The following is a 1,153,433-nucleotide window of genomic DNA, read 5'->3' as shown; positions in this document are numbered from 1 at the left end:
CTTTGCTGTATTCTTCAGTTGGCACTCTGCTCTGGTTTTGTTTTGGGGCTTTTTGTTTCTGTTAGTTTTGTTTTTAATTGTTTGATTTCGTTTTCAGGTTCTTTTGTTTGTCTGGTTGTTCTCTTCCTTTTTGTTTTATTTTGTTCTGTTTTTGTTTCTTTTGTATGTGTGTGTTTCCCTGTTTCTCCTTGTTTGATTTTGCTTTTACCACATGTCTGGGGTTTCATTTGTCTTTTATGTCTTTTTTTTTTTTTTTAAATCCCCTTTATTGCCATAATGAGCAACTTGCACGGTCTTAGTTCCCTGGCTGGAAGTCGGCCTGAGCCTCTGGGGAGGGAGCGCTGAGTCCAGGATGCTGGACCACCAGAGAATTCCCAGTCCCAGGGAATGTTAAGCAGTGAGAGCTCTCCAGGAGGCCTCTGTCTGAATACAAGACTCCATTCTACTGCCTGCAGTTCCCAGTGCTGGACACCTCAGACCAAACAACAAACAAGACAGAGACACAAACCCACCCATCAGCAGACAGGCTACCTAAAGTCATACTAAGTTCACAGACACCCCAAAACACACCACCTGACAGGGCCCTGCCCATCAGAGGGAAAAGACTCAGCTCCACCCACCAGAACGCAGGCACCAGTCCCTCCCATCAGGAAGCCTACACAAGCTACCGGACCAACATCAGCATCAGGGTCAGAGAACAGAAGCAAGAGGAACTACAGTCCTGCAGCCTAGGGAAAGAAGACCTCAAACACAGTAAATTAGACAAAATGAGAAGACAGAGAATTATCTTGCAGACAAAGGAGCAAGATAAAAACCCACAAGACCAAAAAAATAAAGAGGAAATAGGCAAACTACCTGAAAAACAATTCAGAGTAATGATAGTAAAGATGATCCAAAATCTTGGAAAGAGAATGAAGGCATGGATCAAGAAGATACAAGAAATGTTTAACAGGGACCTAAAAGAACTAAAGAACAGACAATCAATGGTGAAATGAAAAATACCCTAGAAGGAATCAATAACAGAATAACAGAGGCAGAAGAAGGGATAAGGGAGCTGGAAGATAGAATGGTGGAAATAACTGCAGCAGAGCAGAATAAAGAAAAAAGAATGAAAAGAAATGAGGACAGTCTCAGAGACCTCTGGGACATTAAGCACACCAATATTTGAATTATAGGGCTCCCAAAAGAAGACGAGAAAAAGAAAGGGGCTGAGAAAATATTTGAAGAGATTATGGTTGAAAACTTCCATAACATGGGAAAAGAAATGGTCAGTCAAGTCCAGGAAGCCTAGAAAGTCCCATATAGGATAAATCCAAGGAGAAACACACCAAGACACATATTAATCAAACTATCAAAAATTAAACAAAAAGAAAAAATATTAAAGCATCAAGGGAAAAACAACATACAAGTTAATCCCCATAAGGTTAACAGCTGATCTTTCAGCAGAAACTGCAAGCCAGAGGGAGTGGCAAGACATATTTAAAGCGATGAAAGGGAAAAACCTACAACCAAGATTACTCTACCCAGCAAGGATCTCATTCAGATTCGACAGAGAAATCAAAAGATTTAGAGACAAGCAAAAGTTAAGAGAATTCAGCACCACCAAACCAGCTTTATAACAAATGCTAAACAACTCCTCTAGGCACGAAACAGAAGAGAAGGAAAAGACCTACAAAAACAAATCCAAAACATTTAAGAAAATGGTTATAGGAACATACATATCAATAATCACCTTAAATGTAAATGGATTAGGGACTTCCCTGGTGGCGCAGTGGTTAAGAATCCGCCTGCCAATGCAGGGGACACGGGTTCGATCCCTGGTCTGGGAAGATCCTACATGCCACAGAGCAACTAAGTCTATGTGCCACAACAACTGAGCCTGCGCTCTAGAGCCCGTGAGCCACAACTACTGAGCCCACATGCAACAACTACTGAAGCCCATGTGCTGAAGCCTGTGCTCCACAACAAGAGAAGCCACTGCAATGAGAAGCCCATGCACCACAATGAAGATCCAATGTGGCCAAAAATAATTAAATAAATAAATTTTTTAAAAATGTAAATGGATTAAATGCCCCAACCAAAGGACACAGACTGGCTGAATGGATACAAAAATAAGACCCATATATATGCTGTCTACAAGAGACCCACTTCAGACCTAGGGACACATACAGACTGAAAGTGAGGGGATAGAAAAAGATATTCCATGCAAAGGGAAATCAAAAGAAAGCTGGAGTAAGCAATACTCATATCAGACAAAATAGACTTTAAAATAAAGACTATTATAAGAGACAAGGAAGGACACTACATAATGATCAAGGGATCAATCCAAGAGCAAGATATAACAATTGTAAATATTTATGCACCCAACATAGGAGCACCTCAATACATAAAGCAGAGGCTAACAGCCACAAAAGGGGAAATCAACACTAACACAATAACAGAGGGAGACTTTAATGCCTCACTTACACCAATGGACAGATCATCCAGACAGAAAATTAATAAGGAAACACAAGCCTTAAATGACACATTAGACCAGATGGACTTAATTGATACTTATAGGACATTCCATCCAAAAACAGAATACACTTTCTTCTCAACTGCTCATGGAACATTCTCCAGGATAGATCACATCTTGGGTCACAAATCAAGGGCTTGGTAATTTAAGAAAATTGAAATCATATCAAGTATCTTTTCCGACTACAACACTATGAGACTAGATATCAAATACAGGAAAAAAACTGTAAAAGAAAAAAAAAACATGGAGGCTAAACAATATGCTACTAAACAACCAAGAGATCACTGAGGAAATCAAAAAATACCTAAAAGCAAATGACAATGAAAACATGATGACCCAAAACCTATGGGATGTAGAAAAGCAGTTCTAAGAGGAAAGTTTATAGCAATACAATCCTACGTCAAGAAACAAGAAAAATCTCAAATAAACAACCTAACCTTACACCTAAAGCAATTAGAGAAATAAGAAAAAAAAACCCAAAATTAGTAGAAGGAAAGAAATCATAAAAATCAGATCAGAAATAAATGAAAAAGAAATGAAGGAAACAATAGCAAAAATCAATAAAACGAAAAGCTGAACCTTTGAGAAGATAAACAAAACTGATAAACCATTAGCCAGACTCATCAAGAAAAAAAGGGAGAAGACTCAAATCAACAGATTTAGAAATGAACAAGAAGTAACAACTGACACTGCAGAAATACAAAGAATCATGAGAGATTACTACAAGCAACTCTATGCCAATAAAATGGACAACCTGGAAGAAATGGACAAATTCTTAGGAAAGTACAATCTTCCAAGCCTGAACCAAGAAGAGACAGAAACTATGAACAGACCAATCACAAGCACTGAAATTGAAACTGTGATTAAATATCTTCCAACAAACAAAAGCCCAGGCCCAGACGGCTTCACAGGCGAATTCTATCAAACATTTAGAGAAGAGCTAACACCTATCCTTCTCAAACTCTTCCAAAATATAGCAGAGGAAGGAACACTCCCAAACTCATTCAACAAGGCTACCATCACCCTGATAACAAAACCAGACAAAGATAACACAAAAAAAGAAAATTACAGACCAATATCACTGTTGAACATAGATGCAAAAAGCCTCAACAAAATACTAGCAAACAGAATCAACAACACATTAAATGGATCATACACCATGATCAAGTGGGGTTTATCCCAGGAATGCAAGGATTCTTCAATATATGCAAATCAATCAATGTGATACACCATATTAACAAACTGACAGATAAAAACCATAGAATAATCTCAATAGATGCAGAAAAAGTTTCCGACAAAATTCAACACCCATCTATGATAAAAACTTTCCAGAAAGTGGGCATAGAAGCAACCTACCTCAACATAACAAAGGCCATATATGACAAACCGACAGCAAACAAAATTCTCAGTGGTGAAAAACTGAAACCATTTCCTCTAAGATCAGGAACAAGACAAGGGTGCCCACTCTCACCACTATTTTTCAACATAGTTTTGGAAATCATAGCCACGGCAATCGGAGAATAAAAAGATATAAAAGGAATCCAAATGTCAAAAGAAGAACTAAAACTGGCACTGTTTGCAGATGACACGATACTATACATAGAAAATCCTAAAGGTGCCACCAGAAAACTACTAGAGCTAATCAACAAATTTAGTAAAGTCGTAGGATACAAAATTAATACACAGAAATCTCTTGCATTCCTGTACACTAACAATGAAATTTCAGAAATAGAAATTAAGGAAACAATCCCATTTATTATTGAAACAAAAAGAATAAAATACCTAGGAATAAACTTACCTATGGAGACAAAAGACCTGTATACAGAAAACTGTAAGACACTGATGAAAGTAATCAAAGATGATATAAATAGATGGAGAGATATACCATGTTCTTGGGTTGGAAGAATCAACATTGTGGAAATGACTATACTACCCAAAGCAGTCTACAAATTCAGTGCAATCCCTATCAAATCACCTATGGTATTTATCACAGACCTAGAACAAAAAATTTTACAATATGTATGGAAACACAAAAGACCCCGAATAGCCAAAGCAATCTTAAGAAAGAAAAACGGAGCTGGAGGAATCAGGCTCCCTGACTTCAGACTATACCACAAAGCTGCAGTAATCAAGACAGTATGGTACAGGCAGAAAAACAGAAATGTATATCAATGGAACAGGATAGAAAGCCCAGAGATAAACCCATGCACCTATGGTCACCTTATCTTTGACAAAGGAGGCAAGAATATACAATGGAGAAAAGACAGCCTCTTCACTAGTGGTGCTGGGAAAACTGGACAGCTACATGTAAAAGAATGAAATTAGAACACTTCCCAACACCATACACAAAAATAAACTCAAAATGGATTTAAAGACCTAAATCTAAGGACAGACTCTATAAAACTCTTAGAGGAAAACAGAGGTGGCACACTCCTTGACATCACAGCAAGATCCTTTTTGGCCCACCTCCTAAAGAAATGGAAATAAAAGCAAAAATAAATAAATGGGACCTAATGAAACTTAAAAGCTTTTGCACAGCAAAGGAAACCATAAACTAGACGAAAAGACAGCCCTCAGAATGGGAGAAAATATTTGCAAATGAAGCAACTGACAGAGGATTAATCTCCAAAATATTCAAGCAGCTCATGCAGCTTAATATCAATAAAAACAAACAACTCAATCCAAAAATGGGCAGAAGACCTAAATAGACATTTCTCCAAAGAAGACATACAGATGGCCAACAAGCACTTGAAAAGATGCTCAACATCACTAATCATTAGAGAAATGCAAATCAAAACCACAATGAGGTATCACCTCACACCAGTCAGAATGGCCATCATCAAAAAATCTACAAACAATAAATGCTGGAGAGAGCATGGAGAAAAGGGAACCCTCCTGCACTGTTGGTGGGAATGTAAATTGATACAGCCACTATGGAGAACAGTATGGAGGTTCCTTACAAAACTAAAAATACAACTACCATATGACCCAGCCATCCCACTACCGGGCATATACCCTGAAAAAACCATAATTCAAAAAGAGTCATGTACCACAATGTTCAGCGCCGCACTATTTACAATAGCCAGGACATGGAGGCAACCTAAATGTCCATCAACAGATGAATGGACAGAGATGATGTGGTACATATATACAGTGGAATATCAGCCATAAAAAGGAATGAAATTGAGTCATTGTTAGTGATGTGGATGGACCTAGAGTCCGTCATGCAGAGTGAAGTAAGTCAGAAAGAAAAACCAAATACCGTATATTAACACATATATATGGAATCTAGAAAAATGGTACTGATGAACCTACTAGCAGGGCAGGAATAGAGATGCAGACATAGAGAACAGACTTGTGGACACAGAGGAGGAAGGGGAGAGTGGGACGAACTGAGAAAGTAACACTGACATATATACATTACCATGTGTGAAATAGATAGCTAGTGGGAAGCTGCTGTATAGCACAGGGAGATCAGCTCGGTACTTTGTGATGACCTAGAGGGGTGGGATGGGGAGGGTGGGAGGGAGGCCCAAGAAGGAGGGGGTATGCAGGTATATGTATACATATAACTGACTCACTTTGTTGTACAGCATAAACTAACACAACACTGTATAGTAATTATAATCTAATAATGATGAGAAAAATAAAATGACTACCCTAAGTCACCAAGAAAAGCTTAAATTATGTTTTTCACTAGGTTTAAGAAGGCAGCAGACTTCACAGGGAAAACTGGAGGATGTTTCATTACAATAAAAAATAAAATAAGAATGCTCATTCTCATCAATATTATTTGATGCTTATAATAAGCATATTAAAAAATACTGAAAGGGACCACATGGAAATATTAAGTCATCATTTCCAAGTGGTGGAAAAATGGGAAATTTTTATTTTCACTTTCATATTCTTCAAGTTTTCCCCAATTTTTGCAACAAGGATCCATTGTGTTCATAATCTTAAAAACGTGTTTCAGAAGAAAACAGAGGTGAAATTTTAAACAATTTTAGATAAAAAATTAACATTGTATAATAGGCAAATTTATTTGGGAAACCTGCTTTATAAAATGCAATTTAGGGACTTCCCTGGTGGCACAGTGGTTAAGAATCCGCCTGCCAATGCACAGGACACAGGTTTGATCCCTGGTCCAGGAAGATCCCACATGCCATGCAGCAACAAAGCTCATGTGCCACAACTACTGAGCCTGAGTCCTAGAGCCCGTGAGCCACAACTACTGAGCCTGTGTGCCACAGCTACTGAAGCCCGCGCGCCTAGAGCCTGTGCTCCGCAACAAAAGAAGCCACCACAATGCGAAGTCCACGCACAGCAATGAAGAATAGTCCCTGCTCGCTGCAACTAGAGAAAGCCCGCACGCAGCAACCAAGACCCAACACAGCCAAAAATAAACAAATAAATAAATAAATTTATTTATTTTAAAAATAAATGAAATAAAATACAATTTAAAGAGTAATATATATATTGAATGAATATATTGAATGACTATATATTGAATGAATATAGAATGAATATATTTATATATTCATTACTCTTTAAAGCAATTTTTCCAGAAAACTGAAATTTGCCCACTACAATATTAAGATTTTTATCTAAAAATCTTTGTGTGTGTGTGTGTGTATATATATATATATATACACACATTAAATAAAGTCCTAAAAGTTAGTCAACTTTCCTACTATATTCTGTTCAACTTCACTGCTACTTTAAATTTGCTTTTCAACTTTTCCAACTTTAATCCTGTATCTCCTTCAGCGTATAAAGGGTGATCAAGCTTTCCTGAGAGAGAGAAAGTATGTTGATTTAGTCTAAGGAGCTATTTTTCTCAGCTTATCAAATAAGTATTTTATAAAGCTTTATCGCAAATGCTAATAAGAATATTAAAGTTTACCAAGGATATTATACAAAACAAAAACAATATTAAAATATTCTCTCCAGTGAAGGTTGATTTTATGTCTGTACTTCTGTCATTTGAATAATTTCATATCATTTCAGCTGCCTCCACTGTGTGTGCAGTAACATAGGATTTGGAGTTCAGGTTGGGAGGAGCAGCTGGGGAAGTAAAACCTGCCTATATTTTCCTTGGATAGCTCTTGCCTTCTATCCCACACTATCTCTGACCTAGATCACAAACCATCACTTTTCATTTATCTTGGCTGAAAATGTAATGGAACTGTTAGCTCTTCATTTTCTGTGCCCCATTTTAATAATACCTGGCACCTGACAATGCACTTCTAAGAGCCAAAGGGCAGGAGAGTTGTTCAAGAGAACACCTGCTCCGGCCTCTTCAAGGTCTTCTCTCTTTAAAACTTCGTCACATTTAACGTGGGACTTCCCTGGTGGTCCATTGGTTAAGAATCTGCCTTCCAAAGCAGGGGACGCAGGTTTGATCCTTGGTCGGGGAGCTAAGATCCCACATGCCACGGGGCAACTAAGCCCGTGCACCACAAGTAGAGACTGAGCCCACGCACTCTGGAGCCTGTGCACCACAAGTAGAGAGAAGCCAGCGTGCCACAATGAAAAATCCCACATGCCGCAACGAAGATCCCACGTGCCGCAACTTAGACCCGACACAGCCAAATAAATTAATTAATTTAATTAAATATTAAAAAGGAACTTAGTCGTATTTAACAAATTATGCCAATTTTTAATTATTTGAAGGCAAAATAAACAAAAGGCAAGGTGGATTTCATTTCAGAAAAAGATATGCTCCTTCCTTTCATATATGTCCATATCCATATCTATATCTGTGTCTATATTTATGTATGAATAGATATAGATAGACGGTTTTTATACATAGATAGGTGTCGCTTATACATAAGATGAAATTTCTCGTTAGTGCTTTAGTCTCAGTGTATATCCTCAATGATGGAAGAACAGTGGCAAATCCTCTTCTCAGGAATGGGATGGGTTGGCCTAGAATGGTGTAGGTGGACAAGCAAGTGGTCAAGCAGGTGGTTGGGGGCTGAGGGTGGGTGGGCCTCTCTAACTAGTTCTAAGCTTGAACAGCCTCCACATCATCAGGCTAACTGCCTCCTGCATATCTTTCCCCCTTATTTCGCTATTTAAATGTCATGTATTCTCACCTGTGCTGGAAAGTGATTGAGGAAAGGTAAGAGCTGAAATCCTGAATCACTGATTTGATAGAATGCAGATCTAATTATATTATGTAAGGACGACATCTGCATTTTTAACATGTCCAGAAGCCAAATCTCCACGGGACCTTTGGCCATAACAGGATTATCCAACTAAAAGATATATTACAAATACATTATAAATTGATAATAATCTGGTATTTTTACAAATGTCATAAATCAAAGTACCTCAGGCAAAGCAAACAATTTCATATAAAATATTTAAAACGTGAGTAAAATCAACTAATACTATACGTGGAAAGAACTATAAAGATCATCTGGTCTAAAACTTTCATTGTATAGATAATAAAATGAGCCTCAGAGAAGTTAAATGAGTTATCCAAACTAGTCTGTTACAAAGCCAGGGCTACAGAACTAAAACCCGACACCACTCCCCTCCCTTTCTTTCATAAGAGAATTGCATTCTCCTCAAATCTAAATTTTTAAAGAAATCCTAATAAAATTTTAACCAAGTTAAATTACAATAATTTTTTCTCCTTCTCTTGATATGACAGCCATGATACGATCATAGTCTTTTGCGTGAAAGGTCACCTCATTTATGTTGTCAGACACTGCAGGGAGATGTGGCTATAAGAAAGCACAAGACAGAGCAAACACATCATACATGACGTTAAACACAAAAGTCACTGAGATGTTTTTAAAAGCTTTACTATTTTTTATATTTGTAAGAGATTAAGAATTTACTTCATTGTCTCAAAAAAAAAAAGACTCTTCTTTGACCCTTGACTGACTTGGAAGCCCACTTTTAAAAATCCAGCCCTACAGAACGTTTCCTCCAAGACCTACAAATGCACCTCTTACATTATGGAGATTCGACTAGTAACTGTCATCTTCCTCCCGATGGACACTGAACCACATGGTTCCTGCCCTCTTCCCTCCCAGGGACAGCTCAGTCCTTCTCTCTTGGCTCTATGTCTGCCTTACACAGCTTCTACTTCCCTCCTTTCCTTTCTCATCCCCTCCACTCCCTGGAAACCAACAAGGAAGGTATTACTAGCTGTTTCCCAAATTCCCAAACCAGAAATGTCCCTGGGATGGGTGTTCCAGTGCCTCTCACACCCAGTTCTCTGTAGTTTTTCTCTTCCTCCTGGAAGTATTGCCCTTGGAAATGGCAATAAAAGCATTTGAGAAGCACTTGGGACAAAAAAAGGACAAATCCAAACCACAATCCCTATTTGATCTAAGAATATTTAGATTAAAATACTCATAACAATGAATTACATTTAGTGAGCACATACTGTGTGTCCAGAACTTTTCAATGAATTATCTCGTGTAATCCTTATGACTATCCCATGAGGTGGAAATGATTAATATCCTGATTTTACAGACGAGGAAACTGAGGCACAGGAAAATTAAGAAGCTGGCCAAGGTCACCCAGCTGGTGAGTTGCATAATCGGTGACTCTTGCCTCAGGCTGATGGGCTCCGAATACAAAGAAAATAAGACAGTTTATAACCAACATAATTTTTAATACTCTTCTTTCCTGACTGCACTTTTAAGACATTAACTTCATTTTTATTTTTTATCACATAGGCTGTGGAAAAAAAGGATTTAGGCAACAGATAATTAGATTACATACTTGTATGGTATGGGAATCGCTGGCTTGTCCAAGAATTTCCAGGAGAACTGGATCAGATACAAAGAAGAATCTTGGAAATAGTAATCGCTTCTTCTCCAAATACCTTTAAATAAAGTCACGTTACCAAATAATTTTTTCTGATTTATTAATTTTGGGGTTTTTTTTAGCCAAGACGCAATCACTAACATCAATAAGATAGTAGCAAACACCTACAGTCATTTCCCATTTGCCTCTGAAATGTTTGGTTAGAAAGAAAGTCCTGCTGCACCATGGATGGCACTTGGGAAAACAAGTGGAAATAAGAAAGTGACCCAGAGCAAGCCTGCTCCATCCTATCTTCTTTCTCATCACGAGCCCTCCTGCAACCTTTCTAAGAGTCCTGTGAACCTCGCGGCTTAAACCCAGGGGGAACACATAATTTACCTCCAAACCAGGACATTTTGAGAGAGGGGGGGGACAAATAGCCATTCAGCCAGGACACAGGCATAAATTTGGACAAACTAAGATATATCGTTACCCTGTTTCAAATAGAAATTGAGAATGAACTGCCTTTTAAGAAAACTATCTGTGAGTTTGTCTGGTTAATTGTTCTCTGAATGCACATCTCTACTCTATGCCTGTAGTGTGTTGACCGGTAGCCCCAAAAAGATATGTCCACGTCCTATTCCCTGGAATCTGTGAATGTGGCCTCATTTGCAAAAAGGGTCTTTGCAAATGTACCGACGTTAAGGATCTCGAGAAGAGATAATCTTGGATTATTCAGATGAGCCCTAAATCCAATGACAAGTGTCCTCATAAGAGACACACAGGAAGAGGAGAAGGACATATAAAGACAGAGACAGAGATTGGAGTTATACAGGCACAAGCCAAGAGCCACCAGAACCTGGAAGAGGCAAGGAAAGATTCTCCCTAGAGCCCTCAGAAGGTGCTGCTAACTTGATTTCAGACTTCTGGCCTCCAGAACGGTGAGAAAATAAATTTCAGTTGTCTTAAGCCACCCAGTTTGTGGTAATTTGTTACAGCAGCCCTACAAAACTAATACAATGCTGTAACTCACCCACCCTCAACTTGAAGGTGTCTTTTTTTGCAGAGAAATTAAATTTATGTGACATGTTAAATTCCTAACACCACCTCAACCATCACTACCAAACCAAAAATGCAGTCAATTCTACGAACTTGTTTGGGATAAAACACCATCACATATAAAAGGATAGGTAATTTAAAAATTAAACTCTTACCCTGTAAGTGACTTCTGACATACTTCTAATTGTTCATGTAAATGAGGTAAAAGCTGCCCCATCGTTTCATCTCCAACACAGCAACCAATCACATTGGGATTCTCATGAGCTCGCTGCATTATCTTTACCCATGACTTGTCAATATTCTGAAAACGTTTTGCTTCCTAAAAACAAAAGTAAAAGTTGGCATGTGGATAACTGAATGAAGCCAGGTCTTCACTTTGGCATCTCCTATAGTTCCTCAAACCAGCCTATTAGTCTCAGGCTACATAATTTAAAGGGGCAATTTTTTTTCATCTGAATTAACTCTGGAACAAGAGAACTGCTTATTGAAATGCTGCTCTATCACAATGAGGTTTATCGCTGATATTTTTCCTTACATTTAATACATTTTTCAAAGTGCCACATGATTAATGTGCAGAGCTATCATCTTAAATCGCAAATCTAGTCTTTCAGTATCCCAGGTGTTTTGGTTTGATGAGCAAACTGAAGAAGCATGAAAATAATTTGATCTCAGTATTTTGGAATAATTAAAGCTTAACAGTACCCCAGGAAAAAGAAAAAGAAAACAGTAAAAATCCAAAACAAGGCATTTTTGCAAATGAAAACTGTTTACCATGGATGATATTAAGCTTTGCATTCAATTTTTTAAAATGCTTTTAGAAACTGGCATAATCTTGCCTCTGTTAAAACTTTTAAGTGCACTTTTAAAAAATAAAACTTTCTGATTAAAAATGATTTATGTTTTTAAAATGTGTTACAAAGGGAAACCAGCTATTTTCAAAATGCTTTATCCTTGATTTTTAATCTATAGTCATGCCATAGGTATGGAAATTCAAAAGAGTAGGCTTAGGGGACTTCCCTTGTGGTCCAGTGATAAAGAATCCACCTTCCAATGCATGGGACACAGGTTTGGTCCCTGGTCGGGGAAATAAGATCCCACATGCCGCGGGGCAACTAAGCCCACGCGCCACAACTACTGCGCTCACACACGTCAACGAGGGAGCCCGCGTGCCGCAAACTACAGAGCCCACACACCCTGGAGTCCCTATGCCACAACTAAAGAGAAGCCCTGCGCCGCAACAGAGAGGCCCCGCGCCGGCAACGAAAGATCCCGCACGCCTCAACAAAGACCCCGCGTGCTGCAACTTAAGACCAGATGCAGCCAAAAAAAATTTTTTTAAATAAGTGTTTAAAAAAAGAAAGAGTAGGCCTAATTTTATAAGAGGAAAATTACCTTCATAGAATAATTATTAGTAAGTTACTGGCATTCATTTAAAAGGTCCCATAAAGCTGTTTTAAAGAATTTGTTACAGGCTTCTAAGGCTAAGTTTCCTTGCCTCATGTTTCTGATCTACTATTAGTTAACAACTTACTAATAGTTAATTTGTGTTTACAGAATACAGATTATTTTAACTTTTACTCTCAGAGGAATAAGTCTAATTCTAAGAAGAGATGAACTATTATAATTTAATAGTACCATATTCAAATGTACCTCTTCAGACAACCTGAGATTTGAAAATTATGTGAGTTTCTTGTTTCTACTAATGTAAATCAAAGGTCAGCACTTTTTAAAAAAAACTTCTTTGTAAAGGGCAAGATGCTAAATATTTTAGGCTTTGTAGGCCATATGGTCTCTGTTACAACTATTCAACTCTGCCATTGTAATGCTAAAGAAGCCATAGACAGAACATAAATGAATGCACATGGCTGTATTCCAATAAAACTGTACTTACAGAAACAGGTGGGACTTCCCTGGTGGCACAGTGGTTAAGAATCTGCCTGCCAATGCAGGAAACACGGGTTTGATCCGTGGTCCGGGAAGATCCCACATGCCACGGAGCAAATAAGCCCGTGCTCCACAACTACTGAGCCTGTGCCCGAGAGCCCGTGCTCCACAACAAGAGAAGCCACAGCAATGAGAAGCCCATGCACCTCATCAAAGAGTAGCCCCAGCTTGCCGCAACTAGAGAAAGCCCGCGCGCAGCAATGAAGATCCAACGCAGCCAAAAATAAAATTAAAAAACAAAACAGGTGAGTTGGCCATAGTTTGCAAACCCCTGGTGCAAATAATCAAGACATGACTTATGTCTTTCTGAAGACTTTTACAGAGACATATAAACAACATACACTAAATTATTCTATCAGCAGTTACAAAAACCATATTTACCTGAGGTAGCTGTTTGGCAATATCCCCACCTACAAAGACAGCTTCAAGATAAACCCAAAGGTTCTGGACTACTAGCCACTCTTCAATTATATCTGAGGAAGTGGACAATTTATACACCCAATTCTGGATATTTTTTTTAAATGGAGCATTATATCTAAAAAGTAAGAATGGAAAGATATTACATTTTAAGGAAGATTCAGAAAATAGTATGGCTTATAACAAATAATAGGAGAAAAATTCCTTTGACACTGAACATTTTTTCCTAAAAAAAAAGCAGCTCCTATTAAATTTCATACAGTTAATAAGATGTTTGCATTTTTATGAATGAAACATATAATTATAGTGATTTCACTTAATGGTCCCATGTATCAGTGATAAACTAAGAAGTTCACCAAGTTTTAAGCCACAGAGGTCCAGTAAAGGAATTGTGCCGGTTGTTCCTCTGAGTAAAGGGAAAACAAGGAATAAGATGGCTTTCCGAGTCTTTTGTGAACCAAATCCAAGTGGAAAAATCACACAGAGGGTACTGTTGTTACTTGTCTATGGAACTACTACCACAAGGCCAGGGTCAAGCTTGAGGTCTGATGTCTACTACAGATGTGCTCTTCCCACCCATAGACTGCTAATTCCACCAGGCACTACGCCTAGATTCTGCAGCGTTAACGATACAGAATTGCTATCCCCCAAAAGCCTGGTTCCTGTTTTTTCACCATCAGGGCTAGCTGAAGTGTTCATGAGAACACAAGGTGTCCAGAAAGCTGGGCACAACTAAGAAAGACAAGAAACAGAGTGGATGCCATGAGGAAGTGATGGGAAGATACTGGGGAAAGACCTAATTAACAACAGTTGAATTAAGAAGCTGACTTCAGTTTGTGGCCATGGCAAGTAGCTTTGAAGTTGTGTAGTGGAATTTCCCGGTGAGTGGCATTTGTTGAGTACAGTCTTAAAACTTTACTTGATCCAGGACAGGATGACTTGAAGGGGCTCACATGAAGAATGGGGTTCTTCTGGGAATGGTCTGATGCCTAAGCGTAACCCTTCACTTCTATGGAAGACTATGTTATACATGGAGGTATAAAGGGGTTGTACAAAAACTGTCCCAAGGAGGTAGATGAGTTGATCTGGCAGTAAGAGGCATTTTTCTCAACTCCCAATTTATAGTGTTCATCTGGCCATCAGGCTAGAGCTGAAAGGCAGTCAATATACCAAAAAAACCCTTCAAGATCAATACACACAGACCAAGACGGTAAGGAAGGGCATTTCAGGGAGTTGAAGGACTTAGATATTTGGAGCCAAAAATAATTTTGCACGGAATAAAAAAAAAACCCATCTTTGATGGCATGTAACTTCCCAACAAGAAAAAGGGAGATTTGAAATAAAATCACTAATGATCAGTTTTTGTCGTTTGGCCAGGTACCTGCATTGCACAGCTTTGTGTGGTGGAACCTGTTCACAACAGGTAGGAAGGCCCTTGGAATGCCAGGGAATCAGGGACCCACCAGGAAAGTGTCACCATCCAGGGAATCCAGGTGAGTGAAGCCTCATCCATGAAGATACACAATTTCCTTCTCACATCCAGGTAGCCCTAGAGATCCAGCTGGTACTGCCTTCTATGAGATCAGTCTGTGGTTGGCTCTAGGAGAGGTTTTCTGGATCCACTTGATGCTGCAAAGTTCTCTAGGAGGAGAATCTACTGAAGTGTTGTGACTTCTTAGATATCCTTATACTCCTTCTAGCAGGGCCTCAACATTGAATTTACTAGTATCATAAATAAGTACTATAATATTCAGGTTATATGCAAGTTAAGAATGAAATTAAGAAAGCCTTCAAGTCCTGAATTCTTGGGCTACACACCAGGTTCAGGTGAATCTACAGCCTTTCCTCAAGAGGTCATCATTAAGGAAATCAAGATGGAAAAATTTGCAATGAACCATGGGGAAGTAGCAGCCTGTGAAGTCTAGGAACCACTGAATGGCCTATGGTCACCTTTGCCAGGTTATTCAGATTCCCTGAAAGCAGAGGACATACCCTAGGAGTTTAACCCCAGCAACTTCAACCCAGAATTAGGAGCTTTGTGAGTTAGTACATTATCCAAATACAAGACTGCCTCTGAGCCAGAGGTAATGCAGGATGTCATTCATGAAACAGCAGTCCCAACCTGGAGGTAGGGTATTAGAATCCCCATGGACACTGACCTCTGTTAATGACCTCTGAGATAATGTGACATATTTCTTAGGTGTGTTAGGGTGAAGACCAGTTAAGAATTACTGGATAGTCAGCTAGGGGATTAGAGGTTGCTAATGCCAAGACAGTGTACTTAATCTGGGTCCCATTTCCTAAAGCTGCGCTTGAGATAAGAGTCACCTTCAAGCGGTTCAGTAGTCCAGTGATGGACATGTTGCCTCGTTTAGGCTGCAGTGGACCCAGCACAGATATGGCCACTTTTCACCATAAAAATTCCAAGTGTGTAAGTGTCAAGCCCTTCATTATATTCCTTCATGTGTTGACAGCATACTTTTCCTGGGCTATTGGTTAAACACTTGAGCAGGTTTAGCCAAGGAGGGCAATGATGAAAAATCAGAGAATGAAAAGAGAAAGGAGATAAAATGAAGGTGTCATCTTCGTGGGGAGTCCAGATGTTTAGGAGGTAAGCTGCCAATCTGAGGGAGAATAATTATGATGGGGCCCATCAGGAAACACAGGAAGGAGAGGTGAGTACCATAGAAGAGATGTAGGCCATGATTAGTAGGGAAAATAGGTAGTTCATTTAAGGACAGACAAGAGTCAACACTTTAGGTCAGAATCTTGTGTTGTGCCACAGCTACAAAACTGGGCTTTTATCTAAAATTATATAACCCTAAATACCAAATCAAAACCCTCCCCTGAAAATTATAAAATTACCTGTTGCTTAGTAAGGAACCTAAGACCATTAAACTATCCTCCATCAAGGTGATAATCTCTCCCGATTCAGTTCCTTTGAGCAGCAGCTCTCCCTTTCCCTTAAATGCTGCAAAACTCAGGTTCTGGTTGGTCCAATTCTCAATCACCTGAGTCAGCTTGGCTTCAATATCCTTCTCCTTAATGGCAGATATGCAAACATCCTTCAGAAGGAAATCAAAGAATATGTCGTGACATTTTCAATTACAAATTAAGTGCATTTAAAATCAGAATGTTTTAGCTTGGCCCTAGAAGTCATTGGGTTATTTTACGGCCAAGAAAACCAAGGCCCAAGATAATTGTGTTGCAAGTTCAAACCAGAACCTTCTGACACTCTGACTACTAATTATTTTATTGTACCACCTACATGAGATAATGGAACTTAAATCATCATGTTCTTATTTATATTTTTAGTTGGTGTTTTTCAGCCAAAATGGATATAATCACAGCTGCTCTATCTCAGCAGCTTGCTATGAGAAGCAAATGAGAATATATATGAGACTCTTTTGAACTCTTTAAAGTAACATATAAACATTGCTATATTCCTGCCTGTTCTGGCCCAAATATGAATATCTCACTTGATTAAAAGTTAATTCTATTTTTAATGGGTTTTTCTGTTTTTCTGAGAATCTTTGATATGAAAGTTTCACAAAGGAAAATAAAAGTAAGGTCTTTTCTGCAACATGCCTCAATTAATTTTCATACTTAGAGTCACAGAAGCTCAGAGAGGGGAAGGAATATAAAGGTTCAAGGAATTTCCACAAATGGTTATATTACAAATTAGTGTGTAGTAAGTGTAATAAGAGTGGTGTGAACTGTTGTGAGTTCTGAGGAGGAGAAATGACTTTCGCCTGCAGCAAGGAGGAAAGGCTTCATTGAGGAGGGAGCATCTGAGAATAAGTGGGATTCCAAAAGGAGGAGGGAGAAGACATTTTACAGGAAGGGAAAAGCCTTCCTTTAGAGGCCATGAATGAAGTAACAGTAAGAATCCAGCTTGGCTAACAGCAGGGCATATGGGGTAAAGAAAACAGAATATACCAGTGTAGACAACACTGAGAGTCTGTTTGGGGGTAAGAATAGTTAATAACTGAATCCCAGAATTCCTTGGACTTGCAAAATCAAGTTTTCAAAGCACAGCCTATGAATAGCTATACTCTTAAGTGTAAAAATCTACTTATATAAGAATGAGGTGGTCACCAAAGGTTTCTTAAACTCTTTATTTCCCTCAGTAGTATCTGAATGGCATTTATAAATAGGACAAAAATGCTTTGAAAACAAAACTTGTGGCGTGCATGTTGCTGAAAAGAGGCAAGGAGGCGGCAGAAAACTCAAAACCATATATTTAGGGGATATTTCTGGTCATGGGGTGCAGTTTTCGCCTCCAAAAACATAGAATAATGTAAAAAACACAAAAAGAGAAGGTAAAAAACAAACACATTAGGACTTAAAAACAAGGTAAACATCTCCATGAACTAGAAGTGAAAAAGACATGCAAGCCAGGAGGTGGAGCTGAAGCCCAGGCCTGAGGGCTCTGGTCAGTGGGTGCCAACTCCTTGGCACCTGCAGGACAGAGGAGACTAAAAGTGGCCTGTCTGAAAGGGACCATCAGGACTATGGTCTAGATCCCTCCACTGTGGAAGGAGGCTGTGTGTAGCTGCAATCTGTTCATCTAGATTAAATGAACCTAGGGATGTGGCGGATGGGGTGACAGATCCAGGTCCACAACCAAGACCTGAGACAGGTCAGCTCTGCCTGGGTCTGCCCCACCACAGCAGAATAGGGGATGTAAACCACTATTGTAACAGCTGGCTCTGGGCTTGAGGAGATGGGGGATGCAGGAAGAAGCCACAAAACCACTAGACTCCTAAGGAAGGCTAAAATGCAGAAGGAGAAAAACAATTTTAACAAATCATAAAAGCCACATTTTTTAAAGCTTGCCACTCAAAATGAGTCCTCTAAAAAATAAAAATTGCAAAACCCTTGGGAATTCTCTGGCAGTCCTGTGGTTAGGACTCCACGCTTTCACTGCCAAGGGCCCAGGTTCAATCCCTGGTTGGGGAACTAAGATCTTGCAAGCCACGTGGTGCAGCCGAAAAAAAAAAGTGAAAAAAAAAATTGCAAAACCCATGAAAAGGAATCCGATACTCAGAGAGATAGCCAACATAAAAAACAATCAGAGTAAAAACTCAGTCCAGGTGAAATTAATTTTATAGAACAATCTGAAAAATAATCTTTAATTATGGTTAATCTGGGGGCCTTGGAGTATGGGAGGTAGAGATGAACTTATATTGGCCATGAGGTGATAATTTTGGAAGCAAGAGGATCCCTACTTTTCTTTGAAATTTTCCATAATAAAAAATTTAAAAATAATTATGTTTAGGACGCTCAAAGAGATAAATGAAGAACTCTAAAAATTTGAGATTTATAGGCTTGAGAATATATAAAATACTTGAGAATATATGTAGATTTAATAATCTATAAATCTAAGAATCTATAAAAAGGACAGAAAAAATGTAGAAATGAAAATAGAACAGGTGGTCACAAAAGAAAAAGAACTAAGTTCTAGATCAAGATGGTGACATAGGACGATACTGAACTCACCTCCTCCCATGGACACACCAAACCTACAGCTACATATGGAACTCAAAGAAACCCAAAAACTAGTTGAGCAACTCTAACACATTAGGTGAACAAGGAAAAACTCACATCAAAACTGGCAGGAGAAGCTGAGACAGAATCTCATGTTCAGCCCCACTCCTGGCACAGAGACCCACAATCGGGAAGGAACCCACAGACCAGAGGTTCTCCCTGAGGAGCAAATGATTTGAACTCCACATCAGGCACCCCAACTTTTAAGACCTGTACCTGAGAGGTGAGCACCCCAAAATTCAGGGCTTATGTCCATGAGACCCACAAGGCCATAGTAAACTGAGAAACAGTTCTTAAATGGCTTGTTTGTACTCAACCAACCCAGGGCCCAGCACAGAGACAACTGACTAAAAAGCACCTAGTCCTTCTGTGAAAAAAAAAAGGCCTATTTGTTTAACATGCAGATATACCCAAAGAGACTCACAACAAAACACGTAATTAAAGTGTCAAAAGTTAAAGACAAGGAGAGATCTTAAAAACAGCAAGAGAAAGACAACTTGTTACATACAAGGGCACCCCATGAGACTATCAGCAGATTTTTCAGCAGGAACTTTGCAGGACAAAAGGGAGGGGCACAATATACTCAAAGTGCTAAAAGAAAAAACCTGCCACCAAGAATACTGTACATGGTGAAGTTGTCCTTCAGAACTGAAGGAGAGATCAAGAGTTTTTCAGACAAGCAAAAGCCTAAAGGAGTTCATCACCACTACATGAGTCTTCCAAGAAATGTTAAAGGGACTTCTTTAGGCTAAAATGAAAGGATGCTAATTGGTAACAGGAAAATATATGAAAGTATAACTCTCACTGGTAAAGGGAAATAAATAGTAAAGTTCAGAATAGTCTAGCCTCAGGCCGGCAGGTTGGAAGGCTCCAGGAATGGGCAGCCAGTGTGTGCAGGAGTGAATCTGCGAGTTTGCCAAGCTGATTGAAAAAGCAAGCCTGCACCCTCCAAGCTGCACTATTCCAACTGGGAGCCAAGCCTCAACCAGAAGTCCCTGAAGAAATTCTACAAAAGCTGTGTGGCTGACAGGGTCTTGGTACTCCGGCTGGGTGCCAGGCCTGAGCCTCTGAGATGGGAGACCCCAGTTCAGGACATTAGTCCACCAGAGACTTCCCAGCTCCACATGATATCAAATGGTGAAAGCTCTCCCAGAGATCTCCATCTCAACGCTAAGACCCAGCTCCACTCAATGACCAGCAAGCTACAGTTTTGGACACCCTATGCCAAACAACTAGCAAGACAGGAACGCAACCCTACCCATTAGCAGAGAGGCTGCCTAAATCATAGTAAGGTCACAGACACCCCAAAACACACCACCAGATGTGGTGCTGGCCACCAGAAAGACAAGATCCAGCCTCATCCACGAGAACACAAGCACTAGTCCCCTCCACCAGGGAACCTACACAAGCCACTGAACTAAGCTTAGTCACTGGGGGCAGACACCAAACAAATGGGAACTACGAACCTGCAGCCTGTGAAAAGGAGACCCCCAAACACGGTAAGTTAAGCAAAATGAGAAGACAGAAAAACACACAGCAGATGAAGGAGCAGGGTAAAAACACACCAGACCAAACAAATGAAGAGGAAATAGGCAGTCTACCTAAAAAAGAATTCAGAGTAATGATAGTAAAGATGATCCAAATCTTGGAAAAAGAATGCAGAAACTACAAAAAACTTTCAACAAGGACCTAGAAGAACTAAAGAGCAAACAAACAATGATGAACAACACAATTACTGAAACTAAAAATTCTCTAGAAGGAATCAATAGCAGAATAACTGAGGCAGAGAATGGATAAGTGACCTGGAAGATAAAATAGTGGAAATAACTACTGCAGAGGAGAATAAAGAAAAAAGAATGAAAAACAATTGAGCACAGTCTCAGAGATCTCTGGGACAACATTAAATGCACCAACATTCGAATTATAGGGGTCCCAGAGAAGAAGAGAAAAAGAAAGGGACTGAGAAAATATTTGAAGAGATTATAGTTGAAAACTTCCCTAATATGGGAAAGGAAATAGTCAATCAAATCCAGGAAGCACAGAGAGTCCCATACAGGATAAATCCAAGGAGAAACACGCCAAGACACATATTAATCAAACTATCAAAAATTAAACACAAAGAAAAAATATTAAAAGCAGCAAGAGAAAAGCAACAAATAACATACAAGGGAATCCCCATAAGGTTAACAGCTGATCTTTCAGGAGAAACTCTGCAAGCCAGAAGGGAGTGGCAGGACATATTTAAAGTGATGAAAGGGAAAAACCTACAACCAAGATTACTCTACTCAGCAAGGATCTCATTCAGATTCAATGAAGAAATTAAAGCCTTTAGAAAAAAGCAAAAGCTAAGAGAACTCAACACCACCAAACCAGCTTTACAACAAATGCTAAAGGAACTACTCTAGGCAGGAAACACAAGAGATGGAAAAGACCTACAATAAAAAACCCAAAACAATTAAGGAAATGGTAATAGGAACATACATTTTGATAATTACCTTAAATGTAAATGGATTCAATGATCCAACCAAAAGACACAGACTGGTTGAATGGATACAAAAACAAGACCCATATATATGCTGTTCTACAAGAGACCCACTTCAGACCTAGGGACACATACAGACTGAAAGTGAGGGGATGGAAAAAGATATTCCATGCAAAGGGAAATCGAAAGAAAGCTGGAGTAGCAATTCTCATATCAGAAAAAATAGACTTTAAAATAAAGACTATTGCAAGACACACAGAAGGACACTACATAATGATCAACAGACCAATCCAAGAAGAAGATATAACAATTGTAAATATTAACACACCAAACACAGGAGCACCTCAATACATGAGGCAAATGCTAACTGCCATAAAAGGGGAAATCGACAGTAACACAATCATACACCCCACTCTCACCAATGGACAGATCATCCAAAATGAAAATAAATAAGGAAACACAAGCTTTAAATCATACATTAAACAAGATGGACTTAATTGATATTTATAAGACATTCCATCCAAAAAGAACAGAAGACACTTTCTTCTCAAGTGCTCATGGAACATTCTCCAGGATAGATCATATCTTGGGTCACAAATCAAGCCTTGGTAAATTTAAGAAAATTGAAATCGTATCAAGTATCTTTTCTGGCCACAACACTATGAGACTAGATATCAATTACAGGAAAAATATCTCTAAAAAATACAAACACAGGGAGGCTAAACAATACACTACTTAATAACCAAGAGATCACTGAGAATCAAAGAGGAAATCAAAAAATACCTAGAAACAAATGACAATGATAACACGACAACCCAAAACCTATGGGATGCAGCAAAATCAGTTCTAAGAGGGAAATTTATAGCAATACAATCCTACCTCAAGAAACAAGAAACATTTCAAATAAACAACCTAACCTTACACCTAAAGCAATTACAGATAGAAGCACAAAAAAACCCCAAAGCTAGCAGAAGGAAAGAAATCATAAACATCAGATCAGAAATAAACAAAAGAGAAATGAAGGAAACAATAGCATACATCAATAAAACCAAAAGCTGGTTCTTTGAGAAGATAAACAAAATTGATAAACCATTAATTAGCCAGACTCATCAAGAAAAAAAAGGAGAAGATGCAAATCAGTAGAATTAGAAATAAACAGAGAAATAACAACTGACACTGCAGAAATACAAAGGATTATGAGAGATTACTACAAGCAACTCTATGCCAATAAAATGGACAACCTGGAAGAAATGGACAAATTCTTAGAAATGCACAACCTTCTGAGCCTGAACCAGGAAGAAATAGAAAATATCAACAGACCAATCACAAGCAGTGAAATTGAGACTGTGATTAAAAATATTCCAACAACAAAAGCCCAGGCCCAGACGGCTTCACGACAAATTCTATCAAACATTTAGAGAAGAGCTAACATCTATCCTTCTCAAACTCTTCCAAAATATAGCAGAGGGAGGGGAGAAACACTCGCAAACTCATTCTATGAGACCACCATCACCCTGATGAAAAACCAGACAAAGATGTCACAAAGAAAGAAAACTACAGGCTAATATCACTGATGAACATAGATGCAAAAATCCCCAACAAAATGCTAGCAAACAGAATCCAACAGCACATTAAAAGGATCATACACCATGATCAAGTGGGGTTTATCCCAGGAATGCAAGGATTCTTCAGTATACACAGATCAATCAATGTGATACACCATATTAACAAACTGAAGGATAACAACCATATATCATCACATTAGATGCAGAAAAAGCTTGCAACAAAATTCAACACCTATTTATGATAAAAACCCTCCATTAAGTAGGCATAGAGGAAACTTACCTCAACATAATAAAGGCCATATATGACAAACCCACAGCCAACATCATTCTCAATGGTGAAAAACTGAAACCATTTCCACTAAGATCAGGAACAAGACAAGGTTGCCCACTCTCACCACTCTTATTCAACATAGTTTTAGAAGTTTTAGCCACAGCAATCAGAGAAGAAAAAGAAATAAAAGGAATCCAAATCGGATAAGAAGAAGGAAAGCTGTCACTGTTTGCAGATGACATGATACTATACATAGAGTATCCTAAAGATGCTACCAGAAAACTACTAGAACTAACCAATAAAGTTGGTAATGTAGCATGATACAAAATTAATGCACAGAAATCTTGCATTCCTAAATACTAATGATGAAAAACCTGAAAGAGAATTTAAGGAAACATTCCCATTTACCACTGCAAACAAAAGAATAAAATACCTAGGAATAAACCTACCTAAGGAGACCAAAGACCTGTATGCAGAAAACTGTAAGACACTGATGAAAGAAATTAAAGATGATACAAACAGATGGAGAGATATACCATGTACTTGAATTGGAAGAATCAACATTGTGAAAATGACTATACTACCCAAAGCAATCTACAGATTCAATGCAATCTCTATCAAACTACCAATGGCATTTTTCACAGAACTAGAACAAAAAAATTGCACAATTTGTAGGGAAACACAAAAGACCCCGAATAGCCAAAGCAATCTTGAGAAAGAAGAACGGAGCTGGAGGATTCAGGTTCTTTGACTTCAGACTATACTACAAAGCTACAGTAATCAAGACAGTATGGTACTGGCACAAAAATAGAAATATAGGGCTTCCCTGGTGGCGCAGTGGTTGAGAGTCCACCTGCCGATGCAGGGGATACGGGTTCACACCCAGTCCGGGAGGATCCCACATGCCGTGGAGTGGCTGGGCCTGTGAGCCATGGCCGCTGAGCCTGCACATCTGGAGCCTGTGCTCTGCAACGGGAGAGGCCACAATAGTGAGAGGCCCGCATAACGCAAAAAAAACAAAAACAAAACGAACAAACAAAAAAAGAAATATAGATCAATGGAAAAGGATAGAAAACCCAGAGATAAACCCACGCACCTACTGTCACCTTATCTTTAACAAAGGAGGCAAGGATATACAGTGGAGAAAAGACAGGCTCTTCACTAAGTGGTGCTGGGAAACCTGGAAAGCTACATGTAAAAGAATTAAATTAGAACACTCCCTAACACCATACACAAAAATAAACTAGAATGGATTAAAGACCTAAATATAAGGTCAGACACCCTAAAACTCCTAGAGGAAAACATAGGCAGAACACTCTATGACATAAGTCACAGCAAGATCCTTTTTGACCCACCTCCTAGAGAAATGAAAAGAAAAACAAAAATAAATAAATGGGACCTAATGAAACTTAAAAGCTTTTGCATGGCAAAGGAAACCATAAACAAGACGAAAAGACAACCCTCAGAACGGGAGAAAATATTTGCAAATGAAGTAACTGACAAAGGATTAATCTCCAAAATATATAAGTAGCTCATGCAGCTCAGTATCAAAAAAACAAACAACCCAATCCAAAAATGCGCAGAGGACCTAAATAGACATTTCTCTAAAGAAGATATACAGACTGCCAACAAACACATGAAAGAATGCTCAATGTCACTAATCATTAGAGAAATGCAAATCAAAACTCCCATGAGGTATCACCTCATACCAGTCAGAATGGCCATCGTCAAAAAATCTAGAAACAATAAATGCTGGAGAGGGTGTGGAGAAAAGGGAACCCTCCTGCACTGTTGGTGGGAATGTAAATTGATACAGCCACTATAGAGAACAGTATGGAGGTTCCTTACAAAACTAAAAATAGAACTACCATACAACCCAGCAATCCCACTACTGGGCATATATCCTGAGAAAACCATACTTCAAAAAGAGTCATGTACCACAATGTTCATTGCAGCTCTATTTACAATAGCCAGGACACGGAGGCAACCTAAGTGTCCATCGACAGATGAATGGATAAAGAAGATGTGGCACATATATACAATGGAATACTACTCAGCCATAAAAAGAAATGAAATTGAACTATTTGTAGTGAACTATGAACTAGAGTCTGTCATACAGAGGGAAGTAAGTCAGAAAGAGAAAAACAAATGCCATATGCTAACACATATATATAGAATCTAAAAAAATAAATGGTTCTGAAGAACCCTGGGGCAGGACAGGAATAAAGACGCAGACGTAGAGAATGGACTTGAGGACACGAGGAGGGGGAAGGGTAAGCTGGGACGAAGTGAGAGAGTGGCATGGACTTAAATATACACTACCAAATGTAAAATAGATAGCTAGTGGGAAGCAGCCGCACAGGACAGGAAGATCAGCTCAGTGCTCTGTGACCACCTAGAGGGGTGAGATAGGGAGTGGGGGAGGGAGATGCAAGAGGGAGTAGATATGGGGATATATGTATATGTATAGCTGATTCACTTTGTTATATAGCAGAAACTAACACACCATTGTAAAGCAATTATACTCCAATAAAGATGTTAAGAAAAAAAAAAAGAATAGTCTAATGTTGTAAAACGTGGTGGGTTCATCACTTATAAATCTAGTGTGAAGGTTAAAAGACCAAATTAGTAAACATAACTAAAACTAGAGTAATTTGTTAATGGATACATAAGATAAAAAGATGTAAACTGTGACACCAAAAACAAACTGTGGTGGGGGGAGTAAAAATGTAGAGCTTTAGAATGCATTCCAACTTCAGTACTTAGCAACTTAAAAGAGACTGTTATAGGAACTTCCCTTGTGGCACAGTGGTTAAGAATCCACCTGCCAATGCAGGGGACACGGGTTCTATTCCTGGTCCGGGAAGATCCCACCTGCTGCAGAGCAACTAAGCCCGTGCACCACAACTACTGAGCCTGCGATCTAGAGCCCGTGCTCGACAACAAGAGAAGTCACCACAATGAGAAGCTCGCGCACCACAATGAAGAGTAGCCCCCGCTCGCCGCAACTAGAGAAAGCCCACGCACAGCAACGAAGACCCAATGCAGCCAAATAAATAAATATATATTTTAAAAAATAAACTGTTATAAATATAAATTTTTTTATGTAAGCCTTATGGTAACCACAAAGCAAACACCTATAGTAGATAGTAGATACCCAAAAGATGAATAGAAAGGGGTCTAAGCATACCACTACGGAAAAATCATCAAATAACAAAGGAAGAGCACAAGAGAAGAAGAAAGAAACAAAGGAATTACAAACAGCCAGAAAACAATTAGCAAAATGACAAGTACATAACTATAATAATTATTGTGTATGTAAATTGACTAAATTGTCCAATCAAAAGACAGAGAGTGGCTAAATGGATAAAAAGCATGACTCATCTATCTGCTGCCTACAAGGGACTCACTTCAGATGTGTAGGGCACACATAGACTGAAAGGGAAGGGATGGCAAGGGATATACCACACAAATGGAAACCAAAAGAAAGCTGGAGTAACTATACTTATATCAGACAAAACAGACTTTAAGACAAAAACTACAATAAGAGACAAAGAAGATCATTATGTAACAATAAAAGGTCAATCCAAGAAGAGGCTATAACGTTTGTATACATTTGTAAACGTTTGTATAACGTTTGTAAACATTTATGCACCCAACATAGGAGAACTCAAATATATAAAACAAATATTAACAGACCTAAAGGAAGAAATAGGTAGCAATGTAATAACAGTAGGGGATTTTAATGCCCCACTTTCATCAATGGATAGATCACCCAGACAGAAAATCAATATGGAAACATTGGCCTTAAACAAGTTAGATCTGATGAGCTTAACAGACATATACAAAACAGTCCATTGAAATGCAACAGAATACATATTCTTCTCAAGTGCACATTAAGCATTCTCCAGACAGAGCATGTTAGGCCACAAAACAAGTGCTAATAAATTTAAGAAAACTGAAGTCACGTCAAGTATCTTTTCTGACCACAGTGGTATGAAACTAGAAATCAATTACAAGAAGAAAACTGACATATTCACAAATATGTAAAGATTAACCACATATTTGGTTATAAACAACCAAAGAGTTGTTCATATCGAACAGCCAATGGTTCAAACAAGAAATCAAAAGAGAAATCAAAAAATACCTTGGGACAGATAAAAATGGAAATACAGCATACCAAAACTTAAAGGGATGCAGCAAGAGCAGTTCTAAAAAGGAAGTTCATAAAGATAAACCCTACATTAAAAAAATAAGAGGGATCTCAAATAAACAACCTAACTTTACACTTCAAAGAATTAGAAAAAGAAGAACAAACAAAGCCCAAAGTTAGTAGATGGAAGGAAATAACAAAGACCAGAGTGGAAATAGATGGAGTACAGACTAAAAAGACAATAGAAAAGATCAAGGAAACTAAGAGGTGGTATTTTAAAAGATAAAACAGACAAAACTTTAGCCAGACTCACCAAGAAAAAGTGAGGGAGAACTCAACTAAATAAAATCAGAAACCAAAGAGGAGGCATTACAATTGATACCATACAAATACGAAGGATCATAAAAGACTACTATGATCAATTATACACACACGAATTTGACAATCTAGAAGAAATGAATAAGTTCCTAGAAACATGCTACCCACCAAGACTGAATTATGAAAAAACAGAAAATCTGAACAGACTGATTAGTAGTAAGGAGATTGAATCAGTAACCAAAAACCTCCCCCCAAAACAAAAGACCAGGATCAGATGGCTTCACTGGTGAATTCTACCAAACATTTAAAGAAGAATTACTACCAGTCTCCTCAAACTCTTCCAAAAAAAGAGAGAGAACACTTCTTATTTTATGAGGCCAGCATTATCCTCATACTAAAACCAGACAAGGACACCACAAGAAAAGAAAATTACAGGTCAGTATCCCTGATGAACATAGATGCAAAGATTCTCAACAAAATATTAGCAAGCTGAATTCAACAATACATTAAAATCATACACCATGATCAAGTGCGATTTATTCCATGAATGCAAGTATAGTTCAATATCCACAAACTAATCAATGTGATGTACCACATTAACACAATGAAGCATAAAAATCATATGATCATCTCAATAGATGCAGAAAAAGCTTTTGACAAAATTCAACATCCACTCATGATAAAACCTCTCAACAAAGCAGATGTAGAAGAAACATACCTCAACATAGTAAAGGTCATATCTGACAAACCTACGGCTAACATCATACTCAATGGTGAAAAGCTGAAAGCTTTTCCTCAAGATCAGGAACAAGACAAGGATGCCCACTCTCACCACCTTTATTCAACATGGTATCTAAAGACCTAACCAGAGCAATTAGGCAAGAAAGAAATAAAAGGCATCCAATTGGAAAGGAAGAAGTAAAACTGTCCGTATTGGCAGATGACATGATATTACATATAGAAAACCCTAAAGATGCAACCCAAAACCGTTAGAACTAATAATTCAGTAAAGTTTCAGGATATAAAATCAATATACAAATATCAGTTGCTTTTTTTTTTTTTTTTTTTTGCGGTACGTGGGCCTCTCACTGTTGTGGCCTCTCCCGTTGCGGAGCACAGGCTCCGGATGCGCAGGCTCAGCGGCCACGGTTCACGGGCCCAGCCGCTCTGCGGCATGTGGGATCTTCCCGGACCGGGGCACGAACCCGTGTCCCCTGCATCGGCAGGCGGACTCTCAACCACTGCGCCACCAGGGAAGCCCCAAAAATCAGTTGCATTTTTATGCACTAATAATGAACTACCAGAAAGAGAAATTAAGAAAACTATCCCATTTACAATTGCACCAAAAAGAATAAAATACCTAGGAATAAATTTAACAAAAAGGTAAAAGACCTGTACACTGAAAACTATGATACATTGATGAAATAGACTGAAGAAGGCACAAGTAAATGGAAAGATAGTCCATGTTCATGGGTTGCAAGAATTAATATCATTAAAATGTCTACATTACCCAAAGCAATCTACAGTTTCAAAGCAATACCTATCAAAATTCCAATGGCATTTTTCAAGAAATAGAACTAAAACTCCTAAAAATTTTATGAAATCACAAAAGACCTCATAGAGCCAAAGAAATCTTGAGAAAAAGGAACAAAGCCGGAGGCATAATGCTTCCTGATTTCAAACTATATCAAAGTTATAGTAATCAAAAATGTATGGTATTGGCATAAAAACGGAGACAATGAAACAGAATAAACCCACATATGTATTTACTTAATTCATGAGAAAGGAGCTGGGAATATACAATGAGGGAAGGACAGTCTCTTCAACATATGATGCTGGGAAAACTGGATAACCACATGCAAAAGAATGAAACTGGACCACTATCTTATACCATACAAAAAATTAACTCAAAATGGACTAAAGACTTGAACATAAGACCTGAAACCATAAAACTCCCGGAAGACAACAGAGTTGGTAAGTTCCTTGAAATCAGTCTTGGCAACGAGATTTTTGGGCTTGACACCAAAAGCCAAGGTAACAAAAGCAAAAATAAACAAGTGGGACAGCATCAAACTAAAAAGCTTCTTACAGCAAAGGAAACCATATACAAAATGAAAAGGTAACCTACTAAACAGGAGAAAATATTTTCAAATCACAACTCTGATAAGGGGTTAATATCTACTATATATAAAGAACTCTTACAACTCAATAGCAAAAACGACCGATTTGATTTTAAAATGAGCAGAGAATCTGAATAGGCATTTTTCCAAAAAAAGACATACAAATAGCCAACAGGTATATGAAAAGGTGCTCAACATCACTTATCACCAGGGAAATGCAAATCAAAACCACAATTAAATACCACCTCACGTCTGTTGGAATACCTATCATCACAAAGACAAAACTTAGTGTTGGTGAGGATGTGGAGAAAAAGGAACCCTTCCATGGAAATGTAAATTGGTGCAGCCACTATGGAAGACAGTATGGAGGATCCTCAAAAAATTAAAAATAAAACTACCATGTGACCTAGTAATTCCACTTCTGGATACTTATCTGAAGAAAACAAAAATGCTAACTTGAAAAGATATATACATACCCATGTTCATTGTAGCCTTATTTGCAAGAGCTAAGATGTGAAAACAACCTAAGTATTCATCAATGGGTGAATGGATAAAGAAAATGTGGTATATTTATATAAAATGGAATGTTATGTAGATGTAAAAAGAAGGAAATCCTGCCATTTGTGACAACATGGATGAATGGACTTTGAGGGCACTATGCTAAGTGAAATGAGTCAGACAGAAAAAGACAAATACCATATGATCTCATTTATATGCAGAATCTAAACAAAAACAGAACACCAGAAACACAGATATATAGAACAGATTGGTCATTGCCAAACAGAGTGGGTAAAATGGGTGAAGGTGATTAAGGAGTACAAACATCCAGTTATAAAATGAATAAGTTCTTGGGATGAAATGTATAGCATAGTGACTATAGTTAATAATACTGTATTGTATTTAAAAGCTGCTACGAGAGTAGATCCTAAAATTTCTCATCATAGGAAAAAAACTGTAACTATATGTGGTGATGGATGTTAATTAGACATATTTTAGTGATCATTTCACAATGTATACATATATTGAGTCATTACGTTGTACACCTGAAACTAATGTGGTATAGATTATACCTCATTTAAAAGAAAGGATTTGATGCAAACACTAAGCATAGAAAAAGGAAAAGAACCAATTAAAAATCTTAAAAAGGAAAGATATAATAATTTAAAATATTTAATAGACTAATAGTAAAAAAGCATAGAATTAGAAGTTTGAAAAATGTCCTGAGAAATTCACCAAGAGCACAATACAGAAATAAACAGAATTTTTTAAATGGCGGTTTAGTTAAGGGACAAGGAGGATAAACTGAGGAGCTCCAAAACTAAAATATTTCAAATAATCATATTATTTCCTTGAGTTACAGCATTATTTTGCAAAATCAAGGAATGTTCAGGATCATTTCAAGTTTTGAGAGTGCATTATATAGGGCAATCAATACATCCTCGAATAACATGTTTATTTGTACAGTTTTCAGAAAAGAAAAAGGAAAGATTCTTTAATAGATCATTTGTAAGACCTTATAATCTTATGTACCTCAATGTCATCCTTATTTTTAAGGAGTGGTGCTTCCATAATATTTCTAAGACAAAAAGAATCCAATTCCACATCAAATGCGGTTCCAGTTAACTCAGAGAGTCGATCCCAGTGTCTCTGTTTCATTGCCTTATTGGTCATCATTTCTAGTAGAGGACATGACTCACTGAAATCATCAATTCTTTTCTTCAGATCCAAAAAAGCTTGCCAATCTTTAAGTCCTTTTGGCAGTTTATGACATCTTTCAGAAAAAAAAAGAAAAAATTATTTCATGTACACATTTCTTTGAAGAAGGTGTTATGAATATACAGCAATATATCAGAGGATAAATTCATTTGTGAAATACCTATGGGATCCTAAGATAGGCACTATAAACAGTTAAGTTTAATTCAATTGAAACTCACCTGTTTTGAAACTCCTGCAGTTCTGCATTAATTTTTTCAATGTCTACATCTCCCCAGAGTATTTCATAATAACCACTAATATTGCCCATTACAGTATCATATAGTCCATACAGCTTCTGCAGCAAGTTGAGTTCCTTTCTGGAAACCAAATAATTAAGTCATTACATAACATATATTTAAAAAATAAATTCCATTATTGGATAGGAAGAATTCGTCTAATCAAATTATTTCACATATTATGTGTATCATATCTTATGTACACCAACACGCATACACTCCTGTCGGTTTCCAAACAAAGACTTTATTAAAAGCTCCATCAATTAAAGTTTATATCTTTCAAATATTCCAAATTATACTATGACATGACATTAACAAATGGTTTGATTATTACAACCATACCAATCATTGCAAACAATCTGACCAAAATTTGTTAACGTGATCAAAGATAAGGCTAAGGTTTTATTTGACTTTTTTCTTTCAAACGCAAGCTAGATTTTTATGATTATGTCTGCCTTTTAAGTCTGACTTTAAACATCACTTTCCTATCAAAAGCTTTCCCTCATGTGCTCAGATGGAGTTATATCCAAAACAAGAATAAAAGGAGGGATTCTGGGTCCAAGTAAAGGAAAATTTCTTCAGTGTGTAAAACACCAAAAATTGACCACTCAACAGAGTTTGTGGATTCTCCCAGGAATTCCTCAACCCTTAGCATACCATGAGGGTCCACTGAATCCAATTTTAGTTTTTTTATTTTATTTCTTGAGTAGTTCTAATTTTTTGTAAGGATTGAGAGTTATGTTTATTATTTATTATAGATAATCAGCAACCAAAGATAAATTTGCTTATATTTTTGATGGAGTAAAACTCATTCTATCTTGTGTTGACCTAAAACAAATAGACTGCCAGTTATTTCTCCAGAAAAAATGTGTTACTCAGGATCAGTAGAAAATTGCAATTCTGGGTCTGCAACCATGGTGAGCCATGTGCAAGTCCCCAAATGGCAAGGGAAGGAGAATAGGAAGTTGGAGGGCTAGAGTAAACAGAGTCCATGGGTTTTCATTGGCTGAGTTGTTGCCAGGAAGGAAGAGGAGTCTTTCCTCTTGTTGGGCTCTGCTAATGTTGCAGAGCATGAAAGCTCCCCCTTCTTGTCTCCTGACTCTATTTAATTGAGGTTTCTGTTTATTAATTTTTTACTCTTGCAATTACCAAGGTGCACAGGACCTTTTTATAAATCTAAGATACATTCTGGAATCTTAGCTATTTTTTTTCAGTTCTTGTTTCATTTTTCTAATTCATCATCCTAGAAATTATTTCATTATTAATCACTGATTATTCCCAATTAAACTAAAAATGACTAAAATAATAAGAAAAATGAATGATGAAATCTCTTATAAAGAGATGATGCAACAGTGAAAAAATAATCACTACTGCATCGTCCTTCAAATTTCTAATTGTGTTGCTAAAACACTGCATCATCTTTCAAGAAAGTATAAAAAAGAACTCTGGAGACACCATTTTTGTAGTCTTTTGATTTTTGTTTATTTAACTTTCACTTAATACAGTTAAGAATTCAGTACTTTTCATTTTCTATCTAAAAACAGCAAAAGAATAAAATTGACAAAGGAAGGTGCTTCCCAAGTATTAAACAGAAAAGAGACAGAAAGCAATGCTCTAGACTCTAATTTTGATAGTGAAACTGATTGTGTAAGTGAAATCTCAGACTTTTGTGTCTTTACATGATAACCTAGATGGATTTTTTTAAATTCAATAATGTATGAGTGAAAGATATATTTCAATAGGGGCAAGGGCTGTATCACACAGTATTTTGCAACAAGAACCTAGAGCATCCCATTTTGTGAAAAAGGTAAGTGACAGTGTTCTTTCATTATTTATGTGTTTACATAAATTTTATTTGATATATTCCACAAGAAGAAAAATGTTGAAAGGAGATATGTATTCAAAGGAAATAGATGATGCAGAAATGAAAAGTTAACTGATCATTCAAAGTTAAAAGTAAAGATTTTTGTATTTATAGTGCAAAAAAGATGGTGAACAAAATTATGACTGAGTTTTCAACAGTTTTGAGTTTTAACAATGCAAGTGCAAGAAAAAACATAAGTAATGAGAAGCTAGAAGTTATTGAAGATGGATTCGAAACCTGGGGTCACTGTTTACAGGATGGATATGCTCCAGGTTCATACATGACAGCTGATGAGCTGCATTCAAAAGTTGGTCTCCATTTCGTGTACATACGTCTCTAAACCAGGACATTATGGAGTAAAAGTTTGGCTTTTCTCTGCTTAAATTCTCATTAAATTTCCTAATAAAAGTGCTTTTCACCATTCCTTTATTCTTACTTCTGAAAAGTATTCATAATTACTTAAAAACATAAAAAATTAAAAGGGTCCATTGGTCCAGAAGGTAAATGAGAAAGATTAGTTTTCCTAGAATCCCCCAGGTCAAAATAAAACACTGATTCTCAGACTGGGTGTGCAAAAGAATTAATTAGAGAGTTTATAAAAATGCAGAATTGCTAGGATCCCATCCCAGAGATTCTGATTGAATGTCAGGGGAAAGGACCAGACATCGGCAATTCTAACACAATTAGTAATTGGGTTAAGCTTAGCAAATGCCTATTTTTAGAAAAAAAAAATACAAACCATCTCCCCTAAATGGCTGAGGAATTCATTTCTCTTCAGACAATTTTAGGTACTTCGTGCCATGACATTTTCATGCTGGGATTTTGAAACAAGTCAACATAAAGTTCTAAAGCCAAGATCCTAATAAGCTAATACCACTGTTTTAATTTTGCCTTTGAAGAAAGTTATATTTAACATTCTACCAAAATATACTTGGTGAAATCCTAGAGCCACTGTTTAAAAGCAACTGTTACTCTTTAAAATCAATTAAGTTCCTTGGCCTTCAATCTCAATGAATTCTATGCCTACCCAATAGGGAAAAGCACTTAGCATAAATGCAGTAAGGAAGCAAGAGCCGAGCACGGCTATTCCTCTAAGTAAACAAAAGTTATCCGAAGTTGCAGTGCTTCTGTACAATTATTGACACTATTCAAAATCACGAAAAGAAAAAAAATAAAGCACAGGCTAAATATAGGCCATTAACGCCCAGAATTTTTGCCATGTATTTTCTACTCCCCTAGAACATTTATTTTGTATATGGAGACTGTGCATCCAATGAGTCAGGAATAGCCAGGAATGAGGGAACTATTTAGGAGTTTCCAAGCCAGACTCTTCTCTGCATGATGAAGGATTTAATGATGACATGATTCTTCTAACGGACAGTTAATTATTTATAATAAACTTGTTCAATTTCTAAACTTACCTAATTTTGTGTAAAACCTCATAGTCAGTCACAGGCAACCCAAAAAGTTGTTCACCAGATGAATATGTAACGAATTTCCTCCACAGATCATCAAAATTGGCCTATAAAAGGTTTTTAAATTATAGTAAGATGTAATAAATTCAGAGCCCATTAAAGTAGAATTCATTATAATCAGAATAAAAGCTACATTGAAGTTTATTTATCTATGAAACAAGGATTTGTGAAGCAAATTTATGCTGATACAAAGCTATCAGAGGAAAAGTTAAGCGTTTAGGAAATTAACTTTCAAGCATTCTGAAAGTAATCATTTTATGTAAAATTATTTCCTTAATAAATTAAGTGGTCCCCAGACTTACATTTTCAAGTTCCCATAAATACACCTGAAAGTAATGAAACTGCATTTTTAAAATTCTATAATTCAGACTTTTCTATTATTTTAGCCTGGTCATCTCTCCTACACGGTTCAAATGAGTGAAGCATTGGTATAATCCATTCAACCTTGCTTTCTCTACAAGCAAGTCTATAAAATAAAGAATTCCATTTTAACACCATTTGAAATAACTCAATTTAAATCAGCAAAGTTAATGTTCAGGTCTTTTGAACTGGAATTTGAATCTCCTATACTTAGAATGGTAAGTACTAACAGTGTTAAAAGCACAAAAGCAAACAGAAATTATTCACTTGTGACAAGATATGTGTGATCTACATAAATGGTATAACATATCAATAAGGATCCTAAATTCCCAGTCCTGGAAACTGTCTGTCATCAGACCTCACAGTGCTCAGATAATGATACAGATCTGACAGATACAGTAGCACATATTACAGGAGCCAAATCAGGAAGGTGTGAAGATGCAGGAAGAACTCCAACGAATTCTTCGTTCCTAGAGAGGAAGAGCCATTTTGCACTTTTTATATTCCTTGGTGGTTAGTATGGTGGTTACTCAATAAATGTACTGAATGAAAAGTCCATGGGACTATGTGGACATTAGGAAAGGAGAAACGAAAACTTCAAAGTTAGCATACACTTAAAGGACGACATTTAAAATCTTGGGGTTTTCTTTGTGGGTTTTTTAAAATTAATTTATTTATTTTTGGCTGCATTGTGTCTTCGTTGCTGCATGCGGGCTTTCCCTAGTTGCAGTGAGCGGGGGCTACTCTTCGTTGCGGTGCGCAGGCTTCTCATTGCGGTGGTTTCTCTTGTTGCGGAACATAGGTTCTAGTCGCATGGACTTCAGTAGTTGTGGCACGCGGGCTCAGTAGTCGTGGCGCACGGGCTTAGTTGCTCCGTGGCATGTGGGATCTTCCCGGACCAGGACTTGAACCCATGTCCCCCGCACTGGCAGGCAGATTCCTAACCACTGTGCCACCAGGGAAGTCCCTAAAATCTTGTTAATGTGATGAAGACTCCTGATGAATGCCAATCCCTCACCCCTTTTTCCACTCAGGTCCAAAATAATGTAAAAAGCACCAGCCAAACAGGAAACAAAATGTCAGCTTTGTCAGCAGCCAAGTACCCAGTAACTCCCCAAATCAGAGTAAAGTTGCATCAGAAAACACCACTGGGACCTGAGATGAGGCTCCTGCTTCTTCCCCAGATCTAGATCTTGGGTACCTGCTTTGGAGGGGGGAGGGAGAACACCTGCTTTTGAGAAGCGTTAGGTCTGCAAATCTGACCCCCAGCCATATATCCAGCCAGTTGCTCAGCAAACAGGCTGCTCAGCTGACAAGCCCAGGCACAGGCAGAAAGAAGGTACAAGGAGGCAAAAGACGGGCCCTACATTGCCTTTTCAATGAAGTGAACACACCCCTAGTAAAAGGGTGGCTCATTCAAGTCCCAGTTGTTGACTGATACATTGATAACTCCCAAGGGAAAGACAAGGAAGGGAGGCGTCTATCTTCATAATATACCCAGGCTCCAACCACTTTTCATCAACTCCAACGTCACCACTCTGGTCCAAGTTACTATCACCCCTCCCCTGGAATACTGCAATAGCCTCTTAATCAGTCTCCCCGCTTTTAGCCTTGACTCCTAATAATCTATTCTCAACGCAGTAGACAGGCTGGCCCATGAAATCATAAGATCATATCACTCATCTCACTCAGAGTCAAAGCCAGTGCCCCTCAGGGGCTGGCAAGGCTGCCAACAGTCTGTCCTCTCCTTAGCTCTCTGGACTTATTGCTACAAGCATCTCCTTGCTCATTCTGTTCCAGCCATACTAATCTCCTGTTGCTTCTCTTACGTGCTCTTACTCAGGGCTTTTGTACTGCTCTTCCCCTGCCTGGAAAGCTGCTCCTCCAGATAAACTGCCTGGCTCATTCTCTCACTTCCCCAGGTCTCTACTCAAATGTCACCTCTCAAGGAGGCCTTCCCTGGAGACTATTTTAAATTTCACCTCCACTTTACATACACACGGCCTAGCACTTGATGCCCCTTCCCTGCCTTTTTCTTCCCTTGGCACTTATCACCATCCAACATTACTACCTACTGCTTTTATTGCTGAGAGGTTCCTGTTGGCTCAGCAGGCAGCCACCACATCAGCCTTAGTCCTGGCTCCTCCAGAGAGGAAGGCCTCTCCCTGGGACCCTGGCTCCAAATCTGAGGACTTCAGGTAGTAAAGGATCAGAGTTTCCTCCAGGGTACAGCATAAAGAGCTGGCAAGGGTGATGGGAGGAGCTGGTTTTAGTCCAAGAGTGATGGCCACAGTTCTGGAGAACCCCAACAATAACATGGGACTAGCCTTTTTATCTGAGGAGAACATATTTAGGTGAAAGGCTTGTGCCTGCTGCATCCCACGAAAACCCTTGCCGGCACAAGGGTTATCTTACAGAAATCTACTGGGCCAGACCTACCCTCCTGCAATCAGGCAGCAGAGACATTGGGCTCAGGACAGATGATCTTGTCTACTTTGCATAAGTTTATTCCACTAGGGACCAGCTGCAATTCCTGCTTGCTCCAATGATCCTGAAGAAACACTTTTCTTATCAGGGTATGGCTTTCCTATTTTAAAACACTCAAATCAAGGGAGATACTTGAAAATTAGATGTCATATGAAAAATTCCAGTTGGTTATGATGGAAAAAGCCTGAACTACCCCTACCAATCTCAGGAGAAGCTGCAGTTTAAGAGGTTCCATCCAAACTGATTGAACCTTTCTGGCAAAAGTGTGCATGGAACCAACCTGAACCATCCATGGAACCTACATATAAAGCAACAAAAACAAGGTTACTGACTACTCCATTTATTTGGTTTGGGGTGAAAAACCCAATCATCAAGAGATATGAAGTAACCTCCAACATAGGTAAAGGAATATTTAGAAATACCTACCCAGTATGTGGCAAAACTAAAGCATAAATTACAGAAAGCCTTCATATGGCTAGATTTGCTGCAAAACTTGGGTATTTCTAGTAAAGAAAACACTGGTTTTTGGACAACAGCTCTATATTTCCTGGTGGGATGACTGTGGAAGCCACCTAAGTATAAATGCAGGGAATGTAAATGTAACCAAAAAAATGTAGTTTTACCTGAAATATCTGTAACCTGTCGCTAGCTTCTTGGGGTGGTATATTTGGAACCATGGGTCCTTCCTGTAATGAATAATATAATCTGCATTTTAATTCCTAATCACATGTATTTATCTATTTATTAGGTTTATCTATTATCTCCTTTTAAACAAAAACCATGATTTTTAATTTATATGATCTAATTTTGTCCTGTACATGAAGTTTTCATTTATTTTTTGCGACAGTTTTATTGAGATATAATTCACATATTATACAATCAACTCATTTAAAATGTACAATTCAACTGTTTTTATTATATTCACAGACTATGATAACACTCAATTTTAGTATATTTGCATCACTGTAACTTCCATTCATTTTTTAAAGGACCTTGATACAGCTAATAAAAAATGTGATTAAATTACATCCTATATGAAGTTCGTAACACAAGAGCTCTGTTTCATTTCATTTATGATTATAAATGAGGATGCTGTGGCTGTGCATTAGAATAACTGAGATAGGGCTCTGAGAACAACCTTCTTTCAAGAATAGTCCAGCCCAATATGGAAACAGAGACACACATAAGGTTGAATACTTGGAAGAAGCAGAAGGCGGTCTCTGGTGGCCATGAGCCAGAAAACAGTTGCAAAAATGATCCCAAATGGTCTGTACAATCATGAATATTATGGATATGCTAAATAATATGCAAGACTGCCAGTGTAATAGAATAATAGAGCAATAAAATGTTGACTAATCAAACCTAAAAGAGATGTTTAGTACACATTAAAAAGAAGTGTTATATAAAAGTATGAAATTAGAACACTCCCTAACACCATACACAAAAATAAACTCAAAATGGATTAAAGACCTAATGTAAGGCCAGACACTATCAAACTCTTAGAGGAAAACATAGGCAGAACACTCTATGACATCAATCACGGCAAGATCCTTTTTGACCCACCTCCTAGAGAAATGGAAATAAAAACAAAAATAAACAAATGGGACCTAATGAAACTTAAAAGCTTTTGCACAGCAAAGGAAACCATAAACAAGACCAAAAGACAACCCTCAGAATGGGAGAAAATATTTGCTAATGAAGCAACTGACAAAGGATTAATCTCCAAAATTTACAAGCAGCTCATGCAGCTCAATAACAAAAAAACAAACAACCCAATCCAAAAATGGGCAGAAGACCTAAATAGACATTTCTCCAAAGAAGATATACAGATTGCCAACAAACACAGGAAAGGATGCTCAACATCATTAATCATTAGAGAAATGCAAATCAAAACTACAATGAGATATCATCTCACACCAGTCAGAATGGCCATCATCAAAAAATCTAGAAACAATAAATGCTGAAGAGGATGTGGAGAAAAGGGAACACTCTTGCACTGTTGGCGGGAATGTAGATTGATACAGCCACTATGGAGAACAGTATGGAGGTTCCTTACAAAACTAAACATAGAACTACCATACGACCCAGCAATCCCACTACTGGGCATATACCCTGAGAAAACCATAATTCAAAAAGGGTCATGTACCAAAATGTTCATTGCAGCTCTATTTACAATAGCCAGGACATGGAAGCAACCTAAGTGTCCATCATCGGATGAATGGATAAAGAAGATGTGGCACATATATACAATGGAATATTACTCAGCCATAAAAAGAAACGAAATTAAGTTATTTGTAGTGAGGTGGATGGACCTACAGTCTGTCATACAGAGTGAAGTAAGTCAGAAAGAGAAAAACAAATACCGTATGCTAACACATATATATGGAATCTAAGGAAAAAAAAAAAAGGTCTTGAAGAACCTAGGGGTAAGACGGGAATAAAGACACAGACCTACTAGCAAATGGACTTGAGGATATGAGGAGGGGAAGGGTAAGCTATGACAAAGTGAGCGAGTGGCATGGACATATATACACTACCAAGTGTAAAATAGATAGCTAGTGGGAAGCAGCCGCATAGCACAGGGAGATCAGCTCGGTGGTTTGTGACCACCTAGAGGGGTGGGATAGGGAGGGTGGGAGGGAGGGAGATGCAAGAGGGAAGAGATATGGGAACATATGTATATGTATAACTGATTCACTTTGTTATAAAGCAGAAACTAACACACCATTGTAAAGCAATTATACTCCAATAAAGATGTTAAAAAAAATGTTAAAAAAGTAGCGCCAAGGGCTTAAATTATCTTATGATGTCAGATCAACTGTGACCACTAAAAGAAAGTAGAATATTTTAGGGGACTATATCCAACTTCTGAGTTTAACTTCAAAGAGGTCGACCATTAATCAGTCATTATACCAGATTGAATAGTCTGTGGGACTGACCAAGGATGACATTTATTTTTTATGTTCAGTGACCCTATTGGTTCTCTAAGAGTTAGTGGGAAAAAAATCAGTTGCATAACCCTGGCATTAAGGCATTTATAGTTTCTTACAGCCTTCCAACAACTGTATTACATTTTAATTATGAGTATTCTGGTCTTGAGAAAGGACAAAAGCAGACTTTGTTCCTTCCACAATTTCCAAAGTTGTTGCTCCTTTTAGCAGTTAAATCTTCTCTGTTTCTACATGAAACATGCTTAAAGGACGAGCTATCCCCCCTTTTTAATAGCTGCAAATATGCAAAGATAGCCTCTTACATACAATGTACAAATCACAGTGTATTTCTCAGGGTTCATTACTTTGACCTCATATAAACATACCACCAAACATCTTAACACACAGCACGCAACACTTAAATTACCGTCTCATATGCTTCTGCAAAATTCATTACATCCTCACGAAAAACTTCCACGGATTCAAGTAGACTACTTTTAAACTTTACCTGCAGATGAACTAGTTCATCTTGTACAGAAACCTGGAATAAAAAAGAATATTCAATGTGAGAGTGAAAGTAATGTATTTAAATGAAAACTACAATTTTGCTCCAGCAAGTTTGTTATCTCACAGATGTACTGTACGAACAAGGATGTCTCTGCAATGTTATTTGTTAAAAAAAAAAAAAAACACAGAAATAAACAATCCAAATGGACCATCAAGAGACTCAGATCATTCTAGTTCATGACCCAAGAGGCAAAGCTATCTAACTGCAGGTAGGAAAACATTTTCTGGCTGACCCAGTTCAGGCCAAGGAAACAGTTACTACCGTGGGCCCAGTCTGAGTCACATGCTGTCTCTGGGACGAGGCCACAGTCTGGGATTAACAATTTCTAGTAGGTTCACATGGTTCCAATAATTGGAGCAGTTTCCTCTAAGAAAATGATATTACTCTTGGTTTAAAAAAATAGCAAATATGTCTTCCACAATCGTCTTCAAAGCTTCTGCTTAAACCTGCATTCATAATAGTTAACACTTAACTCATGTTTTCTCTCTGCCAGGCTCTTTACATATGTTAACTCATTTAGTGCTCACAACCATCCTGCGTGGTAAATACTAATATTATACCCATTTTACAAGTGAGAAAACCGAGGCCCACAGAGACTAACTTCCTCAACGTCCTAGCACCAGTATGAGACAAGGTCAAGATTCAAAACCTAGCAGTGTGGTTCCAGGGCTCTTGCTCTTAACTGCTCTCAACAATAGCATCCTTCTGGGTTGGCACATATACTGCTTTAAGCTTAATGGTGACTGTAGTAAAGACTGGGTCAGTAGGTTTAACACTAACAGAGAAATGGCAGAAAAACCCAAGTGAATCTGTTAAATTGAACAATAATAGAAAACTGGGCTTCACTAAATCTCAACAGAGGGCTCCCCATTTCCTTGCTAAGACTCACTGTCTAGACTAACCAGCAAGCACTTTTCAAATTAAGTGATTAGTCAATATTGAACTTAAATAGAAATAAGCATTGAAAAAGTATTTTATGTACATCATCTCAAGCCTCATAACTGCATTTTTAAAAGCTTCTAAAATATTCCTAAAGGGCCACATGAAGAAACTGAGAAACAAAGGTTATTAACTTGCATAAGATCACCCAACTGGCTGGTGGCAGAGCCAGAATCACAAGTCATGACCCCAAATTCAGCTCTGTGTCCTTGCTACTGTGCCTTGCTTCAATCTCAGTGACAAATCTTTCCATAAACAGGAAATTTTAAGCCAACATTAATTAATTAATATTCAATAAAATTTTTTAGTATAATTAAAGAATCTGGACCCTCCCTTGGGGTTCACTTTTTTTTTTTTTTTTGCGGTAGGCGGGCCTCTCACTGTTGTGGCCTCTCCCGTTGCGGAGCACAGGCTCCGGACGCGCAGGCTCAGCGGCCATGGCTCACGGGCCCAGCCGCTCCGCGGCACGTGGGATCTTCCCGGACCGGGGCACGAACCCGTGTCCCCTGCACCGGCAGGCGGACTCTCAACCACTGCGCCACCAGGGAAGCCCCTTGGGGTTCACTTTTAATGGCTAAATATTTACCAACTTCAAAAATGTTTAGAGAGAGATTTATAGCTATAAACGCCAACATTAAAAGAAAAAGACCTCAAATCAGTAACCTAACCATCCACCTTAACAAACTAGACAAAGAAGAACAAACTAAACCCAAAGCAAGCAAAAGGAAGAAAATAATTTAAAAAGAGCACAAATAAATGATATAGAGAATAAAAAACAATAGAGAAAATCAACAAACTAAAAGTTTCTTCCTTGAAAAGAGCAACAGAAGTGACAAAACTTTACCTAGTCTAACCTAGAATAAAGGAGAAAGGACTCAAATTACTAAAATTAGGAGAGAAAGAAGGGACATCACTACTTACTTTACAGAAATAAAAAGGATTATAAAGACACAATCAACAGAGTAAACAGGCACCCTATAGAATGGGAGAAAATATTTGCTAATCATATGTCTGATAAGAAGTTAATATCCAGAATATATAAAGAACTTCCACCACCCAACAACAAACAACCCAACTTAAAACTAGGCAAAAGGGCTTCCCTGGTGGCACAGTGGTTGGGAATCTGCCTGCCGATGCAGGGGACACGGGTTCGTGCCCTGGTCCGGGGGGATCCCACGTGCCGCGGAGCGGCTGGGCCTGTGAGCCATGGCCGCTGGGCCTGCGCGTCCGGAGCCTGTGCTCCACAGCGGGAGAGGCCACAGCGGTGAGAGGTCCGTGCACCACAAAAAACCAAAAAGCTAGGCAAGACATACAAATGGCCAACAAGCATATGAAAAGATGCTCAACATCACTTTTCATCCGGGAAATGCAAATCAAAACCACAATGAGATACCACCTCACCCATTAGGATGCCTACTATCAAGGACACAGAAAATAACAAGTGTTGGTGAGCATGTGGAGAAATTGGAACCCTTGTGCACTGTTGCTGGGAATGTAAAATGGTGCAGCTGCTATGAAACACAGTACGGCAGTTCTAAAAAACTGAAAATAGAATTACTATATGATCCATCAATTCTATTCCTGGGTGTATCCAAAAGAACTGAAAGCAGGTCTCAAAGAGATACCTGTACACCCATGTCCATAGTAGCATTATTCACAACAGCCAAAAGGTGGGAGAAACACAAGTGCCCATTGATGGATGAATGAATAAACAAAATGTGGTATATGCTGCATATGAGGGAATATTATTCAGCATTGTAAAGGAAGGAAATTCTGACATATGCTACAACATGGATGAATCTTGAGGACATTATGCTAACTGAAATAAGTCAGTTACATAAAGAAAAATATTGTAGGATTTCACTTATATGAGGAAACTGAAGTAGTCAAATTCATAAAGACAAAGTAGAATGGTAGTTTCCAGGAACTGAGGAAAGGGTGAAATGGGGAATTGTTGTTTAATGGGTAGATTCAGTTTTGCAATATGAAAAAGTTCTGGAGATTGGATGCACAACAATGGGAACACACTTAACACTACTGAACTCCACACTTAAAAATGATTAAGATGGTAAATTTTAGGTTATGTGTATTTTACCACAATTTTTTTAACCTTAGTACAGAGCTACTATAATCAAGACTGGCATAGGAGTAGACATATGGATCAACAGAATAGAATTGAGAGTCCAGATATAAACCCTTACATTTATGGTTAATTGATTTTCTCCAGGGTGCCAAGACAATTCATTGGTGAAAGGATAGTCTTTACAACAAACGGCACTGAGACATCAGGATATCCACATGCTTTTACATGATGTTGGACCCCTAACTCACATCATATACAAAAATTAACTCAAAATGTATCAAAGACCTAAATGCAAGGGTAAAATTATAAAACTCTCATAAGAAAACACAGTAGTGACTCTTCATGACCCTGGATTAGGCAATGGTTTCCTACATACAATACCAAAACACAAACAACGAAAGAAAAAATAGACAAATTGGACTTTATCAAAATTTAAAATTTTTGTACTTCAAAGGACACCATCAAGAAAGTGAAAAAACCCAACAAATGAGAGAAAATGTTTGCAAATCCTTTGATTAAGGGACTTACATCCAGAATATATAAAGAACTCTTACAACTCAAAGAGACAACCCAATTTAAAAAACAAGGAAAGGATTTAAATTCACCTTTCTTCAAAGAAGATATACAAATGGCCAGTAAGTACATGTAAAGATGCTAGGAATTATTGGACATTAGGAAAATGAAGTACTGGTACGTGAGACAATATGGATAAACCTTGACAACATTACTGTAAGTTAAAGAAGCCAGTCACAAGAGACTACATATTATATGATTCTATCTGTATTAAGTGTCCAGAAAAGGCAAATCCATAGAGACAAAAAAGTAGTGGTTGCCAGGGGCTGGGGTAAGGAGGAAAATGAGGAGTGATTACTAATGGGTATGGGGTTGCTTTGGGGGTGAAGAAAATATTCTAAAATTAGATAATGATGGTTGTCATGCAACTCTGTGCATATATTAACAATCACAGAATTGTATACTTTGAAATGGTAAATGTTACAGTACGTGGATTATATCTCAATAAAGCTTTTAAGATAATATATATTGAGCTTTTTAAAGGTTTGAAATGTATTTTTTTCTGGAGATAGTGACTTAATAAAAAAGTAAGAATTGGGACTTCCCTGGTGGTCCAGTGGTAAAGAACCGCCTTCCAATGCAGGGGACGCGGGTTCGATCCCTGGTCAGGGAACTAAGATCCCACATGCTGCGGGGCAACCAAGTCCACACACCACAACTACTCAGCTCGCCCGCCTCAGCAAGAGAGCCTGCATGCCGCAAACTACAGAGCTCACGTGCTCTGGAGCCCACATGCCACAACTAGAGAAGAGAAAACCCGCACGCACGCCACAACTAGAGAGAAGCCCATGTGCCACAGTAAAGAGCCAGTGTACCGTAACTAAGACCCAACACAGCAATAAAAAAAAAAAGTAAGAATTAAATTTGTACTTACAGCTTTACTCTGCAATTTGTTGAAAGAATATCTCAAGGTATCAACTGCTTCTGATTCTTCTTTGGTTACTTCAACTTCAAATCTGTTTAAAATAGCATAGGCTTCCTGTGGGGTGGGGGTAGAGTTCAGAAACATCACAAGGAATATAACTGCCAAATGACTTAGATGCCTTCTAAAGACACATTCCTATGTCTTCAAAGACTAGAAGAATGGGTCCCAAAATTAAATGTGTATAAAAAGGTCCTTTAGATTATCACTTACATCAGATATTGACTCTAGATCCCAGGCCCTGAAATCTGAATTTAATAAGCACCAAGGTGATTCTGGTGGAGAGTAGGCAAATCGCTTTGAGATACTATCCTAGGAAAAACTCCCTGGAATAATTTTCTGCCTCTCTCCTCCTTGATCTTGTGACAACACCGTGCAAAATGTTTTCTCATACGCTATTAAGATATGGGTTGGCTATATAAGGAATGGAATGAAATGACGATGTGGGAGATATTCTGAAGAACAGAAACTAACGAACAAACAAAACAAAAACAAATTCATAGATACAGAGAACAGATTGGTGGGTAACTAGAGAGGAAGGAGATTGGAGGACGGTGAAATGGGTGAAGGGGATCAACTGTATGGTGATAGATGGTGACAAGACTTACAGTGGTGATCACTTTATAGTGCATACAAATATTGAATTACAATGTTGTACACCTGAAATCTGTATAATGTTATATACCAACTTTGCCTAAATTTTTTAAAGTGATGAGCTGGCAACTGGCTTTACCAAAAGAACTTATGCTGAAAAACTAAGCTTCGGCAGTCAGGAAAAAATGATATGATAATTTGTTAAATCTTGAGAAGCGAGTGGTCAGCATTCAAAATACCCAAATACTAAGATTTAAAGAAGTAGTAAAGGTATGAATTTCATTAGCTCCCAAAGTGTATAAACTCTAAATGGGTTCAAGAAAGCAATGCCCAGTCGTGAACACTGGGTACCAAAAGGAGGCAGGGGGAGTGCCAATTCCCCAGGTTTGCAGGCAATAAGGGAGTGCATTGTCCACAGAGAATTTAAAAAACAGTAATAAAATGAACTGAGTCTGATTTTTATTATCACCATGAGCCAGAAATTCTAAACATTAGTCATAAGTACTTGTGAGAGACAGAATAACAGCCTCCCCAATGTTATCCACACCCTAATCTCCAGAATCTGTGAATGTGTCACCTTATGTGGCAAAAGGGACTTTGCAGATGTGATTAGTAAAAATATTTGAGATGGGGAGATTATCCTGTATTAGCCATGTGGGCCCAATGTAATCACAGAGGTCCATTTAAGGGAAAGAGGGAGGCAGGAGATTCAGAGTTAGAGATGTGATGACAGCAGCAGGGGTAGGAGTGATGGCACTGCTGGAAGGGAGCCAGGAGCCACCAAGGAATGCAAGCAGCCTCTAGAAGCTGGACAAAGCAAGGAAAGGATTCTTCCCTAGAGCCCCTGCTGACAAGTTGATTTTAGCCCCATAAGACCCATTTTCATACTTCTGACCTCTACAACTATAAAACAATTTGTTTTAAGCCATTAAGTTGACGGTAATTTGTTATAGGAGCAATAGGAACTAAAACAGTACTCTTCCCTAAAAACATCTCTTGTTGATATAAATTCCAACAATTTACTATTGAGCCTCAGTGGACCACTCCCACCATCTGTCCATGGTATGCCGCTGGTCATAGGTGAGACACATAACTGGTTTCTAAGAAAAGCCAAAGATATTTGGGGAACTTGCCTAACATGTCAGGACTGAAGTGAGAGAATACAACCATTCTTTTCTGTAAAATGTAAGCGCCAGCTTAAAAAAATGAACCCTGTCTAGACCAGCACAGCATTATGAATATATTAACATTCCTTCGTATACTGTTCACTGTTGATAATTGTCAGTCCCTCCAAGGACATCAACATCAGAGAGGAAAAATAGGCAGACTGTGCAATAAAATAGATGAAGAAATCTACTTTTTAGTGTTTCTCTATTTTTTAAAAAAAATACCATTTCAAGAAAGAAAAATGCAATCATTTCTTACTTCAATTGGTCCCAAAGTCATGTCCATTTGAATTTCATTATCACGGATACAAGACAAGGCTTCCATTGCAAACCTGACATCATCTAAATCACGAATAGGTCTAGATAACTTTTTCAAGTATTCATTGATAAATGCTATCATGTCTGACATTTTCTTTTTGTATTCTTCATTCAAATATCGACAGAGTAGCAACTTCCATGCCTTAGCCTCAACTGATAAGGCCAATTTCATTGGCTCTGGTGAAGACAAGAAAAGGTCAAAATAAAATACAACTGACATTCTGAAACAATTCATTTTATGTGTAATCTGAGCATCTATAACTGCACTGTCCATTTGATGACCACTAGCCACACTGAGCACTTGAAATGTAGTCAGTCTGTAGTTCATCTGAATTAAATGTTCTGTAAGGATTCTGAAGACTTAATTCCTATCCTGGTGGAGTATATTAAGCCATTCATGAGAAGGACACAAGTCTATGGAGAAGAATTTTGGAAATTAGTTCTAGCACTATCCAATGTGAGCCTTGCTCTGTTTCTGGCCATCCCATTAGAAGCCTTCATTCATTTCCCCAATTTCCTCTAGGTAACCCCTATATGAGACCAGCAGCCTACACTGTTGAGAACACTGTGCCTGTCTAATACAGCTCTCCCTCACTACAGTTAGCAGTAGAGTCAGCTTGGGCTTTTGATTTCAGACATTAAGTGGTTGTCTCATAATCCTCTGATACTCTAACCCCAATTGGACTAACTTCTCAGGCGACCTCAAACTGTTTGACTCTTATCCCATGTACACAATCCCCTCCTCGCAGTAACCTGTAGTTCCCCCTGTAGTTTTAGTTGTTTGAGTGCCAATTTAGTATCAAGTACATTAAGTCACTTTGGTATAATATTATATATACATAATATATGATAATATATAATATATATAGCATATATATGAACAATATGGGTGGTCCAGAAATACTTAATATATATAATATTGTACCAAGGTAGCTTAATAACTGCTTTCTAAATGAAGTAACATTTCATGTGAAAATACAGACACTTTACATAATATTTATAAAATACCTGTATGCAATTCAAGTGCTCCTACAACTATAACAGGCTTCAACTCATCAATCTCCTGCTCAAAAGTAGCATAGTGTAGAATTTCGGATCTGATTTCAGTCAGAGAGGGGTTGTTAGCCAAAAACTCCTGTAGCAAGGAAAGAATCAACATTTTCTTCGGCTTTTTGACAATGTAAATCTTACGCCTCTAATAGTTGAATTAGAAAACTGCATCTGCTTATATATTTTTCCTCTTGTATGTGCTATCAGGCCAGTGGCTCAGTAGAGAAAGGGATGAACAGTTAGCACTGAAAGAGGAAGTTATGTGAGGGAATTTTACATTTCTGAATGGTTATTCAGAGTTCTAAAGTTTCCTTGAGTCTCCAACCAAATATACAGCTGAGCCTACGTAAGCTGGACACACCCTTGAATACCCGACCTCTGGCCATGTCTGGAACATAATTAGTACTCAACTGTTTAACCAAATTAAACAAAATCTGACTGAACCTCATTATTATCAACTGCCCCAGTGTCAATGTGAGAATTATGCAAGACATGATGTGTTAGGTGTGTGGCATTTACAGGTTCTCAGCCTCTGCTCTTGAGTTCTCATCATTATCACTGATGTTTTCTTGGTCCTCCCACAGGAGTTAGAGATAAACAATACAGAGTGAAGTAAGTCAGAAAGAGAAAAACAAATACCATATGCTAACACATATATATGGAATCTAAAAAAAAAAAAAACTTCTGATGAACCTAGGGGCAGGACAGGAATAAAGACAGAGACATAGAGAACAGACTTGAGGACACGGGGAGGGGGAAGGGTAAGCTGGGACGAAGTGAGCGAGTGGCATGGACATATATACACTACCAAATGTAAAATAGATAGCTAGTGGGAAGCAGCTGCATAGCACAGGGAGTTCAGTTTGGTGCTTTGTGACCACCTAGAGGGGTGGGATTAGGGAGGGTGGGAGGGAGATGCAATAGGGAGGGGATATGGGGATATATGTATACATATAGCTGATTCACTTTGTTATACAGCAGAAACTAACACAACATTGTAGTGCAATTATACTCCAATAAAGGTGTTAAAAAAAAACCAAACTGCATCACAAGTAGCAGAAACATACCTTCACTTTCACGTCTCGGTCCTCTGTCCAGAGCGTCTTGAACTTTTCAAAGTCCTGCAGGGCCTCATGAGCCACCTTTCTGAGAGAATTCACAGAGGAAGAAAGGAGGAGGACCAGCTTGGAAACATCTTTGTGCTCTGCCACACCTAGATAAAAATTCTTCAGCTTCCGTGTGGGGATAATTTCTTCAAAAGATTCTGAAAACAGACATTTTTATCCTATAGATAACTCCTATATTCAACTTTAAATACTATCAATTGTAATATTTATAGACTTTTTAAACTTTATTTTCTTAAAGACCCCCCCATCCCGTTCCAAGTAATTAACAGCTATTCTCTCGCTAGCTTCACTTATTCTTATTAAACTACTGTGTCAGATTTTGAGGTCTAGGTTTCTTTAAAGTGGGGAAACTGTTATTCAGAGGAGAGAACTGAAAGACGCCGATTAACCACTCCCCCCAAAACAAAACGTCCTCCAAGGAAAGATCAGAAGAGTTGAAATTGCTACCCTACAGAACAGGCTTGTGGGTAAAGGAGAGCCACTACGTTTACTACCCAAATGACCTTAAGCCAATTATTTAATCTTCATGGAAATACTTGTGAGGATTAAATGAGACAACATATGCTTGTCTTCAACTCAGCATCTGGTATATAAAGATCACACAACCACCATGATAAACATCTCTTGCTGAAACCTAGTCATGTCACAGCCTTGACTGAAACTCTCAAGTTTTCTCCATCAAGCAGAGACCATACGGATACTTTTGTTTGGCCCAAACAGTTCCTTACTTTTTTAAAGCAGTTGTTAACAATTAAAAAATCATGAGGGCTTCCCTGGTGGCGCAGTGGTTGAGAGTCCGCCTGCCAATGCAGGGGACACGGGTTCGTGCCCCGGTCCGGGAAGATCCCACATGCCGCAGAGCGGCTGGGCCCGTGAGCCATGGCCGCTGAGCCTGCGCATCCGGAGCCTGTGCTCCGCAACGGGAGAGGCCACAACAGTGAGAGGCCCGCGTACCGCAAAAAAAAAAAAAAAAATCATGAGATTTCATGAAAATTTCCAGATTGCAGGTATTCCTGCATGGCAACAGTTTAACCTGGTATTCCTGCATGGCAACAGTTAGCTGAAGTATCTATAAATGATACTTGGGGTGGTGTGGAAGAAAAGCGGAGATGTTGATCAAAGGGTACAAACTTTCACTAATATGATGACTAAATTCTGGAAACATAATGTGTAGTATGGTGATTATAGTTAATAATAATGTATACTTGAAATGTGCTAAGAGAGTAGATCTCAAGTGTTCTCACCACACACACAAAAAATGGTTAACTATGGGAGGTGATGAATATGTTATTTACTTTGTGGTAACCACTTCACAAAGGTATACATATATCAGAACATCATGTATATGTATAATTTTTGTCAAAAATAAATAAATAAAAATGTTAATGTGGCAGAACAGCAAAAAAGAAAAAAAGAATTTGGCTTTCTATACAAGAAAGTATCCAAAAATGTCTATGGAATTTTGGGTCAGTGTCATATCACACTAATAATTATTTAAGGGAATAGCTTATATATATTTTAATGTACAAAGAACACATGACCCAGATTTTCTAAGCACTATGTTCTAGCAAACTAAGTTTATCAGATCAAATACAATGCTGAAAATAGAATTAGTTCTAAGGTTTATTTTCATTTTTAACTTTGAATCTGAGACTACGGTAGTAGAACAGTGATAAATATACTTGTTCACCCATGATCAAAATCTGAAATGTCTGCATGCTATGTTTAAGATGGAAGATGGAGAACACTAGTTTTTTTTTAATGTAAAATTTAACCAATACACATATAAATATGAGTGTAAAAATATCTATAGGCTGTCATACCCAGGAAGAATCAGAAAGACCATTTACTAACTGTTATAGTTCTAAGACTCTATTCATCTAAGATTTGTTTTAACATTCTTACTGTCTTCCTTCTTCAACTGCTTTCCTGTGCTCGGATGGGTCCCGTCAGTAGCGGTATGGGAGGGGCTGCTAATGACAGTCTTCATGGGACGGGTCTGCTGTTGCCCCCAGTGAGCCACTCCTCTGCTGACCTCCAGGGTTAATTGGATCATACGGTTAATGGCTTGTTGAATGTCATCCAAACTGGGAACCATTACCTGTGGAAAGAAGAAATAAGTTCCTGGTACTGCCAACACATACAAATCCATCCCTCTGATTCTCACCACACCTGTTCCCCACTGAGCAGGGAGAGCCTCCGCTGGCCCAGTGGAAGGCTGCTTCGAGGAGAGGGATGGTAGAGGAAGGTAGGCTGCAGACTTTACCGATCTTCAAGCTTTCCTATTCTACCAATTCCTGCAGGCAGAAAGGTCAAACATAGTACTTGTCATCCTTTCCCTGGGAGGGTGGCTGGCTGCAGCCAAACACTGTGGGCAGGTGTTGGATGTCCATGAAGCAGAGTAACTGAAGAAACTATACTGCCAAGATTTTGACCTCAGTTCTTTGAAATGCACCAAATAAGCAAAGAAGCTGTCCTCCAGGAGGCCAGACTGTGTAGATGTGGTGTCAGGTGAGCCATAGATTGTTCCTGCCTGGCCTTAACCCTTGGCTTGTCACAGAATGCACCTCAGTCATCCTGTATGGCTTGGTGTTCCAGATGTCAATAAGCAGCCGGAGGGGTGGTAGAGGAAAGTGCCCTAAGAAGGCACAAGGGACCCATGAATTCAGGGCACAGGCTCTCTCTTTCTTTCTTTGTTTCTATTCTGCCATGGGTTGTCTTACAGTTGGGTGTTCAGTATAGGGATTTGGACTTCTGAGATGGCCTTATTTAGATAATTTAATGTCTGAAGTAAGAAAAACCAAGATGGTTTGTAGGGTACTTGCTAACTGATGGCCCAACAGATACTTAACTCTTACACCAACCTTTAATACACCATGAGCTCTGCAGAAGTAAGTTTTACAACAGATATAAATGATACACTTTGATTTTTGTTAAATACGGCGGTGAAGTCAAAAAGCACAGAGGACCAAGAGATTAAATAAAAGTTCAGTTCTAATGCTATACTTCTTAAATACATTACCAAAATATCACTGTATTAACTTGAATATTTAATAATACTTACCACATTAGGAATCACAAGATGTACTTCAGATTTTAGAAGGGAAATAACATCTTCTGACCGCTTTCGTCCATAAGGGCTGTAATAAGATGGACATTTAGCTTATAAACCTTAACCTAAAATTTCATAAATAGCTTGGTTATGCTACAAGTTTCAATCCTAAAAAAATAAAGACAATTTTCAAAATACTGAATTAATGAAGAGAACGTTATTTACAATGGAACCACAAATTTCATGAACTAGTTCATAAATTAAGAACACTGAATGATTTAATATTCTTTGAAGTGAAAAACTTGTCTCCTACCCATTTTCTAGTATTTTAACGTTGCTTTCTCTCAGCAAAGTACCACCTAATAATGTTTACTAAAAGCACTCCTTTTCCCAGCCCCAGAACAGATGCTGAAAATCACCAACAAAAAGCGTATGCCTTCATATACTTTATTTTTGTGTGTGTACAAGATTAAACAGGAGGTTTCTAGTCAAAACCTTCCCAAAACTGCCTTTGTAAACAATATCAGTTATGCTCAGACAGAAGTACAGACACACACACAGACACATGAGTGCAATTAATGAATGACACATACCAGCACTGCAAATTACTTTGGTTATCTCCCTCTGCCTGATCTCTGTCCCCATCCCAGACAAAATTATAATAAATGTAAACTTTCCACAGCAAGAAATGTTATCATTACTGAAAACTACACCTCCATTCATAACTACAAGCAGACTGGGGGAGAAAAAAATCACAAGAAACAAAGCCTCCACATTCACAGTGGAGACCCACCTTTAGTATTCAGGGTCAATGGTTCCCAGATAAGGAACTCTTTGAACTAAAAGCAAGCAAGCAAAGAAACAACAGAAAAAACCTCTAATTCATAGTCTCACTGTGAAATCAAGATGCAGCAATAAAACAAGTGTAGACTGTGTTTGAAAGGGCACAACCTGAGAACAAGAGTTTCATAAAGTATAATCAAACAGCTGAACTAACAGAAGCGGTGAACAGCGCAGCTGATCCTTTGGTGACTTATTTGACAAACTAGAGGATTAGCTTAAGGAATTCTCCAAGCTTTCAGATGCAAAATACAAGAGAAGGAAATTACTTAAGGAAAAGGTAAGTGAAATAATAAAGAAAAGATAAGTAATGTTTATCGAACGCTTAGTGTATGACAGGCGCTTTTCCAAGCACTTTCCATGAATCAACACATTTCATGCTCATGTTAACTCTTGATGTGGATCCCATGATTATTATTTCCATTTTGTAGATGAGGAAACCAAGACACAGAGAGTTTAAGTAACTTAACAGTGGGTCACTCAGCTCAGAGACGCTCTACGACCTAGATCCAACGTGGGAACCCTACATAAAATAAATTTAAGCATAGCCCTTCTCAAATCTTAAGAATAGACTTGTTTTTTCACCTTGAAATGATTCTCTGTGTGCCTGATGGGATTAATGGGTGAAAAATGACTTACAGCTAAACACATAATTTGTTAATTTCCAGAATAAAGGGGGAAATCCTGTAAACAGCAAGAAACAGTTTGTTACTTAGAAAAGAAAATCAGATTAGCAGCAAAACCCGCCTCTGAAAATGGAAACAAAAGAAGCCAGTGATTGTGCTTTGTGAGTGGCATTTAGCTACAAAATAACGGTTCTGTCTTGACCTCGTGAATGATAACACCTTTTATCTGGATGTTCTCTGTCTGCATCCCACCTGAGGAAAAAATCAAATTGGGTTTGCATTTCAGTTGAGGCAAGATATATTAATAATACCCTTCATTACTAAAAGAGATCTCTACTGTTTATGCGGATGGAGTGTGCAGGGCTTGCCCAGATGAAGGTTGGCAAGCCAAGTGCCACAAATAAAAATGAAAAAGGAAGCATTAAAAAAAAAAAAAGAAGAAGCCAGTGAAATAGTATCTGTGGAGTGTGAGAGAAAGTGGTTGTGATCCAAGTTGACCTACTAGCCTTCATGGGTGAGGGTAAGAGAAAGACATTTTAGACAAGGGAGGATTCTGCAATATTATACTCATGTATACCTCTTCAAAACTCACATCAGTACTGTTGTAAATTAACATGGCATAGTGAGTTCAGACTTCAAAAATGCCTCTTTGTGCCAAACATCACAATCACGGATAGACTCTGAAGGACTTGAGAATGCTCGAACACAAGATTAGGATCTCCACAAATCAGGAACGCATCAGAAACACACAACAGCCTGGCCAGGGCTCTGGTCAGGAAATAGGCAGTGAGAGTGGGAGGTTGGCCCCTGTGGACTCTGAGGGACTGAAGTAGTCCGTGTTAGAGGGGACTCATCCAGGCTTGCTACCCGAAGCCAGACATCGAAGTGATGTTCCCCTACTTGTAAAGAGAGACAAAACAACAGCAAGATAAAGTTTGTCAACCTACTGCCTGCAGCTGCAGCTTTTCCAAAAGCTGTGGCCCTGGGGTGAGAGAAGCAAGTCCACAGCATGCCCAAGAAGCCACTAAGCCGGCTCACTTCTGTGCTCCCTGCTTAAACCTGCCATTTCCCAGCATCTCTTCAGGGGATATGTAACTGTGAACAAATAGGACCCAGTTCTGCACTTAAGGTACCAAGAGTCACGTGGAGGCAAAAGTGAAACTCCTAGAAAGGAAGGGAAGGAGAGAGAAACACACAAAAACAAAAAAAACTTCTCACTCAAGGAGAGTCTACAAACTAAAATCCCAATATGCATGCAGACGTCTAACAGCAAGAAAGAGGACTAAAGATATCAATAATTGAAACAAAAACTCACTCCAGACAAAGTTCAATGTGTAGAAGTATGACAAACTCTAAAATAAATATATTGAGAATGTTCAAAGAGATAAATGAAAGCAATCTTCCAAAAAATAATAAATTGCTAAACTAAAAAGGCAGGAATGATACAGTATCTGGAGGATAAGGAAAAAAGTACTAACTGAAATATTTAAGATGCAGTAGATGAGATCGCCTTTAGGCTAGATACAGAGATATTTGCCCATAACATAACCCAGAAAGGCAAAAAGACAAAAATATATGACAGACTAGTTAGGAGACAGGAAAGAGAGACTGAGATGCTGCAACATCTGAGACGGTCACGTGTCCATGGTGCACAGGACAGTTCTGGTTTAAGTCCATCCTAACACTTCATCTGGACAGTGCTTCTTCACTCAAAAGAGTGTCCTAGATGGAACAATTATGTGATCAACTTACTCAACATTCAACTACAGGAGTTCCATAAAAAGAGGATGTCTCAGAAGCAATAACTGAAAAAGGAAATTGCTGATGATTTTCCAGGATTAAGGAACCCTATAAGCCCTCAAATAGAAAGTGTACTCTGAGAACAAAGCATGATTAAATAAAGACAAATCCACACCAGGAAAGGAAGCTACAGAACATCAAGGATAAAATACAATTTTTAGTTAGACTCACTGCAGACTTCTCATCAACAAGAATACAGGTCAGGAAAAAACTGAAGAAATACTTTGAAAGTGCTGAGAGACAAACAAAAGTTTTTTATCCAGCCAAATCGTTTCAGACTTAAAATGAAGAATAACGGAGTTTACACCTCACACTCCCTGAGAAACCAGGGGTATAAAATAAATACACAAGAACCTGGAGACTTTAATAAAATATACCAGTAAATAAATTATTTTTGAGTGCTCAAAAAAAAGGTAAAAAGTAAAACAGCAAACAACAATGATGGGGAGACCTTCAAGATGGTGGAGGAGTAAGTCGTGGAGATTACCTTCCTCCCCACAAATACATCTACATGTGGAACAACTCCTACAGAACACCTACAGAATGCTGGTAGAAGACCTCAGACTTCCCAAAAGGCAAGAAACTCCCTACGTACCTGGGTAGGGCAAAAAAAAAAAGGAAAAACAGAGACAAAAGAATAGGGACAGGACGTGCACCACTGGGAGGGAGCTGTGAAGGGGGAAAAGTTTCCACACACTAGGAAGCTCCTTCACTGGCAGAGACGGGGGGTGGCAGGGGGGAAGCTTCAGAGCCACGGAGGACAGTGCAGCAACAGGGGTGCAGAGGGCAAAGCAGAGAGATTCCCACACAGAGGACTGGTGCCAACCAGCACTCACCAGTCCAAGAGGCTTGTCTGCTCACCCGCCAGGGCGAGTGGGGGCTGGGAGCTGAGGCTCGGGCTTCGGAGGTCAGATCCCAGGGAGAGGACTGGGGTTGGCTGCGTGAACACAGCCTGAAGGAGCTAGTGTGCTACAGCTAGCCGGGAGGGAGTCCGTGAAAAAGTCTGGACCTGCCTAAGAGGCAAGAGACCATTGTTTCAGGGTGCACAAAGAAAGGGGATTCAGAGCACCGCCTAAACGAGCTCCAGAGACAGGCTAAAGCCGCGGCTATCAGCGCAGACCCCAGAGACAAGCGTGAAACGCTAACACTGCTGCTGCAGCCACCAAGAATCCTATGTGCAAGCACAGGTCACTACCCACACCTCCCCTCCACTCCCCAGGAACCTGCACAGCCTGCCATTGCCAGGGCCCCTTGATCCAGGGACAACTTCCCCAGGAGAACACATGATGCCTCAGGCTGTTGCAGCATCACGCTGCCCTCTGCCTCCACAAGCTCGCCCCACATTCCCATTATAATTACCATACCCCTCCCTCTCCCTGGCCTGAGTGAGCCAGAGCCCCCTAATCAGCTGCTACTTTAACCCCATCCTGTCTGGTGGGAACAGATGCCAGAGGGTGACCTACATGCAGAGGTGGGGCCAAAACCAAAGCTGAACCCCGGGAGCTGTGAGAACAAAGAAGAGAAAGGGAAATCTCTCCCAGCAGACTCAGGAGCAGCGGATTAAATCCCCACAATCAACGTGATGTACCCTGCGTCTCTGGAATACCTGAACAGACAACGAATCATCACAAAATTGAGGCAGTGGACTTTGGGAGCAACTGTAGACTTGGGGTTTGCTGTCTGTGACTGATTTGTTTCTGACTTTTATGTTTATCTCAGTATAGTTTTTAGTGCTGTTATCATTGGTGGATTTGTTTATTGTATCTTCTCTCTCTTCTTTTTTTTTTTTTTTTTTTTTTTTTTTGCGGTACACGGGCCTCTCACTGTTGTGGCCTCTCCCGTTGTGGAGCACAGGCTCCGGACGCGCAGGCTCAGCGGCCATGGCTCACGGGCCCAGCCGCTCCGCGGCATGTGGGATCTTCCCGGACCGGGGCACGAACCCGTGTCCCCTGCATCGGCAGGCGGACTCTCAACCACTGCGTCACCAGGGAAGCCCCACTCTCTTCTTTTTTATTATTATTATTACTTTAAAAATTTCTTATTCTAATTATTTTTTTTATTTATTATGTTTTTTTCTTTCTTTTCTTTCTCCCTTTTCTTCTGAGCCATGTGGCTGAGAGGGTCTTGGTGCTCAGGCCTGGTGTCAGGCCTGAGCTTCTGAGGTGGGAGAGCTGAGTGCAGGACATGGGACCACCAGAGACCTACCAGTTCCATGTAATATCAATTGGCGAGAGCTCTCCCAGAAATCTCTGTCTCAACGCTAAGAACCAGCTCCAGCCAACAGCCAGCAAGCTCCAGTGCTGGACACTCCATGCCAAACAACTAGCAAGACAGGAACAAAACCACATCCATTCACAGAGAGGCTGCCTAAAATCATGCTAAGTTCACAGTCACCCCAAAACGCACCACCGGACGTGGCCCTGCCCTCCAGAAAGACAAGATCCAGCCTCATCCACCAGAACACAGGCACCAGTCCCCTCCACCAGGAAGCCTACACAACCCACTGAACCAACCTTACCCGCTGGGGGCAGACACCCAAAACAATAGGAACTATGAACCTGCAGCCAGCAAAAAGAAGACCCCAAACACAGTAAGTTAAACAAAATGAGAAGACAGAGAAATATGCATCAGATGAAGGAGCAAGGTAAAAACCCACCAGACCAAACAAATGAAGAGGAAATAGGCAGTCCACCTGAAAAAGAATTCAGAGTAATGATAGTAAAGATGAACCAAAATCTTGGAAATAGAATGGAGAAAATACAAGAAACGTTTAACAAGGACCTAGAAAAACTAAAGAGCAAAAAAAAATGATGAACAACACAATAAATGAAATTAAAAATTCTCTAGAAGGAATCAATAGCAGAATAACTGAGGCAGAAGAACGGATAAGAGACCTGGAAGATAAAATAGTGGAAATAACTACTGCAGAGCAGAATAAAGAAACAAGAATGAAAAGAACTGAGGACAGTCTCAGAGACCACTGGGACAACATTAAACACATGAACATTTGAATTACGGGGTCCCAGAAGAAGAGGAGAAAAAGAAAGGGTCTGAGGAAATATTTGAAGAGATTACAGTTGAAAACTTCCCTAACATGGGAAAGGAAATAGTCAATCAAGTCCAGGAAGCGCAGAGAGTCCCATACAGGATAAATCCAAGGGGAAACACACCAAGACACATATTAATCAAACTATCAAAAATTAAGTACAAAGAAAAAATATGAAAAGCAGCAAGGGAACAGCAACAAATAACATACAAAAGGATCCCCATAAGGTTTCTTCTTTCAGCAGAAATTCTGCAGGCCAAAAGGGAGTGGCTTTAAAGTGATGAAAGGGAAAAACCTACAACCAAGATTACTCTACCCAGCAAGGATCTCATTCAGATTCAAAGGAGAAATTAAAATCTATACAGACAAGCAAAAGTTAAGAGAATTCAGCACCACCAAACCAGCTTTTCAACAAATGCTAAAGGATCTTCCCTAGGCAGTAAACACAAGAGAAGGAAAAGACCTACAATAACAAACCCAAAACAATTAAGAAAATGGTAATAGGAACAGACATATCGATAATTACCTTAAATGTAAATGGATTAAATGATCCAACCAAAAGAATGGACTATCTGAATGGATACAAAAATAAGACCTGTATATATGCTGTCTACAAGAGACCCACTTCAGACGTAGGGACAAATACAGACTGAAAGTGAGGGGATGGAAAAAGATATTCCATGCAAATGGAAATCAAAAGAAAGCTGGAGTAGCAATTCTCATATCAGACAAAATAGACTTTAAAATAAAGACTATTACAAGAGACAAAGAAGGACACTACATAATGATCAAGGGATCAATCCAAGAAGAAGATATAACAATTGTAAATATTTATGCACCCAACATAGGAGCACCTCAATACATAATGCAAATGCTAAGAGCCATAAAAGGGGAAATCGACAGTGACACAATCATAGTAGGGGACTTTAACACCCCACTTTCACCAAAGGACAGATCATCCAAAATGAAAATAAATAAAGAAACACAAGCTTTAAATGGCACATTAATCTTGAGAAAGAAAAACAGAGCTGGAGACATCAGGCTCCCTGACTTCAGACTATACTACAAAGCTACAGTAATCAAGACAGTATGGTGCTGGCACAAAAACAGAAATATAGATCAATGGAACAGGATAAATAGCCCAGAGATAAACCCACGCACATATGGTCACCTTATCTTTGATAAAGGAGGCAAGAATATACAGTGAAGAAAAGACAGCCTCTTCAGTAAGTGGTGCTGGGAAAACTGGACAGCTCATGTAAAAGAATGAAATTAGAACACTTCCTAACACCATACACAAAAATAAACTCAAAATGGATTAAAGACCTAAATGTAAGGGCTGACACTATAAAGCTCTTAGGAGGAAAACATAGGAAGAACACTCTTTGACATAATTCACAGCAAGATCCTTTTTGATCCATCTGCTAGAGAAATGGAAATAAAAATAAGCAAATGGGACCTAATGAAACTTACAAAGGAAAGGAAACCATAAACAAGACGAAAAGACAACCCTCAGAATGGGAGAAAATATTTGCTAATGAAGCAACTGACAAAGGATTAATCTCCAAAATATACAAGCAGCTCATGCAGCCCAATATCAAAAAAACAAACAACCCAATGGGCAGAAGACCTAAATAGACATTTCTCCAAAGAAGATATACAGATTGCCAACAAACACATGAAAGGATGCTCAACATCACTAATCATTAGAGAAATGCAAATCAAAACTACAATGAGGTATCACCTCACACCGGTCAGAATGGCCATCATCAAAAAATCTACAAACAGGGCTTCCCTGGTGGCACAGTGGTTGAGAGTCCGCCTGCCGTTGCAGGGAACATGGGTTCGTGCCCCAGTCCGGGAAGATCCCACATGCTGTGGAGCGGCTGGGCCCGTGAGCCATGGCCGCTGAGCCTGAGCGTCTGGAGCCTGTGCTCCGCAACAGGAGAGGCCACAACAGTGAGAGGCCCGCATACCGAAAAAAAAAAAAATCTACAAACAATAAATGCTGGAGAGGGTGTGGAGAAAAGGGAACTCTCTTGCTCTGTTGGTGGGAATGTAAATTGATACAGTCACTATGGAGAACAGTATGGAGCTTACTTAAAAAGCTAAAAATAGAACTACCATATGACCCAGCAATTCCACTACTGGGCATATACACTGAGAAAACCATAATTCAAAAAGAGTCATGTACCACAATGTTCATTGCAGTACTGTTTACAATAGCCAGGAAATGGAAGCAACCTAAGTGTCCATCGACAGATGAATGGATAAAGAAGATGTGGCACATATATACAATGGAATATTACTCAGCCATAAAAAGAAATGAAATTGAGTTATTTGTAGTGAGGTGGATGGGCATAGAGTCTGTCATACAGAGTGAAGTAAGTCAGAAAGAGAAAAACAAATACCATATGCTAACACATATATATGGAATCTAAAAAAAAAAAATACTTCTGATGAACCTAGGGGCAGGACAGGAATAAAGATGCAGACATAGAGAATGGACTTGAGGACACAGGAAGGGAGAAGAGTAAGCTGGGATGAAGTGAGAGAGTAGCATTGACATATATACACTGCCAAATGTAAAATAGACAGCTAGTGGGAAGCAGCTGCATAGCACAGGGAGATCAGCTCAGTGCTTTGTGACCACCTAGAAGGGTGGGATAGGGAGGGTGGGAGGGAGACGCAAGAGGGAGGGTATATGGGGATATATGTATACATATAACTGATTCACTTTGTGATACAGCAGAAAGTAACACAACATTGTAAAGCAATTATACTCCAATAAAGATGTTAAAATAAATAAATAAATAAAAGAATGAGAAAGTAGATAGACTTCATGCCAAGGCCCTTGTAGTTAGAAATGAGAAAATTGAAAAAACTATACACAATACTTTTTTAAAAATATAGCTAAATATATGTATTCTAAATTTGAAGGTAACTACTGAAAGAACTTAAGTATAGGAAAGAGAATAAAAGGGAAAAATTATCCATTCCAAAGGGAACAGATAATAAATGAACCAGACAAAGGATAGTAAGAAACCACAAAATAAAATGTCATAAATTAAGTGTAACTATATTAAAAAATCACAAAAATGTAAGCAGATTAAACTCTTTAAAAGGCAGAAATAATCAGATTAAATAAAAATATCAGGTATAAGACTCCTAGACATAGAGAACAGACTTGTGGTTGCCAAGGGTGAGGGAGGGAGGGAGAGGGATGGACTGGGAGTTTGGGGTTGGTAGATGCAAACTACTACATTTAGAATGGATAAACAACAGGTCCTAATGTATAGCACAGAGAACTATACTCAACATCCTGTGATAAACCATAATAGAAAAGAACATAAAAGAAGAATGTATCTATATATATGTATATAACTGAGTCACTTTGCTGTACAGCAGAGACTGGCACAACATTGTAAATCAACTCTATGTCAATATTAAAATATATCAGGTATATTATGCTTTTAAAAGGTAAAACAAAAAAGCTTCACAGAAAAAATTAAATGAAGGGATAGAAAAGGTATACCAAAAAATCTGGGAAAGTAAAATTAATGACAGACTAAAAATAATTTGAGAAATCAAGATTAATATGGATAAAGAGGCTCATCAAATAAAAATAAAATAAACAGTGTTCTAGGCAGACTTAACTATATGACATCACATGCACCTAACAACACAGCCTTAAAAGATATAAAACAACGACTGAAACAGAAGGAAAATTTGACAACTTCACTATCACATTGGGAGATTTTAATAGTGCAAGTAAATTAAAATTCAGCAATGAATAACCAAGGAATAAACCTAACAAAAATGTAGAAGACTTTTACACAGGGAATTACAAAACTTCATTGAGAAGTAATAAAAAAGACAAATAAATGGAGAGATAATCCATGACTCTGAATGGAAGACTCAATATTGTAAGGATGCTAATTCTCTCCAAATCTACCTATAGATTCAGTGTAATTTAAATAACCATTCCAAAAGAAAAATTAATTTTCTTTTAACTAATTAACCATATGGGAAAAAATATACTGGTCTCCTACCTCACACTAAACACAAAATAAATACCATGTGGATTAAACCCCTAACTGCAAAAGATAAAACTTTAAAACTTTTAGAAGATATTATGAAGTACAGAAAGATTTCTTTTAAAAGACATAAAAATCACAAACTACTTAGGAAAAGACTGATAGATTTGAATATTTTAAACTCAGCAAAGAATATCATAAATAGGAGTTTAAAAGTATCATCAACAAAATAATATATTGAGACCACCCATGAATAAATCCAATCCAATAGAAAAACAGGCAGAAGGAAGGAAGAAACAAGGGAGGGAAAGAGGAGGAGGGAGGGAGGGAGGAAGAGAGGGGGAAAGAAAGGGAAGGGAAGGAAGGGAAGGGAAGGGAAGGCAAATTTTTAAAAAGAGAAAGCACAAATGGCTCATAAACATGAAAATATGTTTAACCTCATCAGTAACCAGGAAAATGATTTAAATGATTTAAATCCCAGTGAGACGCCATTTCACACCCTATATGCTGGCAACAATTTTTTAATTGCATGACACCAACTGTGTGCAAGGATGAGGATCCATAGGCACTCTCATGCTAGGCACTGCCTGGTAAATTGAGGCATGCACACAGCCCAGGGCCCAGCCATTCCACTCTGAGCAGGTGCAGCAGGAGACAGGCACAAGAATGTTCACAATAGCCCAAACTGGAAACAACCCAATCTATCAGCATAGATGCATCTCAAAAGCAATACTGAACACAGTTCAAATACAGGCAAATTAAATGATACAAACATGGGGTAAACTGTCAGGCAAACCAAGACAATGATAAACATCAAGTTCAGGATAGTGGTTACCTTTGGGTGAGCAGAGGAAGGACCAGTAAGGGTACTGGTAGTGTTCAGTGTTCTTTGTCTTGGCCTGGGTGCTAGGAACACGGCTGTTCATTTATCAGTGTTCTTGCAGTATTACACGCTTGTTTTCATACAGTCTTTTCATAAATGCCGTGTTTTAAATTTTACAATTATTAAAATTAATTAATAAAAATAAAAAGTGCTTTAGTGTTATGTTGTGATAGTTTTACCAGACATATTTAGCATATTTTCAACTTGCCTGGCAACAAATATTCTTCTTTTCATTGTGTCCAAAGATAACCGTGTAGCTTTTTGAAGACTGTCTAGTAATTGATGAGAGAAAAAAGCGTAGACCTCTTTACATTCCTGTAATGAGAAATCATATTAAATTTGGTACAAAAAATAAAAACTCTAACACCTCCAAAGCAATAATACAATATTAGAAGTGACATGCGAAAGATGAAAAATAATAAACTATACAATTTCAATTATATTGTAGAAATAAATTCAATCTTAAATTACTTGTTTTTTTAAACAAGTAAGAATACGTGAAAGGTGTGCTTTCATAAACACCCTAGCAAATTATAAGGCATTACTCAAAAGCCAAAATTCAAAAACAGCTAATTGAAAATAATCCTGGTTTGCTCAATATTCAATAATTCACTCAACAAAACTGAAGCACTTAAGTGTGGTGCACTTTTCAATGCTTAGAGGTATGGGCACAAGAGGATATGTAGTCTCCAACCTCAAAAATCTCAGCTTGGTGGATAAACATATTTTAAAATGTATGATACCAAAATACATAGGATGAAACTTCCACCGTCCTGGCACCATGGTTTGTCCCTCTCTGCAAGCCCTTCTTTCCCACCAGAGAAGAAGTAGCCACATTTATTGGTCAGAGCACAGAATAAATATTGAGCCTGGGCAGGAATCTGGGCACTACGTCTTGCTTGCACAGTGATTCACACATCCGGAGCCAGGCTCTGGCCACACTGTTCCTCTCCACCCTACACCCTGACCCTCTGAGTCTGGGTGGGCCAGTCAGGTTGAGTTGAGTCAGAAGGGAGGCTTATCAGGTGTGAACAAAGAGGAATATGATTGGGTTGGTCAACTACCAGGCTAAAGAGCAGGCATGACATAATCAGATGTTTACGTTAGACCACTGTGGAAGCGATGTGGAAGGTGGATTTGAGAGGCAGAGGCTGTTTAGGAGATGTCTGCACTGATGCAGCTCTAAGTGATCTCCCATCTTGAGAGGCTCTGATGGTACTCAGTCTTGCTCTAAGGACCCCAGCCAGTGTCAAAGGGAATGCAGCTGGAAGCGAAGAACTCTCCTGCTGACCCCCACCAACTGATAGTGGCTGCCTGGTGCATGGTATTGAGAAGCAATCTACAGCTAAAATCTAGAATCAGCGGGAAAGTGTTTCCCGATCAATTAGTGGTAGCATCCTTGAGTCAGAAGGTGAAAGTGAAACAAACGTGTGCTGTTTATTTCCAAGACTGTGTTAGGGTAGGGGTTAGAGAGTGTAAAAGAATGTAAGATGGAGAAAGAATGAAAAGATGAGTACGGGGCTTCCCTGGTGGCGCAGTGGTTGAGAGTCTGCCTGCCGATGCAGGGGACACGGGTTCGAGCCCTGGTCTGGGAGGATCCCACATGCCGCGGAGCATCTGGGCCTGTGAGCCACAACTACTGAGCCTGCGCATCTGGAGCCTGTGCTCCGCAACGAGAGGCTGTGATAGTGAGAGGACCTTGCACCGCGATGAAGAGTGGCCCCCGCTCGCTGCAACTGGAGAAAGCCCTCGCACAGAAACTAAGACCAACACAGCCAAAAATAAATTAAAAATTAAAAATTAAAAAAAAAAAAAAAGATGAGTACGGAGGATTAAAAGAAAACTGACGGGAGCAGGAGAAAGCACGAATTGGTACAAATGTGAGAGTGGCATTTAGAGTTGATGCACGACCAGAAGGCCTAAGAAGGCCTAAGAAGGATGAAGAATCCCCATGTCTCCTCCTCAACTTTCATTCTCAACACAGCTCAGCATAATGTGAGAATCTGCCCACCTGGGGTTTCTCCTGCGGGAGAATCCACAGTGTTAATAAAAAATGCAGATCCCTGGACCCCAAGAGAATCAAAACCCGGTCTTGCAATACAGGTAATTCTATCAAAAACAATAACTGAGAACAAAGTTCTCCACTTTGAGTCAAATGGATTGGCACTACAATCCCAGATGTGACATTTACTACATAAGAAAACACGGTCAGTCACAATAGGGGAGACAACTATATAAACTGTAATTGATAGAATAGCATTAAAAGTTGACAGTGCTGGGGAAAACTGTAAGGATTGCTGTGTCTTGTCAGATGCTACAGTGTAGAACTGAAAATTATATTTTCTGGATTTTGTTATAAATCCACACAGACTGCTTGCAGAACTGCCTGGAAAAAAAAAAACCCACCATTTGGGGTTATCTACAATCCTATAAGTCATAATTCTGTGAAATTGCATAAGGTTGCTTTACAATAAATACCTTTTTAAATTCATCTTCTTTATGATTAACATCAACCTCAGGCACAATATTAGTCTCATAATCAACACTTTCACCCTCTTCTGTTTCACTTCCAAAAACAACATGTTTTCTCTGTTCTATAGATAAAAGATAAAACAAAAATATAACAGTTAATACTTGGCATTTGGTTTATTCTATGCAACCAAACCTTCTTAGGAAGGTCCTTCTTAAAAGAATTCTTAATTTAAAAATTAAAAATTTGTTGCTGGGAGAAATCACCCTTGAATTCAATTTAAATCACCCATCTCAACAGAATTAACATTCTATTAAGAAATACACTCTTTAAATATACTGTACTCTGTATTAGTATCTAGAATTAAGAAACATTTAAAGAGGGATTATTTTACAGGCTCTCTTTCTAAAATACCTGTTTACCTTTTGGGTTTGCCATCTTAAACTGACATGTTCGTGTTTTTGATACTTCTGATGAAAACTACTTAAACTAAGTGGAAAACCTCTCAGAGAAAGAAGAGATGCGGCGAATACTTGTTTAAGCTGGAGTTTCTCAACCTCAGCGCTACTGACAGGCTTTGTTGTTGCAGCTGTCCTATGCCATAGAGGATATTCAGCAGCGTCCCTGGCCTCTACTCACTAGATGCCATCCCCACTCAGTGTGACAGCCAGCATAGTGGAATGCTGTACCAAAAAAAAAAAGTTAACATAGCAGGCCAGAGACTGCTATCCATGGAAGGGCCTGCTTGCAAGGTTGGTCCCCAGTAAGTATCTATGAACTTGGATTTCAGAGGGGTGCCCACCATTCCCTAATTCATAAAAAGGGCTCACTGTGCCTAAACTGCAAACGGTGTGGTTTATGCTGAACATCTGCTCTCCTTCTGGGAGTCTGGAATTTTGGTGCCTGCTAGGCACAAGGTGCCTACTTGAGAACGTATCTGTAACACTTGTGATTCAAACATTGTAACCAGCCACATTACCTGGTAACTGTTTTGCTGTTTTCCCACTGTATTTAACTTCATAAATAGTCTCAAATATTGATATAAGTTCTTTGACAGCTTCTTCCACGTGCTTACTTTTGTGGTTTAGAACCTCAGCCCATTCTTTTGTGTATGTCTATTAAGTAAAGAAATGACTATTAATTTCCAGATACTTAAAACTACTGTGAAATTTATTAATACGACTTCAACTTATCAAACTCTAATGCCATTTGAAAATATCTAGAGATAGTGGCCAATAGCATAATGTTTCAGACCCCAAAGCGTCAATGGCTAAAAGCAGCTTGAGACAGCTGCTAAATCTCAAGCGAAGAAAAGGAGAAAGAAGAAAAATTCAAAGTTTTTTTTTTTTTTTTGGCCGCACCACGTGGCATGCGGGATCTTAGCTCCCCGACCAGGGATCGAACCTGCGCCCCTGTAGTGGAAGCGTGGAGTTTTAACCACTGGACTGCCAGAGAAGTTGCAAATTCAAAGTCTTTGACCTTACCTGACTCATTCACACACAGAGATCTACAGTCCTTTTCATATGGGTAAAAAGAAAGAAGCCTGAAGGCCTAGGAGATGAAGATGTCAAAGTCGAAAATGAGAAATGGTTTTTAAAAAGGACAACCCAGGGACTTCCCTGGTGGCACAGTGGTTAAGAATCCACCTGCCAATGCAGGGGACATGGGTTCGAGCCCTGGTCCGGGAAGATCCCACATGCCACGGAGTAACGAAACCTGTGCGCCACAACTACTGAGCCTGCGCTCTAGAGCCCGTGAGCCACAACTACTGAGCCTGCGTGCCACAACTACCGAAGCCTGCACACCTAGAGCCCGTGCTCTGACACAAGAGAAGCCACCACAATGAGAAACCTGTGCACCAAAACAAAGAGTAGCCCCCACTCGCCACAACTAGAGAAAGCCCCAACGCAGCTAAATAAATAACTAAATAAACTTATTAAAAAAAAGAAAAGAAAAAGAATGAAAAGGACAATCCAAAGTGTTGTTTTGAGATTCAAATGTGATAAGGTTTTTCAATGAGCATGATGTTGTATGCCAGGCATCAAATTAAGAGCTTTATGTGTATGAACTCATTTAACTAAATGACAACCTCCTGGGATAGGTAATATTACTGTACCCATTTCACAGATGAGAAAACTGACTCTCAGAAAGAATTAAAAATTTGCCCAAGGTCACACAGTAGGTGGTAAGAATAGGGGTTTGAAACCAGCTTTGTGTGATTCTAAAAGCCTGTGCTTTTTGCCTTTTGAACTTTTCTAATAGTCAGCAAAGGCTTTAGGAAGAAGTGCAGAACTAAATTCAGAAAAGAAAACTGGATTATAAAATTGAATAGGCCCTTTAACATACAATGTCCATGCGTCTTAGGAAAGAGAAAAGTAAATGGTAGCAGCCAACTTGGGCCTTCAAAATCACCTCTGCAAAGGAACCCGAGCCTATCTATGCAACCTCTCCCCAGATAAGTCTTGGGAGATCCCATATTCCCTCTGTACTGCCTTCATGTGTTCCTTTCTTGGCTACTAGATTGAGAGAGAGAGACTTGCAAGTTTGTCCCCCCGATTTACACCGCCTCATCTGCATCTGAACCCACCTTCATCTTTTCTCAGTCTCAGGGGAAACGGTATTCCTCCTCCCACCTGAAGACACTCTCTGATCCTCCCCACCCCCACGAACTCTTCAGATTTTGCTCCATCATTCGCTCATTCCACCCTTTCTAATTTATTTAGAAATATTTCTAATTAATTTATTTCTAATTTAACACAGTGTTAAACTTTGGAATGACAATGGTGGTTGAGAGCCACTTCAGTCTAGCAAGGATAACAAGTGTTAAGCAACTGGACACTCACAGCTGATCATGGAAGATTGGACACACGTGTTTATTTACACACCCCCTCCACTTGCTTTGAAATCCCTAAGAAAGAAACCAGACTACTAGTCAAACATGACAGATTAAACACATGTGTTTATCTTGGTACTCCCATGATATCTCTGGAAACCTAGACAAAATAACATAAAGTCAGCTTTTATGTTAAAAGAACAGGGTCACAGGAATAAGTGGGAAGATGCCACATAAATTCTTCTGTATGTTTCCAATACTATATAATAATAAAGTTAATGGAATTTGATAATTGGTGCTAGGACCACTGAATATCCACTTGCAAAATAATGAAAGTAGATCCTTGGACCGTACACAAAAACTAACTTAAAATGAAGCATAGATCTAAATGTAAGGGCGAGGGACTTCCCTGGTGGCACAGTGGTTAAGATTCCGCCTGCCAATGCAGGGGACACGGGTTCGATCCCTGGTCCAGGAAGATCCCACATGCCGCGGAGCAACTAAGCCCTTGCTCCACAGCTACTGAGCCTGTGCTCTAGAGTCTGCGAGCCGCAACTCCTGAAGTCCGTGCACCTATAGCCTGTGCTCCACAACAGGAGAACTCACTGCAATGAGAAGCCCACGCACCGCAACGAAGAGTAGCCCCCACTCGCCACAACTAGAGAAAGCCCGGGTGCAGCAATGAAGACCCAAAGCAGCCAAAAATAAATAAATAATTTTTAAAGTAAATAAATGTAAGGGCAAAAACTATAAAACTCTTTAAAAAAACATAAGCATGGATCTTCATGATCTTGGATTAGACAAATTTTTCTTAGATATGACACCAAAGCAAAGCAACAGCAAAAAAATATATAGATGAATTAGACATCACCAAAATTTAAAACTTTGGGCCTTCAAAGGACACCATCAAGAAAGTGAAAAGACAACCCACAGACTGGGAGAAAAATGTTGCAATCTGATACGGGACTAGTATCTAGAACATACAAAGAACTATCACAACTAAAACATAAAAAGACAGATCATCCAATTTTAAAATGAGCAAAGGATTTGAATAGACATTACTAAAAGAAGGCACATAAAAGGTTAATAAGCACATGAAAAAGTGTTCGACATCACTAGCAATTAGGGAAATACAAATTTAAGGCACAATGAGATACCACTTTACTCCATTAGGAAGGCTATAATCAAAACCACAAATAGGGCTTCCCTGGTGGCGCAGTGGTTGAGAGTCTGCCTGCCGATGCAGGGGACACGGGTTCATGCCCCGGTCTGGGAAGATCCCACATGCCACAGAGCGGCTAGGCCCGTGACCCATGGCCGCTAAGCCTGCGCATCCGGAGCCTGTGCTCTGCAACGGGAGAGGCCACAGCAGTGAGAGGCCCGCGTACCGCAAAAAAAAAAAAAAAAACACTAATAATAAGTGTTGGCAAGGATGCAGAGAACTTGGAACCCTCACACACTGCTGGTGGGAATGTAAAACAATGCAGCTACTTTGGAGAAGTCTGCCAGTTCTTCAAAGGGTTAAACTTGGAGTTAACATATGACCCAACAATTCCACTCCTAAATATACACCCAAGAGAAATGAAAACGTGTCCCTGCAAAACTTGTACATTTATGTTCACAGCAGCATTATTCATAATGGCCAAAAAGAGGAAACAACCTACATGTCCATCAACTGATGAATGGATAACTAAAACGTGGTCCATCCATACAATGCACTATTATTCAGCAGTAAAAAGAAATGTAGTACAGATACATGGGACAATATGAATGAACTTTGAAGACACTGTGCTAAGTGACAAAAGCGCCAGTCACAAAATACCACATACTATATGATTCCCTTTGTATGAAATGCCTACAATAAGCCAATCTGTAGAGGCAGAAAGTAGAATAGAGGCTGCCCAGGGCTAGGAGGGTTGAGAGGAAATTGGTAATGACTGCTAATGAGTATGGTATTTCTTTGGGGGTGATGAACAGTTCTAAAACTGACTGTGGTGATAGCTGCACAACTCTGTGAGTATACTAAAACCACTGAATTGTACACTTTAAATGGGTGAATTATATGGTATGTGAATTATATCTCAATAAAGTTGTCAAAAATAATAGCTAGTACCAGAAATAATTTGAAGCAGGAACTGGGGGGAAAATGGAGCGGGGAAATGAGAGATGGGAAAGTGAAAGCAGCATGTGTGAGCATTTGGAGAAGTTTAGTTGTGAATAAGAAATGAAGAAGATATGCAAATGTTTTTGTTTGTTGGCGAGGAAAAGGGGAGAGTATATTAGACTACTGGTGGGAGGGGTCCCGTAGAGAGGACAAAGCTGAAGACCTAGAAGAGGAAGAAAGACTGGTGGAGTAAGGTTGCCAAGAAGGCAAAAAGGCATGGAATCTACAGCCTGTGTGTGGAGAACCTCAATTTTGAAAAGAGGTGGGAACTTTCTCCATGGAACCAGAAGGAAAGAAGAGTTGGATGCAGAAGCAGTCAGCAATGTACCAAGAGCTCTGGCTGTGCAAACTATTTACATGACTTTAATTCAGAAAACTATAAATAATCCCTGCAACTCTGTCAAGGCCATCTTGCCAGGCACTCCAGGTGCTGGTTATTCTCCGTTTGCCCCCTGCAACCCATTCTCAGCTCTTCTCTGCCCTGCTCTGTGCAGAGGGAAGCTGCCTCCTGGGGCTCCCTTATTCTCTGACTTGCAGTTGGGCTTGACCCAACGGGAAGCACTAGCAGAAGATAAGAGAGCTGCAGGGCGGGTAACTCTCACCCCCTCCTTGGTAGAAGACGGTAGGGCTGCATCTCTGGTAGAGGCTGTGTCTCTTCACAAACTCAGCTCCTACGCGATGAGCCCTCCCATATGGTTCCCACTTTTACTGGATTCTGAAAGCACTGTTTCCTTCTTTGGTACCTTCAGCCCCAGCAGTGCTGATGACTCTCTCCCTTGCAACTCCTGAGGTGTTTCACCTTGCTGGGATCTTCACTGGCACTGTCCCATACACAATATTCCCAGCTCCATCCTAGTACCTGAACCCTGATCAAAGAACTCACATTTGGGGCTTCCCTGGTGGCACAGTGGTTGGGAGTCCGCCTGCCGATGCAGGGGACACGGGTTTGTGCCCCGGTCTGGGAAGATCCCACATGCTGCGGAGCGGCTGGGCCCGTGAGCCATGGCCGCTGAGCCTGCGCGTCCGGAGCCTGCGCTCCGCAACGGGAGAGGCCACGACGGTGAGAGGCCCGCATACCGCAAAAAAAAAAAAAAAAAAAAAAGAACTCACATTTGGTCCTTGGTGAATTAGATCATCCCAGATAACCATGACAACTCACACTGCCATAAAAGCCAGGAGTAAGAAACTTAGATGTACACATTCCACTGCAAAGAAATTTCCTGTCTCAGTTGGTGACCCAGTGGCCCAGCCATCCTCTTTTGTTTAACAAGTGGCAAAATAATGCCATGGCACAATAGACTGCACAAACTGCCTCTATATGGTGTCACTACCAGCTGGGGCCACACAAAGTAAAGCATCTCTTCTTGGGAAGACTAACTAGTCACTGAAGAGTAATAAGACCATTCTTACAAGTCAGTGGAGAACAGACTGCAACGCCGAGGAGTGGGCCGGGGATGGACCGGAAGGCAGCCAAACTGATTTTATGGGTGGGGAGGGGGGTGTTCCTATTTTTAAAAATTGAGATATAATTCATATAACACAGATATACCCTTGTCAAGTGCACAATTCATTGGTTTTTAGTATCTTCACAGAGCTGGGCAACCATCACTGCTATCTAATTCCAGAACATTTTCATCACCCCAAAAGAATCCCCATTCCCATTAGTCAGGCCTCACTCCCCCATCTCCACCGCCCTGGCAACCACTCATCTACTTTCTGTCTCCATGGAGCCAGGGTGAATTTGCTGATAGAAGTTTTAATACCCTTTCATGTATTTCCTGGTGTTTTCCTATCATAACTTGGATCATAATATTTCCCTGAATTTTCTATTCCATTTGTCTATCTACCAATATACAGGTATGTTAATCAGGGTCCAACAAGGAAAACAGATGCCACACCAGCTATTTTAACAGACAGAACGAGAAAATTTAATATAAAAAATTGGTTAAACAGCTATTAAATGACCAAAAAGGCAAAAAGGGACACAGAGGTCACAGAGAGACAGTAACCACAGGAAGCAGTGCCCGTTCCGGGGTGCGGGGGAGCCCACGGAGGGAGGTACAGTTATTGGAACCTGGAACTGGGAAGTGAGGGAGGTGCCTGGCTAGCACTGCTGGCTCAGAAGCTCAGAGAGGGACCTCCTGAAGCTGGTACATCTGAGAGGCACACAAGGCTGATTCCGGAAAGGCTGGAAAAAGCTAGGGCCTGGAACTAGTGGCCACTGCCAGGGTGAAGAGCTATAGCTCATGTAAAGGCGTCAGCAACAAGAGGCAAAACAGGAACGAGCAAGCCCATTCTCTCTTGTCCAGCCTCCTATCGCCCCCACTGCAAAGCCTAAAAGGGAGCCAGCTGGCCAAGGATAAATGTGATTTGCAGAGTCATAGAGTAGAAGGACAGATTTGAAGCTAACACAAGGTAGCTTTTTAATAATTAACATAATCTGTCCTACAACCACAATTAGGTGCTCCAAGATAAGGAGGACTTGTCATTACTGCAAATAGCCCTGGTTCCCAGTATTGTCTGAAACCACTGGTTAGTGCAAACTAAATTTGTCCCCAAAAATTAGCATTATATATAGCATGTTTCCAAAACTGATTTCTGCCCAAAGTGTTATCCAACTTGCTTTGTCATTACATATGTTATTCTGTCTTCAATGTAATGGTCCACCTAGTGATAGGCTTGTGGGAAGGCAGCCCATGTGTTACTAGATCTTAGATCCCTCTAGGGCAAGTGACTGCGGCATACTGATTGACAAAGGTGCTCTTCAAAGTTCCACTTCCTGTATTTTGACTTGTGCCATCAATGTAACCAGCACATTCACACTCAGTCACCTTTAATCGATCCTAATTTGCCTCGTTTGTGTGATTTATTTCTTTTTCTATGCACATGAAAGTTTTTTGTTCGTATGTTCAAAGTAAATTTTCTTTGGTAGTGTGAATTTCACCCCACTGAGCAGTGGATAGTGTCAGAACAGTTATGTGCACATACCAACAGAAATGATTTTCGTTGTAAAGGAGACAAAATGAAGGAAACCAATGTAGAAATTTCCCTACTCCTTCATATGCTGTTCGTTTATCAGTAAGACCTGGTATGAAGTATATACAGTCAGGTTCTAGAATGAGTGAGAAGAAAATGACAAGGAGGAAATTACCCCTCATCCCCAGGCAGGAAACCGGAGACTTTTTTGGAAAATTTCAATTGGTGAAAAAAGACCCACACAGCATTTGAAGGGCTCTCCATCCTAAAATAACACGGAGCCCAGGAAATAGGGCAGACTCTATTTGCCAACTCAAGAAATAGTACCCCAAGTATATTAGTTAAAGATGCAGAAATAATACTATAAGAATAGCTAAAAGTTAACAATGAGTGCCTTTCCTAGCACCTAGGTTGTGATCTCCAAATACCATTTTCCACAAGTAACACTGAAAGGAATGAGGGCTGACTGGAAAAATGAGTAATCAGGGCAGGAAATGTGCAAGATAAGCCTAAGATTTCCTACGGTTCCAGGAAGCAGGAAAGCTTTCAAAGACTACTGGAGTCACATCAAAAACATAGAAGCCAGCCTGTAGAATTCCACTGGACAAAGATGAGAAAATTTAAACATAAAAAAGAATAATGACTGCAATGGACTGAATCCCTCAAATATATAATAATCCATATATTCATAATGATCTTTAAATAATTTAAACCACAATGGGTATGTTAGCCAACTCATTATTTTGAAAACTGGTATATAAAAGAAAAACTGAAGCACTGAACCTGACTTTTCTGTACAAACATTATTTCACAGTAACCCACCAGATAATGAGGGAAATTTCTTCTTTATAGAAATATTTTATCCATAAATGCTAAAATTAGAAAATCAACATTTTGCAATCTCTAGGCAACAATAATGGCTCTAGGCAATAATAATCAAAGGCTGCTAAACTCTTCAGGTGAAAGGTTGGTGGGAAACTTTATGATAATGGATAAAGCTGACTGCACCTCAGCCCACTAATTAACCTTAATATCACGAAAAGGGAAACAGCACGATAAAATGTGCCTCCTGATGTAATGCAATAGGAAGTACACAGTATCACCTGTGGACTATTCAGTCAGGAAAAGAAAAAGTAATTGAACCTGAACTGAATCAATCCTCCAGAGCTAATTAAAATATACAGGAAACTCAGGGGATAGAAGAATATGTTAAACCATACTACTAGGATATGATTAGCAAAATTTAGAACATGGAAAATTCTATAGGACAAATGATCCCATTTCTTCAACAAATGAAGAGCATTAAAAGAAAGAAGATGGCAAAAAAAAAAAAAACTTGAATAGACATTTCCCCAAAGAAATATACAAATGGCCAATAAACACATGAAAAGATGTTCAGCATCAGTAGTCATCAGGAAAAGGCAAATCAAAACCACAATGAGACTTCGTACCCATTCAGATTATTACAAAAAATGCTTTAATCTTTAAAAGTGGAAAATAACAACTGTCAGCAAGCAGGTAGAGAAATTGGAACCCTTGTTGTACATTGCTGGTGGGAAGGTAAAATGGTATGGCCACCGTGGAAAAATATCTGGTGATTTCTCAAAAGCTAAACAGAATTAACATGTGATCCAGTAATTCCACTCTGAGTATATACCCAAAAGAATTGAAAGTAGGGACTCAGATAATTATACACTAGTGCTCATACTAGCTTAATTCACAATAGCTAACCCAAACATCTACCAACAGATGAATGGATAAACACAATGTGGCATATCTATACAATGGAATATTATCCGGCTCTAAAAAGGAATCAAATTCTGATACATGCTACAATATGGATTAACCTTGTGCTAAGTGAAATGAGGCAGATACAAAAGGACAATGTTGTATGATTTCACTTACATGACATACATAGAACAGGCAAATTCATAAAGATAGAAAGTAGAATAGAGGTTACCACGGTCTGGGGTGGAGGGGAGGGAAATGGGAAATTATTGTTTAATAGGTACAGAGTTCCTGTGTAGATGATAATAAAAAGTTCTGGAAGCAGATGGTGGTAATGGTTACAGAACACTGTGAATGTACTTAATGCCACTGAACTGTACACTAAAAAAATGGTTAAAATTATAAATTTTGTGTTATGTATATTTTACTGCAATAAAAAAGATACAAGCAAAGAAAGGGGAGATGATAAAAAGAAACTTAAGAGGTATATGAATCAAATGCAATGTGTGAACCTGTTTAGTTCCTAATTCAAACACATCAACTCTAAAAAGAAAGTTTCTACGAAAGATAAATATATTCATGATCTATGACTATGACCCAGCAATTTCACGTATGGGAATATACCCACCAAAATAGGTGCTTAGGTTCACACAAAAAAAACCATGCACAAGAATGCTCAGTGTATAATCAAACGCTATGAACTACCCAAATGCCTTCAACAGTAGAACAGATACATAAATTGTAATAAACTCAGAAATTTAAATACTAGTCAGCAATGAATGAGAATGAAAGAACCCACTATCGCACACAACTACACAGATGAATCTCACAGACCCTGAGCAAAATAAGCCAGACAAAAAGAATATGTGTGGGACTTCCCTGGCAGTCCCGTAGTAAAGACTTTGCCTTCCAATGCAGGGGGCGCGGGTTAGATCACTGGTCAGGGAAGCTAAGATCCCACATGCCTCATGGGCAAAACACCAAAACATAAAATAGAAGCAATATTACAACATATTCAATAAAGGCTTTAAAAATGGTCCACATCAAAAAAAAAAAAAAACTTTGAAAAAAAGAATATATGCTGCATGATTCCATCTATGTGAAGTTCAAAAACAGGTAAAGCTAATATACAGTGACAGAAGCCAAAATGGTAATTACTTTGGGGTGGAGGATGTTTGTTGCCTGGAATGGAGCAGGAGGGAATCACTTGCAGTGAAGGAAATGTTCAATATCTTGCTCTTGGATTGGGACTTCCCTGGGGTCCAGTGGCAAAGAATCCACCTTACAATGCAGGGAATGCGGGTTCGAACCCTGGTCAGGGAACTAGGATCCCACACACCATGGGGCAACTAAGCCCACGCACCACAACTACTGAGCTCGTGTGCCTCAACTAGAGAAGAGAAAACCCACATGCCACAACTAGAGAGAAGCCTGCACACCGCATGCCTCAACGAAGATCCTGTGTGCCACAACTAAGACCTGACGCAGCCAAAAATAAATAAATTAATAATAAATAAATCTTTAAAAAAAAATCTTGCTCTTGGAGAAGGTTACAAGGGTGTGTCATATGTAAACATTCACTGAATAGTGCACTTAAGATTTGTGCAATCTGCTGTATACACATTATATCTCACACACACACAAAAAGACATAGGCCTAAAATGAAAAGTAAGCTGAAGCTACAACTTTTGTAGGTTTTTTTCCCATAACCAAAAAACTACATGAGGCCTTGGATCCCTTCACAAGGGTAGGAGGTTGGAACCCTTCCCCTTCCCCCACATGTCACCAGGCTAATCAAGGGCTGCGGTCTCAAGCACAGTTAGCGACCTTGGTTGAGGCTCTGGGGTAGACAGATAACGTCTCCCTTGGAAATTTACAACCACTATCTCACCTCACACAGGTTTAGGACTTGAGATTATATCTATACTACCTTGGAGTTTTGGAAATTCTATCATGTGAGAAACTAACTCAAACTATCGACTGAGTTGGTAAACCTCCTAGGTACCACACAGGAGCAAATAAAAAGAGACAGGCTCTCAACTAAACAGACATGTGCAAATTAGCTCACAATCCAAAATATTAAAAACATGAAGACACAAGCCACCCTGAGCAAGATTTGACAGAGACAGCAAAGAGCAGAATTAGACCTCCAATTTCTTCAGATAATGGGACTGTTATAAAATATATTTTAAATATCTAAATGAAGAAGTAGAATTTAAAAAAGAGAAAGGAAGAAGATTATATAAAAGACCACATATATTTGAAAAAGAATAAAAAGTAACTTCAAGAAACAGGTAAGTAAATTTGGGTAAATAGAAAATTCAAAGTAAGAGGGTAGAGAGTAGAAGTATACCCAAATATACTGATAGGATAAATGTGAATAGACTAAAATTACCGATTTTTAAAAAACAGAGATTTTTCAGAGTAGATTAAAAACAAAATCCAGCTAAATGTTCTTTACAAGAGAAAACCTAAAATAGGAGAACCCAGAAAGGTTGAAAATAACAGAACACAGAAAGATATATCTGGATAATAATAACCAAAAAGAGCTGGTGTAACTACACTGATAGCAAACAAAATAGACTTTAAGGATAAAAAGCTTAACAATGATAAAAGAGAAAAATGTCCAGGAAGACATAATCATTTCAAAACTTGCATACTCTGAACACAGGATGTTATAATTGGTCATTTAGTGCTGTCTCCGTTACAGCCAAGGCCCCAACGCTGAGAACAAATGCTTTTAAGATCCTACACATTATGAAAAAGGCAGTTTATCCAAAGGTAGCAGGGGAGGTAACCCTCAGCACATTGCCCACCTTGAGGTTATAGAAGGGAAGTTTGATCATTGATAGAGATTTGGTAGAAATAAATGAAGGGAATTTCAAAAGAGCTACTCAGAGACCTTGATCCATGACCTCTACAATCTGGGAATAGAGGGGCTTCCCCATGCCTAAGTAGTCCTGAAACAAGAGGCTGGCTGGCTGCCCAAAAGGCACAGAAAGGTGTCCTGGGAAGAAGAAGCTGCATTTCCATAGAAAGAGAGGCAAAGGCACCTGTTTCCCATGGGTCAGGTTAGATCCCTTGAGATGGAGCCATCCTTGGTTGTCTTGAAAAGGACATTAGCAAGGTGACCCAAACCAGCAAGGTGGGGGTATAGCTGAAGCACAAGGCAGGCAAGAAAGAAAAATGCCTTCACTTTAAGTTTTGAACAAAACATAAAGTGAGTGCTTTTGAGAAAGACTGTGTTATATGCCAGGCCTCAAAAATGATTAGACAGGGTTCCTGTCTTTGTGCTTTTGAGCCAATGGAGGATAAATAGGTAATCAAATAAGATCACTATAATGTGATGCTGAGGAGGTTAGGTGGGTGCCACCGCCATTGAAGGATTTAAGCTGGGGAGTTTCCACAATCAGCTTTGGTGGCAAGGTGGAGGATGATGGATATGATGGGGCCAAATATGGCGGCAGAGAAACCAGTTAGATCACAACATCACATGCTCAACTCAAATGAGCATTAAAAGCCTGATCTGGAGTTCAGGCTTTTTGAGCATGAGCTTACACGTTCTCCTCGCATGGCCCTTGCGATAAACCTTTCTCTGCTCAAAAATTAAATAAATAAAAGCGTGACCTAAGAAAAGGGTAGTAGGTATGGAAAAGAAGAGGCAATTCAAGCAGAATCTTAGTAAGAGGCAAAACCTGGCTAAGCCCTAAAAGACTGACTGGGTTTTGGGGTGGAAGTGAGGAGAGGAGGCTGGATGACGCCCAGGTGTATGGATGACTTAAGGGGAAAGGATGTGGTAGTTAAAACCATGAGTGTAGATGATATTGCCCTGGGAGCATGCACAGAGGAAGAAGAGCAGTGAGCACTGACAGGACCCAAGGGGACTCCAGCATGAGGCTGAGGACATTTTTAAGATAATGTCTAAGGTGTGACCCTGGGCTTGAGCTGTTGATACCTTATAAGTCTTTGGAGCTGAGGATGTCCAAAAAGACCCCAGAATGTCTAAATGCCATGGACAGAGATTTCTACGTTTAGATTGCAAATTCACATTTTAGGTTTATGAGCCAATATTTCTATGAATAAAATATAATACATAAATGCATACCTCATTGAGTGTCAACATATCTTCTACTTTGGTAGCACCGCTTTCCGGCAGGGAAATTAACACTGTTTTGGCTATCTCCTTTAGAACTGTATCAATATGCATTTCACACAAGTCACTGATCTACCAATGAGAAAACACACATAGAAGAAAAATCCTCTTTCATCCAAAATGCCCTTGAGTTACAAATTGATTTAGAGGGCTATATCTGGAAACTTGCAGCCTGAGACAAGCATAATTTGGTGGGAATTTTAGGAGTACATCTGTGCTTGACATGGAACTGAAGTTTAATTGAGCAGCAACATGTGCCATAACCTCATATGCGTTATCTCCTTCAGTCTTCATTCCAGCCCATGAATCATTACCATCCCAGTTTTACAGCTAGAGAAACCAAGGCTCAGATAAGTCAAGTAACCCAGGGAGGAACACACAGCTGGTGAAAGTCAAAGAATCCTACCTCGGTTTATCTGACTCCCAAGCCTCTGGGTTTTGTCTATAACACTATGCTGCCACCACAGACAGACTAGCACATCTAAAAAGATTTACATGTTTCATGTAGCAAACATATCAGAAATCAACAGACAGTCTCCAACTGGATGACTACCTCATCTAATTAACATTAGATGCCTTAAAATGTAAGCACTCCATCCTGCCATCTTGCACAGTCTACAACTATTCCATTTTCTAAACTACGCTGTGGTGTTGAACCATCGTTTTAACATATTAAAGGCAAGGTAATTTGGGGACAAGAACAAGGCAACCCTAAATAAAAAGGCCACAAATCAGTTAAAGAAACATAAAGCTTTTTTTTTTTTAACGTAATGGATGTTCTTTTAGTTAAAAGTCACACCCTTTAAAGAGCTTTCATAGGTAATCAAACCATTACTTACAGCCTGAGTATTAATGTATGTAGTTTTTAAAAATGTATCCATCATACCTTCTTTAAGAGTTGATTGAACATATCCAAAACTGAGTCAACTTCTTGAAAAAAGCTTTCTAGTGTTAAAGATGACCATGTCAATATTGTGAGCCCTTGTCTCAACACAGATTCCACCTAGAAAAAGAGAAAAACAGTTTCCATTATTAAAAAGGAGCATCTGCATTTATAAAAAAGGCTGCCTTTTATTACCTGGAAATATTATAGGCTGTATTTCCTTAATTCTATTTCCCCTCCATTATACCTAGTAAAGGTGACATTTTGTTTTTAATCATCTTTGGCTGTCCATAAAGCAATCATGGATTCTTAGAAAGTGCTCATTATTTAGATTTATTTGTTTTTCAAAGGCAACAAAACTTAAGACAAGAAATCATCCTGTAGGGAAAATAGAGCTATAAAGTTGAAGTAGAAAGAGGGTTTTGGCAAGAATAGATGTTCTAAAATCCATTATCTGTAGAACTGGAATCTAATTTTAAACGACAGGGAAGTCAATATAAGCCTTCAATATTACCAACCTTTTTCACTTTAGGGGTCATCAGATTGACAAACACAGGAGGCACTTCCTGACATAACTCATCATAATACTGCAGAAGACCCTGTTAAAAGTCAAAATGGCATGTTTTACGTTATTTGAAAGCAACAGTCATATTTTGATTCATACCCGGAAGGTTTCATTTTACCTGTTTTCTCATAGCCCTGAAAGATGGAGGCTGACTATTTATACTAATTTGCTATACTTTTTCCTCACCTGTAAATTACCTGAGCATCCCCTTTAAACAGTAAGTCATTGGAGATTCCTAGATTTACATTTTTCATAATTATAATCTTTCTAGATTTATGCCATTTTAAATGGCTTGGACAATTCTTCTTTCATTATGTCTGTCATCACACATTTTCACCCTTTCTGTTCCCTGTCTTCTGACATATTACAGCATACTTATCACTGATGCCACACTTGTTTTCTTGAATCAGAATAAATGTACACACAAAGCTATTCTATTTTCTTTTAGATATTTCTTACAGATGAACCATGATGATCAATTTTTTACCATTTTGTAACTTATTGCACTGTGATGGGAGACGTGGTTTCAAGTTAATTCTTCCCCAAATTAATAATATTAAACTGTTGCAATGTTTGCTTAATAGTTTCAAAGTTATTAATTCCTTTCCTCCTTTTCTCTTACTTGCAGTTGAACTTTTATTCACACTTGACACTTGGCAAAGGACTTTGACTTTCATAATATTATTCAATACTAACTAAAATCCTGTAAGAGTCAGTGCATGTGATATTAACCTCAATTTATAAACAGTACTTTGACATTTAGTCATGTAAAGTTGCAACTAACCAGTACGAAAACCTAGGGGTTTTGATGCTGAAGCCAAGTTTTCACAATGCCAACGTTCCTCTGAGGTTTTTTAAAGGACCATTTATTTATCTATTTACTGGCTGCATTGGGTCTTCCTTGCTGCATGTGGGCTTTCTCTAGCTGTGGTGAGCGGGGGCTACTCTTCGTTACGGTGCACAGGCTTCTCATTGTGGTGGCTTCTCTTGTTGCGGAGCATAGGCTCTAGGTGCGCGGGTTTCAGTAGTTGTGGCTCGCGAGCTCTAGAGTGCAGGCTCAGTAGTTATGGTGCACGGGCTTAGTTGCTCCGCAGCATGTGGGATCTTCCTGGACCAGGGATCGAACCCATGTCCCCTGCATTGGCAGGCGGATTCTTAACCACTACACCACCAGGGAAGTCCAGGTTTTTAAATATATATATGTGTGTGTGTATATATATGTATATAATATTTTGGTAAGAGCTAAAACTATTAAACTCCTAGAACAAAGCATATGCATACATCTTTGTGACCTTGGATTCAGCAATGATTTCTTAGAAATGACACTAAAGTCACAAGGGACAAAAGATAAAGTAGATAAATTGGACTTCATCAAAATTTTAAAATGCTTGTGCTTCAAAGGATACTATCAAGAAAATGAAAAGAGGGGACTTCCCTGGTAGCGCAGTGGATAAGACTCTGCACTCCCAATGCAGGGGGCCCGGGTTTGATCCCTGGTCAGAGAACTAGATCCCACATGTAGGCCGCAACTAAGAGTTTGCATGCCACAACTAAGGAGTCTGCATACCACAGCTAAGAAGCTGGCAAGCTGCAACTAAGGAGCCAGTGAGCCGCAACTAAGAAGCCCTGGAGCCGCAACTAAGGAGCCCGCCTGTAAGCCCGCCCAGTGTAACCAAATAAATAAATAAATATTTTTTAAAAAAACCCATTCTTAATTTGCTTGGCTTATAAAAAAAAAAAGAAATGAAAAAACCCACAGAACAGAAGAAAATATCTGCAAATCATATATCTCATAAAGGATTTGAATGTATAATGAATTCTCACAACTCGATAATAAAAAAGACAAATAACAAATAAATGGGTAGCAATTCGAATAGACACTCCGCCAAAGATCTACAAATGGCCAATATGCACATGAAAACATCCTCAACATCAACAGCCATGAAGAAATGCAAATCAAAACGCATGGAAATACCACTTCACATCCAAATGATGTTTAAATGAAAAAGACAGACAGTAACAAGTGTTGGCAAGGATGTGGAGAAAGTGGAACCATCATCCACTGCTGGTGCACATATAAAATAATGCATGCAGCCTTTTTGGAAAACAGAGTGTGTCAGTTATTCAAAAGGTTAAACATAGAGTTACGAAGTTAATGAAACTCAGCAATTTCACACCTAGTTCATATTCCTAAGAGAATGAAAACATACGTCCACCCAAAAGCTTGTATACAAATGTTCACAGCAGCATAACTCATAATGCAAAAAAGTGAAAATAACCCAGATGTCCATCAACTGATGAATGGATGCCTAAAATGTGGTATAACCACACAATGGAATATTATTTAGCCATAAAAAAGAATAAGGTACTGATCCATGGAATAATATGAATGAACTTTGAAAATATTGTGCTAGGTTAAAGAAGCGAATCACAAAACACCACATATTGAATGATTCCATTTGTATGAAATGCCCAGAATAGGCAAATCCACAGAGACAGTAAGTAGATTAGTGGTTGCCAGGGGAAGATGTAGAAAGACTTGGGGGAACATGGGAAGTGACTGCTAACGGATATGGGGTTTCTTTTGGGAATGATGAAAATGTTCTAAAATTGATGGTGATTGTGCAAGTGTGTGAATATACTAACACCATTAAATTGTACACTTAAAATGGATAAATTGTATGGTATGTGAATTATATCTCAATAAGCTTGTTATTTTTTAAAAATGGTTTTGAGAATCTCTATTCTAATACTCTGATCTTTTTTGTTGTTGCTCCATTTTACACCACAATGTTGAAAATCACTTTCCACTCATGTCATTTTACAGTCATACTACTTCATTAATTTATATCTTACTAGTATCATTAAACATATTATAAAATATAATGCACTTAACCTATAAAATTATAATATTAAGAATTTTTTAAACTCACTCTTCATCATTGTCATTATCCAGAAGTCTAAATCTGATTCCTGATAATCCTTTCACTTCCTTCCCTTTTGTTTGCATGTCAGTATTTTAATGCTATCAAGAATCGACAATGGAACAGAATAGAGCCCAGAAATAAACCCATGCATATATGGTCAATTCATTTACAAACAACCAAGAGTATACTAAGTCAAAAATATTCAATGGTGAAAGGACAATCTCTTCAGTAAATGATATTGGGAAAACTGGACAGCCACATGCAAAAGAATGAAACTGGACCTCTACCTTATACTGTACACAAAAATAAACTCAAAATGGATTAAAGCCTTAAATTTAAGACCCAAAACCATAAAACTCCTAGAAGTAAACATAGGGGGTAAACTTCTTGACATCAGTATTGGCCATGAGTTTTTTGGATTTAACACCAAAAGCACAAGGAGCAAAAGCAAAAATAAGTAAGTGAGACTACATCAAACTAAAAAACTTCCTCATTTTGTTTTCGTCAACTAAATGAAAAGACAACCTATGGTAAAATACTTACAAATCATATATGTGATAAGGGATTAATATCCAAATACACAAAGAACTCACAAAACTCAATAGCAAACAATCCAGTTAAAACATGGACAAAGGAACTGAATAGACATTTTTCTGAAGAAGACATAAAAATGGCCAATAGGAACATTAAAAATTGTTCACCTTCACTAATCAAAACCATAGTGAGATATCACCTCACAACTATCAGAATAGCTATTATCAAAAAGAAGATAACAAATAACAAATGCTGGTGAGGATGTGGAGAGTAAGGAACCCTCAGGCACTGTTGGCGGGAATGTAAATTGGTGCAACCATTATGGAAGACAGTATGGAGGTTCCTCAAAAAACTAAAGTAGAACTACCATATGATCCAGCAATTCCACTTCTGGGATTTTATCCAAAGAATATAAAAATACTAATTTGAAAATATATATGCACTCCAATGTTCATTGCAGCATTATTCACAATAGCCAAAATATGGAAACAACCATCCATCAGTGGATGAAGGGATAAAGAGGTGATATATACACAATGGAATATTATTCAACCATGAGAAAGAAGGACATCCTGCCATTTGTGACAACATGGATGGACCTTGAGGGCATTGTGCTAAGTGAAATAAGTCAGACAGAGGAAGACAAACTGTATAATATCACTTATATGTGGAATCTAAAAAATCCAACACAGAGTAGAAAAGTAGTTGTCAGGGGTAGGGGAAATAGGGAGGTATTAGTAAAAAGGTACAAACTTTCAGCTATAAGACAAATAAGATATGAGAAGCTAATGTATAACATGGTGACTAGTTGATAACACCGTTATCGTACAATTGAAATCTGCTAAGAGAGTAGAACTTAAATGTTCTCATCAATATATATATATAGTGATGGATGTGTTAGTTAACTGACTAGATGGAAGGAATCCTTTCACAATATATATGTATATCAAATCATCACAATGTACACTTTAATTATCTTACAATTTTATTTGTCAATTAACCCTCAATAAAGCTGAAAAAATTAAAAGAATCAACATAATAACAAATTTCTCCCCAATGCTGCATTAGCACAACTGCAAAGGTATCTTTTTCTTTAAAAAAAAAAAATACAAAAAAAAAAAACTCTTTCAAAATAACTAGAAAATAGCATCCATCTTACCTGCAAGTACAATTTATCTCCTTTCAATTTACTTTCCAATTTTAGCAATCTCTTTGCCTGTTCTGGTACATCCAGCTTCATTTTTATCATGCATTTAGTTTCCCGAACAACTTCCAGAATTTTGGGATCAAAATTAACCAGCAACTTCCCCGTTTCTGGATGTCGCACAAAAAGTGTGGCTTGCAAAGCTACAAATAAACAATTACTGACATAACTTATTCTAGATTTCTGTTATTCTAGATTTCTGCTTCCAGCCCTGTTTACATGCCTGTCTTCACCATTGAACTACTGACTTCTTAAGAACAGAACAATAGTTTTGGATATCCCAGGTGCTAAGGCACAGTATCTGATACACAGTCAGTGCTCAAAACTTAGATAAACGAATGCAGAGTATCTGCAAACTATAAAATCAGATCCAGAGAGGTATAAAAATGGACCAAGAATGGTTAGCCTTTGTGCTATGAACTGCGATACTTTTCTGAGTGGGTCTAAAAGGGCTGTAATACAATGTCAGTTTATTTTTAGGGATTGTGATTTAACCCCTGGGAGAGAGAACTGGAAGATGTGTCCAACTACAAAATATGACACACTTCATAGATTTCAAACCCTTTTCTACACCTAACTCCAAAGTGGCTTCTTTAAGGAGGTTTATCTGACTTAAATCGATAACTAGGCTCAGTATCAGTAAGAAATATTTATTAAACACCATTGAGTCGTGAACTCCTAGAATGTAGAGGAAGATATTTTTTAGCCTACACCTGAGTTACTACATGAACATCATTCATATAAATAGGCACTTTCAGATATGTTTTTTTTTTTTGTGGTTCGCGGGCCTCTCACTGTTGTGGCCTCTCCCGTTGCGGAGCACAGGCTCCGGACACGCAGGCTCAGTGGCCATGGCTCACGGGCCCAGCCGCTCTGCAGCATGTGGGATCTTCCCGGACCAGGGCACGAACCCGTGTCCCCTGCATCGGCAGGCGGACTCTCAACCACTGCGCCACTAGGGAAGCCCTCAGATATGTTTTTTATTGAGAATTGAAATACATAATCCCAAATGGTTCATGCTGAATAGCCTTAGATCATTTGTTATCCTAACATGAATTACTTCTAGAGGCATAATAATAACACACTTATAGACTAGTATGTGCCAGCTTGAGTTGCATTTTATATTAACAAACACTGATAACATGAGAATTGGACATGTATCTTCCAAGCCTCACATTACTTCACAGACTATGGACGCATCAAATTTCTAGTAAAGCAAAATAGACTGTATCTCTCTTTGAAGTTAGTTGACTTTTACTCAACAAATAAAATTAGTCTTGATATGATTCTTAATGATGCTGGTTTCATGAAGATTTCAACTAAAAACTTTACCCAATTCATTTGGAATCTTTTTAAAATTTGGCTAGAAATCATTTATCCTCCCAAGTAAATTCCAAAATAACGTTGGGACATTCCAGTAATGAAATTTGTGTTCCTCAAGACAGTTCTGAGCTTCCTTGACAGGACAAAATGATCAGCAAGACCACTAATAATAATGACAGCCAGAGCTTCCCTGGTGGTGCAGTGGTTGAGAATCTGCCTGGTAATGCAGGGGACACGGGTTCGAGCCCTGGTCTGAGAGGATCCCACATGCCACAGAGCAACTAGGCCCGTGAGCCACAATTACTGAGCCTGCGCGTCTGCAGCCTGTGCTCCGCAACAAGAGAGGCCGCGATAGTGAGAGGCTCGCGCACCGCGATGAAGACACTGCCCCCGCTTGCCACAACTAGAGAAAGCCCTCGCACAGAAACGAAGACCCAACACAGCAAAAATAAATTAATTAATTAATAAACTCCTACCCCCAATATCTTCCAAAAAAAAAAAAAAAAATGACAGCCAGGAAGTCTGCTCCAGGACTGAGTGAACATTCTATGTGAATCATCATTAGAGAAACTTTATACAGCAAATCAAAAGGAGGCCAATACTAGTTCTCCAATTATTATTCCAAGTTTCTATATGGTTAAGTATAGTTACATCAATATAACAACAAGAAGCCTTCCAGAGCAATTCATTTCCCCTAGCCTGTATTCACATGAAAGGCATGTTTGAATCCTGGCCCTGCCACTTCCTAGCTCTGTGATCTTGGGCAAGTTACTTAACTTCTCAGTACCTCAGTTTCCTCATCTGTAAAATGAAGATAATAATAATTCCTCAGAGGGTTGCCATGAGAATCAAAGGAGGTTGTATATGTAAAGTGCTTAGACACAGCCTGGCATATGATAAATATTATATAAATGTTAACTATGACTGTTATTGAAAGGACACAAAGATGAAACAGACACAGAGAGTATTCCTGGAATGTGTAGGGGAGATAAGACAGATCTATAAAGCAAAAAATGTCATGATAAAGTGTGGGGGGGCCTCTGGAGGAGGAAGACATTATTATCGGCCAGGAAGAATAAATCAGGGGATTGTTGAACTTTTTATGGAATGTGTGCAGATAAGAGGAAAAATCAGCAGGACAAAAACAATTTAGAAAAGTGCATAGTATTGTAGAAGCAAAACAGTACCTGCTCCATATTTCAATTGCTAAAAATGCTCTTTGCTCTCTTCTATAATGTGAATTATAACCTTCTTTTAATGCTCTTTTGAGACCGTTGCTCCATTAGCAGGTTTTCATTAGGATCCATAGGGCCCTACCATGTGCATTACCCAGAAACAGCTCGCCTGATAGAAGTGGTGTATTTAAGGCTTAGCTAAGGTGCCAGGTGGGAAGACATCCTGCAGGGTTGAAGCCCTGTCCTCCAGGATGCAATCATGCAGTGGATCAATGGCCTGTATATAGTGCTGTGTCCCCAACAACTAAAGTACATGGGTCTGGACCCAAGAGTCAGAACTAGGAGTGGCCCCTCTCACCATCACTCCCAGTGAGCCGACCTCCGAATTTGTGCTTCCTATGCCTGCAATTCTGTGCTCTGCTGAAGTGGAGATCCTGGTGTGGGAGGGAGAAACTTTCCTACCAGGGGACACAGTCAGGGTTCCACCAGGGTTACGAATAAGAGATTAAGGTAAATATGAGACAAAGCAGGAACCTGAACTGACCAACGACTGAGCCCACACAATAACAACAACATCCTAGGTGATGCCAGCATAGATGGATGATGGCTTAAAACCATCCACACCCGCACCTCACACTTAACTCTTCCCAACACCTTGGCACCCCTCAGAGGTACTTGAACACAGCCCTAATACTCTTAATTTAATGGAGATCAGAACTGAAGTTAAATTCAGTTACAGGAATAGAAAGAAAGGGAGGGAGGGAGGAAGAGAGGAGGGGAAAAAAGGAAGGGAGGGAGGAAGGAAGGAAGGGAGGAAAGGAGGAGAGAGGGAGAAAGGAAGGAAGACAAGCAAGCTGCAATTCCTCTTCCTCTGATTAGGACTGTGATTTGAATCTATAGCATGATAAAACTGGATATAAAACCTTCCCAAATAGATGGAGAAATATCAATAAGGAGTCTTGTTATTTACTTTTAAATACTGTTTTTCAGGATAAAGTCATAATCTTAGTATATCAACTTTAAGCTCATGACAATTTCTGCTTATAAAATGAGTATTATTAACTGTAAAGAAATAAATAATTGTATCCTCTCCAAATCTAAATTCAACCATCATACAGTTATATAAAAAAGATGTAAAAATTCTCCGGAACCACAAACTCATTCAAAATCTCCTAACACCCGCTCTGTAGTGTCACTGCAGTCTTACACACACCATACTGTAACTGCGAGATTTCTTTGATCCAGGCTGTATGATAGACCACCTCAAATTCCACCAGAACGTAGGAAATTTTATTATACTGACGAATGACAGCTTTGCCTTCCGCACTTGACAAAATTTCCGAGTTTTTCTGTTTTTTAAGGGAAAAACAAAGATTTATTTTTAAAAGTCTGCTGATTGTTTTCTTACCCAAACCATAAAGCTATTTACATTTTAAATGACATCAAATAATGATACTACCCATTTAGATTTTACCTCAGACAAAAATCAGAGATGAGGAAGGCCAGACAAGCTACAGATGGAAGTAGGGAAACCTGATCAGTAGAAAGGGGAAACTGGAAAAGGAAATATAGGATTTAAAAAGAGAGGTCTCTAGGCCTACAGCCGGTCCCAGGCACTGAAAGTCTCCACCTCCAATGCTCTGTTCCCTCCCTACTTTTCTGGGCAAGATACAATGAACTGATTTTCCTTGAACTGTGACTATCAGGGCAAATTCCTAAATTCAGCACCAAAAAAAGAAGTAAGTATAGATTCCCTCCCTCCCTCCCTCTCCCTCCCTCCTCTCCAAATTAAAAAAAAAAAAAAAAGTAAATGTACATCAAAGAACAGAAACCAAATTTCTTTATGAAGAAATTGAACATTTTTTTGTTTTGATTCACACATTACCAAAAACAGGACATTCTCTGCTCTGTCACTATAAAGTCAATAAACAATTCAGTCCCCATCCTGGCCTCTTGTCTAAGGTCATCGTTTTAATTTTTTTTTAATATTGATAACAATAAAATAAATGATAGCAGCCAAACGGAAACAACAAAAACTTAATATTTGATAATGCTTAAATAATAAAATTATTTGCAGGACTGTTGTTTTGTAGCTATTTTGTTCCACGTTTAGGCCTAAGACATAACACCAGGCAAACCAACTCTGCTTTGCTACTCTGTCTTTTTAAAAAACAAAGCAAATAAAGCAAAACAAACAGAAAACAAAAAAAAAAAAAAGAGAGAGAAAGAGAAAACAAACTGGCAATTTCAGAATGCCAACAAGGCTTAAGACTATCCCGGTGTTTTTCAGAAATCTAATAGTCTTAAGGACACAGAGGATGAATGTACTCTATTATACTCTGCTCTTGGTCTCAGTCCAATACACAGGAATATACTCTGAGTGCATCCTAACCTTCACTAATGTGTATCAGTGACCTATTCGTCCGCATATAGAAGTAAGTTTCAGTACTAGGTCTGTGTTCTATTATTTTCAAAACAATTATTTTACAAAAGAGAGTGTCCTGTTTATTAAGCGTCATAAGTTTTTAAGATTCATCCCCTTAGAGATTAACTATAATTAAATGGGATTATCTACCAAACATGAAAGAAATGGCTTAGTCTCTCTCAAGCATATTTGTAAACTAAATTTCCTTTGCCCAGTAAAAGAATTAGCTCTAGCTACTTTACTGGACACAAATGTTACAGGATAAAATATATTTCTTGTATTAAAAACCACCATGATCCACATACTGTAAATTTAACTATTGGCTTACAAAAAAATAGTTGATGGGCTCACTTATCCGGTGATAGAGCTGCCTCACCCAAAGGATCTTTCCTGCTATAGGGGGCATGTTGCGAGCAAGAGGTGGGTCATCTTTTTGAGAATGATAAAGCTGTAATTAAAGGTCTGGCATTAATGTTTGAAATTCAATACAATGGAAAAGGCAAAAATATATACAGCTATATTTGTATTGATGTTTTACCATTATTCACATGTTTTATACACAAGAGGTAGTCAATAAATACGTAAATGCACTCCAGAGATATCAACCTGAGGCTCAAAAACTATGATGATTACAATATACGACACTTAATTCTCTCTTAACCCTTACTTCCCATTACATGTATACTTTATTTCTGCCTTTTATCCCCAATTTTAAGGAGGTATTCAAAAGCTGGAGCTTGGGGTTGACATATACACACCACTATACATAAAATACATAACTAATAAGAACCTGCTGTATAGCACAGGGAACTCTACTCAGTACTCTGTAGTGGCCTATATGGGAAGAGAATCAAGAAAAAAAAAGAGTGGATATATGTATATGTATAACTGTTTCACTTTGCTGTACACCTGAAACTAATACAACATTGTAAATCAACTATACCCCAATAAAAAAAAATTTTTTTTAATAAAATTTAAAAAAAATGAGGAAGAAGGTGGTCTTCTCCCCCTCCCAACTTTTCCTTTAATTATAAAATTGTTGCCCACTAAGTTCTCTGTGCGCAGCACCCTCTGGCCCGCCCACTTGTAAGCCTCACAAGCGTCCTATTCTAATAAATCACTTCTTTTATTTTTTATAAATTTATTTATTTTATTTTTGGCTGTTGGGTCTTCGTTGCTGCGTGCGGGCTTTCTCTAGTGGCGGTGAGCGGGGGCTACTCTTCGTTGTGGTGTGCGGGCTTCTCATTGCAGTGGCTTCTCTTGTTGCGGAGCACAGGCTCTAGGCGCGCAGGCTTCAGTAGTTGTGGCACGTGGGCTCAGTAGTTGTGGTTCACGGACTCTAGAGCATAGGCTCAGTAGCTGTGGCACACAGGCTTAGTTGCATGCATGGTCCATGGCATGTGGGATCTTCCCGGACCAGGGCTCGAACCCGTGTCCCCTGCACTGGCAGGCGGATTCTTAGCCACCACACCACAAGGGATGCTCTAATAAATCACTTCTTATCTTAAAAAAAATTAAAAAATAAAGCAGGAGCACACAGCTACATTATATCTGTCATAATATTCTCCAGAGCCCATATTTTGATACCCAAAAATATTAACTTAAACGGGCTTTCCCATGCATACATGAATGCTGTCATCATAAAAAGACAGTTCTTAAGAGCAAAGGAGTGTGATCTGGCTGTCCAGGGACACACACTGTCAGCACCTTCTCCCATAGAGAGAGGAGCATCAAAGATACTCAGCAGGGCTTTCCTGGTGGCGTAGTGGTTGAGAGTCCGCCTCCCGATGCAGGGGACATGGGTTCGTGCCCCGGTCCAGGAGGATCCCGCATGCCGCGGAGCGGCTGGGCCCGTGAGCCATGGCCGCTGAGCCTGCGCGTCCGGAGCCTGTGCTCCGCAGCGGGAGAGGTCACAACAGAGAGAGGCCCGCGTACCGCCAAAAAAAAAAAGATACTCAGCAGTGAGAGGATTTGTCTGATAAGCTTGGCACAAGATAATGATGGCAAATACTTCCAGAATATTTTTGTACTGAGTACCATTCTATTTATAAATATGATACTTGCCTTCTTAATAGCTTCAAGTTCAGCCACATAATACTGAAGAATAAGCTCAATGGTGTGGTTTATTTCTAATTGAAGACAGGGAATGTTCAGTTTTTGGAATCTAAAAGCAATTGAGGGTGAATAATGTAAAAATAAATGAGAAACACACTTAATTGTTGCAATCCTAAAAATCCATTCACTCATTTGACAGATATTCACACCAGGCCTCATGCATTGCCCTAGGTTACAGTGATGGACAAGACAGGTGTGGTTCCAGCCCTCTTGGAGCCAATGATTACCTTACGGAAAAGGCAGAGATCAGTCAGGAGTGACATAAATAATTATTTAAATTACAAGGGTGCCAGAAATGCATGTAACAGGGGAACCCAGCCAAGTCTGGGTAGTCAAGAAAGACTTCCTTGAAAAAGTGACATCTGAACTGAGATTAAAAAGATGAGTGGGGAGCTGGCTTAGCAAAGATGGAGGGGAGCTCAATGAATGTCCCCTTGCCAATATTACTGCTCATGTCATCCCAAATAGGCATAATGATATCATGATTTTGTCAGCCAAATGTCACTTCCACTAAGAGACTAAGTTATGCATAGGAAGTACTAGAACCATAACTTTCTGATAATAAAATGAGTTGACACCAGCATACCATAGGTAAAAAGAGAGAGACAGAGACAGAGAAATTGCCAAGAAAATGGTACTGTCATCTGTTTGTACAGTACTGTCACTCATCAAAATCATTATATGTCTGTTTCAACTCTTATGATGGTCTCATGAGGTAAGGTTTCACAGGTATGATCCAGCATTAGAGAGATGGGAAAGTCAGATCCAAACCCAAAGTCAGACCCAAACCCAGATCCACTGGCTCTCAGGGAAGAATTTCAAAACGGTCCCTAACATGGGTAGTGAGCCCTTCCTGAGCTGCAAGAAAACGGCTTCTGGTCCAGCCCATCCTTCTAATCCAGGCTTTCCTGCCCTTTAGGGGAGCACCGCTGTCAGGACTAGAAGGAAAGGCAGCTACAGAAGCACTCAGGAGGAAAAACAGAAAGTTTGGGGACCTACTATTCTTAGATAATTTCACTGTTAGAAATCCTTTCAGTATGCAGAATTAAACATTATTTGTTCCCTTTCCAATAACACTTACGAAATTAACCTTAACATATTACATAGCTGGGGGAAAATGTGAAATCACTTCCTTATTGAAAGATTTTCCGCTACCAAAAAATGCAATGAAAATTGAAAATGAAAAATATCATACTATATTTCAATTTTCACCAGTCTATTTAATGGTAATTGGGAGATTACTGTTTATAAGTTTTAAAGTTTACATAGGAGAGATTTCCAAAATTTTTTTCAAATTGTTATTTTCAGCTATAAAGTTATCCCACCTAGAAACTATACTGCTTAATGCATTATAAATACCTCTGAAGCAGCTGAAGAGCCTGCTGAGAAGACAAAATTTTTCCAAAAGTACTGTTCATAAATGCCTGTATTTGTACCTGAAATGCAATATTAATGTTTGAATGATTTTTTGAGTTAAGGAAAAGATTAGTTTTGTTTAACAACAATGAATGATTCTCCTACAGAATCAAAATACGAGCCTTAAATACATCTACCATCTAAGCATCTAGAACTGCACTGTCTGGTATGGTGGCCACTGGCCACATGTTTCTACTGAGCACTTAAAAATGTCACTACTTCTAAGTGAGATGTGCTATAAATGTAAAATACACACAAAACTTCAAAGACAGTATGAAAAAAGAATATCTCATAATGGTTTTTATTAGTGACATGTTAAAATGATAATATTTTGAATATGTTGGGTTGAATAAAGTATATCATTAAAATTAACATCACCTACTTTTTTTACTTTTATGCACGTGGCTACTAAAAAATTAAAATCATATATGTGGTTTGCATTTGCCGCTCATTATTTATTGGATGTTGACCTAGAGAATTTATGAAAGGAGTGTAAGTCCCTTACAAAGTACATTTTTTGGGGAGATTTAGGATTTCTTAGCATGTCGGTAGAGCAGTGTAATGACACTATAGACACCCAACGTGAACAGGTGTCATTTTCTAACACTGCTGCTCTCAGAAACCTCTTTGCCACGCTAAGGAGGAATAAGAAGCCAAAAATGTTCTTCCAAGACTCCCACCATCCCGAGCAGTGAACTCCAAACTCCTGGTGCCCAACTGACGGAACTGAAGCACTCCACAAATTACTTTCACTTATAGATTATATTGGTACTGTCTACAAATACATACTACACCCATTAATCAAACATTGGAAAAGGAAGAAAAGTTAAAACACTGACATATCTTTTTAGATACTAAAAACTTAATATGGCCTCTAAATTTACTGAAAGCTAAACTTGTATCTAAGACCACAGTTAAGGCTTTATAACATATAATCTTATTAATGAATCATAAAAATAATTTAAGTAATAAGTTTTTTAAAAAACCCAAATTCTCACTGCTATCAAGATATAACTCCCAAAACCAAACATTAAAAGTAAAAAGTAAAATATATCTTCCTATCAGAGTCTAACTTTCAAAAACTGAAAGGAAATTTGTGTCAAAAAGAAAAAGTGTTGTTGCTAGAATTTTAGGATCTTTTAAATTTATATTGCACAAATTACATGTAATATAGTTTTTAGAGAGTCTTGAGAAAAAATATATCATCTTCCTCACCTTCTTGGCAAGGATTTAAGACTCAGGAAGTGGGCAGGGTATATTCTTGTCCCTCTCTGTGTCTCCAAGACATTCTGCAGCAAAGAGGAGACCATTCCCTGGGGCTACACCTGGGTTAACAGTTTTCAGTAAGAGAGTAACTGAAGTCATATTAGCCCAAAAGGTGAGAAAGAAACCTGTTACAGTCTCATCCCTCTGGTGTCCCTTCAGCTACGACAGACAGGAGGAGGGTCTCTTCAGAGTCATCCTCTAAGCTGCAGAGAGAATGTGGCCATAAAGCGCAGTGCCAAGGGAAGAGTGTTCCATTGTCCTAATCTGCTCTCAAATCTTCTCACACTGAACAAAGAACAAGGCCTACGAATTCTTACACAGGACAAGTGACACTAGTCCTTGGCACAACAAAAATCAAATATATTTTTTAATGCACATTAAAAATAAACCCAGCTACAATAAGCCCTTTGGGCTTCTGGTTAGTTACTGATATCTTTTATTGAATAAGCTCATTTTTCATTTAAAAAAAAAAAGAAAACATTTTGTGGGCTGGTTAGAAAATTATTCATGCTGGCAAATATTTTTGATCAATTTGCAAGAGTAATTTGTAATAAATAGTAAATATGTGAATTTCAGTACTATTGATTACATTTCAGCTTTACTAAATCAAAAGTATGTATAATTACTTACCTCTAAAGCCTTGATTTTTGCCGTGAAATCTAAGTAATCCATGTCAAATTCTGTCCTTCTTGGATCCAAAATATCATACTGCTTTGTCTTAACCCCTTGATATATATTTTTGAATTTTATTGCCATAATGTCTATTCCCTCTATGGGAGAATTGCTCAAGGCTGAATATGTTTGCACAGTAGTTATCATTTCTGTAATCTTAAAAAGAAAAGTGTTACTTTAGTTTAAAAGTTAGAAATTAGCACCCTTCCCTAGAATTAACTCTTAATGAATTAATGATTTTTAGAAAACAAGCCAATAAACAGGCTTTAGAATCATTTAAGGTAAAACCAACCAGAGGAGATAAAACAGAAGACAAATTTCTGTTCCAGTCATTACTACCCTTAGACTATTTAAGACGGAGGATGTTCTGCCATAAGTAGAGAGAGTTTAGAGCCTTTCTCAGAATCTGATCACCTTGTCTTCCAAGAGGAGGTGGGGTGGTGAGGGACAGTGAGTAAAAGCCCTTGCAGATGTCTAAATAGTTTCAGCATTTTGTTCTGGAGAATGTTCTGAAAATCGTTTCACTGGATCACTGGATTCAAAAGTGTTACCATTTTTCTGGCCCTCACCATAGTTCTGATATGTAACACTAGCATAATTCCACATTCAGGCAAAGGAAAGGTCACACAATCCTGAAAGACGACCGTAGTCACTTCTGACCCCTAAAGAACCCTGGAAAATCCTCACAATGAACTTTATTTCAGAAACAGCTGGCTCCATCTCAACGTACCAACACCACCTACTTCACCAAAAAAAAAAAAGTCTTTCATGTCCACAGGCTACTCAGTTCCTTAATATTCATCAAAATGATTCCCCATTTTGATTCCTGCTCTGGAAAACAATCCTCAAAGCTTCCCACTCCTTCGCTTCTCTCCCACAAGTGTTCAGGGTGAGAAGAAAACTAAAGACAGAGCTCTGGGAAACCAAATTCATCAATATTGGGAAACCAATATTCACCAAAATTTACATGGCAGGAACAGGAAGAAGAAACAAGGGATATTATACACAATTCTGGTTCTTTAGGGCAGACTAACACTCAATGCACCAAGTCTCCATCTACCAAAAAAGATGCATTTCAGGCACCCTAAGCTGACACACTAGCACTTTCCTCCTCACTTGTTCCTTAAAGATCCCCAACATCTCTGCCCAACTCTGAGGTCTTGGTTCTCCAACCCCAAGCTCAATCCTATCTGTCCTTTGACTTTCGTACCTGGTCATCCTGACATCTGGATCTGAGCTTTCCCTAACAGGCTCTGGCTTAGCCTGCCCTTCTGTCTCTCCTCTTCAACTATTTAAGAGCTCATAGGGGTAGTCCCACAGTGGTCCCTGCTGTGCCCCACTCAGCAGGGGAAGCCCACCAAGGCAGTTCAGTAACCACCTCTAGAGGATTATAAAAATTCTGGCCACATTTCAGGGTAACTATTATGCCCCACCTTTAAGAATCTGGACACCAACATCCACCAATTACACCTGGGAGAGATGCCAGTCAGCCAAGGAATTCTTAGCACAGGGGAGTTGGAATAACCTAGTAACCAGGATGCACTTCAAGTAAGGCCCCTAGGGAGTGCTGCGTTGGCTCTGACTGCTGAGCCTTTGTGGCATGAAGTTGTATCCTTAAGACTACAGGCAGGGCTTCTCCAGAGGTAAGGCAGGAGGAGTAGCTAATGTAGCTGGCCATTATTACCCACTCCCTCTAGCATCAGGAATGCTTGGGCTGCTGCTCTACAGATGGATGTTCATTATGCCCAGCATTATACCTGCCACCAAAGATCTTTACTGCACATGGGCTAATAATTAAGGTCCAGCCAGGAAACTCTACCAAATGTAAAACTGCACCCAAGTTAGCAAGGGCCCCCGCTCCTGGAAAAATGAACAGTAACCAGGACTCACCTCCAGGTTTACATCCTAATGGTTTCAGAAATGTTAAACATTTCTGTAGAACAGGTCCTGACCAACGGGGCTTATTATTCATTTGCCCCATGCCAATATCATTCTAAATTGGACACTTGTCCCCAAGAAATCCTCACTGTTCACAAAACAGCCTCACACAACATATTCCCAGATGCGGCACCAAAAGCACAAGCAACAGAAGAAATACTTGATAAATTGGACTTCATCAAAATTTAAAACTTCCTGCTTCAAGGAATTCCCTGGCGGTCCAGTGGGCAAGACTCCACCCTCCCAATGCAGGGGGCCCAGGTTCGATCCCTGGTCGGGGAACTAGATCCCGCATGCATGCCACTAAGAAGTCCATATGCTGCAACTAAGAGCCAGCATGCTGCAACGAAGATCCCACGGGCCGCAACTAAGACTCAGTGCAGCCAAAATAAATAAATAAATATTAAAGCAAAACAAAACAAAACGTCCTGCTTCAAAGAACACAATCAAGAAAGTGAAAAGATAACCTGTAGAAAGAGAGAAAATATTTGAAAACCATATCTGATAAGGGACTTAAGACCCAGAATATATAAAGAACTCTTATAAACTGAACTACGAAAACACAAATAACTAAATTTAAAACGTGCAAATAATTTAAATAGAAATTTCTCCAAAGAAGAAATACAGATGGACAATAAGCATTTAAAAAGATGCTCAACACGGGCTTCCCTGGTGGCACAGTGGTTGAGAGTCCGCCTGCCGATGCAGGGGACACGGGTTCGTGCCCGGGTCCGGGAAGATCCCACATGCCATGGAGCGGCTGGGCCCGTGAGCCATGGCTGCTGAGCCTGCGCGTCCGGAGCCTGTGCTCCGCAACGGGAGAGGCCACGACAGTGAGAGGCCCGCGTACCGCAAAAAAAAAAAAAAAAAAAAAAAAAAAAAAAAGATGCTCAACACCATTAGTCATCAGGGAAATGCAAATCAAAACTACAATGAGATGTCACTTCACACCCACTAGGATGGCTAAATTCAAAAAGACAGACAATAAGTGTTACAAGGATGCAGAGAAATTGGAACCCTCATACATTGTTTATGAGACTATAAAATGATGCAACTACTTGGAAAAACAGTTTGGCACTTCCTCCATAAAGGTAAACATGGAGTTATTATCTGACCCAGCAATTCCACTCCTACACATATACTCAAAAGAAATGACAACATATGTTCACACAAAAACACATACATATATATTCATAGCAGCATTAGTCGTAATAGCCAAAAAGTAGAAAAACCCAAATGTCCACCAACAAATGAATGGATAAGTAAAATATGGTATATCCAAATGATGGAATATTATTCAGCAATAAAAAGGAATACTACAACATAGATGAACCTTGAAAATATTATACTAAGTGAAAGAAGCCAGTCACAAAAGACCACATATTATATGATTCCATTTATATGAAATGTCGAGAATAGGCAAATCTATAGAAACAGAAAGTAGATTAGCAGGTGCTTAGGGCTGGGTAGAGGGGAGAATGGGGTATCACTGCTAATGGGCACAGGGTTTCTTTTAGTGGGAATGAAAATATTCTAAAATTAGATGGTGGTATGGTTGCACAATCCTGTGAATATATTGGAAAATATTGACTTGTACACTTTAAATGAATACATTATATGGTATGTGAATTATATCTCAGTTAAGCTGCTAAAGAAACAAACAAAAAACAGCCCCACTCAGTAACTTGGTTTTGTTCATCACCCATATTTTCCTATCCTGGCATGTATAGGAAATGCCCTTCAACTTGTGAAATGCCCCCCACCAATTTCCAACAAATGACGAGCAGACTCCTGTTATTAGGACCTAGGGAGTTGGCAGAATGGTAGGGCCATGGGGAGGGTGGTACCTAGATGATATCTTTGTAGGCTTTGCAAAGGTTGATTCGAAGAAGCCTCTGATATGGGCTGCCCTGTATCCCCTGGAAAAACATCACTCCTCTCCAGCCAGTCCTAATCAATGAATGAATCAAAGGTGCTGAAGGGCTTCCCTGGTGGCGCAGTGGTTGGGAGTCCGCCTGCCAATGCAGGGGACACGGGTTCGTGCTCCTGTCCAGAAAGATCCCATATGCCGCGGAGCGGCTGGGCCCATGAGCCATGGCTGCTGAGCCTGCGCGTCCAGAGCCTGTGCTCCGCAACGGGAGAGGCCACAGCAGTGAGAGGCCCGCGTACCGCAAAAAAAAAAAAAAGGGTGCTGAAGTTTCTAACCCATATCCGCCCAGCAAAGACATTGCCCATACAATCTCTATGTTTAGACCATATATATGGCCTAGTAAGAGAAGGTGCTCACACATCCAGATATGACACAACTACTGGGTTCTGCCAGATATTGCAGATATGTCACCTCACACCTTTTCTCAGCCTGATAAAATGGTTAAGAGCAGAGGCTTTAAGTTCAAGCTCTATAGGTAAAGATAGAATTGAGGTCTCAAGAGAAGTGAAAGTCTGCAATAGCTTTTGTGAGACAGGCAGAAGATAGTAATTAGGAATGAAAAAATAAGTTATAAAAAATGCAGTAGGGCTTCCCTGGTGGCGCAGTGGTTGAGAGTCCGCCTGCCGATGCAGGGGATGTGGGTTCGTGCCCCGGTCCGGGAAGATTCCACATGCCACGGAGCAGCTGGGCCCGCGAGCCACGGCCGCTGAGCCTGCGTGTCTGGAGCCTGTGCTCCGCAACGGGAGGGGCCACAACAGTGAGAGGCCCGCGTAACGCAAAAAAATTAAAAAATAAAATAAATAAAATAAAATGCAGTAATCTATGAGTGATAGTGGATGAGTCAGATCAATAGTAAGACAAGAGATCTGGAAAAATAATTCTCAGTGATGCTACATAAAGTATGAAATAACTGGAAAGGTACGGTTGGTAGTGGCAACTGTGGCTGCACGACGCTTACCTTCTCCAGTCTTTTGCAGAAAGCTTCAAATTTTCCAAATATATACATTTCTGAAACCTCAAAAGATTTTTCCCCTGAGGATTCTAAAATCTGTTTCCTTGTTTTGTGAAAAGATGTCTGATATTCCTTGAATAGAAAAATGCAGTCCTATGAGAGATTTAAAAGGGGTATAATACATAGTGAGACACTTGTTTATGAGTGAAATATTCAAAAATTCTATCCTCACACAAAACTGATCACATCAACCCCTCAATAGGGGCTGCCGCTGTTAACATTGAAAATTCAAGTTCTCTGCCCACACATTGAAAGGCCTATGAAAATCAATACAGTTTTTTTTCTATTTTACAATATAGTCTCATCTTCTTTATCCTCATTATTTCCCCTTAACTCTTATCCTTATCAAAGTTACTACATACACTATTTGTTGTCATGTTTTCATGGCTAATCAGAGCTCCCAGGAGGCCAAAAATTATGTATCAATTCTGTCTATTTTCAATTATCTATCTAGTCAGTTGGCATCTTTTAATCAGCATTATTCACATACAGGTATAAAAAACATTAAGACTGTGCAATACTGATTTATCATCCAACTGTCAGTTCTCCATGAGGAGATCATAAAGTCTTTGATGGGTGCATTGCTGAAATCCTAATATTTGACTACAGCTATACCAGGTCAGTTCAACCAGGCTAAAAAAGGAGGACATTGTCACTAGGCTCCAGTAGGAACTTACTGTCATGTTCAGCTAACCAAACCATCTTAAAAAAAAAATAATGTTAAACTTTTTCAAAGCCACCAATGGCCAGTCAAATCTTTAACATAATGCCAGCTCCCTGGTTCTGACTCTTCCATCTCCCTCTTCACTCTATAAGGACCTTTGTGCTTACGTTGGTCCCACTTAGATAATCCAGGATAATCTCTCCAACCTTAATTCCTCCTGTAACCTTAATTCCCCTTGACATTTAATATAACATAGTCACAAATTCCAGGGATCAGGATGTGGACATCTTTATTCTGCCTGCCTCAGCCACTAAGTCAGAATCTCTGAGAGTCAGACTCAGGAAGCCATACTTTCAACCAGTTGCCCAGGTGATTCTATAAACATTCAAGCTCATATAACTAGTCTCATACCTACTTCTAGCTATGATACGCCTCCCCACCTCTCAATCTCTAAAACAGAATCATTACTCTCTTCGAGGTCACTGATTATTTTTCCACTTATTAAACAAAAGTTTAAGGACTTCCCTGGTGGTCCAGTGGTTAAGACTCCAGGCTCCCAATGCAGGGGACCCGGGTTTGATCCCTGGTCAAGGAACTAGATCCTGCATGCTGCAACTAAAAAAATCCAGCATGCCACAATGAAGATCTCGCATGTGCCAATAAAGATGCCAGCGCAGCCAAATAAATATTTTAAAAAAAGAAAGTTTCTTGGTGCCTACCATATGTTAGGAACTCCTTGAGATGCTAGGAGTACAGATAAGATCCCTACCCTCCTGGAATATGCCATCTAATAGGAATTACTTTCTATTACTTCTTCTTCACCAACCAATTCCTTCCTGTTGGACAGATAACATCCTAAATAACAATTCTTCTCATTGCTTCCTCCAACTCATCTGAAAATTATTCCCCAAAACTATACAATAAAAGTTTCCTGAAAAAATTTCAGATGTAGTAGAAAGCAAGTTAAACTAGAATGCAGAAAACCAAGCTTTCATTTCTAATTCAGTAAGTAAATGGCTACTGACTTGAAGCATATTAAAACAATTATGAGAATAAATTGCTAAGTTCTATGTCAAGAGTCCTGGTTTCTGCCAATTGGACAATTTGGGGGGAATGATTTCTCACTCCCACTCCCAAAATTAACCCTGGAGAAACTATAGAGGGAAACATGGAATCCAGCAAATAACAATAACAACGAAAACAGAACTGATAAACTCCTGGGAGGAGGATGGGTTGTTCTGAATCTGAGGATTGAGTGAGCAAGAATGATTAAGAAAACAGAGAAGATAAGTAATATTGTTAATGAATAAGGGGACATATTACATAACAAGGCAAAGATTAGTAAGAGAATATTGTCAACATTATGCCAATAAATTACAAATTTTAGAAAAACTGAAGAAATTCCTCAAAAATATAAACTTACAAAAACTGTCTCAAGAAGAAATAGAAAGAATAGTCAAAAAACTAGTTTTTTTAAATGAAGCAATATGTATTCATAAAACATATATATAAGGGATTAATATCTAGAATATATAAAGAACTCCTCCAACTCAACAAAAACAGAACCCACTTCAAAAATGAGTAAAGGATTTGAATAGCCATGTCTCCAAAGAAGATATACAAATGGCCAATAAGCACATGAAAAGATGCTCAACCATCACTAGCCATTAGGGACATGCAAATCAAAACACAATAAGATACCATTTCATATGCATTAGGATACCTATTACCAAAAAAAAGAGAAAATAACAAGTATTGGCACAGTGTGGAGAAACTGGAACTCTTGTGCATTGCTGGTGAGAATGTGAAATGGAAGAGCTGCTAGGGAAAACAGTATGGTGGTTCCACAAAAAGTTAAAAACAGAACTGCCATATGATCCAGCAATTTCACTTCTAGGTATATACCCAAAATAATTGAAAGCATAGACTCAAAGAGATCATTAAACAGCAGTGTTCATAGCAGCATTATTCACAATAGTCGGAAGGTGGTAACAATCCAAATGTCTATCAAAAGACGAATGAATAAACAAAATGTGGTCTATCCATACAATGGGATATTACTCAGCCATAACGAAATGAAATTCTGATACACGCTACATCTTTCAGGTATATTTACTGGATACATTTTCAAAGCTCATTCCAAAAGCTTCTGTGCTTCTGTTGTCAAGAGGTGAAATCTGCACATGGATTTCCAAATTGTTCTGAGGTGTTATATTGACAGTCTGAGGCTCTACTCCACACAGTATGTCATCTTTCTGATGAGGGCCAAGTTTTGGGAGACGGTTCTTTGCCCATAAAATCTTTGGCAGTTCTTTTGACTTCCAGAAGTAGAATGCGTGTTCATGTACTTGGCAATAACTTCCCATCTTGAATTTGTCCCAGCAAGAAAGAGGCTCACAGTTTTAATTAGCAATTGCAGATCAATTCTCTTCTGACAAATTTTTACTGCCATTTCCACCTTCAACAGTTGATGTCTCTGCATTCTTAGATACTTGGCACACACAAGCCTCAATTTCCTCTTTCTCTTTTCTAATTTGCTCATTAATTTCTTCTGTTTTGGCAGAGCAGCAATTCCTATTTCTTTTGTAGGTGATGTGAACGTTTCATTTAAATACAGTAAGCTTGCAAGTTCGAGCCTATCGCAAAGTTTTTCCACTTCTTCCATCATTTTAACCGGCTTTGTCTCATCATCAGGAAAGTAATTCCAGGTCTTCCATGAATTTTGAAGTTTTTGCTACCTTTCTCTTTTCTTATATAATTGACATATAACATTATATTAGTTTCAGGCATACAACATAATGATTTGATATTGCCTTTCCCTCTTAATGGCTTTTTTTCCTGGTTATCCTTTTTCTTCTTTGCCAGTAATGCCTTTTGTCTAACTTCCTCTTTCTCCTTACCTACCCAAGCAGCTCCTAATTCACCTCATCTCTGCTTTTCTTTAGCTTCTTCCTTCTTCAATTTTCCTTCAGATTTTGCTTTTTCCTCTGCTTCTTTCTTGGCTTTTTCTTTTTCTTTGAATTTTTAAAATCCTTGCATCACAGTTATATGCATTATCATCTAACATTCAATTCATTTCTTCTTTTTCCTTTGTGCCCTTGCTGCTCTGTTCTGCTTTTCAATCTCTCTCCTTTCATCATGACATTCTGCTTTTTTTCCTTCATTTAAATAAGAAAAATTCTCTCCAATAATAAAAATTATGCCAGCAGGAATAAAATGCCTCTGCATCATCAAATGATGAATTCATATCACCAAGTTTAGGAACTTTTTCTTTTTTACCACCTGTAATGCATTTCAAACACTTGGGAAAACACTTGGAAGAAATTGTCCTTTGCTTCACTTTTCTAAGGAACTGAGTTATCAAAAGTAAGACCTACACTGTTAATTTCTCCTCTTTTCACTGACTCAGACATTTCATAAGTTTTAGTTATGCAAGTGAAGTTGTCATTATCTCCTTCTTTAACGGATTCACCAGCTGCTTTTGGTATTGTTTAGAACCACTGCTTTATGTGCTGCTTTGGTCTCTCTCTGCATAACTTTGTATTTTACATGAACAAATCCAAGAACTGCATAATGATTCTGGTTCTTCCAGTCGTTGAGATCAAGTGTTTTCAGGAAGAGAAACTATCCTAACTGCAATTCCTCATCTTCTGTTTCATTTAAGTACATCTTATGTTTCCTCTGACAACTCTTTCTTATCCTCCAGTTCCAGAGGTCAGAGAGTGGTGATGAGAGTGCTCAGGGCCAACCCTGCAAGCACAGCAGTTCACGTCCTAGGTGGAGGGCACTGAGCATCCTTTCTTGCTCTACCGCAACAGTCCCAGCCTCCCACCTAGGCTCTACGAAGCCCAGGAACCAGCACATGAAGAAAGCCAATAACCACTTCCAGATGGAGACTTGCTGGTATGGCCATTTCTTTCAGACTTTCAAAATAACAGATCGCTTTGATTTTCTACAAACTCTTCTAGAGGCTAGAAAAGAGGGGAGTACTTCCTTCCCCTCCTCCAGTCGTACTTATTCTGAGACCTTAGTGCCAGAAACACTAACAAGGACACTATGAGAAAGGAAAAATTCCAGGCTATCTCTCTCATGAATATAGTTGCAAAAAGCCCTAAAGAAAATTGTAGCAAAGTGAAGTTAAGAATGTTTTTAAAAAGATAATTACACCATGACTAAGTCGAGTTTATCCTAGGGATATTAGAATAGTTTCATTTTAGAAAACCTAAAAATGTCATCTATAACATTAATAGATTGAGGAGAAAAATCTTATAAGCTCCTCAAAAATATGTGCTGAAAAATTTTTTCAAAACCCATTCATAACTTTTAATAATATCTCCTAGTACTAAAACTAGGAATAAAACTTCCTTGAATCTAATCAATGATGTATTAAAGCATCAAACTAAATGGGGAAATGTTAGAAGCATTTTCTTCTAAAAGAAGATCAGAATTAGATGCCAACTATTACCAGGTCCATTTAAGGATGCATGGCAATCCTAACCAATGCAAAAAGGCAAGAAAATGAAACTAACAGGGGCTGGAGTAAAAGATGGGGGCCAGAGCATATGAAATGGCACATGCGAGGTGTCTGATACAGGCAGCCATGGACAAGATGAGGATTAAATTATGCCCTAACAGGAGGACTAAGCATAAAGGGAAGTAGATAATTTTAATGAAGTTCTTCTTATATGCTCATGCTACCCTGTACAATGTTTTTTCAAAGTTAACATGCTTTGTCAATGAAAAAAGTAAGCAAAAGTGGGCCAGATGGTAAAAGCTTTACTTTATGAAAATAAAAATACTTATACAAACCTGAATTTTCTTTAGTACAACTGGTATTTCCTGATCCCATACGTGGTTAGTTCCCCCATCAGAAATATATGCTTTACATGCTGTCACCATTTGATTTGTTACCTAAAATAAATATAAGTCCAGAATAACTATAGGTAGAGAAAGAAATAAAATTTAAGTTTTTTAAATCGCAAGCATAAAAATATGATAAATAGAAACCTTATGGAATGAATTAATTACAGAATATAAAAAACAAAGAAATATACATTCCAGGTAAAACAAAGAAAACCCAAAGTCACATTTACCTACTGTATTTAAGTCTACGTCACTGAGGCCATCAATTTCAAAGTCAACTATATTTTCTCTTTGTCTAGTTCTCCTCTAATTAGGTCTTGATCCAGTCCAACTGTGATTCTTCTCCATCCTTCAACATGCAAACTAAATATTAAGTTAACCACCTCTCACATCCCCCAAAATAAAGAAGGAAAAAAAAAAAAGAAAGACAGCCATTTAAATGGTCTGGAAGTTTAACCAAGATGGCAGGCTGACACACAGAAATTTTGGAGAATTCCTAAAATATGGAAATCACACAGTACCAAATCTACAGAGAAAAAAAAAAAAGACTAGAGAAAGTCAGAACCCGGTTCTGGAGAAGGTTACTTGAAGGTAGAACAGTTATGGAAATTTTTCAAGATGGGAGACAATGTGAGGTAACCCTCAGTTGTAACCCTGAACGCCGAATTTAGAGCAACTTGTACAGCAGGAAACAGCGACATATGCTAAAAGGACAAAGGTATGAGTGTGGACCACAGTCTTTGAGAAGTGTGGCCCAGGTAGCTACTGCACTCCCAGGAGGACATATCAGAGAAAAAGCTATTCTCACTCCCCTCCAAACAGTAAGTTATACTCCTTACTCACAAGAGACAGACAAAATAAACAGAACAGGGAGGCAAATCAGCAGTCTCAAACACAAAGATGGGCAGACAACCAAGAATCACCAAGCAACTGAAGAAAACAAACATGGTAACAGAAGCATTAAGTTCAACAAAGAGAGAAAATACAGAAAAGATATATGTAAAATCTTTTAAAATATTTTTTATTAACTAAGTTTATAAGAAAGATATGAGAGGATTTTTACATCATGAAAGAAAAGAACTCGGAAATTGAATTTTTTTTTGATGCACCGACCAGCAATTGGGACACAAATGAACAGTCAATGAGCGAGCTGAAAGATCAAAGGACAAAGATGGACCCCCCCCCAAAAAAAGTTAAGGAACATGGATTTTAGATTCAAGGGGAGAGAATAAATTGAATAGGTGGATAAGGAATAATCAGAGGTAAACAGGAAAACTTCCCAGGAATGAAGAGAGAGGAAAGTCTTGGGAATGAAACAACCCAGCAAGTATAGAACAAGATAAAGGTAAAAAGAACCACATCACTGTGAAATTTCAGAAGTTCAAGAATGAAGAAAAAATCCTACAAGCTTCCTAGGAGAATAAAATAGGTTTCCCACAAAGGAAAAAAAATCAGATTAGCATCAAATTTCTTATCAACAATTGTAGATAGTATACAACAGTATCTTTACAGTTCCAGGAAAAAATTATATTGAACTTAAGAATCTCAAACTAACATTTGAGTGCTAAGACAAAATGAAGTGATTTTCAGACATGCAGGAATTCAGGGGGTTCACCACAGAACTACTGAAGAATTTTTTTCAGCAAAAGAAATAATAAATCCAAGGCAGAGGAAGATGTGGAAATCACAAAACAGAGGTGATCAAAAATGCTAGCAATACTTAGATTTTAGTCTGATCACTTGTTGATTCATACACTGAAAACACAGTAACAATAATATGGAACTAGAAATCTCAATGTGGAACATGTAGCAAGGAGGAAGACAAGTGACAGGGAAGAATCCTAAGGTTCTTGCCTTGCTTGGGACATAGACAATGATTAAATCTATTCTTTGATCTAAAAGAAAGTTGAAATGTGACTGTTATGTTCTGCTTGAATCATTTATAAGTAAATTCTACTCCTGTGTTTCTTGGATGATTTTTCCAATTATTTAAAATAATTAATCATATGGCACTAAATGGGAAGATTTTTACATAAACCACAGTGTGGGTGGGAGTAGCTAAAGAAGCATTATTTTTCCCTTGATCATTATGTAGAGTCCTTCTTTGTTTCTTGTAACAGTCTAGGCACAATTCTTAGCTCTTATGCAAAACTATTTGGAACAAATAAATTAGAAAATCATCAGTTACTTTTAAACAAAAAACCTGGGGGTTTACCTCTGACAAGCAGAAAGGTCCCCCTTCAATTAAGTACAACTGACTCCAGGCATGCCTTTCTTTTCTTTTCCACACAGTATGAAAATCCAGAACTCTGAGAGGCACCCGAAGTTCCCAATTCCCTTCCCTGGCTCAGAGGGAAAGCACTGTTAACCTTTTCACAGGGTTACAATGTGATTTCTTCCCTTGGAAACTTACCTTGATAAACAATGAGGTCATTCTCTCCGAAGTATTGTAATACCTTGACACACTGTGAATCATTTTGATGGCGTTTATCAAATTTTGTATCCCATGTGCCATGGAAACCTAAAATTGAAATATATTAAGCATACATTTATATTTTTAATAACCCCCAACCTATAATATTCAAAACTCTAAACATACATAAAACAGTGTAACATTTTAATCTTAAAAGTCAAATTTTACTAAAAGCAACATGGTATCCTTGACTGGATACTGAAACAGAGAAAGGACGTGAGTTTTGACAAAGGTACCAAGGTATTGCAAGATGTTAACAGGAGAAATTAGATGAAAAGAATTCTGTACTATCACGGCAACTTTTCTGTGCATGTAAACTTAAAATTTTATTTAAAGATAAAATATTGGAGGTGAAAGTGATTTTAAGTATTAATAGCTCAACTTGCTCTTTTTAAGGATGAAGAAACTGACATCTTAAAGGGTAAAGTGACTAATGTATGGCCAGAAAGCTAATTAGAAACAGAGATCAGACTAGAACTCATTTCCTCATTATTCAACTCAATTCACCTTTCAGCAAACCTACTAAGTACCACGAAGTCCTGAGAATATTGAGAGAATTCCAAATATAAAGAAACTATCCTGGAGGAGGTCAAGGCAGGGTGGAAACGACACACACAAAGAAGTGAAATAAGTAGAACAGCAAAGAGCAAAGCAGAGCAAGTGCATCTGAGATATCAAACTATTGCTAATGTATATTGAATGACTACTATGCGCCAGGCACTAGGTGAAGAGCTTCACATATTATCTTAATTTATGTTGACAACGACCATTTTTAAAATTATTTATTTATTTATTTGGTTGCACTGGGTCTTAGTTGCGGCATGCGAACTCTCAGTTGCAGCACGCATGTGGGATCTAGTTCCCTGACCAGGCATCGAACCCCAGCCCCCTGCATTGGGAGCATGGAGTCTTATCCACTGCACCACCAGGGAAGTCCCAACAATGACCATTTAAGGCAGGTTTGATTTCATCAGATCTAAAACATCACTGATTGTAAGACTGTACCACTGCTTTACAGTCTACTGAAGAAGGGGAAAAAAATGCTCTAGATGGGGAGTCTAACTCCTACAAAAATCTAAGCCACCAAACGATGCATGAAATTAACAAGCCACGGAGAAAAAGACAGGAATAAAGCCTACCTGTCCCAATCCTGCTCCTTGGGGGAGGGGTGGAAAATAAACTATCCTGAGAACTTGTTCCACAAGCTGGGGCTCGCTCACTGTAGTCTGAATTCACACCCATGGTACCAAAAACAAAACAAACATTAGTTCTTTCCTTCCCCCGCAAGGAAAGAACTAATAATCTCAGATGGTGTCAAGTCACCTTCACAATGATTCATAAAACCTGACTGACTGTAAGTTGTGCTCTGAATACAGAGAGGTTAAAATGTGAAAGAAAAGTCTTAGAATCTATAAAATAAAGTGTTATGATTATTCCCATTTTGCAAATGAGAAAATAGAGATGTAGAGTACCTTGTCCAAGGTCCTAGAGCTGTAGCATAACCACAGTTATGTGCCCGAGATTCTGAGATCCTGCTTTTAACCTTGCTGTAAATCATAAATCACTATGGAAGGACAAGGGAAGGTCAGTGGCCTTCCCACCCTCAAGGAGCTGGACTTTTAATTGCAAGAACAATTTAAAATATATAAAAAGATTTTTTAATAGTGGTGGAATAAATAAGCCAGGAAGAACAACTACTTCTGAGTGTACTGTATGTCCTAGTTATGAGGTGTAACCATGACATAATGAAATCAATTTTATGTGGCTTATGGAAATTAGTATCGTCACTTTGTAGTTAACCCTGTATGTCAGAATTCATATTATACGTGTTATCTGTAGACCAAAAAGATTCTAATTAAAATATGCCTAGGAGTCCCTTCCATCCTCAATAAGGCAACTCCACAAAGAATAAAAAAGGCCTGGAGACAGTATCAAATGGGCCAACCGGGGAAATACCCTTCATCTGAATTTTAAACATCATTATTTATAATAGTAGCTCCTGGAGTGCACAGTTCTTATCTATACATAGTGTTCGCACATTTTATGCATAAAATATATTAGTCGATATGCCAATAGCACAATACCAAGATGATAAAATGAAACACAAAATTCATAAAATTTTATCAACAAGAAATGGAAGCATGAGTCCTCTACACTTTTCCTGCTCAACTGACAGTTACAAACTAAACAGCAGCTTCTGGTTTATTTTAAGGAGAATAAAGAAAATGAGAAAAAAAGAATTTTTGAATCTACAGAAATAGTTGGTATATGAGGGGGAAGAAATTATAAGACTTAATACTAACAGTACTTCTCTAATTTCAAAAGATAATGTTAGAAATATTCTTACATCAGAGAATGTAAAAAGCTCAATGATAACAATAATAATAAAGTACATGCATCGCTAGAGGAATTGAACAAAGTTTTTTAAATTACTAGGATGAAAAAAAATACTAGGATGAAAAGAACTAAAACCAAAACTAAAAGATTTGAAAATTATATGAATTTAAATAAGTCTTTTGAATCAAGAAGTTGAAATTAGTATACCTTAAAATTTACAGGTCTTGGTAACAGCAAAAAGCATTATATCTTTCTTCCAAGTTTACTTTTTATAGTGAAAAGCTTTAAATATATTTTAAAAAGTACAGAGATGTTATAATATTCATATACATTATTTTTGCATGTTTATTTTATTTATACAATTTTTAAAGGATATGTATTCTTTTATTATGTTGAGGTACATTCCTTCTATACTCTATTGAGAGCTTTTATCATGAAAGGGTGTTGTATTTTGTCAAATGCTTTTTCTGCATCTGTTGAAATAATCATGATTTTTATCTTTCATTCTATTAATGTGGTGTATCACATTTATCCATTTGCATATGTTGAACCATCTTTGCATCCCAGGAATAAATCCCCCTTGATCTTAGTGTGTGATCCTTTTAATGTGCCGCGGAATTTGGTTTGCCACTGTTTTGTTGACAATTTCTGCATCTATATTCATCAGGAATATTGACCTGTAATTTTATTTTCTTGAGGTGTTCTTATCTCGCTTTGGTATCAGCGTAATGCTAGTTGGGCACTTTCTCTTGCTCACTCCTGGGTCACTCACTCTAGGGGAAGCGAGTTGTCCTGTGCAAAGGCCCATGTGGTGTGCAATAGAAGTGGACCCTCCCCAGTCAGCCTCCCCTTCAGAAGAGACCACATCCCAAGACAGCAGCTTGACTGCAGCCTCATGAGAGACCCTGAAGCAGAGGTACTCAGCTATGCTGTCCCTGAATTCCTGACCTACAAAAACTGTGATATAATAAATGTTTATTGTCTTAAGCCACTCGGTTCTGGGGTAATTTCTTATGAAGCAATGAATAACTAATATATTTGTCTTTCTCAATTCACAAATCAGGTCATAGTTATGATAATGCTATATATTTAAATGTAGGTTAAAATAATAAATATAGTTTATAATTCGTTACAGATATATAATAGGAAAAGGTATCTTTTAAGTAACTTTTCTGCAATATGTTTTTCCCAATACACACATATTAAATCGATCTTATGTGCTAATTTTTATTTTATTTTATTTAACATCTTTATTGGAGTATAATTGCTTTACAATGGTGTGTTAGTTTCTGCTTTATAACAAAGTGTATGCGCTAATTTTTTAAACTGCACTTTAAAAAGAATACTTACTAGATCACAGTTATAGAGAGGCTGACATACTTTTTCTAGAGTGTACAAATATCTGACATTATCTTTTGATTCATTTGCTGTATCTGTGATTCTTGCATCCAAATCACGCCAATTCTAAGAAAAGAAAGTACAAGAGTCCTATGAAACATCCAAATATACCACTGTGCTAAGGTTTAATCATGAAATTCAAGCTGTCTTCCCTAATCATTCATATACTAAAAGAGTAGATACTTAAATGTGATTGATATATCTTTTTCTTATATTATTTAAGACTTAAAGTTATTATAAAAACCTTAAGTGACTTACTAAAACTGAAGGCTCATTCTGTTTGTAATTAACATTCTGTCTGTTGGCTTAAACCAGACCTGCTTCTACCTGGAGTGACTTTTCTAGGTTAGAAAAGTGACATTACATTATTCTGGGTCTTCAGGAAAGAAAACATTCCCATCAGCAAAGTGTATTTTTCATATCCAGAAGTCTCAGGGACCATGGCCGTTTGCCTCATCCACCATATATAACAATTGATTAATAGCCATAGTAATAAAGGACTACTAGAATCAGAACAAAACAATACCTGAAACTTTCTGAGTGAGGGAAAGATAGAAACAAACAATTCTCAGGAGAATAAATGCAAATAGCAAATAAACTTTAAAAGATGCTCAACTTCATTATTAATAAGGAAAAGGCAAAATACAACAAGCCATTTTCCACATGTTGGACAGGCAAACAAAAATTTTTAACTGATAATAAGTATTAACAAAGTTGTGGAGTATACACCCTAGGGAAATGCTTGCTTGTAGGCATGTAGAGGCTTTAACTGTAGTAATGTTTGTGAACACATAGAAAAGGAACAATGTTCCTCAAAAAGTTAAACACATTGAGCCAGAAATTCCACTCCCAGGTATATACAAGAAAAATGACAACATATGTCCACACAAGAAAGTGTACCAGGGACTTCCCTGGTGGTGCAGTGGTTGAGAGTCCGCCTGCCGATGCAGGGGACACGGGTTCGTGCCCCGGTCCGGGAAGATCCCACATGCCGTGGAGCGGCTGCGCCCGTGAGCCATGGCCGCTGGGCCTGCGCGTCTGGAGCCTGTGCTCCGCGGCGGGAGAGGCCACGGCAGTGAGAGGCCCGCATACCGCAAAAAAAAAAAAAAAGAACGTGTACAAGAATGTTCACAGCAGCATTATTCATAATAGCCAAAAAATAGAGATAATGCAAATATCCATAAACTGATAAACAAAATGTGGTGTTATCTATAAAATGGAACATTATTCATCTGTGAAAAGGAATAATTACTGATACATACTACAACATGGATAAACCTTGAAAACATTATGCCAAGTGAAAGAAACCAGTAACAAAAGACCACATATTATATGATTCCATTTATATGAAATGTCCAAAACAAGCAAATCTACAGAGATAAAAAGTGGATTGGTGGTTACTTAGGGCTAGAATGAGGGGAAGGAGACAGATGGAGATGGGAGGTGATAGCTAAAGAGTACAGGGTTTCTTTTTGAGGTGATAAAATGTTCTAAAATTGATTGTGGTGATGGTTGCACAACTCTGTGAATGTACTAAAAACCATTGAATTTTGCTCCTTAAATGGCAGAAATGAGTAATATGTGAATTATATCTCAAGACTGTTGAAAAAAAGAAAGGAAACAATTTGTCTAAAAACAAGAAAATGATTAAATAAAACCTGATGCATTAACATTATGGAAAACGAAATAGCCTGATCTGATAGGTATAACTCTCCAAGATATGCTGTTGGGGGGACCACGGAGTTAAAGAAAAACAGAGTATGATGATGCCATGTAATTTTAAAAATTTAGAAACACAAAACAAATATATATATATATATATATTTTTTTTTTTTTTAAGGAAGAAACAGAAAAGGACCTGGAGAGAATCAAGCTAAACTGTTAATAAATATGACCTCTAGGAAAGGAGATGGAATAGCGGGGATGAGATGTAAGATAGAGGACATTTTTGCTTTTGACTTTCTATATAGTCCTCTAATTCAATAAGCCTCTATTGATTTACAATTTCAAAAACAATTTAAAAATAAATAGCAATCACCCCATAGTAGTACTGTCAAAATTGGTGTGTGAAATATTGAGAAATAAATTTTCATTTCTATACTTCCTTTTCCTCTTCTGGAAGTAACGATGGTACAAGAGAAAGCCTTACTCAAAGTTTTAACACTTCTAAATACATGGTGCAAAGTATATGATGCGAAGAAGCAGTTCAAGAAGGGTAATTTTCCAGTTGGTTGCTCTGAAGTAAACTTTAAAATACAAGGCCTTTTACCTTTAAGAGTTTGGAGCGTGCAACATTAAGCACATTTATAACAGCCTTACAACTTGGCCCTTTAATCTGTTCAATGATATAACTGAATTTGGCTGACATGCGTTTCCAGTGTTCCAGTTCAGTGAGAGGACCTGAGTCATCAGCTTCTCTTCTCATCTGCACACTTTCAATAAGTACCTGCAATCAGAAAAGTTCACAGAGTATAGAAACGTTACTTTCTGCTTTTAGAACCTCATTATTTGCACCTTTTCAAAGAAAGTTAAAAGTACAAATAACATTCAACACTGAATAATATTAAGAACTCTTAGCAAACTAAGACTAGAAGAGAATTTCTTTACCATGATAATTAGTACCTGTCAAAAGTCTGCAGCAAATATCATACTTTGTTTTACATGTATATTATAATTTTTAAACATCTTTATGGGAGTATAATTGCTTTACAGTGGTGTGCTGGTTTCTGCTGTATAACAAAGTGAATCAGCTATACATATACATATGTTCCCATATCTCCTCCTGCTTGTGTCTCCCTCCCACCCTCCCTATCCCACCCCTCTAGGTGGTCACAATGCACCAAGCTGATCCCCCTGTGCTATGTGGCTGCTTCCCACCAGCTATTTTACATTTGGTAGTGTATATATAAGTCCATGCCACTCTCTCACTTCGTCCCAGCTTACCCTTCCCCCTCCCCGTGTCCTCAAGTCCATTCTCTACGTCTGCATCTTTATTCCTGTCCTGCTTGTAGGTTCTTCAGAACCTTTTTTTTTTTGGATTCCACATATATGTGTTAGCATACGGTATTTGTTTTTCTCTTTCTGACTTACTTCACTCTGTATGACAGACTCTAGGTCCATCCACCTCACTACAAATAACTCAATTTCGTTTCTTTTTATGGCTGAGTAATATTCCATTGTATATATGTACCACATCTTCTTTATCCATTCATCTGTCGATGGACACTTAGGTTGCTACCATGTCCTAGCTATTGTAAACAGAGCTACAATGAACATTGTGGTACATGACTCTTTTTGAATTATGGTTTTCTCAGGGTATATGCCCAGTAGTGGGATGGCTGGGTCATATGACAGTTCTATTTTTAGTTTTGTAAGGAACCTCCATACTTTTCTCCAGAGTGGCTGTATCAATTTACATTCCCACCAACAGTGCAAGAGGGTTCCCTTTTCTCCACACCCTCTCCAGCATTTATTGTTTCTAGATTTTTTGATGATGGCCATTCTGACTAGTGTGAGGTGATACCTCATTGTAATTTTGATTTGCATTTCTCTAATGATTAGTGATGTTGAGCATCCTTTCATGTGTTTGTTGGCAATCTGTATATCTTCTTGGGAGAAATGTCTATTTAGGTCTTCTGCCCATTTTTGGATTGAGTTGTTTGTTTTTTTGATATTGAGCTGCTTATAAATTTTGGAGATTAATCCTTTGTCGGTTGCTTCATTTGCAAATATTTTCTCCCATTCTGAGGATTGTCTTTTCATCTTGTTTATGGTTTCCTTTGCTGTGCAAAAGCTTCTAAGTTTCATTAGGTCCCATTTGTTTATTTTTGTTTTTATTTCCATTTCTCTAGGAGATGGGTCAAAAAGGATCTTGCTGTGATTTAAAACATCATACTTAAAGATGAAATTTTAGAAAATACCACCTTAAAACCAAAGACAAGACAATTTTGCCACTATCACCACCCAGGTCATGGAGATCATAGCACAGGATAAGGAAAGTAAACAAAAGGTATAAGAATTGGAAATAAAAAAACAATGGCATTATCATGGAGGGAATGGTTGGCCACATTTTAAAAATTCAAGAATATCTAAAGACAAACTTTTACAATTAATAAAAGTGAATAATTCAGTAAGGTTTGGGGCTGTATATATAAATATCAGTAGCATTTCTTTACAAGTCATCTAGCAATATGAAAATGTAATTTCTAAAATGACAGTATTTGCTATAACAAATAATAACAATGTAAGATATCTAGAGATTAACAAAAAATGTACAAGACCTTTTTGGAGAAAATTAGAAAACTTACTTTCAGCACACAAAAGAAGGCCTAAATCAGTGGAGAAATATACCGTGTTCATGGATGGAAAAATTCAACATATAAAGATGGAAATTTTCTCTAAATTAATGAAATGAAATTTATTTCATTCAATGAAATTTCCAGTCAAAATCTCAACAAGGTTTTCTTTTCATGATACTTAGCGAACTAGTCTTTTTTTTTTTTTTTTTTTTTTTTTTTGCGGTATGCGGGCCTCTCACTGTTGTGGCCCCTCCTGTTGTGGAGCACAGGCTCCGGACGCGCAGGCTCAGCGGCCATGGCTCATGGGCCCAGCCGCTCCGCGGCATGTGGGATCTTCCCGGACCGGGGCACGAACCTGCGTCCCCTGCATCGGCAGGCAGACTCTCAACCACTGCGCCACCAGGGAAGCCCCAGGAAACTAGTCTTAAAATTAATTTGGAAGAACAATCAACCAGAAATAATCAATGCAATTTTGAAGAAAAATAATGAAAGGGACTTGCCATACCAAACGCTGATTCAGTAAAAAGCAACATAAATTAAAGCAGTATGGTATGAGTACAAAAAACAAATAAGTAGACAGGTGGGATAGATAAAGGGGTCTAGAGACTTGATAGATATTACAAATTTGCTGGTAAAGAATGGACTACTAAATACACTTCTGAGACAATTGACTAACCATATGGAAAAAGACAAAATTAGATTCCTACCTCACATTATACACACACAAAAATAATTCCAGAAAGATTAAAAACCTAAATGGTAAAACATTTAAAGAAAATACAGGAGATGGGGGTAAAACTATAAAGAAAAGCATGGAACTGAACAACATAATTGCCAAGAAAATGGTTACCACTAGGGAGAAGAAAAGGGAGTTAAAATTTGGAAGAAAAATGCATGGAGATTGCAAGGTGCTGGTAATGCTCTATGTCTTGTGCAAAAGTTACACAGGTGTTAATTTTACAATAATTTGTTTATTTTATTTTTATTCATTTGTTGTTCATTTCTGTATATTTCAGTATTTAAAATAAATAAATAATTTAGGAGAATATCTTCACAACACTGGAGTAGGAAAGTGTTTCCAAAATACAAAAAGCACAAAGGTTCTAGTCACTGGAGGTAGCTAAATTGAGGCTGGATTACCATTTTTAAAGATATTTACATTAAAATGTAAAACTTCCACATGACTAAAGACACCAATACCAAACGAAAATGCAGGACACAATGGGGACCAACAAAAGATTAACAGGCGGAAAATATTATTCAAACTCCAACAATTCAGTTAAGATATCATCAAGCAATCTGAAAGAAAACTAGGTAAAGGATATGAACAGGCAATTCAACAAGGAGGAAATCTAAATAGTCATTAAACGTCCACAGCCTCAACAGTGTTCAGGGTAATGCAAAATAAATCAAGATACCATTTCACATCCAACATACTGGCATCCATTAAAAATCCAACAGTCCCAAGTGTAACGAAAGATATGAAGACATGGGAGCTCCCATTTACTTCTGTAAAAAAATATAAGTTAATATAACCACTATTTGGAGGGCCTTGTAGTACCCAATAAAAAATCTATACTACTTCTCTCAGCCATTCCCTGGGAAACTCTTGAACATGTGCAAACGAGACCAGAATAAAGATATTTATTGAAGATGTATTATTATTGTTTGTAACAGGAAAAAAAGTAGAAACAACTGCTTTCTGAGGGAACAGGTGAGTTCTCTACCTCCTTAAACAGAGGATACTAGACATAATTTGAATGTCTCCTAAATGTCTGGAAATCTACAGAATAAACGGATTCTCTCATAGAGGAATACCAGACAATAGTTAAGTGAATGAAATAAATTTACTTGTACCAACATGGATGAAAGAGAATGTTAAATAAAAAAAAAAACTGTAAAAGGATACCATTTATGTAAAGATTTTAAACACAAATATATATTCTGTATTTTCATATATATAATTTATTTATATATAATATAAAGCTTATAAATATGCAAATGCAATAAAAGTATAAAACTTTCAGGGGAATGGAGGAGACAATAACATCAGAATGGTGGTAATATACAGGGAGGGAGAGGAAAGGGTTGGAGGATTTAGTGAAAATAAGAGATCTGAAGCAAAAATAGCAAATGGTTAGTATCTGTTTAATCTCAGTGGTACTTACAGGGGTGTTTCTTATTTTCTGTACATTTTTTATGCTTATAACTTTCCATAACTACAATCATGATGGAATTAAGAATACAAATGAGTCAAAATACACAGTTGATTTTTCAAACCTATGAAGCTTCTCTCTTTAATCCATGAAATGCTTATAATTTTAACCATGGTTTATGGAACTCTTTCCTAATCTTATTATAAGTTTCTCCACCTCCTTAAATAAAGGATACTAGACATAATTTAAACTTTTCTTAGTGGCTGAAAGTCTATATAATTTGAATCACTGAATTAAAGAATGAAAATGGACCTTAAAATTAACTAAATCAAGCAACACTTTTGATGTTTAATTCCTGCTACAACATTATTCATAGATGATAATCCAACCTCAAATCGGATACTTTCAGGGATACAAAACATTCCATTTTCGGGTGGGGGGGGAAATTCTGTGAGAAAGTGATCCTAATAAAATCTCCCTCCTTATAACCATCACACTCCACTCTTAATTCTGCCTGTTAGGGCCATTACAGTACAAGTTTAAGTCCACATGAAATACCATCAAATATTTGAAGACATCACGTCACTCCTAGGTCCCCTTCTTTTCCCAGGTCAAATATGTCCACGTACTTTCTTTGAATGACATTGTTCATATCCTTGGCCAAGTTTTCTCTGAAATGCCCATTTCTTAATGATTTATAGCCGTTCTTTACATATTATGTATACTAACTCTGTTACATATGCTGATAATATTTTCTCCCAGAAGGTCAATTATCTTCTAATGTTGCTTACAGTGATTTCTGCCATATGGATCTTACATTAATTTGTTTATATAGTCATATATGTCAGGGTTTTCCTTTCATGGCTTCTGGGGTTTGTATCTTAATAAGATATTAATATAGTTCTGCATTATGTTCTGATTCAAGTATATTTTTTGTTCTATTTTTCACATTACTTTTTTAAGGCTGGATTCGTTCACTCAACATGTTTTTGAGATTCATCCATGTTGTTGCATGTATCTCTTTTTTTAGTTTTAGCTTTCATATTTATGTCTATGATCCATCTTGAATTAATTTTTGTGTATGACAAGAGGTCAAGGTTTATTTTAGATGTAATATTTTTTAAAGAAGTCTCCCATTTCTTGCACTGATTCTGCTTAACTGGAGACCATTTGCTACAATTGCCCAACATGATTTTCCTTTTTTTTTTTTTTTTGGCTGTGCGGCTTACAGGATTGTGGGATCTTAGTTCTTAGTTCCCCAACCAATGTGAAAGCGCAGAGTCCTAATCACTGGACCACCAGGGAATTCCGCCCAACTTTTCTTATTTCAAGTTGCCTAATCTCCTTATGTTAAGCTATTTCTTTTGCTTGCTCATTTTTATAAAAGAAGATCTATTTTGATTGATCATGATAATTGGAGGAGATCTCCTCAGCCACTGTGTAGGACACAGCTTGAATTCCACAATGGCTTACAACTCCCTCTTCCTATGCCAACTGGCATAGTAGGCAGCTGCAGGAGTCCTTGGTGGACAATTACTTCGAGTACCTAGGGACACCTGGGAGCAAATTTTGTGGCCGGCACTCCAGGCCTTGATGGAGTTTCCAAAGTCCTCCAACTTTTCCACTCCAACTACACCTCCCTCCTTCTAACAGTTCTAAGAGAGGTAAAATCAGAAATGTTTTTCTCTAACTCTTGCTTGCTCAAGATTTTCCTCCCCTAGTCCTCATTCAACTGAAGATTTTCTTCTCCAGTTTCACTGTCCTGTGCTCATGAACTAGAGATCTGTGAGTTGGCTTCTAGAGTCCTCTTTCTGTTTAGAGCAATTACCTAATATTTGGTTGTGGTCAACGTTTGTAGTGTAAGTTGGCACCTCTCAGAATGTTGACATATACCCCATTCCTATCACTGCTTTTCTTACTGCCAGAAAGAAAATGTATTTGGCCAGAGAGCTGCAGACTTGCCACTGCAGTACTGATAGGAATGAGCCTAGTTTGAACCTCTCTGTCAACACAGACAATTCCATTGATCAACCAAGAGGTATTTATTAAGTGTCTAGCATTGTGGCTATAGTCTCTTCACTGTGTACTTTTCCTCTCTCTCTAATGAAGAGCATAAACAATACATAAGATATTGGAGATAAATGCTGGCTATTTCTGTTTCTTCATTATTCCATTCTCAAGCCATAATGTTATGGTTTCCTCCTTAAAGTGGGAAATATCTTAAAGTTGATATTAAGTGGTCCAAAGAGAACAATGATTTTGCACTAGAATCAAAAATAGGCTGAATTTCATAGTAGAATCTGGAAGGCTCCTCTTCCCTTTACTTTTAGGGACAAAATGCAGTGACTAGGACACAGATATGAACTATGACTCATATCTGGTGAAATCACTCAGGTCGGCTCACCTGTTCAATCTGTCTGTACCATATCATCAGCACGTCCTCTAGCTGACGAACAGTTTCTGAATTGCTAGCTGCGAGTGTCACTTCTTCAAAGGTATGCAGTTTGGAAAAATCAACATTGTCTATCTTCTTTAACTTAACTGTTCCCTCAATACTTATTCTAGCACCTAAAAGGGAAAAAATAATATTGACAAGAGGTGTTTAATGTCAATGCATTAAATGCCAATGTGTGGTTTCAAGCTGTAATTACTAAAATGTTAGAGATCTAACACTTTATAGAAATATAATTCTAGTTGATCATTAGATTGTGACTATGATTTATTAATAAAATTGCATATTTTAACAATATGAAATAATATAATTTATATTTTAAAAAGAGTTCATCGTAATGTATATATTTTTAAATATGGTAAAAATTTTCTCAAATAATATAGGAAGAGAATCCTCCTTCTACAATGGGAGATATAAAAGAAAATGTATCTTATGCCTTCAGAGATCCGTGGAAAGAGAAGTTCTAATGATTTGATATCTTATCTCTAGGTCTCATAATTGCTTTGATTTACATCTTTTAAGATGGAAATGTTTTCTCTAATGCTTATTTTTAATAACTTATAGTTAATTTGCTCATTTGTAGTAACTGATTAAACATTAAATACTATACTTACCATCTAAAGATGAAAGGTATCTGCTGATGGTTTCAGTGAAAATGTGTTTTTCAGATTCTCCTTGCTGGGACTGGTTTAAAGCACCCCAATTATTTGTCGCAAGAATAGCTGGTAGAAATATATTTGCCAGCATATTCCTAATCCCAACTAGGAGTCCTTCTGATACGTCCAGAAAAGTAAATAGCACTTCCTAAAAGGGTAGTGTTCAAATGTTATTTTACATGCTGATCCCATTAAAGAACTGAAAATCATAACCAATTTTACATTACAATAAGTATAGACAATATATCTTATAAACTATTAGGAAAACTTAAGTGGTGAATATTAAGGTTCTAAAATCAACAAACTTATATTCTGCCCGCATTTAACCATTCACATACTTGCTCATCAAGTAAACACTTTCCCTGGTGCTTTAATTTCTGCATAGGGAAGGAGGTATGGCCTGGAGTCCATACAATGTGAGGGAAATGAAACTGAGCCTCCTACATAAAGAAAGTTCTAGGTGGACAGTTGCCCTGTCCATGAAAAGGGGACGAGAAAAACTCTGTCAGTTGATGTAAAAAGCAATTAAACTAGCCCCTCTGCCCAGAAATTTGGATGGAAAAAACATTGGTCAAAGGGTACTAACTTCCAGTTATAAGATGAATAAGTTCTGGGGATCTAACGTACAGCATGGTGACTGTAGTTAACGATACTGTATTGTATACTTAAAAGTTGCTAAGGGAGTAGATCTTAAATGTCATTACCAAAAAAGGAGAAAAAAGGTAATTATGTGAGGCAATGGAGGTGTTAGCTAATGCTATGGTGGTAATCATTTCACAATGTGTTAAATCAATTCTTTGTATACCTTAAACTTACATAATGCTATATGTCAATTATATCTCAATAAAGCTGGCAAAAATGCTTAACCATATATTTGAAAAAAGTGTAAACATACTTCATGAATATTTTTAGTATTTATAGGGACATCATTGCGACAGCGAACAAAAACTACACACACTCCTTTTAGTTTCTCTGGGGCTGCGCTGTCTATATACAATCTCATCATTTTTGCCCCTTTGGTTGCTCCAGGAATAGTTCGACCACATTCTGAAAACAAAAGTCAAGAACTTAGCATACGATCACATGACTGATCAAATGTGATAAATTACTGTGGATCTTACACCCTTGTTCCTTGCTTTAGTTTGAGAAGTTTTCAATATAATTATGGAATAAAATTTTTTATCTACAAAAAAATGTAATTGCAAATCTTAAATTGCAGCCTCCTTGGGTGCCTTTCACTGAGTTCTGCACTTTGCTCCTTTTGGCCTGGCCTCAGGCAGGACTTTCATGGAAACCCTTCACTTATCCCATTCTCAACCCTTTGCCTCCTTAATCCTTGCTAATCTTTCGTATCTCAGCCAAAATGCCACCTCTCAGGTAAACTTTCACTGACTCCCCCAAGAAGATCCTGTCCCCCACTAAATACTCTCATAGCACCCGACTTATATTAAATCCTTCCTTGAACTAATTTCAATGAAAATGTATCATTAGAAATCTTTCTTTGATGTTTAAAAACTATTTAAAATATGAGAATTCTGTTAGATAGCTAGTTGCAATATTTTTTTCTTTACTTTTTTTGGCTGCGTCGGGTCCTAGTTGCGGCACACAGGATCTTCATTGAGGCATGTGGGATCTTTTCTTTGTGGCGTGTGGGCTTCTCTCTAGTAGTGGACTGCAGGTTTCCTCTCTCTAGTTGTGGCATGCGGACTCCAGAGCACGTGGGCTCTGTAGTTTGCAGCACGCAGGCTCTCACGTTGAGGCGTGTGAGCTCAGTAGTTGTGGCATGCGGGCTTAGTTGTGGGATCTTAGTTCCCCAACCAGGGATCGAACCTGCATTCCCTGCATTGGAAGGTGGGCTCTTTACCACTGGTACCATCAGGGAATTCCTTGGTTGCAATATTAATAAGCAAAAAATCAACAGTCTTCCTGTTCACAACCATAACCAATTTGAAGTATGATCTAAGAAAATTTTACATCTCTATCACAAAACCATAAACATCTTTTGTCTGCCCAGCCCTCCTTCCTTTGGGTTTGGGGAATTTCTCCCATCCTGGGATTCTGGAGGACACCAGTCTCAGAGCCCTGCAGGGGTACACATGTGAAAACTATACTAATTAGACTCTCTGCAAGACTGTAAATCTTGAATGCAGAGACACAAAGATAAAAGGGTATCTGAGCAAGGTCAATCTACTGATGAATCCAAAGAAACTGCCCTGAAATCCATGGAAATGCTCTATTCCTATTTTTCCCAAGGCCTGATTGTTCAGCTAGTTCTAAATTTTGTGAACTACCCAAATGTTTTAATTTTTTTGCTTACCTAAGCCAGAGTCTGCACCTTGCTTGCAGCCAAAGAACCCTGAGACATGGTATGCAGCAATGTAGAGCTCAAATGCTCATTCATGGAGGTTGGCAGAATTACCTTTACCCTTAATATTCTCCCTTTTTTCCTTGATAAGTGAACCTGAATTTGTCCCATTTAGCAATCTGTACATTCTCAGGGAGACAACTGCTTTCTCAGCCTCCCTAGCCCCTAGGGTAGTCATATGACATTAAGAATCTTGGGCTTTCCTGATAAAGGGGAGAGGTGTGACTAGTAGGCCCCTTTCCTACATGATGAAAACCTGTACGTAATGTCTAGACTTCATCTTGCAACCATGTGGAACAAATATGAACACAAAGCAATGTGTTAAGAATGGCAGAATAGGGGACTTGCCTTGTGGCGCAGTGGTTAAAAATCCACCTGCCAATGCAGGGGACACCGGTTCAATCCCTGGTCCGGGAAGATCCCACATGCTGTGGAGCAACTAAGCCCGCGCTCTAGAGCCAGTGCTCTAAAGCAAGAGAGGCCACCGCAATGAGAAGCCTGCGCACCACAACGAAAAGTAGCTCCCACTCGCGGCAACTAGAGAAAAGCCCGCACACAGCAACGAAGACCCAATGCAGCCGAATAAATAAATTAATTAAATTAAAAAAAAAAAGAATGGCAGAACAGAAATAAAATAAGAATCTGGGTTTCTGATGGCGTTACTGAGCACTTGAACCACTGCTAGCCACTGCCTGCCCAGTTATGAGAGAAAAATAGACTCCCTATTTGTTTAAGCTACTATTAGGTTTTCCATTACTCACAGCTGAACATATTCCTGGCTTCTAAAAATTCAAATGCAGCTACACTAAAGAATATTATACAGCATCTTTTAAATTAGATAAATCTATATTTAATAACATAAAAAATGTCTAGGTTATACTGTCAAGTCCAAAAAGTAAGTCAAGAATAAAACGTGTTACATGATCATATTTTTAAAATGATACTAAGTGTCTACGTGTTAGCACATGCATATAAGAAAGACATGTAGAGGAATACTCACCAAGCTGATAAGTATATTATTTTTGGAAATAGCAAAAATAATAATTAAAAGTATGTTTACCCTTTCTTCTGGCAGTTCTCCTGAGAATTCTTCCTAAAAAGTCTTCCTAATCCACGTAGAATTAGCTTCAATGATATTCATTGAGGCATTGTTTAAAGGAGAAAAAAGTTGTGAACAACCTAAATTCTAATAATAAGTTTTGAACCTAATAGTTGTCTCAGCCTAATGAAGTACAATGCAACTGTTTGAAATTTAATTGTGGAAATGTATCAGTGGCATGGAGAAGACAATATTATCAATTTTTAAAAGCTACCATAGAATAATATATAGAGTTGGATTACATTTTTATAAAGCATCTATAAATTGTTTTTTCTTAGTTCAATTAAATTGAAAAAAAAAAAAAGGAAGCATATCTTGGGTGACATGGTCCCCAAACAGGAAATGCAATGTTTTTGAAAATAATTAAGAGAAGGCTGAACTAACTCTCATGGCTACTGAGTTCCTTTTTCTTTCTGAGACTGGACTATAATCTTGGAGGACAAGACATTTTTAGGGAGTGAGGCAAAGTTTACATGGCACTTGCCCTGAGCCCAGCATAACCACGGTCCTCCCAATCCCATGAGGTGAGTTCCATTACTGTTCCCATTTTACAGATGAGAAAACCAAGGCTCGGAGAGGTGAAATAACTTTCCCAGTGTGACCCAGCGAGTAAAGAGTGGAGCTTGTCTTCACCACCTCACTTCTGACCCTCTCCAGGATCGAGCTTTAAACCAGTGTGTCAAACAGTGTCTATCTGTGATCTCCTCCTCCCTGCAGGCCCAGGGGTCTGCACACTGTCAATGGAGGGTGTGATAAGCTCTGCAGTTTAAGAAAACAACATCTGGTCTGGGATACTCTCACCCATATACCAGGATACACAGGATAACCTGTCTAGAAGAAAAGGAAAGTTTCACACTGTTGACACTGACTTGAAATCCACCCTGAGCTCCAAAGTTTGGACCAAGGCTATTTAGAAAGATAATTGTTAGGGTAGAGGGTTCTTAGAATCTAGCAGGGCACTGAGTATGGGGAAAGTGGCTTCCTTCGCAGTCCTACCTTGGCCCCTTACACTCTCATCCAGTACCCGCCTGCTCCCCATCAAGCTTTGCCTCCTCAGGACCCACAGGGCTGGTGGTCTGGGTGAACAAGGCATAGGCACAGTCGCTGTCTGGAGGAACAAGTCATTGGGCTGCTGAAGTTTGCAGTGACCAGCACGATCACAGGAGGGGCAGCAGTTTGTAGTTACTTGGTCACTCTTCCAGCTGAAGAATGCACGTCCCCCTTCTCATCTGTCTTGTACTTTCATAAATTTTGACAAAGAATGACCCAAAGCACCAGAGTGGGTACAAGGTCAGCAAATCACAAAGCATTCCCAGCCTCCAGCACATTTGGCATAAGTGAGATGCTACTTGTGAGCCATAAAAGAGGTGATTACTTTCCTGGTTAAAGGCAGCAAGAATGCCGTAGGCTGTGGAAAGGTGGAGGCACAGAGAGCCCGTCTCAAACTTACCTTGTCATCCAGAAGCATCCTGGAGAGCTCTGTCTGTCTGGTGTTGTAATCTTGGCACAAAAGGAATATTCTCACTAGCTCTACATTCTTGTTTTGGCCCAATAAGTTTGAAAATGATACTTTTTTTTTTTTTCGGCTGAAAACTTGAGAGTTTCATTATTATTATTTATACTATACTCTTCCAAAGAAGGTTTGAGGCAATATAGGATAACAATAAACGCTATGGACTGAATGTGTCCCCCCAAATATATATATGTATAGCAGTATATATATATATATATATATATATATATACTGCAAAATAGGATCCAACTCTACATATTATATATGCAACTCTGGATGTCAAGGAGTCAATGAACCGTGAATATGTCTTAGACTTGCAGCCATACTTATAATTTGGGTCATTACAAACATCTAAATTAGTGATCAGAAGATAAAACTAGCAGAAGATCAAACTATATACATAGTGGTATATATACTGTGTATATATATGTACATATCTCATACATACTGTACATATACATATCAAAATACATAGAGAAAGGGAAACACACACACACACACACACACACACATATATATATATATATATATATATACACCAGAGAAGTTACAGAAGGATACTCATCAAGGAGTTAACTTGATTATTCCAAGTGAGTGGGAATGTGGGTGGTAGTTTTAATTTTTCTTCTAATTGTAGATATTTTCTCCCCTTTCTATATTTTCAGCTATTGTTTTATTTATTTATTTTATTTTTATTTTTATTTTTTTTGCGGTACACGGGCCTCTCTCTGTTGTGGCCTCTCCCATTGCAGAGCACAGGCTCCGGACGCGCAGGCTCAGCGGCCATGGCCCACGGGCCCAGCCGCTCCGCGGCATGTGGGATCTTCCCAGACTGGGGCACAAACCCGTGTCCCCTGAATCAGCAGGTGGACTCTCAACCGCTGCGCCACCAGGGAAGCCCCTATTGTTTTAATTTTTAATGAATTATGAAAATTTGGACCTTACAATAATGTCCCAGCATAAGAATTGTGAGACAGAAGATCAATAGAGCAGACATAGTCACTAATCATGAGTCTACATATTTTGTTGGTGAAGAAAGACATATATATTAAACAATTAGATGAAAACAGAAGAACATGATCAAGTGGTGTATTTTACAATGCAAACTTTAAAAGAGACAGGCGTTTGGAGGATAGTGATGGATGTGGTTTGGAACACTCTGAGAAAGCTCTGAAATAAAGAGAATGCCTGAGGCAATCCCGAGGAGGGGTAGGATTTGGCTGGGTGGAGACACTTAGGAGGGTGGAGAAAAGGGCACAGAAATGACTGGTGTGGACAGACAACCATGAAGACTGGCTTAGAGAGAGCAGCAAGTTCATGTTTGGCAGAATAGGAGATCAGACTAAACAAGTACTGTGTGTCCAGGTTATGACAGGCCTTAGTAGAATAAATGAAGAGTTTGGACTCAATCCAACAACAGGACAATGAAAGATTTACTTGGCAGGAATAAGTAGTATGGATTTCAGAGAGGAAATCTGGTAACAGAGATACTGGTTTTCAATCTGGAAAACTGGGGCAGGCATGAGATAGGAGCCTAAGCTTAAAGGCAGCACAGGAGGGGGCTTCCCTGGTGGCACAGTGGTTGAGAGTCCGCCTGCCCATGCAGGGGAGGCAGGTTCGTGCCCCGGTCCGCGAAGATCCCACATGCTGCGGCGCGGCTGGGCCTGTGAGCCATGGCCGCTGAGCCTGCACGTCCGGAGCCTGTGCTCCGCAACGGGAGAGGCCACAGCAGTGAGAGGCCCGCGTACCGCAAAAAAAAAAAAAAAAAAAAAAAGGCAGCAGAGGAGGAAAGCAAGAAAGAACCAACAGAGGGGACACGGTAAAATCCACAAGATTTATAAGATAAGTAGTCTAAAACCAAAGGATGATCTGTGTACCTAGTTATTAAGACAAAAGTTCAATGACCTGGTAAAGTATCAATTCTTTTTGGAATAACGTGAAAAGTAGAGAAAGCCAGATATTCCCCTGCCAGCTGCAGCAAACACAAGATGCTGACCCAGGACCACAGGGAGTGACTGCTGTGCTTTCGGGTGGTTTCATGACTATTTCTAGTCATCTGACAACACGTGTACAAAATAGCTCTACCTGTTTCAAGGAAAAGGCAATTAAATTCTAGTGAAAATGTGTATTCCCAGGATAGGTCAATGACTTCTATAAGGATGCTTTCTTCTTCAATCATTATAGCAATCTTGTAAGCTCCTGGTAAATTTTCTTTATAAATATAGGATTGTCTATGTATAAGAGAAAAGATATGCTGCACTTTAACATTCATTCATGAATAGCTGGCACATTACCCTTGCAAAACATCCTTACCAAGACCAGGTACATCTCCTTCTTGGTACAAAAACTTCAATGTCTTACAACCATCTTTCATAAAAAAAAGAGTAAATGCTTCCAGCTGTTAAACAAAAGAGAAAATGATAATCAATAAAATGACTAAGAAACTACAATAAAATGAACCAAGCCCTGTGCTAGGCATTTTACATACCTTAGTCCTCATAGTTTTGTAAATAAAGAAAATGAAGCTAAAAGAGTTTATTCAAGGTACACAGAAGCAGGTACATCAGAGGCAGCATTAGAATCCGAACTAATTTAACTCCAAAATTATCATGGAATATAGGGTGAATTCTATTTCCAAACCTCCATTACTTATCTACATATATAAGTGGTCCTCCACTTACCTAACCCTGCCTCACAGCATCTTATAGGGGTAAATAGGTGAGTCCAACTGGAGGTAAACGTAAAGAATTATAGTTAAGAGAAACTACTCTTTTTTTTTGGCTGCACTGGGTGGCTTGCAGGATCTTAGTTCCCTGACCAGGGATTGAACCTGCGCCCTTGGCAGTGAAAGCACGGAGTCCTAACCAGGGAATTCCCAAGAGAAACTATTCTTAAAAGTTGATTTGTGGGACAGTAAAACTTATTAACTGTTTTGTTTGACCAATTATTTGAGTAATTATATTTTCAGCAATTATAATTTGACCTATATTGTAGCCAAACTAATATAAAAACAAATTAATATAATGTCTTCCATATTTATGAGCATGAATTTAATTACTTATGAGTCAGTATAATTATCTTAGTAAGTAGACATCTAAGTCACATAAACAAAAACTCTCACACATCATTAGGGAAACACAAAAGTTTACTGACCCCCCTTCACCTAGTCCCACTGATTTCATACATAAGTGTCTTTCCTGGGCAGTGGGTTTCTCTTCACTTACTGACCTATTCCTGTAGGAAGTATCTCAGGTCTGGCAAAGCCTCTCACCCTTGGACAATGGTTCTCAAACTTTTGTGTGCATCAGAGAAGCAACGAGGGGACGTCTTAAAAATAAAGAACGCTGGACCCAAGGATTTGCATTTTTAAAAAGTTCCAGGTGATGCTGCTGCTGGTCCTGGGACCACGTTTGGGAACCACCACCCTGGGAGATGAAATGGAGCCACGGAGATGAGCAAAATTCTAGCCCTTCATTTTCTACTCTTCCATCTCACACGTAAACTTGGCTCTCTTGCATAATTACCATCTAAAAGATACAGAAGCTGTCAGCATAGCTATTCTTGCCCAGTTCCACACTTTCATGCTGTATGTGACTTCTATGACCCATCAGCTTTGAATGCAACCAAACTCTCAAAAGTAGACCGCATGACTGTGATTAAAAAATAAATTCAATATCAAACGTAATGAATTCTTGTCTTTTAGACATGTTGTACTCTTGAGGCCAGCAGAGTGAAAACCGTCGTGGGCCAAAATCATGACTGCGGTTAAAAATTCACTTATGATACGTAATACTTTACAAATGCTTCATCTGAGTTTCACCACAACGTTGCACTAGGTAAGGTGGCATTATTATGCCCCTCTTGCAGAAAAGAAAATTAAAGCTAAAAAGAATTTGAGGGGACTTCCCTGGTGGTGCAATGGTTAAGAATCTGCTTCTCAATGCAGGGGACACGGTTTCGAGCCCTGGTCCAGGAAGACCCCCACATGCCGTGGAGCAACTAAGCCCATACGCCACAACTACTGAGCCTGTGCTCTAGAGCCTGTGAGCCACAACCACTGAGCCCACGTGCCACAACTACGGAAGCCCGCGTGCCGAGAGCCTGTGATCTGCAAGAAGAGAAGCCACTGCAATGAGAAGCCCGCACCACAACGAAGAGTAACCCCCACTCGCTGCAACTAGAGAAAGCCCACGCAGCAACGAAGACCCAACACAGCCATAAATAAATAAATAAATAAAAAGAATTTGAGGACTTCCCTGGTGGTCCAGTGGTTAAGACTCTGCGCTTCCATTGCAGGGAGGGGGCACAGGTTTGATCCCTGGTCAGGGAACTAAGATCCCATGTGCTGTGCAGCCCAGCCAAAATAATAATAATAATAATAAATTAAAAATAAATAAAAATAAAAAGAATTTGAGTGAAGGACCCAAAGACACATACCCACAAGTGCAGAACCTGGAACTCCAGATCTGCTCTCTTTCCACAGAACTGTGCTGCTGCTGTCTTGACTTTGGAAAACACTATCATGTAAGCCAGGAAAGTAATGTCTGTGACTATCATGAGCAGCACTGAATGAAAGTAGCAGGAACACACGAAGTAGCAAAAGCTTGAATGCCAATGCGGCAGAAACCTCTGTATTGGTTAGGGTCCTGGCAAGCAAAGGAGTCGTAACAAAGAGGCTCTGAAGAAACCTAAAGAGGCTACTTCTAGAGGCCAGAACAGGGTAAGGGAAGCTGTGGCACTAGCAGCAACACAGGACTAGCAACAGAGGAAAACCAGTACCACCTCGAGGCCTGGAAGGGAGGGCGTTGGGGGGAATGGGGTAGCGGGAAGCAGGCTGAGAGCTGGAGCTGGGGGAAAGGGACTGTTCATGAGGACACTGGCAGAAACGTGGCCAAGTGGGGAGGGATCAGGCTTCTTTCTCTTCTGCCCTCCAATCTCCTGCTGGTGGCTCCCAGAAGCCGAGCCACGTGGAAACCAGAGGATAAGGGAGCCCATGTGGTAGATTCCAGAGAGGTCAGCCTTCCAGGCCACAGAGCAGGGTGGAGCACAGTCGGGAATGGATCTGAAGGCAAACAAAATAACCACCACCTCTGCTGCTGTCTACCCTTTTGCGGAGCCTTTAATGAACTGTTTTCACTCTGGATTGCGCAACAGGCCTCACATAAAAGAAAAACTTTTCCATACACCCAGTTACCTAAACAACCACAACAAAACATACCACCTCTTGCTCCAACTTCTTACTCACCCATCCACTAATCGCGATGCCAATTTACTACATGTTCTTGCTCTGTCCATGTAATCAAATGAGCACTCTAATCTCTCCCAGATTTTGACATTGGTTTCCATCCTAGATGTACTTACTATCTTCCCTCCACTGTGGCTTTGCAATTCACCAGCAACTCTTAAGGAAACACCTTTCCTGGCTTGACTCTTCCCTTAAACCTAGATTTCCCATTCCTTGCAGTCTAAGCAGTGTCTGGCCTGGTCTATGAGAGCCTTAAAGGAAGAAGCTAACCACAAAGACCCAAAGTCCAAGACACGCCCCAGGAATGACAAATGGAAGGGTTTGCAAGCATTGGGCACTCCCACTTCCTGGGCAGCATGTTAGCCAGTGAGAGAGACTTCCTCCAAGTAGAGAATGCCAGCCCAGAAAACCAGGTGGCAAATACTTAAGGGTGATAATATCACCTCTGTAGATACTCATCTCCCCAACTTAGTCCTGGCAGCAGTCTTCCTCTGAAGGCACTGCCCAGTCCCCACGTCTATGTCTAAATCTTTTGCAGAGCTAGTGGGATTCCAGTTGTGAAGTTAGCCAAATATGTGGCCTTGAAATTTTCAGGTGCAACAATGTTGATTACCTATATAGTTTCTTCCCTAACCAAGCACAGGAATGGTCCTTGGGACAGGCTTGAAGCCTGCCTGGGCCTACTGAGAATCACATTTTTTAGAAATTGGCCTTCCCTTCCTCTCTTGGTCATCTGCTCAGTGATGTGTGCAAGGTTGTTTTGCATCACTTTCTTCTACCTAGAGAATAGGCAGACACATAACCAGAGTCACCAGAGGAGCCAAAATAGAGAAGGGAGGCCAGGAGAGATGAAAACAAATGAAAAAACAATACAAACAAACAAAAACAATTGAGAGTGGCAAAGAGAATCCTGCTGCCATTGGGTGGTACCATCCATAGCCCGGGAAGGTTACAGAATTCGTGAGGCCCAGTGAAAACTGAAAATTCAGAACCACTTGTTTAGAAATTATTAATAATTTTAAGATGGCAACAGGAGATCATTTATCCAAGGGTAGGGCCCTTCAGCACAAGGGCCTACTCAACTAACAGCCCGCATGCCCGTGAAGCCCTCCTTAGCCACACGCACACTCCCACAGGGAACTCTGGTGACCCGGGAAACCATCCTACTTCCAGTCGCTTGCTGTGGCACCTCTTGTTTTATGTACACATCTCCAAGGTTGTCTATCCTTTGCCATTAAAATAGCTCAGAGCTATTGATCTCTCTGCATCAATCACATGCCCATGTCACTGTAACACACTAAGGGAACAAGAAAATGATCAATCCCATTCAACTGTCAGGGGCCTGCCAGTTCTAAAGCTTTATAAGGGTCCTGGAAGAAATGAAGGGCAGACAACTTCCAGAACTTGGTAACATACTGCATCGAGCAAGGGAGAGGCTCTTTTAGGAAACATTCCACAGACTCTTCGCTCCTAGAGCAAGCTAAAGAGTTTTGCCCAAGTTCACTGGGCAAGAACAGGGAGTATGGACCCTGATAATGGCAACCTCACCACAATGCCGCCCCCATTGCAACTCTCTCACCCTTGCATTCAGTGGGACAATCAGCTCACCACCAGCATGTACCTGCTCACAGGTCTTGTAGAAGCTCCAGCCCAGGTCACTCCTAGACTTGACAAAAACTCAAGCAGCTAAGAGTAATTTTGTTGAAAATTTAGAACCTGAGCTATAAGGAAGCTATGACAGTGCTTCCAGGAGCTGCTATCAAAGTCACAGTTTATCATATATTACTATAATTAAGGTGACCATATAAATTCATCATCCAAATCTGGGACCCTTTTAGGAGTGAAAGGAGGAACTGTTAATAATTATGCTAGAAAAGTAGGCATAATCCAGGGCTCTCCCTGGCACGCAGAGACGCACGATAATCACCTCGTTGTTTTCGACTATATTCATGCAGTAGTCACTGTTCCCTAGCTCTATTTCTGCAGAATAGAAATATTTTCTCTATTTGTTTTTCTATCCAAATGATTTGCACGCGTAGTTTATATAACCCGTACTTTTAAAATATCACTCTACCTGTGCTTGACTATCCCTCTAACTTCTGAAGCCATTTTGAGTTAGAATCTTAGCTCAATTCTAGTTGCCAACTCTTTTTTTCCCTTCCTCCACAATAGTAGGCCAAACTAGAAATATCATCCAACTGGCTATAACTATGTAAAATAAAGCTTCTTCTCTATTCAGTTAAATCCCAACCTTCTCTTTCTAAATGTTTTGTTGTTCACAACGATTCAAGTTTCTTCAACCAATCACTTCTCAAAGAGTAATTAAAAAATAATAAGACTTAAACTTACAGATGGGCAATCCAAAATTAATTCTTCAACAGTTGTTATGTCCAGGCCAAGCTTTGCTGATAGAATTTCAAATATATATTTGTATGAAGGGTCAATTTTCATTTTTCGGTTTTCCCTTGCATCTCTGAATCTTGCCTAAAGAATGAAAACCATGTGTAAAAATTGTAATTATGAAGAAAAATCACCAAAATATTTCATTTCAGATAAAAGCGACACTTAATAAAAATGGTATTATAAGCAAAACCTGTCTCTCTTTTAATGTTTCCTGTAGATTTGTAACGCCACTCATACTTCGGAGATATTTGGATGATCTGCGGGAAGACTGAGAGAGCACCTCAGAAGGCACTGGTTGAACCAATCGTGGCGCAGGCCTAGGTCGAACCCTTCTCAGATCTGGGTCATCTTCATCTGGCATAACTATCCTTTCATCAGAAGGAATGTGATTCACATAATCACTTAAAGAGGAAGTAGGACCTTTTTCGGAAAGAGAGACAGTATCTTCTGCAGATGCCTCTACTGGGAGGGGAGGGGCCTCTTCACTGGAAGGAGGAGGAGCCTCTTCTTCCGGAGGCGGGGGAGCCTCATCTCCTGGGGCCTCTTCACTGGAAGGAGGAGGAGCCTCTTCTTCCGGAGGCGGGGGAGCCTCATCTCCTGGATCCGGAGGGGCAACGTCTTCTGAGCTAGGAGGCGCTGCCTCTCCCGAAGAGGACGGGGCTTCTTCTTCCGGAGGGGGTGGGTCACCTTCTTCAGCGCTCATGTTATCCACTCCTTCCACCTGCAGAGCACCTTAAAACTTCAAAACCTAGGATTATAAAAATTTTTTTTAAATTGTTCAATAAATTGAGTATGATGTATTAATTTATCCCTCCCATTGAAGCTAGACAGGTAGCAAAATTATCTGTTTCTCTCATACTGCATTATCTAAAGAAACTAAGTTTATAGGGCTAGAGAGAGAATTTTTTTTAAAGTGGGACAGCGCGTGCACGCGTGCACGTGCGCACGCGCGCGCACACACACACACACACACACACACACACACCTACACCTACACACCTCTAGGGTCTTTTTCAAACTATAAGTAACCACTGCAATTGATGGGAGGACACCTGTCCTCAGGTATGGAAAAAGGGCTGAAAAAAGATTGAGAGCGACTGTACTCCAGGACCAACTGGTGATCAACACCAGGATACTTATCCAAGAGATCAAGCAAAGAACTACATGGACTGAAATGTTCCTTGCTTGGGGGAACTCTGCTACTCTACAATTCACCAATCAGACACTCAACTGTCCAGCCATCTCATCTATATGAGCATAACCAGGACCACCCAAAAAGCATAAAACATACTCTTGGAAGCCAAAATGAATATCCCAAGTCCAAACATAAAATTCATGCTAAAATGTGATTGTGACTATTTACTGAAGCAATGGTATCATATAAAGTATAAATCCAACCTACCCAATCAGAAAAGCTCCAATTATAAAGGAGTGTGGAAGTTATCATGAGCACATAACAAGGAAAATTAGGGGGCACCAGCGGAATGGGACAAAATGTTACTTACAGAAAAAAAAATCATATTTAGGACAGTAATCAAGCCTCCATCAAAATAAATAGGAGTTTGGGATATGGCTAAGATCCAGAAACCAGTATAACAGTAAATACCTGAAGAACAAAAGAACAAATTCCAAAGCAGACAGTCCAAAAGAAGAAGATAAAGAGGCTTTCTAGTGAGAAATTCTGAGGACACTGGTGCAGACCTGGCCTAAGTAAGACGGTGCTTCGTATGAAAGGGACACCAGCAGCCCTCCATCAGACAGAGATAGCCTGTAACCTGCACCTGACACCTGCCCTCACCAGGTTTTCCAAAGGACCCATAAACAGCTGAAATTGTTTTCTTTGATATGTTAAGGTTGGCCTATTCAAGAACAGAAAGACCCAAACTGACCTTTTAGCTGCCAGCTAACCAGTTTACCTACCCACACCCAAGATGTCAAACAAGGACCAATGTTCTCAAACTGTCTGAAGTATTTATTTTCTCATCCCTCTCTCCTCTGTCTTTTATAGATCCTGGTTTTTGTCTTTGACTCTTGGCCACAATCTAATGTCTAGCTTTTTCACACAAGAGAAAATTTGCTTGGATAGTAACTAATTAAATGTCTCTTGAGTTATTATTGGGCACAATAAAGATCTACAATACCCAGGAGTTGTGTGTGCGTTACATTCTTACACTTGAAACTGGCCTAGAGGAGTTGGTTGTGCCATCTATAGTAACTCAAGAACAATTATGATGATACACATTAGTGAAGTCCTATCAACTACCTGTCACTCTGCTAAATTTATGCTTTTGAATTCTGCCAAACAATTTACTTTACTCCGTAAGAGAATCGTGCCTTCTCTCAAAGGATATCAACAGGCATTGTTGTCTGGTTTCTGAAACGAAAGCAAAATTTACTTTAATTTCAATAAATGGTGAAACACATGTACTGACTGAGCTCAGTAGGGCCGGAGAGCTTCTCCATAGGCAATAAATGCTCTTTCTAGAGACACACAGTTATTTAAGCCAGTATAGAGCCACTATTATTTAAGCCATCAAGGAAAGACTAAAGTTGAATCATGACATTTTGTTTAAGAAATCAAGAAAGTATACAATAAATCTTAATGAGTTTTCCATCTAAAAATGACAACTATTTCTTAAGTACTGGCACAGATTAAATTTTCAGAAAATGTTATTACCCAACACAATTAATTCCCTGGAGATTCCAGATAGTTAAGATTCATGGCACATCATTTCAGAACTAGAAAATAAACCTCAGAAATCACCTAGCTTAACTCTCCCTTTTTACTGATAATGAAACTAAGATCCAGCAGAGTCACAGATCTTATCCAACTGCACACCCAATTGATCTTTCTAAACTTCAGAGCATGTCACATCACGGCCCTATTTAGTTTTTCCCCCTTGTTCACCTAGCTCTTTGTAATCTTGCAATGAAAGGATATTAAAAGCTAAAAAAGCTTAAGGTAGTCCTGAATAACATCAGTTAGGTTAAACAAAATCTATGACTAAGGTCAGGCTGAATCGATAGGCTTAAAGAAGGAAAATTGAAAGCAAGTAAAAAGGAATGGGAAAAAGAAGGAAAGAAAGCTGAATATAAGACAAATACAGTGTAAAGAGAAGAAAAAAAACCCGGAAATCCTCTCCCTCCTAATCAAGAATTCCCCAAGTTTATAATAAAATACACTGAAAGAGGTCATTGTGAGTTACTCTGCTCCCATGGTGATATAATAAACATAGTCGATAGCCTCAATTCAGGTAAACATATTTAAATATAATATACATATACCTTCCACCTCTATGTGTGTCTCCTTACCTCAGTTTCCTTGGGATTTATGTGAAGCTGTATAAGGGGGTGGTGGTGGGGGAAACAGCATTTAATTTCTAAAACTTATTAGAATACTCCTCTCGGAATATATGTTTTATGTAAAGAGTTCAATTTGTGCTCTGTGAATTGAGTGCTGACATATATATCTCACGCTAAGGACAGGATAAGCTCTTATTTTGTGAACATAAAGAGTCTTTATGGTCAGTAGTCTGTACACACCGACAATACGGAAAATGATAAGGTTTTAATTGCTATCATGACTGAGAAACAAGTAATTTCTAAATAATTTGTTACAGTTTACATTTTTAAAGTAAATCATATACCTCAGACTCTCAAAATAAATAAATTACTACTGCCATTTTGGGGAGATTTTGCTTAAGGAAGCTATAGAATTCTTCCTCTGATGAAATCATTTGAGATGCTTTTCCTACATTGTTTTCAAATGTCAAATCATAGTTGGCATGTAATGAACTCTAAATATAAAATGTCAGTTTACCACTCCCAAAGACTGATGCAATTATTTAACTGTAACTTAGAAAATGTACACAGCTGTTTTATATAGAAGAATTCCTAAAAACTGTAGCAAAAATTTTAATAGATTACATAGTTGAAATGGAAAAATTTTTAGTAAATATAAATTAGCTTACTATATATACACATTCACATGTTTGCATATATGCAACATGTTTGCAACAGCAAAAAGAAGCAAGTAAACAAATACACTTCCTGGAAACAACCAAAATGTTCCTTAATAAAGGATGCATTAATTGTACCGTAGTACACTGTTCAATAAAATTTTAATTTAACATTAGCAATAAAAATAATGAGGTAAAGCTATATATACAGATATAGAAACGTCTCAATCACATATTGTTACATGGAGAAAAAACCAAGGTAGTACAGTGCATTGTATATCAAGCTGTATAAATTTTTTAAAGTGTATGTAGGCATATACATGGTATTTCACCTATTCTAAGATGCACACTTTTAAGAAGGTTTAACTGGCAACCTTTTTTCCTTTCCTCACATCTTTTTCTTTATGCTGTTACATATAATATGTAGTTTCCATCTATGTAATTGTATAAAATTATAATCAGTAACAGTTTAGATTTAATAAAATGCATTAGAAGCTTTCCAGGAAAGATACACAATGAATTATGAACAATGATTACCTTGAGTAAAAAAGGCCAGATAAGAGAAGCAGAGGAAGAGCTGTACTTTTCAATTTGATAACTTTATGGTTTTTAAAAAATTATAATCATGTGCATGTTTTACTCGTATAATATGTGTTTATACAATAACACACAATATGTGTTTATATTTTTCTCCTATGTATCTTAGGACTTAAAATTTAGAAGCTAAATTTCCCTCTGAATTTTAGAATTTAACAAGATTACTTCGGCAACGAAGGGGCGGGTCTTTACTCCAAGTATTCACGCTTTGCTGGCTATAAGAGCACAGAGGGGATGCAGGATAAACACCTTTTCGTCTTCTCCTCCTCCCCGTGTCCTCCCCAGACAACTTGCTGCCAAATACAATCATTTTAAATTCCCACCACCCCTTCTCTTTAAGTTCAATTTTGGAGGTTCATTGGACGTCCACAAAATCATTCCTAGTCATTTCCAGGAGCAAGTTGCCATTTCAACCACACCCCTTTCTCTTGTGCCCATCTCTGTACCCCTATCCCTTCATGATGACTAAGGGGTCTCTGCGTGCTTGGCCGCTGTGATGACATACACAACCGAGAAGCCCCTCCAAAGCAAAACGCACAAACGGAGCGGGGGAGAGGGCAGACTGTTAAACACACACAGGGTGGTCAACGTCAAGAAAAGGTGAATGAACAAAGGGCTGAAAGAGACTAGAAGGGAAAGAAACTTCTGGAAAAAAACGACAGAGATGATGACATTTGACTTGGGTCTGAAGAGCTGTCAGGAGAGGACGGGAGAGGGGACTCTCCTAGCAAGAAAGCAGGGAAAGGCTTAGATTGCTTAGAAGAAGTGGCAAATTTAGTGATGAGATTTCGGGGTGTAGGGGAGTGAGGAGGAGCGAGGAGCAGAAGATAAGCCTGAATGGCTAGGCCTTCTGTTTGTCTTACTTTTGAATCCTTAAAAGGGGGAGCGGGGTGTGGAGTCTGTCAGACGTCCAACGAAGAGACTGGGATTCACCAAGGGCAGGGGCTGGCTGCGGGTTGTAGTCGGGTGGGAACTGGACAGCTTGGGGGCATTAGCGGGGAGCTGGGGGGCAGAGGGAGGCAAGTAGGCCGGACCTCAGCGGGGCTGGGAATCCGGCTCTGCGCGGGTCTCCGAGGCGCACTCACCAGCCACTCAGCTCAGCCTGGCGACCCCGAGCGGCCGCGCAGCCCCGGGAGCTGCTCCTGCTTGGTCTCCGCGGCCACCGAGGCTCGGCCGTTGGGAGTCCGAGGCCAGCTCGCTCCCCGGCGCGTAGCGCGGGCTCCGCCGGGCTCTGCTCCCTGCGGGGCGCGGGGCGCTGGGACGCGGGCTTTCCCCACCTCGTGCCGCCCCCCGCGCGCTCGCGGGCCGGGACAATCACCCCACGAGCCTGAGAAGTGAAACACTGTTTAGGGGCCCCGCGGAAGGAGCAGCTGCCTAGAGATGGAATATTTCAGGGGGTGGGGACTTGGGAGGATTCCAAGGTAGGCTTTGAGGGGATTGGTACGGAAATGTGTTGATATATAAAATAGCGTTTTCTATAACCTTTACGTTTTCTGAAGTTACTTCGTGTCTCACTAGAGAACATTAAATGTTTTCTTTTGAATTTGTTTGCTCAGAAACCTATGACTGGTAATATAGAGAGTAGAAGGACGGAAAAAAATGGACTACTTTTCAAAGTTTACAATCCCCCTCCGCCCTTTCCAGCACTTTTTTTTTTGCGGTACGCAGGTCTCTCACTGTTGTGGCTTCTCCCGTTGCGGAGCACAGGCTCCGGACGCGCAGGCTCAGCGGCCATGGTTCACGGGCGTAGCCGCTCCGTGGAATGTGGGATCTTCCCAGATCGGGGCACGAAGCGTGTCGCCTGCATTGGCAGGCCGACTCTCAACCCCTGCGCCACCAGGGAAGCCCTCCAGTACATTTCTGCGTTTACCCCTGACGAGGCGTGATGGGTCTCCATTTTAATTAGGTGTTTATATATATACATATATATATATATATATATATATTCTGCGCTACCCAGTATCTCAATTAGTTCTGAAACTCAGATTGTGAACATGCTGTAGTCCTGGGTGCCCTCATTTATAAAATAAAATGCAGGAGATAAGATGATCTCTAAGTTTCCTTCTTGTTCCAAAAATCTATAACTCCGTGATGTTTGGTTTCAAGACTCATTGACTGAAAGATGATACTATGGACAGAAATAAAAACATCAAGACAACCCACTGGAAATGTCTAAATGTTGTAGGGAATGTGCAATTAAAGTACACAGATTATCAATATTTGTTGTTATAATTGTCCTAACATAGCCACATGATCTTATTATCAAATAACAATTTAAGTAGCCAGCCATTCAAGTAAAATATATATGAAATATATATAAATATTGAGTAACTACCCACAGTTCATTCTTTGAGCTTTTTTTTATGGCTGAAACAGCATACCTATACCCTGTTTAGTTGTCCATCCTATTTAGTTTGAAAAAAAAAAACCTGACAATAGAGACCTAAGCAACTAATAAAACAAAGTTCATTAAGGAAAATTAACTCTACCATAAAAGTATTTTAAACATACTCTGAGTAGATTTCCTAATCTTAATTTTACTAACATACAAAACAGAACAAAAAACAGAACAGGTATGTTCACCTTGCAGTGGGTTGAATTGTGTCCCCCTAAAATAAGTCCAAGTCTGTTGTTTCCTGGTACCTGTCTGTGAATGTGACATTATTTGGAAATAGTGTCTTTGCAGGTAAACTTAAGGATCTCAAGGTGAGATCACCCTGGATCTACAGTGGGCCCTTAATCCTATGACTGGTGTCCTTAGAAGAGAAAGAGGAGAGAGATTTCAGACACAGGGAAGGAGGCCATGTGAAGACCCAGGCAGAGATTGCAGTTATACTGCCACAAACCAAGGAACACATGGAGCCAACAAAAGATGGAAGAGGCAAGGAAGGATTCTCCCCTAGAGCCTTTAGAGAGAGTATAGTCCTGCCAACAACTTGATCTCACACTTCTAGCTTCCAGAATTGTGAGAGAATAAATTTTTGTTGTTTTAAACCACCAAGTTTTTGATGATTTGTTACATCAGCTCAAGGAAACTAATATCCCTTCTACCAAAAAGGAAACAATTCTAAACTCTATTTGGAATTTGTGTCTTCTAAAATAGTGACTATTCTAAACTATTCCTTCCCGACTATTGCTTCCTTTTCTTTTGTTTCTCTATGTGGTGCTTATTACTTTTAAGCTTTTAAAAAGTATATTATATATATTTGAGAGATACAGAAAGGTATAAAGAATAATACAACTATCCATTTACTCAACATCCAGCTTAAGTTATGAAACGTCAAAACATTTAAATCCCCAGTATATCCCTCCCCTTTGGCTTTTTCCATTGTTGCTTCGAGCAAATCATGTTCTTGAATTTGGGGTTGTTTTTCCCAGGTACTTCCTGATGCCATTACTGGATGTATATTTAGCCCTAAGCAATACATTATATTCTTACAGAGTTTAAAACTTTTTTAAAAGTTGTATTGGTCATATGAATTCTTCTGCAACTTTTAATTATTTCATTTCTATTTGTGAGGTTTATCACTGTTGGAATATGTTCCTCAGATTCATTCATTTTCACTTATGTATATTAGTCCACTGTGAAAATAACACAATTTATTTTCTCACAGTTGGACATTTAGGTTTTATCAATTTTTTTTTCTATTCAAACTTTGTCTCTTATACTTAGAGTGTAGGCATAATAGTCCTCTGGATATGTACTTAGTAGGATGTACTGTATTTAACCTTACTTAAATACTGTCAAATTATTTTCCAAAGTGTTTATAATAATTTAGGTTTCCACCAGCAAACACTGTTCCTCATTCACACCAACACTTGATACTGATACACTATGGATTTAAAAATTTTTGTCAGTCTGAAGGGTATGAAGGGAACCTCATTTTTATCATATTAAATTGCATTTCCCTGTTTTCCAGTAAGTTAGAGCATTTTTTCATGTGCCTATTAGTTACTTGTGTTTCCTCTTTTGTAAACTGCCTATTTTTCTCTTTTGCCATTTTTTCTATTGAGTTACCTTTTCCTCATTGATTTGTAAGGGTTTTTACATATTATAGATACTGATCCTTCGTTGGCTATGTGTGTTGCCCATACCTTCTCCCACTTTGTGGTTTGTCTTTTTACTTTTTTATGCTGTGTTTTAGTTAAGATATTTTTTCTTTTATATTTTGTGCTTTTACATCTCACTAAGAAATTCCTACCATGAATTCATAAAGATATTCTCTGATATTTTATTCTTTACATGTTTAAGTTTTACCTTTTCACTTTTATATCTTTAATACACACTTGGACTTCTGTTTTTCTTTATGGTATGAAATGGAGAAATCTGCTTTTTTTTTTCATATAGATAAATGATGGCATCCTAGCACCATTCATTGAAAAAGTCATCCTTTCCCCAATGATCTGCAGTACCAGCTCTGATCTAAATCAAGTTTTCATGTGTGTACATGTGTGTGATAGTTGTGTATTGCTGCACAACAAATTACCCCAAAACTTAGCAGTTAAAAATAACAAACATTTATTATCTCATAGTTTCTGTGGGTTAGGAATCTGGGAGAGGTCTAGCTGGGTAGTTCTGGCTCAAGGTTCTCACAAGATCAACTTGTTAAGGGGTCAACTGGGGCAGCAGTCATCTCAAAGTTCTCCTAGGAGAGGACCCACTTCCAAGCTCACTCATGTGGCTGTTGGCAAGCCTCAGATCCTCACTGGCTGTTGACAGGGGACATCAGTTCCTTGCTACATGAGTCTCTCCATATGTTGCTCACAACGTTTTAGCTTGCTTACCCTCTGAGTGAGAGATTGGAGAAAAAGAAAGTAAGAGAGACATCCCAAGACAAGAATCACAGCCTCTACATAGTCTAACTCAGAAGTGACATCCCATCACTTCTGCCATATTCTATTCCTTAGAAGTGAGTCACTAAATCCATATTCATGGGGAGAGAATAACACAAGAGCATAAATACCAGGGGGTGGCGATCATTGGGGCTATTTTAGAGCTGCTTGCCGCAGTTCCCATTTATTGATCTATACCAGTGCCATTGCCACATTGTCTTACTGTAGATTTATACTGTCTTGGATGGGTAGGTTCCCCTACTTTTTTTCTTTTTTTTTTTTGGCCTTGCTGTGCAGTTTGCGGGATCTCAGTTCCCCAACCAGGGATTGAACTGGGGCCACAGCAGTGAAAGTGCCAAATTCTAACCACTAGATCACCAGGGAACTCCCCTCATTTATTCTTCAAATGTGTCTTGTCTATTTGGGGCTCTAAAATTAGAATCTACAATCAGCTTATTCAGTTCATTGAAAAACCCATCGGGATTTTTATTGGAATTGCACTACATTAATGTATTAATTTGTAAATGAATCAGTATTTTATGATATTGAGTCTTCCTATCCATTTACATGGTTTATCTCATATATTCTGGGAAGTTCACCAGAGGGGTTAGAGGAAAAACACAGCTTGGCATGGCTTTTCAATAAAATGTTTCAGACAAATTTCTTTTGTCTGGGCTTCCTATGCAAAAATTCAGTGGTAATGCACAGTGCATTGAGGGTTAGTGTATTGCCTCAATTCCTTGGTTTAGCAGCTTTAAGGTCTATCTCCATGTCCAAGTTCTGTAGTTGTAGTACATTGAGTTTTGACAAGATACCCCTCAATAAGTTAGCACCAGGTATGCACAAAATTTCTGTTGAAACTCTATACTTCAGTTTGCACAGGAACTCTCTTCTTATAAGAACAGCATCCCTCTTCTTTTGGGGAACTGCTTTGCCACCCGATTCCAAGCAGGTGGCTCTAATCCAGGCTGTCAATTACTGTGCTCTGACCACAGGAGTAAGCACAGGTCCTAGTCTAGGCCAACAGAGGCTCCTCCCTGGATTTTATCAAAATTGGAATTCAGGGAAGAGGTTCACTCTTTCTCTGGTGAGAGGCTGAGAGGCTGAGAGCTCCAGGTTTCTAGACTAGAGGAGCAGTTATGTCTGACAAAATGAAGCTGAGATGAAGAAAGAAGCTGAGATGAGAGATGGAGACATCTTGGTGGTGGCCAGGTGCCTGGTGCTAGATGCCTGGTGCGAGATGCCTCCCTGCCCTGCTTCAGTTTGATTGGGTGAGCCAATAAATTCCCATTTTGCCCAACTCCCTGAAACCCAAATTCCTGACATCCATCCATCTTTTTGCTAATTTATATAGACCATTCTATTCACTTAAAAACATTGTCAAATCTCATTCCCCATTCATTTATTAATATAAAGTCCTTTCCTAAATTATGGTTACAGTGATCATGATCATTTAGTCTTTCAACAACAGGAAGTATTTATTGAGAATCTACTATGTGCCCGTCATCAAAGAACACAGTGATGACTAAGTTTTCCAATGAACACAATTAAAATATGTGCCTTAGCAAAATTAACGTAAAACTCACTGTAAGTTATGGACATTTAGATAAGCTGTGAAACCATAATTTAAATCTCGTTTGATCCTCACCAAAATCCTGCAAGGAAGCACAGAGAAGGTTCAGTAATTACTCCAAGCTTCTACAGCTAATAAACAGTGGAACCAAAACTTGAACCTAGGTTTCTGGCTAAGTCAGAGTTGTTTTAATTATCCTGTGCTGCTTAAAGTGAGAAAATAGTTTTGGATCCTTATATATTAAAAATCATAACTCCCAATTCTCTTTCCATCAGATTCGTATTTCCTACCACGTTGCAGCCCTGAGGTAGTGGGTGGTTACTGAACTTTAACAGTTAAACAGAAACAAAATTAGGTCATCAAGCAACAGCGAGAAACGCGCTTTCAAGCTCGCCTGTTTGGATTTTTTTTTTTAACCTCAAGGTGCCCTCCATCATACGCAAGGCACCTTGGGAATTGTAGTCTTGGGTGTTGAGCGCTGTGGCCCGAGGCGCTGACTCACTGGGACCCAATCAGCAGACAGCCAACTTGCACTCCGCGTAGCAATTGGCTGGAATTCAGCGGCTGCCCACCCCGTGGTGCCGTCTTGCGGGCGCTGGTGAAGGGAGCTTCACGGCCGGCAGAGTGAGAGTAGCTGCTGCGTTCCTGGCCACCTTCGTCCGCGTTACAACAGTGCGGCCATGGCAGAACCGCAGCCCGCGTCCGGCGGCCTCACCGATGAGGCCGCCCTCGGCTGCTGCAAAGACCCGGACCCCAGCACCAAGGTGGGCGCAGAACCTAATTCTCCAGAGTCGGGGCCCGCCGTGCGTGGCGCGACTGGGACCCCAAGGAGGGAGCAGTCCCTCGGGCTCAACCAGGCCTCGCTTGGGCTGGATGATTCGAACTCTGGATTTGAACCCCATCCTACCACCACTGCAGCTCTGCCCGCCTTGGGCGGATCGGAGTGGGCTGGGAAGAGGGCCAGTGGTGTCCAGTGGGGGATCTGGAGAGGGTCCGTTTCTTCAAGTTGTTTGAAAGACTGCGATCCTGCTTGCTTTAACTTGCTTGATTTGGGACGGTAACAGGAAACCATGGCTAACCCAGGGTCAGAGCTCATGTCTGTGGGTGTGCGTGTTCCCCAGGGCAATAGAGGTGGAGGGTAAGAAAAGAGGTTTCTGAACTCCAGTCTACGTTCGAAGGTCTACGGGCCGGCTTTTCCCAGCCGGGATCATTTTCTGTAACTGTCCTGGCTCCGCGTTTAACTCCTCCAAACCAATCTGATAGCTCCTGACTTTAGCCGCGCCCAGAATTTCCCTTTGGGTTGGCCTTTCCGGTTGCTCACGGCCGCACTTTGCTCGGTGGCCCCAGGAGAGATTGGCAGAATCATGGAGCTTAGATCCGAAGGGAATCTTGGAAATTCCTTCACAGACCATCTCCTTGCAGCTGAGACCCAGTAAGAGGAATGACCAGTTGCATATGAAGACTCTCATCCCTTCAGCTTGCTTAACAGGTCTATACTGAGAGTCATTGTAACTCACTCAGGTGTGGTGCCTCCGGGCGTTGTCAAGATCAGACCGGGCAGCCGCTCCGGGGGTTTACTCCAGTGTACTCATCACTGTCAGAAAACGCCTTTGTATGTATTCATTTGACTGGGGAAGTTCTAAAATCCCTGAAGTCTGAGTATGTGCTTCGTACAGACCTCTAAGACCGGTTGGTGACTTTAGTCCCTTCTTGGCTCTTTGCCTTTAGGGTGAAGAGTCAGATACTTCTAATTGCTAAATCCTTTGACTAGCACCTGGTAGTACTTAGCTTATGAAAAATGTTAGTCACTGCAAAATTAAGAGGGAAGAGGTAAATATATACATTTCCTCTCACACTTAATCTTACTTTTTATACTCTTTAATGTTAATACCTTGTTATTTCACATAATATAGATTGAGTTATTCAGTGTAAATTAATTTCCCAGGTAACTGGGCATTTTATATACAGGACTATTAAAAAAAATATTTGAAGGAGAGCTTGATAAAATTGATTGAGTACAGTTCTTTGCATTCTTAATTTACACTTTTTTTTTGGCTGCGTTGGGTCTTCGTTGCTGCAAGTGGGCTTTCTCTGGTTGCGGAGAGCGGGGGGCTACTCTTCGTTGCGGTGCACGGGCTTCTCATTGCGGTAGCTTCTCTTGTTGCCGAGCACGGGCTCTAGGCGTGCGAGCTTCAGTAGTTGTGGCTCGCAGGCTCAGTAGTTGTGGCTCGCCAGCTCTAGAGCAGAGGCTCAGTAGTTGTGACTCACGGGCTTAGTTGCTCCACGGCACGTGGGATCTTCCGGACCAGGGCTCAAACCCATGTCCCCTGTATTGGCAGACGGATTCTTGCCACCAGGGAAGTCCTACACACTCTTAATTTATGTCAATTTCTCTTGATTAGAAGGTTTTTTTGTTTTTTTTTTGTTTTTGGCCATGCCATGTGGTATGCATGATCTTAGTTCCCTGACCAGGGATCGAACCTGTGCCCCTGCATTGAGAGCATGGAGTCTTAACCACTGGACCTCCAGGGAAGTCCCAGTAATTATTTTTTGAGATTAGTTGTTTTGCACCCTAGAAGCACCATATGGGGGACATAAAATGGAGTATATAATAGCAGCTGGGATATACTGAGTGTGCCAGGCCCCGGTTTGTTATTTTAAGTACATTACTTAATTTAATCCTCACAACAACCCTGTGAGGAAGGCAAAATTATCTCCGTTTTATATATAAGTAGACAATGGCACAGAGGTGTTGAGTAATTTGCCTAGCGAGGAACCCACACTCCCTATTGTGCTTCTAGAGTACTGACTACAGCAGTAATTTTGGAACTTGACATGAAGGAAAGTAGAAAACCTAAATGAATTAATTCAGTCTGATCACTGATCATCTGCTATATGTAAAGAGCATGGTAGATACCTTGGGGGACATTCAAATGAACAAGATGAAGTTCCTCCCTTCACCAAACATACACCAACTCTAACATAAGATGGAACTGGGATTATGTGCTTTTGAAATTATAAAGCACTGTGGGAGCGCAGAAAGTAGAGATTTTCAAAGGTGGCATCTGTGGTATACACAGGGTATTTGGAGGCTGAAGACCTACGTTTGAATCCCCAATTCTGTCATTGGCTATAGTGATCTTAGCAGGGTGTAAACAAAGCTGCTATAAGGATAAAATGTATCTATGATCTTTAAACTATGAAAAGCAATACAATTCAAGGTTGTATTTCAACTGTGGATATCAGGGAATGCGTCAAGCAGAAGGTGGGCGTGAGTCTAGGCCTTGAAAGATGGATGGGGTCCCAACATCACATGGGAGACGGTTACATGGGAGGGCATTCTAGGTGGAGGAAACATCTGAGCAAAAATGTGGTGAGATGGCAGAAAGATGCAATGTGGAGCATGTTCTGGAGAAATGAGTTACCTTGTTTTTGGTTCACGTTCAAGTTATCTAAGTGGTGGAGCAGTGGTGGAGAAGACTAGAATTGTAGGTTGGGGCCAGATCATGGAGAGAGCTTAGAATGTTACTTCTAGGAAAATCGAATTTTATATAGTTAGTGGGGAATCACTGAGGGATTCAAATCATTCTACAGAATAGATTGGAGGGATCCAAGCCTGGAGGTGATGAGAACACCTAAAAGGCTCTTCCAGAAGGTGAGAAAAGTGATGGGGGCCTGGTTTGGAAAGAAGAGAGAACAGCAGTGATAGAAAGTCAACTTGTTTGTTGATTATTTGCATCTTTGTCATAAAGGCAGACCAAAGAATGTACGGCTGCACCACCTTCTGGGCTGTCTTACTTAGCTAACTTTCTTCAAAGGCCAAGTGCTTCTTTTCCCAAGTAGTGATCTCCTGAAATACATTCCTTTTACTGTCTATCAGTGTCCTTTGTTAAATTTTTTGGAGTCCCTTCCCATCTGAGTGGTAAATGATGAGGTCAGGGAAAACTTTCAGTGTTGGCGACGCTTAAGCTGGGTTTTACCAAATCAAAGGAGGTAGCTAGGCAGAGTTGCGGGTAGGGGTTGAGGGGAGAAAGAATGGCAAGGAAGGAAGAAGGACAATGGCCAGATGGATGAATGACTGTTCTCGGCAGAGAGAACTGTAGTATATATAAAAGCACGGTGACATCAGAGAGCTGATGCAGGGACCTACAGGTATACAATGAGACTGAAGTTACAGGCAATAGGAATTAAGGGGAAGGTACATAAAACAGTCATTGGGATGCTCAAAGAAAATACGAACATTCTCACTTGGTTCATTTGTTTTTCTCATCCTATGAAGATTTCTGTTTGGTAAATGTGTTTTTTTTAACATATGCTTTATTATTATTATTTTATTATTATTTATGTATATTTCTCTGTGTATACAATTAAAATATATATACATTTATGATGGGGCATACTCTTTTTTTTTTAACTGCTAAAGGTATGAAGTCAACACCATTTAAGGTGACCAGTTTAGTGGAGTGGTAATAAAAGATGAAGTTAGAGAAGTATGCAGCAACTGCATGTGTGTCCTTTGGGGACTTTCTTCTAAAAGTTGTGAGGTACTACTGAAGGACTGATTTTTTTTTTTAACATCTTTTTTTTTTAAATAGATTTTATTTATTTATTTGTTTATTTTTGGCTGCATTGGGTCTTCATTGCTGTGTGCGGGCCCTCTCCAGCTGTGGCGAGCAGGGACCACTCTTCGCCGTGGCACACGGGCCTCTCACTGCGGCGGCCTCTCCCATTGTGGCTCCTGGACTCCAGAGCGCAGGATCAGCAGTTGTGGTGCACGGGCCCAGCCACTCCGTGGCATGTGGGATCTTCCTGAACCAGGGCTTGAACCTGTGTCCCCTGCATTGGCAGGCGTACTCTTAACCACTGAGCCACCAGAGAAGCGCCTGAAGGATTGATTTTTAACCTAGAAATGACACAGTTGGCCTTTTGTTATAGAAAGATCAGTCTGGTACCATTATAGGAAGATCACTCTGGATTGCATTTGGGTTAGCCTGCAAGAAGCAGAGAGACCAGGCAGGCTTTGACAGTCGTCTAGGCAGGAAGTAGAGAGGACATGAGCAAGGTAGAAGTGATCTTTGGAAAGGCAAGGAGAAAGATTCCAGAGGGACTTGAGCAGTCAGGTTAATGGGACACTTGGATTGGATTACAGAGGGAGTGGCGAGGAAGGAATCTGAGAAGACTTCAGGGGTCTGACTTGGGCTGACACCCAAGTCAGATTCTAGAGGCATTCCCTGTTGGTGATGTAGGAGGGAATATTTATTTGGGCTGTAATTAATTTGATATTTTGACTCAGGTGGAAATGTTGAGTAGACTGGATGGAGATGTAAAACCAGAGCTGAGGTTAGAGGTATGGCTGCAAGATTGAAACTTCCCTTTTCTGAAGATGGAAGGTGGTAGAGGCAATGGAGATTTTGATTTTGATTCTGAGTAAGATTTAATATGTAAAGCTCCTTAGTAACAGTTCTAGAGAAATGAGTGTCTTCATCACTAGAAAGAGAATTTGAAAGGTAGGACACAAAGTCAAGAAACTTTTTTGCCACTGCTGTAGCTTTTTTTAAAAAATATATTATTTATTTATTTATTTATTTTTGGCTGTGGTGTGTCTTCGTTGCTGTATGCAGGCTTTCTCTAGTTGCAGTCAGCAGGGCTACTCTTCATTGCGGTGCACAGGGTTCTCATTGCGGTGGCTTCTCTTGTTGCAGAGCACGGGCTCTAGGCGTGTGGGCTTCAGTAGTTGTGGCATGCAGGCTCAGCAGTTGTGGCTCGCAGTCTCTAGAGCACAGGCTCAGTAGTTGTGGCGCACGGGCTTAGTTGCTCCGCGACATGTGGGACCTTCCCGGACCAGGGATCAAACCCGTATCCCCTGCATTGGCAGGAGGATTCTTAACCACTGCGCCACCAGGGAAGTTCCCAGCATAATTCTTAAAAACCCTAGGATTTTCAGAATGGTTATGAGCATTGGCTTCAACTTCAAGTCACCAGCGTATTAGCTCCTAACAAGAGAATCAGCCTGTCCTTGGAAGCTTTGAAGGCCTTGACTTCTCTCTAACTATGAAAGTCCTAGGTGATATCTTCTTCTAATATAAAGCTATTTCATCCACACTGAAAATCTTTTGTTTAGTGTTGCCACCTTCATTCATTATCTTAGCTATTTGGATAACTTGCTGCAGCTTCTACATCAGCACTTGCTGCTTTACCTTGTATTTTTATGTTATGGAGCTGGCTTCTTTCCTTAAACCTCATGAACCAACCACTGCTAACTTCAAACTTTTCTTCTGCAGCTTCCTCACTTCTCACAGCCTTCTAGAATTGAAGAGAGTTAGGGCCCTGCTCTGGATCAGGCTTTGCCTTGAGGGAATGGTGTGGCTGGCTTGCTCTTCTATCCAGACCACTAAAACTTTCTCCATAGCAGCAATAAGGCTGTTTTGCTTTCTTATCATTTGTGTGTTCACTGGAAGAGCACTTTTCATTTCCTTCAAGAACTTTTCCTCTGCTTTCACAGTTTGGCTAACTGGTGCAAGAGGCCTAGCTTTCAGCGTGTCTCAGCTTTTGACACACCTTTCTCACTAAGCTTAATCATTTCTAGCATTTGATGTAAAGTGAGAGACATGCAACTCTTCCTTTAACTTGAACACTTAGAGGCCATTGTAGGGTTATTAATTGACCTAATTTCAATATTGTGTCTCAGGGAATAGAGAGGTCCGAGGAGAGGGAGAGAGATGGGGCAATGGTCTATCAGTGGAGCAGTCAGAACACACACAATTATCAATTAAGTTTGTCATCTTATGTGGGCATGGTTCATGGCACCCCAAAAGGATTACAATAGTATCATCAGAGATCACTGATCACATATCACCATAACAAGTACAATGAAAAAGTTTGAAATATTGTGAGAATTACCAAAATGTGGCACAGAGACATAAAGTGAGCAAATGCTCTTGGAAAAATGGCACTGACAGACTTGCTGGACACAGGGTTGCCACAAACCTTCACTTTGTAAAAAAACAAAAAACAAAAAACAAAAAAAACAATGTCTGTGAACTGCAACAAAGTGAAATGCAATAAAACAAGATGTGCTTAGATAGAACAAAAACAGGAGGACTCTGAAAAGCAGAGAGAATGGCAGACTGGCTAGGGACCTTGAGACCCTAGGAATAACATGGTGGTATACACACACACACACACACACACACACAAGCTATGCAAAGAGTGTATGCAGAAACACTATAGATAAATCAAAATGGAATTATAGAAAAAAATTCCAGTGACCCACAAGAAGGCAAAGATAAAAAGAAAGGACAAACAGAAAACAAAAATAAAATGGCCAATTTAAGCCCTAATAGTTCAATAATTACATTAGATGTAAATATACCAATTAAGACAGATATTGGTGGAGTGGATTTAAAAGCATGCCTCAAGTTATCTATTTGTGAGGTGATGGGTGTTAACTAAATTTGTGGTAATCATTTCTCAACATATGTAAGTTGAAGTCATGCTGTATACCTTAACCTTATATAATACTGTATGTCAATTATATCTTAATAAAACTGAAAGAAAAATAAAAATAAAAACATGCCCCACCTATATGCTGTCTACACGAAACTCACTTCAAATGTGATGACAGAGGCAACAAAAAGGATGGAAAAAGATATATAAACGTTAATCAGAAGAAAGCAGGAGTGGCTATATTGTTTCAAATGCAGTAGACTCTAGAGCAAAGACAGTTATAGAGAAGTACATTATATGATGATAATAGGGTCCATTGACTAAGAAGACATAGCGATCCTAAATGTGTGTGCCTCAAACAATAGAACTGCAAAAAATATGTGAAGCAAAGACTGATATATGGAAGGAAAAAGAAAAATCCACAGTTTTAGTTGGAGACTATACTCCTCTCTCAACAATTGATTGAACTAGACAGAAAATTAGCAAGGATATAGACAAACTCAGCAACGCCATCAATAAACAAGATCTAATCAAGATTTATAGAACATTACAGCCAGTAACAGCTGAATACGAGCATACCTTGTTTGTATTGCACTTTGTAGATACTAGGTTTTTTTTACAAATTGAAAGTTTGTTGCAACCCTGCATGAAACAAGCGTGTTGGTGCTATTTTTCCAACAGCATTTGCTTGATTCTCTCTGTGTCACATTTTAGTAATTCTTGCAATATTTCAAACTTCCACTGTTATATTTGTTATGGTGATCTGTGATCAGTAACCTTTACAACTCACTGAAGGCTCACATGATGGTTAGCATTTTTTAGCAATAAAGTATTTTTAATTGAGGTATGTACATTTTTTTAGACATAGTACTATTGCACACTTAATAGACTACAGTATAGAGTAAACATACATGCACTGGGAAACCAAAAAATTTGTGACTTTTTTTTTAATATTTATTTATTTGGCTGCGCCGGGTCTTAATTGTGGCACATAGGATCTTCGTTGCAACATGCGGGATCTTTTAGTTGCAGCATGTGGGCTCCTTTAGTTGCATCATGCAGGCTCTTAGTTGCAGCATGCAGAATCTAGTTCCCTGACCAGGGATTGAACCCCCTGCACTGGGAACGTGGAGTCTTAACTACTGGACCACAAAGTCCCTGTGTGACTCTTCATTGTGATCTTTGCTTTGTTGCAGTGGTGGCAAACCCATGATATTACCGAGGTATGCCTGTATAGTTTTTTTTCAAGTGCACACAGAAGAGATACCAAGGTAGACCATATCATGGGCCCTAAAACTAACTTCAACAAACTTGAAATAATTGAAATTATATAGAGCATGTTCAACCACAGTAGAATCAAACTAGACATCAGTAGCAGAAACATAACAGGAAAATCTCTAAAAACTTGGAAACTAAATAACACATTTCTAAATAATCCGTGGATCAAGAGGAAGTCTCAAGGGAAATTTTAAAAATTACATTGAACTGGATGAAAATGAAAAGAGCATCTCAGCTAAGACAGTGCTAAGAGGGAAATTTATAGTATTAAATGCATATATTAGGAAATAGGAAATGTCTTAAATCAAGAATTTGTTTCCTCCTCAAGAACCTAGAAAAAGAAGAGCAGAATAACGCAAAGCAAACAGAAGGAAGGAAATAATAAAGAGCAGAAATCAATGAAATTTAAAACAAATTAGAAAAAAATCAGTGAAACAGCTGATTCTTTGAAAAAAACCAACAGAATTAACAAACTTGTATCAAGACTGACAAGAAAAGAGAGAAGACATGAATTACCAATATCAGGAATGAAATAGGGGATACCACTACAGACTGCAGACAAGAGAAGGGTGATAAGGGAATACTGAAAACAGTTCTACATACATAAATTTGACAACTTACATGAAATACACCGATTCCTTGAAAAACACCAACTACCATAACTTACCCATATGAAATAAATAATTTGAATAGCTCTATAACATAAGGAAATTGAATTCATAATAATCTTTTTAAAAAAATATCTTCAGTTCCAGATGATTTCACTGGAGCATTCTTCCAAACATTAAGGAAGAATTAGCATCAATTCTACACAATCCCTTCAAGAAAATTGAAGAGGAAGGAACACTTTTATTCATTTTATAAAGCTGTCATACCACCCTGATATCAAAACTAGGTGAAGACAGTACAAAAAAAAAGAGATATTACAGACCAATATCTTTCATAAGTATGGATGTAAAAATCCTTAACAAAATATTAGCAAATAGAATTCAGTGGTATATAAAAAGAATCGCATACCATGATCAAGTGAGGTTTACTCCAGGTATGCAAGGCTGGTTCAGTATTAAAAAAAATCACAGTAACTCACCATATTAGGAAGCTAAAGAAGAAATATCACATGACAAAATTCAACACCATGATTTAAACACTTTTGTTTTTTCAGAAAAAATAGGAATGGGAGGGAACTTCCCAACTTGATAAAGAGCATCTATGAAAAACTTAAGAGCTAACATTATACTAAATGGTGATGCATTCTCCTTAATTTGGGGGAACAAGGCAAGTTTGCTCTCACCACTCTTATTTGACATAGTGCTGGAAGTTCCAGCTGGTACAGTAAAGCAAAAAAGGAAATAACAGTCAGGCAGATTGGAAGAAAGAAATAAAACTGTCCCTATTTGCAGATGACACGATTGTCTACATAGGAATCTTAAGGAGTCTAAAAACCCTGGAACTAGTAAGTGAGTTCAGCAAGGTTGCAGAATACAAGATAAACATACAAAAATCAATTGGATTTCTATATATTAGCAAAGAACACATGAGCACCAAGATTAAAAATACAATACCATTTACAATTGCTCAACAAAATTAAATATCTAGGTATAAATCTATCAAACATGTACAGAATTTGTATGCTGAAAATTACACATCGTTGATAAAGGGAATCAAAATCTAAATAATGGAGAGACATACTGTGTTCATGATTGGAAGACTCAGCATAGCAAAGATGTCAGTTCTCCACAAATTGGTATACATGTTTAACACAGTCCCTATCAAACCTTTTCTCTTTAGATATAGTCAAGGTTATTCTAAAATTTATGTGGAAGGCAAAGAGAGTAGAATAACTAAATCTTGAAAAGAATAGGGTGGAAGGAATCAGTCTACCTGATTTTAAGACTCACTATATAGCTGCAGTAATCATTACTCCATGGTATTGTCAGAGAGATAGATATAGATCAGTGGAAAAGAGTAGAGAACCCAGAAATAGACTCACACTAATAAACCCAACAGATTTTTCACAAAGATGCAAAAGCAATTCAGTGGAGAAAGGACAGATTTTTTCAACAAATGGTGCTGTAGCAATTGGCCATCCATAGGTAAAAAATGAAGCTTTACCTGAGTTCACATCTTATACCAGAAAATCCATTTAGAGGTGCTCAAAGGGACCTTCACTTTGACCCTTTGGTTCACTCCCTGCTCCACTTTTTATAGTTTTGTCAGGATTACATTGTAGGCACGTAGTACATGTACTAGAAATATCCCTGATTGTACCTTTAAAGTTTTTTCACAGTAGTTTTAAATTAATTAGATTTGGAGATTGCCCACCCCGACCCTCACAAAAGACTGATTATTTCTATCATTCTTCCTTTTTATAAGGCAAAGGAGCAAATCTTTGTTACCTTGTAATCATCCCAGAAAACCCAAAGATAGTTTGAGCATAAAAGACATCTTTTATTATTCTGAATTTAGAGCATAATAAGGAAAAGACAAAGTTAAGAACTGTCTCATGAGACAAGACATCAACTTTAGTCTTTTTTAAATGCAAGATATATTTATTTCAAACAATATTTTAGAACCATAGCAATAAACAGTGATTTTTAGAAACTTTTAAAGAAAGGAACATTTTTCCAAGATCATTCAAGTGTTTATCAAAAGTAGCAGAGGTATTCTGTTACAGAGAGTTAGCAGAATATCTTGGTGATAAAAAGAAAACTGTTATCTGAGCATAGAATAACTTGATCATCTTATAAAAAGCAAGCCCTGCTTGTTTTTTTATATCGTCCAAATAATACTTTGGCAACAAAGGATTTACACACCTCTATTTTTTATGAATAACTCCACTAACATTGAATATACTTTTAATCTTTTTGGCATGTATAGACTCCTTTTTACAAGTTAAAAATGATTTTAGAGTTTATATTTGTGTTTTCTTAGAAATAATCTATCATGTTAAATCTTCTCAGTCAGAAAAATGGTGTATCTTTCCATTTTTTAAACTATTTTTTCCAGCTTTATTGAGATAAAATTGACATATAACGTGTATGTCATATACCATGGGCATGTCCAAGTGCTTCTAAAGCAGCGTTTTAAATGTCTTCATATATTCTACTATGCCTGTGTCATAATTTATCTATTTCTTCATTGTTAGAGGTAGGTTAGCAAGGTGGTTGAAAGCAAGGACTTTGGAACCAAACTGTTTGCACTGCAGTTTTTTCTCTGCCACTTACTTTCTTAGCAGTAAAATGGGGATGGTATAATACTTATCTCAGAGAGTAGTTGTGAAGATTATATAAGTTAATTTCTGTAAATCATTTAGAACAGTGTCTGGACCATAGTTACTGTGTAAATGTTGTGATGAATGTCTTTATACATAAATCTTTGTCCAAGTTTCTAATTATTTCCTTACATAGATTTTTAGAAGGGCAACATTTTGATTGATGAGTATGAACTCTTTAAGACTTTTAAAGACTCTTCAGATCCAAATTGCTTCTTAGAAAGATTGTAGGATAGGTATAGGGTTAGGATAGGATAAGGATAGGGATAGGATAAACACGGTTGTTGAACTTGTTTTACAGCACTTGGCACAGAGTCTACAGAAAAGAAAAACAAACAAACAAAACAACAACAAAAAAATCCTCTCTGACTAAGGTACCTGGATTTGAACATAGCCTTTATGGACTGAACACAGGTATTTAATAATAATAAAGCCATGATGGACTGAGGGGACAAAATTTCTTTCTTCTTAAACAGTGTGTTGCAATGGTGGACTGTTGGTATTTTGTTACAGGAAGCAAAATTAGTGTTGATAACAAGTAGTAAAAGTTAAAGGTGTTTAATATATACTGTTTCCCTTTAGGATTTTCTCTTGCAGCAGACCATGCTGCGAATTAAGGATCCTAAGAAGTCATTGGACTTTTATACTAGAATTCTTGGAATGACGTAAGTAAACTGTTTATTGGTGCCTATAATGTTTAAATACATAGCTTTGCAAATATAGGGAATGTTTTCAGATTCATTGTAAAAATGGATTAAAGTTTGCTTCAAAGGTCACAAAAGTCCTTTTGGCCAGGAGTCTGGGACTAGGCTTGACTGACTAGGGGTTCTGTCAGGTTCCTCTCCTCTATCCCAGCCAGGCTCACTGGGCAACATGACACCAATACTTGCATTTTCTCTGACTCCCTTCTCTCTAAGAGCTGCCAGTTAAATCCTTAATGTGTCCAGACTGTTTTGATGTTATGGCCACTTTTAGCCTCTTGTTTACTTCAGAAAAGATATAGCTATTAAGACACAATACTTAGAAAATGAATGAGTTTTAGGTAAACTCATTCATTTTCTAAGTTTTAGGTAAACTGGCCGTCTATTCCATTTTTATAGGATGTGTTCTCTTTTTTGCTGAATAGGTAATATTCACTGATCTTATAATCTTTAAGACATATTTCTTTTTCTTGATTTGTTTCCCAAAATAACATGAGGGTTTTTATTTGTTTTGGGTAATATAGATACATAAAGAATAAAACAATCTTTAATTTACTGCCTAGATAACCTCCATTGACATTGAGAGAAAACTTCAAGTAATACAGTATATGTCTATGTTAGAAAATCTGACCAATTCTGAGAAATACAAAGTGAAAAGTGACAGCTTCCGTCCCCCAGTCCTCTTCAAAGATAACTGCTGTTAACAGTTTCTTATAATTCTTTGCAGAAAAAGTAGTTTTGTATGTATTTATGACATATTTAAAGGGCAGAATGAAACCAGATTTACTGAACACGTGCTGTTTGCCAGGCACTTTATATCTCATTTCGTTGTTTATGGTTTATGAGATAGCTTATATCCCTATTTTACATGGAAGGAAGAAACCAAAGCTTAAGGACATTAACTTAATGACCCCAGATTCCACAGTGGGCACATGGCAGAGCTGGAATTTGAATCCAGGTTTGATCAACTCCAATGTTGACCTTGTTTTTAAAGAGCCCCCAACTAGGGTACAACTTGACATTATATTGAAAGATATGCTGAGCTGAGAAAAGCAAGTTAAAACAGGTTCAAGTGTTCCATTTCCCATCTGATTGGTCCGTCTGCTTTGGTAGGTGCAGTTTTCAGAATTGGAGTGCAGTTTTCAGAATTGGAGTATTTGAGGTGTTTGATACATCGTTATAAACAAGTTAGAGTAAATCTTATTTGTGATGAGTCAGTACATAGCTCTTAGTGGGCCAAGGCATATAACATGACAGTAATAAGTAAAAGATTTGGAACAGAACTCTAGAAACTTTCCATTTGCTATGCTGCAACGATTCCCTCTCGTTGATTTTGAATGAGGTCGTGTTTGAGCATTTAATCCTCCCTAATCTAAAGAAAATTGTATTGTGTGTATCCTCATTCTACCCTACTCCTTGCAAAATAATCTTACCCTCTTTAAACTCAGTTGAGAGGCCACGACTTCAGTGAATCTTCTCAGAACCTCAGGATGAGTAATTCATCACGCACTCTCATGATCAGTCTCTCCTTTTCCACTGCTCTTTCCCCTCAACCTACAGAAAAGCTTAAGTCTTCTCTATTCTAGGATAATTCTTGCCCTCCGCTCTCTTGCTGTCCTTCCCGTCATCATGACCATCTGTACAGGTAGACCAGCACTTAACTGTGTCACTTGCTCACCTCCCATTCTCCAGCTTCTGCTGTCGCATGCTGCTGAAACTGCCCTCACAGGACCTTTCCATATTTGCTCACCTCTTCTCAGACCTAATCCTGTCTGACCTTTCTGCAGTATTTGATACTGTAACCACTTCATTGTTGACATTCATGTCTTTTGTGATATTAATCTGTCCTTCTCTCTTAACACCTATCCTCAGTTTCCTAGGAGTTTTGGCATAGTAAGAACTCAATAAATTTATTTTTCTTTAACTCAGTGTCGTATAGCTGAAAGAACAATAAGGTGTGATGTGTTATATTTTTCACTAAAAATAAATAAAATTTTCTTTTGAAGATACCTTTTGCCATTTATAAGCAAGTACCATAAATCCAACTAAGTTTCATTATATTTGAAGAATTGATGAATTACAAAAGTTTCCATTTTTATTTTTATTTTTTATTTTTTTTGCGGTCCGCGGGCCTCTCACTGTTGTGGCCTCTCCCGTTGCGGAGCAACAGGCTCCGGACGCACAGGCTCAGCGTCCGTGGCTCACAGGCCTAGCTGCTCCACAGCATGTGGGATCTTCCCGGACTGGGTCACGAACCCGCATCCCTTGTATTGGCAGGCGGACTCTCAACCACTGCGCCACCAGGGAAGCCCAAAAATTTCCATTTTAAAAAAAATTTTATTTCACTGATATATATAGATGAATAAATATTTTTAAATTAGACTTTTTAAAATTGATTTTCCTTGCTTTTTCTATTAAAACAGCCTCACCAGGCTTCCCTGGTGGCGCAGTGGTTGAGAGTCCGCCTGCCGATGCAGGGGACGCGGGTTCGTGCCCCGGTCCAGGAAGATCCCACATGCCGCGGAGCGGCTACACCCGTGAGCCATGGCCGCTGAGCCTGCGCGTCCTGAGCCTGTGCTCCGCAACGCGAGAGGCCACAGCAGTGAGAGGCCCGCGTACCGCAAAAAACAAAACAAAACAAAAAACCCCAGCCTCACCACATACAGCTCTTATTCTTAGTAGAACTTGAATATTGTTATGTTGATTTTAGTATGAATCAGCTTTTCCTATTGTTAATTGATTCAGACTTGTTGTTTAATTTCAGACTACTCCAAAAATTAGATTTTCCCACTATGAAATTTTCACTCTATTTCCTGGCTTATGAGGATAAAAATGACATCCCAAAAGATAAAGATGAAAGAGTAGCATGGGCATTCTCCAGAAAAGCTACACTTGAACTGACACAGTGAGTATGAGTTTTTATTTTGTTTATATACTCTACATTTTTTTGAAGCTTATTTTTTTTTAACTTTTTTTCCTTTCTTATCAGCTTAATTCAAATCAGGTCTACCTAATCACTTTCAACTTATAACAGTATGTTTGAGTATTTTATATGGATCTTACGGTCTTTGTATTGTTCTTGTGGCATGGATAGGGCAAGTGAGATCATTTGCCTTTTAGATAGAGAATATAAGACTGAAATGGCAAGATATTTTTCAAACGGTAGCTAATGAATGTTTAGGTACTGTAAGTAAGGTCTTCATAATTTCAGCATTTTTGTTGAAATTGGCATTCCCCTTCTTTCTTTTTTATTCTTTATGTTGTTTCTGTGCACCCGCTAAAAACTATCAAAAGAGGATTTGTAAAAAAAAAAAAGAGCATTTGTTTCAGGGTGTGTGATTTAATGTGTCCCCTGATTCAAAACAGCCCTGGAATCAGAAAGACCTAGACATGAGTCTCGGCTCTGACAATACCTCTGTGACCCTAAACAAGTTATATCACCTCCCTAAGTGGCAGTCTCATTTGTAAAATGGAGATACTCAGATCTAGCCCTTGGAGCTGTTCTGAGGACTTAAAGAAGTATAAAGTACTTAGCACAAGAAATGGTAGTTGCTATTATTATAATTATTGTTCTTATCCAGATGCCTAGTTTTATTGTCTCCTTAGTCATTCTTTGCCCATTTGCTCTTTCTATAGTTGAAAACTTAATATTTACAGTAACAGAGATTAGACCAAGTATATTAAGTAGCATATATACATTGTAAGATTTCAAAGATTGTTGCAGCTTTCTTTTCAGAATATCTGTTCTCCAGGTCACTTGTAATTATGTTTTCCCTCCTTTTGTAGCAATTGGGGCACTGAAGATGATGAGGCCCAGAGTTACCACAGTGGCAATTCAGACCCTCGGGGATTTGGTATGTTTGCCTATTTGTGTGTAATAAACATGGATTTGTGTGATTTTTCCACTGTGTACCTATTTATGATTGTAAGCAATCTAAAACATTAAGTATAATCAATTTGTTAGGAGTATGGTTATTTTTATTTTCCACAAATAATTTTATTTAGGAGTTGTTTAATTTCATCATCTCAGTCTAAACTTTTTACATTTACTCTCTCACAATGATTTTACTTTTCAGTTTCAGTATTATATTTCCAGTAGATGTTTTAATTTAAAAAACAGAAAAACAAAAATGATGGTTAATAATAATCCCGATTTCTGCCAGCATACACTTCTGCCTTGATCTCAAATCTCTCAACCAAAACAAGAGTATTACCAATTTAAATTGGCTGCTGTGTAGTCAGTATCAATAATAAGCCCATTAAGCATGAGTAAATGGTTACTCTTTTGTGCTGTAGGTTATTCTTAACAGATCAAACTATTTATGAGCCAGTATTGGGCTATGTTAAATAATGTATAATTCAGAGCAACTAATTAATTTATTATACCCAGCCAGTTAGATTCTTGTTCTTTAATGTATTATAGGTTTTGAACCAGCTTGATTCAGTCTGTTTTCAGATGCCTTATGTTTTGAAATAAACTAGTTTTGGAAGCCACTTGTGGCACATAGGTACCCTGTTGTAATTTTTCCTTCTTTCTCTCTGCCTTGTTTTGGGGGTGATTGCCTAAGGTCACATTGGAATTGCTGTTCCTGATGTTCACGGTGCTTGTAAAAGATTTGAAGAACTGGGAGTCAAATTTGTGAAGAAACCTGATGATGGTGAGTCTGCTACTTGTTTTCTTCAGGCCTATGTTTAGTTATATAACATTTACTAAGTGCCCACAGAGGGTACTGTTGTAATAAAATCATTTTGGTTGCAAGTAACTTGGAATTCTACTCCAGCCAGCTTAAGGAAAGAAGGGAAATGATTGGAAGAATACCTAGTTATCTCAGGGAACTGAAAGGCAGCACCTAGGGTGGCTTCACATGGGACTAGTCACAGGATCTAGAGAGCTGTCAAGGACCTAGGCTCTCTCTCCACCCCTTGACCCTACCATTCTCTCAGTGACCACCAGCTTTCGCTCTCTCGAGTATATCTAACCACCTAAAAAAGTAAGTTCCTTAAAGTCTGTTTCATCTGCTGTTAATGTAACTACACCAAGTCTCTTCAGTTAATAATTTCCTGAATTTTTTTTTCATCCTTTTTCAACCTTTGCGTGTCCTTCAGTTTTAGATATATCGCTTGACATAGTATATATCTGGATTTTGTTGGATTTACATGTATTATAATTATTTTATTTAGATCTGTTTTTGCCACCATAATTTATTATTTAATTTTCATTTGAAATACTTCACTGTTTCATTTCAATCCTTTTTTTTTTTTCAATTAGGAGATTTGATATCCAAATATCCTCCTCCCTAGTAAGGAAAGAACTTGCTTCCCTCTACCTCCATTATGTTGCTGTTACTCAGGCTGGGATATTATTGGTCTATTTTTCCTTTTTCTTTGGCTTTGGCTTTTTATTTTAAGGTAATAAATATATCAAGGTATATATTTTTTCTCCATAGATCTCTTGCAGCATCTTTCAGATTTTTCCATTCCTTTATTAAGTACCTCAACCAAAACTGTTTTTAAAGGGTTTGTGAGGCAAAACTCTTGAAGCTCTGTATGTCCCAGAACCATGCCTTTATACATATGAATGACAGTTTTGTTGACTGTAAAATCTTAGGTTTATTTTCCTTCAGTCTTGAAAGTACATCTATATTGTCTTATTTTTGCCATCCAGTGTTGCTGCTGAAAAATCTGATTTGTGTTCCTTCATATAGTTTCTTCTGTTTTGTTCTAGAGGCTTTTTATATTTGTTATTTCTTTGTCCTTGCCTTCCTTCTGGGAGATTTCTTCAAACTGGCATACCAGTTAGCTAATTTTTCCTCAGATGTATCTGTTCTTATATTTATCTTCTGTATTCTCACCTATTATGTAATTAATTTCAGCTATTATGATATTGATCTTGAATTTTTGCTGGGCTCCTTTAATATTTTCTTGTTCTTGTTTCGTATTGGTCGTATTGAATATTCCCCGTTGCTTTTACATGTCTTAATAGTTCTTGGTCCCCATTGATCTAATATTTGTTCTTCTGTTTGAATGTATAATCCATTGTTATTTTTTTTGTTTTTTGTTTTTTTTTTTTGCGGTACGCGGGCCTCTCACTGTTGTGGCCTCTCCCGTTGCGGAGCACAGGCTCCGGATGCGCAGGCTCAGAAGCCATGGCTCACGGGCCTAGCCGCTCCACGGCATGTGGGATCTTCCCAGACCGGGGCACGAACCCGTGTCCCCTGCATCGGCAGGCGGACTCTCAACCACTGCGCCACCAGGGAAGCCCTCATTGTTTGTTTTATAGTTATATTCCTCAAATTCTTATTATTTTGGTCTCAGAGGTTTTTTGTTTTTTGTTTTGAAACTGAAACCATTAGCTATTCCAAACATCAGGCAGTGTGAATGGGGGAAGGCCAGACCTCAGTCCTTAAAAATCCACATGTTCTCAGGGAGATGTGCTGAGCAGAGAGAGAAAATAAGAGTTAAACAAATACTTCACATTCTGTAATCAGATCCTTTTCCCCCACTTTGTCCCTGATGGAGTAGTAGTATTAGTAGGAGACACTTCTGGGATTGTCTTTCCCTCACCCTGGTTGTGGGGAAAGTGAGATCAGTTGGTACCCACCTGTCTTTCTGCCCTTATCTACTCCCGAGGACATTTGAACCAGTAGTTTCAACCCCCCCACCCCCACCCCGTGGGAGTAGGTGCTAATGCGCAAGGCACTGGGAGAAGCAAGAGCCAAACTAACAAAACTCCTGTTTATTCTCCCACAGCCTTGTGGTCCAGCCAAAAGTACCCCCTTCCACACAAAGCAGGTTAAAACAGTCACTACCCCACCCCCACCATTCCTCTCCCCAACTATCACCTCAGGGGCATTGTACTTTTTTTTTTTTCCCCCTATTTTTTTAATCTGTGTTCCTCTGGGGTTGATCTTGAAGAAAGGAGCCAGAGATAGGAGTCAACTACTTCAGCATCTCGGTACCAAAATAAATTTCCGAGGTCACACTTTTCCATTTAAGCAAAGAACTCTACTACTAGACCTACTAACCTCTCAATCCCAGTTTTGAATTCCTGGGAGAAAGAATCTGATTGGCAGAGCTTGGGTTACACAGAATAGTGTATGACCTAAGCATCTCGGTCCTTTGGCTGTGTAGATAAGCCATGCTACCTCCTCCCTTGAGCACCTATCTATTTCCTTTATCCTCTTTAAAATAAGACAATTTCTTTGACTACTCAACTAGTAGCATGAATTGATAATGTGCAGGTGAAATAAATACCTGATACTTACAAGATGCAGCCAGTCCCACAGTTTATTTCAGGAGAGTTGGTTTACAGCTATGTGTAGAAGATAAAATATGTCATTCTGAAAATCGTGCATCTGGGCAACACCGACAATAGAATTTTTTTAAGTTAAAACTATAAACAAAACAATGTAATTAACTAAAATGCAAATTAAAAATTGAATTAATAAAAAATGTATTTAAAATTTTTAAGGTTTTTTTTTTAAAGTCTTTTCACTAATGAAAATCATTTTGTTTTACAGGTAAAATGAAAGGCCTGGCATTTATTCAAGATCCTGATGGCTACTGGATTGAAATTTTGAATCCTAACAAAATGATAACTATTATTTAGTTCTGTGAGAATGCTGCTTTGAGATTTCAGTGAAGACATTGTGGAAGGTAAAAAAGGAGACAATGTGATTCAAGATATTCATTTAACAGAAGCAACTAGGACTGATGGATTATTGTCTCAATTCAAATTGTTCTTAAGTCTATTTCCCTTTCCTATTTCAGCTATGTTTTTCACCTAACTGTTCAGTCATTCTAGTTTTAAAGTAGTGCTTTGTCTTATGTCCTTGAATGTAGTTGTATAACTACTTTTTTAGGCAATAATTAGAACAATTCCGTTCAGAGGCTGCATTTTGCCTTCTATCTTCTGACGAGATACAAGTCTACAAGTCTGCCTTTGAATCATCATTTAAAAAAAAAAAACCACTTAATATGTTTTGTTGTGATTACCTTCTGAGGTTTCAGTTCCTCAGAAGTAACTTAATGGGAAGTAAAGAACCCCAAACAAAAATGAAGCTTCATGTATATTTCAAATAGTATAAAGTTTATTTTACAAAAGAAAAGTTACTCTTGGGAGAAATTCAGAATTATACTGACAAGGATGTGGATAGAAAAACTAATTTCTTCTTCATTACAAAGTACTTTGAAAGTTGAAGGACTAACCTCTTTATTTTGGGATGGGGAAGAGGATGGGAATATTACATACTGGGTACGCAGACACGGACTAGGCTGTCACATACTTTATCTCCCTTAATCCTCCACAGTATCCTGTGAGATAGGAAGTAGGCTGGACATGCAAAATAACTTTAATGAATCCAAGGCAATATAAATAGGCTAAGGACTCAAGATCTCATCATCATTTTTAGTATTTAGATTATACCTCAAAAATTAGTACCTTGGGGTTTCCCTGGTAGCGCTGTGGTTGAGAATCTGCCTGCCAATGCTGGGGACACGGGTTCAAGCCCTGGTTCGGGAAGATCCTACATGCCACGGAGCAACTAAGACCGTGTGCCACAGCTACTGAGCCTGCGCTCTACAACCCGTGAGTCACAGCTACTGAAGCCTGCGTGCCTAGAGCCCGTGCTCTGCAACAAGAGAAGCCACCGCAATGAGAAACCCGTGCACAGCAACGAAGAGTAGCCCCTGCTCACAACTAGAGAAAGCCCGCGTGCAGCAACAAAGACCCAATGCAGCCAAAAATAAAATAAATAAAATAAATAAATTAAAAAAAAAATTAGTACCTCACAGTACCTCCTTCACTAGTGTTCTTTGTAAAAACCTTCAAAGAGTTTGAGCATTGTCCTCTCAGCTTTCGAGCCTGAGTACCACGGTGAGGAAGAAGCAGTGGAGGAAGTCTGGAGCATGCGGCTGCTCTGGGGATGCCTGGTTGTCCCTGTGCAAGTGGTGCTTGTGTTTCTTGTGAAGAGCCCCTACCCCAAGGTCTTCCAGATGCCAGTAATCATTTAGGATAAATTATGTTCAGTGATAACATAACTTAGTTATCACAAATCAGCTCAGTGGTCTTCCCTACCATGATTGACATTTTTTTTTTTAATTTTTAAAATTTATTTATTTATGGCTGTGTTGGGTCTTCGTTTCTGTGCGAGCGCTTTCTCTAGTTGTGGCAAGCAGGGGCCACTCTTCATCGCGGTGTGCAGGCCTCTCACTATTGCGGCCTCTCTTGTTGCGGAGCACAGGCTCCAGATGCGCAGGCTCAGTAATTGTGGCTCACAGGCCCAGTTGCTCCGCGGCACGTGGGATCTTCCCACACCAGGGCTTGGACCCGTGTCCCCTGCATTAGCAGGCAGATTCTCAACCACTGCGCCACCAGGAAAGCCCCATGATTGACATTTGATAGGTTTTAAAAAACAAACTGATTTTGAAAATCTCTTATGGCACAGATAATAAGAACATCCAGTTTGTGGTTTAACTACATCTGGATTTTTTGTGGACTCTAGTGGAAGACCTTTGGATAGGCCTTGCCAACTGTGCTTACACTGCTAGAAACACTTTCATTTCCTTTTTGGATGGAATGGATTTATGCGAGCAGTTCAAACAAAAAGCAGTACTTATAGACTGAAGTAAAATAAAATTTTAGAAAAGACTGTGTTTAATTTGTAAACTTCTATCCAGCATGTTCTTTTAAAAAAAAAAAAAATCTGCCCTTGGGGAGTACTGCAAGGATTTTTGAAGGGGCTTGCAGACTCATTGAGAACTGGGAATAGTTGTAATTCTATACATCAGGCAAAGCACATAATTTCTATGGATAAGGAAGGGTCGGGAAGATGAGAAGAGGAAAGTAAATGGATAAAGGATTTTGGTGGAAAAAGTGCAGAGAAGAAAAGACAAATATCAAAAATGAGTCATGGAAACCAGTGCTGGTACATTTTGGGTACTAGCATTACCAAGTGGGAGGGTTATTAGATTCATAAATTTAGTCATTTAAACCTTTTTTCCTCAGAAAGAAGCCTTCTCTACTTGCTAAGGAAAACTTGCCAAAAGATAGCCCTTGCTACTCTTTAAATCTGATCCCTGTATGCATTGAAAAAATATGTATTGTATCACTGGGCCTTGCTAGGGATTAGAACAATTCACTTCTAAATTAATTTATCTGAGCAGCAGTGACATGAAAGGGTGAGTAGAGCACAAGAAGTTTTCTTCTTTTGCATTATTGGACAGCCAGACTGTATAGCTTACTGTTAATGTAAAATAAATCAGTTGCTCATGAACCCTACATGAGACTCAGTTATAATACATATGGTCTGAATAGGAGCTGATGACTGTGAGAGAATCGCTACGGCTTCCCCATATAGCATTCTGACCAGGATTGCGTACAGTGTATATAAATATTCCTTGGCAACACAACTGCCTGTGAAGAGGGTTATATTGGTAAAGATGCATGCTGCTGACAATAAGAAAAGACCTGGGCTTCTCTGGTGGCGCAGTGGTTGAGAGTCTGCCTGCCGATGCAGGGGACACGGGTTCGTGCCCCGGTCCAGGAAGATCCCACATGCTGCGGAGCGGCTGGGCCCGTGAGCCATGGCCGCTGAGCCTGCGCGTCCGGAGCCTGTGCTCTGCAATGGGAGAGGCCACAACGGTGAGAGGCCCGCGTACTGCAAAAAAAAAAAAAAAAAAAAAAAAGAAAAGTCCTAACTCTATCAGATGTAACAAGCACTTCAGAAGTTCTGGAATTAGTTGATAGAGGGTTCAGAACTATCAGGCACTCTGGTTTCCTTCTATCTTTGCCAAACTGTCATTCTCAGCAGTTGTTTGGGGGGCTAATAATACCTGTGATCAAAAACACCTACTATGAGGACTTCCCTGGTGGCGCTAATGGTTAAGAATCTGCCTGCCAATGCAGGGGACACGGGTTCGAGCCCTGGTCCGGAAAGATCCCACATGCCGCAGAGCAACTAAGCCCGTGTGCCACAACTACTGAGCCTGCGCTCTAGAGCCCGTGAGCCACAACAAAGAGTAGCCCCGGCTCACTGCAACTAGAGAAAGCCTGTGCACAGCAACGAAGACCCAACGCAGCCAACAATAAATAAATTAATTAATTAAAAAAAAAACAAAACGCCTACTATGATTCCAGGTGTCACTGTACAATGTCCAGTGAAAGAAAATAACCTGTTTTTCCTTTTGTGTCTTTAATGAGTGTAAAACCTTTCTCAAAGCTCATCAGCAGAATTCTCCTTATGTCTCAAACCAGAATTGGGTCACTCGCTTGGCTCTAATCATTGACAGAGGGACTGAGACCACTCTGACTTAGATCGTATTTACTGCAGTTACCTACATGAGGGTAGACACCGCATCCAAATTGAAACTGCCAGAATGGAGGAGCAAATAAGGGCTTCTGAAAAGGCGAAACAGAAACTGCAACAGGGTGAAATTAAATATTGAGAACTTAGTGGGTGCAAGCGTGCTGTAAGAAATCAGAACACATTTCCTGCCCTCAAAGAACTTGTTCTGAGATTGTGGTTCTCAACTATACCAGACTTAGCAAACCCTCCTTATTATAACATGGGAACGTTTATAACATCTATCACACCCACTATCCTAAAACAAAATTCATATAACTTACCTATATACACAGTTTCAAAAAGGATCAGTCCAATGCCTTTATTGTAATAAAAAGGAGAAATAAATCAATTTTTAATAAAATATGCATTTCAATATGTAAATGCCCAGATACGACTACACTAGAAAACAATGAAGTAGTCAGGTGCTTTCTCTTATATATGGAAGAAGTAAAACTGTTCAATAGCGTACTGATAACTCTATTTGGTATTTTAAAATAGAGACTAAATTCATGATTCCTGAAGAGCTATAATGTTACAACTTTATTTACTTATTTATTTTTTTGGCCACGCCACGTGGCATGGGGAAATCTTAGTTCCCCAACCAGGGATCAAACCCATGCCCCCTGCAGTGCCCTCGAAGTCTTAACCACTGAACCGCCAGGGAAGTACCAGTGTTACAACTTTAAATGCATACTGATAACAGGTGTGTTTTATTGGTCACTCAAAGAAATTGAATGATGTTACTGTTGGAAGCATCATTTTCCAAAATGGTGATCAATTCTCATGGAGGTTTTGAATAAAAGAATAATATTCCTTTTGTTTATAGGGTAGTTTTGTCCCCAGTGAATATTAAAATTATACATACAAATAAGTAAAATGGAAGTTCTAGGCTCAGAAGATAAAAGCAGATGTTATAATTTTTTAATTGACGTAACATTGTGTAAGTTTAAGGTGTGCAGTATGTTGATTTGATACCACCATAGGGTTAGTAACACCTCTATCACGTCACATAATAATCAATTCTTTATTGTGATGGGAATGATTAAGATCTAGTCTCTTAGCCTAGAAATCAACTACAAGGAAAAAACTGCAAAAAACACAAACATGGAGACTAAACAATATGCTACTCAATAACCAGTGGGTCACTGAAGAAATCAAAGAGGAAATTAAAAAATATCTGGTGACAAATGAAAATGGAAACACAATGATCCAAAATCTATGGGTTACAGCAAAAGCAGTTCTAAGCGGGAAGTTTATGGTTATACAGGCCTACCTCAGGAAATAAGAAATCTCAATCTAACCTTACACCTAAAGGAAAAGAACAAACAAAACCATCCTTGGCTAGCACTTCTGCTAGTATATAGGTGGTGACCCTGGTGGAGTGACCCAGACTGTCATCTCTGAGGGGTCTGAGCCCCTGGATGACATGTCCTTTTCAGACCAGCCAGGGTTGCTGCACTTGTCCATTTGCCTTTAAAACTGGGCATGAGCATACCAACAGGCACGTAAGGGGGTCACATGGATGCTAAGCATACTCCTGGCTGCCCCCATTGTGTAGCAGCAGCCCCACTTCTTCCTAATGATAAGGGTCACTTGCTACTGCCGGAATGGTGATTCTTCTTGTCCAAAGTAACAGGGCAGCAACCAAAGCTTAAAAGTAATGGGATTAATCCCAAAGCAACCTACAGATTCAATTAAAAACCTATCCAAATCTTAATGACTTTTTTTCAGAAATGGAAAAATTCAAACTAAAATTCACATGGAATCTCAAGGGACCCCAAATAGCCAAAACAATCTTGAAAAAGAAGAATAAAGTTGGAGGATTCACACTTTCTGATTTCAGAACTTACCACAAGCCTTCAGTAATCAAAACAGCATGATACTGGCATAAAGACAGACATATAGACCAATGGGATAGCATAGAGCCCAGAAACAAACCCTCACACATATGTCAAATGATTTTTGACAAGGATACCAAGAGCATTCAGTGTGGAAAGGACAATGTTTTCAACAAATAGTTCTGGAAAAACTGGATATCCACACACAAAAGAATGAAGTTGGACCTTTATCTTATACCATCTGTAAAAATTAGCTCAGAATGGATCAAACAAATGTAAAAGCTAAAAGTATAAAACTCTTAGAAGAAAACATGGGGGAAAGCTGCATGACATTGGACTTGGCAGTAATTTCTTGGATATGATACCAAAACAAACAGGCAACAAAAGAAAAAAATAGACAAATTGGACTTCACTAAAATTTAAAACAAATTTAAATTTAAATTAAAGGGCACTATCAACAGAGTGAAAAGGTAACCCACAGAATGGGAAAACATACTTGAAAATCACATCTGATAAGGAGTTAATATCCAGAATATATAAAGAACTCCTCCAATACAACAACAAAAACAACCCAGTTAAAAAATGAGCAGAGGATTGAAAATCAAAACCACAATGAGATACCATTTGCACCTATTCAGGTAGCTATTATATATAAATGAAAACAAAAACAGAAAATAACAAGTGTTGACAAAGATGTGAAGAAATTAGACCCCTTGTTCACTGCTGGCAGGAATGTAAAACAGTGCAGCTGCTGTAGAAAACAGTATGGCAGTTCTTCAAAAAATTAAACATAGAATAACCATATGTTCAGCAATTCCACTTCTGGATATATACCCAAAAGAAAACAGAGACTCAAACTGATATTTGTACACCAGTGTTTGTTAGCAGCATTATTCACAATAGCCAAAAGGTGGAAACAACCCAAATGTCCATTGATGGATGAGTGGATAAATAAAATGTGATATATACATACGATGGAACGTTATTCAGCCTTAAAAAGGAATGAAATCCTGAAACATGCTACAACATAGATGAACCTTGAAGACGCTGGGCTAACTGAAATAAATCAAACACAAAAAGATAAATACTGTGTGATTCCATTTATATGAGATACCTAGAATAGTCAAATTCATAGAGACTGAAAGAATGGTGGTTTCCAAGGATTGGAGGGAAAAGGAAATGGGGAGTGATTGTTGAATAGGTACAGAGTTTCAGATGGGGAAGATGAAAAAGTTCTGGAGATGGATGATGGTGATGGTTTCACAACAATGTAAAGGTACTTAATGCCATTGAGTTGTATACTTAAAAATGGTTAAAATGGTAAACTTCGTTTTGCATATTTTACCACAGTAAAAGAATTAATGGGACTCATATTGTGTGCCCTGGTGAAAGTGTCTCACTTTCTAGAAGGACCTCTAGACAAGCAGAACCTGGAGTTGTGGGGATAGGAAGCACAAATTCTCCAAGAAGATAACTGGAGCAATGGTGGTAAGAGGGGCTGCTTATATTTTCCACCGTAGTTGCTGAACCCATATGATACCTATTGGGAGTATAGTACTAATCATGATAATTGATTTTGGGTATATAATGTGTCCCTTCGGTTTTTAAGTAAAAATAAAAGACACGTTTTTCATTTTCACCAAGAACTTTATTGAACAACATATCCACCCTTTTGTTCCACTACCTTCTGCCATTTTTCAGGCAACTTCATAATTCCATCTTCCCAAAACTTTTAATCTTTTTGAGCAAAGAACTGTTGCAGCTGCCTTTTACAGTCTTCCAGGGAATTGAAATTTTTTCCATTAAGAGAATTTTGTAAAGACCAAAATAAATGGAAATCCGAAGGTGCAATGTCTGGTGAATACAGTGGATGAATCAGAACTTCCCAGCCAAGCTGTAACAGTTTTTGCCTGGTCATCAAAGAAATATGTGGGCTTGCGTTATCCTGATGGAAGATTATGCGTTTTCTGCTGACTAATTCTGCACGCTTTTTGTCGAGTGCCGCTTTCAGTTGGTCTAATTGGGAGCAGTACTTGTTGGAATTAATCATTTGGTTTTCTGGAAGGAGCTCATAATAGAGGACTCCCTTCCAATCTCACTATATACACGACATCACCTTCTTTGGATGAAGACTGGCCTTTGGTGTGGTTGGTGGTGGTTCATTTCACTTGCCCCATGATCTCTTCCATTCCACACTGTTGTACAGTATCCACTTTTCATTGCCCATCACAATTTGTTTAGAAACAGAACGTTTTTATTATGTTTCAGTAGAGAATCACATGTGGAAATATGGTCAAGAGGGTTTTTTTGGCTTAACCTATGCGGAACCCAAACATCAAAGCAATTCACATAACCAAGCTGGTGCAAATGATTTTCAATGCTTGGTCTGGATATTTTGAGTATGTCCGCTATCTCCCGTGTGGTATAACGTTGATCGTTCTCAATTATTGTTTCAATTTGATTGCTATCAACTTCAACGGGTCTACCCAACTGTGGAGCATCGTCCAGCGAGAATCTCCAGCACGAAACTTCACAAACCACTTTTGACACCTTCGATCCATCACGGCATCTTCTCCATACACTGCACAAATCTTTTTTGTGTGTTTCAGTTGCGTTTTTACCTTTCTTGAAATAATAAAGCATAATATACCAAAATTGTTGCTTTCTTCTTCCATATTCAATATTAAAATGGCTACACCAAAATTCACCGATTTTGATGTCTTTTTTTAAATGCATGCTGATATGACAGCTGTCACATACAAACAAAATTGTTTTGAATGAAGTTAAAGACGACTAAGTGCTACTAGAGCCATCTTATGGAAAAAACCGAACCTTTGGCCCACCCAATAGTATTTTTGAACAGATATTCTCCCGTATCTCCCATTTTTAATTCATCATTGCCTGCCTGATGAATCTCAGTGGCTTCATCTGCATAGATACTAAAAGAATAAGCATAGTATCAGTTAGTGTGGGTGAGGTTATATTGCAGTAACAAATGATCCCCCAAATCTCAGTGGCTTACAAGAAAGGTTTATTTCTCCCTCACACTGCATGTCCACTGATTATCTCAGCTACAGCTAATGATGCAGTTGCAGAACAGGCAACTCCTGGTGTCAGTGGAATAAATGGCTTCTCCAAGAGCTGCCTTTATTGAGGTATAGAAAGGGCCTTTCAGGCAGCCACTGGACTGAACATTCTTCACCCCAGGTTCAGAAAGAGGCAGGACTCCTCCAAGGCTGCTGGCTCCTTAGTCCTTCTCTGGCATAGTCATATTAGCACACAGATGTGTCCTGTGCCTCTGTCATGATGCTCTACACTAGCTTCTCAAGAAAGAACCGGAAGCATCAGATAAGATCCCTTTCAGGATCAAGGCTCTGTAGAAGAGGTAATCAAGGATGTTTATTCAGAAAACACTAACTCAGCATTCTGTTCTTGGTCATTGTATCTTGGCTTCTTTCTCCAAGCCAAGAATTTTTCTGAAAGTTCATTCTAGTCCTTTATGTCTTTGCCATTCACCACCCTGCTGTGTGCTTCTGGAGGTCTCATCTCTCTTGCAGCTTGATCACCATGTTTCCTTTACCATCACAGGGGTAATCATTAGTGCTACACACTGATATCTGGTTCTCCTCTCTTCTGGTCACATAGTAGGATGCATTTCCAGACTTCCTTAAGATTGGTTCTGTGACTAATGCTGGCATGAATTGTGAGTAGAAATGGTGTCTGTCCCTTTTGAGCTGAAGAATTTGTTAGTGTGAGGCTTCCAGAGTTTTCTCTTTTCCTTCTGGAAAAAGCCACTGATATTTTGTGGTTATTTTTTTTACTGTTGCATAGCCTAGCCTATCTTGACTGAAACTATCGCATACCTTTTTTCAGGTATTTAAAGTATACATGACAAATTAAAGGCTCTTATAATAATATAAGTCTTCAGACACATAATGGGTTTAAAATGCTCCATAACTCTTAAGGTACAAATGTAGTTCCACGACTCTTGTCTCTCTAAATCAAATTTAAATTGGCTCAAGCACCCAGATGCTATTTAGGTAGAAAGTTTAGAATCACTCTATTGAGTTATTCCCACTTACCCTACATTGTTTTTTCTCAATGTAGTTTATACACCCTCTGCATCACAATCACCTGGGGGTATTTGTTAAAAACAGACTCCCACAGTATTCCTCAAATCAGAATCTCTGGCAGGACTCAACGTGCCCCCAAGTCATTCTTACGCTCACTTCACACATGATCTTTCTTAGTCTGAAATCACCTTGCTCTACCTTGTGATTCCCACATGATTTCTAGACCAGCATTATCCAACAGAACTTTCTGCATTGATAGAAAGGTACTCTCCATGTATACTCCAATACACTAGCCACATGTGGATACTGAGCTCTTGAAGTGTGACTAGTATGACTGAAGAACTGAATTTTTAATTTATTTGAATAGCCACACATGGCTAGAGGCTCCCATGTTAGACAGCACAGTTCTAGACTGTTAGTCCTTGAGAGCAAGAACTGTATCTTCAATCTCTGTATCCCCTTTGTGCCTGACACAGAGTAGCCCAGTAAATAAAAACTTAAATAGGAAATAGGCCTGCACTACTTCCATTTTTGAGGTTCCTGGTATATTAAGAAAAGAAGAAATGCCAAAACAGGATTACAAAAAGTGTTTTCTGGACAAACATTTTAAATCTTTACACTTACAAAGCAGCTTTATTGTCCTATTCTCAAGATACAGGATTAAAATATTAAATCATAGACATATAGTGTCTAAGAGCAATACCTAATAGCCATGGCGGTACTCAGTTATCTTTCTACCTTTGATTTAGCAAATATAAAAGGTGCATTAAGACAATGAATCTTGCTTAAGATCTTTCCATGTAACTTCAGTTAAAGTGTATATGTGCAAATATCACCAGTGTATACAAATCAGATCACTAATACATGAGGTATAAAAGGGTTTAAAACAAAATAATCATAGATTAGATATAGGAAAGCTACTTCTTCATATTGTGACCTACTGGAAGAATATACTAAGAGAGGCTGTGAGAATAGTGTTTGGAGAATTTGGGACATGACGTTTCGCACTTATGCTTGCCAGCCGTTACTTTACCTATCTACTTTCCTCAGAAGAGTAAAAGCAAAGTTAAAAGTGGCATTCTTTAGATTTGCAATAATATTAAAACTTCTTTGAAAATAATTCATTGTTCTGTTGGTTTAGCTGATGTAAAACCCTAGAGAACTTGTAAACAAAACATTCTTACCAGCATGGAAGGATCAATAAGTTTTAACTCTTGCCTGAAGTAAGGGTAAGGGACTATAAGGTAGTCATCATTAGCATAATTATCACTTATTTCCCTAGCTTTTCCATGATCAACCTGAGTGCAACAATACACATAATGTAGAAAATTATAAATAAATCTGAGCAAGAGAAAACCCAAATTTAAATAGAAGGTCAGCAACAAGGACCTACTTACTGTATAGCACAGGGAACTCTGCCCAATATTATGTAACAACCTAAATGGGAAAAGAGTTTGAAAAAGAATAGATACGTGTATATATATAACTGAATCACTTTGCTGTACACCTGAAACTGCAAAAATATTGTTAATCAACTGTACTCCAATATAAAATAAAAAGTTTAAAAAGTACAATAGTGAAAATATAATAAATACATAGATAGATAGATGATAGAGAGATAGATCAGGACCAGGGAATAAGAACGCAGATTCACAGGCCGCAGTTCCTATGTAAGCACTAAAGCTGAGCTAAAACTTGACTTGGAGCTTCATGACGATGAAAGTGAAAAGGGAAACACATAAACTGGTTACATTATTTGTCTGTAAGGAAGACACATCACTTACTCAAAGGTAGTCAAGCATTTCCTGACACTTGGCTCTGAAAGAAAATTCTCTCATGGGATTTTCCATAAGAAACATAAAATGACCAAGTGCACAATAGCTCTACAGCAAATGCACTAGTGGGCTCTGTGGAACTGTCTCTTCTAGAATCCCTTAATGTATGTAGAAGCCACAATATTCAAAAGACAAGTCAGTAAAACACTCCTGGTAGAGGGTGAGAAATGTTTCTGTGTGGACGAGCTCAGGACAATGTGGTCAGGGATGCAGTTTTCTGATGGACCAGCTAATACCCTGGCTGACTAAAAGCAGATACATATTGTTCAGAACTCAGTAATCTCATCAGCAGATGGTGGGTGGTTGACAGCCTTTTGTGAAGAGTGAGTCATCCCATTGAGATTCTCACCTAAATAGGAACATTTCTCTCTTCATGGGGGTGGACAGAGGGAGGCTGCAGGCAGTGCAGGTTTTTCCTTAAGAAAACCAATTCTTCAAAATAAGAACGAAGTATTCAAGTTTGTAAAGTTCTATTCAATAGAGAAGAGGGTCTGCAAACTCACAGACAAGTCATGTTTTTTTTTAAACAAAGTTCACATTAGTTACCAATGTTAAGAGATGAACAGATTTCAAATCTGGCAAGCCCAGATGCTCGCACACCACTTGGCAACAATCTGCTGGCTGGGTGTGGGGCATTTGCCCACCCTTTAGGCAACTGAATGTCCTGTTGGAGGATGAAGATTTGGATGGAAAAATTTTCAAAGAAGAAATTATCAGTTGCTGACTCTCGCTGAGAAAAATCTGAATAAAGCTCCCATGAAATGTGTGGCTTTTAGCAAAGTGACTGCTCAGTAAATCTACCTGGAAGAATTCCTTGCAAAACATACCCTTAAGTAAAGAAATGAATCTGATACTGAGTTACTGGATCTAAACCAGTTAAATTTCAGGACATGTACCAAAATAATTATTTTAGTTTTAGAACAGGTGATCTTCACCCACTTCTGACAAATGCTAAACCACAAAATCAACCGTACGTTAAAGTTAATTATAATAAAATATCATCAGCATTAAGGAAGATTGACTTTCTTATCTCCAAAGCAAGACAGCATATGTTCAAATAATACAAAAGTGGTTTCAAATTATTTAGTTTAAAAATAAGGAGGGCCACAACTTGCCTGTTTTATGCTACTTGAAATACTTTCTGATCTGTCTGAACACCAATTCTATTGATCTGGACTTTCAAGGTCACAGAAGTCCTGGTTTTATATGATTCTATACTGAACTCATGGAGCTCAACCTGAAACTAGTCCTTGTCCACAGACTCAAAGCCTGAGAAATCATGCAAAGCTGCAACCTTTCTTTTAAAAGCAAAGTTTACTTTTTCTAATTATAAAATAAATGCACAATATCAATAATTTAGAAAATAAAGAAGAATTTAGACTGTTTTCCCTCAGGTTTTTATTTTGAAAAATTTCAAACCAACAGAATGCAGATATGCAGGCCAAGGGTCCTCCCAGTTACTAAGGCTGAGCCACAGATTTCTCAGAGCTTCTTGGCAGCCAGAGTGAAAGGAGAAAACAGCCAGTTATGTAATTCACATCACATATAAGGAGAAAACATATCAGTTACTTAAGAGTAGCCAAGTGTTTCATGGCATTTGGCTGAGAGAGAAAAATTCTCTTATTAAAAATTATTTTTTAATTTTTAATTTATTTTTTAATTGGGGTATAGTTGCTTTACAATGTTTTGTTAGTTTCTGCTGTACAATGAAGTGTACAGCTATATGTATACAGCTATATGTATACATATATCCCCTCCCTCTTGGACCTCCCTCCCACCCCCCCATCCCACTCATCTAGGTCACCACAGAGCACTGAGCTGATCTCCCTGTGCTATACAGCAGGTTTCCACTAGCTGTCTATTTTACACATGATAGTGTATATATGTCAGTCCTAATCTCCCAATTCATCCCACCCCCCCTTCCCCCCATGAGAGAAAAATTCTCTTGTGTTCACTTCATAAAGAATACAAAGTGATATCATACACAATAACTGCACTGGTGAGTTCTGTAAACTATTTCATCTAGAATCTCTCAATGTTAGCAGAGCATGCATTGTATGAAGGAAGGCAGCAGCCTGGGGGTTAAGAGCGTGGATTCTAGAACCTAACTACTTGGGTTTGAATCCTGGTTCCATGACTATTAATTGTGTGACCTTGAGTAAATTACTTAACTTTTCTAGGTCTTAGTTTCCTGAATTATAAAGTACTGTGATTAATGATATTACCTCTCTCAAAGGGGTATGAAGCTTAAATGAGTTAATGCCCAGAACATACTTAAAACAGTACCTGGCACATAGTAAGCATCATCATTATTTCAGTAAATGCTAAAATAAAGGTGTACACATGATGTAATAGTACAGAGGATGGGCACTTAGACCAAATGAGGGCTGGAGGGAAGGTTTCCTAAAGAGAGGATGCCTGGTTTACTACTTAACTGCTGTTAGCGTGAACTTGGCCCAATTACTTAAACTTTGTATCCCCACCTGCTAAAACAGAGATATAATATCAGATACTGATACAATAAACTGATGTTTGTGAAATTAAATGAGATAATATATGAGGATTAGATGAGCAAATGGAAGAGAGCATGGCATGTAAAACAAATGTTTCCACTTGGATCTGGTGGAAAAGTAAATAAACTACCCTTGCATTCAAATTTTACATGTGTCCATTTTTCCAATTAAAGGGTGTACTTAAGTTCACAAGTAGCTGTACAAAACTATTAATTCATATCACAACAAAGCTACCTAGAAGTAATGTTAAACGATCAGTGGTGGATTAGCACAACTCTCCTGTTTTTTTTATCACCACGGAAATGCCTTATGGTTACGTCATTTTTGAGGCACATTGTGTCCACCTGAGAGAGTAGGTAAATATAACACCTTGATTTCCATTTGGCAAAAATGACTACTCTCTCATCTGCATTACTTTATATATCCCTCATGTCACTTCATATAGAATTCTATTATACTATGTAGAATACTGTGTTATATTCACAGTTCATTCGATTTATACCTTGCTTTGTTTAAAAATGAGCTATGGCGATTAGTTACATACTTATATGTTTATCTCCCTTCCAAAACTGTGAGTTTCTCAACTAACTGTGTCATATCCACATCCATAGTATCTGGACATAAGCTGGAACATAATATACTGATTCTCACTGTTTGGTGAAATGAGTAGGATTTGAAGTGTGCTGTTATAAGCAAATGAGCCTAATATAAAGTTAAGGGGGAGAGAGACCTTCAGGATGGCGGAGGAGTAAGACATGGAGATTACTTACCTTCCTCTCCACAAATACATCAGAAATACATCTACATTTGGAACAACTCCTACAGAACACCTACTGAATGCCGGCAGAAGACCTCAGACTTCCCAAAAGGCAAGAAACTCCCCACATACCTGGGTAGGGCAAAAGAAAAAAGAAAAACCAGAGACAAAAGAATAGGGACGGGACCTGCACCAGTGGGAGGGAGCTGTGAAGGAGGAAAAGTTTCCACACACTAGGAAGCCCCTTCACTGGCGGAGACAGGGTGTGGCAGTGGGGAAGCTTCGGAGCCACGGAGGAGAGCACAGCAACAGGGGTGCAGAGGGCAAAGTGGAGAGATTCCCGCACAGAGGATCGGTGCTGACCAGCACTCACCAGCCTGAGAGGCTTGTTTGCTCACCCGCCAGGGCGAGTGGGGGCTGGGAGCTGAGGCTCGGCTTCGGAGGTCAGACCCCAGGGAGAAGACTGGGGTTGGCTGCATGAACACAGCCTGAAGGGGGCTAGTGCACCACAGCTACCCGGGAGGGTGTCCGGAAAAAAGTCTGGACCTGCCTAAGAGTCAAGAGACCATTGTTTTGGGATGCACGAGGAGAGGGGATTCAGAGCACCACCTAAACGAGCTCCAGAGACAGGCGCGAGTCGTAGCTATCAGCGTGGACACCACAGACAAGCATGAAATGCTAAGGCTGCTGCAGCAGCCACCAAGAAGCCTGTGTGCAAGCACAGGTCACTATCCACACCTCCTACCCCGGGAGCCTGTGTCGCCCGCGACTGCCAGGGTCCCGTGATCCAGGGACAACCTCCCCAGGAGAACATATGGCGTGCCTCAGGCTGCTGCAACGTCACGCCGGCCTCTGCTCTGGCAGGCTCACTCCACATTCCATACCCCTCCCTCGCCCCGGCCTGAGTGAGCCAGAGCCCCCTAATCAGCTGCTACTTTAATCCCGTCCTGTCTGAGCGAAGAACAGAAGACTTCAGGCGACCTACACGCAGCGGTGGGGCCAAATCCAAAGCTGAACCCTGGGAGCTGTGCGAACAAAGAGAAAGGGAAATCTCTTCCAGCAGCCTCGGGAGCAGCGGATTAAATCTCCACAATGAACGTGAATATCTGAATATCTCTGGAATATCTGAACAGACAACGAATCATCCCAAAACTGAGGCAGTGGACTTTAGGAGCAACTGTAGACTTGGGGTTTGCTTTCTGCATCTAATTTGTTTCTGGTTTTATGTTTGTCTTAGTTTAGTAATTAGAGTTTCTTATCATTGGTAGATTTGTTTATTGATTTGATTGCTCTCTTCCTTTTTTATATATATATAGATATATATATTTTTTTCCTTTTTTCCTTTTTGTGAGTATGTGTATGCTTCTTTGTGTGATTTTGTCTGTATAGCTTTGCTTTTACCATTTGTCCTAGGGTTCTGTCTGTCCATTTTTTATTGTTTGGTTGTTTTAGTATAGTTTTTAGCACTTGTTATCACTGGTGGATTTGTTTTTTGGTTTGGTTGCTCTTTTCTTTCTTTCTTTTTTCCATTTTTTATTACTTTTTAATTTCTTTTAATTTTTAATATTTTTTTGTTATTTTAATAACTTTATTTTATTTTATTATTTTCTTTCTTTCTTTATTTTTTTCTCCCTTTTCTTCTGAGCCATGTGGCTGACAGGGTCTTCATGCTATGGCTGGGTGTCAGGCCTGTGCCTCTGAAGTGGGAGAGCCAACTTCTGGACACTGGTCCACCAGAGACCTCTTGGCTCCATGTAATATCAAACAGTGAAAGCTCTCCAAGAGATCTCCATCTCAACACTAAGACCCAGCTCCACTCAATGACCAGCAAGCTACAGTGCTGGACACCCTATGCCAAACAACTATCAAGAAGGGAACACAACCCCACCCATTAGCAGAGAGGCTGTCTAAAATCATAATAAGGTCCCAGACACCCCAAAACACACCACCAGACGTGGTCCTGGCCACCAGAAAGACAAGATCCAGCCTCATCCACCAGAACACAGGCACCAGTCTGCTCCACCAGGAAGGCTACACAACCCACTAAACCAACCTTAGCCACTGGGGACAGACACCAAAAACAATGGGAACTACGAACCTGCAGCCTGCAAAAAGGAGACCCCAAACACAGTAAGTTAAGCAAAATGAGAAGACATAGAAACACACAGCAGATGAAGGAGCAAGGTAAAAACCCACCAGACCAAACAAATGAAGAGGGAATAGGCAGTCTACCTGAAAAAGAAGTCAGTGTAATGATAGTAAAGATGATCCAAAATCTTGGAAGTAGAATGGAGAAAATACAAAATATGTTTAACAAGGACCTAGAAGAACTAAAGAACAAACAAACAATGATGAACAACACAATAAATGAAATTAAAAATTCTCTAGAAGGAATCAGTAGCAGAATAACTGAGGCAGAAGAACAGATAAATGACCTGGAAGATAAAATAGTGGAAATAATTACCACAGAGTAGAATAAAGAAAAAAGAATGAAAAGAATTGAGGACAGTCTCAGAGACCTCTGGGACAACATTAAACACACCAACATTCGAATTATAGGGGTCCCAGAAGAAGAAGAGAAAAAGAAAGGGACTGAGAAAATATTTGAAGAGATTATAGTGGAAAACTTCCCTAATATGGGAAAGGAAATAGTCAATCAAGTCCAGGAAGTGCAGAGAGTCCCATACAGTATAATTCCAAGGAGAAACATGCCAAGACACAAATTAGTCAAACTATCAAAAATGAAATACAAAGAAAAAATATTAAAAGCAGCAAGGGAAAAACAACAAATAACACACAAGGGAATGCCCATAAGGTTAACAGCTGATCTTTCAACAGAAACTCTGCAAGCTAGAAGGGAGTGGCAGGACATATTTAAAGTGATCAAAGGGAAAAACCTACAGCCAAGATTACTCTATCTAGCAAGGATCTCATTCACATTCAACAGAGAAATTAAAACCTTTACAGACAAGCAAAAGCTGAGAGAATTCAGCACCATCAAACCACCTTTACAACAAATGCTAAAGGAACTTCTCTAGGGAGGAAACACAAGAGAAGGAAAAGACCTACAATAACAAACCCAAAACAATTAAGAAAATGGTAATAGGAACATACATATCAATAACTACCTTAAATGTAAATGGTTTAAATACTCCCCACAGAAGACACAGACAGGCTGAATGGATACAAAAACAAGACCCGTATATATGCTGTCTACAAGAGACCCACCTCAGACTTAGGGACACATAGAGACTGAAAGTGAGGGAATGGAAAAAGATATTCCATGCAAATGGGAATCAAAAGAAAGCTGGAGTAGCAATTCTCATATCAGACAAAATAGACTTTAAAATAAAGACTATTACAAGACACAAAGAAGGACACTATATAATGATCAAGGGATCAATTCAAGAAGAAGATATAACAATTGTAAATATTTATGCACCCAACATAGGAGCACCTCAATACATAAGGCAAATGCTAACAGCCATAAAAGGGGAAATTGACAGTAACACAAGCATAGTAGGGCACTATAACACCCCACTTTCACCAATGGACAGATCATCCAAAACGAAAATAAATAAGGAAACCCAAGCTTAAAATGATACATTAAACAAGATGGACTTAATTGATATTTATAGGACATTCCATCCAAAAACAACAGAATACACTTTCTTCTCAAGTGCTCATGGAACATTCTTCGGTCACAAATCAAGTGTTGGTAAATTTAAGAAAACTGAAATGTATCAAGTATCTTTTCTGACCACAATGCTATGAGACTAGATATCCATTACAGGAAAAATATCTGTAAAAAATACAAACACATGGAGGCTAAACAATACACTACTAAATAACCAAGAGATCACTGAAGAAATCAAAGGGTAAATTAAAAATACCTAGAAACAAATGACAATGAAAACCCGACAACGCAAAACCTATGGGATGCAGCAAAAGCAGTTCTAAGAGGGAAGTTTATAGCAATACAATCCTACCTCAAGAAACAAAAAACATCTCAAATAAACAACCTAATCTTACACCTAAAGAAATTAGAGAAAGAAGAACCAAAAAACCCCAAAGTTAGCAGAAGGAAAGAAATCATAAAGATCAGATCAGAAATAAATGAAAAAGAAATGAAGGAAACAATAACAAAGATCAATAAAACTAAAAGCTGGGTCTTTGAGAAGATAAACAAAATTGATAAACCATTAGCCAGACTCATCAAGTAAAACAGGGAGAAGACCCAAATCAATAGAAATGAAAAAGGAGAAGTAACAACTGACATTGCAGAAATACAAAGGATCATGAGACATTACTACAAGCAAGTATATGCCAATAAAATGGACAACCTGGAAGAAATGGACAAATTCTTAGAAAAGCACAACCTTCTGAGACTGAACCAGGAAGAAATAGAAAATATAAACAGACCAATCACAAGCACTGAAATTGAAACTGTGATTAAAAATCTTCCAACAAAAAAAAGCCCAGGACCAGATGGCTTCACAGGCGAATTCTATCAAACATTTAGAGAAGAGCTAACACCTATCCTTCTCAAACTCTTCCAAAATATAGTAGAGGGAGAAACACTCCCAAACTCATTCTACGAGGCCACCATCACCCTGATACCAAAACCAGACAAAGTTGTCACAAAGAAAGAAAACTACAGGCCAATATCACTGATGAACATAGATGCAAACATCCTCAACAAAATACTAGCAAACAGAATCCAACAGCACATTAAAAGGATGATACACCATGATCAAGTGGGGTTTATCCCAGGGATGCAAGGATTCTTCGATATACACAAATCAATGAATCTGATAAAACATACTAATAAATTGAAGGAGAAAAACCATATGATTATCTCAGTAGATGCAGAAAAAGTTGGACAAAATTCAACACCCATTTATGATAAAAACCCTCCAGAAAGTAGGCATAGAGGGAACTTACCTCAACATAATAAAGGCCATATATGACAAACCCACAGCCAACATCATTCTCAATGGTGAAAAACTGAAACCATTTCCGCTGAGATCAGGAACAAGACAAGGTTGTCCACTGTCACCACTATTGTTCAGCATAGTTTTGGAAGTTTAAGCCACAGCAATCAGAGAAGAAAAAGAAATAAAAGGAATCCAAATCAGAAAAGAAGAAGTAAAGCTGTCACTGTTTGCAGATGACATGATGCTCTACATAGAGTATCCTAAAGATGCTACCAGAAAACTACTAGAGGTAATCAATGAATTTGGTAAAGTAGCAGGATACAAAATTAATGCACCAGAAATCTCTTGCATTCCTATACATTAATGATGAAAAATGAGAAAAAGAAATTAAGGAAACACTCTCACTTACCACTGCAACAAAAGGAATAAAATACCTAGGAATAAACCTACCTAAGGAGATAAAAGACCTGTATGCAGAAAGCTATAAGACACTGATGAAAGAAATTAAAGATGGTACAAACAGATGGAGAGATATACCATGCTCTTGGAACGGAAGAATCAACAGTGTGAAAATGACTATACTACCCAAAGCAATCTACAGATTCAATGCAATCCCTATCAAACTACCAATGGCAATTTTCACAGAACTGGAACAAAAAATTTCACATTTTGTATGGAAACACAAAAGACCCCGAAGAGCCAAAGCAATCTTGAGAAAGAAAAACAGGGCTGGAGGAATCATGCTTCTGGACTTCAGACTATACTACAAAGCTACAGTAATCAAGACAGTATGGTACTGGCACAAAAAGGGAAATATAGATCAATGGAACAGGATAGAAAGCCCAGAGATAAACCCATGCACATATGGTCACCTTATTTTTGATAAAGAAGGCAAGACTATACAATGGAGAAAAGACAACCTCTTCAAAAAAATATACAAATCAATTTTCACTGCAAAGTAAAGGAGCTGTTACAGTGGAGGATTACTGGACTGAATGTCAACATTATGACATAGTATGAGTGTGTTTCCAGTTTGGTAATTGCAATCATTGTTGCTTTTGTTGTGGTCATCTATTTACAATGCTTGGTGTCAGTTTAGTTATCTCTTGTAAAAATAAAATACAGTGTGTGTGTGAAAAAAAAAAAAAAGAACCTATTGTATAGCACAGGTAACTCCACTCAGTACTCTCTGTAATGACCTGTATGGGAATAGAACCTAAAAAAGAGTGGATATAACTGATTCACTTTGCTGTACAGCAGAAAGTAACACAACATTGTAAATCAACTATACTCCAATAAAAATTAATTTAATTTAATTAACACAATAAAATGAACAAAGAGCCATAAAAAAAAAAGACAGCCTCTTCAGTAAGTGGTGCTGGGAAAACTGGACAGCTACATGTAAAATAATTAAATTAGAACACTCCTTAACACCATACACAAAAATAAACTCAAAATGGATTAAAGACCTAAATGTAAGACCAGACACTATAAAACCCTTAGAGGAAAACACAGGCAGAACACTCTGTGACATAAATCACAGCAAGATCCTTTTTGACCCACCTTCTAGAGAAATGGAAATAAAAAGAAAAATTAACAAATGGGACCTAATGAAACTTAAAAGCTTTTGCACAGCAAAGGAAACCATAAACAAGACGAAAAGACAACCCTCAGAATGGGAGAAAATATTTGCAATGAAGCAATTGACAAAGGATTAATCTCCAAAATTTACAAGCAGCTCATGCAGCTCAATATCAATAAAACAACCCAATCCAAAAATGGGCAGAAGACCTAAACAGACATTTCTTCAAAGAAGACATACAGACTGCCAACAAACACATGAAAGAATGCTCAACATCATTAATCATTAGAGAAATGCAAATCAAAACTACAATGAGATATCATCTCACACCAGTCAGAATAGCCATCATCAAAAAATCTAGAAACAATAAATGCTGGAGAGGGTGTGGAGAAAAGGGAACCCTCTTGCACTGTTGGTGGGAATGTAAATTGATACAGCCACTATGGAGAACATTATGGAGGTTCCTTAAAAAACTAAAAATAGAACTAACATAAGACCCAGCAATCCCACTACTGGGCATATACCCTGAGAAAACCATAATTCAAAAAGAGTCATGTACCTCAATTTTCATTGCAGCTCTATTTACAATAGCCAGGACGTGGAAGCAACCTAAGTGTCCATCGACAGATGAATGGGTAAAGAAGATGTGGCACATATATACAATGGAATATTACTCAGCCATAAGAAGAAATGAAATTGAGTTATTTGTAATGAGGTGGATGGACCTAGAGTCTGTCATACAGTGTGAAGTAAGTCAGAAAGAGAAAAACAAATACTGTATGCTAACACATATATATGGAATTTGAAAAAAAAAGGTTCTGATGAATGTAGGGGCAGGACAGGAATAAAGACGCAGATGTGGAGAATGGACTTGAGGACATGGGGAGGGGGAAGGGTAAGCTGGGATGAAGTGAGAGAGTGGCATGGACATATATACACTGCCAAATGTAAAACAGACAGCTAGTGGGAAGCAGCCGCATAGCACAGGGAGATCAGCTCGGTGGTTTGTGTCCACCTAGAGGGGTGGGATAGGGAGGATGGGAGGGAGGTGCAAGAGGAAGGAGATATGGGGATATATGTATATGTATAGCTGATTCACTTTGTTATACCGAAAAAACTAACACACCATTGTAAAGCAATTATACTTCAATAAAGATGTTAAAAAAAATAAAGTTAAGGGGACTCTCTAGGAATTTATGTGAAATCAGTCAGTCTGATCTTCTCCTTTGTTAGATGAGAAACCAAAGCATGGAATAGTTAAGTGATTTGCCAAAGGTTACTTAGCTAGTTAATGGCCAGAACTAAGAGTAGAATCTCAAACTGCCATCAACTAGTCCAGATGGCAATCCAGTATACTGACCTGCCTTTCTGACCCAGGTAATTTGGTGTTTATCTCTACTACCTCACTAAAGCTGCTATTGTTGGTCATCAATCACTTTTGTGTTGCTAAATCCAGTCAGTGCTTTTCAGCCCTTGATATACTTGCCCTATTTGTGGTCTCTGACTCTGCTTGAGACCATATTGCAATTCTTTCCCACCTTGGTTTCAGAGGCATTACACTCACCTAGTTCTTTTATCTCTCTGGCCATTGTTCCTCACACCTTGTGGGCTTCCGTTCATCTGCCACTGCCTTTTAAACTGAGTGCTTCCGGGGGATCTATCTTTGGTCCTCTTTATCGTTTCTTCTATATTTTCTGATTGATCTCATCCATGACTAGGACTTAAATTACCAATTATTGATATAAGTTAATGTCCTCTAAATCTAGTTTAACTCAACTTCTCTCCTCATGCGCAGACTTGTGTAATTCGACTGTTTATTGGATATTTCCCTCTGGATGTGAAGGTTCCCTTCAAGTCACAGTCACCTTGCAGTAGTCTTTGAGGGAGCCTAATAAATTGCACCCTTTTTTCTAGATAAAAGAGAATGCAGCAGGGGACCACCTATCATCTTTGTTACTGAATGTATTCATTTTGATTGCTGTTGTAACAAATTACCACAAAATTAGTGGCTTAAAACAACACAGATTTATTAGCTTACAGTTCTGGAGGTCAGACATTCTAAAATCAAGGCATTGGCAGGGCTGCGTTCTCTCTTGGGGCTCTAGGGGAGAATCTGCTTCCTTGCCTTTTCCAGCTTCTAAAAGCTGCCTGCATTCCTTGGCTCCATCTTCAAAGCCAGCAGCACAGATTCTTAAAATCTTTCTCTCTGACCTCTGCTTCCATCATCATATCTCATTCTCTGACCCTCCTGCCTCCAGTCCAGCCAGATAATCCAAGACAATCTCCCCACCTCAAGATCCTTAATTTAACACACCTGCAAAGTCCCTCGTGCCCTGTAAGGTAACATTCACAGGTTTTGGAGATTAGGACATGAAAATCTTTCAGGAGCCATAATTCTGTATACTACAATTGACAAAATTAGTATTGGATATTACCTGTGGACAGAGAGCTTCCTAATGCGAAACTCTGGTATCAAATAGGCTTACTAACTTTGTAGCCCTGGACCAGGCACCCTCAATCCCACCCATAGGCCCTGCTCCTGGTGAATCAGAAAAGAACACAAAGATAGTTCCCTGACAGAAGCTTTCCTTTAAGAGGAAAGTGATGGGATGGGCTACACCTGTCCCGTTTCTCCTTTTAAATTCACCAATTAGGAAGTCACTGCTCTAGGGAGGAGTGAGCTGGGGCAGGTGCAGTGAGAGGCCAATATCATATTATATATATTATATATTTTATTAACAGATGTTACTCTGTGTGGGAGGAAACATCATGAGTGGAGAATAAGTGTTTCCCCAACAAACATATCCATTTTTGAACACACCATCATTTTCTAGAAATCCAATCATCCTCCTGGGACTGTCACCAGCACTATCTAATACGCTGGATCAGAAACTTGTGGATAACCCAGACTCATTTTCATTCACATTTTGTTAAATGTTTCCACCACCTACCCCAGCACCCGTGCTGGAAACTTGGCTTACTCATTTATCCCTCACTCAGCGCTGTCAATTCTACCACCTTGACAGCACTCACATCTATCCCTTCCTCTACACTCCCACTGCCAAAGCTTTGGTTAAGGCTCTGATCTCTTCTTACCTGGGGTACAGCAATGGCCTCATAACTGATCTCTCTGCCTCAAGTTTTGTTCTTCCTATTTTCACTTCCATACCTTTACTCATGAAGCTTCCTTTGGCTGGAATTACGTCCTTTCCAGTCACTCTCTCCAAATCCCCACACCCCAGTGGACCTCCAGTTCGCCCAAGCGTCAAGCAGAATTGACTGTCCAACATCCAGGATCAGACTTGAACCTAGGTTTCCCTGACTCCAAAGTCCATGCTCTTAACTGCTCTTGCTCGACTGCCTTCTCTTATAATAAAGATATTTTAAAGTCTAGTGAGCTTTATACTTTAAAAAGCACCTTTGCATATATTATTTCCTTTTAGCGGTACAATTCTTCAACGTAGTAAAGATGGGTATTGTTATCCTCGTTTATAAAATGAGGAAACAGAGGAATTCAAGGCCCGGTCCATCACACGCTGCTGCTGAGTTAACGAGTGTCATTCAGCAGCCTTACACATTAACCGCGCGCTCAGCCCCTTCTGGTCCCAGTCCCTGGAGAACCTTCCTGCACTTCGCAGAAGTAGCCGATGGGGTCCGCGCGAGTCTGGACTAGGCCACTGCTGCCTCCACCACAGGCGCCCGGGCGATCACGGCGGGGAGCTTCCCATTTTCAGTGACGCGATCGGTGAGGCCATACAGTGACGTAGAGTGACGTAACTTACCCGGAGCTAGGTGCCGGCAGGGCAGCCACACCCTGGGGCCCCCTGCTCAGGAGGGCAGCGGATCGGGCGGGTGGGGGAAAGCCGCAAAACCCGCGGGACCCGACCTCCCGGCCCTAAATCCGCGGTTCCCGCTTGCCCGCCACTGATCGGTTGCTACGTGACGCCAGCGCGCAGAGGCGCGTGCGCGGCCACGGCGGTGTGCGTGAGAGCGGACGCGCGCCGCGGCGGCGGCGGCGGCGGCGGCGGCGGCGAGGACGGCGGCGACGGCAGGGGCCGAGGGGGCGGTCGCTACGAGGCGGGTGCGGAGCGGGCGGAAGAGGGTCTGTGCGGGCGGTGAGGTCGCAGAGGAACATCGTGGGGGTGAGTAGCCGCGGCCTCGCCAGGGAGGTGGGGCCTGGCCGCACCTGCTGCGCGGGCCCGGGGCGCGGGGACGCGCGCCCCTTCACGCTCCTCATCTGCTTTTTCCCGGGGCGGGGAAGGAGCGGGGACGGGGGCTGACGAGGGTCAGTTCCTGGGCTAGGTGGCTGTGAGAAGCGGCAGCAGCTGGCCGGCGAAGACTCTAGTCCTGGAATGTGTTGTAGGCAGGAGGTGTTTGGGGACCTCGGGGTGGCTCTGCCAGGCTCCCGGGCCGAGGAGTCGGAATCCCGAGAAGCCCGGTTCCTAGAGCAGCCTCGCATCCTGCCTGACACGAGCTGGCGCGAGACCGAGACGAGGCGGAACCAGGGACGCCGAGGTTGGGGTCCGGAAAGTTTGGCACTGCTGGGGCCCTCAACTCCCCTGCCTTGGCTGGGCTCTGAGGCGGGGCTGGTTGTTATGGAGGGAGTTGTGAATCAGTGCCTGCGTGCGGCGTCAGACACACCCACGACCTGGAGAAGGCGATCTGTCAGTGTACAGAGGGGGCGGCCCACCTGTTGCCTAGTGTTTCCAACTTCGTGTGTGTGCGCACGTGCTTAATGCACGCCCCAAACTTTGTCGGCCCTAAGCATTTTATCACATTGTTGCTACAGGTTTTGCGGCCAAGGGGCGGCTAGCCATCCTCAGTTCTTCCTCATAGACTCACATCAGCTGTTTTGTTTCCCTAAGCCATGTTGTGCTTCTGTCGTTATTAGGGCCGAGGAAGCGTGGAGGCACCGGTTTTTCTTTTTCTTAAAAGTAGCGCGGGCTTGTTATTTACTAAGCAGAAAATACAGATTTTGTTCAGCGTGTGAGCTGGAAAAATGTCGATGGTCAGACAAGCCTGATTGGGTGCAGCTGATCATCAGCCCAGTGCTTTCTTCTCAGTGCGCTGGGCTCTCTAGTGGGTAGATGTGTGGCTGCAGTAGTGACCGTGCTCGGGAGAAAGGAGTATTAGAGGTAGGAAGGAAGTCAGTCTTTTCTGACCGTTGATGAAGGCAGTGCGGTAGAAAGACAGGCTATACCGAAATTTAATCATGATTTGTGCAAGAAAATTGAAGAAAATAACTTGTAACTTCTCATTCGGATCTAAAATTCTGTGATTCAGTTTCATAACTGAGGATCTGTAAAGTATGTTGTTTGAGGTTCTTACGTGTTGGAACCAGTGATAACCTTGCTCTGTAGCACTTAGGGTACTCGGAATTCAGTATCTTTTGCGTTCTGGACTATAATAGCTTTTAGGACAGGAATCACGTTTGTTTTCTTCAGGGCCATATCTCCAGTACCTACAAAAGTGCCTGCCACAGAGTAGGCACGGAATAGATATTTATTGTATGTGACACCGTGGATAAGTCATAACACGCAGTTAGCTCAGTCCTTCAAGTAGTTAATACATGTGCCCCCTATTCCTAGTATTATGCTGCATATGAGAGGAGGACTGTGGGATTACAAATGACATAAAAGACCTGCCCTTTTAAGGGCAAACAGTCTAGCTAGGAAGATAAAGCATATTATATAAAATAATTATGAAACCAAATAGTATGTAAACAGGTGCTATGTGAAGTCCTATACTTTAAGTGCAGTAGAAATTTAGAAAAGATAAGACTTGTGGGCTGAATTAGTGAACTCTTCAGAAGAGGTAAGATTTCGTCTCATCTTTGAAAGAAGTATAAAATTTCTGTTAGAGAAGAGATAAGTCATATGTTGAGAAAATAGTGTGAATTTGGTCATTGGGGGATATATTGCGGCAACTTACATGTACCATGAGAGGGGAAAATTGGAGAGATAAGGTTTAGTAGGTTGGGGAGGGAAAGTGTTAAGACTAAGGCAGGCTCATCAGCATCCCACTGATAGCAAGATGGAGCCTACTTTCCTGGAGGGATGGGAGTTGTGTTACTCAGAGTAGAGTCTTAAACAATCATAAGTGTTATCCTTACTTAAAATGAAAGGATATTATCGTTGAACCAAAATCAGGTTGTTGTATACCTCTGATTTCAGTACTAATTTGAATTAATGCCTCACTAATGTGCATGTATCTTATGTATTTAGTCAGCAGCGCATGTCCTCATTTCTAAAATCTACCTATGTGCTTGGGCCGTTCCATTGGAAATTTACTGAAATGATGTACCCAAAGCAATTATCGAGCTACTCTCAGTGACACAGTTTTGCTTGGGATTATCTCTTATAGTGGTCTGAGGTTTGTAATTACTGCTGATCCTGTAAAAAATAAAAATAATGTTAGCTGGGAAAGGAGTCTATTTGAAAAAGGATACTCAAAAATGTTGACAAAAAGATTTGAGAAAATTAAAGATGCTGCTCTTAAATATTGAACCGTTAGTCTTTATCTTTTGTTGTTATGTGAGCTTTCTTTTGAGTGTTGCATAAACCTGAACTTGAATTGCTAACCTGTGTAATGTTGCAACAGCAAATGTTAGTTAACAACTCAGCAAATATTTATTGGGTTCTGGCTATGGCTAGGCACTGTGTTGGGTGCCAGCAAGACAAAGAATAAAACACAGTGTAGCTGAGATACCAGGTGTTCATCAGGGGGGACAAACACTAACCGTGATGTGCAGTGATAAGAGTTCACCACTTTTGGAATGAATAAAATGCTGAAGGAATAGATCAGTTTGGCTGGGGAAATAAATTGATAGAGTCAGGGAAACTTTAAAGAGAAGACGTGGAACTTAGCCCTGAAGGTTAAGTAGCATTTTGCTACATGGAAAAAGGAAAACAATCATTCCCGCCAGAGGGGAGAGTATAAGCAAAATTGCTGAAGATTAAAATTGAATGGGAAAACCTTGAGTTTTTTGTAGGCTTCTTGTATGGCAGAAGTGATGAGACAGGAAAGGTATGGTTGGAGCCAAATTACAAGGAGGTCTTCCATTCTAAAAAACCTAGTCTCCCTCCTTCCAACACTACCCCCGTGTTGGTGATAGAGAACCTTGAAAGGTAGAATAATCAGATCAGAAAGTTAACAGGCAGTTCATATGCAGAACTGCATTAGAGCCGAGAGGGCGGGAGACCAGTTAGGATGTAGGTGAGAGATGCTGGGACCCTGAAGAGGGACAGTGGGAATGGATGGCTTGTAAAGATATTTTAGATGTTAAAAGTCTCTAAATGTTATGAACAGCTAGAGGTGAGAGAGAGTGAGAAGTCAAAGGTGACATGTCCAGCTCGAGTAACTGGGCATTAGGAGGACATTAAATTAGAAAACACAGGAGGAGGAATAGATTTACAGTGGAGGGAAGAAATGATGGCATGTTAATTTTAAGGCCCATGTGTGGAGTTTAGAGAGGCCCATTAGGTAACTAGAAATTCTACTCCAGAGTTTATGAGACAGTTTAGGAATAATTGTAATGTAACTGACAGCCTCCAAGGCTATGGAACTAGTACCATTCTAGGACTTAGTATAGTAATTAATGCTGTGGACTTTGGAGTCAGGAAAACCTGAAGTCAAATCTCTGTTATGCCACTATTGATTGGGATGGGTAACCTCGGGCAAGTAATTTAGCATCTCTGAACCTAAGTTTCTTCTGAAAAGTGGGGTTAATAATATTTTAAAGAATTCTTGTGGAGATTAAGATGGTATGTACACAGCAGTTAGCACAATGCCTAGCTGATACATGCTTAATAAATGACAGCTGTTGCTATCAGTAGTTACAGTCGCAGAGGTAGTAGAAGAAAAGATATTCCTATGCAGAAAAGTTGAGAGCGAGAACTGGAAAGGGCAAGGAGTGGAATTTTTGGAAATCAACACTTAAATCAAACTTAGATGGTTTCTCAAGCTTGAGCATGCATCAGAAATACCTGGAGGCTTTGGTAAAACACAGATTTCTGAGTCCCACCCCCGAAGTTTCTGATTCCGTAGGTCTGGGTGTGGCTCCTGAATTTGCATTTTGAACAAGTTCTCAGGTGATGCTGATGTTGTTATTCCCAGGACCACGCTTTGAGAACCACTGATTTAGAGGGTTAGTGAAAGAGGAACCAGCATAGAGGCTAACAACGAGATTGAGTTTGTTGGAGAACCCAGAGAGACTTTAGAGAAGGATAAGGAAATAACAGCCTGCAGACTGTCTAGATCCACCAGTCTGCTTTCCAGTTCGATGAACCTCATCTCCTTCTTATTTCTGTTTTCTCCAGAATTTGGTGTAATGCTTGGCACATAGCATTGTTTGAATGAGCCTTTGAAGCTGTTTAATACTTTTCTTGTGCATGATTGCACATACTCAAACACAGATTTCATTCATCCTCTTATATCTCTGTTGGGTCTCAGACAAGGTACTTTTTCTAATTTTACAGACACACACACACACACACACAAACACAATAACTACAGAAAATTTCTTTCAAATACCTGATGCATAGCTAGATGCTTTTGACTTTGTATTAGATTCGCCCCCTCCCCGCCCACTTTTTTTAAATGGCAGAAAGTCCAGTTTGCAAAATAATTGTCAGTAACAAGTGTCAAGATTACAATCTGTATCTTGTATTAGGCACTTTGCAGGTTTATAGGGTAAGCAAATAATATACTCACTGTACCTGGGATGTTTACAATAGGATGGGCAAAACTTAAAGGAAAGAAACAGGGTGAGATATAATCACAGAAATGTGGAAGGAGAGGAACCAGAATATAAGGACTTATTTCTTGTATGCCGATATACTTTGGATCTTACATGTCTCATATACTCATATAGCACAAAAGTTAGTCCTAATCTATGATTGGAAGTTATAAGAGAGTTCTGCTGTATAAGGAAATCAAACAGTTGTGCAAAGATATAAACACATTGAAAAGAGATTTCAGGAGTTAAATTGTAGCTAGATCAGTTAGCTACTCACCACGCTTCCTGGGTTCTTGTTCTCTTTCATTTATTCTTTCTGCTAACAGTCATTAAGTATTTACTGTGTGCCAGAAACTGTGCAGAGTGCTGCACATAGAGGGATGCTCATTGCTCTGGGTATCCAACACTGGCTTTAGTTAGGGGGTATGATACTGTGTGAATGAGTGTGCACACACTTTGTCAGGGGAAGATCTGATGCCTAAATTTTATAATCTTGAGAATATATTGATATGAGTAGACATCAAGGACTCGAAGTTAAATTCATTCAGCCGTATGTATGTATGCAAGGGGCCATGAGAAAATATAGAGATATATGGAAATTTTTTAAAGCAATCAAAGAATATATAATTTGGTAGAGCAGAAAAACATATTTACAATACTACATAGAATATGGTAAGTGCTATATAAGTATTGATCACAGACTAGGTTCTCCAGTACTTGTTGAGCACCTGAGTGTTCAGTTTTGATTTCAACTCATAAGCTATTATAATGTTCCAGAAATTATAACATGTCATAAATCCACATTAATCTCCTGGGCTGCCTTTTGGATCTTTATATGATGCAAAAAATATTCTGGCATTTTGTGTCCTTGTTTTCTTGGTTTGGGAAATATAGTATATAAGTAACAAGATCATTAACTACTAGCTACTGTTTATCAAGTGGCTGTAGTATGCTAGGCCTTTTCGCTAAGTCATTTAATTCTTATAATAACAACCTTGTAAGCTGGATATTATCCTCATTTTACTAGTAAGGCAACCAAGTTTCAGAATGGGGAGAACAGTTTGCCTGTGTTCGTGGCCAGCGAGGTGGGACAGGGCTTCAGCCCCACGCTTGGTCTCCAGAGCCAGTGCTCTTCACGCATGTCAGCATGGGGCCCTAGCATGCAAACCTCCAGGTGAAGAAATCCAATCTTGTTTCTGCTGATTCGGGCAAAGTTGTTTGAGAAGTTAGAATTTTAATAACTGCCTGAATGATTGGAAACAGTTTGATAATATTGTTAGGAATGGAGGGGGAAAGGAGGTAGACAATTAAAGGTCCTGAAGCTGATTTTCCAGTGAAGACATGCTATATTTGACCCAAAACTTTTTAGTCAACTGACCGGTTATTCTACATAAACATTCAGATTTTCCATTCTCTATGTATAGGTGCAGTCTTCTGGAGGAAGAATTGTACTTTTCCATGCTAATGACATTTAAAGTAAATTCACAACTACTTTTTTGACACTTAGGGAAAAATATCTTGCTGCTCACCTCAAACAATGTATACTTGAGATTTCTCAGCTAATCTTCTTTGTCTCTGCACCACTTATTCCTTTCACCCACCCAAGTGTTTATTTTTAAATCTATTTACAAGCTAAATACTTGTCTGTATATCCTACTTCTGGTTTAATGTTCTTATTCTGATTAGATTTATCCCTTTTGGGTCCTATTTTGTACATTCCTGGAAATATCGATTATAATTATCTTTGTAAAGCATAGGTGATTTCCACTAATTTCATAATAAATTTTTAAATAAAATTATAGTGATACAAATGGTTAAATATTAAACCCTGTATTTGTTATCTATTGCTGTTTAACAAGTTACCTCTAAATTTTGCTGCTTAAAACAACAGACATTTCTTATCCAACAGTATCTTTGGGTCAGAAATTCAGTTGAAGCTTAGCTGGGTGGACTCTGACTCGGTTGCAGTCGAGCTGTGACCAGCCTTGCAGCAGTCATCTGAAGGCTTGACTGGGGCTGGAGGATCTGTCTCCAAGATGGCTGCAGCCTTAGGTCTTTCTAGGGCTGCTTGAGTATCCTCACAACATGTCAACTGGCTTTACCCAGAGCAAGTGATAAAAGAGAAGAACAAGGAGGGAACCACAGGCCTTGTATATCCTATCTTGATGACACACACTGCCACTTCTGTTATATTCTGTTTGTTAAAAATGAGTCACTAAGTCCAGCCCACACTCAAGGGAAGCCAGTTAGGCTCCACCTTTTGGGGAGGGATGTCAAAGGATTTGTAGACATATTTTAAAACACCCATAAGTACTTTGTCATATGAAGCCATTTCCTCAGCTGAAATTGATTGTCTCTGTTGTAGCACATGCTGTAACCTTTCTGACTTGTGTATTCACAGTATTTTCTGGAATGCTTTGGAGAAAAGGTAGTGGTTTTTTTGAAAATCTAAAGCAAGTTTTTACTTTTTAATTTTTTTCTGGCCATGGCATGCAGCTTGCAGGATCTTAGTTCCCCAACCAGGGATTGAACCCAGGCCATTGTCAGTGAAAGCACAGAGTCCTAACCACTGGACCGCCAGGGAATTTCCACAAGTTTTCATAAATTAAGATTTCTTGGGGACTTCCCTGGTGGTCCAGTGGTAAAGAATTCGCCTTCCAATGTGGGGGACATGTGTTCCATCCCTGGTTGGGGAACTAAGATCCCACATGCCAAGGGGCAACTAAGCCCGTGCGCCACAACTACTGAGCCTGCGTGCCTCAACGAGAGATCCCACGTGCCGCAAAACTACAGAACCTGCACGCCACAACTGGAGAGAAGCTCGCATACTGCAATGAAAGATCCTGCATGGGGGCTTCCCTGGTGGCACAGTGCTTGAGAGTCCGCCTGCCGATGCAGGGGACACGGGTTCGTGCCCCAGTCCGGGAAGATCCCACATGCTGCAGAGTGGCTGAGCCTGCGCGTCTGGAGCCTGTGCTCCGCAACAGGAGAGGCCACAACAGCAAAAAGATCCTGCATGCCTCAGTGAAGATCTTGCGTGCCCCAACTAAGACCCGATGTAGCCAAAAAAATAAAGAAAATAAATAAATTAAATAAATATTTTAAAAAAAGGTTTGTTGGTGACTTTTTTAAAGTTTTGCATCTGTCTCATTAGCTTTATTTTCAATACATCTGGAATCTTTTCATTTTTATCCTATTTTATGCATTTATTCTTATGTAATTTCATTTATACTTATTTAGTAGTTTTCATAATTAATCTTAAATAGAACCAAACATTTCTAGATAAATTAATTTACCTTCCAACCTTTCAGAAGAGTACTTCCCTAACCAGTGTCTGAAGGCACACATTGTAGTTTCCATAGAACACAGACTTTGGGTTACATGATGAGCAATAAATGAGTCTATTAACTTATATTAAAGTCCTTTGGGTACTTTAGAAACTTCGTGAATAGGTCCTAAAGTAGGTCCATTAAATTCCAAATCTCATTCTTTAGAAGGTGTATGTATATAGAATATAATGGATTTAGTCAGGAAACCTTTTCAAAATGTGCCACAGTTTGGTTTATATTTTGGGACTATTTCTTTCTTTTTTTTTTAAGTGTCAATCTTTACCAATTTATTTTATACAAAACAGTAGCAATGTAGAATATGGGAATTATCTTCCGCTGCCACACACGCAAGTTGTGAACATTCCAAGCCAATGTATACACTTTGGAGGGGAAGGCTAAACAATAGCATCAACCATGCTACTGAACATAGGAATTTTTTATCTAAAAAGACTAAAAATTAGATAGCAATGTCTTCTTAATATTGCTCTCATCATTGAAGACGGAAGAAACATAAAAAGTGACTGTTTTTTAAGATTAAAAGGGACTTTATTTCTTTAGATGGTAACCAAATCTTGACGTCATCACCCCTACCCTCTACAAGTATCAATTACCTGCTTGCTTTTTCTTCTAATTTTAACCTAATTTTAGATAGACAGAAAATGATTCTCATATAACCTTCACCACCTTCCCCCAAATGTTAACATTCCTGTATATCTTTTCAGAAATATTTGATGTATATTTTTATATTTATTCTTAAACATAAATGTCACCTACCATATTACTGTACTGCATCTTGCTTATTTTTCATTATATCCTGGAGGCTATTCCATGTCAGTACATGAAAAGGCTGCCTCATTCTCTATAGCCAGCTGCATAATATTCCATTGTATGGATGTTGTCAGGAAAAATTGTGAGAGACTATGAAATGGACATAAAAGATTACCGACTGTCCTATCTAGTGCACTCTTCTTTGTTATCTGAACCTGTCATTGTCTTTGAGCTATTTCAGAACTCTGTAAATTGTAGGAAACTGAGAGTAATGCAGATGATTCTTGTCCATAGAAATGCAAGTGGATTTTGTTGAGTGGAATGCAACTGAACGTTGTCCTGGGGATATCGAGCAGTTTTGCAGCATTTATTTGTAAAGCAATTTCAGCATTCCAGACAGCCTATATATACGTATGTGTGTTCTTTGACTTCTCCTTGGGACTGATTTTATTTTCTTCCTGGCTGCTTCATTAATTAATGAGTTAAATAAAATCTTTGACATGTTTTATATTTGCATGATTTTACTTTTTTAAAAAGCCCTTTTAACAGATGTACTATAACAAGTCCTTTTTTTTTTTTTTTTTTTTTTCTGTACGCGGGCCTCTCACTGTTGTGGCCTCTCCCGCTGCGGAGCACAGGCTCCGGATGCGCAGGCTCAGCAGCCATGGCTCACGGGCCCAGCCGCTCCGCGGCATGTGGGATCCTCCCAGACCGGGGCACGAACCCGCGTCCCCTGCATCGGCAGGCGGACCCCCAACCACTGCGCCACCAGGGAAGCCCACAAGTCCTTTTTTGATGGACATTTTATTTGCTCATGCTTGTTTTCAATAGTTTTAATCTCTAGAAAAGTCTGTGCTAGCCTGAAGCAGTACTTTTTGATTACTTGCCAATGAGATTAGTGGATGAGACAGTTTTGATAATTTTTCCATCAAACATTATGACCTGGTCCTTGTCCTCAAGGAGTTTATGGCCTAGTGGAGAAGGAGTAGAAATGATATCAGATGAAGAGTAGCAGGGTATTGGGTAATTTCCTAAAGGAGAGCTAAGTTTAAGTTCCCCTAAGGGAACTTGCATTGGCTTGCTTTCCTCACCGCATGTGATTTTCTCATAGGGCCCTCATCTGTGCTAGCTGGAGCAGAACTAGACAGCCCTCTCCTTGGAAAGCTGGGTGCCAGTGTTCCTGTTTTTAATGCTGGCTGTGGAACTAGTTAAGTTGGGGAGTCAAATGGAAACCCATGGCTCCAGTTACCAGCAGAATGGGTTATTTGTTCTTACAGACAGTGGCATTAGCAAGAGACTATAGTGGAGTCATATAGTTGGGGGTCAGAGTGGGGTTAGTGGTTATATTCTAAAGTCAAAACAATGCAAAAATCAAGTAATGTCATGGGCTTCCCTGGTGGCGCAGTGGTTGGGAGTCCGCCTGCCGATGCAGGGGGCACGGGTTCATGCCCGGGTCCGGGAAGATTCCACATGCCGCGGAGCGGCTGGGCCCGTGAGCCATGGCCGTTGAGCCTGCGCGTCCGGAGCCTGTGCTCCGCAACGGGAGAGGCCACAGCGGTGAGAGGCCCGCATTCTGCAAAAAAAAAAAAAAAAAATCAAGTAATGTCAAAATATTCTTTAGGAGATCCTTTACTGCCTACAAAGTGCCATGTCATGGTTTTCTTAATACATGCACACCCCAACATAAGCTAATTTGGATTAAGAGAATTTAATTTTACTAGAAGTTTTATTCGACACCCCTAATTTGGCTAAACACCTCACTTCATGAGTGCCACCATTACTAAGCATTTCCTGACCTGCCTCAGTAGCCTCTACTATGAAGCTATGTCTGCAGTTATGTAATCGGTGGTTTGGTAAAGTTCTTTCAGACACTTTTTTTGCTTTTGTGTAGTAGTAATAATCTTGTGTGCATTTGCATTGTTATCATTGATTTCTTTGCTCTCTCTATGTTCTGTCATACCTCCATTAAAGGTTTAATCATCTAAACCTTAACAAATTTACACTTTGTTAACTACTGAAGTAAGTATGTACTATTTATTTCAGTGGTTATTAAACTCTTTTGACATGTGGAAATCACCTATTGGGAGTTTTTAAAGGAAGGGTTAATGGTTAATTCTCCTAAGGCAGGATAACTGTTCTACCACCTCTCTACCTCTCTGTTATCAGTGCTTCTCTAGAGCCTTCAGTTAATTCTTTGCTGCCTCCATTTATCTGTCAGTGGTTGAGCAGTGTATGAAATCACTCGTACCTTCTGTTTCAGGCTTGATTATAGCAAGGAGCATATAGTCATATGAGTGGAGTGACGGCGAGCTCTCACTATTTCTAACTCCTTCTATATACATAGTTGAATTCATAAGTTAAATTTGAATATGTTGTGACTCCTTTGTGGTAAGAATTGACCTAATTCAGGTGAAGTTGGGGAGGAGATTCCCAGGGAGCTTCCTTTCATCTATCTATCTATCTAATACTTCTGAGGAGACACCTTAATAAGCACTGATGTTCAAAGAAGGCTTCCTGGTGAGGGTGACACCTCATTAGGCCTAAAGAAAGAGACCTTACTTATGCAAGGAAAATGTATTTTGGGCAGAGAGATGGCTAAGTGTGTCACAGTAAGTGGTTACGAAGTTTGATGTTGCTGAAGCACAAAGTGAGAGGCAGGGCGTCCTTAGGGAGGAGGCTAGAGTGTAAGCACGGGTCAATTCAAGAAGGGCTGTGTGTGCTCCACGAACTTGTATACCAGCCCAATGACCATAATACAATCAGTGTGATTTTATTAATAATGTGATCACTAATAACTACCATTTGTTGAGCACTTACTATATGCCAGGAACTGTATTAAGTGCTTTATAGTTATTATCTCATTTAATCCTCTGGGATATTCACAAGTAAAAATATGGAGGTGCAGAGAAGTTAAGTAACTTGTTCAAGGCCATGTCTAATGAGTGCAGAGAGTGGATTCCAAATTGCAGAGATCTGACTCCAGAGCCTTTTAATTGGGAGTATTATTTTAAAAGTGTTAAGCAGGGGAGTAGTGTGATTATATATTTATTAGATTGATTATTCTGTAAGCTGAGTGGAGATGGAATTGAGGGGGACAGAAGCTGTTGAAGTATTTCAGGTAAGAGATGATTGAAACCTGAACAAGAATAGGAGTTACTAGATAGGCATAGGAGGGATGAATTAGAGGAATATTTAGGAGGTAAAATTAGGAGATCTAACCAATTGATTAGATATGGTGGGATCAGGGAGAGGAAGGAGTCAAGGAAGTCTTACAGGTTTTTAGCATGGATTGCTGTGTGATGATACCACATATTAAGATAAAGGACAGTGGAGGAGGATATGCATTAAGAGATTAGTTCGGTGTTGAGTATGTTGATTTGAGTTGCCAGTAGGGACATGCAGTAGAATCATATTGCAGGCATATGAATCTCTTCAAATGAATCTGAGATTCACGGGAGTGGCCTGGGCTAGAGATAGAGATTTGGAAGTTAGTAGGAGGTAGCTGAAACTGGGAGGATAGATAAATAAACTCACCAGGAAGTCACAGCCCTGGGAAACACAACTCTTAAAGAGACATTAGTGAAAGAATAGACACATGGTGGTAAAAGGAGAACCAGGAGAGTACACTGTCGCAGAGACTAAGGGAGTAGAGTTTCAAGAAGGGTGTGTCCATATTTCAGAGAGATCCAGGAAGGTAAGGATGGAAAAGCGAACCTTGGATATTCCAATCAAGAGGTTATTGATGACCTTGGTAAGAGTGGTTTCAGTGGAGTGGTGGGCTGATAGTGAGACTTCAGTGGGTTCAGGAGTGAATTGGAGGTTAGAAAGAGGAGGCCAGGGGTATAGATAATCTTATGAAAAATTTGAATAAATACTAGAGAGGTATTAGAAAGTATGTGTGAAGCACAGCGTTGAAAAACTGGCCCTAAACTCTGCATACTGTCAACCTTGGCAAAGCTGATGTGGGCTCAGTCCAACAAACTGAAAGTCTTTGAACCCTTTGGGGGGTGTAGACTTAACTCCTGAGAGTCGGAGTCAACTGCTTCCTCTGTAGCCTCCCAGTGAGTCCTTCAGTTTGCTCTAATTTGTATGTCAATGCAGTATACCTCAGGAAATCATCACCAGTGCACATCATCCTGAACGATATTTTGGTTAAAAAAAAAAGTGATGGGAGAAGTTGGTGGAGGAAACCCTCGGGAGGAAAATGATAGTTATGGAGTAGCTGTTAAGTGTCAAGCATGTACTATGTCCTGTTATTTCATTGCATTTTCATAACCACCCTACCAGGGGTGTGGCTATCCCCATTTTCTGAATGAGGAGATTGAGAACCCGTAGCCTTATCTCCCCTTATCCTAGGTTCTGCCACCGATGTCTGTAAGCTTGGACAAGTTTCTCAGTTTCCTCATTTGTAAAAAAGCGTGGTTATTATCCTTAAGTCCTTCCCGGCTCTAGGGTTCTAGAATCTGTAAATAGTTACCAATAGTGTTGCTGTTTGAACATGAAAAAAGGCTGTTAGGGGAATTTCCCTTTCTCAGTGAATTAGTAACTTAACAGTAACACTGTCAGGTTGTCCACACTAAATAATTTATTTTCCCGTCACACAGTGAGTACCCATTACGTACGTGGCCTTAGAAGGCTACTGTAAAATAAATCAAGTAAATGGGCTCGGTGACATGCTCTCCATCAGTTGTTACTAGCCCCGGGCACATGGGCACATAGCTACCTGCAAGACTGTGTGATGATTTTAAAGTGTGTTATAGGTTAAGTGCTAAGTATTTTTATTAATTTAGGAGGTACTCTGGCATGTGGCCTTTAAAAATTACATTATTATCTTATCATAAATCTTGATTAAGGCAACAAAACATATTTACTGTGGCCAGCTTCACAGCTGGGGTGAAATGTTTTATAGTGTGTATAATGAGCCGCTAGATGATGGTGATTATCTGTTCACATCTGAAAACGAGAGTTGGGAAATTAATTAGAAGCTTTAAAAGTCTATTTAATTGTGAAAATTAATTTCAAGTAACAGTATCACATGCCCAGTGAGCACTAAATAATTGAGGAGGAGGAGGGAAAAAAGGAAATTATGAGGCTTTCAAACCTTCTTAAGTCCATTTTGGAAAATGGTTAGAACAAAAATGTAATGCTAGTGTGATTTTCAGAGACATCCTTTACAACATGATGTATAAAGAAACAAGATTAGCAAGTAATAAGCATTTTTAAATTAAATATTCTCCCAATTTCAAGCCAGTGTGTTCTAGGTACACTGATCCTGGCAAGCAGAGGTTATGGTTATGGACTCCCTCCTCAGAGGGCGTTATGGAAATTTATAGGAGCAATTTTATTTTCTAATTTGGTTGAGATGCATATTAGTTTATTATAAATTATTTTAAAATTTCTCCCTCATAGCTAATGTATTTTTATAAGTGATTAGTAGGTTCTAAATCTATGAATTTTATTAAAGAACAGTAGGTAGCATAACACAATTTTTGTTATAAAAAGTGAGCATTGGGACTGATAGCGTTGATGGCCACTGCATTAGTCTTCTGTTGATGTGCCACAAACTTACAGCTTAAAACAACAGCCCTTCGTGATCATTTCTGTAGGTCAGAAGTCCAGCATGATATAGCGGTATTCTTTGCTCTGGGTCTTACTAGGCTGAAGTCAAGGGGTTTGCAGGGGCTGTGATCTCATCTGAGGCTTGGGGTCCTCTACCAAGCTCATTAGTTGTTGGTAGAATTCGATTCCTTGTGATCATGTAACTGAGGTCCTCATTTTCTTGCTGGCTGTCAGCTGGGGGTCCCTCTCAGCTCCTAGAGGCCACCCTGAGGTTCTAACTACATGGCCCTACTCACAACCTGGCATCTTACTTCTTCAAAGGCAGCAGGAGAATCTCTCCAGTTGACTATAACAGTGTCTCATATAAGGTAGCCTAATCACATGATTGACTATCCCATATTCACAGGTGCTGCCTATACTCAAGAGGAGGGGATTATACAGGGCACGTACACAGGGGAGAGGGAGGAGAATGGGGGGTGGGGGCGTCCTAGAATTCTGCCTACCACAACCACTAGTATCACATCTTCATACCTGCATCTCTTGTATATGTCAGTGGAGTTCAGTTATTTGAAACAGGACCACACTAGCTACTTTAACCATTCATACAGATATCGAGTACCTACTGTGTGCCAGGTACTTTTCTAGGCACTGAGATGAACTGCCCATGGAGCTTATCTTCTAATGATAAATACCTAATGATGAAGATAATAAAATGGAGTAGCAGGTGAGAAGTGTGTGTGGGGGGTATTCTTTTAGGTAGGGTGGTGAGGGAGCAGAGACCTGAATGATGAGTAGCCAGTAGTGGGGACTCTGAGAACAAGATATTCTAAAAGGCAGAGGGAAGGTAATTATAAGGACCCGAGTTCAGGTAAGCTCGTCTGTGTTTAAGGAACAGCAAGGCCAGCGTGGCTGGAGCAGAATGTGAAGAGAGGAGTAGGATATGAGTTCGGGGAGGTGATTTGGTGACAGCTCATACAGAGCCCTGTAGGCCTTGGAAAGGGTATGATTTTTTTTTATATTACATATTTTTATATAATTTTTTATTGAAGTATAGTTGATTTACAGTGTTGTGCCAGTCTCTGCTATACAACAAAGGGACTCAGTTATGTACATATAGACATTCTTTTTTTTATATTCTTTTCCATTATGGTTTATCACAGGATATTGAATATAGTTCCTTGTGCTATACAGTAGGACCTTTTTGTTTATCCATCCTATATATAATAGTTTACATCTGCTCATCCCAAACTCCCAGTCCTTCCCTCCTCCAACCCCCTCCCCCTTGGCAACCACAAGTCTGTTCTCTATGTCTGTGAGTCTGTTTCTGTTTCATAGATAGGTTGATTTGTGTCATGTTTTAGATTCCACATATAAGTGATATCGTATGGTATTTGTCTTTCTCTTTCTGACTTACTTCTCTTAGTATCATAATATCTAGTTGCATCCATGTTGCTGCAAATGGCATTATTTTGTTCTTTTTTATGGCTGAGTAGTATTCCATTGTATATATGTACCATATCTTTATTCATCTGTCAGTGGACATTTAGGTTGTTTCCATGTGTTGGCTATTGTGAATAGTGCTGCTATGAACATAGAGGTGCATGTATTCTTTTGAATTATAGTTTTGTCCAGGTATATGCCCAGGAGTTGCTGGATCATATGCTAATTTTTTTTTCTTTTTTTTTTGGCTGCACCCTGTGGCATGTGGGATCTTAGTTCCCCGACCAGGGATCGAACCTGTGCACCCTGCAGTGGAAGTGCAGTCTTAACCACTGGACTGCCAGGGAAGTCCCTTTTTTTTCCAAATGGTAATTCTATTTTTAGTTTTCTGAGGAACCTCTACACTGTTCTCCATAGAGACTGCACCAACTTACTTTCCCACCAACAGTGTAGGAGGGTTTGGAAAGGGTATGATTTTTATTCAAAGATAGGAAGGCATTAAAGGGTTTTAAGCAATGGAGTGACTGATCTGATTTACATTTTCAAAATATTTGTATTGAGAAGGGGCCTCTGGGGGTGGGGGAGATGTATAAATACAAATAGATAAATTCTGTGAAGGAAATGAATACAGTCACATGAGTGCAGATGATAAGGTATCCTGGCGAGCCTGAGGTCAAGGAAGGCTGCCTTAGGAAATGGTACCTGAATTGCACCTGGAGGATGGAAGGTGAAAAGAGGAAGGGGTCCCAGCAAGGGAACAAATTATGTCAAAACCCTGTGGCATGAGAGAGCTTGTCATGTGCCAGGGAACATTAGGGGAAATGGAGTCAGATAGGAGCCAGATTCCACAAGCCTCGAAGGCCTAGTTAAATGTTTTTCCTGTTCTCTTACGTTAAGAGGCTTGGGAAGCCACTGAAGATATTTAAGTGGGGGTGAGAGTCATGGAGGGGTTGAGGGAAAGAGTTCATAATCAGTCTTATAATGTGACATTCAGTCTGGCTGCTGTGTGGAGGACAGCTTGGGGTAACAAAAGGGAGATGGGTTAGGAGCTAAGAGATGGTCCAAATGAGAGACAAGGGTGGTGAGGACTAGAATGGTAGCATAGAAGTTGCCAAGAAGTAAATTGATTTGAGAGCTCATTTAGGATGTAACATTAAAAGACTTGCTGATGAATTAGGTATGGGTGTAAGGTTGAAGCAGGTGTCATTCTGGTTTCCATAATTGGATTCACTGAGCTGAGGAACATTGTAGGAGGGCAGGCTTTTTAGTGGCAGAGAGGACGTAGAGAGTACGAAGTGAGTTTTGAAGTACCTTTGAGGTAACCAAGTAGAGATATAAAGTAGGCAGTGGGATATAGAGGTCTGGAATTCAGAGAAGAGAGCCATTAATATCTATATGGCCTTTTTTGGTTAATTTTGAGGGCTTAAATATGCTAGAAACTGTATTAGGTTCTGGGAGTGTAAAGATGATTAAGACATTCATTCAGTACTTGTTGAATGAATTTATGTTATTGCTTTCTGGAAGTTTGCTTACCAACAAGACAAATCAATAACAAAATCACAGGGCATTGTTGATGGGGGCAGTGATAGAGGGAAACAGAAGCTGATTCCAAATCGTATAAAAGGGGCACCTGGCGTAGAATGGCAGTGTCTGTGAAGGCTCTTGCTGAAGGGTGTGAGGTCTGTTCCGAGCCTTGAAAGAGCAGGGAAATTTAGCCAGACGAGGGGAATATAAGAAATTCCAGTAGTAAAAGCTTGTTCATATTAGAGAAGACGATGAAATCTCAGAAGAGCCAACAATTCCAAATCCCTGGCTTTCTCTACAGGCTGGACAAGTGGTGGTAAGGCAGCGTCTGTGCTTAAATTGGGTGTTTTTATGGTGATGATGGTGGACCTCTGATGTAGCCATTCTTGCTCTGCAGCCATTTTAGAAAGAGAGAAGAGTATTCATAGCTGGCAGGGACTTCAGAGAACTTTAGCCCTTTCTTCTCATTTACAAATGAGGTTACCAGTAGCCAAAGAGGATACCTTGCTGATACCTTGTCAGCAAGTCTGTCTCCGGGCGTCCAAGGTAAGGTTCTTCACACTGCTACAGGAGGCCCAGTGCCCTTTAACTATGTATTTCCACATTCTCTGACATATTTATATGGAAAGAGAGTGTACTGGAAATCCTCAGATGCTGCCATTGAGTATTGCAGGTCTCCACGTGGGCTGTGTCTTTGGAAGAGAAACTGAGAATTCTCTCTAGACTGTGTTTGTACCCTCTTTCTTTTTTTCTACCCACTGTATCTTTGTCCTTTTCTTCATCATGTACTAGCAACGAATAATAACAACAGTATAGTTGTGCAGTGATAGTAGTGGTTAATATTTATTGAATATTATGTGCTGGGCACCATAGTAATTGTTCTACCTCATTTAATTCTACCAACAGTCCTCTGAGGTAGCATTTTAGTACTACCAGAAGAGAACATGGAGGCTTAGAAAAAAGGTTAATGTGTCAAGGATTACACAGTAATAAATGGTGGTGCCAAGATTTGAATTCAAGCAGTGTGACTTTGGATACTCTTTACTGCCTTTCCTAAGACAATTTATAAGCAGTGCTGTCCGATAGAAATATAATGTGAGCTACAAATGCAAGCCATGTTTGTAATTCAAAATTTTCTGGTAGCTATGATGAAGGAAAGAAAAACAGGTAAAATTAATTTAGAAATATTTTTATTAAGCCCTATATATCTAAAATGTTGTCATTTAAACATCTCAGTGTGAAAAAATAAATGAGATATTTTCATAAGTCTTTGAAATACAATGTGTATTTTATAGCATGTCTCAATTTGGACTAGCCTCATTTTCAAGGGCTCAATAGCCACATATGATGACTGGCTACCGTTTTGGCCCATGCAACTCCAAAGGGGCAGGAGAGTGAACGAAAATTCTGACTGTTCTGCTTAGTGGAGCCAGAGAGAGAAAAAACCTGCTGAAAATCCACAGATGAGGCAAACTGAAGAAGGCAGAGTGGTAATTCCTGGGTCTGATCCAGTGAGCAGGGGCGAGGGGAGTTTTCTCTCCCATTGCCCTGAAGCTAAGTGAGGTAACCTTTTTTTCTTCCCACATTGAGACTCAGCATTTTTCTGTAGTGTTACTCATCATGGTTAGTTTTCATAGTAGTCCAGTCCTTAAGCGCTTTTGGAAATAAAGAGGCATTTGTGGCTGGCCACCAGATATTGCAACATTCTTTCTGTGGGAAAGAGGTAAGAATTCTAAGACTTATACATTACTTGCTTTTGGAATGTCATCTTTTGTTCGTTGGGGAGGGGGTGAGATTGGAAACTGTAGTGATCATTTGCTGTGTGATCTCTAAGTTATAGCTGTTACAGCAGAAGGAGAAGAGTAATTAACTTTTTAAGTTTATATTTATGGGTAATGCTCATCACCTGTTACTTTCTTTGCCCTGTAGCTAGGCTCATAGTAAGCCTTCATTCACCCAATTGTTTGTTCAGTTGAATATTAGCTGAGAAGCAAATATACCTAGAACTGAGCTATTTGAATCGTTTCCTTCATGAACTTCCATTCTTAGACACTTGCTTTCCCTGGGTCCTTCCCCTCAGAAAAAGCAACACAGGCTTATCCTAACAAGCTAAATAACATTGGCGTGTAGAAAGAATGAACAGCCCTGTCCTTCCTCCGTTCTGAAAATGCAGACCTGTGTACTGTCTAAAAGCACATCAGGAGTGTTATATTTTTGTGAATGGAAAAATAGAATAAGGCTATATCAGAGATTTTTACCAGAATGTTGACTCTCGGGATTATACTGTTGTTAATGTTTGTTTACATTTCCGAAGTATCTGCAGAATTTACAGTTGAAAAACCTTAATAAATCACTAGACACTTAGCAAGAGAACACCAAGAAAGGGGCCTCATAATAATTAAGTGGTATTGTAAGTTTAAAAATATTTGGAAAATGTGAGAAACATCATGCAAAGTGTGATACAGGGATATAACCTTGATTAGTACAGTGGAAATTTGGAAACCAAATACCTGCTGAATATTACGGGGAGGGAGAAGTTCTTAATGAAAACATTTGGTTATAAGCAGTTGAGAGATATTTTTAAGATGAGCACATGTTATTTATTTATTTATTTCTGCATCAGGTCTTAGTTGTGGCATGTGGGATCTTTCACTACGGCGCGTGGGCTTCTCTCTAGTTGTGGCGTGTGGGGTTTTTTTTCCCTCTCTGTAGTTCTGGGGCGCAGGCTCCAGAGCGTGTGGGCTCTGTAGTTTGCAGCACTCAGGCTCCCTAGTTGAGGAGCGCGGGTTCAGTAGTTGTGGCACACGGGCTTAGTTGCCCCATGGCATGTGGGGTCTTAGTTCCCTGACCAGGGATTGAACCCACGTCCCCTGCATTGGAAGGCGGTTTCTTCACCACTGGACCACCCGGGAAATCCCTGAGCACATGTATTTTTATAATCAATTCCTGAGAGTGACATGGAGTCCCACGTTTGTGTCTCCAACCTATACTTAGATCATTTCATTTCAATGTATTATTTGTTTATTGAATACTGTCCTTGTGGGACACCAGGGAGAAAGACCTAGTAACCACCCTCCAGGAATTTGTTTTGGCTATTTTTAACTATTAAAAATCTGTTTTTTACTAAAACTCTATTCCCATCAATAGTTTCTCATTTCTTCTCAAATTGCTTCTCAGGAAAGTACAGCAAGTCAGAGATCATCTGTATCAGTGTATTCATCCTTTTGTTTGAAAAAAAAAAAAAAGGCCTCCTTTAGATAAACAAATATTTCAGCACTTTTTAAAGTTTCCACTTCTTAAAATTTTTTAAAATATCATTTAAATAAAAGATAAGTCAATTCTTGTTTTAAAAGAAGGAAACACTTCAGAAGTACATTGAGTTTAAACATAAACCTTCCCATTCACTCCCTTCTATCCCCTCACTCCCACCCCCCTCCCTGGAAGTTACTACTGTTAACAGTGGGTGTGTGGCCTTGCAGTCCTTTTTTCCATGTATGTATTTACTTAATTAGTTCAGTAGATATTTAAGTGCCTTCTTAAATATAGAAACACATATATTTATATTTACATAGTTGGATCCTATTGAACTGAGGCCTGCTCTCTGCAGTTAACTGTGTTTTGGAGCTTAAGTCAGAACTTTCAGATCTATTCCGTTCTTATTAACGGCTGCCGCGTTGTAGGGATGCACTGTAATTTATTTTCCACCCCCCCCCCACTTTCTGCTATTACAAGCAATGCTGAATTAATAATCCTAGAAGCAGAATTACTGGGTTATAGGAAATGTATATTTAAAAATTTGACAGATTCTGCTAAATTAACCTCTAAAAAGCTGAACCAGTTTATATTTCCAACAGCAACATGAGATCATTGTTTTCCTACATATATGATTTAGTTATAGAGATTTAGAACTTGAGGGGACCACAGAATGTGGCCCAACCCCTTCTACCCCTTTTCTAAGGTAGAAAATGAATCTCAGAGACTTGAAATGATTTGTCCAGATCTTACCCAGCAGAACTATGAGTACTTCCCAGTTTCTGATTCTGTGTTCTCTTGGAGGCATCTTAGTTTAGACACATTTTATAGTGCAAGGTTCTGCCATACTGTTTGTTTCTGTTTCTTTTCTGTTGTTACTCGAAACAAACTTCCTTTTCAGTTTCACATTTTCTGATAGTGCCCTGAGACTCCTGCCTTTGCCATCTTGTCTACATGGAACATCTTTCACTTAATATCCTTAAAAAGCTACCTCCTTCCATTATTTAAAGCCCTCCTTATCCACAGGGTGTATGCATTACTTTAGATTTCCCCATAGGTACAGCACAGCAAAGGAAGTATTTTATGAATCTTCCTCATCAGCAGCTGACCCTACCCTGTTGGCCAAGTAAAACATAAGCTGCTTCTTTTATAAGCTTGGAGAAGGAAATAGACTGCAGGCATTGGTCTATTATAGCATTTCTGCTACATTTGATCATTTTATGTCAAATAATGTGATGACATTTAAACTAAATGAACTCCAACTTAACATTAAAAATTTTATTAATTACAGTTTATTTTTTTCTCTTAAAAATAACAAAGAATGTAGTCTACTTATAAAGTGTAAGTGGAATCTCCTCCTCTTGTGTTAATATATTTATTGCTAAGGTATCTGCATTGGAGGCTTGTTTCTCTTATAAAGGCATGGTCCTGGTATCTTTTCTTGATGGGCTATGAGAATTTGTGTCAGTGACATCCCAAATTGATGCTCTAGCTGAGCTGGTCACATATCAAGATGATAACTTTAGGTAAAGAATCAACTTATGAAATTCTAAGGAACAGAGATCAGCCTTGATGCATGGTTTGATCGTGATAAAAGAGATAGAATTCAGTATTAGATTTGAATTAAATTTGGTCCATGAATGTTGTTCGGAACTGAGGATAGCAGTCTAATCATAAGCTTATCAATTATTCAGTAGCATCTTGGGGATATTAGTGCACAAAATACAGAAAGCCCATCCGTTACCCTTTAGAGTTTTTGTTCTAAAACAGAAGGAAAAAAATGTACATTATTCTCTTTTTTAATGGATTTTATTCTTCCACCGTGTCAGTGAAGCTTATATGTGCACTGGAAGAGTGCACATATAGGCAGGCCACATATTTGCATATTCATGGGGGTTTATGGAAGATTTGGGGTAAGATTAAGTTTGGAATATGAAGGATGACAGTTTTACAGGAAAAGTCCATTTTCCTAGTCTTAAGAGACGTGGACTTCTTGAACTTTTTGCCTAAGATTTTGTTCCTGAAATGAAAGTTATTTGCTTGACACATGCTGTTCATCCCCTTATTCTACATACACACTATAGATTTGGATTTGGCTGTAGATTTGGCCTTGGCCATAAATTTGGGTCAGTGGCTCTCAGTTTGAACTGTTAAGTGCTAGACTACATGAGGATAATTATCTCTGAGTTTTATTCTTTCTTTTCATTGCAGTAGAGAATGGTATGTTGGAGGAATAAAGACAATGCTCATAAAACCAAGGGAAGGGATTATATAGGGGAAAAAAAAGAACAAAAGGAAGACTAGTATAATATGTGAACATTTCCTTTAGATTATATGCTAGAATGGCAACAAATAAATTTATAAATCAGGATTTTAGGTGGACTAATTTCTCAGAACTGATCTTCTTTTAAATTTCACAGAAGATAGCCAAGATAGCAGGGTTTAACAAACTGCATCAAAGTATGCACAGTAGAACATTTTTATAACATCTACAAATGAAAAGCCAATTTCCTTTATGCAGACAATAATGCAAATGTTCACAGTAGCTTTGCTACAAAGAAATTAAATTGTTGCAATTGATGATTCCACTGCGTTAATGGGAGTTCACGCTATAATAACCTTTATTAATTAGGAAAATATCCTATAATTTAAATCTGGGCAAGAATATTACAGACCCATAAGTTGCCACTGAAGAAATTAAAAAGAAATGGCTGTCCTGTATTTTCAAATATTATTATAACTAATAACCTCTGTACTCATCTTGACTTTTTCATTGTTTTTTGGCTCTTGGGGCATATATTTTTCTGTTCCCAGTGTACAGTTCATATAATTTTCAATAGACTTGGGACCAGTAAGGCTGATAACCCAAAAAAGGATAGTTATATAAACTCTAAGATCTATAAGTGATAGCCATTCTTAGAGTTGCAGTCTGTGACTTGTCATTTACAAAAGTGATCCCATTGTATAGAGGGTTGACTTATAGGGAGTTACACAGTGGCACAAACAAGAGCTGAGAGACTGAGGGAAGGTTGTGGCTGGATAACGTAGGTCTTTGGGAAATGGGTTAATAAAATCTGGTGATAGGTTTCTGTACCTTATCCCTTTCTGAAGCATAAGCTCAAGAAGGTACTCTAGGGAAGAAAGAAGCAAGCTTCAATATTTGGGGAAACTTTAAAATAGAATGAAACTCTCTTGGGTCATTTGATACTTATTTTGTTCTAGCATACCTGATTTGAACGCTGTTGTTTGTTTGCCGGTGTTTGGGAAAGATTGTTTTTTTTGTTTGTTTGCTTTTATTTTTGTTTTTTTTGCGGTACGCGGGCCTCTCACTGTTGTGGCCTCTCCCGTTGCAGAGCACAGGCTCCGGACGCGCGGGCTCAGTGGCCATAGCTCACGGGCCCAGCCGCTCCGCGGCATGTGGGATCTTCCCGGACCGGGGCACAAACCCGTGTCCCCTGCATCGGCAGGCAGACTCTCAACCACTGCGCCACCAGGGAGGCCCAAGATTGTTTTAATTAGAGATTGGATCCAGAGAAACTGAAGAAGTAATGAATAGAAAATAAAAATAATACTACAAATTATATATTGGGCTGTTTTTGCCTTGGGAGTCTCAGATATTTTGTGATTGAATAATAGAATAGCTTTTCCCAGCCACCCCAGAATTAGATGTCATTGCCAAACTAAGCCAGGAGCATTGCCTAGTCTAGGAAAACACTTCTCACAAGATGGCCCAGGGCTTCCCTGGTGGCGCAGTGGTTGAGAATCTGCCTGCTAATGCAGGTGACACGGGTTCGAGCCCTGGTCTGGGAGGATCCCACATGCCGCGGAGCAACTGGGCCAGTGACCCACAACTACTGAGCCTGCGCGTCTGGAGCCTGTGCTCCGCAGCAAGAGAGGCCGCGATAGTGAGAGGCCCGCGCACCGCGATGAAGAGTGGCCCCCGCTTGCCACAACTAGAGAAAGCCCTCGCACAGAAACGAAGACCCAACACAGTCAAAATAAATAAATTAATAAACTCCTACCCGCAACATCTAAAAAAAAAAAGATGGCCCAAGGTCACTGGTAGGCCCTGATCAAAAAATAATGGCAAATGTCAGGTGATCTCATAGTCTTTCATTTATATATATCCTTTGGCAACTTGCTAATAACCATACAAGTGAAGCATTAAGAATATGTAAGACGTGGCATTCATAAATCCATGTTTGCATAATACTAGAGTTTATAAAGGATTCTGATTTAGTGTTCTACTAAGAAGTCTGGCTACTAAGCAGTCTGATGCAGCATTGCAAAACTCCTATTCCACATATGAACATGCGTAAGTTAGAATTAGTTTATGTTTTTGGAAAGATACATATCACTGTTATGTTGAGTTGTGTTTTTCAGTTGTTTCTGTTTTTTTTTTATTATAAATTGCCGTTTAGCCTTATCATTATCAATTTAATTTGTTACAGGTTGTTCAGCTAACCCTATAGTGTATATTGATGCATATTTGTATTAATAATATTCTTGGTCTGTAATTTTTCAGTAACTAGAGTTTTAACTACATTGTAGTTAAAATGTGAATTATTCTCCCCATATTAGTAAAGCAGATATATATGTAATCTCCAAAAGTTGGATTGAAAAGTGACACCTCCTTTTTTTTTTTATCACCCATGGCATATTTACCGGGTCTGAATAGGGTATTTAAAAAAAAGTTTGAGAACTACTGGTGTGAGGAGCTAGTTGGCAAGTCTAGGAGTCAGAGTGAGACTCATTTCTGACTTCTTCCATAGCATAACTCTTATAAGTTCAGGACCTTGACAGACGTTGGTTTAAATCTGCTATTTATTGTCTGTGTCCTTGGACTAGTTGCCTAATCTTATCTGTCCCTCAATTTCCTATTTGTTAAATAGGATAAAAAAAGTACCTACCTAATCCACTTGTTAGAATTCTAGGTAAGGTGGTGTGTGTAAAATGCTTAGTACTCTGCCTAGCTTATAATTAAGTCTTCAATAATAGTAACCATTATTATTAGGTGAGAAGTACTTTCTGTGTCCCTATTGCAAAATGGTTAATTTGCTACTAGATTGTTACTTTGTTTTAAGCTTCTGCCTTAAAAAAAAAATTTATAGGAGTATAGTTGATTTACAATGTTGTGTTAGTTTCAGGTGTACAGCAAAGTGCTTTAATTATACATATACATATATTGATTCTCTTTCAGATTCTTTACCCATATAGGTTATTACAGAATATTGAGTAGAGTTCCCTGTGCTATACAGTAGGTCCTTGCTGGTTATCTATTTTATATATAGTAGTGTGTGTATGTTAATCCCAAGCTCCTAATTTATCCCCACTCCCACATGTTTCCCCTTTGATAACCGTAAGTTTGTTTTCAAAATCTGTGAGTCTGTTTCTGTTTTGTAAATAAGCTCATTTGTATCATTTTTTAAAAAAGTAGATTCCACATATGAGTGATATCATATATTTGTCTTTCACTGTCTGATTTACTTCACTTAGTATGATAATCTCTAGGTCCATCAATGTTGCTGCAAATGACATTATTTTGTTCTTTTTTAAGGCTGAGTAATATTCCATTTTACAATATGTATGTGCCACATCTTCTTTATCCATCTCTCTGTTGATGGACATTTAGGTTTCTTCCATGTCTTGGTTATTGTAAATAGTGCTGCAGTGAACATTGGGGTGCATGTATCTTTTTGAAGTATGGTTTTCTCCAGATATATGCCCAGGAGTGGGATTGCTGGATCATATAGTAGTTCTATTTTTAGTTTTTTAAGGAACCTCCATACTGCTCTCCATAGTGGTTGTACCAATTTACATTCCCACCAACAGTGTAGGAGGGTTCCCTTTTCTCCACACCCTCTCCAGCATTTATTGTTTGTAGACTTTTTGATTATGGCCATTCTGATTGTAGTTTTGATTTGTATTTCTCTGATAATTAGTGATGTTGAGCATCTTTTCATGTGCTTTTTGGCCATCTGTATGTCTTCTTTGGAGAAATGTCTACTTAGGTCTTCTGCCCATTTTTGGATTGAGCTGTTTTTTTGACATAGAGCTGCATGAGCTGTTTGTGTATTTTGGAGATAAATCCCTTGTCGGTTGCTTCATTTGCAAATATTTTCTCCTATTCTGTAGGTTGTCTTATTTTTTTTATGGTTTCCTTTGCTGTGCAAAAGCTTTTAAGTTTCATTAGGTCCCATTTGTTTATTTTTGGTTTTATTTTCATTACTGTAGGAGGTGGATCAAAAAAGATATTGGTGCGATTTATGTCAAAGAGTGTTCTGCCTATTTTTTCCTCTAAGAGTTTTATAGTGTCTGGCCTTACATTTAGGTCTTTGATCCATTTTGAGTTTATTTTTGTGTATGGTGTTAGAGAATGTTCTAATTTCATTCTTTTACAGGTAGCTGTCCAATTTTCTCAGAACCACTTATTGAAGGGACTGTCTTTTCTTTGTTGAATAGTTTTGCTTCCTGTGTCGTAGATTAATTGACCATAGGTGCGTGGGTTTATTTCTGGGCTTTCTATCCTGTTTCATTGATCTATATTTCTATTTTTGTGCCAGTACTGTACTGTTTTGATTACTGTAGTTCTGTACTATAGTCTTGTCATTTTAATGCCTTTAATATGGAGGTTCATTGTTAATAATAGTGTATGTTTCAAATGACCTTGATAATTGCAAATTTGGGGGTCAGTTTTTTACTGAAATATATTTGACATATAACTGTGTAAATTCACGGTGTACAACATGTTAATTTGCTACATTTATATATTATAATATCATTGCCATTGTACAATAATTAGGACCTCTATCATGTTACATAATTATTTCTTTTTAGTAGTTGGAATAATCAAGTTCTAGTCTCTTAGCAAGTTTGATTATAATACAGTACTGCTGTCTGTAGTCACTATGCTGTGTATTAGATCTCTAGGACTTATTGGGGGAGGGGTCACCTTCTTGTAAAATCAGATTACTAGGGGTAGAGTTGTCATAGTGGCCATTTTCTTGTTGTCTGCTTGTGTTGGCAATGTTACATTATCTTCAATCAGTGGTTTCCTTGCAGGAAACTTTTTAAATTCACTTGTCATTTTGTGAGCAATAATTTAATTTAAACTATATAACCTTTGGTAAATTCAAGTAAGCAGTCCCAGGTAAACCTGATATTTCCCTTGAACAAAGGAGGACACTGCCTTTTTTCTCATTTTGCTAGGTTAAAAATATATATCAATATAAGTGTTAAGATTTTCTTCCCAAATTCCTATGGTTTGTATTCAACTCTCCCTAGGATGTGAGTACCCCATTTTAGAGAGCAATTTGCTAATTATTTGAATATTAACTCTTATTCTGACACATGAGTATAACAGATAATTTTTTATAGTTGTTTTGGTACGGTACTTATGGAAGATTACTGTATTTGACTTTCTACAAATCATAAAATCATGGCCTGTTAGTTCTAGAGTTGACATTATTTGTCATCTAGCCCTACCTTCCTCAGTGGACAGTGAGCAACTTTATCTTTCACTAGTCTTTGTGTTTCTGTCACCTAGCACTGGGCCTGTATCGTAGAGAGAGCTCAATAAATCTCTTATTGAATGAATTATATATAGATTCAGAAACTAGTTTGTCCTTTGGCCAAGAAATGTAGAATCAATGTGGCAATTGGTAAATGGAGTTACATACAGTCTTCATAAAATAATCTCATCAAGTATTTTTATGGTACAGTTCCTTAGCGTTCCAAGTTGAGTATATCTATAAACATTTGTTTACAAACATATAAAATCATAGAACGACAAGAATTTGGAGCTGGACTGGATGTTAGAAATCATTTAATCTTTCTCAGAGAAAAGGGATCTCAGGAATCCCAAGATGAGAAAATGCCCGTGAACTCTTCTTACCATAGCACTTTACTGCCTGGTGATACTACTCTTCTGCAAGGTTTAGAATTGGATTTGCAAAATATCAGAATCAAGGTTACACCTGCTAGTATGGTCAGTCTACACCTGTTTATTCAGACTTTTGGATGACAAGGGTAGAGTATATATCAAAAGAAGTGAGGCATCCTTCCAATGAGAAAGTAGAATGTGATTTTTTGTGAGTGTTTAAGATGCAGACAGGACATCATTTATTTCCCCAAGCAATATTAATTTAAAGTTTAAGGATTACTACTTCAAATTACACACCACATGGGTACTAAGAGCAGAAAGAAATTGCTAAACCATATGCTTATAAATGCCATCTCTTTCCTCAAGAGAAAGATCATTTATATTTTGCAATTAAAGAGCAGAAGGTCTTTTTTCCCATAAAGTTCTTTCAGTCAGGAAATATGGGGGGGGGGGGTGGAGAGGGTTTCCCAGGGGAGATTTATACAGCATTCAAGGACTCTTTCGCATCTCCACCTGATGGAACTTTGCCTTTTGTCTATTTCCTGATTAAGCTCTGGAGAGTAAGCTTTAATTCTAAAAAATATAGTAAGCGCTTGTTAAAGAAAAGTTTGTAAACAGTTCTGCTGGAAGTGAGCTTTAAGTAAAGAAATTGATATTTAGGTCAGCTTGGTTTTTTGAATAAGAGGCAATTATAGCATTACAACATTGTGAACTACATACGGCATTCTCACTTTATTGATGGACATTGTTTACTATTTTGGTTAGAACAAATGGGTGTGGGTTTCTTATAGCATAGTAAATAGTCAATAACCCTGAGAATTTTAGTACTGCGGCTTTAGTCTTTTTTGGTTTTTTCTGATGCATTTGAATCCAGGAGAGTTAACCAACCACAAAAAAAAGTGTAGTTTCTGTACCACCATCCCTGGTAAATAAATTCATAGGAAGTCTCAGAACCCTCAACTAATAATTGTATATGGTATCATGAATGGTACCATTTCCTCTCTCAGAGTAAGTCCCTGCTCCCCCTGCCTTCCTACCCTTCTCTTTCCTCTTACCTTGAAGGAGCAGCTTGAATAAATAGATTGCCCTTGCCCTCTGGGACTGTCAGCAGGAGCAAATCTCAGAGCACTTTGTTTGCATCTGAGAAAATCTGTAAATTTAGAAAAAGTCATACTGAAAATCTCATAAGGTGAAGATCTTTAGTTGGGATGTATCAGACAGACTGTCCTAGGCCATGCTACCCAGGTATCTGATATTCATTACTTTTTGCCTGTCTTAGTGTAATGAACTTTTTGTCCTTGACTTCAAGTTGTTAATTAATTTTTAACTGTGGACGTAATATATAGTCCTTCTGCTTACCATTCTGTCTTAGTCATTAAATCAGGTACTACTGGATGTGGCAAATTAAAACACTTGCTGTCTCATTCAAAAGCTAATTTAATTTGTAATTTTAGTAGCCAAAGTTATTGAAATATTTGTGTATAGTTTTATTACAATAAAACATTCTTATTATAAAAATTTTAAACATTACAGGAATATGTAGTACACTATGTAAAATTTTTCCCACAGCCCTAATCCATTGGGTTAACCCTTGTTAACAATTTGATGTTTGGGGCTTCCCTGGTGGCGCAGTGGTTGAGAGTCCGCCTGCCGAGGCAGGGGACACGGGTTCGTGCCCCGGTTGGGGAGGATCCCACATGCCGCGGAGCGGCTGGTCCCGTGGGCCATGGCCGCTGAGCCTGCGTGTCCGGAGCCTGTGCTCCACAATGGGAGAGGCCACAGCGGTGAGAGGCCCGCGTACCGCAAAAAACAAAAAAACAAAACAAAACAAAAAAATTTGATGTTTGCTTTCTATGTATTTAACAAAATAAGATTTTATTATAATATTGTTTTGCAGCTTGCCTTTTTGCATGTAAATACATATATTTAAAATTTTTTCAATGTCAATAAAGTATTTAACTTTATTCTTTTAAACTCATTGTATAATATTCCATTGTAGGGGCTTACCATTATTTGTTTATCCAATTCCCATTAAATGGACCTTTAAGTTTTTTCGATTTTTTACTGTTACAGAAAGTGCTGAAGTTGACATTCTTGTGTATTTATTTTTGTGCTCTTGTGTGAATATCCAGCTTACTTCTTTCAGAATGGCCAGCCAACATTTTTTATTGAAAAAATGCATATTTTCTCCCACTGAATTGAAATGCTACATTTATATATACTATACTGAATTCTTATGTATACTTGGGTTTATATCTGGACTAATGTTTCAGTGATATATCTCTCTAATATGACATTGTTTTAATTGTTCTAATTTATGATTTGCTTTCTCATCCAGTAAACTGGCCTCTTCTCATTGTTCTTTTTTTAGAATGTATATGAAATCACATATTTATTCTTTCAGATGAACTTCTTTACCTCAATTTACTTTAAAAACTCTGTTGTGATTCTCATCAGGATTACTTTTAATTCCTGTGTTAATTAGAACTGTGTCTCTCAGCTTTACAAACTTATTGGTAAATATAAAATTCTCATTTTTCCTTCTCAGTGTTCTAATATGTGTGCCCATTTGTCAAATTACTGTGTTTAACTGTGTATCCCTACCAAGAATGTTTTGTTGAATTTTGCTTTCTGTTGCTAAAGCATTTTTTGTTTTTGTTTTTTTAATATTTATTTATTTATTTGGCTGCACCGGGTCTTAGTTGTGGCATGCGGGATCTTCGTTGCCACATGCGGGATATTTAGTTGTGGCATGGGAACTTTTAGTTGTGGCATGTGGGATCTAGTTCCCTGACCAGGGATCGACCCCAGTCCCCCTGCATTGGGAGTGCAGAGCCTTAGCCACTGGACCACCACGGAAGTCCCTAAAGCATTATTTTTGTTTACAATATAAAGTACAATAAAATACCAAATATGCTTTTTTCACATGGTGATTTAGAGATGATTGGTCTCTTTACAACATCTCCAAACAGGGTATGTCTCTTCATTTGTTTTTCTTAAGTCCCTCAGAAGAGTTTTATAACTTCCTTTACATGTTCTCTGAGTTTATTCCTAGGTATTGCTTATGTTTTGCAATTATAGATTGCAGGTCATTTCCCTCATATTTTCTAGCTGGTTGTTTTGGGCATGAAAGGTTACTATATATTTTCATATACAGTTGACCCTTGAACAACTCAATGGTTGGGGGGCCTACCCTCTGCACAGTTGAAAATTTGAATGTAATAGTCGGCCTTCCGTGTGAGGTTCCTCTGTATCTGCATTTCCTCCGCATGTGAGGATCCACAGTTGTGGATCGTGTAATACTGTAGCATTTACTATTGAAAAAATCCGAGTATAAGTGGACTCTGCAGTTCAAACCCATGTTCAAGGGTCAACTGTAATAATTTTATGTGGTCACCTTAGTGAACCTTCCTTGTTTTCTCATATTTTTTCAGTTGATTCTCATGGATTTTTCATGTGGGCAATGAGATTATCAGCAAATAGTGATTATTTTGCCTGTTTGTTTCCTAAGCCATTTACCTTTAACTTGGTTTTCTTAATTGTATTATCTTTTGTTCCTGAAAAATGTTAATAGTGATGAATAGACATCCTTATCTTATTTCTGAACTTTCTAGGGATGTTTCTACTGTTTTATTATTAACTAGATGCTTATATCTGTTGTAGTTAGGCTGTGTATATGTGTATAAATTTTAGGAAGTATTCTTTTATTCCTATTCAATTAAAACTTTTAAAATAAAAGGAATTTTAGCTTTTATTGAGCTAATTATATGAGTTTTTTCTCCTTTAACCTTTTAATTTGATGATAGTTATTTTTCCTAATATTCAAATTTCTTTCTTGGAATTGACCAACTTTGTCATGAATCCTTCTGCTTAATTCTGTTTTCCAATATTATACACAGGCTTTTTTTTTCATGTGTACTGATTTTTGAGTGTGTGAATGTGGTCACATCTTTGTGTCAGGCTTATACTGACTTCATAGGAAGAAGCAGAAAACTTCTCATGTGCACAGGAATAGTTTAAATAACATTCTAATTATCTGATCCTTGAAGTTTTGAAGAAACCTGTCCATGAAACTGTTTGGATCTGGCATGTTAGGAGGTCAGGGGTTAGGAATACATTTAGGCAGGTGGGGTAGGTTATTTTCTTAGTATCCCTTTCTCCTATCCAAATCTAAGTTTAAATAAGTGTATTGGATAGGTTTTTAGGCTCCATGTCTTCAGTCCTATCTATATGAACAGCCCTCATTAAACACCCTGGGTATTGAGTCTCTAAAAAGCTTCCTGGTTGGCATCGTGCTTTCACAGCTTCCTGGGGGAATTTAGCACGTTCGATGTAAGTCCATTGAGAGAGGAGTCTTGAAAGCTTGTGTCTGGTTTCTCCCAGACTTTGCCCCATGTGCTTTTTCAAAACCTTTGCTGATCTTCCTTTGATGCTTTTGTGTAATAAATTACAGTCATGAGTCCAGACATTTGCTGAGTTATGAGAGTCCATTTCATATGACAGGACAAAACAGTGGTATTAAAAGGCAGTGGCAGAGTTTTAAGACATAACTTTAAAAATGTACTATAACTTTGTCATTACAGGTATGGAAATAATCGCATGGAAGTTAGAACATTTGTCAAAGACCACATATGTCATTAGTAGCAGAATAATAAGTATGAAAGCATAAGAAACATGTCAGTAAATAGTTTTACTCCATGAGCTTTAATTTTTTTCTCAATTTTATTTATCAAATTAAACTTGATGGTTTAAAATGTTAAAGTTTTAAATGTTAAACTTTATTTAACATAAATGTAGTATTTAACATAAATGTAGTATTAAAGTTTATTATGTATCAGTTGAAGATTATTATTATTATTAAAGTTATTAATTATTAATTTTATTGATGTATAGTTTCTAAAACATGGTTTTTTTAAATGCAAGTGGATGGATGCAAACTGTCACTTCACAGATAAGCTAGGGCATTGGGCGAAAATATTTTCTGCATATAAGCTATAGCATTGGTACCTTTGTTAGCATCATTTGCATCTTTGCAGTAAGATTAAAAATGGAATCATATCCTAAATAAATATTCTTAGCAGATATTTTGTATATTTATGCACCTGAGAAGGGATGTGAACCTAGAACAGCAGAGTCTAAATCAGTGGCTATTTTGTAGGCTGCTCATAAGAATGGCTTCAGAATAGGGATTCCACATTCCAGACCAATTAAATCAGAATTTCTGGTGGGTGGGGCTCAAGCATCTTTTTTCCTTTTTTAAGCTCCCTATGTGATTCCAATGTGTGGCAAGCTCATTGAGAATCACTGGTCTAATTAAAATTATTTCTATATGCCAATACAGATTGTGTTTATTCCATACTAAGTGTCTGTTTTCTATACCCGGAAATATTTGCTTTATGTCTCCAGTTGGAAAAGCATAATTAGAATGTAAACTTAGCAAAATGAAATTGTATGTATTAAGAAGTTCAGATCTGGAGAACTTAAGATAGATATTTATATATGTAGTATTAAAGTTTATTATGTATCAGTTGAAGAATTATAAATTTACCTTTGAGCTAGTTAACCAAAATCTATCATTGTCCATCAAGAGTTATTAGTTAATCATTTGAGTCTCACTCATGACTTAGATAAAATTTTAAGATAATATGATACCAGAGAACATATTCAGTGGGTGTATGCGTGGCGTCCTTTCAGCTAGGGAAAGCATCTATTTTGTTTAGAGTCATGCACTGTCATTGAACTATTGGATAGTGATAATGAGAGTTCATGTTGAAGGAAAATGGGATTTTGAAATCAGGTACCAGTAGCTTTCAGAATTTCATGGCTGATATAGGAAATGACCATGCTCTTTTGAACATCGTTTGGATAACCCAGCCAGAAACCAAAACAAAAAGCAAAAGCAGTCTTATCCTTTGCCTAGAGTACAGTCAGTCCTTGATCATTTGTTAGAGCAGGGATGGCAAACTATAGCCTGAGGGTTAAATCTGGTCCTTTTCTGTAAATAGTTTTATTGGAACAAAGCCATGCTCATTAATTTACTTATTGTCTCTGGCTGCTTTTAGGCTCCCAATGACAGAGTTGAATGGTAGTGACAGAGGCTGTATAGCTTGCAAAACCTAAAATATTTACTATCTGACCCTTTGCAGCAAGTTTGCCGACTTCTGTGTTAGACTGTTGTGTCGCATGTTTAGATGATTGAATTTCACATGATCTGCTGACACTCCTAATTGGATCCTCTTAAGCTGAATTTGGTCTTTCACACACAAGTGACTGGAGATGATTCAGTTTTTAGGGCTTTTGAATGCAGGTTGCAGTTGAAGGAGAGGGATTTGCGTTGAGAATGAGGGGAGTATGCTGATAGCCCTCTGATGTTCCTACTATAGGGAGCCAGGAGCTTATTTACTTACCTGGGGTGGGTGTCTCCTTGCCTAACTCATCCTCCATGTTCCTCTGCATCACATTCCTTGCTGTTGCTTCCTCAGTTGGGGGTGGGCATGGAGTAACAAGTAGCTGGGGAAACTGGGTTGTGAGGATCTTCCACTACAGTCTCGGGGGATAACGACAATTTCTCACATACCTTGTTGATAATGGACCTGGATGTGGAGGTTTAAAGATTAGGAGTGGCTTAATCTTTAATCGTGGTACAAGTGGAGAGTTCAAGAAGGTGTGGAGGTCTTGGGAGATTGGGATTGACATATATACACTAATATGTATAAAATGGATAACTAATAACCTGCTGTATAAGAAAATAAATAAAATTCTAAAATTAAAAAAAAAAAGAAAATGTGGAGGTCTAGTGGAGAGAGCATATCTGGCTCATTTCTTCTATTTTCTGGTGCAACAGAGGGGTAGCTGGCTCACCTCTGAGTTGTCAGCCACATCTTCACTTCAGGTACCTGCATGCTAGTGAGGGCTCTCATCCACTTGCTGGGTTACTTACACCTGGAAAAGTACTACCTGCAAATACAGTAGAGATTTAAGAATATAAAAATTTTTAGCTTTTGAAGAAAATAACTCCCCTTCTAATATGTAAAGCTGTTAATCAAGTTTTAGCCCTTTGATTTTCGGTTACATTTGTAGAAAGGCATTGCATACAAAAGCAAGGAAGTGAGATTAAATATAATGATGTTCTGGTAAACACAGGCTACCTGATTATCAGGGGTGCAAGTTTGGACTGGAAGTTACAGTCTTCAGAAAAATATTGGAGTTATTCTTTTTTTGAGGGAGGTTAGGATGCTTACTATAAGCTTCTATTAATAAATGTCAAGTTATTTTTCTGTGACTTAAGAAGATTATAATTTTTTATAAAATATTTAAGAGGGTTTCAGACCAAAACCTCTGTAATCATTTGAAATCTTACGATTTGGTTTATTCTTTTTGTGATTTAGGCCTAGATCTGTGCCTGAACAAGTTTTCCACTGGGTCTAGTTAGTTATACCCACCTTAGTAAATATATCTGTGCTAAAAGAGGAGCTCTTCTGGTTGTTGATTTTCCTTTTCCTGAGATACTGAGAAATAAGGGACTTGTAGTTTGAACACAGTTTTCTAGATTGTGATGGCTCCAAGTGCTGTTAGTGTTTGAAGATCCTGACTTTTAGTGTGATAAGGCAGTGAGAATAGTGGAGTTAATGGAAGTAGGCTGAATTGCTTCCCAGAATAGATGGGTTAATATAGATACCAATGATGATGAAATTGCTCTCTTTTGTGATTTTTTTAGATATACATTTTTACTTATCTGTGTTTGTGGTATGTGATTTTCGAAGTGTACTCCCCTCTCCTCACTAACTGTCATCCCTTCTTTATATAATAGATCAACGACTATCATCTGTTCTACAAGATGAGTAACAGCCACCCTCTTCGCCCCTTTACTGCAGTGGGGGAAATTGATCATGTGCACATTTTGTCTGAACATATTGGTGCCTTGTTGATTGGGGAAGAATATGGCGACGTAACATTTGTTGTGGAAAAGAAACGTTTTCCTGCCCACAGGGTAATTTTAGCAGCAAGGTGCCAATATTTTCGGTAAGTGTATATTACTTTTTGAAGATTGAAGTCACTTGTAGAAAACACTGGTGTTTTCCATTCTGTGAAAAATATGTAACAAAACAACAATAAATTCTAGCAGTCATTCAATTCAACATCTGTAAGAATTTAATCTTTGTCAACTTTTTGTTATGTTTTGAAAATCACCTTTTCCTTTCAGGAGTCATCTTAGAATCATAGGGTTAGGAGGCTTCTTAGTCTAGACTGTACCCGATCAACCATTTTTCAGGGTCTCAACAATATTTCTCAGGCTGAGTCTTTGTTGCCTTCGCCCTCTCCTCACAGTTGATGGCTAATGGAACTTAAACTGATTTATTGGCAGATAGGCCTCTTGTTGTACGAGTAGACTGACCTCTGGACTCGCCAGTGAACACGTATACATCTTAGTTTCAGACTACCCAACAGATCTCTAAGACATGCCGTTTGACAACCCCAAAGCAAAGGAAACTTAAATATTTACTGAGACTCAGTTTTGTAGTTATATTAGAGCCAAAACTAAACAAAATATGTGTTTAATTAATGTAAAAATCATACTTGTGCATATATGTAGCTATTGTTTGTTACTTAGACCCCTAATTTCCAGGGTTATAAATGTTAAACTGAGGTCTAATTACTCTACATTTTTTTTTTTTTTTTTTTTTTTTTGTCCGGTACGCGGGCCTCTCACTGCTGTGGCCTCTCCCATTGCGGAGCACAGGCTCCGGACGCGCAGGCCCAGCGGCCATGGCTCACGGGCGCAGCCGCTCTGCGGCATGTGGGATCCTCCCGGACCGGGGCACGAGCCCGTGTCCCCTGCATCGGCAGGCGGACTCTCAACCACTGCGCCACCAGGGAAGCCCTAATTACTCTACATTTTACCTAATCTTAGTTAAAAGGGAATCATCACTGAATTATTGACTGATGTATCCTTGACAGATCCATCGAGTCCATATCCAAAAAGTCATGGATTTGCCTGTGAAACTTGATATCGAGAAATTGAGATGCTGAAGGCATGGATAAAATTTCAGTTATCTTCTACTGAAAACTGCATTCTGATTTTTACAATCAGAATTAACCGAGACAGCAAAACCAACCTAGAGTCACACATATTGTAGTAAAATGTGTTTCTTGGAAATATTTATTGTTTAGCTATAATTCTTACAGTGCTTTATAAACATTTTTAGAACGTTTCATCTCGTAAATATAAAATGCCACTGTAAATACAGCCAGGAGCTTAGAAAAGAGAGGAGTCTATTAAGAGTTCTAGCTAACATGCTCCTATCAAGGCAAGGCAGCTGGCCTTGGTCTTGTCATTATTTGATACCAGCCTCTGTCCTCTGTCCACTTTTGTGCTTCTTTCCCTTTTCATTCTTCCATTCATTATATTAAAGTGTCTTGTAAAAGTCCACTCTTCACTAGTTTAGAACTTTGCAGCCTTATGTTTAGTATTTGTTACTATTATATATCTTCCCTCTTTCAAAAATAATTTGAGACAACTGTAGGTGGGTATCTTTTAGGTGATCAGTATATTCTTAAAAGAAACTCAAGTACTTTTAGAAATTTGAAGATCGTATTGAATGAATGGAATACGCTCCCTTCATTTATTGTTCTTGCTGTCTCTTTGTGGGTATTGAACCTTTATAATATCTGATGGCTCAACAGGCTAAACTCAGTCATTACCAATGCTATCTTAGACTGATTCTCATTGCTGACACTGTTCATGTGCAAAGGAAAGTTAACTGTCAGCAGTCAGGAGAGACCTTATGAGTGTGGTCATAGAGCCTATCAGTTCCCAGATAAGGACAAGCTAACTGTACCGGAGGGAACCTTCCACAAGTTGGGGGTTCATATTTAGGCTTCCTAGGGGTCCTTATCAAAACCACTTTTAAAGCATCGAGAATCCAGGTAAGTACCATGGATCAGACTGGAGTGGGAATAGGTCTTGGCAAGATCTCCCTAGGAAGGTATCCTTTAATCTAGCAATTTTAAGGTTATGATTGGATGCTCTCTGGATTCATGGAAACCTTCACAGGTGTTTTTAGGCATACTATAACCCAGTGAGGAAGTATGCTCAGAATATTCATGAATCTTTTGCTGGGTAGTTGCAACTATTTCTGTGAGGCAAGCAAGAATGTCCTGTCTTGCTTTTCCGGGGGACGGTGGGAGGAGTTCTAGGCGAGCATGGAGGGAAACTTTGAAATGCTAGTCCTGCTCTGAGAATCTTAGGAGCATGGGAGTCTCTTTTTGTCCCCTTATTTTCTTGCTCTCACTTTTACACATTTTCTTTCTCACTCATTACTCTTCCTTTTCTGCACTCCTCCCTAGTCCTCCTCTGGCCACCCTTTCTTTCTTGATGGATTGGAAACTTTAACTGGTTCATATTATTTCTCCTAGAGTAATAGACGTAGAAATGTAAATTTACTACCTGACTGGATTATCTAGTTTTCATTATTTAGATGAGCAGATAAGCAATAATGTGGGGATTTTTTTTTAATCTGAAAAATACTGGAAGACAAAATAGAAAAGTCAAATTATCCATAATCCCATCATGAATTTCATTTTTAATTTATAAACTGACAAATGAAGACCCTTCCCTTTCAGCCATCTAATCCTATTCCCTAGAGACAACCACTGTTAACAGTTTAATATGTATTTCCCCTCAATATAAATAGATATATCTATATATACCTGTGTGCATACAAATGTAAGTGTGTGTTATACACTCTTTTCCATGCAACACATAGGGATCTGCAAACTGACTTACTAACTATATCCTGGACATCTTTCCAAGACAGTATATTTTGATCTCCCTTGATCTTTCTAATGGCTGCATAGAATGTGTATATCATAGTTTTTTCAACCATGTGCCTCTTGATGGACATTTAAGATTTTTTCCATTGTTTCAATATATCTTCTTATACATTTATCTTTATCTTGCTGTATTATCTTATACATTTATCTTTATCCTAAAAGTGAGATTACTGAGTTGAAGGGTATGCACATTTTAGATTTGAATAAATATTACTTAAATTCCTTTCCAAAAAGGGATACCCATTTATACTCTCAAAGCAGTGCATGAGAAAACCTGTTTTTCCATTGTTTTTGCAGTGCTGAATATTAACAGGTTTTTAATTTCTGCCAGCCTGACAGGGAGAATGGCGCCTGCTTGTGTTTAATTGTTTTCATCTGATTATCTTTTCCTCTGGAGCTTTACTTTTTAAACTACTTTCTTGACCTTTAACAGGTTTATATTGATTTCACTGTTCCTCTCAAAAGAGCACTTTCATCTTTCTAATTAATGAATGTCTATTATGTATCTTGAGCTCTCAGGATTATTCGTTAGTTCAACTTATAGAATTAATTCAAAATAGTTTTTAAATTATGTCTTTCTTTAGAGAACTATTTTAAGTTATTATTATGCATTTCTTCACCTGAATCTTTGTGTCATTAAACACATGTATGTTTTTTATAATGTTGATAACCTTTATTTCATAATTTTGTAGCACATCCTATTTGAAGTTTTTCTCATGTGTTTCTTCTCTGATGTGCAGAGCATTACTGTATGGTGGAATGCGAGAATCTCAGCCTGAAGCCGAAATCCCTCTCCAAGACACCACTGCAGAAGCATTCACAATGCTACTTAAATACATCTACACTGGGCGGGCAACGCTGACAGATGAGAAGGAGGAGGTGCTGCTGGACTTTTTGAGCCTGGCTCATAAATATGGATTTCCAGAGCTGGAGGATTCTACCTCTGAGTACCTCTGCACCATACTTAACATTCAGAATGTCTGTATGACTTTTGATGTTGCCAGTCTCTACTCCCTTCCCAAGTTAACGTCCATGTGCTGCATGTTTATGGACAGAAATGCTCAGGAGGTGCTCTCAAGCGAAGGCTTCCTCTCCCTTTCTAAGGTGTGTCATTGTCTACAAGTAATTTACAGGCATGCACTGTTTTATTTATATCTGTAAGTTAGAAATATGGCAGTGAACTAAGAATAAAAAAATAAAAACCATTAGTGTGGAAGAGGTTGTCTAGCCACCTGCCTCTGGCTACTGAGACTCTAGATCATATAAGAGAGAGGCAGATTGCTGCTGTTTTCTTTTAAGGTTCTTCAGATAAGTTCTATGTGCAAAAGAGACTGTGCTGCTGGTGGTTGTTTTCAATGTGATGGCATCAAATAAGTTCCTTTGTGGTGTTGCATCCTGTTTTTTGGTTTTGTATTTCTCTGACAGAGTGTTACTAATAATTCCTTATCGAGGGGGAAGATTCATAAAGAAGATCTTATGTTTCATTGGATGTCTTTAAGTCATTGTCGTTTTTTATTTTCTGGCCCAGAATTCACTATTGTACAATGTTTTATACCATATAATAGCTAGAATAAAACTGTTTTTCCCAAATCTTCCTCTCAACCCTGGTGATTGTCTTTCCTTTCCCTTTCTGTGTTCCTCCTAGGACCTGACTTCTTCGAATGAAAAAACCTCTTTAAAAAGCTACAAGTCTTGATTTGAGTGTAACTTTGATTTTTATTGTCCTAGTTAATTATCAAAGGCAAGGATCTTGTAGGGTCGCACAGTGTTGCTGGCAGTCAGTTTAGAAATCTGAGAACCAAAAGTGTGGTGGTGCAGTAATACTGTGGAACAAAAGGTTTGAATTTTAAATGCTAGATGCATCTTACCGGCTCATAAATGCAAACTCTGCTGAAGAACCTGTATGGGGTGACAGCGTCTCACACTGCTGTTTTTCTTGTTATTTTACTAAAGATGGGTGCAAATGTGCTGGAAAGACTAGGTACAAGATGCCTACGGCTATTCACACAGCCATAATAGGCAAGAGAGTACATGGCAGAAAGAATAAGGAAGAAGATGGTCAAGAAGAGTTAACTGCTTAAATATAAGTGATACTTGCAGTTCAGTAAAGTTTTACTGATTGATCATGCACATGGTTGAGCTCCATAATAACTGGAATTTTTCCTTTTTATCCTTTTCAGGCAGCACTTTTAAACATCGTATTAAGAGATTCATTTGCCGCTCCCGAAAAAGATATCTTCCTAGCCTTGTTAAACTGGTGTAAGCATAATTCAAAGGAGAATCATGCTGAAATCATGCAGGCTGTCCGTTTGCCTCTGATGAGCCTCACTGAACTTCTGAATGTCGTGAGGCCTTCGGGACTATTGTCTCCTGATGCCATTCTGGATGCTATTAAAGTTCGATCAGAGAGCCGGGACATGGACCTCAATTACAGAGGCATGCTTAGTAAGTACCTATTTATGCTAATCTCACCAAGAAGTTTTGTTTGCATCCTGTGACAGGCCCAGCTACAAAACTCTAGCTACAAAACTGTAGTTCAGGTAAACATGGTATGTGTCAATCTGAGAACATAGAGCTCTGCTTCCTGTGGAATGCCTTTCCGACTCCTTCTCCTGCTAATTCCTCCTGAGATTGCTTAGCCTCTGTAGACCACAAAATAGGTATTTCTTGCCATTTCTGGACAAATTTCTCCAGCCACTCCCTAGAATGTCAAAAGTTAGATACTTTCTCATGTTAAGACCTTTCCTCCTTTCCTCCATCAAATCAGTACTGAGTACATGCTATATGCTTATTATTATTTTAGGTGCCATGAACACGGAGATTCTAAATAAAAATAATAATGGGTAACACTTGCATAGCATTTCCAATACTTATATGGTATTTTTCTTATTAATAAAACTAATAGCAATGAACACTTATGAAGTGCTTATATATATCAGTAACAGTCCTACATGATGATTTAATTCTCACAATAACCCTTTGAGATAAAAACCTATTTTTTTTCCTATTTATTTATTTATTTTAAGTGAAGATAATACAATTCTTTTTATTTAATTTTTTAATTTAATTTTTATTTTTTTATACAGCAGGTTCTTATTAGTTATCCATTTTATACATATTAATGTATATATGTCAATCCTAATCTCCCAATTCATCACACACACACACACACCCTGCCACTTTCCCCACTTGGTGTCCATACGTTTGTTCTCTACATCTGTGTCTCTATTTCTACCCTGCAAACCGGTTCATCTGTACCAGTTTTCTAGGTTCCACATACATGCGTTAATATACAATTTTTGTTTTTCTCTTTCTGACTTACTTCACTCTGTATGAGAGTCTCTAGATCCATACACGTCTCTACAAATGACCCAATTTCGTTCCGATTTATGGGTGAGTAATACTCCATTGTATACATTTACCACATCTTCTTTATCTGTTAGTCTGTCGATGGTCTTTTAGGTTGCTTCCATGACCTGGCTATTGTAAATAGTGCTGCAATGAACATTGGGGTGGATGTGTCTTTTTGAATTATGGTTTTCTCTGGGTGTATGCCCAGTAGTGGGATTGCTGGGTCATATGGTAGTTCTATTTGTAGTTTTTTTAAGGAACCTCCATACTGTTCTCCACAGTGGCTGTATCAATTTACATTCCCACCAACAGTGCAAGAGGATTCCCTTTTCTCCACACCCTCTCCAGGATTTGTTGTTTGTAGATTTTCTGATGATGCCCATTCTAACTGGTGTGAGGTGATACCTCATTGTAGTTTTGATTTGCATTTCTATAATAATTAGTGATGTTGAGCAGCTTTTCATGTGCTTCTTGGCCATCTGTATGTCTTCTTTGGAGAAATGTCTATTTACATCTTCTGCCCATTTTTGGATTGGGTTGTTTGTTTTTTTAATATTGAGCTGCATGAGCTGTTTATATATTTTTGAGATTAATCCTTTGTCCATTGATTCGTTTGCAAATATTTTCTCCCATTCTGAGGGTTGTCTTTTCATCTTGTAGTTTCCTTTGCTTTGCAAAAGCTTTCAAGTTTCATTAGGTCCCATTTGTTTTTCTTTTTATTTCTGTTACTCTAGAAGGTGGATCAAAAAAGATCTTGCTGTGATTTATGTCAGAGTGTTCTATGTTTTCCTCTAAGAGTTTTATAGTGTCCAGTCTTACATTTAGGTCTCTAATCCATTTTGAGTTTATTTTTGTGTATGGTGTTAGGGAGCACTCTAATTTCATTCTTTTACATGTAGCTGTCCAGTTTTCCCAGCACCAGTTTTTGAAGAGATTGTCCTTTCTCCATTGTATATCCTTGCCTCCTTTGTCATAGATTAGTTGACCATAGGTGCGTGGGTTTATCTCTTGAGCTTTCTATCTTTGTTCCATTGATCTATGTTTCTGTTTTTGTGCCAGTACCATATTGTCTTGATTACTGTAGCTTTGTAGTATAGTCTGAAGTGAGGAAGTCTGATTCCTCCAGCTCCATTTTTTCCCCTCAAGACTGCTTTGGCTATTCGGGGTCTTTTGTGTCTCCATACAAATTTTAAGATTTTTTGTTCTAGTTCTGGAAAAAAATGCCATTGGTAATTTGATAGGGATTGCATTGAATCTGTAGATTGCTTTGGGTAGTATAGTCATTTTCACAATATTGATTCTTCCAATCCAAGAACATGGTATTTCTCTCCATCTGTTGGTATCATCTTTAATTTCTTTCATCAGTGTCTTATAGCTTTCTGCATACAGGTCTTTTGTCTCCTTAGGTAGGTTTATTCCTAGGTATTTTATTCTTTTTGTTGCAGTGGTAAATATGACTGTTTCCTTAATTTCTCTTTCAGATTTTTCATCATTAATGTATAGGAATGCAAGAGATTGCTGGTGCGTTAATTTTGTATCCTGCAACTTTACCAAATTCATTGATTAGCTCTAGTAGTTTTCTGGTGGCATCTTTAGGATTCTCTATGTATAGTATCATGTCAGCTGCAAACACTGACAGATTTACTTCTTCTTTTCTAATTTGTATTCCTTTTATTTCCTTTTCTTCTCTGATTGCCATGGCTAGGCCTTCCAAAACTGTGTTGAATAATAGTGGCGAGAGTGGACATCCTTGTCTTGTTCCTGATCTTAGTGGAATTGCTTTCAGGTTTTCACCATTGAGAATGATGTTTGCTGTGGGTTTGTTGTATATGGCCTTTATTATGTTGAGGTAGGTTTCCCTCTATTCCCACTTTCTGGAGAGTTTTTATCATAAGTGGGTGTTGAATTTTGTCAAAAGCTTTGTATTCATCTATTGTCCTATGGTTTTTCTCCTTCAGTTTGTTAATATGGGGTATCACATTGATGGATTTGTGTATATTGAAGAATCCTTGCATCCCTGGGATAAATCCCACATTGTCATGGTGTATGATCCTTTTAATGTGTTGTTGGATTCTGTTTGCTGATATTTTGTTGAGGATTTTTGCATCTATATTCACCAGTAATAATGGTCTGTGATTTTCTTTTTTTGTAGTATCTTTGTCTGGTTTTGGTATCAGGGTGATGGTGGCCTTGTAGAATGAGTTTGGGAGTTTTCCTTCCTCTGCAATTTTTGGAAGAGTTTGAGAAGGATAGGTGTTAGCTCTTCTCTAAATGTTTGATATAATTCACCTGTGAAGCCATCTAGTCCTGGACTTTCGTTTGTTGGAAGATTTTAAATCACAGTTTCAATTTCAGTGCTTGTGATTGGTCTGTTCATATATTCTATTTCTTCCTGGTTCAGTCTTGGAAGGTTATACCTTTCTAAGAATTTGTCCATTTCTTCCAGGTTGTCCATTTTATTGGCATAGAGTTGCTTGTAGTAATCTCTCATGATCCTTTGTATTTCTGCAGTGTCAGTTGTTACTTCTCCTTTTTCATTTCTAATTCTATTGATTTGAGTCGTCTCCCTGTTTTTCTTGATGAGTCTGGCTAATGGTTTTTCAATTTTGTTTATCTTCTCAAAGACCCAGCTTTTAGTTTTATTGATCTTCGCTCTTGTTTTCTTTGTTTCTTTTTCATTTATTTCTGCTCTGATCTTTATGATTTCTTTCCTTCTGCTAACTTTGGGGTTGTTTTTGTTCTTTTTTCTCTAATTGCTTTAGGTGTAAGGTTAGGTTGTTTATTTGAGATATTTCTTGTTTCTTAAGGTAAGATTGTATTGCTTATTATAAACTTCCCTCTTAGAACTGCTTTTGCTGCATCCCATAGGCTTTGGTCATCGTGTTTTCATTGTCATTTGTTTCTAGGTATTTTTTGATTTCCTCTTTAATTTCTTCAGTGATCTCTTGGTTATTAAGTAGTGTATTGTTTAGCCTCCATGTGCTTGTATTTTTTACAGATTTTTTCCTGTAATTGATATCTAGTCTCATAGCATTGTGGTCAGAAAAGATACTTGATATGATTTCAATTTTCTTAAATTTACCAGGGCTTGATTTGTGACCCAAGATATGATCTATCCTGGAGAATGTTCCATGAGCACTTGAGAAGAATTTGTATTCTGTTGTTTTTGTATGGAATGTCCTATAAATATCAAGTCCATCTTGTTTAATGTATGATTTAAAGCTTGTGTTTCCTTGTTTATTTTCATTTTGGATGATCTGTCCATTGGTGAAAGTGGGGTGTTAAAGTCCCCTACTATGATTGTGTTACTGTCGATTTCCCCTTTTATGGCTGTTAGTATTTGCCGTATGTATTGAGGTGCTCCTATGTTGGGTGCATAAATATTTACATTTGTTATATCTTCTTCTTGGATTGATCCCTTGATCATTATGTAGTGTCCTTCTTTGTCTCTTGTAACAGTCTTTAAAGTCTATTTTGTCTGTTATGAGAATTGCTACTCCATCTTTCTTTTGATTTCCATTTGCATGGAATATCTTTTTCCATCTCCTCACTTTCAGTCAGTGTGTGTCCCTAGGTCTGAAGTGTGTCTCTTGTAGACAGCATATATATGGGTCTTGTTTTTGTATCCATTCAGCCAGTCTGTGTCTTTTGATTAGAGCTTTTAATCCATTTACATTTAAGGTAATTATCGATATGTATGTTCCTATTCCCATTTTCTTAATTGTTTTGGGTTGTTATTGTAGGTCTTTTCCTTCTCTTGTGTTTCCTGCCTAGAGAAGTTCCTTTAGCATTTGTTGTAAAGCTGGTTTGGTGGTGGTGAATTCTTTCAGCTTTTGCTTGTCTGTAAGGGTTTTAATTTCTCCGTCAAATCTGAATGACATCTCTGCTGGGTAGAGTAATCTTTGTTGTAGGTTTTTCTCCGTCATCACTTTAAATTATGTCCTGCCACTCCTTCTGGCTTGCAGAGTTTCTGCTGAAAGATCAGCTGTTAACCTTATGGGGGTTCCCTTGTGTGTTATTTGTTGTTTTTCCATTGCTGCTTTTAATATTGTTTCTTTGTATTTAATTTTTGATAGTTTGCTTATTATGTGTCTTGGCGTGTTTCTCCTTGGATTTATCCTGTATGGCACTCTCTGTGCTTCCTGGACTTGATTAATTATTTCCTTTCCCATATTAGGGAAGTTTTCAACTATAATCTCTTCAAATATTTTCTCAGTCCCTTTCTTTTTCTCTTCTTCTCCTGAGACCCCTACAATTCGCATGTTGGTGCGTTTAATGTTGTCCCAGAAGTCTCTGAGACTGTCCTCAGTTCTTTTCATTCTGTTTTCTTTATTCTGCTCTGCAGTAGTTATTTCCACTATTTTATCTTACAGGTCCCTTATCCGTTCTTCTGCCTCAGTTATCCTGCTATTGATTCCTTCTAGAGAATTTTTAATTTCATTTATTGTGTTGTTCATCATTGTTTCTTTGCTCTTTAGTTCTTCTAGGTCCTTGTTAAACGTTCCTTGTATTTCCTCTATTCTATTTCCAAGATTTTGTATCATCTTTACTATCACTATTCTGAATTCTTTTTCAGGTAGACTGCCTATTTCCTCTTCATTTGTTTGGTCTGGTGGGTTTTTACCTTGCTCCTTCATCTGCTGTGTGTTTTTCTGTCTTCTCATTTTGCTTAACTTACTGTGTTTGGGGTCTTCTTTTCTCAGGCTGCAGGTTCATATTTCTTGTTGTTTTTGGTGTCTGTCCCCACTGGCTTAGGTTGGTTCAGTGGGTTGTGTAGGCTTCCTGGTGGAGGGGACTTGTGCCTGTGTTCTGGTGGATGAGGCTGGATCTTGTCTTTCTGGTGGGCAGGTCCACGTCTGGTGGTGTTTTTTGGGGTGTCTGTGGCCTTATTATGATTTTAAGTAGCCACTCTGCTAATGGAATAGGTTGTGTTCCTGTTTTGCTAGTTGTCTGGCATAGGGTGTCCAGCACTGTAGCTTGATGGTAGTTGAGTGAAGGTGGGTCTTGGCATTGAGATGGAGATCTCTGGGAGATTTTCGCTGTTTAATTTTACATGGAGCTGGGAGGTCTCTTGTGGACCAGTGTCCTGAAATTGGCTCTCCCACCTCAGAGGCACAGCCCTCACGCCTGGCTGGAGCACCAAGAACCTTTCATCCACATGGCTCAGAAGAAAAGGGAGAAATAATAGAAAAAAAGAAGGAAGGTAAAATAAAATAAAATAAAGTTATTAAAATAAAAACTATTTATTAAGGAAAAAATTTTAAAAAGTAAAAAAAAAAACTGAGAAAAACCGGACGTACAGAACCCTAGGACAAATGGTAAAAGCAAAGCGTATACAGACAAAATCACACACAGAAGCATACATATACACACTCACAAAAAGAGAAAAAGGGAAAATATATATATATCTTTGCTCCCAAAGTCCACCTCCTCAATTTGGGATGATTTGTTGTTTATTCAGGTATTGCACAGATGCAGGGTTCATCAAGTTGACTGTGGAGATTTAATCCGCTGCTTCTGAGGCTGCTGGGAGAAATTTCCCTTTCTCTTCTTTGTTCGCACAGCTCCCGAGGTTCAGCTTTGGATTTGGACCCACCTCTGTGTGTAGGTCTCCTGAGGGCGTCTGTTCTTCACTCAGACAGGACAGGGTTAAGGGAGCAGCTGATTCGGGGCCTCTGGCTCACTCAGGCTGCGGGGAGTGGGGGATACAGATGCGGGAGAGCCTGCGGCGGCAGAGGCCAGTGTGACGTTGCAACAGCCTGAGGCGCACCGTGTGTTCTCCCGGGGAAGTTGTCCTTGGATCACGGGACCCTGGCAGTGGCGGGCTGCACAGGGGAGGTGTGGAGAGTGACCTGTGCGTGCACACAGGCTTCTTGGTGGTGGCAGCAGCAGCCTTAGCGTCCCATGCCCGTCTCTGGGGTCCGCGCTGATAGCCACGGCTCGTGCTCTTCTCTGGAGCTCCTTTAAGCGGCGCTCTTAATCCCTTCTCGTGCACCAGGAAACAAAGAGGGAAGAAAAAGTCTCTTGCCTCTTTGGCAGCTCCAGACTTTTTCCTGGACTCCCTCCCGGCTAGCTGTGGTGCACTAGTCCCTTCAGGCTGTGTTCACGCAGCCAGCCCCAGTCCTCTCCCTGGTATCTGACCGAAGCCTGAGCCTCGGCTTCCAGCCCCCGCCCGCCCCGGCGGGTGAGCAGACAGGCCTCTCGGGCTGGTGAATGCGTGTCGGCACCGATCCTCTGTGCGGGAATCTCTCCGCTTTGCCCTCCGCACCCCTGTTGCTGCGCTCTCCTCCGTGGCTCCGAAGCTCCCCCCTTCCGCCACCCACAGTCTCCGGCCACGAAGGGGCTTCCTAGTGTGTGGAAACCTTTGCTCCTTCACAGCTCCCTCCCACTGGTGCAGGTCCCGTCCCTATTCTTTTGTCTCTGCTTTTTTCTTTTTTCTTTTGCCCTACCCAGGTACGTGGGGGAGTTTCTTGACTTTTGGGAGGTCTGAGGTCTTCTGCCAGCATTCAGTAGGTGTTCTATAGGAGCTGTTCCACATGTAGATGTATTTCTTATGTATTTGTGGAGAGGAAGGTGATCTCCGCGTCTTACTCTTCCACCATCTTGAAGCTCCTCCCCTAATTCTTCTAGGTCTTTGTTAAAGATTTCTTGCAACTTCTCGATCTTTGCCTCCATTCTTTTTCCAAGGTCCTGGATCATCTTCACTATCATTATTCTGAATTCTTTTTGTGGAAGGTTGCTTATCTCCACTTCATTTAGTTGTTTTTCTGGGGTTTTATCTTGTTTCTTCATCTGGTACATAGCCCTCTTCCTTTTCATCTTGTCTTCCATTCTGTGAATGTGGTTTTTGTTCCACAGGCTGCAGGATTGTAGTTGTTCTTGTTTCTGCTGTCTGCCCTCTGGTGGATGAGGCTATCTAAGAGGCTTGTGCAAGTTTCCTGATGGGAGGGACTGGTGGTGGGTAGAGCTGGGTATTACTCTGGTGGTCAGACCTCAGTAAACTTTAATCTGCTTGCCTGCTGATGGGTGAGGCTGGGTTCCCTCCCTGTTGGTTGTTTGGCCTGAGGCAACCCAATACTAGAGCCTACCCAGGCTCTTTGGTGGGGCTAATGGCAGACTCTCGGAGAGCTCATGCCAAGGAGTGCTTCCCACAACTTCTTCTGCCAGTGTCCTTGTCCCCACGGTGAGCCACAGCCACCCTCTGCCTCTGCAGGAGACCCTCCAACCCTAGCAGGTAGGTCTGGTTCAGTCTCCTATGGGGTCACTGCTCCTTTCCCTTGGTCCCGATGCACACACTACTTGGTGTGTGCCCTCCAAGAGTGGAGTCTCTGTTTCCCCCAGTCTTGTCGAAGTCCTGCAATCAAATCCCGCTAGCCTTCAAAGTCTGATTCTCTAGGAATTCCTCCCTCTGTTGCCAGACCCACAGGTTGGGACGCCTGCCGTGGGGCTCAGAACCTTCACTGCAGTGGGTGGACTTCTGTGGTGTAAGTGTTCTCCAGTTTGTGAGACACCCACCCAGCAGTTATGGGATTTGATTTTATTGTGATTGCGCCCCTCCTACCGTCTCATTGTGGCTTCTCCTTTGTCTTTGGATGTGGGGTATCTTTTTTGGTGAGCTCCAGTGTCTTCCTGTCGATGATTATTCAGCAGTTAGTTGTGATTTCGGTGCTCTCGCAAGAGGGAGTGAGACACGTCCTTTTACTCCGCCATCTTGAACGAATCTCTGAACTTGTTTTAGACTTACTGAGTTTGAGAGTTTCTGGGGTATCTAAATTCTAAGTTCTGTCTCATGTTAGTCATTTCCCTGAGTGATCTTTTCCTTGTCCATGACTTCAGACACTCTTTTGAAATACTGATTGATCTTAAATAGGTGTCCTTAGCCTGGACTTCTCTCCTGACTCATCAGATTTAGATTTCTTTTCATTGGGCATAGAAGAAAAAGCATAGGTTTTGGAGCGAGACAAATTTGACTTCAAGTCCTGAATTAGTCACTTACTAGTTGCATGACCTGGTGTTAAATCACATAAGGAATTTTACCTTTAGTTTTATACCTTTGCATATTGTTATGAGAATTACTCGAAGTAATGTGTGCAAATAATGTGTGTAAGCTCAATACTGTAGGAAACCATTGTTATATTATTATTTTGTGTTCTTCCTCATCTCTGTATGTCTGTGTAGGAGGTATCACATTGATCACATTTTTTAAACCTTTTTATTTACTTGTTTTAGATCCTTGAAGGCACACTGATCTTTGTATCCTCAACATTCAACACACTGGGTAGTCTGTAGATGATACTTGATGAATGAATACAATGAGAATTGTCTGAAAGCAGTGGAAGCATATTACTGGTGTTCAGGAAGCAGTCAAAGCTGGTGGTAAAAGAACTGAAACCTGGGCTAGAGTATAGAGAAAGAAGTGAAAATCAAAGTCTGAGACTTGGAGGAGACTTATGACCAGGGGCTGAAGGTAGAGAAGGAAGAATTAGAGGTAGGAAGAAAATTGGGATAGGGTTACGGAAGCCAACAGAGGAGAGAGCATTGCTATGGAGTGGGTGGTCAGTGGTATCTGGTGATGCTGGGAGGGCAAGAAGAATGAGAATGGAGAGAAAAAGTTTGGATATAAATTGTGGTGAGTTGGTTAGTAGTCTGGACAGAAGCTTCACTAAACAGGGAATTAGGCCATGGGTTTGAAAATTATAGTAAATACAATGTGTTGACTATCTGATGTGTGAATTGGAATAAAGGTAGTAGAGAAATAGTATGGTAGCTAGAGGGAATGGGTCAGGAGAGGTTGGAGAAGAGATTAGAGATGCTAGAGGGTGATGCTGGTTGAGGGTCAGCCTTCGGTAAAGGTAGGAGGGTAGAGAGGGGAGAAGTAACAAGATGAGTAATATAGTTTTAGCCTTTGTAAATCTTAATTGTTGGATCCTTTCTTATATAAGCTCCTTTTTTCCCCTTCTTGCCCTAGTTTTGATTCGAGGTGTTGATAGGGCCTCAGAACTGGTTTAGTTATAAGGATAAGTTTGGGACATTGCAGCAGAACTGAGGAGAAGCTTTGGACATTTCATGTAGTTACTGGTAGCTTGGAATTGATCAGCTGGTCAGTATAGGTGTCAGACCTGGGTTACTATAGACCCATGAAATTACCGTGAAAGGGAGTAATTAACCAGTTGAGGACCCCTCAGTTCTGGAATGATATGCTGCTCATAAATGTTAAATTCTTCATTTTGGAATAATTTAGTGGAAGCTCAAGGAGGAGATTATACAAATGCTTGAGAATCTTTTATGTAACTTATAAACTCGAGAAATGATTAAGTAGCAGACTGTTTTTCTACCTTTTTAATTATATGAATAGTAAAACTAATAATAGAAATAACTAAGGAAGCATATCACTTTCCTCTCAGACCCTAAAAAATATTTATTCAGACATTCATGCCATTTTTAAAAAATCAGATTTCTTCACAGTTAGGGAAAAAGGGGTCTAAAATTTCAGAACTGTTCCTTAGCTGATGGTCTGGAAGGATAGTTCTGCTTATTTTGAAATTATTGATGAGATTTATCTGTTTCTTTGTTCTTCCCTGGGTATAGGTTCTGAGTCTTTGGGGACTTTTCATGAAACATTGAGAGGTTCTATCTTGGGACTAGGGAATTAGTATCTAGGGGCATAAATACTAAATCTTTTTTTTTTTTTTTTTTTTTTTGTGGTACGCAGGCCTCTCACTGCTGTGGCCTCTCCCGTTGCGGAGCATAGGCTCCGGACGCGCAGGCTCAGTGGCCATGGCTTACGGGCCCAGCCTCTCTGCCACAACTACTGAGCCCACGTGCCACAACTACTGAAACCCATGCGCCTAGAGCCCATGCTCCGCAACAAGAGAAGCCACCGCAATGAGAAGCCTGCATACCACAGCAAAGAGTAGCCCCTGCTCGCCACATCTAGAGAAAGCCTGTGCGCAGCAGTGAAGACCCAATGCAGCCATAAACAAACAAACAAATAAATAATAAATAAGTAAATAAAATTTGTCTCATCTATCACATAAAGACAGTAATAGCAGTGAACCGTTAATACTTTGAAAACTCTTTGACTCTATTAGTATTCTGTCTTCCCAGTTGTAGTTTTTAGTATCTTTTAGTATCTTCATCTGTAAACTAGGGGGTTCACAAGTCATCTCTGCTGAGGATTCACAAATCACAAATTTGAAGCTTTTCTTTGCTTGCTTATAAAGTGCTTCATCTCTAGATTGGAGGCACCAGGAGGGCACAGCCTATCTCTCTCACAGGGTACCTGGTACAGAATGGGTCTTCAGTAAATGTTTTTTGACTAATTTAATTCTTATAGAGTACTTTGTAGACTTTATTTTTTTATTTTTTTATTTGGTTGCGCTGGGTATTAGTTGTGGCTCACCATCTCCCTAGTTGCAGTAGGTGGGCCCCTTAGCTGTGGCATGCATGTGGGATCTAGTTACCTGACCAGGGTTCAGAGACCTGGGCCCCCTGCGTTGGGAGCGCAGAGTCTTAAATACTGCACCACCAGGGAAGTCCCATGGTAGTTTAGCATATATTATTTATAGTGTAATTTTTACAGTAGCCCCGTGGGTGGGTTGGGTAAAATATTATTATTTTTAGATGAGAAAACAGATTCATAGAGACCAAGAGGCCTCATCAGGGATAATAAGTGGTAGAGCCTGAGTCTCAAACTTAGGTTTTCTCATTTTAAGTCCAACTTTCTAAAAAAAAAGCTATAATAGACTGTTTCTTTCTTTTGGGTCCTAAGTAACCTTAGAGGGAAGGGACTAGTAAGAGGGAAAAAGTATGGTCTTCCCATCAGAAACCCTTTATGAAGGTAGTAGCAGGGCAGGGCCCCTGGAAACAGATTGCATGTGTTCTGATAGCACCTCAGCTCCTTGCTGGCTGTATGGCCTTGGGCAACAAAGTCCATTTAACCTTTCTCTGCCCCCACTTTCCCATCTGTGAAATGGATATAATAGTAGTCCTACACTCAAAGGATTATTATGAGGAGTAAGTCAAAGGAATTAATAAAGTTTGTTAAATAAATATGAAGAATATGTGTGATTTTCATGAGCTAATAGAACGTAGAACGTTATAAACTGAGCACTTAGGCCTCTGGTGGTAAGAAGTTGATCATGACTAGGTTTTGTTTTCATTTGGTTTGGTTATCTCAGTTGCCCTAGTCTTTTGAAGGTTAATTAAACTTACCCAACCCCCACTTTTCAGCTTCATTTTTAAATCATCTTTCCCTGTCTTCATTTGAAAAAAAGTTTCTAAACCCACATTTGCCAAGAAATCTACGATGATGAATTACTTACTCCTTTTCCCTAAGAGCCTAATTATAGCTCATACTTTCCCCTATTCAAATCACACAGCCAAGATGTACATATTCTGTGAAAATTCAGCATTTATTTACAGTCTGTAAACTTGCTTAGTTTTATGTGTGCTTTTATACATATTTTGTAATAATACTGGCAATCTTTTTTTTAGAGCTTACTCTGTGCTTTGCAAAGATCATCTCATTTAATCCTTAAACAAAAACACCTGGGAGATGTTGCCCTATTGAGAAATTGACGTTCAGAGAAAGTGACTTCCCCAAATTGATACCATCTGGTTAAAGGTGGCACCATTATTTAAACTCTGACTTTGAATCTCAGGCTCTTAACATCTACTTTATGCTGCCTGTTGTCTCTCCATGGAGAGTGTCAGTTTTAGAATGTTAGTACCTGGAAGACAGGTTCTAGATCTGTGAAGCAAAATTTGCAGAGGACTTCAGAGTCCCAGGAACAATTGACTCTTAGTACATCTAGTGTTGGAGAGGGGAGGGGGGTTAATTATAATCATAGTATTAATTTTTTTTTTTTTTTTTTTTTTGCGGTACGCGGGCCTCTCACTGTTGTGGCCTCTCCCATTGCAGAGCACAGGCTCCGGACGCGCAGGCTCAGCAGCCATGGCTCACGAGCCTAGCCGCTCCGCGGCATGTGGGATCCTCCCGGACCGGGGCACGAACCCGTGTCCCCTGCATCGGCAGGCGGACTCTCAACCACTGCGCCACCAGGGAAGCCCCATAGTATTACTTTTGATGACAGACTGAATTTTTTTTTTGAATTTTTATTTTTAAAAATATTCAAGTGAAGTAAAAATATATCTTCTTTTAAACATATTCTTGGTTTTTAACTAATTGTTTCAGCACATCCTTGTATGACCAACAGCTCCGCTGTATTGGGGTCTTTCTCTTTCTGTTTTATAAGATGTATGACCTGTTTGCTTTGCTTTTATACTTCGTGCTTAGTCCAGATGGCAGGTACAGGTCATTTTACATGCTAGTTTTGTCCAGTAGATATTAAATTAAAGCTACTAATAGAATTAACTCAGTAGAGCTGGTTTGTTTGTCCTAGAACATGTTTTTTTCTAGTATTTACAACTTTTTCTTAGTAGTCTTAGTCCCAGGTACTTTGTGGCTGTGATGATGTCATTAAATTTCAACTGTGGTGGTATCTTAATCCTCACAGACACTCCATATCTCGTCTCTCTTGTTAAATTAAATGCATATACTAGCATCAACTAAAATGCTAGAATTTTATCTTTTTTCCCAAAATGCGGAAAATTTCATAAGTAACCATTAACCTTACTTCTTCTATTTTTAACTGTAGTACCAGAAGAAAACATTGCAACTATGAAATATGGAGCCCAGGTGGTAAAAGGGGAGCTGAAGTCTGCCTTATTAGATGGTGACACTCAAAATTATGATTTGGATCATGGATTTTCTAGGCACCCAATTGATGATGACTGCCGTTCTGGCATCGAGATTAAGCTAGGTCAGCCGTCCATTATCAATCATATACGGATACTCCTGTGGGACCGAGATAGCCGGTGAGTCATTAGCATGACTTGGAGAGAAACTGACATGTCTGATTGAGATGGCCTAACTTTGTGGTCATCTGCTTTGGCTTAAGAGATTTGCTGGTTTATATCTTTGTCATCACTTTGCTATTTCTCTTGAAGTTTAGTTTTGGGGGAAGAATTAAAGGGTGCGTTTCTTTAAAAAATAACATTTTTTGCTTTTTTCTGCTTATAAAAGTAATGAATATGTGTTTATTGTGGAAAACAGAAAATGTAGAAAAGCACAAAGAAGAAAATAAATATTGCTAGTAACCTCACTGCCTATTATTAATTTTTATATTTGTCTAACCAGTACTTTTTTAAAATTAATTGATTTTATTTTTGGCTGTGTTGGGTCTTCGTTGCTGAGTGCGGGCTTTCTCTAATTGTGGCTTGCGGGGGCTACTCTTTGTTGCGGTGCGTGGGCTTCTCATTGTGGTGGCTTCTCTTGTTGTGGAGCATGGTCTCTAGCTGCGCGGGCTTCAGTAGTTGTGGCACGTGAGCTCAGTAGTTGTGGCTCGTGGGCTCTAGAGTGCAGGCTCAGTAGTTGTGGCTCATGGGCTTGGTTGCTCCACGGCATGTGGGATCTTCCCAGACCAGGACTCGAACCCCTGCCCTGTGCATTGGCAGGTGTATTATTACCCTCTGCACCACCAGGGAAGTCCCTAACCAGTATTTTTTTGTTATGCATAGTCACACACACACACACACACACACACACACACCAGAAACCTGTAAAACCACACATAGTTTTACAAAATAAAGGTTAGATGTACAAAAAGTAACTTCACTTTTCAATTAATACACTGTGAATATTCTACTCTTTTAAAAATATTCCTGTAAAATGTTACTTTTAAAAAATTTTTTTGAAATATAGTTTACTTATAATATGTTTAAGTTCTGTACATATATATATACAAATATGTTTTACATATATATTCTTTTTCATATTTTCCATTATGGTTTATTACATGATATTGAATATAGTTCCCTGTGTTATATAGTAGGGCCTTGTCATTTATCCATGTAAAATGTTACTTTTAATAGTTGTTTGGTATTCCACTATATGAGTTACCATGGTTTATTTACTTGATTCCTTACTTTTGGATATTATGATAACTTTTAAAATATACTTTATACTGTGGACAAAGAAAAAAAATTGTCTTTTGGTGTGAATAAATATCATTATCAAAACAAAAGAAATATGTGAAAAAAACTTGATGGGCTCCAGCCTAGGAACCCACCAGTTTCACAGTGCTTTCAAGATTCTGCCTTCCTTTCTAGCCACTCTGATGTTTTCACCCACTGAGTTCAGCCATGGCAGAAGTACCAGAGCAGTAGGATGACCAAGAACTGAACAGTCTCCCTCATTGCTGCTCGTCATTAACCTAAACCTGTACACCCAGTCTCTCTCTGGTGTACAGTCTCCTAGGCCCTACTCATGCCTCTTTGAGCCTGGGCATGAAGGGCTTAACAGTAAGGGTGATGAGACCCTGCAGATCTTGCTGGTTAGTTCATTTCTCTTGTTAGCACCACTGACCGCCACCCTGGCCTTTCAGGCCATTTGAGCCAAGTGTGAGGGAAGCTTTATGAAGTGAGAGTCAGCATTTCCCATGTGCGTGGGTATTGGAGGTTATCTCCAGGTTATCTCATTCTTTTTAATTAAGAATATGTTTCCTGATATGTATCGTTGGATATAATATGATGTTTAGTTGGCAAAGTGGAGCAAATTTCACGTATTATTTACAAGAGTCTCTGATTAATAATAGTAGTAGGCACTGTTCTAAAAGGTTTACATATATTAACTCATTTAGTTAATAATGCAATTAGTATAAAAATAATAAAGAAAAGGTTAGTACATTTGAAACTGTAAGTACTTATCATCATTTCCAGGATGTTAAATATTTATAGGCCACTTTGTTTTATTTTTTTATTTTTAATTAATTAATTTATTTTATTTATTTATTTTTGGCTGCGTTGGGTCTTCGTTGCCGCGCACGGGCTTTCTCTAGTTGTGGCTACTCTTTGTTGTGGTGCGCCAGCTTCTCATTGTGGTGGCTTGTCTTGTTGTGGAGCGTGGGCTCTAGGCACGCGGGCTTCCGTAGTTGTGGCGCGCAGGCTCAGTAGTTGTGGCGCATGGGCTTCGTTGCTCTGCGGCACGTGGGATCTTCCCGGACCAGGGCTTGAACCCGTGTCCCCTGCATTGGCAGGCGGATTCTTAACCATTGCGCCACCAGGGAAGCCCCAGTTTGTTTTAGTATGTGCGTTTCATTCACAGGGGACTTAACTTTACCATGTACTAGTTCCTTTCTCACAGAAGTTATCATTCTAAGCAAAGGTGAAAAATTCAGAATCTTAAGCCAAAAAGATTCTCACATGTGTTGTAAAATTATATCCTGCATTGCTGATAACCCAGAGAGGTTCAATAAAAGGTTATAACCAGTTTGAGACTGAGCCATAAAATGGATGGGAGTGAGGGGACAGCAGAAAATGAGGGGATGACACAAAATAAGCTGACCTTTTCTGGTCACAACTGTTGGTTGCAGGCTGACATTTATGGTCACCTAAATCTTCTGAGATTGTTCCTGTTGATATTACAGTACAAGTAATAACTGCATCTCAAATTTAAATTTGGCTTATGACAGGGGAATATAGATTTGTTCAGTATGGAACCAGCATGTAATGGTCCAGGGTAGCTGACCAGGGGAGGATGATAGGCTGTTTTCATTACTGCTAGATTATTAGCTGCCAAATTTTAAGTTGTACCGAAGAGGAATACATACGATCTCTTCACCCATGTCATTAATTTTTCTGCAGGCTGTATCTGTGTGTGGGATGGTAGGAGACTGGGAGGAAGCAGGAGATAAGCTGGCCTCTGTGAGGAACCATTCTGAGTTGGCTTCCCTCCTGAGACAGGAGGGCTGGGTGCTCAGGCCAGTGAAGGTAGAGGGAGAAGGCACACTTCTCTGTTTTCTGTCCTCTCTCTGTCATGGCTTTATTAACCTGTTAATACGGTATATGCAAGGCATCCTGGTCCTGTTATATCTTATATGCCTGATATGTGACAAGCACCGTGCTAGACCCCGGATATATGCAGATAAATATGGCATGGTCTGTGTTCTTAACCAGCTTGAGACCTTATAAGGCAGACAGACATGCAAAGAGATAATTTCAATACATTGTGGCGAATGCTATGTTAGGGGGATCTATACACATTTCGTCATCATCAGAATTTGGTCATTATGCAGAAAATGTAATTCATGAATAGTGCATTTTTTGTACCTTTTAACATTTTATTAAAATATAACTTCGGGGGGCTTCCCTGGTGACGCACTGGTTAAGAATCCTCCCGCCAATGCAGGGGACATGGGTTCATGCCCTAGTCTGGGAAGATCCTACATGGTGCGGCGCAACTAAGCCTGTGTCACAACGACTGAGCCTGCACTCTAGAGCCCGCAAGCCACAGCTACTGAAGCCCGCACGCCTAGAGCCCGTGCTCCACAACAAGAGAATCCACCACAATGAGAAGCCCGCGCACCGCAAAGAAGAGTAGCCCCCGCTCGCCACAACTAGAGAAAGCCCAAGCACAGCAATGAAGACCCAACGTAGCCAAAAAAAAAAAAAAAAAAACTGCTAAAAAAATATAGCTTTGTATTGTTATTTTAATATGATACTTTTTTTCTGCCTTTTTCCTTTTGATTCATAGGTCTTATTCATACTTCATTGAAGTCTCAATGGATGAACTTGATTGGATCAGAGTGATTGATCATTCGCAATATCTGTGTCGTTCTTGGCAGAAGCTGTATTTTCCAGCCCGTGTCTGCAGGTTAGTTCTCATGGCTTATAAATGCTTTTGATGTTTGTTTAAAGAGATCTGGATGTTGAGAAACAGATTTCATTTTTCTGTCTCATAGAGGAAAAGTTTTCCAGGAGGATATCAGTTACTAAATGCGTCCCAACTAAAAAACTTAGGGATACTATGGAAAATTAAGCATCTTAATATTTAGAGTGTACTGTGGAACTGTTTTGTACCATATTTATGTAAAGGCATGTAAATGAATAAGAAGGGACGACACACTGAGAAGTGGAAATGCTTTTTAAATTCCATGCTATACCTTGAAAGCAGAGTTATTGTTAGGGGGTGCGTTCTTTTCACAAAAACCATGAGAGATATTTCTGGAGGCTTCCCTGGCAGTCCTCAGGGCCAGGAGGAGATTTTTGGATGCCATTGTGCATGTTCTTTTTCTAGGTCAGTGGATATCAGTGGAGTTTGAAAGAGCAGGTGTTTCTAGTGGGGTTGGGTTTGGGGCAAGGGAGGCTGAGCTGGTGGGGCTCCAGGCTCACACCTTCCCTTCAACCAGAGCACCTTAACTTTTATTGTCATTATGTATTTTAGCTCCATGTAAGTTTGTTTTTTAAAAAGTACTGATAAGCTATTCTAACATTTCATATTCTTACTTTAGATGTAAGCCATCTTTTAAGCTTTCTTTCTGAAATTCTGCAAAACCAGTATGAATAATGAATTTGGGAGTCGGGAAAGGTGGTTAAAGGCCCCTGAAATTCTGTTGTGTTTTTTCTATTGTGATTTTCCCCTTGGAAATTTCCCTCAGATATTCTTTACCCTAAACTCAAGAGATTGAAGGCAGAAAGTGATTGGTTCGTTTAATGAAGTGTGTCAAGAAGGGATATGGTGGGTGTAAGCCAGGGAGCACGTGGAGCTGGCCCCTTACCCACTCTGCTCCACACCTGTACTCGTGACCCCAGCTGACATCCCTGTGTGGCTGAGTTGGAGCAGATGGGGATGCCCCACAGCACTTACTCTCTCAGTCAGAAGGCACCCTTATACTTATTAAATGCATGATCTGACAGCATCAGGCTGAATTCTTACTTCTACCACAGGAACTCCACAAAACCTTTCAGCCTCTGGTACAGTAAAGAATGTCGCCTACATTTTTTTTTATTATGGGTATGACTGGACACAATATTGTTACCCAAGGATACTCTTGTGTGGAAATGAAGAAAATCAATTTCATTTCCCCAAAGAGGGACTAAAGTGTCTCAGGTCTAGCAGTTGCTCTTTTATCAGAGGAGTTTTGAATGGATTAAAATGAGAGGGACAAGAAATTGAGTGAAGATTCTGTATCTCAGAACTGCCTAGGGATACGTTGAGAGTGACAGAGGGGCCCCGAGGTAGAGGAGGGGATTGAGTCTGCATCGACTGACATTATTATGGCTGTATCAGATTAAAAAATAAGCAGCATAACAACCAAAGTGTCTGACGTGGACCAAAGGACTGTGTGTTTGTATTTAATTTGAAACACTAGGAGCACGACTCCCAGAACAAATCATCGTGACTGTAATACCAGCTATGATAGAGGCTGTGTGCTTTACCCATCTGAAAACTCCTACTCTGTGGAGGGAGACGTGTACCCTCAGTCGTGATCTCTGGCTTTTAGAAAATATAATTCCTCTCATTTATTAATGGGTATTATTTATACTCTCTTTTCCTTATTTTGTCTCTCCTGTGTGGCCTTGCCTTTGTTGATGTTGCTTTTATGTGTTGTAGAGCCTGGCTGTTTTCATGATTCTAGTTTTTGTCTTGGTATAGCCAGCACCCACGCTCGTTGAGAAAAACTGAGCAAAGGTGATGTTAGAGACAGTGATAACAAGAAAAGGAAGGAGTCTTGATATGCATTTTAGTGAGAAAACATTTTAATATTTATAACCACTTTAACTTACTATGTTACTACATTCCTTCATAAACTCTGCCTTTTGTAATAGTTTGGAATTTTGGAAGTATTTTAAAATGAACTTAAGAATAAGTCCCTATTGATTATCCAAGGATGTTTCATGCTTGGTGTTTCTTATCTTCACAATCATTTATTGACTTCCTAAACAATGTTCTAAATACACTTCTTTCAGGGACTTCACTGGGCACATATAAATTCTTTATTTCCTTAGCACGTAAGTGTTCACTTTGCATTGTGTTAGTTAATTTGCACATTTGTATGTCACTCTTGTTCTTCAGTGTCCTTTGCGTGTTTGTCTTGCCTCTCATACTAAAATTACAAGCTCTTGGAAGCAAGGAGTATGGATTCTAATCTTTCAGTATTCTTGTGCAGTTCTCAAGTTATGACCTTGTATGCAGTAGGTACTCTATAAATGTTAGCACAGGTTTGGGGTCAAGGCACTGACCAGGTAATGAAGAGAGACTGATTCAATATTAATATGTACATATATTCATTGGTGCTTTTTATCCAAGTATTTGTTAAAATGTATATCTGTGCTGGAAAACTCTGGAGTGGTAAATGGTTCTGTACTCTTTGCAAAGTCTACTTTCTGTTTTTTCTTCAGGAAACTGAATTTCGAGGTTAATTCTGAAGGATGCAAGTGTTGTATATTGATGAAAGATTTCATTTAATATATTCACTAAAGAAGAGATACTCTGTGAATTGTGAGATTACCCAGCCCTCTCTCTTGAGTCTAGGTTGAACTAGACTCAAGTTCAAGTTTATTCATGTAAATCAGCATCGGGTAGTAGGAAAATCATGGGCTGCAGAGTTAGAGCTCTTCTCAAATCCTGGTTTCATCTAATATTGGCATTGTGATCTTAGTAAAGTTGTGCCTCTCCAAGCCCTCATTTCTACACCAGTGAAACAGGAATAACAGCACCCTTCCTGGGGTCTGCTGTGGAGGGTTAGATGACAGAGCATATGTACAAGTACTGAGCACAATGCCTGGCCCAAAGTTAGAGGCTCAGTAAATAGTTGTTTTTATTACCTTTTCTACTTTCTGCGACTCTGAACTGGTGTTTGGCCTTCAGAGAAAGAGAGCCATCCTGCCATTCTCTGTAGCCATGGTGGCTCTCAGTGGTGGCTCTCAGTATGAGGAAACTGTTCCTTATCTCAGGAGTGTGGTCCTTTCAGCACTTTTCCATATTGCCAGTCCACACACATGCCTTCCATGGTTCTCTTTATCTTAGTAATCTTCCCATTTGTATGTTTCCAACAGTTTTCATACATTTTGGTTTTGGTAAAGCATTTTTTAATTGTGGTAAAATATATATAACATAAAATTTGCCATTTATATATCCTGTGGAATGTAATTTAGTCAGCATTTCCCCTCACCGAGATAGTGGTGATAAGGATAATGTCAGGCTTCAAAGCTGGAGTGATGGTTACAACCACAACAGTGAATGGAGAGAAATGGTCTGCTCTTTCTTTCTGGGTCCTTTTTAGGAATGCATTGTGGGTCAAGTGGGGACTGCTCAATGTAGCCAAAAGCTTAGACTAATAACAACCCCCTAGCCCCCAGCTGGAAATGAAGAAAAATGATGTCAATTTTGGTACAGTTTTTCATATGATACTCAGAACCATCTTATATCTTATCAGCTTTGCCTTTTTCAGGAAAAGGAAATTTCTGCTTTATCCATAAAGTCCCCAACCTTCAAACTGTCTTCTTGGCTATCTAGTAAGCTCTCTTCAAGTCCTTCCACAGCTTTCTTAGTTGGTAGAGCCTAGGACTGAACAAAAAACACTAACAAGGAGTGGAAATATTGAGTGCCCTGGGATGCTTTAAATTTTTTTTCTGGCTTTTTCTCAACACGATGCTGGTAATTTGGCAGCTGCAAAATGTTGCTGAAATATGAGAAGACTTGAAAACATGGATGTGAATGCGTACAGAGGTAGCCCGCATAAGGCTGGTAGCTGGAATTACAAAAGTGAACTTGGTATAAAACCTGGGAGTTGAGGGAGAGGAATAGTGGGCCTAAAAGCACAGTCCTTAAGAATATAGCTATTGAGAGAGGGAAGGAAAGAGTAGGTGGCAGACAGGTGTACTGCAGGGGCTGGTCAGAGAGTTAGAGGAGAATCCGGGGGAGCACAGAGGCCAGAAAGGGTGTTGAGAAGGGTGCATCTTGATGGTTCAGAACATGGCACAGGATGGATGAACTCACTTAACACAAAACTGAGCTTCTTTCTTCCTTTCCTTTTGTTTTTAATTATCAAAATGGAAATGTCTTTTTATGACATTTTAATTATAAAATTATGATGTAGTACACATTTTAAATATTGATAAAGCTTGCCCTCTGATACGGCTGTACTCAGTCTCTACCAATAGCACATAGAAATGCCCCTTCTCCAAACCCTCACCAATGCAGGCGTTGTCAGCATTTTGCCAATGTGATTTATGATCTGTAAAAAATTGTCTTACTTTAAGTTGGATTTCTTTTATCGTCTGTGAAGTGTAGGGTATCTTATAATACTTGACATTTGTTATTTCTCATTTATAAAAGCCTATTTTTGTCTTTTGCATATTTTTCTTCTGGGGTGATTATCTTTTTGGTTTTGGCTTGTGAGAACTTTATGTTGGTATGTACACCTTGATACATATACACATATATATCGTATATATGCGGTGTATGTATACATGTAGACGTATATTTGTGTATGTATGATTATACTTTTGCCTATCATGTACTGTGCAATTTGTTATTAGTTTTTAGTGTTTTATTAGTACTTTTTACCATATAGAATTTTATGTTTAAAAAAATGTAGTCAAATCTGTCAGTCCTTTTTATGGTTTCTGGTGGTCTGATATCATGTCTAGAAAGGTGTTCCTCACTCCAACGTTAAAGAGTGTTACATTTTTATAAATTTTTTCTGCTACTTGTTATTTTTATCTTTGTATCTAAATATTTAATCCAGCCAGAATATTTTTCATGTATCTTTTCAGATTAGGGATAGTCAGTTGACCAAGACCATTTATTTAATAATCGTTCCTTACCATACTAGTATAAACAGCCATATTTATCATGTGCTAAATTCTCGTATATACTCCACTCTGTTCATTGATTTCTTTGACTGTTAATGAAAGTGTTTTAATCATTGTAGTTTTCCCTTCCCTCCTTTTTCTTCCTTTCTTCGAGTGAGAGATTATAATGTGCCAAATGTGTCATGGACAAAAGGGTGCTGTAGAGCATCTGCTGGCCTGTCTTCTAGTCTCAGTGGTCACAGTAGAGGTCATAAATGATGAAAAACATCTCACTAGAACGGTTCTACTTTCACTTACAACAAGAAATTTAGGCATGCTTCACCAGCTAAGAAAACAGATTTTTCTTCATTTATTCATCTGTTTATTCATCCATTACTCACTCATTTCACAAATAAGCTCCTACTTTGTGCTATGCATTGTACTGGATACTGAGGCCATAACACTGAAGAAGACTGCCAAGATCTCTGCTCTCATAGAATTTGGGAGGAACAGATATAAACAAGAAGAGCACAACAGGTAATTGTAAATGTTGTGAAAATGATACTGTGATAGTGACCCAGGGTCAAGAGGAGGAGAGTAGTTATTTAAAATAGGTGATCATGGGAAGCCCGAGAGGGGAGCTGGGTGTTTTAAATTGAGATTAAGGAGGTGATATTCTCTGGTCATTGTTGTAGATATTTAGACTTTCTTTGGTGTACATCGAATGTTATTCAAGAGTAACTGGTCTACTCTAGGAGGCCTCATTAAATGAATACTAAAACTGTACTGTTTTTTGGTTTAGGGCACTTTTATTGCACTTTTAATCTCTTTTATTGCTACCATACATTCCAAGTCCCCTCTCATCCCGGCCATCAGTAGATGCAGCATAATTTTTTTACCCATTTTCATTAGATTATAGTACCTTACAGTGCTATAGATATACAAGACATAAAACAAATGAGAAAATAAACATTGCTATTTATGGAAGCATTCTTTCCCTACCGTATTAACCTTGTACAAAAGCGTGTGTGTCTTCCACCTTTTCTCTTTTGTTCTCCCCCTGACCCCCTGGGCATTGATATATTTATTTACTTTTAAAGGTAGACAGTTTTACATTAATCAGTGGTTCACCAGGATGCTTTATAATCATAGCTAGAATTATGCCGAGCCTTTACTTTCTTTATATGATTGGTGTCTTCAGAAGTCAAGAAATGCCTTATTCTGTTGTAAAGGAAGAAGGAACAGTTTCACTTTTTAAAAGTAATCATTTTAGTTCACACTTAGTTTGAATTGTACCTCCACCTATAACTTTGATACCATAATTGAATTAGTATAGAGCAACCTGTAGACAGAACAGTCTCTTCTAAGAGTGCAAAGCAAAATGTAGCCACATGGTGTCACTAAATCGTAACAATTTTACTTGGGGCTAAAGAGAGATTAAAATTGCTTTTTTAAAAATAAAACCATATTTAAATATAAATTTTCTGAAGTCTGTGATTTGTGAAATAGCATGTAAAACTATTTGTACTATTGAAGTCTTTCTACTCATGTGGAGCATTAATTATGCCTGAAGTCCACAGAGGTACATTCAGGTGCTAGCCAGCCCTTGACTCGTAGTCTGCCAAGTATAGTGGGCTTCTGTAGTAGAGCTATTCAGTTTTATACAAATAAGTTCTTTTTTTCGCTTAATTTTCTTTTATCAAGTAAGTTCTTTTTTTTATCAAGTAAGTTCTTTTTTTTAATCTTTCTTTGGAATTTTGAAATAAATAGAAGAGTAACCCAAAGGAGAGAGATCCATTAAATATTTATAAGGAATCAGGGAGCAGAAGAAAGGAGGAGTGAGGAAAAGAGAGTGAGGGTTACAGGACCTCAGAGGAGAGACAGGAAGAGAACAGTCTAACATTTATTGAGTATCTATTGTGGGCCAGACACACATTGCTTCCGTGTATGATTCTCATGATAGCTCTAGGAGAGAAACACCACTAACTACCTTCATTTTACAAATGAGGAAACTGAGCCTCAGAGAAGTTAAATATGCAGGTCTGTGACTACACAGTTAACGTCACAATCCTACGTTGCCTCTGCAGACTGTGAGGTGAAGAAATAGCTCTGCTTAAGAGTAGGGGGAGACATGGAGCCCTAGAGAAGCTCTTGCCGCCTTTTTGGCGGGGACAGTTTCCAGGAATGCTGAAACAGAGGGCCTGGGGTGGCCACACTCTGCTCGTGCTGGCCATAGCCACCTGCATGACAAGGATACTGATGACGGGGAGGAGGAGAATGAACAGTTGGGGAAGTTTTCTCTTTTAAAATGCCCCAAAGGGAGTGTAGCAATCCTTTATGTATGTTTTGTCAGTTTGTCAATAGAACTTTGAATTTTCCTGCCCCTTTATTCGCCATAAGATCATTTTAGACTTTATTATTCCAGAGTGAACCTGGTGTTCTTAACTCCTGATTTGTTTTGCTTCAGCTATATTTATTTATTTTTTAATAAATTTATTTATTTTATTTATTTTTGGCTGCATTGGGTCTTCATTGCTGCTTGCGGGGTTTTCTCTAGTTGCGGAGAGTGGGGGCTACTCTTCATTGCGGTGCGCGGGCTTCTCATTGTGGTGGCTTCTGTTGTTGCAGAGCATGGGCTCTAGGTGCACAGGCTTCAGTGGTTGCGGCTTGCGGGCTCTAGAGTACAGGCTCAGTAGTTGTGGCGCATGGGCTTAGTTGTTCTGCAGCATGTGTGATCTTCCTGGACCAGGGCTCAAACCCGTGTCCCCTGCATTGGCAGACGGATTCTTAACCACTGTGCCACCAGCTGTATTTAGAAACAAGTTTCATATATTATGGAATTTCTCTTCACAAGATCTCTTTACATCTTGAACTGCTTTTTTTTTTTTTTTTTTAGTTGAGGAATTTCCTATTTATTATTTTCACTTAGGATCCTCTTATTAGACCAAAAATATTTTTCACTGTGTTTTTTTGTGTGTGTGGTACGCGGGCCTGTCACTGTTGTGGCCTCTCCCGTTACGGAGCACAGGCTCTGGAGGCGCAGGCTCAGCGGCCATGGCTCACGGGCGCAGCCGCTTCGCGGCATGTGGGATCTTCCCGGACCGGGGCACGAACCCGTGTCCCCTGCATCGGCAGGCGGACTCTCAACCACTGCGCCACCAGGGAAGCCCTCCACTGTATTTTATATTCCGTAAGACCTTTGAGACATGGCTGTTTGTACTTAAGTTTTTCAGCTGAATCTAGACTTTTTGTTTTTGTTTCATTTTTGTTTAAAGGATAATAACATGTTGAGCTTCTTTTGTGTGTAGTGGAGGACTTGAAACGTGAGAAAATAGAACAGGGTTGTCCTTTTTCTTTGCACTTTATTTTATAATTTTAGAATATAAATTAGTATCTCTTAATAAATGTGAGGTGATGTTAATAACACCAATGACCTGTTATTACTACCACAAACAGCCGTTGTGTGTTTTTCATTCTGGAAGGGCAAGAGCTATGTATGGTAGTGGTACAGTTGCTTCCCAAGCAGTCAGGTTCAGGATTAAGCTGAGATAGTACCCCCCTAGTTGATCATCAAACATCTTTTTTTTCCTGCTTTCCCTCTCCTCAATTCTACTCTATTACTTATAAGACTTATTCATTCATACATTTATTCAACAAACAGGTATTTATTGAATACCTGTTATATTGCAGGCACTTAGTTTAGGTGCCACCATAAAAGGGTGGACAAGACACAGTTGCTGCTCTTAAGAATTTCATGATATAATAGGAGTGACAACTTTCTAAAGATTGATAAAGTAAGATATGATCAGTGCAATAATAGAGATATTTATATATATATAATATATATATATGCATATATATATATGGTATGCTGGAGCATAGTTATGGGTGATCCTACTGAAGAAAGAATTTGGACAAAGGGACCAAGGGATTGAGCAGGAAAAAATAAGGGAAAAGGATGCTCTTTGTTCTCTTGCCAAAGGCAGAGTATGCAGTGGACTTGGTCAAATCTAAACTCTTCACCCAAAACTCTCCATCATTGGGCCCTTCTGCTTCTTTAGCTTCATCTTTGGTTCTTATTAGAAATTCCCTGCTTGGTCTCAGCAGTCAGAATCATCTATTTAACGGGAATTCCCTGGCTGTCCAGTGGTTAGGACTCCATGCCTTCACTACCGAGGACCTGGGTTCAATCCCTGGTTGGGGAACTAAGATCCCACAAGCTATGTGGCGTGGCCAAAAAAACCAAAAATTCCCTATTTACCATCTACCTGCTCATGCCTTCTACCTATGTCCCTAAGCTCAGAGAAAGTATGTGACTGACAGTTCTCTCTTCATGTGACCCTGAATAACTGTTTCAGATATCTGGGACTTGGTTTCATTTAAAGTTTTTTTTAAACTTCTTTCAACAAGACTAGAGGAGTCCCTGTGAAGAACCATGAATTAGGTTAATTTTCACAAGTAATATTCAGAGAATAGTAAAAATACCCAAGAAGTGAAGGCAAAAAAAAATCCCTCTGCTGGAGCCAGGATTTGAGCCAGTGTGTCTTTTGCTTAGAAAAATAATGCATTTTTGTAGGTACTTTGTTGTTGGGTACATGCTGTCTGTAAGGAAGTTAACATGGTTGTGTCAGTTTTCCAATTCGAGATCTCCTTTTGGAATCTCTTTTGGCACTGTGGCTCTCCCAGCACTTACTTATGGAACTTAGGAAATCCTGACCCAGGAAGCCATACACTGAACTATTGGGCATGGGACTGTGGGTCTGTCAAGTAGAAAGCAAGGAAGGAATAGAAGACAAACCCATCTGGGACTTCAGGGTCCTTCATATGACCCAGGGGCCTCCAGCATAGGAAACAGAGGCAAAGGTGAGCTATAGAAATGGGAGCAGAAAGCCAGTGATATGGAAATGGTGGGGAAGAGCTTCCAGGACCTCCATCCCAGCTTCGGGACTGAATGAGGAAATAATATCAGATGAGTGAAGCTTCACTAACTTTTCTTTTTGGAAGGTCAAGAAGAAGGACTGCTAGATCTTAGAGGTAAAAACAAATAAACTTGGACACAGATTTATTTGTGAATTACATAGTCATTTTCCGGGGGCTTCCCTGGTGGCACAGTGGTTGAGAGTCCACCTGCTGATGCAGGGGACGTGGGTTCGTGCCCCGGTCCGGGAAGATCCCACATGCTGCAGAGCGGCTGGGCCCGTGAGCCATGGACGCTGAGCCTGCGCGTCCGAAGCCTGTGCTCTGCAACGGGAGAGGCCACAACAGTGAGAGGCCCGCGCACTGCCAAAAAAAAAAAAAAAAAAAACTGCTACATAGTCATTTTCCAATCCTGTTTACTTTGGAAATGGTAATCTCAAGAAGATACTGGTTAAGTAGTTAATAATTCTCTCAGTGGAGAGTTAGGGCTACGTATATATATTTTTAATTAATTAATTAATTAATTTTGTGCTGCATTGGGTGTTTGTTGCTGCACGCGGGCTTTCTTTAGTTGCAGCGACCGTGGGCTACTCTTTGTTGTGGTGTGTGGGCTTCTGATTGTGGTGGCTTCTCTTGTTGTGGAGCACGGGCTCTAGGCGTGCAGGCTTCAGTAGTTGTGGCACGCAGGCTCAGTAGTTTTGGCTTAAGGGCTCTAGAGCACAGGCTCAGTAGTTGTGGCTTAGTTTCTCCGCAGTATGTAGGGTCTTCCTGGACCAGGGCTCGAACCCATATCCCCTGCCTTGGCAGGCGGATTCTTAACCACTACACCACCAGGGAAGCCCCCTAGGCCTACGTATATTTAAATTTCACCCCACACTGCCTAGCATTTATTGCTCTGTCCTTTCATAACATTTATAGCTTGAATCATCCAATTTAGCCATTAATTACATAATATATCTTGTATATCTTGTAATTATTTTGTGGTTCCTGGACCTCACTGTATATTCCTTTGATAGTAGTTGCTCATCAGATATCTTGTTGAATCCCTTTATGCCTCTAACATTCTTGAATGCAGGTGGTTGGATAATAATCATTTTTTTTTCTGGAAAAATCCTTTTAACACTGCTGTTTTTTCCAGTGTTAAAAGGAGATACTAAGAAACGAGACTATTTTATTCTTTCCATAGAAAATATGCTTAAAGAGAACTGTATGTACAAGTCCCATGGTTAATGGAATCATCAGAGCTTTCTCAGTCATCATTATAAATGGTACACGTTCTCTAGATCAGGATGCTTTCTGTGGATACAAGGTTAGCTCAAGAGACAGTGGACCAGAAGTGAAACCAGATTGCTTGTCAGCTGCCAGCAATTCTGGGCAGAGTGCCAGACTTGGTTCACCTTTAAAAATTCATCATCCAGTATGAAAATAGAGGACTCGATCCCTGCAGGGAATGGTGGTAGCATGAACACTGGGACTTCCTTTGGCCCAGAGTACTTTTATTGATGCTAGGAAAGGGGGGGGGAACTGATCAGTGTGGACCAGCAGCTTTGACCTCATTTAAGAGCTGTAATATTTTCTCTAGTAGCCTTACTTCATTATGTTTCAAATTATAATTTCATAAGTTAATAATTGTACTTCCAAATAATGTGGGTCATATATACACATGAATATGTTTTCCCTGATAGGAAGGTTTAATTTCTAATAGTCATAGAAATTCTGTGCACATTATGAAGCTATTAGGATGTAACAGCTGTTTTAGTTCATTTCACCCTGCAAAAGAAATGTGATGCAGGCTAAAATGATCAGTAATTATGTATTTTGAAAGCTAAACCTCCAGTTATAGAAAGAGCTAATTTACACATTAGATACTGATAAAACTACAGTAAGCTATGAGTTTCAAAGTTAGTGTTATCTCCTACCTAAGACTATGAAAGAGAATTTGTACCAAAAGACAATCTTTTCCTCTTTGAAATGCTCTTTTGCATTGCCTATTGTAATTTTGAGGTTGGAAATCAACAGTAATGAAGAACTGCTTGATATCTTTCTGAAGAAAAAAATTAGAGGGTTGTTAGAGGGAGTAGGATTTAGAAGGATTTCACTTTATTTCTGTTGATCAGTGCCTACCATCTGCCTTCCATTTAATATTATAGAAGCATGCATGCATTTCCCAGTTCTGAACAGATGATGTGCATGGTTTGTTGAGATATATGTATATTCTGGATGTGTGTGTGTATATATACCTACGGTGCTTAAAACCACAGTTGAAGAGTAAAACAGATAATGAGTCTCCATTTGGGGCTAATTTGCATATTCAGTTCTTGTACACAAAGTAAAAGTCTACAATGACACTGATTTTCTTTTCTACTTTAGAATTGGCACTAACCAGCTGTCAACAAATATTTTGATTAAACACTTTTCTTTATTGGAGAATTTTGGGGCACATTCTTTGTATAAACATATTGTTTTCTTTGATTTCAAGGGACATATTTTCAGTATGATTCACAGATGCATCACACCGGTAAGCTGTCATGCACAAAAATATATTTTTCTCTGTAAACTTCCTTTTTACCATTGATTTCTCTAGGGCGAAAATACGGCTCAGAACAGGGTATTCCAACTCAGGATATTTGCCTGAAATAAAGGTGGTAAATAAATGTATAAGCCTGCTTTAAGTAAACCGAAAAATTTAAAGTTATAGATTCATAAGCTAGACTTTTCCAAGAGATTTTTAAAGATGATTTAACAGTTCCTTTTATACATCTAAAATGTGATTGGACTACAGAGATTATGTTAGAATTTTGACATATATTCATCTAGTCTGTCTTCTGTGTGTAACCATACATAAACATGTTATTTATATAAATGACATCATGTAGTACATATAATTTTGAAACGTTGCACATATGTATAGTCATTGTGGCTGTCGTTCCATGTCAGTTCACAAATATCTGCTTTATCCTTTTTTAACAGTAGCACAGTATTCTAAATGTACTGTTGTTTACCTAACTGGTCCCCTCTTGTGGGGACTATAAGGATGTTTCCGGTTTTACCTTTATAGGACAGTATAGTCTTTGCTCACATATCTGATTATCTCTTCACATAAGTAGAGTCAGAAGATACGACCATCTTAAAATGTGAAACATATTGGTAAATGCCATACAAAGCATTATACCAGGTTATTCCCACCAGCAGTTTATGATAGTACCTATTTCCCTACATCCTTGTCACCAATAGGTATTATCATTATTTTAAATTTTTTCGTCAAACTGATAAGTAAACCATAGTCTCTCATTTGTTTTATTGTGCAGATTTTTGATTATTTGTAGAGTTAAACAACTGTGCATCTGTTTGTTGATAAGCAGACATATTTTCATAGAAAAGATGAAATTTGAGTTGACCTGAAAGGATGGGTTGAGTTTTGATTGGGTAATTTTAGACGGCTTTTCCCATGAGGTCATCTGGGAAAGTGGTTCTCAACCAGGGGTGATTCTTCCCCCACCGCAGAAGACATTTGGCGATGTCTGGAGACATTTTTGGCAGTCACAATTAAGAGTGCTGCTGGCATATAGTGGGTAAACCCAAGGATGCTGCCAAACATCCTACAATGTACAGGACAGCCTCCTACGACAAAGAATTATCCAGCTGAAAATGTCAGTAGCGCCAAAGGTGAGAAACCCTGATTTAGGAGAAGCTTGTAGTAATTCCATATGTGAAGAGGGCTCGAATTAGGTTGTTTTTGGTTAAAATAGAGAAAAAGAATCACTGAGAAAGACATTTCAAAGAAAAAAACAGTCAAATTTGATGCCTGATTGAATATGGAGGGGGAAAAAAAGAAATTGGGTCAGAGAGCTTCAACGTTTAGAACCTAGGTGGCTGGGAAGTGGGATGACATTGGTGGAGAGAAGTTGTGAGGGAACCAGTTTGAGCTAGGTGCAGAGTTGTCACTTTTATATAGTGAGATTTTTATTTTACACTTGGTGCCAGGATTGTTTTGGATTTTGAATTAAAAAATCGCTAACTAGTACCAAACATTTGGTTGCAAACAATTTCCTCTTTCTGAAATGTGCTTCTTTCATCTCTGCTACTGAAATCTGGTCCCTTTATTTAGTAAGCTAAAATGCCGTTTCCTCCAGGAAATCTTCCTTGATCTCTCCAAATGAAGTAAAAGTTTTTTTTTTAATTATTATTCAACAAATACTTACCAAGTGACAGGCACTGTGCTAGGTACTGGAGCTGCAGTGGAGAGCTTTAAACACACATCCCCTCCCCTTATGGAATTTAAAGCTTAGTAGGAGAGTCAGATATTAAACAAAATAACTACAAGTAAAGGAAGAATCATAGGCTATGATAAATGCAAAGAAGGAAAAATACAAGTGAGTATTAGTGCCAAAGCAGAAGAATACAGCTTCAACTGGACAAGACAGGGGAGATCTTTTAGGGAAGTGATGTTTAAGTAGAGACCTAAGTGATGACTAGGAATTAATTAGGCAAAGGCACGAGGGGAAAGTGTTTGGAGCAGAGACAAATAGGAAACCCTTGAGGAGGGGAATAACTTGGTCTGAATAAGAAAGTGAAAAGAAGTTAGTATGGCTGGAGAGTAGTAGTGAGGTAGAGGGGGAGGTGGGTAATGACCAGGTTGTTTAGAACTGGAGGGCCACGTTAAAGAGGTTGTAGTTTATTGAAAGTGCAGTCCCTGGGAAGGGTGCTAAGCAAGGATGTGACATGATCTGACTTAAATTTGTTAAAGACCTTGTCTCCTTTGTGGGGAATGGTTGAGGTGGGTGATAAATGGGTTGAGGTTTGTAAATTTAAAAAGCTGGGACTTCCCTGTCAGTCCAGTGGTTAAGACTTCACCTTCAGATGCAGGGGGTGCGGGTTCTTTCCCTGGTCAGGAAGCTAAGATCCCACGTGCCTCGCACCCAAAAAACCAAAACATAAAACAGAAGCAATATTGTAACAAATTCAATAAAGACTTTTTTTTAAAAAAAAACTGTAAACTACCAAAATGCCCATGAAAAGGGGAATTCATTAAAATTAAAAAGAATTAATTGTATCCATGTGAATTAACCTAGAAGGGTTTCCTTAAAAATTGTTAGATGAAAAACACATGATGCAGATAATGCTTCTTTTGTCAACCAACTACCATATATACATATATATGTATATATATAATATAAACGTTTAAATGGATTTGTATGAGTATAGAGAATGGTGTGGAAAGATGTACATCAAATTTTAATATTGATTATTCAGGAAAATGAAGATGGAGTAAGGAAAGTAGAAAGATATTCAACTTTTATTTATCTTTTGTTATATTTGCTGTAACATCTTTTTTTTTAATTGAAAAGGGGTTGAACTTTTTAAAGAAGAGCTCTAGGAGGTGAGGAAATGTAGAAAGAAAAAATGAATAACTTATGGAACTTTGCTGGGAAGGTGAATAAAGATACAGGAAGGAAGCTGGAAGCAGATGTGTTTTTAAGAATGAGAGGTACTAAAGCATGTTTAAATGCTGAATAAAAGGCTCCAGGAGAGAGAAATTGAAGAGGGAGAGAAAAAGATAGTCAATGAAATGAGTCACCTTAATTTTGTGTGACAGGAGGAAAGAAAGAGAAGACTACTCTGGTTTCATACTGCAAGTGCCAGTGTGATGGCTTCTGTTTTCTTTAGGATGAATGGAACAGAGTCATCAGCTGAGAGTGAGAGGGAAGGTGAAGGTCTGAGTAGAGTGGAGAAAAGTAGGAACTAGGTGGTTCAGACAGTGGGAGAATAAACTTTGTAGGGAAATTCTGTATCATGTGAGGTCAGGTTGACTGTCTTGAGATGGGTCAGCATGGTCTGCCAATAGTGGTTCCATTTGCATTGTTGTGTGGTTTTCTCTGGTTCAGTTCAGTTTCTTAGGTTCAGAGAAGTAAATGGTTGAGGGGTGGGTGGGAATTTGTCTAGTCCAGTGCATTAGAAGATGGGAGGGTCAAGAAAGTGGAGTATTTGCAAAGACCCAAAAGAAAAGTCTAGAGATAATTGCCCCTGGGACAATAATAATAATTGCCCACATCCAGGTACTGTTTTCAGCTTTCTATTTTTGTCTTATATGACATCACTGCCTTGACCACCAGTGCCATTTTTAAATGTATGTAAAAACAGCTCGTTTGACATGACTATTAAGTATGAACAAGATGTTGCTATTTTCTAGCTTTCTTGTAGCTCTTGAAAACGGATCCTGGGGCTTATCTTTAAATATAAAACTTATGTAAACCTGTGTGTGTGCCCAGAATCTGGACAGAAAGCAAACTAAGAAAAAGCAGTAGGTTTAATTGAAACTGAGAATATGGCCCAGATGGTGCCTATTGCCATCGCCCACATCGTACCTAGAAGGATGGTGCAATGTTTGCAAACTTTTCAATTGCTTGGTCAATTGAGAGATTATTTTGAACATTGTCATTGAACAGTACTCATTATTTGACCATTATCCCATTGGTTTTATCAGTTTGTTATTTATGTTGTCGTCTTAGAGAAGACATGACCAATAGATACGACATCTTAGGAACAGATCTTAGGAATGTGTATTATTGCTGTCATAATGTGTTTTAAAATATACCCTGCAGAATCTGGATCTGAAGGACTCTAACTCACATATTGATCTTTGGAGGTTTGGGGTTTGTTTTTTTCAAGTACAAATTGTAGATGTCTTATTTTAAAAATGACATTATCTGAGAAGTGTTGGTGATAAAATGGATGCTTTCTGTGTACTAAGTGCTTTTACATAAATTATTTCATGTTCTTAAACAACTTAAAGAACAAAACTAAGTTCTTAAAACAGCTCTTCGAGGCAGGTGGGATTATTCTTGTTTTACAGAGCCTCAGAAAGGTTACGTGCTTTTTCAAAGATCTCAAAACCAGAAAGGCCTAGGATTCTAACCCAGATATGTCTAGCTTCAAAGACAGTTATATAATGTCACTGGGAAAGAACCCATTCATATATCTAAATAATGTTTTCCCTCTTACTTGTAAGGCTTATCAGGTATGTGCTTGGGTCTGGGACCTCATTGTTTCTTAGAAGTTTTGTTTATAATACTGCCTTTATCAGGGGATTCTGACAAAGTCCACATAATGATATCCTAACCTTGTCTTTACAGACAGCGCCTCATCGGAGACTTTTTGGAGGCTATATACTGTCATGCCTCCAAATGCCTGGAAGAAGGAGGAAAGTTACTGTTTGTTAGCTTAGATATGGTTTATAGCACAGGTAATACCCACAATTTTCCAGACACTTTAAGTATTTCATTTGATCTTACCTGGGAGCTAAGCATTATTGTCCAACTATTGTATTTCACAAATGAGGAATGTGAGACTTGGGCAGCATAATGAATATACAATTACACAGCTAGATTACAACATCTGGGATTGAAGCCCAGGTCTGTTTGACTGTAAAGATTTTTTTTTTTATGCACAATGCTGTCTTTTCTATCTCTGCTTATCATCTTATGGCATTATCTTTGTTTTTTGTGAGGCTTCAAAGATATTTAAAAAATTGTTTTATTCTGGACTTCAGGGTTCTGAAATAATAGCTTTTACTGCAGGGTGATAAAAACACACACACATACACACGCACTTTATAGGATAAGGATAATATCCATATGCTACGTATTTTTTAATCTTCTAAAAGCACTTAGTACCCTCAGTAGATCCAGATTCTGGCAGCTACCAGATATACATTTGGATGCTTAAATTAATAAGTCAAGATTTTAATTTTGCTGCTATGGTTAGTGAATGGTGCCAGATTAAACTCATTTCCAAAGAGTGAGATGCAGACTAGGTATCATTTTATTCAGTCTGTTTATTTATACTGTGATGATAGGGTATGCAGACAGGCAGTATTAAAATGTTAGGATGTGCTTCTGGGATGTATTTCTAGTCCCCTGAGAAACTTCTCCAGTTTCCAAAGACAGCAGCATTTCTATGATGACTGTGGCCCTTCCTATATGGGGTTCTCTTGTTATCTGAATATTTATTATTTCATGCCATGTGGTCGCAAAGGTTGCGTAGGGAAATAGAAGTTACCATGATGTAAAAATGTTTACTGATTAACTGTCCACGTAAAATTAGCTCCCACTCAAACATTCATTTCTTGCCCATCCTGTTAGTTATAATGTTTCACTGATTGTTACAAAGATGTAAAATCATTGTACTCTATTGCAAAGTCAAATAGCAGATTTTGCAAAAATACTGGAGATAAAAATTTAATGAAAGCAAGGAAAGTGATGTTGAAGAACTGCTGCCAGACTTGCATGCAGAGCCATTGGCAGCGAAATTCTGGCAACGTTAGGCTAGTGAACATCTGAAGAAGAGAAAATCCACCAGAATAATGACATGTTAGGCATTTCAAAAGAAGGATCTGACTATTAAAAATTAAGGGAAATTTGGTGATGTCCAGGTATTTTTGGAAGAAACTCTCTCACTGTATTTGTGCTATTTATATAAATATTGTCTGATAATTGTTTACTGCTGCTGCTACTACTGCTACTTTGGTTAGTACATAGTTGCATTTATTATTAAAATTTTATTAAATAGAAGATAAAATACACTAATATTTGGTATTTCAATTTTTTACCTTAAAACCTTTTTTTTTTCCACATTCACTATGAAATTTTGGTCCCTACTTTAAAAGTCCTTTTCAGATAATTGTTGTCCTCGAATAATGAGAACCGCCTGTAATGGTTATATACTTCATGTATTTATTTGTCATTCCTCTCCATTTATGCTGTTAATGAACAGCAGCAACAAAAACTTGTTTACACGTGGGGTTGACTCATCCTGAGTAATATTGTTTTAACCAGTGATGCAAAGAAACAGATTTTCATGAGCAATAGTTTCTTCTAGAAGAATGGCTAACTAGCAGATTACACTTATATCCTGGAGAAAGGACTTCAGGTCACTCATTAAATCCAAAGGCATTACATAGATAAAAATTTCCAGCTTGGGATGGTTGAGGGGAATGCAGTAGTATTGTTTTTGAAGTCTTTGTTTCTATTCAGTAACATTGCCCATAGCTTTAACGTTACTCAGACCCCAAGATGAATATATTTTGGAGCTTCCTATCCATTTGAAAAGAAAAATGTGTTTGTAATTCACCAGACTTAATTTGGCCCACTGGTAGACTTGGCAGGCTCAGCTGCAACAGCAAGAGTGGAATCTAATATCCCCTCTGGCTTCTTTCACTGCAGCCAAGGTTCTGGATGCCCATTATTTCTAGAGATGATGTTCCTTCATGGATTTTTTTTTTATCTTGGAGTCTGTGGAATACCCCAGGGTAGTGTCAGTGGCAGAGGATTAAGTATTTTCTGGGTTCTGAAACATATGTAAAAAACATATATCAGTTGAAATTATAATGCATAGTTGATTTTCTGGTAACTTCCAACAACATGCAGGCTCTGTTCTAAGCAAAATCAGAAGATCTTTTTTTTTTTTGGAGACCTGCAAAGTAATGTATACCTTAAAGTCATTCTCCAAATAGAGCTCATTCATTATGACCCGCATTTACATTCATGCTTCCCTTGAACTTAGGCCAGAATATTCATCTGTGCAATTTAATAGCAACACGTTAGTTAATGCTTGATTTCAAGTAGCTAGCATTTCAATTTATTTTTCCTTTATTAGGAAAGTTCTTCCCTTTGAGGGGGTTGAATTAGTCATTGTGTGGTTTAGTTAAGTTCCTTGTTCTGAGGACAAAACATTGCAGGATTTGTGGAGTTGTCTATAGTACCTGTGTGAGAGACATGTCATGAATCTCTTAATAGTTGGGAGATTGCTTTTCACTGAAGATTCTGACGTATGACTGGCTCCTTCTCCTTTTTATGGCAAACCATGTAGCTCATGTATCATGCTAACTATAAATCATAACTCATATTTGTCCAAGGATTTTACTGAGATTCACCTTCTTAGAGCTGAAAAGGTTCAATACCATATGGTTTCTTTTTATTAGTATGATTAAGAATGTATTTTCATCAAACTATACCATCTGTTATAAAGAGAAAACAGGTAGATAGATTGATATACTTTCCTTGTTTTTTTTTTTTAACCTCCATCCAAATAGCTTATAAGTATAAATCTCTTAGATTGGATTATTTAGAAAATTTAAAAAGTTATGTATTGAAGGACGAGCTCCTTCAGGGCAGAACTTAGCCATCTTTTTGTCCCACATGTACCTTGCATTATGTCACATATATAGTAAAATTTCAGAAAATATGTTGAAGTGAAGTTACCTGTAAATACCATGTTTTATGTAATATTATAAAATTACAGAAATATATTAACTGGTTGGAATTACATATAGCAGGCTGAATAAATTGATGGTTTCTCATTTTTGGTCCAGTGCCTGGTCCAGAGTTGGCATTCAGTGACTGTTTCTTGACTTAGCTCATTAATTAATTGATTGATTCTTGAGATAATTTGGTCTGATGACTAAAAGAGAGTTATGAACAGTCATGTAACCTTTATTATAATAATGTATTTTAATAATCCTGCAAGAACAGAATTTGGAAAAAGTTTCCTTTGTCGTAAGTTTACAGTATTTATAAGGGCATGAAACACTCTTTTTTAAAAAAATTTATTTTATTTAATTTATTTTTGGCTGTGTTGGGTCTTCGTTGCTGCACGCAGGCTTTCTCTAGTTGCGGCAAGCAAGGGCTACTCTTTGTTGAGGTGCGCGGGTTTCTCATTGTGGTGGCTTCTCTTATTGCAGAACACAGGCTGTAGGTGTGCAGGCTTCCGTAGTTGTGGTATGTGGGCTCAGTAGTTGTGGCTCACGGGCTCTAGAGCGCAGGCTCAGTAGTTATGGCACACGGGCTTAGTTGCTCCGTGGCATGTGGGATCTTCCCAGACCAGGGCTCGAACCCATGTTCCCTGCATTGGTAGGCGGATTCTTAACCACTGCGCCACCAGGGAAGTCCTGAAACATTCTTAAAAACATAATTTTTAAAAATTTACTATTTAAACTGTTATTGAGTTTTGCTTTTATTGTTATTCTTTCCATTGAAGCTCATAGGTAATATTCTTCCTGGCTAGATCTCTGTGTTTTTAAGTGAGCCTTAAAGGGTCCAGTTTATATATGTATTGGGTGGGCCAAAAGGTTAGTTCGTTTTTTTCTGTAAGATGGCTCTAGTAGCACTTAGTTGTCTTTAACTTCATTCGAAACAGTTTTGTTAGGTTTTATGTGACAGCTGTCATATCAGCGTGCATTTAAAGAAAGACTTATCAAAATTGGTGAATTTTTGTGTAGCCATTTTAATATTGAATATGGAAGAAAAAAAGCAACATTTTTGGCATATTATGCTTTATTATTTCAAGAAAGGTAAAAATGCAACTGAAACGCAAAAAGAGATTTGTGCAGTGTACGGAGAAGGTGCCGTGATGGATCGAAGGTGTCAAAAGTGGTTTGCGAAGTTTCGTGCTGGAAATTTCTCGCTGGACGATGCCCCATGGTCGGGTAGACCAGTTGAACTTGATAGCGATCAAATCGAAACAATAGTTGAGAACAACCAATGTTACAGCACGTGGGAGATAGCCAATATACTCAAAATATCCAAACCAAGCATTGAAAGTCATTTGCACCAGCTTGGTTATGTGAATCTCTTTGATGTTTGGGTTCCAAAAAGGTAAGTCAAAAAAACTTCTTGACCACATTTCCACATGCGATTCTCTACAGAAAAGTAATGAAAACGTTTCATTTTTAAAACAAATTGTGACAGGCAATGAAAAATGGATACTGTACAACAGTGTGGAATGGAAGAGATCATGGGGCAAGTGAAACGAACCACCACCGACCACACCAAAGGCAAGTCTTCATCCAAAGAAGGTGATGTTGTGTATATGGTGAGATTGGAAGGGAATCCTCTATTATGAGCTCCTTCCAGAAAACCGAACGATTAATTCCAACAAGTACTGCTCCCAGTTAGGCCAACTGAAAGCGGCACTTGACAAAAAGCGTGCAGAATTAGTCAACAGAAAACACGTAATCTTCCATCAGGATAACACAAGCCCTCGTGTTTCTTTGATGACCAGGCAAAAACAATTACAACTTGGCTGGGAAGTTCTGATTCATCCACCGTATTCACCAGACATTGCACCTTCGGATTTCCATTTATTTTGGTCTTTACAAAATTCTCTTAATGGAAAAAATTTCAATTCCCTGGAAGACTGTAAAAGGCACCTGGGACAGTTCTTCACTCAAAAAAATAAAAAGTTTTGGCAAGATGGAATTATGAAGTTACCTGACCTGAAAAATGGCAGAAGGTAGTGGAACAAAAGGGTGGGTACGTTGTTCAACAAAGTTCTTGGTGGAGATGAAAAATGTGTCTTTTATTTTTACTTAAAAAACCGAAGGCACTTTTTGGCCCACCCAGTATAATCCAGGGGTCATTTGGGGTCTTCCAGTTAATGCAGTCTAGGTAAGAGTGCTCAAACCCCCAGTTCCATTGTCTTGAAAAGTCCAAAACTTATCTTGGACTATTTGGGAAATCCCAGTCCCAGGACTTAATTCTTTATAGCTCCTCTGCCTGCCATTTCTTTTCTTCTTATATGCTAATTTTGTGTTATATCATGTTGTCCCAGATATGAAGTTCAAGACAGCTTCCAGTTCCTCCAGAAGAGTCCTGTCCAACAGAAGCATTAGAGGCCAGTGTAGACTTTTCTGAGGCTTTCACTGGAAGAGAGAAGGAAAGTTTTAACATTATCCATCCCGTTATTAATGCCTTAAAAAATCTATATTAGACATTATTTTTCATTTATTCACTGAAAAATATTTAATGAGTCAGGCACTGTGCTGGGCACTGGGTAGTCAGAGCTGAGTGAAAAATAGGTTCCTGTTTTCATGGAGTGTATAGACCAGTAAGGGTGCCAGGTAGTCAAGCAGGCCTACAAATTGATGTAAAATTCTGACTGTGATAAGTGCTATGTAAAGGGGTACACAGTACTGGAGAACGTTTAATGGAGAGCTTTGACCTTTTGCGGGGTGGAGGGTCTGTGAAGATTAGAAGGAATTATCTGGCCAAAGAGGGTTATGGGGGTGGAGGAGAGAGAGGCACAGGCGAGTTTTAGAGTCTCTTCCCCACAGTGCTGCCATCTGTATTTTCCTCTTGGACACGTCTGTCTCCAGGAGCCCAATCTTGTTGGCTGCCTTCTCCTCCAGGATTTCCCCTTAGAACTTCCAAGTTCTTCTCCCTCTATTAGGTAGAGCAGTTCTGCTAATCTTTAAGTCCTGTTCAAAACCTAATTAATTTTTAGAAAACATTCCATGTTCCTGCCAAGATTTCACCCCGAGGTCAAGGAAACAGTTCTTAAACCACACATTGGCAACATCATTCATTCATTTTTTTCATTCATTCATCCATTCAACAAATATTTATCGGACATTTGTTCTCTGCAAAGCAAGAGAACTTCACCCCACCTGATTGATGCCTGAGCATTGCCTTCCCTATGAAAATTTCCCAGAATAGTTTGAACAACCTGAGCATTGCAGGCATTAAGGATTTAGCAAAGTACAGATTGCGCAAAAATGCCTGTCTTAATGGAGATTATGTTGTAATGGGGAGAGACAGACAGTAAACAAAATAAGTAAAGCAGGGAAGAGGGACTAGGATATTTATGGGGTGGGATTTGCAGCTTCAAACAGTTGAGGCCTCATTATAAAGGTGACATCTGAGTAACGACCTGAAGAAGATTAGGGAATAAGCCATTGTGGGCAAAGAGTGTGAAGGAGTGGCAACTGGCCCTGATGTGGGAACATGCCTGGTGTACTCCACAAATGGGAAAGAGGCCACTTGAGCTGGAGCAGAAGGGGAAGTAGTATGAGACAGTGAAAGGAAGTGGGATCAGACTGTGTGGGCTTGGTGGAGTGAGATGGGGAGCCAGTGGAGGGTGGTGAGCAGAGGAATCATGTGATCTGGTAGATCTAACTGCTGGGTGGTGGGTAGTCTGGAGAGGGACAAGGATAGAAAGAAGAATTTAGGCAAAAGGTGGTGGTATTGGCTTGGATGAGACTAGAAGCAGTGAAGTAAGGGAAAAATGCTGGAGATTCTGATATATTTTGAAGGGAGAGGTAGTGGCATTGGCTGATAGATTTGATATGGGATAAGAAAGAAAGAAAGGAGTCAAGGATGGCACCAAGGTTTTGGCCTGAACAACTGAAAGGATGGAATTGCAGTGACTGAGATAAGGAGGACTGTGAAGAGTAGGTTTTAGAGTAGCTCAGTTTGAACATTTTAGATATGAGATGCCTTTTAGATGTCTGAGAGGAAATGTTGAAGAGGCAGTTGAATATGTATCTGAAGTCTAAGGGAAAGTCCGGGCCGGATATATAAATTTAGGAATTCTCAGCATGAGATGCTTCTTAAAGCTGTGAGACTGCATGAGAGCCACAGTATTAAAAGGTTGAGGTTAGATGAAGGATCCAGCACCCAAGACCAAGAAGGAGCAGCCAGTGAGGGGGGAGCAAAGTCAGGGGAAGATGGTGTCTTGGAAGCCAAGGAACGGAGTGACCCATTGTGTTGTACTGCCGAGAGGTCACGTTAGACGAGGCCTGATGATTGACTGTTGGATTTGGCAACGTGGAGATCATGAATGCCCTTGTGAAGGAGTTTTAGATGAGTGGTGGGATGGAAATCTGATTGGATTAGGTTCAAAAGAGAAGAGAAGAATTGGGAACAGGATATATAAACAACATTTTTGAGAAGCTTAACTGTGAAAGAGAGATGTAGGACAGTGGTTTCCTACTTTCTAGAGGCTTAGCTACACAGTCTCTTCTGGTATCAACTGTCTGGGGAAAGTTACTTTTGCAGAAACCTACTTATTACCATTAAGGTTTTTTTTTTTTCTCCTCCTGACTGCTGTCATTTTAGGTTGCTTCCCTCCTTTACTCTGACGGTACCTAAGTTAGGACCTACTAAAATCTTGCTTTCTTTCTGATCCTCAAACAGGATGCAAAAATACTGAGCCAGCTCTGGGGACAGAGATACTGTCCTCCATAGCAGGTTAACAGGAGCGTCAGTTTGGAGACACATTTCCTAAGACTTGAGACAATGCCATCTGCACAAAGAAGGATAGCTCATATTTATCGAGTGCTCCTCTGTGCCAGCACAGTCTGGGTGTTTTACATCATTATCCGTTTAACCATAATAGCTACTTGGGGTGATAGAGCTTCATAAAGAAAGTCTTACAGGTAAATAACTGGGATTTGTGAAAACCCTCTTAGCATTGTGTTTTATCTTATCAACTTTGATAGCTCATTGGAATACCCAGGGATGTTTTACGAATGACTATGAAGTGCCAGGCACATTTATAGAACTAGGCATTAAAAGGATTCACATTGTGGGTTACTTTTTTTTTTTTTTTTTTTGCGATACGCGGACCTCTCACTGTTGTGGCCTCTCCCGTTGCGGAGCACAGGCTCTGGACGCGCAGGCTCAGCGGCCATGGCTCATGGGCCCAGCCGCTCCGCGGCATGTGGGATCTTCCCGGACTGGGGCACGAACCCGTGTCCCCTGCATCGGCAGGCGGACTCTCAACCACTGCGCCACCAGGGAAGCCCTGTGGGTTACTTTTTAAAAATATTATGAACTTCTGGTTAAGAAGATAATTTTTTTTTTTTAACTGAGAGGCTAGATTTTGGGTAAAACAAATTCCTTTTGAAAATTGTCTAAAAGGTCTTAAATCCTTAGAATTTACTCATCCTTTTTACCCATGGGTTCTGTCGTCCTTTTCTGCAGTTATTGATTTTTCCTAGTGCCTTTTCTATAGTGTCTGCCTGGCCATATCCATTCCTTATGGATTTATTGCTCATCTTTTTACTCTGCTCTCTTTAGAGGAATACAATATCAAACTTTTATCCCTTCCATCAGGTTACAACAATTTAAAGGTAGATTGTGCTCCTGGCCCAAACATGTTGACAGTGACCCTTAACAATATTTGAATTATGGTGTGGTTTTCGGGTAAGCATCATAGTATACTGTTTTCTTTTTATGTGTGGCCCTCACTTCTTTACTCATTTACATATCTCTAGGGAAAGATAAATGTCTGAATTGGGAAAAAAAGAATTTTGCTTTGAAATTGCTCTTTTTTTTTTTAAGATGTCATCTAGGAATGCACTATTGAAAAATTTTGAACTTTGTAGGCACATTTTCATTTTAAAAGAAGAAGGAAAATGACTTTTAAGAAATGTGTTGGCAAAACCTGAAAAGAAAGCTCTAAAAAAAGGACTCTAGCCTGACAAGAGAAAAGGAAGAAATGATTACTGATGATTTCAATCTCCAGTAAATTACAAAGCATGCGTAGTAGGCTTTGAAGAGAGATGATTCCTATGGCATACTTCATGCTGCCTTCACAGAGAAGTGTGTAAACGAAAGGGAAATGAATTGTTTCAGCCTGGCAAATCTATACCATTTTGGTGGAGTGAAAATGAGTGAAATTGAAATAATTCCATCACTTCTTACTGAAAACAAAACATATGTTTCTGATGTGTTTCTAGAGAACAGTGTACTTGTAGATTTGCTACAAGGAAACAATGCTGAATCAAAGGTAACTAAATAATTATCAAAAATAAGGGGATAATAGTATTTTATATAATTTACACTGCAAAATTAGAAATTTGGAATATTACTTTGTGGCTAGGAATAATTTTTTTAAATTCCTTAAAACTTAGCAAATTTTTCATAATGGGAGAGAAACTTCATTCATGTATTTATTCAACAAATATTTATTGAAAGCCTACAGTGTGCCAGGTAATATTATTAATAAAGCGGAAAAAGTCCTTGCCATTAAGAAGCTTATATTCTAGAGGAGGAGGCTAAAAATAAACAGTTACATAGATAATTGTATCACTTTACTTGTCACATCATAAGGGCAATGAAGGAAAAGAGGTCTTCCTTGAGGAAATGATGTTTAGCTTGAGACCTGAGGAATGACAAGGAGGGTAGCCAGGTATAGGGGGAGGAAAAATGGTTCAAAGAACAGAGAGAAGCGAAGAGTTGGGCAGTGTGGATGGAACAAGTGAACAAGGGTATAGAAGTACAAAGTGAAGCTGGAGTAGTGAGCTAAGGACAGGTCTCATAGGGCCTTGTAGGTTGTGTTGTGGATTTTGAACTTTATTCGGAGAACAAGGAGACGCTATTAAAGAATTTTTAGCAGGTTTGCATTTTCAGAAGATCACCCTGGGCAAAGGACTTGAGCAGACATCTTTCCAAAGAATGTGTACAAATGGCCAGTAAGAGATGCTCAACATAATTAGTCATTAGGGGAATGTGAATCAAAACCACAATGAGATAACACTTCACAGCTAATAGGATGGCTGTTATCAAAAACAAATGAACGAAAAAAGAAAACAGCCATTATTGACAAGAATGTGGAGAAATTGGAGCCCTTGTGCATTGCTGATGGGAATGTCAAATGGTGCAGCTGCCATGGAAAACAGTTTGGCAGTTCCTCAAAAAGTTAAACATAGGGGGCTTCCCTCGTGGCGCAGTGGTTGAGAATCTGCCTGCTAATGCAGGGGACACGGGTTCGAGCCCTGGTCTGGGAAGATCCCACATGCCGCGGAGCAACTAGACCCGTGAACCACAAGTACTGAGCCTGCGCGTCTGCAGCCTGTGCTCCGCAACAAGAGAGGCCGCGATAGTGAGAGGCCCGCGTACCGTGATGAAGAGTGGCCCCTGCTTGCCACAACTAGAGAAAGCCCTCGCACAGAAACGAAGACCCAACACAGCAAAAATAAATAAATTAATTAAAAAAAAAAGTTAAACATAAACATATAAATTTTTTTATTTAAAAACTTTGGTTTAAAAATATGTATAAAAAGTTAAACATATAAACAATAAAAAGTTAAACCATATGATCTAGCAATTCTCTCCTAAGAATATACTCAAAATAATTGAAAACAGAGGCTCAGACACTTGTACCCTAATGTTCATAGCAGCATTTTTTACAATAGATAAGAGGTGGAAACAACCCAAGTGTCCATCAGTAGATGAATGGATAAACAAAATGTGGTGTGTACATGCAATGGAATACTATTAAGCCTTAAAAAGGAATAAAATTCTGGTACTTGTTACAACGTGGATGAACTTTAAAAACACTATGTTAAGTGAAATAAGCCAAACACAAAAGGAAAATATTGTATTATTCCACTTATATGAAGTACCTAGAATAGGCAAATTCATAGAGATAGAAAGTAACATAGAGGTTACCAGGGCCTCAAGGTGGTGGTGCATGGGGAGTTACTGTTTAATGGGTATAGAGTTTCTCTTTGGGATAATGAAAAAGTTCTGGAAGTGGATAGTGGTGATGATTGTGTAGCATGCTGAATATACTTAACACCACTGAATTGTGTGCTTAAAGATGATCAAAATGGTCAAAACAAAACAAAACATAGTATATTTTAAAAAAAGATTACTATGTATATCAGTTAAGAATGCATTTTAGTGCAAATCACAGGAAACCCTACGAACCACAACTTAAGAAATTGGGGTGCTTATTTTTCAAATTTATTTTTTTTACAATATTTTATTTATTTATTTTTGGTTGCGTTGGGTGTTTGTTGCTGCGCCCAGGCTTTCTCTAGTTGCCACGAGCAGGGGCTACTCTTTGCTTCGGAGCACGGGCTTCTCATGTGGTGGGTTCTCTTGTTGTGGAGCACAGGCTCTAGGCACATGGGCTTCAGTAGTTGTGACGCACGGGCTTAGTTACTCCGCGGCATGTGGGATCTTCCCAGACCAGGGCTTGAACCCATGTCCCCTGCATTGGCAGGCGGATTCTTAACCACTGTGCCACCAGGGAAGTCACAGCGTACTTATTTTTCTTATAAAGTAAATCAGGAAGTTGGCAGTCTGGTATACAGTTCAGTAATGCCTTCTGGAGCTAGGCTGTTTCTTCCTTTCTATTATGATATCCTTAGAATGTTGGCATTGTCCTCATGCTCATCTCTGTAGGCCACCAAGTGTCTGTTCTACCTCCAGGCCTTTGTCAGTATTCCAGGCAGGAAGAAGGAGAACGATGAACAGGAAGGAGTAGTACCTATATCACCTGTATCAGGAAAGCTCACTGGCTAGAACCTTTGTGTCACCCTACATCTCTTTTTCTTATATACCACATCTAATCCATCTGCAAATCCATTTGGTCCTGCCTTCAAAATATATCCAGAATTGGAACCACTTTTGCCATACCTACTTCATCTACCTTGATCCAAGCTGCCACCATCTCCTAGATTATTATAGTGGCCTAACACCTCGTCTCCCTGCCTCCACTCTTGCAGTCCTATAGTCTTTTCTTAGACCCTGCAGTGCTCTTTTTTTTTTTAAATTAATACATAATTCACATACTCCCAAATTCACCCTTTAAAAAAGTGTACAATTCAGTGGTTTTTTAGTCTGTTCACACCACTATGTAAGCCTAGAGAAGTGTTCCCTTTTAAACATAAATCAAAATCTTCTTAAAACCTTCCAATAAATCCTCATCTCATTCAGGGTAAAAGCCAAAGTTCTTGAGCTGTCTGCAAGGCCCTATATGACCTGGGTCCCCCACATCTCAGACCTCATCTACAGCTGTCTCCCCTCATCACTCTGCGTCACCCACATTGACCTTCTTGCTGTTCCACACCAGACAAGCTCCTGTTTCGAGATCTGTGCACTTGTGCCCTCTACCTGGAATGCTTCCTTCCTCACCTCCTTCCAGTTTTTCCTCAGATGTTACCCTTTCAGTGGGCCCTTTCTTGACCATTCTATTTAACATTGCAGCCCACCTCTCAGACACACTCATGGACACACATTCACTAAATTCTTTCTTATTCTTTTTTTTTAAAATAAATTTATGTATTTAGTTTTTGGCTGTGTTGGGTCTTCGTCGCTGCGCGTGGGCTTTCTCTAGTTGCTGCGAGTGGGAGCTACTCTTCATTGTGGTGGCTTCTCTTGTTGGGAAGCACGGGCTCTAGGTGCACAGGCTCAGTAGTTGTGGCTCACGGGCTCTAGAGCGCAGGCTCAATAGTTGTAGCACATGGGCTTCGTTGCTCCACAGCATGTGGGATCTTCCCGGACCAGGGCTCAAACCCGTGTCCCCTGTATTGGCAGGCGGATTCTTAACCACCACACCACCAGGGAAGCCCCTCCTTCTTATTCTTTCCCACTGTTTTGTCTTTACTTTCATCACCTTCTAATATACTGTATAATTTACTAACTTATTTTGTTTATTGTCTGTCTTTCCCTACTAGATTATAAGCTCCTTGAAGGCAGGGTTTCGTTTTTTGTTTTGTTTTTTACTGTTTGATCCCAGCACCATGGATAATTGTAGTATATATTTGTTGAATGACTGAACCATGTTATATGGTACCCAAGCTGCAAAAGAGGCTAGCTTCTAGATTAGTAGAAATAAGAAAGGGGTTGGGAATGGGTGTTGACTGAGCCCATTTAAAGTTGTGAGGGCTATTATGGTAGTATATTATTTATTTGACAGATATTTACTACTAATGCTAAGCAGTGGAGTTACAATGGCAAATAAGACATTTGTGGTTCTTGCTGTAATGGAGTTTACATTCTAGAAGGGTGATATATGTAATAAGTAAATAAGCAAGATAATGTTAAAAAGCAATGGTTGCTGTGAAGAAAATAAGACAAAGTCATAGAAAATGAAGTTGGGTTATGGGGAGACACTGCTTTATATTCTATGGTCAGAAAAGACCTTTTTAGAAGGTGACATTTGAGCTGAAACCTGAATGACAAGGAGGAACCAGCCAGGTAGATATCTATGAGAAGAGTCTTCCAACTTGGGAAAGGAAATCAAAAGAAGGATAGTGGGCTTCCCTGGTGGCACAGTGGTTAAGAATCTACCTGCCAATGCAGGAGACACGGGTTCAAGCCCTGGTCCAGGAAGATCCCACGTGCTGCAGAGCAACTAAGCCCATGCACCACAACTACTGAGCCTGTGCTCTAGAGCCTGCGAGCCACAGCTACTGAGCCCACATGCCACGACTACTGAAGCTTGTGCGCCTAGAGCCTGTGCTCTGCAACAAGAGAAGCCACTGCAATGAGAAGCCCGCGCACCGCAAAGAAGAGTAGCCCCCACTCACCGCAGCTAGAGAAAGCCTGCATGCAGCAATGAAGACCCAATGCAACCAAATATAAATAAGTAAACTAGATAAATTTATTTTAAAAAAGAAAGGATAGTACAGATGAAGCTTGGTGAGTGAGGGGTGTGGCAGGAGATGAAATTGAACAGGTTAGATCATACAGGGCCTTTTAGGTGATGGTAATTGTTTAGATTTGTATTTTAAGTCAGTTGGAAGCCATTAGAAAGTTTAACCAGGGAAGTGATATGATCTGATTCAAATTTTAAATGGAAACTTGTATTGGAACAGGTTCACATACTCATTTGCTTTCAGTGGTCACGTAGTGTAAAAGTATGTAGCAGACCCATATAAACAATAATATTGAAACTATGTTGAAAAATGGGAATTTTCCTTTGGCCTAAGTGTTGGGAGACAAGAGGTGGCTGGCAAAGAAACCAGAGGGCAGAGGTGTAGCCTCTCCTGAGCCCCATCTAGTGTAGAGCAAGTGGAATTATATACCCAGTGTTGCCAGATCTTTTAATTTTCTCAGAGAAGCCAGGAATCCAAATTGTTTTGTTAAACCTTTCAATTTATAAATGTTAGCAACCAATCCAAATAGTTTATGAAAATACAGTGGGCCAAACAGAACAGCCTTGCAGGTAGGATGAGGTCCCATAGACGACATTTGGCAGTCTCTAGATTAGGACGATGACAGTGGAGATGCAGAAAAGCAGAAGGGATTGAGATATATTTTCATATCAACAAACATGATAGAGTGGATGTGGAAGATGTAGGAGATGGCGGGGGAAGAGGGAGGCCTCATTCTTGGCACTGTATTTCTGGCGTGAACAACTGGGTCAATAGTGGTCCATTTACCGAGGTAGGGAAATCTGGGGAAAGGCAGATTGTGTGTGCAGTTAAGACCAAACATTTAGTATTGAGACTTTTTAGGTTTGAGATGCCTGTGAATCATCCAAATGGAGATTTCCAAGGAGAGCTGGTTGTAAAGGACTGGTGCATGGAAAACAGGTCTTGATTGGAGATAAATTGGGAATTACTGACTACAGCTGAGTTGAAGCTATGGAAGCCGATGAGCTCAACTAGGGTGAAGCGTTGAGAGAGAGTAGAGAAGAGGGCATGTGTCCAGTCGTAGAGTCATAACTATTCTCTTGTTAACCATCTCTCTATATACTCTGTATATAAACTTACGGGTTAAATATATAGTTAAATTTCTGTTTCCTGCTTGAAAAAATAAATTCTGCTTTTATCTTTTTAGTGTGACAGTGATTCTGGGAACCTCAGGAATTCTAACTTACAAGGAGGAGTTACTCGTGTACAACCAGAAGAAATGTCTGGTTTTATATTAAACTTGCTAGGAACAGGAAGAAAGCAGGGCTTTGACTGATTTCAAGTGGAGATTTTAGGGAGGGGTCAGTCCCAGAAAATTTTATAGTTGGCCTTTATGTGTGTGCTCTACTTATAAAATTCTCTCCTGTTTGAATTCTTCCTTCCTTCTTGGCCTTCCTCCCACCTTCCTCAAATATTTGAGCACCTACTATATGCAAAGCATTGTAAAAGCAAAAAAAAACCCAAACAAACATGAAGCTTACTGTTTTCAGTATGTTCAGACATTCTATTATTCTGACATCCATTTTGTGATATTTTATATCGGAGGAGTAGTTTGGGAGGTCTGAAAATAGAAATCGGAATAAATATGAATAATACACATTTCCCTTCAGGAGTCTTTCAGTGGAGACTACCAGAAACATTGTCATTAAGTTTTTATTTACCATTTCACCTTTGTCCAACATTAAGACAGCTGTTGTGTTTTCTTCACTTGCCGTCCTTCTGATCAAGCTGTGATTATATGTGAAAGAAGGACCTGCTCAGTACAGACCACATGAGGGTGATGTGTGCAGTGTCGCCACTCCAGCATTTAGCATCATAGAACACAGTAGGAGATACCTCACAGTTCTGTTTTGCCTTGGAGTTAAATTCAGAGTAGTGGGTTTTATTATTTTTTTAATCTGTACTTAATCCTTTAGGTGTCTTAAAACTTGCTTCCAGTGAGGCATCTCCAAAGCTCTCTCGCTAGTTGGCCCAAGTCTTTGGTGTCCAGAGATAGCAGTGTTTTCTTGAGATATACTCGTTATTTTATAAATCTTTATAAAGTTAGTCCTTCGGGTTGACTTTCAGGTATAAGATATACTGCTTTTGTTTAGTGCTTAAAAAAAGAACAAAAGCAAATCTGAACAGAGCCTGGCTTTTTTTTTGTTAGAATTTTGTATCTGCTTTTATACCATATGAATGCCTGGAGGCATCTTAAGATGGACATGATTTTATAAATCTTAAATAAAAAATAAATGCTTTATAGGTTTGGGATTTGCAAGGTGCAACACGCTGTAAGTCGATGAGTCTGTTGTAATACAATAAGGTTTATTGTAATACAAACCAATTTATCAAAAATAATGGCTCTTGGATTACTAGCCTGGCTCCTAGATTAATCCATAAAATGGGCCCCACTGTGGAGCATTTCATATTAATTTATTATACCTCCACTGTGTGTATTAGTACTTAGCACTTACTAAATGCCAAAAATTTCTTAGAACAAAACCAGAAGATGGAATTTCACCCAAGCCAAAAGGTTTTTTGACACACTGGCACAGGAACAAGGTAGTGGAGGGAAAAGTCCTTCTTTTCCATGTTTTGGTGCCTGTGCCTCTACTATACTGTTGACTCCTGAGGGATTTCAGACCCATTTTAAAATTTGGAGCACATATAGCAATGCACATGATCCATGTGTCATATTCATTATAGGTATTAATAAAGAACTCTTAACTTTTAAGAGTAAAGCACTAATAGCATCAACATCCCTGCCCTTCAGTCTGTGAGGAACCTTTAAGACTGGCAGTCTAACCACCAAGGGGTTTCTAGAAATACTTATTTCCCTGAGCTTGTGAACTCTAATATAGCACAAAATTTCTCTTTAGTTGCATCTCTGTAAGTCTAATTCCATACAGAGCCTGATAGGGAATCGTGTTTTCATTTATTTTTCTTTTTAATAAATTTATTTTATTTATTTTTATTTTTGGTTGTGTTGGGTCTTCCTTGCTGCGTGCAGGCTTTCTCTAGTTGCGGTGCATGGGCTTCTCATTGCAGTGGCTTCTCTTGTTGCGGACGGAGCACGGGCTCTAGGCACGCAGGCTTCAGTAGTTGTGGCATGTGGGCTCGGTAGTTGTGGCTCGCAGGCTCTAGAGCGCAGGCTCAGTAGTTGTGGTGCACGGACTTAGTTGCCCCGTGGCATGTGGGATCTTCCCTGACCAGGGCCTGAACCCATGTCCCCTGCATTGGCAGGTAGATTCTTAACCACTGCACCACCACGGAAGTCCTGCGAATCATGTTTTTAAATATCTTATTTTTAATACCTGTAGTCAAGTCTCATTTATCTCTTATAATTGGTCTGCTTTCCATTTTATTTGTGGTGAATTTTTATACCCACATTGAATTGGTCCAACCACCAGTTATGCTCCTGTCATTTGGCTTGTACCCAGGGAATGCAAGTAATTTTTCATGTTATCCTGAGAAAAAGATAATCAAATAAATCTCTTTAAAAAATTGATATTTCAAAGTCAACTAAAAGTGATTTGCGGAATGTTTTTGATCATCTGTGCTTCTGCCTTCAGTTAACATAAATAATCAAAAGTTGGCTGTGGCACAGTATAATTCTTCAATGGAACAGTGGTCATTTGGTTGTAATACTTTGAAGGCCATCTGTCCTAAAGAAATTCAGGCACCAGAGCCTCAGATTCTTTACTTAACTTCTACCCATCTTGGAAATTAGTGTTAACCCTGAGTTCATTTGGCTAGAGGAATAAATAAATTTAAGACTGATGTTGATAATATTCAGTTGAGTTAAGATACAAACAGTTAAAAGAACATTAGTTGTTGACATTAATAGTTGATATTAAATGTGGTACAAGTGATTAAAGAGTTGCTAAACAGTAGGCTGTAGACTTAGTAAATTTAGATTTAAAAACCGATGTAGATAATAACTTCATATATCAAAATTACTCCTGCTTATATATAAGAAATGTTAAAAGAATGTTATGTAGATAACACCTGTCACTCCTAAAATGTACTTGGATTTCAGAGTTAAAATCACAATGAGGGGCTTCCCTGGTGGCGCAGTGGTTGAGAGTCCGCCTGCCGATGCAGGGGTGACGGGTTCATGCCCCAGTCCGGGAAGATCCCACATGCCGCGGAGCGGCTGGGCCCGTGAGCCATGGCCGCTGAGCCTGCGCGTCTGGAGCCTGTGCTCCGCAACGGGAGAGGCCACAACAGTGAGAGGCCCGTGTACCACAAAAAAAAAAAAATCACAATGAATACTTCATCAATCACAATGAATACTTTATCATCTCTCCCACTCCTCCCACTCCCATTTGCTTTTTACTGTTAGCGTTGACAATACATGTGCTCCTCAGAAACCCCTTAATTTCCCCAAAGTATTTGTAATTTTCTTGTCTTTTGGGTTTAATACTATGGACTCAGCCATTACTTTTTTATCTTAAGAAACTAATGAATTCCTAGGCATCAAGTATGTAGGAATAGATTCATACTGGGTGACTTTCTCTGCCAAATGGGTACCTCAGTATGAATTTACTAAGAGTGGTTATAGGGTCTAATATGCTGTTCTGATGTTTAATTTTATCCATATCTCTATCAGTAAGGGTACCGATTAGGCTAGTGTGTCAAAAGAGACCCAATGACTTTGATAAATATTTTCTCTCACTTAACAGTCTAGGGCTGATAGGCAATCTTTTCCTCATGACTTCATGGGATACAAGCTGGCAAAGTGACTCTGCCAGCCTTTAGGTGTGACTTCCGTGATTTCTCTGGCGGACTCCATGATAGCAGAGGAGTGTGCACCCAATGTATTAAGACCAAAGCTTGGAAGGTAATTCATTACTTCCATTCACATTCTGTTGGTGAGAACTTGGCTACTGACCCCACCTACCGGCAAGGGAAGCTGGGAAATGTAGTCTCAGTTGGGTAGCCGTGTACCAGCTAAAATTTGCTGAAGAGGGGGAACAAGTTTTGAAGGTCTCCCACTTCATTTTATATCTAATGTTTTCTTTGTTTATAACATAAAATTCAATGTCAATTCAAAGTGAAGCACTTTTCCCTAACTCTCCCCCCTTCCCACCTCTCAAAAAGAATAAAAATGAAAGAGATATGCTTGCCCATTTGTTAAAGTGGAAGATTAACTTGATACCTTAAATCTGCAAATTCAGCAGAAATTGATAGAATTGCTCTTTGCTCTACAGGAGTCTTTGATAATCTGTGTCTATTTATATATCTTAAAAGAATGTCTGTCAGAAGGCCTGTTGGCCACTTGTGCAAGGATAATAAAAGGAAATTCACTGAGATCAATTCTGAGTGAGCATATCCAAGCCCTTTTAGGGGAGTGGTTGTTTCTAGTCCCAAATGTAAGACTGTTGTAGTTTGATGCCTTTGTTCAGTTGAATCCTAACTCTCCATTTTGGAGTACAGATTCATTAAACACCTTCCTGATTCCCATATAATTCTCCGTACATAGAGAAAATGCACCCGTCATGCAATCTGTAGATATTTCTGACTTCTATGAAAGTGATTTATCATGATTAAAAAAAAATGTAGCTGGAAATCGTAGTGATATATTCCCTCCTTCTCTAGGAAATTAGTTTCTGATTATGATTTTGACTTCTATTTAAGCGGTTTAACTACAGGGATGGAATCTGCTGATTGTGCCAGCATGTATTCTTTCACCCATGTGACAAAATATTTTTTATTGTAAATTAGTAAATCATTCGAGTGACTACTTCAGTCTTAATTTCACTAATGGTGAGTATGCTTCTGAGGGTTTGGTCACCTGGACACTGCCACGATAGCCAGATTTTTTAGCTGCCTTGCACTTGTTTGATACTGTAGTACTACCAGCTCCATATAGAGACAGGAAAAGAGGGACAGAGGGAGGGAATGAATTCTTCTGATCTCTGTTGAATCATTTCTTCATTATGAGTGCTGCAAATTTTAGCTAGAGGGCAGAGACTGCCTCTTTGTGCCTTTATTTAATAGTGTTTATCAAGCAAGAGTGGCTTTAAGAAATAACTGAAAAAATTGCCTAAATACTATCAAAATGAATATCAGCTTTGCCCAAACTAAAACTAGTTTCTGAATGGGTGGAACTAAATAACCCCATGTTATTTAGTCAGTGTGTACATTTTTCAGAAGACTCATAATGTTGGACTTACTGGAATGTAGTTCTGCATAAAATTCGTGTTCTACAGGAGACAACTTAGATAACTTTGTGGTCAAGGTAGCTCATCCATTTATTAAATAAACATTGATTTAAGCCTTGCAATATGCTCATTAGTCTAATAATAATCCGTTTCTCTACTTTTAGGCAAGAGTACATAATTTTTTCTAGGCATATTTTATGCTTGGTCATCCTAAAGAGAAGAAATTCCTCAGCCTATCTTATACCATTTCATAATATAGAATCATTTAAAAGTTTTTTCCTGATATTCCATATTTATGGTTATGTTCTACCATGTGGAAATGGAAAGTCCCCCAATAACCAGCTTTTAAAAAAAATAAACCTTCTATACTTGGAAATGGTTTGAAGTTACTTCCCAGATTTAAAAACCTTGGCTATGGGACTTCCCTGGTGGCACAGTTGTTAAGAATCCCCCTACCAATGCAGGGGACACAGATTCGAGCCCTGGTCCGGGAAGATCCCACATGCCACGGAGCAACTAAGCCTGTGCACCACAACTACTGAACCTGTGCTCTAGAGCCCATGAGCCACAACTGCTGAAGCCTGCGTGCCTAGAGCCCACGGTCCGCAACAAGAGAAGCCCCCGCAATTAGAAGCCTGCGCACGGCAACAAAGAGTAGCCCCTGCTCGCCACAGCTAGAGAAAGCCTGCGCACAGCAACGAAGACCCAATACAGCCAAAATTAAATAAATAAATAAATTTATTTAAAAAAAATCTTGGCTAGATACTCTTATTTCTATCACATTCTTATATATATATATATATATTTTTTTAAATTATTAGTGGCATTTAATTATTTTATTTTTGCTGTGTTGGGTCTTCGTTTCTGTGCGAGGGCTTTCTCCAGTTGTGGCAAATGGGGGCCACTCTTCATCGCAGTGCACAGGCCTCTTACTATCGCGGCCTCTCTTGTTGTGGAGCACAGGCTCCACACGCACAGGCTCAGTAGTTGTGGCTCTCGGGCCTAGTTGCTCCGCGGCATGTGGGATCTTCCCAGACCAGGGCACAAACCCGTGTCCCCTGCATTAGCAGGCAGATGCTCAACCACTGCGCCACCAGGGAAGCCCCTTATATTTTTCATTTAACAAATCTATAAACTAATATTTATTTATAGTGATTAGTAACTGGAGAAATCTAAGTTCACCTAAGTGATTAGTTGAGGAGAAAAGACATAAATATATCCTGTCATCTCCTAATAATTGGATGTCTCAAAGCAGCTTATTGACAAATGAGCTGTATAGTCAAAACTGTTAAAGAATTCCAGATAGGCAGCAGAACACAGTGGTTGGAACCACACAGACTTTGGAACCACACTGCCTGGATGTGAACTGTGGGCCTGCCGCTCACAAGCTATAAGTCTAGACAATTGCTTGGTTTTCCTGTGTCTCAGCCTCCCCATATGTTACATACAGATAATAATGGCACCCATCTTATAACATTATTATAAGATTTAAATTAAATTCGTTGATATATAGTATAAAGTGTTTAGAACAGCACCTGATACATAGAAAACACGATGTGATAATAATAATAGTGGAAAACACTATAAACCAAAATGCTGTTGGAAGATTGTGTGGTGGATTAAGCTAAGATTTGAAGCAGAGATGGAATTTGGAAAAGCTGACAGGAGTGGAGAGGCTTGTGCAGGCAAGGCAGGGAGGCTGTAAGCTGTGTAGAGGACGCTGACCAGAATGGTTGTGAGTTCAGAGTTGTCTGAAACATGAGGATTTAAACGCTGGGCAGAAAGGCAGACTTAGGCCCAGCTCTCAGAGACTTTCAGTGTTATTGTCAGGAGTTTGGATTTAATCTTTGTAGGTGGTAGATTACAAGCATTATTTTAATTTTGATATGAGGTAGTTTGCTGGATTGGTGGAGACAGATGGTGAGAGTGGTGGCAGGTGACATTGTAGCCAGTGCACAGGCCCGAACTGGGATGGGTACAGTAAAAATGGCGAGAAAGAGATGTTTGCAAGAGGCATTGTGATAGAAAATTGAAAGGATTTGCCTGCCTTTCTTTTTTGAGAATTTTTCTCCTACCTAGTGTGTATTCTCCCTTTATTTGGTATCTTTAACTACAGAGGGAAAATCAGAATAGGAAGCAGTCTGTGGGTGAAGCATCAGATTTTTCAGGCGGCATGCTTAGACTGAAAGGCCTGACAGGAGAGAAGTCAAGGCTGGAATTAGAAATACAGCAGTCATCTCATTAGAGCTAATATTTTAGCAATGGGAAGAGTCAAGATCTTTGAGAGAGAGGGAATAGGGAGAGCAGGACTTACTCCTTGAGGAACATGTGGTTTAACGGAATTTGATGGAGCAGCCAAAGAATTGGGAGGAAACCAAGATGGTGTTAACAACTTATATTAAAGAAGAGAAGAGAATTTGCAAACTGACTGCATAGTCAGCAGTGTTAGGGGCTGCAGGACAAACAGAACGAGACCTAAAACAGTTACTGTATGTGGCAATAAGGCCACTAGTAATCTTGGTAAGTGAAGTTTCAGTAGGGTGTAAGAAACCAGATTTTGGGACTTTTATTTGAGAAGCATGGAGGTGAAAGGAAGAAGAAATATATGGTGGCTGTAATGGGTACAAATGAAGATGTTCAGGCAGAGAGAGAAGCCAGTGGGGAGGGACAGATTAAAGATCTGGGGGAAGGGGGTGGGATGAACTGGCAAGGAGCTAGAGCAGATGGGAAAGATCAGGTGGAGCCTGTGGCTTAGCTTCAGAAAGGAGGAGACCCACATTCTTGGGCCGTGGCATCTTGTGCCTGGGACAGTGCTGGACACCTAGCAGGTATTTGGAAATGTATATAAAGGTGTGACTGAAAGGAAGAAGGCAGGCTAGGTGTAAAAACAGAGAGGCAGTGAAAACTAGTGAGTTTATAATGCTTGATGAGTAAAATTCTGCTATAAAGTTAGGAAACAAGATCATCAGACAAAGTGTTCATGAGGGTGGTAATGACAATGGTTACCATCTACCTATGTGTCAAGCACCATTTTAAGTGTTTTACAATTGTTATTTATTTCTCAAATAAACCTGTAAGGTAAGTACTAGTTCCCCATTTATTAGATGGAGAAATTAAAACAAGAAAGGTTAACTAATTTGCCCAAAAACATACATTTTGTAAGGGCATATTGGGGATTTGGACCAACATAGTCTGACTTAATAGGTCATGATCTTAATTATTGGGCTTCTGCTTCCCAGCCCTTGGGGAATGAATGGAAGATTTCAATCATTCATGAGATTCAGAACATTTATGGTAGAAATGGTGCCTGGGAAACAAACCATAAGATATAGTTTTAAAAAACCTTTTTGAATAGCAGTGAATTTTTTAAAAATGACTTAACCTCTTTTTTGGTTGTTCTAAAAGTAATATATGCTTATTGAAGAAAACTTAGAAAATAAAGTATAAATTTGAAGATTAATAATCCTAAACCCAGAGATAACCAATGTTGACAATTTTGTATATTTTCATGTAACTTTTTTCTAAGATTACTTTTTCTTTTCACAACATTATATCATAATGTTTGTGTGTGTGTATACACACATATGTATTAGTTATATATAATCTTGTGGGATTTTCATTTAAAACTTTATTGAGTATTATTTCATGTCATCAAATACACCATAACTTTCACCATTTCTCTTTTGTTGATGATCAAGTCATTTCTGCGTGTTGTTCTTATAAGTAGTGCTATAGTGGCCATCTTTCTTTGTCTACAGTTCTTATCACCTTAGGCTAGTGTATTAGTCAGGACTCCATGGTTTGTAAGTGATAGTAAACCACTTTGAACTACCTTAGGTGAAAAAGTAATTTTTTGGCTTAGGTAACTACTGAAATGACAGGGGTGAAGCTGGGCCTGGTAGTTGGAGCCAGGGACAACTCGGACACATCAAAAACCCCTCCACTCCTTGTTCCTGGTTCTTTCTGCATGTTTGTTTTCTGAAACAGTTTTCCTCCATACCCTGGGAAATATGACCACAAATATCTCCCGAGCTGTGCCTCACAGCACTGTCAGCAGAGTGGGACTTCAGCTTTCTTCCCAAAAAATTTATTTTGAAGTTTTCCAAGCAAAAGGCTTTCCTATACAAGTATGTTACTATATTTGCTTTATCACATATCTATTCATCTATCAATCCTGCTGTTCATCAATGCATCTTTTAGAAATCCATTTCAGAGTAAATTGCAGACATCAGTACTTCCCCCTAAATACTTCAGCATGCATGCATATCATCAACTTAGAGTTCACTATTTGTTAACATTTTTTCTTTTGATGTAAAATCTACATTCAAAGAAATACACAAATCTTAAGTTTACATTTGCTGATTTTTGATAAATCCATACACCTGGAACCCTCAACTGTTACCACATTTTATGATCTTAAGATTTAAAGAAATCCCAGGAAATTGCTCTGACTAGCCCACTATGGGTCTGCCACCCTGACCTCACAAAGTGAGGGAAGCAACATTTTCCACGTGTAAGAGGATGCTGGGCAGATAGAACTATAGATATATACAGGAGAGAGCTTCCTGGGAGTCGAATTACACTAATTGAATTTAGACAGCATGCCTTTTACGCTGTGCAAAAAGCGTGTATATTGGTTTTGTCTCCTTTAAAAAGCTGCCTCTAATGTCCCACAGTAATGATTTCTTTGCTCTGTGTACTTGTGCTTCATCATTTTTTTTTCTTTAATTGATGTATCACATGTTTTGTAGGTCTTTTAAAAACAGGTTGTAAACTCTTGAGGGCAGAGACCACTTTTTTCAAATCTAACCTTATTCCTTGTATAGTGGCATGTAATGGTAGATACTCAAATTCTCCAACCAGCCAGATCCTTTAGGCATCAGTTAAAGGTGCTTTTAGCTGCAAGTAATAGGAAACCTTGACTCAAAGAGGCTTGAATAATCAGGAAGTATACTTCCTTATGTAAAATTATAGAGGTTGGCCAGCTTCAGGGTTGGTTAATGTGTGGCCTAATGGCATTGTCAAGAACCTAGGATTTTTCTGTCTTTAGGCTGTGCCATCATTTCTGTGTCAGTTTTGTCCTTAGATTGTATCCTTTCACGATCATAGGATGGCTGTTATATGTCCAGGCAGTAAATCCAGATGCAGTAATATCGCTTCCCTTCTGTCCCTCAAAAGAGCTAAGAAACCTTTTCCAAAAGCCCTCGAGCAGACCTCCATATTTTATTGGCTAGAACTAATTGATATTAACAAACTCAAATCAGTCACTGGTGAAGAAAATGGAACCAAGGTGACTTCTGATCAAGATTTACCCATAGATAGGTCATCTGTCCCCTTTCCACATGGGAGTGGAGTGGACACTGATATAATCAGGACTGTTAGAAAGAAGGAAGAAAGGAAAGGAAAGAAGGTCCTTTAGACTGTTAGAAAGAAGGTTGATTGTGTAGGCAACAGGTAACGCCTGTTACACAGCATTATTACTTAATGAAAATGCCTCATCTTGTCCTCCGAAGTTGGTGGTGGTTGGACACATGGAAAAAAATCTGTATTTGACTCTTGTTGCTGTCTGAATGCTCTCTCCATCGGTGACATTTAATGCTATATATTGGCCCTAGTCTTTTCGGTTTTAGGTGGTTAAAATTTTTTCCACTTCCTCCTGGGATTCATCAGTCTTTGACTCTTACTGTATTTTGAAAATGTGCATTTTAATTGTTTCATTAATTTCATCTGGAATTAATTCCTATAAGCCTAATATCTAAGCCTGGATTCTCTGACAAACAAAGCCTGAGACAAGGATTAAAGTTGATGCTTTCGTTGAAAGGTGTAAGTCAGATCTGTAAGGGTAAAGGCAAAAGGAGAAGCAAGGAATAGTGCAAAGAAATTGATTCGATGTATTGTAGAGCTCTTGCTTCACAACAAGCTCTGAAGAGACATAGCAGATCTTTCAGCAGGTGTGTTCACTTGCCAACAGGATTTCTCTGAAAGGGTTGCAGTGAGGAATTACACTTGAGTAGTCCTTGGAAAAAAGAAGGAAAAGGGAGGATTTATCTGCCTGGTTTCCTCCTGTCTCCTGTTCCTGGTTGATGGAGGTTTATCCCATGGGGAGCTAACTCCTCTGTACTCCCTAGCATCATCCAGACCCTCTGCAGCTACTCGGGATGCTAGATCCATGCCTTGCAGTGTGATATTTCATATAAGCCCAGAGTGACTTGGACGAGGCACCAACTGAGAGAGAAAGACACAGACACACATAGAAGTGGTTGCAGTTATCTGAAAAAGTGTATAGGTTAGTGTCCAATTACACCTAAGAAGGTTGAAGTTGAACTTTTCTGCCATAGCATTACTTTGGTATTTAGTAACTTGGAAACATTAGTTTCAGAAAGTAAGCCAGAGATTGCTTTGGCTATTCAAGGCTATAAAGCTTAAGATAATCACCTTATGAGATGTTTTACTTTTCTCTGGTCTGGGAATCTCTTATAGGAAGTGTTGACAGTGTTCCAGAGCCCACAAATCGTATTGGTTGTTGTGGATCTAGGTCAGCATTGACTTCTTCATAGTCATCTCGAAATATGACATGGCTGAGTGGAGTGGCTCTGGGCACCCTTGGATTGTCCAGTCTTTCCAAGTTTATCCAGAGGGAGGGGACATGGGGATATATGTATACATATAGCTGATTCACTTTGTTGTACGGCAGAAACTAACACAACACTGTAAAGCAATTATACTCCAATAAAGACATAAAAAAAAAAGGATTGATGGATTCTTTGGAACTCTAGACACTTGGAAATCCTCTGAGTATTGGCTTTGAATTCTAAAAGTTTTTTTACCAGGCCAGCTTCTTTTCAAAGAGAGCCATTTCGCTTTTTGTTCAGAGTACAGAAAGAGAATCCTGTTGAATTGGTGGCAGAAGAGGCACAATCTGATGGAATGAAGGAAGGAGCATCCTTTCTGGGTTGGTTTGGTCTTTGCACTCCTCATATGTTTCTTGTTTTCTTGGGTTAAGATCTCTTTGTTTTTTTCCATTAGTGTACTTTACTTAGATCACTATGATTGCTTTACAGGTATTATAGAGTAATGGTAACTGTTTTGGTATGGGAGATGACAGGATGAGCTTGTCAGAGATGAATGTCAATTGGATGCATCTAATAAGCCCGAGGAGACTTCCCGCTTCTGTGTCGTCATAGAACTGAGGCAAGCATTTGGCCATTCCCGGCATGTCACTAAGATGAGCACTCTTGATCCGTTCTGAATTGCCTACAGTGGGTGGCACTGGCTTGAAACTGTGGCACTGTGTAGCCCTTTGAGCTGCATTGAAAGCATGAGGATTTTTGCCAGTCTTTGGTTTGTGCTACCCAGATTTTTGAAAGTGTTCTGAAAGGATCTGTGTTCTTTCATCAGACTTTGGTGTCTTGACTTAACCTAGGGGCGTAAAGTCACATTAGATCTATTGGTGTTAAAACACAGAGCTCTACATATATCTAGTTAGTTGACCCTCTTCTTCCTGTTTTTAAAAATTAATGAAATGAAGGGGTGCTATTTGCCTTAAGATAGCCTAAAAATAAAAGCTCCTTCCCCCAACCGTTTTCTAGTCCGATGAAGATGATTGCCTTTCTCTTTCATTCACCTTGGATACTTCTTACTTGCCATGAGTTGTGGGGCTACTTGTAAGGCTGATTTAAGGTGGGATATTTTCTCCTTTTTGAGGCTCTGCTTATGAGCTAGAATCATAAAAATTCAAGAATTGTGCCAAATGTTCTTTTGTTGATGACTGTGATTTAGTCTGTTATGTAACTGTAATGTATAATTTACACATCCTGAAGATCATCAGTCTCTGTACAGAGTGACTATATTTAACCCTCACTTCTTTGGAAAAAGAGAACATTACCAATTATCTTTGAAACTATATTTGTGAGACAATGCACATTGATCCACACTCTGTCTCCACTTTTAATTTTTGGTGTGTTAAGTCGTACTTTATGACTTATTCTGTGCTTTTCATGTATAAAGGCTCAGAGGAGAAAGAGAGAGCTTAGTGCTAGTGACTATATCTTGAGGCTTCCATGGCTTATATTATCTAAACCAAGAACAACAGACAATAATATCCCAGTCATCTCTATTAATATGCAGGTCCAGAAAGAGCACAAGGGTAAATTTCTTTCCACTATTATCTTTCAGTTGTGGAAGGGAGTAGAAAGAGAGGGTATTGAAATACTTAATGGTAAACAGTTAGTAGTAAGAAAATAACACTTCCTTTTTCTATCAATGTATTGTGATGCTACTAGTGCCTGTGTCATTTGAAGAGCTTTTGAGAAAGAAAATGGTTAATGTTGGTTTTCTTTTATCTTAAACTTTGTAAGTTAAGTCCAGTTTTAAGCTCAAATTCCATAACAGGTAAATAAATTTGTTTATTTACCACCCAACATTTTGCCTCATTGCCCTGCCACAGGCTCTGCTTATATGAAGTTGTCGATGTGAGAGGAAGTGTTGACTGTGTTCACGTAGGACTGTATTCCCTTAAGAAAGCAAGCCTTGAATGAGAAAATGACGTTCTCATTAAATCAGCTCTTTAAGAGTAGGTGGGAGGAATTGCTATCGATCTAATGGATTTAATGGTTCATATACAAAGTCTGTGGAATAGAAGTAATATTCTGCAGCTGAGCAACTGTAGATTAATCCATCTTCAAACAGAATTCTGGAAGCATCTGTAAAACTGGAAAGTTACATTTTCTTTCCCCTTTTCAGGCACAACTGGACTAAGTGTATTCCCTAAATACTTTAGAATCAAGTTATATCCACATAAGTAGGTCTACAAAATATCATATGAAAAATTGACATAAAATCATAAAATATAGATGTTAGGTTCTTGTTGGCTACGTTTACTCTGGTGCCAGTTTGTTTGGAAGGGCTGCAGTGTTGAAGATAACCAGAGGTCACCTGTAGAAGTTCTTTCTTTCTTGGGTGGTTCTCTAATAACTAGTGGTGGTCTATTTTAGTTCATTTGGATGAAGTAGTCCTTTTAAGGGGGGTGGTGAAGTCAAACATTTAAGCTTCTCTTCAGGCTCTCCCTTTGACCCTTTCAAAACCCTTTTCTTTTATTCTACTCACTGAAAGCACATCACCAAGCCTTCCTTCTTTATCAGGAAAGGCCAGCATTCCCTTTCCCCTTCCCACCCTAACCTTTAATGAGTAGTTGGTTCTGTGAAGATATGGGGGCTCCCAGGACATGTGAGAATTTTGATAGATATGAGTGACATTGTATGGATGGAAATGAGGTGGACCTTGTTCATGTTTCATTCTCATATAAACTACATATTCCATTTATGCTTTACATCTACAAGATACTCCATTTAGGTAGCACATACTGTTTGAAGGTTCTCAAGGGAACAAAAAGTAAAATAATAACAATAATATTAACAACTACAACTCTGTTTATTAGCACTGAAAAAAATGCCAAAGGAATTGGGATTTTTGGTAACTACAACTAAAAGAAGAAGAGACTCATATTAAGAATAACAGCAGTACCATGTGTCTCCATAGCACATCGCCATTTACAAAGCACTCTTCATCTGAATTTAATATGGCCTAATGTGATAGCAGGGGGGTGGATTCCCATGGTTTCTTTAGCTTTAAGATCTCGGGATCTAAATCTTCACACCATAAATTTTTTTTTTTTTTAATTTTTTTGTGGTACGCGGGCGTCTCACTGTTGTGGCCTCTCCCGTTGCATAGCACAGGCTCCAGACGCGCAGGCTCAGCGGCCATGGCTCACGGGTCCAGCCGCTCCGCGGCATGTGGGACCTTCACGGACCGGGGCACGAACCCGTGTCCCCTGCATCGGCAGGCGGACTCTCAACCACTGCGCCACCAGGGAAGCCCTCACACCAGCAATTTTAATTGACATTGTTGCTATACTGTATTATCAGACAGCTTGAATAGTCAGATAGTCTGCTATTAGTGGAGCTGTTCTTCATGTTTAATCTTTTCCCTTGCCTGCTTCTTTCATCACTGTCACTTTTCAGTTTGAAGACTGGAGCATATGTAGCCATCTTTATTTACTTTTGTTCAGTGCTAGCATTTGCCTGTCCTTTATGAGACAGCTGGTAATTTATCTCTACAGTCAAGGCTCATATACTGCATTTTAGAACCTGGGATAAGTTAGTAAGGCTTAAAAAATTTAAAAAATCATCTGAATTAACACTGCACTGGTGATGGTGCGCTACAGACAACACCCTTCCAACCCTGCAAAAACAAGCCAACACCTGAATGTCTAGTTGACGGCATTGGTACTTCCAATCTCTCCTGATAGCTTTACAATCAACAGTAGACTGTGGGAATGGCTATAAATATATATATGTGTGTGTGTGTGTGTGTGTGTGTGTGTGTGTGTGTGTATATATATATATATATATATATGTGTGTGTGTGTGTGTATGTCTTCATATTAATCTCTTTCTCCAAAGCAGGATCATTCCTTAGGGTAGTTTTTATGAGCAGTACTCCTAATTTGATTTTATATCAGTCCAAGAAGCATTTTTTCTCTTCCATTTACATCAGGGTTGTTGAAAGCATCATTGAACTTTTAAACCAAAATGGGAGCACTTCTTAAAACATGCTTTTATTAAATCAACCTGATAAGAAAAACTCTGTAAGCCAGCATATTCCAAGGTTCCCAGGGCTCTAATGGGGTCCATAGTTAGACATTAGATTAAGGGTGGGGCACTATGAATTCCTCAGAATTTATACTTGGAGTGTATGGTCCAACCCAGTCAAGAACCACTGCACTGGGACTTCCTGGTGATGCAGTGGTTAAGAATCCACTTGCCAATGCAGGGGGCACAGGTTCAAGCCCTGCTCTGGGAAGATCGCATAAGCTGCGGAGCAACTAAGCCCACGCGCCACAACTACTGAGCCCACGTGCCACAACTACTGAAGCCTGCACGCTTAGAGCCCACGCTCCGCAGCAAGAGAAGCCACTGCAATGAGAAGCCCGCGTACCGCAACGAAGAGTAGCCCCCGCTCACCGCAACTAGAGAAAGCCCACATGGCAGCAACAGAGACCCAGTGCAGCCAAAAATAAAATAAGTAAAGAACGACTGCACTTATTAATGTAGCTTTTTGACTGGATCCTTGTTATATTTTTGTTAATTTGGGGGCTTTTAGACTATACACACTTTAAAATCTTATTATCTTTACATTACATGTATGATAATGTTAAACTTCAGCATTATTCTATCAGTATAGTAGTTAATTAAACATTTATATAAAGAATAGTTTATAATGGTATGAGTTCATTTTAAAAATCTGCCCCTTCAGAATTAAAAATTCAATTCTTAAAGGTGATGAAGATATTTCCTGAGATTTATTAAACTACTGATGATTGCCTCTAAAAGGATTATGTTTGTTTTGTTTTGTTTTGTGAAAGGGTCAGGCAAAATAGCTTAGCTCCCAACAACACCTCTACTCTGATACATAATCTGGCAAAGATTTTGCAGAGCATATTATGTAAAGTTGTTAAAGAAGAATTCACTTCAGTCCAGTAAGCAGCTCCCACCTTCTGCTTTGCTCTGGAGAGACAATGGTGAAGGAACCTGCATCCTTATTCTTAAACAGCTCACAGTGCACTGGAAGAGTGAATTTTACGTGGTTCATCTCATTTGATGGCATCTGAGAGTCACCATTTGGTGTTTGATGTGCATACATTCCATAGGCACTCCACAATTAAAAGGGTGATGTGAACCTTATCGTCCCTTTCCTTCTGTAAAACATAGTGGTAGTTTTTCATTGCCCTGTGGATCAAGCGCAGAATCCCTACTCTGAGCTTTGAAAAGGACCTCAGACCATTTCCTTTACCTTTCCTCTACTTGCCCACATCTAGGTTAAGCCTTTCCCAGAATTGCACCTTGTGCCTTTCCTGTCATCTATCCAGGTAAATCTTTACTCTTTTTTCTTCCATGTGAAAATGTTTCAAATGTGAAAAAGTGAATGGTTTCCCTTCATACTTTGAATTGTGCATAATGACTATGTAGTTAATCATCATCATTCAAATGCGATTCAGATACACTAAGTGTATTTACAAAATACTATGGTAGAAGAACAAGGGAGGAAATGCTTATTTCTGGGGAATTCAGAAAATATTTTACAAAGAAGATAATATGTACCTAGGTCTTCAAGGATGAGTAGGAGTTTCCAGGTGTATTTTGGGCAGAGGGAGGAATATATATGAAAAGTTATGGCATCATACATTTGCAGCAACATGGATGGACGCAGAGATTATCATACTAAGCGAAGTAAGTCAGAAAGAGAAAAACAAATACCATATGATATCACTTATATGTGAAATCTAAAGTACGATACAAATGAATATATGAAACAGAAGCAGACTCACAGACAGAGAATAGACTGGTGGTTGCCAAGGGGGTGGGGAGTTGGGGGAGGGAAGTATTGGAAGTTTGCGATTAGCAGATGCAAACTATTATATGTAGGATGGATAAACAACAAGGTCCTACTGTATAGCACAGACAGGTATATTCAATATCCTTTGATAAACCATAACGGAAAAGAATATGTATAACTGAGAATATATATGTATAACTGCTGTACTTTGCTGTACAGCAGAAATTAGCACAACTTCAACTAGTACATCAACTATACGTCAATAAAATTTAGAAAAAGAAATTTATGGCGTCATAAAGGAATGTGGCATGTTTAGGGAACATCGCTGGACTGTACAGTATGCACGTTTCTTTGGTGGTGCTCGTGCTGGGAGACATAGGATTTGTATGACAAGCTCTGAGATGCAGAAGCCAAGCCATGTGGTTCTTTTAGAATGCTGTGTACTAGCACATTACCAGCTGGTTTAGGCACTTGGTAAATATTTTCTTTTGATGAAACATGAGGCTAAGAGTAGCTGGCTCTTTGATCAGGGGGAGAAAATGTGAGTAATTCCTTTAAGAACCATACTCATTCATCATTCATCAGGTATTCATTCAACAAATACATACTGAGGCTGCTGTGCTCAGAGCAACAGGGGAGATATAAAGATGTTTCTACCCTGTTTGTGCAGTGCCTCTTCTGCAAATTCAGGGTTTTATTAGATTTTTCTTTGAGTAGTGTTAATTCTGTGTCATTTTATTATGTCTTATGCATACTTGCTACTAAAGCACTGTGTAGTTACTTCAACACTATTTTAACCCACTCCACTGCTTTATTTCAGGAGTTCTCACTCTGCATTTTGAGGAAGGTTCAGGTGCTCAAATGGCTGGCATTTTTCTACATTTTGTGCCTTGATAGCCAGTATTTATAAGGTCAAGAAGGCGGAGCATGCAGAGTTAGAGATGTGAAAGCTGATTTATACTGAACCTTTTAGGCCTAACATATCTTAGCTGCCATTCTTTATAAGAGACTATAGTTTAACTGTAGAAAATAACCCTGAAAGCAGAATAGAAACTTTGTGGTTTTTTTTTTGTTTTTTGGTCAGCACGGGTTGTGGGATTTCAGTTCCCTGACCAGGGATCAAACCTGGGCCCACGGCAATGAGAGCACCGAGTCTTAACCTCTGGACTGCCAGGGAATTCCCCAAACTTTGTTCTTAAAGATTGCACTCCTGGTAATATGTCCTTTTACTAGTGTGTGGAAGGTTCTTGAAGATTATTTAAAATTCATTCGTTCCTTCTCTTCCTTCCACCCACTGCCCTGTTCCCTTCTTTGCTTCATCACTTTTTTTTTTTTTTTGCGGTACGCGGGCCTCTCACCGTTGTGGCCTCTCCCGTTGTGGAGCACAGGCTCCAGACACGCAGGCCCAGCGGCCATGGCTCACGGGCCCAGCCGCTCCGCGGCATGTGGGATCTTCCCAGACCCGGGCACGAACCCGTGTCCCCTGCATCGGCAGGCGGACTCTCAACCACTGCGCTACCAGGGAAGCCCACTTAATCACATATTTGAATAACTTCTATGTGTCAGCAGTGTTCTGGGTATTGGGTTACAAGAGTAAACATTGAGCTCCCCGTCCTCAAAGAGAGTTGTTAACAGCAGTTCTTCTCAACCCTGGCTGTACATTAGCTGTAAGGCTTACATGTAAGCCTTTAAAAAGTACAGGTGCTGGGGTCCCTGCCCTGGAGATTCTGATTCAGTGGTTCTCAGGTGAGTAGGTAGGATTACAGACAGATCAAGAGGCAATTTCAGTTTTCTCAAGTGGGGCTATAGGATAGTTAGTACTGGAGAGCATTACCTAGTCTAGTCTTAGAAGATCAGGGTTGGTGGAGGAGTGAGGAGGGTGTGGGCGCATCGTGGAAGGTGAAAGCCTGTCTTAGATTTTTGGGAATAACATGTATGGACTGCAAGAAGAGAAAGCATGGAAAATTGGTAGTTTATTATGGTCAGAGCATAGAAGAGGAGGCAAGGAGTATCCAGAAATGAGACTGGAGAGGCAAGCAGGGTCCAGATCATTCAGGGCTTTGTCAGCCAGGTTAAGAAATTTGAATTCTGTTCTGAAGACAGTTGGAGCCATTGATGGGTTTTATGTAGCGGAGTCATATAAGATTTACTATGTTTTCATACGATCACTCCTGCTGCTCTATGGAGAACGCTTTGAGGGAGATAAGAATAGAATTTAAAGACTTTTACAGAAGTCTAGGCAAGAAATGCCATGGCTTGAATCAAGGTAGTGGCAGTGGAGATTCAGAGAAGTGGGCAATTTAAGGAAATATTCAGTTGTTAGAATATACTGACCTTGGTTAAAAGTAGATGTGTTGGGGGAGTGGGGAGAGACATCAGTGTGTCACAGACTAGGTTCTTGGCTTGGGGTCACGGGTACCATTCACTAAATGGAAATACAGGAGAAGGGGCAGATGGGGCAGGGAAAGGTGATGAGTTTATTTTAAATATATTGAGTTTGAGGTGCCAGTTGGCCACCCAAGTAGATATATCACCTGGCCATTTAGGCATACATGGTCTGAAGCATGGGAGTAGGATCTGGGCTAAAGATAAAGATTTGGGAGACATTTGCATTTATATAGAGTAACTGAAACCATATGAGTGCATGAAATGATTCAGTATGTGTAGAGAGGGGCGAATATCTGGGTTAGAACATTTTAGGAAACATTTTAGGAAAGGAGGAGGAAAGGAGGAGCCTTAGAAGGATATTGAAAAGGAGTGGTAAAGGTAGAAGGAACATCAGGTGGGTGAGTTGTCATGTAAGGCAAGAGAACTTTTTAAGAAGGAGGGAGTGATCAACAGGGTTAAATGTCATAAAGAGGTCAGTAAGAAATTTTCATTTGCTTTAACAACAAGAATGTTCTGTCAGAAGGAAGAGCAGTTTCATGGCATGGAGAGGAGTGGGTTGAAGGGTGTGAGGTAAAATAATCATGAATAATATCAAATCATGTTGTACACCTTAAACTAATACAGTGTTGTATGTCAATTATATCTCAATAAAACTGAAAAAAATAATTGTGAGTTGACACTTGTTTCAAGAAGTTTGAGACAGCAGAGATAGGACGGATGGGTGGTAACCTGAGGCAGAGGGGTTGAAGGAGAATTGTTGAGACAGGAGAAATTTAATTATTCTGTTGTTTCCCTCCTTGAGTGATCATTCATTAAAGGCCCTTTGTGAGCCGAACTCTGTGCTCTATGCTGAGAACAGATCTTAATTCTAGCAGAATAGCTACTTAATAATTGAATAACAAATAAAAATTATGAGAAGCACTACAAAGGAAATAAGCAGAATGCTGCGGCGGAGAATGATAGTGAGACCTACTTAAGATAGTGTGGTCAGGAAAGGCCTCTTTGAGGAGGTGGTGTTTTAAAATGAGATCTGTGGGGTTTGAGACAAGATGGCAGAATAGAAGGACTTGAGCTGACCTCCTCTCACGAAAATACCAAAATCACAACTAACTGCTGAACAACTATTGACAAAAAATAAATTGAGATCTGAAGAATGAGAAGGAGACAGGGAGTAAAGAACCTAGGAAAGAGTATTTCATTCAGAGAGAGCATTAAGTGCATAGGTCCTGGGATGGAAGCAGCTTGGTGTATTCCAGAAACCAGCAGGAACAGAAGGTTTTTATGGCCACAGTGAGGTGAGCTGGGGAGAGTAGCACGAGTTGGGTCATGTATGCATGGTGTTAGTTTGTGTTTTATTCAAGAACTGTGGGAAGCCATTAAATGGTTTTAAGCAGAATGACACAATCTGATTTAAGTTCTGAAAAAGTCACAATGGCTGTTTCGTGGATAATGGGTTACTACTGGAGGTAGGACAAGGACAGAAGAAGGGAATAAGTCAGTGGCTACTTGGATTAGGATGGAGGTAGAGGGAAGAGGATGGCTAGTGAAATACACCGTGAGGGTAGAATCAGTATGATTTGGCTGATGAGTGCCGAAAAGGCCAAGGGACACGGAGGAGGGGACACTTCAGTGTCTGGTTAGTGTCTGCATAACTGGTAACACCATTTACTGAGCGGGGAAGAACTGAGGGGGCCCCAGATTTTCAGTGCGGGTCGGGGCTGGGAAGACATGCAGAATCAAAAGCTCCCATTTTATACATGCTAAAATTCGTTTGCATAAGAGAGATATTTTAACTCAGCAATTGAATTGTAGATATGTGGAGGTTAGAGGACAGGTTTGGTCTATAGATAGATATTTAAAATTAGTTGGTGTATAGATGTGTTTCCAGCCATGAGAATGGACAAAATCACCTGAGAAGAGGACGTAGAGTGAAGCTCTGAGCAATGCCAGTATTTAGAAGTCAGAAAGAGGAGACAGAGCTTGCAAAGAAAATTGAGAAGGCGGCTAATGAAGTAGGAACCCGGGAGAAGGTGGTATCATGGAAGCTGGGAAGGGTGTTTCAAGGAATGAAGGGAGGAAGCAGCTCTGTTGAATGGTTCTAATAGGACCAGAAAAGTGGCTTTGGATTTGGCATCACCTAGATTAATGGTTATCCTTGCAAAATCATGTTCAGTGTTATGGTGGGGTCAGAAGATTAGTGAAAGCAAGTGGGGAAGTAGAGCTATACTAATTGTACTAAATCTTTTAGAATTGATCTAATTCATTCTTTTAAGGGCTGTATGATGGTCTGTGGTATGGTTCTATCATAATTTATTCAACCTATCACTATTGATGAGCATTTGCTTTGTTTTCATTTTTGCCTTTGAAAATAAGGCTATAATGAACACTCTGCACTCCCCCATCCCTGCACCCCGTGAGTGTGTGTGTGTGTGTGTGTGTGTGTGTGTGTATCCATACTTAAACATTGGTATGTTTGTATAGGAGAGATTCTAGGAATGGGTGAAATGGATTGAAGAACATAGGTATTTTATGTAATTTTAGCTGGTATTGCTAATTACTTTCTCAAAACTGTAAAAATTCACGTTTTCACCTGCAATTTTTGAGAGATTGATGATGCAGGAAAAAGGGGGTCTAACCGAAGATGCAAAGTCCTTGAATAGGTAAGAGGAGATGGGGGCTAAAGTACACGTGAAAGGGCTGGGCTTTGATAAGTAAAGGAATACTTTCTCCATTGTAATGGGGAGGGAGGAGAAGATTATTTAGTTGCCCATAATTTTGTAGTTTTGGTGGTAATAACATGAGGACATTCTATAGCCTCAGTGAAATAAGATATGAAATCATCAGTTGAAAGGAGGAAGTTGGAAAACTCAAATTATGAAGTCAATCCTAGAAAGTCAAAAAGGATGTACAGTAGGATTGCTGGGCCATGTTGAATTTAAAATGTAGTCAGATTGTATGGTTTTCTGTGGCTGTATACTGTTACTTGAGTTTGTACTCAGATAAAGTGTATACTTGGGGTCACTAGGCCTGGGGTTTGCTAAGCAAATATGATGGAGAGAGAGAGGGGACAGGGGAAGTAAAAATACTCTGCAAGGAATGATTATACATAGACTGAAAAAGTAAGCTGAACAAAGAGGGACAGAAAGGGGTTGTGAGATTGTGATTGAGAATCAGTAGATTAGAAGGTTCAATGAGGAAGAAGAATTTTTAGCAGTGGAGATACTAAAACTAATGAATGGCAAGGATGGGGAGGGGTGTTGTAATGTGGGATGTGTGAATTTAGAATTTTGGCATGGGTAATGGATTCTGTTGACCAGCTCAAGGAGTTGCCCGTGGATTTGGGTCACTGAGATACAGTGGAAGAAGGGTCCCTGAAAGAGGTTATCAAGGACCTGGGAGGCCAAGATATTGTTTGCATAGTGTATGTTCTTGTTGACATATGATGACAGGAGTGGGAGTGGAAGGGAAGTGAGCCAGGAGTACAGGTTTTCAGTTGGGTGGAATAAGGGTGAAGATGGTAAATAACGGTGCCAGTGGGGGGCGGGGCTTGAGCTTTGCTCGAGCATGGAGATTTGGAGACATGCGCAGAGTAGGAAGAGGCCTGTTGGGAGTATAGTGGAGAACAGGCATAGCTGCCTCCCCTACCTCCTGGCCCTGGGACTTATGGGGCATTGAGAGAAAAATAATTACTTCTTGAGAGGGCTGCTGGGGGAGCGTGTTTATATGCTGGTGATAAGGGAGTGAGGGAGAGGTTGGGAAGGGAAAGGTTGGCTAGCAGAGCTTCCTGACCAGGGAGAATAGATTGGCTGTAGGGCCTTAGTGGAGAGATTAGCCTTGGCCTCCTCATAAAGGGAAGGAGGATAGGCAGCAGGCCCAGCCATGGGTTGGGTGGCCAGAGGCTGGTGCATCTCTCTCTTCTCTGCAGAAGGTGGCAAGAACAGCTGCTGAGGAGATGGGAGAGGAATGGAGGAGGTTTGAGATAGCAGCTGTGGAGAGTGGAGGTGACACATAGAAGGATCGTCAAAAGATGTTGAGGACTCAACTGAGACAGGAGATTATGAGTTAGGCATAAACTTCTCCCTTCCCGCCCCTCCCGTTACATATGTAGTATCTATTTTCCTCATTCACACCAGACTGAATTAATTACTTTTTCACCTATATTTCCATAGTATTAAAACACCTACTTTTATATCTCTTATCACATTGTGTTACAGTGATTTACCTGGTTTCCCTTTTAGAGTGTGAGTTCCTAGACTATGTCCTAGGTTATGTCTCATTTATCTCCTCTTCATGATCACCTGGAATAATTACTGGAACATAACAGGGGCTCAGTTAATGTTCATTGAATTGAATCAAATTATACAAGTATGGTTATTTTATTTTCTAAAAGTTCTATTTCTTCATTAATATGACACCATATTTTCTAAACATCTTGCTGGTTTCTGTGTGCACAGTATGCTCATTAAGGGTAAGCCATCCTGTTTCCATCTCATGCAAGAGCAAGACTTGTGCAGAAGATTAAAATATCCCACTCGTCTCTACAGGTTTGGCATGAATTTATTTGCCTTTGGAATTTCTGTCAGCAGAATCTTTGTTTGCCTTGTTATTGACCTTACCATTTGGCCATAAGGGCATTCTTTGAGAAGACAGTGAATGGCCATATTCTTCTGAGTGAATGGTACCATGCTAACATTCTTTCCCTTCAGAGTGAATGGTACTGTGTTACGTTATTTGAAAACTGTGGCTTGACGTGGAGGAGAGAGCTTTTCTTATAAAAAGAACCCCAATAAGCAAAATTAAAATGTCACCTTGCTTTCAAATTGTTTGAAATGTTGTACTGACATGAAGACCATACAACCATGGAAGAATATTAATTTGCCCATTAACGTGCTCATATTGTTTTGTGGGTGGGAAAACGAAGGTACATGAAGTATTATTCATATTCCATGTCAGCAGCCACAACTTTGGAAGGAGGCTTCCTTAGGTTCCCTCTAAAATAGAATTATAGAATCTCATGTTAGGAGGTACCACAGAGAGCCAGCTGGTCCCACCACCCAATACATTTGAATCCTCTCTTCAGCATCCTCAACAGGTAGGTGTCAAGCATCTGCTTGTATACCTCTAGGGATCAGCAGTTTTCCTGAGACCAGAGACCAGGTTCTGCATTGACACAACAACGTTGCTATCTCTATAACAGTAGTTCTCAAACTTTTGTTTCCAAGAGCCCTTTATACTCTTAAAAACTATTAAGGACCTTAAAGAGCTTTTGCTTATGCAGAGCATACTTATCAATGATTATTTATTTATTTAAAAATTTAATAACAAACCCACTACATCTCAATGTAAATAACATTTATTAATGAAAAATAACTGTATTTTCCAAAACAAAATAAATTTAGTGAGAAAAGAGGCCTTGCAAATCTCCTTAATAGCTGATACAATAAATAGAAGACAGTTGGGATTCTCATATCTATTTTCTCATTCAATCTGTTGTAATATCACAGGTCATGTAGTACATACATGGCTGGCAAATAACTTCTTAGAATTAACAAACTTTGACCTCACGGACCTCCTGAAAGGGTCTCAGGGGCCCCTAGGAGTCCCCAGACCATACTTTGAGAACTGCTGCTGTCTTGTACACCAAGAGATGGGATGAATCGATGAAGTAAACTGTTAGAGACTGGAATGAAAAAAAAAAAAAATATATATATATATATATATGCAAGAGGGGCTAAGAAAAACGTCAACAAATATTGAGTGCCTACCATGTGCCTGAATGTAAAACACTGAAAATTCTAACACTTAGATCAATTGTTCCTTGTATTTTTTAAGATGAAGATGCTCTTTGACTTCAAAAAATATTTCTGGATTGTAAATTAGCTATGGTACTTAAAGAAGCCATTCATTGAGAAAATGACAAAAAGCTGCTGCGAATTTACTTACGGTTTTTAAGAAATTTCTGTTTTCATCATCACACCAGTGTCTGTGGACATTAGAAAACAAATACTGTGTCTGTGTTTTTATATAGTTGATCCACAGGCCCGTGGGGATCTGCAGAACCCTTGCAGATAACTCTGTGCCTGGCCTATGGAGCTGCCCCCCACCACATATGATCCATGGGCTGGGAACCATGGTTCTGTGTGTGATATTCTTCCCCCTCAGAAGTCATTCATCAGTTCTTGTCACCAGTCTTAAAGGTGTTGCATGATGGTTGTTTTGAAACCATTAAGACTTTTGGTGCCTTCAATTAAGATGGCTGGGTGTCATAGAAAAAAAACAAAAACAGCCAAAGACAAATAGAAGTGTGTGCTTCAGGGGCTTCCCATTCTCTTCAGCTGTACTTCTCTCGCCAAGAGCAACAGACGGGCAGTTGCAGATTGAGCCTGTCTCTCCTCCCCTGTTGGTGCTGGGAGCTAGTGGAAGAGAATTGTGTTGAGAGAGTTAATACTGAGTTAGAGAAAAGTGGAAGTGTGGTAATAGTGCAAGGGGAGGAGTGAGAAATTAAATGGTATCTTTTTAGAAGTCTGCCTTATTGCAGTCTGCATTGCTCCTTGGGGATTTTTCTACTGAGTACAAGAAAATCAGCAAGCACTTCCTGAAAAACCCAGATGAAATTACTGCCATAAATTTTTATTTTTTTCATGGTATAAAACCCTTAATTTAGATGGGGAGGGTTTATTACCAGTGTTTTCTTGGCATGGCTAAGTTCAATTAATTTCAGATGACAAGCTCACCCCCGCCTTTTGCCTTTTTTCTTTTTTTTTTCCCCTAGTATGTGAAAAGTACAATTTGTTATTGGTTTACCTTTGGCTCTGGAGACCTCATTAAGGGCCCAAGAAAGGGATTCTGTCTTTCTTTGCTACCTTTCTGTTTTCTGCAGGATTCAGACCATTTGCATTGTCATATGGAAAGTATGTGTGGTATATGTGTGAGGGGAAGGTTGGCAGATAAAACTGGTGGTGTTTACACCTTTTTTTTTTTTTAACATCTTTATTGGAGTATAATTGCTTTACAATGGTGTGTTAGTTTCTGCTTTATAACAGAGTGAATCAGTTATACATACACACATGTTCCCATATCTCTTCCCTCCTGTGTCTCCCTCCCTCCCACCCTCCCTATCCCACCCCTCTAGGCGGTCACAAACCACCTAGCTGATCTCCCTGTGCTACGCGGCTGCTTCCCACTAGCTATCCACTTTACGCTTGGTAGTGTATATATGTCCATGCCACTCTCTCACCTCATCACAGCCTCCCCCTACCCCTCCCCATATCCTCAAGTCCATGCTCTAGTAGGTCTGTGTCTTTATTCCCGTCTTACCCCTAGGTTCTTCATGACCTTTTTTTTTTTTCTTTGATTCCATATATGTGTTAGCATACAGTATTTGTTTTTCTCTTTCTGACTTACTTCACTCTGTATGACAGACTCTAGGTCCATCCACCTCACTACAAATAACTCAATTTCGTTTCTTTTTATGGCTGAGTAATATTCCATTGTATATACGTGCCACATCTTTATCCATTCATCTGTTGATGGACACTTAGGTTGCTTCCATGTCCTGGCTATTGTAAATAGAGCTGCAATGAACATTTTGGTACATGACTCTTTTTGAATTATGGTTTTCTCAGGGTATATGCCCAGTAGTGGGATTGCTGGGTTGTATGGTAGTTCTATTTGTAGTTTTTTAAGGAACCTCCATACTGTTCTCCATAGTGGCTGTATCAATTTACATTCCCACCAACAGTGCAAGAGGGTTCCCTTTTCTCCACACCCTCTCCAGCATTTATTGTTTGTAGATTTTTTGATGATGGGCATTCTGACCGGTGTTTACACCTTTTAAATATTGCAAATTAAGAAATTGTTACCACATTCAACGAAGTATTCAACTAAGTATTCAAGTAAGATAGGGACCTCAGCTTAAGATGAGTTCTCTGAAAAGAATGTGGGCACATTTAGACAGGAAAACTTGTTTAGCTGTCCTGACAGTTCATACGTAACATACCTGGTTGTTTGAAAGCAGGAACAAGATGTCAACAGAATATTGTATTTAATCACACTCCTAAGACATAGCGTGCTGCACCTTCAAGTTCTTGTTCCTATCAGAATACTGTGAGTATATCTTGCAAACAAGGGGAAATAATCTATGGTGTTTTGTTTTGTTTTTCTTTGCATGGTAACATAGAATCTATTGTAGTGTGAATAAAAGGAGTTGCAGGAGATTCATCACTGTTTGTAAAGTGTGCTGTCTGTGTCTTTCAGCATGTGAGTCTTTATTTTACTTACCAAGCAGATATAAAAATTAGAATCGATGAGATAGAGAATATATATTGAATAAATAAGCAATGCAAACAGAAGTTTTACCATTATAACAAATAAATACCCTGCCTCAGAGGTTGGAGATTAGAATCCTGTTACATTAAATGCTTGACAATTAATTAGCTATTGTTTATAAAATTCCCAAGATGACAAGTTACTTAAGTACTATTATTAAGAGTAGCTGGATTAGTACTAATAATGTTCAATGCCATTGGCAACAATGAGGTGATTTTAAAAATAAAGATAAATGTGGGTGATCATAGTCAAAGTGATTTGTGTGCTGAATGCAGAGGAGGCAGCCCCTGTGCAGTGTTCTGAGACTGCGGTGTGGAATGTGCAGTACTTGGCACGGTGCTCTGAGACTGCAGTGTGGAATGTGCAGTACTTGGCACGGTGCTCTGAGACTGCAGTGTGGAATGTGCAGTACTTGGCACAGTGTTCTGAGACTGCAGTGTGGAATGTGCAGTACTTGGCACGGTGTTCAGAGACTGCAGTGTGGAATGTGCAGTACTTGGTACAGTGTTCAGAGACTGCAGTGTGGAATGTGCATTACTCGGCACGGTGTTCAGAGACTGCAGTGTGGCATGTGCAGTACTTGGTACAGTGTTCAGAGACTGCAGTGTGGAATGTGCAGTACTTGGCACAGTGTTCTGAGACTGCAGTGTGGAATGTGCGATACTTGGCACAGTGTTCTGAGACTGCAGTGTGAAATGTACAGTACTTGGTACAGTGTTCTGAGACTGCAGTGTGGAATGTGCAGTGCTTGGCACAGTGTTCTGAGACTACAGTGTGGAATGTGCAGTACTTTGTACAGTGTTCTGAGACTTCAGTGTGGAATGTGCAGTACTTGGCACAGTGTTCTGAGACTGCAGTGTGGAATGTGCAGTACTTGGTACAGTGTTCTGAGACTGCAGTGTGGAATGTGCAGTGCTTGGCACAGTGTTCTGAGACTACAGTGTGGAATGTGCAGTACTTGGCACAGTGTTCTGAGACTTCAGTGTGGAATGTGCAGTACTTGGCACAGTGTTCTGAGACTGCAGTGTGGAATGTGCAGTGCTTGGCACAGTGTTCTGAGACTGCAGTGTGGAATGTGCAGTGCTTGGCACAGTGTTCTGAGACTACAGTGTGGAATGTGCAGTACTTCGTACAGTGTTCTGAGACTTCAGTGTGGAATGTGCAGTACTTGGCACAGTGTTCTGAGACTACAGTGTGGAATGTGCAGTACTTGGTACAGTGTTCTGAGACTTCAGTGTGGAATGTGCAGTACTTGGTACAGTGTTATGTGACTGCAGTGTGGCATGTGCACTACCTTGGCACAGTGTTCTGAGGAGGGTTAGACAAAAGTGCTTAATTTGTTAACATTTTTTCTCTGATTTTTGTGTATTGCTTAACCACTTGTCAGAATAGTGTTCCCTTAGCAAAATTAAAGAGAAAATAAGAAAGCTGACAGAAAACAGGCTCGACAGAGGGCCAAGTGTAAGAAATGAACCCCTAGCTGTTGCTGACAGGCACTGTTTAGATTCCAAATATGCTAGATCATTCATTAGTGTGTGTGTGTGTGTGTGTGTGTGTGTGTGTGTGTTTGTGTGTGTTTTAAAATATGGTACATAGTTGATATGGAGAAAAACATGAGGGGACTTAGCTTGATTGTACAGGTTTTTGTTCTGTGGAATTTGTATCCTTAGGGTCCCATCTGTTTTGGATATAATTTTGTGAGTAAATCAACATGGAAAGAAGAACTGGCCCATCTACTAATGGGAGAAAATTACCAAAGGAGGTGATAGGCACAAATCCTTATGGAGAGTGAAGCTTACAAGAGGAAAGGTGTGGGGCTTCTTGATTTTTAGAATCAAAGATTTAGAAAATTGGATGGTGTGCATAAGCAGTAGTGCTCGTCAGCTCTTCCATGTGTCCCCTCACATTACCCACCTCTGATGCTGGCTCTCTCACCAGCTCAGGCCAGTGGGCTGTGAGCAGAAGGGATGTATGGCCCTTCCTGGCCAGTGCACCTGGTCCACCCCTTTGTGGGTTGCTTCCTGCTCTGTTTTTTGGGGGGCAGGGGGTGCTAGATAGCAGAACAAAACAGAACACATTTTGAAATACATATGTACCTCTAAATAATGACAGATTCAGCTGTGTTCCACAGACCTATCTAGCACAATCTGCTATTTAGAAGCATGTGTAGCATTCTTTTCTGCATGAGTGTGGAATGTGAACGATGGACTAGTTCTGGTGTTGTGACTGGTCCTTAATACCTCACATGAGTCCTGAAAAAACTTCATTGTGGAAAAAAATGGGATAGGTTGAATTCGGTTTTAGATATTAGAGACAGGTGCTCTCGGCAGCCAAATTCATACAAATGACCAGATTTCTGTCTTTCATACTTTGTTGGGAATCACTCCAGTTTTGATCGTACTGAAGATTTTTATTAATATGAAAGTAACTTTATAGTCAGTGTTTCTGTAGCGTCAACAAAATTTCAGAAAAGCAGTGTTAAAACTGAGGGACACCTCAGCCTTAAACCTATTTTCAGCAAACCTGACACATGTTATCCTCCGTGACTGCCTCATTCTGTAAACCTGGCTATTGCCACCTCACCTGGTTGCTTACACTTTGACTCTAACCAAGCTTGTGTAATTAAGACTTAAAAAAGTACCTTCTGTCCTGCTCGGGACTTGAGACAATAGCCAGGTCTGAAGGCTTTGCTTGCTGTAATGGTTACTCAGCTAGTTGGTTGAAGTTTTATAGCAACAAGGTTTGGAGATCCTCTAGTATGATGATTTTCATTGTAATAGGTCTTGTTGTAAGGAATAGTCATTGTATTGATAATAGTTCTTTACTAGTGAATACCTTATTTTTTTTCCTCTCCTTTGCTCTTCTCTTCCCTCCTTTTCTCTCCCTCTTTCTTTCCATGTAGTGAACTGAGAAACTTGAAGAAAGGAACCCCATGCTGCTGCCATGTGTGGGGTCCAGTAATTCTGATCATTTTGAAGAGCTAGCCAGTTCTAACACTATCCTTAGGAATTATCTTACTGAATGTAGCATCTTTTGTGATGGGTGAAATGATAAGGGAATGCGATTTGGAAAAAAAACCATATTGGGGGGCCTACATTAGAGTATATAAATCACAAATCAACATAAAGTTCATATAATACTTTATCCAGAAATTGCGACAGTAATGGGAGGTGGGAAAAGTTCCCTCCATGTGTCCATTTTGAGAAGTACAGTGTTTTTATTTGGTACAGTTGCATATTCATTTCTAACAGACTGCATCTTAAAAGGATTGGACTTTTATAGATTCTATGAATATTCAGAGAGTCACCAAAACCAATTCTGTCCTTTACCTTATGCATCTAGACCCATCTGTCATTTGCTTGGTAGATAGTCCTAGCTCTGTATTGTGAATTCCCTTTTGAGAAAAAGATATTTCCCACGTGGACAGGAGGGACATACTGGTACCTTTCCTGCCCTCGTTGAAAGTTTCAACACTCCGGGTAATTCTTGGAGTGTGTGTGTGTGTGTGTGTGTGTGTCTGTGCTGCCAGGCCCTGCCCACTTTGGGACCTGGCATCAACTCTCAACTCTTGTAAGCTTTTAGGGCATTGTTTAGGACACTGATGCAGAAGGGGAAGACATAATGGCTGTTGCCACTAGTAAGTCATCAGGGTACTTGGCAAGCTGGCAAAAGCTAGAAACCTTATCCATTTGCATCTTAATTGGTGTGACCATTAGCCTAAAGCCTGAATTTTAAAAGTTGTCCCTTGAGCCCTTTCTCCCTTTTACCCTCTCATTTTCCTGAAGCTGATTTGCATCTTTAAAAAAATGTTTCTCAACATTTAAAAACTCATGCCGTTTTTGATAAACTCAGAAATCTTACACCTTTCTCAATATTATTTAAAATATCCATTAACAAGTAAGAATTGCAACAAAAGAATCAAGGCAATGGCACTCTTAGAAGGACGCTCTTTTTTTTTTTTTCAGTCACATGAGATCAGTGTGAAAGTGGGATCTGTTTGCTTGCCACAAGTGTTTTTCGTGTTCTTGCTAGTGACAGAGCACAGCATAGGTCACTTTCACATCAAGCTTGTTCAACTGCCTTGTTTTCATGGTCACAAAGGGCAAGAAAGCCTACTTTGCAAATATAGTCTATTTTATTATAATTCTGAAAATGCATGTTCAGACTACTCATGGGCCCATCTTCCCCAGAAAAGATTTGGTTACACTCCCATACCATCTCCCACCACCTCACTGCTTTAAATACTTAACGATGAAGAGAGAAACAGATGAAAGTAACTAAGATGGGGTAATGAGTAAGATATTCTTATTCATGAGCACATCCACATCTCTCAGCCACCATCCCTGTGTGGCGGTGTTATTGCTCCTCCTTCCTAACCACCTCCAGGTCTACCTGCACGGTCAAAGTGGGTTTAATTGATTCATCCATGTGACTCCATACTCCTAACCCCGGTTCTAGTCCTCTTGGACCTAGGGAGAAGACCTAGGGAGAATAGGTCTTCTGCATTCTTTCAGTGGTAGGAAGGGTGTTCCTTGAGGATCTCCTCGAGTACAGGCAGTACTGGCCGAGTGTTCTACTTGCATCATTACTCTGAATCCTCAGAAGGTTCCCATGAGATGGGAACAATTATGTCCATTTTGTAGGTGAAGAAACTAAGGCGCAGAGATATTTGCCTGCATTGCTCTGGGTGGTGGAGTCAAAATCCAAAACCCAAAGTCATTTCTACTTACATTATAGAGAGAGAGTTGCTTTCTTGGTTCCAATGAAAGGAATGATCTTTTCAAAAACATGTTCAAACTTTTCTGTTCTTTGGGTAAGCAGAAGAAGAAAAAAATTTAATTAGATAATCATTATTATTTTTTTTGAAAATAACTACCTTATTCCAACTAGTAACTATTGGGTTGGCCAAAAAGTTCTTTTGGGTTTTTCCATAAGATGTTACAGAAAAACCCAGACAAACTTTTTGGCCAACCCAATATTTTCTATAGGGTCTGGGGCAATGCAGTTGATAGAGTAGAAAACCAAGAATATTATAATCATTTAACTCATATTTTCAGTTATTATAAACAGCATTATAATCCCTTTTCATATGAGAAATCAATATATTTTCAAGAATGGAAGTATTATAGATTGGTCTAAGGGAGTTTTTTTGATAACCTGAAAGGGTAAATATCTTTCCATACTTCTTCAGAATAATATTGGAGCCCTTAACTTTGGATCCATTCTAATAGGAGTTATAGTGATTTAAAAAAGTGATGTATATACAATGAATATTTTATACTGTTATTTAAAAACAGAAATGTTCACATATAGAAAAAATGAGTAAAAGGCATTTCTGTAATTTTGAACTTGCCATATGTACTCGTATAACAGGCAAAATAGCATTCCATAATGTTTATAATCTCCCTCTAGAGCTTAGATTTTAACCCATAAAAATTAATACCACTCTAATGCTGACATTCCCGCCATTATTCTAGGCTTACAGAAAACAATTCACTCATCATTGCAGCTCTTGTCTGTCCAAGTAAGGTTTTGCTTTGTTTTTCTTTGATTTTTTTTTTTAACTCTCCAGAACATTTCTTAGGAACAAATTAGATTTAAATAAAAACTTTAAATTTGGTGAGGGAAATTGTCAATGCAGAGATGACCTGGTATTGAAAATATGTGCTGAGGTAAACCACTGTATTTTTTAAAAAAAGCTAAGGTTATATTATCACCATTCAAAATGAAGATTGGCTACTGAACTTTGGCCTTTAGAAATTGCATTTTGAGCATTTGACCACTGGAGGGCGCTGTGCCACTACAAACCACTTATTCAAGTCAGAAGTCATCAAATCTTTTCATTTGTTCTTCTCTCTAAAAAGATAAAGGATTTATATTCTTGTAATGCCAGATCAGTTCATACTTAACATTCAGCCTTTAGCTGTAGAAACTTGTTTGAATGACAGTAATGGCTTCATTTCAAGTTATTTAAATGTTTAATACTGTGTAATTTACTCAAATGTGTATAATCCTTTATTGAACTAGATGAAAATAATATACTGTTAACATTGTTTTTAGCATTAATTAATGTGACTAATTGAAGTTAAAGACACTAAAACCAATTTCCCTGTTTTGTTGCATCATCAGCCTGTAAAGAGGTTTCCCTCTGGCCCAGGCTGATTTCGGTTCAGTGCTCATCTCCCTCAGCCCTGCTCGCTGCCCCTCCACTCCCCATTCTGCTCTCTCCCTGCTATTTCTGTAGTTAATCTGATTTCAGTATTTTGACCGCTACAGTTGGTAGCAAAACTGACGAACTGTAGATCGTTTTCCTTCCGAAAACTTGTCTTTTCAATGCATTATGATAGGAGATTCTTAGCATTATTTCGTTGTTCCAAAATGAATGTAGTAATGATTAAAATCACTAAATTACTGTAAGCACTTTAAAAGAGGAAAAAAATGGAGGTAGGTCTTGACATCCCTAGTCCTGGCAGTTGGTGAGAACTCATTTTCAGCAGGAAATGGTGGAACCTCAGTATTCCTGCCTGAAGACTCCATCAACACAGCTATTGTTGCCACTGACTCTCAGTAATAATGAAAAACAAAACCAAAAGCCCCTGCTGTTTTCAAAGCTTTAGTCTGGTCTTGGAAATCAGATGAGTATAAGTCAAAACCTGGTAACACCTTTCTGGCAGCTTGCTTGTACTGCTGTGATGTGTTATATTAAAATGGCCCATTACAGTTCTCTGTTTGTAGGCATAAATAATTCTTTCTCGTTAAACATTGCGCCTCCAGGGTGCCGGAGAAAGGAACAATTTCACCCACTGCAATTGTTGATATGTGTCCTTTATTCAAAGTAGTTGTTAGGTCACTGAATGCTTTGTTGTTATTCTAGATTCTGGAAGTTTTGTCTGTAAACTGGACAATTTTTTAAGGGTTAAAAATGCAGAAGTACCTCATTCTTTTTAGGTTAAATTTTAGATGAGAATTGTTGTCTTGGGAAAAAAAGTTGTCTTGGCTTTAAAATAAAAAAAACCTATAAACAGAATTTGCTCCTTCTCATAGTATTCATATCATCATGTAATCCTTTATATGCAGTGGCACTATTTTATTTTGTATATAAAATCTTACATTGAAAGCTTAAATTTAATTTCATGAGCAAAATGCAATCTTATTTAATTTCATGAGCAAAATGCACATTGGCTCTGGTTTATTTGTTTACCAACAGTTTTTAAAAGGATTTATATGATATTTGTGCAAAACCATAATTTTCCTTATCATAATTATATGTATGTATATACAAATATATATCTCTATGTGTTTTAAACATTATGCGTGTATTTGCCTGTATATACACACCTAATAGTTATCTCAGTTGGGTAAAACAAAATAATAGAAACAAAGTATTATACTTAAATATATGCTATATAGCAGTTTTAGGACCTGAGCTTATGAAATTAATGAATGACAGAGTGATGTAAGTTTTTGAATTATTATTTTAGTTGCATCATTCTTCTCTTAAATCGCTAAGTGACGAGAATACCCGGTACTTTATAAGGAACGCTTCCTTTCATTTGATCCTTACAAACGTTGTATTAGGGAGTGGATGTAAATATCAGCCCCATTTTACAGAGAAGGAAATGGAGCCATCAGAACATTAAAATTACTTTCCCAGGATCCCAGCAGTAGCATGGTGTAAAGCTGGGGCCCAGCTCAGTTTCCTGCTCTTTCCTCCTCTACCCTTCCTCAGTTGAAGGCCACTGTGAACCCTGAAGGGAAGCTGTGAACAGAGATCCCAGGAGAGGCCTGTGCTGGAAGGCTGGCCTTTGTTTCTCTGTGTGTTCTAGTCTTGCTTAGGCTGTTTCCGTGCATCAGTTTTCTCATCTCTAAAATGGGATCTGGTTAGTCTTTTTCCAGTCTTGTTCAGAACAGTGTAAACAATAATGGGGTTTTAATTTAATGAGAATTTTGAGCCTGGGGGTAAAAATCTACTTACAGTGTAGTTCTTACCTTATATGCTTTTAGAAGGGAGAGGTGGCTCTTTTCTTTTCCTTTACATCAAAAACGATAAACAAGCTTGAAGAGGAAAGTAAATAGGTGGATGAGGCATCCTCCATCATTGAAACACAGGGAAGCATCTCTTCAATTATTCTTAATAAACTTTGTTGGGCCAGGTGGAGGACTCAGGATTTGTTTCTCTTCCTTCATATTGCCTCCTAGCTTTGCAATTTCTTCTCTTCTCATTGAGTTTTTTTTTTTCATGTACTTATTGGGGTATGATAATAGATAGGCTGATTTCTTTAAGAGATGCAGTGTTATCAGTGTTTGACTGCTAAGATCAAATTAAACCATAAATTAGGACATAACATTTCCTAAAGACATTTTATGTTTTAATCAGTGCTGAGATGAGAAAGATAAATAACTACTAAAGTAGCAATAAAGTGAAGAAAATGAACCAGTGTTATTACTTAGTATTATGCAAGAAAAAAAATTATTTGTTAAGTATATGTAAATAAATACTGGTTAGTTAGTTACCAAATAAAGGTAAGAACTTGTGTCTTGTGTGACCTGGACTCAGAACTTTGCCGGTGGCACCCACAGCGCTGCTACTAACCAATTATCTAACCAATGCTCTTCCTTTCCTGCCAGTATCATAATACTTCCGGGCATGTATTATTTTTCACAGTATTGCATTTGCAGGTACTTCACAGGGACAGGAGGCAACACTTTGATCTCCACTACAACCCTGCCCACCTCTTCTTGAGACCATTTCTTCTCGTTGCTTGAGTTTCACTGCCTCTTGTCCCTTCTCGTCTCTGATCCAATCCATGCCTGCCCTCAAAGAGCTCTCTCAGCACGACCCTTGTGACACCTTCTCTCTTTCGTCTCAGAACTTTCACCACCACTTTTTCTCATCCAGGTCCCTTTTTGGGTTTTGTCTTCTGGCATTTATGCCCATATCCAACATTTACAGTTCCCAGCTAACTCAGAGGAAACCATAGCGAGGTTACCTGGTGCCTCCTCTGGGAAAGATCTGTGCACTAGTGTTGAACCCTTTTCAGCTTTGGTTCCCTCTGCCTTTGACCCTGTGGGCCATGCTGAGTTCTTGAAAGAATTTCTGTAACTGACACGACATGCCAAAAGGACTACAGTCCTCCCATGTCAGATGTTCCTTTTTACCGTCTCTCACCTTTTTCCTCTCCTCATGGACAGGTCTCTCTGGGGTGTGGATGCTAACTAGCCCTCCGCATCTAATGCTGAGCTCCCTCCTGTCTCGTGTCAAATAAGCATGAGCCTTAGAACTGGCCGTGTCTTTTGAGACTGTAGTGTCCACGCCTCTCATTTTTAGGTGAGGTATATATGGCGCTCAGGGAGACTGGGTTTTGTTTGAGGATGCGTAGCAAGTGTGGAGCAAACTGAGGACTAGCATCCTGGTCCATCCTGTAGCATTTACACTACACGTTCCTTCCATTTGGCCACCATTGGGCAGAACTTGCAGGCTGTGCGGGTTTGGAAGACTTACACTGGCTGCTTTTTAGAGACTTTAATAGATCACCAGCCAGCTCTAGTAGATGATCCCTTGTATGGTCCCACACGAGCTTTGTGCTATTACTGATCTTATCAAAATCACAAAGAACAAAAAGCAGGGGGTCAGACTAGATAGAAATGCTACATTTCTGAAATTAGAAACAACAAAATTAAAAAGACAAAATTAAAAGGTAAATGGCAAAGTGGAAAAATTACAAAATTTGTATCAGGAAAAAAGGTTAGAATCTTTGCTATTTGATTCTTAAAAGAAACAGACGAGCACCCCAGAAGAAAAGTGGGGATAGGACATGTGACATTAAGAATAGATGATTCATGGGGGCTTCTTGGTGGCGCAGTGGTTGAGAGTCCGCCTGCCGATGCAGGGGACACGGGTTCGTGACCCGGTCCGGGAGGATCCCACATGCCGTGGAGTGGCTGGGCCCGTGAGCCATGGCCGCTGAGCCTGCGTGTCTGGAGCCTGTGCTCCGCAACAGGAGAGGCCACAACGGTGAGAGGCCCGCATACCGCAAAAAAAAAAAAAAAAAAAAAAATAGATGATTCACAAAAGAAGGCAAATAAATAAATGGCCATGTGAAAAAAAAAGATCAACCTCATTGTGAAGCAAAGAGAAATCATTTGTGCTTATTAAATGGGAAAATATTTTGAATTATGTTCATGGTCGTGTTGATGAGGGTGACATAAAATAGTCTCTCATACATGTTGGTTGTGGAAGGATTAATTAGTTACAGCAAGAATGATACATACATACTATGGAATTGTACAACCATTAAAACTGTTTTAGGAGAATTTTATATGACACAAAAATGCTCACAAGTTGACTTGTACCTAGTTAAGTGGAAAGAAAGGTACTAAAATAACAATATTCTAATTTTTAAAATGATGTATGTGTATATGGATTTTTTAAAAAGCTATAAGGAAATACACCAAATGTTAAAAGTGTTTATCATCAAATAGGATTATGAATGATTATTCTTTTCTTTAAATTTTTTTTGTGTTCTATAATCAACGTGTACTATTTTTAAAATTAGAAAAAAAGAAATTAAACAGTTTTTATAAGAGGGATTGGGACTTCACCTTCAGATCACATGTTCTTTGCAGATCTGCTGGTTCTTGTCTGACCTTTTAAAAAGCTGTCTCCTGCTCCTCGATTTGCAAAAGCATGTCTCTATAGTAAAGTAAAGGCCACATGGCACAGAGAACATAGCCCCAGCCTTGGGGGCCGGAATGAATCACTGTGCTGTGTGTGCATGTCCTCGTGGCCTGAAGAAGCCACTGCCCCACCCCCGCCCCGGGGGGCTTCTTCATTTACAGAATGAAGGTGTTGACTCCTAGTATCTATAAGGCCCTGTTCAGCTCTGAGATTGGATCATTCTCATTTTTCCCCAAGCTCTTCAGTACTCTCCTTTCCTTCTTAGGCCCCCTTATATCATCTAACGGATCTAGGTTGAGAGGCCAGACCCACTTTATGATCTGACTCTGGGAAGTTTTGTTGTCTTTGGTAAAAGAAACGAACAAACAAACCCTCCAAAGATACTTTCTAAAACCTTCAGGGAGTTGATTTTTCTTAGCAGGTATATTATTCTCTATTACAACTCTCTATTACAACTATTCCATACTTGTGCATTTTTAGGCTCTAGAACGAGGGTCAGCAAACATTTTGCTAAAGGACCAAAAAGTAACTGTTTTAGGCTTTATGGGCCACACAGTCTCTGTGACATGTTCTCCTCCTTTTTTTCCTTTAAACAACTCTTTTAAAAGATGTGAAATTCATTCTTAGCTCGCAGGCCGTAAGCAGGCCATAATCTGCTGACCTCTGTTCATAACTTTAGAGGAACAAGGAATTATTTTGTCATACCCAGTGATACTTGTAAACTTGTTTTTCTTTTCTCATATTTCTAAGACAGCTCTTCAGACTATAAATAAAGTAATCCTTCAAGATGACACAAGAGAATTTATATAATGGCTAACCAAAAGCACATTATTTTGTCCAGTTCATCAAACGTCTGTGTAACCAAAAGCTCTAAGATGGAATCTGCATTATAGCGCTGTTTTAAGTTGTTCTTTATAGCATGTTCTTTATATTATTCCTGAAAATACCTTAAAATCCTAGACTTGGGTGAAGATTTTAAGAAAACTGATCCTCATGTTTTTAGCAGGGCTATGTCCAGTGCTTTACACTCTCCCTTTTAAACATAGTGGTCAGGAGCACAGATTTTATAGTCAAACAGATCTGGGTTTGGTCCCACCTTGGTCATTTATCAACTATGTGGCCTTTTCAAGTTAGTTAGCTCTGCTAAGCCTTGGTCGTCTCATCTCTAAAAGGAGGACAGTAGTAGCTTGTGTCTCCTCACAGGGCAGCTACAAGTATCAAAGGAGAGCATACTTACAACACAGTCTGGGCACTGCTCTTGGCACACAGGAGGCACTCAGTTGATACAGGATTATTATTATCCCTTTTAGTTTTAAAAGACTCTTCAGTGTTCTTCTGGAACTAATTATCTTTTAAAAAATATTTTATTTTTATTTACTTGGTTGTGCTGGGTCTTAGTTGCGTCAGGCAGGCTCCTTAGTTGCGGCATGCATGTGGGATCTAGTTCCCCGACCAGCGATCAAATCCTGGGAACCCTGCATTGGGAGCGTGGAGTCTTAACCACTGCGCCACCAGGGCAGTTCCTATAATCCTAAATAGTAGTCAGTTTCAGGAAGTGTTTCCATAACTAACCCACATCTCATCTACTCTAGAACTTAAACCCAGTCTGCTGAACCTGTAGTCCATTTCTTTTTATTTAATCTTCATTAGACATTAAAGAAAACTAGTAATGACCCCCTGAAGAATGAAAGTAGAATATTTTCTCATTAATTCTAGTTCTGTTAACCTTTTTCATAAGTCTGATTTCCCTGTATGCTAGTTATTATTATGTTTCAACTTTCCCCTTCCTGTGCTTTTCTGTAGTTGAAGAGCAAAGAGCTGGACACAATATCCTAACCAAGGACTTCATCATCATTTCATTCCTCCATTCAGTAAATATTTACAGAGTACCTATCATGTACTAAACACTGTGCCTGGAGCTAGACATACAGCTTGAACAAGACCAAGTCCCTGCCCTTGTTGAGCTTAGGCTCTCACAGGAGAGGTAGACAAATGAGATGTGAAAAATAAACATGACACTTTTTAGTGTAGTGTTGGAAGGAATTGGAAAGGGGTGATGAGCTAGCAGGTGACTGAGTTTGGGGAATGGACACTTGGGCAGGAAGATCAGGGAAGTCCTCCGTGAGCAAGTCAGTTGAGCTGAGACTTGACTTATCACAGTTGGCCATGCAGAGAGCTAAGAGAAGAGTGCTCTAGGCTAATGAACAGCAGTGGTAAAGGCTGTGAAGTGGGAACTATCTTTGGGTGTTTGAGGAACTGAAAAAAGGCAGTGTAAGTCTGAAATCTGGTGGTGGATAGTGTGCAGGGTGTTGGGAGAAGGTATGGCTAGCAATGAGGCAGAGAGGTAGGCAGGAGCCAGGAACTACTGGGCCTCGGTGACATGGAATTTATGCTAAGAATGATGGGAAGCCATTGGAGGGTTTAAGTCAGGGAATAAAATAACTTGGTTTATAGTTTTGAAAGACCACTCTAGCTACTGTGAGAATGGGCTATGGGGGGGACAGGAATGAGGCAGGCAAGGAGAAGCAGACAGAGAAAACTGCAAAGGAGCTGCAGTGAGGCAGAAGGAAAACAAGGAGAGGGTTTTCATGGAAGCCTAAAGAAGACAGTTTCAATATGGGCTGAGGGGAGATGAGAGTGGGCAGTAGATGCTACGCAAGACAGATAAGAACAGAAAAGTCACTAACGGCAAGGTGAACCTTATTGGTGACCTTGCTGAGAGTCAATTCGTTGGAGCAGTGGGAGAAGGGAATGGAGGGTGAGGTAATAGGGATGGCAATAAATGTAGAAGATGAAAGGAGTGTCACCGGGAAGGGAGGCAGAGAAATGGCAAAGAGGCCAGAGGGCTCAAGGTCAAGGGAGGATGATATTAAGGTATGCTTGTATGCACGTTGGAATGACTCCAACGTGCTTGTATGCACGTTGGAATGACTCCACACGTTGGAATGGCTCAAGGTCAAGGGAGGATGATATTAAGGTATGCTTGTATGCACGTTGGAATGGAAGGGAGGATTTGATAATGCAGGAGAGTGGATCGTTAAAGGACCGTGTCCCTGATATGAGAGAGGGGCTTGGCCCTGGGACTCAAGTGGAAAGTTGTCTTTAGGTAAGAACGAGGTTACTTCTTCCATTGCAGCAGAGTATGTAGATTGACTGAGATGGAAATGCAAGTATTACCTTCATGTTCACAGTCCTTGCATTTCACTGGATCTTTGTGGTATATTATGGCCCTCTAGTTCTTTTTGTGCTGTTGTGCTGATTTATTTGTGCAATATATTTTTTTCTCCCCCTCCAGGCCATGTATCTCACATACGGATCTGTTTACATGTCTGCTCTCCCACTAAACTGGCATCTCTTCAACAAGAGTGGTTATCTTTGTATCTCCAGACACAGCTCAGTGTTTGGCAAGAACTGAGTTGAAGGGATGACAGCTGCATCAGTACAACGGACTCATGTAATAGCTACACAAACATGCAGTAGAAAGAAAAGTAATTTGAGAGCATGTAAAATTAGATGTTTGCATTACTTAGAAGAATTAATATGGTTTCTCTTACCTAAGTTGAATAGTTACTGATTACCAGAGCTGAGGAGTAGCTAAGGGTGAAAAAAAGGACCACCTCACTACCACTTAGAGGAAGGTGGGATTTTTTTTTTGAAAATTCTCTTAAGAATGTCTTTTTTTAAAAAAAGTTACTTTGTTCAAGTATAGTGATTTACAATGTTGTGTTAATTTCTGCTGTACTGCGAAGTGATTCAGTTATATGTGTATATATATACATACACACACATACATACATATATATATACATTCTCTTTCATATTCTTTTCCATTATGGTTTATCATAGGATATTGAATATAGTTCCCTGTGCTATACAGTAGGACCTTGTTGTTTATCCATCCTATATATAATAGTTTGCATCTGCTAAACCCAAACTCCCACCCTGTCCCTCCCCAGTCCCTCCTCCCCCTTGGCAATTCACTCTGTATGTGAGTCTGTTTCATACCTAAGTTCATTTGTGTCATATTTTAGATTCCACATATAAGTGATATCATATGGTATTTGTCTTTCTCTTTCTGACTTACTTCACTCAGTATGATAATCTCTGGGTCCATCCGTGTTGCTGCAAATGGCATTATTTCATTCTTTTTTATGGCTGAGTAGTATTCCATTGTATATATGTAGCACATCAAGAAAGTGGTGTTCTAAAAGCCCCTTTGAGTAGGGATGAGTTAGTGTCTGGCATGCTGTGGTGGAAAACATAGTTCTAGGTTCAGGAGAAAGTGATACCCAAACCTAATATGAGATAAAGCAAATCCCAGAATGGTGAGCTTGCTTGTGGGGATCTCAGTAGCAGGGGAAGTCTTGTGTTTAGAACAAGAGTAGACGTGCAAGAGATATGACCTAAGCAGATTTGTGCTGAAATGAGTGAGAACACCTTTATAGAAAATTTCAGTTTAGCATATGTAGCTCTTTCCCAAGGGCTTTTTACTCAGATTGGGGAAAAAGACACAACAAAACAAAACAGTTAACTTTCCCCTTCAACACTATACAGCACATCCTAAATGAAACATGACTTTCTGAGTTACAAGCTGCTGCCCCTGGCAAAGAGGCCGGTTGTAAGTGCATAATCTCAATGTGTGCCCTGAAATTAATGTTCTGTGGGCGCTCCAGGTTTGTGTGACATACTGTAAGTTATATCCAACCCAACTGTTCTTCTAACTGCCTGCATTAAGTATCATGAAATGAGTTCCCCTGAAAGGAACCATCTGAATAAAGCAGCTTTTATGCCTTTATAACTCCTTACTGCATGACCCCAGGTCACCACTGTCGGTATTAGGAGCTTTCTCTCCCACTTTTCACTCTTCTTGCCTTTAATGGACGGACAGAATCCACATCAGGCTCTCTCTCAGCTTCCAGGTGCTGGCAAATGGTACTGCCATTCCCGTTGTGGGGGAAGGAGGCAGGCACTGGCCTCTCTCTCCATCATGTGTCTTCTCTTCCCAGGATGTCAACTGGAGAAAGGTCACAGTCAGAGCTGCCCACCCCACAGAGTTTGTTTTTTCCAGATTCATTAAAATGCTGCTTTCATCTTTCCCTTGGATTTTTACTTTTCAAAACACTTTCCGTTGTGCGGCCTCATTTTATTTTATATTGAGATGACAACCTAACATCTCACCAAGTATCAACTGGGAATACAATTCTGCCCTCACTGTGCTGTGCCATCTTGCCAAGTTCTGTTTTTGTTACTCAGCTTTCATTCAGAAAGGAATTAATTTGAGTTATATGATGCCACGGTTGTCTCCTTAAAGAAGGCTAGATGCTTGCACATCTTGGGAAAGTATCTGTGAATGTACTTGAATCTTCCAGATTAGGTGCCATTCCTCTTCTCTCTCCTTTCCCTCTCACATCATCATAGGGTCCCCTCATGTTAGAATTAAATCTTCCTATTTTTGCCTGTCCCTTCTCAGTGGGATTTTACTGAAGGGGCCCTTGCTTTCTGTCTTTATTTCCTTTTACCTGAGAGAAGCTGATGCAAGGGAAAAGGCATTTTTGAGTCTAAACATAAGGCTACTGCCGTAAGAGAAGAGAATTTTTATACTGCAGAAGATGCCCAGGTGTTAGTTTACTCCCCCAGGAGGATTTTGAACAGACTTGGATTCAGAAATGAAAATTCTTGTTCCAGGGTGTGTTGATCGAGCAGTAATGGCAGCATCAGTGGCCCCATCACACAGATGTGGTTCAGAAAGGGTGTTTCCTTTTACAGCAGTGATTCAGCTCTCGACTTGGCTTTTAAAATGGTGGAAAATTTTGAAGAAATGAGATTTTTTTCTCTAAAGATTTTAATAGGTGCTGACAGAGAGGAGCCAGCAGCACCAGGATGGTGCTGCTGGAGAGTGAGCAGTTCCTGACAGAGCTGACCAGCCTCTTCCAGAAGTGCCAGTTGTCGGGCAGCGTGTTCATCACCCTGAAGAAGTATGGTGGTCGAACTAAACCCATTCCAAGGGAGGGTTCTGTGGAGGGCTTTGAGCCCTCAGACAACAAGTGTCTGTTAAGAGCTACCGATGGGAAAAAGAAGATCAGCACTGTGGTGAGCTCCAAAGAAGTGAATAAGTTTCAGATGGCTTATTCAAGCCTATTGAGAGCTAACATGGATGGGCTGGAGAAGAGGGACAAAAAGAGCCAGAGTAAGAAGAGCAAAGCAGCTCAGTGAAGGGCACCAGATCTCCCGCTTTCACCAGCTAACCACTGAATTGCTATTTTTCCTTTGGTTTTTACTTTTGGCCACAAAGCTGGGTTTCTGATTCCCCTACAATAACTGTTTTCATGTGAGATTAGGGTCAATTTTGGATGGAAGAAGGGCTGTAGTGTTTACAGGGTAGTTACAAGAAGCCAGTTTATTTTAGATCTGGCTAAGTGGTCTGTGTTGTGTGGTTGTATGTTTCTGGGTAATAGTTTACAGTCTCTGTAGCCATCTGTGAAGAGCACTGTATCATTAAACCTGTATTTGTCAGCACTGACCATCCTTTATTCCTTTTCCCACCCCATAAAAAGTTTCTGGCAATAGCTCCTCATTCTGGAATGATGTGATTATGAATAGGCTTTAGGCCCTGTCTTATGGGTTACTGGAATTGAAACCTGACAATTTTATAAAAAGTTGTGTTATTCCATGGTATTTTTCCCAACTTGCTGTATAATTTTACCATCATAGTTCCTTTAGCAAATTTGAATGAGTTCTCATAGCCAAATGAGAGTTTGCTTAATCAAACTAAGGACAAGCCTATTACAAAATCATCAAGAATAAAGATTCCAAGTTAGAAAAAAAAAAAGATTTTAATAACTTTGCCATTGGACTGTCAGCATAATCACTGCCTCACATTTGTCATGTAACCAATTTATGTTTTTACCAACATGAAGGACAATATTTGTTTTATGTTTTCTCCTTTCTGTCTTTCCATTTTTTCCCATTACACTGTGAATTATCAGATAAACTTAAATAGGAAGGTTGATACTAAGTTAACCAGAGTTTGGGTAACCCTGCTTGTGTGAGAAGCTGGGGGTGGAGTGGGGTGGGGACTGAATGGGTTGTGTGTCTGAACTATGATCATGTTGATGTGTTCCACATTGGGCCCCTGCCGGCTTCTAATTACCTTTCATCGTATATTTGGAAACTATCTTATAGCCAGAACAAAGCCCAGGGAAATCTCTACTATTATAGTTTTGGTCATGTTCTTGTAGTTTCCATCTGAAAACAACACAGTTTAGAGAGAACTTTTTGAACTTTTTGAGAACTCCTGAGACTCTTATTTTGTCTTTGCCTGCAGCCAAGATAATTGAAGCATTGTTGGTCTATTTCAGGGGCACATCTTCAGGTAGCATGTGATACTATTTGGGATGTTCTGATAGAACAAAGGGAACACAACTTGTAGCGCTTCGTGCAGTGATAATTCTGGTTCTATGTGTGATGAAAATGAAATGGAATTTTAGCACACAAGACATACCAAGGCAACTTAGTCATTAACAGTATCAGCCTCTCTTGTAATTTCCAAAGTCTCCTCTGATTTTTAGTGTGTCGATTGTTCATTCCCTTCTTCAAGGAAATCAAGATTCCTCAGCCTTTCCCTACAGTGGCTGAAGCTGAAATAGATTCACACAGAGTTTGAAGGTGAGTGAAATAGGTCAGAGCCCATCCAGAAGCTCAGGGCCCACATTTCTTCCCTCCTTTATTCTTCTGCTTTGTCTGCTTGTACACATTGCCTCTCAATGAAGAGACACCAGAGATGGTCCTCGAAGCAGAGAATGGGAATAAGCAGAGTCAGATTCAGTCATGCAGAAAGGGTTGTAAATGAATGATGAGATTGGGCGCCATCCTCACTGCCAGCTGTGTAATTCTGTTAAAAAAATGGGAGACAGGATAGAGATAGTCAAATCATGCTAATAAGTCTATTTATCAAGCATCCACATGCCCAGAGATGCCTAAAAGACCAGAAAATGGAGGTGTCAGATGAAATATGTGGGTAAATTAATATGATTTTCAAATCAATAAACAAAATATTTTAAAGATGGTCAGGCTCATGAAAGCACAGTACTCACAAATCTATAACCTTCCTCTGCACACGGCCCCTCTCCTCTCTCACACATATACACACACACAAGCTGAGACTGGTAGTAAACTTTTTGAACTTCTGACCCCTACCTAGTAGAAGGCATTCGCGGGAACAGAGAGGAAACAACATATTGACCACATGGTTACTTCCTCTTAAGCACTTGCACATACTTCCCTCTCATTTAATCCCACACAGCATTCCTGTGCAGCAGGGATATTCTCATTTTTACAGATGAAGAAATTGAAACTCAGAGAGGTCACACTGTTAAAAAAAAAAAAAAAATTGTGGGACTAGATTTCAAAACCATGTCAGTTTGACTCCAAAGACCTTGAGTGGATTCTCTTTCCACTAAACCATGCTTCCTTGCCAGAAAATTACTGACATCTTTACTCCATGTATTTGTAGCATTTTTGCTGGGTTTGAGTCAAGTTGATGATTTTTTATTTTTTAATAAATTTATTTATTTATTTTTGGCTGTGTTGGGTCTTCGTTGCTGCACGCGGGCTTTCTCTAGTTACGGTGAGCGGGATCTACTCTTCGTTGCGGTGTGTGGGCTTCTCATTGTGGTGGCTTCTCTTGTTGCAGAGCACAGGCTCTAGGCACATGGGCTTCAGTAGTTGTGGCTCATGGGCTTAGTTGCTCTGCGGCATGTGGGATCTTCCTGGACCAGGGCTCGAACCCATGTCCCCTGCATTGGTAGGCAGATTCTTAACCACTGCGCCACCAGGGAAGCCCCAAGTTAATGATTTTTAAATGACTCTGGGATAAGAGGACCTCCTGTCGAGGCTTTACAAAAAACCTAATATCCCCAGTTAGTATTGCTTTCGTCCTCACTTTCTTAACTATAATCAGCATTGATTCTTTCGTGTTCCCTGATAGCATTAAGTTATGATAACATTAGGGTGACAGAAAATAAAATTGGCAAATCTGGATACTGCTTAGTAGATCAGTAAAATGTGAGAATTGGCAACAGTTAAAGTAGGTCTTATCTAAAAAGTATGGACATAAATATAAAGCATAGGATTTAAAGCCATTTCAGGTAAAAATAACTTTGTTTGCTAAACAAGCTTTTTAGGTGTAAAGGAAAATACAGTCTTGCTTCTGAGCATCTTACTATAAGCATGATTCTGCCCCTGGCATGACTATTCAATTTTATTCAGAACTTACATCTAGCACATAGTAGGTACTAGGTAAAGGTTATGTTATGGACTGAATGTTTGTGTCTTCCTAAAATTCGTATGTTGAAGCCATACCCCCCAATGTGATGGTATTTGGAAGTGGGACCTTTGGAGGTAATTATGTTTAGATGAGGTCATGAGGGTGGAATTAGTGTCCTTATAAGAAAAAGAAGAGAGATCAGCACCCTCCACTCCTCACCCTGAAACTTGAGGACACAGTGAGAAGGCTGCCCTCTGCAAGGCAGGAAGAGGGCTCTCAACAGGAACCAAATTGGCTAGTGCTTTGATCTTGGACTTCCCAGCTCCCAGAACTGTGAGAAGTAACTATTTTGTTTAAGCCACCCACTCTGTGGTATTTTGTTATGGCAGCTGAGGTAAGATAGGCTAGTTGAAATGAATCTCAGTCTCTAATGAAGAGACCTTGCAGTGACTTTATTTTGCTTCTGTTCCTTTTACTTCTGAATTGCTGTATTCTCCTCTGATTTTGACTGTCATCCCCAGTGATTAGAGAAAGAAAGCACGCATTAATATTTCTCTTTTCCTTCCTCCAACTTCTGCCTCAGTGCAGTTCATGCCATCTCAGGAGCTCTTCCATTTTAGGAAAGACATCTGTCTTTGCCATGTATCCCCAGTCCTCAGCCCTTATTACTCATCTTCAGAACCCTCCCATCCCAGGGGTCATTTCACCTAAGCCTGGATGTCGTTGGCAGGACCCTTCATAGCGGTGTTGCTGCCCACCCCTCCCTGTGCATATTTTAAAAATCAGTTAACCAAAGTTTCCATTTAAAAGCTCCAAGGGAAAATTAGGTAGAGTAATAACATTTTCTTATGATTATTTGCCATATTGGCATTGAGGCAGAGAAATCTGTTAGAAAAACTGTTTGCTCTTTTCCCATGTGTCCATATTGAATAATGTAGAGCTGGATATGCTGTCTCTATTCTGAAGCTGTCATGTGCTGTAATAACTGGTTTGACACTTATTATCTTTTTTAATGCAAACAGGAAATTGTCAGAGTTTGCAACAGTAAAGTAGATCCTTTTTATTATTTTCACTTGAAAGTGTTTTTTACTCTCTTTGTCTCGATAAAACAAGTTTATGTGGTAAAAGACAATGGCATGACATGAAATGCCAGAATTTGGACAGTATCAGAGCAGAGCAGGAGTCAAATGAATCATTAATTGGTATTTTTTAGAATCAGTGTTTATAACCAAAGCTGTCAACTTAAATCACAGCCTAACCTTACAGGATCTTAGTGCTTTATCAGAATAATTATTCATCAGTGACTTTCATATTTCTTCCTGGAGTGGTGAAAAGCATCCTTTCCATGCTGGTTCATAAGCACATATCACACACCCTGGCTTCATTCAGGTCTGCATTCATTCATCGTAGGAGGAAAGATGTACACTGAATTATGCTTTTAATTTTATATCCCTGGGAAGAATTCATGATCAGTTTAGTCTGGCCTTTATGCTGTGCTGCCTTGAAAACAATTCTAAAGTGCCTAATGGCTAAGCTTAAAAGCTACTTTCATTTACTTTCAGTGAACCTTTGATATTCAACAGTTATATTAAACAGAGTGAAAAACACAATGGCAATCCCAAATGCATTTTCTCCAGCCTGTCAAATGAACATTCAGGAAATCAAATGGACATTTCCAAACTTGTTTGCCAGTTTACATTCTTTGAAGAGTTAGAGAGAAGGGCTCTTGGAGGTCACTGCCATAGAATGGTCTGGGGAAATGACCACTGAATGTGAGCAATTGCATTTCCAGGCCTGGCTCTGCCACTGCCACTGCCTCTCCTAGGGACCTGCAGAGAGTCTCTCTGTACTTTTAGAACTCAGTTTTCTCTTTTACTAATTTCAGTGATTGAGCTAGATCCTATCTCAGGTCTCTTCCCTGCCCTAACCATCTGTGATTCAAAGGGGGAAGTAATGGCAGCAGCTTTTGGCCAAGAAGCAGCAGGGACCCAGGAGATCATGGCCATGCTAGTCTTCTGAGAGCCAAATAGTGGCCCCTATATAGAATAACTTCATTCTGAGCAACCAGCAAATATTAAATGCCTCCTTAGAAGATGCTGCGCTTGGTGCTGGGGGCAGGACAGAGAAGTGAAATCATAGTCAATTTGACAGATAAGTGAGAGCTAAGGGCACAGAAAAGAAATTGATGAGTCAAGGCAGCAAATGTTATGTCAGATGAGTGCTTTGTGTAGTAAATGTTGAGAGCAGGAATGGAGGTACTAAGGGAGGCCCTCACAGACTCAGCTGCAGAGCAGAAGTGTGCCATGTGCAGGCAGTGGTAGAGGCAGGTCTGTGGGAAACAGAATCACAGACTTGTGCGCAAGGATTGGGAGGGCAATAGGGAGCTAGGCTGAAGTTTCTTTCTTTTAGGTGTAGCCATTACTAGGAGATTTTTCTGAGAATAAAAGTATTATTATTGTAGAAAGTTTGGAAACCAGAAAAACATATTAAGAAAGTAAAAATCACCTATAACCTCCCAATCCATAGATCACTACTTTGATCTATTTCTTTTTAGTCATGTGTATTCTTTTTAAAAATAAACTTCAGGTCAAATTATATATGTTTTACATCCTGTTTTCATTTAATGTTGTATTGTGTTTCCCCACATTATTAAATATTCCTTGAAAACATTTTTCAGGGCTGTATGTTATTTCATTATACAGGTGTTCCATAATTTGAAGCACATGTAGATTGTTTTTACTTTGATATTGTAAATACTACTGTGATGAACATTCATATAAATTTTTGCTTAATCTTATATATAAATTACCTGATTATTTGCGATTTCAAAGAATTATATTTCAACTTTCATAGAATTTTATGTGGCAGTTGAGGAGTTTGAACTTTAAATTATAGACATTAGATACCACCTAAATTTTTTTTATCATGATGTTGACTAAAAATTTTACTCTAGAAAAATGTAATTGTATCTTAGAAAAAGACTGGAGGATGCCTCTACCCTGGGACAGGTAGGAGTATCATGAAAGAAGACTGTAAGAAACAATGCTGATATCTATTGATTCATTCATTCATTTATATGAACCGGGAGCTTTGCCAGACCCTCGGAATGAGGATGGCTTGGATTAGTTTAAGTCACTGTCAGCTCTCTCTGGTACTATACTGCAGTGGTCTCCTAACTAGTTTCCCCATTTACACTCTTGTTCCACTTTATTTTCCCACCCAGAAGCTACAGAGTTCTTTGCAAGACCATAGATCAGATCATGTGCATAACCCTGGAGGGTTCCCATTATACACAGGATAAAATCCAGCATCTTAATATGGCAACTGTACTGCCCATTTATTATCTCCAGCCTTACTGGTGTGTGTTTTGCATTTTCTAAAATGTGCTGACCTCTTTCCTACCCAACGGTTTTCCCACATGTTGCCTTTCTTCCCAGTGTGCTCTTCCCCTCAGTCTTCCCCTGGCTACCTTAGACTTACCCTTTAGTCTCAGCTCAGTTTTCACTGACTGAGAGAATCCTTTCTGACAACCACTACCCCTTATCTTAACTAAGTCATCTATAGAACCCAGGTCTTTTTCTTTAAAGCACTTGTCACAGTTTGTAATGAGACCTTTATTTGTGTATTTATTTAATGTATGACTTCTTCACTAGACTGTAAGCTCCATAGGGCTAGGGGCCATGACTGTCTTGCTCACTTTCCCCCAGTACCTGTCACTGTCCTGGTCATGTGGTAGAGGTGAAAGAATAAATGAAAAGTGAGTAAGACACACATAGCCCCAGGCTTCTTAGAACTTATAATCTTACTAAGCTTCCATATTAGCTCTGAGGGTAAGAGAAGAGGAAGAATCAGAAGTAATGAATGAAGACTTTAATTTATATAGTAGGTAGGATAAAGATGTCATTGACAGAAATGGTTAGGCTAAGTCAAATTTGGAGAGAAATGATGAATCCAATTTTAGGCTTGTGGAATTTAAGGATGAAAGTGGGATAAGTGAAGTAATCCATTGGAAAAATCCAGCATGCCAACACCAATCTCTTGTCTTAATAAAGCCTTGCTCCAAACCTACTGTTTATTTTTTATTTTGAGATATTATTCATGAATCAGATAACTCTTTTTTTTAATTGAGGCCTTTCTTTTTTTTAGAATATTGCCTTTATCCTTCTGAATTGCAGATGAAAAAAACAAAAAGTGTAAAGCTATCATTTTAGTCTTACTTGAAGACATGACATTCTGCCATCCCCATTACTGAAGCCCTGACACTCACCTGTTCTTTTTGGAGGAGAAAAAAAGTTGGAACTTTATTCCTTGTTCCCTACCCCAGCCACTACCATCAACTCCCACTTCAGTTATTTTGGAAAAAAATCTAAATTACAAATTTGGGGAGCTTCTATAGTGTTTTCACAAGCTCACTGAGATCCAACCATAGTATCAGGCTCATAATGTTAGATTTTGAATATAGTGTTTAAAGGCTCGGTATTTTGCAGAATTGCAAGATAAATTTAAGCTGGAAGCTGCTTTTTCTCAAGAAATAATAGAAATATTCTTTGCCCTGTGAAATGTGAGTAATGCAAGAATGGGCTTGATTATGACTTGAGCAGGATTATAGGTCTTAGAAATCCAAACCTAGATGTAATCTCATTTGTTCACATTATAAATCTAGTATATTTTTAGAAAATTGAATGAAAATATGAACCAAACCCCATCTCATTTTGGTGCCTTTTGACCTTGTGTCTGTAGAAGTTGTAAAATTTATCCCTGGGCTGGATGGTTAATTTTTTGTTTTCAAGATTGAGACTACCCTTGAGATATTAGTCAGGTACAATCTTGAGGTCATACATAATTTTTTAAAAAGTTATTTAAAAGACCAAGGTGCTGTCTTGCTGCTTGGGCACTTTTCTGTGACAGTGCCCAGCTCTCCTTTTCAGTAACTGACTCAGCCTGACACAGTTGTACTTGCTGCTAACGCTTTGTAAAATGTTATTTAAATATTTCTAACTTATCATTTCATGTTGGTTTTATGGAACATAAATTTCTATTTAGGCCACTAATTTACAGTAGAAGTTTTTTACTAATATCACTGCAGGCTCCATCCATCTAAAAATGTTGCTCATAACCTATGCTAAAAATATGTTATGTATTTGCACTGTATGTAAACAGTGTTGTATTAGTGTGCAGTGCTTTGTCTATGGAAATGCTGGTATTGCAGCATATGTTTAGAGGGGATAGGAACTCAAGTATGGTGGAAAGACTACAGAAAAGTGAAATCCCTGAAGGATGGGATTTATGGAATTTTCAGAGCGCTTTGCAGAAAATCTACATACATTACCTACGTTTTGTTTTGTTTTGTTTTTTACAAGGCACCACCATGCTATATAATCAACTTTTTATTAAGATTATAAATTTAAACAATCTGAGCAGTTTTACCTGGTGATATACAATTGAGTATGCACAAAAATACAGGGGAATGGGGGAGAAGGGCCACGAAAGGAAGGGTTGGCAGCTTGTTTTGGAGTCCACACGGTGCTGATGGCTGCAGATGAACCCCACCTTTTTACAACAAAAGGCTTTAAATTAAACAAAATCTATTGAACTGAAGACACAGGACAGGGTTCTCATAGGATCGAACTATGCTGGTTTCATGAAATGTAACCGAAGGCTGAACCAGGACAGTGCAACTTAGAAGCACACACATGAAAACCACATCTGACCAGGAACTTAGTGAAAAGTCTCCAACCATTACTTATGTTTTCTACAAAGATAAAGTGGAATCTTACAGAATGTTTTGGGAAGCTCTATTATTTTATCTATGCTCCATATTTCTAAGTGGTTTATAGAGGGTTGAAACTGCAAATATATTCAGCTCAAGAGAAGCAGTCATTATTGCTTTAATGACCATGTTTTTACCTTCAGAAAAATTTATTAAATGGACCAGAAATAATGTAAGTTAGATCTTCCTTCTGGTAGTGGAGAAACGTAATTCCAAGGAATGACATTTTTGTTTTCTTTCATTAAGTGTCCTTGAGCTGGAGGAGATGATTTGGGGAATAAGAGGTTTAAGACTTTGGAAGAGTTTCTTTGGATCATTTTGAGGAACTTTTAGTTACTACAAGTCACGTAGAGTGTTTACCTGAAAGCATTCAATCTGAGCTCTGAGCCAGTCCTTCACTAGTAAAATTAAGGGAGAGAAAGTAAGTTCATTATGATTAAATCCTAGTTAAACGAATTAGTTTTGTTCTGGACATTCTGATGGGTCTGATTCTCTGGGTGAGGCAGCCTGTGCACTGACTTCATTCATCCTCCTCCCTTTGATAGCAGCATAGCCACTGGGTATCATCTGCTGAGTCCAAAGTTGATACTTGTTGACCAGTTGAAAAGATGGTCGTATCTCAAAATCAGACTGATGTAAGTGCCATTTAAGCCACCAGAGCTGAGTTTTTATTATCTTTCAAGGGTATGTTGAGATTTGATAGCCAGGTTTATAAATGGAAAATCTTACAACTTGTTTAAAATACATTTGCAAAAAACTAAGGCCATTGGTTTTGCCTCTAAAATAGTGATGTTGTGGTAGGAAATTTAGCATCCTCTACTTAGATGGTTCCCCAGAGTGCCGAAAGCCATCATCTGTGATGAAGAGTTTTTACAAACAGCTTCCAAAGAATTTTAATGTAGCAAATGAATCTTGGAAAACTGCTCTTTCTAATTTACTACTTTGTTCAGTGCATGTTAAAGAAGAAGCAGTGGATCATATAATTAAATGTGATTTTTAAGGCCTCTGAGGTGGCACTTTGTAATTGATACTCACTGGTATTTTGCTTGGCCTGTTGGATTGAGGCAGGAGGTGTTCCAAAGCTCATCTCTTCTGAAGGCAGAGTGTGAAGGCTGCTTTATTAGCAGCAGGCTGCTCATCATGCTTTTTTTTTTCTTTTTTTTTTTACATCTTTATTGGAGTATAATTGCTTTACAATGGTGTGTTAGTTTCTGCTTTACAACAAAGTGAATCAGTCATACATATACATATGTTCCCATATCTTCTCACTCTTGCATCTCCCTCCCTATCCCACCCTCCCTATCCCACCCCTCCAGGCGATCACAAAGCACCGAGCTGATCTCCCTGTGCTATGCGGCTGCTTCCCACTAGCCATCTACCTTACGTTTGGTAGTGTATATATGTCCATGCCTCTCTCTCGCTTTGTCACAGCTTACCCTTCCTCCTCCCCACATCCTCAAATCCATTCTCTAGTAGGTCTGTGTCTTTATTCCTGTCTTACCCCTAGGTTCTTCATGACATTTTTTTTTCTTAAATTCCATATATATGTGTTAGCATACAGTGTTTGTCTTTCTCTTTCTGACTTACTTCACTCTGTATGACAGACTCTAGGTCTATCCACCTCATTACAAATAGCTCAATTTCGTTTCTTTTTATGGCAGAGTAATATTCCATTGTATATATGTGCCACATCTTCTTTATCCATCCATCCGATGATGGACACTTAGGTTGTTTCCATCTCTGGGCTTTTGTAAATAGAGCTGCAATGAACATTTTGGTACCTGACTCTTTTTGAATTATGGTTTTCTCAGGGTATATGCCCAGTAGTGGGATTGGTGGGTCATATGGTAGTTCTATTTGTAGTTTTTTTAAGGAACCTCCATATGGTTCTCCATAGTGGCTGTAGCAATTCACATTCCCACCAACAGTGCAAGAGGGTTCCCTTTTCTCCACACCCTCTCCAGCATTTATTGTTTCTAGAGTTTTTGATGATGGCCATTCTGACTGGTGTGAGATGATATCTCATTGTAGTTTTGATTTGCATTTCTCTAATGATTAATGATGTTGAGCATTCTTTCATGTGTTTGTTGGCAGTCTGTATATCTTCTTTGGAGAAATGTCTATTTAGGTCTTCTGCCCATTTTTGGATTGGGTTGTTTGTTTTCTTGTTATTGAGCTGCATGAGCTGCTTGTAAATTTTGGAGATTAATCCTTTGTCGGTTGCTTCATTTGCAAATATTTTCTCCCATTCTGAGGGTTGTCTTTTGGTCTTGTTTATGGTTTCCTTTGCTGTGCAAAAGCTTTGAAGTTTCATTAGGTCCCATTTGTTTATTTTTGTTTTTATTTCCATTTCTCTAGGAGGTGGGTCAAAAAGGATCTTGCTGTGATTTATGTCATAGAGTATTCTGCCTATGTTTTCCTCTAAGAGTTTGATAGTTTCTGGCCTTACATTTAGGTCTTTAATCAATTTTGAGCTTATTTTTGTGTATGGTGTTAGGGAGTGATCTAGTCTCATCCTTTTACATGTGCCTGTCCAGTTTCCCCATCACCACTTATAGAAGAGGCTGTCCTTTCTCCACTGTACATTCCTGCCTCCTTTATCAAATATAAGGTGACCATATGTGCGTGGGTTTATCTCTGGGCTTTTTATCCTGTTCCATTGATCTATCTTTCTGTTTTTGTGCCAGTACCATACAGTCTTGATTACTGTAGCTTTGTAGTATAGTCTGAAGTCAGGGAGCCTGATTCCTCCAGCTCCGTTTTTCATTCTCAAGATTGCTTTGGCTATTCGGGGTCTTTTGTGTTTCCATACAAATTGTGAAATTTTTTGTTCTAGTTCTGTGAAAAATGCCAGTGGTAGTTTGATAGGGATTGCATTGAATCTGTAGATTGCTTTGGGTAGTAGAGTCATTTTCACAATGTTGATTCTTCCAATCCAAGAACATGGTATATCTCTCCATCTGTTTGTATCATCTTTAATTTCTTTCATCAGTGTCTTATAATTTTCTGCATACAGGTCTTTTGTCTCCTTAGGTAGGTTTATTCCTAGATATTTTATTCTTTTTGTTGCAGTGGTAAATGGGAGTGTTTTCTTGATTTCACTTTCAGATTTTTCATCATTAGTGTATAGGAATGCCAGAGATTTCTGTGCATTAATTTTGTATCCTGCTATTGTTTCCTTCATTTCTTTTTCATTTATTTCTGATCTGATCTTTATGATTTCTTTCCTTCTGCTAACTTTGGGGTTTTTTTGTTCTTCTTTCTCTAATTGCTTTGGGTGCAAGGTTAGGTTGTTTATTCGAGATGTTTCCTGTTTCTTAAGGTAGGATTGTATTGCTATAAACTTCCCTCTTAGAACTGCTTTTGCTGCATCCCATAGGTTTTGGGTCGTTGTGTTTCCATTGTCATTTGTTTCTAGGTATTTTTTGATTTCCTCTTTGATTTCTTCAGTGATCACTTCGTTATTAAGTAGTGTATTGTTTAGCCTCCATGTGTTTGTATTTTTTACAGATCTTTTCCTGTAATTGATATCTAGTTTCCTAGCGTTGTGCTTGGAAAAGATACTTGATACAATTTTAATTTTCTTAAATATACCAAGGCTTGATTTGTGACCCAAGTTATGATCTATCCTGGAGAATGTTCCATGAGCACTTGAAAAAAATGTGTATTCTGTTGTTTTTGGATGGAATGTCCTATAAATATCAATTAAGTCCATCTTATTTAATGTATGATTTAAAGCTTGTGTTTCCTTATTTATTTTCATTTTGGATGATCTGTCCATTGGTGAAAGTGGGGTGTTAAAGTCCCCTACTATGAATGTGTTACTGTCAATTTCCCCTTTTATGGCTGTTAGTATTTGCCATATGTATTGAGGTGCTCCTATGTTGGGTACATAAATATTTACAATTGTTACATCTTCTTCTTGGATCGATCTGTTGATCATTATGTAGTGTCCTTCTTTGTCTCTTCTAATAGTCTTTATTTTAAAGTCTACTTTGTCTGATATGAGAATTGCTACTCCAGCTTTCTTTTGGTTTCCATTTGCATGGAATATCTTTTTCCATCCCCTTAGTTTCAGTCTGTATGTGTCTCTAGGTCTGAAGTGGGTCTCTTGTAGACAGCATAAATATGGGTCTTGTTTTTGTATCCATTCAGCTAATCTGTGTCTTTTGGTGGGAGCATTTAGTCCATTTACATTTAAGGTAATTATCGATATGTATGTTCCTATTCCCATTTTTTTAATTGTTTTGTGTTCGATATTGTTGGTTTTTTCCTTCTCTTGTGTTTCTTGGCTATAGAAGTTCCTTTAACATTTGTTGTAAAGCTGGTTTGGTGGTGCTGAACTCTCTCAGCTTTTGCTTGTCTGTAAAGGTTTTAATTTCTCCATCAAATCTGAATGAGATCCTTGCTCGTTAGAGTAATCTTGGTTGTAGGTTTTTCTCCTTCATCACTTTAAATATGTCCTGCCAGTCCCTTCTTGCTTGCAGAGTTTCTGCTGAAAGATCAGCTGTTAACCTTATGGGGATTCCCTTGTGTGTTATTTTTCCCTTGCTGCTTTTAATATATTATTTCTTTGTATTTAATTTTTGACAGTTTGATTAATATGTGTCTTGGCGTATTTCTCCTTGGATTTATCCTGTATGGGACTCTCTGTGCTTCCTGGACTTGATTAACTATTTCCTTTCCCATATTAGGGAAGTTTTCAACTATAATCTCTTCAAATATCTTCTCAGTCCCCTTCTTTTTCTCTTCTTCTTCTGGACCCCCTATAATTCGAATGTTGGTGTGTTTAATATTGTCCCAGAGGTCTCTGAGACTGTCCTCAGTTCTTTTCATTCTTTTTTCTTTATTCTGCTCTGCAGTAGTTATTTCCACTATTTTATCTTCCAGGTCACTTATGCGTTCTTCTGCCTCAGTTATTCTGCTATTGATCCCATCTAGAGTATTTTTAATTTCATTTATTGTGCTATTCATCGTTGTTTGTTTCATCTTTAGTTCTTCTAGGTCCTTGTTAAATGTTTCTTGCATTTTTTCTGTTCTATTTCCAAGATTTTGGATCATCTTTACTATCATTATTCTGAATTCTTTTTTAGGTAGACTGCCTATTTCCTCCTCATTTGTTAGGTCTGGTGGGTTTTTATCATGCTCTTTCATCTGCTGTGTGTTTTTCTGTCTTCTCATTTTGCTTATCCTACTGTGTTTGGGGTCTCCTTTTTGCATGCTGCAGGTTCATAGTTCCTGTTTTTGGTGTCTGTCCCCAGTGGCTAAAGTTGGTTCAGTGGGTTGTGTAGGCTTCCTGGTGGAGGGGACTAGTTTCTGTGTTCTGGTGGGTGAGGCTGGATGTTGTCTTTCTGGTGAGCAGGCCCACGTCTGGTGGTGTGTTTTGGGGTGTCTGTGGCCTTATTATGATTTTAGGCAGCCTCTCTGGTAATGGGTGGGGTGTGTTCCTGTCTTGTTAGTTGTTTGGCATAGGGTCTCCAGCACTGTAGCTTGCTGGTCGTTGAGTGAAGCTGGGTGCTGGTTTTGAGATGGAGATCTCTGGGAGATTTTTGCTGTTTGATATTATGTGGAGCTGGGAGGTCTCTTGTGGACCAGTGTCTTGAAGTTGGCTCTCCCACCTCAGAGGCACAGCACTGACTCCTGGCTGCAGCACCAAGAGCCTTTCATGCACACGACTCAGAATAAAAGGGAGAAAAACTAGAAAGAAAGAATTAGTAGAAGTAGAAAGAAAGCAAGAAAGAAAGAAAGAAAGAAAGGAGAGAGGGAGGAAGGAAGGAAGGAGGGAAGTAAGGAAAAAAAGAACGAAGATAAAGTAAAAGAAAATAAAGTAAGAAAATATAATAAAGTTATTAAAATAAAAAATAATTATTAAGAAAAATAATTTAAGAAAAAAATGGAGGGATAGAACCCTAGGATAAATGGTGGAAGCAGAGCTATACAGATAAAATCTCACACGGAAGCATACACATACATACTCACAAAAAGAGGAAAAGGGGAAAAAATCATAAATATTGCTCTCAAAGTCCACCTCCTCAATTTGGGATGATTCGTTGTCTATTCATATATTCCACAGATGCAGGGTACATCAAGTTGATTGTGGAGCTTTAATCCACTGCTTCTGAGGCTGCTGGGAGAGATTTCCCTTTCTCTTCTTTGTTCTCACAACTCCCAGGGGCTCAGTTTTGGATTTGGCCCCGCCTCTGCGTGTAGGTCGCCGGAGGGCGTCTGTTCTTCGCTCAGACAGGACGGGGTTAAAGGAGCAGCTGCTTCGGGGACTCTGGCTCACTCAGGCTGGGGGGACGGAGGGGCACGGAGTGCAGGACGAGCCTGTGGCAGCAGAGGCCAGCGTGACGTTGCACCAGCCCGAGGCGCGCCGTGTGTTCTCCTGGGGAAGTTGTCCCTGGATCCCGGGACCCTGGCAGTGGCGGGCTGCACAGGCTCCCCGGTAGGGCTGTGTGGATAGTGACCTGTGCTCGCACACAGGCTTCTTGGTGGCAGCAGCAGCAGCCTTAGCATCTCATGCCCATCTCTGTGGTCCACGCTTTTAGCCGTGGCTCACGCCCGTCTCTGGAGCTCCTTTAAGCAGCGCTCTTAATCCCCTCTCCTCGCGCACCAGGAAACAAAGAGGGAAGAAAAAGTCTCTTGCCTCTTTGGCAGCTCCAGACTTTTCCCCGGACGCCCTCTCGGCTAGCCGTGGTGCACTAACCCCCCGCAGGCTATGTTCACGCCGCCAACCCCAGTCCTCTCCCTGCACTCCGACCAAAGCCTGAGCCTCAGCTCCCAGCCCCGCCCACCCCAGCGGGTGAGCAGACAAGCCTCTCGGGCTGGTGAGTGCCGGTCAGCACCGATCCTCTGTGCAGGAATCTCTCCGCTTTGCCTTCCACACCCCTGTTGCTGTGCTCTCCTCTGTGGCTCCGAAGCTCCCCCCCTCCGCCACCCGCAGTCTCCGCCCGTGAAGGGGCTTCCTAGTGTGTGGAAACCTTTCCTCCTTCACAGCTCCCTCCCACTGGTACAGGTCCCATCCCTATCCTTTTGTCTTTGTTTATTCTTTTTTCTTTTGCCCTACCCAGGTACGTGGGGGAGTTTCTTGCCTTTTGGGAGGTCTGAGGTCTTCTGCCAGCGTTCAGTAGGTGTTCTGTAGGAGTTGTTCCACGTGTAGATGTATTTCTGGTGTATGTGTGGGGAGGAAGGTGATCTCTGCATCTTACTCTTCCACCATCTTCCCCTCGTCCTCATCATACTTTTAAATGGCTAATGGTATCATGACTTGGCTCTCCATGGACACAAATTCCACCTACTCTTCTCTTGTTGGTTGTGTTTTGTTTTGAAACTTCAAAAATGTTCACATTAAAATGGTAAAGCATTTTTCAAAAGCTGACCGCTAGGTTATTAAGGAAAAATGGGATAGAATCTGAGTAATAAATGTTTTTCAAAAAAGGCCTTTTTCCTGAGTTCACAATAAAATGAGCACTCCCTAGCCAACATTTATATCCACAGACAAGGCATTGCCTGCCTTGAACTCCCTGAACTATAATCCACCCTGTCTTCAACCTATGCTTTCATTTTCAAGACCAAGACATCCTTTGGCTACATGAAGATTCTGTGGCCAGGACCATGGCTGCCCTCCCATCTAAGCTTGGCCTTGCCTCTCAGCTTAGGCCTGTGCTCAGCAGGATGATAAATGTGAAAATTGGACTGCATTTCATGGTCAGGTTCTTCACTTTGTTGTTTTCTTTCCTCCCCTGGTTATTTCTTCTGTTCTTATAGAAAGGAAAACAAAGCCCATTTAACAACTGCAAAGCACACAGTCCACAGAGGCCTTAAAGATTACTGGCAACAAAACATATTTATGTCTTTAATAAGGAATTGAAATTTACCACTCAGTAGATAAATTTTCCCTCTCTATTGTTTCTCTCTGAAAATCACTGGTATTGGGTGAAACAATTCGGCTTACAAGATATTACATTAATGTCTTTTGATTTCTGAGGTAATATTTTGCAGTGTTTCCTGCCAATAATAAAATTTTGAAGTAATTCTAAAATTTGGTGTACACGGACAGTTTTGAGTTAAATATTAAATTATTTTGTATGACTTCCAAGTGTCTGAAGACTGAAAGAGTATGTCACATGTAATGAATGTAGGTGGGTGTGAGAGGTTATTGAAAGGGCAAAGATGTGGCTATGGGGTACAGGTGATAGAGTTGAAGGTGAAAATTGAGCGTTCATTTGTAAGCTCTGAATTAAAATCACTCAGATGAAATGATCATGTTTCCTGGGTGATGGTCTTCTAACAAAGTCTTTCTTAAGAGATGAGGAGGTTGTAATGTCACAAATCAGACAGGATATTTAAAGAGTGGGCTTTTTGATACCTCCTAATGCCCCTTTTCCATATTCCTTAGGATACATGATCAAGCAGGTCTCAAAGTCTGTATTTGGAGATGAGAGATCAAGAGGCAGTGCTGAAAATCAGTGGAATGTGATGAGCTGGGCCCTCCATTGCTTTGCCTCATGTTTCCTGGCCACTAATCCAGCATTTTTGAATAAGCTTTTTTTTTTTTTTTGGTTCCAGCTTTGAATTTCTAAAAACATACAAACAAGACTAGTAGGCCTGAAAAGATTGATATTTTATTTCCTTACTCAAGGATGAGTTGATTTTTTTTTTCACTTTGATAATCTTCTGAGTCCCAAATTCATCCTTGGGATTTATCCTGCATAGTAAGACATAGTTAAATATTTTGGATGGCTATTAGGGAAGTAAAGCTAGGAGAAGTTTTGCTTACTGAGAGATAGTCAAATAACCTTTGAAGAGGAATACAGAAACTACCTATAAATTTTCCCTATAAATGTTCTTTTATTAAAGTTTTACATAAAGTTTGTGCTGTTCATTCACTGGCCATTCTCCAAATGTTTGGGTATCTTCTCTGGGCCTAAAATGATATACTGTGTATAGTACAGGATTCAATCTCTTTAAGTCGAATTTTAAAATACTATCCTAGGGAACCTGAGAGTTACAGAGAAGAATAAAACATGATTCCAGGCTTGAAGAGGCTTACAATTTGGTAGGTACAAAATAACTCTAATAAAAGCAGTATGTGTTAAGTGAGATAACAGAAGTACAGAATGCTGTAGGAACCCAATATATGTAGGAATAATCAGAGAAGCCCTCCTAAAAAAATGTTTATACTAGGTCTTTCTGTCTGAAAAGTCCTGGGCATCTGTCAAGGCCTAATATAAATATTTTTTAGGAAGCCTTCCCTGATTATCCCTGCAATGCACTTGTCCTTTCCCACCCCTGTGAAACTCTCTAAATGGAAGAGCATGGAGAGTGAATATATAGCAGTCAAAGATGATCAAGTTGTTAAGCTTGGGAAATTTAGGAAAATTGTGGAGCCAGAACAGAGAAGTCAAGAGGAGGGAGAAGAACGCTTTTCTGACGAGTTGATGAATCTGTTGGACATGCTGAAGCTGAAGTACAAGCTATCAAAGTGGCTTTGTGCAACAGGCAGTTGAGGACGTACAGTGGTATTTCATAGGGTAGATTAGGTTTTCGGTTGACCCTGAACAAGCTAAGGCTGTGGGTGTGGATGGAAGAGATTGCCTGTCAAATTCTTGTAACTCTAACTTTCTGTTACATAGATTGAACTGTCCCTAACATTCTTGATTAATATGTAAGTTGGTGTTATGGCCTGATATTCTGTTGATAGGGTGGAGATAATTTCTGTGATTTCTACCTTGGGTTTATAACTGGAGAATTTGTATACAGAGATGCTAGTAGTTGGAGCTACATAAATTCAAAAACAGATAGTTTTATGCTTGGTCTTGTGAAAGCGACAAGCATTTTCTTCACTAGGTCTAGGGGGAGAAACTTTGAAGTGTAAGAAGGGCCTGATGATTTCTGGAAAACAAAGCTAAAAGGGACAAAAATAAAATGAGACCCTTGTTTTCCATAGCTTTCTGTCTATGTGTGGTTTTGGGAAACTTCGTAACTTTTTCTTTTCTTCGTAACTTTTTTTTAATCTTTTTTTTCTTAATTCAAGACCACAAATAGGAAAAGCTGTTATTTGCATTTAGGTTTAATCAACTCTCTCATTAGCACATCCTAATGTAAGTGTTCCCTGATTTATTGACTGAATTATACTGGATTCTGTAAGTATGTTTGGTTATGCATAGATTTGTTACTGTTGTTCTTGAATTTTGGTGTTTTTATTTATCAATAATACAGCTCATCAAGGGTGTTAGGAGTGTTCTGGATTTCAGGGACTTTCTTGTTTCTTTAAAATATGATTGGAAAATGCCAGATATTTAAATTAATGACAGGAATTTCTTCCTAACTATGTTCATTCAGTATGACCTTTCTTTTGGGTCTTAGCACTACCCTACCACACACCTTTGCCTTTGGCTCTTTGGCTGTGATTTTTGTGATTTTAAAAAAATATTGAACCCTTTATGAAGGAAGCATATACCCCAATTAAAATACTTTATCCACTTCCATAACTGAATTATAGCCATAGAAAAATATTTTGAAATTATAGTTCAGGACCACAAAACAACCAACAAAAACAAACCAAAAAACAACTTTGCCTTATTCAAGAAGGAAAAGGAAGTGTGGAGCTCAGAGTTATAATCAACTTGGAAGAGGTTGACATTACCATAGATTCTACAGATGTTAAAAGAATAATAAGAGAATGTTATTAAAAGTTTTGTGCTAATAAATCAGACAATTTAGTTGAAATGGACAAATTGAAAGACAAAAACTGCCTAAGTCAGGACAAAATAAATAACCAGAATAGCCATATATCTATTTAAAAAATTAAAATTTGCAGCTAAAAACCTTCTCACAAAGAAACTCCAGGCCTAAATGGCTTTACTGGTGAATTCTAATGCACATTTAAGGAGGAAATGATACAGATTCTACATAAACTTCTCTAGAAAAATTGGAACAAAAAGGAATATTTCCCAATTCATTCTGTGAGGCCTCATACCAAAATGGACAAAGATACTGCATAAACATAAAAAGAAAACTACAAACCAATATCTAGTTTTCCCTCATGGAACACAAATAAAAAGTTCTTAAGATTTTAGCAAATTGAATCCAACAATCCGTTAAAAGAACAATACATCATAATCAGGTAAGGTTCGTCACAGGAATGCAAGCCTAGTGTAACATTCAAAAATCAATTAAATATAATTCACCATATTAACAAACTAAAATTGAAAAATCATCTGATCATTTCAATAGAGGCAGAAAAAGTTTTACAAAGTCCAACATCCATTCCTAATACTCCTAGCAAACTAGGAATAGAAGAGAACTTTCTCAAACTGTTAAAGGGCTTCTATGGAAAGTATACAGCTCACACAATACTTAATGGTGAAAGACTGCATGCTTTCTCCCAACATCAGATATAAGTCAGCAATGTCTATCCTTATGACTCCCATTTAGCATTGTACTGGAAGTTCTACCTAGTGCAGTAAGGCAAGAAGAGAAACAAAAGTCATTCAGGGACTTCCCTAGTAGCACAGTGGTTAAGAATCCGCCTGACAATGCCAGGGACACGGGTTCGAGCCCTGGTCCGGGAAGATCCCACTAAGCCCGTGTGCCTCAACTACTGAGCCTGTGCTCTAGAGCCCGTGAGCCACAACTACTGAAGCCCATGTCTAGAGCCCATGCTCCGCAAAAAGAGAAGCCACCACAATGAGAAGCCCGCGCACCATAATGAAGAGTAGCCCCCGCTCGCCGCAACTAGAGAAAGACCTCGCACAGCAACGAAGACCCAACACAGCCAAAAATAATAAATAAATAAATTTATTTTAAAAAAAAAGACATTCAGATTGGAAAGGAAGAAGTAAAACTTTTTATTCTCAGACAACATCATCATCTATGTAGTAAATCCAATGAAATCTACAAAAAAAGTCAGTAAAACTAATAAATGAGTTTAGCAAGGGTGCATGATACAAGATCATTGTACGAAAATCAATTGTATTTCTATATAATACCTACAAACAATTGGCAATGACAAATTTAAAACAATACCATTTACAATAGCATCAAAAATTTGAAATACTTAGGGGAAAAATGATAAAAGATGTAGAAGACACTGAAAACTACAAAACAATGCTGAGAGAAATTAAAGACCTAAATAAATGGAGAGATATACAGGTCAGAAGATTCAGTATTGTTAGGATGTCAGTTTTCATATTGACCAGTAGATTCAACAAAATCCCAATGAAAATCCCAGCAGGACTTTTGAAGAAATTCTAAAATTCATATGGAAATGTAAAGAAGCTAGACTAATCAGAACAGCTTTGAAAAAGAAGAACAAATTAGAGACCTAACACTACCCAATTTTAAGACTTATTGTAGGGACTTCTCTGGTGGTCCAGTGGTTAAGATTCCATACTCCCGATGCAGGGGGCCTGGGTTCAATCCCTGGTCAGGGAACTAGATCCCACGTGCTGCAACTTAGACCCGGCACAGCCAAATAAATAAATAAATACCAAGAAAAAAAGACATTGTAAATCAAGAGAGTATGATATTGGTGTAAAAACTGACAGATTAAATCTGTCAGAAGAGAAAGTCTGTAAGTAGACCCACGTAATTATGGACAACTTAATTTTCAACAGGGGTGCAAGGCAATTCAGTGGAGAAGGGAAAGTTTTCAACAAATGATGTTGGAACAAATAGATATCCATATGCCAAAAAAAAAAAAAAACCAAAGACTTCAGCTCATAGCTTGTATGATAGATAAAAATTAATTCAAAGGATCATTGATCTAAATGTAAAAACTGAAATTAGAAAACTTCTAGAAGAAATCATAACCTTTGTGATCTTGGCTCAGGCAAAGGTGTTTTAGATACAGCACCAAAAGCATGATTCATTAACAAAATTTTTTTTGATGAATTAGACTTTACCAAATGTAAAACTTTGGCTCCTCTAAAGACACTATTGAGACAATGAAAAGATGAGCCACAAACTGGGGGAAAATATTTGCAAATCATATATCTGATAAAGAATTTGCATTCAGAGTATGTAAAGAATACTTGTAACTAAACAACTGAAACAAGCAAAAAAAACCCAAGAGTAAAAGGGCAAAAGATTTCAATAGATAGTTCACCAAACAGGATACATGAATGGCAAATAAGCCCATGGAAAAATGCTCACTATCATTTGTCATTAGGGAAGTGCAAATTAAAACCAAAATGAGATTTAAAAGACTCATCATATCAAGTGCTGTTGAAGATGTGAAGGAACTGTAACTCTCATACTCTCCTACCCTGCTGGTGAGAGTGTAAGTTGGTATAACCATAATGGAAAACAGTTTGTCAATTCCTAAATTGGCAACTTTTAAAAATGTTAAACACACACCAACCATATGATTCAGACATTCCACAAATAGGTATTTACCCAAGAAAAATGAAAGCATATATCCATACAAAGACCTCATAGCAGCTTCATTTGTAATATCAAAAACTGCAAACTACCCTAATGTTCATCAACAGATAAATGGAGAAATAAATTGTGATGCATCCATGCAATAGAGTACTACTCAGTGATAAAGAAGAATGAACTATTGGTACATGCAACAACATTGGATGGACCTAAAAATAATTATGTTGAGCGTGTTAAAAGATAGACTGAGGAACGTTAAATTTTTTGAGTTTTTTGAGCAAACATAGGTTCCAGTTGAGTAGTGCCAAACTAGAAGTGGTTAGGAGTGCTCAACCAACAGGAGCTAGGGACAAGGTTTTTCTAGAGGATACAGGGAAGCAAGGCAAGGAAATTATTTGATTGGCTGTAGCTTAAGTGGCTGTATTATTTGGGAAAGCATACTTGGCTCTTTGTGGTCGTTCTTTTTAACTTTGGGGCATTAACAAGTGAAATAAGCCAAATAAAAGGGTACGTACTGTATAATTCCATTTATATAAAATTTTAGAAAATTCAAGATAATCTATACTGTCAAAAAGTACTACAGTTTGGGAACAGAGGTGTGGGGGGAGAAATGGAAGGAAACAGTTACAAAGGGACCCAAGGAAACTTTGGGGGACAGTGAGTATGTTCATTATCTTGATTATAGTGATGGTTTCATATATCAAATTATCGAATTTCACACTGTGAAAATATGCAGTTTGTTTCTGTAAAACCTCAGTAAAGCGGTCAAAAACAAACAAAACCACTTTCCTTTAAAAGGGGAATGGAATTATGAAGCTCAGAGTTTTTACCAACCTGGAAGAGATTTTTAGGACTTGAGCGTGGTTTCAGCTTGCTTGAAGTATTCCTAATGGAAACAGTGAGATATGTGGCTATAAAACTTACTGTGTTATTTCCTTCACTCCAGAAGGTGAACACAGTGAGAGTGAAAGACCTAGTCAGGGTTAGGGAAGTGATTTCCTAAAGCACAACATTTAATTACCTTTATAGTTAGGTGACAAAAATGAAAGGTTTCATTAATTATTAAGTTATCCAGCTTTCAACAAAATAGCCTCGACTATGAAATAATTAGTAACAAATTCCAAGGATTGGCTGAGTCTCTATATGGTATATGAAGAAACAGTTCTTCTTGTTTATTATAAATTCACTAGCTATTAGTTTAAAGTGCCCCATTGTTTTTATATTACACTAGTAAATTCCTTTTTCTTTTCTCTTGGAAGGAGAAATAAATATGCAACTGTAGTGTGCATAATGATGTTCAGACTAATGTTGTTACCAACCAAAAAACAAATAGCAATGTATTGTCAGCTTCCTGGGTAGAAATGACATAAGGGGCGACTGGTTTTATCATTTCTTGGATCCAGCTGTTTGATGATTGCTGTGATATTACTAAGTTGGAAAGGAAGAAAACACAAAACTTAAATACACGGGGAAACTCATGTAGAAATAAGATCATTTCCATTTTCTTACTGTATAAAATTTAGATATAGACCCTTGGAAGTTGAGGGTTTTAATGAGAAGTCTCTTAACTATGTGTTAAAGTGTAAGCAAACAGATTATCTCTCTGAAGTAATTATGTTAGCATTGACTCTATTAAATAGGCTGTTTTGGTTGGACTTTTAGTTGATACCTATATCATAAGCTAGCTTGAAATGATCCCCTAAAAATGATGAAACAAATGAGACCGCACAAAGCTATAACTCTGTCCATGGAATGCTGCAAGCCACAATACACAAACCAACTCAGGAGGAAACAATAGGAAATAAAATGGCTCTTTTAAAATCAAAGACTACATGCTAACCTCTACTTTTAAAGAATTAGTCTTTGCAAATAACTATACTTTCAAATTAAATGTACATTTGTACAGTGCGCAATGGGTTCTTTGACCAAAATTAGTCTCTGAACTTACCTCCTTCAGATTATCCATAATTATAAGTGCAATTTTCAACCATGAAAGTGTATTAATAAGGATAGGCTAAGCTGTGTTGTGACAACAACAACAAAATCAAAGTCTCAGTAACCTTGTATAACAAATACCTGGTTTTTGTTGATGTTACACATCTACCATAGGTCAGATATTCAGTTTCACATAGTCTCTCCAGTACTGAGACTGATGGAAGTTCCACTGTCTCAGAGCTGTACCAGCTGGAACACGTGGTCTCCTTGATCATTGCAGAAGGGGAAGGGAGAGTTGGAGAACCACACACACTAGCCTTTCTTCAGCATAAAAGTGACATGTTCTTTCACTCACAGCTCATTGACCAGAACTAGTAATATGGCTCCACTTAACTGCAGGGTAGCTGGAGAACAGGGGGGAAGTCCATGGATATTCAGTCATAAGTAAATGTCTTTGCTACAGAAGGATGGTCAAATTTTTACATAACATGAACTCCACTTTGCCTGGCACCTTTGAAATAGTACCTTTAATAGAAAGTTTAATGTTAAATAATTAAATTATCCAACTGGTAAAGATGCTTGTAAGATGGCCTTTTTATATCACATAAATTTTTTATGTGTTCTCATTTGTTAATAAGGAAGGGGGTAGAAGAGAATCATTACATTCTTCAGTTTACCATTATTCATATAAGTAGTAAATTGCCAGTTTCCACTTTCCAAATAATCAAAATGACCTTGCTTTGGACCACAAAGTGAGCTTGGTGTGTGTGTGTGTGTGTGTGTGTGTGTGCGTGTGCGTGTGTGTGTGTTTGCATAGAAATATGTGGCTACAATAAGAACTCAAAATGTATTTTGAAAACAGCTAGAGTGATTTCAGCCTTCTTTGATTAGGAGTTTATCCTGTTAGGGATATCTCAATCCCAGTTTTTGCTGAGTTGTGATGTCGCTTTTCCCTCCAATAAAGGTAAACCATTGAGGAGGAAAATCTTATATTATGATAGAATTATCTTGAGCTTTTACTTAGGCTATTTCCCAAGTCTTTTGAGGGGACAAATCAAATATAGAAGGAATCTAGGGTGCAGTGGCAGGGACTATTAGAGTCTCTTTGCATTCTAGGGAAAGCCAGGGAGATTATTTATATTCAGACCATCAACTCGAAAGACATTCAGTATCAGTGTCAGCCCAGTCATCTGACCTATTAACTTTGGTAACTCAAAGAGAAAGAACTCATTATTATTTTGCAGATAGGAAACTAAAAAGTAGTAGAAAAGAGAATCCTCACAAAAATTCCAGTTAAAAATCGACTTCTGAGTGGAACCTGAAGGCCCTTGGCTGTAGGACTGACTGGAGCTGTTCCAGACGGGTGCTGCTGGAGCAGAGGGCCACTTCCTGCTTATGCCTGTCGGGAGACCCAGAGCCGGACCAGGGACCCCTGCTCATCCTGAGATGCCTGCTTCCCACACTTCTCCTTGGAGTGGGGGTTATGAAAGGGATCTGTCGAGAAGAACTAAGATGGCGGAGTAGAAGGACGTGCTCTCACTCCCTCTTGCGAGAACACCAGAATCACAACTAGCTGCTGGACAGTCATTGATAGGAAGACACTGGAACTCACCAAAAAAGATACCTCACATCCAAAGACAAAGGAGAAGCCACAATGAGATGGTGGGAGGGGCGCAATCACAGTAAAATCAAATCCCATAACTGCTGGGTGGGTGACTCACAGACTGGAGAACACTTATACCACAGAAGTCCACCCACTGGAGTGACGGTTCTGAACCCCACGTCAGGCTTCCCAACCTGGGGGTCCGGCAACAGGAGGAGGAATTCCTAGAGAATCAGACTTTGAAGCCTAGTGGAAATTGATTGCAGGACTTCGACAGGACTGGTGGAAACAGAGACTCCACTCTTGGAGGGCACACACAAAGTAGTGTGCGCATCGGGACCCAGGGGAAGGAGCAGTGAAGCCAGAGGGGAGGCTGAACCAGACCTACCTGCTAGTGTTGGAGAGTCTTCTGCAGAGGCATGGGGGTGGGGGGTTGTGGCTCACGGGCGGGGGGGGGGGGGGGGGAACAAGGACACTGGCAGCAGAAGTTCTGGGAAGTACTCCTTGGCTTGAGCCCTCCCAGAATCTTCTCATTAGCTCCACCAACGAGCCCAGGTAGGCTCCAGTGTTGGGTTGCCTCAGGCCAAACAACCAACAGGGAGGGAACACAGCCCCACCCATCAACAGTCAAGTGGATTAAAGTTTACTGAGCTCTGCCCACCAGAGCAACAGTCAGCTCTACCCACCACCAGTCCCTCCCATCAAGCCTCTTAGATAGCCTCATCCACCAGAGGGCAGAGAGCAGAAGCAAGAACTACAGTCCTGCAGCCTGTGGAACAAAAACCACATTCACAGAAAGATAGACAAGATGAAAAGGCAGACGGCTATGTACCAGATGAAGAAACAAGATAAAACCCCAGAAAAACAACTAAATGAAGTGGAGATAGGCAACCTTCCAGAAAAAGAATTCAGAATAATGATAGTGAAGATGATCCAGGACCTCGGAAAAACAATGCAGGCAAAGATCGAGAAGATGCAAGAAATGTTGAACAAAGACCTAGAACAATTAAAGAACAAACAGAGATGAACAATACAGTAACTGAAATGAAAACTACACTAGAAGGAATAACTGAGGCAGAAGAACGGATAAGTGACCTGGAAGACAGGTCACTTATGGTGGAATGGTGGAATTCACTGCTGCGGAACAGAATAAAGAAAAAAGAATGAAAAGAAATGAAGACAGCCTAAGAGACCTTTGGGACAACATTAAATGAAACAACATTTGCATTACAGGGATCCCAGAAGGAGAAGAGGGAGAGAAAGGACCAGAGAAAATATTTGAAGAGATTATAGTCAAAAACGGCCCTAACATGGGAAAGGAAATAATCACCCAACTCCAGGAAGCGCAGTGAGTCCCATACAGGATAAACCCAAGGAGAAACATGCCAAGACATATAGTAATCAAATTGACAAAATTTAAAGACAAAGAAAAATTACTGAAAGCAGCAATGGAAAAACGACAAATAACATACAAGGGAACTCCCATAAGGTTAACAGCTGATTTCTCAGCAGAAACACTACAAGCCAGAAGGGAGTCGCATGATATACTTAAAGTGATGAAAGAGAAGAACTTACAAACAAGATTACTCTACCCAGCAAGGATCTCATTCAGATTCGATGGAGAAATCAAAAGCAAATCAAAAGCTTTACCGACAAGCAAAGGCTAAGAGAATTCAGCACCACCAAACCAGCTCTACAACAAATGCTAAAGGAACTTCTCTAAGTGGGAAACACAAGAGAAGAAAAGGGTCTACAAAAACAAATCCAAAACAATTAAGTAAATGGTCATAGGAACATACATATCGATAATTACCTTAAACATGAATGGATTAGTGCTCCAACCAAAAGACACAGGCTTGCTGAATGGATACAAAAACAAGATCCATATATATGCTGTCTACAAGAGACCCATTTCTGACCAAGGGACACATGCAGACTGAAAGGGGATGGAAAAAGATATTCCATGCCAATGGAAATCAAAAGAAAGCTGGAGTAGCTATACTCATATCAGATAAAATAGACTTTGAAATAAAGAATGTTACAAGAGACAAGGAAGGACACTACATAATGATCAAAGTATCAATCCAAGAAGAATATATAACAATTATAAATATATATGCACCCAACATAGGAGTACCTCAATACATAAGGCAACTGCTAGCAACTATAAAAGAGGAAATCGACAGTAACACAATAATAGTGGGGGACTTTAACACCTCACTTCCACCAATGGACAGATCATCCAAAATGAAAATAAATAAGTAAACACAGGCTTTAAATGACACAATAGACCAGATAGATTTAATTGATATTTATAGGACATTCCATCCCAGAACAGCAGATTACACTTTCTTCTCAAGTGCACACGGGACATTCTCCAGGATATATCACATCTTGGGTCACAAATCAAGCCTCAGTAAATTTAAGAGAATTGAAATCATATCAAGCATCTTTTATGACCACAATGCTATGAGATTAGAAATGAATTACAGGGAAAAAAATGTAAAAAACACAAACACATGGAGGCTAAACAATACGTTCCTGAATAACCAAGAGATCACTGAAGAAATCAAAGAGGAAATCAAAAAATACCTAGAGACAAATGACAATGAAAACACGATGATCCAAAACCTATGGGATGCAGCAAAAGCAGTTCTAAGAGGGAAGTTTATAGCTGTACAAGCCTACCTCAAGAAACAAGAAAAATCTCAAGTAAACAATCTAACCTTACACCTAAAGGAACTAGAGAAAGAAGAACAAACAAAACCCAAAGTTAGCAGAAGGAAAGAAATCATAAAGATCAGAGCAGAAATAAATGAAATAGAAACAAGGAAAACAATAGCAAAGATCAATAAAACTAAAAGCTGGTTCTTTGAGAAGATAAAATTGATAAACCATTAGCCAGACTCCTCAAGAGAAAGCGGGAGAGAACTCAAATCAATAAAATTAGAAATGAAAAAGGAGAAGTTACAACAGACACCGCAGAAATACAAAGCATCCTGAGAGACTACTACAAGCAACTCTATGCCAATAAAATGGACAACCTGGAGGAAATGGACAAATTCTTAGAAAGGTATAACCTTCCAAGACTGAACCAGGAAGAAATAGAAAATATGAACAGACCAATCACAAGTAATGAAATTAAAACTGTGATTAAAAATCTTCCAACAAACAAAAGTCCAGGACCAGATGGCTTCACAGGTGAATTATATCAAACATTTAGAGAAGAGTTAACACCCATCCTTCTCAAACTCTTCTAAAAAATTGCATAGGCAGGAACACCCCCAAACTCATTCTACAAGGCCGCCATCACCCTGATCTCAAAACCAGACAAAGATACTACAAAAAAAGAAAATTACAGACCAATATCACTGATGAATATAGATGCAAAAATCCTCAACAAAGTACTAGCAAAGAGAATCCAACAACACATTAAAAGGATCATACACCATGATCAAGTGGGATTTATCCCAGCGATGCAAGGATTCTTCAATATACACAAATCAATCAACGTGATACATCATATTAACAAATTGAAGAAGAAAAACCATATGATCATCTCAATAGATGCAGAAAAAGCTTTTGACAAAATTGAACACCCATTTATGATAAAAACTCTCCAGAAAGTGGGCACAGAGGGAACCTACCTCAACATAATAAAGGCCATATATGACAAACCCACAGCAAACATCATTCTCAATGGTGAAAAACTGAAAGCATTTCCTCTAAGATCAGGAACGAGACAAGGATGTCCACTCTCCCCACTATTATTCAACATAGTTTTGGAAGTCCTAGCCATGGCAATCAGAGAAGAAAAATAAATAAGAGGAATACAAATTGGAGAAGAAGAAGTAAAACTGTCACTGTTTGCAGATGACATGATACTATACATAGAGAATCCTAAAAATGCCACCAGAAAACTACTAGAGCTAATCAGTGAGTTTGGTAAAGTTGCAGGATACAAAACTAATGAACAGAAATCTCTTGAATTCCTATACACTAATGATGAAAAATCTGAAAGAGAAATTAAGAAAACACTCCCACTTAACCACTGAAACAAAAAAGAATAAAATACCTAGGAATAAACCTACCTAGGGAAACAAAAGACCTGTATGCAGAAAACTATAAAACACTGATGAAAGAAATTAAAGATGATACCAACAGATGGAGAGATATACCATGTTCTTGGATTGGAAGAATCAATATTGTGAAAATGACTATACTACCCAAAGCAATCTACAGATTCAGTGCAATCCCTATCAAATTACCAATGGCATTTTTTACAGAACTAGAACAAATCATCTCAAAATTTGTATGGAGACACAAAAGACCCTGAATAACCAAAGCGGTCTTGAGGGAAAAAAACGGAACTGGAGGAATCAGACTCCCCGACTTCAGACTATATTACAAAGCTACATTAATCAAGACAATATGGTACTGGCACAAAAACAGAAACATAGATCAATGGAACAGGATAGAAAGCCCAGAGATAAATCCACGCACCTATGGTCAACTAATCTATGACACAGCAGGCAAAGATATACAATGGAGAAAAGACAGTCTCTTCAATAAGTGGTGCTGGGAAAACTGCACAGCTACACATAAAAGAGTGAAATTAGAACACTCCCTAACACCATACACAAAAATAAACTCAAAATGGATTCGAGACCTAAATGTAAGACCAGACACTATAAAACTCTTAGAGGAAAACATAGGAAGAACACTCTTTGACATAAATCACAACAACGTCTTTTTTGATCCACCTCCTAGAGTAATGTAAATAAAAACAAAAATAAACAAATGGGACCTAATGAAACTTCAAAGCTTTTGCACAGCAAAGGAAAACATAAACAAGATGAAAAGACAACCCTCAGAATGGGAGAAAATATTTGCAAACGAATCAACAGACAAAGGATTAATCTCCAAAATATATAAACAGGTCATGCAGCTCAATATTAAAGAAACAAACAACCCAATCAAAAATGGGCAGAAGACCTAAATAGACATTTCTCCAAAGAAGACATACAGATGGCCAAGAAGTACATGAAAAGCTGCTCAACATCACTGATTATTAGAGAAATGCAAATCAAAACTACAATGAGGTATCACCTCACAGCAGTTAGAATGGGCATCATCAGAAGATCTACAAACAACAAATGCTGGAGAGGGTGTGGAGAGAAGGGAACCCTCTTACACTGTTGGTGGGAATGTAAATTGATACAGCCACTATGGAGAACAGTATGGAGTTTTCTTAAAAAACTAAAAATAGAATTACCATATGATACAGCAATCCCACTACTGGGCATATACCCAGAGAAAACCATAATTTAAAAAGACACATCCACCCCAATGTTCATTGCAGCACTATTTACAATAGCCAGGTCATGGAAGCAACCTAAATGCCCATCGACAGACGAATGGATAAAGAAGATGTGGTACATATATACAATGGAATATTACTCAGCCATAAAAAGGAACGAAATTGAGTCATTTGTTGATATGTGGATGGATCTAGAGACTGTCATACAGAGTGAAGTAAGTCAGAAAGAGAAAAACAAATATTGTATGTTAACGCATGTATGTGGAACCTAGAAAAATGGTACAGATGTACTGGTTTGCAGGGCAGAAGTTGAGACACAGATGTAGAGAACAAATGTATGGACACCAAGGGGGGAAAACCGCAGTGGGGTGGGGATGGTGGTGTGCTGAATTGGGCGATTGGGATTGACATGTATACACTGATGTGTATAAAATTGATGACTAATAAGAACCTGCAGTATAAAAAAACAAACAAAAACAACTAATACTAAACTTTCTCTGGGTTATTTGTATGGAAATATGTTAATATAAATGTTTCAGACATTACATGAAATTTCTAAAAATCATATATGTTCTGGTATAGTGTTATAAGTCATAATTCTAGTTATTACTTTAAAATGTATATCTCAGAAATTTAAAAAAATCAACTTCTTTTTCTTGAAAACAAATAATTTAATCTGCCGTTTTGAAGAGCCCCTTTTTGCTTGAGATACTAGTTGTCCGTCAGGTACACTGCAAAATCTGGCACTTGAAGCTTCCATTCTGGGACTACAGTCTCCTTAGTGTTGCTCATCTTTACTACCGCAGTACACCTTGAACATACTGATGTCATCTTCCCTCACGAGAATTCCACAAGCACTTACTGAGCACTTGTTAAGTATCAGGCAGCAAGATGTGTTAAAAACAGTTATGAAAAAGACGTGATCTGTGACTTTAAGAACTTACAGGCCAGTTAGGGGAGAGAGACAAGTAAACTGATATTTCAGTATAACATTGAAGTGCTTAAGGGCTTTATCCTGAACTCCCCTCTTTTCTCTATCTATACTCTTCTTTCTCATACATGTATATGCTTCTAGCTCTCAAATTTATCTCTCTGGTCCAGGTCTTTCTATTGTCCTCCAACTATTGACTTGAAGTCTCTACTTGGGTATCTCTTAGACATCTCAAACTTAACATGTCACAAATAAAACTCTTGATTTTTCGCTCTTCCAATCAGTTCTTCTCCATCACAGTAAATGGCACTATTATCCTTTTATCATTTTTTCTTGGTTCTCAAGCCTAGGAGTCATCTTTGATTTTTCCCCTTTTCTTCACTTTTCAGCCCATTGGAGAGTACTAATGGTTTCAACTCTAAAATACATGTTGTATGTACTGCAGTCATTCTGCACTGCCACCACTCCAGTTGACACCAATCCAGTTGACACCAACATCATTTCTTACCTGGACTGTAGAGACCTCTAACTGCTCTCCTTGTTACCCCTACAATTAATTCTTCATGCGGTAGCCAGACAAATCTTAAAATTAAGGAAGATTAAATTACCTTGTTTGCTTAAAACTCTTCAATGTTATCTCATCTTTAAACTTCTCCAAGGTCTGTAAGACTTTATGTGGTTTGGTCCCTGCCTCTACTTCTTTATCTTCATCTTCTGCCTCATTCTGCCTCCCTCAGTGGATTTCTAGCCATGATGGCCTACCTTCTTTTCCTTGTACTTGCCAAGCTCTTTCTCACCAAAGGATGCTTGCCTTGTTTTTCTCTCTGGCTGTCTATTCTTCTCTTTGGCTTCTTATTTGGATCTCAGCTCAAATGTCACCTTCTCAGAGAGCCTTTCATGATAACCCTATCTTTATCATATTACTTTATTTCCTTAAAAGTGATTATTATAATACCATGTCAGATAATTTAGTAAAAGACTATGACAAACTGAGCCAGGGGAATGCTAAATAAAACAGCTGGTATTTGAGAAGACATGTAAAAAAAGACTATAGAGGGGAGAAAAAATTTGCAAGTCACATATATGGCACAGGACTTGTAACCAGAATATATAAAGAACCCTCAAAACTCAACAATAAGAAAACAGAAAACCCAATTTTTTAAAAAGCGCGAAAGATTTAAATGGCAAATAAACACATGAAAAGATGTTCAACATCATTAATCATTAAGAAAATGCAACTTAAAACCACAATGAGATAACAAAAGCCATAATAAGATACTACTACACACCTATTAAAATGATTTTTGAAAAACACCAACCAAAAAAACTGACAATACTAAGTCCTGGAAAGGATGGGGAGCGTCTGGAATTCACATTCATTACTGGTGGGAATGCAAAATGGTATGGCCATTTTGGAACAGAGTTTGGCAGTTCCTTATAAAGATACATTTACATATGACCCAGCCATTCCACACAAAAATATGAATAAGAATTTTTATGCCAACTTTATTAATAATTTACAAAAACTGGGTATAGCCCAGATACCTCTTCAGTTGGTGAGTGACTGAACAAATCATGGTACATCTATGTTATGGTCTACTATTCAGCAGTGAAGAAGGAACAGATGACTGGTAGACACAACAGCATGGATAAATGTCATCTGTCTTTTCTAAGTGAAAGAAGCAAGATTCAAAAGCCTGCATATACTATACGATTGCGCTCGTATGTCATTCTGTAGAAAGCAGAACTATGGCAATGGAAGACAGATCAGTGGTTGCCAGGGTTAGAGGCTGGAGGAAGTTTTCACAGCAAAGAGGCAGCACAAGGACATGTTTCAGGGGTGATGGAGCTGTTCTGTGATTGCTGTGGTGGCAGTTTTTTGAATTCTTAGAACAGTACACCAAAAAGAGTGAATTTAACTGCCTATTTAAAATAAACTTGAAAACAAAAAGATCATGGACATTACTCTGTAAGTATTGGGTAAACCTTGATTTTGTTTTTTTTTTTTTTCATCATGCTGGTTCATGTACTATCAGACCAACAAAATTCAGTTTTTATCTTCTTTCCAGAAAAGAGGTATCTGGTTCCAGGAAGTGTTGGTTTCCCTCAGGCATCCTGTATGACAGTGATATTCTTTGAGCTGGTAATGCTGTGTGTTGATTCTTCTCATGTTTTATTAGCTTTTGTTAAATGAATGAGGTTTTTATTTTCTTATCATGAATTTGCATTATTATTTCTGGGATTTAATTTTATAGAAATGATGTGGTTTTTTTGTGTGTGTGTGTGGTATGTGGGCCTCTCACTGTCGTGGCCTCTCCCGTTGCGGAGCACAGGCTCCGGACGCGCTGGCTCAGCGGCCATGGCTCACGGGCCCAGGCGCTCTGCGGCATGTGGGATCTTCTCGGACCGGGGCACGAACCTGTGTCTCCTGCATCAGCAGGTGGACTCTCAACCACTGCGCCACCAGGGAAGCCCAGAAATGATGCTTTTTAAAACCACTTGTGGAAAGATATTTTTTAAGCTTATAGTTTTCTAAGAGCGGGATGATTTTTAGTGTTTTATGATCAACATTCTGTATGTGAACGAACTGTAAACTCTTTAACCTCAAAAATAATTAGACTAAGAAGGTACATAATACAGTGTTTCCCCCAATTTTTAATACTCTGTGCTCATCTTTAATAAAACAGCTGTGTCCACCAGAGGATATGAACATTGAGTTAACATTTATCAGACAGTGTTTTGTACGCTAACTTCATTATATTTTGTCACAATCCACTGTGTAAATGTTAGGTTAATTACTTGAAACCCAGACCTACTTGCTTGAAGAATTTCCATTTTGAAGTACATTGGAGTCATTAGTGACTGCACCTTTTGATCTCCTTTGAAAACTTCGCAGCATTTATTTTTTTATTATCTCCCTCAACAAAGGGAAACCACTTTTTGTCCTGCTGATGCATGACCTGGTATGTATAGCTCTGTTTCATGAGTCTGTAGAATGCAGGTTTGAATTTGGAATGCATCCTCAACATTCCTGCACCATTTGAAACTTATCCCATTTTCTGATGTCTTCTCTTTCCAAAAAGCAACTTGATTTATTTATGTAACAGTTACTGCAGTTGTAGCACTTTAATTTCCTGTATCATCTTCTCTCTCCATTTGGGATGATATGCAATATGCAGGGGGACATTTGATGTTCCAGTGGATGTCATAAGAGAATGTTGAAAAGCTAAGTAGAGAACATTCTTCATACAGAATCTGTTCAGTCATCAGGCTGTCCTCAATCACAGGATGGTACTGTAGCTACATCCTCATCTACATTATAGCATTTCTTTTAAAACTTATTTAAAAACCGTAAAACCAAATATTTAAAAGCACTCTGGATGTTTACTTTGCTGAGCCTTACTGTTGATTTTGTTGTTTTATGGAATGCTGTAGAGGAGTCCATTGTTAATCATGTCCTAACCCTATAAAATATGTAACAAGCTGCTGAACAGAATGATGACAGCAGACAGAGAACAGAGTTTCATTTGAATTCATGCAAATTTAGAGGTTTCCCAGAAAGCCATGTTTAAAGTATGAGCCATATTTTGAAAATAAAACAAAGAATAATGCCTTGGAGTAGAAATCTGTAATGAAACGCATAATAGCTGAAAGAGTACAATAAATTTTGAGGGGAGAGCTTTCCATTTTCTGTTCCTTTTCAAATTCTAATACTAAACTCTATTAACAGTCTGTATAAAATAATGAGACATGAAGCCCTGCTGGTGTAAAACTATTACTAATCTGTTACTTTGCATAAATTTTCACTCAAATGATTGTCTGTGGTTCTTATGAAGGACCTGTTATACGCTTTCCAGCTAAACAGTTGACACCTATTAACCATCTCCTTTGAATGAATGGTGTTGGAATTTGCAGGCATTGCGCTTTTTGCAAGTTGGGAAAAGAAAGGGATTACAAGCAAGGAATACAAGGATATTTACTCCAATCAGAGATCCGTGTTCTTATGTGAATATGTTAATTGAAATCCTTTTCATTAGTTTTAGTGCCACATTAGGAAAAGCAGAAAGACATTTTTACTCTTATTTAAAAGATCTGTATATTCTAAAGTGGTCACCTTCCTATATCTAGGTCACATTGTCATTTTACTTTTAATAATTACAACAGGAAATTTATCATTGCCTCTCCCACAAGCTCTAATCTTACTCTTGTCTTTCCTGTTTTAGTTTGTGTTGTTTCTTGGTCACATCGACTTATAATTGAAATGAGCTTTGATTCTTTTTCTCTTACTTCATATGTTTAAGCAGTCGCCAAGTTCTTTTGATTCATCTTTCATAATTCCTTTCGTATCTGTCTCTGTTTCATTTCCATTGCCAGCATCCTAGTGCAGGCTGTTATGGACTCATGCCTAAATTATTACATCTTTAATTGGTTTCCCAACCTCTAGTTAATTCCCTTCCAATTCATCCTGCATGTTATCACTAGATTTATCTTACTAGAACATGGCTTTTCTTACACTTGCGAATTTGAAAGTTTGGAAGTGATTGTAAAAATAATTGAAATCATTAGTGTTATTAAGAAATGGCATAGTATAGTGGCATATTGGCTTTGGAACCAAAAAGACATGGGTTGGAATCTCAGATTAATCCCTTAGTAGTCGTATGACCTTAGGGACTGAGTTACTTGACCTTTTTGGGTCTCAAGGTCTTCAAGTAAAAATAGCAAAAATTGGGACTTCCTGGCGGTCCAGTGGTTAAGACTTCACCTTCTAATGCAGGGGGTGCAGGTTTGATCCTCGGGGAGCTAAGTTCCCACATGCCTCGTGGCCAAAAAACCAAAATGTAAAATAGAAGCAATATTTTTCTTTTTTTTTGCGGTACGCGGGCCTCTCACTGCTGTGGCCTCTCCCGTTGCGGAGCACAGGCTCCGGACGCACAGACTCAGCGGCCATGGCTCACGGGGCCCAGCCGCTCTGCGGCATGTGGGATCTTCCCGGACCAGGGCACGAACCTGTGTCCCCTGCATCGGCAGGCGGACTCTCAACCACTGCGCCACCAGGGAAGCCAAGAAGCAATATTTTTTTTTTTTTCTATACGCGGGCCTCTCACTGTTGTGGCCTCTCCCATTGCGGAGCACAGGCTCCGGACGCACAGGCCCAGTGGCCATGGCTCACGGGCCCAGCCGCTCCGCGGCATGTGGGATCCTCCCGGACCGGGGCACGAACCCGTGTCCCCTGCATCGGCAGGCGGACTCCCAACCACTGCGCCACCAGGGAAGCCCAAGGAGCAATATTTTAACAGATTCAATAAAGACTAAAAATGGTCCATGTCAAAAAAAATCTTTAGGGCTTCTCTGATGGCACAGTGATCAAGAATCCACCTGCCAATGCAGGGGACACGGGTTCAAGCCCTGGTCCGGGAAGATCCCATATGCTGCAGAGCAACTAAGCCTGTGCGCCACAACTACTGAGCCCGAGTGTCACAACTACTGAAGCCCGCGCATCTAGAACCCGTGCTCTGCAACAATGGAAGCCACCCAATGAGAAGCCCGTGCACCGCAAAGAAGAGTAGCCCCCGCTCGCCGCAACTAGAGAAAAGCCCGTGCGCAGCAACAAAGACCCAATGCAGCCAAAAATAAAAATAAATAAATAAATTTATTTTTAAAAAAATCTTTAAAAAAATTTCAAAAATAATATCATTGTTCTTGATATTATATATGAAGTACCTAGCTTAGTGGGCTCAGTTAGTGATGGTTATTATTAGTAGTAGTGTTGTTGTTATCTTTAGGACAAAATGGAGAAAGGGAACAGAGATTAGAAGATGGAACCAGGAGTGATGCCCCTAGTTAGAAAGCATAAAGGGAAAAGAGCCCTTCTACATTGGCAAATGCTTCTGAAAGGATGAAAAATCTTTTGAATTTGTATTTTTTATAATGTTTACATTTTTATATATATTTAGGTCTCCACTCCTTAAATAGACTACAGAATGTAAATTTTCAGATACGTGAACTAAGACTTTACAAACCTCAAGGATCAAAGACCATTGGTTTTAGTGATTAAGAGCTTAATGCTGACTTTCCAGATTGCAGTTTCATATAGAACAATCGGTGCCAAATGGGAATGAAAAAGAGAGAGAGATGTAAGAGAAATTATCAAAGATGAATCAGGAAAACTTTGCAACCAATGTTGGGAGTAAATTGTGGTAGAAAAGTGGAGACAGAGTGTGGTAGACCTTTTGTCCAATAAGGTTAGGGTGAAAAGACAGAATGAAATAGGGCACTAGCTCTAGTATCCCTGGCAACAGGGTTAAGGAGCGGCTTTTCCACCACTGGCTGGTGACATAAAGTATTAAGAAGACAGAAAGGAACCAATGTTGAGGATTAAGTGTGGACGCAAGGACCTCCATGAGTTGGAGAGACTAATGATACTGTTTTTTACATGACATCTGGGCTACTCTTGGGCACTGTTGTCTTCATGTGTGGTCACCATCCTTGTATCATACAAATGGAGCTTCTTCTTTTGCCTCTCTTCTGCAACTCTTGATCAATGTAAACTTTGAGGAATCTCACAGTGTTTGCCATTTTCAAACATGTTTGAGATACACATTTAAGGCCAGTGAGAGTAAAAAGAAATGGTGGCAGTCGCTAGATGAGACGAGCACTGGGCTAGGACCACAATGACTAGAAATGAGCATCTGCCTTCACAGAGCTTACACTTAAGTAAGCACAGTATATCCACAATACAAGACATTCATTCATTCAGCAAATATTTGTTAAATTTGTGTTTATAACACACTGTGTGCCAACTTCTGTGCTGGTAATGAGGATGAAAGAGGGAATGAGACATAGACCTTTCCCTCAAAGTATATATAGTGTATATATATATATGTATTAATTCCATTTTGTAACAAGTTCCATTGGTATGGTACAAAGCAGTGATACAGTTTAGAGTAATCACGGATTATACAGGTGGTTGGAAAATCAGAAAAGAAATCATTTGTCATTTGTTTAAAAGCTGGATCTTGAAAGGGTGGATAGGCTTTCAATACAGAGAAAGAAGGGGTTAGTGAAACTTGAGTGAGATATTAACAAACATAAATGATCAAAGCAGGGAAAGTATTTGCAGGGCCCAAGTGTTATTAGGGAATAAGTGATAGATGAAGCTTCAGAAGTCACCTAGTTTAGTTCTCAATCTTGAGTGTACATCAGAATCACCTGGAGAGCTTGTTAAAATGCAGATTCCCAGGCACTTCCCCGTTCTGAGTCATGAAACCTAGAGAGTGGTCCAGAAAGCATTGTTTCCTGAATTCCTATTATTTTCTGTTTAATAAGATTATCAGGTGGTTCTAAATCTGTTTGTCTTTGAAGTACACTTAGAGAAACACTGACCTGGCCCTAAACATTCAGACAGTGCCTAAACTCCTAAGCATCTCTGCTAAGTGGTTGTCTACCCTTTGCATGAATTGGGACTCTGTCTTCTGAGGCTGCCTATTCTGTCTTTGAATAGCCATGCGAAGGAAGTTCTTCCTTTTATTGAGCTGAAATTTCTCTGTTCTATTGATTTTAGCTCCACCCACTTGAGCCACAGAAAACAGTAATAGGCCTTTTTCCAAGTGAGAGCCCTTCAAGTACTAGAAAACTTCTCTTCTGTAGGTTGAACACATCCAGGTCCTTATTGGTTTGGTTTTGAGTCCTTTCTCTGTCCTGGACACTTGCCTCTGAATCCATTCCAGTTTTTCTGTGACCTTTGTAAAGTGTTGCACCCAGAACTAAACGTTATTACTGCATGGTCTCTGAGTTGTGAGTGAATAAGTACCCAGATGAGCCATGTGATTTTATCAATTATTTCCTCATATGGTCCTCATAAATATTGTAATAGAAACATGGGGACAAAGGGTTGATTGGAGTAACCTTTATTAAGAGATTATGTACCGCTGAGAAAAGAAAGGGACTGGAACTGGCTTGTGTGCTTGGTAGTTGTCAGCTACTAAATTTGGGGATGTAATAGAATGAGGAAGAATAGTTCTTGTCCCTTTTATTCCCCCATGCTTAATTTTACTCTCCACCTTGGCTTATAAAAATATCCATCTCTTACCTCCTTCTCCCTTATGTCTTTGTTTCTCCCCTTCCCTTCTCTTTCTTTTTTTCTTCCCTTATGTGTTAAGAATTTTGCATATGTCAGGTTAGAGAGTTTATCTGAGCTTTCATCTCCTTCCAGGTACTTTTGGGTGGGGCAAAATGTAATAATATAGTCCTGGAGAATCTGGGTGGCAGAGGAGGGGCTTTGGCTGAGGGACAGAGCAAAGTTAGCCATTTCCATCGCTGGTCTTCCTCCTGTGTGGCCCTTGACACTCTCTGATTGCCACAGAATGTTCTTAGGCTTGGGCTCTGGGGTTAAGTTCACCAGGGCTGAAGCTGAACAAGCTGAATTTAAATCATAAATCGCCTTTTGGAGGGTTATGTAAATGTAGGTCTCTAGGTCTGTTTTAAAGCTATTGAACGAGGACCAAAGAATGTTCATGTATCTTCCTGCAGTTTCATTCTCTTATGGCTGCAGTTTTAACTTGATGTTTTTTGTGTGTGTGTGGTACACGGGCCTCTCACCGCTGTGGCCTCTGCCATTGCGGAGCACAGGCTCCGGACGCGCAGGCTCAGCGGCCATGGTCCACGGGCCCAGGCGCTCCGCGGCATGCGGGATCCTCCCGGACCGGGGCACGAACCCGTGTCCGCCGCATCGGCAGGCGGACTGTCAACCACTGCACCACTGGGGAAGATCTTAACTTGATTTTTTGAATCCCACCAACTTCTTTGAATTTACCCCCAGAAAAACTTAAATATGAATTGTTTCAAGGTAGGGTGTTTTTCTAATATGGTAAACTATATCATATAGCCTTCTTCTAATAAAGAGCCTGGTGGGTAGAGAAAAGGGGAGGGAGAGGTAGTGTTTTTTCTTTTTCCTGAGGAAGCCCTATAATAATTTGTCTTGTTTTGTAATCTTAATTATTCAGAAAAGAAGTCTGTTAATTAGCTCCTTTGTGTCAAAGTTCGGTGTGAGCTGGACAAGATCCATCCTCTAACGTCCTTGAACTTTTCCACTTTCTTGCTGTTTATCAACATACGAAATTTGTTGATCACTGTTAGACCTCTTGTTTCTTCTCTTGCTGGTATTTTTGTTCTAGAATAAAGATGCCAGTGGGCTTTACATGAACCCAATCACAGTTTCCAAATATTACTAGCGTTTGTTTCCTTTTGATTTTGCTGAATTACTTGCAACATCTTTTGATTGTTGCTTGTTATACCAGGTGATTGAAAAGTCCGTTGAGTCTCCTCCTATTTTTCTGATCCCAGAATTGACAGCTGAATTGTAACAGATTGCTATATACACTGACCCAAATTCCATGTCTCTAATTGATGGGTCATCCATACTTCCATTAACAAAGCAGCAGGATTTTTCTGAGTCTTCACTCTACTGCAGCATTTTGTTTCAGTACTAGTCATCTTTTATAGAGCTTGATATATTTTTTATTTACTTAAAAAATAAATAAAACTGCAGTTAAGTACTCTTGGCAAAAACCTGAGCAATGACATTTCTTTTATGAGTTGTAAAATTGCCATTAATAAAGAAGAAAAATATGAATTACGTGGAGAAGAGTTATTGTTGCTGTTTTTTTTTTAAACCAAGGATTTTTTTAAGGTTCGTCCAGGCTTTCTAATAGGCCAGGTGCTTGGGAATTTTGCCATCCCTAGTTTAATTTGCCTAGATTTGTGTGCAGGATTTGACCTAGGACTTTTCAGTATATGTTGGAGAGATTGATTCCATCCTGCCTAGCTATTTAACGTAGTATAGTGAACATTTGCTTTGGCATCAAACAGACCTGGGTTCAAATTCAACTGTATGACTTTGAGTAAGCTACTTCTCTAAGCCTCAATTTCCTTATCTGTAGAATAAAATGGCTAATACTAGACCCTACCTCATAGAGTCCAGGATTAATTGAAATCATAAAGGTAAAGATGTGCTCAGTGCCTAGCATACATTTGGCACTCATTAAACGCAGGTATCAGAGGTGAGCGAGAGTAGTCCACGAACAGAGTCCACCCCACTTCCTGTTGAGGAGACAGACACTAAACAAATCCTTATAAGAGCAGTTGTTTAATGTTGATTACCTAAGCGATGTGGGAGAAGTACAGGGTGCATTCAAAGAGGCCGCTTTTCTGTGGTCAGTCTCTGGTGAAGGTTTACATACACTGACTGAACGTGCTCTGTCTTCTGCTAGGCAGACAATGCCCAGTTTACCTGAGCCATATGGGTGGAGTCCTCACCTCTCAGGTGTCTTGCTTTTCATTTTGCTCTGATGTTTTACCCTTGGCTTCAGTGAGAACTTTCCTGGGAGGACCAGCAAGGCCTTTGTCAGGTGGGAGAGGAATTGCATTACTGACATTTAATATCTTCTTTTGACTACCACCTAGATTGTGTGCTTCTAGAACAGTTTTCAAATTTTATTTTTTCTTCAGCAATGCTTGGCATGATGTTCCATATATATATTCTCAATAAATTTTATTAGCCAAGAGATAAGTGCATGGTCTTTTGTCCCTCCTAACATACCCATCTTGCCAGATTATGTGGTAACCATGTCAATACTAATGTCTTCTGGAATTATAAATTCCATACATTCATTTTAAGATCTGCTGATGATATTATTTATTTCAATATGTAGTCATTCAGATAGTTTGCTTTTTCTGTTCAAGTGTCTGTATTTAAAGAAACTTTGGGGCTTCCCTGGTGGCGCAGTGGTTGAGAGTCTGCCTGCCGATGCAGGGGACGTGGGTTCGTGCCCCGGTCCGGGAAGATCCCACATGCCGCGGAGCGGCTGGGCCCGTGAGCCATGGCCGCTGAGCCTGCGCGTCCGGAGCCTGTGCTCCGCAACGGGAGAGGCCACAACAGTGAGAGACCCGCGTACTGCAAAAAAAAAAAAAAGAAACTTTGATGATACAGATAACCCAAAAAGATTTTTAAAAATATCTATTTTAAGAAAGTTTTTAAATATATAGATAGAATCTCCAATATTCTTTGAATGTTTAATACTTTAGAGTAATCAAACGATAATCCTAGAGAGAATGACCAGGAGGAGGGCCTTGCTGGATCACACTAGCTCACTATCAGGCTAACATATCTTACTTTAAGTTCATACCTACTTGTTGGTCAGTATCTTTCCTAGTAAACTTTGACTTCCTCCAGGCTTTCATTAGACTTGCCAGCTTGACTGCTGATCACATATGGGGGCAATCAAAAGAAAAAGGAGTTAGGACCAAAGCATCCTATGTAAGTTTTTCACCTGTGGATTGTTTAAGAAAGTAATAACCTGCGGATATTATTGTATCAGTCAGAATAAGCAGGATTATACTGTAGTAACAACTCCAAGATCTTAGTAGCTGATTTCTCACTCATACAACAAATGTAATGAGAGCAGGGGGCTTTGCTCATTGTAGTCACTCAGGGACCCAGACTGGCAGAGACTCCATCTCAGTATGTGCTTTCATGATCACAGAAGCAGGGGAAAGAGAGTTCTTAGAGTCTCACTCGAGCAGTTAAGTCTTCCAGCCCAGGCATGACTTCCACTCATAACTCACATGGCCTCACCCAGCCACAGAAGAATAGGAAGTTCAGTCTTCCGTACGCTCAGAAGGGGAGGAGAACTGAATACAGATATCACTGAGTAGAAATAATGACTACAAGCATGAATAAATTAATGAATCTTCTTTTAGTTAGTGAAAACTTACCTTTTGTGTGTTTGTTGGGATTGAGAGGTCAGCCTTTAGCACCATATTTGACAGGCCAGACTGTTTCCATAAAGCCACTTTACATTTAAATTGTGACATACCCACAGTATGAAATCTAGTAGTAATAACAATAGTTAACACCAACATAGCAGTTACTCTGTATCAGGCCCTATTGTACCATTTTACGTATTTTAGTTCATTTAATCCTCAAAACAACCCTATGAAAAAGGTGCTATTTTTATACCCATTTTATATTTAATCTGAAGCACAGAGTAGTTAAGTAGGAAGCCCAAAGGTGCATGACTAGTAAGTAATAAAGCCAGGATTTTAACTTGGGTAATCTGTTTCCAAGCTTTTAACCACTAAGCAGTTTGGTTCTTTAAAATTTTCACAGCAGACCATTTTCCTCAGAAGATCAGTTTCTTAAATAATTGTTCTCTATGCCATAATGGAGACTTCCAAGGTTAGAAGAGGAGAATCAAGACAGGAGCTGGGGTCTGGACTAGGTGACCTAGGTGACCAAGAAATTTCCTTCTAGCCATAAGGTTCTGTGTGATTCTGGAGTAAACTCAACAAGTATTTACTGAGTGTACTGGGTAGTGTGCTAGGCTCTGGGGATTTACTGTAGCAACTAGGACAGACATGGCCTATTCTCACAGAGTTTTTGTTCCTGTGGAGTCAATAGGAAAGCACAAAGAGTCTAATGGAGACATCTTCTCAGAGGGTTAGGGAAGGCACTTTGTGTTTGGAGCTGAGGCCTACAAGGAGAGAGTCACCAGGGCTGAGGAGCAGGTGGCCATGGGAGGAACTGGGAAGTCTGCTGTGAGCAGAGCATGGACCAGAGGTGGGGGGCGGCACATGGATGCAGGCCTGCAGACATAGTAAACCATTACGCAGGGAATTGACACAACCAGACTTGTATGTTTAAAAACCACTCTTGGCAGAGGTATGGACTGGATTAGACGAAAACAGCAGTGTATCAGGGAGCCTGATAAGGAGACTGTAATAGTAATTTTCATGAGAGATGCTAGTTAAGGGGCTAGGGTGGTGTCAGCAGGGGTGGGAGATATAAATAGATTTGAGAGATTAAGAAGAAAGTTGATTTTGGACTTGGTGATTAATTGGATGCCTGTATTGGGAGTCTGGTGGGTGGGGGAAGAGGAGAGGGAGAGATTAAGGCCAGTTTCGTGATTTCTGGCTTGGGCAGCTGAGTGCTTGCTATTCTCTACAGTGAGAGAGAATGATGGAGAAGTCTTTGGAGGGGAAGATGAGGAGGAAGCATTTTGTACCCCTGTAGTGGGAACAGGTGTGGAAATGCCAAGAAGAGGGAGACAGTGACAGGGTGTGCATCAGGAAATGAACGTGCAGACACGTGCCAGAAACAAGAGTGAACAGCTGGGAGGTGACACATCTCTAGGTATGGAGCCATGGGAAGGTTGAGCCAGGGGAAAAAACACATTCTCACTCCTTCACATAGATGCAACACCAACCTAGACTAATCTAAAGTGTTTTATGTGTTTACTTCTCTGTTCATAGAGGACATTTGTCTATAATATCAGGGTTTCAGTCTCTGTTGGTATTCCTCACAGAGGCTCGAGTCTATTTTTCTCTGATTAAGTCAGTATAGAAGTGTTATCCAGTCTTGTTTGGGAAATTGTTTATGTAGCCCTTTGTGTCACAAGGTCCTATCACCACAATCCATTTGCCTACCAAGTAAATATTTGCTTGACATACAAAGCAGAAATCAGGGAACTTCCCTGGTGGTCCCGTGGGTAAGACTCTGTGGTCCCAATGCAAGGGGCCTGGGTTCGATCTCTGGTCGGGGAACTAGATCCCGCATGCTGCAACTAAAGAGCCCAAAAAGCCCAGGTGCCGCAACTAAGACCCAGAGCAGCCTAGATAGATAGATAGGTAGATAGGTAGGTAGGTAGGTAGGTAGATAGATAGCAGAAATCAGGATGATTCTGTCTGGCTTGAGCTCCTTACAATGTTTTTTAAAAAAGCCTGCTACTTCTTTTTTCCACATCTCAGGTGAGACGGTTCTACATTACTCCCTCCAACTTTCCTTCTTCATAGGAAAGGGGTGTCTGTTGCTGAGCAGAGCATATAGGGTGAAAATTCTGACAGCATCATATTAACATGGGTATCTTTTTCCTCTCTAGGTACTCAGTACTTTTGTTTTTATTTTATACATACAGCAAGGCTCTGTTATTGTATGAAATCAAGTCTCTTACAGACTAAATCCTGTCCCCACAGAAAAATAGTTGAGTCTAACAAAAAAGCCTGCTCTCCAGCACCAGCATTTTGAAAGTGCCATGATTTTGTATTATGCGTTTCTATACATTCTAGTACTGAGAAGCCATTCTTTCTTGCCATGATTTTCCCTGGGCCCTTAAAATAGGAACTTTTGCCTTCTCTGAGGAATTTTATAGAAAGCTTCATGTTTAAGAGAGTGACTGTCTGGGTTATCTCTTAGCTGTATAATTTTAGGCTGTCTAACTGTATGACTAAATTTAGTTTGTGCCGTATGTAAAATTGGACTGTTGATAACATCTGCTTCATAGGTTATTGTCAGGACTAATGAGGCACTATATGGAAAGCACTTTGAATCGCATCTGGCATATAGTAAAAACTCAATAAATGTTAGCTATTCTTTTCTTCCCTGTGTCCCGCAGGATGGAGGTGATTAGGGTGACTCTCTGTAACTCTCTATAACATCTAAGATAGGATCTCTGTTCAGAAACCTCTTGCAACCTCTTTCCTCCTAAAAAAAAATTGTGGGAATTGGTAAAGAAATGGGAGGGGGCTAGGTACATCCAAAGGAACCATTAGCACCCAAGAAAAATGGAAACCAGCCTCTAACCTGACCCCTTTAGAGCTGTGGACGGTGCCACAGCACTTCGGGCCTGGGGGTCGGGTCACCCAGTATTCCATGCTCCCCTAGAGATTTCTCTTTTACCTTAGTGTTACCTCTGAGTTCTTTAGAATAGTGGTTTTTACCCTCGGGGTTAATTCTCTTTATTGCCATCACAGGCAGTCACTAAGCTTCTCCACTTCTCCACAGGGTGTTTATGGGAATCATATGATAAAAAGGATTATAGTTTTCTACAGGAAAAATGTAATTGTAAATTACTTTGCTAACTTAGACCATTATAAAAAAAATTCTTGACTGGCCAAAGCTAAATTGTAGAAGCAAAGACACATCAAAGAAAACATTTTTAGGCCCTTAAAATTGCTGAGAGTCTTACGATTTTAAGGTTGCAGAAGGGCTTGTAAATGATCTAGTCTAACCCACTCATTTTACATTTAATAAAGAAGCCCAGAGATGCTGACAGTTTTCACAATTTCTACAGCTTGTTAAAGGAAGAACCAGGACTGGAGCCCAGATCTCCTGACTCCCTGATCAGTGCTCTATTATATCACATTATCCTTTAAAAGTTTATAAAATATGCATAAACGTTTAATTAGCATGTGTGGTATGGAGACCCTAATACACTAAAGTAGACATTCAACACATTAAAAATGTGTCTATTAAAAAAAAAAAAGTGTCTATTATCACATAAATTTGACATAACCTAAAAGTAATATGCTAGCTATAATATACAATAAACATTTCATTAACACCAATGTTGCTTGTCCTTTTATAATTTGGAAGGGACTTGATGGGAGGAATTTAGATAGCTTGTCCAAGAAAGTGTGACACTTTACAGAAATATTAAGAAAGTTATCCAGAAGTTGTCCTAGTCTCTCTTAAACCTCTTCCTCCTGTCATACTACACCCTCACCCTGCCCTTGACAAGAGCACCTGTTATTTCCACAATGACGAGCCCAGTGGTCTGTTCTGAGTCCTTGTCCTCTTCACCTTCCAGCAGCGTTTGATTCAGTTGATCGTACCCTGCTCACTTCATTTATTTGACTCCAAGACACTGCTCTCTCTGGTTTTCCTCCTACCTTACTGGATGCTCCTACTTTGTATGTGTGTCACCAGTTCCTCCTATCTCCCTGACCTCTAAAATTGAAGTGCCCTGGACTCTGTCCATGACCCTCTATTCTCTATTTATACTCACGCTCACACTCCTGGTGATTTCATCCAGGCTTGAGGACTTTAAACCAATTCTAGGCTGAAGACTCCCAAATTTATATGTTGAATCTAGACTTCTCTCTTGAACTCCAGACTCATAAATTCAACTGCTTACTTGACACCTTTACTTGAATGTCTAATAGACATCTGAAATGTAACATAAACGAAGTGACATTCCCGAGATGGTTGCTAAAATCCCCCTCTTCCTGCAGTCTTCCATGTTTTGGTAGATAGCAACTTCATCCTCTGGCTCAGACCAAAAACCTTGGCATCATCTAGTCTGTCAGTGAGTCCTGTTAGTTCTACCTTCAGAATAATTCCAGAACTGATCTTTTCTCACCATTTCAACAGCCCCTACCCCTATTCAAAGCCCACTGCCACTCCTTATAGTAGCCTACAAGGCCCCACAAATATGGTACCCCATTACCTCTTAGAGTTTGTTTTTTACTATGCTTTTCCTTATTTACTCCAGCCACACTGGCCCCCTTGCTGTTCTTGAACACATAGGCATACTCTTGCCTCCGGACCTTTGAATTTGTTCTTCCCTCTATTGGATACTTTTTCCTCCAGATATCTGCATGGCTCATTTCTTCACCACCTTTAGGTCTTCACTCATATGCCATTTTCTCAGTTAGACCTTCCTTGACTACCCTATTTTGAAAATTACCAAATGCCTAACATCCTTCTTTTTTCTCCATAGCATTCACCACCACACACTGTATATATTTTACTAATTTATTTTGTCTTTTTTAATTTGTTATATTTTTCCCACCAAAATGAAGCTTCCCAAGATCTAGAACTATACATGACACACAGTAGCTGCTCAGTAAACACACTTGAAATATTGAAAGAATGAACGTCCACTCTTCCTTTGTAGTTTTCAGAGGAAAGAATCTGTTCATCTGATTGAGGCCTGAATGACCAAAGGGCTTATTTCCTAGGAGTGTTTATATTGAAAATATTGTCTTATTGGTAGTGTGTAGGAGATGTTTTGAGTAATGCTTTCACTTGTTCCCCTTTGAACTCCTGCCCCATCCATCACTCTCATAGCCCTGCCAGAAGAATTGGAGTTATTTACTTGCCATTTTAGTTCTGAAAGGTGTTAGCTGCCTGTCTGTACCTTATAGGGTAATGGTGACCATCATCTCCCTACTTCAGCTGTTTCTCTGTGAAAACAGGTATTTTATGTACTAAATTGCTATACAGCGATAAAACAGTAGTAGCATTTTTTTTTTTTTTCCAGCTGCACTGCATGGCTTGCGGGATCTTAGTTCCCAGGCCAGGGATTGAACCCAAGGCCCTGGCAGTGAAAGTGCTGAGTCTGAACCATTGGACTGCCAGGGAATTCCCAGTAGTAGCATTCTTAAAGCCATATCTTTCTACAGATGTTTCAGAATGTCAGAGTCAGTGCTGTCGATGTAGGTGAAAATGTCCTTCCTTCTCTGTCCCCAGAGATCGCTGGGCTTTGGAGTTGGTGGGTTTTGTTTAGATTAGAATTCCAGCTCTAACACTCATCCAGCTCTGTGACCTTGAAAAGATTTCTTAAAATATGAGACGGGGTCTGACATATCACCCTTTAACATGGATTACTTCCCTTTGCCTTTTCTGCTTCCCTTTTATCTTTGTATCCCTACACAGAGAAGAGACTCAGTTGCTAGACTTTTTAAACCTTACATACAGAAATCCCTATTTGAACATTGTCCCATGCTTTAAATTTGTATTCCGGGTTAATCTTGTACATTTCAATATGATTTTTCTCCCTTAATTGTTATTAATGAAACCATCTTCTGTACGTGAACTATGTACTGAACAAAAGCCTAGAATCTTCACTTTACGAGCATTGCAAAGTAAGACAGATATGTCTTTGATATAAAATTAAAGAGGACTGCATCAGAAAATACGTGGAAAGGGTATTACAGCTTTCACAGTCCTTCTCAAGATGTTATTCTTTTTCAAAAAAATAACAGTAAACCCAGAAATTATTTTCACACTGCTTTTCCACTGAATAGCAGTAAAAATTAATAATAATGAGAAAAGAACAAGAATCCAAATAAGGTATTTGCATCTTCCTATATTTCTTCTTCCTCAGGCTGTTGTGAGATAACAAATACTACAGTTGATAAACCTCAGAGTCTTGAAACCAAGGGCAAGATAACTGACTAAGACCCCCTTCCCTCTTGTAAGGAGTTACCAGTTGCTGTCACCCTCCCATGGCTACACTAGGGCAGTGGGACACATCCAGTGGCACTTAACGTCCCTCTTTTCCCTGTATCATTGTGTCACCATGACCTTTCAGTTTTAAAACATACACAGGTTGTCATAGTTGACTCTGCATTTATATACTCCTACTCCTTAAACCTTGCATTTATTGTAATTTGTATTAATTGATACATTAGTATGGATACATTATCATCAGCTCTTTTTGATACCATGCTGGATTCTGCATCTTTAGGAGGGTAGAAGAAACTGGCTTGCTTTAGGTATCATAAGAAGTTAGGAGAAAAGCGGGATGCTTGAGGAGGGTGCACACATATGTATTCCTATGACTGCAACTATCATCGTTATAGTCTTGTAATTTATAGCACTTCCTGTTTACAGATACTGCGAGGATCTCACTCTGTGACTTGAATAATGCCAACAGCTGACTCACATAGATAGAGGTTCTGGTTCTTGCTGAGGAAAAAACGCAGGGCTAGGGAGCAAGGCATCCAAAACTGCCATGAATGAAAGTGTTGATGTTAACATAATATATACAAATTAGGACTTGGATGTCTGTTTCCTCATTCATTTCATTTATAGAAGATTCTGTAGCCTTTCCTTGCAGTGTTGGGCAGTAAAATATTGGGGGGCAGGGGATGAGTGGGAGATTTGGATTTAAGAAGGAAAATTGGAATCTGTCTTTTTGGATGTTCCTCACTCTACTACTTCTATTAGCTGTGGCAGGAACCTTTAACTCTTAGCCTCATTTTTTTTAACCTTTTAATAAAATGGTGCCTCTTATTTATCTGCTTCTCAGTACTAGGAAGAGATTCTGTATAACTTTCAGGTTTAAGAGATCTAATAGATTTGTGGCATTAAATCATTTTGCTCCAAATTGTTAACTTTATGTTCAAAATGTTAATATTGAAAATTCTCTTAGATTTGTGGTTATAACAGAATACTCTTATGCCCCAATATATTATTAGAAAGACAGAGAACTGTGGGGTACTTCTGTTCTAAAGGTTAGTTGTTTTTGTTTGTTACTGTGTTTGAGATTTTTTTCTTTCATCAAGATAAAATGTAATAGTCTTCTGTGTCTCATTCTTGTGAAAAGCTTAGAGGAAAACTGTGTGAACAACCTAAGGTGGTAGTATTTCTCTGGGCTCACAGCAAGCCAAAGGAACATATCTCCTTACCTGTGACAAAACAAGTCAAACCTGTATTAAGCATTGTATGTATTCCTAGAACCTATGGGACACAGAATTAAAGCATATTTCCTATTCTCTAAAAGTTTCTACATAGACATATTGTCCCATATCCTTATCTATATCTATTATCTGTAAATTGTCTCTATATATCTGTATCTTTCTATGTATACACACATATACATATATACATACGTGAAACAACTAAAACAAAATTTGATGTGTAATCACAGACTTTCTCGATACAGACTACTACTGGAGAGAGAACATAAGAGAAAGTTCCTTGAATTTGGATGCAGTCATTCAACAAGTATTGATTGCGTGCCAAGTACTCACTATTCCAGTCATTGAAACCAACAGATATGGTCCCTGTTGTTGTGGAGCATATATTTTCTGGTGGAGGAAAGAAGGACAGTAAACAAACAAGTAAATATGGCAGTTTCATACGTGAATGCTACAAGGAAATAAAACATGGTAGAGGAATGGGAAACTTTAAATTGGGTAGTCAGAGAAGATAAAACTTGAGCTGAAGCTTAAATGACAGGAAGGGATCAGTAAGTAAAAATCTCGGGGAGGCATTCCAGGCAGGAGTACTCTTGAGAAGCCACAATGCTAGGAGGAGCTTGGTGTGTTCCGTGACCAGAAGCAAGGCTATGTGGCAAGAGGGAGGGTGGTAGTAGGTGAAGTGGGAGATGTGGCAAATTGCCGGATCATGTAGGGTCCTCACGTGAGATGGGTTGTTATTAGAATATCTTAAAGACCGAAAAAAATATGTTCTTCTCTTGTTGTGGTGGAGATATAGACAGATAAGAGTAGAAGCAGAGAGACCATGGCCTGGAGGAGAAGTGACGGGGTGCTAGTTGTGGAAATAGAACATTGTGAATATCTGCTTCAAGATATATTCAGAATTTGTTGGTGGAGTAGATGCAGAGACGGGAGGAGAGAAGTTTTTGGTTTGCGCAAGTAGATGCATGATAGTGAGGAGGACCATTGCGGGGAGCAGGTTAGAGGGATGGAAATCGGGAGTTTTGTTTTAGCCAAGTTAATTTTGAAATACATGGTTCTGACACTTACTATCTGATGAATATTGAACGAATTGTTTGTGTCTTCGTCTGTAAAATGCGGATGGTAATCATTACCTATGCCATATGGTTGATGTAAAAATTTAATTAATTAATATACCTGAAGCACTTAAAACAGGATTGGATATATATTAATTTGTCAGTAAATGTTAGCTATTGCTGCTATTACTGTTGTTTTTAATATTATTATCAATAATAATAGTAATAGTATATATCCAAGTGAGATGTTGAACAGGCAATAAGGCATATAAGTCTGGAGCTCAGGATAGAAGTAAGGATTGGAGATAAACTTTTATAGTTATTAGCATATTGGTGGGTATTTAAAACCATGGGACTAGATGAGATTGTTTATGGGGAGAGAAGAGAAGAGGGAAAAGAAGAGCAAGAACTGAGGAATGGGCCCTCCAGTATTTAGAGGTCAAGAAGAAGAGGCAGAGTCCACAGAGAACTGAGAAGGAGTGGTCAAGACAGGAGAGAAACCTGAAGGATATGGCATCATGGAAGCAAAGTGTAGAAAACGTTAAAAGACAAAAACTTGACCATACCAAATGATGCTGAAAGTAAAGTAAGAGCAAAAAGGAGGACAAACCTGACCATTGGATTTGGCAAAGGTAGATTCATGGTAACCTTGACGAGCCATTTCAGCAGAGAGGTGGGAATGAAATCCGTATTGGAGTGGCTGGAAGGAACGGGGAGGGAAGAAATGGGGCAGTAACCAGAGAGGGATAGGGGTTGGAAATGTCTTGGGAAGGTTATTTTAATATGGGAGTATTAAAACACATTTGTATGCTAATTGGAATGATTCAGTAGAGAGGGAGAATTTTATGATATAAGAGAGAAAGGGAATAATTGTAAGAACAAAGTCCTTGAGTAGTCAGAAAACAATATGATCCAACAGAATGGGAACAGAAATACTCCTTCCATTGTAAATGGAGGCAAGGCAGAGTATGGACACAGAAGTAAGATGGCAGATTTGGGGATGGAATGATGGTAATTTTTGTTCAATTGCATACCTTTTAAAATGAAGTAAATAAAGGTGAAGTCATTAGAGAATGAGAGACATGCAGGAGGACTTGAAGTATTCACAATGAATTGAGGATCTAGACAAATGCTATAGGCAACAAAATCGATTTAAAAAAATTTCAAAGCTGCATTCTGAACAATAAGAAAAAAATAAGGGATAGTCCTCACATAGCAAAGATGGTCTGATATTATTTGCTACCAGTGATAAAACAGAATTATTAAACTTTTATCTTCCATTTTCTTCAGTAAGGCGTTTGGCCTTCAAACAGGAAAGGGAAAAAACAAACATTTTTGAGAAGAAATTGAAGCCCAGGGTGGGTAAGAGAGTCAAAGGAAAAGCAAAGATATATCTGCTGCTTTAAATTAGTTCTAATCTCAGGCTCTTGCTAAATTACATCTCTAGGGACTCAGAGAACTTTCAGATCTGATTTTGGGATTTTCACCATGATTTCTAGCTAGATGGCTAATACTACAGGTGATTTTTTTTTCCCCAAAGGAGCAATTCTATATACAAATAGCAATAGGCCTGATTTTTATCCCTGGCAAAATTCTAGAACTAGCGATTAAGCTGATGGTTTATGAGCATTTAGGGGGAAATGCATAGTTCTAATAACCAATTTGAGTTGTCTAAAAATAAATCTTTCCCAAATAATGGGTTTTCTTTTAGAGTTTTGTTGGAATATCTGGGCATTGCTATAAAAAGCAGTGTGTATCTTGAGTTCAGCCAGATTTTTGGTGGAGTTTCTCATGACATTGTTTAGATAAGATGGAGGATGAGCTAACATTTAGGTCCCTGTGTGTACAAGGCACTTGATAAGGAGGTACAGTTACATCAGAGTGCTGGTTCCTTAGTCAGTAAACCCCCCTTCACTTTGGTCTCTAGTGAAGTATCACAGGATTCTGCTCTAGGCTCTGTCCTGACTAAAAGTCTTCAGAAACCTAGATGAAAACATAATGAGCATGTGGAGAGAACTCATACAGTAGATGACAGATTCAAAGGAATAAATCATGTCAATGACTAGATAAGCTGTATTATTTAAGTCATTTAGTAACCATTCATTAGTTCATTCATTTATTGGTAATTATTGAGAGCTCTGTGTCAAATACTCCTTTTGGTGTTGGGAATACATGGGAAAACAAAGAGAAACGAGTCACAGCCTTCAAAGACCTTAAGGGTGTGCCAAAAGAATGCGTTAATAGAACAGTTTTAACATAGAGGAGCGTACAGAGGTCTTTGGGGCCTACGGCGGGGAGTGTTCAGTTCAGCCAAGGGGCTGCTCCATGCTGTGCTACTTTTTCTTCCAAGTGCCCGACTCGTACAGAAGAGCAATCACTTCCAGCTCCTCCGCGCCTTTAAAGAAAGTCCTCCATGAAGCACCTCTTGATGTTTAAATATAAGCATGATATAAACATATAAAATATAAATATATATTTTATATATATAATATATTTTTAATAATATAAATATATATATAATGAATATATCATTAATCTTTGCAGTCCCATTTTTCCTTTTCTGCCCACCCTCACCCCAGCTACCCTCAACAAAGCACCCTTCCCAGAACCTCTAACCTTGGGAGTAGCTGTTCTTTGTTCCTCATACCTTTGAAGGAACCTAGTTACCTCTACTTATGCAAATATAAAAAAGTACCTTCACTTATGCAAATGTTGGACATTAGCACTTCTTAGTGCCCAGGAGCAGTGGTCCCTCAAACATTGCATACACAGTCCTGGAATAACAAACTATGAAGATTAAGCTAACAGGAACAGTTTAATCTTGTAATAAAATAAAACTTACTCTAGTTAATGCAAAACACGTAGTAATAATAATAATAACAACACACCTAATCATCACTGTGTTGCATTGTAATTAGTCAGATAGAGAATGGTTGACCTAAGAGAATGCAATTAGCAGTTTTTATACATAAAAGTAGATCTTTGTGTGTTTTCTCTTCTTTTTGTTAGTCCTCTATTACCTATAATTATCTTTACTGTTGACAATTTTTGAGGCCAGTATAATCTAATCTTTCTGTGTGCTTATAAACACACAGACAAATACTTTGACACACAGGTTAGAAAAACAAAGTTCTGGTACTACTAGCTGTCTAGGATTCCCTCTGCTCCCTTCTAGGGAGATGTCTTTTCTGTACTTGGTTAATCCATGCATATATGGTTGTTCTTGCTTCCCTAGTGTGCACTTTTCTTAAGTCTGACTGTACACTGGAATCATTTAGGGAGCTTTTTCAAAATTCTGATGTCTAGATCCCACCTCACTGAGAGTCTGGCTATATTGGCTTTGTGGGCCTGCCATCAGTTTTTTTTTTTTTTCACAGCTCTTCAGGTAATTTTAATATGCAGCTATGGCTGAGCATCAACTGTACATAAAGGTACAGTGTCCCAGGAGCATCAGTGTGAGCATCATGGTGCTGCTGTAGAGAGGTCATGCCAGCCTGGAATGTAGGAGGCAGAGAGTAGCGAGACGTCACCTGGTAATCTGGGGACACCAGGAATTGTGACAGTTAAGAGAGCTCTGAAGATTGGTTGGTTCTGTCTCCTAGTCCAGACATTGTACCATATCTGACATTCTTCATTATTTCCTGCTACACCCAGGAATTGGCTTGTAGCAGCTTTGGACAGCCTCTCCCCTTCTCCTGGAGGTCCATCTTCACCCTCCTTTTTATGAAGGCACCACGAATTAAATCAGATAGAGCTTCTGGGCTGGGCTTGCCATTAAATACAATGTGATTGCAAGGAGCAACCTGGAATTCCCTCTCCCATTCCGCCACCTTGGATATTCCTTTCACATAGAATCTCAGAGCTTGAAAGGAGCTTAAAAGATAAGTCACCCTCAGTTTTAGATGAAACAATGAAACCTATAGAAATAACATACTGCCTAATGTCACACCAATGTTGTAAATGTTAGAATGAACATGAAAACCCACTTCTCTTGGCTGTAAGTTCATTGCTTTTCCTGCACATCATACTGTCTTCTAGAATATTCTTTTGAATACCAGTAGAAAATATCTCTATATCTTGAAGATAGATTAACTTTAGTGACTCATTCTGACTCAAGCCCAGTAGGGTGGGAAATCTACCTAATACTTGTGGTCCATAATTGACAACATTTACAGTGAGCTGGAGCTTTGTCCTTGAGCCAATTGTTGGGCAATATTACATTTTTCCTGTATTGCAGAGAATTTCTCAACTGCTTCAGAATTTCTTGCTTATAAACTGAATGGACAGTATGACCTTGTGGGATGAATTTTGAATGGACTATGTCATCTGCTTGCTGATGCCTGAAGTTCCTTTAAAGGAGGCAAAGATTTTCATTCCACAATTAGAAGTAAAAGCCTTAAAATGCAAATGCCTTTGAGACATAACCCATTGAAATTCATTCACTCATTCACAAGTCATTGAGTGAGTTTAAAAATAATACTAATAGCCCTCACTTATTTGGTTCCTCTTAGGTATCTAGCTCTTAGATGCTTTGCATACTCATCTCTAGTAATCTATACAAAAAGTTGAATGTCAGTATTATTTCTATTTTACAGATAAGGAAACCAAGCTTCTGGAAGATCAAGTAACTTGTCCAGTGTCATGCAGCTAGTAAATGAAAACGCTGAACATGGCATGGACCCTGTCATGAACAATTTAAAAATATAATCATTTATTCATCTTAGGTGTATAGGCCAACAGATCTGGATTAAGTTTCTAAAATTCTGAAAACATTCTTTTAACCCCTCTTATTATCAGATTTATAATTTTGTATCATAGGATTTAACTACAGAATCCCAATACTAACTTTTATCCTTTGACTTCATGGATTTCAGATTTTGTTAACCATGTTGGCTTTAATGGCCAAAATAAGCGTGGCGAGCTTATATATAATGACCTGTTTGGCCTAAGTGTGTGTGTCCTTTGGTCATCTTATGATAATTTATAAAGGAGCTAATGGATTTTGATAAAATCACTTAAATCCCTAAAGGATATCACGGCGTACCTACGCCTAGAAAACCCTGTGTAAAATAATCAGGTGGCCAAGTCACGACATCTCAGAAAGGTTTTCAAATGAGGATGATCATCTTGAGTGCATTTTGTTTTTTTTACAGAAGATCTAGTCTTAAAATATTAAATCCCTGTTCAACAAGTGAGAGTGCCACGTTCTTATTTCATTTAGAACATTGGTTCTTATCCCTAACAGGCCCAGCATTCCCTTGTTATAACAAATATTATGTAATGGCCCTTACAATTCTGAAATAAAATTTGTAGAAAATATAACCTACCCACAAAAATTGTTTTAGTCAATATAACCCCAGCTGTTTTTTTAGTGGAAGTTAATAGACTGATTCTAAAGTTTATAAAGAAGTATAAAGGGTCAAAAATAACCAAGTCACCTATAGAAGGAGAACAGGGTGGAAAGACTTGCTTTACTAGCTGTTATGACTTATCAGGAAGGGGCACATGAGGGGTTTCTGGGGTGCTTGGGTAGAGGTTATTTTACAACTTTTTGCTGAGTTGTACCTTTATACCTTATCCATTTTTCTGTATGTTGGTTATATCACAATGAAAAGGAGGTTTGAATAAATCAATATTATGCTCTAGCTGTGGCATAAAGAAGAAATGAAAGGAAAAGATTAGACTGGAAGATAAAAGTGCTCCCACCGATTTCTAGAATGCCTCCTAGAGTGATACCAACCCCCGCTGAAAACCTCTGATTTAGAAAATTAACTTGATGGGGAGGTTTAACAGCTGTATTTGATGGCAATGGTGTTTTCTTTAACCAGTTGAGTTGTTTCTTAATTAGTTATCCTAAATCCCTCAGACTACATTCTGAGCCCATTACCGCTGATCCCGAATGGAAACTGAAGAGCAACTGATCCATTATTTTCAGAGGCAAACATGCATATTTTTGGCCAAGCTTTCTGTGTGTTTTAATATTTACACCCCCCCTTTCCATTCCTTTCTCTCTCTATTTCTTTTGCTTTATGGACATACCCTGTACTTGCCATAATGAACTTAATTATTTATTCCATTGGCAATTTAGCTTTAGTCAGAACTGCTAGCATCTAGCTAATGCCTTACTGTTTGGTGTAATCTCAAAATTCAGCAGAGTCTACTTCTCATCCACTTATCTGGTCATGGATGCAAATGTTAAACATAAAGCCTTGTCATAACTGACCATATTACTAGAAACCACTTAAACCCTTTGCTCCATGTGCCTTTATCCTGAGGCCAACATACAGAAGCAGACATCTTTGAGATGGGCTGTCCCATCTATAATGCTGCCTAGGATAGATAGATAGATAGATAGATAGATAGATTGATAGATATATGTACAAAGGAAATTGTTAAAAGATAAGAATAAAGTTTAAAGCCAAAACATATGTTCAAAACCAAATGAATAAAAGAATCTTGGCATCTAAATAATCCTGCCATCTAAAACTGTAAATGTTTATTAAAACATTTTTATTGTTAAAATACTTTAAGACATAATAAAAGGAAATAAGAATCTTAAAACTTTCATTCGATTTTATCACTGTAATATTTTAATTGTTTTACCTTATTCAACAGTTAAAAGATCTTTTTAAAACTTTGTGCTTTTCTTGTGTAACATTCTTTTTAAACCTTTTCCTGTAGCGGTCACAGATACCAATTTTAATGATTGCATGGTACTCCATCCTTTTGATAAAACCCTGCTGTTGACCTCTTGGTAATTTTGGATTTAACAAGTCAGAAGCATTCACAAAGGTCTATGATCCAGGAATTTTACTGAGGCACAAGTTTGGGTCACTGCTGATGTTGCTCCACAGGTGCTCAGTGAGCTTCCTAGCTAGTGAGGGAGCAGAGTCCCCTCCCTGCCCGGCCTCGCATTTGAGTACCACCTGTTGTTTTCTACTGGTCCTCATGTTCAGGGTCACTCTTATAAAGTGATTAACGAAAAATACCCTCACAGAGTCGTATAAGTTCCCAGAAAATGTCACCATAGTAATGGTGCAGAATTGTGTTCATTTTAGTGGCAAAATTGGCTGTATTAATCTTAAAATAGTTGTCTTCTACTTATAGAATAATTAAAAGCTTAAAAGGATTAAATTTTTTTCCCATTTTTTGTCAGGGAAATGAGATGTTGTCAGTGGTTTTTCAGAATGTGTAGACTTATGAGTACCTTGGGATAAAGCAGTCTTGACTATTTCAGGTCTAGTGTGATTTATTTATATTCCCTTGTTGTTGGGCATTTAGTTTGTAGAGAAGGGAGATTGCTTTGAGCATCATGAAAAGTGTTAAAACGTTTCTTCTTAATATTTCTAAGCCAGTATTTTGGAGTCTTCCAAAATGAGCATTTTTTCTGGACTAGATCATGCTCTTTATTATTTAATCACCATGAATTTGAAATTTCAGACCAAATAAAAGGGACTAATCAGGGGGTCTCATAAATGCGAAACATTTCTAAATTATAAGCACTACCTTTTGTTGGTAACATTTTTATTGAGACATAATTCACATACCATACAACTCACCCATTTAAAGTGTACAATTAAGTGTTTTAAGTAAATTCACAGAGTTGTGCAACCATCACCACAATTAATTTTAGAACATTTTCATTGCCCCCGAAAGAATTCTATGCCCTTTAGCTATAATCCTCCCCATTTCCCCATCCCCTCCAGCATTAGGCAACAACTAATTTTTCCGTGTCTATAGATTTGCTATTCCGAATATTTCATATAAATGGAATCATAAAATATGTTGTATTTTATAACTGACTTCTTTCACTTAGCATAATGTTTTCAAGGTTCGTCCATGTTGTAGCATGATACATTTGTGAATAGTACTTCATTCCTTTTTCTGGTCAAATAATATTCTAAATATTACATAGATATGCCACATTTTTTCTATACATTCATCATTTGAAAGTAGGATTCTTCAAGAACTTGAAATCCCTGACCCTAGAATTGATGGGGCTTACTTGGTAATAGGAATGGATATGGGGGGTTTTGTCCATAACAAACCTCCAAAAAGAATAATCAGTAAATGGAAAGGGTGTCCTGACCCTTTTCTATAGCCCTTTTTGGAATAGAGGTTGCAGGTAAAAATTAAATCTATTCAGAACCTCCCCCAAACAGAAACCCCCATGGGCCATCAGGATGGTGGAGTAGGGTGAGAAAACATGGGGCTTTATCACATTGGAACTCAACCAGGTATAAACTCAGTAGATCTTAAGAGGCAGGGTTGCCACCTAAAAATATTATGAAATACATGAATTAAAAGAATAGCAGTATTTTAAAATAAATGTTAAGTTCCATGCTTGAAATTCATTTCACTTATTTTCCTTAAATTCAAACACATAACTGTATAAGAATAGGATGGGCTTAGTGATCTTTGGCCTACCTTGCTTAAGAACAGTGGTTATCATATTTGTATCCTCTAGTCCTTGCATTCTCATCCAGGGGATATCACCTTACAGGGATGTAAACTGGCTCTTGGGATCAAAAAGATCTTACTCTTTATGTGTAAAGCACAGATATATATATGTATATACATCTTTATACATATATATGAATATATATATATCTTTATACACACATATATATGTATACAGTACATAAAGAAATATATAGTTGTGCTACTAAAATTTCATTAGTGGTGGGATTAGGGAAAAAATGTCTAAGAAACCTCCTTAGGGGGGACAGTAATGAAAAACATGTTGAGAAATACTGCCATAAGGAGGAAAATCATTACTCTAGAGGGACCTGGGAAATTTCAGGCTCCATTTGGGGATTTTCCTAAGGATCTGCTATAGCAAGCAGGAGACTCATTAGCTCACTCACTCACACTTATACACACATACACTCTATCTTCCTCCCTACCTCCTTTCCTCCCTCCTCTTTATAGGGGTGGGAGTGGGAGGTGTTAGGAATGATAGAAATGGAGAAGAGAAAAGGACCAGAATACACTTGGGTAGGTAAGTCCAGACTGTCTGACTTGTAAGTGGATAGTCTTATATACAATTAGGCCAATTTCTGCATCTGGGCCTTAACATATTTACATGGTAGTTGTGCAACCCTAAACATAATTTCTCTCTATGCTTACAGTCAGAATGAGTGATTTTGTGTCATTTATTTCCCTTGGAAGGCTCATCTCATACCAATACTTTTGTTTCATCAAGATCCTTTATATTTTTCCCTTAAATTTTCAATGCAGTTAAATCTGACTCTTTATGGGCCATAAGCAAAGACATAAATGATAATAGAAAAAAAATTCTTCAATTATATCAGGCAAGAGTTCTAAGGTACATTGTTCAGCTTCCTTCTTTCCCATGGTAGAAAGCTGATAAATGACTTAAAATGTTTTCCATTTTTTTCATCTTCTCCTTTGGGAAAAAAGTAAGGTGTGATGATCAGTTACCCAAAACAAATGTTATTCACATTGTGGGAAAATGAAAAAGTCAACTAATATTCGTATACTTGTTTGTTTATTCAACAAATGTTTGAATACCAGTTATTTGTCAATACTTTATTAGGTGCTGGGGGACAAAGGTGAATAAGACAAAGTTTTACCCGCAAAGAGATTACATTCTAGGCAGAGGATATAGATCAAAAACCAATCAATCCTTATATCTCAGTGAGGTACATGCAGCAGTAGAGAGTGTCCCAGGCAGTGTGAGAGTCCAGAGGGGCGCCTAACTCGGCTAGGTGAGGCTAACTCAAACACGACCTCCTAGGAGCTGCCCTTAACGGAGAGATGACTGGTGCTTGAACAAAGGGCAGAACCTGGGTGTTGCAGACAGAGCCACAGGGGATGAGAGAACACAGCTCCTAAGTCTTGGGCAGACCAGTTATTTGATACCCTTTTTAGAAGTAAATTGTTTAGAGACTTCCCTAGTGGTCCAGTGGGTGCTCCGCACTCCCAATGCAGGAGGCCCAGGTTCCATTCCTAGATGGGGAACTAGATCCCACATGCATGCCGCAACTAAGAAGTCCGCATGCCACAGCTAAGAAGTCCGCATGCAGCAGCGAAGATCCCACCTGCCACAACTAAGACCCAGCACAGCCAAAATAAATAAATAAATAATAATTGAAACCTCTCTTTAAAAAAAAAAAGAGAGATTGTTTAATAGTACTTTAGAGATGCTGAGGGCTATAGCGGAAAAGGGCTTAGCTGTCTGGTGACTGGATCCCATATTGCAGAGCCACCCTGGCCATGCTCTGTAGTTAAAGGCATAGACCTTTCTTAGTTGGCAATTCAACACCTATCCATGCCTCTCAGATATTGCGACTTTCACTTCTCCCCAGCCTCCCCACATCCCACTGTTTTCTTTCAACCTCATACAGTGCTTGGTACTTTGGAATTCTCTTCAGTGTAGTTTTCCTCCATCTCTTTACATTTCTAGCAATGTTCAGTCCCCAGCAATATTTTAATGTTCCATAGAGTCACTCTGTGTTCTGATAGGACTTTATAGGCTCTGCTAGGGGTGTTTGAACTTGTTCCTGAAGTCATTGAGGAGCCATCTGAAGAAATATAACCAGGGGAAGGATGCTTTTTTATTTTTATTTTTGAGGACTCCTCTGGTAGGCAGCAAGTATCAATGGGTAGGAATGAAATTGGATGAAGGTACCAAACTAAAAACCAGAAGAACCAGTAGGAAACTGTGATCATAGTCTAGATAAAATAGGATGAGGTTGTGGAAATGGTGATGAAAAAGATGAATTGAAAGTTATTTAGGTGATAAATGCAGTAATACTTAGAGAGTAATTGACTAGAAGTGGAGGGTAATTCTCCACCTCCTGCTTTGGGTGCTGGATTAATTTCTTGTTGCTGCTGTAACAAGTTATCACAAATTTAGTGGCCCCCAAACAGCTGAGATTTATTGTCTTATAGTTCCAGAAGTCAGAAGTCTGAAATGGGTCTCACTGAGCTAAGATCAAGGTGTCACCAGTGCTGTGTTCCCTCCTGGAGGCTCTAGGGAAGAAACCTTTTTTTTTCCTTTTCTTTTCTTTTTGGTCCTTTTCCAGATTATTCTAAAGGCCACATTCCTTAACTCATGGTCCCCTTCAACTTCAGCGCCAGCAATGGCTGGTGGATTCTTTCTCATTTCATATCCCTCTGACTCCAGATCTCTGCTTTCTTCTTCCACATTTAAAAATCTTGTGATTACTACTATATATAAAAGTAGATAATCGACAAGGACCTACTGTATAGCACAGGAAACTCTACTCAATACTTTGTAATAACCTATGTGGGAAAAGAATCTAAAAAAGAATAGATACATGTATAACTAAATCACTTTGCTGCACACCTGAAACTAACACAACGTTGTAAATCAACTATACTCCAATATAAATAACAATGAAAAAAAATCTTGTGATTACATTGGTCCCACCCAGATAATCCAGAATAATCTCCCCATCTCAAGGTCATTTGATTAGCGCCCTTAAGTCCTCTTTGCCAGTAACCTGGTCTATTTACATGTTCTGGGGATTAGGACATGGACACCTTTGGGAGAGGGGAACTGCTCTCCCTGCCATCCAGTGTATGAAGATAGTGGTGCCATTGCTATGTTAACAAAAATAAGTTTGGAGTGGGAGCATTGAGTTGATCATTTCTATCTTAGATATTTGGTGTTTAAAGTGCCTGTGGAAACTTCCAGGGGAAATATCCAGTAGGCAGTTGGAAGTGTGGGTCTGAAGCTTTGTAGTTATTAATTTGGGTGTTCTTAGTTTAAGGATAGTAACTGAAGTAATGATTATGGATGAGATCGCCTAGGATGGGTATATAGAGTAAAAACAGGAGAAGGCCAGGTGGGACTCTTGGGCAACACCTACGTTTAAGGGACTAAATAAAGGAAAAGGATCATACATAAAAGAGAAAGATACTGATAACAAGCATAGGAAGAAGTGGGAAGAATAAATGGAAAGAATGGTGTCACAGAAGAATGCACAGCAGTCAGCAGGAGCAAAAGATGTCTGCACAGATCCAGTGGGGTGGTGGGGGCAGCACACTGAGGAATAAATGGGGACAGGAAAAGTGGGGATTGATGTGAAGGAAAGGAAAGAGAAGGGGCAGTAGCCTGGGGAGGATAGAATCTTTGAGAAAGTTTTTTAAAGAAACATAATAAATGGTTGGGAAAAAAATGATGAATTTGGATCAGCAGGGCCCTGCAACTTGCATCCTCTATTATTCAAAGAATTAGTAAAATTTACTGATAGAGCCACTGTTAGCTCTTATTTTTGAGACGCCATGGAGCCCAAAAGACATCTTTAAAATAACTAGAGAATAGCTTCTGGATGACCCCGGTAATTACAGATGTCTTCCTATGCCGGATAGCAGGGAAGATACTACAACATATCATCAAACAATCCACTTAAAATGAGCACCTTGACAAACACTAGGCCCTGAATAGCAATGACTGTGTTTTTGCAATGGTAAATTTTGTCAGTTGTTAAGTCTCCTTCAGTGATAGGCCACAGATAAAAAGAGGAGATAATAAACGTAACCTAAACTCTGATGAAACTTTGGGGGTATTCTGTATTGTATGCACATAGGTGGCATAGCAGCTACAATGACAGTATTAGTTGCTTTGTCTGATAAGTTTATCTATGAGTCAGGCATTGTGCACAACACTACAGATATCAGATTGTTCAATCTTCACAATAGCCCCATCAAGTAAATACTATATCATTATTCCCATTTTATGGGTGGGGAGCTTCTAGAAGGTCACACAGTAAGTTGGTGGGACGGAAAGACTGAATCAGGCATCAAAGGAGCTGGCTTTTAATCTGAACTCTGTTTAATTAAAAAAAAGTAGCTTTGTGACTGTGGGCAAGTTCCAGCATAGGAAGGTATACTACTCTTTTTCTTCCCTTTTTTTTTTTCTTTAAAGAATGAGATCCTAGAATACTTAGACAGCAAAATGACATGTAAAACTAAGATGTCATACTATGCACCAATCACATCACATTCTCAGGAAACTGTGTCCCTTTTGGGTCTCTGTATTTTGACAAGTGATAAGTAACTGGCTGATCTAGAGAAGAACAACCCAGATGATTAATTGGTTAAAAAATAAGCCCCCTGAAAAATCTAAAATAGAGCTTACAAACTGGAGGTCTAAACAGTGGCATTTTTGCTTGCCTGCACAGTGGAAAGAAATCTTAATTGGATTTTAGCTCTTAAAAATTGTGGAATTTCCCATAAAGGTCCAAACCACTAGCTGTTCTTGAAAAACAGGAGGGCTTGTCAACACCAGATCCACATTTGCCCTTGGCTATAGTGAGTATAAGTGCATGTTCTCCAGTATGCCCTCGTCCTCCATCCATGCCACCCACATGGACATCTCAGTTTGCCATTCCTAGTTTAAGCCATGTGGCTGGAGAGGGGTCTATTTTTGAGAAAGAATGCTTTTTAAAAGAGGGATGTTGTCCTCCTGACGAGTTTAGTCAAGAAAAAGAAAACAGGGAAGGAAGGGGAGAAGGAGGGAGAGAGGGAAGAATGAGGAGGGAAGTAAGAAACAATTCAAATCAAAATAAGAGTTTGGTAGGAAGAAATGATTTCCTAAGGGCCAGGGTTAGGGTTAGGGTTAGTAGCAGGGCCATACATTGAACAACTTCAATGGAAGCTACTTTGTATAGCCCATGGGAAAGTTGCCGCTTGGGGTATACACCCATCATATACGACTATATGCAGTGGGCTGGATTGGGAATTTCTAAGGCAATTCACAAAATTTGCAACTGTGAAATTTTTTATGTAGCTGGTTTATGTATAATTTTTATATGACTGCTTGTTCCACAATACACTGTCACATAGCAAGTTTTCATCTCCTCTGTCAAATGTTGCCTCAAATGCAGTGCTTACCTGTAACACAGGACAGGCCTGTTTCCCCACAACCCTGCCAACAGAGTATGTTTTTCAAAGTTTTGGAAACCTAGTTGATGAGAGGTCTTTATTTTTCTTATCAGGGGGAAGTTGAACATATTTTCATGTTCTGGGGAGGCTTAGCAATTCTTTTTGCAAACTCTGCTCAGTTCTCTCTCCCAGTTTTCTACATGAGTTTTATTTTTGAGTTCTTTAGATATTAGGAATATTAACATCTGTGTACGATAGGAGTTGAAGATATTTTTTCTCAATTTGTTATTTGTACTTTTGTTTTGCTTATGGAATTTTTTTTCCTATGTAGAATTTTGTTTACTTTTTTTTTGTTTGTTTGTTTTTGGTTTTTATCGGTATGCATGCCTCTCACTGTTGTGGCCTCTCCTGTTGTGGAGCACAGGCTCCGGACGCGCAGGCTCAGCGGCCATGGCTCACGGGCCCAGCCATTCCGCGGCATGTGGGATCTTCCCGGACCGGGGCACGAACCCGTGTCCCCTGCATCGGCAGGTGGACTCTCAACCACTGCGCCACCAGGGAAGCCCCTGTTTACTTTTTATTTAATCAAATTTACCAGTATATTTCCTTTATGCTTCTGGATTTAGTTACTTTGGAAACATTTCTCCTCTCCCAAAATGTAGAGGAATTTACCCATTTTTTCCCCTGGTACTTGATATTTTTTCATTTTTATATTTAAATCTGATTCATTAGGATTTGCACCTGTGTATGGTGTGAAGAATGTTAACCCAACGCCACTTAATAAAAAGTGAGTCTTTTCCAACTCCTGATCTGTTAACTCTGTTGTATAATATACATATATTTTCATATGCAATTTAGTTCTGTATTTTGGATTTTCTACTCCATTCCATTGAGCTGCTTATTCATGTGCCCATATCACATTATTTTATTTAGAGAGGCTTTATAATATATTTTAATATCTGCTCTTCTATTTCAGGGTTTTCCTGGCTGTTTTTGCTTGATTGCCCTTCCAAACTTGCCTAATAGTTGACTTGTCTAATTTGGGGTGGGGTGGGGGGGTAGCGTGGGGATGTTGTTAAGAATTCGGAATAGTAATATCCTATGATTTTGAGTCTTCCTCTCCAAGAATATAGTATGTCTTAACATTTGTTCAAGTCTACTTCTGTGCCATGTTCTTCCTTATACATGTTGCCCCTCAATTTGGGACAGGTTGAATTTGAAGAGCTTAGCTGGCCAACAGTTAGAATGTGGACAGAAGGTCTCGAGAGAGAGGTTGGGCTGGAGAACTGCTGGGAACCATTTTCATTAATCATATATATGACCTTTTCATCATTGAATACTACTGGATCTTTAAGTTACTCATTCAAAGACATTTTCTGAAGAACTTCCTCATTGAAAACATTTAATTCATAGTGGATATATGACCAGGTAGCATTTTAATATTTTCTTATCAATGAAAAAAGTGTTTTAGGACTATCTGTTTTTAAATTCTGTGTAGCACAGTTTTTCAGTTTCATGGAATAAAATAGTTCATTTTTGAGACTGTTTCATTGACTAAATTTTTATTTTTAATTCCAAGAAAAAAAGATAGATATTTTGGACTTTATCAACAATACAAAAATATTCAAATAAAACCGTTGGTGTTTTCTAACTCATCAGTTTCACAGAGCAGAGAAAATGACAGTATTTGTTAATAAAAACTCATTAATGTGCTATAGCCCAGAAAATGTCATTGTTTAGCCTAAGAACTTAATAATTATGGAATTGGACTCACTATAAGGAGATGACTAGATGAATTAGTGTGAATTATGTCTTGCTTTGAGTTTTATGCTCAGGAAGTCACGCACACATACAGCCACCCATAATGTCACATATTCTAGAGATAGCCTTTTCATGAAATTCTTAATCAAAAAAGTAAGCAGGATTTATGAGCATCTGTTTTTCTATATTTTAGAAATGTTTTTTATAGATGTTTTAAAAAGCTGCTGGCTACTCTCTCTTATGCATTCTCTTCTTTTTCAAAACTAGTTAACACATATTAAACCTTTATAGACAGTCTCAGGAAAGTGATGCCATAGTGTTGCAGATTAAGCTTGCTTAAGGAATTAAGGTAATTCACTTTACATTATAGGCTACCAGCTCTTTCTCTATTGTATAGTTGTCTAGATATCTATTTTTCTCTAGCACCAGTACCTGTAGTAGTACCAAAAGAAATAGCATTTCATATCACTCTCCCTCTTGATACTTGCTTTGGGCTCTGTGTACTTGGAATGAACTGGGGGTAGAGGGTGGTGGTAGAAATGCTCCTACCTTTAGCTTTAGTTTCAGTGAGAGAGGGGTAAACACAAAAGTAATTTGGAAGTCCTACTGTCAGCAAGACTTAGGAAATAAATAAGCCTGTTGCCTCTTTTTCACATATGTCTCTCTTTATGGATTCTACACAGAAGCTGTTTTCTTTGGAGTATTTATAGCTTGTATGTTAAATGGTTTTTCAGGAATTTTTCTTGTTAAGCCAATAGGAAGACATAATGGCCCTCGTGACTGCATCTCTTGACACGGCAAAAATGTGAATGCAAGTTGTCTTAGAATTATTTCATCGCAGGTGGAAGAAAAATAATTTTGGTGGGCTCATCTCCCTATTTAGATTTCAAAGCTTTGGATTCTTTAACCTTCAATGCATTGAACCTTTGAGCACTAGAATAAGTGAGCAAAAGGAATAAGAGGATGTGAGAACATTTTTTAAAAGTTGGAAAATACATAGGATGTTGAGTTGTCACTCAGACAACATCACTACTTTAATTAAACAGAATGCCTTGGCAGGAACAGCCTTTGGAGAGAGATATTCCCGGTTGGTAGTGACATAGTTGGCTACCACTTCTGTCTGTGGGCCACCACAGGGAAGCATGTTCACTCACTACTTAATGTCAAGATTTTAGATCATGGCCTTCAAGTGTAAATAAATAAAAAAGCTGACTTTTAGGTTATATATTAGCTGTTTCACTGGGACTCCTTTTCTGGGTGGAAAAAAAATCAGTTGTCTCCAAAAAGAAAGCAGAAAGTAGCTTTTCTTTGATCATACATACATCAGAGTGGGCCCGTTCAGGCCTCTGAATGCAAGGATTCTTGAATCCATATAGATGGGTAGGCAAGCATCATGGAATTTGTTAGTCTTCTAATGGAATCTGGTTTTGATAATCACTTGCAGAGTTTTTTCAAGGTTTCCTATTAATTATCTTTGTAGCCATGAATATAGGAAAACCTATGTTTGTACACATATACTGGGAAAATAAAATATTATTTTCTTTTTTGTTGAAAACAGTCCTTTTACTGATTTTATTCTGCGTATTTCCCCACATTTAGCCACCCAGCCTATCTCCCTTTGTTAAATTAGAGCTGAAGTCAAGCACATTGAGAAAAGGACTTTAAATTCATGGCCAGAATTCTTCAAAACCTCAAGCAGACTTGAGCAGGGGGCGCTGCAGATTGTACACAGAAAGAACTGTGTCTTGTCTGCTCCGTGTCCTGATTCACGCACAGCCAGGCTTGTGCACAGGCATCAGAAAGGGTAAACATATCTGATAATTAATTGATCTTGAACACAAAATTTTGAAGAACCAGAATTCAGAATTGATCCCCCACCAAAAGAGCTTCCTCTCGTATTGCTCAGAAAATTTTTGGACTCATTCTGAAAGCTGCCATTTGAATTGGACTGGGAACAAGTGTTGAAATTTACTGAAAACAACTCATTGCTTAATCTCTAGCAATTTCATTTTATTATGTGATCAACAGATGTGTTGCAGGTTGGATTCAAAATGAAAATAAAAGTTTAAACAGTTAAAGTGTGGTCACTAAATCATTTTCCAGACCTGTAGGAAAATATAATTAAAATCTGAGAAATATTCAGGTGCAACATAGATTATTAACCTGTTCTTTGTTCACTCTCATCTCTGTCCCCTTGGTTGTTTTTTGCATGTGTGTTTACAAAAGCAGTCAGATAGCAGGAACAATACAAAGAATTTGGACTCTGAAGACTTCATGTATGGACCTGGCTCTGCCACTTACTAGTTGTGTGAATCCTTCTCAGACTGGTCACTGAGCTTCCTTGAACAAGGCGATAAAAGTACCTGTCCTACCTCCCTCACCAGGGCGATTATTGTTTTCAGATGATATAATACATTTAGAAACTTTAATTTCCCCCAATGTCATTTTTTTAAATGAGATCACACATTCAGCATCAGCCCTTTAATCTTCTGACACTGTTTCTGAGGGTAACTGTATCAGAAAACTATTTTCCCAATCCTTCTACTACCACTGAACACTTTGGAATTGGGAGTGCCAAGTCCTTACTGTAAGAAAATTTAATTCCCTAGTGTGAGGGGCCTTTCCAAGTGCCAATTCTGACAGGAAATTTAATGGAATGGTAATATATGTATATTCCCATACAGTGTGTTGTGGGACTTGCTTATACTGGCTGATAGTCAGTAGAATTTGGAGATAATTTTAAAAATCAATCCTCAGACTGCAGATCAAATTTTCAACAGTGCTTACAGCTTGGCAAAGAATTTTGCCTTTAGGCTCTGCTCATGTTCCTTATAGTTACTCTTCTCTGGGTCCCTAAAATGGTAGCGCTGTGTTGGAGCCAGTGATTTCTAAGCAGGTGCTAGATCCCCCAGCCACAGAGTTGCAAAGAATTGCTTTCCCTGTCTTCTTTGCCCTTAACCTAAGGACCTATGAAAGCCTGATGCATCTAAGCTTAGATTCTGGGTTACGAGGCCTAAAATTTAGCCCACTTGAAGGGTAGTTTACTAGTATTTCTCTCTGCTGGACCCATAACTCTTCGATATTCTCGCCACTATTATTGAGCTCTGAAACACCCATACTTCATCCCACTCCCCAACATCTTTGCCAAGCTCTTACCTCCCCCCAAGAGGCTTTTAAAATTTTTAATGTGTAACCGTTGCACACATGTGACACGTAGAATTAGTCTAAATGCTGAATTGTTTAGCAGCTTAAAAATCACTATAATATTTATGATTAAAATGGAAACTCACGTACGCTTTATGGCTACTTTTCCTGATTGCACTGACTTCTATTTATATGACGATATTCAGCTTTTAGGAATTATAGACAAATCTTGATAAAATAATTGAAGTTGCAATCACAAAATGATGGATCCTTTGCACTGAGAGTGCAACACTAGCTGTGTTTTCTTTTTTTAACAAAAGAACCAGTAAAATAACTGATACGTGTTTTTGCAGTTTATTTCTCATTATTGCTTTAATATTGGATCAGAGGTTAAGCTTCTGAATTTGAATCTGATTTTTCAGACTTCTGACTTCCTAAAAGTTTTTATGTGCTGATACAGGGTTGCTGTTTTTAGGTCATGGTGATTTGGCTTTTCTAGAAGCTATTCTTTTTCTAAGTGACTGACAGGAATCATTACTCTCTATGGCAAGAACCCAGAAGTTGGCAGGAGCCCTACAACGACTGTCCAACTGGATTTATTTTTTTAACTATTGTGCCAATTTCCAAATTATCTTCAGTTATAGGGCATCTGTTTTCTTAAAAAGGTTCAAAGTGGGTGATACACATGTAGTGACAGCCCTGCCCAGGTCAATTGTGAAGGGGACAGGCCCTTCTTCAGACAAAGACTTTCTATTTAGCTCTCTGGACAGAAGCCAGAGATCACAGTACATTCCTAGAATTGCACAAGCCAAAGCCACAACCATCAGGCAATTTTGTATTTGTTCCTGAAACTCTCACATTGTGACTTTGATTCCTTCTGATTGTTTAGAGGCATGAATCTGACAAGGATCGCTTGGTAACAATTGACAATAAGCAGTAAAAGCCTCAGTGATTATAGCAATATTTCCTGCCTGAGCTGCTTCCCAGTATGAATTTTAAAACACTGAAAAGAAAAGGGTCAGGGCTTTAATCTGAAGAGATTTCTGAATTTGCCTCTTTTCTGAGAGAATTAATTGAGGTAGACAGTATTTCAAGTGAGGGCCACTCTGGAGCTGAGCTCTACCTTTTCACCTGGAGTTTAAACAGTCCCTGTTTTCTCCCCTGCTTTGCTGACCAGGGCCAATTTGATAATAGCAAGCCAAGAATGAGACACATCTGTTTATTTTCCCATATTGGCTGGTAACAACTAGAAATGCCTTTGCTTGTTTGAGCTTTACCCTCCCCAGAATCTTGGTATTTGTTTTGAATTTGGTTTTTGGCAGAATGAGATCCCATGCATGCCAGGCAGGCTCAGAGATGTGTGTTTAGTAGTGTAGGGTTTTGTTTTCTTTTTTTGTTGACTTGCTTTGGGCTAAAGCTTTCAGTTTAAATATCTGACTCTTCTTCCATTGTCCTAGCTGTGCGCTAAGTAATGAACGCATCCTCTATTTTGGAATTGTGCTGGATAAGATGCAAATTTGTCTATCCTATTCCTTTATCTAGTGAGTTAACCGAACTGGGCCTACTGCTGCTTTGAAATATTAAAGACTCACAAAAATTGTTCTCTGGTAAATGAAGAGTACTTGTTCACTAAGTCTGCTGAGGGGAGAAAATGGGCTGATGCTCTAAAGGAATAGATTTACATTAGCTACCTTTTTAAAAAATTATTTTCTTATTGAGATATGATTCACATACCATAAAATTCATCATTTTAATAAGGTTGTACAACCATTACCACTATCTCATGTAACATTTCCATCACTCCCAAAGCAAACCCCCTACCCATAAGCAGTCATTCCCTATTATCCCTCCACCCAACTCCTGGCAACCACTAATCCACTTTATGTCTCTATGTATTTGTCCATTCTGGACATTTCATATAAATGGAATCATATAATGTGTGGCCCTTGTGTCTGACTTCTTTTACTTCACATGATGTGTTCAGGGTTCATCTGTGTTATAGCATGTTTCAGTACTTTGTTCTTTTTTATGGCTGAATAATGTTCCATGGTATGGATATACAATATTTTGTTCATCCATTCATCAATTTTTGGATATTTGGGTTCTTTTCATCTTTTGACTATTATAAATAATGCTGCTATAAGCATTTATGTACAACTTTTTGGGTGGGCATATGTTTTCAGTTCTTTTGAGTATATACCTAGGAGTGGAACTGCACAGTATTATGCTAACTCTGTGTTTAACTTTTTGAGGAACTTCCAGACAGTTTTTCACAGCTGCACCATTTTGCATTTCAGTGTGTGATGGTTCTGATTTCTCAGCATTCATGTTATCAGAATTTTTGATTATAGACATTCTAGTAGGTATGAAATGGTATCATATTGTGGTTTGATTTGCACTTACCTGATTGCTAATGATGTTAAGCATCTTTTCATATACTTATTGGGTATTTGTATATCTTCTTTGAAGAACTGTCTTGTTCAGATCCTTTGCCCATTTTTTTTGAGTTATTCTTTATTTGTCCATTATTTAATTGGCTTATTTGTCTTTTTATTGTTGAGTTTTAAGAGTTCTTTATATATTTTAGATCCTAGACCCTTATCTGATACATGGTTTAGAAATATTTTGTTCCATTCTGTAAGCTGTCCTTTTACTTTCTTGATAATGTCCTTTGAAACACAGAAGTTTATTTTGCTGAAGTCCAATTTATCTATTTTTTTTTCCTTTGATTGCTTGTGCTTTAGGTGAAACCAAAAGATATGAAATATCTAAGAAACTATTGCCTAATTCAAGGCCATGAAGATACACACCTTTGTTTTCTTCTAAGAGTTTTATAGTTATAACTCTTATGTTTAGGCCTTTGATCCATCTTGAGTTAATTTTTATGTATGGTGTGAGGTAGGAGTCTAAATTCATTCTTCTGCATATGGATATCTACATGCAGCACCATTTGTTGAAAAGATTATTCTTTCCTCCATTGAATTGTCTTGGCACCCTTGTCAAAAATCAATTGACCGGAAAAAAAATCAATTGACCGTAGATATATGGTTTTATTTTTGGATTCTCAGTTCTACTGCATTGGTATATTTTTCTGTCCTTATGCCAATACCACACTATCTTGATTACTGTGGTTTTATAGTAAGTTTTGAAATCAGAAAGTAGGAGTCCTCTACTCCACCCCCTTCCCCAGATTGTTTTGGCTATTTTGGGTCCTTTCCATATGAATTTTAGGATCTGATTGTCAGTTTCTACAAAGAATCCAGATAGGATTTTGAAAGAGATTACACTGAATCTGTAGATCTCTTTGGTGAGTATTGCCATCTAAACAATATCAAATCTTCCATTTCATGAACACAGGATATTTTTCCATTTATTTAGGTCATCTTTAATTTCTTTAAATAATATTTTGTGGTTTTCATTGTATAAATCTTAAGATCATTTTCAGTAGAGCAAAGGAGGAAAAGGGCAGATTGAGAAGTTAAGTCTGAAATGAAGAAGTGAAAGGAGTAGGTTTGAACTGTGAGTTTAACAAATTTGATGAGAAAGGGAAGGAGAGAGGGGATGATTGCTTTTACAAAGTGAATAGGTTGAAAATAGATGTGTTGTTTAAGGATCTGGTCTAAGAGGAAGTGGCTAGTGGAGAGAGAGCTGTTAAAGATGTTAGAGAGAAGGAATATCTCATAGGCAGATGGAGGAAGGAATTGGTGAAGGAAGCAAGACAGGGGGGGATCAGGAACAGAAGTGGAGAGGTGTTCATTAGAAAGGAAGAGTGACAGGAACGGGGAAATACAGTGCAAAGAAGGAGAGTTAGAAGACACTGTGTCTGGGACTTCCCTGGTGGTCCAGTGGCTAAGACTCTACTCTCCCAATGCAGGGAGCCTGGGTTTGATCAATCCCTGGTCAGGGAACTAGACCCCACGTGCAGCAACTAAGACCTGGTGCAGTCAAATAAATACATACATACATACATACATACATACATACTTTTTAAAAAGAAGAAGAAGACACTGTGTCTGATGGCCTCCATTTTCTTCATGAAGTAGGAGGTAGGGTCACCTCTGAGAATGAATCGGGCAAGAGTTGGGTAGAGTGCTTTGGGAGAAGGGTAGAGGTTTAGAATGGTCCCCATAATGGAGAGAAGCCTATAGGGAGGAGGAATTACCAAACAACTCTAATGGCCTTGGTATAACTAAGAGGTATGGTAATATGTTTTTTTTCTCACTTATATGGTATTGATTCACATGTGTATAAGATACTTTATAATTTACACAGTGCTTTTTACATATGCTGGCTTATTCTGTTCTCCAGTAGCCCTGTGAAACAGACAGATGCCTTGATGCATTGATTATCACACCTTCATTTGTCTTTTCTTCTTTCTCCATTTTCTTCCAGAGAAAGTAGTCAATCATTGTACAAGTATTTATTATCTACTGTGTGCCAGGCACTGTGGATTCAACAGCAAATGACATAGATGCAGTGCTGCCCTCACCAAAATTAAAGTCTAGCTGGGGAAGCAGACAAGTAAAAAGCAATTACAGTACAAGTATGATAAGTATTAAAATGAGGGAAATGTAGGATTTTATGAGATGACATAGGAAGGATACTGTATCAGCTAGAACTCAGTTGCATATAACAAGAAACCCAAGATGACAATGGCTTAAGCACACAAGAGTTTTATATCCTCATGTAAAAGCAGGTTGAATATAGGCATTCTGGGACTGGTATGGTGATTCCACAAAAATGTGAAAATTGGTTCCTTTTTTCTTTTCTGTCATCATGAATACTAGCTTCTGTTTTCAAGGTTGCCTCCTTGTCCAAGATGGCTGCTGGGACTCCAGCTATCATGACAGGATTCCAGATAACAGGGAGGAAGAAGGGAAGAAGTACAAAAGAATGCATTCCTTAGCTGAGTCAGCAACTTTCAAGAAGCCTTCCTGGTTGTCTTGCACAACCTTCCTTCCTTACATCTCTTTGGTCAGAACATAGTCAAATGGCTACTCCTAGCTAGCTGCAGGGGAGCTTGGGAACTGTGGGGGGTTTTTCCAGGTAGGCAGCTATGTGCAAAGCTTAAAAAATAAAATAAAATCAGGGTTGTTTTACTAAGAAGAGCAAAATAGACTCTGGGGTGGGCAACTCACAGTCTGTGTTGTAGATACTCAGAACCATCCAGGGTGGTTGGTGAGCATATATAGGGAATTAAGATTATTTACTAGCTCATCAGTAACCTCCTTTTACTTGACAGGTAAACTGACACTCAGGAAGGTTAAGTAAATTGTTACAGTTCACACAGTGAGTTGGTAGCATAGCAAAACTGAAGTCTACATACTCCCAAATCCAGCATTCTTTCTACTGCATCATTGCTTTTCATTTGAATATATGCATATAGTATTTGTAGTTCAAGTAACAAGTGATTTTAAGATTGGAACTTTACTTCCAGATATTCTAAATATTCTACATTTGGGTAGTATTATGCAAAGTCTAGAAAGATTAACAAGTCGGTGAGATTTAGATGTGGTCCATTGAAAAGCTTTTTATAATGGATTTAATTTAGTTTTTGTTCAGAAACTCATTTGGCTTTTCAGACATGGTCATTTCTCAGTGTTTTGCAAAGTGTTTGCAAAATTTTCCCATAGGACCCACTATTATATCATAAGGAACACTGGTGAAGGTTGTTCTTGCACACCACTTATTTTATTTTATTTTATTTTACTTTATTTTATTTTATTTCTTTTATCATCTTTATTGGAGTATAATTGCTTTACAATGGTGTGTTAGTTTCTACTTTAGAACAAAGTGAATCAGCTATACATATACATATATCCCCATATCTCCTCCCTTTTGTGTCTCCCTCCCACCCTCCCTATCCCACCCCTCTAGGTGGTCACAAAGCACTGAGCTGATCTCCCTGTGCTATGCGGCTGCTTCCCACTAGCAATCTATTTTACATTTGGTACTGTATATATGTCCATGCCACTCTCTCACTTTGTCCTAATTTACGCTTCCCCCTCCCCGTGTCCTCAAGTCCATTCTCTACGTCTGCATCTTTATTCCTGTCCTGCCCCTAGGTTCTACAGAACCATTTTGTTTGTTTTTTTTGTAGATTCCATATGTATATGTTAGCATACGGTATTTGTTTTTCTCTTTCTGACTTACTTCACTCTGTATGACAGACTCTGGGTCCATCCACCTCACTACAAATAACTCAATTTCGTTTCTTTTTATGGCTGAGTAATATTCCATTGTATATATGTGCCACATCTTCTTTATCCATTCATCTGTGGATGGACACTTAGGTTGCTTCCATGTCCTGGCTATTGTAAATAGAGCTGCAATGAACATTGTGGTACATGACTCTTTTTGAATTATGGTTTTCCAAGGGTATATACCCAGTAGTGGGATTGCTGGGTCGTATGGTAGTTCTATTTCTAGTTTTGTAAGGAACCTCCATAGTGGCTGTATCAATTTACATTCCCACCAGCAGTGCAAGAGGGCTCCCTTTTCTCCACACCCTCTCCAGCATTTATCATTTGTAGATTTTTTTGATGATGGCCATTCTGGCTGGTGTGAGGTGATACCTCATTGTAGTTTTCATTTCCATTTCTCTAATGATTAGTGATGTTGAGCATTCTTGCATGTGTTTGTTGGCAGTCTGTATATCTTCTTTGGAGAAATGTCTGTTTAGGTCTTCAGCCCATTTTTAGATTGGGCTGTTTGCTTTTTTGTTATTGAGCTGCATGAGTTGCTTGTAAATTTTGGAGATTAATCCTTTGTCAGTTGCTTCATTTGCAAATATTTTCTCCCATTCTGAGGGTTGTCTTTTCATCTTGTTTATGGTTTCCTTTGCTGTGCAAAAGCTTTGAAGTTTCATTAGGTCCCATTTGTTTATTTTTATTTCCATTTCTCTGGAGGTGGGTCAAAAAGGATCTTGCTGTGATTTATGTCATAGAGTGTTCTGCGTACATTTTGCTCTAAGAGTTTGATAGTGTCTGGCCTTACATTTAGGTCTTTAATCCATTTTGAGTTTATTTTTGTGTATGGTGTTAGGGAGTATTCTAATTTCATTCTTTTACATGTAGCTGTCCAGTTTTCCCAGCACCACTTATTGAAGAGGCTGTCTTTTCTCCATTGTATATTCCTACCTCCTTTATCAAAGATGAGGTGACCATATGTGCATGGGTTTATCTCTGGGATTTCTATCCTGTTCCATTGATCTATATTTCTGTTTTTTGCCAGTACCATACTGTCTTGATTACTGTAGCTTTGTAGTATAGTCGGAAGTCCAGGAGTCTGATTCCTCCAGCTCCGTATTTCTTTCTCAAGATTGCTTTGGCTATTCAGGTTTTTTGTGTTTCCATACAAATTGTGACATTTTTTGTTCTAGTTCTGTGAAAAATGCCATTGGTAGTTTGATAGGGATTGCACTGAATCTGTAGATTGCTCTGGGTAGTAGAGTCATTTTCACAATGTTGATTCTTCCCATCCAGGAACATGGTATATCTCTCCATCTATTTGTATCATCTTTAATTTCTTTCATCAGTGTCTCATAGTTTTCTGAATACAGGTCTTTTGTCTCCTTAGGTAGGTTTATTCCTAGATATTTTATTCTTTTTGTTGCAGTGGTAAGTGGGACTGTTTCCTTAATTTCTCTTTCTGATTTTTCATCATTAGTGTATAGGAATGCCAGAGATTTCTGTGCATTAATTTTGTATCCTGCTACTTTACCAAATTCATTGATTAACTCTAGTAGTTTTCTGGTAGCATCTTTAGGATTCTCTATGTATAGTATCATGTCATCTGCAAACAGTGACAGCTTTACTTCTTTTCTGATTTGGATTCCTTTTATTTCTTTTTCTTCTCTGATTGCTGTGGCTTAAACTTCCAAACTATGTTGAATAATAGTGCTGAGAGTGGACAACCTTGTGTTGTTCCTGATCTTAGAGGAAATGTTGTCAGTTTTTCACCATTAGAGTGATGTTGGCTGTGGGTTTGTCATATGTGGCCTTTATTATGTTGAGGTAAGTTCCCTCTATGCCTACTTTCTGGAGAGTTTTTATCATAAATCGCTGTTGAATTTTGTCAAAAGCTTTTACTGCATCTATTGAGATGATCATATGGTTTTTCTCCTTCAATTTGTTAATATGGTGTATCACATTGATTGATTTGCATATACTGAAGAATCCTTGCATTCCTGGGATAAACCCCACTTGATCATGGTGTATGATCCTTTTAATGTGCTGTTGGATTCTGTTTCTTAGTATTTTGTTGAGGATTTTTGCATCTGTTATGTTCATCAGTGATATGGGCCTGTAGTTTTCTTTCTTTGTGACATCCTTGTCTGGTTTTGGTATCAGGGTGATGGTGGCCTTGTAGAATGAGTTTGGGAGTGTTCCTCCCTCTGCTATATTTTGGAAGAGTTTGAGAAGGATGGGTGTTAGCTCTTCTCTAAATGTTTGATAGAATTCGCCTGTGAAGCCATCTGGTCCTGGGCTTTTGTTTGTTGTAAGATTTTAAATCATAGTTTCAATTTCAGTGCTTGTGATTGGTCTGTTCATATTTTCTGTTTCTTCCTGATTCAGTCTCGAATGGTTTTGCTCTTGTAAGCATTTGTCCATTTCTTCCAGGTTGTCCATTTTATTGGCATAGAGTTGCTTGTAGTAAATTCTCTCATAATCTTTTGTATTTCTGCAGTGTCAGTTGTTACTTCTCCTTTTTCATTTCTGACTCTATTGATTTGAGTCTTCTCCCTTTTTTTCTTGATGAGTCTGGCTAATGGTTTATCAATTTTGTTTATCTTCTCAAGGAACCAGCTTTTAGTTTTATTGATCTTTGCTATTGTTTCCTTCATTTCTTTTTCATTTATTTCTGATCTGATCTTTATGATTTCTTTCCTTCTGCTATCTTTGGGGTTTTTTTGTTCTCCTTTCTCTAATTGCCTTAGGTGTAAATTTAAGTTGTTTATTTGAGATGTTTCTTGTTTCTTGAGGTAGGATTGTATTGCTATAAACTTCCCTCTTAGAACTGCCTTTGCTGCATCCCACAGGTTTTGGGTTATTAGGTTTTCATTGTCATTTGTTTCTAAGTATTTTTTGATTTCCTCTTTGATTTCTTCAGTGATCTCTTGGTTATTTAGTAGTGTATTGTTTAGCTTCCATGAGTTTGTATTTTTTACAGATTTTTTCCTGTAATGCATATCTAGTCTCATAGCATTGTGGTTAGAAAAGATACTCGATAAGATTTCAATTTTCTTAAATTTACCAAGGCTTGATTTGTGACCCAAGATATGATCTATCATGGAGAATGTTCCATGAGCACTTGAGAAGAAAGTATATTCTGTTGTTTTTGGATGGAATGTCCTATAAATATCATCTTTTAAGTACATCTTGTTGAATCTATCATTTAAAGCTTGTGTTTCCTTATTTATTTTCATTTTGGATGATCTGTCCATTGGTGAAAGTGGGGTGTTAAAATGCCCTACTATGATTGTGTTACTGTCGATTTCCCCTTTTATGGCTGTTAGCATTGCCTTACGTAGTGAGATGCTCCTATGTTATGTTGGGTGCATAAATATTTACAATTGTTATATCTTCTTCTTGGATTTATCCCTTGATCATTATGTAGTATCCTTCTTTGTCTCTTGTAATAGTTTTTATTTTAAAGTCTGTTTTGTCTGATATGAGAATTGCTACACCAGCTTTCTTTTGATTTCCATTTGCATGCAATATCTTTTTCCATCCCCTCACTTTCAGTCTGTATGTGTTCCTAGGTCTGAAGTGGGTCTCTTGTAGACAGCATATATACGGGTCTTGTTTTTGTATCTATTTAGCCAGTCTACGTCTTTTGATTGGAGCATTTAATCCATTTACATTTAAGGTAGTTATCGATATGTATATTCCTATTACCATTTTCTTAATTGTTTTGGGTTTGTTATTGTAGGTCTTTTCCTTCTCTTGTGTTTCCTGCCTAGAGAAGTTCCTTTAGCATTTGTTGTAAAGCTGGTTTGGTGGTGCTGAATTCTCTTAACTTTTGCTTCTCTGTAAAAGTTTTAAATTCTCTGTCAAATCTGAATGAGATCCTTGCTGGATAGAGAATATTGGTTGTAGGTTTTTCCCTTTCATCACTTTAAATATGTCCTTCCACTCCTGGCTTGCAGAGTTTCTGCTGAAAGATCAGCTGTTAACCTTATGGGGATTCCCTTGTATGTTATTTGTTGTTTTTCCCTTGCTGCTTTTAATGTTTTTTTCGTATTTAATTTTTGATAGTTTGATTAATATGTGTCTTGGCGTATTTCTCCTTGGATTTATCCTGTATGGGACTCTCTGGGCTTCCTCGACTTGATTGACTATTTCCTTTCCTATATTAGGGAGGTTTTCAACTATAATCTTTTCAAATGTTTTCTCTTTCCCTTTCTTTTTCTCTTCTTCTTCTGGGACCTGTATAATTCACATGTTGGTGCGTTTAATGTTGTCCCAGAGGTCTCTGAGAATGTCCTCAATTCTTTTCATTCTTTTTCTTTATTCTGCTCTGCAGTAGTTTTTTCCACTATTTTATCTTCCAGGTCATTTATCCGTTCTTCTGCCTCAGTTACTCTGCTGTTGATTCCTTCTAGAGAATTTTAAATTTCATTTACTGTGTTGTACATCATTGTTTGTTCTTTAGTTCTTCTAGGTCCTTGTTAAATGTTTCTTGTATTTTCTCCATTCTATTTCCAAGATTTTGAATCATCTTTACTATCTTTACTCTGAATTCTTTTTCAGGTAGACTTCCTATTTCCTCTTCTTTTTTTTTGTTCTGGTGGCTTTTTACCTTGCTCCTTCATCTGCTATGTGTTTCTCTCTCTTCTCATTTTGCTTCCCTTACTGTGTTTGGGGTCTCCTTTTTGCAGGCTGCAGGTTGTAGTTCCCGTTGTTTTGGTATCTGCCCCCAGTGGGTGAGGGTGGTTCAGTGGGTTGTGTAGGCTTCCTGGTGGAAGGGCTTCCTGGTGGAAGAGACTGTGTTCTGGTGGATGAGGCTGGATCTTGTCTTTCTGGTGGCAGGACCACGTCCAGTAGTGTGTTTGGGGGTGCCTGTGACCTTATTATGATTTTAGGCAGCCTCTGTGCTAATGGGTGGGGTTGTGTTCCTGTCTTGCTAGTTGTTTGGCATAGGGTGTCCAGCACTGTAGCTTGCTGGTCATTGAGTGGAGCTGGGTCTTAGCGTTGAGATGGAGAGCTCTTGAAGAGCTTTGACCGTTTGATATTACGTGGAGCCAGGAGGTCTCTGGTGGACCAATGTCCTGAACTCAGCTCTCCCACCTCAGAGGCACAGGCCTGACAGCCGGCCGGAGCACCAAGTCCCTGTCAGCCACATGGCTCAGAAGAAAATGGAGAAAAAAAGAAAGAAAGAAAGAAAAATAATAATAAAATAAAATGTTATTAAAATAAAAAAAATTTTAATTATTAAAAATTAATAAGTAATAGAAAAGAAAAAAATAAGAAAGAAGAGAGCAACCAAACGAATAAACAAATCCACCGATGATACCAAGCCCTAAAAACTATACCAAGGAAAGAAAAAAACCCAACAGACAGAACCCTAGGACAAGTGGTAAAAGCAAAGGTATACAGACAGAATCACACAAAGAAGCATGCACATACACACTCACAAAAAGAGAAAAAGGAAATATATATATATATATACATATATACATATATAAAATAAAAGGAAGAGAGCAACCAAGTCAGGAAACAAATGTTCCAATGTTAATAAACTCTAAATCCTAAACTGAGATAAACATAAAACCAGAAACAAATTAGATGCAGAAAGGAAACCCCACGTCTACAGTTGCTCCGAAAGTCCACTGCCTCAATTTTGGGATGATTCCTTGTTTATTCAGGTATTCCAGAGATTCAGGGTACATCTAGTTGATTGTGGAGAGTTAATCTGCTGCTCCTGAGGCTGCTGGAAGAGATTTCCCTTTCTCTTCTTTGTTTGCACAGCTCCCGGGGTTCAGCTTTGGATTTGACCCCGCCTCTGCGTGTCGGTCACCTGAGGACGTCTGTTCTTCACTCAGACAGGATGGGGTTAAAGGATCAGCTGATTCGGGGGCTCTGGCTCACTCAGGCCTTGGGGAGGGAAGGGTACAGAATGCGGGGCGAGCCTGCGGCGGCAGAGGCCAGCGGGACCTTGCACCAGCCTGAGGTGCGCCGTGCGTTCTCCCGGGGAAGTTGTCCCTGGATCACGGGACCCTAGCAGTGGGGAGCTGCACAGGCTCCTGGGAGGGGAGGTGTGGGTAGTGACCTGTGCTCGCACACATGATTCTTGGTGGCTGCAGCAGCAGCCTTAGCGTTTCATGCCCATCTCTGGTGTCCGTGCTGATAGCCATGGCTCGTGGACGTCTCTGGAGGTCGTTTAGGCGGTGCTCTGAATCCCCTCTCCTTGCGCACCCTGAGACAATGGTCTCTTGCCTCTTAGGCAGTTCCAGACTTTTTCCCGGACTCCCTTCCGGCTAGCTGTGGTGCACTAGCCCCCTTCAGGCTGTGATCACGCAGCCAACCCCAGTCCTCTCCCTGGGATCCGACCTCCGAAGCCAGAGCCTCAGCTGCCAGCCCCCACCTGCCCCGGTAGGTGAGCAGACAAGCCTCGGGCTGGTGAGTGTTTGTCGGCACCAATCCTCTGTGTGGGAATCTCTCCACTTTGCCCTCTGCACCCCTGTTGCTGAGCTCTCCTCCGTGCCTCCGAAGCTCCCCCCCTCCGCCACCCACAGTCTCTGCCCGTGAAGGGGCTTCCTAGTGTGTGGAAACCTTTCCTCCTTCACAGCTCCCTCCCACTGGTGCAGGTCCCATCCCTATTCTTTTGTCTCTGTTTTTTCTTTTGCCCGACCCAGGTACATGGGGAGTTTCTTGCCTTTTGGGAAGTCTGAGGTCTTCTGCCAGCATTCAGTAGGTGTTCTGTAGGAGTTGTTTCACATGGAGATGTATTTCTGTTGTATTTGTGGGGAGGAAGGTGATCTCCATGTCTTACTCCTCCGCCATCTTGAAGGTCTCTCCAACACCATTTATTTTAAAAACAAACCTTTTCCTAGTAAAAACAAATGTTTTTCCATCTTAGTGTTGTGAAATATATTTCATTTCAGAAAATCACAATGGAATGAAAGTAGCATGATGACAAAGGCTCTGAACTCTGAGAAGCAGGGAGTACGTGGCTCTGGGCAAGTCACTTAGCCTAGCTGTAAAATAAAATACTTTTTAAAAAGTGGATATGAGGATAAATTAGGAAAAAATGATAATTTCTTAGACTTGTACAGTTGAAATAAATAGATAATGTTAAACTGTCTTTCAGCCATTAGGTTGATTTTCTTCTCCTTCATTGTCACAATTAACTTGTTTCGGGGTTTCCTTCTTTTCCTGACATGTTTGCCTACAAAGGAAGGGTAAGTGGGCAATGGAATCATTAATAGCTGAAGAGCAGTGGATGGAGCATGGTGAAAAGGCCTAGATGTGGCCTTTGCTGGATAATCAGCCTGTGACTTTCATTGTCTCTTTTTGGTTTGAATTGTCCAATGACAACCCACGAGAGGGTATTCCTTTTTACTGGCATTTTGTCTGAATTTGTGATATGCTACTGCAAAGTGAACAATAGTTCCTTGGTATGGCCTCATATTCCTAACATTCAGGCTTACCATGCATGTTATTGCCTGAGAGTGAGTGAATGAGAGGGGAGGATGGGGAAGGAGAGAGAGAAGAGAGACTTGTAAGACTGGCTCAACAATTTTATACTTTTCTCACCAAACCTTTAACTATAGACTGTGTAGATCTTAAAGCCTAGAGAAGTCCTCAAGTCCAGTGGTTTTCAAATTGTGCTCCACGCAGCCCAGTGATACGTCAGGGCCAAGTGGATGAGGGCTCCTTTCAGTTAGGAACAAGTACCTTAAAGAATACTATAAAAATCAAATGTCACTCCCCTACTTAAAACTTCTCAGGAGTCCTCTTTGCCTATGGAATAAAGTCCAAGGTCCTTAGCATAAAATACAAAGCTCTTCATGATCTGCCCACTCTCTGCCTACATGGTTCCTCCTGTTCCATTCCTCATATTATATATTCCAGTAGTACCAGACTCCTGCTGTTTCCCTGAACTTGTCCAGCTGTTTCCCAACTCTCTGCATCTGCATTTGATGTTTCTTCTACATGAGATGGACTTTCTCTCTTTGTCCTGGGTTCTTCCTTGCTCCCATCTCGGTTACTCCCAGACTTAAATAGCCACCCTACCCTGTCCCATCACTCACTGTCCTTTGATCCTGCTCTGTTTCCAGTGTAACACCAATCACGAGCTAGAACAATATTCTTAATGTATTTGTTTATTTGTGTTCTCTGCTTTTCTCACTCTGCGTACTCTCTCCTGGCAGTCTCATGGGCTCATGTGGCATCAGTCAATAAAAGACCTTCATCTCCTGCTTAGATCTTTCTCATGCACTTCGAGCAAGCACACTGGCCACTGCATAGCTTCCTCATTGTGAGGCATAGCACCTCAAATCACAACAGAATGCTTCAAGCTAATTAATTTTACTTTCCAGTATGGTCTTCTTCCTGTGTTCCCATCTCAGGGAAAGCTTACTCAGTTGCCCCATCCCAAAAGCTGCACGTCATCTTTCATTTCTCTTTCCTCCACACACAGTCATTTCAATTACGGCAGCTCTTTCTCATGAAATTCCCTTCCAAATCCATCCTCTTTTCTACATCTCCATTGCAATAACTAGCTGCCTTTTTCTTGCCTAAATTACTTACTGTATTATTCCAGGTCCTCTAGAACATTGCTGTCCAATAGAACTATATGTTATTTTAAATGTTCTAGTAGCTACATTTAAAGAGGTAAAAAGAAACAAGTAAAAGAAACTTTAATAATATATTTTACTTAAACCATTATTTCCAAAATATAATAACCTCAATATGTAATCAGTGTTTGAAACTATTTATTATATTTTTAACCCACTTTGTTGAAGTATGATTGACATACAAAAAGCTGTACACATTTAATATATATAACTTGATGAGTTTGGAAATAAGTTTATATATACCCATGAAGCCAAAATCTATGCCATAAATATACCCATCACTTCAAAAGTTTTCTACTGTCCTCTTTATTTATTATTATTGTTGTTGTCTTTAACTGGTGATGATGATAGTAAGAACACCTAACATACGATCTACTCTCTCTAGCAAATATTTAAGTATAGCAGTACAGTATTGTTAACTATAGGCACTGTGCTATACAGTAGATCTCTAGGTTTTATTCATCTTATAAAACTGAAACTTTATACCCTTTGACTAATACCTCCCCATTTCCCCTCCCCCAGCCCCTGGCAACTACTATTTTACTCTTTTTGCCTCTATGAGTTCAACTGATTTAGATTCCTCATATAATTGATATGATGTAGTATTTGTCCTTCTTAGCATAATGTCCTCCAGGTTCATCCATGTTGTCACAAATGGCAGGATTTTCTTCTTTTTTAAGGCTGAGAATGAATTTTCATTGTTTATATAGGCCACATTTTCCAATAGAAAGAAATTATTGAGATATGTTAAGTTCTATTTTTTTAAATACTAGGTCTTCAAAAATCAGTGTGAATTTTATACTTGCAGCACATCTCAATTTGAATTAGCCACATTTCTACCAACTATGGCTAGTGGCTACTGTATTCAACATCATAGCTATAAAATACAGAGCCTGAAGCAAGGATTAAAGTGCCGACATTGTCTTTGGTAGGTTCCAGCCCAGCGTGGTGAGGGTAAAGGTCAGATGAGGAAAAATGGTGATGCAGTGTATTACCATGCTGGCCACCACTTTACAACCACTGCAGAGACACACAGCAGATTGTTCAGCAGGCATAGTTCCCTCCCCATTTCTGTTTCCCATTTATCTAGGTTCACCCCATGGGAAGCTAACTTCTCTGCACTTCCTCTAACCCCTTGAAAACTGTTCAGAAGCAATATGACATTTTATCCAAATCCACAGGGTGACTCAGCATGGGTTAATGAGAAAGTTGGAGGACGTTGAGAGAATCTTAGAATCAACACTAGGTTTGCATCAACACGTAACTGAGCATTTTGACTCTGGTTTTATCTCTCTCCAGTCCCATTTTCCATACTGTAGCCAGGTGTTTTTGCTAAATGCAAACCTGACTATCATTTCCCTATTTCAAAACCTCCAATGACTCCCCACTGTTTTCAGGATAAAGTTCAACACCCGTCTTGTTCAAAGTTTTACTTGATCTGGCCCTGCCTACCTTTCTAGCTTCTGGTCTCAACCACCTCCGTCCCATCTTGAATGCTATGTGTGTTACTTACCTGCTGGTTAACAAATTACCCCAAACATTGTGACTTTTAACAATAAATGTTTATTATCTCACAGTTTGTATGGTTAGGAATTCGACAGTAATTTAGTTTGATGGTTCTAGCTTGAGATCTCCTACAGTATTATAGTCTAGTTGTCAGCAAGGGCTGTGGTCATCTGAAGGCTTGACTAGGCTTAAGTGATTCACTTTTACAAGGGGCCACTTACATGGCTGGCAAGTTGACACTGGCTGTTAGCAGATACCTTAGTTTCTCTCCATATTGGCTTCTTTAGAGGACTGCTGGAGTGTCCTCATAGCATGGTGGCTGTCTTCCCCCAGAGAAAGCGATCCAAGAGAGAGCAAAGCAGAAGCCACAATTTTTTTTGCTTTTTTATTTTTAAACCTAGCTCAGAAGTCACATATCATCATTTCCATGATACCCTATTGGTATGGGAGGGAACAAGAACATGAATAGCAAAAGGCAACATGTTGGAGGCTGGCTACACACATCTATAGCATTTCTTTAAGTCCCTCTAGCATGCCCTGACTTGTCTGTGGCCATTGCCACATATTATTCTATCTTACCCCAAAGAGTCCTCTCTTCTGTTTCTCTTTTTCTTGTTTGCCTTTCTAACTTTAATGTCACTTACTGTGGGAAGCATCTTTTTACACATGTAATCCCCACCCTACCACCACCACCACCACCAATGGCATCTTATTCCTGCTATCAGAATACCCTATCCTTCTATCATCTACACATTTTATCATAGTTGCCTGTTTCCTGACTTGTCTCCTACATTAGACTCTGAGTTCATGACGACAAAGACCGTGTCTTTCTGGTTCATTGTTGTATCTCCAGTGCCCAGCACAATGCTTGGCAACACATTGTAGGTTCTCAGTAAATAGTCATTTGTTGGAAAGATAAAGGAACGGATGCGTGAATGATGGATGGACGATATAACAAACATCTTGTCTCTTCTACTAGACTCTGAACTCTTGGAGAGCAGTGCCCTGGTCTTTTCATTTCTGTATCCCCAGGGTATAACACAGTGCCTAGCAGGCCCCTAGTAAATGTCCCTCTCTCCTTCCTTCTTTTTTCCCCTATTCTTTTTGATAGAATAAAGATTTTGAGAGGTTCAGGATCTCTACAGGTCTGTTAGTGATAAATCTGATCATTTACAAAAATCTACCTCTTGATTATTTCCGATTGCAAATATTGCTGATATTCCCCTGTAAGTCAACATTGTAATAAGATTTCAGATAATTGATATTTGTGTTTAATAACTATAGTAGTGTTTATTCAGGCTGAGCAGGTACCTTAAACATGGAAGGTGTTTTGTGAATGGTGAATAAATTCAATATATTGATAGGTGCTTTTTACTGAGTAATTACGGTGAAGCTTCAGATTGTATGAGAAATGAATAGTTTTTCTTAGATCTTGATTCTGTTAACACAATAAATTACTTACTGACATGTAAGTTGAAGTAAATTGTTTCTGTTTCTGGATTTGAAATTTAGGAGAAAACTGACCTCAGTTGTTTTTAAGGCCAGCTCTCTTCAGCTACCCTGCTAGCTATGTAGAAAGGCAGCAAGTGAGAGGGAGGCTTGTTGTCAACAATGCTGGCCCGGCTTCCTCCCCTAAGAAGAATATGTAGAACTGGGGTCAGTTACCAAGAATCCACTGGGATGAAATAAATAAATATGTGGTTACATGTTCCTTTTATTCTTTTAATTTCCTTCAAAAAGTATCTTATATTGTTCTTTATTTTTATAATTTATAAGTTAATTCTGTATTTGCTTTTTCATTTTCACGTTCTATACTAGAGGTTCATTAAAAGGGCATGGACTTTGTAATTGAACAGAACTACATTCATATTCTGACTGCCACTTCCTACTGGCCGTGTGTCATTGGACAAGTTACTTTATATCTCTGAATCTTATTATTATTTGTGTGTGTGTGTGTGTGTGTGTGTGTGAGATGAGGATAGAAATGACCCTTCATAAAATTGGCATCAGGATCAGTAAGATATCTTGTGTAAAGTGCCAAGTGTGGTCTTTGGCATTGAGGCTCAGTCAAGTTGGGTAATACCTCCCTTCCCTAGGCTGTTTTGGCATAGATTGAAGCAGTGCTTAGCAGTATGGCATGTGATCAGGTCACGAGGTCACGTTGACCCAGAAATAAGAGGTTCATTGATTCTGACAGAGAGGTATTTTCATAGACCATCTGACAAAACTCCTAGTCTGCTTTCTTCCTTAGTTTACTTCCCAACCAACCAAAGTGGTACAATATGAATGTATTGTGCTTTTCCTGTGTGTTTTCTTTTCTCTCCTTTTATGCATTCCCTTTCCCTTTTTGACCTTGTTTTCCTCTCCTTCCCTTTGGTGATTGATATTTTTAGATCCCAGCTTACTTGCGCTTTCTGGTTATCACTGACTAGTTCCTCCCGCCTTGCCTTTACCATGCTGTAGAATCTAGACCCTCCTCCTGGGAAGCCTTTGTTCCTAAGACTCATAGGTTGGATTAGCCACTCAAGGTTTTACTTGCTGCCCTGCCAGGCAGTGGTTGTTTGGATGATGTGTCCTCCTTTTTCTCCATATGATCTCCAGAGAGATCCTCATGGGAAAAATGTGATGGGCCCTACAAATAAACTGTGTGGGGTGTCCAAATCTTGAGTTGAGTGGCCTGTTAAAACAGGTCTGTGTCAAAAGTAATAAATAGTTTTTGTGGATTTTGAGCAAGTTGCCAATTGATCAGCTACTGTTTAATGAGAGAGAGGCACTGTAAGAGGAGCAAAAGCCCAGCTGCCTGTTCGGGAGCCACCTGCCTTTTCTCTTTACTTCATTTTCTTGCTAATGAAGGAACCAAGTGGTTTAGAGCGATCAATGCTGACCTATTAGGATCAGACATTGTTTTGGCATTGCCAAGGCAATTAAATTCAGCAGGGTGAGGATTAGAGAGAGAAAGGCTATAAAAAAAGAGAAACAAGAGACTTTTTATTCAGTAACAACCACTCTGGTGTTGAGGTATAAAAAGGATTAGTTTAAAAAGAATTAATCATTAGAGCATTTTCTTTCTTGGTAAAATAATCAAAAGATTTGTTGACATTAGTTCTTCGATTTAGGGAGATAGGAAGCTCTGCTTTGCTGGTCTGACTTAAGGTACAAACCTTTATTATTGCCCTCTTTCCTTTTTAAAGCAGTGACTTATCCAAAAAGCCTTCTCTAAGAGACTGTCTCATGTAGTAGGTACTGTGACCTGTATGTGCCTGACTTTCCAAAGCAGCTCTGATTTTAAATTGTCTGGCCCCTCACCATTCCATTTAGATGATGTGATTTAGAAATTGTTAATCAGTCTATCACTGAAGACTTGATGGAGAGCATAGGATATAAAACCCTTGAGAGTAGGGTGCATGAGCTAATCTTGGCACACACACTCCTAATTCTTTCAGCCAAGCATGGTGCCTTCCACTTAGATGCTCAGTAAATATTTGAGTAAACTGATAGTATTTTGGTGTATGTGATATGTTGAATAATAAAAAATTAAATTTACTTTAAAAAAAAGTGGGGTCTTAAAAATGAGTAGAATTTGAAAACTTAGTGTTCCAGGATTAGGGAAATAGCAGGAGTAAGCATATAAAAGCAGAAACGAGTAGAATAAGTTAGGGAGACCATAGGTCCTCTATACAGTGGAAGGCATCGACTAAAGCAAGAGTTCCTAGACTTCTGGATTTCACCAACTTGCGCAATTTCCAAAAGTAATTTTGCTAAGTAAAAATGTTGACTGTCACCATTGTCTCATAATACCAAAATATAGAGTGGATATAATTTTGGCCAAAAAAGGGCAGTTCTTTAAAATGCTTATATTTTGCTGTATTTTAAAAATTCTGTGTATTTCTTTCTGGTCCGTACTAAGGAAAGCTGTTTTTACAGACACAGGCAACGACCTCTAATGCTTGCTCCTTGTAGGGTGCTCCCTCAGAGTTGTCACTAAGGTTGCTTTTCATAGACAGCTGATGGTGTGCCCAGGAAATAACTAAAGCATTGCTGCCGCCACCTCTTTGTAATGACCTTGAGCCAGCCATCAGCTTAAGCAGTGGCATCAGTGAAGGTGATTCTCTGCATGTTCCTCAGAGTTGTATAACATCCCTGATTTGGAGGCGGTGTCTAAATGTCTATCTACATCTGGTTGATCTTTGATTCCCCTCCTGGTGTCTCATGCTTTTTGGCTTGATTTATATGTCACCCATGGTTGTTCTTTTTCTTGTCCATGAGGAGCTAGATGTCTAGAATAGGAGATACTATTTTTACTTCAGCTGGGGCTTTCATTGGATAACTGCCTCTGCAATTGCCAGGAAACTTTATACCACTGGTCCTGCAACTTCTTGATGATGCACACCATTAATAAAAAAAAATTGCACATCAAAAGATGATCAACGTTATTAGTCATCGAGTTAATGCAAATTAAAACTACAATGAGATACCACTTCACGCCCAGTAGGATGGCTAGGATCAGAAAGTCTGATAACGTGTTGGCAAGGATGTAGAGAAATTAGAACCTTCATAAATTGATGGTGGCAATGTAAAAATGGTACAGCCCCTTTGGAAAACAGTCTTGACGGTTCCTCAAAAACGTAAATGGAGTTACTATTATACCCAGCAATTCCACTTTTAGGTGTGTACCCAAGAGAAATGCAAACCTATGTGCACATGAAAACTTGAACATGAATGTTCATAGCAGCATTGTTCATAGTAGCCAAAAGGTGGAAAAAACCCAGATGTCCATCAGCTGATCAATGGATAAACAAAATATGGTATAGCTATGCAGTGGATCGTTATTCAGCCATTAAAAGGAATGAGGTACTGATACATATTACAATATGGATAAACCTTGAAAACATTATGCTAAGTGAAAGAAACCAGTCATGAAAGATCACACATTATGTGATTCCGTGTATATGAAATGTCCAGAACAGGCAAATCTATAGAGACAGAAAGTAGATTAGTGGTTGCTTAGGGCTGAAGAGATAGGGAAGTAGGGAGGCTGATAGCTAAAAGATACAGGGCTGCTTTCTGAGGTGTTGAAAATGTTCTAAAATTGATTGTGGTGATGGTTGTGCACTCTGTGAATATACTTTATAAACCATTGAATTGTATACTTTAAATGGGTGAATTGTATGGTAGGTGAATTATATCTTACAAAAGCTGTTAAAAAAGGATTTTCAAGTGGGCACCCCAATATATTTATTTATAAAGTATATACATGTACTCCTGTACTAGTATGCATACTATAAAACATACAAAAACATAGACATTTCAAAAGTATACAGTAAAGGTATTGGCAATTTAAGTTCTAGTTATTTTCTTTTCTAACCAGTGAATCATGATCTTAAAGGCCCTTGGAGTGCATGCACCCCACTTTGGAAACCACTCTTTTTGACCACATAATAGAGATTAACATGTGTGAGATAAGCCTGTGTAGGAAGGGTGGGTTTCTCAATCCAAAGAACCTGTTACGATTGGACTGTGAAGATATCTGGAAGTCTCTGCCTCTCCGGGAGAATGAAAGCCTTCTGTGCTCTTTTCTCCCAGTACACTCAAATGTGTGACGGCACCAGCAAAAAGGTATTTCCAATCAATTCATTGTACCATCAGAAAGAAGTTTGAGTGGCATATGATGACAATCACTGATGGCCCTGTAACCTCATATTTCATAATTACTACTAAAATATATTCAATATGTATGTGGGACCCTACAGAGAGAGATAGGAAAAATATCCTATTCCCAACTGAATGGCATAAGCTGTATTTTTGTTAAGAGGTTTGACTGACATTATAAATCATAAATCACTAACATGAAGCTTGAAGCACCAGAAGCCAGAGAGAAAATATAACCTGTAAAATGTGCCATTCTGGTATAGTTTAATATTCATAGTGGCCAGCATTTTAAAACTATCATATATACTAAATTAGGCATCTACTTTTTTATTCAGTTTTCTTTTTTCAGGTGAGTTAGTCTTCTTGACCTTTTGTGCCATTTCTTTGTATATCAGCTGACAGTAATCAATTTGGGTATTTCTATATTTGAGTGATTGGTTCTTGAAAAAGGTGGTGAATAATTACTGCATATTTTTCATAAAATCTTTGTATACTATAAAGCACAGGCTGTTGTAAATGAATGTGAACACCCAACAACATCTAATACGGGGCTATAAGTGTAGTGCAGGTGTTTAATACGTGTGTATTGGTGGTGATATTATGTTAAAGGGTTGAAGGAGAGTATTTTGAGATGTCCTGGCTCTGTTTGAAATGTACAAAGAACATGGTATTGCATTTGCTTGTTTTTTGGTGCAGTAATGTATCATTAACAATTTATTGTGGTGAATCAAGCCATGATACAGACCACGTCTTGAGCATATTTCTCTGGCAGACAGAGGTGCAGATTTTATGTATTGAGCTAAAGGAAATGAAATTTTCCCAGCAAGGATAAGGAGAAAGAAATTTGCTTCTAGATATAATATATGTCTTTAAAATGTGGAGAAAATAAGTTTAAAAGATTCTTTATTAAATCCTCACCTCAATTAATCTCTATACTATAAATTATTGCAGATTTCCTGCCAGTTAAAGACAGTGAAAAGATCAAATGGAGAGTTTGGTACATTACATAGTCCTAAAAATAAATTATAATTGCACTGTTGTCATTCTCCTCCGTTGTTTAAAAATCTTTTTAGCTAGTATAAAACCTGTAGTCTAACACAACTCAGATTCCCTTCTTGAGAAATGATAAGACAGTGCATCATAAAACACAATTTATGTAACCCCTTTAAAAATGTAGCTTTTATGTGACATTTTAATATTTCAGAAGTCATGAAGGTTTAAGTTTCAGTTTAAATGATTCTTAGGTTTGTGGTATCAGTATTTATTAGAAACAGAGTCATTTCAAGAATAAAGATTAGAAACTGAATAGGTGTTTTTATACATATACAAAAAACTACTGGCCAGAGGATTGATGGGGACTGCCGTTTTCAACACACTTCATTTGAAAAGGTCCATATCCAATCTCTAAACACACTAAATTCCATTGGTATGTTCCTTTTCAGTCAATAGAACTCTAGTAATACAGTGAAGAGATAGGAAAAAGCTAACACACCATGTGCAGAAAATACACAAATAGCTCACTATTCCAAAGCTCTTTGTTCCCTTTTCCTCAGTGAAAAACATAAATCTGTAAAACAAATCATTATAAAAGTCTAAGTAGACTGTAATCCTAACAGCTAATCTAGGTACTAACTTATGCCATCTTCCTGTCTTCTTTTCTTAAGCAAAACAAAGCAGCCCCTAATGTTGGAGAGCTGATGCTGCTATCATTGTACAAGTCAAATAGGAGAGGGGCCCTCGTTACAAACAACACGATCTAGCTCCAGCCAATTAAACTGTGAACCTCAAAGCTGTTCTCCTAAAGCAGACTTGTTGTCAGGGCAGTTATACTGGAAGCACTTTCTTGGCATAAAGTGCACATCTGAACATTTAAATCCAAATATACTAACAGATGTCTCTTGAGCAAGAACATTATAAAACCAGATTTCACTTGAGTGAGGAAAATACTTTTTCCATCATTTTATGTTTTTCACTTGTTCACTTTAGACGATGGCCCTATAGACTGTGATTAGAAGGGATATCTGAGAAGGTAGAATTGGTCCATCCTGTCAGTGTGAGGTGAGCACATGCATTTCAAATCAGGGTGATGCTGTGGGTTTGTCGTATACGGCCTTTATTATGTTAAGGTAGGTTCCCTCTGTGCCCACTTTCTGGAGAGTTTTTATCATAAATGGGTGTTGAATTTTGTCAAAAGCTTTTTCTGCATCTATTGAGATGATCATATGGTTTTTCTTCAATTTGTTAATATGGTGTATCACATTGATTGATTTGCATATATTGAAGAATCCTTGCATCACTGGGATAAATCCCACTTGATCATGGTGTATGATCCTTTAATGTGTTGTTGGATTCTGTTTTCTAGTATTTTGTTGAGGATTTTTGCATCTATATTCATCAGTGATATTGGTCTGTAATTTTCTCTTTTTGTAGTATCTCTGTCTGGTTTTGGTATCAGGGTGATGGTGGCCTCGTAGAATGAGTTTGGGGGTGTTCCTTCCTCTGCAATTTTGTGGAAGAGTTTGAGAAGGATGGGTGTTAGCTCTTCTCTAAATGTTTGATAGAATTAACCTGTGAAGCTATCTGGTCCTGGACTTTTGTTTGTTGGAAGGTTTTTAATCAAAGTTTCAATTTCAGTGCTTGTGATTGGTCTGTTCATATTTTCTATTTCTTCCTGGTTCAGTCTTGTGAGATTGTGCCAATGGCTGAGTAGTATTCCGTTGTATATATATACCACAGCTTCTTTATCCATTCATCTGTTGATGGACACTTAGGTTGTTTCCATGTCTTGGCAATTGTAAATAATGCTGCTATGAACATTTGGGTTGCATGTATCCTTTCAATTTAGTGTTTTTGTTTTTTTCATATACACACCCAGGAGTAGAATTGCTGGGTCATATGGTATTTCTATTTTTAGTTTTTTGAGAAAGCTCTATACCGTTTTCCACAGTGGCTGCACCAATCTACATCTCCACCAACAGTGTACGAGGGTTCCCTTTTCTCCACATCCTCTCCAACATTCGTTATTTGTAGACTTTCTGATGATAGCCATTCTGACAGGTATGAGGTGATATCTCATTGTGGTTTTCATTTGCCTTTCCCTGATGATTAGTGATGTTGAGCATATTTTCATGTGCTTGTTGGCCATCTATATTACCTCTTTGGAAAAACGTCTATTCAGTTCTTCTGCCCATTTAAAAAATTTTATTTATTTATTTATTTATTTTTGGCTGCATTGGGTCTTCGCTGCTGCACATGGGCTTTCTCTAGTTGTGGCGAGCGGGGGCTCCTCTTCGTTGCGGTGCACAGGCTTCTCACTGCGGTGGCTTCTCTTGTTGCGGAGCACGGGCTCTAGGCACGTGGGCTAGAGCGCGCGTTGTGGCTCACGGGCTCTAGAGCGTACGCTCAGTAGTTGTGGCGCACGGGCTTAGTTGCTCCGCGGCATGTGGGATCTTCCCAGACCAGGGATCGAACCCCTGACCCCTGCATTGGCAGGCGGATTCTTAACCACTGCACCACCAAGGAAGTCCCTTCTGCCCATTTTTTAACCAGGTTGTTTGTTTTTTTGACGTTGAGTTGTGTGAGCTGTTTATATATGTTGGATATTAATCCCTTATTGGTAATATCATTTGCAAATATTTTCTCCAATTCGGTAGGTTGTCATTTCATTTTATTGATGGTTTCCTTTGCTGTGCAAAAGCTTTCAAGTTTAATTAGGTCCCATTTGTTTATTTTTGCTTTTATTTCCTTTAGGAGAGGGATCAAAATAAATACTGTTTCGTAATATTTGCAGTATTAATCTCCTTCCCATTTATTTGACCATTCTGGTTTTTAATAATTAATTTTGTACATAAAATCAATAATTTTCATATAATAATCATTATTATTGTAGCATTTTACTCTTGCAATAATAAACACAAATTTAAACTGCAGCTGATTTTTAAGATTTCAATATCAAAAGTACAGAAGGAGCTTTTCATACCAACTTGTATCCAGCATGCTCACCTCTATTTGAGAGTGAATAATCAGATATTAACTATAAGTCCAAATGGCTTACCTTGTTCATATTACTTTGGTTGTTAATTAGATTTTGTGACATTTTACATGTCACATGATCATTGATTATGAATACATTCAGATGCCAGAAGTGACACTGAAGCAGACCTTAGGCTTTTAACACCCTTCCAAAGGCTGAGGTTGAAGCCAAAGAGCAGATAACTGAGGGCCTGAACATTTAGGTTTGGTATGGAACAAATGTATTTTTGTCAGTATATTTCATAGAAGATGAGATAGAATTTCCCGTGAAGCCTGGAGGCCTTTTATCCTAGGAGTATTTTTCTATTGAATTGGCCACCACATTGAAGCATTGTCTTCTTGTGACATTTGAAGTCATTCAGGAGTTATCCAATATACCCAATCAGACTGTTTCCCTGTCTTCTGGAGCTTGAAAATACTGATTTTCCTTATCAATTATGTGACGCTTAGGAAACACTAGTTGTGAAGACCTGCTAGTGTGTGTCTTTTGCAGATGGTTATTCCGGTTTGTAAATGCTAACTGGTCTAACTTCTGTGTGAGCTTAGCAGGCCTTTGCTGGTGAGATGTATTTTGCAAATCCAAAAAAACATTTGCCAAAGGCCTAGGCTCAGAGAAAGATAAAAAAGAATGTATATCTGACAGCAATCTTTGTGTCTTTTAATACCATTTTACTGAATTCTTCATAAGGTGAAAACTACTCAGTGAGTCTAAAGATATACAAATTAGGCCTGGAGAATCAAGCACATTTGATGTTATAGCAGAGAAAGCAGTAAAACTTTATATAATGCAATGTGCTTTATTTTTATACAGCCTAATTCACAGTATCACAAGACACTTTACAGAAAGAGTCAATTGCAAGCTTAAAAGAAAAAGGAAACTTTTAAGGTGAGATTTAAGGACAGAATATACTCTAATTTTGTATTTATCTTGCAACTGAGTCAGAGTCACTGTGCCTTTTGTGCTGCCATTAAAATTATGCTTGAGGTTTTCCCACTGAACCCTGTAATGTCGCCTGCCAAAGGGGGATATTCTATTACTGAGGAGGGGTGCCGTGTTCTTGTGCTGTTCGCCACTTGTCCAATACAAAAGGCATTGGCTCTGCTACAGCTTGCTCAGTCATCCTTGAATTTGGGCAAGATTCCACCCAAAGTCCACGGCCCTATTTATCCTCCCAGTTATCAACCCAGGCCTTCCATTGGACACCTGTTTATTTGTTTTTGCCTCTGTCTTCTGTTTTAGAGGTTTTTCACATATGTCCTCTTAAATAACCCTTGATTTCACTCTTGCTATTAACAGTAGAAGACTAAAACCTGATTGGAAGCTTTGAGCTTCACTGTAGGGTAGTGGTTCTTAACCATGGCTGAACATGAGAATTGCCTACAGAGCTTTCATAAATCCCAACTCCTAGATGCCCCTCCCTAAGACTCGTTAAGTCAGACACTCCCAGGAGTGGAACACAGGCATCACTATGTTTTAAAGCTTCCAAGTTTATACCAATAAGCAGCCAATTTTGAGAATCATTGGTGAGTCATTCGTTATGGAATCCCAGGTGCCAATATCTTAGGAGTTTTCCCCCCGCTTAGGCTAGTCAGATTCTTCAGAGAAGAAACATTTGCCTAGAGAGTAAAGGTCTAGCTGCCATTGTTCTAGTTGCTGTGTAGCAGAAGAGGGTTGGGTACCTCAGTATTCCTTAGTGAGTAAATATGGTCGGTTAATCTGCTGATTTCAGTAAGATACCTATGTGTTCAACTGTCTAGGTCAACTTCTAGTCCAAAGACAGTTTTATCCTCTCTGAAAGACAAACCACCAAGTTTTCTGTTGGGGTAGGAGATGGGTTTACCCATTAGAATGAGTGATAAGGGGTCTAGATACTTAACTGCCTAAGAGTTAATAACTTTCACCCCATCCTCACCTCTCCTTCACTCCTAGTTGCAGAGGCATTAAGGGCTGATGGTTTCTGAGACTTTTCAGAATTCTGCAGACTAACATAGATTGATTCTTATCTTCCCCCACTACTAACCAGGAATCAGCTGAGAACTGGCCTGGTAAGTCAGTTGCAGCCTCCAAAATCTTATTATCTTTTCTCCTTTTCTTCCTGTCCTTTGGCTTTGACTTTTTAAAAAATCTTTTTATTGAAGTTTTAAGGGATTTTGGTGGGATTGAACTTTTGGTCAATGCTTATTTTCCCCATAGCTGTTATTCCACTGTCTTCCATTGTTACTGTTCAGAAGTTAGCTGTCACTCTTATTTATGGTCTAGCAAGCCTGGGCATGCAATCTGTCTTTTTTTTCTCTGGCTACTTCCCAGATCTACATTTTTGTTTTGATGTTCTTCAGTTTCACTACAATGTATTTAGGTTTGGATTTCTCTTTGTCCCGTTTGGGGTTCTTTGGGATTTATCTGAAGATTAGTGTCTTTCAGTAGTCTGGAAAATGCTCATCTAATACCTCATTGAATATGCCTTTCTCTCTCATTCTTTATATTTTTTCTTTCTAGAATTTTTTTTTTTTTTTTTTTGTGGTACGCGGGCCTCTCACTGTTGTGGCCTCTCCCGTTGCAGAGCGCAGGCTCAGCGTCCATGACTCACGGGCCCAGCCTCTCCGCGGCATGTGGGATCTTCCTGGACCGGGGCACGAACCCGTGTCCCCTGCATCGGCAGGCGGACTCTCAACCACTGCGACACCAGGGAAGCCCTCTAGAATCTTGATTAGATGAGATGTGTTAGGCTTCCTTACTCTGATCTTCAATATTTCCTAATCTTAATTTCTTTTGTGTAATTTTTTTTTTGGCTGCACTGGGTCTCTGTTGCTGAACCGGAGCTTTTCTCTAGTTGAGGCGAGTGGGGGCTACTCTTTGCTGCGGTGCACTGGCTTCTCATTGCGGTGGCCTCCCTTCTTGGGGAGCGCCAGCTCTAGAGTGCAGGCTCAGTAGTTGTGGCACACGGACTTAGTTGCTCCACAGCATGTGGGATCTTCCCGATCTTCCTGGCCCATGGCTCGAACCCGTGTCCCCTGCATTGGCAGGTGGACTCTTCACCACTGCGCCACCAGGGAAGCCCTGTGTAATTTCTTTAGCTCTATCTTCTTTTTTACTAATTCTCTCCAACTGTCTTTGATCTTCTGGTTAACTTACTCATTAGATATTTTACAGATTACATTTTTAAAAAATTTCTCAAAGAACTGTGTGAGTTTTCTTAAATATACTTTGTCAATTGTGATAGTCTTGTGTTTCCTTATCATACTTGCAGTCTCTTCTTTCTTTAAATATATTAAGCATGTTCATTTATATTATCTACAGTATTAGGTTAGTCAAATTAGGCTGTTGTTTCTGCTGACTCTGACTCACTGAGGCTTTTTTCCTTATGTTTTTAGTGATTCTTTTTAGTATGAGCTTATATTCCTTGGAAATTTTTTGTGGGAATTATTTGAGAACTGCATGTAAGTGTGTTCCTCCATGGCTGACTTAGCTTCTCTCTGGCACTGAAGGACAGTCTACCAACCAAAGATCATTTAAAACTTAATTTTAATTAAAAAAAAATTTTTTTAATTTAAATTTTTATTTTTGGCTGTGTTGGGTCTTCATTGCTGCATGCGGGCTTTCTCTAGTTGGGGCGAGCGGGGGCTACTCTTGGTTGTGGTGGGCGGGCTTCTCATTGCAGTGGCTTCTCTTGTTGCGGAGCACAGGCTCTAGGCACGGGGGCTCAGTAGTTGTGGCTCGTGGGGTGTAGAGCGCAGGCTCAATAGTTGTGGCGCATGGGCTTAGTTGCTACACAGCATGTGGGATCTTCCTGAACTAGGGATCGAACTTGTGTCTCTTGCATTGCAGGCAGATTCTTATCCACTGCACCACCAGGGAAGCCCTAAAAACTAATTTTTAATTTCAGGTTTTTCAGGCTACCCTGATGGTATGGATTCTGACCTGAAACCTAAATGAGAGTAAACTAGTGCTTATGAATTTTCAAAGGAAATTTTTCCCTTTTTTTCTTTTCTTATATATGTGAAAAAGAAGAGGGAGGAATATTTTTTCTGCTCTACTAAGAGTCAAGTTCCAGTTAAAAAAAGCTGTTTCCTTTTACAAGACAGATTTATTTCTTCCTTCCTCCCTTCCTCCCTTCCTCCCTTCCTCCCTTCCTCCCTTCCTCCCTTCCTCCCTTCCTCCCTTCCTCCCTTCCTCCCTTCCTTCCTTCCTTTCTTTCCCACTGAAAGTGTCACCCTTTCTGAGCTTGGGCTTTGTTCAGGAGTCTCTGGCTCAACATCTCACCCTGTTCAGACCCCAGGCTTTTTTTTTTTTTTTTTTTTTTTTTTAAGTTTTTCCCATGCACACATGTGGCCTGCTAAAATCCAAACTGTTGCCAGGGATCAGCAAATAACCTCTGGGTAGTGTGATCGTATATCTTGGTATGCCTGGAAAAGTATGTTTGTTACAGCTTAATTATTTTTACTCAAAAAATGTCCTGGTTTGGGTAACAAATTCTATGGTCACCCTACCAGAGGGCAAGCATCAGCTCTACAGCTTGCTCATCCCTGGAAAGTGTTCTTTCTTAAAGATTCTTGCCTCCAGTTATTTTCTGTACTTTACTTCCAGCTTAACCATACTTCTAGAAGAAGTAAAAATATGTTTTATTCATTATTTTTTGATAGTCATCATGAGGATGGATTTCTCTACACATACAGTCAGCTATGTTGCTGGAAAGGGAAGTCATGCCTCTATCTTTTAAAAGATCTTCTCTAAGAAAGCATCTAAAGATTTCTTTTTTAATAAGAACTTACTATATTCCTTCCTTTTACCACCCTATTGATTATATGACATTTCATAGATTAGAGAAATTAGTAATTCTATTAAAATGAAAAATGTACTGTGTGGAAAATTAATGTTTTAGATAAACATGATTATGAAAACAAAAGACAGGAACATCTTAACAACCTTCTCAAATATTGTAACTGGAAATTCCCAGGAGGGTCCAAAATTATTAAAGTGAGTGAGAGATAGTTCTGGGTAAATCTAATAGAAGTGTGTGTGTATGTACATGTGCATGTTCTTAATTTTTATGAATCTAAGAATGAAATACATAGTAAACTGAGAAACAAAAAACCAAAGTAGAGGTTAAATCTTGTTCTTCATCTGTAGATAGTAGATTGCTTTGGCCTCAGCTGTGACAGTGGTGTAGTATCATTGGTTTCTGATATTCTCAAAAGGTGCCATAATAAATGATGTCTGTCCCTTCATCCCTAAATAGGATGATTTCATTCTGTTTTGAGTAATTGTTTCCAAATGCAAACACTACTACTAGCCCCAGAGTGGCTTCCTTGCTGTGTCTGACATGATTTCTTCTGAAAAGAATGTATTAGGCAGCAGTATATAGTTAATACTAAAATGAGTCTAATACAAAGGAGTAAGAAATCACTATGTAAAGTGTTTACTTTTCATTTCTCTACATATCAAAACAGACTTGTATCAAGTTCAACCAAAAGTTTATATACTTTCTGAATAGAATAAGATGGTTATAAAAGAAATATAGTAGATTCAAGTAACAGAACCTGATGAAATATTAGAGACCTCATATATCAACTCAAGAAATTGGTTTAGATAAGCCTAACTTTGCTCAAGAAACTTATCTGTGCCTTGGAGAGCAGCCTTTTAGTACAAGGCAGGGTAGGAGAGTGGGTGTCAATGAGTAGAAGAATGTACTTAAAGGAAATTGTGACACACACAGTGTATTCAGATGGCAGTCATTGTAATTCTAATTATCCAGTCCATTCAAGGTACTGGATAGCTTTTTATGATTATAACCACTCCAAGAAGGACAAATATAATGTAATAAGCATATAGAGCTATTGAGTACCCAGAGTGCATAGACTAGATAAAATGGTATCAGAATATATCAGCTTGTGTCCAATTTTGTTTGTACACAATTGCAATAAAATTTGATGTGCATTGCAGGGTGTTAGGAGGTTTCTTAGTGGTTAATGATTTACATAATGATTTCCCTTTTATCAGAGAGTTAACACAGCTCTTGTTTCTGGATTTAGAATGATTTTGTTACAGCCTTCATTCTGTTTAACTTAAATGTCTATCTTTGTATATTCCTTTGTCATTTGAGATGTGTACATTTCAAAAATTAACCTCTGTACATGGTATTTGTGTTACGTAGACTGTGGGAAGGTTCTGGCATTGAGAATAAAATTTCCTTCCCTTAATTCCTATTTCTCAATTCTTTGTTTCCTACCACACTAACAAATATTACCCCCCAAAAATTCTTCATCCTTGGAATACCCTTTAACATTATTTGTAGAGAGCAGGTCCCTATTTAGCCCCTAGCTAAACTGTATGTGCTTAACTCTTGCAATCTTCCTGCTTGAACCATTCCCTCTAAGCTTTTCTTCACATGCATTACTTTCCCTAAATTTTCTTCACTTTGTATAACATCTTACTTTTTTTTTTTAAAGGACTTTTCCTTTGTGGATTCCGTTTGTTAACAGCAAGGGATAATTTGGAGTTTGCTTTTTGCCCCTGAATCTTGAGTATGCTTTCTGGTTGTATTGAACGAGACATATAAGATTGCAGACTTGGCTTTAGTTTCCTGTCATAATTATTCCTACACAGTTTTTTTGGTTGGCTGAAGGTTAATTGCTTTGGGAAAGTCTTAGCCAAGTCCAAATTTACATTTTTAGTTTAGTAGTAAACTGATGTCCAAAACATACTACTTCTGGTTTAAAGGAACTAGAATTGCTCAGTGTGCTCTGTGTGTGTGTGTGTGTGTGTGTGTGTGTGTGTGTGTGTTTGTCCATCCAGAACAACTCAAGCATGGCTGAAATTTTCAACTTGCCCTTTCCCACAGACCTTGTCTTCCTTGAAGAAGTCTGTTCAATAATTCAAACGGTTAAATTCCTCTGAGTAAGAAAAGGTCTGATATTGTGGCCAGAGTTCAAGTATCTGGTAACCCTTCATGTTATGGTTAGCAGTGCTAGACAACAATCTGGAAGACGTTCTTCCCAGCCTCAGCTCTCTGACTAGGTTCCTGCCGACTTCCCATCCTCTGTAGTTACTGGTTGCAGTGATTAGCATGTGTTACTGCTTGAACTTGCCTAGAAGATTGTAAGCACTTTCTGGGCACATGCTTTCTAACTTACACTAAAACTTCTTAATGCCAGCTCCTGGCATGATAGCATGCATCTTATGATTGCTCAGTAAATATCTGATGCTAATAAAAAGCAGGATACAAGCAATTCAGTTGTCCAGATGAGCCTTTCCACAGTTCTGTTGAACATGATTTTAACCAACTTTATGTTTCATTATTGTCAATGCTTTGCATTTCTGAGAAGGAGCTCATGTGGACAACTCAACAGCATTTCTTCCATTGACTCTCCTGGTACTTATCTCTTCCTGGCACATCTGCCACATCCTGACTTCTCCTTCAATCCTGGTTTTATCAAGGGACTTAACATTCCATAGATAGAAGGAATATTGAGAAGTGATTCAGTCCATAGTCCTGTCTTAAAGACAAGAACATATAAAAGACAAATGTAAGCCTCTTTTTTCCCCCTCAGATCTCCAGAGTGATGGCTATCACATCTCAGCTCCTCCCGGAGACTGCCTTGTGCTGTTTGGACATTGTGTTCCAAAGATCACTAAAATGTCACTGCTCACTCTGAATCCCTTTCCTTGTCACTATAGTCAGGGGAAAAAAAGCCAATGACACTTTTCCAAGACACAGTAGGTGTATCCATAGGTCTATCAGTGCTTTCAGGGCCACATAAAAGGTACTGATTTCATGCTGATTTCTATGCAGGGTTAGTTCTTTTTGTAGGTCTATGTGCAGTTGCACGCGTGTGTGTGTGTATGTTTGTGTATCGAGGGGGGGTGGTATTTGTGTGCACGCATGCATAATTTTAAAAAAATTTGTTTTATGTTGAAACATTTCATTAATTAGTTTGTTCATTCTGGTGATCATGCTAAAAATGAGAAGCCTCAGTGAGACAGTGCTTTTAATAGGATACAGTAGTTTAAATAATTTATTAAATTTTCAAATAATGGTACTTATAATAATCTATACATTTCTGAATATCAATAAATCTAGCTCTGAAGTTTACAGAATATAACTTTTCTGTGCTTTCTTTTCTGGCCCTTATGTTGATATTTAAAAAGCTTATTTTTCAGAAAGATGCTAAACGTTGAACCAAGAAGAAGCAAGTGTTACTTTAATATCTATATATTTCTTTTCCAGTTTTGATATTTAATATTAACTTCTAGGCCTGATTGTTAAACCAGTATTAACAAGTTTGTATGTACTGTCCAGCACTAAATATAGCAGAATCCTCTCCTGAAGTACATATTTTATGGTCTCATTAAAAAAGAAACAATCACAATAAGTTTCCTTCAACACAAATTGGGTATTTAAGTAATGTACTAATGTGGGAAATGGGGGAAATACAAAGATGATTTAATCATGATTCCTCTATTCGGTGAACTTAAAACCTATTAATGTGAAAAGTTTAATCAGGAAGTTTTCCAATTTGTAGATTATTTTCATTGGTGTCCAGGGAATTTCTGGAAACAGTAGAATGACATATTTTACTCTTGATCTCTTGTGGCTGTTTAGCTTCCTGAGGAGTGTAGCCAGCAAGGACCAACACCATGGTCCTTGTCAAGTGATGGTCTCCACACAGATAGTCAGTGACCCTTAAGCTCAGAAAGCTTATTGAAGGACCTAATTCTACCCCTCGCCCAAAGATAAAGAAATGCACACACATATGCATGAATGCAAGGCATACAGAGAAACTCAGAGGGGGTGGTGGAGAAAAACAGGGAGAAAGAAACAGAGCAGGAAGCCCAGCTTAGAGTTTTCATAGAATCTGACAGACCTTTTCTGTATTTGTTTTATGGCAAGAGTAAGATGCTTTTGGCTATAGGGCAAGGCATTTGGATGTATCACAGGTAAAAAGTGGTAGAAATCATGTCAGGTTTGGGAAGATTGTTGGAAGGAAGACTGGAAAGAGGCTCCTGTGGCCTGAGTGGAGGGTACAGTGGAAAAAGCCAGGGACTCTGAGTAGCCCTTCTAGGACTTTCTAGCACCAGATGGGGGGGCCATGATCTCAATTCTGAGAGTGCCAAGAACATATCCCCTAAAAAAAAAGAAAAGAAACAAAATGATAAATCTGTTTTTCCTGAAAATATGGATAAAAAGGGGTTTTATCCTGTTCTGCTTCCTAAAGTGTTTGGTGTTTTTTTTCCTTGAAGAATCTGTAGATTGATGGAGCAGGCTTTTCTTCTAGCTGCTGTAGCCTATGTATGATTTTTAGAAAATGGATTATGTCAGTCCACACCACCCCACTAAAACCCCAGCTCTCCACTGCAGAGATAGCCTGAGGAAATAGCCTGACAAATTAGTATACCTCATTATACTGTGATTAGGCTCAGTGTCTTTTAATAATGAGTGTGACTCCACGTGGGAATAGAATAAACTGGCAGTTCTTACAAAGATATAATTTCCCAGGGATTTTGGTGATATTTAAATTTTAATCACTTTAGATTTGGGGTTATGAGTGAGCCGAAGATATGGCTAAAGATTCTGTCACTCAAGGCCCAAAAGACGCTTGTCTCATTGTTGACACATGTGACTGATGGCCCAGGAGATGCTGAGTTGTGTGCATTGGGTTTTCCTGTGGGATTCTCAGGGGAAGGACATCTAATTGAACCTACTTCTTTCCCATTGAGGTGGTGTGATGTTGTTGTTGTTGTTAGTCTGTGGATAAAATTGTCTTCTGTTTTATTTGGGTTGTCTAAAACTATATACAGATCTCCCCTTCAGTTTCATAAAAATTAGAAATAGACATTAAGGCCGTAAAAGGGTACAAGGATTTTTAAATTTTATTAATTTTCCCAATTGTAATCGCAGGTTAGATACTGATAATAACAGTTTGGAGACATGGAAGAACATCAGCCCACATCATACTTATGGGATTCACTGTGGATGCATGCCTTATTTTGTGAGCTCATCTTGTTTGCATTATTTTCAATGTGCTGGTGTGCAGATTACAGAAAGATTGGGAAGCTGAGAGGTTTATTATTTACAGAAGGTGGACAGTAGAGTCTATTGCTCTAGGAAAACATACAGGTCACAGCAGCAGCCTATCCAACATTAATGAATCATGGCAATGGCAGTGACCTTGAGAAGTCATCCATCTCATGCACCCTGTGTTTCTGCACCGGTTTGTGTCTCACAAACATCCCTGGGCAGAACGAACCTGTCTGACATGTGCTGGGTGAGATCCTGGGAAGGAGGGCCTACAGTCTCCCCTCGTCCTCCTGGCCAGTGATCATCTGGTGATCCTGAGTGGTCTTAGCATGCATCACAATCACACTGGGCTCATTTTATTCATTGCTGCCTGATTGTTGGAATACTTTCAGAGTTTAAATTTTTCTGTCTTTTGGAAAGAAAGCCAAAGTTAAACTCTAGCAAAATAAAAGGTCTCATCTGTGCACAATATACGGAGTGGTAGATTGTCCCAGGTGGACTAGATCACCTTTCAGTAAACTAATACTGCTGAGATCCATTAAAGCAGTGGGGGGCTGCCAAGTACTCACATCCTAGACTCATCAACTTGTTTTTTTGCTGACCACTTAGTCAGCAAGAGCAATGTGATAAGTCCTGGATGATAAACATGGTTCTTTTGCAGAGACAAAATGGGGCACAGCAGAGAAGAACAAATATTTCAGATGAGAAAAATAAATGCTAGGAGCAAGGTCCTTTCAGATCCATGAGCATCTCATTTTCTATATAGGAACTTGGGCATGGGGGCATTTAAAAAATGTCCCACCAGGCCCTTAGCCTCAGACACCTGCAAGTCTGCAGAACATCTCAGGGGAAACCCTTGACTCTATGGCATGTTAAGGGCATATTTCAGTACTTGTTTAATAGAGTAGAGACATTTGTTGCAATGAAATGCAGATCTGCTATTCATGTGAATTTATTGTGCTGCTATAGCATCTTTATTATTTCCTATAAAATACAATCTGATTTAAAAATAACTGGTCCTGTGACACTTACAAGGTTGAATCTGATGGGATGTCCATTGCAGATGAATAGCCCTGTAAATAATTTATGTCTTTTGTCACTTATGTGTGGATTCTCTTAGATCTACAGTAATTAGCAATAAGTTCTGGAGTAAACTAGTGAGTGAAAGTACCAGAAAGTCATGTAGGTTAGTGAGTTCTATTGATTCTTTAAAATAATTTTACAGTAATGACTATGGGAAAAAAGCCAGAGTTTTTCCAAGTCTGATTAATAGCTGATTTAATTCATAAGCCTCAAAGCCCAAAGCAAAGATTCATTTGTTTTCAGTTCTGTTTAATGTTTTTTGGAGCATTGAAGCTTGGATAGTTTATTTAAATGAGGTACATTTATGATTTTTAATATGATTGCCCTCCAATTTACACAGAAAGTAATATATTATATTCAAAGATGCAGGATGAGTGAGTAGTACTGGCTATGAAACAAAAGAAGGTAACCTGGATTCCATACTGGGTGTCAGTTCTCTACTAACAATGACATAATCAAGTCACTTAGATTGCAAGGAATAGAAATCTACTCAGACTGGCTGAAACAGACTGGGAATTTACGACCAGGTTACTGGGGGGTAGCTGATGGAACCAAGGAAAGAAATGTGGTCAGGCCTCACTGGAGACTAAAATAGGGACTGGAAACTGGTCATGAGCTGGTGTTATTTTTGTTGTCCTTCCAGGGGTGTACAGTCCCCTGTCTCACCACTGCTTCTGTCTATAGACTTTCTCTTCTTCAGTGAGAATATGTAGCCAAACATGGTTGCCTTCGTTTTAGATTTATATTAGTTACCATTTCAAGAAATACCAACCAACTAGCTGAAACAGTGATTCTTAATTCCAAATTCCTGGAGATAGACTCTGATTGGCTCAGCTTCTCAGGTGGCATATGGACAAGAGGACAGGGTAGTTCAGCGCCAGAAGGGCACTGGGGGGAAAGTTCCAATTTTGCCTAAGATATTTTTTGTTATCCCTCTTCCCTTACCTGCCTCTCTTCTTCTGTGAGTATTACAATATTCACATTTTTAGAGCAGTTACTTCCAAAGATGCAGAAGAGAAGATACTGAAGATGTTTCAGGCAGAGGAAACGGCAAGAATGAGAAGCAGCACAGTATGCTGAGTGAAATGCATCCAATCAATCCTAGTCTGAGGATCAAGTGGGGAGTGGGAATGGCAGGGAAAGGAAACTTGAGGAGCAAGTGGTTTGGAGACTCTGCTGAGAATCTAGGACTTTATCTTGAAGGCCATGGGTGTATTTGTTTGTCTGCCTTTTATTCCCCCAGGGAGTTGGTCATTGAAGGATTTTAAGCAGAAACTGACAGAATTTGTATTTTCAGAAGCTTACTTGGGCAGAAGTTTGAAGAATGTGTTGGATGGAGAAGGGCAAGAATAGAGGCAAAGACATCATTTGAGTGTCTCAGGTGGGAGATAAGGGCCTGAACTAGGGCGCAATGGTGAAAGGAAGGGACAAGTTTGAGGAATATTAAGGAGGTAGAGTGGGCAAGACTTGCTGATTGAATGGCTGTGAAGGGAGGAGAAAGGAATCAAAGACAGTCCTAATTTCTACCTGGGAAACTGGGAAGATAGGGTGGGGCATGAACTGAGTTGGAATGTAGAAGCAGGCCTGAGTAGAAGACGATGAATTCAGAATTGGACAGTTGAGTTTGAAGTATCTGTGGAACACCTAAATAGATACTTCTTGCATCTGAGTCTGAAACCTGAAGATCAGTGCTCAAGGGATAAATTGGGATTCACGAATACTCAGGTGGTAGTTAGAAGGTTGAGAATATATGCAGTCACCCCAGGAGAGCATGCAGAGAAGGAATGCTCAGGCTAGGGTCCATTAATAGGTTCCAGAGTTTCTTTCTAATGAATGCTCTGATTAAGTATAAAATTTTGTACATATGTACTGGTGATGGGCATCAGGAAAGGGTCCACAGCTTTTATCAGATTCTCAAAGGGGTCCATGAATCATAAAATGGTTAAGGAGCTTTGGTATAGAGCATACATTCTGGAAGGGGGCAGTATTTTCTCCCAAGAGGGCAAAAACTGGTTCTTAGAGGGCAAAAAAATCTTACTCTTTTTATGTGTAAAGTGCAGATATACATACAGTACATAAACGTACACGGTATGTCTGGGTTATTAAAATTTATAGGGGTGATAAGAAAGAAAATGTCTTAAAGGGCTCCTTAGGGAGGTGATAATGGATGAAAGGGTGCGAAACAGTGGTATGGACTGAGAGGAGCAGTGGGTTCTCATCTTTTTTACTCTAAAAGCTGAGGACAAAAAGAATCTATTGTCTTTATTGCTGACAGCATTATTGCTGTACCACCTCTTCCTCTTTTCTATTATTGCATCGCCATCACCACGACCACACACATATCCAGTATATACCTTCTGAAAAGTTATATTACACTGAGCTAAGTTTACTAAGCGTACAGGGAATAAAGGAAAAACATTGCGTTTTTCAGAAATGGGTCTTTTTTGTTATTTCTGCTGCAACACTCCTTCAAGATGATGTACATAACAGCTGTTATGAATATCTAGAGTTAGAAGCACATTTTAAAACCAATCTTTTACATTAATAGATGTGTCTACTTACCCTGTCTGCTGACTGAGAAAGAAAGCACCATTTGTGATCTGGGGTTGCTAGAAGCTTCCAAGAATTATTCTCCCTTGGGCCTTTTCTCTACCTCTTCTTCTATAGTTAATAATTTCCTCCACTGAACGTCTATCTGTTGAGCCTTCATTGTGCACATGACACCAGATCTCAATGGTGAGTAGCTTTACAGAATTCAAAGAGGACCTAGTACCCTCTTTGAGGAGCTTGTCTTCCCCCAAAAAAGTAAAAGCGGCGGTTCATTTCCGAGGCGAGACACTGCTGCAGTGTAATGCCAGAAATCACGTTCTAAGTCCTTTCTTTTCAAGAAAACCTGAGTCACTATAATGTCTCAAGAGGTTGCCACTTTGCTATGTAATGTATTATGTACATTTCTAATCTTAATTCTTTTATGAGTTGCTTATGAAAAAAGATGGTCAAATTAACCAGATTTCACTAATCTTTCCGTTCTTTTATTTTAATGTGAATTATTGGCCACCCTTGGGGCCAGAGCTGAGAGCAGCAAGTTTTGGAAGGGGAAAGCAAGATCAGCAGTTTTCTAGCCACTGTGGTTCAAGTCAGAAATCGTTTGTCTGCATTAACTCTTGTTCTAAAGTGTTCACATTTTTAAACATCCATGGGTGAATGTATTCATAGGGTAACTTCTGCTTTGTGCACCTCAAGAAAACAGCTTGGCCCTGTGAACCTGTTGTGTTCATCTTGAAGCCTTATTATTGAAAATGGAGCTATCATCAGGTCTCCACAGTCAAGACATTGAGAGCATGCCACGTGTGCTAACCTAACCAAGGACCAAATGCAGCATAATTGCAATAGCAACAGTATGGGAATATTAGAAGAAACTGAGCATATATCACTGGAGGGAAAGATCATTCTTCTTTCCATTCCTAGTGAATGGTTATAAAGCTGAAAGTTTTTTTTTTTTTCTATTCTTTCAAAAAGGTCCATAAGATAGATCACCATTACATTTATCATTCTTTTCTACTTTTTTTTTGTAGAATCGATCACAGTTGTGTGCTTAAAACTATTTAGGAACATTTTGATGTTTAGCAACCTCCAAATACTCAATTTTAATTACATCTTCTGGTTTAAATTCATAAACCAATAATTCAGAAGCCAGGCCTGAATGTATACTCTTCAGTTCTGCCATGTAATGAAGTGTACAGCATATACGTGCTTTGTACGATGTGCTTTGGGGACAGCTTTCCTTTTCAGACCCTGCTTTTTGTGTCAGCTGATTGGCACCCGCAGTGCTGGGGAAATGGAGTGGTTCCTTGGTGACTCCCAATAGCTGTCAGGATTAATCTGTAGATAGGAAAAGATTTTCCTTGAAAAGAAGCTGGAGGAAACTGTCGAGCAATGCCTGCATATCATTCTAAGCAGACACTTATTGCCATGGTGGAGGCAAGGAAAGGGGACGCTTGTTTTGCAAATTTAAATTGTGAGCCTCTTCTTGACAAGTGAAAAATCAGATTCAGTGGGGTTTTAGAAAATATTTAATTTGTAAGTTTTTTACATTTTGGTAAATCAAGCCTATCCACTTATGAAGCAGGTCCTAACTATGAAGAACTAAAGTTGGCATCTTTCTCATCCTTAAGCACTAGAGAACCAGATGCCTTACGGCAGCAGAAATGAAAACCACAGTTCAACCTAACCTCTTCCTTTTGAGTGAGAGGTATGCAGTTAACATGGAGACGAAAATCTCTTTTCTGTTGTTTCTTCTGAACCTTGTTTCTGGAAACCAACAGTTTTCTAATTTGTAAGCAGTCTTTCCTTCCATTTTTTTAAAAGCATAAATTTTTAAAAATAATTTATCTGCAAGTTATTCATTAAGTAGGACACAAAAATTGTACTTACGCATTGACTTGGCCTTCAGGGATTGGCTCATCCGTTGTAGTAGCCTGTTACTCCTGTTAGTATGGATGGCATAGTTGTAAGTGTGTCAGATATTTATTACTTATTTTTGTTCAGTTCTCGTAGCTGTGCACATTAACCCCCAGGTCTATGGCCTGCGACTTATGGACAAATGCAAGTTTAAGTTAAAAAAAGGAGGCGGGGAACTTATGGCTCAGCAGCCATCGCTGTCCTGGGCTGGCCAAGCAGTTATATAATGTACTGAAACATAGCCTTTGTATTTAGCCTGGCTCAAAGCATAGCCCTTGACTTCCTAGCTTGTGAGCTTGAGCAAATTACTTAAACACTATGATTGTGCCTCAGTTTACTCATCTCTAAAATGGGGATGGTGGTAGAGCCTACTTCATAAGTCATGAAGATTTGACGAATTAAAATGGGTTAAATGCTTAGTATAGTGCCTGGCATAGACCAGTGCTCAATAAATGTTAACTGCTTGCTTTTTTTCCTTGCCATAATTATTATAATGTTAGTATTGTGAGCCATTTAACATTAGCCTTGATGTTATAAGTGTTATACTTTAGCAGTCCTAAGAACACCTTTAGAGGCTGGACTGCTCAGTCTCCCTCAATTTCTGTTATCATAGGATTTTGTTTTCCTAGCTCTTGATTCATTTACACAAAACTGGTACCTTACTGAATGATTTTGAGGAATCTCTGGGAGAAGTCATAGAACAGAGAGAATTCATAACCTCTCAAGATCCACAGGACCTTGTCTTATTCATTAACCTATTTGGCTTACTTTTTCTCCAGTCTGTGGTATGTCAATATTTTTATTTTATCCTGTTAAGAGAGCTGGGGAAAAAAAAAAAAAGGTAAGGTTAAAGGATTTGCACTAAGTTACCTGGGTTCGGTAGCAGAACTAGGCACAAAACCATTTTGACTGCTATTCGTGGATGTGGTTTATGACATAAAATCCTTCCACAGCTAAGGTAACATGTGTGCCATATCACATGAGCTGCCAAGGTCAGCCAAGGAATATTGCAAAGTGTTTTTATCTTGTGGAATGAACCACTTAAATGTTAAATCTAAATATTTTATTATAAATATTTAAAGCAAATAACCAATTTCCACTTAATCATAAAGCACAACTCTTGTTAGTCTTAAAGCATTTGCATGGAAAATTACACATCACTTTAATATATTTTCTGTCTGCTTTTGTGTCCATATAAAAATAACAAACCACAGATGCATGATGACATCATCATCACTGAACCAAAGAAGGAAGAAAAGGAAGTCATTTTGTGAGCTGCAGATGTAAACTGTTCCCTGTCAGGTTGTCAGTGCTTTTCTTAATATTTTTAGGTGGGAGTTCCTGTGTGTAGAGTCAGCTGCAAGATCAAGGACAGTTGACACTCATTCCTGCAAATCAAGTCCAGAATTTAAACACAGTGTCCTCCAAATGTCCCTTGGCACCAATGAATGCGATTTTTTTTTTAAATGCTACATTAGATTCTCTAGTTGATCCCACTCGGCTCCATTGCATTTTCTCTAATGTTGCATCCAATTTTAAATGATTTGAGTGATGGGCCTTCCATCTTTTACCTGGCCAGTGTAACCCCAGAGTGCCCAGGATTCACAAGGCCTTATTTACTCCCTGCGACAGCCATGCTTCAGCAGACCTGAGAAAGGGGTGGCAGAGCTCACATGGCTTTAATTGCTGCCTAATATGCTATAGCAACCTGAGCATTTCATTAAGAGGGCATTGAAAATTAGCATTATTATTCCAAAAGATCCTTTCACACTGCAGTAAAAATCATGCTGAGAGAATGTCTGATATGCAACCCAATTTTTCCGTTTTCTTAATATCTTCCCATTACTCCTAGTAATATAACTCTCAAGCCATTTTATATTCTTCTCTTTGTTCTTCTCTGATTACATAAATAATTTTATCTTCTCCCTTTCTGTTTTTTCCAGTTATATTTGCCCAGAGTATTCATCATAAGCATAATCATGACAACAGAATTAGGGATTATTACATGTAGACTTTTCAGAGTTAGAGTAACTTTTTAAAAAATAGATGTTGAGGGCTTCCCTGGTGGCGCAGTGGTTGAGAGTCCGCCTGCCGATACAGGGGACACGGGTTCATGCCCCGGTCCGGGAAGATCCCACATGCCGCGGAGCGGCTGGGCCCGTGAGCCATGGCCGCTGAGCCTGCGCGTCCGGAGCCTGTGCTCCGCAACGAGAGAGGCCACAGCAGTGAGAGGCCCGCATACTGCAAAAAAAAAAAAAAAAAAAAAAAAATGTTGATGAATCTTATAGAGGTAAGCAGTATACGCTTTCTCATAGAAATAAGCAGGATAGTTTTGATTTTTTTAAAATTTTACTTTTATCTTCTCTTAAATCATTCAGTTCTGTCATTTCCAGGCCACTCTCTCCTATTGCTGACACTCCCATGAGTGAAAGCTGGACTTCAATATCATCATCTTTCTACAGAGGAATGTTTATCTCTCCTCTGTGATGATATTTGCGCAACTATGTCATCATACTGTCGTTATTTAATTCTGTTGTATTTATAAGCAATTCTCCAACCTGCTGACGGTTGTCACTTAGAAACCTTACTAGTGTTTTTCCTTTCTTCTGCTATACTCATCAAATCCTGCCACCTCATTTGTGCAGCTGTGCACTGTCCCACCAGCATTTGGCTACCTTATAAAGGGAAGTTAAAAAAAAAATACTGTTTAATTGAGGTTTATATATACCAAAACATAAGCATCTAGTTTCATACGCTGTATAACACCCCTGGAATATCCTTTGTCCTTTGCTCTTTAGGAGTAACTATACTCCTCTAAGAAGTAATTTCACATAAATATTATTTGCTTTGATGAACTTTAACAGTCTTTTAAGATTCTTGTATTCTTAAGTGCAGTTCTTATAATTATTACCTTTTGTTTATCCACATTGATTCATTCATTTAGCAGGCATTTGAGGATACTCACTGCATTCTCCTGGGCACTGTACTGGGTGCTTTGAAAAGGAAAATGAACAAGAAAAGGTCTCTGTTTTCAGGAAGATCAGAATTCAGTAGGGGAGGCCGAAAAGCAAACACTTTAACTATCATACAATGTGAGACATGCTATAATAGAAGTTATGTGAGCACTGATGAGGGAGAAATTACTGCTTCTTGGGAGAAGTCAGTACTCATGGGAGACTACATAAAGCATGTATCCTTTGAGCTGGGCTTTATAGGAAAAGTAAGGGAGTAAGGGGAGAAAGTTATTCCCAGGAGCAGAAACCACACTAGGAGGGCACAGACACCAGAAGTACATTGAGGAATGGCCCATGAGTCAAACATAGGGCAGATGATAGAAGTAGCTAGTGATGGAGCCAGAAAAATGAGTGCAGACACACTGAAGAAGTGGAGCAGCAGTCCAGTAATCCAGAGCAGCGTTAACCCCAAAGTAATTAATCTTTGCTCTTGAAGTATGTGTTTTTATTTATGCATGACTATAGGTGTTTATTATGATTTAGACTATCTAATTCCCACCCTTAGCTATACGTTAGAATCTCTGCCTCATTCTAATTAAATTAGAATCTCTAAGGGTGGCATCCATATATTTTTTAAGCTCCCCAGGTGATTCTGATGGGCAGCCAGGATTGAGAGCCATGAATTTAGACCCCCTCAACATTTGAACAGGTAACAAGAAGACCTTGTCTCATTAAAACTGGTAAAGGGATACCCTTAAGTCAGAACCCATTCCACCCATAGGTTGATAGGAAGCAGCAACCTCTACCTCTCTACTCAGAGCTCTTTCCCCTACAGCCTGTCTTTAAATGTGCTCAAATAACTTCCACTTACTAATGAATAAAACGGATCCTTCTCTTGACTCTACAGTCTCCCTCTAGCCATCATCCTGTTGTTCTTCTCTTCATAGCTAAGCCCTGTGCTTCCATTTTTATTTGTGCTCCAGCCAAGTGCAGTCAAGACTCAGTCCACTGCCCTGCCCACAATTCTCCCAGGCTTCCTGGGTGTTGCATTCCTACACTTTGCACATGCTACTCTTCTCCCTTGATTTTTCTTCTACGCACATTTTTCCCTGGCATCACCCACTCATGTTTCAGTACTCAGCAATCACATCTGGGAAGCCTTCTCAAATCTTCCCAGTCTGGATTGGATGCCATTCCTTTGTGCTACTATGCTATTTTCTGTAGTATTTGTAAAATAATATTTATTAATATATATTGTAATTATCGATCTGCATTAAAACAGTGGGCCTTTTAAGAATTAACTGATTCATATTTATTTCCATATCTAGTGCCTAACAGTATTCAGGATATAGTAGTTCCTCAATAAAAACATTGCTAAATTAATGATGTCAAATATAGTCATTTAATATTTTTGTGTACCTACTATTCACTAGCTACCAATTACTGAGCCCTTAGAATGTGCCTGGTCAAGTACTGACCAACCACTTAATACATGTATCATTTAAGCCCCCCAAAGTTAGGTACTGTTACTTTCCCTTTTATGGATAAGGAAACCGAGGCTTTGAGAAGTTGTTTCAAAACTGAATTGCTCTTTCCGGTGTCTTTCTTAAATTGGTACTTCACACTTAATGTGAACTGAGGGACTTCTTTAATGTAGGCTGTAAATTTTCTAAAGCATAATATATAATCATCCAATTATATTTATTTTGTAAATTGGCAGTATTACCAGTTGTCTCTGGTGTTTGACAAAGGACTTTTTTTTTAAAGATGGGATCCTGTGTGGCTTAACTAGTAATTTTATTTTCTTTTTGTCTAACATTTATACTTTTGCTAGCCCTTCAGTGAAAATAGAGGAGCAACAATTCGTTCTGTTTGGGAATTAAGAGAGACCAAATGATTAAAATCAACAGACCGAGCCACAGCCTCCAATTCCCCATCCTCTCTCCCCACCAAAGAACCTCTGGAGCCAATAGTTTGAATGCCCTCCCTCATAAATAGAAAAATCGGCTAGTTCAACTTTCCCCCTCCTTTCCTTTTTCCTCCTCCCTGCTAATGAGCAGTGAAATGGCCTAATGACTGGGACCAGAGGGAGGGGAGAGCAGAGAAGAAAGCCTGAGTAATCCATACACTGAATTATCAGCTCTGTGTAAGTGAGTTTTCTTTGACTTCCTTCTTTTTGGAGTTCAGCATTTTCAAGTTACTGAGGGATGCACTGTTTCTCCAGGCACTGAGATGAGCCGTGTTTTCAGTTTCTGCCATGATGGTTTTGGTCCACCTGTGTGGGCTAGAAGGCTTGTGCTTCTGATGGGACTCCAGAAAGGAAGCTGGGAGGACTCTGAATGACACGGTTCCCTTTTCCACTGAGAGTCAAACACAGAATGGCCTTTTCCTGCCCTTGTCTGTTTGACTGTGCGTGATAGAGACTGGAGAGCATTTGTGTGGCAGGAGCGGCCCTGGAAGATAAGGAAGGTGCTGAGCAGAATGTGAATGCAGCCCAGCTTCACATGAGCCCCAGAAGGGGAAATAGCTGTTGGTGGTGAAGGGTGAACATCTATCCTGGTTTGCCTGAGACTGAGTGGCTTCCTGGGCTGTGAGACTTTCGGTACTAAAACCAACACGGTCCTGGGCCAACATAGATGGTTGGTCATCCTGTGTGCCTAACTTAACTTTCCTTAGCTTAACAAAAAGTTCACAATCAGTTGGAAATTACTTCCTATTATCTTTAAATCCTGACTCACTGAATGAAAACAAACCAAAAACTTGAGAATTTTCTTGGACTCCCTGGAGTAAGCAATAAAATTGAATGGACCTTTTTTTTTGCGGTACGTGGGCCGCTCACTGTTGTGGCCTCTCCCGTTGTGGAGCACAGGCTCCAGACACTCAGGCTTAGCGGCCATGGCTCACGGGCCTAGCTGCTCCGCGGCATGTGGGATCTTCCCGGACCAGGGCACGAACCCGTGTCCCCTGCATCAGCAGGCGGACTCCCAACCACTGTGCCACCAGGGAAACCCAAATGGACCCTTTTTGAAAGCGTTCCTCTTATTCCACCTGCACCTTGCACTCCAGTTGTCTGATTTAGAATCCTTGGCCGCCCTGCTCCCCACCACTGCGAGGTATTTCTTTGTTCTTCCTCCCCCTCTCTCTTTGCTGCTGCTGAGTAACTCCAAGGATTAAAGAGGATGTACAGTATATAGTTTCTCTTACTTTGGCACTTGCTTCCCATGGCTCTGCTTAGATGCAGCTGGCTGGGCTGGGGCATTAGGGAAGCCTCCAGGCGACCCACAGCTGAATCCATCAGGTCCCCTGCAGCAGCTGTTATCTGAACCAACTGGGTCGTGTGACAGCAGCAGAGGAAGGCTGCAGCACGAATGTGCAGGAAGAACACCAGACAAGCCTGTCTCTGCTCCAGAGAGTCTAAATCACCCCATCTGCATGTGGAGCATGGTGATTGTTCTGGAGAGAGTGGGAAGGGGGAGGAGACGGTGTTTTTCCACAGTTATTAAGGTAAACAGAGCAACCAATGCTGTCTGTGCAGCTGTTTCAGTGTGAGGTTGAGCTAAATTATTTTATTTTAACTTAGTGGGAATTAACACCCTCCCCCTTTCTTTCAGAGAGAGGGAGACTGTGGCTAACAAAATCACTCAATTATTTGAATCTTTCTGCAGAATGGTGATAATTTATGGGACTGTCTAGACGTATCCCTGTTTGGACATTTAATTAGTGAAAAACAAGTCCAAAAGATAAAATAGCTAAATAATCTGAGACAACCATATGACGATGTGGTAGAAGGAATGGGACAAGGAAGGGGATGGAGGAGCAGCAACAAGGGGAAAATGTTATTTCAAGACTAGAAAGAAAAAAGAGTTGTAGCCCTCAGGCCGAAGACAGGGAAGGAGATGAAGAAGAATGGTTATTATCCCCTGTATTATTGTCCTAAGTACCAGACAAATTTAGAGGTGTCCCCTTGTGGCCACAGCAGCTTGGAAGATCCAAGGTCTCAGACTCAGTAAGTCCGGCAAAGATCCTTGTTTGAACCTTTATCCTTGTAGGACTAATCACAGGCATGGACATACTTTTGTGAAAAATAGTTAAGCTTTCAGGTAATGATGGCAGAATGAACACACATTGATTCTCACATGCTTCAGAACAAGATCCTACTGAAATGACAGTAAAGGAATTTTTAAGATGTTAATCTATAAGGATGAAGAAAATGGGAAGAGGAGATTAAAAACATGCAGATGAACAATTGGTAAATGATTTAACAGTCTCAGGAAAACTGAATCCTAAGCCACTAAATCCTCGAAGACTTAGGAGTTAGGGGCATCAGGCACCTTTGAAGCTGTGATGAAGGAGATAGGTAGGAAGGGGCTAAAATGAGAAGACTGGTTAACTATGTACTTATGAAACAATTAAGAGCTCTAGCTTCTCTTCCCCACTTCATAGAACTTTGACTGCTTCTTCCCCACTCTGATAGAAAACTGGAAATGTATTCTTTTTTTCCAGATCTATTAAGATATAATTGACATATAACATTGTTTAAGCTAAACATGATGATATATAACATGGTGATATTTTTAAACTTTTTATTTTATATTGGAGTGTAGTTGATTAACAATGTTGTGTTAGCTTCAGGTGTACAGCTAAGTGATTTAGTTATACATATACATGTATCTATTCTTTTTCAAATTCTTTTCCCATTTAGGTTATAACCTAATGATTTGATACACATATATTGTGAAATGATCACCACAGTAGATTTATTTAACATTTCTGTCACCTCATAGAAGTACCTCTTTTTTTTTTTTTTTTTTTGCGGTACGTGGGCCTCTCACTGTTGTGGCCTCTCCCATTGCGGAGCACAGGCTCCAGACGCACAGGCTCAGCGGCCATGGCTCACGGGCCCAGCCGCTCCGCGGCATGTGGGATCTTCCTGGACCAGGGCACGAACCCATGTCCCCTGCATCGGCAGGCAGACTCTCAACCACTGCGCCACCAGGGAAGCCCAGAAGTACCTTTTCCTAATGGTGAGAGCATTTAAGATCTACCCTCGTAGCAACTTTCAAATATATATTTCAAATATATAATACAGTTTGGTTAACTGTAGTCTCCATTGCTGTACATTAGGTCCCCAGAACTTATAACTGGAAATTTGTACCAACTGACCAACATCTCCCCATTTCACTCACTTCCCAGCCTCTGCCCACTACCATTCTACTCTGTTTTATGAGTTAGGCTTTTTTAGATTCCACCTATAAAAGAGATCATACAGTATTTGTCTTTCTCTTTCTGACTTTGGAAATTTATTCTTTGATGAAGATAAAACAGAGGTAAAACAGAAGGTCTCTAAAGTGGGAAACCACGCATAGGTTAGAAAGGTTGTACTATAGGAATATTAGGTGGTCTGATGCTTAGACCCTACCTTTCAGTAATAGCTCCCCTGCCACACATTCAGATGAATACCCCTACCCTGTTTCACCACTCTGAAACTCTGGTAGTCAAGCCCATATTTCCCATGCAGAGGATTAGAAACATCTTTCTAGATAATTCAGTCAGTCTAAGAGGGAAGAGCTAAAGAATCTGAAAGTGAGATTTTCCTGACAGTTGACCCATTCAGGCAACTATATTCTCAGAATTTCCTTTTGAGGAAAATGTCTAGGTTCCTTCCTGACAACCTTCTTGACAACCAGACACTTGAGGAAACTAATATGAAACATAAAGACTAAAACAAACAGGAAAAAAAAACTATACAGGGAGATGAAAACTTTAAAAAAAATTATCGCTATCTTCAGAGAGGTTAAATATGGCAATCTTAGACCAAGAAGAAAAAGCCATAAAAAAGGAACATTTGAAGAATAAGAAATACAGTTGGAAATTTAAAATATTAAAGCAGAAATGGAAAACTCGGTAGAGAGCACAGATGATAAAGTTGAGGAACTCTCCCACAGGGTGGAACGAAATCACCAAAAAATGACAGATAGAGGAAGTATGAAAATACAGGTAAAGATAAGGAGGTCCAATATTCAAAACGAGGAGTTTCATAAAGAGAGGTTAAAAAAATCCAAAGGAAGAAGTCAATAACAATAATTCAAGAACATTTACCAAAACTGAATTATCAATATGTGGATTTCCAGATTGCAAAGGCCTTCTGAGTGCCCAACACAGTAGAAGAAAATAGACCCATACTAAGGCATCATGAAATTCCATAATACTAGGGAAGCAGAGAGAAATCTGCATGTTTCCAGAACAGGACATGTTTTTAAAATTAAAAAAATAGAAGAGTGAAAAAGGAAGAGAGAAATCAAGTCAGGTATCATAATGATTTCTCAATAGCAAAACTAGAAACTTGACAGGCAGTAGAATGAGACCTTCAAAATTCTGAAAGAAAACTACTTCCAACCAAAAATCAAGGCTCTTTCTCTTAGTAGGGAAGAAAAACTGCAGAAAAGGAAAGTACTCCATATATTAGTTGTGAATAATATCTACATAATCATGATGTCAACACTGAGTATTGATTCAACCAAAGTTACAATACAGTCTAAATTGGGGGATAGGAAAAGGGTACAAATGGAGGAGAGAGCTAAAAAATTGTCTTCCATAGCAGTAGATTGGTAGGTAAGGCCTAAAGCTGGAAAATCAAGAAGTAGCACTAAATGCATGATAATTATAGATGTGAGATAAATCCTGAAATAATCCATTAAAACAGGTAAGAACAGTTGCCTCTGGGGAGAGAAGGAAATGGAGCATGGGGGGAGTATTTTTCATAATAAGTCTTATAGGCTATTTGACTTTTTAAACTGTGTATGTGTAAAAGTTTCTTTGTAAAAGAAGAAAGAGAAATAGTTAAGCCAGTTTTGTTTTATTTTAATGAGGATTCCAAACACCACAGCAGTAGCAGTGACTACTAGTAATATAATAGAATCTTCTTGTTTATTAAAAAATAAATCCTCTCTTACAAAGTATACATTTTAGTTTATGTGCGTTTCTCTCATAAGTTTTTCTTTCCTTGAATTTCTCAGACAAGTGTAAGGATTGACATTTTCTTTCTGATCACTAACTTAGCACTAATGCTATACCAGTAAAGTCTAGGTCATGAATGGTTGAGCTCTTAAGAAGCTTTGGGGAAGGAAAACAAAAATCCTTGCCAGACTACTCCACCTCCCAACCTACTTGCTAATCCAGTAGAAATATGGTTTGGGACAGGCTTCAAAACTTCCACAGTACATAGGACTCCTAACACAAAAGGCATGAGTATGGGGAAATGTCTTCTAAAATGATTGGGCAGACTGTTAGGTTTGAAGCTGTCTCATGTCTGCTCAGCCCCTACCATAAGCTGCAGACTCTGTAGGTCACCAAATAGTGCCACTCAGAACATCTTGCTATTTTCTTTTCTCTTTTGCTTGTATTAAAGTTCTAACACATTGACAGATTTTAGGAGCAAAATCTCTTATACCAGTAGTGCTGAAATTAGTAATCCTTCATGCTGTTTGGAAGCTGGAGTGTACAGGCTTCTACAGCGAAATCAGTCATGCACTTCTGGCTTTAACAAACCCTGAAATAGAACATAGCCACACCACTCTTGGTGCCCAAGACAAAAATACTTCTGTTTCCTATTATCATTTGCATTCCCTGTGCTGTTGGTGTGAGTGTTCTTCTCAAGTTTTCTGTAGTATTGTTTTTGTTTACTTTGACTACTCTGCCTCTGGTTGGTAGCTTTGTACCTAGTTATGCTGATACTTGAATTATGTGCTAAGTAAATCTCTGGATCTTTTTTTTTTCCGCCCTGATCAATTCTCTAGGTAAAGGTCGAGAACTTCCCAAAGGGCAAAGGAGGGTCCCTGAAATTTTTTGTGAGCATAGAAGTCTGGGTATAGTAGGTGGCAAGTATGTAGCTTTTCTGGGTTGAACTTGTTTTCTCCAAATATATTTCAGTTCTCTTTTAGAAGCTGTTACTGCCTGGAACACAGGTTTCTTTACATAGCTCATAAGGAATACAGAGGCTTTGAGGGACGTGTGTTCTGTTGAGCTTTGAAATCTCCAGCCTGATTGTATGAGTGTGTAGGGTATGAGTTTTCCATGAAAGGAAATAATGCATTCAAGGGCTAGCACATGGGATGTGTTCAGAAGCTGGTAGCTTTTATTTTAATTCCAGTGCTAGTTTCTCAGAGGTCCGGAATGAAGATTCGTGGTTTCCTTACTCCCTATGCTCTCTTTATTACTCTCTTGACTTGTCACTCAGTTTTCACTTCTGTTATTCCAACGGTCTTATGCAATTCCTGTCTTGTTTCTCAGTGTGTCAAATGTTTACAATCTTAGAAGGATTCTTAGATTTTTCTTCAGGGAAAGGCAAATTATTTCTCCTTCTGTTTGCCTGTCTTCCTTCTGTATTTAATCTTCCACTCTAAAAGGAAAAAAAAGGACAGGCTCCTCCAGCCCTTAAAATTTTAAGTTATAGTAAGTGGCATATCTCTACCATAGTCTTAGGTTTTAAAAAAAAAAGAGAAACTTCCCTTACCCATCATGATCCTAAAGCAGGCTGGCTACAGGTCATAGTCACCAAATGAGTTCTTACAGATTCATAGGGAAACTAACAAATTTAATTTTCTTCTACTTTTTCTCTAGTGCACAATTCCATTAGACTCATTTGTCTACATTTGTGGAAATGCACAGCCTACTGGATAAACTGAAAAAGATAATGCAGCCATTTTAAAGATAAAACTGGTGAAATTCTCTCTCCTACTCCCAGTATCTTGGGCTAGGGGGAAAGTTAATGAAAAAATGCAAATATTGAACTTTTGGTAATTTAGTTCTATTTCTTAAAATATACTTTGTGTTGGTTTCAGATGTTTTATTGAGTAATAAAATTGGTTAACAGTATTCCCACATGAGGATTTGTTCACAATAGCACATAACAGACAGAAGAAGGGATTGGTTTATACATATTCATGATCTTTTCCTCCCCTCCCCCTCCCTCCTCTGGCTCCTCCCTTTGTCTCTCTTCTTTCTTTCTCCTTTCTTCCCTCCCTCCCTCCCTCTCTCCCTTATTCATTTTTTATTTTATATCTTTCACTTGCCATTTTGTCTTTCTATAATCCCTTGAAAATTATAATCCGAAAAAAAGCGGAGATAAAAAGAAAACGAAACCATGAAATAAATAAAATAAGACATTTCTTCCCACGAAATTCAAATCAATTCCTCTTTCCAGACGCTAACAAACCTACCTAATTAGATTTTTGCCTATATCCTGCTAAATATGTATAATAGGTATACTGTGTCCATATCGCAGACTCATTTATGGTATATCCGTATTCTCAATCAGAGCTAGTCATGCCTTCCCATTTGACTCTCCTTTTATTCCTACAGGGAGAGGTTTTATAACTGTTTATCCTTACAGTTTAGCAAGTTTGTCTGTAAAGTTCTATGCTAAATAGATCACCTACCAACCAATGGCTAATTATTTGATTTTTTTAGTTGTTGTCTGTCTTCTGACCTGAAATGTAAATTCCATGAGGAATAGATTTTATCTGTAGTGTTCAATCCCATATCCCAGCACCCAGCAGGAGTAGCTGACACATGGTAAATACTCAGTTAATATTTGTTGGGTAAGACTGTGATCATCTGGGGGTGTGGGGGCGGGGCAGGAAAGGGATTATTTCTGTTTTAGCTATGTTTTGTTTTGTTTGAAGGGAGGACTTTTAAAGTTCATGCTGCTAAATTTGGTGTTTTAAGGTTAGGCTACCATTTGTGACTAGGTCAGAGGCTCCTATGTCTTTCTCCTTACCACTACTACCAATGTGGAGCCTGAGACTGAGAGAGATTAAGGAACTTGCCCCCAATTTTATACCTAATGCATTGTGAAGCTCTGACTAGAACCTAGGTCACTCTTTCAGCTCAGTCCTGTCAAAAATCATACAGTTTGATGGGTTTTAGTCTTACCTTCTAAACTGCACTATAAACTTCTCCAGATGAAGGTTTATGTCCTGTCTTTCTTGTCCATTCCTCACAGTGCTTAGCAGAATTTCTTGTACCTAGTAAATGTTTATTAAATCTTGATTAATAGCACATTTACTCAGTATACCTACAAGGCTATTGAATGGTAAATGTGCAAGCAGAAAATAGAAATGAATTAAATAAATTTACAGGTTATATCATTTTCATATGATTTATATAAATAAATACTATAATTAAGTTCTTTTGTGATATTAATTTCAAATATGTTTTCATAGATTGAAGGCATATTATTATGGTAGGTTTTCGGTTCTGCATATTTGGGGGTGGGGAAAAAAAGCCTTTTGTTAAAAATGCACATTTCCCTCAAATAAAAAACAACACTTAAATATTTCTCTCTAATGTTGGAATGACTTTCTATTTTGGGTAGCACTGGGTTATGCTGTGTTAGTAATTATTTACCGATCTTATCCCTTCTGCATACTTGATTCTGTATAGCATCAATTTTCTCTGAAAAACAAGATGACTTCTTGTTTTGTTTGCCCTTCAGGTTGAATAGTGGAGTTGCTGGAACATGATAGCTCCCTCTGCAGGGGTAATGGTCAGACAGCATCAGGACTGTTCTCTGAGACAGTAGCCTCTGCTTAGGCTAACTCTGGCAGAGTGTTTAACCTTTCAATAATTCTTCCTCTCCCAAATAAGCAAATGCTGCTGGGGCCCCTTGCTGAAATCAGTAGAAGAGAATCTATAGCGCCACAGATCAGCGGGAGGGAAGGTTTTCTAAGAGTAACAAATCTGTTCTGTCGCAACATGCTTTTTCTAGAAACTTTTTGTCATTCTGGCAGTAAACTGTTTTCCACTTGCTGCCTTAGCAACAAGACCTGAAGTCACTTCACCCTCTGGTCTGTGGTTTGATTCTAAGAGCATTAACTTGGTACCTAGAACTAAAAGAAAACATCATACTGGGGAAACCCACATACATTTCCAGCTTTTTTGGCTAGAGAATTATTTATGTACATTCTTCATATCTCCTTGAAAGGAAAGGTCAAATAGGAAATCGTGGAAATGGTAAATTCAAATCCCACATGGTCCTAAGTCCCTAGTAAATGCTGTAGCTTGTCAGGTGACTGCCTCTGGCCACAGCAAAGAACAGTTTTTCTCTGCAGAGTTCTCCATGGAGACCTCAGAGGAAGAGCCAAAATGTTAAGGATCCCTTCTTGTGCTGTTAAGGATCCCAGTCTTAGGCTAACCCTGGTTTTCTCAAGCATCTTTGTTTAACCCAAGAATGTGAAGTTCAATTTGAGAATAAAACTTTGTTTACCAAAGAATAAAATTCTGATGGATTTTTGGCTTTAGTTGATCCCTTGAGAGCTCATTTAAAATTTTTTTGCTGAATTCAGTTTTATCTTGTAGTAGAACCTGCTCAGTACAGTGTTAGATGATCTTATAACTAGAGGCAAAGGTTAAGGATCAACTGTAACCACAAGTAGGCTAAAGACTAAAGAATACCAAGACTAGAGGGTTCCAAGGGGTTTAAAGTGAGGGTGTACAAGTTGCTGTTTTTCTATATTCAGTTTGTTAAAGATGTATTGTATGTGACTTAGAAATGAAATATGGTAGCGTCCTGACAAGAAATGATGGAAAGATAGGTTAAGAATAGGAATTTGTAGTACCTTCCCAGGACAGGCAGGGAATACAGTGAAATCTCCAAGGCAAAAATTTTCTAGTTCACAGTGTTATGATGTTTCTTTGTAAGAAGTGTTATTTTTCTTAAAACTCCAAACTTCCAGAGTTAGCACAAAAAAGAAACTCTTCTGTGGGCCTGGGTAGCTGGACCAAATATGGGCAAAAGATTCTTCCCTTGTTTCCTTATGCAGAGCTGAGTCAGGTCAAGAACACTTAAAATAGACTTTTCTAAAGACGAGGGGCTTAAAGCAGGAAATAACATAGAGCCAGGTAATCTGCGTTTGGAATGTAGCTTCTTTCTACATATGCTGTGGGGCCCTAAGGGTAAGGACTAGCCCCTGCCCGTGCTCTTGAAGTCCATCCTCGGGCCTGCCTCTTCCTGGATGCGGATGCACCACTTTAACAACCAGAGTTAGGAACGCTCTCCCAGACAACCAGCAGTCTCGAAGTCCAAAAGAAATGCCGCCTCCAGTGGCCTACTCTTTGCATTTCTATTTAATGATACTCTATTCTGCCAAGCACTGCATTAGACACTTTAAATATTTATCTTGTTTAAATATCATGTAAGGCTTGTGTACTGACATTTTATAGAGAAGGAAATTGTGGTTCAGAAAGGTTTAAAACATTTTTTTCCCCGAAGTAACACAGCTAATTAAGTGATGGGGCTGGGCTACACACCTGGTCCAGTTAGACTCTAAAGCCAGTACTTCAAAACTCTATAGTGCCTTTCAATTTCAGAGTGCTATCCTTGGAAGGTTTAGGTTTCATTTTTTTTAAAGAAGAATCTCTTTTCACCCACAATATTATAGCTCCTAGAAACTGCTGCACTGAAACATCCTGTTCTGAACTGTGTTGAGGCCCCAGTCTTTGTCAGTGACTAGAAGACAGCTAACACAGGGAAGGGAGGAGAATATTGGAAACAGACTGTTACACCAGGGCTCATGTGAACAGCATTGATCCTCATCAGAAATGGCCAATCTGGGGCTTCCCTGGTGGTGCAGTGGTTAAGAATCCACCTGCCAATGCAGGGGACACGGGCTCGAGCCCTGGTCTGGGAAGATCTCACATGCCGCGGAGCAACTAAGCCCGTGCGCCACAGCTACTGAGCCTGCGCTCTAGAGCCCGCGAACCACAACTACTGAAGCCCGTGCACCTAGAGCCCACGCACCGCAACAAGAGAAGCCACCGCAATGAGAAGTCTGCACACCTCAACGAAGAGTAGCCCCCACTCACCGCAATTAGAGAAAGACCGCACTCAGCAACAACGACCCAATGCAGCCAAAAATAAATAAATAAAATAAATACATTTTTTAAAAGACACTAAATTAAAAAAAAAAAAGGAAATGGCCAATCTGTTGCATATCTGCCTTTCTCAGCACTGTTTAAGTTTTAATTATCTTCCAACTGTCTGAGCTGCTGTTGAAGACCTCAGAGAGAACAAAGGATAGCTGTCATATTTTTCAGCAGCGCCCCTCTCTGCACACTGATGAAGTCACTAGCTGCCACTGTCCTTATTATCAGGTTAAATCAGAGTCTGAGTGTGCATTGGAGAGATGATGTTGAAAGAAAAAAAGCTTAAGTTTTACCTCTTATTCAGAATCTTTTGTGACAGAGAAATGTGGCATCTGCTTCTCCTGTTTAGGTGTTGTGACCCAGAAGCAAGTTTTGTTTTGTTTTTCAAAGAAAAAGAAGGAAAGAGAGAGAGGACTCCCTCCCATCACCAGCCCTTGGATTTTTCAGTAGCTTGGATAGTGATAACTTCTGCCTCCAGCATGTTCCCTTGTGAGTCCCATTAAGGAAATCTGCTTATGATCAAAGATGGTACCTTGATGGTGCTGCCTCCTTCTTCCTCTAGACGTTGCTCACGGATCAGGGCATGCCTTCCCCTGAGCTGGACAGGGCCCCTGTGTTCTTAATGGAGAACTCCAGGCTGCCCTACCCGTCACTGAAGTTGGGGGATTAGTTAAAGCCTGTTTGCTATTTCTAGATCTAGATCTTCAGTAAAGGATAGAGTCCTATGCTAAACAATTCCTTGCTGGAGAAAAGGAGCATGGCTTCTTTCTTGTGACTTTGTTACCATTTTTTAATGTGTACTTGAGTAAGGACTTTATGCCATTTTTGTAAATTAGGCTATAATTTTATGTAGACTTAGAAAGTATTGTAGAACTAGAATAATTAAACTTGTTGTGAGCATTACATATAACAGGCTAATCAGGAAGTGTGATGTACAGTGGTGAATTGCTAATTTGACCTCAGGATTATGCAGCAGAGATAACATTATCTTCATTTATATAGAACTTTTTATCTGGAGGCATCTCTCAATGCTTTTGCAGTCATACATATTATCTTGTTAGTTATCACAAACACTATCATTAAGGCTGTAAAATGTATTCCAGTACAATTTTTTATTTTCAGTTTCTGTAACTGGGGGACAAGGGAGGGGAAGGTTCTATATTTTCTCCCACTCCTGATATTTGCACCAGGGTAAAATTTGGGAAATGACTGTTGTCTAAACTAGGAGAGCCTGGTTCCATATAATGTTTTGAAAAGAAAGGCGGGGGTGGGGGGGTGGGACGGACATTACTGCATCCCCTTAGGTCAGCCTGAACTATTTAACTTTAAGAACTGCCAGTGGGGAAGGGCCCTATTAGTCCCTTCCTGGCTCCTCTGCCTTGCACAGTATTAGGAGAGCTATCTCTCCTTTGAGAGATTTGACCTAGGGAACAGGAAAATGATCTGATCAAATTCCACCAAACCACATTCCCTCCATTCCCTCCACGATTGCAGACAGCAGCACTCAGACTGTCACGACTATGTGCGGTTGAAAGTGCCATGCTTGTTGAGTTCCTGTGGGTATAAGGAAATGGGCAAAATTAGATTCAGGCCAAGGTGCCAGGCTTAACACACCCCTTCCGCTCCAGAAAGCCCAGAGAGATTGTTACTGCCTACAGTAAAGAACCACACAGTCCGTTCTACCCAGATCATTTAGAACTTATTTTAAATGAACCCCACCCACCCACCCAAACCCAGTAAAATCAGCACCTTCTGTCTGCCTTGAGGGCTTGAAAGAACAGATCAGGGCCAACCTCCTGCTTACCCAGAGGGCTCTGGTGAGCACCGCAGTTTGCCCTGACTCTCCACACAGGAAGAGCGGTGTCTCCCTGCAGTGGATGTGGGAACACTGAGCAGCCAGTCCAGGAGAAAGCATTACTATCGGTTATGAAGATGAGCGATCAGCTCGTGTCAAGGAGCAGGTGGCTAAATGAGGTGCACAGGGAGTGCGGTGAGATTCAGGTTGGAAGAAACAGGAGGGAAAATAGCCCACGATACAAAACCCCCAAATATAGCCTCTTTTATGTGAATTTTTACAATTGGCATTTACATTATACAGTTAACTTGGAATAATGAGAAATGTAAGGAAATTACCGAATTAGTGAACAGCGATTAACTCAGACGTAAAATTGTATCATCTAAGTGGAAGGTTGTTTTACATAGCGGAGGGAAGATATTACTAAAACCTTGCCCAGTCTGTTATCACCTAATTGAAATCTGTTCGTTTAGTATGCCCCATCCTTCAGAGCACATAGTTCATAATTTGAGAGAGCGTTATCAGTTAATCTAGTTATTGTTTTTCTTATTCTTCTTTTGAATTCCAGTAAGACTGTGTGTGGCACATTACATTCCCTCTGGAATTGTGTGACCCTCAGAAGAGTAAGTTTGTCTGTTCATTAACCTGTGAACTGTCAGATCCCTTTGAAGAGTGAAAGGAGCAAGTTGCTCCAAGGTTAATGCTTGTTTGTCAGAGAGGGTGAACAGGCCGAGAGGCTCGAGACTTGCCCTGTGAAACTCTGCACTGTATGCAGATGCCAGATCCGTGTGGCCAGGAGGGAGGCTGCAGAGCAGGCTGGGTCACCTCTGCTGATCACTTCCTCTGGTCAGGAGAAGGCTTCCTAGCAGTCAAGTGGGGGGGCTGGCGTAAGTATATTGGGTTAACTTCCTAACAAGGATTCAGGAGCAATATTAAAATATAAGAAGCTGTGAGTGGTTTTCAGTAGTTTCCGTGGATTTTTACTTTCAACAAGAAAGCAGTATTGATTTCATGCATTTCATCCAATGGATGAAAGCTTTCATTGAGTTGGAAAGCATTTGACTTTGTGTGTGTTTGTGCACCTGTGCACAGGCACATTCCTAACCACAAAGCAAGGATAGAAGCTGTTTGTTATTCTCCAGTGTAAATGTCTCATGGATATACAATTGTACTGACATTCAGGGGTTGAGCTGAACAGTCCCTGGTTTGATTTTCTAGGTAAACCAAATCTAAGTTCTACTTCATTCTCTGGAAAGTGGTACCTCCTTAATTTTGCTGTAATTCTTCCAGGCTCAGTTGGAGCTAGCCCTAAGGAGCAGGTACAGGGTCTGAAGCCAATTCAGAGTCTCCTTTAGTCCATGCTCTGGTACACTGTAGGTTTACATAGTGTATCTTATTCTGTTATCTTTGGATTCGTTATGATGGAAGCTCATTTTCTTCAACAGATTTTCTTTTCTTTTTACCCCCAGGTATATTCGAATAGTTGGGACTCACAACACAGTGAATAAGATTTTTCACATTGTGGCTTTTGAATGTATGTTTACAAACAAAACCTTCACTCTGGAGAAGGGGCTATTAGGTAAGTGTTACAATTAAATTTCTGTGTATACACTTAGATATTTTATCTTCAAATATTTTGTTATTCCATTAACTCATCTTAATTCACCTCTTAATCAACTTTGACTAAGAACTCTGGTTGATTTGAATGCCTTATGGCTGAGTGACATAGAGAGGGCTTATATTTTTAGTAGTCAAAATAATAATTCCAGTAAACTTAAAAGAATGTAAATATTGTACTAGTAGTTAAGAATTGACAATGTTCTAGTGATTCATTCAGATTTGCTATGTGGGGAATGCTTATGATAGGCAAAGCCTCTCAGACCAAGAGCTTTTCTATATTTAATGGTAGGTAGGATCAGGGAGGAAGTTGCTATATTATTGATCCAATGCTCCTACTTTCCAAGGCTATGCAGGTATTTTGGCCTCTGATTTGATATGAATGGTGTGCTCAGCTGTGAGAATATCTTCTTTTCATGGACACAGCAGTCCATATTTGCCCTACTTTGCCAAATTCACCTCAAGAAAATGCCTGCATATAAATTTAAATAAGACCAGAGTAACTAAATTATTGTAATGAAAATTAAGTTATCTTGTGGGAAATATGGCCTGGCTGATCTTTCGAAAGGGCATTTTAAATTTTGTTTAGTTGTCTATTCGGTTGTTTTCTGTTATGTTTTGTTTTTGCTTTTGTTCTAGGTAATATTTAGTCTGGTCTGTGTATAGTCTGTCCCAGGTCTTAACATTCCAGATACCATGAGGGGCTTTTCCTGTCTAGACCTCTCTTATCCATGCCCACAGGTTTTTGCATTTCCTATCAAGATCATAGTTTAACTAATTAGATCCTTGAATCTGTGCCTTTACTGCCACTTTCTTTGAAAAGGGACTCTATGTTCAAGTGGAGGGATAAGATGCCAGTGCCTTGGTATACTTAAAGTACTTTACCTTTACAAAGGGACTAATTTCTCCTCTCCTCTCCAAGTCCTGTTCATGCTGGGACACAGAACATATTGACTGTGTCCTAAAAACATGGTGAAAACTAGAATGGGAAATATGAGACTAACTTGCAAATGTCTACTAATTCTTTGAATGGTCAAAAGTCTAAATTTTCGTAACGCCGTGTGTTTCCTAAATGTAATCCTTTACTTTAGGGAAATTTGGGAAAGTAATATTAATAAAGTAGCAGGAGTAGAAATTATCCCAATGTATAGAGAACTTTCAGAGCTCAACTAAAATAAATAATTTGGTTTTAATTTTGCTATGGATGTAAATTTTAGTATTAAATATAAATGTTGATAATCTTTGTGACTTTTAAGTCATTTGAAAGTTAGTGCTGGAGCATTACCTGATATTATAAAGGCTTTTGACTCCGTGGAGGGTCATAGAATGGTGATGATGGGGTGTTTGGGGGAAGCCACTCCTTTTCATCTGCTGCCCAAGTTGTTTTATAGACTAAGCTTCACTGTGTATGTGATTGTGTAGTTAGGGGCATCCTTACTGAGAAGGATCTTATTAGAAACCAAACCACCTTCCAGTCACAGGATGTGTAGAGCATTTGGCTACTGGCTTCAGCCCAGTGCACTGCATTTTGAGCATGCTGTATAGAAGGCACCTCCCCCTTCTTACTGGAGAAGAACAGGTTTGTGGACACCGTAATTATCAAAGAAACAGCTCTATCTGGCATGAAAGGCCATTGCAGGAATGAAGCTTGGGATCAGTTGTAGTGAAGGATGCTGTTGTTGGTCTGTATGTTTTGTCTAAACTGAGTTACAGCATTATCAGAAGCCATAATAGTCTCAGACGTATCAGGGGATGAAAGAAGATTGCAGAGATGCAAGAAGTGTTTTTGGCGTCTGGTCAAATACTTTTCTTCAAGTCCTCTTCGATGATGCTCACAAGTGTGACTGCAAAGAGCACTGCAGTCATTTGTCTGTCATCATCCCTCCACCAAATAGGAGCACATAGGCAGATATGTGTGTGTACCTGTCAGCAGATGGCCTGCAGCGGGATCCCCTTTGGCTTTTATTTTACTATCTTACAGCGCAAAGTTGCCCCCATGCTGGGCAGTCAGGGACATGGTTTGAGTTGTGAAGGAGTGTAGGGAGATTTCATTATTCTTTGTCTGACATGACAGCTCTGCTGAATTTACAGGGGTGTTTGAAGTAGTAATGGCCAGCTTTCCATGTTGATGATCTCAGGTGCATTTTAACTGCACACAGGCCTCAGCCAGCCACTCTACAGGGACCTCCAAGAAAGGAGTGGTCCTCTAGTGGGGCCACAGTGTGCGTCAGAATCACCTGGAGTTATTTTTAAATTGTAGCTGCCTCCTGCTGCCTCTTTCCTATGAAATATGCGTCCTCCCTTGAGAACCACTGATACAAACTTCAGGTTTTCACGGGGGAAAAAAGTAAAGCTAAAATAATGTCATCATGAATAACTAGTAGGGTATCAAGCTCTACTCTTACATTTCAAGATTCAGAATTTCTTTCTTTCATAGTTCCTTGGTCTTTGTTTCATAGTTCAGGCTACTCTCATTAGAGTAGTACTCTCCTAATAGGCCTTAAAATTACTTTTAAAATATTTGTGTTGTTTTTTAAAATCAGATTTTAATGTTATTACTTAAAACGTATAATGATGTCAGGAAAAACATAAATAAAAATAACCACACTAGCCTCATAAGATTTTAGTCTTCTTTTTCCACGAAAGGGTTTCTTTCACATTTTTGTTGACAACATGTCATTCTTCATGCTGCTTCACTTGCACAGACTCCTGGGGAAGCTTTGAAACCATGTGGGTTCATACATCCATGGGAATGGGGCCCTCCTCAACCACACTGACCAGATCTGGGCGTCAGACTCTACCCACAGCACTTCTCCCACCTTATCTGCTGCTGCCACCACAGCCCTTTCTCATTTGGTGGCTGCTTCTGGTTGGTGCTGGGATGTATTCTTGCCTGGGAGAGTCTTGCCTCTTTGTTAGGAGGCATTTGTAGGAAACTCTAACCTGTCTTACTGCTGATGCATAGAAGGAATGTTAGAAGAGATAGGACTGCTATTTAAGCATTAAACCTCTCAAAAAATGTATTTGCTTTGCCGTGGCACTCCACTTTGTGATATGTATGTAGCATTTGCCAAATCCCTCCCCTTTTTTCATAATAATTGCCAAAACTTCCTTTTCATTTAATCTTGTATTTAAGTTCACTTCTTTGAATATCCTATCAGTTATTCAAGGAGAGAGAATAATACCCACCACCCAGCTTAAAGAATTATCAACTCATAGACAACCTGGTTTTATCTGTATACTACCTACTTCCTCCCCACCAGATTATTTTGAAGCCAATCCCAGACACTTTATCATCTTATCCATAAATATTCCAATATATATCTCTATTACATAAAGCCTCCTTTTTGTAGCCATAATCACAATATCATTATCATACCCCAAAATTGAACCGTTATTCCTTATGAGTATTAACTCAGTGTTCAAATGTTCCTAATCAAATCAAAGTCTGGAGTGAGTTTATGTGTTTTCATAGGTTGTTTAAATCAGAATTCAAATAAGGTCCATACTATCAACAAGTAGCTGTTATGACTCTTAAATCTCTTTAAATCTGTAGGTTCCCTTACATATGTCTGTCTCTGTCTTTCTTTGTTTTTTCCCCTCTCTCTAATTATAATTTATTTGTTGAAGAAACTAACTTTTTGTCCTGCAGAGTTTCTAACAGCCTAGATTTTGGTGATTAGATCCCCATGGTAACATTTAATGTGTTCCTCTGTTGTATTTCTTGTATTTAGTAGTTACATAGAGGCTTAATCTGATTCAGGATATTTTTGGTTTTGTTTTTTGTTTGTTTTTTTGTAAAATGCTGTATAGATGGTGGTATATGTCTATCAAGAAGCACAGAAAATCTTTGATTGCCTCTCGCTTTTGGATAGTCCCGTCCATTCATGATTATTTCCTAAATTCATTCTTTCATAATTTGGAATTGCAAAATGCTTATATTCTACTCCTGTCATTTCTTCTTTGTTTAGTAACTAGAAAGAGAAAAACTTTCCTGAACACTCATTTGGTAATCCTAAAATGCAGTTTGCCCAGGAAAAGTAGGATAAATGTTATATTCTTTCTTCTTATTTACCACTTTTCAAATTAAAGAGGTGGGTTACCTAGCATCCTCCAAAGGTGACCAGTGAAGTGTGATTGTGGGGGTTTTTTGGGGGGAGGAGGGTGGAAGGGGGAGTACATATTATTTTGAATTTATGGGATTAAACAAATTGGACATCTTTTAATCACTTGCGGTTATTTTTATTGATATTCAGATTGTCCCCATCTTTAGCTTCTTCATATTGGCTCTTGAGTCTTTCTGACATAATCTCAGTAGTCCTCAGTAATTCCTTGATTTCTGGCGTGGCACAATGTACCAGGTTCATCTTGTACATTTATTGTCCCTCATCTGGAATCAGACATTTCTGCAAGAAGCCCTGGTTCCCTCAAGTGGGAAATGACATGTGGAAACCTCAGCCTAAGCACTTCGTATTGGGTTGGTCACTATTGCTAGGCCTTTTCAGTGGACAGAAGTAGGAGATACATGCACATATATTTATTTATTTGTATATCATATATTCAACAGGTAAAATATATCACTAGTGCCTGCCGACACTTCTAATTAAAATTCAGTACACAAAGTTTTTGTTTAACCTTTTGATCTTCCATCTCCTTTTTTCCATACTGAAAATCTTGGTTACTACTGATGAAGCACAATTAATTTGCTTTGTCTTCAGTACATGCAAAATAGTCTCAGAATTACATTACTAGTAGTACCTTAAGCCATATGATTACTGAAAATAGTTTAAGATTTTTGCAGTTACCTTTAGGGCCCTCAAGGTATATCCCACTAGAGATGTACAGTAAAATTACTGTGGTTAAAAGTCACTTAAAATAATTCTCTGGGTGGTCATGCCACTATTTCAGCATACAGATAGATTCATTTGTTCCATTTTGCTTTCAGTATTTAGTGATTGCCTTTAAATTTTTTTGTTTTATAACTATGTAAAATATACACATAATTCCAAAATCAAATATACAAAGCTCTTGTATTTAGAGAAATCCAGTTTCTATTCCTGTCCCCTCTACTCATGTAGGTAATCTCTTTTTCCCCTTTAGTTTCTGGGGTTATCCGTTTTAAAAAAAAAAAAAAAGGAAAATAAGTAAATATATGTAATTAATATTTTGTATCCTCCCCAGCATTCTTAAATAATTAGTAGTGTACTATATGCTATACATTCTTTCTTTCTTTACTTTGCTTTTTTGTACTTAACACTTATCCTAGAGCTAACTATGTAGAAAGATATTCTTTATTCCTTTTGAATAACTGTGTGGTACTCATTAGTGTAGATGTACTGTAGTTTATTAAACCAGTCCTTTATTGATGAACATTTGGGTTGTTTTCAGTCTTCTGCTACTACAAATTGTGCTGTTGCCTTTGGGATAGATTCCTAGAAGAGGGCTTACTTGATCAAAGGGTAAATGCATGTATAACTTTGTTAGATATTGCCAAATTCACCTCCATAGGGTTTATCACATTTTAAAATTCTCATTGGCAATATATGATAATGATTGTTTCCCCCACAACCTTGCCAATGGAGCATATTGTCAAACTGCTGGATTTTTGCCAGTTTGATAGGTGAGAAATTGTATCCCAGTATAGTTTTAACTGCGTTTCTCTTATGAGAGAAATTGAGCATCTTTTCATATTTTTAGGGCCATTTGCATTTCTTTTTTCCTTTTTAAATAGCTCTTCTCTTCTTATGAGTCCTGTAGATGAATAGAGAACATGCTTTTAGTAAGACTTGGGGGAGCAGTAAGTACTTAACGCTGGTACTAGAGTGTGGTATTTAGCATTACATGAGCCTGGTTTCCCTTCTTAAGGTCTCCTGGTTCTTCTGGAAGACATAAGCTCTCATAAGTCCCTTTCCATCCTTATCCTTGGCTCTACCTCTGCTTAAGAGATAGTAACTAGAGCATGGAGCTGTAGGCTCAAAATTCAAGGTTTTTTAATCCTTTCAGAGAGTAAGAAAAAACTTCCGTTACCAGCTTTAGGCCATTAAGTATTACCTCTGTGTCTACCAGCATGGATCCAGGAAGACTGGTGGCTTTTTTTATTGTACTTCCTTATTAGTAATTGAGATAGGGCCACCAAACTAAGCAGCACAAGCACAGGAACTCTTTGTTGCTGAAGCTCTGGGAACGCTCACTACTGCTGCCACCAGGAACTCTGCTGTCTGAACAGGAACATTGGAGTCCGTATTCATCTGCCACTGTGCTACCTGCAATACCATCAGAAGCATCCTCCTCTCCTTCATTCTCACCAGTTTCTTCTATTGGTAGAACTTCACCAAAAACAAAGCTGGAGGGAAAAAAACCCACACCAAGCTGGCAAGCTTGGGAAATGTAGTTTATGGAGCTTTAGCCTGACATACGTTGTAAAGCAAGGGAGTGAATGGAGCTGAAAGCAGATAGACAGATGATGAGTGCAAAGGCAGAAAGTGTAAAAAGGGCTCCAGTCATCAGGGGACTTACCATCTGATTCAAAGCAGCTGGATAAGACCATTGGCAAGGCATAGAAATATGTGGAGTGGAGAACAACAGACAGAGGCACAAGCAGAGTGTGGAGAAAGGTTAAATGTTTAGTTGGGCTGTGAAGGAACCCAGCATATTTTCTTGCCTTGTAAAGTAAGGTTTTATGAAGAATGGTATTTTGAGCTGGGCCTGGAAGAATTTAGTAAACAATACAGAGCAATACAAATGTGCTAATTTACATAGTAACAAAAATGGCTGATACTTGTTCCCAGCTGGAGGCAGGAAATAGAAAATAGGTGGCCTGTTACTGCTACTGTCATCTAAAAGTATTTTGAAGTAGCATCTTTAGAATTCTGTAAAGTCCTGGGAAGGGAAACAGAGTTGGAAATCTGCTGTGAAGGGCTTTTGGCATCCACTGAACCAGGCATATGACTTCTGTGCTTAAAAAAATGTGTCCTCTGGAGCAGAAACAGAGATTTGGGAGTGAGGGAGTTCATCAGGGGGTGGAGGCGTTAGAATGTGGCAAAGAAACCAACTTGTTGGAGTAATAGAGGGGCCCTAAAGACCTTAATTCAGAGAGTTTTCTAAAAATAGCACTATTGAGTCTGGACTAGTCTAGACCAAGAGAATTTCTTTTCCCAGCCTGTTTCTATAACCAGATATCAAGGCTGGTTCTAATTGTCAGTGAAGCTTAACTTCTTTATCTACTGTAAATTACTTGGCATTAAACAGACATTTATTAAGAGGCTGCCAACCAAGTGTATCTTAGGCACTGGGGATAGAAAGATACACAGGTGCAGTTTCTGCCTCGGAGGATCGTATGAGCTAATGAAGGAGAAAGACACTTAAATAGAAGGTGACAACACAGTAAAATAAGTCATCTCTTGGGAGAATTCAGCAGATGCTGTAGGAACACCGGAACAGGAGCACCTAAGCTGAGTTGGGGGATGGTGTCACAGAAGACCTCCCCATAGAGATGATGAAGCTCCTTAAGTCTTTTTAAGGAAGAAGATGGAGAGTTAGGGGAGAATCACATAAAATGGTCAGTGTGTGCAAAGTGTGTTAGTGTGTTATTTATCTCTGACCAATTTCAAAGCCAATGCCCCTTCCAGTGGACCACCCTGCATTTGGTGGAGGGGGCAGTGGAGTAAGAGTTAGAGTTATTTGTAGTCTCTCACCCTTTCCTTGGAGAAGATTAAGCATTATTTTCTCACAAGGTCTTAGAGTTTTAGAAAAATTCAAATAAAATAAATACCCCACAATAATGCATAAAGAACATAATACAGTTTGTTTGCTTCCCACCTTGGGGAGCCCCTATTTTCAAACAAGAATGGGCTACAGTTTTTATGTGTGGGAGACAGCAGGCAGATGATTAGAAAGTGACCTTCTCACAGTCACTTAGGATTCTTAATTTAGTATGTGGTCCTTTGTGTATATTTAAATTTCATTCTCTTTTTATACCTGTTCTTTTGTTGTTTTTGTTTGTTTGTTTGTTTGAGAATAAAGACTGCCTGAAAAGTTTTTATGGCTCTTATCTTACAGAACTTATGTGTACATTTTACAGGATTGAATTTTTTGGATCCTACTTGCATATCCCCTTGTTATAGCAGGAATATAGTAGGGTGTGTATGTGTGTCCAGGGTAATGTAAATGTGCACAACTTTTTAAAAAAATTATTTCTTTATTTATTTTTGGTTGTGTTGGGTCTTCATTGCTGCACGTGGGCTTTCTCTAGTTGCGTCAAGCGGGGGCAACTCTTTGTTGTGCGCAGGCTTCTCATTGCAGTGGCTTCTCTTGTTGTGGAGCACGGGCTGTAGGCGTGTGGGCTTCAGTAATTGTGACATGCGGGCTCAGTAGTTGTGGCTCGCGGGCTCTAGAGCGCAGGCTCAGTAGTTGTGGTGCACGGGCTTAGTTGCTCTGCAGTATGTGGGATCTTCCCGGACCAAGATGGAACTTGTGCCCCCTGCATTGGCAGGCGGATTCTTAACCACTGTGCCACCAGGGAAGTCCCACAACTTGTTTTTAAATGGGACATCATGGAGCATGTATTCAACATGACGCAACAATATCACTTTCTCACAAACCATGGTTCTGCCTCAGACTGGCATTATGAATAGCCAGGTTGTAATCAGCGAGATGTTTCTCTGGCACTGATTGTGAAAGATATTGCGGTGGCCAAGGGGACGTAAAATCTAATTTTGTTGGCCTAGTCACTAGTTCAGTACTCCAATCCTCCAATCCAAAACCAGGTAGGTAATTTTTAATTTCATATTTTAAGTAGGTAATACAAATGTTTATTCTTATTCCCCCCTTTTATTATTAAACACATATTCAGATATACCTTTTTTTAATTAACAATTTTTTTTAGATCTTTCAATGCATAAAGAGCTTTCTCTTGATTCATTTTTTTTTACATTTGTGCAATATTCCATTGACTAGAAGTGCTATAATTTATTTAACCAGTCTCCTTTGATAGACATGTAGGTGTTTCCAGTCTTTAATTATCAATAACAATTCCATAATGACCCATTTTATAAATAGTGAGGTTGAATCAGAGGTGGTTCCAATAAAGCCTAAAACAAACAAAAAAACCCATTATTACTCCCAGGGCCAGCTATATAATTTGCAGGGCACCATGCAGAATGAAAATGTGGAGCCCCTTGCTCCAAGGGTAAGAAACAAGTGCATTAAAAGTATTTTAACAGGGCTTCCCTGGTGGCACAGTGGTTGAGAGTCCGCCTGCCGATGCAGGGGACACGGGTTCGTGCCCCGGTCCGGGAGGATCCCACATGCCGCGGAGTGGCTGGGCCCGTGAGCCATGGCCACTGAGCCTGCGCGTCCGGAGCCTGTGCTCCGCAACGGGAGAGGCCACAGCAGTGAGAGGCCCGCGTACCACCAAAAAAAAAAAAAAAAAAGTATTTTAACAAAAAAAAAAGTTTTTTCCTTTCTTTTTCAGTCTTTCAACCTCGTCTGTTGTTTTTATTTGCTATTTAATGTTCTAGGTAGAGAAAAATTAAACTTTTAAATTGTAAGCATGTATTTTATTGTTTGTCTTTTTATTGTGCAATGGTGGTTTTAAATGTAAATATAAGAGCATTATCTTCTATGCAGAATCGCCAAAATTACACAATTCACATTTGCTGTTTGCTAGCCCATATATGTATATGTATTAATTTTTACTAGAACAGTGGAAATTCTGCACAAAACTATATTGTTTTTATTTCACTTCCTAATTCACACGCATTCTACCAAAACCCTCTACTTTTGACTTACTCAGTAAGCTTCCTTAACAAGGAAGGACTGAAACTAACACAATATTGTAAACCAACTGTACTTCAATAAAAAAAAAAAAATGAAGGACTGAAGGGAAAAGGAACTACGAGTTGCCCTATCTTTTCAGCATAAGCATTTGGCTAACATAGGGAAATAACGAGAGTGAAAAAGGATATGATGGAATTCCTTGGTTGGTAGTGCTTCTTAGAACGTTGCTGACTTTTTTCTACCTTTGAGGTAGGTTCTGGTTCGACGGGAAAGTGGCCTCTCCCAGCCGTCAGCAGCCCAGTTTACTCAAGCATAGTCACGGCCCATTGACCTTGGCTTTGCTTTGAGTCTCACTTGGCTTTGCTTTGATTTCCACTCAACCTGTGAGTCCACTGGAATTCTGTGCTTCTGGGGCATGGTGAACACTATACACAAATTGGGGCAGTGGAGAAATGTGGACACATGTATGTCACATATCTCCTCTGTTCACGGGCTTGCTCCATTGTCCCATGAGACTTCATTTTAAAAACATAAGTTCAAAGATAAGATTATTAAGAATTTAAAGACAGGGACAGTGGAGCATTAAACTAAGTGTGGGTCCCTTCTGAGTGCAGGACCTGTCTGAAAGAACAGGTTGCGTGCCCATGAAGCTGGCCCTCATTACCATTTCTATTTAACATTGCCCTGGAAGTTTGGGGTGGTGGGGAGAGGGAATGGGGGAGGAGGTGAAGAACAAGAAATATGTGTGATAAATATTGGGGGAAAGGGACCAAATGTCTTTATTTGCAGATGTGATATGATAATATACCCAAGGAAATGAACTGAAAAATAACTAAAACTAATAAGAACTCTAAGGAATGTAGTCAGATACAATTGTATATGCAAAAATCAAGTTTTCTCAAATACCCCCAATAACCAAGGGAAAATTCCATTCATAACAGCAATACAAACTATATAACACCCAGTAACAGTTCATGAGCGATACTTTTCCTTTATGCCTAGTCCATGCCGAACCGTGTTAACAAGTATCGCCCATCCCTGAACCACCTTATGCCATTAGAGATGGGCTTAGGGTCAGGAATAAAGGTGGGAGACAGAAGGACGATGTGAGCTTATAAATAGTATGGATGTGAGGTGAGCATGCCGGGGAGATCTGCTAGACGTTTTAAGCTTTTTTTACCCACAAACAACAAATACCTACCTAGGAATAAAGCTAAGAAGTCCATAGGTTCTCTTGTAAAGAAACTATAAATCTTTAAGAAACAGTGAATAATGGAAGGACATATTCTTGGATGGGAAACTTTAGTATAGTAAACACTTTGGTTCGTCCCATCTTAGTCTACTAATTTAATGCAGGACTACTCAGAATCCCAATTGTGCTTTAAAAAAAAAAAAAACTAAGTTCTTTAAAAATTTTTCCAAGAGAATAAATAAATGGAAACCTCTTCCCCACCAAAAAATGAAGGAAAAAAAAAATGAAATGAGAAGTCTAGTACCACCAGGTATTAAAATTCATACTACGGGCTTCCCTGGTGGCGCAGTGGTTGGGAGTCCGCCTGCCGATGCAGGGGATGCGGGTTCGTGCCCCGGTCCGGGAGGATCCCGCGTGCCGCAGAGCGGGTGGGCCCGTGAGCCATGGCCGCTGAGCCTGCGCGTCCGGAGCCTGTGCTCCACAACTGGAGAGGCCGCAACAGTGAGGGGCCCGTGTACCGCAAAAAAAAATAATAATAAAATTCATACTGCATACTAAAGTAGTATGGCGTTAATGCAAGATTAAACTGGTAGATACATTAAGCAATCATCCAAACTCTGAATTTTATCTCAGTATATGTAAGAATATAGTGCAAGATTAAAGATGACGTTTCACATCCATGGAGAACAGAAAGGTAATATAGCAAATGGTGCTGAGACACTTGACTATTGAAAACACATGAGATTTTCTTCATACTATATACTAAAATAATTTCCTGTTACATTTCACATTACTCCAAAAGAACTGTAGAGAACTATTAATAGCTATTTATCTAATCTCAAGGTGAGATTTACTTCTTCAGCATAAAAGCAAAGGCAGAAACCATAAACAGAATTCAGAGGTGTTTGACAAACTGGGAAAAAAATAATTGCAACATATAGGACAATGAGTAATTGTCTTTAGTATATATGAAGTACTTTCCAAATAAGTAAGAAAAAAAATGTGAATCCCCAATAGGAAATGTGTACAAACAGCAGTTTATTTAAAAAGAAAGAAAAACACAAAAATCTAAAAAAAAAAAAAAAAAAGGCTCTGAAGAAACTAGGGGCAGGACAGGAATAAAGATGCAGACCACAGACATAGAGAATGGACTTGAGGACACAGGGAGGGGGAAGGGTAAACTGGGACGAAGTGAGAGAGTGGCATGGACATATATACACTACCAAATGTAAAATAGCTAATGGGAAGCAGCCACATAGCACAGGGAGATCAGCTCAGTGCTTTGTGTCCACCTAGAGGTGTGGAATAGGGAGGGTGGGAGGGAGAAGCAAGAGGGAGGAGATATGGGGATATATGTATATGTATAGCTGATTCACTTTTTGTACAGCAGAAACTAACATACCATTGTAAAGCAATTATACTCCAATAAAGATGTTAAAAAAAAAACAGTTAAAAAGAAAGAAAAACACAGTAGTCCATAAACTTGAAAGAGTTTGACCTCACTAATAAAAAAATGCAAATTAAAACAAGATACCAGGTCTTCCCTGATTGTGCAGTGTTTAAGAATCCGCCTGCCAATGCAGGGGACCCGGGTTCGAGCCCTGGTCCGGGAGGATCCCACATGCCGCGGAGCAACTAAGCCCATGTGCCACAACTACTGAGCCTGTGCTCTAGAGCTCGCGTGCCACAACTACTGAGCCCGCATGCCTCAACTACTGAATCCCGTGTGCCTAGAGCCCATGCTCTGCAACAAGAGAAGCCACGCACCACAACAAAGAGCAGCCCCCACTCGACGCAACCAGAGAAAGCCTGCACACAGCAACAAAGACCCAACACAGCCGAAAATATAAATAAAAAATAAATTTATATTAAAAAAAGATACCATTTTTGGCCTGTTTTATTGGCAAACATCTTAATTAAAATTTTTTTATTTACATGAGTAGTACAGCAATCAGTCCTCAGCAAAACCCAAACAATACAGAAGTACATGCACTAAAATAAAATATTTCTGTGTTTTAACTTGCATTAGCCTAGTTATTACTAAACTTGAGTATCTTTTTATGTTTCTTGGCCATTTCCTTTTTTATTTAGTGAATTACAGTACATCTTCATATTCTTTGACAACGTTTTTGTTGCTTGAGTTTTTTATTATTAATTTGTAGATTATGGATATTCATTCTTTGTCTTTTATATATGTTGCACATATTTTCTCCCAGACTGTTAGTTACTTTTAAACTTTGTTTATGGTGACTTTGTTGTACAAAAGTTTTTTATTTTGATCCGGTCTTATCTGTCAGTCATTTCTTGTCTTTCTTCTGAATTTTGTGACTTGCTTAGAAACTCCCTCCCCAGCCCAAATTATAAAACTTTGCTCCTCTGTAGTAGTTGTCAGTGGTTGGTTGTTGTTTTTTTATTGTTGTATGTATGTTTTTAGCATTTAGCTCTTTAATCCATTTAATATTTATTATGTGTATGGTCTGAGGTAGGGGTTTACCCTTATTTCTAAAATATGTAAGCAGTTGTTTTGAAATCTTTTATTATTTCTTCCTTTCCCTCATTGATTTAAAATAGCATATATCATGGGTCTGTATATCTATTCTAGATTTTGTGTCACATCATTTAAAATAACTACATCTTAATAATCTATTTTACTGTCTACTACTGCAAATCCACACTCATAGCTATTCTTTTTCTAAATTTTCTAGGCTATTCTTTCAAATTTTCTTTTCCAGTGAACTTGAAAATCAGCTTGTCAAGTTTCATTTTAAAATCCTGTTGGCAAAGATGCTTTAAATGAAAATACTCAGTGTGGGTGAGGCTGTCATGAAATGGGCAGTGTCATATACTGCTGAAATATGTTGTGTGATGTAAGTTTTCTAGAAGGCAATTTGGCAATATATATTGTGTCTTAAAAATACCCCTTGATATACTACTTCTACTTTTAGTAGTTTACCTTAAAGAAATCTTCAGGAAGGACATTTTTTTTACATTAATGTTCAGCACTGTGTTATTTATTTATTTATTTATTTTTGCGGTACGCGGGCCTCTCACTGCTGTGTCCTCTCCCGTTGCGGAGCACAGGCCCCGGACGCGCAGGCTCAGTGGCCGTGGCTCACGGGCCCAGCCGCGGTCCCGGACCGGGGCACGAACCCGTGTCCCTTGCATCGGCAGGCGGACTCTCAACCCCTGCCACCACCAGGGAAGCCCTGTTATTTATGATAAGCAAAAAGTTGGAAGGACTACAAATGTCCAACAATAGGGGCATAATGAAATAAATTCTGGCACATTAGCGTATCAAAATTTCTGTATAGCCATTCATAACATAGGGAAATGGCCATAATATAATGTAAAATAAAAGTAGGGGGCTTCCCTGGTGGCGCAGAGGTTGGGAGTCCGCCTGCCGATGCAGGGGACACGGGTTCGTGCCCCGGTCCGGGAGGATCCCACATGCCGCGGAGCGGCTGGGCCCGTGAGCCATGGCCGCTGGGCCTGCGCGTCCAGAGCCTGTGCTCTGCATCGGGAGAGGCCACAGCAGTGAGAGGTCCGCGTACCGCAAAAAAAAAAAAAAAAAGTAGGATACCATCTTTATAGCCAGATCAATGCCAGTATTTTAAAGATAATATATGTATTTTTAGATGTACATATATTAATTTGTTATGGCTGCCATAAAAAAATACTATATACTGGGTGACTTAAACAACAGAAATTTATTTTGTCACAGCTGTAGAGCTTGGAAATCTAAGATCAAGCTGTCAGCAGGTTCGGTTTCTCCTGAGACCTCTCTCTTTGGCTTGTAGGTGGCCATCTTCTCACTGTGTCCTCACATGGCTTTTTCTGCATGCACTCCCATCCCTGATGTCTCCTCTTCTTGTACCCATCTTATTGGATTAGGGCCCCATCCTTATGACCTCTTTTAATCCTAATTACCTCTTTACAGGTCCTACCTCCAAATACAGTCACATTCCAAGGTACTGGGGGTTAACATTTCAAAATATGAATTTGGGAGGGACACAATTCAGTCCATAACAGTGCATTAAAAAAAGGACATGAGGAAGACTATCAAAACATTAATAGAGGTTTTCTGGATGGTGGGATTCCAGGTAACTTTTGTGTTTTTTAATTATATTTTTATGCACTTATATATTTTTATCAGTGAATATGTGTTACTTTTGTAATCAGAAGAAAATTAGTGTTTCTTTTTCAAATAAAGCTATTTCCACATTACCTATGAGGAGACAAGGCAGAGTGGGTAGGACCAACACCTGAGTCCTCCATGCACCTTAGTATCCCACTTGCTCCCAAGTATAGCCACTAAATTAAGCAAAGTCCTGTTCCTGGGCTAGGTAGGGAATATCGTGATTCACCTAATGATTCTATTGAGTAAACAAAGAGTCCTTGAGAATCTAGATAAAAGATGCCAAACCAAAAAGTGTAATACATATACTGTATGATTCCATTTATAAACAATTCTATATCTTGAAAACTAGTGTATAGTGACAGAAAACAGATCCACAGTCTTCTGAGGCTGGGGAGGAATTACAAAGGAGCATGAGGAAACTTCTGAGGATGATGGGAAGGTTTGTTATCTTGATTGTGCTAATAGTTTCATGGGTGTGTACAAATGTCTAACTCATCAAATTGTACATTTCAGATATGTGCAGTTTATTGTGTGTCAATTATATCACAAGAAGGATGTTTAAAAATGGGAAGAAGGAAGTGGAAGGAAAGATTTCAATAGCCATTTGGGCACTATGGTATTATTTATTTATTAAAATAGTGATGTGAGGGCTATGGTTTTGTGAATCAAATTAAATCTTTGGAATTTGGAGGCTGTTGGAGCAGACTGCTGCATAAAATGTTTTGGGAGGGGGCCTTTAAACCCAATGGCGTTCTCCTGCCCCATAATTCAGTGTAACACCGACTAGGCATGTCACTGATTTGAGTAAAATTAAGTGATTGTATGATGTTGGGTGCCTGGTAGGTGAGCCAGTCTGGCACAAAGTGATCTTTTTGAATTTATTGGCTCGTTAATATTATATTTCTTTTATAGCTGCATTCGATACTTATCTTTTTAAAGACAGGAATCTGTACAGTGCTACAAGAGAGAAATGTACTTAAAAATCACAGCATTACCTGTGGTAAAATTATCATAAAAACTACCTCGTACTCAAACAGGGGATTGCTTCAATTCTGCCCTCATAATGACAGGAAATGGTCGTTGGTGAAGTTGTTTTCCATGAAGCTGTGATGAAATCAACTAAAATGGTAATAAAGTGGAGTGTAAAAGTGAGGGACTCAGGTGAGATGTAAAAGTACAGAAGGTGTTAGAATGTTCAAATTAGGATCTTCAGGAAATGATTCTGTAAAATATTAAATATGAATTGGTTGAGTTCTCAGTTCAGAACTGTCAGCAGTGCAGGCAGGTCTCATGGCTGTTGGTGGTGGATTTCCCTGCATGCTGTCCCCTGCATCCTGACTGGGTGGCTACCGTTTGGCTAATGGCCAGGGAAGCTGGATAACAGAGAAGTGGTCTTTGGTGGCGAGTGATAGTTTAGGAAAGGGCTTAGAGCCCTATTTCCTTCCTTCTTGCTCAAAACTGAGGAACTTGTCGCCCCAGGAGCATTATCATATTTTTTCCAATGATCCTTTGATGAATTAATGTTCAGTAGATGCCTGTTATAGCAAACTGGAAGCACACCTCAGTAAAACCTCAGTGAGCTGTGGAAACACACTAAAATATATATCATCAGAGGTATTTTTTATACTATAGACGTAACTGTCTGTTGATACTATGTTCCAAATGTCACATCTATTCCCTTCTTGCCACCACCCTAGTGCAAACCGCCCCCATCTCTCCTGCACTGTTGTCTGTCATGCCTGCCTACTCAGCAGTGTCCCTGCATCCTCTCTAGTCCTTGCCATTGTTCACTACACTCCTATTGGAACACTCCTTTGCTCAAAATCACTCAGAGCCTTTCCACTGCTTTTAGGATAAAGTTCAAAATCTCCACCGTAGTCCTCAAGGTCCTGTGTAATCTGGTGCTTGCATATACCTGCTTCATCTTGTGCCAGTCCCCATCTAGCTTTCTGCATTCAGGCTATGAGCCTTCTTTCCATTCCTAGAATGCGCCATGCATGCCCTGACCATGGGGCCTTTGTACTTGCCATTCCCTCTGGAAAGCTTTTCCCCCTCTCCTCATTCTCAGCCTCACTGCATCACACCCAACCCCATTTATCTCCTTAACCTCCTATTGATCATTTAAATTGCAGCTTAAATGTCACTTCTTAAGAAAAGTTTTGCCTGACCCTCTACCCCCGGTCTGGGTTAAAGTTTCTTTGTATGATGCTAATAGATCTGGGTGTTTTTCTTCCAAGTACTTAGTTTCATTTGTAACTATACATTTGTTTATCTGGCTCGATAATAGAATGGACTGTGTCTCTTTTGTTCACTGCTGTATTCCCAGCATGTGAAATCTCAATATTCAATAAATATTTACCAGATAGGTGGATAGATGGACAGTCCGATGGAAGGAAGGAATGATGTGTTGCCTTCTGAGGACCAGAAGATCAATGCAGATTCTGGTTCTCACTCTGCTGCTGATTTGTTGTGTAATAAATAAGTCACAATCTCTCTGAAACTCCAATTTCTCAGCTATGAAATGAGAAAACTAACCCAGGGGCTTCCCTGGTGGAGCAGTGGTTGAGAGTCCGCCTGCCAATGCAGGGGACGCCAGTTTGTGCCCCGGTCCGGGATGATCCCACATACCGCGGAGCGGCTGGGCCCGTGAGCCATGGCCGCTGAGCCTGCGCGTCCGGAGCCTGTGCTCCACATCGGGAGAGGCCGCAGCAGTGAGAGGCCCACGTACCGCCAAAAAAAAAAAAAAAACAAAAAAACAAAACTAACCTAATGATCTGTTCTTTTGTGTTTAAACGAGTATCCTTTTGGTTTAGATAACTGTGTTCATTATATACCTTAGGCCATAATGCATCATCCTCAGTGATCCAGGCAAGGCCTTCTCTTTTATTTGTGTTTACTCATCTTTGTTAAACCCCACTTCTGCTCCCCTCCCCTTATGACCATTTCTAAGATGTCTCATTATGTCCTTAATATGCACATATATTTGGAAAATCTGTAATGTTGGGAGAGGGTTGTATATGTGTATTAATCATCCAAAATGTTTTTATGCCATAAGTCTTTTTCATAACTTTTCTGACCTAGTATTATGGTTTTATGACATCGTTGTTTCTTAATGCTACTTAGTATTTCATCATAATAACTATAAATATATTATCAGTGAATTTATGTAGTTCTTACTATTTGCCAGACACTGTTCTAAGCTCTTTACATAAAATCATTTAACCTTCACTACTGTCTTGTAAGGTGGGTGCTGTTATTGTCTTGCCGTTTCATTCATTCCCCCGGTGATAGAGACCTAGGTCGCCTTCAGCTACTTGCTCTCAAAAACAATGCTGCAATGAGTTTCTTTGTGTTTGTCTCCTTTGCATCTTTTTTCTGAGACCTATATTCAAATGTATGATCCCTGAGTACTAAAGCATGCTTACCTTTTATTTTGATCCATACTGCCAGATTGCCTTCCTGCAGGGCAGTGCCAGTTTACGCTCCCACCACCAGGAGTGCACGAGAGCCCTTTTCCTCCCCATGTCCGCACCCACACTTCATATATGTGTTTTTCTACTCTGCCGTTATGATGGCCATAAAGTAGTATCTTGTTATTTTAATTTGCATTTCTCTAATCCCTAGTGATTTTTTTGGCCACTGCTACTGCTACCACCCTAGTGTAAGCCACCACCATCTCTCCTCACCACTGCCCTGGTCTTTCTACTCATGGGTCTCCCCCATCCTCTCTAGTCCTTCTCCTTGTCCTTCACCCTCCAGCCAGAGTAATCTTACTAGAACACTCCTTTGCTCAAAATCACTCTTTAACCCACTGAAATGATAGATGTTCTGATGATGACCCATACTTGCATTCCTAGGATAATTGCTTCTTGGACATGATGTATTTTCTAAATAATTATTGGATTTGTTGGCTAATATTTATTTTAGAGTTTTTACACCTATTTTCTTAAATAAAATGGGCCTATAAATTTCTTTTCTCATCTCTAAGTCATTTTATAACCAAAGTTACATTAAAATGACTTGAGAAGCTTTCCCTCTTTTTCTGTTTTCTGGATCAATATGTAATAAGATATAAATTTTCTGTGCCTTAGACTAAGTGGTCCTCAAGATTCTTTTCTAACCATAAATTCAATGACTTGATGAGCTACTGTAGCTCTGAGTTTCTTACCAGTGCTTCACTGGTTGTGTGGATTAGTCAAGCAAGTTCACATATATCCAAGCCCTCAGTCATGTCAGAAAGCATTAACCTCCTCTGGGCACAAAATTGTATGTTTTCCATCCTGTGCCCATGGAAATGGGCTGAAACGGGAGTTCCATAGTCAACTGGTATCTCTCTTTATTCATTTGTTTCATTAAATTTTAGCCACAAAAATTTTAGTGTATAAATTGTATCTAATGGATTTCAAGGAGCCCTCCTGGCCTCCCTCCACCCCAGCTGATGTCCTGGCCTCTCCTTTCCTTCCCCATAGAAACACACTGCTTTATTGTATGTCCTCCCTTCTTTCTGGCTGCACTCTTCTCTTTCCTGTCTGTCTGATCTTTATGGGTCTAGAGGAGAATTGGGTTCTTTGAGCCTGCAGACAAAGAGATTGCCAGAAGGGTTGGTTTTGGCAAGATTGGAATAGTGGGTTGCAGAGGGAGAGGATTTGATCTCTGCAAAATTGGCAGGTGATTGAAAAGAAATTCTCATGCTGGTGTGTAGTTTCGTGATAGAGAGATTCTGGGGTAGACACAGGCTGTTGGTGTGAACACCCAGTAGCTTTAAAGAACTTGGGCAGTGCACACTCAATCTCTTCAGTTTAAACTGCTTTGATAAGCTTTGCATCATGGTTCTCTGAATCTTGTTCTCAGAGCTGGAATGAAAGCAGAACATGTGACATTGCTGCTCATATATCTCCCATTCTTCTTAGTACATATTACTTTAAACTGTAATAGTAATTGTCATATCATTTTATTTTTATTTCTCATCTAGCTGAGAACACAGTGCAGGCAAAGAAGTTTATTCGTCAGGCAGGGGCTACCTGGCGAACACAGTCCATATAATGGGAGTTAAGCTGAGATCCAGAGACTGACAAGCTATTAAATCTAAAAGGCAGGATTTCTTATGGTAGATCGGATATAATAATTTTATATCTCAGTATTTTATATATGTGACATTTTGTATAATATACAATTAACTGCCTGCTTTTGACATTTGAAAGTTAATGTGAAGGGAGTTATAAAACAGACACTGTAAACATCACCTCCCAAAGTGAAGTGGTAAATGGCTATCGGCCTCCAGGAGGGTGAGACCTAATTATTCCTCACAGTGCACTCTGTACCTTTTTACTACCAGTTTGGGTTTCATTGTCTTTGATAAACAAGATAATTGATATAAATGAATATGATGCTGTAAAATTGTTCCCCAATTGCAGGTTTTCAAGCTGGAGGTATAATTTTCCTTATGGCACAGTACTGTTAATCTTTAAATGGGTAGGTTGGTAATCTGCCTTTCATAAGAAGACATTAGGTGAGTCTCTCCTTACCAGAGCTGATAAAAGCATTGGGTGTACCCAGGGCACAGGAAAAAATGACTAATGGTCACATTAATGAACAAGAGCATGTGGATTTTTGAGCGGGAGGCTTACAGTTGGGAATGCAAGAGAACTATCTTGGAGGTGAAAAGGAGATGCGGTCTTCCTCAGGAAGAGAACAGAGGCATATGTGCTGCAAAGGGAGGTCTGGGCGCCGTTGGCTTTCCCCTCCTTCCCCAGCCCCAGCTCTGATCAGTTAAATGCTGATTTGGCTGCACTGGCTGACCTACAGGCTGAAGATCTCAAACAAGGAGACCCTAACGTGCTTTCTCTTCTTATTTGGTGGAAGGGGACTGGGGCTTTGCTAAACTACCATTTTGTCCCTTAAATTAATACTCAGCGTTCTCGATCCTCTTTTGAAAGGCTCTCATTAGGAAATGTAAAGGGCCAAGCAAGCAAAAGAGGCGCGTATGTTTGCACCCAGCGGGGAAGTCTGGGATAAGATCATTGGCAGTCTTCTTTGAAGAACCCATTTCTCTTTATGTATAAAGTACAACCAGGAAGAGTGAATGAAAAAGAAAGTGGGTAAACGCTTAGGAGAGAGTATAAAATGGCGTAGCCATGACTTCTTTTAGGGTAATGTTGTGCAACTTAGCATCGGAGTCTTGGTGGTTTAAAAAAGTAATAATTAATAATTATTGACTTGTCTAGGGCATCTAGTGTTTAGTTTTAAAAACTAATTTAAGGGCTTCCCTGGTGGCGCAGTGGTTGAGAGTCCACCTGCCGATGCAGGGGACACGGGTTCGTGCCCGGGTCCGGGAAGATCCCACATGCCGCGGAGCAGCTGGGCCCATGAGCCATGGCCGCTGAGCCTGCGCGTCCAGAGCCTGCGCGTCCGGAGCCTGTGCTCCACAACGGGAGAGGCCACAACAGTGAGAGGCCCACGTACCACAAAAAAAAAAAAAAAAAACCCCCCCCGCAAACTAATTTAAACTCATGGCAAGGAAAACCATGGTGAAATGAGATTTCTCCCCGACAGTTCTCCTTGGCAGTGTTATCACAGCCTTTCAAAGATCCAGCTTGCTAAGGGTAGCTTGCTGTCCAGCTTAATGTCATCTCTTCTCCGAACTGGTGCGCTGGCTCCCTCCCCCTCTCTCCCTCTTGAAAGGTTAGCCTTTCTTCAGAATAGTACAGGTTTTTCCAGCGACATCTGTCAACTTGGCAACGAGCACACCCTAAGGAAATTATGAAAATTTGAAGACCATCTAAATACTGTAGGGAACCTTCCCTCTCCCTCTCCCTCTCCCTCTCCCTTTCCCTTTCCCTCTCCCTCTCCCTCTCCCCTCCCCCGGCCCCCATCCTGCTTTCACCCAAGAAGAGTAGAGCACCCATATGGCATTTATCACTGTCCATATCACTGGTAAACTGTAAGCCTATTTGTGTCTGTGATTTTTTTTTAATGCGTTTTGATTTGTTCATTCAATGGTGATAGCTCATGAAACCTCAAAGCGGTGACTATCCTAGAAGGCAGGTTGTGGACAGACCCCTTTGTTTAATGAAAGGAGACCCCCCCCCCAGCCACTGTACTGTTAGCACAAAGAGACTTCTTTGGTCTAATAACTCCCATGATCTTGATCTGATTCAGTAGGTCAGAAATTGCTGTCCCCAGCAAATATCGACCAGAAGGAAGTGCTTTCTTGGTTTTTCTGAAACTGCCAGCTGCATATCACACTAGCAGGTGCTAATAGGTTTTTGCTGGTCAGTAGAATTGTTATTGGTTCTTCCTTTCCCTGCTTCCTATCCTTTTACAATTACAAGGTGACTCATGAGAATAAAAGTCTCACCTCTTGTGTAATACCCAGATTTCTGAAATGCTGGTCCCACGTACCCATACCATGTGGGGAAAGCCTGGCCCTTCATGACTAGGGAAGCACCAAGCCTGGATCTTGTGATTTTTTGAAAATCTCAGGATGCTTTTGTGAACATGATCTAATTTATTCTTTCAATATTCATAAGAAGGCAGAAGGAGGAAGGGATTCTTTTCTTTATGGGTAAAGAAACTGAGTCACGGGGTGGTTAAATGGCCTTCTCGAGATTGCCTAGGGCATGGTTTGCAGAACTGAGGTGAGATCCTCAGGTACCTGCTTTCCAGTCCGTTGCCTTGGTCCAGTGGATGTTCGAGCTGAAGGCAGGCAGAGGGTAGCAAACGTTTTTCCTCTCAGAATTAAAGTATAGAGACATGATGCAAAGAGAGCTAGAACTCAGAAATAAGATACTTCCTAACTGACAGGTCCCAGAATATTCATAATAAACTTCTGTTTAAAAATACTCACACCCATTTTTCATTTCCCAAAGCACTAAGTGTAAACCATTAGAAGAATAATTAATTGAGAGTAGTAGCGAAAGGTGCTTTTTAAACTGCCTTTTATGGTATTTTAGACAAGACTCATTTCATCATACACTGTAAGCCTACTGGAAAACATAGCATGATTCTGTTTCTTCAATCTAGATTAACTTTGGCCTCCAGAGGTAGTGTAAATCGTACTTTTTCCTGAGTTTTTTTTTTTCTCATAACTACTTTACTTAGGGAGTATGAGTAAAGTTGTTCCAGGGAACTTACAAGACTTTGATTGTCAGTCTTTGAAGCTAGGTAGACAGATTTCCCCAGGGACCCCAAGTTTGCCTGTTAGGGAGCAAAACCTCAGTCTCACCCAGGGGATTGCTCAACTTCCCCACAGCCCTGGGCTGGCCCCTCAGGCTAAAACTGGGAGAGCCCAGGGAGGTAAGTTTTCCCTCAGGCATCCTGTGGGATTTGATTACAGAGTCTCAATTCTGAAAGCTCAATATTCAGAAGTTAAGACTCACCTTTACCTGTATGTTTCTTCTGAATTCCAGTCTTGCTCCCTTGAGATTCTCAGAGATTCTTTCCTTCTCACACAGTTCAATCCAGGATACTTTGTGGGAACTAAAACATGTGAGAATTTGGTGTCATCTCCCACCTTTTTCTCTCTGCCTCCAAAATCTGTGGCAGGCAGTTTCTGCCAAAGTGGAACTGTAGGAGCATACTTGCCACAGATCTGATTGGGACATTTTCTGTAAAATGTACAGGATTCCACTTAATGTTTGATTGCCTCACTGCTGATAACTATTGTTAGTAAAATCTCAAATTTTATATTTATTGATACATTTTAAAGGACCGTCATTCAAGATCATAAGACTCAAGTTATCCATTATCTCAGAATCATTCTGACTTAAAGTTTGAACCAGATACATCCGCCAGCTTAAAATGACAAAAATTTTAAAAAGAGAGAGAGAGAGAGAAGAGCTACTACTTTGTTAAAGGGATGGTTTAAAAAAAACACACAAACATTTCTGTGCAAACCACTGCTTCTTTTGTGGACCTTTTAAAAAACTCTTGTACATCTTTGTTCTATGCTTAACACGAATGAGAAATATTCCCCCAAGGCTGTGGTGACATCTCTGATCTTGAGTTACAAAATTGTTGTGGCCTGAGAAGACCTTTCAACCACTAGTGTGGAACAAAAATAACTCTGTTGATATCAACATCTTTTAGGACATAAGGAAAAATAAATCCATGTAAAACTCTTATACTACTCATAGAAAAAGATGCCCTTTACATTATAACTTATAAATTTTTTGGAGAAAGGGTTTCCTAAACTTGCAAAACCAATTTCAGTGACTTTTTGTATGTTAGGTATTTTTCCCCATATCAGCTTAAATAACTTGTCGTGATGTAGGGGGCAGATGTAGAGTCTTTCTCTGACAGATTTTGTCCAGAGTAAAGGAAAAAAGTCACCCCAATGAGATATTGCCTATTAGTTCAAACACAGAGTTAGCTGTTTGGGCTATCTTTTTTCTTACATCTGGAAATTCCTTTGTCCTAAATTTAAAGGCCTCACCTGCAGAGTGAATCCCCCTTTGATTCGCTGCAGTGCTTACCGCTGTTAAACATCTGATGCTTGATTCTTTAAGGTCTTTTTGAATGGAAGATTTTCACAGCTAAAACCCCCAGCGTCAATGCTGGAGTTTGAAAACTACAGATAAGAGAGTAAACCTCTTAAGCAGTTAGTTCTGGAAGGTGCTTTGTGAATTCACTAATCCTGGTGAACATGCCTACTTGGCATCCACTGACCCCACCCCACCTCACCTTTGCCCCTGGGAATAACCACCTCTGATTTCTCACCTCCGTCTTCTATAAACTGCCATGTTCTCTGAAACATGTTTGGAGCTATAACTTTCTAAAGTTATAAAGTTTGCATACTTTGGGAGAAGGGAAAGCCACATTTAAAGTTTGGAAAAGTGTTACCTCTTCCTGTCACTGGCTAAATAGAACCCAGCATGATTGTCAACGTCCTTATAATCTCAAGATAGGGTGTGTGATTTGGGCAACGTTGGTGATGTTTAGAATTGGAGCTATAACAGGAATGATGAGAACACAGATTATACTGACTGAAACAGACAAGAATGAAAACAAAGAAAAAAGGAAAAGAGGCTCAGAGGAATGGGTCGCCAGCATTGAAAAGGCAAGGTCTGGTTTCTTCCCATGGGCTTCCCCTGCAGATATGGAGAGATGGTCATGACTGAATCCTTTGGAATTGTGTTAGGAAGCAGCCTTTCCACGGTGCTGGGAACCGGGGCATATTTTGGAAAGGAAAAGTTTAAAGGGTTTTCTTCAGCAATGTAATGTGATATACTATATGATTGAAAAGTGATTTCTTTTTAATTGAAATATAGTTGATTTACAATGTTGTGTTAATTTCTGCTGTACAGCAAAGTGATTCAGTTATATGTATATACATTCTTTTTGTTTGTTTGTTTGTTTTGCGGTACGCGGGCCCCTCACTGTTGCGGCCTCTCCTGTTGCGGAGCACAGGCTCCAGACACACAGGCCCAGCGGCCATGGCTCTGTCACAGGCCCAGCCGCTCCGCGACATGTGGGATCTTCCTGGACCAGGGCACGAACCCATGTCCCCTGCATCGAAAGGCAGACTCTCAACCACTGCGCCACCAGGGAAGCCCTATACATTCTTTTTTAAATATTCTTTTCCATTATGGTTTATCACAGAATATTTAATATATTTATTTCCCTGTGTTATGTAGTAGGGCCTTGTTGTTTATCCATTCTATATATAATAGTTTGCATCTGCTAACTCCAAACTCCCACTCCATCCCTCTTCCACCCTCTCTCCCCCTTGGCAACCACAAGTCTCTTCTCTATGTCTGTGAGTCTGTTTCTGTTTCATAAAAGTTCAACTCTGTCATATTTTATATTCCATATATAAGTGATATCATATGGTATTTGTCTTTCTCTTTCTGACTTACTTCACTTAGTATGATAATCTCTAGTTCCATCCATGTTGCCATAAATGACATTATTTCATTCTTTTTTATGGCTGAGTAGTATTCCATTGTATATATATACATCTTCTTTACGCATTCATCTGTCAATGGACATTTAGGTTGTTTCCATGGCTTGGCTATTGTAAATAGTGCTGCTATGAACATAGGGGTGCATGTATCTTTTTAAATTATATTTTTGTCCGGATATATGCCCAAGAGTGAGATTGCTGGATCATATGGCAGCTCTATTTTTAGTCTTTTGAGGAGCCTGCATACTGTTTTCCATAGTGGCTGCACCAAGGAAATTGATTTTTTTTTTTAACCTGATAGATAAAACCAGGAATGAATGTAACTTAGTGCCAGTGTTGCAGAATACATTTTTGTAGCTTTTTGATAGTTTCCAAGAAAAATGGGCTTGTGCTCTAATTAGCTATTGTTCATTTACAGCTGTTCAGACATAACAGCTGTGAGTATTTTTCCCTTTAGAGTAAGTTGACAGAAGGTTGGATTGCAGTTGGGTTGGAAGCTTGCCTGGTCAGCAACAAGTTCCTATGTAGGCCTGTGGATAGGCCCTTAGGGTAAGTCCCCCTTTAAAAAAATAGTGTAGGTCTGTAGGGGAATATCTAGATGTGACCTTAAGCTGATAGTCCTAGTTGTCTTTTTGAAGGAAATATTTTGTAACTGAAAATCTTGGCAACAGAGAAGAATCTCCCTGAGACTGTTAAGTACTTGATGGCTGCGTGAACCACTGTGCTATTAGAAAACAATTTGCAATGAAAACAGCTAGGGAAACATTGCATGAAGCCCAACACAAGCACTATTTGTTTGTTTGTTTGTTTTTTTACTTGCTCACTTGTTTATTTCTTTTTTTTTAAACATCTTTATGGGAGTATAATTACTTTACATTGTTGTGTTAGTTTCTGCTGTATCAAGCACTGTTTTTGAAGATGACAATCCTCTGTTAAGGGCTAAGTGCTATTTCACTTCTAAAAACTGTTTCAAATGGGTTTTTCCCCCTATCTCTCAAAGGTGATCTCTGGAGACAGTTAAATAACATGTCAGTCTTATCTTTAAATATAGCTGGTACAGGTGGCCCTCAGGTCATGTCCTAGTGAAGTAATACTGCCTTTTAAAAAATTTATTACTCCTAAATTAAATTTACAGGCAGGCTGTTGGCCACCCTGGTGCTGTGTAAGAACAGAGGACAGTACAATTGTTTTCAGATCACTTTTTCTGCAGTTCCCCACAGTGTGAGTCATCCCAATATTCATACACTTGCAGAATGTATACACTTTGTTAACATGCAATTTTTGCATTCAGAAGCAGCAAATTAAATTTGTCTGAGCAGAATTGCTATGTGCACAGAGGGGGAAAAGTAATTTCTGCCCAGGCACTTCCCCTTTGCTCCTAGCACAGGCTATTGTAATAGGTATGTAGCTGAAGGATGGCAAAGGAAAACCAGAAAGAGACAGATGCGAGATGCTGGGCTTTGGCAATATGGTTTTGTAAACAAAGTGACACAAATTGGGGCAGAAATTCCAGTGGGACAAGGGAGGAAACTGGAAGACTGGAAATACAGCACAAAGCTGAGCTCCATCCAGATGGTGTTTTTAATAAATTTATCAGACACATATGAAAGACGGTAATGAACATTCAAATGGGGCGTGGCCCGGCCTCTATGGGAAGAAAAACAGTATGGCACCTTCTGTGCGTTGCAGTCAGTTAGAATCACTCTCTAATTTTTCCCAGGAAAAAAGACCACAGGATTTATTCAAACCATTGAGTAATTATTATGCAGTCCAACTAGGCAGGCTGAGGTTTGTGTTTCTAGGAAGAAGAATTAATAACAGAATTTTTTCCTGCTGAAATGAAGGAAGTGGTCTATATTAGTAAACCCAGTGGTGACATTTAGGACAGACCTCTTCTCTGAGAACTCTTATAGTATGACTATAACCAGATAGCAATACTGTCAGGCATAAAAAAGCTTCTACAGTCTTTACAAGTCATGTTATTATATACATTCCTCCTCTCCTCCTGTTCTCCCTCCTGTTCTCCCCCAAATATTTCCCTATCAGAAAATATTTCAGTCTACCATGAGTGACCAACCTTTCTGTATGTGGGACAAAGTTTTAGGGGAAGAGAAGTTGAGAGAGCTGAGGGTATATGTAGTGCTTATAAAGCAGCTCTTCTGCAGTGGGCATAATTGTTTTCTTTTTAATGTTTAGGTCAAGACCCAGAGATTGATCATACTTCACTTTTCGAAGAAAACTTTCCCTTAGAAAGCAGTTTTTTCTGCTTTATTCAGTAACTTTTAGATTTTCTAGCTTTTGGTAAGGAGCTATGTTAAGTGCCACACCTATATACGCATGCTTTTCCAGCTCTGATTCATTCTTTCAGCAAATATTTATTTAATAACTGCTATATGCTAGGCACTGTTTCTTATCAGTTGGGAATACAGCAGTGAAAAAAAGAAACAAAAGTTCCTGCCCTTATGAAACTCACATGCTAAATCTCCAATTGTCAAGTTAGATCAGATTGAAATACTGGTTTGGATATTAAGAATTGGCCCCGTGCTGGAATTATGGTCTCACCTTCGTCATTTACAGAAAGTCTTTATCCACAGGGTTTGTGCCCAGGTCCCTGTCCTTCTCTTCTTTCCACCCGTTGGCATCATTTGGTCGTTATATTGTTAATTTGACTCATTGTTTAAAACATAGGAATGAGAATTAAGAAAAGTGCTGATCTGATTTTCTACCTTATGGAATAAGTACAGTTGCTTATCAAGTTGCTAGTAGAGTTCTAGCAAAAGCAATTACTTGAAAGGAAATTTGGGAGTTGGTGTAGATTTCACTAATACAGTCTATCTCTGTGTATTATATGTGTCTATGTTCATCTGTGTTGGGCACCCTTTGTAGATCCAGACTTTGACTGAAAAACATTAATGAACGATGATGTCAAGATCAAAGTGGAAACCATGGAATACTATTCTCCAGCACATAGATATAGGATTTTTTGTTAAGAAGGCACTGTTTTTGTTTTTGTTTTTGAAATGTTCTTTTTTTTAAAATCCCGACCAGGGATTGAACCAAGACCCACAGCAGTGAAAGTGTGGAGTCCTGACCACTGGACCGCCAGGGAAGTCCCAAGAAGGCAAAGTTCTTTAATGTAGCATATGTTAGACTACCTTAAGATTCCAGAGGGTCAGAGGGTGATATTACTAGGGCAGTTTTGCTTAGAGAAAATGTTGGAGACTGAAAGAATCTTCTTTAATAAATATTTCTAAATATGTCTTTAGAAAAGGAATTCTGAGTGCTTATCCCAGGCTTTTTTCCCAAAGAGCTTTAAACCGTATCACTAATGATTTTATGATCGTCTCTGATGCTGCTGCATTAATTGACTAGTTAAAATCAGATCATCTAGGGATAAAATTGTGAAGCAGTAAGGTAGCTTAGGAGGAAATTGATAAACTCAGGGAGAGTCAAGAAGGACAACCGTCAAGACCTAGTGGATACTACAGAGCACATCAGCATTGTAAAGAATCCTAAAAGGTTTATCCTTTCAAACCCTCTGAAATTACTTGCCATATTTCTGGTTTTCATAAAAACAGTATTAACATTTGTGGAATTTAAAAAATAACCAATATTCCATTTGTGGAAAAGAACATAAAGAACATATATGTAAAGTTTGGAGAGCAGGAACACTCACATGCTCACCACCCATCTTGAGAAATAGAACACTACCAAATCTTTTTTTTTTCATCTTTATTGGAGTATAATTGCTTTACAATGGTGTGTTAGTTTCTGCTTTATAACAAAGTGAATCAGTTATACATATACATATGTTCCCATATCACTACCAAGTCTTTAAAGCCCTTTGTGTGTTCCCCCCACAGCACATCCCTGCTATCTTCCTATCCGGAGGTCACCATTCATCTGAATTTGTGTTTACTACTCCCTAGCTCTCCTTTCTAATCTCACCACATAGGTGAGATTCACTAGGTGTCTATCACTGAACAATAGAAGTGGAATTGTATGCTTTGTATTTTTCTGACTTATTCTTCTTAACCAACTTTCTTTGTAAGATTGACCCTTGCTAATACACATAGCTTCAGTTCACTTATTTTCAATACTGGGTAGTTTTTGTTTGACAGTGAAATTTTAAAACTCAGTGGACAGGTTAAACAGTAGATGAGACACACCTGGAGAGAAGCAGTGAACACAAACAGTAATTTAAAGAAATTACCCAGAATGCTTCAAAAAGAGGTAAAGAGGAAAAAAATGAAAGGAAGGTTAAGAAGTAGAGAGGATAGAATGAGAAGTTCCAACAGAAGTCTAATGGGAATTCTAGAAGAAAAAAAAAAACAGAAAATGAGGGAGAATCAATACTCACAGAAATAATGGTTAAAATGTTCCAGACTTGATAAAAGCCATAAGTGCTTATATTCAGTCCTGAGCAGGATAAATTTAGTCTGCATCTAGGTACAACATAGTAAAATTGCAAAACACTAAAACCAAAAAGAAATCCTTAAAATTAACTGTGGAGAAAAAAACAAATTGCAGCAGTTAGAGGGATAGCAGACATAACAGTAGAAGCTAGAAGACTATGGAATAATATCTTAAAAGTGCTGAGGAAAAACAGCTTTTCACTTAGAGTTCTATACCCAATTAAACTATTTTTCAAGAGTGGTGGCAAAATATACTTTTAAGTAAAGACTTTGCTGAATGGATGTGTCTTAGAAGGAAGTTGAACCAAGAAGAAAGGAGGATATAAAAAAAGTAAAGGTGAATAAATTGGTGAATGTGAATAAATAAGTTTTGGCTGTATGAGATAATAATAATGATGACTGATTTTGAGAGTCTAAAACAAGGTAGAAGTAAAATGTTAGGTAAGAATAACAAGCCAAGAGGCAAGATGATTTGTATGAAAAAGTGTTAAGATCTTTTATATTGTTCAGGAGAAGGGAATATGTGATTTTTAATTTTAGGCATTGTTAAGTCTGGTATGCATATATAGAATTTAGTAAAAGAATAGAAATAGAACATATAACTTCCCAATCAAATCAGTAGGGATAGCTGGTGGGGAAAATAAAGGAAATTCAATCCGTTAGAAAATAGGAACAGAGTAGACAGAGAGGTGGGGGAAGCAGCAGAGAAAAAAAAAACTTGTAAGTAGAAATAAAAGTGAGTTAATGGGACTTCCCTGGTGGCGCAGTGGTTGGGAGTCAGCCTGCCAATGCAGGGGACCCAGGTTCGAGCCCTGGTCCGGGAGGATCCCGCGTGCTGTGGAGCAACTGGGCCCATGCGCCACAGCTGCCTGGCCTGCTCTCTGGGGCCCGCAAGCCACAACTACTGAGCCTGGGCACCACAACTGCTGAGGTCCATGCACCTGAAGCCCATGCTCTGCAGAAGGAGAGGCCACTGCAGTGGAAGGCCCGCACACCACCATGAGGAGTGGCCCCCTATCGCAGTCTCTGGAGGGGACCTGTGTGCAGCAACAAAGACTCAACACAGCCTAAAATAAATAATTTTTTTTTCAAAAAGTGAATTAGTATACATCAGTAATAACAATTAATATAAGTCATGTAAATCTGCCAGTTAAAAGACAAAGGACACTGAATTTTTCAAAAATCTAGTTATATGTTATCACAAGAGACCAGAAAAATAGAAGAGTGATGCTAAGGAAACAGTAGCCAAAATAAAGGCACTATATTTATTTGACATCAGAACATGTAGATTTTAGGGCAAAGGATTATTAGAGATAAAAAATTACACTACATAATGATGAAAGGTTCAATCTACCAGTTAGATATAATTCTAAAATACACGAAATGATGTGTTCTCAAAATACATAAAGCAAAAATTGACAGAATTACAAGGAGAAATTGACAGATCTACAGTCATAGTGGGAAATTTAAACAAACCTCTCCCATTAATTAATAAACATGTAAGTGATTTGAACAGCTCAGTAAGTTTGATATAGTAGATATATATAGAACCATACACCTCCCAAATTAGAGAATACACATTCTCTTCAGGCACATGTAAAATATTTATAAGAACCATGAACTAGACCACAGAAAAGCAAATCTCATCAAATTCTACAAAGTCAGTATCATACAGACCACACCTTTTTATCCACATTACAGTGTAATTAAAAATCAGTATCAAAAACTTGAAAAGTTAAAAAACATTCTTATGAATAATTTGTGAAGCAAACAAAAATCTTAATGGAAATTAGAAAAAACTTAGATGCAATCAACTTTTAAAACACTTTATGTCAGAAAACCCAGATGGAGGAACATTCTACACCACAGTTGACTCTAATACTCTTCAAAACACTGTATATTAAAACTTAAGGGTAAAGATAAAGCAGGACTTAGAGGTAAAATATTAGCTTTAAATGCATTTATTAGAAAAAAAGAAAAGTTAATGTTTTGCTCATTTGCTTCAGATATTTAGAAAAAAATAGAATAAATCCAAAGGTATATAAAGAAGAAATAATAAAAAGAGCAGATTTAGTGAAGTAGGAAATAAAGAAAATAATCAGCAAAATTGAAAATTGTTTTTTTGAAAACACTAATGTAGTAGACAAACATGTATAGGACTGACAAAAAAAGAAAGAAAAGGTACAAATAAAAATATTTGGGGGCTTCCCTGGTGGCGCAGTGGTTGAGAGTCCGCCTGCCGATGCAGGGGATATGGGTTCGTGCCCCAGTCCAGGAAGATCCCACATGCTGCGGAGTGGCTGGGCCCGTGAGCCATGGCCGCTGAGCCTGCGTGTCCGGAGCCTGTGCTCCACAACAGGAGAGGCCACAACAGTGACGGGCCCGCATACCACACACAAAAAAATTATACATATATATATATATATATATATATATATATTTGGAATGATAATGAGAACATACTGTGAAAATTTTTATGCTAGTATATTAGGATTTTTTTTTTGTCCCACATCAAGGCTTACTGCTTTCTTTTTCTTTTTCATTTTCTTTTTTAACATCTTTATTGGAGTATAATTGCTTTACAATGGTATGTTAGTTTCTGCTTTACAACAAAGTGAATCAGCTATACATATACATATATCCCCATATCTCCTCCCACTTGAGTCTCCCTCCCACCCTCCTTATCCCACCCCTCTAGGTGGTCACAAAGCACTGAGCTGAACTCCCTGTGCTATGCAGCTGCTTCCCACGAGCTATCTGTTTTACTTTTGGTAGTATATATAAGTCCATGCCACTCTATCACTTCGTCCCAGCTTACCCTTCCCTCTCCCCGTGTCCTCAGGTACATTCTCTACGTCTGCGTCTTTATTCCTGTCCTGCCCCTAGGTTCTTCAGAACAATTTTTTTTTTTTTTTAGATTCCATATATATGTGTTAGCATACGGTATTTGTTTTTCTCTTTCTGACTTACTTCACTCTGTATGACAGACTCTAGGTCCATCCACCTCACTACAAATAACTCAATTTCGTTTCTTTTTAAGGCTGAGTAATATTCCATTGTATATATGTGCCACATCTTCTTTATCCATTCATCTGTTGATGGACACTTAGGTTGCTTCCATGTCCTGGTTATTGTAAAAAGAGCTGCAGTGAACACTGTGATACATGACTCTTTTTGAATTATGGTTTTCTCAGGGTATATGCTCAGTAGTGGGATTGCCGGGTCGTATGGTAGTTCTATTTTTAGTTTTGTAAGGAACCTCCATACTGTTCTCTATAGTGGCTGTATCAATTTATATTCTCACCAACAGTGCAAGAGGGTTCCCTTTTCTCCACACCCTCTCCAGCATTTATTGTTTGTAGATTTTTTGATGATGGCCATTCTGACTGGTGTGAGGTGATACCTCATTGTAGTTTTGATTTGCATTTCTCTAATGATTAGTGATGTTGAGCATCCTTTCATGTGTTTGTTGGCAATCTGTATATCTTCTTTGGAGAAATGTCTATTTAGGTCTTCTGCCCATTTTTGGGTTGAGTTGTTTGTTTTTTTGATATTGAGCTGCATGAGCTGCTTGTAAATTTTGGAGATTAATCCTTTGTCAGTTGCTTCATTTGCAAATATTTTCTCCCATTCTGAGGGTTGTCTTTTCATCTTGTTTATGTTTTCCTTTGCTGTGCAAAAGGTTTTAAGTTCCATTAGGTCCCATTTGTTTATTTTTGTTTTTATTTCCATTTCTCTAGGAGGTGGGTCAAAAAGGATCTTACTGTGATTTATGGCATAGAGTGTTCTCCCTATGTTTTCCTCTAAGTGTTTGATAGTGTCTGGCCTTACATTAGGTCTTTAATCCATTTTGAGTTTATTTTTGTGTATGCTGTTAGAGAGCATTCTAATTTCTTTCTTTTACATGTAAATGTCCAGTTTTCCCAGCACCACTTACTGAAGAGGCTGTCTTTTCTCCATTGTATATTCTTGCCTCCTTTATCAAAAATAAGGAGACGGGGCTTCCCTGGTGGCGCAGTGGTTGGGAGACTGCCTGCCGATGCAGGGGACGCGGGTTCGTGCCCTGGTCTGGGAGGGTCCCACATGCCGCGGAGCGGCTGAGCCCGTGGGCCATGGCCGCTGGGCCTGCGCGACCGGAGCCTGTGCTCCGCAGCGGGAGAGGCCGCAGCGGTGGGAGGCCCGCGTACCACAAAAAAAATAAAAATAAAAAAAACAAGGAGATGATATGTCCGTGGGTTTATCTCTGGGCTTTCTATTCTTCCATTGATCTGTATTTCTATTTTTGTGCCAGTACTGTACTGTCTTGATTACTGTAGCTTTGTAGTATAGTCTGAAGTCTGGGAGCCTGATTCCTCCAGCTCCACTTTTCTTTCTCAAAATTGCTTTGGCTATTCGGGGTCTTTTGTGTTTCTATACAAATTGTGCAATTTTTTGTTCTAGTTCTGTGAAAAATGCCATTGGTAGTTTGATAGGGATCTCCTTGAATCCGTAGATTGCTTTGGGTAGTATAGTCATTTTCACAATGTTGATTCTTCCAATCCAAGAACATGGTATATCTCTCCATCTGTTGGTATCATCTTTAATTTCTTTCATCAGTGTCTTATAATTTTCTGCATATGGGTCTTTTGTCTCCTCAGGTAAGTTTATTCCTAGGTATTTTATTCTTTTTGTTGCAGTGGTAAATGGGAGTGTTTCCTTAATTTCCCTTTCAGATTTTTCATCATTAGTGTATAGGAATGCAAGAGATTTCTGTGCATTAATTTTATATACTGCTACTTTACTAGATTCATTGATTAGCTCTAGTAGTTTTCTGGGTAGAGTCTTTAGGATTCTCTATGTATAGTATCATGTCATCTGCAGACAGTGACAGCTTTACTTCTTCTTTTCCGATTTGGATTCTTTTTATTTCTTTTTCTTCTCTGATTGCTGTGTCTAAAACTTCCAAAACTATGTTGAATAATAGTGGGAGAGTGGGCAACTTTGTCTTGTTCCTGTTCTTAGTGGAAATGGTTTCAGTTTTTCACCATTGAGGACAGTGTTGGCTGTGAATTTGTTGTATATGGCCTTTATTATGTTGAGGTAAGTTCCCTCTATGCCTATTTGCTGGAGGCTTTTTATCATAAATGGGTGTTGAATTTTGTCAAAAGCTTTTTCTGCATCTATTGAGATGATCATATGGTTTTTCTCCTTCAATTTGTTAATATGGTGTATCACATTGATTGATTTGCGTATATTGAAGAATCCTATGCTAGTATATTTGAAAACTTAAACAAAACACAAAATTCTCCTGAAAGGGCCAGGAATTTCTAAGGTAATTTTGAAGAAAAACAGAGAAGAAGGCGAAGGAGAGGGAAGACAGGTGTTCAGTTTGTCAAATTTTATGATGCTGTAAAATTATAGTAATTAAAACAGTATGGTAAAGGCACAAGGCTAGGCAAATTAAGGAAAGAGTACAGATCTTAAAAAGAGATTTAGATACGTATGAAAACTTTATACATGACTAAAGTAACATAAATTAGTGGAGGAAAGCAATGAACTGTTCATTAAATGGTGCTGGGGAAATTAGCTAACCTTATGAATAAAAGGTGAAAGTAGATCTGTATTTAATAGCATACCAAAAATAAATCCTAAATAGATTAAAGAACGAAACGTGAAAAGCAAAATTTGAGAACTTTTAGAAGAAAATATAGGGAGATATCTTTATAAATTTGGGGTTGGAAAGAATTTATATACAAGAAAGGGAAAACACAAATCATATAGGTAAAGATTAAATATTTTAACTCAACATTAACCAAGAAAGGACTGACATCCTGCCAATGAGGTAACTCATAGCCACAAGTATAATTCCACTTCCGTGTGTGTGTGTGTGTGTGTGTGTGTGTGTGTGTAAATATATACATATATATGTCTTACATATTCCTTGAAGAAACTCTTACCTATGTACACAAGAAGACACATTTGTAATCACAAAGAAAACAATGGTAACAATCTAAATGTCCCTTTGGTATATTTATACATTGAAATATTTTACATACTTTACACAAATGAACTAGATTTATCTGGCTATTGAACGTTCCTTCATCCTGGTTTAATGTTTATTGTAGACGTTAATATTGTTGACCATATATTCCCCTTCTTCTCCTGGGCACACAACAAGTTAGCCCTCTCCTAACCCCTTTGAAGTTAGGTAAGGCCCTGTGACTTGCCTTAGTGAACAAAATGTGAGCAAAGTGATGTGTGTTGCTTTGGGGGAGGAGTTTTAAGAGCCAGTGCCCAGTTCACTCCCTTCTCACTGCCGCTGTGATTGAAGAAGCACATATCAGTCAATACAAAGCTTCCGTCACTAGGTTCCCTGCATGATGCAATGCTCAGTCACCTTGCTGATCATCGTTGAACGCATAGTGTGGGTGAAAAATAAATGTGTGCTATTTAAGCACCTGGGAGAATGGAGGCTGTCTCTTACTGCAGCTTAAGCTACCTACAGTGTGATTTTATGTCTCAGCTCAGTTTATTGTGTATCTTGTGCCACTTCCTTTAGTTCTCTCTTCCAAATCACAGAACACTTCCCCTTTTCCATGAGATGGAGGTACCATGACTTAGCCTCTAAATATAGTCCTTTATCTCTTCTCCTTTCAAAGTCAGAGGGGGGCTTTTCTGTAAGCCCCTTCTCTGCCAGTACACGGCTCTCACAGGTTACTTTACCAGAGATTCTGCTTATTGCTTTAGAGTTAAGCTTCATAGTCAAGGGATTCATGGCCAGAAAATCCAGTCTCTCTCCCTTCCTCCTTCCCTTCCTCTCTTCTTTATCTGTGGATGGCTGTCCTTATCTACAGAGAGCAAAGCAAGCAGTGAAGGTATATGAGATGAGGGAGCAAAGCAAGTAGTGAAGGTAGATGAGGGCTCGAGTACAGGCATGCCCACCTTTGAAAAGTTAATGCATTGCTTAGAAGATACATGGAAGATTATTTACTCCACATCATTATAAAGTTAGAAATGTTTTGGCATGATAGTAGTACTGCTCACCCTCTCTCTTTGCATAGAGTATAATATTATACTGAAAAGTATAGTATATATCTGATAAGAAATTGTCCTTTTTTCAAGACATTTTAAAATTTTGTAAAGTAAGCTACACATCTTGCATGTAAGTAGCTAAGGTTAATTGTAGATTTAGGTTAAATAATTTAAATTTCTGAAGAAAATCGCAGCACTAGTAAATGCACAAAAAAGGTCCCAGTGGACTTAAAAGGCTCTCACCTTTTATCATTCTCTTCTCAGTGTTTAGAGAATCTACATCATTTTTGGACAGCTGTATCATTTTGTGGATACCCTAGACTTTTGTAAATGAACAGGTGGATGTGGACTTGAAGTATATAGAGAGACACAGAATCAAAACAGAGCTGGTGTTTCAGAATGCAGCAGTTCATGAACAAAGAGATGAGCGTATGTGTTGAATTGCTCAGAATAGCAAACAGACAAAAAAGGGAAATGAATCATGGCCGAGGGCAACTGTATATTCTGCAAAGGGATTGGTACCAGGTGCTGGATTGTTTTCCTGCTTTATGAATTCTAAAATACTGAATCTATATATGTCATGCTTCTTTAAACAAACGTACTACATTTATTAAGTGTAATAAATATGTACAGTTTAGAGAATACTAATAAAACAAGTGCCTATGTACCTATCGCCTCACGAGAATAGAAGAAAACCAGTAGTTTTGAAGCCCCTCCAGGATTTCATCTTGGAAATGAAATCAATTAATGTTTGGACACATTGGTAGGTGTCCCTCCAAGATTTCATCTCCCTCTTTCTCATACAAATGATCATGAATTTTGTGTAATAATTCCCTGGATTTCCTTTTTAGTTTTACATTTATATATGTATCCCTAAACAAATTATACTTTTAGTTTTGCCTTTTTAAAAAGCTTTGTATAAATGAACTCATGCACTGTGTTTTTCTGTGCCTTGCTTTTCTCACTCAACGTTGTTTTCTGATTAATCAATTTGGATATAGCTATAGTTAATTAATCTCAACTACTGTGTGGTTTCCCACTGTAGTAATATTTCACAATGTACTTATCCGTTCTATATTTTATGGGGTATCATGTTTCTTTGTAATAAAATTCTTTAGGGTTAATTGCTACATGTGGTTTGGTTTGTTCCAGCCTCAGGTTCATCTTTTTTGAAAGCTATTTGGCATGGAAATGTGTTCATATCTTGAGATAATCAAGATGCTCTAATTTCTGTTTTATTATTGATAGTAATTAATTAATTTTGTTCATAGCACACTGGTGGGATATATTTGGCTTCTTTATCTTGATGCTGAATCTTGTGTTGGATTCACAGTTCCCATGGAGAACGTTGCAACAATTGCTGATTGTGCCAGCGTGATTGAAGGAGTCAGTCGGAGCCGAAATGCCTTGCTGAATGGGGACACTAAGAACTATGATTGGGATTCTGGCTATACATGTCATCAGCTAGGAAGTGGTGCAATTGTGGTTCAACTGGCACAGCCATACATGATTGGGTCAATACGGTAAGAAGATTCCCTTTCATTTATTACTTTTAAAATGGAAGACACGTGCAAATTGTGTTTTGGTACATTGACGATCCCAGTAACTTCAGTGAAGATACTCTTCTGTTCTTTGCTCTAAATATTGAGAGGAGGGGATGGAAAAGGAGGGACAAAGATATACAAGGTGCTTGTTTGGATTTTCTGGTGGGGAGATGCACCAAAGTTAGACTTGTGGAGGGACTAGTTTAGATTTGTGGAGGGCGAGGACTAGGGCCTCTCCCTGGATACAGCACAAGTCTCAGTTTGTATTGGTTAGGAACTTACAGGATATCAAAATCATTTTCAACTCGAATAAATGACTTTATATATGAACCAAACAGATCTGAATATGAAACCTGGTTCTAAAAGATCTTTTTAAATCTTCACGTCTGGGTTTTTGGTTGTTTTTGTTTTGTTTTATTTCGCTTTGTTTTAAGAAGGGAACTTTAACCCACTATTGCTTGATTTGTAGGATCATATAATTTTAAAATGTGACACTGGTGACATCTCCCAGAGGATATACTTTAGTTCAAGAGAGTCATCTGGGTCTCAAATAGGCTGCCCTTTTTTTTTTAAGGTTCTAAGAAGGTCTCTGAAAGACTAATGTTGTGTGTGTGTGTATATATATATTTTTTTTAACACAAGATATTTTACATTATATCTTAGCCTGCGAGAGGTAGAGATGTTGGTGAGACATGACTGCCTTCCTGCCATCATGCTGTACCACATTTTCCTTACTGTCTCCTGTTCTCATTTTAAAGTTAGTATGTGTAAAGAAAGAAACAGCACAAAAAATGAGGTAGTGGGATTCTAATAGACAGAGGTTTATTGATGTCTAAGCTAATAACTGCAGAGGTTAATGCTGCTTGTCGGTTCCCTGGGGTACCCTGACAAGTGATGCTGGATTTCTTGGAGAATTCAGACTGTTGGTTTCTTCATTTAAATTGTCAACCTCTTTTCATAAAGGGCCACATACAGGCTGAGTACCACAGGCAGCAAATCACAGATAAAGAAGCCTTGAATTCATACTGCAGGCCAGACAACTCACTTTGTGCTTAGGAAGGGGGAGGACACAAGCCACAATCAGTGTGGACAAGCTAGCAGTATAGATAAACTTCCATCAGATAGCCATCAACGCGCCCTCCTTCCTTCTTCTCAGCTGCATGCATTAACTAAAGTAATCATAAGTCATCTATTTAATAAGTCATTCTAGAATCTTTGTCATAAATGGTGTGAAACTTATCTGAATATTTCCCATTACAATCTTTTTCTCTTTACTTTAAAAATCTGGAAAACAGTTGTCCTTCTCTTGTCTTAGAGTCTGCACAAATTCTTGACGATTACCAATCGTGTCTCTGAGATTGCATCTGCAATTTCTTTCAGAAGGCTTGGTGTGTAACTCATCTGAGCAGGAGACTTGAAATCATTTAAAATGACTAGATACTTTCTTTCACTTCACCTATTTGGGGCTTCAGTTTTCTCTTATGTTTGTTCTGCCATTTCTAATTTGAAAACCAGTCTTCTTGCCAATGAAGATAGAAGCAAACTGGCAGCTTAGCAGCTCTGACCACTCTCTTTTAGTGTTCCCTGTATTCTGTCTGCTTACCTGGCGCCCCACATTCTCCACCCCCCATCCAACAACGGTCCCTGTGCATCTCAAAGCAATATGTCAGAAATGGAATTCCACCATTCTCCCCTTTCCCTGCTCAAGTTGCCTCACTCTGCGATTTCCTCATCTGATTTAGTGGTACTGCTCATCCACCCATCCACTGAGCCAAAAACATGGAAATCTTCCTAAACTCCTTCCTTTCCCTCACCTCCCCCACTGAACCAGTCAGCTGTCAATACCAGCTCCTACATATCTCACAAATCCTTCCTCTCTTCCCCATCCCCACTGCCATCACCATAGTTGCATCTTTGTAGTTTCTCTTCTCTACGTAGCTCTTCCCCACGTGCAACCATCTCCCACATTGTTACCACAAATCTGATGTGGTCATGCCCCTTCTTAAGAGGATTCATGGCTACTATTTGCCTTAAGGAGAAAATTCAGACAATGGCATTAAGAACATGTGACTTGGGCTTCCCTGGTGGTGCAGTGGTTGAGAGTCCGCCTGCCGATGCAGGGGACACGGGTTCGTGCCCCGGTCCAGGAAGATCCCACATGCCGCAGAGCGGCTGGGCCCGTGAGCCATGGCCGCTGAGCCTGCACGTCTGGAGCCTGTGCTCCGCAACGGGAGAGGCCGCAACAGTGAGAGGCCCGCGTGCTGCCAAAAAAAAAAAAGAACATGTGACTTACTTCTGTCCGTACAGCCTTGTCTCCTGCCTCTCCACCACCCCTACACGTACTGTCTCAGCCTATCCAGCTACTTGCAGTTTTGCATGTGTCACCCCTCTCTTACCCCATGCCTTCAACTCTTAGAACATGCTGTTCTCATTACATGTGTGTCTCACTACCTTCTCATCACCCCTTTTTACCTGGCTCTTATAAACCCTTCAAGACTTCACTCCTTTGGGAATGCTTCCCTAACCTTCTATCATCTCCTGGGCTGATTTAGCCATCCCTATTCAATGATTCCGTACATTCTGTATGTAATTCCTCCCAGAGCATTTGTCATGTTTGTATTATAATTGTTTACTTGCTGCCTCCTCCCAGCCTCACCCGATATATGAAGCCTGTGACAACTCAGAATAAGTGTTCCTTGACAGATTGAATGTGCAGATGAGGTAGTCTATCAAGATAGAAGGGGAAATTATAGCGGGTATAGTGGGAGATCTAGAATTTTAGATCGAGCAGGGACCTCATGAGGTCATTGCCAAGGTGACAACTCAGAAAGAGACAAACAAGCTTTTCATGTGGCAAGGCTACCTTGGCCTCTAGCTCTACTCAGTCAGAGATGTTGAATCTGACTCCAGATAAAAGGTGTTACTGGAGCTTAAGAGAGACAAGAGAGAACCGTGCCATTTGGTTTTCTTTAAACGTGGAAAAAGAATGGTTCTCCCCAAACAATTTCTTTTTCCTGACTCAGAGGGGGATGATGAGCATGAGCACAACCAAAGGCAGAATTGTGTATCTCAGCACCGCGTGAAGCCTCCACCTTCCTTAAGCCCAGCTACTGCTTTTGCAGTGAGAAAATCCATGCAATTGAAGCCCCATGAAACTGGCTGAACACTCAGAGAGACACGTCCCTATGAAACTAACATTACGTTGTCAGGAACTGCATTTGCCTCTTCTGTGACATTATCAATAAGAAAGGGAGAGGTATTTCTTAACCACCAATGCCTCTGGGTGATGCTGGATATCTCTGCAGGCCATGGTTAACAGCAGCTGATGTGCCCAGATAGATGTTTATTGATAGGAAACTAGATCAGTGGTGTCTCTTCATGGGGATGGGTAACTGACAAATGACAGGTTGATTAGCCAGTGACATTTGACCCATGGCTTCTATTGCTTGTGATGACTCACTTGCTTTCCTAGTCACTGTATCCAAAGAAGCCCAGATTCCAAATCAACACCTCGAGGGAGAGCATTACAGAGCTGAGTGACTAACACTTTCTCCATCTAAGAGGGAGGAGATCTGGCAGTTCTGGAACCTCTTCCTCTGGGGGCCCGATCACAAGGTATACTGACTATAAAATTTCAGGTTTCTTTGTAGATGGTGAACACAGAGGCAAATGTCTCAAACATGGATTATCTTGATTACTGCATTCTTTATTCCTGAGAGAGGACAGAATTATTGTGTGGATAAGATTTCTTTCGTTTGTCTGTTTTCATCCACATAAACCATTTCTTCCTTTCCTGAGCGTTTCCCCTGTAGCTGGGTAGGCAAGCAGAGCTTCTTTCTTTCTTTTTTTTTTTATTTATGTATTTATTTATTTTCGGCTGTGTTGGGCCTTCGTTGCTGCGCACAGGCTTTCTCTAGTCACGGCGAGCGGGGGCTACTCTTCAGTGCAATGCGTGGGCTTTTCATTGTGGTGGCTTCTCGTTGCAGAGCACGGGCTCTAGGCGCACGGGCTTCAGTAGTTGCGGCACGCGGGCTTAGCTGCTCCAAGGCATGTGGGATCTTCCTGGACCAGGGCTCGAACCCATGTCCCCACCCATGTCCCCTGCATTGGCAGGCGGATTCTTAACCGCTACACCACCAGGGAAGTCCCCAGCTTCTTTCTTGACAGACAATGCCCACAGCTAACCACAGTCAGTGGGAACCTAGTCCTGCTAGTGAGTCTGGTATGGCAAGTACGCTTGTGAATCCTGGAAAGGCTGACCTTGAAACCTGATCTCTGACTGTCTCCTCCTCCCTTCATTTTCTTTCATTCAACATTTTTTGAGCTTTTAACTGTGTGCTAGGCACTATTCTAAACCCTGGGGCTACAGCATTGAATCCAGAAAACAAACATCAGTTTTCTCACAGAACTGACATTCTTGTTGGGGGAGGGGGCGGTGGTGGATAACCAGTAAACAACACTATTTGTAATATGTCAGATATTTCAAAGATGGAGCCATCAGAAGGGAGGACTAGGGGTTGGAGACAGCACAGCTTTAGATTGGGTGTTCAGGAAGGTCTCACTGTGCAGAGCCTGAAGGATGGGAAGAGTAAGCCATTGGGGGACCTGGGGGATGAGCCTCACAGGCAGAGTGCCAAGGCCCCGAGGCAGAGCACGTGAGGCAGGTTGCAGGAGCAGCAAGGAGGCCAGGGTGGCTGGAGTAGAGTGAGGGAGGGGAGGAGAGTAAGAGGCAAGGCGATGGAGGTGACTTGCAGAGGTGACAGCCCTGAGATGTTTTGTTACTGTTTCTATATTCAGTCACCAGCTCCCCAAACCATCCCACCCACCACCACAAACCCATCCCAGTGTTTCATTAGCACCATTAGAGGAGAGTTTTCTTTGCTGAGGAGAGGAGGGGAGGAGCTGGGGAGCCATCGTGCCTTTAGGAGCCGCCTTCTTTGTTCCTGACCAGCCTTTGTCCAGTCAGCTCCCAGGAAAGAGACAGCGGGAGGCGTCCTAGTCCTTGCAGTTTATATGAAACTTTCTCCCCATCTTTGGTGTTTATTTCTCTTTCCCAAGAGCCAGAGCAGGCAGTATAACTTGGAAATAAAGGAGTTTGTCTTTGTTTTGTTGCTAGGTTTACAGGCACAGTGTAACTTGTTCATTTTATTTGAGAGAAAAAGAGAGAAGTTGCCTGGAATGTGCCTTAAAAGTGGGTAACTAGTAGTAATTATATTATTTTCATGCCTTTTTTAAAAACATTAAAATTTAAATAACAGGAAATCTTCAGAGGCCTGACGACATAAAACGACCACATAGTAACTAACCAAATCTACCTAAGTCTTAGTTATAGTCCCTCTGTCGCCTTAGTTTAAGACTTAATTATCTTTCTACTTGCTAATCATGATATCCTTTTAAGTATTTTCAGGTTAGTATGAGAAATCACATATGCTGTGCATTAGGCATGTGTATTACCCAGTCTTTTTCAGCTAGTAAGTGACAGCACTTTGTTGAAACCCTCATTATTAGTCAATTAAATTAACAATTCTTACATTAGCTTGAAAATGATGGTTTTGTAATTGATAATGCAGTACTGTAAGTAAAATACCCGTAATGCTTTAACTAACCTAATTGTGAGTAGGTAGGCTGTTGGAAGATGAAACAGTGCAGGTAGATGCAACTAAATAAACCCATAGTCTCTCTGGGTGTTATGAGGATTAAGGAGTTAATGACACAAAAATATTTTGAGTTCCTCAGTTGGAAAATGTTATATGAATATAATATGTTAGGACAAAATGGATCTAACCCAAAGTATGTTCTTGGTGGGTATCCATAATCTCTTTAGTCTGTCGGGAGGAGGTTTTTACTTTGCAATAGGAAAAAAAACCCAGTTCTACCACTTATAAAAGTTAATCTGGCACAGAATTTCTGAACCACAAATCAGTTTATGCCTTGCAGTTATTAAACATAGATAAAACAAAGCAATAGAAAGTTAATCCTTTTTAAAAAAAAATTAGATATGTCGCTGTGCTCCTTATTCATCCCAGCATATATTTCCTTCTCTTGGAGCTGTTAAGCCCACACCCAGTTCAGCTGCCCTTTCACTATTGTGTGGCTGCAACCATTCTAGATTATCTGTTCAGTTTGTAAATCAGAAATCCCTTTTTCGCTGCTGTTTTTCCTTCTTCCCACTGCTGACCACCCTGCCAAGCTATTGCTCATCCACTTCCCTCCCAAGGATAAGCACAGAAAAGAAAAAGGAGAGGAATCACAAACCATTCCATTTTGTGTCCTGTTTAATAGCTCCAAATGAAGGCTTAGTCCATGAAGGTGGGGAGAGAAATTGAACCAATGACTCAAATGATGTTTTGTAATTATTTGAGTATTTTCTACGTCTGTGCAGCCCTCAAGTTCTTGTAGAACCACAGATAATCTCAAGTTGAAGATAGTGATTGTAGTATTGCGATGGACTTGGGTCTTTGCAATGATTTCCAAGTGCCTAGTACAGTACTCTGTGCTGTGAGTACTCAATAAACACTCATTGACTGAGCTGACAACATAGAATGTTGGTGCAACTAAAGGGAGTTCTGTCTATCAAATAAATTGGACATCATATTTGCTCAGTGTGTCTGTTCTAAGTATATGTGAGGAAACTGCTAAAGATCTGGCACCTCCAGCAAATGACTAAGACGAAACTCTGGTGTTAGGTGCTGACAGGAGCACAGGTAAGGACTCTTGCCTCAAGTTTCATGCTGCTTCCATTTCATTCTATCTGAGTGCTGCACAGGCAGGCATACATTTATTTACATTAGAACACCCTTCTTTGCAACCTAGAGAGCGAAAAGTTTCCTTTTTATAGTCTAAAGAATACAACAAACTTCTAAAAATATGACTCCTCTGGCTTGGATTAAGATTGCCTATAATTCTAGTCAAAATTGGAAAGATATTTTACCAAATTTGCTTCATATCAGTCATGTCACAGCCCTGAACCAAGGAATTCTTCCTTGTCTTGCTGATCCATGATTTATTTACCAAACGTTGTTTCTCTCACAGCCTATCTGCATCGCACTAAAGTCTTCTCTTATCACCCTCAGACCTCAGAACTCTGGTTCCAAGAAAAATTGTTGAATAAAAAATTATAGTTGTGGTTCTCAGTAGATGCTGGAGTCTGAACTGTCATGAATACTAAGGCGACCAGAAATCCTGGAGCCTGGAAACAGCAGAGTTTTGGCGAATGGTAAATATGTCTCAGCTAGTTTCATCCCAGATGTATCTCAAAACCAGAAAGTATTGCTATGGCAACTAAATTGCTTGTTAAAAATACAGGAGGGGGGCTAGAATTCAGATGTTCTTTGGAAAAACAGGAAAGGTTAAATGCTCCCCCCAAAAGTGTGTATGTGTTTGATTTACCTCACATGTCAACCATTTATTTTTCTTGAGCGATTAGAGGAGTTGACAACTAGTCATCATAAAATATAGCTGAATACATGAAAAGAAAAATCCTTTCAGTTTTCAAAGATTACCCATCAAGAAGACATTTTTACAGAGGATATCACCCCATTTGACACAATGTTTCATGCACAAATGTATGTTCAGTAATTATCCAGAATCGTTCATTTGATACCCCTCTGAAACAAATACTTTACCAGTATTGCTGTAAACAATCATTTTAAAAACTGGAATCATTCACCTTGGAAGATCAAATGAATGGAAAGCATCAATCTTCTCCTTCTGTGGTTTTACTTTGACAGATGTTCCAAACACTGCTTCCCCCAAGATCAACCATACAGGATCACAGAAATGTGGCTGTTCTCTTCAGGGGTAGCAGAAGCATAGGACTTTCAGCAAATTCACCAAAATTTCTACAGATTTAATACATCAAATTGCTTGAATCTATCTTTTGAGTATTAAGTAAATGAAGCTATTCTGAAATCTGATGAAGGGTCACCTTCATTTAAGAAATTACTCCTTGAATTAATCCAAAACAGTAATCTATCTTTCAAAACCTTCAATCCTCAGATACTCTTAAATGAGAAATTTTTTTCCCGAGGAGCCCCAATTTGTCACCTTGTTAAGATGCTTTTGGTGCATCATGGTAGCACTTGATGTCTGTCTGTCTGTCTTGTCTCTCTCTCCTCTCCCTCTCTCCCTCTCTCTTTAAACTTTGCCCTTTGTAACCTGGTAACCACAGAGGCACTTGACCAAAACATTCTTGTATCTTTAGTGAAGAACAAGCAGAAGCACTGAGACAAGAAAAACTCTTCCACTTCCCCTTCTTGCTTCTTCCCCATCCATCCACTTCCATTCTGCATCCTTCTCTTAGGAAAAGTGATTATGATGACAGGCTGGTTGGTACCCCTCAAGGGCTCCTTTCAGCAACTTTCCTGGACACTCAGGGCCTTAGCTCCCGCTGAGGAATCATTTTTTCTTCTGCTTTGTTACCTCTTTCAACAATGTGTCAGATTCAGTATAAGGAGTATTGGTTACATAGATAAATGCAGAGTGTGCTTTTACTTCTGCCTGTATTTTCTTTCCTGTGCCCTTAAGACCTAATGGTAAGGATCCTCTTTCTTCCTTTTACTTATGACGTCTGAAACCATGTCCCTCAGTGATTATGACATTACCACCCTTGCCACATTATCCTTTTACTGTAACCAAACACCAGTCAAGACTGTTTAGATTTTCCATACAATTTAATGGTCCTTTTAGTTGCCATGTCTTTCAGTAGCTCTGGAGTTTTAGCTGCTTCGCTGTCTCCATTTAAGATGTGAAGAGACTACAGTATAATTTGAGTTCCTTCTCTTTTTCTCTGCCATCAACGTGGTGATACCACCAGTGCTAAAACTCTTCCTTCAAAGATTCCAGTTTGTTGCACAATCCTACAGAGCCTCTTATGGCCTTAAAAAGAAAATGAGAGAAGGCATTGTAGCTTCTGGTTCAACCCACTCTCATTTCTTAAGGATATAAATTATAGAACCTTTCATTAAATGCTATGGCTAAGACTTGACACATTAAAAATAAATGAATAAAAATTCATTTTTATTACTAGCCCTCATATGCTCCGAAGGAGCTTACGTTTAGCTGCAAATAACAAAGAACCTGATTAAGAAAGACTATTTATTAATTTATTTTTATTTTTTTATGGTTGCACCGTGTGGCTTGTGGGATCTTAGTTCCCCAACCAGAGATTGAACCTGGGCCCTCGGCAGTGAGACTGCAGAGTCCTAGCCACTGGACCACCAGGGAATTCCCAAGAAAGCCTTTTTAAATGTTTTTAAAACTATTTTGGTTTTGTTTTGCTTTTGTTTGTTTGTCTCGGTCTCACATAACAAAAAGTCTACAGGTGGGTGGCTGCTAGGATTGGTTCTGCAATTCAGTGAGCTCTTTGATTTTCTTGGTCTTTTCTACTTGTATTTTTGCCTCAGAGAACAGGACAGCTGCTACAGCTTTACCTACCACATCTGCATTTAGGCAGGAAGAAGGAGGGCAAAGTGGTAAAAGTGTAAAGAGCCCTGCCAGTCAAGTCTGTCTCTTTTTATTAGGAAAAGCCAAAGCTTTATTTGAAGCCCCACCTAGCCGACTTCCATTTAGTTATCAGGCAGAACTATGTCATGCAGTCAGTCCTAGCACGTCTGGCAAAGAAGCTGAGGGTCATGGTAAGGAGTTGGCTCATCCAGTCAACAACTCTGCCACAGACACTACCTCCTGCTTGACATTTCACATCTACTTTGGAATTTTTATAGATCTCCATATTTTTTAAAAAACAGCTTTATTGAGATATAATCCATATACTGTACAATTTACCCATTTAAAATGTATAATTCAGGGGCTTCCCTGGTGGCGCAGTGGTTGAGAGTCCGCCTGCCGATGCAGGGGACGCGGGTTCGTGCCCCGGTCCAGGAGGATCCCACATGCCGCGGAGCGGCTGGGCCCGTGAGCCATGGCCGCTGAGCCTGCGCGTCCGGAGCCTGTGCTCCGCAACGGGAGAGGCCACAACAGTGAGAGGCCCGCGTACCGCAAAATAAATAAATAAATAAATCAAATAAAATGTATAATTCAGTAGGTTTTTTTTCCATTTACTTTTTTTAATGCCCACAGCTTCTGGATGCATCTAAAACAGTAAATATAATAATTGTATTTTATATTATTCTCAGCTTCAAAAATTTTCTGTAAATAAAAAGCCTATATCTGCTTACTGGGTAATTCTGCTCCAAAGTGAGAAGCATTACTGATTATATATCTTTGATCTCTTATTCATGAAATTTACCTCTTGGAAAAAAACTTTAAGTTTCTGTTACAAATTGTTACCTAGCATTTAATTTACTGTGACTGATCTTCATGCTTTACCAGCAGAGTGATAGTGGATGCACCTAATAAAATTTGGGAGGCAGGCAAGATCCCAAGTACCCTCTGATCAAAAGGAGAATAAATTTTGTTTGGTGTGGTTTTACTCTAGTTAAGTTTATTTTAAACATTTCTGAATTTTTGTTAAAATTGTCAATCCATATGGAGTCTGTTAACCAGACATATTTGATTAACCAAAATACCTGTTTACCTAACCAGGTTATAGGGACTTGACTTTTTTTCTGTACATATAAAATTCTAATATCAGAAATTTCACTGTGTATCCATGTTATTATTATTATTTATTATTATTTTTTTTTTAGTACACGGGCCTCTCACTGCTGTGGCCTCTCCCGCTGCGGAGCACAGGCTCCGGATGTGCAGCCTCAGCAGCCATGGCTCACGGGCCCAGCCGCTCCATGGCATGTGGGATCTTCCCGGACTGGGGCACGAACCCGTGTCCCCTGCATCGGCAGGCAGACTCTCAACCACTGCGCCACCAGGGAAGCCCTATCCATGTTATTTTGAAATGGTAGATTAAATTATGTCAAAAGTCCTGCTGGAAATAACATTTTCAGTTTTTAAAATTTTATTATTTTATTTTTATTTATTTATTTTTGGCTGTGTTGGGTCTTTGTTTCTGTGCGAGGGCTTTCTCTACTTGTGACGAGCATGGGCCACTCTTCATCGTGGTGCGCGGGCCTCTCACTGTCACGGCCTCTCTTGTTGCAGAGCACAAGCTCCAGACGCGCAGGCTCAGTACTTGTGGCTCACGGGCCTAGTTGCTCTGCGACATGTGGGATCCTCCCAGACCAGGGCTCAAACCTGTGTCCCCTGCATTGATAGGCAGACTCTCAACCACTGCGCCACCAGGGAAGCCCCACATTTTCAGTTTTTAAGATCTGGAGTTAAAACACTCATGCCCATCAGCCCTAGCATGAAAAGATACATTAAAAGACCTCTGATTTTCTAAGGGGATATTGGGGAATAACTGTCATACTACCTCCAGTCTTTTCCTCCTAAATCTTGGAATGTGGTGTTTGTAGGATTACAATGAATATTTCTAGTTTCTGGAACTTTTGAAATGTGAAGTACAGTAAGCGGGAAGGTGATTATAGCAATACCACAATTCTAGATCTTGGGAGAAAAAATTAAAATACCTTCTGCTTTTCCTACCAGCATTTCTTTGTGCCTTCCCCGATCCCCATTTCACTCCTCCCCAAAATGGTAGTTATGGTCAAAGCATTTAGTCCCTTTCTGGGGGAGATGCTGATCAGATGCATGAATTGGCAGGAACAAGAGTGGGCCACATTTCAGTGGAAGCACTTCTTGTGTCTCTTGTCTTCCACTAGGCCCTAAGTGGGATGGGCCAGGACTAATTCTCCTAGAAAGAGGCCCTGTCCTCCTTCTTTGTTCCTACCTCTCCCCATCTCTCTCTCTCCTCTCTTCTGTCCTCACAACAAGCACACCTATCCTTTCTTCTCCTTGAGCATTCTTACTTCCTCTTCTATCTTTTAGGGTGGCCAGGTAAGATTACTGCCTCAACCCAGGGATAGCTCAGTGCTAGGCAGCAGGGGACCATGATCTCTCCTGTACTCACTCTGTTTTGGTGGTACTAAAATGTGTATTGGGTTGATCCTTCCTTAAATTGTAGTGGTAAAAAGCAAGAATAAGTTTTGGGTGTGGAAAAGGGACAGAACAGGCCTCCTAGCTTGCTTTGGGTGAAGCTGTTCAGGCATAACCAACTTGGGGAAAAGGAGTGCTTATGCCTTTTGATTAGGGTTTTGGGTCAAAAATTCTACTAGCAGTAAAGTGTCCCTTTGCTTCCCACTTGCTGGGACTTTCCTTGGCATGTACTTACCTCAAGAACCTTGTGGGAAGGAGTAGTTGCAGTCTAAGATAATAGATCTTGTTCCTAATCCTCTTAGGCATATATCATTTAATTGTCCCCCGATGTCTAATGCAAACCCTTGTCAATTTTCTTCTTGATATCTCACTTTCTGTATTCACTTCTTCTCTAAGGTTTAAAATAATAATAAACATCTATAATCAAATAGTGTCTTTATTAGGAAGCTCATGATAGTCCTATTAGGAATAGATAAAGCATTATCTATAGAGAATTGTTTGAGAATTGGCAGTGACCCAATAAATAATATCTTGTTGATAATAACATTCTTAGTAGAATAGGTAAATTGCTTTGTCATGATTGTGTTCACTATAGTGAGATTTTAGCTGTATATTTTAGACTCAGGGAAAAAGTAGAGAATTCACGGCGATTATTTGGGACTATTTGGGAAGAACATGGAAATAGAGTCATCCATTTAAAACTGGTTTCATTAAAGATTCCAAATGAGTAGTTTTGTTAAAACACTAAGCAGCAAAATGTTTTTATTGTTTTGTGGTCATAGACTGTCCTGGTCAGGTATTCTTGTAAGATGCTTTTTATAATCACACTAGACAGCACTGGAGAGATAGCAAGGGGATAGAGCCTTGCAAATCCATTTTCTCCTGGTGACCAATAAACAACCCTGTCTACCTAATTGGTGTGGCTTAGTCTGTGATGTCATCTTCCCATATAACTGAGATATTAGTGTTTTACTGCTGTCATATTAACTGCCTTATTGACTCTATAACTTTTGTGTGTGTATTACTTATTGACTTTAAACGTCTCTATAACTTCTTCACCCTACCCTGCTGCCTCCATGCTATTTAGTAGAGATCTGGAGGGTGGTGGTCAATGTCTGTTCTGCTTGCAAATATCTTCAGTTTGAGAATGTAGCGCCTGGGCACTTCATCAGTTCTGGGAACAGAGAGGATTTGGGAATGGAATTTTCAGGTTTTCATTTTTAATTGGAATTTTTCTCCCTCCCTTCCTTCCTTCCTTTTCTTTTACTCTTAGCAGAAATACCAGAAACTTGGGGTGAAAAGCAAGCCAAGAATTATCGGTACAGTTGTCACAGTAACAGCGATGGGATTAGGACTATAGCAGAATCTAAAAACTCCGTGTGGAATTTGCTACATGAAAATCTATTGAAACACTTTCAACAGAATAAAGGGATTTTAGCCATTTCTGGGCTAAGCTCAGCTTTAAACTATATCTTTATTTCTTACCTTGGTGCCGTAAATCTTTACTGTTCAGTAAGAAGAGCTTTAGTTTTCTGTCTATTCCTGGCACTGGCAAACCTTTTCCAAAAAGGGACAGATAGTAACTTTAGGCTTTGTATGCTATAGTCTCTGTCACCACTGCTCAACTCTGGTGAGAGAACATGGCTGTGTTCCATTAAAACTTTATTTACAAGAAGAGGCAGCCACAGGCCATAGTTTACCAATGCTCTATCTATTCAGCTCCTTTCCTCACTAAGAACTCTAGTCCATAAAGGCAAAAGTGAAGAATTAGGGAACTCATTTGCCGTTCATGGTTTCAAAAAATGTGAATAATAATATTTATAAGCCTGTTATTAAAAGATATGAACATTAATATCAGCATTTAGTTTGGGGTCAAGATATACACCATGACCCAGTGGTTTTTCCTTCTCTGTTTTATGGGGGATGGGCCTGGGGGGCTGCCACAGTAGGAAGTCTGGCAGATGAGGCTTCAGCCCCAAAGCTGACCTTAGTAGAGCAGTTCTGCTTTTATCTGTTATGGGTATTGATATTCTTCTAAGACGTTGTTTGTAAAAGGGGTTCTGCTACTAAAGAATATTTTTGAAAATATTGGTTTACGTTTTTTGCATTTAGTAAACACCTTTTTATTATGGATACTTTATAAGAAGTACCAAAGGATCTATCATGTATTACTTTGTAATTAAAAGAAAAAAAAATTAAAGAAACAAGGGACCACAGATCATCCAAGTTAGAATCTGTTTCCCTCTCTTCCGCTACCCTCACACCCCGTTTAACAGATTATAAATCTGAGAGGATAAGGTTGCAAATTAGAAGCAGAGTTGGGACTCTTGTCCCATCTGATGGTACTGCTGCATATTGCCTTGGAATGTCCTTGTGTCCATCAGAGGCTGAAGGAGAGTTAGTGGAGCCCTTTGTGGTCCAAATAAGCTGAGGAGATAACTTGATCTAGAATGTCACTGAAGCTACACCATTTTCTTCTTCCTTGCTCATATTCCTTCTTCCTTTGACTTGCCAGGATCCCCCAAGCTCCTAAATGCCCTAAGCTATTAGGGCACGAACGGTGCTTACAGCTGGAACAGTTCTAGCACCAGCTCCTGGGAAATGACCCCCAGAGATATCTCCCTGCCCCTGACACTTAAACATTGATTGTCTGAAGAGTGTTAAGTTATGACAGTTTCATGTGTGACTCAGACCGGCTGCCTTAACCAAGTCCCCTTATGCCTTAGCCAGGTCCCCTCAGCATGAATCTCAGTGTTGATCTTGGGGATTCAGTACCAGAGTGGGAGGATCCTGAGAAGTCTGTGATCTCACCACTTTGGGCATGATTCCTTCCCTGGTTTGTGAGGTTCTTAATCTTTTCTGCCTATACCTTTCTGAATGTGAGTCAGGGTAGTGATGTAAAGTGGGGTGGTGTGAGGTGTTTGTGTGTGTGTGTGTGTGTGTGTGTGTGTACGCTCGCATGCCTGCATTGGGTGCCTGCGTGGTACCAGAACTGTGTTCTTGGGATGCCTGTGTAGGTCCTATCAGCCAAGCAAGAAGAAAGTAAAAAGGGGTCCAACAGATAGGGCTGTGGGGCACAGGGGAGATAAATGTTTGTTTTTCTTGATGAGGAAGGATAAGCCAGATGAACAAAAGAAACAGTTTAATTCACAGAGTACAGTCTTCTAATGAAGCCTCATGCTGTGCTTGAGTCAAAGTGGCAAGTCTAGCTGCAGCAGGGCCTTAGACGGATATGAGTGATTTATTCATCTCTGCCTCCTTCACTCAGATTTTCTCCTTTCAGCCATCCAATATCCATCACCTGAAAGCCCAGTTCCTGTATAGGAGTTCACCCTGGTAGCTTGCCTGGAATACATTTTGAAGGATTAGTGTACATGGCATGGAGACTGGCCCCTGTGCCCGGCATACTCTTGTGAATATTCATGTCAGCACCTGGGAGGGTTATTTCTAAAAAGGCAGCTCATGCAGAATACATTCCAAAGAGGGAGTGTTTTTCTCTTGTCTGACGATCCTTCAACCAAACAAACGTGGGAGGCAGGGGGGAGAAGCTATTCTGCAATTCTGGTGAGTATTTATGAGACAGAAACTGCACCCTCACATCTTCTGCAGAAGTGAGAGAACCCACGACCCCATCCCATTCACAGCCTTTGCCTGGGCCTCCCACTCTGGGGAAATAGCATAGGTGATTCCAGAAAAAAAAAGGCAACTGCCCGTTTAGGCTTTGGTCCTGTAACCCACACCAGTTTGATTTAATTACGGCTGTGTAGCAGTTAGAAGAGTTAGAGTTATTAATGTTCAGTTGAAAACATTTGAATTAAAACTTATGATCCCAGCTTTGAAGACCTGGATCAAGAAAACTGTTCTGAGTGGCCGGTGATCAAAGGAATTCCATTGAAAAACATAATTAGCTGTTTTTCCCTCTAGCCGTTATAAAAAAATTACATAAAATCTCACTTTTTTTCTTGCTTTTTGCCATTCTTCAAAAGATTTATCACACGGTTATTTATTAAATTGATTATCTTTTGTTTATAAGTACTTACCATTGTTAGGATTCTCACTTTTACATATTTGTGAAGAAGATGCTATTATTATAATATTATTCTCATTAATGTCTTTATTTTAATGGTATATCATGTACCACATGGAGGATTATGATTTGTCAGATACCTCAAACTTCAAATAGAATAATCTACTTATTCTAAGTGTTTAAATTTTATAGCACTTGCAACTTATTATAGTTTTATTTTTCTGTTTTAGAGTGTAGTCGTTTTCATGTGAAAGCCTTCACAGAAGAATTTTGTGAGGGAAGTTCATTAGAGAAGGGATTTAAAGGGAAGAAATTTAGGCCAGGTAAATATGAGGGAGAGCTCAGGAAAGCATTTCTTGCAGGACCTAACGGGATAAATACGAGACTTGGGAATGCAACAGGAGGAAAGCAGCCACTTAGTGGGGAGGGGACCTGAAGGAGGAATGAGCCAGGGCCAGCACACGCGGTACTGCGGAAGGAGCACGGGGGTTTAGATTGGATAGGCAAGTGTTTTAAAATCATTTTCAGAAAGAGCTCAGAACTTTGTAGAGGGTGCCCTGTGGGGAAAAGAAGATGATTCGAAGCTGGAGCAAAGGTTGAAACCCAGATCTGATTTGGGTGAAAAGGTGAAAAGGTCAGGCTGGTAAGAAAGAGAGAGTTGTGGGAAGATAGTACTGGCAGTGTTCAGGGAGACCAGAGAAGAGATTTGGTGAGAACAAAAATAAAGAGATTACATGACCGAATAGGAAGAGTTTTGCCTTGTAGTTCATCCCTGCTGGAATGTTCTCTTGCCTATAGTATTCGGAGTCTAGCCTTCCCACCTTGCTTTGCCCTTCCATTCTCTCCCTTTATCACCAGGTTGAGAGAATACAGAGATCTGCCTGTAGCTAAAGTGTGAGTTCTCCCACAGATACAGATTCCTATGAAAACCTGAACCAAGGGACTGAAAAGGAACTGTGGAGCTTATTAAATTCCGCTTTGGCTCTGCTTCTTGGTGCTTCATAGGCTGTGTGCATGTGGGCACATATTTGCAAGTGGTCAGAGGAGGGGCAGGAGAAGGAGCTCAAGAAATGAAGTAGTAGGGGCTTCCCTGGTGGTGCAGTGGTTGAGAGTCTGCCTGCCGATGCAGGGGACGCGGGTTCGTGCCCCAGTCTGGGAAGATCCTACATGTCGCGGAGCGGCTGGGCCCGTGAGCCATGGCCGCTGAGCCTGCGCGTCCGGAGCCTGTGCTCTGCAATGGGAGAGGCCACAACAGTGAGAGGCCCGCGTAACGCAAAAGAAAAAAAAAAAAAAATGAAATAGTAGTCAGAGTTGGTACATTTCATAAATTATCTCTTCACTGAGACTCTCCAGAAGGGCATGGAGGTAGAGGACTGGCTGGGGGTGTGTTCGGATTGAAATGTAACTCAGACTATAGAGCCTTAAAAGATGCTGTGCTGGGGCTTCCCTGGTGGCACAGTGGTTGAGAGTCCGCCTGCCGATGCAGGGGACACGGGTTTGTGCCCCGGTCTGGGAGGATCCTGCATGCCGCGGAGCGGCTGGGCCCGTGAGCCATGGCTGCTGAGCCTGCGCGTCCGGAGCCTGTGCTCCGCGGCGGGAGAGGCCACAACGGTGAGAGGCCCACGTACTGCAAAAAATAAATAAATAAAATTTTTTTAAAAATTAAAAAAAAAGATGCTGTGCTGCTAGCTCATAATGTGAGAAGGGTGATTTACCTGTAGTTCCGTCTCCTTTCCATCATCGTCTCCTGTCCTGTCCCCACGTCTCCTTCAGTTCAACCCAGTAGAGCTTATGATCTGTAAGGCACTGTGCTGGGGACGCCGAGCCATGCATGGTCCTGACTGAACTTGGTCCTGCAAGCTGAAGGGGGTGTGGGGTGGGGATTGGGTGGTGTTATGCAGGGAACCTGGAACCAGGTGACTTTGCTCCCCTGCCACACTGGGGCCACTTGTTCTACAAGGGTCAGAGGTGTAAGTAAAGATCCAAGAAGGAAAACCCCTACCACTCAACTGATAGATGGATGAGTTTGGAGCTATTTAACATGCCTGTCCCTTCTTCTCACTCTCCTAATAATATCATAGAATTGTGGACAGGGGAAAGGAAAGCTCACATAAATGCATACTGCCTTCAGCTGTTAACGGAAGAAACTCATTCTGACCTTTTAAAATCACAACAGCCCCTAATAGAAAATGAAGCTGAAATGGAGCTGGACTTGATCCCTAAGGAGCTAAGCCCTGTGGTCTGGGCAGGACCTCTCCATTTCTACCTCTTACACATCCTTTTCCGATCCTACTGTTGAGCCAAATCGGGCCAAGCTCACTGACTGTATACACGTCATGATGAGGAAGCTGCTGAGATCAAGGAAGCTAGCCTTGCTGCGGAGAGGGGAACTGATGACGCCAAATTTAAACGCAGGGAGAGATCTGTAAAGGCCGCATACCTACTTAGCGTGCCACTGCCGAAGAGGTCTGCCACTGCCGAAGAGGTCTGTAACGGTCTTTTAAAATATAACGAGACCGTTTGAAATGGTTCCCAGTATTTTTGATGCCAACATCCCGCTTAAGGAAGGGGCTGTATTGAAAAGAGTCACCTTGGAAAATAAAAGAAAACTGCTTTTCTTCTCAAGGGCTGTTTGGCCTGGACAAAATTTTCTCATATATCCACACTGAAAACATAAAATGAAAGAATTTTCATCAAATTGGACTGTGTAGGATGAAATCTAAGCCTAGGCCAAAACTTTCTTATTAATAAAGGGTTTGCCAAGTGATTGCCCAAGCAATCTTTTTTACAGATTATTCAATGTTTAGCTCATGTAAAAGAATTAACCAAGTAACTTAGAAAAATAGATTTGCATTGAAAGCAGGAAATGTGCTGATTATAAATTGTTTTTTTTCCAAATGCGATAATGTATGCAAAAACATTTTGAAACCGTTGAGGTCTGTGTGAATGTGAGGTGAGATTATGATTAGCTCTTCACCATTCTTTCCACACTCAGTGTTTTCTGAATATTGCAGCTGCAGCCATGTTGTTTGGTAGTATGCTGTTACCTTTTATGTCATCACCTAAAACTTGAAATTAAAAACTTAGTCCCTTCAAGGAGTGAAATGATGGTCTCAATTAGCTGTTAAAAGTTGGTAGTTTTGTATTGTCTCAAAGTTGTGTCCCATCCAGCTTTCCATGTAGCCGTATCCTGCAGGTATATTCTCCACTGGCATTTCTCCACTTTCAGATAACTCACCTGAATTATACTGTACAGAACATAAGATTTGATGGGAGGAAGGCCCCTCCTTTTATCCCCCCCTTTCTCAGTGAACTAGCCTATGCGGTGGAGCCCGCGTGTACACATAACCTCACCTTTCCTCATCCTGGGGCTTCAGTGACTAAACACAGAAGCTGCATATGCCAGACAGCCGAGAGCTTGCGCTTACCTTTTCCCTTGCCGGCTGCAAAAGAAGATTATTTAGCCAGTGTCATTATTTCTTCCTCTCTTAGAGAAGTCACTCTCTAAGATATATGAGAGATTAAACAACGTCAGACAGTACGTGGACTCTGACTAACGTATTTCCCAAGTTCCCCTTCCATCTGTCGAGCAGTCTGTGTTTTCTTCTTCTCCTGGTGTCCCCTTTGCCCTGAGAGGTTGTGGCCCACTTAGAGGCAGGGCCCCCGTGGTGGCTGCTCCTCAGGGGTTCCCGTGTCCGGAATCTGCAGGGCAGCTACCTGGTCCGCTGCACACGCGTTGTTAAAGCGCTGGCTCTCAGTTCCAGTCTCCCGCTGAGAATCTCACTTTGGGCCTGTGGCCTCCAGCAAGCTTGACCTTGCTCCCCACCTGAGGAGGAAGCTACATAATTGAACCCTGTGACAGCTGACAATAGGATCCCTCTCATCTTTGGGAAAATCCCAGTTTCTCACCAGTAAAGTTGTTCCTCTGAAACTGTACTGACTTCTGGCAGCTGTTACAGGCTCCCTCCTGCCTCACAATAGCAGAGATTAAAACAGAGCCTCTAACATGATGTTTGTCTTTCTGCTCCTCATTCAGAAGAGTGAGAACTGTACTCTTCTGAATGAGGTGAAAGCACTGAAATTTTCCCTTGTGACCAGAACTTCATACCTTTCTCCCTCACCTTCATGTCCATCACATCCGTTCTTTTGCGTCATGACCTCCCGTCCCTCTCTATTCTGAAAGGTAGTCAGCCCCCTCTGACCCCACTTAACTCCTCAGCAGCCTGAAGTGGTAAATACTCTTAACTACCCTTCACTTCCCCGATCCTGCACTGTCTCTTCCTTGTCACTGTCGATCCTGCTTTCTTCCCTCCTGTTCCCTCGGTGCCACTGCGGAAGAGAGTCACAACCCACGCTGATTGCTCCATCTTCGAAAGCCCCTCCCTGCAGCTCGGCCAGCCTCACAGAGCCTATTCCAACACCTGTTTTGCCTTTTCACCCCACACTGCAGTCCTCGCACTCTTGGCTTCCACAAGGGATTTCCTTCATGTTTGAATGAAAAGGTTGCTGTCCAGAGTGAGCCTCCTCACCACCCCTGTTCTTCACTGCATAGTCTCTCTGGTCTCGTAGCCATCCCGTCATCATTGTCATCCTCATCATCGGAATGTCTGCTCTTTTCGTGCACTCTGCTAGGAACTTATCTTAGGCCCTTTTGTTTCCAAGCTGCAGAAACCAAGTAAAGATGGCTTAAGTCCTAAATGGTGAGTTTATTAAAGTGATTGGGAAATTTCTCATGGAACACTAGGGCAGGAACTCTGGTGGCTCCCATAGGGACTAAAATCAGATGTTGGAATCCTGCGAGGGACCCAGACAGCCCTCCCTGGGCCATACCATCTGTCTTCTTGCTTCTCACCGCAGATGACTTTCTTTACTTCTTTGAGCTTCTGATGAAAGAGGGTCACTCCAGAATGTCTACATTTTTATCATCATTTTAAGTGAACAGAGCCAATTATGCTAAAATCTTACATAATTCTAAATTTTTGATATGAAATCTGATTGGCCCACCAGGGGTCATATGTCTTCCTGTAATGCAACTGGGTCTACAGAGCTCAGGAACCCCCTACATATAACCTCAAGTTTGGGCCAGAAATAGTTCTCAAAGAGAGGAGTTACTGGGACTTCCCTGGCGGTCCAGTGGTTAAGACTCTGTGCTTCCACTGCAGGGGGCACAGGTTCAGGAACTAAGATCCCATGCATGCTGCACAGCACGGCCAATAAGTAGATAGAGAGAGAGAGAAATAAAGAGGAGTTACTATGTAAAGGACAGATATACCCCAAAAAACCCCAAACCCCTGTACTGCATAGGCTGTTGCAGAAAATTACAAAATGTTGGAACTAGAAGAGCGACTTGCCTAATGTCACTTAGTCAGTGCTCAATAAATATTTGTTGAATTGTTGAATGGAAGACAATTATTTCTGAAGAACTTAATTTCTGAAGATTTTTAACAAAGAATAGTCTGTGCAAATTTTTGAGGTCAGAAGTAGCTTTGACTTTGAGAGATTGGAAATGGATTTTATGATAAGTTATTATTTTATGACTAATATCTTGGCAGTTGATCTTCCCTTAGTTGTCTGTTTTCACCCAAATGGGAAAACTCAGCAAGAGCAGCAGCCTTGACCCCTGGCCTTCCAGTGGAGTCTCCCACGAACAATGGACAGTTAGAAGCAGGCAAAACAGACACTTGCTGCTGATCTAAAAGACACCAATTCAATGGAGAAGCTGTTGATCTCAAGTGTTAAACCTCAGCCATTGTTCACAATCTGGCACAGAATTAATCCCTTAAGAAAAGTATGAAAAAAATGCCATTCAGCACAACATAGTTTGTCATCGCATGCATAATGCAGACTTTCCAATTAGAATGCTATAATTTGGAAACTTTCTTCACAGACTGATGAGAGAGCAATTATTTTAAAAAAGGGAAAACTCAGTCCACTGGGTTTGCCTCAAGTCACTTCTGACTCAAGTCACAAAGACAAGAGTTTTGAAAACATATTCGCTATTGAATTTTGTATCAAAACACCAGCAAGGAGAGCAATTAGTTGCTGTAAACTGAACCCCAGTAATCAATGGTATGCAGCCAGCCAGAGCACTTATGGAAGATGTAAGCAAAATCACATCTGCTAATCAATTTAAAAAAGCCCAGCTCTTCACTGCTTTTCAGGGAAATTCCACAATGAGAATAAGGAAGATGGAGGAGACGGTATTTCATATCACCAGGCATTTCATGCAGTGCTCATTAGGTGGAGGGGTTTGTGGCCACAGCTAAACACAGATTTGAGCTGCATCAATAGATCTTGGCTTGCAGCTTCCTTTATTCAGCCCCTTTGAAAATGGCTTCTGATGTGTGGGTGGGGGGATGTCGGGTATGTTTAAGGAGCTACTCTCAATTAACGTCAGAGGGAGTGTGTCTGTCCTGGGCCAGCTCACCGGGCAGACCTTTTCTGGCAGATTACAAATCGGAAATATTGCTGTGTTGTTGCAGGTGCAAAGATAGGGGAACAGACTTTGCTGGCAGGGAAAGAAGTGAAGGGAATTGGTGGGCTTTACAGTTGTGCCTTATTAGAACAAAATTTCTCTCCATGGGCAAAAAAGAGATTGAGCCAATTTTTCCTTTAGTGTCCTTAAGCTGTGCTTGCTTTTTTTTCAGTTGAATCAACAGAGGGGTTTTCATTCCCGGCTAAGCCTACATTCCAAGCAAATATGCACCCTAGCACATAAATTAGAACCCCTTTCATATAGAGAACAAACTAGTGGCTACCAGTGGGGGGGGAAGGGGAGGGTGAGGGGCAATATAGGGGTAGAGGATTTAAAAATGGCTATTATGGGATTATATGAAATCATGTGTGTGAAATTTTTGAAAATTGTAGAGCACTATAGAATTTGAAGAATCTTTCATTCAATTTAAAGAAAAGAATCTCTCTTAAAAACTCCTATGTGTAGGTGAGTCTGAGCCCTTGCTTGACAACCTGAGATCCATCAGTGTCCCTTTTCCACTCAGGAGTCACCGTGACCCTGCATTTCCAGCCCCCAAGGACTCTTAATAGAGGAATAAAGAGGAGATGTCTCAACTGGTATGTGCACTTGGCTGCTGTTCAGAAAAAAGAATTTAGGCCAGGAGAAATTATTGAGGTAAAGATTGATAGAGTAGGCTAATAAAAATTAGTATCTTCAGCATGCAAACTGTGATAGGCAGTGGATTAATATCCTTTAAATACAAAGGGCATCTTGTAAGTCATTAACAAAAGGATAAATATAAGTAGAAAATGGGTAAAACGTTCAAGTTCAATGATAAGTAAACGACAAATTAAAATAATGAGAGATATTTCATCTATCAAATTGGCAGCATTTTTAAAGGTAATATACAATATTGGTGATGATGCACAGAACAGGCGTTTTTATACACTGCTGGTAATGTGAGTATAAATTGGTGCAGACTGTCGTTGCAGGTGAGGGGACAGGTGTGCAGCTGTTCTATAGTACATATCAAGGCCTCATAAGCCCTGCTCCAGGAGTTCCGCTTCTAGCGACTTTCAAAGGCAATAACCATAGATTTAGCTTAAGAATGCTCATAACAGAGGTTTCATAACAGTGCAATATTATCAACTATGTAAATGTCCAACAGTAAGAGACTAAGTAAATTATGGGACATCCACACAGTGAAATTCTATGAAACCAGTACATATGATGAGGAAGAATATTTGATGATGCAAAAAAAAGATATTCATAATAGGTCATTAAGCAAAGAAGCAATTTGCACCATGTGTATGTGTTTACAAAATTACTGGAATTACAAGTGATCTTCATTTTACCTTGAAAGAAATTGGAGGACTTTATAGAATAAGTTACTGTAACTTTTTCCATGAAACATTTTTCCATGAAAAGTATTTTTCCATGAAAAATATTTTTCCATGAAATATTTGAAGATCTGGTTAGATTTTATCCCAAAAGGGACTGATTATTTTCATTTGGATACACTGGTAGAAGCACTAACTCATGATTATCCAGAATGATATGGATTATGATAAACCTGGCTCTCCATAAATAATCCAAAATTCCATTGGGAAACAGCTTCAACGTCACCTCCCAAAAAGCCTGTTACCAGGGCTGTTCAATAAAGAGAATGGTTAATTATTTTGAAGTTTTTTTTCCTGGTTTTAATCTACTCTGGCAGAGTTATGAATGATTTCAGCCCAGAACATATATGGAACATATGCTATAAACAGAGCCCACATGTTTGGAGTAGAATTTTTTAAAAACAGAGAGATCAACGATCTTTCTAAAAGGTTTATATTCATTCTGAGAGCCAAACATAGAAGCAAAAATTACATTTTTAAAAGTTACTAAGTATAAATTAATATAAGCTAACTGCATAAAAGTGCCGAGAGACTAGAGTAATATTTCAGGAAATGACTAATGAGGGAAATGATTCACTTTCTTATCACGCACACTGGTATAATCTAAAAGTAGAATTATTGGACACTAAAAACAATAGGGTGGATTCCTGTCTGATTGATTCAGAGTACTTTGAGAGATTAAATACTTAGGTGAGTTCAAGAGAATCAGTAGCATGTACAGTATTACACATCTGTTTATGCTTTCCAAAACCTTTTAACAGTTTTCTCTACTTAAAAGATAAATTCTAACCTATTAAGTAGTGTGTACTATCATTGATAGCAAACAAAATTACAATTGAAAATCAGGAACTAAGGGGAAAGCAGAACACAGTGGCATTTCTAATCCTTAGTAATAGCTTTAGAGGTGACACTAAACTGAACTTGTGCAAAGGACTGTCATTGATTGTAATTGCAGGATTAAGGAGAAATAATACAAACTACTTTTGTAGAGTGATGGGTTATAGGTTGTAAACTATGACCCAGATACATAACCTGGGAGTAAAGGAAACATTTGACAGCAGAGTACAGAAAGGGGCTTTGGTCAGGACACCAGGTTGGAACCCTCACTGAGTTTAGATAAACTACTTAACAGCTTTAAGCCTCACTTTCACCATATATAATTTGATGAGAATAATAATGCTTGCTAAGAGGACTTTTGGAAAGATTTAATAAGTTACGTAGAGCATTTAGCATAGGGCCTGGTACATGGTAAGCATTACAGAAACGTTGGCCATTATAATAATAATGATCATTGTTGTTATTGTTACAAATGATCTACTGATATTCGCTCAGCAAATATTCATTGAGTGTAGGCTCTGTGTGAGAGTCTGTGCCAAGTCCTGCGTGTGGAAAAACCAATAAGACATAGACACTGTCTTCAGGGAGCTCACTCTGTTCTAGCTGGTGGAGGAAACAAATGTGCATGCCCAACTGTAAAGCAATAAGATAGATATCTTGTATGGGAAGGACTTTTGAGGCTGAAATTATAGAAAACAATGATCTCTCACCACAGTGGCACTGTCAGAAGCAAAAGGCTGGACTGTGGTCTGCTCCCATATTATAATATTTAGATTCTTTTTTTATTCTATTTTTAAAATTCAAGAATGACACACATACAGTGCACAAACCTTTTGTGAATAGCTTGATGAATATTTACACATGTATATACCCATGTAACTTCCACTAGATCAAAATTAGCCCATTTCCAGCATCCTAGACGGTTCCCTCACCCTTTCCCAATCATTCCCTCCCCCAGAGGTAACTACCATTCTGATTCCTGTCACCATAGATAAATCTTGTCTCTTTTGAGCTTCAAGTAAATAAAATCACGTAGTCAATACTTTGGTTCTTATCTGAGCTGAAAAGGGGGATAAGAAGAACAGGACCAATATAATCAATTTCTAAGAAATAAGAAGTTTTACTGACGAATATATGTTTGCCTGTATCTCCCAGTCAGGCAGTCTTACGAGAGCTATGCAGAAAGTTTGGTCAGAATGAGAAGGAACCTGAAACATGTTTAAGGTCATTGGGGCATACTAGTAACTACCACTTAGAATACCAATTAGAAAGCACAGATTTCCCCATGAACAGTGGTCTCAAGGGTGTTACCTTTGTTCAGCCCAGCCCAAGAGATGAGAGCTGGAAGAATCAGGAAGGAGGATTTGGTGACATCTCCCTGATAAGCCAATCAGAAGATCTTTGCCACTTGGGGGACAGAGGCCGCCTGGGGTTGGGTGACTTGTGAAATAAATTTTTAAAGAAACAAGCCTCTCACTGCAGGCTGACTCCATCTTCTCCCAGCATGCTTTCGTTGGGGATTCACTTTCTTTCTTTAGTCCTGGAAGTGTGTGGGCAAAGAAGACAGGTTGGAAGGCTAGAGTAGACATAGATCCCCTCACGCACACAGCCTAAGGAAAGAGCCAGGTGGAGCATTCACAGCATTCTTATGTTTTCCTCCTGTTCAGGTTATTACTGTGGGACTGTGACGATCGGAGCTATAGCTACTACGTCGAGGTTTCCACCAACCAGCAGCAGTGGACCATGGTAGCCGACAGAACTAAAGTCACCTGCAAGTAAGTTACATCCTTCAGGAATTTATGCCACTTTAAAAAGACAATCTTTCCACTGGATTCAGAAGGTTCCAATGAAGATTCATGGGGTCACCAAATTATATTCTTCTTTGGAGGTTAAAACATTCTAATGATCCTTTACTTCAGTTTTGACTATTAAGTACTTGGATGAGAATTTACTTTATATGACCAAAGAAGCGTTTCTTATTTTGTGGTTTTAACTTAATTTTTAAAAATGGCATGTATCTAGGCAGGGAAAACAAAGACACTTTTCACATGCAATCCTCTCTCAGGTCCTTGCCCCACATCCCATACTACCCCTTCGGGACTTTTTTCTTCCTTAGTGATTTTTGCTGATGCAATACACACTTTAGTAGTATTCTGAGACTCTCATCTATTCCCCACCCTCATATCATTCTCAGGGTTACCTTTAAATATTTATTTCATCTCCATGTTAGTTACACTGTTACCTAAACTAAGGAAAGTTTGTATCTTAGGTCTCCTGTGGGAAACAGAAACGTTTCATGCATATGGCATTGGGGCTCTGTTTGACCTTACCTGGTTATGGGTGAAGCCAGGCAGAAGGATTCTGAGTTCTGACCAGCTTAGAATCATGCTAAGAATGAATATAACCACCACTCAGATTGAAATTAGCACATCTGCAGCATCCTAGAAGCTTCCCTCATACCTTTTCCCAGTCATTGCCTGAAAAGAGCTCAGTGCCTTTTTGTGTAGAGCCAGATGCTGTGGGAGGCAAGATAAAGCAAATAGCTGAGATTTCTTTTTTTTTATTTTAATTGAGATATGATTCCCATACCATAGAATTCACCCTTTTAAACTGTACAATTTAGTGGGTTTTAGTATGTTCAGAGTTGTGCCATCGTCATGACTAGCTACTGTTCCAGAACATTTTCACCACCCCAAAAAGAACCCTCCTGCCCATTAGCAGTCTCCCCACTTCCCTCCAGAGCCCACAGCTCCAGCACCCAGTAATCTGCTTTCTGTCACTATGGATTTAAGTATTCTGGACATTTTATATAAATGGAATCATATAGTATATGATCTTTTGCTCCAGCCTCCTTTCACTTAGTATAATGTTTTCAGGGTTCATTCATGTTATAGCATGTATCAGTACTTCATTTCCTTTTTATGACTGAGTAGTATTCCATAATATAGGAATATATATAGCACATTTTGTTTATCCATTTATCAGCGGATGAACATTTGAATTGTTTCTACTTTTTGGCTATTATGAGTATTGCTGCTATGAACGTTCCTGTACAAGTTTTTGTGGGAACATATGTTTTCAGTTCTCTTGTATATATACCTATGAGTGGAATTGTTGGGTCTTATAGTAACTCTATGTTTAAGTTTTTGAGGAACTGCCAAACTTGTCCACAACAGCTGTACCATTTTGCATTCCTACCAGCAGTGTAACAAGGTTTCAATTTATCCACATTCTTGCCAGTACTTGTTATTGTCTATCTTTTTGTTCATAGCCATCCTAGTGGGAGTGAAGTAGCATCTCATAGTGGTTTTGATTTGCATTTTCCTGATGGCTAATGATGTTGAACATCCTTTCAAGATTTCATAATAGCATTAATGATGGCTTGTTTGATGCAATGTCTGACATCCTCACCATTATTATTATAGTAATTTTATAGCATGTTTGTATTGGTTAGGGTAACATATGCTGCTGTAACAAATAGTGGCTTCAGTATGTCAGTGGCTTAACACAGTAGTGTACTTCTCAATCATAAGTATTCCTGGTTGTCAAGTGGCTCTTCACAGATGATTGAGGAACCCAGGTGTCTTTCTTCTTGTGGTTCTGCCATCATCTAGGGCCTCATCAGCATCATTTGCATCTAACTGATAGATGGGGAAAGAGCAGAGAGAAGGTAAACCTGGATCTGAACAGCCTTGGCCTGGGTATAGTAAACATCACTTCCACTTGCATTCCACTGGGGAGAACTAGTCAGTTGCCACACTAGATGCTAGTAGGACTAGGAAACATAGTCAGCTCCCGGCTGGGCAGCCACTTCTCAGTGGATCGCAGATCTTGTAGCCATCTCTACCATACCAGAAGAAAACTAACAATTATTTAGTAACTAGTATTCCTTTACCTGCATGTATTTTATCTTATTCTGTCCTGAATACAAAACACCTTGTGTGGGATATTGTCCTCATTTTATAAAAGAGAGAATGAAGGGCTCTTTCTCTGGTACCACATACCCTCCTAGAACCCAAAGCATTGCTAAACCAAGGTGGATGATGAAAACTGGGAAATGAAGTGATTCTCTTATTTCCAAGCTCCCAGAACCCTTTTTATACACTAGGAAGGCCTTCAAGGCCCATGAACAACCACCCATTTATCTTTCCAGAGTCATTGCTTATTGGGCATACAGCTCACAAACCAGACCCTCTCTGCCTCATCTTTTACACATCTCACTGATTACCATCACCCATCTCTTCTGTCATTTTATGAGTTATAAATTGGATTCCTCATCTCTTTTATGTCCTCCTGTTGAAGGTGTTATACAACTGGGTTTTCAACAAGAACTGGTTGACTAACTACTGACAAAGTACATATAATGATTTTATATTTATTTAAATGGATTTTTCTTGATTCAAAAACCCATTCACTCATTAGACCCTCTCCCAGTAGCCTTGCATTAAGTCATCAGCATCTTTTTTTTTCTCTTTTTAATTTTTTGTTTCCATTAGTTGGTGGGTTTCAATAATATAAGTGTTTTTAACCTTGTATGTTAGCACTTAGATACTATAGCAGTAAGTGTTTTACAAATTAATAAATAATATATTAGAAGAACAAGAGTAGTAGCAAGAAGGCGAGTGCCTATTAATCCTCTAGGAATCAATGGAGCCAAAGGTTATGATTTAATGTTTATAGACATAACCTGAATCTATTGTGCCTCCCATTTTTGAGTTAGTTCTTAGAAGTTGTATTGATTGGCCAACAAGTTCATTCGGGCTTTCCTGTAACATCTTATGGAAGATATGTAGATGATAAAAGAAGAAAGCCCTTCCTTTTGAACTAATGTCCTCCAGAGCAGTCCTCAAGAGAGGATCCTATTAGCTTCAAGTATTGTAGCCTGTTTTTTCTGTGTGTGTGTGTTTTTTTTTTTTTGCGTTACGCGGGCCTCTCACTGTTGTGGCCTCTCCCGTTGTGGAGCACAGGCTCCGGACGCGCAGGCCCAGTGGACATGGCTCACGGGCCCAGCTGCTCCATGGCATGTGGGATCTTCCCGGACTGGGGCACAAACCCGTGTCCCCTGCATCGGCAGGCGGACTCTCAACCACTGCGCTACCAGGGAAGCCCTGTAGCCTGCTTTTTAGTGAAGTAAAGTATGCAAGTCATGTTATAAATGAAATTCTATAGGACCATTAGAAATCAATAGCCCTGCCTCTTGATAGCATTCTACCTAGTCAAGAAATCAGAGGACAGATTTTTGCTGTCCTCTGAAAAAGACCTAGGGAGTGAAATTCTCCAATGTCTTCCTATAAATTCCTGCTCCTGGGTTAGGATAGTTTCCTTTTTTGGCCTGCTACAGTTGAAGCTTTCAGGATAAAGGCTCATTTTCTGTCATACATAATCCTGTTTTTATATTGACTGATTAGGGGTTTTTCCCAGCTTATTGAGATGTAATTGATATATAACGTATAAGGTTAGACTGTGCAACACAGTGATTTGGTATATGTATATATTGCAAAATGATCACCACAGCAAGTTTACCATCCATCACCTCACCTAGTTATAATTTTATTTCTTATGGGGAGAACTTTTAAGATCTACTCTCTTAGTAACTTTGAAATATACAATGTACTGTTAACTATAGTCACCGTGCTGTACATTATATCCCCAGAACATATTTATCTTACAATAGGAAGTTTGTACCTTTTAACCACCTTCTCCCATTTCCCTCACCCCGCCCCGCCCAGTGCCTGGCAGCCATCAGTCTTTTCTGTTTCTATGAGTTTGTTTGTTTAGATTTCACAGATAAGTGAGATCATACAATATTTGTCTTTCTGTGTCTGAGTTACTTCACTTAGCATCATGCCCTCAAGATTTATGTATGTTTTCACAAATGTATCAGCTGATTGTATAAAATTACTTTTTGTTCTCTTTTTTCACATAATCTATTCCTATACCTTTTAACCTTATTTTACTTTCTTTAGAAAATAAATTATTTATTTTTGGCTGCGTTGGGTCTTTGTTGCTGTGCGCAGGCTTTCTGTAGTTGTGGCGAGCGGGGGCTACTCTTCATTGCAGTGCACGGGCTTCTCATTGTGGTGGCTTCTCTTGTTGCGGAACACGGGCTCTAGGCATGCAGGCTTCAGTAACTGCGGCATGTGGGCTCAGTAGTTGTGGCTTGCAGGCTCTAGAGCGCAGGCTCAGTAGTTGTGGCGCACGGGCTTAGTTGCTCCGCAGCATGTGGGATCTTCCTGGACCAGGGCTTGAGCCCGTGCCCCCTACATTAGCAGGTGGATTCTTAACCACTGCACCACCAGGGAAGTCCCTTATTTCACTTTTTAATCGTTGATTCCTTTTCTCTACTGTCTTCTAAATTGCTGAACCCTAAATCTGTATCAGTACAGTAAAATACTAACATCAGTTTTTCTTTTTTTATTATAAATGTAAAACATGCCCATGGAAAGTTACTTTCAACAGTCCAAGAAGATATAAGTGAAAAGTAAATTTTTACCCTCCCATCTTCTGTTTCATTCCTCAGAAGTAACTACTTTTGACTTTTTTTAGTTTTTATAACTTCTCAATTATAAATAATATTTTTATATCTCTATTTATCAACTTCACTAACTCCTTGGTATAAAAATAAATGAGGAATTTAGCTCACTTAACCACTCCTCATTTTTTGTTAGTTATGTTTTTCTTTTTAGTTCTACTATTACTTACCTGTTAAAATTAAACAATGTACTTAAACCTCTATTTTTTGATCCATCAATTGCGGATAGTGTATCTTGACTCCCTACTATGTTAGTGAAGAAATTACCACCCCTACATTTCCCTCTGTCTCTCCTCATCTGTTAGCTGTCCCACCTCATTGACATTGTGAAGATTTTTGATATTATTTTCTGTTTGTTTGATTTATTTAAATCTTCCATGTGTTGGCTATAAACTGATCCTGAAAAGGGAAAACCACTGAGAACTCATTATAATATTATGATTATATAAACATTGCTCCCTACAGATCTAGTAATTCATTGGCTCTGTAGTGAGGGAAATGCTGTTCAACGTCATTGAACTTGTGCCCCTCTTGGAAGAATTGTACTGTGTTCAGATCACAGATTCGATTTTCTTACAAGTGCTCAGAAGTATTCCACAAATGATAAATAACTAGCTTCATATTAGCCAGCTTTTTGTTTTCCTGGAGTTCCTAATTGCCTCTTTTTCCTGTTATAGAAGTTCTGAAGAACTTACGTTCGCTGGTTAATTTTTTTCCCCTTTTTTTAAATTGACGTATAGTTGATGTACAATATTACATAAGTTACAGGTGTACAATATAGTGATTCACAATTTTTAAAGGTTATCCTCTATTTATAGTTATAAAATATTGGCTATATTTCCTGTGTTGTACAGTATATCCTTGCAGCTTATCTTATACATAATAGTTTGTACCTCTTAGTTCCCTACCCCTATATGGTCCCTCCTCCCCTCCCCACTGGTCTCTGTATCTTTTTTTATTATTATTATATTTAAATTTTTTTTTTATTTTTTGGCTGCATTGGGTCTTCGTTGCTACACACGGGCTTTCTCTAGTTGTGGTGAGTGGGGGCTATTCTGTTTCAGTGTGCAGGCTTCTCACTGAGGTGGCTTCTCTTGTTGCAGAGCACGGGCTCTAGGTGTGTGGGCTTCAGTAGTTGCAGCACACAGCCCTAGAGTGTGCAGGCTTCAGTAGTTGTGGCGTGTGGGCTCAGTAGTTGTGGCGCATGGGCTTAGTTGCTCCACAGCCTGTGGGATCTTCCCAGACCAGGGATCAAACCCGTGTCCCCTGTACTGGCAGGAGGATTCTTAACCACTGCGCCACCAGGGAAGTTCCTCTTCTCTGTATCTTTGAGTCTGTTTTTTTTCTTTCACTAGTTTGTTGTATTTTTTAGATTCCACATATAAGTGATACCTTACGGTATTTGTCTTTCTCTGTCTGACTTACTTAGCATAATATCCTCCAAGTCCATCCATGTTGTTGCAAATGGCAAGATTTCATCCTTTTTATGGCTGAGTAGTACTCCATTGTGTGTGTGTGTGTGTGTGTGTGTGTGTGTGTGTGTGTGTGTGTGTGTGTATCACAGCTTCTTTATCCATTCTTCTGTTGATGGACACTTAGGTTGCTTCCATATCTTGGTAATTATAAATAATGCTGCTATGAACATTGGGGTGCATGTATCATTTCGAATTAGTGGCTTTGTTTTTTTCGGATATATACCCAGGAGTGGAATTGCTGTGTCATATGGTAGTTCTATCTTTAGTTTTTTGAGAAAACTCCATACTGTTTTCCACTGTGGCTGCAGCAGTTTACATCCCATCATTGGTTAATTTTTGAACAGACTGCTTCCTAGGCCTACTCTACAGCTGTGATCTTTTTGTAGAATGTGGGTAAAGGGGTAATAAAACCCTTTTTCCTTTGCAGGAGATATTATCCTTTGGCCCAGTTACCTTTCTAGATCTCTTCCCCTGAAAATCTGATCGAAGTGGAATGTCAGCTGGGTTATTAGGCAACATTGCTTATGATAAAAATCACCCTTGATTGGTCAGTTGCATCTGGCTGGGAGGACTTTTAATATCTCCTTGGAAGTCATAGCTTTGGGTTTCCTGAGTGTGATAACTTGTGACTAGACATGTCCCTCATGAAAGTTCTGGGATCTGTGTTTATGGAACTGTTACAAGAGATATTATTTTCAATTTGAAATATAAGGCTTCTAGACCAGAGAGGCCCACACCTGCCCAGAGTAAGTCTGTACACTCACCTGAGCTGTGTCACTTGCATGCCAGCAGGAATAACTCCTGTACATTTGTATGGACTGCTACAAGGACTCCCCCTGAGGAGGAATGCCTGCTGCTACCCTGGTGGCACAGTCTTTTCTCTTCTCTCTCCTGGGTGAATTTGAAGCCAAATATGACTTGATTGGGTCTTAGTTAAGAAGATCCCTTATGAGCATTGCACAGAGTAAATCTATAGGTAATTTATTCAGAAAGGGTATGTGGAAGGCAAATTTTCAGAATACTTGCATACCTGAATCGTAATTTAACTGGATATAGAGTTCAGTTCCTTCAGAATTTTGAAAGCTTGGATTTATTGCCATCTATCATCTAATGTTGCTGATGAGAAATCTGATATAATCAGATTCTTATTCTTTGTAGTAATTTATTTTTCCCTATAGAAGCCTTTAGGATCTTCTCTTCATTCTTGGAGGTCTTAAATTTCACACTGGTATGGCTGGATGTGGGTCGTTTTCCTTCCATCCTGCTCAGTTTGCTATTATATGGAAATCTGCCCAGTTTCCCTCAGATTTATGAATAATGTTTCATCCACCTACCATTTTCTAGAAATTCAACAAAATCTTGATTTGCTAATAGCCTTCTTTTGAGTTTGCAACACTATTATGAAGGTATCTCCTTTGTACTTCTTTGATGTCACCTCACTGGTTTCCAGGAAGGGAGCAAGGTAAATGTGCCTATAATGTTGGCCATCTTGAACTTGCAGCCCCAGAAGCGCTACTGCATGGGCTGTTGATACTCCCCAGTGACCCCACGTCCTTCCCCTTTCCTTCCTTGTGCCTGGCTGCGTTTCTCCTGTGTTATGCAGCTGTCTTATTTCCTGCCAGCATGTGCTCCTTACATATTGACCTCCTACATGTTCATTTTTTAACTGTTTCTTCACTTTGTCTTGGTTCCATTGACTAATAATTCTGTCTGCCAAAGTGTTAGTGATGTAGGCCATCATCTGTCCAAGACTGTGCCCCCTTGGCAAACATTTTGGCAAATATAAAAAATTAGATATAAAAAATAGGGTAATGCTGAAGATTTTCTTTTTCCACTTGAGATTTCTGTGGTTCTAATCTGGAACTACCTAGTGTCTCTAGATTTTAGGCTGATTTTCTCACAGACTGTCCATCTGCCTGCCAGATATACTAACCAGATTTCCTTTTGAGTAAATTTTCTTCCCTAGCCTAAGTGGTCATTAAAATGATGTTGTGAAGAGTTTTTAGGGAATTCACTGGCAGTCCAGTGGTTAGGACTCCGAGCTCTCACTGCCAAGGGCCCGGGTTCGATCCCTGGTTAGGGAACTAAAATCCCATAAACCACGTGGCATGGCCAAGAAAAACCAAAAAAACAAAAGAAACAGAGTTTTTAATAACTTAAGAAAATACTTATACAAGATTTTTTAAACAGGATACAAAATTATAGAATTAATAATCACAAGTAGGAAAAAAAAACAATGGAAGAAGAAAGCCAGAAGGAAATATGCCAAAATGTTAATAATGGTTGACTTTGTATATTGGGATTAGGGAAATTATTTCTAGTTTCCTACATTTTTGACCAATTTACGTGTACTTCTTTTAAAATCAAAAGGAAAACTTTATTTGAAAAAGATTTTTTTTTTTCTAGCTGCTGCCATAAATGTAGAGATTTGTCCTTGACATTATTTGAGTAGCATATGCTGGCAGAGTGGCATGGTTTATTTACTGTCAGCGATAAATTAAAGAAATTAAATAAGTGCTGTACATAGCAATATCCTAGCAGCTTTTCAGAACCTTGAAGTCACTTACCCTAAGCACAAGTGCTTCCCTGAAAAGGACACCTGAGCCACATTTTCCTTATGCTTCTCCCCGTGGGCCTCTCAGAGCCCAGTTCTCCAAGAGTACTTCTTCCTTTCGTCTTTCCCCAGGACTTCAGAAGACCATTTCCACTTGGGTTTCCCCACTCAGAGGGGCCTGGCCTACTTGAGACCGTGGAACACTACCTTGGATCAGGCAATTTCTATAGCATCCTAACTTTAGAAAGTTTCTCCCCTGGGCCTTCCCTGAGAAGCACTTTGACAGTCTCTATGTCACCTGGAAAAGCTCGTCTGCTCCCTGTACTTCAGCCTGACAGTGTTCGTATCTGAGAAACAGTGTGTCCCCTTTGCTGAATGTTCTGTCATTTAGTCCTGGGGAGGGGCAACATTCTGTTCTGGGGTCTGTTTCTATTTATTCGCTAGGAATCTTAGAATGAGAAGTCATGTTTCTTTCTCTAAGTGCTGCAGTGGTTGAGGACAAGGGGATAAATTAAAGGTGGAGAGTCACAGCCTCAGTAGACTCTGCCAAAGTGTAGCAAGATTGAAAAACAGGACATTTAAACCTAGACTGTTTATTTACCTTGCTGCATCTTCTTTGCCATTGTTAGTGATAAAGTTGAAAAATCTTCCTTTCCACCAGCTTTGTTTCTTAGGTTGGCACTTAACAAAACGAAAATCTTGGGTCAGTTCCAGGAGTTCACTGCTAATCATGTGACCTGGGGTTGTGTGTAGAGGGCTTGGGGTCACTAATGTGATGCAACAGAAAGAAAGTGGGATTTAATGGAGAAAATAACTTCACCGTTGAGACTGCTGATGAGAAGAAGTTCCTGTTTAGTGTCAAGTTTTAGTTTCCAGGATGGGATTGCAGATCTTGGCTGTTGCATAGGTCCTGTATTGAAATACTACCATTTTTTGTGAGTCTGCCGTGGTAATGGCTGGGCTGCCCTCCTCAGATCCCCTTCCCTGAGCAGCTGGAGGGGTGTCCTTGCTGCTCCTTCTTGAAGCGTGAGCCAGTTAATGGGCTCTGGTTATGTAATTGTCACTTTTAAAATGTTCAATGGAGATTTTATTTTTCTCTTTTCATACTTAATTCCATTTCTCTACACAGCATTTGACAGCAATGAAAAAAGCTAGTCATGTTCTTTCCTGTGTTTTTTTTTTTAAAGGGCAAACATTGGTGTTAATTTTGTCAAGAGTTTTAGAGCTTGAATGATAGAGAAACATGTATCTGTAAGAGGAATGGCAAAAAAAATGAAAAAAAAAAAACACCAGAATTCAGATAAAACACAGAGGATAAAGTCTGGTACTAGGCAGACCCCTGTGTTAATGATGAAGTATCAGAGCCTGCCTTGTGGAAGGCATCTATCTGTTAGACCAGACTTGGAAACACTTGTTAATCATACTTTTGTTTATGGGGTTATGAAGTAGCCGGAGTAGATGAATATTTTGGAATAAAAAACATCAAAAGGGAGTCAGTCACTTATCCTTGCATGTCTAGAGAAGGGATTTACCTTTTGTATTGCAGAAACTTTTTAAGGAAAAGTTTACCCCTGTGTTGGAAGCCACATGGAAAGTAGATTTTGATGCTAAGTGTGTGAACTGAGTTGTAAGTTTAGAGCTATTGGCAGTTCTGTGGACCACCAGGGGAGAGGCTTCTCCCCACCCAGAACATTTGACAGGTGACGGCTCTGGAAGGAAATGAAGTCCTCTTGGATAGCCAGTGATCAGGAGAGAAAAGCTGAGAGCTCTTTTCCCTCTTCCTTGCTTAAACAAGGAGCCATGTTATTCTGTGAGGATAATAATTTTTCCATGTCTATTATTTAAAAAAAAAAAATGAGGCATGCCTCAATAAAACTTTCTCAGTGAGCTGTGTGAGTACACTTAAAATGTACGTAGTCAGAAAGATTTTTTTTTTATGGAAATAGCTTTCATATTAATATTATAGTCCAGATGACAAAGATAAGTCAAGACCACCTAGTCCAGCTAGCATCATCTGTCTCCTCTCTGCTCTGCTAACTGACCCCTCGACCTTCTCTCTGTACCCTCCCTCAAGTTTACCTCACTTACTGTAGCCGGAGTGGCATTTTTCAAGCACAACTCTTGTACTATATCTGCTTAGAACCCTTAACTGGCTTCCCATTGTTTTCTGGGTAAAGACCATGATTCTTCACGTGGCCTAGAGGGCCTACACAACCTGCCCCCCTCCTGCCTCTCCAGACTTATTCTGCATCACCCTCCCTGTGCTCCCCATGTTCACATCAGCCTAGCTTCCTCTCACATCCCACCACATGTCATACTCTGTCCTCCCACAGAGCCTTTGCACATGCCATGGCCTCTCTCTGGAGCCCACACCCCTGCCCTTTGTCTGGTTAACCCTTATTATCCTTTTGTTCTCAGCTCAAGTCCACTTTCTCAGGAAGTCTGCCCTGACCACCTGTGGCGATCCTTGTTTGTTATTCCCTCTCAGAGAACCGAGCTTCTTTCCTTTGCAGCTGATACTACAGTTTGCACTGACACTTTGCTTAGCAAGGTTATTAAATTACTGTTGTTCTTCCCCTATAGAATGTAAGCACCATCAGAGCAGGGATTTGGTCTGTTTCACTCACTCTTAGCCATGGTCGCCTAGCAAGGACCTAGCACTTGTATTGTTTGAATGAATGAATGGATGAGTGCTACCACTCTGTCTCCAATCATGCATGCATGTTGGTTTCTTTTGTCCTCCTGTCTGGAGCTCTTGTGATCAACAGGACTCAATCAGGACCTCTGTCCATCCCAGCTCAGATGCTGTCACATAGAACAAGGAAGAGTTTGTGGGCGAAAATAAAAGTTGTTTGTTGCCCTGATAATGTAGTCCCTGTAGACTAGAAATGTGTCTTCCCAGCATCCTGTTATTAATCCATTATTGATCTGTCATCCTTGCTTCATTTATAGCCTTATTCCACAGCTTCAGTTATTGCCAGAGTTTAGTTTTCTCTGGTCTCCACCATCTATCCTTGCCCCTCAAGTTAATGACTTAGATCCCCCAGTAACAGTTTATCACTTGAGATTGGTTACTGGCTGAAAGTCCATTACTTTTATTTTTAAACACTCACAGAGAGAGTTAAGTTTTTCTTTATGGAGGAGCTGAGTGCTTTAAAAACTGTTTGCCAGCTGTGTCCCTTTTACTTTGGAAATTGATTTGATTTAAAATTCCAAATTTGAAAGGTTAATATGTCTCAGTTGTTTCTCTGGATTTTCAGAGTAAAAGGTTAAAAAATTAAAAAAAAAAAAAAAAAAAACTGGCCTTAATCTCTGAGGTGGAACTCTAAACCACTTGGTAAGGCACTCCGTGTGCCTCTCCCAGCAGGGTTAGAGTTTGTTCCACAGAACAGGTCTCACTCTGGGATCCTGGAGCTCTGGATCCCTCCCGTGGTTTTAGGATGGCTTTCAGAGAGTCCAGAGAGGTGCTTGGGAGGCACCCCCCCCCCCTTACCGTGACCAACCCTTGATTAACCCCTTCCCTGAGATAGGCATTGCCAATAATACAATGCAGTCTGCCCCCCTCCCCTGGGCCTCTAGTCAGAGTCACATAACCCTGAGTAGGCAAGCAAACTGGGCACCTAAAGACACCAGAATAACAGTTGTCATAGAAATCCATTTATTAAAATGAATGGTCAGCATGTGATCTGCAAAAAAGGAAAGCAGAGCCTATTTGTTGGTCAGTGAACAAACGCAGCAGGAAGGAAAGTCAGTGTAGTTTTGACCATATCTTCTTAGAATGACCTGCCTCAGTTTGTCCTGGGGTGGAATGAGAAGTGCTGTCTTGGTAATCATGCCACGATTAACGCTGACTCAGCCGAATCCCAGAGTGCTAAGAGGCTGGTGTTTTCTTCCTAGGTTAAAAAAAAGAAGGGGGATGGGGAAAGTGTTCCTGTGAACTCAGGTGACCAGCATGCACATAGAATTCATTTTTAGAGCTAAAAGGGCACTCTTCCTTTGCTATCTGATTCATTTTCTTGGCTTCAGGGGTCTTTTCCATTCATATTTTCTATTAAATGTTGGCCCCTTCTAGAATGGCTTCTCAAACTCAGTTTATCTAAACCTAGGCTCATCGTCATTTTCCCCATAAAGCAGCCCCTCTCTTGATGTCCCTGCTCATGTTGGTGGTAGTACAACTTCTCCAGGGCATCTCTTGCCCCTTTGGTTCTTTCTTCTTTGCCTTCCACAGCCAGTCAAGTACCATGTCTTTGGTTTACACCATGTCTTCCTTTATTCTATTCCCTATGTTGCCTCCATCTTAATTCAGACCTTCATACCTCTCTCCCAGAATATTATAGTGGCCTCGAGTGGACTTCCCTCAATCTATACTCTGCATCCGTTGCTGTTCCGGTGTCTGGAACACTGTTGCTGGGTTCGTCTGGCTGTGATTCCTTATTCCCCTGTACAGGCACCTCCAGTGCCTGAGAAAAGCCTCAGATCCTTTCCTGCGTCATCTTCTATTTCTGTATGACCAGCTTTCCCCAAACTTCTTGTTTTCAAATATTCTGTCCCGCTGTTAGTCCTCATGCCCAGATTTCAAATATATAATTACCATATCTCTCTGACTCTTGCCAAACTTTCTAACCTTTATCTCTTTAATTCTGTCTTTACAGGTATCCTACTTAAACTTTCAGTCTGGTCTAATTACTATTGCCAAATAAGTCAGTGTCTTAGATCAGCTAATTATCTTTATTTCCGCTGGCTGATCTTCATGTCTCTACCCATCCTCTGTTCCCTTCAAGACCCAGCTAGAAATGCTCTGTGAGTTCTTCCTTGATCTTTCTCCTCCCGAATGTAAGTAACTGCTCCATTAGCTGAATGCCCACTGTAACTTGTTTACATCTAAGTTGATAACATTCACTTTTTCTTAGATCTGTTTCAGAGAAGGGAGGAAATAAGGGGCTAGGCTGGGAGGAAGTTTGCTTTCTAAAAATCTAGCCATTTTTCAAGGTGCAATGGTATCCCCCCCACCCCCCGCGGAAGTACAGGCCAGATTTTCTCAGAGTAGCCTCTACAGTAGTTCGTAGGTCTGTCATCAAGTCCGTAGCCTGAACAACTTTGATTGAGTCATATTTGTTGAGCAACCCTAGTAGGTAGAGGCTACCTTGTAAAGGAAAATACTGAGGAACCAGGAAGACATTTCTCCTCTGAAGGAACTTACAGACTCTATACAACTTCTGAATGTTTGGGAGCCATCGCAACACCCCCCCACCCCCACACAGAATGTAAAATATAAAACAGGATCCTATAATCATAAAATATTGTGACTCAAAGTACCTTGGAAATCATAGTCCAAGCCTCTCAGTTTACACATGAGCCTCTCAGTTTACACATAGTCCAAGCCTCTCAGTTGACACAAGCCTCTCAGTTTACACTTGCCTTTCCCAAGTCTTCATCTAATGAAAGGGTCCAGATCTCCTGATTCTGAGTCCCCTTTTCCCAGAATTTTGCGTGGCCTATAAGACCATAGGAAAAAACAGACATATAAGGGCCGTAAGAATATAGACATGGTCAGAAAGTGGCATGGGGTTAGGGAAATTTTTCTGGAAAAAAGCACGTGAGCCTACCCACCTACTACTGGCCTACACGGTAGCTGGGAAAACTGGTAATTTCCTGACCAAAGGGACCTATGAACTTCAGATTTAAAAATCAGATAGACATACAAGTCAGAAATAGACTCATCTTCAAGAAGGTATGATGAGGACTATAGATTACAAAGAAATCCACTTACATTTTCATATAGTTTCCTACCTTGCTATCACTACTACTTTCTCCACACAGTATTAATTTGACCAGCTTATTAATGTTTAATCTAATGTTTGTAATGAGCACTTGTATCATAATTCATACTTTAAAACTTGATTTTAAAAGTATAGTCTCTAAACCAGATTACCTAGGTCTTCATTATCCGGGTTTAGAGTTATTAGCCTCTGTTTTTCTTCCCTTTTTCTTCCTATTGCCTACTTTAAAAAAAATCATTACATTGTTCATTAAGCCATTTATTAGACTATTTCCTTCTACCAAAAGAGACTTGCATGTGTGTTTTTCATGTTTTAAGTCAAGATCCATGAAGCATATTTTCCCCACAATTGACATTTTCTTTTCATGATCCCTTGACATGGAATGTAAGTGAATTTCACCATGGTGGTTGTAAATTATGTACTGAGTTGTCAGTAACACACATTTCTTACAAAGTTTTAAAGTGTAGTTTTAGAGTGGTGATCATCTGGAATTGCACACATTTACCAGATGTTTTGGAAGGAGTTAGTGAGTGCTTTCTGCTCATACACTTTTCACCTCTGTATCCAAATTTATGCAACAGTTCAGAGCCCACGTAAAAAAACCTAAACTGAGCAAAAGAATGTTTGTGCTCTTAGTGACGTGGCTGCACAGTCTTGACCAGGAAGGAGTGGTGAGTTGTCACCTTGTTCGTCCTTCTACCTCCAGGCAGAGTTGCAATTAAACTTGTCCCAGAACGTTCATGGTTTTCCTCTGGTGAAAAACTCTGGATAATATCCCTTGCTTCCTCATCTCCAGTTCATGTTTGAGGGGGATGCTCAGGCAAAGGAGGGCAGACATGTTGGTACTGCTGGTGTCAGATGCAAGTAACTTGTTTATATTGTTCTTGTTCCCTTCCTCATTCTCTAGGGAGTTACTAAATTCTCTGTAGGATTTGGCAATGGATACATAGGCTTAATAGAAGTTCAGACTGCTGGAGCTTTGAAATGTATAGTCTTTTCTCTAGGGTGTGCTGGGGGTGGGGGAAGGAGGGGCTCGTGGAAGCTTGGCTATTTGTTTCACATTTCTGAAACTCTTCAATTCATTTTTCCTAATTAAAATAAAAATCCAAACCTATACTAATCTAATGTTGAGATCCCAGGTTTAAACTCACAAGAGGATATGATTCCAAAGTTCATGTTCTCACAGTACCCGTGAGCCCCTGTATCACAGCCTCTGCCTGTTCATAGGTGCTTCAGGTAGATTAATTGAAGACCTCAAGTGCTCAGATATGCGGCTGTATTGCGCTGCGAGGACAGAGAGCCACAGTAACGTCTAGTAATCAAGTTTTTAGTAAGACATGGCATGTGCTGCAACCTACAATTACAAATTCATTCAATTTGGGATTTCTAGTCTGGTTTTCAAATTTATACTTTCACATGGCATTAATATCATATTCTTACATTAATATTAATTACCTTTATAAAGTCCTGAGGAGATGAGAAGGGAGGGCAGGGCACAGTCTGCTAAGCCAGTCATATCTGTGGATGGAACAACTGGTTTTCTCGGGCATATTTCCTTAAGTTGCTTCCTTAAGTAAGATTATCATTCAACTCATATTGAATCATTGCCCTGCTAAAACCCCCAATTCGTGGGACAGAGGCCCATGTTAACTCAAAAACGTGTTATTGCTCCATCCATAACTTAGCAGATATATTTCTGCCACTGCTCTAGGTCAGGCACTGTGCTGGGTGCTTCCCTCCTCTCATGGGCTTGTCAGCTAAGCTTTCCCAGTCAGCTCGGGACCAGTAGTAACTGAGGGGCCTTGATCCAAATGTAAATAGAGGCATTTGTGGATTCTGACATACTTAGCTAGACCAAATCTTCTCTGAGTGAATCAGTAGGGGTGACATTTATGGGAGCAAGCAGCATGCTAAATCTGGAAACACATACTACCTAGGTGGGAGTGAGCTTGGCCTTGGTGGATAAGTAAAGATCACTTGTTCTCCCTTCGTCCTGCTAGAGGGAAGTTCAAGTGTGCCTTTGAGCAGAGAAGATCTTCCTGGAGATGGCAGAATTGCAGCCTGCACACTCAGCCCATCCACTTCTTTGTTACCTTTGTACTGGAAACAATAACCTCAGTCATAGGGAGGCTGAGCAAATTGAGCATGTTTTGTTGCATGCCTGTGCCAGTGCTCTGGCTGCCCTCTCTGATGATAAGTGTGATGTTCAGTTCGTAATGAGCACTTGCAGTTTCTGTAAACTGTGTAATACCATATAATAAGTAGTAATTTTCCACTTATCCTTGATAACAGGAGTTTTCTGCTTGGCTTTTAGTGATAGCCAAAATGTGAGTGTTTTTTTTCCCCCTCACCATATGATGAATTTCCAGAGGCATCTTTTTTCACAAGCTAGATTGACAAGTTATTTTCCAAGTGTGTCCAAAATGTGTAATAGCTAATCTTGCCTTTAAAAAGTCAAAGTCAAATAAAATGGTTCTGAAGTAGCCATTTATAATAAAATGACTATATACATTCTTAAGCTTGTTTTAGCTGTCTCCTGGCTGTGCTCTTCCTCAAGGGATTAGTAGCTTGAAGCTTAGCCCAGTAGCTTGGATGATAAAACTGCCATGTCTCAAGGTATTGTTTTAAATTTCCTGTAAGAGATTATATCTTAAGTATAAGGTGAACTCGCCCTAGATAACTTTGGTGCCCTTCCTGGAGAGAGGAAGGAAGGCCGTTATGCTGTGTCCTCTTCTCCCCCGAGTCACACACTGTCCAGATTGGTTGGAGTTCTTGCTCTGATTTCTTTCTTTTAATCATTGGGAAATACTTTCAGAAAAGAAATGGACAAGCTTTACATTGTAAACCTTCTTACCTCCATTTAAAATCATCCCTTGACTTTCCCTTGATGCTCAGAACACCGTAAAATTCAGTGTTTTTCTGTAATAAATTAAGACTGCTTTTTCATCAGACTGTCTTCTCCCTTTCTGAGATACAGCTGGCATTATCTATTCATTCATTTATTTCTGTAGGCCTCTTGGTAACCACTTAGCCCTATCAGATGGCTTGAGCAAGACCAGCAGCTGTTGGTTTTGTGATATCAGGGAAGTCTTATGAATCATGTTGATGGGAGCCTTCGTACTTCCATGATCACTGGGCACAACCTTTTATCTGTCACAGAGCTGGCCTTCCTGCAGATTTCTTGCCTGGGACTTCGGTGTGTCTGACTTGCTAAAACTAGGATATCAGTGAACAGTGGCAAATAAGATGCAGAATTTGCTTGAGCTGACCTCACTTAAAAAATGATTGTGCCTTTTTGGCACAAAAAGTTGGATTTGTTCATCAGAATGACTGATCCTCTCTGTGTGCAGAGCTCTGTGTGGGGTTATAAAGAAAAGAGAAGATAGACAACTTGTCTGTAGTCTAGTTCAGAAACAACGTACGTATCAAAAAAGACACTCCTATCAGCTGACTCTTTCCAAGTGTCACCTAAAAAGCAAACTGAGGTTGAATAATTCTTTGTTTCCCATGTCTGCTTAAAAATTCATTCAAATCACAGAAGAATTAGTATGCAGTTTATGAAGAGAGTTTTTTAGAACTGAAAAACAAGCAAGTCACACTTTTACAGAGTTAGGATGGTGATCGGCGAGTTGCGGGAGACGTGTGCTTGGGCAGGGACCTGGCTTCTTACAGACGCCAGCATTTCCAGCGGCGCTCAGAAAAAGTGCTTCTCCCCCATTTGGTACATCTATACTCTTGTAGCCCTTTGCTTCTCAGATCTGAATCCAGATACACCATCTCAATGGCTCTGGAGTCTGGGGAGCTATTGTTTTGTGTTTTTCCTCCCTCAGGGCCTTCCACTGAAAGGCTACCCTGCATGTGGAACTGAATCAACTCTGTACATAAATGCTCTGACTCAGGTGGAAGCAAACTCTTAATGAAACACCAATAGAACAAACCATTCTCTACTGAAATCTCTGGAGTTGTGGTATCACTGGTGCCCACATTTTCCAGTTGTTTCCTGGGATTTGATATCTAGCCCAGCAGGTTGTCTTTGGGGTTTACTTAGATCGGTGTAACTAAATTAGAATTTATAGTCTTGTGATCCTCCTACTTAGGAATTTTACATGGAGACCCACCCCGGTGCAGATTGAACATTGTGTGTTGGCAGTCAGTCATGATCAGAATGAGGGTCTTTTTTTTTTTTTTTTTTGCGGTACGTGGGCCTCTCACTGTTGTGGCCTCTCCCGTTGCGGAGCACAGGCTCCGGACGCGCAGCCTCAGCGGCCATGGCTCACGGGCCCAGCCGCGGGGCATGTGGGATCTTCCCAGACCGGGGCACGAACCCATGTTCCCTACATCGGCAGGCGGACTCTCAACCACTGCGCCACCAGGGAAGCCCCCAGAATGAGGGTCTTTACTTCAAAGCAGGAGTGGTTTGCCCTAATTTGATACCCAATTTGATTTGAATGTTATTGTTTAGCTTCTGTTAGGATGTTGGGTATTTGGCTTTCAGGTTTGGTCATAGCTTCCCAAGTTGTTTGAAATGATGTCACAGACCAGTGTTCTTCTTTAGTAATGTATACATCACATGATTTGTTAATTTTAGTACAGTGAAAAGTAAAGTAACGGGAGGGGGGGAAGCTATGGAAAACTCAGGATTGTATTTTCAAAGAGAGAACCTAAAATTTGTACCACTGTTGCCAATTCCTGGTCTCTGTGCTGTTTGGAAAGGGAGCTGAGGAGGAAAATCACATAATGGAGAGCGAATGGGGAAAAAGGTGTAGGGAAGCAATGTGAAAGCCGTTGTCATAGTTATTATTTCTTAAGTGAGGCACGCCTTTCCTTTAAGAATGTCTAACTTACGTCTTCTTGAGAAATGAGAATTCTGGCTTATAAAGAGATCCAGAGTGTCGGGCCCCATGTAGCACCCTTATGCCAAGTGCTGAGGCCTGCCTGCCCTTTTCCCTCAGGGCAGGGATCTTTCAGTGTCATTTTGCCCAAGGGCTCTGTGGGCAGCACTGCATATCAGTATCATTGGTTTCCTTGTGTGGTTTGTTTTATGCATTTGAAACCATTCTGAGAAGGGGTTCATAAGCTTCGCCAGACTGCCAGAGAGATCCGAGGCACACAAAAAAAGGGAAGGTCTAAGTGTCAAATGGATACTCACATATGAAAACCTTTGGATAAAGCAGGCATTTTGAAAAATTAGGAAGCATGGGTTTACAAACATCTTTGTTATCGTGTTTTTTTCCTTACCTGATTTCTACTTGATCTCCCATGACCTTGCCCATCTGGGGCGCACCATAGGTCTGGGGCCATTTGCCGCTAAGATGAGCACGCCAAGCTCATCTTTGTCACTGACCTCTTCATCTTAAACCTTGAAGCGTAGTGACCTCAGTTGTTACACTTCAGCCAGTGTTCCTGGGAGCCAAACGAAGTTCTTTGCAGGGGAACCCGAGCCCTCCTCCCCAGGCTCAGATTTCAGAAGCAGTTCTCTCTTTGGAGCTGCATTTGCATTTGCACAGAAATCCTGAAGGTTCGTTCTAAGAGATCAGGGGTGGGGAAATGCGGCCACCCCTGTGGCTTCATTTCAGCCCTCTCTCTGATCCTCCAGGCCCGCCTGCCTTCTTTCAAGACTCCTTCTGTACTGACAGGAGAATACAGTATCTACCTGCCGGAAGCTTGTGCAGACCTTTATCATTCAACCCATTTTATGAAGTGCAGTTGACCCTTGAACAACATGGGGGTTGATCCATAAATAACTTACAGTCAGCCCTCTTACCCATAGTTCCTACACATCCGTGTATTCAACGAACCCCGGACCGTGTCATGCTATGGTATTTATTATTGAAAAATACCCACGTATAAGTGGACCCTTGCAGTTCACAGCCACATTGTTCAACGGTCAACTGTTCCTACTATGAGGTTGGTGCTATGCCAGACAAAAGTCCACCTGACCACAAAGTTCAAGAGCCCGTAGGAGTGGGCTGACGCTTGCAGTGTGGCTGCCCCAGGTGACTGCCCCACCCCCAAGGAAAGTTGACCCTGGTGGAGGAAATAACACAGGCATGGAAGTGAAAGCCTGTGTTGGAATTGTTTGTTGTAAATGTAAAATGGTTTCAAGCTCAGCCTTTATATTCGTGATCATGTTCTTGAAATATTTACCAGGATCTTGCCATCAGAAAGAAAAGTGTGTAGTATGGCAACATTAACTGCACGTGAGTGAAGTAAAACAAGCAAAATTTAAATCCCTGGACTAGAAACCAGGAAGCCTGGCTCTCAGCCTCGGTTCTGTCACTGACTGGCTGAGCATCCTTCAGCAAGCCCTTCACTCTCCCTGTGCCTCTGTCTCTACAGCTGTAAAACACCACTCCTAAAACGAGGCTCCGTGCTGGACTCCCAGGGCTGTTTTTATTAAAATAGTACAGTTTATTGTTATATTATCAATGAAAACGTGAAACAGTTATGTAAAACATAAAATCCATCATACTTTTCTAAAGTTCCTTCTAATATTTATGTACCGTTGTTCTAAAGTTCTACTGGATAGTGTATTGTTTGGACAGATATAGAGATACCAACATACATGTGTGCTAAACATACAAAACATATGTGTGTGAGCTTTTAACTCTTACATATGAGTTAGAATCAACCCCTGTAGCTGCTTCTCTGCATCTCCTTAGGTCTGGACTCCAGGATTTACTGTCATATACCTGGGCCTAGACGGCCATAACAACCTCCATATCTAGAGAAAAGCTTACAGTCTCACATAGTCTTATTGGAAAGTGGAAAAATGATAATAACAACAAACTAAATGTATTAAATACTTTTGAGCTTCCTGGAGATGGAGACTGTAACATGTATAGTTAAATTATATTTGAAAGAAATATAGTCAATGTGGAACAACAAATAAAGGTGCTGAAGCACAGGTCGGATGAGTTGGTGTTGAAAGAAGGGTCAGGAAGTTCACCTTTTACTCCAAAAATCACTGAGAACATATCTGCCTGGAAGCCTTTTCCTAATGAACTGTTAACATCCATTAAATGTTGGGTGTGCATTAAAAATGTCCTAATAATTGTATTTTTAGCATGGATACAGTGGTATCAGTTAAAATAATCAGCCCTTGCCTGTAATCTAAAAGTCTTATCCTTACTCTTACGTTTTTAGAAGGCAGATGTTTTAAAACTGATTTGAAAATCAGATTTGCCCTTCAGTGATTTCATTTGGAAGAAACATAGAAGTAAACATTATAAAGAAGGCTTTTCAGTACATTATGCATGCAAATGTGGCAACCAAATTCAGGTTCACAGCAGAAGGTGGATGACTGCTCTGGTTGAGAAAGGTTGAGTTGTCTAAATGAATACAAAGGTCATCGACCCTCAGATTGTGCTTTTTCTGTCATTTAGTAGCAAGGCTGTTGCTTTGTGTTTAACTCTACCTGCCAAAGGTAAGATTTGAAAGGCTGGGGCAGGCAAAGTGAGGCCTGTTGAAACAGTCTGTAGTGTGCTCTTATCCAGCCCTTGCTCTCTGCCTAGCGCTGTGCTGGATGCAACAGGATGGGGTTAAGGGAGGTTTGGGGTCTTCCCAGAATACCCCACTGCTGATGTGGAGAATCTGGATGCTGTGGGCATAGAAATTCAATATGTGCTGCAAAGACGATTTCTGATACATTTATAGGTTTGTCTGACCCCTGAAGAGTCAGGGACTATGTCTTTGAATCACCAAAACAGCAGAGAGCGTGGCATGTGGTAGGAGCTTAGAAATGATCCATATACAAATGAATGAATGAACTTTCGGATGAATGAGTGGTTATATTTTGGGGGCAATTTACTATTTTTTAATGGAATTGTAACAGATTGTTCAGACTTACAGTGAATTAGATAAAGGTTATCACTATGGTAGAATGGAAAAAGAGATTTAGACTAATCCAAACCAAATTCTTGCTCTCTGTCCTGAAAGTCAAAAACTTGAGCCCTCCTGCAGGTCTGGAGAGAAGAGGTCTCACATCTAAGGAAGTGTGACAATCCTGCCTAAAATTTGATTTAAAAACCCAGTTGGCCCAGCTCCTCAGTGGGTGGATTCAGGAAGAGGCTGGTTTCCCCGGGTGAGCAGAGCATCCCCTGGGAAGGGCTAGCTAGAATGGGCGGGGCTCAGCCTGAGCTTTAGGAGGAAGCCTGACCTCTTTATGTGATTCTAATGCACGCTCCAGAGAGACTCATTTAAAAAGGCCTCATTAGCCACCATCACCCTGATACCAAAACCAGATAAAGATACTACAAAAAAAGAAAATTACAGACCAATATCACTGATGAATATAGATGCAAAAATCCTCAATAAAATACTAGCAAACAGAATCCAATAGCACATTAAAAGTATCATACACCATGATCAAGTGGGATTTATCCCAGGGATGCAAGGATTCTTCAATATACACAAATCAATCAATGTGATACACCATATTAGCAAACTGAAGAAGAAAAACCATATGATCATCTCAATAGATGCAGAAAAAGCTTTTGACAAAATTCAACACCTATTTATGACAAAAACTCGCCAGAAAGTGGGCATAGAGGGAACCTGCCTCAACATAATAAAGGCCATATATGACAAACCCACAGCAAACATCGTTCTCAATGGTGAAAAACTAAAAGCATTTCCTCTAAGATCAGGAACAAGACAAGGATGTCCACTCTCACCATTATTATTCAACATAGTTTTGAAAGTCCTAGCCACAGCAATCAGAGAAGAAAAAGAAATAAAAGGAATACAAATTGGAAAAGAAGAAGTAAAGCTGTCACTATTTGCAGATGACATGATACTATACATAGAGAATCCTAAAGATGCTACCAGAAAACTTCTAGAGCTAATCAATGAATTTGGTAAAGTTGCAGGATACAAAATTAATGCACAGAAATCTCTTGCATTCCTATATACTAATGATGAAAAATCTGAAAGAGAAATTAAGGAAACACTCCCATTTACTATTGCAAGAAAAAGAATAAAATACCTAAGAATAAACCTACCTAGGGAGACAAAAGACCTATATGCAGAAAACTATAAGACACTGATGAATAGGAGCACCTCAATACATAAGGCAAATACTAACAGCCATAAAAGGGGAAATTGACAGTAACACATTCATAGTAGGGGACTTTAACACCCCACTTTCACCCATGGACAGATCATCCAAAATGAAAATAAATAAGGAAACACAAGCTTTAAATGATACATTAAACAAGATGGACTTAATTGATATTTATAGGACACTCCATCCAAAAACAACAGAATACACATTTTTCTCAAGTGCTCATGGAACATTCTCCAGGATAGATCATATCTTAGGTCACAAATCAAGCCTTGGTAAATTTAAGAAAATTGAAATTGTATCAAGTATCTTTTCTGACCACAACGCCATGAGACTAGATATCAATTACAGGAAAAGATCTGTAAAAAATACAAACACATGGAGGCTAAACAATACACTACTTAATAATGAAGAGATCACTGAAGAAATCAAAGAGGAAATCAAAAAATACCTAGAAACAAATGACAATGGAGACACAACGACCCAAAACCTGTGGGATGCAGCAAAAGCAGTTCTAAGGGGGAAGTTTATAGCAATACAAGCCCACCTTAAGAAGCAGGAAACATCTCGAATAAACAACCTAACCTTGCACCTCAAGCAATTAGAAAAAGAAGAACCAAAAAACCCCAAAGCTAGCAGAAGGAAAGAAATCATAAAAATCAGATCAGAAATAAATGAAAAAGAAATGAAGGAAACAATAGCAAAGATCAATAAAACTAAAAGCTGGTTCTTTGAGAAGATAAACAAAATAGATAAACCACTAGCCAGACTCATCAAGAAAAAAAGGGAGAAGACTCAAATCAATAGAATTAGAAATGAAAAAGGAGAGGTAACAACTGACACTGCAGAGATAAAAGAGATCATGAGAGATTACTACAAGCAACTCTATGCCAATAAAATGGACAATCTGGAAGAAATGGACAAATTCTTAGAAATGCACAACCTGCCAAGACTGAATCAGGAAGAAATAGAAAATATGAACAGACCAATCACAAGCACTGAAATTGAAACTGTGATTAAAAATCTTCCAACAAAGAAAAGCCCAGGACCAGATGGCTTCACAGGCGAATTCTATCAAACATTTAGAGAAGAGCTAACACCTATCCTTCTCAAACTCTTCCAAAATATAGCAGAGGGAGGACCACTCCCTAACTCCTTCTACGAGGCCACCATCACCTTGATACCAAAACCAGACAAGGATGTCACAAAGAAAGAAAACTACAGGCCAATATCACTGATGAACATAGATGCAAAAATCCTCAACAAAATACTAGCAAACAGAATCCAACAGCACATTAAAAGGATCATACACCATGATCAAGTGGGGTTTATTCCAGGAATGCAAGGATTCTTCAATATACGCAAATCTATCAATGTGATAAACCATATTAACAAATTGAAGGAGAAAAACCATATGATCATCTCAATAGATGCAGAGAAAGCTTTTGACAAAATTCAACACCCATTTATGATAAAATCCCTGCAGAAAGTAGGCATAGAGGGAACTTTCCTCAACATAATAAAGGCCATATATGACAAGCCCACAGCAAACATCATCCTCAATGGTGAAAAACTGAAAGCATTTCCACTAAGATCAGGAACAAGACAAGGTTGCCCACTCTCACCACTATTATTCAACATTGTTTTGGAAGTTTTAGCCACAGCAATCAGAGAAGAAAAGGAAATAAAAGGAATCCAAATTGGAAAAGAAGAAGTAAAGCTGTCACTGTTTGCAGATGACATGATCCTATACATAGAGAACCCTAAAGATGCTACCAGAAAACTACTAGAGCTAATCAATGAATTTGGTAAAGTGGCAGGATACAAAATTAATGCACAGAAATCTCTGGCATTCCTATATACTAATGATGAAAAATCTGAAAATGAAATCAAGAAAACACTCCCATTTACCATTGCAACAAAAAGAATAAAATATCTAGGAATAAACCTACCTAAGGAGACAAAAGACCTGTATGCAGAAAATTATAAGACACTGATGAAAGAAATTAAAGATGATATAAATAGATGGAGAGATATACCATGTTCTTGGATTGGAAGAATCAACATTGTGAAAATGACTCTACTACCCAAAGCAATCTATAGATTCAATGCAATCCCTATCAAACTACCACTGGCATTTTTCACAGAACTAGAACAAAAAATTTCACAATTTGTATGGAAACACAAAAGACCCCGAATAGCCAAAGCAATCTTGAGAACGAAAGAAGGAACTGGAGGAATCAGGCTCCCTGACTTCAGACTATACTACAAAGCTACAGTCATCAAGACGGTATGGTACTGGCACAAAAACAGAAAGATAGATCAATGGAACAGGATAGAAAGCCCAGAGATAAACCCATGCACATATGGACACCTTATCTTTGATAAAGGTGGCAGTAATGTACAATGGAGAAAGGACAGCCTCTTCAATAAGTGGTGCTGGGAAAACTGGACAGGTACATGTAAAAGTATGAGATTAGATCACTCCCTAACACCATACACAAAAATAAGCTCAAAATGGATTAAAGACCTAAATGTAAGGCCAGAAACTATCAAACTCTTAGAGGAAAACATAGGCAGAACACTCTATGACATAAATCAAAGCAAGATCCTTTCTGACCCACCTCCTAGAGTAATGGAAATAAAAACAAAAATAAACAAATGGGACCTAATGAAACTTCAAAGCTTTTGCACAGCAAAGGAAACCATAAACAAGACCAAAAGACAACCCTCAGAATGGGAGAAAATATTTGCAAATGAAGCAACCGACAAAGGATTAATCTCCAAAATTTACAAGCAGCTCATGCAGCTGAATAACAAGAAAACAAACAACCCAATCCAAAAATGGGCAGAAGACCTAAATAGACATTTCTCCAAAGAAGATATACAGACTGCCAACAAACACATGAAAGAATGCTCAACATCATTAATCATTAGAGAAATGCAAATCAAAACTACAATGAGATATCATCTCACACCAGTCAGAATGGCCATCATCAAAAAATCTAGAAACAATAAATGCTGGAGAGGGTGTGGAGAAAAGAGAACACTCTTGCACTGCTGGTGGGAATGTGAATTGGTTCAGCCACTATGGAGAACAGTATGGAGGTTCCTTAAAAAACTACAAATAGAACTACCATATGACCCAGCAATCCCACTACTGGGCATATACCCTGAGAAAACCAAAATTCAAAAAGAGTCATGTACCAAAATGTTCATTGCAGCTCTATTTACAATAGCCCGGAGATGGAAACAACCTAAGTGCCCGTCATCGGATGAATGGATAAAGACGACGTGGCACATATATACAATGGAATATTACTCAGCCATAAAAAGAAACGAAATTGAGCTATTTGTGATGAGGTGGATAGACCTAGAGTCTGTCATACAGAGTGAAGTAAGTCAGAAAGAAAAAGACAAATACCGTATGCTAACACATATATATGGAATTTAAGAAAAAAATGTCATGAAGAACCTAGGGGTAAAGCAGGAATAAAGACGCAGACCTCTTAGAGAACGGACTTGAGGTTATGGGGAGGGGGAAGGGTGAGCTGTGACAGGGCGAGAGAGAGTCATGGGCATATACACACTAACAAACGCAGTAAGGTAGATAGCTAGTGGGAAGCAGCCGCATGGCACAGGGATATTGGCTCGGTGCTTTGTGACAGCCTGGAGGGGTGGGATAGGGAGGGTGGGAGGGAGGGAGACGCAACAGGGAAGACATATGGGAACATATGTTTATGTATGACTGATTCACTTTGTTATAAAGCAGAAACTAACACACCATTGTAAAGCAATTATACCCCAATAAAGATGTTAAAAAAAAAAAAAAAAAAAAAAGACACTGATGAAAGAAATTAAAGATGATACAAACAGATGGAGAGATATACCATGTTCTTGGATTGGAAGAATCAATATTGTGAAAAAGACTATACTACCCAAAGCAATCTACAGATTCAATGCAATCCCTATCAAATTACCAATGGCATTTTTTTATAGAACTAGAACAAAAAATCTTAAAATTTGTATGGAGACACAAAAGACCCCAAATAGCCAAAGCAGTCTTGAGGGAAAAAAACCGAGCTGGAAGAATCAGACTCCCTGACTTCAGACTATACTACAAAGCTACAGTAATCAAGACAATATGGTACTGGCACAGATCAATGGAACAGGATAGAAAGTCCAGAGATAAACCCATGCACCTATGGTCAACTAATCTATGACAAAGGAGGCTAGGATTTACAATGGAGAAAAGACAGTCTCTTCAATAAGTGGTGCTAGGAAAACGGGACAGCTACATGCAAAAGAATGAAATTAGAACACTCCCAAACACCATACACAAAAATAAACTCAAAATGGATTAGAGACCTAAATGTAAGACTGGACACTATAAAACTCTTAGAGGAAAACATAGGAAGAATACTCTGACATAAATCACAGCAAGATCTTTTTTGATCCACCTCCTAGAGTAATGGAAATAAAAACAAAAATAAACAAATGGGACCTAACGAAACTTAAAAGCTTTTGCCAAGCAAAGGAAACTACAAACAAGATGAGAAGACAGCCCTCAGAATGGGAGAAAATATTTGCAAACGAATCAATGGACAAAGGCTTAATCTCCAAAATATATAAACAGCTCATGCAGCTCAATATTAAAAAAACAACCCAGTCAAAAAATGGGCAGAAGACCTAAATAGCCATTTCTCCAAAGAAGACATACAGATGGCCAAGAAGCACATGAAAAGCTGCTCAACATCACTAATTATTAGAGAAATGCAAATCAAAACTACAATGAAGTATCACGTCACACCAGTTAGAATGGGCATCATCAGAAAATCTACAAGCAACAAATGCTGGAGAGGGTGTGGAGAAATGGGGACTCTCTTGCACTGTGGGTGGGAATGTAGATTGATACAGCCACTATGGAGAACGGTATGGAGGTTCCTTAAAAAAACTAAAAATAGAATTACCATATGACCCAGCAATCCCACTACTGGACATATACCCAGAGAAAACCATAATTCAAAAAGACACACGTACCCCAATGTTCATTGCAGCACTATTTACAATAGCCAGGTCATGGAAGCAACCTACATGCCCATCGACAGACAAATGGATAAAGAAGATGTGGTACATATATACAATGGAGGATTACTCAGCCATAAAAAGGAACAAAATTGGGTCATTTGTAGAGACGTGAATGTATCTCGAGACTGTTGAAGGAAGTCAGAAAGAGAAAAACAAATATCGTATGTTAATGCATATATGTGGAACCTAGAAAAATGGTACAGGTGAACCGGTTTGCAGGGCAGAAATACAGCCACAGATGTAAAGAACAAACGTATGGACACCAAGGGGGGAAAGCCGCGGGGGTGTGGTGGTGTGATGAATTGGGAGACTGGGATTGACATGTATACACTAATATGTATAAAATGGATAACTAATAAGAACCTGCTGTATAAAAAAATAAATAAAATTCAAAAATTAATTTTAAAAAAAGGCCTCATTAAATGAACTGTAGCTCGAAAGTCCAATGACAGGACCCTTCTGCAAAGAGCTTTATGCTACACTACATCTTTATTGTATCTTTTATCTCGTTTCTGTTGAATCTTTATTTATCTCTGGTTTCTTGGGGAATATGATGAAAACGTTTGGAGGCTGTTCTCCTCTAGTTTCCACCCTCCTTTCCTGCTGGGAGGATTCAGATTGGGCAAGAGGCCTGTTCTATTCATGGTCCCTTGCTGCTTGACCCTTCTAGCATTCTTAGCCCAGGCAGGCAAGACTGCAGTTGCCTCTTGTTTTTTTTTTGTTTTTTTTTTTTGTTTTTTTGCCGTACGCAGGCCTCTCACTGTTGTGGCCTCTCCCGTTGCGGAGCACAGGCTCTGGACGCGCAGGCTCAGCAGCCATGGCTCACGGACCCAGCCGCTCCGCGACATGTGGGATCTTACTGGACTGGGACACGAACCCGTGTCCCCTGCATCGGCAGGCGGACTCTCAACCACTGCGCCACCAGGGAAGCCCTGCATCTCGTTTTGAACTGCTGCTGCTGGCTCCCAGAATTTTTTGAATACATCTAGCTGAAGCTATTTATGTATCTCTAATCATTGGAGATTATAAAAGGGCCTTTTTTCAACAAATAATGTGAGCACGCACTGCACTGAGGCACAGAGTCAGTGCTACATTCCTACTCATTGTCCTGTTTCCAGGCTCAGGTTGAGAATTCACTGAACTCTTCTCTGCGTCCTGGAAAGTTGGATTTCTTACATCATAGGCCTCCCCAGGAAGCTCTTGGGAGGCAAGACTCTCAGCAGCCTCTTAACAAACAAATAAGAAAGTCAGATTTCACAGAAACAGTAAGAGAGGTTAGGTTCTCTGGCTTAAGAACTTAGTCAGTTGGTGGATAAAAAAGATGTACGTGTACATAATGGAATATTATTCAGTCATGAGAAAGGAGGATATTCTGCCAGTTGTGACAAAGTGGATGGATGCTGAACACATTATGCTAAGTGAGATAAGTCAGACAGAGAAAGACAAGTACTGTGTGATTCACTCAGAAGACATGGAATCTAAAAAAGTCAAACCTGTAAAAAACAAACAAACAAACAAAAAACAGATAGTAAAATGGTGGTTACCGGGGATGGGGATGGTGGGGGAGATAAGATTAATGGTGTTTAAGGGTATAAACTTGTAATGAGTAGTAAATAAGCCATAGAGATCCAATGCACAGTGTAATGAATATAGACAATAATATTATACTATAGTTATGTAATATAAATATTGCCATAAAGGCAATCATATTATAATATATAAATGCATCAATGCATTTATATATTATAGTATATAAATGCATGCTGTATACCTTAAACTTATACAATGTTACATGTCATATTTATTCAATTAAAAAATATATTGTTAAATAAAAGAACTTCATCATTCAGGGAAAAAAAGGGTGGGGTGGGAGAGGTAGGGGGTATGCCTGCCAGATGCATGGATGACTGATGTTAGGAAGGAGAGACTCTGCCAGCCCCACTAATGTGTCTCTGTGTCTCTCAGAGATGGTGAAGGAAAATATCTCTTTGGTTTCCTCTAGGATTGAGGCGCTCTGGTAGAAACGAGTCAGGAGAGCTAGCACTGGTGCTTTCCACTTTACTCTTGCCCATGAAGAGTGTCTCCATCACCAAGGGACAGGGCAGCCTGTGGGGCTCTGTACTTCCGGGGAGAGGGGATGGGGAATCCTCCATGGCCAGCTTCACACAATGACCCACACAATCTAATGCCTTTTTCTATATTCACATCCATCTATTCCGCCACCTAGAAACATCTAGTCATACTCAACTCCATGCTCTCCATTGTCTAAGTCGATTCCGTCTGCTTCTGTCCTCTCACTGGCTCTCAGGTGGTCTCTCCTCAGTCTCCTCCCTCCACCTCCAGTCTGTCTTCCAGTCTACCTCTAGAGTTACCACTGTGAAACAGAGCTTTCATACACCCACTTTCCCACAATCCAGATGCCTCAGCCTGACATGCAGGATCTTGCAGTCTGACCCCAAACTTTATATCCACCTCCTTTCATTGCTTCTGTATACCCACTCTGCTTTCACTGCTGTGGGCTACTACTTGTTCTCTGGACATGGTCTGTGCTTTCTCATCTTTGTGACATTTCCATATGCCACTGCCACTACCTGGAATGCTGGTCTTTATTGTCCCTCCCCACCCCCTGCCCCTTCTCTGAATTCTAGGTCATTCTTTATGTCCAGCTCAGTGGCACCCCCTCTTTGGATCTTATCCTGACCTCTCCAGACTAAACTTGGAAGAGCTGGAATCCCCAACTCAGGCTAAATGTGGGAAAGCCCTTCTGCTCTTCCTTGATCGATTCTGAAACTAGACTCACAGACTTGACAAGGGAGGGGAGGATTTTAGGCCTGGTTAGATGGTAAAACCACTTGAAGGATTCAAAAGAAACCATTTTAATTGCACACCTCTTCTTAAGTGATGAGGGAGAACCTGAATCTGGTCTGTTCACTACTACACTCCTGCCACTTGGTCGAAGCTCAGTACATGTTAATGTGCATGAATGATCCCGATCATCTGTTTCCTAATCTAGAACTTAAAAATCACAACTGGAACTCAAGAAACTCATGGACAGGGCTTCCCTGGCGGTGCAGTGGTTAAGAATCCGCCTGCCAATGCAGGCGACACAGGTTCGAGCCCTGGTCCAGGAAGATCCCACATGCTGCGGAGCAACTAAGCCCGTGTGCCACAACTACTGAGCCTGCACTCTAGAGCCTGCAAGCCACAACCACTGAGCCCACATGCCACAGTTACTGAAGCCTGCATACCTAGAGCCCGTGCTCCGCAACAAGAGAAGCCACCACAATGAAAAGCCCACACACCCGCAATGAAGAGTAGCCCCCGCTCGCCACAACTAGAGAAAGCCCACGTGCAGCAACAAAGACCCAATGCAGCCAAAATAAATAAAAATAAAATAAAATTAATAAAACATTTTTTAAAACTTATAAAAAAAAAAAAAGAAACTCATGGACAACATAATCATTAAAAAGAAATTATGGGACCCAGAAACTTCACTCCCAGGTATCTACCCAAGAGAAATGAAAACATATGTCCACTTGAAAACTTGTACATGAGTATTCATAACAGCATTAGTCATAATAGCCCCAAATTGGAAACGATGCAAATGTCGATGAACTGATGAATAGGTAAGCAAAATGTGGTATATCCATGGAATATTATTTAGCAATAAAAAGCAATGAAGTACTGATCCATGCTACAACATGGGTGAACTTTGAAAAATTTTGTTACAAGAAGGAAGCCAGTCACAAAAGACCATATTTGTATGATCCATGTATATGCAATGTCCAGAATTGGCAAATCCCTAGAAACAGAAAGTAGATTATTGGTTTCCAGGGGCTGCGGGTATTGGGGGAATAAGGGATGACTGTTAAAGGTTAAGGGGTTTCTTTTCGGGATGATGAAAATGTCCTAAAATTGATTGTGGTGATGGTTGCACAATTCTGTGACTAGACTAAAAACCATTGAATTGTACGCTTTAAAAGGGTGAATTTTCTGGTGTGTGAATTATGTCACAGTAAAGTTGTGTTTTGTTTTTGTTTTTTCCCCAAAGAAAAAAAGAGTCTGGGGCACATTTCCTGACCACAGCTAGAACTGCCCTACAAGGAGGACTCTCCATGTCGGGCAGCAGGGACAGCTCTGGGCAGTAGGAAGTACCTTCTTTGTCCAGATTTGATAACTCTGGCAGACCCCTGCAGCTTTCAGCTTATGGAAGGACCACACTGCTATTGGTAGGGTTCTTAGCTGTGGAAGGAAGCTGGACGAAAACTGCGGCAGGGAAACAGAACTTTCCTGTCCATGACATCTCCTTTGCCTTTTCCTTGAGATTCTGCTGAGAAGGAAGGAGAGCGGTGTGGGGTATCGATTCTCTTTTCCCTTCTCTCCTGGTTCCCTGACCTGCCTCACCTCTTCCCTGTCTCTCAAGGCTCTCTCCCCATAGATCTGTGGCTAGACCAGGAATTACTGCTTTAACACATTTTAAATTTACATGCAAATCCAGAGAGTTCATTCTGGGGTTTTTGGGTGTGAAGAGGGCAAAGCACAGACCAGAGAGCATTGCTGTCACAGTAAAAAAGGATGATCCTACCTTCCTGACGTGTGACTGGGCCACAGAAGCCACTGGGAGCTAGTGCAGGCGTCAGTGGCTCTTGACGGGTCATCCAGTCCCTTTTATAGCCAGCTTCAGTGTGTTGGCCACTGGGTCAACAGTAGGAGTTCCTACTGTAAATCAAGTCTCACACTGGCATTGTAATGGGATTCTAAGTCAATAAAATTCAGATTTTGAAGTCAGAATGATCCCTGCCCCTAATGTTATATTGGAATATATATAAGTATATATAAATACAGGAGTTAGAGACATTTGACCTGACTGAGCCGGAGCCCTCATAAATGGCTCTTTTGATGATGAAAACAATCTAATCCTGTAACTACAAGCTACATACGAGATGTTAATTCTGTACCAACATCAGAGACGTCTCTCATAGTACATAGTTTTTGAGTAGCGTGTCTGTGTTATCTTACATAATGCATCTTTACTACCAATTGTTGTCTGACCTAACTCAATGTTAGTAATTCAGTTTGATTATTTGATGACATCATAAAATATTAATTACAAAGTTGATGATAATAATGGTGAAAGAATGGAACCAAGGACCATTTTTATTAATGCAAGTGAAGTCATAGCAAATATATTTGACTTATCCTGATTCTATGAATCTCACTATTTTTCATTCATCCAAGAAATAAACAAATGGAGTGCCTACTAAGTGTTAAGCACTGAACAAGGCAGACAGCATCCCTACTTTCATCAAGTTTACATCCTAGTAGGGGGAAACAGGCAGTAACAGAAAAATAAGTTTTCACTACTGATAAATGCTATGAAGCAAATGATACAAGGTAGTATGTAGATAGTGACAAGACTGTGGTAGGCAAGAAACAGCTACTGGAGGTCAGAACAGCCTTTCTGAAAAAGTGACATTTGAGATAAGTGATACAGAAGCCAACCTCACAAAAGCTGGGGGGAAGAGAATTTAAGGAGGAGTTAAGGCCATGAAGAAGGAATGAATTTGGTGTGTATGCAGAACAGAACGATGGCTAGGGCAGCTGAAGCTTGGAGAAGGAGTCAGAGAGCAGCACAAGAGGAGATGGGGAGGCCTGTGCATCTAGATTGTATATGACCTTTAGGTCTTGGTAAGGAGGATGAATTTGATTCTAAGAGCAATGGGAGCTATTGGAGGGTTTTAAGCAAGGGAGTGGTATGATCTGATTTCTGCTTTTTATTTTTTAAAATGTTTATTTATTTATTTATTTATGGCTACGTTGGGTCTTTGTTACTGCGCGTCGGCTTTCTCCAGTTGCGGCAAGTGGGGGCTACTCTTCGCTGCAGTGCGCGGGCCTCTCGCTGTGGTGGCTTCTGTTGTTGCGGAGCACGGGCTCTAGGCGTACAGGCTTCAGCAGTTGTGGTTTGCGGGCTCCAGAGCGCATGCTCAGCAGTTGTGGCACACTGGCTTAGTTGCTCCGCGGCATGTGGGATCTTCCTGGACCAGGGCTCGAATCCGCATCTCCTGCATTGGCAAGCGGATTCTTAACCACTGTGCCACCAGGGAAGCCCCTCTGCTTTTTAAAGGTCACTCTGGTTGCTGTGTGGAGAATGAATTGTAAGGAGATAAATACAGAGCCGGGAGACCAGTAAGGAGGCTGATGCTATAACCCTGATAAAGAGAATACAGGGTCTTGGACTAGGATGGTGACACTGGAGATGGTGAGAAGTGGTTGGCTGTGGAAAACATATTGCTGATGGACTGGAGACCAGGATGGGGACCGGGGAGAGGAGAGAAAGAGATCTCGATATGCACCTTCTGGCTCTGTCCTTGGTCCTGGACATTTCAACATTTCGCTGTTTTTATCAGTGCCCTGAAAAAAGACAGAAGGCGCGCTTCCTGAATTTCTAGATGAGACAAAGCTAGGAGGGATGACTACTGTGATAGATGACAGACATGAGATTCAAAATGATCTCTCCAACCTCTAATGTGGGACCAAACCAACAGGATGGGACTTAATGGGGATAAATGTGATGCCCTTCACTTAGGTTCAGAAAATCAATTGTGTAAGTACAGTATGGGGGCAGTCAAGCTTGAGAGAAGTTCATGTGAAAAAGAGCTGCGGTTTTAATTGGCCACAAACTCAGTACGAGGTAATGGTTAGGATGAGGCTGCTGCAGACCTTCAGCAGTCTTAGTGTGCGCTGACTGTGTAGTGTCCATGTGCCCATGCGACCTTCCTGTTGTGCTCTCTGCTGGTCAGGACAGATGTGTTCGTGCTTAAAGAGGTACACTGACGGGGACCAGGTGATGAGAGTTCAGGAAGGTGAAGCTGTTTCATGGGGAGGGGGGATCAACTGAAGGAACTAGGGATAAAACAAGACCAAGTAAGACAAGACTGAGGGAGTTGTGAGGTCATGATAATTATCTTTAAATGTGTGCAGAGCTATTTTGTGGAAAAGAGACCCTAATTCTATTAACCCCAGAGGTTGGCACTCAAATTTTTTATTCACACTTTGAACACACATTTAGTGAGCATCTACTCTGAGACAGTTACTATCAAAAAAAAAAAAAAGTCCCTGAACTTATGGAGTTCAGATATGGTCCAGAGAGAGGGATATATAAACAAGTAAGTGCAATAAAGTATTCCTGATGCCACCATAGAAGTGTGGGACACAGTGGGGAGAGTGACCATTCTACCTGAGAAGGGTTGAGAACAGTCTCTGGGTGGAAGTACCACTTATGCCGAACGCTGACAGATGAGTGGGTGCTGGGCGGGGTACCAGCTAGGGTGGGGAAGGGCATTTGGAGGCCTTTCAGGCAAAAGGAAGAACGTGTACAAAGGCATGAGGTGTGAAGTAGCTTGGCACATTTAGGTGATAAGCACGGTTTGGCATGATTGGAGAGTAGATGGAAGGTCCAGGGACTGCCCTTTCTCGGTTAGAGGATGAGGAAGGCTTGTCCAGAAGTGTGCTCCAGGCTGCCCCTGAAGTCTAGTGTGCCAACAGGAAACAAGCTGGAGAGAAGACTGGAGAGACAAACTGGAACCAGACTGTGGAAATCCCTGGATTCCATGTCAGAGAGTTTAACCTTACTCTTTGGGCAGAAGAGAGGAGTCATAAAAGTGTGCTTTATTCAGGTAGATTGTTCTTGTAACAATAAGTAGACTGAATTGGGAGTAAGAGAGACCAGAGACAGGAAAGCCAGGGAGCAGCAGTTAGAGATGAGAGGTCATGGGAGTCTGAGCTAGAGCCATTGCAGTGGGGACATGAAGTCTTCCAGGTGAGAAGCTGAAGTGGGGTGGCCAGGAAAAACTCTTCATAACTCTGTGCCCTGGTGCCCAGAGGCAGACAGTGGAGCAGAGTTGGGCAACCATTCAGCAGGCTGGACAGCCGAGGGCCAGAGGGTGAGGCAGAGGGACTTCTTCTGAGGAAAGTACCACACATCATTCCAGAAGTGCCAATTGCAACAGAACCCACTGTTCTCAAGTCTGTCCAGTCATCAGACTCGAGGTGCCTGGGTTCTCAGCATGGACAGACTGCCAGGCCCACGCCACCTGTTCCCTTACACTCTCACCCCCAGCTCCGTCAGCAGGAGGAGCTGCAAGCACGAGGGAAAGCGAGCACTCGTTTTTCGTAGACACGGAGCTGTGACCTTCTGTAGATGTGTTTGTGGCCTCTTCTGAAGCTCTCAAACCTATTCCTCAAGCAGCTAACTCAGCCTGCCCCTGGGGCCAGCCAGCCGTGCTGTTCTGGCCACTTTCTGCTGTTGGATTAAGTTCCTTCCCTCCTGCCCATCAGAGCAGAGGGGACAAGGACAGTCACCGAAGCAGGGGTGGGGGGAGCGGCGGGGCTTCTGAGCATTCAGCCAGGCTTCATTGTGCGGCTCTTTATTCTTAAGCTATTTTTGAAAGCCTCATTGGTTAGGCTTTCAAGAATCTTTGGATTAAACATCTGAGGAATTTGAAGCCCGGAGGTAGAAGAATATGACTGTGAACCACATAATAAATATGTGCTCTTAAAACAACATTAAGTGGCAACACTAATGACTTCAGCCAGGACTTCAAAGCACAAACCCCAGAACTGGTCTCCTTTGGAGAGCAATCAGAACTCTGAAAACTTGAAGAAAGGAAATATCTGACCGCCTCTCTAGACGATGTTCTGCGTCTCCTTGGGTACAGCATTTGGTCTCCCTGGGAAGTGACTTTGCACTAGGGAAGCCTGAGGCACATGCTGAATGAGAAGGCCACTCCAGGACACACCTGTTAAGTGGTAACACTCACACTGCCCAACCTTTGCTTGTTTCAGCTGTAAAATCCTGGGTCAAATTGTGGTTAGAGAGTCGATTGCTTGCAAGACAACCCTGCCGTCTTTAGGTCTTTGTTTCATTCAGGGCTGCTCTGTCAGCTGTAGGCTCGCCTTTGATGGGCCACAGCAGTTTTTCATGTCTAACTAGTGTTTTGTTTGTGAGAGACTGTGGTTAATTGGATCCCCGTGGTACCACAAATGGCTTCAGAAGCCTCTTACGTCCAGGGGTTGGGGGGGTAATTCTGGGACTGCGTGTGCTTGCACGCGTACCCATGTGCCCTCACACCTGAGCAAGCACCGTGAGATTTTAAGTGTTCTTCGACCCACATCTCAGGTTTGAGAGTTTTTAATAGTTGTTTTTCCAAAGTCAAGAGTCATGGCATATCCCCTAGATTCTTAACCTTTCTCTTCTCACCCTTTTTTGTTGTGTGTGTTTTTCTGGGGCCAGTTGGAGCTGCCCGGCCAGACTCATCTTGATCACGTCTCATCCCCACTCACGGATCTGTTACGCACATCCACCGCCTTGTGGTGGATTAGGGTTAGGGTTAGGGTGTGCTGTGTGCCATAAGCCCCCGTTTGCTGACTTCCCTTTTGCAGGGTTGCAGCAGAAGAAAGGCCCCCCACTCACTTATCTCTGTGGTGCTCTGCTCAGTTGGTGTGAAAGCATCCAAGGGCCTGCCTGTTGGTCCGTCTTGAGAAGGGCGGCCACAGGCAGTTCCTTATGCACAGATCACCATTCTTTGAATTGCGCAGTCCAACTGCCTAGGTAGGGATCAGCATCCGCAAGAGAGAGGGTCTTGCCCTCTCATCCCCTCTCTGAAACCTGAGGTGACCTCTTTCTCGTAACCTGAACAAGCCTAACATTCCTTTGGACGGAGCAGAGAGCGCAGGTTAGAGCAGGTGCTTTTTTAAACTGTTTTTTTTTTGGGGGGGGCGGTACGTGGGCCTTTCACTGTTGTGGCCTCTCTCGTTGCGGAGCACAGGCTCCGGACGTGCAGGCTCAGCGGCCATGGCTCACGGGCCTAGCCGCTCCGCGGCATGTGGGATCTTCCCGGACCGGGGCACGAACCCGTGTCCCCTGCATCAGCAGGTGGACTCTCAACCACTGCGCCACCAGGGAAGCCCAGAGCAGGTGCTTTTATAAGGGAGCAGGCAGGCACAGGAATAGCTCAGTACCTTGGGGCAAGACAGGCTGTTGTGCCTTAGGATTTGGAACTCCTGGGAAGTGGAGAAGCTAATCCACCTCTTATCTTTAGCCTTGTATTCTGTCCCAGCCAATGGACTGTGCTCGCTGATTGAGCTGTGCTTGTATCTTGTTAGTCTTCTCTTGTTATCTATGCGTCATCTGCCTCAGGTCAATTGGTGTACTGGAGGTGATCTTTAAGTGGTAAAACTCTAAACAAAGAGAAGATGTCATTAGGGACTTCCCTGGCAGTCCAGTGGTTAAGACTCTGCGCTTCCACTGCAGGGGGTGCAGGTTTGATCCTGGTCAGGGAGCTAAGATCCCGCATGTTAGATCTCTTCAACTAGATCATAAGCTCCTTGAAGCCAAGGTTGCCCCTGAGGCTTCTTTGCGTTCTCATAGGTAGTCCCTAATCTCTCTGCTCTTTGCCTGGCTGGTTAAATGACCATTGCCAGCCAAGCTAGAGTTGGCCTCCTCTGCTATTCTCTCATAGCACCAATTTCTTTTCCTTCCTAATATGTGTCACAACTTATAATTTTATGTTATTTGTAATTTACTTATTTATGTATGTCTTTCCCAGTAGGCTTTAAGTTCCATAACAGTAGGGGTCTGCTTTGTTCCTACCTACATTCCTAGCATGCATATGATGCCTGGCACATACAATGTTTTTTGAGTTACTGAAAGAATGGTTCCCCGGGAGGACATCAGCAGCTTTAGGGCCAGAGAATGTCTCTGTTTTCATAGATCTTACCAAATGGGGACGTCCTTGGCCTTCACCTTCAGGTTCTGCTAGGCTAGCTTCCTAATGTACCCTGAGTATTCTGCCTCTTCCTGTTACCTCTGAATGTGACTGCCGGTGACTTAATTCAAATGGATCTTAGAGATGCTAGGGCACACCACGGGGCAAGAGATGGCAGCTACCTTAACTGATTTGTTCTTGTTCCATTTGTCCGTGGGAGGAGGGATGGGTGACTTTAGGGCTCCAGATGCAGAGAAGTGAGTAAATGGACTTCTGACCAAGCGTGTAGGGACAAATGCAGAGGCTGCCCTGGGGGCACACGCAGAGGAAGCGTGTGCTTTCCTGTCTTCTGTCCACGGTGGTGGTATGTGCCCATCTCATAAGGGAGCTCATTAAGACAGTCACAATGTACCAGCAGGAATTCCATCAGAAGTTAGTTACCTTAAACTAAATGTGACTTTCTGACCCACATTTATGGATTTACACTAATTAGACTGTAGAATTGCAGCATCACATCTCATTATTACCTTGAAATTACAATTTCATTCTGAACGACCAAGCCTTGTAAGCAGTGTAAGCACCACCTGACACATACTCTGAAACCAGCCCCATGTTAAGCTACAGATGTGTAGTGGACAGTATTTGAATAATTCTGATTAAATATATAAATCATGAAAATCAGAAATGGAAGAAAAAGTTAGCTTATATTTGAACCCGCTACATATGGTCTTTGGCTCAGTGACGGATCATTCTCTCTCCTGTACATCTTTGTCTCAGACAAGCTCTTTCTGTTACGTTTTTACCTTTCGTTCATTGGCATTCCCTTACCCCTGTTCAGATCTTCCGATACAGAGTCTCTCCATTGCTGTTTATACGTTTTACGAACTTTGGCTGGTAATCTCTAAAAGGCTTTGTGTTTCATCTAACATTGGTTTTGCCCCAAGGCTCCTTTTTCCCTAAGCAGTGGCACTGGTTTTGACAGTCCTTTTTTCCTCATCATTATGAGATGGCCCTCATCCAGAAGTGTGCTCGTGGCCATATCCAAGATTAGGAACCCTTGGCCAGGGGCTGCCAGCTGGACCAGGCAGACAGATGAAATCCCAGAAGAGGAATGACAACGTAGAAAAGGAGGTTGTGCGGCCATGAGACTCGAATCTTATTACTGAGTTATCCATACCTCAGAATCGTTAAGAACTCCCAGAGGGAGAAGTAAGACCAAGACGGGGATTTCCAGAGCAAGATGAGAAATTGGGAAAGATGTTGGGGCTGCGTGTGACAGATTAAAAAAAGGAAAGGAGCAAAGGGGACAAAGAAAATGTTTGGCTGAAATGGTAAAAGTGAGCAGGAGTAGGGTGACAGGGTGAGGGCAGACCTGTGGTTGGCGAGGACCTGGGTGGGAAGAAAGGTGACTGAGTATCTAAATTCAGAATTCCTGTGCAGGCACACCTTCCCCTTCTTAGAAGGGTGATGACCTAGCACTGTAGTTTGGTGGGCTCAGTTGTTAGAGTGCTTTAAAATCGTTGTGATAATCTACATATCTTCCCCCAAACTCAGGATTAGAACCTCATTTCTTTTGGCTTGCCCACATCAGATCTATTTTTTAAAAAGACAAAAAAAGAGGTAAAGAATAAGTGAATAAAGCAGCAGGAGGAAAACTAGAATGGGATGCCAGAAAGAACACATGCGGCCATGTGGCCTGCTTACGTGTGTGTAACACATCTAGCTTTAAATGTACGTTTTACTTATCTGTTTACATTTGCTAGGTGTGGTTTTTCCTATAAGAGACAGAGATGAGCGTGATCTGTTCTTCAGCTAGAACCTTTTCAGTTCATGGTGCCCCCACGGGATTATATACTACATCTCATTTTGTCCATGATTAAAATCAGAGCTCTTTTGTTAAGTAAATAAACTGAATGAATTATCAGTGCTAATTTAGTCCTTTCTCCCTTCATCAGTGTGATATTTAAGCGTTTTTATTAATACTTTTAAGTGTTATATTTGAGTGGCAGCGAGCCCTGTTTTTAAGACAAATCTTACAGTTCAATGTCAAATGTATTTGATTCATAGTAACTGCTGAGACCAGTCTCTTACCTTCTCTGGGCTTCATTTCTTCTGAACAATGATTGTTCTTCTGAACAATTTCTTCTGAACAATCCCAGCTCCTCCCTGCACTGTGGAGATATTTGGAAGGTAAATGAGATCACATCTCTGACAGCACTGCCTACTCTTCAGAGAAAGTCTGCACTATTGTTGTTAGTCGTTAATATTGTTCTTTTCCAGAGTACAGCCCGCCTAATACTTGTGGTGCCACTGTCGCGCTGGGCTTTCACTGGCAAAATGATTTCATTGCAGTGGCTTGCTGTGCGCTGAGCTCGGGGTTCACTGACATTCTGTAGGCATGACTCTATGGTGCTCTTGGCCTGCGTTTGTGCACTGAGGTGTTAGATATCCGAGACGGAAGGAAAGATGGTGCCAGTGGCCTCTTGGTGGGAGGCTTTGGACTGGGGGTGGCTGGGTGATTGCAGGAAGGCAGGTGCTGATTTACCTGTTTGCCAGTTTGTTTTCTTTGGGGAGGCAGCGTTTCAATTTACTGCACTCCTTTGAGGTTTGACATATCAATTAGATGTTATCGACAGTAATAGAGGGGCAGTTGCTGTAAATGTGAAGTTTTTACTGGTAGGCCATGAAATGACACCCCAAGGGACTGTAAGAGAGGGCGTGATAAATATCGCGTTACCTGCACACAGGCAGAGGGACTGATTAATAAGGGAGGGTGATTCTGTCTCCTGCACTAAAATGTTATTTATTCATTTGTTGTCCATCAAACCTTCTGTTCTAATTGGCTGAAAGGTTGAATCATCAAGATCTGCTCATAAACCAAGTTTAGGTAGGAAGAAAAGCAGCATTAAATCATAATCAGAAGCTTATTTATTTACTGCATTATTGCATCTGTGTGACCTTGGGGAGGCTTCCTCTCCCTCTGGTTACAGTAGCAGCCCTGAGCTGGGGACTCACGCGTGGGTAGGGGTTGCAGGGAAGGAGGAGATGTTTGCTGTGCCTGGTGGTGTCCCCAGAATCTGAAGAAGACAGCAATAGTGCTCCATGCAAGGCTGCCTTGGCATAATTAGACCACGGCTACCCTTTCCACTGCATCTTTAACGTACAGCCCTTGTATTGCACGACACTTGTAAAAGGAAGAATTATTTGTCGAAAAGACAAATATATTTCCACACTAACAGTTTTATAAAGATGTCAGTGAATAAGTATAGGCATCATTAAATCACATTTTAAAGGCAGGCTTCTCCTTGTGATAAATCTGCATTATCAAGTCTCATTTCTGAAATGAATCATACATTGTAAAACTTTATGAGAGTTGAGTAAAGCGTCCCTTGTTGGCCAGTACAAGTGTATATTGTCAAACCGTGCAGAAGGGTAGCTTCGGGTCCCAGTGAGAACGCTGATGGTGTTCCACCCCTTTCTTAGCAGTATTTCAAGTACAAGCTACTTCTGGGTGGTAAGGAGCTTTTCTCACTGCCAAAGTAGCTTATTCAAAGAAAGCCAAGAGTATGCTCCCATTCAAAGGATCTTTCTCCTCAGCTTGACGCTGAACACAGCTTGCTCTTCAGTGGGGCTGGAAAGCTCAGTCTCCCAGAACCACAGTGCCAAGCAACGTGGGGCCACTTTTTTTAATTTCTTTTCTGCTTTTTTATAAGCGGTTGCATTGCAGGCTCACTGTTAACATTTTCCACCAAACATAAAACTGGTGTCTCTTGAAAACAGGGCATCTGGTGAAAGTGTCTCTCCCCAGCTGCCCAGAGGCAAGGTTCCCACGTAAATGACAGTGTAAACGTGTTCCTTCACCAACCAACCGCTAACATCCACGGATGGTGCCGGTGGGGGACATTCGGGGGTTTCATCCTCAGCTGCCCATCAGTTTCGATTTTTCTCCAATTTACCCCAAACCCTCCCTCGCAGAGAACATGAATGCTGCAAGTGTGAAATTATCTAGGAGCAAGCAAAGTACCCCCTAGGATACTTAGACCACCCGTCCGTGCACCTGGCCCAGAGAGCCAGATACTGCAGCCTTCAACACGGACCGCCTTTCTTACATCTAGATGTTTAACAAATTCACGACCACAGATTGTTGACGTCAGTATTTCAAGCACAGAGAGCCATGATAACTCATGTATCTGACATACCATATTACTGTATCAAATACCATTGATATGGCATATTAAAAATAAATTAGCCGAAGAGGGTCTAATTGTCAGCTCTTTGGAGAGCGTCTCTGAGATGACAGGGATAGCTGAATGCCTTCCTCAGTTTGGGGATTATTTGTATTTGTGTATGTATTTTAGGTTATCATGTTTGTGGAAAAGTATACCAAATGTATAACGGTGGCTCGTGTGGCAAAAACGGCCAGCATTATCTGCTTCTTCATCTTGTGTGACTGCTGAGTTAATTTTCCAGTAGGAACGCTCACCCATCTCAAGACCACCTGGCCTGTGTTATTCTCAGTAAATAACACAACTTTGTGGTTGTGTTGCTCCACAGTCAGGTCGCATGTGAGATGCATGACAGACTCCTAGTTGGTCTGACAAAATTGGAACAATTTCAAGTCAGAGAATTAATCAGAAAGATGAACTTTGAGAAGGTGGACTTAGGTGGCTAATTTAGTAAGGAGAGAACATTTAGTCTAAGGAAGAGAAAGTAGTAAAGTAATGGCCTCATTTTCCTTCTGAAGGAACAGACTGAACAGCACTTGGATGTGTGTTGCTTTTTACTAGACCTACACAAAGAGCTAGTTAGTCATCAGTAGCTGTCGGTGTCGCCAAAGTTGGTCACAGTCTGGGTGGGCACTCACAAAAAACCCTATGAGAGAGGAGGGTCTATCTAGAAAGCCAGACTCAACAAGTGGATTGTTTTTCTGCAATTAGATAAAATGCTATATAGAACTAGAAATTACATTTCATATACATAGAAATTAAATGTCATATGTACCTACTCATTAAATGTTTGTGTCGCGCTTCCCTGGTGGAGCAGTGGTTGAGAATCCGCCTGCCAATGCAGGGGGACACGGGTTTGAGCCCTGGTCCAGGAGGATCCCACATGCTGCAGAGCAACTAAGCCAATGTGCCACAACTACTGAGCCTGTGCTCTAGAGCCTGTAAACCACAACTGCTGAAGCCCACATGCCATGACTGCTGAAGCCCGCATGCCTAGAGCCCATTCTCCACAACAGGGGAGGCCACTGCAGTGAGGGGCCCGCGCACCGCAGGGAAGAGTAGCCCCCACTCGCCACAACTAGAGAAAGCCCATGCACAGCAACAAAAACCCAACAGAGCCATAAATAAATAAATAAAAGTTTGTGTCTAAGAAATATACAGTCTATTGATCATTGGGATTTGAGAATAAAAAATTAAGTCAAGGGAGTTTCCTGGTGGCACAGTGGTTAGGAATCCACCTGCCAATGCAGGGGACATGGGTTCGAGCCCTGGACTGGGAAGGTCCCACATGCCGTGGAGCAACTAAGCCCGTGTGCCACGACTACTGAGCCTGCTCTGTAGAGCCCGAGAACCACAACCACTGAGCCCTCGTGCCACAACTACTGAAGCCTGCGTGCCTAGAGCCTGTGCTCTGCCAACAAGAGAAGCCACCACAATGAGAAGCCTGCACACCGCAACGAAGAGTAGCCCCCACTCACCGCATCTAGAGAAAGACCGCATGCAGCAACGAAGACCCAATGCAGCCAAAGATAAATAAATAAATAAATTTATAAAAGAAAAAATTAAGTCAAGATGATGTCGGGATCACAGCGAGTGTTTCCTTTATAAAGTTGCCCAGGCATAGCTTCAGCATGGCTGTCCTTTTTGTGAGCTTCTGTCCGTGGTCACACTCAGTCTGAGGGTTAGAGCCCAGGCAATTGGTGGTAGACAATTTAGACCAGGAACTTCCAGACGTGGACATGGGCCCAACGTACTTCGATGGAACAGAATGTTTGGGAAGGTCTCTGAAATAGGAGGGGGTGAACGTCAGGATAAGCAATCCTCGGGGAAGTCAGCAGGTCCAGGGGGTTGTTCTAGAGCAAAGGCAAATAGCACAGCTTAGGGAGTGTCCCAGGCAAGTGGCAGCAGGGACCCAGCCTTGGAAACTGGGGTTCAGAAACAGACTGTAGCCCTAGGAGGGCTGGAAAGGTTAGGGCACGACTGTAGGACTTTAGGGAGTGAAAGGTTTGGATAGAGCAGCAGTTGGGGCCAAATTCAGGCCATAGCCTGTTTTTATATGGCCGCTAAGTTAAGAACAATTTTTACATTTTAAAAGGGTTGTAACGAATAAAGAAGAATATGTGACAGGGAGCTGTGTGGTCTAAAATATTTACTGTCTGCCTCTTTACAGTAAAAGTTTGCTGACCCTGGAGGGGGTAGGCATAGACTTGAGTATAGAATAATTTCTGGAACCAGGGGTATGACATGTTTTTTGAATGACCAGGAATGAAGTGAGAGCCGACTTCTAGCATCCAGGTACACGAGAGCAGGACCCATAGTAGGGCTCACCTAACAACTGAGTGACTTCCTGTGTTCCCGCTCACTGGGGGTAAGATTGGGCCAGGGCCTGGGTAGAATCCACAGGTAAGGGAGGGTCAGGGGGCTGCTGCAGCAGGCAGGAAATTGGTCATGGACACAGCTAGTGGCAGCAGAGGATGTCTGACACTTACAGGGACAGTTTATAGAGTGTTCTTCCAGCCTCTGCCTCATTTAACTTTCCTGACTACCTGCAGGATAGGTGTTCTCCAGGTGTGACAGCAAAGACTCCAGAGAGCAAGTGAGTCACCCAAGGCCATACAGCTAGTGAGTGGCAGAACCCGGACCCAGACCCTGCCACTGTGGCTCCTGTCTGGTGGGGTTCCTGCTTCACCCCAGCTCCTCTCCCATAGGTGATCCCTGGCCAGCAGACGTCTCCACCTAACCAGGGTATCTATGGAGTACTTTTGAAAGCTGAATTTGGAACTTCCTGCCCACAGTATCACCTCCATTTCAATCCCCCATCCTCACTGCCACTAAAATGATCTTCCTAAGTCTTCCTGGTTCCCTCATTCTAAAACCTCCCTAGACTTTTCCGACTTGCTGCTTCCTACCTGGTGGAACATAAGCTCATCCTCTTTGTTATAGAGTAGAGCAGTGGGTCTCAGAGTGTGGTGCCCAGGCTGTAAGCATCACCTGGGAATGTGTTAGAAATGAAGATTCCCAGGCCTCACCCCAGACCTACTGAATCAGAAACTTGGGGGGTGGGTGCGAGCGGTCTGTGCCAGCACACCCTCCAGGCAATGCTGAGGTGCTCAGGTTGGAGACCCCGGGATAGCACATCAGAATCACTATGGACGCACCTCCTATGGACTAGAGCATCACCTTTGTTCTCTCCAGAAGGTAGTTGCCCTATTCTTCACTGACTATGAAGGTGCTAGTGACAGCTACAGCACAGGTCATTGTGTACTGCTGTTATGAGGACCAGTGAGAATTTCACTGCCGTGGCAAATTCTTCAGAATTTGCCAGCTGCTAAGCACTCCTGTGCTGGAGGGAAATAATAGAGTTTAGGAATATGGCACATAAACCAGCTACTACACATGTGGACCCAGACTTGAGAGTCCCAACATCTAGATCTTCAGAGGGAACCTATGTTTCCCAAATCCTGCATTTCTGTGGAATGCACACTAGTGCATCTAACCAGACTCACTTGCTATGAAAAGGGGTCCCAACCAGGGGCTCTCAGAAGCATTCTGCAGAGCCTGTACCAGTCTTCTGGGTCCCAGATCCCCTTGCTAACAGGACGTTTTGACTCAAAGTTGGGAGTCATGATCTTTCCAACAGAGGTTATTAAATTGAAGATAAGAAAATCACAAAAGCGAAGATCGATCTCCCAGAGGTACAGCTATCACCCATCACGTGCACTGAGTCCACAGGTGGTGCAGTGTCACGGTTGCATTCTTAATTCTGTCACATACAGAAGAAATGGTTCCAAAAGGACATTTGTCATCTTCAGTTATAGAATAGAGCAATGGTCCTTCAAGGAGTGAAGGGTGAAAATATAGGTATCCTTCCCAAAGCCTTAAAATTGATACTGAGGGGTCTTCTCCTCAGACCAGTATCTAGGTGAAGGTTGGAATTGTTATTAATGGCAGTGGTATTAGGGTTTTTGGTTGTTGTTAATCTCTAGTTTAAAGCCTTCTCAGTACAGATTTTCAGATCTAGAGTTCTGCTGACTTGATGGGGAAAAAAAAAAAAAAAAAAAAAAAACAGCTGAATGACAAAACAGCTGAAATTTCATCCATTTCAGCATCTCATACCCCACGGCCCTTCGGGACTGCTCAGCAGGACACGAGTGAGATCCTGGTGGGGGCAGAGCCATAACAAAGCGGGGAGATGAGCAAACGTCATCTAGCAACTTTAGGAAAATCCACTTTGTGCTTTCACACACTTGGCTGAACTTTTCAAAAATATTGACTAAACCACTTGCCAGCTGTGATTACCAACAGCTCTATTCGACAGTCCTTGACAGAAAGCCAATGGGCGTGTGCGACGTCATCCAGCACTAACAGGGCCTTCGTTAGCAGCTGTCGGGGGGGTGAGTGTGCTCCTGGGCCTGGACGAGTGATTCCTGTCCCCGGGTGCTGTTCACTCGAGCATCGCTAAACTGTTTGCCTAGCAAGCCCAGGGGCAGACATGAAGCCTGCCTGTACATCTCCATCACTCAGAGAGCTTTTTATGTTCCAATCTCCAGGAACACAAATGATATTCTTTCTAAGCCGCTCCAAAATACAAGGGATAGAAAATATCACAGAAGAGGTGAACTGCCAGACAGTAAGCCCTCATGACCGAGAGTTTATACATAAAATGATGACAAATTTATTACACACATTCACTGCCGGCTTTCTGAGATTAATAGCTCATCTATCTGAATTTAAAGCCTGACAATGGAATCAGAAAGAGTTACTGGTTAGTTTTCTCACCCATCGCCTTCACTCAGCAGCCTTCCTCCCCAAGAAATAATACAGAAAAATAAGCTGATTTAGCTTCAGCAAGGGTCTTACAGTATTTCATGGCAGGAGATTTCCACGTGCCAAGGATAACTTTTAATCTCATTGAATGCAGTTTGACTTCTTGGCATCTGGCTTCACCTCTGCAAAACCCTCAGGGCAGGAGACTAGCACAGTGAATAACTAGGGGTAGATTGAAACACAACCTGAAAGGAAGCCATATTTTTGTGTCTCATGGTTGCTTGTTTACTATGAAGTAGTAAAGAAGTCATTGTTTGATGTCTTAGCCTTGGGGGCATGAACAGAATTCAAAGCAGATGTTAAGAAAAACACTGCATCAAATCTTAAGCATGCAAACACACACACACACACACACACACACACACACACACACACACAGCCTAGGTTCAGAAAATATGGGGAGGGGGCTTCCCTGGTGGCCCAGTGGTTAAGAATACGCCTGCCAATGCAGGGAACACAGGTTCGAACCCTGGTCTGGGAAGATCCCACATGCCGCAGAGCAAGTAAGCCCGTGCACCACAACTACTGAGCCTGCACTCTAGAGCCCACAAGCCACAACTTCTGAGCCTGCGAGCCACAACTACTGAAGCCCACGCACCTAGAGCCTATGCTCCGCAGCAAGAGAAGCCACCGCAATGAGAAGCCCACGCACCACAACGAAGAGTAGCCCCTGCTCGCCACAACTAGAGAAAGCCTGCGCTCAGCAACGAGGATCCAGTGCGGCCATAAATAAATAAATAAATAAAATTTATTTAAAACAAAAAAGGAAATATGAGGAGGGAATCTCTGAGGTTGCTGGCTCGAGGGGAGTCAGGATTCGTCACAAAGAGCGAGGTGCCTCCTGTGCAGCTTCTTTCTCCCTGATTTTGTTCCTGTGCCTAATTGAAAGGATCTGAAGATAACCCCTGGCCTGCCATACCTCCAGCCTCTCTCCTTGCCCAGCTGAATCCTCCTACCTGGCTTGGCATCTGACTGTAGTGTCATAAATTATCTCAATTATTCAATTTATGTGTTTAGCACATGCCCTGGTCATCTCCTGTCCTGTCTCCTTGTCCACCGTGCTTTGTGAGTTCACGGGAGCCAGCGGCTGCCTCTTTCTAAGATGGCATCAGTATGATGCCGGCCGGAGGCCTGGCTGAAGGTGCTGAGCGGAGCAGAGCAAGGTCGCGGAGGAAGTTCATTCTTGCCTGGGTCTAGGCCAGCGTACACCAAGAATCTGGGGAAGGGGTCGGAGAATGACTTGGAACCAGCCCTGGAGAGCAAGGGGCCTGCCATAGAACATGTGCCTCTTCTAAGTCTTAAGAGAAGTCTAGGCCAACAAAGGCTGGATCCAGAAAGTCACCAACAGGTGAAGGTGGCGGTGACTTTTTAATCAAGAAAGTGCTGGAAAAGAGAAAGATGATTTTTTTTTTTTAGTTCAACTTTTTTACCATCAGAAAATGTCCCAGAAGAAAGGCTGTCACATGCACGTACTGCCTTACATCTGCTTGCGGGTCACTCACTGTCTTGCTTTAATTGTGTTGACTGTGGCAGCCTATGGAAATTCCAGAAAAGGCCTTTATGGGGCCTGCCACGAACACCTGTCACCTCTTCATTACAGAACTCACAGAGATTTCAGTGCATTAAATGGCTCTAGGCTAATCTTGGGCGGCTCTGTGCTAAGAGCGATAGTTTTCATCATAAAGAAACATTTTCTGTGTGTGCTGGAGATTTTTAAAGCTCTCCCCAGTGCCCCCAATATCTTACCTGTTCAGTTGCAAATATCAGGCCCTTTACTGGCTGGAGAGGGAGAGTCTATTTTTAAGTTTTTACTGAACATCTCCCCAGTGTGAGGTGCTGAACAAATTTGGCATGTCATCAGATCTGGACTCCCTGCAGGGGCTTAGTGTAATTTTTAGGTATGAAATTGGTCAGGTTTGATTCAGAGAATGCCTGGTGGTCCTTCTGGAGGCCGCTGGCTGGCTTGGCCGTGTGCAGTGTTGTGGGCTGCTGAGGTCAGGGCTGGGCTTTGTTCTGCACAGGCTTTTGGCATGGATTTCCATAAAAGCAGGCTTTTTTATTGAACGTGAAATTCAGGGGGCATTTAGTCCTAATTGTGTTCTAAGTCCTTTCGGTATTTAAGACACTAGGAAATGAAATTGCCAAACTCTTAACATTTGAGAATTGGCTCCTGCCCACGCCTGGGCCTCATGTTTCCAGCGTGCACATCAGGGAGGGAGGGTTCTGGGGGAGATGTGGAGGCGGCGCTGCCCTGGAGGAAGCAAGCCTCTCAGAGCGAGAGCCACGCACGTCATTGAATCAACACTTCCGTTGAGCCTTGTGCTTGCCGGGGAAAGCCAACCGAATCTGCCCTCCCTACCAGCCCCCAGAGCTACCTGCTGGCAGACAGTGCGGCCGAGCCGCCAGCTCCCCCATCCTTTCTGTGGAGGCGCAGACCCAGGTGATGATTGTATTCCATGAAAATTTCAGCAAAATTTCCAAGTGCCTGAGCTGGACACCGAGAGATCAAACGAAGGAATATCCCTAACGAACAACGTGGAGCAAATCAAGGTATTTGGACCCTGTTCAGGGCCACGAGGGAAGAGAGGCGAGTCGTCCCTCACCCCTTCTCAAGCCCCCTGAGCCCCACCAGAGGCCTGGCTCAGCTTGGCCCAGTCTGTTACGGAAAGGAACGTCACAACATGTGAAACCTCAGCTGCATGAAGAGCCCTTGCTCTTCTGCTCTCCTCACCTCCAAGGGAGGGCCACATCTGTGCACCTCTTTACCACCACCAAGGACAGCAGTCCACAGCCTCTCCTGGTTACCACGTTGACTGGCTTCTCGTTCGCCTGTGTGCCGAGAGTTACTACTCAGTGACCAGAATGGGCATCTTGCTGATTTCCCTTCTGCTCATCAGCCACTAGTGGATCATATCACACCAGAGGGGCCGTTGGTGGACTCAGCCCAAGGATGGCAAAAGGTTGGTCTAGACACTGCCTGGCTCCTGAAGTCTGCTCTGAGTGTTTATTTCCAGGGACAGCAAGGACTTTTGGTCTCTCGCAAGTGGCAGCAAGAGTGCCCTTGTTAACTCACAAACACAGCCCTGTTCAGCCTCTTCCCGCCAGTCCCCCCAGTGCAGGGACAACTTGGTGGTTCTTCAGAGGAAGAAAAAGATTTTTGTTTGTGATGTGGACCTAGAACCATATGAGTAATGAGTTTTGTCTGAAGAAGATGATGGATAATCCTTCAATATCAGACAAAGCTGAGCCAAAGTGAACTTTTTATACAAAATCCTTATTTTTGGAGCCTTCTAGAACTCCAAAGAAATGGACAGAACGTGGAGAATTTGTGGGTGAGGACCTCCCAATCTCCACACTGTGTCTTGTGAATTGGTTTGTTGAAATTCTTTCAGACTCTAGATGTCTACATTTTGAGCAGGGTTATCTTGGATAGTAGCGATTTCTGAACCTATTTCTTATTCCCTTTATATGTTCATAAATCTCCTTAGAGGTGTGAACTTTGTAGCATAACATCTTTGTACCTAAAAAGCTCAGCTGTATTGGTCAGCTGCGTCAGAAAAACCAGTGACCAAAGGCTGCTGAAGAATACCTTTTGCCCTGAGGGGGAAGAGGAGGGGCGCTGTTAGACCAGGAACTTGGATGGCAGGTGACCCAGCTGGTGTTTGGGAGGGTCTGTAGGGACTCCTGACTCTGTGGTAAGACACACACACGTTCCCTTGGAAGAGCCCCAGCTTTCTCTCTCCTCCTGACCATCTCCTGGAGAAGGCAGATAATAGGCAAGGGTAAGAGTCATTAATTATAAGGTCCAAGTGTGACAGAAACCCTATTAGAAAGAATGCATCTCTTCAAAAGACTTACCAGACATTTAAAAGTTTCAACAGAGTTTAAATTTGTGAGGGAAACCATTAAACCTTGTAAGAAAGAAATGCCAGACCAAGAGGGTGCTTTATAGACACTAATTGGATTGACAAGGCCTCCCCAGTTTCTACACCACACAAAATCTCTTGCCCAGATGCGTGTGTGTGCGCGTGTGCACACGCACACAAACACACAGCAACTCCCAGCACCAGCTATGTACAAACATGAATACAGAGGCAGAAGGAAACATGAATTTTCTTTTTTTCTGCATGATACTCAAAACCATTGTGTTTCTAGAACAGCTGCTTGTGAGAGAGAGAAAAGCACTTGGCCCCAGAGTCTGTTTATGTGTTTGAGCCGAGAAAGCGATTTTTGTTGCAGGAGCTCTAAGTGAGACAGAGTCAGAGAATAAGAGAGAGAGAGATAATTATCTAAATTATGTTCGTGCTATTATCGAAGACGAATATAGTTAAAATGTAATTAAATATGATGGGCTAGCAGGATGTAAGCCAAGCTTTGGAATGCTAATCATCAATTACTGCATCCCCTTAGGGGAATCAAGGAGAGCTCTATGGCAGAGAGTGGGAGCAGGGAGCTTGGGGATGGGGGGATGAGCTAAATGTGGAGTATGGAAACAGCCCCCTCTCATCTGTCTTCCCCGCACTCTCTTTCAAACACTCCACAGAGGTCCCAGGACACATACCTTTCTGTAGTTGCCACAGAGTTAGAAGCGTTCAGCTCAACTCTTAGGAGGAGCTGGCAGGAGGGTCCCGACCTTCTCTTTGAAAGGAAACTTCTCTAAAAGGGAAAATTAGGCTATGAGCAGGGAAGGTAAAGCCAAGACTGGCTCAGGTTGGAGCAGTAAATGCAAGTGCATTCACCAGAGAGGCCTGAAATCCCTCTTGGTCAGAAAGTGTAAAAAGCACCCCCTAGGTCCAGAAATCCCAGGAGCAGGAGGAAGCTAGGGGAAGGCTGATCTGGACTATAATTAGGACAGAAGATGACATGCGTCGTCCTAGCAAACTGCTCCCCACCAGCCACCCCAGCCTGAGGAGGGGCTCCACCAAGGCTGAAAACTGACCATGACCTGAGGAGTTCAGATGAGACTCAGGCAGGGCCCACCCCCGGAGAGTCTGAACTTTAATTGGTCTGGGGTGTGGCCTGGGAGGTGGAAGGTTTAGAAGCTCCATAGGTTACTCTGATGTGCAATCAGGATTGAGAACCCGCTGGTCCAGCTAGGACCCAACTTCCATTAAGCTAGTCACAGGAAGCAGGCAGCAGCTAATGGGGACTGTATCGGCTGCAGCGTCTTTCCATGAACCCCAGCTCTGCCTGTTTCGAGGCAAAGAAGAGATCAGTGTAAGACAATAGATTTTGTTTTTTAAACTGAAACATAATTTGTGTATCAATTCTGTTGCTAGATCCCCAAAGTGTTGAGTTTTCTGGGATTCCTACATAAGAGTTAGAAATTTAATTCTCTCCATTTAACACTGCCTGAGCTCTGTCTAAGGCTGGGTGGAAACCTGGCCACCTCCTGGGCCAGGTGGGTGATGTACGAGGCAGGCTAGGGCAGGCTCCTGCGCATGAGGGAGACGCCACAGGCTGGAGGGGCTGAGTCCATCACCTTTACTTCGGAACTAGCCAATGTTCTCTCAAGACGACCCCAGGATGCCAGATCATCTCGTTTTCAAGAGAAACCAGAAATTTGTATTTTTATGTGAAATCTTCTAATTTGTAAGTGGCAGCTAACTTAAGTTTTTAAAAAATACTCAGTAAACCAGCAAAGTATGTCTGTGAGCCTTCCCTGCATGACCTTTGATCTCAGTAAGCATGTGGCTGGTCAGCATGTGACTAAATGATCACTAATCCCGGTGGCTCCTGACAAGCTGTTTCCCTGCCACCTCGGGGCTGCAGTCAGGTTAGACGAACTTGGCACTGTTTTTCCTAAGCCTGGCGCATAGAAGGCTCTCAATAAATAGCTGTGGAATGGAGGGACAGACAGAGTGAATGGCATGAGCCCAGAATTCCCTGTAAGTCGGGGCAGTGAGTTGGCTATAAAATCCAGTTAAGCATCCTGCTAGACAAAAGAATGAACTCCCAGGTGCCAGATTGGTTGCTGAGGCCTGCACCAAGGAAGGCTTCAGCGTAGCCTGGCACCAGAGGTCTGAGCAAGTGAGCGGGTTGCGGTACGTGCTAGGCTGGGAGCCAGCAGGAGTGCGTGCGGGGCCCAGTTTTAAGGCTGTTACAATGCAAGGGTCCCCACCTCACCACTCACGGAAGACGCACTCTCCCTCACGTGCCTGGTCCACGGAGCATCTTCAGATGTGATTAAAGAGATGAGTGTGGTCCTTGGCCCATGGCAGCAGCAAGGCAGACGAAGAACAGCGTGCTCAGAGGGACAGAGGGACGGCAGGCAGCTGGGGGCCCAGCGCAAGAGGTGAGTTCATGAAGATCCGTCAGAGGGTCTTCAGGCCAGGCAGGCCTGGAAGCTCACTCAAGACCTTCAGCACCCGGCCCTGCTCAGTGCCACACGGCTGGGAGTAGGCACCACTGCCACTGCGTACGCTCAGTTGACAGCAGACAGCCTTTAACATTTCCTCCCTTTTCGAGAATCTCTTCTGAAGGTTCACGTTTTCCTTCTAGCCCTGCACCCAAAGGTTGTAAATAAAACGCTCCACATGTATCCTTGCCATTCCTCGTCACCACAGGCTTCTCTCCCTTTCTTGGCTCTGTTTTTTATTGTTTTGTTTTTAAACTTTTGAACTTTGAAATTTTTATCAAAGATATACATGTTCAGCTTTCAAAGTCAAGTAGGAGCACAAGGCTTATAACAAGAAAGCAACAACCCCCTGCTTCACCCTTTTCCACCCCAGACCCCACTCTCCAGAGGCAGCTGCTTTCCTTTTTTCTCTTTAAAATTTTAAAAAATATTTTGAAACGACAATACATTCAAAGAAAGTATATTTAATATGGTTTAAAAATGTAAAACTATAGATAGTGAACTGTCTCCTTCCCACCCACCCCTTCCTCCAGAGATGATAATGTGTAAACATATAAAAGTGTCTGTATTTTCCCCATTTTTTAATACAACTTTTTCTACACCTTGGATATCTCTAGAAATTCTCCATCACTGTCTCTCCAGCTGCACAGTCTTTCATGGTAGGGATAGAGACGTACCATAATTTACTTAACGGGTCCCAAGTGATGAGCGTTTAGGTTGTTTCTGTTCTCTTGCTGTTCAAACAATGCTACTGCCTTGTTCCCGTGCTCAGAGCACATCTAAGCTAAAGCTTTTGAAAAATCTCATGTGATTCTGGTTCCCACATCTTTGTGCTGACCTTCTGTCTTCCCCTCCAGAAGCATTTAGATCTTCTAAAGTTTCTCAGTAATATGCTTTGCTTTCTCATTCATTGTGGTGGCCACTCAGTGGCCTCTAACTTAGAAACTTATGTCCTTCATATCTGGGAAAATTTCTTGTGTGACTTTTACATTTTATAGCTCATGTCTTTTCTGCTCTTTTTTTCTGGAACATCTGCTAATTGGATAGTGGACCTCTTGGTTTGATCATCTCATTCTCTTATCCTTTTTTAAAATTTTCTATCTTTGTCATTTTGTTTGACCTAGGAAATTTCCTCAACTTAAGCTTCTAACTATATTGTTGAATTACTTATTTCAATTCATAGTTTTTATATATATATAAATTTATTTTATTTATTTATTTTTGGCTGCATTGGGTCTTCATTGCTGTGCACGGGCTTTCTCTAGTTGCAATGAGCAGGGTCTACTCTTTGTTGCGGTGTGTGGACTTCTCATTGCTGTGGCTTCTCTTGTTGCAGAGCACAGGCTCTAGGCGCGCGGGCTTCAGTAGTTGTGGCGCACGGGCTTAGTTGCTCCGCAGCATGTGGGATCTTCCTGGACCGGGGCTCGAACGCATGTCCCCTGCATTGGCAGGCGGATTCTTAACCACTGTGCCACCAGGGAAGCCCCATAGTTTTAATTTACAAGAGCGCTTTCTTGTTCTCCAAGTATTTCTTTTTCACGTATTTTATTCTTATTTCAAGGGTGTGATACAGTTTTCTTTTATCTTTCTGGTGATAATATAAGTTTCCCTGAAGTTTTATTCTGCTTACTGAACCATATCTATATCCTTTGAGATATTTTTCTTTTCTCTTTGCGTTTGGTCTCCATCTTTAATGTTAGAGTCTTTGGTGATCTTTGACTGGTTGTTTACCATTAAGTGTTAGGCACTGAGAAAGCAGGCAGAAAGCTTTTTGAGTGTGGGTGGGTTTGTGGACTTCATTCAGGGTTATCAGACAGGGCTTAGGCGTTTCATTGGGGGAGAGACTTCTGCCCACTCCTTCAGATCCAGCACACCGGCCACCTTAGGTTCCTTCTCATGGAAATGCGCTTCAGATCTGCACGGCCATTTCATCCATTGTGTAGGTCTTAGCTCAGTTGTTACTTTACCGGAGAACTTCCTTAAATGCAGTATCTGAAGAGGCGTGACCCTCTCAGTTTACTTACATTGCTTTATTTTTCTCCATAGCCCTTCTTTAACTCTGATATATTTGTTTCTTTTATTTGTCTCTCTCTCCCACTATAAGGTAAGCTACTTGAGGGCAGAGTCTAAAATAGGGCCTTCTTCATTAAGCACTTGATAAATATTTACAGAAGGAAGAATGAAGGGACAGAGAGGAGGAAGGTAGATCAGTATCTCTAGGTCTTTCCTCTTGGGCTGCTCCGAGTCTCAGAGGGATCCTCCAGTCCCCTGCCTGGGGGTTAAGCCTGGATCACGGTGGCCTGAAAGCCGAGGGAGGGAAGGGGCTGGAAGTCTTGCCATCTGGGATATTCACTTCCGTGTATTCCTCGCTCTCAGCCCCTGCAGGGTCCCACCCTCTGCTGTGCATGGTGTCCCAGAGTCTAGACCCTCTCTGTTCAAAGACTCCAGAGTGAAATCCCTGTCTCTGCCGAGGTGGAAAAGGGCTCATCCCCGCTGTGCAGGAAGAAGGAGAGGGGGGTTGAGGAGTCCGTCTGCTCCTTTTACCTGTTTTCAGCCAGCCCCCTGCCTGCCCCCCACCTTCAGAAGTAGCTGGTGACTCAAGAGTCTGCAGTATGAATTCGCTTGCTTCCTGTGTGTTTCTCTCTGAGGTGCTGGCAGAGAAAGACGGTGACATCTCCTCATGCTTTCTTTGTGCTTGTTTTGTGTTTGTGTGTGTGTATTGTAGCACATATATTTGATATGAAACATACATTAAATTTTCTTACTGCCCTTTTAGTGGAGGGAGCAAAGCTTAACCCATGTGTTCAATTTGCTATGTTTAACTGCCAGTCTGGCCCTGGCCAGACACTCCTGGCCATCTCCCTGGTGTCCACCACGTGTGCTGCAGAAAAAGTCTGACATTTGCTTTCCCTTTATAGCGTAGGCAGCAAAGTCACGTAATTTTTCAGAGCTGAAAAGACCTTGCCATGGGATCTGCAGGATCCCCAGAGAAGGCGGCTTAAGATGGGAAGCCCTTCTCAGCTGAGCCCGCAGGGCCTGTGTGGTGCTCTCATCACCCAGAGCCACTCTCACAAGCCCTGTACTCACAGAGGGCAGCCGCACCCTCCTCCCCAACCAGGCAGCTCTCCTGTCCTCTGCTTGCTTCGGACAAAGACTCCGCTGTCCTGGGACCTGGCGACCCCCGCCCCCCCACCGGCAAACCCCCAGCCCCACCGAGGGACTGACTCCACCTTTCCCCTGACATAAACACAGACACCATTTTAATCCCTTTCTTCTCTTTCTTTCTTTTTATTTATTTTAAGGAGTGTTTAAAATGCAGAAAAGAATGAAAAGTATGACAACATTCACTCACATACTCATCCCCAGAATTGACTGTAGTTAATATTTTTCACATACACTTTGTCTTTTTATTTTAATCAAAGAAATAAAACATTCCAGTTGGTGTTGAAGTATCCTTTGTTCCCCATCAGCAAACCCCAGTCCTCACCCTCTCCTGAGAGACAACCACTATCATGAATTCAGCATATCTCCTCCCAGAATAGTAAAAAAAAATTTTACAGGCATGTATGTTTTCATGAGTAGCATGTTCACAGCGATTGTGAAGCACTCTGTAAACCACATGGTGGTCTGCAGGCCGAAGAGGCTTTCAGAAGGACAGTTCTTGGCCCACTTTTTCACTCTCCTTATAAACAGACCACCTACCATATTTCAGCTGCAGCCCTAGGATTTTATATGCATTACAGTATTTAATCCTCATTCCTCAAGCAGTAGCTTTAGATTGTTTTAAATCACTTGTTTTTCTGGCTTGTTTAATTACTACTATGGCAACAACAACATTTTTTCCTTCCATTTTTAAACTTCATATACATAGTATTTCAGCCTCATTATGGGTTAAATTGAGTTTTTTGGGTGGGCCGGGTAACTCAATCAAAATGTATAGCTTTATTTCTCTGAAAAAATTGCTTCCAAGCTTCAAATAGCCAATTACCAGGGAAGTTTGGGAACACTGCCAGTCTATGAGTTGGGACCACAGCACTGTTTGCATTGTTCTCTGACTAGTTCATGGAAGGATAGCTTGTGTCCCCAGAGAGATCCTAAGCTTCTTTAGGGCAAGAACCACATCTTGCATGTTTCCCGTAACACCCAGCAGGTACCAACCTCAAGAACGTATTCAACAAATGCGTGTTTAATTCCTTCAAAGCCCAGCTACCTTGTCTGCCTCCAGGAAATGGGTGCTGATGGGAGGGTGGTGGGAACCTCTGCAGTAGTCACTAAATCATACGCTATCAAACTCAGTGACTCACAGATGGGGCCCAGGGAAACAGTGGGTCATGTCCAGGTTCACATGGCTGGCTGGTAATTACAGTAGCAATAACAGTATCAGCTATTTTTCTTAGAGCCTAGTGTATGCCAGCACTGTTCTAGGTGGTTTACATTTGTTAATGTATTTAATCTTCACACACCAAAAAATTTAGATAGGTATTTTTATTATCCTCATTTTACAGAGAGGAGACTAAAGCCCAGAAAGGTTAAGCAGCTTGCCTAAGGTCACAGAGCTGGTAAAAATTCAAACCCAGGAGCCTGGCTCCAGAGCCCATGCTGTCAACCACTTCGCCATCCTACCTCTAGTTCATGAAAGGCCATGAATAAAACCTGCTGTCTTGACTGTCCCCCAGTGATCCTCTCAACTGGAAATATTCTACGTAATAATACAGTGCTGGCATTTTCACTTGCTTCATGTCACACGATCTGTGTTAAAGCCTTGGGTGATAGGCAAGATAGGTACTTTTTCTAATGCTTTCATAAACATTCTACCAAACTCAAACAATACAGAAAAGTACAAAAGTACAATTAATGTCTCTTGAAATTCTTCCATCCAAACATTTTGGCAAACATTCTTGTAGACATCCCTCTTTGAATGCGTGTGTGTATAGGTATTTACAGTTTAACATAATCAGGACCTCATTCTAGATGCATTTTTGTAACCAAGGGAGTGGTATTATTTCTGTCAGCATTGGACAAATGAAGAAACTAGCTCAGGAAGCGGGCGTGATCTGTCAGCTGGAGAGATGGCAAGTGCTGGAGTTGGGACTTCAGTCCCGTGTGGGTTTTCCTGTTTGGGGTAGGTGCTCAGAGCAAAGACCCGCACGTACTTTTTGACACCCATTGTTCCTGTTCAGACACGTCCTCCTGGCACCCAGTCTTGGCTCTGAACTGAGTGCTGCTACACCCCTGTTCTGTTGTCTTCCTGGGAGTGTTGCCTACTAAAGAGATTCCAAGTCCTGGGCGAGTAGGAATATTTATACAGCTCTCAGTAAGCTCAATAAAAATGGCAGTCAAGCTTTTGTGTAGACTAAGTGGTGGTGATGGGTCCTGGCCCCGTGAAGCGTGAACCCTCCTCAAGGTTGCACCCTGATTACAAATGCGGCTCCAATGTGACAATGTCCTGATGCCACCTTATCCTTTCCCCACTGGGCAGCACTGAAAGTTGTTTTGAAAAAGTTCAGGGGAAGTGGAATCTGATATTTTGGAGGGAGAGATGCTCATTATCTCATCCTCACCAGCTTCCCTTCCTACTCGTATTTTGGTCTTGGGGTTGTTATCCAGTTTGCTGAAAATGAAATCATCTGTTCAACTCTCGGACTGTGTTAGTGAAAATGAACTCTAATGTGATTAGATATTAATGCAGGGTAATGGAGGATTGGTATTAAATTGAAGCCTTCTGATCTTATTACTCCACAAATGCTCCCTCCTTCTCAGGCTGCTGCCCCGCCAGCCCTGCTTCCCCCAGCAGAGGTGGGGGCCGGTGGTGCCAGCCCAGGCCCGCCGCGGAGGCTGGGGCAGGAAATGGGAGCCGAGGGGGCCATGGTGAGGAAAGGGAGACTGGGGTTCAGGCCCGGCTCTGCCCAGGATGACTCACGGCGAACCCTCACTTCCTTCAGGGCCTTGGCCTCCACTCCACACTGCGGAGGGAGGAGGGGTCTTCCACAGAGGGAATGATTAGGGGCCTGTCTGCACTCTCAGAGCCCTGAGCATGTTGTCAAGTACCATGAGCTTACGAGAGTCAAGTTGTACCTTCACGTCCAGAAGCGCCGGGCGATTTTTTGGATTAGCATAGGACTAGAAATCTAAGAAGAAAAGTCTTCACGCTGTCTGCTCCACTCCCGCCCCCTTCTCTACCCCAGTCCTTTTTGTGAAACTGGCTGAACCTAATAGTTGTCACCGGCTGAGGTCACTTGCCCTAGTTCTGTTTCCCTTTCGTGGAGGGGTGGTCTGAGCAGCAGGGTGGACCAGCTTTGGTGTGTGCTGCCTCTTGCATTAGCAGCAGGGATGGGACTGATGCCCTCGCAGTGTGGACCCCAGCTTCCCCTGACCTGCTGGAGGAAGGATGCAGATCTGTGCTCAGTTACCCTGCTTAGCTCAGAAGTGACCCCGAGGCCTGTGGGAGCGAGCCCAGGCCCAGAGTTGAAGCCCCACAGGGCCTTCCTCATAGGCCCACCGGCTTTCCAAGGGAGCTGCATGGGTCTGGGAGCAGAACACTGAGAAAATGAGCCAGGAGTGCAGGCCGTGGGGATGGTCGGATGGCATCACCTTCATGTATGAATAACAGCCTTTTTACAAAGAGTGATTTTTCTTATGCTGTTCCAGAAACATGCTTCTGGAGGCACAGACTTTGCACACAGGATGGTAACGGCTTTTTAATGACCTTAAGGGGCCTGGTGTCCAGGCAGCAGTGAATCAGTCTCAGTGGGAAGCTCACAGGGAGAGAGAAGATGGAACACCTGAAAGCAAAGGGGGAAAAACAAACCGCAAATACATGTGTTTTCTTCAGTAGCATTACTTGGTAATTAGACAATTACAGGAAACAGCTTCCCAGCAGCTGGCGCTTCTACTGTGTGGACGGAGGAGGGATGCAGCAACTGTGAACTCCTCACATTTCTTATGGAAGTATCACTGGCGTTTGCAGCTGTAGATGCTGAGCTCCCCGTGTGTTCTGATGAACGGGGCGGTAAACCGGGAGCAGACTGCCTCCTCTCAGGGGCGGCTTGGGGCCCGCGCGGCTGGGCTTTAAACGAACTGGCCCAGCCCCTGCTGATCCTTGAGGAATGGCTTTTAAAATAGTGGGGCTGCTTTTGAGCCCACCCGGAGACTGGCTGGTCCAGAGAATAAACTGTTTGGGGGGCATATTTGGAAGTGGGAAAAGGAGGGCTGGAGGGAGGCCTATGGAGAAACTGCCTCTTCTTCCCCAGGTGCCACCACTCGCAGGGGCTGGGGTGAGGGGTTCAGACAGGAGCCTGGGGCTCACACTGCAGCGAGTGCCGCCCAGCCCCGTCCTCCCCTTGCCCTGCCTCAGCTCCTCCTCCCAGGGCTCCCCAGCGAAGTCACTGCGCCCACCTGGACGCATCCATTCAGCCCACAGCCCTCTGAGGGCAGCCCCATCGTGGCCCTGTTACTTCATGAACTCCACCAGCCTTGGTCACTCCTCTGTTCGGCCACACTCTTGTCACTACGTGCTCGCAGTCTGCCCTTCACGCTTATGTCGAGCTTTATGAGAATCCCGTCACCTTCGCAGAAGGGCAGGGCGCCTTCTTTGATGAGATTGTAGGGAACACCGTGTGCTCCTGCCCGTCTCCCCACAGTGGGTGGAGCCCTGTCCCCACCCCCCTATGGCGCAGGAGGCCCTCCCCGTCCACGTACTGGGCTCTGCTGGCCCCGTGCTGTCAGCAGGGTCAACTGGGTGGTCTAACCAGGCAATGCTTGTGCTTCTCCTCACAGGTCCTGGCAATCAGTAACTTTTGAAAGACGGCCGGCCTCCTTCATTCGAATCGTTGGAACACACAACACAGCAAATGAGGTAAGGGTCCCCTTTCCTGAAAGACACGGTGATATTTCCTGGTGTACAGGTAAATGCCACATCCTGAGTTAAGTGGAGCTGTTTGTTCTACCCGCTACTGTCCTGTTGTTCAGCTTGGGACAGGAGAAAGTCCTGCTCTTGCACAGTGGGGACATCGTTACCATTTCTGGGTAGCTCTTCACCAGCGAATGGAAGCCTGCTCCTGCGGCTTTGCTTCCGCCTACCAGCCACTCTGCAGAGAGCTGGAGAGGTCAAACGCCCTGTCCTCAGAGTCCTCCGCCCTCCCAGACGTCAGCTGTCTCAGTGGTCCCTGGGCCCTCTGAGCATGGTGTGCAAGGAGCCCCAGCCCCGCGGGGCAGCTGAGGCGCACAGTTGCTGGTTTCTTCTGTCCGGCCCCCCGGTCCTGTGCCAGCCTGCACATAAGCGTTCTTGGGTGAGCCTCTTCCTCCCTGGCCTGTTCCTCACCTAGGCCCAGGCCTGGATCCCGGGGCAGCAGCCATTCCGTTGGGCTGCACTGTTTGTGGATGTTCCGTCACCTTTGGATCTCACGAGGGAAGAATGGGCAGGTTATTCTCCCCACTTTGGGCTCCTGCGGTCAGGGCAGCAGGCAAGTGAGGTTCCTGGGCCTCACACATGCTGTTTTTCTCTGGAGAAGTGCACTGGGTTCCTCCAGATCGGAGAGGAGAGGACAGGGCCCGCAGTGGGTCGAGAGCGTGAGGGGAGGGCGCTTTGCGTGCTTGCACCAGGACCGCGAGCGCAGCCCAGGGCCGCGCCAGGCATGCCGGGACTGCCCCCTCGGCAGCGTGGATCCCCGCTGGGCTCACAGAGGCACCTCAGGGTCCACTCACACCGTTTAAGGTGAGAAGGACATCTGTTTCCATTTTAAGCGCAAAGTAATCCATCCGTAAGTTAATTATTACTTAGCCTTTCTGTTTCTCAGGTGGGCATAGAGCAAGCGCAGGTGCTGGTGGGTTGGAGTCCGGCAGGGGCTCATCAAGCTGGTGCTTTTATAGCCAGATGTGCTTAGCGTGCACCCCTGAAGACCTGACGGCTGGCTAAAGACCGCAGTCATAAGGAACAGTAAGGTTGAAACTCGAGGTAGTAAACGCAAGGCATAAAAGTAGTAACCGTCCTGCAATTTCATCTTAACGTGAACTTTCTCAGATCTGTACAGGACCGGCTTCCTGGGTGTGTGACCAGGGCCGTGGCGTGGGGCTCCGTATCCAGAAGGGGGCTCAGAGCTTAGGGTTTAATGCTCTCTAGCACCCTCTTGATAGTCTTGGCAATTTTACCTTTGAATTTTCTTTTATATGGGAAGCCCCCGTGGGACAGTGGAGCGCCCACCAGGGCTCCAAGCCTCGGCTGACCTGCAGGCCAGCCCTGCCCCTCCTCACCTTCCTGGGACAGGTTCTCAGCCACCCACCCCCTGACCCCTGGAGCATGGACTTGCCCAGCCTCCCCCTCCTCAGCCTGCCCTGTGGCCACTGCCACCCGCCACTCCCAGTGGGGGCCTCACACGCTTGTTGGGAGAGTCAGGATCTAGTGTGAGTCTCACGTGCGAGTTCCAGGATAAGGGCCCAGGGTGCCATGAGTGCCTGCCCTGACCTAAGGCTCTCCCCCAAGCCTGAGCCCGAGCGAGCGCAGCATCAAAAAGCAAATGAAAACCCCAGGACACGTCAGGAGAGACACTGTGGGAGCAAAGGAGAAGCTTTTTTCCTGCCTTTTTGAACAAGAGGCTCTGCATTTTCATTCTGCACTGAGCCCCACACATCATGCAGCCGGCCCTGGATTCATGCATTATGTTTGTCAACTCAGGATTCTCCAGGGCACATCAAGTGCTTCTGGTACTTCAAAAAGTATTTTCAGAAGTGCAAATATTGTGATAATTTATATTCATTTTGCCTTTTTATTTGTTTAGAATAAAAATGATACACGCCCACAATGTGTTTCTTGCAGAGAAGAGCTTATAAACAGAAGCCTGAAACTTTTTCTTACCTCTTCATTTCAAAACAAACCTGAAAATTACAAAAGTAAAGCAACTGATTTTTTTAAAGCATAAAATTAAAGAATTCTAAACATCAGGTCATAAAAACACTTTTTTTTTGATGATGGAACAAAAGTAAATTTGAATCTGCATTTTAATATCTATTTGAGCCCCAAACCAAACATCATAGTTGTTAAATTTTGCCAATAAATCTCGATTTTTCTTACCACTTAAATTAATTATGTATGTATTACTTACTAAATTGGAAAACAATTTGAATTTATCTTTACATAATAGTATATGAAGCTAAAATTAAATATTTTTATTTGCAGTCACTTGTTTCTTATATAATGCATTAAAAAAAAGACAGATTTTTTTCTTTAATTCCTAAATGGACTCTGTAATTATCATTTACAACAGAAGGAATTCTTAAGTCAGAGAAGGCTGAGAAGCACTGGAGCAAGTCTGGTCAGAGTCTTTTTCCAGCCCTCAGCCCCAAGCCCATCACCTCAGAGACCAGATGAAAAATAACTTCCCCTTACAGAACTCTAAAGCTGGAGTGCAAGATCCCCTCTCCCTGATGAGTTTACAAAAATATCTGTGCAGGGAGCCCCAGCTGCTTTGGACCTGCCAGTTTGGAGACTGGACCAGCCAGTTTGCATGGGTTGACTTAGGTCACTAATTAATGGGTGACCCGTCATATCTGGCTGAAGAGCAACTTGCTCAGCTGCCGTATTGAGTGGGTTATCGCTCAAGAAAAAAAGCCTCCGTGTAGTGTTGCCAACCTGGGAACATCTCAAATCATAAAATAAACAGTGACCAGGATCATAAGGCAAGATCCATAAACTGTCATTCTCAGAACAAACAAGGCACAAGCGTTGAATTTCACAGAGCACCAAGGATGTAGTGAGCCCTCAAAGAGGACGTTCTTTACTGCAGCACACTGGCTTCTGGGCGTCATATCCCCATTCTTAGAGAAGGGCAAGGATGTGGGGCAAAGGTCAGAGGTGTGAGGGAAGGGGAGGGTGACTGGGGTCAGTCGGGCAGGACTCCTGGGGAGGCCAGGCCTGGGAACTGTGATGGCGCCGACGGCCGGGGAAGGCAGGCGGGGGTCCAGGACCGCCTTGGTCCCGAGTCCCATGGAGCCAGAACCGAGTCATGAGAAGGCAGCGGTCAGGGAGCCTCTTCCTCACAGTGGAGCGGAGACAGGGGTTCCTCAGTCTGGCCCTGCTTGTTTGCTGAGTGACATCAGTGGCCTTGGTTTAGTCAGAGCCAGGACCTCTTTCCCTTTAAATGCCAAATGTTACCAGCCCAAAGACTGTGTGCGAATTTCAAGCAGCATAGATGGAATTGGTTTCTAGCATGGGAAGGTTAGATGGTCTTTGTGGATAGCGGAAAGAGAAATGTGCCACGTCTCCCAGGTAAGACTGGTTTCTGCAGGCACTGCCCCGCCCGGAGAGGGGGGTCTGCGCAGGGCACGGTGGGGAAGCGCAGCTTGGAGCTCCTGAGAGTTGAGAGCGTTCAGCAGAGATGGGCGGCTGTTCGGGCAGCAGGTGGAAAGTGGCCTGTGTATGTGGCCAGAGCTGCCGGCGGCTCAGGAACTGCCCCCACCTCCAGACATCCCAGCTGCTAGCAGGATAGCAGAGGTGTCCAGAGCTAAAACTGATGGGGAATTCTGGCCCGACGTGGGCATGTGTCTGTCTTGCCGTAGCCGGCCAGGCCTTCCCGCGGCAGGCTCGGCACCTGTGCTGCACGCTGATCCCCCACCCCGGATCAGGGCCAGCTCTCAGGTGACGCAGCTGAGGAGGGCTGCGGACGTTCAGATTTCTTGATCACCTGTTTGGGCACGCTTCTGGTTTCCTCAGCATTTCACCCCTGTCCTCTGGGAAGTGCGTGTCTGCTCCTGGCATCTGTCTCTCATTTTCCTTTGTGAGCACCACAGCGATGAATTCATTTAATTTTTTAGCTACATTTACGACTTCTGTCAATAAATCCCCCTAATGTTTACCTCCCAAAGACTCCACCACTTGCTTCAGTGACCTCCTGCGCCTTGTGTACTCAGCATTTCCTTGTCATTTATCTTAACTTCTTAGAACATTCTCCTTTCATTGCCTGCCAGCGAGTTTGTCATCCTGCTCCTCCTCTCTGCTCTGTAATCCTCCCTGCGGCGTGCTTCTCACGTTTCTCTGCTCTGCCCTTGGATACCATCCTCCCTCTGCGCCCTTTCGCAGGCTTCTTTCCTCTGTCTTCCTCTCACGCTTAGCACTAGATGGCAGGCACGTGTCAGTTTGTCTTTCAGCGAGTGCCCCCTCCGTCCTGCTCTCCTTCAGTTGTTTTCATTCCTCTGAATCTTCCCAGTGCCTGTAGCCAAAAAGGTCTCCTTGGCTGTTTCCTCCATCACTTTCTCTTGGTCTCAGTCACCAGTGCAACCGCGAGGTCATTCCAGCCCACCTGCCTCAACTGCTACTTGACTCCGAGCTACTCGAGAGGAGGCATTGCTTCCCTTTCTAAGGCTCTCCTGTCTGAAGGACGTTGGACGTGGCCTTGTCAGTAGGACCACCCTCAGGTCCTGGTGGATCTGAAGTTCCACTCGTGCCGTGCAGCGGCCGTGCTAGTTCTGATGCAGCTCCTCTCACACACCCTTCATTTTCATTTCACTTGTTACCACAGCAAAGCCGCAAAGGCACACTGCTTTGTCCTTAAGGAGGTCAGGCTGGGTCCAAATGAGGTCTGTCTGTGGACCTATGACAATCCGTCAGTCTATTAAAAGAAATACAAGTTACGCCTGTTTCTTCTTATGGCTTTGATGAAACCTGGGTTGGATAGCAGGTTCTGGACCTGAGACCTCAGGGGCACAAGCAGCCCCGGGGGTTAGAAAGGACTTGTAGGAAAAGCTAACTTTCTGCACTATGGAAAGACCCGCGGGAAAGCTTTTGCCTAGTCAGTAATAGAGAGCGAGGATGGGGTCGACAGTCTGTCGGCAGCTCTCAGGTCTCCATTTACGTATTGAATTTACGTAGCTGCGGAGACAGGCTACGTGGTATTTGTCTTGTATCCTAGCCTTAGCCTGGACCTGGCGCATGTGAGCAGAGAGTACCTGCTGCCTGAGTGAGCAGATGAATCGTTCGGTCTGTCCGTCCATCTCTCCCTCTCCCCATCAGGCAGCCAAATAAAGGGAAAGATTTAGTGAAACAACTTCTCCGCCCCGCGATCCACGGGGATGAACATGACAGCATGTTGAAGGACAGAAGCCAGTACAGAAGAATCCGCGTAGTAGGATTATGTTCATACAAACGTCAAAAACAGGCAAAACTAAGCTGTAACATCTGAGGACGTGTACACAGAAAAGAAATGATTATTATTAAAGCCAGACTGTGGGTCTCCAGCAGGGAGGCTTAGATCGGGAAGGGACCACAGGGCGCCAGCGATTCTTCTGGTTCTTGACCTGCGTGTGGTTTACACGGCTGGTGTTGACTATATAGTTATTCAGCAAGCTATACATTTGTATTTCCTGCACCTTTTAGTGCATGGTTTTCACAATAAAAAATGTTCTGGTTTAAGCAAAAGGGATAAATTGACGAGGAAACCAAAGCTGAGCGATGTTCAGTGACTCACACACAGTCGTGCCTGGTGAGTGGCAGAGCCAGGGTTTGAATCCAGGCAGTTGGCACTTAACATCCAGGCTGCTCTGTCTCCCCAAAAGGCATAACAAATGGTAAAGCTTCAGAAATGAGCCCAGCTCTGCCTGGGCCAGGTCGTCGAGTCAGGCGCTGGGGAGCAGACGGTCCCTGCGGGCAGGCTTCGTGCACCAGCCGGGCTGGAACCAGGAGAGAAACCCAGGCAGGGCCCTTCCCTGGGGGGCGTTGCAGCTTCAGCGCCTGACAGAAGTCAACCCACGAGAAGACGACTTCACCTGGAGTGGGGGTGGGGGGATGCTGCGAGGAGCAGCGCTGGTGGAGGCCGAGTGATGGAGTGAGCGGAGCAGTGGCGGCTGACAGGGGTGGTCCTGAGGAGGGGTTTTGGCATCTGAAAAGTGGATCAGGTCATCCTTATGGGCAGGCAGGGATGAGGCTGTGCCGTGGCGGGCTTGGGAGGGCGGGGAGTGCAGATCCCTCCGTGAGCTCCAGGGAGCTTGCCGCTGGAGGGTCTGCACCGCTGGCACGAGCAGGATGGAGAGTCTGTAAGTGGCTGCTTGAGCTGCCCTCCAGGACCACTCAGCGCCGAGCCTGGAGTGAGGCAGAATTTATTTACAGGCACTGTCAGGCCGGTGAGTGGCTCTGGGCTCCCTGTGCCATCCTTGTTCCCATAGCAACATGTAGCTCTAGTGAAGAAAAAACAAAAAGAAGGAAACAGACTCTGCTTAAAAAAAAAAAAAGCTCCTTCCTGGCCCCGTGACAGTTATTTCCCAGGCCCCACCCCCCCAGGTCTGGTCACTCCCTGTCTGAGTCCCCAAGGATTCCCTCCCCAGCAGTATCCTCCAGAGGATGTCGTCTGAGACACAGCCATAATGCACAGGGTGGGGAGGTAGGGAATGAGCTGAGGAGGAGAGAGAAGTGGGTGGAAGGAAGGGAGGGGCCTTGTCCAGTGTGGACCAGGAGACCTTGGCACTGGTGCCAGCCTCATGCCCAACCAGCTGTGTGACCCCCAGCAAGTCACTTCACCTCCCTGGCTCTCAGGACACTTGTCTTTAAAATAAGGAGAGTGAACTAGATCTTAAAGGTTCCTTCCCAGTGAGACAGAAAAAAAGCAGAAAAATATTTAATTTATAGCACAATTATAAAAAGGCATATTTTATAGGCATCTTTATACTTAAATGTCTATTAGGAAAGATTTTATTGGAAAAAGAGAGGGAAAGTGACACAACAGGGAGCACGTCTTTGTTCCAGACACTCCACAAGCCTTATGCCTGTTGTAGTGGAGCAGCAGTAATTCTGCACCAAACAACCAGCCTGGGAGGAGGTGCACACAGCACCTGAGCAGGTGAGGCCTGGGGGCTGCCAGGCAGCAGGATGGACAGAGACGCCAGCTGGTGAGGATGATGTCCAGCCATGTCCTGCTGCAGAGCCAGCGGTGAGTCAGGCCTGCAGTCTCCCTGCAGCTGGAAGCCTCCGAGACAAAGCAGACACGTCACCTGGATGAAGTGAAAAGCTGCCCAGGGCAGTGGGGCCGCCCGCGCGGCCTTGCGGGGAGAGCAGGAGCCCTGGTAAGGCCGTGTCTCCCGGCTCTACCTGGGAACTAGAATATTTCTCCTTTTTTGCTTTAGTTTTTCAAAAATAAAAAGATACCTCTACCACTCTAGGGCCAAATTAATTAAGACAAGAGAGTGAATCGCTCCCTGGAACTCTTGAGTGTGCACTCATAAAAATCGGTGGTCGGGAGTTCTGGGACTGCCTGGGGGGATGTGTTTTCTTTCTTTTTTTTTTCCTTTGGCCGTATGGCATGTGGGATCTTATGATCTTAGTTCCCCAGCCAGGGATTGAACCTGTGCTCCCTGTAGTGGAAGCACGGAGTCTTAACCATTGGACCACCAGGAAAGTCCCTGTGATATGTTTTGGAAAGGCTGTTTTCCAGAAACTTCCAAGCAGTCGAGTTCCAGTTATTTGTGAGTGTCCTGGCCTATGTGAAGATGGGAAAGTGACATTGGAAAGTTAAAAAAACTGTTAACCGTATATAAGCAGTGTCACCAAGAAACTTACTCCCATCCCTAGTAGGCATAAGTACTTGTGCAAAACTGTGGGGTTGTCCTGTCACCCCTAAGCAATGCTGAAAAGTTGTTGCTCACAAACTGGAAGTGTCTCCCTATGAAATGGGTTCCTTAACTGAAAACCATGTTTTGGGCTGTACAGATGTATGTACGTGAAACTTTGGTTCTAAATTGCAGTGTTTTGTTAGAAACACTTGGTCTTCACTTTTAAAGGAACAAAAATAAAACATCTCTACAATCTAAAGATGGACTCATAACTTGTTCCTGAGATGAGTGTAAGAAGATGTAATTGTCATTGTCATCAGGCTCAGTTAATGTTTGCTGAGTGTGTGTGTGACGCTGCCACGCCACACATTGCGAAAGGAGAGAGGAAGTCTTCAGGGTGTATAATTCAGAAGCCACGTCTCTGTGTCTGACTTCTGGGCAGATATCATTGAGAGGTAGGTGTCTATTTTATAAAGATGTAAATGTAAGTTGAAAGCTTGGCTCAAATCCTATTTGTATTGGTTGGCATGAAAGCAATCTGTGAAAATTACTCAGGAGAAACCAGAAAGGCAAGGTAGAGTCATTGATCAACATTTATTAAATTTTCCTGATTTCTGCTACAGTTCACGCTGGACTCTTAGCCCAACTTGGGAAAATTAGCAGAGGCTTCTCTGCTTTTAAAAACCTTGAAGACACATTGAACAAAGTGCTCAGGGAATCCCTCTAATTAAAGGCGGCAAACAGTGGCTAGCCGAGGAATTTGCCTGTTCGCCAAGAAGGAGCCAGCACGTTTGTGTACGTCCTTTCCAGGGTTCACCCCAGACTATCTCAGACACGTCAAGAATTACGGCTCCCAGAGAGGAAAGGCAAAGGGATAAGAAACAGCAGCTACAAAAAAGGACACCGGATGTGACTCAGGCTGCGTCGGATTCATACACACGACTACATTCCAATTTAACTGGCTCCTATCGGAAGACAGATCCAGAAGCCACTGAAGCTGGTTCAGCGAAGGTACCCCTTCGTGAGCAGCAGTAATCAAACAGGCTAATGGGATACATGATTGCCGAGAAGGGAAGGGAAAATGATGCGGCGACTGCGGTAATGGTTTTGCATAAATCAGTAGTGTGGCTCTGCCCTGTATGCCTCATTCACTTTTGGTCACATCCTTTCCAAGGGGTATCGCAGTCTTGGGAAGGTTCGGAGGAAAGAAATTGAATCACACAAGCTTCTGAGCGAAGAGAAACTCAGGACCTGGCTGTTCCACCGAGAGGGAGGCCTGAGGTGCTCGGTGGGGAGAGGAGCTTAGGGGTGTGAGGGACAAGCGGCAGTTCCCACACGGCACCTGGTACCGCCCCTCGTGGCAGTGACGACTCCTCCAGGCAACAGCGACCTCCAGTGTCTGTGTGAAAAGAGCAGACGCATCCCAGCCTCTCTTCCCTTTGCACCTCTGCAGGGGTGGCAGGCATCTCGGGCCAGCCCCGACCCCTTGGCCACCAGAGAAGGTGCCAGTTTCTCCAGGACAGGCTCACTTTCCACCCCTGCTCCCATGAACAGAGTCAGGACCGCCCACAGGCCCCCTCTCTGGATGCCCGTTTGCAACGGGTGCACATCCGAAGGGGCCTAGGGTCCTAAGGGAAGAACCCCAGCCTTGCACAAGATGATGATGGTGAGGTACAGACACCGTGATGTTCATCCTCGTCTGCAGTGGTCCAGGACCTGGCTGGGTGTTGGCTTCGCACTGTCGTCATGTTAGGTTCAAGGCCAGTGGGTTGGATTATCCACTGAGACAGCTGAGCCGGCACGTTGGTGTACAGAAGGCGAGAGCGAGGCCCCAAGCCTTTATCTGGAAGTCCTCCCCGTCCCTTCTGCCTGGAAGGCCACTCCCGCCCTGTCTTCAAGGCCTGGTTTAGGCACACCTTCCTCGCTGATCGTCCCTTCCAGGTGAAATTAATCTCTCACACTGTGTATTCCTTCTCACTCGCTATTATGTTGTCTGTGTGAGGAGCCATCCTGATATGGAGAGAGCACGGATTCTGGAGCTGCTCCACCCTGCGGTTGAATCCCACTCACCACTGTGGGCTGAGGTCCATCTGGTGGAGGTCCTGACGGCAGGGACTGTGTAATTTAGCCTTGGGCCAGTGTTTATGCTCAGTGAGGTCACTGAAGGTTAAAAAACAAAAGCAGTGAAAGGAAGGCTCTGAGGATGAGTCCAGGTCCCCCGTGCTTGGCTGGGCCTGGAGGCCCCTCGGACCCCCGTGCTGTGCCCACTGCAGCACCATAGTCCCCCAGCCTCCATCCTCCCAGAGGATCCTTAGAGGCTGTGAAGAATCCTTCCCTCTCCTGTGTCAGTCTTGCCAAGCCTGTTATCAGGTTCTGTTGTTTATCCTTTAAAAAGGATTCTTTCCTGTTTATCCCAAATTGCTGTGTTCTACCTCAGGGGATTTCACGTTTAAGGGTTTGTTGTCATCTACCTTCTTTCCTGAGGCACTTGTATTATTTGTCACCATAAATGTATTCTTTTTGTAATATTTTTAACTCAAGAAATACTTAATTTTTTAAGACTCTCCTCTGTCCGGCGACCCTGATTCCCTGCCCAGGTCCAGGCCGGGTCCTCGCCCAGTCCCCTGAGCCATGGCCTCTTGCCTCTGCCGCCCTGCTCCCCACCTCCCCCGTTCCCGCCTTTCTTTGTCATCACGCTGGCTGGGAGTCCACAGTGGTCACCCTCCTCCTGCACCAGGCCTCCCTCCTCTGACCAGTTCTGCTTGACTGCCTCACCTTCCCCAACTCAGGCGGCATCCCCTGCTCCACTGGCTGACTGGGGGCCCCTCCTCTGCACCCTCATGGCTCCCTTGGTGGCCAGAGCCTGTCCACTCACGTGTCTCTATCCTTACTGGTTGGTGCACCCTTTGAGGGGGCCAGGCCTCACAGGAGGGGGTGCAGGAGGTGCCTTGTGTTTTGAAATGAATAAATGAATGAGTGAGTGAGTGAATTAAAGAATGCACTTGGACCTCCTGACCTCCAAACCCTCCTCACCGTGTTTGGCTCCTCTGGCCACGCCTACCGTGTGGTGTCACCTTGTCCTGCCCCCCAGCCTGAGCCTGGAACATGGAGGCGCCGGTCCTTTCCCAGCTTGCCGCCCTTATCTGCTCGCTCTGTCCCCGCTGCACGCTCTACCTCCGCACCCATCTTTCCATCTGTAAAACACCCTTTTTCACTTGGAATCTTCACCACGTGGTTTCTGACTTACAAAGTTAACTGTTTCCTGTGCGTTGCCTTTGACTTGGCAGAGCCCGCTTGGCTCTGGAGATGCTCAGTGAACCCGCATCAAAGCTAGTTGGTCCCTTAGTGACACCCTTGGGACTCGGGGGTCACAGCCTGAAGCGCAGCCCTGACACAGCCCTGGTTCCTCACATCCGGCCGCAGAGGCTCGGCCAGGCTGCTGGCGGCTAGGGCTTCCCAGGGCTCCCAGAGGCTCCCAGTTTCCCCCAGCTTAGAGGGCAGAGCCTACGCTGAGCTCTGCAGGGTCAGGGAGAGGCATGACTATGCTTTCTCCAAGGAGGAGCATCCACAGGAGGACACCAAAACAGTACCGTTAGGTATGTCGGGAATAATAGCCATTCGAGTTGCTATTTTAAAACAGGTTGGTTAAGTGGGCTAGAGACATTGGTGCAGTTAAGTCACCCAAGTTAGAGGAATGGGAGTAACAGTGGGAACGGGGCAACAGCAGGGGTCCGGCTACCAGCAGTATTGAGTGCTCACTGTAATCGCGTCCTCCAGGCTTTTTATGGGTACGGCGTGGAGCAGAAACCCACCCTGCCTCTCTGGACTGCGTCACCCATGGGGACCCTTCCTTAGGTGAGAGCCAGACATTAGTTAGCGGCCAGCTGCACTGAGATCTTTTTTAACTTTATTTTTCAATCCAGGGTTTTTATTGATTTGTTTATTCTTGTGCAAGGCCCTGAGTGGGAGAAAGGACGGCCACGCCTCGGTCCTTGAGTCAGATGGGAACTGACAGGTCAGGACACAGGCAGGAGGAGGGGCTGGGCCTTGGGCCCTGGAGCCTCACAGGCTGGCCTAGAAATTAAGAGACCCAAAGGGAAGTTCGTGAGAGCACAAGGAGAGAAACCCATTCACTGGGAAAGGTAATGCACAGCAGGACAGTGTTAAATCAGTTGAAGGATTAGTATCAGCCTAGGGCTCCGATGAGCAGCCTCAGAGATGCTGACGGGGAGCGTGAGAGCGGGGTGACATAGCGACCGCGGGCGTGATGGGGCGGGGTAAGGAGGTCAGGTCAGAATGGGGACGGTGCGTAAAGTGCATCGTTCAGAACAGGTAGAGGAGACACAGGCGCCGGGGACGAAAGATGACTGGGTGGTGTTGAGAAAGAGAAGGATGTTTGTTCGTTTACAAGGAGGTCCAGGGAGAGGATCCACTGAGAGTGCGGCGGGGCGTGTGCAGGAGCCAAGATGTGTTCTGGGGGGTTGTCTCCACGGCCCCACCCCGTGCTTGGAAAGACGGGTGCTCCTAGAGCAAGAGACTGTCAATAACCTACCAGAAGGTGGTCCTGTCACTTCAGAAGCTCAGAGAATGTGGGGCTGATGGAGAAGAGGTATTAATAGCTGCTACTTAGAAGAGGATTTTCAAATTTACCCTGAGTAGCCCAGGTGAGAGCTGACGGCCCAGACAGGTTCTAAATCCCCAGAAAAGGCCCTCCCCTATGGCTGTTGACAGGTAAGCACCTGCAGGTGGGCCCAAGGGGCGAGATTTGATATAAAAGGGAGGGAGAAAGGAAAGAAAAGGAGAGGAAGGAGAGACCGGGGGCTGACTCGGGTCCACAGGAAGCAGCACCAGCCTGAGCTTTAAGGGGAGAAACAGGCTCACTCTAAGAGAAAATACTCTCTGCCCATACAGAGGACGCGTGGTCTCGGGCTTCATATTAGTTTGAAAGGTGAAATTTGAAACAGTGGTAGATAAATGAATTGAAGTGGGAATATGGAAGAAATAGTGATGCAGGAAGGTAAGCATGGAGTTTATATTTTAAGTATAATTTCACAGTTGATATTACATTTGTCTTCTCCGTGAACCTGACTGTGCAGAATAAGGGCGCATGTGTATGCGTGCACAGTGCACGTATGCCTGTGTGCGTGGTGTGGGTGTGCACGGTGCGTGTGCTCTAGCCGTGGAGGCTGTAGAGTTCCCAGGAGGAAGCAGGGGCAGCCGCGTGCCCCTGGCTCTCTGTACTTCCTGAGCCCCCTGCGGTCTCCTCCGCCTGGTCCTTTTTCAGGGAGAGTGGCAGGTGTCCAGCCCTGGCTGCATCCTGCCCACTCCCGGGGTACCAGTGCCTTATCCTCTAAAGACAGGCCCTTATCCAGGACTCAGGAAACATGGGCAGATCCAAGTTCAAGTAGGTCCTCTGAGCTAGCAGGCCACTCGGAAGGAAAGGGTGGGCCCGACCCAAGGAGAGTGAGGGTTGAGCTCTCCTGGGAGCAGTGGGTGGCCAGGGCTCGGAGCCTGGCCCTGGCCCTGTGCCACATGGCTTGCCTCTCACAGCTGTCCACACAGGCCCAGTCCTTTCCAAGCACATCACTACACGCCAGTTACATGCTTACAGTTTAGCCTCAGCATTGGCGCCTAAGTTCGATGACAACTTTACAACAACTTGCATCATCTTACTTATCTAGGGCTGGTTTAGAAGTCTGGAGGCCAAAGGGAGAAAACCCTTGGGATACGGTAGCACCAGTAGGAGAGCCGGGGCCCTACCAGGTATTTGTCCACGGTGCTGGTTCTGCCTCCTGGTCCCCCAGCCACTGGTGGCCTCCGGCTCCCTCAGCCTCAGTTCCTGTCATGTTACTGGCCTACCACAGCAGTGTCTCTAAGACTGTCTTGTGCCATCAGGCCCCTCAGGAACTGGCACTCACCCCTAAATCCTATTCCAGCAGACCATAGAATGTTTCTGCTCCAAAGCTCTCAATGGCCCTGCTGCCGACTTTCCCCTCTCTTCACGGTTTGCCACTCAGATCTCAGACATCACTTGGCTCTTTCCTCCCAAGGTCTTCACCCATATTATTCCCCTTGCCTGGAACACTTCTAACCCTAAAATGTCCTCGCCTTCCCTCCAGGTCCTGCCTATTAAGTTTCTTTTAATTTTATTGAAGTATAGTTGATTTACAATGTGTGTTTATTCTGTTCAGCAAAATGACTCAGTCATACATATATATATATTCTTTTTCATATTCTTTTCCATTATGGTTTGTCACAGGATATTAAATACAGTTCCCTGTGCTATACAGTAGGACCTTGTTGTTATCCATCCAAAAGTAATAGTTTGTATCTGCTCATCCCAGACTCCCAGTGCTTCCCTCCGCCATACACCCCCCTCACCTTGGCAACCACAAGTCTGTTCTCTATGTCTGTGAGCCTGTTTTTGTTTCATAGATATGTTGATTTGCATCGTATTTTAGATTCCACATATAAGTGATATCATATGGTAACTATCTTTCTGACTTACTTCCCTTAGTATGATAATCTCTAGATCTATCCATGTGGCTGCAAGTCTGCCTATTAACTTTTCTTTTTTCTTGTTGGCTGCACCACAGGGCTTGCAGGATCTTAGTTCCCCGAGCAGGGATCGAACCCACACCCTTGGCAGTGAAAGCGCAGAGTCCTAACCACTGGATCGCCAGGGAATTCCTGCCTATTAACTTTTAAAAGGACTCTATTGAGGGCTTAGAGTCTTCTAAGCGCTGTGAGCAATGGCCTTCAAACATTTTGTTTGCATATCCCCTAAAAGAGCTCTGGGAAAAAAATGTAATTTTTTGAACATTTTAAGGTTGAGAAGTAAAAATTTCTTCATAAGTTTAAATACAATTATTTTTGTTAATATGAGATAGAAAAAAATAAACATTTTAAAAGACGGAAGATAAGGATTATTAGGAATACATATTTGATGACATGGTTTGGTAAAATAGGTTTTAACCAACTCGTTGAATAAGGCACACCAAATCTGAAAGTAATTGTGGAATTATTCATGGGATTTAGCCAGTGTATTTTGAAAATGTTTTTATAATTCTGGGAAAATTACAGTTACGTTTAAAAGAATTACATGAGTCACATATACAGTTCGGTTCCGAATTCAGAACATCTCAGTCAGGCCAAATTTCACTCTCATGGGGACCCGGAAAGTATCAGGGCCCATGACTCATGGGCAGGTGCTCCCCATCCAGGGCTTGGCATCCGTGGGAGGGAGGTCGGTGTGCCCCCGTGCGTACTGTAGCACGGGCAGGCGAGGGCTGTGCTTTCCTTCTGTGAGGTGGGGAAGGGTGTTGTGAATTCAGTCATGTTCTCAGGCAGTTTTAGAAAATACTGAATTTGAGGATCTGGAAATTGATTCCCTTAAAACTGCCAGCATGCTCCCTGGAAAGTCGACCTGTGTGCTTCAGACTGAAGACGCCCCCAGGAGAGGATGTGATTCTCCTGTGCAAAGAGCTCAGGACAGGCACCACACAGCAGGGACCCCTGGAGGACTTGGCTGTTAGTGGAGAGAGGAATTTCTGTGGGGGGGAGGGCATCCCTAAAGACCCTCCTCTGGCATGGGCTTCCTCTGGCTGCCCCCGTGCCCCCAGCTCACACACCAGCAGTCACCTCCTGCTCCGGGCGTGGCAGGCTCACCCCCAACCCCCAGCTGTGCTGTGTGTTCTCAAGGTCAGGGCTGAGGCTCACCCTTGTTGGCCGAGCTCTGAGTGGTGCCCTGTCTGCTCAGTGGTGCTTCCTGAGTGAGTCACGGTGGAACACAGGCTTTTCCTGGCTCCTGCGGGGGGCCATTCCTCCACGTGACAGTGTTTGTTCCCGGCTGGCCCAGGTCACCTCAGGTTGAAGTTCCCTCCCCAGCACTGCTGCCCAGAGGATGATTACGCACCAAGAACTTGTTCCCCTCCGGAGGGCACAGAAGGAGGTGAGCAACTGCTCTTTGGATCCTTGGAGATAAGCCTGGGTCCTCCCCTGGGGTAATGATGCCCTGTAGGCTTTTTTTAGAAAATAACTTTATTGTAGTATAATTCACATGTCATACAACTCACCCATTTAAAGCATAGCGCTTTTTAGTATATTGACAGAATCATGCAGCCATTGCCACCATCAACCCCACTGACTTTTAACCCAACTGCCAGATGTAAGAATTAATTAATTAAAAAAGAAAGAAAAGCTCATGAGACAAAAGTAACCCCAAATGGAGAAATCCAGTGGGAACATTTTATGGGAATCCATGCTGTGCTGCCTGCAACTCTTAGACTCATCGGTCCCCTCACTTTTATCCTGACTGATTGAAAAGCGCTTACCACCCTCTAGTTGCTGCCTGTCGGTGCCAGTGGCGGGGGCGGGGGGGGGCGGGAGCGGAATGACCTGCTGTCACTCCCATGGGGACAGTGTCCTGACTCATGGCAGCTCTGGGCTCCGACACTGACCCATCACTCACCAGGTCTCTCCTTTCTCTCACCAGGTGTTCCACTGCGTCCACTTTGAGTGTCCCGAGCAGCAGAGCAACCAGAAGGAGGAAAACAGCGAGCAGTCGGGGACAGGGGACACTAGCCCAGCCAGTCAGCAGCCCGACCCCCACGCCCTGCAGGCCCCCAGCGGCAACTCACTGCACTCCAGTCCAGGCTCCAACTCGTACTCAGCCAACCGGCAGCACCAATAAAGGAGGCGCACGTGTGGAGTGACTCGGCTGGGCCCAGGTGGCACAGGAGCCGTGTCCTCCCCGAGCAGGGATGCCTGTGGACGCCTCGCCCCGCCACCCCCGCCCCACGAGGAACAGACCTGGCTGCAGAAACACACAGGACAGGTTTCCTCCCAAGGACACAAAGGGGCTGCTTTGTTCTCCTCAGTTTGTTCAAATCAGGCTGGTCTCCAGGGGGAGAAAGTGGGTCTTCAATCTTCATCAAGTCCATTAACACCCTACCTCTCTAATCTAACCCTGCAAAGACCACAGAAGGAAGTAATAGGCCTGAGTCGGAATACAAAGATGGCACATGAACACAGGAATGGAAGAGAATGTATTAGGCCTTCCTTACCTGGAGGCAAGGCACCCTGTAGGAAATGGGTTTCCTTAGAGTGTTTACTTTTATGGAACACATTGCCCTGGCAACTAAATAATTTTTTATTTCTTTTAGTTATTCTCCATTTGCTGAATCATAGGTTTTCCAGATCTTTATGAAAGGTTCAAACAGCAAATCACTTGTTTTAATCCCTTTTGACGCTGTAATTTTCCTTCCTTAGTTTTGAACGGTTGAGCGTGGGGTAGAGCTGAGAAATATCATGCGCATCTCCTAAATGAGGCACAGATGCAGCTCATCATGGCACCTGGTCTGACAAGGAAAATCCTTTGAGGAAGATCAACAAAATACACAAGGAGCAGATTAATCTGTGGACACTGGAGTTAATAATCACTCGACTTGCCAAGTTATTAACCTGTCATTCCTGAAACGTATCCAGCCTTTAAGCTTGGGAGGCTGACAAGGAAACAGTGATTATGCCACCAGCTAATTTAATGTTCAGAAGTATGTATGAGTGTATACCAACTTCCGGTTGGGCTGGACCTGTCCTCCATTTGCCACAGGTTAGTGAGCGGTGTGGAGGCAGCCGTCCTGCCAGTCGGTGTCGGGAATGCAAAAGTGGGCCTTTCCCGCGTGGTGGTGATCGGTGGTTGCTGTTTTTCCCCCAGACCATAATACTCAGCCAGGGATTGGGAAAAAAAAATCAGTTCTAAGAAGCTTTCCTTTTAATCCTCATTGAAACGATCTCATCTGACAGTTGTCGCTTGGTCTGGCTCTGTGTGTCTGAGTAATTTCCATCCCACCGCTAACTGCCCTGCGTAACTTGATCAGATTGTGTCCGGTTTTTGCTCATCCCCCGATTCTTCCGTTGGCTGGCTGTCACGATCAGGTCCTCTGTGCATCCTGCTTGGAGGAGGGGTGGGGCCGACGGGGGGGTCCTTTCTGTCTTAAAGACACATTGGTCGTGGGTGTACAAAGAGCCAGTGGGTCAGCTGTTTCCTCCTAGTGTGATGTAGTTGTGATTTATCAGTATTGGAATAGTAGGGTAGCTTCAAGCTGCATGATTAAACGGGAAGGTTGTCTTTCTGCTAGTCTCCCTCGGTGCCCTCGACTCTGATCTCTGTCTGCGTCCCCCTGCGTGGGGTGAGTGGAACGCTCTGAGGGGAACAGCTTTTCACAATGGGAGGGGCTCTGGTAACAAATAGCGGTGCCGCTCGCTTGCTTGCCACGGGTGGCTGGCCGTGCTCTGTGGCTGGCGCTGCGTCCCTCAGCATCCAGCCCCTTCTCCAGTTAGAGCTGAGGATGCCTGACAACTCAGCACTTCCTCCAGCGGTGCATTCACTGCCCACAGGGGAGGCAGGAGGAGCAGGGAAGTCAGAAGAGGGCAGCGTTCAAATGTTTTGCAAGTATCATCCATTCAAGGGCTTCTTCTCAAACTCTGAAGTCACCTGTCCAGAGAGGAATCACTGCTGACCCGGGGAAGTGTGGGGTGGGTTGGGGGAGGGTCTGGAGCCCTTCAGTACCCTTCTCCATCCAGGCACAGGTAACGAAATGCGTCCTGGACACTCAGCTTCACACCTGAAGAGGCATGAACTGTGCCCTGCATGGCCAGTGGCTCACCCTCTGTTTCCTGTCCTCTGTGAATTCTCTTTGGTGTTCGTTCCTTCCAGATCTCTGCCCTGAGGTCTGGAGAGAATAAAGCTTGTCTCTCTCCTGCTCCTCCAGCACTTCAGACACGCCTTGTTTTCAGATAAAGGGAAAGGGGACTGAGAGGCAGTGCTGAGGGCGGGCGGGACTGAGGCCAGCTCTGTGCAGCCGTATCGCCGTCCCCTAGCCCCGCAGCTGCCTCCCCTGAGGCCCCCTGATGGTCTAGAGGCCTTGCTTGGATGCAAGCCTGCTCTGGACCCCAGCAGACACTGATGAAGCTCAGCAAAGCCTGCTCTGGTCGGCCTCCTGTTACCAGGCAGGGGCTCTGCCTTCCTTGATGAGCCTTGTGGTTTGGGGAATGGGGGCTCTTTCTGTACGCCTGGCTGGAGGGGCCTGGACACCCCAGTCGAGGTGCGACACACCAGACGCGTTGCCAGGGAAGGAGGGATGAGTGGGCAGCCAAGAAAAAGTCCCCAGGTGCCTGGCATTCTCCAGAGCCCTGGCTGGTCCCACAGGGGACTTACCCCCGCCATGAGCCAGCAGGACCAAGATGGCCCCCAAACTTGGGGAGAGACCAATAGAGCTAAACGGGAGTGCTGATGAGACCCAGCTCTAAGGAGCCCAATGCCCGCGGAGCCGTCAGCCCAGCACAGGGTGGAGGCTGATTCCCTGGGAGCTGTGGGACACCAGGCAGCAGGCTTGGCCAAGCTGTGCGGGGGGCAGCGGCAGATGAGGGCCCGTGGCTCCCCCCCAGCCCCAGAGGATGCAGTCCCACGGCGTCTGCTTTGAGGAGGTCTGGTGAGGTGGACAGAGGGGTGCTTGTGGCCTCTGGCCCTTTATTGTGAAACACCACCTTTGTAACCACTACCCAGGTCTAGAGATTGAGCATGCAGAACCTCCTGCCCTTCATTTTAGGTCATGCTTTGTGGGGGAGTAAAATGCACTTTGTTGGGGCTTTGGCGAAAGCCTTCAACGTCACCTTCTGGTGCCTCCTTGGAGGGCCGGTGCTGAGCACGGCGGGCAGGGCGGGGTGTGTGCTCGTGGCGCCCCAGTCAAGGCGGGCTTAAAGGCGGGGGCTGCTGCAAAGCACTCTGAACGTGAAACAGGTATAACAGCATCACACACGCAAACACGTTTTCCCATATTCTCAGTGCTTTTTCCGTTTTTCTTCTGATTCTAGTTAGAACCATGAGCCCATGATGGATGTGGGACTCTTCTCAATTGCTCTTTGTCACTTCTTTAATCTTAGTAAATGAAGTGTTGATTCCTGACAAATACATTAAAAGTGTTTTATTCCTAGAAGAGTTGGGAAAAGAAAATTATTTTCAGCAAGAGTGGGATGTGTTTGTTAGACTAATTCCTTGGCCAAGAAAAAAGTAGCTTTTGAATTGTGCAGAAATTGCTCAGTAGTTATGCTGTCGCCCCAATTGTCAAACCGCTGTGCAGACAGTGCCGACCCAGTCAACTTCACCTTTTTTTAATTCAGAAGATAACAAAATTGTAATCACTTATCCTTTCTAGAGCCACGGGGAAAAAAGGAAGGTCTAATCTGTGATAAAAAGCAGAGCATCCTGTGTGCTGAGGCCATTTGATAATAAAGAAAGGGAGCGTTCCCCATTGTGGGCTTCAATTAAGAACCTCCCTTTGGACAGAGAAGAAGGGTGTCAAAGAAGGAAAAGAAAATTAAATGTGTCTCCTTCTAAGAGGTTTTTCCTCATTAGTGAGTTTTGGTTTTGTTTTCTGGTGCTATCGTGTCACTCCTGCATTCCACATGGGCGGCCAGCTCCTCTGGGTGCAGCTGAGGTGCTCAGGGTGGCGGCCGGACAGGCGGCAGCTGTGGCTGCAGTGGTGCAGGCCACGCTCCACTTCCTTTCGTGGCTGCAGCCATCCATTCTGAATGTTTGTCCTAATAACAGCTCCAGCAGGAGTTCAGTGCTCATTAGTGGCCCTAGGAATTTAAAATGCAGTTCGTGGTTCTGTGCCACCATGGTTTTCATTATTCTAATATTAAATGAGAAGTCGTCCTGGGGCCTGGTGTTTGCACAGGAGTTTTTGGAGGAGGGGGAGGGATGTGCAGGGCAACAGGGATGCACCCATTTCTCCTCCTAGAAGCTGACCTGGTCATACCTGGTTACTGGACAGGATCCTGAGGCCCTGGTGTTTTGCAGAAAATGAGTGGAAACGGTGGTGGGAGGGTTTGGTCGGAGAGTAAACCAGATTCCGATACACCCCAGCCCCCGCCCCTGTGTTGAGGTGTGGGGAGAGGACCTGGGGGTTCTGCTGGTTTCCATCAGACTGGCCGCAGGAGCCGTCGCACCTCAGCAGGCGCGGGGAGCTGCATGTCCCCCACCAAACACCCCACGTGCCTTCAGGCAGGACTTTCTGCTGGACTGACACAGGCCAGGACCTGCCTCCACTGCAGAGGTGAGGACAGGCGTACACTTTTGAAAATCACTGTTCTATTTTTTAAAAATTACTAAGTAATGATGCTCATGGAATAACCTGGCAGAGGGGTGAGGGTGCCCTCCCTTTCATCTGGCTGAGTCACTCTTGACCTGGGCCTGGTCCTTTGCTTCCTCTGTGACTGACTATCCAGATGGGCAGCAGAGCCCCTGGCCCCCGGCCGTCCTTCCTTACACCTGTCCTCTCCCAGCCAGAAGGCAGACTCTGAAAGGGGCCCTCCAAGCCCACCAAGTTAGCTTCTGCTTTCCCCCGCCCCCTAAAGAACTCGAATATTCCCCTAGAGGCCTCAGGGCCTAAAGACCCACAATCATCCACCTGTAATTTATGATAAATGTCTCGTGCATTTACCCCATGCATCCTGAGTATTTAAAGCCCTGAGCCCAGAGCAGGAGGCGCTGCTGCCTCCACCTGCCTCCACTATTGTCTCCTTTTGGCCGTCCCTGCGGCTGGGACAGCTGGAGGCCACCACCTTTGAGAGCCAGTGGCAGGAGGAGCTGAGAGGCCTGTAAGGCGGGATCTGGGGCCCAGGGCTTGGGTTCCCATGGATGCCCTGGGAACACTGGTGACACTGTTACAGCCTGTCCATCTGCTGCCAGATAGCGTCCTCCGAGGGCTTGTGGCTCAGGACGGGGAGGGTACTTGAGCAGCAGTGGGGCACAGAGGACCAGGCTGTCCAAGGTCACCATGCCCCTCGGCCTCTGCTTTCCACCCTGTGTGTAGGGGGCACTGTCCTCCCCGATGGCTGCTTCTAGCTCCACGTTCCTGGTTTACTCCCAGCTGCTACGGGGATTTTCCCTCCCAGACCTGCCCCAGGCAGTGGGTCCCCATCAGTGGCCCTGGGTGCTGACAGTGAGATCCAGAAGCCTGTGGGCAGGGATGGCAGGGAGCACAGAGCCGCTGACCAGCCCAGGCCAGCTCAGAGCTCCCCAGGCCTTGGGGCCCAGCTTCTCCCGGCCTCCTTCTGCAGAGGGCAGCTCCAGTTCTCAGAGCTCCCTTCCAGAAGGGACCTGAGAGGCAGCACCAGCTCTGAGGAACAGCCAGGACGCTCTCGTCAGGCTCTCCCAGCACTGAGGTTCCGAGGCCGCCCCACCCGTACCCTCACACTTAGAAAAGCCAGAGGAGGGTGAGGACCGGACTCAGCCTCGGGACTGCGGTGTGGAGAGGGAGGGGTGGCAGGAGCACCTCAGCGTGGCCGTGGGGCTTGGCCCATGAGCTACTCTTGCCAGACGTGTATAACCTGAATTCACCCAAGAACGCAGACGTCCTCTGTCTTTGGTTTCTGGGTCTGTAAAGGTTGGTGAGGACCTCTTTGATGTGGGAAGGTAGGGGCCATGCTGGGCTGGGGATGGGGAACAGCTCTTCTGAGCCATCTGTAAAGGAGGACTGTGTCCAGAAACCCAAAGGGCACTGTTGCTGTTTGGAATACGTGTTCATCTGTGGGCAGGATGCAGCTTCATTTTGCATAGCAGCCTAGGTGAGCAAACATACAAATTGTGTGTTCACAACAACCGAGTTGACAGCTGTGAGACTGCAACGTGGCTTCCCTTCAGAAATCATGCGAAGACTCCTGTGCGTTGTGGTCCCTCCCCCACGGCTCCATGCTTTCTCTGCCTCTGGGCAGGAGGCAGACAGCACCCAAACAAGCCCGTCTCCTGTGATCTCAGCTAGCCCTCTGTGGGGCCTGAGTATCACGCCCAGTACACGTGTGGATGGTGAGGTGTGGCTGACTTGCTCTAGGACGGTAAGAAAGAGGAATGTGGGCCCACGCTGTGACCACAGCTCTACAGCACCTTCTTCTCAGAACACCTTTCCAGGCCCTGGGTATCGCAGACCCCAGGCACAACCTCTCCATCCTGAGATAGCCTAGTCTATCTTAAGGCGTGTTAGGTGGTCCTCTACACAGCATTTACATCATTCTGATCGTCCCTTCCGGGAATCTTTCTCCTCCAGGCCTGTCCTTCGTTAAGTCGGGTCTTGGATATGCCAGGACCCAGGCACACCCAACCCTCGCACAGCTGGGGGCCCTCTGGGCTGGTGCTCATTCTTCCCATCTCCCCCAGGTACGTAACCTCCCTGCTGCCAGAGAAGGCTGGGCCCAGCAGACACACCTCTACCCCAGGGTCTCCCGAGGTGGAACCACACAAGAGAAACCAGAGGAACAACTGTGGAGCCTGGACACTTACCAGACAAGTGAGCCCCAGACAGTGCACACAAGAGCCCTCCATCTCTTCCAACCTCTGGCTGGGGAGACCTTTTATTGTTTTTCTGGTCATCCAGGTGGCACTTAGGAGAACCGGCAAAACAGAGAAATCCAAACTTTCATACGATTGGTTTAATTTTTTTTTTCAGCAGGAGAAAAAAGAATAAAGTTACAAGATTCTTTTAATATTTTCACAATGTTAAAACTAAAACTGAGCTCTAGGCTATGTGTGTAAGTAAATCTAGAACACAAAAGGGTTAAATAAGATTTTCTCTTTTAAAGATACAAGAATTTAAGCTTTCCTTACATTTAACAAACTTCACAGAACAGATACTGCCGGGGAACAAGCCCTCCCACCCCACCCCCAGCTCTACCATCAGGAAGTGACCATGGGCTGCGAGCCCCGTGTGCGGCCGGGCTCCCCAGAGAGCCTGCTTCCCATCGCTGCCGCCGGGAAGCAGCAGCCGGTGGGGCCTGAGGAGGGCCGGAAGGGCGCCTGTGGCCTCTTCACGATCAGAGCTTGGTGGGGGGCCGAGGTGGGCCGCATCACTGAGGATGGCCAGGTACTGGCCAGAGGGCCGTGGCTTGGTAACAGTGGTAAACATGGGCAGACCTGGCCCCTCTGCCCTGGGCTGCCCTAGAGCAAGACGCCAGTCTGGGTCCTGAAGCAAGAATTAAGGCTGGAGATTTTGCAGCGGATTCCACTCTGGTGGGGGTAGGGTGGGAGAGGAGGCGGGGAAGAGCGTGATTTCCTATTTCAGTATTTCGGACCAAAAACATTTGTAGTTGCAGGTATTAACTGTTAATTTGCAGACAGAGTTGAGCAAACACTTGCTGTGGTATAAAAGGGTAAGTTGCTGGGTTAAACTATTCCAGTAGCCTGTGTGCGGGCAGATCCAAACTGCCTCTGCAGGAGCCTCCGACCCTCACCGGCCTGGATCAGATGGGGCTCTGGGGCCATTCACCCCTGCTCAGGCTTTCAAGGGCATCTTTCTCCTGTCTACCCACCCCCCACACCTGATCGGTGATGATTTCCTAACACTGGCAAACAGGCCCATCTCCACCCATCCCCACTGGGCCTGAGCTCCTGCCTCCACTCAACTCCTCTCTGAAGAGAAACACGCTGAGAAACAGGCCCTCCCCGCACCTGCCTGAGCGAGTGTGTCTCTCAAGCTGGGCCATGGCCACGAACCTCTGTCCCTGTGACATATGCTGCCCCCCCTTACTAAACTTGCTATGTGGTAGAAGTGGACTGGTCGCCCTTGGACTGTGGGGCTGCACAGACATGAGAGGCGAGGCCAAGGCATCGTCCCCTTGGCCTTGGAGGGGCTGAGCAGGCTCCTGCTGGAAGGGACGGAGCTGCAGGCAGCTCCCAGCTCTTCTATTGATTCCTGCTGGCTGTGAAACATCTTTTTAAAAAACTTCCAATCTAGAAACCTAGCTGCAGAGGCCAGTTTGGAGGCCACAGCTGCGGTGCTGCAATTAGCCTTATTTGATCCACTGCCAGATCCCTGCACTCGGCAAACGGCAAACCAGAGCCCGTGGGTCAGGGCGCGCCCGCGGGCGCTTCTCGTGACCAAGGGTCCTGTGTAGAAAAGGTGGTTCTCATTCGTGGACTAGGCTTGAGTGGAGCTGATTTTCAAAGTGAGGTTACTGTTTCTCTTCTCGTGTGATGAGAGAGTTTTTTCATAGCAAGTCAGGTAAATTTTCTTAACCTGTCCCCACCCCCATTTCCTGCTCAGTGGGAGAGCGAGGCCACCACCCAGCCCAGCCACGGGGCCAATCTCAACAGCCTCCCGTGGCCCGGGCACGCGTGGCCATCAGGTATCCTGGCTACTGGGACTAAGGATAGTGAAGAGGTGAAGGCCGAACACTAACCAGAGCTTCCGGCAAAGCCATGTGCGTCGTGGGGACTTGAACACCAGCTTCTCCTCCTCTATTGACTCAGAGTCTCCGTCTGGAACACTTTCCACTTAAGGCTTTTTGTAAGTTTGACTCCAGCAGTGACAGGTATGTGTTGTTTTAAATCCACTAGCCATGCTCAAAAAAAAATATTCTTCATGTTTTAATTTTATACAATGGCTAGCAGGCACCTTAGTAACCAGCCAGAAATCAATTTCAACCACCATCAACCCCTAAACTACAGTACCAGGATGGCTGGCTAAGGAAAGGAAACGGACTGGCTGTAGTCTGACGCGTGCCCAGTACAAGGTGTCTGGCTGACTTTGTCCTAAATAAGGCTAACATTAGTGAACTAAGAACAGCGTCACGTAGCGGCCAAGCCGGCCTTCAGGAGCACCCTTCCCCAATGCGCTGGCAAGAGCGCCCCACTTTCCGGTCCAGTTTCACCATTTTCATGATGGCTTCCTCTCGGCCACGGCCCATGTGGTCAAACGTACAGTCATGCTGCTCGGGGAGGCGATGCAACATACAGAACACGTAACCTGCAGCAGTGGGGGAAGCAGAGAAGACAGACCATTAGGGTGGCCTCCACGTGCACAGAGCCCAGCTCTCCCTCAGGTCCAGAGAGCAGGAGGGCCGTCCAGTGAGTGGACGATGGTTGCAGCAGGGGCTCCGGCTGCTGAAGAGCCTATTACAATATCCCCACTCTAACAAGACAGCCAGCACTTTCACGCAAGTCCAACGACATCCTCAGAACGTCCAAGGGGCACATCTGCCTTCAATGCTGTTCCTGCCTGGACCCTGAGGGTGGAACCCCAATGTGACTCTGCAGCGCCTGCCTCAGAAATGAGTGGGCTCTTGAGCCCCTTCCCTCCCAGCCCCACACAGGCGGGAGAGCCCAGAGCTGGCAGCACAGTGCTTCCCTGGCCTGGATAAACCTCAGTATCTACCACAAGACACGCACTGCTTCTAGGAGACCGGGGCGGGGGCAGAAATGATTATGGGGACAGTGGGTGTGATCAAACCAAAGCTCACACATGAATGGGGGCTCTCAGAGGAAAATGGATTACTTCAAGCACTGGACAAGGTATTACATTTAAAGAGAGGAAAGAACAGAAATGTCGAGATCCGACTGGCATCTTAATGGAGCCTGATGCTTCCAACCCCACCTGGTGGGCAGGAGGTGAGGCCCACACAGTCAGGCCTCCTGGGAGCACAACGCTGGAGAACAAAGAGTTGAGGAGAGGCCCGGCAGAGCAGGTAGAGACACAGATGAAACCCCTCTGGTAGCAAACAATGAGAGGAGGCCCTCAGGCTGTCAGCAGAGAGGCTCAGAGGACAAAGGGAACACAGCTGTGTCAGGATGTGGCCCATTCTCCCATTCTGGTCAAATTCTAGGAGTGCTGATGGGGGTGTGGACGTGTGACAGCGACAGTCACCCGATGTTCCCTGGGTCTGTCTGGCCCTTTCTTTCAGGGGAGGGGGCGTGAGATCTGGGCTGGCTCCTCCCCATCACCTCATCCCAACAGTTGCATCTGGTCATACCTCCAGGTCCCACGGGCCTAGACCAGGTCCACAGGACTGACCTGCAGTGAGCTGGAATCCTTTCCTAAACCACCTCTCCCTGCACACTTGGGGCAGGCATCCCAGAGCAGCACCCCCGGGCCAATGCTCTCCTCACTTATTCTCCAAGCAAACATCATCCCTTCTCAGAGATTTCTCTCTTTTAAGCCCAGACCCCAGCAGCCAGAGTGAATGGACAGACACCACTTGCAAACTGTGATTCGTCCCTCTCCCCATCCTCAATTCTTTTCAGAGAAGAGGGGTGGAGGCAGTGATTTTAGAAGGATATCAGAAGTTGAAGCAAAGACTGGCCATGATGGCCAATGATTTCAAAAGCCCTAACTTTTAAGATCAACTTTACCCAGAGAATATTCCTCAGCTGACACTCACAGCCCTGCTCTGATGCCTTAAGCTCATGCTGAGTACGGACAGGTGCCCACGGCGGCCTGAGCAACCAGGCCGAGCCTGGACCATCCATTGTACAGAAAAAAAAAAAAAAAACACGTTATTAACTGCTTCCCAGGGAGAGCAGGGCAATATGTTTGACTCTAAATTAGGACTAGGTTTAAGGAAAGAAACAGAGATGAAATTTTTGTCTCCTGAGAAGCTGAGCTCCCACTTGGCTCAAAAGCAACGTTAAGATTAATGAGCTAGTGTGTTATATTTACTGATAAGTTCATTACTTGAAGGTATTGGATACCAGCTGTCTTTCTCCTAAAGGATTTCACAGCAGAAGCATGGATGGCCTCAATATTCATCCTGCATCTAACAAGCACAATCATCTTTTTGGAGCAAAGCCCACCTGGTCGGGGAGAACCTGCTGTCAGGTTGGGGTTTGGGGTAGGGGTACCAGCTGTGTGGCAGCAGGAAGTGTGTGGAGGCATTTCTGTCGCCAAGTCCTGACATATTTCTATACCTTCAGCATCTATAATTAGGGGTGGGAAGATCCCTGCTTCCCTTCCTTCAAGATATTGGGATGATGCAGAAGAGGGTCCCAAGGGCTCTCCTCTCCTGATGAATGGTGCTGGCTGAATAAAAGTAGCAGGAAATGGATTGCCCCTGAAATTAACTCAGCCCTGGCTCAGTCTAACACCTCACTAGTCAAAGGTAGACTGGGATGGAGGGAAGAGGCTCCAATCTTGCCCTCACTACGCCCCTGACAACTCTGCTTTAGTTTGCCTTCCGCCAACTCCTGGGGACCACCAACTCGGTGGGTGGACTTGAGAGCCCCAGGTTCTGTCTGGAAAAGGAAACAGGGCACAACAACCACAGGAGCTCCTGGATGTTCTCTCTACCCACCCAAGGATTCTCCATTCAGCCAAAAACACCTTATTTCTCTACTCAAGTCCTGTGTACCTCTGTCAGACACACCTTGCTTGACACTTGCCTTTGATTTTTGAAAGGTGAAAATCACTGAACAGCAGGTAAATTTTTACCAGTTCAGCAGGGAGCAGAACTGGTGAAATTTACAATATATGGCATTGTAATTCACTGGGGAAAAGTCTGGGGGAAATTTTGGAAGGCTAACTTCCCAAGTTGCTGCACTGAGGTTATTAGATGATATAAATTAAGCTCAATTCCCTCTCCTGTCAAGTTCACTCACCAAGTGGAAGTTACATGCTGGAACTTGTCCCAAATGCTGAGCAGGTATTACGCACCGACAGCAGCCAATTGGCTAAATGTACTTTGGTGTCAGTAGTTGGGGTGGGCTGTTCTGGATACAGGAAAGCATTCGGGGGTGACTGGGGGGGGTGAGTCTTTATTGTCTTCTCTCGATACCCACAGACCTGTTTCCAGAAACCACTCAAGTGTCATGAACGTTCAATTATTCTCTGAAATCTGGAGACCAAGCTGGGCATATGGAGAGAAGTGAGTTAGGCTGCTGGGGAAGCAGATTGTTCTCATTTCAGTGATGAACACAGTTTTAGAGCACAAGGGGATTTACAGCCTCAACACTTCCTCATGCCGTTTATTAGAAACCAAGTGGGGCCTTTCCAGAGTGGGTCAGCCAAGGCAGTGTCCAGAGGGAAGGAAAGCAGAAAGGACACTGAACTGATCAGCAGAGCTGCGACAGGGGCTTTGGTATTACTACCCAGGGTATCATGAAATTCTTTCTCCCCGATTTTAAAAAGTTATATAACATTATCAAACTCACTCACATATGTACAATTCATATCTACACCCTCCTTATGGTCACATAGATCAGCATCATGTAGTATTAAAAACAATTTCAATATACTTTTGCTTATGATACCTATATACATACAGTGCTTTGGAGAGATAAGCAGTAGGATAATGATTAAAAGGATGCCAACCCCCCAAAAGCGAGGAAAACACCCAAGGCAAAAGTTTTTGAAAAAAGATCAGCCTATAATACTAAATGTGGTTTAAATTTCACAAAACGCTCAAGAACTTGTGTGGGTGTTTCTTTGTTTGTCAGGGCAGAAGAGCAATTTGGGATGAGCCCTTGATTAAAAGGCGAGGGTGCAGAAGAGCTGTCTAAGCACTGGGTCCCACGGCCCACCTTCCAGGCCCCTCTCCACCTGCCACTGCCTGGCTCCTGACAGGCCATCCTGGGCATGGGGAGAGGAGGAGGCCCGACCAGCACAGGTGAGACCAGTCAGCTGTCCTGCCCCCGTTCTGCAAGCTACGCAGCAAGGTCTCCGGCAGCTACACCCTCATTTCGAAAACACCTTCAACTGAGCAGGCAGCCTCAGGGCTGGACGAAGAGGCCTGCCCAGGGAGCCACAGGGGCTGAACCGCGCGGGGCTCCTCCCAGGGTGCTGTGGCCGTGGACTGCAACAGAGGGGGCAGAGCAGGCAAAAGGCAAAAAGTACAATTCAAGACCTATCTTAACCCTCTGTCCTGAAAGGGTCCCATGTGAATGAGAAACGCAGAGGCAGCACGCTCAGGTCACCCTCACCCTGAACAGAGAGGCCGGGGGATTCCTGTGGGAGGACAAGCATTTCAGCGCAGGCCGCTCACGGTTATAAACAAGCACACCTGGTCTCAGCCCTCCTGGTGTAGAGCCACAGGCCACACAGACCTGAAGATGCTTGACACCTTAAACTCTACACATTCCCGGCAGAAAATGGATCCAAGGTTCACTCTTCCAAGACTCATAAAGGTCTGACATGCAGGTTTCTAAAAATGCTCATCTGGTGGGAACCAAACTTCAGCTTTTAAAGCTAACATCTGAAAGTCATCCATTTCATTCAGACGCCCTCATCCATAGCTAAATCTCACCTCTGCTCACACAGAGACGGGTGTGGGTATTTTGAGACTCTACACCAGGATTGAGAACAGTCTGACAAATGCCATCATTAAGCAAAGATGATATAACTAACACCCAATACCTGACTAAGTGCTATAAAGTTGTAACAGTATTTCCTGTTTCACTTACTTGTTGACAAAAATCATTGACAATCACTGCCCAAGAGGAACACCCAGGGCCTGAGGAGAAAGGGTCACTACCTCTCAGCCGTGCTGGCAGGCAGGGGCCCTGAGGGCAGCTGAACCAGATAATTGGCCTCATAGGCCAGTCCCCTTTCCCCCCAACTCCCCCCCCATCCTCAGGCACCACTGTGGTGTTGGGGGTGGGGAAGGTGTGTGGAGGAGGAGCTGGAGCACCGAGGGCGGAGCCAACCTGTCACCCCGCAGGCAGTACAGCCCCTACCCCTGGCTGAGGCCCCGGATCCCCAGGCCAGTGCTTCCCTCTGAACCTTAAGAACTGAGCAGGGGTTGGAACTGTCTTTTTCCCATGGAATTTCCTAAAGGAGACAGAGAAAGCGATGCCAGAATTCACAAAGTCTGAACCCTTGACATTTTTATTCAGTCCCTGCCAGACAGAAATGTTGCTTATTGGCTGTATCTTGGAGTAAAAAAGCACCATTTAAAAGTTGACAAAACTGGGCAGCTCTGGATACTTGTGGACTTTAATTAATTAAACATTTGTTTTCCTGCAGATCCCCCCACTCGGGGGCTCTCCCAAAGTGGCCATTTCAGTGAAGCCTCAGACCAGGGTGGGCCTCGGCTCCAGCTGCTCCGGTGTTCTCACCTCACTCACAAGAAATATTTTACACTTTCTTGCTCATTTGAATTTCAGATCGTCAGAGGTTCAAGCAGAACCTAAAAATACTGACAAGCCTTGTGGACCGAGGCACTGTAAAATGATCTCCAGGTGTGCAGCCTCAGGCAGCGCCATGCGTGTACGCGCTATCCAGACTGCACGTCTGTTCCCGGTGCCTGCCCACCAGCAACAAGCCCCAGGCAGATGTGTCCAGGGAGGAGGTAAATCAGAGAATGCACCTTGATATTTTTATCCAAACAGCAAACAGCCCACCCAAGGCCTCCCAAAGCTCCCTGAGAAACCTAGGTAACACAGCCTCCAAATCTCAGGTCAATAGGTATCATTTGCTATCTGAAGTGTCTACTTCAAACATAAACAACAAATATACCTGACTCGTGTCTGAAATAACCAGGCAAGCACATTAGAAGAAAAGAATCACATTTTTCCAACAACAAAAAAGTTTCTTAAAACTCAGGACAGCTAACTGACCTCACAGCTCATTTGTAAGTACATGTTAGGAACAGCAGGTGGGTACAGGAAAGCCTGTTGGAAAGCATTAACCATTTATACTCCCACCAGCAGCAATCCCTGGATTACACCATGTCCGCTGACCCAATCAATGCCCAAGGCAGAATTTGTAGCACAGAAATGCATTAAAGGATCTTAATGCATTTTATCTCATCAGGCCCATGGTACAGGCAAAGCAGCCACAGGTGTTTCGGGAATGGAACGCGTCTGTTTTACATTCTCCTCCCTCCCTGACTTTGCATGGAGGCGGGAAAAGCAATCACACTCCAAGAAAAAGAACTGGATCGTGGCTCACTGAGTTAGCTCACACAGTGCTCGGCTGGGCTGGGGGAGAGAATGGGTGGATGGACAGAGTCAGCGGCCCAAGGAGCTGGAACCAAAGTCACAGTGAACCACCAAGCAGGCATCAGTCTCTTTTCCAAGGGGAAGGAGAACATGCAATTTAGAAGAGCCCAGTGTACTCAACAATTCAGTAAAAACCACAGAACAATACCAAGACAGCTCTAAAACAGAAGCAATCATTTTTTCCCCCAAATCAATTAAAACATCAGTTAGATACAAGCTAAACACTACAACAAAAAGCACTGTGACAGAAGGCAAAGATACACAAGCCCACGCAAAGAGCACTCGCGAAGGCCCTGGGAGCGGCCGGTGGTGAAGGCGAGCCGCGCCGTCACAGCCCAGCCTAATGAAGCTCCCGACACGGTGTGTGCACACGTCAGTTCCCAAGTATAGAAAAATCCACCATTCTTGGTGTCCTTTATTGCCGTCTCTTCAGACTGCTTCATTCTTGCAAAAACTCTGACCTCCTTCCTTTCGTCCATGGGGAATGTTCGCCCTCTCCCAGGAACATCTCCTTCTACCACCCGACGTCCAGAGAACAAGTCTTCCACCCTTCATTCCTGCCTCCACCCAGGAAAAGCCTACCCTATTTTTACCACAGGGTGTATGTGGCAGGTAGGGGTGGGCCGGGCCTGGGGTCCAGGTGCCCGCACCAGGAAGGAAACTGTGCCCTCAGCTTTGACCTGAGAACCCTCCCCCAGCAAGCTCCGTAACCCCTCGGTGCACGAGGAGAAGGGGGCTGGCTGCAGGCTCACGTTGTGCTAGGCTGTTTTACCTAGAGATGAACATATATTTTAAAACTGAGAGAAAATGGCTCAAGGCAGCTTCTGCCACAGGAATAATGACTTGCTCTTTCAAACATTTCCTTTCAGTAGCTGAAAGCAGGCAGCCAGCGTCAGCCTCTTAGGAGCTGGGGCACTTTTTAGCATCCAAAAGCTCTAGAAGGTGCTTGCATTCCTGGCCTCCTCTTTCCTCTGCCCACCCCCACCTCTCTGGGGCCTCAGGAGAATAGTGAGGTACAAGCAGGAAACTTCTTTTTTGGGGGCGACCTTATCCTCCTCTCCGCAGGCTCCTGATTTGTTGGCCTTCTCTTTCAGTATTTCCTTGTCCTGTAAAAGATTATCCTCTCAGAGAGGTCTCCTAGAAAACCAACTCCAAAGCTGCAGTGGAGGCAAAAAAAGGGCCAAACCCATCCTACCCAACAGCGGCCGGGGGCAAAGCTTGGGCCCACGGGGGCAACTTAGTTAAAGCCAGGCTGCTCACACACGGCTCAGCAGAGAACTGTGGCCTGTTTCGCCACCCCTGAAGGCTACACTGGAAAGAGCCAGTTCATCCAAGTCCAGAATGGCCAAGTGGCAATGCCGTCAGGGGACACCAGACTGCAGATGCCATGTGTCTCTCTAGAACAACACCTGGAAAAGAGAGGAATACTCACCCCATTTTTCTCTGCTGGCCTTTCAACAATCCACATTCTGGGGTCACAGGGGAGGACAGAGATGACAGACCGGCATTGGGAGAAACCTCTGGCTTAGTCCCACCCCTGCTGCTACGGCATGTCCCTTAGGGCAACCTCAAGTTCTCTTTCTGGATAATTCAGTGAGGATCTTGTGCTCTGGAGCCCAAGTACTGGATTCGTGTTCCAGCTGCACTGCTTTGACAGTTGTGTGCTGCTAGTAAGCCATTTAGCCTTTCAGACCTTCAGGTGTGTCTCCTATAAACGGGGTTGTTACGGGCACTAAAGACTAGAGCAGCTGAAGCCTCGACTCAAGGAAGGTTGGCTGTTACCAGGATAGCTCTTCCAGCTGTTGTTGCCCCTTGCACCTTACACAGTACAACTCACTCAGCTGGTTTCAAGGCTGGGTGCCCCCTCCTCCCCTGCTCCTTCCTCCTACTCACATGGCTTTCTTTCTGCTACACAACATTTTACACAAAGAAAATTTCTTTACACAAAGAAAATCCGCCTTCCAATGCAGGGGATGCAGGTTCAATCCCTGGTGGGGAAACTAAGATCCCACATGCTGTGGGGCAACTAAGCCCGTGTGCTGCAACTACTTAGCTCACGCGCCTCAAGGAACCCACGTGCCATAAACTACAGAACCCATGTACCCTGGAGCGTGCGGCCACAGCTCGAGAGAGAAAACCCACAAGCCACAACTAGAGAGATGCCCATGCGCCACAACGAAAGATCCTGCATGCCACAACTAAGACCTGACACAGCCAAAGAAAGAGAGAGGAGGGAGGGAGGGAAAGAAGAAAGTAAATTTTTAAATATATATAAAAAATAAAAGAACATTTACTGCTGGTAACTGGGCCCTCGCCCCCTTTCCTGGAGAGGACCACCACCACACAGTTCACTTCCAACCACCTGGGTGAACAGGGTACAGCAAACGCAATGTAAAGATGATTACTGTCTGGCTTTGGCTTTGGATGTATTTTTTTAATTTTTTTGCAGTAGCAAGTTTACTTTCCTAATTATGCTTTTCTATTGCTGTTATTAATATGAGCCTATATTTGCTGAGCTCACTCTGAGAGGCAACCCAGAAATGTCCAAGATGGCATTAGATGCTTTCTTGGAATTAAAACTTTGCTGTAACTCATGATCACAAATGTGCCGAGTACAGATAATGAAGAACTGAACGTAAACACACAGGTTCCCACTGACATTCGTTTCCTCTTCTACCCTAGTATTTTGGTCAATTACTCCAGATTCCAAGGAAAATTAATCCTGGGGTAGCAGTTCAGTTCAAGGGAAGAGCAATTTAATTGATGCAAGAGAATTAACACAAAGCTGGCCCTGTAATCTGTGTGTCTGGAACTTTCCCCCTCCTGGTCAATCTGTAACCGAGGTGCACAGCTCTGAAGAACACATGTCATCATAGGTATTAATCACAAGGATGCACAGACTCCATCACGTGCTGACTCGGAGCTTCTGTCTCACTGGACAGCAACAGCCTGTTGCTGCACAGCGGGCGTCCTCACGACGATCCAGGGAGGAAGAGGCCCGCTCCTGAGCTCCCTGAGGAGCAAATGGGCTGTCACTAGTTAAGCCTCCTTGACCCACAGCAAATGTCTTCAACGGCCACAGCCACCACCTGCCACCTCCCACTCTACGGCGTAAGAACAACCCATCTCCTGCATTACAAGCAGTGTCTTGACCAATACCTAACAGAAAATTTGGCTAGAGAAAATCATCTGACACCTGCATGAACACTTCCCCCAGCTCCCCCGCAGCCCCGGAGCACTTTTCTGGAGGACTCATTGGAATAACTACAGCAGGCCTGGCTGCCTGCTGCGGAAGAGAGCCACTGGGGGAGGTCCCCACAGGCCAGGGTCACCTGTCTCCCAGGTATCCACCAGGAACTGTACATTTTACATGTACAGCAGTTGGTGAGGTACCCAAAGCAAAGAGGGGCACTTCTTGTCGTCCCCTCTGTCCAACCATGTCCCAGGCACTGGGGTAGAAAATAAACTAGACAGTTCGGTGGCCCAAACTCTCAACTCCACAGGGGACAACAGAGAAAGAGAACACCTTTCAAATCACAGGAGGAAATAAGCAGCGGCCCCTCCCAAGCTCACACTACCCCATGAGTCAATGCCGGGATTCTCCAACACCACCACACCTCAACTTCTGCTCTCTTCCCTTTTCTTTTTTGTGCCTCAGTAACTATGGTTGCCTTAACTCCTGATCTGACAGCAGAGGGTAGTTTCTGGACTGCAGGCTCAAGGGCGGGTCAAGTTTGGTGATGTTGAGTACCCACACCAAGCAGCCTCTATATGCTGCTGCCCTCACCTCTATGCTAAGCCTGCAGTAAATGCCTTCATTCCCTACTGGGTTCTGCCTAACTCCGAACAGGGATGGGAATAACATCTTAACAAATAAGGAGACGTGGAAAGGTGAGAAATTTCCTAGACAAGCCAGCTGATCCAATTACTTTAGGCACTTCTCCAATAAATTATAGGGCGGACTCACTTACCCTTTTCAGTTTGTGGCCTCTGAACTCTGCTCCAATATCTCACGGTCAGTCTTGACCACCCACATCTGCAGCGTGACAGCTCCTCTCCCACCAGCTAGGAGAGCACCAGCTCTCAGCACTTCCTCCCTGCCTCACCAGCACTTGTTTCTTTTCAGTCTCTGGGTCTCATGCCCTTCGTGGGTCCCTCCCAGGGACCCAGCCGCCTGGCAGGGTGACTTGGAGTCTCAGAGGCTGAACAGTTCTAGCAACACCAGGCACTGTGTGAGAGCCAACAACCCTCCACCACTGTGCCTGGGGCTCTGGCTAGTGGGCGGCCTTCTCCATATCTGCCTTCCAGAAGACAGCAGCACCCCGCCCCCCAAATGCAAGTTCTCTTTTGGTAACGCTGGCTACAAAGTCAACCAACACTGCAGAGCTGTGCTGCTATCTGCCACAGTCTTATTCAGGCTCATTTCCGACAACAAAGCAGCAAAACTTGAAGCGGCAAGGCTTTTCCTGGAGTCTGCATCTTCAGGGGCCAAGAGGTGAGGAGTAAGGACTATCATGTGATCTTGTCAGAACCTCAGTCTGCTTAGCTAAAAGCACTTTCCAGAAGCAAAAACAAACTTCACTGATATTGATCTCTTCACAGGAAAGGTCCTATAGAAATCTCACCTAATAAATAAAGGATTCAAGCTCCAGTGTTGGGCTGTCAGTCCAGGAAGGGAAAGAAGCTATCAGACTCAAGGAGTCAAGAGTATTTATTGGTCATCTGTGCACTGTTTACAGAGCTCTATTCTAGGGGCTGGGTGGAGGAGAAGGGGAAAAAAGAAGTCACTAGTTCCCGGCTTTTAAGACAGCTGGAGACGCACAGAGAAGAAAATGCTGAAGGACACAAGAAGCAAAGCAAGAAGTCAACTGCAAATAAAATCAATACAATCCAGCTATGTGTAATAAATCGGGGGCACTGAGGAGAGGTCAACTGCATAAGGTATCCTGGAGGAGGTAAGTTTTCAAGGAAAATGAGGACATGAATTCGCACTCAGGAGAAAATGGAACAAACACGTCAATGAGAATTAAGTGCCACTGTGTCTCTCATTATCCAGGCGCAGTGGGGGACAAAAAAGGGGCAATGCCATGGACCCTGTCCTCCAGAAGCATCACATCTAGATGGAGCAACAAGTGTCACATGGAACAGTGGTTCCCAGACAGGAGGTCGCATAAATTGTTACCAATGAATGTTTCCTTGAGATGGGGAAGTGCTCAAGGAACTGCTAAGAACTATACAGCTGAAAATAGAGACAACTCATGCTGCAGTCATACCCTCACTGTTCAGGGCACCCCATGGGCCAGTGTGGGAACATGAAAAAGTGGTGAGATTCTGGCAGCTCAACGGACCTGGGTTCAAGTGCTCCCTAATATTTCTGAGTTACTTAACTTCAAAGCTTGAGTTTCACCTCTGTAAAAAGGGAGTACCATCTGTCCAACCATGCTTTTGTAAGAGTCAAATGATATAACACAGTTGCAGGCATCCAGCACATAGCTGGTGCTCAATAAAGCTGTTCTTCAAAGATTATTGTTTTTGTTTCTTATGAATGTATTTTATTTATTTATTTTTTGGCTGCGTTGGGTCTTCGTTGCTGCGCGCAGGCTTTCTCTACTTGCGGTGAGCGGGGGCTACTCTTCGTTGCAGTGTGCGGGCTTCTCTTTGCAGTGGCTTCTGTTGTTGCGGAGCACAGGCTCTAGGCGCGTGGGCTTCAGTAGTTGCAGCACGTGGGCTCAGTAGTTGTGGCTCGCGGGCTCTAGAGTGCAGGCTCAGTAGTTGTGGCACATGGGCTTAGTTGCTCTGAGGCACGTGGGATCTTCCCAGACCAGGGCTCAAACCCTTGTCCCCTGCAGTGGCAGGTGGATTCTTAACCATTGCGCCACCAGAGAAGCCCTAAAGCTGTTCTTCCTTCACCCAGAGGATCACAACTGCAGTGGTACAGGGTTCATCCATTCACTCATTCAGGCAACACTGCACACCAGGTACTATATAGCAGGGCAGAGAGCTACTAAAGAACACAATATGGTCCCTGTCCTCCAGTGCTTATGGTCTGGGAGGAAGTACAGACATGCAGTCAATTTCAGTGTGTTCTGAGAACTACAGCAACAGAGGCCAACCATGGACTCCACAGAAGACTTTTGAGCAGTCCCACAAGGAGATCAGCAGGTGAAAGGTTTTATTAAAAAGACTCTCATATTTTGTGACGGCCTCTGATGAGGAAAACTATGGAGACAAGCACTGAGCCCAGTCTGGCATTCCTGTACCCCACCCTGCCCTTGATGTCCCCACACTATTCTTCAGTCCCCGTGAATGAACTTGCTACTGGAAGGGACTGGGGTGCTGGAAAGCCAAAGCCACTGTGTTCAAATATCTGAAGAGAAGCCTTGCAGGAGAGGAAGATGATTTGTGACAGGTCTCTCCAGAGGGCAGAGTGAGGAGGAATGAGGACATGTCATGTACGGAGGCTGGTTTTAGTTCAACGGAGGAAGCACCTAGTCAGTCTAAGCTGCCTGCAACAAGACAGGCCTCACTCCCTCCAGGCTGGAGATGTACATGGTGGCTGGATTACCTGCCAGGGCAGGGCAATGCTGATGTAGTTTCTGCAGCATTAGTTCAGGGAGTTGGACTGGCGCCAGATGGATAACTTCTAAGTCCCTTAAGTGCTTGGACTCTGTGTCAGAGAGTGATAGGTTTGCTAGGCAGGAGTGAGAGACTGGTGTGGTTATACACAGTAGGTCTGTGACCTGTAGTTTCTGTGAGCCCCAAAGAGCCCATCTTATTCATGTGCAAGATGAATCACCAGTTTTATTTAGGCAAATACACCCATCCCCAAAGTTGAGTATTTAATTAAACCAAAAGCATATCAAATAATTTTAATCAGACCAAGCAAGCAATGCTGCTCTTATAACATACCTGTCTCGCCTGATATTTCCCCCTCTACCAATAAAAATTCAAGGCAGATAAAAGTATGTAAAAATAAATAATGCTAAGGTTTTCTCTCCAAACCTTATTCCTTAAGTCAATTATTCCATTGGGAAACCCTCAGGTTGTACATGTACGCCAGCATCAAGAATTTCCATGGAGGGCTTCCCTGGTGGCGCAGATTGGGAGTCTGCCTGCCAATGCAGGGGACACGGGTTCGAGGCCTGGTCCGGGAAGATCCCATATGCCGCGGAACAACTAAGCCTGTGCGTCACAACTACTGAGCCTGCGCGTCTAAAGCCCGTGCTCCACACCAGGAGAGGCCACGACAATGAGAAGCCTGCGCACCGCGATGAAGAGTGGCCCCTGCTCACCGCAACTAGAGAAAGCCCACGCGCAGAAACGAAGACCCAACACAGCCATAAATAAATAAATAAAATAATTTTTTTTTTAAAAAAGAAGAATTTCCATGGAGACTGGGCCAGACATTCTCCCATTCACCTGCTTAGGCCTGCCTTCAAACACTACCACAAAAGGACGTTCCCCTAAAGAAAACCAGCAGGCTCACCAGAACACCACATTTCATTGACTTCTAATTTTTTCTTGTATGTTATTACAAGAAATAATAACAGATGGGGTACCTACTATAGGCCACATAACTCTAACAGGGGCAGTGGGAAGCTACAGAACAACACATGGTCCTGCTCTCTGAGTATTTTAGAATCTAGCAGGAGAGAGGAGACCAGTGGAGGAAGGCATGTGTTAAAACACTCAGAAGATGTAAATCTCTGATTGAAAGAGAATGGAGTTGCCTAGATCTGACATAAAACCTCTGACGTGCATGACCTCATTGGAAATTTCTAGTAACTATTTTGTCTTAAATTACCTTTACATTTCCTATGAAGAAATGAGCTATTAAGTGTATAGGCAGTGTATCAAACTTTGGGGTATATTAGAACTGCCTGAGCAACTGCATTTTTGCTTTCCAAAGACGCATCCCCACCTACTCAGGGACTCTGAAGTGCTGGTCTGAGGCCCGCACTTTTTAAGAAGTTCTACTCAAGGGCTTCCCTGGTGGCGCAGTGGTTGAGAGTCCGCCTGCCGATGCAGGGGACACGGGTTCGTGCCCCGGTCCGGGAAGATCCCACATGTTGCGGAGCGGCTGGGCCCGTGAGCCATGGCCGCTGAGCCTGTGCGTCTGGAGCCTGTGCTCCGCAACGGGAGAGGCCACAACAGTGAGAGGCCCGCGTACCTCAAAAAAAAAAAAAAAGTTCTACTCAAGAGGGAGTCACATAAGAATATAGTATGATGACAGAGAGTGTTTACTAGCAGATATCTGCATACAATGTACTAAACACAAATTAGTTTTAACTACACACATAAAAGGCACAAGAAAGGACATTTCTTTAGCAACACCTTTGTGAACAATCTGATATCAATTCTGAAAGAAATAATATTTTAACCCTGTTATTTTGACTAAATACTATTTTTACCACAACTGGTCTAATTTGGTGACATTTTGCTGTGAAGGGTCCATATAAGAGTCCCAAGTCCTGAACAAGGTTCTGGAGGCTGAACTAAGAGGAGGTTAAGAGAGTCAGGTGTATTAATCTGGAGGAAAGACCAAGAAATCTTCTGGGTACTTCAGAGGAGATAAGAACAGAAGTCCCCCAGGGATGGCCAAGAATATGTGACAAGAAGCTGTAGTCAGTGGGGGCTGAAAGCTATGCTGAAGGGAGGGAGAGTGGGCTCTGCTGTGAGCAGTTATGTTGGTCAGAAACTCTTCAGCAGTCCTTGAGTTTCAGATCAAAGCCTGCGTGAAATAACAACATTTAGCACACAGGTGTGATACGAGGCTAGTGGCAACTTTTCTGGCCTTAGTTTCCTCGTTTACAACAAGCAAACAAAAAAATGGGGGAGGGGGCGTTGGACTAAATGACTGCTAAGGCTTCCTCTCATCTTGGTGGTACGTGATTCTATTACCCATCTACCCACAATTTTTTTGTGATTTTGTATTGCAGTAATAAAAGCATTTAATTCAAACAAAGCATTTCTCAGTGTGGTTTGCTTTCATTATCTCAAGTGAGAATAACCCAGAACGGCATCTTGGGTTATAAATCTGTTACGATTTTGGTTTTGAAAAAAGAGGAGTGCCCTCAGGTCACAGGCTTTCCCCACTATGGCTGGACAGACACGTTAGGACTCTGAACAAAGGGCATGTGTTTCAACTGTAAGCATGGGACAGGAGAAGTCTTTAAAACACGCCTTTGTTCACCTTTTTTAGGTCACATCGTAGCTCACCATGAGTTGTATCAGCTGTTTTGGGAGAATGTATTTGAACATTTCCTATGTTTTCCTACAATGTATTCCACAGGTAACAACTATTAAACTTTGTCAGGATGGAGAACAGCTATGCAAAAGCTACAGCTAAATCAGACATAAATGGTAAAAAACTGAATGCTTTCTATGTAAGATCAAAGAAAAGGCAAGGAAGTTCATTCTCAACACGTCTATTCAACATCATGCGACAGGTCCTAGCCAGTGCAATAACACAAGAAACAGAAGTAACAGGCATACAGATTGGAAAGGGGTAAAACTGCCCTCATTTGCAGATGGCATGATCATGGATACAGAAAACCCGAAGGGAATCTAGTGAATTTAGTAAGGTTGCTAAATTTATCTTTAGTAAGATAAATTTACTTTTTATCTTTAGTAAGATAAAAGATCATATACAAAAACCGGCTGCACTTCAAAGTGGCAGCAAAGAACAATCTGAAAATAAAATTTTTAAATTCTATTTACAGTAGCATCAAAAAACTAAAATAGTTATGAATAAATTTAACAAAGAATGGAAACTGAAAAATATAAAACACTGCTATGAAATTAAAGAAGACTTAATAAGAGGAGAGACATATCATACTCATAGGTTGGAATATTGTTAAAATGGCAATTCTGTAAATCTTTTTAAAATGGGCAAGATATCTGAAGTATAAACAGACTCTTCAGAAAAGAAGATATATGAGTGGCCAAAAGGCATATGAAAAAGATGCTTAACGTCACTGGTCATTAGAGAAATGAGTTAACATACGACAGTGAGATGGCACCACACAACCACTAGAATAGCTAAAGTTAAGAAGAATGACAATATTAAATGTTGGCCAATCATGGAGAAATTGGAACCCTAATACACTGCTGATGGGATTTTCTTAGGAAATGACCATTCAACCTGGCAATTCTACCTCTATGTATTTACCCAAGAAGGTACAACATATGTCCATACAAAGACTTCTGCATGAATGTTTATAGCAGCTCTACTCATAATATCCCCAAACTGGCAACAACCCAAACGTATGTCAAATGGTAAATGGATAAACAAATGTGATTATCCATACAATGAAATAATACTCAACATTAAAGAGGAATGAACTACTGATATGTAACAACATGGACGAATCTCAAAAACAACATACTATGTGGACACACAAGACTGTATATATATACTGTTTGAATCCACTGATGCTAAAATTCTAGAAAAGGCAAAATTATACCAACAGAGGCAGATCAGTGGTTGCCTGGGGCTAGGGTAGGAGAGTGTAGTGACTGACTGAAAATGAGACACGTGGGAACTTTTTGGGGTAATGGAAATATTCTAAAATTTGAATTTGGTAAGGGCTGTACAACTTAAAGTTACTAAAACTCACTGAACTATATGAAACAGGTGAATTTTATGGTATGTAAATTATATATCAAAAAATCCAAAAAACACACACATATAACACACACCTTGCTAGGCAAAGAACTAACTAAAATTATCTACTCTTAGAATTTAAAAAATTCATTTCCTTTTACAATAAGCCATTTTTTTCTCTCCATAAAGAAATATCCTAAAACAGGGTAATCTATCCAAGTAGTTTTTGTTGGTGGTGGTGGTGTTTTGTTTTTTTTTTTTTTTTTGTGGCACGCGGACCTCTCACTGTTGTGTCCTCTCCCGTTGCAGAGCACAGGCTCCAGACGCACAGGCTCAGCGGCCATGGCTCACAGGCCCAGCCGCTCCGCAGCACATGGGATCTTCCCAGACCGGGGCACGAACCCGTGTCCCCTGCATCGGCAGGCGGACTCTCAACCACTGCGCCACCAGGGAAGCCCTATCCAAATAGTTTTGATTAAATTATTATTGTGTTGTTATTGCCAAGACTAGACTATAGAAATAGTTGCAAATTTGCTATCCAGATGGAAAATATTCACTTCATGGGACAAGGGTCTGCTGGTTTGCCTGTCGGTAGGGTATGAGTGGGGAAGTAACACAGGCATCAGTAAATGTGCTCTGCACATTTTGTATTTTAAAAGCTTGGTCTTTGATGCTCCTTTGCTGGGGAGGGGAGCTCTTAATGTTTCTAATATCTCTCTACAGCCTTGTTAAAGGACATATGGTAGCTTGGCTCTCTGGGACGTGGTAAACTAATGGGCCAAATATGTGGAGCTAGTGTTCAGTAAAGGTTTGATTTGTTTTGCTCTAACACCTCAACTTGCAATTTAGAGGAGCAGCAGAGGGACTAATCTGTTTGGTTTTAGACCAGAACTCTTACACATTAAAGATTAAATGGGGACTACAAATAAGCATACTCTTGTTTAGGTGAAAGTACAGTGAGAGTGAAAGGAAGAGAGTAGCAAAGGGAGAAAATTTTCTCAATTTGCCTCAAGACTTTCAATTACTCTTAGCTCTCATATATACAGTAACGCCCATCAAAGGTTTTCTGTTGCTGCCGTTGTTTTTGTTTTTGCTTTTGGGAGGGTGGGCAGGCACCTCCTTCTCTTGAGCCGTAAGGTAACATAACACCCAGCTGCTGTCTCAGAAGTGCTGGAAAAACTTTAGCCTTTCACTGCCAGACTCAGCATAAAACAACAGGAGCTCCTAAAGGGCTGGGATCTTGGTCACCACACTCTATACAACACACTGCAGAGCATGGACTCGATACTCAACGGCAGTAATGATAACACCTAACTGACCAAACCAATTTGTTCATGATAAAGGATCTCAGGTGTTTCCATGGATACTAGGGTTTTCTGACAGATCCAGGCTAGAACTCTGTACACAGAATAAGGCCTTTTATAAGAAAATATAGCCTCGCTTTCTCTGAGACATAGGACAGAATGCCAAATGTCCCTGACAGTTTTAAATCACACTTGGAAGAGAGTTAAAATAAAGGCCTAGATGTGGGCTTATTTGTGGTGGTTTCTGATGCTGGTGGAATGGACCAGCCTGGTAGTTTCACGTCACCTACATGCTTCATAATCACCACAGCTTCTCGCCCCACACTCGACCTCAGAATATCACTATCTGTTCACCACTCAGTCAGTCCCCTGTAGTGGACGGGGACGGCTGTGACACGTGCACATTCCTTTCCACTTTGTGAATCAGTTCACACTCTCCCTAGATCATTCCTCTAAGAAGATTCAACAGCCTCCCGGGCTTTCCTGTGTGCTTAATTTTTTTAAAAAAAAGTCAAATTAGATCGTGTTGACCACATTCAAACCACTGATAGCTTTTCACTGCAAACCAATGTCCAAACCCTACAGCCTGGAATCTGGAATCCCTTCCCTCCTTTTCTAGCAGTCTCTCCTCACTCAACCACAAGGCTCCATCGGGCTGCACAGAGGTCACCTGCAGAACACCAGCTTGGTCCAAGCATCCTGTCTTTCTGCACTTCTAAGTCCCACCCTTCCTTTAATGCCCCTATTGTGGAAGCCTGTCCAGAGTCTTCCAGTTGGAATTAATCTCTCCCTCCCCATATTCCTATAACATATGGCTTGTACCTTGATTAAAACTCTTATGGTAGGCTGCCCTGGATGCCACTTATTTCATGCATGTGCCTGCCTTCCAGCAAATTCCTACTCTGAATGCCTATTTAAATCAGCTTAGGGATCTTGGAAAAGTGGCTGATTCCAGGACTAAGCAAGTACAAGATGCATCCAGAACACATCATGTTAGGCCACAGAACAAGAAAATGCTTTTTAAAAAACGGGAGGCAGGGACTTCCCTGGTGGCACAGTGGTTAAGAATCCACCTGCCAATGCAGAGGACACGGGTTCGATCCCTGGCCCAGGAAGATCCCTCATGCCGTGGAGCAGCTAGGCCCATGTGCCACAACTGCTGAGGCCCGCCTGCCTAGGGCCTGTGTTCCGCAACATGAGAAGCCATTGCAGTGAGAAGCCCACGCACCGCAATGAGGAGTGGTCCCCGCTCCCTGCAACTGGAGAGGGCCCGCGCACAGCAACAAAGACCCAATGCAGCCAAAGTTAATTAATTAATTAATTTTTAAAATAAACAAAAACAGGAGGTATGTCACAAAAATACAGAATTCAGCTTGAAGGAATTTCCACCGGCCAAATCTGAGACAATTTGAGCAACAAAATAATTAAGTACAGTAATGAATTATAAACCACTGAAAAATACAAGAGCCCAGAGTCCAAACCAGTAAGAGATAAATAAATGGGGGAGGAGAATGCTCCGTGCAAATGGTAAATGCAGGAGAAGGACTGGAGTTAGCAAAGCATCATTTTGCAACCATCATAGTAAAGACTGGTTCAGGCAAGAATCATCAATGGATGCTAAATCTAGGAGACCTTTTTGATGATGATCAGGACATTTATATAGTCAAAGTGTTTCCCACAGATTGCTTACTAGTTGCAAGGGCAAAAATACTATTTTTAGAGACATCAGGCAACACCTAGACTGGGTGAATGAAGCAAAATTAACATCAATAATGAGATGCAGATAAACATCCGTGCCTCCCAATGAAGAACCCTGAGGGGGACACAACATCACCCACATAGCATTCTGGCTGGGAATACATAACCTGAATCTAATCATGAAGAAACATCAGACAACCTCCAAACAAGGAGTGCTCTATTTAAAAAAGTGGGGGGTTGGGAAGGGTAAGCAGAGGAGGGTGGAGAAATGCAGCCTTCAAAATGTCAACATTAAAAACAAAGAAAGGCAATGAAAATGTTCCAGCTTAAGAGTCTAAAAGAGACATGACAACTAAATTCAACACTTGATCATGGACTGGATTCTGTACTAAAGGGAGGAAAATGCTTTTATGAAGTATATTATTGGATCAACTAGCAAACCTAGAATATGGACAAGAGATCTGATGAAAGTATTTATCAGTATCAGTTTACTGAAGCTGATAACTGCTGCGGTTATATAAAATAACTATTCTCAGGAAATATTCATTGACGTTTATAGGGATAAAGGGTCACAATGTTTGCAACTTACTTTCAAATGGTCCAGGACAAACTTTTAATTTCCAAAATGTAAAAAAAAACAATACCCAGAAACCTTTTCTGATTTAATTGTTAAGTGTGAGGCCCAGACATTCTATATTTTAGAGGCTTCCCAGATTGAGAAGCTCCTAGAACAGTGGTTCTCAAAACATGGTCCTCAGACCAGCAGCATCAGTTATTACCTGGGAACCTGTTAAAAAGGCCCACTGAGTCAGAAGCTCTGGGGGTGGGCCCAGCAGACTGTGTTTTAACAGCCCTCTGTGCAATTCTGATTCCCACTTAAGTCTGAAATCACTGACCTAAACTATGAGCTCCTATATTCTGTATTCTACCTCCTATATTCCCCACAAAACCTAGCAAAATGCTTTATGAAAAATCACATCTCAATAAATGCTAGCTGACTTCAGCTTGACAGTGAATGAAAAGGCAGAAAGGACCACTGAGGCACTTTAAGTCGACAAACTAAAGGTCCCAGCTAAAGCATCACTCTGAGTTTCTAAAGGGAATATAAAATTTATTTTGAAAGCAGTAAACGAAGTCAGATTACTCAAGAGGTTAGTAAAAGCACTGTTGTCCCAAAAGGGAGCATATCATCTTACAGTGTAAGTCACTGTCAACTGAAAACATGCCATAACTTTTGCAAGCTCTTAGACTGGTATTTAAAAATTAATTCTGTGGTTCTGGGAAGCAATGCATAGCGATTAAAAAGCCATGCAGTATGCATCATGCAAGATCTGATTAGAAAACACAGTATCCACGTGGCTGTGCTGTGGCCCAGACTGGATGAGGATGGCCAGATTTCAGAACACCCTCCAGGTGGCCTTTGGAGAGACAAGACCCCTGTAAAGACAACAAGCTGATCAATTTGCCTACTGAGTAGAAAATGAAACAAATAAATCCATGTTTATGCAATTGTTTTCCATCTTGAGAAGTTAAACTGCTGAAGATACACTAGGATGCAGGGTATCACCCCAGCCTCACCACATGCTTTTACTGATTGGCACCCAGAAAGATTTCACAGGAAAAGGGTGTCACTATGGTATTGTTGATTTAAAGGTTATCTAGTCACAGCGAGGCAGAGGAGAATTCATCTTCAAAACTCACCTCCTTATTGAAAGCCCATGGAGTGTCTTGGCAATTAACAATTCCTATCACCTCTAGCTGTTCCCTATGTGAGAAGGCTCAGAACTCGCCTTACAAATTGCTCTTTTGAAGATCAAAGGGGAGCTGAATGTGTCTGTGTGCTCTCGATGAGACTGTGATTTAATGGAATTTTTAGAGAAGGCTTGCTGGCAGTGTTTGGATGACAGCCCCAGGCGGAGGATTCAGGGGAGCTTGGCCACTCTTCCCTTTGGAGCGGCTTCCCTGTCTTTAATTGGCACCTCATTAGAAATTAATGAAAATGACATCCTCTGTTCTTCCTGCTCTAGGCATCGAATGCTACAAAAAGGCCCATCACAATTCATAACACATTCAATTTATATAGCAACGGCTCTTAAGCATTATTTATGAGATGTGAATTTCTTGTCAGCAGTTAATAACCTGTACAGAGTGGAAGGGGAATGGAAAAAAAGATTGTGAATACATATAAAAAAAAAGATTTTCTGCAGTGGAGAAGTGTTCTGTTTGAGTTCAAACCGCCTTCCTGAATCTTCACTTTCAGTAGTAAATTACTGTGTTTCCCGTCTTCCAAAACCTTTCAGGGCAGTTAAACGTCTCCCTAGCACTCCATGCAGCCTCAAGGAAATAACTGTACAACTCACCTTTTCCTAGAGATCCAAGCAGACAGGCAGGAGGAACACAAGAGATATTTGTCAGGGACAGTCCCAGAGGTGTGTGTTCCCATTACTGTCCTTCATCTTTTAAAATGTGGCAGCTGACTCAGTCATTTTTCTGGGCACATAAGTATAATGCTCTCAGTGGGCCCAATTGAACTCCCAGCTCTCTCTAGGAAGGCTACATCTGGAGGGACTGCAGAAAGCTCAGGGCTCTCTTCTCCAGCAGAAAAATCAAATCTCTCTATAAGACGACCCTCAGAATTGGGCATAAGCCAAGGGACCACGTGTTAGATCATTTAAAGAGAATGCACGTCTATGGCAAACCCAGTAGGCACTTACTTAGAAACCCAGCCTCCTGCCTGAGAGGTGAAGAGCACAGCAGAGTAATCTGCACTTACCAGAGTCAGTCAAGTTGGCTTCACTTTAGGAGCACATGAAGTCATCCAACATATATTTCTAGATATTTTCAGCTTGGTGCTTAAGACCTTAGGAAATAGGTGGCTTGCATCAAAGCTGAAGGGTAAACTGGGAGACTTGGTTACCACACCTCTGGATCTCTCAGCACTAAACTGTGAATTCTCACTGCTTGCCTGACAAGGAGAGGAGGTTATTAGCCACTGCCAGAGGCGAGACAGCACACTTGATGGATCAACTGCTTGATCCACTAGGGCAAATCCTGTGTAATACCCAGAATTCAGTTACTTTCAAGAAGGAAACAAGAATGTAAGGTACAGGAAAATCCCACGATTCTAATTTAGGAATCACCAAAGGCCTGTGTTACAAAAGCAACAGGCAAACGGTCAGGGAAGCTACACAACACTGGTAACAGACTGAACTGCTGAAGCCCCCAGGGGTCCACGTGAAGACCAAAGCAATAATTTGCAGACCACAAAAGATCAGACAAACCACTAAGGGCAAAGCTGGTTAGCCATGAGACCCCAAAGTTTCCTTGGGTAACCACAGTATTCCTTCACTACCTCATTAAAAATTTTACATTACCTGGGAGGGTTGATCAAGACACAGCCTAAGAAAAAGGTTCTGGGCTCACCTGGACCACATCACATTGCAGGAACAAAAGTGAGGTTTGAAAATTCTGCTGACAGCCTCTGCACCCACGTCTTATCCTACCTCTCTCCTTACACTTTCACACAAGCATTTAATAGGATAAATAAACGCCAGGTTAAAGACTAAAAACTTGTCCAGTGATACCTGGACTCCACATGCTAGTCACCATTTCTGCAGTTGAATATAAATATGTTTCTGATACTGCTGAGTACCACACACCAGACTGTGTAACAAACAGATTTCTGCTCATGACAGGAAAGGAGTTCCAACTCAGTTTCCATGAGAGGCTGGAACTCCCTCCTGTCCTTCTCATTTCCAACAGGGCAGATAACTCAGGGACAGGAGCAGCGACGGCTATCTCTTCAGAAGATGAAGAGCTTTGAGCAGCTGTAACTTTCTAACTGCTGGGAGAACCACCCAGTCCTGACTACCAGCATCAGTACTTACAGGATATCTATGGCCATCCCAGAGGTAAAAGGAAGCTTCTAAAAGCTCACTTCTAAGAACAAAGGATACAGGACTCTCAGAGGCTAGAGCCAATGTGCCTGATGACAGCTCTGTCCCAAAGAACAATTTCACAATATTATGCTCTAAAGTCAAGAAATAAAAACAGGGACAGGAAAACTGTAAGTCAGCCTAAATAATGCAGCTACACAATTTTGCTTCCATGTGACACGATGTATATGGTCAAAGGGAGAGGAAGGATTGTTCTAAGTTTTGTTCCACTGTGGGCAGGCATAAAGTTTTTAAAAAGTACATCCCACCAAAAATTCCAAGAGCTGGTATTACACTGGATAATACAGAAGGAAAAGGTTACTTTAAAGCTATTTCAAGGGGTTAACTGACAATGAATTATGGTTCAAAGAAAATAATTTTCTAATCAAACTTTAATTTAAAAGGGATATGGGGGAGAAATCTTCCATTTATTATATATAGTAAGAAGCTCATTCAAAATTAATCTAATATCTGAATTTTATGGCACATATCTCAGAATTTCACTGGTTTGGTTAACTTCTAAATAAGTCATCAATGAGAAGGAACCACAGTAATATGCAGTGGAGAGAAGCTGAGAGCAGTAAGCAGTGACAATGCAACTCTAATGAAATATGTGTAAGAATAGTTGGGGAGGTTTTTGCCTTTTCTGTATGTGTGAGAGGAAATAAAGGGTGTTTAGAAATAAGAATCCTCTACTCTGATTTCCCAAGCTCCAAAGCTATAGCTCGAAGGGAGGTACTCGGGAGAAGAATGAAGGAGCTCAGCCTCTCAGGGCGCCAAGGACACAGCCTCCACCATGCTGTGTCCTCCACTGGGGGGACGCTTACCGCAGCGGCACGATCCCAGTTCCTGCTGCACCAGCTCCAGTTTGGTTTGGCACTGGAAGCACCGACGTCGGCTTTTCTGTTTAGATCGGCTGGTTTCCTCGGGTCGTTCAGTATTCTCCAGTAGTCGTGGCCGTTTCACTGGCGAAGCCTCATTCTCAGACTGTGAATCTGAGCAAAACAACACATTTAGGGGTCAGGGTTAGTGCTTGGTCTGGCAAGCACAACTGATTAATGTACAGCCGAGGCATTCTTCTGACCAGGCTACTGCCCTTTTCCAGGAACTGGATCAGTATGAGCAAGAGCCAGTTCTTCTAGCTGGCCTGGTTTACGTCACAAATTGTGACAAGCATGCACCTTTACAGCTGACTTCTAACAAGCCAGGCCCAAGCTAGGAGAGGAGGGTGGGTGGCTCAACAAACGTCCGTTCTGTGCTGTCTTTAAAAAACATCCATCTCTACAAGGAGACCATTCGAGCTGGAAATGGGATCCTCTCTTTGTGCCCCTTCTTTGGGTCCTAGCTGTTTACTGCTTGTATTGGTTATTTATCTCTTCTTGGATCTTTGTCCTTAAGTAGACTGTACTTCGCCAGAGAAGGGACTGTGTCTACTATTTCTGTATGTCACCATGCTTAGCACAATTCTATACCTGAAGTCAGTGTTTCATGGGTGATCCATGATCTTTTCTAGTAAAAAGACATTTCTAAGGGCTTCCCTGGTGGCGCAGTGGTTGAGAGTCCGCCTGCCAATGCAGGGGACACGGGTTTGTGCCCCAGTCCAGGAAGATCCCACATGCCGTGGAGCGGCTGGGCCCGTGAGCCATGGCCGCTAAGCCTGCACATCTGGAGCCTGTGCTCCGCAACGGGAGAGGCCACAACAGTGAGAGGCCCATGTACCACAAAAAAAAAAAAAAGACATTTCTATTCCTATGCACAACTAAACGCACAAGAATCAGGTTCTAATACTGAAAATGATTCCAACTTTATTCAGAGTGAACAAGTGTCCTTGCTTGTTCACAGATAAGCTGTCCCATGGCCTCCAGAGTGGGGTGGTACAGAGGCAGCACTTGGCACTGCAACCCTAGGGCTGGTGCCAAATTAGCAGGTGAAGGGAGATGTAGTGTGCAACAAGTGTTTTGTATAATCTTAAAAAAGTAAAACGCAATAAAGTTCATGTCACAGGCAGACTGTAAATAACTCTTGCTTTCAAAAAAAAAAAAAAAAACACAAAGAAAAGAAAAGAGCCAGCACTTGGGGGGCTCTGTATTCTTGGAATTACTGCCACTACATACTGACGATGCACCTCTCGCCAAGGTTCCAAAGTGATTTGTGCTAAAACACCTCTGGAAGAGAGTCTCCTAATACAGTAGCTTCTTACTGGTCTCCCTGCCCTTCCCCTTGTCCTACAGTCTATTCTCCACACAGCAGCCAAGCGACCCTGTTAAAAATCAAGTTAGAATCACTTCACAATCCTGCTCAAAATCCTCTAATAGCTCCCTTTCTTGGATGAAAAGTTCAGATACTTCCTATGACCCTCAGAAGGCCCTGCCTTTCTTATGTGCCCTCCTCCCATCTCTCTCCCCTCATCCCCTGCTACTCTCTCCCTCTGCTCCACCCACACTACCCTCCTGATTGTCTCCTAACTCAGGGCCTTTGCACCTTCTGGTCCCTTTGTCTGGAACACTCTTCACCCAGATCTACAGGGAATCCCCTCTTTTAAGTCTTTTAAGCTACATTTTCAATGAGGTCTTCTTCCCTGAAAACCCTATCTAGACCACTCTTGCCCCTTCAGCAGCACTTCCCTTCCTCCCTTTTCCTGCCTTTTATTCCTCCCCAGCACTTATCTTTTGACATTATCCTCCAGGAGAATGTAAACTCCTGGAGGGCAGGAAGTTTCACCAGCTTTGTTCACTAATGTGCCCTCTATGCCTACAACTCAGTATTTCTTACATGAATAAATCTTCTCCTAAGGCAGTCCTGATTTTCTATTTACTGTGTCTCTAGTGAGAAGCGGTAGACCGTTGGCAGTTTTTCTTTCTTTTTTTTGGCCGCACTGCGAAGCATGGAGGATCTTAGTTCCCCGACCAGGGATCGAACGGAACCACGCCCCCTGCAGTGGAAGCACGGAGTCTCAACCACTGGACCACCAGGGAAGTCCGGCTGTATTTCAAGGAAGGCTGTCTGTATCCCCTTCCCAGCCTCCCTCTGCGTGGAGAAGATGCTGCATTTCGCCCGAGCACTCACTGGCCCCGACAGTGACAATGGTAACAGTTTGCTCACAGCCCTCTGGCCCACCGCACCTTGCACTGACTTTCAGAAGGTACGCACCATTCTTAGCAATTGTAAACTTCATTTTTCATTTCATTTAGTTCTTGCAGCCTCCATGACATTTTCCCCCAATACAAACCAACTAAACAAGGCCTTTGATGAAAACAATTGAAAGCAAGTTCAGCCTATTTCCCAGCTCTGCTGAGCAAAGCTGTCCAAACCTAGTCAGTGTGATGACTGAGGCAGCCAGACACACCAGGCCCCTCCCCTTCCCCTATAAGAGCAACAAGCAACAATCTAAATGTAAATCATTACAAGGCAGGAAGACAAAAGAAATTCACCTAGTATGGGCCACACTGTTCTCCAGGGGGTCCTTTTTTACAAACCAGAAAGGGCACTATTTGTATTAATAACCCTATTTTGACATTTTTTTTTTCCATTGGGTAATGAGAAGAGAAAATTCCAGAGTAAAAACCGAAACAAAAAAATGGTGTTTGTTCTGAGACAAGGTCCTAAATCTGGAGCATCCACATAAGAAATTATCCCCCAACCCTGGGGGGTGAGGTGGGGAGAGGAGAGAGATTAGGGTTCACACAAGAAGGTGGCTGAAGGCTTTGCATTATTAAATTGTTAAAATCCAGAGGGTCTTGACACGAGGCCAGCACACCTCAAATATAAAAGAGGACCACTCGGACCCTCTTTTATTTGCACTGCGACCTCATAGAACTGAGCTTGTGTCTGGAAATGCAATGTTCACATTCAAAGCTGTTTCCCAAGTGAATCTGCTCCAAACTGTCAAATGTGCTGTCTACCTACATAGCACCTATTTCCATTTCTAAAGCAAGCCTCTGCTACAAGAAGACAATTTACTTTCAGTATGTCAATGTTATCCATTGCTAACTATTTTCAAACAAGCAAGAGAGTGATATGCAAAGACAATATTTTTTAACATATGATCCTAAGACTGAGAAACAGAATTCATATTGATATAATCATCACTGGTCATCACCAAACAACCCAGCTGATGGAACGCCCCAAAATTAGGAGGCCTGTCCAGGCCTGATCTCTTTTCTTCTAATTCTCCACCTTGTCTGACCAATGAGCACTCAATAATAATAAAACTAAGGAATAGGTCTGCATGGTCTCATCCTGAAATTTTCCTTTATCCATTCCACACTATATATAAAGACAACTGCATTATTTGTTCTGGAAGGCAGGAGGCATGGGATGTTCCTGAAACAGTAGGTCCTTAGGGAGGTCTCTGATGTTGCCAACAGCTTCTGGCGGCACTGCACTGGCCATCCTAAAGGAACACCACTCAGCCCTAGTCAGTCCTCTGAGAGTCAATGTCTCAGCATCTGTGCAAGTCCAAAACCTAAGGCATCCATGTATAGAAAGCCTGAGCCATGAGAAGCAGTCCTCAACGAGTCTGAACCAAGACAGGTGAAATGTTTACCAGAATGTATTATTTTTCAGAATCAAGGAACTGCTCCTAGCCATTAAGAGATTCGTAACTTTAGCATTCTGGAATACGCCCACTTATCCTTCACTCAGTCAATGGTCTATTAAGTGGAAAGGAATCCTTGTGCCCTCTAGTGCTCTCTACCACAAGGAGGGAGGGGAAAAAACTCCCTAAACTGTTTACCACCTTCCACATGCTGCCATCCAGTTATGTGTTATCTGTAACTTCTTGGCGAAGCAAACCATTCCTTGGCATTTCCTCACAAGTCAACTTAGTATTTTAATTACAAGCTGATGAAATAAATAGCTGTCTACAGGATCATCATCATGTCTGCATAAGAAATTTACATCTCCTCTGCTAATTACTTAATGAAACCTGTGCCATGTGGGGAGTTGCCTAAATAAGAGAAACAGATGTCCAGGACAGGGATTTTAATTACATAATAATGAACTAAATAATTCAACTGTTCAATTACAAATTTAATGGCAATTTTAAAAGGACCACCAGAAGGAAAAGATCCAATTATGGTCAACACTAAAGGAAACTTCATCTACTGTCCGTATTTGAATAAATTAAAGTTTGATTATTTACTTTTTGCTCACAGATAGTAAATAGGTCTTGTTACCCTGAAGCATTTTCAACTCCTCAACAATGATGGAAAACACCAACCAATCTACTTGCATAATCTGAACTTGGTTAGTAAGGGTTTAATGCAGAGAGAAAGATGAACAGAAATAGCTCACATGCAGCTTTAACTGTCAGAAGAAACGCATCCTTGCAAGGAGCATGCTCATTAGCAGCAGGAGTGTAGCGGCAAGCTAGAAACTGTTCCCACCCCAGGAGTTAGGAGTGACTTCTAATTAAAGTCCTTCATAAAGGGCCAACAAAGCACCTTTTTCCAGTATGCTTTTTCTTGAGAACATAATCTAGTCTGTATGTACCCACACAAGAGCTGCCCACATGCCTATGCCAGGCTCACAGTTCTTGATATTCAACCAGTCCCCCTCTTCCTCTGCCTACGTTTAACGGCCTGAGGAAGATACCGCATCAGACCTTCTAGTCAAAGGAAAGTCTGATCAAGAATCATAATGGGATTAAATGAGAAAGGAAAATCTTAAGAGAAAGTATTTTATCTCTCAGTTTCCTAGATTTAAAGTAACCATTGCTTTATTTGTGACAGAGAAATAAGTACAGTGATTTTTAAAATATATAATCCTCTGAAGAGAGAAAGTCTTCTAATTGTACTTTCCTAGCCAATAGCAGAGAAGTAGTGGTAAGACTTTCAATTTAGGAACACAGTTTAACTGGAAAACTTGACTGGAGACGACAACAGACCTACTTCTTTTAAAATTCTGTTTTATCTCTGACAGAAATTCACATTTGTTCCTTACTGTCACTGTTCTTGTCTTTATAACTCATGTTCTCTCCTGAAAATTTCCAAATAAATTGTGTCAGCCCTGTCAAGAGTTGAATCCCAATCTCTCTGAATCTCCAGCGCTGTGCAGCTGGCAGCCTGCACACAACTGAGACTGCTAACCATGACCATGTCCCTCTGACACCTCAGGCAGGCTCCTGACCCTCTGCACAAGCCAACACTCATGGTTTTGAACAGGAGAGTTGAAATAGCAAAGTGGCAACAAAGAGAAGGAAGCTTCTTCTATTCACTTCACCCATACCTTCCCTCACTTCTAAGAAAGATGAATCTGTTTAATCTCAGCTTTTGAGGTACTCAATCAGTTCTTTTAGAACCTATCACAGTCTCTTGACAGACTGACATTTATGATCCCAACCGTCTGTGCAAACATCAGTAAGAGCAATAATTAATGAACCCTCACACACCACTGCGGTCTCTCCTTCGACCATTTATAAGAAGCTTAAGGGCTTCCCTGGTGGTGCAGTGGTTAAGAATCCGCCTGCCAACACAGGGGACATGGATTTGATCCCTGGTCCGGGAAGATCCCACATGCCGCAGAGCAACTAAGCCCATGTGCCACAACTACTGATCCTGCAAGCCACAACTACTGAGCCCACGTGACACAATTACTGAAGCCTGCGTGCCTACAGCTCGTGCTGCGCAACAAGAGAAGCCACCGCAATGAGAAGCCCGCGCACCACAACAAAGAGTAGCCCCCGCTCGCCACAACTAGAGAAAGCCCGTACACAGCAACGAAGACCCAATGCAGCCAAAAATAAAAAATAAAAGAAGCTTAAGCTGCTAAAACCTCTGTCCATGAAAAACACCACACTCTCACTGGAAAAACTGATAAAAGACACTTAAAAAAGAAAATCTGTTTTATAGGTACTTTCTCTCTCTCTTTCTCCTCAGGCATCCTTTCAGTGTGTGCAGGGATTAGATTCATCCTCTCTGGCTTCTTACTCTGTATGTCATAAAAGACTTCAAGAGAGAAAACTCCCTCATTATCCATTAAAATTTTGCTTCCACTTTATTTGGCTGGAATTTCCCCCTTCTTTCTTATTTTCCTAATGGTCCCACAACTATTTTGGAATATCACACCTGTTAAAAAGCTGTTACACAGGGCTTCCCTGGTGGCGCAGTGGTAGGGGACGCGGGTTCGTGACCCGGTCCGGGAGGATCCCGCATGCCGTGGAGCGGCTGCGCCCGTGGGCCGTGGCCGCTGGGCCTGTGTGTCTGGAGCCTGTGCTCCACAACGGGGGAGGCCACAGCAGTGAGGGGCCCGCGTACCGCAAAAAAAAAAAAGCTGTCACACAGAGAAAGAAGTTCAACTCTTTGGAAGAGGCCGATTATTAAAATTTTGTGGAAAATGCCTTCATTTTCATTTGATATGTAATACAAAGATGAATCTAGTTTGAAATACTCCTAGGATGCCACGTCTTAGATGATAACCATTTTAAAGGTCAGGTGTTCTCAAACTGCCAGGCAGTACTGTTGTGAAGCCCGAATCCCTCTCTTCTCCTTCCATCTCCACCCCCATCCCTCCAGGTTATTTCCTCTGGCTTGCTCCTTTTCTTGAGGGTGGTCTCCTCCATCACAACCTCAAGACAGCAGACCTCTGACTCTTCCTCCCTGCTGGGAACACAAGATCGGGAGACCTGGGGTGGCCAATCAGTAGAACCAATTATCTTGGGAGCACACCTGAACTTTTGGGGTCTCTGTCCTCAGTATGCTCAAAAGACATAAAGCATCAGAAATCTTGAGAGTAATTTTATCATCTAACTGTCTGACTTTGATCTTCACAACAGCAATGCAAAGCTGCTTCTGTAGGGACATTTTTTGATTGGAAGACAGCTTAAAGAGTAGCAGAAAATGCATAAGTCATGAGCCATAATTTGTACCCTTCATGAAATGAGCACCCATACATCCCAAAGACATGTTTTAAAGACTGGAATCAGATTTCTCACTTCCTCATAGCCCATCTTTCCCTCTGATTCCCGCTGGACAAGAAGCTGAAAGCTGATTTTGGTGGTACACACTGACACCCAAAAAAAAAAAAAAAAGCAATTATGAATTCATCAAAGGATCAAGTTAAGAGAAGCTAATGGGCTGTGGGGAGAACAGCTCTCCATTAAATAAAATCATCTTAAATGAAATCATGGCATCAGAGCCCAACAATTCTAAAGGAAGGGGTTTCTCTCAATTTTTCTTTCTTTCTAATCTGTCTGCCTTTTATTTCTTTTTCTTGCCTATTGTTAGCTAGGCTTTCTAGTATGATACTGAATAGGAGAGTTGAGAGAGGACATTTTTGCCTTGTTCTCAACCCCAAGAGGAAAGTATTCAGTCTTCACCCAACTTTTTATTTTGAAAAATTTCAAAACTATAGAAAAGTTCAAAGAATAGTACAATTAATACCTGTGTACAATCCAGTCAGATTCAACAAGTGTTAACGAACTATCTGTCACACTGCTTTCTCTCTCCCACCTCAAACCATCTGAAAATAAGTTGCAAACATCAAAATACTTCATATATACACATTTAACAATAAGGGCATTTCCTTACATGACTAAAAATCATACCTAAGAAAATTAAGAATAATGCTCCAATGTCATCTAACATTCGGTCCATATCCAAATTATCTCCATTGTTTTCAATGTTTACCTTCATAGTTTCAAAGGCATGTCCAATCAAGTTACATGTGTTACATTTGGACCTTACGTCTAAATCTCTTTTTAATCCAAAACAGCATATACTCTCAAACCATATATTCGTTCATTCATTCAAATGACATGGACTTCTGGATAGTCCTGGTTAGTTTTCCTGTGGAATATACCACCATCCGGGATTGACTGATTCTTTCTCCCTCTCTTTTCTATTTATCTCTCTATTTTTAATGGCATCATTTACTTGTAAGGAAGGAGATTTTTTAACTGTACACCTCCTCTGTTTCATATTCAAGACCAGCAATTAAACTTCCAGCAAGCCCCTGACAAACCCACATGATTGGAGGGCTGGCACAAGTAAGGGCAGGTGAAGAAGGGCAAGCACTGTGTAATCAGCTCAGTTCCCATACCACCTTGGCAGTGGGGGAAGGAATGTTCTTCCTCTAACTTCCTCCACTGCACACCTGCCGTACAGGACATCAGGATATAGTTCATCTGTGCCTTGGCAAGGAAAGGATACTTAGGTGAACGTTAGGAGAGGAGCTAGCTGTCAGTGTTTTAGGCCATGATTTCTTAAAGTCTGATGGCACTGCCTGTGACTGAAGTTGGTCCCAGAAGGCCACAAGTCACTTCTCTAAATATCTCCTTTCCAATAGCTTCCTGGCCTTTTTCTATTTTTTTTTTTTTTTTTTTTTGCGGTGCGCAGGCCTCTCACTGTTGTGGCCTCTCCCGTCGCGGAGCACAGGCTCCGGACGCGCAGGCTCAGTGGCCATGGCTCACGGGCCCAGCCGCTCCGCGGCATGTGGGATCTTCCCGGACCAGGGCACGAATCCATGTCCCCTGCATCAGCAGGGGGACTCTCAATCACTGCGCCACCAGGGAAGCCCTTCCTGGCCTTTTTCTGATTGCCCTTCCCCTCCTGATGGACTCTACACTGTTGCTAACTGTTCCTGTAAGATATCCCTTTCATTGCTGATCACTCAACTCTCTAAACCTAAGGAAAATTTTCATCAGAATAAAAGACATAAAGCAAAAGCCCAGGAAAGTTCACTTGCAATAATAATCACAATCTCATTAAGTAAAATAAGATTCTCAGTTTATTTGATCTAATTTATGTACGTCTCCAGATTAATGACCACTCTGTTCAGGGCCCAGACAACAGTCAATATTTTATTAATTATTTATCAAGTGCCTACTGTGTGCCAGGCACTGGGCTTTAAACTAGCAAATCAGAACTACATATGGCAATGATCTCTCCTCTCAAGGAGGCCACATTCCAGGAAAGATATAAACAAATAAACCTACAGCATATTAATATATGAAGAGACTATGAACATAAAATGTGGAAGTGATAAATTCTGTTAAGGGGGTGATTAAGAAGCAGAAGAGGGAAAGGTCGAAAAGGTACCTCTTAGGGCTTCCCTGGTGGCACAGTGGTTAAGAATCCACCTGGGGGCTTCCCTGGTGGCGCAGTGGTTGAGAGTCTGCCTGCCGATGCAGGGGACATGGGTTCGTGCCCCGGTCCGGGAAGATCCCACATGCCGTGGAGCGGCTGGGCCCGTGAGCCATGGCCGCTGAGCCTGTGCGTCCAGAGCCTGTGCTCTGCAACAGGAGAGGCCACAACAGTGAGAGGCCCGCGTAACGCAAAAAAAAAAAAAAAAAAAAAAAAAAAAGAATCCACCTGCCAATGCAGGGGACACGGGTTCAAGCCCTGGCCCGGGAAGATCCCACACGCCACGGAGCAACTAAACCCATGTGCCACAACTACTGAGCCTGCCCTCTAGAGCCCGTGAGCCACAACTACTGAAGCCCACGCACCTAGAGCCCGTGCTCCACAACAAGAGAAGCCACCACGATGAGAAGCCCGCGCACCGCAACGCAGAGTAGTCCCCGCTCACCGCAACTAGAGAAAGCCCACATGCAGCAATGAAGACCCAACGCAGCCAAAAATAAAATAAAAATTTTTTTTAAAAGGTACCTCTTGAACTTAAGAACTATACTGTATACATATAAACAGGTGATTTTTAGCTCACATCTGTCATCCTCGCATTGTTTTCTGTTAGCCCTTCTTTTCAAAATACCATTTGTATAAAAGTTGTTGCTCATCTACCTTCTACCTCATCTCTTTACCAACAATCATATCAATTAGTAGACCCTTTCACAGTCTGGGGAGCAAAGCTACATGGAGAACACCTGATTGATGGGTTTTCAGGGAAACAAAGCTGTTTTATATCTTTCTCCTCTCTTTGACGCCAACTGGTTCAATGGGCGGGGGCGGGGGCGGGGTGTTCATGAACACCTCACCAAAATGTCAATGGCCAGGTTAGTTCTCCTTCCATCACGTTTATTAATCTTACTACTGGTCTGTCGGTCTGATCAGACACATACATGACACTAACTGCCAATTTTTCTCTATCAGGAATCTTTCAAGCCCATTTTCCTCTCTGAGATAATTGTAGGTTCAAATGGAGCTATAAGAAATAATACAGAGAAATCCCATGCACCCCTCACTCAGTTTTCCCCAATGGTAACATCTTGCAAAAGTCTAGTACAATATCACAACCAGGATGCTAATGTTGATACAGTTAAGCTACAGAACATTTCCATCGCCACAAGGATCCCTCGTGTTGCCCTTTTACAGCCATGCCTACTTCCGTCTCCCCCTCCCCCACCTTGCTCCCTGGCAAACACTAATCTGTCCTCAATTTCTAAAATTTTGTCATTTCAAGAATGTCATTTATACGGTCATACATGGACTTATAGATGAAATCATATGGTATGTAAACTTTTGTCCAAGCTTATTTTTAAGGTCACTTATCACAATAGGTAGATATGCCACAAGAGATTCCTTAAGTTACGCTTCAGTAATAATTACAATAATAACCACTAACACAAAGCACTTATCCTGTACCAGCACTTTTTTTTGGGGGGGGGGGGCGTGTAGGCGGGCCTCTCACTGTTGTGGCCTCTCCTGTTGCGGAGCACAGGATCCTGTCTCTAATTGTTATTACACTTCAAGACTCTACTTCTGCTCTTCCATGAGGGTACCTTACTGTGAAGATGAATTTCTGCTACTTTGTATGTATCCAAAGACCCCACTGCCTCTGGGTTGAGGGTGAGGACAGATACTGGGCCAAGTGTGAGGATGAAAAGCAGCACCCCTCTCACTTATGATCTCCTTAGCCAAACATGGTGGTGCAATTTCTCTAAACTACATCTCTGTTGAATAACCCTGTTTGTCCTCTGCTCTTAGAATATGATTTATAAGACTCCTCATACCATTTTCTTCCTATTCCTGTTAACTCTCTGAATATCTCTGGATTGTAGTCACAGTATTTTACTTATATGAAGTCAGCTTTATTTTTTTCTCTCATGTTATTTAAAAAAGTCTGTCCACAGATGTTTCTTTATTGATTATTTGTAGGATGATAACTTTTCCCCCAGTAGCAAAGGAAAAGGTCTCTTTAAAAAGGCACAGGTGAGGGTGATTACCCCATAAACCACGCCTGGGTTCATCTGAAAAACTGTGGCCACCATCCCTGTTTGTGAAGTGCCATTCCTACTGCACTGTTTACTTAAAAGGTATCACCAGGAGCTAAATTCTACAGAGGGGTGGCTGGTCAGCAGAACGTGTCAGACTAGCAATACAGTAGTCATCCTTTGTAGCTGGTACTGGCCTGGCACCACCTCCTTGTTTTAGCTTCTCCATTAACAAGACCTGTCCTGCCTGCCCAACTAAACCATATTACTTTCCCCATAGATTTTTCAGTTACTCATTGTAACTGAAAAATTTCCCTCAATAGATAATCTTTCCTTTTTATAACCTGTTTGGGTATTTTACAGTTCAACAACATTACAATTCATTGATTTTTAAAAATATTACATTTATAGCATCAGTAGCGTACAGAATAAGGTAGTATCACTACTGAGGTGAGACAAACAAAGGGAGAGCAAGATGAAGAAACCCAAGAGAAATATGTACTTCTCAAAGGCCACATGCCTTCGTGTTCGGTGACCACAAAACACGCTCTATGACCACAAGGATTCCAAGACTCTCAGTGCTAAGACTGGTCTTGAACTTCTGTTCTACTACCTTTTCCAGTATTTCCAGAAAACTAATAAGATCAGCCACGCTTTACTTTCATTTACCCAAAGAAAGGGAAATTTGGGAGAATCCATGAAGTATCTATATAACCAGACTTATTTTCATATTAACTGGGTCTAAGGCAGGCAATACTATTTTCATTTAGTTTCTTAGAACACTCATTCATTTATACGCTACACTGACTAAAAAGTATGTAATAAGTCTACTTTGTAGTTACATGAAACCTAGATTTTTCAAATTATGCCTTACAAAACTATACAACTGTTTTGAGCAGCTGGGCAGTACTTGTGACTATAGTCACTTCTTCCTACTGGTGACATATTTAAAGAAGCCAGGAGGAAGGAACAGGCCAGAAGCCTTCAAATAATGTTGTACCCTCATATCTTGGTCTCCAAAGCCAATGACTTGCCCAAGGGTTAATCTGATTTGACCCTGGGTCTTTTTTGCCAGGATGACTGAAAAATAGGTGTCCTTTATGGAAAACAAGAGTATGGGGGTAGGGTGAGGACATGGGTAAAGAAGAATGAGACATTAATTCTGACTTTTTGTTAAAAACATACAGACGAAAAGTCAAATATTCCCACACAAATCATCTCACCCCTATGAAGCTTATAATTGTTTTGTCTGCCTGACTTATAAATGCAAGCCTCTAGGGGCAGGAACAGAATCGACCGCGTTTAGTACTCCACTGGTACTCAACAACAAAATAATAATAATAATGAAAAAGAATATCTCTATAACAGAGGACAAGTTCCTAATGACGGTAATCTTGCAATGAGAGATTGTCACCTGTGGGCTGTGCTCCAGATTTAATGTAAGGGGGGGGAAATGTTTGAACATTTATATTTTGCTATTTTTAAAAAAATCAGCTTGAATGCATAACTAAGTAGATGGTAAAATAGCTGATTTGTTTTTAAACTATTTTTGTTTCTAATTTAGCATCAACTTAATTCAGTTCCTCTCTCTACCTATCACTTAGTTTCTTCCACCCAGGATTTAGTCTTTTGACTCATTACTCCCAGGGTAAATCCTTAAGCTTATAAATAAACACATCTGTGCCTCATTTTAACTCTTTCCGATGTGAGGCTAAATGAACCTAAAGTTAGAACTTAACATGATGATAAAGAGTGCCCAGTGAAAGCCTTGTCCCGGCCCCTCCCACCGCCCCCAAATGAGTAGGCTTTCATTACTCAGGGGTGTATCAGTGTTGATGTAGATACTACCAAGTGTGTAGGGGGTTGAAGAAAGCTGCCTTAAGAAAATGGCTTATGAAGGAAAGCGAAATAACCCCATTTGTAAAATGAGCCGCTGGAAAATCAGAGGCGAGAAACTCTACATAAAATTATTATGAAGATTTATCTTTAGTCCATATTTGAAACATGAGAGGAACAAGCATCTAGCATTTCAACCTCAATTCAACCAACTTTGCTCAACACTCTTCACTTACAGAATTATGATTTATCAAGATGTCCACACTATGAAACATACTAAAAAAAATCAACTATTATTTTATCAGTGTTAACTTCCCAACTTTGAAAACTGTACTGTAGCTATATGAGACAATACCTTGATTTTAAGAATTACACACTGAAGTTTTAGTATAAAAAGGTAATTACTGAAGTGGTTAGGGCTGTGGCTATAACACACACACACACATGCGCGCGCGCGGGCATGCACAGAGGGGGGTGAATAGAGAGGAGAATAAAGAAAGTCAATGTGGTAAAATGCTAACATTTGGGGAATCTGGGTGGGGGAGTTCCTGAGAATTATCTTCTCGTAAAATTTCTGTAAGTCCGAAACTGTTAAAAAAAAGCAACAACCACTATATCCCAGAGTAGCCATACTGTCTTTTCTTAAGGCAGCTTTCTTCATACTTAGAGATGACTGGCTAGAGTGCCTGCTGAATTCCTTCCCAGAAATGTTGATACTGCTTAGGTCTGATGGGAAAGTGCATGACCAAACAATTGTAGCAGGTAATCAACAGTAAGGTCAAAGCTCATGCTTCTCCAGGTTTGTAGTTAAGTCAACACTTATCCGTAAGTACACTTTAATGATTAGTCACAGACTTGTACCTGTCACTCTCTTAGTCTATACTTCCTCCAATTCCAATAAGGATCCATTTTAAATTGTATCAATTACTGCAACAGCTGTTCCAGGAAGGATGATGACCAAGACCTTAAGATGTGATTTTAATCTTTTAGAAATGGATTTATCAACAGGAAGCCAAAGAAAAAGTAGTTCTGAACCCTTGTCAGTTACAGGAACTATCAGTTAATGCCAAGCTGGAAAACAGACTGCTGCAGCTAACACTTCCCCTTCAAATCAGTACTACACAACCACCCGACCGCCCCCATCCCAGCACAACTTTCCTTTAAAAGCGACCCTGTATATTTGAACACATAATTCAAGCTGTAATGTAATAACATCTTTGGAGAAGAGTTCTTCAACTTTCTCTAGAAACAAAGAAGCAGTGCCCAAAATACTTTTTTTGCAAGTAAAGTCTGGCCCACATTCAAGGTAAAAATCTTAAAGATTGTCTCCCGTATTCTTTCTTTATCCCTTGCTAAAGTAACAGAAAAGCTAATCTGAGTTAAATGCCCTGTTTTCTTGCTTATATATGTATACATTTTAAATAAGTTTTGAAAGGGTGGATGGATGTGGGAAATGCATAGCATGTAACTAATTCCTCCGTCCATTAAGCTAATAGAGATGTGGTTTATTTAAAATTCTGAGTTGTGGTTCTGCTATTTGGGAATGGCTTTCTGAAACTCTGTGGGTGGATACTGGTAATGAAACAGAGAATTCAGAACGGCAGGACGCATAGGGCCAAATAAGCTTTTATAGCAGAGTGTGTGTATGCACTAAAAATAATTGTACATATGTAGTGGGAGGCTGGTTAACTGAGCCCACAGAGGCACTTGGCTGTTCAGATAACTAATCACAATATGAAGTCTCCCATGACAGGAATGTTTCCGAGGTTAAACTGTCTGATTTTTAATCATAAAGAAGTAAATTTATTGGCTAAAGTTCTCTCATGTTGTTAAGATGCAACAGCCAGTCTTTTTTTTTTATTTTATTTTTTTGCAGTACGCGGGCTTCTCACTGTTGTGGCCTCTCCCATTGCAGAGCACGGGCTCCAGATGCACAGGCTCCGGACGCACAGGCTCAGTGGCCATGGCTCACGGGCCCAGCCGCTCAGCGGCATGTGGGATCTTCCCAGACTGGGGCACGAACCCGTGTCCCCTGCATCAGCAGGCGGACTCTCAACCACTGCGCCACCAGGGAAGCCCACAGCCAGTCTTTTTATCAAGATTTTAACTACAAGAAAACTATCAGCCCTCTGCGGCTCCTAAATTGTGATTTGCCTCAGAAAGAAGGAGTTTTCAATTACATGTATAAAAACTTAGAGAAGAGCTCAGAAAATAAGAGTATTTATTGGTTTTTTTTGGAAAGTAAGGTTGTGAAATTTCTGTAAGAATTACTTTATACCAATACATACAGTAAAATTTTACTTTTAAAACAAGGCCTAGAAACAAAAAAGAAGTTTGATTTACCCGTTCTGATGCCCAGTTTTCTTAAGAAGGGGTTTTCTGGGCTTTCTGTCATTACCACCCTCATCTGTTCAAACAGGGCTGCTAACTGCCCCTGACTCCACTATCCTTCACTTCTTCCTTTCCAGGTCTGCACTCGCCAATCTGCTTGGCCTCGGGCCCTCATTACCAATTTCTGATTCCACCTCTTTTCCCAACCAGATCATGTGAGTTATGTGAGTTCTTTCTCACTTTCCTCCACACTCCCTCAAACTCCTCTTCACCTTCCTTTCATTCAGACCATCAGGTACATTCTGTCCACGTCTCAATTACCTACTGAGCATTTATCAGGCACTACGTACTTTAAATAGATTATTTCATTTCCCTCAACAACTCAATAGCTGGGTCTGTTATTTTACAGAAGAGAAAATCAACGCTCATAGAGAGGTACAATTATTCTTCCAATTATATGGTTGGTAAAAGGGGGCACTGGAATGTGAACCCAGGTGGTCTGCCTCTAGAGGCCCCCATTCTCAACCATGAACACGTATATCTCCCTTCCCTTCAGCATTTGGGGCTTTACCTTGGGTACAATCCTATCCCCTAGATTTCCAAAGAACCACATACTACTGAGGCTACCCTTTCCTTCTGTCTTCCACCGATGATTAAATCAGGAAGCACAATCCTGACTTTGTCCCAGATAACTTTTAGTTCAAGAGGATTAAACACATTTTCCTCTGACCCCAACCCCCAGACCCAACTGAAATAAAAGCACAAAAATAACAAGAATGAACCCACTGCAATAAATATAATTGTGTGTTTAACATAATCAGCAAGAGATTTTAAACAAATCTCTAGACGGTGGTAGCAACGGGAGTGGGTTAATGCTGAAACTTGGTGACTGCAGAGGTGGTAGCTGCTGCGTACAAAGGAAAAGTCTTAAGAGAAGCAGAATGAGAAGCAGGGCAGAAAGCAGGGGATGCACTGAAAACACTTTTGTTTCTTTCTTTCTTTTTTGTAAAACAACTATACTGGTTTTGGCAGCAGGCCATATTTACCTGGCAGAAATCTGGACAGCTCCTGTCTAGAGAAACTGAATGACCTGCTTAGGCAAAGCCATTTCTATGGTTCCTCAAAGTCCAGTCTTCCTCCTCCATCAGGTTCTTAACTTCCTCACAACGACCCTGCCAGTTAACACCTCGTCCCCACTCCATTCCACACAGAGCCCCAGTAAAAATTCCCATTCAAGAAACAGGCATGGTAGAAACGCTGCCCACCCATCTAGGCCTTTTCTCTTAAAAGTCAACAGAGGGATTTCCCTGGTGGCACAGTGGTTGAGAATCTGCCTGCCAATGCAGGGGACACAGGTTCGAGCCCTGGTCCAGGAAGATTCCACATGCTGCAGACCAACTAAGCCCGTGCGCCACAACTACTGAGCTTGCGCTCGAGAGCCCGTGAGCCACAACTACTGAAGCCCGCATGCCTAGAGCCCGTGCTCCCAACAAGAGAAGCCACCACACCACAATGAAGAGTAGCCCCCACTCACCACAGCTAGAGAAAGCCCGCGCACAGCAACAAAGACCCAATGCAGCCAAAAATAAGTATATATATACATACATAAAGTCAACAGAAAACCAAGTTTCACCAGGCAAATGAGGAGAACCTGAAGCATGAAGTAAAAGACAAAGATAAATAGGAAAATTGGCCTCAAAGCAATCACAGAGAACTCAGCAAACAGAAGGGCACAAGTCTAACCACTAATTAATACAGTCAGAAGATATTACTATATGGGAATTCCCTGGCAGTCCAGTGGTTAAGACTCCGCGCTTCCACCGCAGGGGGCTCAGGTTCGATCCCTGGTTGGGGAACTAAGATCCCACATGCCACATGGTGCAGCGCAGCCACAACAGACAGAGAGACAGAGAGACAGAGAGAGAGACAGACAGACAGACAGGGCTTAAAAAAAGAAGATATTACTATATGATAGTAATTCTTATTATATCCATAAGCAAGAATAGGATACTATGAAAAAAAAACCTTCAGAGAACCAGAGCAAGCGCATTGAAAGCTTGATTGTTGAAATGCAATCAAAAGAAAAACTGAGATAAAGTCAACAGAATCACCCAGAACACAGAGAGGAGATGGAGACTATAAGAAAGGAGGTTAAGATCACCAATCTAGCAGGTCCAACATCTATATTATGAGTCCCAGAAGAGAAGAGAACCATTGGGTTGGGGAATATCAAAGACAGTCTGCAGCTCCATGAAGGAGTACGTCAGTCTTCAGATCTTAGGGCCTAGCAAGTATCCAGCATCTTGAATGGGGGAAAAAAAGGATGACCAGCAGATACTTACTACAAATTTTGGAACACCAAGAATAAAAACATGATCCTAACAGTTCTCGAGGTGGAAAAATCCTAGCTATACTACTTAGCATCAGTGTCATCTGACTTCTCAGCAATAACATGAAATGTTAGAAGACAATGGAGCAATGATTTTATCCAAGAATCTATACTTAATCAAACTTTCCATCAAGCTGGGGACAGAAGAGACATTTTCAGATATGCAAGAATCCCAACACTCTTTCTCTTAGGAACTTACTTCGGCGTTGTATTTCAAAAAATGAGGGAATAAAAGAGAACAGTAAAGGGAAATTCTGAGGTGACAAAATAGGCTTATAAAACATCTAGTCTAGATTGAGGCAGAAAGATGGTGGGCTCCAGGAGGGAGGTCTTGAGTGAAAGGTATAAATACAGGTTAGAAAAAAAGAAAGGCAAGTATAAGTTCCAAGAAAAAAAAAACTGTATTAAAAAAATTACGATCCAAATATAAAGCAAACTAAAATGTGGCATGATTTTTGAGCAACTGATGGAATATGACAACAACAAAATCTGATTTGGCTTTGACGTAAGAACATTCTCCTTACAGGCCCAGGAACTGTGACATTAGACCCACAGAAAAAACAATTTATTCCTATCATATAACTTGGCCTCCTGGCAGGGAACAACATTTACAGTCATAATAATATAAATGTCATTTATTGGCTTTCAATTTAAAAAAACAACCTATGGACATAACAAGGAAGATTTGCTTGTGGCTATAGGCCAAAAATAAATAGTTAACTGTGACAATATAAAAAGTATAAGTGTAGCTGACAGGAGGTATGATAAGGTAGTACCTCTTATCACAGGTACTAATATCCTCGTTAAGAGATGGTGCTGAAAATTGATGGATTAAGAAAGAAAAGGATGAAAACAAATAACATACATTTCAAATGCTGGGATGAGGAACTGTGTGAGCTAAATCTTCGTGTTTCAAACCAGTTGACATCTCAAAAAGCACGAATATAAGCATTTTTTCTTTCTTCCACAGTTAGTAAAAAGGTAACGTAAAGAGTGAAACTACTAAAACAAAAACTGTCAAGAGAGAGATGCTGTTCAGTTTTGTGGGGTGGGACCATCTTTACATTATCTTTCTCTTATAAACTATTCTGGGTTATGATGTGCTACCATGTGTTACTTTTGTAAAAATGAAAACATATAATTAAAAAAAGAAATGAGTACCACTTATTCTCTCTTCATGCTTTTCTTCTGGGTTAAATATAGTAGCCAGAGAAAGTCTCACTTTGGCCCAATATAAATTTAAACTATTTAATGACAGTTTGGATTAGCTACTATTTAGAAATCCTATTTTCCTCCCTCAGTCCACAGTAGTTCTCTCAGTTCTCTGCTGCTGATAGCTGTATGATCTATTTATTCAGAAAATGATGACCTTCAAGGATGAACTCCGTAGTGCATCTTGTCTCAGCTAACTGTCTATATATTAAAAGAGAAAACCTATTTATCTATATCTGTATCTCTTCGCTTATACTCTAGGAGGAAACTAATGCTTCTGGGTTTCTGCCCCTAAAGAATCTTGCTTGTGCACCTTTTCTATTCCTCCTCTAATATTTTCCACTTCTTTCCCTCCTTTTTGTACTTTCCCTTTGTATCTTAACAAGGGTAAAATATTTCCCTATCTTAACCACCTCTGCATCAAGAAATGCCTGATCCTGATTCTCCCTCCAACCACCATTATTTATTGGTTTTTAATGGCCCAACTAACTCCTTAACTGAATGACTTGTCTGCTGCCTTTATTTCCTTGTTATCAAATACCTCTTTAATGACCTCCCATCAGGCTTTGGTTTCCCACCATATGACTATGACACTAACTTCTTTCAGGTTTTCCAATGATCTTCTGCTACCCATAGACAACAGCTTTCCTTAGTCCTCATATTTCCTGGCCCCTCTTCTCATAAATCTTTCATGATGCTGTATGAAGTTTTCTCCCTTCTTTAGCTTCCTTAACTGACTGGCTCCTCTTCTCTTTCCCAGCCCCCTAAGTACAACCCTTAGCCCCTTGTTCTTCTGTATTCATTCCCTTACCCACTTGTACACCTTTCATCACTGCTTCAAGATCGATGATTCCCAAACTAGGTCTATATTTTTAACTTTCTACAGGACAATCTACAACAATGTACAATCTAGCTCATCAAAAACTGAAAATACAGGGCTTCCCTAGTGGCGCAGTGGTTGGGAGTCCGCCTGCCGATGCAGGGGACGCGGGTTCGTGCCGCGGTCTGGGAGGATCCCACATGCCGCGGAGCGGCTGGGCCCGTGAGCCGTGGCCGCTGGGCCTGCGCGTCCGGAGCCTGTGCTCTGCGGCGGGAGAGGCCACAGCAGTGAGAGGCCCGCGTACCGCAAAAAAAACAAAACAAAACTGAAAATACATTCAACGAGTTTTTCTTCCCATTCCCTCCCTGCCATCAGTCACATCTTTCTTCCCTCAGTTCCCCAAGTTTATAAACTTTGCATGCTTTCTTCAGTCAACTCTAATCAGTCATCAAATCCTGTTATTATTATTTTAAAACATTTTTCTCAGTTATCTTTATTCCTCCATTCCACTGGCCACTACCACAGAGCACTCTGAATGAACTGGTTCTTTGGTAAGTCAAATATTAATTTGCACAAGGAAAAAAACCTATCCATATAACCCAGTGGCCAGACATTTTACACAATGAAGGACTCCTGTCACATTATTTCTTGGTTTATCTGGTTTGTAACATTGAGATTATAATCTATCAGGCTTTTTAAAAATAATTTAAGGCATCAAAGAACTCTATAGAAAAATGACAATTTCTCTAACAGCAGGAGGTCTCCTGGTAGATTAGTTTTGAAGGTACTGCATAAAGAGGTGTATTCACTTAAAGGCACAAGTGACAAACAGCAACCCCAGAATGCTCATAAACTCCGGGGATCAAACTGGTAAACCCTTTTAAAAGCATTCCTCTGAGGCTCTGCAAAGATTTCTCCTATCGCAAAGGTCTAATCACTGTGATTTAGTGAAGTTGAGTGATCAAAGTTCAACAGAGCTGTATCTCAATTTTCCCAAGTATCAGGTGCTTATCTGCTACTCAAAAGCACTGCCAGGTTGTTTATCTGCAGTTTTATGTTCACTGGAAAACATAATCCCCACTGCTGGACTTTCCCTCCACATTCCAGTAGCCCTCTATCACTTTAGGTTAGTCTAACACTAACCCTAACTCTAACTCTAACCCTAACCCTTGTACTAAGGCACTAAATTCTAAGCATTTCACCAAGAAGATAATTCTTTAAAAGAAAAAAAAAAAACCACATTTGTATATTTTCTCTTAATAATTAGCATAATTTATCCTGTCTTTTTTTTTTTTGCGGTACGTGGGCCTCTCACTGTTGTGGCCTCTCCCGTTGCGAAGCACAGGCTCCAGACGCACAGGCTCAGCGGCCATGGTTCACGGGCCCAGCTGCTCCGCGGCATGTGGGATCTTCCCAGACCGGGGCACGAACCGGTGTCCCCTGCATCGGCAGGCGGACTCTCAACCACTGCGCCACCAGGGAAGCCCCCCCGTCCTCACTTTTAAAAATAAACATTAGTTACATTTCTTGCTCTCTAAAGCTGGAATTAGTTGTATTTATGTTTCTGTACTTATTCTGTCTCTTTATGGTATAAGCTCCCAGGGGCAAGATGCATGTTTATCACTTCTTTTGCATGTTCCTACAGAATCTACTACAGGACTTTGTCACAGTAGTCTTTTAATAAAGTACTAGACTGGCTGACTAACTACAGTGTCTCCAGTTGTCCTATATTCCATGTAAGCAACCACTTCTGAAGGTGTGATCTATAACCACAACAGCAGGCAATACAATAAGATCACGGCTTTAATTGGCCATGATTATGAAATATTTCTGAAACTCTTCTCAACGGGGGTGCCTTAGAAGCAGACACAGGTATGAGGAATAAATGCCAGCCCACCTGCTGGCAGGAGAGGCAATGGGATGCCTCTGCAGATAGATGAGCAAGCAGGAAAATGGATAACACAACTTGTCTTGGAAGCAAGCAGCACGATGAGGCAGTAAAAACCCATCAGCATACATCATCCTATCACAGCCTAGTGTCATTCCCAGCCTCTATTAGCCCTCACTGCATCAGCGCAAGTCCCAGACACTTTATCCTGTTTATAATTGCTGATGAGCAGTAATAAGGGCTCCATGCCTCAGCTCCGTCCGTTCCACTTCAGCACACACCTATTAGGTAATAACTTTTATTTACAGCCTTGCCTGATGTGCTGTTCTATTAGTACAGCCAGGAACTCAGGAGGGCAGAAAAAAAAAAGTCTCCTTAATGGGCAGTATCATTGTGAGGCTCGGATGATTTATAATGCAGCTCTGTGGTTCTTCTATCCCGCTCCTGGTTAAGACTGCTTCAGGAAAGCCACATTTCTAACACGCTGCCCTCCAGCAGGCACACAAGTGCTATGGAGCAGAACCTGAAAGGCACCCCCCCAAATCCACCCCCCAAAAAGTCCAAAAGTTTCAAAGGAGGAGAGGGGTATTAAATTCCCTTGATATCCTTTTTAAGTAGTGTTGGCTCAGGCATTTTGCCCCAGTGGAGCAATAGAACAACTAATTAATGGAAGCTCAGGGCTTTTCTCCTTGGTGAGAGTGCAAGCTGTGATAAAATAAATGACCATAAAGGCAAAAAAACAGTTGTAACTGCATTCAAGGATCCAAGCAACCTGAATTTGCACAAAGCATGTGGACCACAAGCAGCTCAACACCAAAGCCTAGGACGGACAGACAGACGGACACACACACACACACACACACACACACACACACACACACAATAGCAACAAAGCTCATCACACTTCCTTTTTCTCTTTATACTGGAGTGCATTTTTATCCTTCAAGTGCAAAACTTCCCCTTGACAAGACTGGCACCCTGGCTTGATATTCACTTGTATCAGCCTTTTCTCAGAGGGGGAGCCACTGCTTTTCACAAGTTAAAACTCAACCAAGGCCTCTGAAACAAGCCTCTGACTTCAAGTTCAGCAAACTTACACATACAAGTCTAGGTGGCCTGTAACACAAACACAGGAATTGGTGGCAATGGGGCCTAACTCTCATTTAGGGGTACAAATGAAAAACAGTAAGCTTTCCTTAAACTTTTCTGAAATCTATACATCGTGTGAGGTGCTTTTAAACTTACCTGATATTATTTACATATTGAGTATCAAATCATCTTATTATAATGAGCCTTGCTACCTCATTCTATTCTTTAATATATGCAACAAATCAAGCACATTAAACTTTTTACCAAAATAACAAAACAAAAAAACCAAAAAAACCCCACAAGAAAAAGCATTTAGCAGATTATCTCCCTTCCCAGTTATCCACTCAATGGACAAAAACCACTGTCAGTAAACAACCACTGTGGCATACCATGATAACCTGTGGCTTTTTTCCTATGTTAAACATAGCAAGATGACACCTTCTAGCTTAGAGAAATTTTTGCAGTCTTGCCTAATATTTGGTATTCGTCCCCCACCCCAGGATTCAAGATGATGAGTGCACAAGGTAAAACATTTTTTTTTAATACTTTTCCCCTTGCCGTGACAGTGTTAGTATGTTGATCTTTCTTCAATGGTTACATTAAATACTAATAAAAATGACCACCTAGAGAGGTGGGATAGGGAGGGTGGGAGGAGACGCAAGAGGGAGGAGATATGGAGATATATGTATATGTATAGCTGATTCACTTTGTTATAAAGCAGAAACTAACACACCATTGTAAGGCAATTATACTCCAATAAAGATGTTTTTAAAAATGCTAATAAAAAAGTGAAAGGTTTGTATCTTCCCTAATATTCTCCTGATGGGAACTTGCATATTACGTAAGTAGGTCAAATTTCTAATTTTCTATCTCAAATGCTGATATTGCAGACCTGAGGGAAAAGCTATACCTGAAGGACCAGAAAAAAAAGAATGAAAAAAGAACTGAATTACATAGTTGAACTCACACCCAAAGCCACCTTCCTTCCTTTAAAGCTTTACAGAGTCCTTCTGAGAAGAGTTACCTACAGTGTATGATACTGACCAATACAGTCTATAGTCACTGACTCAACTCTCTGGGATTAAATGCACTGTTTCCATGAATACTGAATCTACCAGGAGACAAAACACACAACTGTAGGTATTTCTAAGATTTATAGGGCCACCTCTGATTTAACACTACCACCCTTTAGCTTCTGGATCAATTTAGAAGATCTTATATAAACCTCTTGGTAACATATCGACAATCAGACTTTAACTGGCATCTGAACACTGATGTGGAAAGTGTTTAGCACATCAATCTTCTCTGAACTCCCAGGTGAAAAGGAGTTTCTACTCTTGTCTTTGTAAGAACAGACAATAATATCATGAGTAGGCTGCCTGAGAGAAGTGAGTCAAGAAAAGGTTTTGGGGGAAAAAAAGGATACAATGAACAATAACAGGCTATCTAGTTCATGTCACGGTTTATCACACCGAAATAGGTGACCCAAAAGGATAAACATGTGCTTTAGCAAAGAAAAGAAGAAAGAGGAGAGGGGAGGGGAGGAGAGATCAGGCAAGGGATATACAGTTAAAATGAATTAGCATGCTTCTTATAGAGTGGAAAGACAATACTTTCTGGGAAAACCTGCCTTGATGTTTAATGGGACAGTTTCTAGTCCCATCTGCTTTCATCTTAGGCAATACTACAGCTCCCTTATGGCCCCACAAATGGTTATTTTACTTGCTATTCTACTAATTATAATCACATTTTTAACATACACACAGCATTTTAAAACCATCATTTTTCAAGTCTATCAGAGAGAATATTATTTACTCAACATATTTGCTGGAAGAAGAGTAAAAGTGAATATAAGATATAGTGGAGCAAAAGTCTGTTGACAGGACCACCTAGTCTGTAAACCTGTCTGTAACTTTTTTCTTATTTTAACTTCAGAAATGAAAGGACTATAAAATGAAAAAACAAACAAAAAAGGCATATAAGAGTGGTGAACTAGGGAAGGAGCAAATTCCTTTTTTTCATGTGCTAAAAAGTCAACCTTGATAAACCCAACCTAGGGCCTAGAGCTAAGAACTGGTTAATGCCCCACTTGGAAGGAGAAGGGTTCTTGGGTTGGTCACTGTTAAGGATTCTACTGGAGGGAGACTAAATTTTCCAAGGAAATTTAAGACAAGGAAGGCATGGTTCTATCTGCCTATTACAGCTTAAATTTTAAGGCTCATCAATGGCAAGCTCCAACAAATAAAATACAAAATAACATTTCTTTTGCTGTAACTCTACAAATTAAGTCTTACCAAAAAAAAAAGATTACATAACATGTCTTTAAATAAGAAATCCTAAGAAAAGGCAACAAACCTCTTCCCCACAAGACACTTTAAACATAAAAATATGACCTCATGAAGGTAGTCACCTAAGTATCCAAATACATTCCCCAAAAAGTTGACTAAAGGAGATGACTGCAGCTCAGATTACAAGTTTTGTTTAAGGTATTACTTGATAGTTAGAAAAGATGAAGGACAAAAGGGAATCTTCTGGTAGCCTGTTGCCAAGAAAGCGAGCTCTTTCCTTCACAATATACGTGTTCTTGGCAGGAATGTTGTGAGAATTAACAAGGGAACATGTGCAAAACATTCTGAGCTCTTTGAAGAAATGTAAGCGTTCTCTAGTAATCTGAAGGTGTGATATACTTTAACTCTCACATTCTAACCAAAAGCAACCTGGGACTTGGCAGTCTTTGCTGACTGTAGATATCCCAGAGCGCTACAAAGCCACACACACCTGCACTTAATTTTTCTCTCTTAAATACCAAAATGATCAAGGTGCCATTATTTTTTTCCATCTAAAGATCACCAAGTTTAACTGTTAATGCTATGTGACTAAAAGCCAGCATCTAAAGAAAAGCCTTTCCCACCAAGCTCACAAACACGAACTGATCTTTCATTTGCCACTACTGCTGCCTTTTGCAATCTGCTTCTTAAGACTCACAGCTACCAAAGAACAATTTCTTAAAGGGTCCCCTCCCCTCTCTCACTTTTGATGGCTACAGACCCACCACTCTGCACTGCTGTCCACCTCTCTAAATTACAATACCCTCTGATCAAACAGTAGTCACCTGAGATACAAATAGAGACACTTATCAACCACTCAGGCTACATTCGTTCCTTGACTTATTAATAATGGATCTAATGCTAACCTTTAGATCTAATTTGCAAAGTACTAAAAAGAAAACGATCTGTGTACTGAAGAGGTCACTAACTTTTTTTAAGTGCACACTCCCATCTAAGACACTTGGCCATGTACGTTTAATATGTATTTGTATGTGTATTTGCTGATTTTAAACTATACATATGGGCTAATACATAATTATGAAATTAATCTGCGAAACAGAAATTTTAAAGGGCTGAGATAAAGAGCTTTTATGATTTTCTCTCCATACCTCACAGACTGTACCTTGTATGCCCTTCATCAGAGACCAGTGACTTAAAGAACTTTATTCTAGCCTAAGCATCCTTTTTCTAGCACACATCATTATTAAGCTGGAGGCTGCTTTAGGTCCAAACTTATATGGATAGATTGGCTGGGAGGGAGTCAGTAAGATCTAATTCAGAGGGCTTTACTCTATGGCTCCTAAAAAATGACACCACTGTAAAATTTTTTTTAACATCTTTATTGGAGTATAATTGCTTTACAATGGTGTGTTAAAGTAATTATTTACTATCAGCTGTGCCTGAAGCCCTGTGCTCTGGAAGATCTCTAGGAGAGCTACTATCACTGTGTCCCTTGAGGTAGAAGCACCAGAGCATGTGTTAGAGGCATGAGTCCTATTCTTGAACAATCTAGACACCAAGAATACAGAAACACTTCAGCAATGTAACACTAAAAAGTGTTGATTCATAAGAAAAATGTTCAGAATCCCCACCATGGGCAACCTGCTGATTTTAGGACAGAGAGAAAGATGGAGACAAAGACAGTCAGCTTATGGTTCTCAAATCAAACCATTTAATTTACCTCTGAAAATCAGGAAGCTCTGTCCTCTAGAGTCGGGGCCATTATTTCAGGCTAACTGGAGGAGCCTGAGGGGGCCACTGACCGGCTACTTGAGAAGAAGTACAGCAAGCTGAACCTGATGACCTTTAATGTCCACAGTGAGAAATCTCAACTTTCCTTCAGGCTTTCTAGGAGATGACCTGCACATTGCATTAATTTCCTTCCAAGCCAGAAACTCTCAATCTTTTTCTAGTTAAGAGGGATGTATTCACCTAAAAGAAGGCCTGGAAATGTGTGACTGAGAGCTCAATGTCCCACTTATCATTTCATGTAAGGAGACTAAAACATTACCTTCAGTTCCTACTATAATACTGACATGCAACAAAGAATGTGATCAACATAAAGCCAATTAATGAAACTAGGCATGGCAATGCATTCTGGTACTTCTAATCTAACTCCTTTCTGCCTAAAATACCGATTGATGTGTTACCAACACTATCTAATGACTGGCCACTGTATACACATAATCTTTAATGGTAAGACAATATAATAGCAGCTACCATTACTGAAGATCTATTATGCAAGCTTTACATGTATCATTTCTTTTCTTACATCAAGCTATGAGATTTATCACCTCATTTTACAGATGAAGAACAAATTTTGAGATATTTACTTAAAATCACATTTTGTAAGGGGTTAGGCTAGGATCTGAAACAAGACCTGCTTCTAGAATTCTGTTTCAAAAACTATGTCACTACCTGCTATAATTCCAAATCTGTGTTTCTCTTTCTCCACATTTCATTCAGTGATAGGCTTTGTACTGTCTGGTTAGGAGCATAAATAATTACGATAAAATATGATATGATAAGCAGTAATATGATGGTAGTGAAAAGCAGGCTTTAGGATCTGAAGGATCTGTGTTCAAGTCTTGACTCTATTACTTACTAGTAATATTACCCCAGGAAATATATTTAAATTTCTGAGTGCCTGTCTTGGTTAACTGTAAAAGAGGAATAACTATCTTGCAGAATTGTTCTGAAGATTAAATATGCATGTATGTAAAGTATACTGAATGGTGCCTGGTAATGTAGTAAGCATGCAATAAATGGTATTAGTATTTTTAAATACACAAGATAGTACGGGAACAGAAAGGATGAAACAGATCTGCCTAGAAGATGAAGGACACAAGTACATGATATTCAGGAGGGGTTCCTACTAGTTTCAGTGTCTAAGCTGAGCACACAAGTCTCTTTCCTAAATCTCTCAGGACGACTCAATGAGCTCGAGGCTCACGCCTTGATGATACCTGAACATGTCAGTAGTGCTAACCATAAACCCTGTCCTGAGGGCCAAAACTGGAAGGAAAAAAGAAAGACCAAAGTAACCTGTGTGTGTGTGAAGTGCTGGACCTGTAATCAAAGGGCTCGAGTGTTTTTTTAGGCTTCTGGCTGGAATGGGTAAGAAGATGGCTCTCGGACTTCCCTCTGGCTAAGCAGGACGGTCTGTCTCACCCCAGGGCACAGTTCTCTTCTGCCTCAATCAGGAACTACCCAGTGGAGCTTGGGTACTGAGCACAGGTGGGATGGGAGCATGTCAGGACTATCTCACACAGCCCTGCCTCAAAACCGGTCATTTGGAACAAAAGAGTAAAATTAAAGTTCCTCAGAGTTCAATGCCTGGATGTTACTCTGAAACTGTGCAAGGACAGGCCTGTTTGAGGTTAACATCAAAACTATGAGTATTTAAAGGGGTTGAGGTTTCAGTGTAAGTCCGTACACAGAAGTAGTTTGTGCTATTTCTGCTGGGGAGTTAAAAGGACTTTTTAAGTTATGAAAAATACTTTGCGACCTTTAGAAAAACAAAATAATTATTTTGACTCTTTCAAATATAATCCTTAAGATACTCTAAATAGCAGGCAGCATTACTTAAAAAGGCAAATATTGTCGAAAATAAATTAAGCTACAGAGTAAGGGAGCAATGGGCATTATGAGTGCTCTTTAGAGAGCTACAAGATTCATGGCTTCACGCTTAATACAAATGTCACAGATGCACTAAGGTTTTTTTGGGGACTCCATGTATCTGAAAAGAATGATTTCAGCACACCCCATGGCTTTAGCACAAATGAAAGGAAATAATTTTCTAAAACTATTAGGACACTATACTAGTCAGTTAGCCTGATTATCTGTACTATAACTTCTTTTACCCTCCAGCCATCATTATTTAAATAATGTTTTTTTAGTAGGTCCACGACTTATACAAATTAGCCACATGCTAGAAACTGGGCAATGATTTGCATTTTCTGTATGGTTTAGGTCTTAATAACATTCTTCAGACATGGGGAAGTAGGTAAATTTTGATGTCCACCTTCTCGGTTCTAGCTGCCAGCATTAACTCAGTGAATCTGACCTCCAAGAGCATCACTCCGACCTCTACTCACACCCCACTCCCAATACTAAGCACATAATACATCACTTCACAAATCATGGAAGAAATTAGAGCGTACTCTGGCAAGGACACTGCATTAAAACCAGTAGCTAATGCCTGTGAATAATTCAGGTAAGAATGAATCCAGGTAAGAATGATGTACGTACCTGTACCACAGGATCTTTTGGTTGGTGTGATTAACGAGACATGAGCTGTATCTGTGCATGGCCCACCTGGAAACAGAAAGGCAGGTACATCAGTTAGGACATATCCTCCACATACCCAGAGCTCCTATATTGGATAAAGAGAAATCTAAAAAGGAAGGGATCAACCTGTAAATATGCATAAGGAGGGGTATTAGGAAAGATGAAGGTGGTGATGGTAGTGGTAGGTTAATTCTTAGTGCAGTAATTTAGTCTACAGGTCCATATTCTTTCTACATTATAACATGCTTTTCATAAAAAATAATCGAGTCTCACATAATGTTAAGACATTAAAGAAAAAAAATTTAACTAGAATTCTGATCTGGGTAAGAGTAAATTACCCATAAGTTTGGGGAAATGAGCTTTTCCACAGACAAATAAGCAGGAATACTCTTTCTCAGGCTTATCTCAGTGGTCACCCTACTTTTGAATTTATTGCAAAACTGGCCTTATTTAAAGTGGGGGTGACTCCCTGAAGAAGAAACAGCTTGTCAGAAGAAATAAGGATCACTGTAATATTTAAAGACAGCACTGCTGACTAAGGAAGAATATCTAGTTTAATTATAAAAATATGATACCAAGAGAGCCTTCATGCAATCTTTGTGGGCCCAGGGATCTGATAGATAGGTGTAATTCAAGAATATGCAAGAGGGGCTTCCCTGGTGGTGCAGTGGTTGAGCGTCTGCCTGCCGATGCAGGGGACCCAGGTTCGTGCCCCGGTCCGGGAAGATCCCACATGCCGCGGAGCGGCTGGGCCCGTGAGCCATGGCCGCTGAGCCTGCGCGTCCGGAGCCTGTGCTCCACAACGGAAGAGGCCACAACAGTGAGAGGCCCGCGTACCGCAAAAAAAAAAAAAAAAAAAAAGACACAGAGGAGAAATGGGAGGAAAACCAAGTGAGTGTGTTGTTAATGTCAAAGAGCACGTAGCAAATACCTACTATGTGCCACCACAGGTTAGTCTCATGCTCTGGGGCTTATAATCTTGTTAGAAAGACAAAATTTGTTTACTTAAACAAAGAACAATACATGATAGCAAAAAAGAGCTGGATGCGAAATGATCAACTGCCAAAGAATATGGAACAAGTAATAAATGCTAAATGTAATCAGGAGGAAGGATTACACTGGCCAGCATCACGTGGAAATACTTCTCAAGGATTTGAAAATGAGGCAAGAATAGATTAAAACTTAGAAAGACCAAAAGAACAGGGCATTTCAATTGAAAAATTTTCTACAAATGTCACATTCACCAGAGAAAGCTTAACATACTAAAATTCCAGAGGAGGCCCAAATGGGCACTGGCGACATAAACATAAGTAACGTGGAGAGACAATGAGCTGCAAGAAAACCTAATACAGACCCCACATCCTCGAAACCCTCTGGGCACTGGCTCTGTAGCTCCATAAAATGCTATAGCTTCTGCTTCCATGTGTGATTTTTTTTGTCTTTTGTTTTTTTGTTGTTAAATGAATCATTCTTATTTCTGGGAACATAAGCAGTTAAGTCCTGCAACTATTCTTTATTTAGTGAGTAATCCTGGGTAAGTATCCTTAGTTTAACAAAAAAATGGGGATAGTTAAAATTGCCCATAAGCCACAGTGTTAATGAGATCATCTGTACAAAAAGACTTCATAAACTATAAAGCCTTATGTTATGTATCTTCACTTTCTCTCCCATGAGGTTTTATGCACCCAAGGGTCAAGACTCACTTTGTCATCTACTCTTGGGTCATGACTGTATGGACAAAGGGCACTTAATAGTGTTCAGTAAGTGACCACCGCAAGCCACTTGATTGAATCAGTAATGTACATTTTTTAAAAACCCTTTTTTACTGAGGTTTAACATAAAGAGAATGAAGTACTAGAATGAAGTGCACAAATCTTAAGTATATACCTTGAAGGATTTTAACATATATATAATTGTGTAACAACCACCAGATAAAAATACTGGAACATTTCTGGAATCCAGAAAGTTCAAGGGTACATTTTTAAAAAGATTCCCAAATCTTGACTTTGGAAATTTGGATGCAATAGGCTGGGGTGCGCATAGGAAGAGATTAGTGTACATTTTTAAACCAGCTGAGCACGATGTACATTAAGAGCCCAGTTAGTTCCAATCTCTGGAAACACTTAACTCCCAGCTCAATATATGGCGAAGATCACTGAGCTCACACAACATCGTGAGCCACACAAAACACAAGCATCAATAACAGCTTAACTAGCAGAGTATTTTTTTAAAGGACGTAAAATAATTCATTCAGTAAAATTATAAGAGCAGAGAGAAACTGGTTAAATCAAAACCCCTAAAGAAATTTGGCTGGGACTCATGAATTAACACTCCCATGTTTACACATGCAATCTTTACCTCATTTGTAGGTTGAAAGTTTTATCTTTTTGAAAATTCCTAATGAATGAATTTCTGTAGGTTTCGGCAAATACACAAATAACTTCAAGGCTACCTAGCATATCTCAACATGCATCATCATGAAAGTATTCTCCAGAGAGCTTGTTAAACTAACAACCCAATCCAAAGTATTCACTACATTATAGTAAAGTACAAACAGAACCATAATTGAGCCAAAACAAACTGACAGCAAGAGTAACTGGCAGTGATAATATATCCCAGCTTTGATAATTGGACAATATTATAAACAGAGAGCTTGGAATTAAATTTGATCTGGTAGACTATAACCTATGAAACTCTTTAAACTCCAGAACAGATGCACATGAGCACTGTACATATATTCTATATACTAATTGTGCTGTCATATAAAATTCCTATACTCTCAAATAAAAGGAGTAACCACAGGAGATTAAGGTATCTACCTTTACACAATTAATTGCAAATCAACTCTGTTAAAATGAATGCAGATTAAGGGCCACTCAAGGGGAATCTTTTCAGGTTTGAGTCCACAACAATAAAAATATAACATGAGTCCCATGTGGGTATAGCAAACAAAGTAATTTTGAGAGTTGATGGTAAGGGTCAAACTCAGGGCATCTGTTCCATCAAGGAATGGAGTTGGCTAATGTCTGAGAGGGGGGCAGGAGTATGTTCTCATAAATCATTGTAAATTCTGCTCCTGTTTTTGGCTTTTCTTCCTCTTCTTTCCAAACAGAAGGGTAGACAGAGCTAATACCTGAAGAGTAGTCTTTTCTTGCCTGGGTCCTACAGGTTAATGTAGTAATGTAGTGATGTTGTGTGTGTGTGTGTGTGTGTGTGTGTGTGTGTGTGTGTTGGGATCGGGATTGGAAGGTTGGTAAAATAAATGCATTTCTAAGCACAGAATGATTCACACCATTACCCTCTATCCTATATTAGTAGCAAGTGAGTCTGGAACAGTAAGTTTGGGGTTGTTAAATATTAAAAATAAAACCACAGTTAAGGTACCTTGCTTAATATGACAGACTCTCTGGGAATTCTGAACCAGACAATATCAAGATTAACTCATCTAAACTTTTAGCCCATCACACCATGAGTGTTTGTTGCTTTCTTTTGCTAAAGCAAAATTAAACATGTCAAATTTTTCAAGTTTCTTCATTATCTGAAGATACTTAATACTATCATTTTTCATTTGATATTACACTCAGAACTTTTCCCTAAGTTTCAACAATTCAGAGTCTGGAATCTGCAAGTAAATAATGTGTGTGGTAGCTTGTGGTTTGTATTCTGTAAGTCTGAATACTCTATCTTGTCTTTTAAGGATGTTTCTATTCTTGTATTAAAGGTGTCATACATAATGCAGCACTATGGATCACATTTGCAATTCCACGTGAGAGCCATGGAATGAACTTCTTCAGCTGTATTACCAGCAACTAGAAATCTTTACAGCCTTTGCAACAGGGTAGTGGATTTTCTTAGGGAACCAGTACTGATTTCAGCCAGCCCTGTAAAGTTGAAGACAGGGGTCAAATCTGCATACTAAAAGTCACTGTAACCTGCAAAACCAGAAGGACTGAATAAAGGTATCCCGTCAACTATTAACATTCACATTTCAAGCCAAAGTGGCAGGAACCTTTTTCAGCCTCCTACAGAGTTAGTTACTGAGCATGTCAAAAAACACTGAGCTACCACAGTAGTCAATCCAACTGACTGGTTGAAGACTATGACTCAGGAGAAAGACAAGAACACAGGTATGGAGGGTGGCTGCATTTATGCTGGTTATCATCTGAGTAAATATAGAATAACAGTATTTCTCCTTAACCTTGAAAACAGAGATCAACAATCTACCCAGAAAGGTTTTGTTAAAAGAGCTGTGATGAGTAGTTATTTTTGCATCCTGATTCCACTAGCCCCCATTGGCTGCAGTTATACCATGTGCTAAACCACATCAATTAGGAAAAATGGACTGTCAAGAAGTCAGTCAGCTAAAAATTGCCAGAAGCTCAGTAATCAAATATTCTACTACCAGCTTTCATGATAACTGCAAAACATTAATACACAAAAATAGCCATTCTTTTTGTAGATTTATAACACTTCAATATTCTTGCTTAATTAGCATGACATTTACATAACAGTATCTAATTAATTTCTAACTAAGGCACTGTGGGCTAATTAGAAATGCATCATCCTTTTTTAACCAGCTTGTCAATTCCACTCTATCATAATCTGTACATTGTTTACCCTTGCAACATCTCACTTTTCCAGGCTTGCTATTCAAAAGGTGATTTCAGACAACAGATTCATGAGCTACAATTCTCCCTCCACTCTAGAGATTCATAATATCTCATGGGAGTGTTTATAATGAAATAAACTCAACACTGTCTCCTGATGTGGTCATATTAAGAATGCAAAACTATCTTTTAAAAATATTCAAAGAATGTATATTCCTTCAGCAGTAAAACATTCTTTCTTTAAAAGCCTTCAAAATACACACGGATACTTCAAATAGTAAATGGTAATAAATATTAAGGACAGACCAGAACGCACAATAAGCCATCTCTTCAGAAAAGAAAACCCTATCCTCCAACTTCACCCTAAACCTGCAATTCATGAACTGTTTTAATCAGAAAGGACACACCTAATCTGTCTACATAATTGAGTTTGAAGTACACCATCGATTATAAATAAGGATGCATAAAGATATAATGAGTGGGAATCTAAGTTTACAGAAAATCTTCAGTCCCGATAATAGCCCTCCCATTTCTCCGAATGAAACTTCCAAATTAAACCATTTACGAAGCTTGTTACAGAATCTTAAATTTTAATCTCTCAGAAATTCTAATCCTAACTCACTGCATGATTTTTCACACCATTTAGCTCTAAATCAGGGATTCATGAGAAGGGGATTTCCAAAGTAGGTAAGAAATTGCTATTGGTAAGCTCTCTGTTTTGTTCATAAAAAGGGTCTCTCAACAAAATTTCATTACCATTCCACCCCGACTCCCCTAAATAATTGTAGCTGGTCAGCTCTGTAAATATTAGTGTGTGTGTTTGTGCGTGAGTATGCTTATTAGTCTACCTGCACAACAGAAATAAAGTTTAATTCTCCCACAACGCCTTCCTCAGGGAAAAACACTACAAGCAAAATGAAATCAGGAATGCTTTCCATTTGCCCAGTACTGACAGACTCTTCTATGGTAGCGTGGACATCCCTGTTGGGGCCAGGGTATGCGTTTTGGAAGAAATGCTCTCTCTTGACCCAGCAATGGCCTTAATGGCATGATCTTTAGGGGTAGTGGCAAAGTCTTAAGCTTCTTGGTACCCTAGCATATGAGGTGTTCAAAATATGTTTTTCACTACTGAATGAAAATGATCCAGGCTAAAATCAATTATTGAACATGCATATCTATTCGGAAGGGAAATGGAACTATTAATACACAGTTGATTTTCACCATATTTACATGTTAATCTAGCACAGCAGTTCTCAAACATTTGCATCTTAGGAACTTTTTACACTTAACAATTATTAAGAACACAAAAGAGCTTTTCTTTATGTGGGTTATATCTAGTGATATTTACCTCATCTGAAATAAAAACTGAAAAAAAAATTTTCATTTAAAATTCACAAAATAATTAATGTCAACATAAAAACATATTTTTATGAAAAATAACCACAAATTTTAAAAATATAAGAGCAGCCTGGCTTAAAGAAGAAGCCTGGATTTTGACATCTGCATTCAATCTGTTACAATGGATTGCTTATATGAAGCCTATGAAGAAAAATCACCCTCACATGGATATATAGTTGGAAAAGGAAGGACCTCATGGACCCTGTGAATGGGTCCTGAGGACCTCTATAAGTCCTTGGACCACACTTTGAGAAAGACTGGTATAGAACAAAACAGGTTAATATAATTTCCATCTTCTCCACACTCTGTTCACATGCCAACTGACTGTTCTAGTCCTGCAGAGACCCATCAATGCACTAGTACAAAAAGTAGTAAAAGGTTTGCCCATTCTCAACAAAACATTAATATTTAAATAAATGAAGGCAAGAATAGTGGAATAAACTCTAGAATTATAATTTCAACCCAGAACATTCTATTTCCGCTACTTATGTAGGAAGAGTAAAACCATGTTTCATGTAACTCAAAGGATTCTGAGCAGTTAAATCTGTTTGTTTTACAGATGTGATCTCTCACCTAGAACCCTTGTAACCAAAAAAGAGCATCCCGTTTATTAAGATACCGACAAACACTCACCACTAATACTCCGAAATGTGATAAAGTCCAACAGCAATTAACACTGAATTTCTAAGACACCACTATCTTGCGGTTCAAAACTAGAAAGAAACCTTTTTTGAGAGGTCAAAATATCACCTGGCAAATGAAGTCAGTTCTATTTTTAGACACTTGTTTCTGTGACAAAGCATACTTAATATGAATATGAAATCGGGAGCTGTCACTTCTCCAATTTAGACTTCAGTTCTGACTATTTACAGGCTTAACTAAGGCCCAACTCAGGTTTCTGTATTTGCATTTTACCATCAACACAAGCATGAATCTCATAACATTAATGAAGAAACCACTCAGTATTACAAGAGCTTTTATTTTTTTGACATATTTTAGCTACCAAGAGTGTTCTCATAAATCTTGTCCTGCATCTGCAAATGAAAGAATGCACTGCCTTCCTCAGAAAAGGAAGTGACCTGTGCATGTTCTCTATAAGAGGCTTCAGAGAAAATTAAAAAATACGTCTATTTAGGCCATATGTACTGCCCCGTGGACATTTAAAAAGAATTCTGAACATAGGTGCCCTTCTTCCCTGACCCTGTGCTGAGCCTCTCCTGTAAGTAGCTGTACCACAGCTGGCAATGTGTTCAAAGTGTCAATGATTGAAAGGAAACTTAGCCAAACCTCCTTGCTTTACAGAAGTGAACACTAGCAGGTCTTACTAACAGGACCTATCTTTGCAAATAATAGTTGAAAATGTCACAATTTGAATTATGTAAAGAAGTGTTTATATTGATATTTGGGAATTTTAAAAATTCCTTGCCAACATGGCATCCTATTGTTTATTAAATCTAAAGAATCCTCCTTTTGACAGATCAAAAAGTGAAATAAACGGCTTTTGAAGCAACAGAACATATGAACACAAAACATAAAGTTACATGTAGTCATTTTTTGGCATGGGCAGCTCTGAATTTTCAGAGAGAAGTTCACAAACACCATTAAAATATATTCACGTAAGTTTAAAATAACTACTTCTAACACGCAAATAGATAGATGACCCTATTATATGATTTTTTTTCAGCCAAACACTTCTGTCATAACAAAACTCAGATTTAATTTAAAATCAGCACAGTGTCACCTATTACCTGTATCTAGACAAAATAAAAACAGTATGACAACTGCAAAGGGCTAAAGCTATGTGATGTGTGGTTGTTCACTGTGACCTTTACTTTCACAGCCCAGTGTAGAGCATTTCATTTAATAAGAACATAAAAAAAATCTGCATTTGCAAAGAGGGGGCAGTGATGATGCTGCTTCAAAACCTAGTATGAATATCAATAACTGTATAATCTCATTAAGTGCCTGAGGAAACCTTTATGGGAAACTAACCTTTCAGATTTGCAGACTTCTTAAGGGATCCTTGAAAAATGGGTGTTTGAAGTTTGCTAGTCTCTCTTGCAAAGGGGAATCTTGAAGAGGGAAATTCAGGTGATAAAAGAAATACCCATAAGCAGAAACTGCTGTTTGACAACAGGCAGGTGGCTATTTGCAGTTAAAACAACAACAGAAAAAACAGTCTCTCATTATGCTAAAAGCTCTGTTAAAAGAGATGAATTGTCACCACAACAAGACAACCAAATTTCAAAATTAGGTAGGGCAACTGCCTTTTTGAGTTACTTCACCTTGAGGTTACTGAATGGCACAGAAAACAATGAAAATATTAAGTAGCTGCTCAAAATCAGGTTCAGGCAATGAGAAGCCTCTCTTTAGTGTATCAGAACACATGAGCACATGAAGGTTCTCAAAAGTATGAAAAACTAGTAAACTTTTCTAGATATTTAAATCATTTACTGAGTATTGCCTTGCTGGGTGCTATGGGGCAGAGCAAAGCAGAATAAAATTAAGTCTCTGCTAATTTGGGGTATAACCTCTAAATTGGTACAGAGAGATGAGATTCTCATGTCAAAGAGGTGACCAACACAATATGTGATCAGATGTTACAGGGAGGAAGTTAGGAATTCCTTGGAGGAAGCAAGCATGGATGAAATGGTTCTGAGGTAGGTTTCCAAGAGCATGAATAAAAATGGTAATATGAGTTGCCATGGTGTCTTTTGGGGACAACAAGGATCTGGTTCAGTTCAGAGCTGAGTATCAGTGCTGGGAAAGGTAGGAAGGTCAAAAACAATAAGGTTCCAGATTATGTGGGGGAAGGATGTCTGATACAAGATTAAGAATCTGGATGATCAAACAGGCAGTGATGAGTCAATAAAAGAATTCCCTTTTTTGTTTAACATGATGTCAATGGGGATTCATCTGACTAGTTTATTGACTAGGACAAGATGAGAAGCAAGAACAGTCTAAAGATTATGGCTGTAATCCTATGAAAACACAATGGTGGCAATAACAACTTCCCAGACCTTTAATATTTCTCCATTGAGCTAACACTAGAGGATCATAAACAAAGACAAATTAGGAAATATAAACAATATTAGACTAAGAATAAGATTTAGTTTGTGTACTTGGTACAATACATATTCTAAAATTAAGAGCACCTTTAATAGAAAAAAATTTTTATATAAGAATATGTTCCAGTAAATTCCAATAAATTTAGAAATGTAGATGAAATAGACATTTTTATAATAATACTAATTGCCAAAACTAACTTTAAATGAGGTCGAAAATATAAATAGTCCAATATCAGATATCAGGCCAATCAGTTTTATGAATAAATTCTTCAAGCTTTCAAAGAACAGATACATTACACAATGTCAGAACATAAGACAAAAAGCAGTGTTAGGGGGCTTCCCTGGTGGCGCAGTGGTTGAGAGTCCGCCTGCCGATGCAGGGGACACGGGTTCGTGCCCCGGCCAGGGAGGATCCCACATGCCGCGGAGCAGCTGGGCCCGTGATCCATGGCCGCTGAGCCTGCGCGTCCGGAGCCTGTGCTCCGCGATGGGAGAGGCCACAACAGTGAGAGGCCCGCGTAATGCAAAAAAAAAAAAAAAAAAAAAAAAAAGCAGTGTTAGGGCACAGGAAAAGATGAAAAGCTTTCTATGAGATTCATGTAACTAGTATCTAAACTAGACAGGAATAGCATGCCCACCATATACAAGCACACATGTACACAAAATTAACTCACTTATTAAAAAGGTACAAAACTTAAAATACAATTAGCGTTTTGAATCCATCAGTACACTGAAAGAACTAACAGAGTTTATTCAAGGAATGCAAAGATGGTTTAACACTGGAAGTCTATTAAATTAAGAGATTACATATTAATGGAGAAATGTGTATGATCATCTCAACAGATGCTGAAAAGCATTTTATAAACATTCCTCTCTGATTTAAAAAAATTAACAAGCTAAAAATAGAAGTTTCTTAACCTGATAAATAATATCTACAAAAAAACCTGTAGCAAATACTACATTTATGTGGGATATACTAATATATTTCACATACATTAGTAATAAGAAGTAGTATCAGAGTTAGGAACAGGAAATACATATATAAAGCTATAAAGAAGAATTTCTAACAAGAAATGTATAAGGATTACACTAAGAAAATAATAAATCTTTACTCAAGAATATTTAAGAAGGTTTGAACAAATGAAGACAAATGATATTCCTATATGAGAAGGCCCAATAATGTATTAAAATGTCCATTATTCCCAAATAAACCTTTATTTTCAGTGTAAACCCAATTAAAAATCACACTGTAATTTTTAATAGAATTTGACAAAGTGCATTGAGAAGAAAAAATGCAAAAAAATAGCCAACAAAATTTAGAAAAAGATAAACTAAGGGGGAACTAGCTCTATCAGATCCCAATACTCACCACAAAGTTATTTTCCAGTCTCAGGAATATACAGTTAGACCAATGGAACAAAATAAAAGAGTCTAAAAACAGATTTACGTTTATAAAATAGTGACGGAATTCCAAACCAGGCCTAACTGATAAGTGGTTTTGACACAATTGGTTATCCATTTGGAAAAATAATAAAGGTAAATCCCTGTACCTCATAGCATATACAAAATAAATTCCAGATGGAATCAAGAGCTAAATATAAATATAAACTGTAAAATATGAAGAAAAATATTTTTATAACCCTGTGATGGAGAAAGCCTTCTAAGAAACACACAAAACTAGAAGACAAACTAACAGACTTGAATTTTAAAATCTGTGAATTTTCTAATGGAATACAAGGCACCCAAATCAAAATTAAAAAGTCTTAAGTGACATACCGGAAGAAAATATTTACATGATATGTAACAAATATATAAGAATACATAACAAATATCCAGAATATATAAGGAGCTCCTACAAATCAGTAAGAAAAAAAGGCTAACAAAAAAATAAGCAAAGAATACAGATAGACAAATCAATGGAGACACAAATAGCTAATAAACATATGAAACAGTGCTCAATCTCACTATCAGGAGATGTCAGGTAAATGCAAGTTAAGATAAGCTTTTCTTGGGCTCCCCTGGTGGTGCAGTGGTTGAGAGTCTGTCTGCCGATGTAGGGGACACGGGTTCGTGCCCTGGTCTGGGAAGATCCCACATGCCGCGGAGCGGCTGGGCCCATGAGCCATGGCCGCTGAGCCTGCGTGTCCGGAGCCTGTGCTCCGCAACGGGAGAGGCCACAACAGTGAGAGGTCCGCGTACCGCAAAAAAAAAAAAAAGATAAGCTTTTCTTTTGCCTGTTGCCCCCCAGAAAAGAACACCTAACGTTGGTAAAAGTATGGGGAAAATGCTCACTCAAATAAAGTGGCATATAGGAATAAAGTAGTAATGTCATTTTGGAAATTAATTTGGCGGTGTATATAAAAATTTTAATACATATTCTTTGACTTGTTAGTTCCTCTTCCATGTATTTATCATGGAAAAATGATACATGCACCATTACTTATATTTAAAAATGTTTACATCATGTGGTTTATAGCAGTAAAATATAAGAAACAGTCTCAAAAGAAAAGAGATAATAATAATACAGAATACTACAGAGCAGTTTAAAAAGAATTAGGCTGACCTAGAAAGATCTCTAAAATATATTGTTAAGTAAAAAAGCAAGTTACAAAACAATACATATAGTATGTTCTCATTTGTATAAAGAAAACCTTATATTTATGTAGACATGTATATAACTGCATAGAAAAAGAATATATATAATCCAAAATAAATAAACAGTGGTTATCTCTGAAAAGAGTGGGAATTTGGGGGGTGGGGAACGGGGTGGAGGCATTAAAAGAATATTTTCACCTTCTAACATACATAAACCTGTATGTCTTTGCTTTACTTGTATACTTAAAAAATAAAGTAACTTAAGACAAAAAAGAGGGCAGCAAATAATTAATTTAAAAGTCATGGTTTTGCTTTAATTTTGACTCTATTTTTAGACTACAAAAAAGGTCAGATGACACTCTAAGTGCTTGAACAAGTTTTGATCCAGCTAACAATGTGGAATAGAAGTAATTTCCATAAGAAAACACTGCTAAACTGGTCAGTCCTTTTGCATTTTGACCAGGATTCATTCAATGATCCCATACATTGATTCCTGGTGAATTACAACCATTCAATTCAATACAGCATATAACTGTACGTTATCAAACTGTACTGCAAAGTACCAATCCTTTTAGAACACAAGCCCTAATAAAAGCACCATGCTTTACAGAATCAGCTTCAAGATAAATAAATGCACTGGAAAAAAAAGTACCTTTAAATTAAAATCAGAAGAGACATTTAAAATTTTGGCATTCTTCATTATGAGAAAGAATCTCCCACTTTGATACTATTATATATCAGAAAAGCTCCATCTGTTGTATAATTATCTCTGATAAATGGCCTGATGCTCCAAGCTTCATTAGAGAAAAAGGAAGAGAAAGACACATACAGAGAGAACTGTAAATAAATCTCCTCACCATATTTCACTTAAAACCAGCCCAGCAGGAAGGCATAAAATATTTTTAATAGGTAATATTTTCTGAATGTTCTACTAGAATAAGTCAGCCTGTTTTGCACACTATCTGGTCTTCAAGTAGGCATAGTCCAAAAAGGGAAAACTAGTTTCACTTAGAGATTATTATAAATTTAATTGGTAAAAACAGACAAACATGAAGTTCAGCCACTCAGTGGCAGTGATATTAATTTTCCAAGGGACAGATCTGTCAGACAGGAATGAAGACTAGCAGCCAATGAAGCCCAATTCATGTTCAAAGACCCAAGGGCAGTTTAGCAAGGAAATCTGTTAAAATGTGCCACCGTTTTATTTTTTAAATGCCTGGGGAAGTTAGGCTATGACCAGGAACCAGTTTCCAAGGAAACAATGGAAATCTCTTTGTTCAAAAAAATTAATTTAACACACAGATAAAGAATGCTCTCAAATTTCTGTTTTGGGAATCACTGTCATATTAAAGGAAAATCCAGTCAGCACTTGGAAAATGAAGCTTTATTCATTAAAAGTCTTCACTAACATTCCAGTTAGTATGGTTCTCACTTTTTCTGTATATTTTCTTTTGGTTACAACAAAATCATCTCTTGGGTATATATAGTAGAGAAGAACAGGAAAAATTTTCAGCATTATGGATGAAAAAAGGCCCAGAGCTGAGCTCTAGCCCTGTCATGTGACTCAAGGCAGGTCACCATTCAAACCTTTTCCTCATCTGTAGAATAAGGAGGAGGCTATCTGCCCTGCCTATGTTGCAGACTGTTTGTTAGGATGATCCCAGAAAAATAACGTTTGTCAGAGGACTTTGTAAAACAGGGGTTGACGAACTTTCTCTGCAAAGGACCATACCATTGGGTCTGTGTAGTAACTACCCAGTTCTGACGTTAAAGTGCAGATGCAGCCACAGGCAATACATACATGAATGAGCATGGCTGTGTTCCAATAAAAATTTATTTGTGAACACTGGAATCTGAATTTCATGTAATTTTCACATGTAAAATTACTGTCCTTTTGATCTTTTTCATTTAAAATCATTCTTAGCTCGTGGGCATACAAAAACAGGTGACGGGCCAATTTGGCCTGTGGGTTATACTTTGCCAACTTCCCTTAAAAACTATTGTTTTATATATGTGTTGGTGGCTGTTTATTGCTTAGTATGTGCCTCTACACAGTTTAGAAAAGTGTTCTGTACGAGGTGGGCCCTCTCTAACTGTTAGATTAGAATGTCAGAATATTTAAAAACAAGCCCATTTCTTGCCATTACTCTTCCCTAGTAGCAGGTATCAGTTCTCTTCCTCTCCTGCCTAGAAAGAAACAGACCAGCTAACTCTCCACCAACACCTCAATTTCCCTCCAGTACATAGTGGGACTGGCTAACCCCTGCCCCCTGCCACCAAAAACCCCACAAAACCTAGCTCTGTAGGCATGTACACCATAAGGCTCCCCAGAGGGCACAAGCAAGGATGTCCAGGCCTTTAAGAGCATAACGATAGGAAATCGAATTTATAGGAGAAATAGAGAGAAGGGTCTTTTAAAAAATCTTTTAAGTCCAATCTTATAAGACTCTGACTTACGGTGACCAGTCATCTGCTCATCCTGTTAAGGCTATCAGGACAGATGCATTGTCTAAGTCAAGAGTAGATAACCAAAGTGATTGCTAAGTAGCAGTGAAGACCCAGGTGATCCACTGACACCTTGCAAATTTCTTCAACTGTGACCCACCTAGGAGAAGAAAGGTGGAGGAAGAGGCAGCAGGGGATTACTCATATTGATCTTTTAGTACCCTCAAAGAGACCAGAATTTCATATAATGCATCCGCCCTGACAGCTTTAACAACCAGTTCCAGCGTTCTACCCACAACCTGACATTATTTCAAAAGTTGGCTCAAGAAACAAAGCACAGGGCTTCCCTGGTGGCACAGTGGTTAAGAATCTGCCTGCCAATGCAAAGGACACAGGTTCGAGCCCTGGTCCGGGAAGATTCCACATGCCACGGAACAACAAAGCCTGTGCGCCACAACTACTGAGCCTGCGCTCTAGAGCCTGCAAGCCACAACTACTGAGCCCACGTGCTACAACTACTGAAGCCCATGCACCTAGAGCCCATGCTCCACAATAAGAGAAGCCACTGCAATGAGAAGCCCGTGCACCACAACAAAGAGTACCCCCACTCGCCGCAACTAGAGAAAGCCCACGTGCAGCAACGAACACCCAGGCAGCCAAAAATAAATAAATTTATTAAAAAAAAAAAAAAAGATCAATGTCTCCTAGACTAGATTTGAAGCTTCTAGGAAAGTGTTCTATGCCTGTTTGGGGTCATAGATATCTTTAAAAAAAAAAGAAAAAAGAAAGTACAGTAGCTGATTCAATTTGTTGTAAGGCAGAAACAAACACAACATTGTAAAGCAATTATACTCCAATAAAGATGTGGGAGGAACAAAAAAAAGAAACAAAATAAACCACAATTTATCTCCTCTATGAAAAACCTGGAAATTGAAAGAACAATAAATTGGTAGTAGCAAGAGCATTAAGAAATGTATGTTATTTTGTTCTTTTTAAGTGTCTGCGCAACATTCCTTCCTCTATAGTTTATTTGCAAGCAACAGCCTTTACACTACAAATCACTACAGAGACAGGCAGCAATGGGGTGGTGCTGGAAAGCCAGGCTGCTTTGTGATGTTGGGCAAGATACAGAATCATCCTGTGCCTCCATTTTCACATCTGAAAAACAGATACGGTAATACCACCCGCTTTACAGGGTATTATAAATATGAGGTAGGTTAATACAAATAAAAATTTGGAACAGTGCCTGGTACTTAGTAAGTACTCTGGTAATAGCTGTTACCATTTTTATAGCATTTAAATGTTACAACAAGTCCTTTGGTCACTATTAGAATTTTGTTTACAACTGCTTTTTGAAAATGCTTCTAATGGCTAAAGTTCCATGGACTCTTCTGCAGACACACATAAGATGGGATAGGAAGAGACACGTGTGTTTAGACAAAGAAATATCACTTTGAGCTTTTGGACACCTGTTTTATTGACCTCCAGTCAAGGTGTTTTAAGAAATTCTTTTGTATAAAAATCTGTCCTGCTCTCTGCTTTACACATTCTTGTCAATAGTTCTTACTCTATCTGCAGTCTTTTCAAAACAGCATTAATGTACCCAGACTCTCACCACCTTTCTATTCTTATATTCATTTAACTTTGAGAAGCAGAAAGCAGATGTAATCGAGAGAATGAGTATTGCTTATTAGGAAGAAAAGTAAAACCTTTCACAAGCCCCAAAGAAGACTCAGCACTTCCAGTTCTACACTAACGCTTCCAGTTCTACAATAACAATGGATCCATAACTACTACAGAGTTTACAGATTATGTAGTACTTGGATTTGGAATCCCAAACCCATTTCCCAGCAACTCCTACACCTTACTTCTCCATAACTCTCTAGGGGAAGCTAAGGACCAACAGATGAAATTCTGGTCTCTTGAGAATACTAAAAGATTAATATAAGTAATCTCCTGCTGCCTCTTCCTCCACCTTTCTTCTCCTAGGTAGGTCACAGTTGAAGAAATGTACAAGGTGTCAATGGATCAGGCTGTCTACTCTCACCTGGGTCTTCACCGCTACTTGGCAATCACTTTAATTACCTCCTGTTGACTTACAATGCATTTGCCCTGACAGCTTTAACAAACCTTCCTTACTTTTCTTATCCCTATATCACCCCATCCACAAATCCGGCACATATCTCCTCACTCCAGCATAGTTTTCAACCTAGGCAAGGTGGCAAAACTCGCCTGAGAAAGCGTTTGCAAATGACATGCTTATTAACCACTATTCCTGCTACTGCCTCCCTTTCACCCTAAAATTCGCATGCACCTGTTAGGGAGAACCAGAAACTCAAGGAGAGAGGTATGTATCTGAAAAGGTGACCTCCTTGTGGATAGAGACCTAATCTTATTCATTTCTGTACCCAACACTTAACCTAGTGCCATTTAGCAAAGACTGCTAAATGAATATACAAACCACTGAAATAGTTTATTAAATAGTTTATTTAGAGAATTAATCACATGATCACCAAATCTATATTTTTCTTGTCAGCTTACAGTTTCCTGAAGCATTTTCACAATGTTGAGGCAATATACTATAGTGGTTGAAAGCACAGGCTCTGGAGCCGAATCAGTGGGTTAGAGCATGAGCTACACTGGGCAGCAAGAGCTCTGAATTTTGGGTAGAAGTTACTGAACCACTCTATGCTTCAACTTCCTCATTTGTAAAAACAGGGATAATAAAAGCACCTACCTTATAGGACACTGTGAGAATTAAATGTTAGTATGTGTAAAGGGCTTAGAAGAGGGCTTAGAAGATAGCCAAACACTTCATAAATATGAGTGACTATTTTCATTATTATTTCATTATTAATATTTCATTATTATTAGTAGTATTGAGAATTAAACGTTAGTATGTGTAAAGAGCTTAGAAGATAGCCAAACACTTTATAAATATGAGTGAATATTTTCATTATTATTAATAAAGCCTACACCATACGATGAAATTTGTTCCTTGCCTTTTGTGACCTTGCCCACTATCATTTGCCTCCTCTCTGACTTCTTCAGTTGCCTCCTCTGTTTTGGTTTCCCTCTAGGTTCTATTCTCACTGCTTTTCTTTCTTCTCACCTTTGGCAATCTCACTTAACCCCTAAGGCTTCACTTATCATCTGCATGTGGATGAAGCCAACCTTGACTTCTTCCTCCTGAGCTCCAACTCAAACTGCCCAGTTGAACACTTAAGTCATCATTAAACCTCATATTAGCAAATCTCCTCCTCTCTCCAGATCTATGAAAATCCAAGGTTTACAATAATGAGCTCCACAAGAATTAGGAAATGAGATTAGACTCTGAGAGTTTCACTTGAAGAGTTAAACACATAATGGTTTAAAGCAGTGATGTCACCAGAAAGAGAGAATGGATCTGAAACTGGTAGAACTACACATCCTTAATCAGATTGAAGGTATTTACGTATATACCGAAAGGAAAAATGTGGCAGTCTACAGAAGCCTAGAGTGGCAAGTTATGGAAACACAGGAAGTGCTGTGTCCTAGGGGCTCCAGAGCTCAGGGTAGGTCTAATCCCAAGCAGAGGAGGGAAAAAGGGCATAAAGATGGAATCTCGTACTGAACATAAGACCTTCCCTATATGTCCTCAGAGTGCACCCGACAATCAGCGTGACTCAAACTTTCACTTCATCTAACTCCACTTGTTCTGAGTCCACACTCTGCCATTTGCTATGTAAATCCTTGTTATGGGTCTGCTTCCCATAAAGATCTGACTCCAGAGAAAATATTTTAGTCATACAGTCATATGGATATAGTGTTTTTATTTTCAATCCCTGTTATAAGGATATTTCATGATGAATTAATCAAGTAACTTTTGGTTACCATGTGCGTTTCCACATACCTTAATTTCACAGAAAAAGTGTTGATCTTACCAACATGAATACTTCTATTCTCTGTGGCAGTTATATTTCACATTGCGAATTAACTAATTAAAAGCATGAGTTCTAAAGCCAAATGCCTAAATTTGAATGCTATTCTGGTTACTAGTTTGCTACCACAGGCAAATTACTTGATCTCTTTTTGCCTGTTTCCTTCTATACAATGGGGAAACTGAGTATTTACACCTCAATGAGTTGTCATGAGGAGTAAAAGAAAAAATATGCAAAACATATAGAGCAGTGTCTTGCACATAAAGTGCTCAATTAAAGGTAGCTGTTGTTATCTCAGAGCACTTGGGCTGCTCAAGTTGTTTTGATCCTGGCCTGATCCTGGTGTGTGTGAATCCAGTCAGATGCCATTCCATAAGATGAGATTCTGATCAGCTCCAACCTTTCCCTTAGACAAGGAGTTCTTAACCAAAGGCCATAGTGAGCTTTAGAAAAATTTTACTCAAAATTGAGTATAAATGGTTGGTGTCATTTTTCTGAGACAAGGGGCCAGAGCTTTCATCAGCCTCTCAAGAAGTACACAACCCTCAGGCTTCCCTGGTGGCGCAGCGGTTGAGAGTCCGCCTGCCAATGCAGGGGTCACGGGTTTGTGCCCCGGTCCGGGAAGATCCCACATGCCGCGGAGTGGCTAGGCCCGTGAGCCATGGCCGCTGAGCCTGCGCGTCCGGAGCCTGTGCTCTGCAACGGGAGAGGCCACAACAGTGAGAGGCCCGCGTACCGCAAAAAAAAAAAAAAAAAAAGTACACAACCCTCAACAGATTTTTAAAAACAAAACAAAACCTACTGCCTTAACATTATCACTACCATTTTCATCTTTTTTTCTCCCCTTACATAATTTCAACACCTTTGCCTAGGCCTCTATTCAATTAGGTTACAATAATTTTAAATTTTTCTCTGTGCAATGTTATCTAGTATAATCCTTCCCATTTTCAATACTGCCATGCTACTTCTGCAAAATAACTGTAGTAATATTACTTCCTTTGCACAAAAACATAACTACTGTCTAACATCCAAATATCTTCGCTGAGCGTTCAAGCCTCTATGGCACGGCCACAATCTACCTGCCCAGCCTTGTCCTCCATAAATGGCCCTAAAGGAGTCACTTGCCATTGCAGAACTCCATGCAGCTTTCCTCCATATTGTGTCTATCTTCAACAGCACCTTCTCCAGTAAACCAACACCCTTCTTCAACAGTCAATGTCTTCAATACGTAAGAAAGACCGTTAAAATAGGTGCATACAACCATGTATCAGGGTTTCTCAACCCTGGCATTACTAACATGTCAGGCTGGATAATTCCTTGCTGTGGAGGGCTGTCTGATACAGTGTCAGATGTTTACAGCATTGGGGGGAGGGGGAGGGGCAAACTCACTCCTGGTTGAGAACTACTGATATAAGAAATATATTTAATTTCCGCTGCTAAACAGTAAATTCTTTGAGGACAGGGACTACGGCCTTTTTTACCTTTATATTCTCAACTCTACCTAGTACAGTGGTTTATGATAGGGGTTTAGATAAACATTTGTTCTCTGCTAATCTTTCCAAAGTTAGTAGATAGAACATTCTAACCTACCATATTCCAAGGATTTCTAGATATTCATTAAATTTGAAACACCAGATTTCAACCTGTTAAGTAAAGCTTTTAAAAGGTAAAAAGCTGCTATGTCATAACATCACTACAATTTTCAACAAACCCTGCCAGTTATAGTTGTGCCCTAAAGGAAATGGTTACAGCATTATAAAGCTTAAGTGGACAATGGACTTCCATATCACATATATGATAATAGTATTCTGTCACTGAGAACTTACAGAAGAGTAAAAGAAACTACTTCCTCCTCCCTTCAAATATCCTATGTTCTATGAAGTATATAGTGTTATCTCGTTAACTGCCTAGAAACACTTGAGGCCCACTTAGTGACAGAGGCAAGGCTTCAATCAAAGGTTCCTAAATCAGGTTAAGTTCCCTAGACCAGTGGTCCTCAATTTTTGCTGCATATTTGAATTCTCTGAAGAATTAAAAAGAACAGATCACTGAGCCTCACTCCAGACCAATTAAATTACAGATTCAGGGAATGGTGCTGAAGATTAAAATTGTTCTAAAAATCCCCAGTGGATTCTAATTTACAGCCAGGGCTGAGAACAACTGCCCTAAACTGGTTCAAAACCTCATGTACCCTGACAGTTAACATAAAAGGCATTCCTTTAAGAAAACTTTAAGCTGGTTCCCTGGTGGCACAGTGGTTAAGAATCCGCCTGCCAATGCAGGGGACACGGGTTCAAGCCCTGGTCCAGGAAGATCCTACGTGCCGTGGAGCAGCTAAGCCTGTGCACCACAACCACTGAGTCTGCGCTCTAGAGCCCGCAAGCCACAAATACTGACCCTGAGTGCCACAACTACTGAAGCCCGCACGCCTAGAGCCTGTGCTCCACAACAAGAGAAGCCACCGCAATGAGAAGCCTGCGCACCGCAACAAAGAGTAGCCCCCGTTCACCACAACTAGAGAAAGCCCGCGCACAGCAATGAAGACCCAACATAGCCAAAAATAATAAATAAAATAAATAAATTTAAACACACACACACACACACACACACACACACACACACACAACAACCTTAAGCTCAATGGAAGGCTGAAACTTACTCTCTACCTTGCTGACTTGGGGCCTAAATGTTAACACTTAATCTTGAATTCAAAGAGCTGCTATCATTTTTTCTGGAAGAGGCATTACCAAGAAACTCATGATATGATTCTTAGGCTGCTTTCTCTACCACTTCACAGGATCTGAGACTTACACTCCTCTTTACTTGGTGAAGTTACATTCAGTTCTGTCGGAAGCGGCTGCTGGCTGGGACTAAGAGTTGGCGTGGTTATCGAGGTATTGCTGTTGTCACTGGTGGTCTCTTCGGAAAATAAATCTGATTGGCTGTTACTTGTACTTGGAGCGGAATCATCGTCTGGTTGTTTCTTTTGAAAATCTGAAGAGAAAGTGTGAGAAAACCAGTTTAAATAAGGAGTTCACAATTGCCTTGGGTATTAGAAAATAATGCAAGTTAGTATAAAAATTAAAACTAATTTGGGTGATAAAAAGAATTGAAGTAAAATACTGGTCCAAAACACAGAAGGTTGGTAGAGGGTGAGTTAAAGATTTCCAAGATGAGTGGTAGACATACTGATTTTAATGTAAGACTCTGCAAAGCCAAATACATGTTAAAATTTTAGGGTAGGGGTAATCAAGGATAAAACAAATAAAAGTTGTTCAAACCAATAAAGGACAGATAAGAAGGAAAAAAACAGCAGAGGAAAAAAGGGTAAATACAAAACACATAATATGTGGTAGAAGTAAGTACAGATATATCAGTAGTGGTAATAAATGTAAACAGACTAAACTTAGCAGTTAAAAGATAGAAAATTCAGACTGAATAAATAAAGTCCTGTTTTATGTAGTTTCCAAGAGACATACTAAAAACATTAACATGAGAGAAAACTTTCAAAGTATATAAACAAAATACCAGGGCTTCCCTGGTGGCGCAGTGGTGGGGAGTCGGCCTGGCGATGCAGGGGACACGGGTTCGTGCCCCGGTGCGGGAGGATCCCACATGCTGCGGAGCGGCTGGGCCCGTGAGCCATGGCCGCTGGGCCGGCGCGTCCGGAGCCTGTGCTCCGCGATGGGAGAGGCTACAACGGTGAGAGGCCAGCGTACCAAAAAAAAAAAAAAAAAATACCAGCAAATACAAATGATTAAAAAGCCAGTAATAGCTATAGTACTGTTAGGAAATGTAGACTTTAAGGCAAAAGCATTATTAGAGATAAAGAGGATCATTACATAATAGTGAAAAAAAATTACCAGAAATATAAAACAACTCTTAATCTGTATGCACCTAATAACAAAGCCTCAAAATATGTAAAGCAAAAATGATTGTATCTATGGGAAACTGACAATTAGATAATGAATTATTTTCAAACACATTTGGAATATTTATAAAAACTACCTAAAACCTGGATAAACTGTGACCACACATTAGGTTATAAAGCAAAAGTCTCAACAAATACCAAAGAATTAGTAAGATACAGGCATTATTAATTGACCACAGAGCAATTAAGTTAAAAATTGGTAAAAAAAAAAAAAAATCCTATATATTTGGAAGTTTCTAAAACACACTTTAAACTCATGGGTCAAATTAGAAATTAGAAAATATGTATAATTAAATGATAATGTAATTAGTACTTATCAATATCCATTAAAGATAAAGATGCACATACATTACCTATGCCCCAGTCATTTTATTACTAGGTATATGCCTGACAGAAATTCAACACACAGGTACAAGGATGTTGATTACATACTGTTTGTAATAGTAAAAAGTCAGACCTAAAGGACCATAAATTATATTATATTCAAATAATGTACACAGTGAAAATAGCTATTGCCACACACATCAACATGAATAAATCTCAAAATTATAATGTTGAACAAAAAAGTAAGTCACTAAATAACATAGTAAGACTGTATTGCACAAACCTTAAAAACAGGCAAAACTTCAAATAATATATTGTTTAGGAATATGTATCTATAAACACTAAAAAAATTAACACAATTCAGGAGGGTGGTTATGTCTGAGATTTGGGGGGTGTGAAGTGAGAGCTATGCAGAAATATTCAAAATTATAGACAATGTCCATTGACAGAGAATAGATTAGAGTGATATATTCATTCATATGATGAAATACTCTATGGCAGTTAAAATAAATGAATAGAGCTATAAGTACAACAGAAAAATCTCAAAAACAATGTTGAGAGAGAAAAGCAAGCTACAGAAAGATATATATCTAATAATATTTATATAAAAATTTAAAATATGTAAAAACACCATATATTGTTTATTGGTACATAATTACAATATAAAAACATGTGGAAATGATACACCAAATTTAGGATAATAGTTATCTGGGGGTGGGAGGAACCAGGATCTTCAATCCTATCTGTAATTTCTTTTATTTCTTAAAGCTAGTGGTCAGTGTATGACTGTTTAAATTATTATGTTTAGTCTCTGTATGTTTCATTTAAAAAAATCTTATACTAGTCTATGAAGTACAGATTATACTTCACTGCATCAATTCATAAAAGGAACAGAAGATCCTGACAACTCCATTTTGCCTTATCTTTTGAACCAAAGAAGCTGTTGCTATTATGCTCTACAACCTCATCAGAATCACTATTCTGACATATTCTGAGCATAATAGCCAGCTAGCATTTATGTTGCATTTACCATGTGCCAGGCACTGAACTAAATGTTTTATGTATTTAACTCATTTACTTTAATCCTCTGAACAACCCTAACAAGGGAGTTATAATTACCACCATTTTACTGATGAAGAAACTGAGGCTCAGAAAATTTAGGTAATTTGTTCCAAGTTAATAGCTAGTAAGTAGCAGGATCAGGATTTAAATACAGATCCATCTGACACGAAAACTCATGGTCTTCAATCTCAACCACAGGATGTAGAATGGTGTGCATTAAACTGGCCCAAGGAAAAGGCCTCCATGTCAAGCCCCCACCCATTTACAGCACCAACGGTGAATGCAATGGATTTAGCCAAAGAATTGCTAACCTGCTGTGCATGCCCATCAGTGATCGAAAGCCTCTACTGCTTCTGTGTATTTATTTCTCCTAGCCACTTTCTTATTCTTCAGTGTTTTGACATTTCAAAATGGCTTATTATCTCAATGTTATTTGTATAGCACCCTCAGAGAAAAAGGCACTGTATAAGTGGAATAAAAATATTGCAAAAGATGCTTCTTTTTTATATCATATCATCTCATTAGTTCTCCTATGTCAATAATCATTGTGTCCCTCCTACAGCCACCTCTCTACCATTTAATTGGAAATGTTATAAGACCCTAAAAGAACTGAAACTGAGTCATCATTGTACTATTTAACAGAATCCCCAATGCCTCGAGACAGACAAACACATAGAATCACTCACTGAGGCACAATAACCCTTTGAAGTTAAATGACATTGGTGTCTAAAGACAATTACCAGGTCCCACCTACATAATCTCCAGCCCATGTTTGCCATGTTCCTTGCTTGATGTTCAGGTACTTTAAGTTTTCTTTTGTGAATCTGCAGCTGTCATAATGCCTTCTTCTGCACCTTCACTGGACGATGGTGTGAAAAAATCATCAGGCTAAAAGTAAAGATTACAAACCAAACTGGCTGCAAACAAGAGAACTTAAGTAGAAACTTTACACATTCTCCATTTCAATTCAATAAAGAAAGCAGAAATAACAGAATTTTACAACCAGAATTAACTTTAAAGCTCTAGCTCAATCCTCTCAGTTTACAGATGAAGAAAGCAAGAGCCAAGAAAGTTAATGCAACCCACCAGAAATTCACAGTTAATTATAAGAGTTTACTAACTCTTAGGCCAAAATTAGCAGCTTGTAGGATACAGAGAGCTTTAGAGTTGGACCTGGATTCAAATTCTGACTTGGCTATTTACTGGGCATATGGCTGAAAGCAAACTGTTTACTCTTTTGTGGCCCTGTCTGTAAAACGAAGGGAGGGAGTTATTTCTACCTCTCAGGATAGTGTGGATTAAACAAGATAATGTACATAAAGTATCTGTGCATGGGTACTCAAAAAATGATAGTCATTAAAGAGAAAAGGTATTTTCCTGGTTTAAAGAAAGAACTATCTCTTCCTTTTAGTCCTGATGTTTGCATTATAGTTCTTACTCTCTTGTTCCTTTCTTTCTGAATCATTCAGCATCCAACTTCTGACTACTGACCAAAAGAAACAGAAGGAAAAAAAATCCCAGGAGTCTACTCCAAGGACAAAGGGGAGCAGATTTATGTCCCATGTAAAAAAGTAAACAATAAAACAGGCAGAGACTGCCTCTCGTTAACTCTACTCTGGAAAGCAGTGCAGGAAAGGAACAGAAATAGTCACTCCATTTGATCCAGACACAGAAAAGACTTGTTCACGTGTTGTTTTACAGTTCTCATATAAATGGGAAAACTAGAGCTCTCCAAGCTTATCCATCTCTTTAAGAAAAACAATTAGGAAAAATAATCTATTTTTGTAAATTGTTAAAGAGTTTATGGTATACACAAAGGTATAAACTTGGTCTTGAATAGAGTTTTTCCAAAATAATCTGCTATTTGTAAAACCTAAGTAAAAACCTTTGACCTTTAAAGGGACTGCTGTTGAAAAGTGAACAGAAGCCAAGATCTTGGCAGCTTACCTTATTATCAACTAAGAGAAAAAATAATTTCTCGATGAAGGTACTCCTGAAACCTGCGGTATCCAGAAATGAGATGGTTCCACAAGCTAGAAAAACTGACCTAATGGTACCAGCTGAGCCAAAATGGCCAGTGAAGAAGTCCCTGGGGCTGGTTACAAACATACTCACTAGACATATTTTTTTCTCACAGGTCAGTCTTCTTACTACAAAGTATACCTCAAAAGACTGGGAGCACCAAGAACGCGCACGGCCCCTGCTCTGCCGACAAGCTCATTCACCTGGGCAGCCTCACTGGGACTGTAACTTATCTAGTCATTACTCAAAACTCATATATATGTGTGTGTGTATGTGTGTGTATATATATGTGTGTGTATCTATGTGTGTGTATATACATATCTCAATAGCTGATCTCTCAGATGTATTACACAGACTTGGCAAGATGCTTAACTCACTTAAACTCCCACCCAGCTTCCAGATTATGGCCATACTATGTCTTTTTGATGATTCCTTCAAGGTAAAGAATACCCAAAAGTGATTTGGAAAGGACTTCACTAAACTTTCTTTCTTTGAAAATTATTTTTAAAAAACCCTCCTTGGTAACCTACTTTTTGCTCTTAGCAATACATACATTTTTTACAGATCTCTGTGATCGCTACACAGAATGTCCACTTATAATATAGAAATTAAACTAATTCACTTTTGTTATACATTTGCAATTACCAATTTTTCACTATTATAAGCAGATTTCATCAAACTTCCTCAGGTTATGTTGCTAGAAGTAGATCAACTAGGTAGAAGAGGACGCACATTTTTAAAGCATTTGGCACATATTGTCAAATCCTCCTGGTGCAGCACCCTGTGATTTCCCACAGCACAAGCCTTACTATGGCATGTCAGAATCATCTGTTCACTTCTCCGTCTCCCACATTATACAGGCCTGGGACAAAAACAGTGCTCCACAAATGTTAACTAAATGAGTAAGTGGCCAAATGTTTTTTAGTAGAAAGCCCATCACTGGATTACATTTAAAATTATTTTATCAATTGTTATTTTAAACCCTTCAAACACTATTCTGTGTGCCTCTAAGGGCAGTCCTAGCATCATCTGGTTTAGCATTTCTAAAAGACGAAGTGCTGCGAATTCCTGTTTTCATAATCAATAAGGAGAGATGAGAAATTCAACTGCATTTGTTCTAACTCACTCATTAAATCTGTTTGGCCACTAATAAGGCTTCTGTATCATTATTACAGACACTAAAGCTGGGTATAAAGAAAATTAAACGAGGTGAAAGAGGAACTAAGAATGAAGTGCCTGCTATGAGGCAAGGCACTCTGTCAGAGGCCTTACGTTCATTTTCTCATTTAATCCTCAAAATAAACTGGGTGGTAGATGTCATCCCCATATTTCAGCAGAGGACAGGGGGCATGGCAAGTTTGGGCAACCTGCCCCCTCCTAACAAATGCCAGAGCTAGGGTGAGAGGCCCAAATTCGTGTAATTCTAGTATTCTACTTCCCACTACAGCGTGAATCACTGAAGCAACCACAGCCCAGCTTGCAGGGGTGACTTTTCCAGTTCCCAATTTCCATTCCCAGGCTCAAACTCCATCGGACTCTATATCACAGATTACAATTCCACATTCCCACTGGAAGCTTTAATTTGGTATTTCACACCATAAAATGCTTCATGTTTCCAGTAGCCAATTAAAGTAAAATAGAAATGTGGACAATAAAAATTTAATTCTGATATCTCAAAAGTTTGGTTCATGCAAGGCATAGTATAAAAGCCTCCTTTAACAAAACAGGGCCCTTTCTCTTTTCTTCGTCTCTTCTCCTAATTTATCTCCATAACAGACTACAGCTTCCATTCATAAGCACATTTCTGTTTTCAAAGCTTCACATTCCCACCTCAACCACAAATCTTAGATATCTTACTTTAAAAAGCTACAAAGCTGTTAGCAGTAGTCAACCAATTCATAAGCCAGGGTTCTAGCCTCCTAATTAAAATCTTAATAAAATTCTAGTATTTGAATGTTAATCTGGGTTAACAGCCTCAGAAAAAGACAAACTGGTTTAAATAAGAATTAGCAAGAACCAAAGGAGAACTAATTACTATTATTAAAGCCTTAAAATACACTCGCTCACCTTGGATCCTAGCTTATGGGGAAAACTGTGATCTGCTCAATGTGGCTGTGTTCATTTAACCTTTCTTTCATGAGTAATCTCTTCTAACTTCTTTAAAAAACAAAACCAAAAACTTTTACCCTACCAAATTCTCTCTCATGATGATTCCTTCCCTTTAAAATTCAGACTCTTGGGCTTCCCTGGTGGCGCAGCGGTTGAGAGTCTGCCTGCCGATGCAGGGGACGCGGGTTCGTGCCTGGGTCTGGGAAGATCCCCCATGCCGCGGAGCGGCTGGGCCCGTGAGCCATGGCCGCTGGGCCTGCGCGTCCGGAGCCTGTGCTCCGCAGCAGGAGAGGCCGCAGCAGTGAGAGGCCCACATACCGCAAAAAGAAAAAGAAAAAAAAAAAAAATTCAGACTCTTCATCGACTGATTGATACTGTTTTGATACTGACTGACACTTTCAAACAAGTTTTAAAAACACACACACATATGTATATGTATATATACACACACCCACATACCATATATATATCCTGTTGAGGATAAATGACTCCTGTCCTGTGTTCCCTATGTATGCCCACAAATTTGTCTACTTTGAGGTATTACCTCAGAAATTAAAAGGGACCTTGTCTTCTGTCCTTTTCTGGGGATGGTGCCAACATTCTCCTAGAGACTGAAGTCAGAAGCCTGGGAATCATTTCAGACTCCACATTCTCCCTCTCTTAATTCTACATCTCAAAAATCACCAAGTCTAGTCTTTACCACTCCTAAATATCTCTGGAATCCATCCACTTCTCTATTTCCGCTCTAATCTAAGTCATCATCATCTGTCAGATTCCTTCAATAGCATGCTAACTGATTTCTTTGTATCCTATCCTTTCTTGGCCCACACTCTAATTCATTCTACACAAAGCAATCAGAGTGATGTAAAAAACAAATTTTGACACAGTCATTTTCCTCCCTAAACCCTGAATGAGCTTCCATTACCTTAATAATCATATCCAAATTCCTAAACATGGCTTACAAGTTAGAAGTCTCTCCATGAACTGGCTTCTGGCTATCTCTTCAGTCCCGTCTTAAGCCACTGCTCCTCCTCTCCCTCCTCCTGCTTCAGCCATACTGGAGTGCTTTTGCTTTTTTCTGAACACTATTATTTTTCTCATCCTGGAGTACTTTGATCAGGCATGTGGGAGACGCTTTTTCTTTATCTTGCTATTCACCTTGGTAACTCCTACTCATTCTGAACCTTAACTTAAGCACTCTTTCCTCAGGGAGGCTCTTAAGATTAACCATAGAAGACACTTAATAAATATTTCTGGGTGAATGAATGAATGTCTTATTGACTGTACATCCCAGTCCCTAGCAAAATGCCTGCCACACAATATACAATATAGATTTGTTGAATTTAACTTATTTGATACTGGTGAACATACCAAGTTTAAAAACATTTGTTCTCTCAGACATTAATAAGTAGACTTCAAATTGCTATAAAATGTATTTCTAGGAAACAAGAATGCAACTACATACAGTAGAAATATTAAGCACCCCCGTCAATAAACAGATGTTTGAATTTTACAAACTATCCCTGCACATATAAACTTTTTCTTCCTTACTACACACCACAGGTAACTGGTTCTGATAGAACTCAAAAGGTCTCTCAAGTCCTGTTTGCTTAGATTCAAACCACAAAGCTGCAAGCTTTTATTTCAGAATACTAGAAATAACACTAGACTGGCTCCCAAAAGCATGTCTTCAAATGCTTCCTGCGAAAGTAGGCAGTAGAGAATATATGAAGGTGACAAAGCTTATAAGCAAAACTCTTATGAGTAATTAGGCTTATTTTATAATCTGGTTTATCACTGAAATTATACAGTCCCTAAATTCTTCACACCTATAGCACCTACTGCTCAGAACTGTGAACTAGCAAAAAAAAAAAAAGTTATTTGGAAGAAGGCTTGTTTCTTATACAGCATTTATTGCGCAGACTACACAGTTTTCCCAGCAATAGTGTCTCATATTCATTTACAGGGCATAAATTAACATGTCAACATTATAGCAAATACCTAACAATCCATTAGTACTACAATAACATAGTGCACAAGAGACACATTTACCTCATTTTGGTCTAACCTCAAAAACGTGTCAATTTTCTAAAAAACTGAAAACACAAGGAGAAGTTTTCTGAATATTGTGACATTAATCTAGTTTCAACAAAATGAGAATTTGATGGTGTGTGTGCATATACATACATCCTACACATACAGCTCAACCATCAAAATAAACAATAGAGTAGGCATATTGTGTAAATATTAGACAAAGCTGACAAAATAAAATAGGCAAATAGAACCAAAAAACGAAACAAAAACCTCTGACCTATCTGTTTACAGCTGATCCTTGGTACCGTTTAAAGACCTCCCTCAAACCAACAGTCCTTACTGTTATTCATGAATCATCGGATGGCACAGGTGTGACATGAACATAACTGTTGGAGAGGCTGGAGCCCGGAAGATTTTTTTCACTTCAGACCGAAGGTTACAAATGGCCCAGAAAGACTTCAGTGACAACAGAACAGAAAATTAGAAAAGCTTTGGGAATACACTAGAAAAAGAAAATCCTCCTTTTTTAGATCCTTGATTGTTTTTATAATTGTATGCACAGTCTTCATGCTACCAGCCCTTCATTTTACCATGTAGAAGTGACAGGAGAAAAGGCAAAACAAAGACAAAACTCCCTCTCACTGGCCCTCCCTTTTGGGGAAGTGGAAGGAGAGCAGTGTTTGTGCTCCTGCCCACTGATACCCTTGTAATTTGGTCCTCTTTGTCTTTGCTCCCCTCCATGGGTGACGGGCAGCTCTTGCCTTTAATGATATTTCATTTCCACTTAGTTCTCAGTCTCACCATCTCACATCAGGGTCACAGCCCACCAAGCTTCAGTCCTCCTACAGTTAAGCCCTATTGGCAAGCTGAGCACTTCACGTTTCAGGAAATTCAACTCAGGGTGGTGGTGGTGTTAACTTTTGAGACACACTTTCCCTTATGATAAAACTTGCAAATGTTCAGCACAAATAATTATTTTTCAAACAGTGCCATTTTAAGAATGGCAACCTCTTTCTCAAAAAGTTAATAGACCACACATTGGTTTAAACTGCTAAGAGAAATTTTTTTGAAGGATGAAGTGATAGGTTTGCTAACATTTTATTACATCTATTAAAGCATATCAGGGGATGTTCAGCAAAGACCATGATTTTCACAAGATCCAAAGATCAGGGCTAACTGACTAATGTTTATCCGATGAACTCGAGGTAGCAAAAGAATATATAATGCCTGTATGATTCACAATGCCCAAAAAGGCATTTGTCTAATAATAGAAAGAGTACATGTTCTCTCTGAAGAACACGATGGATAGTTATTAAAAAGCTGTAGCATAAAGTAAGGGAAAACTTGTCCTTCACGTAATGGTTACCAGGTAAAGACCTAAGAGATTTTTTCACTCATGAGGAAAGCTCGTGCAGTTACCTACAGATCCTCTGTCATAGTGTGGTGTTTAGGAATGCAGAATCAGACCGAGTTCACACCCTGGCTCAACCTCTTAACTGTTGTGTGACCTTGGGCGAGTTATTCAACTTCTCTTCCTTCAGTTTTCTCCTTCTCTAAAATGGGAATAACAATCACATCTACTTCATAAGGTTATTATGTGGATTATATTAGATAATTACACGTGAAAAGTTTCAGAACAATGCCTGGCTAGTAAGTCTCAAATTAACTGTGGACTTTTTATTACACTTCTGCCTTCTTGCACACAATTTAAATATTTGCTAGTTTGAGACTGTGACAATGAAAAATAATTTCTCTGGAGCCAATGAATGAACAGAAGGGAATTATATCTAACTCGTCTTCATAACAATGCACACTAGGTAAGCCAATCTGGGCTTATAAACTCAAAAGTTTACAGGGACCAGGTAGATATTATAAATGTACAAAGTCAGCTGGCTTAAAGTAGCAGGAAGTGATGGTTACTGTGGCTAACTGGCAAGTGTAAGCCTCGCCTAAAGGTATCTGATTCCAAACTTAAAAACAAAATTAAAAACCTCCAAATACAACATATCTGTGCCCTGGCAAGCCTGCAGTTTATAAGATGCCTGATTTAAACAGAGACAAAGTAATTATTATATAAAAGTTTTGTACACTGTATTATCAATTCCACATATTGGTAAGGAAATGATTCATCAGATATACGTGCTTAGAGCAAATAGGAAAGTATAGAGATACAACACAAAAAGAATCAGACAGACCTATGTTTGAATCCTAGCTAAGCTAATCAGAAGCTGTGTGACCTCAAGAAAGTTACTTACCCAATTTATGATTGTTTCCTCATCTGCAAAAATGTTGAAGACCTATCGTCTAGGATTGTTGTGAGAATGGGAGATAATGTGGGTGTCCCCCACATTACAGAGGTGTTGCATAAATTTCTGAATGAATAACAAGTGAGTGTCAAAACCCTCATGTAGGTCTAGAACAGAGATTCTTAACCTAGGGTTCTTATATCAGCTTAGGCTAATGTATGCTGCAATTACAAATGACCCTAAAACCTATGTGCTTACCACAACATTTGTTGTTTTTGCCCACATGTGTCTTCATTCCAGGAATCCAGAGTGAAAGAGTGGCCCTAACTGGGACACGACTGGTCTTGTGGCAGAGAGAACAGAGCGATGTGTAACCATACCATGGCTGTTAAAGTTTCCATTCATTAGTGACATATGAATTTTTCTGTTCACCTTTAATTTGTTAAAAGATGTCTCATGGTCAAGTCTGATGATGAAGACAGGGAAGTATAATCCTCCCACTGGAAGGGGTGGCAAACACCTGGGAACCATAATACAACCTAGGGTTCATAACATGTGTGCACAGAAATTTTGCATATAATTCTGGATTAATCTTATGAAATTATATGCAATACTGTATATACATACAGGCCCATTTTTCCCCTCAGAAAATAGAACACAGATATTATATTCTGAAAGGTATCACAGACTAAAAGGGCCTAAAAGAAATCAGATTGAGTTTGAAAGAAGTCAAGTCTCAAAAATATGGCCATTACTAGTAATTTTATAACACTAGAGCAATACAACAGACCTAACTCTGGTTTTCTGAGTTGCTGATAACTGTGACAGTGTGGGCTGGGGAAATAGTCTGAATTTTCTAACAGGCTCCATCAAATTCGATTATTGTCTTATGAAAATCTGAGTATATGAATTGCAGTAAAACTACAGTAGGCTGATAACCGGTTTATTGAAAATAAAGTCTTCTCTGAGAAAACTGTGATTTCCTGACAACTGAAAACCCTGTGCTTTATAAAATACAAGGCAGTCTGACCCTAATTCAAAATTTAATTTGTTTTAAATTAACAAGGCCATGTTATGTTTATTTTATTTTATTTCTCTTTTAATGATTATAACCCAGTCTTGTTCCTGATTCTCAAATGGATGAAGGCTACTAAGTCAATGTGCTGAAATATTTATAGCTCCCTACCAAATGGGAAAAATAAGCTATTAGAAAATTCTTCTTAGGAACCAACTGCCTTATACTAACCAAGTAATCCAATCTGATTTTGTCTAAATTTTATTTAAGCAGGTGAAATCTGACATAACTCATTTTTAAAATTTTTTTTCCATTTGGGAATATGCTTTTATTTCACTTGCAACTGTTGGTAAATGCGTTTTGAATGGGATGAGGAAGAGGAAGTTATCCATTTAAAAATTATCTTTCAAATATTTAATGGCATGTGATATAGGCAAATTCTTCCTTTTAAGGTCATAATAGTACTAAACAAATTAAGTGTTGATGTTCTGTGTAGATACAACTCTAATTGTCCCTTACTCTTATTCTAGGTAGCCCAACAAGAGGCCATGTAATTCAAATCCTTTATAAACTTCTAATTTACGCAATTAAATTTGGGCTTAGATGTTACATTAGTTTGCGAGACTCTGCTTCCTATATTAACTCTGACCAGTAAGAAAAAGGAAAATGAGATACACTTCATGGGACTTTCCTGGAGGTCCAGTGGTTAAAACTCCATGCCTGCAAGGGGCGCACGTTCAATCCCTGGTCGGGAACTAAGATCCCACATGCCACGTCGCATGGCCAAAAAAAATTTTAATTTAAGAAAAAGAAAAAAGAGATACACTTCAATTGTCACCACCAATACTCAGCCTTTATAGATAATGCCCTTGGCTTCTAATAGGAATGCTATTAAGAAATAGCCACATAAAACACACCACTTTTTTTTTTAGTTGAAGTATAGTTGATTTACAACATTGTGTTAGTTTTAGGTGTACAGCCTAGTGAGTCAGTATTTTTGCAGATAATATCCCATTATAGGTCATTACAAGAAAATGGGTATAATTCCCTATGTTATACAGTATACCCTTGTTGCTTATCTATTTTATATATAGTAGTTTGTATTTGTTAATCCTATATCCCTGATTTGTTCTTCCCCCACTTCCTCTCCCCTTTGGTAACCACAAGTTTGTCTTCTATATCTGTGAGTCTGAAACACACTACTTTTTGAAGGGCTGTTACTGAGAACATGGTTCACTACTCTTCTCACTGTCTACTTTAGAGCTCACAGGATGTTGACCTTTGAACTGTTTGCATTTCCATTTTTGCTTTGACTCCTAGGAAGCTCAGATCTCAATCTGTACTCTGTCTTGAATGGTTATACAGAGGTTTATGGCATGAATTTCTGTGTTGACATTCTTCGTCTTTATCTTACTAATCAATGTAAATTTTCCCTTTGTCTTGATTTCTTCTTTTAAAAAGAAAAAGCATATTGTACTCTATGTTATTTTTTACTAAACTACCATTTTTTGGAAAGTAATGATAATTAAATAAAAATAAATACCATAATCTCATTTTTATGTGGGGATTTCATAAAGATAAACATCTGTAAATAATACATATTTATGCCTGTATCTATATTGAAGTGAAGGCTACTAATAAAACCAAAAAGGTAAGAAAATTACTAGAAAATGTATGAGTATATCAAGTTAGGAATAAAATTCTACGTGGACTGCATTATATTTTCTGTATGAGGAGCCCATAGTTATGGTTGTTGTTTTTTTGTTTTTGTTTTTTTCATTTTACCTTTCAGGGCAAAGAAGGCATGCAGAAGAAATATCAACTAAATAGAACTGAACAGGTTTTAAGGCAAGACATGCCAAGTCTAAGTAACAGATCTAAAAATGTGAGGAGCTGAAAAGTAATGGACAAATGAAAATGAACAGAGGATGCTTAGGAGGCTAGGTATAACATTGCCAAAGCAGTACAACAATTTCCCTTGCAGCTGACACCTCAGTTGTCTCAGCACAAATCATACAAACCTAAAAAAGATCTGCTTCATCACTTTTGCATCTTCACATGTACTTTATCAAAAAACATCTCTCCAGTACAACCAGCCCCAAAGCTCCCATTTCATGAAAGTGATTTACCATTTCACTTGACTCTATATGTGAATAACACTGTAGTGCAAACTCAAGGGAAAAGGCTAGCATGTCAAGAAAGGCTACAGCACATTCACTCTTTTAATACTGTGTTTATCCATTTGATCGATGTTAAATTCCATTCATCTTTTTTCCTAAAAACTATAAAACTGAGAGTGACAAGGAAAATTACATTCTCTTCAGCCAAGTTCTTGCTGAGACATTTGAGAGGCTGGCATTCCAAGTCAAGAGTGAATAGTGGCTCTAGCAAGCAGGAGCTCAAATTCTGCAAGAAAGCTAAAGGATGAGCTTTTGTTTCAATTTTACTCATTTCAGATAGAGAAAACATTATAGTTACAAACTTATCTGCATAGATAACAATGTTTCCCCCCACAAATTATTTAAAAAGTAAGGGCACTGACTAGGCCTTACTGTCAACCAAATTAAAATCCAGCAATACTTTTAAAAAAAAAAAATCAATCTTTTCCATTAACCATGTCGTCATAGTCAGAAATAAATGCACCAAAGGTAGTAATTAGTATATTGCGATGCATGGATGGATGGATGGATGGATGGATGGATGGATGGATGGATGGGAGGATGGGAAGGAGGAAGGGAGGGAGGAAGGGAGGAAAAGGGTGCAGAGGATTAATGGGAGAAAAATAGCAAAACTGACTTATACTAGGAGTAATTATAATTGTAGGGACAGATTAAAGACTATGGACTAGGTTTTTATTGGACTTTTTTATTGGTTTTTGTTTAATTGGCTATAAGTAATGATATAAGAGAAGTGATTCTTTGTGACTACTCCAGTGACAGACCTTGTCACAGAATCTATATTCTTCACCTTGTCATTTTAAAATAATTTCAAAGAATATACTCATGTAATTTTGGAACTGAAAAGCTTTTATAAATAATCTAGTACAAGGTTTTTGAGCTAAAAACAATTTCAAAGGTACCACCAGCATTTTAAAGAAACAGAAAAGAAAATATGAGAATGCCCTGCAGATAGTAAGGTTAAATTTTGTTTTATAAAACTTTGTTATACATATGTATTAAGCCCATACATATGTGTATACTGATTCACAATGCAAAATGTATTTCTTATTGTAGGACGTAATAAAAAAGTCAAATACCAATGATCAAATACATCTTCATTCTACAGATGAGGAAACTGAGGCACAGAAGGAAAGAAGTAGACTTGTTCCGGACATCTTAGTCACTGAAGTAGGAGCTCAAATGAGAAACACAAAAATGTCTGATCCTACAAGGCAAATGCACCCCACTATGAATGCTAATCCATAACTTTCCCAAGTAGGTTTTATATACTGCTAATCATCTGTTCCTTAAAATACCCCTTAAAAGTCTGGTATGGCATTCAGACAGTTGTGAACTATTAGTCCTGAATAGCACTAAAAGAAAGATAAACCCTTCTTGATCTGTCTACTTCTCTTGCAGATGTTTCTTCTAGCTGAAAGCCAGTAATGACAAAAATATCCTTATGTTTTTTAAAAAGCAGTTCAAGAAATATATATCAAAAGTTTAAATGAGCATACTTTCCCCCCCTCAAACCAGCCATAGGGGTGAAATGTGCATATTTTACAATCCAGCATTTTCACTTTAAGAAAATTGTTTTAAGGAAAACAAAAGAAGTACAAAAAGGTTTGTTTGTTTGTTTGTTTGTTTTAAATGGTGATCTGAGAAAAGAACATAGAAGTCAGCTTGAAAAGATTCACAGTGGCCATATCTGGGACATTTTGAGCATTAAAGACAAAAAAAGACAGTAATGGATTATAATGTACTGCATAAAATAGGAATTCATGGGTTCATACTGATATAATTTAAAAATGAGGGAGAAGGGAAAGCTCTTGTTACAGCAGAAAGCAAACCAATAAATATAGAAGAAATATGGTTAATAAAAATCATCAATGGATGCTAAAACTAGTGGGTGAAATTTTGATGAGGAACAGAATACTTATATAGTCTCAAAGCAACTCCTCACAAATTCCTTATTAATTAGAAAGGAAACATAGTAATTTTATAGTGGAGAAACCTGGGGATTTCACCTTAATCACACACCTCCTGATACGATGCAATGAGGATACAAACATCACTTTTGCAATATTCCTCTCAGAAATGCGTAACTTGAATCTAATCATAAGGAAACATCAGACAAACACAAATTGAGGAACAGTCTACAAAACAGTTGACCTGAATTCCTAGTGTCAAGGTCAAGAAAAACAAATAAAAACAGGCTGAGGGACAATTCCAGACTAAAGGAGACTAAAGAGACATGACAATTAATTAATTAATTAATTGACTAATTTGTTTTTTAATTTTTTTTGAGACATGACAATTAAATGTGATGACAAACTCTGATCTGGTGGTGGTGGGGGAGAATAGCATAAAAAGGGCTATGAGACAAATGATGAAATTTGAGGGACTTCCCTGGTGGTGCAGTGGTTAAGACTCCACACTCCTAATGCAGGGGGTCCAGGTTCCATCCCTGGTCAAGGAACTAGATCCTACATGCATGTTGCAACTAGGAGTTCACATGCCACAACTAGGGAGCCTGCCTGCCACAACTAAGGAACCCACACGCCACAACTAAGGAGCCTGCCTGCTGCAACTATGACTCAGTGCAACCAAATAATAAATAAATAAATAAATAAATATTTTTTTAATTTGAATATGGTCTGTGGATTAGATAATAAAATGGTATCAGTATTAGATTTCTTGATTTTGATCATTTTACGGTGGTGGTTATATAAGAGAATATCCTTGTTCTAAAGGAACTACACAGTGGAAATATTAAGGATAAAAAGGCATAGTGTCTAATTTATACTCAAATGGTTCAGGAGAATATGTGTTTGTGAGTGTGTGTGAGTGACAGATAGAATGATAAAACAAATGGGGTAAACAACTGCTGAATCTGCATAAAGGATATACTCGTTTGTTCTATTATTTTTTGCAGCTTTTCTTAAGTTTGAAATTGCATCAAATAAAAATAGTTTTTAAAAGGTGTGTAAACGGAAGCAACCCAAGTAGCCACTGGTGAGTGAATTAATAAAACATAGTATATGCATGCAATGGAATATTATTCAGCCTTAATGAGGAAGGGAATTCTGTCACATGCTACAACATGGATGAACTCTGAGGACATTATGTTAAATGAAATAAGCCAGTCACAAAACGACAAACTGTATGATTCCACTTATATGAGGTATCTAGAGTAGTGAAATTCACAGAGACGGCAAGTAGAACGGTGGTCGCCAGGGGCTGGGGGAGAAGGGAATTGAGAGTTGCCCTTTAATGGGTATGGAGTTTGTTTTGCAAGATGAAAAGAGTTCTGGAGGCTGGCTGCAAGACAGTGTGAATATACTCAACACTACTGAACTGTACACTTAAAAATGTTCAAAATGGTAAACTTATGTGAATTTTACCACAATTTAAAAAATCTAATATATATATAATGAATTTCTTTAAAAAGATATATACAAAAATAGTAATTGCAACCTTTTCTGTAACAGTGTTAACCAAAATGTCCTTCAAGAGGAGAGGAGAGGAGGCAGGTCTTGTATGTACACAGACAGTGGAACAAAGGTGGAAAATGTAGGCTTACAAATACTACATTTAATATACTACTTGTGCATAAAAATAAATTGTTTAGGGTCTTTCTTGTTGTTGTTCTTTTATCCATTTTGCCCCTAAAGTCTAATAGCGATACACTGTAAGTTTAGGGGTAGTAATATCCAGGTGGTAGAATTAAGAAGGGAAATATTTTCTACACTTATGTCATAATTGACTTTTTTTAAACAATCAGTATGTATTTTTTAATATTGAAAACAAAACTTCTACCCTTAGGTTCCTCAGTACAGCAATGGCAGATGAAAAGACAGGATAAGATGCATAAGACCAGAGGACTTGGACCAGCAGATGAATCTTCGAAGCTCTCCTTTGGCTGAACTGCAGAGAAGCCTTGGAAGCCCCCTTCCCCATACGTGGATGCCCATGAAGGAGCAGAGTGTGGCCCCCGACTCTGTTTTTACTCTGTACCCTGTCCATTCTTGGGCACTTGTATTAATTGGCTCATACCCTTCCACACAACCCCGTCATAGATAATAGATATTAAGACCATGTGATGGAAAAGTCAGTCCCTGCAAGATTACGGACGTGCAGTTTGGGAAATTAATCTTTGATTCACCCAACTTTGCAGTAAACATTTAGTAACATGCTGGGTTTGCTATCAGTTATTTATACTTGGTGAACAGGCAGTCACTTGGCTGGTCTCCAGAAGAGCTGGGAGGGGACATGAGAGCACAACCTATACACTCACCCTTCAACAAAATGACAAAGATGAGCTTTTTAAAGGGCCCAAAAAGAGTTCTCATCCTAATTAAGGAGTACTGGCAGTGACTGGGTGCCCCTGTGTGGCTCCTCCCCAAAGGGAAGTGCTACTGTGCCCCCTGCTCTGGGATAAGCTGTTTCCTTTATTTACATTAAAGCATATATACCTTTTACCTAGCAGCCAATGCCTTTCAATTAATTATATCAACATCAGCTAAGTGCATGGGCAACCTGGATTGTGGGGACATTTTTATCAAGAAGTTGTTATCTAAGCACTTACGTTTAAAATGGTGATGAGTTGGTGGCTATAATGCTTGTTAAACAAGTGCCATTAAACTTTGTGAACCAAAAATCTGAACTGTGACACACTCTAAATTCTTCGTGGAGACAAGTGAATACTGGGTCAGCTTAAAGGAAAATGTAAGTTATTATACTTATTTAAGGACAAAAATGTTTGACACAATTTATGCATGAAATCAGGACTCAGAGGGAAAAAAGATTTTCAAGTCTTATTTATAATGCATTCCTGTACTATGGATACGCCTATTTCCTTTAATTAGCTAGAATTCCCCGACCATGCTTATCCTGATCAGAATGTTACACTTCATGATTTGAAAATCTGAGATGAGTATATGGCAAGAAACAGTGTTTACTGACATGCTAGAAGGTGAATTCCACTCAACTACCCTGAGCTTGAACCCCAGCTTGCATCAAACATCAGGAACACCACAACAAGAGGGCTACACCAAGGCCTGGCTATCACTCAGATAATACTAAAAACATTCTCTACTCATTTCCTGACATTTTACGTTGTGCGTGTTTACCTATTACACTTTACAGCCCTTTTAGAGGTTCTAAGCTAGAAATGGCCGTGGGATTCCTATTCTCTGTTCCGAAAGTGACTCAATAGCTCAGAGAAAGAAAAAAAAATGTCAGGTTAGCAGGATATCATATGACTATGGTTGAGATTCTGCTACTTAGGCAAAAACTACATTATGTTCTACACAAGCTCTGAAGCGACAAGCAGAATTAAATGGACAAGTGTTGTCTGTTCAAGTGAGAAAAGTATACATTATATAGAAACTGAATTCTGATTTTATAAGTTTTTGGATATACCATCAGATAGTTTAGCTTTTAAAATATATTCAGGTATTTAATATTACATGTTAAAATTTGCTTACAACTTAGCTTAAGTTTATTTCTATTTGGTTCATTTCTATCTGTCGATACTCTATTTGATTAGTCACTGTAATCATACCTTCCTTTAAACATATTATATAATTTTTAAACATATTAAAATTTGAAATCTGTGTCTAAGTCCAACATCTGGGCCTACTGAAAGGCAGTTCCTATTGCCTGTTGTTTTTTTCCCCTACATATGGTCATACTTCCCTTTTTTTTTTGCATGTCTTATAATTTTTTGTTGAAAACTGGACATTTTAGATAATATATTGTACCAACTCTGGTTACTTACTCTCCCTGTTTGTGGGGCTTTTGTTGTTGTTTGGTTAGCTGGTTGGTTATCTGTTTAGTGGCTTGGTTGTACTAATTCTGTGATGTCTATTTACCCTGCAGTGTGCAGTTCAGACTTTCCAAAGTCCCCGTTCAGACTTTTCCGTTGTTTTTATCTTTTAGCCGAGATTCCCATGGGTCACCGCTGGGTCCACATAAAGCACTTATTGATCAGAGGTTGTACTTAAGCCTCCTTAGCCAGTTAGGTTTTCAACCTCTTAATGTTTGTGTGGCTTGGAGACTGCCTTCACTTTTCAAGGAATTTATGATTTTGTCCTGCATTCAACTAGGGAACGGTAGCTTGCAGGTACTCTCTCTACTACTAGGAGGGTGCAGCCTTGGGCATTCGCACAGTCTTCCACACCACCAGGGATGAATGTGCAATGTGGCTTTCCAGGAATTCCCCCGGGGTCAGAATAACTTATTGTTTAGTCAGTATTTGTTTTCAAGTTGTGCTTAAGCCCTTTGAGCCAGTAAGACTTCCACATTTTGCTGATGGATCTGTATGTGGCTTGAGGAATGCTTGCAAGTCCACCCCACATCCTGCTCAAACTGCTCCCAAATGGGTACAGTCTAATGCACGCGGCACAGCTTTCCACATCCCAAGAAATGGCGGTGATCCCAGGAGGGCTCCTTCTGGCTGTCCTTTTCCTTGGTTCTGTTAAATTTCTGGCTGGTTTACCTTTCTGTTTATTGCTACTAGTATCACAGAGCGACCTTCCCTCTCTTACTTTCACCAGTGTTTTCAACAATGCTCTTCGGCATGACTTCTCTAGGCTTTGTTCCAAATAAAGGCAGTGTCTGCATGCCCCCCACCCCAACAATGCAGAACCCTTACCAATGCACAGGTGCTGAGGGTGAGGGCAGCAATGCACTTCTCTCAGAGTGACACCCTGCTTCATCCTGGCTTGCCCCTCCTGGTATAGAATCCCTATCCTTTGAGCAAGCTGAGGCAAGGGCAATCAGGGGTCTAGTATCTTTGACTTGTTACGTCTCAGGCAGAGTCCTTGCCCTAGGAGTAGAAGCTGGGCCCCAGTCCTCTCAGCCCCTCCTGTCCAGAACAGTCCTTCTGCAATATAAGGCTGGGGGCAGATAAGAGATGCTGGCTGCCTGTCCCTCCTAGGGTGAAACTGTATTCCTAGACTTGGAGCAAGAGGGAGAAAGAGCTCTGTATTCTTGGCCACATCTGCTTGGAGTAGACATTCTATAACATCGAGCTGGAAGAAGCAGTAGATGGGGGAGTAGGTTGTGACTCAAATGCTAAATGCCCTTGCTGTTCTTACCAAGATTTAGTAGATTTTGTTGAGTAAGTGTTTCTCCATTTGCTGTGTGCCTTTAGGACAATTTCCAGAATTTTTTTTAAAAAATTTAAGAAATAACTTTCACTAAATGGTTGCTTCACTGAGGAGAGGGTCCATCAACCTTCTTACACAGCCATTACAGAAATTCCCACCCTGAACTATTTCTAGAAAACTAAAATATGCATATGAGATGATAGAATCTGCACCTTTCCCAGATTAGTGGTATGTGCTTGTTCTGTTCTTGAATGACTCAACACTGTTTATACAACAGTCCATATTTCAGAAAAAGAAAATACAGAAATCTTTAAGAATTACATTGATGAGAAATTCCCATATACTAATTAAGCAACATAAGTTTACTGTTTTGTCTGTGACTAAATATAAATATTACTGAAAACTCAGAATGTGAGTACATTAGAAAATGTACCACCCTCCTACTTTTCAAGGACTATCTTTAAGGGTTTCACAGGTAAGATACACCATTACTTAAATGCTGGACATACATGCCCAGCCATGTATCTTCTTGGTTGCTTAGAAACCATGAGGCATGGCCTGAATAAGCAAAATTAGAGCAGCAGAAGGAAGGAACCCTTTGTTAAAAAGAGGTTCAGAGGGCTTCCCTGGTAGCACAGTGGTTGAGAGTCCGCCTGCCGATGCAGGGGATGTGGGTTCGTGCCCCGGTCCGGGAAGATCCCACATGCCGCAGAGCGGCTGGGCCCGTGAGCCATGGCCGCTGAGCCTGCGCGTCCAGAGCCTGTGCTCCGCAATGGGAGAGGCCACAACAGTGAGAGGCCTGTGTATCGCAAAAAAAAAAAAGAGGTTCAGAGAAAAATGTCTTGGCTATAATTATATATTGTGAAAATGAAACTGCAAAGTAAAAAAACATAATGGAAGGTTTAGGATGTCACATGTAAAGATGTCTTCCCAAGCAAAAGCACTTTAATTCTTACTGCGCTTGAGTTACACACTTCAACTTAGTTGCAGTTCACCAATGAAAAAGAACAACTTTAATGCATGTACAAAATTTCCATAACCCCATGCATCAAAGTGTCAAAAAAACACCAAGAAAGAAAAGCTGACCTATATTTATGAAGCCCAAAGGTCAGTGTGAAATCAACTTTACACTAGGCTCAGGAGGTGTAAAAATTTAATTTCCACTCAATTCTGACCATTTAATAGCATGAATCAGATGTATGGCAACCCAGCAACAACCCTGTACATTTAACAGGAAATTTTAAACCTGACTATATTATAAACAACAAAAGAAGATCTCTAAAGAATGTAGTGTGTCAGAAAACATTTACTTAGGTTGGTTCCAGTTTATATTATCTATGAAATACCCATCACAACTTATAGTTGGTTATATCTAAGCAAAAAGTGATTTGTAAGAATTAAATGAACTTAAATTCTAATTGTTGGTATTCATTCTGGATCATTATCCTCTCAAAAGATATATGTGTCTATGGTTTATGTACTCAACTTCCTCAGAAATAAAGCAAAGTTTAAAAAATAATAAATTGCAAGAGCAAGTGGCTAAAGCAAGAATTTCTCAAGCAAGAAAAGAGATGTTCTATTCTATTCCTTTTTAGAAGGAGAGGAGTAGGATGATTTTTAAAGTTGCCAATAGTTACAGTTCCTGCAGCAGACAGGAAAATTACCTTAGAGACCAAAAAGAAATATCATATAAAATTCAAAAATTCTCTCACAGGCTTTATGGTTCATTTGTTTGTGGGCTACAAACCTTGGGAGACTTACACAATTTGCAAATGGTGTTCATTTTCCTGGCTGTACAGAGATCAAATAAGAGGAAAGGACTCACCACACAAAAAGGGTAGTGGCCCCCCTGTATGTTCTAAAGGTCAGCAGAGGGACCTGTATGCTTCTTTGTATTTAATAATAGTGCTGTCTCTACACAACCTGATTTCCACTTAACATTTCTTGATCATTTCTTAAAACATGATGAACAGTCTGAAATTCCTAAGAAAATGGACTATTTCCTATTCTCCCATATTCAACCTAATTCTAGGGCTAGAGAAGTTTTATTTAGGGTCCAATCTGACTTTCTGTTGTGTTAATACATGTAAGGCATACAGAACAGTACCTAGTATGTAGTAAATCCAATAAACAGTAACTGCTACCCTCAACCTTATCCTGCAGACAACCTCCCCAACACGAAAATCACTGAGGGCTTTCACCTCATTTCTAATGACATTTATCTCCATTCTGCTTCAGCTAACCATTCCCAAGGCAATAACTGACCCTTAGGACCCCAAACGACCCATTTCAGAAAATCTGACTCACCATCACATACTCTGATCATAATCTACTTTACTTCTACAGTCTGTACTCCTCTCCTTTATTCCTACTGTTCTAGCTTTTCTTCCCCAGTTCCTCTTAAGTGATCAGCTTCTTGCCAGTCTTTCGTCCTTATCTAATCCAGTCCAAAATCCTATGGTCTATTATTTGGCCTATTGTGACCAATTCCTAACTCCCTTGCAACCTTTGTCTTCTGTTCCATAGGCCCTGCCAACAAACCCCTAAATATGAAGCGATCGCACAGTCTGCTTCTAATCTAGACTGCCAAACTGTGTTAGAAAGAGTTATGCGACTGTGCAGGGCAGACTTAGGGCCACTTCAAACCAGCTACGCCCCTCCAACTCTCCCTATGGGCTGGTTCCTTACCATCAGCATATAAACATGCTAACATATGGTCCTGTGATACATGCTGAAAAACAAACAAAAAGGCTCCCTTTTGATCTCTGACCCCATAGCTATCACTCTCTCTCATTTGTCTCTCATTCAAGATTCTCAAGATAGAAAATCTAAATGACTTTAGGTTTAATGATGACTTTTTAGATGTAACACCCACATAACCCATAAAGAAAAGACTGGTAAATTAGACTTCATTAGAATTAATCTCTGCTCTGCTAAAGACACTGTCAAGAAGATGAGAAGACAAGCACAGACCAGGAGAAAATATTTCCAAAAGACATATCTGATAAAGGACTGTTATTCAAAATATACAAAGAACTCTTAAAACTCAACAATAAGAACACAAACAATCCAATTATAGAACAAGCCAAGACTCTGACAGACACCTCACCAAAGAAGATGTACAGATAGCAAATGAGCATATGAAAAGATACTCCACATCACATGTCATCAGAGAAATGCAAAGTAAAACAAGATACTACCATACACCCATTAAAATGGCCAAAATTCAAAACACTGACAACACTAAATGCTGGTAAGGATGTGGAGCAACAGGAACTCTTACTCATTGCTAACGGGAATGCAAAATGGTACAGCGGCTTTGGAAAACAATTTGGTGGTTTCTTACAAAATTAAATATATTCTTACCATATGATCCAGCAATCAAGCTCCTTGGTATTTGCCCAAAGGAGTTGAAAACTTAAGCCTACACAAAACCATGCAAACAGGTGTTTACAGAAGCTTTATCCATACTTGCCAAAACACGGAAGCAACCAAGATGTCCTTCAGTAAGTGAACGGATAAATAAACTGTGGTACTTCCAGACAATGGAATATTATTCAGGGCTAAAAAGAAATGAACTATCAAGCCATGAAAAGACATGGAGGAAACTGAAATGCATATTACTAAGTGAAAGATGCCGATCTGAAAAGGCTACATAATGTATGATTCCAACTATACAACATTCTGGGAAAGGCAAAACTATGTAGACAGTAAAAAGATCAGTGGCTGCCAGGGGTTACAAGGAGGGAGGGAGGGAGGAATCCGTAGAGCACAGACGATTTCTATGGCAGCCAAACTACTCTGTATGATACTAAAACAGTGGATATATACCATCATACATTTGTCCAAACCCACCACTCAATTTGCTGTGGACTTAAAACTGCTCTAAAAAATAAACTTATATATATATATATATATACACACACACACATATATTTTTTAAGAATTTCAAGATGTATCTTCTGGCTTTAGACTTAACAAGTGGTGTACATATTAACATTATCAGAAGACGATAATGCCTACATAACAAGGATTAATAACTCGAAACAACCACCACCACCTATTCACTGAGTCATTGATTACTGAGGGTCAGATACTGTAGCTGGTGGCCTTACCCTACTTTAAGGAAGTAGGGGCTTACAGAGATGAGGAAACTGAGGCTCACAGGGAGTAATTTGTCTTAAGTCACACAGCTAATAAGGGGTAGAAAAAAATAAAACAGGACACACCCCTAGAAAGCAAATATGGATTGAAAGAAATAATATTGGGAAGTGGTTTCCTTAAAGCATTCATATGGTCCCCAGAGGGATGAAATTCCTCAATGTGAGGAACTGATTTGGTAACACTGGTGAAAAGAGGTAAACCTTATGTCAGTCAGTGCCATGCTTAACCTAAGAGATTTGATTTTAAGTCATCTAGCAAAAAAATATGAAGTTCTACTACTGCAGTTATTTTCTTTAAAGAATCCAAGATTAGAAATTGTAATCTGCCTTGTTAATTTAGTCTTTACACTATGATACAGTTTGAATATTAAATCCACAAGTTCAACACAATTCATTATTGCACAATTCTCTTTAAAAACTCTTTTTAGGGAGTAGAATTAGGTAACTGTATTTATCAAATTAAATGTTTGAACTGTAAAATAACATGCAGTAAACAAACAATTCTCATTGGTTGTTCGATTTAACTCTTTTTAAAAATGTCTAGGTCAACTTTTAAAATGCCTACTAAAGTCATTCTATTTTGAGAACCATTCTTTAGAACTGATAGTTTCTCATATCCAGGCATACCTTGGAGATAGTTCAGGATGTTCCAGACCATGACAATCAAGCAAATCTTATCACAGTTAAGTGAGTCACATGGATTTTTTTGGTTCCCCAGTGCATATAAAAGTTATGTTTACACTATACTGTAGTCTATTAAGTGTGCAATAGCATGATGTCTAAAAAAATGTACATACCTTAATTTAAAAATACTTTATGGCTTAAAAAAATGCTAACCATCATCTGACAACAGGATTACCACAAACCTTCAATTTGTTTTAAAAAAAAAAAAAAACAACCCACAGTATCCACGAAGCACAATAAGCAAAAGCACAGTAAAATGAGGTATGCCTGTACCCGAAGTCTCTACTTGGGTAGAAGACCCATTATCAGCTTTTGACAATCTTTTTTGTTTTTTTCTACTGATTTTACTTAATTTCAATTTTGGAAACCACACTGGAAAGCATATTTATTTTTACTTACTTTGGTCAAGAATCTTTAAAAAGACATGGCATATTTTTCAAGACAACTCAGCAGATAAAAGATGTGCTCCCTCTGCTGGCTTTGCAGTAGTTCCTTTTAGATGTTCCCTAGCCCTTGAAGTGGAAATACAAAATATTTTTATTTCCTAATAAAATAACTAGAGAAGGGTGGCACATCCCATTATAATGTATTGGGTGGCTTTTCAGCACAGCAGATATATCAAGGGTCTGTCACACTAATATCAATGGACTTTCCCTTTTCTTATTCTGGATTATTTTCTTGTTTTTGTTTTGTTTTCTAATTTTTGGCTGCACTGGGTTTTGTTGCTGCGCGCAGGCTCTCTCTAGTTGCGTCAAGCAGGGGCCACTCTTCCTTGCAGTGCATGGGCTTCTCATTGTGGTGTCCTGTTGCAGAGCACAGGCTCTAGGCATGTGGGCTTCAGTAGTTGTGGCACATGGGCTCAGCAGTTGTGGCTAGCAGGGTCGATAGTGCAGGCTCAGTAGTTGTGGCACACGGGCTTAGCTGCTCCGTGGCATGTGGGATCTTCCCAGACCAAGGCTCGAACCCGTGTCCCCTGCATTGGCACGCCAGATTCTCAACCACTGAGTCACCATTGGCACGCCAGATTCTCAACCACTGAGTCACCAGAGAAGCCCTTTTCTTCTGTTTTAACATCTCCATTTCTCATATGGACTGGGGTGGAGACAGAGAAGGTAAAAGCTTCACACAGAGAGAAAGGGGAGGTCCCAGTATCTTTCACTAACTAAAAACACTGAAGCATGCAATTTGGCACATCTGAATTCACATAAAGGCTGAAATTGAATGTAAAACATAACTGGTAAATTTAATTAAAAGCTGAGGAAACAACTGCTTCAGTAAAAAGGCCAATTTTGGATGAATGTTTTTTCAGATCCCAAAGGAGATGGAAGGGGACAGAAAATCCATATACAACCTAAAAAATATTCTCTCATTAGAAGCTATATTTTTTAATTTATAGAACTTTAAGTCATTTGCAAAATAAAATTTATTTAGAAACAGTATGTATCTAGAAGTAGGGTATTTAAACAAAAGCTTTAACTACACTTGTTTAAACATCTAAAGCTATTAATTTTAATTATTTTTCCAAGTGCCGTTAGATGAATGTCATGAGAACTGTTACAGAGATATCCTGTGATTGACCGAGCCATCCCTGAAAGGTTTCTACAGAGAACATGAATGCCTTCTTCTTGACCATCAGTAAAATAAAAGATGAAAGGACTTTCAACTCAAGGTACAGTTGTTAATTTTGTACAGTACTTTACCACAGAAAACTGTGGATTGGCATGTAAAATTTGGTACAAATAGAGAAATGTGAGTAAATGGAGGGGTAAATAATCCTTCTAGACAGAGCTGAATTACTACTTTAAACTACTGACTGTCACACACTTGCTGTTCTAATTACCTGGTTAAAGCAGCCTGCATACCATTCCTGTGAGCCTCCTACAACAGACAAGCTTGGTCTCACAATTAGGTAAGGAGGGGAACACTGCAATAAATACAAGTTCCATTAACTAGATCAAACAATCAGCTGGCGCAATGACATCAGCTCTAGCTAGAAAAACGTTTCAACCTGATTTACACTCAGAAAGGGAAAAAAAAAAAAAAGATTGGCAAAGATATTTCTAACTAACATCTCAGGAACCTAGCTCCTGATAGGGGTATACTTGCAGCCATTTTCGCTAAAGTGTTTACATTTTTCAGCTAGCAGGTTTCTATGTCTTTTCAATAAGCTTCTCATCAGCTTTATACGAAAAGGATGCATCTTTTTACTACGTTGCTATAACATAAGGCTTTGTATTAGCATTTGGGGCAAACAACCAAGGCTTAGGTCTTACACAGAGTAGCAACATGAGCTCTGTAAACTCACCGTCACAAAACCAAGTCGGATCTTTACTTTCTAGTTCCTAGATTTGAATAGATAATAATAAAGCATTTTAGAACATATCTTTCAAATAAACCAAAGCTGATCATAAGGAAAAAAATTCGCTAGATTCTAAGTACAGCTGACCCTTGAACAACACTCGGGGTTTGGGGTGCTGACCCTCCGCACAGTGGAAAATCCGCATATAACTTTATAGTTGGTCCTCCATATCCTCGGTTCCTCAGTATCCCAAGGATCGTGTAGTACTACAGTATTTACTATTTTTAAAAAACCTGTGTTTAAGTGGACCGACAAAGTTCAAACCGATGTTGTTGGAGGCTCAGCTGTAAAATAAGACACAGCTCCCGCAATGCAGGTACTTGAGCTGAACAAAGTCCAAGGACTCTTTTGGGCTTCGCCTGATCACCGTTCTCCTCCAGAGTTACTGGATAAGCAACTTTTCTTACTTGCCCTTAACTCTAGCTTTTAAAAGAGATGTAGATATTTATCAAACACCTTTTGAAAATGATCCAGACTTCTGCCTTCTCCAGCAGTTCCTCAGTACATTTTAAAGAAAATGGGTGTTCAGAGTTTTGTTCTCTTTTGGATAATGAGGTCCATGTCTCCCTATAACCTGCTCTCTCATTTATGGCCCTTCCTATCATACCTCCATAACCACTGAGCAGAGCCCAAATGACACTTCTGATACAACAACTTAACTGTCTCAAAGACTTGACAAAGATGTTCTCCACAGGGTTATTTTTCTATTAGTGAAACTTTCAAACAGAATATATGATCAATGAAAAAAATGATTAAAGTACAGCATGTCCATATATCCTGACTATACCACCATTAAGAACATTTTAAAAGACTATTATCTTTCCTATAAAATGGAATTGTTGTTATCATTATATTGATTATATTGCAATATAATATATAACAGAATTATCAGCATTATATTAACATGGATAAATGCTCATGATATAGCAAAAAATGCAGGATGCAAAACTAAGTAGGATTCCAATTATGTAAAATATACATCTATAAAAAAGGAAATACATTAAAATATATTAAAATGTCTAGGCAGGAACTTTATTGGGCAATTAAGTGTTAGCTCAATTAACTAACAAGCTTTTGAGGTAGTTATAATTATCTTCATTTACAGTTGGAGAAACTGAGGCTCATGGAGGTTAGTAAATTTGCTCAGAGTCACAGAATTAGAAAGTGGCAGAGTCAGGATACAAGTACTCAAGTCTATTAGACTCTAAAGTCTGAGTACCTTCCTCTATGCACCAAGGAAGGATTACAGAACTAAGACAGGTTTGCATCTCGACCTTGAACTGAGGTCAGGACTGAACAAGCTAGGGGTAGTTTGTTGTTTCCAGAGGGGAAGATAAGAAAAGGTAGGGCTGAGCATAGTGGGGTAATTAGAAGTTCCTCTGAAGAGCAGGAGAGTAACAGTTAATGGAAGATGTACCTGAAACCGTATTAAGTATTGAGACAGTTAGGAAGTGAATGAAAGTTGTAGAAAAAGAACAAGCAGAGGATTATACAGTAACTATATGTCCCTTTAAGGAAAAGAGGGCACAAACACGAAGCAAGCTGGTGATACTGCACCAAGAATGGAAAAGAAACAAAAAACATTAGGTAATACAAAAAAGCAGCAACTGAATATAGAAAAACCTGACTTCTATCATGGCTATATGACCTTAAGAAAGCCAGCTTTCTCCTTTAGTTGCATCCTTAATCCATCACATTCTTATTCAAATGATTATTTTTACCTTATCCCAGATACTGCTAAGAACCTCAGCAGGATCTTACTCCATTTATTATCCTTCTTCCTTTTTGTTACTGTTGTCATCCATTTTGGTTCTACATCTATTTTAAACTGCAGAAGACACTGGAATTATCAGTTTTCACAGTCAATATTCACTTAAATTAAGTGACAATTTTATGTCATCTCCTGTTGTTCATTTCTTCTACTAGTTTTTTTGTCTGGCATTTTCCCCCTCTCTTTCCCTAAAGGTTTCCTTCCTTCTTTCCTTGTCTTTCCCTCTCACTCTTTTTTACATACTTCTTTTAAAGCAGATTTGTGGTTAACAGACTCCCTTAGTTCTTTGTTTTCATGAAAATGCCTTCTCACCTTTATTTTTGAAGGATATTTTCCCTGTGTTTGAATTATAATTTCAAAATTATTTTCTTTCTGCCTTTTTAAAGATGCCATCCTACTGACCTCTGGATTTCATTGTTTCTGTTGAAAAATTAGCTGCTGGTCTTACTCAGTATTGCTTTTTTTTAATGAAATATGTCCTTTTCTCCAAATTCTCTTACTTTGGCATTTTTACTATGATCGTTACCCAATTCTCTGTGCCGCCACAGTTAGTTTTACTATGATAAACACTAGTGTGGATTTCTCTGTATTTAATGTTTTGATGAGGGAACTAAATAGAAATTAGCCAAACTGGATCACAATGAGAAAAAAAATGGAAAATAAAAAACAGTGTCAAGGGCAGTCAAACAGTCTTACACATGTGTAACTGTAATACTAGAAGAATGAGAGAAAAACGAGGCAAAATTAGTACTGAAGAAATCACGGCTGAAATTTTCCAAAGTTAATGACACCAAATCCCAGTCCAAGACACTCAGAAAACATGCAACACCACACACACACACACACACACACACACACACACACACACACACACGTACACACAAAGGTGAAAGAATTTATTGCCAGCAGACTTGTGTAACAAGAAATGTTCAAGTAAGTTCTTCAGGCAGAAGGAATTTGACATCAGATAGAAACTTGGATCTTCACATAGAAATGAAGAACACTAAATATAGAATAATTTAAGGTAAATATAAACAATAGTTTCCTTATTTGTATTTGCTCCGATACGTGACTGCTTAAAGCAAAAATGGTAGTAATGTATTATGTGTTTACAGCATATGTAAAAGTAAAATATTTGACAATTTACCCTCCTACTAGAAATGCATGAAAATTCCTGTTGCTTGACATCTTCACCAACACGTTATACTTTCTCTGTACTTTCCTAATGATTAAAAGCTCTAAGTATTTTTTCATGTTTATTGACCAGTTGGATATCCCCTTTTTGTAAAGTGCCTAATTTTTGCCTATTTAACTACAGGGTTCTTTATTTTTAAGGGGGTGGTCTTTTTATTTTTGATATGTAGGTATTCTTTATGTATTCTAGATACGAGTCCTTACTTTAGTCATTGCCTGAGAGATGACAACCAATTACAACCATAAGTACCGTGTTGTTTCAGTAGTATTAGAGAGATCCAAATGAGTAAGAGTAAGAAATCACAAGAAAGACATTTTATTACAGTCCTATTTAAAGTGTTTTGCTTGTTGATATTTAGTAACAACAACAACAACAACAAAAAACCCAACAGAGGTAAAGGCAAAAGGTAAAATCAGAATTGCTACCCTTCCTGAGACCCAGAGGTAGAAAATCTGTACAATCAGTTTATAGGATGATTGTCAGCCAGGGCAACTTTATATCAGCCATCAGAAAGAAGGCTATCCACCTGCAATAGTTTGTAGATACAAATTTCAAAAACTAGTTTTTAACACTATACTGTTTAAAGAAGATGATTAAAGATGCCTGATAGAACATTAATGGTTTCTTTTATAAACTCTAATTTTTTCAAGGTAGGAGTTCAGATAAAACTGAAACAGTTAGCCAGGTGCAGGACTGAAGATTTGGGTCCTTACTGACTTGCCAGTTCCTCCACTGGCTATTAAGTAAGGCTCAGTCAAGATGGTCAACAGAAACAGAGGTGTCTGTGATGAGAGTCAAGGTCAACTTCACAGAAAACACATCTAATCGGAGTAATTAAAACAATTCCTTAGAAGCAAAAAATAGAGCTTGATTTAGAGTGGGCTGTTCTGCCTCATGCCTTCTTCCTAAAGAACGTCAAGTCATCAAGTTACACTCTACTGTGGAATTCTGCATGGAACATATGAAATCTATCCATGATAAACCAGAAGCTAGGCCAAGATCACAGCACCATTTCAAGGCAAGATGAAAAGCTGCAACTTGGAATTTATTCACTGGCACAGTAACTCGGACCTTATTTTGCTGCCATACTGTTACAGAGAGGTCAGTAAGTGGCTTCTTTACCACCCATAACACTTTAGGTCAGACAAGCTTTAGTTGCAATTGGACATCTGAACCTTCTGAACCTAACAATCAAGCAGATCTGCAGTTGTCTGAGGAAATTAACTGGGAAAAGAGACATCTTGACTAGACAATAAATACAAGCATGGAATATTGACTACTGTTCATTCAGATGTAGTTTATTAAGGCTAATCAGAGATGAGTTCAAAAATAGATAAAGAGAAAGGAATGTTTTTCAAAAATCATAACACAATACAGAAAATCTGGTGTAACGTTTACCTAAAATTCTCTTTATTTACTACATAGACATTTAGGTCCTACAAACCCTATGCAAAATTTATAATGGAGGCTAGAGCCTGTGTTTTCTAATTCACATACATTGTTATCTTGTAAAAAAAAGTATGCCACATAACTGTGCTCTTAACTCTAGTAGGAGGTACAAACTACAGAACAAAAGAAAAAAAAAAGGAAAGGAAGAAACCTGGCCTGCTCCTGGGCTTGATGGTATTTCTGGGACGCTGGCTAAAAGGGAGACCTGAAGACAATTCCCAAATATTCTGATAGCAATGTGCTCTCCTAAATAGAGCAGCAACTTGGGGAGAACAATCCCTTGAGGAATGTTGGTTAACCTTCTTTAAGCCTTGGAAAAAGCAGTCTCTTCCCAGTCCCTACAACAAGAGGACTGCATGAATTACAGAGAAAACAAAAGCAAGGCTCCACAGCAGGGGCAGCTCAGATGAGAACAGCTGCGCTCCTACCTTAGACTGTCGCTGAGGGCTCTCTGAGATATTTTGCTGAGTCAGAGTCTTCCACTCACCCTACCACACCTTCCACCCTCCTAAGATATCCAGATTGGTTTCAAAGCCTATGCTGAGAGCATCAGCCTTTTGTACAAATATAAATATTTTATGCCTACCAAGGCAGCCAGCCGTGAAGAACAGTTTTTCTTCAGAATTTTGCTTTGATTCCTTGCCACTCTCTCTGAGCTACTGAAAGCTAGATAAGTTACACACACACCATTGGGTTTTTCAAGCCTTAGTACATTCATTAATATTTTACAGATTTAATTCCAAGGCAGCTAAACAATATATTCTATTAAAAATGCTCTATTAAAAAAAGAGGTATCTTCAGAAGGGCAAGTTGCTGCCTAAAATATACTTACAAAAGGAAAAGTTAACCTTGGAAAAAAGGTATCTCCATATGCTATTCAAAGCTCCTTGGTTCTTTTGAGAAGGACCTTAACAAGTCCATGGGGTTACTGAATGAGAAGGGACTACTTGTAAACAATGAAGCATTTTAAAAGCTTGCTGAATTTATATTTAGAAGAAATATTTAAAAAGCAGGAGGTAGAAGGACATGGAAGAAAATCACTATGATCTACCCTAACATCCTTTATCTTAAGGGACTAACAGATGTTTATATCTAGCAACACCATTTTTGCTTGTGCTCATTATTCATTATCCATCACTAGAGTCCATGTCCTTAGAGCCCCATAAGCTCCTGAAGGTCTCTCTTCTTGGACTGGAGACTGGGGGAAATATGTATGTAATGAGGCAGGAATTCACTTAGTTACAAAAAAAAAAAAGTCAGTAAACCCATTCCTTATTTTATAAACATTAATCAATTTAAAAACCTGGATCTGAAATTTCATCTGTAAGAGAGAAAACTAGCCAATGTGCAGACAGGAACTAAAACTAAATTTGCTTCGCAAAGAGAGCACCCACACTTTGAGAGTGATGTCTAAACTTTATACTATATACACACACAATATAAAGAGCTATAATACCTATCACACATGTAGATGGGAGATGCCACTGTCAGACTGAATAAGCATTTTAAGCTCATCTGAAGAGAGATCCTAAAATAATACAAAAACTAAACTTGCATTATGTGATGCCGAACTTCAAAGCTGAGTAAGCATACTCTGAGTTCTTACATTGTTACCAAGCATTCCTAATGTCTTCTGTGGATAAACAAAGCCCCTGATCACAGTGCTAAAACAGAGTGCAAAAGAAGCTATTCTAGGACTTGAGACTGAAGCAGGATTCATAAAGAAAAATTATAACAATGTAACAAGTATAAAATGATCCAGTATAAACTGAATAGATGGGTGTTTAGGGGACAGAGAGATTAAGGGGTGTTTCCTTTAAGAACTGGATTTTGAAGTGGATCTGGAAAAGAATTTGTCAATTTATAATTTAAATTTTTGTAATAGGTTTACTAAGATGTAATTCACATACTATACAGTTTGTACATAATTCAACAGTTCAAAGTACATTCACAGAATTGTGCAACCATCACCACAACCAATTTCAGAACATTTTCATCAGCTCAAAAAGAAACCCTATACCCGTTAGCAGTGACTCTCCCCCTCCCCACAATTTCTCTCCAACCTCCCCTCCCAGGCCTAGGCAACCACCAATCTACTTTCTGTTTCTATAATTTGCCTATTCTGAACATTTCATTTAAATGAAATCATACAGTACATGGTCTATTGTGACTGACTGCTTTCACATAGCTAATGTTTTCAAAGTTCATCCATGTTGTAGCAAGTATCAGTACTTCTTTCTCTTTATGGCTGAATAATATTCCCTGTATGGGTGTGACTGGCTGAAAGAGAAGTAAGCAAGTTATTTGTTAGACTCATCTTCTCTTTAAAGGCTTATGTTTTATAGTAATAAATATCACTAATTTGGCATTACTAAATATTTCACAAGAAGCAAACAGACAAAAAAGAATGATGGAAAAAAAAAGAATGATCAGTTCACAAGAATGATGCAATATTTTCATGTGTACTTTTTAAAACAATCTGACTACAATATTAATTCAAGTTTCAAAAAGTAAAAGCATTCAGAGAAATTTTCCTTCTCATTTGATGTGCATGACGTGCCATTTTTCTTCCTTGACTTGGATACTGTGCCTACTTTTTAAGGGAAAAAAATAAATTAGCACTTCTAATTAAGAAGTGAAACCATCGTGAGTGATTATGAAAAATACACTGAGGTGACTAAAGGAAGACCTTTGCCTCTCCTAAGTAGTTTCCACTCCTAGAAGTATGTGGCTTGTGAATTCTTTGAGGGAAAAAAGTTTTTTCAATGCTGCCATGTTTACATCTGTTTACAGCAATTTAATTAACACCCTTGAGTTAGAAAATAAAACTTATTTTAAAGCAAAATAAAGTAATAAATGGGTCTGATATTAAAATGTACTCTCCTCAACACTGAAATCTGGAACATTGAAACACTGAAATCTGAAAGAGCATCTCTCAGATGACTATGTGACATGTGCATGTACCAGAAAGATTCAACCAAAGAGAAATAATGAATAATATGTGTACTTTTTATTGAGGTGAAATTCACATAAAATTAACCATTTTAAAGTGAACAATTCAACAGCATTTAGTACATTTATAGTGTTGTGTGACCACCACCTCAATTCAGTTCAAAGCCATTCTCATCACCCCATAAGGAAATTTTGTCATGTTAAATGGTTGTTCCCCATTTTCTCCTCCCTGTTGCCCCTGGTAACCACCAATCTGAGTTCTGTCTCTATGGATCTCCCTATCCTGTGTATTTCATATAAATGTAATCATACAATATGTGACTTTTCATGTCTGGTTTCTTTTACTTACAATAAATGTTTTTAAGGTTCACCCATGTTTCCACATGCATCTGTACTTCATTCCTTTCTATGGCTGGATAATATTCTACTATATGGATGTGCCACAATCTGCTTATCCATTCATCCAATGACAGACATATGGGCAGTTTCTACCTAGTGCTGCTATAAACATGAATGTACATGTACTCATTTGAATACCTGTTTTCAATTCTTTGGGGTATATACACCTAATAGGAGAATTCCTGGGTTGAATAATACATCTTTGAAGAAAGGAATACTGAATATAAATAGTGATTTCTACAATTGGCCAATATCATTAACCTGATTTTTTCCTAATAATGGAGTAGTTTAAACACCAATAGAAAGTATTTGAGACCAAACTGAGTAATCACGTAGAAATACCACTTAAATTACTTGAAATCTTTTCAAAAGCTATTCTTGATTCATTCCTGATTTTTCCAAAAAGTAGTGACATTTTTCTCGTGGGTGTATGAAACTGCTCTTATATTTGGATATTTCCCTCTTGCCAAAATGAAATATTTCCTCCTTGCCTATGCCAAAAAGATTATAGGCAGCTTACAGGCAGCACATTCTGGATTTTTCTTTAGAAGAATTAGTTTTCTTTTAAAATACAAAAACTTCCACGTTGTTATTAAAACATCTAAATTGTTAGTAATCATACCTCAATCAGACCAACTAATGTTCAATGAAAAGGGGAAAGTCTACCTTAAAATTCATTTTACACACACATGCATAGCTCCTTCTCCAGAAAGGTTTTCCAAGTAAAAATCAGAAAAATTAAACCTTCCTCAATTCAGAGTGTTTGGCTAGCTCACCTATGAAAGCCCCTTCTACCTTTAGAGATTTGTTGAAAGGTAACTAACCACTTTTTCCCCTAGTAAATTAGAAGTAGAAAAATTCAGAAAGAATAGTACATACTATTTGCAAATTTGATTTTACTTATTTGCAAAGGATATACAGGTTCTTTATCTTTAAAGCTAACCACCACCACTCCCAACACATATTCTTGGCTAAGTTTACAAGGGAAAACTAAAACAAAAAACTTGATGTTAGCAGAACTATACTAGAATCCTGATCTCTTGAATTCTGTCTAAGGCTATTTGTACCAAGTTGTATTATGCTCTGTAAGATGAAAAGAATGGTAATCCTCAGGCCAAATATTCTGAATTAGTAAAAACTATACATTTCACCTCCCTGCTCTTAGATAAATTCTGAACAAATGGCAGAAGAACAGAAAAGCACACTGGCTAAAGGGCTCAGAAAAATTTAGGTCTGAAGCTCAGCTTTAATACTTAGGTGATATATGACCTCACCAAGTCACATTAGAATTCTCTGGGCCCCACTGCCTATTTCTTCAGTGGGGGGAGGGGGGGATGTTTTAAAGATTAAATTAGAGAACTTTATAAACTTAGTATAGTGCCTGGAACATAGCAAACTCTTAATAAACAGTAGCTGTTGTTATTAAAAGAGCTGCAAAACAAAGAGCTGACTTACTCCTGTTGCAGAAATTAGGTAGAAATAACTGCATGTACAAATAACATCTCCAGGAAGATACAGAAATAGTACCAAACAACATGGCATTGCAATGACATTAAAATCATATTCAGACTTCCTGTTGGTGAAATAAAAGGCATTTTCTTTCTTTGTAAAAACCTTTTTGCCTACTTCAAATCAAGGGGAAAACATAGCAGATGCTGATTTTAGAAAAGCAGGCTGTGGTTTACAGCAGAGCTTCTCAAACTCTGCTCAAACTCGAATAACTTGGAGGTCTTGTTAAAATGCAGATTCTGATTTGTATTTGGTAGATTTAGGGCAGGGTCTGAGACTCTGCATTTTTAACAAGCTCTAAGGTGATGAGGATGCTGCTGGTCTAGAGATAATGCTTTCAACAGCACAGGTTTACAGGATACCATATTCAAACAACACCAAAAGCCGAACTTTGGTCCTGATACCAGATACTTGATTTCCAAATCACAGGATTAGAATGGTGCTGATACCATCCCAAGTCCGCTATGATACACAGATCTACGTTTAAGTGCTGAAGGTTTCTTAAATACTCATCTAAGCAGTTTTCCTCTTCCAAGGCACACACTGCCTCAAAATGGTGCTGATGCCACTCTCCCTGCCTCACAGTGAAGGTCTCAGAAAACAGAAGCACTTGTGGCTGAATGGGGAAGCAGGGACTGCCTGGGGCAGCCCTTCTGAGTCAGGGATTCTAAGGTTTTAACAGCAGCCCAACTCAATTTTACCTTTAATGACTCATGCAATGGATAAAGAGGAGAGGTATTACCTCTACCACCACTAATTTTTCACCCTTTCACCTTTAGACATCTGCCCCAGGAGGAGAGATCATGGTACCACAACTTATCCAAGGAAAAGAGAAGAAAACTATACCTATACCAATAGGAATACAGAAGTAAGAACTTTTGTTATTTAAAGAAGGTAGTTTTTTCCTAACCTCTCCTCTTTCCAGGTTCCACCCTACTTCCTCTAGTCAATGCAACGTTCTACTCCTTGGGGGTACAACTGAAATTTAAAGCTTCCTTGGTATAACCAAGGGAGAAAGAGCTAGGGAATCACTAGTTTACATAAAAAAGATAAGCATTTAGCTATGAAAAGCATGGTCTGTCCTTCCAGCCTGCCACCTCTCTCACCTCCACCTTTTAAAAAAGGGCACAGTAGCAGACAATGTTCACTGGCTTTCATAGAAAAATCATTAATCTTCTCCACATTACTTATCACTGCAGCTAGGATAATGTTTGCTCTAATCTAACAGATTTTCATTTCAAAACCAATTGTAAAGCTCAGCAGGGTGGTATATACAACTTTAATGAGAGCTTCTTACCCAAGACTCCTCCAATGTATGCTTGTTCAGAATTGTTTTATTTTACTGGTGGAGGTTCTTGAATGAAGCAAGGGAAAGGTTAACAAAGACACAGAGTTTAAAAACGGAAACTCACTTCCTTATATATATTTTCTACTCATATAAGTATAAACATTAATAAATTGAACTCAGCTGATGACAGGATTTATGTTTACCTTCTGTGATATGAAAGTCAGCTCTACGTAACTCCTTTATGGACCCTTTGCATTGCATCCTGTGGCTCCCTACAATTAAGGCAGAACAAGGGAACAGCCCTGTAAATCTGCTGACAGCTGTTCAACGGGAGAGGTGGAAAGTAGTGGACGTATCCTGGCAGTGTGCTTAATGGACACACAAACACCACAGTCATCAGCCTGAAGTGATTCTGGCAGAAAATTAACTTAGAGATACAAACCTCATTTGGCGAGAAGACCCACAGCAATCTGGACAACATCGGACTGTATAATGGGGAAAGGGGCAAAATAAGAAGATGTGTTTTCTAAACTCCGCTTTCAGGAAGAAGCATTTAAAGAAAAAAAATTTTTTTCACGTGCCACTGTGTAGCTTTTTTGCTTTAACATATATGCCTGCAATTGCCTCCTCTTTGGAAAGCAAAGCAAATAGTTACTATTTAACTATAAATTATGCAATGGACAAAGTATGTCAGAGATTTGTTAATACCAAAGTGCTGCTATAAGCACAGTATTTTACCAGATAACCTGGAAGATGTTTTTATCATCAACTGAATCCTATCTTTTAAATTTTCCCCCCATCACTGTAACACTCAGGTCAGAGGAAGGAAGAAAACTAGTATGTGTTGAACTATAAATTGTGATGTCCTGCTCTAAGAATATAACTGATATATTATCTTTCAATTTTCATAACTACTCTGCAGGTAGGTACAATTATCTTTAATTTACATATGAGAAAACAGAGGCTTGGATTCATTTATCTGCCCACCTCACAGAGCAGTGAAGTAATGGAGCTATGATTTGACTATTAGGTCTGCCTGGATGTACAGTCTATGCCATACAGGCCATCCTACAATTAAATTGTTATTATGAACAAACTAAAAATGGTGTTTTGATATTAATGTTTGATATGTCTTCTGTTGACAAAAATAAGCCTATTCAAACATAAAAAGCAAAACCAAAAAAGTAATAAAATAAAACAGGGATTTTTCTTTTTAATTTCAAAGAAGGGACAGCCTTTCAGTCTGACATAAAACCCAGAAGCCATAAAACTAAAACCTGGTAATTTTGACTACATAAAAATAAAAACTTTTTGGACTTCCCTGGCGGTCTAGTGGTGAAGACACCACGCTTCCACTGCAGGGGGCACAGGTTAGACCCCTGGCCGGGGGGACTAAAATCCTACGCACCGCACAGCCAAAAAAATAAAAAACAGGGCTTCCCTGGTGGCGCAGTGGTTGAGAGTCCGCCTGCCGATGCAGGGGACACGGGTTCGTGCCCCGGTCCGGGAGGATCCCACATGCCGCGGAGCGGCTGGGCCTGTGAGCCATGGCCGCTGAGCCTGCGCGTCCGGAGCCTGTGCTCCACAACGGGGGAGGCCACAACAGTGAGAGGCCCGCGTACAGCAAAAAATAAATAAATAAATAAATAAAAAACAGAAATTTTCTGCCATTTCAACACATGCCGTAAATGGTCAAAATGACAAATAACTGGGTAAATTAATTGTAGCACATAGTACAGAAAAGGGACTCATTTCCTTAATAAGGATTCACACAAATAAAAAGGAAAAAGACAGAAAGCCTAATAACAGAAAATCGACAAAGGACATAAACACACTATTCAGAGAAATCTGAATCACTCTTTATGCGTATGGAAAAATGTTCAACCTCAGGATATATGAATTAAAACAAACTTAAAATATTTTTAAAAATATACTAGATTGGCAAAGATCAAAAAGTTTGCTCTCTACTGCCAAAGAGAAGGGACTAAATGATACTCTCAAACACTGCAAATGGGAGTATAAATTGCTGCAACCTCTCTGGAGAGCAGTTTGGCAATATCAATATTAAAAGTGCACATACCCTTTGACCAATGAATTCTACTTCTAGTAGTTCACCTTAGAGATACAATAACCTCACTTGTGCAAAGTGCCCAATGTACACAGATAATAACGCAACACTGTTTTAGTAAAAAGTGGGGGTGGGGGCATCCCTGGTGACGCAGTTGTTAGGAGTCCACCTGCCAATGCAGGGGATGCGGGTCTGAGCCCTGGTCTGGGAGGATCCCGCGTGCCACGGAGCAACTGGGCCCATGTGCCACAGCTGCTGAGCCTGAGCCCTGAAGCCCATGAGCCACAACTACTGAGCCCACATGCCGCACTGCTGAGGCCCGCACCTGGAGCCTGTGCTCTGCAGTGGGAGAGGCCACTGCAATGAGAGGCCTGCACACCGCAGCAAGGAGTGGCCCCCAGGCCCGCGCGCAGCAGCAAAGACCCAATGCAGCCAAAGATAAATAAATAAAATAAATTTAAAAAGAAGAAGAAAAGAAAAAAATAAAAGCGGAGGTGGGGGGGGTCCTAAATATCCAACAACAGAGAACTGGTTAAATTTATAGTATAATGTAAAACTATGCAGCCATTAAAAAAAAAAAGTCAACTTTAATGCTGTTTGTACGGATATGAAATGACCTCCAGAGCATAATGAATGGAAAAAACAAGGTACAGTGGATGTGTAAATAAGAAAACCAAAATGAGTATACATAAAGGGAGGCAGACTATGTAGATGGGGGACAGCAGCAGGAGATTTACTTTTTGTGATGTACCCTATTGCACCTTTTAAAAAATTTTTGCAGAATGCGTGTGCACTTTCTGTTCAAAAATAAATTGGTGTTTATACTTTTTAAATTTAAAACATATGCTCTGAAAAGATAGTGAAAAAAATTTAGAAATTATGAGACAGCTTAATTGTAACCATTTATGATGTGCTACAACATATAATATTTTATTTCCAGCTTTATGGAGATAGAATTGACATATAACATTGTGTAAGTTCAAGGTATACAGTGAGTTGGTTTGATACATTTATAAATTGCAAAATGATTACCACCATAGTATTAGCTAACACCTCCCTCTTGTCACATAATTACCATTTCTTTTGTGTGTGTGGTGAGAATTTTTAAGATCTCCTCTCTTAGCAACATTCAAGTATATAACACAGTATTATTAGCTATAATCACCACGCTGTCCATTAGATCCCCAGAACTTGTTAATCTTATACCTGGAAGTTTGTACCATTTGACCAGTACCTTCCCATTTCTCTCACTCCACAGACCCTGGTAACCACCACTCCAACTCTCCATCTCTCTGGGTTTGGTATTTCTAGATTACACATGTAAGTGACATCATACACTACTTGTCTTTCTCCACCTGACTTACTTCACTTTTAGCAAGATATAATATTTTAATGTTCTTTGTATTTTATTTCAAAATGCAAACAAATATTTTCTTCATTTAGTCATATGAGAAGATGTTAAAGGAATATGTAATATCAGTGGATACCTTTTCTAATAGAAGTTACAGATGACAAGGCTAAAACCACCTTATAGACTGTTACACTATGTTTTAATTATTTAGGAGACAGGTTACAAGTGACATTATGTAACCCATCTTATTTTGAAATCCACATAAAAACAGGCTAAGTTCATAGTCTATTGGGAAAACTGGCTCTTCAGCTGTGATAGTCCACCAGGGACTGTAAAAGGGAGCTGACCCTAAAAAGTCTGTGAAAGTTGGGGAAGTGGGAGGGGGGATAAATAATTATAATTAGTTTTCCAGGAAACTAGGAATAGCACAGTTTTGAGAGTAAAGGTATAGAGACTTGGGGGGACAGGACAAAACCTAAAACCAGAGATCCAAGAATGCCGATGTGAACGTTATTTTCTGTTGTTTAAGAAAATATCTCAGTTAACACCTATTTCCATAAAGTAAACAGCACAGATGAAGAAACAAAAACAAAACAACCAACCAACCAAACAGGCCCATATCTTTGGCTAGGAAAGCAGAAGATGAAGGGAATTCCTTAGAAGATAGACAGAAATGTATATCTAGAAATGTATGGTTCTTTTTTTTATGAAGGACAGGTTATCCCTCTTTAGTGAGACACAAACACCATATCTTCCCCCCCTCAATTTTTCAAGTATCAAACATAGTAATTCTAAAATGTATATTTACCATGAGAGTATCATTTACTTTGCAGTTTAGTATTCACAAAATGAAAAGACAGGCTCTGCTAAAGTACCTTCAGAAAAAATATGAACAGTGGTTTAGTGGAGCTAAGCAGATCAAGCTTTCAGACTTTATTTTAAAAACACTGAGCTACCTCAGGAATGCATGGCTCACTGGGCACACTAATAACTAGCTTCAAATACCAGTTGAAGTCACTGTGGAATGCAAAGGCTGTGCTTCTAACTGAATGCCAAACAGTCCCTGCCCAGATCACCCACAGTGGTTCTTCCTCCTGTGCTTTATCCCAAAGCTTCCTGCCTCTCTGTAAATTGAGAGTTACCCTTTGGGTTGGTGTTTCTAGAAGTGATCAATCCATTGGGAGAAGCTGGATGAGGAAGTCGATCTATTTCCACAATATGGCTGGACTCAAAAAGCCATTCCCTCACTCCCCTTGGCTTTGGGCAACTGCCACACACCCACAACTCTAAAATGCATATAACCCTTTCACTAGGGGGTCGCTAAAAATGAAATCTTCTCAGATATGGCAGTACTCCCACCCACTTCTCAATTTGATGAGTTTGACCAGAAGGCAAGCAATGCCAGGTTACGGAAATTCAAGACATTAAAAAAAAAAAAAATAGTTGTTCTCTCTTCCACACACAGTAACGAAGGACTGACCCTCTAAATAGACGTCTGAGTCTGGTTTATGAATACAATGTTTCCAGAAGTCCCTAAAGCCAGTTCTCAAAAGACAGTTAAAAATATATTAACATTAATCCTATACTAAAAAATCAAGAAAAAAAATCACCAGAAATATCATCTTCACACAAATGATTTTTTTCAGTCCATTTCATCTGCTGTAGCTGTTTGAATATAGCCTTATCTGTTTTTATTCATAACTTTCAGACAAATCCATTAAGAATGGAGATTTCAGTTGCTGAAAAATTACAAGTAACTGACCTATTTCTAAGGAGCTTTTTCTTTTAAAAAGCAAGGCTACACAAGAGGAAAGCACAATAACATAGTTAACCTCAATGATCTTTCATAATTAAGTTTGTAGGTAGAACTCAGCACAGAAATACAGCTCTAATGTGGTCTCTAGGTGTTGGCATGGATTTTGTATTTTAGAAACTTTTAATTACACCAATCATATAGAAAACAAGCAATACTGTGTATGCAACACTTTGTCCCCACATCACCATGAATCTCTACTAAAGAATCGCTCCTTGAAATTAGGATGATTTAATCTAAGTGGTTAAAGGCTAAGTGTATCAGTCATATATTGAGTGCTTACCATCTGTCACATTTCTTTCTTTTTCAAATCTCACAACCCACCCCTTGGAGGTAAGTTTGACCGCTGCCTCACACATGAGCATACTAAAGCCCAAAGTCAGACAGCTGAGTGGATCAACTGGGATTCTAACCCAGATATATTTGACTCCAAAACCTAAACCACTGCCTTTAAGTCTCAGGGTTACATGCAAGAGGTGGTGTGCTGTTCTACATTACTACTGATGACTTGAATTTGTGGCACCTTATAAACACACTACTCTGAATGTATCTAATCATGCTTTATAAATATGCAGAAGGTTACAGAGAATAACATGAACTGATATCTAGCTTTGTCTAATTTAACATTTCACTATATTTGCTTCAGAGACTTTAAAAAGAAAGAAAACATTGCAGGTCAAGTTGAAGGTCTCAGTGTACTCCTTCCCCACTCTTATCCCCTTCTTTCTTTCCCAGAGGTAACCACTATCCTAAACCTGGTTCAGGATTTGCTTTCCAAGGCATGTTTTTATACTATTTCTACAAACAAACATCCATTAAAAAGCATGATTTTTGCATGTTTTTAAACTTTATATAATGGTAACATATATATACATCACTCAGAAACTCTACTCAGCCATGTTTTTAAGACCTATTCCATGCTGACAGTTGCATAGTGTTCCAGTGTATGAACAAACCGCAATTAACGTATTCATCTGATGATGTACAGTTAGCTTGTACCTAATTTTTCTGCTAATACAATCACTTCTTGTACCTGTCTCCTTTGCACAAGCATTACAGCATTTCCAGGGTATAGACGTGAATTGCCAGGCCAAAGGGAATGCTGTCTTTACGAAATATTGTCAAATTGCTCATGAAAGGGATATTCAATTCATACTTCTACCAAGAGCAGGACCCACACATCCTTGTCAACACTTGGCATTGCCAGACATTTAAATTTTTGCCAATATGAAAGGTATGAAATTTTCTCTTTTTTATTTTAATTTGTATTTCCCTGATTAGCAATGAGGTTGAGCATGTTTGCATAATTACTAGCCACATTTTTTTTTAAAAGAAACAACAGCACAGTTAACTAATTAAGCATCAAGGGCATAGATGTAATATAAAATGGATATAATATAAAAGTAGATATTCAATACTGAATTCTAGATAATAAGAAAAACAGTAATATATATACACACACACACACAGACACACACACATATACACTTCCCTTCCCCTGAAGCCTTAAATAAAGTGTAAGTTTTCATCTGTCAGTCTTGTACTGGTAGAAGGCTAAATTAAATGATCAAAGGTATTTTCCAATTAAAAATGTAATTGGAAAATACACTCAAACCCTTCTACAGGAAAATCATTAAACTCCATGTATGAATGAATGAATGAATGAATGAATGAATCAACAACACAGCAATTAGCAAATTGCTTTGTGTTTAGAAAACCTCAATAATTATTTTCTGAATTTGCAGAATTGTACCTGCTTCACTTTTAGGCACCCTTAGAGAAAATAGTATTTTGTGCCTAGGAAGCAGAAAAAAGAGACAGAGAAGTGGGATGATGCTTAACTAGATACCATCCTCTCTGTATTGGGCGGGGGGAGCCTTCTCCCTTTAGAAAACAGGGCCCCAGGAGGAAAAGAATTCCAGATAAATGACAATGTGAGTGAAATGAGATGACTGAAAGCTAAGATGCATTCTGCCCACCTGTGTTTTTAAAATTAACAACAAAAATCTCTCAATATTTTACCAATTAGAGATCCAAGTTAACAAACTCTTTTTTTTTAAACAAAACTTTTTTAAAGTTTTATAAACTTCTACAGAAAAGGTACAAGACTAATAAAGGGAACTTCCATACAGCCTTTACAAGATTCACTAACCATTTACACTTTGCCCAATTTGCCTTATCATTCATTTTCTCCCTCTGAATATTTTTTGGAACCATTTGAGAGTAAACTGAAAAAATATACAAAATACAAAAAGAAAACAAAATCCTCTTTTATCATCAAATACCTGGATATTAAGCCTGTTAGTTATTTATAGGTTTTAAGCCATCAAAACACCTTGCACCTGATTCAGGGAAGGTATTTTCCTATAAAAAGCAAATGGCATGAGTTTAACTTTACCTATGCATTATAAGTTAAATAGGGCAGTGGCTCATAAATTTTGCTTCAGATTAAAATCTTGGAGATCTTTACAAAATACCAATGCCTGCTCCCATCCCAAATACTTTTATTTATTTATTGGTATGGTGGGGAGGTGGCCTAGGTACATGGATTTTTAAAACTCCCCAGAGTTTTTAAATGTGCACCAAAGTTTTGAAATCAGCTTTAGGGATTAGGCACCTACACACTACTTGAAATACTGGTTCCAGGATAATACATTACAGTTCCAAACAACTGATGAAAACAAACACGGAAAATATAATCAAATTTCAAATGGAGGCAAGCAGAAGCCCTCAACATATGGTTTTAGGCAAATACTTCCGATTGTGTGCTGTTCTGGGGCTATAGGATATAAAAAGGCACAGCAAAGCCAGGAAATAGGCAACACACATAATAACTACAGCAGATGGCAATAAGTACCATACTAAAAACATTTTAAGACTAATAGGGGGCTTCCCTGGTGGCACAGTGGTTGGGAGTCCGTCTGCCAATGCAGTGGACACAGGTTCAAGACCTGGTCCGGGAAGATCCCACATGCCACAGAGCAACTAAGCCCATGCACCACAACTACTGAGCCTATGCTCTAGAGCCCACGAGCCACAACTACTGAGCCCACACGCCTAGAGCCCATGCTCCACAACAAGAGAAGCCACTGCAATGAGAAGCCAGCGCACCACAACGAAAAGTAGCCCTCACTCGCCATAACTAGAGAAAGCCCGCGCACAGCAACAAAGACCCAATGCAGCCAAAAATTAAAAAAAAAAAAAAGAGTAATAGGAACACAGAACATATTTACTTCGAAAGTTCACAGGCATGGTGAGTGGTCCAGAAAGAAAGTGACATTTGAGATAGACATTAGAGGATGAAGAGGACTTTACTGGGAAGGTTGAAGTAGAAGTGAAAGAACATTCTGGGAAACAGCATCAGCAAGAACTCTGTGCCACAGAAATGCTAGCAAATGATCAGTGTTCCATGAAAACCCCAAACAAGGTTGAGAATCTTGTACGTAGGAATCAAGGCAACTGAAATCTGTATTTTAAGGATTAGGGATGATGTATTTAACAGTGCCTGGTATATAGAAGTGAGCAGTAAGGAGCTTTCTTACCCATGAATCTCCCTTAATAATATTCCTCTGACTTAAAAACACAAAAAGTTAACTGAATAAAATTAAGAAAATACACAAAGTATAATTATGAAAATAAAGCCATCCGTAATCATACTACCCAGATAACCAATGCTGTAATTTCAAGTAACTCCTTACTAAAGTTGTTCATCAATCCAGATATTTTACTCTGCAATAAGGAAAAGAATTCTATAGAAACAAGTCCCTCAGTCATTATCCTTTCTGATGTACACTAAAAGAGGATCAGTTAAATTGCAATATGGCCACAGCGGCCACTAGAGGGTGGCCAAGTCTGATGTATCCCTCACTCTCCCATACTTTCTCAAAGGCCCTTAACTGACATTCAAGTTAAGATTTCTGGAGCCTATCACCTCACTACATAAAGATTAAAAAGCAGTTTCAAACAGAAAGGAGAGACTCCCACAGGGCAATGAAGTGTTAACAGCTGGGATATCAAATTTGGCTGCTCAGATATTTTACCAAATGTTTCCCCTACTTCTCAGGAACAAGATACAATTTCTCCAATAGGGATGAGAGTATCTGCATTACAGGGCATGCAGCAGCATTCCACTACTGTCTTTCCCAACCCCAACCCCATTTAAAATGTACTGAAGCACATTAGGCTGAAAATCTCAATTCTGAATACTTCTACAGAATTTCCCTCAAAGTACTATGCTATATCCCAATGATCAAAACTTGGGTATATCCTTCTCTTTTTATTTTAAACTTTCGTATTATCGTTCCACCAAAAAAAAAAAAAAAAAAAGAATAACTTATGAAATACAGCTATGTATCCTTTAGTTAACTGAGAAAAAGGTTAAAACCATTTTGAAGATTTACATAATGTTTTATTTCTCCAGAATCCTAACTGATAAGGTACAATCACAAAGATTTACAGTATTTGATATTTTAAGTGTAACAGATTTCTAGACAACCAATTAATATAAAATAACTGTGCTGTTGATTGTGGAGAATCAAATTATATTCTGTGAACATAAAGATTACAAAGCAAAAGTGGTAATAGGACCTGAAAAGAAAAACACAAAACCCATAAAACGACTTCCTATCTGGTGCTTTTAACACAAGTGCCAGGAAGTACATATTCACATCCACTAAAAACAAACTTTAAGGAAATGCAAGTTAAAACCACAATGAGATATTACCACACACTCACTAGAATGGCTAAAATTTGAAAAGACTGACAATACCAAGCACTGACATGGATGTGGAGCAACTGGAACTGTCGTACATTACTGGTGGGACTATAAAGTGGTATAGCCACTTTGGAAAAACAGTTTACCAGTTTCTTATACAGTTACCATACACTTGCTATCTTTCATCACACATACAACCCAAAAATGCCACTCTTGTGTATTTATGCCAAAAATATATAAGCATATGCCAATACAAAGACCTATAATCAAATGTTCATAGCAGCTTAACTAAAAATAGCCCAAACTGAAAGCAAACCACAGGTCTGTCAACTCAACAAACTATGGTAAATCCACACAACAAAAAGCAACGAAAAGGAACAAACTACAAAAACAAGCAGCAACATAAAGGAGTCCCAAAAATATTATGCTAAGTGAAAGAAGCCAGATGCAAGAGACTAAATGCTGTACACTTCCAGTGATATGAATTTTTAGAAAAAAGCAAAATGATAGTGACAGAAAGCAGATCAGTGGTTGTCAGGAACCAGGGATGAAGGAAGAGGATGACTACAAAGAGGTATGAGGAAACTTTGGGGGGTAATGGAAATGGTATATATATCATGATCGTGGTGGTGGTCATACAACTATATATATATGTCAAAACTCACCACGTTATATACTCTTAAACATCAGTGAATTTTATTTCAAATAAATTGTATCTCAAAAAAAGCTGATTTAAAATTCCATTAAAGGGGACTTCCCTGGTGGTCCAGTGGTTAAGAATCGCCTTCCAATGCAGGGGACGTGGGTTCGATCCCTGGTTGGGGAACTAAGATCCCATGTGCCACAGGGCAACTTAGCCCTCACGCCACAACTAGAGAAGCCCACATGCCACAATGAAGGATCCCGCGTGCCGCAACTATGACCTGACACAGCCAAAAAAATTTTTAAATAAATAAATAAATGTATATTAAAAATAAAATTCCATTAATAACCTGCAAAATAAACTGATTCTAACAATAGGTCAAGACTTAATCAGAAGAAGAATAAAAAGAGATGGTCAAAATGAAGGCATACATACAGAGAAATAATTTTTCTCCTTTGGCTCTTTAAAGGTCCATCACAAAGGTTTACAGGTCCCTACATGTAAAGATCTACAAATGCAAAACATGCATGTGTAGAGGTGGTAATTATTTTACTATTCACAACATTCTGTCACTGTTGCTCACCACGTTAAGTCTGGAACATGTCCCCTTATCACTGTTCTCACATGGTCACCGCTACCAGCCAGCCACGGAACCTTCAGTAACAAGCCCAGCTTTCCCCCAAACTATGTGTCCTAATACTTAATAAAATACAAATGAGGTAATCCATTCATTCCATCTCTTGGGCCTGCCCTAATTACCGGGCAGAGCAGCAGAGCATGGGAAACACCAAAATGATCTGTCTCCTATACCCTTATCACGGTATCTAAAACCTCCACCACTAGACTCACTCTTTTGAGTTATTAAATGGTGTTCAAGAGGTATGCAACTATTGTACAAAATATGTGGTTAAGGATCCACATTAAGTATGATCAAATCAATATAGTTTAAGGGTACAGAATTTCTTTTTGGGGAGATGAAAATATTCTAAAATAATATTGCAGTGATGGCTGCACAACTCTTGTGAATATACTAAAAACTACTGAACTGTAAACTTTAAATGGGTGAATTTTATGGAATGTGAATTATATTTCAATAAAACTGTTTTTAAAAAATCAACACAGTTTTTATCATGTTAGTTTAGAACTCTGGAACACTGGAACCAGAAAATTCTTAATGCAGCATGCAGGGATGGGTTGATGACTAGGAAAAAGACAGGTATCAAAGGGGGAGCCTCAGCATCCCCCAAGAGAGGAATACAGAGGGGCAGAGAGGAGAGCGCACGCACTGGCTCAGTGCTAGGAGAGTGGGCCTCAGGAAGGAATGCCTAAAGGCACTCCAGGGCTGGTCCTGAACATCTGTCGTCCTTAAGAGAAATTTGTTGCTTTTCTACAAACTAACAGTAATGTTGTGGGTTTTTTCCCTCCCCTTTCCAAATTCATGATTATCAAGGTTTTTCTTCAGTCATCTACTGAAGTATCTTAACTAATTTACTTCTTCATTTATAAAATTGCTGTAAACTATATACAACTAGACGAATAATCAACAAAATATTGACACCTTAAATAACACACTACTTTCCTATTTTTATAGAAGAGGAAATTAATGCACAGAAAAAGTGACTTGCCCAAGTTTATCAAGCTAAATATGGAGTAAAAACAAATTTCTAATCCAATGCTGATTTTATATACCAGCATGCATCACCTATCTTAGACGTTCACAAAGGGTGTACTTATTTCTTAAAATCATGTAATCATATTCATATGTATAAAATTATTTACGCATATAGAAAATGGTTTTCTAATCTACCCCAGAAGAACTATACAACAGCCAAATACCATCACAGGTACACCCAATATACCAGTGCTGTCACGCACACTCAATTCAACTGGTAAAGGAAGTCTTCGCTATCAAGTTGCAGATTTTACCAGAGTGGAGCAATGAATTACAAGTTCGTATTCTTTTCAGGGTTCTGGGACAATCACGAACTACTAGATATGTAAAGCAGAGCCCTATGGAAATATCTATCTTCAAATGCGACCTTACAATTAAGCATTCACTAGCTTCTTTCCTATTCTGCATACAGAGTATTTAGAGACAAGTTCAGCTAAATAAACTGAAACAGAAAAGTTAGAGCTTTTCACAATCTGTCATTATTACATTCCCACTGAACCTCTAACAAAGGCATGAAAAGACTCACAGCTGCAGATGAAAGTGAAAGGCATCCCACTGAACCTAATCAAAATGATGCTATCATATATGAACTTTCAAAATCCTGTACTGAGGCTTTAGGCTCCAGGGTAGGCTGTATCCTTCTGAGGAGTTATCTGATAGAAATGAAACAAAGTAAACATATTTTTTCACCACAACATTCTCCCCCTAAGTATTCTCATTTCATCTGGAAGACCAAAACAAATAATAAGATATAAACTTTAAATTTCAGAGATGGTACTATTAACTGTAACCTACTGTTATTCTGGTGACTAAGCACAGTGTGTAACTTAAAAGGCAGTGATAACCACCAGTCATCGCATCTGCTCCCTTAAAATGTGTCCAGATCAAAGCAAAGAGAGGTCTCTATGTTGGTATATGAATACAGTTGGAAAGAGGAGACCTAATCTGGCCCAGAAATTTCCTGGAGAACCCCCTCCAAAAGTAGCTAAATCAACCCCACTTCCAAAACAAAATACGGATGGTGGCTACACATTATAGGTTACGGCAGGGTCTTATAAAGAGTTTAGAATACAGCTTTGGCAGGCTCTTGCAGACTAACAGATGTTAAGAGAGAGATGTGGAAGATGCTTTCATCTCTCCTGATAACAACCATTTTCAGATATTTACACTGAAGACTACAGGATGGGAGATAAACACTGACTCTCTTACAACCTGACATCCAGCAGCATTCTAGAAGTTACTTGCTGCTGAGGGAGAAAAACAAGAAGTCCACCACCAAAAGTGTAGGATATTAGTCGGAAGTGAGGCCAAAATCATTTATCCTTTGTCAAAATGCCATCTCAACCTCATTATTTTCTCCCTTTCCACATAAAATTGCCTGGCATCAGAATCACACACTCTTAATTCAAAAGATACAAAAAGGTATATAATGATTCCCTTCTGCTCAGATACTCCAATCATTCAGTTCCTCCACAGAAGGCAATTCAAGCACTTAGTATTTACTGATAACAGATATAAAGGAACCAATTCTACTACAGGAATAAGGAGAGCCAGCCTTTGAACATGCTTGCAGGTAAGCATCCTCAAGGGAATTCTTAATTACAGGGGCCTAAAAGCTCTGAACCCTGTATATAAGCATAAAGCAGTGATTATGTATTTAAATATCTATTACTAGAAATTCCAGTGTGATTCTCATATATCATATCACACTCAGCAGGTCTAAACCTATTATACCCTTCAAGAGAACAACAGTCTTCGTGTAAGTACTAGACAAAGTCCTCAAGAAGTTTAGTACTGTCCTCAAGAAGCTTAAACAGTGAAACTATCTGTGGAGCAGACAAGAGGGAGAAAGAAAAAAAAAAAAGATAGGGGGGAGGGAAAAACAGGGAGGGAGGCAGTATCTCCCAGTGGCTACACATGTCCAAACAGAGTGGAAGCCTCATATTCAAAATGCTTACTGTAAACAGAGCCCTGAAACTGGATGGGCTAGAGTGGGGGGGGGGGGGGTTGAAGTAGATAAACTCCTAAGGTACTTTCCAACTTTTCATTTTTAATTTCAAAATTCCATTGCTTGTTAATGGTGTAGTTCAAAAACTGTGACATAAAATTCTTCCTGTTTAAAAAAAGTCCCTGTATTTTTGATTATACCGAGGTTTTCTAAATATAAAACTAAACCTGGAAAGATAAAACTTAAAAACAGCTTCCAATTTCTTTTAAGATACCAATTTATATCTAATTGATAAGCTAATTATAAATCACGTTATCATTTGTCAGTCTCAAGGCCTCTCTGTACTATATTTTTAGGTTAGTCTTAGTTGCTATTTTAAGCAATTTACTTCCTCTGATAATCCTAGTTTTGGAACACCTGTTAAGGAGATGAGGCAAAGGCTACCTGAAAATTACCTATCTGAAACTTTGGCTTTTAGAAAGATGCCCTAAATCAGTGTCTAACTCTGCTATGCATGTGAATCACCTGGGAGACCTTGTTAAAATGCAGATTCTGATTCAGCAGGTTTGGGGTGGGGCCTGATAGTCTGCATTTCCAGCAGCTCTCAAGTGATGCTAATGTAGGTTGTCCCTGGATTATACTTGAGAATATCAAGTCCCTAAATCATTCTTCAAGAATTCAAGGTATCCATTCCACAATCTCACGAGAATTACTGTCAATAATTCAATATGGCAATGTATACCACCCAGCTTTGTGAGTACCTACTGAAACTGATTTGGGTTGCTTTCTCAGTTGTGTTCAAATTTTCTAGAAGCCTCTCTAGTTGCTGAACCTAAAATTAACTAAAAATACTATTCTGCAGCAGTGCTTACCACTGGGCAAGAACTTTGAGCGGCCATAGGCTAATATCATAATTTTTAATTTTAAATTGCTATGTTATGGTTCAAGTTAATTATGACCACTTGATTAGTAATTCCTAAATCCTGGGCCATGGTTAAATAAGAGTAAGGGGGACTTCCCTGGTGGTCCAGTGATTTAGACTTCGCCTTCCAATGCAGGGGGTGCAGGTTCGATCCTTTGTCGGAAAGCTAAGATCCCACATGCCTCAAGGCCAAAAAACCAAAAAACATAAAACAGAAGAAATACTGCAACAAATTCAATAAAGACTTTAAAAATGGTCCACGTCAAAAAAAAAAATCTTTAATAAATAAGAGTAAGAACATACCAGTTTTTCAAAAGCTAAATATATTCTACATCGTTACCTATTATTACGTTTGTTAAAATTTATGTCAACTGTATGTTAGTGATTTCTTTTCAAATATACAACTAAATAAAATAAAAGCTGGCAATCCTACGTTGGTCACTTTCCCTTCTCTCTAATATTCTTTTAAACAACTTAATGCAATCCAAAGTCTGAGAACCACCAAACTGAAATAACTTCTCCATACCTCTCCTTTCTCTGGGAACGGTGAACTCTCAATAGGACACGTGTGTGTGCATGCGCACGTGCGCTGTGTTGTGGGGTGGGGGGAGAGAAAGGGAGAGAGAGAGACTGACTGTGACTACAGGAGCAATTAGAACCACTTGTCAAATTTTTTAATCCTCTGCTCCAATCCCCAGGTTGTGACTTTACTATTGGAACAGTGCTGGCTCTCTCCGGTGAGTCTGGATTTGGGGTGGGGGACAGAGTGTTAAGATATTATACACACTAGATGAGGTGATTCCTAAGGTCCGTGCAACTTTTGACAGCCTGTGATTTCAAGGAATCTACACCTTTTGTTCCTCCCTCCTCTGAACAACCCAGAGCTGACAAAACCATCAGTTAAAAAAAAAAAAATCTCATCCCCTGCTCTGTAGGCTGAGCACATGTCAGTATTATGCAGAAGTTTTGTTTTCTCCTCAGGAGAAGCATGTGGATGAATTTTGTACCCTGTGTTATTCATAAAGAAGCTATGTTTTAGCTGGGTGCAAGTAGGCTATTTTGCATTTAAAACACTGCAGACTTCCTGAAGAAAGCCAAATTTGTATTTAATTTGGAAAGGACAGCCTCTTAATTCGGCAAATTTCACATGTTCTGTATAAAAAAGAAACAACTAGAATTATTTAGTGTGAAATAAAGTGAAATAAAATTAGTGTGAAATTTCTCACCATCCCACATTCTATTACATTAAAAGTAGAGACACACAACAGCTGGTCAATTTAACTTACATCTTCTGTTATTAAACATTATCTCAGGTCCATTAAACACTCTCTCCCCCAACTCCTTCCCATACAAAAGGTTATATATGAATTGTATACTGTGTGTCAAATTGGGCAGATGATGACCTTCTCTGAGGTATGATGCATGTTGAACTGTCACTACAGGAAACTGAAGCAAAAGTAACCTATATTATGTATCCTCAATGTGAGCCTCAGAACCATACCATGAAGGGGAGAGTAGCTAAATTAGCTGGCTCTGCCTTCATCTGAGTTCATTTAGCACACCATGAGAAGATCCTCTGGTTCAGTGATCTGTGATTATCTAATTAATAACTTTTTTAAAGGGATTTCGAAGAACCAGAATTACAGGCTTAATAAATCTGCCAAACGTCCATATATGTGCTCATGTCCCCTGTATTGTACATTCAGTTTAGTACAGATTGATGACACCCAAGTTGTCTACTTTACCTCATACATAGCAAAGAACTATAAACCTACAGTAATTGCTGAATCCTATCCTGTTCTAGAAACCTGGTCAAATTAAGATTGTTCAGCTGTAATATTCTCCTCCTGGCAAGCCGCACGTTATTAACTATGCAGAATGTAATAACTGTATAATAATTTAAAAGATTTTTAAAAAATCCATCATTATAGGAAAAATGATTGATTTAATGTGTTCAGGTTCTTATGTAACACCGTATAAATGGAAAGCTATTTGTCGTAACTGGCAAAGGAAGCAAAATTACTCTGACTGTAATGGTGTTTTGAGAAAGGTAGCTTCTGTCAGCACTATTTTCTACTTCTTACAATAAATAATTCCACCACATATGCTGAAAATACACATGATCATGACTTACTTAGAATCAAGTAAAAAAACTCACAGTTCTTACTGGATTCTACACATAATGGCCCCAGCCTTAAGAAACCTCCACCATCAGAGAGCAGAATACCAGAGGATCAGATTTGATCAAACTGGAGCTTGCCCGTTAAAATCTAGAATCAGTAGTAACCCCTTGACCACAGTTCCACTTTCCACAGTTTCAGTTACCTGTGGTCAGTCTGAATATACTACATGGAAAATTCCATAAGTTTTAAATTGCACGCTGTTCTGAGTAGCGTGATGAAATCTCATGCTGTCCCACTCCATTCCGCCCAGGACATGAATCATCCCTTTGCCAAGCATACCTACACTATATACACTACTGGTCCCTTAATTTAGGGAAAAAACATAGTATATATAGGGTTCAATACTATCTGCAGTTTCAGGAATCTGCTGGGGGGCTTGGAATATATCCCCTGCAGATAAGGGGAGACTACTGTACATTTTTTACTTCAGTGCCTTAGTTATAATTTTCCTTCCAGAAATTTAAAATATTTTTGTCTAAAAAGGAAATAAGGGTACACAACCAGTTTTTACCCCCTTCCTTTCCTTTTCCTTCTCTTTCTTCCTTTCTCTCTCTCTTAAGAGAAAGACCATTTTTAAGAGAAAGACAATACTTTTAAGAGAAAGTACATATCTAAATTTGAGTCTAAAGGGAAAAAACTATAATCAATATGGTGTGCAGAAAAAGAGTAACTCCCTGGTGGCACAGTGGTTAAGAATCCATCCGCCTGCCAATGCAGGGGACACAGGTTCGAGCGCTGGTCCGGGAAGATCCCACGTGCCACGGAGCAACTAAGCCCATGCGCCACAACTACTGAGCCTGGGCTCTAGAGCCTGTGAGACACAACTACTGAGCCCGCGTGCCACAACTACTGAAGCCCGTGAGCCTAGAGACCATGCTCTGCAACAAGAGAAGCCATCACAAATGAGAAGCCTGCACACCACAACAAAGAGTAGCCCCCACTCACCACAGCTAGAGAAAGCCCGCGCGCAGCAACGAAGACCCAATGCAGCCAAAAATAAATAAATTTATATATATTAAAAAAAGAGTAACTGGATTGTTCAGGAGACATAAGTCACAGTCCTGAATCTGCAACTTACTAATTATGTGAGACAGACCTCAGTTTCATTAATTCTGAAAAGTGTGTAGTAACTAGTTCAATAAATAATTTTAAATTATTGAAAGATTTCCCTTCCCAATCGGAAAATGCGCTTGTGACAGTACCATGGCCATGAATTCTTTGAGTACTACTTTCAAAATTATTTAATATACATTATGTCATTTTTTTCTCACGAGAATTCTAAGATACAGGTGGAATAGGTAGTATTATCCTTTTACAAATAAGTAAACTGTCTCTCAGAGTGATTAAATGACTTGCCCAAGAGCCCAAAACTGAGAGGACAAAGACTTCTTGATCTTGTTTACGAGTGCCTTCTACTACTTTGCATGATCCTGATCTAGACAAGTTGGGTGCTATTAAAAGTATATTTTTGGCAATCAATGTTAGTTCTTATTGGCAATGTAACAATACACACCTATACTCATTTTATATATTGGCACTAAAAAGAAATTAAGGTTTGATTGCAAGGAATTATCCTTAGAAACTATGTCAATGTCTGTATCTTTTGGTAAAGATATTAAACCCCATCTTTGAGACTTCAGTACTCTTTTTCAAAAAATGCACCGACAAGTGAGACTAGATATATAGAATACGTCCATAACAGAGCCCAAAATAAAGCCATCCTATGTGGAGCTGCTGGGATTTGAAATGGCACTAAAAATTTATCAAAGATTCTCTGCAAATGTGCTGAGTAGACTGTCATTTTCAATCTTACTCATATAAAAACTTCAAAGCCACTGTTCTTTCAGAAGCTGATTATCTCCTTGAAGATTGTGCATCTCTTCTTGTTACAGGTTGAGCATTACACTACCCACATATACTCCCACCAATTTGTGATGCCAAGAAAATCACCAACTTTCAGTTAGAAGGAATCATAATGATTTTCTAGTTCAAGACCAGTATTTTACAGACTTTGGCAAAGCCCTGGCTGATTATTCACTGAACCCGCAAAAGAATCACTCTGTTTTTCACTTTAGTATACCTTTACCACATGATGCTCATCTTTTTACATCTAGACATTTAATAAAAGGGATGAAAATTTTAACTTTAAGTGGTTAAAGTTTGAGAATATCTCTGGATCTCATTTTTGCACACCATTTCTATTCTACAATAACATCGTGTGTTGGGCTAAAAGATCAAGTTTGAAGGTTATGAATTTATATGTTGCACACTCAAATATCAAAAATTTAGAAATTACAGAATCAAAGGTGCAAATGAAAATTTGTTGCATGTAGTATTGGTCACTTCCATCTTAATGAACAGCTACCTAGTCTTGTCAAAAACAGGTAAGTTTTTGTATTTCCTATAGTATGTCACCAGTATCAGGACACTGCTGTCCTAAAGTAGAAGGAAAGAAGAAAAGAAAAAGAGAGGGAGAGAGGGAGGGCGGGAGGGGGAAAAAATCCCACAGAAAAAGAACAACCATGACGGGAATTCCCTGGCAGTCCAGTGGTTAGAACTCTGTGCTTCCACTGCAGAGGGCACGGGTTTGACCCACGGTTGGGAAACTAAATCCCGCAAGCCAGGCAGCACAGCCAAAACAAAACACCACCCATCATATCTCCAAGGCAGGCAATACAGTAATGCTAAGAGCTAATGTCTTAGAAATCAGGTTCCTCCTTTGCCTAGATTCTACCAAATATCTACTATCAGAAATCAACTTCAAAATAACACAAAAGTTTTCTAGAACCACAAGACCCCAAACTGAATACATCCGAGTTCTAGGACATTAATTTGAAGCCCCTACCATAATAACCTCTCCTCATCTCCTATACCCAACTCCATGTTACCAAATTTTTTAAATACAATACTCCAAATTTCCTCCAAGGGACCACACTGTTAAACCTAGAAAGCTGGCCTCAGGAAGCTGAACGTCGAGCCTTGGTCATCCTTCGGTCTGATATGAAATATAATAAAATTAAATAGGAAAGCTGACAAGAAGAAAAAGTGAGTTGCCACTCAATATTAGAGCCCTAAAGAAAAAATAAATTAAGAGTGTTTTCATTCAGAACACAGAAGATGATGGACGGATATAGAGAACGACAGTGATAAACAGTGATGGAGGGGTGTCCCAAAGGCAGAAGGAAAAGAGATACAAACAGGAATCTTGACATTGTGCATGGCTTTTAACAGTACAAGTTCATTTACTTAAATTTCATTAATTCCCATTTATAAGCAAATACAATACAAAACATGTTTTAATAATTATAAATTAAAATACAGCAATATAATTCAGAACCAGACTCTAAACTTCCTGTGGGTATCATCTTTGTACTCATAATAGCTTCATAGAGATTGTCAAGTGTTTATTGTTGAACCAAAGCTAATTTATGGATATACAGACTTATATAACACACATATAGTACTATATTGTTATTTTTTTTTAAATCACATCTCTTTTTGAGTGTTCTATAATTCAGACTCTATTAAATTGGACAAAACTTCTGGAGTCTCTTTTATTTAAAATGTTCACACTTGCGACTTCCCGGGTGGCACAGTGGTTGAGAATCCGCCTGCCAGTGCAGGGGACATGGGTTTGAGCTCTGGTCCGGGAAGATCCCACATGGCACAGAGCAACTAAGCCCATGTGCCACAACTGCTGAGCCTGTGCTCTAGAGCCCACGAGCCACAACTACTGAGCCCACGTGCCACAACTACTTAAGCCCGCGTGCCTAGAGCCCGTGTTCCACAACAAGAGAAGCCACCGCAATAAGACCACGCACCACAATGAAGAGTAGCCCCCACTCACCGCAACTAGAGAAAGTCCGCGTGCAGCAATAAAGACCCAATGCAGCCAAAAATAAATAAATTTATTTTTTTAAAAAAATGTTCACACTTGATTGTATTTTCAGTTGTAAAAACATATATCCTTCTGGTAATACAATAAATTAGCTCAGTTTTTCTTTGTCTGCTAATTAGACACCAAAGGTCTTGGTCATAAAAGAGGAAAGGGGTAATTTTTACTGAACAACCACTATTAATACCTGCTAGGCATTGGGTCAGATATTCCAACATCTCACCTTCAAGGATATTAAAATCTAGTTAATCAGGAAAATATAACTATTTCCTTTTGATCACTGAGCAATTTGATCTTGGAATTAGTCTTGTTTTAGGTTTAATACGTCAATGATTTCAACAGAGAAAGAGAAATATCAGAAGCCCAGTAGAATTTTACCTACTTTAAATAAAATCTAAACCAAAGAGGCAAAGCTGACAGATCTTGAGCCCTAAAATTTCAGTGAGTTTGAGAACTATTCTTATCTCTATTTCAAATAATGGGAAAACTAAAACATAAATGAAGCATAAAGGTCACACGTGACTGTTAAACTCTGCAATCACTTAATAGACCAATATTTAGACTAAAAGAAAGGGGCTGAGAAGAACTCAGGCCAACACAACTCATTTCTTTTGTGTGCAACTAATTTTTATTCCCAGGGACAAAGAAGTCACCTTTACTTTTATTCCCCTGAAATTCTCTACAGAGCTTGTTGGGAGCTATGGGAATGTACAAATTACATGTTTATCCATGTTCTGAAAACGGTTTTCCAAAACTGGCTAAATCAGACATCTCACTACACCAGTTACATCACATAAATTTGGGCTATTTACCCGTGACCATAGGACGAATTAATGGCTTTAAAAAAGAACAAGTGCTAACATCAAGCCTGTAATTTTACAGCATAAAAAGTAATGCTACACTCTCTAAAATCTAGAGCTCTGGACATCTGGCCAAAAGCCCACTAAAAGATAAGATTCTAATACAGTTTGTGTTGCTCTGTGGAAGATCCCAGGAACACAAAATAAACTGAGCAGGAAAGAACACCAAGATGGAGATCATTTATAACAGAACACAGACTAGCTCACAAAGTACATCTGCATCAGTCTTTTAGTTCTCTGACCTAACTACAGTTTCAGGGGAACTCTGTACCTTCCAGAAGGTCAAACACTAGTAGAAATGAACTTGTGAAGAGGGGAACTGTGAACCAGTTTCAGAAATATCTGAGCAAACGTTTCTAGGGGATTAAGGTTATTATTCAACTTGGAAGTTTTTACCAACCACTACAGGTTAAGTTTAAGAAGAATGAATAAAGATGAATCAGAATGCTTTCCACACAAAGGCTCAGAATTTATTTTGGAGATTAAAAATTCTCCCTTACAAAAGGATACACAGGCATTCTTGCTTTTCTAAATTACCCTGCATTCTTCAACCTGTTCTCCTTAGAGTACAATCAGAGCAAACTCTGAGCTTTATCACTGCATCAGAGGAGGATTCAGTGTCTATAATTTTTTTCATTTATGAATACTTCTACTGATATATAAAAATAAAAGAATTATTAAGTAAAGTAGAAGGTAAGCGTAAGACCCATAATCAGGATCTATGGGCTTTTCGCTCTTTCATAAACTTGTTTGGAGGGCATGGGAAAACCAGTTTCTATTTCTCAATTTCAGATTAGATGAAAAGAATTTACAGTTAATTAATAGAAGCTGATTGGGTCTTTGCGAGTGATAAGACATGAGAATCAATATAGTTCTCATATTGGAACCTAGGTTCATCACAGGAAACTTATTGGTTTATCCGAATTTTCTTTCATTTAAAAAAAATTTTTTTAATTCCATCAGGGGATAATTATAAGCAATTCTAGCTGCATGTAACTCAGAAGTATTTTCTTTTTCTTAATAATAAGTTTTGTTTCTAGGACAGTTTTAGATTTACAGAAAAGTTGCTATGGTGGTATAGAGTTCCTATATACCCAGAACGCAATTTCCCCTAACAATAACATCATACACTAGAGTACGGTATGTTTGTTACAATTAATGAAACAATACTGATACACTATTTTTTTCTGCTTTGTTATATTCATCCATTTGTTTTAATTTTTAGGTTCCACATATAAGTGATAACATACAGTATTTGTCTTTCTCTGTCTGATTTATTTCACTAAGCATAATATCCTTCAGGTCCATCCACATTGTTGCAAATGGCAAAATTTCATTCTTTTTTATGGCTGAGTAGTATTCCATATATCACATCTTCTTTATCCATTTGTCTGTGGATGGACAATTAGGTTGCTCCCATGTCTTGGCTATTATATGTAATGCTGCTATGAACACTGGAGTACATGTAAATTTTCAAATTAATGTTTTCATTTTCTTCAGATCATATAGTAGTTCTATTTTTAGTTTTTTTGAGGAACCTCCATACTGTTTTCCACAGTGGCTACACCAATCTACATTCCCACCAAGAGTTTATTAGGGTTCCCTTTTTTCCACATCCTTGCCAACATTTGTTATTTGTGGTCTTTTTACTGATAGACATTCTGACAGGTGTAAGATGACATCTCATTGTGGTTTTGATTTGCATTTCTCTGATGACTAGCAATGTTGAGCACCTTTTCATGTGCCTGTTAGCCACCTGCATGTCTTCTTTGGAAAAATGTCTATTCAGGTCTGCTGCCCATTTATCAATTGAGGGTTTCTTTTTGATATTTATAAGCTGTTTATATATGTTGGATCTCAACCCCTTATCAGTCATATCATATGCAAATATTTTCTCCCATTCAGCAGGCTGTCTTCTTGTTTTGTTGAGGATTTCCTTTGCTGTGCAAAAGCTTTTAAGTTTAATTAGGTCTCATTTGTTCATTTCTGCTTTTGTTTCCTTTGCCTTAGAAGACAGATCCAAAAAAATATTGCTACAATTCATGCCAAAGAGTGTTCTACCCTATGTTTTCTTCTAGGAGTTTTATGTTTTCCAGCCTTACATTTAGGTCTTTAATCCATTTTGTTAATCCATTTTGAGTTTATTTTTGTATATGGTGTGAGAAAATGTTCTAATTTCATTCTTTTACATGTAGTTGTCCAGTTTTCCCAGCACCACTTATTGAAGACACTGCCTTTTCTCCATTGTATATTCTTGCCTCCTTTGTCATAGATTAACTGACCAAAAATGTGTGGGCTTATTTCTGAGCTCTCTATTCTGTTCCATTGATCTATGTGCCTGTTTTAGTGCAAGTATCACACTGTGCTCATTACTGTAGCTTTGCAGTATAGTCTGAAGTGAGGGAACATAATATCTGCAGCTCTGTTCTTCTTTCTCAAGATTGTTTTTGGCTATTTAAGGTCTTTTGTGTTTCCATACAAATTTAAAATGTTTGTTCTAGTTCTGTGAAAAATGCCATTGACATCTTGATAGGGATAGTGTTGAATCTATAGATTACCCTGGGTAATATAGTCATTTTAACAATATTAATTCTTTCAATCCATGAAAACAGTGTACTGTTCCATCTGTTTGTATCATCTCCAATTTCTTCCATCAGTGCCTTATGGTCTTTCAGGTACAGGTCTTTTACACCTCCTTAGTAAGTATTTTATTCTTTTTGATGAGAGCATAAACCGAACTGTTCCCTTAATTTCTCTGATAGTTGTAGTTATAGTATGCCAGAAATGGAAGAGACTACTATATATTGATTTTGTATCTTGCAACTTTACCAAATTCACTGATGAGCTCTAATAATTTTTTGGTGGCATCTTTATCATTTTCTATGTATAGTACAATAATGATACACTATTAACTTCATTAAATATGAAATCCAAAACTCATTCATATTTCCTTGGTTTTCACACTAATTCCTTTTTCTGTCCAGGATCCCACCCATAATATGTATTATATTTAGTTGTCATGTCTCTTTAGGTCCCTCTTAACTCTGACAGTTTCTCAAACTTTCCTTGTTTTTGATGACCTTGATAGTTATGAAGAGTACTGCTCAGGTATTTTGTATAACATGTATTGACTTGGGTTTATCTGGTGTTTTTCTCATAGTTGGACTGGGTTTATGAGTTTGGGGGATGAAGACCATAGAGGTAGAGTACCCTTCTCATCACATCATATCAAGGGTACATGCTATCAACATGAATTATCACTATTGATGTTAATTTTGATCACCTGGCTGAGGTGGTGTTTGTCAGGTTTCTCTATTTTAAAGTTACTCTTCTCCCCTTCCTTTCTCTTTGGGGAAAAGTCACTGCTCACAGCCCACATTTAAGGGGTAGAAACTTGGGCTCCCCCTCCTTGAGGGCAGAGTATCTACATAAATAGTTTGGAATTCTTTTGCACAGCAAATTGGTCTCTTCTACTTTTATTTATTTAATCAATCACTAATTATATCAGTACGGACTCATGGATGTGTTATACTTTGGGTATAATCCATTACTACTTTATTTATCTTTGCTCCAATTGTTCCAGCTTTGGCTACTGGGAGCACTTTTTGTTGGCTCCTATGTCCCTCTGACATGCTCCCATCATTGTGGTTTTTTTTTTTTTTAAAGCACTTCCTTTACTTTCTGGCATTACAATATGATCCATGCTCATCTTGTGTATTTTCGGCCCCAGTCTTAGAACTGGCTGTTTCTCCCAAGAGACTGGATGGTTTCTTTTGTTGGAGAATGATCTGGATGCTAGGTATGCTCATTGCTAATGGGATGTCATTGCTTCCAGGCCCTCTCAGCAGACAAAGCAAGAAAATATATCTACATAAACTAACCTGTGTGTACACATATTTATAAATATTTTATATGTAACTATTTACATCTATAATAAGCTAAACATGAGTTCCTACTGATGTCTCCAACTCTAATCCATTACCATACAGACCATTTCTTTTTATCACTGAATAATATTCCATTGAATGGATGTACCACAGTCTGTTTATTCACTCACCTATTGAAGGACATCTTGGTTGCTTCCAGGTTTTGAATATCATTATAAAGCTACTAAAAACATTCATTTTTTTCAGGTTTTTGTGTGGTTTTAAGTTTTCAAAGGAGGTTTCAATATAGCAGATAACATCATCTCTTCTTCCTAAACAATCTTTGAATTCTGTTAACCATCCACTGAAGCCATCAAAATCTCTTCCCACTAACTCTGTGCATTTGCCCAAGAAGCCCCAAGTTATCTAGTACAATTTTCACTGCCTAGCTGCTTACCACTCTTTTCAAAACTCATCCATGAATTTAACTCAAGTGAATGGCCTATTATGTGCCAGGCACTCACTGTACTAGGATTCAAAGGATGAATGAAACAGTGTTGTTAGCCGTCAGTGAGGGGAATAAAGCACTTCACCTGGAGCAAAAAGCACCACAAGAGTGCTTCACAGTGCACCCAAGCTTGCTCCAACAGTTACCTCTCCCTGCAGTGGCTGTCTTCACCCCAAGTAGGAGCGCCTGGGGCTCCCTAGGGATATGACCTGGCTGTGTATTTCCATTTGAGTCTCTCCACTTCTCCCACTATGCATCTGAGATGGCTAAATTCCTAGCTCTCTGGCATCTGCTGATATAAAACTACTGATGACGATAAAATTATCGTCATCATAGTTAAATAGGCATTCCTGAACCCTACTCGTCACCAGTGCAATGCCATTCTTCCCTCTATCCCTGTTTTCTTTACAGGGCTTGGAATCGCATACCAGTTATACTCCTGAAAATATAAAAACTAAAAGACCATGTCAGAGAATGACAAAACTGAAACGCTACAAGCACTTCTAACTTAGTATTGCCTATATCTCTGTAATTTTTACTTTTTCCAACAGAAATAAGAAAGTAACATAACTCAACCTCTATTTTTTATATGCAAAATGATTTTAAAAGGAAAATAACACATTTTATTCTGCAAATTTACTTATCCCTACCTAATTAACATAAAAAAGGTATTGCTAGGCATAAACTAACACATGAGGTTCAAGAGTGTATCTGACCCACTTCTGGGAATTTATCCTACAGAAATAATTCAACAGAAGAATACTATTCTGTGTAGAAAAATATTCATTATTTCATTATGTATAATAATGAAAAACTGAAAACAATCAGAACAGTCCCAAAGTGGGGAAACAGACAGCAAATGTGGATAAATTAGGTCAGAGGCATAATATATAACAATTCAAAATAATTTTTAAAAAAGAAATATGTGAAATGTCTGAAACAATGACAAATAGTAGAATATAGCAATTACACATTGCAAAAATATGTGGTATTTATGGAAAAATTGATTTAGGTAATGAAATTATCCACATTTTCCCACATAATTTTCCTTTTACAATAAAAGTTTGAAGAAAAAAGTTACCTTTATTTTAAATTGAATTTTGAAGGTTCTTCCAAATCATATTTAAAAAAAAGAAAAAAAAGGAACCTAGCGGGGGGGGCATGCAGAGGATGATTGAGCCCAAGAAATAAAACGAGTTAAAACATCTGACTTGCCTGGTTTGAATCCAGGCTCTGTCAGCTAAGCTCTATAACTGTGGGACAGTTACTAATCTCTAAGAGTCCCCTATAAAATTTACACTTAAAGTTTATAAATAAAAAAGAAATAAGTGTATAGCAAGTATATGATAAATGTAAGCAGTTATTATTTCACTGCTATATATGCTCATCAGGTAACAGTGTTGAAGAGAAATACTGTGAAGACTATCAATATAATCTTTTATTTATTTTTTGTGTGTGTGTGGTACGCGGGCCTCTCACTGCCGTGGCCTCTCCCGCCGCGGAGCACAGGCTCCGGATGCGCAGGCCCAGCGGCCACAGCACGCGGGACCCTCCCGGAGCGGGGCACGAACCCACGCCCCCCGCATCGGCAGGCAGACTCCCAACCACTGCGCCACCAGGGAAGCCCTATCAATATAATCTTAAAGCAGCACATATTTTGTGTCAATTATTTGTCTGGTGTTGGCAAGACTACAACTTTTGAAAATCTGCTCTTAAAATTGTTTTTCTAGGGACTTCCTTGGTGGCACAGTGGTTAAGAATCCACCTGCCAATGCAGGGGAAAAGGCTTTGAGCCCTGGTCTGCCAAGATCCCACATGCCTCAGAGCAACTAAGCCTGTGCGCCACAACTACTGAGCCTGCACTCTAAAACCCTCGAGCCACAACTACTGAAGCCCACGTGCCTAGAGCCCATGCTCCGCAAAGAGAAGCCACTGCAATGAGAAGCCCTCACACCGCAACGAAGAGTAGTCCCCGCTCGCCACAACTAGAGAAAGTCGGCGTGCAGCAACGAAGACCCAACGCAGCCAAAAATAAAAAGTTAATTAACTAATTAAAAACAATTTTTTCTATAAAATAAGAGCCCATTGGTTTAAAATATTTTTAATTAGAATTATTCATTTGATAGTATGCTGCAAAAAAAATACTGACTTTTTAATATTTCAAACACATAGTTACTCATTTACTTGTTAGTTGTGTTTGTTTACTTTTTGTGCTCATTAAAAGGCTTTTTAAAAAATAAAATTTCATTCGGGGAAGGGCCTCTGCTTTACTCATCTTAGGATTTCCCCCAGCAGAGTAAACAACATATACTGTCAACATTCAATAAATATTTATCAATTGAATTCTTTAAACATTTTTTATTCCCATTGCAAAATTAAATTATGCAACATCTGGCTAAGGAACAGGTATCACTGCACATTCCTAATGCAGTTTTCCAAAAGGGAATTCCTTTCTCATTCACAGAAACCCAGAAATAATGTGCACAAGAAACAAACAGAATGGGGCAATCTAGAATTCAACTGCATTCATATATGGCTTGGGCTGCTAAAGGCAACTAAGGTTGAGAATTTAATGTCTGAAGACAGTAAGTTCTCCTAAAACCCTTGCCCCTACAATTGCGAATGAGACTGATACCCAAGATAGAAGCTTCCCTCACCTTAAGAAAGGTGAGGGCTTCCCTGGTGGCATAGTGGTTGAGAGTCCGCCTGCCGATGCAGGGGACACGGGCTCGTGTCCCAGTCCGGGAAGATCCCACATGCCGCAGAGCGGCTGGGCCCGTGAGCCAGGGCTGCTGAGCCTGCGTGTCCGGAGCCTGTGCTCCACAGCAGGAGAGGCCACAACAGTGAGAGGCCGCGTACCGCAAAAAAAAAAAAAAAAAAAAAAAAGGTGAGAGAAATAAATTCCAACTGAGTAAATCACCTAAAAAGGAGGGAAAAAATCTGGTTAAAAGGATCTGCCAGGAGGCAATAGCTGCCTTTCTGCCCTTGATACAGCACACTGCATCAACAGACTTAATATCCTCACACAGGTCTCTCCAGCATTATGTCACCTTCCCACTTCTACCCTTACCTTTTACTCTCAGCTATTCAAAGAAGCTGTTCAACTGCCACACCACTTGCCAGCAACAAAGGCAGTTAGAACCGCTGGATCAGCTAGGGACAACATTCTAGAACACTATCATTAGGATTACCCCTCCTCTCTGAGATAGTAAACCTTGGGGGTGGCCACTATCATACACCAGTCTGCTTGCAGAACCTGTCTGAAGTCTAGCCATTACGGCTGAACGTTAACAAAGCACAGAACAGCACCAGCAAAAATCTGGCCCTAAGAATCTGGCTTGGTAAATCTTCATTGTTTCAAATTACGCAAATGAGCCACAGATACAACAAACTGCTTAATCCAGCCTGATTTGTAACTGAGCAGCTGTGTTTTATTGATGGAAATTGGAAGGTAAGAGTTACCAATCATATATTTAATATTATAATGGCATCTACATTGTATTTGATAAATACAGACACCCTGAAGAAGAAGTACCCTACACCCTGCCAAGCACACAATGTCAAAACAGCAAAAAATGTTAAGACTCCAGCTTATAATTAGTCATTCTACTGCCAGGGAGTTGATGGCAGGCAATTTCTGTGGGAAAAGTAATGCCTGAGCTTGGAATAAGCAGTTCTTCTCTATCAAAGAAGTGGACACTTAAGAACTGCCTCAGCCTGCTCATAAATATTTCTGTTCACTCAGAGCCAGACACCAGGTGGTCTACCTAATCTAACAGATTTCCTAGTAGAAGGAAATGCAAGAAAAATAAAATGAAAGAAAGAATAATTGTTTTCTCATTTCCATGGTCCACTATGGGAAGTAAGCCACCTGTCCTCTTAAGATACTTTAGGAGTTTCCCTCCAGGGGCTTTAAGCTCTTTGCTCCATCTCTGGAATTATAACACTGTAATCATTATACAAGTATCATTATTTTCTAACAGAAGCCAACACACATACCACCAACTTGTTCTGTGAACCACACACACACAATTCTAGTAAGTAAATGTAAAAGGCAAAAAGTTAGAAATCAAATTCTCTCACTGGTTCTATGGCATACCCTGTTTCTGTGGTAGTTCAATAATGACTTACACCTTTACTGGTGACATTCATTCTTTAAAGGAGGATTTCCATGTCTTTACCAAAAAATGAAAATATCATAAGCAGCCCCAAAAGAGTTCAGAATTACATGAGGGAGGGAGGGAGGAAGGAAGGAAGGAGAAAGAAAAGAGAAAAACACTACTATATTGTGCTCTGCAATGTATGTATTTTTAAGCTAATCATTACTATGGGACAGTTTCGACTTGGTTAGGTTGAAGACAAGCTATTAAGTAAATGAGAAAACACTTTTTTAAAAAACTTCAAAGTTGAATTCCTAAGCTTTTAAAGAAAATGGATAGATCTGCACAAGTACTTTATTGTTATTGATAATAATAAACAGTCCATGTTGCCAAAAATTTGAATAAAGAAAGTATCGTTAAAAATAAAATCATGGGCTTCCCTGGTGGCGCAGTGGTTTAGAGTTTGCCTGCCGATGCAGGGGACACGGGTTCGTGCCCTGGTCCGGGAAGATCCCACATGCCGCGGAGCGCCTGGGCCCGTGAGCCATGGCCACTGAGCCTGCGCGTCCGGAGCCTGTGCTCCGCAACGGGAGAGGCCACAACAGTGAGAGGCCCGTGTACCGCAAAAAAAAAAAAAAAAAAAAAAAAAAAAAAATCATTTGTTAAAGGTTAACAAAAATGAACAACAGCTGTATTTCTAGCTCTATGGTTTCATTAGGCTTAGGATCACATAACAAAGACCAAAAAAGTACGCCTTAGGCTAATAAATATCCAGATTTTCTTTCTAAATTGATAAAACACTTCTTAACACGTATAAAATTTAATCCAAAGGTGAGCCTGGATCCCACAGATTACTTAGTCACCACAGATGAAAAAATATACATATATAATGAAGCAATCTAGTAGTCACCAACTTGGGCAAGTGATCAAACTTAGCTACTAGTACCAAGAGTAGCACAATGTAACTCTGTGGAACACCTCAAGAAGTATATGTCATCTACTGTACAAAGCAATTCTTGCAAAATAAAGTTTAAGCTGAATTTAATCATGAGGAAACCAATAAGATAAATCTGGAATACTGAACAGTGTAGAATTTGACCAAGACTCAGATTCTTCCAAAAAAGAATTTTTTTAAGTCAGGGAAAACAAAGAAATAAACCAAAAAATGGCAGAGAAACCACTGTGAATTAAAATAAAGAGACATAATCAAATGCTTTACCCTTGACTGGATCCTGGATTAAAAACAATATTTTAAAATCTGCTAAAAAAAAAAAGGGGAACAATTAGGGAAATCTGAATCAAGCCTGTGTATTAACTGTTATGAAATTGTTGATACTTTTCTTAGGTATGATAATAGTATTGCGGTAACGCAAAAGGATATCCTTATGCTTAGGAAGTGCATGCTAAAGAATTTAGGGATAAAGTGTCAGGGTTACTGCAACCTGCATGCAGCAAGGTAGCAAAGAAATAGAAGAAAAGCTGGTTGGTCTAAGTGAAGAATATACAAATATTCATTTTTCTAGTCTTTTAGCTCTTCTGTAGGTTTGAGTTTTTTTATTATTATTATTTTTATTTTTTTTGCAGTACGCGGGCCTCTCACTGTTGTGGCCTCTCCCGTTGCGGCACACAGGCTCCGGACGCGCAGGCTCAGTGGCCATGGCTCACGGGCCCAGCCGCTCCGCGGCATGTGGGATCTTCCCAGACCGGGGCACGAACCCGTGTCCCCTGCATCGGCAGGCGGACTCTCAACCACCGCGCCACCAGGGAAGCCCCTGTAGGTTTGAGATTTTTAAACTATAAAGTTGGGAGAAGGGAAGAATGGGTGTGGGGGCTTCCATGTTTTCATCCAACTGCAGTACTGTGCTTTGCTTATATCCCCAAAGAACACCCACATCATCATTACTTTTCTCTCAGCACCAAAGATGATAGATAAGCAGCACAGATATAGGGCACCTGCTGGCCTGTGGTGGGGGACTATGACCCCCAAGGAGACAGGAGGAACCCCAGAGTGACATAGGGGGACTAAAGCGGGGGAGGAGAAGTGGAGGCCAGACAAGATCGGTGCACCTGAGGCGGGAGAGATCAGGAGAGGCAGCTGGGAGGGACTCTCTACGAAGAGCGGGAAAGGAACGGAGGGAGATCACCTGGCCCACTCGGGCAGGGAGCCTGCTGAGCTCCCAAGCCGGTTCCCCCACCTCCAAAGCCCCACCCAGGCCATGTGGATCCTGGGGGCAAAGGAGGGAGGCAGGGAAAATAAGGACTGGCAGGTGGAAGAAGCCATCCAGGAGGAGCAGAAGAGAAGCAGAGTTCATTTGCCCCGCCTACTTGGGCCCAGGGAGTCTGCTGAGCTCCCAGGGTGATCCCCTGCCCTCCAAAGCCCAATCCAGGTCACGGGGCTCCTTGGGGGCATAGAAAGGAGTCTGAGGGGAGAACAGGAAAGGCAGGTGGGAGGGGACTCCGGCAAGAGTGGGTGAGGAGTGGAGGGCGACTGCCCCGCCCACTCAGGCACAAGGAGCCAGCTGAGGTCCAGGCCGCTCCCCTGCCCTCTAAGCCCCCCCCCCACGACACCACCCCCACCCTGGACCATATTGGTCCTGGGGGCATAGGAGGGAGGCGGGGCAGATCAGGAGAGGCAGGTGGGAGAGGTCCTCCCAGACCCCAGACCAGAGGAGCAGGAGACAAGAGGAGGGCATTTGCCGGGCCCACTCGAGCCCAGGAAGCCTGCTGGACTCCCAAGTGAGGTCCCCTGCCCTCTGAGACCAGGGGTGGGGGGCACGCCTGGGCCCCTTCTGTTCCTTGAACCTAAGCCTCAGCCCCCACAGCCCCCAGGGCCTTTTCCAGCCCTGTGGGTCCTGAAAATTGGACCCACCCACCACCCAAACCTCACCCTTGCTTAGGCCCTGCTCTCCACAGCCAATGCCTACCCACACCTTTTCTCTTTTCCCTCCTCCTCCTTTTTACTATAGTGGTACTGATGTACCTTACAGTTGTTGATTCATCTATATTTTTTATTTTTACATTCTTGCTAGCATATCTGTTTGTTTCCTTCTCTGATTTTATTTTTCACTTCGTTATTGTTCTCTCTCTTTTTTTTTGGCACCCCAGGCAACTTGAAGGATCTTGATTTGCAAGCCCGGGTTGGGCTGAATCTCCTGAGTGGGAGCTACAAGTCCAAACCACTGCACTAACAGAGAACCTCACACACCAGGGAATATTCATCGGAGTGAGGTCTCATAGAGTTCCTCATCTCAGCACCAAGACCCAGCTCTACCCAATAGCCTACAAGCTCCAGTGTTGGAAGCCTCAGGCCAAACAACCAATAAAACAGGAACATAATCCCACTAATAAAATTAAAAAACATAAATGAGAAAGCAAAAAATATGTCACAGATGAAGGAGCACGGTAAAAACCTACAAGACCAAATAAATGGAGAGGAAACAGGCAATCTACCTGAAAAAGAATTCACAGTAGTGATAGTAAAGATGATCCAGACTCTCAAAAATAGAATGGAAGCACTGAATGAGAAAATACAAGAAAAGTTTAACAAAGATCTAGAAGAACTAAAGAACAAACAAAGATGAACAACACAATAAGTGAAATGAAAAATACACTAGAAGGAATTAAAAACTGAATAACAGAGGCAGAAGCACGAGTAAGTGAGCTGGAAGACAAAATGGTGGAAATAACTGCCAAGGAGCAGAATAAAGAAAAAACAATGAAAAGAATTGAAGACAATCTCAGAGACCTCTGGTACAACACTAAACACACGAACATTGTAATTATAGGGGTCCCAGAAGAAGACAAGAAAAAGAAAGAGTCTGAGAAAATATTTGAAGATATTACAGTGGAAAACTTCCCTAACATGGGAAAGGAAATAGTCACCCAATTCCAGGAAGCACGAAGTGTCCCATACAGGATAAACCCTAGGAAAAACACACCAAGACACACAGTAATCAAACTAACAAAAATTAAATTCAAAGAAAAAATATTAAAAGCAGCAAGGGAAAAACAAAACATAACATACAAAGGAATTCCCATAAGGTTATCAGCTGATTTTTCAGTGGGAACTCTGCAGCCAAGAAAGGAGTGGCAGGATATACTTAAAGTGATAAAAGGGAAAAATCTACAACCGAGATTACTCTAGCCAGCAAGGATCTCATTCAGATTCCATGAAGAAATCAAAAGCTTTACAGACAAGCAAAAGCTAAGAGAATTTAGCACCACCAAACCAGCTCTACAACAAATGCTAAAGGAACTTCTCTAAGTGGGAAACACAAGAGAAGAAAAGGACCTACAAAAACAAACCCAGGGCTTCCCTGGTGGCGCAGTGGTTGAGAGTCCGCCTGCCGATGCAGGGGATGCGGGTTCGTGCCCGGGTCAGGGAAGATCCCACATGCCGCAGAGCGGCTGGGCCCGTGAGTCATGGCCGCTGGGCCCGTGAGTCATGGCCGCTGAGCCTGCGCGTCCAGAGCCTGTGCTCCGCAACGGGAAAGGCCACAACAGTGAGAGGCCCGCGTACCGCAAAAAAAAAAAAAAAACCCAAAACAATTAAGAAAATGGTCATAGGAACATATATATAGATAATTACCTTAAACGTGAATGGATTAAATGCTCCACCCAAAAGACACAGGCTTGCTGAATGGATACAAAAACAAGACCTATATATATGCTGTCTACGAGGGACCCACTTCAGACCTAGGGACACATTCAGACTGAAAGTGAGGGGATGGAAAAAGATATTCCATGCAAATCAAAAGAAAGCTGGAGTAGCAATACTCATATCAGATAAAATAGACTTTAAAATAAAGAATGTTACAAGAGACAAGGAAGGACACTACATAATGATCAAGGGATCAATCCAAGAATATATAACAATTATAAATATATATGCACCCAACATAGGAGCACCTCAATACATAAGGCAACTGCTAACAGCTAAAAAAGAGGAAATCGACACTAACACAGTAATAGTGGGGGACTTTAACACCTCACTTACACCAATGGACAGATCATCCAAAATGAAGATAAATAAGGAAACACAAGCTTTAAATGACACAATAGACCAGATAGATTTCATTGATATTTATAGGACATCCCATCCAAAAACAGCCGATTACACTTTCTTCTCAAGTGCGCATGGAACATTCTCCAGGATAGATCACATCTTGGGTCACAAATCAAGCCTCAGTAAATTTAAGAAAATTGAAATCATATCAAGCATCTTTTCTGACCACAACGCTATGAGATTAGAAATCAATTACAGGGAAAACAATATAAAAAACACAACACATGGAGGCTAAACAATACGTTACTAAATAACCAAGAGATCAATGAAGAAATCAAAGAGGAAATCAAAAAATACCTAGAGACAAAATGATAATGAAAACACGACGATCCAAAACCTATGGGATGCAGCAAGAGCAGTACTAAGAGGGAAGGTTATAGTTATACAAGCCTACCTCAAGAAACAAGAAAAATCTCAAGTAAACAATCCAAACTTAAACCTAAAGGAACTAGAGAAAGAAGAACAAACAAAACCCAAAGTCAGCAGACGGAAAGAAATCACAAACATCAGAGCAGAAATAAATGAAATAGAAACAAAGAAAACAATAGCAAAGATCAATAAAACTAAAAGCTGGTTCTTTGAGAAGATAAACAAAATGGATAAACCCTTAGACAGACTCATCAAGAAAGAGAGGGAGAGGACTCAAATCAATAAAATTAGAAATGAAAAAGGAGAAGTTACAACAGACACCACAGAAATAAAAAGCATCCTAAGAGACTACTACAAGCAACTATATGCCAGTAAAATGGAAAACCCTGAAGAAATGGACAAATTCTTGGAAGGGTATAATTTTCCAAGACTGAATCAGAAAGAAAATACAAACAGACCTATCGCAAGTAATGAAATTGAAACCACAATTTAAAATCTTCCAACAAACAAAAGTCCAGGATCAGATGGCTTCACAGGCAAATTCTAACAAACACTTAGACAAGAGCTAACACCCTTCCTTCTCAAACTCTTGCAAAAAACTGCAGAGGGAGAAACACTCCCAAATTCATTCTACACAGCCACCATCACCCTGATACCAAAAACAGAAAAAGGTATCACAAAAAAAGAAAATTATAGGTCAATATCACTGATGAACATAAATGCAAAAATCCTGAACAAATTACTAGCAAACAGACTCCAACAGCGCATTAAAAGGATCATACACCATGAAAAATGAAAAACTGGGATTTATCCCAGGGATGCAAGGATTCTTCAATATACACAAATCAATCAATGTGATACACCACATTAACAAATTAAGAAATAAAAACCATGTGATCTTAATAGATGCAGAAAAAGCTTTTGACAAAATTCAACACCCATTTATGATAAAAACTCTCCAGAAAACAGGCATAGAGGGACACTACCTCAACATAATAAAGACCATATATGACAAACCCACAGCAAGCATCATACTCAATGGTGAAAAACTGAAAGCATCTCCCTTAGGATCAGGAACAAGACAAGGAGGTCCACTCTCCCCACGCTTATTCAACATAGTTTTGGAAGTCCTAGCCACAGCAATCAGAGAAGAAAAAGAAAAGGAATACAAATTAGAAAAGAAGAAGTAAAACTGCCACTATTTGCCGATGCCATGATACTATACATAGAAAACCCTAAAGATGCCACCAGAAAACTACTAGAACTACTCAATGAATTTGGTAAGGTTGCAGGATAGAAAACTAATGCACAGAAATCTCTGGCATTCCTATAACCCAACAATGAAAAATCAGAGAAACTAAGGAAACACTCCCATTTACCACTGCAACGAAAAGAATAAAATACCTAGGAATAAACCTACCTAGGGAGACAAAAGACCTGTATGCAGAAAACTATAAAACACTGATGAAAGAAATCAAAGATGACATAAACAGATGGAGAAATATACCATGCTCCTGGATTGGAAGAATCAATATTGTGAAAATGACTATACTACCCAAAGCAATCTACAGATTTAATGCAATCCCTATCAAACTACCAAAGCCATTCTTCACAGAATTAGAACAAAAAATCTTACAATTCGTATGGAAACACAAAAGACCCGAATAGCCAAAGTAATCTTGAGAAAGAAAAATGGAGTTGGAGGAATCGGACTCCATGACTTCAAACTATACCACAAAGCTACAGTAATCAAGACAATATGGTACTGGCCCAAATACAGAAATACAGATCAATGGTACAGGATAGAATGCCCAGAGATAAACCCATGCACATGTGGGCACCTAATTTATGACAAAGGACGCAAGAAATACAATGGAGAAAAGACAGTCTCTTCAATAAGTGGTGCTGGGAAAACTGGACAGCTACATGTAAAAGTATGAAATTAGAACACTCCCTAACACCATACACAAAAATAAACTCAAAATGGATTAAAGACTTAAATGTAAAGCCAGACACTATAAAACTTTTAGAGGAAAACATAGGAAAAACACTCTCTGACATAAACCACAGCAAGATCTTTTTTGACCCACCTCCTAGAGTAACATAAACAAGAAAAAAAATTTTTAATGGGGCTTAATTAAACTTAAAAGCTTTTGCACAGCAAAGGAAATCACAAACAAGACAAAAAGACAACTCTCAGAATGGGAGAAAATATTTCCAAATGAAACAACAAAGGATTAACCTCCAAAATATACAAATACCTCATGGAGCTCAATATCCAAAACACAAACAACCCAATCCAAAAATGGGCAGAAGACCAAAATAAATATTTCTCCAGAGAAGATATACAGATTGCCAACAAACACATGAAAGGATGCTCAACATCACTAATCATTAGAGAAATGCAAATCAAAACTACAATGAGGTATCACCTCACACCAGTCAGAATGGCCATCATCAAAAAATCTACAAACAATAAATGCTGGAGAGGTGTGGAGAAAAGAGAACCCTCTTGCACTGCTGGTGGGAATATAAATTGATACAGCCACTATGGAGAACAGTATGGAGATTCCTTAAAAAAATAAAAATAGAACTACCATATGACCCAGCAATCCCACTACTGGGCATATACCCCAAGAAAACCATAATTCAAAAAGAGTCATGTACCACAATGTTCATTACAGCTCTATTTACAATAGCCAGGACATGGAAGCAACCTAAGTGTCCATCGACAGAGGAATGGATAAAGAAGATGTGGCACATGTATACAATGGAGTATTACTCAGCCATAAAAAGAAACGAAATTGAGTTATTTTAGTGAGGTGGATGGACCTATAGTCTGTCATACAGAGTGAAGTAAGTCAGAAAGAGAAAAACAAATACCGTATGCTAACACATATATACGGAATCTAAAAAAAAAAAAGGTTACAAAGAACCTAGGGGCAGGACAGGAGTAAAGACACAGACCTACTAGAGAATGGACTTGAGGACATGGGGAGGGCGAAGGGTAAGCTTGGACAAAGTGAGAGAGTGGCATGGACATACATACACTACCAAATGTAAAATCAACAGCTAGTGAGAAGCAGCCGCACAGCACAGGGAGATCAGCTCGGTGCTTTGTGACCACCTAGAGGGGTGGGATAGGGAGGGTGGCAGGGAGGGAGACGCAAGAGGAAAGAGATATGGAGATATATATATATGTATAACTGATTCACTTTGTTATAAAGCAGAAACTAACACAACATCGTAAAGCAATTATACTCCAATAAAGGTGTTAAAACAGAAACAAAATTGAGTTATCTGTAGTGAGGTGGATGGACCTAGTGTCTGTCATACAGAGTGAAGTAGGTCAGAAAGAGAAAAACCAAATATGGTATGCTGCATATATATGGAATCTTTAAATTAAAAAATGGTACTGATGAACTTAGTTGCAGGGCAGGAATAAAGAGATAGGCATAGAGTATGGACTTGATGACACGGGGTGGGAGGGCGAAGCTGAGGCAAAGTAAGAGTGGCATCGACATATATACACTACCGAATGTAAAACAGTTGGCTGGTGGGAAGCAGCAGCATAGCAAGGGAGATCTGCTTGGTGCTTTGCGATGATAACATAGAGGGGTAGGATAGGGAGGGTGGGAAGGAGGCTCAAGACGGAGGGGATATGGGGACAAGTGTATGCATATGGCTGATTCGCTTTGCTGTGTAACAGAAACTAACACAGTATTGTGAAGCAATTATACTCCAATAAAGATCTATTAAAAAAAAAAACCCAATCACAAGTCCTAAGGGGATCTTCCTTCACAAGAAAGAGCCTCCACAGACACACAGAAGGGAAATGCCTCTCCCATGAGTCAAGGGGCTGAGTTCTAGAAACCAATGACAAGACATGCTTTTAAGAATCAGGGCTATTCCTTGTAACTCTGACGGTTTCCACAGCCACTCTTTCAGGAAGAGATACTCAAGCCTGCAGAACTTACAAGACATTGGGTTCTAATGAAGCCAGCTATCCTTGGTGGAAACTGATTCTCAGGAATACAAACTCTCGTCCCCGGTTCATCTCTTAAGAGACTAAAAAGCCTATACCCAGCTCAAGGACACTTGTCATGCCCAGAATCATTCTTTCCACATCAAGTGAAACAACAAGCTTCACTTCCAAGTCTACAACTAATTAGACCAAGAATCAGCTACCTGAAGTAAGGCTAGACATAATGGAAGAGGCCAGGAAGACCGGGTGAAGAGGAATGCTGGTTAGACTGGCACTGTCTAAAATAGGTGTCACTGGCCACGTGTGGCTATTAGGCACTTGGAATTTGTTTAGTCTGAATTGAGATGTGCTGTAAGTATAAAATATACATCAAATTTCAAAGACCTGTTATGAAGAAAAGAATGTAAAATATCTCATTAATAATTTTATATTGATTATATTTTTTAATATTTCATATATTTTGGATTAAAATAAAGTTAATTGCACCTTGTTTGTTTTGTTTTGCTTACTTTTTAACATATGGCTACTAGAAAATTTTAAATTACATGTTGCTCATATTATATTCTTATTGGATAGCACTGGCACTAGAACCAAAAAGAGAGCTCGATAAAAGCATCATTAACTTTATTAGTGGCAGTTACCATATTTCAAGGATATGCTAACTACTTCAAATACAGTATTTCTTTTAGTCTCCCCACAGCTTTAAGAAATACACACCCCGGGACTTCCCTGGTGGTCCAGTGGGTAAGATTCCGTGCTCCCAATGCAGGGGGCCTGGGTTCAATCCCTGGTCAGGAAACTAGATCTCGCATGCATGCTGCAACCAGGAAGCCCACACGCTGCAACTAAAAGATCCTGCACGCGGCAATGAAGATCCCACGTGTTGCAACTAAGACCCGGACAGCCTAAATAAATAAATAAAATAAATATTTTTAAAAAAAGAAAGAAAGAAATACACACCCTGATTCAAGAAAAGGAAAATCTGGCTTGTTAGGGAAGGAGAGGAGACAGGAAACGAAACAAAACAAAACCCTACTCCAAATCACAGAGCTACTAAATACCGGAACAGGGATTTGAATTCAAACCTTCTGATTCCAGACCTTAAGTCCAGATACCCTATGCCAAAATGTTGTCCCGGGACCAGCAGTATCACCTGAGACCTTGTTAGAAATGAAAGCTCCCAGGCTACACACCAAGCCTACAGAATAAAACTCTGGAGGTGGGGCTTAGTAGTCTGTATTTTAACAAGCCCTTCAGATGATGCTGATTCAGCCCAAAAGTTTGAGAACTACTAGGGCTTCCCTGGTGATGCAGTGGTTAAGAATCTGCCTGCCAATGTAGCGGACACAGGTTCAAGCCCTGGTCCGGGAAGATAACACATGCCAGCGGAGGAACTAAGCCCGTGCGATGCAACTACTGAGCCTGTGCTCCAGAGCCCACGAGCCACAACTACTGAGCCTGCATGCCACAACTACTTAAGCCTGTGCACCTAGAGCCCGTACTCCACAACCAGAGAAGCCACCGCAATGAGAAGCCCGCAGCTGCAACGAAGAGTAGCCCCCATTCACCACAACTAGAGAAAGCACGCACGCAAAAACAAAGACCCAATGCAGCCAATCAATCAATAAGTAAATAAATAAATTTATTTTTTTTTAAAAAGTCTGGGAACTACGGTCCTGAGCTATACTGGTAACAGCCAATCAAATCATCCTAAATGAGGATAACTATAAGAAGTCTGAGAAAAGGGTAGTCCCTGTTACTGTGTCTTTTGCTGAAGCTCTTCTTGAGACCTTCTCTATCTGGTAAGCACTGAGACTCTGCAGTAACATCCTGACTTCCCAGAGCATCCCTTCAACAAGCCCATCATCTAGGACAGCTTTTCATTTCATTTAACATCCAGATGGATTGAAGATTTAAATGCAAATAAAAACACAAAAGTACTAGCAAAAATATATATAGTCTTCTTTAATGATACCACGGTGAAAGCCTAAGTATGACCTTAACTCTGACACTGTAAAAGACTGATTGACTCAATAATACAACAACAACAACAAAAAAATCTGAATTGCACAAAAACACCATGAGCAAGTTTTAAAAATAAAAACAACTGGGGCAGAGTGATTTTTGCAACAAATATCACAAAGGGTTAAGTTATTAATTTATAAAAAGTATCCCTACAAATCAAAAGAAAAAGAACCACCCAAGAGATAAATGCCTCTCCAAAATTAACTAATTAAAACAGATGAGTCACAAGAAAATACAAATGTTAAAATTTCACTCATAGTAAGAAGAATGAAAATTAAAATGAGATTTTTTTTTCTTCACTTTTAAGACTGGCAAAGATCAAACGGTTTGAAGTCATGTCTAAAGGTAAGCTTCAAATATTGCTGCCCCACCCCCATGCCTTCTGCAATTCAGTTTGTGGTCATTTCATTCAGGAATTACTTAGGCCAAAAAACCTTAATTTCACATGTGATTTGACCTCTCTCTCTCTGTTCCTCTCTCCCTCTTTCCCTCCTCCCCCACATCTGATCTGACAGCAATCCTGCCAAGTCCACCTTCAAAGAAAGATGCCAAATTCAACTACCTTTCATCATCTTTACTGTCATCATTCTGATCCAAGCCATTGTGAACTCTCCCTGGATTACTACAGTAACCTCCTCACTGCCCTTGCTCCTGTCGCCCAGTCATTTCTTAACAGAAAAGAATCACCCTAGGTGCTAAAGCGCACAGCAGATTATATCACCACTCTGCTCAAACCCTTCAAATGGATTTTCATCTCATTCAGTAAAAGCTAGTCTTTATCATGATACACAAGTGGTTACATGACCTGAGCCCCTTACCCCTTGACTTCATCCCCTACTACTCACCGTTTGCTCTCTCTGCTGCTGTCACACTGGCTCCCTTGCTATCATTAAACACTGAGAACACTGCTGCCTCTGGATCTCTCCACTTGTGTTCACTCTGCCTAGGATGCTCATCTCCTAGATATCTACATATCTAGATATCTAGCTACCTCACATCCCTCAGATTTTTATTTAAAAGGCCTTCTCTGGTCACCCTATCTAAAATTTTACTCTCCAACCCTGACACTTCATATACTGTTTTGCAGGCATCCCCACATTGATTCACAGCATCCAAAGATGCTACGGAAGTCTGGCTATCTCACTCTCCTTAACTAGGGAACCTGCTGTGAAATTTCTTTTGGAAGCATTTTTTTTAATCTGCTGAGTTATGACATTTTATCTTGTATGGTAACAAATTTTATCTTACCTCATTTACCTTGTTATTTGGTGTGGGTCCACTGACTTTGAAAATCTCAGTCTTGAGGAGATTGGTTCAAGATGGCAGAGTAGAAAGACATGCGCTCACTCCCTCTTGTGAGAGAACAGGAATCACAACTAACTGTTGAATAATCACCAACAGGAAGACACTGGAACTCACCAAAGAAGATACCCCACATCCAAAGAAGTCACAATGAGATGGTAGGAGGGGCGCAAGCACAATAAAATCAAATCCCATAACTGCTGGGTGGGTGACTCACAAACTGCAGAACACTTATACCACAGAAGTCCACCCACTGGAGTGAAGGTTCCGAGCCCTACATAAGACTTCCCAACCTGCCGGTCCGGCAACGGGAGGAGGAATTCCCAGAGAATCAGACTTTCAAGGCTAGTGTGATTTGATTTCAGGACTTCAACAGGACTGGGGGAAACAGAGACTCTACTCTTGGAGGGCACACACAAAGTCGTGTGTGCATCGGGACGAAGGGTAAGGTGCAGTGACCCCACAGGAGACTGAACCAGACCTACCTGGTAGTGTTGGAGAGTCTCTTGTAGAGGCAGGGGGTGGCTGTGGCTCACCACGGAGACAAGGACACTGGCAGCAGAAGTTGTGGGAAGTACTCCTTGGCACAATCCCTCCCGAAGTCTGCCATTCGCCCCACCAAAGAGCCTGCAGCCTGCAGTGCTGGGTCACCTCATGCCAAACAACCAACAGGGAGGGAACCCAGCCCCACCCATCAGCAGTCAAGCAGATTAAAGTTTTACTGAGCTCTACCCACCAGAGCAACACCCAGCTCTAGCCACCACGAGTCCCTCCCATCAGGAAGCTTGCACAAGCCTCTTAGACAGCCTCATCCACCAGAGGGCAGAGAGCAGAAGCAAGAAGAACTACAATCCTGTAGCCTGTGGAACAAAAACCACATTCACAGATAGACAAAATGAAAAGGCAGAGGGCTATGTACCAGATGAAGGAACAAGATACAACCCCAGAAGAACAATTAAATGAAGTGGAGATGGGCAACCTTCCAGAAAAAGAATTCAGAATAATGATGGTGAAGGTGATTCAGGACCTTGGAAAAAGGATGGAGGCAAAGATCAAGAAGATGCAAGAAATGTTTAACAAAGACCTAGAAGAATTAAAGAACAAACAGAGATGAACAATACAGTAACTGAAATGAAAAGTACTCCAGAAGCAATCAACAGCAGAATAACTGAGGCAGAAGAACGGATAAGTGACCTGGAAGACAGAATGGTGAAATTCATTGCCGCGGAACATATAAGGAAAAAAGAATGAAAAGAAATGAAGACAGCCTAAGAGACATCTGGGACAAGATTAAACGCACCAACATTCGCATTATAGGGGTCCCAGAAGGAGGAGGGAGAGAGAAAGGACCCGAGAAAATATTTGAAGACATTACAGTTGAAAACTTCCCTAACATGGGAAAGGAAATAGCCACCCGAGTCCAGGAAGCACAAAGAGTCCTAGGCAGGGTAAACCCAAAGAGAAACACGCTGAGACACACAGTAATCAAGACAGAAATTAAAGACAAAGAAAAATTATTAAAAGCAACAAGGGAAAAATGACACACAACATACAAGGGAACTCCCATAAGGTTAACAAATGATTTCTCAGCAGAAACTCTACAAGCCAGATGGGAGTGGCACGATATATTTAAAGTGATGAAAGGGAACAACCTACAACCAAGATTACTCTACTCAGCAAGGATCTCATTCAGATTTGACAGACAAATCAAAAGCTTTACAGACAAGCAAAAACTAAGAGAATTCAGCACCACCAAGCCAGCTCTACAACAAATGCTAAAGGAACTTCTCTAAGGGGGAAACACAAGAGAAGAAAAGGACCTACAAAAACAAACCCAAAACAATTAAGAAAATGGTCATAGGAACATATATATAGATAATTACCTTAAACGTGAATGGATTAAATGCTCCACCCAAAAGACACAGGCTTGCTGAACGGATACAAAAACAAGACCCATATATATGCTGTCTGCAAGAGACCCACTTCACACCTAGGGACACATACAGACTGAAACTTGAGGGGATGGAAAACAATATTCCATGCAAATGGAAATCAAGAGAAAGCTGGAGTAGCAATACTCATATCAGATAAAATAGACTCTAAAATAAAGAATGTTACAAGAGACAAGGAAGGACACTACATAATGATCAAGGGATCAATCCAAGAATATATAACAATTATAAATATATACGCACCCAACATAGGAGCACCTCAATACATAAGGCAACTGCTAACAGCTAAAAAAGAGGAAATCGACACTAACACAGTAATAGTGGGGGACTTTAACATCTCACTTACACCAATGGACAGATCATCCAAAATGAAGATAAATAAGGAAACACAAGCTTTAAATGACACAATAGACCAGATAGATTTCATTGATATTTATAGGACATCCCATCCAAAAACAGCCGATTACACTTTCTTCTCAAGTGCGCATGGAACATTCTCCAGGATAGATCACATCTTGGATCACAAATCAAGCCTCAGTAAGTTTAAGAAAATTGAAATCATATCAAGCATCTTTTCTGACCACAACGCTATGAGATTAGAAATCAATTACAGGGAAAACAACGTAAAAAACACAACACATGGAGGCTAAACAATACGTTACTAAATAACCAAGAGATCAATGAAGAAATCAAAGAGGAAATCAAAAAATACCTAGAGACAAAATGATAATGAAAACACGACGATCCAAAACCTATGGGATGCAGCAAGAGCAGTACTAAGAGGGAAGGTTATAGCTATACAAGCCTACCTCAAGAAACAAGAAAAATCTCAAGTAAACAATCCAAACTTAAACCTAAAGGAACTAGAGAAAGAAGAACAAACAAAACTCAAAGTCAGCAGACAGAAAGAAATCACAAAGATCAGAGCAGAAATAAATGAAATAGAAACAAAGAAAACAATAGCAAAGATCAATAAAACTAAAAGCTGGTTCTTTGAGAAGAAAAACAAAATTGATAAACCTTTACCCAGACTTGTCAAGAAAAAGAGGGAGAGGGCTCAAATCAATAAAATTAGAAGTCAAAAAGGAGAAGTTACAATGGACAACACAGAAATACAAAGCATCCTAAGACACTACTATAAGCAACTCTATGTCAATAAAATGGACAACCATGAAGAAATGTGTAAAAAAGGAGAAGTTACAATGGACAACACAGAAATACAAAGCATCCTAAGACACTACTATAAGCAACTCTATGTCAATAAAATGGACAACCATGAAGAAATGTGTAAATTCTTAGAAAGGTATAAGCTTCCAAGACTAAACCAGGAAGAACCAAAAAACATGAACAGACCAAGCACAAGTAATGAAATTGAAACTGTGATTAAAAATCTTCCAACAGGGCTTCCCTGGTGGCACAGTGGTTAAGAGTCCGCCTGCCGATGCAGGGGACATGGGTTCATGCCCCGGTCCAGGAAGATCCCACATGCTGCGGAGCGGCTGGGCCCGTGAGCCATGGCCGCTGAGCCTGCGTGTCCGGAGCCTGTGCTCCGCAACGGGAGAGGCCACAACAGTTAGAGGCCCGCATACCGCAAAAAAAAAAAATCTTCCAACAAATAAAAGTCCAGGACCAGATGGTTTCACAGGTGAATTGTATCAAACATTTAGAGAAGAGCTAACACCCATCCTTCTCAAACTCTTCCAAAAAATTACAGAGGAAGGAACACTCCCAAACTCATTCTATGAGGCCACCATCACCCTGATACCAAACCAGACAAAGATACTACAAAAAAAGAAAATTACAGACCAATATCACTGATGAACATAGATGAAAAATACTCAGCAAAATACTAGCAAACAGAATCCAACAACACATTAAAAGGATCATACACGATAATCAAGTGGGATTTATCCCAGGAATGCAAGGATTCTTCAATGTACGGAAATCAATGTGATACACCATACTAACAAACTGAAGAAGAAAAACCATATGATCATCTCAGTAGATGCAGAAAAGGCATTTGACAAAATTCAACACCCATTTATGATATAAACTCTCCAGAAAGTGGGCACAGAGGGAACGGATCTCAACATAATAAAGGCCACATACAACAAACCCATAGCAAACATTATACTCAATGGTGAAAAACTGAGAGCACCTCCTCTAAGTTCTGGAACAAGACAAGGATGTCCACTACTGCCACTATTACTCAATATAGTCTTGGAAGTCCTAGCCACAGCAATCAGAGAAGAAAAGAAATAAAAGGAATACAAACTGGAAAAGAAGAAGTAAAACTGTCACTGTGTGCAGATGACATGATACCATACACAGATAATCCTAAAGATGCCACCAGAATACTAACAGGGCTAATCAATGAATCTGGTAAAGCTGCAGGATACAAAATTAATGCACAGAAATCTCTTGCATTCCTATACACTAACAACAAAAGATCAGAAAGAGAAAATAAGCAAACAATCCAATTCACAATTGCAACAAAAAGAATAAAATACCTAGGAATAAACCTACCTAAGGAGGTAAAAGACCTGTATTCAGAAAACTATAAGACACTGATGAAAGAAATTAAAGATGATACCAACAGATGGAGAGATATACAATGTTCTTGGATTGGAAGAATCAATATTGTGAAAATGACTATACTACCCAAAGCAATCTACAGATTCAATGCAATCCCTATCAAATTACCAATGGCATTTTTTATAGAACTAGAACAAAAAAATCTTAAAATTTGTATGGAGACACAGAAGACCCCGAATAACTAAAGCAGTCTTGAGGGGAAAAAACAGAGCTGGAGGAATCAGATTCCCTGACTTCAGACTATACTACAAAGCTACAGTAACCAAGACAATATGGTACTGGCATAAAAACAGAAATATAGATCAATAGAATGCGATAGAAAGCCCAGAGATAAACCCACACACCTATGGTCAACTAATCTATGACAAAGGAGGCAAGGATATACATGGAGAAAAGACAGTCTCTTCAATAAGTGGTGCTGGGAAAACTGCACAGCTACACATAAAAGAGTGAAATTAGAACACTCCCTAACACCATACACAAAAATAAACTCAAAATGGATTAGAGACCTAAATGTAAGACCAGACACTATAAAACTCTTAGAGGAAAACACAGGAAGAACACTCTTTGACATAAATCACAGCAAGATCTTTTTTGATTCACCTCCTAGAGTAATGGAAATAAAAACAAAAATAAACAAATGGGACCTAATGAAACTTAAAAGCTTTTGCAAAGCAAAGGATACTACAAACAAGACAAAAAGACAACCCTCAGAATGGGAAAAAAATATTTGCAAACGAATCAATGGACAAAGGATTAATCTCCAAAATATATAAACAGCTCATGCAGCTCAATATTAAAAAAACAAACAACCCAATCCAAAAATGGGCAGAAGACCTAAATAGACATTTCTCCCAAGAGGACATACAGATGGCTAAGAAGTACATGAAAAGCTGCTCAACATCACCAATTATTAGAGAAGTGTAAATCAAAACTACAATAAGGTTATCACCTCACACCAGTTAGAATGAGCATCATCACAAAATCTACAAACAACAAACGCTGGAGAGGGTGTGGAGAAAAGGGAACCCTCTTGCACTGCTGGTGGGAATGTAAATTGATACAGCCACTATGGAGAACAGTATGGAGGTTCCTTAAAAAACTAAAAATAGAATTACCATATGACCCAGCAATCCCACTACTGGGCATATACCCAGATAAAACCATAATTCAAAAAGACACATACACCCCAATGTTCACTGCAGCACTATTCACAATAGCCAGGTCATGGAAGCAACCTAAATGTCCATCGACAGACAAGTGGATAAAGAAGATATGGTACACATACAGAATGGAATATTACTCAGCCATAAAAAGGAACGAAACTGGGTCATTTGCAGAGACGTGGATGGACCGAGACACTGTCATACAGAGTGAAGTAAGTCAGAAAGAGAAAAACAAGTATCGTATATTAACACATATATGTGGAATCTAGAAAAACGGTACAGATGAACCAGTTTGCAAGGCAGAAAGAGAGACACAGATGTAGAGAACAAATGTATGGACACCAAGTGGGGGAAGCAGGGGTGAGGGGGGTGGGTGGTATGAATTGGGAAACTGGGATTGACATATATACACTAATATGTATAAAATAGATAACTAATTATATACTAATATGTATAAAATAGATAACTAATAAGAACCTGCTGTATAAAAAAATTAAATTCAATTCAAAAAAGGAAAATCTCAGCCTTTAACAATGGAAATTTTCATTATTACTTTGACTCTCCTTACATTTTTTTCTGCTTCCTCTTTTTGGAACTCCTGTTAGACAAAGTTTCTGAGGGAAAATAATTTTGAATTTAGACCCTTATACTCTGTCAAACAGCATTCACACCAAAGAGCAAAACACTAACATGGCTCTCAAATTTACCACATGGATATTTTTGATAACAATACCAGAGCATGCTCTCCAACAACAACAAAAAAAGTGATCCTCATCAGTAGGAAGAAAGAGTTGTAAGGGGAAAAAAAAAAGTTAAACTTACAGTTATGTATTAGTTGATCACTATTTTTGTTGTTTTTAACCAAGCAAATAGCTAATTCCAAAGAAACATGATTATTGAAAAGCTTTTGGTGCCCTTATCTAATATAATAGCATCTCAAATTTAACATGTCCAGAACTCAACTCCTCATTTTCCCATCAAAAGTGCTTCTCTGGCAGCCTTCTTCATCTCAGTAAGGGAGTCATCTTTAACTCTACCAAAAAAATCCTCTCAGATCTAACTTCAAAGTAGATACCGAAAGTACTAACAATTCCTCCCAGCTCCACAGTCCTGGTCCACACTATCATGATCTCAAACTTGAATTACTGTATTAATCTCCTAAATGGTTTTTTTGCATCCTCCTTTACCCCCATATAGCAGCCCAAGTAACCTTTTAAAACAAAGTCTGGTCACATCACTACTCTGATGTGATCAAACAAACCCTACTCTACACTGACTTCCCATCTCATCCAGAGTAAAAAGCCTACAAGGGCCTCAAGACTCAAGCCTCTTATTACTTCTGACTCCAGCTTTTACTACTCTTTCGCTGTGCACCAGCCAACACTGGCATCTTTGCTGTCCCTGGTCTTGAAGGCTTCCCATCCAGCCTCAGGGCCTTTGTATTTGCTGTCACCTTTGCCTAGATACTCTTGCCCTAGATAACCACATGGCTAGGTCTCTACCTATTGACCTCCCCTACATAAAATAGGAAACCTACACATTCACAAACGGTTTTCCCTAGCACCCCCTGTCCCCTTAATTATTCTTTTTTCCCATAGCACTCATCACCATCTCACATACTACATATTTATATACTGATCTCTCCTCCCACGAGAATATAAGGTCCCTGAAGGTAGAGACTTTGCCAGCTTCATTTTCTGCTATATTCCCAGTGGTAGGGTAGTGCTTAGTATACATTAGGTGTTCAGTTAGAGTCCCTGACATAGAGCATACTCAGTAAATGTTGGAGAGAGGGAGAGAAGGGAAGAGCTAATGACCTACATTAAGGCCATGCCCTTAAAAGAGCAAGAAGAACAAGAGGAGTTGTTGGAAGAAATATGAAAACAAGTCAGCGTCAAATATTTATTTTATCTCAGAGTAAGGGCTGGCTTCAAAGGAGACATGGAGCTAATAAGAAAAGCATTTAGCAAGTAGTATGTTTTAATTTTGCAAAACAAAGAAACCCAATAAGCTTATAGTTAGAAACTGAACTGAGAGAACGTGAACGGCTTGAATTACATGGCGGGGGCGGGGGGGAATAATGCAGAATGTAAGGAATGGAGAGACAAAATGACAAATTTCATAGCAATGACATTTCTGGCAGGGGGTGGGGGACGGGGGGGATGGGAATGAGTTTGCAACATATGTAGCAAGATATCACAGCAAGGACAAATTTTGGCAGGAACAGAAAGTATAAAGGTCAAACTGGAGATACATATTGAGACCACATATTTACACAGCTTACTGGGAAAGCAGCACTAAAGTTCATACCCAGTGATACAGAAAGAATCCTATGTGCTTCTGTGGTTATCAGGAAAAAGCATTAATCACACAGTCCAATGGGGTAATAATACAGCTGTGTGAGGGCAAAGATAGCGTTACTATGGGAACTTTGCTTCATTTTTTCAACTTTTTTGCAAAATTAGTATTTCACTTCCAATGTAGCACTTAAAACTTTTACCAAAAAATCTAACTTATATAGTATTTTCTCTCAGCTCCAATAACCTTAACAATCAGTTTTCAAAACATGCTCTATAAGAGCAAAGATATACAAATAATTAGAACATTTCTTGATCTGCCTAAGAAACTCAGAATTTCTTCCCAGAAACTACTAACAAATCTATTAGAAACCACTATTTTAAAGAGGATGGTTCATTTTGAAGGTATCTCCAACATTAATAATACTCCCTTTTAGGGACTTCCCTGGTGGCACAATGGTTAAGAATCTGCCTGCCAATGCAGGGGACATGGGTTCGAGCCCTGGTCCAGAAAGATCCCACATGCTGTGTAGCAACTAAGCCCAAGTGCCACAACTACTGAGCCTGCAAGCCACAACTACTAGGCCCTCGCACCACAACTACTGAAGCCCATGCGCCCATGCTCCGCAACAAGAGAGGCCACTGTAATGAGAAGTCTGCGCACCACACGAAGAGTAGCCCCCACTCGCCGCAACTAGAGAAAGCCCGCGCGCAGCAACGAAGACCCAACACAGGCAAAAAATATAAGTAAACAAACAAATAAAAAAAATACTCCCTTTTAAAGAAAGTGCAGTTGAAACCAAGCAAATCATAACCTAGGGTCATTAGATCCACACCAGTTTCCAGTGAGAAGAGTCCCAATGTCACTAACCTATCTGGCTCTTACTTATTCTCCTCTCCTCTTAATCCTGATTCAACAAGGTACACGCAATAGTCTCAGAAGTTCTGCATCAGGACAGTGGTGTCTACACAGGGGTTAGGATTTAGATTCAATTAAGTCTGAGGCAGGGCCAAGGTATTTAGAGTTTGCAAAAATCCTGCAGGTAACTCTGAACTACTGTTTGACAGTGGACAATTACCACACTGAGAATGCTTATGATTTTTTTAGGTTTTATAGGTTTAGGTTTATAGTCCCAATACCACACACGAGTACAGTTATCTTTATTTTTCTCAGAAGAATGCACTCCAGGATCATATTTTAAATCTCTATAAAGTGAATTCTGTTTTCTACTAACTTCCCATTTGATTGTAAACTTTTTTGGAAATAAGGTTACCAAATCAAGGAATGCTAGATATTGTTCCTGGGAGGACTTCTACAGCAAATTCAAACATCTGAACTATTTTTTCAAAACCTAGAAACTAGTTCCTCTGAAGATCATCACTGTAATCTCTTTCTCCTCATATCACAGAAATGAATTTTTCGCACGCTCAGAGATCTGCTGGCTACTCACCTCGAGTCCCCTCTTTTGTTCCGAGTATTTACAATGTCTCCTAGAACTGGAGTTAAATTTCAAACTTTGCCAGCAGATACCATAATCTGATTCAAAGTAAAACCGTACTCCAATCTAAATATTCTTGAATTTTTTCAAGGTCACCGGGTCACTGAGATAAATCACTGACCTACATTCAGGAGTAAGCTTTAAAACAGATAAATCACAGGCTGTCTGAATGCTAATCATCTTCGTATTCCTCATGCCTGGAACACTTAATAAACTTTCTGAAATTTTTTTTCACTGACACAGTTATGACTTAGGCTTAAGAACATGTTGAGTATGAAACAAAGTTTGCCTTTAAACACATAATAAAGGAATAAATAACAAAAAAATCCTTTCTGGTTACGTATGAACGGTTAAATATTTTAACATTCCTTCTTTAATTAGAGATTCATCTCTTGCTCTAATGATTAAACTTTCTTGGATGGAAAGATAAAAGTAAATGATTTGCCAAAATGCTTTTTAAAAAAAAAAAGCTAGATAAATGTAAATCTGGACAAAGGATTCAGGGGATTTTACTAATTAAAACACTTATTTTTATCCACTAAACTAAGGATAAAAAACCTAAAAATGGGGGCTATCCACTATATGTCATTTAAGGAAATTGGTGGAGTTCTTTTTTCACTTCCCAAAGAAAATATTTATGTGCAGGTGGTACTGGTAGCAGCTTACAAAGCATAATTTTTGGTGCCTACAGTGACATGCAACCTCTGTCACCATCCCTAAGTCTGTTTAAATCCTCTCCTAGGCAGTAGCTGATAAGTGCCATCAGAGCTCAGTCACTTAAGGTCACATGCTACAAACTCAAATATATTATCTTACGTAATATATGTGAGTAAAGTAAGCTAGATTCAGAACAAAAGGCAGTGTGAGTCTGTGGCAAACTCAAGAATGCCTGCCAGTCTCAAGGGGCAACATCTGATCGACTCCGGCAAACTGGAGCTACACAGATATTTAAAGAGAAAAGAAAAATACTACATTTTGTATAGAGAAGCCAAACATTCAAAATTTTTGTGAAATCTCCCCTAGTTTTAAAATACTGGAGGCCACATCAAACACATCTGCAGACAATCTCTACTTTGTGTTTCCTGTTAAAATACAAATGCCCCTGGAAGAACTGGTTATCAATTTCAGTCTAGGGATATCAGCACAATGCCTAGCACAGTAGGTACTCAATAAAGACTTGTTAGATGGGTGGCTAGATCTGAGTTTAAAAGGTAATTCAGGTGTTAAAAAGAAGCCAGAAGAATAAAAGGCAAATTTCATACCACTTCACATCACAATTTCACAGAGATCTGCCTCTCCTGTTTACCTCTTCTCCTAAATTCTTTTACCTGTTCCCCTCTTTTCTTCCACAACTGCTATGCTCTGCTCTGTTGGTGGCACTAACAGCTTAAGTGGTAACATCAAACTAAATTTTACTGTTGATTTTTTTTAACTTTGAAAATTAATGCATTAGAAATAAGGTGTTTAAAAAAAAGGTGTCAAATAAATTCTAAGATTTCCTTTGGGCCAGGATTATTATAGTCATCCATCTTCCAACTACCACTTCCCTATTCCTCGCCCCACCTAAGATCGTAATACATAACTATTTGTTAAACTGAATGTCATTACAAAGAAATTTTAAAATTTTTATTTTACAAAAGGACTCCCTTCAATATCCCATTCCTCTAATGCCTCACAAATGTCTGGTGCTCAGTAAATACTCATAAAAGATTGTTATTTACCAAGATAGAAGAAGCTGAGGGAAATAAAGTACTTAAGTCTTACACAATTGAACAATTACAAACGAAACATTCCTTCTAAATTTTTTCAGACAATTTCCACATTCAACTTGAGACTATGTTAAAAACAAAAGTACAACTGCTGCATCAGCCCCATGTACATGTAACACATACAGGCAATGTCCTCTCTGAAAATTAACAGACTAAGTCCTAGGCATTTCACATTCTCAGAAGGGAGATATGCTGACAGCATCTATAACTGGCTTACTGCCTTACACAGCTTAGCTGGACCTTCCCCTAACATCTGGAAGAACAACTCACTCTCATAGATTGGAGTTGTGCTAACAATGGATTCTGGGATGTGGAAGTCCATCCTGCTTCAACAGAAGTTTTGAACAAATCATCCTTTCTTTAAGTCAAGGTTTATGCCAACTCACCATTAACAGTGTGTCAGGAATAACAAGGTTTTGTTCAAATTATATAATCAAATACAATTTAAAAGTTGCCAGAAATTTAAATCTCTACAGCCTGCCATCAACTAAAGAAGAGCCTATAAGGAAGTGGCTGGTATTCAAAATTTTAGTTTGCTTTCTGACATCAACTGGGGGAACGCAGAAGCTAAGAATGCGTACATCTGATCCACCATTCCAACCCATGGTTCTGCCACTTCCACTTCTCAAATGCACGATGGGAGACCCAGACAGCTTTACCTTAAAGCTCTTAACCCTCAGTTCATCAGACTCAATTTTAATTGTTTTCAGTTTCTTTCTTAGCAGTTCTAACTAATTGTAAGGATTGATATTTATTAACCTTCATTCTTAGAGTCACTGAAAGAAATTCTATGCTCTTTCTTGCAATTACCATATCGGACCACTGGATCCATTTTACAATTATAGGAGCTTAGAGATCTTATTTTTCCTATATCTTGAAACATTTTGTCATTTCACCATCCTCGGAATTATTTTACTACACTCATTATTCATCAAATATATCCAACTATGCTTTTAAAAAAGACGATAATAATAAGAAAAAAGAAAAATGATGGAATTGCCTACATTGAAGGATGATGCAAAAGAGAAATAAATCATATCCTTCCGTTTCTCACTACATTGTACAAGATATTTGCATCATCTTTCAAAAAGAAATAAAAGACTGGAGACACCATCTTTGTAGACTGCTTTTAGCTTCTAGTGAATACAGCTGAGAATTCAAAATTTTTCATTTTCTGCCTGTGATAGCAAAGAGAAGACAATTAACAGAGGAGGATGGTTAAACAATTATTAGACAAATCAGATGAGCACAAGGAACCAGATAGCAGCACTCTAGACTCTAAGAATATATTTCTAGAGATAAAAAGAAACCTTAGTCATTTACCAGGAAGGACACTGTCACACAGTATTTTGCAAAAAGAATATAGACTACCCTATCTAGCTAAAAGCAAATGTTATAGTATTTTCACCTTTTATGATGTTTGCAAGCCAAAATATACTTGATACAAAGAGTTTTGCTACATTTAAATTCAGTTTTCCACTATTCTTACTTCTGTACATTATCCATAACAATGACTTAAAATATAAAAAATATGAATACTCACTGTACCCAGGTGACAAATGTTGATTATTTTTCCAACCTACCAGAGATTCGACATCAACTTTCCTCATCCTAGCATCTACACTCACCCTCTTGAAGGTTGCTACACTGCTTACATCATTTACAAATACAAAAATATATATAGGGCTTCCCTGGGGGCGCAGTGGTTGGGAGTCCGCCTGCCGATGCAGGGGACGCGGGTTCGTGCCCCGGGCCAGGAGGATCCCACATGCCACGGAGCGGCTGGGCCCGTGAGCCATGGCCGCTGGGCCTGCGCGTCCGGAGCCTGTGCTCCGCAACGGGAGAGGCCACAGCGGTGAGAGGCCTGCGTACCGGAAAAAAAAAAAAAATTATATATTTTTTTTTTTATATATATATATATATATATATAATTGGTTAAAATTTTACTATACAACTCATGTTGACTTTCTACAAGGAAAACATTTTTATCTTTTTATATATTTGTACTAAATATAAACATATTTTACAAAACTGAAATACTATAACTATATCTACGTAACTATATCTCAGCATGCTTCTTTCATTAAAAAATATAAATAACTGAAACTTACCTCTTGGTTTAAATAATTACTATAGGATTCCTCCTACAGTAAGAATTAGCATTCCAGATTATCTACCTAACCATGACCAGAAATCACCCAAATACCCTGATATCTTACTACAGAGGTAACAGACATGAGATATCTGCATCCATATGGGTAAAAATGTTAACTTTTAAAAAAATTCACAGAAAAGCATCATTCAGTCTTAATTTTGAAATAATGATTAACAGCTCTCTTTATTTCTGAGTCCTGATTATGACACTCCTGATTTATAAGTATTAACACCTCATTGTGTAATTTTTAAGTGCCCCTAAATTCTTGGAATAGAAGAAACATGTTATTCCTATGAACAGAAGATAACAAGATTCTAAGTCAATCCAAATTCTTCTACTTATACATCTAATACCACCAGCACTTCCATCAGTCTTTAGGCTGGAAGCACTCACTAGGTGTGGTTCCCCCAGGCTCAGGCCCCTGATTTTCTTATTTCTCTCTTTAGAAAATCTTACGCACTTTAAATTTACCCTTCCCTCATTATATTATGCTTGTGCCCTTAGAAGTATATTCCAATTGTTCTTTTTGTGCACATGAACAAGTAGAAAGCACAGAAATAAATTCATGTTGTAATTCTTCCAGGAGGATTCTACTTTACCAAGCAAGGTACTGCTTACCCTACAATTAATTTTAATATTGTAGCATGGAAGATTTTTTCCTCTATGTTTTAATCTAGGGACAAGAACAAAACCAGTAACAGAACGTCAACATTAATTTGAGGGGAGATGAAAAATGGCTTAATAACCCTGTAGCAGGATTAATATTGTACTAAAGATACTGGAACTATCTTGACAAATTCATTTTTGTATCCCTGTATATTCTTGCTAATAGGGCAGGGCATATCTGAAAGGCTGTTAATACCTTACTGCACAAATGCCAATCAAATTGCACTGCAAGAGGATGTATTTTGCAGAAGATGGGAGAACAGAGAATTGTCCTCACCCATGTGCAGCTTGCATTTAAATGCAACGTCAGAGGAATAAGAGCAGAGTGATTTCAAGCAGGAAGCTAATGCTTGCCTGAAATCAAGTGGTGCAATTCAGAAAATGAGTTGATCTTTACCAGGAAATTTGCTTCCACTTCAAGACCTCTAGCCAAGGAATTAAGAGTGAGAAACAGATCAGCGAATGACGCAAGACAGATTTTACCCCAGTTATCAAAACCAGGTGCCAAGCCAACAGACCATATAGGAGAATACTAGTTTGACACAAAAGAAGTTAGCAGGTCCTTAAACAAAATGAAACAAAACAAAACACAAATAAAAAGAAGTTACCAGATCTTTACACTTAAAATAGCTTCTGCTTCCAGCTGAGATGGACTAACAGGAACTGGATTATCCTCCTGCCTGAAACAACCAAAACCAACCCCTCCCCCCAAATACATGAGATAATAGTTTTCAAGACTCTGGACATCTGGTAAAAAAGGACAGAGATTCCTGATATACAAGAAACAAAGGAGGCGAAGCCCTATGGCTATCTCAGCTTACTGCTTTGAAGAGAGTTCCAGGCCACAGTAGGAACATGAGATGAAACCCAGCAGTAGCACTGGCTTCAGGGGCATGCAACCTGTGCAGCTACAGTTCAGAAGGGACCTATGCTTGGTTTAATGCTCTACTGGTGCCATCTTGAAATTCTAAATAATTTTTGGACAAAAGGCCCACATTTTCATTTTACACTGGACCCTACAAACTGTATACAGCAGATCCTGCCCAACAGATGCCCTGAGCTGAGGAAATGAGATGAGTATGGTTAAGACTGATACAGCTAGAGTTCACAGGACAGAATAACAGAGTACAGATCATCACATACATATTAAAAAAAAAAAAACCTATCTAAGGCCAAGGAAATAATCATTCAAAGGATTGGGTGGAATAGTACCTGTCTTGCACACAAGGCTGGGAACAGCGCCTATTCCCAAAGGTCAGAGAGAGAAAACTCATAATTCAGGGACAGTGGGTAAAAGCGCTCAAGATCTGGCCTCGGAAGTGAAGAACAATTAGCCCTAGAGAGAGCACCACTCCAGATCCATCTAGAAAAAATCATAAAAGCACAACTCCAAAAGATCAAATTGCTTCCAAGTAAGTTAACTGCATCCCAGAACAAAGCTCAAGAAGATTTGTAGGTGGACAAAAATCCCCAGCATCCAACAAGGTAAAACTCACATATTTGGCATCTAAACAGAAATTATCAGGTACACAAAGAATTAGGAAAACACAACCCATAATAAGAAAAATAATCAATCATTCCCAATTGCTACAGCCTGTAAGTCTCCCACCTCAAATTCGTATGTTGAAATCCTAACCCCAAAGGTGATAGAATTAGTAGGAAGGGCCTTTGGGAGGGGAGTAGGTCACAAGTATAGAGCCCTCACGAATGGTTAGTACTCTTGTAAAAGAGATGCCACAGAGCTACCCCGGCCCTTCCACCACGTGAGGATACAATGAGAAGTCTGTGATCTGGAAGACAGTCCTCACTCAACCTTATCTGCACCCTGATCTTGGACTTCCAGCCTCCAGAACTATGACACCTAAATTTCTGTTGTTTATAATCTACCCAGCCTGTGGTATTCTGTTATAGCAGCCTGAAAGAACTAAGCCAACAACCAACCCAGAACTAACACAGATGTAAGAATTAGCAGATAAGGACATTAAAATGACATTATTAGCAGAATATGTAGGCTGCTACTAAAGCAGTACTTAGGTAGAAATGTATAGTATTAAACATCTTTGTTAGAAAAGATCTTAAATCAATAAACTCAGCTTCCACCTTAAGAAATTGGAAAATGAAGAATAAAATATTAAATGCAGTACACAGAGGAAAGGAAATAATACAGATCAGAGTGAAAATTAAACAAACAAACAAAAAACAGAAAAACAAGAGAGGAAAAAAAATGAAGCCAAAGCTAGTTCTCTGACACAATCAATAAACTGATAAACCTCCAGCCAGACTGAAGAGAGACAGAGAGTGAGAGTGAGGATGTGAGAGAGAGAGAAGAGTGAGAGAGGAGATCCAATTACCAGTATCAGAAATGAGAGGTGTCATCCCTACAGTTTTACAGATGTTAAAAACACAATGGAAGGACTTCCCTGGTGGTGCAGTGGTTAAGACTCCGTGCTCCCAACGCCGGGGGCCCAGGTTCGATCCCTGGTCAGGGAACTAGATCCCACATGCAAGCCGCAACCAAGAGTTTGCACACCACAACTAAGGAGATTGCATGCTGCAACTAAGGAGCCTGCCTGCTGCAACTAAGACCCAGCTCAACCAAATAAATAAATAAATATTTTTAGAACACACACACACAATGGAATATTATGAACTGTATTACGTAAATATGACAAGTTGCAAGAAATGGGCAAAATCACTGAAAGACAAGCCACTAAGACTCACTCAAGAAGAAACAGATAATCTGAATAGCCCTGTATTTTTATTAAAAGTAATTGTGTTTATAGTTAAAAACCGTCCCACAAAAAAAACTCCATGCATAGATGGCTTCATTGAACTTGTTTGGTGAGTTCTACCAAACATATAAGGAAGAAATAATGCCAATGCTAAACAAACTCTTACAGACAATTGAAATGGAGGAGATACTTCCCCACTCATTCTATGAGGTCAGAATTTACTCTGATAACAAAACCAGACAAAGAAATTGTAAGATAAGAAAACTATAGACTAATATCGATGATGAATACAGATGCAAACATTCTAAATAAAATTTTATCAAATTGAATCCAAATTATCCATTAAAAGGATAATGAATCATAAAGTGGGGCTTATTTCAGAAATGAAGGACTAGTTTAACATTTGAAAACTAATTAGTGTAATTAATTCACCAGACTAATTAAAAGAGAAAAGCCATATAATCATGTCAGTGTATGCAGAAAAAGCATTTTTACAAAATCCAACATTCATTCTTGATAAACACCCTAAGCAAACTAGGAATAAAAGGGAACTTCCTCAACCTTATCTAGAACATCTATTAAAAAACCTACAGCTAACCTCATAATGGTCAAAGATGGAACACTTTTCCCCTTAGATAAGATGTCTGCTTTCACCACTTCCATTCAACACTGTATTTCAGGATCTAGCCAGTACAATCAGGCAAGAAAAGAGAAATGAAAGGCAACCAAACTGGAGAAGAAGAAGTAAACTCCCCTTATTCACAGAGAATATGATTGTTTATGTAGAAAACCAAATGAAATCAACAATAAAGCTTCTGAAACTAATATGTTAAGTAGTTTACCTAAGTAACAGGCTACAAAAATCAATATACAACTGATAAGAAATAGAAAAAACTTTAAATAATATTCATAATAAGAACAAAAATATTAAATGCTTATGGAAAAATCAAAAAAAAATGTGAAAGACCTATACAATAAAAACTATAAAATACTGCCAAGAGAAATTAAAGACGTACGTAAATGGAGAGGGAGATTCTGGATCATGGATCAGAGGACTTAAGACTGTTAAAATCTCAATTCTCCCTGAGTTGATCTATAGATTCTCAGCAATCCCAATCACAAACTGATGGCTTCTTTGTAGAAACTGACAAACTGATACTAAAACTCACATTGAAAGAAAAAGAACCTAAAACAGCCAAAACAACTCTGAAAAAGAAGAACAAGGTTGAAGGGTTAACACTACCGGATTTCAAAAATTATTATAAAGCTTCAGTAGTCAAGAGAATTGGCATAAGATAGACAAATAGATCAATGCCAGTCCAAAAAAACCCACATATAAATGGACAATTGATTTATGATAAAGGTCCAAAAGAAACATAGAGGGGGAAAACAATAGCTTTTCTAACTATTGGTGCTGAAAAAAAATTAATTAACTTGGATTCATACCACATACTTCATATAAAAATTAACACAAAATAAATCACAGATCTAAATGTAAAACCTAAAATAATAAAACTCCTTGAAAAAAATGGAAAAAAGTATTTAAAAGCATAATTTTTTCCTTGAAAAAAAATATAGGAAAAAGTCTTCAAAAGCATAATCTATAATAGACCAAATAAATAAACTGAACATCAGCAAAACTAAAACTTCTGCTCTTCAAAAGTCACTGTTAAGGGCTTCCCTGGTGGCGTAGTGGTTGAGAGTCCGCCTGCCGATGCAGGGGACAGGGGTTCGTGCCCTGATCCGGGAAGATCCCACATGCAGCGGAGCGGCTGGGCCCGTGAGCCATGGCCGCTGAGCCTGTGCGTCCGGAGCCTGTGCTCCGCAACGGGAAAGGCCACAACAGTGAGAGGCCCGTGTACCACACACACAAAAAAAAAAAAAAAAAAAAAAGTCACTGTTAGGAGAATGAAAAGACAAGCCACAGAGCAAGAAAAATCTTTACAAAGCATGTATCTGAAAACGACTTGTATCCAGAATTTCTAAAGAATTCTCAAAACTCAGTACAAATAAAACAAACAATCCAATCTAAAAATGAGCAAAAAATTTCAACAGTTCATCAAAGAAGATAAAAGGACAGCAAATAAGCCCATGAAAAGATGCTCAATGTCATTAGAGAGATGCAAATGATAACCACAATGAGATACCAATACACATCTATTAGAATGGCTAAAATTAAAAAGACTGGCCATACCAGTTGTTGGGGAGGATACAGAGGGAACAGAACTCCCATATACTGCTGGTGGGAGTATTAAATGGTATAAGTTTGGTAGTTTCTTAACAAGTTAAACATATACCTACCATGAGATCTAGCCATCCCAGTCCCAGAAATTTGCCCAAAAGAAAAGGAATATAAGGAATGTATGTCCATACAAAGACTTGTTCATGAATGTTTACAGCAGCCTTATTTGTAATTGCTAATACCTGGAACAACTGAAATGTCCATCAACATATAAAGGGACAAATAGCTTGTAATATATCTACACAATAGAATACTGCTTAGCTATTGAAAGGAATGAATTATTGATACAGCCAACAGTATGGATGAATCTCAAAATAATTACTTTGAAAGAAGGCAGACACCACCCCCAAACAGAGTACATATCATATGATTCCATTTATATAAAATTTACAAAGTGCTAACTAATCTATAGTGACAGAAAGCAGATCAGTGGGAGTAGTAGGGAGAGATTTCTAAGGGGCAAGAAAAAAACTTTTGTAGATAACAAGTATGTTCAATATCTCAATTGTGGTGATGGTTTCACAGGTATAATACATATGTCAAATATATCTCCATAAATATACCAAAAATAAAAATACTTAAATGTACAATAAACATTTTTCAAATATAAGCCACATAAGCTAATTCAGACCACTATCCTGTCTCCATTAATAACATTCTCATTTCTTTTCTTTACCATTTACAACACTACTAGTAAAAGCACTTCTCAAACTAGAATAATGTCCTTCAAATGTTCCTTCAGATTTCTGCATTATAACTAAGCAATGCTTTTATATTATACTTAATGAAATGTTTTGGTAAGTCTTTCCACCAAGCTGATCTTCCTACAGTCTATTTATCTCAGCAGTGGGTTATTCTGGGTTATACACAGAGTAAGGCCGCTTTGGGTAAGACCCTACTTGTGAAAAGGCCAAATTACCCTTCACTTCACAGTGCCTCCTAAGAACCCCTTTTCTCATTCAGAGAATGAACCTGAGTGAAACTGTTATTTCTCTTCATCACTTATATTAATCTTAACTTTACAAAAATAGACTTCTTTCTGCTATAGTATAAGCAAGGAAACTGAGGCAGCTTAGAATGAAGTATGTAGATGGAAATGTGAGGAGACAGCTCACCAGTTCATGGCTAACTGGCCAGTGTTCTAGGGCAGTCATGCCTCACTTCATCCAATATGTGATCAAAATTACTTTTTTGTACACTAAATTCTACTTTCGCATTGGTTAACACAGCTTCACTTCCAACTGACCTTCAACTGATGAACTGAATAACTTAAGGTTAATGACAACGTTAAAGGTGCTAGTTAGAGGAAACCGTAAAGACTACCTCGAAGATCAAGAAGACTTCTGTGATGTGAAAAATTACTCCCAAATTTACCTACATATGAAATTTTGTAGCAAAGAATACTTGTAGGCAAAAATTTTTTCAAAGACAATAAGTAATGATGGTAAGAGTGACAGGTATGGGAAGCAGCCAAAAGAAGAATTATTTGTTGTAAAAAGGAAAAAGCTGTTATTTCTACTTCCAAGTCCAGAAGTTTTGAGTAAAGCAAAAATCAATTATTTTCCTACAGATAGCAGGCAATAAACTCTCAGGTTGCTAAAACTGTCTCTCTGAGACAGAGAACTAATCTAACTTATAACACAATATACCGACTACTGTTTGCTCATTTAAGATGATAGTAAATGCTTTACTAAGTAGATGAGAAAGAAGATTTCAGAAGTTCCCCAATGTAAAATTTGGGAATAGTGGAAGACAGTTCTTAATTTATTCTATGGAAAAGTCAAAAAGAGTAACTCCAGGCAGTATTTACATCTTCAGCTTCAAGAAAATCCCAACAGGATCACTTTCTTTCAGAACGGCCAACTCAGTATTCAATATAATGCTCCATAACTGTGCTAATACAAAGTACATCAGAACAGAACTGTGAAGTCACATGTGGCTATTTAAATTAAATAAAATGGAAAATTCAGTTCCTCAGTCACACGAGGCACATTTCAAGTGCTCTATAGCCACATGCGGCTAGTGGCTACCATACTAATAGCACAGATGTAGAACATTCCCACCATCATGGAAATTTTTATTGGACAGTGTGCTACTCCAAGTTTAGAGTAAGACGGTGGCTCTCTTTCACAAACTCTTTAGTCCTTTAGATAAATGACATTTCATTTTTGTGAAACTTATATTTTCATTAAAAAATACAGTTTTTACCCAATCAAAAATAGGCAGAAGACCTAAATAGACATTTCTCCAAGAAAGACATACAGATGGCCAACAGGCACATGAAAAGATGCTCAACATTGCCAATTATTAGAGATATGCAAACCAAAACTACAATGAAGTACCAACTCACACTGGTCAAAATGGCCATCATTAAGTCAACACATAACAAATGCTGGAGAGGGTGTGGAGAAAAGGAAACCTTCCTACACTGTTGGTGTGAATGTAAACTGGTGCAGCTACTATGGAAAACAGTATGGAGGTTCCTTAAAAAAACTAAAAATAGAGTTGCTATATGATCTAGCAACCCCACTCCTGGGCATGTATCTGGAGAAAACTCTAATTCAAAAAGATACATGCACCCCAATGTTCACAGCAGCACTATTTATCAATACAATAGCCAAGACATGGAAGCAACCTAAATGTCCACTGACAGATGGATAAAAATGTGGTCTATATACACAATTGGAATGCTGCTCAACCATAAAAACAAATGAAATAATGCCATTTGCAGCAACATGGATGGACCCAGAGATTATTATACTAAGTGAAATAAGTCAGAAAGAGAAAGACAAATACCATATGATATCAGGAGTTTGAGATTATCAGAAACAAACTTCTACATATAAAACAGATAAACAACAAGGTCCTTCTGTGTAGCACAGAGAACTATATTCAATATCCTGTAATAATCCATAATGCAAAAGAAAAAAAATACAGTCTTATGAATCAATGCTTTTTAAAGTCCAGGTACTGAGGCCATCCATGGAATGAAATTAGCTTTAGACACAATCAACATAGAATGCAGCACAGATTTTTTTTTTTTTAATCCTATAAAGTTCCCTTTACCTTGGGTGTATTTAACTACTTCGCAAAGAGCCATCAATAATCTGTTGCACTAAGGTTGTTCTGCACATTTGGAACATTAGAAGGCTGACAGAGAAGAAAATCATGTCAGCTTTACCAAATCAGCAACTCAGGAATTGAGACAAAGCAGTCTACAATTAAAAGCCACAGATATAGTTACAGAAGATCTAATGGCTTTGACAAATGAACTCAAGGGAACGAAGTGCCAACAAAACTCACTAAGTGCAAAGGTTGCTCAAAATAAACTATCACCTTATTAATGGATATAAATGTTGGTAAACTGCATAAATAATTCTGGTTCAGTTTCATTTAAGTGGTATCTTCACCGAAGCCATACATTACTGACTTCACAGCACCTGTCTTCCAGTTGACTGCTAACAAAACCACTCTAATTTCAGTTTGCAGTCAACAGTGCAGAAGAGTATTACCTATTATTCACCTAACTCTTTCACTTAAGTCCCTTCGGTCAATATAAAATCTTGCCCCAATGTCATATATAATTTAATAAGGCCAAAAACCTCATGAAGGAAAGGGAGAGCATAAAGTATACCACCTTGTCCCAACTATCAATCCACTAATAACATAATCCCATTCAAATAAAATAACAGCTATTGTGACACTAAGAGCTATTCTTCGATGTTTCAAATTATACTTTGGTAAGTATTAACTCTTCATAGATCTTCAAAATGAACATGCTCACTCCATATACCTGCAAGGGCCCCAAAAAGGCTACAAAGCCACATCTGTTATTCTAACAACATATGTGATGTGCATCAGGCATCGAGGGATGTATTTTCATTAACAGAAGAATCATCGATTACTTCTGAAGCCTAACAGAGGCAAGTATAGACTTTGAATGGCTGACAAAATGAGAAGACTGGTTTGATGAATGGAGGCTCCAAGAGTGAGGTTTATGTGCTGAACCCAGCTTTATGAGAATCTTCTGTGTGCAGTTCAAAGAGCAGCTAGTGACTAAGTCACTATTAAAAAAAGGTACTGCACTGAGTGAGGTGTAACACCTGGGTCATACCAAGCCTGGTAAACTGCTAACAGGTTAAAAAAATTGCTAACAGGTTAAAAAATAGGAGGAAGGTTGTTTAACCTGAAGGAAGGAAGCAGGAGAAAAACTCAATGCACACAACTAACTTTGGTCTTCAATTTTTTCCTTCCCTCCTATGTACCCAAAAACCATCTGGGGAAACCACTATTTAATAAGGACAAGAAATATCAGCTAGAGAAAGTTGATACAAATGTAACATGAAACCCTCATTTCTGCTATTAAGACAGAGGGAAAATAATGCAAACAGGAAAAGTAATTTTTGTGACTTAATTTTTACATAATTCCAAACTTCCAAAAACAGCAAGAATAGTACAAAGAACTGCCATATACCTTTTACCCAAGATCCACCAAGTCCTCACATTTTCTTGGCATGGAAAAATCTGGTAAGTTTTTTTTATCTCTGACCTATGTTTTTTTCCTTCTGGAAATGACTTTACGTTCTAACAACCCTCTAATTTTTCTCACTTTAATGATTCTAAATCAATTCAGTAACCACAGGGAGATCTGATTGCTTCCTAAAGATAAACACAGAGCAAGACCTTACTAAGCAGGGTTCCCATCAGAGAAACAGTTTCCCTCAAATATTCAGGGAGTAACTAACTCCTAATTACTGAATTCAGGTAGGAGAGGGACAGAAAAAAATTATGAATTAACTGGAGCAAATTTCAGTAACTACTAGACCAATTTTCTCCAATATCTTAAGTTTTTCTGAGTAACTCATGGCTCTGGCCACTATTATATATTTAATTCACCAATACACCTTTCACTTGCTAAAAAAACAAAAAACAAACCTCCAAATAGCCTACAGTTTAATTGCCCTGAATTACATCTTTAAGAATTTTAGCGGTAGGATTTCACGATATCCCCAAATTACTGAATACACTATGGGGTGTTTCAAAAACAGAGTAATTTTCTTATCAGCTTGTTCTGATGAGAAAAAAATGATAAAAGTATGTGGTCCTGGAAATGAGTTTGCTCTAGGGCAGTGTGCCATCTTACTCATTCACCGTCCCAGTTCTCACTGTTAAGAGATTTAAAACCTCCCTCTGGTAACTGCTGGCCATCCTTCCTGCTTATTTTCCCCACAGAACAGCACGCACCAAATATAACTGTCACCCTACACCCCCCTCCCCCATATTAACACGTAGCTTCATGCCTCCTACTGCTCTTCTGTCAGGCTGTCTGTTCCTTCACCCTTCACTAGAGCCTCTGCATCTAGTTTGCCCCACCCTAAGTCTCCATCCTGTTTGGCCTTTTGAATGCATAATATCCTGCCAATGGTTAGGCCTACCTCAATTAGCCCCTACCGAGAAGATCCTTTTTTTCCATCCATTCTAAGCCCTCCTGCCCACCCAGGAACCTACCACATTCTACATCCTCTACATAACAGTAAAACTTGTTTTTCTTTTAATCTCTAATGAGACTTCTAGAGACAATCCATTAAGCCCCAATTTCTTGTCAAAGAAACAACTCTAGTTCTGTGATAATTTGCAGAATACAAATTACTGACCCAGGCTGATCCCAGGAAGTTTTATTTTTCAGCTCTAATGTTCCCAACTTAGACATTTTAGTTGGTGCTCTCCTACCAGCAGGACAATTGTTTTCAAGAACTCATAATGTTGCATTTTATATATAGTAGCAAAAACACCAAAATAAGAGGACTGAGATGGCATAATACATAATTTTCACTATGAAAATTCACTTGGGAACCCAAGTTGGGAGGATGGTACCGTACACTGGGAGAGAGAATATGTGGAAATGTTTGGAATGAGGAGTCAGAGCCCAAGAAAGAAAAGCAGGGCATTCAGGCAGGGGAGGAGGTAGTGACAAGATAAAGACTAGTAACATACAGGGGGATTATAACAATATTAAGTAAACAGATTAAAGGACACTTATATATAATAAATATATTAAGGACAGTGGAAGCCAAGTTTCTCACTGTAAGAGGATGGCATTACAACAAGAAAGAAAGTGGTGTTAGACTGGAATTGGAGTTAATATGAATTCATGATTTTCAATATACTTAGATGAAGATGTAAATATATACTGAGGTTCAATGTGTATGTATCCACTGGGAGGGTCTGAGAGCAACACCACACCAGCAACAATAAGCACATTAATTACCCAGATCTTGGCTTCTGAATACTAATTTCCACTAAAAATAACCAAGGTTCCTTGGAGAAATGACTGATTCCAGGGCTGGCGCAGGGAAAGCATGAGATGAACCTAGAACATCATCTTGTGCCAGAAAACAAGAAAATGCTCAAGTATATTCTGTCAACAGACATGTCAAAAAAGACACAGAAATCAGCCTGAAGGGGCTCTCACTGGCCAAATCTGGGACAATTTGGACATCAAAATATGCAATGGTATTAGATTATAATTCACTAAATAAACTAGGAAAACATGAGTCCATACAGACACATATTTAATGAATAAGTAGTGTCATAAAGATGGAATATTTACCTAGTTAAAAGGACTTTCCCACATAACATTTATTAATTACAATAGCAAGAAGAGTTAACTTTACAGTAATAAAGCCTATCAGATAATACCTCAATAAAGCAGTCAAAGTAGTCATCATTAGCAATGGATCAAAATGAAATTGTATGACATGTTGACAGGGCACAATGAGAAAAACATCACTTACGTGATATTCCTCCAAAAGTACGTAACTTGAATCATGAAGAAATAACCAATAAAATCAAATCAAGAGACAGTCTACAAAATAACTGCCTTGTAAGCTCCAAAGGTGCCAAATTCACAAAGGTAAGAAGAGACTAAGGAAATATTCCAGAAGGAAACAAAAAGACATTATGGGGATATATAATATAAAAGACATCACTGGGACAACTGGCAAATTTGAATGCTATCTAACAATTAGATAATAGCAATGTGTCAATGTTAATTTCCTGAATTTGATCATTATACTTCAGTTTTGTATGAAAATTTTTTTTAGAAAATAAACACTAAAATATTTGGAAGTGATGGCATATCAGGTCAGCAACTTACTCTCAAACGGTTCTACAAGTTATGTGTGATATTTTTTAAGGTGAAAAAAAAGAAAACCCACTTAAGAACCTGGCAAATCTAGTTTCAAACTCAGGTTCAGCCACTTACAAACTACAAAGCTTTAGACAAGCTGCTTAATCTCTCTAAACCTTGTTTGCTCATTTAATAATGGGAATCAATCTCATGATCTGTGGTGAGAATTAAATGAGATATGTTTAAAACACCTTAGCACAATGCCTGGCACTTAGTATGTGCTTGCTGACAGTTACACTTTCTCTGAAGATAAAATTTGATAATGCTTGGTTTCCCCTAAACTACTTGGAAGAGAATACCCAATCCTGGCTACATCTAGCATTTTGCAGACTTTTGGTTGTCAACCACGGTTGCAATTTGTAAAATCTGCTGTTGCAATTCTGTACCACAGATGCATGGTCGGTCACTGCCTCTGCATAGAAGGAAAACACAAACACCAAGCTCCTCTGTCTATAGTTCCCCATTTGTCCACAAGCATGCAGTCTGGCTTGAGGTTGTGCTATAGGGAATCCTTAAGTTATTTTTCTTGACCACACCGCCAGCGATTGCTTCACCTCAGCCCACAAGGCAGCATTAGTCAGCATCCTACTCTCATTCACTTAGCAGAACTGATTTGTCCAAGACAATGCATGCTTATCTGGACTTCATCGAGGAAAGTTTTCTAAATTGATGAGCAACTAGGGGAGAATTGCAAAGTTTAAAGAAAAAACAACAAAAACTCCATTATCTGGAAAGGGTGGATTAACAATCCTACAAAAGGCATTCCAGATGCCTCAGATGTCCCTCACACTTTGTCCAGGTCAAGAAATGGATTTGAATTGTTAGCTACTAAATGTTATAAGAATGGTTCTTTTTTGTCCCATAACTACATGTTAGTGCACACGTATTCTGCCTTCTTTGAGATTCTCCATACAAACTAAGATTGGGCTACTCAAAGTATGATCCAAGGACCAACGCCACTCTGCAAAGTATTAAAGATCTATAATGAGATAGGCAGCAATACTAAGGGTAAGAACTTGGAAATTTTTGTAATAACTTAACAGAATAACTTTGCCTACTGACTATAATGAAAAACTAAGACATATTCTACGTCTTTATTGTTGGGTTTTTTAATCTTGCAATTCATTTTTATTGTATTTTCCAATAATACTGGATTGTGACAGGTTGGGAGAAAAAAGAACTGGCCTTTCACCACAAACAGTTTGAAAAGCAATACACTAAGATTTTCACGTCTTAAGTTTATATACAATAAGCTAACAATTACTGAGCACTTACTACATACCAGGTACTGTTTGCTTTACACACATTACCTTATTAAATCCTCACAGCAAGCTAAGTCTTATCTCTACCCTCATTTTCCAGATGAGGAAACTAGGGTACAACTTGCCCAAGAAAGAGTAAATAATATGTCTGACTTTTGAACTGAAGCCCTTAACTACTAAGCCAAAGAGTCTTGAAAACAATACTAAGTAGAAAGAGAAAACAGCTCACTTAGAAACGATGGGGAAAATTTTCCTGAATGCATGATTTTCTGGTTGGCATTCACTGAACATGAGTATTTTCACCTAGACTTCATCATGTCCAAGAGAGAGAATAAGCCACTTAACCTGCCCTGTGCAGAAACAGAATGGGTGGTCACAAGAACACACACATCTCACAGGGAGTCAACAGCAGGCCCTGGGTCACTGTCAGAAACTAAAGCTAAATCTGGCTGCTGTCTCTCAGGGGCTGTGCAGTCGTTGATATTATGCATGCTTCTGCTTTGTTCTCTCTGCCCGGGGCTTCCTCTACTTCAACCTTACACGTATACCTGCCCGTCACTAGTTTAAATTTCCCTCTGCCTCTCCTAGAAGTTCACATTTCTCCCCGGAGCCACACAGGTCAGAGGTTATAGGTTGGCCACCTCATAAATCAGGCACCTCTTCCGGTAGTTTGGCATGGTGGTCAAGTGACACAAAAAAACAGGGTGAATCCATCCACAATAACTAGGGGTCAGAGCAGGACTCTAAAAAGTCTGCATTTCTTCTACTATATTATATTACCTGATCTTTGAGAAGATGGTAATAGTTCATAAGGTCTGAGGAAAGATTTGGACTCAAAGGTCTGTTTCATTTTGTAGGACTTGAGGAGAGGAATACAGGGGAAAAAGCTAGGGGGAAGAAAAGAAAGAATGGAACAGAAAGAAAAACAGAATTCAACAGGAAAAATAAAATATTGAAAAGGGTTTTAATATATGAAACATTGGCCCCAGCCAAAAACAGTCAACAATTATTGCAGAAAAGCAGGATTAGTAAGATAACAGACCTCACAACTGAGATCCTGAGAAAAGTACAGAAAAACATACATTTATATATCCACCTTACATACCTTATGTTATGGACTAATCCTGCTGCAGTATGGTCAAGTATTACATCCAATATAGTACTAGAGAGAGAGCTTGGATAGAAAAGTTTGACACCCAGATCAACAAAACAATGTTAGGTTTTAAGTTCAGAGGCATAAGAGCATAAAGTCAAAGAAAAGAAAGGATTTGAGAGGCAAGCCTTCCACATTCAGAAGCAGACTATAAAACTTCACAGGAAAAGCTTTTGGTATTGTTGAAGCAGGAGGGAAACCTAGAAACTAGAAACCATCCACGACTTTAATTTTTTTAAAGGGGGGGAGGAGGGGTGATCTTGGGAAAGATGAGTATCATTTAACATGGAGATCAGTAAAAATTTTAGTACAGTCGTTTCCATAACTAGAATGAATCAACAAATAAGTGAATATGGCAGCCTTTTCTAAACTTATAAATAAAGGGAAAGTATGCACACGGAAAGGTAGCTACAAGGTTCTGAGATGGCTGTGTGAACACATGCTAAGAGGATGTAACTCTTGGAGAGTGAGCAGTTTCACAAAAGGGAGGAAGATGCCAGGCTCAGGTGAACATCACTGATGGCACTCCCCATCACACTCTGTCCAGAGTGCAAGGTGTATGTGAATGCATGCTGGCAACAAAGACCTGAAACATTTGTCACACTCAACATTTGGCATTCAAGGATTTAACACTTGGGGTTTCAAGGCTCACTACATGTAATCAATTATTTTGCTAAGTATGAATTTAAATTCTGTTGCAGGACAGCTGTGCAGGCATGCGTTACTTAGCTGAACACTGAGCCTAAGCAGACCAGCTCACCGTGGTTTTACAGTTTTTTTTTCACACAGGATCTCAAGTAATTCTCAGAACAATTATGAGAGGTATGGTACTACCACCCACATTTATAGCTAAGAAAACTAAGGAAAAGATTTGCTTCACTGGTATCTTAAAGGTTTCAGAACACATCTCCCACAAATTTCAAGGGTGTACTGTATTGCTACTTGTTTATGCCTAAACTTCCCAATTCAACTTTATGGTCTTTGAAAGTAGGTACTATATATACACTTCTCCCTACAGTGCTTTATGTAAGCAATAAACATAGCAGATATTCAAGAAAATTATCTTCTGAACAAATGCAATTTATTTCCACATAGCACTTCTTTTCAAGTTTCAAAGGCGCATGTTACAAGTGTTCTCAGAAAAAAAAGAAACAACAGTTTAAGCTGAAATTGGAAGCCTGAAGAATTTGCCTCTATGTGGTCTCAATTTAATTCTGGATCTGAAAGATAAGTTACCCCTATTTAATGGAAAGATTTTCAAAGTACACATATAACCAGAAAGCAGTTCCAAAAATGCCCACTTATATAAAGCAAGGATTACAAGGATAAGATCTTTTAGTATGGTCCCATAGTGTTCACATCAGATTCTTATATATTCAGCTATTTATATTTATATATTTGACAATTTACATGACATCATTACCACTTCTATCTGTAATGTGCATCCATGTTATTCAAACTGACATCCTTTGAATGGTGAAACTACACAGATGAAACACCACCACAGAAAATACATGGTTAACTGCTTAAAACTGTAACTATTTTTTTAAGTAAAAAATCTGTTTTTAACATTGTGCACAATGTTAACAGTAGTAGGCCAGAATTCACAGATTTAAAGCCATTTTTATGAGTACAATGCTAACATTTCTATCCTGATGAACTCAGGCTAAATGCATTTGCAGGAAACCATCACTACTGTGGAGAAACTGCACTGATAACATTGAAACAGCATCTGCTGTTGCTGCACATTAATGTCACAGAGCAAGAATGAAGCTTGATTTATTCATCTTGTAACTGAAAGTTGTACCCTTTGACCAACATTGATAACACTTATTACCCAAATTTGAAATCCTGAAATACCTCCTTTCTAGAATCGATATCACTGGTGTCATTTAGTGACTGATGGTCACCACCTCTGTGGCTTCATTTATCTCCTTTTCTTCTTCCTCCCCCAAGAATCTGAGCACACCCTTTGTGCTCTCTATGTTCGCTTCCCCTAAGTCATGATTTTCAAAACGTGACCCCTGACCAGCAGCAACAGCAGTATCACCTGAAAATTTGTTAGACATGCAAATCACTCCAGCCCCACCCCTTTTGAAGTACACCCTTCAGACAGAACAAAAATGACACCAGATAGAAACATCAATTATATAAAGGAATGTCAAAAGCAGTGGAAACAGTTATTACTCTGATAAATAAGATTTTTTTCTTAAATCTTTTTTTTTTTTTAGATGTTGGGGGTAGGGGTTTATTAATTAATTTTTAGTTATTTTTGGCTGTGTTGGGTCTTCATTTCTGTATGAGGGCTTTCTCTAGTTGTGGCAAGCGGGGGCCACTCTTCATCGTGGTGCGTGGGCTTCTCACTATGGTGGCCTCTCTTGTTGCGGAGCACAGGCTCCAGACGCGCAGGCTCAGTAGTTGTGGCTCACAGGCCTCGTTGCTCCGTAGCATATGGGATCCTCCCAGACCAGGGATCGAACCCGTGTCCCCTGCATTAGCAGGCAGATTCTCAACCACTGCGCCACTAGGGAAGCCCTTCTTAAATCTCTTTAAAAGAAAATTGACTACTGAAACACAAATAGTAACAATGTAGTAAAAGTTTTATAAAATATGCAAAAGTAAAATGTATGACAACAGCACAAAGATGGGGAGGGAAGAATGAAAGCACAGTATTATAAGGTTTCTATACTATATGTAAAGTAATACAATATCACTTGAACACAGATTGTGAGAAGTTAAAAATGTGTATGACACACCCTAAAGTAAGCACTAAACTAACAAAAATAAGTTAACAAAGGAGATACAATGGAATCATTAAAAAATGTTCAATTAATCTAAAAAAAAGCAGAAAAAGAATAACAGGTAGGATAAATAGAAGACAGATAGCAAAATGACAAATTTAAACCTAATCATACCAATAATCACACTAAATAGAAATGGTCTAAAAACCCCCAATTAGGGCTTCCCTGGTGGCACAGTGATTAAGAATCTGCCTGCCAATGCAGGGGACACAGGTCCGGGAAGATGCCACATGCCGCGGAACAACTAAGCCCGTGTGCCACAACTACTGAGCCTGCGCTCTACAGCCCGTGAGCCACAACTACTGAGCCCACGTGCCACAACTACTGAAGCCCTCGTGCCTAGAGCCCATGCTCCGCCCACAATGAGACAAGCCACTGCAATGAGAAGCCCACACACCACAATGAAGAGTAGCCCCTGCTTGCCGCAACTAGAGAAAGCCCGTGTGCAGCAACGAAGACCCAATGCAGCCAAAAATAAATAAATTTAAATAAATAAACACCCCCAATTAAAAGGTAAAGACTGTCAGAGCGGATAAAGAAGCAAAAACTATAGGCTGCCTACAAGAAATGCATTTTAAATATAAACATAAATAGGTTAAAAGTAAAGAATGGAAAAAGACGTACTGTGCTAATGCTAATCTAAAGAAAGCTTGAGGGGACTTTCCCTGGTGGTCCGGTGGTTAAGACTTCGCCTTCCCACGCAGGGGTGTGGGTTCGATCCCTGGTCAGGGAACCAAAATCCCACATGCCTCACGGCCAAAAAACCAAAACATAAAACAGAAGCAATACTGTAACAAATTCAGTAAACAAGAAAAATGGTCCATATCAAAAAAAAATCTTTAAAGAAAAAAATAAAGAAAGCTTGAGTAGCTTAATTAATCTCCAAGTAAATTTCAAAACAAATAATATCACCTAGGATAAAGATAAGTCATTTCATAATGATAAATGGATCAACTCATAGATATGTAAAAATCCTAAACATTTATGAACCTAACAACAGAGCTTCAAAATACATGAAGCAAAATGTGACAGAAATATAAGGGGGAAAAAAATAGAAAAATCCACATTTATAGTCAGATATATCAATGCCTATCTCTCAATAACTGATAAAACAAGTAGGCAAAAAAGACATAGTAGACTTGAACAAACACCATCAACCAACTTGACCTGACGTTTACAGAACACACCACCCAACAACAGCAGAATGCACATTCTTCTCAAGCACACATGACACATTTACCAAGACATGATATATTGAGCCAAAGAACAAGTCGCAATAAAGTATTAAAATAACTGAATTCACACGAAATATATTTTCTGAATACAAGAGAATTAAAATAGAAATAACATTAAAATACCTGGGAAATACCCAGGGAAGGAAAAAAGAAAGAAAAGGAAATACTATAGTACACTGAAATGTCCCAAAGGTCATAATACTTTATATACCCATAACATAAATGCTGAAGAATTATTTAACCACAAGTTGCACTATAAACATATCTGGAATGGAAGGGGATAGGAGAGTATGGTGTAATAAAGCAAACATTTTATACATCATAACAAAAAGTAAAAAATGTCTAAAAGTGATAAATCAAAAAGTAGCAATATATGTATATTAATCATAAATACACAGAGTATAAAATTAGAAGAAACAGAAGAACTGAAAGTAGCTAGCTGCTTCTGGGGAAAACTGGAAGGAATAGGGACGTGTGGGGCATTTTGTTACATGTAATATTTTGACTTTAAACTACGGGCATGTAGTACTTTGACAAAATAAATACTTTTATCAATAAAAGAGATTTCATCTACATCATCTCAGTTGATTCCTAGTGAGGGCCGTATAATGACCTCCATTTGACAAATGAGTTAGCTGATATTGCAGTTAAGTAGCTTGCCCAAAAAATCAAAGCCACCATACTTTCTTTGATAATTATATATATGACACTTATCTGGCATCATTTACACAGATAATTAAAGGAAGGAAAAAACATAAATTGTTTTCAGTTCTCATTTTTATTTATTTCTGTAAATACTTTTAGTTTTTATTCTCCTCTACTGAAGATTACTAGTTTATTGCTTGCAAAGAACAAGAAGGAATATTCACAATTAACCTCCTGTTAATAATGGATTTTTAAAAGAAACTGGAACAAAGATTGATTCTTGGCAAATATGGAGAGCAACATTATACTCAAAATCCAAGATTAAACACTTCTTTTAATCATTATTTTTAATTGTGGTAAAATACACGTAACATCAAATTTACCGTCTCAACCATTTTAAGTGACAGTTCAGTGGCATTTTGTACATTCATCTCTAGAACTTCCCATCCTTCCCTCCCCCAGTCCGTGGCAACCACCATTCCTCTTCCTGTCTCTGTGAATTTGACCACTCTGGGTACCTCATCTAAGTGGAATCAAAGTTATTTGCCCTTTTGTGACTGGCTTGTTTCACTTGGCACAATGTCCTCAAAGTTCATCCATGTTACAGCAAAACTTTTTAAAACTAGTTTCCAAAGCAGTAAAACCAATTTCTTTGATAATGCTGTGACAAATTAAAGCACCAGTGAATTTAAGAGATACTAGTTAAGAAAAATTGTTTCCCTCTCCTTCAACCATGATCCAGGCACAAAAGAATAAAAAGAGTAAGTCACAACTTTAAACTACCAAGAAAGGGTTTGTTGGTACTTTATAATGTGCCTGAAGGAAGGGAAAAACCCAGTTCTGTCTTTGAAAAATCCAAACAATTACTTTTCCTCTAAGGTTGTGCACTTTTATGTTGTACAGCAAAGGTCTACAAGAAAGAGTTTCTGTAAATTCAGAGTCTTTGTTTTCTATATTAAGGGTGAGGCCACACAAAGACAAAAGTGCTAACAATGTTAGGTGGTCACAAAATACTGAGTCATGGTAAATATCTTATAAATCAGAAGCGAAATAGCCTCCATTCAGTCATACAGAGCACAAGTAAAAAAAATACATAAAATCTGACCTTTACAATATACTTTGAAAAGGTTCCCTTGGTTGCAGTTTTTTAAAATAACAAGCTTGTTGTGTGCCTTTCCATTCCCCTCCATTCTGTCACTCGGAATCTCTACCCTGAATACCCCGCACTTATTTCCATCTAAAACGCACACAGAGGTCCCAGACAGCCTTTCAAAGGAGGCACTCGACAAAGGACACCAGCCCTTTGAGATATCAAAAACACCACTCTGATATTGGGGTGCGATGGTTCTCTGAATTTTGATATATGATGCAACGAGAGTCACCCACAGAATTTTAACAAGGACTGATAACCAGTAATGCCTCAAGTGTCCAGGTGTCTGACAAGCACTTAACCAAGAGATGTGCTTTTCACAGGCTCAAAAATATTAACACCAAAAAAAAAAAGTTTGCTTAAAACAAAGTCAGATATTTTATATGACAATTATACATTTTTTAAAAGTCTTTTATGCAAGACATTCATTCATTTTTCTTTTATAAAGATTATATCATCTGGCATATCCAAAAATAAGTGATTCCCACTGCCAACTAATATGACTATGTCAATGATGTTCCAACACAAAATTTCCCACTGTCCAAAATTATCTGCTTCATTGCTATTTTTCTAGATACTATGCAGTTTCCAACACCTCAAAAGACAAAAGTATTAAGTATCCAGCACTGCCATTACCTAAGTTCTTAAATTGCCACAAAAGCTATAAGTGACACCATCTCTATGTGACACCCACCATATGTCAAAACACAATACACCTCACTCATCCCAAAAGAAAATTGAATTTATTGCTTTTGACTTTCCTTTCAATGAAGACAAATTTCGGCCTGAAAGAAGCATACAACGTTTTTTCTCTTTTCTTCTTTAGGCTCCTCCTCTGGCAGGACCTTTTAAGAATTTTAAGAGGAGAATTTTGTCTGCTTTGTGGTATCTCGTAAAGCCAGACCACTTGACAGCTTGGGGGAATATATATAAAATAAAGACTTGTCAGGCTTCCCTGGTGGCGCAGTGGTTGAGAGTCCGCCTGCCCACGCAGGGGACACGGGTTCATGCCCCGGTCCGGGAGGATCCCATATGCCACGGAGCGGCTGGGCCCGTGAGCCATGGCCACTGAGCCTACGCATCCGGAGCCTGTGCTCTGCAACAGGAGAGGCCACAGCAGGGAGAGGCCTGCATACCACCAAAAATAAATAAATAAATAAAGACTTGTCAAGTTCAGGGGGGGTTAAAGTACTAATGATGTAGAAAACATTTTTAGGACATTTTAGTGATTCTTTAGTTGCTTTATGGGATAAATCTCATTTATAATGCAAGCCTCACATTAAGAAAACTTTTAAGATTAAAAAAATTGTAATAAATGTAACACAAAGTTGTCAACTGTACCTACTCTACTGAACAATGAATAAGCTTAAGTAACTTTGCAAAACAATCAGGAAATGAATTAATAGATGGTAAACAGAAAAACGCATATAATCCCTTACAAATACTCACAAATAAAAATGTTGTCGCCACTTTGTTATAGATTTCTTCCTGGTCCCATCTTCAAGGTTACTAACAGAGCACAGTTACAATGTTAGGAGAAAGGAAATGGAGTTTGAACGATACACATTGAAGATGAAAAAACAAGCCACTTTTTACCCCTACCACTTCAGTTTACTTTGAAACTCATTAGTTCAATAAACATTTGGAATAAGCACCAGTGTTTTAGAAAGACTCTAAGATTTCTTCCAAATATTCCATGATCACCATTTTCTAATACCACTTGATTAATGGAGATTTAACACTTCTAGACCTCCTAAAAACAATGTTATATAACACTTACGACATATACTGAGTAATGGAATGGGCACAGAAGAAATGGACAATCTAGCTTTCAGTTGCCATTAGAAGTCTAGGACCTGTGTTACAAGTATTTTTAAGAGTAACTTTTCCTGAGGTTAATAGCTACTGGATCTTAAACCATATTAGCCAAAGAAAACACCATTGTCATCTTATTCAAAGCTGGCAAATTCAGTGATTTCTGAAGATGTTGAATATTTTAAAAGTTATCTGTCTTGGCCTGTTAGTTCAGCCACAGAACAGTGCTAAGAAGGCAGCAGCAGGTTTAAGCCTTAATTATCTTTACTCAGAAAACTGTTCAAACTTAAAATGTTATCATTCTGGGTGTTAATCTTCAAAAATGACGTGTAGGACCTTTAATAATTCTGTTATAATGACTTTCTCTTAAAACCATCAGTAGGGCTTTCAAGACTTTAGGACGGTGTTAGAAATGTATAGGTTTAGTTTAGTCCAATTAAACTAGCTTCCTCCAGTACAGAGCTCATTTTTCCAGAAATAATTTTTTTCAACAGGGTATACCTATATACTTTTTTTTTTTTTTTTTTTTTTTTGGCAGTACGCGGGCCCCTCATTGTTGTGGCCTCTCCCATTGCAGAGCACAGGCTCCGGACACACAGGCTCAGCGGCCATGGCTCACGGGCCCAGCCGCTCCGCACCGGGGCACAAACCCGTGTCTCCTGCATTAGCAGGCGGACTCCCAACCACTGCACCACCAGGGAAGCCCTATACTTTATTTTATTTTATTTATTTTTATTTTTTTTTTGGATTGATTGCGGTACGCGGGCCTCTCACTGCTGTGGCCTCTCCCGTTGCGGAGCACAGGCTCCGGACGCACAGCCTCAGCGGCCATGGCTCACAGGCCCAGCCGCTCCGCGGCATGTGGGATCTTCCTGGACCGGGGCACGAATCCGTGTCCCCTGCATCGGCAGGCGGACTCTCAACCACTGCGCCACCAGGGAAGCCCCCTATACTTTTTAATTGAATTATTCCATAGAAATATACTCCTCTTGTTCTCTCTTGCGTGTATATGTTAATAAATGTTAAAGTGTTGTCTAAACCCATTATCAGTCTTTATATGTACAACTTTCCCCTTGGTGTTTATATTTCCAAGCTTTTGATAAAGTTCTATTTTTTCGTTCAAATCAAGTCCTATGGAAAACAGAAAAAAAAATCAAGCACCTTTCCTTGTGCCAATGTTGAATTCTAGAGTTTATGTGATATATCAGCTAAAAACAGAACTCTATTCTTTTTAGTGTAGATATAAATACAACATTTGAATCAACTTACAAAGGGGTCTCCCTATGGAGTGAATAAGTAAACTGTCAGCCTATAAAGATCTATTCAAAGACATTTGTGCTTTAAATATTTGATGAAAGTGCTGCTAAAATTCCAAATAGTCTTAAGTCACTGATAGCTCAAAATTCTATTATCACCTAAAAATAAAGTAACATTCATACACTAAGGCAAATCTTACATTTTCCTCATAATTTTCAAGTATCATTTTTTTTTGGGGGGGGAGTTCTCTATTACATTGAAAACTTGGCTTGATATATTAGAAAAATAAAGAGGTGAATATAGCTACAGTTGTATACACCCTCACCTTCCTAAACATGAATAATTCAAAACTTGGAAACTGCAGCAGAATTTAGTCTGCAGAAATTTAAAGAATTTTGCTAACATGTCTTGATCATGAAGAAAAAGTGGATTTGAAACAACAAACTTTTAAATTTATTCAGTCCATAAGGAAATTTACAAAACTATTTTTTACGAAGGTAAAATATTTACCTTTCTTTCCCCCAAAAAAAGTGCTGAACTTTAGTAATGGCTCTTCTTTGTGAGTCAAAGAGTTAAAACCATCTCTTTTACTCCCAAATGAGTGTCAGTCCCACTCAGAGGTGCCATGTTTTATTTAGAACATACTCTTTCTCAGTAACCACTTTGTTCTAATTGGCAAGGCAAAGCCAGGTCCCTAAAGCACATAGCTCGTTAGATTCAGTTTGGATTACAAAAACACACAATGAAACAAACTGCCCTGAAATGTACAAATTAACCGTGCAGGAGTATGGGACAGGGAGGTAGAATTAGATTGTAATAGGGAACAAAATCCACAGGGAGGCTGGGGAACAAATCACTAGTGTCTCAATAAACTATACAAGGTTTCCAAATGAGCAAATACACAAGGCAGAGGACAGGCTTTTCCATAACTCAGCCAAATTGCTTAAATATGGATACAACAAAACAAGACTTTTTTCCAACGCTATTATGCATACATGAGAAAATGGGAACACCAACAAGAAGGTTTAACAAATGAAACCTGCAGCTTGCACTGTCTAAATATGAAACTCATCTTTGCCTTCACACTGACAATGTGCAAAACAGCCCTGCAATTAAATCACACCTCCAAACATTTTTGAAAAAATCTTCTGAGAAGCAAAACAGAAGACTAAATTAGAAATAGTGCATCACTATGCAGTGCAGAGAGCAAGGTTAATGAGCTAAAAGTTATACAAACAAGAAAGATATTAAGAAATGAAGATCTCACCACCAAAATAGAAAATGCGTCAGACAAACACTCCCCCCACCACACATGCACACCTTTTCCCAAATTAGCCACTGTGTGAAGCTTCCAGCACTGCTTCTCTGATTTTCCCGTGATATCTAAAGACAAACTGCAACTGAACTAAATAAAAGAAAAGAGAACAGGAAAAGTGTGTAACCCTAATCTACAGACAAATGCAAAACAATGCCACTGCTACATCTTTGCAGGGTTTTTACAGTACAACCCCATCTACACCAGCTACCTTCACTCCTGACAACATCAAATAGTGGTAGAAGACTGGGACTGGTGTGTAAACACCTAAAATCAAATTTCAGTTCTCTGCTTTAAAATTTAATCTTGGGAACATTATTTAATCCATCTGAGCTGCAGTTTCTTTACCTGTAATATGGAGGTACAAAATCGCCAAAGTTGTGAGGATCAAATGGGATAATATTGGCTTTATAATATAAAAGGACTGCAAAAATCTTACTTATTATTGCAATTACTTCATTTCAGGATTCTATTGCCTTTTTAAAAACATAGATATAATTGTCCATGTACTTCCTCAATCTTATTTTACGAACAGTAATTCTTGTTCCATTACTATTTTAAGTATCCTTTTTTTGGCATTCACTTTTTTTTTTTTTTTTTTTTTTTGCCATATGCGGGCCTCTCACTGTTGTGGTCTCTCCCGTTGCGGAGCACAGGCTCCGGACGTGCAGGCTCAGCGGCCATGGCTCATGGGCCTAGTCGCTCCGCGGCATGTGGGATCTTCCCAGACTGGGGCACGAACCCATGTCCCCTGCATCAGCAGGCGGACTCTCAACCACTGCGCCACCAGGGAAGCCCTGGCATTCACTTTTAACATTATGCACCCTTGTTGTTTTTCTCTAAACCAGAAGTCTTGGGTTAAGGTATTTTTTTCTTCTCTATAGCCAGTATTTCGTCTAAAAAGTAAATTAAGAAATTTAAAACTTTGGTAATAGTTAAAACTATTAACATACACTTAGTTCTACTTTACACACTAAGACCCAGCTGAGCAGTTGGGGCTTTTAAATGATACAAAATTTTGTATCATTAAAAATCATATTTTAGCTATACATTAATGGCCTATCATTTTTCCCATCACCCCTTCTGTGGACTAAGAATTAAGTGTAAGGGGGTTATAACCAAGAAAAGTATAAAAAAGCAACCTTACCATAACTCTCTAAATCAAGCACAAAGGAAACAGCCAGACTAAAAACTACTCTAGGGACTTCCCTGGTGGCACAGTGGTTAAGAATCCGCCTGTCAATGCAGGGGACACGGGTTCGATCCCTGGTCTGGGAAGATCCCACATGCTGTGGAGCAAGTAAGCCCGTGTGCCACAACTACTGAGCCTGCGCTCTAGAGCCCATGTGCCACAACTACTGAAACCCATGCACCTAGAGCCCGTGCTCTACCAACAAGAGAAGCCACCGCAATGAGAAGCACACACACCACAACGAAGAGTAGCCCCCTCTCGCCACAACTAGAGAAAAACCCGTGCATAGCAACGAAGACCCAATGCAGCCAAAAAAAAACTACTCTAAGTACCTGTAGCATGGTGGAGTCAAGACCAGTGAAGCACAAAAAAAGCCTCACGGTGCTTTCCTGAGTCTACCTGTTATCCATTTTCCCACCAAACCTAAAAGGAAGCCCATAAAACTAAGTGATCATTTTGATTTAGTTTGCATTAGACTGAGAACATGAAACATTAGCATTGAACTCGTCACTTTTCATGTCGTAGAGGGCTGACTCTATTACATGAAAAGGGGCCAACCACATCTAACCTAAGCAGGTCTCAGGACTAGGGATCTCCAAGCCTCTTTCACAGAAGAGCACCATCAATTTAAAATTTGAGCACATACCTCTCACATGTCTTCTTGTTTTAAAAATAGTTATATACTCCTGAAGTGGATTAAATGGAGTGCCCCCTCACAAAACCACCCCCTCCCCCAAAAAAAGTCCACCTGGAACCTGTGAATGTAATCTTATTTGGAAAAAGGATCTTTGCAAATATAATTAAGGATTTTGAGATAAGATCATCCCCTACATGAGGGTGGGCCCTAAATCCAATGACACTCATCCTGAGACAAGACAGAGACACACAGGAGAGAAAGCCACGTGAAAATAACAGTAGACTGGAGTAATGTGTCTTCAAGCCAAGGAATGCCAAGGATTGCTGGCAGGAACCAAAAGCTAGGAGAGACATGGAGTGGATTCTCTCTCAGACCCTTCAGAAGGAACCAACCCTGCTTGCTGATATCTTGATTTCAGACTTCTGGCCTCCAGAACTCTGAGAGGATAAACTTCCGTTGTCTTAAGCCATCAAATTTGTGGTAATTTGTTATGGCAACTCTGGGAAACTAATAGCAATAAGATTATATACATTATAAAAACCAACAATTTTTAAAGAATGACAAAAATAAGTATTAGTAGAAATTCTAACATCTTCTCTTTATGCCTCAATGGACAATCCTTTGCACCATTACAGAGTCCACAGCTTTAGACCAGTATGTGGGCAGAAATAAAACCAAATAACAGAGCCAAACTATCTTAAAAGACTCAATGACTATTAAATTTCTTCCACTTAAGAATGACACACGGTCACAATTTTTCTACTCAAGGCCTAAAAGAAGTTGCCTTTCTGCTACTTAAAGCACTGAGCATTTTGTTTCCCATTAGAAATGCAGCAATTATTTTTGACATAATTTCCATAACAACATCATCTTCAACATACTGCTTCATTTATCCTGACTAGCATAATAATTAACCACACAATTTAAGAATGCTTATTAGTAAGACAGCAAAGTGCTATAGACTAAGAGGACAGAAAGGGCTGCCAGAGTTCAGCTTTGCTAATCAGTTAAGGACCTGCTGCCTGCCTCTGAGTTGCTTTCATTTGAGAGCAAGGAAGCTACACCACAAAGAACAGGGTTTCTAATACAGAAACAGTCTCAACATATTCAAGTGTTAAAAAAAAATAGATAAAACATGAGGTTATTAAAACTGTGGTATAAAAACAGTAGCTGAAAACTATTTATATGTCCATCAAACAGAGGACTAGATAAACTGGAGCATGTATAATGAAGGTGACCAATAATTTATCAACCAAACTGGGACACTGAGGAGGAGTACAAAGGGATGTTATTAATTTCACTGATATAAAAAGCATAAACTAAGACTGTTCGGGTACATTAAGACATTTGTTAGAATATTATAATGAACTAGATTTAATGAACTATAATTAACATGAACTAGAGCAACATGTGTCAACATAATTAATTTCTTCTGTTTTTAAATTTTATTTATTTTATTATTTATTTGGTTGCACTGGGTCTTAGTTGCAGCAGGCGGGCTCCTCAGTTGCGGTTCACGGGCTCCTTAGTTGTGGCATGTGAACTCTTAGTTGTGGCATGCATGTGTGATCTAGTTTCCTGATCAGGGATCGAACCCAGGCCCCCTGCATTGGGAGCACGGAGTCTTAACCACTGTGCACCAGGGAAGTCCCAACATGATTAGTTTCTAACAGCATTATTTTTAAAAATACAAGTTTATAGAATAAGTACTGTAACAAACCACCTACACATATTAAAAACAGAATCATACATTGTTTATATAAATACCTATTCATAGTAAAAAAGTATAAATATAAGAAAGATAATGATTATCTCCGAGGTAGAAAGAGGATGACTGGGGTAAAAGAAACCTATATGATTTTAGTTCCCTTTTAAAACATGTTATAAAGCAAAAAAAAAGACAAAACGTTCATTAATTCTGGGTTGGCTTGTGGACGTTTATTATATTACTTACTATAATATTCTGAATTTTCAGACACCCACACCAGACAGACATCCACCAATGGACATAAAATGGTTCAGAGAATCTGATAAGCTTAACTTGTCACTTTTTAACAAATACATGACAATGTGTGTTATACTTGAGTAATTGGACTTTTCAGCTTTAAAGAAATCAAAGAGTATACAACAGTAATCAAGTTAACAGAATTACAAAGACATAAATACCCTATTCAAATGCTTCATTTTAAGAGCAGCAGCTGCCTTTCTTCTGGGAAAAAGTGATTTGAAAAATCAAGGTATGACAAGCATACAGATTCTACTATACTGCCCAAACCCTCAACATGCTATATAAAATGACTCATTAGAGTGGCTGTTTTGTTTTACACTATTTTACACTATTTGTTTGTTTTTACACTATTTGTTTTACACTATTTAATGGATATGGGGTTCCCACAATTTCTAAAAGGAAACATGCATTACAAGAAGTGGTTAAAATTTTCAGATTCACTCTGTTCCAAAGTTCTAACACTTCACTTCCAGTCCAAACTTCTAACAGGAAATGGAAGCAGAAAGGAAATTAGAGTGTAACTCCAAAGCAGTAAGAGTTCCAGGTTCATGAGGAAACATTTTAGTTTACTTGTGAAATGGGAATGTTGCCCTGTTCTGGAAATTACCATGAAACTCAAGTCACCTCAAGGAAAAATGTTTGCATTTGGTTTACCATTCCATCTTATGCCCACCATTGCTGTATCACTTACCCTGGATGTCAACATTGAGATTCCCTATGCTGCTAGCTACAGCCAACTTTATTTTGCTCATTCCAAAATGAAACTAACCACTTCTGGAGTCTGTCAGACATATGTAGAATGCACTCTACTCTTTAAAAATTTATAATGTTTACAGTTAATTAATAATAAAAGTCTCAACATATAGACAAAATCAAAATTAATTAAAATCCCCCCCAAATACTCCTACTCTGAGACTACCAAAATTAAATTTTTCACGTACCTTCACCCAGCTTTATTCCATGCAACTATATACATATAATGTGTTGTCTAACTAAAAACAATATACAACACGTGCTTCAATCAACATTTAATTAATGTCCCTATGTTATTTATCAGCATTTAATTAATGCCCATATGTTATCATTAAAAGGAAAAAAAATCCCAAATAACCTAATGGCATGTTAAGAGTATAAGTTACAAAACTCTATTATTCAATAATCACTTTGGACTTATATAGAAGATTAAACAGCAATGAACAAGCTTGGTAATTTTCAGATTGGACACAAAGTATGCAGCAATGAGGAAACTGAAATCTTGCTTTAATACTAGCTATTTCGATCCCTTAAAGCCTCTCCAAAGTCCATTTTAAGTTTAAAACAATAACTATAAGATAATATCAAGAAATAATAAAAGTGAAGATGAAATTACTATACAAAATTAATAATTTTCTCGAGCTGACAAAGGCTAATAAACAGAAATATATTCATTTATAACCATATTTCTCTCCAATGTTAAATATCAGAAGTCAACATCTAAGATCACTCATTTGAATGGGTACCTGAAAACAGATTCTTACAAAACCAAGTACACAGCTCTAGAGTCATTACCAGAATATGCTTCCTACATGACATGTATCATTTTCTTTATTTATTGCAATATTCTTCACCACTAACAAGGCACAAGGTACAGCTAACCATGCAACAAAGGTAAGCTTGCTTAACTATCTTTCCATTAAGAAATACACATATTTGAAAAGTTACACTGAAACTAATTTTCAGAAAATTAAATAACCATCAGAAAATTAAATAACCATTCAGAAAATTAAAAACCATTTATTATCTGCTTTAATTAATCTTCAACTGATAAGAGACTCCTCACACTTTAGTTCTTCTAGTCTTATTCTTGTCTTTGTATAAATCGACATAGTAATGCATTAAAAGTACTCCTTTTTAAAGGAAACATTCTGTAAAAGGTTTAAAAAAAAAAAACCTTCTTGCACTGTGAATAATCATCCCTCCTGTATTTTTCCAATTTTATGTGAATCATGGAATAGCAAGTTTCCTAAAAGTTAGGCTTAAATGGAACGGTATGTTCAGATCATGTCTATAGTTTAAAAAGAAATTGCTTACTTTGATTTCTCAATGAAATACTTTTTTCAGTCAATAAATAAGACATTTTAGTGTCCGTTTTTTAAAGAAATTGCTGAAAATTATTAAAAACCATATACATACAGTCTAAAAGTCCACAAGACCAAACTGATTGTTTTTACACTGAGCACTTGTTAAGTTTGTCTTCTGATAAGCATCTGTCATCAGTGCTACTCAAAGAATCTTCCATCCCTTGGGACCTATCTTCAAGCTCACTCCCTTATAAAGTATAAAAAATGGTCTATGGATTATAGCTACTTCCTAGTGACCAGACCCCTCTGTCCCCCACAGCAAGCATTTCCAAGGGTGGTAGAGATAATGCCACATTGCTAGAGGTGTTACTTCAGTCAGTGCTTTAAAATTTCTGCCTTCCCCACCTTGTGATCATCCTGGTTGACGTTTCTGTCTTACACACTTTTATTTAGCAAACCCATTCTGTGAAAAGCACTGCTTTATGATAGCTGGGCTTCAATACAGTAGTACAGGAGGTCGTTGTGAATTTGGTACTAAATGTCCCTAAATATCCAGACCAGTTGGTAACTAAAACTCACAAATTCAAAAATTGGGTTTGCACTCAAACAGAAAATAATACCCCAGGCATTTCTATGGTTGTTAAGAGGCAAGACCACCCTTTAGATGCTATGGTTGACCTTTCAGATAGCTTCTTAACACAGCTGTAGGCAATCGGGATTAGTTCATGCTTTCACACAGAAAATCGTATAATCCAAATAAGTCAATAGCTCAGAATGAACAAAGATCACAAGAAATCAGTTGGTTAACACCTTGCCTAAAGACAGAAAGGAAATATGCCCTATTCTGCAAAGAAAATGAGATCTCAAGTAACTCAATGGCTTTCCAGTGAATTTCTGCAATTTGGTGGTTTTAAATTTTTTAAACCATACTCCACAGTAATATATATTTACATCACAACCCATTACACATATAAATGAAAATAATGTGTAACTCAAACAAAAGTTTTACAAACAATACTTACCCTTAATATCTGTGATGCATTCAGACTGTTTTCTATTGTAATCAATTTTTAATTGTGGATCATGACCCACTAAATTGATTTCTCTACCCACTAATTAATCACAATACCCACAGTTTGAAAAACTGCATTAAAAAGTAGTGTTTCAACCAGTAAGTGTTTATATCACCCTAATATAACTATTAGTACCATGTCATGAAATTTTGTTCTATTATAGATATATAGATATTTACTGATTCTTTTAGTAAAGTCATACGAAAAACAATATGAAATGTTTAATGAAAAACAGAATAGCATGATAGGTAGAATATTATAAAGGGGGTAGAAAAGCCAAAACTAGACAAGACTTTAAACATGTTTTTACTCATTTCATTCAATTTCATGTAAACAAGTTATAACAAACTCACTTTTCCACCATAGTTTTAAAAAGGAATCCTGAAAAATCTCTTTAACCTAATGGTACACAATAGCTATTTTTAATTTTTCCACGTTTTAAAGTACATTGTACACTTTAAAAGCCTATTTAAAATCACAGTGGCTTTGGCCAAAGTAATCTTCATGTTGTCTTTCACATCTCATGCCTCTGCTACAATGCATTTCTATACTCTCCCTATCTTCATAGAGAAACAAAACGCACAAATGTATCTTTAAAGTTCAATGATCTTTTTTCTCTTGAATTTCAAAAAGAACACCAAAAATGCTGCTTCAGCAAGCAGGACGTTACTTACAAGTCATTCCTTTCAACTGATGTTGGGGAAATCAGGAGTGTTGGGGCAAAGATAAAGGAAGGAGAGAGTATTTTCTTTACACACTTGAAAATATCCTCTTAATATTTTTAAAAGCAAAAATAACTAAGCTGTGTAAAGAGTCAATGGACACAGACCACCAGAGATACAATAAATAATGATAACCATAGAAAATAAAACTGTAGCAAGTCCAAAGAAACGCAAAGACCGTGGCTGAACTATCTTCGCTGATACTTTTTTTAACTTTATATTTATTTAGAGACATGAGACAGTTCTTTGAGTATCTGATGTGAGCCACCTGACTCACAGGTGCCTGGCTTCGCCCACAGCCATGCTTTACCGAATTATCAGGGGGAACTAGTTCTATGTGGAGACAGACACATAATATACATTTTCTCTCATTGCTACTTCATCTTTACTACTCATACATATAAACTCTCATCAGTAAGGAAGCATTTCTTCATATCTGTAATTGTAGATACGCGTGTGGAGACAGACACACAATATACATTTTCTCTCATTGCTACTTCATCTTTACTACACATATATATAAACTCTCAGTGAGGAAGCATTTCTTCATATCTGTAATGGTAGATATGCAAAGTAAGAAAAGCACAATACATTCACTTAACATGGCAGAGATTCTGTTAAAAGCGGGATAAAAACCAAACTTACCAGTATTTTTTCTTTTAAAAACCTAAAGTATTTGACAAATTCCAGACCTTTAACAGATACAAACTGCCAGATTCCCCAGCCCTCCCAACTCCATCAACCTATCCCCTAGTTGTGGCATAAATATAAAGGTCTAAAGCTTACACTATGATCATTTCCTTGTCCAAATAGCACAATGAACAGAAGATGAAAACTGCCAAAGATTCTCTCCTTGACCAAATTCCAGCCAGGCTCCTCTGAGCCCTCTTCTCTACCAGGCCTCAACCTTGACCTAAAAAAACTACCGACTCCCAACACAAATCATTTTATACACTCAGATCCCCCCACATTAACAGATTTAAACAACCACTAACACAGTTTTCAGACAGCTTAAGGCCCCTTCCCTAGGGTGATCCTAGTCCCTCTTAAAGTGCCTGTCTGAGAAAGCTCAAAGCTGCCAAAAGAATTTAAGATTTGTTCCAACAAACAGCTGACTATAGGCCCCTGACTACCCTATCTTAGAGCATTTACTAAAAACGGTTTAAAATTGTAAACCCTTCCTCTGTCCCTTTGAGATGTATATGTGTATCTCCTACAACTCTATCACTCAGGAGTATCTTTCTCAAGGACATGAAAGCCATTCCTTTAAATGTAATCATCAGGAAGAACAGGGTCTCAATCTCTATCTCTGTAGGAGGATAAAATCCTAACTTTCCTAACTTCAATAACTGTCAACCAACAGACCCTGCCAGTCTCATTTACAATAACCAATCCTTTGTGATTTTTCTACTCGCCTGATTATACTGAGCCAAGCTAGCAGCCCCTCCCCTACTCCTTCATTCTCCCTTTAAAATGCCCATTTCCCTCTGCACAAGTCTTTTCCCTACTGCAGCGGTATATTACTGATTAAAATCTGTCCTTACCACTTTAACTTGTGTCCAGGTTTGTCTTAGACAAAACAATAAAGTAATAAAAAGTAATAAAGAATGAAACTTAAACATATCCTAATTAGTAAGACTTAATTATTTTACGTAAGATCATTAGATGTGAAGTTCTTTTAAAAAAACACCTGAAGGTTTTAACTTCATTAAGGAGTCATAATTCAAGGAGTCAACCAATCAGCATTTAGGGGGTGGAAAAGGCCCTTGTCAAACATCAAGCCTAAGCCCTTCATGTTACAAATGATGAATCTAATGCCCAAAGAGATTAAGTGACTTACCCAAGGTGATTTCATTGAGGGATTGGATTAGAAAGCCTAATTCAGCATTATTCTCTTCCTGACTCCAAGCTGAAAATATTCTTTCTCTTGTATTCTCATTGGTAAAAGCAACATTCACCATTAATCATTCAAATCAAGATCAGAGATGAACATATATATTTTACCCTACTACAACACAAGTGTTTACAATTGCACTATATGCCAACAACTGTAAACTGAGGAAAGTTTGTTTGGTACAAGTACACACAAGATTTCATTTCACTCAGGGAAGACTGTTTCAACAGTCCTAAGCAAGTATATGAAGCAACTTAGTGACGAGAAACTGCTTTCACACACAAGCAAATAAAACCCCATGCATAAACCCAAAAAAGGGTAGACAGTCTTAAAATAATTTAGACAGCCTTAAAAACAACCAAAAGAAGAAAATAAATTTAAAACCCTTTTTCTGCACTTACCAGCAAAGCATTTGGAACAGAGATTCATAGTCTTGCTGGACCTGGGGCAAAAAGAAAGAAAGAAAAGAAAGAAGAGCTAAAAATTCAGTTATCACTCTAATCAAAACATAAAGATGTTTGAAACATAGGCAAAGAATTTCCTGGCCAGGCAACTGAACTAATAAACTAATGAGAAGTCCCTAACCAGCTAGCCACCCTCCCCCACAACAAAACAAAAACAAAACAACAAAAATAAAATGCTTTTTTGTTTGTTATCTGTGAGTTAGTCAATGCTTTCTTTTTTGTGACTAGCAGCTTATATGCGGCAAGTTCAGGAATACTGTAATATGCCCAGAAGATAACAGAGGAGTGAATTTATCCCACATGATTGCCACATTCCCTCTGTTTACATTAGAACATACACCACAGACTCATCACTAAAAAAGGGAAAATTTTGTCTGTAAAGAGGTGAAACTTGCTCCTTATTTACACACTCAATTACCTCTATAATATTACTTGACCTTTTGTCCTCTTTCCCCTCATTCCAGTCCGATTTCAGATCCTGGTCATATTATGACCTTGCCATTTAAAATTCTTTCTTCAGATGTTCCCAATCAAATTATTTTTCATGTCCTTTCATCTGTTAATAATAACTACAATTCACTGAGTACTAACTTGGATGGGCACTTAACATACATTATCTTATTAATCTTCCCAACATTCCTGAAACTGGGCATTACCAGATTGCTTCGTTTCTAAAATACACCTTTTAAAAAAATCACATAAACATTTCTACAACCAGGAAATATCATACCACTGGCTACAAGTGATGAATAATTTAATGCGGAAATGTTTCCACCACCTCCTTCCAAGATGTTATTAAATTGAGTGGTCTTCGAAATCAAGGACATACAGTCATCCTCATTTAACAGGTGAGCAGCTTGCCCATGGTCACACAGCTGGGGAACTAACTGCAGAGGTATCTTACCTAAGGTCTGAGCTAACTCCAAAGGCCACCCTAACTACAAAAGCCTCCTAGAATACTCTTTCTTGAGTAAACTGACCTATCTACAGCTTCATTCCTCAGCAACTCCCCTCCCAACATCTGAGTCTTCCCAGAGCCACTCCTACACATGGAATATGGCAACAGTCTTCTGCCCTCCACAGTTAATTTAACAATTAATGAAAGCCTCCCTCGGGAAGTATTCCCTGATGACTATGATTGTCTTCCAATGTACTGGGACCCAAGATCTAACTGTCAGTAATTGTCATAGGGTGATAAAATGAGGGGGGGGGGTGGGAGAGGAGGCAGGAGGGATCACTAGTTCTCTTTCCCAAAAGAGATGCTATGTTAACAGGTGGATCTTTCTTTAGAAGTCTGCTTAATATAAAGACATCAAAGGCAGTAAGGAAATTTAAGTATCAACAAAATGAATAAAAATGAAAAAAACAGACAGAGATGTATTAACAGTGGCATCTAACATTTATTACAAGCCTACCACGTGGTAAGCATAATAGCACATGCCTTCGACCCCATTTTACCAATGAGGAAACTGAGTCTCCAAGAGGGTATATAACTTGCCAAAGTTACAGAACTAGTAAGTAGATGAACCTGGTCTAATTCCAAACCCTGTGTTTTCACCATGCCAAACTAGGGCCTCTGCCTCAATACAGAAGTTTAGATGAACACACTCTGGTGGTTTGGGAGAATGGTCCCACAACCAAGATTTAATCTACGGTAATCAAGGCAGCTCCTGGAAAAAGTACAGCCTTTAATCTGGAGGAAGCACAACTACTGCCCGACCCTCCAAATACACATATATATACACAGGGAAGCGACCCAAGGCTGCCAGTCATTTCAGTTCCAACTCAAGGAAGAACTGGGGATGAAGGAATTCCTTTGTTGCTAGAACTACCCCCAGGGAGGAAGGCCTCTTCCTGATGTGGTCGCTATCTCTTGCCCATGCAGTGCCACAGAGAGCCAGAGATAACTTGTTTATCCTCCGCTGCTCCCCATGATCCAGCAGGAATCATGGACAGCCTGCAGAGAATTACTGAGGGCAGCTGGGCACCAAGTGTGCCAGTTTTAACATCTGTGTTTCACAAAGCTGGTAAGAAAAAACGGCAAAATACAAGAGCAACTTTTTCGACTTGCCATTATCTCTCTTCAGATGGCTGATGTATTTTAAATGCCCGCTATACCTATATATTACCTAGATGACATCTATTCTACTTTCTGAGTAAGAACTTTTCAGCAACACAGTCATCAGTCAGGTTACAAAAGAAATAATACAGATATTGATATTATTAATCAAAACAGAGATGTTGTCTAAAATCTGAAAGAACCAGATTTTGGATATAGAAGTAATAGCTACTGGTAATGCCAACTTGGATCACATATGTCAGAAACACTGAATGTGAAAAAAATGGCAGAGGCTTCTGAGAACTTTGCTCCTTTCTCATGTTCAACATGTAAATCTTGAAGCTAACCACAGGCATACAACCACCAAAAAACGCAGTGTGATCCACCTGCACAGTCTTGGGGTAGACTAAATAGAGTTCTCTATGTGGCCACAAGCATGAAAGGTAGATATGATTCTCTTATATCTCCAATGTTCCAGAGAAATTGCTCTTACTGAGATATCCAATGGCTACCATGTTTCTAAAACCAAGGTTTAATAGGTTGAATAATGGCTGCCCAAAAATATCAAATCCTAATCCCTGAAATTTGCAATTCCCGGAATTTATCTTATTTGGGGAAAAGGTCTTTGCAGAAGAATTAAGCTAAAGATTTTGAGCTTACTCTGTATTATTGAGGTGGGCCCTAAATGGCATTACAAGTGTTTTTGTGAGAGGAAAAGAAAGTTTGGAAACACACAGAGAGAAGGCAATGTGAAAATGGAGGTAGAGACTGGAGGAATGTGGTCACAAACCCAGGAATACTGGAGCAGCCACTGGAAGCAGAAAGAGGCAAGGAAAGGATTTTTCCCTAAAGCCCCCTGGAGGGAAGGCAGTTCTGACAGATTTGGGGCTTCCAGGCTCCAGAAACTTAAGAGTATATATTTCTGTTGTTTTAAGCCATCAAATTTGTGGTAATTTGCAGCCCCAGAAAACTGATACACAGGGTTATGACCCTGATCTCATCTTACTCCCTCTCTCTCAGCACCATTCAACTAGATCCATCCTTCTTGAAACTCTCTACTTTTGCCTTGTCACTCAGATCCCAGATCAAATCTACCCCTACCCTCCACCCCATTTTCCTCCCACATAACAGCTCCCTCTTAGCCACCTTTGCTGGCTCCTCCTCCACTGTCAAGGCCTTATAATTGGAGGTCCCAGGACTTGGGTCCTCATTATCCCTACTTCCAACTTAGTGATATCACACAGTCCCATGGCTTTAAATACTATATCTATATACTAAAGACTCACAATTGTTTACCTTCATCCCAAACCTCTTCACCTTGCTCCAAACTCATACATCTAACTGCCTATTTGACATCTTTACATGCAGCTCAGTCACAACATTTCAAACTAGAACATTCAATATTCCCCCAAAACCCGCTGACCCATTTTGTCCACCTTTATAAATAGCAAACAGCTTCCTCCAAGTTGCTCAAGTCAAAATCCAAAACACCAACTTTGATTTCCCTCTTTCCTGCAGTCTCTCATACACAGTACTGAGCAAGATCCATTGGCTCTATTTTCAAATAGACCTAAATCTATCTACTTCTCTCCTTTGCCAATGCTTCTACTCTGGCCACCATGCTCTTACATAGGTCACTGTAAATGACATTTTACTGGTCTTCCCACTCCCATACTTGACCCTTGACAACGATTTTCCACATAGCAGCCAGGGTAATCTTTTTTTTTTAAAGTTATATCATACTATTTTCTTTCTTAATGCCAATTTCCTGTCGCATTTATATTTTAGTGGTTTGGTTTTCTTTTTGGCTGCATTGGGTCTTCATTGCTGCACTCGAGCTTTCTCTAGTCGCAGCGAGCGGGGATTACTCTTCATTGCAGTGTGCAGGCTTCTCATTGTGGTGGCTTTTCTTGTTGCAGAGCACGGGCTTGTTGCTCCCCGGCATGTGGGATCTTCCTGGACAAGGGCTCAAACCCGTGTCGCCTGCGTTGGCAGGCAGATTCTTAACCAATGTGCCGCCAGGGAAGCCCTCCTATGGCACTTAGTATGAAATTCAAACTTGTTAACTAAAGCCTTAAGTCCTCTCATGTTCTGTCTTTTGCTCCTCTCACGTACCACACTTCAACTATACTCACCTTTTTATCTGTTTGTAGAACGCACTGCAGAGCTCTTGCCCATGCTGTTCCCTCTACTCTTAAATCATTGTAGGACTGGCTCTTTCTTGTCACTCAGGTCCTAGTTCAAACCTTCTCAGTAGGTTTCACCTGACCACCCAATTTAAATCACTCATCTTCCTGTTCACAACACCTCATTCTTTGATACCTCACCACTGGCCTGTTTGCTTGTTGACTATCCTTCAACGCCAGAATATAAGTATCATAAGAGCAAATACCCTCTTGGACCCTCATTTGGTACTTAACAGGCACCCGATAAATACTTGTTAAGTGAAAAAATGAATCCTCTCTTGAAGGCATGAACCATGAAAATTCTAAGTAAATTTTTAATATATATTTTGTAAAGGTCATTCAAACACCTCCTAGAAGACACGGCATCCACAATTCCTGTCGCTGTCAGCCTGTCATCTCTCAGGAGCTCTGTCACACTGTAATATCTATAAATGGTAGATAATGCCACCCTCTGTACCTGGCCATGATTTGTCACTCAGGAGATAACAGGTGGCAGACACTTTCAGAATTTTCTTTCCCATGAGATGGAGTTGCAAAGAATCCAGCTTAAATTTTTTTCTTCTTTCAATAAATAATGTTTAGTGATATTTTCTGGTTTTGAAAATACATGTCCCTTGTACAAAATTTAGAAAAAGAACAGAAGCATTTAAGCAAAAGCCAAAGATCACTCATAATCCTTCTTCCAAACATAAGAATTGTTAACATTCTGAAATAATGCCTTTTTATCTTTATGGATATATGTAATAAGAATTTATTATATTAACAGTACTGGTAAAGTTGTGTGGTATGTTCACATGTATGCTTTATAACATACACGTTGCATATTTTCTTTTGTATATATAAAATACAAAACTCACCAAAAATATATAATTAAAATATGTAAATTTCATTTTATATTTATGTTTAGTGATATTTCCCATATCATTAAATATTCTCCAAAAATATTCTTGTTGCTCTGTAATAGTCCATTACATACTAACACTATAGTCACTCTCTTACTGTTGAATGTTTAATCTTTTCCCCAGATTTTTTCTATTATAAATATTGCTATAATGAGCATTTCTGGACATAAGTCTTTGGTCATAGATCTTTGGCTGGTAACTTTAAAACTGACTCTGGGGGGCTTCCCTGGTGGCGCAGTGGTTGAGAATCTGCCTGCCAATGCAGGGGACACGGGTTCGAGCCCTGGTCTGGGAGAATCCCACATGCCGCGGAGCAACTAGGCCCGTGAGCCACAACTACTGAGCCTGCGCGTCTGGAGCCTGTGCTCCGCAACAAGAGAGGCCGCGATAGTGAGAGGCCCACGCATCGCGATGAAGAGTGGCTCCCACTTGCCGCAACTAGAGAAAGCCCTCGCACAGAAACGAAGACCCAACACAGCCATAAATAAATAAATAAAATTAAAAAAAAAAAAAAACTGACTCTGGAAAGGAGAATTACTGAGATGAAAAAGTATGATTTGGTAAATACTGCCAAATTACTTCCCAGATGAGTTCTACCAATTTACACTCATCAAAAGCATCTGAAAGTATTTTTTTCAATACACTCCGACCAACATTAAGTAAATAATTAATTTCAAATCTTTGTTTAATGGGAGAAATGGTTATCCTGCTTTAATCATGTGTTTTCTTCTGAAATTAAAAAAAATTCTAATTCTGAAGGATATTAATTTTTTTAATGAAAAATAAATTAATCTTCCAGCTAGTTTGTCTCAAGGAATTAAAAGAACATTCCTAATTTCTGAGAATTCTAAAAACATTTTATTTACAGCATTTTCTTGACATTCATACAACACTACTAACTCTCACCACTCAGAAAAATGCATACATGCCAGGTCCCCCCCCAAATATTTTAATACAAATATGGAAATAGAAAACAACCCTGTCATCGTATCAGTGAGGAAGAAACTGAGGCACAAAAAAAATAAAGAGGAGTCAAAAGGAAAAACAAAAGTACCAATACATAACTATGCCAAGCCATTCCAGCCATTCCACCCTAAATTTCTCTAGGTAAGGCATGGATCATAACATTTTTAAAAACCTAGACTACACAGGGATTTCCTTCTTAATGAAGAAAACCAATCTGTAAAAACCAACGAGTCACATTTCCTAATTCAATCTCCTTCAATAATCCAGAGGAAGGAGAGGGGAGCTGGGCAGGGATGTGCATATACATGCAAAGGAAGAGAAGGAATAAAACAAACCACAATGCCTCCTCCACTCTAAAAGCCATTCCAGTCACCTTAGAAGTAAGATTAGATGATTAAAGACTAGTAACAATCCACGTGCCACCTCATACACGTTAAGCCAGAAAGTCTTAACTTCCTACAACAGCTAGAAAGCAGCAAACAACTCTACTAAATCATCACTCTTTGCTCACCCCAGGCAAACAAGAAAAAGGCCAGTTCAAACAGATGACATCCTAGCAGGCAATGACAAAGGAGGCTTTCAACAGTGCATCCAGCCTGTCTGAATTGTTATACATCACTCTAAATCATTCGGACAATATCTGCAAAGTTTTCTTTTTAAGGGAATATTACAAAGGAAAAGATGGAGTTGTTATTAAGGGGGATTAGTTGCTAGAATGTAAGCAATATGGGTCATGCTACTTTAAAAGCTAATTTCACTGTAATAATTTAGATTCCAGGTAGGGTACTGTAATGAACCGTGTCTTAACATTTTCTACCCAAATTCAAGGACAGGAAGGACATAGCACACACCTCTGGTTTTCTTTGTTTTAAGTCCCTGCACTAAAAAGATATACAGATGTAAAACAAGTCACATTATCATCTGTGGCCCTGTACACATTACTAAAAGGCTAGCCCAGCACTACCTAACGATTAAAACAAAATGAGGCATGGCCATCAATAAACTGATAAAAAGAAGAAGAAATATTAAAACGTAAATCCTTTGTAGAAATGCAGGAGAAAAAAATACAATGAACTGAATAAAAATGGCAAATAATTTTTCCACATAAGAGAAACTTAATGACCCTATCAATTCTAACACATACTGTATACAGTGGCTGCAGCTGTCTTACCATATATGCCCAAACATAAGGAAAGGTTTTCTTCCCTAAAATTATCCTTCAAGAAGCAGGAATTGTTTTACAATTAAATCCTTACTTTTGAAGTAGGCATCAATAATTTTATATTAAATACAAACAGGGGAGAAAGAAAAAAAAGAAAAGGCTTCCCAAAAACCTTGAAGTGAAAACTCCAAGCGAGCAGTCATGCCCAGGGGAATGGCATTTGGGATTCCAAAAGAGTAAGACCCTACCAATGGAATCAAACTCCCAGGGACGTCCATCCAGTCAGAGTCTGTGAAAGGGGCAAGACAGTGAAGTTCTCATCTCTGGGCATAGACAGGGAAGTTCTCATCTCTGGGCATAAACACTGAAGTCTGGAAAAACATCACATAACACTAGCGCTGGATGCTTTGTCAAAGTTATTACACCAAACAAGTTTCAAAAGGGAGTAAAATACAGATTTAAACACAGATTAAGTACTTATTCCTGGAGTGTGATGTCACAATTACAAGAGGTAGCTGCCACCTGAAAAAGGCCTCTGAAGATCATTTAGAAAGAAATGCAATAAAAAAAACCTTGGAAAGTTAGGAAGATCACAAATAACATCAAAATGATGGCAATTCTCCTAATGTTATATGAATGAATTCTGTGGCTTCAGATAAAACTTACAGAGAGCAACATTTACAGATTCTTTAAATGCTCCATATCTCAAACAACTTGTAAGGAAGTAAATAACTGAAAAACGGGGCCAATACCTTTAAATGTGGTTTCAGTAAATAAATATTAAAGACATTCATGGCTGTGAAGATGTGGAGCATTCAAATAACTGTTTCATAAAATGACTGTGGGAAAGTAATATCTTTAAATGTATATTAGGAATAAATTCAAATACATGGAACTTGATAGTATAACCTATTCTTAAATATGCATGTGCAATTACTACTGGGGTAAACTGAGAGAAGAATATAGGAGATCTCTCTGTATTATTCTTTTTCTACAATTGCATGTAAATCTAAATTATCTCAAAATGAAAAAGTTAAAGAAAAGATTTTTTAATATATATATGCAATTATTATAATTAACTATTTAACATTTTAATTATTTCATCTATACCCCTAAAAATTTCTATATTTATGTTGACCAAAACACTTCTTTTTCCTATTGAGAAGATGGAGAAATGCCTTATATCTGGATCTCTTCATTTTCAAATATACGTAATATTTTAGGAAATTCAAACCCTGTATTGGAGGAAAATAATGCTCAGCAGAATTCACTTTTATAGTAGAGAAAACAGCAGGGGAAAAAAGAAGACTAAGCTCACTGCTGGCCAGTTACTTAAAGAAACTGCATACGAGCTGATTATTAAACTTTTCCCCTAATTTATTCCTATCCATTTTTTTTTTTTTGCGGTACACGGGCCTCTCTCACTGTTGTGGCCTCTCCCATTGCGGAGCACAGGCTCAGCGGCCATGGCTCACGGGCCCAGCCGCTCCGCGGCATGTGGGATCTTCCCGGACCAGGGCAAGAACCCATGTCCCCTGCATCGGCAGGCGGACTCTCAACCACTGCGCCACCAGGGAAGCCCTATTCCTATCCATTTTATTGGAAGTTTTCTAGAACTTTCTGAGTGAAAGTGTGAACTTTCACACTGAGTGAAAGAGTGAACTTTCTGGAGTGATGCAAATGCTCTGTATCTTGATCTGGTGGTGACTACATAAGTGTGTATATTTGTCAAAATTCACTATATTATATATATAAGATTGTGAATTTTACTGTATATAAATTATAGCTCAATAAAGTATTATTGGTACAAAAAACAATTTTTAAAATTCTACACATTAGGTACTATTACTGGTTCATTACAAAAGGAATTCTTTATGCTGCTCTGAAAACAACACACAGAAGATTTCCCAACCATTTGGTATAGAAACAGATACCTGAGAATTAAATTGAGAACAGAAAATTTAAGAGAGAGAGAACAGTGAGGTATTCCCTGTCCTTATTTTTCTCCTGGCTAGCCATGGTGCTGCTGCAAATAGGTGAGGGTTAGGAGACACTACATTTATGGAAGTCAGAATGTTTTCACCTGAATAGTGATCAAAATAATTAACTGGCTACGAAACTTCCGTAATGGGTTAATAATTATACAAAAGAACCACTTCTAAGAAAAAATAGTGAGCCTTGCATTTTCCATCATCTTTGCAACCATCATTACATAAAAACTACTGAAGAATTATATATGTACCTGTCCTACCCAAGTGACAAATATTTCTGCTTCATCCTGGTGAAGTGTGCATTTATCTACTCTTATTATTAAGACAATTTAGGCTTGCGAACAGAGGCATTCACTTATCCATATTTAAGGAAAATCAGATCAAACACGGGATAATTTTAATAAAAGATGAAAAGTAAACCTAACACATTATTATTAGATCTTTCTTTGCCAGAAAATGAGACATAAACCTGGGAGATGATAGTTACAAGGGTTCAAGCTGCAAGGTTAATAAACAGGCTAACACAGGTACTGTACAGCTAAGAAAGAAAAGCGTAACGTGCTTCTAACAGCTGGAAAACATCCAGGTAAAAAGACATCTACAAGATGTAACATTTCAGTTCATGTCATTCAGTTAAGACTCAGGTACCAAAAGAGTATCCACTAAATATGGAGGAAGAGAAAGTAATATCCAGCAGTATACAAACAAAATATTTTTAATGTGCAGTTACCGTCACTGACATCAAAAAAAATGTCTTCTGTACTTCAATAGCACCTTTCATCTTGTTCAAATTCTAAACATTTCATATATTACATCAGTCTACCAGGATATTCTTGGGGCGGGGGGAGTGGGGGTTGGGGCAGGTGAAAGGACTGGGATCACACCTACCATGAATCTAGATGAGAAATGGATGAAAGGTGACAACAGAAGAGAAATTGCTCTCCTTATTCCCAGTCCAATGCTCAGTGAAAAGGAAGAAAGTTCAAAGTTTAAAATTTCCATTTCCTGACTATTTTAGTCATTCACCACAAAATACAAGATTGCCTAAAGTCTGCAAAAGAAAATTCTCCATGTAATCAACCTGAGCAGTTAAAACCCCCAGCAGAAAAAGAGAAAGAGCTAGAAGGAAACTCAAGAGTACATCTTTTCTGTCCCTGCCTCAATAAGATAAAGTATCCCTGTTCTATGACCACAAGAGGTTCCACTGCTTCTTTGTGTGTCATGTTTCACTGCCTCCCAAACCTCAAAAACATTAATATCTAATGTCTTACTTTATAACCTTCCTACTATTGTAAATGCTTTAATAATCTTGTCATCAGAATAAACACACAGGCTGCCACAGGGGTAAGTGGTAAGAACAGTGACCTGAGAGGAAAGGGCCTGTCTTGAATGTGTGACCTCAGGTTTGCGTTTTCTCATCCATTAAAACAAAATGAGTTTCTTAAACCAGTGACCTCTGACATTCTATGAATCTATGATCACACAATAATACAATCATATATAATCTAATAAGAATTACTAAACTCTCCATTATTTCTAGGCTATATATCTACTAAAACCTTCTGATGGGGACTCTTTCCTAATTTTTCAGTCTTCTCACTCTGGAACATTTTCCTGAGATTTTCATTTAATGCTTACACTGTGACAAAAACTAAATATGGTGAAGGAATGCCCCTATGGATTTCTTTAAGTGCCATTCCAATTATATGACTTGTTATCAATGGTTTTAAATGCAAAGACATCATGACTCTTATTTATTAACTAGTTTTCTTATCACCTTGGGACTGTTTTGTACTACCACTGGTATAAACCCAATCCTACATCCATACTGAATTTCCACAGCTATTTACTTTCCTTAAGAAAATTATCTTGTCTTAATTCTGTTGAATGCCATATTATGTATATTCATCAACTTTCTAAAATATCAGATATTCTGAATTTTAATCCAGTTGTCTATTGAGCCACCTATCCCACCCAACTTGATGCCATTCACAAACTTAGTGAGCATGTTCTGTGTACCACCCACCATCTAAGACTCTGCTGGAAGTATCAGAAGCTCAGGACCCATCTGACAGAATTCAACTTAAGAGTGCACAGCTCCTCTCCCAATGCTGAGGACCTGTGCTGAGGCATGACTGAATTGTTCTAAGAAGAACTTGGTAATCATGGGTCAGTCTATCCTCCTGGCCATACAACTTTGCCACCTCTCACAAACATGCTACCTAAACCATCACAAGAAAACCAAGATGAAAGGCTGTAATCTGGCAGAAAACAGACCCATAAGAAATAACCTACAGTAGGTGCCCTAAGATGGTGAGTCTGCAGCAGCAGCATCTTCTTCAAATACAACAGTTTTCTTGACAAGACTCCACTCAACTGGCTATATTAACCTGTGCCCTTAAGACCCTCCATAAAACAGACTAACATGCCCAATGTTAGTGTACCAAATGCTCTCTCAGCCAGCAGAGCTGTTTTCCAATATAGAGGTTTATTTCCACTCCTGTCATTTGAGCTGAATGTTTTTGCAGAACCAGTTATTTTTTCCCCAAAATCTGTCTATGCCTTACAATTACACCTATTTTACTTGTGGCTGTGATCACATAGTTTAATTACTATCTAAACGAGTAAGTGCAACAAGAAAGCATTATTTCTATGAAATCTAGGTTGAATATTTTGACTTGATTAAAAGACAAGTTGCTATTTAAAAAAAAAAAAACAAAACGATGCTGCCAGATTAGGCATGAGCAAGACAACTTAAAGACTAAGGAACAAATCATAAAAATCTAAAGAGTGCCCTCAAATTGCTTCATAAATGTCTTTAGATTCTTACCCCATTAATGAGACCAAAACTGGATGTCAATTAACTAGCAAACATTTATTTAGGCATTCATGTGCCAGTCACCAGCAAGATATTTTAAATGAGTTAACCATTTCACGCTAGTATATGTTTTACAATTACTAACACAGTGCTTTTATCATCAGCATTTTTCACATGAGAAAACTGAGGCACAGAAAAGTTAAGTAACTTGCGTAAGTTCACATGCTAGTAAGGAGTAGAGTAACGGTCCCAACCCAGAAGGCCAGTTCCAGAAGGCATATGCTACGCTATCGCAGATGATGTATTATTTGCATGGTGAACACAAGAAAAAGTGTATGGCTCTCAAATCAGTTGACAGATATGCAAAGAAAAGGTCTTCAGCCTACCACCCAACACACACACATTTTAAATTAAATGCAGCCATAAATAAACAAAAATAAATAAATATATAAAATCAAAAACAAACCAAAAAAAAAAACCAAATCATAAGACAGCAATGAGACAAAGCTAAAAGGTGGGATAACTGGCCTGTATTTTTCTAAACCTCACTGACATGAAAAACAGAGAGGAAGAGGAACTATTCTAGATTAAAAGAGACTAAGAAAAACAACAACCGAATGTAATCTAGAAAATCACTTTTGGATCCTGGATTAGAAAAAAGGGGTAAAAAAGCTCTAGAAGACATTTTTGGAACAACTGGGGAAATTTTAATATGTATATAAAATAGCTGATATAAAATTCTTGCTAATTTTTTTAATATGACAATGATACTGTGGTTATGTATGAAAATGTGTGTCCTCATTCTTATAAGATTCATGTTGAAATATTTAAGAGGCAAACTGTTGTGGTATCTGCAAATGGTTCTGAAAAGGTATATTTATAGAAAGAGGTAAAGCATGGGTAGCAAGTGCTAACAATCAGTGAATCTAGGTGAAGAGTATATGGACATTCAGTATACTACTTATCTCAACCTTTCTGTGGGGTTGAAATTTTTCAAAATAAAAAAGTTGAAGGAAGATGTCTACACAAAGACTTGTACATGACTGTTTGTTATTCATAACAGCCAAAGACTAAAAGCAAGCCAAATGTCCATCAACTAATGAATAGATAAATGAAACGTGGTATTATCCATAGAATGGACTACTATTCAGTAATAAAAAGGAACACCCTATGGATACATGCTACAACATAGACGAACCTTGAAAATACTCATCTCAGTGAAAGAAGCTAGCGTTCTATATATTATGATGCCATTTATGTGGAATATTAAGTAAAGGCAAATCTACAAAAACAGAGAACAGATGAGTTGCCTGGAAGTGGGCAAAGAAATTTACCACCAATAGCCCTGAGGAAACTTTTCAGGGTGATGGAAATGTTCTAAAACTGTATGTGGTAATGGTGGTAGAACACTGGGAACTTACTAAAAATCATCAAACTGTACAATTACAATGGGTGAATCTTATGGTAGATAAATTATACCTCAATAAAATTGTTAACAAAAAAGTAAGGAAAGAAACATTCAATCAAAAAAAAAAAAAATCAGGGACTTCCTTGGTGGTCCAGTGGTTAAGAATCCGCCTTCCAATTCAGGGAATGCAGGTTCAATCCCTGGTCAGGGAACTAAGATCCCACATACTGTGAATAACTAAGCCTGCACGCCACAACTACTGAGCCCATGCGCTCCGGAGCCTGCACACAACTAGAGAGAAGCGCACGTGCCACAACGAAGAGCCCTCACACAGCAACTAAGACCAGACACAGCCAAAATAAATAAATAAATATTTTTTAAATATCAAGGTAAAACAATAATAATTGGGAAAGGAATAAATTTGGTTATCTGCTAGTATAGACTGGACGCAGGGAGCAAGACATCAGGCTAAGCTATATAATTGAAGCGAGTTACATTTATCTAAAAAAATAGATAAAAATAAAACATGCAATAAAATGTTACTTTAAAAGAATGTCAACCCCTTATTGTTATATTTCCAAATAAGGTCTCTATCCAAATGATAGTATATAAATTAATTTTATAATCAAAAGACTCTGCTTTCAACAACACAAAGACAAATAACCCAATTTAAAAATGGGCAAAGGAGGGAATTCCCTGGTGGTCCAGTGGTTGGGACCCTGCACTTTCACTGCCAAGGGCCCAGGTTCCTGGTCGGGAAACTAGGATCCTGCAGCCCTGCAGCGCAGCCAGTGGGGGAAAAAGGCGTGGGGGGTGGGGGGGTGGCACAAAGGACTTTATATATATATATATTTTTTTTTTTTTGGCTGTGTCGGGTCTTAGTTGCAGCACGCAAGATCTTTCATTGCAGCACGCAGGTTCAGTAGTTGGGGTGTGCGGGCTTTGTTGCCCCGCAGCAAGTAGGATCCTAGTTCCCCAACCAAGGATTGAACCCACATCCCCTGCACTGGAAGGCAGATTCTTAACCACTGGACCACCAAGGAAGTCCCAGGGCAAAGGACTTAAAGAGACATTTCTCTAAAGAAGATATACAAATGACCAACAATCACATCAAAAAGATGCCTAATGTCATTTAGTTGTCAGCAAAATGCAAATCAAAACCATAATGATGCCAACAAATTTGACGACCTAGAACAAATGGATAAATTCCTAGAAAAATACAACCTATCAAGACTAAATCATGAAGAAAAAGAAAATATGAACACACTAATTACTAGGTATGAAACTGAATCAGTGATCAAAAACCTCCCAAGAAACAAAAGTCCAGGACTAGATAGCTTCACTGGTGAATTCTACCAAATACCAATCCTTCTCACACTTACCAAAAAATATTAAGAAAAGGAAACGCTTCCTAACTCATTTTACAAGGCCAGCATTACCCTAATACCAAAAGCAGACAAGGACACCACAATAAATAAAATTACAGGGCTTCCCTGTTGGCACAGTGGTTAAGAATCCGCCTGCCAATGCAGGGGACACAGGTTCGATCCCTGGCCCAGGAAGATCCCACATGCCACTGAGCAGCTAAGCCCGTGTGCCACAACTATTGAGCCTGTGCTCTAGAGCCCGCATGCCACAACTACTGAAGCCCGTGCACCTAGAGCCCATGCTCCACAACAAGAGAAGCCACCGCAATGAGAAGCCCATGCACGCAATGAAGAGTAGCCTCCGCTCGCCGCAACTAGAGAAAGCCCACGCACAGCAACAAAAACCCAACACAGCCAAAAATAAACACAAATAAATAAATTTATTTTTTTAAAAAATTACACGCCAATGTTCCTGATGAACGTAGATGCAAAAATTGTCAACAAAATACGAGCAAACCAAATTCAACAATACATTAAAAGGATCATACATGATGATCAAGTGGGATTTATTCTGGGATGCAAGGATGGTTCAACATGTGCACATCAATGTGATACACCATATTTAAAAACTGAAGGATAAAAATCATATGATCATCTCAGTAGATGCAGAAAAAGCATTTGACAAAATTCAGCATCCATTTATGATAAAAATTCTCAACCAAGTGGGCAAAGTGGATATATCACTAAAGACTTGCATGGAAATTCTGAAACCATGAAATTCCTAGAAGAAAACATAGGTGGTAAGCTCCTTGACATAGGTCTTAGCAATAATTTTTTGGAGTCTGACATCAAACGCAACAAAAGCAAAAATAAACAAGTGGGATATATAAACAGCTCATATAGCTCATATTTTTTTAATCTGATTTTTAAATGGGCAAAAGATCTGAACAGACATTTATCCAAGGAAGACATACAGATGGAAACAGGTACATGAAAAAATGCTCCACATAGCTAATCAGCAAGGAAATGTAAATCCAAACCACAATGAGTTGCTACCTTATACTTGTTAGAATGGTTATTATCACAGAGACAACAAATAACAAGTGTTTGTGGGAATGTGGAGAAACAGGAACCCTTTTACACTGTTGGTGGGAATATAAATTGGTGCAGCCACTATGTAAAACAGTATGGAGATTCCTCATAAAATTAAAGATTGATCTACCATAGGATCCAGCAATTTCATTTCTGAAGTATTTATCTGAAGAAAACAGAAAAGCTAACTCAGAAAGATATATGTACCCCCATGTTCACTGCAGCTATTTATAATAGCCAAGATATGGAAACAACTTAAGTGTACATCAATGGATGAATGAATAAAAAAAGAATATACAATGGAATATATTATTCAGCCATAAAAAAGAATGAAATCGTGCCATTTGCAACATGGATGGACCTTTAAGGCATACTCGTGAAGTTAAGTCAGAGAGAAAAAGATAAATACCATATGATTTCACTTACATGTGGAATTTAAAAAAACAAAAACTGAGCTCATATACAGAACAGAATGGTGGTTGCCAGAAGTGAGAGGGTAGAAGTTAGACAAATGAGTGAAAGGGGCAAAAGGTACAAACTTCCAGTTATAAATAAGTCAAGAGGATGTAATGAACAGCATGGCAACTATAGTTAATAATAATATATTGCATATTTGAAAGTTGCCAAGTGAGTAGATCTTAAAAGTTCTCGTGACAAGAAAAAAAAATTCTTTTTGGTAACTATGTAAGGTGACAGATGTTAACTAGACTTGTGATGATCATTTTGCACTGTATACATTATGTATACATTATGGTATACACTTAAAACTAATTTTTTAAAAAATCTAACAAAAATACATCATGGGATACACTTCACACCTAACAGGATGGCTATAATTTTTTTAAAGTTTTGTCCAGGATGTGAAGAAATTGGAACCTTCACCCTCATGCCTTGCTGGCAGGATGTAAGATGGTACAGCCACTGTGGAAAACAGTTTGGCAGTTCCTCAATTAAGATAAATATAGAATTATCACATGAACCAGAAATTCTATTCATAGGCATTTACCAAAAAGAACTACAAACAAGTGTTCAAACAAAAACTTGCACATGTATGTTTGTGGCAGCATTATTCACAATCACCAAAAAGTTCAGAACTCAAATGTCCATCAACTGATGAATGGATAAACAAATTATGGTATATAACCACACAATGACTTATTATTCAGCCATAAAAAGAAGTGAAATGCAGATACATGCTAGAACACAGATGAACCTTAAAAACACACAAAGTGAAAGAAGTAGACACAAAGGGACACAAACTGTACGGTTCCATTCATATGAAGTTATATAAAATAGGCAAATCCACAGAGACAGAAAACAGATTAGTGGTTGCAAGGGCTGGAAAGAGGGGGAAATAGGGAGTGACTGCTTAATGGGTACTGGGTACAGGTTTCCTTTTGGAGTGATGAAAATGTCCTGGAAATAGAGAGTAATGATGGTTCAATGCTGTGAATGTACTAAATGCCACTAAATTGTGCACTTTGAAATGGTTAAAAAGATGAAGTTTGTGTTATATGTATTTTAACCACATTTTTTAAAAACTCTGTTTATGAGTATACAGCATATTTAACTTGAATTTCAACTACTTCTTTTAGCTTTTCTGTATTTTTCTACTTCTTTTGGCTTTTCCGTATGCCATAGATCATATAACAGGTACGCCATAAAATCTAACATTTGTTGATCACTTACTACATGCAAGACACATGCTAGTAGGCATTTTTTGTGCACTTTAATCCTAAAAAACCTATAAGCTAGGTTAAGTATTATTACCCCCATTTTAAGTATAAGAAATGAAGGCTCAGAAAATGAGATAACAGACAAAGCTGGGATTCAAACCCTACCATTTTTAAGGTTAACTCAAAGATAAAAGAAAGAGAATAAACTAAATGATTTCTAAGGCACCTTCTAGTATTACAACTCTATGAATATGCCACAGGAAAAAAAGAAAATCATATCCTTCCCCAAACTGTCCTGATGATAGCTTTCTGGTAAAATATACGGACAGAAAGTCAACACTGATCCTAAACGACCTTCAATATGACATATGCTAGCATTTCTTTTCTTCCACCAGCATTAAGACCAAGACATTAATTACTGTGCTGGTTATTGTTTCCAGAGAACCCAAAAGGTCCAAGGTAATTGTCACCACTCATTTTGAAGTACATAATGAAGCGGTGTGGGAAGACTAGCTGTACGTAAGCACCCAAGGAAAGGAAATTTCTTTACAGTATATATTCCCAGTCTCCGCCTCAGACCTAGTGGACCAAAATCTCTGGGCTAATACCTTACAATCCTTATCTTTTTTTAAAAGCCCATACAGGTGGGCGGCCAAGTTTGAGAACTGCCACAGACAAGTGGGGGGAAAAATTCTTTTTTAATCAAACAGAACAGAGCAAATAAGCCTGGTCCAATTAGCACTGATTTTAGAATACAGGGGCACCAGACTTATTTATAATCTAGTTATGATGTCAGATCTCTTTACTATAGTATACTTACATTTCAGATGACATGATTCTGCCCAAATACACTTGAATCTTTGCATAAATTCATGATACTCACTCAGCATATCAAATTGTACCTAAAATGCCTTTAAGAAATCTTTTACGGATTAATTCGAGCTGCACATGTCTATGTAGTATGTATATTATGTATATGTACACAAATGTACACACACATTATATTAGTAACCTTCACAACATTTAGCAAGGTGCCTGACAATCTAGCTCCAAACAGCTTTCAAATAAACAGATACAAATAAATCCAATAAATATTTACTGACACCCATATTATGTGCCAAGTACTGTGCTAGGTGCTGTGAATATCGCCAAAAACAAGACAAATTCTCACAACACTTATTATTAGCAGGGATATCAGTCGTTAAGCAGGCTGCTATGGAAGTACCCAACTGTCTTCATCATTTTCCTTATTTTACTCTTAGATGTGAACTTTCTGCTTCATCCTTCCCTGGGGCATTATAGGATTCTCACTTTGTCATATCAATCCCTTTAAATTCCAATTTTCATTTTACGTGGGGAAAATGTACATCCAAGCAGCCTCCGTTACTATTTCAAAGCAACTGGAAAAATCCCAGAATCCACATTTCCATTGGGCTGAGACTTTCCAATATGCCTAATAATGATACTTTATGACCTAGAAGTTCCAATGAATTGGTAGTAAGAAAACACTGGTGTGCTTCAGTGGCACTGTAATTGGAATGGTGATTAAATGCATCATGTTAAATTTACCCTGGGCCTTTTCCAGTGTGGCAAATATAAAATGAGCTATCAGCATCAGCAGAGCCTAAACCACTCTTTCCTTCTAAAATGATACTTCTCCTGCATGTCAAAGGTGATATGTTTGAGCTTCTCCATTATTAGGTAGCATAACACGACAAACTGTATACACCCATACAGGCTTCCACGGGATGTACACTGCCCAACATGGTTTACTGTACTTAGCAACTTGGGACAACCTTATGTATGTGAGAGCAGTGCATCTGCACCACTAAAGTTAATGGTCTGTCAGCGTTTCCATTATAAAGCAATTTTCAAAGGTTTATTGCTCTGATGAAGAATTTCCTCTGAGCTGAAATTTAGCATTGCAGAAAAGCAAAAACTGTAGCCCATAGTTGTTTATTCCCTTCCAAGTAGACCAAGTAGTTTGTTTTTGGTTTTGTTTTGTTTTGTTTTTAAGTTAATCTGGCCCTTTATTTCAGAATTTCCTCATATAGCCCTTTGGGACTAACCACAGAACAAAAATCTTATACCTCACAAAGGGACTACTGGTTTGGTAATAGCAGCTACCAAGGTTCACAGCACAAATTCCAATTTATTCATGGAAAACAATTTTTAAAAAGCATATTTTTGATGAACAAACTGTAAGTTTAAAAACTTTATCAGTTCTACCTAGTTATATTAAATTATTCATGCTATCAGACTATGCTGTCATTTACATTAAAATCAATGGTAATTTTAAATCCTCATCAATTGTTAAGCTTTCTTTTATCCTTCCCACTCAAGAAGAATAGCTACTACTGACCTAATACGAATTTTACCTACCCTCAACTCCCTCTTATCCTACAAGTTAAAGGGAGTAAGTTCTGTAAGTAACAGCTAGGTAGCAAGAAATGTTATATAGTAGATAGAAGCCTGAAGGCAATTTAGAAAATTCAGAAGATGATGATCTGTCCCTGAATGACAAAGTTCACAGAAAACAACTGTGGTAATCTAGAATATTGGTGTATTAGTGATAAACTAACAGTTTTATCCAATCTCCGGAAACTGTTCTATTAGCCTGAAAGCCTGCCGGAATATTTCATGCTTCAAACAAAGAAGAAATCAACTATTATAGTATTTTGGTTTCTTGTTATTGAATCTAACTTGAAAGCTTAAATATTTACACTTTAAATTACAAGGTTTTTCAACTATACAGCTAATTATAATTCTGATACAGCTCTACTCAATAAATAAAGGAGTTATAACATAAGAATGGTTTTCCAAGCTTAAAAATTCTGATTATATACAAATAAAGACTCTCTAAAACTGGAGATTAGTGATCAAAGCAATCTTTTAAAAATGAACGCTTTTTAGAGAAGTATATTTATTCCAAATTACTACTGATACAGGTTAATATATTTTGCCAATTTTCTAACTTTACATTACTCTGAAGACAACTAGCTATATAATCTCAGAAATTATTTATATTAAAACCATCTATGAAACCACGTCCAGACAAAGTAACAACACAAAATAATGTTTGTAAAATGTTAAGTAAATGGGATCCAATTCATGATTATAGCTATTGGAAATACGAAAACGAATGCACCAGACAAGGACTAGAAGGATTTAACAAACATTAAAAGACAAGATTTTGCTTTATTATTTTTATGGATGTTGTTATATTCTTTTTATAACACAACTTCTATTCAGATTCCAAATTGATTCTACCTTTACCTTCATCAGGTATTAATAACCATACTTGCCAAATTTACAAGTATAAAAGCTAAAGTCAAAAAAAGTTACATTTGGGCTTCCCTGGTGGCGCAGTGGTTGAGAGTCCGCCTGCCAATGCAGGGGAGGCAGGTTCGTGCCCCGGTCTGGGAGGATCCCACATGCCGCGGAGCGGCTGGGCCCGTGAGCCATGGCCGCTGGGCCTGCGCATCCGGAGCCTGTGCTCCGCAACAGGAGAGGCCACAGCAGTGAGAGGCCCACGTAAGGCAAAAAAAAAAGTTACATTTAATAAGGACAAAACAACAAAATACTCAAGATTAACCCTCAAAAGCATCAGTGTTACAAGTTAATTGCTTTGATGTATAGAATCAGAGATCTAGGTAAAAAAATAAAGTTACTTTTATCTTTTGCAATTTTGTTAAATGCCCTAGAGCTAGTAGGTCTGTCCAGTAGTTAACCCAAGGACCTGTGTGTCCTTTTGGCTTTTGTAAAAGATACCCAACTCAGCCTGCAATGGCAGTTCAGATGCAGCAATGAAGAGGCAGCAACCTAGCATATGGGGTTGGCCATCACACCTCTACTTAGCTTCAATGCTTTCATGCCAATGATTGAAAGTTCTCTAAAAAACTTAACTGAAGCACACCAGACGTTAGTTATCAACGTTTTCATTTCCATGTTAGAAAGACAAACACAGCCTTGTTAATGATGTAAAATAAATCAGATTTGATAATAGCTTTTCATCTTCTACCCATTTTGCCACTCAAAACTCCCTTACTTTCTTAGGAAGTCCTATTCCTCAATATGCTATTAGTAGGGACTTCCCTGGCGGTGCAGTGGTGAAGAATCTGCCTGCCAAGGCAGGGGACACTGGTTCATGCCCTGGTCTGGGAAGATCCAACATGCCGCGGAGCAACTAAGCCTGTGCGCCACAACTACCGAGCCTATGCTCTAGAGCCCGTGAGCCACAACTACTGAAGCCCACGTGCCACAACTACTGAGCCCACGCACCCTAGAGCTCATACTCTGCAACAAGAAGTCACCGCAATGAGAAGCCCGCGCACTGCAACGAAGAGTAGCCCCCACTCACCACAACTAGAAAAAGCCTGTGCGCAGCAATGAAAACCCAACACAGCCAAAAATAAATTTTTTAAAAACATTTTAACAACAACAACAAAAATACACTATTAATAGGAAAATACAATTAAAGAACCACTTCTGACTAAAAAGGCCTGGGCCACAGTGAAAGTACCAATGGACTGAGCAAAGCAGGGCAGCTCTCTGCTCCCTCATCTCTAACATCACAGTAGCCTCTTTAAAAAAAATTTATTCTTATGAATGTATCACATAACGGAAAATTCAAAAGGCACTAATAAAGAGTATTAATGAAGGTATGTCTCATCTCCATCCCTGTCTGCCAGACACCCAGTCCCCCTATTAGAAGCAACCACTATTACCAGTTTCTTGTAGATCCTTCTCTGAGGCACATCCTATTTTAAAATATCCACTATGCTCCAAACCTCAGGACTCCCTAGTCTTCCTGCATGCTTCATTTTTCTCTCTAGCACTGATCACCAATGGGCTTATCATTATATATTCATTATTTACTACTACATGTTTGATTACTTTATTCTTGTCTCACCACCACCTGCATCGAGAATAAAAGCTCCATGTAGAACTCTCTTCACTGCTACATTCCCAGAGCATGGAACACTGCATGGAACAAGTTTGCTCAATGAGTTAACAATCCTATTATTACAAACACTAGTAACAAGCAGGTTATCTATTCTCTACAAAATACTAATGCTTTCCCCAAAAGGAAAGAAAAACTACAGAAATAGTATATATACTCTGCTTAGGGAGCTAAATCAGTTTAAGACTAAAACTGCAAACATTCAATATTGCCTATTATTTGAGATTATGAATTTTACATTGACTTTCTACATAAAAGGTTTTTTACTTAAACTCTTACTTGTAAGATTACTTTCCCCTGAGATTTTCTTGAAAATAGATGCCTTCTAAAAGTCTATGTAACGGAGTAAAATTTTAAATGGTAATTTGCATCTCAAAAGCACTGACATAGGGCTTCCCTGGTGGCACAGTGGTTGAGAGTCCGCCTGCCGATGCAGGGGACACGGGTTCGTGCCCCGGTCTGGGAGGATCTCACATGCCGCGGAGCGGCTGGGCCCGTGAGCCATGGCTGCTGGGCCTGCGCGTCCGGAGCCTGTGCTCTGCAACGGGAGAGGCCACAACAGTGACAGGCCCGCGTACCACAAAAAAAAAAAAAAAAATCACTAACATAGTTTGCGATGCAATTTATTCAGAACAAAGTATAAATACATTATAAATAAAAATATTAAGAATAAGTATGGGAAGAAATCATCACACATTTGCAGAAAGACATGTATTATAAGGTTTCCTGCAGCATTATTTCAAACAGTTAAATGATTAAATAAGAGTTAAAACAAGATTGGCAAAAACCTGCATGTCTATCAAGAGACTAATTAAAGTATACTGTAACTACTGAGAATAATATCAAGCTATCCAAAAGAATGATATAATTCTACACACAGTGATATGGAACAATCTATAAGATATATCACAAGAAGGTGAACAATATGTGCAGTACATACCAATATGTATTATTTAAATGTATAACTGTTAAGGACAATGAAGTATGTAAAGATACCCCACCACCACCAAAAACAAGCTGGTAAGAGGTTGCCGTAGGATAAAGAAACTGTGAACTGGGGTAAAAAGATTCACTTTTCATTGTAAATCATTTGGAACTGTTTGAATTTTTACTGTGTGAATATTATTTTTTTCAAAACAGAGGGGGAAGTTACAGAATAAAATTGTAAAGAAATTTTACTTAAAATATGCAAAGATAATGGGCACCTCTATGTCTATTAGGCATAGGGTTAAAAATCAGATCAATCTTATTTGAGTAATGTTTATTTCCAGTATTAATTTACATACTTTAAATTATGTAAATCCAAATACACATCTCAATTGGACAGATGAACAATACTTTCGGATCATGAAGGTAAACGAGCCACCTCAGAAAAATCACAACATAGAAACAAATAGTAGGGACTTCCCTGGTGGCGCAGTGGTTAAGAATCCGCCTGCCAATGCAGAGGACACGAGTTCGAGCCCTGGTCCTGGAAGATCCCACATGCTGTGGAGCCACTCAGCCCGTGTGCCACAACTACTGAGTCTGTGCCCTAGAGCCCGTGAGCCACAACTACTGGGCCCTCGTGCCACAACTACTGAAGCCCACGCGCCTAGAGCCCGTGCTCCGCAACAAGAGAAGCCACAGCAATGAGAAGCCCGCGCACCACAACAAAGAGTAGCCCCCACTCGCCACAACTAGAGAAAGCCTGCGTGCAGCAATGAAGACCCAACTCAGCCAAAAAAATAATAATAATAAAATAAAATTAATTTAAAAAAAAACAAATAGTAGCACAATGACATATCATTCTAACCATCAGAATAGCTAATTTAAAATAATGACAATAGCAAGCTAACATCACACTTAATGGTGAAATACTGTACACTTTCTCACCACCCCCGAATCAGGAAAAAGGCAAGGAATACACTAACATGACATCTACTCAACATTATACCAGAGATCTCTGCCAATGAAATTAAGCAAGAAACGTAAAACCAAAACCACAAAGATTAGAAATAAAGAAGTAACCCTATCAGTATTTATACATGACATGACTGGATATATATTGATAAAAATGTGCAAAGGAATCCGTAAACATTAAAATTAGCAAGGGAACGTGGCAAGGTCTCTAACTATAAGGTCAACATACAAATATTTTATTTCTACATTTGAAGCAACAACAATAGTAAATTTAAGACCAGTAGTATTTACCATAGCATTAAAAAAAATCAAACACCAAAAAGTAAATCTAAAAGGTGTACAAGGTCACTTACTGAAAATTTCAAAACACTACTGAGGGACTTCCCTGGTGGCACAGTGGTTAAGAATCCACTGGCCAATGCAGGGGACACAGGTTCAAGCCCTGGTCTGGGAAGATCCCACATGCCACGAAGCAACTAAGCCCGTGCACCACAACAACTGAGCCTGCACTCCAGAGCCCATGACCCACAACTACTGAGCCCACATGCCACAACTACTGAAGCCCACGCGCCTAGAGCCCATGCTCTGCAACAAGAGAAGCCAGCACAATGAGAACCCTGCGCACCACCAACGAAGAGTAGCCCCGCTTACCGCAACTAGAGAAAGCCTATGCGCAGCAACAAAGACCCAACACAGCCAAAAATAAACAAATAAATTTATAAAAACAAACACTACTGAGAGAAATTAAAGAAGACTTACGTAAATGGAGGTACATACACAATGCTCACAGTTGGAAGACTCAATGTGATGAAGTGACAGTTCTCCCCAAATTGATCTATAGATCCAATAGAATTTCAGTAAAAATCCCAGCAGCTTCTATTTAATTGAAATTGACAGGCTGATTCTAAAATGTATGTGGAATTGCAAAGAATGCAGAGTAGCTAAGACAATCTTAACAACAAAGCTAGAGGACCTACACTACTAAATATCAAGACTTACCCAAAAGTTACAGCAACAAAGACAGTGCGTCATTGGTATAGACAAACACAGCAATGAAACAGAATAAAGAACCCAGAAGCAGACCCACACATATTTGGTCACCTGATTTAATACAAAAGACACCACAGCAAATCATTGGGGGAAATGATCTTTTCAATAAATTGTACTTCATTAAAATGAAGAACTTCTGTTCACTGAAAGATAACACTAAGGGGAATAAAAAAGTAAACCAAAGATTGGGAAAAGATAGCTATAACATCCATATTTTATGACGTGTGTTAGTGTGTGTGTGCATGTGTATAAAATATAAAAAACTATAAATCAATTAGACAATGAGTGACATGCCAATTTAAACTGGACAAAAACTTAAACAGGCATTTAAAAATGTGGATACCTATGTAGTCAATAAGCAAATGGAAAACTTCTCAACATCATCACAACCATCAGAGAATGCAAATTAAAATCACAATATAATGCCAATATACCCATAGAGAGACTAAAATTAAGAAGACTGGGACTTCCCTGGTGGCTCAGTGGTTAAGAATCCACCTGTCAATGCAGGGGACAGAGGTTCGATCCCTGGTCCAGGAAGATCCCACATGCCGCGGAGCAACTAAGCCTGTGTGCCACAACTACTGAGTCCGAGTGCTGCAACTACTGAAGCCTGCATGCCTAGAGCCTGTGCTCCACAACGAGAAGGCACCACGATGAGAAGCCCACGCACTGCAATGAAGAGTAGCCCCCGCTCGCCGCAACTAGAGAAAGCCCACGCGCAGCGACAAAGACCCAATGCAGCCATAAATGAATGAATGAATGAATGAAAATACCCAAATGTTGGCAAAGGTATGAAACATGGAATTCTAATACACTGTTGCTGATACACTGTTCCATGGTGTATGGCCACCATGGTAAAAGCTAGGGATACATAACCTATGACTCACCAACTCCCTCCTGTGTATATACCCAAGAGAAATTAAGCTGTATTTCTACCAAGAGATATGTAAAGCAACACTCATAGCAGCATAATTCCTAACAAAGACTGAAAATAATCCAAAATCCCTATAAATTAGAGTAAGTGAGTTGAGAAAGGCTGCTTGATACAAAGTCGATATGCAAGACCACACTGTATTTCTATATAACAGCATCAAATATATTTGGTGATATTAAGGCACTATCATAAGGCATTATATTAAGGTAATTATTTTATATAATAATGGTATTAATGCTCTGTGAAGAGAAAAAAACTGTCCTGAGTATTTAAATACATTCTAAATTACTTTTAGGTGAAATGATATGATGGCTAGAATTTGCTGCAAAATAACTGAAGGGATATACATTAAATAAAACAGAACTCAAGTTGATAACTGCTGCAGCTACATCATGCATACAAGGGTGATTTATAATACTATTCTAATTTTGTTTGCATTTTCCCATATTAAAATGCAAAAATATACAGAATGAGAAGACAATCCACAGACTGATAGAAAATATTTGCAAAAGATATATCTGATAAAGAACTGCTATCCAAAATATACAAAGGACATCATATGTAATTAGGGAAATGCAATTAAAGTGACAATGAGATGCCATTACACATCCAACAGAATGCTAAAATCGAAAACACTGACAACACCAAATGCTGACAAGAGTTTGGAGCATCAGGAACTCTCACATATTGGTGAAAATGCAAAATGGCACAGTCACTATGGAAGACGGTTTGGCAGGTTCTTGATATGCCTACCTCACTTCATACATAGAAATTCCAGGTGGATTACAACTCTAACTATAAAAGGCAAAACAGTATAGTTCCTAAATGATAATGTAAGTAAAATGTTTTCATGTACCCTAAATAAAGATTTCTTAGAACACATAAAACACTAACCATAAAGAATTACTCCACGGGAATACATTCAAATTAAGAACATCTCTTCATTTAAAGACAACAAAATAAAAAACTAAACTAGAAATTAAGAAAAACTATCTGTAGCACACACTAACTTAGTGCTCACACCCAGAATGTATAAGAACTCCTACAAATCAATGAGAAAAAGCCAAATCAAAAGAAAAAGGGGCAGGACTTCCCTGGTTGTCTAGTGGTTAAGAATCTGCCTTCCAATGCAGGGGATGCGGGTTCGATCCCTGGATGTGGAACTAAGATCTCACATGCCATGGGGCAACTAAGCCCGCGTGCTCTAGAGCCCATGCACCACAACTAGAGAGCCCATGCACCACAACTAAAGAGCCTGCGTGCCACAACTACTGAGCCCACACTCTGGAGCCCACATGCCACAACTAGAGAGAGAGAGTAACACAACTACTGAGCCCATGCTCTGGAGCCCAAAAGCCACAACCAGAGGGCCCAAGCACCCCCCAAGTGCCACAACTACTGAGCCCGCATGCTCTGGATCTGACATACCACAACTAGAGAGAAGCCCACGTGCCACAACAGAGATCCTGCATGCCACAACGGAGACCTGATGCAGCCAAATAAATAAATGAATATTTTTTTAAAAAAGAATAAAAGAAAAAGGGGCAAGGACCAAGAAAATATTTTAAACATATGAAAAATAATGTAGTAATCAAAGAATTGTAAGTTAAAACCACAATAAGATAATATGACAATATCAAGAGAATGGATAATATTAAAAAGAACCACAATACCAAGTGTTGGCAAGAATGTGAAACAACCAGAACTCATTTGTACAATTTTGGAAAATAGTTTGCCATCACCAATTAAAATAGACAAATATAGAAACCTATGTCTTAACTCTCTTAGTTATATACCCAACAGAAACACATGCTCAGGTACACTGTAGGATATGTACATGAATATTCATAGTAAACAACCCCAAGGTCTATCAACAGCAGAATGGATAAATATACTGGCATGCTCCTAGAATGGAACAGTACATAGTAAAGAAAATGAATGAAATAAAACTACACCCAGCAATGTGCATACATCTCCCAACACTGACCAAAAGACTTGAGAACCAGTCAGACTTGAGAGGATACAAAGTGAGCCTCTGGGATGCAGATAATGTTCTATTTTGTGTTCTGGGCAGCGGTTACACAAGAACTCGATATGTGATAGTTCACTGAGATGTACACATCAGTGGTGTACAGTTTTATGTATGTATGCTATATACATTTAATTTCATACACAAAAAAATGAAAGATGAAGACTCCCACTTTCAACCAAGACAGAATAACAAGAATGACATTTACCTTCCCATTTCAAACAACAACAAAAATAAACAAAATATAGAAACAAAAGTTCTGAAGATACTGCACATCAGAAAATGAAGGTCAGTGATCACTGAAGAGAGAGTAATAGACAAAGTGAGCTTCTAATTTCTTCAGTTTACTGAAAGCAGAAAATGTATCGAGGCCACAGCATAGGACATGGGAGTCTAAGAGGGCCAAGGCAGCTAGAGTTTTCAGCGCAATTACAGGAAAAGAGAGCTGCACACACAACTCTGGAGATCTACGTAGGGTCTTCTCTGAATTCTCATTTGAGTTATTTAATCAGTGTGTACATGAGAGGAAGAGAAAAGAACCACCAGAAGGGACTAGGGACAACAACTGCCATACCTCACAGGCTATTGGAACACAGGGCCTGGAACAGTGGCTGTTCCCATCAGTCATAATGGAAAATGGAAACTCACAATTCATAGGGCACTGGGTGGAGTGCTCAGAAAGGTTTTTGCCTCAGTAGTGGAGTAAATGAACCCTAGATTAAACACTAATCCGGTAGAGCCTAAAAAAGCTTAAAAGACATGAAATAATCAACCTCTTTCCAAGGAACTAAACTGCATTCTAAACAAAGCTCAAGAATATTTACAAAAATACAAAAATAGCTATCACAAGGTAAAATTCACAATGTCTGGTATACAATCAAAAATTACAACAACCATGCAGAGAAGCAGAAAAATATGACCCAGAGTGACAAGAACAACTAAATCAGCCCAGAACTGATGTAGATGATAGAATCAGTAACCAAGGACACTAAAACAATTATTACAATGGTGTTCTATATGTTCAAAAAGTTGAGACTTCACTGGTGGTCCAGTGGTAAAGAAACTGCCTTGCAATGCAGGGGACAGGGGTTCCATCCCTGGTCAGGGAACTAAGATCCCACATGCCGCAGGGCAACTAAGCCCACGCGACACAACTACTGAGCTTGCGCACCCCGGAGCCTGCGCGCCACAACTAGAGAAAACCCGCATTCCACAACTATAGAGAAGCCCACACGCCACAACGAAAGATCCCACATGCCTCAACGAAGATCCCACATGCCACAGCTAAGACCAAACACAGCCAAAAATAAATTTTAAAAAAATAAATAATAAAAAAAAAGTTAAGTAGAGACTTGGAATATATTAAAAAAGAACCAAACTGAACTCCTACAGACGTAAACTACATTGTCTTGAAATGAAAAATACACTGAATAGACTTAACAGCAGAGTAAACATTGCATAAGAAAAGATAAATGAAACTCTAGCGATAATAAATGTTCACAACAATGGAAAAAGTGAAAAAGAAGAATAACGTATGAGTGAGAAAACTTCATAAGGCTTAGCACATGTGTAACTGAAGTCTATGAAAGAGTTAGAGGAAGGCTGAAAATATATTTGAAAAAACCATATCAGAAATATTTAAAATTTTATTAAAAACTATAAGCCCATAAATACATACACATACACACACACACACACACACACACCCCCCACATGTTCTTTATCCATTCATCTGTTGATGGACACTTAGGTTGCTTGGCAACTGTAAAAAATGCTGCTATGAACACTGGCGTGCATATATCTTTTTGAATTAATGTTTTTGTTTCTTTCAGATATATACTGAGGAGTAGGACTGTTGGGTTATATGGTAGTTCTATTTTTAGTTTTTTGGGAAACCTCCATACTCCACTCCATTCTCCACAGTGGCTGCACCAATTTACAGTCCCACCAACAGTGTACGAGGGTTCCCTTTTCTCTACATCCTTGCCAACGTTTGTTATTTCTGTTCTTTTTGATGAGTGCCATTCTGACAACTAGCTGTGAGGTGATATCTCATTCTGGTTCTGATTTGCATTTCCCCAATGATTAGTAATGTTGAGCGTCCTTTCACATGCCTGTGGGCCATCTGCATTTGCTCTTTGGAAAAATGTCTCTTCAGTTTTTCTGCCCATTTCTTAACTGGGTTGTTTGTTTTTCTGATGTTGAGCTGTATAAGCTGTTTATATATGTTGGATATTAATCCCTTATCGGTCATATCATTTGCAAATATCTTTTCCCATTCAGTAGGCTTTTTGTTTTGTCAATGATTTCCTTTGCTGTGCAAAAGCTTATAAGTTTAACTAGGTCCCATTTGTTTATTTTTATAATAAAGATGAAATCTTAAAGCACCCAGGACAAACAGGCATGCAGGGGAAGGAAGATATGGGTGACAACAGATTTTTCCCTGGAAACAATGCAAGCTAAGACAGTGGAGCATTATGTTTAGAGCACTAGAAGAAAAAACTGCCAAACTAGAATTCCATACCCAGCAAAAATATATTTGAAAAATGAAAGCAAAATAGACTACAAGAGCTAAAGAAATTCCACACAAACAGACGTGCATCCAAGAAATGTTAAAGTAAGTATTTCAAGGAGTAGGAAAATGATACCAAATGGAAATAAAGACCTAAACAAAAGAATAAAGAGCATGGAAACAGTGACTATGTGCGTAAATAAACTTTTTTCTAATTATTCATACCTCTTTAAAAGACTTTTTTTAAGCAAAAATAACAATACAGTATGGATTTTTATAACATATGGAGAAGTAAAAGGACATGATAACAATAACACAAAGTTCAAGTGATGAAAAACAAAACTAAGGTCCTTACACTATACATGTATACACTATACTACAAATGAAATTGTATAATATCACTTTAAGCAGACTGTCATAAGATAAAGATAAAAGCAACCACTAAAATAACAATTAAAAGTTGTATCTAGGGCTTCCCTGGTGGTGCAGTGGTTGAGAGTCCGCCTGCCAATGCAGGCGACACGGGTTCGTGCCCCAATCCAGGAAGATCCCACATGCCGCAGAGTGGCTGGGCCTGTGAGCCATGGCCGCTGAGCCTAAATGTCCGGAGCCTGTGCTCCGCAACAGGAGAGGCCACAACAGTGAGAGGCCCGTGTACCTCAAAAAAAAAAAAAAAATTATAGAATCTGCATCTAGCACCAAATAGAGTTCTCCAATCTACAGAGAAACAAAACTAAAATACAAGTGTACATTCAAATTGCTGTGGACTTAAACTATCAACAAGATACCTTCCCCGCCCCCCGAGGAGGGGGGTAGTTTACTGTACACAGAAGTCAATATATATCTTTTACCAGAAAGGTTAGAATAAAGATCTCACATTTGTAAAGGCACATATGAAACATATTACAGCAATGACAGGGGCAGTGAGAACATAAACATACACAACTAGGAGCCATATCTAAAGACTTTATAAAAACAGATAGGAAGCTGCAAAAAATACTGTCAAAAGTCAGTTTTATACATGTCGTAACTCTATAAAACTGGCAAGCATAAGTTTATTTACTGATATTTAAAAAGCACATAGAATAAAATGCATAGTTTTATTTAAGGCTTTTAATATTATTAAATTGAGAGGGAGTCTATACCACAGACAAGATTCTTCCATCAGAGAGTACAGTTTAAGGTGGGGCTTTTCTTTTTATCACAAGGTCATTCCCAACACCAGAAGTTCCACTTTGGTTATGACTTTCTCATAATATACATTAAGGTTAACTTAACTTGTTTAAAAGATAGATTATTTCTTTTAATAATCCTGACATAAAGCAAATGCTTTAGTTGGTAAAAAGTACTAATGATTTTTATTTTAAAGAAGAAAGTCACGATGATTACATATCTAATACAAATTCTTAACACATGACAAGAACAATAAATGCATTTCTTTTAAACTAAGAAGTAGCTCTGATGTACTTTTAAAAGAAAATACTTCCATTACTCTGTAATTTCATTGCTTTCAAATCCAAGAACAAAATTTATACCTAAGAATGAAGCTTAAAAGAAAAATAAAGGGGGCTTGTTTCACCACATCACCACATTTCCTACTTCATTAAAACTTTCTTTACGCTTTATAATTTTCATTGATTGAATAAATTACCAGATAAAAAAATAGAAACATGATGTACAACCAATAGCTTCTTAATTATAACATCCAAAACAAGGAATTCTTACTTGTAGCATATACACAGATATTCATATAAACATATACTAAGCCACCTTCTTAAGTTTTTAAGGTAATGGCTTTAACTGAGCAAAAGTTTGCTGAAGAGATCAATGTGGAATTGTGGGTCCTTTCCATGCTATAACAATGGAAGGTCTCCTCCAATTTTAGAAATCGCTAGTCCTGCCCAATCTGAACTGCTTTAGGATTCGATTTTTCAAACCAACTAGGCTTGTGCTTTAACAGGTCAAGTCTAAACTTCTAATCATTCACACAACGAAGTGAGGCCCAGAGATGCGTAACTAACCTAATATATTACTCCTCAGTTAAAACCTAGCATTAGTTTGTCATCTAGTTTGGTTGTAGTACTCAAGGCTGAATTTTGGCATATTCTTTGGACTTAAAACATTTTTGCAACATCCCAGACAAGTCAATTTTGTTCAGAACTAAAAAAAAAAGAGCTATCAAGCCATGAAAAGACATGGAGGAACCTTAAAGGCGTATTACTAAGTGAAAGAAGCCAATCTGAAAAGGCTCCAAACTGTATGATTCCAACTATATGACATTCTGGAAAACTCAAAACTATGGGACAGCAAAAGGATCAGTGGTTGCCAGGAGTTGGGGTGGGGAGTGAGGTAAACAGGTGGAGCACATAAAATTTTTAGGGCAATGAAAATACTCTGTATGATATTATAATGATGGATAGATGTTCTTGTATTTGTCCAAATCCACAGAAAGTACCACACCAAGAGTGAACCCTAACATAAGCTACAGATTCTGGGTGTATATGATATATCAACGTAGGTTCATCAGTTGCAACAAATGTATTCAGCTGGGTGATGCTGATAACGGGGGAGGTTATGCATATGTGGGGGCAGGAAGTATATGGGAAATTTCTGTACCTTTCTCTCAATTTTCTATGAAACTAAAACTGTTCTTTAAAAATGAAATAAAAACATTTGCTCAGCTGCTTCTGCTCAGAATTATAAAGACTTTTTTCCTATTTATTTATTTATTTATTGCTCCGTTGGGTGTTCGTGCTGCACACGGGTCTTCTCTAGTTGCAGCAAGCGGGGGCTACTCTTCGATGTGGTGCACGGGCTTCTCATTGCAGGGGCTTCTCTTCGTTGCAGAGCACGGCCTCTAGGCACGCAGGCTTCAGTAGATGTGGCACGAGGGCTTCAGTAGTGGTGGCTCGCGGGCTCAGTAGTTGTGGCTTGGTCTCTAGAGTGCAGGGTCAGTAGTTGTGGCGCACGGGCTTAGCTGTTCCGTGGCATTTGGGATCTTCCCTGACCAGGGATCAAACCCATGTCCCCTGCATTGGCAGGCAGGTTCTTAACCACTGCGCCACCAGGGAAGTCCCTCCTTTTTCTTTTTTACAAACAAACGAACGGTATGCCCAATTAAGTGCTGTCTTTTAAAGAAGTAATCTCAAAAAAGTTATTCTGGCCATTACTCAAAATCAGTGTTAGAATTTTTCTTCAAAATTGTCTTCAGATCTATACTTATAAATGGTAAGCAATTAACATATGTGAAGGCCAACTAAAAACCAAGCACGGAGACTCTCCACTTACCCCTCATGCCAATCCTATAAGGTGGATATGCTCTTGGTTTTAGAGATGAGGAAACCAAAGACAGGCAAGTCACCTCAGTAGAGACCTTAATTATTCTTCAAGGTGATGATCATCCACCTTTTTTTCCAATCTTGTCCCTAACAAGTTTGTTAGTCATTTTCCCCAAAGACATACCCAAGCTCCAGGAAATGACTGGCCACCATAAGGAGCAGTCAGAGAAATGTTCTTCAGTGCCTGAAGACAGACTTAATATTTACAGTAGTAGATACAAGGTACAAATGAGAAACTTTCACAGGTATCTTGTTGTACAGCCTGAGGCCACGCTGGAACTATATCCTAGCACTCTCTCAAAGGACATGCAAATTTACTGGGTGGAATTCTCACTTTTGTCAGTCAAGACAAACTTCATTTTCAACCACCTGTAAAGCCCTGACTGGTCCCAAACAACATCAAAACCACCCACTTTCTGGGACCTCCCTGGCGGTCAAGTGGTTAAGACTTCGCCGTCCAATGCAGTGGGTGAGAGTTCGACCCCTGGTCAGGTAGCTAAGATTCCACATGCCTCGGGGCCAAAAAACCAAAAACATAAGCAATACTCTAACAAATTCAATAAAGACTTTAAAAATGGTCCACATCAAAAAACAAACAAAAACCAACCACGCCACTTTTATGTGAAAAGTTCAAAACTAATCTCTATTACAAGAGCTACAAATATATTCCAGAACTCTAGACATCTTTTCATCCACACAAGTTCTTAGGGCCCTAGAGCTCTTGGTCAACCAAGGATGACTGTAAGCTTTAGATGCTCTACATAAAGGCTCAGGCCTGAAAAAATCTCCAGAATATCATGAACTACTTGGGTGGGTGGAGGAAGGGAAAGTAGACAGTAAAAGCGATACACCATTTAGGAATGGGGTAATTTCTAAATGCTCAATCTATTTTCTATACTGTCAAGAGCAATAAAGAGAGGGAGAGGGAAGGGGGCAGGTAGGAGGAGGGAGAGAGAAGAAGGGAGGGATAAAGAAATCAGGAAGAAACGAAAAATCCAATGTTAATTCTCTTCACAGTGACAAATAATCCTGCTGATACAAGATAAAATTATCCTAGGATGCACTCACCCTCCCACATGTGCCTTGTCCACTACTTATACTGTCTGTGACTCACACTACTGGTTTATTAACTAGACCTATAAGATGTTTTAAATATAACTATATACTGAATAGTGCTAATGAAACATTAAGCAACCACTGGAATGCCCTGAGCAGGAGAATACATGTTTATGGGAAAAACACCAAAAACATTCAAAGTCCCACAATGAACAAATATACAGAGACACAGAGGATGTGACAAGAAATGCCAAAAGAACTGGCCAACTATTCCCCATTCTTCATCTTTACATATAGCCCAGGTCACGAACTGGGCTAATCTAGTCCTGGCCCTCACTCTAACATCAAAAAGGAGGGTAAGGGGCAGGACAGGAATAAAGACACAGAGAATGGACTTGAGGACATGGGGAGAGGGAAGCGTAAGCGGGGACGAAGTGAGAGAGTGGCATGGACATATATACAATACCAAATGTAAAATAGATAGCTAGTGGGAAGCAGCCACATAGCACAGGGAGATCAGCTCGGTGCTTTGTGACCACCTAGAGGGGTGGGATAGGGAGGGTGGCAGGGAGACGCAAGAGAGAGGAGATACGGGGATATATGTATATGTATGGCTGATTCACTTTGTTATAAAGCAGAAACTAACACACAATTGTAAAGCAATTATACTCCTATAAAGAGGTTTAAAAAAAAAAGAGGGTAAAGATGTAAACTCTCCAAGCTAAACAAATGGGGTCAGGGTGAGGTTGGGGGAGGGGTATGCACAAACCAGTGAGGTTGGTGTCCCTGGATCATATAGGAATTAAACTCATCTCTGCTTTCCTTCTCCAGAAGAGAAGTGTAGCAGCAGGGTCTGACCCCCTAGCACTGGAAAAAGTACCTTCCAATATAATCCTTTCATCCATTAAAGGAACCCTAGGTCTGGGAGTCCTAACCTTAACAAGTATTCCCTCCTTGGGCAAAGGGAGAGGGAAGAGATTAAGAGGGCTATATCAAGCATCTGATTTGATCACTGCCCCTCAATAAAGAGAATCTGAAGAGCCTAAGGTTAAATGCTTAATTTGGCCATCTCATAGTAAGAGGGAAAACAAGAAACCACTGCTAGTATGAACAGCTTTAAACGTTTTTATCTAATTCAGTGTTATTAACCCAAGTCCATTGTTGGTCCTTTCTATTTCAGAGGAAGCTGAATTTCATTAGAGACAGACACAAAGAGGATTACTTTTGTTAACACTGGCCCTACATTAAAATGCCCACCTCCCAGCCTCACGTTCAGAGACCTAAACACACAACTGGTCTGTCATTGAAAAGCACACTATCTTTGCACTAGCCATGCTTTAGAGAACCTGAAAAATTCAACACTGGGCATATTTCTACTGCATCACCAGTGAAATTAAATTGTCTTTTAGGAAGTGAAAAGAACAAAACTGTACTGCCACACACCACGTGCACCCCAATACCCTGTTCATGTAATTATACAGGGACCTTTTTGAACTTATTTAACCATATACTAGCATCCAGAGGAATAATTTTTTTTAACTACATTTGTTGAAATTCTAAATACAAAGTCTTCATTCCCACCCCTGCCTCAACCCCCACCCCTGCAGCCCTCACTCTCTCAACACAGAATCTTTTCTTTCAAACCCTAAGAAACCAGGAACAAAAATCTCAATGAAGGTTCAAAAGACTTAAAATTCTTGTTTTTACCCCTTAGTGGTCTATTATCCAAAACCCTATATCGCAGGTACCTTTTGACTAAGGAGACTGGAAACAGCCCAGCTGTTTTCTTTTCTGATTAGTGAAAGGGGAACCTGTGGAGGAATTAAAGATTTAGCCTTGCCCCAGAGCTAACAGTCTCCCTCCAGCTACATCTTGCTGGCCCTAAGCAGAAAGAAAGAACAGGCAATCAAATCTACATCTCTTGCATCTCTTTACAGGACATTAATAATGACCCTGACAGTCTGGCCAGCCACCACCCAGCTCTGTAATTCAGCCCTTATAATCCCAGCCCACCCTTGCAGGCTATCTTTTATGACACGCTAGCACACGATAGCAGGGGACCTAACAAGGAACTTTTAAAAATATTTGAGATGCAACAGCAACTTATGATCTAGAACTGTATAGCTTTTTAAAATACTTCCCATTATTCAATATATCCTAATGGAAAATGTTTGAAGAGCTTAAAACATACCTGAAAAACTAAATTATTTTAGGCAATATTTTCTCAAAACTTGTAATACAAACGTTTTAATTCCTTTAAAAATTTTAGTTCAGAGGAGTTATCTCATCCTGGAGGATTTTTCCAGCTTGATGTTCAATTCCAAGTGGCTCATTCTAGTCAACTCTGAAACATCTCTAGTGAAAGATTCTCACCGAACTCCCTTAGCAAGTTATTCCACTCTCTGAGTGACCTCACTGTCAGGTAAAATTTTAGTAGCAGATTAGGACATTTTTCTTTTTCAGTTCCAGAACAAAGTTGTTTTTATATCAAAAAGAACTGCTGCAGCATCCCTGCTGACACAACAGGATAAAGCAAAGAAGAAAAGCACTGGTTAATACCACTCAGCTACTGGAGAGTTTATTTCTAAAGCTTGAATATAGTTTTGAAATACGAAGCTTAAAGTAACATGGACAGCCGGAGTGTGTGGTTTTGCTGCTACATTTTTAAAATTAAATCCTTTAATGGCTATTTTGTCCATTCACCTTTCTTTTAATACCAAGAAAGGGGGGGAAAACATTTCATGTTAGTAAATGCTTTATTGACCTAACTCTTACCTGAACAAAAATGACCCATATCTCACAACCTCCAAAAGCTTGTGGGGTTGTTTTTAAGCCAAATATACAAAACATCACATACAAAGGTTTTGCTTTTAATCCTTATAATACAGCCACGCAGCTAGTGCTGATGGTTTGTACCCATACATAGCCTGCTACACAACTCCCTCAAAAAATTCCAAATCAACATCTTTGAGGTATCACGACATTAGTTCAAAATTAGTTCAAAACAATTAAATATCAAATATATCTGGTAACAAGTGTTATTTAGTTTTTCATACCCAAACTCAGATTCTAAAAGATCTATTACATGCAAGATAATACCTTCTACCGATAATGAATTTATTTACTGTTACCCATATTTAAACAAATGGCATGTTTATTCATCCACTTCATTCAGTTATTTGAATACTCTTTTAAAATACTCACTAAATACAGGCAAAACAAAGTTTCAGACCCACACATTCAATTAACTTTGATTATGCAGTTAATTCATTTAGCTGGGTTCTGATACCTGGAGATACCTACATATTTGTTAATTACAGACAAAAACCTGTATTGCATATCCACAAGAAATAATTACCTCTAGTATGCAAATCCTTGAGGACATCAAATAAGATGGTGCCGTTCAATCCTGCTCCTTTCTAAAATCAATTGCATCTCCCACACAACCCCTAAAAAACCACTTCTGCATTTGGAATGAAAATCAGAGGTGGAATGGAAACCTGTTCTTGCTGGACAAAAGATCTATGAAGCATCCTACCTCACACAAAGACAATTTTGAGCAAAGTGGTCCCAACCTATTCTCTCTTTGCCATCCTATCCACTCCCCACTGTAATTCCTCCAAGGTGCAGCTTGTTAGGAACATAAAGCCAGCAATTACACAGGTCACAGGGGTTGAATGAAGAACAGTAAGTTTACTCAGGCTGATAGTCAACCATACACGGGCTGGGTATGAGGGGTTTCCCTCTGAAGTTCCTGACCCCAACTGTGACCAGCAAGGATGTCTGCTCCAGTCACAATGTTAAATCAGTCCAATCAAACCCTGTCTGTAGGATTAATTCAAAGGATTGAGAAGTGGTTATCTGGAGCCGTTAGCTGTCCTGAAGCAAAAATGAGAGGGCTTTCCTAGCCCTTTAAGAAGCAGTTAGCTGTCCTGAAGCAAAAATGAGAGGGCTTTCCTTGCCCTTTAAGAACCTTATCAGGAACACTGGGGACTGAGTACTACCTATGCAGTGAATGAAGCAAATTCCCCTTTTCTACCTCTCATTTCCATCTCTGATTATAAAGTGTCTCTCCCTCGCCACTCTGAGAAACCTGACCAACCAGATCAGTACAAATCCTTTTGAGAAACTAATTCTCCCAAACGTAACAGCTTGAAGTTGCTTCCTTTCTCTTATTTCTCCCAGTTTCAAAAAAATATCTATACAACCAGGAACCAAGCAAATTAATTCCCATGGTAATCTGGGGCTCATATTAAATAATAAATAAGCATGTTACACTAAAGAATTTTTCCCTCCACAAGCATGGGGAAAATACCAATGAAGCAATGCTCCCAAATGAGAAGTGGTACGATTTGTCCATGCTCAGGATAAACAGTAAAAATCATCACTGTATTTATTCCCACTGGAAAAATAACATACTATCAAGAACGTCCTTAAAATATATATACCATTGAACACCTATACAAAACTCTCCACACTCCTTTCACATGCATAAACTGCTTGCATAAATACACAAACATTAAAATCTAGGATCCATGTGTCACTCAAGGAAATGACTGCTGCAGGCACAGAATTAATTAATACATTTCCAGAGTTTCCACAATGAAGCAGGAATACCTTCAAAGCAATTTAGTAAATTTGGATAACTGATAACTTGAATTGATTTCATTTCTGCTGTGGCTTCCCCATCATTATATTAACCCAACTTAAAATAACCAATTTCCTTTATCTCCTGCCTCACGTTTTCGTATTAGGTTACACATGCTATACCAGCAACTTTCCAAATATTCAAGAAGTAAAAAACTTCCTTTTCAAATGACACCTTACAAAGAACATGAATGTAAAATTGAAAATAGTCTTCTACAGTAAAAATATTTTCTAAGTTCAAATGTAAAGTCTTCACATAAAGTCAACTACTGTTAAAAAGGCTAATTTGATTAACATACACTGAAATCAAGGGTATGGATAAGAATCATATACAGATATTAAATACTATACAAACAAGAATATAGAGATGGCAATCAGGAAAATCCTGATTCACGCACAAAAGTTGCTCACAATAACAGATTGATTTTTATTTTAAACAGGTCACCTCACAGTCTTGGGAAGCTCTTTAAAAAGAGATGGCAAGGGCTTCCCTGGTGGCACAGTGGTTAACAATCCACCTGCCAATTCAGGGGACACAGGTTCGAGCCCTGGTCTGGGAAGATCCCACATGCCGCGGAGCAACTGGGCCCGTGAGCCACAACTACTGAGCCTGCGCGTCTGGAGCCTGTGCTCCGCAACAAGAGAGGCCGAGATAGTGAGAGGCCCACGCACCGCGATGAAGAGTGGCCCCCGCTCGCCGCAACTAGAGAAAGCCCTCGCACAGAAACGAAGACCCAACAACACAGCCAAAAATAAATTAATTAATTAATTTTTAAAAAAAGATGGCAAAAAAAATTTTGAGATCTGCACAAAAATGAAAACATAATAGCAACAATTAATGCATTAGTGGTAACCGATGTATTAAAATTGAGTTTATTTTTTAAATAAAATTCTTATCTTTACAAAAGCCATGAAAAAGCACCTCCACAGAACACTAAGCAACTATTTCAAATCACTGTTCTAAGCCACCTTCTATTACATTACAACTCTGACCCACCTCCCAGGAACATCTCCAAAGGGGAGATAGGGGACAGGGGGTGGAGACAGGATTTATTCTTCCTAAAATTAAAAATATAAAAATGGTTATTTGAACGTGAACTATAAATATGTCTCAGAAGATATAATCCTATACTCTGGTAAATCAGTATAAACTGTTGTCCTTCATATCCAAAGATGAAACTGATGACTGTTCCTCTACTGAAACTGAGAAGTTCACTAGATCAGCCATCTCACCCAAAGATGCACCTAGACAAGCCTCTTGGGCTGGTAAATCCTACAGGTATCATCTCTGTCCCAATAAGATAAGCCACGGGCCAACAAAGTGTAGCCAGCTGGCCAAGTCCAGCCTACCACTTATTTTTTAATGACCCACAGCTAAGAATGAGGTTGTGGATTGAATTGCATCACCTCCCCTCCCCTGCCAAAAAAAAAAGATATATTGAAGTCCTAACCCCCAATATCCCAGAATGTGACCTTATTTGGATATAATGGCCTTCACAAACAAGGTCATGAGGGTGGGCTCTAATCCAGTATGACTGGGAAACTGTACACAGAGACAGACACAAAAAGAGGAAGAAGATGTGAAGTGGCACATGGAGAAGATGGCCATCTACAAGCCAAGGAGAGAGGCTAGAACAGTTCCTTCCCTTACATCCCTAAAAACATCCCTAAACACCTGAAGTAACTAATTTGCCAACACCTTGATTTTTTACTTCTAGCCTCCAGAACCCTGAGGCAATAAATTTCTGTCACTTAAGACATCCAGTTTGTGGTGCTTTGTTACAGCAGCCCTAGCAGACCAATACAAATGTTTTTTTCATTTTCAAGCAGTTGGGGAAAAAGAAAATCAAAGAATGTTATTCTGTAACGTGAAAATTATACAATTTCACATTTCATTGTTGATAAAGTTTTACTGGAACACAGTCACACTTCTTCACTTACATATTGCCTATGACTGCTTTGCACTGCAGTGGCAGAGTTGAGTATCTGCAACAGAGTATATGACCTAAAATATTTACTCTCCAGCCCTTTATAGAAAGAGTTTCCCAGTCTGAAATAACTTTTGTGTCACAAAGCATCACACCATATAGTGTAGATGCACCCCAGGAAGGTCAACCTCTTACCATTTTCCATCTTTCTCTCAGTTGCTCTTCAGTTTCCTGCTTTTCTTCCAAAAATTAGTTACATCACACCTACTTTCCAAGGCTACTGTGTATAGATTAAGTGAATAATAAGTGTATATACCTCTTTAAACTACAAAATATAATAAACATATAAAAGTTATAAAATTCCACCACACACAACATAAGTTGTAACAAACAATTTTAAGGGCAATACTTACATATTTCTGTACCACGAACCTGACAAGTCCATCAATGTTAGCAGAATTTATGTAACTAATAACACACCTCATATGACTGTCAGTAACACATCCAAGAAGCATAATGACATAAATGATTCCACTAAAACTCAGTAAGACTGAGCAAGCAAGCAAACAAGTGTTACATATTAAGGCTATATTTGCCTTTTATTATCAAACTACCAATTTATCAAATACTAGGGGGCTAGCACATGAAAAGAATGATAAATTGTGCTTGCAGTAATTCTAGCTCCAATTTCCTAAAAGCTAAAACTTCCTAATAGTCGTTTATTCAAAAAAAAAAACAATTAGGTACTACTGCCTTAGTCAATTGTTTGGCAGTATCTACTATAGTTAAACAAAAGGGTCACATACCCTATGATCCAATAATTCAATTACTTGCTACCACCCAATAGAAATGCATACACATGTATACCAAAAGACATGTAAAGGAATGTTCAAGCAGCACTTTTTTGAAATAGGCCCAAAATGGAAATAATTCCAATGTCCATCAATAGTTGAAGGGAAGGACTTCCCTGGTGGTCCAGAGGGTAAGACTCCATGCTCCCAATGCAGGGGGGTCCAGGTTCGATCCCTGGTCCGGGAACTAGATCCCGCATGCATGCCGCAACTAAGTGTCCGCATGCCGCAACTAAGAACCGGCGCAGCCAAAATAAATAAATAAATAAATATTTTTTTACATTAAAAAACAGTTGAAAGAATAAACAAATTATCATATTCACACAATGAAATACTCTTCGGCAATGAGAATGAACTACTCCTACACACAACATGGAATAATATCAAAAACATTAAAACAAAAAGCAAAATATACATATAACACCATTTTTTGGCTGCGCCACATGGCTTGCGGGATTTTAGTTCCCCTACTAGGGATCGAACCTGGGCCCTGGCAGTGAAAGCGCCAGGTTCTAACCATTGGACTGCCAGGGAATTCCCAAGAGTGGCTACTCTGGAGAGGCAGGTGGGAACAGTGATTGGGAAGGGGCAAAGGGGCATGAAAGGGGCTTCTAAGATGATGGTAATGTTCTATTTTGCTCCCTAAGTCATGTCCAATTAGTAATGGCATACTGAGCTATAGAGTTACGACTGGTGTACTGTGTGTGTATGATATATCATACTTCAAGAAAACGGTTAACCGGGACTTCCCTGGTGGCACAGTGGTTAAGAATCCACCTGCCAATGCCAGGGATATGGGTTCAAGCAATGGTCCGGGAAGATCCCACATGCCACGGAGCAAATAAGCCTGCGCGCCACAACTACTGAGTCTGCGTGCCTAGAGCCCATGCTTCGCAACAAGAGAAGCCACCGCAATAAGAAGCCCGCGCACCGCAACAAAGAGTAGCCCCCGCTCACCGCAACTAGAGAAAGCCTGAGCAACGAAGACCCAACACAGCCAAAAATAAATAAAATAATACATTTATTAAAAATAAAGAAAAAGAAAATGGTTAACCAAAAACTTAAGTTCCACTTCCAGAAGCTGCTTCCTAAGACTTAATATGCTCCCACTGGACTAACACTCCCAAAGATAACTATAAACTCTGGACAAAATATAAAAAGTAACTACCTGAAGGCACTGGAGAGCAATCAAAAGCAGACAGACACTTAGGAAGGTCACTGGAAAAAAGAAACAGCACTGACAAAGTTTTTCTTTTTTTTCTGGCTTTTTGCCTGAAGGAGGCCCAGTTTGGCATAGTCAGGTAATAGAATTTGAATAGAAACCACATTCTTACTGAAATGAAGAACCAGACAGTAGAGTTCAGAGTGACCCCACCAGGTGGAAACTGAGGGGTGAAATCAAAGAAAGGAGAGAGCCACAGAGGGAGAGGTCCAGAATCTACATATAAACTTGGCCCAAATCTCTGGCTAATCCCTGAAACATGGAGTGTGGAACAGACTACAAACATCCCAGAGAAGACTAAACACTGAATACAGAGCTAAACTGCCGACCTCAGGTGTGGATAATTTGGAGTTTGAGCCCATCCTACTAAAACAAAAATCAATATTCTCTGGAGGTACAAAAAGGATTCAGAATCTCTACATGAATTGTTCATAATGTCCAGAATGCAATTCCAAATTACATGAATTCAGAGAGGTAAACGTGTGCTTCCCTGGTGGCGCAGTGGTTAAGAATCCGCCTGCCAACGCAGGGGAAAAGGCTTCGAGCCCTGGTCTGGCAAGATCCCACAAGCCTCAGAGCAACTAAGCCCCTGCGCCACAACTACTGAGCCTGCGCTCTAGAGCCCATGCACCACAACTACTGAAGCACGCACGCCTAGAGCCCATGCTCTGCAACAAGAGAAGCCACTGCAATGAGCAGCCCGCGCACCACAGCAAAGAGTAGCCCCCGCTTCCCGCAACTAGAGAAAGCCTGCGCGCAGCAACAAAGACCCAACACAGCCAAAAATAAAAAATAAATTTATTTTTAAAAAAGAGGGAAACATAATCCACAGAAGACAAAAGAACCAATAGAGACCAACACCAAGATAACTTGCACATTATAGTTAGTAGAGAAGACTTTTTAAAACTACCTTTACCAAGGTTTTTAACATTAACATCTTACATAACCCTTGTACAGCTATAGCAACCAGTAAATTTATGACACAAAACTATTCATTTACAAACCTTATGTGTTATCTGTCAATCAATCCACTAATATCCTTTTTTGGACCTAGCATCTAACCCAAGATCCCACATCGCATTTAGTTGTCATGTACTGTTAGTCTCCTCAATCTGAGGTAGTTCCCCAGCATTCCTTTACAGATAAGAATTTTAAAAGCAGCTACTATGACCATGCTCAAGAATTAAAGAAGAAGATATGCTTACAACAAATAGGAAATCTCAGCAGAGACACAGAAACTATAAAAAAGAACCAAGTGTAAATTCTAGATTGAAAAATATCTAAAATTAAAATATCCATTGGATGCAGATTAAAACTGGCAGAAGAGTCAGTACACTTGAAGATCAATAGCAATTATCCAATCTGAACAACAGAGAGGAAAAAAACCATATGAAAAGTGAACGGTCATATGTGTAATAGGTATAACTGGAGTTCTATAATCAGAAGTGAGAAAGAATAGAGCAGAAAAAATATTTGAAAAAATAATGGCTGAAAAGTTCCCAAATGGAGTATAAGATAGAAATTTAAAGATTCTGGGAGCTCAGTGAACCACAAGCAGGGAAGATACAAAGAAGATATCTAAGCGTATCAAAGGCAAACTGCCAACACCCAAAAGTAAAGAGAGAAGTATTAAAACAGCCAAAGAAGGGCTTCCCTGGTGGCGCAGTGGTTGAGAGTCCGCCTGCCGATGCAGGGGACACAGGTTCGTGCCCCAGTCCAGGAAGATCCGACATGCCGCGGAGTGGCTGGGCCCGTGAGCCACGGCCGCTGAGCCTGCGCGTCCGGAGCCTGTGCTCCGCAACGGGAGAGGCCACACAGTGAGAGGCCCGCGTAACGAAAAAAAAAAAAAAAACAGCCAAAGAAGAATGACAAATCACAATAATATGAATTACTTCTGACTTAAAAAAATAGTGGAGGCCAAAAGACATTGGAAAAACATTTTAAACGCTAAAAGGAAAAAACTCTGACAACCCAGAATTCTATATTCAGCAAAAATATCCTTCAAGAATGAAGACAAAATAAAAATATTTTGGGAATAACAAAAGCTAAGAGAATTCATCACCAAGAGACCTAGAATAAATGCTGAAGGAAGTTCACTTAGCAGAAGGTAAACGACACAAGATGGAATCTCCAACCTTCAGAAAGAAATGAAAAACACAGGAAATATTAAGTATGTGGGTAAATATAAAAGATTATTTTCTCTCTTAATTTCTTTAAATACATGTGACTATTTTATTTTATTTTATTTTTGCGGTGCACGGGCCTCTCCTGTTGCGGAGCACGGGCTCCAGATGCGCAGGCTCAGCGGCCATGGCTCACTGGCCCAGCCGCTCCGCGGCATATGGGATCTTCCTGGACCGGGTCACGAACCCGTGTCCCCTGCATCGGCAGGCGGACTCTCAACCACTGTGCCACCAGGGAAGCCCCATGTGACTATCTTAAAATATTAAATAGCACACTACCAATGGGTCAAAGAATTCACAAAGGAAATCTAAAATACTTTTGAGAACAATGAAAATGAAAACCTAACATATCAAAGCTTCTGGGATACAGCTAGAGCAATTTTCACAGGGAGACTGACAGCTGTAAATGACTACGTTTTTTAAAAAAACTCAATCTATAATCTAATCTTTCACCTTAAACACTAGAAAAAACAGCAAACAAAATTAAGCCCAAAGCAAGTGAAAGGAAAGAAAAGTATAAGTAGCAAAAAGAAAAATAGAGAAACATCAATGAAATCAAAATGTGGTTCCCAGGGACTTCCCTGGCGGTCCAGTGGTTAAGACTCTGCGCTTCCATTACAGGGGGCACAAGTTCAATCCCTGGTTGGGAAAAAAAGATCCTGCACACCACGTGGCTCGGCCAAAAAAAAAAAGGTGGTTCCCTGAAAATATTATTTTTAATGCCTTTAGCTAAACTGACCAAGGAGAGAGAAAAATCAAATTACTAAAATCAGGAATGAAAGAGAGACATCACTACCCACCTTTCAGAAATAAAACAGGTCATAAAGGAACAGTAATTTAGAAAAACTCTATGCCAACAAATTAGGTAATTTAGGTGAAATGAACAAATTCCTAGAAAGACACAAACTACCAAAACCAACTCAAGGAGAACTAGAAAACTGAACAGATCTACAAGAAAAGGATCAAATTATTTTCCCCAAAGAAAAGCCAGGCCCAGATGGCTTCACTGGTGAATTCTACCAAACATTTAAAGGAAAATTACTACCAATTCTTCACAGACTCTCCCCCCAAAATGGAAGAGGGAACACATGCCAACTTATGCTAAAAGGCCAGCATTACCCTCAGCCAAAACCATATAAAGACATCACAACAAAGGAAAACTACAGCCCAGTATCCCTATGACTACAGACGTTAAAATCTTCAACAAAATACTAGCAAACCAAATCTACCAAAAAAGAATTACATACTCCGACAAAAATGAGATTTATCCAAGGACAGCAAGTTTTACTACTTAAAATCAATTAATGTAATATACCATATTAACAGACTAAAGGACAAAAACCCATATAGATCACCTCAATAAACAAAGAAAACACCATACATACACACACACACAAAAAAAATCAATCACAGACCTAAATATGAATTAAAAATTTAATAAAACTCTTAGAAGAAAACTTAGGTATAAATCCTATGGCCATGGATTAAGCAATGGTTTCTTAATATGACACCAAAAAGCACACGCAACAAAAGATAAATCAGATTCATCAAAAGTTAAAACTTTCATGTTGCATACAATCAATATAGTGAAAAGACAACTCACAGAACGATAAAAAAAAAAATATTTGGAAATCATATACCTGGCAAAGGTACTTGCATCCAGAACATACAAGGAACTCTTACAACTCAATAACAAGATAAATGATCCAATTTAGAAATGGGTAAGGAATAGATATTCCTCCAAAAAGACATACAAATGGACAATAAGCAAATGAAAAGATGTTCAACATCATTAGCCATTAGTAAACAAAGCACAAAGAGATAGCTGCTACGATGGCTATAATCATAAAGGCAGATAATATCAAGTGTTGAAGACGATGCAGAGAAACTGGAACCATCACACTGCTGGAACCATCATAAACCAACACACGTTCCTGTTTGAAATGATCAATGAATCATGTGGCCAGTTTGGAAAAAAAGTTTGTCCGTTCCTCAAAAGATTAAGCATAGAGTTACCATATGACGAAACAACTCCACTCCTAGGTATATATTCAAGAGAAATAGAAACATACAACCACACAAAAACTTCTATTCAACCGTTCACAGAAGCATTACTTATAGTAGCCAAAAAAATAAACTGATGTATAATAAAAAGTAGCATAACCACATAATGGACAACAAAATTCTGCAACAAAAAAGGAATGAGTTTTTATATATAACATGGATGAACCTTGAAAACATTTTAAGTGAAAACAGCCAGATGTAAATGACCATATATTTTATAATTCCATTTATATGAAATCATCAGAATAGCAAAATCTACAGGGACAGAAATTAGATTAGTAGTTGCTTAGAGCGAGGGAAAGGGGATGGGTGGAAATGGGGAGTGACTGTTAATGAGAACATAATTTCTTTTAGGGGTGGCAAAAATGTCCTAAAATTAGATTGTGGTAATGGCTGTACCAACCTGTGAATATACCAAAAAACACTGCATCATATACTTGAAATGGGTGAATTGCATTGTAAGTGAATTATACCTCCCGAAAATAAAAAGAGTATGTATAGCAAACATGGCAATAAACTAAAATAAAATTCCAAAAATGTTCAAGTAACCCAAAAGAAACAGGAAAATATAAAGAAAGGTACAAAAGAGTTGGGACAAATAAAACAAATATTAAAATAGTAGACCTAAATCAACAATTACAACACACATCAACAATTACATTAAATGTTACTGGAATAAGCGCTCCAATTAAAAGGCAGATATTGAACAAATGAATTTTTAAAAACAAGAACTAAATGCATGCTGTCTACGAGAGACATACTTTAAATACAAAGAATCAGAAAGGCTGAAGTAAAAGGATGCAAAAGGACATACCAAGTAAGGAATAAAAAACATAAGAAGACTGAAGTGGCTATATTCCTATCAGAGAAAGTAAACTTTATTGGCAGAGAGAAAGGGGGATTTCATAAAGATAAAAGGCTCAATTCATCAGGAAAAATGACAATAATAATGGATATGAGGCTAATACTAAGGTTTCAAAATATATAAAGCAAAAATTTCCAGAATTTTAATAAAAGAAAGACAAATCCACATAGTTGGAGATTTAAATACTCTTCTCTCAGCAATGGATAAAACAAGATTTACAAAATCAATAATATAGGGCTTCCCTGGTGGCACAGTGGTTGAGAGGCCGCCTGCCAATGCAGGGGACACAGGTTCATGCCCCGGTCCGGGAAGATCCCACATGCCGCGGAGCAGCTGCACCCGTGAGCCATGGCCACTGAGCCTGCACGTCCGGAGCCTGTGCTCCGCAACGGGAGAGGCCACAACAGTGAGAGGCCTGCGTACCGCAAAAAAAAAAAAAATCAATAATCAAAAACACTATCAATACCCTTGAACTGACATTTATAGAACACTATACTCAACAAGTGCAACAAGAATATACATTCTTTTCATCAATTCCAGCACACTTCTAAATAACCTATGGATCAAAAACAAAATCACAAATGAAATTAGAAAATACTTTGCCCTAATGCATAATAAAAATACAATATACCAAAATTTGTGGAATTTTGCAAAAGCAGTACTGAGAGAAAAAGTTATACTTTTAAATGCCAATATTTGAAAAGAAGAAAGGTATAAAATGTGATGAGTCTGCCCTAAGAAACTAGAAAAAGAGCAAAGAAAACCCAAAGAAATAAACGAAATAAGGGAAGGAGCAAAAACCAGTGTCACAGAAAAACAGAAAATAATGGAAAAGGTTGGGTTTTTTCAAAAGATTAGCAAAAGTGATAAACACCTATTTACCAATATCAGAAAGGAAAACTGGCAATATCACTATAGACTCTACATATACTAAGTGAAAAATAAATATAATGAATAACTTTATGCCAATAAATCTGACAACTAAGATGAAATGGACAAGTTCCATGAGAAACACAACTTTTAAAAATGGACATAATGTAGACTAAAATACTCTAATAGCCCTGACTCTATTAAAGAAATTGAATTCCCTATTATCAAATGAATTCTCTAAAAGAAAACCACAAGCCCAGATCATTTTACTGGCTAATTCTCTCAAACATTTAAGGAGTAACTAATGACAATGAACACAAACTCTTCCAGAAAACAAAAGAAACCTTTACCAACTCACATTGAGGCCAGCAAAACCTGATAAAGAATATTACAAATATTCTTCACGAGCATATGTGCAAAAACTCTTACCAATATACTGAACAAACGGAATCCATCAATATGTAAAAAATATGGGGACTTCCCTGGTAGCACAGTGGTTAAGAATCCGCCTGCCAATGCAGGGGACACGGGTTCAAGACCTGATCCGGGAAGATCCAACGTGCTGCGGTGCAACTAAGCCCGTGCGCCACAACTACTGAGCCCATGTGCCACAACTACTGAAGGCCACATGCCTAGAGCCCATGCTCCACAACAAGAGAAGCCACCGCAATAAGAAGCCTGTGCATCGCAATGAATAGTAGCCCCCGCTCACCGCAACTAGAGAAAGCCCGTGCACAGCAACGAAGACCCAACGCAGCCAAAAATAAATAAATATTTATTTTTTTAAAAAATAACACATCATGACCAAATGAGGTTTATCCCAAGAACATAAGGTTGCTTTAGCATTAAACAAATAACTCATCGTCATCCACACTAATCACTGCAGAAGAGATCTCTTTATCACAAAAATCTAATAATGTCACTCCCATTTTCTCAAAACTTTGGTGACTCCCCACACCCACATACAAGACAGAAACTTTAACATAGCATGGAAGGTTCAATCACCCTCCCCCTGCACAGCAGCCACATTTCTGGCTACCAACCTCCAATACGCATCCCATACTCCAGCTACAATGGCCATGCCCTCTAAGATGTGGCACTCCCCTCTCCTTCCTTCCACTCACAAATTCCAAATCTCCACCTCAGCTGAGTTCCTCTGAAAGCCTTCCTGACTTCGTCAGGTGGATTTCACTACTTCTCTCTCTACATTCCCACTGCATCTTTTGCAACCCTCAATTGTAATAGATATTACCATTATTTCTTTGTTTTTCTCTCTATTCAACTATCACAGCAGAGGCCAAATCTTTTCACCATATTAACAGAAGAAGGAAAAATCATAGGATCATTTCAATAGATACAGGAAAATCATTTGACAAAAGTCAATACACATGTGTGAAGAAAAAAAACTCTCAGCAAATTAATAAAGAAAATGTCTTCAATCTAATAAAGGCATCTAAGACAAATCCACAACTAACATTATACTTAACTTCCAAGAAGCACTAGCTTCAGTAGCAATATTCAACATTTATATATGCTTTTGTATCGTCAATGGTCCTTCAACAACCCTGTTTAAAAAAAATTTGTTTTTAAGTAGGGAGCTATTATTCTCTCAAATGGTATTAATAGCAACTCTGGGTCAGAAATGGTAAATGATATACCAAAGTCAGAAAGTCAGTATTAGAATCCAGTCTTTGACCAAAAGTACTTTTCAATTATAGTATGCCATCTAGTCTAGGTGATTACAGCAGATGGTAAGATATTCAAACAGCTATTATATTTCATTAGTTGATAAAATAAAATAGGATAAGTAACAGTAACATGGAATGAAAAGTATTTTAAGCCCACAATAAGAAGAACCTCAAATCCCCTTTTCTCAAATGGCTGTGCCACAGAGAGAAAAGGGCACAACGAATGGTGTGTAATATTTCCCTTTATAGGTCTAAAATGCAGCAGATAGGCAATTCAAGGCCTTATCTGAATTTACATCTCTAATCTGCTACTTGTCCATGCCTTAACTGAGCAGCTGTCAGCTGGAAGCTTCGGCCCACAGCTCCTTAAAAAGAAACCAGAGTGCCACGGCTACTTCTGAGTTTCTGTTTCTGATTCAAGTGTATTTTTCATGCAAGAATATATGAATGCTGTCTTAACATCTTTCCATCTGTGATACACCCACAGCCAGCGAGTTCCACAATGAGGCTGGATTTGCTTCTTTACTGCTCAACATGCACTTCACTTCAAATCATACAGGGAAATTCGAGTGTCTTCAAATAACCTGTTAACTACAAAAAAAAAAGATAGGAAGAATTGTTCTTTAAACTAGCTTCGCCACCCAGCTGCCTACAGACCAATCATTTCTATGCATCTTCTTGTGTTCCCTAAAGGTGAACATTTGACCTGGAGTCATTTGTCTAGGACAAAACATTAAACAATTAAGATAAAATAAGCCTTCTCCACAATTGGAGTTGTCTTCTCTGTGAACATCCCAGGCCCTTATAAAGGAGCCCAAGTGTTTCCTGATAACACAGTGCCCTTTATACACAAGTTCCTAAAAGGCTTCTTATCTGACCTTACTCCTGCTGAAAGTCAGTGACCATGAGGTATCACTCACCGACATTTATAGTGATTTAAGTAAAAATACGGACCTCTTTTCTCCAAGTGACACAGAAAATTCAAAGGTCACTGGATAATGTACTACCAAGTAGAGTACACCAGTATCTCAGATATGTCTGTACTCAAAATGTCTGCTTTCAACAATCTTTGGAAGTGTCTTATGAAAACCAGTGGGTGACCTAAATTTTTAGTCAAGAAATCGACAATATAGTTTTATTATGATTACTTTATGGATAAGCCAATATTATAACTTCAAACTTCTCTTTAATTCCAACAAGAATTCAGAAATGTCTAGATAATGTCTTTGAAAGTAAGATGCTCTTTTAAAATTTAATTTTTTTTATTAATCATCTAAGAAAAAAAGAGGGGAAGGGTTATTGAGTTAATTCAAAATTCCCTTAAGTACCACACCATGTAACAACATTGAGCAAACTATAGACCAATACTCCTAACTTCACAATATCACCCTCAAATCTAATTTCAGGAAGAAATTTAAAATGTTCAAAGAATGATAACCTCAACCAATCACCTTCTAACAAACTTTTTTGTAAAGCTTGCCTCTAGCTGAATAATTCCAATCAACTCTCTCAACCTGAGGTTGGCAGCGCTGCTGCTGTCTCAAGATTAAATTTAACAACAGGCAGGACGTGCCACTAGAGATGTGGCACTACGGCTCATAGACCAGAAATTAAGTAAAGCAGTCAGAGATCCAGGGAGACTGAAGGATGAAAGCCCCACTCCCAGTTTCATAGTCTGAGCACAGAAGACATTTTTGCACCCACTATTTCACCACCAAACATGCTGAACCACATTATCTGGACCCACTCCTATTCAACCCTGCTCTCCATTCCCAATGGCAACTCCTGCCTCCTCAGAACCTTTAAACTCTGAACTAAATTCTGAAGCTTTTCTTTCAAAGTTTTACTTTTAAATTTACTTTCTTCACTCAAACTGTTCAGACCACACCCGCAAGCCATAAAGTTCCATTTCACATAAAATTTGTTCAAAGATACAGCATTACAGATATTACATGTGAAATAACAGTGTCTAAATTTTCATCAAAAAGGGGAATTCTTCAGTTAAAAAGAAAAGCTAAGACAATGCTTATTTGCAATTACAGATATTGTTTTACCTGAGTTTAAAAAGCATAATTTCAACAGAGAAAAAAATTATATATATATGAAAATGTTGAGAAGCCTTATTTTACATATGTGTGTGTATAATTTTCCTGAATTGGTCTTCATACAAAAAAGGCTGTTCAACCCTTGTGCATTGTTGGTACTAATGTAAACTGATGCAGCCACTGTGTAAACAGTATGGAGGTTCCTCAAAAAATTAAAAATTGAACTACTACATGAAACAGCAATTCCACTTCTGGGTATTTATCTAAAGGAAATGAAATCACTATCCCACAAAGATATCTGCACCTTCATGTTCACTGCAGCATTAGTTACAATGACCAGGCCATGGAAACAACCTAAGTGTATATGAATGGATGAATGGATACAGGAAATGTGTTTTATAGATACAATGGAATATTATTTAGCCATGAGAAAGAAGGTAATCCTGTTATTTGACCCAACATGGATGGGCCTTAAGCGCATTATGCTAAGTGAAATAAGTCAGACAGAGAAAGACAAACACTGTATGATGTCACTTACATGTGGAAACTTAAAAAACAAACAAACTTCACAGATACAAAGAACAGACTAGTGGTTGCTTGGGGGGCATGGGAGGTGGAGGAGTGGCTGAAATGGGTGGTGAAGGTGGCTAAAAGGTACAAACTTCCAGTTTAAGATAAATAAGTCCTGGGGATATAATGTACAGCATGGTGACTACAGTTAACAATACTGTATTGTATATTTGAAAGTTGCTAAGAGAATAGATCTTAAAAGTTTTCATCCCAAGGAAAAAAAATGTGTACTATGTTTTATGATGGATAGTAAAATTATGGTAGTGATCAGTTCACAGCATATACATATATTAAATCATTATGTTGTATACCTAAAACTAATAAAATATTATATGTCAATTATATCTCAGGTTTTTTTTAAAAAGCTGTTCAACACAGATATAATACACTTGACAATATGCTATATCCCTTCTCCTAACAATTCTTCATCATGTCCCATTGGGAAGAAGAATCTTGCAGGGAAATCTTTAAGCCTTCCCATGTAGAATTATGGTAACTACTTAACAGTTCTCATGTTTAATTAGGAAACCATTACATTGCTTGTCTTAGATCCCCAGATAAGTGTGCAGTTATGGAGAAGGTTATCTGGTAAGAACATAAAGGGAAATTGCTTATATATGTGAATGCAAAAATAAATCATGTAGATAGAGTCAGGCCTCAAAGCAAAAGCCCTATTTAATTTTTTATTTAAATTCAAAAACAGAACTTTTAAGTTGTCACTAATCTTAAAATTGATCAAGGTATATGTCTCATTGACCTCATAAACTTTGTAAACATTTACCCTTAAATGACCTTTTGGGAAAGAATAAATGTCTCTAACTTAGTCCTCAATGATTCACAGAATGCCCTGCACTCCTGGAGATTAGTGTATGCCATCAATCCAATCCATCCACCCATTTTAGACAAAAACAATTTGACCTGACAGGAGTCAGCAAATGGTCCAAATGCCACTTGTCCTGGACTGTCTAGTTTGTGTCCCAGAACAGATGGACGCCTAGCACTAGAGTTAGGCAGTTATTATAATCAAAGCCATGAGCACCCATTTGAAAATATGTTTGATAAATCAATTTGGTTAAACTGGATGGAAAATCTGTGAAAGCTAAAGATTTTCAACAATAACGCCAAACAGGTCATTGTTAAAAAGACAAATCAAAGTATAACTTAAAGAATAAAATTAAACTCACACAAAATTTTCTTATGTCATTCCCTCCTTGAGTGCATTTTTTAAAAAGAACTCTGGGCTTCCCTGGTGGTGCAGTGGTTGAGAATCTGCCTGCCAATGCAGGGGACATGGGTTTGAGCCCTGGTCTGGGAAGATCCCACATGCCGCGGAGCAACTAAGCCTGTGAGCCACAACTACTAAGCCTGCACGTCTGGAGCCTGTGCTCCTCAACAGGAGAGGCCACGACAGTGAGAGGCCCACGCACCACAATGAAGAGTGGCCCCCGCTTGCCACAACTAGAGAAAGCCCTCGCACAGAAACGAAGACCCAACGCAGCCAAATAAATAAATAAATAAATAACATTTATAAAAAGAACTCTGAGGCCAGATCCAGACTAAACAGGAAACAGTGCCATATATCAATTATCCCATTTCCCCCAGTGCATTGGTGGGGAAAAGGGGTGCAGAGCAGAACACAACATATTTTCTATCCCCACTACCACTAGGTCAATAAAATTTTAGCAAGCACTAAAAACAGTGAAATTTTAGAATGAAGCTCCAGTTACCCAGACTTAATGGCTACTAAGAAATGTTTGTAAGTAAATTTTGGAGTGTGAAAATCACACATCATAATACCTATGCTCCATGGCCCTATCCAACTCTCTCTTTAGTTACAGCCAGAGGAGAACAGTCTGCACCCAGACATATGCAGGATAAAAATCCTAGAACTTTCATGACTTGTAAATGGAAATGTTAACAATAGTTTTAACCCCTGTAAGTCTTTCTTACTTTATCTGTGAAATGTAGAGTCACACCACACCAGAGGACTAATGTAAGGATTAACTCAATTGAGTGTGTAAAGCTGTTGGGACAGTGCTTTCCACTGTACCCTAAATAAAATACACTAATATTCTACTCTTGGCCTGGAATGCCTGTCCTTCACATCCCCCCTTCTGCCTATCAGAACTACATCCACTCTTCAGAGTCTTTTAAGTCATTCTGATGCCTGGCTTTTAACTTTAACACCACAATGACCTTCCTCATCTTTAACATTCAAATGTGTTTAATATCCAATAGCATTCATCATACTATTTAATGAGACACAGCTCTGAATATTATTTAATAGTTCAGTGGCATATACTATAGATGTCAAGCAGAGAAGAAGCTCCAAGCCTTCATGCAGTATCACCTCATCCTTCTATGTTCACCTCAAAGCCTACGAGGGCTTTACAGAAACTAAGCAACATTCAGTAAATAAATGCCGTATGAATGAATGACCAAATAAAGGCACACAAATTACAAGTTGTTGGTTGAAAAAGGTAGCTGACGTGGCTTTTGAGAACACAGAAAAGTAAATTTATGACGCATGCTATAACTAAAATCTAGTTTACCTTTTTAAAAAATGCTAAATGAATACCCTCTGGGCCTAAATACCACTGCAAACAAGTTACAAATGAAGAAAAACATAATGCAATCAACTCCTTACCCAAATGACACCTCCTATAACATTAGCCACTTCTACAAAGACTATAAAATTTGACAGATATTCTCAGCTCAGAATTAGTATTCCTCTGTTCCCTAATTCATTGTATTTCTAAAGAGTCAGCCAGTGGGGGGAGTGGGAGTTCATTAACAATGTAGTCACATAATACTAACGGCTAACAAATTTTTGAAATTGTGGAAATTTTTTTAAATTAAACTTCTGAATATTAATCACAAGAATCACCAGTGCCCACGTACTTATAAATTATAATATTTCATAATATTATTTCTATATCATGTAAATACTCCATTAAACTGTCACTCTTCTTACCTCAAGTTCTTCTGGGATATAGAGGTACATTCTAAACAAATAAAATGTAAACGCACATCATTTTTAGAGCCAGAAAAATAAACCAATATTAATCAAAATTCAAATGACAATGGAGAAAAGTCGCTACTTTCTAAAACATTACCCAAACTGACAGAAGTACAAGGCCAGTCTCATAATCCCAGCAGTCACTCATCAATTTAGTCTTCATCTATTTGTTCATCCCAAAGCCTCACCAGCTGGTCTCCAGGCTGCTATCATAACCCTCCCCCAAAAGCAAACCTCATTTTTAGTCTGTGACCATAATATTCATCAAAAAATAGCTAGGGCCCTGGAAATTATATATTTCTGAGACACAATTTAAGGAGCATCACAGTCTCTGTTGACAATTACAGACAAGCACAGTTACAAATGGTATGGTGAGGAGGGTACAACAGGGGGATCAACAATAGGGAAATACTGAAAGTTAAGTTCAAATTGCCAAACACAGACAACTCAGATAAAACCTGCTCTAAGCAAAGGTGAGTCATGATTGTCTTTATTAAAAAGGACCGAGACAAACAAAACCTAACTGTAATATCCAAATTTTCTGTTCTGCTTAAAGGTACTTCCATACACGCTACGATATTTGATCCCTAAAACAACCTTTTTGAAATGCAGGAAACATGCTTATTTTACAGTGAAGAGAATTAAGATGTGGAGAGATTGTGTTACTCAAAATAACAAAGCTAACAAGTGGTGGGGAAAAGATGTTAACTTGGGCTTTCTGGCTGCAAAGGCAAAAAGCTCTATGCATCACAACATGATGTCTTTCTGAAGCCTGGGCTAGAACATTGTATTGGAAATGTGGTTAACCTGCTCCCATAGACAGAGATATTATTTTTCAATAATAGATACAAGAACAATTATATTCCAAGGAACTGGACAAACTAGAAGAAACGGATAAATGTCTAGAAACATACAACCTAACAAAATGAGTCATGAAGGCAGAAAAAGCTGAACAAACCAATTACTAGTAAAAAGATTAAATCAGTAATCAAAATCCTCCCAACAAACAAAAGTCCAGGCATAAATGGCTTCACTTGTGAAATCTACCAAACATTTAAAAAAGATTAATACTGGACTTCTCTGGTGGCACAGTGGTTGAGAATCCACCTGCCAACGCAGGGGACATGGGTTCGATCCCTGGTCCAGGAAGATCCCACATGCCACAGAGCAACTAAACCCATGTGCCACAATTACTGAGCCCACGCACCACAATTACTGAAGCCCGCAAGCCCTAGAGTTTGCGCGCTGCAACTACTGAAGCCCACTCACTCTAGGGCCCACATGCTGCAACTGTGGAAGCCCACGTGCCTAGAGGCTGTGCTCCGCAACAAAAGAAGCCACCACAATTAGAAGCCTGCGCACCACAACAAAGAGTAGCCCTGCTTGCCGCAACCAGAGAAAGACTGCACAGAGCAACGAAGACCCAATGCAGCCAAATAAATAAATAAATAAATAATAAAAAAGAATTAACACAAACCCTTCTCAAATTCCTCCAAAATATAAAAGATGGGGGAACACTTCCAAACTCATTTTATGAGGCCACCATCACCTGATACCAAAACCAGGAAGGACACTACAAGAAAAGAAAACTATATACTATAACTATATAACTATAAACTAACATCGCTAATGATCATAGATGCAAAAATCCTCAAAAAACAAAAAAACCCCAAAAAATCAGCAAGCCAAACTCAACAATATTATTGAAAGGATCATACACCATGATCAAGTGCAACTTATGCCAGGGATGCAAGGATGACTCAATATCCACTAATCAACGTGATACCAAAAAATAACTAACTGAAGGATAAAAATCATATGATCATCTCAATAGATGCAGAAAACCAACTCGAAATGGATTAAAGACTTGGACACAGGTCTTAAAACCATAAACTCCTACAAGAAAACACAGGGGGTAAGCTCCTTGACATCAGTTTTGTCAATGATATTTGACACCAAAGGCAAAGGCAACAAAAGCAAAAATAAATAAGTGGGACACATCAAACTAAAAAGCTTCTGTGCAGCAAAAGAAATCATCAACAGAATGAAATGGTAACCTACAAATGGGAGAAAATATTTATGAATCATATATCTAATAACACATTTATATATATATATATATATATATATATATATAAAAAGAACTCATGACTCAACCAAAAAACCAAACAATTCCCAATTAAAAAAATGAGAAGAACTGAACAGACATTTTTCTAAAGAAGACTTGTATTGATAAATGGCCAACAGGTACATGAAAAGGCACTCAACAACACTAATCATCAGGAAAATGCAAATCAAACTACAAGGCGGGGCACAAGCCTCTTAGACAGCCTCATCCACCAGAGGGCAGACAGCAGAAACAAGAAGAACTACGATCCTGCAGCCTGTGGAACAAAAACCACATTCACAGAAAGATAGACAAGATGAAAAGGCAGAGGGCTAAGTACCAGATGAAGGAACAAGATAAAAGCCCAGAAAAACAACTAAATGAAGTGGAGGTAGACAACCTTCCAGAAAAAGAATTCAGAATAATGATAGTGAAAATGATGCAGGACCTCAGAAAAAGAATGGAGGCAAAGATCGAGAAGATGCAAGAAATGTTTAACAAAGATCTAGAAGAATTAAAAAACAAACAAACAGAGATGAACAATACAATAACTGAAATGAAAAATACACTAGAAGGAATCAATAGAATAACTGAGGCAGAAGAATAGATAAGTGACCTGGAAGACAGAATGGTGGAATTCACTGCTGCAGAACAGAATAAAGAAAAAAGAATGAAGACAGCCTAAGAGGCCTCTGGGAAAACATTAAACGCAACAACATTTGCATTATAGGGGTCCCAGAAGGAGAAGAGAGAGAGAAAAGACCCAAGAAAATATTTGAAGAGATGACAGTCGAAAACTTCCCTAACACAAGAAAGGAAATAGCCACCCAAGTCCAGGAAGCACATCGAGTCCCATACAGGATAAACCCAAGGAGAAACACGCTGAGACACACAGTAATCAAACTGGCAAAAATTAAAGACAAAGAAAAATTACTGAAAGCAACAAGGGAAAAACGACAAATAACATACAAGGGAACTCCCATAAGGTTAACAGCTGATTTCTCAGCAGAAACTCTACAAGCCAGAAGGGAGTGGCATGATATACTTCAAGTGATGAAAGGGAAGAACCTACAACCAAGATTACTCTATCCAGCACGGACCTCATTCAGATTCCATGAAGAAATCAAAAGCTTTACAGACAAGCAAAAGCTAAGAGAATTCAGCACCACCACACCAGCTCTACGATAAATGCTAAAGGAGCTTCTCTTAAGTGGGAAACACAAGAGAAGAAAAGGACCTACAAAAAGCAAACCCAAAACAATTAAGAAAATGGTCATAGAAACACATATCAATAATTATCTTAAACGTGAATGAACTAAATGCTCCACCCAAAAGACACAGGCTTGCTGAATGGATACAAAAACAAGACCCATATATATGCTGTCTACAAGAGACCCACTTCAGACCTAGGGACACATTCAGACTGAAAGTGAGGGGATGGAAAAAGATATTCCGTGCAAATGGAAATCAAAGGAAAGCTGGAGCAGCAATACTCATATCAGATAAAATAGACTTTAAAATAAAGAATGTTACAAGAGACAAGGAAGGACACTACATAATGATCAAGGAATCAATCCAAGAAGAAGACATAACAATTATAAATATATATGCACCCAACATAGGAGCACCTCAATACATAAGGCAACTGCTAACAGCTATAAAACAGGAAATCGACAGTAACACAGTAATACTGGGGGACTTTTAACACCTCACTTACACCAATAGACAGATCATCCAAACAGACAATTAATAAGGAAACAAGCTTTAAAGGACATTTAACAAGCTTTAAATGATACAACAGACCAGATAGATTTGACTAATATTTATAAGACATTCCATCCAAAAACGGCAGATTACACTTTCTTCTCAAGTGCACACGGAACATTCTCCAGGACAGATCACATCTTGGTTCACAAATCAAGCCTCAGTAAATTTAAGAAAATTGAAATCATATCAAGCATCTTTTCTGACTACAACGCTATGAGATTAGAAATCAATTACAGGGAAAAAAACGTAAAAAACACAAACACATAGAGGCTAAACAATACGTTACTAAATTACCAAGAGATCACTGAAGAAATCAAAAAACACCTAGAGACAAGTGACAATGAAAACACAACGATCCAAAACCTATGGGATGCAGCAAAAGCAGTTTTACGAGGGAAGGTTATAGCTATACAAGCCTACCTCAAGAAACAAGAAAACTCTCAAATAAACAATCTAACCTCACACCTAAAGGAACTAGAGAAAGAACAAACAAAACCCAAAGTTAGCAGAAGGAAAGAAATCATAAAGATCAGAGCAGAAATAGATGAAACAGAAACAAAGAAAACAAGAGCAAAGATCAATAAAACTAAAAGCTGGTTCTTTGAGAAGATAAACAAAAGTGATAAACCATTAGCCAGACTCATCAAGAAAAAGAGGGAGAGGACTCAAATCAATAAAATTAGAAATGAAGAAGGAGAAGTTACAACAGACACCGCAGAAATACAAAGCATCCTAAGAGACTACTATTCTATGCCAATAAAATGGACAACCTGGAAGAAATGGACAAATTCTTAGAAAGGTATAACCTTCTAAGACTGAACAGGAAGAAACAGAAAATATGAACAGACCAATCACAAATAATGAAATTGAAACTGTGATTAAAAATCTTCCAAGAAACAAAAGTCCAGGACCAGATGGCTTCACAGGAGAATTGTATCAAACATTTAGAGAAGAGCTAACACCCATCCTTCTCAAACTCTTCCAAAAAATTGCAGAGGAACACTCCCAAACTCATTCTATGAGGTCATTATCACCCTGATACCAAAACCAGACAAAGATACTACAAAAAAAGAAAATTACAGACCAATATCACTGATGAATATAGATGCAAAAATCCTCAACAAAATACTAGCAAGCAGAATCCAACAACACATTAAAAGGATCATACACCATGATCAAGTGGGATTTATCCCAGGGATGCAAGGATTCTTCAGTATACACAAATCAATCAATGTGATACACCGTATTAACAAACTGAAGAAGAAAAACCATATGATCATCACAATAGATGCAGAAAAAGCTTTGACAAAATTCAACACCCATTTATGATAAAAACTCTCCAGAAAGTGGGCACAGAGGGAACCTACCTCAACATAATAAAGGCCATATATGACAAACCCACAGCAAACATCACTCTCAATGGTGAAAAACTGAAAGCATATCTTCTAAGATCAGGAAGAAGACAAGGATGTCCACTCTCGCCACTATTATTCAACATAGTTTTGGAAGTCCTAGCCACGGCAATCAGAGAAGAAAAACCAATAAAAGTAATACAAGTTGGAAAAGAAGCAAAACTGTCACTGTTTGCAGATGACATGATACTATACATACAGAATCCTAAAGATGCCACCAGAAAACTACTAGAGCTAATCAATGAATTTGGTAAAGCTGCAGGATAAAAAATTAATGCACAGAGATCTCTTGCATTCCTATACACTAATGATGAAAAATCTGAAAGAGAAATTAAGGAAACACTCCCATTTACCACTGCAACAAAAAGAATAAAATACCTAGGAATAAACCTACCTAAGGAGACAAAAGATCTGTATGCAGAGAACTATAAGACACTGATGAAAGAAATCAAAGACGATACCAACAGATGGAGAGATATACCATGTTCTTGGATTGGAAGAATCAATATTGTGAAAATGACTATACTATCCAAAGCGATCTACAGATTCAATGCAATCCCTATCAAATTACCAATGGCATTTTTTACAGAATTAGAACAAAAAATCTTAAAATTTGTATGGAGACACAAAAGACCCCAAATAGCCAAAGCAGTCTTGAGGGGAAAAAAACGGAGCTGGAGGAATCAGACTCCCTGACTTCAGACAATACTACAAAGCTACAGTAATCAAGACAATATGGTACTGGCACAAAAACAGAAATATAGATCAATGGAATGCGATAGAAAGCCCAGAGATAAACCCACGCACCTTTGGTCAACTAATCTATGACAAAGGAGGCAAGGATATACAATGCAGAAAAGACAGTCTCTTCAATAAGTGGGAAGATCCCACATGCCGCGGAGTGGCTAGGCCCATGAGCCATGGCCGCTGAGCCTGCGCGTCCGGAGCCTGTGCTCCGCAACGGGAGAGGCCGCAACAGTGAGAGGCCCGCGTACCGCAAAAAAAAAAAAAAAAAAGATGTGGTACATATACACAATGGAATATTACTCAGCCATAAATAAAAAAGAACGCAATTGGGTCATTTGTAGAGATGTGGATGGATCTAGAGACTGTCATACAGAGTGAAGTAAGTGAGAAAGACAAAAACAAATATCACATATTAACACATATATGTGGAACCTAGAAAAATGGTACAGATGCACCGGTTTGCAGGGCAGAAATTGAGACACAGATGTAGAGAACAAACATATGGACACCAAGGGAGGAAAGCAGCGGTGGGTGAGGGTGCTGGTGTGATGAATTGGGAGATTGGGACTGACATGTATACACTGATGTGTATAAAATGGATGAGTAATAAGAACCTGCTGTATAAAAAAATAAATAAAATAAAAAGAATGTATAAACATTAAAAAAAAACCACAATGCGGTATCACCTCATGCCTGTTAGAATGGTTATTATCAAAAAGATAGGAGAGGGGAACACGGGAGGGCCACCTGGCCTTCACGCCGTATGCTGCCACATCAGTGCTTTGCCGCCTTGGTGTCGTGCGGCTGACGACAGGACTTTCACCAAATGTATTTTAAAGTGTTGTCTCACCGGCCACTGGAATTCAGAGCCTTCTTTGCTGACTACAATGCCATCTGTAACAAGGAAACAGGCCAGCTCTGCCAAGCTGACAAGGAATTCATCATTGTGGTAACCAGTCTGGCCAACAGGTGCTCATATAGTGTGGTTGTTCACAGTGCCTGGTACAGGGTCTTCTCAAAGAAGCCAGTGCTCTCTGACCAGCCGGCCCCAAGCCTGGGCCTGTCAACGCTCCCATTCTGGATCTGCCTCCCTCGACTCTTTCCCTCCAAGACCGGTTGTGAAATGGGTCTTGATCCCCCATCCAACAGGTTACTCTCTCCTTGTTTCATCCAAAGTCAGGCCTTTTGGGTGTCAGAGGTCATGCTAATTCTTCTCAGAGAAATGAACTGAGGATAAAGACACAGTGAACATGGGTCTGTGTGAACTGGAGAAAGTCTGACCTCCCTGCCCAGTAAAAGGCAATGCTGGAATTTGCTCTTGCTATTTCCCGAGCTGATGACATAACAGATGACCATTTCAAAAAGTTCGAGGTGCATGGCTTCAACCAAGAAGATGCCTGGGATATAGCTGCAATTTCAGCTTTTTATGCTATGTCCAACCGCCTTGCTCATTTTGTCAGTCTTGTTCCCAACAAAGAATTCTATTTGATGGGCAGATCCAATGATGTCAAAGACATCAGGAGTGAACCTGCTGCTCCCAAAGTATAAAAGCCTGAACAGAAAGGCCAGTGTTTACATTTCCAGCACATTGCATTATAAGACACCAGTTGGGAAGTAATTTTTTTTAATGTTTAGTCAATGGATAAGGAAGAAAGTAAATAAATTTGTTCCCTGCCTGCTTGATGAGATAGATCCTAAGGGACATGTGATATCCGGGCCTAGGGGAAACCTTTTACGTTTTTACTTTTGCTGTGATCTGAAAGGTGCATCAGGGACAAAGGTGAACATTTTTTAGCTTTTAAAAATAGTGTTGGGCTTCCCTGGTGGTGCGGTGGTTGAGAGTCCGCCTGCCGATGCAGGGGACCCAGGTTAGTGCCCTGGTCCGGGAGGATTCCACATGCCGCGGAGCGGCTGGGCCCGTGAGCCACGGCCGCTGAGCCTGCGCGTCCGGAGCCTGTGCTCCGCAACGGGAGAGACCACAACGGTGAGAGGCCCGCGTACCACAGAAAAAAAAATATATATCCTTACAAAATTATTGCATATAAACAAATGAGATATATATATAATTATTTACAAAGCACAAAGGTATTAGGCAGCAACATAATGCAAAATATCAAGAGAACAAAATCAGAATGTGCCCTAAGGAATTTAGAACTTAGCAGACGACCTAAGGTAAGTATGAACAGTATGCCTGTGGAGATGAAGGGTACCCTGACTAAAACGAAGGGAGATAAGGGAAAGTGAAAGTCAGCAGGTGGTATTTGCTTCACTGCATAGGTAGTGTTTTGAGTGTTATCTGAAGCAGTCAAAAAAAGCTAAATATGTTAAATACTGAAAGAAGCAGGTATCTGGCATAGCTAGAAGAGGAATATTAGGTGCTGAGAAAGGAGAGTAACGTGAATCCAAGAAGAATGCTCCTACAAGAAGCCATACAGATGAGCTGACAGAAAATAAGAACAGAGAAGAAACAAAACCAATACCAAAGATAACACAAGGAAGGGCTAGGTCTAAAAGAGGGAGAGTAGAATAAAGACAGTGGGTTACAGATCATCCTCGTGTGCGATGCCGGAGTTCAAGAAGAGTATAATGCAGTATTATGCATGATTATGAACAATGCCTTTATTTTACAAAGTTTCTATCCAGAAAGAAAATTCTTCGTATTTATTCCTCAGAATGAGGCAGCAATCATTACAAAGTACATTAAGTGTGTATATTCATAATACATAAAGTTTTACATATGCTCTCCCACTTCAAAATGCAACCCAGATTTTAAATGCATTAAGTCACTGCAGCCTGCCACCCCGAAAAAAAAAGGAAAGAAAGAAAGAAAAGGTAATGCTTTTCATCTAACAAAAATCAGACAGGGTACTTGCTCTTTCCTCTCTTCAAATTTTAACCTTTGAAGCAGGTATCTCTGGTTAAGAAAAAATTCCTAATATCAAAACCAAATTCCTTTCCTCTTTCATTAGGTTCAAACTGCTATCAAAGAATTAGTATGACTGAAAAAATTTTTTAATTAACATTTGAATTAAATTATGGACATAAAATTCAACTGTCACAGAATCCAAAGTAATTCCCTCAGTGCAATCTTCCAGAAAGCAGGATTTTAGACGGTTGATATTAGAGAAGATCACCAGAAATTGGAAAGGAGATTCAATGGGCATTTATATCATGATCCAGCAAGATCCTGAATGCTTCACCAAAGAACTATTATATTTCTCTTGTGAACCTCAAACTTCTAATAGCTTGCCTTCTAAAATGCTCTTATTACTAATTTATTGGCTTTGGCTTTTTTAGACCAAAATATGTAGAACTGCAGAAGCTTCTGATCAGCACAACCATAATTAAGTGATACAATTTTAGGCCAGCCCAGTCCTCATAAAAGAAAAAGAGAAATAAAAAATTTTTTTTAATTTAAGCTTGACATTTTAGCCTATGTAGTCGCTCATTAATATAGTAGTTAAGAGAGAGTTCTGGAGTCAAACTCTTCTCTTACAATCCTGACTGATCTTGGGCGAGTAACTTAGATCTAAGTCTGTGCCCTCATGTATAAAATATAGGTATTACTAATACCTACTCACAGAGTTGTTAAGGCTGAAAGGAGACAATGCATGTAATATTCTTTGAACACTGCTTCAAAATAGAAAATATTCAGTGAAAGTTTTAGTCACTCTTCACATTTGTTTAGGCTTTAAAATGCATTAAAACAACCTAGGGACCTCCATTACCACCTCCAAGAACCTCTAAGGAGTACAGGGACCTGAGATTTTATAATCATGCCCTAATATGTCCCTCCACTACATTTTTAAATTAAATCAATATATGCGCTTTTTACCTGAATTTATGTCTCCCTGAAGATGGCACATTCAGGAAAATATTTTGTCTGTTGATTTCTGGTGGACTTACAGCGGGTTAGAACACTATAAATGGCAAAGAACCATAAAAGCCGTATTTTTGTGTGTTTGAGTTTCCTATTCTGAACATACATTACTTTTGTAATCAGAAAAAACAGATGTTGTAAGATTAGTGTTTTCCCTCAATAATTTATTTTGGCAGTCAGGAATTTTTATGAAATCTACTTATTTATCCAAGTGCCTAATAAAATAGATTCTTAGAGGTTTTAGTATTTTCTTCCTACTTCTTACATATTACATTGCTCACAAGCAAAGACCTGGAAACAAGACACATTTACTAAACCATATTATATAAGTAAATTTTATATATCAGAAGTTTCCTTCTAGAGTACAATCTATTTATAAATCTATCTATTTATAATTCAATCGTTTGGAACTCATTTTCCCTTAAAAGCAATGTTGTAAGTATGGCTGAAGTTCCTAGATTAAGCCAGAAAGATTATTTAGCCATATTATTACTGAATTCTAGTAATAGGATTATTGACCTAGGTTTCAAAATCCAGGGTCAAGCCATACAATAGAAAGAAACAGAAGTTTTAAAAAAATCCAGCTTCTTTTATGAAGCTCAGGAATATCCCTTGGCAATTTTCTTAAATAGGCAGCTTGCTTTGCTATCTTTTGACTGCCCTCTAGTTTGTGCCCCCCTGCTCTCATGCTGCCCCTTGTGCCCACCTATTACAGAACTCCATCCAAACCTGGTCTCCCATGATGCAATCTTACCCAGTCCTCTTTTCCCAACTATCCTACCAATGTAAGTGATCACATTTAGATATTAAATATAGAGTAATATGAATGAACCAACTCACACTGAACCCCTTAATTCTAAGCTGGAGCATTTCTAGTCATATAAAATGAAGTGAAATATTCAGGCCACATCAAAACAGACATTACTGACCTACAAGAGAACCAGGCACAATCAAATTTTCACAACTCTTCTTTTATATTCTTCTAAGCCCACCAGGTTTCGAAAAGTACTAAAACCATCAAAGACATGTACAGTGAAGAAAAGATTAAAAGCAGAGAGTGGACACCCTCTGAGAAACTTAAAAGTTTAGAAAATGCAGTACACAAAGAACATGTGAAATTAAAGAACTATGATTTAGTTTAAATTAACACCAAATGCTAAGGGAACACAAAAATTATGTCTTAAGCGACATTATAAATACAAATGACCCCTGAACTATGTGGGGTCAGGGGCACTGACGGACTCTATGTGCAGTCGAAAATCTCCGTATAATTTACAGTCAGCCATCCGCATCCGGAGATTCAACCAACCAGAGCTTATGTAGTACTGTAGTATTTACTACTGAAAAAAAAAATCTGCATATAAGCAGACCTGAGCAATTCAAACCTTGTTCAAGGGTCAACTGTATATGAGTAGGAGGCAGAAAGACATTCCAGGAAAAGAGATAATAAGAAGGCAAGGAGTTTAGAAAAAGCAAGACAGGTGCATGAGGTGATAAAGATACCACACTGGGTTAAAAAAGGAAAGGAACATGGTTTTGATCTGGAGGTATATGGGACCAAGTAGAAAAAAAAGACTTCAAGTAAACGGTACAGTACAGAATTGAACAGACCAAAAACTGGACCACTTCCAGGTAATCCTTTGTTTTGGAGAATGTCCTATATATTGTAGGATGTTTAGCAGCATCCTCGGCCTCTACTCACTTGATGTCATTAACACCTCTCTCCACTAAGTGATAACAGCTAAAAATATCTCCAGACATTGTCACATGTCCTCCAGGGGACAAATTCAACCTGCTTTAAAGAATCAATCTTTAACCAAAAAGCCCCAAACAAAGCAAAAAATATATTAAGCTACGAAAGGAACCAAAGCAGGAAATGTGCAACTACGCTAAAACACTAACTGGTCAGATCCCCGAGCACCTGAGTATTCTAAGAAACCAATTTTTCCTAATAGCTGAGAATCTATCCTTGTAACTACCAAGTATCTCTTTTTTCCAATTTTAACTCTCTTGGAGAAGGTTTTTTAATTTTATATATTTTATATAAAACATTATAATATTTTTATTTTTATATACGACCTTGCCTTAAGCAAGAATATCAAAGAAAATTTTAACTCTATTTTAAGATTCAGGGTCATTGTGAAATCCATTCATAACTGTATTATAAGACTTTGAGATCTTCAGAGAATATTATAAGTAAGGAACAACAACAGTTTTATGTGGTTCAAGGAAAGTACATGTGGATAGAACTGGGTAATTAGGTAAAACAGTATAGTCTGGAGTCAGACCAAGGAGTTTGAATTTCATCTCTAAGAGTAAGCACTCATCCTGTTCTTTTGGTGGGTAAATAACATAAACAGGTCTGTTTTCCGAAGATCATCAATGAATGAATGAGAGAAAGACCAGAACCCAGTAAGAAGCTCCATTTAGACATAACAGGCCAAGCAGAAGGCAGAGGCTGCCTGACCTAGGGTGGCAGTGATGGCAAGGAGGGAGAGAAAAATATAAAATATAGCTGGAAGACCAATTTGGTGAACTACGGATGAAAAACGGAGGGGATATAAAGGGTCAAAGATGACACTGGCTTCCGGCTACGTAGATATAACTAAGACTGGCAAAACAGTAAAAGAACCTCATTTCCAAGGAAAAAAATAATGAGCTAGATTTGGGTTTTAAGGTCTAGCCTCGTGAACTCAGTAACCTAGGCTTTATTTAAGCAAGTCAAGTTAAATTTCTACTAAATTTCACCCTCAGTGAAGAAAAATAACACACATCCAACTTATCTGTGAAGATTAAATAACACAGTAAAAGCATTCTGGAAAGAACCAGTCTAGTATAAGAAATGACTATTCCTCTTTTTTTTATTATTCCTGGCAAAGCTACCACTAAGTACAAGCTTCATGGGGTACCTTCATTTCCCTATCACAAATCTTTCCAATCACCCTAAAATAATTCACATTCAAGCCACCAACAGCTTCTTCCTGGACATTTCTGTTCCACTGTACTGGTTGTTTTATTTCACCACTGTGTTTCACCTCTGCCTTGACATCCTTTACAGCATGTTTTAGGAAAACTACAATAAGGATATTAATTCTGAAAGTTTCTTTTCCATTAACACATTTTTCATCTCTATGTGTTTCTTCTACTCTATCTTGTCTACTCTACTTCCTAATACCCCAGTCCTACTTCAAATCTGCACTACATACTTCAATAGCCTCATAAGCCTCCAACTTTTTCCAAAAAGTTAAAAAAATAATTCACTCCACTACACTCCCCCTCCCAAAAAAAAAAATCCTCCTGGCTGTGAAGGTCTGACTCATCTGGACAAAAGGAGAATCACTGAGGTAAACGTGTGTTCCTCTTTGTATTAAGCCTCAAGAGAGAAAAGGGTTGTAGAAAGTTGGAACATCATACTCTCTCCCTCCCAAAAGAACCTCCAAAGCTGACTCAGACTTTGTAAAGAAAATGTGAAGTTCTACAAACAGTAAGAAAGCGTGGGTAGGAAAAAAGGAAGAGAACTCAAAATATAGAAAACTAGATGACTAGAAACTAGATGACAACACACAACCCACCAGAGTTGGTTATATGTTTCACTGGACATGTCTCATGGCCTGTATCTACCATCATGCCCTTCAAGAGTAACTGCCCACCAGAAAAATTCCTGTTTAGATGAAGGATGGATACCAGACACCCCGATGGCAAAAGGAAATCAGAAAACATCCATATGTCGTCAGAGGTGAATCAATCAGATAATCCCTCAAAGGAGCTTACTAAAGTTGTCAAAGTGTGGTCCCCAGTGGAGCAGCATCAGCATCCACATCACAAGCAAGGGAACTTGTAGGAAATGCTAATTATTTGGCCCTATTCTAGGAATAGGGCCTAGCAATCAGGTGACTGTGATACACCCTGAAGCTTGCCTATTATTAAGATCCTCTGAGCCTCCTTAAATCCTGGTTTATTAAGTATACCATGGAGCTTGCACTTGGATTAATGTTGAGATTTCCCTGTATCCTTGAATACCTAGAATAGTGCCTGACACAGAATGCCTGACTCAATAAATGTTTGTTGAATGAACGAGTGAACGGCCTTAAAATAAACTTTACCCCTTACTAAACTACTGTTAATGGAATTGTTTCTTGTAACCAAAGAATCTTAATTAGGCAATGTGCATGGGGAGTGGGGGCAGGGTACACACAAGATGGCCAAAGTCATTTGGAGCTAGTCCATGGGGACGTAGAGAGAGCTAGAACACTGTTTTGTGAAGAAAAAGCTAAGAAACATACCCTGTCCAAAAGAAAAAGTGAAGGAATTTCAAGGGGCAAAATTGAGAATTTAATAACAGGGTCAAGGAAACTGCAGCTATAAGGAACTGTGATTTGACCTTGTACAAGCTCTGAGGCCAAAATAGAAAACTGCCATGCTTTTTCAAGAACCTAGGAAGTTAATAAATAAAGACTTTGACCTCTGTCTCAATGAGAAGTGAAAAAGTCTATGTATCTAATGATTTACCTGATCTGTATGTAATTTGTACCTTAAGATTCCACCACACCATGGAAATAATTTATACCTTTTAACTCTGCTGTAGCTGACAGATCAGGGACATAACCATCAAAAATACGAGTGGCCAGACTAAATTCAGAGAGCTCTCAGAAGCAGAATTCTACCCTCTTCCCTATCCCTATTGATCCTCTGAATATTGACAGCAGAAATTTACTCCCAAAAAGGCAAAAAAATAAAACAAAACCAAATGAAACTTTTAGGGGCCCAGGGGCAGGGGGCTGCCTCTACTTCCAAACCCCTGAACTCCAATTCTCTGTATGTCACAGAAGGATTCTTCTTTCTCAAATGCTGTATTAATAACATTATATGTCCATCAACAGATGAATGGATAAAGAAGATGTGGCACATATATACAATGGAATATTACTCAGCCATAAAAAGGAACGAAACTGAGTTATTTGTAGTGAGGTGGATGGACCTAGAGACTGTCATACAGAGTGAAGTAAGTCAGAAAGAGAAAAACAAATACCGTATGCTAACACATATATATGGAATCTAAAAAAAAAAAAAAAATGGTCAGAAGAACCTAGGGGCAAGACAGGAATAAAGATGCAGACCTACTAGAGAATGCACTTGAGGATACGGGGCGGGGGGGGGAAGGGTAAGCTGGGACAAAGTGAGAGAGTGGCATGGACATATATACACTACCAAACGTAAAATAGATGGCTAGTGGGAAGCAGCCGCATAGCACAGGGAGATCAGCTCGGTGCTTTGTGACCACCTAGAGGGGTGGGATAGGGAGGGTGGGAGGGAGGGAGATGCAAGAGGGAAGAGATATGGGGACATATGTATATGTATAACTGATTCACTTCGTTATAAAGCAGAAACTAACACACCATTGTAAAGCAATTATACTCTAATAAAGATGTTAAAAAATATATATATTATAGTCCCTCAGAGGCCTCCTAATGAGACCACCTTCCAATTGTCTTATAAATCATATTTAAATTACTAACCATGGTCTTTTTTTAAGTGGGGGGGGGTATTCCACCTCTCTTATTTCCCACCAAACCCCCACTTATGCCCTCTACCACATTAAATAACTCTATCACCCATAAGATGCATCACCCTCACGCAGGCTACATGAGGGCAGGGACTTGTATCCCCAGTGCTTAGAACCATGTCAGGCACAAAATGAACAGTAGAGTATGTGTTAATTGACTGACCCCCACTCCCACTCCTAATCCCAGTTTTGTTTTGTTCTTTTAATCTCTTTATTAATCTCAGTCTATCCTTCCTCAGCTCACCTCTTCCAAAAAGCCTCTCCTGACTGGCTCCAAGGAGCTGAAAGAAAACCATCTTGCTTCTGTTAGTACTTATGTACAACTATCACTGGTTATGTTTCAATCACCTATGTTTTATTCCAATCTATCTTCCGTTTTCGGTAAGATACTCAAGGGCTAAAAGCAAGCCCCTACTGAAGTAGTAAACCTGCCAAGGCTGTGCCCAGGGTGAATGCAATGTTCTCTCTCATAATCCATTGCTCAACTTGCTAATTAGACACAACACAGCCACTTCACCCACAGCAGGCAGTAGTGGCAGCAGCAGGGAGGAGGAGAAGGGAGCAGAGAGGAAGGGATTTGGCAGAGAAAGAGACCACATCTAGATGAGACTACGGGAAAGGAGGGGGGAGGGTAGCAGGACCCAGAAAGTCTCACTCACTCTTTCCTTGGGACCATCATAATCCCTCCCACAGGCACTTGATATATCAAGTTGTAAGTCCATTGGCTATACTTCAGGACATTTTCCTGCTATTACCACAACTCTATTTCATCTTAAATATGATGAAGTTTTAAACAAAGTCAAGATACTGATGGCACAAGCATAAATTATTAAATGAGGCAAATCATTTGGGGAAAATAAGTGTTTATAAATTACTTACCACCCGCCTTCCCCAAAGAAGGGGTAGGGGAAAGGCAGACCAAAAAAAAAAAAAAAAGAAAAAAGAACTAGCACAAAGCAACTCTAAAAGGACAGCTCTGGCTCTAGGATGTGATGGATCTACACTCCCCACCTTTCCCACCATCTTCACTCCAACTTTCTGGCCATCTGCTGCTACTGCTGAAGGGCAGTAGGAATGTAGAATCTGAGCTAATTCCTTCAACCTGCAAGGCAATTTATTCTAATTACCCAAATAATAAGACACTATTCACTGATATGCTTTAAGACTTCTGTCAAACCTTGGAGTTGATTTTTTGTTTAAAGATCTACTTCTACAGGAAAACAGGATGTCGAAGAACCTCACTTGTCAAAACTAGATCAAAGTTATAAAAGTTCCCTACAAAACAGAAGTTGAAAGGAAGAAGTCGACAGCTTTCTCCTCAACAGTCCTTATCCCCATCTATAATTGTCTTCAGCTTCATGTAACACAAAACTACCAGCGCTAAGGCAGCAAAAACATCCCTCCCCTGTTTTTTCAAACAAGTCTTCATTAGCTCCCTCTTCCGTTTAAAAGTTCCATGGCTAGTTTAAGTTATGACAACTCAAGCAGTTCTATTTCTACATTTCCTAATTAACAAACTTACCAGAAAAATGATTTTTAACCAAAGCCAGAAAGAGGTTAGCAGAGAGTAATTCATGATTAGGCTACAGAAACAAAAGGAACATTCCACAGAGACAAACTACCCAGTTTCCCCATTTAGTGCTGCAACTCCAGGAATCTAATGATCCTTCATTTTTTCAAAAAATGAAAATGGTAGTAAAATTCCCTAGTGTTGACAGCAGGTGATTTTTAACTTCACTGCTGCCTGACAGGCACCTACAGGCTTTACCTGGCCTCAATCTGTCCAGTTTGGAACTGCCAATTAGTCGCTTCTCAAAAGCAAATCTCAATGTAAGTCATTAAAAAAAAGTGCTTTGCAAAGCGTCAGATACAATGAATTAGTCAACCTCAGGACATTAGAACAAAATAAAACTTGGGTGCCCAATCCAAGCTGCAACTGTCAAAGCCAAGTGACAAAAGAACATCGTTCCAGAGCAAAGAAAGGATCAAATTCTCAGAACAGTTGTGATACATATAGTGCTCCTCTTAAATACAAATACTCTTAACTACCGCAGCAATTGAACAGGTGTCTTCATTGGTAAGCTTAGCCTTTCTCAACTGAGGTTCCACAGGACAAAATTAAGCACTAATGCCCTAAGGCACAGGTTGGCAAACCTTTTCTGTAAATATTTTAAGCTTTTCAGACCACAGGGTCTCTGTCACTATTCAATTCTGCCATTGGAGCTTGAAAGCAGCTGCCAACAATTAAGTAAAGGAATGAGGTAACTGTTCCAATGAAACTTTACAGACACTGAAATTTGAATTTCATATAATATTCACAGAATTATTTTCTTCAATGATTTTAAAACATAAAACGATTCTTATAAAAAATTTCTTAGTTCTTTGGCTAGATTTAGCTGAGGAGCAGTTTGTCGACCTACTCCCTAAGCCATCCTTTGTGTATTAATAGATTAACTTCTCTCTTATGCATGCAGAATTACACTAATTACACACCATACTACAGAGAATTGAGAAATAGTCACTCAAATCATTTTTTGCATGTCTGTAGTGCTCTGATTGTCTAATAGAATAATACTCTGTCTAGTATGAAGCTAACTGATGAGATTTTGTTAGCACTTGTTAATTTGGGCAAATAACTTTACACAAGTTAAAAGTTACTCTTCTTAAAGCCTCTTAAATATAAAAAGGAACTTTCACATCCAGTATATTGCCGATGGATAACAAAAATCAAACTGTTGCAAATTAAATCTCTGGTTAATATATTGCTAGAAATAATGAAGAAATTCTTTTAGTAAAGCCCAGAATTCAATTATCATCTTTCAATCCATTTTGTATCTTCAGATCCTGTTTCTTCTTAAAGCAGAACCTACCTGAATAAAAATCACAAGCATACATTACAGGATTGTCTCAGACAATTAAGTAGATTTGAGTTCTAGCTCCACCTCTTTCTAGATGAGTGAGCTTGAGCAAATTCCATACTCTCTTTACTCATCTGTTAAGGAGAGGAAATATCTGCAACCCTCCAAGAGAAGTCAAAAGTATACAATTAAACTTAGGCAGAAATAGTTTGTATAGTGCTATAGAAATATCAGTTGCCATTATTAGGTGCTCAGTAACTTTCTTCATATTATCATCTTCTAATTTTTTATAACACTCCAGTGTTAGTTTCTGCTAAGCCTCAGGTTTAGTGGAATATTGTGCACCTAGTAGTACATTTCATTCAACACATTAAATTTAAGCAAAGCATAAGCAATAAGCAGTAAAGATGACTGAGATGGTCTCAGCACTCAAACAGTTTAGAATGAACGCCAACACGTATACATGATAAGTCAGTGCTGTAAGAGGAACAAATGAAAACCAACATGAATACTGTGGAATGAGAAAAAGTTTCACAGGTAGTTAATAAGGGCCTGGGTATGTGATGGGAGAGATACTGTAACAGAGGGAACTGCAAAAGCACAGATACAGAGGGGTAAGAGAACACTCCACACACTCCAAAATGCAGGGCAGTTCAAGTTCTAAAACAAATTACACAAGGAGAATTTCATTTTTAAAATCCAACCAGGAAAAGAAAAACCTTCCCATTAAGTCTCTAAAAAGTACACATCTTGAAGGATAAACAAGGGGGCTCATTTTAAGCCAAAGAGTTGGAAAAATTATGAACCATGCTACCTTCAACCCACTTCATCATCATTTCCCAAAGCACTTTACAATGTCTAAGAGGATATATTTAGAGGGGACTGAGTTACAGGAAAGGGATGTCTGGCCTAGCAAGTCTCTGAGGAAGTGGGGATTGGCATACCTGTCTCCCTTGATGACACATGCAATATATCAACCTGCTTCAAAAACCATTTTCTTAAATTCTGCAAGTTATCATCGTTCTCAGTAAGAAAAAGCAATACAGCAATTCTTAAAAGAATAAGTTACGTATGTTTCCTCGAGGGGAGTGGGGACTAGGAAATCTTACGTTCTTCCTCTAGAGTTTATTTTCTTACATCATTAAAAACCTTTCCCGTAAACAAATTTTATTCATGTTTTCTACCCCTTTACCACCAACAACAAAATTAATTTACCTTGTGCCTAAGCATGGTGAATTTTAACCCAGAAGACGAATGAGTAATGAGAAGGGTGTTCTGTAATTATTACCTCTCCCTCTCAAGATTGCCACTGCATCAGCCACGCCACCAGTAGAAGATTAAAGATGGCCCCCAACTCTCTGCTAGGCCTCTGACTGAGAGATGCAGTCCAGTCCCCATCCCCACTCCCGCCCCCTTGAATCTGGGCAGGTAACTGCTTTGACCATTACAATATGGAAGAAGTGATGCTACACCAGTTTCCAGATGAGCCTGTCAACTGTGTGAAATAATAATAAATTGCTTTTTTAAGGCCCTAAATTTTAGAGTAGTTTGCTAAGAAGCACCAGATAACTGGAACAGTAACCATGTCTCAGCTCCAGCTTTCAGGGCTTTCACCACACCACAACCAAAATACTGTTTCACTTATAAAAGGAAATAAAAACTCAGAAGTTACAATGTATTGGAAAGGTTTCTAACAGAATATGCTGTCAACTCTCAGAGCATAAAAAAGATGACCAAAGTGTCCTAATTCCTCCTAAGAAATGCAAAGTGACCTAACATCAGTCAAGTTCCTCTGAAAGGTTATAAAATCAAACTCCTTGAGTATACCCAAGTGATGCACTGATTCTTTAAACCAAAGAAAACCCTCTGGTCTGGAAGGTTAGATACCAGGAAGCAGTCATCTCCGGAAAGTAGTATTTAAAAAGGAAGTGAGGCCTTTTTCACAATGGGTTTGCCGCCAGGACACAGGTGTCATGAAAACCACCACTAAACCTAAGCAAAAATGGGAAAGGAGAAGACCCACATCAACATCGTTGTCATTGGACACGTAGATTCGGGGAAGTCTACCACTACTGGCCATCTGATCTACAAATGTGGTGGGATCGACAAGAGAACCACTGAAAAGTTCGAGAAAGAGTCTGCCAAGATGGGAAAGGGCTCCTTCAAGTATGCCTGGGTCTTGGACAAACTGAAAGCTGAAAGCAAGTGTGGCATCACCACTGATATCTCCCTATGGAAATTCGAGACCAGCAAGTACTATGTGAACATCATTGATGCCCCAGGACACAGAGACTTCATCAAAAACATGATTACAGGCACATCCCAGGCTGACTGTGCTGTCCTGATTGTTGCTGCTGGTGGTGGTGAATCTAAAGCAGGTATTTCCAACAATGGGCAGACCCGTGAGCATGCCCTTCTGGCCTACACTCTGGGTCTGAAACTGTTGTTAACAAAATGGATTCCACTGAGCCACCCTACAGCCAGAAGAGATATGAGGAAACTGTTAAGGAAGTCAGCACCTATATTAAGAAAATTGGCTACAACCCCGACACAGTAGCATTTGTGCCAATTTCTGGCTGGAATGGTGACAACATGCTGGAGCCAAGCGCTAACATGCTGTGGTTCAAGGGATGGAAAGTCACCCGTAAAGATGGCAATGCCAGTGGAACCACAATGCTTGAAACTCTGGATTGCATCCTGCCACCAACTTGCCCAACTGACAAGCCCTTGCCTTTGCCCCTCCAGGACATCTACAAAATTGGTGGTACTGGCACTGTCCCTGTGGGTTGAGTGGAGACTGGTGTTCTCAAACCTGGCATGGTGCTCACCTTTGCCCCAGTCAACGTGACAACTGAAGTGAAGTCTGCTGAAATGCACCATGAATCTTTGAGTGAAGCCCTTCGTGGGGACAATGTGGGCTTCAATGCCAAGAACGTGTCTGTCAAAGATGTTCATCGTGGCAATGCAGTTGGTGACAGCAAAAATGACCCACCGACAGAAGCAGCTGGCTTCCCAGCTCAGGTGATTATCAGGCCAAATCAGTGGTGGATATGCACCTGTGCTGGATTATCACACAGCTCACATTGCTTGCAAGTTTGCTGAGCTGAAGGAGAAGACTGATCGTCATTCTGGGAAAAAGCTGGAAGATGGCCCCAAATTCTTGAAATCTGGTGATGCTGCCATCATTGATATGGTTCCTGGCAAACCCATGTCTGTTGAGAGCTTCTCTGACTATCCTCCTCTGGGCCATTTTGCTGTTCGTGACATGAGACAGACGGTTGCTGTGGGTGTCATCAAAGCAGTGGACAAGAAGGCAGCTGGAGGTGGCAAGGTCACCAAGTCTGCCCAGAAAGCTCAGAAAGCTAAATGAATATTACTCCCAATACCTGCCACCCCAGTCTTAATCAGTGGTGGAAGAACGGTCTCAGAACTGTCTCAATTGGCCATTTAAGTTTAATAGCAAAAGACTGGTTAATGATAACAATGCATCGTAAAACCTTCAGAAGGAAAGGAGAATGTTTTGTGAACCATTTGTTTTGTGCGTGGCAGTTTTATTAGTTTTTAAAATCAGTACTTTTTAATGGAAACAACCTGACCAAAACTCTGTCACAGAATTTGAGACCCAATAAAAAAGTTTAATGAGAAAAATTTTAAAAAGGAAGTAAGAAACAACTTTCATTTTATGCTATATACAACTCTGACTTGCTTAAAATAAGCATGTAATACTTTTACATTTTTAAAAAGATACTTCCTTTGAAAAAAACCAAACCATTGTAGTCCTAACAACTTTTAAATGCCTTTTTGGTGCACTAAGATGATGGCAAATGCCATTCTTAGCTATGCTTTCACAGAATGAAAGACAGTATCAGCCCCCAAATAGATACCTATTTTTAACAATGAGTAGACCCTGGGCTCTAACTTATTTCTCTTTCTCATCCTACCAGCCACATTCTCCTGCACAGTATGGCACTTCCAGTTAACACAGTGCCCAGCAAAGGGAGGAGGACTGTGAAAGTGGAAACTGCTTTGACTTCCTTCTTTCAAGCTTTGACGGGTACTAGGTAAAAGGAGAACAGTTTCAGAACTTCCCCCATGCCTCCAGCAACTCTGTGCTAGGCCTCCTTGCAAACCATTTCCCATGGTGTTCTCCTCTTGAGGCCTCTGCCTTACTCCCAAACCCCAAAAAATTAGCAACACGGCTGGATGCATATGAAAAAGATTGGCAAAAAGTCAAATCAGAAAGATGAGGGGCTGAAAAAAAAGGAGAATAGTTTCTCCCCTGAATATCTTTAAGTTTTCATAAACTATTCATATCTCTAACCTATTCTCTTTAGACCAATTCCTTGCTCCTAAGAAATTCCATCAGGAAACAGATAAAGGAAAGATGAAATTCAGAACATTTTGCTCTGCTTCTGGTTATTAATGTCAAGTAAAGAACCAAAGTGGAAAGTAAATAACCACAAGAAAAGTTACAAGTTTTTGAAATTATCACAGGTTTTGTTAGGTTCTTCTCTGACGTATCATTAAGCATTGAGGACTCACTGTTAGCTATAAGCACTTGCAAGGGCCCTTCCCAACCCTCAGTTTATCAGCAGACTCCCTAAAAGGATAGAAACAAAAGTTCAGCAAGTTCCAACTACCAATATTTCTTCCAAAACATCATTTATTAGAGTCTTATGATCTCAGATTCAAGTTATTCCACTTACTAAACCCTAATATTCCAATTTAGTTTCTCTCAGAGGAAAATACACAATACACAAATCAAGATAAAATATGAACTGATAAATGAGTTCTATAAAAACTTGATAAACAAAGAATAATGTAAGTACGGTTTAGCAAATTTAGATGTTAAAAAAAAGATGAGTCAAAAATGACCAAAGGGGGCTTCCCTGGTGGTGCAGTGGTTGAGAATCTGCCTGCTAATGCAGGGGACACGGGTTCGAGCCCTGGTCTGGGAGGATCCCACATGCCGCGGAGCAACTGGGTCCGTGAGCCACAACTACTGAGCCTGCGCGTCTGGAGCCTGTGCTCCGCAACAATAGAGGCCGTGATAGTGAGAGGCCCGCGCACTGCGATGAAGAGTGCCCCCTGCTTGCCACAACTAGAGAAAGCCCTCGCACAGAAACGAAGACCCAACACAGCAAAAATAAAATTAATTAATAAGCTCCTACCCCCAACATCTTCTTTAAAAAAAAAAAACAAATGACCAAAGGATCACCCATGCTAAATATAGTAATAATACAGGGCAAGTTGGAGAGCAAGAGATTGAGGAGAGGGAATCATGTAGCGTTATTTTTAAAGCAGTATAACGCGTGTGAAGTTAAGAGATAATCTTTTTTTTTTTTTTCCCCAGTACGCGGGCCTCTCACTGTTGTGGCCTCTCCTGTTGCGGAGCACAGGCTCCGGACGCGCAGGCTCAGCGGCCATGGCTCACAGGCCCAGCCGCTCCGCGGCATGTGGGATCTTCCCGGTCTGGGGCATGAACCCGTGTCCCCTACATCGGCAGGTGGACTCTCAACCACTGCGCCACCAGGGAAGCCCTAAGAGATAATCTTATTACACCCAGCATTAGTTAGACATCTATTAACTTTGGGGATATGTTCCAATCCGTTTTTTGGGTTTTTTTTAAGAAACTACAAGGATCCACACTGATAGTAGAAAAATTATCAGAGCTTTGTGTTAAAGAAACATGGGATGTCTGATCCAGAGAAGAAAGGGAAAAAAGGTCTCGTTTACCAAAGATTGTTCGATATATTAAAGGTTTTTTTAATGAGAAAAATGCCAAGTAAATGCAAAACAGGCTCAAATGTCAAGTCATTAGGCAAACACGGTCTCTGAACAAGAATACAGTGGACCACAAAGTTCCCAAAACAAAACTCTCATATTAGCTCTCAGTGTTGCCTTTGGCTTCAGGGAGACAGGCAGGATTTTACAAAATTGGACAAGTGAGGACAGGCACACTTTTGTTTAAAAAGCAAATCACCTTAATAGTCAGCAGACAGTGGGATAAAGGCACTAAGATTTAAAAAAAATCATCCCCTAGTAGAAATCAACACATAATGGATCAGACGGTTTTGCAACTGGGTGCGCAAAGGGCTAGGGTATCTCACAAACCATACCTAAAATCAAATCAAGGCAACTAGAAAAAACAAGGCTGGAATACAAAGTTACTTAAGAAAATTACAATCAATTCTAGCCCATTTCCTGATGTCAGGTAAGAATGCTTGGTGATAAGTGACTTTTGTAGTTATAATTAAAAAGCAAATTAGGGTATCTATAAACAGGAGAACAGAGAAACAAAATAGGTATATTCACACAATAGATACTATTAAAAAGTACACAATAAAAAGGAACAAACTACTGATATATCCAAGACTAATGAATATCAAAACATTACACTGAGTCAAGGAAGCCTTATAAAGAGCACATACCATGTGATTCCATTTACATGACTTCCAAATCAGGCAAAACTGATCTACAGTAGGAAAAAAATTTTTCCCAGGGAGGGAAGAACAGGGAGCAGAATGACTGGAAACAAACATGAAGGAACTTTTCACAGTGAGAGTACAATATAATATAGTATATACAGTATGATGTATATCTTGATAGAGGTTTGGGTTACACAGATAAGTACATGTGTCAAAACTCATCAAACAGTATACTTAAGATTTTTCTGTTTTCCACTCTAAACTGTACTTCAAATTTTTAAAAAAGTTAAAAAGTTAATAATATGCATACTGAAATATTTGGGGGTAAATGTACCGATGTCTGCAATTTACTTGGAAAATAAAAAAATAAGATAGCAGAGTAGAAAGCAAATAAAGCAAACTATTACAGAATCTAGGTGGTAAGCAGGTGTACAATTTGTGTACAATTCTTTCAATTTTTGTTTTTCATGATAAATACAATTATTTCATGATAAAATGTTAGGCAAAAAAAGAAAATTTGATATTAGAAAAAGTCTCTTTCCATTAAGCTATTACTCAAAGAATTAAGTCTCATTTGGAGCCTCTCTTTGGAATAGGGACTATCATTACCCACCTTCATTACTGGAGTAAAATATTTACTCAAGACCATCCAGTTCCCTCTGTGCTGATTCTTCTATCACCCAACAAACTTCTAACCAGTTACTGTTCCTCAAGTACCCTGAATTCACAAAAGGGATGCTCTGGACTGAGGCAAACATATAAAAGCATTACAGTCACAGATGAAGTACAGCCTAAAAAGCTTTTAATCAATTGGTTCCGTGCTTTATTAATGTAATTAATCTTCCTCTTATCTCTGGTTTTTCTAATCAACTGGTCTCTTACGAGTCTGGTTAGCATAATTACCTCCCCAAAAGTCTTAGGAAACCTTCAATATAAGTTTCTAGTTTGGGAAGCAAAGGACCAGGCCACAGACAGCAATGTCTCAAAAACAGACACCAAGATTTCTCTGTTGGCGCAGTGGTTAAGAATCCGCCTGCCAATACAGGGGACAGGGGTTCGATCCAGAGCAACTAAGCCTCTGTGCCACAACTACTCAGCCTGTGCTCTAGAGCCCGCGAGCCACAACTACTGAGCCCGTGTGCTACAACTACTGATGCCCACACACCTAGAGCCCATGCTCCACAACAAGAGAAGCCACCACAATGAGAAGCCTGCGCACCTCAATGAAGAGTAGCCCGCACTTGCCACAACTAAAGAAAGCCCATGCGCAGCAACAAAGACCCAATGCAGCCAAAAATAAATTAATTTTTTTTTAAGTAAGTGTAAATTTGTAATTTAAAGGAAAAAGAAAAGCAACACCAACCTTGTGAAGGTAACCATGCCTGAAGCAGCCAGCTGGTTTTCTCACCTGTAAAATTCCGATATCTGTCTTGCCCAAAACAGGCTTGTGAGGATAACTAAGATAACATACATGAAAGCATTTTAAAAATAAAGTTCTACACAAGTGTAATATATTATTATGATTCCATGATGCTACTAACAACCTCTCAAAACCACTTGTGCTGCTGGACAAATAAGGAAAGAATTATTTAAACAGATCATTACCATAAAGGAATAAGGTCACTTAAGAGAACTTTCCAGTACAAACACCTGACCCACAGTGATTAGTGTTGACTCACAGATATCTCTATGAGTCAAGAACTACTATCCCCCATTTACAACAGGTCTTTTTGTCTCACCCACATTCAAGTACACAAAGTAATAGGGGAGACAGACACTGTTGAGTTTAATGGCTTATTGGCATTATTCTGGGAGTGCTACTAAATACCTCTTGCAAATCCAATGTTCACAACACTACTACACAATTAAAAAGGCCCTAATTCAAGCAGTTATCACCAAGTAAATTATCTTGTCCATTTCAAACAGATTCCCCATGAAGATCAGCAGCAGCACCTAAGGCTTTATATCACGACCAACCTCATCGTGGTTTTGAAAATAAATTTCTCCTAATCCCTATAGCTACTCAACAGATTCAGCATAACTTTAAGATCATTCATTTCAGGCTATCATCAAAAAGTCTACAAACAATACATGCTGCAGAGGATGTGGAGAAAAGGGAACCCTCGTGTTGGTGGGAATGTAAATTGGTGTAGCCACTGTGGAAAACAGTACGGAGGTTCCTTAAAAAACTAAAAGTAGGGACCTCCCTGGTGGCACAGTGTTATGAATCCACCTACCAGTGCAGGGGACATGGGTTCGAGCCCTGGTCCGGGAAGATCCCACATGTCACAGAGCAACTGAACCCGGGTGCCACAACTACTGAGGCTGCATTCTAGAGCCTGAGAGCCACAACTACTGAAGCCCATGCACCTAGAGACCATGCTCCGCAACAGAAGCTACCGCAATGAGAAGCCCGCGCACCGCAACAAAGAGCAGCCCCCACTTACTGCAACTAGAGAAAGCCCACGCACAGCAACAATGACCCAATGCAGCCAAAAATAAATTAATTAAAATAAATTTTACAAAATAAAATAAAAGTGCAACTACCGTATGATCCAGCAATTCCAATTCTCGCTATACAGTGGGAAAAAATGAAAACTTTAATTCGAAAAAATCCATGCACCCCAATGTTCATAGCAGCACTATTTATAGCTGCCAAGACATGGAAGCAACCCAAGTGCCCATCAACAGAAGACTGGCTTAAGAAGATGTGATATATATATACATATATATATTATATATATATAAAATATATATGTATATATGTAATAGAACATTACTCAGCCATAAAAAAATATTGCCATTTACAGCAACATGAATGAACCTAGAGAATAAGTCAGAGAAAGACAAATAAATATATCATTTATATGTGGAATCTAAAAAATAATACAAATGAATCAATATACAAAACAGAACCAGACTCACAGACAGAAAACAAACTTACGTTACCAAGGGGAGGCGGGGGAAGGACAAATATGGGATTAACAGATATTTTATACTTAAAATAGATAACCAATAAGGATTTACTATATAGCACAGGGAATTATACCCAATACCTTATAATAACCCATAATGAACATAATCTGCAAAATAAACAAAAAAGATTATTCATTCAAATGGGAAATAGTACCATACTTGAAGACAGGGTCATCTGCAGAAAACTGAGACATACTTAAGAGTACAATTTCTCTCCCTCTCAAAAAAAAAAAATTCTCTCCCTCTCTTTTTTTTAAAGTAGTGATTGAAGATGAAAAAATGAACTTTCTTCTAAAAAATTTAGTTTAAGCCTAAAATTCTAAGCTCAAAGTTTATAATCACCACATACCCTGTGGACAAAAGAAACAAAAAGGGGCTGATTAAAGTTTACCCCAAGGCCTTCATCATTCACTATTTACTGATTAGTTATAAGGTGCTCAGCACCATTATAAATTACAAAAGATACAAAAATGTATCCTTTATACAACCTTATAAAAACAGAAATCTGGTAAGAGGCAGGAAATGCATACTAATTCCCTTGACCAATTTTTCCAAGGGTCAACAAAGGCTCTTCTTTGTCCCACAAGCAATTCAACTGTACAAAAAAAATAAAAAATAAAGATGAAAATATTTAAACACTTGCTCTTCAACACAACAATGACCTACCTAAAACAAGAATTAACAAACTGTGGACATAAGTTACCTTTCATATCAGAATCTGAATACAAAATACCATTTAAAGCTCTTTTTTGATTCAGCAGGGCTCCCACAAAACACACATTTAAAAGCCAAGCCCAGCCAAAATCCTTGTAACATTTGGGAGGGAAAGTCTAAATTTCAAATGTTTAAATGGAAGAAAAGATGGCATGCTATATGTGAATAGAATGTGACAAATATTAAATGCAGTCCAGCTACTTGCATTTAACCTTCTATGTAAAGGAATTACCACTACTCTTACCAAGTAGTTTAGAGTGGGAGTGCAGCATAGTGAGAGGAATACAAGCTCTGAGGAGTCAGGCCACTGATTTGCTATGCAAAATCTTAGAAAACTGACTAAGCTTCAATTTCCTTGTTTGTAAAACAGGAAACCACTATTTCACAACCACACAATTCCTATGAGGATTAGGAAAATAATACATATAAAGTGACAGTCATCCTGTAAATGGCAGCAACGGTTACTGCTTCCAGTATTAATGTATATTTGAGCTAACACCTTAAAAAAAAAAAAAAAGACTGAAACAAAAAGAAATTAGAAAATACTCTGAGATGAAAACAATATACCAAAATTTACAGGATGCAGTTAAGGGAGTGCTTAGAGGGAAATTTATACCTGTCTATGCCTATATCAAAGAAGAAGAAAGATCTCAAATCAAACTAATCTTCCACCTTAAAACATGAGAAAAAGAGCAAATTAAATGTAAAGAAAGCAGAAGAAATGAAATAATAAAGCTGAACAGAAAGTAATGCTATAAAAAAAGAGAAAAACTATGAAGTAAGTGAAATTAAAAGTTGGTTCTTTGGGCTTCCCTGGTGGCGCAGTGGTTGAGACTCCGCCTACCAATGCAGAGGACACGGGTTTGTGCCCCAGTCCGGGAAGATCCCACATGCCGCAGAGCAGCTGGGCCCGTGAGCCATGGCCGCTGAGCCTGCGCGTCCGGAGCCTGTGCTCCGCAACGGGAGAGGCCACAACAGTGAGAGGCCCGCGTACCGCAAAAAAAAAAAAAAAAAAAAAGTTGGTTCTTTGAAAACAATCAACAAAACTGACGAACTTGTAGCTGGACTGACCAAGAAAAAACAGAGAGAAGACCCAAATTATTAAACTCAGGAATGAAAGACAGGACATCACAACCAATGCTACAGATAATTAAAAAGATATAAGGGAAGATGACTTTGATGAAAAGGATAAATTTCTAAAAAACACAAAGTACTAAAACTCACAAGAAACATTAGAAAATCTGAAAAGACCTACAAGTAGGGAGATGGAATTGGTAATTTTAAAACTTTCCACAAAGAAAAGCCCAAGCACAGATGGATTCACTGATGAATTTTAACAAATATTTAAAGAAGAATGAATACCAATTCTTCACACTCTTCCCAAAAAATGGAAGAGGGAACACATCCCAATTCATTCTATGAGCCCAGTATTACCCTGATACCAAAACCAGACAAAGATATCACAACAAAACAAAACTAGAAATCAAAATATCATATAGTCACAAAAATCCTCAGTAAAATACTAGCAAACCAAATCCAACAACAAATAAAAAGGATCATACACTAAGACCAAATAGGATTTATCCCAGGAATGCAAGGCTGGTTTAGCATCAGAAAATTAACCAAACTAATAGATCATGTAGTGAAAGATTAAAGGACAAAAAACCACATTACAGTCTGAATTATACACAGAAAAAGCATTTGACCAAATCCAATACCCCTTCATGAAAATAAAGAAATAAATAAACTCAACAAACTAAGGATACAAAGGAACTTCTTCATCCTGATGAAAGGGATTTACAAAAAAGCTAAAATCATCACCACTGCTAACGTCATTACTTAATGGTGCGAGACTGAAAGCTTCCCCCATAAGATCCAGAACAAGACAAGGATGTCTGCTTTCATCATTTCTATTTAACCTTGTATTACAAAGATTGGGGGAAAAAAAGAAGTAAAACTATCCCTATTTGCAGATGACATGATCTCGTATATAGAAACATCCTAAGGAATTCACTAAAAAATTACTGGAGCTAAGAAGTTCAGCAAGTTTGCAGGATACAAGAATACACAAAAATCAATTGTATTTCTATATGCTATCACCGCACAATCTGAAACTGAGTATCAAAACAAATAAAATAGGTATACATTTAACAAAGGAGTGCAAGCCTTCTACACTGAAAACTATAAAACATTGTTAAAAGAAATTGAAGACATAGGACTTCCCAGGTGGTCCAGTGGTTAAGACTCTGCCTTCCAATGGAGGGAGCATGGGTTCAATCCCTGGTCAGGGAACTAAGATCCCACATGACATGTGGTGCGGCCAAAAAAAAAAGTAAAAGAAATTGAAGACACAGATAAATGAAAAGATATCCCAACATTCAAGTGTAGGAAGACTAAATACTGTTAACATGGCAACAATCCCCAAATTAACCTAAGAGATGCAATACAATCCCTTATCAAATTCCTAGCTGGTTTTGCAGAAACTGACAAGCTGATCCTAAAATTCATATGGAAATGCAAAGGACCCAAAATACGCAAAACAATCTTGATAAAGAAGAACGAAGTTGGAGGAATCACACTTTCTGATTTCAAAACTTACTAGAAAATAAGTATTCAAGACAGTGGGATATAGGCATCAATGGAATAAAACTGAGAGTCCACAAGTAAACTTTTACATTTATGGTTAACTGATTTTTGACAAGGGTGCCAAGACAATTCAATGGGGAAAGAATAGTTTTTTCAACAAATTGTGTGGGGGCAATCAGATTACCCACATGCAAAAGAATAAAGGAGGAACCCTGTCTCACACTATATACAAAAATTAACTCAAAATGGATCAACAATTTAAACAGCTAAGACTTCAAAACATAATTTTAATGATACAACATAGTTGTACATCTTCATGATCTTGGATCAGGCAACATTTTCTTAGATATGACATCAAAAACACAAGCAACCAAAAAAAAGAAGATGAATTGGACTTCATGAGAATTAAAAACTTCTGCACCTAAAAGGACACTATCTCAAAAAAAGTGAAAAACCACCTACAGAATGGGAGAAAGTATATGTAAATCATATATCTGATAAGGGACTAGTAACCAAAATATATACCAATAAAAAAAGGTTTATAACTCAACAATAAAAGCACATAACCCAATTTAAAAATGGACAAAGGACTGAACAAGCATTTCTCCAAGGAAGATATACAAATGGCCAAGAGGCATATGAAAAGATGTTCAACATCATTAGTCATTAGCAAAAGCAAATCGAAACCACAATGAGATGCTACTTCATACCCACTACGATGGCTGTAATCAAAAAGATGGGCAAGGATATGGAGACACTGGAACCCTCATACGTTGCTGGTGGAAATATAAAATGGTGCAGCCACTCTGGAAAACAATATGGCAGTTACTCAAAAAGTTAAACATCGAATTACCGTATCACCCAGCTTCCCCTCCTAGGTATATATCCAAGAGAGTTGAAAACAGGTGTTCAAACAAAAACTTGTACACAAATGTTCATGGCATTATTCATACTAGCCATAAAGTGATAACAACCCACAATGTCCATCAACTGATGAGTGGATAAACAAAATGTGGTATACCGGGACTTCCCTGGTGGTGCAGTGGTTGGGAATCCGCCTGCCAATGCAGGGGACACGGGTTCGAGCCCTGGTCCAGGAAGATCCCACATGCCGTGGGGCAGCTAAGCCCGTGCGCCACAACTACTGAGCCTGCGCTCTGGAGCCCACGAGCCACAACTACAGAGCCCGCAGGCCACAACTACTGAGGTCTGCACGCCTAGAGCCCGCCCACCACAACGAAGAGTAGCCTCCGCTCTCCACAACTAGAGAAAGCCCACGCACAGCAACAAAGACCCAACGCAGCCAAAATCAAATAAATTAATTAATAAAAAAAAAAATGTGGTACACCCATACAAAGGAATATTATTCAACCGTAAAAAGAAATGAAGTACTAATACATGCTACAACACAGATGAACCTTAAAACCATTCTACTAAGTGAAAGGCAGCAGACACAAAATGCCACATATTTTATGATTCCATTTATATAAAATGTTCAGAACTGGCAAATCAATAAAAACAGAGAGTTAGATTTGTGACTGCCAGAGGGAAAGAGCAATGTGGAGTAACTGCTAATGGGTACATGATTTCTTTTTGAGGTAAAAATTTTCTGGAGCTTGATGGTGGTGACAGCTGCACAACTTTCTGAATATACTAAAAATCACTAAATTGTACACTTTTAAAGGATGAATTTTAAGGTATGTGAATTGTACTTTCTATGTTCAATAATGTAATATTAAGGCCATATTCAAAAATTTTCAATCTCTTAACTAGAAAATGATAATCCCAAGGTTTTAGCTGAAACAAATAGCAGCAGCAGCACTTCAAACATGCATGAAATTCTGAGCCAGGAGATCAAGCACCACCTTTCTAATCTTTCTGGGTTAAAATACTGCAAGTTGTCCTTGTCTGCAGATCCAGCCAATGCCCTGGACCTTCTTGTCAGTCTCCATGTTGTAAAGCAGCAGGGAGTCAAAACAGCTTCAGGCTGGGTATTCCAAAATCCAGCAACAGCAAGTTGCCAATACACTTATGAGACTATTAAACCAAAACCATATAATTTTAAACAAATTTAAAGTTTATCTTTGTGTATTTAACCATTAACACATATTTAACATTAACGTATTTACCATTAACACAAAAGTATACAATTGTACTTTAATAAGAGCTCATCTAAAAATTCAAATGATCCAACTGTCCTTGATCACAGAATTCAAATGTTGAAATGCTTAAAATTCCTTAAAGTCATAACATAGCAGTCACATAGGTAAATAAACGGAAGACTTTATAGAACATAACATGCAGCAAAATAATATTTTCACAATACCTGAAAAATGCAGTTTGACCTTAACTCTCAATCACACTACGTATGGACTAATATGTACTCTCTTCTGTGTCATACTGACACACAACCATAATAATGAGTAAAACAGTACAAATCAGTATCGGCCAAGAAGTGTGTGCCCTCATATTACTTCAGATCTCACTTAATTTTTCCTAAATATATACTGAACTTTATTTTTAAGAAACAAATTTTACTACCTCCCACATGATCAGTTTCTTTCTATGCCATCCCAACCTATGGGCAGGAGGTAGGGGGGAATAGAGAGAATATATCTATCTATTGTCTTCAGCAACATAGATGCACTTCAAAAATATAACATGCAATTGGAAAGACTTCAGAAAAGACATCTAAATATTTATAGGGATGGAAGTGCAGACTAAACAGACTTCTTTCTAGAAAACCCAAAGCTGAGAAACGAGGATTAAATCTATAAAATTAAGTAAAATATCAAGACAAATGAGGTGAGTGCAATCTTGTCCACCAGAAACTAAAGGACCTAAGAACAAGGTACCTCTTAAAATCTAAGATGTTGGAAGTTCAAGCTTTGGTTTTTTTAGAAATATAACCTAGAGTAGGAACCAAGATGGTGGAGTAGAAGGACGTGCTCTCACTCCCACTTGCAAGAACACCACAATCACAACTAGCTGCTGGAAAATCATTTACAGGAAGACACTGAAACTCACCAAAAAAGATACCCCACATCCAAAGAAAAATGAGAAGCCACAATGAGACGGTAGGAGGGGTGCAATCACAGTAAAATCAAATCCCATAACTGCTGAGTGGGTGACTCACAACACTTATACCACAGAAGTCCACCCACTGGAGTGAAGGTTCGGAGCCCCATGTCAGGTTCCCAACCTGGGGATTCGGCAATGAGACGAGGAATTCCGAAAGAATCAGATTTTGAAGGCTAGTGGGATTTGACTGCAGGACTTCGACAGAACTCGGGGAAACAGAGACTCCACTCCTGGAGGGCAAACACAAAGTAGTGTGCGCATCAGGAACCATGGGAAGGAGCATGACCCCAGGGGAGACTGAACCACACCTACCTGCTAGTGTTGGAGGGTCTCCTGCAGAGGCGTCGGGAGGGAGGGGGCAGGGTTGTAGCTCACCGTGGGGACAAGGACACTGGCGGCAGAAGTTCTCGGAAGTACTCCCTGGCGTGAGCCCTCCCAGAGTCCGCCATTAGCCCCACCAAAGAGCCCAAGTAGGCTCCAGTGTTGGGTTGCCTCAGGTCAAACAACCAACAGGGAGGGAACCCAACCCCACCCATCAGCAGGGAAGAGGATTAAAGTTTTACTGAGCTGGCCCACCAGAGAAACAGTCAGCACTACCCACCACCAGTCCCTCCCATCAGGGAACTTGCACAAGCCTCTTAGATAGCCTCATCCACCAGAGAGCAGACAGCAGAAGCAAGAAGAACTACAATTGTGCAGCCTGCTGAACAAAAACCACATTCACATAAAGACAGACAAGATGAAAAGACAGAGAGGGCTATGTACCAGATGAAGGAACAAGATAAAACCCAGAAAAACAACTAAATGAAGTGGAGATAGACAATCTTCCAGAAAAAGAATTCAGAATAATGATAGTGAAAAGATGCGGGACCTCGGAAAAAGAATGGAGGCAAAGATCGAGAACATGCAAAAATATATTTAACAAACACCTAGGAGAATTAAAGAACAAACAAACAGAGATGAACAATACAATAACTGAAATGAAAAATACACTAGAAGGAATCCATAGCAGAAAAACTGAGGCAAAAAGCAGATAAGTGACCTGGAAGACAGAATGGTGGAATTCACTGCTGCAGAACAGAATAAAGAAAAAAGAATGAAAACAAATGAAGACAGCCTAAGAGACCTCTGGGAAAACATTAAACACAACATTCGCATTACAGGGGTCCCAGAAGGAGAAGAGAGAAAGAAAGGACCCAAGAAAATACTTGAAGAGATTACAGTCGAACACTTCCCTAACATGGGAGAGGAAATAGCCACTCAAGTCCAGGAAGCACATCGAGTCCCATACAGGATAAACACAAGGAGAAACATGCCGAGACACACAGTAATCAAACTGGCAAAAATTAAAGACAAAGAAAAATTACTGAAAGCAGCAAGGGAAAAACGACAAATAACTTACAAGGGAACTCCCATAAGGTTAACAGCTGATTTCTCAGCAGAAACTCTATAAGCCAGAAGGGAGTGGCATGATATACTTAAAATGATGAAAGGAAAGAACCTACAACCAAGATTACTCTATCCAGCAAGGATCTCATTCAGATTCCATGGAGAAATCAAAAGCTTTACAGACAAACAAAAGCTAAGAGAATTTAGCACCACCAAACCAGCTCTACAACAAATACTAAAGGAACTTCTCTAAGTGGGAAACACAAGAGAAGAAAAGGACCTACAAAAACAAACCCAAAACAATTCAGAAAATGGTCATAGGAACATACATATCAATAATTACCTTAAACGTGAATAGATTAAATGCCTCAAGCAAAAGACACAGACTGGCTGAATGGATACAAAAACAAGACCCATCTACATGCTGTCTACAAGAGACCCATTTCAGACCTAGGGACACATACAGACTGAAAGCAAGGGAATGGAAAAAGATATTCCATGCCAATGGAAATCAAAAGAAAGCTAGAGTAGCAACACTCATATCAGATAAAACAGACTTTAAAATAAAGAATGTTACAAGCGACAAAGGAAGGACACTACATAATGATCAAGAGATCAATCCAAGAAAAAGATATAACAATTATAAATATATATGCACCCAACACAGGAGCACCTCAATACGTAAGGCAACTGCTAACAAGTATAAAAGAGGAAATTGACAGTAACACAATAGTGGCGGGGGGGGGGGGGGCTTCCCTGGTGGAGCAGTGGTTGAGAGTCCGCCTGCCGATGCAGGGGACACGGGTTCGTGCCCTGGTCCGGGAAGCTCCAACGTGCCGCGGAGCGGCTGGGCCCCTGAGCCATGGCCACTGAGCCTCCGCATCAGAGCCTGTGCTCCGCAATGGGAGAGGCCACAACAGTGAGAGGCCCACGTACCACAAAAAATAAAATAAAAAGAAATAAAAAAGAAAATTACAGACCAATATCACTGATGAATATAGATGCAAAAATCCTCAAAAAAATACTAGCAAACAGAATCCAACAACACATTAAAAGGATCATACACCATGATGAAGTGGGATTTATCCCAGGGATGCAAGGAATCTTCAATATACGGAAATCAATCAATGTTAAACACCATATTAACAAACTGAAGAAGAAGAACCATATGATCATCTCAACAGATGCAGAAAAAGCTTTTGACAAAATTCAACACCCATTTATGATAAAAACTCTCCAGAAAGTGGGCATAGAGGGAACCTACCTCAACATAACAAAGGCCATATATGACAAACCCACAGCAAACATCATTCTCAACGGTGAAAAACTGAACGCATTTCCTCTAAGATGAGGAACAAGACAAAGATGTCCACTCTCACCACTATCATTCAACATAGTTTTGGAAGTCCTACCATCGCAATCAGAGAAGAAAAAGAAAAAAAAGGAATACATATTGGAAAAAGAAGAAGTAAAACTGTCACTGTTTGCAGATGACATGATACTATACATAGAGAATCCTAAAGATGCCACCAGAAAACTACTAGAGCTAATCAATGAATTTGGTAAAGCAGTAGGATACAAAATTAATGCACAGAAATCTCTTGCATTCCTATACACTAATGATGAAAAATCTGAAAGAGAAATTAAGGAAACACTCCCATTTACCACTGCAACAAAAAGAATAAAATACCTAGGAATAAACCTACCTAAGGAGACAAAAGATCTGTATGCAGAAAACTATAAGACACTGTTGAAAGAAATTGAAGATGATACCAACAGATGGAGATACACCATTTTCTTGGATTGGAAGAATCAATATTGTGAAAATGACTATACTATCCAAAGCAATCTACAGATTCAATGCAATCCCTATCAAATTACCAATGGCATTTTTTACAGAACTAGAACAGGAAATGTTAAAATTTGTACGGAGACACAAAAGACCCCGAGTAGCCAAAACAGTCTTGAGGGAAAAAAACAGAGCTGGAGGAATCAGACTCCCTGACTTCAGACAATACTACAAAGCTACAGTAATCAAGACAATAAGGTACTGGCACAAAAACAGAAATACAGATCAATGGAACGGGACAGAAAGCCCAGAGATAAACCCATGCACCTAAGATCAACTAATCTATGACAAAGGAGGCAAGGATATACAATGGAGAAAAGACAGTCTCTTCAATAAGTCATGCTGGGAAAACTGGACAGCTATATGTAAAAGAATGAAACTAGAACACTCCCTAACACCATACACAAAAATAAACTCAAAATGGATTAGAGACTTAAATATAAGACTGGGCACTATAAAACTCTTAGAGGAAAACATAGGAAGAACATTCTTTGACATAAATCACAGCAAGATCTTTTTTGATTCACCTCCTAGAGTAATGGAAATAAAACCAAAAATAAACAAATGGGACCTAATGAAACTTAAAAGCTTTTGCACAGCAAAGGAAACCATAAACAAGACGAAAAGACAATCCTCAGAATGGGAGAAAATATTTGCAAATGGATCAATGAACAAAGGATTAATCTCCAAAATACATAAACAGCTCATGCAGCTCAATATTAAAAAAACAACTCAATGTAAAAATGGGCAGAAGACCTAAATAGACATTTCTCCCAAGAGGACATACAGATGCCCAAGAGGCACATGAAAAGCTGCTCAACATCACTAATTGTTAAAGAAATGCAAATCAAAACTACAATGAGGTATCACCTCACACTGGTTAGAATGGGCAGCATCAGAAAATCTACAAACAACAAATGCTGGAGAGGATGTGGAGAAAAGGGAACCCTCTTGCACTGTTGGTGGGAATGTAAACTGATACAGTCACTATGAAGAACAGTATGGAGGTTCCTTAAAAAACTAAAAATTGAATTACCATATGACCCAGCAATCCCACTACTGGGCATATACCCAGAGAAAACCATAATTCAAAAAGACACATGCACCACAATGTTCATTGCAACACTGTTTACAATAGCCAGGTCATGGAAGCAACCTAAATGCCCATCAACAGACGAATGCATAAAGAAGATGTGGTACATGTATACAATGGAATATTACTCAGCCATAAAAAGGAACGAAATTGGGTCATTTGTAGAGACGTGGATGCATCTAGAGACTGTCATACAGAGTGAAGTCAGTCAGAAAGAGAAAAACAAATATCGTATATTAACGCATATATGTGGAACCTAGAAAATGGCAGAGATGAACCGGTTTGCAGAACAGAAATTGAGACACAGAAGTAGAGAAAATACGTATGGACACCAAGGGGGGAAAGCGGCAGCGGGGTGAGGGTGGTGGTGTGATGAATTGGGAGATTGGGATTGACATGTATACACTGATGTGTATAAAATGGATGACTAATACAAACCTGCTGTATAAAAAAAAATAAATTAAATTTTTAAAAAAATAGACAATGTCATGGGGTAAGGAAGTTAATTATCTAAAGTTTAGCATAGCTTTAATTTCTTTTCTTCCAAGTAAAATTCTATTTTATTTATTTCAAAATGTTATTATAGTATGTTAATTTTTGTTCTATCTAACCTTTTATCTGCAAATAGTCTATGTCTAGAATAAAGCTAATAAAAATTTTAATTTAATTTAAAAAATAATAAAAGATACAAAAAAAGCAACAATAAACAAGTGGGACTACATCAAATTAAAAGGCTTCTTCTCCACAGCAAAGGAAACCTTTAACAAAATGAAAAGGCAGGGCTTCCCTGGTGGCACAGTGGTTGAAAGTCTGCCTGCCGATGCAGGGGACACGGGTTTGTGCCCCGGTCCAGAAAGATCCCACATGCCGTGGAGCGGCTGGGCCCGTGAGCCATGGCCGCTGAGCCTGCGTGTCCGGAGCCTGTGCTCTGCAACGGGAGAGGCCACAACAGTGTGAGGCCCGCATACCACAAAAAAATAAAAAATTTAAAAAATGACAAGGCAATCTACAAATGGGAGAAAATATCTGCAAATCATATATCTGATAAGGGGTTAACATTCAAAATATATAGAGAACTCATAACTCACTATCAAAAAAACAATCCAATTAAAAATGGGCAGATCTGAACATTTTTCCAAAGAAAACATACAGATGGCCAACAGGTACATAAAAAGATCCTCCACATCACTAATCATCAGGGAAATGCAACTCAAAACCACGATGAGATATCACTGCACACCATTAAGAACTGCTATTTTATCACAAAGACAAGAAATATCAAATGTTGGCAAGGACATGGAGAAAAGGGAACCCTTGCGCACTGTTGGTGGGAATGTAAATTGGTGTAGCTGCTATGGAAAACAGCATGGAGGTTCCTCAAAATATTAAAAAATTGATCTACCATATGATCCAGAAGAGAATGAAAACACTAATTCAGAAAGATATATGCACCCCATGTTCACTGCAACATTATTTACAATAGCCAAGCCATAGAAACAACCTAGATGTCCATCAATGGAGGAATGAACAAAGAAAACGCGGGGTGTATATATATGTATATATATACACACACATATATACATACAATGAAATATTATTTGGCCATTAAAAAGAATGTAATCCTGCCACTTGCAACAACATGGATGGACCTTGAGGGCATTAGGCTAAGTGAAAATAAGTCAGAGAGATAAAGACAAATGGTATATGATCTTACTTTTACGTGGAATCTTTAGGGAAAGAAAGGTCGCATATAGAAAACAGATTGGTGGTTGGTGGTGGCAGGAGGTGGGGGGGTGAAATGAGTGAGGAGGTCAAAAGGTGCAAACTTCCAGTTATAAAATGAATGTCATGGGACTGTATTGTACAGCATGGTGACTATAGTTAATAATACCGTATTACATATTTGAAAGTTGCTCAGAGAGTAGACCTTAAAAGTTCTCATCACAAGGAAAAAGAAATTTTTTTTTTTTAAGTTGCTTGGCAAAGTTCTTCAGAATTTCACCTATTTTTATTTTTTGGCTGCATTGGGTCTTCGTTGCTGCACACGGGCTTTCTCTAGTTGCGGCTAGCGGAGGCTACTCTTCATTGTGGTGCATGGGCTTCTCACTGCTGTGGCTTCTCTTGTTGCGGAGCACAGGCTCTAGGCGCCCAGGCTTCAGTAGTTGTGGCACACGGGCACATTAGTTGTGGCTTGCGGGCTCTAGAGCACAGGCTCAGTAGTTGTGGTGCACAGGCTTAGCTGCTCCACAGCATGGTATCTTCCCGAACCAGAGATAGAACTTGTGTCCCCTGCAATGGCAGGCAGATTCTTAACCAATGCACCACCAGGGAAGTCCTGAAAAAAATTTTTGTAACTACGTATGGTGATGGATGTTAACTAGATGTTTTGTGGTGATCATTCTGCAATACCTACAAATATCAACTCATTACGTTGTACACCTGAAACTAATATAATATGATGTATCAACTATACCTCAATTTAAAAATACAATTCAAGTACACTGACATGCTATCTAATTCATCAAAATGTACACTCAACCGTTCTAAAACTAATCATCTCTTTCCCACAACATGCTCATCATCTTCCAGATGGAATCACTTCAACTTAAGAACTTCCAAAGTATAAACCTTCTTCTACCAAACCAAACTTCACACACCAGTGACAGATGGCATTAGTGCCTGCTTCTACAGTTTCACGATGGACTTAGAAATAAATGGATTCACAAACAACCTTTCAAAAGCTAACTAGTGTGTAGGCAGAACTTATATACCCACCATATGTGACTGACCATCTTTCACCCAGTTGCCCATGTCAGAAATCTTGCTGCCTCTCTTTTCCTTTCCACCCCCCAACCCCATCCCCCATCCAGTCTGTCTCTGCTCTTACGCTCAAGCCCTCCTCTGCAGTCCTCACTGTCCCAGTGCTATGGAGTGAAATGTTTGTGCTCCCCCACCGGAATTCACATGTTGAATCCTAATGCCCAGTGTGATGGTATCTGGAGGTGAGGCCTTTGGGAAGCAATTAGATCGTGAGGGCTCTGCTTAGATCATGGGATTAGTACTGTTATAAAAGAGGCTAGAGAGAGGTCTCTCATCCCTTCCACCATGTAAGGTTACAATGAGAAGACAGCATCAATGAGGAAGCTGGCTCTCCTCAGACACCAAAGCCGCCGGAGCCACGATCTTGGACTTCCAGCCTCCAGAACTGTGAGAAACAAATTTCTGTTGTTTATAAGCCACCAGTCTATGGTATTTTGTTGTTACAGCCCCAATGGACTAAACTACCCAGGTTTCAGCCTACATTCATTCTCAGCTCTCCTACTACAGCATTCACTCAGGGTTGCTTTATCTAGGGTTCGCAGACTCTCTAATCCACATATAGAAATGCATTTAGATCTAACTGGTTTCCTTTGTAATCCTAAGTAATTTATTCTATGCATTGTCCTGAAAAGGGGGCTGCAGTCTTCACCAGACTGCCAAAGACATCCACGGCCCAAAAAGGTTTATGGGCTCTAACTGGACTCTGCTTCCATGCTTATATCCTCCAACTCTCCTCCACACTGCTGCCAAGGTAAAGTTTTTGAAATATAAATATCATCTGTCATCCATACTTAAATCCTTAAATGGTACCAACTGCTTCCAGGTAAAATCTTAACTCAACCATCCAACAATCAAGTAGGTTCATGACTGGCCCCTGCTCATCCCCCCAGCTTCATCTTGCCTCCCGCCACAAATGCAGCTAACATGCTGAATTGAATCTGCAATTCCCTGAATTCAGCAAGCTTTCTCACTCCTCTCTGCCTTTGCATAAGCCGTTCCCCCTGCTTGGAAAGCCCTTCCTCACCACCTCCACATGGTTAACTCCTGCTCATCGTTTACTCCCTGCTTAAGCACCATCTCCCCAGAGAGCTCTCCTGGCCATCCTCCACTCCCAGTCTCAGTAAGATGCCCGGTCAGTGCTCTCACAGTACTCTGTGATGATCTCCCATAGCACTTTCCTCATGGTGTTTTGTCCATTTACTGTCTGCCATCCCTTCCACCCTGTGAGCTTTCTTAAGGCAGAAGCTAAAACAGTATAACATGCCTAGCAGAGCTCAAGACACACAACAGAATGCTTAACAAATGCTTGCTGAACAAGGGATAGGCTCTGGAAAATAGCCAAACCAGCCAAAGTCCAGTCAGAAACCTCATCAACTAATGAGGTGGCACTGGTCTGGAGATTACCATAAATGCAAATTGCCAGTTGAGGCAAGAAAGTTCTGCATCTATTAATCTGCCACCAATGCTCCTTCATTCAAGGCTGGGAAGTCAGCCCTTAATAAATTTAATTACCCTGGTCAGGCACTGTGTCAAGGGGCTTGACAGGCATTAGAGCTCACTAAACCTCAAAACAACTCTAGTATATTCTTTTTTAAAGAAAAAGAGGCAAAGAGGTAAACTGCCCAAAATCAAGCAGAAAGTTATAAAGTTTTCAACCCAGGTCTTTGATTTCAAAGCCCATTGCCTAGCCACTGAGCTCAGCTGCTTTTCTGGAAATGAGATATCAGCATGCCCTGCATCTTTGGAGGCATTCTGGAAGAGCCTAGGTTGGATGAGAGGGGGCCCTTCATCAGCCTCACAGCAAATAAGAAAGGTCTTATTCCTCCAACAAACACTACGCACTACTATTAAATGCTTTAAAATTTAATGTAAACTCCCCTAAATGTATTCATTTGAAAAATCTTTTAAATGGGAAGGGCTTGTGAGAGTTTTCTCCCCCAAGAACAGCAAGTAAAGGAGGAAATGAGCAAAACTTTGTTGAACTCTCCACACCAGGCTTAGAGGTTGAAAAGGGAGATGAAAAATATCAATATACCCCAAGGAATGGAGTTGGTTGTGGCAATACCAATAAAGGAAAGAAGGCAGAGTCTCCATGGTCTGCTGCAGAGACACCACCAAGCACCATCCTTTAACTGGCTGAGAAGGCTTAGCAGAAGAAACAGCCCATGGGCTTCTAACAGATGGAAGACTAATTTTGCTGAAAGCTGCTGCCACTTCCACTAAACTTTAGTTTGGAATGTGCACCACAGCTCCCATCCTATGATCTTCAGCACTTCCCTGTAAGACCTCTGGGGGCTCACACCCAACACTTCAAGAAAAAACAGAATGTTTTCTTTAATCTCACCCACACCACCTGTTCACATTAGTTTCTCGAGCCCTTACAGATGTGGTCACCTCTCATATTTTGACTAGAAGTTGGTGATCACAAAGCATCTTCATTCCTAATTACCACCACTCCACATTTCCCCATCCTCATCCTCCTTGCACCCCAGTTTCCCCCTTGACCACCTTGTGTGTCCTTACTCTTCCAACTCACCTCCAAATCAGGTGTCAGATACTGTCCAGTGACTTTTCTGCATCCCAAATTTCAACACAAAACCAACAAAGTCCATTCTTCCTGTCCCTAACTCCAACCAAAAACACATACAATGTAAGTATCTAATTTATCTACAATGAAAACTATTCAGGTAAACCTAGGGGCCTTTCAACTATGGGATTATAAATATCTAGTCACCAGACAGCTTAAAACCAAGAAGAAGAAAATGCAGCCTTTAGGGACACATACTTCCACAGATAAGATTTTACTGTGACTATCATTTTCTAAATTAATCCATACTGGTATTATTGAGATTATAAACCCCCAAAGAGACTCTTAGTATACATCATGTAACACTCCACACTTCTACTCAAGACTGTATCTTTATCACTTGTTACAGCAACTGTTCCATGATTAGATCCTGCCCCACATTCAGTGAAGAAAAAGATTAGCTTTACAAATAAAATGCATAGTTTAAACACATCTTGAAAGTGCTTCAGTACTGGGGGTGGGGGGGATGACATGAACAACAGGTAAAGCTAATTAACCGTGATATATACACAGAAACAGGGAATACAGGTCTCAGAGAATACATGATTATGTCCCCCTAATCAACAGAAGAATAAAACAAAAGTTCCTCTAAGCAAGGATTTTTGTGGATCAACATGCAAAAACACACCTTTATTTTTAAAGGTGAGTACCACAGCTCTGTGTTATGTTAAAAGGGAAAGGCAAGCTAGATAAAACTGTATAGGGTCATACACCGTGAAGATTTTGTATATACACGCATAGTTTCATATGCAAACACAAAGACTTGAAAAACCTGGTTTTCTGAATTTCAGTGGCATCTGAAGAAAAGGAAGAATACCATCCATCCATCCCCAGGACAGAAACCAGGCAATCATAAATCTAGAAACAACATACACTGAAATACACCACACTCTCTCCCACCTCCAGTTTATTATTTCTTGCTGGTTAATACACACCTGGACAGTTAAGAATGACTGTATTATTCAATCTATTTTGTGTCTCATTCATTATGTTGAAAAAAAATTCTTTCAGGAGAGAACTTTCCCAGCACATCTATCTATATAAAGCACTCTAAAAAGGGCTGAAACTGAAAAACAATGACCTGAAATAGGCAGAGACTCTGAAAGCATGGACATGATCAGCAAAGCCCCCCACCCAATCTATGTTCTCCAAATTCCTGCCCCACTTTTCCCATTAGGTACCCATTAGCTAGAGAAAACTTCGCACACCCTGTTCAGGAATGCTACCAGCACAACCATGTAAGAAAACCAAATGACTGCAGGAAGAGTATTTGCGATACTTTGAATAATGAGAATACTTCTCCTTCCAGGAAGTGTGGCTAAGAGTGTGATTATTCATATAAATGCACTTCAACTTAGCTGTGTGTAAGAGTCCAAGAGGTAGATAAGACACGAACAACTGTTACTCCATGTCATTCCACTTTAGCAGAAAGAAATGAGAAAAGGCACTCCCCAGAAGGTCCCAAGTGCAACAACACCAACCTAACTCTTTACCAGGACATTAATGAGGCAGCAATGAGGCTAAATAAAGCCTGTCCACAAACTAGAAACACAAAATGCTGTGGTGTGGTCTGCCCTCATCCCCACTTCTCCCCCAACCAGAGTGGTCACAGCTGCAATCCATGATCTTTCCCAGGACATTCTTCTGCCCTAACACAAAACTGCACCTGTCTATAATACAGGACATTTGGTACAGTTGAATGAACAAACGCAGTTAGCTAGCACTACATCTTCTTCCTACTGCATTCTTCCTTCCTGCAGCAGTGAACAGCTGCAGCCACAACTTCAGATGTCAGGCACTGTTTGCAGCTCTGTCCCCTGGCCTCAAGGATGACATGGCATTTTCATTCATCTTGTTCCATTCCCTCAGTCTGATACATCACAGGTCAGTTTGGTTTTGCCCACTGCTGCTGGATATTCCAACATACTCCACCTTCCCCTGTACAGAGGGACTTGAATTTACCAGAAAATCCAATGCATTTATCCTTAATCATATATCAAAAGCTGTCATATGAGATTTACATTTGTGAATCTACAAAAGTCATAGTCCAAGGTGAATACCTTCAAAACTTCTCTCACTAAAGAGAAAAAAAAAAAGATTCTGTATTAGTCCAACATCTCCTGTATAGGCCTCTGAGGTTGCCAGTTTAGTAGACTTAAGAAAGGGGCAAAGATGACTGACCCAAAAGCTAACATGAAAAAAAAAGTTCAAATTACAGACTAACGTGTACTGAAATTTTAGTTCCCAAAACTGATCAAAGGAGCACTTTCCAGTAATCTGAATTAACAATAGGACTGCTTCCCCCTTTGGAAATAAAATATGTTGGAGCTGAGAAAAAAAACAACAATAACACAGAGCTAAATCAAACGCCCCACATTTTCAGAATATGAGAGAAAACAGGGATCTAGAGAACTCACAAGAAAACAGGCTTGAATGTCAACTGTGTCTTAATAAAACTAGAAAAAAAGCAAAAAAAAAATAGGCTTGAAAATCCTGGCTGCCTATCAGATCAACATTCTAGAAGAGCACTGTCCAACAGAACATTTTGGGAGGATGAAGTGTTCTATATCTGTGTTCCCCAACGAGGTAGCCACCAGCTACTGAGATACAGAGTACTTAAAATATAGCTAGTGTAACTCAAAACTGAATTTTTAATTTTATTTAATTTTAATTAGTATGAATTTAAACTACTACATGTAGCTAGTGGCTACCATACTGGACAGAACAATTCTAGAATGCAGTCTTAGATTCTGGTTATTAAAAACTTCAAATAAAGCTGCTTAACCTCCCTTCTGCATTGAACACACATAGGAAATTTCTTCCTTATATCTAAATATCTCATTCAGCAACATAACTTTGTTACACAGGGACCCAGCCCAAAGCAGGATCAGCCTGTTTCTCAAAGCCCCTACCAGAACCGAGAGACATCAGTGTCATCCACCCAGTTGGAATGAAGGCCCTCTTTTGCAAACCACTCTGACACAAAGTCCCACAACAAGCCTGAATCTGGACTGTTTTGTTTTGTTTTTTTTGCGGTACGCGGGCCTCTCACTGTTGTGGCCTCTCCTGTTGCGGAGCACAGGCTCCAGACGCGCAGGCTCAGCGGCCATGGCTCACAGGCCTAGCCGCTCCGCAGCATGTGGGATCTCCCCGGACCGGGGCACGAACCCATGTCCCCTGCATCGGCAGGTGGACTCTCAACCACTGCGCCACCAGGGAAGCCCTGGACAGTTTTTTAAGTGTATGATTAAAATTATACAAGTTTTTGAGTTGTGACTGGTCAAATTCCTACATGTAGCTTTGATCAGATACTGAACTTAACCTTTCTTCAAAAGAAAAAAGAACTTTTAACCTCAATCTTGATCTATAATTATTGTGGTAGTGCAAAACTTTGCATCAGTTTGCACAGACGCACCTCCGTATGACCTAATAAAAAACTCCAAATTATATTAGTTCTCACCATCTTCATACTCTGCCCTCAATAAGTAATATTTAATACACTAGGGTTTCATTTCAAAAAACTTTATTCAAAGAATTCTTGGCCCTCTGATTTTTCCAGCTAGAAAAAAGTTAACTTGTAAAAATTAATGTTAACTTTAATACTATTAAAGACTATGAAGAGATTTTTAGTCAAAACTTTTCAGTAGACTTAAAGTGCTGTGTTCTCTTTTTTTTGGGGGGGGGGGGCGATGAGGGGAGGAGAGTGGTGAATGGGGAGGAGATGAGAATTATACCAAAAGAGCCTATGTCCTATATGTTAACTGGATCTAACTCTAAAAAGCTACTGTCTCAAACCAATGTAAACAAAGAACATGTTTTCTTAAAAAATAAAATTATCTCCCCATGTTCCATCACTGCAAAGGGGCAAATTTTTCTGGATACTCAAATGTAATCAGGAAAATGAGGCAGATAGATAAACGTATTGACAGTGAATACTTCATTTAAATCATGTTGCATCTTCAGATGCACACAAAATTCAAAAATGCAAAGTAAAACTGCATTACTCCTTGGTATTTACCCAAAGGAGTTGAAAACTTATGTCCACAAAAACCTGCAAATGGATGTTTATAGCAGCTTTATTCAAAATTGCCAACACTTGGAAGCAACCAAGATGTCCTTCAGTAGGTGAATGGATAAACTGTGATACATATAGACAATTGAATCTTAAAGTGCTAAAAAGTAATGAGCTATCAAGCCACAAAAAGACAAGGAGGAACCTTAAATGCATATTACTAAGTGCAAGAAGTCAATCTGGAAATGTTACGTACTGTATGATTCCAACTATATGACATTCTGGAAAAGGCAAAACGATGGAGTAAAAAGATGAGTGGCTGACAGGGGTTGGGAGGAGGGAGCGATGAATAGGTAAGAGCAAAGAGGATTTTTAGGGCAGTGAAACTACTCTATATGACACTGTAATAGATACATGTCACTATATTTCATCCAATTCCACAGACTGTACAACACCAAGAGTGAACCGCAGTGTAAACCATGGACTTCGGGTGATAATGACATGTCAATGTAGGTTCATCACTGTTACAAATGCACCACTGTGGTGGGGATGCTGATAATAAGGGAGGCTGTGCATGGGAGGGAGCAGGGGGTATATGGGAAATTGCTGTACCTTACTCTCAATTGTGCTCTGAACCTAAAACTGCTCTAAAAATATAAAATCTTTAAAAAACAAAAAAAGTAAAACTGTACAAATGAGCTGTTTTGTATTTAAGAGAATGTTTAAGGGGGTTTTATAATCAGATGGATAATTAGTGACATCACTGGAATGAACATTCTACTGATTAACCAGTGATTCATGCTGTGTTCACATGGAATTTGAAAGCCCAGGTTAAGCTGGTTGAAGTGTGGCAACATGTTCCAATTGGGAGACAGAGACTGATAAATCAAAAATGTGTGAGGGCCACACACTACTAGGAGCCAAGCGAACCTGCCATATAACTCACAGAGTGACAGAAACAGAGTTCTACAGCAATTCCCAAAGCCTGGGCTCAGAGAAAATAAAAGAAACAATAAAAATAAATAAATAACTTCTGTTTAAGCTAACTAGTCAGAATCTTGGTTGAATCAACTTTCTACTAGTAACCATTTCAGGAACAGAATTTATTTTGTGAGATTACTCTTGATCACTGCCCTAACTCCATCTTTACTTAAAATTCATCATTATCTAGCAGATCTAGTTGGTAAGTAAAATGCTTCTCAACAGAATAGATCACAAAAATGAAATACTAATAAAATCTATTTCCCTAAAGAAAATGTACCCATGTAATATTTCTTTTATGACATGATTCATTAGAAAGTAAATCATAAACATCTTTTTTTTAATCAAAACAATGAATCGTTTACCTAATACATCCCATATGTAAAATACTCCAGGGACTTCCCTGGTAGCACAGCGGTTAAGAATCCGCCTGCCAAGCACGGGACACAGGTTCGAGCCCCGGTCCAGGAAGATCCCACATGCCGGAGAGCAACTAAGCCTGTGCGCCACAACAACTGAGCCTGTGCTCTAGAGTCCACAGCCACAAGTACTGAGCCCGCGTGCCACAACTACTGAAGCCCACGTGCCTAGAACCCGTGCTCCACAACAAGAGAAGCCACGGCAATGAGAAGCCCGAGCACCGCAACGAAGAGTAGCCCCCACTCGCCGCAACTAGAGAAAGCCCGCACGCAGCAACAAAGACTCAACGCAGCCAAAAATAAATAAATTTATTTAAAAAATAAAATACTCCATTATTCCCTAAATATCAGACTGAACACTTATGTCTACTACACTTTAAATTTACTTATGAAAAGAATAACACTTCTCAAAGTTTCCATTAAATTACATTGTGATAGAGACCGTCTCCAATTATAAAGGCAGAATATCAATAATTGTAATTAGATATTTATACTTAATATGCAGAATTCGAAAATAAAGTCCATCTTTCCCCCATCCTAATTAATTACCCGTTCTATCACCCTATAATACACTCAGGATATTCTTATTGTCTTCTTCCTGTCTTTTTTTAATAATATTCTAGGTCTGCTCTTTCAAAAACTTTTGAAAATATCTGTGAAGAATCTATATCCCTCAGTACATTCTGTAGCTTCAACTAATACCACTTATAGCTATATGATTTAAAAGTGCTTTTACATATGTATTTCAACTAAAGAAAATGCACCAATTGACTACTTCATTTCAGATTTGACAATTATAAACTAGCATGATTTTTTGCATGATTACTGAATGCCTAAAATAAGCCAAGAAAATGCTCATGCTCATATTTCACTAAAAGTTTTAAGTCCATGTCTCAGGGAAAAAACCATTTATGGTCATTAACCCTAAAAACATTTATGTGCTATACAAACACCTTGCAACTTTAGTAAAACTTCAACAATTTCCAAGGTAGCAAAGTTTCCCAGTGGTCTCTCTGTAACACGTTAACTTAATTACCTACACTCAATTTCACAATATAAAACCAAGGAGAAAACTAGAAATTTTGAGTGTTCGAAGCACTAACACATTTGCACTGCATGCTCCTCTAGGCATTCTCCTTTCTCATTGCAGTCCCACAAGACCCACCTGAAAGCTCTCCTATGTTAACCAACCCCCACTGATTGGTGTCCTGAGTGGACAATGCTGGGCAGCAAGTCCTTCTGCCTAAGTCACTAGAGAGAAGAGCAATCCTAAAGGAACTGCCTTTAGTCTGCTAGTACCAGAACATTCTGCTAAAAGGCTCCTCAGCAAAGGGCTGGGTGTGGGCCCTGACTAGCTGACTTCACAGACCTGCGGCTTCCGCAGAGTGCAATGCTGACTAAAGTTTCCAGAGAACACACTCACCTTCATGCTCATGAAGGGCAAAGGCAAGTTACCTCCTGAATGGCTTTGACATCTACTTCTCTCCATTCTCCCTGGCCACCATACAGGTATAGTAATCCCCTGGGGATCACTCCTCCTGACAAGTCTTCTGTACCTCTGGACTTTACAACATGCCACAAACATACAGACACCACATTCACAAACAAATACACACACACACACACACACAATCATACCCACATACACAGGCCACCCTCAAGATCATCTAGTAATCTTTCACATTAAAGAAAATCACCTCACAACCCACTCAAAGTTCTTCAACAGCTCCCCAGTGCACTCAGGATAAAAATCCAAAGTCATAAGCATCACATATGGGGGCCCGTATCACCAGTTGCTCTCACCATCTCAGCCTCATTTCTAGCTGACCCCTCTTCACAATCTACCAATCCTCTACAATGAACTTTCAGCTGATCAAATGTGTAGTGCTCTCTCTAATATCCAGGCCTTCATCCATGCTCTCCCCTCTGCCTGACAGAAAACACCCTTCTCCCTATCTATTTCCATTCTCTCCTAATCTTCCTGCAGGCTTAGGCTGGCATCACCCTCCAGGCTATCTTCCTCTACATCCACCTCAACTGGAGTAGGTGCCCCTCCCAACAAACCCTATTCCAAGCCTAACACACTTCATTGTAACTGGTGTTTTTACTCCTCTATGTCCCCTGCTCCCAGAGAATGGTGCCAGTGCCCCTCTTGTCTACCATAATATCAGAGGCACTCAAATATTTGCTAAATACATTATAAGTTTACTTAATGAATATAACATGAATGTAGCCCATGCAATAAGGGAAACGTTCAAAATCAGTCACGATATAATGGAAACTAGGCAGCAATTTCCTTATACTTTGGTATAAACTGCAAACTACACAGGTGCCTTTAGGAAAGGTTAAAACATTACACATTAAAAAGAACAGCTTCCACCATAAAGATATTAGTTTCGCCTAACTCTCATTAGGCAAATTGCAGTTCATAAAAAGTGCCATATTGAAAGTATCAAAAAAGCAGCCCTGGTTGCTTATAAGTCAACTATGGCATCAGTGTAACTATTCCTCTCTACTACCAAACTCTCCTTGCATTACTCAGAACCTTGCTCAGTTTCTAAGTCTTGATGTAAATCTTTTAATGTGGGTTCCACTCATAATAATGGTCCCAAAGACATTAACATGTTGCCAGGAAATAGACCTCTGATACATCCTGGGCATTAGCTGCCACTGGCAGCTACTTTCTCTGAGCCACATGTCTTCTTATGAGTTACAATCTGAGGCTTGTGACACCAGATTTTTCCAGGGCAGCAGACTGATGTCATAAACGTGATGGTACTAAGCACTCTACAGAGCTCATTAGCTCCACCCTGAAATCCCAGAATGCAAAGGCAAGTTTCCCGTGTATAAATAATGCCTCAGTTTTCCCATCTACAAATAAAAGAGAGAACGGTTCCCACTTAATAAGATTCTTGTGGGAATTAGATTGCCTATGAAAGCACTTAGCAAGCAACACAATTATTTTCAAGCCAAAAAGAAGGGGAGACTATAAAATCTAAGATATTTTCACATCTTCAGAACTTTTGGTAACGCTGTAACTTATTTTTCGCTAATATCCTTTCACCAAGAAATTTTTGAGAAAGAAAAGGCTGAAAGATGAGAAAATTAGATTTTTTTTGTCATAACCTTTGGATATGACAAACTCCACAGAAATCTACACTAAGATCCACTTTCTAATCTTTCTCTGCACTCCCAAAAACCACAGCCTTAATTTCTACCTCAATCATCCCTAGGATCTGAGAGACAGTAAAGATAAAATACTTCAATACATCTTCCCAAGATGCCCTCACCAGAAATAATCATTTCCTTACTGCCTCTATGCACCTCCAAATATACTGAATCTTTGGAAAATAAAACAAAAAAAGAGATAAATCACAAAAGCTGGCCTTCAAAGTCTCCAGTTTCCTTACAATAGATCTAGAATCATAAATTATGACGGAGGCACCTGTCTGGTAAGAGGGGTGGCAATCCATAAAAACTCCAAGTGTAACAAGAAGAATTTAAACTGTAACTACAGGTGGAAAAGTTGATTTCCCACCTCAAATATTTTCACTCTAACACAGGATGGCCAAGCAATAATACAGGCTGGCCAAGGTGAATATTTTTATCATTAAAAAAAAAAAAATGGGGACGGAAGGGAATTTGAGCCAATTAAGCAAGTTGGCTCTCACGTTCCTAAGCCAAGCTGACTTGAGTTTTTTTTTGACAAGGGAATCTTACAGACCTTCTGAAACAAACGTGTTTTAAATAAGATGAGACCTCAACAGTCTTGTAACTTTACCCAAGCCTGGGTTCTGGGCTCGACTTTTAAAAATGGGTGACGTGTGAACAGCTTCCTAAAAGCAAATGGGGCACTAGGATATAATTTAGGAAGTGATGATGCAAGTCTCTGGGGGACAGGGAGGAGGGGAGGTGAAAAAGTCAGAGGAAATACCCTCCTGGTTCCTGGGCACCAACTCATACCAAGGAGGGGAGGAAGGGCTGGCCTCCACAAGCCAAGGGAAGGGGGCACCCCAGCTCCACCGGGAGGTGCCAACGCCGCCCCCTCATCCCTGAACGCAGCCCTGCCCCCCTCACCAGTAGCCCGGCCGGCCCCTTTCGGCCCGAGCCTCTGGCAGCCGAGTCTCCGAGGGTGGCAGCGCACCCCCGGCAGGGCCTTCTCTGCCCACCCCCAGCTCCCTACCCGGTGCCCCTCCCCAGGACGCGGCCCCTGCCCCCTCCCCGCAGGCCCGGCTTGGGCCCAGCCCCCAGGGTTCCGGCCTCCCCGGGCCGCGAGGCCTGCCCGGGCAGCCCCGGCGCCCGCGCCCCGGCCCCCGCCCCCACCCAGCCGGGCACTTACCCCCAGAAGCCGCAGGGACAGCGAGGCGGCAGACTGGGCGCTTTGCTGCGCTCGCTCCCGGCATCTCCCATGGTGCTCGGCGGCAGCGGCGGAGCTCGGCGGCGGCAGCGGTGTTAGCGGCTGGGCCTGGGCCCCGCTCGAAGGAGGAGGAGGAGGAGGAGGAGGAGGAGGAGGAGGAGGAGGAGGCGGAGGCGGAGGCGGCGGCGTCGTCGGGGGGCTCGGGGCGGGGGGAGGGGGAGGGAGCGGGCGCGCGGGCGGGCGCGAGTCCGGGGCTCCGAGCCGGGATTCCAGGCCGGTCAGCTGGAGGCGGGCCGCACCACTCGGCCTTCGGAGATGGGGGGGCCGGGGGGAGTAGAGGGAGGGGAGCTGAGGAGGTGGGGCGTACGGGTGAACCGAGGACCGCGGGGGAGGAGGGAAGTCCCGGCGCCCTCGGCAGCTCCCACCGCCGCTCCCAGCCAGAGCGATGTCCCGTGCGGCGGCGCTGGGAAGGACCTGAGCCCCCCCCCCCCCCCGCCGGCTTTAGCGTAGCGGCAGCCGCTGTGAAACCACGGGCCCCGCTCGCTCCGTAACACCCTCCCTCCCTCGGAGGCTGCGCTGACCGGACAATGGCCGCTCCGCCCCCTCCCCTCCTCACGCACCCCTCCCAAGGAGTCACAATGGTCTCGCCGGGGGGAAGCCGCCGCCAAAGCCCAGCAGCTGATCAGCTGGGATCCGGGCGTGCCACTTTGTTCAGCGCCTCAAAGGAAGAGGACGGGGCCGTGGGCAAAGCCGAGACCGTAGAACTATCACTCAACGACAGGCCTCGGAGGCTTTCTTATTCTTGGAACTTTTAAAATCTTAAGGAAACTTACCTTCCCCTGTCTGAAGAAGGGGAGCAGACTTCTGAATACTCTGGGGCACGTTACCTTCCCCCCCAAACGCGAATGGTACGCCCCAAGCGAGAGGGGGAGGAGCAGATTAGTTGTTTAGGGTTAGTTGAACCAGTCCCAGAGCGGCGGTCGAGCACCGCGCATGCGCTCGGAGAATCCCATTACCCGGCACTGGGAAGGGCCAGGAGAGCTTCCAAACCCGGAAGTGGAGCTCGGTCTTCCTGGGGCTGCTGGGGTCTTCAGCTATCCGAGCGGTCCGCGAGCCCTTCGCTTTTGGTCCCGGGCGATGCCGGAGGACATTTCTCAATGAACTGCTAACCCCTGGAAATCTCTCTTCCCAGGCCTCCCACACCCAACTCACTCTTCCTGTACCACCCAGAGAACCGGTTTCTCGTTGGCAATGATGAACTTCTGGGAAACGTCCCTCCCCTTCTCCGCACCCGCAATGGCGGGGAGAGAGAGGCTAGTGTCTTGGTCAGGTTCCGTGCCCCTCTAACCACATCGGTGTCCCCAACCTCAGAGATACAAGTCCACTCCCTATGCCTAGGCTAGGAGAACCTCTCTTCTTTCTGGAGTGGACATTTCGGTTTTGGGAGGGTAGGTATGGCCAAATTAGTGATGGAAACTGGTAAGTGACCAAAAAGTTTGAGGCACTAAAAAACGAGTCCTTTAACGCTCATTGTCTTTTATCCTGAACCCATTCTGAGCTTCAGCCAATCGTGAGAAGAAGGCGATTGTTAATGATTAATTTCAACAAGGAGCAAACTTCCACCAGACCTCTTGGAGAGGTAACCCATAGCTGAGGCCCTATGGGCGGACTTCTCAGTCCCTGCTACTTCTAGGAAGGCTTACTGGCTTTTTTTTTCCCCGCCACAGCTGAGCGTGTACAGAGACCCTCTCGAACCCCATCCAGGGGGGCCTTGAACCCCTTTTCTTGGGATAGAGAGAAGGAGGCCTTGCCAGTTGACAGCCACAAGCCCTATTGTAAGCAGGTGTTGCTTGCTTTCCCCTCCTGCCCCCCACCAATTAGTTTTCTGAATAGTCACAATTATTTAAAGTTCAGTAGATTTCTCTTAATGCCTGGGTTTCCAGTTGCTTTTGGAAAGCAGAAGCTTGACACCACTTAGCTCAGTTACTCACAGCACTGGTGATACGGAGTTACATGTACCTGCCCATTCTGTTTGTACATGCTCTGTGGACTTATTAACATTGTTGTTGCTTCTTTTGGCCTCTAAATGATCTCAGAGAGACAGCAGTGAATAGTCCTGAAGAGAGATCTTAGGGGCCCATCTACCCCCTACCTCATAAAGAGCAAGGATCACACTTAGTTTAGCATCCTCCTAAAGAGGCTCCTGCTGATGAAGACAGTAATTGCAAAAATCAAACCACTTAAAGCCAAAGCACCCTCCAAACGTGAATGCTGATTTATTTTGCGTAATATTTAGTTTCGGCTTTGTTGATTTTCACAAGCCTTCAATAAATATTTGTGTCGAAAGCCCATAGAATGGATGAAGTCATATGGCACACCCAGCTCCCATTGGACTCATATTTCCTTAAATCCCCACTTAAACTGACATAAAATTGCCACATTCACAGAAGATTTACAGGCTTTGAGTTTAACAAACAGATTAAGTGGGACTCTTGCTATTGGCATCTTGATGACTTTCTTTTGTATGTGGAAAAGGAAACCCTAAAACCAAAAGGAAAATTTTATATAAAACATGATTGTCATATTACAAACTGCTTGCCTACCTGTTTGCCAGTTATTCAATTTAACAACCATTTATTAAGTACCCAGTATGTACAAGGCATTTCCTAAGGCTTTGTCCCTCCTATTCCCCTCTGCCCTTCCTGTCCTACCCAGCACACTCCTACTGCCCCTTCAGGCATTTATTACCTCTATGCCTCCCATACTCTGCAAGGCAGAATTGGTCCCTCCTCCCTCTGCCCATGTAGTCTCCATTATAGGACCAGGAAATTTACATGTCTGTCTCTCCTCACAAAACCTAGCTCCAAAAGAACTGGCTCTTAGAAATAGCTGTTAATGTACCCACAACCCAGTGGGGATAGCAGAGACTCAGAGGGTGTTACTTAGATTAATTTTATTACCAAATATTATTATTTTATTTCTGTACATACCATTCTGTTTGTGCATGCTCTGTGGACTTGTGGGCTCCACCAATCTCAGTGGGATTGACACAGACTCAATCCATGTTTGTTGAACGAAAGAGCTAATCTGATAAAAACCCACTCTTAGGGCTTCCCTGGTGGCGCAGTGGTTGAGAGTCCGCCTGCCAGTGCAGGGGACACGGGTTCATGCCCTGGTCTGGGAAGATCCCACATGCCGCGGAGCGGCTAGGCCCGTGAGCCATGGCCACTGAGCCTGCGTGTCCGGAGCCTGTGCTCCACAATGGGAGAGGCCACAACAATGAGAGGCCCACATACTGAAACAAAAACAAAAACAAAAACCCACTCTTAGTCAAGGCTCCTTTGTCTGCAAGTACAGAAACCCACTGAAACTTCTTCATGGCAAAAAAAATTTTTTTAAGGAATAATCTTATAGAGCCCAAGGGCACAGAGATCAACAAGATCTCAGGAAGGACTGGAACAAGGATCTGAAATACCAGCAGGAAGCCAAGTAGCTATTCCTTCATTATCTCTTTTCTCCCTGGTCACATGCTCTTCTCTCTACAGTGCTGCTTCATTCCTCTTTGCAGATCTGTTTTCACTGCTTCTCTAGGAACATAGTGGAACATGGCTGTCCAAGCTTACCTATCCTCATTTCAAGAATTAGCAGAGAGGGACTTCCCTGGCAGTCAAGTGGTTGAGACTTCACCTTCCAATGCAGGGGGTGCGGGTTCGATCCCTGGTCGGGGAGCTAAGATCCCACATGCCTCCACGCCAAAAAACCAAAATATAAAACAGAAGCAATATTGTAACAAATTCAATAAAGACTTTAAAAATAGTCCACATCAAAAAAAAAATCTTAAAAAAAAAACAAAAAAACTAGCAAAGATTAATTAGTATCTATGAATCCCAATTCCCAGGAGAAAGATCCTTATTGGTCTAGCTCATGTCAGATTGTCTATTTCTGGTACAGTCTCCTTTAGCCAGTGGAGCACTGTGAAGCGAAGGCTCTTTGCTTTGTAATGCAAACATGGCTGCCAGAGACCCATCCTTGTAACCTACAGTTCTCAAAGATCAGTTATGTTCTTGGCAAAGATTCCAAAAGGTGTCTACCACAGACCAAAACAGGAGTAAATTACAGCCTGAAATTCAAACCCATATAGAACAATGGAAAAGTTCAAGAATTTTCCAGCAAAGGAACTGCTAGTTGAGCTATTTCAGGCCTAAATTTAAATGGCACTTCCTCAGAGGAGACTTCACTGACACCCAACCCCAATTAAAATTATGTTGCCCCATTTTTATCTTCTATGGCACTCTTTCTTTGCAGCACCTATCACAGTTTATAATTAAATATTTATTTGTGTGTCTCCTCTCCAAAGATTATGTCTGTTTACTGCTATATACATAATCCCTAGGGCACATTTGGTAGGCATTCAATAAATATTTGTTGAATGAATACAAAGGCACAATAATTTGTTAATCAATGTGAGACCCATATATGAGCTGGCATCCTAATCAGACTATCCTGAGGGAACATCTCCATCACCACCCAACTTCCCTAAAGACACTGAAACTCACTGTGAGCTTTTTTGTCACACTGCAGTTGTAAGAAATGAGACCCAGTGTTCATTTACTTCTTCTCATTACTTTCCTAGCTGGCTAACTCTTCATTCTCAGTTCCCAAGTTTTCTGTCTGAAGAGCCCTTGAACCAGTTCCTATAACGTGCCCACTCGGCCAAAAACTCAGAGAGGACATAAAATTCCAGGGCATCATCAAATTAGGGGACCAAAGTGCGGGGGTAATTGGCAGGAGTACTTTTGTCATAATTGTCTTGACTATTTTCTGCTGTGGATTACGTTCCAGATGAACCTGTGATGTGACTCTTGGGGGTAGTTTGCAATCACCACTGGCCCAAAAGGAGCCATCTACATGCTCAGTAGGGTTTAGGAAAGGATAATATTAATGCTTCAGCAGCCAGAGCTGCTGTGAAAGAGCCAGGTGTGGCTCAAGGGCAGGGGCTCACAAGGGCTGCTTTCTTGGTAATACTGCGTCCAAAGACCTTAGTCCTGAAAGTCACAACCAAAAAGGAGGCACATGTAGAGACCTGAGACAAAGCAGATGGTCCTCCAACTCTGATTCTAATCCTTATCCCACAACTCTCTCTAACTCCCAGTTTAAACCCTTTCATCACTAACATTCATTCTAAGCTGGTATTACTCCCAATGTCCAATCCAAACTCTAGCCTCAATCTTCATCCTAATCCTAATATTATCTGTAAAATTTAACCCTAGGTTTTAAGCCTAATCTCAACCCTAATTCTAAGAGCTTAACTAGGCTCCTTGCCTTGCCACTGTCTTTTTTTCCCTTGCTCTCTTTCTTATATCCCTTGGCCCTGACCCACTCTGGGGAACAGAGAACTCTATAATATCCTGGACCCCTGGAGAGAATGGGAGCCAGTTTCTTCAACAATCCTAAAAAAGAAAAGAGCCTTGGGCTTTCAGGAAAGAGAAAGTGGGGGGCATCTTTCACCTGTGCAGGATGCAGAGACCGTGCACAGTTACAACATGACTTGTTGCCTAATTCAGGAGCTTCTTGGGCTCTGAAAATCCAGAAAAAATGCAACCCAAGCATAGACTCAGGAACGTTTGGTACAGCTGGCCAAGAGCAGGAGACCTGACACCCTTAAGCAAAATGATCAGGTTAGATTAGATGAGTGACTGGCAAGCCATGTTCTCAGAGCAAGAATTCTGGTTTCTGCTCTCCTCCCTGACTTGAGTATGGTTTTCCAAAGGAAAATAAAAAATCTTTTATTTTATTTTTTTAAAATCACTGAGGCAGCCCCTCCCTGAGGTTCCTTCTGGCCCTTGAGTTTTCTGATGTGCAGTTTATTTTTTTAGTCACTTACAGTCCAGTTGGCATGGATAAACTCTCAGAGCCAAGGGAAAAGAAGAGCAACCGAGCATACTGTCTCCAGCCCTTCTCAGGAAACTAAAAATAAATTAAATAAAATGAAGATTGCAATGGGAGGAGAGGGGAAGAGCAGAGATTATGCTGCCATTTCACATCCTGTGTTCTGTTCGTGAAGCAATAGCTGATTTCCCTGCTGCTCACACCCATCTTGGTGTGAAATTTGATTTTACTGACTCTTAAAATTTCTTTTTAAGAATGGAAATATTGTTTTTCCCAGAAATACTTGACCTTTGTGGGGAAAAAAAATTCAAATAATGAGAAAGGAGAAGTTCTCCTTAATACCATCCCCCTCCCCAGATATACCCTGTGTTAACACTTCAGTGTATACCTCTCCAGGCTCTTCATTTATATGTGATTATATTAATGGGGTCATTCAACACATAGTATATTCTAGCTGATTATTTTTAACTTAGAAATATGTCTTGAACATCTTCCATATCTATGCATATAGCTTTGCAATATTGTCTTGTAGCTAAATGTATTAGGGTTCTCCAGAGATACATATGATCTGTATATATATGTATGTACATGTGTACATACATATATATAGTGTTATATATAAACATATACATATCTCCTATCTCCTAATGACTAGTATATATATGAAACCATATATAAAAATGTATATAATAGCCATATATATGAGATTTTATTTATTATATATATAAAGTGTAACCAATATATTAATTTTATTTATTCATTTACTTATATTTACCATATATGTAAAAAGGGGGTTGTTATAAGGCATTGGCTTATGCAATTACAGTGGCTAAGAAGTCTCAGGATCTGCAGTCCTAAGGCCTGAGAACCAGGAAAGCCAACGGTATAAGTTCCAGTCCAAACCTGAAGAAAACTTATGTCTTGGTTCAGAGACCATCAGAGAGCAAATTCTCTCCTGCTCAACCGTTTGACCTACTCAGGCCTTTAACAGGTTGACTGGGCCTGCCCATGTTGGGGAGGGCAATCTGCCCTACTCAGTCTACTGATTCAAATGTTAATCTCATCCAGAAACACCCTCACAGACACACCCACAATGTCTAACCAAATATCTGGGCACTCCACAGCCAGGTCAAGTTGACACATAAAATTAAACATCACACTAAAATCATGGGCTCCAAAGTCAAGCTGCCTGAGTGTGAATCAGCCTCCTACCACCTACTACCTCTGAGTCTTTAGGGGAGTTATTTAGCCTGTCTGTGCCTCAGTTTCCTCATCTGTTACAGGAGGCATCTGTAATGTGCAGTGCTTTTCATCTGCCTAGTTTCTCTTTGGTGGTCCCACTTTTCCTGTTCCCAGGCCTTCTCAGAGATGCACACACTAACTAGTTTTAGTCAGGGAGCCCTAACCTCTGGCCATAAGAATTCAGAATGGCTCAAGGAGAGCCAGGGCCATCCCTGGCCTGACTTGCTAGCTTTGCCTTCTGATAGCAAGTGTCCTTGGGCCCATGTAACCCAGAGCTACCAGGGACCCTCCATGCGGAACTAGGCTGCCAAGGGACCAAGACAACGAAGAAGAAAGAAGAGAGATGGAAAGAGAGAAAAACTAAATCATCAAGACATTGTTTGACTGAGAAGTGAAAAATTAAATATTTTGACTATGCGTAACCAAGAAAAAAAAAGACATTTGTTTGAGTCCTTGAATCCAGCCACGTCTGAAGCTGGAGCAACCCTCTGGACTTTCCAGTTACATGGACCAAAAAATTCCTTTTCTTCCCCCTAACATAATTTGAGTTAGGTTTCAGTATGTTTCAATGAGAAAAGTCCTGACTATACATTATAGTATCTACCTATGTCATAGGTTTATTGTGAGAAATTATATAATCCATGAGGAAATCTTAGCATAGTGTGTAGCCTAGGGTACAAGCTCAATAAACATTCACTGTTATTATTCACTTCTTTTTAATGGCTGCTGACCACTATACATGGGTGAACCATTTAATGAATTCCCTCTTGATTCATTTGTCTTATCATTCATTCATTTATTCATTCAGCAGACAATTGAGCCCCTACTCTGTGTTAGGCACTGTTTGGGGCATTGAGGATATAGCAGTGTATGAGACACATAAGCTTCCCTACTCTAGTGGTGAAGGCAGGCAATTTAAAAGTTTTTTAAAATGTCTTGGGACTTCCCTGGCAGTCCAGTGGTTAAGACTTTGCCTTCCAATGCAGGGAGTATGAGTTGGATCCCTGGTCGGGGAGCTACAGGAGCTAAGATTCCATATACCTCTTGGCCAGAAAAACAAAACATAAAACAGAAGCAATATTATAACAAATTCAATAAAGACTTTAAAAATAGTCCATATCAGAAAAAAAAAAAGGAATTCCCCTCTGGTCCAGTGGGTAAGACTCCATGCTCCCAATGCAGGGGACCCAGGTTCTATCCGTGGTCGGGAACTAGATCCTGCATGTATGCCGCAACTAAGAGTCCACATACCTGCAACTAAGAAGCCCGTATGCTGCAACGAAGATCTAGTGAGCTGCAACTAAGACCCGGTACAGCCAAAATAAATAAATATTTAAAAAAAAAAAAAAGTCTTGAGGGAATTCCCTGGCAGTCCAGTGGTTAGGGCTTGGTACTTTCATTGCCAGAGCCAGGTTCAATCCCTGGTCAATCCCTGATCAGGGAACTAAGATCCTGCAAGCCATGCAGCATGGCCAAAAAAAAAAAAAGTTTTGAAGGACAGCTAGGTCCAGCTTTCCACTTTTATAAAAATTTTACAACGAATCTTCCCTCATTAGTCCTATTAATATCTGGGATAAATTTTTTAGAAAAAGAATTGCAATACCATTTAACACTTGTTACATTTGGCCAAATTTCCCTCCAGAAATGTTGTACCAATTTACATTCCCTCCATCAGTGAATGGGAAGCCAGATTTCCCCACACCTCTGTAGTACTGGGATAGCATTAATCTTTTTAATCATTGCCAAGGTCAAAGGTGAAAAATGACACCCAATGGATGTTTTATTTGCACTTTTTGATTATTAATGAGGACCAGATTACTTTTATATCCTATCATGTTTTTATATATGATAAGATATAAAAATAGTTGAATTTTAATTTGGATTTATTTTTGTGTGCATTATCTGTTTATAGCCTTTGTCAATTTTTCTATAAGGGTTTTTTTTCTCCTTTAAGATATTTTTGTTGATATTGAGAATATTAACCTTTCATCATATGTACTACAAATTATTTCTCTGTTATTTGTTTCTTAACTAGGCTTTTGGTTTTCAAGAATCTAAAAATTCAGGGGAACTATGTGAAATAACTCTGGCTGATGTTTGAATTGCCAGCATGGGTGCTATTTCTTAAGGCCTCTAGTTGCTGCTTATAGGTTAGAAAGAAAAGGAATTAAAGGGAGAAAAGAATTAAAGGGAGAAAGACAGGAAATTGCAGGAGTTGGCAGGCAAGCACTGAGGGGAACCCCATCCTCTCAGCCCCTAATTCCACCTCATCTCAGGCAGGCTCAGCTCTGCCTCCATGGGTCAGCTAGCTGCTCAGGCTTGCTGCCAGCCCTGAGCTCCCTGAAGTGAGTCGTCCAGGACTGACCTCAGCCTTCCTGATTTCCTGTCTAGAGGTGGAAAAACAGCCAGAAGCAGTGGCCTTATAGCTCTGTCAGCCCCCAGGGACTGACCTGTAGTTCCCCATCAAGTCCCTTGCTCAAGTTTGCAGACACAGCATCTAGGAGAGAATAGCACCACATGCGGCCAGGCTGGGCTCCAAGAACTGACCCAATGGGAAGAACCAAGGGTATTTGAGGAAGGCAGAGTGGCTAGGGAAAAGGGTTAAAATTAATTGTTAGGTTGAAATTAGGGGGGAAGCCAGTGTTGCAGGGACTGGGCTGGGGAGTGAGGGATAGGCATTTAGAATGCCAAGCAGAGTTGGTGGCTCAGGGAAACAGTTAGGACTGGGGAAGAGGCTTAGATGTCCAGGATGGGGTTCAAAGGCTAAGGCTGGTGTCTTAGACTGGATTCCTTCCCCCCAACAAAAGCTGACATGGATACAAAGATTGGGAGGCGCAGAGAACAATTCTAGGTGTGGTGAAGTGACCAATAAAAGGTGTGTCATCAAGCCAGCTATCACTGGGAGTGGCTAGAGCTCAGTGACTAGTCCTGTGAGGACTGGGCAAAATCACACCTTAATGGTATTCCACCTGAGGGAGGGGAGACTGGGTATTTATACAACCGCTTCTCTCGCAGCACTTTGGCCTGCCTTGTGCTGGCAAAGCACCCTTTCCTTGTTTCAGAGAAAGCCTTCAGACAAAGAGGTGCAGAGACTGGCCATTGGAAGTTAATGGGATCATTCTGAAGTGGTCAGTCCCAAGGGATGTGGAGGGGGCACCTACAGTGTCTGCGATAGCTGGGGACTGTGTGTGTAGGTAGATTTGGAGGGTGTGATATTTGGTAAAATTATCCAGAGTTTTCTTCCTAAGGCTGTGATTAATCCAATAAGGCTAGTTGCCTTCTGAGTAGGAGTTAGGGAGCAGAGATAAGATTACTATAGGAATAGAGAATTAGGGTTCTGTTAAGGGCACTCAGAGGCTCTTCATCCTGTCCGAAGTTACCCAGCTAGTAGGTGATGCACTGGGGCAGGATTGTGGCTTGGTCTGTGTTACTCCAAAGCCCATTAAGAGGACAGAGTACAGGCCAGCCTAGTGAAGGGAGAGAGGTATCCACCAGATCCCTGCTGCCTGGGCTTCTTCCCAGCAGCCAGGGAATGGGGTTAGGAGGAGGCTGTGCAACTGCCATCTGTTCTCTTGGCTCCACTATCTGGCAACTGCCCACCTATGTCTGCTGTCTGCTCTGGAGGAGGACGAATTCCTCCACGGCCCATCAGGCAGGACAAGGAGCCATGCCCTCGCCAGGGCTGCACCCCATGATGGATTCATTGATTATGACTTTCTGATGTGTGGGCTGCTCAGTCGTGTAGCAGACCCAATCCCATCTGGTGTATCTTTCTTCAAAGAGCTGCTGGAAGGAAAAATCTGCATACTGCTCATACTGGTAGGCATGTGTGTATATAAACACAGGTACAGGTATGTACACAGGTGTGAACCTGGGTGTGTGTGTGTGTGCACATGTGCACCTAGATGTGGATGTGAACATTGGGAGTTCAAAGCCATCGTGGTTCTGTTTCCTTCTCAGAGATCATTTAGCAAATAAGTCATTGATAAACAGTAATGCTACCATTTTTTTGAATAACTTCTACATACCGGTAACTGCGGTAGATGCTTTACATACATTGGTTATTGTAGTAAATGTAAACCTTACAGCTACCATGCAAGAGAAAGTTTACCTTCTTCATCCTGCAGATGAGGAAACCAAAGTTCTCAAGGCTAAATTAGCTGCCCGAGGACTTAATTTTTAAGTGGTAGAGCCAGGATTCCAGACCATGTCTCTGATTCCACAGTGCATGATATATAATTTCCACCTCCTCCCAAATCTTCTCAGAATGAGAATGAACAAACAAACTACTGCTACACATGACAACATGAACAATTCATATAAAACTAATGTTGAGCGAAAGAAGTCAGACACAAAATACCTGCTATGTGATTCCATTTATGTAAAGGTCAAAAACAGACATAACTGATCTATGCTGTCCAGAGTTAGGGGAACTGTTACCCTTGCAGGGGACAGGGAATTATTGGAAGGGAGCACTGGAGGGACTTCTGGGGGCTAGGAATAGGTAATATATTATTTCTTGACCTGGGTACTGGTTACATGGATGCATTCAGTTTGTTCAAATTCAGGAACTGCGTATGTGTGATTTGTGCACTTTTCTGTATGAATGTTTCACCTAAAAAAAAAAAAAAAAAATCCCAAAATGGAAGAAAAGTCTTTCCAGGGGCTATGAGGGATTCAGAGAAAGGAAGCACCCCAGAGCCTGCCCTTGGTGGTGGTGGTGGTGGTGGGGGCTCTTGTTCTAATCAGGTGACACAGCTTCAGGAAGCCCCTAGGCTATGGAGTGGGGAGGGGTGTTCAGGTTAGTGGACTCCAAGCTGAGTACTCCCGGGGCCTGGCAAAGAGGCATGATAAGGGCCTAGCGGAATTAAAGGTGGTTCTGAGTCTACAGACCAGGGCACAACAGAAGCTTCCAAAGGTGGTTGATATGTAGTGGCCAAGAGAAGATTATGGCCTTTGAAGCCCAACAGAGCTGGGTTGACCTCCTGGCTCCATCCTCTACTGACTGGAGGCCTAGATAGAGCTATTTATCCTTTTAGAGTCTTGGTTACCTCCCCTCTGCAATAGGTCACCGAGACCAAAGCCTGCTATGAGGATTAAATGACATGATATAGTTAAAACACTTGGCACAGAGCATGGTACCTGGCAGGCATTCAGCAAAGGTATGTTTGGAAGGTAGAAGAAAAGATGCTCTGGATTCTGAGAGCTCCCTCAAATATCAGAAGGTCTGGCAGGTGGAAGGTGCCTCACACTCACTCTGGTACCTGAACAGAGTGATGTAGCATCCATGAGGTAGGACCTGGGCTGTGATGGGTGGGAAGAAGTAAAGTTAGCGGTGGCAGCTGGGACAAACTGATCCACTCTGCAATGCAGCGGGGAGAGGTTTCCAGATTGGGAGCTCAGCCAGAGAGGAACTTTGGGGAAGAATTGTCTGATTTAATGGAAGTTTATGAAGCTCCGTGCTGTGAGGTGGGAGTTCTTCCTCTAGGAAAGCACTTGGAGTCTACTCCTCAAATTTTTTCCATAGAATCAGAGACTGATAGAATTTGTTTTAAAACCTGGTGAAGGAACTAAGTTTGGCCAGACTGAGAGAGCATGAACCCTCTAAAGACACAGCTGACAGATGAGATATCTAAGGAAGAACTTTCTGACTCATCCCCTAACTCAAATGCCAACTACCCCAAGAAGCTTCATTCCACTTAGAAGTCTGCACTTTCTCTTTCATGCTCCTGTAGCACACTGCACACACTGTATGGCCTATGGGACGTGCTGCCTGGAGAAGGGAAAGGGACTTGCATCAGTTATTTTTCTGCTTATAACATAAAACCCAGATAATAATGTCTTAAACACGACGGCAGTTTATTTCACCTTCATTTCAGAGCAGTCCAGAAAAACTTGTGCTTTAAAAGTTACCATCAAAAACGTGAAGACAAGCCACAGACCGGGAGAAAATATTTGCAAATCATATATTTGCTAAAGGACTGGAATCCAGAATATGTAAAGAATTCTTGAAACAATAATAAAAAGACAAACCATCCAATTTAAAAATGGATGAAGGATTTGAATAGACATTTCACCAGAGGAGATACATGAATAGATAATAAGCATATGAAAAGATATTCAACATCATTAGTCACTAGGGAAATGCAAATTAAAACCACAATGAGATACCACTCACAAGCACTGGAATGACTATAAGCAAAAAGACAGACATTAGTAGGTCCTGGCGAGGATGTGGGATCTTCCTGCATTGGGAAAACCGGAACCCACAGAGATTGCTGGAAGGAATGTAAAATGGGTCAGCCACTTTGGAAAACAGTTTGGCAGGGCTTCCCTGGTGTCGCAGTGGTTGAGAGTCTGCCTGCCGATGCAGGGGACACGGGTTCGTGCCCCGGTCTGGGAAGATCCCACATGCCGCTGAGCGGCTGGGCCCGTGAGCCATGGCCGCTGAGCCTGCGCGTCCGGAGCCTGTGCTCCGCAATGGGAGAGGCCCCAACAGTGAGTGGCCCGCGTACTGCAAAAAGCAAACCAAAAAAAACCAAAAAGAAAACAGTTTGGCACTTTCTTAATAGGCTCAACATAGGCTTATTATACAACCCAGCAATTCTGCTCCTAGAATCTACCCACCAAGAGACATGAAAATATATGTCTGCACAAAGACTAGTAGACAAGTGTTCATAGCAACAGTATTTATAATAGCCAAAAATGGAAACAACCCAAATATTCATTAATTGGTTAATGATATATCCATCCATTAGAATATGATTCAGCAACAAAAGGAAAGAAGCATGGATACCTGCTACAACATGAATGAACATCCAAAACATTATGCTCAGTGAAAGATGCAAAAGTCCACATATTGACTCCGCTAATATGAAATGCCCAGAAAAGGCAAATACATAGAGGAAGAAAGTAGATTTGTGGTTGCCAGAGGCTGGGTGGGAATGAGAGCACATGGGCACAAAGATGGTGGTGAGGGTTGCACAACTCTGTAACTTAAGTTACTCTTGCTGTTCCCTAATGTTTGTTTGTTTTTATTGAAGTGTAATATACATACAAAAAAATGCACAAACCCTAAATGTACAGTTTGACTTACACCCCTCCCCCACCAACACCCCTCCATAACTACCATCCAGATAAAGATAGTGAACATCTCTCGCACCCCAGAAGGCCCCTCTTAGCCAGTCCCCCACAAAAGTAACCACCATTCTGACTTTTGTCACCTTAGAGGAGTGTTGCCTCTTCTTGGAACAATACTGCCCCAGAGCAGGCGCTCAGGGAGTGTCACTCTCCATTTCTATTTTCACGTGGCTCTTAATGTTGGCCCTGGACTCCTTGGCCACTATCTTTTTTTTTTTTTTTAATATTTATTTGTTTATTTTGTTGCGCTGGGTCTTAGTTGCAGCAGGCAGGCTCCTTAGTTGTGGCATGTGGGCTCCTTTGTTGTGGCACATGGGCTCCTTTGTTGTGGCATGTATGTGGGATCTAGGGCTCCCTGCACTGGGAGCACGGAGCCTTAACCACTGCACCACCAGGGAAGTCCCTTGGCCACTATCTTCTTATTGCAACACTCTGCCCCACACTGGTCACCACCTGTCTTCCTTCATCCCCTCGAAGTGCCACTAACACGTTGCGACAGTGTCGATTTTTACTGAAGATTTAGTCAATTGGGAGTAAATACAACACAGGATAGAAAACAACCGAAAGTTCCTTAGTAGGTGCCACAAGGCCTAGAACTGCATTGGCCATTCTCTGTCATTTCGTGGGTCCCTCCCAGGTCCCTTCATCATGTGATTGCTCCCTGTGCCCGGTAAGGATCCCAAACTCCAAATCCTACATGAGATAGGAAAGTAACATACATGGATGAAGTAGCCTGGGTGTAAGGAAGGACTGTGATGAACCCCAGACTATGGGACCCAGGGACCAGGGTAGCCACTTCCAGCTCCACCTCTATGTCCCTAAGGCAGGACAAGGGACGTGGTTTTAAAAAAAATTTTTTAATACCTTATTGTTCCCTTTTTAAAATTTTATTTATTTATTTTTGGCTGTGTTGGGTCTTAGCTGCTGTGCACGGGCTTTCTCTAGTTGCGGTGAGTAGAAACTACTCTTTGTTGCGGTGCGCGGGCTTCTCATTGCAGTGGCTTCTTTTGTTGTGGAGCACGGGCTCTAGGCGCGCAGGCTTCAGTAGTTGTAGCATGCAGGCTCAGTAGTTGTGGCTCACGGGCTTAGTTGCTCCGTGGCATGTGGGATTTTCCCAGACCAGGGCTCAAACCCGTGTCTCCTGCATTGGCAGGCGGATTCTTAACCACTGTGCCACCAGGGAAGCCCGAGGGACGTGTTTTTATTTTTTTTATTTTGTATTTTTTGGCGGTACGCGGGCCTCTCACTGCAGCGGCCTCTCCCACCGTGGAGCACAGGCTCCGGACGCGCAGGCCCAGCGGCCATGGCTCACGGGCCCAGCCGCTCCGCGGCACGTGGGATCACCCCAGACCGGGGCACGAACCCACGTCCCCTGCATCGGCAGGCGGACTCCCAACCGCTGAGCCACCAGGGAAGCCCAGGGGCGTGTTTTTAATAAAAGTCTCTGCATTCAGCCAGTTTGCATTATTGGCTCCAGACCCTTCTGGCTTTTCTCTTTCCCCTTTCCAGGCCTCCTGCCCCCCACTACATTGTTATGCAAAACAGTTTAGTTCCCCTTAGCCTAGGGCTCCTCACCCGGGGCGGCCCAGGGCACCTCCTCTTTCCTGCCAAAATCACCTGAGACTCATCAAGGTGTTTTCCTGAATGAAAGAACCACCTACTCAGGAGGTAGAAGAGACTGTATTAGCTTTTTTAAAAATAGCACTTTTGTTTTCCCTGCTTTAGTCTCACTTTAAAGATGAAGAAACTGAGACCCAGAGAGGATAAATAACTTGTCCTGATCAAAAAACTCTTAATGGGGGACTTCCCTGTTGGCACAGTGGTTAAGAATACGCCTGCCAATGCAGGGGACACTGGTTCAAGCCCTGGTCTGGGAAGATCCCACATGCCGTGGAGCAGCTAAGCCTGTGCGCCACAACTACTGAGCCTGCTCTCTAGAGCCCGCAAGCCACAACTACTGAGCCTGAGTGCCACAACTACTGAGCCCTCATGCTGCAACTACTGAAGCCCGAGCGCTGGAGACCGTGCACCGCAACGAAGAGTAGCCCCCACTCGCCACGACTAGAGAAAGCCCGCATGCAGCAACGAAGACCCAACACAGCCAAAAATAAGTAATCAAAAAACAAACAAACAAAACTCTTAATGGGTACAACTGGAAGTTGAGCCCTGACTCCAAAGTCCACAAAGGTGGCTTGTTCACCTCCAATCCCTAGAATTTAGCAAAGTGTCAGAGCTCAATGAATGCATGCTGTAGTTGAATCCAAATTAAAGGATGGATTTGCGGGAGGAAGGCATCCTAGGCCTGTGAGGAAAACTGGAGAGGAGAAAGGGCAAATTGTTTAAGGAGCTGGTGGAGGGCAGCGAAGTGGGGAGGAGTGGGGCGCTACCCACTGGCTTCGGGAGGGAGCGGACTGCTCCCACTGGTTCCTCCAACCCTTGCCCAGCCTTCCAGGGAGACTGGTGCTCTGGGCAGAAGCTGCTGCCATCATTCATCAAGGCCTGGCAGCCCAAGGAAGCTCAGGGCCTATCCTGTAGGACACTTTCAATCAACTTCGGTTCAATTTATTCCCTCTAAATGACTCTGAAATGTAAATAAAATTAAATTAACGCTACTGTATTTGTCTCTGGTTAGGGCTGTAATGGGCTACAGCAACGCTGGCCCTGAGATCAGCTATGGAGAGAGAAACCCAGACAATAGCAGTGTGACCAGCATTGTGCCCCCCTTTCCCAACCCCTTCCCCATCCTCCCTGTTCTGGAAGGACAGGCCACACTGTCCAGATTCATCCCTTCTGGGGAGTGGGGAGAGTTCATATCACTTCAACCCTTTTTTCCTCCACCTGAGACCAAGCCAACTCTGACCACCTAACTGCTCTCTGCAGATACCCCCATTCCCATGGCCCCCCATCACCCTCTGAAGTTTTCGGATCTTTGGAATAGAACAGAATGGCTTTTTCTTTGCCCACCAAGCCAAGAGCCACAGATGGCCCCCTCACCAGGACTTGATCCCTGGGTCTACCCACAATTCCACAGAGTGGACTCCATTGCCCTTGCCTGGGAACTCTCAGCCTTGGCACCATTGACATTCTAGGCCTGATAAGTCACAGTTATGGGGGCTGTCCTGTGTCTACACAGTTATGTCCTGTGTCTACACATCAGGTGCCACCAGCACCCACTCTCCCAGTTGTGACAACCAAAAATGTCTCTACGTATTGAGTGCCAAATGTCCCCAGTGGGGACAAATCACCACTAGTTGGGAACCCCTGCCCTGGAGGAGGGGAGTGGGGAGACTAGAGGAAGGAGGAAGAGGGAGAGGTGGGCTACAAAACCCTATGGGGTCTTTTCACTATCCACCAAGCTCACCTATCCTGCCTCCCAGTACAGTTTCTTAAAACATATTAACATGGTCCTAACGGAAGTAATAAATGACCATCCAACCTTTGGACTAAACACCAGGAACCCTGACCTCTTCCATCCAGAAGCCTCTCTCTGGCCCTTCCCACTCCAGTCCCCCAGCTTACCCAGCCCAGACTCGAGGACTGCCCACCAAGAAACCAAGAAAGGGGTTTTCCTTGAGTATCAATTCCTCTACCAACTTCTCCATTGGTAGAGATGCCCCAAGTAAAAGAGTTCTCAGTAGATTGGGATTCCCCACGAAGGAAGACATTTCTTACCAAAAGAAGATTCCCCAAAGAAGGAAATTCCAAATAGGAGGCGATTTTCCAGTAGAAATAGCCCCCAACACATTTTACAGACCGGGCTGTTAGAATTCTTCAGTTTCTTCCTAGTACTCACCTGCTGGGGGTAGGGACAGGAGGCGGCACATTGGGGGCTGGCAGAAAGCTCTCCCAGGGTGCAGCCCCTTCATGCCTTGTGGGGAGGAAGCTGGGAAGGGAGAGGAGCTTTATCCTCCAGGATTCAGAAGTCCTGATAGCAAAGGCAATAGCAGTGAATTTGCCCTGGGAGTTGGGGGGGCAGGGCAAGTCCCCTCCACGCTGGGCCCTGCCACCTCACTTAGCCATCTCAATGTACAGAACCAAAATTTGGGAAAACAATCTGGGATTTTAACTCTACTTATAAATGTCCTAAAGCTTTCATGTGGTCCTGAAGAAGGCCTCCCAGAGCATTCCAGCTTACACAGAGGAAATCAAAGAAAATGAATTAGAATCACAGGACAAAGCCTGAGACCAGAAGTCCAGGAACCTGGAAGCCTCCCCACCTCCTACTGGATTCATTACCACGAAAATAATTAAAATCCCATCCCCCATCCTTGGATTTCATCATAATCTGATTTCTGTGTACATGTTTGCTATATTTATACTTTTTGCCAAAGTCTGTTCCTGTCACAATTTCTGATCTTTGAGAGTCAGTAAAAATCATTGTCCAAAAGTACATTCATTATCTGGAGGTTGTCCATCAACCAGCTTCATGTTTGTAGGATGTTTATTTGACCCATGGCTGTTGGACTTACTACCTTACCAAAATGTGCAGATCTGGACCCAGTTGCACTTGTGCTAAGTCTTTGGGCTAATTTGAAAATTTTCTCTGCTAATTTGGCCTTGCTAGGAGACCCTAATACAGATGATAAAGAATCCATTGACAAGACAAAAGGGTGAGCACTTCACACACCTTCACCTCGGTTCATCAGCACAGCAGTGACTTCCAAGTACAGTCTCCACCCTTTCCAAGCGTACAGAAGAGCTGCTTTGATCACTGCCCCCCCCGGCCCCCCGTCACTGGGAGACACACTGTGCCCCGCCCTCTTGAGGACAGATGGAAAGGAGTGGGTTTAAAGTGCAGTGGGAAGGACTGAAGCTGAAGCTGCCCGGGCTCTCAGTGACTCCTCCAGCTCCTCTGTGGAATCCCTCTTTGTATCAGACACATGCCTCCCTGGTCTCTGCCTGCCTGCTCCCTCTTGCTGCAGCCCTCCCTGGGCTGTCCCTGCCTCCCAGCTCTGGAAGGAGCCTCATCCTTAGGGGGCCTGGACCTGGAACTTGATGGACCCTGTGTCGCCCTGTCTCAATCTGAGAGGCATCCAGAAATAAAGAATCCAGATCCAGACCATTTTCCAGACCTTCCTGGAGAGCTGAGGTTAAATCCATGCATCTTTCACACCAAAGCCCATTCAGGACAAACAGGATTAAGGAAGATACTCTATGCCCACCAGGGTACCACCCTCCCACCCTGACTTCCCCAGCCCCAGGCATCCCTGTCCCCCAGCCCTCTCTCCAGCAGCCTCCTCCAGGGTGAGGTGTTAGCACATCACTGATGGCACAGTGCTTGGTCACAGTGCCAGTTTCCCTTTTTGACTTTGATGGTTGATGAGTGATTGGAGTGGGAAGTGTGTGTGCTCGTACTAAACAGCTGGTGGCGGGGTGGGGGGTAGGCAGACAGAAATAGAAGGAGGCCAGGAACAGGAGGCAGAGTGAGAGGCCCAGATACAAACCTTGATTGAGGAATAAAAACAGAAAGAGATGACTTGGGAGAGGAGGAGAGTCAAATGGGAATCTAACAGAGACCAGAGTTGATCAGAGGAGCCAGAGAAGTTGAGTTTATTACCCACGTGTGCCTCCGTTTTCTCATCCATAAAATGGGGACAGTAGTAGCAACCTTCCAGTGTTATTGAGAGGATCAAATACATCAATATACCTACATGCTCAGAACAGTGCCTGGCTGTTTTATTGACTATAAACATTAGTCCTTCCTTTCATCATCACTATCGTTATTATCATCATCGTTTCTAGTTTTCAGCCTCGGGGCACAGGACATGTGGGGAGAAAGACAAGCCTCCTTTGGCTCCATTACCCCATCCTGCTCACTGCCCATGTCCTTCTTGCCAAGTACACCCTCTGCCAACACTTCTCAGCTCCACTCTCCATCTGTGGGGACACATTTTTCCTGAAAACTCCCAAAGTTCTCTCTCTTCTGCACTTCCTTGCTAAACTGGACAAGTATTTCTATTTATTTGAACTACGTGCCTTAGAAAATGGACACACATTGGTTGTATGAAGTAGGAGATAAGGCTGAAGAGTTGGTTTGGATTCAGTGCTTTGAATGCTAGGCTAGGGTTTGGGTTTTGTTCTGAGATAAATGGAGAGCTATGGATGATGTTAGAGTAAGAGCATGTGTGGTCCAGGCGGAGCATCCGTAGGGTTGGCTTTCGGGGACTATTCAGGACAGGGTAGTATTTTAAGCTCTTCTCAGTCACTTATGTGTTTGTGAGAATGAATTGCAAATAGTTTCATGGGAGCAGGTGTGATACCAGAGAAGAAGAGAGAAAGCATGAGGTTCTGGGACAATTTGGGGACTGTTGGCCCCAAAATAAACGGGATATAGACCCCTAGCATTCAGGGTCAGGCATTTTCTGGGCTGGGAGCCAAATAGATAATGGTGCACACCTAAGTGGTGCTGTGTGTGCATGTGTGTGCATGTGCCTGTGGGTTGGGGGCCAAGGCTCAAACACACACTTTGGGACACAAAGTAGAATCTCCTGTGTTATAGCATAATCTGACACCACACCGCTTGGATTCAAATACTGGCTTCTAAGTGTGCAGCCTTAACTAAAAGCATTCTACACCTCAGTGTCCTTGTCTGTAAAGTGGGTGTGATGACAGCCCCTTCCTCATAGGGTTGTTTTGAAGAATAAATGAATCAATACATTTAAAATGCTTAGAACAGCACCCAGCAACAGAATAAGTCCTCAAAATGGCATGGCTCCTATCATTACCATTATTATTCTACTATTAATAGTATTATTATGCCACATATTATTAGTATTTTATACCATAATCATTAGTTGTAAGACACTGAATTGAGAATGAGGACACATTGAGCTCATCTTAGTCTTTGAGATTCCTCCTTCTTACCTCGAACTCTCCTGTGGGGCTGTCCCCTCCTTCTGACTTTCACAGGGAAGGTCTCCAGGGGCCAAGTTAGTTAACTATGGCCCTGTCCACTGGCCCCTAGGATTGGATCAGGGATGGTACCTGCCCTGAGCTTTGACATTCGGACGCTCTGCCTAAGCATTTGAAATGGAGAGAAAGAAAGAGGGCTCTAGGGAGCCTCTTGAGGCTAGTCCTCTAATCTAAGCTCATTTGGGGCAGAGGCCTCGTTATGTTGGGGCCCAGCTGTGATGGTACCTGTGTGTTCCACAAGACACTCCTCTGTCTTCATAATAATAAATTTCCCCTTTCTTCCTTAAATTAGTTTCTAGTGCTTGCAACCAGAGTATTAACAAACACAGTCTCATATACATGCATAATCTTATTCTATGTGTGTGTATGTATGTGTGTGTGTTCACATATATACTCCCCCTCCAAAACACACACACACACACACACACACACACACACACACACACACACACACTTCCAATTTCTGTTACCTGTCGTTAATCAAGGTCACGCAGGTACTCTGGCCCCTGGGGCCAAAAGATAGACGCTTACGGCAGGCAAGGCCTTCATCTCCTGCAGCTGCTTCCTCCCACTCAGGCTTCAGTCCTAATGGTTTCCTGAAGTTCCATAAATATGGCTCATGCAGCCATGCCTCCACGCCTTTGCACACTTGGCATCGTCTACCAGAATGCCTTCCTTTGGGCTAACTCCTCCTTCAGTTTTGGTTCAGCTCCAGCATCACCTCCTCCAGAAAGCCTCCCCGGGCCCTACCCCTTCTGCCCAGTCTGTTCTCCTCTTCCTCTATCGGCACTTCTTCTCTGTGCCTTGGTGACAGTTTCACCAACTAAGCGCTGGCTACACTGTGTCCGTTTACCCATCTGACTTCCCATGAACTGGGAGTCGCCTGAGGGTCGTGACGGCAGCTTTTATTTCTGAATCTCCAGTGCCCAGGGTAATATCGGATGCAAAGGGGATGCATGATGCTACTGCACTGAATGAGTATAGACATTGGGGTGGAGGGTGTGGACAGATGTTTGAGTATTATTACTGTTATACTATTTATACTATATATGCTATTCATACTATTAGCATGTTTTAGTAAATTAGTATTTACTACGCTATACTAGTCTCTTTTTGTGGGCTACCCCCCTTGATCCTCCTCAGAGCAGTCTTCAAGGTAGACACTGTTATCTCCATTTTACAGATCAGGAGTCTGAGGCTTAGAAGGTATAATTGTGAGGAATAGGTTAGGTTGCAAGTAACAAAGATCCCAAGAGAGAAGTTTGCTTCTTGCTTACGTGAAAGTCCGTAGGTGAGCTGTCCAGGCTGGTGTGGCAGCTCCTCTGCGCCCAGTCCTCAGGGCTTGCTGTTCCATCACTCCTAGTGTGGCCCTTGTTACCATGGCGCAAGATGGTGGCTAAAGCTCCAGCCATCACATCTTCATTCTAGCTAGAATATGGATGAAGGGAAAATGAAGAAGAGGGTAAAAGGATGCTTGACTTTTAAGGAAGTTTCCTCAGAGCTGTCACATGACGTTTCTGTTTATTTCCCATTGGCCAAAACTTAGTCACATGGCCACCTATGAACATACAAGGGAGGCTGGGAAATGTCTTCTGAGTGGCCATGTGCTGAACTAAAATTTGAAGGTTCTACTACTATGAAAGAAGAGAGGCAAGAAGAATTTGTCACAGAAAGGTTTAAGTAATCTATTCAATGTCACCCAGTAGAGAAGTTGCCAGACCTGAAACTCAAGCCCATCTCTGTGAAACACCAGACCCAAGATTCCTTTTGGTAAATTATGCTGCCTCTTACAATCAGAAGGACAGAGCAAGGTGTTTACAAAACTTTAAGGAGAGGGTAGAGCATGTTAGGGATTGGAGACAAAGAAAATTCCGAGATCAAGATCAACACACATATGTACATTAAAAACAGTTTCTAAGTCAGCCCCACAGGGATGGATGACTTCCACGTGCGGGGCTGGCAAATAACAATGACACTAGTGGCTGGAGCATCCTCTCATACGCTCTTCCGGGCCAAGGCTCCCAGAAGGACTGGGGTCACTTTCTGGGTGGTAGCCTCAAGGGGCAGAGAGTTCAGCCCAAGCCCAGACAGGATCCCAGGGAGGACCCAGTAGGGGGCAAGTTTTCCTGATGACAGTCTGCAGCATTCCAGGTGGCCTAGTACTGGGCTATGGAGCGGGATTACCAACCACTGATAGGAAATTGCTGGATTTTGCTCCCAGAATGAAGCCTCAGTCACTTCTCCAGTAAAAGCTTTAGGCTTAAAGCCGTTTGGGATGGGACATGGTTCTGTTCTCCTGGGGGACCCTCCAGGGAAGGTGAGGCACCCTGCTGCCAGTGGGGATGAGAAGGAGGGGGTGAAGGAGGATGCGGCCTCAGCCAGCGGAGGCAAAGCTGTTCCCTGCCCGAAGCTGGCTGCTGCAGGGAGGGTGGGAGCCCGCTGGACAGCGCTGGATGGTGAGGTTGGGTTCCAGCACACTCGCCTCCTCTTTCAAGCACTCCAAACGCTCTCTCATTCCAAAAACATATAGAGTGCTATTTCCAGCTACATGACTTTGGGCAAGTCACTTCACATTGCTGAGCCTCCGTATCGTCATCCAGGTCATGGGAAAAAAAATACTATTTTGCATTCAGAATAGAGGTTACCTGTAGGGGTTATTGACTGGGATGGGGTGAGGGAGATTGCTGGGGCACTGGAAATGCCTGTATCTAGATCTGGGTGATGGTTACACAGGTGTACATACAGGTAAAGATTTGTTGAGCTGTATGTGCAGTTAAGGTTAGGGCACTTTACTGCATGTAAGTTACAGCTTCTACAGAAGTAAAGAATCAGAAAAGATGCCCCTCATTCTCAAGTCCAGCCTGAAGGGCAGTTGTGAGGATTCCCAGAGAGGGTGAAAGCCAAGCGTTTCACACAGTCTGCCTGGCACTGTTGTGTTCTCTTATTCCTTATTTGCACCCCTGATGGATTTGTAAGACTTTGTAAATGAAAGCAGTTTCTCTAAGTCTTTCTGGGGAACAAAGCTGGGACTGTGATTAACTACATCAATCAACCAGGAAAACTTCTCTGACTTATCAAACTTGAGGCATAAACACAAAGGACAAATGAGACATCCTGGTTTCAGGCAGGAGAGGTCTCATCATGCCCGTTTTGGAGTTAGCTGAGGCACAGAGGGAGAAAAAGGCTTGCCCACCACCGTGGCCAGTATGCCGGAGGCCCATGGGGGTCTAGCACCCAGGCCCCGACTCCCAGCCCAGTGCTCTTCCCCGCACAGGAATGGCCCAGATGGCCCGAACGCCAGGCCTGGCTCTCCCCCGCCCCCCTGTGGCCAGCCTGGGAATAGTCGTGTTGCTGGGCTGCCAGCACCAGCTGCGCGCAGATGGGCGAGGCGGCGGCTGCCCCTCCTCTCTGGAACCCTCGGCACTCACGACAGCTCAACCGTGAGTCATCCCAAAGGATAAATGAGTGGGAGAACCAGCCCCACCTCCTTGAGGTGGAGGCAGGAATCCCAGAACGGCTTCCTTGCCTTTCTTCACATTCTTTGCAAACTTGCTTGCCTGGCCCCTGGGTTTACAGAGAGATAGAATGGCCGTGTTATCTCCCAGGTGCCCTGGCTGACCTCTTGACCAGCCAGCTGAGGTCTGGGACTCCCATATTTAATGTGGCCCCATGAGAGCCCGGCTCATTGCCAATGTGGTTCCCCTACTGTCCCTTAGGCACCTGCTCCCGTGCCGCTCTCTCTTCCTACCTTCCCTTTCTACCTGCTCCCTGACACATACTCTCTGACCCAACCTCATTCAGCTAATAAATCCTTCCTGGCTGAGGTGAGAGCCTGCCAGGGATGCCCATCAACCCTGCGGTCCCACCCAGCCAGTTTCTCCATCCTAATAAATCCCAGTTGGTAGCCAGTCTAAAATAAGGCTTCAAAGCAATTTGGGTGTGAATGACTGGGTTAATTTGTTCACTCCTCCATTCGGTCATCCAGTAAGCATTTATTGAGTGCTAACTGTATGTTGGGTATGATGCCAGATACGGAGAAGGCAGAGACACAAAATATAGTCACAGACCATAATTTAGCCTCAAAAAATATTCCTTTTCACTCTTTCCCCTTCCCTTTAAGAGCTCTGGTTTTGTTTTTTTGTTTTGTTTTGTTTCTGCTTACTAGCTGTGTGACCTTGAGCAGAAAATAAACAAGAAAAAAAATCATTATTATAGATGCCAAGTACTGTGCTAGGTGATTTACATCTGTTATTTAATTCTCCTGACAATCCTATGAGGTAAATATCACTATTCCCATTTTTCTAAGTGAGGAAATGGAGGCTCAGAGAACTTAAACTTGTCTAAGACCACACAGCTAGAAGCTGGCAGAGCCATGATTTGAACCCAGGTTGCTCAACCTCTCCAAACCTCTGTTTCCTCATCTGTGAGATAGTATACATATCATAAAATCCATGCTAGACACACCCAGGCAGGTTTTAGAACCTGTTCTGCTTTTCCCTACCCTTAGGTTCTGGGTACAGAACTTGGCTAGGGCCTTATCTAGTGGCACAAAGACCCAAGGCTATAATTAGAGGTTTATGGGGTGTGTCCAGGGGGTCCTGAGGCTGCCTTTTCTCCCACAGGCTCTTCCACACTGTGGAGTGGCAGCAATCTCATCCCAGCATGGCACAGCTCAGTGGGAGGAAGTGGAAAGTGGTATGTTGTTGTTTATTTTAAAAGTCAAGTATGTGTCTCAAAATATGTTAATGGATTCATCAGAAGATGGTACAACGGGGTTCGGAGCAGCTTCATAATAGCCAACAACTGGAAACAACACAAATATCCACCAACAAGATGTTAAATAAATAAATTGTGATTTTACGTATTATATGCATTTACACACAATGTGATACTGCTAGTAGTATACAACGAAACTACTCGGTAATGAAAAAGAATTCCTATAACCACATGCAACACCATGGATGAATCTCACAGATGTAACGTTGAGTGAAAGAAGCCAGGCACCAGAAACATCACATACTTTAGGATTCCATTAATATGAAGTTTGAGAAGAGGCAAAATTAATTTATGCCAATAGAAATTGTAATAGTGGCTACCCTTGCAGGGGTGTTGACTGGGAGGACACCTGCGCTTTCTGAGGTGCTGGAGGACGCCTGCACCTTCTGAGGTGCTGGAAACGTGGACGTGTTCTATGTCTTGATTGAGGTGGTGGTTACCTGAGTATATGCATATGTAAAAATTAATTGAGGGACTTCCCTGGTGGTGCAGTGGTTAAGAATCCGCCTGCCAATGCAGGGGACATGGGTTCGAGCCCTGATCTGGGAAGATCCCACATGCCATGGAGCAGCTAAAGCTCGTGCACCACAACTACTGAGCCTGCGCTCTGCAACAGCAGAAGCTGCTGCAAGGAGAAGCCTGCTCACCGCAACGAAGAGTAGACCGCACTCAACGCAACTAGAGAAAACCCTTGTGAAGCAACAAAGACCCAACACAGCCAAAATAAATAAATAAATAAATTTATTAAAAAGAATTAATTGAGCTGTGTGCTTAAGGTTCATGCACTTTCCACATATATGTTATATCTCAATTTAGAAAATAATGTCAACGTCTCCCAGGGTGTTACCCATGCCCTGCCACTTTTCCGCATTCCCGAATGGATAATGAAAGCTTTGCCTAAGGGAGGGGCGGGGGTCTGGGCAGGTGGGGAGGATCAGGGGCTCTCTCGGGGGAGGGGGCAGATGGGCACCCACTGTTCTCAGACTCCTGCCCATTGTTCTAAGATTCTTTCCTTAACCATCCCCTAAATCACCTTGAGGGGGTCTTGCCCTTGGTTTGTGGGGTTGTTCCCTGGGGTTCTCTCCTGACACGCTAAGCAAACTAAACAAATGGCATGGACAACCTGCAAATCCAAATGAAGATCTTCTTTTAAGAAGAGACAGCATTCAGAGCCCTTGCAGGTGCTTTACCTCATTGAAACCTCTGGAGTTTATTGGATTTTACCACTGAGGAAAGAAGCCTGAGAATTGAGGACCTCACTGCTGTTGAAGGTCTCCTGGTGAGTTAGTGGGGAGCTGGGTGGGAGCCCAGTCTCTTTCCTCCTTGCTGAGGGCTTCCTTCAGCTGGGGGAAGATGCTGGAGCTGAGGTTGGGGTGTGCTCCTTGTGTGTGGGGGGTGGTCTTTCCGCGAGGGCAGTGCTTCTCCATCAACTGGTGAGAAAGCAGCTCCGCCTGGGACCTGCCTCTGGGAAGGCGGATGTATGGTGACTGGGCTCGTTATGTGTGTGTCTGGGATAGATTGAAAGCTCAGACTTTCCCTTCACCCCACCCTAAGGGAGAAGAGAGCTGAAAATAAAAACGAAAAAAAAAATGACACCTCCCTCCTCCTGCCCTCCTGAGGGCTCAGGTGACTGGTGGCAGGCCCAGGGTCGGGACAACCCAGGAAGAGTTGGTGGCAGCAGCAAGTTGCTCGAACCAAACCCATGCATGACACACTCCAGGGCTTCTGGGCTACCAATTTAATTATCAAATATTTCCCACTTAGTTTTAATTGATTTCTTTTATTTTTTTTTTTTTTTTACTGAATAGGTCTTAAATCCAAAAGCCACATATTCTCCACTCCTATCCCCAACCCCCAAATTCTTCTCAGAGACAACCAACTTCATCAGTTTCTTTGAGTTTTCTTCTGAAAATATTATGTATAGACCCATCAAGTTCATGTATATTCTGTTTTCCCCCGTTTTAGGCAAACATATACTGTGCTCAACTTTTCACAGGATATTTTGGAGGTGGTTCCATACGAGTACATATCAAGCTTTCCTCATTTCTATGCAGCTGCATTGTATTCCGTTGTATGGATGATACCTTAAATACAAAGCACCTACTAAGTGCCAGGCACTGCACTAGATGGCGGGGTTATAAAAACCTCAAAAGTTCCTGTCCTCATGGGGTTTACAGTCAGGGGGAGACAAAGATAAGAACCTTTGCTGTATAATTAGTTTAATAACGGGAGAAGTATGTTTTAAAATCGAAAGCCAGGGGAGTGCCAGGAAAGGCTTCTGAAGGAAGTGACATCTACCATAAGACAGAGTGTGCATTAACCAGACGGGGGTATGAGTTGGGGTGGGGAGAGACTTTAAGCTGAGGGAACAACGTATATAAGGGGCAGACATAATATATTCTGGGCACTTGGTGATTCAATACGGGTGGGATGGAGAACGAGGGGTAAGGTCAGAGGGGCCCCGACGGGTTCGCCTTGTCAGCCATGGAGCAGGGCAGGACTCTAGGTTTGATCTGTACAGTGGGGAGCATGGGAGGGACTCAAGCGTGACTGACATGAACGGGCTGGTGTTTTGGAAAGATCCCGGAGGCTGCTGTGCGGAGGGAAGATGGATGGGATGAGAGACCACAGGAGCAGCAGGGAGGCTGGCTGGGCACTCCATCCACCGGGCTGGAGGCCTAGCCATGCTCACTGGCTCAGCAGGGTAATCACAGCCTTTTCTGGACAAATTTTCTTACCTCCAAAATGCAGGAGGGGGTGGGGTAGTGGATTAGATGAGCCCCCAGTCCTTCCCATGACTTCAGCCTCTTGTTGAGAACACTGATTTCTAGGTTCTCCCCCAGCCCTTCTCCCAACACCTTTTCCTACCTGGCTGCTTTCATGCAGATTGCGTGCCGTCTCTGCCACCAAACTCTGCTGTCCCTCCCCCCTTTTCAAGTATGTCTGTGCTTGGCGCCAGGTAATCATTCAGTTAGCTCCTTTTCAAGTGGGTGAAGGGGGTCAACTGGATGGTGATGGATGGTAACTAGACGTGTGGTGGTGAGCACTTTGTAGTGTATACAGGTGTTGATTTTAATGCTGTACACCTGAAACATATAATTAAAAGAAAATTCGCCCCTTCTCTACCTCCCTCCTTCAAACTTGCAGGCAGACTCCCATTCTCCAGGGAACCTTCACTCTCTCCTGGTTAATTTTTCAGCCATTTCTTGGGGTCCCAGTTCTATTTGGGTTTCCTTGGTTCCCCAACTGATGTCTCAGCCTAAGGATGCCCAACTTGGTACCTCCCCACCAGACCAGAACAGGTGCCACTCCCATAGATAGAAATTGGTTTCCAAGTCTGGGGGCGCTCCCTTCCTCTCTCCTGTAGACTCCGCAATCTCTATTGGATCCAGTTGGCCCTTTCTCAGAAAGCCCTGAAAGAATGTCCCACCCCAAACTGGCTCCTCGTTCCTCTTTGATCTACTTGGAACCCTGGAAGGCTGACCTTCACAACTGCATCTTTTGGTCTCTTTGGCTCTCTGGCCTCTAGTTGGGCTTGGCTGATGGCAGACACTAGCAATAGATCTGAGAGCAGCAAGAGACAAAGGCCAGGGTACTTGGCACACCCCTCTCCCCTCCAGGCTGCAGTTTGGGCCGTGGCTGCATTTCCCCACCAAGGCCATAGGTTGCAGCTCCTGTTGGGTGAGCTGCCAGCTCCCATAGCTACAGCTCTATCCAGCCCCCTCCCTTTCCCCCTTCATGCCTGGGATAGTAACTAGCCCTGGGTGCTTCATTGTCTCATTAGTTTCCTTAAAGCTGCCCATTATCTCTGTAAATAGTACATTTACACGCCTTCGATGAAAGCTTGCAGTATGCCCTGTGTTTCTGGCCAGGACTGATGGATACGTTCCTCACCTCCTCGATCCCATCACTCTCCACCCATGCTGGGGTGAGGAAGTCTGTATGTCTCCCCTTGGGCATTGGTGATTCTTCGATCTGGGACAAGTTGCTTAAGCTCTCAGTTTTCTGGTGGGTAAATGGGATGATTGTCAGACCTCATTCCAAGGGTGGTTGTAAGGATTCCATATGTCCTCCTGAGTCCTGGGTCTATCACGATGCCTGGCATGCCGGAGAACCTCGGTAGGTGTTAGGTTCTTCTCCGTTTGGGAAGTGGCTTCCTCTCCACATCTGCCTCCACCTGACCTGGGATGGGGAGAGCATCCCCTCTGGGTCGGGGGCTGGATGGGGGGCTGTGTACTGGAGACAGAGGGGAGTTAGGGGCTGGAGGGGGTCCTCCTGATGAAAAATCCTGTCCCCAAACCGTGTGCGTGACAACATTAACCTAGAGAGTGCTGCTCAATGCTTCGTTTGCCTTTTAAATAGAGAGTGCGGTGGATCGTGGGCGTGGGGGGGGTGTCTGCCTGGTGCAGGACCAGAAGAGGTTGCTCCCCTCCCCAGGCCCACGCCGTCTGCCATTAGTGTAGCCTGGCCATGCGCTCCTCTCGTTCCATTAGCCTTCAGGAATAAGAAGAACGATTTCTTAAGTCAAGAATAATTATTTCAACCAGCTTGCCTCCTCAGCTTGCTGCTGTGCCGGCTGGGCCACATGTGCTGGCTGACAAATTAATTTCTATTATTTATATTGGGGTAGAGAGGAGCCACATGCCTGGGGAATAGGGGGAGCAAGCAGGGGGAGGGCTGGGAGAAGAGGTGGGAGGTAGAGCACAGGGAGAGAGGTAGAGGAGGGGGTAGGAAATACAGAAACAGCAGAAAAGACAGTCGGGTAGTTGGATGGAGAGAAACAAAGGAGGATGAAGGAGCCAGAGGGAAGGCAGGCTGGGTGGGCTCCAGGCCTGGGAGGGCTGGGCCTGGGCCCTGGGGGTGCGGGCACTGGCTCTGCACCCTGCATCTGTGAGGGTGGCTGGGTCCGGGCACACAAGCCGGCAGGAGTCTGCACCTCCAGGAAATGTGCTAGCAAGCCAACCTCCCCATCCTCCCCATCTGGGACATGCACTGGCATATCATCTAGCACTCAGAGCGAATGCTCTTCAAGACCCATCCAAATGTACGGAAATGTCTCATCTCCCCCAGCCTCCCAGGCTCCTACCAGTCCCACTCCTGCTCCCTGGGTGACCGAGAAGCTCTCCCTGAACTTATTCCGTTGAGAGTCAGAACCACAGGAGGCATGGAGGAAACGTGCCCTTACCCACCTCTTGCCTTCTCCTCTCTCCTCCCTGCTCTTCTTCCCTCTCTTCCTGCCTCTCACTCCCTCTTCCCCTCTCGGATGGAGGGGGGCACTGGTCTGGCATTTCCCCTGGGGGAGGCACTGGGGGGAACACAGGATGCAGACACTCCTCCCTCTCTGCAAAGACACAGGACCTCTCCCTCCAAATGAAGGGAGAGTGGGACAGGGTCTGCCTCCCCACCCCCATTCCCTGCCAGGATGCAAAGCCAGAGTTTACTTGGCTATTCCACTGTTGGCCTGGCATCTTTATTTTTTAAATAATTAATTAAATTTATTTATTTTTGGCTGCATTGGGCCTTTGTTGCTGCCCACGGGGTTTCTCTAGCAGCAGCAAGTGGGGGCTACTCTTTGTTGCGGTGCTCAGGCTTCTCAACGCGGTGGCTTCTCTTGTTGTGGAGCATGGGCTCTAGGCACATGCGCTTCAGTAGTGTGGCACGTGGGCTCAGTAGTTGTGGCTCACAGGCTCTAGAGCTCAGGCTCAGTAGTTGTGGCACACGGGCTTAGTTGCTCCACGGCATGTAGTATCTTCCCGAACCAGGGCTTGAACCCGTGTCCCCTGCATTGGCAGGTGGATTCTTACCCACTGTGCCACCAGGGAAGGCCAAGCCTGGCATCTTTTTAAATGATATATATTACACATTGATTTCCTTACTTATTTGTTCATTTTCTTTCTTTTTTATGGAGGAAAATCTTAAGGATGCAGCTCGATGAGTTTTTACATATGTACACGCATACTCATAACCACCAACCACTTAGACCTAGATAGAAAACATCTCCAGCACCCTAGAAGCCCCCTTCATTCCAAAATCCCACTCCACTCCCTACGCTTCGAGGGAACTATTATTCTGACCTCTATCACCACAGAACCGTTTTGCTTGTCAGTGAACTTTATATATCAATAAATAGAATCATGCAGTAGATACCCTTTTGCATCTGGCTTCTTTTGCTCGACATTACGACCATGAGATTCGTTCGTGTTGCTGTTTGTAGCAGTAACTCATTATTTTTCGTTGCTATGGAATAGTCCACTGTGTGAATCTATGCCACGGTTCAGTCAAGCATTCTCCTCTTGATAGGTATCTGGGTTGTTTTCAGTTTGGGGCTACAATGAATAAAACAGGTACATTCTTGTACCTTAAGCAAGCGTGATACTGTGATTTGTAAGAAATATATATGTTTTTCGTCTATGGTTCCTGGCTCACAGCTCCCAAAACCCTTGGAATTTCCTGAGTGATAAGAGCAATAGGAACATCTTTTATCATGTTTGGTCTCTTGTCCTCAGTTCCTGAAATCACTTCAGAGCCATAAAAGTGAAATGGGTGCCTTATTCATAACAAGCCCCTTTCCACCACACCTGAATTTATGTTAATGAGGTGACGTTTGGAAAGCACCTAAGCACGGTGTTGGGGGGGGAGGGGCTGGTTGCCGGAGGAGCCAACCAAATGATTAGAGGATTGGAACTTTTAGTCCCCGCCCCAGGAACTCTGCGGAGTGGGGAGGAGCTGGAGGTTGAATCCATCGCCAATGGCCAATAGTTTAATCAATCATGCCTTTGCGATGAATCCTCCATAAAACCCCAAAAAAGAATGGGGTTCGGAGAGCTTCCAGGTTGGGAAACAGAAAGCTTCCAGGTGCCACCGTGCTGGGCCTCACACTCCATGATGACACAGTTCCTTCCTTCAGAACCTTGTCCTAGGTATCTCTTCATCTGGCTGTCGATTTGTATCCTTTAGTATCCTTTGTAATAAACCAGTAATCTAGTGGGTAAACGAGTTTCCTGAGCTCCGTGCAATGCTCTAGCAAATTAATCGGACCTCCAATCTGTGGCCTGTTCGTCAGAAGCACAGTTAACAACAGGGGCTTGTGACTGGCATCTGAAGCAGGGGGCAGCCTTGTGGGACTGAGCCCTTAACCAGTGGGATCTGATGTTATCTCTGGGTAGTGTCAGAATTGAGTTTAATTATAGGACACCCAGCTGGTGTCATAGAGAACGATTTAGTGGTATGTGGGAACCCTCTCCCCCTACCGCTCCACCCACACATTGGAATTGTGGATGCAGAATCTTTCAGCAAGGTGCCCCACTTCTCTGAGCCCCAATTTCCTCATCTCTAAAATGAGGAGGGAGGATGTTAACTATCCTGTTAGTGATCATGAGGATTAAATGAGATAACACATGCAGATGGTCCAACACAGTGCCTGGCACACAGTAGGTGCTTAATAAATACCATTTCCTCTATTTTGCAATCTGCTGGGAGCTGGGCAAAAAGATTGCAGTATATAATTCCCAGCCTGGGACCCTCAGGTCAGAAAGCTATCTCCATAGCAACCACCATTACAGCAAATAATGACAACACCGAGGACTATTTGTTGGGCACTCACACAGCTGATGCTGTGCTGCACACTTTTACTGTCATTTCTACCAGCATCCATGGCTGCTCTCTGAGACCAACTCTTTGTGACCTTTCAGCTTTCCTAAAGTACCAGGTATGATTCCCCTTTTACAGATGGGAAAACTGAGTCTCAGAATAATTGAAAAGATTTGCTCCAAATCACTCATCCATCTGGCCTGAGAGTAAAGACACATCTCTTTCACTTTCTATGCCTTCTTGAACCCAGCAGTGTCTGGCTTAGGATGGGCCCTCCTGTTTGTGGAATAGACCGAAAAAGAAATCCCTCCCATGCCCAACCCTTCCTCCTGGACAGGCTTTCTCAGAGAATTATGACTGCTGCTCTCTGCATATGATTTCTCCCTTAGAGAGCCTCCTTTGCCTTAAACTGCTATGCAACAAGCAATGGGGAGCTTTATAGCCAGTTTTGAAAGTGAACTGGGTCACCTCATTTGCTCTTGCCCAGCATGTGGGAGAACCCAGTGTCCTGGGCTGTTAGGAGACTCCCAGGGGTCGTCACATTTGGCCTCCAGCCCAGGGATTGGTCCTAACCAGGTCAGTGGCCTGCTTGCTTTGCAAATCCCTTAGAGAAGGGGCTGCCTTTGCTAATGGTGGGGGAGGAAGCAGAGGAGACCCCAGGCCGGGGACACAGTGCTAGGAGGCTGGACGCCTGCCTCCAGTAGGGCTTGCCCCATGCCCTGGCTGGTCTTGGGCAAGCCTCATGTCCCCTCTGGACCTTGCTTACCTTGTCTAGGATAGGTCAGGGTGAATACAAATCCTTTCCAGCTGCAGCGCAACGTGTACTTTGGAAGAGAGGCAGGGGCAGTTTCACTCCATTTCGGAGAATTTGGTGCGTGGTTGTGGACGGGGAGTAGTGGAGGCTGCCACAGTCCACTCAGGGCCTTGGGTCTTAGAGGCTCCACGAGGCTTTCTTCCCCTCCTGCAGCTTTTCGGAGGAGGGGCTGCTAACTGCAAGGCAGAGGGCAGCTAATGAGCCTGCTGAGGACCTACGAGAAAGCTCTGATGGTACTAAAGGGCTTCCCTGAGCTTCCTTAAAAGCCCCAGTGGCAGTGAAGCCTCCATTAGCGGGAGGATTAATCACCAGGCAGGTCTCAGCCACCCCCTTCCAAGCTGCCCCCAGCTGCCCCGGTGGTGCCCTTGGGGTTTAGAGATGCCCCCATCCATGGCTTGCCCTATCTGATCTCCGATGAGGGAGCAGAGCAGGGAGATGGGAGTCTGTGGGGCTAGGCTTGCGGGACATGGGAGGCACAGGGATGGAGGATGGAGACCTGAGAAACAGGGGCAGGGGCCTCTGGGAGCAATTGCAGGTTATGACAGCCCCCTGGAGAATGCAAATGATATGCAAAATATGCAAACGATTAGTGATCAGTTGTGGGTCAACAGCTTGGGTCATTTGAGCAGTAAGTTGACAGCTCTGTGCTCTAAGCCTCCTTAGGGAGGGTCAGGCAGGGTGGCCTTCATGGGCCCAGACCAGGAACTCCGGTCCCTCAGCTTGCCAGCCCTCCTGGGCACCCTGGCATGCCACCCTCCCTGGGCAGTGAGGGGTTCAGGCAGCCAGAGGCTCAGAGAAACCCCGGCAAACTGGCCACCCTCTCCAGAGTCCAGGGCGTCTCCTCCCCTCCCCTTTCAGGGAGCGTGAATGTCCCTTCTTCCCTCCCCCTCTGCCTTCACCTTGCCCCTTCCCCTCTAGCCTCTGAGTCTCTGGAGATCTCCACCTCCTGCTTCCCTCGCCCACCTGTTAGTTATTCCCAGTGACCTTCACTCAGTGCTCTTGATGGAAAATTTACCAGCTTCGATGCCCTTGTGCTGCAATCACTTAATTTGCACCTGGGTCTAATTCGATGCTTTCAGAAGGCCCAGCCAACCCTGGGGTGGGGGTGGGAGGGAGGAGGACCTGCTCTATCCTCTCAGCTCTTCGAGAAAACCCATAGCTGCCAGTCACGTCTGCCTCTGAGGGCCGCACAGAGGAGCCCCGAGAGGGCGCCCTGTCCATCCCCTGCGTCCCACCAGGCCATGCTGGACATGTAGAGAGGCCTTTCCAGGCTGGCAGGACCCAGAAGGGTGGCATGGCTTTCTGAACACCTGGGCCTTCTCCCAGCCCCTGTTTGAGGGGGAAAAGTCTTCCTGGAGTCTTTGCCACAGCTGGGGGTGGGAGGAGGAAGAAAATCAATATTTGCCAAGTCCCTGCTGTGCGCCTGGCAGTGTCCAGGGACTGTAAAATGCAGTGCATGCTGGGGCGCGGACGGTGCTCAGGGTGTCTTCAGAGCAGCCACCTTCTAAAAGCCCCTTCCTCAATGGGTCCTTCCTGCTGGCAAGGGGAGGTCTGTAGCCTGGCAGGCCTGAGTAGGGAACTCTGCCTCTGGGTCATTCTCTCGGAAGGTGAGAGGCCCTGAAGCCAGGCATTAAGGGAAGCCAGAGCGTAGGGAGGGGAGGCAACTGGCCCGACCTTCACCCCAGGGGAGGGGGCTGCAGGGGCCTGAGACCAGTGACACTGGATCCCACGGTCTGACCCTCCGTAGTGGTGGATGTGGGTAGCAAGGGGGGACCAGGCAGTTCTGAGTGGAGGGACAGAAGGGGGAAGACCCCATGACATCCCCATGCTGGCTCCCCCTCTGGCTCCTATGCCGGCTCCATCGAGTGCTGGCTTTAGGAGGAGAGCTGAGGTTCACATCGTCCTACATATAACACCAGGAGCCAGACATTTTGCTGTTGGGGGTGACGGTGGTGTTTGTCCCTCATCTGGCCCAGGGACCCTCTCCTGTTCCCTGTTTCCTCTATCACTCTCCCTTCGCTTCCTGGAAGAGAAGCCAGGAGGTGAAGAGGAGGGAACTGGGAGATCTGGGGTCTGAGCTGTGATGACAGCTGGGACCCCCTGCGTGGAGTTCCCTCATCTGCAAAATGGGGATTATCTGGCCTGCCTCCTGGGGTTGTGGTGAGAACCATAAGAGAAGGTTGAAGGGCTCTGGGGACTTTAAAAATCTATGCAAGTGTAAGGCCTCCAGTGCGCAGCCTCCCACGAGGATTGCTCTGCAGGCTCACGCAGATGTAGAAGTTAGAGTGTGCTTGTTAAAGCTGCCCTTCGCCTTCTACACCCTGGATTCCGTACTCTAAGAACTCCGTTACACACGTGCCTTCACTCCGTTACACACGTGTGCCTCCCCTCCTGGCCCCCGTCTCTGGGGTGGAGACCCCCTTTTCCCAGACTTTTTCTCACCTCCCAATCCACCCTCCCTCAGCAGTGTCCTCTGTGACATTGCTAGGAGGCTGAGAATCAGACCCCCACCTCCCAAGGGCCTCTCCAGAGCCAGCAGCATCAGCTTTCCAGCATTCCCCCCTGCGGTGGCAGAGACACCGCTGACTGCCCCTGACCTTCAGGCAGTACCAGGATCCTCTTTCAGCTCTCCCATCTGCTCTCCCCACCTCCAGCCTCAATCCTCCCTGCTTGCTGCCAGGCTGGAAGGCTTGCTATCTCTGCAGCCCCGAGGGGGGATCAGGTGTGGGGCAGCAAGGGCCCAGCTCCTCCCTGGGGCCTGGGAGTAATCGAACAACTTCACTTCCGGCAACCTGAGCCCTGTTCTCTCAGACGGGAGCAGAGAAATGCATAGCTGGGAAAGGGTTTGCAGAACTTGGCTGGATTCTGGGCAGCCAGAGGCCCAGGTTGCTTGGCTGGGCTGGGTCTGAGGCTGGGAGGGGTGGGCAAGAAGGAAAAATAGGGCCTGGATTAGGACGCCTCACTCAGCTCAGGCATAAAATTTAAGGGGTGCCCCCAAAATATTTTCATGCAATATTTAAAAACATCAAAATTAATGCAAAACAAAATCCATTACTGTGCTACGCAGAATAACTCCCCGCCTTCCCCCTCCCCCTCCCGCCAGAGGTCTGTGTCCTAATTTCCAGAACCTGTGAATACGTTGTTATATGGCAAAGGGGAATTAGAGTTGCAAATAGAATTAAGGTTGTTAATCAGCTGACCTTAAGATAGGGAGAGTATCCTGGGTTGTCCAGGTGGGACCAATGTAGTCACAAGGGTCCTTAAAAGTGGAAAAGAGAGGCAGAAAGAGCCAGAATCAGGGAAGGAAAGGTAACGACAGAAGCAGAATCAGATTGATGTGATGTGATGTGACGTACTGTGATGTGATGAAGATTCTGCTGGCTCTGAAGATGGAATGGGGCTATGAGCCACAGAATGCAGGCAGCCTCTAAAACCTAGAAAAGGTAAGGAAACAGATTCTCCCCTGGAGCCTCCAGAAGGGAATGAAGTCCTGCTGACACCTTGGTTTTAGCTCAGTCAGACTAGTGTCAGACTCTGTCCTACAGAAATATAAAATAATAAATTTGTTGTTTTAAGCCACTAAGTTTTGTGGCATTTTGATACAGCAGCAATAGGGAACTAATACTAATCAGCCAAATATCAACATTTTAAGTAAAAGCAGGATCAAGAGACTCTAGGCTCCTGGCAGGGGATATATATATATATATGTATATATATATATATGTTGAAATCTTGCATGTTGGAAAACGTCTTTATTCTACCTTCCCTTTAGTTTTGCTGGGTATGCAAGGGAAAACCATGTCCCTCAGAATTTAGAACGCATTGATTCATTGTCTTCCAGCTTCTACTGGTATGGTTGAAAAATCTGAGTCCATTCTGATTCACTTTTCTTTGCAAGTGACCTATTTTTTTTCTCTCTGGAAGCTTTTAGGATTTCTTTTTTAGCACTAGTGTTTTGAAATTTCACAATGAGGTGGTTTTGGAGGGGTCTTTTTCTGTTCATTGTTCTGGATGATCTCAAGCATGTCTCACTGGGAAATTTTCTTGTATTATATCTTTGCTTCTTTTTTCCCCTCCATAGGCTCTGTTTTTCTTTTTCTGATAATCCTGTTAGTCAAATGTGGATCTTCTCAACTGATCTTTGTTTTCTTAAATTTTCTCTCCCATTTTCTCATTCTTTGTCTTTTTTAAAATCTTAAACATTTTATTGACACACATATAGAGATGTACATATATCATACACATATGACTCAACTGTAATTCTTTGTCTTTTCTACTTTGTAGGAGATTTCCACAACTTTATTTTAAAATTTTTATATTAAATTTAAGCAGTTATTCTTTTAAATTATTTTTCATTTTTAAGAGCACTTGTTTTCTGAATGATTCCTTTTATAACATTTTATTTTTATTTCATGGATACAGCATACTCTCATCTCCCTGAAATAGATTTTATATTGCTTTTTATTAAGTTTTCATCTGTTTCCTGGTTTCTGTTTCCTCCGATTTCCACTTCTCTGTTTTTCTGTTTTGTCTCTGTCTTTCAGGTTAGAGACTTTCTGTCCATATGTGGTCATCCCTGTTGTCTGTTCATATTTAATAGTGGGTTACTAGGAAATCATTTGACAGCTCCATGGGAAAGCTATCAACCACTAGGCCTCATGGAAGGATGGTCAGGTGGGGACCTAGCTGCTTCATTGATAGAAGCTCAGTGTCAGTATATACAGACTTTTCTCTTAAGCCAATCAGTTTCTCTAGGAAAGATTTCCAATCTTCCCCGATGGTATGAACTTGACTGCCAGGATACTGAGACCTGAATAGGGGAGGAGAGCTAGAGTCCCACTGTTCAGAGTACAGACTTTCATTTACCATCTTTTCCAGTAAAATATCTGTAGCAAGTTGTTAGATGCCCCCACCCCCTGCCCCAAATATGTCCATGTTGTAATTCCTGGAACCTGTTAATGTGAACATATTTGGAAAGAGGGTCTTTGTAGATGTAATTAAGTTAATAATCTTCAGATAGGGTCATCCTGGACTACTAAGGTGAGCTCTAAATCCAATGACAAGTGTCCTATAAGTGACATACAAAGGAGAGACACACAGAGAAGTCCATGTGAAGATGGAAGCAGAGATTGGAATGATGCAGCCACAAGCCAAGGAACACCTGGAGCTACTAGAAGCTCAAAGAGGCAGGAAGAATTCTCCCCTAAAGCTTTGGGAGGGAGCATAGTCCTGCTGACATCTGGATTTCATAATTCAGGCCTCCAGAGCTGTGAGAGAATAAATTTCTATTGTTTGAAGACACCCAATATTGTTTCTATTGTTTTGTGGTAATTCATTATGGCAGCCCTAGGAAACTTACATAGCACCTTACTTCCAGCTGGCCTGTTATCCCTGAAACCAGACGCCCTTTGATTCAGCCTCTCCTGGGAATAAGCTGCCAGTCTTCTGCTGGGGTGGGGATGGAGTAATTGACCGAGGTCTGAGAGGACACCCGAGGGTATAATTCCTCCTATTAGAGATTTTTTAAATTAATCTTCCAAGCTTCAGCCTCACCCCTCACCTCCACCTTCAGTGGTACTTGGCATCTTTTTTTTTTTTTTTTTTTTTTTGCGGTACACGGGCCTCTCACTGTTGTGGCCTCTCCCGTTGCAGAGCACAGGCTCCGGATGCGCAGGCCCAGCGGCCATGGCTCACGGGCCCAGCCGCTCCGCGGCATGTGGGATCTTCCCGGACCGGGGCACGGACCCGTGTCCCCTGCATCGGCAGGAGGACTCTCAACCACTGTGCCACCAGGGAAGCCCCTACTTGGCATCTTTAATGCTCAAGCATTCCTGAGGTTCTGCAGTGTGAATCATCTAGCTTCTTTTTGGCATACCCCCTTCCAACTTGAGGGCTTAAAATGCTGCTTTTTAGAGCAAAAATCCATTACCACCCATCCATCAGCTTTCCAACTTCCAAAATTTTAATGACATCTCTCATCTGCCATCAATTCTTCTTCATTCTCTTTCTTTTTGTGGGTTTTTGCCTTTAAAAATATGTTTAACTGTCATTTCGTGGTGTTTTAGGAAGGAACAGAGAAAGATGTGTACATTCAATTACTTTGTTTAATCAGAAGATTCATATTATTAACATGATCAGAAGAGTCATATTCTTTAATTATTTGAGTTTGATTGCTATATCAAAAGTCATGTACTCCAGTTTGCCACAGACCTCACCTCTCCCTGCAGTGCTACACCTGGTTTGATTTGTACATTTGTGTTTCCCATCTGGCTTCCTCCTGTAGGCATGCACGTTTGTTATCACTGGTTCAGGTAACCTCCAGAGATCAAAACTCCAGAGAACCATAGTGAAGGGAGTGGTACTTGGTGAGACAACCTCTATCTAATTTTCTCCACTTAAAAAATCCTGGAGCTGGGCTGGAAAAGTAGAAAAAAATCAGAGTTAGGAAACTGGGGCAGGAGAGGAAGGACTTAAGGATGGCTCACCTCGGCTTGGTTGAATTTCTGATTCCTTGGTTGTATAAGCTACTGACCCCTGCCTGTTTTTTATCCCTCTGCCTCAGTTTTTCAAGTTGTCTAATAAGCACATTCATCTATGCCCAGGGGAGTGAAGTTGGCATGGTGACATTAGACATAAAAAAACCTCAACAGCCATAAAAAAAGAATGAAATTCTTCCATTTGTAGCAATATGGATGGACCTAGAGAATATTATGCTTAGTGAAATAAGTCAGAGAAAGAAAAATGCTGTATGGTATCACTTATATGTGGAATCTAAAAAATAATACAAACGAATATATATAAAAAATAGAAGCCGACTCACAGATATAGAAAACAAACCAGTGGTTACCAGAAGGGAGAGAGAAGGGGCTGCAGCGAATTAGGGGTATAAGATTAAGAAACACAAACTACTATGTATAAAATAGATATGCAACAAGGATATATTGTAGAGCACAGGGAATTACAGCAATTATCTTGTAATAACTGTTAATGGAGCATAATCTATAAAAATACTGAATCACTATGCTGTGCACCTGAAGCTAATATAATATTGTAAATAAACTATACTTCAATTAAAAAAAAAAACCTCAACAGAAGGAAAGCTATAAGCTTTGCTATTTTTAAAAAAAAATTATTTATCTTAGTTTTGGCTGCATAGGGTCTTAGCTGCAGCATGTGGGATCTTTGTTATGGCATGTGGGTTTCTCTCTAGTTGTGGCGCATGGGCTCCAGAGTGCATGGGCTTTGTAGCTGCAGCACACAGGCTCTCTAGTTGTTTCCCGCATGCTCAGTAGTTGCAGCTCGCGGGCTTAGTTGCCCCAGAGCATGTGGGATCTTAGTTCACCGACCAGGGATAGAACCCACATCCCTTGCATTGGAAGGCAGATTCTTAACCACTGGACCACAAGGGAAGTCCCTGCTATTTTGTTTTAATCTGCAGTGTCACAAGTTATCTTGATCAGCATTGAATTGTATTGCACAGATACATCTGTTCCTCCTCATTGGAACTAACCGCCTGGGCCCTATTGGCCTAGAATGCTGTCTGTCAGCAGGAGAAATCTTGATACTAAAGAGACAATGGTTTAGGGGTCCTGTTTTTAGAATCGGTGCTTCCCAGCTGGGACGTATAAACACCACACTCTGGGTTCCTCAGCAACACCCACACCCCTCTGCCTCCAATAATGGAGGGTGTAGGGATTTTTCAGCTACAGGAGAGACAAAAGCCTTTAAGAAGGATTCTGGGAGGAGCTAGAGATGCAGAGGTGGTTGAGGCCAAGGTCTTAGCTGATGGCTGCGGGTCTTTGAAGGGGATGCTGAGCAGGTACTATGTAGAGGGCCGGGGGAAGGTGGGAGGGAGGTAGAGCAGGCTACCGTCCTCCAGTGAGAGCCACTAAGCATTAGTGATATATTAACCTCTCCTCCTTTTCCCTTCTTTCTTCTCCTCCCTAAAGCCCCAGGGGCCCCAGCCAAACCTTCATACAGTGTAGGAGTTCTGATCAGTGGGGGTTGTTGGTTGGATTGAGTATAATGTCTGCGTCCCAACATGCTCTGTCCTCCCAGGAGACTGGGACCCAGGGAAATAGGTCCAGTATTTCAGGCCATAACTGCACGCTCCAGATCAGCAAGGAGCAGCCACCTCCTCACTGCCCACCAGGACTAGTGCCCCATGCCTTTGGTCCTAGGCAAGGGGAGCCAAGGGGAAAAGCAGAATCTGACAGCCCCAAGGCCCTGCCACCTCTTCCTCTTTTCTCCTCCCCTCTTTCCCCTGCCTTTCCCTCTGCCATCCCCTAGGAAGCAGCAGACAAAAATCAGCAACTTTTTTTTTTTTTTTTTTTTAATAAAAAGGCACTTTAGGGCTTTTATGAAGGAGGCTGAGGCCCATTAAGATACAAATTAAATCTGTGGGAATAGCCAGAGAGCAGATTCCCTGTGTGAGGAAGGCCCCTCACTGGCTCGGCTGCCCCCCGCCCCAGGCTTTCACCCGGCCTTGGGCCCCACCTCCCTCCCTCCCTCCTGCCAGGATTCGAGTGCATCTTAGGTGGAAAATCAATCAGTCTTGGTGTTAAGTAGGTTATAGGGCAGGGCTAGAGTGGGGTTGCGGGAGAGAGAAAGAAGCAGGTGAGGCAGTCGTGGAGTGAGACGAGGGGGGCGGAAGGGCAGGAGGACACTCTGCATATGGTTTTATTTAACCCTCTCATCAAGCAGAAGAGGGAACTGCTATTGTTATCCCCCATTTGGCAGGTAGGGAAAACTGAGGTTCCGAGAAGTAACATGACCAAGGTTATGCTGCTAATGTCAGCTGGGATTTGAATCTCCTCCTAGAAGATTGGGGAGAAGGGGAGAGAGAGGCACACACAGTGTTCCCAGCCCTCCGTCCCCCTCCATCCACCCCCAAAGCATTTCTATGCAGTCAGTTCAGGAAGTCCTTCAACTGCACTTGCCTGCGACCCGATCACTCTTGAGGGTCCCGCAGAGAGGTGTGCTTTATTTGGGCCAGGGCACCAGAGTATGTAAGGCACCCCTGGATGGGGGTGTGTGGGGGGCGGGGGGAGGGCCCATTAGCCACCCAATTAACCTGTTGGGAGCCACACAAGGCCTGGCGAGGCGTTTGGAGGGGTTTTTTAGTCTGGATGTGGAGAAAGGGGGAGAGGCGGAGATTGAAAAGCCTTGGGCCTGGCAGGCTCCACTGTGAGGGAGATGGGATCCAGTGGGGGAGGGCAGTGGGGGAGGGGCTGTCACTGAGGCACATGTGCCTCCCCACACTTGCGTGGGTGCTGCCCTGTCACTGATTCATTCACTCTGAAAATGTTTTTTCAGCAGCTGTCGTGCAGCTGGTGGGGGGCTAAGTGCTTCCTTTAGGGAGCAATAAGAAGGAGAATAATGCCATATTTCACCTTTCTAACGAGCACACTTTTCCCACAATTTTAACGTTTCTCAAATCAGGATGCGTCTTACAAGCAGTGAATGCTACAGTTGTTGTCAGGAGCATTTTATTTTTCTTAGAAGTACATAAAGTCATGATGTATCCAAACCATGACGGTTCAGATTTGATGAAAGTCGGTAACAGCGACGCTTGCAGTACTTCCTACCTGCCAGGTGCTGTTCTGACTGCTTTACATGTATTAACACATTAGTTCTTCCCAACAACCCTGACATAGGAATCATTTCTGTTCCCACTTTAGAGATGGGAAAACTGAGGCTCAGAGAGGTGAATTCTCATCTCCCCCCATGGGCTGCTTTGTAAACGCCAATGCCAGGCTTGTAACCGCAACAGAGCTGTGTGCAGGACAACAAAGAGACCCCAGAGCCCACCCTGGAAACCTCCCACCCAGAGCCAGCTGTGGGAGCCCTCCCTTCTGGCTGAAGGGACCTCCCCTCTCCCGGCCCACATTCCCCTCTCCTCCTCACGGAAGCAGCTGCCCTTCCTATCAGCCCAACAGCTATCAGCTCGGTCCAGGCCTCTGGGAAGGCGTGGATGGGATGGAGAGAGGAGGTGGGGGCTGGAGGGGTGGAAAGCCACAGAGAAACTCAGAGCTGGAGGTAGAGCACCTCATCATTCCTCGCCCCTCCCTGAGCAAACATGGGTAGTTCTCGGGGTTTCCAGCTCTTTCTTCTGGTCTGTCTCAGGCTGGGAAGGCACCTGCTGATGGGGAAGTTTTACAGTAGCGGGGAGGAAAGGGAGAGAATTTAGTAGAAATCCTGCCCTCTCCCCTTACCGTCCACACTCTAAAGCAGGCCAAAAGCCACGTTAGGAGACAGAGGGCCTGGGGTGCCCCCCCCCCCGCATCAAACCTGTGATCCTAGGAAATCTCTGTGTCTCCCTAGGCCTCAGTTTCTCTATCTGGACAGTGGGATTATCTCTCCACAAGAGACCCTGGGCAGGGGGTGCGGGGCTAATAAATGCGGATTCCCAGGCCCTAACAAAGGCCCCTGTGTCCTCTTTCTCTCCAGACTATGCACCCTCCACCCCCAGTTCAGTCCTGTCCCTTCCCCAGCCTGCCTCTGCCAGGTGCTGGGAAATGGAGACCTCACCTGACAAGAGGAGCTGGGAGGGGTGCTGCGGGCCCTGCCAGCAGCCCGGGCTGTCAGGCTGGCTGCTGTCTCTTGCTGGTGCTGGCAGTAACTATTTAATCAACCCATCCACAGGCCCAAGGCTGCCCTTGGCAGTGTCTGCCGGACATAGCACAGTGGACAGAAACAGCAACTCCAACTGGGCGAGGGCCTGGGACCCTGCCAACCTTTGCCATGTGGACCTAGTGTCCTGTGGTCTGAGAGGGGCCTAGGGGAAGAGGGGAGTCATCTTCCCAAGGCTGATGTGTCTCATACTTGTTCAATCATTCAACAAACATTATTAAGCTCCTGCTGTGTGTCTTGGGTCAGATTCCCTGAAAGCTGAGCCTGAGACAGGGATTCAGACGCATGTGGCTCATTAGGGGGCACTTGTCAGGAACCCCTTGTAGAGGAGGGAGCTGTCTTAGTCTGCTCGAGCTGCTGTAACGGTATCCCATAAGACTGGGTGACTTAAAAGACAGGCATTTATTTCTCACGGTTATGGAGGCTGGGAAGTCCGAGATCAAGGTGCCAACCAATTCAGTTTTGGTGCGGGCCTTCCTCTTGGGTTGCAGACATCTGCCTTCTCACGGGGCTCACAAGGCTTTTCCTTGGCTTATGCTTGTGGAGAGAGAGGAAGAGATGTCTCTCTCTTCCTCTTCTCATAAGGGCACCAACCCTATTATGAGGGCCCCACTTTCATGACTTAATCTAAAGCTAATTACCTCCCAAAGGCCCCGCCCTCAAATACTGTCACACTGGGGATCGGGTCTTCAACATACGAATGCGGGGGCTGGGGAGACACAGATATTCAGTCCATTGCAGGAACTAAGCACGTGGCCTCAGCAAATGTCTCGTCTTGGTCTGGTGTCCAGGGGTCGCTGGAGCATAAACCGCACTGCAAAGTCGTCTCCCGCTTTGAGAGGAAGGCCAGCCCTTTTCAACCCCTCTTCAGTTGGTCATTGGCTGTGGGCCATGGAGGCGGGTAACCTTCAGGACTAGGTGCTTCCCATCAGCAGAGGATGATCCTTTAGCAAAGGGGCAGCTGGGTACCATTAGTAGCCAAAATCCACAGTAGCTGAGGGATGGTGCATCTGCCTGTGTGCAGGGGATCTGGGCAATGAATCAGCAGGTTCTACTGCACCAGAGGGGCTCAGAGTGTGGTCCCAGAGACCCTAAAATAGAAACTCTGGGGATAGGGCCCACTAAGCTCTGTTTTCAACAGCCCTCCTGACAATTCTGATGCCTGCTTGCTTTGGAGACTGAACCACAGGATGTACAATGAGCAACGCAGTCGCCATCTCAGTGCTCATGGGACGCAATGCAGTCGCCATCTCAGCGCTCATGGGACAAGTCCAGTGGGGCCAGACCGGCAGGATGTACATGGGTCTGCTTGTGGGTTTGTGCACACAGGTCTGTGGCTGGTAGCTCAGCTGGTTTGACTAGAGTTTCCTGTCAGTGGTGGTACTCCCCACCCACCCCTCACAGACCTCTGTAGCCTAGGACCACCCTCATTACATTTACTGTACATCGCCCTTTCTTCATCCCCCCACCGTGGTGCCACTATGAGAGGAGGGCATTCATATTCAACCAACATGTATTGAGTCTCTTCTGGGCTCTCTCTCATAAGCTATTTTATTTGATCCCTCCCTACAGCATCCTGTGTTGTAGATATTAACATCTCTGTTTTACAGCTGAGGAAACTGTGACTCAGGATAACTTGCCTTAAAGTGACACTGTTAATAAGGGGATGAGAACTTGCCCTTTCAATTCCAAGCTCAGTGTGTATTCCTCTATAAAAAATTTTGGCAGAAGTCAGATAGTAGCTACCTTGGGTTGTGGGTGGTTGTGGGATGGGGTACTCAGGGGACTTCTGTGTCACTGGAAAGGCTGTATTTTTCATCTGGGCGGTAGTGATACCCACGTGTGTATAAGTAAAAAGTCACTGAGCTTTATACTTAAGATTTATGCATTTTATTGTATGTAAATTTTACCTCATTTTTTTAAAATGCAAAAATAAAAGTCCTAAACAGTCACAAAAAGACAAATACTATATGATTTCACTTATATGAGGTCTCAGGAGTAGTCTAACTCACAGAAACGGAAAGCAGGATGGTGGTGCCCGGGGCTGGGGGCAGGGGACAGGGGAGATGTTGCTTAATGAGTACAGAGTTTCAGTTTAGAAAGATGAAAATGTTCTGGAGACCGGTTGCACCATAATGTCAATATAGTTAACACTACTGAACTGTACACTTAAAAGTGGTTCAGATGGTAAATTTTATATTATGTCTATTTTGCCACCATTTTAAAAAATATTAAAAAATAAAGCTCTCAAAATTCGAGACGTTCTGCGGAGTCAAGGGGCGCTTGAGGATAAATGGCCGGCCCTTAATAGTACTGGCCAGGGATTGGCCTCCGGAATGAACTGGCTAGAACTTTGGAGTCTTGAGGTCAGAGAAGGCAAGATTTCTCATTTGATTCTTGAACTCTCTCCTACAACATCCCTGTAGGTGGTTTCCAGCCTGTGCTTAAACACCTTCTAGTGACAGGTGCTCACTCCACCCACGCTTAAGACAAAAGTAATGCAAGCTAGTGCTGGATACTAAGAAGATGCAGACAAACACAGAGAAGAATGTCTGTCCTCTTTTCAGAGCTCTATTACAAAGTCTGTACTTCCTTGTATGAAGCCCACACCTCTGCCCTTTTGTCCGTGTTCCAGGTCGTAGGGCCATGGGAAATGAGTGTCCCCTTCACAGGACCCCCCTGCAGGGTTTTGTCTTGTTTGTTTTGTTGTTTTATCTTTGGCTCCATACATTTCATACTTGACTTCTTCTCCCCTCTCCAAATACTTCCAGGACACACTCATATATGGACCCCGCTCCTTTGTGTTCCGTTACCAAATGAGTCAGCACAGTCAGCACAGCACAGGAATATTCCCAAATGTCATCCCTGCACCAGGAAGGCTACCAATGAAGCAATTCATATGGAAGTGACCATGAATCAAATAAACATATGCACTAAACCCTACCTAAGTGGGTCCCTCACTTAATTACCCCTGAGCTGGATCCCATAAATGCCCATGGCCACTCTGATACCAGCCAACATGAGGGAAAGTGTGATGAAGGGGAAGTTACAGAGGAAAGAGACACGGCTCTTAACTGATGAGAGTTAAATTATCTATGTTTGCAAATTTTACAAAGCCATATGACCATGTGAACATTTTTGCCAACACCCCTCGGAGGAGCTTGGAAGGGCCTGTGTGAGTGAGGGGTCCTGAATCAGAAACTACATCAGCTCCATGGTGAATCCATCTCTGCCTGTGAGCTGTGAGTCCCCAGGGGGCTGGGCAGCCCTGTGGGTTTTTGAGGACCCTGACAATCCTCACTCCTGACCCCCTCTCCTCGAACCCCAAGGCTTTTCTTTTGCTGGTGAAACACAGCCAGTGCTTTCCATACTGCCTCAAAGATAGGTCTCTGGTTCCTGTCTGACCCGGTAGCAGTTTGTCTACATCTGTTTAAAAGGATCCAGAACTGAGTGACAGGCTGCTGATTCCCTCAGACGGCCTGGGGGCTAGGGTGTCACGACCAGGCACTGCCCCATCCTTCATTCAACGATGAATTTGGTAACTCTTTCTGAGTGCTTTGTCTGAGCCAGGCCCTGAGGTAGGCCCTAGGGATCTGGAGAGAAAACAGGAGGGTCCCTACCCTTGGGGAGCTCACCCCCTCCACTTGCAGAGCTGCAGCTATAAAGTTATGACTCCCAACCCATCCTGTTCCTAGGAAGTTAGGTTTTAGCCCCTGTTGCAGGGCCTTCCACAGATCCTTGACTCCGTTTCATCTTATTAGGTTTCCTCCACTTGGCCGTTCTGCCAACATCATTTTGGATCTTGCTTCTGCCATGCCCTGTCCTCTCTCTCCCTCCTGGCTTCATGTCATCCGTGAATGTGATAAGCCTGCCTGTTATGTCTTCATTGCAGTCCCTGATAACAGTGCTGGACTGCCAAGGACAAGGACAGAGCCTGGAGGCACTAGAAGTTTCCCTCCAGGTGGACACAGCTTCCTTAATTAGCATCCTTTGGGGGACAGTGGTTCAATCCACCTAATGACAGGGTCACCCAGCCATACGTGTCCATCTTGTTCACAAGGCTATCACAAGATGCCTTGTCACACTCCTTGGTGAAGTCCAGACACACCCCGGCTGACACAGTTTCCTGCCTGTCAGTCTGGCAACCCTGTCAAGAAAAGAAAAGTGGATTTTGTTCTCCAGTCACTGACGCCACACTTTAGAAAAACTTTTTACTGAAGCACGTATTCAGCAAAGGCCCCAAATCATAAGCGTACAGTTTGACAATTTTTCACAAGTGACACACAATGTAATCAGCCTCCAGATGAAGGAATGGAAGGATACAGACGGCCTGAAGACTCCCTCATTTCTAATATTTCCAGTTACCTCCCCCTGCCAGGAGTGATCATCTTATGACTTCTAACACCATAGGTTAGCTTCTCCCATTTTTGAACTGTGTATAAGTGGAATCATATAAGATGTATTCATTTGTGCCTGGTTTCTTTTGCCCAACATTATCTGTGAGATTCCTCCGTATTATTTTCATAGATGCTTAATACTCCATTATATGAATATAGCACAGTTGATTTATTCGTCTGACTCGATGTTGGGGCTATTATAAGCAGCATGCCTATGAACACTGTTATTTATAATTTGGTGCACATGTGTACTTATATTTTGAGTCTATCCCTAGGCGTGAAACCTCTGGGTCATAATGTATGCATTTTGTAGATTTTGCCAAACAGTTTTTGAAAGTAGTTGTACCACTTTATACTCCCACTAGAAATATGTGAACATCCTCACCAACATTTGGTATTGTCAATCTTTAAAATTTTATCCCTTCTCTGGGTGTGAAGTGGTGTCTTATTGAATTTGCATTTCCCTGATGACTAATGGTGTGGAGCACCTTTTCATGTGCTTATTGGCCACTTGGACGGCCTCTTTTGTGAAGTGTCTGTTTAAATCTTTTGCTCATTTTTCTATTGGGTTGTCTGCCTTTTTCTTGTTGATCTGCTGTAGTTTCTTTTTTGCATGCTAGATGTGCACTGACTCTGCTCTTAACCTCAGCCAATTATTTTTGCAAATGAGTGCATTTGATCCCGGGAGTGAATGAGTGTCCCTTTAGTGAGAAACCACCTCACAGAGGGGCTGGTGATTCCAGTTGTCATGTTCATAATCAAGCCCCCTGTTTACTCGTGAAAAGTGGTCCAGGTGTGTGGGGAGATGAAAGGATCCAGAGACCACATGTTGAAGGGAACAGGACCCCTTTGGGGGCAGGCCCAATAGCCACGGCGGGGCGCTGTGAGGTTCCTTGTCGGAAACCCTGAGCTCAGGCACTGGCCTAACCACTTCTGAACATGTGATATTGGAGAAGTCACTTAGCCTTTCTAGGCATCTATTCCCTCCTCAGGGAAATAAAGATAATAGTACCCATTTCACAGGGTTTTCTAAGGTTAAATAAGAAAACAGTTTATCAAATGTAATATTCTATGCAAACGTTGTATGTGTCTTAGAGTTGGGAGGACCTCATGAATCTGGCTTAATATAGTAGCTGCTCAATAAATATGCATTGTTGAGTGTCTGATGTATACAAGGTTGGCAATCTAATAGTAAAGAGGCTCTGATGGCAGCTTACCTGGGCTTAAATGCCAGTTCCATGACTTACTAGCAGTGTGTCATTAGGCAAGTTGATCAGCCTCTTTGTACTTCAGTTTCCTTATCTGTAAAAGAGGGATAGGATAGTACTGACCACACAGCATCCATACGTGAATTAAATGAGATCATTTATGTAAAGACCTATACCAGGCTCATAGAAGGCACATAAATGTTAACATTACATTTGTAATCAAGACCTTACCTATGTCATCTCACACTTTTTTTTTTTGGCTGCATTGGGTCTTCATTGCTGTGCATGGGTTTTCTCTAGTTGCGGCGAGCGGGGGCTACTCTTCATTGCGGTGCGCGGGCTCCTCATTGCGGTGGCTCCTCTTGTTGCGGAGCATGGGCTCTAGAGTGCAGGCTCAGTAGTTGTGGCACACGGGCTTAGTTGCTCTGAGGCATGTGGGATCTTCCCGGACCAGGGCTCAAACCCATGTCCCCTGAGTTAGCAGGCGGATTCTTAACCACTGCACCACCAGGGAAGTCCCATCTCACATTTTCATCCTAATGAAGCAAAGTGTGTGGTTATCATTTCCATTTTGCGGGTGAGAAGAAGTTAAGTGAATTGCCAAAGTCACTTGACTGGTAAGTACCTGAGGTGGGATTTGAACTCAGGCCTCTGTGGATATGTGGCAGCCCAGTGCATCTAACTGGGTTGCCATCTAGCTCATATTTGTCTCCCCTACTTCCAAGGACATTAGGAAAGCCTTGCTAAATGCCTCCCTGGATTTTTCAGGGTGGGGGAGGGGATAAGACAGGCCTGAGCCCCTAGATGCCTCAAGGGTGTATTGGGTGTGCCTGGCCTGGTGTCCTGAGAGGGGATGAGGAGGTGAGGTTGGTGAAGCCAGGAGCAGAGCTGCAGAGCCAACAGGGCTGGGAGCTCTGCATAGGGGGGCTCTCCCGAGCCCCAGGCCAGGCAGCCCGGGATGGCCCCGGGGCTTTCTGTAATGAGCCTGCCACATGGCTAGACAGAGACTTATGGCTTCTGGTGGCTGGGCGGCTTCCTCCCGCTTGTCCTCTCTGGTTATTTATCACATTTGTCCCTCTGAAGAGGCAGGGCCATCGCTTACACTGTCCAGAACAGGGAACGCAATAAAACCAGTTCTACAGGAGGCCCTGAGCCTGTCCCCTTCATTGAGGGCAGAAGGGGCAGAGGGGCTCTCCAGGTTGAGGGTAGGGGTGTCGCGCTTGCCAGGAGGTCTCTAGCAGCATTGCCAGGACTGCAGTGTGGGACATCACTTGCCCGGCCACAGCTAAGGTGGCACTAACAGCATCTCGAAGAGCATCCTGACACCCACTCCCGCCACCTTGGGCACTGCCACCACCAGTAAGACTAACACCATCACTGGTGACATCACTGTCATGTGGCAGCAGCCAGCATCATTACCACCACCATCAGCACCACCATCACCACCATCATTACCAACAGGAAGGTAATTCCCAGCCTGGCTTCACTACCCACTTTAGCTTGGCTCAGAAAAACAAGGTAGTCAGAAATTTCACAGCTGTTTCTATTTCCACTCCTGACTTCCTAGAAGTCCTCCATGGCTCCTAGAAGTAGTGTCCTTCTTGTGTCGCTTCCCTGGTTTTTATGGAGACAGAGTGGGGTTGTGAGAGGAGCTTGGCTCCAGACAGACTTGACCTTGGACTCCTCTGTGCCAGTGACCAGATGAGAGGCGCAGAGCCAATCACATGCTTCCCTGTGCCTTAGTAGCCTTGTCTGTAAAGAGGGGAGCATAAAATTCACCTCACTAGGTTACTGTAGGGATAACAGAGTGAAGTGTCTGGCACATAGTAGGTGCTCAATGCATGGCATGTGAAATGATGATCACAGTTACATTATTCCTGGGTGAACCCGCTCTCCTAGACACCCAGTTCCCAAAATGATAGGGTCTGTGCGTCTGCCCAGAGCATCTCCTGGACCTCCCCATCCTGGTCACCTAACCCAGGACAGTGGCTTCTCTCTCCATCTCTCACTGCCTGAGCCAGTTTCTGTGAAAACCCAAGTTTCTCACTGAGCAGAGACGGCAGTGTCACATCTCCAGGTCTCATGGTCCTACTAGGACAACATCAGTGTAAACATTAGTTATTCACAAACCCAATTATGTTTTGATTGCTCTGACCCAAGTGAGATTGGGGTTACTCTTGATCCACATTTATTTTTTGTCACAAGCTTCCTAAGGCGTGGGGAGAAGAAAACAACCTCCTTCTTCCTCCACTGTACCCAAGCAGGAATCTTCTCCCAGGTTCCCTAATTTCTTCTCCTTCCTTGCTCCAGGGCTCAGCCATACCTGGGCACTCCGCCATTAAATGGAGAGGAGGAGGGGCTGGGCCAGGGAGGGAGGGAAGCCCAAACGCCTTTGAAATTTCAGTTTTAGTGAAAGGAGCAGCTCCACCAGGGAAGTGGGTAGGAGAGGACATGAGAAGTTATATCTTTGCCTAGCCGGGGAGACTGAGAGAGGAGCTGCCTGGATTTGGGGTGGGGATGGCAAGCTGACCCCCCAACACCTGGGGCACCATGTGCCCACATTCTGGGCTATGCCCTTACTGATGTGCTCTAATTTGAACTCTGGATCTTCCCCCCAAACCTGCTTCTCCGGATGTCTTCCCATCTCAGTAAATCTTTCCACTTGCTCAGGCCAAAAACCTTGGAGGGGTCCACAGTTCCCTTCTTTTGTCATTCCAATCCATCAGCAAGTCCTGTTGGCTTTACTTCAAAATCCGTCAAGAGTGTGGCTGTTTCTCGCCACTCCCATCGCTCCCACCCTGGTCTAAGCCACCACGGCCTCTTGCCTTAATAGTCGTTATTATGGTCTCGACCATAATAGTCCCGAGTGGCCTCCTGTTCCATTATAGTCTATTCTCAACACAGCCACCAGAGTGACCCTTTGAAACATGTGTCTGATCAAGTCACTTCACTACTCCAAATGCTGCAAGGGGTCCCCATTTCCCTCACAGTAAAAGTCAAAGTCCTTAAAATGCCTACCAGACCTTAGCTGACCTGGCCTCCTGCCTCCTTTCTGACTTATCTCTACCGCTCTCCCCGTCACTCGCTCTGCTCCAGCCACAAAGATGCCAAGCGCAGTCCTGTCTCCGGCTGTTGCACTTGCTGTTCTCGTGCCTGGGAAACTTTCCTCCCAGATATCCACATGGAGGATTCCTTGGTCTCCTTCAGACCTCTGCTCAAATGTCACCTTATCACGGAGCCATCTCTATCTGTCAGGTCCCAGCAGAAAACAGATGGCACACTCAGATTGAGATCTATTGAGGAGAGTTTCCGAAGAGGTGGGCAGGGTGTTTGGAAACCACAAAGGATAGAGCAGGACCCCTAGGCTACTAAGAGTGAGGGGCCGTGACCATCCCAAGGACAGACAACAGGGTGGGGAGGTCCAGTTGGAGGGAGGCAGCTGTTATAAAATCCAGGATGCGAAAAGGACTGAGTGGAAAGGGCACTAGGGGCTGAGATCCTTGGTGGAGGGATGCAGTCAACTTGGGTACTCCCCCTTTTCCCTCTGATCTGTGGGGCTCCCCATCGGCCAGACCTAACAGAAGCCAGAGAGCAGGGGGCCCAGGTGATGCAGCCTCACGGGGCACAGAACCTGGTGGAGAAGGGTGGTGAGTGAGTCTGGAGAGGCAAAGGGAAGGTGGTCAGGTCATTACCCATGACTGCACTATTTAAATATCACTCCCAGCACTCTATACCTCTTCCCTGCTTATTTTTCTATATGCCACTTATCACCTTCTAAAGTACATATAATTTTTGTTTGTTGATTTGTTCATCTTCACCCATCAGATTGCAAGGTCCACGAGGAGAGGGATTTTGTCTATTTTTGCCCACTGATGCATCCACAATGCCTTGAATAGTGCCTGGCATATCATAAATGCTCAACAAATATGTGATGAAGGAGCAAATGAGTGAATTTTTAAAAGAGGGAAGCAGTGTGGGAAGGGCCAGGTGAGATCTAATGGGGCCTGAGCTCCCTGGATTTCACCCTGGGAATTGCCATGCGTAATGGAGAAAGAATGCATTCCTTGTTCAAGTAATTGGTGGTAACTGATGGTAACTTCAAGTAATTAAACACTAATCCAATGAGTCAGTAATGTATTTATTTATGGTATCTGTTTGTTCCTTATAAATAGTGGTATTACTTTTGTCAGGCTATTAAAATCCATTGGCTTTTAAAATCCTCAGCGACTTCACTGAGGTCCCCGGAGGTTACAGAATGAGTGGTGGGACCCGAGTTGGGTGAAGTTTGAGGTTGGAGCACAGGTCACGTGGGGTGGGTCAAAGCAGGCACTGGTAAGGGGTTTCGCGTCTGGTCGGCTGATGCTGGTTTGGGGATGGGGATTAAGAAACTCAGTCACAAAACCCTTTCCAACTTCTTGACTTCCTCTTTTACTCCCCTCTCCATCTCAAAAGTATTCTTTTTAGATTGGGACATATGAGGTCCACGGGGGTCACTGGGTACAGGAGGTTATTTTTCCTCCCCTGACTTCTCTTCTAAGAGAACAGCAGTGTCCTGAGCTCTTGGACTTTGAGCCCAGCTAATTCTGGGCTGGATAAAAGGTGGAGGCGAGGAAGGGGGGATACCTCAGCCTGCAGACCCCGAAGGACCCAGAGCAGAACCTGAAGGGCTGAGAGGAGTTGTATGGGGGGTGGGGGGTGCTGGGGGAAAGCCTAAGCTCATAAAAGGCAAGTCTGAGGCTTTGGGGGTGTCTCGATGAGTTTAGGTCCAGCAGGTATAAACCTGGTCTCACAGATGGACTTGCACAGAAGGACACAGAGTGATGATACCTAGAGAAGACACGGCCTCATCTTTCTAGATTCCCAACCCACATTCTCCCAACACCCCCAAACTAGGGGTGTCAAGCCTTTGGCCAAAATGTAAACCTCTCCTCCCCCACCATACTTTGCTTTTTAGGTCCTCCATGGCCACTTGGCAAATTAAACTTATTACAGGTTAGAAAAAAAATATCAAATGGGCACAGAGAAAGCAGAGAAAGAAGTCGGTGCAGGGCTGAGTGTCTCAGAGGCTATAGTACGTAAGAGATCTCCTCCCCCTTCATGAGCCTCCACAATGACTGTCTCCCTTCCCTATGCTTCCAAAGTGGCAGCAGGAAGGCATTAAGGCGCAGACCCTGGAGTCAGATGACATGGGGTCAGACTCTGGCTGACTCTACCACTTCCTTGCCCTGTGACGTGTTGGGAAAGTTACTTAACATTTCTGAGCCTCAGTTTTTTCATCTGTGAAATGGGGATAATAACAGTACCTGTCTTATAGAGTTGTTATAACATTTAAATGCACTTATGCACATAAAGCACTTAGCCCATGTAACCTGGCAGGCAGGAAGTGCTTAATCTGCCTTAGTTAGTAGAATAACTAGGCAGGTGTCCCGCCACCTGTGACTCAGTTTCTGCATTCCAGTTTGGCCTCATCTCTAACCACAAAGAATCTCAGATCCCCGATTGTCCTGACCAGTCCTAATAATTCTCCTTCCAAGGCTCAAGTGACCGAGCACTGCCCTTCTAGATCTGGAGTGGGCATCTCCTTTGTAGCAGACTTTTGATTTTGGCCCCTAAACATCAGCCAGGAATCGTCTTTCCTCTGCTTCTCCCCTGCAGCCTAGCCTCTGGAGCGGCCCCAGCTGCCAAGTGACCTCCAGCTTCAGATTTCTCACTGTCTCTGTGACTCACCACCACCACAGCCTTGCTCTGTCTTCCTGTCTCTGTCTCACTGTCTCTGTCCTACTGTCTCTGACCCTGTCCCTGTCTCTCTGGCCTGTCTCTCATTTCCCCTCCTCGCTCCTCCTTTGTTCTCTCTGTGTCCCTTAATTAGCCATATTTTGGAACCGAAGTGTTTGTATTACGTATTATTTATTGAATGGCTGTACGTTTCCTGTTCTTAATTTAAAAGGCAGATCGATAAAATGCTTTATATTCCTTGCTTAAAACAAAACAGAGCTAAGTTGTTCTTTGTTCATGTGGCTCTTTCTTGCTTATTTCTTTTTTCATTGGAAGAAAAGATTCCTCACCCCCATTGCCTTAACTGACAAGAACATTTAATTTACTCACTGGTTCATTCATTCAGTTAATTATTCAGTTAACAGCTATTGAGCCCCAGTTGTGTACCAGCTGTGGGACTCGGGGGACATAAAGATAATACAAAGCAATGTTCCTGTCCTCAAGAGGCTCCTATCTAGCTAGGGAGACTCGTTTGGGGGCTGATACATGCCAGAAAATGTTAGAGGTACTGTGTCAATGCCTGATAGCATTGGATCTGGTGCAGGGAGGGAGTGGGAAAGGCTTCCTAGGTGGAGAGCAAGTTGGGCTGAGAATTCAAAGATGGGTAGATGTCTTGATTTGAGCTTACCCAGAAGGAAACCCTAAGGCAAGGAAAAGAGTGCAAGGAGTTAATTTGGGAGGATCCCAGGATGCACTAGCAGGAGTGGGGAAGAGAGACCTGGAAGGAAGGGAGTCAATACAGGGTATATCAGTGAGCAAGTTATCACTGTGGGCAACTGGGCTCACTCCCTCTGGGAACTGTGAAGTACTTGTCTCAGAGTTGTCCCAACTGAGTGGTGAGGGAGCTGGGGTATTTATACTCCCATCAATTCCCATCAATCATTGGTGAGAGCCACCCTGGGAGGCATTAATTCTTCAACACTCCTGGCCTGCTGCACAGATGGCAAAGGGGGCTCTGATGGCCAGAAAGAGCCTTCAAACAAAGAAGCAGGTTCTGGCTGTGGGGAGTCAGGCTGGTGTATACTGAAGTGGTAAGGACAAAGGGGTGCTGTGGGGCCCCGACATCATCTGCTACAGTGGGTGTTGGGGGAGGAGAAGGGCATGCCAGAGAGGTGGAAAATGTGACCAAGGGCAAAGGGTGTGGTGACTCAGGGCCCACATAGAGTTTTGGATGGTTCCAAAATTCAAGTTGAGGAAGCCTGGCTTTGCTTCCCCTGGGCCTCAGCTTTCTCATTTATAGAAAGGGGACACAGATACCTTCCCTACCCATCCAAGATGATTTGCACAGAACCCCTTACCCCAACTTGGACCCTGAAGAGCAGAACCCAATTCAGCCCTTTCCTTGAATTTTTCTACCACAACTCCTGCCAGCCTCCAAGGCCTTGGATATGCGAGGCTATTTATGATGCCCTGTCGATATCTGTCTTGGCGGAGCAGTGTGGAGGGGGACAGATGGAGCCTGTGGTCCTATCCATCAGTCACTTGGCTGCAATCTCTAAAGAGATTTTAATTGTGAGTTCAGATTTACTGTAGCCATCAGTAGTGCAGCCCGCCTCTTTACCGGCAGAGAGCAGGGCCTGCAGGCCTGCTGGGGTTTGCCGAATCGATGTCTTGTAGCAACGCTGAGGAAATATTTGCTGCGGTGAAACAATGAGCCTGGTGGAAAGCAATTGCCCAAAATCGCCCCCTGACAGCCTGCTGGAGCTCTGCCGGGGACTCCCCGCATTATATGCGCTTTCTTCATTGAGCTGCACCCTTGTGACCTGCCCGGGAAACAAAGAAGATGGCCTCAAACTTGAACTGGAGGGAAACTGGGGCAGGGAACCCTCACCCCCCATCCTTGGGCACCCGTTCCCTGATCTGCCACCCCAGGAAGAGAAGTCATCCTGAACTCTGGGGAAGGGGCACACAGGGGCTTCCCACGCAGAGGAGCAGGTTCCTAGTCTAAGCCTGGAAACCCTGTAGATGACCCTAACTGAACTACACACACACACACACACACACACACACACACACACACACACACGCGCGCGCGCGCGCGCCAGCAGTGGCCTCCTTGGGTCCCTACAGCTCCTCCACAGCGTCCTGTGGTCAGAGGGCATCAAGCCTCTCACCCCCACCCCCTCCCCATAATTAGAAGCCTTGGGGAGAAAATGGCTGCCCCTCCTTGTCCTCCAGCTTCTGCCACGTCTAGAATCAGCATCTCATTAAGGGACACATACTGTACTGAGTCAGGTAGCAGTCAGCCAACTTCTGAACCAGGGCCCAACTTTGGTTACCTTCCCCCCACTGCCCCTGCACCCCCATACCCCAGACAATCATGAGTAGAAGCATTTGAGAGGCAGGAGGTCAGGGAGTGAGCACAGGGGATTCCGGAAGGATTCTCCATGCATCTCCTCAGGTGCCTAGTGGGCTCTGCAGCTGAGTGCTGGGAGTGCAGGATGGGGTTCATTCTCTTTCCTGGATTGGGGAGGGGAGTCACAGGGCGGGTGACCCTATACCAGGCTGACCTGGTGACTTCAGGGTTCTGTGTTCCAAAGCCCTGGCTGCCACGCCTCACCCTCATTTGTGACTTGTTTCCCCGCTTCTGAGACTGTGTCTTTTTTAATACTATTTATTTATTTGGCTGTACTGGGTCTTAGTTGCAGCATGCGGACTCTTAGCTAAGGCATGCGTGTGGGACTACTTCCCTGACCAGGGATCGAACCCGGGCCCCCTGCGTTGGGACCGCCGAGTCTTAACCACTGCACCACCAGGGAAGTCCCTGAGACTGTCTTTTTTTTTTTTTTTTGGTGTACGCGGGCCTCTCACTGCTGTGGCCTCTCCCGTTGTGGAGCACAGGCTCCGGACGCACAAGCTCAGCAGCCATGGCTCACGGGCCCAGCCACTCCCCGGCATGTGGGATCTTCCCGCACCGGGGCACGAACCTGCGTCCCCTGCATCGGCAGGCGGACTCTTAACCACTGCGCCACCAGGGAAGGGAAGCCCCCTGAGACTGTCTTAACCGCCAACTCCTGACTATCCGCTCTCTAGTCTCCTCCCTCAGACGGGCTGGGTGGGGTAGCCTCCTGTACCAGAAAGGGGCTTCCCGTGTCCTTCAGCAGATGGGGAACTGGCAGAAGCTGGGAGAGGAGCACTAATTCCCAGACGTCGGACCCCGCCTCCCCCATCAGCCTGGACACACAGCTCTGGCCTCCCGGGAGCTCAGCTGGTGGGGGGCGGGGGAGGGGCGGGGGGCTGGGCAAGAGGAGGCAGGAAGAGACCATGGGTTCTGCCCTCTGCCCCCGCCCCTAATTGCCTCCTTCACCTTTCCCAGGTTGTGTTTACCTTGGCCTCCTCCTTGTGCCCTGTTCTCCCAGACGATCTGATTGCTGTAATTAGTTAATCAGTAACTGGCATAATTTCCCCCTGATTAATGCAGGAATAATCACCCGCCAGGGCTGCCAGCAATTTGCTTATCAGAGTCACTTTGAAACAGCTTTGAAAAAGAACGATTGGCACCTTCCTCGGGGTTAAAATTAGAGCCAGAGGAGGCTGCCCTCTGCCTTGGGCGTCTGGGATGTTGGGAGGGGCCAGCAGGGGAGCCCCCGCCCCACTCCCTGTGTCCGGGCCTGGGGCGGCCTGCGGGGCCTGTAGAGAACACGAGGGGTCCCGCGGGTCTCCCGGCCTCCCCGGACCCTGGGCAGTCACGATCCTCCGGCTGCTTCCTGGCTCACGTTAGCACGCTGCGCCCCAGGCAGCCCGCGGCCTCCCGAGCTCGTGAGGCTGCCGTTCCCACGGTGGCTTCTGGCTCCACAAATATTTGCTGAATGGATGCAGGAGAGAGGCTGTTCCTGCCTCCTGTGTGCCCGCTTCAGGGGCCTCCCGGAGACACGGGGAGACAGGGCACGGGTACTCACATCATTTACAGCCACTCGGTCATTTCAAGGGCGATGGCAGTGCTGCAGGGCCCTCCAGGATGGAGCTGGTGGGTGGAGACCAGGATCGGAGGCCTGTCCAGGAGTAGGAGATTGTCGGTAAGGGCACCGGACAGGGTGATAGGACAGCAGGAGGGGCCTGCTCTAAGGAAAACCACAGCCCTCCCGCCCTTTTCTGGAGTACAGGAGTTATACTAGGTTCTTTACATACATTACTCACTTAATCCTTATGAGATAGTACATACTTAAAGCCCTTAATGAGCATGTACTATGTGCCATTTCTGCTTCTTTATTTTTATAAGTTTACTTTTAATTATGGCAATTTCCAGACATAAAGAGAGAATTGCAATAATGAACTCTTATGTACACAATATCCAGGTTCTACAACTTATTATTTTTCTAATTTTGTTTCATCGACTCCACCCTCCCTTCTTGTACTTGTTGTTCAAGTATCTTAAAACCCATCCCAGACATTATATCATTTCACCTGCAAAATGAGATGCAGATAATAAGAGCATCATCCTCACAGGGTTGTTGAAGGATTTAAGGACATTATGGTCTTAGGACATGTATCACTCAGTAGATATTTGTTATTATTATAGAAGTGGCGGAGGTGTTTAAATCTTGTCTAAGTCTGTAGGGTCTAGAGGAGAAGTGAAAGGCAGAGCCAGGGGTGTGAGAGCCTCCAGGTGATGGTGCAGGGGTCTCTCAGGTCTTGGGGGTGTGGGGCAGGGGAGGCTAGTGTGATTGTTATTAATGTTTCCTGTGAGTGTAGGTCATCTGTGGAGCTGTGATAGGGGCCTGAGAGAATGATCACAGGGGATGCTGTGGCCTTACAGCTGAGCTGTGGCCCCTGCATGTTCCACTTGGCTCATCAGTTACACACCTGTCTCTCCAGCTCTCCTCTAGTAGGTGGAAGAATTGAGGGGAAGGGGTAGGCGGGTCACTAGGGGCTCTGGAGGACTAGTTCTAAGTCTCTCAGAAGGAAGCATCACAGCATCAAGTCAGGGGAAATCTGAGCGGTCCCCGAGGACCACTGGGGGCTCGGGGTGCTTTGTTGTTGGATTTGCTCCCAGGTGCACCACCGGGTAATGAGGGACATGGGAAAGAGGTGATAGAAGCCACTGTGCTGGTCGCTAGGAGCCCGCAGGCTGGTTGGAGCACAGTGAATGAAGCCACTGACCTATAACAAGACACGCACTAGCGCATGGTGGGGTGTGATTGTCCAAATCAGTTCCCAGGCCTGGCCTGCTGGAGCACTGACCCTGAGCAGGTGGATGTCCATGTGTGCACACGTGCATGTGCACGTGTGTGCATGCATGCATGCACACACTGGACTCACACTCCTGACTTATACATGCCCTGTCCTGTGCATACACTGTCAAGTCACGCCTGTCACAGAAGCTTTTGTCAGGGTGAGGAATAATATGTTAATTTAGAAATATTTCTCTGCCAAATAGGTGAGACTGTATGACATTGCATTAAAAAAAATAAACTCCACAAAAGAATTCTAAAATGGGCTTTATTTTTAAACAACCAAGCTGTTTTCTGTGCCGAGGCAGCTGCCATTGGCCAGTTTGCCGCGAGTGCAGGAAATAAGCTTGATGGGTCAGGCGTGGCAGGGGGCGTCTGTATTTCTCAAGGTGAGTCTGCTCCCCTCCCTCTCCTCCCCATTCCACAGTGTCACCCTGGGTAGGTCCCACTTTCTGCGGGCAGGGTTTGCCTACCCCTCTGCACAACATTGACACTTGGTATCCATCTACTTCCTTCTTGAAACTCACTCTCTCCATTTTGCTGACACTGAGCTCATTCACTTCTCCTCCTACCTCTTTGGCACCTCCTCTTCTTCCACTCACTCCTCCCTCTGTCCTCCCCTTAAATGCAAGCAGCCCCTCTGAGATACCATCCCCAGCAGAGTTCAATTCTGGCACCACGTGTCCCTCTCCCAACCACCGCCATGATCTCTTCAATCCTCTTCAACTCTTTTATTGCCACCAGGCTGATTCCCAAATAGATCCCTATCCCTTGTCCTGATATTTCTCCAAGGACGCCCAGCCGGCAGTTCCCTTTGTGTCCTGGACACTTCCACTAGGCGCTCATGCTGGAACCTCAAATTTAATTTGTCTCTATCAATTTGTTAGAATCTTCGTCTGCAAATTAGATTATCCTCTGCAAATCCTAAACCTTCAACCAGCACCACAGCCCCTTCAGTCCCTTTATCCAGAAACTTGGGAGCCACACACAGCCCCCTCCATAACCACGTGGATCCAGGGCGTTCCATCCTGCATATCTTTTCCTTCAACCCCTCCTCACCTTCCCCACCGGGTTGAGCCTCGGCCCTCTCACAGGGACTCTTTGCCTCTCATCTTGCTGTATCTCCCACCCACCCTCCAAGACCAAACCAGAGTATAAAGTCCAGACTACTCAGGAAGGCGTATGTGAGCTCTCCAAGGTTGGTCCCAATGAACTCCTTCCCCTTCATCTCCCTGTACTCACTTCCTTCTCCCTGAGCCCTCTGTGCAAGCATCACCCTGGGTGTGGCAGCTTTCTCAGAAGACACCAGGCAGTCACATACATTTGTCCCTCACCTAGGAAGGCCATTCCCTACCCCATTCCCGACTTCTACTCATTCGATTCCTACCTACTTTATTATTTATTTTTTTAAATTTTTGGCCGCTCTGCATGGCTTGCAGGATCTTAGTTCCCTGACCAGGGGTCGAACCCATGCCCTCTGCAGTGAAAACACAGAGTCCTAACCACTGGACCACCAGGGAATTCCCCTTACTCACTTTATTAGTTACATTAGGTTTAGCTGCAGATCACAGGGACCCCAAATAATAGTGACTTAAACAAGATAGATGTTACTTCTCTTTCATGTGGAAGTCCAGGTGGAGCTCTGCTCCATAAAGTCCTCAGGGACCCAGGCTCATTTCAGTTTATTGATTTGTCATCTCAAGGCTGTGGTTCCCATCCTCATGATCCAAGATGGCAGCTAGAGCTCCAGCCATTACCTCTGTGTTCTCCACAGCAAAGAGGGCAAAAGTTATGTGTGACTGCTTTTAAGGAAGGCTACCAGATGTACTACACTGTATTTCCACTTATCTCACATTGGCCAGCTGCAAGGAAGGATAGGAAATTTAGTCTTTATTTTGAATCATGTGCCTGGCTAAAAATCTAGTCCAGAAGAAAGGGAGAGAAGATATTGGGGAACAGCTAGGGTTCTCTGATGTCATCTGACAGAGACCTATTTAAATGCCTCTCCCTTCAAGTGCCCTCTCAGAGCCCCAAATGGAATTAACCACTTCTTCCTGGGCCCTTGCCTATAGTACTTACCAGAAATTCCCTCTGCCATCTATTACAGTTAGTTCTGGAGTTGTCTTCCCTTCCAGACTGTGAGCCCCTGGGGGCATGGGCAGAGCCTTCTACAACCTTGAGCCTCCTTATGGCCAGATGCAAGTAGGGCAGAGAAGGTGCTTGGTGAGTAGGTTTTTTTGACCAAATTAAGCCCTTGAGCATCTCAGCTCATTCCTCCCTGGGGACCAGGGCTTTGAAGGTGCCTGGTCATCATCAGATCGTAGTCTACAGCTGGTGCACTTGTGGAACTACCCTGTAGCTATGATTGGTTTGCTTTTATGTAACAGGGCTTTATAGACATATAACATATACCATAAGTGCCCTAAACTTAAGTCTAAGACAATAACTTTGAGTAATGAACACATCCATGTATCACCACTCAGAGCAAGAGAGAGAACATTTCTAACACCTCAGAAGACACCCTTGTGCCCCTCCCTAGGAGCAGACCCTGCAGAAGTAGCCATTGTTTGTGTTTTGTGTGTGGCTGTGGTTTTATTGATGCTTGTATTAACTTCAGCAACAACTGGCTGCTTGGTAACCATAAAGAAAGCACCTATCTCTCTGGCTCCAAGTCTTCTCCTGCCTCTCTATGTGCCAATCACACTAGTCTTTAAGTTTCTTGAACTCACTGAGATTTCTCTGGCCCCAGGGCCTTTGCACATGACAGTTTATCTTCCTGGAGCACTCCACACATGGCCTATTTAATTCCCGTTTGACCTTCAGGTCTCAGCTCAAACATCATTCTTCATAAGACTGTCCCTACCTCACCAGGACTGTGTTCTAGCACTTTGCACTTTTTCTTTTGTAACAATCATCACCCTTGTAACTCTTTAATTCCTTCTGTGGCAGACACACCCTAAGATGACCTCTTGATGAGTCATATCCCTTGAGTGTGGTTGGGACCTGTGATTTGCTTATAATCAATAGACTAGGTCAAGGATTACAGGATTGTGCAGTCCCAAATCAATTGAAGTTGAATTAATCAAAAAGGAGATTATCCTGGGTTGACTTTACTTAGTTTAAAGCCCTTAAAAAAGGGACTGGAGGCCTCCCTGAGGTCAGAGACTCTCCTGCTGGACTCAGAGAAGCAAGTCACATCGAGTTCCACCTCTACAAGGAAATTAATTTGCCCTGAGGGAGCTTGGAGGCAGATGGTTCTCCAGTCAAGCCTCTGATGAGAATGCAGCCCAGCTGACACCTTGACATAGTCTGTGGGATCCTGAGCAGAGCACCTAGGTAAGCCAGGCCTGGACTCTCGACCCAGATAAGAAATGTATGTTGTTTTAAGATTCTAAGTTTGGGATAATTTGTTACACAATAATAGATAACTAAGGGAGGGTGGGACAGAGACGCAAGAGGGAGGGGATATGGGGATATATGTATATGTATAGCTGATTCACTTTGTTATACAGCAGAAACTAACACAACAATGTAAAGCAATTATACTCCAATAAAGATGTTAAAAAAAATAGATAACTAATACATCTGCCTTTACCTCTTGTAAAGGGACCTTGTCTTATCTTTAGTGTGGGTATCCCTGTTCTCTAATAATAGATGTTCCCAAACTTTCTTGGCTCATGGTATCCTTAATGTCTTAATTTTTTTTTCACGATGCCCCTAGATCAAAAGAAATAGTAACACTTCCATTTATTAAGTAGTTATATCCAACAACTTAATAAGTATCTATGTCCTAACAACTTAGTAGCCATTTGAAGAAATAACACACATAAATTAAAAGAAAGAAAATTTTAACTTTACTCTTAACCACAATTGCTTACTAGTAGGATGTGTGAACATGTTGGGCATTGCACAACTTCTCAAACCTTGAAATCAGATTGGACACCACCACCCACTTCCTCTTTTCTTGTTCTACATTGATTTTCACATGGATGAAAACCTATCTTCACAAAGATACGACCTTGTTTTTTTTGCAAAAGACATATCTGATATAGGACTGTTATCCAAAATACACAGAGAACTCCCGAAACTCAAAAATAAGAAAACAAATGGGAGAAAACAATTGCAAACCATACATTTGACAGGGAACTCACACAGCTCAATAGCAAAAATGTATAAGGAACTCATACAACTCAATAGCAAAAAGATCAAATAATCCAATTTAAAAATGGACAAAGTATCTTGTGAGATAATGGAAAATATATATTGGTCTCTGTCCCCAGTTCCTGAAACACTTGTAATTTCCTGGGTGATAGGAGTGTCTTTTGTTCTAATGAGGTGACTCTGGGTGGGCTCCTGGATGAGGGCTGGTCACCAGAAAGATCAAGCCATAATCAGAGGCTTGGCGTTTTCAGCCCCACTCCCCCATCCTCCAGAGAGGAGAGAGGAGCTGGAAATGGAGTTAATGATTGATCTTGCCTACGTGAGGAAGCCTCCATAAATATCTTAAAAGTATGGGGTTTGGAGAGCTCCCAGGTTGGTGACCACATGGAGGTGTGGGGAGAGTGGTGTGCATGGACAGGGCATGGGAGCTTGGCGCCGCTGCCTGCACACCTTGCCCCCTACACATCTCTTCCATCTGGATGTTTATCTGTATCCTTTATCATATCCTTTTATAATAAACTGGTAAACAGTAAGTAAACTGTTTTCCTAAGTTCTGTGAGCCACTCCAGCAAATTAATTGAATCCAAGGAAGGCATTGAAGATATCACCTTTTTGAAATAAATGCAGTGCAATCTACTGTTTAGTGTGAATGAGAACTACCTCAAACTAGTAGCTTGTGTGGTATACAACAGATGTTGCTGCGTTTTCTTTGAAAATTTTAAATATCCCACAGTGCCCCTATGAATTCACTGAGGTGTCCCAAGGTACCTTGACTCACAGTTTAGGAACCGTGAACCTGATACATGGAAGGGACTCAACAAATAGTCATTAACTGAGTGACTGGCTGCCTGGATGAATGCATGAACTGTGGTGGGAAGGGAAGCCCAGAGAGGACCAAAGGGAGCTCTGGGTGGAAAGGCTCATTTCCTCTCACCTAGCACAGTAGCTCCAGAGGGCTTACAGTCAGAGTCCAAACAGAAGCAGAAGCCACTCCAGATGTTTCAAACAGGAGGAACTCAATACAGGGGATTGGTTTTACAAGTGGTGGAAGAACAGAGAAGCTGAACAAGGGATGGTGAGGTGACTCAGAGATTAGTGAGAGTAGGAAACTGCTATTACCCTTAGTCTGTAAAGACAAAAGGAGAAGGTTATTTCCAGGCCCTAGGGGAACCACAGTAGCCCTGTTGGGCAGGAGTTGCAGCCATGAAGGAGATGCAGCAGCTGCAAAAGATGCCAGATGAGGCACAGAGAGAAGGGGCACAACTGCCCTGGCGTTTCCCTACTTCTTTCCTTCCAATTGCTCACCAGTGCCTCCTATCAGCCCAAACCAGCAGGAAACCAGTTGGCATAGAGCCTGATAAATGTACCCTGGCAGGGGTCAGCCCCTGTTACAGAAAAGAGTTGGTGGGAGGATGGTTCTGAAAACAGGCCCAGGACCTGCTCAAGAGGGGTTGAATGAATTGGTTATGTAGGGAAAGAGACTGGGCTGGAAGGAGGGTCACTTTACCCAAGCCCTTAGCCTAGCTTAGGAACAAGCCAGCATCATTCTGAGAAGAGCCAGTGTATCTAGGATTGGGCTAAAGTGGACACACTATGGTCTCCCAAACACTGGGGAGACTCTTCCTCCTCAAACTGGAACTGAGACCAAGCCTACATTATAGAGCTTTGGAGACAGACCTGTGGTCCACTGGCTGAATGACTTCCATCAGGTCACTCAAACACTCTGAGTTCTGGTCTCCTCACTGTAAAACAAGGGCTTGGACAAGATGATCTCTTGGATTCCTCCTACCTCCAGCATCTTTCTGTGAATGGCTAAGCCAGACTTTGAAGATGGAAAACATCCCAAAGGGCAGCTTGTAGGTGGAGGAATGGGTGGGCAAGAAGGTGGAGCCAGATTCCACCCATTTATCTAGTAAAGCATGGGCTGGAGGCAGGGCACCAGCAGGCTGCACGCATCTGAGCTCACTGGCAGGATCTGGGGAGTTGTCTTCTTCCTGGAGGCATTGCCCAGGCCCAGAAGCTTTCTCTGGAGGGAGAAGAGACCCAGAACAGTCTACCCCTTGGCCTCACCTCTTAAAGGGTGGAGAGAGCTTGGAATCTGGGAGAGGGAATCATCTAACTCTGGAGGCATCTGCAGTGATCCCAAGGAGGGAAATAGAGTTTGCAAGACAGATTCAAGGGACCCTGAAAAGTTGGAAAAGGAATGGGGAGGAGAGAACTGGACCAGAAGTTGTCAAATGGCTCATAGACCTGGAAAATTTCAGAACTAGAATACACCTGACATATTACCTACTGTAGTCCTGTCACTTTACCAATGAGGAAACTGAGGCACAGAGAGGGAAAGTAACTTGCCCAAGACTTCTCATATATTATCAGCCAGTCTCGCGACTCTCAGCCTGGTTCTCTTCTGAACTACAGCTACCTCCCTCATCACACCAAGATCAAAACTGACTTGATCTGTGTCCCATTCTCTAAAGGCTCTTCTCTGGGTTTTCTGTTGCTCCAGAAAGTGAACTGAGTAGTGAATTTTCATTAAAACACGAGTTAATATGCGGTCCTACTAATAGAATGTCAGCCTCACAAAGACAGAGATGTGATCTGCTCTGTTTCCTACTGTATCCCCAGCACTTAGAACAGTGTCTGGCATGTTATAGGTGCTATCTCAATGATCCCACACTGAAATCACAGTCTGTTGGGGATGATGTTCTGGTACAAAGTGTAACAAATGGTGGACATTTCAGGCTTTGGTTGTGGGAGCTGTTTGTGATTTTTTTTCCCTGAACACCCACCCCACTGGCCCCGGTGAGACTGTTCTATCTTTCCTCAGTACCCCTCCCTCAATATTTTCATAATAGAATTTCTCCAGCTGGATCTGCTATGTCACAGAGTCTCTCCCCTCTCTTTCACGTCTCCCTTCAGAACATCCTGTGGAACCCAATTCAGAAGGTTAGGAGAACAGTACCTAAGACCCTCCTTCCCCCTTGACCCCAGCCTGGCACCACCCTCAGAGCCGTTTTTCTCAAGACGTCGGTTCCAAGCTCCAAGCCCACATTCTCAAATGCTCACAAGGCATCTCTTTCTGGTTGGTTGTTGTGGGTTGAATTGTGTCCCCTAAAAAGATATATTGAGGATACCTGTGAACGTGATCTTGTTTGGAAATAGGGTCTTTGCAGATGTGAACAATACTAGGCCCTAAATCCAGTGACTGATGTCCTTATAGAGGGACATTTGGACACAAACACGGAGAGAACACCATGTGGGAAACCTAGAAGCTATGCCTGGCCACCTACTTTGATGGCAGATATAGGGACAAAACATTTGTAAGGGCAAAGGACACTGAGAATTTCCCATGGGGCATCTGGGAGCCAACTGGGATTGGTTTGTAGTCTTTCTAAAGGAATGGACCAGCAGATGTCCAGAGATTGATGACAGATGAAATGACAGGTGGGGAGTGCCACACCCACATCAAGTAACAATGATAGGTGAGAAAGCCCAGCAGTGAGGTGTCTTTAAAGAACCCATGAAGGGACTTCCCCGGTGGTCCAGCAGTTAAGACTCCGCGCTCCCAATGCAGGGAGTCTGGGTTCGATCGTTGGTCAGGGAAGTAGATCCAGCATGCCACAACTAAAGATCCTGCATCGCCACAACAAAGATCCCGTGTACCACAACTAAGACCTCACGCAGCCAAATAAATAAATAAATAAATATTTAAAACAAAAACCCCACGAAGTTTCCCGTGAGAGGAAAAGGCAGCTTTGCTCACATGCCGAGACCTGGGAGACCTCCACTAGAGTATGAGACAGTACCAGGCAAGTCAAACCTTTCCTGCTCCAGGCCTCTCCCACCTCCAAACTTGGAGGGGCAGAAATGACCTGGCGATTGGAGGAAGGGAGAGAGGGCTCTAATGGGGAAAGAGACAAGAAGCAAGTGAAACACATCCCTCCCCTTCCCACAGTGGGGGCTGGACACCTGGGGCGGGCAGCCAGGAAGAGCCTTCAAATTTGTATGTAGGTACCTCTCTGGAAAGACGTAAACTGGACTTTAAAAAAATACAAGCTTTATCAAGGAAAAATTTAAACATATCCCCAAGTAGAGAGAATGCTATAATGGACTCCCATGGACCATTTCTCGGCTTCAGCTGTTGTCAGCACACAGCCAGTCTTGTTTCATCTGCACTCCCACCCCTTTCTTTTCCCCTTAATGAACTGGACATTTTAATTACCAAATGAAAGATTTTTTGTTACATAAGCAAATGAGAACTTTTTATTGCCTAAGAGTGGTTTTGGTACAGTGTGGCCTTGGGATAGTGGTTTCACCTCTCTGTGCTGTAATTATTGCAAGGTCATGATCCCTGTTCTTCTGACCTCATGTGAGATGCTGGACCATGGAAGTCCTCTGGGAATGATCACACACGGGGTGGATGGGAGGTGGTGACGATGACGACGAGGATTACCAGGGTCAGAAACTAAGCATGTGTGTGGTTGGAGTATGAGTGACGTGCAATTGCCATTTGGTGGCATGTGGTGGTATGTGGGTGGAGCATGGTGACATGTGTGCTGGTGTGTAGTTGGCATGTGTGTGGTACGTAGGTGGGAAGTTGGGTGGCATGTGGTTGGCACGTAGCTGGTGGCTGGGGAGAGAGATGTGTGGGTGTTGGCTGGTTCACTCTGGGCTCAGAGCGTGAAATGATTTATCTGATTTGCCCTCCCTTGTGCCTCCCCTCCCGGCAGCTGACTGCCTCTCATACATACCAAGGTTCTTATCACATCAGGAATTCATAATCATCCCAAAATATTCAAAGGGGGCATGAAATATTTACACACAAGGCACCAGATGATGAAATGAAGCAAGCCCGTCCCCAGACCCCGGCAGAAATCTCTCTCCTGCAAGGACAGCAATGGGGCTGAGAAGCGGGGACATCCCCATGGGTCCCATCTCACCTTCCAGAGTTCTGGGGCCCCCAGGGCACATACAACAAGTCCTTGTTTGGTGGGGGAGAAGCAGATCTCCAGACTCCTTCCTGCTCCCTGTGTAGGCATCCCCTCTCTCACTCTCCCCACAAAGCCAAGGATGCCTCTGCTTGGCAGGGGGTGGCTGAGGGAGTGGAGGGAAAACCGAGAGGGGCTTGTCCTATATCATAAGGACCCCAAATCTTGGATGTGGAAGCAATTGCAGAATTCACTCATCCTTCTCTCCACCAGGTGCTACAGGAATCCTTATTTATCTGCTTGCTTAACTCCACCAACAGGGAGGTCATTACCCTTATTTAATAGCTGGTGACTTGTGGTTAGAAAGCTCTTCCTTGTATTGAAATACCTGCCAGCCTTCTTTAATCTGATGACCCTTCAGCTCCCTCTGAGGGTCACCTTTTTCATTGCCCTGAAGTCTGGCTTCTCAGTGTCTTGAAGCCCCCAGCCCTGCCAGCCACCCTGGGATGCCCCGGAGCACAGATGGGCCCCTGAGCAGCCATAATGACCTGGTCTGTTTAATTAGCATGTGATTAGCCTAATGCATATTTTAACATCACACCAGAGCTGCTCATCAATCACCTGCAGCTGGGGACAGACAGACAGTCAACCTGCAGAGCCAGGAGCAGGAAGTTCTTCTCAGTGACTTTTCGGGGGCACAGCACCCCCAGAGGGTTACAGAGCGGTGCCATGTTAAAAGGCTCAAAGTCCTTCCCTCCAGCTTCCAGGGCAGGAGGATGATGCTCAGGCCTCAGTTTCCCCAGTTACAGCTCTACCCCGACCTGGGCCAGCAGAATCGGCTGGGCTTCCTGCTAGTGATGTTGATTCCTCAAGGACACTGTTTCCCCCATCAGCCTGGAAATCCTTTGAGGACAGGAGCTCTATCTTCTCTTCTCTCCTGTCTTCTCACTCCATCTGGAATTCCCAGCCAAGAACTAGGATCCAGAACAGAAGAACCGTGGACTGGGAGTCACTGAATGCATGTATTATGTTGCCCAAGCCATGCCTTCTGGCACAATCTGTCTTCTGGCAGAGTCTGTTTCCATCATAGTGGAGTGCAGAGAACAGAGGCTTGCAAGCTAGATCAGTTTTCCATTTCAGCTCTGCCAGAGGCTAGCTGGGTGAACTTAGGAAAGTGTCTTTACCTCTCTGAGCCTCCATTTCCTCAAATGCAAATGGATCATAATAATACCTACCTTATAGGGTTGGTGGGAGAATTAAATGAGTTAATACAGTTCCAGCACTTAGAGATGCTTAACACACAATGCCTTCCTCCCTTCCCCCCTCCCTCCCTCCCTCTTTCTCTTCCATCTCAGAATGTCTTGAATTCACAGGTCCTTCCATGGACTCTGGAGATTTTGCTGGTGGGGAGGTGAGACAGTGGATCCCTGGAGCACAAAAGAACCCTTACTGTCAGTGCTGGGTGGAGCCCTTAGTGGGGAGAGCTGGGGTGTGTGCTGAGCGGGGTGTAGCCTTGGGTGGATGAAGCAGGGTATTCTGATTGACACATCTTCCATGAGGATAAACCAGAATGTGACACTGTTACTGTCAGACCCTGTGCAGCAGAACATGGAGGAGCCTAAATATTTCATGGTCAAATTCATCAATAATGGAGACCGAGACTAAATTACATAACTGTCACCTTTCTGTTAAATAATATTTTCTGCAGGGTGCTGGGAGGGGGCCATGGAGGCCTTTATTGCAAGTCATGAATGATTTAGGCCAGCAAATAAAAGGGATCAGGAAGAAAGAAAGGGAGAGGAATTTTCTAGGATCACCTAACTCATCATTGAGGGTGGCTGGAGGGAATCTGAAAGGTGTGAGGGTCTTGGGGGAGAGGGTGCTAGGCATACCTACAGGAAGGCTTTGGGGGCTGAGGCCCAACTTCCACAGCAGGACAGGGTGATTAGCATGCTAACCTGAGTCTCACTGTCAAATTGTTCCTTTTATATGGAGACGGACCAACAGAAGCTCAGAGACAACCAGAAATCAGGGGCTATGTCTCCTCATCGAATAGAGAGGTACTCGGAGTACACGGGCTTGTCTCTCCCATCAGACCAAGGGCTTCCTGACAGCAGCAGCTATGTCTCCTCCATCAGAATCAGAACGCTAGTAGGCAGGAACTGTGTCTCCCCCCATGAAACTGGGGCTCCCAAGGCCAGGGCCTAGGCCTCCCTCATCAGAGAGCTCCCCAAGGGCAAGAACACTTCCTCTCCACTGTGGTGGTGGTGGTGGGGGGCGGTAGGGGTGGGCTGTGCCTCTCCGGCAGGCTCCCTGATGGCGTGGGCATGATCCGACGTCTGCACTGATGTCAGAGCAGGGGTTCCTGGAGGGCAAGCATCCTGTACTCCCGATCAGAATTGGGCCCTGCAGGCAGCAACTGTCTGTTCCATTAGACTGGGGTCTACCTGCGGTCTTGGTCTGTGTCTTTTCCATTGGACTTGGGAGCTCCTAAGGGCAGAGGCTATGTCTCTCCACTCAGACTGGATGCTCCCTGAGGGAGGTGACTGACTTCTTTTTCCTCTCCTTCCTTCTTTGCTCAGTGGAGGAGGGAAGGGCTAAGGCCTAGTGGCCCCGTGTCTTGGGACACAGCAGCAGCAGGTGGGCCCTCCCCTCCCCGGGAGGGAGCTCCAGTGGGTATGAATGCAAACTCACCCTGCACCGTCAGCCCTCCGTGGGAAGGGTGAGGGTTGGGAGTGCGGTGCCCGCTAAGTGTATAATTACACACTACTTGGGGTAATTTTCCTCTTCCTCAAGAAGCGTATGTTGGCCCTGATTTTCTTATCTGCAGATTGTAAGCTCATAATTAGCAGCAAATTACCCACACAAGTGACAAATTTTTGTGCTTTCAAGCAAACAGACAAAATACCCACGGTTCATAAATTGCCTCTTGGTGCAGCAGGCACCTGGCTCCCGGCAATGCCCGGCCTGCCCACACGTGGCGGGGAAGGGGGTGAAGAGCTGGCGTGAAGGCCGAGGTTGCAGTCACAGGGATCAAGGGTAGACGGGCTTGCCTTTAGAATCAATCCTCCCTGCTCACTGACCAGCGCCACCAGGTCAGAATACTTGGTCTGGGTCAGCTTCGTGGTCCCTGACGAGGATGTGGAGCATGGGGTGGCAGCATCAGCCTTCAGGATAAGAACCAGGTCCCCAAACCCTCATCCTCACCCAGGAGCTCATTGTAACCAGTTTTGTGTCTTTTCTCAGCCAGTATCCCCTCTTTGGGTACCACATGCCAGCAGAGCACTGCCTTTTACTTGCTTTTAAACAGGGATTCTTAACCTTTTCTGGGCCATGGATCGTTTGGAGACAGGGCATTTAAGGAGGTAATTAAGGTTAAAGGAGGTCATAAGGGTGGGGCCCTAATCTGATAGGACTGGTGTCCTAATAAAAAGGGGAAGAGACACCAGATCTCTCTCTCTCTCTCTCTTTCTCTTTCTCCCAAGTGCACCTGGAGGAAAGGCCATGTGAGGATACATTGAGAAGGCAGCTGTCTGCAAGCCAGGAAGAGAGGCCTCCTAACTGCAAAACAGCCCAGCTGATACCTTGATCCTGGACTTCCAGCCTCCAGAACTGTGAGAAAATAAATTTCTGTTGTTTAACTCTCCCAGTCTACGGAATTCTGTTATAGCAGCCTGAGCAGAGTAACACACTCGGGTTACTTCTCTGAGCCTGTTTCCTCATAGGTAAAATGGGGGTAACCACTGAGCCTCCCATACAGGATTGTAGGGGTCACATGAGATCAGGTGCGAAATTCTTACCAGTGTCCCTCGCACAAAGTAAGTGCTCGATGGCTGTGTTGTTACTAACATTTTAGGATTTTGGTGAGTTACTCTCTTTGCCCTTCCTCTTCATGTTCATTCAAGTTCTTTCCCACCAGGCTCCCAGACTTGATGAACACTCATTTAATAAGATTTGATTTCCTGTGCTCCCCAATACTCTTGAACTCCTCAATACCACCCAAAAATTATGGGTTGGCCAAAAAGTTCGTTTGGGTTTTTCCGTAACATCTTACATAATATATGTAATGCCCCTACCTTCCTGCAGAGGAGATGCCTCACTGCTAGAGGCAAGTAGGATCTGAAGTTACAGACTCTGTCACCCTCTCTGATCTCAGGGTCCTCACCTTTAAAATGGGGTTAATAACACCTACCTCATCAGGCTGAAAAGAGGTAATATGTGTAAGATGCCTGGCCCAAGCATCTCTTACCCGTGGGCATGATGTAATGATAGCTGTGATCAATGTTATTGTCCCTAGTAATCTGTTACTCTGGTAGCTCCCAATGAAACACACCTCCAGGAATCATGGCCTGTGTACTCCCCTCCCACCCACATTGATGCTGTGCTGGCCTGAGACCTGCTTTAATCAATAGAATATGGTAGAAGTGCTTTGGGTCAATTCCTGGCCTAAACCTTAAGGAGGCCTGGCAGCCCTGGTATGCTGGAGCTTGCTCATGCCTGCTTGCAAGAGCGGATTGTTAAATCTTCAGGAATTTTATGGACTGATTGACCTCAAGTTGGTAGCTTAAAGTTAGTCTTGATGGAAATATTTACCCTATGGAAATTGGCAAATATTACAAAGCAGGAGCCTTCCTTCTTTTCTTCCCCCCCTTCTTCCCTCCCTCCCTTCCTTCTTCTTTTTTCTCCTGTAGAGCCAGTTACCAGCACCCCACTGCTAGGCAGCTTCCACGTTAGAACCTTTGTGAACCCTGAACCACCACATTAGAAGTTCAGCCACCTTTCAGGAAAGACCATCACGTGGAAAAGCCGCCTGAGGAGAGAGAGGCCCTGGGACTACATAGAGGAGAACCAAGGAACCTGGATAAATGACCCAGTTGGGTCACTCCAGCCAGCCCGCAGCCTCTGTGCCCTCCTCGCTGAGGTTTCCAACCTGTGAATGGAGAGGCCATGGACATTCCAGCCTCAGGAGACAGCATCAAACGGGTCAGAGACCAGCTGTCCTGGCTGTAACCTGTCTGTGTTCCTTCTTTCTATCTTTTTTTTTGGTTTGGTTTTTGTTTGTTTTGGCTGAGTGGCTTTCGGGGTTTTAGTTCCCAGACCAGGGATCGAACCCGTGCCCCCTGCAGCAGAAGCGTGGAGTCCTAACCACTGGACAATCAGGGAACTACCTGTCTGAATTTCTGACCCACAGAGTTGTGATCAAATGAAGAACTTATTGTTTTAAATCATTAAGTCTTGGGGTTTCAGGATGAGTCCATGGATAGAACTGCTGTTCACCCTGAGGCAAAGAGCCAGACACTCTCTTCATTGTGTGGCTTTTCATCCCCTTCCACATTTCCTGGGTTCCAGGAAGCCCAAAGGAGAGGTGCCCAGCATTCCACACCCCAACAGGGGTGGCCTTATTTGCCCCTGAGTCACCCTGATCTTCCAGGGATCTCAGGGGGCATCCCCCACTCACACCCCTCCCCCACCCCATATAAACAGATAAGGAGATGTGGAGTGAGGGATTCTGCTGGGAAGGCTGGTGTGGAGCTGAGAGAGGAACAGAGCCCCCTCCCTTCCCTGTTGACATTTGAAAAGGACAAAATTAGGAGGAAGGTAAATGTTACTCTTCTCTTCTCCTGGGGATCAAGGAAGAGAGAGGCTGACCCAGGGTTCAGATTGTTTCAAGTTTGTTGAGGGCGCTGGAGTGCTGGGCATGAGGTCACTGCAGGCTGAAGGGGGCTGCTGCTGGTGGGCTTAGCATCCTGCAGTGGAGCTTACCTGGGACTGGTATGGGGCAAGACTGCCCTCTCCGTGCCATTCCAGCACCGCTGAGCCTGGGTATATCCAATGTTCCCGACCAGGGTTGATCCTACTAGTCTGCAGTGTTTCCGAATTCCTGACAGCTATTAATTTGGTGGATTTGGAAATAAGAAATTGGAATCCTGAGAATTCTTGGAAATTCCTGAAATCATTCTGTATTTTGTACTTTGCATAACAGTATATTTGTGTGTTTTTTAAAATGAGTGACCATAAATAAACGGTGAACAATTTTTCTGTAATAGTTTCTAAAAGTTTCAGAGGTTTTTTTTGTTTAAAAAAATAATGTTAGGGCTTCCCTGGTGGCGCAGTGGTTGAGAGTCCACCTGCCGATGCAGGGAACACGGGTTCGTGCTCCGGTCCGGGAAGATCCCACATGCTGCGGAGCGGCTGGACCCGTGAGCCATGGCCGCTGAGCCTGCGCGTCCGGAGCCTGTGCTCCGCAACGGAAGAGGCCACAACAGTGAGAGGCCCGCGTACTGCAAGAAGAAAAAAAAAAAAATGTTAAACACATGGTTCATTATTACAGGCACACCTCACTTTATTGCTCTTCGCTTTGTTGTGCTTCACAGATATTGCGTTTTTTTCTCTCCTTAATTTACTTTATTATTTTTTTAAAGCATCATTATTGGAGTACAGTTGTTTTACAGTGTCGGGTTAGTTACTGCTGTATAACAAAGTGAATCAGCTATATGTACACATATATCCCCATATCCCCTCCCTCTTGCGTCTCCCTCCCACCCTCCCTATCCCACCCCCCTAGGTGGTCACAAAGCACCGAGCTGATCTCCCTGTGCTATGCAGCTGCTTCCCACTAGCTATCTATTTTACATTTGGTAGTGTATATATGTCCATGCCACTCTCTCACACTTTGTCCCAGCTTAACCTTCCCCCTCCCCGTGTCCTCAAATCCATTCTCTATGTCTGCGTCTTTATTCCTGTCCTGCCCCTAGGTTTGTCGGAACCATTTTTTTTTTAGATTCCATATATATGTGTTAGCATACGGTATTTGTTTTTCTCTTTCTGACTTACTTCATTCTGTATGACAGACTCTAGGTTCATCCACCTCACTGCAAGTAACTCAGTTTCATTTCTTTTTATGGCTGAGTAATATTCCATTGCATATATGTGCCCTAGAACTACCATATAACCCAGCAATCCCACTACTGGGCATATACTCAGAGAAAACCATAATTCAAAAAGAGACATGCGGGCTTCCCTGGTGGCGCAATGGTTGAGAGTCTGCCTGCCGATGCAGGGGACACGGGTTCGTGCCCCGGTCCAGGAAGATCCCACATGCTGCGGAGTGGCTGGGCCCATGAGCCGTGGCTGCTGAGCCTGCGCGTTCGGAGCCTGTGCTCCGCAACAGGAGAGGCCACAACAGTGAGAGGCCTGTGTACCGCAAAAAAAAAAAAAGAGACATACACCACAATGTTCATTGCAGCACTATTTACAATAGCCAGGACATGGAAGCAACCTAAGTGTCCATCGACAGATGAATGGATAAAGAAGATATTGCATTTTTTACAAATTGAAGGAAGGTTTGTGGCAACCCTGCGTGGAGCAAGTCTATCAGTGATGTTTCTCCAACAGCCTTTGTTTGCCTCATTTCTCTTTGTCACATTTTGGTAATTCTTGCAATATTTCAAGCTTTTTCGTCATTATACTTGTTATGGGGATCTGTGATCAGTGGTCTTTGATGTTACTACTATGACTCAATGAAGGCTCAGAAGATGGTCAGCATTTTTTAGCAATAAAGTGCTTTTTAAATTAATTAATTAATTAATTAATTTTTGGCTGCTTTGGGTCTTCGTTGCTGCGCACGGACTTCCTCTAGTTGCGGTGAGCAGGGGCTACTCTTCATTTCAGTGTGCAGGCTTCTCATTGTGGTGGCTTCTCTTGTTGCAGAGCATGGGTTCTAGGCGTGTGGGCTTCAGTAGTTGTGGCACATGGGCTGAGTAGTTGTGGTTCGCGGGCTCTGGAGCACAGGCTCAGTTGTTGTGGCACACAGGCTTAGTTGCTCCACGGCATGTGGGATCTTCCTGGACCAGGGCTCGAACCCATGTCCCCTGCATTGGCAGGCGGATTCTCAAGTCTCTCTTGAAGCCCCAAGACTATATATTTCAATAACGTAGATTTGCTGCCTTCCGGATATAGACATTTGAAAGAGAAAACATTAAAAGAAAGGAACATTAACACAAAATTAATGACAAAACTCATTAAAAATTGAAAGACACAAATATTTAAAAATTTTTATTCTTAAAATAAAAGTTTTTTAAACCCACAAAACATTAATTGATCTGACAATTTTGATCTTTGTTTTGCAACAAATATTCCAGACATAGAAAAAAATCCTTTGTGTTGACGCTGTTGGAATTGTCAAGCAAATGTCCAAAAGCACCTTCAATCTGAGTGTCAGGATGCACATTGCTTCATATAAGCTCATTTTTTGTTTAACAACGAAAGTGTTTTGTCTGCTTTTCCTGATTTTTTTTTTGCCACTGAAATTGATATTGCCTTTGCTCATTCAGATTTAGATCAGTATCTGATTTTGCGTCTGAGAATTGTACAACATTCCTATTTCCTTCTCTTTGCATTTCTTCCACAGAGAATATTCAAGCACTGGAAGATGCCAGTGATCATGACTGGGTAGTACTTGAAGAATGTAACATTCAGATCCCAGCAAAATTAACAGGACTACAAATACCAAATTGCCAATTTAAGGGCTTATTTTTCTTCCAAAGCTTATTTCTTGGAATATCATTCAGAGGATTTGTATAAAATATACTATGCATATAAACTTATTAATATTTATTTTATTTGTGAGAATGACTCACCATTGGGAACAGACAGGGCTCCCAACATACACTGATATAATAGCAACAGCTACAAGCAAGATTGACAGATTAGATGGTAAAATTCCCACCTATGAGCTCCTGACCAAATTCCCAGAGACATTGACCTTAACATTCAACTCCATGTATTGGGGTTTTCAGCTTTTGCTTTCAACTTGACATCATCAGTTGATCCCTTCAAACCAGTAACATCTCTATTGTGGATTATGAAGCTTTAATTTTCGCAGGAGAATTATAATACTTTTTCCCATCTTTCAGTTTTCTTGACTGACTTTTCTTGAGACTTGGGATTTGAGAAAGAGAATTTCTAGAAACGCAGAAAAGACATTGCTGCATTGTAACACTAGGTCTACAGCATGGCTTGAGGGCCATGAGCTTTATCCAAGGAGCGTGAACTCTTGACATGCCTGCCCTTGGATGGGATTCTGTTGCACAGAGTTTCATTAAAGAGAGAGCTGGACTTCAGTAGAAAGAACACCCAACCTCACTGGCTCCCAAGTTCTCTGCCTCCCCTGCTGAACTCTTACAAGGCAATGTTCCCCAGAGACTTGTTTTTAGCTCCTTTCTTGTCTTCAGCTTCATGCTTATTTGGGGCACTCCATCTCTGATCATGGTTTCAATGCACTGATGAAACCCAAATTCATGTCTCCAACCCAGATCTCTCACTCTTTTACCTAAATACCCATTTGTAAGGTTTTTGCTTTCCAGCCGCATGACTCCAGACTTTGCTACTTTAGAAGTCTGAATATCCACGATAGGAATACTTCTGGCAGGGGACAAAATAGTTCCATTGAACTGAAAAGTGGGTTTGTCACCAAGACCTTTTGGCTTCTCATGCTAAAAGGGGGATTATAGTGTTGACTGGGGTGATTGACCTTAATAACCAATGGGAAACAATGGGGCAGGAAGGTATATGGGGCATCTCCTAGTAATTCTACATCAAGTGATAAAAGTTAATGGAAGGGGGACTTCCCTGGTGGTCCAGTGGTTAAGACTTCGCCTTCCAATGCAGGGGGTGCGGGTTTGATCCCTGGTCGGGGAGCTAAGATCCCACATGCCTCGGGGCCAAAAAAAACAAAACATAAAGCAGAAGCGATATTGTAACAAATTCAATAAAGACTTTAAAAATGGTCCACATCAAAAAAAATTCTTTAAAAAAAAAAGTTAATGGAAGACCAGAGCGACCCCAAACAAGTAACACCATCAAAGGCTCAGCCTTCTTCAGATGGAAGATTACAACTGTCCCATTACATAAAGAACCATGACCAACTGAGGTACTTGTGAAGTGCAAACAGGACATGGGATGAGATGACAAATACCAGCTATGGTCTTGTGAGTAGATGCAGAAACAAGAACTATCGTTTCTACCCGTATTGTACTCACCCCCATTTGTGATGGATATATTGATCTGCTTTTTAAAGATTTCCCTTTTTTCTCCCATCCCCATTCCCTATTATTTGTATATAGGGATTTTCTGGATGGTTATATTTGCAATTTGTTGAATGGATTATAGGATATCAGCATGGTATCATGATGGAATTGGAAAGAGAATGGACATGCCAGTTATCCTGGTGTAATTACCAATACGAATTTGGGTTGAATCCCTTTGGGCAAAAGGGTAAGTTTTCATTAGTGAGGAATAATTATGTTAGGTGGAAGCAGGTTTTGGTGGTAGTGGTGGTGGTGGATGAGCTTAAGAATGGAAGAAGGGTGTATGTTGACCTTAGGCAGTCAGGAGGTGGATTGTAGTGGGCATTTGTTATTCTTCCTGGCTGCCTAGGGCCTTTAAGCCTTCTTCCTTTGTTTGGGACTTCATATCTTGTGTGTTTGCCTTTCCCCTAAGTAGAAGCCAGAGCTCACTTTCCCAGGATGCCTTGCACCCAGTATGTAACTTAATAGCTAACGTTTATTGAGTACTTGGATTGCACCAGACACTGTGCTAAGCACTTTTCCTTCTATATCTCAATTCTCACAACTACTTTATGTGGTAAGTACTATCATTGGCCTTATATTGGAGACAAGGAAACTGAGACTGAGTGAAGTTAAGTCACTTGTCCAAGATCACACAGCTAGTAAATGGTGGAGCTGAAATTAATCAGTAAGTGGTGGAACTGGGGCCGTCTGACTATGGTGACTGTTCTAATTTTAACCATCTGCCTCCAGGTGACATCTGTGTTTGGTGAGAGAACACACAGATAAAGTCATTATAATTTCATTGTATTAAAGGTTATACTCTAAGAGCATGGAGGAGGAGAACTTAATAGAGATCCAGGAAGACTTTTGGGAAGAGATGTTGCCTGAGCTGAGTCATGAGGGATGAGGGGAACTAGTTAGACAAAGGAGGATGGGCAGGACACTCCAGACTGTGGGAACTGCATGTGCAAAGGGCCAGAGGAATGAATTGGCATGACCGGACGGGCCATAGTGCAGTGTGTCGGGAGAGCAGAGGGTGGGAAGGCAGGGCCCGGATCCTGCAGAGCACCGTGTGCTAAGCTAAAGAGTCTGTACTTGATCCTGGAGTCTGTGGTGAGTCACAGTGGGATTTTCAGTGGATTTGCAATTCGGAAGTCTCAGGCAGAGCAAGAGGGTGGTTTGCAGGGTGTGTAGATTGCAAGCAAGGATCTATCAGGAGGCCTTTGCATAATCCAGGTGAGAAATGAGCAGGGTCACACCACAAAAGTAGTGGTGATGGGAAGAGGAAGTGGATGGAGGAGATGGATGTGAGAGATGTGGGAGGAGGTAGAAGCTGCAGGACTTGAATGTGGATTTAAAGAAGGAGTTTTTCAGGGTTTCATCCCAGGTGTCTGCCTGGGTGATGTGGAAATGGTGAGCCATTCACTGAGAGGAGAAATGCAGGAGGAAGAATGAGGTTGTAAGTGCTAAGCAGAGAGATGGGCAGCCTCAAAGCAGCCCGGAGCTGAAGATGCAGCTAATAACAGCGAACGATTACTAAGTGCATGTAACACGCTAGGCCTGGTGTTAAGAGCCAACCTCACAGGGACATTCGAAGGTTATGTGAATTTACACGTATGAGGAGTTCAGAATAGTGCCTCTCACAAAGTAAGCAATCTGGAAGAAACTACTGTTAATACTATTAGTAGCTTTGTTTTACAGACAGGGAAACGGGGGCTTAAAGAGGTGAGGTAACCTGTCCAAGGTCACACAGGAAAGAAGCTGCAGTCTGACTCCAGGGAGCGCCCCTGACCTCATACACGCTGTGGGTGATGATCAGAGGAGGGGCAGTAGATGAGCTCACACGGGGGGCGCGTGAAAGGGATAAAGGTGCGGGCCAAGAGCCCGGGGAATGCTGATAAACCGTCCCCAAAGACCCTTGGCCAATTGTGTGCCCTTGGGGCCCCTCTGGTGCCCGTGCTTTAATGCATGTACTGCTCACCCCTGGATGTTTTTGAACAATACATTCGCAATATATTCCTGTGTCCCACCCAAGAACTTCTCCTTCAGTCATTCTAGGAGAGTTGAGGTCCTGGCCCAACCTTGAGAGACCCCGGGGCTCACAGTGAATTCCTTCAGCACAGGAACGATGCTTCGTGTCCTCCACTGCAATGCAGGTGTAAATGTGGTACGTCTTAAAGTGGTGAAGGTTGAGATGGTGTTGTACATGTACTCCATTAAGCTTAGTCATTATTATTATTACTCACCATTATCGTTATTGTTATTGAATCTCCAGGGTTTAGCACAGCCTCTAGGACTTAACAAACACTTGTGGAATGAATGTCTGAATCAGAGCACCTTGGTTCTCGTTCTACCTTCTCCTTGGACGAGTCACTCAGAGCCTCAGTTTCCTCACCTGCAGGCTGGGGTCACCAATCCCCACCTCACAGGCTTCCCAGAATTAAATGAGTGAATACGAATCTGTATTTTGAGGACTGTGGAGTGTTCTACAGATGCAGTGCACAGTCATGCTCTGCCTCCCCTCCTGGGATGCCGCTGGCAGCAGACCAGGGACAGTGATGGGGAAGCTGCCTTGAACTAGTAGGAAGCTCAGTTCCTTGTCAGACAAGTGGGGTGAGGCAGGTAGGGTAGCTGGGAGGACGTGGGTCAGGCATCGCCGCCACTGGCTTACCAGCTCCAGGAGGGATTGTTAAGGCTAATGGACTGTAGCCTCCCCAACACCTGCCTAATGGTTTGGCATCAACGGTGCTGCATCCTGGATGTATACTTGCCATTGCACATATGCATGTGTATATATTTCTGGGGGAGGCTCAGCTATCTCCCAGAGTAAGGAGGTGGCAAGTATTAAATCTTTGAGAAGCTTCCTCTTATGTGGGATGGAGATAGTTGAAGTACTGGGAGCATTTGAGTTTGTTTGGGTGTCTATCCTGATATCTTTAAGCCAAGCATGTGTGTCTGTCTGAGCTGCTTAACAGGGCCAGTGAGCCACGTGGGAAGTAATGATGGGGTCAGTGGTGACAGTGGGGCCAGCCTGGGGGGTGATATACCATGACGAACACTGTGGTAGCAATGGCGGTGGTGTTGAGTGTGGGTTGATGGTGGCCTCTTGGCTGCCCCTTTCACACACTGTAAATATTTAAGAAGGAGTGGAGGAGGAAGGAGGAGGGGCATCCTCATCCCTCGGTATCCAACCAGCAGCTTCTCCCTAATAATCCAGCTCTTGCAATATCAATTTTTCCTTCCAGAAAGCAGTTCACTTCTGCTGTATGATTGGGAAGGTAATAGGTGGGAGCAGCACCCTGCCATGGCATTTTTATTTAAGTGGAGTGAACACACTGTACCTGACCCTTCCTCCGAAACTTTGCTGAGACTGCTCCCACCATTCAAAACACCTTCCATTCAAGGCGACATCTCACCCATCCCTAAAGGCTCAGCTCAAATTCGCCTCCTTTATCACGCCTTCTTATGTCTTGCATGATAGAATTAAATTCTCTGTTCTTGGTACTCCTAGGTTGCAAAGACAACTGTTGTAGGAGTCCTGTGTGGCTCTGAGGCCAACGAATCTGGGTGGGCTAAAGGTTACATTGGAAATTGGGTCAATGTCCTTCTCTGGTTTAGACTGTAAGTTCTTGGGGTTCAGCTTTGTGTGGCCCAGTATACCGAGGCCTGGTATAGTGGTGGGTTAGTAAATGTTTAACAACCAGCTCTCTGGGGAAAAGGCCCTGATTTGTACCGCTTGCAAATTTCCGGGATATAAATTCTCCCACCATGGCTGACCTAAAGCTACCGACGTGATGCTACTGAAGTAGCAGTTGAGAAGAGATATGTACAGTCAGCTGTGAGCACGTATGAGCTTGTTCCAGCACACAATTGCTGATTCATGCCTATGCTCCAGAAATGTCAACACCACCTAGTGCCTGGCACATAGTAGGCCTCGATACATGTTTGAATGAATGAATGAATAAATGAATACATAAATAAATGATTAGACCGAGACCTGGATGAGTGGGTGGGAGGAAATCAAGAGGCTTGGGCAGTGGTGACTCATGGCAGCTTTGGCCGGGGCAGGTGGGAGGAGAGAAGAGGTTGTTCTGCTCTGGGCAGGGGTATTGGTGGCCAGCACCAGGCAAATGCAAGGTATCCCAGTCCCCCATCCAGAGGGCCTTCCTGCCTCCCCCAGACTTCCCCCAGTGCAGAGGCTGCCTTGCCTTCTCTTATAAATAACCCGTAATGCCTCTGAACGGGGTTTTCTTGCTGGGGCTTTTGTTTCTTCAATCATGACGAAAGCTGCACTAATGAGTTATTGGAAAAAACAAGCCCTGCTCCAGGTCAGAGAGGCTGGGTGAGCACAGAGGGGGAGGTGCGGAGCCCGGCAGCGCAGATGGGGCAGGAGGCTGAGCTATTCCCTGAAGAGAGCTTGCCAGCTCGAGAGAGGGAATTGAAAAAGCCCTAGTGGCTCATATGTGTCCAGGGCTTTCCAGTCCACACAGACTATCTCAAGGAATCCTTCTCTGCAAGCTACTGGGCAGGTGTCATTAACATCCCTCTGTTCCCAGGTGTTTCCACCTCAGGGCCTTTGTACCCATTGTTCCCTCTGACTGGAACACTTTTGCTGCCAGGTATCCACTTGTCTCCCTCCTTCCATTCACTCAGATCCTTGATTGAACTGAACGTTACCTCCTCAGAGGGGCCTTCCCTGACTACCTTGTCTAAAGTGGCACCTACCCTTGTTCTCCACTCTCTTGTCCTACTTGAATTTTGTTTTGATAGCACCAATCATAATCTGATGTCTTGGATTGGCAGAAGCAGACCCCAAGATAAGGATTTGAGGGCAATAGTATTAAGTGACTCCAGGAAACACCCAGGGGAGGATGGGGAAGTGATGCAGGGGAGGGGAGGCAGCCAATAAAGGGTGCAATTATTTATCCAGTTACTGCAGTGGGAGGGGGACTGGAGCCCAACCCTGCTGGGGAACTCTGGGAGCTAGCATGGGACACATACCTTGGGGACATCCTGCCTGAGAGGTGAGGGAGCTGGGGTGTTTATGCACCAGCTCTGTGAGTCATTGCTGAGGGCTGCTCCCGGGGAGCTGGGGGTTCCTGGCTCTTCTGGCCACTATGTGGGCAGGCAAAGAAGGCCTTGGGCAAAGGCAATTAGAAGTCAGCCCGAGGGCAGTGAAGTTAGTATAATAGGATATGGGCTAACATAACAGTGTTATGTTTGTCTCATCCAGTAAAATGGAAAGGAGGGACTTTGTCATGTTCACTGGTACAACCTCTGTCCCTGGAACAGTGTCTGGTAATCATGACATAGTTATTGAATGAATGGATGCCCATTTTACAGATAAAGATGTTGAGGCTCAGAGACGTGAAGGACTGTGCCCAGATTAGATTCATCCACAACAGAAGTATTTACTGAGCACCTACTTTGGGTCTAGCACTTTAGTCTCTGACTCCAATCGCTGGGTTTCCCCCTAGTCATGCCCTCCCCCACCCAGGGTCATAGTGAGGGGGAGATGGGACATCCAGAACTCCATTCCACACCCCCTGGCGCATAAATGTTCCTCTGCCTGACCTGGCAGGGAGAGGTCTAAGAAGTCGTCAGTTGAAGTTCAGGCATGAGTTGTATAGCCAGGATCTACACTGAAATGTTATTTTGTGTTTTCCCATTTCTCTTGGAATAATAAGTGACATTTCCCCCTCCTCCATCCCAAGAAAGGAACCAAGGTCAGTGTCTGGGTCTGGGCTTTCTTGCCTCAAGGAGTTTTGGGTTTTGTTATCAAAGCAACAGGGACACCCCCATCCAGTTCGGTTTGGAAGTAGAGGTCTTTTGCGGGGGAGTGAAGAGTAGACTAGACAAGCGATGAGGAAAAAGTGACTGACTAGAAGGGCCTCTCCAGCCCAGGAAGGGACAGACATTTGGGGGTTTTTGTTTGGGGCCTTGTGTCCCTCTGGCCTGCAGTGCCAGATGGGGATATGTGTGGAGGCTGGATGACAAGTGCTGAGGCCCTGAGGGTCTCCAGGGCCCAATGTGGTCACTGAGAGGGCTGCTGTGGAGAGTTCTCACAGCCTGTCCAGGGCAGCCGGCCAACTGAGGTCTGGTCCAGGATTCAGGAGCCAAGGCAACGGGAGTCAACTACCATGGCAGCCACAAGGCCCAAGGCCTCTTTCCTGGGTCCCAGATTCTCCTATGACCCTGGAGACTCCCCCCACATATAACTAAGGCTGATTTCTCAGCACTCTGGCAAGTGGGGAGACTTGGGGTCAGAATTTATTTGACTTGAAAAAATAAAACGGTATGACATTTATTGCATGTGGATGTTGCTGAGTAAATTCAAACCCACTCCAGTGCAGAGGGACTTGAGGGCCTGTGGATGAAGGGGACTGAGCTGAGAGGCACAACACCAGCCTCCTTTCTGCTAGGAAATCTGGCCAGGCAAAGCCAACCCCTGGGTCAGACCTCCTAACTGCTTGGAGGGCAGAGGAGACCACAGAGGAAACACTGGAAGAACTTTATTATTTTTTTTAATGTATTTGAAAATCACATTTGTTTGTTTCTGGTTATGAAAATAATACATACTGCTTAGGACTTCCCTGGTGGCACAATGGTTAAGAATCCTTCTGCCAATGCAGGGGACACGGGTTCGAGCCCTGGTCCGGGAAGATCCCACATGCTGCAGAACAACTAAGCCCGTGAGCCACAACTACTGAGCCTGCGCTCTAGAGCCTGTGAGCCACAACTACTGAAGCCCGTGTTCCTAGAGCCTGTGCTGCACAAAAAGGGAAGCCACCACAATGAGAAGCCCGCGTGCTGCGACCAAGAGTAGCCCCCACTCGCCGCATCTAGAGAAAGCCCACGCGCAGCAACAAAGCCCCACACAGCCAAAAAATAAATAAATAAATTTACATTAAAAAAATAATACATACTGCTTGCAAAAACAAAATGGGGGAAATAGAAGCATATGAGGACAGAAATGCAAATCACCCATAATTCCATCACCCACAATAATCATTAAAATGGAACTATCTGTCCTTCTCACCTTTATTTCTATATACAGCTTTTACATAATTGAGACCATATTAATATTATTTATATGATTTATAGTCTATCTATAGGGGACAAAGGTCCCTGTGCTCTGCATGGTAAACAAATAAAAAACACAAACACACACACTCACATGTTAAGTTGCACAGACAGTGGAGAATAGAGCTGGGGGCAGAACACTGAAGAGTAATAATTCCCCACCCTGCTACTAAACAGCATCATGAACCTGAAGAAGTTACTTCACCCTCTCTGTGCCTCAGTTTCTTAATCTGTAAAATGGGGTTGATGGAACCTCATTTAATTGCCTCCCAGCACTTTGGAGAGGGTCAAATGTGAAAGTTCTTTATCAACTGTAGTGGTATCATTAGGCCGTGATAAAAAGAACCAGGAGCCCTAGCTTTTGGCATTTAATTTGCTGTGTGGCTTTGAAACAATTCCTTGATTTCTCTGCTTCTTAACTACCTACTGAGTTAAAGGAAGGACTGGACTAGAATTCCTAATAATAAAAATAATTTTTAGGGACTTCCCTAGTGGCGTAGTGGATAAGACTACATGCTCCCAATGCAGGGGGCCCGGGTTCGATCCCTGGTCAGGGAACTAGATCCCACATGCATGTCATAACTAAGAGTTTGCATGCCACAACTAAGGAGGCTGTGAGCTGCAACTAAGGAGCCTGCCTGCCACGACTAACCCCCAGTGCAACCAAATAAATAAATAAATAATACTAAAAATAATAATTTTTAGAATTCTTACTATGTGTTAGGCACAGTATGGAGCACTTCATATGCATTTCCTCATTTAATCCCCCTAACAGCCCTATGAAGTTGGCACTATTCATCTTTTTAAAAAAATTTTATTAGTATTTATTTTATTTATGGATTTTTGGCTGCGTTGGATCTTTGTTGCTGTGCGCCGGCCTTCTCTAGTTGCCATGAGTGGGGGCTACTCTTCGTTGTGGTACACGGGCTTCTCATTGCGGGCTCTAGGCGCCCGGGCTTCAGGAGTTGTGGCTCGCAGGCTCAGTAATTGTGGCGCATGGGCTTAGTTGCTCTGCAGCATATGGGATCTTCGCAGACCAGGGCTCGAACCCGTGTCCCCTGCATTGGCAGGTGGATTCTTAACCGCTGTGCCACCAGGGAAGCCCCTGTTGGCACTATCCTTATCACCATTTTTTTGGATGAGGAAACTGAGACACAAAGAGTTTAAGTAACTTGCCCACAGTTACTCAGCTAGTAAGCAGTAGAGCTGGGGTGAGATTAAAGACTCCTGAGCACTGCCGTCTACAGAACTCCTATGATGATAGAAGTGTTCTCTATCTGCATTGTCCAGAACGGTAGTCACTGGCTATGTGTGACTGTTGAGTTGAGCGCTTGAAACGCGGCTAGTGTGACTGAGAAACTGAATTTTAAATTTGACTTGATTTAAACTTATATAAATACTAGTAGCCAGAGGCTATGTGTTTGGCCAGCACAGCTGTATTATGTCAGCTTTTGGCCCCTCTTCTATGTGAGAGGCAGCACCAAGTAGTGGAGAAGAGTATAGACTCTAGTTTCTGGAGCCAGATTCTCTGATTGGAAAACCAGCTTTGCCACTTACTAGCTGTGTGACTTTGGGGGAGTAACTGAACCTCTCTGTTCCTTAATTCCTCATCTCTAAAATGATGATAAAACTACCTACCTACTGGGTGGTTGTGAGGGCAAGTGGCCTCTAGGCTGAGCATTTTATGCTTATGCGATTGTCTACTTACTCTTTCAGATAAGCCCTGGGTTAGGGGGTGGAAACGGTGAGAGGTGGGGCTAGACTGCTTTCAAAGGGCTGAGTGGGAAGGTCCCTCGGGGTCCCCCTTCCACCGCTTACTCAGGGCCAGATGTGGCTCCCAAAGGTCCCCGGGGAAGTGGCGGTTCCCCAAGGAGAGCCGGGAGGGCCAGATAATGAGGCGAGTTAATCAAAAAGGCAGCGAGTCCCCAGGGCTTGTAGTGTGTTTGGAACAAGGAGCTTGTGGGACACGGCCCGGGACCCCTCCCATCCCCTAGCGCATCGTGCTGGGGGCCAGAGGGGCTGGGGGCTGCGGTGGATTGGGAAGAGAAGGAGCGTGGTGCAGGGGGTCGGGGTGGGTATGAGGCACAGAGTAAGATGACATCAGTTTGTCCTGGGGTCGGGACAGAGCGGAGGGAGCTGCAGCTGGGCCTCCATGTCGCACCCACTGGGGGTGGGAGATGGGCGCCGTTCCTGTCATATTCTATGTGAATGGCGCCCCCTGGAGTTTATGCCACGCAGCGGTCCTGTCCGTGTGTGTGCCTGCGATCATTCTGCTCCAGATTTCTCGCTAGCCTCACCTCCACCACCACTTTGAAGGGCTCAAAAAGAGGTGATGGTTAAAGGAAAAGGAATTTGCTGGAGAACTTAAACGGAAAGGGACCTGGGAGAATCACGGGCCCTGGCCCTGGGCCCAGCCCTGGCCCCCTCCCCTCCTGTAACTTCAGCTTCACTCCCCTCCTCCCTTTCCTCCTTTCCCCTCATATCCCAGCCTGTTTTTTCAAGCCTGAGGACATTTGATCCCGCTTAAGAAGAGCTGCCCTGGAGAAGGTGAGAAAGACCAGCTCAGCGAAATCTGATGCCTTTCACTGGTGCCCTGGGGGCAGATGCCAGAGGACAGAGCCACCCTCAGCCTGGCAGAACGCACCCCCCACTTCAGGAAACTCACCTGACCCACACCTCCCCTCCTAGAAAGCATCCTAGAATGAGGCAGCAGTGGAGGGTCACATCCCCTGCCACTTGTGTACGCAATGATTTTCCCAGAACGTTCTGTCCCTCACTTGCCTACTTCCCTTCCCTAAGAATTTGCTTCCCCTTGGCCTGCACATAACTCAAACATGTCTTCTTATATATTCACTATGTCTATTTGTCCCTAATCTACACATTGTCTGGACAATTTGGGCCTCCCTTATCCTGATAATTCAGGTCTTGCCCAGAGCCTACTTCTGCTTCAGTCAGGGTAACCCGACTCAGTTCATTTTAATGAGCGGACGTTGAGTGGCTGCTATATGCTCAGTCCTGCACAGGGTGCTGTCTACGAGTGATCCAAACAGGAGCAGGACACCCACCCTGCCCTTGAGCTCACAGCACATGTGGAAACCGAGCACACCGCACAGATGCCACTCTAAGCCTGGTGTGGGAGGTGACATCCACGAGACCAGAGTAACAGGCGGGGCCTTCAGGGAGGAGCTGGTCTCCAGATGCTCTGCAGCCCCCTTAGCCAGGTGTGTCTTCCTAGGGAGGTTAGTGGAGTGAGGCAGGGATGAGGCTTCTGGCTGGGGTGGCGCCTGGCCCCCAGAGAGAGTGGATTCTCCTCCCAGTGGGTGTTGATGCTGCATGCCAGCTTCACAGTTTCGCCTTCAAGCAGGCTGGGTTCCCAGGAGCCCAGAGAGACATTTGCATTGGGAGAAACACCCAAATAAAACACCAGGCTGCTTCCCTTGGGCTTGGTTGAGACTTGGAAGGCTGCAGGCAACCAGGCTTAGGGGTATGAAACAATCTTGCAGTAGAGCCAAGAGTCAGAGTAACCACACCTCGTGCTGTCCTTGTTCCTTATGCCATTAGCATTTACCCGTGTAGTGGGTAGTTTATTGCTGTTATCAGTGTGTCTGTTCCTGTGTCTATATCCTGGCTCCTTTTTTATGCCAGGATCTATGAACCTTTAGTAGCAGTCTCCCCACTCCAGGTGGGGGGCCTGAGGGTAGAGCTGTGTCTCCTCCTTCAGACCGGGGCTCCCTGCGGGCACGGATGTGTCTCCCCTCAGCCTGGGGCTACCTGAGGGCAGGGCTGTGTCTCCTCAGACTGGGGCTTCCTGAGGGACTTTACTTGTTGGATGTCTCCACCAGGATGCTCAGTATGATGCAGGCACAATGCCTGGATTAATAAATATTTATTGAATTAATGAATAAATAGTCAAGAGCACCTGACTTTTCCAGCCTATTCACCCCCTTCCTAGACCCACCCAGTGGGGAAGTAGAGCTGGGTAAATCAGTGCTCCTTACGCCTCCTCAGAGTGGGAAGACCATGTGTTTCCAAGCTGGTGCTAAAACCAAATTACTTCTGGTCCACTGAACTGTCAGCTCAAAAAAGTTAAAACTTCCCCTGTTCTAACACTAGTGTGGACAAAGGGAGCTTGAGACAGACCATGTGACCCTCACTTGAGAAATGGTAGCATCCAGGTCTCTGACACAGCTCATAAGGCTTTGGAGTTGAGGCACATCTGCTTATTGTGGAAATGAGAATCTGGAAGCCAGAGAGGGAAGATCTCACAGTGAGGCAGGGTGCAATCATGACAGTGGCCAGAAATGCGGGGGAGAGACTCCTGTCTCTTTTGCATCCCCCAACCCCACCGTTCTAGGACTGGTATTTTAGTAACACACTGTTAAGCCAGTCAGTGAATGTCTCTTTGCCTCAGTTTTCACATCTGTAAAATGGTGAGGGCCACATGTCTTCACTTAAGGACCAAGTAGGATGGTGGATGTGGAATTCCTTGAAAAATCCAAATGCGCAGGCACCCTTGTAGGGTTGTAAAATAATTTACAAGAGAATCCAAATAAATTGGACTTTCAAAAGTGATCATGGTTCCCATTCTCACAATCTAGCCCCATGAATATTCATTTGTCATTTTATGACACGTATTTATTGAGCACCCACTAAGTGCCAGGCACCGTGTCAGGTGCTAGGGTTGCTGTGGCACCCCCTTCAATCAATTCCTCACACAAAGCCAGAACAAGCCTGCTAAATTAAAGTCAGATCCTGTCCCTCTTTTCTTCATAACGCTGTCATAACTCCCACCTTACTCAGAGTAAAGTCCAGCATCCTGCAATGAACGCAAAACCCAAATGACCTGCCCCCTTAACTTCTCTGATCTCAGCTCCTACTACTCTTCCCTCATCTACTCAGCTACAGCCAAACACTCCTCACCACCGCAGTGCCTTTGCACTTGCTGCCCCCTTTCCCTGCAATGTTCTTCCCCCGGACATCGGCACGGTTTGATCTCTCTTCTCTTTAAGGTCATGACTCAAGTGTCAATGGGGTCTTCTCTGGACACCTTCTCTAACATTTCAGGCCTCACATTTCCTGCTCCTCTTCCTAGCTTTTGGTATTTTCCTTACCATCTAAATACTATTTATAGACTATATTGTCTGTCTCTTCACTAGAATGTCACCTCCATGAGAGGAGGGGTTCTTGTCTGTTTTGTTCACGTTGAATTTGCAGTGCCTAGGGTAGTGCCTGGCACATAGCAGGAGCCTATTAAGTATTTCTTAAATGAATGAGTGGTGAACATATGGTCAGTGTCCCTGCTCTGAATCCTGCATTCCATGAGCAGAGAACCTGCTGGGGGTATGGAGTGAGGGGGCAGTGGAGGGGGCTACAGACCCTTTGAACAACAGAAGTCTCTATGGCCCTTCCTTTCTGAGGATGTCATTGCAGGATTGCAATATTACTAGTCTGGAGCAGCACGATTTATAACAGGAGTTAACTGCTTACTAATTAGCAGCTGGAACCGTTAAATTGGCTATTTGTTAGAGCTGGAATTAATAAACTGGTCTTTCAGTGGGGCCATAACTCTCCCCATTCCTCACTCCTCCCAGCCAGCCTTCCCCTACCTGACCAGAAAGTGGCTTGCCCCTAGATTGAATCAATACCTCTCACTGCACGATTTTCAGAGACAATTTCCCTTGCAAGGTGATGACGCTATTCCCGCAAAGACTCTCTCTCTCTCCCTTTTTCCTCTCCCAGGCTCTGCCTTGCTGGAGACGAGCGAGTGAGCGAGAGGCGGGAGGAGACGGGAGAGCTTTCTAGTAAGGCACTCTCACAACAAAAGCCCGAAGCTGCACCGCTTGGCTGAGATCTGGGGCTCCTGGTTCCCTGGCCTCTCACGTACCCCCCCACTCAGCAGCTAGTTACTTAGTCTTCCTGGAGGTGGCAGGCTGGGCTTTCTCTAGGGCAAAATAATGGGGTTTTTCTTAGAATATCATGGGTGGAACCCAAGAGTTGGCAGTTGGGTGCTGACCATCGAGCCTCCAGACAGCCTGTGCCCAGTGGTCCGCTTCATGGATGCCTCAGGTCCAGTGGTCTAGCTCTCATCCCCCACCCCCCAAGAGCCCAATTTGGGGCCCAGAGGACTGTTCTCTATTCGAGAAGAGAATAGGAACACTTCTTGTGAAAATATTTACTAAATACCTAGGCCCTTACGTCTCTTCTGTACCGAACAGTGGGAAAGAGCAAGGCCGCAGAGCCCACTTCAGCCACTTAGCAGCTGCGTGAATCACTGAATCTTTCTATGTTATTCTATGAGAATAACAGTCCTATCTCACATAGTTGTTATGAGGATTAAATAGTTAATACACGTGAAGGGCTTAGAACAGTGCCTGGCATGTGGTGTCAGCTATTACTATTATTACTCGCTTCTCTCAACCACTCTCTGAAATAGGGACCCTACTCACTTTACAGCTGGGGAACCTGAGGCCTAGAGAGGTTAAGACTGGAGCTCAGGACAGATGGCTCCCAAGCCTAGTGCTCTTTTCCTTCTCCAGGCTGCCTCCCATTGTCAGACTCAGGGCTCTGTCAGAGGCAACAGGCAAGGCACACCTACTGGAGGAGATGACTGAATTTACAGGCACGCGCAAGCAGGCTGTCAAGGTATTTACACTGCATACAATTAGCTGCAGAGTATTCACAAGTGGATTAGCTACAGCAAATGTTCAATCCCAGCCTGGCTAGAATTTGGTTCTCTGCTCCCCCTCCCTTTTATCCCTCCCGCATCGCAACTCTTCTCTCTCTAGGCCAGTGTAGGTATTCAGAGATGGTAAATTCAAGTGACTGTCAGCTGAGTCAGTGGGGTTCCTTGTTCACCAGTAATGCACCCCAAAGCCAAAGAGGATCAATTAACTATTTGGGGTTGGACTAGCTAATTGAAAAATAGGAAGGCAGTTTCCAATGACATGGACAAGTGCTCATTCAACTCAAAATGGGCAAAGCCAAGGAGGGTGGGAATCACTGTGATCACTCCCTGAGAGCTTCCTGGAGGAGGTGACGATTTTTGAATAATGGGAGAAAGATGACAATAAAAGAAGCTACTCACCATCACACCCTCAATTGGTGCCACTTCCTTTTCAGACTGGGTGGGGGAGGTTGGTGGGAAGATACAGAGCCTGATAGCTCTGTATCTCTGTGAGGCAGAAAATGGACTTTTCTCTTTGGTTTGGGGGGGCGGTAGTGGGGAGTGAAATTTTTTAAATTTTGTTTTAATTTGCGTAGAAAAGATGGTGGCATTGAGGGTATCCTAGGTCTGTGGTGTCTGGCCTATGATGGGAATCACTCATTCATTTAACAAATCTTCAGTTGGCATCTGCTGGGTGCCCAAAACTAAGTTGGATCTGGTTCACCTTATTCAGCCTTGGACCCACAGGTAAGGAAGGAGAGGAAAAAAAGGAAGGGTTGAAAGAGGAGAGATCAAGTGGAGGGTGGGCTGCAGAATAAGATTCTTCCGATAAAAGAATATGAAAAAGAATGTATGTATTGGGTTGGCCAGAAAGTTCATTCAGGTTTTTCCGTAAGATGTTATATGTATAACTGAATCAGTTTGCTGTACAGCAGAAATTAACACAACATTGTAAATCACCTATACTCCAATAAAATAAATTTTAAAAAAAAGATTCTTCCGATGGTCTCGGACTTTCCGAGATGGACAGAAGGAAGCTGAGATGTTACCTGATGGCACGACCCCCCCATGCTGCCTGGAATTTCTCTAGACACCTCCCATTCCTGCCACCCCACCTCCGAAGCTGGGGGCACGTGCTCCTGTGAGGGTTAGCCCCTGGAGGGTCAGGAGAGGAGGGAACCAGCAGGACATGCGCCTGGGAAAGGGGTGGCTTTTTTTTTTTTAAATTTTGGTTTAATTTGAGTACTGAAAAATAAAGTCTTTTTTGGTATACAGTCTTTGAGTTTTGACAAATGCTTAGAGTCGTGGACCACCATCACAACCAAGATATTACGCAGTTCCGGGGGGTGGGGGAGGAGGGTTTGTAATCTCCCCGCTTGTTAGTTGCTGCGGTTTTCCGCGCTCCCACGGGCAGCCCTAATACAATCCTTGCGCACACGCCGAGATAAATAACGGCGACAGGTGGAGCAGGTGAGATTAGCAAGACCTGGGTAGAGGAAAGCGATCGGAGGTGCGGGGGAGGCCGCCCGCCTTGCTTCCTAGCCTTTACCTCTCCCTGCCGGCGTTTGGGAGGAGCACTCTCCCCATCCCTGCTCTCGGAGGGCCGGTCTGAGGTAGCGGAGTCCGGGAGTGCGGGACCCCGCAGGTGGAGCTGGACCCTGGCTTGGCTGCTGAAAGAGAGGGCGCCCCTGGGGCGCCTGAGGTCTTGAGGGGAGGCTGGACGGAGAGAGGGGCGAGCTGGGGATAATGGAAGGTGGCCTGGGGAAGCTCTGGCTGCGGGGTCCTGCGGACAAACCTGTTGGCAACCTGCGGGCCGAGGCAAGGGCAGGAGCTCTGATCGCACCCTTTTCGCCCCGGGCTCAGCCAGCTGCTCCGGCGGTGGCCCCCAAGCCGGACGCCGGGAGAGGCCGAGGCTGCCTAGAAAGGGGCGGGGCTCGGCCAGGGGCGGAGGGACTCCAGGGCCGCGCAGACAACCCTGCAGACCCACAGCAGGCGACCGGCTCGCGAGCCTGCAGGACCCCAAGAGCCGCGGGCGCCCCGGCCCCCGGCCTTTCCCTTCGACCCCCGCTTCAGTCCCGCCCCCCCAGAAGTACAAAACATTTACAAAGTGGGCAGTGCCCCGCAGGCTAGGCTAGAGTCCCTGGGGCGAACGGCCGTGCTTGCCCAGCGAGAGTACTGGGATCGGTGCACCCGGCTCGGGCAGCCGGTCTGGGTGTGCAAGGGCGGGCGAAGAGCGAGTGTGCGAGCGCGCTGCAGAGCCCGCGCCGAAACCCACGTCTCTTCGCCTCTGTCCTCGGGATAGATGGATCCATTTCTGCTTTCTGACATTTTCCTGCTGGGGGGATGGGGGGGCGGAGAGAGGGAGAGAAGGGGGGGGGTGCAGAGAGGGGGAGGGGAGGGGGAGAGAGAGGGAGGGGGAAGGGGGGAGAGAGAGAGAAAGAGAGGGAGAGAGGGAGAGAGAGAGAGAAAGGCAGTCTGCTTCCCCCAGCCCTGTTTTGTTTTCTCTAATTGGTCCTGGGGGAGGCGAGGAAATTGGACAGAGGCTGGACCCGGCGAGCTGCGCTGCCTTTAATTGGCTCCTTTTTTTTAACTGGAGAGGAATCAAACAGGAGAGCGAGCGACAAAGGGTGGGAGAGCGAGAGACCGAACGAGAAGACGCGAGGAGGAGGGAGGAGAGGGGGAGGCGGGGGGAGCGCGGAATGAAAAGCTCGGAGCGGGGAAAAAGCAGCACAGCGAAGCCCAAGTTGCCGAGCGAGCGGAGCGCTCTCGCGGCCCGGAGCCCAGCTGCAGCCGCGCCTGGCAGCCCGGCCCGGCCCCGCCTGCTCTGGGCCCCCGCCGGCGGACGCCGCCGGGCGGGGGCGGGGACGGGGACGACCAACTTGGGTCGCGGCTCATCACGGCTCTCCCGAGAGCGCCGAGCCCGGGAGCGCCACCGCCACGGCCAGACGGCGGGAGCGGAGCGAGGCGAGCAGAGGCGGCGAGCGACTCCCGCGCCGCAGCTCAGGCCTTGGCGAGAGCGCGAATATTTTTCAAACGACTCAAACTTTCCTTCTTTCCCCGCGTTCTGGGGTCTCTCTTGGATGGAATTGCTCTCCTGATTCCCGCGGGGCGCTGGGGCGCGATTCCTCCCCGGGGTTCCTCGGTGGCTCGGCTAACTTCGCGGACCCGTGGACCCGTGACTCTCGCCCCTCCGCGGAGCCTAGCCCGCGCTTCTCCCCTGCTTAGGAGGGCCAGAGCCGGGGCTTTTCGCCTCCGAGAGGACGCCCAGCCCGGCCCCCTTGGGTCGGGCCATTGAGCCCCCAGCACCAGCCGCAGAACTGGAGACAGCGGATTAACCCCAGCGGAGCCCCGGCCTCCCCGCCCCAGCTCCGCGGAGGGGCGTCCCCTGGGCGGGGAAACGACAAGTTTGTCAGTCGTCGGTGGCCTGTTGGATCGAAGCGCCTTCGCCTCCGCAAAGGGGTCCCTGGCGCCCAGAACCCCGAGCGGACATCCCTGGGAACCCGGAGAGGCTCGGCGGCCGGACTTCTCGGGCCGGGGCGCTGGCTGCTGCGCCGGGCGCGCCGAGGCACCCGGGGCCGGGCCAGCGCCCCCTGCGTTCCCACGCGGGCAGCGGCCCCGCCGGAGGAGAAACCCAGGTCGCTGCCGCCGCCACCGCCGACTCCTCAGCCTCCTGATTTCCGTCGCCGCCGCCGCCGCCCCCTCCGTCGCCTCTCGGGGAAGGGGAAGACGCAAGGGGCATCGCAGGGCCCCGGCGGAGGCGCCCCCCACCGCCTCTCGGGCTGTGCCGCCTCGCGGGGATGAAGCACGGGCCGTGAAGATGGAGGTGACCTGCCTTCTACTTCTGGCCCTGATCCCCTTACACTGCCAGGGACAAGGAGTCTACGGTAAGAGCCCGCGTCCCGCTCCATGCCGGCTTAGCACCGCGCGGAAACTTTGCAAAAGGCGCAAAGTGCGCGCTGCCCGGGTTTGGTGGGTACCCCGGCTCGGACTCTGGAGTGGATGCCCGGGTCCCCGCCCTTTTCCAGAGAGCGAGGAGATCGAGCTAGCTGCTTCAGAGCACGGAGACAGGTTGTAGGGTCTGGCATGAAGCCAGGGATGCCAGGGGGAGGTAGTACCCACTTTCCCAAACCCTGCCAGGGGCGGGAGTGAATCGGAACCCTTGAGAGCACCCAGTTGGCTCGGGAGACCCTGACAGACCGCACACCGGGGGCTGGGAAAACGACTTGCACCGAAACCTCATCCCACCCTGGCTCGGCCTCCGGAGTGGAAGCCGAGCGCTGCACGATGCGGAGTTGCGCCCGGCTGGCGAGCGAGCCGGCTGTCAGTACCGCGGCCCGGCGGCTGGCTCGCCTTCCCGGCTCTCGCTGGGCTTCGCTGCTTCGCTTCTTGACAGCCCAAGCGGATGCAGGCATCCCCTAGATCCGGCTCCCAAGACCCCAGAATGCCTTTTCGGACCTCTCCTGAGCCAGTTAGTTCTTCCTGTCCCCGGTTCCCAGCTACAAAACCCCAGCCCCACCTTCCTTCTGCCTGCGCGCACACATTCAGCCACAGTCCCCAGAAAAGCAAACACTGCACGCACCCATCAGGCTACGTGTCGAAACTCTGCCTCCTGCCACGCAGCTTTGCTCCCGCGTCCGCACCCACACTCTCAGGCGCCCAGGGAACTCTGGTTACCCCTTCTTCCTTCTCCCTCGTGGGTTTTCCGGGAGAAAGATCCCGGGAGTGGGCATCATCCGTTCAGGAGGACGAGGGCTCATCCCTCTCAGGGACTTTCCCTCTGAGTTCTGGCAGCCAGCAATGCCCTGACCCACAGCACAAAAAGTCTTTGGGGCCCGGTGGCCCTTACTTTACCTTCTTCTAACTGCAGGGTGGTCTGTATAGGTCACTTTTTTAATGATGTGTAGCTGGAGTGGGGAAGATTCTCTTTCCTTCTTTCTCTAGGGTTGAGGACCTAATTATTCACCTTTAGATCGGGAGAGGGTTTGACCTATTCTGTTGAGGGGGCGGGGGCAGAGGCATTGTCCCTCAGCTGCCAGCCTCAAGTGCAGATGCTAAATGCTTCCTTCTGGGGATGCCTGGCCTGTCTCCCTGAGCCTGGCAAGAGGGAGGGGTGTCCTGGGGGTATCTGGGAGGTGACATCCTCCTGGCTCTACACAGCTAGCTGGCTTGGGCTTAATTCCCTGGGGAGGCTGGCCCAGGCATCTGGCCAAACTCTGCTTCTTAATTAGTTTGTGTGTCTCTTACTGCCTGGCTCTTTACATAGGCCAGAAAGGGAAAGAAGGAGGAAGAATGCAGCAGGGACTGAGAGAGGCTGCATTGTGGAGAGGAGGCCACTGAGCGTCTTCCAAGGGCCTTGGCCTCCCCAGGGTAGGGGAAGACATCAGGGTGTACTGGGGGGTCCTCTTTCTTTTTTCTCCTCAAGGTTTCCCTACAGCTTCACTGTCTCCTTAAGAGGTGGCCTAAGGAGGGACCTGCTGAGGTCTTTGCCTTCTCACCACACCCCAGGGGCTCTGGAGAGCGATGGGGAGCCCTCCGCCTCTGCTGCTATCCTCCACCCTGCTCCTCCCTCTGAGTGCCCTTGGGCAGATCTGGCAGGCCCATCTCCTGGCCATTCCTCTTCTCTATCCCCTCCAGTTTCTTCAACCTTATCCAGGGCTACATGGGACCCATCTTGAAGAGGCTCCCCTGAGCCTAGCCTGGAAACCTCAGCAATGAAGGCAGGGGGTGGGGCAGTAGTTTCTGTGGACCCTGATTCAGAGTACTTTGGGGCCAGGATTTAGCCGTTGGCTTGTAAGTCCCCCTTTCTCTGTATTTTCTCCACTCCCTCGTGTGCCTGGGTCTCAGCTGCTCTCACTCAGAGCACATCAAGGTGTGTTGCTGTGCACTGGGGCCAACCCGGAACTCTTGGGTGACATTCTTTCCACTTGCCCTTTGAGAGAATGACTCCAAGGAAGGCCTCAGGGGAACTGCAGGGTGAGAAGTCTTAATCGAGGTGGATGGAGAGTGGAGGATCTAGTGAGGAGGAGGACCACAAGAGGCTGCCGAGTTCCTGTGATGCTAGAAGCTTTGGCCAGATATAGCAGAAGGGAGAACTATGGTATCACCGGGTCTGGGTTAAAGAAATAGTATGGGAGGGGCTTCCCTGGTGGCACAGTGGTTAAGAATCCGCCTGCCAATGCAGGGTACACGGGTTTGAGCCCTGGTCCCGGAAGATCCCACATGCCGCGGAGCAACTACGCCCGTGCACCACAACTACTGAGCCTGCGTTCTAGAGCCCGCGAGCCACAACTACTGAAGCCCGCGTACCTAGAGCCCATGTCCACAACAAGAGAAGCCACCGCAATGAGAAGCCCGTGCACCGCAGTGAAGAGTAGCCCCACTCACCGCAACTAGAGAAAGCCCGCGTGCAGCAACGAAAACCCAACGCAGCCAAAAATAAATAAATTAATTTAAAAAATATTAGTTCTTAAAAAAAAAAAAAAGAAATCATATGGTGAGCTAGTTCTTCTGCTCCACCCGCCCCCCCCCGCCCAAAGCAGATGAAGCGGTTTGAGAAAGAGTAGAGTGTAGGGGTGAGGGATGGCCACTCATGCCCATCATTGTATGTCAGCACCTAGCACGGTGCCCGGCACGCAGCAGGAGCTGGCAAGTACTTGTTGCACGAATGAAGGGCCATTGTTGGGGGGAAGTTGAGGAAATGCTTCTTGAAATTCTTTCTCTCCAAGAACTCTGTCTAGGATGGTTTCCAGCAGCGTAGTGGGTCTCTCTGAGAGTCTCTGCTTAGGGAGAGTCATGGAGTCCTAGGCTGGCAGCCGGAGGGGACCTCAGCTTCCCTGGTAGTGCGAAGGGAGGCAGGTTTTACTCAAGGCACAAAAGAAGAAGTGTGCCGGAGGGAGGGAACCCCAGCCTGTGTGGCTGAGGGAGGGGCAGATTGACATGGAAGCTGAATTGAGGAGAGGCAGGAAGAGCAGGCTGTGTAGGATAAACCCATCAGGATCTGGCCTGGGCTGTGGGTCTCTGATGAGGCTGGTGGGAGGCAGGTGCCTGGAGCCCTATGCCTGGCTTCCCTCTGAGTGTGCTCTTGTCGTCTCTGAGGTCCGCTGTCTACAACAGGGCTGGGGAGGCGCTGTCAGTCTGGTCAGGTGGTTTTGCTCTTCTTGGGGGCACAGATGCTACAGGAGCTGAGTACTGGACCAGATGGTCCATTTGGAGCCTGTCCCCTCTTCCCTCCTACCTCCCAATCTCCTGGCTCAGTTTGTTGTGCTCCCAGTGGATCCTGTAATCTGCTTTCTGGCAAGCCAGGGGGGTGGGCTGGCCCCAGACGCCTAGTTCTGGGGCAAAGACAGTAGCTAGGTGATGGAGGAGGAATAATCTATGTGTGGATAGCATCAGAAAACACCCCCTCCTCCATCCTGGCTTCCTCTCTTCCTTCCATAGCTGCTGGACTTCCAGCCAGGGGCAGGTCAGTGGGACTCCTCTCCTTTACAAAAACACAACAAACCCCTGGATTATTTAATATGCAGGAGTGCAAATTGACATTATCCTTAAGACAGGTTGTTTGCAACTTACTGGTGGAAGTCAAAATATTTCACCAAAGGTGTCATCAGAAACTACTATCCTATGCTAATTTTTGTGGGAACATGAAGACAGATGTTGAATAATTTGACAGGAGCAACATAGCTTACAGAATTATCACCAAGTCAGGTTTTTTTCCCTCCTCTGAGGGGTGCAGAGAGAGAATTTCAGGAAGTGTGTCTCCCAGTGCCATCTTCTGGGTGTTGATCTGAGTGTGGGCACCCTTGGGATTTTTCACTGGCATTTCTACCCCATGCCTTGAAACTGGCTGTCCCCTGGAGAAGGAAGGCATCGCATCAGAAAACTCTTGCCTCCCAGGGCAAGCAGAAGGCTTGGGGGTTTCTAAATGTCCTCAAGAAGATCCCTCCTCTGTCCCTTCTTCCTTCTCAGTTATAGAAACTACATGAGGGAGAAAGAGGGCCTTGTGCCCACAAATCCAGGCTGTTTTGTTTGCTTTGTCAGCATCGTCTGCACCCCTGCCCCACCGAGTTTAAGTGGACCCCTGTGCTAGTCTGAGGGCTCCCAGGCCTGACGTCGGGCCAGAGAGTCCTCCTTCAGGTCAAGAGCCCCATGATGTCCCATCGTACACTGCAGGCTGCAAACCTGCGCTTCCTGCCTGGAAGGGGGCTCTGGGGAATGGGGCTGGGGGTGGTTAGAGAGGATGAGTTTGTTAGCCAGGAAGGCACCTTCGAGAGGCGGGCTGGGGACATGCCAAGAGCCTACTTGTCATTGGCCAGGCCTGGCTGTGAGCTGCTGGGGCCAGGGTGACAAAGCCTCGATTAGAGCCTGGTATTAGCTCTGCTTTGCTGGAACATGGAGGGACGGGTGAGGGCTCCATAGGGAGAATGGAGGGAGCTAATCACAGCTGCCAAGGCCAACAAATGAATGATGCAGGAAATCAATACCTGGGGGCGGGAGTGGAAATCCGGGCAGTGGTAGCAGCCATGGCTTCTCCCGCTGCCCAGGAGGCGCAGGTGGGCCTGGGAGGAGTGAGACAGAGGCAGCAGTGTGAGGACCCTCCTCTCCCCCACACCCTCCCCCCTCCCCTTCGTCTGCCTTCCTCTCCCCCACTCCTCCCTTTCATCTCCTTGTGGCTGGACTCAGGGAGGATGGGCCAGGAGATGCCCCACCTGGCAAAAACAGGGGGCCTGGGAGATGGGACCTTGGGCCACTCAGTGCTGGAAGAGCGCTCCCCAGCTCTGACATGCCTCTGGACACCTGAACCTGACTAGGCTCCAGGTGTGAGGGTGTGTGTCTGGGGACCCTGCCCTGTGCTGCTGGCACTGCCACTCCAGAAATGGCCAGCAGGGGGAGGGCTTGGCTGTCACATTGCTTCTTGCCTTTCCTGGGCTCCCTTGGCCTCAAGACTCCCAGTAGGATGAGCTTAGCCTGGGGCCCACGGGAGCTCCTTAGGGCCTTCTGAAGCCCCAGGCCGCCCTCCACCTTCTGTGTCCCCACCCCAGTGTCCCAGGGCATTCGCCTGTGGCCAAAGCCACACTTCCTGAACCCTAGGCTGGAGGAGAGCTCTCTGGTGGGGCTTGGCTGGGTTGTTGTGCAGAGCAGGGGCCTGTGCCTCGGCAGAGCTGCCTCTTTGTGAACCTGGGTATGGCCCCTCTTCTGCATCTTCCTCCCCATAGTCAGAGACCCTGCTTTGCAGGCACACATCTGCTGACGGCTGATACTAGGTGTTAAGGGGCCCCTATTGCATTTAAATGCTGATATAGAAGGCAAAAGCAATGCTTAACCCAAAGGAATGAATCTTTTTTCTTAAGCAACGCAATCTCCCTTTTCCCAAGTCTATGAGTAACACATGTTCTCTGCAAAAACAATCAGAGTAAACATAAAAGTATAAGGAAGAAAGTAAAACTCACTTGACATCCTGCCTTGCATTCGATGATGATTCTTTCAGGCATCTTTTTGGGCAAATAGGAATGAACTTTTTAGGGGAGAATCGTTGGTTATGACGACCATATCTTATAGGTGTGTAAGTACCACGTGCATTACCAAGCATTTTCATGTGTCTACCTCCTTTGATTCCGTAACATTCTGAGAGGTCAGAACAGGGGCTATTGTCCCTATTTAACAGATGTCCCTATTTAACAGATGGGAAAACCAAGGTTCTAAGAGTTTAAGAACTTGCTTAAGGTTACACAGCTGGTAAGAAGTGGCTTGTAGACTCGATCCCAGTGGATCTTCTGATTTGGGGGCTGGAAAACAGTATGGTGTCCCTCTTGCCATTCATTAAATATTTACTGAGCACTTCCCTTGAGCAAGGCCCTGTTCTGAGCATTGACAGGGCTACTGAGATAAATAAGAAGCTCTCAAGGAGAAGGGGAGAGGAATCACATACACGATGGTGGTTCCTGGACGATCTTGATAAATGCCATGTGACAAGGGCAGATAAAGGGCTGTGGGAATTTGAAGAGGGAGGAAATTACTTCCAAGGCCTGGTAGAGGAGGGGGCATTTGAACCAGAGGTAGAGGAGAAGGGCATAGAAGTAAGGAGTGAGAAGGGCATCCCAGGTGGAGGACTCATTATGGCAAAGGCATGGAGCGTAAAGAACCTGGGTGTGTGGGGGGAGTTGTGAGTCGTTGATTTGGGCTGGAGCGTAGGTTGAAAGGGAGTCAGGGCAGTTAGAGTTGGAACAGTAAAGGAATAATAATAAAAACTGCTAACATTTGCTGCCCAGGCTGAGATAAGGAATATGTATTGTCTTCTTTAATCCTTACCATAATCCCTTAAGAGAGAGCCACTCATCAGCCCATTTTACCAATGAGTAAACTGAGGGCTCAGAAGGATGAAGTTACTTGTCCAAGGGGCAGAGCTGGGCTTGAACCCAGATTTGCTGATTATAAAGCCTGTGCTTGTGGGGAGTAGGCTGGAATCTTGGGTTTGTGAGGGTGTTGAGCAGGGGAATGGGTTGCTATGAGCCCAGGTACCTCATATCAGGCTGGGTAGCCGTGCAGCTGTGTGTTTGAAGAGGCTGCGGGTCAGGCGGAGGGAGACTGGTCAGGAGATCCAGAAGTTGTCTGGGGAAGTCGTAATGAGAGCTTGATCCAGGGTGGTGGCTGTGAGAATGGACAGGAGGGAGTGGGTACAAGAACTGCAGCCAACCAACAAACATGTAAGTGAAGCCTCTGTAAGTGGCACTTGAGATGTTTGATGAAATAAACATGCTCTTATTCTCCTACAGTTTAAGTTCAAGTTGAGGGGAAACAGGCAGTAAACAAGTCAGTGAATAAGTAATGCATTCTATAGTGATGAATTTTATAAAATAAGGGTAAAGCAGCTAAGGGGACAAGGTGTGGTAGGCTGTGGTTCAAGTTCATACCCATTAGTTGGGGGTAGAAGTGCTCCTTGAGTATGTGCCACCAGAGCAGAGACCTGAAGATGCCTGAGGGAGGAGGGAGGAAGCCCCGTGGATGTCTGCAGGAAGTGTGATCCAGGCAGGAGAATAGCCAGTGCAAAGGCCCTGGGGTAGAAACATGCCTGGACTACTTAGTAACAACGAGGAGTCCAGTATGGCTGGAGCAGAGTGAGCCATGGGGAAGGGAGTAGGAGGTGGGGTTAGAGAGTTAATGGGGGCAGGTTGTTTGCAGCCTTGAAGGCTAAGTAAGGACTTTGGATTTTTTTTTAATTAATTAATTTATTTAATTAATTTATTTTTGGCTGCGTTGGGTCTTCGTTGCTGCGCACGGGCTTTCTCTAGCTGCGGCGAGCGGGGGCTACTCTTTGTTGTGGTGCGCAGGCTTCTCATTGCGGTGGCTTCTCTTGTTGCGGAGCACAGGCTCTAGGCGCGCGGGCTTCAGTAGTTGTGGCACATGGGCTCAGTAGTTTTGGCTCGTGAGCTCTAGAGCGCAGGCTCAGTAGTTGTGGTGCACGGGCTTAGTTGCTCCGCGGCATGTGGGATCTTCCCGGACCAGGGCTTGAACCCGTGTCCCCTACATTGGCAGGCAGATTCTCAACCACTGCGCCACCAGGGAAGCCCAGGACTTTGGATTTTATCCTGAGAGAGGTGGGGGCCGTGGGAGGATTTTGAGCAGAGGACAGACATGAACTGACACCTTTTTAATAGAATCCCTCTGGCTGCCATGTAGAGCATAGACTGTAGGAGGTTGGGGATGGGAGAAGGATCCAGTCAGAGACTGTTACAAAAGGCGAGAAGTGAGACTGTACAATCATTGGGTCCTGACAGTATTTCAGAGCTTGGGCAGGGGATGGGAGCTGAAAACGGCTCTGAAGTTTGGTGTTGGGAGGCTTGGCACACAATGGCAATGAGATGGAGCGAAGGCCATGGGAAGTCAGACAGGTCTGGGGCAGTGGAGTGAAGCAATTAAATGCCTGGACTTCTGGGTAAGGAACCCGTGTTTGAATCAGCTGTGAGAGCCCGAGAAATTACATCTGCTTTCAAAGCCGTGGCTCTTCTGCTTGTCAGATGGGTTTGTGATAAGCATGCAATAAGCCGTACCTGGAAAGCCCTGAGCACTGTTCTTGGCACTTAGCAAGGCCTCGGTGAATAGTTTTATTTGAATGACAATGCCAGTGCAGTTTTGAACTTCATGGGATTCTGGTGCTGGGATGTCTGGGAGAGATGTTGATGGACATGAGTGGCGGTGCTCAGGGGAGAGATCTGTTCTGAGTGGTGGACTTGCACATCTGGATTTATGTCTACACAATGATGTGAGGTGAGACCACGAGGTGGGATAAAATTGCCAAGGAAGAGAGAGTAGAGTGAGAGAGGAGAGTGGGCTGAGACCAGTGCCCTGGGGGAGGGAGGAGAAAGAGGACACAGAGCAGGTGGCATCAGGGAGGTAGGAGGAGACCCAGGAGGGGACAGGGACCAGAAAGGCAGGGAAGGGATGGAGTCCATGGGAGGAAGGGCCATCTGAGGTGGGGGAGGAGACAGAGTAAGGGCCATCTGGGAACTGGGAGGTTGGTGGGGATGCGGCTGCAGCACAGAGCGGGGCTCCTTCTCAAGGGGACTTCCCAAGGAGTCCCCTGGGGATTTTGTGAAAATGCAAATTCTGACTCAGTGGGTCTGGAGTTGAGCAGAGATTGTGCATTTCCAACAAACTCCTGGGTGATGCTGACGCTGCTAGCCCACAGATTGCTCTTTGAACAGCAAGGGCAGACGGGGAAGAGGATTGGACTCAAATGGAAAGACTTGGGTGGGAGGGTCAGTGGTCAGCTTGCTGCCTCTGAGAGAGCCTGGCCTAGGAGCCTCACCTCTCTGAGCTCAGTGTCCTTGTCTGGAAGGCTGGTTCAGGCGCTCCCACGTCTTGGGATTACAGAGGAGCCGAGAGTGATAGCACTTCGTAAACTCTAAGGCAATCTATGTGGACTTTGTTTCATGAGAGCAGAGGAGATGGCGGGCAGATGGTAGGGAGCCCTGGGTGTGGGTGGCGTGTGGAAGCAGGAGGTGCAGGCTGCGCTTTTGAGAAATGTCGCAGGCCCGGGAGGGCTGGAACCGCAGTTCCCCTACCCAGGCCGGGCCTTCTGCCTGTGGGAAGCTGGGGCTGCAGGGGTGGGTGACCTCAGTGTGTGTGTGTGTGTGTGAGAGAGAGAGAGAGAGAGATGCGGGCCGGCGTGAGGCCGCTGCTTGGCCAGCTTTGGAGATTCCACCCCAGGCTCTTCTTGGTTCCTTTCCAGTCCCAGAAACTCAGCAGGGATTGACTTTGATTATCTGGAGGGTTGGGAGCTGTGTAGAGAAGTGTTTCTCAGCCCGGCGGGCATGTCAGATCCACCTGGAGAGCTTTTTCAAGAACAGATGCCTGACTCCACCCCCAGACCTCCTGAATCAGAAACTCTGCAGGTGGCATCAAGGCAGCTGTGGTCAGAAGCTCTCCAGTTGATTCTCAGGCACAGCTGGTGTAGACAGTGCATCTGAATGAGTCAAGCCCAAACAGATGCCTTCTTCCCTTGGGCTTTCTGAGGGCATTTCTGGGTTTTCCAGGTCACCGCCCAAGCTTTGTTTCAGCCATGCTCATCTAGACCCTCGGGTCTTAAAAAAAACGCACTTACCATTTTTTAAATTATGAGCCAGGGGACTTTCTAGTTTAGTAGTCTAACTGGAAAGGTCAGGAGCTTGGGAGAGTAGCCTCTCTCACTCTGCTTCTAGCCAGGGAATTTCCAGACCTGAACCTAAAGAGACCGAAAGAAACTGCTCCAGAAATGTTGTTTTCATTGATTTTCAATAGGTAAATTCTGTTACCTTTTTGAAATGTGGCCCTTTTGTTTATTCTCTTCTCTTTTTGGTTTAGAGAAAATGAAAATTTCAGAGCGGGGCCCCATCGTAGCAATTCAATTCAAATGTAAACCGAGCAAATGTTTAATGAGCAGTTGCTAAGTGTCTGGAAGGGAGGTGGGCACTGTGACTGCAGGGAGGGCTGAAGGATACCTGCCCCCAAGGAGCTCGCAGTGGTGCGGGAGAATGCAGCCTTTTCCAGCGTCCTCATTTTCCAGATGGCGAAGCTGAGGCTCAGCTTGAGGGACTTGCCCAAGCCCCTGAAGTTAGCAGGTAGTGGAGTCAGGATTTGAACTCAAGCCTGCCCAGTACCAAGTCTGGTACTTGCCTACTGCCCCCAGTGTGAAATTCCTGAGGGCAGGATCTGACCTATTTTTTTTTTTTCCCTAGACTGTGCTGTGGAGAATGGGTTGCTGATGGGAGCAGCACGAGGACCCTCAGTCCTATAGCAGTTAGGAATCACATTCTGTTGCCAGAACCAAAGACCTGACTACAGAGTCTCCAACAAATTAAAGTGACTTTCTTACGTCTAGAAGTAGGCTATCCACGGCCGCTCTGGTGGCTCCTTGGTCACTAGAGATCCAGGCTCCCTTCCTCTTGCTGTTCTGATCTCCTCACAGTGGTGCTTCTCAAACCTTGCTGCATATGAGAATTACCCGGGGGTGTTTAAAATTTGTAATGCTTCGGTCATACCTCACATCAACTAAGTCAGAATGTCTGGGAGTGAGAACCAGGGATCAGCACTTTTTTTTTTTTTTTTTTAAAAAGAAAGATCCCGAGATGATTCAGATGTGCAGCAAAGTTTGGGAACCCCTGCCTTAGAGCCCTTTGCCTTAACGTCACCAAGGGGCTGCTGGGGCTCAGCCATCGTGACACATTCCAGGCAGGAAGAAGGGAGGAACACTTAAAAGGCTGAGTCGTTTACCAGTTGAGTCAGCTTTTCCAGAAGCCCCCTCCCAAGGATGTCTGCTTACATCTTACTGGCCATTCTTTTTTTTTTTTTGGCTTAGTCGGGTCTTAGTTGTGTCACACGGGATCTTTCGTTGTGGCACGCAGGCTTCTCTCTAGTTGTGGCGTGAGGGCTCTGTAGTTGCGACGTGCGGGCTCCAGTTGCCCTGCGGAACGTGGGATCTTAGTTCCCTGACCGGGGATCCAACCCGTGTCCCCTGCATTGGAAGGTGGATTCTCAACCACTGGATTACCTGGGAAGTCCCTTACTGGCCATTCTTAGATGAAGGGAGGCTGATAAATGTAGCCTTTTAGATGGACGTAGTCTCACCTAAGAGAATATCAGGGTTTATTTAGATAGAAGGGGAGAATGGAAGTTGGATAGGTCATGAGCAGTCTTTACCACAAATCCCCACCTCAGGATCAGTTGGCATTTCTTGAAATGAAAGGATTTAGATGGATGTGAACAGCTGTTCTTCTCCCCACCTCACTCTACCCTGCCAGTCTAGCTCGGGTTGGGTGGGGTGCTCTGGAGGCTCTGAGTATGGCCAGAAGGAACCTTAGAGAAGACAGAGAACCAGAGCAGGGGAAAGGCTTGCTTGGGGCAACCCAGACGTTCATGTGAGGGTCCAGCTTCCCATCTGCTAATGCTCGTTTGCTCCCCCTCACCCCAACACACTGTTCATTCACATTTCCATGAGGTTGTTCATTTCCACTGGTTGGTACCTCCCTCCACTAGCAGGTGGCTCCTTTCAGTCCCAGCCACAGGAGAGCTCTGTGGACCCTCCTGGTTTGGGGGAACCAGAAACTGAGGGACTGTGCTAGAAACCATGATCTACCTCATCTTTCTGCCTCTCAGCAAGCCCGTACCCGCATGAGCCCAGGCAACCCCACTGCTCTTTGCTCAATGTCTAATCCTTTGTTGGGAAGTTCTTCTCATTGTCTAACCTTATTTCAGCTTGTTGAAATCTTTTATCAGGAAGATTCAGAAGCTGAGGCCTCTGACATGAACTTGAATATCTCCTTAGCCCTGAGGCTTTTCCTATGTGAAACTCTAAATGAAGGCACTTATCCCATCACTGAGAGGGACATCCGGAGGGTAGACTTGGGAAGGGAGCTGGATTCTGGTGTTCCAGTAAAATGCAGGGGGCCCCTGGGGAGGTCAGTTTATCTCTAGCAAAATACATAAGCCCACAAGGCAAGCTGAAGGTCTGTGCCATCACAAGACCTGGCTTTACTCTCCTTTCTGGAATAAGGCCATGTATTCCAGACACAGAGAAGGCCAGGAGTTGGAGCTTGAGGGTGTGGTGAGAAGTGAGCTCAGCTGTGATACAGTGGTCTTAACTGACCCAGAGGCACTTGAATCTCAAGGAGTTTGTGCAGGAAGAGACTGAGACCAGAGAAGGTAAGGTCAAGGTCACACAGCAATTAGGAGCCAAGGCTGAAGTTAAAAGTCACGTCAAAGGACTTTCCAGCTGGATCTTTCTCATTCTCCTATATTATCCTGTGGGCTCAGGAGAAGCAAGGACACATCTGCATGGCATTTATAAGCTCCCATGAAGTTCAAAACTGCACTGGCATTGTCAGAGCCAGGAGGGAACTTAGATCAAATATAATAATTTGTTAGAAAAGAAACCTGAGACCTAGAGAGGGCAAGAGAAGTCCCCAGACCACAGAGCAAACAGGCAGCCCAGCTTGGAATCATGGAAGGTCACAGGTAATGGGCTTAGAGGTTACCTGGCCCTAACTGGTCAGTTTTTAGAGGCAGAAACTAGTGGTCAGAGGTGAAGGGTCGCTCCAAGCTCTACCTGCCATTGAATACACCCTTCTCTCCCACTTCTATCTCCCAAGTCTTATCTGGGCTCTAGGATACCGAGAGGAGTGTGTGCGTGTGTACACGTGCGTGTGCATGTGTGGCTTAATGTGCCAGGGGCAGCAGGCAGGAGACGTAAGAGGCTTTCTCCAGATCAAGCCACCCACCTCCTTCTGGGGCATTCAGAGGCTACAGTGAGTTCTCGCCCCCCCTCCTGGCTTCCTCCAGTTCCCCATACAGCCATGGCCCTTGGCGTTGCCCACTGGCACAGTGGCCTCGGGGGTGCTGGGAGGGCTCAGCCCTGAGGGATGCCCTAATCTGCTTGAAGCACCGACACCCTGCCTGGCTCACTCCCTCACCTTCTCGGGAGCTGAGGGAGCAGGGACTGTGAGGCTGTCCAGGGCGAGTGTGGGCTGCATCTCCCCACAGTCTCCTGCCCTTCATTCTGGCGAAGCTGGGGCCGGTGAAGCCAGTGGCTCCTTCAGGCTCCCTTGCAGAATCATAGAGCCAGGGATGCGGGGCTGAGGGGTGAAAGGAATGATTGGTGGGGAGCCCTGGCTGCTGGTGGAGATCAGTGTGTGTGTGTGTGTGTCTTTCTGTCTGTCTGTGTATGGAGAACCATTGGCAGGAGATAAGCTGTTCTCACTGGGTACCTCAGCCGGAGCTGAAATACATTCCCCAAGTCCTCTCTATGCTGGGCATGTACACTTCATCAGTATTTTTCGTGCACACGTAAATATACGTGGGCATGCATGTGCTGAAAGTGTGCATATATGTGATCATGCCCACAAGAACATGGGTTTATGTGCAGGGAGTCATGTATGTGTGTGGGGGGGGAACTGCAGACCTCTTTGGGGGCTTCTTTGGGTCCCCCTTTATCCCACTGCTCCTCTGGGCAGCCCCTGGTCATCCTTGCCTTGGTCCCCAGGCAGGGGGTGGGAATGGGCATCCAGCTCTCTGGACCGTCAGCCCAGCGCTATGTCCAGCCTGGGTTATAACTGCCCACCACCGCTTCTGGGAGACCTGAAGTGGGGGGCAGGGACAGGCTGAGGCTGGCCTGAAGCTCCTGGCCAGTTTTCCCGGCCTGCATCGATCCAGAAACTTCTCCTGAGTCTATTAGCAGTCGGCGAGTGAAAATATCCCCATTTCAAGCCCTGACCTGAGACAGGGAGGAATCCATGGCAATTTGTTCGGAGGAAAGCATTTCCCTCTGATTTGTATTCCAGTTTATTCCAGGCAGGAAGGGGGCCAGGGTGGGGGAACGGGGGGCCCTGGCACGGCCAGAGCTGGGCCCAGGCCATCCCCCTCAGCCCCCCATGCCAGCCGGGGTGGCAGCTGGTACTCCCTATGGCTCCTGGGGGTGAGGGCTGAGGAGGGGAGGGTGGGCCCCAGCAGGGGGATGGGAAGAGAGACCCTTCCCAGCAGGCCCTGCTTGGCTGGAAAGCTCAGTTGTGGATGTGGTTTTCACAAAATACAAAGCTGCCTGCTTGGAGCCTCTCTCCCCGCACCGGGGCCTGTGCCAGGCGTGCGCTCACCCGCTGTGCCCGTGCCAGGGTGGGGGCTGGGCTGAACGCATGGGCACAGTGGCCCCAGCTGGGCTGAGTGGCAGGGGGGCCTCTTCTTCTCCTGAAGCCCTCCCCAGCCATCCTCGCAGGAGCAGAACTGCCCAGGCTCAGAGGGGAGCTGGCACCTTGGAGAGTCCCCTTGCAGGGCGGGGGGCCCCTCATGGCGGGAGCCCTGAGCGCATCTGCCTGACACAGCGCTCACGCTTCATTCCTGGCCTGAGCAGACTGGAGCTCACGGGTGTCCTCACCAGGGAGTCTCTTTTGAGCACCTAGGATAACGATAGCTCTGGCTGACATTTATTAAGTACCAACTACTTGCTGGGCACTGGGCTAGTGCTGCCAAGCACCCAGTTTGGGCAGCGTCCAGGCGTCCTCCTGCACCTCACTTTCCTCAACCTTCTGCATACTTCTGTCACCTCCCTCAGCCGTCTCTGCTCAGTGTTTTCAGTTTCTCCTGGGAATCACTTCTCCCTTCCACCTGCGGCTGGCCCTAGCGACCTAGGGTCTCAGGACTGATGCCTCTGCACCCCCCCTTTTCCAAGGGCCTCCACAGACAGGCCAGCTTCCTTTCTTCTGGATCACTTTCTCTGGCGCCACCTGGTCTTCCGCTTCCCGCCAGGGCCCAAGTCTCTGCAGAGGTGGCTCCATGGCAACCAGAGAGGAGGATTCTGGGAAGGGTCAGCCAAGTGGTCCTGCAGCTTTGCCCCCAACCCCTGCTCTCCACTGTTTCCTTCCCTCATGCCTCAGTGCCCCAGGGAGGAGAGTAACCAGAGAAGTTCTTCACACCAGGGTGTCAGTGACTAGCAGCTCTCAGGTCAGCTGTGCACATGACTTGCCAGGCTCCATGACACCCCCGAGGTCTAATTTCAGAAGCAAGTAACTAAATATATCAAAGTCATCTCTCTCGCTCAGGTGGGAGTGTGGGAAGCAGTGTGGCCTGCAGGCTCGTAGCAGAGGCTTCTGCCACAGGTCTGGGTTCAAGTCCTGCCCCAGTCACTCACTGGCTGTGTGATCTTGGGCAGGGTACACTCTGTGTCTCAGTTTCCCTGTGCACAAGCAAATGATAATAATAGTGCTCCCCTCAGGGGGCTGTGGTGAAGAGGAAACGGGAACTTGTGGAAAACCATTCTGAGCCCAGTGCCTGGGGCTTTTCCGAGGAGGCACTGCTAAGTGAGTGATTCCAGCGCCCAGGCCTGCTCAGGCCTGCTCTGATGAGTCACAGAGGCTGCCACCAGGGAAGTGGCATGTGAGGCTCTATGTACAGGCATGTGACACAATATTGGAGGAAAGGCCGAGACCCTGGTCCTGGAGAAAGTGTGGCAGAATTCCACCCCTCCTCCCATCTTCCTCTTGGGGAAATTTATAGTAAGAATGTTCCCTATGAGCTACTTTATGAGTTGGGAGACAGGTATGTTTTGCACCCAGCCCTTTACTGCTACCCACATGGCTGCCCATTCCAGACCTCACTTTCCTCCTAAGAGGCAGTGCCCCCCACCTCCTGTCCTTAGCCCCCAGGAGCCTCCTAATGGCAGTGACTTTTCTGTCCCTGGTTGTGATTGAACTTAGGTCCAGTTGGCCTCCCCCATCCACAGATCCTTCACTTTTCTCCCCCAGCCGACTGCATTTCTAGTCATTTACAAGTTGTTCAGAGACTTGGCATGCTGAGATCCTACAGTGCACGCCACTTATGTGGATTCTTAAATTTCAGCCAAAAAAGGAGAGAAACCCTTCAGTGATGGAAGAAAAAAATAATGAGAATACTTAGCAGGGGGGCAAGTATTACATTTCCCAATTTATAAATATACCTGATGCTAAAAGAAAATATGTTCCCAAACTTTATGCTTCTGGAATTGACTCTTGAAAAAAAAAAAAAAAAAAGATCGGTCATCCCTTTCAGAAATTTAACGTGCTTTCCCTCCCAGGGGTGTTCTCCTTTTGAAAGGGACACAGAAAGAGAATGCACAAGTGACTATTTATTTATTTATTTATTTATTTAAAATTTTTATTTATTTATTTTTGGCAGCATTGGGTCTTTGTTGCTGCACGCGGGCTTTCTCTAGTTGTGGCGAGCAGGGGCTACTCTTTGTTGTGGTGCGCGGGCTTCTCATTGCGGTGGCTTCTCTTGTTGTGGAGTGGGGGCTCTAGGCACGCGGGCCTCAGTAGTTGCGGCACACAGGCTCAGTAGTTGTGGCGCACGGGCTTAGTTGCTCCGCGGCATGTGGCGTCTTCCCGGGCCAGGGCTACAAACCCGTGTCCCCGGCATTGGCAGGCAGATTCTTAACCACTGCACCACCAGGGAAACCCGCAAGTGACTATTTAATATGCTGGTGTTGATGAGTGGTATGAAGAACACACAAAGCAGGTAAGGGGATTGAGAGTGATGGTGGTGGGGGCAGGAAGGCTGTCTTAAAAAGGGTGGTCAGGGAAGGCCTGTCTCAGAAGAGAGCTGAAGGAAGCAATGGGGTGAGCTCTGGAAATCCGGGGAAGAGCAATCCAGCAGGGGGAGCTGCAAGTGCAAAGGCCCTGAGGTGGAAGTGGGCTTGGTCTGCTTGAAGAACAGCAAAGACAGCAGTGTGGCCGCAGCTGGGAGGAGGACACATGCAGGGTGTGGCAGGCTATTGAAAAAGCTATGGCTTTGACTCAAAGTGAGAGGAGACCCACGGTAGGGTTTTGAGAAGAGAAGGGACAGGGTCTGACCTAATGTTGTAAAGGGATCCCTCTGGCTGCTTGTGGAGAACAGACTGTGCCAGGCAAGGGAGGAAGCAGGGTAGAGCTCTCTGGTGGCTGCTGTAAAAATCCAGGCAGGGCATCGTGGTAGTGGTTTCTAAGACCAGGTTGGTGTTTCAGGGGTCAGATGCAGGATCAGTTCCGAAGGTTGAGCTTGTGGATTGGGCATGGGACGTGGACGGAGAGAAGGCAGGGATGACTCCCAGGTTTCTGGCTGCCAGTGTGTTTTCAGTGACGGAGGGTGAGGAATGGCTCTCAGGCCTTGGGGGTGTGGCGGGGTCACTAAGTGCTGTCCTCCTGAGGTCAGTGGATGTGGACAGAGGCATAAAGTTAATCAGGCCCTTGCATCTCTGATCCCTGGTTTTTAAACCTTCAGAGGCAATCCTCCTCCTGCCTCCTGAGCTGGGGTGAAGGTCCAGCCTGGAGGAACTACACAGGGGCAGCTTTAAGAGGTTTCAAGCCGTCAGGTTGTGACACCCATAATTCTAACCTCCAGATGGGTGGGATGATGTTCAGGAACCCACAGTAGCCTGGGGTGGGGGTGGGGGGGGGCAGAGTGCTGCCCAGCCAGAGTGGCGGTGGTAAGCTCTGCAGAAACACTGTCCTTCTGTGCCCTGTCCTTCTGTCCTGGTGTCTAAGGCCCCACCTGCTGTTAAGCTTCAAGATTGATTTTGCTTTCAGGGTTGTTATTATCCACTTAAACAACTTCATAGGAAAAAAACGGAACCCAGTGACCATCAAACATTAACCATTCATTCTAAATTCCCTGCCCACACCTGTCAATATATTTTTACATAGCAGTAAACAGTGGTCCATTCGGCTCTCTTGGCTGACTTTATCTCCTACACACATCTCCTGGTATTGACTGAGCCCTCAGACCTGTCAGCTTAATGGCCGCAGGGCACCCCCTGCATTGATGCGCTGGAGTTTGGTCACCATTTCTCCAGTGCTGGGCATTTGGGCAGATGCCAATTTCTTCTTCTAAATAGCTCTGCCGTGAATATCTTTATGTGAATTACTTTTGCCTTTTAAATTATTTCCTTGGGGCCTATTCCCCAAAGTGAGATTGCCTAATAGGTCATAGGATAGGAACAGTTTTATGGTTCTCATTTCGCACTGCCGGCCAGTGCTACAAAAAGTTTGAGCCGGGCTTGTGCGCAGCCCAGCCACAATGGATTTTTTTCATTTTAATTTATTTTCACTGGTTTAATAGGTGCATTATGGCCTGCTTCTTAACTTCCAGTTTTTACTTCCAGAAGCTATATTTGGGTCTTTTGAACACCTAATAATAATAAGACCTGATCTGTGCAGAACTTTACAGTTTACGTGAGACACGATGAGCCTAATATTATTGGCCTCTGTTTTGTATGGTGAAATGGGGGTTTAGTCAAGTTAAGCGCTGGAGTGGAACTTCCAGCCAGTTCTTGCAGGTTTGGTTGGAAAGAACTCCCACCCACTTGCCACCATCCCGTTCTTTCAGGGGGCCCAAGCCCCGCCCCCCCACCATCCTGTTCTTTCTGAGGACCCAGGTCCCCCAGATGCTCATTTCAGCCCCAGTCCAGTGCCTCAGTCCCCTGTCTCCCTCGGTTCCCACAGCCAGGCCTGTGTCAGGCTGCAAGCTGTGCCCTGTGCTTCAGGCTTGGGTCTCAGCTCGGGGGGTGGGAGGAAAACACTGGGCTTTTGGGTCATAGGGGCCTTTGAGGGTTCTTTGCTTTAGCGAGGCCGCTGCTCCCTCCATTCCCTGGCCCAGGGTTGGCCAAGGCTCTGCATCCTGGGTTGGGGGCCTGGACCTGGCAGTGTGTCTCTGGTCCCACCCAGGATGTCCCCCATCCCTAGTGTTGGTCGCAGGTACGCTGGTGCCCAGGTGACTGAGCCTCAGGTTCCAATAAACAGGGTTACTCAGGGGCCTGTCAGGCTCAACACTGGAGGCTTCAACTCTCAGACTAGGGGGACCTTCTTAGGGTGGACCCACCCTTAGGTATGAGTTTGTTTGTTTTTTGCGGTACGAGAGCCTCTCCCTGTTGTGGCCTCTCCCGTTGTGGAGCACAGGCTCAGGACGCGCAGGCTCAGCGGCCATGGCTCACGGGCCTAGTCGCTCCGTGGCATGTGGGATCCTCCCGGACCGGGGCACGAACCTGTGTCCCCTGCATTGGCAGGCGGACTCTCAGCCACTGCGCCACCAGGGAAGCCCCGTGAGTTTGGTTTTATTCTGCTCCCTTCTAACTATACTTCTAGAGCATCTACTAGGCAGCATGTGCTGTGATTGGTGGATTCCATTCTTATTGTATTTAACACTCTCAATAGGGAGCATTCTTATGCCCATTTTACAGGCAGGAAACTGAGGCTGTAGGCTAGAGAGTTAAATGATTTGCCCCAGGTCACACAGCAATTATTGCACACAATCTGAATGAGAATGCTGTGTCTGCTCCAGCCCTGCCCCTCCCATGGGCTTGGTTCAATAGGTTTGCTTTGTCAGCTGGAAGCTTGGTCACATCCAGAATTTGGCCCACTGCCAGGGTCCAGGGCCAAGTGAACTGCAGCGATGGGGTCTCCAGGACTGCAGATCTTGGTGGGGCTGCGTAGCGGGACCCCAGCAGAAAATTTTTACACGAGAAACCCTATGTCCATGGGCCCCACAGCCCCGGGCCAGGCAGACTCAGGTCCTGGGTTCCAGAAACCATTCTCTGCTCTGATAGGTGGTAGCCCCTCTCTCTCTCCATCATACTGGATGTTCTTCTGGGGAGAGCTTTCCTTCTAGTGATTACCTCTTTCTGTCCATATTGATGTTCTGGTCTCTCGGGATTATGGCTCTTGGCATCCCCCCCAAAGTAGAACTCTTCATTCAGTTTTACATTTTCCTCTTACAGGCCCTTGGAACAGGTTCCCAAAGGGTCCCAGGCTATATGATCAAATGGAAAGGGAACTGAAATTTATTGAGCACTTACTAGATGCTAGTGATTATGCTCTGTACCAAATGTGCATTATCTCGTTTAATCCTCACAACCCAGAAGTTATTTTCACTAGAGCTGAGATGTAGTATTATCCCCATTTTACAGATGAAGAGACTGAGGCTTCGAGAAGTTAAATAACTTGCCCAAGGTCACATAGTTATTAGAGGAGAGATAGAGCCCTACCTCCTGCCCCTCATACTACACCATCTGGGCAGCCCCTCAGACTTGCATTTACAGCTTCGGCTCAAGCAGTGCCCAACTTGAGGCATGTGCCTTTCTGATCTCTCTTCCCTGAGTGTCCTGCCTATAATGTTAGCACTGTCCTAGGGCACCTCATTTGTTGACAGTTTTGATCTCCCTGCCCACCAGGGAGAAAGTCCCTTTATAGTTTCCCCCAGGGGACCTCAGAGCCCCCACTTAGAGGGCTTTCTGGTGGCCTGTCCTAACATCCCTGAGTTCATTAGTTGTGTGCAGATTAGACTTCCACTGGTATGCAGACAGTGAAGATTCTATGAGTAGAACGTGGCACTCTCAAAACCTGTGTGCCTTCTGATGGGGCCAGGGTGTAGGTGCAGTGGTGCCAAACCTTCCCAGGGACGGGGGCACAGATGGACTGGCCACCACTTTCAGCAGTGCCAGGCTCTGCCGGAAGCATCAGGCTGTGCAAACAGTATCAGCTCCTGAAAATGGAACCGGGCGTTACACACAGCGGCAGACCCTGCGAGCCCTACTGGGCCCTGCCTCTGACTATGAGAGCAGAGCTTGTTTTCATGCTCAATCATGGTGACAGGCTGGCAGCCTGTGCCCTGATCTTTCAGCTGTGGCTGCTTTCCACACTCAGTAACAGTGCTCTTGGACCCGGAGGTCAGAGATAGATACATACATACTCAGGCTGGGGAGAGATTTTTGAAGCCAAAGGGGAGGTCGGCTGAATGTGGATCTGGTTTTGGTAAGCAAAAAAGACGTATTGCTGAGAGCAGACTTTAATAGAGTTGGCAGCAAGGGGAGGGCAGAGGTGCTTCAGGGAGGGGGATGTGCCTGACTGCCTCTGCATCCTAGAGCCGAGGGCAGGACAACAGGTGCTCAGGAAATGTTACAGAAGGGATCCATGAATCAATGGTAAGTTAACAGGCGATCGTATGTGCCTTTGAAGGGCTGGGAGGCCAGGGAGCAAGAGGGAAGATGGAGAGAGAATCATCCTGGACCAAGGTCTAATGCCCTGAGATAGTGACCAGAGGTGGATGGGGCAGGGTGTGCTGATGCTTCCCCTCAAGATGACTGACATTAAGGAGAGGCCAGGGAGGTGGTACTGGTGGGGGGACTGGTTCAAACTTGTTTTCCCAGCATGGAATTGGCACCTCCCCTAGACTCCAGAACTCCTGAGAAGCCACCTGGCCTGCCCCCTGGCCAGCGGCCGAAACAGAGGGCAGACTTCAGCCAGCTCTGCAGACAGGGCTGTGGGGAGGGCAGGGCGAAGCCCCACTGTGGAGAGCACAGAGAGCAGGGTTAATTTTCCTAAGTGGTACACATTTGATGGCCTGTGGTCCGCAGGAGAGGTGTGTAGCATCATCTCTGGCAGAAGGAGGCCCAGGAGGAGCCAGCCGAGCGCCTGCCCTGAGAGCCTCCTTTCAGGCCCCGGCCGCCATTCTCTGAGCAGCTAATTAAAAGAGAAAAGCCTGTTAATATTTCAGCACTGTTAACTCTGCTAAATTATTAAGTGTCCATTTGCATTACATACACAAAAGGATCGATAAACATGTGTGTACCAGGAGCTGGGAGAATGAGGGAGGAGTAGTTTCTAAGGATGCCACGTGGGACAGGCCCAACCAGTGACTCAGAGACTATGTCCTGCACCTGGAGCCCTGTGTCCTCAGCACTGTGCCCGGCACTTGCAAACTGGAAATGCATGGGGCTTAGCACAAAAGTCAGAGAGTCAGATGGACTCCAAACCAGCAGGGTGTCCTTGGGCAAGTTACTTAAACTTGCTGAGCCTCAGCTTCCTTATCTGACTAGTGGGAACAATAATAGGCTTGTTGTGGGCAATAAATAAGATAATAGATATAAAACACTCAATAAAACGCCTGCGCAGAGTAATATTATTATTATGTATATATTATTATGTGATCGTTATATCATGGTGATGGGAGGGAGACCTGAGACATAACTCCAGCTCACAGTAATCCCTCCTTGTTTCCTTTCTGCCTCTCAGCAGGCCTTTATAGACATCATTCTTATCCCACCTCTTCTAGACTATGCACTTCCCTAGTGCAGGGCCTGAGTGCCATAGCTCTCTGTACCCCCAGCACCAAGCTCAGCACGTCACACTTATAAGGATTTGTTGAATGACTATCTGATAGAAGGTAGGACCAGACCACAGATTCTGTTTCCATATCGCCTGGCCCGGAACACTCAGTGATGCTTCCAGGAGGTGGTTAGGGTGACGGTACTTGCCCTGCCATCCAGTAACTGGGAGATAGAACCAACTTCAGGTGGGGGAGTCAGCCGCACCCCCTTCTTTTCTCTCCTTGCCTTCCCACCACTCTGCTCTGTTTGGAAGTTTCCGCAGCCTGCAGACACGCTTCCCCTGAAAGAGTCAGGAGGGGGAAGCAGAACACCAGATCCCACTTGGTCATGATTAACCTTTTAAAATTTAGGGTGGGGAGGAAAGCTGCAGGAAAGCTGATGTGATGGGGCTTTTCATCAAGGGTTTTCATTCCCTTTGCTGTCTGTCAGCCTTGTTTGGCTCCACATCCTACTGTTGCATCCTCGTGTACTTTGCCAGTGTCCCCCACCCCCTTGGCTCGCAGCTGGGGAGAAAAGTCTCTGATGGGGGATGGGGATCCTTGATGAAATTCCCCTTCTAGGTTCCAGCGAGAATTCTCTTCAGAAGGCCACGGAGCAAGCTGGAATTTGCCTTAACATGCGTCCTTGAGAGTTTGTGGCTTCCTCACTGGGCCTCCTGGGTGCTGGCAGTCCCCACCCCTACCTATGGTTTGGGGTGTACACTTTTGGAGGTAGAAAGGAGTGAGCTGGTAGACCAGAAGCCTCTGCCAGGGACTTGCCATTTCTGCTCAGTTGCCCTCCTTAGGATACTGCCTCATTGGTGACACGTCTCATGCCGCTTGGTTACTCTCAACCAAGGGGCTGGGGAGGGGAATGTTACTTGGCTCCACAGCCATTATACTCTGTTAGGAAAGAGCTTTATGGTCAAGTGGAAAGCACTGGATTAAACCAAGTTACATGGATGTGTTTATTGCAGGACTTTTCAGGGCCTTTAATAGCATACTCTTGTGTGCTGAGACTCTGAGAGGGAGAAGATGCAGCATCCTTATTTGGCGATGGGCTATCTGTGAGCATTTTATGGCGCACAGGTTTGGCAGACAGTGTTTTCCTTTTCCATGGGGTTTGTTGCTAAATATTGGGAGAGTGAAATAGCAGAAGTCTCATAGGCCAGAAGCAGGGAAATTGTTCCACAGTCCTTCCTATTTTCTATCCACCAACGTGGCGTCAAGCAGAGATAAACAAATCCAGCAGTGCCTCTGAAATTCAAAGGGAGCGTGTTACAAATACAACTTCTGAGGCCCGCCCCTGAAGAGTCAGGGCTAGTGGTTCTGCATGGGCCTGGGAATATGCATTGCACGCATTGCAAAGGGCTCCCCTAGTGACACAAGGCGGGGGTAGAGGAGTCCGTGGAGGGCAGTGAACTGAGTTCCAAGCTAGTGGGAAGAAGGCCTGGGTTCGAGCCCCAGCTCTGCTACTGTCCTGTGTCTGTGAGTGGACAGGGTGTTCCCTTCTCCAGGCCTCAGTCTCCTTCTCTGCCAAAGGAGGCTAACTAGGACGTGCCCTTTCTGGCTCTCAGAACTGAGGCAAGGAGCTTGCAAATATACAGTGGACCCCAGGAATGTATCAGGCCTCATCATCTGTGGCAGATAAGACATCGTCCTTTCATGCGAAGGCCTTGCAGTCCCCTAGGGAGGTGGGGTTTTAAGAGGAGTGCAGGATCACTTACGGAATAATAATGCTGGCTGACACGCTTGATGGCTTACTGTGTACCAGACAGTTTTAAACACTTCACCTGAGTTTACTTATTTATTCCTCTCCACAACCCCATTTTACAAATGAGAAAACTACGGCTTAAATGACTTGCTAAAAGTCACAAGGTAACTTTCTGAGAGTTAAGTGTGTAAGAGGGACGCTCAGAAAGGGCTCCATTCCATCCCTCCCCTCTGGTTTTCCGACTCCCTGCACAGTCCTCAACATGAACTCTGAACACGTTCATGAAACATCCCTAATGGTTTAGTGTCTGCTTTGAGCGGCTCCACCCCTGAGATATAGAGGGGGCCACAGAGGGTGGTCTTCTGTCCCCACCTCTTGCTCCTATTTAATCATCTCAGGAGCTGTCATTTGTTGACAGAACACATACTGTTTGGCCAGATGTTTTACATATATTGTATTCAACCCTCACACTAGCCCTGGGAGAAGGCATTATTGTTCCCATTTTACAAATGAAGAGGCTGAGGCTCAGAGAGGTTAAGTAACTTGCCCAATGTCACCCAGCTAGTGGGTAGCAGAGCCAGAAATTAGTCCCAGATTGTCTGCTCTTTCCACCTCTCTCCAGCAGATCCCTTCTCCGCCCACTCTTCCTTTTTTCACGACACCCTGCTTTAGGGTCATCTTAGCACTTAACACACTCTGAAACCATCCGTTCATTTCTGTTTCCTTGTTTGCCATCCATCTCCCCAACAATGCTCTCTCAGAGCTGGTCTTTGTTTGCTTTTCATGACAGTCTCTCTAGCATCCAGGGCAGCGGCCTGCTTTTGTTGTTTGATAGACTGAATGAAGGGATTATGTCATGGTGCCTCTTGACTCAGGCCCTGGCCTGGTTGCCTTTAGAATCAGAAAATGTTGCCGCTGGTAGTGACTTCCTGGGGTGTGTAGAGTGAGAGGCTGAGGCTCAGTGGGACAGAACCCCTTTGGGGGTCTGTAACTTGGTGGGATCTCCGTTGGTTTAGGGTCGGAAAGCAGTTCCAGCCATTCCAGGGGTGAGCAGAGTCGGGGAGGCTGACTCATGTTAACGAAACTCAGTGGGGGTGATGGGCAAGTTGGAATGTCTGTGCCAAGGGAGTCTGAGTGCTTTGCAATTAGGCAGCACTTGCACCTGAAGGCAAATCTGAACCGGGAAGAAGTCAGCCATGGGAAGTGGCTCCTCAAATAGGACTCAGAGTAAAGGGAGTGGGTAATTGTAATGGTTAGTGTCCACTGAGGAAGCTGGGTAACATCAACAGACAATGTCATCAAAGCGGGGGTGGATGCTCTTTTTTTTTTTAATCTAATTGAAGTGTAAAGTGATATAGTAAAATCTTAAGCAAATACCTTGATGCATTTTTACGTGTACATCCACCCGTGTAACAGCCGCTCAGATTAAGGCTATGAACATTCCCATCTCACTAGATGGGATCCCACCTCCTCCCCAGAAACTTCTCTCGTGCCCTTCCCAGTAAATAATCGCCCACCTCCACCCAAGGGCCACCACTGTTTAGATCTCTGTTACTATAAGGTTGGTTTTTCCAGTCTCGAATTTCAAATGTATGAAATCATACACTATTTCCTCTTTTATGTCTGAGCTCTTTCACTCAAATTGTGCTGTGAGATTCAACAGGGTTGTTGTGTCTATCTGTAGCTCTTTTTTTCACTTCTGTGTAATATTCCATTGTATGAACGTGCCAGGATTTATTCATCCTTGCTGCTCTTGACGGACATGTGGGTTGTTTCTTGTTTTTAGCTATAATGAATAAAGCGGCTATGAATATTCTCGGACCTATTGTTTGGTTGTCACAGCACTAATTTCTATTGGGTACATACCCAGGAGTGGAATTCCTGCATCATGGGGTGTACCCTTGTTTAGCCTGAGTAGGTGCTGCCAAAATCTCTTCCAAAGTGGTTCTACTATTTTAGAGTTGGATAGTCTTAGGAGTTAATGTCATTAAAGGGCATTAGATAATCTTAATGATGTCATCACCCATGATGCCAGCTCATAGCCCAATGTCCAATGAGGAAGAGTACCTGTCAGGTGGCCAGAGGCCTTGTGTCTGCTGACCAGGCCCCATCTTTTCTGGCTTGGGCTAGCCAGGCCCTGAGAAAGTCCAGCTCTCCAGCTCTTTTTCAGTATTCCTTATCAGTCACCAAAGTGTCTTTCATTACAACACTGCCTGGCTACGGGCAAGCCACAGTGTCCAAGATTACAGCTTATCTTCCATTGGAGCCTGTTAAATCAATGTCTTCCTTGTTGAGAGGCACCCCAGACCTCTTGCAGACATCCATGCAGCCTTCTGGGCTTATCAACAACTGGCACACACATCACACATTGGTGGGTTTTTTCCTGAGGACCTTGGCCACAGATGGCTATCTTTTCCAAAGCATTTTCACTGCAGGGGATGATAGTTTCAGACCCATTCCCTAGATTCCAGGGTGCATCTTATACAGGGCCCACGTGCTGTTTATAAAATTCATAGAAAGTAGGAGTTGAAAAAAGACCTCAGAAGTCATCTAATACACTCCCCTCCTATAGGTGGGGAAACTGAGGCCCATGAGGTTTGACTTGCCCAAGGTCACACAGCTTGTCTCCTGACAACTAGCCTAGGTTCATTCCTCCATGGCAGCCAGACTGGACACTCAGACTCTGGGTTGGTAGCAGCTGCCACTGTTTGCAGAGACTCTCATGGTTAAACACAGCCTACATCACCCCCCAGATGGCTGCCCCACAAACTTCTTGATGTGTGGCCGGGCTGCCTCTGTGGGCCCACCTCTGTAATGAGTTCATGACTGTCCCATCAGTGTTGGTTGGAAAGACTCTGTTAAGGTGCTATTTGTGGCAACAGTAGAACACATCAGAGTTCTACTAAGCACTTCTCATTTATCCTGTGTGATGTTCACATCCACCCTTGTGAGTTCTCAGGGTTGGTAGCATTCTCTCCATCTTAGAGATGAGAAAATGAAGGTCCAAAAATCACTAGTGTTTTACCCCGGGTAATGTGGAATATAAAACTGCCCTATCAACCTGCAGGAAGCCCCCCTGTTTTCTGAGGGCTGGTCCAAAAGCTGCCTCTTCCATAGAGCCTTCTGTGATTCTTTCTCCAGCAGACAGTGGTGTCTCTCTCCTCTCACCTCCTCTTTACCTTTCTTAACAATGCTTAGCAACTTCACCATGGCATATTCCTATAAATTCATTCATTCAGTGTTCACTGAGTACCTGCTATATTCAAGGCTTTGCGCTGGGGATACCAAGGTGTGAAGCTCATGGTCTGGTAGGCAGAAAGATAAGAATGCTGAATTTGTTAGACACGCAGATTGATGCTTTGCTGTTGCACTGGAAAAGTGATGGATACAGAAGGAGGGAGGATGTAGGTCAATCATGGAATGCTTCCCGGAGGAAATTACACATTTTATGAACCGGTTTTATCTCACCTCCCTGCACCTCTTTAGGGCAAGGACTGAGTTTTCACCCCCTTGTGTCCGTCGTGCCCTGGATTAGCTCTCCTGCCTCCACTCCCTCCATCCTCATATATGAGCAGACAGGTTTGAAATTGGGGGCCTTGCCCTCCTTCCCAGAGCCCAAGTACTGGTGGGCTGGGGGCTGGTTTGCCTTCAGGACAGTGGGGCTAAGACACTGAAGGAGGGCCATGAACTTTTCTGGTTCAATCATTTTCCCTTTGGGTCCCCCAGCCATATCGCAGCTCTGGTCCCCCAGCCCTGGTCAGATCCCAGCCCTGGCCACTGTGAGAGAGGTTAGGGAGGATCCAAAGTCTTGTGAGAGCTTCCAGGCCCCCGGTGAGAACTTCTCTCCCTTGGAGAGGAGGCTGGCATAGGTTCAGAGAGCAATGAGGGAAAAGTAACAGGCGTTTGGGTGAGGGGAACGTGCAGTCCCTGGGGCTGGGGGCCATCTTAGTTAGGTTCGCTGAAGGTTGAGCCTTGGATTGTTGGTGGCAGTGAGTTCAGGCAAGTGATGTGCTGAGAAAGTGCTCTAAGGACCAACTGAAAGGGGACAAGGGAAACAGCCAGGTGAAAATGTGGTTTAGTTGACTTAGTCTCAGCCTGTTCCCTGGGGTGGGGTAGGGGGCCTCTGGAGCATGAACAGAACCGCTGTCACCCCAGCTTGAGGCAAGGTGGCTGGGCTTTTGCATCATGTCCACCAGTCATTGGGGTGTGTATGTATTGGGGAAGGGATGACCTCCTATAGGCATGTCTGGTCCAGGCAGCTCCCACTGGATGAGGGCAATTCCCTGGGGCAGGTGAGCTCTGCGTGCCTAGCAGCTAACACAGCAGCTGGGAGTGGAGGCACCTGCCAGATACAGGGAGCTGGGCAGAGCACCAGCAGCCTGCACGACAGGGGGCTGCTAAAACATGATGCTCACTGGGTGATAACCACTCTGCACAGATTACAAAGCCCCCTCACAGTCCTCAGCTCATTGAAGAGCACAGATCTCTTGCAAGGGCCGTGGGATGGGGAGGAATTGCCCCTGTCCTGAGTCCCTGGCCCTTCTGGTCTGGCCCGGGGCCCTAGGAGGATTCTTTCCTGAGCTCGATGGGATCAGGCCTCTGAGGGATGTCATGGAGAAGTCTGGGCTGACCCCTCCCCCTGACACACTCAGGAGGGAGCCTCAGACCCCCTCTGGCCTTGGTGCCTCCTGTCTAAACCTCCCCATCTCCCGCCAGCTCCAGCCCAGGCTCAGATCGTGCACGCGGGCCAGGCGTGTGTGGTAAAAGAGGACAACATCAGTGAGCGCGTCTACACCATCCGGGAGGGGGACACCTTGGTGCTGCAGTGCCTTGTCACCGGGCACCCTCGGCCCCAGGTAAGCCCCTGGCCTGGCTTGAGCAGGCCCCTCCTGCCCCACCCCGCTCTGGGATCAGAAGAGGCAGTGGGAGCTGTGACTAGAGACAGGCAGCAGCACGTCAGCAGAAGACAGAAGCCTGGGGCTGGGGAAATAGCTGGAAAATAAACCCTGTGGGGAAGGGCTAGAGGCTGTGGGCTTACTCACCTGGAAATATTGATGACTGAGGGCAAAAACTGAATGTCAGTTGTTCAGTTCCGGTCCAATCCCTGTATCTGTTGAGCAGACGCTCTATCAGATATATACCTTCAACCACTGTTTGAAGGCAGACCACGCGCCAAGCACTATGCTCGTTACTTTCTCCAGTGTTTTCTCTTTGGAGCCTCGCAGCCGTGCTGTGAGGAAGGCATCAGGGCCTCCATTTTAAGCTGAGGAAATCGAGGTTCAGAGAGGTTGGGTAAACTCCCAAGGTCCCCAGCTCTTGTGAGGGTGGGAGCAGAATTCACATCCAGAACCAGCATTCTCTGTAACTTGGTACAATTCCTCCTACTTCAGGAGGCTTCCGGTAGGCAAGCCCCACACTTTTGACATTAAGGGACTCAAAGCTATTAGAAAGTAACAGAAGATGCGGATCTGGAAAATCTGGGTGGATTTTTTCCCAGACTAAGTGTTTGGTTCAGGCAGGAAGTATTGGCTGGCTATCACTGAGAGCTGACAGGTGGAGGCAGGAGGGTGGGCTGGAGGGATGGGTAAAATTTGCTGGCGAGCTGCGGTGACCTTTAAAAGCAACAGAAAAGGTTTTGATTGGATCCTAGGAAGCACAGTGATTGCAAAATCCTTTTTGGGGGGACAATTTTGGGAACAGGGACAGCTTTAGTAGGTTTGGTCTTGAGACAAGCAGATGGACAAGAAAACTCCTAAAGACTTTTTCAAACGGAAACTATCATCACTGCTTCCTCCTTCTTAAGGTTGTTTTTTGGAAGTGTAAACAACGCTGCCAGTCTTCAGGTTGGTGTTTGCATAGGTGTGACTTTAGGCATGACGCTCCCTAAAGCCAGGGAGGCAGCTGGCCCACCTCTCCCTCAGGCTGCACTGGCCATCTGTGTGTGTCCCCTTGCGCATCACATGTAGGAGTCGTTTGTGGCTGTGGCTGTGAGTCCATGCACCCATTTTCTATTTCCATTTATAGTTTCATTATTCTTCCTGCCACCTAGGCTCAAACCCTTGGGCTCATATTTGACTCAGCCGCATATCATTCCCCACACCTAGCCAGGCTCTGAGGCCTTTCTTTTTACGTCTCTTGCATGGGTCTCCTTCTATTCCTCATTACCCCTTGAGGTCAGACCTTTAGCCTTGTCCCTTGGACCACAGCAGTAGACTCTAACTGGCCTCCCATTCTCCTACATCTCCCCCTCCAATCCATTCCTGCACCCTGCTCCCAGAATCATCATCCTTAGACCTGCTACATGATATCACTCCCCTGCTCAGAAACCTTCAATGACTCCACATTACCTACCAGACCCAGTTCAGGCTCATAGGGGTGGAACTAAAGACCCCCCCCCCACAATCCAGCCCCCACCTGCCTGTCCTGTCTGATGTCCCACGGCCATCCTCCTCACACCCCGTCTTCAGTGAACCTGTCCAAATACACCCTGTTCATTCTTGCTTTAGCCACTGCTCTTTACCTGTCCTGAAATGCCTTCTAGTGCCTTTTGCTCATTTCGTTACAATAAATATTTATTGAGCACCTGCTATGTGCCAAGTACTGTGATGGGTCCTGAGGATACAGCTGCAGTTCCTGTTGTCATGGAGCATCCAGTCTAGGGGTGGAGCAAGTATCATCTCATAGCCCAGTTTGTTGTCAGATGGAAGAATGAGTGGGCATGGAATTCCCTACTCCAAACTAATAGCAAGAAAGAGGGGCTCTCTATGGTTAAAATGAAGAAGAAATCTATAGCGATGGTAGTGAGCAAAAGCTGAAGAAACTGGTACTTTGAGGGACTTAACTGCGTACTCACCTCAGGGGTAGTAGTATTAATACACACATGGGGGGTAAGCGCTGAGGCCACAGGCCCATCTATGACTGGAGCTAGAACTGGACTTCTTACCTAAAGCTGGAAGGTTGATAAGAGTGATACCACCTATGAATGGGGACCAGAAGATCTCTGCCTCATAGCCCAGAGTCACAGCAGGGAGCAGACTTTCTGCTTCAGGGTATGGGTGCAAACAGAGTCACCTATGAGGGAATAACCCTAATCCAGTCTGTGTCTTGCACTATCCAAGTGGTGAGGAGACCTTAAGCTGAGAAACTAATATAAAAACTGGGACTTCCCTGACGGTCCAGTGGTTAAGACTCTGTGCTTCCAATGCAGCGGGTATGGGTTCGATCCCTGGTCAGGGAACTAAGATCCCACATGCCACGGGGCATGGCCGAAAAATACCCAAACTGGTTGAAACCTGTGAATGTATATATCTTGGGCATAGGCAACCATAAAGCTACACCACAGACAGGCCCTGTCAGTGCCCAAGTGGGAATTCTGAGGAAGATAATTCCTACTGAATACAAGCCCATGGGGTGAAATTTTAAAGCATATCTAAAAATACAGTGCCAGGAGAGCCAGTCCATAGACCCAAATAATTGAACAATTCACATCTGAGAAAACAGAGATGATAGAGCAATATGAAAGGATCTTTAAAATAAATGTGTTTAAAATGTTTAAAGAGATAATGGAAGGAATAGAATCTATAAGACAGGAGATTATAAAACCTGATCAGTTAAGATATGGAAAAAAGCAAATAGAAATCCTAGAAATAAAAAATAATAGTCTTTAGAAAAATTTGGCCTCAATACCATAGAAGTAGCTAAAGAAGAAACTGGTGAATTGGATAATAGATCCAAGGAAATCAGCTACAATGCAGTCTGGAGAGGACAAAGGGATGGAAAATGTGAAAAGGAAGTTGGGAGACATGGAGGATAGAATGAGAAGCTGTAACAAATTTAGGCGTTCTACAAGGACTAGAGAAAACTTAGAAGAGGCAACATTTAAAGAGATAAAGCCTGAGAATTTTGTAGAATTGAAGAATGGTATGAACTCTCAGATGGATAAACCAAGTCCTAAGCATTTGTAAACAAACCCCATCTAGATAAATCATGGTAAAACTGCAAAATGTCAAGTACAAAAAGCAAAGACATTTTCATGGTCTTGTTCTTTTTCCAAAGCACCCTCTGATCTACGTCTGAGTGTCCTGAAACTGCATGTAGCCTTCCCCAAGTTTTGTAACCCCTGGGTCCATGAGGGTAGAGTTGAGGGTGGTGAGGAGATGAGAACAGCAGTGACACACCGTCACTCCTGCCAAATTCTATTGGTCACACAGACCAGCCCTGGTACAAAATGGGAGGAAAGTACAGAAAGGTGTGAATACCAGGAGGTGGGGACCACGGGGGGCCATGGTGGAGGCTGGCTATCACATACACCTCTTTCACAGATGAGAAATCTGAAGCTAGGAGATGAGTAACCTACCCAAGGCCACTAAGCTAATAAGTGGAATAACAAAAATTTAATCAAATTCTTACTTTTCCAGGAATGAATTATATACTCATTTAGTCTTCTCAGTAAGCCTAGGAAGGGAGTAATATTTCCATTTTACACATGCGGAAAGGAAGGCAGGAGAGGTCGAGTAACTTGCCCGCAAATCCATGATGCTAACAACTGCACATACTGCCTTTTTAAAAGCCTCTTCCACCTGACCCCAGATTCCCCAGGCTCTTCACTGAGAGGTCCTACCTCCAGCGTGCATTCCCACGAGACTGTTTGGGTTAGTTTTGCAGGCCTGTGTATGCCTTATGTGCACTCGTGGAAAAGTATGGGGGTGGGCGGGGACCCCCCTCCCCTTCCCCCTCCCCTTCCCCCTCCCATTCCCCTCCCCCTCCCCCTCTGTGCGGTCTGACTCTGCCCTGCCTGGCTGGCCCAGGTGCGTTGGACCAAGACTGCGGGCAGCGCGTCGGACAAGTTCCAGGAAACATCGGTGTTCAATGAGACACTGCGCATCGAGCGCATCGCGCGCACGCAGGGCGGCCGCTACTACTGCAAGGCTGAGAACGGCGTGGGCGTGCCTGCCATCAAGTCCATCCGGGTGGACGTGCAGTGTGAGTCGGGTCTGCCTCTTAGTACCCGGGCCAGGGGCCTGCTTCTGGGGGCTCAGGCTGGGAAGGAGGAGTGGGGAGAAGGGTAGAGAAGTGGCACCTCCGTGGAGAACAACGGTAGAGACTTTCTGTTTTCCGGGATAGAGAAGGGCATCCCTGATGTTCCTTTGATGTGCACTACCTTATACCATTCACCCATCTCTATCTTTAATCCCATATGAACCTTGCAGCATCCCTGCAAAGTGGTCAAGGAGGGCAGGACAGGTTGGATTATACCCATTCTACAGATGAAGAAGCTGAGACCAAAGGCTTGTGACTTGCTCACTGCATAGGTCTCTTCTCATTATGGTCCAGTGTCCTTCCCACAGTACCTCATGTCTCTGCTTTTGTCCCAGGGAAGCTCTGAAGCTTCCCTATCCCGACACCTGCAAGACCAGGCACCCCTCAGTCCTTGCTACAGGTTGAATGGGAAGCCCTCAGTCCCTGCCTGCCATCCACGGATATTCCCTTGACCACTCAGAGGCTATCTTCCTTCTTGCCAGCTGCCTCTGTGCCATCCAGGCTGACCTAGGTACCCAGAAGCTGTGGGGCCAGGCCCAAAGGTCTGTCTGCCACCATCTTAATATCTACAATGAACCTATCCATTAAATACACCCCCCTGCCCCAAGTGGGACCTGATAGAGTGGTGGGACCCCAGGCCCTCTCTTCTGTCCCCCTTCAGCCACCCAGGGGCCTGACAAACCCTGGGGCTGAGGGTCGTTTCTCAAGTTATTGCAGCTGGAAGGGTCTGGCAGCCATGGCCTGATTTCCATTGTGCAGCTGCTTCCTCCATCCCATGATAGGAGGGTGAAGATAGACACACACATACCCCCGCCCTCCCCACCCCCCAGCCAATGCAGGTCCCTGGGGAGGGACTGCTGAGAAGCCAACACATCCAGTCCCCTGCCTCTGACTGGTTGCTCAAGCTTGCAGGGCTGGGAGAGCATCTTGCTCTCTGGAAGCATCCCATGAGAGTAGCTTAACTTTCCCTGAGAGCTGCCAGGGGCCCAAGCCCTCCACCTAGGGGGTCACACATCTGACTCCACTGGGGCTGTGCCCTTGCAGACCTGGACGAGCCAGTGCTGACAGTACACCAGACAGTGAGCGATGTTCGAGGCAACTTCTACCAGGAGAAGACGGTGTTCCTGCGCTGTACGGTCAACTCCAACCCACCTGCCCGCTTCATCTGGAAGCGGGGCTTGGACACCTTGTCTCACAGCCAGGACAATGGGGTCGACATCTATGAGCCCCTCTACACCCAGGTCAGGATGGGCGGCAGCTGGCTTGGTCTCCTCATGGCTCACCCCACATTCTTCCTCCTGCACCCCACAAGGGAGGGGGCCAGGGGGGCTGAAGCCTCACCATCTGGAGTTCCAGGGACTGCCCTGACTCCAACAAGTTTCTTCTGACATCAGAGGCAAGCATTCTGATTGGGCTTCAGACCACCTGGGGCAGACAGAATTGAGACAGAAAGGTCAGGAAGCAGTGGTGAGGACAGGAGAGTCCTCAAGGCAACATGTCCTCTAAGAACTTTGCCAGTTAGGAGAGGCACCTCCTGGGGCAGACAAGCCATCCCTGCCTGTTGCTGGCTGTCAGGGTCTTTGGAACGACGGGCAGGAACAGCAGGAGTTGGGGTAGAAAGATGAGTCACTTCCCATGGCTCTCCTGCAGTCCTAGGAGATGGTGATGAAGCCATCCTGCAAGAGAGTGTTCAGAGGCAGCTTTCCTAGGTGGCTGTCAGAACTCCACATGTAGCCATGGCCTGTAGGGCCAGCCCTATATTTGTATGGGTTGTAAGACAGAGCAGGATTCCCTTGTTACCCTTCCATTTCCTAGAATGGGGAAACTGAGGCCTGGTCCTGACCAGTGTGTACCAGGACACCCTCAGACCCATGGAAGCCCAGGGTATGGGGAGTGTGCCATCCACCCCAGGCTCAGTCCTGAATAGGAATTTGCTTTAGCCTCTGGTGCTTGGTGAATGTGTGTGAGACCCAAGCAGGCCCCTCACCCCAGTGGTCACTGCCCAGGGGGAGACCAAGGTCCTGAAGCTGAAGAACCTGCGGCCCCAGGACTATGCCAGCTACACCTGCCAGGTGTCTGTACGCAACGTGTGTGGCATCCCGGACAAGGCCGTCACCTTCTGGCTCACCAACACCACGGGTACAGGCACTTCCCCGCCCACCCCCTTTCCCACCTGGGCTGAGTCCTCAACCAGGAGGTGGTGCCCATCTCATGCAAGACTCCAAGCACATCACCACGAGTGTTTCCCCTCCTCCTTCCTGCCTGCTCCTTCCCTTCTCCCCCTGCAGGCCTTCCCCGGCCCCCATTCCCTCCCTGATTCTCCTCCCCCACATCTGGCCCTGCCTCTTGGTCCCCTAAGACCCCATTCTTGTCCTCCTAGCACCACCAGCCCTGAAGCTGTCTGTGAACGAAACTCTGGTGGTGAACCCTGGGGAGAATGTGACGGTACAGTGTCTGCTGACAGGCGGTGATCCTCTGCCCCAGCTGCAGTGGTCCCATGGACCAGGTCCACTGCCCCTGGGTGCCCTGGCCCAGGGTGGCACCCTCAGCATCCCTTCAGTGCAGGCCCAAGACTCTGGCTACTACAACTGCACAGCCACCAACAATGTAGGCAACCCTGCCAAGAAGACTGTCAACCTCCTGGTGCGATGTACGTGGCTCCGGAGGGGTGGAAGGAAACTTGGGGAGCAGACAGGGTCCCTGTACCTTGGGAACTGAAATGGGAAAGGGGCCTGTCTGCTTCTCCTTGGTAGGGGAGGTAGGCTGAGAAGGCAGGTTCCAGGCACTTTGATTTCCCTGCAATTCAGCAGATGGCAGGACTAAAATTTGCATAAAGTTTTATTTACAGTTTACAATCAATACATTTTCAAATATAACCTCAACAACCCAAGGAGTAGGAAGGGCTGGTGTTGATAACCTAGTTTTTTTTTAGACTGGGAAACTGAGGCTGCAAAAAGCTAAATGTGGACATTCCAGACTCTAAGAGAAAGTTCCTGACTTTCTCCCTGTACAATGGTTTCTACATGATTAATAGAATTAAAGTGAAAATAACACACATTTCCACATACCTCATATGTAAATCTTTATTAGCAAAGCATTTCAGTGAGTATAAAGATAATTACTAAATGTAAAAATGATTAAAACTTGGAGCACAATATAAAGAAGTACAAATACTTTCCTAACTAAATTTCAGCCTCAGTAATTATCATTAGCTGCTCGATAAGATCTTGATTTTACTACTCTGCTTTAAGGAGGAAACTTTAAATTCTTCTGCTTGTGCAGCTTTAGGTAGTTGTTTTAAAATTTATTTAAAAAAATTTTTTTTTAAAGATCCAGGCTTGTTTCCAGCTCTTTAGCACTTGAAAGTAAAGTACAGCTTCTGTCAAATTCAATTGAGCATCTTCTGATGAACACTCTTCTTTGTTCATGTGTCACTGACCAGTCTCTCCCTGACTCTCCTGACCAAGAGAAGCTGGCTCTCTATGACTTTTTACTTAATTATGATTAAGTAGTGAGAAAGATAATAGTCAAACTGTGGTTATCTAATGACTACTGTTTCCTTTGATGGTACTTTTCCCATCAGAAGATTGTTCTTCTCCACCTGATCCATATGCCCTTTAAAACCTGGGTTGATAAGATTGCCATTTTCATCAAATACTTGTGGTCACCTCTCGGGGTGACATACAGCCTGCTTCACTCAGCCCAGTCCTGATTTATGGCTGTTGTAGCAGAGTCCTTTCCAATGAGCACCTAATATTAAGAATTCTCTCTAACTCTTGGCATACATAAAATAATTTTTAGATTTTTAAAGGAGGCCAGACCATTTTCTTTCTAACTCTGTATTTTTATGTAATTGCATGTAAAATGATTGTATTGGTCTTTTTTTTTTTAATGACACAAACTTGTTGCAAAGAGCTAAACAGCACAGAAGGGCAAATTAAAAATTTCCCCTCAATTTCCCTCAGTCCCATTCTCTAGATAGAACCAGTGTTACATTCTGGTGCCTCTTTCCAAAATTTGTATTTTGTATATTCTGGGTTTAAAACAACAATAAAAATAAAGCAGCGTAGTAGTTAAGAGCACAGGCTCTGAGTGTGAATTCAAGATTGGCTATTTACCAATACTTCTTTGAGCAAGTGAATTAAACTGTCTGAGCCTCATTTCCCTCCTTTGTAAAATAGGGAAAATAAAATGCCTCCCTCAAAGATTGTGGGATGGGCTAAACGTGGAAACGCACAGACAGTGCTTAGAACAGGGCCTCTCATAGTGTATGTTTGGTCAACAGTGGCTGTATTGACTACTAAACCCACTTTTCTACAGCGAGCTTTTTTTTTTAACTTTTGGAAACACATCTGAGAGAGGAGAACAATTTCCAAGCAGAAAAAGTGATGGTTTCTCCTGGGAGTGGGATCGTAGCCCCCAAACTCCAGGAAGGCCAGTTGGAGGGTAGAAGCTGCATCTGGATGGGGGTGGTGAGACAGGGAACCCTGGCTTTGGGCCAGCTCCAGCCACCTTTCCCTCCCCATCCACCCATAGCCATGAAGAATGCCACATTCCAGATCACCCCAGATGTGATCAAAGAGAGCGAGAACATACAGCTGGGCCAGGACCTGAAGCTGTCATGCCATGTGGATGCAGTGCCCCAGGAGAAGGTGACCTACCAGTGGTTCAAGAATGGCAAGCCAGCACGCATGTCCAAGAGGCTGCTGGTGACTCGCAATGACCCTGAGTTGCCCGCTGTCACCAGCAGCCTAGAGCTTATTGACCTACACTTCAGCGACTACGGCACCTATCTGTGTGTGGCTTCCTTCCCGGGAGCACCTGTGCCCGACCTGAGCGTCGAGGTCAACATCTCCTCTGAGACAGGTGGGCAGCTGGAGGGGGGCAACAGGGAGGTATGAGGGGGCTGGAGAGACCCACAGAGGGGAGGTGGGGGCAGCAGCTTGGGAAAGGGAGGCCACAGTGAGGAGGATATCATTTGTTCATGCCATATGCATTTATTAAACACCTGTTATATGCCAGGCATTATGCTACGCACTGGAGTAAAGTGATGGGCAAAACAGGCCACATTGAACTTAGTAGCAAATGTTTTTCAGATCATCCCACAAATAAATGTATCACTGCAAACTGTGATGCATGAGAGTCAGGAAAGAGTTTCCTAAGATAGCAGGTTTGATCTGAGATCTGAGGGAGGGGCAGGATTTTAGTAGGCAAAGGAGAGCAAAGGGAGGGTGGAAGAGAAAAGCAGGCCAAGGAATCAGCATATGCAAAGGCACCGAGGCAGGAAAGTACATGGAGCATTTGGCGCACTGAAAGAAGGAGAGTGTGGCTGAGAGAATAGAGTGAGATGAGAGTGGAGAGGTTGGCAGGGGCCAGATTTTGCAGAGGATTTGGGTCTTTATTCCAATAATAATAAATAACGATAATGAAATAATGGCCAACATTTACTGAGTGTTTACTATGTGTTCTGATGATTTTATATTTATCTCATTCACTTTCATGATTTACTTTATGGGGTAGATGGTTCATCTTCAGTTTTTAGAGATGAGGAAACTTAGGCTAAGAGAGTTTAAGAATCTTACCTAAGGTTACACATCAATAAGTGGTGGAGCTGGGATTCAAACCCAGGCAACCAGATTTCAGAACCTGCTCTCAGCCACCCGTGAAGGGTTTACACTTTGAAAATTGTAAGAGTTTGGACGGAGTGACTTTGGAGAAGGTCTCTGGAATCTCATCTCCAGCCCCCAGTACCTTGCACTGAGTTGCTGGCTGACTTTGGCTAAGCCTCTTCAACTCTCTGGGCCTCAGTCTCTCCTCTATGAGACATTGAACCAGATGGCCTTGGAAGCTCTTCCCATCCTGACATCTGAACAGGGAGAGGCCAGGCGTAGCTGGAGGTGTCAGGAAAGGCTTCCAGAAGGAGACAGACCTGAGCTGGGCTTTGGGAGTGGGCTAGGCCTCCACAGATTCCACAAATCCATTCTGCAAATCACAGAGCCATGTCTGGGGTGAGGAGCTGGGGACTCAGACACGAATGCCACAGCCCCATCATCAGAGCTCACTGCCTAGACAGAGAGATAGACCTGTTGCAGAAGGGTCAGGCAAGGTGGAGGAAAAGGAAGGACAAACCTTAGATAAGACTCAGGAGCTAAAGGTGGGGTCTGCAGAGCATCTGGGGGCACAAGAGGAGTACCAGGCTGCCCGGGGTCATCAGGGAAGGCTTCTTAGAGGAGCCATTTTCCATGTGAGCATTTGCCCATGCTCAAGCCCATGAGAGGAGGGACAGGGAGCCCCCCAAGGTGTATGAGACTTGCTGTGTCCAGGAAGTATGTTCCTTACAAGTGGATCCCACAGCTGGAACACAGGATGGGAAAGGAAGATGAGGCTGGGGGTTGACAGAGGCCAGAGCACAAGGGCCTTGTTAGAAGAGCCAAGGAGTTTGAGCTTTAACCTGAGGGCAGTATGGCCTCAAAATGGGACAGCCCTTTATCTTGTGGGGGCAAAGAAGGGTCGGGAGCTGGGGTGTTTTAGAAACAGGGAAATCAATGGGGTACAGGGCCATTTCCTTCATTTCATTCATCAGCTTGATGCCTAGGACATAGAAGCTTTTTAAGGACGTGTGGAGATGGTTTAGAATTGGAAAAATAAATTAAAATTAACTGGCTCCAAAATACAAAGGGAAAACTGCAGAATTAAAGCCAATAAATGTATAAATGTTTACAGAGTATAAATTATGCTAACTAGATAACTGGACTTCAGCTTGCCTTGTAGAGTTATTTACGATTTATATTTAATGTAGACATTTAATTTGTTTGATGTGATATGGGATGGGACCCATGGAAGTCTTTAAAAGACCCTTAATTTGGGCAATGTGTTGGGTTGGATTAGGTCTGGCTGTGAATAACAGAAAAAAACCTAAATAATGGTGCCTTTAAATGAGCTAGATGTGTATTTCTTCTTTATGTAAAAGTGAGCAGTCCAGGCTGGAATAGTGGCTCTGCTCCACCAAATCCTCAGAGCCCCAGGCTCCATTTTGTCTTGCTTTTCTGTTATCTTTAGCATGTGCCCCCTCGTCCACGATGGCAGTGCCAGCTGCAGCCATCAGTCTGCATTCCAGCCTGCAGGGAGGAAGAGAGGCACTGCCTCTCCATTTAAAGACTCACACCATCTTGGCCAGGATTTAGTCACGTGACCAGAGCTAGCCATAAGGCAGGCTGGGAAATACAGTCTTTATTCTGGCTGTGTGTCCTGCTAAAGCCCAGATATTCTTTCACTTTTGAAGAAAGGGTAAGGATGTTGGGGGACAGACTACCAACCTGTGATAACACTCCAGAAAGAGAAGATGGAGGCTTTCACTAGAGCAGGGCCAGTAGGCAGGAAGGAAGGGATTGAGGGAGAAGATATTTAGCAGAACTATTTAAAAAGTGGAACCCCCCCAAATAAATAAATAAAAGGTGGAATCCCCCAAACTTAGTAATGTTGGGGATAAGGGGATAGAAAGAATTGGCCTGGACGACTTCAACACTCTTTCTGAGTTGGGAGACCTTGAGGTAGAGACCCAGGAGGTGGAGAGGATTTGGGGAGGGGAGTTCTGCTTTGAAGATACTGCAGGATCTGTGGAACATCGGGGATGGGAAAGGAGGCTCGCACTTAGTGGGAGGGAAGCAGGAGCCCCAGAGCAGAGGCCGGGGGATGGGGGGGGGGCGGTGAGGGGAAGCTCTAACCCCGCTGCTACCTCTTCCCTGCTCCGCAGTGCCTCCCACCATCAGCGTGCCCAAGGGCAAGGCCGTGGTGACCGTGCGCGAGGGCTCGCCCGCCGAGCTGCAGTGTGAGGTGCGGGGCAAGCCGCGGCCGCCTGTGCTTTGGTCCCGTGTGGACAAGGACGCTGCGTTGCTGCCCTCGGGGCTGCCCCTCGAGACCTCGGACGGGAAGCTGCGGCTGGAGCGTGTGAGCCGCGACATGAGTGGGACCTACCGCTGCCAGACGGCTCGCTATAATGGCTTCAACGTGCGCCCCCGCGAGGCCCAGGTGCAGCTGAACGTGCAGTGTGAGTCCCACCGCCCCACCCAGACTACTGTCCAGAGCTGTCCCTCCCGGTTTACAGTCAGGCCTGCCCCCTCTTCACCCCTTCACCCACCCTAGTCCAACCAAACCCCTCTGCTGATACCCCTAAACCGTCCTTGACCCCCGTGCTCTAAGACATGGAGGTCCATGACTCTTGCCACACTTCTACTCCATCTTCATTCCCAGGGACCCAGTGAGTAAAGAAATAACTGATTTTGCCAAGTGAAACTGGGAGTTTGAAGGAGGAAGGAACCTTCAAGGGAACACACTGCTTCTGATAGTATAATGACGAGAGTTAACTTACCACGTGCCAAGCACTGAGTGTTTTAATGCCCTAACTCATCTAGCCCTCCACAGTCCTATGTATAGATTCTGTAATTCACCCATTTTTACAAATAGGGAAACCGAGTCACACAGATGTTAAGTAACTTGCCTAAGATCTCACAGCTAGTTAGAGGCAGAGCTGGGGTTTGAACCTAAGCTATCTAGCTCCGGAGATCATGCTGTAAATCCCGACGTTATGCTGCTTTTCATTACACGGAGGGTGAGGGGACCATTTGAGGCATGAATAGAGGCCCAGTCTGGGAAGCTCGGCTGGAGGTTTTGGCCGGGAAGGAGTAGGTATCTGCAGGTCGGGGAGCTATGAGTGTGCCTATTTTGTATGTTGTGAGTATGTATCCGCCCTGAGACCCTTCCAGGATGCTGGGGGGTGGGGGGAGGGGTGGCGGGAGTAGGGGCGAGTACGTCGCCTCCCCATGGGGCCGCTCCTCAGACCCCACTCGGTGGGGAGAGGCCCCGCTGACCGCCGCCCCCGCCCCCAGTCCCGCCGGAGGTGGAGCCCAGCTCCCAGGACGTGCGCCAGGCACTGGGCCGGCCAGTGCTACTGCGCTGCTCGCTGCTTCGAGGCAGCCCCCAGCGCATCTCCTCGGCTGTGTGGCGCTTCAAAGGGCAACTGCTGCCTCTGCCGCCTGCCGTCCCCGTCGCCGCCGAAGCCCCCGACCACTCTGAGCTGCGCCTCGACGCCGTCACCCGCGACAGCAGCGGCAGCTACCAGTGCAGCATCTCCAACGACGTGGGCTCCGCTGCCTGCCTCTTCCAGGTCTCGGGTGAGTGTCCCGACTGCCCCGCCCCAGCCAACCCCGTCCACCTGGCGCCAGGCTCCGCCCCAACCCCAGCCCTGCCCAGGCTCCGCCTGGGGCCCCGCCCTTTCCGGCCTCACTGCGCCTGGCTTAGGGCCCTGCCTTTCCAGGACCCGCCCATGCTAGGTACAGATCCCGCGCAGGCCTCCTGGAAGTAACCGGGACGTTCTCTCACAGCCCTGAACCCTCCACTTGCCCGCTCTAGGTCTAGGCCTTCCCCTTTCGAGGCCCGCCTCGACTTGGCCTAAGCCTCGCGTGTTTTAGCTTTGCCCGGCTCCTGGCATCTGACAGGCCCGCTCCCTTCACCAGGCCTAGACTTTGCCCCCCTAGCCCCAGGAGCACCAGGTATGGGCCCTTGCCTTTAAAGGCCCATTCACACCTGGCTTACGCCCTGCCTACGTGAGGCATAGGCTCCACCCCTTCCAGGTCTCTGCTTCCACCTGTTTGAGTAGCAGGCATTGCTTTCCCTGCAACCCTGTCCACGTCAGGTTTAGACCGACCCGCTCAAGGCCTGGGCACCGCCGCATCTCAGCCGTCACTTCTCAAGCCCCTCCTCCTTCGTCCTTGGCCCTAGAGGCTGCAGATAGGAAATCTCTTCCTGACTGCGGGCCCAATGTGAGGGGCCTGAGCTGTAGCTTAGAGGAGGGAAGAAGCGCCTCAACAGCTTCTCTGGAACGTCGTGGGTGGCGCTGGGCCAGCCAGCACACATTTCCTGAGCTGTCACTCTAGAGGTTCAGGCCCCTCGGTGCCCAGAAATCCCTTTCAGCCCCATCTCTTCATGTCATTCAGGTGGGCATTTTGGGGCTGCAGATGGGCGTGGGTGGGTCACAAAGGAAGGAAGGTCGTGGTGAGAGTGGAGGGGAAAGGCTGGACCCACTCCCTTCTCTTCCTCCCTTGGAGAGAGCCGGTACCCTGTCAGAAGCAGCACCCCAGAGGAGAGCCCCAGGTGTGCCTGTCCCCCATTTTACTGTGCCCCCGCTCTCCCAACAGCCTCTGACTGACTGGGTGCCCCTTAGCTCTTGTTTGGATCTCCTCACTCACAGTGGGGGGCTAGGGCCACAGGTCACTGGCCACCTACCCAGCCCCTCCCCACCCCACCCAGCCCTGCCAGCCAGAGGCCCCTGTGACATTTCCCACCTCCTTCCCCCTCCCCTGTTCTCCCACACTTTCCCTGTCTCCCCACCTTTTGGCCACTCTCTATCTCTCTTCCCTTCCTTCTACCTCAAAATCCATGACCCTTCCTGGTGTCTTCTATCCAATTCTCTTCCCCTGTGTCTTCTCTAATATCCCTTCTCTGTGTCTTAACCACATTTTTCTTTTCCGTCCTTTCCTTGGCCTTTCCACTCCCTTCTCACCAACACCACCTCTTGGATTCCCAATCTCCCTTTCCTCCATCTCCCACCTCCCCGCCTACCCCTCGTTCTCCCCAATCTCCTCTTCTCCCACCATCTCCTCTCCTCACAATATTCCTTCTTTTTGTCTCCCCCGCCCCCGTACCACGCATCCTCTTCTGTCGCCCTCTCCCGTACCTCCTCTCTCTGTGTCTCTCCTCATCCCTGCCCCTCACGGCCCCGTGCCCCCCTCCCGGCCCTCTCAGCCAAAGCCTACAGCCCGGAGTTTTACTTCGACACCCCCAACCCCACCCGCAGCCACAAGCTGTCCAAGAATTACTCCTACGTGCTGCAGTGGACCCAGAGGGAGCCTGACGCTGTCGACCCTTTGCTCAACTACAGACTCAGTGTCCGCCAGGTGGGCCAAGGGGGACAGGGGCTCAGGTGCAGGCTGGCCCTGGGAATACTCATCAAGCCAGGGGGAAGGGGTTGGAGACACATTGACCCTCTTAGAGATAACTCTTCAGAGCCAGGGAAAAAGTGTTCTGGACACAGGAGCTGGGACGCTCTAGGGACCTGTCCCCTTTGAACCCATGCTCTGGGCACAGCCCTGAGAATTAGGCAGGGGTCTGCTGGGTTCATGTGGGGGAAGGCGGGTAAAGCCAGTCCTGCTCACAAAACAGAGAATCTACTCTTATATCAGAAGCTTAAAGCATGAGCTTAAGTCTCATCTACAGGGTCTCTAGGACACAAGGCCAGAGCCACTATACGAGTCTCGAGTCCAGTCTAATTGCATGTGGTTCTGCCCAGACTAAGGGGTAGTTGGGTGGAGGGTAAGAGTGTGACTCTGAGGCAGACTGCCTAAGCTAGAATTCAGTTCTGTATTAACTTGGGCAAGCTACATCTGTTTGGTTTCAGTTTCTTCATCTGTAAAATGGGGGTAATTATACTATTCCAACTGATAGGATCATTATTTTGAGGATTTAAATGAGTTAATAATTGCAAAGCATTTAGAACAGTGCCTAGCACACATTAATTTTTCAATACGTGTTACTATCACTTATTATTAAGACAGCCCTGGGAGGTGGGCATGGAAGGGGTGATTGCTCTATCTTACAGATGAGGAAACTGAGGGCCTGGCTTCCTAGTCCTTTGCTCTTTCTGCTCCCCTGCACTGCCCCCGAAAGTCACACCAGGGCCTGGGCTGGTGTTAGGTGGAGGGTGTCGGGCATCTGGGAACTCCTTGTATCTACAGTTGAATCAGCAAAACGCCATGGTGAAGGCCATCCCGGTGCGGCGTGTGGAGAAGGGGCAGCTGCTGGAGTACATCCTGACCGACCTTCGAGTGCCCCACAGCTACGAGGTCCGCCTCACGCCCTACACCACTTTCGGGGCTGGAGATACGGCCTCCCGCATCATCCACTACACAGAGCGTAGGTGGTGGTGGCTGTGGTGGTGGGATAGGTGGGCCCATCTCATGCCCAGGGGACCCCTCCATATTCCCCACGTGGTTCCTGAGCTTGGGGTTCTCCAATGTGCAGTGTCCTACCCTGTCACTGCAGGCCAGGAGCCTCTGGCCCCCAGGCCTACTCTGGGGACCCTGTTCCTAAGCCCACGCACCCTCTGCACAGCCCCACACCTTGGTTCTGACTTGGTTTTCCTGCTTGCTTTCTCAGCCATCAACTCTCCCAATCTGTCAGGTGAGACACCCCTACCCACTTCCCCTTCCCTTTAGGGACACAAAGGCTCCCCGGGTGGGAGGGACCCCAAGAGATAACCCAGAGAGAAAATAGTGTGGAGGCCAGAAGTTGGCAGAAAAAGCAGAAGGCAGCAAGGCTGGGCTTGGAGATATTTGCATCCAGGATTTATTCTGGGGCTTAAAGGCTTGAAGTGAGGGTGGAGTCAGGAGGACATCTCTCTAACTCAGGGCCTTTTGTCCTCACTCAGCACCATTCACTGTCCCCAAAAGAAAAATGGAAAGACCAGGCTAATCCACATTCTCTGTTCCCTGGGGCAGAGGTCCTTAGTCTGAGATCCATGGACCACCCCTACAAAGGATGAGGAGGGTCCATGAAACTGGACCCTGGAAGGGCATACAATTACTTCTTTATTTTCCCTAACTTCTAGAAATTTAACATCTTCAATGATGAATGTAGGAATGTGGTATAATCACTACCTGTGACTCTGTCATCAGTGGAAATCCAATGTTTTCACATCACCTAAAAGTTTTTGCAGCCATCTCTAAATATCATTTCCATTTATTAGTATTTCAAACTACAGTAGTTAGACCTAACACTGGATCCTGTGATTTAATTAGATAATAGAGAAGCCCACTTACTATTATATCACAAATTTATTTTTTAAATATTTTGATAACTGTATTTCAATATAATTGATTTCCTTTGTAACCCTGTGTTTTTCATTTTATGCACCTAAATAATTATTCTGAGATGAGATTCTTAACTTCACTAGACACCAGAAGGGTTTGTGGCACAAAAAAGATGAAGAGGTCCTGTTCCGGGAATAGATTGGTCAGGGGTTCCATTGCCTGGTTTCTGAAGCCCTGGGATCCTGGTCCCGCTGCTTGGATGCTTGGGAGCTGTCTCATGGGTGACCAGGAAGGCAAAGCTGGACCAGGGGACTTGAGGAGGCTGACTCTCTTTGTCTCATTCCCTCCCAACTCTGCCCTGAATACAGACAACACCTGCCACTTTGAGGATGAGAAGATCTGCGGCTACACCCAGGACCTGACAGACAACTTTGACTGGACCCGGCAGAATGCCCTCACCCAGAACCCCAAGCGCTCCCCCAACACTGGTCCCCCCACGGACATAAGTGGCACCCCTGAGGGTGAGGACATGGCCTGCTGCTAGGAATGGAGAACAGCTTTAGGGAGGGGTCTAGCCCTGGGGAGCCCGGTCTGAGAGGAGACACAGCCCCGGCCTCAGGGAGCCCCGGTCTGAGAGGAGAGAAACAGCTCTGAGCTGCTAGAGGATCGGGAAGAAGAGAAACTGCAGCAGAGCTAAGAACTCACAATTGCTGGCCCAGACTCCTGTGTTGTGCCGTGAGGCAGGGAGGACTGGGTGGGGTGGGGTGAGGCACCTGGGATTCAGGCAGCTGATACTAAGGCCAAAAAGGAATCAGATGGAAAGAGGCCTGGGAGGGGTGAGGGGGAGGCTGTTGGCACATCTCCCCCTTCCCTGCAGGCTACTACATGTTCATTGAGACATCAAGGCCCCGGGAGTTGGGGGACCGTGCGAGGTTGGTGAGTCCCCTGTACAACGCCAGCGCCAAGTTCTACTGCGTCTCCTTTTTCTACCACATGTACGGGAAGCATATCGGTGAGTCGAGGGACCAGGTAAGCTGCACGAGTGTGTGCTGGGGCAGGGAGGGGTGTCCACAGGAAGCTGGGGACTGGCCCGGGTAAGGCCTGGGCATCCCAAGTTGGCTGAATCACAGATCCTTATAGGGAATATGAGCAGAATCTGGGCAAGGGGGAAGTCCAGAGCCAGCTTGTCTGAGGTTTTGAGATGATCAAGGCTTTCTGAGGGTGCAAAGAAAATGGATCCACCAGGATGAGTCTTGGAGGGGATGGAGAAATCAGCTAAAAGGTTGCATGTATTGAGTGCCTGCCAGGTGCCAGGTGACATCCTGGGTTAGGGATGCATCTGTGGTCTTATTAACCCTCACAACCACCACGTATGGGAGGTGTTACCATATAGACCAGAGAGGTTAAGCATTTGCCCAAGATCACACAGCAACCCAAGTCTGTCTGACTCTCCCAAGCCCTAAACGCAGGGTTGGAAAGGAGCTGCTCTGTGAGCAGTGAGGGGAAGTACTACTTCGTAAGCATGACCATGAACCTAAGGAGTGCCCTTTGGGAAGAGATGGTGCTGGTAGGAGTGCCACATTAGTCAATGAACTCATCATCAGCCATCATTTCCAGAGCTCCTGCTCTGTGCCAGGCATCTAGTGCTGCAGTGAACAGGATGGACAAATCCCTCATCCTCTTGGCACCTGCAGTCAAGTGGGAGAGACAGACATTAAATAATTAATTGCACCAGATAGGATTTGGTGACCACTGTGATGTGTGTCTGCAGCAGAAGGACAGAGGCCAAGACAGCTGATAAAAGGAATAGCCGACTGACTCTGGGGGCTGGTTATGGAAGACTCTGCTGAGGAAATGACAATTTTAATTTTATTTATTTGTTTGTTTGTTTACATATTTATGGGAAAGGTAATGTATTTTGCACAGGTCAGAAGGTACAAAAGGGTGCATAAGGAGAGTCCCTCTCCCATCCCAGTCCTCCTGCCACCTAGAGTCCCTTCCCGGAGGCAATCAATGTATTAGATTTTGGGGCAAACTTCCAGAAATGCTTTAAGCGTGTAGAAGCCAGTACACATATATTCTGTTTCCCTCCATTCTACACACACTGTTCTGTGCCTTGCTTTTCCCTCTAAACTGTGCCTCTTGGTGATCAGGCCTTAACAGACCATAGGAAGCTTCATTGTTTTCCTCAGCTACATGGTAGAGGAAGTGACTTTAAGCAAGTGTGGACCTAGAGGCTCATTATGAAGTGTCCACAGCTAGAGTGATGGGTCGGGCCGAACTGATGAACTGGAATGAGGTGGGATGGAAGCTTCTGCATCCACTGGGGTCCCCCAGGCCATCCACACAATCCAATTCACCCATGACCTGGGTCTGGACTTCGTGAGAAGCTTCCTGTGGGGTAGGTGGGGGTGAGGGTGACCAGGACCTCCCTGCTCAGCTAGAGTAACCACTTCAAACCAATCCTGGTTTGCCCCAGCCTTTCCCACTTTTAACACTAGAAGTCCCACATTCCAGGCAAACCAGGACAGTTGGTCATTTTATCCTCAGCTCAGGAGGGGCACGGGAGACCCAGCTGGCAAGAAGAGCATGTTGGACACAGTAGGGCCCTGGGAGATCAAGCCTTAAGAGCTGGGATGCCCAGGTGCCTGGGAGCAGAAAAAGCCCTGAGGGAGCTGTCTGTGCTCCAGAGCTTGCTTGGTGTCCCCCAGCAGGCGGGACAAACACCAGTCGCTGAAAGCTTCTGGGAGGCAGGTTTGGATTCCACCTGAGGAAGATCCTATAAGTAGCAGATCTTCCCAGCAAAGGAATGGGCTATCCTGTGCCTGGACAGGAGGACTGTCCAGCAGGGGTGCTGTGGAGGTGACCCCTGTCCCAGGTCATGTTACTCCCCTGCTCGGCCCCCTTCCATCACCATCTTCTCTAGGCCTCCCGTACCGATCTGCCCCTGCCTGCTTCTCTGACCTCATTTTCTGCTGCTCTCCCCTGACTCTACTCAGTTCAAGCATGCCGGTCTCCTTGCTTTTCTTTAAGTGCTTGAGGCCTTAGAAGCCTTTGCTTTTGATATTTCCCCCCACCTAGAATGTTCTTCCCCTCCCCTCATTCAGGCTTCCTTGGAGAGGTCCCCGACAGCCCCATGTAAAACACCTCTGTATCCCTTTCCTGCATATTTTCTTTATAGTGATTACTGCCAGAAGAGCATAAGCTTCAGGAAGCAGAGTTCTTTATCTGATTCATGGATGTGTCTCTGGTGTCTAGAATAGTGCCTGCTCAATTAGATGAATGAATGAATGATGGGGAGGTAGGGAGGGCTGGGCTTGATGAACCCTGAGATAACTTCTTACCCTGAGAAGCCTCTTTTCAGTCAGTCCTGATGACAGTGATGGAAAGTTCTTCACTGAGCATTCAAATATCGAGAACAGATAGGAATTTGATGGGGACTTTCCCTCAGGAGCCAAACAGGGAGAGAGGATATGAATCCCAGTAACTGCCACACTGTAGAGCAGGGAGTGGTCTGGGCATGGGGAACTGCAGTTTAAGGTCTCAGAGTTCACAGGAAGCACAGAGGGCTCCCAGCTCAAGCCTGGGAAAACTTCTCGGAGGAGGTGACATTTCAGAGAGGGCTTGAAGCACAAAAAGGATTTGGTCAGGGGAACATAGTAGGGGAGGGCGTCTCAAGCAGTGGGAACAACCCAGGCAAAAGCCCAGAGTCTGGAAAGCTGGACCGTGTCCAGGCTGCAACATGTAGCTCGGTGTGGCCTTGGAGGTGACAGGAAGACAGGGAAGAATGTAGTGAGCAGGCACCCTTAAGGCCCTGGCTGACCCTGTGAAACGCTGGCAGGAAGAGGGGAGATCTTGGAGCTGGTGGGATGATCAGGGAAGGGGGCAGAAATTCAATTTGGGTTTGAGTAGTGAAAAGGTGGGGTTCCCCCATTAGGGTCCTTGGGGCAGGGTGGTGGAGGAGGAAGAAATGGTTTGGAGATTGAGGTTGGACCCTGGAGGTTGGGGGATTGGAACCAGGGAAGATCTTCAGGAAGGGGAAGAGAGGGAGGTCCCTTTGGGGCTGGTGAGAAGCCCAAAAGTCTCTGGGGCTTGGGCCCTGCCTAAGCCAGTGTGGCATCTCCCGGCCCACTGGGTGCTGGCTTCAGCCCTCTCAGGGCCCCATCTGCTGGTGAGGGTTCTCCACATGCCTTGAACCTTTGTTTGCTCCTCCCCCAGGCCTGGGTCTCCTGCTGGGGAGGGGTGGGTGTTTCTTGCTGTCCTGGTCCCTCCTCTCCCCTCCCCTCCCACCCCACCTGGCAGCTCTGGGCACCACTGGCTCTCCTAGGTCCAAGCCAACTCCTTTAATCTCAGGCAGGTAACATTTGGTGGCCCTGCCCCACTGGGGGTCCATCTATCTGGTGTCACAGATGGTGTGGCTTTGTCTGGGGCAGTGCCATGGAAATGCCAGCTACCAGGTGCCGTCTAAGATTGATTCCCCTTCTCTCTGAGCCAAGTCTTTATATCAAAGGAGGCTTGAGATAGGCTAGAAGAGCCGGCGAGGGGGCATGACATTGCCTGGGTGCTCTTCATCAAGGCCTGATCCCTTCCTTCTCTTCCATTGCCCCTCAGCATCTCCACAATCCCAGGCCCCTGGGTCTGTGGGCGAAGGGGCTCAGCACCCCTAGGCTAATAACTCCAAATTTTCACATTTTACCACAGCTATGTAGCACATATACTAATATCTTTCTTTGAATCAACTCACTCCTTTTTTCTTAGCTTTGTCCTAAGCATCAATATTAGAGAAGTTGTGGGTTTGAAAGGCTAGCTTTATTCGCCTCTTAAAACATATATATAAGTATGAAATTTTTCATTGAGGTATAATGGACATTATATTAGTTTCATATGTACAACATAATGATTTGACATTTGTGCATATTGCAAAACAATCACCACAATAAGTCTAGGTAACAACCAACCATCACCAGAATTTTTTTTTCTTATGATGAGAACTTTTAAGGTCTACTCTCTTAGCAACTTTCAAATATGCAATACAGTATTCTTAACTGTAGTCACCATGCTGTACATTACATCCCCAGAACTTATTTATTTTATAACTTGAAGTTCGTACCTTTTTAGTCCCTTCACCCATTTCACCCACCTGCCACCCTCCAAGTGTTAAATTTTTAAAGTCCGTTCCTGTACCTCCAGAAATCATTGCATGTATCGTGTACCACCAAGCGTGTGCATTACGTGCTTCGGGAATCCTGCTCTGTGTTCAGATATGAGCCCCAGTGTCCTGGGACAACTCCCCTGTCTAGAGGGGGGAAGGGTGCTGTGTGTGGGTGTGTTTGTGTGTGTGAGTGAGTGAGTGTGTGGGGGGAATGAGCTGATTAGGAAGGAAAGGAAGAAATGAAAGAGAATTTGCCAATCGTCCTGATAAGTGGAAGCCCTGCTGCCCTGCTGCTGTCCCCTCTCTTTCCCATGCTGAGGTCCCCTCTGGGATAACAGGACACCGAGCCAGTCTGCGATGGGGAGAATGTCCTGCCCAGCGGGGACTGTGCTGTGGGCAGTGGTAGGGAGTTGAGCCTGGTGAATGGGGAAAGGTGAGGGTGCCCCCTCACTGCCCCCTCTCCTCACACCCACCACAGGCTCCCTCAACCTCCTGGTGCGGTCCCGGAACAAAGGGGCACTGGACACGCATGCCTGGTCCCTCAGTGGCAATAAGGGCAACGTGTGGCAGCAGGCGCATGTGCCCATCAACCCCAGTGGGCCCTTCCAGGTGAGTCTGCTGGGCCCAGGGCTCCTCACAGCTCTCCAGGCCCTGGGCCATCGCTCCAGCCGGGGAGCCCTCAGGAGGGCCCAGGGCTTGCTCCTGGGAGCTGAGGAGAAAAGCTTGCAGGGATGGGGGGCCTTCCAGGGAGACGGAGGCTAAGGGCTGGGAGTCTGTGGTGCAGAACCTCCCTCATCCCTGCTCCCTGCTCTCTGACCCCACCCCAGATTATTTTTGAGGGGGTTCGAGGCTCGGGCTACCTGGGGGATATCGCCATAGATGACGTCACACTGAAGAAGGGAGAGTGTCCCAGGAAGCAGATGGATCCCAATAAAGGTGCAGGATGGAAAGAGGGCGGGGTGCTGAATCTCTGGGGGACTGTGTGGGTGGGTGCCTGTGTCAGGGGAGGCGTTGCTGTCTGAATTGGGGTTCGGAGTGGCTGGGTGATGGGATGCATGTGCTGGTGACTGTGGGAACAGCTGCTGATGTGTTTGGTACCCACCTTGGGCCCCACCCTGGCTCAGGCTGTGGGCCGTATGGAGGACAATGAGACCACCAGACCCTCCTGTGAGCTTACTAAGTTTACAGTAGCAGCGTCTGTGTCTGGGTACATCCGTGTGTGTGTGTGTGTGTGTGTGTGTGTGTGTGTGTGTGTGTGTGTGTGTGTGTGTGTCCAGGTGTGAATGTGTACCCCTCCCCCTCCGCCACTGAGGGCCAGATGTTTGCAATAATAACAGCTGGAGTTTACCAAGTGATTACGATGTACCAGGCAAGGTACAAACACCTGTATATGCGTGATCTCATTTATTTCTCACAGTCCTCTGGGTGGCTCTTCCTATTAGACTCATTTTACAAACGAGGAAACTGAGGCCACTGAGGTTGAGTGAATTGCTCTGTGTCTTATTTAGTGAGCCACAGAGCCAGGATTTGGACCCAGCAGGCAGAGCACACCACCTCATGTCTTACGAGTGTGTCTGTGAGCACAGAGAGGGGGCAGAGGAACAGCCCTCCCTGGCCCTGCTGAGCTGACCGGAGCCCTGGCCTGTCTCCCTTCTCTTTCCCATCACAGTGGTGGTGATGCCGGGCAGTGGAGCCCCCTGGCAGTCCCGCCCACAGCTCTGGGGGCCCATGGCCATCTTCCTCTTGGCGTTGCAGAGATGATGAGTGCTTCGTGGCCCCCCCACCCCGCCCCCGGCACACCAAAGTGTCCGCATCGTACCAAAGACTGACCCCATGCCAGCCGGGGTGCCCAGGGGCAGAGCCGCCCGCCAGTGAGGGGGCCTGCATTGGCTGTGAGGATGAGCAGAGAACAAGGACAGCGGCCCAGCACTGAGGCCCCGGAGACGTTTGTTCGACACATGCACACACACACCCACGCTCACACACACAGAGATATATTAAAGCACAAGTTTCTATCTGACCTGCCAGCATCTTCTTTGCTGCAGAGACGGGACTCGCCTGAATGGCATCCACCACTCCAGGGACCTCGGCGCCACACAGGCCTTGTCCTGGCTGCACCTGCGGTGTGTTTCTGACCTTCCCCTGTCCCTGACTCAAGGCTGAGCTCAGCCCCGTGGCTTTACCAGAAGGAGCCAGAAGGGGAGCAGACACAGGAGCCCTGCCCTTGGCTGGACTCTGGGGCCCCCTGGAATGGAGGAGGCCGGGGTCATAGGGGGCCAAGCAGGACTGACTCTGCGAACGACAAAGGACATGAGGCACCAGCTGCACACAACTCTGTTCCCAGAGCGAAGGCCAGAAGCCAGAGAGCCCAGGCCACCCATATCCCCTGACCCATTCATTCCTGGGATGTCATATCCCGCCCCTCACTGTGCCCCCTTCGAAGGGACCTAGCGCAGGGTCTTGGGCCCGGACAGTCTGGAGACTGACCCCTTCCCCACCGTCCCCATCCCACTGCACCCCGCCCCACAAGCAGCTGTATTCCTGAGAACACAGTCCCTGCCCTGCTCCGCTGGCCTAACCTCAGCCCCCAGCTGAGCCAGCGGGGAGGGGTGGGGGCCAAGCCATTTTCTGGGGTGAGGCTTGGCTCCGAGAGGGGCAGAGGAGAAGTCCTGCTTTTATGATTTCATGCCCCCATATTGGACATTGATCTTAGGAGTAGAGTGGAACCTCCATTTCTTATATACTTGCCATGAAGGGGTGCTCTGGACGGGGTGTGTGTAGGGGGCTGCCCTGTCCTCCTCCACCGCAAAGCACTGTCTAATAGGCTGTTCCCTTCCCCGCCCAGGGTCAGTGAAGGAGGAGGGGTTTGTAGGGCTGGGGGTGGTGTGTGGGGCAGTTGCTGGTCACCATGTTCCCTGGGAGCTGAGCCTTGTGCTCCAAAACTGGGAAAGGGCTCCGTGTCCTTGGTCCTGGGTTGGGAGACTGAGACGAACATGATGGGACCTAGACCTCCTCCTCACCATCATCCCTGAGCCCCCCTCCTAGCGGTCCATGGGAGAGAGGAGGCCCAACCCCTTCCAGGGTGAGTCATCACGTGTGTGTGCATGTGGCTGTGTGGGTGTGCACGTGTGAGCATGTGTGGGCCCATCTGTTGTCTGTGTACCACTGTGGGTATATCTCTAGCAGGAGTGTGTGCAAATATGTATCTGCGTGTGCAGTTATCCATATGTGAGGCTGGGTCTAACCCCCGTCTCTTGTGAGTGCCTGCGTAGGTCAGTATGTCCATCTTCATTTGTGACATGAATGTTTGTGGAGTGCTGGCCATATATGCCACTTCAGCCCTATTCTGTAGTCTCAAGCTGCCTGCTACCACCTGAATTTCTACCTTTTATCCCCTATGGGTGACAAAGAGCTTACAGATGACCCTATGGAAATGAAGGCATCTTTGCTGGAGGTGTCACAGGGCTCCTCCTGGAGCATTTGGTGGGGACAGCTGCAGAGAAGAGGCAGCACTGCAATGCCAGGAGGCAGGCAGGAAACCAAAGTAAGCGCTGCCCATCTCAGCTCTGCCAGGCTGGTGTTATCATCATCACCAACAGCTGGTGGGTGGCCAGGCCAGGGCTGGAGTGGGGACTCCTGATACCCGACCAGCGTGGCTGCCTTCCCAGCCCAGCCAAGGCCTCTGTCCGAAATGAGTGGCTCCAGGTTCCCAGAACGTGCTGCCATTTTTCTGCAGGTATTGCTTCTTAATTGTCCCATCTGTGCAGGGTCTGTTGTCCCAACTAGACTGTGAGCTCCTCCTCTGAGCCTTCCAACCCTCCCCTGACCCCATCCCACCCTCATGCCCAGCACAAGTGGGTCTGTTATAGAAATCTCTCAACGGGCTTTGCCTATCGGAATGGATTATAGAAATCAGTGGTTCCCAGCAGAATAGAACCACCAGAGATTCTTTTAGAAAGCACCGATGGTTGGGGCCCTCTCCAGAGATTCCAGTTTAATCAGACTGGAGTGCAACCTGGCATCAGAAATGTTTGAAAGCTCCTCAGGAGAGCCCTAGAGTAGGAACCACTGGCCTGTCACCTGCCAGGTGCTTCCCCCAGGCCCTGGCTGGCGTGGGTGCTGGAGGTCAGAGCGCTTCCTCCTTGGGGCTCCATGGTGCCCCATGCCTACTGCCCTCAGATGACCTTTGAATACATCTGTCCCCTGCTCTGGCTGCTCCATAATGGAGACCCTCTCTCCCTTGTTCACCTCCACATCTGTAGAGCTGGATACAGAAAAGGGAGTCAGCATATGTCAGCTGAGCTGAAGCACATACACATGGCCTCTGAGTTCTGGTCTGTTTGGAGAGAGGGGACATGGTCATGTGGACAGAGAGTGCAGAGTGGGGGAGCACCAGGGAGCACTTCCAGAGGGAGGTTGGGGTGGGACCGGGGCAGCCCTGACTCCAGGGTGGCTTGACCTGGGCTAACAAAGTGCCCGAGGGAGCCGCTGAGATCCTTGGTCCTTGCGTGTGTCTGCATGTGCCAGCAGGTCTGCAGCGGATGTGGGTGTCAGTGTGTGCTGACATTAACAGTGTGTGATGCGAGCACCTAGGGGGGTGCTAGCCTGTGTGTGTGTGTGGTGGGGGGTCCTGCAAGGAATGGGTGTCTTTGTGTGTCCCTGGGTGACTTGTGAGTCAGTGTTTGTGTGCCTATGAGTCAGCACCTCTGTGTCAGCATCACCTGTGCCATGCGTGTCTGTGTGCCAGTGGGTATCAGTGTCCATGTGTTGGTTGGTGGCCCATGAGGACCCCCAGCCCGGGGGAGACCAGCCTGGCTGGATCCAGTGCATCTCCCCAGTGGCAGTCTCACCCTCTGGGTCAGGGTGGCTGAGGCATTTTGTGGCCTTAAAACAGGGAGTCCAGGGTCAGCCCTCAGGGTGTTAGGGTCCTCTACCCCTGTCCCCTCCAGCTTGGTGTCTGGGGGACAAAGGGACTCCTGGGGCCAGGTGCTGTACAGGTAAGAGACAGGGAGCCTCAGCTTGGCTGTCCTGCCCCTGGAACCATAGACGGCCACCCGGGGTGCCGAGCTAAGCCTGCAGACTAAGCCCCCTGCTCCTGGGACGCTCCTTCCGCCTCTGCCCTCTCTGGGATAGCTCTGACTCTTCTTTCTCATTCACTTTGCCCTCTCCCTATGCTCAGTGAAAGCCCCTGGCTCAGGCTGTCGGTGCTGGGATGGGGCATAGAGATCCTAACTTCTCATGGTAAGAATGAGAGTTAAGCCCAGAGAGGGGGAGGGACTTGCCCCAGGTCACACAGACAGTTAAGGTGGAGCCAGCCTCGGAAGCCAGGTACTACAGTCCTGGGGTTGTCACACCTCTGGCCACTGCTCATGCCAGGCAGCAAGGAGGAGCTTGGTCAAACATCCCTCTCTCTGGGTGCCGGTACAGATGTTACAGATGTTACTGGGCCCTGCACTGGGAGAGGTACTGTCTCCCTGCCCCCAATTCTGGCCCCGCATCCCAGGCCACGGCCCCTCCTGCCCCAGGTCAAGCCTGGGTGCCACACGGAGGCTGACGCCCTTTGCCCACATTGGCTGTGGCTGCTGCCCTCCCCCAGGCTCCCAGATGAAAGGGACTCTCTTTCCCCTCCCCTCTGTCTTCACATGAGCCTGGGCTGGGAATGAAGGTCAATGTGTCCTGGTGTCCTTATCCTGTTGACTTCCCCCTAAGGACCAGAGGAACCTGGGGGAGCAGGGCTAATCCTTGTGTTTTCCTCTCTCTGGACAGCTCAAGGGGGACGGGGGTATTTTCAGGGTCCTCAGGAATGGGGTGGGTGAACCTGCAATGGAGGGTCCCTGTAGGGCCACTGGTTGAGTTTCTGGGTTCAGGGGAGCCCTCCTCAATTCCAAAGGCAGGATAGCACCCCCTCTCTGTTGAGTCAGTGCTGCTGTGTGTGTGCGTGGATGAGAGGGTGTGTGTGTGAGAGAGAGAGAGAGGGTGTATGCCTGAGTAAGAGTGTGTGTGTGTGTGTGTGGGAGGGTGTGTGTTAGGGCAGAAGGACCACTCTTTCCTGGGGATCCCTTGACCCTTAGAGCTGGAAGGGACCTTAGAGACCATTTAATCCAGTGTCCCCACTGTACAGGTGAGAAAGCTGAGGTCCAGAGAGATGGCCCTTGCCCACCACCAGCCCCTCCCCTCATGTCACCTGCATTCATTTCCCAGGGGCACCCCTAGGAATGCCCTCGCTCCTGGCATCCCCCCACAGATGCTCACATCATCACCATCTCAGCACAACTCTGCTGGCCCCTCTGCACCCATGGCCTCCAAGCATCCTTCCTGCCCCAGGGTAGCCAGCTCACCAAGGCCTTTACCTCCAACCCAGGAGAAAGGGCAGGGGAAGGAGGGGACTGCTCCAGCCCTGCGGCCTCCAGACTTGGGAGAAAGCCAACCCCTCCGTGCCCAGGCCCACCCTACCACCAAGGTAAAAAGCACAACCGGAGACCCTCATTAACGGGTGAAAGGGACTGGGGTTGTTTTAGTCACATGACCCCATCCTCACCCCTTTGCCTTGCTCTCTGTCTCCGCCCCAGCCTCTGCCCCCTCTTTGTTCCCCTTTCCCCCCCACACCCCCCAGATGTAACCTCTAGTTGCGGACGCGGTTGTTTCAATCAATAAAGCTGCGGTGTTCTAGTGCTCCGGGTCAGGCGGTGTGTGTTGGCAGCAGGTGGGCTGGGCCTGGAGGGGGTATGGGTGAGAGCCTGGGGTTTCCCCTCAGGCCCCTGGAGGGAGCCCTTCTTCCCTTCGGCCCCAACATCATGGCTCCTGCTCTGTGGCGTGGACAGTGGGGACCTGCAGCCTGGTGCCCAACCCAACTAACTCCTAAATGCTGCCTTCATGGAAGCTCCTGTTTAGTGGACACTAAGCTCATAATTGCACTGGGAAATGTATCCTTATGAGCACAATTAATGCTGTGAGGGAAATTGGTGCTCTGGAAAAAGGTAAGAGGAGGGTCTTATCTGGGTTGGGGCTCCAGGGAAGTCTTCTCTGAAGAAGAGACATTTAGAAGATACCTAAACAATGATTGGAGTTAGCCTTTGGGGGGCAGAGGGAATCTTCCAAGCAGAGGAAACAGAGTACGCACAGGCCACGAGGGGTGAAAAAAACTTAGAAGGCTCAAGGAAGAGGAAGGAAGACAAAGAAGGAGGAATAAAATTGATCCACTACCTGTAAGAACTCTGCCCTTTCCCTTCTCAACACCCAGCCCCACCATCCCTCCTATACCCTTGTACTGCCCACCCCCAACCCCCAATCTCTGTTTCTGTCCTGGCCCCGTAAGCCCCACTCTGCACTCTACTTGGCCTCCCTTATTCACCACCAGTTAGCTGCCCACTTGCCCCCAAATCATTTTGTGCCAACCTTTCCCTTTTCCCAGACCTCTCAGAATGCTAAAATTTCAGAGCTGGGATGTCCTTAAAGTCCCTTATTTCAATCATCTACTCCTGTGCTTTCCTTGGGAGAAACAGGCTTGCCAAGATCATGGGGACAGGCAGTGATGGGGAACGTTCACTTCCCTGTGAAGGTTTGTGACATGACCCCAAATCAAGGGCAGATGTGTCATGATATGAACTACCGGGAGATCAGGCAAAGAACAGGAAGAGACTTTATCGTGTTACTCGGTAGTAACAGGTAGGTAGAGCAGAGAGTTTCATTTCCTTGTTTCAGATGGGCAAACAGGGTCAGAAAGGTGACAAGACTGCAGGCCCCCTGCCCCACCTTTGTCAGCTCACACCTTGGGTAACTTGTTGCTGCCACACCTGGGATTTCTCTTCTGGAACTTGGAGCCCACCACTGCGTTGGGTTGGCTCATTGGGTACCAGGAAGAGAGACTCACTCGACCTCACTCAAGTACAGGAGCATTACTGTGAGGCTCTGTGTAGTGAGGGGGACAGACTTTCTCAGAAAGCCAAACACAAGAGCCATAACAGGGATGAATTTCTTAAACCAGATGGGTATTCTGCATTCAAGGTAGTTTTAGGAGTTTATGGCTCCTCACCTGGCAGAGTTAAGATGGCCACAAATCTTTTGTTATCCTACCTATAGGGAACAGGACTCTAATTCCCTTCCCCTTGAATCTGTACTGGTCTTGGTGACTTGTTTGGCCCACAGAATGTGACATTCTGAGTTGAAGATGCCTTGCAGCTTCAGCTCAGGCCTCTTGGAATGTTCTTTCTGGGAGCCCTGAACCAGCATGTAGGACATCCAACTCCCCCAAGACCGACATGCTGGAGAGGCTGCGTGAAGGGCTCTAGTAGACCATCCCAGCTGAGTCCAGACCTCCAGCCGTCTCCTGCGAAGCACCGGACATGGGCATGAAGCTGCCTTGCACCCTCCAGACCAGCCCATCCACAAGCTGAACACCTCTGTTGATGCCACAGGGAACAGAAGTATTGCCCAGCCCAGCTTGCCCAAATTCCTGACCCATGAAGTCATGGGGTAAAATAAAATAAGTGTTGTTTTAAGTCCCTGAGGTTAGAGATGGTTCGTTACAACAGCAATCGCTAACCACCCTGGCGTGACTCAGCCGCTTTCCAGCATCTGCTTCTTTTTACCCATGCAGTTCTCTCCTGACTCAGAGTGTCTGCGCTTTCATGACTTCTGCTTTCCAGACATCTCCAGCTCTAAGTCTCCCTCACAACCTTCCAGTGACAGCTCCCAGCATTCACAGACTCAAGTTCTCGAGAGAAAGAGCCCACTCGACTGGCTCACCATTTTGTGCCCGGTCATACGTACGTCCCTGGGAAACCTGTTGGTAACTTGCCCCTGGCTTAAGTGCCACCCCTGATCCAATCCACTGGGTTGGAGGAGGGGGTCATGAATATAAAACATGGCTGCCTGTGGGCCACTGCTTCAGAGAGACCGTGCGTGGACCCGCTTCAGAAGGGCAAGGGGCTGGCAGGCACCATAAACGTACTTCCTTGGTTCTTCCCTCTCTTTCCTCCTCTAATGATGATCTATTCCCAGGGGTACAGTTATGCAGCGTGTGCACCATGAAGTTGATCCCATCCAAGGGCGGGTCTCAATGCAAATTGTACAGGTGGGTCAGCTAATTTCCAGGAACGGAGTCTTGTGTTATGCACTTCTGGTGACTCAGATATTTTTATTTTCGTGTCTACAGATGAGGAAACAGGCTCAGAAAGATGCTGTGGTTACCCAAGCTCATACAATTAGGAAGGGGAAGAACCTGGAGACGAATCTAGATTTTTGACTTTTTTTTTTTTTTGCGATATGCGGGCCTCTCACTGTTGTGGCCTCTCCCGTTGCGGAGCACAGGCTCCGGACGCGCAGGCTCAGCGGCCATGGCTCATGGGCCCAGCCACTCAGCAGCATGTGGGATCTTCCCGGACTGGGGCACGAACCCGTGTTCCCTGCATCGGCAGGCGGACTCCCAACCACTGCGCCACCAGGGAAGCCCAAGATTTTTGACTTTTGGTGCAGTGTTTGTTTATGTCAGCCAGATCCTCTCCTCTTCCTCCCCTTTGGGATCATTCTGCTTTTCTCACCGGTTCATCCCCAGGAGCTGGGAGGAGCAGGGCCCTTTCCTGTGTGGCCCTTCACTTCAGATGGAAATTGTTCCCGGGCCTGATTTTCTATTTCTAGCTGCCTGACCTTTTTGCATATGTCCTTTGTGGAAAGCTACTATAATACCTTTTTAGAAAGAGGTTGAGTATAAATAAATCCAAGAAAAAAGCCGAAACTCTTCTTGAACTCACCCCAACCCCGCATGGAGGTATCCCTCCATACTGCTTCTTGAACTGCCTGCTCCCAAATTCACCTTTCCTGGGCATGGAGCCCTGTCAGCGCCCAGCGGGTCTCTGTGCTCTGAGGTCAACTTGGCAGCCCCCCCCCCAAATGCAAATCCTACCACTCCATCCATCACCCTCTCTCTCTAGTAGTTCTGGTCTTTAAAAATATTTTGAGTTTCCCATTTCTCTGAGGCCTCCTGAGGCCAGCCAAATCTCGGCCGAATGGACTCAGCACTCTGCAAGGCCCCATTCCACCTACACGTGCTGTGCTAAGTAGAGCCCCACTCTCAGTGTCCCCACCTCCCAGGACACCCACCAATTCACTCTCAACTGTGAGGTGGTGAGAAGTAGAGTAGAGCGTGAGTCAGAGAGGCTGCGAGTGCCAAATGTCCACGCAGTGAGCGTCGCTGCTGCCATTTAGAGGTGTCTATAATGTATTGTTGAGAGAGAAAGGCAGACGAGAAAAGAGCATGCTTATTACTCTGGCATTTTTTTATATAAAAATATCTGTGTGTACTTGTGTGTGTGTGTGCATTTTTTTTTTTAAGTCCAGAAGAATATTCACCAGGTTATCTGTCGTTCTCTCAGTGGTGAAATTTCAGATGCTTCTGACTCATATCTTTAGACTTTTCTGTATTGTCTGAATACTTTTACAAGCACATGTATTATTTTTAATAACCAGGAAAAAAATCTATTTTCTCGAGAAAAGAAAAGCCAGAAGTCATCAAGGACTATAGATTATACATAAAGGTCACTTTCTGTTCTTAGCATTATTTTTATAACTACACATCACAAAGATTGGGAAAGGGCTTTGAACTTAGGCCTCGAAATCTTTTTCCTGCTGATGTATTCAAATAAAAACAGATAGTTGGAAAGAAAGGGAGAAGAATTGGCCTGCGTTGATCGGGAGTGAGGAGGTGGGATGTTAAGCCAGGTTTTGACTAAGAGAAATCCCAAGGAGAAAGAATAACACTACTCACAGCAACAAACACTAACATTTGAGGTATGCCCAAGCCCTGCGCATGTGTGAGTGTGTGAACGCGTGCATGGGTGTTGGCACGTGGGTGAGTGCGTGTGCATGCCCTCTTTTGGACGCCGTGGTGTTGGCAGCCCCCATGCAGTGCTGGCATCTCCCTCCCTCTCATGAATGCGGGGCCATTTAATGAGGCTTCACTCCAGCCAAGGTGAGTGTGTGGACAAACACACCCACTGGGCGGGGGGAGTGGGAGGGCTGGCCTGTGTGGCCTGGACAGGGCCTGGAGGGGATGGGCAAGAACTGCCTCTGGGCCCTTCCCAGACTCCTTCCCGACCCAGGTGGCAGAAAGCCCCTTGGAAACTCTCAGACCCTTGACTAGAAGCATCCAGGCCTGTGCTGATCTCTGCCTCAAGACTGGGGTCAGAGAAGGTGTCCTGCTTCCACGGGAGAGAGGGAGAGAGAGGGGTTGAGGAGAGGTGGAGAGAGACAGAGACCGAGCCCAGGAAGTAGAAAGAGCGCTGAGAGGAGGGACAGGGATGCCTGGACCCAAATTCTGGCTTGTGACCTCCAGTAAGCCAGCCCCATCTGGGCCTCCGTTTCCCTGTAAATTGGGGGACAGGATGGGGAACTTTAAACTTAAAGGGTCTTCCAGCTCTGGGATTGAATGAAGTGAGGGGGTGGGATGTTCCTGAGAAAGGGGGCTCCCCCAAAGGGGTCAATGGGAACCCCAACGACATAGCCCTGTTTCTGTTTGTGGGACTGAGCACCTTTCTGTCTATGTCCCCCTTCCCAGCACTGGGGACCCCTGTTACCCAGGCGCACCCCCAATCCCTGAACTGGGCCCCACCCCTGCCAAGGGGCAGGCCAGGGTCCTTGTGGGGCGCTGGCGGGCAGATGCCGGCTGTGCCAGTGGTGTGGTGGGAGATGAGTGGGACCCACTGGGGTCTGGCTGAGACCTAAAGCAGGGGGTCTTAGCAGGGTGGGGTGACATCAGTGTTGAGCCAAAGACAGAGGAGGAAAGAGGGACAGTCCTCAGGGAGGATGGCTTCCGAGTGGGAGGTGGCTACAGGTGGACTTGGGGGCTTGGGGGATGGCAGCTACAAGGATGCGGGGAGGAGCTCCTCCCCTCCATGGCTCCCCAGAGGCATCAGAAAAGCCCTCTTCAGCCTGGCCTTTCTACCCTGGTGGTGGGGACAGCATAGTAAATCCAGAAGTCTTCCAGGAGGTCACTGGCCAACCCCGGACATCCTCTCCTGGAGTGAGGGTGGAAGTGGGTGGGAGGCAGGACCTAACTGGGTCTCAGAGATGTCCCTTCACCTCTTCACCCTAGGTCCAGAGATGGGGACAAGATGGGGGAGGGGGGTGGTGAAAATTCCCCATTTCCCCTCCCGCTGAAATGGGAATCTGAGGCCCTTTTCCTTTGTCTAAAACTTGAGAAGCAGAGCAGGTCAATCTCCCCCCCACACAGGCTGCTACCGCTGTGGGGACTCTGGCAGGAGGCAAGTGCAGCGTCTGGTGCCTCCTGGCCTGTGGAGAAGTGATGGTGGGGTGGTGAGGTGGGAGTCCTTGTCTCCGACACTCTGTCCAGACCCCCAGTCTCTGAGGGAAGTGAGCAGCCTGCCTCTGTGGGAGCCCCCTCCACTGTGGCCTTAACCACACCCCTGCTGGCACAGAGTCACCCCTTTAGAAGCCTCCAGACATCTCTCCTCTTGCCTCTCTCTCACCTACCTGTCACCATGGGGACAGCCTCCAGGGCTGGCAGAGGTGTCTGCTGCCACCAGACCTGAGCAGGGCCCGGCCCCTCTTGGCTGGTGAGAACTGACTCAGTCTGGAGATTCAGCGCTGAAGAGAACCTCTGGTCACCCCCTCCACGGCTGGCCAGAGTCTTCCCTACAATACCCCTCCAGCCCTGCCCAAACTGTGCCAGTGGCCAGGAGCTCAGTACTTTGCAGGCAGGTCACCCCCTCTTGGCCAGCCATTGTCCCCTACCAACCCTCTGCATCTTGTGTGATGGTGGGGGGAAGGCTGTGGCAGAATGGGGGTGAGGGCTCTGTTCCCCACTCCAACATTTCAGAATGGGCTGGGGAACCCCAGGCTGTCTCCCTTGAGTCACTCCATTGAGGCCGTGGCTCTGCCTTGAGAAGCGATGTAATGCCCAATGGGAGGGGCAGACACTGGGGTCCTGGCACCTGGGTTCTGGCCCAGGCTTTGCCATGGACTTTCTTTAGTTCCTGTCTCTGAGCCTCAATCTTCCCACCTGTAAAATGGAAGGAGTTTGGATTGATTGATTTTCTTAGGGTCCTAAAGCTCTGACTTCCAGTGTTATTTGCTATTAGGGTAAAGAATTGGGCATGAAGGACCATCACTCATAGCCAGAATCATTGTTTGTTTGTCTCTCTGGGTTAGCAGAGGATAGATTCCTGCAACACACATTTAATCTGAGGGCCACTGACCACATCTGGGACGCAGCACCCTTGTCTGTCCCCCAGGCTCTGTCCAGGTTCTTAGGTTTGACTGAGCCCTGTTCCCTTTTCCAGGAATTACATCATCTTCAGGCCAGGGTGGATTTCTCTCTCTCCCCTGTTGTCATGTGGGTCACCCCGCCCAGCTTCCAGGTTCCCTGTCCACTCTGGATCCATCTAGTCATTTCTGAGCCTACCATCCTCTCCACCCACTCTGACTGCAGAAACTCTGACCTCCTTCTTTCCTCTAAACCCAAGGAGAAAAAGAGTGGATATATGTATTTGTATGGAAAATTCACTTTGCTGTACACCTGAAACTGGCACAACATTGTAAATTGGTTATACCTCAATTAAAAAAAAACAAAACAGGAGCATCTCTATCCCTTTCCCTCCATTGTCTGCTTCTCCCTTCTTGGATTCTGACCCTGAGAGGACATAGTAGCATTTTTTTTTACTATGTAGTATTTGTTCATTTATTCACTCATTCACCTACTTAGTCACTGTTGCAGACATTGCTGGTTACTGATGTCACAGTAACTCCCTTCTTTTTTGCCTACCTCCCACCATAGAGCTTGAAAAACTGAGGTACTCATTTCTCAGGCTCCCTTGCAGCTACAGCTGGCTTATGTGACCCAGTTATGACCAACAGATACAAGAGGAAGTCTGCTGGGAGCTTTTGGGAAAGGTTTTCCTCCCTGTTGAAAGAAGGAAACTCTGGAGAATAATCCTATCTCACCACTCTGGCCCTCATCCTGCTTCCTGCCCGTGGGCATGATTGTGTGAGCTCATGATGCCTGGCACAGTGGTAGCCACCTTGTGACCATGAGGCACCAAGCACAATGATAAAAACCAACACTCTGAAGATGGTGGAGTGGAAAAGTAGAATGAACCTGGGGTCCTTAATGATTGTTTGAGCTGTTGAGTCATTCCTGAAACCACCCCATGACCCCTTCATACTACTTGTTAAGTAAACAAGTGTCATAATTGTTAAAGCTTTATAAATATTATTATTATTATTTTGCTGTCACCATAACAGCACAATTTAGACATTCATTCAGTTGGCCATTTACTTACTCACAAATTCACTCATGCATGTATTCACCTTCTTACTGAATTGATTAGGATAGTGGTTCGGATGTTCTAACAGAGACCCCATGTAACAGTGGCTAAGTTAAATAGGAATTTATTTCTCTCTCACAAAATAGTCTGAGTGTAAGTGGTCAAGGGCTGGGGTGGCAGCTCTGAGATGTCAGAAACCCAGGATCCATGTAGCTCATTGCTTCACCAGCCCTGGGGTGTTCTCTTGTCCACATGGTTCAAGGTGTCCCCACTGCATCACATCTCAGCTTGAGGGAAGGGAGAAAGGCAAGAGGGCCTTGTTCTCTCTTTCGAAGGTGTGATCTGGAAGTTAACATATCCCATACTTTTTTGTTCACATGTCATTGGCCAGAACTAGCTACAAAGTTCTGGCCCTTCCCAGCTACAAAGGAGACTGGGAAACGCATGCTCTATTCTACATTGCTATGTGTCTAGCGATAAATTATAATTTTTGTTTTACCGTAAAAGAAAGTGAGAAAAGATATGGGGGGCAATTAGCAGCCATTGATTTTTTCACTCATGCATTCATTCATTCACCTGTTCATTCATCAAACATGTATAAACACATACTTTGTAGAAAGCACTGTGCCATGTGCCAAGGCCCCAGATTTCAGGAGCTCATGATCTAGTGGGAGAATAAGGCAAGTCTAGACATTCACATCCAACACACTTTTGTGAGCACCTCCTCTGCCCAGACATGCATCCAAACCAAAAAGCAAAGAGCACCAATGACATTACGTTTGGGGGGCTGTGTGTTGGCCCACCTGTCCTCTCACGTGGACTACCCCTACCGAACCAGTGATGTAGAATGAAGGAAGGGAGAACAGTGACGATGGCAAGTGAGAGCATGTCTCTCAGAACAAATCTGTGCTTAGAAAAACCCTTCCTGGGGACTTCCCTGGTGGTCCAGTGGGTAAGACTCTGTGCTCCCAATGCAGGGGGCTTGGGTTCAATCCCTGGTCAGGGAACTAGATCCCGCATGCGTGCCGCAATTAAGTACGCGTGCCACATACTAAGAAGTCCATGTGCCACAACAAAGATCCCATGTGCTGCAGCGAGACCCAGCACAACCTAAATAAATAAATAAATTAATTAATTTTAAAAAATCCTTCTTAGGTTCTAATGAGAATCCTGCCTGCTGAAATGTGAACTCTCTCTTTGTTCTTGGGTGTGACAGGCATCAGTACTGGCATCTCCCCCGGGCCCCCTTCTGATGCCTCTGAAGATAGGCTGTCAGTCTCCCACGCTTGGGGTTTCAAAGTGACTCACTTCCTTTGGGAAGCAGAGACTCTGTGTGAATGGTCCTCACTCTGTGTTTGGCACTCCTGGGCACCACAGGAATTTGGTACAGGGATGAAGAATCAGGAGTGTGTGCTAGATTGTATTTTGCAAAATTGGCCTCAGCAATATTTCTTCCAGGACCTGACCACTCCTCATCAAAAGTGAATCTATTTTTGGGACTTCCCTGGTGGCGCAGTGGCTAAGAATCTGCCTGTCAATGCAGGGGACACAGGTTCAAGCCCTGGTCTGGGAGATTCCCCATGCCGTGGAGCAACTAAGCCCGTACGCCACAACTACTGAGCCCACGCGCTGCAACTACTGAAGCCCACGTGCCTAGAGCCCGTGCTCCGCAACAAGAGAAGCCACCATAGTGAGAAGCCCGTGCACCGCAACGAAGAGTAGCCCCCGCTCGCCACAACTAGAGAAAGCCCGCACACAGCAACAAAGACCCAACGCAGCCAAAAATAAATTAAAATATATATATATATATGTAAAAGTGAATCTATTTTCTCTCCTCTTGAAATTGGGTAGATTGTGACTGCCTCCACCAAGAGAATGTGATACAGCTCTGCCTGGGTCCATCTATCTGCCACTCTCTTTCTGTCCGACTCTCGATACTCTCCCTGGGAACCCATCTCCATGCTGGGAGAAAGCACAAGCCGCAGAGAGGGACCACATATAGGTGTCCAGGACGGCAGCCCCAGGTAGGTGTCAGCTGAGAGCCAACATCAGCCCCCAGTCACCTGAGTGAGTTTCAGATCATTCCACCCCCATCCTTCAAGCCACCCTAGCTTGAAGTGCTGGTGGAGTAGAGATGATCTGTCCCCACAAACCCTGTCCAATTTGAAGCTTCATGAGCAAAAGAAATACCGTCATTGTTTTAAGCCACTTAGTTTTGGAGTGGTTTGTTATGCAGCAATAGACAACCAGATTTTATTTATTTATTTATTTATGTATTTATTTTCTTTGATTACTTAGGCTGCATCGTGTCTTAGTTGCGGCATGCGGAGTCTTCACTGAGGTGTGAGGATCTTTCGTTGCAGTGCGGGCTTCTCTCTATTTGTGGCGTGCGGGTTGTCTCTCTCTAGTTGTGGCGCCCCGGGTCCAGAGTGCATGGGCTCTACAGTTTGCGGCATGCGGGCTCAGTAGTTTTGGTGCGCAGGTTTTAGTTGCCCCACAGGATGTGGGATCTTAGTTCCCCAACCAGGGCTCGAACCCACATCCCCTGAATTGGAAGGCAAATTCTTTACTACTGGACCACCAGGGAAGTCCCAGACAACCAGGTTTTAACTGGCCACAAATTCTTTGCCACTCCTCCCATCAAGAGACAGAGACTGCTTCCCCAGCCTTATGAATCTGGGCTGGCTTTGCTCAGTAGAATACAGCAGAAGTCACGGGCAACGGCCAAGCCTAAGCCTCAAGGGCCTTGCAACTTCTCTTCTCGCTTTCTTTTTTTTTTTTTTTTTTTTTCCGGTACGCCGGCCTCTCACCGCCGTGGCCTCTCCCGCTGCGGAGCGCAGGCTTCGGCCGCGCAGGCCCAGTGGCCACGAACCACGAGCCCAGCCGCTCCGCGGCATGTGGGATCCTCCCGGACCGGGGCACGAACCCACGTCCCCTGCATCGGCAGGCGGACTCCCAACCACTGCGCCACCAGGGAGGCCCTCATTCGCGCTTTCTTGCTGAGCTGTCCTGCTAGATGCTGGAGACAACAAGGCCCAGCTGACGGCCAGCACCAACCTCCAGATATGTGTAAGTGAGTTCACCTGAAAACATCCTGCCCCAGTCAAGCCACTGACCGCAGCCACGTGAGGAATCCCTGGTAAGAACCCAGCCCAGATTGCTGACTCCCAGGATTGAGAGGAAATAAGATGGTTCTTGTTTGAAGCCCTTGAGTTTGGCACATACCAGTAGAGAATTGATAATATCAGCTTCCTATTTCTGAATCAACATACGAATTGAGAGGTATTTTGAGCGCCCAGTGCTGTACCAGGTGTGGGCACAGGTAAAGCGGATGAGATCGTTGACCCCAGGAGCTGACTGCGTAGTTGAATGTCAGGGAAAACGAAGTCTCATACTGGAGTAGATTGCTAGCTGACAACCCAAACCATTCTCCCTCGGTGATGGGATAGTAGCCCAGCAGCACATGGCTGCCCAGCTGCACATTGTTCTCAACCTCCCTTGCACCCACGAACCATGGGACTAAGCTCTGTCTGTGAGATGTGGTGGGAAGTGATGGAGGCCAGCAGACTACGAGCGTATAGTCAGGGTCTCCACATCCCCTTTAGAGAAGAGCTTCTTACCACCCTGGCACTCAAACTGCATCGAGGAAATTATAATTCTCTTACTTGCATTTTGGATTCTCTGTTATAGGAGTTTAGTTTTATCCTGTTTAATAAAACCAGCCTCTCCTGCAAGGCGGCCTGCAGCAGCCCAAGTCTAAATACTTGGAGCTGGGTCTGGCAATGGAGGTTGTGGGAAAGTGGGTAATGCTTCCTTCTTAATTCCGTGTGAGCTCCATAAGGGCAGGGCCTTTATTCTTTTTCTTTAGACTTATTTCTTCAATCCAGTGCTGGAAATGCAGCATGACACCCAGTAGATGCTCAATAAGTACTTGTCCAATGGGTAAGTGACCCAAGGAAAACATAGTATTTCCTAATCCAAGGACAGTGCTTATATGGCCTCTTCAGACTGGGGCTCCCCGAGGGCAGGGCTGTGTCTCCCCTCAGACTGGGGCCCCCTGAGGACAGGGTTGTGTCTCCCCTCAGACTGGGGCTCCCTGAGGGCGGGGCTGTCTCCCCCACCCTGTCTGGAAATTATTGAGTGCAGAATTTTGTCTCCCTGTCATACTGGGGCTTTCTGAGGGCTGTGATGTACCTCCCCGCTAGACCGGGGCTTCTCTAAGGCAAGGCTGTGTCTCTTCCTCCCGCCCAGCCTTCTTAAATCTGGAATCCCCTGAGGGCAAGTCTCCTGGTCCCTTTATTTTCTCAGGACCAGAGCAGTGCCTGGCTTCTGATACCAGTGCAGGCAAGAATATTTGGTCTTCCCCCCTGCTCCTAACCCCCTCTAATTTGGGCAGTGACTGTGACAGGGGCTGCAGATGGCATCCAGTGATGGCAGAGGGTGGTTAAGCACCCTTGGAATGAAGCTTAGCCTCATTACAGCTTGTTGGAGAGAAGAGCCAATTAGGGAAGCAATTTTCCTTGAGCAGTCTGGAGAATGGAGTGAAAAGATACGCAGGCAATAAACCAGCAGCCTCTCCTGGGCTGGCTCCATGGAGGCCCCTGCCCACCCCCTTGCCTCCTAGGAGTGCCCCCAGCCACTCAGTTGTGGCCAGTGGGTAGAAAGGGGCAATGACACCCCACCTGAGGTCAAGGTTCTAGAGTACTTCATGGCCAGCCCCCCGCCCCATGCTGCCCTCCACTAACTTATCATGGCAATAAATATACACTCTCAGCTTCTGAACTTCATGCTCATGGCATTGGGGAGTTTTTCTTGATCACTAATCAGCCTTCTTTGGGGCTACAGTTTCTTTTCACTGTATCCTTTGTGAGGAAGGAAAACAGGAAGTACTCTGAGGACATGCCCAGAGGCCCTCTTACCTCCCCTTCTCCATTCACAAAGTCCTGTCCCTTTTGTTCTCTGGCAGATTCCAGAACGATGGTTTCCTGGGAGTTCTCTGTTGGCCAGAACTACTAGATGGGGAGCAAATGACAGAAACCCAGCTTAAATGACTGAACTAAGGGGAAAAAAATTAAAAAGGAGAGAGGGGAGGACTTATGAGAAGGATTCAGAATATCTCTCATAATCAAGGGAAGGGAGGGCCGAGCAGGCAGGAGAACCTTGGTGACAACTGGATCCCAGGACTCAAATGCTGCCAAAACTTTCTGTCATTTTTCCCTCTGGTTTCTACCTCTCTGCCTGTTGACTGAAGTCTCTCAGACCCTCTTCCTCCACATGGCAGGCACTGTGGCTTTCTCCCTCGTGTCTCCCAGCTTCAATTTGAAGAATCCCAGGGAAGAATTCTGATTGGCCCCGCTTTGGGCACAGGCTGACTCCTCAACTGGTCATCTATGGCCAACGGGGGGGGGAGGTGCCTGATAGATGCTTTCTACCAGGATCTCAGAGCTGGACAGGTGGGGTCCATCCCCCAGAAGAAGGGGTATGCCAGTCCCAGGAGAGTGGTGGGGGCTGGGAAGACCATATAAGAATTATCAGTTAGGAGGGCACAGCTGTCTCCTTCCCTCACAATGTGCCTGGCAACTTGTCAAATAGTTTATCTGCCTCATCTCCTTTATTTCTTGAAACAGGCATGACATATATTCTTATTATTATCATCCATGGTATTCAGATGAGGAAACTGAGGTTCAGTGAAGTTAAATCACTTGGCCCAGGTCACGCAGCTGTTAAGGGAGAGAGCCACAATTTGAACCCCAAACTTTGGGTGGCATAAGTGGGGGAGGAGGGAAGAATCAATGCATATGATGAGCTGAAGTTGGACATGTGAAATAGAACTTCTAATACCAGGAGGTCTGTGCCAAGTGTCAAAGCAGAGTCTACACAGAGCTGAAGGAAGCCAGATTCCATGGGGCAGAGTTGAGCAGGCTCTAGCAATCAGGGTAGGCTTCCCAGAGGAGGTGTCATTTGTGAGCATAGCAGGATGGTTTGGGCTGCTCCAGAGAGTGAGCAGGCAAAGAGCTGCAGGTGCTGGCAGTTGGGAGTTGGGCTGGTGCCCATCCTGCGGCAGCACAGGCCTTAGTCTTGGAAGCCAGCCCTTTAACTAGCTGAGCCACACTGGAGGAGCAGCGCCTAGCACAGTGCCAGGCACAGAGTAGGCACTCAATAAAGAGTGGTAACTATTACCCAGACTAGGTGGTGACAACACTGCCAGGACTACTCTGTCAGCCTGATGATGAATGGAGACCGTGAGAGAGAACACTCTCGACTACTGAGCACCTATTGTGTGCTACACACTTTACCACATTCTGCAGAAGGTAAATCCTGAGAGCAGGGATTTTGTATGTTTGTTTTGTATGTGTCCTGCACATAGTAGGGGCTCACTACACATCTGGTGAATCTGCAAGGGGGGCCTCACAACCCCTCATTTTACAAATAGAGAAACTGAGGCTCAGAGAATTAAAGGGACTTGTCCAAGGTCACAGGGCTAGAAAGTGAGGGAATCAGGTTCTGCTGATTTCCCAAAGCTATTTTTTCAATGAGCAACCCCAGCTGCTTCCCCAGGGACAGGTGGTTGCCAGGCAGAGGAGGAGGTTGGGGTCCTGTCTCTCCCATCAGACTCACTGATGAGAGGTGTGTTTTGCTGTCCCTCCACCCTTGTTGGGCCCTGCTCAGGGTTCAAGCTCTTCAGACCTGGATGAGGGCCAAAGGAGAGAGGGGACCAGCAGAGGCTTCATAGGTCTGGCCCCTGCGGGGTACCAGCCACTTCCTGGGGAGTCTGAGGGAGGTGGCCTTAGCCGCAGGGGCAGCCTGCTAATTAGGACACGGTCTTTATGACTCAGTACTTTGAGATGTCATTTTCTAGACTTGGGGTTGGGGGTGGGAGTGGAGAAGGCACACACAGAGTTGTTTTTAATTACATTTGGTTTGCTAATTTCTGATAGAAAATAAACATTTACCGGGAGCCATATTTCTTCATTTCACGCCGGCTGACTTCTGAGTTTATCAGGAGCCCAAACTGGCACCTCCAGCTCACCTCCCCGCCCCCCCGCTGCCCCCCCGCACTGGTGTCACACACCAGAGCTCAGAAGTTGGCCAGGAAGGGGGAGAGATGGGAGGAGTTGGAGGGGTGGGGGAGGGCAGGCCCTGCTTCTGTGGGTGGCAGGTCCACTTTTTGATGTGGACAGAGGGGAAGGGGGCCTGAGGACGGGGAGCTCCTCACTCCTGATGCCCAGGTAGCACAGTGGCTGGAGTGGGGGCAGGGAGTCTGGAGGGGGCATGCCCTCCCCTTCCACCCATGAAGATGATCTCTAAGGACACTTCTGGCTTCCACATCCTAGCATGGTGATGGGTCTCTCCAAGGACTGGCCGTGGAGGGCTTTTTGGGTGATAGGGATGGCAGGGAGATTTGAAAGGTCATCCTGTCCACTGCTTGGTCTCCAGATGGGCCCATGCAAGGGAGTTGGACAGAGGGAGAAAAGAAGAAGAAGGGGAGAGGGGAAAAGGTATGGGAAGAGAGGAAGGAAGTCAGGGTGAATTCCCCAGGGGGGAGATAAGTGGTCCCCATAAAGTAAAGACATCTGCCCTTGTCTCTGCTGAGGGTGAAGGTCTTGAAATTTACAGGGGACACATAAAAAAGAGGGTGCCTCCTGATGCTGGAGAGGGGAGAGGAAACTAGAGGTCCTTTGGTTGAGGGCTGGGCCTAGGCAGGGTAGAGAGCTGGAGCAGGGCACTTTCTCAACCTCAGCACCGTTAACATCTGGGGCTGGATAATTCTTTGCTGTGGGGGACTGTCCTGTGCCTTGTGTCCCTGGTCTCTACCTACTAGGTGCCAGTAGCACTGACCCACCATCCATCGTGACAACCAAAAATATCTCCAGACATTGGCAAATGTCTCTTGGATCGTGTATGTGTGCAAAATTGCCCCGATTGAGAAGCACTGTCTAGGATGCCTGGGGGTGAGGATGAGGGTAGAGAGGAGCGGCAGGAAGATAGGGAGGAGCTTGTGGGGACCCTGGACTGAGAGGTGATGGGGTCCCCTGAGGGATGGGGAAGAAAGAAGGAGATTTGGAGACGAGAGAGTAGAAAGTCCCCTGCCCCCAACCTGGTTTCTAAATCCATGTTAAGCCATGATTGTTGTTTTTTTTTTTCCAATTACATTTCAATTTAGCTCAATTACTTTTCCATTATTGTTCAAGCGACTCGGTTTTAATTGAAGCTTCTGGTTCTTATCTCTCTCATTCTCCCACGTAGAAGAGGGGAGGGAGGAGAACAGCTGGGGTTAGAGGAAGCCCATGTTGGTGGAGTTCTGGGGGCAGTGGGCATCTTCAGCAGAAGGACCAAGGCCTTGAGGGGTGGAGCACACCCAGGCGCTCTCTGTGGCACCCCGACTGGCCAAACAAATCTGCAGGAGGGGAAAGGGAGAGCTATGATAATAACACTTGTCAAGTACTGGACATCATTGTAGCTAAAAGCAATAAGGTATCTACTATTATCAAACTCACTTTCCAGATGGGAAAACTAGGCACAGAGACATTAGAAAACTTGCCCTGAGTCACATACCTGGTAAGTAGCAGAGCTGGGAGGTAATCTAGCCCTTTGCCTCTTGAGTTTAGGTGCTTAGCCTCAGGCTCTACTAGCTGTCCCTCGAAGTTATGCTCACTGGCCCCCTCCCAGCCCCAGCCCCATCTCCCTGGAACTCCCTCCCTCCCAAGCTCTGAAGCTCTAACTCAGTTCCTTCAAGGGTGTTTGGCTTTTCATCTGTCTCTAATTTCTCCCCAGAATTCGAGGCCTGGCTTTCCCTACCTCTTCCAGGAAGTCTTCCCTGATTGCCTCTGACCTTATATATGCCCCCAGCCCCAAGCTGCCCATCATGGTGAGGTGGGGTGGGGGCTGGGAAAAGGCAATGATTTGAAGTTGGACAGATGTGAGTTAAGTGTATTAACTCACTTAAGAGCTGTGTGATTTGGGCAAGTCATGTAAGCTCAGTGAACCTCTGTTTCCTTGTCTGTAAACTGGGTATTAATAATACCCACCCCTCAGGATGTGGGTGGATTACACTAAAGGAGATAAAGTATGTAAAGCACCAGCAAGGGATAAGAGGCTTAATTAAGCAGGATAAGGGGTTTTCTCAGCCAACCCTAATGTCAACCCTGAGACACAGGTATAGCAGGGATCAATCTCTCCACTTCACAGAGCAAACAAATGAGCCCCAGATATGTATTCAGATCCTGCAGGGAGATGAAACAGAGACTGGGACTGGGATCTCCCTCTTAACCTTGAATTCAGCAACCCTGTGGCAGAGGAGATGAGGGTTGAGTATAAACAGCTGTGGACTTTCTGAGCCTATGAGGGTGAGGGGTTTGGATATTTACTCTTCCCCCACCTTCCTTGTTCTTCCTGAGATCCCAGTGAATTCACAGAGGGGGTGCCCCTGAGACTCTGAGGGTATATAAGTGATGGAAGTGAGAGCAGACAAGCCCCCTGCCACACAGTCGTGGTGTATACTTGGTTTTCTCAAGTAAGAGAGATGTCTTCCACTAGAAGGAATAGAATACTAGACCCAAAGTGGCTTTAAATGGTTTTTCTCAAAGAGCTAAAAGTCTGGAAGTGGTTCCAGTGTTGGTCAATGACCTGGCTCTTCACAGATCCCTCAGCTCTGCCACCTTCAGCATGTTCATAGTATCCACCTCATGGTCACAAGATGGCTGCTAGAGCACCACATCACAACTTCCAAAGACAGCATCCGGAGCTTCAAGGAAGGAGAGAGAAGAAGGGGACTCCCCTCATGCCCTCTCTCCTTTCATCAGGGAGAAAAGTCATTCCCAGAACTTGTCCCGCAGATTTCCCCTATGTCTCATTGGTTAGGATTGAGTCATACATACAGTCGTCCCGAACTGCAAGGGAGTATGGGAAAGCCAGCCTCTGGCACCCTTACCCCAAGGGTGCACCCTTCAGGGTGGGGCTCCAGCTTGCTGTAGGGAGGGCCTCCTGGAAGATCCCCCCACCTGGGCCTTGGCGGACTTTGACTTCTGTGCCTCTCATCTGGAACATCCCCTAAACCAAAGCCCAATGAACAGTGTCTGCAAAGAACCTCAGGATAAGCAGCATTGGTGCTTACCTCTCGGGTTATGAGATTTCATCCCCACATTAGCTTGGTATTCCCTGCTGTCTTTTCATCGTTTTTGAAGCTTTTAAGTTTACTTCTTAAAATGTATTTTTCCAGTGCTTTTTGTTGTTTTTAGAAGAAGGGTTGATCTGAAAGCCCTAACAAGTCATTGCCTGGAACAGGAACTGCAGTGTCTGACAAAGAGGAGTGGTCTGTCACACCTGGCTTAGACCAGTGACTCACGCCAGAGGCTGGGCACACTGCTGAGCCCCAACAAAGTTAGGGTTCACTGAGAGAAGGAGGAGGGGGAGTGGCTGCAGTGTGGGCCATCCGCAGCCCACACCAAAGCAGTGATAATTATTGCTGAAATCCCGAGGGCAGGGCCCAGGGGACAAGAGAGGAGGCTTGCCTGTGAAATGTGCCTTTTTGCCTGAACTCGGAGATTTACTGATATTTTCCTCCAGCAAATATTTTATTTTTTGAGACAACAACAAACTCACAGAAGAGCTGTAAGTATGTTACAAATAACTATGTATTTTCTGAACCGTTTGAAAGTAAGTTGCAGACCTGATGTCCGATCACTCCCAAATACGTTAATATTTCCTACACACGAGAGCATTCTCCTGCATTGCCACAATACAACCATCAAAATCAGGAAATTAAAATGAATATATTACTACCATTTGAGCCTCAGACTCTGTTCACGTTTTGACCACTGTCCCTATAATACCTTTTATAGCATAAAGATGCAGTCTAGAATCACGTGTTGTATTTAGTTGTCATGTTTCTGTCACGTGAAGCTTCTTTCACTCCAAAATCGTTCTTTGATTTTTCCTTGACTTTTATAACTTCAACATGTTTAAAGATTACAGGCCAGTTATTTTGTACAATGTCCCTCAATTTCAGTTGCTTTCCTCATAATTAGATTCAAGTTATGCATCTTTGGCCAAAAACATCAACAAAGTGATTCTGTGTCCTTATTGCATCCTATCAGGTTTCAATATGTACAATTTCTGATAACGTTCACTTCCAACAAACATTTTTTGAACATGTGTATATAAATCATTGTCTTTGACTTCTCAGTGTCCTCTAGCTGCTGTCTGGACCCTCACACATAAAAACAAACTGTGCCAAATGGCATGTTTCGAGAAATTCCATGGTTTATTCATTCAGGGGAGAGAGCAATCAGGGAGAGCTTCAAGGAAGAGGTTTTGTATGGCCTCCAAGAATGGGGAGGATTTGGCAGGGACTGAAGGCAAGCACTCCAAGGTAGGAGGAAAAGTATATGCAAAGGCTCAGAGCTAAGAAGAGTAAGGCATGTGTGACAGAGACAATGTTATGTATTCAACAAAGCACTGTCATTTCTCTCTTGGGTATTCAGAAAAACTACATTTCCCAGACACAGACACCTTTGCAGTTCAGTTGGCCCACGTGACCGAGATCTGGACAACAGACTATGGATGAAACTAATGAGCACTGCTTCTAGGCTTCCCATAAATTCTTCTGCTTGATCCTCCATACTCTTTCCTCCTCTTGCATGATAACCTTGGAGTCTGCAACTTGAGGATAGCGATGTTACCAGATGAGAGAGCCTGGGTCCCTGAATGCCTATGTGGGACAGAACTTTACCTCTCACCCATCAGATTGTGACATGAGGGGGAATTAACCTTGCTTATGATAAGTCACTGAGATTTGGGGGTTAGTTATTACAGCAGCTGGCATACCCTGACCAAGATAGTATGTGATGGAGACCTCAAGGAAACCAGTCTGTTTAGCACAGTAAGCATGTGTGAAGACTGTGAGACAAGATGACTCCAGTTACTAGTGGGACCTTGAATGTCAGGGTAATAAATATAGAATTACTTTCAGTAAGAAATAGGGAGCCACTTCAAATTTATAAGTTCGGGAAAGACATGAGAAAAGTAGTGTTTAAAGGGGAGGTGGTTTGTAGGATAGCTTAGGTTGCAATGAAAGAAGAGGGAAGGCTATGTAAAGCCTCTTGTGGTCATCCAGGTAAGGGGTGTTATTAAATAGGATTAAGTTCAGATTGACAGAAAACCCCAAATAACAGTGGCTAAATCAAAGTGAACATTTATTTCTTTCACATAAAATAAATCTTAGTGTATCAGTCTGGGGCTGATCCTCAGACCCCTTTTGTCTTTTTGTTCTGCCATCTTTAGTATGTGGCTTCTGTGTCATGGAAAGAGACAGCTGCTTGGATACCAGCAGCGAGTCACATCCACTTCCTAGTCAACAGGAAGAAGAAAGGGGCAAGGAAGGGAGTGCCCCCTCCCTTCGAGTACCCTCCACAAAGTTGCACGTATCGATTCTACTTACATATTCACCACACGTAGCAGCAAAGGAGACTGGAAAATTTAGTTTTTATTCTACGTGACTCCAGATGCCCAGCTAAAATTGGGAATATGAGGAGAATGGATTTGGAGGGATAATAAACAGTCTCTGCCATGGGCGTGGTGGTGCCTAAGCCCCAGGGGTGGTGCTGAGATTGGAGAAGCAAAGGGAGGACCAAGAATGATGAACAACTGAAAAAACTGTCCTGGGTTCAAATCCTGGGTTCTCCATTTTACTTGTTATGTGATTTAGTCAAGTAAGTTTCTTAGCCTAAGCTTTTAATTAGTTAAAGAGAATGATACTACCTCCCCCATTGGGGGATTAAATGAGATATTAAATGCAAAATGTCTGGCACATAGAGGATGCCCAATAAATGGTAAATTAATTTAGCCCTTGAGAGGCAAGAAAGGACTGGGAGAAGAGGGGCCAAGGGGAAAGAATTAGATCATAACATCGTTCATGCATCCACTCATCATCTCTTTATTGGCATGCCAGGTACAGTGCTGGACTCTGGAGATAAACAGGGGGACAAGGCTCTGGCCCCTTTGAAGAAGTTCCCCACCCATAGAGACAGACAAGTAAACAAGCGATTAAATCATGATAGAGTGGAAAGCCCTGCCTCACAGTGTCAGCCAGGTTTGCAGCTCTGTCTCCCTCCTCCCCAGGAGAGTGGTGGGAGCTCTCCAAGGTACTGGCTTGGGTCCGCCGCTCCTGCCGTGCGCGCCCTGCCATCAATCAGGGAGCGTCATTAGCAGGGGAGAGTTCTCCTATTCTGTCTCAAAGTGAGGGGAACTTTCCCTGTGAGCACACAGGTGGGTTAGGAAGAGCCTGGGTGGGGAAGAGGAGAGACCTGGGTGTTTGCAGCAGATTGTGTCTTGGGTTGTTGTTGGGTGAGTTACGGGCAACCTGGTCCTTAGAAGTAGACTGACAAAATGGCTGCCATCGTGAAGGGGGTCTCTGATGGTGCAGTTTCAGACATCAACAAAAGGAGGTGGGTGTTTCCTCTTTGATAAGATTTTGAGTTCTGGTTCTGAGGAGATGGAGTAGGCATATCCCCACCTTGTCTCCTACTGCATAAAACTATAAATCTTGAATTCTTGGAGCAGGTATCAAAGGATTCTGAAAAATAAATGGTGGCAGGCGGATTAAGGAAGAATGACAAGTTTCACCCCTCTGGTATTGCCCATCCTGGACTTAAAGGCAGCCTGAAACTCAGAAGTGCTCACTGGGTGTGGACAGAAAGAGCTCCATGAGAAGCTTTCTATTTCTGGACCAAGGAGAGGGAAAGGGGACCCCTATGGGTTATTGAGAGTAGGGGACATCCCCTGTTGCTTTTATTTTTTTCCCCTTTTTTCTGGCCCAAGCCCCCAGGCAATACTCTGGTGGCAGTGGTGATGGTTGCACAGTGATGGAGATTTAGTCAGCAGAGCAAGTGTCTAAATCTCTGAGAGAGGGAAACTCTTATCTCTCACCAGAGTAGCTGTGATCCCAAGGGCATAGGGCGAATCCCCACTACTTTCTTCTTCCTCTTTGTTCTCCCATTACTTGTTCCTGTGTGTGAATCTCAGGCCTCACCTCTGAGCTGTGTATGCCTGGACCTGATGCTAAACAGCTGATCCAGGCTTTGAGAACTGAGCTACAGTGCAGATTACCACCTAGATTTCAGACTGGCCAGTGGGTGGCACACACATGAGACTGTTCCTCAAAGCACTGCAAACACTTTGAAAACTAAACTGGTATTAGAACCACACCCCACAGAAGGCAGGGCAGAACTTGCAGCCTAAACCTAATTTGGTTGATTACCTGCTAACAACAACAACAACAACAAAAAACCCAACACACTTCTTAGGATTTAAATAAGATCCAAAATAGCTAGGATAAAATCCAAAATTGCTTGGCATGTTAAGAACAAGGAAAATCTTAACTCACAAGGGAAAAGAAAAGGAACAAATGCCAACCCCAAGATGACACAGATGTTGGATTATCAGAAAAAGACTTCAAAGCAGCTGTTATAACCATGCTCCAAGAAGTCAGAGTGAACACTATTGAAGTAGATAGAAAGTTAGAAAGACTCAGCAAAGAAACAGAAGATATAAAGAAGAAGAACCAAACAGAAATTTTAGAACTGAAAAATACAATAACTGTGTTAAAAATTCACTGGATGGGCCCAATAGCAGAGTGAAGATGACAGAGGGAAGAATGAATGAACTTGGGTGACTGATAGCTATTCATTTTGAAAAACAGACAGAAAAAAGTTTTGAAAAAAAGATGATCAGAAATTCAGGGATCTGTGGGACAATACCAAAAGTTGAACAAATTAACAAATTCTGAAAAATCGAATTCAAAGTATGTTTTCTGACCATAATAAATTAAACTAAAAATCAATAACAGAAAGATAATTGGAATATCTCCAAACACTTTGAAATTAAACAACATACTTATAAGTAACTCATGGATCAAAGAGGAAATCTTAAAAAGAAAATATTTTGAACTGAATGAAAATGAAAATAAAACATATGAAAATGTGTAGCATGCAGTTAAAGAAATGCTTAGAGGAAAATTTATAATATTAAATACTTATATTAAAGAAGAAGAACAGTCTCAAATTGACAATCTAAGCTTTTTCCTTAAGAAACTGGGTGGGGGGACAGCGGGGAGTACAAATTAAACTCAAAGTAAGCAGAAGGAGTAAATAATAAAGATCAGAACAGAAATCAATGAAATTGAAACCAGGAAGAAAATAGAAAAGAATCAATAAGATTAAAATCTAGTTCTTTGAAAAGATCAATAAAATTGATAAACCTATTGCTAGACTGACAAAGAAAAAAAAGAGAAAAGATGCAAATTACCAATATCAGGAATGAAAGAGGGAATGTAACCACCCATCTCACAGACATCAAAGAGAATACTGCAAACATCTCTATGTCCATAAGTTTAACAACCTTGGTGAAAGGTCAGCAAATCATGGCCCATGGACCAAATCTGGCCCACCTGTGTTTTTTTTTTTTTTTTTTTTTTTTTTGCGCGGGCCTCTCACTGCTGTGGCCTCTCCCGTTACGGACCACCGGCTCCGCTCGCGCAGGCTCAGCGGCCATGGCTCACGGGCCCAGCCGCTCCGCGGCATGTGGGATTCTCCCAGACCGGGGCACGAACCCGTGTCCCCTGCAACGGCAGGCGGACTCTCAACCACTGCGCCACCAGGGAAGCCCTCACCTGTGTTTTTTAACTAAAGTTTTCTTGGAACATGGCTCCACTGGTCTGAATAGTACCCCACCCTCAAATTCATGTCTACCTAGAACCTCAGAATGTGACTTTATTTGAGATTAGAGTTTTTGCAAGTGTAATTAGTTAAGATGAGGTCATACTGGATTAGGATGGGCCCTAAATCAAATATGACTGATGTCTTTATGAGAAGAGGAGTGGATACAGGAAGGAAGATTTGGATACAGAGATACAGACAGCCATGGACGGAAGAAGGCCAGGTGAAGACTGAATTAAAGATGGGAGGTATGCAGCCATGATGCTTCTTCTGGGGCTGGAAGAAGCATGGAATGATCTTTCCCTAGAGTCTTCAGAGAGAGCATAGCCCTGTAACACCTGGATTTTGGACTTCTAACCTCACAAACTGGGAGAGAATAAACTTCTGTTGTTTTGAGCCACCCATTTTGTTATGGCAGCCCCAGGAAACAAATACCTCAGCCATACTCATTCATTTATATATTGTCTATGGTTGCTTTTATACTACAGTGACAGAGCTGAATAGTTGTAACAGAGTCTGTATGGCACAAAAGCCAACCATATTTTCTATCTATCCATTTACAGAAAAAGTTTGATGACCTTTGACGTAGACGAAATAAAACAAGTCCTTAAAAGCCAAAATTTACCAAATGCACCCAATAAAAAAAAAATCACCAGAATAATCCCATACCTATTAAAGGAATTGATTCATAGTTTAAAAACTTCCAAAAAATCTCCTGGCCTGAATGGTTTCTCTAGTAAATTCTAACAGACACTTAAAGAAGAAAAAACACCAATTCTACACAATCTCGTCCAGAGAACAGAAAAGGGAAAACTCCCCAACCCATTTTATGAGGTTAGCCTTGTCAGATTGCCCAAAGCAGAAAAAGAAGAAAACTTCAGACCAATATCCCTCAAACAAAAATCTTAAACAAAATACTAGAAAATTGAATACAACAATACATATAAAAAAGTATACCCCATGACCAAGTGAAGTTTATTCCAGGAATAAAGCCAGACTGGTTCAATATTCAAAAATCGGGACTTCCCTGGTGGCTCAGTGGTTAGGAATCAGCCTGCCAATGCAGGAGACATGGGTTCAAGCCCTGGGTCGGAAAAATCCCACATGCCGTGGAGCAACTAAGCCCGTGAGCCACAACTACTGAGCCTGCGCACTAGAGCCCATGAGCCACAACTACTGAAACCTGCGCACCTAGAGCCTGTGCCCCGCAACAAGAGAAGCCACCGCAATGAGAAGCCTGTGCACTGCAATGAAGAGTAGGCCTCACTCACCACAACTAGAGAAAACCCGCACGCAGCAACGAAGACCCAATGCAGCCAAAAATAAATAATAAAAAAAATTAAATATTCAAAAAGCATTCGATGTAATCCATCATGTTAACAGATGAAAGAAGAAAATCCACATGATCATTTCAAACTGAGATAATAAATTTACGTGGTTTTAAGCTGCTGAGTTTCATGATAATTTGATACTCAGCGATAGATAATTAATATTAGCAACACAGTTAATATTAATATTAGCAACCCGTCTATTTCTTCTGTATTTCTTCTCCCACACATCTCATACCCCCAGAGAAAATATTTTGGTAACCTCTAGGGAACCACTATCCTGAATGTGTTATCTTTCCCATGCTTTAAAAAATACTTTTGCTTAACGTGTATATACGCCCAAACCATACATGGTTTATTTTAATGTTTTTATATATAAATGGTATCACACTGTATGCAATTCCTCTGTTACTTATTCTTCTCAATAATGTATTGTGATATTCATCCATGTTATGGGCATAGATCTTATCCATCCATCCTTACTGCTTATAGTATTCCACTGCAGGATTACGCCACAGTTTATTTATCCATTCTTGTATTATAATGGACTTTTAATTTGTTTCCTTTTTTTTTTTTTTCGCCTTTCCAGTGTTGCCGGGCTTCACTTCTTGTGTATGTGTGTGAAAATATGGGAATTTCTCTAGGGAGGGGAAAAGCTTGGTCTAATCCTTGGGTGTTAAGGCTTCACCCAGAGTCCATAATGAAGTGGTCACAATCCAAGTGTGTGATGAGTGTGTATTTATGAGGGTTGGGGAGAAAGAGTCATACTGTAACAATGAACGACCATGACCAGGAGTCACTGAGCCTTGTCTCTGTACCTGAACCAAGCGCTTGAAGTACTTACCATAGAATGTCTCTGTTGGAAGGGGATTTAGATGCTATTTGTCAAACTTCCTTGGGAATTTCTGTCTCTCTCTTAACTCCTGCCTTGCCTGTGTAGCTTCTTTCTCACTTTCCCTATCCCAGTCCTGCAACTTTTTTTTTTTTTTTTTTTGCGGTACTTGGGCCTCTCACTGTTGTGGCCTCTCCCGTTGTGGAGCACAGGCTCCGGACGCGCAGGCTCAGCGGCCATGGCTCACGGGCCCAGCCGCTCCGCGGCATGTGGGATCCTCCCAGACCGGGGCATGAACCTGCGACCCCTGCATCAGCAGGCGGACTCTCAACCACTGCGCCACCAGGGAAGCCCCAGTCCTGCAACTTTTGTCAAGAGCTCAAGAGAATGGTTCCTGTTGGGGAACAGGTGGGAAAGGAAAAGAGAGGCCCTCATCCCCAGTCTTTGCCATGAGTGAGGGGTTGGGAGCTGCCAGGGCTGAAGAAACAGTGTCAAGCCACTGACAGAGAAACAGAAAAGGCAGAAACAGAAAGAAAGGAGCAATGCAGGTGAGGAGAAATGCCCTCTTCCTCCATGGAGTTCAGGAGAACTTCTGCCTTGACCAGCATTACCCAAAGTGTATGTGAGCATCACACGTTTCCTGAGATGCCACAACACATGCACACTCATAACACACACACACCCATATAAGCAAGCACACACACCATGCACACAGATACACATGTATAGAAACACACATACAGCACACACCCCTGTGTACACAGCAAAACACATGTGCACACGGTGATACACATATAACACATACACACACCCCATGTGTGGGTACACACACACTCTTTCTTGGTCAGATAAAAGTGGGAATTGCTTTATCCCCTGACCCTTCCCCGTAGGTTCCCAGTGCACATCAGAATATCAAAGCCTTCTAGAAGTTGGGCATGAAAGAATCCCACTCCCTCCTGTTTGGGACCCTTCACTTGTTTCATATCATTTACCTCCTAATTGTGACTTTTGTGTCATTATTTGTTTTTTAACATAGAAATAGTTTGTGTTTTTTTAATTAGGAAAATTATGCGTGCCCAACTGCAAAAAAAAAAAAAAAGTTTGATAATGCATTAGAGCAAACACAAAGTAGAAAGCACAGAGGGAAAATTACATTTTGGTATATATCCTTCCAGTATTTTTCTCATAAATATGCACATGCTTTTCTCTTTTTCATAACTTGTTTCTTTCATTTGATAATATGCATTAAAAATCTCTAAATGATTGAATGGTATCCCACATTATGGGTTGTGGCAGATTGTATTTTCCAAAGATGGTTAGAACAGTATCTCCCATCTCACAAGCTCCCTTCAATAAGTGGAGTCTGAGCCCCGTCCCCTGGAACCTGGGCTGACCTTTGTGACTGCCTTGACCACTAAACACTACGGGATTAGTCAAAAAATTTCCACCTTGTCCTCTTGGAATGCTGGCTTTTGGAACCAGCCACCATGCTGTAAGGAAGTCCATGGAGAGGGTCATGAGAGGAGCAGAGGCCCTGGGAACCACAGCCCCAGCTGAGCTTCTAGTTGGCAGCCAGTACCAACTTGCCAGGTGAAGAAGTCGCTTTTAAGCGACTCATCCAGCCTTAATCAATCTGTCCCAACTGGTGCCAGTAGAGAACAGAGCTGCCTTGCTGAGCCCTGCCCAAATTGCAGATATGTGGGAAAAATAACTGATTGCTGTTGTCTTAAGCCACTAAGTTTTACGGTGGTTAATTACACAGCAACAGATAACAGGAACATGGGTGTATCATACTTTATGTAAGCATCATACTACATATGCATATTTGGGTTGTTTCCAATCCTTTTGCACTGATGTCCAGCTTTCATCTTCAGTCCGTCCTGTCTCCTGGATGGCTACAGCCCCTTCTTCTATGTCCAAGGAGCCCAGTACTGGGTTGGGTGCATACAGGAGGAGCTCAGTATAGCCTTACTGCAGAGACTGGTGAGGGGAAACGGAGAATCTCATGGGGATCTGGCCTTCCCACCCCTCTGCTCCTGGGCTGCAACCTGTTGTCTGCTTCTGCAAGGGCACCTCTCTCACTGCACTTATCACTGGCTCCCATGGGTCCCTGGGAAGGGCAGGTAAACATAACGGGGGGTACAGATGTGGCCTAAGGGGGTGATGGAGAACACGAATGAAAGGGGGTAATGGAGAGCAATATTCTCCCCAGGGAACAGAAACAAATCTCTGAGCCCACAAACTTCCTCTGGAGCCTGGTCTCCCAGAGTGAGTTGAGGGCAGAGTGGTGCAGAGCTGGCCTGGTGGTGTGGAGAGAGGCTGCAGTTGCTGGCCAGGCTGCCCGTAGACCTGCTGAGGGGGTGGGGAGCATGTCCTCTCTCCTCAAAGGCAGTGATTCCCCTCCACCGAAACACACCTTGCTGTTACAGGAAGGCTGGGGCACTCTGAGCTGGCCTGGGGTGTGGGCAACATCTCTGGCCATTTGGGTCCCGTCAACCTGGGCCTCCTTGTGGCCAGGCAGAAGGGCCTGTCTTGGCCTGTCTGCACTTGCACTGAGCTGCTGAAGTGACAGCCGGTCCTGGATGGATTGGTGGAGAAGCTGCCCTCAGGGAAAGGCAGTGGGTGAGCATCCTGGAAACACAGCCACTCCTGGCAGACCACTTGCCTCTGGAATTTTAGGGGCTGGAGAAATCTCTCTGCCACTCCAGAACCAAGCCCCACCCCTGGGTTCAGTCTGCTGCTCCTTTCCCAGTTTAGGGCCTTTCCCACCCCCAAATAAGAGTTCTCTGAAGCCAGAAGGAGAAATCCGGGAGCTTTCTTCATTATAGTCTCTAAAGCCACCTTCCAGGAACTTCTATAAGCAGAGTTGGGAGGATACCTCAAGACTATGGAATCCAGGGCTTTGCCTATTTGAACGTGCACAGGAATCACCTGGGGCCCTATTAAAATGCAGATTCTGACCCAGTGAGTCAGGAGTGAGGCCCAAGATTCTGCGTTTCTAACCATCCCCGCACGATGCTGATGCTGCCGGTCAGTGAGCCACTCTTTGAGGAGTAAGGCTCTTGTCCACTGCTTCAAGCTCAGGGGCCCAAGGAGGCAAATGGATGGGCTCAAGGCCGCACAGTGAATTAGAACGTGGGCCCCGCTTTGCCCCGCACTCTGCATAGTCCAGGACAGGTACAACACTCCTCAGCTGCCCACACCAAAGAAGAAGCGCCGGAAGCACCCCGCCTTCCCCACTGCGATGGCCAAGCTGAGGATGTAGACAGGCGCCTGCTGTAGGGGTAGCGCAGGGCAATGGTGGGAGGTGTGCTGGTGCCGAGGGGCCCTTTCTACCTCCAGAAGCGGAGAGGCAAGTCTCTCTGCGCACAGGACACCACGTCTGGGGCACCTGCTCTGCAGCAGAGAGGAGGCGAAATAGCCTAGAGGTGGCTCTCAGCCCCAGTGTCAGCCCACTCACTGTGGCACATACACACTCACACCCCTATCGTTAAATCACTCAGCGGCCCCTTGTTGATGAGGGACAATCTCCCACTGTTCACTCTTGGCCTAGCTGCCCCGGCACAGTCTAAATGCTTAGGTAGGAAGAAAGTCCAGGCCCCAGGGTGGAGGGATAACACGGAGAGTTTTCTGCTCCAAGTGCATTCAGGGTCTACCGAGCCCTGTGAACCGGCCCCTGTGAATTGGACTGAGGAGAGAATGCTGGGGAGCCCCCAGTCTGAGGGAGGGGAGCCCCCAGTCTGAGGGAGAGGAGCTCCCAGCTTGCCTGGTTGTCACTCTGCATAAGGGAGAAACTAAAGACGCTGGGATATGAAAGATCCCTGGTTCTCGACCTAAGGTCTACGGAGATTATTGTAACTTGTGAGAAACCATTGATTTCTGCTTCTGCTGGGAATGTACTGAAATGGCAGGAGAACTGGAGGCAGGCAGCAGGAAAGAGTTCCTACCCAGGAGAAATGAAGGCACTGGGACGGTGGGGTTTGGTCCCGGGGAGATCTGCCCAAGCTGCAGGGCCTCTCCCCTGACTTCTGGATGTTTACCCTTGAGGCTCAGTTGCCATCCCACATGGCGGAAGGGGGAGGGCCAGGCCACTTTTCAAAACTTCTTTATTCTGAGGAAGTGCTATCCTTGAAAATGAAGAGTGTCTAGCAAGAACGCCTGCCCAGGTGTTCAGGAAATAATAGGACTCCCTCCACTCCCCTGAACACCACTGCCCTCGTCAGCAGCACCCTAAGTGAGAAGGCCCCTCACCATTTCCTCCACCACCAGCAGTGCGATGGCCAGAGCTCTGGGCTACCACCAGGAGGCCTAGGTTCAAGTCCTAGCTCTGCTGGTTTGCTGTGTGACCCCTGGCAAGTCAGTGAACTTCTCTGAGCCTCATCCATCACAGAGGGAAGAGAGCCCAGCACCTGGCATTGTTGTAAGGGTTAGATGAGACTGTCGGTGAAAGCAGCTGGCAGGCCGAAAATCACTGAGAAAGCACAATGGCCTAATACTACAGTTTAACTGTTATCACGTACCTCACTGTGGTGGTAGCACCCTGGGTCTCCGGTCAAGGGTGACATGACAGTTGCCTGCCCTCTGGGGTTGCAGAGTCCAAGGCAGGAACACAGGCCTTAATGTATGGGTTCCTCTTAAGAACCAAGGCTCATCTTCAGGAAGCCATTTAGAACCCACTGGGGCCCATCCCCAAAGGTTCATGCGGCCTGGCCAGATGGATGGGGGGGCCTGTGGAGGTCATGTCACTCTGCCTGTTCAGCCGGTCCCCCAGGCCCCAGGAGCTGACAGCCCAGAACACTGAGCATTAGCTAGTCACGGTTCCTCTTTCTAAAAAAACACAACTCTATTAAAATCACAGTGTGATTTCTTTTTTAACTAAATTGATGGATTGATTGATTTTTGGCTGCGTTGGGTCTTCGTTGCTGTGCGTGAGCTTTCTCTAGTTGCGGCGAGTGGGGACTACTCTTCGTTGCGGTGCGCGGGCTTCTCACTGTGATGTCTTCTCTTGTTGCGGAGCATGGGCTCTAGGCACGTGGGCCTCAGTAGTTGTGGCACACAGGCTCAACAGTTGTGTCATACAGGCTTAGCTGCTCAGCGGCATGTGGGATCTTCCTGGACCAGGGCTCGAACCATGTCCCCTGCGTTGCCAGGCGGATTCTTAACCACTGAGCCATCAGGGAAGTCCCAAGAGCGTGATTTAGTTAATTATTCTCCATAGTAAGTGGGTAACTGTAGAAATACATTCATCCAGCTCCCTGATGCTTGACTGAGTTTCCTAAAGTCCCTCTTTGCTCTTGTCACTTCATCTTCTCCCCTAAGAGCTTTCAGTGGCTCCCAAGATTGCGTAGGCTAAACCCCAAAATCCTAGTTCTGAGATTTTGGGACCTCCACCATCTGGGCCCTCTCTACATCCCTGCCTCGCTACAGGACTCTACATTCTGGAAAACTAGGCTGTCTATTCCCTGTCCTTGTCTCTGTCTTCTTCACCTTAGCCCCTTAAAGACTCTAGTCAAATCCAGTTTCCTCCACAAAGCCTTCCTTGATTACTAGAGCCTAGAGTTTCTTGAAGTGGCTTACACCATCAGCATCAGAATCACATGAAATGTATAGAAGGCAGTGGTTTGTTTTTTTGTGTGGTACGCAGGCCTCTCACTGTTGTGGCCTCTCCCGTTGCGGAGCACAGGCTCCGGACATGCAGGCTCAGCGGCCATGGCTCACAGGCCCAGCCGCTCCGCGGCATTTGGGATCTTCCCAGACCGGGGCATGAACCCGCGTCGCCTGCATCTGCAGGTGGACTCTCAACCACTGCGCCACCAGGGAAGCCCAGGCAGTGGGTTTTAAATGCTGATTTATGGGCTCCACTCTGGATCTATTGGACAAGACTCTGTGGGGGAGAGGATGTCTGGGACTTTGCTCATTTAATAACCCACACCCTCACCCCAGCATGTGCCACTGCCCCAGCTTTTGGTAGACCTGTCCTGCTCTGAACCCCTGTAGCACTTGTCCTGGGCCTCTCATCTAGATACGCCACTTGCAGAAACGTGATGGACTAGACATGCCAAAGGGCTCTCTGACTGTAAGACACTCAAATCCTTAATAAACCATATGTAACGATGTGGGACTTCGGAGAAGTCAGGGGACTCTTCAAGACTGCCCTGAGGGAACATGCTGATATTAGCTCCACAGCTGGGAAGGCAAGGAAACTGACCCGGCACTCTTGCTTTAAGTACAGACTTGACCTGCAAGAAAAAAGAGAAAAAAAAGTAGAGACTCAGTGCTTCAAGCCCACATCCCCTGGCTTCCAGAAAAACCTACTGCAAATCCTCTCTGAAAGAAAATATATCAACTTAGTCCCCAAGGATTTCCACAGATTAGGGTTACGAAAAAAAAATCTCATGATCAAAGTTCACCAAACACTTACAAAAATGAACCATCATAGTGAGAGCCAGCAGAAACAATAAGCAACAGATGTGAATTCCCAAGAAGTTCAGATACTAGGATAATTAGACACTGGTTTCAAAAGAAGAGTATAAAATTTTTTTTTAGTTTAAAGTTGAATGGCAAAGACAATCATGCAACAAAAGTCTAAAAATGACAAGGCAATTTTTTTTTGTGGGGGGTGGTACTCAGGCCCCTCACTGCTGTGGCCTCTCCCGTTGCAGAGCACAGGCTCCGGACGCGTAGGCTCAGCAGCCATGGCTCACGGGCCTAGCCGCTCCGTGGCATGTGGGAAGAGCATGTGGGATTTTCCTGGACCGGGGCACGAACCCGTGTCCCCTGCACCGGCAGGTGGATTCCAACCACTGCGCCAGCAGGGAAACCCAGACAAGGTAGTTTTTTTAAAGGACTGAATTCACCTCAGTAACTTTTTGGGTTAACTGACTTCCTGCAGATGGCCCTTGGCTATTAAGAGAAACTCACTGACAGAATATCAAACAGAAGGAGAAAATCCTAACAGCAGCCAAAGAGAAGACAGACCTCATGTCATGCCTCCTTACAATGTCAGTTCCCTGTAGATAAGCGTGTACAACCTTTTCTGCCAGACCCAAGTCCCATAAGGCCCAAGCCTCTATCATCACGAGCCCAATTTAACCACTGAGTCTCAGGTTTTCCACTGGTAATAGATTGAGGGGGTTGGTGGGTTTGGTGGGAAAGAGTCCTGGCTTTGGAGTCTGGTGGTCCAGGGATAAACTCTAGCCCTGCTACTCACTGCCTGTAGTCGTTTTTGTTTTCCTGGGGCCGATGCTCACACCTAAGTCTTTGGCTTGTGTGTTGCTACTGAAGTTAAAAAAATGAAAAGCAAGATAACAAAACACCCATGGAAGGATTCCTATTTTTTGAAAGATTTACTTAAGTACCTACTCTGTGCTCATTCTTCAGACATTCTCTCAGGAAGCCCTTGCAACATCCCTGGGGAGGGGACCATGGGGCCAAGGCAAGGGAAAATTGCCCCTCAGTTCATGGTATACTTTCGTGGGTCTGTGCAAGGACCCCCCCATCTTCATTTTCTTTTCTCTCCTTCGTCCCTAGCCCCCACTCTCATTCACTGCCTGACACCAGCACACATTCCGATGCACTTGATGTGTCTTTGAATATGTATGTCTATCCTTGTTAAATATGTAGTATTGGTTTGCCTGAGAACGTGTTTCTAATTTCCATATATGATATTGTGCTATGGACCTTAATTCTGTTTCTTTTTTCCCACTCAACAGTAGATGTTTAGTATCTATCCCTGCATCTGTCTGTACATCTAGCATGTTGTTTTTCATTACAGCTTAGCATTCCATGGTGTCCCCACTTCACAGGTGAGGTAACTGAGTCTCAGAGAACCTAGACAACCTTGCCCAGGGTCACACAGCCAGTAAGGAACTGGCCTTGATTCACAGATTCAGAGAGAGATGCTTATTGCCTCTTCTCACTGGATCCACTGACCTCGCTGCTCACTGCAAGGGGAAGGTCCCTGGCTGGGCCTCCACTGGCCTCCAAAATACCCTACTCACCCTAGTGCCTGGGTTCTGGAAGGCCCCATCCCTTCTTCTAGAGCTCTTCAGTGGCTTTCTTTTACAGTATTTAATGGAACATGTTTAATTAGGTAATATAATTTAACTTATTTAAGTAGGTAACACAAGTGCATGTTTCAACATTCAGAAGATATTAAATGGTATACGGTGAAGTCTGACTCTCTGCTGACCCCAGCCACCAGGTTCCCCAAGCTGGAAACACCCACTGTTACCAGAGATATTTTATCCTTACACAAAAATAGGTTTACGTGAGGTTCCCATATCCCCATTTTTATGCAAATGATAGCATACTCTTTATACTGCTCTATACGTTGCTTTTGTCACTTCAGACTGTATCTTGGGGGTTGTTCCACATCAATATTCTAGTAGCTTCTGCTTTCTTTCTGGCTGCATAGAATTCCACTGTGTGGATATACCATCATTATTGCAACAGAGTTTTTATTGAAGGACATTGTCCAATCTTTTGCTAAACAAATTGCTGCAATAAACATCCCCATGCATGTGTCGCTTCTCATGAAGGCAAGTGGAGTGGATGTTAGGATGCACTGCTCAGACTCCTTCAGGAACGGGACTGGGCACTCATTCCCCCAGCTGCCTGGAGCATGGATCGCTAAAAGCTCACAGCTGCAAACCTCCTCAGGCACTGCCCTCAGCTGACCCTCACCCAAGGCTATGCCCCTGCCCGGGGCATAAACACCCACTAACTGGATCGTAAGGGCCCCCTGCCCCAATCTGGGACATCCCTGCAGGGCCAGCCCAGCCCAGAGCTCCCATGGGATCTGCATGGACGTTCAACTCCACCCTCTGCCCATCCTGCCTCTCTCACTCCCCTACAGGTGTCATTCCCTAGAATGTTCCCCCAGAAAACTTCCTGCGTGAAAAGTTCTGCCTCAGAGACTGTTTGTTTCCAGGGAACCCAATCAAAGACAGAAAGGCTGTTAGTAGGATGAATTTCTAGTTAGGGAATTAAAGGACCAATGTGCTTATAATTTGGGTAGATTTCAACGTAATTTCAAAGGACAGAACAAAAGAATATGGACGCAACTGGAGTCCATAAGCGTCCTGAATGGAGCCCTTCCACCTGACCCAGGTTAGAAGGTGTTCTTGTGCAGATGGTCACATAGGGTTTTCCAGCATTCCTATGCAGCAAGCAGGACAGAAAATCCAACGCTTTGCAGCTGGGAGGCTGGGGGTGGGGGCAGGGGGCTGCTTGCCCAAGATGAGGCAGCCGGCACAGCGAAGACAGGGTCATCCTTGTTTACACCCAACATGGGGATGCTGACATGTTCGCTTCCTCTGGGGACTGCAGGAAAGGGTGATGGGGGAGGAAACTGCAGGAAAAATACATACACGAGAGGGTGAGGGGAAGGCAGAGTTAGCAGGACCTCCTAGTTAGGCCCCCGCCCGTCTCTGATGTCCCCCAAAGTGCCCCAGTCTGGCCCAGCCCTCCCTCTTCTCGTCTGACCTTCCCCTATTTCTCAAACTCTGAAGGCCACTGAAGCTGTCAGATGCCGAGAGAAAGTAGTTCAGAGTAACATGAAGGCAGTGTGCAACTTCTCCCAAATGTCTCAAATCTCTGCCTGATTTTCAGACTGTATGAAAATAACCTCATGCACTAAAGTCACCTTTCTAACCATTTATAAGAGCCCAGCTTTCCTCTGGAGCCTGACAGCTATATCTTCATATGAGCCTTCCACCTGGACAGGCTTCCCATCTCCCTTCCTCTTCCACCCTGCAGATGTGTCCTCTTCATCCTCCAGCCCTCCCCCAGGCACCGCCTCCTTTAGGAAGCCCTCCCCCATCTTCCCAGGGGACTCTGCTCCCCCCTGCCACAGACCCCAGTAACCACTACTCACACTCAGTGTTATAGGTTGAATTGTGTCCCCCTAAATTTGTATATTGAAGTCCTAACCACCAGTACCTCAGAATGTGACCTTATTTGGAAACAGGGTCATTGCAGATATAGTTAAGATGAGGTCATACTGGCATAAGATGGGTCCCTAATCCAATGTGACTGATGTCCTTATAAAAAACTGTCACATACAGAGAAAGAGCCACATGCAGAGAGATGATATGAAAGTACCATCTTTCAGGAAAGCCAAGGGTTGCCAGTAAACCACCCGAAGCTAGGAGACAGGCCTGGATCAGACTCTCCCTCACAGTCGTCAGAAGGCATCAACCCTGCTGACACCTTGATCTCAGACTTCCAGCCTCCAGAACTGTGAGAGGATAAATTTCTGTTGTTTAAGCCACCCAGTCTGTGGGACTTTGTAACTGCAGCCCTAGGACACTAATGCCCCCACTAAGCTCTCAGTGAGCACAGACCGATACTAAGCTCCTCGCCAGGATGAGTGAGTGCATTGCTGGGATGCTGCAAGCTGGGTGCTAGTGCCTTCATTTACACTTTGGGAAATTGATGCTGAAAGCTGTATAAGTGGTTGAGCCAAGATACGGACTCAGGCCATCTGACCCCAGAGCCTGCATTTTAACCACGGGCCTAGATATCTTCGTAGTATTAATCATCAGTAGTAATACTGAACGAAGACCCACAGTGTTACTCCAGGCTCTGGACTAAGCGCTGGTGCCTCGCACAGCACTGAGTGGGGAAGAAACCTTCCAGCGGCCTCAGGGGCCTGCCAGGCTCCTTGTTGGTGAGAGGCCAGCCCAGGATCTGATGGAGGGCCTCTGTCTCCTAGAGACAGACGCATGCCCACGTGCACATCGGTCTACCAGCCAGGCTGTGGGTGCCCCGCAGGGTGCCGCGCACACGGCAGGTGCTCCGTAAATGTGGTGGGAGGAGTGACCTACATGTGCCTCCAACGTGGCGGCCTCCTTGGGTCTCATAACAGCATTTCATACACTGCTCTAGGTTTTGACAGAATTCTCATCTCAGCCTGCTAAAGGCCTGCCTAATTTTCCACTCTATTGACAGAGTCCATTTTACTTAACTGGCCCCTATTGTGTAGCAATTGGATGGTTTCTCATCCTCTCCTAAACTAGGGGGAGGCGTCAGGGATGCCTGTGCTGTGCTGGTGGTGGTTTCTAAAGGAACTGGCCTAGGAAGAACATCTCTGTGCCACTGGCAGCAGCAGTGAGCTCGGGAGAGGCCTGGGGACAGGCCTGGTCTCAGGAGGTGTCGCCCTCTCCGTGGTCACCCTCGAGTTCTGTCCTTAGTCCCTGCTCACTTTTGCTGACCCCCTCAAGGGAACAAAGGACGGAGCTCCCACATGGCCTACTCCCTGTCCCCTCTCATCCTGCTCTTATCCGTCACTCTCTCGTCTTGCCCGTCCTTCTCTGAAACAGAATTCTGGAATTCTTTCCATAACATTCACTGAGTGCCTACCTGGTGCCCAGCGCTGATCCAGGTGCTGGGGATGCGGCCGTGAACAAAAGAGATGACATCCCTGCTCAGAAAGCTGACAGTCCAGAGTGGAGAGATGGACTCCAAACAGAGAGAGAAGTGACAGTCACATGGTGATAAGCGCTACGGTAGCAAGGGGAGAGGGCTGATCATTTAAACAGGGTGGCCAAGGAAGGCTTCTCTGAGGAGATGAACAGAGACCTGAACAAAGAGGAGTGACCATATGGAGGAAGAAGTTTTCAGGCCAAGAGAACAGCAAGTGCAAAGGTCCTGAGGCGGGAGAGGCTGGCATGTTCCAAAAAGAGTAAGGAGGCTGGTGCGGCTGTGGTGGACAACAGCAACCACAAGGTGTAGGGCTTCTGAACCTCCATCACAGCTTTGGCTTTTACCCTGGGTGAGATGAAAGGGTTTACAAAGACACAGGCTTGAACTGGCTTGTTTGAAAAGATCCCTCTGGCTGCTGTGTGGAGAGTAGACTAGAGAGGGGATGGGGTAGAAGCAGTTGCAATAATCCAGGCAAGAGACAATGGCAGCCTGGACCAGGGTGGTAGCAAAGGAGCATGTGTAGACACACACACACACACACACACACACACCCCATTGGGAACATAGACCTGGAATCCAGTCTCAGCACCTCTGCCCCTGTGCTCTTGCTCCAACATCTCTCTCCAGCACTTGAGTGTTTGATTGTGTGTCTCCTCCCTGCTTTGTCTCTCTCTGTTCCCAGCCTCGGTCTCCCTATCTCTGCAGATGCCTCCACATTTATTTCTCCTCCTGTCAGGCCCAATTTGGAACATTAATTAGTGATGAATTAGCAACATAAATCCCAGCAGTTGCTGTCGCCTGGTGCCCACGGGCTCTTGGAAGGGACCTTGCAAATCTGATCTTAATACCTCTCGCCTCCTCTCCTAGGGCAATTACTTCTCACAGCATCTGCCTGTGGAGGCTGTGGCCATCCCCCACCTTCCCCCCAGCCCGGCTGAGGACAAAAAGTTCATCTTTGTCAATTATTTACTGAACGGTTTATTTTGCACTGGGAGATGATAAGAGAAGGGAAAGTCACATGTGAAATCATCACCGTAATTACACAGACGCTGCTGCAGCGCCCAGCATCACAATGCCACAGGTGCCAGTGAGGGCAGGGAGAAAATAAAGGGTAGAGGCCCACTGGTGGGCAGGAGGCCTGGCCGTGTGGCCTTGGGACAGCCCCCAGGCCTCTCTGGATTGTGACCAACAGACATACCCACACTGAGCTTTCAGAGTCCCATTCCAAATGGGAAGGGGGATACAGGGAATTAAGCAGAGGTCCATGCTTCTTCACTTGGGATGATCGGAATGTGGGAAGGCTGATATCATCGTTCTAGTCCTTCCCATCTGAGCTTAGGAGCCCCATAGCATGCACAAAATATGGTTGCATGGTAGAGGGCTGTTGATAATCTAGCAAAGTACACTTCCAGTGGATTGCAGAGCCTGGAGCATCTGTCTCACCCATCCCGCACCACTACCTACACCTCATCTCTGACTCCTCTCCCCTTTGCTCCACTCCAGCCACACTGGTCCCCTTGCTACTCCTTGCAAACACCAGGCACACCCCCACCCCAGGGCCATTGCATGTGCTGTTCCTTCTGGTTGGAGTGTTCCTTCCTCAGAAATTTGAATGGCTCACTCTCACCTTCTGGAGGTCATGAGCAAGCATCACCCTTCAGGAAGACCCTCCCTGAGCACCTCATTGAAAAATGCAAGCCACCCACCCTGACACAAACTTTCTCTATCTCTCTTCCTGCTTTTTTTTTCCAGAGCATTTCATCACAGTTGACTTATGATGTGTTTTACTTATTTATTTGTTTGTTCTCTGTCTCTGTCTCTCTGCAAAGTATAGGCTCCACAGGGCTGGGGTTTTTGTCTGCTTCCTCCCTGTCCCTGCCCCAACCGTCAATATTCCGTCTGTGTCTGAGGCACTAGAACACAGCCTGGCACAAAATTAGCACAGAGTTGATCATTGTTGAATGAACGAATGAATGACTATTTGTGTGGGATGGGGTCTGGATGTGGAAAGGACAGGGGTGATTTCCTTTTCTGGGAACAGGCTGGCAAGGTTCGCTGTGGCACCAGGAATTCAGGAAGATTCTTGGCAGAGATGGGGGACCCTGGCCAGGGAAGAACACTGCTGGAAAAGTCATTTTAAAAGCGAGTGTTCCAGTTGATTTCATGTCTGTGCATGCCTCGGGGCTGGCGTGTTTGATGCTGCCCCTCCATCGGTCACACACAGACTGGTGGCCACCCCTCCTCCCCGTTCTCCCAAGGGAGGGAACAGGAACACGAGAAGCTGTGGACACTTTGATTAACTCCCAGCAAGAGTCCCCACGCCTGTCTCCTCTGTCCCCAAGGCTGGAATGGGGGGTAGTGCACTGAGGCTGGGAGCTGGCGGGGGGAGGGCATCTTCACAGTGTGTGAGAAGGGGAAGCTGTGGTCCTTGAGGGAGGGGGGCACTGAAGAGCATTTCTGGGACAAGGGACAGTGCTCTGCCCCACCAGGAAGAGATGGAGAGGGGCTGGGTGGAGAGATAACAGGGAGGTGGTGTGAGGAATCAGCACCGTGGGTAGGGAAGGAGGCAGGTCTCTCTTTGGGGCAGCAGGAAATGCAGAGAGAGAACCAGGGGCTTCCTGGTTCTCCCCTCTTGGGGAGGGGGTTCAGGAACTGATGGGGGCAGCAGTGGGCCTGAGGTGGGCACCAGCTCTTCTTCCAGGACCCTGTCACCCTCAAGCTCCTCTCCTCTCCACGGAGCTTTGCTGCCCTCCCCGCCTGAAAGAAAGACAGTGATTTTTTTTTTTTTGAAACATAGTAAAATATTTTATAATCATCTTCCCATTTAGCGATTTATATCACATATATATTTCCTTTGTTATAAATATTAAGTGTATTATTATAATCTATTATTTGTTACTTGCCATTTTTTTTTTTTTTTTGCGGTATGCGGGCCGGACCGGGGCACGAACCCGTGTCCCCTACATCGGCAGGCGGACTCTCAACCACTGCGCCACCAGGCAAGCCCTTTTTAACATCTTTACTGGAGTATGATTGCTTTACAATGGTGTGTTAGTTTCTGCTTTATAACAAAGTGAATCAGTTATACAATATACATATGTTCCCATATCTCCTCCCTCTTACGTCTCCCTCCCTCCCACCCTCCCTATCCCACCCCTCTAGGTGGTCACAAACCACCGAGCTGATCTTCCTGTGCAGTGATTTTTTAAAGCCAGTTTTCCCCCAAATCTCCGGAGACTCCGGAGCTGCTGTTTCCATGGAAACCTTCCCCCCACCAACCTCGGGAAGGAGGAGCTGGGCAGCCGCCACTGCCCCCTACACCGCCCCTGCTCCAGCCTGCAGGGGGCCCCCAAGCTGAAAATAATCCCCCTCCCTCACATTTTCCCAGCAGGGACTCCACTTCTTCACTCAGGAGATGGCAGGTGGTATTGTCTCTTGGCTAAGGACTAGAAGGGGGACACTAAGACTTAGGCAAGAGAGAAATGGGGCTTTGGAGGGGGGTTGGGGGCGGGATGCTAGGGCAAGTTCTGCTTTCCTGAAATGACTGCCCAGGAAACCAGTCCCTAGGGAAGGCCCGGGAGTAGGCTCTCATCTTCCCAGGAAATCTCAGAAGATCCCGTTTCTCTCTGGCCCTGTATATCTTTGGGGAGTTTCCCTCCCCAGACCCCAGACCCCAATCCCACCTGAACTCATCAAGGATCACATTGCAAACTGTAAAAAAGCAAGAAAACTGTCCACCTCAAGTAAGGAGGGAATTTATTGGGAGGATACATCACAGCTCCTTAAATTGATGAGAAGGCTGAGGAGGCAGGCTCGGAAAACTGGCCAGAAGAAAGAAAGGCTGGTGAAGGGGAGGCAGGCAGAGTTACACCCAGGGGCAGCCCAGCTAAGGCAGGGGACACTGCTGCCTCTGGCCACTGGCCACCTACGAACGGCAGCATGTCGGGACCCCGGCACATTGTGAACAATGTGTAATGGTCCCCACTTCTCCTGATGGTGATGGTGGTCACATGAATCTATACTTGTGTTAAAATTCATAGAACTGTACACAAAAAAAGTTAAATCAATTTCATGCATGTTAATGTAAAAACTAAAATCCTGGACAAAAACACCCTCTGGCCAAGATGGCCTGTGTGCCCACAGCCCAGCTGCCGGGGACAGGGGAGGGGGCCTGTTTGCACCCCTTTGGCTTCCACAATGGGTCAGGGCTCTGCCTCCCAGCCAGACTCACACTGGAAGAGTCCATGAAGAGGTAGGGAGTTTGGGTGCCCGGCGGCCAGCAGGTGGGTGATATCCACTTCCCCGGTGGGTGGGTGCTGGGAGCTTCCTCAACGGCCCCCACTTCAGTCAGACCAGAAGCTCCTGAAGGAGGGGAGAAAGCAAGTTTCTGATGCAGTGGACACAGGAGAACACAATCACCCATTCGAACAAGCACACACACCCCCCGCACACAAATGCCGGAGGAAGACACACACTCGGGCTTCAGCACATGCTTCTAAAGCCCCTATCACTAGTTTGATTAGAGGGAGACTTTGACCTAACTTACTGCATGATCTTGCATGAGTCCCTCTTCCCTCTGGGCTAAGCCACCTCTTCTGTAGAATGGGGGCTTCTCCAAGGTGCTGTCCAGCTCTGGCATGAGCAAGGAGGCTGGAGAATTAATGGAACTGCTCTTAGGAAGCCTGGGTTTCTGGTTTGAGTCTGTCCTGCTACTGTCCTGGACTATAGTGGGGTGGAGAGAGAATGACCCCATGTCACAGAGAAACCCCCTGAGGACTCCCCTGCGAAGGAGCACTCTCATGTCAAAGGAGGAGGCTCTGGTGACAGGGAGGACCCTCTTGCTCCAGCTATAGGAATGCAACGCCAGGCAGTGCCCGTCCTAGGAGCCGGTGCTCTGGAGCTTCTCTGGTAGCCTGGGCGGGGAGGGGCAAGTGCAGTGCCTTCCCCAGGCTGGGCCCAAGAGAGGCTGTATCCCCTGAGACCCAGCTCTCCAGGGTAGTGGAGTGTCTTTATTAAGGCACGTAGGACAGCCCAGCACTGAGCCTCACACACTCCAACTCTCAGTATCTCAGGGACTCAGGGAGGGAAGCCCCCGCAGTCCTCCCCCAGTGGTGCTCCCCTTGCCCTCACTAACCTCCACCAATTCTACCCGTGTCTGGCGTGCGAGCCTATTCTGCTTTCCAACCAGGAGGTTTCCGAAGGCTTGTGGACAATGTCCTCCCTGGAAAAATGTAATTCCTGACCCTAAGTTCCCACATGGTGCAGCAGGGAGAGAGGGGTTCCCAACCTGCTCAGCCCTCAGCTGTCCCTGCTGGCATCCCCCCCACCCCCAGGGCTCTAGGTGGGAGTATCTGGGGAGGCTGAAGGCCAGGGAAACAACTACAAAGCGGCTTCCTGCTCAGGTCTGAGGAGCTGGACCGGGTGGCCCAGAATCGGGATAGAGCAGGCTAGGGAGGGACGGGGGTGGGGGGGAGGGCAGTGGAGGGTGTGGGGGGCACATAATCCGTGTAATGCCCCCTCTCCTCCCTTCATGTGACCCTGGGCCCTGCTCTCTCCCTGCTGCCCTGCCCCCACCTGGAGCTCTGCTACCTGGGCCAGGACCCCAGAGAGGAGGTAGGGAGGGAAGACAGCAGGGCTCTCCAAGGGACCCTGTCCTTTATGGCAGGAGGTGAGGGGGACGTGCCATGGGGCAGCACAGGGCTTCCAGGAGTATATGCACCAAAAAATCTTTTCCACAATTTTAAAGGTCACATGTTGAGGGACTTCCCTGGTGGCACAGTGGTTAAAAATCCGCCTACCAATGCAGGGGACACAGGTTCGAGCCTTGGTCCGGGAAGATCCCACATGCCACGGAGCAACTAAGCCTGTGTGCCACAAATACTGAGCCTGCGCTCTAGAGCCCGCAAGTCACAACTACTGAGCCCGTGTGCCACAACTACTGAAGCCCACACGCTTAGAGCCCGTGCTCCACAACAAGAGAAGCCACCAAAAAAAAAAAAAAAAAAAAAGAATCCAGTAAGTACAGTTGGGAGGGTGTGAGAGCATCCAGGAGGGACACCCAGGAGGGCAGGAGGCAGACTGGGGAAGAGTCAGGGGAGGCAGGCGGGAGGGAGAGCGGGGAGCACCTGGGAGGCTGGGAAGGGGAGCCCTTCAGAATTAGACCCGCTCGGTATGAAGCTGCTTGTGCGCCTTAGGCAGTGTTTCCACCTGCTTCATATTAGCTGATTTTTGTCACAAAGGATGCTGGAAATGTTCTAGATCTGCCCCGCTCAGTCGGGTAGCCACTAGCCACACGTGGCTTCTGAGCACTGGAGATGCGACTGGTGTGACTGAGGAGCTGGGCTTTAAGTTCCATTTCATTTTAATGCAATTGAAATGTAAATGTAAATAGGCACCTGGGCCTCCTGGCCACTGGAGACACTGGGATACATCCGTGATATTATACTCCAGTTGGAGAGACAGACATTAAACAAATAGCTATGCAGTCCAGGCTATGACCAGTGCTATGGAGAAAAATCAAGTTACAGAGTGATGTAGTGGCTGCTGTTCTAGACAGGTGGTCAGAGAAGGTCCCTCTAAGGAGGTGACCTGTGCAGAGACCTGAGTGAAAAGAGGAGGAGAGCCATGTGTCAAGGGGAAGGGCATGACGGCAGAGGGAATGCAGCCGCAAAGGCTTGTGATGGGAACGCACTTGGGCTTTCTCGGAGGCCAGAGTGGCTGGAGCACTGTGGGTGGGTGAAGAGGTGGGGACAGGAAATGAGACCCAGGCAGAGCCAGGGTCCAGAGCAAGTCAGCCCTTGCAGGCCGCGGAAGGAGCGTGGGTTTTTTGCTGTGATGTGGAGCGCTTGTTGTTGCCACAGCCAGCTGGACCAGGAATTAGTAAGCCAGCTGTGCACTTAACTCTCTGCCTGCACACACCGCCATTTCTGTTGTGGATAAAGGAAACAAACATGCTTGTTTTGTGTCTAGGCTCCTTAGTTCCTCCTGCTGCTGCTGCCTCCCCCCAGCTCTGACTCTCTGAGTCTCTGCCCTCACCTATTCCCATCTCTCTTGCTCCTTACCTCTGCCCATCTCTTGGACTAGTATCTGAAATGTCTCCCTGTGACTCTGTCCTCCTGGCTGGTACACCCACTGCTTCCCCTGGTGGCTCAGCAGAGACAATGAGCTGCCTTCGGGTGCCGTCATTCAGCTACCACAGGGCCCCACAGAGGGTATCCTGCTGCAGGCACCAGACTGTGAGGTCCCTGAGACGGGAAGCCTGTCTTTTCTTGCTGCTGATCCTGCACAAACTCCCTCCAGAGTTTGTGCAGGATCACAGGATCGCATGGGCTCTGGAGCTACCTGGATTCATTCCTGCCTCTTCCTAGTAGTGATCTTGGGCAAGTCAACTTAACCTCTCTGTGCCTCAGTGTCTTCATCTGTAAAATGGGAATAATAGCAGTACAAGCCTCAAAGCGTTTTTTTTTGTGTGTGAGCATTCAATGTCTTAATTTATATAAGGTGCAGAGAACCTCTCCTGTGTGTTAATAAATGCTGTGATCAGAGTGTACGGTGCATAGCACAGAGTGAGCACGTCAGCTGACATCGTTATGACTGTAATTCCTATTATCGAGCTTCTGATGGGCTCAGCCCTGTGACAGGCAGGCAGGAGCTAATGAAGAAGGTAGGAACACAGCTTGTTCTCAAAGAATTTACAATCTAATTGAGAACACAAAGGCTTACAGAAACATAGAACTTTTTTATCTGGAAGGACATCTTCTAAAAATTATTTCACGAATGTTTATGCTGTTGAAGTTTCTTCATGATGCATCTGTGATAGTCCTTAGTGCAGCTGTGGCCAAATTTTTCCAGTTATCTGCCTTCTGGATACATGGTTGAATTGCACGTGGAGGCCTCAGTGTGGGAGTGTGGGTGAGTGGGATTCTGGGACTGGTTCCGGTCAGTGAGTTGGGAGCAGAAGTGAAAGTGTCACTTCCAGGCCTGAGCATTTAATTACTGGTGCAAGACCCTCCAGAGTTGGCTCTTTGCCTCTGGCACAGTTTCTCATTCAGCCTGACTCTCCCAGTGACTGCAGTGAGCAGAGCCTCCTGATGAACGTGAAGAGCGAGTGAAAATTAAATTTGGCTGTTTTAAGCCCTTGCAATTTAGGAGTTACCTGTCACCTCAGCATAACCTCTGACTGATTCAGCAACTGAACTGGTGTAGAGGAAAAACCCAGTCAGCACCATCACACTGTCATTGATGAGTCCCCACTCATGATCTCTGCACTAACATACAGCTTACATAGTTGTGACCCATGAAGAGCAACCACTCTTTTGTCCTACTTTTCCACTTAATATTTTCTCCCTACGTGTATGCATCAGTGGGAATTCACTTTGGCTACTAATAACGGAAAACCCAAACTAAGAATGACTTAAAGACCCAAGGTTACTTCAATCTCTCAAGTAAAAACTCTAGAGGGAGGCAGTTGGGGGCTGTTATGGTGACCCCGTGATAATGAGAAATCCAGGCTCCTTTCGTGTTACTCTGCCATTCTCATCAGATGGCTTCCCCCAGATGGCTTAAGATGGCTGCTGAGACTAAAATGATCATATCTGCATCCCAGCCAGAGGGAAGGAGGAAGTCATGGGGTCAAGGGAGGGGAGATGCTCCTTCTCTGTAACGACATCACATCTGATTGTTCTGATTATATCCCATTGGCTAGCACTTGGTCACAAGGCCACATCTAGTTGCAAAGGAGGTTGGGAAATGAAATACTTATTCTGGGCAGCCATGTACCCTGCTAATTTTTTTTTTCTAAAGTAGAAAGAGAAGTGGTTCCAGGGAGGCAACTAGCGGTCACTGCCACAGTACAGGATGGTATTCCATCACATATAAATTCCATGGTTTAATGACCACTTTGGACCTTTTCTAATTTTTTTCAACATTCCAGATAACCACATTAGTGCAAATTGCTTTTCTCCCTTTGTGTTATTTCCTTGAGACTTATTTCCAAATGTGCGATAACCTGCCAGGCTGAAGGGTGTGACTCGTTCTCTCCGGCAATAGCGGCTGTTACCTCTTGCTGGACTGGACTCCCAAACATCAGCCCAAATAATAGAGCCATGGCGGAATTTATAAGCCAATGTTCCTCTCTCCTCCCGACGAACATCAGCTGGTGCAATTTTAATGTATTTTTACTGATTTAATAGGTGTGTTGTTTAAGGATATTTTTGTTTTCATGTCATTCATTAGCGGCCAGCTGAGGTTTGGGCCTGGGCTGGTTTACCATCTATATTTTCTCAAATAGCAACTGTTTTCTGACAACTGCAAGGGAAACTTAAAAGCCCATTTTAGAGCTGAGAAAACTGAGGCCCTTAGGCTGAAGCCATGCGCCAATTATGATAGAGCCAGGACAGGCCCTGAGTTCTGACTCCTAGCCCAGTGCTCCTATAAACAGGACCTGTTTAAATAATAAAGCAGGAATGCAACGGATGCTGAGGTTTGGCGGGGAACCACTGCGTGGGGAATTGTGGGCCTCCCTAGGTGAGGTTTGGCCTGACTAACCCCCGTGGCTTTGTGCAAGCTGCTTCCTCTCTCTGGGCCTCAGTTTCCCCACAAGCAGAGTAGACGGGGTGGAGCAGACCTCGTCTAAGGCTCCTCCCAACTCTGATGGAAAATGCAGTAATAAATACTGGGGCCGTTTGGGAGGCTGGGGTGGGGTGTGGGAAAGGAGGGGCACTGACTCCTGGGGCACGGGGAACGGGGGGGGGTCCTTGGAGAGGAGTGGGCTGCGGGGAATCTGGTCTGCCCATCGGTGTGTGCACTGCACTGTCACTGTGTTCTCCTGGGTCTCAAATCTGGGCTGAGGGTACACACGCACAGGTTCATTTTGGACTCGCAGGTGAGGATTGAGTATACGGACTCTAACCCTAGAGTTAGTGTCGGCACTGCCACTCTTTCCCTCACCCCAGAGATGTGGGACAGGAAGTGGAGTCTGGGACCCGGGAAAGGAGGCACAGACAGGCCTGTAACTGGAGGGTCTGGGGTGCCTTGCTCCAGTCACTGAGGCTGGTGGCCTTGGAAAGGTGGCACTGGGAATTCAGTGGGTGTCCATGAGACCCCAGCCTTCCTGGCCAACTTCTCCCCACCCTCACTCAGTTTACAGGACCCTCCCACTTAACTAATTTCGTAAGAATCCACTGCCCTGTAAGGTGAGTGGCTAGTCTCACACGCAAATTTACAGCTGAGGAAGCTGAGGTGAGGGGTTGTGACCCCACTTGGCATGAAGGAGCTAAGCCTGGGCTCTCAAACCTGGCTACTCTGCTGTCGGGCGCCCGAGGGCTCCCCACTAATTCTAAGACTGAGACTGTGTGAACAACAAGCCCCATGCAAACACTTCAGAGGGATGGGACGGGCGAGTGGTTCCAGGAGAGCTGGGGGCAGGAACAGAGAGTTAAGAACAGAAAGGTCAGGACAGGCTGACTAGAGCATGACAAAGCCCTGCAGACTATTATACATAGAATGGGTAAACTACAAGGTCCTGTTGTATAGCACAGGGAACTATACTAAATATCCTGCAATAAACCATAATGGAAAAGAAAAAAATTAGAAATAAATAAATAAAAATAAAGATGGGGGGCTTCCCTGGTGGCGCAATGGTTGAGAGTCCACCTGCCAATGCAGGGGACGCCAGTTCGTGTCCCAGTCCGGGAAGATCCCACATGCTGCGGAGCGGCTGGGCCCTTGAGCCATGGCCGCTGAGCCTGCGTGTCCAGAGCCTGTGCTCCGCAAGGGGAGAGGCCAAAACAGTGAGAGGCCCGCGTGCCGAAAAAATAAAAATAAATAAATAAATAAAGGGGGGCAGTTCTGACCTGACTCCTGGAAGGAGGGAAGTGAGGCCCACAGCCAATTAGCAACTCAGGGTCAGAGCGGCAAGGGGCCCTGTTGGTATCAATCCATCAATCCCTTCCCTTGGCTTCTCCTCCCGCCTCCCCGGGTGCCCCTTCTAAGCCTCCTTTGCCATGTGTCTCCACCTCCTGGCCCTCTGAAAGTTCCAGTGCTGGGCTCAGTCACTGAAGCCTTTGCCTGCTCTGTCTGCACTCCCTCAGTGGTCCCAGCAGTCTCTTACTGTAAGTGTTTATCAACAGCTATTAAACTGATTGCCACTGCTCAGACCTCTTCCCTGAACTCCAGACTCATATGCGTGTCTCCCTATTACTCTACCTCTCCACGAGGATGTCTAATGGACATTTCAAATTCAACGTGTCCAAAACTGAGCCCCTGGTCTTTCCTCCACAAACCTCCTGCGCCCAGAGTCTTTCCCTACTCAGTAAACGGCAGCAACATCCTTCCACTGCTCATTGCAAAAATCTATGGAACCACCCTTGACTCTACTCATCTCTTACAGCCCCCTCAACCCATCAGCAAATCCTACAGGCTCTACCTACAACACCGATCCAGAAGCCACCCACTTCTCACACCTTCACTGCTGCCCTCCACCCGTGGTCCAGCCCCCACCATCTCTGCCCTAGAGGACTCCAGAAGCCTCCTCCCTGGTCTCCCTGCTTCTGTTCCATACTGCCTACCGTCGGCTCTCAACACAGCAGCTAGAGGTAGTCTTTAAAAACACAAGTTAGGTCATATCCTTCCTCTGCTCAGAAGGGCTGCTCAGTTCACGTTGAGTGAAAGCACAAGCCATCACAATGGGCCACAAGCTCTATACAATCTGGCCCCTCATCACCTCTCTGACTTTACATCCTTGCACTCTTCCCCTCATTCACTCCACTTCAGCTTCCCTGGCCTCCCTGATTGTTCCCCAAACACACAGGCGCTCTCCTACCACAGGGCCTTTGCACTCACTGTCCCCCCACCCATGCCTAGAAAGCTTTTTTCTCCAGATATCTGCAGAGCTCGCTCCCTTACCTCCTTCGGGTCTTTGGTCTGTGTCACCCTCTATGACCCTATTTAAAATTGTAATTCCACCCCAATCCAGACTTTCTTATCCCTCTTACCCTGCTTTATTTTTTAAAGCACTCATAGCCTTTAATGTATGATGTAACACAATCATTTCTTTTGTCCCTATCAGCTTTTCTCCACTAAAATGTGAGCTCCATGATGGCAGGGATATTTGTCTATTTTGTTCACTGATGTCTCCCCCACCCTCAGGATGACATCTGGCACACAGTAGGTATACTGGATATATTAGCTGAATGAACGAATCTCGTCCAGCCCCTCATTTCGCAGATGAGGAAACAAAGGCCCAGAGAGGTGGGTCCCTGAGGCACACAAAGAAAATCAGTGGCAGGACCCAGGAGCAGACCGAGCACCTCCAGACTCACCATCCAGTGATCCTTCTGCCCTTCCAGGCTGGGTAAGGCTGAGTGTGGCAGACATTGTTGGGGTCCTGCCGTGACTGCCTTGGATCCATTTAACTGGCCTGTGTTTGTTGCCAGATTCAGTGTGCTTTGCAGCTAATGTCTGGAACCATGACCTTTTCCAGCAGTTTCCCTTGGGCTGTCAGAGGCACCTCATCTGTAAGGAGAGCTGGAAGTGTCTGGGAGTCTGCATTCCTTCCTCTCCACACACATCCAGCCAGACTATAGACAGTTACTGGTGAGAGAATAAAAAGACCAGGAATCTCACCTTGAAGCAGGACTAAGCCTGGGTGTGATTTACACCCCAGAGTTCCCCACAGGATCAGGCTGAGGTTAGGACCTTCCTGGAAATCTTCCTGTGCTTGGCTTCTTTCTCTTTCCTACCCTGCTTCTCCCCACTCTTCCCAGATTCTCAAGTGAGCATTCCCATAACACGTCACCTGTGCATGAATCATCACTGCAGGGTCAGCCTCTGGAAGAACCCAACTTAAGATATGGGCTTCTGTGCTAATCTGGGATGGGCTTGTGAACAGTCAGGTGTAGGAGAAAGACCATAAGGTTTAGAGACCATGTTTTAAATCCAAGCTCAGCCCCTGACCTAATGCAAGATCTTGGGGGAAAATCCTGAGCTTTTTTTTTTGGCGGTACGCAGGCCTCTCACTGTTGTGGCCTCTCCCGTTGCGGAGCACAGGCTCCGGATGCGCAGGCTCAGTGGCCATGGCTCATGAGCCCAGCCGCTCCGCAGCATGTGGGATCTTCCCAGACCGGGGCACGAACTGGCATCCCCTGCATCGGCAGGCAGACTCTCAACAACTGAGCCACTATGGAAGCCCATCCTGAGCTTTTTGAGCCCAATTTCCCCCACTGGAGAAATGACATGAATTACATCTTTCTATAGAACTGCTGTGAGGATTAAGTGAGTAAGCATGAGAAGGACCTTGGGCAGTGGCCAGCACACAGTAGTTGCACAATAAACATTAGTTTCTTCTCGGTCTCCCATCTGTGGCCTGTTTGTGACCTCACTTGCCTGTTTGGACCCCCAGATTCCTCCCCAGCAGCTGAGCAGATGCTGCATAGCTCGGAGTGTGATGAATTTGAAATTTGTCACTTCAGGGAATACTGGGGACATAAAGTAGGGGGTATCCTGAGGCCATTGGGGTATCTCCCAAAAGACAATAGGATGAGGTCAAGGGTGAATAAAACTGTCCTGGAAGAAGGGTGGAAACAACACACACACACACACACACACACACACACACACACACACACACAGAGACAACTCCCCATGGGTTCCCATACTTTGCCAGCAGGTGAGTGGTATCACCAGGCAAGGAAACATTAACAATCAATTCCAGACTGTAAAAGCTGGTCCTCAGCTGGGTCGGCAGCATGTCTCTGGGAGACATAATGGCACTTACAGTGGACAGAGGTGAGACCCAGGAGCCCTAGAAGCCATGGTGGAGTTGAGGTCAAGGAGGCCTGTGTGACTGCAGGATCCTAGGAGGCTCTTCCACTAGTGTCCACCCGCCTCCCACGTACTGCTCCCCGCTGGATTCCTCCCAAGCTGACCGGCACACTCTGCTCATCCCGCCCCCTCTATGGCATTGTATCTGCAGCCTGCAGCCCTGTTCCCACAGCCCCACTCCTGCCCCACGTGACCAGGCTTTTGTTAGAAGCCAGGATCAAGTTTATCTTTATTTCTTTTGGAATACAGGTATAAGAGATTGTATTTTATAGCTAAAATGTTATCACTCATCAAATCAAATCCTCCCCTATATTTTGTAAACATAACAACAGAAGCACAGAGAGGAAAACCTGGCTTTCTCAGGGTCCCACAGTGAGCGAGTGGCAGAGCCAGAATGGAGTCCCTGATGCTCTTCTATTTTCTTTTGCCACCCCAGGGACAGATGAGGGCAACGCCAGAGACATACTCATCCTGCCAGTGGCAAGGACTCTGACACAGCCTTTCATGAGGTCCCATCTACTGAGGTGGGTGTGAGTGTGGACCACAGAGAGCTGTCCTCCATTTGCTTACAGTTTTTATCTGGGCTGGCAGAAACCTTAGGGAAGACAAGAGACCATTATAAAGTGCCTGCCATGAACTGGGCACTGCACACATACCAAAATATTAAAACTGAGTTTTCAATGGAGTCACCAACATACATTAGAGGTGAAATTCCAAAGTCAGATCTTACCTACAGAATTTACCAAGGAAATGTTCAATGTTTCATAACTTGTAGCACCCTCAACCAAGTCAAGAGGACAGAGAGTAGAAGAGAGAGGATTTGTTGAAGAGATTACTTTGGAGAGGCCTCTTGCTATGCCGTAGACCCCAGGTCACACCCACTATGATGACTATGATAAAAAAAAAAGAAACAGGGGCTTCCCTGGTGGCGCAGTGGTTGGGAGTCCGCCTGCCGATGCAGGGGACGCGGGTTCGTGCCCTGGTCTGGGAAGATCCCACATGCCGCGGAGCGGCTGGGCCCGTGAGCCATGGCCACTGAGCCTGCGCATCCGGAGCCTGTGCTCCGCAACAGGAGAGGCCGCAACGGTGAGAGGTGCGCGTACCGCAAAAGAAAAAAAAAAAAAGAAACAGGTAAAACCAAGGGTTGGTGAGGATGTGGAGAAATTGAAACCCTCATACTCTGGTAGAGCCAATGTAAAATTGTGTACCTGCTTTGTAAAATAGTCTGGCAGCTCCTCAAAAAGTTAGTTACCATTTGACCCAACAGTTCTACTCCTAGGTATATTCCCAAGAGAAATGAAAACATGTACATGCAAAAACCTGTACATGAATGTTCATTGTATCATTATAGTATCCAAAAAGTGAAACAACCCAAATGTCCATCACTGATAAATGGACAAAGAATGTAGTATATCCTTAGGATGGAATATTATGCAGCCATAAAAAGGAATGAAATATTGATCCATGCTACATCACGGATGAACCTTGAAAATGTTATGCTGAGTCAAAGAAGACAGACACAAAAGTCAACATACTGTATGATTCCATTTATATGAAACACCCAGAGTACGCAAATCCATAAAGGTAGAAAGTAGATTAGAGCAATAGTGGCCTAGGGGATGGGGTGGGACAAGGGGAATGAGGAGTGACTGCTAATGGGGACAGGGTTTCTTTTTTGGGGTGACGAAAGTGTTCCTGAATTGATCATGGAGATGGCTGCACAACTCTTTGAATATACTAAAAACCACTGAATTGTACACTCTAAAAGGGTGAATTTGATGATGTGTGAATTATATCTCGGTAAAGCTGTCATTAAAAAAAAAAGTGGCTGTGGAACCATCACTTACCTAAGAAAGCAGAAAAAAATCATAGGCCTGCCAGTGTTTTCATTTGTGTCAGGGGAAGATAACCCCCACTGAATAAATTTGAAAGAGACTCTGGGACACGTTAATAAAAAGTTTCAGTATTCGTTCATCACACCACTTAAATAAACGCTACCTTGTTTAAGCAGCTCGTCCAACCTGCTCAGAACTGAGAGCTGCCAGAATCCAGTTTTGAAAAGACTTTGACAGGCTGAAATGTAAAAGATGAAAAAGATTGGGGAAAAAGTGATCTGGTTTAATATCTACATAAATTCAGAAGAGGGTGAGGGTGTTAAGTTCAATAAAAGTTTGTGTGAAAAAGACCCAGCTTTAGCTTACCATAAGTTTAACAGCTGCTAAACATTTGATGTGATAGCCATAAAAGCTTGCTCTTTCTTAGATTACATTAAAAGAACTAAAACCACTGGGTCAAAGGAGGTGATAGTCCCAATGTGGTGAGAACCCAGCTCACCTGTTGTGTTCTGTTCTGGGCCTAATATAAGTACACTGGCAAACATTAACCAGGTCAGAAGAAAGTGGTCAGAAATATAAGCTCCTAGAAACTGTGTCAGATTGAAAACAACAGAAATATCTGAGAGTATTTAACCAGAGCACAGAAGATATTGCTGGGAGCCATGTAACTGTCACATGGAAGGTTGAGTGGACTTGTATTCTGCCATTCTTTAGGGATGAGCAAGGATCATAGAAAGGTAGGTTTGGGTTTAACATAAGGAACCAAACTAGTTATCAAACTAGACTTCCTCAAAAAGAAATTATGCTAGCTATAGTTTATTGAAAAATAAGTGAAGGCACTTATTTTTATTTGTTTATTTTGAACAGGTAATACATACACATGGCTCAAAACGCAACACAACACAGAAAGGTTTATGGTGAAAAGGCTTGTTCTATCCCAAGTTATCCTATCCTCATGCATACAGCTTTTCATCCTTCCAAACCTTTCATATGTAAATAAAAACATACGTTCTTATCCTAATACCATCGATGGATGAATGGATAAAGAAAATGTGGTATATATATATATATATATTACAATGGAATATTATTCAGCCATGAAAAGAATGAAATCTTGCCATTTGTGACAAGACAGATAGAACTTGGGGGCATTGTGCTAAGTGAAATACGTCAGACAGAGAAAGGCAAATACCGTACGATCCCACTTATATGTGGGATCCTAAAGAAAACAAAACAAAACAAGCTCATAGACACAGAGAACTAGTTGGTGGTTGTCAGAGGCTGGGTGAGGAGTAGGCAAAATGGGTGAAGGTGGTTAAAACTTCCAGTTATAAAATAAATAAGTCATGGGGATGAATGTGTAGCATGGCGACTATAATTAATAATACTGTATAGCATATTTGAAAGTTGCTTTAAAGTTCTCATCACAAGAAAAATTTTTTGTGTATGGTGACAGATGTTAACAACAACAACAAATAGATATGTATATGTTCTTATCCCTCCCCGGCTTTACCTAAAATGTAACATAGGATACACATGACTATGTATTTGCTTCAGTCTGGATATTTTCTATTGGCCTGTTATATTTCTCTTTCTATTGTTAATCCTCTGATTAAACCCATATATGGAGTTCTTAATTTCAGTTATTTTATTTTTTAGTTCTACAATTTCCATTTGATTTTTAATAGATTCTGTTATCTGATGAAATATTCCATTTTAAATAATTTTTCGTCTTTTCTTCAGGTTTCTTGAACATATGAATCATAGCTGTTTTTAAGTCCTCAATATCTGAATCACTTGTGGGTCTGTTTCTATTGTCTATTTTTTCTCCTTGACTCAGGTGATCTGGTCCTGTCTCTTGGTATGCCTACCAATTTTTACTGAATGCCAGATATTGTGATTTTAAAACTTCATAGTATATCCTAAAGACCTGTCCATTGAGAGAGAGAGAGATTGATATATTTAAAGATTCTTCTTTTTCTAGATAGTCTTTTTGTAAACAGTATCTCCAAACCATACAGCAATTCTGCAAGGTATGCACTTTGTGAATATGGGGTCCAAAGAGAATATATTACTTGCCAAGAGAGAGTCCTGCAACTAAAACCCAAAAAGGATGGGATTCATGTCCAAGTCTGTCTAGGTCCAAAGTAGATGCTCCACCCACAACACCTGTGAACAGCCATCACGGGAGGGACTCATGGGGATCCTGGAGGGTCAGCTATTGCAGAGACAGTTCCAGCCAGGCTCTGCTGGTTATGAGAGCCATTAACGTTAACTCAAGAATAAAGGGCCATATCGGTTAAGAATGCTTGTGGCTATTAAAACTGTTAGTCAAGATCTCAACAGAAGTAGGTAACTCACTCAAGCTAGGATAATTCGAGGCGGGCTTATTTACAAAGGGATTCGTTACAAAGGTATGGGTGGGATTTAGGGAGACCACAGGGGGAAATGAAGAAACCCAGGGCTGGCAGCAATGGAGCTGTCACCACCCCAAAGCTCAAAGGGATGAGGGTTACTGGAACTCAGAGAAGAGAGAGTCATGGAGAACAGGCCACCTTGAGAGGAGCGGTGACCGTCAAGCAACCCAAGTTGACATACAGGTAGAGAGCCAGGGAAATAGACAACCCCATTGTCACTATTTTCTCTCTTTCTGGTCTTTTGCCAGGGCTCACTATTGGCCAAACACAATCAGAAGTCTCCTGAGGCAAAGATGAGGAGGGGGAAGTGATACACAGTGGATCTAGACAGGGAGGAAGATATCTGGCACAGACAACACACACACACATACACACACACAAAACAGAGGCCTAAGCAATAATGACATTTAATTATGTCACATATGAGGAGTCTGTAGGCAGTCACAGTGTCTTGAGTGGGCTCAGTGATGTCATTGAGGACCAGGCTTTCTACACCTTTTCACCTCACCATCCTCACAATGGTAGGCTTTTTAATCCTTAGGTTTGTTCCCTCATGGTCACAAAATGGCTTCCATAGCTCCAGACATTACACCCTTACTCAGCCACATTCAAGACAGGAAGAAGGTGCATGCTTCCTTACCTATCTCCTTTAATCAAGGAGTAGGATCATTCACAAAAGGCTCCCTGCCCCCAGCAGTCTTCCCCCTCCATCTCATTGGCCAGAACTTGGTCACATGCTTACCCTTGAACAAAAAACTAGTAAAAGTGTATAGGATTAGCTTGGTTGGCTTAGACCAACCATGTTCCATCTCCTGGGGCCAGAGACTGGGTCCACTTCCTTGAGCATGTTTTCTCCCCGACAAAATCAGGGTTCTACAGTCTAAGGAAGAAGGTGAGATGGTGCCAGGTAGGTAATCAGCCATATGGGCCCAGGCTTTTTTTACTTTCCCCGGGGAAGCCCCGGGTATCTCACAGGAACCCAAGTGCTCAGGGAACTAGAATCAGCTGGGGTTCTGGATGGACCACTGCTCCTCCCAGCCAACCTCTCTGCACTGCATGGTCTCCTCTTGACCAGGAACTGCTTCTCTCTTCCCTGCACTCCTGTCTCTGACAGATTCCTCCGCCTACTCATGACTTCCCTCCCCCAAACCTTAGCTTCTCCAGCCCCTTCTGTTTCAGTGCAAAGCCCTACTGTAGCTAAAGCTGAGGGGTGGGATCATGGGTCCAGACAGCACAAAGGCAGCAGGGGCTGAGGGTGGGGACAGTGTCCCTTACAAGGGTCCATGTAGAGGTCAGGTGAGGGCAAATGAAGCTGGGGCAAAGTAATGGGATAGAATTTACCCAGATGTGGGCAAATGCATAATGAAATAGGGTGTATTCATGCATTTGGAAGAGGGTAATTCAGTGCAAAATTGACATAAAAACTCTCCAGACTGGTGCCCCCATAGGCTGACAGTCTGGGACCAGTGTCCCTCTGTCCTCCCTTCTACACACCTCTGGGACAGACTCAAACCATGGCTACCTAGTATGAAGGGCATTCTGGGGATGCAGTGGGTGTTATTGGTGCACCCAGATTGTTTTTATCAGGCCGGTACATCCAGGCCCAGCTGCTAAGGGCTCACAGCTGCCCCTTTTTCAGGAGAATTACTCTCAGCCAGATCCACCTGGCCCAGATATCTGACGTTTACTCCCCTCCCCACCCTGGGCTGCCAATGACCGCCTGCTTGGGGGCAGGGAGGAGGTGATAAAAAGCAGATCCTGGGACTGCTCTGGCGGTTCATTGGTTAAGACTCCGTGCTTCAAATGCAGGGGGTGCAGGCTTGATCCCTCGTGGGGAACTAGGATCCCACATGCCACGTGGCACAGCCAAATAATAATAATAATTAAAATAAAGCTGATCTCTTGCCCAGGGGTCAGCTCCGCGGTGCTGGTTGTGCTCCAGAGTCTCCTGTGGGTTAGACCTCATCCTGACCTGGCTTTTTCTCCTGACCTTGGCTTCACCTGCTCTCCAACTCTCACAGTAAGTCACCCACAAAGAATTCCTATCTTAGTCTCCACTTGCGGGGAGACCTTAGACAAGACATCTAAGGCCCATCCACTCTGAGATTCAGGGGCCAGGAGTTCTCCAACGCACAGAGCTCCCCAGGGGTGAGAAAAGTGAGCAGGAACCCTGTCCCGTCCATCTTTCTCCTTCTCCAGTCGCTGCGCAGAGATTCTCGGAGCAGCCTGCCTGTGCTATACACGCTGCTGGGCTCTGCAAGAAGAGGCACAAGACAGGGCCGCTGATTTCAAAGGGTTTAAATTCTAATTAGCGAGGCAGGAAATGCCTGTAAAAAGGGAAACGGTCATAGTGAACAGCATACGCCAAAGCCCAACGGTTGGCCTAAGCAGACAAGAGTCCAGCAGGCGTGCAGAGAAGGGAGATCAAGCTGCAGTCAGGGAGGGCTCCCTGGAGAAGACGCCAGCCTGACTAAAACTTCCAGAAGCAGGGAGGAGGCAGGAGGAATGAGCTAGGGCTCAGGTGATCCAAGGCATAGGCCATCTGGCAAAGTGGAAGTCTCTGCAGTGAAACGAGAGATAAGATGGGAGAGGCAGTTTGCTGCCCCGGGGACGGAAGGAGGGATAGGATGGAGGATGTGGCCAAGGTTCAGAGCTGGAGGGATTGGGAGAAGGAGGCTTAAAATAGGGAAGTCCCCTTGTCTTGGCCACTGTCATCCCCACTTCCTCCCCCGTAACGCCTAGCACAGTGCTGGGCACAGAGCCGGTGGGCTGTACATGTTCGCTGAGCTGGGTCCTACACATGGAGACCCCTCTTCCTCACCCTCTTGCCGGGATCCATGCTTCTCGGAGCAGGAGCGAGGGCTGTGGGATGGGAATGGGGAATGCCGGTAGCGGGTGGAGACTTCTAGGTCAGCATAACCTGGTCCCCAGAGAATCAGGGAAAGGGAAAGCCCTCCCCTTCCATCCCAGCAGGAAGTTAATTAGGAGAGCTAATTAGTGGACTGGGAGTGAGAGATGGAGGCACTGGCCCCTGTGTGCGCGCTGAGGATAACTTCAGGCTGGTCTTCCGAGGGGAATGAAGCCTGCCGGGGATGAGGCTGCTGTGGTCAGACAAGAGCCAGGGCTCATGCGCTGGACTGGCTCCATCCCCCTGCACCAGCCACAGGCCCCAGGGCTGTGCGCGTGCACACACACACTAATGCACACACATTCACACCAGCGTCACACACTTACACACCCACGCACATACACTCACATACATATTCACACACTTGCCCCCCACGCACATTTCCTGTGCCCTCGTGTACACACACGCATGCATGTACAGGTGCAGGAGGTGCAGTTTTGACCTCCATGGCTCCACACCCAACTCTTAACTGTGCTAGAATGTTCTCAGCTGTGCTCCAGGGCCATTGGCAGAGCTGGCACCCTGCACCAAACACACACCAGCCCTCTGCCCTCATACCCAGGCCCTCCACAACTCCTCTCCCTCTGCTTGGCTTTTTTGAAAGGAAAAGAAACTTCTCAAAGCAGATGCCACAGTCTCCCTTGCTTCCACAGCCTGCATGTCCCAGTGTGAGGAATTTCTTCCTCCTAGCTAGCAACAATCCTCTGCAAAATCAGGCAGGCCAGTTCCCATGGACAAAGAATGTTCCCATCTGATGGTACAGCTGAGGTCCCAGGAGGGCCCTAGCCACACTCCAGAGCCATATTACACAAATGGCTCTGAGGGTCTGGGCTGTGAGGGTTCTAACCCAGCTGTCAGTGATCTTGGGTAAGTTACTAAACCTCTCTGAGCCTCAGTCTCGTGGTCTATAAGTGATGGCAACTATGGTTCTAGGTCGTGTGCGGAATGAGTGAAATTATATGTGTAACATGCTTAGCAGAGAGTATGGCACATAGTATGTGCTCAATAAATTTAACACTTATCATTGGGGCCCAACCCAGCACCCCTGGCCTCCCACTCCCCAACCAGGATTTGCTTGAGCCCTCTGAGCCTGGCTTCTTCTTGTTTTCTTTCTCTGTCTCAGAATAAGCAGACAGGTTATTAGTACAAATTTGATCAAAATGACACATGGATTAGCATGTACGCTGCAAAGTCTAATTCTGTTTACTGTTCTAGGAGAGCATGCAATTATTACAGGAGCTGGGACAGAGTGTTTTTAATAACATTTCTTGTTAAGATTTAATTACAGGAAATTGTATTTTCTTAATCACTGAAAACTCAACTGGCTAGGAAAAGAATCGTGATAATTTTGTTTACAGTTTATTAAATCCTTAGGATATTCTCTCTCTTACATTTGCTTTTATTATGTGCTGCTGCTAAGTGCTTTTTAACCCTTGGAGCTGTGAGGAGGGAGGACCACAGGAGGCCATCCCCTGCATCTCTCATCCCCAGGCCCTCCACTCCTGGCAAATTTGGATGCCAATAACCCCATAAACTAAAGGAGCTTAGGGAGCTGAGGTGTTCAGTTTCCCGCTGGGTAAAAGGAACAGGTACATTCTCCTCCCTGTCTGAAGTTGGTGGGCTGCGAAATCATCCTCATAATATCTGGCCCTCACACCAGCCTCCCCTGGAAACCCAGCCCTGGGGTATCTCCCTACCAAGAACCCCCGAGGAAGATTACAGAAGTGATAGTATCCCCCATTCTTCACTCACAAGGTATTCCTGACCACCTCAGGAGGTCCAGGGCTTGGAGAAGTGCCCTGAGGGTCAGATGGCTGCTAGAAAACTCTGGGGGAAATTTCAGTCCTATAACTGGCCTTGAGTGAGTTTCTAGCCAAAGTTGAGCTAAGAACAGAAGATACAGAAATGGATGTGACAGAGCTCAACTGAAGGTGTCCACAGGGCCCTCCTGCTTCCCTTTCTGCAACTTCTGTGTGCGTGAGGGGGCCCAGGGAGGCAAGGGGCGGGGGAGGAAACAGGATGTGTGATAACCAGAGGAGCAAAGGAACCGCAGTCTACCAGTTCCTCCAGGAAACCATGCTCAAGGGAAAAGATGCAGTATCACCAACAACATGAGGAGTGATGCTCATAAAACCAATGTGAGACACTGGCCCCGCAGGGATTTGCGCTGCTGTGATTAAGTCATAATTCCTCAGCCAAAGGAAAGCACCTCCTACTGCAAAATCCTGTGATCCCAGAAGTGTGGGGTGGGGGTGAGGTCCTCTTGGCCTCGGTCACAGCTCCATCTCCACCTGACCCCATGACTCACCAAGCCTGGACCGTCTCCATTCAGCCTTCCCTCCAGAGAGCTCCATCCACCCTTTCAGTAGCAAGTACACCTATGTCTAGCCTAGGTCTCTCCTACTGCAAATCAAACCCATGTCCTCTTGATCTTTTGGGAGGTAGGAGAGAGGGACAGAGAGACAATGAACAGAATTCCCAGCAGAACAGCCTCATCCGATGCATATCCACTTCTTTCCACTCCCCTCTAAACTCTGAGCCCCTGGCTCTCTTAACCACCTCCCAGTGGCCTCTCTGTTCCCTCCACGTCCCCTTGTTCTCTGGGGCTGGGGAAAACAGGTCTGACAATGTTAACCCCTGATGGTGGAATGCATGACATCAAAGAGGTGGCAAGAGAGGTGATGGATAATAGATGGCTGGAAGCATGAATGTTACATATGCAGATAAATGATGGATAATGGGGCCCACATCATGTATAGGCAGCCGCCCAAGTAACAGATGTGTAGATACATGTAGATTGATGGAGAGAGACAGTTTCAGAGGCAACACAGGGGAGGATGGAAGGATCCAGGATCTGTGATAGATGCCTTGACCCTAGATAGGCAGGGAAATAAGAGGAAGGATCGGTACCTAGTGAGACAAGGCAGATGGATAGACACAGGGAAGGGCTTCCTGAACAGAAGGGACTAAAGAAAAGACAATGGGCAGAGCCTTAACACCCGCAGATGCTGTTGCTGCCCAGGTAACCATGGTGGATGGCAGGATACAGGGGGTGAGCTGAAGGAGCCTGGACACGTGGACGGGTGATGAATGTGCCAAGAGATGAACAGATGGGCAGGCCCATAGGTCAAAACGCTCATCGCTTCTCCCCTTGGCCTCACTTGGCCCTGAGCTGGGCTCCCAGGCCCCTGGGTGCAGCCCCCGCGTGGCAAGGTGCTGAGCCGCTGGTGGCCGCGCGGGGGCGCCCACGGCCGTGGTGATCGCGAGAAGGGGTGGGGAGGGGCTGCAGGCGGCTGTGGGTCCGGCACCGAGGAGTTTGTTTCCATGACTGCTCGGCCCACGGGACCCACTCCCTGCTCTCCTTGCCTTCATAGATGCTGTCCCTAGTTGAAAACTTCTCCCCAAGGAAGGGCAAGAGGCCGATTGCCTCAGAATGGAAGCAAGTCTTTGAAGGCCAGGGTCTCTGCCTTCCGGAGCTGCCCAAGTCCGTTTGCTCCTTTACCCTGTCACTCCGTCTGCTCGCCCCTCTTCCCTGTTTTAAATCGTTTCCCTCCCCTTCCCCCTAATGCTCAGGGTCTTCCCGACCCCAGCTCCTCTCTGGAGCCAGCTGGTACAGAGTGGAAAGAGACAGTGAGAGAAGCTATTGTTTTAGAAAGGGCAAGGCAAACTCCTAGGAGAATGGGGGGCCTGAGGGGCGGCTGAAGTAGATAAGACCCTCTATCAGCTGACGCTGGGATGAAACCTAGCTGGGGTGGGGGCCTGTCACAGCCTGGGTAGGCAGCCCTTCCCTGGCCCTGCCCTCCCAGACACACAGATGGGGAGCAGATGCACCCGGGATGGACAGCTGTGGATGGCCCTCCCTCAGCCCCAGCTCACATCTGTCTGCAGCTTGGATGGTAGAAAACTACAAAGGAGGAGATAGGAGGAGCATAAGCCGGGATAGCAGTGCCTTCAGGGAGGGTTAGGGTCCGGAGGTGGAGCTGTCACTGCTGGAACCAAAGATCTCTTGCCTAAACCTCTGGTTCCTTGTGTCCACTGGAAGCTGGAAGCCGGAGGCACAGCCTCACGCCCTCCAGAGGAGAGAGATTCTGTGGCCTCCAACACATGCCTTCACGGTTCTTTTCAGCGACTGCTTATTACCCTACCCTAGGGCCCCTGGGAACAGAGAACCATGGAGAACCTTCTGCAGAGAGGCCAACTCGGGAGGCACAGAGAGGTTAAGTGACTGGCTCAGTGCAGTACAGCCTGGAAGCTGCAGGGTTGTAGCCACCATCAAACCCAGGGAATTCTCAGTCCTGAAACATTACAGAAAGCATCAAGGAAGGAAAAATGCAGAGGAAGTGGGCAAAATGTGGGATATTTTTCTTGTACTGGTTCCCCTCCCTCTCCCGACCAAGTCTTCATCCCTGTTTCACATACCCGCATCCAGTTCACAGCCATCGAGATTTTTAAAAAATCTGGCTAATTTGCTTCTACCTGAGGTGACACCAAAACAGTCTTTAACAAGCAGTGGGGGTTGTCCACCATTGGCCAGAATTGGGGTGCAGGGGGGTGGGCAGAGAGGGAATGGCAGGCAGAAGGGACAGCATAGCAAAGGCAGAAAGGCATGGAGGGTAGGGGGCGTAGAGGCAGCTCTGTATCCCTGGGGTGAAGTTTCAGCAGGAGCAGAAAGAGATTTGAGGAGAAAGAGGCAGGGCTCAGATCATAGAGGTCTTGTTCTCCATCTAGGAGGCTCACAGTAGGGAACCACTGAAGGGTTCTGAGCCAAGGAAGTAACAAGTGTAGGTTTGTAATGTGGAGTGGATTGGAGGCAGGGGGTATGGATAGAGACTGAGAGGCCAGTTAGGAGGCTACTGCGGCAGTCCAGGGGAAACGATGGGGAGCCTCGTCAGGGTCATAAGAACTGGGTTGGGGGGCTTCCCTGGTGGCACAGTGGTTGAGAGTCCGCCTGCCGATGCGGGGGACGCAGGTTCATGCCCCGGTCTGGGAAGATCCCACACGCCGCAGAGCAGCTGGGCCCGTGAGCCATGGCCACTGAGCCTGCGTGTCCGGAGCCTGTGCTCCGCAACGGGAGAGGCCACAACAGTGAGAGACCCATGTGTACCGCAAAAAAAAAAAAGAAAGAAAGAAAGAAAAAGAACTGGGTTTGGGAGAAGGTAGAGTCAAGAAATATTTTGGAGGTCAAAGCATCAGGACCTAAGAGAATGACACAGAGTGAACAAAATAGAAGTCAGGGCTGATTACTGGGTGTCTGGCCTGGGTGTGGGTGTACAGTCTGGCCACCCTCTGAAGGGTGAGGTGGGAGAAAGAGCAGGATTAGGGGAAGATGCCCAGTTTGGAGCACGTTGAGTTTGAGGTACCTGAGGGTACCTAGACTGACTATCTGGGGGTAGTTAGATATTCTGGCCTGAGCCCCATGGACAAAGGCTAGACCAGCAATGTTTTGGGTGGCTGAAATCCCAAGGGGGAGTGGAGGCGACTGCCCAGGAGAGAGAGCAGAGCAAGGGTGAAGGTCAGAAGGGGCCAAGAAGGAACTGTCAGAGAGAAGGAAGTTGATAGAGTGCTGTGTTGGGGAAGGAGGGGAGGAGAGGGGAGCTGGGGAGGGAGGGAGGGAATGGTGCCAGGTCAGGTGCAGCAGAGAGGCCCGGTGAGAAAAACACTGAGTGTTCCCTGTGGACTTGGCACTGGACATCTTATTCATTTTTAAAATTTTTAATTGAAGTATAGTTGATTTACAGTGTTGTGTTAATTTCTGCTATACAGCAAAGTGATTCAGTTATACATATATATATATTCTTTTTCAGATTCTTTTCCATTATGGTTTATCACAGGATATTGAATATAGTTCCCTGTACTATACAATAGGACCTTGTTGTTTATCCATCCTATATATAATAGTTTGCATCTGCTAATCCCAAACCCTCAGTCCTTCCCTCCCCTGCCCTCCCCAAGTCTGTTCTACATATCTGTGAGTCTGTTTCTGTTTCATAGATATGTTCTTTTGTGTCATATTTTAGATTCCACATATAAGTGATATCGTATGGTATTTATCTTTCTCTTTCTGACTTACTTCACTTAGTATGATAATCTCCAGGTCCATCCATGTTGTGACAAATGGCATTATTTCATTCTTTTTTATGGCTGAGTAGTGTTCCATTGTGTGTGTGTAAATATATATATGTATATATGTGTGTGTGTGTATAAAACACATCTTCTTTATCCATTCGTCTGTCGATGGACATTCACGTTGTTTCCACGTCTTGGCTATTGTAAATTGTGCTGCTATGAACATAGGGGTGCATGTATCTTTTTGAATTATAGTTTTGTCTGAATATAGGGGCATCTTATTCATATTCAGGGTCTAGCTGGAAACTGAGAGGACTTCCCAACTGAGTAATTCAGAGAGAGTTTTAAAAAGGTGTGGGCAAGGAGCAAAGATGTGGGGAGGGTCTAGGAAAGTGAGCAGGGGTTGCTGAAGCTCCAGGGCTGGTAACGGGGGAGCCAGGCCTGAGGAGACCTGGAGGGAGAGCCGTGTGGAGGGGCCACTGGACAAGAGCTACATTTCGGTGTGGAGGGACACAGCCAGCCCCCTGTGGCTCACAGGGAAAAAGTCAGGAGGTTACATACCTCAGCCTCACTCTCTTCCCTCCCTCCATCGCCTGTGTGGCTCCGCAATGGTGCGGCCTAACCCAAAGCCAGAGGGCAGGGAGCCTGGGCCATGCAGCCCCCAGAGGTCAGCCCTGGAGCCCACGCACTAACCGCTGGGCTACACAGCCTTGGTGAGCAGGCAAATAAAAACTCTGACCCATGTAACTAGTAACAAAAGGTGGCACTGGATCCAGGCCCTTCTTGTTTCTTTCTCTCAGCTCTGCTTCTTTACGCCTGACCACCCATTCCTCCACAGCAGGGACACCTAACACCTTCCTGTGTCTATCACCCCAAAGGGAGGAGTTGCTCTTCCCTGCTAGTTCCAGCAGCAAAATCCCGAAGAAGTTGTCTTGGGTCACGTGCCCATCCCAAAGCCTGTCACACTGTCTGGGGTGAGGGAAGAGGAAAGCTGTGCTGGGCGATAGCCCTGAAACAGGGGAGAAAGTGGCAGCTGCTGGGACTGTGATGAGGACGCAAGCTGGGACAAAGATATGGCCCTTTGTGCTTCTAAACGAAACAGGAGGTGAAGAGACAGCAGAGGGAACTTTTCCTTCTTTGCCTACTGCTGGGCATGTACCAAAAATATGGAGATCTGTACTCGCATACACCCATAAACACACGTGCTTACGTATGTATAACTCCAAATATATGTAGGCACACACACATGCTTAAACAAACATGCTTGCTCACTTTACACTCATGTACAGACATAGACACAGTCACTAACATATATACAGTAGCAGTCAGGGTGGGCAAGGTTATACTTCATTAACAAGCAAGTCCAAAATCTCAGTGGCTTAAAAACACTGAGGCCTCATTCTT

At 41.7% G+C, this 1,153,433-nt stretch overlaps 6 protein-coding genes, 1 long non-coding RNA gene and 3 pseudogenes across 12 annotated transcripts in view; 6 read left to right on the top strand and 4 right to left on the bottom strand.

The window, feature by feature from the left end:
• The window catches only part of DNAH8 (dynein axonemal heavy chain 8), a 320,651-nt gene extending 186,519 nt beyond the window's left edge, over window positions 1-134,132 (bottom strand). The window contains exons 1-39 of one of the 2 annotated variants that reach the window (XM_049715770.1): window positions 134,124-134,132; window positions 131,192-131,276; window positions 128,816-128,865; window positions 123,860-124,049; window positions 123,198-123,361; window positions 116,609-116,785; window positions 114,292-114,405; window positions 110,545-110,652; window positions 108,078-108,179; window positions 102,551-102,697; window positions 97,683-97,880; window positions 95,730-95,806; window positions 94,320-94,419; window positions 92,584-92,703; window positions 91,044-91,179; window positions 87,288-87,475; window positions 82,621-82,701; window positions 82,106-82,222; window positions 81,172-81,291; window positions 68,345-68,480; window positions 67,374-67,489; window positions 65,104-65,210; window positions 53,676-53,751; window positions 52,517-52,712; window positions 50,552-50,748; window positions 49,443-49,569; window positions 48,376-48,611; window positions 46,309-46,413; window positions 41,699-41,812; window positions 38,965-39,027; window positions 35,441-35,541; window positions 32,099-32,236; window positions 31,695-31,935; window positions 16,571-16,770; window positions 13,670-13,823; window positions 11,500-11,663; window positions 10,262-10,364; window positions 9,145-9,249; window positions 8,614-8,775 (exon numbers count right to left, since the gene is read on the bottom strand). In XM_049715770.1, the coding sequence (XP_049571727.1) occupies window positions 8,614-8,775; window positions 9,145-9,249; window positions 10,262-10,364; window positions 11,500-11,663; window positions 13,670-13,823; window positions 16,571-16,770; window positions 31,695-31,935; window positions 32,099-32,236; window positions 35,441-35,541; window positions 38,965-39,027; window positions 41,699-41,812; window positions 46,309-46,413; window positions 48,376-48,611; window positions 49,443-49,569; window positions 50,552-50,748; window positions 52,517-52,712; window positions 53,676-53,751; window positions 65,104-65,210; window positions 67,374-67,489; window positions 68,345-68,480; window positions 81,172-81,291; window positions 82,106-82,222; window positions 82,621-82,701; window positions 87,288-87,475; window positions 91,044-91,179; window positions 92,584-92,703; window positions 94,320-94,419; window positions 95,730-95,806; window positions 97,683-97,880; window positions 102,551-102,697; window positions 108,078-108,179; window positions 110,545-110,652; window positions 114,292-114,405; window positions 116,609-116,785; window positions 123,198-123,361; window positions 123,860-124,049; window positions 128,816-128,865; window positions 131,192-131,252 (5,091 nt within the window). In that variant the 5' untranslated portion in view covers window positions 131,253-131,276; window positions 134,124-134,132. The other variant, XM_004267646.3, reaches the window with a different exon arrangement.
• LOC117195373 (dnaJ homolog subfamily C member 2-like) lies at window positions 105,307-105,936 on the bottom strand (annotated as a pseudogene).
• LOC105747883 (dnaJ homolog subfamily C member 2-like) lies at window positions 106,051-106,937 on the bottom strand (annotated as a pseudogene).
• A 13,910-nt stretch (window positions 134,133-148,042) lies between the features above and the next one.
• GLO1 (glyoxalase I) lies at window positions 148,043-176,022 on the top strand. Of its 2 annotated transcripts, XM_033424093.2 has the most exons (7): window positions 148,043-148,252; window positions 160,066-160,148; window positions 162,949-163,089; window positions 163,971-164,038; window positions 164,753-164,842; window positions 167,705-167,840; window positions 174,718-176,022. In XM_033424093.2, the coding sequence occupies exons 1-6, from the start codon at window positions 148,169-148,171 to the stop codon at window positions 167,791-167,793; spliced, it is 555 nt and encodes a 184-aa protein (XP_033279984.1). In that variant the 5' UTR covers window positions 148,043-148,168; the 3' UTR covers window positions 167,794-167,840; window positions 174,718-176,022. The 2 variants fall into 2 exon arrangements, with proteins under 2 accessions (XP_033279984.1, XP_004267695.1); XM_004267647.3 differs by having other exon boundaries at window positions 148,047-148,252; window positions 167,705-174,738.
• Window positions 176,023-193,051: 17,029 nt separating this feature from the next.
• On the top strand, window positions 193,052-609,848 carry BTBD9 (BTB domain containing 9). The gene is made up of 11 exons (XM_004267648.3): window positions 193,052-193,206; window positions 229,366-229,577; window positions 233,129-233,492; window positions 234,569-234,833; window positions 248,399-248,618; window positions 252,334-252,453; window positions 461,442-461,551; window positions 500,359-500,548; window positions 526,904-527,011; window positions 589,683-589,761; window positions 605,929-609,848. The coding sequence occupies exons 2-11, from the start codon at window positions 229,393-229,395 to the stop codon at window positions 606,124-606,126; spliced, it is 1,839 nt and encodes a 612-aa protein (XP_004267696.1). The 5' UTR covers window positions 193,052-193,206; window positions 229,366-229,392; the 3' UTR covers window positions 606,127-609,848.
• On the top strand, window positions 329,273-330,267 carry LOC101284391 (signal recognition particle 14 kDa protein-like). Its single transcript, XM_049715788.1, has one exon. The coding sequence runs from the start codon at window positions 329,319-329,321 to the stop codon at window positions 329,649-329,651; it is 333 nt and encodes a 110-aa protein (XP_049571745.1). The 5' UTR covers window positions 329,273-329,318; the 3' UTR covers window positions 329,652-330,267.
• Window positions 436,751-448,066, top strand: LOC125965586 (uncharacterized). The gene is made up of 3 exons (XR_007479648.1): window positions 436,751-439,526; window positions 439,564-443,601; window positions 444,243-448,066. It is a non-coding gene; the product is annotated as an uncharacterized LOC125965586 (long non-coding RNA).
• A 3,060-nt stretch (window positions 609,849-612,908) lies between the features above and the next one.
• Window positions 612,909-933,270, bottom strand: ZFAND3 (zinc finger AN1-type containing 3). 3 transcript variants are annotated; one of them, XM_049715787.1, is made up of 6 exons: window positions 933,094-933,270; window positions 821,023-821,063; window positions 689,877-690,059; window positions 668,994-669,059; window positions 639,569-639,736; window positions 612,909-615,235 (listed from the first exon to the last, which is right to left on the bottom strand). In XM_049715787.1, the coding sequence occupies exons 2-6, from the start codon at window positions 821,048-821,050 to the stop codon at window positions 615,081-615,083; spliced, it is 600 nt and encodes a 199-aa protein (XP_049571744.1). In that variant the 5' UTR covers window positions 821,051-821,063; window positions 933,094-933,270; the 3' UTR covers window positions 612,909-615,080. The 3 variants fall into 3 exon arrangements, with proteins under 3 accessions (XP_049571744.1, XP_033280254.1, XP_004267699.1); XM_033424363.2 differs by lacking the exon at window positions 933,094-933,270 and adding an exon at window positions 932,911-933,077; XM_004267651.4 differs by lacking the exon at window positions 933,094-933,270 and adding an exon at window positions 932,060-932,878.
• On the top strand, window positions 898,727-900,427 carry LOC101284652 (elongation factor 1-alpha 1-like; annotated as a pseudogene).
• A 95,710-nt stretch (window positions 933,271-1,028,980) lies between the features above and the next one.
• MDGA1 (MAM domain containing glycosylphosphatidylinositol anchor 1) lies at window positions 1,028,981-1,088,058 on the top strand. Of its 2 annotated transcripts, XM_004267652.4 has the most exons (17): window positions 1,028,981-1,030,413; window positions 1,059,066-1,059,205; window positions 1,063,157-1,063,331; window positions 1,064,433-1,064,629; window positions 1,065,395-1,065,527; window positions 1,065,769-1,066,038; window positions 1,067,925-1,068,254; window positions 1,071,142-1,071,435; window positions 1,072,274-1,072,558; window positions 1,074,189-1,074,340; window positions 1,075,178-1,075,355; window positions 1,075,599-1,075,622; window positions 1,076,620-1,076,772; window positions 1,077,129-1,077,263; window positions 1,081,882-1,082,012; window positions 1,082,231-1,082,339; window positions 1,083,073-1,088,058. In XM_004267652.4, the coding sequence occupies exons 1-17, from the start codon at window positions 1,030,347-1,030,349 to the stop codon at window positions 1,083,162-1,083,164; spliced, it is 2,865 nt and encodes a 954-aa protein (XP_004267700.2). In that variant the 5' UTR covers window positions 1,028,981-1,030,346; the 3' UTR covers window positions 1,083,165-1,088,058. The 2 variants fall into 2 exon arrangements, with proteins under 2 accessions (XP_004267700.2, XP_033279987.2); XM_033424096.2 differs by lacking the exon at window positions 1,075,599-1,075,622 and having other exon boundaries at window positions 1,029,364-1,030,413; window positions 1,083,073-1,088,034.
• Window positions 1,088,059-1,153,433: the final 65,375 nt, after the last annotated feature.

This window comes from Orcinus orca, chromosome 10 (assembly GCF_937001465.1).
Source record: "Orcinus orca chromosome 10, mOrcOrc1.1, whole genome shotgun sequence".
NCBI lineage: Eukaryota > Metazoa > Chordata > Mammalia > Artiodactyla > Delphinidae > Orcinus > Orcinus orca.
This window is presented reverse-complemented; position numbering and strand designations above follow the sequence as displayed.

Bases quoted from the DNA above. Each gene is read 5' to 3' on its own strand.
- LOC101284391 (XM_049715788.1), top strand. From the start codon at position 329,319: ATGGTGCTGCTGGAGAGTGAGCAGTTCCTGACAGAGCTGACCAGCCTC.
- MDGA1 (XM_004267652.4), top strand. From the start codon at position 1,030,347: ATGGAGGTGACCTGCCTTCTACTTCTGGCCCTGATCCCCTTACACTGC. The intron at 1,066,039-1,067,924 runs GTACGTGGCTCC...ATCCACCCATAG, and splicing joins TGTCAACCTCCTGGTGCGAT to CCATGAAGAATGCCACATTC. The intron at 1,071,436-1,072,273 runs GTGAGTCCCACC...CCCCGCCCCCAG, and splicing joins GGTGCAGCTGAACGTGCAGT to TCCCGCCGGAGGTGGAGCCC.
- GLO1 (XM_033424093.2), top strand. From the start codon at position 148,169: ATGGCAGAACCGCAGCCCGCGTCCGGCGGCCTCACCGATGAGGCCGCC. The intron at 164,039-164,752 runs GTATGTTTGCCT...TGATTGCCTAAG, and splicing joins TTCAGACCCTCGGGGATTTG to GTCACATTGGAATTGCTGTT. The intron at 164,843-167,704 runs GTGAGTCTGCTA...TTTGTTTTACAG, and splicing joins TGTGAAGAAACCTGATGATG to GTAAAATGAAAGGCCTGGCA.
- ZFAND3 (XM_004267651.4), bottom strand. From the start codon at position 932,130: ATGGGAGATGCCGGGAGCGAGCGCAGCAAAGCGCCCAGTCTGCCGCCT. The intron at 639,737-668,993 runs GTACGTACATCA...TGTTTTGCTCAG, and splicing joins CAAAAGATCCTGTGGTACAG to ATTCACAGTCTGAGAATGAG. The intron at 615,236-639,568 runs GTAAGCGTCCCC...CCACTGCTGCAG, and splicing joins ACTGGGATCGTGCCGCTGCG to GTTACGTGTTCTGTATGTTG.
- BTBD9 (XM_004267648.3), top strand. From the start codon at position 229,393: ATGAGTAACAGCCACCCTCTTCGCCCCTTTACTGCAGTGGGGGAAATT. The intron at 233,493-234,568 runs GTGTGTCATTGT...TATCCTTTTCAG, and splicing joins GCTTCCTCTCCCTTTCTAAG to GCAGCACTTTTAAACATCGT. The intron at 527,012-589,682 runs GTAAGTTACATC...TTCTCCTCACAG, and splicing joins AGAACTAAAGTCACCTGCAA to GTCCTGGCAATCAGTAACTT.